General features: G+C 39.2%; 4 protein-coding genes and 1 non-coding gene across 6 annotated transcripts; 3 read left to right on the top strand and 2 right to left on the bottom strand.

The window, feature by feature from the left end:
• Positions 1–67,938: 67,938 nt before the first annotated feature.
• TENM2 (teneurin transmembrane protein 2) lies at positions 67,939–708,306 on the top strand. Its single transcript, XM_050905122.1, has 30 exons — positions 67,939–68,041; positions 158,521–158,811; positions 204,736–205,011; positions 464,205–464,414; positions 519,386–519,620; positions 533,251–533,489; positions 573,813–573,935; positions 585,102–585,307; positions 593,300–593,495; positions 596,349–596,450; positions 617,771–617,965; positions 623,199–623,399; positions 624,877–625,062; positions 652,708–652,854; positions 664,472–664,682; positions 669,175–669,294; positions 671,385–671,646; positions 672,372–672,639; positions 673,787–673,930; positions 675,491–675,740; positions 678,690–678,710; positions 682,737–682,969; positions 684,506–684,660; positions 685,154–686,028; positions 692,814–692,989; positions 694,575–694,810; positions 699,461–699,757; positions 700,648–702,262; positions 705,286–705,416; positions 706,629–708,306. Exons 2-30 carry the CDS (start codon positions 158,586–158,588, stop codon positions 707,388–707,390), a joined length of 8,298 nt encoding a protein of 2,765 aa, XP_050761079.1. The 5' UTR covers positions 67,939–68,041; positions 158,521–158,585; the 3' UTR covers positions 707,391–708,306.
• A 17,599-nt stretch (positions 708,307–725,905) lies between these two features.
• On the top strand, positions 725,906–799,883 carry WWC1 (WW and C2 domain containing 1). Of its 2 annotated transcripts, XM_050905137.1 has the most exons (23): positions 725,906–726,035; positions 761,033–761,142; positions 766,983–767,186; positions 768,914–768,990; positions 769,930–770,009; positions 770,954–771,083; positions 771,649–771,795; positions 772,856–772,929; positions 778,216–778,458; positions 779,945–780,034; positions 782,425–782,963; positions 786,439–786,547; positions 788,331–788,411; positions 789,344–789,430; positions 790,195–790,387; positions 791,752–791,904; positions 792,512–792,612; positions 793,414–793,561; positions 794,271–794,435; positions 795,892–795,984; positions 796,856–797,086; positions 798,492–798,613; positions 799,145–799,883. In XM_050905137.1, exons 1-23 carry the CDS (start codon positions 725,917–725,919, stop codon positions 799,209–799,211), a joined length of 3,363 nt encoding a protein of 1,120 aa, XP_050761094.1. In that variant the 5' UTR covers positions 725,906–725,916; the 3' UTR covers positions 799,212–799,883. The 2 variants fall into 2 exon arrangements, with proteins under 2 accessions (XP_050761094.1, XP_050761095.1); XM_050905138.1 differs by lacking the exon at positions 766,983–767,186.
• Positions 799,884–801,004: 1,121 nt separating this feature from the next.
• Positions 801,005–820,069, top strand: RARS1 (arginyl-tRNA synthetase 1). Its single transcript, XM_050905130.1, has 15 exons — positions 801,005–801,049; positions 806,701–806,835; positions 807,352–807,540; positions 811,345–811,456; positions 812,468–812,568; positions 813,060–813,181; positions 813,509–813,629; positions 813,944–814,073; positions 814,415–814,519; positions 815,460–815,638; positions 816,170–816,279; positions 817,154–817,259; positions 818,492–818,664; positions 819,299–819,546; positions 819,928–820,069. Exons 1-15 carry the CDS (start codon positions 801,005–801,007, stop codon positions 820,035–820,037), a joined length of 1,986 nt encoding a protein of 661 aa, XP_050761087.1. The 3' UTR covers positions 820,038–820,069.
• A 2,496-nt stretch (positions 820,070–822,565) lies between these two features.
• Positions 822,566–885,368, bottom strand: LOC127022154 (rho GTPase-activating protein 7-like). The gene is made up of 11 exons (XM_050905601.1): positions 885,254–885,368; positions 836,267–836,389; positions 834,644–834,725; positions 833,146–833,209; positions 830,544–831,901; positions 829,913–830,083; positions 829,035–829,194; positions 827,410–827,608; positions 825,453–825,672; positions 823,482–823,596; positions 822,566–822,962 (listed from the first exon to the last, which is right to left on the bottom strand). Exons 1-11 carry the CDS (start codon positions 885,366–885,368, stop codon positions 822,945–822,947), a joined length of 2,625 nt encoding a protein of 874 aa, XP_050761558.1. The 3' UTR covers positions 822,566–822,944.
• A 10,731-nt stretch (positions 885,369–896,099) lies between these two features.
• Positions 896,100–896,171, bottom strand: TRNAD-GUC (transfer RNA aspartic acid (anticodon GUC)). Its single transcript has one exon. It is a non-coding gene; the product is annotated as a tRNA-Asp (tRNA).
• Positions 896,172–896,985: the final 814 nt, after the last annotated feature.

Genomic DNA, 896,985 nt, shown 5'->3' with positions numbered 1-896,985 from the left:
TTTCTTCCTGATAGGGAAAAGTCATTACTTAACTGCAATAATCTTTTTAATACATCTCTAACATTCATTTTTGCTATCTTGTTTATTTTCAAGCAGAAAGATTATTTCCAGTAAAATGACTATCACAGTATCTCTGTACAGAAGTCTCTCTGCAGAATCAAGACATCAACATGCATATTACATTAAAATTTAGACCACAGCATTTGAGACAAGGACACATCTTGAAATCTGTGAAATGCCATAGAAAAAGATGAGGCCAGGGAGAAGTTGTGGCTACATGGATCTTCTTCACCCCTGTGAATAGATGCAGTCCTCGAGCTACAGCATTGCATATAATTTACCAACCTCTACTAGCATGCTCAGCTCTCCCCTCTTCTCAATTAACCTTGAAAAGCTGAGAGATACTTCCCTGCTGATTTCTGGATTGCCCCTTAAAACTCCTGCTCTTTGTTGACAGTTACAAAACTACAGTTGCAGTTGGAAAATTAACTCTGCTGTAGTTTCTCTCTAATCAGACATTTACAGTACACTTTTCCCAGCTACAGGTAATCCAATGTGCTCTAGTTTACTTCATTTCTCCACACAGATTTTCTGTTTTATGGAATATAGACATGAAGATTGTTATGTTTTAGCAGCACTGTTAGCCCTGCTGCTGTGCATTGCCCATGTCCAAGGCTCCTTTTCACTGCTGTTTCTGTATATCCTGGTTAATTTGCTACTTTCCTCCTGGCCTTGCCAAGAATCTGTACAAAGTTTTATAGGTTGACATCAGCTTGTGTCTAGCAGTTTGCCATTCTCTCGTTTCCTGATCTACTTTGCTTCAGTGCTCCTTTTTTTGGTGCCATTGGTGCTTTCACAGATGTGTAGCAAAGGGGGAGGGGAAAATTTAAGGTTAAATAATAGTCAACATTTAATTATACTTTACAGAAAAGCTAAGTATTCTGCACAGTATTTGGAAGTAACATTATATAGAACATGACGTCTGAGGCTCACCCACGGCCAGTTCATTGAGAAGGGGAAGATTACAGCTAAAGTAATTCCTTTCTGAAGAAGTGCAGAACACTTTGTTGAAAGGTTTCTAACTTGTGCCAAAAAGATGGAAGCAATTTTTTAACAGCTTTTTCCCGTGATGCGGTTTTGTTGTTTGTTGCTGCTGTTGTCCCCTTTCCCCGCGCTCCCCGTTCGCTCCTCACGGCCCGGCCTGCCCGCAGCGGCAGCCCGCACGCTGAGGAGGTGGCGCGGCTGGAGGTGCGGGGGGCGGCACAGGGGCCAGACTGGCCCGCGCCCGCCTTACCTCAGCGCCGCCGCCTCCTCACGGCTCCGGCGGGAAGGGGCCGGCAGGGGCCGCGGCCCTCCGCAGGGGCGGCCTCCGTCCTCGCCCTCCCGGTCCTCGTCCCCTCGCCGAGGCGACGGGACAGGCACCCTGACGCCGGCTTCGCCCGCCGGCAGCCCCCCCCGCCCCCCGGGGCCGGTAGCCCGGCTCGCCCGGCGGAGGCGAGGGGCCTCCCGCGCTCCCGCACCTCTGCGGCAGCGCTCGGCTGGGGCGGCCCGGCCGCTCCGCCGAGGGACGGGCGCGGCGCGAAGCACTGACGCCCGCTATGCGCAGTAACGGTCAAGGAAACAAGGACACCCGCACAGCGCCGCGGGGACCCGCGCCGTGACGGCGGGGCGCCGCCGAGGCGCTCCCGTCCCCGTCCCCGCGCGGCAGCCTCCAGCGCCGCGCCGCCGCCCGGCCCCGGCAGCGCGCGGGGGCCCTGCGCGCGCGCGGCCGGGTGCCGAGCGCGGGGATTGGCTGGCGGCCCCGGCCGCGGCGCGTGCAGCCGGGGGCCGGCGGGGCTGCAGCCAGAGCGCGGCTGGCGCGGGCGGCTGCCGGGGCCCGCGGTCCCTCCGCCCGCCCGCCCTCCGCGGCGGCGGCTCCTCCGCTCCGCTCCGCTCCGCTCCCCTCCCCTCCCCGGGGACGGTGGGAGGCTGCTGCGGTTCCCGCTGCTCCGCTCCTCGGGGGAGGGACGGGACGGGAAGGGAGAGGAAAGGAGAGCAGAGCAGAGGAAGGGAAGGGAAGGGAAGGGAAGGAAGGAAGGAAAGGGGTGTCCCCTCGTCAGTGAAGGAATCCGCACCGGTGCCAAGTTATCTCCCAGAGACGGTGTGAGGCACTCGGGCTGCTCAACCTGCTGCTGCTGCTGCTGGTAAATGCTCTTCACTTCTTACTTGCCTGTATGCTCAGGGCTCTCCTTACTGCTTTTCATTCGGCAACAGCGCCTAAAGCTGCAGCGTTTCTCTCTCTGTCGCTCCCTTCCTTTCTGCCTTCCCCCCCCACCCCTCCTTTTCTGTAATTGCGTTAGTGGAGTTGACAACTTCTGATATGTGTCTTAAAACCAGGCAGTAAGTGTTTTGTTTCCTGGAGCCGTTTAATTCAGCAGTTGGAGAGGTCATTAGTTGCATGAGTTCCAGGGAAGGAGGATTCTGTGTGCCTCTGCAATAAGTGCTGCTGCTGCTTTTCTGCCTATTAATTCTCATCCTTGATCGCTGGTATTTCTTTTATTTTCACGCTATTTTAATGTTGCCTTTGTTCTTTAAGCTGCTGCTTTTTTTTTTTTTCTTTTCTATTTCCCCTTTCTTCTGGGATTGAAGTACAATATATTTTTTTTTTTTTCAGTTTTTGCCAACAGTGTGGAAAGGTATCGCTGATTCAGAAACTATTGTCCACAGTGCATCTTGGTTAGGAACAGGCAGAAATAAGAGAAGGCAGGCATTTGTATTCCGAAAGAGAATTAAAAAAAATATGCTGCTTTGCATCATTGCTGCAGATTTGCAGTAAGCAGTAAGGGACAATAATATTATGTTGTTTGCAAAGATAATAAGCATAGAAGTGCTTTGGTGTTTCACGTATAGCCCTGCGATTGAGCTGTTTTGAAATTGCTCTTAATAAATGCATAGCTGTGGAGGAAGAGATTGCTGGCATGTATTGCATGCAGTGCTGAGACAATGTACCAACGTATGCTAACACCAGACCAAGTCCCTGTTAGACCTTACATGGAGTGGCAGTTTGACAAGATACTATTTTGTTTCTTGCATACACTCAAACTGAAATTTAAATAAGGTGGCTTAATGGATGTGAATTGAGCTCTTAACTCTTTATCTCTCAACCAGACTCCTTTTTCAACACTTCTTGTTAGGATGCTTGTAAATGCTAGTGTAAACATTTATCTGTAGCAATTTCAGATGATTTAATACTACTGATGTCTTAATATGTGCTTTTCATGCCTTTTTTTTTTTTTTGCACTTCCATACTTCAGTGTTCTGTCCTTTTAAAAAGCTCAAAATGTAATGGCAAGTATCGTCTCTGTGTGCGTATGTGTGTACATGAATACTTATATATATAATGTTAGGCTTGTACTTGTTTAAATTTGCCAAACCTTGTATTACATGGAGAAAACAGGTATTATAACATAATTGAAATGCAGGAACACAGAATTAAAGGAGACTTTGTTTATAATATTTAGTTGTACAGTTAAAAGATTATAAAAGATCAAAGAAATTCAAAATGCATGCATTCTGAAGACGTTAAGTCTAGAAATAGTAGTATTGTAGCAATTTAAGAAAATAAAGCTTGACCGAAACAATATAGAATGCAAGCTGTCAATAAGTATGTGTAGTTATCTAATATCCTCGTAGAGCACTTTATGAAATGCTGTTTGAAATCTGATGTATTTAAAAACATAGTCTTTGTTTGTTAAGTGCAGAGTTAATGAAAAAGTAATATCACCTGTTAATACAGTTACTTTATGCAAGTTTAATAGTTAACCTTGGTTGTACAGTGTCAAAGTTTTTTTTTGAACCTCAGAAGAATTTAGAGAGAGGTAATTCTTTCTCCAAGTTATTTGTATTATCATTCAAATTATACTGATTTGAGAAACTGGTGAATCTCCACTGTATAGAACGATGACAGGTATTTTTCTAAGGGGCTTATGTAAGTGCTAGCTAAAGTGGATTTTTACAAGGGGCTGACAACCTAAAGATAGGTGGCATTTCTTGCATTGTCAAGGTTTAAAATATATACAAACAATGTATTTGGCCATCATTTTCCTGTGCATTGGCAAATCAGTAACCAGGTTGACGATTAATTTGTCTTGGCCCACATGCTGAGGTTTCTAGTCGCTGAGTAATAAATAAAAGCTATTCATATATTACACTGATATAGATTGTGTAGTATTCAAAAAGCCAGCTGTGAGGTCTGAGCTTTAATTCATTTTGACAGGAAAACTTTTTTAGCTGTGGTTTCTTAGTGTCCTGGCAATGTCTAAGAACTCACAGAAGTATTTTTTTTTTCCAATTGGTAACACACGTTCAGCATATTTAAAAAAAAAAAAAAGTTTTGATCCAGTTAATCTGTTTGAATTTTTATTCTGCTTATTTTTAAACATCTCCTACTAAGACAGTGCTTATATGAACACAGTAATCTTTTAATTCTCTACATGCTTATTTTTCATGTGGATAATGAAAATAAAATAGTCATGTTTCTGTGTCATTAGATTTTAGCTGTTTACGTAGCTTGGGGAAAATTAACACGTGAACATCACTAGTGGTGTTTTCCTCTAATTAAATTGAACTGTGTATTCATTTTTAATATTTCGTGCTAAAAGTCAAAGAGCTGCATGAGAAAAGAGAGGAGGCACTTTCTCTTGTTAGGTCACAGAGATTAACAGTGGTAGGAGCATTGATTTGAGGGTGCTAATAGTTAAATTTCTTTACCTTTTTAACAAACATTGTTATTTCTGGGAAAAACAGCAATATATATATCAACTTGTGATACATTATTGTCATGGCTTTGGCATTTTCCTGTCAAATACTGTTGTTTTTGCTTCTGCAGTCAAAGAAAATTTCTTGTGAACAATATTACTGTTACAGTAAGTAATGGTGTAAGCTGTATTAGTGATCTTGTGCTTAAAATTATTTAGAACAACATAGAAAAGGGAAAATGTTCAGTTCAATCAAGGTCAATGTCTAGACTTTCTTGTCTGAGAGGTCAAACTAAACTGAAGGTCAAATTAGATAGAGACACAGCTCAAGCCACTGTTAGACCACTCAAGTCAATACACCGATGTTTGAAAAGCTGTTTTGTGTTTGTTTGCAGTTTACTGTGCATTTAATCCCTCAATCCTTAATGTTTTTGGCAAAAGGTGCACATAGGAGCAGCACCACTGAAGTCCATGCTTAAAGATAAGACCAAAAAATTATTGGACTGATCCTTTAAATAATAATATTCATTTATATAAATAGATAGTTATAAAAGTCTGCCCTCGCCCGCCCTGGATCCGTAACAGGAAATACGACCTCAGCATATAAATTAAATTCATTTCTACTAAACTGATTAAGATAAGAGATGTTTTAGTCCTGACTTGCTTTTTCAGAAGGTTAGTATTTAATGGAAATGGCAAGTTTTTTCCAGGCGTTTTTTTTCTTTTTAACTATACATTACTTATTATTTCACAAGATCTTTATCGGGAAGAATAGTTTTATATAATACTTACTGTGCTACAATAGAAAAGATAGTTTTACTGATACTAAACATATGTAGAACTGGTCCATACTTTCTGACCTGAGGTGTCACGTCCCAGAGCCTTCATACCAACTGATAGTGACTCATCTTTCTAATTTCTTACTACACAAAACAGCCCCTGTACAGTGTACTTTTAGGTAGGAGGTATAGTATGAAATGACTCTGGCTGCATCAGACTATTCCAACCACAGACCAGACCAAATTTGTGTCCTGGTTGTCTCTGTAGCCTTAGAGAGCCCCTTGTTCTGATCCTTATTCAGAGTCACTTAGCTGAGCAGCTACAGCAACGTGTAAAATGTTTTCTGCAGTAGTCTCACCTAATCCACATACGGATTTAAAAGATACTTTGGGGCATTCTCTGTCAGCTGAATTTTGTCTCACAATTATTGGCCTGCATTGGGAACTTATAATGCTGTTGAAGTTCAAATACATTGTTTTAAATCCACCTTGCTGACTAACTCAATATTATCAGACAAGACTTTTTGGATAAGCAGGAAGTGTGCTAAGCTTACACATTATTCATTTTTTATTATTTTTTAAATAGATTCTTTTTGGTTGAACTGTGATTGACATTCAGTGCCAAATAGTAATAAATTGTCTACTTTCATGTTTATTGCTGAACATTGATAACCTAGTAGTCATCCAAGTAGGGATGTAATGATAAGATTTTTAGCAACAAGCTGCACAACATTGAATTATAAACTTATGTTTAGCTGAGCAGGTTGCGAATGGATGTGTGATGCATATACTGCCTTACACCAGTGGCAGTATTCAGACACATTCTGGGGTAATAGTTAAGAAACAACTGATCTTAAGTCACGCTTCTTTCTTTAAGTCAGGGACAGGTTTTGGAGAAGATACGTTTTGTTGTCTGATGAATGGAAAGCAAAGTTGCACAGAGGTACGGGGCTTTGGGGTTGGGGGATTTTTCTTGTTTTGTGTTTGTTTTGGTGGGGTTTTTCTTGGGGTTTTTTTTTGTTTTTAACTATAATGCCAGTCAAGTATTATGGGGAAATTATCAAAGTATCACCCTTTTTGTTTTTGGATAACAAAAGAGTCTTCATTCTAGTTTTGTTCTTAAGGGATGACTTTGGTATATAAATGTGTATGTTTAGCCAAAACACTAACTGTAACCCTTCAGAACTACAAATGTGTGTTAAAATTGTATAAAATATATGACTAGCTGCTCTTGAAGGATTTTCATACTAGTTTGGGACACACTGTAGCTGCCTTTGTGTCTTTAGTAGGAGCATTTAAAGCTTTCAGGTGGTCTCAGTTCTTCAGATTTATCTGTTGTTTTTCAGCCCACACAGGCAAGGAAAGCACCAGGGATCATTCAGAGGGGTATGCGAGCCTATCAAAATCATTAATGAACATATCGGTGAAACACTTCAAGAGTAAGGAAGTAACTTCTATGTAAAGTCCTTGTGGAAGGTACCGTGTGAAGCATGTGGAGAGGCAGCAATGGAAGCGCAGTGCTGTACCTGTACCGTAGCTGTGCAGGCAGAGTAGGCACGGTAAGCAAGAACAGCGTATAGTTTTGTGCTGATGTGCTGTTTGGGGGAAGCAGTGTAAGTGGTAGGAACACAACTGTCTTCTCTTGCTTGTCCTTGTTCATGTAAGGCTTTTGTGGGCACAGTGATATCAGCTAGTGTAAATTTTTTGAACCACAGTCTGAGAGACCCAGAGAAGCTTTTAGTGCGGATATGAGTCGAGGTCTGCCAGATTTTAGCGTAGCACCTTAACATTGCGAGTCATCTTTTTACATTAGTGTGCATATGTACAAGAGCAAACAGAGCCTGTCTCTGTGCGTGTACTTCTGTGGTTAGCTATGTAAGAATCTAGATGCCTCCTGGGAAGTTTTATGTGTTCCCTTAACTCTGTACGGAAAAATCTTTTTTTTTGAAGTATTTTTTTTAGGGGAGAAAAATGAGAATGTTTAGGGAAGTCACTTTTCCTAAACTAATGAAGTTAGGAGTGTTGGTTCTGTTGTGGTTTTTAATGGCTCTGTGCAGTGCTACATGTAAACTATATTGTGGAAAATGTAAGTTTAAAGAGGTGTGGATGAATGTATGTAAGTGGAAACTACGCAAATTCTGTTCTGAAGCCATTGTTGCGTAGTAGTGTAGGGCTTACATGTAAACACATGTAAAAACAGTAAAATATAGAAAGTAAACAACAGATTTTTCCAAAGTTTTTTGTGAGTATGGATTGCCTAGTGACTTTTCTAATACGTCTTTAAAATGCAGTTATCTACAGTGAAATAAGTTATCATAATAGCGTCATAATAGTGTGCTCCAACATTGTACTGCATACTAAAAAAATGGTAAGCACCTTTTTCAACCAAAAAAAAATTGAGTATTTAGAAAGGCAAAATAATTGATGTTGAAATATAACAGTAACACTAGAGGCAAGATTTTTAATCTTGAAAATAAAGTTCACTTTACTTGCTACACTTATCTTGCCAGTGTTCTAGGAAATACTGTGTTTGAATCAGATTCTGGGTGAAAAATGAGGTGTTGGCTTTACACCAATTGAAATAAAGCAGCAAAGGTAAATACTAAATGCATCATAGTATATTAAAATACATTCTCTAGGGAGGAATGTTACGCACTTCATACTTGCAAAGTTAAATGAACCAAATTAAAACAAGTGATATGCAGCTTAATACACTTAAAGAATATAAAAAAAATCAAATTTCATTAAAATTGCCTATTGGTGCATGCTGTTTGCCTAGTTCTGCTGTCACTGTGTAGACACCTACTTTCACCATTGCTGAAGAATTAGGCATTTAAAGAAAATAACTTTTCATCTTAGTTCATATCTACATAGATTGCAGGTTTGGATGTGCATGTGTGCAGGTTCTTGGTGCATTTGGTTTTGGTTTTGTACCTAGGGACATTCAGAAAGTCATGGTCTGTCAGGAGTTGCCAAGAGTATAATCTGGAACATAGAACTTTCTTTTAAGGCATGTTTTCTTGTCTAGGCATTTCTTCTAACTTTTCTCTACGTAGTTTTGACACAGAGAAAATGTTTTTATCATTGTATGTGGTTTTTCAGAGTGAGCTATGGCTAGTATACTAGTTTTGCCTGAGAACATACAAATGTGAACATCCACAAAAACATAAACCCATAAAAGGATAGGGAAGTAGTTTTCTCTTCCACTTCAACATAGCTGACTGAGCACTAAAATCAAAAGGATTTTTAATGAATCTCACAAAAATAATTATTTTGGCAGACTCCTTCCAATCATGGGGAAGTTTTAGACAAATCTTAGCTTACAGAAGAATATTTGAATGAGTTGAAACTTTATACTTGTAACTATAGCTGTAAGTAAACACAACAGTACCATGAAAGTGGATCTGTAATTTTAATAATCTTGGAACAGTTTGATTTGTCTGAGTGTTTATATTACATGTGTACAGTTACCTAAAACATGATTGAGTTTATGTAAACATTCGTGTGACACATGAAGGTCTGCTAGCAATGAAGATACAGAAAATTTCCATGGTGAATGGCTTCGATCAGTTCCTTCTGTCTCGGGAACATGTGGCCTAAATATCAGCTAAAGAACACTGGCAAACGCTGTTGAGGGAAACTGTAAATGTGCAGATCGCTATTGGAAGTGAAGCAATAGAGAACAGTTTTTTAAAGAAAGTTGACTGTTTAGAGATGAATGGGTGCCTATAAGATGATCAAAACTTCCTATTAGCTTTACTCACTTTCAGATCAATTCTTAATGTCCCTCTGGACTTTATTGTGCATCTGTAGCTGCGGAAAATCCTTGAGAAAAAAACCTGCATCTAGGTATTTCAGTTAAGGCACCTGAAATAAATGTGTATGTTTGGTGGTTAAGTCTTTTCAGGAAGGGTTTATGAGAAGTAGACCATCAGGTGGATTATTAATAATCTAAAAAGCAAGGTATGGTAACAAAGATTTGTGTATAGCCTTGGTCACAAAAGGAACTAAACCTTTTTTTTGCCAAGAAGTGAGCTGGCTTTAGTTGTCTCCCTGCATAGAGACTAACCTAAATCTTTTCCTTTTCCCTTTCTCTCCAGCTGTTTGTTGTGGGCACAGAGCAGTCTGAGAAAAAGTCTCTTAGTGCAGTGCTAAATTTGGAGGTCACAGCTTTATTAACCAATAGCCAAGTACATGGTATTCCAGTGCAAATCTTAGCTGACACCAATGGCTCCAGCGACGGAATAAAGAATAAGCTGTGCGGCTGTCTTTCTTTCAGCTTTCCTACCTGCTAAGGGATGCTGACTGAAATCCAGAACATTGTCACCTTCCTCCTTCTGTGGGACCTGCTTGAGGTTGAGAGATGACATGAGAGTGGAGCTGCACAGAAACATACCTTTTCAGAAAATCATGTCAGTGGTCAGGACCAATGCTTAAGTGGCTCCCTGTGCAGCAGAACTTGCTGCAGCATTTTCCTAGGGAATCAAAGTCACAATTATTTCAGTAATCCTTCTAGAACAGGCCCTCTGTAAGGTGGAAATATCTTCATGGTACTTTGACTGTTTCATCATTGCAGGGCAAGGGAGAGAAGTAGTCTCTTTCAGATCACGGCATTGATAACCAACATGCCTTCCATTGGTAACTGATCTTAGTGTCACAGAAAAAAGCTGAAATAGTGACTCCTCAGTGGATCCCTGTCATTGCTCTCTTCCTCCTGCTCCTTTAGGATGATTCCCTAGCAAGGTGCTACCTCCTGCTTCAGGAGCCTGGCTACAAACAGCAGTCTCTTTCCCTCTGGGGCATGAAGAGGGGGGAGCAGGAGAATAATGCAGGAAAAAAGTGACCTGAATATTGCCTCACCTAATCTGGGGTGTGTCTTTTCTCTTTCAAAAGTGTATTCACGGCCTTTGGCTCCACCACTGCATCGCCATTACTAGGGTGAGCGCCGACGAGACCTTGAGCCCTGCGTTCTGCCTCGGAGCAGTGGAGGGAAGGGCTGGCAGCTCCTCCTGGTATTGTGCTCCTTGTTGTATTACCAGTGAGGATTACTGACTGATGAGTTGAATGAGAGAGACCTTTCCCTTCGCTTTCACAGGCAGCTGTCACTGCTGGAGAGAAGAAGTGGCGAGAGGTGAGAAGAACCTGTGGATTGCCTGTGGAGTATTTATTCTTCTATTGAAGCTCTAATTACCTAACTGAAACTCTTCTTCCGTCTCTCCAGCAATCCCAGGGGCCTCTACAGGTTCCTCTAGTTCAGCTGGCATTCTGTATCAGCTACCTCCAGGCTTAAATTGCCTTTCTTTTTCTTGCATTGTTCCTTTAAAGGAGCAGTAATCACTTCCCCCTGTGTTTCTCAAACCATCCAAAATATAAGCCCGTAAGAGATTGCTCTTTACAGAGCAGCTTATGCATTTCCTCAGTGCTTGTCACTCTTTGCCCATAACCTTCATTGACTGCAAGTGTTGGAGTTTATACATTGTCAGTTCTGTAGATCTTGAACTTAGCGTGTGTTACAAGATTAAGATTTATAGTTGTACCCCAGTTAGTTTAAGGCCAGCTTCTGGATGGCCTTCCCCCTTTGCACAAGGGTACTGGGATAGGGAGAGCTGTGTCATTCTGTTTGCCTCAGCAGTCTTCTTGGGGGAAGTCAGAATTCAGATTCTGATGGTATTCCCAACATAGATGGTGATTCCCTTCTTCCCTGGTGATGCCATGCGAAGGAGACAGCCACAATACTTTTTCATTCCCTTCCTCTTATAGAAAAGAAGCAGTATGAGGTGTGGGGTTTAGATCTTTTGAAAAGCCGCTACGGTTGCCGCTTTGTACTACCTCCATTTGCCAAAGGTTTTCCATCTAGCCCTGCATACCAAAGAGTGTCTGATTATTGAAAATTTCCTGGCCCCTGGAACGAAGTGTTAGAAGTCCTATGTATGGTCAGATTGGGTTAGTCCTAGTAAGTCTGAAACCTGGTGGGCATTCTAAAAATCTTTAAGCAATTCCCATCAAAACAAATAATTCATCCCTATGAATTGTTGAGTTGGAGTGTCTTTAAATTTGCAACCTAACAATACTTAGATATAATGACAGTTAAGCCTGAATTAGCTATGTTTGAATATCAGGGTCTGATCCTGTGAATAGTCATTATTGTCCTGCTGTTGTTCAAATGACTGTGTGTGAGAAAGGATCACCTGCTTAAGGCAAGCTCTGCTAGAACATGTTTTTCCCACTGTCGTCCACTTGCAGTTTAGTTTAATTGATGCATTTGAAAGAAGGACACTTAAAAGATGGTTCGATGTCACTTTAATTTTGCTAATGAAATGCTGTTTAGTACTTAGTAGGCCATAATATTGGCACAGCAGAACCTATCATTTATAGCTAGCAAGTTTTATTTTCAAAATAAGCAGCAACAAACATATATATGAGCTTGAATTTGTGTCAGTTGAAGTTAATGGATGCCTCACAATGATTGTAGTGACTTTGAATGAAACCTTGCTTATATATGCTACTTTTTTAGCTGGGTAGGAAGGCTAGCTTTCTTTGTTTCTAAGTGTTTTTCTTTAAAGAAAAAGAAAAAAAGGTGGGGCCTGGCACCACACATTACACAAACAATTGCTGAGGTTAAAGAAAACATACTCAATACTTGGTTTAAGATTGCTCTCCGTTTAGGCAGTGCAAACAGAAGTAAAACCAGGGACTCTTTTGGTAGTTCAAGAGAGGCTACGTGTTACTCCATCTGTGTCTTACCTTGTTTGCAAAAAAGAATATTGGTAGGCATGGCAGGCTGGAAGGACTATGGCCGGTGTGCTGTTTCCTGGGTCCAGGTGGTGAGCTAGCAAAAATGTGGATTAGAATCTTTCTTGCTGTCTTCCTTCGCACTTCACTTATCTGCTCTAAACTTAACTCTGGCACAGCTGTATTTTAAGCTCCAAGACATAAGCTCCATGAACAAGGGTTATTTGACTTGGTTCAGTCAGTTCATGAATATTTTGGAGTATAATTCCCCAGATTTATTATGAACAGGTCTGTCTGTGTCAGAAGTCATGGTATGCATATCACCGTGTATTTTAAAATAATGCTTTCTCTGTCAGGTGGTTGGGTGGTGAACTTATCCCATTTACGCCATGACCCTAAAAGGAATCTCTTTGGTTGCATGGTGGTACTTTTTCTCCCTTCCACCTTCCTTCCTTCCTTCCCCTTCCCTACCCTGCTCCCCTCAGCCGTGACATTGATGGGGAAGGTTTTACAGGTGTAGTTTAATGTTTGTAGTTGACTAATTATCTTATTGCCAGAAGTTGTATGAATACTTGGTGCCATTTATTCTGTTGTGTATGAAATCTTATTTGTGTGTATTGCCAGTAGATTGTAGCTAAACGCTGAATGTTATAAATGAATGTTTACTTCCACTTTGATTACTTTGGAAGTCCATGGAGCTATTATTCATCTTTCCTACTTAGCAGTTATTCAACATATTAGTTTGCTCACATAGTAGATCTGTAATAGCTTTTTGTATGATGGGAAACAATCCTTCCTTTAGTAGGGAAGCAGTGGTGCAGGATAAGCTAATGCACTGAAAAATAGGTTTATTCTCCACTTAGAAAAAGGGCTGTTGCAGTCCCGCAGATAAGGGTCTGGATCCGTTGCCTCTGAACAGCAGACAAAATTTTGCTGGTCAGTTCACCCGCTCAGCTTACAAACTGCCCTTTCCTTCCAGACCTGCCGTAGTAGATTCCTTCGTGAATGGGATTTACTGCCTGAAATCTATCAGTTTTATGGAAAGATGCATGTCTTTAGGTTTGCTAATTGCGCACCTTTTGCCGTCGTGATTTTTTTTTTTATTGCAAATGTTTCAATTAGAAAGTGTTTTGGAAGATGATAGAACTTGGATGAGATTCCAGTAGTGTAGGAGGGAAAGAAAAATTAATCCAATTTTTAATTTCGGATAAACAGCTTTATTATAGAGGCTATCTTCTCCCTTTGCGATTAGTCTGAACATGGACAAGAGTCTTTTGAAATAACTAAAATGGCTATATTATATTTGAAATATATGGTAGCTAGGTGGCCTGTTCACTGATTGCTTTTAGCACATTATGGGACCATATTCTTCTTCCAATTACTGAGGCTCAGGTTCAGTAGCATAATGAGTGCCCAGTTTAGCCCCTCTCTTTAAACTTCTACAAGAATGAAATCCTTTGGAGAGCAGGGCAGATGTACCCCACTGGTGACCATGACTGTGTCATAAAGTGCAGAAGCACCTGTGCTTCTCCCAAATGGAAACTGGGTGGCAGCACTAAAATCCTGCTGTCATCTTGTTTCCCGTTCCCTTGCCATCGTTGAAGATCTCTGTTGACTAAAAGCTGAAATTCTGGAATACAAAAGCTGAGCTCCTCTGACTCCTGGGACACACCTGGCGAGGACTATTTCAGTCTTCTCATATGACTTAATCCATTATCCCTGTGGATAATGGAGTACAGTGGCTCACAGTGGAACACAGTGTCTCAATGGGAAGCATGTTTTTGGGAAAACTGAGTAAGTTATACCTTGGAGCTACCTGCTTTTCTTTATTGGTTTATTTATAGATGTCTCTAAGTCTGTTGTATATGAGTTATTCAAGACTTTGCAAGATGAATTTTCACAGTTTTATTAGCAGAGAGCAGCTTCTTTCACCGTTAGATAGACTTCCCCCCCCCCCCCCGCTGCCATCGTGTGTATGTGTGTGTTACAGTTAAAGCTCGCTTCCAGGACACTGTTATCTTCTCTGAGTGCCATGACTTATAAAGGCAAAGATATTATACCTACATACAAAACATAGCCACAAAGGAACTCTTAACCTGGCTCCCCAATTCCTAGCTACCGCTTCAACAACCTTTGAGTTCTGTTCATCTTAGTTTTGAGGTCCACAGGACTTCTGAGACCTTCTCATCTTTCTGTTTTCCCACCTCCTGGCAGGAATACCAGCCCAGAAAGATTATTTGTTCTTTTCCACAGTCACCATAGTGTTTCACTTCATGTACCCTTTGCACAAGCCTGTACTTAGGACTTCCTTAAAGCTTGAATCATTTTCACGAGAGATTCAGGTTAGAAATTGGAGAAAACAAACAAAACCAAAACCCAAAATCCCCTTTCAAATGGTAACAGTAGTAAAGCATTGGAATAGTATATTTGCGGAGGCTGTGAAATCCTCACCGTTACTGATATTAAAGTACAGACTAGACAACATCCATCTAGGATGATAGCATTACCATTGATACTGTCTTGCAGTTAGGGGACAGATTAGACAACTTTGCAGTGGGCATCTCTCCCAGCTGTATTTTTCTGCAATGTACTGAACTAGCACTTTGTAACAGAAATAGGTGGATCTAACCAGATGTCTAGCAAAAACCCTCCAACTTTTTTCTAAGTATGTTTCTTAGAAATTTAATGTATTTTTCAAGTTACTGAAATTTTGAGTTAGGACAACTGAAAACTTGGATAATTTGAGAATGGTAAAATGGATTATAGCAGTTAGTGCTATTTGAAATTAAATAGTTATGTATATGTGTACCTGTGCATGCATGTGTAAGGTTTTGCAACTTGGATACAAAAATCCTTGTGATTACAAGGTGGGGATGTTGTGTTGGTTTTGTTAAACTGTTTTTCCCTTTTAAGGCTTCCTGTCTAATCAAGCCCTTAATGTATGGAAAGAGGCTAAGATCATGAATAAGGTAGCTGTTCCGCTGAGCTATTCTGTAAGTGCTGTAGCAACCTTCTAACTCTGTAGTTGAAATTTTGCACTAATAAGTATTTGCATATTCCAGGCAATTCATTTGGCATCATGTATCCTAAGAATAGCACCCAAATAGCTAATGAGACTTCATCAAATACCATCTAAAGAAAATGAAAGTGTCCTTATTTGATAAACGAACCTGACATGAGAGAAATAAAAACACAGAAAAATAGATCATGCTTTAGATCATACAGAAATACTGTGAGGAGAGGATAATAGGAGCAAAGTCTTCATGGTAGTCCCTAGAACGCACATGAAATAGAGTAAGATAAAAGATTTAAGTTATAATAGCTTTGTGAGGGAATGCCCTGCCTCTCTCCTTGTTTCCCTCTATTGCATCAGTACTGATCCTTTTAAATGTGGAAATAGGTGCCCTCTGCAACTACCACTGTGTCAGTACTACAGAATGGCTCCTTGAACTCTGAATTCCACTGAGGTATCCCCAGATGCCCTAGATACTATTGAGGCTTTCCCTAGAAAACAAAATGGTTCAGAAAAAATGACCGATAATCCAGACTGGCATAACCTTCCTACATGCTTTTATAATATAAATTACAGTGGAATTAGCGAGTAAAATATTGAATATTGTCTCTTTTAATGCTATCCTTTGAAAGTAATGGTAATGATGATTCCCCAGTTCGGGGAACATGGTAGTGGCTTTCTAATGACTAATAGCTTCAGTCAGTAATGTAATAGATTTTTGCAACATGATAATGAAAAAAATTCTAATGAAGGTCAGATAGCAAATGGCTACTGAATGGTTAGTTTTAAAAATCTGTCAAACTTCGCAATAAGTTTTTCAGGTTTTGTTAAGCAGACTTTTTCACCCCTGATGACAGAGCTGTGATCATTACAGATATTTCAGTGGATTTGTTGGAAGAACAGACCTAGTCTATTAGGCTCTTGAAGAAGAGAATTGATGCTGCTTAGCTTGATGCATAATGTCAAAACCCAGTTCAGTTTTCAGACTTTTTGGGTGAGACGGCTTTGTTAAGCCTGACAGTTAAAACAGGACTGTGTGAAGTCTCATTTTGCCGTTTTACTTACTGGTTGAATAGCCATCACAGATAACCCGATGGCATGATGCAGGTGAATATATCATTATGGAACTAGTAAATGCTTTCCACTATATGTCTTTACTGTAGATGACTAAATCAGTAACTTAGTGATGCAAGAATATCTAACCTCTAGACACAAGTTTGTTTTTGTAAGTTTGTAGTTTTTTTGTTTGTGGTGTCGTTAGCTGTTGCAGCGCTGGTATTCTGTGGCGTGTAGTGGTAGTTTTGTTGATTTGGGTTAGTGGACGACGAGGCTTTTTGTGTTACACAGGTAGAGGACTTTTACAAGGGCATTGGAAGGAATGTGTCATGTCTTAGAACATCTTGTAAACACGTTTCTAAATCGTGGCCAAAATCAAATGTTTCTTCTTTTTGTAGAATATTTTTTTCTCATTTGCATTTGTGAATCATTCATCTGTTTGTCATCAGCCGGTAATATTTCTGTAGTAAGTGAATTTCCATTAGCAACCTACAAAGTAATTTTTTTTTGTACAGCATACTGATTCCTATTATGGCCTAGTTATGTTAGCTACAAAGCGTTCATCTACGAAGCATTAGATAACTGTGATTATTTCTCTGAGTGATAGAAAGTAAACACAGAATAAAAGTTAAAAAAAAAATTCTCAAATCTTTGAGTATTGAAAGAAAAATGATGAAACTGCCTTTCCCTGTGAATCAGTAGTTTCAAGTGAGGGTAATACCACAAAAGTATAGTTCAAGTTAAGACTTGGCAGACAATCTCACATAAAATCCTTGCTGCTCAGAATCTATTTTGGAGAAAGCACAACACCATATAGGCTGTTATTTTGTTCCTGTGTTGAGATAAATTTGTTTAACTTTTGGAAAGATATACATGTATACATACAATTTCCTTCAAAAAAGTAAGTGTGGGAAGTTAAGTTTCTGATTACTGGTTCCATGAAGAGGGAAGAGAAAGTCTGAAACAAATTCTTGTTAAGAGGAGGTATTTAACTATAGAATTATTATTGAATTAAATAATTCCTATCATGTCTGTTGAGCTTTTTCATACCAAAATATTAATTGTTTCCCAGTTTAAGATCTGTATGTGAAAACTGGAAAGGAATACAGATACTGGCTTTTTTTTTTTAAACCCCTAAATCTTCATCAGATAGTAAAAGGCTTCTAGTAACTGATCTGAAAAAACTTCTTTTCCATTCAGTATATTGGAGAAGGGGGTTATGTATTATTTCAAAATTTAAAACCAAAACACAGTATAGTACAAAGTACAATGTAGTACTTGATTGTACTACACATGAATAATATTATTTTAATATTCAATTTTTTTAAATTAAAATAAAGGAGGTTAGAACTGCTGTGGAAAAAAAAAATATCTGTGTGTACCTCATTAGGTTGCATTTAACTGCCGTAACAAAACTAGGCAAATAAATACATGCAGTCTGCAAGTCTTAAATAAATTTACTATGTCAGAGAATTAAAAAAATACGCTTAAAGCTTTTCTTAATTCACTTTCACATTTTCTAAAACATTTGTCTCTTTAATTTGCTTCTGTGTTACACTTTCACAATATGCATTTTTGGGGCAAAACCTATCCTAACAGGTTTCTCATACATCTTCAGTGTAGCGATTATTTTTGCTCGATGACTGTTAAATCCTCGATTATGTTGTGGGAAAAATGTAATGAAGTTATCTAGCACCTCATTTGAGAAGGAATAGCTGTTGTGTTGTTAATATGTTCAGTGTGGTGCGTATGGAGCTTTCTGAGGTAAGATGTTAAGAAGGAAATTGGTATATTGTTCAGCTGCTGCGCTGAAGGTTACAAATTCGTAGCTGATGCTAGGTACGTTTGATCCTTGCGGCCATGCAGAATGACAGGAATGCAGGTTAGAGGGCAGAGTTAATGGTCCTGCTGGCTCTGAATTGGTTATGGTCCTAATCTCTGTGATTTTTCTTTTCTGTGATGCAAAAAAACTACAGAACTTGTTTTGTCTGTTGAGCAGTTCACACTGCTTCATAATGACCAACGCATGTCAAAACCAATTGCATAACATGGTGTCATCATCTAATATTTACCTTTTGCTGGTGCTGCATGAGCCAGGCATGGGTGTTGGCAGAACTGCTTGGGTCAGTTCTGTGTGACAGCAGAATTCACTTTATTTTGCTATCTGTTGCCTTTATAGTACATGCCGGTCATAAGAGAAATGGCTGCTGTGCTGCAGCTGGGGGTCTAGCCCTCTAATGGATCTATGATGTCAAGTACTAAATGAATGAATTATGCTGATTCAGAAGGGTAAGAATTCTTAGATTTGTTATCGGAGTGAGTTGTTTTCTCCTCTCACTTGATGCAGGAGTGCTGTCCATCATCGTTTTATTGGTATGGAACCCTGTATGAGAAATTAAAGAGTGGATGCCTAATACCTGAGAACAGATTTTTCATTTTGCGATCTGTGACAAGCTGACAGAACATGAGAAAACGTGGTGGCCTTTCTGCTTCAGACGTATCTGTCTGTCTAGGTATGAGTACCTTGTCTATGACAGCAGCCAGTGCAGAAAAAGTAGATGTGATGGTTAGATACGGATGGATGTGCCTGTGCATCTCCAAATTAGATGTATAAAGTATTGTGGAGGAACTTTTTAAACCAAAGTGTGTTGTCACAGGTCTTTCCTGAACAGTTTATGAACTTTCATGCTTGATCTCAATCTACTGGCACTTTGAATTCTGGGCTTTTCCAAGCTGTATGGAATGGTGAAGCAAGGTTTATTCCATTATTCTCATTGCCATATTCTCTGGGAGTGGGCTTTTAGTTTATTGCATGTTCTTAGAAGTGAAATATCGAAGCCCAGATAGTGGTACTCTGATACCCTTCCACAACCAGAAATGCAAGCTTCCTGTTAGCCGTGATTTCTCTCTCACAGAGGATGTGGTAAGTGTAGCAAATACCATGAATGGACTTAAAAATCTAATCTCACCTGCAGCCAACTCTTTTGATGGATCTGAAGAAAATGAGGTATTTCTTTATCCTGGCCACTTGCAAGTATAATCTAAAATTTGCATAGTAAGCACATCATTTCAGAGGAGCTTGGTCATAAAAGGTGGGTGGTTTATCACCTTGGTTAAAGGTGATGAAGTTCAGAAACAAGAAGTTACAAGAAATATTAATTCTGTGTGTGATTCAGACTGCAAGTACTATGGATTTCTTTCATTCTTTCACAGTTCACAGAAAATACATTCTCAAAGAGACTGTATTTCATAATACTTAAAAAAAAAAGAAAAAGAGGGGAAAAAAAAAAAGAAAAAGCTATGATAGCTATATTGGATTTTTAAGTCAGTTTTAATTCCTGCCCTGCTGAATAGAAATGAGCAGCCTAATGTGGAGTCTTCAGAATGCTTAGCAAGTGGTGTTCAAACGCCTGGTGTTACATCTAAGTATATGGCAAGTAGCTCTGCCTCAGACTCAAGGAAAATGGATTAAATCCGGTATTAAATAAACCACTACAACCACTACAGGGCTTCCCTGTTCTTTGTGTATGAACAGTAAAGGCTGGGTCTACTCCCTTCTTGTAAGTTCTCTATAGTTTTCTTCTAAGTCATTAGTCTTACCTTTTTTTGCAAACAGTGTTACCAGTGTATTAGTGTATTACACTTTTAACCAGTCTATTAGTTAAAAAGAAGTAAGGCTGCATCTGGGCCAGTTCTTGGCAACTTGCATCCCTTTGATAGCTAGGAATTGTGAATACTATGTTAAAGTGTTTTCTTTTATAGCCTGTGCTTTGTGGAGATCCGTTAGTAACCCTCCATTTGGGATGTGCTGCTTCTGACTTTATCCACCGAGTTCACCATTAATTGGAGGGTATCTTTGCTTATGTGACTTGAATTCATACAGTATAAATGCCTTAGTGTTTTCAAGTCACTTTATTATGTACGATAACATTTTATTTCTGTCTTTAATGGTAACACTTCATTCTCTTCAGCTCTTTAATAGCACATAGAAACAAAGCAGATGATGGTAGCACTCACCATTCTATTCTAGGTTGCATAGTCTTGCACGCTCAGGACTCTTCTCCAAACTTCTCCATTTAGTTGTATGGATGAGAAACTCCTGGTATAATTCGGGAGAAACATTTCGCTTTAAGTCTGTTAAGTTACAACTTTGAAAATTAGGTAAAAGCACACATTTTGACCATAGTTTTCATATTATATGGGGTAAATTGATTTTTAAAACCTCATAAAACATTTCTTGACCTGCAGATGTCAACAGACGATTGCATTGTCTTCAGGAAGACAAATGCATATACTCTTACCATATACAAGAAACTTCACGGTTTCATTTTAGCAAAGTAAATATAAAATTATTTGATTCACAAAACAAAAAACAAACAAGTACTCGTTATTTGACCAAAGAGGATATGTTTTGGTACAGTCTCTTATGCATAATTTTGGAGAAACATAGGAGAAAAAGTCTCTCTTTCAGATTTCCTTCCCAATATTTATGAGACAGATGATTTATCGAGAGCTAGCGTTTCATGGTCTCGCTACACTTATTGTTGTAGAAGATTTGAAGGATTGCATCCTCATCTGGTCATTTGATGGAAATTTTTTGGAGCTTTAACAGTCAGTTTAGATTCTACAACACATCACAGCTTTGAGAGATCTTCCCCAGCATTATTGCGCTATCTGATTGAGTCTGCATTTACTAGAGATTACACCTATTATATAACCAAGAGATACAGGCAGATAGATGAAGATGAAAATCCTTTGTATTATTTGGCTTTGATTTTGTTTTGTTGTGGGTTGTTTTGTTTTGTTTTTCCCTCCCAGATTCGAGTTGAATATAGAAACTTGAGAGAAAGAAGTAGAACACAGACTTGGGAAAATAAGACAGTAAATTACAGTTAGAAACCATATAAATCAGGATTCTTGAGAAGATATGTCGCCTTTATATATATTGGTGTATGTGTCTATACATAAATATGTGGAAAGGCTTACAATGCAGATGCCCTTGCTATGAACTCAATAATGACAGTAAGAGTATTTTTTCTACGAAATGTAGGTTCTTCTTTGTTAATTCTTAATTTTTATCTGACCACTTTTTATTTGGGTGAAGATGGTAGTGGTAAGTAGTTGTTTTGCAGTAGAAGAATTCAAACTTCATTAGCAAAATGCAAAGCTGTCTTCTTTGCCATCTTACTCTTTATGAAAGTAGGATTTTACACACAGCAACATTAATTACAATTAACTACAGCATTCTAATTTGTTGACTTTATTTATTCAGAACTCTATTAGTGTTAAACAATTAATGGTAAGTTGAACTTCAAAGTGGATAAGAACGTCATTCTAAGCTGTAATAGCTTAGTGGATGAGCATATTGTCCTAAATTGGCTTAGCTACATCGTTAAATGGTTGCTGTATACAGTGCGCATAATTATATGATGACTGAATGCTATTAAATGTATCACTCTTTTAGGTACACATCACAATATTGTAGCAAATGTTTCTGAAAGTTCCAGTTACAAAAAATTGTTGTTTCAAGCACTATCTTTAAGCGTTCACTGGATGAATTCTAGCTCAGTTTACAAAAATATACAGGTCAGAGGATTTGACTTATTACCTAAATCTGGTTTTGCAGGTATGTTTACTTTTTGGCAACATTACTTTTCATTTGTGCTGGTAGAAAAATTATTTTAGACTTTGCTCAATAGCTTAATTCTCTTTCCATACGCTTTCACTTATAGAAGATTTACATTCATAACACATTTTTCCATTTAACATGCTTTATATTATAGTAGGAAATGGAGAAGAGAAATCGCCAGGCTGTTTAAAAACTCAAATAAGTACTTGTTTGTCCTGTGAGTTACATTTGAATTCATACTCCCCCCCCCCCCCCCCTCCCCAATTGCTAAGTGCAGTAAGGACACAATCCAATAATGAAGTAACCAGTTTTCTAAAATAAAAATGTGCTAGCACACACACTTTAAAACAAATGTATGTAGGAAGGGTATTTTCTCCTTACTTTTGCATTACAACCAGATGCACACACGCACACAGACATATCTATTCATCTCTCTATATTTATAAATATAGGCTATTCCTTTCAAGCCATAGCAAGGCAGTGTATGTAGCGGGAGCAGTCCAAGGCAGAAATAGTGTGACTGAAAACAGCTGTTGCGTCCTGGTTCCCCCACTTGCTCCCTGGAGAAGTAAGATGTTGCTTATCTCTAGACAGTAGTTGATTATTTTCTCCTACGCATTCCTTGGCTGTTAGTGGGCTCGTGGACGAGATGAGGCAGAATCACAGCACCACGTGTCTCTACTTAACTCCGAGAGAGGAAATAGTGTCCTTTGTAGTCGGTTCATCCCCGTCAGAGAGCCAGCAGCGGCCTACACAGGAGAGTAACTAATTCATGCTCTCTGACCTTCTGCATGTAAAACAAGCAGTATTATCATCCTCATTTGCACTTCTTTGTTATTTACTATAGTGATAAAATCAGAGGTCCACAGACAGATTTGAAGTGCTGTTGTCTTGGGTTCTGCATATGTAGAAACTGGTAGCAGTTACCAGGAGGATGAGGCTTCAGCGCTGACAGGACAAACTCCCGAGGGACTCTGGGGCTCGGGTGTGCTCCCTGCTACCTTGCTTGATGCCCAGTGCCATGATGCTTCACTCCTGCTCTCCGGACTGCACTGGCTGCTCTCCTGTTCCCTGGGATGCCAGCTCCCCTCCGGATCCACCGGGCTCCTGCATAGGCACATTCAGCCTCTGGTTTCATGGATTACCCTGTGGAATATCGTGTACTAGGGAGTTAAGAGGTGTCCTACCTCCTGCCTCATTTCATAGACTGCCACAGCCTTGAGAGGAGATTATTTTGTGTTTAACCTGCTATCTTGAAATCACCCTTAGCTCAGGTCAGGCAAAGGACAAAATGCCAACTGAAAGTAGTCACAGCATCCAAATGAAACAACACAAATGTTTCTGCAAAAGGTGTGAGTGAGGAAAAAGATTCTTAATCAGTTTTTAATGAAATAAATTCAGGAAGTTCCCATTCACCTTCCTACTGTCAGCTGACCTGTAGGTTTTCCTGGCAGTCTCTCGTTTTGCATCCAGTATGTCTTAAAATGCCTGTTGCAGAGAACAACTTCTTGGTGAAACGTAGCATTTACTGGCAGTCCTGTTGTGAAGTCCTTGGCCTTAAAGGAGAAAGCTGATTTCTTTCTCTCCAAAACTAGTTTATTTCTTATACCACGAAATAGTGCAGCTGTTCCTATAAATTAATGGGGTTTTGTCACTTTCTTGAAGATCCCTGTCTGTTACTGCATGGTTTGTTCCCCGTACTTACCTGGCTGTTGGTGACTCCTCCCTTCCCCTTTTGGTGATTCAGTGTTTGTTTCCCAGCATGAACTCTGTTGGTTTTTTTCTCAACTTAATATTTCTGTGTCTATTCATCCTTAAACAAGCATAGTTGATACAAATGTCAAAAGTAGGTGAGCGTAGGTGGCTCATTACTGGCTCCAGTTTGAGACTGAGCACCATGGTAATCACCATTTTGTGGACACCAGGGGCTTGGAGCAATTGACCTCCATCATCTTGCTTTCAGCAGTACAGAAACACAGGGTTTCAGAGGCGAGCCAGAAGCACAAACCAATGGGTCTGAATTAATTGCCATTTTAAATGATACCTTTTCAAATTTTCTTTTGAATCTGACCCTCCCTGGACTTTGTTAAGCAGCTGTCCAGAGTGCTCTATCAGTGTGACTAATGATGTTGATCACCATCTTTACCGTTGGGGTTAAATTGGTTATTATGAACCTGTTTGAACAGATCACCTGAACTGTGAGTGCAGTTACACTCCGTTTTCAGTGGTCTATCAAGAGCACCTTCAATAAGCAAACATTTTTTGTCAGGGGTTTAGTGTGGTTTTTTGTTTGTCTGTTTACGAGTGGCACAACAGCTCTGCTTTTTCCTTCGGACACATATAGCGTATTATATAAAAAGTTACCCTTGAGGCTCAAGATTGAGCTGATTTTGCCACATCACAAGTATTTTGTGGTCCAAAATCAGTCTCTGTTGATCCACAATCGGTCCATGGGTTCTCTCTGTGGATTCAGTTTTGGAGGAAGAGGCAAGCTAGATGTGGCATCATGACCCCGCACTCCTTTATTGCATAAGAGGGAGAACTAAGCATGTGTGCTCGGAGGGAACAGATGTGGACAGTTAATTCTGTTGCCCTGACCAAGTGATTAAGGGAATTAAACCTGGCCCATTCCATTATGCTGAGTGTCCTTACACCCACTCCTGTTTAGAAGCAAAATGCAGCTTAAAGTGAAGAGTTATTGAAAAGCAGAGCACAAAACAAACATTATCAATCACAGATGTGACATCTAACCTCTGTGCTTAAACACATGCCTTCATGAATACGAGATTCCATTGCTGTGACCAATTGAATTAGACTATTCAAAAAAAGAATAGTGCGAGACACCCATTTGAGTTGTGCGTTGTGATTAGATTTCATGAAAATTGCATCTATTAAAAAGGGCTAAGGTAGTAAATGTACACAGAAAAATTACAGTGTGTTTTCTCTATAGTGTTGGGATAGATTTTGTTACTGGTTTTAAAGAGTATTGCTCTACACTTTTCTATCAAGCTTTGCCCTAGGGTGATGGTTTAGAATTTTTAATTTAACTTTGTCTGTCATGACAAATGTAGAGAACTAGACAGCTGGGAAATTGTAAAAGTCGGTTTAAAAGGGAATTATTGAGTCCCTCCACTCCAGTGGATTTAGCAAACCAAATTTTACAAGAACACTATTGTTTATGCTTGCATTAGTAAGAGCACAGTCTTATTTGTAAAATATGGCCATGCTAATCATTACTAATTTTTCATAATTAAAGGACCATAATGTTCCAGAACTGCTGTTCTGTAACATTAATAGAAAATTAAAGATAGGATGCAACCTTGAACTCGAAGCTTCAGCTTCAATGTTGTGAACTTTGTATAATGTGGTAAATAGAAAAGGAAAGGTTACCAAGAGCTTGATTGGGTTTTCAAGACCTGAAGTGATATTAGTTAAACCCTAAATTCCAGTAACTGCATAATGTATGAGGTACTCTTATTTATTGGGACAGAAAATTGACATACTTGGCCAAAAATAGATGAAAGGGAGGAAAAGGGTGAAAGTGGATGGCAGGTAAGTTCAGAAGGAGTACTTTATAAAGAATTTTACCTCTCCCATCAGACGAGAGAGCACTGTGGTGTTTTTACTGTACCACACCCTTGGACATATCTTGTGCTGTCTGTAAAGACAAGAGTTCAACTTTTATAGCCACTTCAGGCAGGCAGGCATTCAAGAAATGTGATGGTTCAAGAAAAGCACAGTGGCCTCTCCTACTTCAACTCAAAATCTGTGAGAATGCAAAACTACTGTTATGTCTTTACCCTCTCCTTCAAAGCCTCCTGTATATAGGTGAGGACAAGAAAAGATACATATGCTATTCTCTCTGTTCCTCATACTCTCTGCTTCTCTCAAGGAAAAATTTGAGTCCAACCCTATGACTTTCTGAAGCAGTAGCTGCAGCATAAAAAATAAATTGCAAAACCTCCCGCATGTTTCTGAACAAGAGCTATGAAACTAGTCGTTGCCAGTTGTTTCATTCTAATATTCGTCAATATCCCGAGCTACAGGAGAAGTACTGGAACTGCCCATAGATTGAGGAAAGCTATGTTGTAGCTGTTAACTCCCTGAACTGTTAACTAAGTGCTATCATTGAAACTCTGTGGATAGAGGTGTTAGTGTTTGAATTTTACGGAAGCTGATAGCTGAGACCACTGCTCACTAGGGAAGTATGTTCAAGTGTATTTTTCAAGTGTTGATACATTAGACTGCTTAATTTTATGGTCCTGTGACTGAATGTAATTAATATTTTTAAATTAATTTCAGACAACCTACTTAGCATTCTGTATTAGTAGGGATTAATGCTAGTACCTATCTTGTTTTCTTATGCACAATTATTTTGCAAATATTTGCTTTTGTCACTGCTGTTTGTAAACAAAATGAAAGCTTTTTATTTTAATTGAAAACAAAATATGTCTTTTTCAAAACTAAAATAAGTCTTATGAGAATTTTTGAATAGGAACTGTATTTCAGCGTTAAGAAAGTTAAGAAAATAAAACTACTTTTTTTTTTTCCTTGCTTATGATGTGCTGCAGAGTATTTAATGTCAGTTACATTTTTTTCAAGACCTTGAACCATTTTGGTTCTCTTTTACTATGGCAGTGCCTACAGCCTCAGCCTTTTGGGCATATCTTAGACCTCTTGTTATCATCATGTTAGAGAGAGCTGGGGTTTTTGCCTTTTGAGCTCTTGAAGGTGCAGTGTTATTTGTGAATCTTTGAATCAAAACCATTCCTAAATAAAATTTTAACTTTACATATCAGGTGCAATTGTACTTTAACATGGGTGGGTTCTTGCTGATTTTGGGGCTTATCTGTTTTGATTCTGGCTATCCTTTATTTCTGCAAGTTTTGGAGCAGCACATATATTCTTACATGACCTTTCAGCCTACTGCTTGCAGAAAAACTGGTAGAGGGAAGACTGAATTAATGATGAATGGAAATGCAATGGGGCTGTTCCTCTCTGTTCTTAAATGGAGGATTTGTGAGACTGAATCAGCTCCTCTATACTCTTCCCCCTTCTTTCCCTTGCTGTACCTGTGGCTGGAACAAACTAAACCCCTTGACTTTCCTCCCCTAGGCCACGAAGAATGGGCCCTGACTATCCCTGTTTTCTGACACAGAGGAGGTCTAAAAGCTCTCCCTGTCCTTGCATTTGTTACTGCTTCCAAGTCAGCAGCGTTTGCTGCAGCCAGTAGTCTGGGGCTGTGTTGTTAATGAAAAGACCTGGGAGGGTACACAAATTTCTGTCTGTTCTGCCATTTACCTGAGGACTGAAGAGCAGGCAGAGGAAATGTACAGGGAATTGATCAGAACAGGAAAAAACTGAAGTGAGATTAGGAAGTACGAGTTTTGGGTTTTTAACCTGTGAAACAGTATGGAGTTATTTTCCTTTCTCCTTGTGTGGACTTTTAGATAATATTCTTGGATGTTTTCTAACAGAGTAGAATGACCCAGTAAGCCTGACAGTGGCCCAACGGGCACATACCTTCCCGTTTCTACATTGTCTGGGAAGGTAGGAGTGTTAGTGAAGCGTAATGATTAGTGTAGAAAGATGGAAATATTAGGAGGGCACATTTGTGTGTGTGTAAATGTATTTACTTCTGATAGCATGAGTTGTCATGGAAAAGGTTAAAATTCTCCAGTATAAATTCTAGGGGTTTTCAGTTTAATTACCAGGTTTTTCTGATTTCCTTACAATTTCACTTTGGATTAAGTGTCCAGCTGATTTTACACAAGGATGGTCTTTCCTAACTTTAGTTGCTGTCTTTTGCCATACGATTGTTGGTGTGTTCTATTAATCTTGCGATCATTGCCTTTCCGGTGGTATGCTGTTTGATTTGTATTCTGCAGTATGTTGGAAAGAATGATAGAAGGAAAGACAAAATGCAAAGTTATAAGAACAAGATGAAAGAAGAATTTTGGATCAAATGCTACAATAGCAAGCAGCATTTTCTTTTTATGTCATCCTGAGTCAAACACAAGATAGAAATACCTGGGATACTTCTTGTCTAATAAACTAAACCATGAAACCAGTGTGGATCTATTCATCTGCTGCAAAGAATCCTCTCTGCTGGTTATTGTTACTATACTGGGAAAAGGAAGAAAAAAGAAAAGAGAAAATGCTTCATTTTTTTCACTGCTGTCATCACTCATCCTAATGAGGACAAAAAAGGTTACCTCTACTAGGAGCCTGATGCTTTCATGTACTCTGAAACCCACCTGCTCACTTCTTAATGAGAATGTAAAGTTTGGAGATACTGTGATCGTGTTAGGTTATTTCTGAAATACATTACACAAGAAATAACTGTCAGCTGCCTACTTGGTAACCATGACTTTTTAAATTCAGACATCTTATGAAATGCTGTTGAAATAAATTTTGGAATCCTTTATTCCGACTGTTTTAGACCTTGTCAAGTGTCAGACATCAGCAGTATCTGTGTCTTGGGGGTTTATAGGTTGCATTTTACACAAACATATTTCAGCATCTGCACATATAATATGCAATATATATGTATGTATATGTAAATAAATATCCAGATCAGCACTGTGGTTTGAATTTAGAAAGATCTGACAATGCCTATGAGCTTTCTGAGACTGTTAGTAAGAGGAAATGATTTTTTGTAAGGTATTTTTGACATATCTGACCCATAAATTTCATATAGTGTTCTGCTTCTGAGTCCATGTATGTACCTTGAAGTGTCATCACCATCCTGTGCTTTACAGCTGGGGTGTAAAGGGGAGTCTAAAATTATTAAGATGAGAAGGAGATGGTTTTATTTTGAGATCAAAAGCTGCGGGTGAACTTAGAGAGGCTTTTTTTTTTTTTTCCTTTGGAAGTTAGGGCATAATGCATACCATATTTCATATACCATAAGACATACAGCTTGCTTTTTTTCCTTGTACGTATTTGTCACTCCATTTGCTGCTAAGTATATAAAACATAAGAAGTATATCTGTAAACTTCAGTGGTTAAAACCTACTTGAAACTGATAGAAACAAGGTGTTACCACTTCATTTGTGGTCACTTGAACAAAACAACCGAGAGAAAACATCAGCTTTGGAGCTTTGTCAGTGATCATAAAGTTAACCAGCTTTCTCGAGTCCTGACTGAATATATTTAAGCACAGAATGTTTTGCTCCAGTCTCTCCATTTTGTTCGTACAAGTATTGCTACTGTTAAAAGCTGCGCACAGAGGGAGAAATAGATCCTCTACAGCTAGCTGCCAAATAATTTCAACACCTCTGGGGAAAAAGCAACACTTGGACTTCCGTATGCATTTTTGCTTACAGTAAGTTTGAGTTGGTACCAATTAGTATCTTTACATCTGTAGCTCATTTAGATTAGGTAGTTAAGGGTTGCTTTTAGTATTTATATTTTTGTTTCATTTAATTAATCTGCTTTATAACCTAACCTTGTGACTTTCAGTGAAACACAAAGTTTTTTTTCTGCTTACTTGATAACAGATAGATCTGGCTATCCATCACTAGCGTGTGGGGTTTTTGTTTGTTTGCTTTTTGGTTATTTAAATTGTGCATGAGAAGAAATCAGCTTGCCTGGGAGGTGCAGGTTTGCAGTAGCAATCAATTGCTTCCTCTAACGCAATACAGTTAAACTTGATGGAAGAATTGCTTAAGTTGATTTGTGCTGAATAGCTGTCCGTTGTCAAAAATTCATTATGGTTGTTGGTCTGCTAATAAAAGTAGCTCATAGAGCAAAGTAATTCTGAGTTAGAGAAACAGATGTAGGCTCATCAGTGTCAAGGAGTTCACCATCAGGAGTTCAAGCTGAGTAATGATTAGCCAATGGAAAGTATGACTTAAAATCCTTAAAATTCTTTTAACCCTTGCAAATACACATATCTTTTGAGGGCCAAATGACTTGCTAATTTACAGTGCAGTTGGGGCATATCAGACTCTAAAAGCTACACGAGAGGTGACAGGTAGGGTTAACTGATCCTTGAAGAGACCAGGTTAATGCTCAGTGAGGGGGAGAACAAGGGGGCACATAGTCTTCTCCCCTCCTCCCCCCATTTTATCAAGAATTGGGAGGGGGATTCATACTCTGTATCCCTTTAATTCTCCAAAGGTGCTTAAGCAGCAGCCATGGGCTTCACCCTAACTCTGAAAGTGGAGTAATCTGTCTATGTGCTTTTGGGTGGTTTTTAAGTTTCATTTGAAGGGAGTAGAAGGAAGAGTGCTTACATGGCAAGAATTGAGTTTTACAGGGTTGAAAAAACTGTCCTTGCTTTTGTTGCTATTATTTAACAGATTTTTAGCCTGATTCCAGATTCTTGACCTAATGTTTCTAGTACAAGAGCTCTTCTGTTACCTCTTGAGTCTTTTACTAGCTGTCCAGCATTTAGAAAGAAGCATGCCCTCAGTGCTGGGGCTCCCACTGACTTACGGCTCCGTGATGTAAGACCTTTGCTGTGACCTTAGGATAACAGGTAAATGATTACAATACTGTGATAGTTTATTTCAGAGGGTATTAGCTTCCTCCAATAAGTGAGTTGTGCTGTTGGTCTTTGTAGGGGAAGTTAAAAGGACATGGCATAATGCCCATAAGTATAATTTTATTTAGTCATTTAATTCTGTTTAAACCAGGACATCATCTTTGAATCACTGAATGAAGAAACAAATGAAGATTTCTAATATTATTACAGTATATTCCCTCAGGTCATAATAGAAAGATTAGTGTTACATAAAGACTTTCATCATAAAAAGTCATATTCTGATGAAAAAGAGATTGTGTTAATGACATGAAACTACTGGAAGATAGTGCTACACAATCATATGTTACAGAAATGTAACATTTTATCCTTCAACTTGTTTTCCTTCCTATTGCATATTGTTAGTTCACTTCAACATACATATTTCCTGTCCCTGATGGATAAACTCAAATAAGATGTTTGACAGCTATTCATTGGACAAAATTGCTTGAATTTCTGTAACATAAGCATAACTACATCTTCTCATTTGCCTTTTAGCTGTGATTTAGCTGAGGGTTGAAGCATAGTCAGTTCCATTAATCAACGTTGAATCAAGTCTGTAAGCTTTATACTAAGATTTAAGTGTAAAAACCTTTATTTTAAAGCTTGCCAAACTCCACCCCTGAATTTTCTTTCTCTTGTTGGAGCTGATAACATCACTAACACCTAAGTAGAATTGGAACAGTATTTCTTGTGGTGATTTAAGTGATAGTGATAATCTCTCTTCTTGCTAGAGAGACAGAATGCTCTAAACTTAGGTCTGCACATAAAAATAAAAAGAATGTTTCAAATACATTGTTTGGAAATATATGGCTTTTGTTTTAAATTTTTCTTCTGTAAGGATTTAGTACAGTTTTTCTACAAATAGAAAGTTATTTTGGGTTATACAGGCTATAAACCAACAATGGAGAGTGACACAGCAATGGGAGGTTTATTTGGTACTTGCTGAAAATGGAAATTATTACAACTCCCATTATTAGAAAACTGCAAAATGAAACAATAAGTACATAGCAAAATACATTTGCTAAAAAAAATGCTGTGGACTGCAAAGTAGATAAATATTCAGGATAGCTGTAGATAGCGTTTAAGTTTGCTTTTTGAGAAAAAGATTATCTTTTAGCACAGAGATGTGACAAATGACATTATGATTTCCTCCCCTCCACTGAGCTGGTATGTCTGTATTTTGCTCTGTGAATGTATGTGCAAATATCTTCCTTTTCTTTTTTTTTTAATTATTTTTCTGGCAGAAAATATACAATGCTTTATCCAAACTTGTGTCCCTATGTGGTCATCTACATATCTTTTTGTAAGTGCTTGATGTTTCACTTCTGTGACAACCATCTATATTGATTTATTATACAAAAAAGAATACTTACTGTAAGATGATAGTTTTGTAAGAAGTGTCTGTTCTTCAGTCTACTTTATCAACACAGTGCAAATTAATTTTACATTTCAAAAAAGGCCATTTGTTGACCTGGCATAAAACTGTCGTGAGCACAGATGGTGAAAAGCATCTTTGAAAAAATAAGGCAGATCTGGATCTTTTCCACCTAGCTAGTGAAAGCCTCCCTCCATTCCATTCCACTCCACTGGTCTCCAGGTCTTCCCCTCCGATCTCTGCTGTAAGGGTATAACAGGATGGAAGTTTTATAGGACAGAGAGACCACATTTTTTATTTTTTCCTGTTTTAACTTTTAGGTAGGCAATGTGGGAAATGTTAAGGAAGAGGGGCACTGGAGAAATTCCTGTAATAGGTTTTTCTGATGTGAGGAAGTATAAACCCATCATCTGCCAGGCATAACAAAAATCAGAACATAAAATTAACTAGTAAGAAATTGCTTTACTCTCTCCTCTCTCTTTAATAATTTCTCAATTTTTATCCCAGGCTATTCTGGCTTATACATCATAAACTCTTAAATAAAATGAAGAATAGCATTAATGTACACTATAATGTTAAATAATATTTGGCTCAATAAATGAACTATTATCTATTACAGTATCTGTCAAAGATAGGGACGAATGTGTTTCGCCTACTGATTTGTGTATGGTTCTCCAAAGAGTATTTCCAACGTGCACGTGCTCAAATTTTTAATTCTCTACTTAGATGTCTGAGTTAGTTTGAAACAAACAAAAAAGTGTGAGTACGTTAATATTTTAAAGACATGTTTATAGCATAAACTTTCAATGTACAGTCAGGTTAAAATTCTATATTCACTTTTCCATTTTTATTAAAGCAGAGAGAACTGTGTAAACCACAGTTAGATGCTCAGTTTACCCCTGTAAGATCACTGCATCACACCGAAGTGCACCTGAAATCCATATGCTCGGTGCTTACTTGCTAAACCTGTACTGCTATTCGTAGTGTCTGTCTTGCCTGTGACATGTTATTTAGTTCTTATCCCTGCTATGCTCGCCTTGGGGCTGCTGGGCAGATGGGAACAGACTCAATTTGCAAGGGCACACAGATAGAAGAGAGCAATCCTGCTCGTGGTTCTGTTTTTTGTGTGGAGGCCCATCTTTTAAGGCTCCTGCACTTTGTAGAACAACCAGAGTGCTCAGTGACTAAAAGGGCAGGCTGCAGGGTGGGTTAGCTTTGGAAAGTTGGCGTTTTGTTCTATGAAAAAGGCTTTTTATTTGGTGATTGACTGGCAGATCTAGTGGATAAGATGGTGTCAGGAATATGCTTCTGGTCATCTAAAATCCATCTGTGTTTGGTGGAGTATTAATAAGTTTTTTGAAAAATTGCACTGTGGAAGTAAAAGCTTGAGATGTAAAATTGTCACGGATTTGACAATCAATCCCACTTGACTTTCTTAGTCTTCATAGGGCTGTGTATGTGCCACCTTCCTTGGGCTTGGGGCTGTGGCTACTCTCTGAGGTGGCTGCTTCCAAATGCTCTAGGCTGGTACAGCCAGAGCTAAAATTGACTTACTTGTGCTACTATAGATGTTGGAGTTATCTGTGACTGCTGGCTGTGGTTGGGGAAACAGCGGTCTGGCGGTATGGAGCTCCTCAAGGATTAGTTTCTATTATTTCTTTGAGGAGGAGGCTGTGTTGCTGTGCTCCGAAGCAACTAATACTGGATTTAGCTAATTTAAAGTTAGTACTAGCTACTCGCGACTGTAGGCAAACACTGATGAAGTTGTTTCCTGCATTCCTGCTCGCAGACAATGTCCATTACAAATATCTATCGGTACACCATGAAAAAAGGACAGATTGTGAGATAAGTTGGGGCTGGAAGTCATTTACAGACTGTATTGTACTACGTGGTGGACTTGTTTAGGATAATACATAAAGCTTTATTTTTGTCAGTTTTTTCCTTCTTTTAGCAATCTCAGTAATACTTTTCTGTGTAATTTTATGCTTGTCAGTTGTACTGTGCTGCTGTTCCATTAATAAAGAAATGACTATTATTCTTAGTACAAAGAGAGCTGAAGTCTTCTGCGGGTCATAAATCCTGTTGCAGTTTCTAGAATTCAAACCTAGTTGTCAGATCAAAGCGTTTAAATTCCACCAAGGTACTCCTCATCTCCTTAACTTTATGACTTCTTTGTTTTTTAGAAAGGCTGCATATATAGTATAGTATCATACTAGACTATTTGGATATTTTTTCACTAAATGTTGGCAGTGATCCATATTAGCTGGTATTTCCTTATTTGTATTTAAATTTTGGTGATAATATGTCTTGTTCTCTGTTAATCTTTCTACTAACTAAACTTAGAAGTTTGTATTTTAATGTTGCTTTATTTTACACCTTATTCAGCTTTTAATGTTTATTTTAAACAAATCCTTTCTTTGCTCAAGCAGCACTGTAACAGTATATGCAAAGTTATATAAATATAAAGCTAGTTAGGTTAACCCAGTACAGTAAGCCATGAAAATGTAAGTTCCCATTTTCTATTTCAACACACTTTCTTCAAGCTGTTAATAAACGTAAATAGTATCATGTTGTATTCAGTAGTATCACAGATTCACTGGCACTGTTCAAAGTCCTTCATGAGATGAGTAGGGATAAACACATTGGAAATACAAAATACTGGAAATCAGTTGAAGTCAACTAGCAGGAAACATTTAATATCAGATTGTGTGTGTCCATCCGTGTAACCTTGTTGATGGCTATCATATGAAAAATGTATAGCTGTAGTAGAAGTTTTAAAACATTTTCTTAACTACTGTTTTTCTGAGAGGTCATTTTTGTTAACTTTAGGAGAAGAATAGACCTTTACCATACCAACTTGACGGTGTTATGTCCTTGCTTCTTGTGTGCACTTTTTAAAATGTTAGCTTAATACTGCCAGCGATGGGTTTACCATCTGATGGTGTGTTACCATCTGACGTAAGCTGTCATTGCTGGTTTCTAGGACGGCTCATGATAGAAGGGTTTGGGGCTTGGTATGTGGGTGGCTTTAAAGTTCGGTACTTCTGCCTCACTCCATGCTGCTGATGTCTTTGTGTATAACCGAAACCGTAATTTGACAGTCCAACAACATTCACAAAAATCCTTCCTAATAGATTATTAACATTGTATGCCAAAGACCCATGGAACTTAATTCTCGCCACTGAAACAAAAGATGCCTCTAGGACAGTTTTTAAGACAAAAGTATATTTGCACTCTTCCTTCCTCCATTCAGCTATCTTTCTGAATTAGTTTGGGTAGTGCTATCCGAGGAGAGAATGGGATTTTTAACATTATTTCTATGGTTAATAGAAAATAATTGTTTCATAATTAAAATTTTTTACTACTTGATTTCAAATGCCATTTTCCTGGTAATATTAAAAGGGATGAGGTGATCTCCAAATGAAGCAAAAAATGTAATTTGAAGTTGATATTTGATTCACTTCACATTACTATGAATTTTTACTTTTTGTGCAAAAAAAAAAAATTGCTTAATTACAGTTAGAATCAAGATGAACCTCTCCCCCCATGATGCAGACAGTGATGCCCATCATCCCTCCCCACACCCCACAAAAGTGTTTTTCTTACAGACCTACTCAAGAGGCTTTAGCTGCTATACGGTACTCAGCAGAGCAATGGTATCAGTTTCTGAGCTCTTGCTGGATGTTCAGGTAGTTATGGTTGCCAAGAATACTGTTTGTTATTTGCAGTTGCCAAGAAAGTTTGATTTTTAATTTAAAAAAAAAAATTTCTTTCTTGGTTGGTCATTCTTCATTTCCGTTACAGGCAGCAACTAATGGAGGGTATTTTTCCAAGACATTACGTTTTAGAATAGCTAGAAGAATAAGACGTTTGAGTAGCTCTGGCGTTAATGTAAACAGCTAGGATCTCAGCTACCTCATAGCTTGATCTTTGTGTGTTTCTCCAGCCACGGAGGTGTTATTCTTAATAAAACTTCCAACTGGTGGCAACTGAAAGCTTTCATCTCTCCTATTTTTCCTCTTGTTTTACTTCTTTGAAAGTCCTTTGATCAAGAGAGCATGAAGTTCAGAGCCTGCTGCAAGCTCTTTCTTTCCCCTTACTGAGGGAGCTGGCTATCCTTTGGGGAGGAGGATGGAACTGAGTCAAATCTTGGAGACCTGGTGTAAAATGTTTTCTGGCTCTTAGATGACTCTGAGCTACTTGTCTTTTATGCTTACTATAACACTATATTTGCACAAATATGTTGAAGTTAGCAGAAAAAAATGTTTAAAAAGTAAATGTAGATTATTTATGATTAATAATTCTGCACTTTATAGTAGAAGACTATTGGTGTCTATCAGTGAGGTAGCAAAGAAGCAAATTATATAAATGAGCATAAAATGATTGATAGAGATGTTTATCTGAAAGCTGTGGTAACATGTATGTACTTTTTTCAGAATGAAGTTTTTTTCCTGATGAGTTGAGATAAATAACCAGATTTCTCTGGGATTGTAAATTAAGTATCTTACTATTTCTGGTAACACAACGTGCCAAATTCTGCTCTGACAGTTTTATCGTACACTTCTGTGGTGCCGAATATTTTTCTCTGAGCTTCAATATTGTAACATGGGTTATGGTGTTATAATTTTTGTTATAAATTGTTATGTAGAGATTGCAGATACTCAACAATGAAAAATCAAGTTCTTGAATCTCCTCAAAAGTAGGTTTAATTCACACATGTATTTTGTATATTCCTGTCAAATTAATACCTATGCATTAATGTGCTCATTAATGACATTAAAAAGAAATTATATATTTGGATATTTTACATTCCTAGAGTTTTACTTTGTGTTGTGCTCTACGTTAACCTTGTTAAAAGCAATGAAGTTGTGCATAAAAGTTCTATTATTGTAGTGCATTACGTTAAGTAATACATATCTGTTTGTTTTAGAGGAGTTGAACTACTAACTGTAGGTAGCTTTTCAGGCTGAAGTTGCTTGAGTACCTATGTATATGGCAGTGTACCAATGCACAGTCCTCAGCCTTGTAATTTTAGAATTTGGTGTTTTAATAGGATCAAATGGGTAATTACATACAGCTCAGTCTGCTGCCTTCACTCATGTTGAGTTGCAGTCTACTCTAGGATTGATTATAGGGGAGGGAGGTGCAACGCAGCATTAAGAGGGATGGCATGTTTTGGGGTCTTTATTTAAAAATTCAACAGCACTGGGTAATGAAAACTTGTTTGTACCTGTTAGAATCAATCAAATTAATCAAATATGAATAGCTTCGTGGTATTTTTTCTTTTCATACTTCTTAATATTTTCACAGAAAATTCTTTGTGTTGTTCTCTTATGAAGCTGGAGGTGTGTATAGAGAGGTGGAAAGACAACAGCCTTAGCTCTGTCACACAGCAGTTTGATTTGTAGATTGAAGGTGCGAATAGCCAAGTGCTACCATTGGGGTCACTACCACTAACCTTGGCTGCTACCTATAGTTAGAGATAGGGAGCAGGGCTAAATGAGCTGGTATGTCTGGGGTTTTTTTAGGTGGAGTGTTACTTGAGCCGTGTTGCTGGAGTTTTGGCATATGCACAACCCTTTGGATGGTCAGTACCCATAGGCAATGTGTTTGCTCTGTGGCCTTTCTCTGAACAACGTGTTTCTGCCTTATATCGGTTCTTGACTTTAGCACAATTTAAGGTGTTTGCTTTGGCGGTACTCTTCACTGGGATTGTCACAACGGGATAGAATGAAATACAGTGGCGAGAAATGAGTGGATGGAAAATGATACTAAAGGGCAGTATTTGGATGTTATTCGACATCTGAAGTTCAGAAAAGTGAGGAGCATTCAAATTCTTACAGAATTTATTGCTGAGTTACCAGAGTCTCCTTTCTAAAGACGAACTAAAGATGTTAAAATCCTATAGTTGCCTCTGTATAGGGTTCAAAAAGTTTGGTCAGAAGGGGAAGGGGAACCTGGTTTGTCTACAGTGGACATAAATTTGAAAGGCATTTTTCTGTATACTAATATCCTAAGTCTTTACCAAAAAAATCATGTCATTAACTGTGTTAATGCATCAGCACTTGCACCAAGAACTGTTCTTACCATGTCTGTTTCTGTTCAGGAGAGGACATGGTAAGAACGTGGTAAGATCAGATATTCAATCCATAGTTATTCCAAGTCTCTCCGTGTCTGTTTCTGTTCAGAAATCATCTGTTCTGGAGACAGACATGGAGAGACTTGGAATAACTACAGATTGAACAGCCAGACATCAGCCCTGGGAAGGATATTGGGAATCTTTCCAAAGACTGATTTACAAAGAAATAAGTGATAGGGATGTAATTTTCAGTATACGTAGCTTTACAGGAAATGAATCTTGAGCAAGCTTAATTTCAATATTTAAAGAAGTTCAAAGGTTTGGCTGATAAAGGTGAAGGTGTAGCTGTAACAGCTCTTTTAGAAAGACAGTTCTTCGCATTGCATGACATGCCAGTTTGAAAAATAGCACTGCCCTGTATCAGTGAAGCACAAGTTAAAAGGATTAAGAACTGGCCAACTGACAAACCTAAAAAAATTAGTCATAATAATAGAGTGCAGCTCCATAGGGATCAGCACTGTGCTTGACACCATTTAACAGTTTCATCATTCATGTGAAGTACATGGAACTGTGATAAAATTTGCAAATGACACAAAGATTACCAAAGCGGTAAATAATGAGGGCAGGGAGTAATATAGAATTATCTATACTGATCCTGCCTGTATTCAAACATAATGTATTCTGATTCAGTCAGATGCTAAGCTTTACAGCTGAGACGTAAAGACATATTAAGTGAAGCGAATAAGAAATGGAAGAATGATAAACTTCAGGACTCAGAAACCGACGAATTGGCACTACTTTTCTGCAAATATAAGAAAGGGCCCAAACAATCCTTACCTATGTAGGCAGAGAAGTAGTGAGTAATGGACGGATCTGTAAGCGTTAGGATCAAGTAGCAAAGGAAATGGTGAATTATCCATCTCTCTGAATCTTTACATCAAGACTAGGAGTTCTGCCATAGTTTAATATGGATTATTGGGCTCAAACCAGAAGTAATCAAATGAAATGTCACAGCATGTTGATGTACAGGAGGTCAGGCTATATGAACTAGGATTGCCCCTTGACCTTGAACTGTATCTACAAAAAGTACTAAGTTGACTTGCAAAATTGACAGACTTCTCTGGAGAAGCTGTTGTACTTCCTGTGGGAAATTACTTGTCCCTTTAATTTAAGGTTGAAGCTGTGTTTTTAGGCTCCACTAAAATGTGGTTCTTCCTACATACTAAATTTAGACAAATTAAGTTGTCAATTTTTCTGGCACAATAACATGCTAGTCTAGAATGTCAGGGATTTTTTGTTTGTTTGTTTTTCCTTTTAAGTTTGAGGCAAAATGTGTACACAAATTAAACGCTTTCGAGAATGAGATACTTTTTTCATACTGCTTTTGTGACTTGTGATAAGAAGACATTTTGGCCTAAGAATGAAGCTTATTTTTGGCATAGGGAGGGAACTTCTTTCAAGACAGAGAAAGTAGGAATATTTATTTCAAAATGTTTTAAGAGCAGATTTAGAGTTGAAACCTGAACACCTGTTGGCAGGCTTATACTAATCACCTGTGAACTTTTAAGTAGGGTGACACAGTGCTGTGTTGTGATGTTCATGTTCTTAAAGAACTGGTTAATGTTCGCAGGGACTGAAATTCTGTTGTGGCAGTACTGGAAATGTGGAGGCTCTTTCCACTCTTTTCTAACATGTTTTGCAGCGGCAGATATGCTCCACAGTCCCTGCTATTTCGGTATTTTATCTCTACCTTGCACTTTCTGTGCATCAGTCCCTATATGGAGCCTTCACAGTACTTGGGGCTCAGCAGCGTCACTGAAGGACTGACAAGTCCCAGGTAAGTAAGTGTCAACCTCAGCAGCACTCGCTATCTTTGCAAACGTAGAAATGCCTTCTGAAGAGCACAGTGAGAGGATCTGCGTGCTTTCCCCTCTTTTTCCCACTGACTTTTCCCAGTGTCCTTCAGGCTTACGATCCCTCACGTTGCTCAGTAATTCCTAGTGTTGGAGGGCATTCATGTCCCCTAACAAGAAGCTGCCAACTTAAGTGCCCTTGCTAAGAGGTTACATATTCTCCTGTAGTCAGTGAAGTATTTCAAGAATGATTCAGACTTGGATGTAGGTTAAGGAAATATTCTTTGGAAATTTTACAGGGAGTTTAAGTGCCTTTGTCTTGTCTTTCTTTAAACTCCTAACACTTGTGTTACCACTACATCCAGTATAAAAAGTTTTCTATTAAAGTAGGGGTTATATATTTAGACACAAAGATAAAATGATCTCATCTCAGACTTGAAATTTTTTGTAGACATTGAATAAAGCAAAAATAAAGGCTGTTGCATTCACCTTTCTGCATGTTTTGTTTTGTTGTGGGGTTTTTTGATGTGTGGCCTTGATTTTTGTTTTCCAGCCCTGCCAAAATTTTAATTTCCTTTTTAAGTTAAATCACAGTGTTCTTTCAAACCACCTTCCAAAAAAAGGTTTAGTTACATAGCAGCTCTTCAGAGAGTATCTGTGTGTGGCAGTGGTGTTTGTGGAAGGAGGGAGTGGCAGGGTGGGGAGAGATGTGGTCTGTTTTTCTTGTGAGTTCATTTTAGTCTTTGGTATAAGCAAATTACCATTAAATGTGATGAATTGAGCTGTTATGCAAAACAAAATGGTGTCCGTGTATTGCAAGACTATTAGCAGAACGAGGGTGTCCTGCTGCTGAAAACCACAGGTGGAATATTGCAGAGGTCGTTACCTTAGTAGCCTTTAAGTGAAGTGTACAGTAATAAGACGTGCTTTGTTTTCTATAGAATGCATGAATGCGCAAAAAAAGTATTGGAAGCCATAAGAGTGACATGACAAATACATGATGAGATTAGTATTATGTTCAGAAGAACAGCAAAGAAATACGTTCCCTCAGGAAAATTGGAGTTGCGTAGTGTGAGATTGTAATACAGCCATGAAAAAGCAGAGCCAAGTAGGTATTTTCTGCTCTCATTGAATAAGGTTCTACAGATCTTTTATCTGGATTCAGGCTCAGGCGTATGATGATTATGCTGACTCACTTGGTAGTTGTATGATGTGAGGCCTGTTAATATTAACCCAGACATGTAAAAACATTTGAGTTTTTCTTTCAGGTAGGGGGAACTTGGAACATAGAAGTTGGTAACAACAAAGCACCAACTGTAGGATGAAGGTGTAGAATTGGGTGGGAGAGGCCCTAAGAATGTTCTTCGTTCTTTCGTACGAATTAGGGCAAAAAGAGAGAAAATGTTGGGAGTAGGACACTGGGAATAGTGTCTTTGAGAAGAGGTTTTGTATGGTATTCCAGTAAAGAGCATAAAGTGAATCTTGCTTGGAGTGCTTGTGTCTAACATAGCAGCATGGAGGTGTTTGGAGTGTAGTCTGAGAAATTTGTGAAATTCACATCCAAACTAGGGGTTTGAAGGTCAAGTACGCCTCAACATCTGAAAATGATGTTAGGTGAGTGGTAAGAAAGAGGAAGTTCTTCATTTTACTCATGGAGACCCCAGATGAAGGAAGCAAGTGAGCTTGCACAGAAGAGCTGTACTGCTGCGGCTCGTGTTCCAAGTTGCAGTCCTAACCAGTGAACGGTCTCTTATTTCAGAGTTTACATAATGCTTGAAAGGCTGAGCACAGTATTTCACTCATGACTACTTGAAAATCAGAAATAAAGCAGAAACAAACAAAACAGTGATTCACACCCAGTGCTGTTGTATTTACTGTTGCAAAAATGTGGTTGAATGTTGAAGAGAACATAGCGCTCTGGTGGCGCACAGCTGCCTTCACGTTCCTCTGTTCCCACATCAAGGGTATGGGGAAGCCAACTTGAATCTTTGAATTATTGCTACTGAGTTAAAGTTATAATGGTTTTGAAAAGAATTAATAAATCATACATTTTCCACTGATTAAAACTAAATAATTAGTATCAGTGGGAAACAATATGTAGATGTTATTGATATAGTAACTTTTTTTAACCTAAGGACTTCATAATGGAATAATATGATTTCTGTGAAATACCAGACCTCATATGAGGTGGTCTGATGCTTTGGAGCAGACTGAATTCTTAATCAGGTGTGCTTATAATTGAACTGGTTTGGTCTGAAATGCATCTTGTCAAAACCAAAAAACCCACCGTTTTAATGCAAATCATGGCAGGAATTAAGGGAAAAAGGAGAATATTCAGATTTTTTTTGAAAAATTTTTATAAAGACTATAAAAGATTCAGTCTCTGCGTGATTCCCTTCATAACTGAGAGATAAGTGTGATAAACCTTCCAACCCCCTGCCACATGCATCCCCGTACAATGCTTTGAGATGGTATAAAATCTTCATGCTGGACATGGGCATTTGGCTGTTCCGCAGATCAGGGCTGATCCAAAAATGCACAACAGTGTATTTTACCAGCTAGCACCATTCTCTGAGTTTTAGGATGTGGCTTCAGTGGGCTTTACATTGGGCTTTACCCGTTAACCTCTCTCTGCATGAGGACTGCCACTGGTTTATTGGGATTCAGGGCATGCTTGAATGACATCGAAGGCACAAGACCCACTGTTGGAGGTAAGGGTTTTAAGGGCAGTGAGTTGCAAGCAAAACCAAATAATGTTTGCAGTTATAACAGGGTCATACAATGTTAGATAACATTGCAACCTCCAGCCAAGCAGAAATGATAGGATCATATAAAAATAGGACTGGAGATGACTTTAAGAGGGACTCTGGTTCGTTTCTTGCCTGAGGACAGGATACAGTCTCCTTAACGTCATTCTTATCAGGTATTTGGCTAAGCCATTTTTAAAGGCCTCTAATGATGGTGAATCTATGAAACCTCTATCCCACCTCCCCAAGTCATTCTCTATCTTTATCATTAAAAAGTATTTTGTAATTTCAACCTTTACTTCAGTTTGTGCAGTTAGATTTCTTACTGTTGCTAACTTAACTACATGAATATGAATAAAACTCTTCCTTTCCTTTTTACTTTTGCATTATATCTTGTCCCATCCCCTTCATCTACCGTGTCAACTCCTCTTTTAGACTAAACAATCCAGATTTTTTTCAGTTTGGTTTTATGTAGGTCCTGTTTTCTCTGATTACCCTGTGGCACTCTTCTGGACCTTGTCTGGCTTCCCTCATTCTTGAAGTTCAGTGCCACAAACTGTGCAGAACTGCAACTGAGCAGAGTTGGAAGGATTATTTCAGAGTCCGTCTTCTTGTTTATACAGTCCTATATAAATATAAACATAATATATATTTAGAGAGTGAGAAACAGCATGATATTGTTGATTCATGTGCAGCTTGTGATCTGCCACAGCCAACAGCTTTTTTTTTTACTGCAGAATCACTTGTTTCTCATCTGTCTGTGTGCAGTTGAGTATCTTTGCATAAAGGAAAAATCTTGCCCTTTTTCTCGCTGTTGTGAATTCTTTTTTTCAGAAACATTTTGCCCATATGTCAAGCTGAATTTTAATTTGAAACCTGTCCGGTAGCACATTACTTTCTCATCTTTATGTTGTTTCTAGATTTAAATACTCCAGATTTTACTCTGTACAATGATAGACTAATTTAGTTTGGAAGGGACCCTGGGAGGTCGTGTGGTCCAACCCCTTGCTGCAGCTTCTCAGTCAAGGTGTTTGTTGCACTAGATCCAGCACATGTCCCTACAGATCTCGACACAATGCGTTCTTGTATTTTGACTGTGATCCCTTAGAGTATTCTGGGATGGAGTATTCTGGAAGTAGCTTTCTCCCTTTACCCCTTGTCTAGCTAGACTGTGCTTCACTAGCTTGGTCAGCTTGCCCCTTCCGTTGTCAGACAGAGGGTCAAACTGTGAGATTTTCAGACGAAAAGGCTCTTTAGTTTCTCACTACTACTTTACTTCAGGATTAAACAAAAGCTTTAGGTAGTCTATGTAAGCATTAACTGGTTCATAAATGGAGGTTATTAATTTGGCTTTTCCTTGAAGCAGTACCTGGTTGTTAGTTGCATATTCCCAGGGCATGGTCTTATTGTTTTGAGACATAAAGCAATTTCAGCTGCATCCCCCACTAAGTTGGGAGGAGCCAGCTCCTTTCAGAATGCCAGGTTTTGACATTATGAGAGGAAAGGCCATTTGGAAAAAATGTATTTTTGGTAGTAGTTGTCGCTATAAATCCCTATCTGTGATGAACTAAATTTGGGAAAAGTTGCAAATCCTTATTTTGATCAAATGCCTATTAGTTAGAGGTAAATCGAGAGCTACGTGATGACTTTGGCTGAATTTGGCCCTTAAGAGGTTGGTGTCATGTTCTGTGGGAGGTATGTCAAAGAAGGTAGAGAGAAGCAGAGCTGTGATTAGATGTGTTTCAGTTGGGCTAACGCTGCAAGGAGAGGTTATGCAGCTTTATAACTGCAGGAATAATTATCAAATACGGTTAATGACTTGAGAAAAGATTTGGCCACTCGTGCTATGATTGACTGAGTCAGGACCTGTGTTAGGATTTGTTCCTGAGGTTGTAGGAGACTATGGGACAGATTTTGATGGTGGTGTTGGGCTAGATAAGCAAACTCGTCTAAAATCAGGATTTCAAATTTCTTTAATATAGACCAAGTGTTTTAGAGCTACTTAATGGATTAAACCGATGTCTACTGCTGTACTTTTTTTTTTTTGTACAAAATGTTCCGTGTGCTAAGCATGCAAAAGGAGCTTAATGGCAAGGTTTGATTTTTTTTTTTATTAATAAGGTGTGATTCATCTTTGCTATTCTCTAGTCTAATTAAAGATTAAAAATCTGCAACAGAATACAAAATTGTAACATTGTTCTACAATAGCATAATTTTGTAGCAGTTTAAAAAGCATCATTAAAGTAAAGTATTTGGATGAGTATGATTATCCTGTACTGCCCCATGGTATGGCCTGCAGTGCTCATACTAGTCTTATGTGTAAGTCCAGTGGACTTGTTGGAAAAGCTTTTAAGTAGCTTGGGAAGTTTTGGGTCAGGTCCAAAAGGCACAACCCTTAATCATGTGTGTTCCTGTGTGTTCAGAACAAATGGATGTTTTGCTTTTCTGGAAACTTGGTAAATTCTTGCCAATGCAAGGTCATAAATACTGCCTCTGAATAACTATGACGTTACCAGGTGATTTCACTGTGAAACAGGGGCATGGTGTATCAAGACCTTTAACAGTAATACCTGCAGATTTAGCAAAACTCACTATTGATGTATTTTGGGGTTGGGGAGAAATGCTCAGAAGAGAAAAGCTAAGTGTTCTAGTGAAATTATTAGTCTTTACAGCCTGCATCTTTCTTTGAAAGACTGTTCCGAGAAACCTAGTTGTGTTGTGCATGCAGTGCTCTATTCTAGCATGGTCTTTTAAGGAGATCCTTTCTTGCTAATACTGAAATACTAAATTTCACAGAGGAGGTCATCAGTCCTTGTAAATGAAAAGTTTTTTTCATGGCTGAGTGGGCAAAAGAGCCAGAAAACCTTTTTCTTTTCTTTTTTTTTTTTGTTTGGTTTTTTTTGTAACAGATAGCAGTGTTTATCATTCAGCCAACCAGAGAGCCTTTCTACAGACATCATAACAAAAGCCCTAATAATATTTTTAAAGCAGATTATTTCTAATCTTTCTGCGTGACCTTGCCTAGGTGACGTCCTGGTTTGTTGCTTTTTAGTTGGGCACTGCATCATCAAAGCAACATTTTGCTGTTTAATATGGTGTACGTGAAGTGGCATTGTATCTTTATCTATACTTCATCACTGGAGAGAGAAGTAAGGCAGTACAGAACACTGTACAAAGTCTGCCTGCTTTGTGTAAAACACATTCAGAGAGCAATGTCACTCGGATAATGATATGCTCAATGACACTGCAGCAGACAGGAGCAAAAGAGAAAAATACAATACAGAGGATCAAAAACTTCTTTTAGTTTAATTTAATATGAACTCAATGTATAATTATTTAGTATGATTCCCTTGTTTACCAAGTAATTATAGCTTTAAAATCTGTTTGGGTTAGCATTTAGCTTCTCGCCATCCAAAGGATCATAATATTGATGGAATATGTATTAGCCTGTTCTCGTGAGCAAAAGTAATTAAAAATATATCTTTATTATTCTCGGTATGATAGCAACCTGTAATAAATTTTGAAACGAGCTGTTCAAACAAAATATCCAAGTAATGTGCTTCTCTTCCTTTGCATATAGAAAATGAAGTCGAACCTGCTTAGTTTTACAAGGTTTTAATTAAATTAAGGGCTTCTAAAATGACATAAATTACGAAAGTGAAGCATGAGTGGTTTAGTATTGGGAAAAAAAAGTCTTGACACCAAAATTTAAACAGTATAACGCAAACATTAAAGTGGCCTTCAACAATGACTTGAGGATTAGAACTGCGGATATCAAGAATTAAAGGATTTTAAAGGAATAATCTTTCTGTTTTGATTATTACAAGCTAGTACTGATATATTTGACCTAAAGGAAAAGCTTTTTCCTTTAGCTATGTACCATTTAATAGCTTTTATTGTTGTTCTCATTGTAAAGAGAATGTCTGTAAATGAGTGCTTGAATGTTTGCTTTTTTTCTTATTTGGCTGTAGTAACATTGGGAGATAAATACAGAAAAGTAATTATTATTCCAACTTAATAGTACAAGCTTGTTTTTAATGTACACACTTTCTATATTTCAGTAGATGAAGATTTATATTCTAAAATGCTGATTGCTGTAAATCATCATTTGAGGCTTCAAACATGATACAGTATGTAGACAAACCAGAAAACTACCTAATTGTGGCCTAACTTACAGTGTAAGTAGCTAAAGTGATAAGATAGAGTCATAGATATCCTTATCTTTCTAAGCTCCTATAATATATGGAATCTTGAAGTTCTTAAACTGACATTAATTGTTTTACAGTAATGGTTATATTAGGCTTTCTGAAGTGAAGTATTTTATTACCCCACGTCTGCATATTCAGAAATACAGGCATGCTGTAGGAGAAAATTCTAAATATAAATTTTAAAGAATTTTTTTAATAGACTGGAAAAATACATGAAGTCAGTTTCTGACCATTAAAACTGAGTGAGAATTTGAGACTTGAGTTACAATTCTGAATATTCTGAGGAAGGAGAGTGTACAGCATTCCAGAAGTCATGATGAATTGTCAAATATTTTTACAAGTTCTATGGTACTCCTAGGTTTTGTGTTTTGTTGTGTTGGTTTTTTTTCCTTTAAAAAAAAAAATCACTAACATTGTTACTACCTTTATGAAAGTGTTTTCCATAAAACATACATAGACACAGAAATATTTAAAGGGACAGTGTTTTGTTGTGTGAAGAACATACTGAATTACACGTATTCTAGAAGCACTTTGTTCAATCCTAATGTTTTGAAAAAACTGGAATATTGACAAATCATTTTAGTATCTCATATTTCTGCAGATAAGTTAATTTGTAAAGCACTTGAAAGAGGAAAAAAATTAGGAAGTGACATTGTACAAGGCTTTCTCTCTTTTTTTTTTTTTTCTTTCTTCCTGTTCTTCTCCCAAGTATATGCTTAAAATGTCATTGTTGATGCCTCCTTTCTGTACTTGGCCTTCCAAAAAAACCCAAACTTGAATGTCAGATATTTTCTGCATTTTGCCTAATAGTATACATGCAAATGAAAGGGTTTTTGAATGTAATCTAAGAGTAAGGACAATTTTGGTATAAACCTGATCCACTGTCATCTTTATTAATTTATTTAAAGTATACATCAAGATAAAACTAGCTTGATCTTTCTTAAGGTTAGTTTTGACTGGTTGTTACCAAAAATGAATTAATCTTGTTTGTTCATTCATCAGATACTGTGTTTCAAGTTTCCTGTGGCTTTGTGTGGTGTCAAACTCGTGCATTTATAAATGTTTAAGCCCGTCCCAACTGTGACCGCAAGATATTCAGGTCAGGAAGATTGTATTACATATAGAAAGTTGGACATTTTGGTTCAGCACACTGCATCTTGCTCTAGGGACAAATGGCCTGATGCAGAAGTAGGTTCAGTGATGCCTTCGGACATAGGCACATGCTGGCTAGGATGATCATCCAGTGTTAAATAAATACATGCATCAGTTGGATCTCTGCTCGAGGATGTGGAGGGCTGCAGAGATGAGGCTCTCTGAAGGCACCATGAACAGATGAGGAGGATCTTCACAGAGCAGCTGATGTTCTCCATGGTAGTTGGATTGAGGAGGTGATAGAAATTGTTCCCGTTGGTGAAGTGCAGCCAGTATTGTACTTCACTCTTTTAGTAGTCAGTCCACGCTCTTGCAAACAGTGACTGAAGTGCTATAGATTTTGAGTGGGTGCATAGTTGAGCCTTTGTGTTGCTTTTTGATTTTGGAAAGAGCTTTTTTTGTTTTGTTTTTGTTTCCCATGAAGAAGGCTGCTGTTGATGGAAAAAAAAGAACTTCCATGTGAATGTCATAAGAAGTAGTAAAGTAATCATTGTTTCTAGTGAGGCAGCAGTTAAAAAGTATCCTTAGCTTTTTTGTTTGTTTGTTTCTTTTTTTATTTTCTTTTCTCCTTTGGGGGGAGGTGGCAGAGACCTGGGCATTTGTTATCTTTACTGATTATATAGTACCCAGAGAAGAGGAGTGCTTAGTAACTCTATGTTGCTTATTTTGTGGCTTCCCCCGACTCTGCCCCCCATAATGATATTCAGGCTGTGAAGGGGTTGAAATACCAACCTTGTATCTGAAGACAAATTTACATTTCACTCCAAACACCATAACTTCATGAAGGTTTTATGCTGTTGTGGATACTTAATTATGCTAGAGGCAGAGCTGAAATTTAATATTGTTCCACATGCAGGGAAGATTTACTAGTAGCTTATTTTCAAAAGTCCTCTAAAAGACTGTTGCTTATGCAGTCTACTCTTGTTGTTTTTTAAAGCAGATTGGAGTAACCCAAGCTTTCATCAATAAAATTTCATTTTAATTGCTCAATGAAGATAATGTATGTCTTTTTAGTTTATGGCTTTTTGAGGAGGAGATATCTGGATTAGCTGGCTTTGCAGCAATGATCAGTGCAACGTTTACTGCCCTTAGCAGCTAAACCTTGATGATCTACATGTAAACAAATGTAATCATTCAGGACATGTAATGCTGTACACACTCATCTTATATATAAATCAAGACGACAATTTTAAAATTACTATAGAGCACACCTGTTGATATCTCGTGTAACAGTTCTTCTCTTGCACAGCAGAAGCCTGCCTTTTGAATCTTAACCTACTGTGTTCCTCGTAATAAATGAGAGTACACTACTCTGAGACATCGCTTTCTCAGTTTCGAGTCCCAGCACCATCGAGCTTTGTACAGCACTATGAGTCAGTGGGGTAGCAGTTGTGGTAGCTGTTGTTATTAGGGAACTGGGGGGTCACTGTGATGGGAGCTGTCTGAGAGACTGCGACACCAGGGAAATTTCCAGACTTCAAAGAAGCGTGTGTTTATGTACAGCTACTAGGCAATCTATCCGATAACAATGAAAAGCGATCAGTAATTACAAATATTAGTCAAGCAAGCCTGAGCAATATTATAGCATGTTGGCTGTGATGGTTGCTGAATTTGAAATGTCCGGGCTCAAGAGCTCTTGGAGGGAGCTGGAGCCAAAGTGGGCGTCATGACTCTTAACGCAGGCTTCACTGCTTGGCATACACGTCTTCTGCAGATCAAGACCAGCCTTTCTCTTTTCATGGGTCAGAATCGGTCTGTTCTGGCATTGAGATGGATGTTACCTCCTGACGGCTGGTCAGTTCCCCCTGCTGCAGAGGAGCATTTCTGACTTGCAGACTGAGTGCCAGTCATCGGAGTCCTTTAAGTAGTTGCAGACTGGATACTGTTGTCATAGGTTTCCTGTGTTTATACACCTATGCCAAGGTTATTTTACTTCTGGCACTAGATGAAGCTGTCTTGAGGTATGTCTGGGGCCAGGGCAGCCAGAATGTGTTAGAATATGCTACCAAGACACAGATTAAACATACACAGGACGGTAATGTGAAAATATAAACTGGGTTGCTAATTGTAAATGTATTTATTAGTAGGATTTATTGCTGACAATGTAACTGAGAACTCAGTGAAACAAAAATTGATGTGATTAATGTCAGAAGTTAGTAATTTTATCTTAATTAAAAATAACAATTTCTGCCCAGTGCATCAAGATGCTATATGGGGTTGTTGGGGTTTTTTTTCTGCACACATTGGCTGCTGCTACTCTGTTAGCCAGATAGTGAGATGTCTTGACTGTTGGTTTTCCTTTGTTCAACTGGAGTTGAAAGAACTAAGTATTTCTGCAGTTCAGACTTTTTCTAATGAAGCCTTTAAAACAAAATCTGCTGCCCTTTTTTGGGGAGCGTTTTTTATTCAAAGCTATCATGTCATTTAAATGTGTGACAGTTTCATGCCTGATAACTTTTCCAGTAGTAATTCCTTATCACTGAGAACCTAAATATGACAGTTCCTGAGACTTAGATGTCCGGTTTCTTGTCACTGGGTAAGAGAATTAGACTGAGTGACTTCAGCTGGGGAAACATCTGCTGTAGTTATGAGCTGATTGCTGGCTTTTGGCTAAGCTCAGCTCTAAATCATTCTGTAGTTAAAAGAATCCATTCTGGTTATTTAGAATTGAAATCTTTACGTTGGTACCAAGTCATAAAGCAGGTTTTTTTAAAAGGTGAGAAAACTTTCTAGCAATGTCATATACGTTTCATTGTTATTGAAACTGTTTATGTTTGGGGGATTTCTTGGTAGAAGGCATCTTTCAGCAGAGCAGAACTTGGAGTCAATGTTTCTTATATCACACTGAGAATCCCCAAGTTTGGTACAGCAAGGGAGATGCTATTTTATTTGGGCTGCGTACGCTCTGCTTAAAAACATATTTACTTTTTGCCTTCTACCAGTTGGGGAAGCAAATAAGTTCTCTACTAAATGTTTGGCTGTTGCTCCAAAACAGAAAGTATATGCTATGTGTTTCAATTAAAAGAAGCCCTGTAGCAAAATGTGTTAGTCACAGGCAGAGGCCAAGTGTATCATTATTCTGTAGGAACAGCAGTCAAGATAATGAATGGCTAAGGACAGTGGACAACGGAAAGTGAAGCATGTCGTGTCAGCGCACTGTCAATGGAGTCTGGGCATGCTTTGCATTAGAAAGTGCTGTGAAATTGCAGGGATGTGGCTGATCTGTGGAGAAAGAGTAGAAGGTTGCCTAATGGCATGTAGTAATTTTAAGACTGGTTTAATGCTTGTGCCGTAATAACTGAAAGACTTAAGAAGACAGCTTTGGTGTTTAATTCTTTCCTTGCTTTGAGACAAACAGAAGTTGTTTCTGGGCTTCCAGTGCATTTTACTTTGAAACAAAAGAAATTAAAATCCAAAAGAGACTTAGTCTGGTATACTTTTCTTTCCTATGAAGTATATCCCTTATGTAAACAGCTTAGGTGAGAAGCGTGTTATATTGGAGTTGGGACTTCAAAAATTACACTGGAGAAGTGGCAAATCTCAAAAACAATATTATGTACATGATCAGCCTTGTAAATACTGAGCTCAGGATTCTGGCTCTGTGTTGCAGCTGTTAAGCATCTTTCTGAAATCAGGACTGCAGAGCCAGCATACCACGAGTGGGAGAAGAAAAGATAGCATGTAGAGTGAATGTTGCACAGAGAATGAAACTGGTGAGTTTGGAAGAAAGAAGAAAGAGAAAGGTGGTCAACAAGTTGAAAGGGAAGAGTAGCAAAGTGCTTATTTTGCAAGCTAAGAGGATGTGTTATCAACCATGCATATCATCTACAAATCCAGGAAAATATGGAAATTGAAGGAAAAAATAGTAATATTATGTATTTTAACAGGTCACAAAAAGGTAGCTGAAAGTGCTGAAGGAATACCTATTTTAAAACTGTGATTTTTTTTTTTTTTTTTTTTTAATATTATCATACAGATTGCTGGAGCATGTAGCATGTTTATCTGCTTGCCACTTGTCTAAAGTAGCATACTCTTCAAAACAATAACATTTCTCTCGAGTTTCTAACTGTTGTAAAAATGTGTTTGAGCATTATTACAGTTTAAAACAGAAAATAAAACAACTGCAAGATGTAATTTCTGTTCTGTTTAGGGGAACCAGAAAGGAAAATAACTTTAGCCACATTTCCCTGCCGATGAGCCACTCGACTATAGAACGATATGGTGCACAGTAGATACTTATGAAAGTGGTATTTGATAGTGCCACCTATTGCTAGAAAAGCAGAACTAAAATGAGTATTTGTGTTATGTGTATGTCTAAATTGAGCAGAAAAATGAATGGTACCTGTTCATCTTTTAATTATTTCAAGGTCATTTTAGCTATGTGGATATAAGTTTGACCTTGTTTTTATGGCTACGAAATGGACTGTATTTTTAAAAAATGGATTTATTGTACAGTAGCATCAGAGATGGTGTGGTGAGTGTCTATTCCAGAAAGCTTGCAGCTGTTGGCACGTGGTTGAATGCCAGTGGCTGTATTTTGGCTAAACCTATTAAGCCTGATTATTCCCTGCCACCCTTTAACTGATGACATTAAAGTTCATGTAATGCACTAGAAGATTGATCCTAATAATCCTAAAACTGCTTTGGATTTAGCAAAACACTGAAAGTTAGTTTTTTCTAGTGCTTGCGTTTTATGTTAAATGTGAAGAGAATAGAATGTTTTTTAACATGCATCCAAAAATTCTATGAAAATTAACTGGCTAATGATGAAAATTTTTTGAAGATGAAGACTTAATGATCTGAATGCATCTTAATACTTAGTATCCTTTATCAGGTCTTTCAGTTAGCAAATGTGAAAGCTGCTTTCTGCACCTGCCCTTTGAAGGATGATATTTGTTTTATTATAGAAGTCTAACTAATGCTAATGGTAAGAATAATGAAAGATTTATAGGGGCAGCCTGAGATCAATTTTAAGTTTTAATTGTGGTTCTTAGCATTACTGATCCTTCTTACTGCCTCAGTCCTGTTGTTCATCTCTACTAGAGAAATACCCTGCTCTAAAAAAAAAAAATACTCATTTTTGGCTTGTAATCTTTAAGGGAAAGAAAACGTGTCTTCTCTGCATTGTTTTCCTCATGAAAGATCTAGATGGCAAGGTGAGAGCAGGAAAAGATGGAGCTGCTTGGGAGTAATTTGTTCGTTCTCAGGTCCAGGCAGGTATCTCTCAGGAGTTTATTGCTGCTTCACATAACTAATATTCTTTCGCTGAAGCTGTCCTCCTTCCTCAAAGATAGACAAGTCTCCTGTTACCCCTGCTGAGTTTCTGAAGAACTAGATTGCTGCAAAGCTTAAGGGATTCAAAGGAAGCAGCTCGCAGTTATACAGGCATCTGTAGATTTAGAGAAGGTTCAGAAAGAGAAATAAAGGATGACCTACCCATCTCCTGACCGGAGAAATGATGTGGAGAAATCTGACTTCATCATCCTAGTTAAGTTCAGGGCTGAAATCTAATTTAGCCAAATGGAAAGTCTTTCTTTATTGATTTTTTTTTTTAAACCCCCCCCAATGATGTCTAACTTCCTTTTCTCCTAGTTGCATCTTGAACCTGAATTTGAGGTCACTTGTATTCTTTGTGCCTTTCTCCACTGATCCAGGATATACTTTCTTTTCCAAAACCTGCTTTAACATCATCTTTTTCCCTGTATATTTGTGTTTAGCCCCTCTGTCTTTCTCATTCTGAATGCTGCGACAGCCAAAAGCAGCATAAAGCGTTTAGCAACTACATTTTGCAATGTGAAGAAGAAGAAGGATGTAGCTGCCTAATGGTTTACTTCATGGGTGGATTTTGTGTGCTCTCTCTTCTTGAATCTCCATGCTGAATCTCTTCTGCAGTCTCTGTTCCTATACATTTAATCTTCTATTTTGTGTTTGTAGCTACCTGCTCTCTTGGTGTTCCTTAGCATTGGTCCACCTATTTTGTTTTTTTCTTGTTCATTCATCTGCCTGTCATCTATCCACAGAATTAGAGCATCTGAGCAAAGCCAACAAAGTTTAAATTCTTGGTGCAAAGTTTAAACCCCCTTTTATAATTTTACGTCAACAGGATCTGCGTTAGGGGAAAAAAGAAAATAATTTTCAACTATTAAATTATATGTCTTTATAAGAGTCTGTATGCCCTCTTCTAATGAAGTTTCATGTTTAAAAGAAGTTACATAAAAAATGTATGAGCAAAGGCGTCTGGAATCGTGGCCAGCAGAGGGCACTTCAGCTTGAAAATGAGAATGGCGCTGAAAGCTGTAGTCTAAATACCTTTAAATTGGCTATCTTTGTTTAAAAATGGAATATTTTTTAAAAAATGTTAATGAGAATCATTTAGGCAAGGGGTATTTGCATTGTGATTGGTGCTTTGTTGGCATTGTCTTCTACAAACTATGTATCTGTGGCCAAACACCATTTTACCATGGAAGAATTTGGGAACTGAAGGAGAAAAAATGCTCCCCATATAGTTTAAGGTGTGACTTTTCTGAAGGAAATGATACCTTTGTTGTGACCTTGTATCATCTAAAATTTAATGTAATAGTGTCTGTTAAACCTGTCCTTTAAAAACTTTTTCCCCAAAGTGGGTGCTTCTGATTTCTTTTTAGTTGTGATTTGTTCTTTTAATTAAAAAGCAACTGAAGTTGGAGAACACCGCAACCTATTAATTGATTTTTGTGAATGATGGTGTAAATGACTTAACACCAAATAGTAATCTGTTTCCCCTTTCAATCCAGTGCCGATATTGTTATCTTGTAATACAATACTAACATATGATTATATCTGCCATTAATGCATTTAACAGTAGATGACAAATTTTATTAAGATAAGAAGGGCCTCATGCTCTTCCATTTGCCCTGGTGTAAATCAGAAGTTACTGCCTTGAATTGAAAAGATTTATTCTTGTGTAAGAACTTACTGGTGTAAATTAGGAAAGTCAAGCCTGACATGTGGTGATGTACCAAATTATATTACAGGATATTTAAATTCTGTCTCCCACTGTGAACAGCAGGATACCGTTTTTATCCTTCCTGTTGAATGCAGAATCACTTTTCCATTTATAAATTGAGCCTGAACAGAGTGCTCTCAGTATTGGCTGTTCCTCTGTTACTCCACATACAGAATATATTAAGACACCTGTTCATCCTTGTAAGGCAAACAACAAACAAACCAAAACACTTTCCTGTAAACAAATTGGTCTGTGATTAGTGGAACTAATGAAGCTTCACTGCCTGCAGATTTCTGTCCTTCATCCCTGATCCCCTCAGCAACCCTCCCACCAGAAGGATTACCAGTTTCTCTCTGCTCGTGTTCCCTATGATCTTCCCCTTGTCCTTTTTCCCCTACGGTCATGCCAGCTCCTGTTTTCCTCCATCCTTTAAACCTTCCTGCAATACTTTCCGCAGGTTCCTCCTGCCCCCTGTAACCATCAGCAGCACTTCTGCCTGACCCTGGGTGACTGGGGTGCTGAGTGGCAGCTGGGCAGCTAGCAAACAGTTATTAGCCTCAGATTTCTTTTCTCAGAGGTGATGCTAATTCGAGTCTCTTGTTTTACTATCTGACAGATTTTCTCAGAGCTCAGGGGAATTTAGTATCTTCAAGACGACTGCCCTCTGTTAAACTTAATAGAAATAGATCAACAGATATTAAAAGTGTGTCTTTATTCCCTCCTCCTTGTTCCAGTGATTGGTCTTTGTTAGACTAATTTCAATTTGTTTTTGCTAAACTGCTGGTCTTTCTCCTATCTTTGTCTCTCGTTTCACAAATCAAGTGCAATGGTTACCACCCTTGTAATGATATTATTAACTGGATAGAAAGCAAGCACAGATCAGGAAAGGAGTCCTTAGCCCCTTATTATTTTTAAGGGCATGTATGCAACTTCCATTAATAAACTTCTAGATCTTGCACTTGAGGACAGTATGAAATGCTTACCTTTAAGCATACCAAAAAGAAAAGAGGAATACTGAAAATCTTTAGCTTCAAAAAATAAATAGCAGATCACACAATTACAGCATATAAATGATACTGAAATGTAAATAATAATGGAATGTATGAGGCTGGAAGGAACTTCTGGAGTCCTACCAGTTCCTTGTACTTCCAGAGTCCCTCTGGGGTTCTAGTCCGGCTCCCTGCTCAAGCAGGGTCAACCAGATCAGGTTGCTCAGGACTGTGTCCAGTTGGGTTTTGAATATCTCCACAGATGGAGACACCACAACCTCTCTGAGCAACGTGTTCCGGTGTTTGACCATCTGCGCTGGAAATCAGTGTTTAAGCAGAATGTCCTGTGTCTCAGTTTGTGCCCGTTGCTTTCTGTCCTGTCAGTGGGCTCAGTTACACCCTCCCTTCAGATACATGGGCACATGGGTGAGATCTCCTCTGAGCCTTCTCTTCTCCAGGCGGAACAGTCACAGTGCTCTCAGCCTCTCCTCATACGTTGTAATACAGAGAAGTGTGTGTGATGCACAAATGTGTCCTGAATATATTTTGACCACCATAGTATTAAGGATTAAATGTCACAGAATAAAGATTCTTACTTGAGAAAGAACAGTTCTGAATAGTAGCCTACATGTGAACATTTGCTTTTCTGGTAAAAGCAGGAAAAGGTGTAAAAATCTGAGAGCTGAGCATCACTATGTGAGAATAAAAGTTGGATGACAGTCTGTCCTCAAGATGGTTTCCTGAGGATTCTTTGCAAGTAGCATGATAACGTAGAAAATATTTAAAAAACGTAAACCTAGCAGACATTCAGACAGAATTTGTTAGCCGTAGCTACATAAGGTACCGTGCTGGTGGTTTGGTTTTGTTTTTTTTTTTTTTTTGGTCATGTTATGAATGGTTAGCCATTATGTTTATAAAGTTTTGTACTTTGTATATCATATTTTTTTACATCAGCAATATTTGTTTTGGATTACTGAACAACTAGGTGCAACTCGTGGTATTCTTTTATAAACCAAGTATTTTTCAAAAGGTCATTTGAAATTCTGTACTCTGAAATTTAGATACTAATTACGTTTTCCAGAGGTTTACTACCTAAAAGTTGACCTGCCCACATAGGTACGGATATTTAAGGTTACCATTTTCATTGTAAAGGGGAAACTTCAAACTTCTTGCCTATTATTGTTTTAAGTTAGCAAAGCCAGGAGCAATCAGTGTCCTTTTAAGCTCTACTTTTATCAGTGGCTATGTATAGATTCACTGTCTTAGCTTTTAATACTTGAAAATCCTATCTAAGTGTATTTATGCTCACTTAGGTGCTATCCAGTATTCGGTATCCAAATGCCAATACTCTCAATTGAGGCCTTTAAGCGCATTTGTTGCATTGAGTCTTTTCTGTGTTTTGTAAAAATGAAAGCATGCAAATTATTTTTTTTATCAATATGTATTTAATGAATATGTCTGCAGCTTTTAAAATTGTCCTGTTTGCTCAGTGCAGACCACTGGCCATAGAAATAGCTGGGAGCAGAAGAATTACACTGTGCTTGGCAAGATGGCTTTTTGCTTAGCCTTGCAGCACCAAATCTCCTGGTGAATATAAAGTTGTTTTCTCTATGCGTTACTTTCCCAAAGGTGTATTTAAAAAAAAAAAAAAAAAAGTATTTTTTTATCTCAGTAAATACATTTTTTTTTTAACAAAAAAATGAGATTTTTAGACTGTGATGGTTCTGCTCATATAAATATACTGAGCAGAAATTTTTTGCAAACAAATAAACCACAGTCAGTGGATCCTATGCTGGCAAAGAACGTACATGTGACTCTGTAGGGACTACTGAACAAATGAAATGATTTCTGTTAATGAGGGACTACTGATAAGCCGTAAGCATTTACAGATACGCATGTTTTATTGCTGTGTTGTATCAAGGTCCTGGCTTAAGCCCTAAGCTAAGGAGTTGACATGTATTCTAAGAGGCAAGGACTAGAGACAATAAACAGAACCTACATTAAAAAAGCAAATCTGTTTTTAAACTACAATTTGTAAAAGTAAGTTGGCTTCAGTCTTATGATAAATATAACCCTTACCTAAAAGGCAACTGGCAACTCACTTCTTAATTCTCTGAATATTTGGTAGTGCTTACTTTGAAATTATTTTGGAAGCAACATCCAATACATATGCCAGATTTTTTTATCATTGTTTTGTTGTTTGGGTTTTTTTAATGAACTGTGAAGGCTCTTGCCTTTTCCACTTTCATAGCTGAGAGATGATAGGACTTGAAAAAATGTAATATTAAAATATTTTATGATTTAGAAATACTGTATTTTTATTTATGTATTTATGTACATCATTCTGTAAAGGTAATTAGGTAAAAAAAAAAGACCCAATAAAAAGATGTATGAATTTCTCTAAACTGCTTAATGAGGCCTAATATAAATCTGAATTTCAAATCACATTAGGGTTGTCGTATGCCCTAATTTCAAATGACAGTTCTGGCTTGCCACTCAGTTGGCCTTTTATTTTGTGTCACAAATTAACCAACCATGTGGGTTTATGTCACTGTTTTATTAGAGCAGTGCTGTACTTAGAGATGGGGAAATTTCATTACAGTAGTTTTGTTAGAACACAACTCACATTTGGGGGGGGATAAAGGCAGTTTGAGGCCATATTTAGATATTTTAAATATGGATAAATATAGAGGAGTGAAAAATTCCTTCTAGTTTTCCACACTTCCTAACAATACTCTTCAGTGGGAAGTGCAGTTTATGCTCATTAGCACAATGTATCAGCGTCAAGGTGCTACATTGCTCTTCATCAGCCATTGCTGTTAATGGATGACTAATACTGAATACAGTAGGGAATATATTTACAGGTGAAACAGTTCTTGAAAATGTATGGTGTTTGTGACACTGTAAGACACAGTGTCTGCTATCTGTAATTGAAGAAAGAGGATCTACTACAATCATGAAAAGACAAAAAGCAGCTGTGAACTGTGCGGGGTTTTTTTGAATCTGCTGTTTGCTGAAGGGGGTTAGCATCTCATAATGCCTGTTTTTTTGTTCTGCGGCTTGATTCTGTGTCTCTAAGTCATATCATCTTGTGGGTCTAAATAAGGTAATACATAGAGTTTGATGCACTGACTTAATATTCTGGGATTAGATTAATAGTCTGGGGAAGGGTGAAAATATAACTTCTTGTCTTCATTTGCCAGTGCAAAAGGCATTATCAAGATGAGCTGGTAGGTATCAAGCCAAATAATTATTTTCTGTCTCTCTCTAGAGGTACAGAGATGCTAGAAGGAACAAGAAATAGAATGTAGGCCATACTGGTTCAGATCAATGGCCATAAGTGGATACCTGGGGACAGTAAAAGAGGCAATCATAATTGAAATGCCACTTACTCTTTCCCAGGCTTTCAGCCCTTTTGGTCCTGGGACTTCCTGAGCTGGATGTGCTCTCAGCTGCTTGGGAAACCTCAGTGGGGTTCTCTTCTGTGGATCTTTCTTGCCTTTGCTTAAATCCTTGTAAACCTGTGGCCTCCCCAGCATCCTCCAGCAAATGTGCATTTGCAGTGTAAAGAGCCACCTTTTTTAAGGAGGGGGAAAGAAAGAAAGAAAGGGAAAAAAAAAACCCCAAAACTTTTGAACCAGACTGCTGCTAGTTCTATTTGATGTCCCCTGATTCTTGTACGGAAAGAGTCAGGAAGGTCGGGATAACATACCTTGCAGCTTTCTCTGTGGTGTCCTTTCCTCTGCGTGGTATGATTTTGTCAAAGAGGAATACGTTAAGTGCATTGCACGCTGTGTGCTGTATTGCTGTGTTCAGTGCTGTTCCCGGGGTGGGATGAGGAGGCGCTGCCCTGTGGCTTTGGGAGGGGAAGCGTTCCTCCTAACTGCCCGGGCAGGGGAAGGGAAGATGATCACTGCTGTGTTGCTCATTCTCTTCAGATCTGATCAAAGCACACTGGGATTTTGACCATTTAATGTAAACAGCTGTGAATCATGGTATTCTTGTTGTTGTGGTCTAGACAGTTTATAGGAATGCATACCTTTGCACGATTAGGTAAATGACAGAGGCATTCTTATGCAGGCTTTCAAATGCACATGCCTTCAGCAACTCGGTTTAGTTGCTCTTCATATATAGAGACCTGTGTGTGTGTATCCCTCTGAAAAAAATTATATATATATTTATTCACACACACACTTAAGTCTCTCAATGAGAGAGACACTCTCCTGGAGTTACTTTATTCATCCCTTTTAAAGAGACAATATACTGGTTATCTCAGTATGCATGTAAATAATAACTCTTATCCAAAGACAGTGTTTGGAATTGCAATTACTATTGATTTTTCATAAAATACTGTTGGAATAATTCTTCATTTATTGGAATGTTAAGTTTTGCTTATATCCAGACCAAATTACACCTGTACTTCTAGTGGTGCCTGGTGATGGTGCTGTGAATAGTTGCAGAGTTTCCTTCACCCCTCCAAAAGAATGTTTCTCAATGCTTGCAGCTGCTTCGGGTGCTTCTACATTAGTGGCTGGTGCAATGTAAAGAAGGAAAGACCAGGACTTTATTTGCAGGGTGTTACGATTCAAGGCTATTGATCCATTTTAGGTGTTGACCAGCCATAACCGTGTGCCAGCTGCTGCTCCCAGCAGCACTAAATGGCTGATAGAGACAGGTCTTCTCCCTCCCCTGCTGATGTTGCCTTCACTTTCTGGTAACCCTAGTTCTTTCATCCTTAGGTGAGCTGTGTTTGGCCTAATAGGATTACCCACCTCTTCTGTTGCCTCTCCCCCTCCCATGATGTTTGCAACTTTGGCTAAGTAACTGTCTATTGCTGTTTGAATCCGATTACCATGATGTCCATCTTGGAAGCTTTGGAGTAGTTCTGAAAGTTAATGATATTCTGGCATTTTCACTGTAAACTTTACTCTTTTCTCCATTTTATTTTATCCTTTGTAATTGAAAACTCTTAGTGTAAAGTAACGGTAAATACAGTCTTATATTTATTTTCATGCTTATAAGTGAAGCTCCTGATTCATTTGCTCTAGTTATTATCTACTTGGCTGTTTGTTTATATTGCTTCAGTGAATCCCTTAGACTCGGTTGAGTCAGACTGCTAGTTGTGGTGTTTGTGTGTGCATGTATATACACTAACACTTTGCACCTTTTAGTAATTGCTCAGGTTTATGCTGTAGTCTGTACTCTACAGTGGCACTGATTAATGTTTTGCTCAGTTGAGCTACTTAAAAAGAAAAACTAAACCAAAACGAAATATCAAGAGAGAGTGTTTTTCTTGTTGGTCATACAGATTGAGGCTTTACCGAGTTACAGTCTATGGTGGGCACAGCCCAGAATGTTTTTCTTGCTGGTCTCCTGCACAACATCAGAGTGCCTTTCATGAATCTTACTCAGACCCTTTGCTTTCTCCTTCCAACTCCTTTTTCTTCCTCTTGAGAAACTAATGAATTCTTCACAACTGGCCTGTTCCTCACTCTCCAAATTATTGATAGATGTTTTCTGTTTACTTGACACTTTTTCAGTCCTTTGCTTTGCAAACAAGAAGTATTATTTGCAGGTGTTAAATATACATTGTACCTGTTCTTCAAAAATTTAATACACTTTCCTTTCAGATTTGTCTTTTTAAATTCACAGGAAAATATTTGGTTTAGTAATTTCTCCTCTAGAGTTTTTTGGGTCTTTTTCTTTCAGGTTCTTCCCCTTGCAGTTTTAGGAACTCCTGATACCCTGGAACAGGACAGAATCTTTGAAGTTTGTTATCCAGGGGTTTGTAATCTATCTGAAGCAGTGTTTTGTAACTAGATACAGAGCATGGATAAAACACCCAGCAGTGGTGGTGAATGATTCCCCCCCCCCCCCACTGAGCATAATTTTGCTTTATGAGTGTCAGCTCTCCAGATCCGTATGCTAGAAGAGGCTTCGTCCTGCAGGGATAGTACTCCAGCTGTTGCTTGTTAAGCACCAACTTTTAGTGTTACTCCGTTGTAGCATTTTTAATTTATTTGTGGAATCATGGTCTCCTTTGTGTTTTGGATGACCATATTGCTTCACTTCAGCTTCTGCATTCTTTCTCCCTGCTCTTCTGGATACATATTTCAGTAGATATGTCACAAAGGCTGGTATATTTTTCATTTTTACTGCTTTTCTTTTTATTTGGATTAAGGTTGCTGTGTCTCTGAAGATGTGAGCAAGGTTACTTCTCTGGTGTATTGTGTTTTGTGTTCTGCTATGATTCAGCTGTGATTTTCATTCTCTGCTTCTTGCAAGCAGTGCTATTAGATTTTTGCCATGATCTTTTCTGTTATCGTCAAGGACTACATTCCCGTTCTTGTTGACTTTGGTCAATATTTCTCTTGAAAATTTAAACTGTTGTCTTCAACTATTACTAATATTCATTAGAAAAAAGGATTAATTTTTTAAGCTAGAAGTTTGGAAAGATGTCAATTATTAAGTGGTACAGAACTTACATACTTGAGAAATCTGTAATTTCTTCTTTTTTATAATTTCATTTCTTTTTTGTTCTACAGCTGTAATATATTGAAAAACTTGTGTTTATAATTTCATGGCTGTTAAAAGCTTTATTATTATTATTATTATTATTCATTACTCAAAATTCAGTTAATTTCCATTTACTAATCTACCACTCTCATATCTTTTGCTGGCTAATAGGAAGAAGAAATAATATTTTTTCTTTCAAGTTTGGCCTAAAGCTCATAAACCTGATTTCCATTATATGTATCGATGTCAGGATGAGGAAGAGCGTATCTTGAAAGTTTTACTCTCATTTGTCCAGGGTGTTAGGTTTTGATCAATGTCACTTTTGGTAATTGGTATCTATGTTAAATATCAAATGTATACAAATTCTAGATATTCCCTGATTTGTTGGAATGTTTGGTATTTTATAAAGCATTAGTTTATATAAGTTTCTTGAGCATGATAATGCTATACATTGAATATAAAGTTTGCACTGTACATTCAAAGTGAGTTGACAAAAAAGTACTAGATTTCTTCATTTTTTAGATGCTGTGTGCCAGTTTTACTTATAAGTAGACTCTTTGCAAGCATCTATCTGTCTTTATTGAAACATGGGCTATATTAGAGTGCAATTATTCAAGTTGCCAAAAAAAAAGAGGGGGGTGGGGAGGAAAAGTAAAGGACTCAACAGCCAAAACTAAAATCTTTAACTTGAATTTGTCCTGGCCTTTGGGTGAAGTTGCATGATGATATTTTTTCCTCAGAACACTTGCTTTATGCAGTATTTTGATCAGATGCTGTGTAAGAACAGGTTAGTCTTGCGAAGCCAAGTATGGTGGTGTTTGTAAGATCACTGGTTTGGGTTGTGGGGTTTTGTTTTGGTTTTTTGGTTTTGTTTTTTTTTTTTTTGCTGCTGGGGTGAAGTCAATGAAACAAAGAGTTCAGGAGGGGGATCATCTTATAATGTAAATGGTTGCCTGTTGTCTTACACTACAGTTCTGCCATCAGTTGTCACCACCTGATCAGGACATTCCTACGTGCTCATTGCTGCCCCGTGCACTCCACTCCCCCCAGCCCCATGTGCTGGCATTACATACTTACATGGCAATACACTGAGCCAGATTAAAGAACTGATGGAGATGAAAACTGTGGCAGGAGGAGACAAAAGAACTGGGAATATTTTGGTAGAGTGCCCAGTCAGGTTCATTGAGTAACCACATCAGCTCCTGCCCTGGCTCAAAGGAGGGGAGATGTTGCAAAACTAGGAAGCCAATTGCTGAGGTAAGGAGAGAATTGCCTCTGGTAGCAATGTTGCCTCTTTTAGCCTGCACACAAAGATGATGACTGCTAGTAATGTATTCACATGGCTGCAGTGTTGAGGAGAGAGGCGAACTGGAATCTCTGTGTCCCATAGCCTTCTGTATGGTGATAGATACCTGTATTAAACAGATGGTGGCATAGCCAGTAAATGCTTGCTTGTTCCTTGTTTACCAGATACCTTAATTTATAAAAATGTTTATCATTCTCAGCTTACACCTGAAGGGACCCAGAGCTGTCCTATAGCATGCAAAGTGCTCTATAATGCTAAGTGCAATGAAAATTGAGCACGTGGTGTTAGTAGACACTACTTCAATCTTCCCGTGCCAAGATCCAGCCAATTAAATGGGAATAGTGGCCCCTCGGGCGCTGCGACCCTCGAGCGGTTAGTGCTGCAGGGCACCGGGCGCTGCAGTGATGAGCCAGGGGAGGCTGCCTGACCTGGCGCCAGCAGGTTCAAAAATGAGCAGGAAAACGTTTTAGTGACACTCCGTGGGTGAGTACCTTGCTCTAAATGATCTAGTGACTGAAAAAAACCCTAAAAAATATTAATACTAGACTACAGCATAAAGTATGTACCGACCAGGACCAAATACAAATTGTCTGTGTTATGTAGATTTTGCAGTTCCCTGGCTTTTATATGCTTGCAGCTGTGATATTTCATTTCTATCATTACTGCGTGTGTAATCTATAACCTTCATCTAAGAAACACGACTCATTAATTAATCATTAACAAGGGCAAGACATGCAACAGCATGAAGTGTGCCAAATCCTCTCTCAAAGTTTTTAGGCGTCTGACTGCTTGTAGATACCATCTCAACAGTACTGGCAGATTACTCTATAAGGACCAGATCTTGCAGCATATAGTAAACTTATGGATTTTTGTATCAATTACTCCAGTGGCACTCAAAGTAATTTACAACCTTTCTTTACATTTAATTCACTCTTTTTGTACTCTTATTCGGTGCACTGTTACTGTGGTTACTAGCACTGTTGGTTTTAGCTGAAATTTAAATGGCAACATAGACCATGGCCTAAGTGTGGTAAGTATTTGTATAAATAGGCACTCACTGGAATTTTTAAATCTTTACATGTGCATCATTTTCACTAACATTGAGAAGGATTATGGAAATGTGCAAACGCCGCTGTAGTGCTGTGGTGGGGCTGCTGTGGAGCTGGCTGGAACCGGCCGTGTCCGGCATGGGGCAGCCACGGCCTCTCCTCACAGAGGCCACCCTGCAGTCTCCCTGCCAGCGCCTGGGCACGGACACCCCGTACAATTAACAAGAATGTAACTGGAAAAATTACCCTTTTTTACTTTATTTTCAATACAACCTTAATTCTCATTTATCTTCTTCACTGATTAATTGACCGTTTGATGACAATTTTGTTGTAAACTTGCAGTATGGCTGTGAAGCAAATAGATGCTTTTCCAGGTACGAGAAAGCTATTCCCCTGTTCCTCCTGCTACTTAGAAAATAATCATCTCTCATCATTAGATGCTGATAAATGAGAAGAGAGACAGAGTCTCTCAGACTCCAGAAATGCTTAGTGTCAGTGACAGGCTGGTACATGGGACATGCCTTCTCTTTTGAGAAGTAGCGTACTCTATTTTTTTGCTGGTTGTGTAGTATCTGCCGAAATTATTCTTAAAGAATCTGGTATTGTTTGTTATTGTAAGAGAAAGCTGAAAGGAACAACTCCATCTCATCTATTTTTGCTTCTTTTCTTGCTTGGTTTCGCTTATTTGTAAATGTTGGTAGATGTATAGAAATATCTCTCACCTGTCCTCTTACAGAAAGGCACATCAAAGTAAAAAATTATTTGCTAGAATTTAGAGAGTCATTTCAACTTGTCAGATTGCATTTTTAGCCAGTCTTGGTAACAAGTAGCTTACTGAAAAACCCTATAATGAAACATGAAAATTGTTTTTATTTTTGTTACTCAATTAATTTACTACATGGATTTAGGATGTTTTTTTGTTTTTTTTATTCAGTTATGGCTAGACTGTTTCATCTTTCTTTGGACCTCTCACATGTAAAACAGGCCAAAGGAGAAGCAGAAAACAGTAATTGTAGCACTCCTGGGGTTTTTTTACAGTGTCAGAGGAGAAAGAAAATCAAATGCTTTTAAATCTCCTATGAGTTTGGAAAACTCTGTACTTTAGTCTTCTTTTAAAGTCATTTTTGCATCATCTTTTGTCTCTTCCCTATGAATTGCTACCTGAGAAGACGTGATACCAGCAGCACAGAGAGTCAAATAAGAGCCAGTGTGCATGGCGGGGCTCCAAGCAGTCGCTTCTTGGCTGGTGCGCTAGGTGAGGGGATTAGCGGGCTGGCAGGCACCTCCTGGGGAAGGGCTGGGCTCAGCGGCACCCGTTCCCTCCTGGGCGAGCAGGGCAGCATACTGTGTGCTCCATACAGCACACAGATGTGTGCATACAGGCCTGAGCGGCAGCGCTGTGTGCTCCAATTACTTTGGCTTTCAGAGTCAAAATACTTCTGAACTTTAGCTGGGAGTGGCCACATGTGTCTTTCTGTTAGTCAACAGCTGCCCGTGATCAGTTTTAAAAGCCTGTATAAGATGGTCTTTCTTGAGGATTAAAAGATGATCCTACACATCCATTTGCCAGTTTTTGTAGGAGTCTGACTTGAGGCAGATTTTAGCTCTCACAAATTCCTTATTGTTCTTTTTCTTGGTAGATTATCAGTGTTTGCATCTCAGTGTAACCTGATGCTGCTCTTATGAATGTTTCTGTTCCAAATTCAGCAGTTCCTGGAATAGTGATATACAAACAGGGAAGGTATAAAAGAATTAGCAATTATAAGCAAATACTGTAAATGGCACAGAATTACCAAAGCGGGAGGTATGTAATAGAAGTGTAATTTGCATTGAGGCATAGTTGATAGGATTGCACAAAAGAAAGTAAGCATAATAGTGAAAATAAGGAGATTATGAAAGTAAAGACTGCATTCCAACCACTGATTAGTGAGGTTATCTGTGTTTCAGCTTTTGCATTTGCGAATTAAAAGCGCTGGGTTTTTTTCACATTGATTCATATTCTTAGAAGATCTTATGCCAGGATTGTGTCCTTAAAGATTTTACATGATACTAATGTACAATGTGTATCGAATTCTTTGTCTTATTTAAATAATTGATGCTTTATGGAAAGCTGTTGGCCTGAAATACAATTATGCCTATTCATTTCCAGGGAGATAGACCTCAGCAGTTAAGTAGTGCTAGTACATCAAGCTGCTTTTTTAACCAAAAATAAGTACCATCCATTTAAATTCAGTGAAAGCAATAGATAAAGCTGGCAGTGTTAAATACTCTCCATGTTAAAAGAAAATTGCTTAAAAGTTGCATGCGTAACATTGGAAAGCATTAGCTTGTCTTTATAGGTTTTTGTATGTATTTATGAAATATTTGGCTCTCGTGTTGATGGTTTGCTTGTCTGTTCCCACCTCCAGCCTGTGGTGATTTTGTATTCTGAGTGGGTGGGTATCAACTGTTCGAATTTCTTTGGCAGCATGACCAATCGCTTCTTCACCATTCTTTCTTACTGTTCAATTTCATAATGCAAGGTCAAACCAACGTTTTTTCCAAGTCATCTTACAAGTAGTTGTGGCTCTACCTGGATCATTTCATTGACCAGGTGAAAAATAAATCAATTGCTGAGGCTGTGGACATGTTAGGTAACGTTTCTTTTCCGAAAATACTTTTGAGGATAATGAAAATTCTGAAGAAAATGTGGGAACCAACAGGTAGTATAAAGTATTGCATACTGAGAAAGAAAAGAATAAATTGACAGAGGAAGCAACAAGTGGTCTGTGGTGACATCTAAGAGTACTTTAAATTAAACTTTTCGCAATGAAGATACTTGGAAGAAAACGTGTCTTGATCCAAAAGTTTTGAGGAATACTATCCAAGATTATCATGTCTTTTCTTTCTTTGGGAATTGAGTAGAGAGGACATGGTCCATTCCTATGTGCTAGTTTTAGCAGTGTAAAAATTATGACTAAGCAATCTCATTGCTTGGGTGTCTACATTCGGGGCAGGGAGGAGGGAAAATGAGAGGCATAAGGAAAGATGTGTCTAGAAGATTATTTTTTACATCTTAGAGTGGGTAGATTGTGTTGCCCTTTTGGTAGTTAAAAACTGAGAGAGAGAAGTACCAAAATACTTCTAAAGTCTTTGCTTATTACTAGTATTTTACAGTTCATTTTTTCTGAAAGTTATACTTTTTTTTTCCTGACAGATCCTTCTTGCTTTTCATTGCCCAACGCATTAAGAATTCTCTCTCACCTGATGAGCTAAAGACACGACCCATAACGACTGCTAAATAGAACATTGCAGACCTCCCCTTTCAGTGAGTAGTCACAACTTAAGTTTTGTATGTTGTTTTGCTCTGAGATATGTTTATATTGTTAACCGAAGTGCTTCCATCTATGCTTGAAAAATGCCTAGAAAGATCTCTGCAGGAAAGTGTTTTTGTAGAGGAAAGCAATTTGTCTCAGCACTTTCCTTTACAGAATCTACTTCAGTCTTTTCCAGCCCAACTGAATTACTTCAGAATGCTTCACTAAAAGAAATATGCCTTTTTCCTACCTACCTGGGTTTTCATTTGCTGGAGTTGCCCATCCTGACAAATTCAGGATCAAATGAGGATGTTAGGAATTTATTGCTCCTGGTATCAAAAGAAATTTTTCTTCACTCAAGTGGGCCTTTTATTCAGATTCTTAACACACCAAAAACTATTTAGTCTATATGAATGGCTCCATATCATAAAGCTGTAAATCTGTGTATCCTATAATATATGCTGTGCAAAGAAAAGATAAACAAAGGGAAGAACCTTTCAAATTATCTGTTCTTTTGTGGTGTCTCTAACCGCTGGACAGAATGCTCACAAGATACCCTATAATTTAATTAATGTTGTACATACACTCTGGGAATTCATGTAATTGCATACAGTAACACACTTATCCCAATGTGTCCAGCAGAGGAAGTAGGCTGTCTTGCTTAGGAGTAGCTCAAGAGTAAAGGAAATATAACCTTCAGTTGATCAATTCCCATAAAAATTTAAAACTTTTTTTTTTTATTTTACCAAATACAATTTTTTTGTGATACACCTGAGAATTCTTACTCAAGCCATTTAATTCAGTGGCAATATTTCTTAAGAAACTACTTCTAGATTGTGCCTCTTGTAAAATAAATCTTTTAATTGGAGTTGGTTTAATATAACATTTTAAATTGTATCACATGTCTTTCAAAGCATGGCAAAATTGTGTTTTTTAGATAGGGCAAGCACCAAATTCCAAGTGAATTCTTTCACTCACACTGAAAAAATCAACACATTCTTCTGCATTGTTTGCAATGGGTCAACTGGTTGTCATTGTATATTTCCTACTAAAAGGTTATTTTCTGACTCTATGACTCTCTATTTCTTCAGTTTTTAGACCATTAAGATCTGTGCTCCCTACTTACAAAGTAAATTATTCTAAGTGCCTGAATCTTTGAATTTTCAAAATTTATGTAGTATAAGAAAATTAAAATGAGAAAACCAGAAATGCTTCAGCATAAGTAATTCTTCATATTGGGAAAGAAAATCTGGTGGGATTGTGGAGTTATTTATTTATTTATTTTTACAAGTCTGAGTTTCATGACAGTTCTCTGCCAATTCTGTATAATTAGAAAAATGAAATAGGGGATTCCTGAAAATTGAATGTATTGATATACTCTATGGAAAAGTTCATATATTTGTTTGAAGGGATCTTCATAGCCCATCTTCAACTAGTTAAAGAACAGATTGACAAGTACTTCTCACACCAAATTCCTGGAGAACAAACATTAAGTGATAAAAGATATTGGTCCAGAAACTCTCACTTTTGCTCTGTATCTCAAATGCAGTTTATCAGGAAAAGGTTGCAGAAGTAGGTCCTCAGTGAAAATTTCAAAACACCTGATAGCTCAACCTCAAAATCCCCTGCTGTAGTCTTGGTTTGTTTGGTTTTGTTGCCTATTTTTTATGAGGGAACCTGAATAACACTGAGTGATCTCCCAAGGTCAGTCAGCAGGTCAGGAGCAAAGCTGAATGTGAAATGGCATTCATGATTCCCTGCGGTAACTGAGGTTGAGTGTCCATTTAAACCTTTCAAAACTGTGGCTAGATCCTGTATATTGCTTTTTTACATTGCTCTGGAAAATATTCAGGCCGGGAAGGATTTTCAGGTACTGAGGAAAAAAATTCCTTCCTACTGCTCCCCATCGTATGGCTGTGGGTGTTTGCTATGGGTTTGATTTGAGTCGAGACACATGCTAGGACAAGAGAGCTTAATGCTCTGATGTTTGTGAGCAGCAGAGCCTTCCTTCACTAGCAGTGAAGTAGTTGCTGAAGAGGATTTCCACCAATTCCTCCAGCTCAGAGAGGAGTCCCCACAGACCCCCAGGACCGGGGAAGAACCACAAGATCGCACACAGTATACTACTTCAGCTGATTTGGGGTTTTATTTTGGGGGCTTTGGGGTTTTGGGAGATACTCTGTCTTTACATGCCACAATGAATTTTCCTTAGCTGCGGGTTTGGGGTTGAGAATTTGTCCTGGGTTCTGTCCTGGGTGCCGATGACATCTCTTGTTTTCAGCCTGTCATAGGCTCTGCTGTTGACTTTGCAGTGTTGAACCAGTGCCGTCTGTTCTTTATTTCCCTCATTAAATCTGTGTTCCTGTGGATGTGCTGGTAACTTCTCAATTACTTCCCTTTTGTGTTGTTTGTCCAGCCTCTGAGCGCTGCCTTTTGATTTGTTCTTCTTTATACAACTGACAAAGACTCGCCATCAGTTCCCAAACAAATATCAAGACTGTTTCCCTCCATTGTGTCCTTCTCCAACATCTTCTGTGTTATTCAGAGGCCATTGCTGTGACATCAGTGTTTCAGCATATTTGTTAGGTTTGCTTTTTGTTTTGGGCTTTTGTTTTCTTTTCAACAAAGACTGCTGTCATCCCATCATGGTGGATCAAAGCCTTTAGAAAGTAACTACCTTAAAGAAAAAACAAGTTTAACTTCTTGAACAAAACCCTTCTGGACTTATCCTCAAGGGGGGCTTCAGTTTCTTAGCTTTACACATCTTGACTATAAATTCCCTTCTTCTATGGGAGTGGGAAGAAAACAGCCTCTCAATCACTGCCACCTTCAGTGCCCTTCTTAGTCCTGGATCTGGAGGATGCAAAATTTTTTGCACTTTTAGGGCTGGCACTCTGTGTAAAGGAGTATATTCTATATGGTTTGAAAACCTTCTGTAAACTCACATTGGTATGAATAATCAAAACTACTTGAGAAAATTGCTGAAGTAGCCCTCTTTTTAGTATCAGGCTTACATGCCTTTCTTTACCATGTTTGATTTGTTAGTTTCCAATGATTTTTAAAGGGAACAAGAGTATACAAAATAATGTGAAATGTTCATGGATCATCTAAGTGACAGCATCCATCACCAACACTAATGCTCTGGTTTTGAGCCTATAGATCAGTGTTGTTTGCATGGTTTCTGCCAAATTCCAGGGCTACTTCTGCCAGTCACACGTACCTTTGTATCCTGTAATATGTTTTGGCCAGCTCCTGAGAGGTACCTTCAGTGAGAGTTAACAGTAATTTCTAGTGTGCTTGTGCTTATTGCTTTTCATAATTGTTTAATTTTCTGGCTCCTTTCCCCTTTCTAGTGTAGTTCGGTGCTCACAGCCTCACCCCCCCACCCCCTGCACCACCCACCCCCCCAGAAAAAAACCCAAACCCCAAACCAAAATGCAACCATCAAAAAACAACCTTCCTGCTAAACCCCAAACTCCACTTCCGTTGAATGGATTCATTTCCATGAGATTGCATAAATGCACTTCTTTGTATCTTTTAAAGATCCAAGATATCATTTTGCTGAAATAGTAGTCAATAGATGCGAGGAAAAAGTCTATATTCTCTAAATACGTAGTCTTGTAAACAATTTTATATTTAAGTATGCTCTTATCCTTCCCTAAAGCAAATTATTTCCTTTCAATTGATTTTTTTGTATACTTGTGTTTTTGAATAGTTGTGTCTTTTATTTCCGAAGCAGCAAACTCACAATCACAACCTGATAAATAAAATATTTGCACTCAGAAATGGAACCACAAAACCAATGTAACTTCTGCTATTGACTTTTCTCCTGCGTAACTATTTTGGCAGCAAAGGCAGAATACCATTCTGTGTAAGCAAAAATCTTACTTAAATTTCTCTAAATTATAAACTAACCAATAAATCAGTATTGCTACAGTGTTGTTCTTCCATTCCTCACCCCTCACCTAAAATCTGTATCCCAAATAAGAAACAATGCATTGGAAAATTGTTTTGATTTTTTTTTTTAAATGAATACGATAAAATGGATGCTTCCTGGAATTATCAGCAATAGTTCAGCATGATGAAAGAGCAACAATATATATTCAATTAAAATGGGTCATTGTAATATGAATGATGATTACAGAAGTAGAATTAAGATGTTACCCATGCTTTTGTAAGTTATGCCATATCACCAATCACTTGTTTTACTAAAACGTATTTTAAGGAAGAAGAGACACTATTTCTTTACGTTTCTGTCTTTGTTATGGAGTTTTAGTTTTAGTAGACTATTAATGGGGTTTAACCCATTTAAAACTAGGTAGTTTTAGGAGCGGCTTTAGATTTATCAGGACGTATGCCCACACATTGGCCTTTGTACTGCAAAAATACTTGTTGGGAGAGAAATTTATTTAGCAGCATTTTAAGACCCAAGGTTTGATTTGAGGAAGTAACTGAAACACTGTCATTTCTCAAGTCCTGCATGAATAGATGAGAAATTGAATCCTATTTTGGATAAATTCAGGCCTCTGTCAGATGTATGGAAGATGGGAATAATTCAAGCAGAACAGTAAGTCTAGGATGATGTACCAAAAAAAAAAAAAGATTACTTTATCTTAAAATATTTTTACTGGACTCTAGATATGAGTATCCAGACTGAGAGGCTGTAATGAGGAAAAGTAACTGTACAAAAATGCAAAATTATCACTAAATGTCAAGTAAGAACGTACTGGCAAAGATAACTAGATGTTTGAAAACCTGGATTTTTGACTGATTATGGTGTGGCATACAAAGTTGAGTGTTGATAAATAGATGCTGATAGTATTCAGTATTTTATAAGGATTCTCTTGGAGTTAGGTACAGATTTTACTAACAATAATCTGTATTCTGTGCCATGAAGTTGTATAATTCATATATTTTTCATATACTTCAGTGGGATATGAGCTTTTGTATAAAAAAGACTCTATGGGAAAACAAACAAACAAAACACATATGAGCTTTGACCTTTGATTTTTCTAACTAAGGGCAGGTTTAAATATATGTCATAATTTTAAAAAGAAGACTCACCTTTTTGCTTCTATGGGAATATGGGACTGTGGGTGAAAGGGTGGGAGGAAAATGCTGTAGATATTCAGGCTGACCTGGAATGCAAGCTTGAGGGAAATACTAGGATAACTATCTGAATACTTCTTAGAGTGAGGCTGAAAGGGACAGATCTTGACTAGAAACTCTGAAGTGGCATTCTGTGGCTGACCTTGGAGAGCCCAAAGAAAAGAGTTATAGCTCATCACAGGTGAAGCTCTATGAAATACTTCTGTGTAACCTGCTACAAGCACTGAATAAGGGTATCTGACATGAAGGAAAATGTAAAATCCTAGCTGTGGTGCTCTTGATAATCTGTCCTTTATTTATGGTTTTATCCATTCTTTCCTGTACTGAAAACGCAGTACTGGCAATTCTAGATTTTTGTGGAACCGATTCTGAAGTCTTACTGGAAACTTGGTGTGATTTCAAAAGAAATTCTCTGTGCTTGAGAATGATGTAGCCCTTCAAGTTTGATGATAAATCCTGAACAGAACTACTTCAGAGCTACCTTGTGAAAAGGAAAAGGTTTGCAGTCAGCATCCTTCTTGGAAGGAACCCTCTGTTTGTGATTACTTTGTGACTGGAGTTTGAGGTAGTGTGACTGCATAGGTGTCTGATAAATGTTTTTGGTGGAATAGAGCACACGTGAGGAATGAGTGGATAAAGCTGCATTTCAATTCCATTCATTCCAGTCCAGGCTGGTGCCTTTGCCCTCATGAACACCTTGGTTTTGTGTATTTAAAGAACAATAAGAAGAAAAAATCTTTAAGAGAAGGTAATCTTGTGTAAATAGACATTTTCTTTCACATTTTTCCTTTGCTTTTCATTGCACTGTTTGTGTTTATAGAAGTAGCAGTTATAAACTGGTTCATTAGGCTTTGAATGCCTGTCATAAAATACACTGCAGTTCTGAATCAGTCTGAAATCAAATCACAGGTTAACTTTTAGTCGGCAAGCTGTATCTACTTGGAAAGGATCTTCAAAAATCAGGCTTTATAGAAAGAAAACAGAAGTAGTAGATAGAGCTAAACTGCCATCACAGTGAGAAATCAAAATGTTCAGCGCTTACAGACATTTTGGTATTGGGAAGAGCTACCACCATCAGTACTCCATCTGACAGCTATATATATTTACCACTGAAGCTGGGACATGAATCAGTTAGAATAAGCCTGAAAACAGGCTCAGATGTCATCCTAGAGATGGCTGCTATTGACTGCAGGAAAGGAGATATTAGAGTGCGCAAGATACCTTGCAAGAATAAATCACTTTTGAGTAATAGGGAGTGCTCCAAGGGTGCTAATAATGCAGTAGAAAAACATGTCAGTAGGGCATTGGAGAGTGACAAGATTATGCTGCACAGTAGCAGTGTTGCAATTCTAGAAGGTATATGAGGCAAGATGATTCATAGCACAAATAATTTTTGTTCTACACTTTTATTCTTCTTTTAAATTTGAAGTTGTATGCACGGAAGGTTGTGGTTTGTTAGTTGTCTGCGAACTATTATTTATTCTCAGTTTCACTGTGCCTTCTACAAGTTTGTCATTTACATAAATATTTCTCATCATGTTAGTATGTTTACAGTGACTTGAAGTGGAAATATAGTATAACTACCATTGTCTTACATGATCTACTATAGAAAACCAAAATATGCCTAACTTTAAAAGTATGGGTTTCAGCAGAATTATTTAAAATTATGTTTTTGGTATAATAGACTCAATATAACTGGATTTTTACTTTATTTTTTTTTAACTTAGCACCTGCTCACCTGTTTTACTGGCAGATGGGTATAATCTTGCTTTTTTGAGCATGTACAGTAGAAGCAGCTTTACTTCATACAGGTCTTTACTGACCTAGCTTTTTATACCCCCTGACAATCTGGTCCGTACTTGTACAACGTGAGGTTAATTACAGTAAAATGAACATGTATATTAAAACAATCTGCCTACTGTTAGAGAGATTTTTTGTTTTACAAGATTGCATCTTTCTTCTTATTTTTTAATATTAGCTTTGTCGTAACTGAAATGTGGCACATTTCACAGACACTTGAACTTTCCCTCACTTTAGCAGAAATCTAGCTTATTATGCAGATATCCGCTTTTGACAATGAGCATCTGCAGCTACTCAAGACATAGAGATGCTGGTGTATGTGTCTAGGCATCTTCATTTGTTATGCCACGTTGTTCCAGAATAAATATGCAGAATATATTGCAGTAGAACAATCACAATGCAAAAAAAGAAACACACGGGTGTTTCGTTATATGATAGCTGGCTATGCTGCTGGTTATAAAGCAAGTAGTTATATCCAAGTGGAAGGAATTTTCCTTTTTGAAAAAAATATTCTAAATATTTACTTTGTCTCTCTTTTTTTTTTTTAATTCAATCTCCTTAGCAACAAAAACATCTGTTTCTTTTCTCTTAGTCGTTACATTCAAAGAAAGTAGCTGCTTCAAAAATAATGAAAGCAATTCTACACATTGGGTAGCTATTAATTGTTGCCAAGATGTTTTAGTATGATAATAAGACATGCAACAATTGGCTTTTTTCTTTAATTGAAATATAGCTATCTAGTTAACCTGTGCTGGTTAGGTGAGCTATAATCTATCAGCTCTTAAGGTGCATTCATTGTGTGATTTTCTGTGTGACAGAGACAAGAGTGAGCTTGACTATTTCTGGTTTATTTAGGAGATACTTAGTATCAATGTGTGGATTGTTGTTGTGCCTGATGTTTTATTAATTTGCAACTTCAAAGCAAGTCGGTGAAGAGTTTGCCTTGAAGTTAGAGGACTAAATATGCATGGCCTTACCAATATGTATTTTTGTACGTCAACCTACTATATGAAACAGTATAACTAATTCAAAATATGGACTTTGTTTTATAGTGATGCTCTTTCTCAAATTACTGTATATTTTTCTGTAGGTTTTATAACCCAATTTAAAGCTGTTACTTGGTTTCAAAAGGGCTTACTGATCTGTAATCTTTGTATGGCCAAGAGTGCATTCCGAAATCACAAGAAATTGGCACATGTAAGTCAGATTTAGAAAGAAATGAGCTAGGACTGCAGGATCAGGATATGAATTCGTCTCTCTAAGCCAAGAGAAACAGGCTTACCTTTGCTACTACCATAGTCTTGAGCAACTGTCATTTAGAGCTAACTGCATATGGATGGACCTGCATACGTGCTTGCAAACTAGTGCAAAAAATGAAACTTATTTCTTGATAGTGTGAACCTACTTAGCTCATCACATGGAGATTAATAACAGCGTTGGAGGAAAAAAAATGTTTAGATAGGCGAAATCGGGTTTGCTTAAGCTCAACTGGAGCTAAACTAGCAAGAGTAACAAGGAGGGGTCTTACAGGAATGTATGCTCATTGCAAAAGGAATTTCTAGGTATTCATGGGTCCACTGATGGATGGGGAGAAAACTTCATGATGGACACTATGCAAAAAGTACCCGATGTCAGTTTTGCCTTACTCTTCACAAGCAAAGTCTAATTCCAGACCTCTGTGTGTACCACCTTGGTTTGAGGAGGAGAGGTGCAGCCAGACCGGTAAAAGGCTAATTTTATGCCTTTTGTACACGTTGGCCAGCCTAACCTCAGTCCCTGGAAAGATCATGATTGTAGATTTGAAATCCACTTGCAAACATGTCACGCATGAGAAGGTAGTCAGTAATAGTGCGGATTTACTAAAGGACTACTAGTGTTTTACAATTTGATTACCTTCTATGATGAAATGAATAGCAATGATGTCAGTCATTTTACACATTTTAGTACCAAGTTCTTCTTTCAGTGCACTTGCACACTGAAGCCACACAATAGATTTTCTTCGATGCTTCTGCAGAGTATGTATCTTGTGGTTTTTCTTCTGTTTTTTTTGGGGGGGGAGGGACGGCATATTCTCTTATTGCTTATAATGCTCTCTGACTATATCATGTGTACAGCAGGAAAAAGAAAATAAAGCCTGACTTTAATTTTACTGCAAGGACCAGCAAAACTTTGAATTAGAGAAGGAAAAAGTAAGGAAGATTACTTAGTAGTAAAAGTAAGGAAGATATGCTACAACTTTTAATCACGTTTGTACTCTCCCTCATGCTTTCTTTTTCCTTGTCTCTCTCCAACCCTGAAAATAATAATTCTGCATGAGGCTACTTCTGGCACATGTAGGTGGCAAAAATGGTTTTGAGAAGCTTTACCAAAGAACCATCTGGAGCCTGTGTGAGGGCCAAGAACACTGAGAACTTCCTCCATGGAAGAACTGATGCGCTGGGTGAAGCAGTGAGCAGTAAACTATGGCTGTAATCTTTTTAACCGGCCAGCACATCAGACAGATGGGCAAGCTACCCAAATGCCATTTCCCTGCGAGTTTTAGATAGCAGACCATACTCTGGTTTCCCCCCTAGGTTGTGCTAAAGCAATAGTGGAAGCCATCTGCATTCAAGTTGGATGTGCAGAGTAGTCCGAAATACAAACATTAAACCATTCCTGATTCCTCAGTAAGTGTGTGTTCTTTGTATCCATCATATGCTGAAAGTGGAGCTGGTTGTCAGAGCTCCTCAAGGATGAGGTTGCTGTAGGCAGGTAAAGAAAGATGGTTTTGGGAAGGCTGGGAGAGGAGAGGCTGAGTTTTAGTGAAGATGGGCACCACTGTCTATTCATCCTACTGTAACTTTTGTGGATGGGGTGGGAGGAAAGGTATCTGCAGGAGGACCTCAGAAGGGAAGGCTTTCATCAGTTGTGGTCAGGGACAGTGTTACAGAAATGACAGATGCTGTTGTTGCAGGGAAGAGCCTTATGAAAGTACTGAACCCTGGTGTCTTGCTGTGTAGGCAGGGAGGCATCACAGGCTGCCAGAATGGATGTCTGCTTCTCTGTAGGCAGAGTCTTCTGCCTGATGCTGGCTGCTGAAGTAAGTAGATGGTTATTCCTACTAGGTGTTGAGTTTATTTGGTTTATTCCAGGTGAAACAAAAATTGATCCTATAAAATAAGAGTAGCTAAATACTTGAAATCTTACTGCCAGTGTCGTCATCTTTAAATGTAATTAGAACAGGTATATGAAATCTGTGGTCATGCGTTTCATGTGAACTTGCACATACAGTTCATTAGGTTAGCTTCTGACTCTTCTAGTTGAACTGTTGGAATAGGAGGCCTTTTCTTGGAAGCGGGAGGTGGTGTAAATTCTTTCATGATAGCTGCGAGTCAGGCAGTAAGGAAACACTTTGTCACTTGGAGAAATAATACAGTCATCAGTATGGTTCTTTGCAAGATGCCCTAGTTCTGTAGGAATGCCTGAAAGTTTATGACTGCAAGGTGGAAAAAGAATAAGTTGGTTTGAGATAAGAGCAGAAACTTCAGTTACCTGATGTCTCCTCTGCTGACCATCCAGCCATTTCAAATATGAAGGGGTTTTTTTTTTGTTGCTTCTTCCCACTTTACCTGTCACTGAAAGGCTAAATTTCCCTTGGCACAGGCTGTCTCAATGTTTCCCGGATTTTGGAAAATCATTGCTTACATATTGGTGCTCTCTCTAAATAAATGTAGATGATTCCTACAGAGTATTTCAGAGTAAATTGCACATCTTCTTTCATGCTTTCTGTGTTTAGATTTTATATGCAAGCTATCTGTTACTGTCCGTGGGTTTGTGTACTCACTTAGGATCGAATTTATTTAGAAGAAAATGACTAATTCTGTTATCATTAGAGTAAAAAAGTAACACTGGGTGAAAAAGAAACAGCAAACAGGGTGCTTGATGAAGATAGTACTCTCAGTAGCAGTGCTTCCACATGTGTTTAATGGATATAACTCTTCAAATGCTTCCATAGCAAATAGGTGCCTTTTTAACCTTCTCGGTAAATTATCCCTAAAGGTAATAGCTGATAATTCTGCAGCTCTTAGTGATGTCTGTCCACAAGTTATTTTTAAAGACAGACTTCTCATGAAGAATGTGTCTTTGATATTCAAAGAATGAGTCCCAGTCAGTTTAATGCTAATGTGAATAAGACACAATTTTTCATGTTTCAAGTTTAATTCTGATTTAACTTGAAGTTACTACAGTGGGTAACAGAGAGGAGAAAACATACATGTAAAGTTAATATTTTTGAAGTGTTACGATACAGATGTTAAAATGTGTACTTTAACTAGACTGAATATTCAGAATCTGTCTGGGTTTTTTCTGAACTGTTGTCACAACTGCATGAAAAATATGTGAGTATAATTCATTTAATCAATATTCTTGCAAGGACTGTTTCATCTGTGGTTTGTCTGTGGTTTTGGGGGGCGCAGGAGGGTTGTTTTTGTTTTTTGTGGGATTTTTTAGTTTGTTTGTTAAAACTAGGCTAAGAACAATCTGAAGTAATAGCCTTAAGTTGGATCTAGGTTCTGTCACAATGTTAGAACAGGTTCTTTGTCTGATAAAGTGACACTGTACTCCTGTAATAAAAGAAAATACTTCAGAAGGAAAGCAATGAAAAATAATTGTCTTCAAAAACAGTAGGAATACCTATGTTGGGCAGTTACCGCTCGAAAGCATCATACTTATTTTGAGTTGAGGGTAAATTTTCAGTAAAACTACTGCGTAAATTAGAATTACAGAACCTGAAGTTACTTAGATATTGATTTTTTTTTTTAACCTTACTATAATTCATTTTGACCTTACTTTTATTCATTACTGTGACAGATCACAATCACACACATATCAATACTAAAAGCCATTTTTTATTATATATTCCAGATATACTCTTAAAATATCATACTATTTTTAACAAATTTATAATACAAACACCTTCTTTGTAGAACCTACTGTTGTGTGGAATTCATTGTGCTCTCCAGAGAAGTTTAGAATCTGTGGAAAAATACTTTTCATCCACCAAAGGAAATAGGGTATTTGACAACATGCATTTGTCTACAAAATGCGAAGCAATATCTGATGAAATATGCTTTGTCAATAAAATAAATTGCCAAACAAAATGTAATCCTTCCTCAAAATACATTTAGCCTACGCAGTGAAATAAGCTACTTCCACAAGTGCATTTTGTTGCTTGAATTATTGTGATTTGCTGTCTATCAGAATCTGTAGATAAAGTGTTTTTTTGTCAGACACTGTATATCAACCTTATTTTATTATATATAGATAAAATACATTTAATTTGAAGGTAGACATTTGATAGGACACCTTAAACTGGTTTTGGTTTAGCTGAAATAATAAACCGCAGACATGCGCTGTTTGTGGTGAGAGGCTCACTTCTCTTCCTAACTCTGCATATAAAATAATGCCTCTGTAGTTTGTAATTCAGCTAGTGTTGCTGTGACTTAGGTGTATTTAGTTTTTCTGTGGCGAATAGTTTCCTTGAATTGCTCACTGTACTAAAGCAAAGTACATAACTGGCCGATTGATGCAAATGTCAGTGCTTGTTCCAATTTTCATGCTTTGTCAGTCATATAGCTTGCATTACCTATATCCACGTGTGAACCATAGGTCTTCAGCTAAGCCTTTCCCTGACTTTTATGGAGCCATACCAGATTCTTATTTGAGTAAGAATTTGTAGGATGGGAAGGGGGAATGTCTAAGCTGAGGAATAGCTCTTCAATTTCTAATTAATTAAAAGTTTTTGCATTATTGTAATTCTGTTAGAAGATACAATATTTTTTCTTTTTCAATGACAATTTCTTATTGATCTCAAAATTTTAAAAAGATCTTCGTTGTGTATATGCAAAGCTACTTTAGCCCTTATGTAGCTGTTAATAAAGGCATAATTCTTCTTTGGAAGAAGTTGCCAAAAACTTAAATCTCTGTAGAGAAATACAAGGCTCCTGTTGAGTTTTTGAACATTAGTGTATGTTGAAGTTTGTACTACAGGGTCTAGAGTTCAGTTTTGTAACATAATGTTCGGAAAAAGGATTACAGAGTTTCCTATTTCATGGTTCTTGTTAAAGTTAAAATCACATATGAGGACTCCAAATTTTCATATAAAGCAATGAAAGTTAAGTTACTTTGAGACTATCTTTGTATCAATCTAAGAAGTGCTAGTTGTGGCGATAAGTAAATGTGCAAATTGTTCAGTCGTAATTTGGAAGTACAGAACCAAAGGTGAAAGCAAAGCAAAAGTCTCCAACCCAGGTGAAGTATGTCCTGAATTAGAGTGATTGAAGGTTGTCTTTACTCAGAAGTTAAGATCATTCTTGTCATTGCTTGCTTTCCTGATGGCAAGAGTATTAAAAGAAGAAGTCTGAAGAGTGTAAAGGCTTTAGTTCAGCAAAAGAACTTAAGTGTCTACTCAAAAGTTAAGTTTGCACTAGAACGTTTTGAATGAGAATGGAATTACTTATAAATTTAAAGAAAAGTTGAGGTCTTTGTTAAAAATAAATGTTAAAAATAAATGTATTTGGCGAAATAGAAAGTAATGCTAAGCTTTTGCATTTTGTGGAAACAAAAATATACAGTGCTACAAGTGGAAAACACATCACAGGTCTGGTTCCTTCACCTTCTGTACACATAATTTCCCGGTTGTTTCAGGAAGAACTGCATGGATAGAAATATGTTTATTTTTATCATATGTAACAAAGTAGAAATTACTTTTGTTTTAAAATGTTATTTCATGTACAATAAATTAGAAGCTCTATAACTATAAAATGCATGTGTATGTAGAAATGGGCAAATTGGACTGTTAATATTATCTGAACCTTGTGTAGTGTTATAGGAAGCGTATGCCTCCTTCCTTTCTCCTTCAAACCAGTATGATTCTGTTGTTAATGTTATTTGAATTAAGTGTGTCTACCTGAATTAAATGATTAATGTGATATTTGTTCAGATAGTTTTACCTTAATTTGGAGGATATTATTTCTCTTGTCCCTTTTTCTGCCATGTTTCTGAGCTAACACAATAATCATACGTTATAAAATACACATTAGCTTGGGACATCAGAAAGATTTGACAGGGAGCTCAGTTGGCAAGAAGCAGACTAATCTATATATGACGTATAGGAGCTGTTTTTCTCTGAAAAACTTAATTGCTCAAATGAGAGATGAGCCCAAGTACCCAAGGATAACTTGTGTAAATGTCAGAGCTGTTGCATTTTTCTCTATTTTAATGTAAATCAGGATTGCTCCCTCTTTTCTTGTGTGATTTAATGCAGTAAATCTTTATAGGAACTGTCTGAAGATTAATAGCTGTTGTAGAAGAAACTGTGTAATAGATCTTTAAATGATGTTTTTGAATTACGTACCATTTCATGTTTTATTACATAATTGTATATAGCACAACTAATGAAATACCAATTTAAAAAAATAGTTGGTTTTTGAATATGTAGCTATTGAACATCAATCCGTTCTTTTTGCTTCAGCTTGTTAGTGCACCAGGTGTTGCAGAGCTGAAGTGTAAAAGTGACCTATTTATTATGGTTTCTCTTCATTGCTTAAATTCTTGTTGGTCCTGTCATGTTGCTGCTTTCATTGAAGATACTTCTTTAGGTGTAGGTCGAATATTTATCTCTATTATTGCATGTGTCTGTGTGGACTTCGAAGACAAACTTCTTACAATTGCCCTTACGCAACCTGATGCTCCATTTTCACATTTACATCTTGCCATGGGTCTGAATCCAGGTTATTCATGTACTGTTTTATGCTCCTTGAAAGGAATGGTCCTTGGGGAAGTCAGTCATACATACTCTTCCTAGCTCATTTCTGTTTAGGGGCAGTAGACAAAGAAAGGAAGATGCTTAAGAACTGAAAATCAGGCATGGGAAGCTGAAGAATTAGAGCTACTTCATTGGCAGAACTCAGAGCCTATTGTCATGTAGGGAAATACTACTGGAAGAATTACCATCTGCAGGTATGAATGTGAGAAATAAGAAGGTACTATAAAAATGGGTAACTAATGATTACTATGCAGATAATACTTTTACTACATAGAACGCTAGTTTGGTTGCAGATAGGAAGAAGTGAAATGCACAGAAAATAGGTTTTTTTAAGTTGCTGGAAAATGTTCTTTCTGTGCCATAAAAAAGAAGTCAAACTGGATGAAACAGTATAATAGTAGACATAGTCTAAGTTAGCTTCTGCAGCCCATTGCTCAAACTTAATGCTAAACCTTCATACTGACACGAAAACTCAAAGATTAGACTTTGCCTTTGGAAAGTTCTCATTAAAGAATGTGCGAAGTAGGCTCACTCTTGCTCATTACGCCACTAGAAGTATGTGTACAAGTCATAGTTATGCTCCTTTTTATTCTATTGAGTGTACAATTTGCATTCAGTTTTGAAAAAATGGTAATTTCAGAAAGCTACTTCTTGAGTGGTTAGATTACAATTATACTTCCCACTTAATATATTTTACAGTTTAAATAACCTGATTCGCATTGTTCTATGTGAGTTTGGAAGATGAGGGTACTAACAGAGATTAGGACTGACAAGTTGCTCTTCAGGCATTTTTAGCTTCTGTGTATGGTAACAAGGCTTATGAGATGGTGTTTTCTGCATCTCTGTCAACTTCAGCTTAAATTTTGAACTTTTTCACCATGTCTGCTCACTTTGATTAAAGGCTAAGAGATCTCAGAGATAACTAATTTCCTGCAAGATGACAGGGAACTTTTAAATGCTTGTATTATGGGGAGCTCTCAGAAGAGAGAACAGATTTCAAAATGCCTCAGCTCTAGAAAAGTGTCCATCAGTGAATGTACCTTGTAAGGCACCAAAGTCAATCAACCACACACACATACAAATATCTTATATATCTTATCAGCAACTGAATTTCATTAGTTCCATTGTTCACAGAATTAATAGTTTTTGTTGAGAAATCAACAATGCAAGGTTTCATCATCAGGGGTATAGTTTACACATCTTATTACTAGAAATTGTAATAGAAAATATCTCTCAAAATGGTTGAGTTTGCATGAAAAATTAATATAAATACTGGGAAAATTAAGTGAAAATGTGTATGGACCTGATAAAATTCAGTGAGGTTGTAGTGTAACTGTAGATAATTCTATATCTAGTTTCTGAGGCAGTTTCTTGTAGGCTATGCTATATATTTGCACTTAGATGAAGATATAAAGTATCAAATTCTTTCCCAATATACTGACGTTGATTAGAGATAAACAATATTTGAGTTTAAATAATTTCAGGAACCCTAATAATTGGAAACCAAAAATGAATGATATTTCAGTCCCAATGTTCAGAGTATATAGAAAATGCTGGAATTTTCTCCAGGTTATGTTGTATACTTACGTACCATTTAAGCACTAATCATTTTACAAAGAGAAAGGAAATGTGCATGTTCATTTGGGTACATTCATAAGGTGGCATTACATACAGAAAAATAAATACACTTCAGGAGTAAAATGCCCTGCATCAATTTTTAAAATACGTTTCTAAAATCTTGAAATGGTGAATATTAAAACAGATTTATACACACTGCTTTAGTCATTTTTAGCAGCTGGCTGAAGTGATATAAACCAAGTCTTTTTTTTTTTTTTTTTTTTTGGTCTGATGTCATTCTGTGTTAGTGTGCTGTCTTGAGGCTTTCACTGTCAGTTGATTCCCTGTAGCAACAGTTTCTTACACTTAGGTTATTTTCTTTGAAGGAAATGAGCCAGCCGATTTCTCAGTGATAACTAGCTATATCTTCTGTTGATCATTGATAACAACTCCATGAATGGTAATATTAAGAATTGCTGGTCCTGAGCATCATTGCTGAGAGAGAGCGCAAAGCGAGGAGCAGTTAGTGTCGTTTAGTCTTGGCTCCTGCATCATGTCATGTGCTCTCGTAGTCCATCGTCAGCCAGTCCAAAACCTTTTCGTGCCACCTGTAGCTAACAAGAGGGTAAATTGACTTATAAATCTTGGTTGCCAAGTGAACCAGGATCTTGCGTTTGTTTACAAGGGATAGAAACCACTTTGGTTATTCAGTTTCAGTTCAAATGCATTGTTGCCATTCCCTTTGCAGTTCAGGTTTTTCATGTCCTTTTGCATTTGTTGTTGGCCTGTCATCTTAAAAGACTGTTTAGGATGTGGTAAGCCAGTAAGGCAGCTGAGATTCAGATGAGCACATTCAGATGGGCACTAGCGATGGGATTAGACATCCATGTTTGGCTTGCGTTTCTCTTGTGCACAAACATTAGATTAAATTTACACAAGCCAATTTTAAGGCTAAAGATATTCCCACGATTTCCTCACCCCACCTCTATATGGGAATTGTTGGAATTAAATATTGTTTTATTCATGTTCATAGATTTGTGATGTAAAAAGTTTGCTTAAATATCTGTCTCTTGCCATTTATTGCACTTACAAAGATTAACTCATGGGAAAAGAATGAGATATGAACATTCCTAGTTACTAGCAAAGCATGTAACAGTGTTTTGTGGATAAAACATAACTTGGATTTTTCTGGTATTTCATAGAAAAGCCAGAGTTGTTGAGCAAGCGGAGGTGTTTCTTGGAGCTACCAATTACAGATTAGCAAAAGTTCCTTATTTTCAATTAATAGTTAGTCAGTTACTGAATTTGTTTATGTTACTGTAAGAGTAAACATTTTTAGATGGACTTGTATCAAATTTTGCAGTTAACTTAAAGAAGTCACATCCTCGAAGACTTGGATAGGATCCTGCAAGGATTTTGGCATTGAAAGATACTGTGTACATATTTCTATCTGGTTTTTAATGCATTTTTCATTACCTTAAGTGCCAGAGTCACTTCTGTCAGTTAAACAGTTCTGTCAGTTTTAGTTTGGAGTAGTGTTTCTCTGTGCTTTATTACGTTGCTTCTTCCTAAAGCCTTTAGTCAGTTCTTTTAATGAGAGCTTTTCACTATGAAGGTTTTGCAGCTTCTTCGGACGTGAACTGTGTTGACATGGACAAGCTGCTTTTGCAGTACAAGCCCATGTTTGCTCCACAGTAGTAAGCAAATAATTGCATAATGTGGAAAGTGCCTTATACTGTAATTTTTGTTGTGAACTTAAAATTTTCTTCTTTCCTGTGACTGTGACGTTTTTTGTCACAAAAGTTGTCAGGGACCAGTGGTCCTCGAAGTGATGAAGCTTAGTGCTTTGGTTTGCTGCTCTGTCTGAACAGGCTTCCAGTATCCATTGTGGATACAGGAGTTATATGCCATCAAACTGGCACAGTGATAATACACGCCTTTTGAAATTCTTTCTTTCTGTATTGTACATGTCATGCTTCAGTTGCTGCAGTTTTAAAAAAATTGTTCTGTGGTGTACTTACATGGCTGCTTTTTTCAAAAGGCTATTTCTTTTTTTTTCTTTTCTTTGTGACTATGTGTAGGAAGGGGGCCTAGAGAGCTGTGCCTCATAACATAATGTATGTGAATTCCCCTGACTTCCTTTATTTCTCAACATCAATTGCCAGAGTTTATTTAGAAACAGCTACCAAAACCAGGAATTATAGACAACACAACTGAGATTGAAAATGAAACTTTTCCTGTCAGTCATGGGGCTCTGACTACACTGGAGTAAAATTATATGATAGTTTTCTTAAAGTAAACCTTAGAATGTGTGTTGGTAGGCAGTATGTTAGTGCTGAAATTCTGAGGCAGTTGGATTTGTTTCTTTTATAGAAATTTCCTGAATGTAAAATGGTTGGTTAAAAGTTGAGAAAATGTAAAATATTTGTGGAAATCAAATGATCCTTGATACAGCTGGAAGGATTCAGTTCTTGGGAAGGGCAACCGCAGTCTTAATCCGTAACATGAAAAGAAGAAAAAATTGCAAAAGAAAGTCATAATAAATGTTCATTTAATTAGTTTTGCAGAGGAACAAAATATAGGAGAAAACCTTGACATTAAAAAAAAAAAAAGTATGATTTTAAATTAAGCTCTAAATGAGAATTGCAGTATTGATAAGTTGAACAAAAGCAACTGTCCAAGGAGGATTCAAAAAGCAATGTGTACAATTTATCAGAGTAAAATAGCTTTATGCAAACATGTGTTTTGACAAATTATTTGAAGTGAGCATTATGAATGCTTTTTTGAACTGAGTAATATGCAAGCCTTCATCCAGGAGTTAATATATCACCTGGAAAAAGGACCCAGTAATCTCCATGCAATTTATGACAATATGAATATAATTGCAGAAAGACTAAAACATAACCTTAAAATTAAGTCAGGGAGCTTACAAGAAAAATTAAACAACAAGGAAATGAAGGGCTTAGCAGAAGGGAAGAACTTAGATACGTAGGAATGGAAATAATTAATTCAGCTAACATGAGGTTGCTCATTATATTACTTTTATATTAATATGAGATTATTATGTACTGATTAGTACATATGCTTATTTATTTTTAGAAAAAAAAATCTGATCTGAAGGAGTTTCATTGACCTTATGTCCTGATTTATTGCCTATTGTATTCCTTTAAATGTGAGAATGTATGAGCAATCTGATGCAAGCCTGCAGTTAAGTTCTTGAGAAAACAATTTGTTAAACTAAGCAAGAGATTTTAGTGGTTCATTTTTAAAATACAGGGACAAGTTAGCACATGGTACCAGTTTATTCTTAAGCCAGTGAAACTTTGAATTTATCTTCCTAGCCTGAGTGTTTCAATGCAGAGTGTACAGCAGAATTCTGTTCTATGTGCAAGAGTTATTAAAAGTATGCTCAGGATTTATGATAAATTTAGAGCAAAGTCATGCCTAATTCATGCATGTCAATAAGGTCAGATTTTATCCATGATCAAAATCTAGATTCTCTGGATCACACAAGACAAAAGATTTCTTCATCTATGTGATGGACTTAAAAGTTCTTGTGAGATTGTTTCGCTTCCAAAGAGGGGAGCAGGAGGGTAAAAGCTATCAAGTGATGCAATATTTCAGTGTGATTGTTCAAGAAGGAATTTCTTTGGTTAGGGAGATGCAATATTTTTTTAATTTCTGTAAAATAGATACAATTTGTATTTCTCAAATGTTGTATTATAATCAGCCTATCAAAACATACCAAGGAACATAAATACGTAACAACCTTGCAGTTCTGGTCCTTACAGTTTTGGTCCATTTTTTTAAGATATAAACCTTGTCAATGTTTGTTATGTGTAGGGAGAGACCAGATGTGTCTTCTACATAGTCAAATGGATGACACGTTCAGGTGAAGCATCTCAGTTTGCATCCCTAATTTAAAAAGAAATTTTGCCAACTCAAAATCAAATTCCTTATTATATGAATAATTAAGTTCATGACTGCAGATGACAAATACTCAACTAAAACTAGACATGTCTGAATGTAACATATCTGAAATACTGCCATAGTAAAAGGAAGCAATGAAATAACAGCTGCTCTGTGTAATAGAAGAGAAGGTAGCTTGAACTCTTGAAAACGGGAGATATGTGAAATAGTTATTGACGTGAATGAGTAATTGATTGATCAGGTAATAGCTATTCTAATTTAAACCTGACAAGGAAATTGATAGTTGATATTGTTAAATATCCTCTAATGAGGCAGAAAGGGGACAAAAGAAATGCTAGAGTTGTATGAGTATGGTATGAGAGTTGCTTTGATAAACAAATGCAATATGGAATGACTGGGAAACAATAAGAGATGATAAAAGGTACAATTTTCTAGTCGTTTTTCAGACTATAAACGTTATGTCTAGCATGTACAATGGAGGAAAATGAGGGAAATTACTGAAGCTAGGAAAACATGGCATTATCCTTTGTTTGCAGTGAGTTTGCATGTGCCCTACGTTGTTATTACATCCTAATTATTTTAAATGAGCTCTATAAAAGCATTATGTCATTCCTAAATTTCTTGGGAAGTTTAAGCATCTGGGTTCTGTGAATTTTGTGTTGTGTTTTTGTTCTGTGTTTTTGTTTGTTTTTCTCACATCAGATATATGGGATTTGCAAATAATTAATAGATTTAACAGATTTGACAATGTCAGTATGTAATTTCCACTTCTAGGTAAGTTCTTGCATAGATCCCACTGTGCATATGGAAGAGGTCATGAAAAAAAAAACCACAACAAACTAAATTAACAGATGATTTTCTTTCACTTACATTGTTGTTGGTGTACTTTAAAAATACCTAATTGAAGGCAGAAAAAAAGACATAAGTTACTGCTTTTTGCAATTGTCTAATATATGCTTATAATTTGGTAATCTGCTCTCCTGGGCAATTAAAAATTTACTTTATTCCCAGAATTCTAAGGGAAAACACCAGAAAAAATTTCAGTGATGGACCACACTATGTGGATTAGCCCCTAAGTATGGGGAAATAAATTTATGGCTTGTAATAATTGTGATAATCGTTGTACTCGAGTAACTAAGGAACCCTTTATTGATCATGTTAATTATTAACAGCTACTGAAGATGCATTCTAAAAATGTTCACAAAATTAGTCTATCGTACCTAGTTTCTGTTTTCTGGATTTTTTAATGAAAATAATTTAAAGGAATGTCCAAGTTAAAACCAAATATAATTTGAATTACTATAAAAACGAAGTACTTTATTGCATAACTTTAGGACTAAAGAGTCTGTGCTACATCAGAATTGGTGCATAGATGGCAAAATAAAAAAGAACAGCAGTCTTAATTAAGATGATCCTTTATCCCATGGGGTTAGAAATTTTTTTTTTGCCCCCAGTGTAAATTCTAGTTGCTTGAAATTGAAGTTTTGTGTGTTTCCAAAATGAACGAAAGCTAAACTGTGTTTTTCTAAGGTAGAATAGTTAGCATGTTATCATGCTATAATTTTTTGTAACTATTGCTTTGGAAAAATGAGAATTTTGAGCAGCTCTTTTAGGGGTACTCCACTGGGGCTTAATGTAATTAAGAAACATCACTGTGATACAGATAACACTGTTATAATAGTGGCCATTACGGAGGTAGAGTATGCTAAAAATAAAGTAGTTAAGCTCCAACCTTATGTTCATAGTAGAAAGAATAAATAGCATGGAGGTAGTATGTATACATACTATTTTGAAAAATTATTTTATAATCATAAAAATATGGTCTGCTGGCAAAGTTACTGGAAGTTTTTATGTTTGTCACAGAACTTTATCATTTGGTTTAAGAAAGTTTTACTATTTTTAGGGGTTTTATATAGAAATTTGTTTGCAAGAAGTATGATAGGTTACTGATACATTTAGGAGGACTCTTATTTCAGTGATTCTAACTCTGATCCATAAAGCAGTGAGTTTCTACTGTGCAGACTTGCATATGTTCTGTGAATATTCAGAAGTAAATAGGGAGTAATCACAGTGTGTATGGAGAAGTCTTTGTAGGATATGAACCTGAAGTGTTTTCTTAGGTCAGTAAAAACACCTGGCAGATAAAGTACCATTAAGATACTGTTGAGGACTTACAGAGTGGGCTCTTTATACTTCAGTTCAGATTCCTCAGACTTTTGTACTGATAAAGTGATACTGAGTACCTCTAGGGGCTGTCAATGCTGAGCATAAAGCCAGCTGATACCTCTCCAGCCAGCTGCCATTTTCAGAACTGCTGGGCAGATGAATATTCTTTGACTCTTGCCCCATTTCAGAGTATACAAAGCTTATATAAAAGCTTCAAGATGCCTCTGCCAACTTAAAAACAAGAGTGTAGTCCTCTCATAAGGTTACGTATTACTGTGCGAAAGATCAGCATTGCTGTCACTATTATTTTCTTCTTTCCTATGTCTGACTTTTTAAGGAGAATTAATGACAGGTGCCTGGTTTGTGCTGGATTTGTTGCTGCACAGAGGCACTGTACGCAGCGGTGCTATTGCCACATTCCTTAGTCACTGTGAACCTTAGCCATAAACGAACGGCTCCCATGCATACACGAAACATTTGGGCAGAGTGGCAGTATCATAGAAACATAGAATCATTTAGGTTGGAAAAGACCTTTAGAGTCCAGCCTTTAACCTAGCACTGCCAAGTCCACCACTAAACCATCTCCCTAAGCACCACATCTGCACATCTTTTAAATACCTCCAGGGATGGTGACTCTACCACTTCCCTGGGCGGCCTGTTCCAATGCTTGACAACCCTTTCAGTGAAGAAATTTTTCCTAATATCCAACTAAACCTCCCCTGGTGCAACTTGAGGCCATTTCCTCTTGTCCTATCGCTTGTTAGTTGGGAGAAGAGGCCGACACCCACCTCGCTACAACCTCCTTTCAGGTAGTTGTAGAGACCGATGAGGTCTCCCCTCAGCCTCCTTTTCTCCAGGCTAAACAACCCCAGTTCCCTCAGCCGCTCCTCACAGGACTTGTTCTCTAGACCCTTCACCAGCTTCATTGCCCTTCTTTGGACATGCTCCAGCACCTCAATGTCTTTCTTGTAGTGAGGGGCCCAAGACTGAACACAGTATTTGAGGTGCAGCCTCGCCAGTGCCGAGTACAGGGGGACGATCACTTCCCTAGTCCTGCTGGCCACACTATTTCTGATAGAAGCCAGGATGCTATTGGCCTTCTTGGCCACCTGGGCACACTGCTGGCTCATCTTCAGCCGGCTGTCGGCCAACACCCCCAGGTCCTTTTCCACCGGGCAGCTTTCCAGCCACTCTTCCCCAAGCCTGTAGCGTTGCATGGGGTTGTTGCGACCCAAGTGCAGGACCCGGCACTTAGCCTTGTTGAACCTCATGCAAGTGGCCTCAGCCCATTGATCGAGCCTGTCCAGATCCCTCTGTAGAGCCTTCCTACCCTCAAGCAGATCAACGCTCCTGCCCAACTTGGTGTCATCTGCAAACTTACTGCGGGTGCACTCGATCCCCTCGTCCAGGTCATTGATAAAGATATTAAACAGAACTGGCCCCAGTACTGAGCCCTGGGGAACACCACTTGTGACCGGCTGCCAACTGGATTTAACTCCATTCACCACCACTCTTTGGGCTCAGCCATCCATCCAGTTTTTTACCCAGCAAAGAGTGCACCTGTCCAAGCCATGAGCAGCCACTTTCTCCAGGAGAATGCTGTGGGAAACAGTGTCAAAGGCTTTACTGAAGTCTAGGTAGACAACATCCACAGCCTTTCCCTCATCCACTAAGCGGGTCACCTTGTCGTAGAAGGAGATCAGGTTAGTCAAGCAGGACCTGCCTTTCATAAAGCCATGCTGACTGGGCCTGGTTGTCCTGTATGTGCCACGTGATGGTGCTCAGGATGATCTGCTCCATAACCTTTCCCAGCACCGAGGTCAGACTGACAGGCCTGTAGTTCCCTGGATCCTCCTTCTGGCCCTTCTTGTAGATGGGCCTCACATTTGCTAACCTCCAGTCAACCGGGACCTCCCTGGTTGGCCAGGACTGCTGATAAATGATTGCAAGTGGCTTGGTGAGCAATTCTGCCAGCTCCCTCAGTGCCCTTGGGTGGATCCCGTCTGGCCTCATGGACTTGTGTGTGTCTAAGTGGTGTAGCAGGTCGCTAACCATTTCCCCTTGGATTATGGGGGCTTCATTCTGCTCCCCGTCCCTGTCTTCCAGCTCAGGGGCTGGGTACCCGGGGAACAACTGGTCTCACTATTAAAGACTGAGGCAAAGAAGGCATTAAGTACCTCAGCCTTTTCCTCATCCTTTGTCACCATGTTTCCCCCCTGCATCCAATAAAGGATGGAGATTCTCCTTAGCTCTCCTTTTGTTGCTAATGTATTTATAGCAACATTTTTTTACTGTCTTTTACGGCAGTAGCCAGATTAAGTTCTGGTTGGGCTTTGGCCCTTCTAATTTTCTCCCTGTACAACCTCACGATATCTTTGTAGTCCTCCTGAGTGGCCTGCCCCTTCTTCCAAAGGTCATAAACTCTCCTTTTCTTCCTGAGTTCCAGCCAAAGCTCCCTGTTCAGCCAGGCTGGTCTTCTTCCCCGCCGGCTCGTCTTTTGGCACATGGGGATGGCCTGCTCCTGTGCCTTTAGGATTTTCTTCTTGAAGAATGTCCAGCCTTCCTGGTCTCCCTTCCCCTTCAGGACTGCCTCCCAAGGGACTCTGTCAACCAGGCCCCTAAACAGGCCAAAGTCTGTGCTCCGGAAGTCCAAGGTGGCAGTTCTGCTGACCCCTCTCCTTACTCCTCCAAGAATCGAAAACTCTATCATTTTGTGATCGCTATGCCCAAGACGGCCTCCAACCACCACATCACCCACAAGTCCTTCTCTGTTCACAAACAACAGGTCCAGTGAGGCGCCTTCCCTAGTTGGCTCACTCACCAGCTGTGTCAGGAAGTTCTCTTCCACACACTCCAGGAACCTCCTAGACTGTTTCCTCTCTGTTGTATTGTATTTCCAGGAGACATCTGGTAAGTTGAAGTCCCCCACTACAACAAGGGCTAGTGACTGTGAGACTTCTATCCCAGCTGCTTATAGAATATTTCGTCTGCCTCTTCATCCTGGTTGGGTGGTCTGTAACAGACTCCCACCATGACATCTATCTGCCTTGTTGGCCTTCCCCCTGATTCTTACCCATAAACACTCAACCCTATCGTCACTATCATTCAGCTCCAGACAGTCCAAACACTCCCTAACATACAGGGCTACCCCACTGCCTCTCCTTCCTTGCCTATCCTTTCTGAAGAGTTTATAGCCACCCATTGCAGCACTCCAGTTGTGCGAGTCATCCCACCATGTTTCCATGATGCCAGCTATATCATAGTTTTCCTGCTGCACAATGGCAGGAAAGAGCTAGTGAGTTTTATTTACTCCTATGGTTAGACCACTATGGGGTGTGGGTTTTGGTATCGCTTCTTTAAATGAGCCATGTAAGTGCAAGAGAAGGGTATTACTGTAAAATGAGTTGTGCTTACTTGAGTAGTATACCATATATGTGAATTTTAATAGAAATACTCATGAAAGAGAAAAAGAGGATATTCTTAGAGAAGTGAAGCAACTCAAGTGATGAAACACATGCTCAAATATGTGCATCATTGGGAATTATATGAATGAGGAAAAATTATGGTGATATATCAGTTACCTCCATCAGCTCTTGGTCTGAAATGATTTTCTTTTATCAATGCATTTTTTCAGCGATAATGACATCTCTTGAACCAATCAGTTCCTATTGCCAGTAGCACTTAGCTCCTGTTAGCACTCTGTGGAACCATCAGATCAGATCAAGTGAATTAATCTGTGACATGCACAGTAAAGAACAGCAGCATTTATCATCTCTAAGGTCATCCCTCACAGCAGCATTCTCAAAGCAGCAGTCCCTTCTCATAGCAGGACTTTTCACTAAATAGGTGACCTTGATGGCCCATATGTTCCTCCTTTATTTGTTTCAGATGTATAGCTTTCAGAGCACATAATAATGAGGATTGTACAGAAGTGGCATTGAAAAATATTGTGGTAGTGATGGCATAGCAGAACAGACTTCTAAGAATAGCTAGGAGGTGGGGGTTTTTGTTTTGTTTTGTTTTTTACATTTGGAATGGAATGTCCTTTTGGAACATGAAATTTTGGAACTGGAGGTCAGAAAATTCAGGCCATAGATAAAATGACATATCTTCCAACTGCAACAGTAGGAAGAAAAAAAAAATAAACAAAATTTTCTGAATATGGTAGAAAACACCATAGGTACGTTAGCTGACTTCGAAGGAAGCTAATATACTAGAATTCCTGAAAATAACGATAACTAGTTAAATACGCAGAATTGACATTGACTTGAAAAGACCATGAATTTACTGTCTGCTTACTAGGAAAATTTTATATTCCTTTTGCTCAACCTTGTAGCTGGGGAGCTTTGGCCAGCACAGGGTGAAGGGATGTTTGTTTAATTAAGGGTATTTATTCTTGAGTCTTAATGTGATGATGCTGTCAGTCTGTCCCTGTTTTCCCTGCTTCTACCTCTCCCTTCCTGTCCTCACTCACTTTTAAACTTTAGACTGACTTCTTCCAAATTTGGCAAAAGGGTGAATGTCCTAAAGATAGATAAATTCTGCCCAGCTATAGGACAGATGATCGTATAAGCTTGAGGGAAGACTGGCATTATTTTGCCCATTGCTGGAAAATGGAAAATTTATCAGAACCTTCCTGGACATTCTCTCTTTTTCTTCATATGGATTTTGTTTGAGTGGATCTTTTAAGGCATCCTTTCTATGGCGGAGGTTTCAGACACGTGGCAGAGCTGTGTCTGAGGTCATGATTGCCCAAGGTCAGCATCCTGTAGCCTGCAGGCATGCACAGCTGGTTCGGAACCTGCACAAAGAGACTTGCAGACCAAGAGCAAGTCTAAGGTGTTGGAAGTATGTGTACCAACAGTTTAAAAAAAAAAAAAGAGTATTGAGACTGTGCTACATTCTGTACATACAGTGTGTATTTCTTTTGCATGGTGCTGTGGTAGAAAGGCTCCCTTATCCACAGGAACCCTGGAATGAAGCCTGTTTTCCTGTATTACAAGCTCTCACTGGATTTCCCCCCTCCCCTCCCCTTTTTCTTTTTTCCCTTGTGGTTGGAGCACTTATAAAGTTTCCCTCTCAAAGGAAATGCCTGATTTTTCTGAACTGGAGAAGAAGAATCAAGTCTAATATGATTATCATCATAGGAAAATCTGTGATAATAAAAGTGTTCAGTACCATTTGTGCTTAATGGTCTGCTTCTCTTAATGATTTCCTTTAAGAAAAAAATGATAAAAAGAACAAAAAAGGCGCCTGCATGAGTGTGCATAAGTTTCAAAGACAGAAATCAACTGTAGTACACTGTAATTTATATCTCCTATATTGCAGAGAATTCAGTTGTAATGTAGCTATCTCGTTAAAACTATGCTTTTTGATAGAAATGTTAACATTTGAAATATAATGTCATAAGATAAAAGATGATAAAAACCTATGGTAAAGTTACTGTTGTTCTTGAGGTTCTTTTTATGCTTTTGGCTTGTTACAGCAGGACTTCGGTACAGTGAGAGAGAATAATGGACTTCTTCAGCATCTGTTATGCCTACGCTTTTTCCTTACAGATCTCATGTACAGTGTCAGTATCTGTCTTTGTGTATATTCCTTAACTCGCATCCTTTATTTCAGTCTGATGTCTACATTACGTGTTTAGTCTTTGTATTTATTTACTCCTTACTTACTCAGCAAAAGTTTCATTGTTTGTATAGTTGCCCTTTTTATATGAAAGATGAATGCAATCTGCAGCTGTTACAGGGCAGTCTTGTATCTCATTGATTAATGCACATCTGTGAATATAGGTGAGACTCACAGAGCTGATAACTCCCTTGACCAGTAATGATATCTTATGTGATTGTTTTTATAGGAATACCTATCTATATAATGATTTAATTATATTTTTTGGTCAAGGTCTGTCAGTCGAGTGATTTGCCACTCATGTCAAACATTTGAATACTAGTTCAGTACCTTCTAAGTAGATAATGTCAAAGTAGCAGACTTGTAATCAAGCTGAATGAACAATTTATCAAAATCAAAATGTCATTAAGTCACTCTGTCAAGGGACACTTACAATTCAGTTTAGAAAAAAAAACCCAACGAAATTAGACTGTGCCAATTTTTATGGTATAGCCTTTAAACAACACATTGCATTTGTATGTGCTTTGTTTGATTCCTGTGTTTGGGTGTGTTTTGTTTTTTTTTTTTAAAACAAGCTCTTTGACAATTAGAAGCTTTTTATCAGGGCTCTTACCAGGTTGATGGTAGCTTGACTGTTGCCTTTTCCAGGCCTGTGTTTTCACCCGCAGTTGCCAAGTGCACAGAGAAGATAAATAATATAAAATAAATAGTTCTTTCATTTGTAATTATCTTTGGCTCTCGTATTTCAATGACGTATGAAACACTGTGGCCTTTGGTATAGCTGTAGCCTGAATTTAACAAAGTATTCAAGTAGCTGCTTTAAACCTGGTGGAGATGCTTGTATTCTGCAAAACCCTGAAACATGGTCTTAAGTTTGTTTTCAGCAGGATGTTACTCTGTTCATGAGTTAACTGTTGTTTGTATGCTGAATAGAGTTGATATAAAGACTGGCAGTAATTACAGTTGTAACAAATGGATATATGACTTTCAGTGGGCTGATGCTGTATGGGTAAATAATAATGAAAACAAATAGAGAAAGAATAGTGCCTCAACCTCAATGGATGCAGTCACTGTCACAGTTAAAGGAACCAAATGGAGCTCATTTATTTTGTGAGAACTTGAGAAGGGACATTGTTGGCAAAGTATTGCCTTTCCCTACACTGATAATGACAATTGAAAAACCTTGCATTGAGGCACCTATATCTGAGTCCTTCATTGGCTGAAATACGAACAGTGCAGGTATTTTAGTAAAACTAAAACGAACTTGGTTTTTTGTTCATGAGCTTCTTACACCTTTATTATATGTAATTATGGACTTTCTTCAGTAGTACAGATAGCTTGGATTAGGCTCCCTGCCATGATGTTGAGAGGGACGTTCATTTTGTGTATAATGTTTTGCAGGTTGGTAGTGGTTCATTCCTCATGTGTTACAACAAAGGAAATAATCTTAAATGGTGTATACTGATTTTCAAGTTAAATAATTTGGAGGTTTGTTTGAGTCAAGACATTTAATGTTTTATTATTTTTCCTAAGCCTTTTTGCTAGGGCTAAGCAGGCAGAGAATGAAGGCTGTAAATATCAGTTCTGTGTTCTCAGCAGGATTTGCTTGGCCCTAGCATAGGGTTCTAGGCCAAATGGCCCATAGCAGTTTAAAGGAGGCTATATACATCAAAGAATTTACATGTATAAAGGCAAGTCACAATTTTTTTTTTTTTAAATGTATTGTGGGTTATAAATTATATTCTGGTTACGAGTTTGACATTTCAACCATATGATCCATGTCTTGGACAATGCCAAAATCACTCAGTCCAAGTTGAATAGGAGGAAGGAAGGAGGGAAATTGTGCTTGAAGAAGTCTGTGCTTTTCTGTCCACCAAACCCTATGTTGATGGGTAGTTGCTCCCGTGGGTTGGAATTTTTCCCTGTATCAAGCTTGCCCAGTCTGCTTAGCATCACTTCTTGCTGAGCCCTGGGCATAGATGTAATTGATTGTGCTCAGCCTTTTGCAATTAGATGTTAGATGTCACTAAGTATGACATGTCCAAGAGGCAGTATTCAGTCAGTACCTGCTGTTGAATCCAGCCACATAATGAATCTTTTACTTCATTAGTGGATACCCAAACAGCTGTGAATGAATGTATTGGTCAATACCGTTGTTTAAATACCATTCTGTTGGCATACAGAACAATTCTTGTGACTTTATAATTATGTTTGTGATTTTGCTTTGATATGACTAGGTCCATTTGTGTAGAGCCATTTCATCAAGCAAACAAAGCATATGTTTGGCCACATGAACCTCAGTCTTTTATACCTAAATTTTTAAAACTAGGTCAGAGTTGGCCTTTAAGTAGTCCTTAGGTTGTCTTCTCCCAGTTAAGGAGTAACAATATCAAGTGATTCCTGGCTCCTTGTATCTTTATAGAGATAAAATCAGCAGTATGCGCTGTTCCCAAATACATCTGCCGTTGCTGAGCTCCTACAGTATGTCTTAACACCGTTGATACACCTAGGTATAATAGACTTCTGTCTTCTTTCTGCTATTTTATGAGTTTGAATTAGCAAGTGTTCATATATCCTCACTATTGATTTCTCATAGATGAAGTTCTGCAACAAAGAAGGCACTAAGTGCATGGTCAAATGGAAAGAATGGTTAAATAAAGAAAAAAACATCTAGGTAGCAAGCCTGAATCAAGTAGTAACTGCTGATTTTTTTTAAGGGTCTGATCAACAGAATCTGATTTTTTGACCCATCTCTACTGAGGAAGGCAAACAGAAATCATCATGATGCAAGAGTCAAGTAGCGACGACATTGAAACTAAAAACTATCTGAAAAACTGACTCTCTTGTTGTCAACTAGAAGCTGGTTAGTGAGTTAAGTGAGCAAAATCTTCATCATTTCTGTTAAATTTTACAAACTGGCCAATCCATGTATCTTGGTGAACTTACTTTAAAAACATGTTGAGACAAATGCACTTGCCCAGAAAGGTTCAAGAAGACTATGTGAAATAAAATAGCTTCTCTGTTTGAGCTGCATGTAAAAGAATTCACCGTCACCCTTCTCATCAGGCATTTGCGCCATTTACACGTGCAAAATGACTACGGGAATTACTAAGCAAAATGACATGAAATCCTGCATTTGGAGTAATACTTTTTTTGATGGAAAACATTCTTCTACCTTACAGGAAGACATTAGTTTCCCGTTTTCCAATGCTGGACATACATGGTCATGGACTCCCAGGAGCCCATGAGTGCCAGGTTTCTAACTCTGTTCTCTAAGAGCAGAACAGATAATCTGCTCTGCTGTTTTTCAGGGGAAGCATATGCACAGCACAAAAACCAGAATGTTATATCATGGCCAGGGAAGCACAAAGTCTTCAGTGACCATATGGCCTTCTGGGGACTAGACTGGTTTCCTTTTGATTAAGTGTACTACTACGCTGCTTGTCACACCATAAATTAACCTACCTTTCCTGAAATTCTTCCAACTATATTTGTTCCTAGATTGGAGAAGAATTCTGGTAAGGATATATATTTTGTGCTGCCTGCTTCCTTCCATGATTCTGAGCTTGTTGGCACTTCTTTAAAAGAAGGATCAAGTAGAAGCCCTCAGGCACATCCTGCCAAGCCTTTAATGCTACTGTCTGTCACAATCTGAAGAGCATACTGACATCCCTTTAAAGTGGGCCATGAAGAGGATCCCACACCTCCTTTCTGCTGGTGCTAGTCATTCTCATATAGTGACATGCTTCCTCCCTGGCAACAGTGGCTCATGCTAGCATTAAAAATTTACCTGGGGCAGTTGCTCTGAATATCTGTGGTTGTTTGAACATGACTTTTGAAGCTTCTTTTACCTCATGACTCAAGAACCAAAGAGCATCTCTGTTATCCTGAGAAAAAGTGCAAGGTACTTAGCCTGGCGTTTAGCTTGAGTCTGAAGTCAGTCAGTATATAGGTTCTTCTGCTGGGTATTTTTGTTAATGAACCTTTTGTTGCATCTCTTCCAATCTTGAAGACTGTTGAGAGGCTGTCAGGTTGCCAGTTCGCTTGCCTGCAAACAGAATATTGTTGGGTAATAAGCTGCTTGCTGTAATCTCACTCTGAGTGCCACTACTGTCGTTTTCTGTAATAAAACACAGTATAGGAGCCTGTGACCCAAAGCTACAGCCTGGGAACGTCTGGATGGCAAGAGGGGCCAAAGTCATTAAAGTTTACTCAACACTGTGTATCGGTGGCATCCTGTAGTCTGGGTCAGGTGATGCCTTGTGCCTCAGTTTCTGTATTGAGGCAGATCTCTCACTTGGATGAAAAAATAAGTCTTTAATATACAACTGTAGATTTCAGAATGGCCTGAATTAATCTGTACTTTTAAAATATGAAGCTCTGCCAAAAAATCAAAATGTTATTGGAGATTTAGTCTCTGAATTGCCAGTCTTCCTTTATGACTCTCTTTCTTATTTGCTTTCCCCTGAGGCACTACCTGAAACCAACTTGCCATTCTCACTTGTCTCTCTGAGCCATTGGTGTCCCAAGCTCAGACACCCTGCAAGATGAATGCTGCACCACTTCATCTGGTTCCTGGGGTGTGGCGGAGCAGAGTGAGGCTCTCTGGCTCAGCAGGCTGTTCCTGCTCTCCCTGCCATTCACACACTTGCCAAACTTGCACTAGACAACTGTCTTTCGAAACCTACAGCCACACACTGCATAGGCTGCTATGTTTGTCAGAGCTTATAGGGCAATGTTGCATATCCAAAGAAAAATGAACATTGTTTTTAAAGCATTGATAACTAGGAGATGCCCATTCTCTAAAACACCACTCACTCAGGGGCATCCTTATCCTTTTTTCTTGACTCAAGCAGTTGCTGTGTTCAAGGTACATTTTCTCTTTCCAACTTCCCGTCGTTTCCTGTGTGAATTTAAAGAGGATGTAAGTTAAGGTAGTGTTGATTGCTCATGCTCTGGGAAGACATGTTAGATTTTAAAACTGAGGATAGTTTTCTTCCCTAAACTGCCATTTGAATAGACCAACTTACTCTCTCCAAGTACTTTAATGAGATATGCATTGTATTTTTATTCTTTTTTATGCAAGAAACAGTGAAGGAATAAGCTCTGTGACATAATTAGAAATACAGTTATACTTGCTGTTGTGACATTGGAAGGAGAAGTGTAAGTATTGCTTACCTAATAAAAATTCACAGCCCTTCTGTTGCTCTATTTTAAGTCTGTTTTACTTTAAGTCAAACTGAAAATAAAATTTATGTATTTTCCTACAAATATCCACAAATATCCAAATTTCTTACAAATATGAAGATGAAACTTCAACTGAATTTCAATGGCCTCATGTTTAAATTTATATTTTTTTCTTTGAAATAGAGGGTTTGGTCCATTCTTTGTAATTAAAATTACCTTAAAAAAAAAGAAAAAGGAAAAAAAAAAAAGCCTGCTTTAAAGGGTTAGGTTTCTGAGAAGAACATAGGCTAACATCTTGTATTCAAATAAACTGATTTTCTAAGGGCCATGAGCTTTCTCATTAAGAATTAAATTATCACCTTTATTTCATCAGTTGCCACTCTGTTATGTCTAAGATTTTCTCATTTTATTAAAGAAATATCTGTGTGTATGTGAAGGTTTGCATGCATAGTTACTTTGTATGTGTAGTCACCTAATTTTGTTAGTAATAACTTTACATAGAAATGTTCAAGAGAATTTTCTTTATTCTTTCTGGAGCATTACAATCAAATGTGCTCAAGTTAATATTTGTGTATCATGCATTTTCTCATACCTACAAAGATTATTTCTACTTTTTTTTCCAAAACTATTTCAGGGAACTTGGGTTCTCTCAGTAGATGGAATGACCTTATTTTGGAGCCTTCCAAATCTATATATAAAAAAAGAAAATAATAGGTATTATTGTAGACACAACATAAACTCATTGTCAATCCTAAAAGAAGTTACTGTATATGCTGAATGAAGATTGACTAGTATGGTAGTGTCTCTTTAAGGTTATTGTGAAGAGTAAGAACGTATGAAAATGATTCACCAGGGCTGCCGCTTGTCTCCAGGTTCCTATAACAGGGAGATGATCTCAATCTGCCTTCATGCTGTTAAAATGATGCATAAGCCTACCAGCATTCTCAAATGATGGAGTATTATTGCAGCCTCTTAAAAGTTGGGCACTGAGATAATTTGGCTGATGTTGGAGAAAGAATGTACCATAACCCCTGTGGCTCAACTTTCATTGAATAAATACGGCATGCTGCTGCTTTTGTTCTCCTTGTGTATGGAAGAACAATTAACATGTCAAAAAAGAAGAATCACAGAATGTTCTGGCTCCTTCCTGTAAAAGTGCAATTCCACACTGAGCTGTGTTTTTGAAGTTATTGAGCAAGATTCAAGGTTTTATCTCCAAAATATCAGAGGTAGTCAGTCTTATGCTTCTTATGGAAAGATATGTTACTGAAGTTGGAAAAACTAATGAATACCATATTACTTTAGCACCTATCATATGTTTTAAGAATAGGACATATTTTTATTGCTAGATGTAAACAGGAGCTGCAGTATGACTACAGCAGTAGAGTTGTAAAAAAAAAAAAAGGTTTTTGTGTAGAGGTAGAAGATGGCTAAGATCATAGTTTCCTTTTGTTTTAATTAAATCAAATAAAAGTAAGCTTCATCAGTTGTCCACAATAACTCATTGTGGGGATTTGTCAATGAGCTGAAGATTTCCATTCTTCTCTTTGGCTGTAGGAGAGATACTATGAGAGATACTAAAACCTTTTTAAGACTTGATTACAGATTTACATGTTTTCAGGCTCTTGGCAGTTATAACCTTAACTGATTTTTTAAAGTAGGAAATTATACCCTCTTTCTGTGATTTCTTTTTTTTCCCTCTTTCTCTTTTTTCCCTCTTTCTCTTTTTTCCCTTTTTTTGTTTTGTTTTTGTTTTTTTGTTTTGTTAGCCCCTTACGCCTTATTGTTGAAGGAACTTTGCTTATGTGTCCAGCAGTATAAAAAAGCAATGGTGAAATATAACTATTTACAGTTTCTAGAGAATTTTGATCTTTCTAGTTCATAGTCTGAAATTTGCACGAGAGAAGCCATGAAGAGCAGATTCACTACGTGTTTCTATTGAAAAACTGTTGTTAATTTTTGGGTGGATGTTTCTGACTGTGGAAGAGTTCTGCATTTCTGACAACGATATGGAAACTTAAATTCAGTGTAACACAAAATGAATAGAAAGCAACTTTTATAATTTCTAATTCTCTAAGTGAGAATGAACAGTGATTAGTTCTTCTTAGACTTATTTGGACTTTATTCTGTCAAAACCAGATACAGCTTGCCAATATCAAAATAGTGATTGGAAGCTAAGTGGTAATGGATGAGAAGCAAGCATAGGTACATATTAGTATATGTTTTGCAGAAGGCAAGTGAGTTAGCCTGGTTTTCGTGATTAGAGCTTCCTTAAAGCAATTTGCAAATAAAATGGCTGTATAATGCCCTATTTTGTAAAAAATAGGAAATTAAAACTCTTAGAATTTGCAAAAAGGCAATAGTAGGTCACAGGCTGCAGTTACTAAATATTTGTTGCATCTTTAAATAATCTGTGCAAAATGCTAACAATATCTAATTTAGCAGAACATCAGTCTTGTGAGACAGTATTTCAAGTAGAGTTTGTGTAACTTTATAGCATACTCTTTTCTTTGGTAACACTTCTTTGTCTTGAAGCATACTTTCTAAATCATTTAGGAGTTCAAAGACAGTTTTCTTCTGAAATACATTATAAGATGTTCTTTACCTTTATTTCTGCTTGTGTTTACAGGAGAACCTTGAGAATCATAATTTCAATAAATCAGAACATAAATTTTAACACTAACATGATTGCATCTGTCTTGAGAAAGGTTTGTTACTTCGTAAGGGTTTTCTTAGTGTAAGTGCAGCATATAGGTGACTGCAAATTGCCTTTGTTTGAGGCTGTACGTTGTATCCTGCTACTGGTGAAGCTGAAGTGCTTAGTGCCATGAAAAGAGCAAGAGATAGGCATGTCCTTAGTTTATATTGTGCTGTTGCTGAAAAAAACCCAAGATAAATATGTGCCTTTGTACTGATAAGAAAGTGTCTATAACGTACTCAATCTTTAACTTGACTGCTATGATGTACCCTGCTTATTAGGTCTTACCCTTTCTCCGGCCTGACTGCAATTGTGAAATCCAGTAGTTTTGTCTAAGATGAATTGGGTAATTCTGAATTCCTGTGGCAATACCATAACTTCTGTTTTGTAAGGAAATATTTCCCATTGTACCATGTTTCAGTCTGAGAAACAACATGAGATGATGTAATCATGCTGGATAAAAAATTACTTCATCTTCTGTTAGTAACAATCCCTTTCTGCATTTCATGCATGGTAAAATTCAGGTTCTGGAGTCTTCAAAATACAAAGTGTTGGAGATACTGTAATCAAATGCTGTAGATCCACTGCTGCATCAACCACCTTGTATCCAGATGGATATACTTTAAGACTGCGATACAGTGCTTCAGAACAGCTTCATGTTTCCCCTATGTCCTGCTGTACTAATTATTTCTGCAGTTCACAGCAGTCATGTACTTTGTTACGTGGTTAGCAGTTTTAGACAGTCCTGGTAGGTTCATGCCACTCGTCCAGACTGTTCTGAAATTTAGCCTGAAAACTCCCAACCTCAGAACTGTGCTTCAAAGTGTAGTGCTGTGCAAGAGTCAAGGTTTTGCCTCTTAATTTCTAGATGAATGTAGATTCCTGAGAGCTTCCTCTAAAGTCTGATCACAAATTTCTGCCTCACTGGATTTCTTCACTTACATATTTCCCACCCTTGATTGCTTGGAGGGCAAATCTTGCAGTTGCTGGCACTGATTGGTTTCTAAATATAGGGAAATCCTGCTGCAGGAAATTTTGAGACAGATCAAGAAGAGGTGAGAAACTTCTCTCTGTTATCAGAAAGTAGTAGTTGAAGATCAATTTTATATGGGCTTCTGGAATTTATCTAGCTGTTACAACTTAGGTGAAAGATTAAATTTACCCTTTTCTACGTAGATCTCAAGTAATCAGTCTTTGGGTGAAGAATTAGACCAGATTTGTAGAGTTAGTATTTATCTTCTCACCTTTGATTAAGGTGGACTGCTAAGTAGCATCGTAATTCCTCTGTGATTCAAACAGTGAGTAAGACTAGTGATGACGCTTTTCCATTTTCCCCATGCTATCTTGCACGGTTGCATGTTACCTAGCGCTCACTTTTAGGGTGGACATCTGTTTTCATTCTCCACAAAGCTTTAACTCTGCATAAGTCAATAATTTGCAACTTTTTCCTCAGCGTGCTTTTTCCCCTCAGTTGAAGTCACTGCCCTTGCAGCAAATGTCTGTGGGGCTAACATTGCAGAAATGTTTAGTTAAGTGTGAAATCATTACCCCAATGTGATAATTTGACAATCTTGTGGCAGGACAAAAACTTCTGCACTAGCCCCAGTGGCTATGTTACATCATGCGAAACATGCCCTTCATACTGCGGCTGCTTCTCCATGTTTCAGAGGTCTTGTTTTGCAAGTGAGAGAGACACCATTTATCCACAAAGAATAGATCAGAATTAAATTCAAATGGTTTATATGTAGAAAAGCACAGCAATCAGGAGTTACTTTAGCCGTGTCACAGCTTGGAAGCTTGATTACAATCATTCTGTATTTAACCATGAAACATCATCCCATTATTTTTCTTGTACGATGGAAATATAAAAATAAATACATGAGTAACTAAATATACGAGGACAGAAGAATATACAAAAATAAGCCTATCGCATGAGGACTAGAACCTTCTTATTCCTGGGCATAGGGACTCTGAAAGCAGTATTTTCTTCTGTTCCTTACTTTAAGGGACACTTGGAACAGTTCACATCCAGATTTTCAAACAGAGAGACTTTTGAATTAGGAGCTTTGAAGCAGCTCGCTGTAATGGATCGGTGCAAATTAACCACTTTCTGGGAAATATAAAGCTTACTTTAAGGGTTTAGAATGTAATGTATTCTGAATTGGTGCTCAGGACAGTTTTGGTGTGTGTGGCCTTATGAAAGGTAGCCTTAATCAGAAAGAGGTGTCAACTCTCTGGAAGATGACTAGGATGAGAACTAGAAGATAAGGATTATGGTAAGCACTGAGGAACTGCTACTGTTATAAAAACAGAAAACCCAGGCACAGGATTGGTTTTGGGCTTGAATGTTAAAGCTTGACATTTGCTATCATTTGATTAGAAATGAGCTTTAAAAACTCTGATACCTGTGATCTATGTGTTGCTACTGAGGAAGAGTAAAGCCAAGTTTAAAAAAATTATTGGAATGTTTTATGAGACTGTTGGAGAATATTTAAATATGGTCCTTCCCTAAATTGTTTGTTTCCTGACTTTTAAATGTGATTTTCTTTTTGAAGGATAGAGCAGGCTGCTTCATATGGTAACTTAAATGTTAATTCTTGATTTTTATTTCTTTTCTTTATCATTCAGTTACATGCCTTAAAAGAATATTATGCTTTCAGTCCCTAATGCACTTTCTATTTGTTGGAGAGTAAGGTACATTCTGTCTAAAAAGAAGTATAATACCCTCATAATTGAAGTAATAATACAGACTAGAGGAGCAAGACTCGTGGAAAGGGTGTTATCCAGAGTGTTTTCTGCCACAAATTTCTGTATTTGTCAGTTCATATTTTTATTTAGAGAAATAAAAGGCTTCTCACGTTTGCAGGGAAAAGGAGGAAAAAGATGTGTCTATGTATCCATAAATACATATATATGAAAGACTCAGATAAACTAGGGACAAGCATTGTGAATAAACTTCTAAGTAAAGCTTAAAATCAGACAGTCATGAGCGCTACCATTATTCCCTTCACATTGCCTTTTATCTTCCTTTTTTTGTCCTCTGCCAGAAATGTTTGGTATCTAATACCAGATCTTAATGATTTATTATTAGATAAAACTCTTTAATGTCAATAATGTTTGACAGTTTGTCATGACTGCAAAAGGAATGCAACCATCTTTGATTTAGTCACAATTTTGATCTGCTTCCTTTTTTGTAAATTTTTCCTAAAACACCATGCAGTCCTTTCTGTGTATTTTTTCACCCTCAGGAGCAAATGTTTCAGTGTTCCTTTTTCTGTTATAAAGATCAATGCCAGAAGCCTGATGCTCACGAGCAATCCTATTATAGCAAACCAGTATTCACATACTCTGCAAGAAAACAATTTAGTAAAGAAACAGATTTAAGTTAAGTGCAAAGGATTACTACAAACAGCATAGAAAAATCATTTTTTTGGAAAATAAATACAAGTATCATGAAATTATCCCTTTAATGTGATTTAAACATGGCTTTGTGTCTGTAATAAGTATACATTTAATTTTGATGAGCTACTTGCGAATAAATTTACGAATGCTAGAAATGAGGATGCTTTTCAGTCACTTGTGTCAATTGCAGGGTAATTGGCTGGTTCTTCAGAGGGCTTGTGGGAAAAGCATTGGAGTACTGTCAGCATTTGGCTACGCTTTTTTTATTTCCTTACTGTAAAGTACCCATAATTCAGCATAAGTTGCAGGCTCTAACCACAAAGATTATTTTATGCTAAAGAGCCTCTAAAAGCAAGGTCGAAATGCTGCTGTGTGGACTAGGTGGAAATGTCAGCTACAACCTGTGTAAAAGCTGAAGAAGAGAGTGAAATGAAATGTATGCTAAATAGATCTTCTTATGGCCTGTAGCATGCTCATGTTGGTAGAATGAATGCATTAATCAAAGAGATAATATATATATGAACTAAAATGTATCTTTATTTTTGCTAGCTGTTGTGCTGTTATGCGAAAGTGATGGTTAATACAGCTAAAAAGAGAAAATTATGTATCTCATCTTTAAATCCAGATCTGCTCCTTGAAGACAGACAGGCACCTACAGAAAATGTTGAGGTGTTAGGTGCTTGTGTACATGCAGTACAGCAAGAGCATTTTGGGTAAAGGTTACAAATCTGGACAGATACTCTTGTTTTAATCTAAGCTAGTGTGTCTGGTGGAGGCGGGGGGTGAGTATGTTGCATAGCAGTAGAAGACCATAATAAAGTGTCAGCATGAATTTTTGTCCCTACTTTTGTCTGTTTAAGACAGACCATTAATGTTATTTTAATGTAGTGTTCTGTGGTTGAATGTTCTGTTACAAACGCAAGTTGAGATACGCTGTCATACAGTGTACTCTGGAAGAATTTGAAATGGATGGATAAGTTTGGGTACTCAGAAATAATCTTTCTTCCATTCTGAGTTTGAGAAGAATACTGTTAAATAAGGCCTTCATTAGCTGTTAGTTAATTTGGAACAAAATACTGCACTTAATATTTAGTAAATGGAAATGAAGGTGTCTCATGCTGATTGATTTTATTTCCCTCATACATTTTGCCCATTGCTCAAGCTGTGGCATTTTTGATACCAGCTAATTAGGTTCATTCTGTGTAGATGGACAGCCAATGTGACTCAGCAGGGCAGAGTTAAATTACTTCCGTCCATCCTGCTATGCTTGTTAGCAAGTCATGAATATCCTGATATTGGTTTTCTTTATTATTTGGTATGTTTCAGTATTTTCTTCAGAGAAACTGCATCATGGGCTAAGAATTAGCCTACAAGAAGGTTTTAGATATGTTGAAGGTGATTATCTTTTTCCTTGGAAATAGCCTGTAATCTAGCGTTTTGCCTAAAATGATTTGATGTTCTGATACCTATACTGACTCATTGAAGTATGGCAGCTTTGTACAAAAACTCTGCGCAAACGTTTGCCATGTGAAGACCAGTAATATAATTGATTTGCCTTAGAATAAATTCTGTATTTCCTAACTGTTTAAAAAGGTGAACTGTTACAGAGTAGTTAACACTGGAAAATCTTTGAGAACTAGAATCCTTTGGAACCAGGAAGAGGTGCAAAGGCAGAGAATTACACAGGTCATTCTTGTCTATGTTAGTGACTCCAGGAAGAAAACAGGTTTTATCAGGAACATAGCTAAATAGATGCATCTCAGGGACAAAACTGGTACAATGTTTTTATATTAAGCATAAACATAGTTTACATAGACAAACTGGTCTTAGAAACCAAGCAGTAGAAGCCATGCTGTTAATTTCTTTCTCATGAGAGGCTTTTATGATTTTGCATTGTATTTTTCTTTAGCATTCATCTAAGATACTTCCAACGTCTTGGACACTAATCGTTCAATAAGCAGCAGCTGTTCCAAATGAATAACACTCCAAAAATGTTAGTTTATATTTACCATTTCTTCCTGGATCTTGATAGCTAACTAGTTATGCTGTTTGCTAAGCAGTCTTCTTGCTTCTCCCGTGTATTACCTTAAAGATCAGTTGGGTAAGGAAAGCTGTAATGGTGCCTCAGGTATTTTGCTGTACTGAGATATAAGAGTGTTTGTGGGCCATGGTAGAAATGGTAGACTTCTCTCTGACTCTGAATTTCCTGTTCACTTTAATTAGGCAGAGATGTGAGGTTAGCTGGTGCTAAATGAGTAAGCACTGGTCCTCAGCATACAGCTCCCTGTGAAAAATCACATTCTCCTGATGGGATCTTAGTATACCAAACAATTTTTATTTTGAGTTGAAATTGTTCTGGTTTTTCAAGTATGACTCAGTAAATTTCCAAAGCAGATGTCTATAATACTCAGCCATATATGCATACAGGCCTATCTGTTAACCATCATTTGCATAATGTCTATATGTTCAAGGCCTACTTGATGATCTTTTAAGATGATGAGAGGTTTTATTTTAAACTAAATATAAAGCCACCTTAAACTATGAGCATAAAACATTTAATCAGACTGAAATGCCTGGTATGATAGATTCTGCAGGCATAAAACACATTTACATGGATGCTAGTTTATGTTCCTGGGTAGAAATTTCTTTTAAAACTTAACGTTGTTTGCTTGAAAATATGGTTGGGTTTTTTCAGTGAAGTTTTTTAAAAACGTAATTTCTGATAATTTCTTTCAGTGAAATGTTAACTATTTCCAGAATCCTAACTTAAAGAAATCCTAACTTAAAGAATCCTCAGTGAAAGTACTCTTTTAAACATCTCTAGCACACTGGTAGGTGCTGTGGGTGCACATCTGTTTTGGAAATGCCTGATTACATGAAACAGACTGGTTTCCTACAAACTGCTCAACTAATGAGTCTTAGTATTGTTAATCCTAGGATGTTAAACATCTTGTTTACTCAGGGATAGATCTTTCTCCTGTTTTTAAGAGGAGACTGGGAAGAGCGAGAGATGTGCACACAGAGTCGCAATGCATGTGAAGCTTTGGATAACATAATTGAACTGCAGATATAGAAATTGAAATGGCTACTCTGCTATGCATATTTCAGTGGTTTGAAAATATTATCTTTAGTATATATTGAGCAATGTATTTAGGAAATACTAACAGAAAGATAACTGCAATAATTGCATGTTTTTTCAGTTTATCTTTATTTATCTCAGCTACATAGCCAACACTGAGTGGTTTTTTTCCCCACAATTTTCTTTCTACCAGCAGGATTGATGAAATCTGATGAAATATTAGTCAGCCCAATTTCAATAGTCGGCTTCTGATAATTGCTTTGGTTACTAAATACCTGACATGAACTTTTCGTTTCTCAAATGGATTAAATTATCTAAGCATTGGGTTCCCTGTGGGCACTGAATTTTTCAGCTGATTTCCATCTTGATTTTAATGCTTTTGTAACAATGAATAAAGCTGGTTGAGCTGAAAATGATTGATATGACCAGAAGGATGTTTGAACCTTGGAGGGGTTTTTTGATTTTATTTTTTTAAGCTTTTTTTAAAAAAAAAAAAAAAAACAACTTCTTACGTGGCTATATCAGAAATGTCTGCTAGAGTTAATGAAGGAATAGTGAAGCTCTACTGCTTATCATATTAATACAGTTTTGGGTTTCCCAAGAGAGAATTTCTCATTTGTCTCAAGGTGATTTTTTGTGTTGTACTTAAGTTGTCTGAATGATAAATAGTGCCCTAGGTAAGTTGCAGGCTGTATATGTAACGAAAAGTAATACAGCATTTGAAAGTTTTCTGATAAAGTGGAATCCAATTTTGCATTGAAAAGCTGAGATGAATTTTAACCACTTTTTTGCTGAAATTTCATCAGTCAATCTGGACTTATTAGGAGATGAGAAATTATTCATTCAAATCTTCAGTGATTAAGGACTGACAAGATTATTTTATTAGAATCACTTTTTTCAAGTAAAGGTAGAAAAGATCCTGATTTATTTACCTTATTTTATAAACATCTATAATTATATAAATATCTATTACATATAGATATAATTTATATACATAAAATACAGATATGTACACAGCAATATATATAGTTTTATACATATTTCTGCATTGTTTAGCATAAGAAAAACTTCATATTCTGAAGTCTAATTGTTTGGGTGCTAACTAACATTAGTATGAAATTATTTCAGTCATCAACACGTTTTTAGATAACTTTGTTATTTTATAATTGGTTCCACTTTGTGACAAGATACAGTGAATAGAGCTTTACTAGTACTTCTGGCTTAGTTTTACTTACAGCACAGTTCATCTTCAGCGAGACCATGACACTCAATTCCATATGTAAACTATATCACACATACGATTTTGCAATAGCTCCGAAGAAAGCTGCTCATGTCACCTGCACTTAGTTGGATGGGAATTTTAATAATTGGCTCATAAACTGAGAGTTCTGCATATCAGTAAATGACAAAATATTCTCTAGTGATCTGACAGCTCATATAAGAAACCACAGGGCAGGTTAAAAACGACAAAATTGTTTCATGTGTGCAATATCTAAATATATTTCTCACAGCTAAAGCCAGCAAGAGAAGGATTATAGTAGCTGTTTTACAACACTTAGCAAAAGAGCTGGGATCAAAAATAACTTCCACTTTCCTTTGTTGCAATGGGGTGTATGTACTGAAAATGAGTAAATATGATGTATATATTAAAAAATTTACTTTGAGCATGAACAAAAATCATCATCTTACCCTATTCTTTACTACCCTGTGTGATAAAAGCACTTATATATGTATATCATTAACAATATGCAGTATTTTTACGTTACACTTATTTTTCCAACTTACTTTACTTACCAATTGCTCTGTGTGACTAGCACTTATTTGTATTAATAAGTCTAAATTCTGAATATGTTTAGAGCAGAAACACCTAATAATGAAGATGTCTTACAGGATTGTTGAGTATAAAACAAGGTGAGTTTTTTCTTTATCATATTTACAGAAAGCTTTGCCTATGGGATGACAAAGTGGTTGGCAGGAGCACTGGGTACGGTGGCGAGAACTGAGGTTGGGAAAGTCTTCAGTTCACTGGGAAACCATTCAGTATTGTACCCTGGCTGACTGCCCCTGCGACTGGATGAATTTCTTCTCTTACAGCCGGATCCTGGAGGCTGATTCACAGCCCATTGGTGCCAATGGAAAGACTCCTGTAGGGTGTTGGATCAGGCCTGAGATCCTGCAGGGTGGTTAGTCACAGGGGAAGGGATGTGCTCAGGAGCAGTGGGGACCTCTTGGCCTCCTGAGTCTTTAAACATCTCACTGTCTGTTTTGTTGTCTGGAGATAATAGTTTGTCTATTTTTGCGGCCTGGGGGGAAGAAGTTGTTGGAGGTGAGCACACCAGTTGTTGGTTCCATGTGGTACCTGTATGGAGCCATGGTAAACGACAGTGCCCGTTTCACTAATGATGGAAATAAATTAAATGTGTTTCTTTAAAAATAACATACTTGGATATATTTGAAATATTAAAATAAAATAAAAGCAATACATTAACTAATATTTCAGAAAATTTCAAAAGTTGTGTACATTATCTGTATCATGAACAAATACGGCGTGTCTGCATCATATAGGATTCTTTCAGAAGGGTTTCTATCTGCTTAATTGTTAACAAGGCTTTTCCCTGACAAGAAAGAACGTGCTCGTTTTGTCTTCCATGCTACTTAGACTCGTAGCCAATTGTTGTTTAAAAGCAAAAAAACAACCAAACAACAAAACAAAACAAAAGCCTGCTCCCAAACAAAAGAAAACAGCACACAAAAAGGTTACAATTCTGAAGTCGAGACAGGCAGTGTACTTACGTCAGGTAACCTTTCACATTCTGTAGCTTGATTTGAAGTTTCTCTTACGAAATTATTAATGGATATGTGCTTTAGAACTGTCAAGGTATGGAAACATCTTTCTACTACAATTAGTTGTTCTTGAGAGTTTATTTGGAAAAAAAATATTTTTAATCCCTTTTTTGGATTTCATTGTAATTACTACTTAAAACTAAACTTTATTGGAGAGGTGAGGCAGTTTATGTTCCTTTGTTAGGCTGTTCACATTGCACCATTTGCACACTTTCACATTTTGTAACTTCCCATTAGGAGGCAGAGTATTGTCGTTCTGCTGTTAGAATCCGTTCGTAGAAGGTATCATAACAGATGACTGGAAAAAAAAATCAGCACTGTATAGTCATTCCGCACACATGCTTCCCTTTCTCCCCCAAAATGCTCATGACTCTGACTGCCATAATTGTCCACAGATCACTGCTTTGAGATAGGTACCCATTGCGTCCAGACACAGCTTCAAGTATAACCTCATGGGATTTAGTTGGTTGCAGGTAAGGGTGGAAAAGGGAAGGGTGAAGAGATGTGAGTGATTGATTTAGCAATGTGGGACGAAAAAAGAAGATACAAAAGGGAAATGACAGCTCCTAAAATCAGTGAGAGCAGAGATGAATACTTAGATGATAGCTTTCCGACCAAATTCAGTAGGTTTAGGGCCTCTTGAGTTAATCAGTGTTATTTCCATGCCTCCTTTCACTCAAACAGCTTTGGCATTTGTCTGTATCTGTCTCTAAATGGGTCATTTACTTTTTCCACCTGCTGCTATCACCCGTTTTTTAACTCTTCTGCTTGCAATTTCATGCCTACGTCACTCCTACATTTAATTATTTATTAGTTTGCACCATTTTAGAGAAACTCAAAAGAAGTTTCTTATCTCAAACTCCAATTAGTCTGAGTGAGAATATAAGACATATTATGTGCCACTTTTCAAAGACACACTGTGTGAGTGGCTCACTGTAATCTGTTCTAGAATGCTTAAGTTTTAAAGGCCACAAAGATTTTGATAGTTGATTTTGTTTCTATATATGTGTATTTATATTTCTAGCACATTTGATAAAATACTATTACACAACTGCCTCTTGGCTCCAGTGTTAGCCTTTGTACCAATGTTTTTTAATGCTTTACAATGTGATTCTGTAGCAATCTGTCTGTGAATTAAAAGAAGGTTCCCTTTCTGCTATACTAGCTATGTCATCTCCACCTGTCAGACCCTTCATGTCTGACTCAAGTTTAAAACACTTGTCCTAATTTCTGAAACTTTTCTTCTAAACTGTATTTAAAACTTTATATGTTTTTAGCATCCTCCTCTTTTCTTCTCTGCTGACTTTGTTCCAGTCTTCATCTTATGTCTGACCCACTTAAGTGCCTGTGACTTTTTCCATGCTACTAGTTATAATTGAAGCTGTTTACTTCGCTTTGTGCCCAAAATACCTCTGTATCTTCAGATCTTTTTTCAGACAGCAAGAACCCTCTTTACTTATAAGTCAGATTGTCCTATAGGGAATTTGTCATCAATACAGCCTACTGGCCTCACTAAAGTCACCCACGCGCGATTTCTAACAGCCCAGTTTGTGCTGAAACAGAAACTCTTTCATGTTATGTGCTTCTATAATACCAAAGAGAGTTGCCATTTGGTAAAATTCACAGTGATAATATATAGCGCTCTGACACTGTACTACTTTTTTTTTTTTTTTTTTTTTTTAATCATGCTGCTAAAACTAACCCTATTGCATCTTATAACCTATTGCATCTACACTGTGTGATGAAGCTAGGACCTGTGTTCAGCAGGGCTTGTGAGTATATTTTTGTCTTAATAAACAAACCCTGTAATTTAACAGAATATTTTTTATTTTATGACTTTTACAGAAAGGCAGCAACTGTAGGGCAGGAACAAGAGGGGAATTTTTACACACCTCTTGTTGTCTTGTTAGTCCATTACTATGTTTTAGCTCATTCTCCCAGTGGGAAAGTGTGAAGCGTAAGTGCAGGCAACAGAGTTAAGCTGGAATGTCCTGCAGAGATTCACTATCACAAAGGGTAATACTGCTTTATCGATCCTTTCCATACCATCTCCCACAGTTGTGTTAAGCCTGTAGCAAGTACAACCTTTACAAAACAAGATCAAGAGATATGCCTTACCATTTAAGTTGAATACTGGCTTTAAAATAGGATAAAAGGATGTTTCTTAGGCATGACATATTGTTGGCATTTTAGTATATACATGATAAAAAATCCACAGTGTGGAAGTTTGCATTTATTGGAATAATTATTTATTTTTGAGACCTACATCTGTGGATGCAAGTGATAGGGCCAACTTCACTTTATATAAGCATAACTTAAAAAAGAAAAGAAAAAGTATTTTCAGCTTTGACCAGACAGCTTTCCTAGAGAATTTGAATTCTCATTCCTCTCCATATTCTGAAATATTACTTACTCATTATTTTGTTATTTGTACTGTAGGAGTGAACAAAGATTGTCTAAGATTTAACAAAAGACCATCAGACATCTTTTCATAAATATTTTTTGTGTTATTCCCACTGCTCTGTTATACACAATTCCATTGCTGCAGCAGTTGCAATAGATGCTTATAAAATTTTTCACTAGTGCTTACTGAGAGCATTAGTACCCCAGGCTTTCAAAAGAATGCTGAAGAGCTTTCAGTTTAGTAGTACAGATTCTTGCTTCAAATGTTGGCCTGTACTTATTGAGAAATATATTAATATGATAGATCTTAATTTCTGTTTTGAAAATAACCAGAAAAGCGCCAAGTGCTGTAGATCTGACTGGATGCTGGTACCTGTTATTCTGTGCCTTACTGGACTGCACATTATCTTCAGATGATTGAGGCAGAGCTGGGGTCAGGAAAAAAAACAAATTAAATTGGAAGACTGTTCTGTTCAGGTGCTAGTAGTGGTGTTTTGTTGTGTCCTCTCCCCCACAGCCTAAGTGCCTTATCTCTAGAACCAAAGGGTGTTTGTCCTTGAATGCAATGCACAGGCTTGGCTTTGCACCTTTTCCTTGCCTGCTTTGCAGGCCTTTATACCAATGGAAGGAGCTCTTCTACAGCTTTGCCTTGACACTTCAGCCAAGCCTAAGTGCCTTGTGCTGAACTTCAGTTTATCTTCAAGTTATTTCAGTGACTGACTTGAAGACAATGCTCTTTTTTAAAAAAACATCAAAACCAACAACAGCAACATAAAAAAAACCCCAACCTACCAAACCCCATATCCTAGATACCAACATGTCTTTATTTCTCCACTTTCTTTACTAGAATAATGTTACCACTTGTACTCTCAAGCAAGGTGCAAACAAGTGTTATGTGACCTGTATTTTAAGGAAGTTACAGATTTTCCGTATTGGTGATGTGGAAGCAAGAATACAAAGACTGCTGGGAAATAGCAGAGTTGCGAATAAAACTCTGATCATCTCAGTCAGTCCTCTGTCTTGTGATTAAGACTGCTTGCCCCATAGATCGTTTGTCCAGGTGAGAAATTCAGCAATGAATTGGGAAGGAGCCAGTAGCTAACTTTAGACAGGAGTAATTGGAAATACCTCTCAGGAAACAGTATCTCAAATGACCCCCTCCTACTCCGCTTTTCAGGATGGTTCAGTCTTAGACTCTTCTGCCTGTAAGTTGTTATAATGAATAACATGAATAAACTTTAAAATCCCTTGTATTCAATTTTAGATGTAATGAAAATAGTGAAGTACATTGATTATAGTGCAGTGATCCACTGAATACGTTGTTTACATAGATTACTGTTCACTAGCAAAGCAATAGGACTGCAAACAGGTAATTGACTGTCATTGAAGTCAGACTTAATACCATACTCTGTTCTTTTTGTTTCATATAGTATAGGTGTATTTTTAGAAAAAAAAAATATTCAAGATGAAATGAGTTGTTATAAAAATCAATTTTGAGGGCAAAAACCAGGTAATAGTAATTTTTTCCATTATTTTGATAGTGAATAGATTAAAAAAGATCTCTGGTATGCACATGCCACATGAATGGAATTCACAGAGCTTAGAAAATACAATGTATGCCATGAAGTATCTGATAAATAAGAGCAGAATTCTTTATTTCCTTAAGTAATTTTAACACAATCTTGAAGAAACATAGAGAAATGCTTCATTGTTTTGAAGCTTCTGGTTCTGTGGTGCTAATGATCATTAAATCAGTACTGAAGTATTTAGCTAATTATTATTATTGTTGTATAGTATGAAAATAATACTGTTAAGAATATTTTATTTCTGTGTTTAAGTAAAGAAACTATGGACCTTAAAGCTCTTCTTTTTTGTGATCTAGATTGCAGGTCTGAGAAATTCTAGTATAATTAATTAAAGTCTGAGGATGAACCCAGGCCTGGAAGGGTGGACTGGAGAGATATTGGCTTAAAATGCAACATGTAGTTGGCAGATAAGTTCCTTACTAATTTACATAGTTGAAACTTTTTAGAGGATGTTGATAGCAAAAATAAAAATCTGCTTATAAACAGACTACTGGCAAATATGGGTACTTACATGAAAAATGTTTCTGAGAATGTACTCATTTTTACCAGTGTTTATAAATGATGAATGTCTGTTATCTTTTTCTAAGTTTGTTTATCTACCTGTGAAATGTAATCAAGAATATTTACAGAGGGAAAAAAAGGTGATAGGATGTTTGGATTGGTGAACTGCAACTGGAACAGTTGTTGCCTTTGCTACTGATATATCGAAAAGTTATGGGTAAGCCAGTTAATAGGACTGTGCCTGAAAAGTAAAAATAAATAAATGAAAAACCCACATGCTTTTCAAACTTACTAAACTATCTTGAGACTTTGGATAAAAAAACTTTATGTGGTAATTTTAACAAAAAACATTAAATAGATGCCACCGCGTTAAAAACAGCATACAGCATACAGCATAGTCCCAATACAGTACACTGCCTGTATACAGGAGTTCAGGTTTTAGGGAAAACACTTTACTGTGTTATTATGTATGCATTTGGTAATTCACAGTAATGTGCAGTACTTGCTTGATCTCTTAGAAGCTTTGTACCAAGCCATTAGTTTTTTATAGTGTTAGAGCCACACACAAGAGTCATTTTGATAATCCATGTCTGGAAATTATTCCACTTTGAAGTACTTGGTGTATTGTACACGTGCATGTAGAATATACTGCAGATCTTGTGTACTTCAGTTGCTTTGTGAAAGACAGTAGCTGGGAGTAAGTAGTTGACACCAGGAATTTTATCCATCCTGTTCCCAGGCACATTGTTTCCCAGCGGTTCTTTACTATCCCCTCCCAGATTTGTAAGGGAGATGCTGCGGTGAAAGATGTCACTTGCAAATGGGCAGATACTGGTGCCAGTCCATTAGTCTGTACTTCTGACCTTCTCTGCCCTGACAAAAAAGCTTTCCAAGTGAAGATCACGGGCCAAGATGAATAATTCCAGCAGACTGAAGGCAGCATGTGTTCTACAAGTTAAGCACTTCTCTACAACTGTTGTTCCATAGCCATGGACAGTGCTTCAGCTGTGTATTTAAGAAGTGGTGTGGTTTACATGGAGCTATGTTTAGGTTTAGGGCTTTATTTTTAATTAATACTCACAACATAAAAAAAGTATTAATGATTATCTGATAAATTGAGAGGTGGTAATTGCTGGATAAATGGTATACTTGTGTTTCAGAGAAGCACTCTGTATAATTATTCAGTTCGGATATTCTGGTTAATTCCAGTTTGGTTTTTTTCCATCTGAATTATTTATAGCTAGCACAAGGCACATCCTTTTGAGACGTTCCAGTCTATTGTGTATCTATTATGCTTTTATGTATGAAAGGCATAGATATAGTAATAATCCTTTAAATTTGTGTAAAGAATATTCTATAGTCATGATATATTGAAAGAAAGTTTTGGGTTTTCTGATGTGGTGGCTTTCAGAGAGGTATGTGTATATGTTTGTATGTCAAGGATTGCAAAAGATATGTAAGGTAAGAAAACTGATGCATGCGTACACTTAAAGCTCATCCTGACCCTGGGTCAAACTGCTTTTGAGACTTGGAGGGGAAAAAAAAGCTCTGTATTATCATTTTTGCACAGCTTTGCTATCTGGTTCCATTAGGGATTGGAAATGTGGAAATATTATGGAATAGTGGCTGTCAATCTGAGCAAAACCTAGTAGTAGTGGAAATTTCATTAGCCTGTCTATCAGGTGAGATCTAAAACTGAGGTCTTGACCACTTGTGGTCATTAAAGAACTCACTCACTGTTCACAGGAGTAAAGGTGTTAAATGCAGTGTCTTGGATAAATTCCAACTTGTGGAATTAGATTTGGGCTAAATTCCCAACCAGTTTAATTCTTTGCTTCTTGTTCTTAACTACAATATTATAATGCTTTGAGTTATTAAACAGCTGCTCACTTGTATCCTAAGCATGTCTGCTTTTGATTGATAGGAAAAGTTTTATAGCAGTGTATGTTATACCTTAATGAAGTAATATAGAAAAAAGTTATAGGCAATCTTAAGTGGAGACTACAATGTTAAAGCTTTAATATGCAACAATTTGCTCATATATTGCCAAAAATGTATATGCTGTGTTCATTATGGCTCTTAATTTTTAAGCCAAACCGCACAGGTTAGTAGCAAGCCATCCTAACTCTGTGGTAGGATCGATGCAGAACCAGTCTGTGGCACATAATGCAACCGCACTCTCAAAACACACTCTTCTGGCTCACAGCATGTAAAAATGTATAATGGAAAGATCCACGTAAGTCTAGAATACATCCATTTTCTGATCACGTTCACTTCCATATCCTGCATTGCTCTCTAGATCTGCCCTCAGTGCTGAACTGGTGGCTGCTAGAGCCACGTGCAGCTTGTAACCATCTATAATCCCTGCTTAGGGATGCCCGTATAAATTCTGTATCTGTAGAGATTAAAGATGTATTTGTTCATATACATATTTATCTCTACATACTAACAGCAATTTGTTCTCTCTGTCAATTTTCCTTCTGTGTGTTTGTTCTCATTTAGCATACCATGGGGCTCAGACACCCAGCAATACCTAACCAAGACATAGAGGGCATGTAGGCATTCTCCCTGTGAAGGAGAATGAGGACACAGCAGCAGGCCTTGGTGTCTTCCAGTAACCTCACAGATTACAGTAGCACTGAAGACTCTTTCCAGTCCTCAGAATAAGGTGGTCATGAATTATCTTTTTCCCTCCTCTCAACTCCTTGGCCGACGGCAGTTAACTGTATATAGAAAGTACTAATTCTTGGAGTGCAAGCTGCACTCGTTCATTCACATTTCATCAAATATCTAAGGACTTCACCAGCTTTCATTTTGTAAGTGTTCTTTTCACATATTGATAACAGTGTCTTATTTAAGACATGGAGACTTATCCTCTCATCTGCCAGGGACTAGGGGAATAAGAGTACCTTGATTTCAGCTTATTCTTTTTTCTGTACCTCAGATAAGTTAGATCTATAGGAAATACCAGTAGCAACATATGGTGAAATGATGGCTTACAAGTGGAAGAGCAGAATTACTGCGTTCAGGACCGAGGGAGTGGCATAACTGTGTCCCCTTATGCATACAATCAAAGGAAAGAGCTATCTCATTTCAAGTATTTAGAAATGTACTAAACCCATGTGTTTAAGCATCTCCTTGCATTTCATATCCACAGTTAGCATTTCAGACATGGGCACATTATCAGGTTATTGCAGAGTAAGTCAGGCTGTTTTCACAAGTCATCGGTTCTGCGGTGACTGATTAATCATGTTCTTAGACTACATGAAATGTTTTTGTCACTTACGGGCAAACTACCTTATATCTTCATGGAGTACAAGTAGTCACACAGTCATATCAGACTGTTGATGCAGCATGTTTACACCAGAATTTACTTTCCTTAGTTTGAGTGTCCCTTTCCATTAGTTATATGAGATGTTTATCTTCTTTTTTTCCTGTTATCTTGTTTAAAAAAAAAAAAAAAAGCCATATCCTCATTTTTCATACGCCGCCTATTTCCTACATCCATCCAAGTCGTCTTTAGTTTAGACTAGTTCTAGCCTCTGAATTACGCATATTCAGCTTGTCATTCAGTGCAGCACTTACACTTCAGTAGAAATTGCATTTCTAAGTCCTTTCCTCAAAGATATATTTCTGGAACATTAGAGTGTGCTTTGAAATCCAGTGAGAATACACTACAGAACCAGGAAGGAAACACATGGATAAGTAAAAAATTATGTATGAGTATTTGTTGTTAACAGTAGTCATTTTGCAATACTCATAGGAATCCAAACTGTTGTTTCTCACATGTTTGCAAAATTTAATGTATTTCCTTCTTAACCTTTCTTCTTTAATCTTAAAAAGTATGCTTACAAAAATACATTATATAGAACATCTAGTTTCTTCAATATGTTATTGTTCTCCGCATCTCTTTCTACTTTAATAACACGGTAAAGCAAGTGAAAAATAAATCTATATTATTAGGAGAGCTATAAAAATATGCTTTTATTTTATGAAGTTTTAAAGTTCATTTTCAATTAATCAATTACTACAGTTATCAACAGGAACAAATCTTTATGTTGATGATGTATAGTTTATAAAACTACACATATTTTATGTCTTCCACTGATCAAGGTAGTACAAGGGCTTTGTATTGTGAATGGTGAGTGCCATTTAAGACAAGAACTATGTGTCAGTAGAGTTTTGTCTGTGTTTAAGTGTTTGCAGGGTCAGCACTTATATATGCCTCTCTCTTAGTCTCACTGGGGCAGATAACAGTATGAAAACAACTTATTAAACTCTTAAAGGATTTTCAAGTCCTACCAGGGAATGCAAAAAGTTGTCTTTATTTCAGTACTTTGCTTTTTTGTGATAACTCAAATATTTGCCCAATTTACATATGTATTTTGGCATGTAACATTTAATTAATACTTTGTCTTATTAATGCATTGTCCGGTAGTACCTACCTCATGTTGATATACCTCAGTAGAATGGTAGCCAGTTTCGTTGAAAAGAAAGCCACGTGGAATAAGAGCCTATTTCCTTTTTTTGAGTTTATGCATGTCTCACCGGTTTGGTTCAAGCATTGTACAGGTGATGGAACCAAATAGAAAGGAATCTAGCAAATGTCTTTTTATTAATATTATGACAAATGGAGTGAATTCTATAAAGGATTTGTATGCTTTTATATGGATGCCAGCTTTCTTTCTTCTTTCTGCATTGCAGTTTAAGTTATCTTTTAATTTTACTCTTAATTTAATGTTTCAAACAAACAGGGGAGAATGAAGTGGTTGGGGGGTTTGGAGATGGGAAGAAAAAAGTTCAGTGGCTCCTTTTTTCCTTGGCATGGGTGAACACTGCATGTCGTGACAGGTCTTGAGCTGGTTCACTAGCAAAAGTGAGAAGTAATTACTGTACTTTTATTATACAGCCACCTGGCTGCTTGGTATGCATCTCAAAGATACAGAGAAAAACTAGGGAAGCCATCAGTCAGGTCTCCCTAAATGCAGAGAGAATTTTACTTTTCTGAGGGATGAAAAATATGCCCCTGAATCTCTGCCCAGTTAGGAGTTAATCATGATGGATCTCCGAGGAGAATTGCAGTCTCGTCTTATAGGATCAACTCAGACATTATGCCCATATTTTGTTGGATTTAAAACTGGCCCGTTGTTAGAAAAAAATATTTTCTTAGTCATTCCATTTCCTATTTGATAAGCAAAATAGCAGATATAGTGTAAGATTTAGGAAGCTGTAGGATATTTAAATCAGTGAAAATTTGTCTTACTCAGGCATCTGTTCTTTCACGACAGCTAGGACTTGCTGTGCTGGGTTTCGGTCTGCAACTCAAAAAGCTTAAAATTTACCAAAGGAGGTTTGGTTCTGTGCTTCCAGGAACTGTTGTGTTACCGCTGAAATAAATCATGTTGTCTACAGCCATGCAAATGAAAATGCTCACACATAATTTTTCAGGTACTCTGTTGGAAACTAGACTTTTTTAAATATATTATTGATTGATTGATTTTTAATAACTGTCTCCTGATGTATTTTTGTCCAATTATCTGTTGCAAGAAGAAATTTTTTTTTCATTTAAAATTCCAAACTATATCCAGGGTTTCTTTGTTTAGCAAAATAATCTTATTTAAGCTACAACCTATCTAATCTGCCAGCTACAAGTTGAAACCATATTGCCTTCCCTAAATTTATGAATAAAATACTGCTGTAGACAGATTTTCACATATGAATTGCCAGCACCTGTAAAAGCAGGGAGATATGTTGGATGTTTAAGGTAAGCTGGGTTTAAAGTGAAAATACCCTCCAAAACACAATAATAAAGTCTTTACTATTTTTTCATCATGTAAATGTATGAAGATGATAAATGGCAGTGTTACAATGTAGGAATAATTTCCAGTATTTCCAATACAAAATGATGGAAAGACATTTTTATTAATTTTAATACATTTAATTTAATGTCTAGTTCAGGAAATAATTGACCACATGCTTAAGATGGTGAATAGTCCTGCTAGCTTAATTGAGACTATTAATTGATTTAAATTTCAAGAAATAAGTAAATGTTTATATGATAGCATCCCTAGGCAGAAATAAAATAATTTGGCAATAAATTGTCACTTTAAAGTGATGTAGGTATTGAATAGCTAAACAAATTTGTGAAAATCTAGGAACTAACTCATTAAGAGAAGAAAAGTGAGACTAAAGGCAAGCCTTCCTAAGTGTATTCACATGAGTGCATAGCTGGCAGAATTGGTGGGCTAGAAAACAAGCTAGAAAAGAAGTTTTCTACGCACCAGGAAAAGCAAGTCCTGTGAAACACAGCTGTGAAATTACATTCTTCTGCCTTTAATCCTGGTTTGAGTGACCAGATACCATGTGTTGATGCTTCCTCATTTATTCCTCATTTGGATTTAAAGCCCATCTTATGTGAGATGTTATGACACCTTCTCTTTAAGTTCATCAAGTACTAGAGGAAAAATACTAGGATGTAATTTTTAAGACTTTGTTCTTTAATCTTGTTTTGAGTGAGCAATATATTGGTAATAAATGTCTTGGAAGAACTCTTACGTAAGTCTTCAAGGTGGGAATTGATTACTCAGTAAGCTTGAATCTCTGGGAATTTGGCTTCTATTTTACCTTCCTCACAATCATTCTCTTGTATTAATGGGCACATTCCAGTTGCATGTGTCAAATCCAGTTGGTGGTCTGTATCGTGTCCCTGCTTGTACTCTAAACCTGCTTATGGTTCTGCTGTGCAACAAATTCAACATAATTGGTATTCGGTGCTTAGGCAGACCTGTGGTTAAATGTGTAAGAAATGGAAGTGTCTATTGTCTATAAACAGGTAATCTCATTCGATTGATGATATTCTGTGCTGATGATGTTAGTATTCTTGCAATGCCTGTGTTACTTTGAGTTGCATACTTTGCTGTGAATGTATATTCCATGTTAGCAATTTCTGCTCTTAATGTTCTCTTTGTAAAAAGTATGAGACGGGTGGTACAGGCAGAATAACTCTAAACTCAGACCTTCGTTTCTGTTAGTAAGTGAAATTGGTTAAATCCCTAAATGCTTGGTCTTGTTTGTCCTGTATAGGAGATCGTACTGACTATGCTGCTGAAGCTTGGTGTTAAAGATTTTGTCTGTAGAACTGTGCAGTCTCAAATCTACTGAAATGAAGGCATCCCGTAGTTTTTCTGTGCAGAAAAATTCTCATTGAGGCAGAGACCCCAAAGTAGAAGTAACTAAAGTAACTAGGTTTGGCTAGATCTCCCCCCCCCCCAAGTTTTTATGTATGCATACAGTGAATTAGAAAGGTGTTACTTTATTTCACTTTTAGAAATAGTGGAAACTGAAGGATAAAGGTTATGTCTTGGTTTTGCTATAACGTCTGCTGACTAGGATACCTGTTGTTCTTTGGTTAGTCACTGAGATTCTTTGACTGATTTGGGAAATATGGCTCAAAGATTAGGTTATGTGAGCTAGCTTGTCAGCATCAGAGTAGTAAATCCCAAGTCCCTTAATTTCTTGATTGCACAAATTAGATATGGATACAGCAGGCCGACAGAATGATTTTAGCACAGAAGTGGCAACAATGATAGGTTAATTTTAAACATATTAAATCATCCTTAAAATCTGGGAATTCCATTGTGCTCGCAATCAATGTTTTCTCACCAAAACCTGAAATGGAAGTTACATGGGATAGAGTGGTGTTGTCCTTGATTGCCAGCCTGTAGGACAGTAGCTAAGTTTGTGGACTGTGAATGGATGGACCAAGAAGGGTTTGAATACAGTTGAGTTGCAAAACCCCACCTCAAGGACCATGTGTGGCATTAAAGGTTACTGCAGTGCATTGGCATGGGGCTGCACACCATCCCCCTCTTTCTGCTTCTCCTCCCGGTTACTAAAGCTTTCCTGCTACCATGTCTCTTACCTCCTTGCTACCCTCTTCAGGATTTACCTTCAACCTAACGTAGTCACACTTGGAATTAATAAGAGCTTAGATTTAGTAATGACTGATGTCCACCTACAAAGGAGTGTTAGTGATTACACAGTCTGGAAGGTGATAGCTGAGCCTTGCCTGTTTGTCAGGCTGGGTTGTATCTGTTGCTGTCAGGGGTCTTTCTCAAGTTATGTAAACCTACCTTTAAATTTCTTTTCTGTCTATAAAATATTTAATGCTTATTATAAAGCTTGTGGAAGGAGGCATGCAGACAGAAGGATTCACTTGGTGATTTTCTCTTTTACTACAATTGGTTTTTTGTACTATTCCTTGTACTGTTCTGCCTTATGATGATTTGGCCCAAACTGTGGGGTTTCGTAATGTGTAATGCAGTTTACACAGCTTTAGCCTGTATCAAATGATGATGATTATTTTCGTTAGGAAGCAATTCGCCCTTCCAGAAAAGCACACAGAATGATGAATGCTGATTGAGCATTTTCCTCTTTTTTAAACAAACAAACAAAAAAATCCCGTATATAAACAAGGTGGATGTACAATGTAAATTGTAAAGATAAGAAATTTACCTTCCCTTCTCTTGGGGAGTATGTACCAGCAGATCCTCAATATTTGGCATTTAGCATGATGTTGAAAAAGGCCCCAGAACATGTCAGAAAGCATTTAATAGATGATTGCTGATGACCGGCTGCCAGTCAAATGTACAAAAACCAAACCGAGCAGGCAGAAAAAGAGACTCAGTAGTTGTATCTACATCCTCTTAGATTACAGGCCAAATACTAAACAGGAGGAGGAAAAAAGATGGGGTACAATGGAACTTAAAAACTAACAATTACTTGTTTGAGGGAGTTCCTAATTTTTTCCTGTATGTGTCTGGGTTGTGTAGCAGAAATAAAATCCTAGTTCAGAAGGTGTAGTTAGAATAGAAAGTTGGTCTTATTTTAACTGGAGTTTTCATGCCTGTGGAATGAAAGTAAGTCTGTAGGGTTTCTGTGGTTTGGGGGGAGGGGTAGGAGGGGGATTTTTAGACAGTAATGGTTTCTCAATAATTATATGAGGACTAGGATAAGTTATGGAAAAAAATAATTTGGTAGTTTGAAAAAATAATAGAATCTGCTGTTAAATTGCTGCTCTACAATGGTTTACTTTTTAAAATAAGACAGTTTACCACATTTAAAAATGGTAGGGGAAGCATCTTGAAAGCAAACATATGAGTTTGTATTTTAAAAGTAATAGCTTTGGATTGTCCCAAAAATAATTCTTGTTCTGATTTCTCCTTCTGCTCTCCAAAATGTAATATACCTTCTGATGGATTTGTTGGGACTGTATTTGTCTTCAGAAATGTGATATTATAAGATAAAAACCAGGGTCAATAAGCATAAATTGGACAGTGGTCTGGGGACCAACTTGACCTAATAATTTTCAGGAAGTCTTAAATGCTAAATAATTCTGTTAATTTGTGGTCTTTACAACATGTGTAGTATCTCTTACAAGGTTTCACGACAAAGAACTTGCTTTGGCTACAGTGGCAATTCAGAGGGAAACAGGGTAATGATCCGAAGCTCCTGAAAGGTTTGCAAGAGGTATTGTAGCTTTACGGTTTCTATCAGAGGCAGCGTTATCTTCAGCTTATTTTTATGACAGGTTTGGTTGGTTTGTTCTTCTAGTGTGTCTGTTGTGTGTGTGTGTGTGTGTGTGTGTAAATGTTGGTGCATCATTTATACATGCCTGTAATACCTGAGTGGTCCCTGTTTTATCCTCCTTTCTTGCTAATTTCTACTGACTCTGATGTTTAAATATTGAGTAAAATTCAAGTATTGCTGGATCAGAGTTTTTGAGACACATCAGTTATTTTGTGATTAGAACGTCAGTTATAGCTGATGCTTTGCTGCCAAGCCTATTGGGCTTTGTGTTTTTTCATTGTTAACACGCTTATGAAATAAAACTAAATGTTCAGAAACCTCTAATTAGTCTTTCTCCTCTATGTTAAACAAGTGTTGCTGTTGCCTTTTAAGGGAGGGTGGCATATTGCTCCCTTGGAGGCACCGTGGAATGATGGAAGGAGTCAGTGGTCAGGAAAAGGATGATCATCAATTGATACCGGATGTCGTAGGGAAGATACCTTCAAAAGACTGAGAGTGGTGACCTACTCCAAAAAGGCTTAAAAGTGCCAGATGCTGGAAACTGTAAGCTCTCTATATGCTTACAATGAGGTGCATAAAACATAAAGCAATATTACTTTGTATCGTCACTGTTTTACAAACTACTTTGTCATACCCACCCCGAGCTCCAAGAGAAAGCTTGTGGTCCCAGCTGTCTCATTGATCATATGCCACTAGTCGTGGCAGCACACACAATTGAATTGCTTTTCCCTCAGGGAAACAATGTCTCCAGGTGTGCTAATAATAAAATTAATAGCTTAGAGAAACTGCTTGCCACAGCAGCTGTGGCTCTACAATGAGAGGATCGATTCCAGTGTTTAACTGTCCTAATTCCATAGTGGATACCTGACTCAGCCACCGCTGAGATACGTTCAGTCTCACAGTTAATCAATACATCCCTGATTTAAAACAAAGAACCAAGATTCAGGATTAGAAGTCTTTCTGAATAAAAGGATGTAGGTTAAAACTGTCGACACCCTTCAACTATTATCTTAACAAAAAGTTAGGAGTGCTTTAGCTAGTGCCTCCACAGGAAGTAAACGTGATACTACTGAATATATCCTACTCATTTTGCGAAACATTAGCTTGTAAATATTAGAATGTAAAATGGCACTTAAATCATCTGGAGCTGGCTGGCATTTTGTAGAGCTTCATGAATTTTGATTGTAATTGATAATATTACTTTAGTGTGGATGATGTATGTAGTCATACACCGTAGTTATTACTCTGTCACATAGTGCTGCTGTCAGTAGCCACAAATTTGACTGCCAGCAATGTGTCTTGAGGGGCACACATGCTTTTCATGTTGGATTTTGAGGAGATCCCAGTTCTGAACGCTTATAAATGTCAAGGTTTGGCCCATGTATGAAAGAAAATATGCATTCTTATAAGTTGATAGTGGGAAGTGAAAGAGCATTACACATTACTGTGTGGGACAGGGGGCTGAAATTTCAATGACAGCTTCTTAGTAGCAAGAGGAATGAGAAATTTGTTAAAAATCACAGCTTGTGTGGCAAAGCTTTTTTTTTTTTTAACCTATAATTTGGTCTAATGACAGCCATTATTGTTACTTGTCTTCCTTATATCCTTAGATGATTACAACTCCACCACAGCTACCTACCACAACTTAGTACAGTTACAGTTAGTAAGGGAGGCAGCTGAAGAGGTCTGAGACATTTCTGTCAGCCATTAAGCATGGCAGTTCTCTGCAGAAGGAAAATAAGTTCTCCTTTCCTCTCCCTCAGATTTCAGTGAAAGGAATGGAAATCAGCTCTCCCTATTGCATTCAATACCACCAGAGGAGTGTGGCTTCATGTGATTCTTTAGAGTTTAAGAAATCTAAGGCTAACCATTAGAAGGAGTTTGAGTGTGCTGCCCTAATCTGGTGGAGGCTTTGTAGGTAATGGGCAATTGGAGATGGTACCAGACCTGAAAAAAATAAAGGAGTTAGGGAAGGAAAGGGTTCTAAACGTAAGTATTAAAATGCTGCTCCTAGAAAAGATTGACGTATGTGATATGAAACGTGTAGAGGTACTGCTGTTACTCTCTTTACATTACTTGGCAGAGAGGGTAGGGAAAAAACTCTCCTGTAACAGAAGTATTACTGAGCTCTGAGCTATACCATGACGTCATCACCTAAAACATCTCACCACCGCTCTCATACCTTACCCACTGTACTTGGCAGTAATGTGAATTGGCAGGGAGAGATGAGAGGAATGGGAAAATTCCTTAAAAAAGCATGTTTAAAAGAGGACTTCAGCCACTCCCTATTTACACCAGCAGGTAAAACATTGCTTGTGTGGGTGGGAAGCATCAGCACCGAAGAAGTGCTGGTGGGATTTGCAGGCCTGTGAAGTGCACGCTGCACTTTGTCTCAGACCTGTTGCTTTTTGTCACAGGACTCTGGCCTTTTTTTGCATTAGTTATTATGACAGATGTGGGAGAGGCCTGTGCTTCTCTTTTTATCAAGTGTGTTTCAGTGACTTTGTGTCATAATAAATTGCTTTCATTTTTTAGTCTCTTAATGAATGAAACAACGTCCAGAGATAAAATGTCTCAGGATAAATAGTTTCAAGAGAGTATCTAGGGCCATGACTGGATCACTAATTAGTTGTTTCTTTTCTCCTCTGTGTCCCAGTGTCACACACTTTGTACACAAAGGTTGAGGGCAAGAGATAAAGCTAAATTTGTTAAGCAGCAAGAAACTTGTGCCTGAATGGGGAGCATGGCCTAGTTGTGAGGGCAGGCAGAGTCTGAGAATGAGGCTGTACGGCATATTTCTGAGGCGGTTAACTTTAAATGATTGCTGGGAGCTATTGGTAGGAATGAAAGCAATCCTTTGTGGTTTTGATTGTTTGAATAAATAAATTTGTTAGGAAAAATGTACTTTGAGTTACTCAGATACGCTGCTGGACACAGGCTTCCAATGGGGAAGCTCTTAAAGGTGCAAATTAGAGTTTGGTCTGTTGCTTCAATGCATTTGCAAGTAGTGGGGCTGAGAGTCAGAGTAGCGTTAGGAGATCTGTAGGATTGTGTTCTGGAAGAAGTCCAAGAAATTGGTTTTATCTGAAGAACAGAGTTCAGATGAGAGATTAAAGAAATCATGCTTCTTCTACCATATGAGGGTGTTGGTCTGAATGAGAACTCTACATTAGGGGAGAAACTTAGAGGTCCCACTCGTGGAGACAATTTTTTTTTCAGTGGATGTCATTACAGGTGAAGTTTTTCATTGATCTATGAAAAATTTGGATTGCATTTTCAGTCTTTTCTTAACAGCTGCAAGCATTCAGCTCTTTATTTATTAAAAACTGTCACTTTCAAGAAATGAGTGTATGCTGCAGTAGTATACCTAAATTGTCTGTTGTTCTGTGTTCTGAACTTGTGCACTGAGGCAGGAGTCTTACTGACCAAACCGATACATGATTGCATATTTAGAAGCATAATTGTAAGAAAAAAAATTCCTCATGCAGTATCACAACACCTATTTTGTCCTTGGTTATTTCCATTTTCATTAGTTCTTTTCAGAACATACGTATTAAGTTAAATGTTCTCTGAAACTAAGTCAGGTAAAGCATATCCTTCCAACATGTGACTACAAGTTGCTTGCTCACTGCAAGATATATTGATTTTTATTCAACAATAATATACCTGTTAAGCATCCTAATTACATGAGTGTAGTTTTTGTATCTGAATTTTTTTGCATAAGATAAGGTGGATGTTTCAGAAGTGGTGTGTAAGTCACATAGCAGTAGAGCTTATTGATGGTATTGGCCTAACCATTTTTTGTCGTGTTAGAAAATGCCATTGAGTTTTTTATTGTGTTTTAAAGTATATTCAGCTTTAAGAGAACTAGTTCCATAAGCTGCAGAGGAGCATCAGTAACTTGAGTAATAAAGAGACACCATTTAGTTTTCATGAATATTACACTTACTAGATTAAAACAATGAATTTTTATTAAATAGACTTGTATAAGAAGTCATTTCGATTAAGATGCTGTCTTTTCATAAAATGGATGTTGGTTCCATACAGAGTAACAGATGAAAATTGCCTCTAGAAAAAAATAAAAAATGTGTAGAGAGAGGGGGAAGCAAAGGTTTTTCTTCGTGGCTTGCCAATACTCGCAAACATGATTTAACAATTCTTTTGTCTGCTTTTAATTTTGCAGAATTAACAGTTGGCTTAGGGTCATGATGTATATTTAATTTGTTAAAGCACTTCTTCAGATGTTCTGCTTTATACCTAATCATTATTCTTATGTTTTTGAAAATAAATTTCAGCTAACTAGAGAGTTTTAATATTATGGTGTAGTCTTGAAAGATGCTAACAGTATGTTTAAAACCACAACAAAAAAACCTAATGAGTTGCATTGGTACATTAGGATTGAGTATGTCTACCTATAGATAAGAATCGGTGTGTGGATGTGCTTCGAAGCTGGTTTCAAAGAAATTCCAAAAAGCATAGCACATTGTATCATATGCATCTGTAATAAACCCTATCAAGATGATCAACTCATCATAAACTGAAACCTGAATTTTCTTTGCAGTTGAGCTGGACTTAGGCTAGCTGACATGGAAGGAAGGTGAGTGAGCTGGACAGTAAGCGAAGTTCAGGGGATATCCGGAGGGGTCCCTCTAGGTCTCAGTTCCCTCACTGCAGTCCAGAAAGCGCGCTACTTTGTGTGTTGTATGGAGTAGGAAAAGGAAGAACAGCTGGTGCAGCTGGTGGTGCAAAGCTGTGAGTTCAGGTCTTACATTTTAAATTTAGAGAAGGTGGCAGCTCTGCAGGAAGCTTTTTCCTACTACATCCATCTATCTCTTTGTACCCCCTCTGCATTCACAGGGCCTCAGTTAGGGCAACAGAGAGGGGACCCGTCTTGAGAAAGTTCATCCTAAATTGTCATTATTCCTGTTGTACTGACATCTTCTGTGTGCAGCCAAGAGAAGGGGGTGGAGAGGGGGAAGCAAAATTCTGTGCTAAAGCTCTGCTGAAACTAAATGAACTCTCATAAGGGGAAAAGGCATGTTTTCTTTAACCCTTAGGCTATCTCCTTGATAAATTTCAAAGGTTCGCTGTGAGCAACAGAGGTGTTAGTACTTCCTAAGTAGCTTGTAAAATGTGAAGCTAAGCCTTGAATTAAGTTGTTAAGCTTTGTACAAGTCTTCTTATCAATCCCTCCTGTAACATCCCAGTATAACTTCCCAAAATGGAAAGTTTTGATTTGTGATGGCATTAAGAAGATAGTGCCACACAAGTGCAGATTCCTGTCTTTGATATTACTATTTTTATTTTTTAATAATTTATTTAACAATAATGTAAGTGCTTTTTGTGGTGTGGAAAAACAAGTGTGTTGTATAAAAAAGAGCATTTCCTTTCATTTATAGGCTCGGGCTTTAGTAATAAGAAAGCGTTGTCAGGGATTAATTGTAATCGTATTCAAACTCATCTCTTAAAAATTAATTCGACAAATGAATCCAGGACAGACAATATTTTCAGTCATTCCTATAAAATGTCCCTTTGTGTTACCATTCAAAGTATAAATATCTACAAGCTACAGTTCTAAAACACAGGCATGGAAAAGAAATATAAATGCATAATAATTCAAAGGCCATGGTCTTTATTATCCTTTTAATGAATAGCTGAATTGCACTGCAAGTTTATAAGCCTTCTGTGAATATTTTGCTTTCTTGCCCAATGACTGTTTAGTCTCACTTGACCTTAATGAAATTATATGAGAGGTGAATCGGATTATTAGTTACAATCTGAAATCCTCTTTGATCAATTTTGTCAGCTTTACTTTTTCCTGTGGGACAGACCCGTGTTCCTGAAAATGGCTATAATACTTTTATAGGTCTTTCTCCCTGCCCCGCCCCCATTTTCCAGTGCTGAAGAGTCAGGACTTAGGAGAAGGAGGATCTTCTCTCCATCCCTAATTTCTTTGCCAATTGTTTTACTTTTATTCTGTGATAGTCAAATGCTATTGCTTGATAGCACATCAGAGCTTTTGTCCATCAAAATTAAAGGATGTGTAATACATACTGTGCTGGAATACTTACAGGAAAAACAGCACTACAGCCATGGATGCTCAAAAGGCAGAGATCCAAGCTGCTGAGTGTTGCTGCACTAAGTTACTAGGAAGAGTCTTTTTTAGGCAGTTACAGAAGGAGAAGACTGTAAAAGTGATTTTGAAAGAATCATAATATTTATTAGATACTTAATGTACAAAAGATAAGGCTGGCATTTCATTTCATAGATATATTCCTAAGACTGTAGAACATCAGCATCTTAGGAAGGGAAAACCATTTATGTAAGAGCTTTAGGTCATAAATGTGAAATAAACCCTCTCTCTATCATTAATACCAGGTGATGTCAATCACTTCTCTCATGCAAATAATCACTATAAATAGAGCAATTACTACATAAGCAGTCAATTATAAACCGTTGCATTGTGGAAAAAAACACAGTACGTTGGCTTGCTGTCATTTCTAGAAAGGGTTTAACCTTTTATTAGAAAAAAACTAAGTGATTATGATTCACTGGGAAAGATCTAGAAAAGCTGCTAAAAGGGAAGAAGAAAGTGATGTTGCTTGCACTTGCATAGGAGTTAGAAAGTTCAGCGTTCCTTAGCTGAGTTCTGTTTCTTTCTAAGATTATTTAGATGGAGATGCTAGATTGAAATGAAGATCCTTTGTCTTTGCAGGGCCACAGGGGCCACAATTACTGTTTGACTAGCAAGAGGAAAAGAGTTTTTTGAGAAAAATGTTCACAGCTGCAGTTTAGTTCCTCAAGCATTCATTCAGCAGGGTGGCACACCACCAGGCATGACAGGACTGACTCAGCTCTTCAGCAGATGTGGATTGTTTACAGACCTCTTTTTTTGTTGTTGTTGTTGTTGTTTGTTTGTTTGTTTGTTCCCAAGTAACTTTCCTCATGTGCCTTAGAAGAATTCAGGCAGGCGTTAAAGTTACTGAGTGACGAACCACAGTTGCAGAAATTACCATTCTTATATGTAAATGTTAATATGATACACCAAAATAGAACCGCCTTCTCTATTATTTAACATTTCTGCAGATCATATTGTTGCTACGGATAGGTAGTGTCAGGGTAAGTAGTTCTTACTGTGTTCCAGTGACACAATTAGTTTCTTCACTCTGTGTTGTAGAATTAGAAACAACCAATATGTGTATTTGAAACACTCAGACTCGGTGATTGTAGAGAATTCATTAGATATGTTTGGATGTCAGAGTGTCCATGTTCTGCACTAGAAAACTCCAAAATAAACAGAATTTTTGAATAATAAAATGTGGAGCGATGGTCAAAACTGGAAAGAAAGAGAAATGTGATATGAGTACTAGAACATTAAATTAACCTCCTAGAAAGAAATGGTAAGGTCAGTTAGACAAGAGAACTGTTTATGGGGGCAGGCAATGGAAGCAATAACATCAGATGTGTTTGTAACTAGACTCAAGAACTTTTGGACAAGTTTACTTCTGATAGTGAGGGAGCAGCCACATGTCCTCTACTTTCATCTGTAAGTCTCAGTGCTGTGCTTTTGAGGCCTGTTAATTGACTAGTCTGCTTTTTATTGCGTTGGGACTCTGTATATCTCAGTTAATACTCTGTAACGAATACAGTGAATGTATGTGCATCATCAGTAAAATCTGGGAAGAGAGATTTGATACCGCTTCATACATAATCACTGATTCTCAGGTCCTTAACAGTCTGTTTCACAGTAAAAACAAATATGTTGTTCTTGTATTAATCTTATAGCAAGAGCTCCTCTGTATCCCCATTTGGATGTGTGTTTAAATGAAGAAGAAATCCTCACTGTATTTTTTACATACACTGCATAATATATAAGCAGTACTCACTGTTGAATAAGCTGAATTTAACTGACATTGTATGTTATTGTAATTACTGTAGTCATAACAATACTGAAACTTCTCCCAACAGCTTTCTGTCATTGATGCTTTTTGAATAGGCTGCCTTACCTTACTTGGGAAAGCTTTTTTGAATTGTAATTGAAGTGGCTGTGGGAACTGAACAAGTTTTCCTTCTGGAAATAAACATTGTGCAAAGTGAGACACATTCCCAAAATTCTGTATAGGAAAATATGTGTAACCCTTGATCATCTGTGGTAGCTACAAATAATTGTAACTACTCTGTGGTGAACATGTAACTTGGTAAAAGCAGTAGCATTTAAAGGGATCAAATGATTAGAAGTGAGCTCTTCAATCAAATACATCTTGAGACTAAAACAGGCTTTAAAAGTACGTACCTCAAACAGTAGGTAATTCTGTTTCTGAGATGCAGAGAAAAGCGAGGTCAGAAGCTATATAGACGTTAGAAATTGTGTAATACCAAGGAATAGGGGTGTAATACGGCAGGATGGAAACAAAATCTGGCTCCTATTTTGTGAGCTGTTTCATATAATGCTGGTGTGCTAGAACACGGGTTTATGGATAGGAAATTTAATTCTGAGACCTTTTATGTGTAAGGAATATAGTTCTCAGGAGGTGAAACTAAAGGGAAAAAAGAGATCTGTTTGTTGTTTAAATTATTATTCAAAATGTTCGAGTTGATTGTTTTGAAAAATGCCTGAAGTGAATCAGTATAGTGAAGAAATCTTTGGTGTTTAATTACACAGTACTGCCACCTAGCATCAACTCACAGATTTGTATGTGTGTTTGTAGATTTACAACTGTATCACTCTAAAGCTTTTACTTAAATTTATTTTTCTGTTGAATCTTGTTATGAGCTTTAAGAGTATAAACATCTGCGCTGAAAAAAAGATATTTCTTACATGGTAAACTTCGAATATTAATGTGAAAAGCTTTTTAATTCAGACAAATGGAAACAGGAGGAGTAAAAGCTTTTTTGTTAAATAGATATGGTAATATTATAGCTAATATTAATGATTTCCACGTTTGTCTTGGTAGATGCCATGTTAATAAATGTTACTATTTTAGCAGCTCTCAATATAGAATGTTGCATTTTCAATTAGTGATGTCCTTCCAAAATCAAGCAGAAAATGGAAAATGAAGAAATCTCCTCATGTTTTTAGTGCACATACCCCAGTTTTACATAATCCTAAAAAGAAAAATGTCCGTGGGGTCATAATAAATAGGGTCACAGTAATCAAGACATGACTGATTCTGTATGTGGCAGCTGCTAGATATTTTATATTTGGAAATTTGTGAGATTTGTTGAGATATTTCATGCTGACATACAAAGGAAGTACCAGCTTTCTTAGTCATATATTAAGTATAGTGCAGTGTGAAGTCTTCCGTCGTATTACTCTCAAGTGTAGTGTGAAGTTAACACATCGAATCAAAAAGCTGCTTTACCTTAATAATCTTTTAGTGCTTTGTTCTATTTTATTTCACTTTATAATTAAAAAAAAAATCAAAGAAATATCAAAATATTACGTTTAGATTGATGCTGTATTTAGTGAGTCCTTTATAGGATGTAATACCAAGTGTTAGTCAATAGACATGCCAGAATAACTTCCAATACAACCTTGTAGAGTTTTTAAAATTAATTCTTATTAAAATTATTGACTTGTTGTGACTTACTGGAGTTGCAACTGGAGCAGTTTTTCATCCTAATTAGGAGGTTAGGTTCCACTGCTCAAGCTGCAGATAATCGTGTAATGATTGTCATCTTGAAACATAAAAATCAATGTCAGATACTATCAAAATCTGCCGACTGTCACAGATTATGGAAATTATTCAGGGTTTTAAAAACACTGCTAAATAGTGTTTCCTTTTATTCTTTATAACATATTCAAACACAGCTACTCAAGAGAATGTCTATTAACATAAAGCAAATATCAAGTGGTGCTCAGATAGTTAGGGCCACCTCTTAATCTGTGATATAATTTACAAATATTTTAGGAGAGATATGGAATAGTCTTATTTTTTGTAGTATTAAAAATCAAATATCTTACTACAAATTATGTAGCAGGATTATATTGTAAACACTGTGCTCTGTTTTCTGGTCAATTTTATTTGTTTATGCGATGAAGAAACTGGAATGTGAAGCTAATGACCACATTCACGCCTGTACATTTCCTTCACTGGTAACATCATGAGAATTGGAAAATTTTAGGTCATTCTATAGATACATATTCCATCTTTTCTTTTACTGTTTTCACACTGCTATGTCAAGGGGCAAAAATGAGAGAAAAAGAAAAAAATGTTAGTTGTCACTGAGGCTGTGCTTCAGTTAGAGGTTATTTATAGTGAGTTTGTTTTTAATATTTGATGTACACAGACCTTTCCATCTCAGTCAGGTGTAAATCTGAAAAACTCCTCTGCTATAATTGCCTTTGGAGGTCTATGGGAGGTTTTAAAGCCTCCCATAGATTCTGAAAATAATCTGAAGAGAGTATTTTCTATCTATTCAGATTAAAAATCTATCAAGTAATAACAAACGTGAAGGTGTTTTATTAAAACTACCCGGAATATTTGCTTGCAGAAATAAATAAATATCCAAATAAATGAAATGCACAGTTACAGAAGTGAACAAGATTTGATTAGTCCATTATAAAATACTATATAGTTTCCCATTCCATCTGCCCTGTCTGCAGAATTTATTCTCCCATCTTCTTATGTTCCATAATGAAAAAAGTGTGTTCTGCATTTGAATGTTTGTGTATATCGTGCAAGGGGAAATGAGGAGCAAAATCTTTGGATTCGAAAGAAAACTAAGCTAAAGCTTCCATGTAAATATTCACCAAGCTGCCTCCATGTTGGTCCTTGTCTCCTTGGAAGTACCTTTGTTGTGGTTTAACCCCAGCCAGCACCTAAGCACCACGCAGCCGCTCGCTCACTCCCCCCACCCAGTGTGATGGGGGAGACAATTGGAAGAGTAAAAGTGAGAAAACTCGTGGGTTGAGATAAAGACAGTTTAATAGGTCAAACAAAAGCCCCATGCACACAAGGAAAGCAAACCAAGGAATTCATTCAGCACTTCCCATCGGCAGGCAGGTGTTCAGCCATCTCCAGGAAAGCAGGGCTCCATCATGCATAACGGTTACTTGGGAAGACAAAACACCATCACTCCGAACGTCCCCCTCTTCCTTCCTTCTTCCCCCAGCTTTATATGCTGAGCATGATGTCCTGTGGTCTGGAATATCCCTTTGGTCAGTTGGGGTCAGCTGTCCCGGCTGTGTCCCCTCCCAACTTCTTGTGCCCCCCCAGCCTCCTCGCTGGTGGGGTGGGGCGAGGAGCAGAAAAGGCCTTGACTCTGTGTAAGCACTGCTCAGCAATAACTAAAGCATCCCTGTATTATCAACACTGTTTCCAGCACAACTCCAAAACAAAGCCCCATACCAGCTACTGTGAAGAAAATTAACTCTATCCCAGCCAAAACCAGCACAACCTTAAAGCAACTAATTTCAGGTTTTGTAATGAAGCACTACACGTTCTGGGTCCAAATGTTACATCTTATTTTGCATTTCCTCTTCATTTTCTATGTACACAGGGAATTGCTGACAGTTCTTCATAATGGTCTTTTAAAAGAACATACGATTTTAGAGATAAGCACAGAATCACAGAGTGGTTGAGGTTGGAAGGGATCTGTGGAGGTCATCTTGCCGAACACCCCAGATTATGTAAGACTTCTCAATTTTCTTCTTTTCTTTTTGAAGACTTTCTATTAAAAAAATAAAGTCCATGCCATTTTCAAGCATGTTCAGTGCCCACATGACCAAGTATGGGTTCCAGTTGGAGTTAAAATGAACAAATGAAAGTGGTTCTTCATACAGCGGGTAGCCTGGGCTTGTGAGCCTCCATGCCAACACATACTGTGGCTGCAAAAAATTGACATAGGCTCCAGAGGAGACTGAAAAGTAGTTTCAGCTTGAGGTACCTCACATCAGTTTGAGTAAATCCTGAGCTAAAAAGACGCTGAGTTTGGACGTGTCAGACCTACATCCTCTCTTCTTACTTCTCCCTGGATTTCTACTTACTGCCACTGCTGCAAACAGGATGCTGGGTGGAATGGACCCGTTGTCGGAAACACTTTTGTTCTCCTCAGGTGCTTACTGGGCAGCAGTAAATGTGGGGGAGAAGGGGAGTAGGGCCCGTGCGTGGGAACTGCAGGTTTCAGGTCTCGATAGAATTACCAGCTGCCTTACTTTTAAATTTCAATTGTCTGTGTTCTAGCAGTGTCCTGTAGAGAGAGAATTTGGCAAACTTTCCATTGCTGATGGTAGGATATCAGCATTGTTTTGCTGTGTTTTAAGTATATCTGAAGTTTAAGAAATGGAGATGCCTTTTACAGAATTGTAGACTGGGATGGGATACAGATCTTTTTCCTGAGAAGTATATGTTTTCTTAGATTTTTATGTAAGACAACACAACAGTTCACAATTCTCCACTTTTTAGAGTTTAAAACGTGCATACACTTGAGTTTGCAGATATAGCGTGAACATGGCATACGTTTCCAGTGACATTGAGATTTTATTGTTCACTGTTGCTCAGACATTTAGAATCGACTGATATGTAACTCTGTACTGTGATGAGTTGACTGAAATTCTAAATGGTGTATTTAAATTTTAATGCAAACGTATTTTTGACAAAACCAAAACTTTTAATGGTATGCAACTTTGCATTTTCACTGAAAAAGAGCTTTCAAAATTATGATGCTCACTCTGCTTGGGGGCAGAAACTAGCAGAATTCTCAGCTGATGCAAATCAACATATCTCCATCAACTCAGTGGAGGTGAAGTGATTTATAGGAGCTGCAGAGCTGATAATCATCATTATCTTTGTGTGAAGAAGATAAAACTGGCTCTGAAGATCTACACAGTAGATTATGACATTATTTGAAAAGTGTTTATTAACCTTGCACTGTTAAACAGAAAGTAGCTTCTAGTATCTGTTATAAGAAAATGTAAGATTTATAACACTTGAAAAGGAAACAATAACTTTGGCCTTCTCATTAACATTACTTATAGCTTAAAACAGCTATGCCTATGGTTTTGTAGGCTTTTGAAAACATGCAGTTGTGTCCATATTTGGATTCAAACCTGCACACTGCTAGCGTTAACTCACCTGTCAGTAATTCTTTGAATTGCTTGGAGGATGAAACAGAATTTGTTGGAAGAAAGTCTTTTCTATCAGCATTAATGCCATATTCCAAAATTTAGGTCGTATTAAATTCTTTCTAATACAAAACAAGGGGAATTGTGACTACAATAATTAAAATCGCATTAACTAGCATAGGCTGCTTTTCTCTATTATAGTGTCAAATTCAATCCTCAGTATGAAAACAAAGCAAAACATAATTTTAGTTAAACGTTTGTTAAATAAGAAAAGAAATATTTTCCTTTGTAGATTCTTTAGAAACAATTAAGCATTAGCTCTGTCAAATACTGAATTATAAGTAAATTCCGTTTAAAGTATGTGAACCATACATTCTTTGAAATTTGCCTGAAAAGACTTATTATAAAACTAGTGTTGTCAAAAAGCACTCCTTTTCAAACTGGGTAAAGCACCTGAATACTTTTTGTAAGTGGCTGCACATGTTTTGAAAGCATTCATTCTAGTAATGCCTAAAAACCTTCCAAAGTACCTTTCAACTGGTAAATTTCATATTCAGCACATCTGTGTTCCTACAAGACTTGCACTACTAATCAGATTGGTTAATTATACTTTTTTTTTTAAGATTGATTTTTAATGCTTTTATTGATTTGAGGCAGATAAACTCAATTGTGTGTGAAATCTTATTTATTTTGGGACGAGAGGGAATTGAGTCTTGGTAGAAAAAACTTACCTTCCAGGGAGGAAAAGTCTTTAGACTTCACTTTTTAAGGCATGTTCAGCATACTTAAAAATTCATAATTTTGGTCAGTGTTACTTGTCGGATATAGAGTTTGGTCTACTAGTGCATTTTGGATCCAGGACAACAGTTACAAGTATGATTGAATGGTGCTGCAGATACAGGGATAGTGTATTAGTTGTTTTTCTTTTATCAACCCATTTCTCCAAGTGACTTTTACTGGCTAATAATGATTACTTCAAAGAGTTTCATATAAATATACACAGTAGAAACTCATTAATTTTCAGTAATTTTGGAAATGCACATGAGGAATAGCTGAATTCTGCAAATCTGTGCTGTTGCCCCATGCTGGATTCGTTTATAAAGAGAATTGTAGATTGTTTCAAATGCAACTCCACCTAGAATTTGTGAAACCAAGAGAAATGAAGGAGTAGGATTTCCAGAAATGCAGATGGGTTTGGGGAACAGTCAAAATTAAGAAGCTTATAAAAGCTGAGAGGCAAAAATGGGTCAAAATCAAGTAGCTGAAACCCAAGGAATGTTAATGAAGTTCTGATTATAAACGGGAAAAAAAAAATCTTACAGTACTGTCGGTATACTGCTGTGAAATGTGTGCATCATACTCTGACCTTTATTGGTTTCCTTTTATTTCTTTTTTTTTTTTTTTTAATCTTTTAGTTTTATCAGCTGCACTACAAATTTTGTGCCTAGTTGTCCATTAAATCTGTTTTGGGCACTTTCGGTGTTACTTGTTTTGCTTTTTGTCACACACTGATCTAGAGCAAAATTCTGTGCTGCCCCGAATACTTTTCCGTTGTTGTTACTCTGTCTTTTATTACTGTACAGGGCTATAAGGTGAGTCAGAGAGGTTTGGTTTAACTGCAGAGCTTGAACACAGCATTTGTAATCTAATGTGTGTATGTTTTAGTAGAAATTATGGGTGGTTTTCATGATATGACACCTTGCTTTTCCATAGTTAAGTTCTTGCTGGGAATAGTAAGGAAACATGCTTTTGGTCCTTCTGATAAATGATGTTACTTAGCAAAGTGAGAGTTAGCCTGGTTCTGCATAGATAAGTAGACTTATCCTTAGACTTATCTGATTTCTGGAATTCTTAGGAAGTATGGATGAGTCTCTATATATAAAGAAATAACTTTTAAAAGCATTTTTTTTCTTCATTTAAAAAAAATCCAATTAACTGATATGTCACAATTTCATGTTGAATTACAATTTTTAAATCATACCCATTTGAAGCACTGATCTGACCATCTGTCTGGTGATGCACTTGCACTGTATCAGAACTAATATTAGTGCAGTCTTAATGGAGTCATGGAACTACGAACCAATTTGTATTTCATTCTTATCACTCAAAACTCAATTTCTAAATGGGACATTTCCTAATTCTGTAGTCTTGATTATTGGAAAGTATTCCAGTAGCCTCATGTAAGTTTTTTATACTGAATATAAAAACATTTCAGATGGCTAAATGACTTAAAGAAAGGCAGCTACCTAACATTTTTCACCTCTGCGAAAGAGGGGCAAGTTTGCTTGTTCAGGCTAGAATTTCTGAGAACTAATATTAATTCTGAAAATATAAGCCAATCCAACTGGAAAACTGAGGATTCCATCAAGATATTCTGTGAGTATATAGATTTCCTTGAAGATATTTGTAGGAAATGAGATAACTAGTTTTATGCTTAAGAATCACTATTTTCGAATAAATGTTATGCTACCTACATAAATTGAGTTGCAATTTAGGTTACTACAGGCCTTTTGGGGAGTTGCCTAAGTCTTAGGCATTGAGATTTGTGTATTGTAGAATCTCTCCTCTGCAGATCTTGTAGTATATAAATGTAACCACCAATTCTAAATTGCAAAGAGATAAACCTGATCTGCAAGCTACTCTTAAGGAATTGTATTTCTTTTTCTTGTGCTCTTTTTTGCATTTTATTATTTTAGTGTGTGACCATGCTATTATGCTATTAAAAAAAAAAAAAAAAAAGGAGTTGAGTTGACCTGAAGCTTAAAAAAAAAAATTAAATAATTTAAAAAAAAAAAGGAACAAGGGTTCATGCAAACTGCTTTGTCCTTGACCATATTTTTGTGAGAATGAGGAATGGGACTTACAGCCAAAGTAAATAAATAGCTTGTTTATTTATTTGGAAGAATATCTTATGCAAAAATTCAAGCAAGGAAATTTGTTAAGTTGTGTATGTATATCAGATCTTGACTGAAACTTACTTTGCAATCAAAACTGTGGAGTTGGACAGTCATGTTAAATTACTGAAGCTTGATTTCTGTTGCTTCTGTTCTCAGTTGTTAACTCTTAGTGTGCTTGCTCAGTCTGGTGGTTGTCATTCTTTTAGCTTGCCTCTCAGGAAATGGGAATGAAACAGAGGATAGCTGGGTGATCTAAATGGAAATCCTTTGTTCTTACGGTAGCTGAAGTAAGAAAAATTGATCATGGTATCTTTAATGGTGCTAGAATTGAAACCAGTTTAGTGGTTTATTCACAGATTCTCAGTTTGTTTTTTTAGTCTAATTGCATATGATTGAACAAATACTTGTTTTCTTTTTCTGGTTTAAATTCTAGCTGCTTGTAAGAGCACAAAACTCTTGAACTCTTGTCCGTAGAAAGTTGGCTGTATGGTTCAGGGAGCAGCTTTTTCTAGACTGAAGTCAGTATGAATTACTAACAAAGGAGGTATTCTTGCTGCCTAATGCACTACGTTCAGATACAGTTTTCTGTGTCACCTGTTATTCTGTGTTACTGGAAAGACAGAACTAGAGTTGTCCAGAGTCCTTCAGTAATTTCTGTCTTGCATGACATCTTTACGGTAGTGCTATAAGAGATGTCACTTTAAGTGACTTTGGCTATGCCACTTACAAAATACTCAAACATACACTTTTTAATCCTGCTCTTGTTTGGGTAGGAGGCACTGGTTTGGGGGAGTATGAGAGATCTAAGGTTTGTAAGAAGCTCTTTAATTCTGAGGTACCTGGAGTTCTCTTGTCAATACCCGAGGACTACTGCCTTACCTAGCCATGGACTGAGCTCGCAGATCTGCCGCCTCTGGGAGTCGGTAGTCACAGTCACAACCGCTGTTTGTGCACAATTTGCTTTCGAAGAACGACATATGTATACCACTGAAAATGACATCAAGAAAGAGATTTCTTTTCTCTCCTTTACTCTTTGCTTTTTATTTTTTATTTTAATAATTCATAAAAGATTTCATGCAAGTTAGAAATTACTGAGGTAATTTGGACAACTGAGTAAATTGGTAATGGTATATGGATCATTTTACCTGTAGGTCATTGTGTGTCTTGGTATTGACCTAAATTTACAATCTGATGGCTCTTAATGTATATGAAAAGCTTTGTCAGATATCTTTCCAATTCTGTTTCCTGCTAAATTAGGTTAAAATTGTTCATAGTTTATTGATTTCAGTTCAGGATAATAAAGCATTTATAGTGTTTGTTTCCAGTTTCCTTCCTGTTCTGAGAGGTGCAGAGATAGGAGACTGTTTTTACCACCGCCTGTAAGGCAGAACAACATACTGAAGCAAAGGGAGGCTTTAAATAGCAGGGTTGCTCCGCAACTTTGCTCTTTACCTCAGTAACTTTACGTATTAAAATATGGGATTGCGGTGCTTTTCTTTGTGAAGAGGAGAAATGCTTTAAAGGATGGAGCATTAGTAAAATTGTTTGTGAAAGATGTAATAGGATGTTACTTACAGTAGTCTTTGTCCAGGGGATTGAAGTGCATGCGTGACTACCATTAAGCCAGAAGTGTGTGTCTGGGTGATCAAGTTTCATGAACATAGAAATACATAGCTTGAAATTCTGGACCTTATCAACATTGATGGCAACTCATATCAGACATAACTGCAAAAAAGGCAAGTTACAAAGGAGGTGGTTAATTAGGACACTTTATTGACTCTGCACATCTCAATAACTACCAGCACTAGTTCATGTAATGTATCTAAGTATTCCTTCCTTCACAGTTTCTGCTGGCAGAATTTCTGCTGGCAGAAATTGTCCCTAATCCTCCATAGATGGTCTGCAGCTCTTTGAAGAACTTGTAGGAAAGTGAAGATGCTGGGGAAAAGGTTGAGTAGTTAGTTTGTTTGCTTTTTACGCTAAGCAATCACAACTCTTTGATGCCGTTACCATAGGTGATGCTCTCTCCAGAGGTCAGTTCCAAATCTATTGGATTTCCTCAAGAATAAGACTGTGTGGTGCGTAAAACCTGGAAAATAAAACAAACAAAAAACCCCAGAAAATTTCAATTTATTTTCTCACCTACTCAGAGGACAACAGTTCTTCCTCTGACAATAACTAAAAACTACCTCTGGTAACAATGGACAAACTCCTTCCTGGTTCACCAGGACACCTGGGTCGTCCTGGGGGATCAAACCTTTCCTATACTAATCCCAGGAATGCAGTTATATGACTGTTCCGTCTGTATACCCAGGCCTAGTAGCTTGTGTTCTCCATGCACAGAGAATGACCCCTGCTTTGAATTAAATACAGCAGAGAGGAAATGTTAGCCCACCACCACCCCAGTATATTGGTGTCATGGTTTAAGCCCAGCCAGCAACTAAGCACCACGCAGCTGCTCGCTCACTCCCCCCACCCAGTGTGATGGGGGAGACAATTGGAAGAGTAAAAGTGAGAAAACTCGTGGGTTGAGATAAAGACAGTTTAACAGGTCAAGCAAAAGCCGCGCACACAAGCAAAGCCAAACAAGGAATTCATTCAGCACTTCCCATCGGCAGGCAGGTGTTCAGCCATCTCCAGGAAAGCAGGCCTCCATCATGTGTAACAGTTGCTTGGGAAGACAAAACGCCATCACTCCGAACGTCCGCCCCTTCCTTCCTTCTTCCCCCAGCTTTATATGCTGAGCATGATGTCCTGTGGTCTGGAATATCCCTTTGGTCAGTTGGGGTCAGCTGTCCCGGCTGTGTCCCCTCCCAACTTCTTGTGCCCCCCCAGCCTCCTCGCTGGTGGGGTGGGGTGAGAAGCAGAAAAGGCCTTGACTCTGTGTAAGCGCTGCTCAGCAATAACTAAAACATCCCTGTATTACCAACGCTGTTTCCAGCACAAACCCAAAACGAAGCCTCATACCAGCTACTGTGAAGAAAATTAACTCTATCCCAGCCAAAACCAGCACAATTAGCTAAAATTAATAAGCCTTTTGCAGTTTGGCAGATGGGATTATACAGGAAGAGAAACCACCATTGACTTCTCTGGGGTCATGTGTTCATACTTACTATCTGTGCTATATTCTGCAGTGGAAATAGAAATGGAAGGATTTGGTAGGTAAATCACTATAACAACTTCAGCTTTTGATATTTTTTTCTGTTTTACAACAATCTGGAGATTTTCAGACAGAGCAATGTACCATATATCTGAGTATCACACGCACACAGCTAAAGTTGGTCATTGGCCACGTATCTGTAGGATAGGCACAGATGAATGCCATGCTTGCTGGGCTGCCAAACAAAAGACAAAATCCTCAGTGGAAAAAGAATATGTCAGCATTGATTTACATGACATGGAGATGTGGCTGTGACTGGTGGAGAGGTGGACTCTCAGGTGTTAGAGGTTACAATTCCTTCTCATGCATTGTTTTCTTTAGATTTATGGTAGTGTCATTATAACATATGGCAGAGTTGTTTTCTTTGGGTTTATTTTCATATTTTTAAGGGACCGTTTCAAAGTCAGCACTGTCAAATGACATGTTTGGAAACGTATGAGCTTGCAGTAGTGTCTTGGGAATTATGATAGAGCATGTGCCTGTTACTTTTGTTGAACTGTGCTTTTAGTTCCTGTAGATTTTCTTCACTCTAGAACTGCATTTTGGGCATTTTCTGTTCCCTCAGATGGTCTGTATTGTGGAACTGAAGAAGCAACAAAGCCCGTTCTGCTTTCTCTGGCATACCGTTTCTGTGTGACTTCTGTTTGTTCTGTCATCAGCATGACTGTGTTGCAAGGCCCCCACTGCAGTGATGGTTACTGGTCCTCTGCAATCTGCATGCGTGTGCAGACATAATGTACCCTCTGCCTTATTGTGCTGTTGAAGCTTTGAACTCAGTTTTAAACCTGCAAGCTTAGATGAATTTTCTACTTTAAAAAGCTCTGACTTCTTAAGCCTGTGTGCTCAGCTTACAAAGCTTTCATCATGTGTTCACTTTACAGGCTTGTTACCTAAACAAACACTTTTTTTTTTTTTTCCAAATTACTATGGAACTTTTCCTAAACTAAGAATATCATAGAGTCACAGAGCATCAAGGCTGGAAAGGGCCTCTGGAGCTCACCTAATCCAAGCTTCAACGCTGAACTGAGACCAGGTTGCTAAGTGCAACTGCTTTGTGCAGCTGAGTCTTGAAAACATACAAAATTCCCCAGCCTCTGCAGGAACCTCTTCCAGTGCATATTTGTCCCCATAGTGTTTTTTACCCACTTCATTTCTGATCAGAACTTTCTGTACGTCAGCTTGCGCCTGTGGTTTCTCACTCACCTTTGGTTCCCCTCACTAAAGACCCTGGCTCCCTCTTCTCCATAGCCTCTTAGGTACAGGAAGGCCCACTGCTAGGTCACGCTTAGCCATCTCTTCAGCAGGTTAAGCAAGCCCAGTTCCTTCATTTCTCCATACAGATCACATGCTCCAGCCCCTTGAGACACTGGCATCCTTCCCTGGACTTGCTCCAGTTCATGAACATCCTTCTTGTTTTGTGGAGGGAGCAGAACTTGATGCAATATTGTTGCCATCTGTAAAGTACTGCTAAAAATAATAATATTAAGAAATCATTTACCTAGGTAGATAATACAGCATTGGAACAAAGAGAGCATTTTAAGGCTTGTGTTTAACTTTTAACAAGTTGGTTATGACTGTAGAGAGTTCTAGTTTCACAATGTATTTTTTGTTAAACTATGTTACTTATTTTTTTTCTTTGTACATAACATCTAATCCTTAGTAGAAGAATCAGCTAAGTTTTGGACCTCTAGTTACTTTTCAGTTTTGAAAAACAAAGCTATAAACTTTATCAATTCCAATATCTTTAGAGAATGAGTATTTTTAATAGCAGTTTTGAAATATTTTCAGTTCCATATACTATGGATGTAGAACAGGATGTACGTATAGCTGTAGAGATATGATAGATACTTAGTTTAAACCGAGTGACTTCATTGAAGTTATAAATTTTATTCTGGAAGAGTCAGCGGTACAGCTGAATGTGGTAGGTGAAACAACATTTGTTTTAAATTTGTTTTAAATCTTTCTCACCAGGTTCCCTTAGGTTTGATCTCTATCCTTGTCATAAAATGCTGATGCTTTTGCCTGGAAAGTTTGACCATGGCAGTTGAAGAATGCAGGCATCTCTGTTCTGGATACACAGCAATCTAGGTGCCAGATGGCAAAATTGTGGGGGCTGGCTTTAATGCAGTGAGCTTAGTCTCGAGAAGAAATTGGATATTGCAGCTTTGTTACTGTTCTTTCTGTGAAATGGCAATGGAAAGAAAAGACAAAATGGATTTTGTAAAGATTCCTTGCAGTTTTGAGAGTGTTTTTTAACTGGTTGCTTCCTTGTGACTGTTCTTGCTTTCTGAAACTCAGCCACACATGGTGAATAGGAGATGGTTGTTTGCATTTCTCATGCAGTAGCTTATCTGAGAATATCCCCATGTGAGCTCCCATGTTCTATGCTGGTACAGCTTAAGACCTTGCTGTCTCCAGGTGCCTTCAAGCACCTCCTGCTAGGTGTTGGATGAAGGTCACATACAGGGTTGAGAATTGTGGCAGCTGAGGAGGCAGGATGGGCTTGCTTCTGACATCTCAGCCACGTGAGCAGTGACTGCTGACAAAGTGACACAGAGGAAACCTCTTATCCACCAGCAAATGCCAAGCTTTCTTTGGAGACACCCACAGACAGAGGATAGTAAGCAAAATGATGGTCCTATCCAAGAAGTCTGCAGAAGGAAGTTGCAGTGTCAGAGTATACGTTGGATTACATGTACTGTCCTAAATGACTAGGTAGCTAACATGTCTAAAGCATGTTGCCTTTTCTCTAGAGTGATTTTCCTCCAGAGTGATGTGGCCTTTTTCTTCATGATTTGGAGATGGAACAGAGGATGTAGTAATGTCTGCACAGTGACTGTACAATATTATGAGGTATTTGCTGCTTCTTGTGGTCTTGGACCAATTGATTTCCTAGGAGTGTATTTTTCTTGACTTAAGTTACTAAAAAGATTTCCATTAATCAAGGTAACCCTTTCTGTCCTCTTCTGCTTTGATAATATACAAGCAAACCTTGCACTGCAGGTTTGGGTGGACCAGCTTTCAGGGTGACAGGACCTCAATTCTGTCCCTGCCAACCCCTTGCTGTGTGGACACTGGAAATTCACTTCAGAGATTTTGAGTTACAGTTGGTCATTTTCTGTAATAGTTGCATTCATTTTATCTGTTGCTGCGAGATTTAATTAATTTTTATAAAGCAATTTGTTTTCCTTTATTGAAAGATGGAACAACACTTGAGGTATAGTTGTTAGCTGAGAAACTTATAGTGCAGCCTTCTTACTTCATTATGCAAAGTTGCATTGCTGTCTGAGGCGATCTAGAATTTAAAATATTTCAGAAGATACTTTTATGGAAGCTGTTGAGATATAATGTCATCTATTTTGTGTGCCTTAACATGATGTTCCATTGTCTTCCATTCATATTCCTTTTTTCTCTTTAACTTTTTCTTAGCTTACCTTGAACCTTTAAAACAAAGGATGACTTTAGGAAGTAGTTATTTCTGATAAAATCTGTATATTTACAAAGGCAGAGAACTCCCAAGGAGTAAGGCTAATAGTTTACACAAACAAAAGGACTCTTTTTTCCTTCCCCCCTCCCCTTTTTTCCTTTCCCCCCCTTCCTCCCCCCCCCCCCCCCAATAGAGGGGAGTATCAATCAGAGCTTAGCTGAGTGGGTTATTTACTTGTGTAATTGGGAATAGATGTCTCTATTGAAATTCTACTAAATACTATTAGGTATTTTAAAATATTGTTGCATTTTATTATCATGATAAGTTTATACAGCCTTAAAAATGGTCTCTAGTAAAGCCTTCTTCGAAGAATATTTCGTAGGTTGACACTGCTAGCAGTGAGAAAGCATATTAAAGCATCTTGTTAATAAGCATATGAGAATTGTTAGTATCAAATTGAGGTAGGAGAGGTTCCATGGAAGCTTTAAAGAAAGAAAGGTAGTATTTCTTGGACAGAATGAGAGAGAATGATGTAAATTTAGAGTCAAAAGCAGGTGGTGTTCTCAACTGAAATGATAAGTAAAGTACCTAAACTCATAACTGTTTGCATGATTACTACATTTGATGAGTTCTGAGAATAGTCTTGTAGAGGTTTGAAAATCGCTGAGAAACCTCTTCAGCAACGTGATCTTTTTATAGTAGCATCCTCTGATGAGATGTACACAGGAGCTTTGCTTGATCTCAGATTCTGGAAAAGTTCCCCCTTAACACTGTATTCATCTATTAAGAGTAAACAAGAAATGAAAGGTGCGTTCCTAATGGTTTTCTTTTGGCTGATGTTTTACCCAGTGGTACAGCTGCTTCTGTTGCCAGCAGGAATGAAGGTGCCCAACAGGTGTAGAATTACAGAATGTTTTAACATAAGGAAGTGGAGAAGAATTAGGACAGAACTGTCTTAAAATTCTTGGCATTAGACCTGCTTGGGTGCAAGAAAAGTACAAGTCCTTTCATGGCAGTTACATTTGTCCAGCTTTATAGCACAGTCATATGTTTAAAATCAAACGCCTTGAGTCTAGTATGGAAGCACAGTGCCCAGGAGTTCTCAGAGACAGCTGATGGATTAGCCTGGGTGTGAAGGAAAAGGCTTGTGGAAATGAACAGCATTCAAATCCATAACTGAAACTATGGGGATAAATAAGGTTTTTGAGAAAATGGAAAGACACAGGAGCCTGACAAGAGGACAGAACACTGGAAAATGCTAGTAAAAAATTAAATGAACTAATGACTAAGTGTTGGTGAAAGCAACAGAGGGGGAATGGCTGAAGCACAGCTTGTGCTCCAACCAGCTTGATGTTTTGGCTCCATTGCTAGTAAGGTTAAAAATCCCATTAACTTAATTAAAGACAGCATTCTACCCTAGGATTAGAAGGAAAAAAGAGCATCACCAATGGACAATTAAATAAAGCAAGTTGTCATTCATTGCATGGGCTTTTAGATCTATCTCACTTTATAAATGTTGATCAGTTTGATCAAAGACTTAATCAAAAATTATTTAGGCAATTATTTCCTGATTCAAAAGTATTCTCTAGTGATAGGAAACTATTATACAGAATCGTTAAAGCATGCTTAACTGCATTGTGTTAATTATGCAATGATAAATTATTCTACCTTTCTTCATTAACAGCATTTTAGCAGTAGATAATAGTATTGTTTGTTCTGTCTAGGCAGTAGAAGAGTAATAATGTTCTTTAGGCAATTATTTTTAGGAAACTTAGTCTTTTGAAGTGGCCAGTTCGTATTTGCTCTTTAAATCCATTTTGTGAACTTGTTCAGCCATACTAATTTTAAGTGATTATATTAATTGAGAAGTTGGCTTGTTGTATTGTTTTATGGTGACTTGATATTTTTTTTTTTAATCTGACTGCATAGAATGATGGAAATATGTAGATAACAATTATACTGCAAGCAGGAAACCAAGAACTGGAACTTGGGGTTCCCAGTGTGCAGCAAACTCGTTGTATGACCTCAGGTGGGACACTTCCCCTTTCGGTGTTTAACCTTTTCTGTAGAATACGGATAATACAAATTTAGCTCTCCTGGCTGTCCTAGAGCCTAATGAATATTTGTAAATAGCTTTGAGTTAGGAGTGGAAATATGTTATCCTTGGGTGAAACCTCTTTTTTTTTTTTTTTTTTTTTTTTAATTTGGGCGGTGTTTGGAATAGGGGGAATGTTAATGCCTCATTCAGAAAAGGAGGAGAAACACTTTCCAAGAGGAAAAACTTGAAAACTTCACATGGCTGAGAAACTCCAGGATACCAAAAATTTTTATTCTGTCATTTTCTTTTCTTTACTTCTCTTTCAGACTCTTTCTACTGTTTTACCTCTGTATCTAGGAAGAAAAGTAGATGTCATTTCAGCCTCGTTTATATAACTAGTAATGTTCTGCTTAGTACTAATTTGGGTGGGTTTATAAGCTCTTCTCTGAAAAATGAGTTAAACTTTTTGCTATTTGTAAATGTCTGTACTTTTTTCGTTGCTTGTGTCACTTGTTTTTACAAGACATGGCCATCTTTCTGAGTCAGTGTGATGTGATCTACTGGTGTAACATCTAGGATGGGAATCAACATGATAGTTGCCATACTCCTTTGATGACCAGCTACTGGAATATGTAGGATGCACATAATATATTAGTGAGTTTAAAATAACTTTTCAAGAAAAATCATGTAAATATACTGTGTGGGCTAATCGAGGCACTAGATTAGTTTCGTGTGATGGAGGCTTAAAGGCCAATAGTTTTCTTCCTGCTCTGGAACCTATCACATGTGTTTGTGAAGCTTGCTGTTTCTCCTGTTGTTCTCACAGGGGGAAAAGCACGCAGTTCATAGCAGATGAAATGAAAATGAAGAATTGGTTGGTTCATATGTGCCACACTCTGCCTCACACCTTGAACACTCTCAGATGCTTAGCTAATTGTGAAATTTTACTGGTATGGTTTCCGAATCTATGGTGATCCCCAGGTCATGAGGTTCATAAACCAGAAGCCACATTTAATAACATTTAGGAATTTGTATCTGAGTTTGTCTAGCTGCTTTTTCAACTGACATAAAGTACTTTTAAGAAAGAAACTCCCTATTTATCCTCAGTGTCAGCTGGTCAACTGTGATTCTGAAGCCTCTCAGTACAGAGAAGAGGATGTGCTCACATATATCAACCCTCACTGCCCAGCACTCAGTGGAAAATAAGGGGTTAATCCTTAGCAGTCAGTGGATGATGTGAGACTAAGACTGTTAGAAAGCTGTCTAGTAGCTCCTGGGCTTTTCATCAGTTCTTGATGGCATGTTGTTCTCTTAATGGGATGTTATTTTCATAATAGATTTAAACAGTTCTGGGATTTGTAAGAAGTTCGTGGAGTACAGAAATCTCAGAAGATAGTCTGGAAATAAGAATATGTATATTTTAGTAGATAAAAATACATATATGATATAAATATTTGGCACAGTGTTTGATTTTATTGTTGTGTTTACAGTTTTGACTGCCCTTAGTCTGAAAATACTTCCTGTAGCTTTCATTTACTAAATGAAAAAAAAAAAAAGAAGAAAAAAAAGCTGGTTTTCTCTGCAGTAAAGCACAACACAGAATGCCTATAAGCACTGTATGTCTTCTATTACCTAAACTTGAATCATGCATCAAAACTGTTCTGAAATAGTTATTTCACATGTCATACTAAATGGTCTAATTTTCAATGCAAACTAAAAGGAAAATTCAGTATTTGGAGAGGAAAAAAAAAAGAATGTGAAAAATTAGAAGAAAGACTTACCAATGGCAAATGAGGTTACATTATTACACCAAGCAGACTGTCCAAATATACTTTGATTTTTGGCCCAAATCAAAACCAGCATACTTGTCATCAACATTATTTCATGTAACAAAGTGAACATACTATAGCAGTATTTCATTAAAAAATTGCTTTTTATTTATTGCCTTTTTAAAAGGCAGAGGTGATCCAGAAGTAGAGATGTACTTTTTCACTAATATTAAAATCAGCAAAAAATACAGCAGTTAATTAACCCTTTTATTTATTCCCTGAAGATTTCTACTATGCCAAAGCTGAAGTATTGAATTTTCTCATTTCAAAAATAGTCTTTGCATAGAATAATGAACAGCATTTGAATCTCTAAATCACAAGCTTATTTCCAATTGTTGATGATGAAAAGAAGTACAGACTTTTAAGAGACCTGTTTTTTAATGAACAGATTGGTACATGGTGTACTACTTCTTTTAAAAAAAAAGGAAAAAAAAGACTGTTTCTAATATTGTATGTGCTATTGTAATGTTTTGATCTAGTTGTGCTAGGTTATTTAGGGGCACAAAGTAAATGTGAAGTGCTTTGTTTTCTCTTGAACTTTGAAATGATTGCTGCATTCTGTCTATTGTGAGTGGCAGTTCTAATGGCCGTGTACACTGCAATAGTGTAAGGGATCATTAGAAAATGCAAGAAACAAGCACGTAACTTAAGATCAGTGTATGAATCAAATTCAAATTTAAAGGGAGTTTTAGCATAGGCTTTGCTAAGCTATTAAAATTCATTTTGAGTCCTCCCTCCATGCCTTCTGTTGATTTGACTTTGCTAACACAAAAAGAAGTGGTCAATTTTTTTAAAAACTCCTGAACAAAAAACTGTTTTTCACTTCTCAGCTCCTCAGCTTTTTCTCCCCTTCTCTCTCCCCCCTTCTCTCTCCTGCCCCCGCAGGACATACAGGGTTTTAATGCCCTTGGACTACCTCACAGTTACCACGTAACGCCCTTGTTACCCCTGCTGTAGTCATGTCGAGGTAAATAGTTGCTGCACCTGAACACAAGAAATCTTGTATTGGGTGAATAGTGAGTCCAAAGTTTATTAGACACATGTAACTTGTGGCACATGTGATGCATGTCTGTACGTCAGCAGCAAATAGAGCATATCCCATTTATTGCTTTAGATTTACTGTCCATGGAAGGTCTAGATCAGCTGAGACTATACACCTTTGAAACTTGACCAACCCTTTTGCAAGCCATAAATACCTTATTCAGAAAGTTAGATGAGGGTCCTATTACAGCTTCATAGATAATTAAAACAATGATAGATGAGAAAAACAGTTGAAGTTAGTGGTTGGACTACTCTGTAGTATAAGTGGGTCAATATGAGCACTCAGTGAAATCCTTTGAAACAAAAGAAATTATTAAATCAGTTACTATTTAGGTCAATTACTCAGAATAAACCATTCATAGAGTGCCCTTGAGATAGGCAAGTCAGAGAGTATCAGGAATTTTAAACTCAAATTGAATCTCACCATTATTCTCCCTTAACCAAAGCTATCACGTTTTACCTTTCCAGGAATACATTACATAAAGATTTGACTATCTAACAGGGAAGGTGTTTAGCATTGAATTGAAACAGTATTTCATCTATTTAAGATAAGTATCAGAAAAATGTGAAACAAGTTTTCTAGGAGTGTGTTACAACTTCATTTCATTGTATTTTAAGCCATGTATGGTGATGCTGTTGTCTGAATTTTAAGAGTAGTTAGTTGGCAATGCTATGGAACTGCTTTTTGCCTGACTGTTTTGTTCATAGAAATCCGCAAAGCAGAGATGAGGATGAGAGAAGAATCTATGGGAATATTTTGTTGCATTTAGGTAGTTGTATTTAGTCTCGGATGCTTGGGATTTGTCCTCAAGTAATAGAAAAATCAGAAAAAAAAATAGCAGTACTGTAATAAATATGAACATGTCATTGAATAAAAACCCCAATAAAAATGTTTTTCAAATTATCTATAATATTTTAAGCATCTCTTAAAATTTAGTAAAGTTCAATAAATTTTTAATAGTGTAGTATTATAAAGATCAAGTTATTCACCAAATTATTATGACATCTAATTCTTGTAACAAGATTTTCCTGAAGAAAGGTCAAAGTAAAGCTGTTGGGACATATTTATCATATTTCTACATTTATTTTCTTGTGTTAACCTGTTGGACTTGTCATGGTAACAACAGTGCAGACATTGCGCCTTGCATTCTGCACGTGAGGGTGACTGAGGAATATTTCTTGGCTTTATCAACAGTAGAGCATTGTCTTACCATTTTCTTTTATTTTTGTATTTGTAGGGTAATTGCAGAAAACTCTACAAAAGAATGTTTATTGAGGGAACAACTTCAAAAAATCTGGTCTGCCTGAGAAGATGCTTTAATAAGCTAATATCATGGAAATACTCGGAAGTTTTATCTCAGTCATAGTAAATCCTTCTTTTAACTATAGTAACAAGGAAATAAATGTTCTTTCAGAAACAATAGAAATCAGACCACACAGCTTAAAGTTTAGCAATCATAAAAAGAAAAAGCTGTTTGTTTTTCTGAACTGATAGACAATACCTTCATATGGAATAATGGACTTTCGTATTGAACAGTAGCGTGAAGACATCCAGAGAGTAATTGGCAGTTTTTGCTGAATACTGTACTGTGTTCATCTGTTTCTGTGTTTCATAACTGTGATATATTGATATCTGAATTTGATGAGATAGTATTGAACTCGAATCAGAGCGCCAGGCATTGTTAATCTAAACGATCATATATCTCCTCAAACTTCAAGCAAGTGTTTGTGCCACCAGTGTTAACATGCTTTACAGTTTAATAAATATTACAGGACCAAAGACTTGAACTGAATAATTCAGATACAGAGAAGTCAGCTTAGCCACTAGACATTCAGAGAGGTGAGAAACAGGAGTGTATATTGAGTCAGCCTTTCTCTTTAATCTAAAATTCTAAAACTAACCCTCCCAGTTTTAAGTGTTGAATGTCTCCTGATTTTGTTTTGGCTTTTCTCTGTGTGTTGTTTTTGGTTTGTTTTTTTTTTTTCCCCCTCTGAAATGTGCCATCATAGTTAAAAATAAGAGAAAAAGGAGAAAAAAGTAAGCATGTTTACACTTTTTATTGCTCACAGATTGCAGAGTACCTGTGGGTGGATTAAAGCAGCTGTTTCTCCTGGTTACCTAACTTTCTTCTTTAAAATATAGAAAGAAAAAAAAACCCACAAGAAGTCTAAATGTCAGAGTCTAAATGAAGCCAAGAAACCTTTTCTCAAGTTCACTAGCTCCTCTGGCCAAGTACATTTATTCTCTCTTAGGGACATAATCTATTCCAGCCAAAAAGCAATGAGTTAGCCAATACATATGCTAGTGTTAGGACCTCCTCTCCTATGGGTGCAAACAATGACAATGAAAGACATGACTGCCTTCTGGGTTTTTTATCAGCTTTCGCTGGAGTTTGGTACCTTGGTGGCAGAGGTGGCAGAAGGAATTCTACTGCTGAAGTGCTTTGGTAGTTTAAGTAAAGGCTCTGGCCTGGGACTGGGTGTAGCTGGCTTGCAGGACCTGCTCCTGTTCTGCTGGGTGGGCTTTCGAGTAGGCATCTGAACTGAGAGGGGACAGTGGGAAAGAAAATGTGTTCAAGTGTCCCAGCTAAATTTGCCAAACCCATTTCTTCAGCTCTTTAGCCACGTATAGAAAAGCAGAGGTTTTGTTCCAGTTTTTGATTGTTAGCAAATCTGGGTATTTTTTGTGTGGGAAGATTTCATTTCCAGCAAAAAGTTTTGTCATGAGGATTTCTCAGGACTAGTACAGACCTGGGCATAGGATGCCATGAGAGAAAGACATACATACAAATACTAATTCAAAATAATTAGTACCCCAGTGGTTAGGGTGCTCATGCTTAGTGTATTTCTTCCTTTCTACAGTATCTTTCATTTTGCAGTTTATGCATGCTAACTGTGCATATATTAAAGTATATATGCCACAGTAAGGGTGTCCTAATTGAGTAGACTGTAAGAATCTATCTCTTTCTGGTCCAGTGAGCAAGAATATATTTACACAATTTTGAAGAGCTCCAGCTGCTGAGGTGGATAAACTGGTCATCTTGAGGGGGTGTGAAGAAGAGCATCTAGGCATGTTCTGTGGTGCACAAGAGCAGCCAATTCCCAAAGTGTGTTCAGAGAATCATAAAAATGCAGAAATGTCGAGGCTGGAAAGGACCTCTGGAGATACCTGGTCCAACCTTTTGTTGAGAACAGGGCCTTGGATTATGTTATCCAGGGGCAATAAAATCAGTTGCTGCTGCTTGTGAACACATTGTTAAAGGATAACGTACGCCTTTGTAATGCATTAATGCTGAATAGGAATAATCTCCTCTGTGCAACTCTCCTGCATGCTTCATTCTTAATTGCAAGCCCTCCTGCAGGAAGAACGGAAATAATTAAAGCTGGTTTGAGTCTGCTTTTCTTTGTACTATTGCATAACAGGAACAAATACTATTCTGTCAGTTCCGTGTTGTTATCAGTGCTCATTCAAAAATCAAAAGATAACAGTGTTTTTGTTTTATCATTATTTTTTAAACTCTTCAATGAGATGATAATTTAAATAGAATGCAATTCTCTTACAGCATTTGATTTTCTTCCCCCCACCCATTCAGGTCAATTATTTCAATTTCTAAGGATGCATCATGTGGGTCTTCTCTTTCTTCTCGGTCTGTGCCGCATTGTTCTTCAAGGATAAGTCAGGTAAAGTAGAATAAAACAAAAAGTAGTAGCAACATTGCTCACTCTTTTGTTATCCTTTCCTGGTTTTAGGTGACAGTGATTGACCCCAAATATAAGAGTGGCTTTTCTGAAAACGTCCTACCTGACTCAGAATAATGGATATAAAAGATAGAAGACACCGTTCTCTGACACGGGGCCGGTGTGGAAAGGAATGTCGCTATACAAGTTCTTCACTGGACAGTGAAGACTGCAGAGTACCAACTCAGAAGTCTTACAGCTCAAGTGAGACACTGAAGGCATATGATCATGACACCAGGATGCACTATGGAAATCGAGTTTCTGACCTGGTTCACAGGGAGTCAGATGAGTTTCCAAGACAAGGTATGTTTAAAGTCAGAACTGGTTTCTTTTACAGTAATCCTCGGTAGACGATCTCTGTTTCTTGTTAAAGTATACCAGTGTTATAAGGAGTTTTAATGAAAGAACTGTAGAAGAATGGATGCCGGTTTACCATTATTGCAACCGTTTTGTGTTAAATTGGGAAGTTCTTTCTCTTCTCAGATTTCTGATACTGTCGGAATTCACTATTTGTAAATGAGGCAAACCAGGATCCACTGTTCAAAATATCTGATAAACACAAATGCTAGTGACCCTTAACCAGATGTTGTATTTGTCATGGATCTCAGGGTTGGCCAATATGCTAACTTTGTATTCCGTTTCCTAGGTTCGTTTTAGAAATAATAATGTCATTTTCACCTGAATTTGTCTGTCTTTAACAGAGTTCCTGTACTGAAAAGATAAGTAAAACACTGTTAGAGTAAAACCCCATATGGCCAACGTATATTCATTATTAATCAGGTGCCTCGGAATTCCTTTCCTGTTCTTAACTGCTGTGTCATGGAAATGTGGAAATGGGAATGCTGTTTCCTCTGACTTAATTTTGTCACTGCTTACCCTTACTGCTTACCTCATAAAAACTGGAAGGAGGAAGCCCATCTAATTACTCTTGTAATTGGCTATAATACATTATTGCAGCGTTGAGATCCTAGAACTAATATTTGAAATAACTTGCCTGTGTGAACTTGTAAGCAAGGTGAAGTAATCTCTTCTTTTATATAATGTTCCTCGCTTTAAATACGTGTTATGTCCAATGAATTAATGAATTAACAAGCTAAATGTTTTTAGTTGAAAAAACTGTGATTATGCCTTTGCACTGTACACACACATAGTTTTACTCCCATTCAGATATTTACTTGTCTCAATAAATCATAAGGCTGTGTGTTGAAACCATTAGTGAACATTGCTTCATAGGAACAGTGTTTAATCATCTGGTTAACTTGACCAAATAGCCTGATTAAATTGTCACTCAGTCAACGATTAGATACAGTTTTTAAAATAAATTACTTGGTTTAGTTTCGGTTGAAGAATTGGATATGGTTTATACCAAGCAAGATATAGGCAGTTTTGAGCCATAAATGTATAGCCCTATGTGCCCCTCTCAATGGAAGGTAAATTATCTCATACATCTTTAATTGCTGAAACTCTACTATTTTATATATGTGCTTGTTAATGGCATATGATAGTTCTCTACTACACATTTCTAATATTGTGACTCAGGAAATTCTAAGTGATCACACTTCTCTGTGGAGATCGTTCAATGAAAGGTTATTTTTTATACTTGATATCATGTCATGCAACTATTTTAAAGCATTCTGCCAGCAGTCAGTGTCTGTCTTCACCTTTAAATCAAAATTTCTGTTAATTAGCATTGCTAATTAAACCCTTGTCTAATCCCTTGTTTCTCTCGCATTTGTGTACAGACATTTGGAAGTGTTTGCATGGTGCTTGGTCTATCAAACACCCAGTTCTATTTTCTGAGGTAATCTCTGTTCTTGTAGGGTCTTTCTTTGCTTATAGGTATTTACCTAGAGATAACGCATCAAACTGCAACTAGATCATACGAGCTACTGGAGCCATTTTCACTGTGGTTTGTTCAGCCTTTGTGTACAGGAGTCATCTAAATATTGCTTTTCCCTATCTGGATGATTGATGCTTCAGCTCAAGTGCCTCATTTTAGTTTCCAGGTCATTATTCGGCATTTCATGAGGGTGTTCTTTTTCTCTTGATTACTGATTTGACAACTGTTCATCCTCCTCCTGCTCTTAATGTGTTCTTATCTGCCCTCTTTATGAAGGGGAGTGCAAATTGTTGGTTACTGAATTGAGACGCTCAGATTTTTTTTTTTTAATTATTTTTCTCCCCCTGCTAGTCTGTGTTGTTATGTCTAGATGAATAAAGTTTATTTTAGAGAGCCAAAGTAAGTTTTTTGTTAAATAATATGAACAGTAACTCCTTATTTTCCTGCTTTTGTTAAGTTCAGAAAGCAAATTTCTGTAGAAAATAAGTCTGTATGATGACTCTTCGTATTTGAAAGCTCGGTATCTTTCTGATTGTACAGTTCCTCTGCTGACATGAAATTTGAGATAATGCGGCAAGTAGATCTAGATTAAGACTTGGTACATGTTCTCACTTTCTACATTAATATTATATGGATAAAAATGTGGTTCATATAGTAGGAAATACTGTTCATTACATCTTATGCATGCAGTTTCCAGCTGCAGACATCTAAGAATTTATACATGTAAATTTATTCTAAATTTGAGTGGGTGTTTTGATGGGATTAAATTCTGTAGGAAATAAACATGCTTAAAATAAATAGTCTTTAGAGAATTTTTTATTCTTCTATTATAAAAAAGCTTGACATATTTTTTAAGGAATTGTAGATATTCTCCTCAATATTTCGTCTCTTCTGTTAGTAAAGCTATATGCATTTGACTTATTGAAAAGTATCTGGTTTAACCATGGCACTGGAACTGCTCAAAGCAGTTGTTTTTAGCTGCTGCCTGATCATACGTTACTCAGTTTTGAAAATCTGTTAAGCGTAAGACCAAGTTGTACTACTTCCATTTTTGTTAATGATGGTTCGACAGTGAAATGCTAATAACAAAAACTGTATTCAGGGCTCAGAAGTCTGAAACAGATCTTCTTGGTTTGCTTTAGTATTTTATTGTCTTTCTGTTCTGACTTGTTTGTCTCATTCTTCGTGAAAAAGCAGATCTCCAAAGTATAAATACCTCTCTAAGCTAGTGTGAAAAAAACATTTGATAGGGAAATTGAATGTTGGTGGAAGTTTAGCTCTGAGAATGCAAGTTAAAAACTTTGTCATAATTTGCATGTTTTGAAATAAGTTTTTTGTGCTAAACATTGACAAATGCACCTACCAAAGAAAGTTCCTCTTTGTCATAGATGATACTTTCTGGTGTGGTATTTGGAAGTTTTGGTATAAAGGCATGAAGGATGACATGACTGTGTATTACCTGAAGCACCTTAGTCTGGCATTACTTCTACTGTGCTTTTCCTAAGATGTTTACCTGTAATTTTTCCAAGTAATAAAATTCCCCTTTTAAAGTCTGTTTTTAACGTATCAGTAATAATATTTGTACAAAATAACTCAGAATAGATTTAGTATTTTTGTGTCAAGCTTATTTTCCAATCATCTTCAAAACAGGTGTTCAGATTCTTGGCTAAAATGACAGGTCCGATGCATGCTTGAGCTATTAATTGTCTTAGATTTTCCCTAATATAGATAGAAACGTATTTGTAATTCAGTACCTGCACTGGATATTCATTAGTCAATCGATCTGAAAAATACAGTCCTTCAGTGGATCTGAGAGAGCATTCAAACATTACAAGATTTATTTAAAGTTGAGGAGTCCTTTTTGAATGCTGTATTTTAAGATGAATACAAACTTTTATACTTTCTGCTAGGATATGTCAAAAGCTTGACAATAGTTCTGACACCTCTGAATATTTGGAATATTTTACAATCTTCTGATAATATGTGAATTTCTCTATATGCCATGTATTTTTCCACCAAAGAGAACCAATTAGCAAACTTTATCCTTTTTTTTTTTTTTTTTTTTAAAAAAAGAAAATACCTTCTTCCTGACTTCATCTTCTGACACAGCATGGTGAAGGTAGATGTCCTTTAAGGCAAAAAATGAGGATTTTGGAAAACCTTTCTTTAAAGAGGTTGCTTTGAAAGGCAACTTTTCTTCAAGTATACTTTGTAACCAAATTGTGCTTAAAAGAACACTCTACTGAGTTGTTAAGAGTTTTAAACTGGGTTTCAGAGGGGTGATTGCAGACCTTACTATTGCAGAGTTCCTCACTTGGCATTCATAGCTCATGGATTCTGTGTTTCTGCCTGAGCCAAACGCCAGGCTTAGCTGATGCGAAATTTATTAGCTGATGGTTATATTGAGTTGACTGCTTTCTCATTCTCAGGTCAGATCTAGTTTAGCAGTAAATCTCTGTTGTGAAATGTTATAATAACTAGAGTATATGACTGAAATTATTAAAAATAAGTCTAAAAAACACAATCATATTAAACTGGACCCAACAGTCTTCTGAAATATTTTGAATTTTTTTGCCACAGTTGAATTGCTTTGTATATGTCACAGCATCTCTTTTTGTATGGCGAGTTAATTTCAGTAAAGAACAACAGCCAATACCTTTCTGTATGTCGGCTCAAATTCCATATTTTATTCTTTTATACTTAAAAATGTGTGCTTTTTTTATCCTGTTTAACACTATAGGTATGTTAGCAGGAGTTAGAAAAAAGTAGTGACAATCATTATAATAAATCCCTTATAATGTCCCTTAAGATTGTCCAGTATTTTTATTAACATCAAATAGAAAATTAAGTTATCACAGTAGAATTCTCAGAGAGGGGCACTTGGAAAGTGTAATGCACGCAGTTTTCTTTCACATGAAGTTGTTACTGTACCATACTACTCATCATCTCTTGGATATTTTATACTACATCTTTTCTCCATATATATTGAATAGATTTCTTGAAGAAAAAAGAAAAATATCAATAAACACCCCCGCCCCCAAACCCAAAGCAACCCAAACCAGTTTGATGAATCTACATTTTATTTTTTACAGCCTACTCTAGGGCAGCTCTGATTGCTGAGGAAAACGAATGTTGTTTTCTCTTCTTGTTCTTCTTCACATCATAAATCTGTCACCAAATAATTTACTGGGACACATTTGAAGAACCACACTGCAGTAAGAACATTTCATGAGAGTGATTAAGCTTGTTCAGATTTATAGTTATTGTAGTCAGGTATTCTGTGTTCAGCAACGACTAATGTGCTGCTGTAGAGAGGGGATAGTTGCTGTTACGGGTTCTCAGGCTAACTAGACTTTGTCTTGCGGCTTATATTCCCGGTAACATGAAAATGAGATTTTGGTCACCTTGTCATCAAACGCGAGTTGTACGCAACTTTTAGGCTCAAGTTAGTGTATCCCTTCCAAATCCAACTGAGTTTTTCTGATTCTAGTTTTAGTATTTCTTTCCAGAACCTGTGACCTTTTGAAAATTAAATGTTCGATACATAGATTTGGATTAAAGACATTAAAGAAAACTTTTTCATGTATTCTGGTTAGGTGGGAGTACATTTTTAGTTTTCCTTTGTCATGTTAGGTTTTGAGCGGCATTCTGCAATATGTTGCTTTTCGGTATATCCGTACACTTACATAATCAAACAAAACCCGAGGTAGAGGCAGGTGGCAAAAGCTTAAGGAGGAAGCCCTTAACATGGAATCAGATGTAGGGTGGCTTGTGTGGGGAAAAAGGCCTCAAGGCACATTTCCTGTTATAAGCGGTACACACATGTAACTTGCACTGCTGTTGAATCAAGATTTACTTTGGTTTTAATGGTTACCTAAGAGATATGCGATCCCAGTGTAAAACATTTATTAAGGTGAGACAACTGCATTCAATTTCTCTTCTCTAGAAAGCATGGCATTAGTGAGAAATAAAGATTTATATTTTAATACGTATACCTTATTTAATGAAGCAAAGATGTTGAATAAAATCTCCCTCCCCTACCTTCTCCCTCCCCAAATCGTAAAAGATTATGTGGTTCTTATTGTTAAGTGATTTAAAAACATGAAAGCACTTTTCATCTGTGCTTTCATCTGTGTTGATATTGTTAATAATGGCGCTATGTAGCAGCATTACTACACTAGCAAATAAATAAAAGTACAAACTTTTATAGCACCCTTCTCCAAATATGCTTTTAGGGAAAGAAAATGTAAGAAAGTCTAACCCAAAATCTAACATGCCTCCTCTCATTTATACTCTAGCATCAGTCAAATGGCCTTTTGAGCTGTAATATTAAGATCTGCTGATAAATAGGAATTAAACTAAAACTTTGTGTATATTAGATCTGAGTCACAATAACATAAAATCAGAAGGAAATCTCTTTAGAAGTGGCTTTTCAGGGAAACATCATGGAATAGGCTCTCAGTCTTCGGGGTACTTCCAAGTACATACGCATAAATTGTTTTCTCTTGCTCTTTTGTGTTTGTTTGGGTTTTTTTTTCCCTCTTTTGAGCAGCAAGCTCCCTGATTTGTAAATGGTAGTTTAAATCAGTTGTTCTGATAGTCTCTTACTTTCCACTTTCCTTTCATTCCCCTTCCATCCTCCTTTCTTGGCGTTTCACCATTTTATATCTTCGTACATTGTGACTTAATTTGCTGGGTGTGGTTGGTTGCTGAGACCTGCTGGAACTAACCATTGAGAAGTCAGACTGTCTAACACGAACTTGTTGCATGAAGGTGTAACTCTTGCTCTCTTACCTATTTGACTAGTTGAGCCAACTTCTAGATCAGCATCTTGGCCATTGGGAGTCCTCCTCTGAGAGAGTGGATACTGAATGACAGGAGATGTATTCTAGCCCGGCAACTCAGAGGTGGCCGTTGCAATACAGCATGTTGAAGTATTTAAAATGTCACTGCTATGGAAAGAATGTAATTAACTAGCAAGCTAAATACACAATCTAATAAATTAAAATATTACCGGGAATCTTGTTCTAGGTGAACATAATAAAGGTGAAGTTGGAGTTGAATAAAATACTGTCTTCTGAAACTTTATATAGAGAAGCTATGATGCTGACAGAGGACTCCAGTAATAATTAATATGACCAGTGCTGAAAAACACAATACTGTTCTAATAGAATAAATAGACATAATATGCGAATTCTGTGTACACACACAGTTTCTCTCAGGGAATAATTTTTTATTCTTGGCAGTTTCTCTCTAGTGATCATTATTAAAAATCAGCATTTGTTTAGTTTAAATTAGAGAATCAGAATGCAGGGATTTCCAATGCAAATATATAGGTATGTATAGACTTAAGCTCTGTTTTTTTCTAAACAGTTATTTAGCTTTCAAAAAGAGCTTTTTTTACTGCTGCTATACTGGACTCCTCATAAGTTAATGATTAAGTTAAACTAGGTTCTATTTTTTTTAACCATTTACAAAGTTACATGAACATTATGTAAACTAGATGTAAAAGGATAACTTCTAAAAAGTAGACATTATCAACTCATGTAGTAAGCACACACTGTGAATAAAAGAAATTTTAAAAAAAACCCTAGGTCTACTCTAGAATAGGCTTAGTAACCATTTTAATGCAAATACCTTTTCAAAAGCACTTCAAAATTAATAAGTGTTATACTTCCTATACTTTATAGTTTCAAATTTGTATCAAGTAAAAAGATCGTGTGCTTCAAAATAGAGGAGTAGTGTTTACTCGCCTTACAATGCTAGGGCCTAACTGAATGTTGAAGAAAACCTATGCTTTGTATACTTTTTTTTCCTCCTCATCCATTTGCTCGGCTATGTAATAGAAGTCTAAGACTTTGGATACTGAAAATAATGATTTTTGATCCTATAAGTCCATCCCTGTTTTCTCATACACACCCGTGCACACACTCTTCTAGGAAGTTTGTAATATTTAGGCACATCCATGTGGATGCTCTTTCTCATATTAAAATCCATCATGAAGGGAAACACTATACTCCAAGGAGATGAAATAATATTTTTCTTTTTAAAATAAGATACTCTAAATGAAAATACTTATTTCTTGGTTAATCCTACTAACAAAAATGGCTTGTGCAAATTCTGCAAATATTCCACCTTCTCTGGGTTCTTGTCTTCAGAAGGATCTGCAGTTTAACATAGATATTTTTTTAGGGTGTATTTTCCAGCAAGAAGAGTTTGGAAAGGAGGCTGATCACTTGTGAGTGTTCTCAAACTGATGAAAAGAAGAGACTCAGATGCTTTTCTAATACACCTATTACCATGAAAATCTCAGATTTAAAAAGCTTTTACGCTTGATCTGAGTTTGAATTGGGCATCTTTGTCCCTGCATCCTAGGCGTGTACCAGAAAATTAGTCTTTAGAAGTCATGTAGTCCAGAATTTGCATTAGTGAACATTGTTTTGTTTCTGCTGTGAACTTGGGAACCCCTCTAAAGCTTGTTTTCTGGTAAAGAGAAATTAGGCCATTTGTTTCTCCTCCGCCTTTCTCATAATACAGGAAGAAAGAAATATTTAAATAAAATGGAAAACCATAAATTTTAAACTGACAAAAGCATTTATTTTGGATTATACATTGTTAAACTCTCTGATACCAGATGTTTTTAAGGTCCGTATCTTCAGGAAAATAAGGAAAGGATTAGACATTTGTATATTTTTGGAGTGTGTGGAAGATGGGTTAAGCACCAGAGTGTATGCACTGCTCCAATGCACAAGTCAGTTTTCAGCTTAACTGCATTGGGAACAGGTTTTAGGTGCTTATTGTGTTTATTCTGTAATTGTCTTTTACATCTTATTTTTTCCCCCACGTTCTTTTGAAATGTCTTACTATTGTTGGGGACTAAATTCTAGACTCAGTCAACAACTGGTTGGTCTGTGATGATGATCACTATGTTTGTTTTCTTGTCACTGTTTGTTCTCCTAATACCTCAAATGGATTATGTGATTTTTAGATGCTTTTCAAATATTGTGACTGGACCCAAATACACACTGTTTACTTAGTAAGAAGAACATGAGGAAACTTTCAAACAAACAAACAAACAAAAAAACCACCCAAAACTCATTTTCTTCCTTAGAGAACCATGGATATTTTGGAGTGGAGTCAAAGTGCTGATGGCCAATTCACTTAAAGCCTATAAATGGAAATTAAAATTAGTAGAAAAGAAAATGACAAGAAAGTATAATTGGGTAAGCAGGGCTCAGCATTTTTTATTTGTTCTTTTTGTTTTATATTATTTGTCTCTGGATTCAGAGTTTAAGGTCAGAAGGCCTACCAGTTATCTTGTTTGGCCTGCTATCCAGTTGCTCATTAACTTTCATCAGATTATTTCTACATTGATCCCAGTAATCTGTCCTTGAATGAAGCACATTCTGTAGTCTTGAAAACATCAATAGGCAGAAAATCCATCATTTCTACTGGCAGGCAGCATCTGTGGGAAGTCAGCCTCCACGTTAAAAGCAGATGCCAGCTTCTCTTTGGATTTTGGAAACTGTCTTCAGTTGCTAGCCATTAGGTCTGTTGATGCCCTTTTCTGTTTTATTGGATCACCCGTAATACCCAGTATTTTTTCTTGACAGATTCAATTAGATGCTGCAGTTAAGCCAGTCATCTTTTCTATGAGCTTGCTCTGTCTATATGTCTATCTAGGTAGAGCTCTTCAAGCATCTGCTTGTATAGTATCATCTTCTGTCATGAGTTCAGATTTGTTGCTCATTTCTAAACCCTTTCCTATCTTTTAGTTTTTCTCTAAAGGAAGCAAAATGTACCATAGCAATGCCATATATGCCTCAGTGACGTGGATAAAGACGTGTTGAAGAGACAGTGACGTGTATAAAGATAGCCCTTTCATACTACTTCCCTGTTTGTAAATCCAAACTTGAAATTAGCTTTTTCTGGTAGCAGTCAGTTCCTCTTGAGCTGCTGATCCTTCAAGGTTCCTAAATTTTTTCAGTCTAGATAGCTGACTAGACAAAATAGCATGCAGATATTTTTATATATTGCTATTTTATTATATGAGTGCTTAGCTGGAAGTGTCTTACAGTGAATGCAAAAGTACATGTCTGTGAATGTAGACCATATTGGAAACAGAGATTTATTGTCCCAAAGTGTAATGCTTACTCAGCCATCTGATGAGATTTGAGCACTAAAGAGTTTGAGAGGGATGCATAAAGCTGTTTTATTACAAGATGCTGTTATGAATTGTAGCAGCTTTCCTTATGGTATACTGCTGTTGCCAAACAAGTTGCATGAATGTAAGCAGTTTTATTTGTAATTACTTGCTTACATTTCCTTAGAATATTTGGGTTATAGCTGTTTGTGATTCCTGCTTCTCTGCTGGTGGCAATCCCTGCATCCTATTTAATTCAGAATGAAAAGATATCTTTTAAAACTGTTTGGAGAAAAGCCTCTCTGAGGAATGCTGTTTCTTATACATCATATGGAATTGGTCTCAGATGTCTGTATGTGTGTGTGATAGAACCATGTTAACCTCCCTGGACCTTGTTCTCACCAACAAGGAGGAGCTGGTGGGGAATGTGAAGGTCAAGGGCAGCCTCGGCTGCAGTGTAGTACTGCAGAGTATCAAGTTCACCCTGTACAACTATAGCTTAAACAATAAGGATACAAAAATAGTGATGCTGGGGTAATTAAATATTCTTAGAATAGCGTTGAAAACCACTGTATTTTAGGAAAATCATAATTTTCAGGAAAACAAATTTGAATCTAAATTAAATTCCTATTTGCCCAATCCACTACTCCACAGCTGAGCAAATTGATACTTTAGATTCAATAACTGAATCAGTACTATTAAACCATATTTGTATATTTTACAACACAATATTACAACTGTGAAAATCACCTCTTAATTTTGGGGTTTCTTTAATCTGCCAAGTCATTCTATTTATTCTAAGTTGTTCCTATGCACAGATACCCCATCTTGTTCTACAGATAATCATCACGTTTTGGAATGCCAAGGTTTCTGTTTTATAAATATCACATCTGTATGGTAAGAGGATAGGTTGCCACACTTCTGAAATTTTTTTTGGTATACATTTTCTTGAAGTGGATACTAAGATTCTCAGCGGTAAAAGAGATACTGGAGAAAAATTGGATAAATCCTATCCCATTATGGTTTTGCAAGCTGTAGAAATAACGAGGAAACACACAGATCAACAGAAAATTCATTCTAAAACAATAATTTGGAGGAATTTTATTAACAAGGGCTGTTCTGCCTAGCATAGTGATGTCCACAGAAAACCCCGCGTGGGACAGATATACTTGGATCAAGGTATAACATTGTTATGCTGTCAAAAAAATGAAAGAAGAAGATGAATTTAAGAGACTGAATTTAAGATGGAGGAGTCTGTCATGCAATAACAGCTTATAAGAGTTACAAAGCCAACATATAAACATAAAAAGCAAAGCTGACATATTTGATAACCACAAAGCCTGCTTATACCAAATATACTCTCAATTACAGTCATTCGGGATTACACAAAATGAAAAAACAAGTTCAGGGAAGTGCAGTATTACAATGCTTGTCTCAGTTTCTATGCTGTCAACCTCTCAAAGCTTCACTACAGGTAATGGAATCTCCCCAACCTCCTGCCTGGGCAAACACTTGCAGGAAGAGAAGGCAGTTTCACAGCTTCCAATGGTGCAACACATATCCCACCCCTGCACTGATACTGGGGGCAACGCAAGAACACGGAAAACATGTCACAGCAACTTCTTATGGTTTGAAGCTGAATGTCATCATGGAAGTTAGATGTTTTCTTTAAGGGTCAATTCTAAAAATCAAGGTAAGCCTTACCTGTGCAATACCGTCTCTCAAAGGCAAACAGTTGTGGGTAGCGGACTTTTTCGAAAAGACCTTAATATATTAAGCCAGTACCTCACTTGTGTTGCTTTGTTGCAATTACCTGGGAATAGCCAATGCACAGTAACAAAAGCTTCATTACAGTTTGTTAATAGTAAAAACAAGCACAAAGGTTCATTTTACTTAAGAAATGGTAAAGAAACGGGCAAACACAGATGAGAGATTGTTGCACTGAGTCAACAAGAGAGAATCACATAACTGAAGTACTGAAGACATCTAAAACCACAATCTGTTGTGTACACAGTGATTTCAGAGAGCAAATAACATTTCATTTTTCTGTGCTGTGTTCTGGTGGAATCGTCCACATTCAAACAATCCTAAATATAAGTATAGGATTTCAGTCCTCTGTCAATACTAGAGAATATATATTTTCAAGTCCCTCAAATTTAATGTTCACTCTTCTAATTAGACTGCTGCTAGATCTGTAGGCAGTCTTATAAACCACTTTAACCTTATTTTAATTTTTCATTATGAAAATTATAACTGTTCATTAACTTTGGAAGACACAGCATTACAGCTGTGATATATCATTCCTCATATTATTAACAATCTACTATATAAATTCAGTGCTCGAAGCAGATATTGGTAATAATGTCTTATGAGTTTTGTTTTTTGTGTTTGTAGAATTTAGAAAAAAAAAAATAGGAGCACACACACTTAGTTGCCTATGCAGACACAAAATTTTATTCACTGTCGTGGTTCTAAAATTAGTGCCAAAATATAATTGCACCAAATTTAGCAGACTCGTTAGAAACTAAAATCCAAACCCCCAAAACAAGAAACTGTCTGACTAATACTACCCTTCTCACCTCTCCAACTCTTTGGTAACATTACTTAAGCAAGAATGATGTCCAGATTATCATTTTTTGTGTAGTGAAATTTTAGTATATGGTGAATAATTTTTATCGAAGGTAATAGTTTGCCACAGAGATTAAGCACCATTTTAGCTTTGCTTCAATACTGTTCAAATGCCTATCTTAGGGATAGCAAAACTCCAAGAGACAATATTACTTATAAGAAGTTTTTTTGGTCCTATAACTACATAATTTGAAATATTAATATTATATTTATAATATTTGTCATCTTAACCTGCCATCTTTAAACCACAGTATTCTACTGGAAGTAATTAAAAAAGCTAGAATACTGAGCTAGACCAGTTACCACAGAATGGGCCATTTGCTTGAGGGAATGAAATTTATGCAATTTGTTCTACATGATGGTCTTTTTTTTTTTTTTAAATTACATTATCAGACTTAACATTGCCTTTGGCTTCAGTAGTAAAACCTAAAATACTGATAATTTTTACTTCAATACTTATACAAACTGAATTGATTAATGTATTTGAGAAGACAAAGTTGTACTGAACTGAGTCATCCTGCAACTGAGCACTTACTATTTCATATAATCAAAATATAAACTTGTTTCTAGCCAGCAGTCAGCACACAATTTGCTAATTTCTAGGTAAAAACTGACCAAATGCTGTTCTACCTTTTTCAGATGGAATACTGGAAAAAATACTACTGACGTTGGATATTTGTTTAATTTTTTTTCACATTAGCCATTTCTTTACATTCTACAACAGCTGGTGGAACTGCCAAACCAAAAAATCTCAGCTGTAGCTCTCTGTGTATTCCCACCATACATGAAAATTTCCATGAAGTTTAGGTCACATATGAATACATTGAAAAGACACGGTATGAGAAGAAACACAGTGACAGCAACTACCAAGATTGAGAACTTAAGAGTAGATAAATGAGCTGATAAGGAAAGAAGGAATATGACAGTGACATGCATGCAGCTAAAAGATGTTTACAATACTAGGAGTAGGCAAGGCATACCTGGGCTGATAACTTGGACAAAAGAAGCAATGCAAGGAATAGAACAGGATGGATATTGGTAATATCTTCCAAGCAAAATTTGTATTAAGCTGAAGAAGCATCTTGCATGGTAATCAACAGAAGACCACGGTTTGACTTTCAAAGTTACACTGGACAAACTACACTGAAGAGACATTTCAGTACTGATGATCAAACTGTTTTTCTCTTGTAATCTACTTCAAGCAAGCATCTTACTTTGCGAAAGTAATGACTGTGAAAACATTTGATTGTTGTAAGGAAAACACAGCTAACTAGCATCATCGAACACGATGGTACTTACACTGAGCTCAGAGAGCAGAATCACAACAAAGACAACAGGCACTGCTTTTAGTGTTACGTCAAGAACGTTTTCAAGTGTCAAATTCAGTTTGTAACATCCAGGTTTTGACCAAAATTTAGAAAATAGCCAAGTTCTTAACTACTGTGTTTTCCATAACATTTCTTTAGGCAGGTAATTCCTCTCTCCACTTTCTGGACTTAGTCAAATTCAGCTAAAATGAAATCTCTTACTTTACTTTTCACTGCATTAAGAAGAAACAGATGACCGTTTTTTTTCATTTTCCTGTATAAGCTTAATGCATCCATTTTCATAGAATCACAGAATGGTTTGGATTGGAAGCGACCTTAAAGATCATCTAGTTCCAAACCGCCTGCCATGAGCAGGGACACCTTCCACTAGACCAGGTTGCTCAAAGCCCCATCCAGCCTGGCTTTGAACACTTCCAGGGATGGGGCAGCCACAGCCTCTCTGGGCAACCTGTTCCAGTGTCTCACCACCCTCACAGTAAAGAATGTCTTCCCAATATCTAATCTAAATCTATGCTCTTTCAGTTTAAAACGGTTACCCCTTGTGCTATCACTGCACTCCCTGATAAACAGTCCCTCCCCATCTTCCTTGTAGCCCCCGTTAGGTACTGGAAGGCTGCTATAAGGTCTCCCCGGAGCCTTCTTTTCTCCAGGCTGAACAACCCCAGCTCTCTCAGCCTGTCTTCATAGGAGAGGTGCTCCAGTCCCCTGATCATCTTTGTGGCCCTCCTCTGGACTCGCTCCAACAGGTCCATGTCCTTCTTATGTTGGGGGCCCCAGAGCTGAATGCAGTACTCCAGGTGGGGTCTCATGAGAGAGGAGTAGAGGGGGAGAATCACCTCCCTGGACCTGCTGGTGACGCTTCTTTTGATGCAGCCCAGGATACGGTTGGCTTTCTGGGCTGCGAGCACACATTGCCGGGTCATGTTGAGCTTCTTGTCAACCAACACCGTCAAGTCCTCCTCAGGCTGCTTTCAATCCACTCATCGCCCAGCCTGTACTTGTGCTTGGGATTGCCCCGACCCATGTGCAGGACCTTGCACTTGGCCTTGTTGAACCATCATGAGGGTCGCACGGGCCCACCTCTCAAGCCTGTCAAGGTCCCTCTGGATGGCATCCCTTCCCTCCAGCGTGTCGACCGCACCACACAGCTTGGTGTCGTCGGCAAACTTGCTGAGGGTGCCCTCAATCCCACTGTCCATGTCGCCAACAAAGATGTTAAACAGCGTCGGTCCCAATACCGGCCCCTGAGGAAGGCCACTCCTCACTGCTCTCCACTCAGACATCGAGCTGTTGACCGCAACTCTTTGAGTGCGACCATCCAGCCAATTCCTTATCCACCAAGTGGTTCATCGGCCAAATCCATGTGTCTCCAATTTAGAGACAAGGATGTTGTGTGGGACAGCGTCAAATGCTTTGCACAAGTCCAGGTAGATGATGTCCGTTGCTCTTCCCTTATCCACCAATGCTGTAACCCCATCGTGAAAGGCCACCAAATTTGTCAGGCATGATTTGCCCTTAGTGAAGCCATGTTGGCTGCCACCAATCACCTCCTTATTTTCCATGTGCCTTAGCATAGTTTCCAGGAGGATCTGCTCCATGATCTTGCTGGGCACAGAGGTGAGCTCTCTGGATCTAAGTATAATTTACTTAGAGCTATGCTTATACAACATGCCTGAAAAAATGCCAAATTGTTTGGTTTAAATTAATCTCACTCATATGTAATGACATGTTTAAAATAAGTATTTCATTTATTGTTTGCTCATGGAAGAGAAATTCTCCCCTACAGAGTTGACATCTCTAAAAGGCCTTTCTCACCTCAGCTTTCAAGACAGAGGGTGAAGTTGAGCTAAATCTCTGCACAAACTTTACCTTCCTACAGCCTTTTTATTAAAAGATATTTTTCTATTGTCAGCAGCTCCGAGAAGAGCATTGTGGTTTAATTCTGCATATGATCTTTGCAGCCACAAACCTCCCCCCCCCAAAACCAAAGGAAATCTGTTAGTAGTTTGAGCAGCTAAAGTAATAAGTAGACCATGTAGGAGGGCAAACTGTGTATCCTTATCGTTTAACTTCCTCCTGTTCCACTTAAAAACATCTTTGTACGGACTGTCTTAAATTTCTGATGACTCGAGGTTGTAAATTAACATACAGCATAATCTGAAATGCAGATGAGGGGAGAGAGGGCACTTGTGGAAAGTGGCTTCTTGTCTTACTGTCAAGGAGACTGTTATGCTTGAAGTTTTATATTTCTGCTGAAATCTGTAGATATTTTTGGATATGCAGGTGGTAGAGTGTGTCTGTCAAATTTTCTAGTTCTTTTTTCTCTCAAGGAATTCTTTGCAAGAATCTTTAGATTCTTAGCAAAATATTTTGAATGCATTTGTGTTTTTTCTTTTTTCTTTGCATTCACCAATCAATTACATGATTTTCTCGTGTTGATTGTCCTTTCTTAAGGACTCCTAACCTATGCAGAATGATACTGGTAAACAAAGGCTTTTAAAATCCCAGAAAAAAAATTTCTTGTGAAGCTAAATGAAGTGGCAGTATCTTCAGTGTTGAAAAAGATAAGGTAAATTTTGAGATATGAGGATTGGTACAGAAGAGAGTTACCAAGATAAAGAGAAGATGTATAACGTTAGTCAGGAGCAATGCTGAAAGAGGGATAAAGCAAGCAAGGTATCAGTATGGGCTTTAGGGTGCTAACTCTGGACAGAAGCAGCAAGAAGAGAAAGCATTAGCAGAATTTTTGGAACTAGCTCTTATCTGGAAAGTCTTATCAATAAAGTGGCCATCCCAACCATGGAGAGAACTGGAAATATGGCTTTGCAAAATAACCTGGAAGGAGGTAAAAGGAAAAGCACGTGTAAGATGGTATCAGTTGACATTGCTTTGTACAGCTTGGGAGCATCACCTGGTGGTAATGACACAGGACTGGGTTCTGCTTCTTGCCTACATAGTCGAATTGCTATGGACAACATTAGAATAGATCTATGGGATGCTGTCGTGGTTTAACCCCAGCCAGCAACTAAGCACCACACAGCTGCTTGCCCCTTCCCCCTCCCAGTGGGATGGGGAGGAGGGGAAAAAAAAAGGTAAAACTCATGGGTTGAGATAAGAACAGTTTAATAACTAAAGTAAAATAAAATACACTACTAACTAAGAATAATAATAATATAATGTAATAATAATTGTAGTGAAAAGGTATATAACAACAAAAAAAAAGAGAAATAAAACCCAAGAAAAGACAAGTGATGCACAATGCAATTGCTCACCACCCGCTGACCAATGCCCCAGCAGCGATCCGCCCCTCCCGGCCAACTCCCCCCAGTTTATATACTGGACATGACATCCTATGGTATGGAATATCCCTTTGGCTAGTTCGGGTCAGCTGTCCTGGCTCTGCTCCCTCCCAGCTTCTTGTGTGCCTGCTTGCTGGCAGAGCATGGGAAACGGAAACGTCGTTAAGATAAATGCATACTTAGCAACAACTAAAACATCAGAGTGTTATCAACAATATTCTCACACTCAATCCAAAACACAGCACTGTACCAGCTACTAAGAAGAAAATTAACTGTATCCCAGCCAAAACCAGGACAGAAGCCAGTAGCATGGCTGTAGATGGAGGCAGTACCCTAAAGCTCATCAGCGACATACGTACTTTCAGCAGCATAGGCAAATGCTACTGTAACCCCACTTACCTTCACACTCCTGTTGGATCCTCCTCTTCTGTTATCTGCAGTATGTTTCCATTTTGGGAAGTGGAAGCCAGGAAAACAGATTGTGTATTCTGCAACCTGGGAAGCGTTATCTGACAGTGTCAGGAGAAGGACAGAAGGGGAGAGTGTGTTCCCAGAGTTTTCCATGGACCAAGCCAGAAGAGATTACGAGTGGTGGTGGCAAATATAATGGATGTTCATACTTCTGATTCTTTCTCTGCTCTTGTTGCTTAGTGCATATGGCACAACTGATGCTTAAGGATGGCTGAAATGTGTGTGGTTGGCTGTATTTACCTGAAGGTGATGTGACTGAACTGCGTTTAGCATTCCTTCCTTTCTTCTTCAGCTTATGAGTTTCTAATTTAACAAGAGCTAATGAGCTTCTTCAAATTATTTTACTGCCAGCTCTCTTAAATTGTCATTTGGCTCTTTGTGTTAATTTGGAAAAAAATAGTGCAGAATGCCTTTCCTAAAACCTTAAGAAATTTTCTCCTGATACAGAGCCTTTTTAGTAATTCCTGAGTTAGGTGGTGTCCTTTAAGAGGTATTTAGGCTACAAATATAAATACTATCTCAGCTCTTGAGGGAAAAAGCCTCTTAAATTCATATTGCCATATAGTTGTTGTTTAATGTTTCAAAACCACAGACTGACTGAAGGAAAAATCAGTGGTGTAACTGTGACTTGCTCTGAAATGCAGCGATAGTCAAGTCCATATCTACATGGGATACCTAATGTGCAAGATTTCAAAATAACCCTGCGTTAACGTACAATTGTCACAATAAAACATAGTTTTTAACATAGCAGGCTTTGCCTATAAGTGCAAGAGTGCGCTAACAGATGGTAACTAGAGAAAGCATTATCTGAGAGAGGAGGGATGAGGCACAAGCAAACGACTTGCCCAGAATCTGCAACCCGCACAGTGGCGTGCTGAGACCAGTTTTGCAGGTGTGAATGGCAGGGTACCTTGGCGTGGGCTGTGGGACAGCTGAGTGGTTGCTGGCATCTTGGAAAGCAGTTCCACCTAAGTAGAGTTCAGAAAAAGAGCTTTCCTTATTAACTGTGAATTAATTAGATCACTAAATAAGAATTTGGGAGGAATGCTCAACTGTTGAACAGAATCAAATGTTTTACTAGCACTATGTGTTTTTCCAGTTTTTGTTAATCAACAATGCATTAATAGTATAGAAAATTGAGGAATCAAAATATCAAAATATTATGAAGTAGGTATGATGATTCCACCTTCCAGGTCATCGTATGTTTATTTTGTAGGATAGATATAGCTAAGAGTGCTAGACTCGTAAGTGGCATGCTAAAATGCCAATACATTAAAATGTTCTGAATGTACAAGTTGATCTGCTAAAGTTGTCCATTGGGGGAACATCAATTTGAAGACAAGTTTTTTGTTTTCATAGTCAGATGAAGTTTTGACACAGTCTGCTGACAGGTGAAAAGGCCGTGATGTTTATATTATTTGGAGATTTTTTTTGGTCTGCTTTCCAGGACAAATCATAGTAAGACTTTCAAAAGCAATTTGGATCAAAAAGTAAATTGGAGACTGGAGAAGGAAAAATGGCATAAATAAAGCAAAAGATCACAAAACAATGAGTAATCAAAGTGCGGTATATATTTGTACATCAATATTTTGTGACTCTGTTCTATCAACCTCAAAGGTTCAGTCTCTTTTAATACACTTTATGATCTGAAGCATGTTGTTCTTTAGCAGGATAAGGATTTCTGTGATCACCTGACACCCTTTACAGAGTTTAGGTTTTTTTACTTGTTTGAATTTCCAAGTGCGTTTAAAAATACAGTATGAATTCACATCTGGTGATAAGCAACATAAAAATTAATTTCATGAGAGTGCTGTTGGGAGTGGAAGATTGTACTGGTTGGTGGACGAATATTTTTTTTCCCCCAAAAAAGCAATTTCTGAAGAATATGTTTAAAGATGTTTTTTAGAGAACTTCTGTGCAGATCTAAATTAATATAGTACTGAGACCAAAAAAAATACCGAGGTACCTGAGTTTATTGGAGGCAGAGTTAGTGTGTGGTTTGTTATTAGATGCTCTTCTCAAGCTTAGGCAATGCTGAACTCAACAGGCAGCGTTTGCATAGACTTCTATGGATTTTGAATTGTTTTTGTGGTATCATCTTTCCCCACCTAAGTTTTTTTTTTCTCCACAATCCGTACTTGTCATGTCTGTGACTGAACTCAGTGCAACTGCTTCAGAGCTTGAAGTACCCCGCTGCTGCAGGGCCTATAGCTAGAATGCTGCCTTTTTTTTTTTTTTTTTTCCTTTTTTTTTAACCCTTAATAATTAATAGCCATGGTATATCTGAGTTCACTGTAAAAAGCAGCCATTTAAATTTTTACAGTTTTCATTATGCCATTATTAATGCTTGCTTACAATGATTTTGTGACTGTTTGGCCACCACTATTTTTCATGTATTTGAATGCTCTACTCACTTTACCATTATCCTGCATTTGGGCTGCATATAAAGCAACTGTCACTTTGCTAATGTGAAGTGAAATTTCATGTCAGCAGGCCGATCGTATGCTAAGCTTGGTTTTATTTGTTCCAGAAGAATGTAATATATTATTCTTCTAGGTAGTGTGCAAACATTTGAAATGTATTAATAATGTAACTTTTATATAAATCTGTAAGATGCAGATGACATTTTTCTCTGAATCAGGATTTTTACATGCTAAGAGTAATTTTTCAACTACAGTTCCCCAAAGTACTGTATTTAGAAGCACCAAAATGCATTCATGTCATAGTTTTATTTATATAATTGTGGGTTTTATTTATTTTGCATAGACATCATTCTTACCTTCAGAAAACAAATATGATGGTAGTTTCCAACAATGAGCGTTTATTTACTTAGAATGTAAATTTTACTTTCAGAGCTTTTTGATTAGAAGGGAAGAAAAGTAAACTTATTATTATGAACTATAAAACTATTCAGTACTGATTTTATTAAGCAGTAGATAATCCAGGGCACTTTAAGGTGCAGTTCTTTTTTCATCTTTTTAACAGGCCTCTAAATGATAATGAACTTGTCTTGATGTGCATATTAATTTGTGGTGAAAGATGGTAAATGAGAAGAGTTACCCAAGATTTAAAGTCTAAGGAAAACAACTTGAAATGCATCTACTTCATCTTTTATGTAGCTGAAAATGATATAAAATGGAAGAAGATAAAGACTCAGTTGAATGCTTAAGAGTGAAAAATATATACATTTTAAGTAATTCATAGTTTTTTTTCCTGAAGAGAGCAAAAGCTAAGATTATATATGTCATGCTGATGTACCAAATCCTATTTAAATAATTATGAGATGTTTGGATTTTGTTATTTTCTGTCTTACTCTAACTCATATATTATACCATTGGGATAAATTATGTTGGTTCATTCCCATTTTACAGACAAAGTGCATGAGAAAAAAGATTGAGTTGCTTAGGGGCATGAATAACATTGTGAGCAGAAAAAGGAAAAAAAAATCTTTGCACTTAGATTAGTAATCTATTTTTATTTATATTAGCTAATATTTTCACTGTTGTTTTTTTTCCTTATCTATTGTCTATGTAGCATGTATTCTTAACTAATCAAAAATTATTTTGATTCTAAGCAAACTTCTGTGATTAGTGAAACTTCAGGCCATCCATCACAAGGGAGAATTTCACTTCAGTTAATTCCATGTGTCTTGCCTTCATCTAATTTTCTGGTGTTTCTGGCAAATACATATTGCCTTTATCCATCACAGAACTGTAATAATCATTTAGAAAAATAAAGCTTAGAGTGCTTTATTTGTTGGTACAAAATAGAATTTAAAAATATGAAGGTGAAGTCAAAGACATGCTTTTACTGGGTTTTATTAACATAGGAATTACTCATGTTCAAGCAGTTTGACAGCTTTATTAATATAGTTTATTTAATAAAGAAGTCTGACACTGCTGGATTGGGGAGAACAAAAGATAGTCAAAAAAATAGGAAAAGTAGGCTTCAAGAGACACAATAGTGGAGACTGAGTGAGGACTCTCACACCTTAGAGATGAATGGTAAAATTAAAGGAAAAGAAAATTAAGGGAAGAAGGGAAGAAAAAAGCGAGCTGAATTTGCCAAAATTTTTAGGAGTCTAACTCTGACTTACAAGTGGAAATAAGATCTCAGAAGTCAGTGATAACCATGTCTTTCATTGTGAATCACAGTTCATTTTCTCACTGTGGTGACTCCTCAAAAAATGTAAATACCACTTGACTGAGCATGTTTTAAGAAGACTTTCACCTGCTGGCTAAACCCAGTATTCACTATGCAGGATCTTTTCCAGAGATAGGATTTTTTGTTGATTCTCTGAGTGGTACTCTAAATGAAAATTTACCACAGTCTCCATTACAGTAATACTCTCCTACTTATTATTGTCCTGTGGTGTCAGGAGATCTAATCATAAATCAGCTTTCCATTGGGAAAAGGCAGCAGGCAAAATGCAGCCCCTGAGCTGAGCATGGATGCCCTTGCATCACGAGGGACGAAAAAAGACAGTATTTAACATGGCATGGATATGGCCCCTTTCACATTTGGAAGCCCTAGCACAAATATTTCAGCCACTCTCTTGGTCTAAATCTGAGGGATTTTTGTTATTCTAGCAGATGAGTGCTTTCGTGGTTGAAGTGCAGAAGGAAATTTGTGTTTCAAGTATGCTGTTGTGGTCACTTGATTCTTTGCCATACTGGTGTTGATAACAATTTCTATTGCTTGTGCCAGTATAATTTGCAGTCCCATGTGCAATATTTATAGCGTTTAGCAAAAAATGAAGTAGCTGACTTCCAGACTGGCTTATTCCGATTATTCCATCCTTCTAAGCAATGTAAATCTTGCATTGCATTCATTAAAAACCAGAAACAAGGTGATTTTCTGTTTTTCTGAAATTCAGGGTACATCTCACTGTCAAAAATAAATATTCCTTTTAGACAATTATCTAGCCAAACTTGATTTAAAACATAAAGTTAGAATGCAGGGTTTGAGTTGTTGTTGTTGTACTTTGGCCAGTAATCCTTCTAAGTCTTCAGGCAAGCATTCATTTAAGAGCTCTGTTTTCCTGTCTGTAACATGGAGGATAATGGTATGAGTCTCTTCTCTGTATGACACTTCAGTATATTTGCAAAGCATGATGTAGCTTAAATATGGGCACTGCTAAATATATATGTATAGATTATATGTGTGGTGGCCAGCCTCATCTGTCCATGGAGAACAGGAGTTTCTTTATCCACCCATTTATATTGAGAAAGGAAGAAAATATGAGTTAACCTCAGGTAACTGTAAAGTGCAGGATAAAGTCTTTAGAATTCATGGAACTTTAGAAAAAATGCATGCAAGAAGTATTTTAAATTCCAGGTAATTTTAAATGTACATGGTTAAACAAAACAATCCAATCCATACATAATCTGAGTAATTTAAAAATCTGTTCATAAAAGTCGAAACATTTTATATGGAGACAATGCTTGTAATTATCAGTGCCTCCAAGAAAATTAAACTATAGGTGTATCTAAATGAAGACACTGAGAAAAAAATAATCATAGGAGTTTAAAATAGTAGTTAAACTGCATTAATTCACTTTGTGGGCACTCTTATTCAGAATTTTAGTGACCTTACTTCAGTTTCATTAGTTGATTTTTGGAAGCCATTACATGAAAGTAAAGCTATTTCTAAAAATAGGAGTTCGTACAGGTATATTTATTAGTTTAATCTTCAAATTTTCTTCTTAACATTTCTGGGTTTATGCAGCTAAATTCTTACCCAGACACATTTATATAGATAATTCCGTTTTATAAAGACTCTGGCTATCAAGCATTTTAAGGTAGAGATCCAATGCAGACGTCCCAACAGAAGTCAAGCTCCTGTTCCCATGTCACAGTCATGGCTGCAAATGATGTTCAGCTACAGAACTGATAGCACAGAATGGGGGGGTGTGTGCATGTGAATATTTTGTTCAGGAGCTTCCAAATAATAATGAGATATGTTCTGAGTAAAACTAAATATTCTATATAAATAAGCACTTTAGTGGCACTGTTCTATGAAGAATATGTGTTCTGACCTACTTTATGAAACATTTGATGATGATTTTTGTTCTGTTCAGAACAGATGTAGCAAAACCAAGAAACCTAAACCAGAGTCATCTGTCATGCCCTTTACGTTGTAATTTACCATTAGTTTCTCTTCTAGTCTGAAAAAAAAGCTTGTTACTATTCCAGTTTGGAGGTGCCATTAACAAATTTAGGTCCAAGGGTCGCTGTCTCTTTTCAGTTCGTGTACATGAAGCAGAAGGAATCAAGGCACATGTGATACCATCTAGATCCAGTCCTACATTAGTTTTGACTTGCGTGTAATACAGTTTTCAATTCACAGCAGCAATTAGCCTGTTCTTTCCTAGCCGTGAAACTGCGTCACGGTGAAGATGAGGCTGTGGTAGTAGGGTACAGAAGTTAGGTTTCTGGTTTAATACTGAGCTCCCTTCCTTTTCTGTCTTGAACCATACCCTTCATGTTATATGTAAGTGGTATGTTGTGGATCATTATTTGTGTTTTCTGATGAACTGGACCAGTAGACTGGAATTATGCACCTGCTTTTTCCAGTCTTATGCTGGAATTGTATTTCCCTTGTGCTTACAGTTTTCTGATGGACAGGGCTAGGACTGTTTCAGTCCTAATGATGAATGTGATATAGCTGTTCACAAAACTGCTATTTCTACGCCACATTGCTTTTAAAATGTATGCATAATGTGTTGCCAGTTAGGAAGTTAGCCTAAATGTGACCTTTGAGTAAATGGTTAACCTGAGTAGAAACTAATCTAATGGATTCCTTATTTTTTTATGCCAGGGTTTATTTTAATTCTAAAGCAGGAGTGAAGGTTTACACAGTGCTTGGTAACGTTCCTCCCCCACTTGAGAGGATTGCAGGTAAGTGGGAAGAGAGCCAGCTGCTGGCTTCACATGCTTGCAATTTCAGCTGGACTGTTCCTGTCAGGATCTCTTAACATAGCAGATACTGTCATACATAAATGGGTTTCAAATCAAATAGAAATGACTTTAGATTTTATTTTTTTGTATGAGTGTAATTCACAGAGCTGAGTCCCTATAAACTCCTATTAAATCTTGAAGTCTTTTTTTATATATGCTGATGCATAGAGCATTACTAGCCTTCATTTTTTTTTTATAATGGGAAAATGTTTGGGGAGATAAAACCATAAGCTGTAACTGATCAAGCAAAGGCAGATGAGGATTTTGTTTCCTAGTTGATTCACCTCCCTTTCCCTTTTTCAGGCTGAGAAATCAGTTAGAGGTGGCTTGAGAGTAGAATATGGCTCATTGATAGGGAGGATTTTGTGGAATTTATGGAGGGAAACTGAAAATGTACTTCAACAAGTGAGGAAAAACAAGGGGAGTAAGGAGAGTAGACTGAGGTGTAGGAGTAGACGTGTCTTTACTCGGGTCCGTCCAACCGTTAATAAGTGCAGATTTCAGTCCTACTGGACTTTAATTAATAGCTCTTTGCTGTGAAAAGTAGACTCACTAAACAAGTGGTTAACAACTCCAAAGGAAAAAGAGCTAATTTGACAAATATTATCTCTATAGGCATACAGAGAAATAAATGCTTTGTTGTAAGAAATATACCATAACTAATTCGTGATCTTCCTTGACAAAGCAACAGTCTAGGGAGGCCATTTTTTACTTTCAAAATGAGTGCTGTGCTGTCGTCATTACTGCTTATTGTGCTGCAGTTCGCAAGGCTTGTTTCCTAATGTAATTTTACTTATAAAAGAAATGGATTAAGCTATTCGTGAAGTTAGCTTAATGGAATAAAATGGATATCATGCTCTTGAATTTCATAGTGTTACCAGGGTTTACCTATAGTTATACTAGAAAAAACAATTAGATTCCTTAATAATTTCATCTTGATGAAATCTCTACCACTGAAGCTTGACTAGTAAACACATAACACTTTATTTTTTGTAACTGAAGATGGTGTTCTGGTTGCCTGGCTCTATAGCTAAAGTAAGGCAAAAGTCCAGGGAAGTTATATTGACTATAACTGTATCGTGCAAATGAGATGAGAGAAATTTACCCCTATATGCATGTTCTTTTACAATACCTTTAAAATTCTTTTAAGAGGAGTAAAGCTTGAATTTATTCTATTAAGCAATTGCATGGTGTGTTTTCTCTTTGTGCTTTCTTTTTGCAGAATATTTTCCCTGTGCTTTTTCACATTTAGAACATGTTTGAGTTTGAAATGGAAGCCTAAAGGTTTTTCTGATGAATTGCTGGGGTCTATTAATTTGTATGGTTCGTTTGTGCTCTCCATAGGAAAGCTGAATTTGCTGGTGCATACTTTGGTTGTGTCGGAAATGCAGTTATATTTTAAAGTGGTATCTAGTCCCTGTAATATTTTTTCTATCGGTGTCAATGTATTTGGAAGACTGAGTCTCTGTAAGGTTGAAAAGAGTCACTTTAGGAGATAAAAATAAATTGTATGTAAGAAGTTTGCGAAGGGAAGCTTCAGTGGCTGGTGAAGGCTGTTACAGGAGTGCTGAGGGGAGGAGAGGAGCTGTTTAATACCAACTCTTTCTGTAGCCTGTCAATTTATTCATGCAGTGGACCTTGCAAGCCCAATCCACAGATGCTATTTTCTGCTCCTTACTGAATAAAACTCAGTGCTGGGTCCTGAGTGTAAAGATTAATTAGTCAGTGAGTGTTAAAGGTCTGTTAAAGCCATTATGGCGTATGTCCACAGAGACAAATAGGGGCTATAAAACATTGTGTTCGAAACCTAATTTTACATGTGTATTTTTCATTAATAATAATGATGGTAGTAATAACTATAGTCTTTTCATCCTGAAAGCTCTCAAAGGACTAAATACATAGTGCAGTGCATACTGTGTAGGAAGGATCATGCTTTCCATCACTGAAATGCAGTCTTTCTGAAGGCATCCTTCAAGTTATGTTGAGCTCAGGTTATTATTGGCCATTGCACAGACAGCTGTGCAGTGCAGGTCATCCAAGTAAGCTTTTTTTATCCAAAAATAATTGTTTCCTGAGTTGAGGGTACTAGAATATATATGTCACTGTTGAAAATGGCAACCAAAGAAGTGCATATAGTTATGTATATTTTACTTTTTTTAGTTTGACTTCAAAAACATATTCTTCCAATTGGTTGCCAGCTTTCAAATAAGCTCTGAGTTACAACATTGTTGAATGTTTGACTATTTATTAGAATTTTTTAGCTAATTTAATAATTTTTAGCTAATAGCATAAGTGGGAAGATTTTTTTGTAAATATAAGCACATGCATGTGTTGAAAATACTCTTGCTCATTTCTCTGGACTAAGCTGCAACTGTTTTGTGTGTACTGAAAATGAATGTCGGCATTACCAGCAGCTTTAAGTGTGAAGTGCTCCTCTTGCACATTTTGCAGACTTCTGTGGGGGTTTGTGGCATTCTTGTGTATGTTTTTTGTTTGTTTTGTTTTTTGAAAACTGGTGAAGCTTAAGGCAATTCAGATGAGTGAACTGGCAGATACGGCCTCTCTCTTACAGTTATAACTGTTCCAGTATGTAAAACTAGAATTTACTGTAACACATGTAAAAGTATTCCTTCTTTTCTCTCCACAGAATGAGATTTAAGCAGGGAAGGAAGTCTCTATAGATGCTTCCAAAATATATTGTGGATTTGTCTACCCCATTATGTCCAGCTATGTGGAACTTGTTTGATTAACATAAGCCTCATTTACAAAACTTAAAAGACGGAATCAAAACTGACTATATATATTCTCTATCTGGTTACAAATGAAAAAAATTGCCAACATGATTGGAAGGGAACTTCCTCTTCTAAGTTGGACACTTGCATTATCTAGTATTTTCATCACAGTGCCATACTTGGATCAGAAGATGCCAAGATATAATATATCTCAAATATAGAAGAAAAAAGATGGCATTTTTCGTGTCAAAGCAATGGACTGTCAGGTCAGATTCCCAGATTTTTATGTCAGAATGCTTTCTGGACTCCTTATTACACATTGATATCTTAGGTAATTTTAAATATTTGTTGGTCCTCTCCAGTAATGGAGGGAAAGGCTTGCATTCAACAGTACATGCATAAGTGTTCTAGGGTTTCTTCCTCTCTTTTAAATTGTCTACCTCCTGCAGTTTTTAATGGAAGTCTTGTTCCTTTAGGAGCAACCGTAAGCTATTGTTTAAGCTGTTGTGTTGATGTCAAACCTGGAAAGCACGGACAAGAAATGGAAAGATGATGATTTGTTGAACAGGCTTCCAGCGCAAGGATAACTACATAAAAATAGAGATGTTAGTTGTTTTAGTGTCTATGTTAAATGAAGCTATGGTGCGGTAAGGAAAGGGTATTCTTGGAGGGAAGATGAAAGGAAAAAATTTTAAATCTTAGTGGCTCTTACCAGATTTCTAACTGCAATTCCATAATTAATAACTAATTATATGAATGTTTTGGAGCCTCTGTGGATAGTCGTACTAGACGCTTCAAGAATTTAGCACTCTCTCTAAAGGAATTGAATTGCTCACTCACTTCAGCAATGTATTTATATTAGCTAGTGATTGAATGAAGTCAAAGGGCTAATAGATCTAGTGAGCGAAGCACTTGCTTTTCAGCTGTAGGTCAAGCAGCAACTGCAGATCTCTGAGGAGCACTTATCCTGGAGACAACTTGGTTTCAGTGTGCTGAAGTGACTGACAGAGCCAAGGGTATGACTGACAGCTGTGCTTTTTGGACCTCATCAGAATACCTAATGCTGCTTGAAGACCTATCAAAATATTTCACATCTTGTAATGAAAGCTCAGTAACAGAGGTATAATCTCTTAAAATAACATTAGTTTATAGAAATACACTTTATTTCTAACATAGTTATCATCAAAAAGGTTTGTTTATTTTAGGGTCTAGTTCTTTTCTGAAGTATCTAATTTTAGTTCTATGTCTAATATTAATTAAATTGCATAGGAATTGTGAGTGCTGCAGAAGATCTTGTGATGACTTTCAGTAATTCAAAATGTTTCAGATGCCTCATTTGCCTTTCAGTGTGGCAGTCTATCAACAGTACACTGGAATAATACATGTGTTAAAATGAATACTTGTGCATGACAGTTTTTTCAGATATGTGCCAAGATGCATGCCCATAATTCCTTAGTTGTATGTATGATAATGATTCCTCACAAATATTCAAAATAGTTACAAACAGTTGCGATTTGGGCCAAAGATTTTTAATTTGCATAGAAAGGGCAATCCATAATCAAAAATTGCAAAATTGGAGAATGCCTGTTTATAGTCATAAGCTTTGATTTAGTTTTTGGCTTTTTCAGCATTTCCCCATTTTGCTCAGTATTTGTTGCAATTCGTGTATTTGTATTTTGATGTAAATATATATTGCTTACTAGTGATTAGAAAAGCCAGTGCAGACTATAGACTTTTAAGATGTGAATGATCATATGCAGCAGAGAAGGAAGAGTGCTCACAATATATAGGGCAGGGTCAAAATGTGTTTGCAGTTTGCAAACAATAAGTAACGACAGTAGAAGTTTTTAACAATAAATGTTTCAGAGGGAAAAATAATGTCTTAGTAATCTCAGTCACTGAGAACTGAGAAAAGGCAGCAATGTTCTTTGTAGATGGATGGCGATACCACATTGTGGCTTTTTCATCATCTTAAACTTCTAAATCTCCCTTTCAGCCTTTTGCTGCAAAACTAGGCTTGAATGTTTCATTATTTACATGTAATATGAATTCAGTTCTTTTAGTATTTAGTCTTCTCACCATTTCATTGTTTCACTGTATGCTTTTTTATAGATACTAGCCTTTTCATTTTTATTGGCAAAATAAAAATGTTTTTGAGTGCATTTTGAACACTACAAATTAAGCTGATCTTTTACTGTTGCTTTTTAAATCTTAATGATGTATGTATTATTGTATAAATTATGTGAATGGCTTATGTCTAACATTAATAATAGCACTACTATTAACAAAAGAAAGCGAAGTTGTGAGTGGTGGATCTTGTATACTTTATGTATGGTTATTTCATAGGGAGTAGAGACTTAACAAAAGCCAGTAATGATGTATAATTTAATGCATACAGTATGGCTAGCAAATAAACTGCCAGAAGTTGCATCTCAGTTTAGGCAGGTATTTGCTGGATTCATTCTAAAAACCTCCACAAATACTACAAATGCAGGTTGTGAATATAACATTGTAGGGTAGCAATTTATTACACCATAATTTTGTTTATGGCACTACTGATTAGCAGTTTCACTGTGGTGGCTTAAAGCTCAACTTTTTGTGGAATAGACATTTTGTGGAATAGCAATGGCCAACAATTACACATGCCATAGTTTTTGTCATTTTCATATGGTATCGTTTATTAACAGCAATATCTAAATTAGCATTTCAGAGGTTTTTCAGGCTAGATGATTTTAACTGCTCCTTCCCGCATGAAAGTCTTAATTTCCTTCACAGCACAGACCTGTGAAGTATAGGAAATGACTATAGGGGATCTGTACCTGATAAATATGCCTTCTAATGAGGGTCGTAGCAATGTGGACTTCCTCGAGGTGACAGCATCCCCAGCCACCCCCTCTCCCCCTCCTCTCCTCCTGCCCCGAGGTGAGACATGTCTAGCAGGTAGAGCCAGGCAGTAGAGGGGTCTGTGCCGCAAATGCGTGAGATGCAGTTTTGCCGTCAGGAGCTGCTTGTGCAAACATCAGAGGGAACATGTGAGGCTCGGTAGTGGACTAGCCCAAGCCAAAAGGGCTCACCTGTTTCTTCAGGAAGCTCTATTAGTAATAACTGTTCCTGAATGGGTGGGAAAGGAGCTGTTACTGCCAAAGCTCACAAAGGGGCCCTGTGGATATGCAGATTCCTGCAGCAGCAGGGCACAGTACCCAAGCGCACAGCAAGGGCCCTCTCTGGCTCCAAGAGTCTTCCTTTGTTTGCAGATCCAAGGCCTGCATTGTCGTGTCAGTGATAACTAGATAAAATATACATCTTGGCTTTGGCCTCCTTTAAAAGGTTCAGATGCTGGGGCCTGTTTGTGGCTTTGGAATCAATCTTTGACATATGTCACAGTTGTTAAAGTAGGTATTAATACAAAATAATAAATTTGTGTAGTGTTCAACTTTTCTGTAGCTGTCTATCAGAAAGTTCTGAAGTGGATTTCTTTAAAGACTCCCTGTCTCCTGAGGAAAAAGGGGATAAGGCAGTGTGTCCCTGGACAGGATCTATGACTCATTATGTCAATCAAACTCCACTTCAGAGGGGAATAAAGAGATTTGTATCTCAAAGCTGTGCATAACGACTTCTTGGCTTTTCATTTCATATTTATGAGCGGTTTACTTTGAAGTGTTTATCAGGCAATACGCAGAAACATGAGAGAGCATTGCCTGAAACCATGTTCAAGTGTCTAATCTGTTAAATGCTTGCTGAGCAGGCTAGTTCATCAGTGCATGCAATGCAAAAAAGAGAAGAAAATAAACTTTCTGGGGTTTTGAGGTTTTGAAGCAGAATCTTTATATTAACAATATAAAAAGGATTAATAATGCCAAGCATTTTGAAATACATGTAATATATGAAACTTACAAAAGTTGATTATGTTCTGTGTTAAGTAGATAAATAGTTCTTTGCTTGAAAGGAAGCTTGACAGTACTTAATACCAAAACTATACAGTGCCACATCTGCTCTTAAGACAGGAGTATACAGTGACCACAAGATTCTCACTGTTAATTTTGAAAGCTTGAGGCATTCATAAAAGCAGACTTCTGTAGGGTTCTTTTCCACCCTCCAAAAAGGGCAATTTGCTGCTAACAGAAGTGTTAAAACCTGATAAAAGAATAGCAGTGGCATTAGCCTGCAATGGAAACAAATTTTCAGCAGTATTACCCATTTGCTGTGTGCTCTGCCTGCAGTGGAACTCTGAAGAGGCAAGTATTGTTAAATAGGTCAAAGATAAAAAGCAAAATTTTAGGTAAAGTGGAAACAAAATGACAGCGTTTTTCTCATTTTAATGTAGCTCCGGTGGGTTAGCTAGAAGAGAGCGTACGCCTGATGATCATTGTTTCAGCTCCCTGTTCACAAATTTTCTGCTACCAGCCCTCTGAAGTCAGGCTTTACTAATTCTGGCTAGATGTGGCTGGTCAAGCCAGTCCTATGAGATGGAGGACATACAGACTACAGTGCTAACAAGAGCGCTGCAGCTCCAGCCCACAAAACCACATTGGAAAATTCTGATATGTATGTGGTCAGTGCACAATATTTACATGGGTGCGTACTTCCTGAAGATGTGTGGTACATGGTGTCCATGCATGTTATCCTGCATTTAATTTTAAAAGCAACTTCACTTTAGAGCTCATTTTCAAACGTATTCTTAGATATTAGTAATTTTAAAAAGGATCAACAGGAATGATTAGCTCAGTGCTTGATTTTTACCAGGCCATCTTTCATACCATTTTATGATTTTGTACAGATCATTTCTGCTTTTAAAAAAAAAGTATCTTTCCCCTCTACAGAGAACATAGTTAACTTTGAATGACTTGATTTGTGGGTCCCCCATTTTCGGCTTCTTAAAGTTATCCCTAAAATGACTTAGAGGACCACAGTTGATCAGTACTGTACACTTCTGATTATCTAGCTGTAGATTTCTCTTTTGACTTTCCAGATCAGAAATCTTTGGAAACTTTTGGGTTGTTCACTATTTTGGGTTGAGGGTTCTTTCTTTTGGTTTTCCCATTGAAGGGTGAAATGGCTTTCTCCTTGATTATATATCCATGCACATTGTTTGCCAAATTCCCAGTTTAAAAAAAAAAAAGTATACAAAAAAAAAAAAGCTATAAAACATATACTGTGTTCAGTTTCCATGACAAAAGTAAGTTGTAGGAGAACTTAAATCAAGGGTAATTTTCCAACATGTATGCCTGTTCCGTGTCCTGAAGTCATTAAAGAGAAGACAAAGAAGAAAATAGAGCAACCAAATGCCTTTGAGAACCACAAATCTGAAATTTAAATAGATGTGCTGGCAAGTTTTAATATGCTTAGCTGAATCAGAGGTTCATCAGTCTGAAAGTGATGAATAAATCTGTGAAGCATCCAGAGCCTATCATGGTAGCTTAAGCCATCTGAAGCTACTGGCCAGCTTAGCTCCTGTGCTCTATCACACCGGTAATTAAGAAAACAATTTTTTCAGATAAGACAGTGACTGAAAGGCCACAGGCAAGAGATGTACAACAGTACCACACAGCCACAGTATTTCTGTCAGTATTCACATAATGGAAAAAGAGACTGGGAGCAGAATGGGCAAGCTCTCTCATCCAAGGTATCTTGTAAGCAGGAGAGAGGAGATTTTTTTCCATCCCTAGTCTTCAGTGCTGTCCTTACCTACTCCATGCTCCCTTTCAAAACAAACCTGATTGTAGGCTGAAAACTGCCTGTGACTCCCATATAGCCAAAAAGGAAATATGTGGACTAGCCTAAAATGCTTCTTTACAAATGGTTGGTAGGTTAAAAAGTGTGAAGTAGTGTGAGGATTAGTGAATAATCCAGTCTAATCTCCCTCTTGTTAAATCCAAAGAATTCTATATTGGAGTCTGCAAAGTAAAAAATAAAAAAAAATTAAAAAAATTAATGGCATCGTATGATAGCTAGGTATACTTGACCTTTATCAGTGAGATGTGAATTTATCATTTCACCTGATCTGCAAGGCACTTATGAAGCAAGTAAAGGCACTTACAAAGTGAGATGACGTGTGTGTTAAAAATAGTCAGATAACACAGCCTGCACAGTAACTCTCTTTCAAACGAACCAAATTTTGGTCTGGCTCTCTTTGTAGTATTTACTGTGTTATCTCCTAATAATAACACCTCACTAAGATTTTGGTTTTAGACTGAAGATTTTTAATGCAGAGCTAAACAATAGAGAAGGGGCAGGCAGTAAACTGTTTTTTATTGCAACTGGTTCTTGTGTAGAATAGTTGGCCTAGTGGGGGAAAATCAGTTTTTTAAAATCAGTTTTTAAAAATCAGGGTCAGCATTTTCCCACACATAAAAGAAGATTTGACAAAATCATAGTTTTAGTTGTATCTTGATATTGCCTCTTCAGAGGATCACACACTGCTACCTATTAAACTCAGTGCTGAAGTGGTGGTTGGAGCTTAACTTAACTGCTTGGCACATTTGCATCTCCAGCTATTGATCAAATTAAAGTCAGTGCCAGCAGTCCTTCAAATCTTAGACAAAAATGGAAGGGAAAGGACAACGGAAGGGCAACAACTGGCCCTATTGTTAAAATGGAGTTTTATAAAAATGAAGACATAGTTTCAAACAACAGAAAGTTAGAATAAACATAATCTATAAGCTATTTATCAGCACATACTGCAGATCTTCACTTCTGTTCAGTGAAGAAGAAGAAGGGAAAAGGAACCCAAATTAAAATTAAAACACTAGAACTGAAATTCTAAACCACTGGAACAGACAGAAATTTAGATAAAACAGAGAAACAGATTGCATTAACCAAGCAGAGCTGTGCTTCTGAGGTAGGAAGAGAATGTTGGAACAGCATGCGCCTGCCAGCACAGCGGCCCAAGTGCAACAGGCTAAAATGAAGATGTTGCACTTGAGTGTACAGTGACTAGCAAAAGGAAAATCAGAAGAGCAGCATGTTTTGTGTGTGTGAAAAATGCCACTGTAGGGAAGGAAAAGAGGTGCATGGAAGGAGGTCATATTTCTTCCTTCTATAGTTCTGCAGAAGCCTGGTAAGACCAGTCAGTTCCAGCAATGGAACTCATGGATCTGCTGCACTGTTGCCTGTAGCATTGCAGCTATTGTACATGCTAGAAAGGCCAGGATGCACTCAGTTTCTGTGTTCACGATTGTATATGCAGTCTACAAATTATAGTCATTGGTAGATAAAAGAAATCCTGTATTAAGGGTGTATATTTGATCTGTAGCAAAGTTCAGGACCAATAGTAATCTGAATTGGTGCCAACAGTTCCATTTATAATACCACGACTGACTGGCCGTGAAAATAACTAATTATTTTACTAGGATTAAAAATGAAAAGCTGAAAGCAATTTATAAGTCAATCAAATAAATAAAGACGTCTCCTGATCTCTTCATAAAATGAACACAAATGATGAATAATAGAAAATGTGGTTGCGTCTGTTTCTTAGTAGGTATACTGTCTCAAAGAGCTTAATCTGTTTTCCTTGATACCTGATTATAATATATATATCTTTTGCTTCAAAATTATACTGCTGAAATTATTTTAATTTCATTATTGTTTGTTTGACATCATGAAGTTTATATGCATTTGTCCAATATGCTTTTTTAATGCATATGGTGCTCCATTTAAATTGTTTGAATTTTTTGGGAAGCTCTTCTTTCCATTTTAGATTAATTCCTTTATCAGTCCTCAAAGTCATTCACATTGGTCTACTGATTGTCCTCCTAGCAGGATTAGAAATGCTGAGTTAAAGGCTGGCATCTCTGGCATTTCTAAAACCTGTTATGAGCAACATCATTCAGAATGTAAACACAGAAGTTCTGAGTCGAGTAATGGTTTAAACTTCTTTTATTCTACTGTACAGGATACCATTTACATTACCATTCTTTCTAGGTGGCATGATGTTTACAGTGAAGAAGCACCTTTTGACTAAACAGCTGACAGCTGCTAGTGCTAAGAAATCTTTATATGTGCCTGGGGATCTTCATAAAATATAGAGTATCCATGTTCCTAACTTGTGAAGCAAGGTATAAAAGAAAACAATTAAGGTTTCTTCTGGCATGACAGCTGATTCAGGCTTTTCGAGAGTTCCCAATTAAACAGTTTTGAAAGTATGAAAGCTTATTACCTGTGACTTCTACTGTTTCGTGAGAGCACAGTTTATTTATCAAGTCATGAACAGTGGTTTATTTCTTACCGCTTTTTAAATCTTGATTTAGCAGTATAAAAATAAGAAAAGGCTTTTCTTGAATTCAGCAAATTATCACCAGCTAATTTATCCCCTCGTAGTTTCCTACAGATTTTCATAGAAATCTTTCTTAATAATGGAACTCGGATTTGTGTATCAATGAAGATTAGTAGCTGTACAGTGATTTTATCCAAAAGTACTCATATCTATATGTTTATGGTCAACTGAGGTGGTTTTTTTTTCTGGAGACCAAGGAGAACTCATATGTCATTTTCTGACATAACTAAAATGCTTTTACAACAGAAGACCAACATCTTCATGAGCTAGACTAGAATGCAAATGACTTATACCATTTTTTTAGTGGTGGAAACTGAGATTTTAGATTCTGTGGGTGCCATGGTCTAATTATTATACTACTTTGTGCCAAATGAGCCTAACTGTGCATTGCAAACATGGATAGTCAATACAGATGCTAAATGCTAGCTCTTCTCTATTGGGATAGCACTTCATTCTCTCCTTATACTGTCTTTGACTCCTCTTTGAAGTTTGCATTTTCCATGGAGCTGTAGTTGTTACTCCTTCATAGGAAAATACTATGCTAGTGTGACAGGAGATATTATCAGGTGTTGAGCAGGTTGTGTAACATGAAAAAGCAATTTGAAAATAATTCTGTGTTCTTTTGTGGTAGCTATCACTTTATGTACACAAATGCAGTACATTCTTAATCTTTTTGGTGCTTCTGTGGTGAATTTTATTTAGAAATTAATGATCTCTAAAAAGGAGACAAGCATGTAACAAAATTATTCCATAGTTTGGACTGGGAATAGAAAACATGCACTCTGACTCCTTTTCATAAGATTCCGTCAAAAAAAACCTCCAACCTAAACCCCCTCCAAAAAACACTGTTACTTTGATGGTGTTTGGGCTGGAGCTGGGAAGTTTACAGCAAGAACATCATTACTTGCCACGAAGCTTTGTGTTCTGTTCTTTCTCTGCTGCTTGTAAAAGAAAAAGTAATAGGAACTGAATTTTAGTCATTGATAAGCACATTCTTGTTGGAGTGTATCACAGTACATAGCTGTAAACTGGTACAGATTTTATCCCAAAAATGCACTATTTGTCACTGCAGAGGTACATTAGATCATTTAGACAGTTGTGTTAGCACCATGTTGTTGTCTACACTTTACAGAAGAAGAGAATTTGTGCTATTTTTCCCCCAGTCACAGTTTTTGTGGGTTGCTTTCAGTCTTTCTTTTTAATATGTGGAAGTGAGTTTCTGCTACTCCCCAATGCTGCCCCCATTGTTAACTTTGTACTTTTGTGAATGTATTTTGGCATGAGTAATGTGGCACAACTAATTTCAGAATGCTAAAATGTCTACTGTCACATCTACAGAAGCATTTCCAGTCTTGTTCACATAGGAAAAAAGTGTATTGTTGTAGTTTTAAATATAAAACATTTCTCATGTTTTCTTGTCACTTTAACAAAAAGTGCAGAAAACTGGATTAGAGTTGTTTTAGATTACTGGTCCTACTCATTGTCTGGCTAGACACTAAGTAGCCCTAAAAAGAGCAGATTTTTTTCCCTTCTGCTGGAGGTTGCCCAGGAAGCCATCATTGATGTTGGACATACTTATGCAAATACAGGTATGCATTGTGCATGTTTAGCACACAAAACCCTGTGGATTTTTAATTTGATTTCAATCACAAAACAGCCATTGCCTTTTAGATGATAGATGATACATTTCATTAGAGATAAGTAGGTACATGGAGAGGCCTAAAGTTGCTTTAAGAAAAGAACAACTTATTTGCATGTTAACGTGTCGTGTATACTTGAGTTTACATACATTTCTTATAACAACACCTCAAAATTTCAATAGATTGAACTATTTAGTTTGAAATTTGCCGTGAATTCTGTCTACTTTGGGTTGATTTGTTTGAAGACTGGACAGGGAGTGCCTGACTGGTTCTGAGAATGATGCTAGAGAAAATAGGTTATTTTGCCTGCAGTGAAAACATTGCGTGACCATTGTGTTGATTAAACTAAAGTATCTCCATCCTTTGAATGAGAGATTCCAAATTTGGAAAATCTTTCCCTGCTATCTGTCCATGCATCTCTGCTGAGATAAGATAGAGTTACTGCAGTTTGACTGCAGAACCGATGAAAGCTTGCATGTGTGCCGAGGAGCTGCTGCCGGCCTGCAGAGTCAGGTCTGAGCAGGGCTTTCCCATAGCTGTTCTTCCTGCACTGCTGCTGAGCACCGGCACGGGGAATAATAGGGGAGGCTCAGCCCTGAATTTGCTTTCTGCTGGCAGTTAATCAGCGAGGAGGAGGAGAAGTGCGCCTAGGCAGAATGCAGAAGGGCGAAGCAGCAGAGAGGAGAGCAGAGCAATTGCTTACAGAATTGCCTGCTTTTTGGTATCTCCTTCAGGTTTCAGAATGGACAGATCTGTAGGAATAACACATCCCTTTGTAAGAAATGAAGCTGTTCTTTCACCAGTCCTCAGAGCTTGGAAAAGTTGGAAAGCTTACAATAAATGAAAGACTGCCTAAGAAAGTAAAATGTTAGCCTGAAGAATTACATTTTAGCCTGGGCTGTGTTCGGTAGATAATAAATATTATTCATGCTTGCCACCTAGCTCCATCCTCTTGTCCTCCCAAATCTGATTTTGTCCTTAATGAACATCAGCGTTTGAGGAGAAAACGATAAATGCATACTTTGCCCTAAACCAGCTTATCATTAAAAAGAAGTTCATCACCATAAGGTGATGCCAGAAATATAATTTTTAGATGGTACTTGTTCTGCCAAAATTAGTGTGTGCTCTGCAAAGAGGCTGTTCTATTTTCCCTTTCCTTAGTTTAAAAGCTATAAAATGGGGGTGATAAAAGCTCACCTCACAAGGAGGTGAAGATAAATAAAGTAGTGTTTGAGATGTTCTCACAGACTACATTCAGCACAACTGTAGAAAATGTGTATGAAGTAATTAAAAATACTGTATTCTCTATTTGGTATATAAAGACTGAATGAGGAAGGTTAAAAAAAATAAGAGTAGCTCCGCAGTCACTTCACTGAAGGAGGAAATTTTACTGAAAAAATAGAATATGATCACATAAGTGAAGATTATATAATATTGTGAGCTAGAGTGAAATCTCATTAGATGCCTGGTTTTATAAACCTTATAATTTTTTTAAGTGGATATGAATCTACTGTATTAATACTGTCAACAGACTTATTGTCAAAAAGAGAAACATCTGTATCCTGGTATTAGGCTTGGGGATCTCTGAGTCAGAAAGAAGCAAGGCAGAAAGAGGATTATAAAAAAGACAATTAAAGGATTTTGCTGTCATTGATGAGAGAAGCTAGAAAATGTATTTCAAATTCAAACCGTGGGTTGTAATGTGTGTATGGATTTCTGTTTGCTGCTTCTAGTCAGTTTGCTTCAGAAGGGACTGAGGCTGCCAGAGTTTCACTTTTAAGAAAACCATTGTGTTTCTGTTGAATTTTAAAAACTGTTGTCTGCATACTACTGTGTTAGTATTTGTTACAAAATTTCACAATGTACATGTATATTCTAAATTGTGGTAAGTATTACCGGAGTGGAGTGTGTATGTATGTACGCATGTGCGGGCTGGGTGACAGCATGTTGGAGATGGGCATCAAGACCTCTGTGGTATTCTCATACTTCTCAGTAACATCTATAAAGCATTTCCTGATGCCTTTGTCACAAATGCGCTCTATGAAAGTGTACTGGGTCTGGCTGAGATGGAGTTGATTTTCCCTGTAGCAGCCCTCATAGTGCTGTGCCCCGTATTGGTAGCTAGAAAGGTGTTGATAACACAGCAGGGTTTTGGCTGCTGCTGAGCAGTGCTCCCACAGCATCAAGGCTGTCTCTCCAACATTGCCCCCTCTCACCAGCAGGCTGGGGGTGGGCAAGATCTTGGGAGGGGACATAGCCAGGACAGCTGACCCAAACTGGCCAAAGGGATATTCCATGCCATATGACATCTGCTCAGCAATAAAAGCTACGAGAAGGAGGACGAAGGGGGGGCATTCGTTATTTATGTTTGTCTTCATGAGCAACCGCTACGTGTACTGAAGCCCTGCTTCCCGGGAAGTGGCCGGACATCGCCTGCTGATGGGAAGTAGAGAATCAAATCTTTTGTTTTTCTTTGCTTTCACACGCAACCTTTGCTTTTGCTTTATTCAACTGCCTTTATCTTGACCTACGTTTTATTTTCTCCCCCTGTCCAGTTGAGGAGGGGGAGTGATAGAGCGGCTTTGGTGGGCACCTGGGCACCTACTTACAGAAAGTAAGATTTATCATCATTAAATGGTTGAAGTTCAGATTCACTTAGTTATAAAATGTTTACCTTTCCTGACTAGCAATACCTGGAATTTAATAATCTTAAATGAAAATATGTCATCTGTGAATCTTCTTAGTAGGTGGTAACAGAAATGTGTAGGAAGCCCTGCTATTGTTAACCCCCAGCTATAGATTTCAAAACCTAGAATGAGGTATAGCTTGTTCATTATTGTTATTTTCTAATTTCTAAGGAGTCTGTTCTCTGGTATTTTTAGTGTTTGATCAGTGGAGAGTTTGTTCCACAGGAGCTTACATTGCCCCTTCCCCACTCTACCAAACGACTATTATTAGGGTAAAATGGACAGAGAGTTAGGAAATAGGAGAGTTAGGAGAGTTTGGGTAAACGGGTCAGTTTAGGTAATAACATTTGTGAATATTACAAGGGGAGGAAAAGCCAGCCCATAAACCTGCTGTAGGTTGATGAGTCTCGTGGCTAGAGCGGCTTGTTATCTCCTCTTTCTTATGTGGCCTCCCGAACCATGGGATGTTTCGTCTGCTTGGAGGGATCACAGTGAAAGAAGAGCTTATCTTTTCCTTGTGCTTTTCTTTTTGAATTTGTGCTTTCTTCAGAAATGGAATATTGCAGTCATTGTAATATCAATGATGTTAAGAGGGAGAACTTTCCAGGCGTGTTTCATGCCAATATTAAATTTGCCACAGAGGCTATTCATTGTGATTACGTGGTTAAAATTCCTGTATGTTACAGAGAAAAGATACTTCTGACTTAAGTATATTTAAACCACCAGAAAGATGCAGTATATTTTATAATGATGTATCGGGGGGGGGGGGGGGGGGGGGGGGGGGGGGGGGGGGGGGGGGGGGGGGGGGGGACACGGATGGACAGACGAACGACGACATTTATAAAAGAAAGGGCTTACATTAATTTTTTTCAAAAATCATAAATAAAATAGTAGAAAAGCTTCAAAAATGCAGGAAGACAGTAGTGTATCCCTCAGCTTAGGTTTGGAGTCTCAGTTTGCAGTATCTGACAGTGTAGAATTAGAAACAAAATTAAGTAAAACATTTTGTAGAACAGGATCTTTAACTGTGGGAAAACAGTAGTATTGAAACAGGTGAAATACAAAGAAGGATTAAAAGGGTGGCAGTTGTTTATCATCAGATAAGGAAGATGAGTAAAAAGGGTAAATGTTAAAAATGTGTACAATAAGTGGATAAAAAAATGAGTTGTAATCATCTGTTCTCCCTGTCATTATAATAAATGAATGCATAAAGAATTGAGAAAAATTAAGTGTGCACCAGAGTTTGTTAAAAAGAATGACTTCTTCATATACCACAGATTGGAGCTAAATTGTGGTATTTGTGCCAGCAAAAGTCATTATAGCTATGAACATAACAAAAATTTTAGAAAGGATGGAATGTCTTAAATAAATGCGTTCTTGTTATCCTTACTTCTTGTAATTGATTATAGTAGCAAAGAATGTAAGTGATATTTATCCTTTTGATTTTAGAGTTAGCCCAGTTTTGAACTGCTGATCTAGTGTTGAAGGCAAATTTATCATATCTGTGCATTACTGGTTTCAAATATCTTCCTCTAAGGCATCTTGTAGCGATCACAGCAGGATTAGATTAATCTTCAGAAGGGCAATTCATGCAATTTGTAATTACCCAAATGAGACCTCTGCCTAGAGGTTAGGTGAAAATAACCTTTGCTTATATGGTAATGCTTTCTAGTCTTAGCTGAGATAACGAGGAGAATTGTACATTGTTGAATTAAACACACTTTTAGTAAGTATTTATATACTAAATAAGTTAAGTCATAAATTTCTGTAAAAGGATAGGTGGTCAAAAGATAACAGAAGTAATATACTAATTAAAAGGAAAACATCTTTGCTACTCTATTGAGAGACTATTCACAGCATGTAGATTATGGGCAATGATGATCAAGTACATAACATTATATTACACTTCTAAACTAGTATACTACTGGTCTATTTTTGTATGAGAGATTGCATACACCTTAAGGGAGCAGCTGGTATTAACTCCTTTAATGAAAATGGTCTAGTGATTTCTGCAGGTGGGGATGAAGGGACTGGGGATGGAGGCTGGTAAGCTCTGTTGCATATGAAAAAGCAAAAAACCTTGTGACTTTGTTGTTGTTGTTGTGTTTTCTTTGAGAGAAAGAGGTTTCTTTCTTTTCCATCAATAAGGATCTGATGTTATTTATCTCTTTTCACTTAGTGTCACCAGCAATGTAGTACGTGCTGCAAGAATCTGAAAGAAAACACTCTTAAGTTTTGAATGTGCAAGAATGGATTCTGCCTGCACATTTCAGTCCTACTTTGCAAGTGAAGTCTCAGTAAAATGCAGTTACTCTCAACTCTGTGCAAGCCCTAGAGATAGAGTATGCTGTATAACACTGTAAGAAGCCATCCGTCTGCCTTGACTGCTAGTGCTAGTAGTGCATTTTAGCTCATGGACCAGATTTCTCTCTGAATACACAGCAGTACAATTTGAATTCCCAGGGTATGGCAAGCAACAGGTACTGCTGCCTCCTTCCTTCGCTTTTCTTCTAGGAGGTCTTGATTTGCTTGATCTCCTAATCACTTAAAGAGCTGTAAGGAAGGTACTTCTTGACAAGAGACACTAAATCTTAACCCCAGGCCAGGCTGTGTCTATGTTTCCTCATTCCAGCTCATAGGTGCTGTAGTTTCTACTGGCAGTGGGGTGAGGAAGGCCGCATTGTTCTTGGTGGCCTTTCTGTCGTCAGGATCCCATATGGAGTATTCTGCCAGTATTGAGTGGGTATGAAATGAGTTAGATATCTTCTCATTATTTGTGAGACTATACTTTATTTACAAAGTAATAGTAGGGTTCTTTCTGCTATGAATTACTGGATAAATGATTTCTGTACAGCCAGAACTATATTTATCCTCTATCTGAATTTACAAGGGTGGTCTACTAATGCCATTAATACCTTAATGCACAATAATGGCTGAGCAAAGAAGAGAATATTGTATTAGTGAAAGCAGTTCCTATGTTATTCAAGAGATGTGGACAGTTTCATTTTAGGAAAACAAGGCATGTAGGAGGATATGATCCAGATCAGGAAAAGGTCTAGAGAACGTAACTATAGTGTTTCTATCTCCTTTTCCTCAGATTTTACAGTAAATTAAGGGCTATGAAGACATCAGGAAGTATAATATATATAGATATATTTTTACATATTTAGATATAAAATGTATATCTGAAAAATGCATACATATATGTATGTATATATAAATCTATGTATGTATATAGATGTGAAAAACATCTCCAAAATATGTGGTTATCCATGGGTATCCAAGGACAAGTTATTCTGCCATTGTATGCTGTCTTACAGAACACTCTCAAATAATATTTTGCATAAGCAAACACTAAAAATTAATAAATAAAACTAATTTAGAGTCTACCAGAGAAGAACATGTTTTTGCTAGAGAGGGAAATCTCTAGAATATTTCATGGATGCTTGAGATTTTCTGTTGTAAGACTGTAAGGAGACTTCTGAGAAGCAGCATAGAAAATCCTTTCCCAGAGGCTCAGAGGCTGATTCCATTTGTGTTCCTGAGTTGATCTGATCAACTTCTCAAATTTTTTAGATTTGGTCAGTTTTCAAATCTTTTTCTCCATGTTTCTGGACGATGCCAAGTTCCCAGATAATAAAACTCAAATGGATGAATGATGTCTGTGGATACTATATTTTCCTTCCACTTTCAATGCCTTTACCATTTTTCTCAGACAAATAAAGTAAGAATTTCTCTGAAGATTGCTTTTTGCATCAGATGTTATAGTTGGATTTTGACGTCAATACAGGATGCTAATCAGAGTGAAATCATCTGGGCTTGTAATGGCTGTTAAAATCCACAGAATATCATTAAAATGTTTTACCGTGTATGTAAAACAGCTTAATTAAGCTAATATATTCATAATTAGTATGTATTTGTAGACATTTATGCCACCAGCAAACAAGAAAACTTGAAAAACTTCACTTTCATGATGTGTTTGGTAATTTTAACATGTATCTAATGTCAACATGTACTCTACCTGTGTAAGTCAGAAAGTGTGGGGCTGGTAGGCTTCAGTTCACTCCATTTTTTATATGTGTTTTATATTTTGAGTTGATTTTGACCTTTTTTTAAATTAGTCTAAGGTTACTTTGCTAATATGGCTAAAACAAAACTAATCAATTGAGCTGTTTTTGTTAAATGTCTTCTGCTGAAATTGCACATGATTAAAATCTACATTTTCTTTAAAAATAGCTTTGTTTCATCTGTCGTGCTAGAGCTCTTATTTTTAAAAAAAGGCAAAAAAATCTCTATACTGAAGTGCACTTGAGAAGCTCATTTTTAGGACTGTTCAGTTCGTTGCTTTTGACTAAACCACAAAATTTCTGATTACTAGAATAAATATTAGAAGGCAGGTTAAAATATACTCCAAACTCAGAGAGTTCAGGTTAATTTGGTGTTGATGAAAGAGAGCTGACTTTTTTAATGTCAGCCTTTTTATATTCTTTTTAAACATTGCCACTAAATGCTTCATTTCTTTAGAAACATCCAGTCGGTGATACTTCTTTACCTGATGTTGTTGGCCACTCTCTTGCTGCTGGCCTGTTTACTGGTTAACCTACGGGTGAAAGAGGGCATGTCTCCTCCCTCTTGTCATGCTCAATGTTGCTGTCAAGCCATGGCTGGATGAAGATGTAGCTCAGTCTTCCAGAAGAAATCCATCACCTTCCTTTAATTGATGAGCTCTAGGAATAAATGTTAAGTAGGGCCCAGGTTTACTTTCTGTAGATGTGTGCACGCATCCCATATCCAAAAAATACTTTAACAGCTAGGTGTGAGACTGGAGAGGGCTGATACAGATAGATGAACCAGATAGATTTAATACTGTATGATCTTCCCTGGCTAATCTGTGAAAGAAGTCGTAATACTTTAACAAAAAAAAATCTTGTTAACATCTTTATTGATAGAGGACACTTAAGTGTGTTTTTTATTTAGTGTATGAACTTCCACTGTATAGCTTCTTTCTGATAAATATATAGAGGAAGCGGAGAAAATATAAACTGCTTTTGGACAAAGGAAAACTACTGTTTTAGAAACAGAGACCAGAGATCTAGTTTCCCTGTGAATTAAGAAATTAATTAAATAATTGGCAGTTATACTGCCAGCGACTTCAGTCTGTCTTTGTTCTTCATTTTCAGCCCAATGTAATGAAGCTAAGATCACTTTGCTTTTCAAAACCTTTGAAAGCCTTAGAGACCAGTGAATATTTCCCTATATTTTTTTACCATCCTGCTCATTACTATAGGAAACAAATACATAAGCAGAAATCAGCCAGCAAGTCTCTACTTTCTGAGAACCCTGGGGGACTCCATGTGCTTTAAAAATGTATGAGACTTTGTCCACTGAGTTGTTATTAACTGCTAAAGGTCACATGTTTTGACATTGTTCCTGAAAGTTTTGCCTTTAAACCCAGTGACCTCCTGATTTTGGTATCAATGCACACTTTCTTCTTGAATATGGTGAAAAAAGGCAGAAAACAATTACAATGATTATGAGGTCTATCTTGATTTCTATAGCAGATATTAAAGTACCAATGTCACCAAATGTAAAAGTGCAAAACTGATGACAAGGTTTCATGTTACATCGCTGATAGGTTTGCATTCTTTCAAGTGATCCTGATCTGTAAACTCTGTTTTCCCAAATAAGTGTTTATTTTCTATGAAATAGGAAACTATATGAAAATTAGAATTAAAAATCCTATCTCTATGGAAGACTTCTGTATGAGAAAATTAGCTTCATAAGAAAAAATTCCTCTTCTCGAGTTATCAAATGCTCAACTTCAAAGCTCATGCTCTGGTCCTATAAATATAAGGTTAGATACCTAATAAAGCAGGTCATGTCATTAGCACTTGTCATGAGCTTTACGTTAATCACATACCTAAGTGATTAATTCTTTGGGGCCAAAATAGTAACCTAAAATTTAGAGATCTTTCCTACCTTTTTGTTTGTGTATTTCATCCATTTTAACTATATTCAATATGTTTTAGTTAAGTCTTGCTAGATCTGTGCACCAGAGGTCTCTGTATGTAATTCATTACAAAGGCTTGGCATACAGGATAGTTAAGAGAAATTGAAAAGGTCTGTTATTTTCAAACTTAAAATAAATCCCCTAGTTTTTAATTTTTTAATTTTTTAATTTTTTTTAATTAATCCCCTAATTTATTTTTTTTTTAATTGCCCTTCTAGGAACAAACTTCACCCTTGCAGAACTAGGAATCTGTGAGCCCTCTCCCCATCGAAGCGGCTACTGCTCAGACATAGGAATACTCCATCAAGGCTATTCCTTGAGCACCGGCTCTGATGCTGACTCAGACACGGAGGGAGGAATGTCTCCAGAGCATGCCATCAGGCTGTGGGGAAGAGGGATCAAATCCAGGCGAAGTTCTGGTCTGTCAAGTCGTGAAAACTCAGCTCTCACGCTTACCGACTCCGACAATGAAAATAAGTCAGATGAGGAAAATGGTAGGCCTTTTTCTTCAATATATTCTTAATGCACATGTATGAGAACATGATCATACTTAAAAATACATGAGTAATCTTTTAAAGGTGAATTTTTAACTTTTCTTTCTCAGTTTGACTAAAGCTGCTTTTTAACGTTGGGCGTTTTTTAGCATCAATATCAGGAAACTATTATAATATGATATGTATTGTGTTTTATCTTACAATTTACTTTCCACGCAATAATCTTTCACAGAAGTTTGTGCTCAGAGTACATTAAATTAAACTTAATGATGAGAAGCAGAAAGAAATTTCTTAAGAGAAATAGATTCTCATATGTGATTTTTATACACAGCTTGAAGTAACATTAGTAATCTACAATATGCTAGTAGCTGTAACAGTGGTGCTAATTTGTAACAATCAGATTTAATTTTGTGTGTCTTTTCATGTTTTTGAAGTTGTAAAAAAATTAATTTGCTGTTTGCTTATTGGTAAGTATTGGGGGCCTTTTAGAAAGCAAACCTATGCATCAGACTGAGACAAAGAACTTCTGTTCAGTATGGTTTATTAAGTTCATAGAAATGAGACTTTAGACAGTGCAACAATCATTTGTGACAAAACACCTAGACCTTGGTTGATTCTCAAAGTAAACTGCATTAAGCCAGCTGTCCTTTCAAATGCATATAACCCAGACTCATGTTCTTCATACGTAGCAGCTAAAAATTTTTACCTGGGGAATTTTCTGTGCTCACATATTTTTAAATTAAACTAAAGAGGAAAAATAGTAAAAATGGCTTTGCAGGAATCTGTCCTCCATGCTGTAGGGTGATGAAGGTGCAAACTCAGCTTAGTTAAAGCATGAACTAAAGGTTTTGATACTTGCCATTCTGAGAAGGTGAAGAGGAATCTCCCTAACATTATACCCTCAAAGCAACTGTTCAGGTGGCTGATACCAGCTAATGAAACCAGCTCTCTGCTGTGCTTATTACTTGTGACAAAATTTACTTTGTTACATGTTGGGTGCCTCTCAGAAGAGGATTTCTTTTAGGTGTTTATTTTAGGCTCTTCCCCATACTTACTGACAGTTGTCTTGGTTTCAACAAAGCCGGTGTGCCAGGCGCTAGAAACACAAGCAACTGCTTGTCAAAGCAAACAAGGCAAAACTGAAATACAGTTTTTATATTGATAGGAAAAAATTCAGAAAAGTGCAGGTGATTTTGTTTGTAACAGCAGTCTTTTTTTGTTGATTTAAATTGAATCTTCAAGTCATATCTCCTTTCCATAGGCATAGCAGGATACATTTCTTCATCAAAACCAAAGAGGAAATGTATATTTACTAATAATGGTGTGTACAAGGAAGCCAGTATTTTAAAAAGAATCAGTGATTGGTTAATTGATTTTTCCTTTTTTTTTTTTTAATAATACCATTCACAGAAAATATGACAACTTCCATTGACTTCAGTATAGTTTTGATAAGGCTACTCTGCATAATTTCAAATAAAAAACCTGACTAATGAAATTCTGGCATTATGGAATGATTGGGATTCATTTCTGTAGCATGAATTCACTTCTCTGAAAGTGATTGTCTCCACTTCAGTGGAAGCACTGTGCCACACCTTTTGTCTGAGAAAATTTAATCTCAGGACCTACTTTCATATATACTGTCACAGACACTGATAAAAGAATGAGTCTATTTGCTTGCATTTCGTTTTCCTCTTTATGATAAGTGAATTATTAAGTAATTGGAAATACAGTGCAGTGAATCCATTTTGAATAGGTAATTTTTCCAGCAATGATGTTAATAAGAGAAAGAAGGACATGATCAAACAGCATGCAAGAGACAAACCAGTATGTGGAATTCATTTTTACTTGGAAAGGTTTTTGTGACAAGAGTTTCTGTATGTTTTGTTGTTTTAAAAAAAAAAAAAATCACACAAGTATGAAGCAACTAGTATATACACAGAGATGTTAACTTCAGTAAACTTTTTAGTCTTACTTTCTCACAGATCCTGGTTAGCTCAAAAATCAATGCTTCTTCACATCACTGATTTTATGAAGTTTTGGGATGCATTATCATATAGATTGACAGTTGCCCCACTGGTTCAGCACCACAGTGTGGACACTTACAAAACCATCATTAATTTCTCACGCTTGTACCCAGCAGTGGTTTCCTACATAATAAACACTATGTCCTTCAGAAGCAGATCAATAACCTGCTAGGTATTTGTCTTGAAGAGGAAGTAACAAGAATCTATACTTCAAGAGAAATTCGCTCTCTGATATTGTTTCAGATTTGCAGGATACTAGCATAAAACAAGACATTTCTTGGTATGAGATTTTATCCATTTATGCCTAGCAATATTAGAGTGAACTCATGATGCATAGACTACTGAATTTATTTAAAGTACTGTTGAAGCTTTTTCCCCTGATACAGTTCAACTGTTGTGTTACAAAACAGTAGTTCAACTCCAAAAGGTGGTTATTTTTTTTTTATATTGAGATGCTATCACAATTTATATCATTGCATTTAAAAAAAAAACAACAACAAACCGTACCTCTCACTTTTCTTGTAATATTAAATCTATTTTGTCACTTTTAGTACATCTCTAAGTAGCACAGAGGAGGCTTAATTTCTAAAAGTTGCTCTAACAATATGATTTTGTTCCCATTCAAATCCATTCAGAAAGCTTATGGCCATTTTCTGCACTTCTAGATTTAGTATGATTTAATTTTATCATAAATTAGAATTCTGTGAACCTTGAAATATTAGCAGGTTTGAAATGCTTATAGATAAATTGAAATAATGGAAACTCATTTAAATTCAATGTTTTACTTGGTATACTAAAATTCTTCCTAACAAAGCACCTTATTGATGATCCAGTTTGAAAAGCAACACTTTTATTTTCACAAGTCTGATGAGACTCTAAATTCTTACCACATCTTGCAGCTTTTACTACTGTCTCGATCTGGCCATCCCTTCTTTAGACATGGCAATGTGAATATATAACAGCAAATCTGTCACCAAATCGTTATTCAACATGATGTATTGAGTTGTGAGATTTAAGTAAGTGAATCTTCTTGTGATACATACAAATCTAAAAAGTCAATTAGAAATGTAGCTCACCTCTGATGTCATGTGTCAGCTTTGTAGAGAGAATTATTTGCGGGGACCCACAGGTACGGATATACCAGAGTTCCTGAATGCTTATTTTTTCTTTCCTTTTATTAAATCCTGTAACTGTTTATTCCAAAACATCATGGAAAACTTTTCAAAAGTAGTGTTTTTCATCAGTTGTCATGTGTTCTTTCCTAAGCCTGCAGTATTCCTATTTCCAGAGTAAAGCTTAGGTGCTGATTATGTTTAGGTAGTGACCTTGAAGCAAGTGCTCTTCCAGGGCTATTTTTTTTTCTTTTTTTAAAGGAGAGCAGTTGTACTTCTTTTTTAAGTTGAGTTGAAAATTATGTTCTTCTCAAAAATATAAAACCCACTGTAAAATAAAGTAACTTTCAATTTAAAAATCCATGAAAACAGAATGGTCATAATTCAGGAGGTCTGATGTACAGAATGCTTTTGCAACAGATCTGCAATCTTCTCTTTTCCTGGCTTCACTGTTATTGAATGACCAGTTACAGGCTGTTAGGGAGGCTATTAAATTCAACCGACATTAGGCAGATGAGAGTGAAAAGCTGAAGAAACCAGTAATACATAAGAGAAAACATGATCCTAGGTAGAAGAAAGGAGAATGGAAAAGTAGCATGTAAACTCAGAGCAGATCTCAGTAATATTTCAGAGTGCTGCAATGAACTAATAGACCTAAAGAGAATCGACAAGGAATGCTTTCAGTTTGATCTGAATCTAGATCAGGTTAATTCTCCTGTTGTAAGAGAGAAAACTTCTGGAATGGTGTTGGTGGCTTTTTTTTTTTTTTTGGTAGAAGGTTGTTAGCTTGACACTTTTTGTATTAGTACCATTATAGTATATAATGGATAATATCACTGGTAGAATGGGACATAACATAAAATGTGTATCATGAGATTTCTACTCTGATAGTATAATACCAAACACTTGAGATGTTTCTGTTCTACATTTGTGTGTCAGGAAAAAAGCATGTCTTGGGGGAGGAGGAGAAATTCCAGGACTGAAACCATGTTATTAAAATAATGTCAGACCAAAAAAGATGATCAAGGAATGCTTTTATCTTGGTAGTAGTGATTCTGAATTGAGCGGCAAGACAAGAATGAATGGGAAGAAATAAAGCAAACTCAGACTTCAGCAAAGCAAGTGAAATAGTTCAAGGTCATACTGTGGTAATCTGTGTGTAAGTTTTAAAGAAATCCGCAGTAAAACACTGTGATTTTGGTCGCTCTTTGTAGATAATGCCTAAGAAAAGCAAATAATTTTGAATGTAAGGAACCATTTCAGTGTTGATAGCCCAGCTGTACCTTGTGAGGTGTGAAAATGTGGTGCGTTATTGAAATGAACCTGGAGAGTCCTGACATTGAATCCGGTAGTGCCATGCACTTTCCCTTTCCTCACTTCATCTCCTTTTCTTCCTGGAGAAGATCTTCCCTACTACACTGGAGCCAGCCTGTCTCCAGCATCACGTGTGAGGATTCAGGTCACATGGAAAGGTGTTGTAGGATGCTTCACAGATATTTTAAGGTTCAATATCCATCAATATTTGCTATGCTAGACGTATTGGTGACAATGAATTCTGTTATTTTTTCTGTGTTACTTGGTGGTGTTTTTTATCGTAGTAATTAAAAGTTTGAATACCAGACAATACCATGTGTGCATATCACTTATTATTAAAAAAAAAAAAGAGTACCATGAATAAAGTAAAATGAAGTCAGGAAAATTGTGAGATAAAATATGACAAACTGTATTTATATGTTGTACTTCTGATTGAATCGTATGAAAAAATAGGGAAATTATATTTTCCTTTCTTTTTTTCCCTGCTATGAAGTTCTCAGTGGTGATTTCATATAGTAATTTCTCAAATACATATGTAAAGTAAATCTTAAAAAACCAAACAAAAACCACCCCATAATTCAAACTGACCTCATATTTTATTGTTGCTTCAATCTTATGAGCAGTATAATCTGGGCTTTTCCTGGGATGTTGTTGAATAACACACTTAGACTTACAATAGAAAAGAAGAGATATTATTGCATTAGAGCGGTTTACAGGGAGGCACCAGACAGATGACAGCTGAGGAGTTTATTTTCTTATTTTTACTGTTTTAATTTTGACATGTTGTTCTCAATATTTTGTTACTTTAATTTTTATTCAGCTTTCTATTTCACACTTCATAATTTGCAGAAAAGGTTATGGTGAAACTGTGATTCTACTCTTGAGAAGATTTTGGTTTTGTTGTATGCATGCTAATGTCTCTGAGTGGTAAGACCAGTTTGAAAGTAGAACGTTTTAACGTTCCTGGTAACAGAATTCTGTTTGAGTTAAGAAAGTGGGAGATTAAGCTTGCTTCCTAAATATTCCCACTAAGAAATATTCACTTTCACCTATGCGAAATACCTTCCTTGTTAAAATGGGTTGTTTAAACAGCGGTGATACAGTTGGAGCAGATCTGTGTAGTCTTTAATTGGGGGGAAAAAAGTTAATACGCCCTTATCATTTTGAGATAGTATATCTGTGTTTTGTGTACAGGGAGAAGCAGGGAAGCTGTAGACTTACTGTATATTGCATAGTAGAGTGCTAATTTCAGCTGTTAGTACTGTCTGGGAACATTGTGCCCATTTCCCTCCGAGATCGACCCAGGTAGCTTGGAAACAGCAGGAGGGACAGATATGAAAGGGAAGAGAGGAAGAGCTGCCACAGTTGTACGATCTGTTCATAGCTGAGAAAGTGTCCAGATGGTCCTAAGGAAATGATGAGATTTAAATGAAATGTCATATACTCAGAAAATGGAATCACATACGTCATACATCAACTAGAATTCTTAAGAAGGAGTGCTAGGGAGGTTAGCTTGTGCATGGGCATACTTCATCTCTTCTTTAGGAAGGCTTGTGAAGTACTTTGTAAATGACAAATTTAGAAAGTCATTAAGCACAGTATCAAAGCTCGGTTGCTTAAGTGGATCCAATTTTGATGTGCTCTCAAAACCTGAGGGCACTTCTGATAGGAAGTGGTTTCCTAATGAGGGAATTGACTAGCAGGAACGACTTTTGAAGACTTAACTACACATCAGCTACAATTTTGTCCAGGTAAATGGCTTATGCATTCAGTGCAGGGGGAGGCTAGATGATGGGGTTAAGGACAAAAAATGGATATGTAGTACTGGTAAACTTTAAAGCCTTGTGGAAGACAAGAATATGAAATGACAGTATATAAAATCTTAAACGTGTTACAATTTTAATATAACCCAATAACACTGTAGTGTAGGTCAGCAGGATGATGCGATGGAAGTAGTGCTAAACATACAGGTATATTGAAAGAGCTAAATAAGTACTATCTGGAACACAGTGTTTGGTGATATTCTAGAGAGTAAGGATGCAGATGTGGCAAGAGTGACAGCTTTGCTTAGGTGGCCTAAAAGGGTAAAAAAAAATGCCATCTTGACATTGAGTTGCTTGTAGCTGGCATTCAGCAATTTGGCAGCCATTAGATTTTCTGTTCAGTTCAGTGTTGACCAGAGAGGTGTACACCAGGATCTCAGGTTTTATTCTCCCAGAGATACATGTATTTCTAGTGCTCATGATTATAAACGAAATGGATGGAGTGTAATAAATAAATAAATAAATCACTCATATGGATGGTGTGGTGAGGTCTTATACCACAAGTGTCTGTAATCTTCTTGCCCGTTCATTTGAGTCAGGGCTTCAGTGTCTGTAAAATTTGTAAATTGTCATTTCTCTGAGGTGTCAGTGATTTCAGTACCTCTGCCACAGTCTATGCCACACTCTGGCTGCTGGGCCTTGGCCATTGTGCTTTTTGTCTATATGAGGACCTGGCTGAAGCTGTGTCCTGTTTTGCAGTCTCTCTCTTCAGAGTGACTTTTTTGGATTATATGAATGCCCCCTACATAATTGCATGAACCAAGGCAACCAGGAATTGAGACCTGGGAAATGAAATCCGGTATTTAGACAGGAAACTGAGGAAAACAGAAACATAGGCTGGTGACTTAAGGCTACCTGGAAAATACTGCAGCAGCTGGGTTCATAAACTGCTGAGACTAGCTGTGGTCTTCCTTTTTCCTGAATTCATCAGGAAAGAGCTTTTGTGTGCAGCTGTATCTACATCATTGTGTGAAGGTCACAAAATGGAGAGCTTTTTAAAAAAACTCTCAAAATAACCATGAGATTTTTCAATTGATATTTTAATTATGAGCCTTTCCATCTATTAGAGAGAAATTATGAAACGTATGTTTAACAAGAACTCCATTGCAGCACATCATTCAGTTTGTCAATTATTAGTTTTAGTAAAGCAAACTTAGATGATATAGGTCACCTAGGTAAGCAAGCAGCAGCGCCTTTGTTCAAAGTATAACTGAGTTAGAATAATGCCTTTTTATACATTTCTATAAGAGAGATGTGTATCTGATAAAGTTAATCCAGCGTGGTAATAAATGCATTGTGAGTGGCTGATGAGCGATAAAACCTTCACAGGAAGGTTTGCCTGTATGTGGTGTTTAACAAAATTTATCATGGTGAAACAAAAAAAATATGTATTTCACATTTCCCTTGTAAACTGAAGCACACATCACAGGAAGCCATACACTGAATTTATTTTCTGTCTTCCCTTTCAAAAGACTGTGAAATTTTACCAAAAGCCTCCTATAAATTTGTCAAGCCAGATACTGGCACCTTTGCTCATGTAGCATGTCCCACTATTAATAATCTTCCTAATTGCAAAGACTTGCATATTTCACTGATTAATGCATAATTAGGTCAAGGTACATACTGTTTTTTCTAGTCAACCCTTCATTTATGAAGCTTGGCCTGAGTCTGACCGATGAACTCTGTTTGATAGTACACTGAATGCCTATTTGCCATACGTGTAAAACTACACACGTATATGGCTGTTAAAGTATTATTACTGTTTCTAAATATTTCATTTGGTATGCTTTGTGTTTACGTTCTGCACACTATTCTTTTCAAGTAGTCTGGCAGCTTGTCGAAGACAATGTATTTGAATTGATTGTTAATGTGATGTTGAAATGTAACATTCTGTTCAGTTGAATAGAATTCATCTTCAGTTAGAAAATGGATAGGAAACTATACCTTAGCTCTTTTAGTGCCAAAGTTTTAATATGTGTATATTAGAATAAACAGAACTTGTTGAAAACTAAATAATACCATCAATACTGAGTTTCAAGAGAGATTATTATTCCTTTACTCTCTTTTGTGAAAAAACTTTTTTTTTACTTAGTTCTTAAGTAGTAAATGATAAAGATGTGCCATAAGTTCCGTTCCTTAGATCAGAGGAGAGGAAATCTAATTCATGAGCCCAAGTTTTATGTTTTTACCCATAAAATTTTTTTGTGACTCAATTTTTTGCAGAAGCTCCTGGCAGAATTGGACTTCTGTCAGATACTATAGGAGCAATCTGGAAATCAACTGTTTTCTTTACTTTTAATTTCACTATATTTCACATGGATTAAAGACAACTTTCTGCTTAATTTAAGCTTTTACACATTCTACGACAGTCTCTTGCCTTGACATTGATAAGGGAAATACTTTTATATATTCATTCAGTCTTTCTGTAGCATTTGAAATTGCTGACTCTCTGACATTCTTGCTTTAAGAAGCTATGGAGATGATTGGCAATACTTCAGAAAGGCTGAAGTTCTGCCTCTCGAATCAAGTGAAAGATTTCTTATGAGCAGCTGTTTGTCCACTTCCAAAACACTTGCTTGTTAAGTCTTTGGCTCACAGACCTCTCATCAATGTTCTTCAACATCTCAAAAGCTGTTGGTAGCACTACAGAGACCATGCTGAAATCTTAACCATATGTGAACATGAAATACTATCTATGATAAAAATAGAGGGCCATTTTTTCAATTTATAGTTTGCCTAACTGATGGTTAAAGAACATCAGATTGGACTAGAACCCATAAAAGGAAGATACGATGATACCAGAGAGATGGAAGTATTTTGAAGAACGGTAAAGTTGCCTGCTACGGAAGGCTAGTTATCATTGTTCCTAAAAATAACTGCTTACATTTTGCAACTTGCTGTAGGAATGCTTTCCATGTAATAGGTTTATGTGAAGCAGTAGCTTTAAATGTTTTTCCAGGCTGAATAATTTATCTCATTATAATGTGTTACTGTTTGTCACCAGAGGGTGCCATTGCTGTGATCTTCCACATTCTTGTGCTAAAACCCACTGAATTTTGGAAGAGGTACTGCTTCTAAACAGTATGTCTTCCTTTGGTTGTGTAAAGCAATGGCAAGAAAAAGTGGCCTTATGGAGAATAATTTGCACAACTGGCAGCAGAGCTGTGTAGACTCAGTTCTTCAGGTGCTGTTGCTTTCAGGCAGTCAAGCAGTAGTTGGAACAACCAAGTCCTAAAAAGGGGCTGTTTCCTGGTTATCCGCTTGGGTTTGTTATGTAAATACATTTAACTAACACCACTTACGCTGTAGGTGCGTACAAGCTCTACATCACTTATTTCTTACCAAGAAAGTCACCTCAAGTTTCTAGATACTTAGTACTGTGCAGCAGAACAATGCTGGTGTCAGAAGAAGAGGCAGTTTTTTCATGGGTGAATGAAGTCGCAGAAAGAGGTATAGTTACTACAAAATAAGCTGCTGATATACGGTGTGCTGGCTCCTCAAGGCATTCAGTTCAAGGTCCCTTTCCTAATATTAAAAATGTGTAAGAGCCGTAGGCTTGTATGTACTATCTGTCCTATCTGTCCACCTAAGTCTGTGGTTGCACAGTAATTATCCATCTGTGGTCAGGTGATGGGGTCTGAGAGAGAGATTTACACAAGTTGGACTCTAAGAAACTTAGTTGATTCATGCAATATATCACAGGTACAGTTCATTCACAGAGTATATCAGACTGTATTTAGATGCAATATGAACTCATATTTATACCTTCCGTCCTTTGGTATTTTCTCTGTGCTCCCAAATACACAGTGCAGCTATCCAGGTAAATGAAATAACAATATGACCTTATCAAGCTTCTTTTCCTATAGACTAAGATGGAAGAGGAAGTTTTGGTAGGTTTTTTACTTTTTAATTATTAAGAACCGTGGTGGTATTAGGAGGGCCTTCAAATAACATCTCTCTGGGACAGATGTTACAGCTGAGCAACAATTCAGTGGAAAGGATAGCTTTTGTGATTTCTGAAGTTGTTATAAGTATCTGAGAAGTTGCTGACTGTTCAAGTCATTCTAAGGCTTTCCAGTAGCGCGTTGCTGATACGGAGAGGAAGACCGTTCAGTTGATGAAATTGTATTTGCCAGGAAGTTCAAGATGCTATGGAAACTGATACTTCCTTGCCATGTTTGCCCTATTGAAACTGAGATACCATCTTGTAAGAAGGCATAATATCATTCAATTATAACAACATGCCTGTAGGCAAGGCACAATATGTGAGCATCATTTGTTTGCTTAGAGCCATGACTGTCATTCAGAAATATTGAAAGGTAGCAGTTGGATTTTTTCACACAAATGGTTAAGGGACTTTTCTCAACATCAAATTAGCGTTCAAGAGTGAAAATATAGCTTCTGTTTCCTCAGATGCTGAGCTGTAAGAATGAGTAATCATGATTCCTGGGGGGGAAAAAATGGGGAGGTTTTGTCAAAAAAACTTGAGTGGTACTACATAAGAAATGGGTTTATCAGTTTTCCATAGAACACTTCTATTTAGTAAACTTGAAATAAGATGAATTACAGTGAAGTTACTCTTCTTTCCAGTTTTCTTTCAAAAGAGGGGAATTATTTTTAAGGAGTTGTATGCTATTTTTGTATCTCCCACGTAACGCTATAGCTTTAAGCTATATTACACAGTGTGAATAAGGACAAAACAAGGGAATGGATATAATTGCTTAACAGAGTAGAGTTTGTCTTTTGTGGCTCTTTTTTTTTTTTCCTTTTTAAGCTTTTTTTTGTTAAGTAAAACACAACATCACTAACACTTGTGCTAAAAAGTTGTTTCTGAACAGTTCTGTACAATGCATAGAAAGGTGTGGGGTAGGAAGGATTAGGTAAAGGCTAAGACTGTGACCTGCAGTGTGAAAAGACAAGTGGGTGAGAACAAGTAGTGGGACATGAGGTGCAAAGGAAAGAGGAGTCCAAGCAGGCTGCAGAGAACTCATCAAATGCTTAGGTTTAGGACAGCCAATGAAACAACACATCTGTGCAAGGAAGTAGTAATCTGCCAACAAAAATGTTTTTACTAACCATGTGTGTATGCTGTTTTTCAAAAGCATGCTGTTGCAATACAGAGTATAAGTTTTGATGGTTTTCATCTGTATATAAATGCTGATGTTCACTTTAATAACCTCTTTTACTATAGCAAACCTTCTACACTGTTGGCCTTGAAGGGTTAATGTGTCAGTGAATGCCACAAGATTGCTAGGAATTGAACACTTGTATTTGTGTTATATGTTTGTGAATGAGAGACAAATATTTGGAGTTTTATTTTCTGTCTCATTTTTATGCGTTTCGTAGTTATTTCTGAAGCTAACAATATACGTAAATAATTCAGTTCGTTTCTTTCCTTTGTGGAATTCTCTACATTTTCAGCATTAAATAGTGAAATAATAAACCTTATCTGCCTGGTCCTGTCAATATATCCCTGGGTAGCTGCTCAAAGACTCCTTGAGTCTTGATCGTCTAGATTAATTTGCCAGCTCTAATTTTCTGGATAATTACTGCCTACTTCAAGACCACTTCTATTGTGATACTTAGCCAGTTTTTATTCTTTGAGATACTTTATTTCTTGACCTATAATTTGACTTCCCTAGCAGTATCTGAAGATGGGTACCCATATGCAGTTTAATCCTAAATTTTGGGATTGGATCACACTCCAAGCCTGTCCTTGGTCTGTATCAATCAAGACTCATCGTCCTCTCCCTTGTGGACTCTCTATTTATGGACTTAATGTCCTTACCCAGAAGTAAGGACATTCTATACATAATGGAGCACTGTATCAGCTCTCTTAGGTGACAGAATGCCTTCTCATCTTTTCAAATGAACGTTTCTATTAATTTAAAAAGCAGAATTTCTCCAATGTTTTCAGATTTTTGCCTGGTTTGAATGAATTCATTACATTTTACTTCCATAGATACCAGGACAGATGAAGGCAGCCTGGTGTGATTACAATTACGATATTTTGTGTGGCGCTTTTTTTTTTTTTTTAAGAGAAAAAGATAAGAGACCTATGATAAATGTTAGAAGACTGACCTAAAACCACAGCAGGCAGACATTAAGAATCAGTGTTTTTTATCTTATCCTCAGTCCAGCTGTTTTGCTAAAGATCCTGAGAAAACATTCCGGGAGCAATCAGTACTGCAGCGCTTTAACTTGAAGGCTGGAGTTGTGGGGGGAGGATTTGAACATAATTCTGAGGAATTCACAGTCAGCATCATTAAGAAAAGTAATTGTACATGGTGAAGTGTAAAGGAGGTAGACCAGGTAGCTGTACGCTTTCTATGGCTTTGGTCAATCCTGTGATAATTTATATTAACCTTTTTTTTTCCTGGTATTTCATTTTTTTACTGGTATTTTTCACCATATTTTCCTCCCATCATTTTCAGTCTTGGTAAAAAACATTATGGCATTTGTTAGCCTTTGCCTGAAAAACCATTTATTCTCCCTTTCTGCCTTTTTTTAATATAACATAGTGCCTTGAGCTTAAGACTTTAATGTGGTTCCAGCTAATCTCCTAGTTTTGTTTGACACGTGATGGCTTAAAAGCACTCTTTATAAAGCAGAATATTACAGTATGAATGTGGAAAGTGAGGGTTATTTTTTTTCCTACGTATGATGAATTCTTTGCATGGCTTTAAAAAAATGGAGGAACAGATCATCTTACAGAAATAATGATCATCTTAGAAAAATGATCTGAAGAAATCAGTATTTTTCTTTTCTCTACTTTTGTCCCTCCTTATTTGAGTCTAGTTCACGAAATAACTGCATGTTAGAAATGCTTCAAATCGCTTCTGTGGTGATAAATTTTGACACTCTTTCAAATATTGGTTTTATGTATTTCCTTTTCGTTAGTCTTCTTGTGCCATATGTACTGCAATAGTACTCTCATTTTTCTTAGCATGAAAGAAGTGAGGTTTTTTAACAAACAAAAACTTTTCAAACTATTTTAAATGTGATTTGAAGCTCCTAAAGTCTTACTTGAGCTCTGCTGTTATGTCTCAGAGGAGTAGACCATACGTGGCAACTTCTCCAGAAAGATCCTCTCAAAAGAACATATTAAAGATGAAATATAAGGATTTTTAGATCAAAAGCATAATGATTTTTTAAAATCTTTACTATGTGATAAATTAATCAGAAGGCATTATAAAGATGTACAAACTTGCACAAGGAGAGAGAAGACAAAGTAGACAGTGACTTTGAAATTAGTATAGACATAGACCTAAAGACATACTTTCAGAAGTTTGTTGTAAATCAACAGACAAGTACTGTAGCATATGCACTTGTTAGAAATCTGAACTGTGTCAGGGTGAGTGTGATGAGAAAAATTATTGATATGATCACAAATACCTTATCTGATATTTTATTGTATTTACAGAGATGCTAGAATGCTCTGACATAAAATAATCAGGAGTAATGCAGTGACTGTTCAGAAGCCCAGCATTAGCCTTTGGTGTCACTCAAGTCTTCCTATGCAGTATAAGCTGTATACCGAGCAGGGTGAATAGAATTATACCTTCTTGAAATTTCTTTAAAGAAAAAAAAAAATTATTCTTAAAACTGAAAGTAATTAGTTAACATATCAGTATGGACATGAGTTGCATATTTCTGACAGAAATGATAACCAACAGACTTGACTCTGTAATTATTAAAGAAATTCTGCTATTTAATAAAAGCCCAACAGACTTTCATAGCAATGAGACATACGTATCCAAAGGCAGATGCTGGACCAAAACACCTAATACTATGCTAATTTCTGTTTCACGTTTCTTCTGTGAGCACGTATATGGCTCATTCATGCTTAAAATGCATTTGTGAATGGATTTATCATTTGGTTAGTTAATACTTTTTGCATCAGAATACAAATATAGTGAAACCTGTTCTAACAGATCAGCTGCGACAAAGCTAGCAGCAGAAAAGGAGAGTTTGTATTGTAGCTTTGCATATGAGGTTCATCGATAAACCTTACTTGCCTGTCCCCCCAAAAGAAAGATACACTGTAATTAAATTTATAGTCTTCATTGCAGTTTATCTAATTTTTCAAGATCTATTTTACTTATTTATGGAAGGCAAGGTAAATTCCACAACTCTGTGATCTGTTATGATGCTTATCTAAGCACAATATGTTGTAATCAATTTTAGTAAATCTTAACATTCAAAGGAATTTTGCAAGAATTAGAAACAAAAAGCTTGGGTCTGCAAGTCCATTTAAGTCTTAATTAAATAATATTAATGGTATTTTAAGAAGGTTTTTGAGAAATAATCAGAGAGTAATTTCATTATTATGATTTATCAATAATAATGAAGGAAGGTTCTCAGTTGCATGCATACAAATTGTGAATTTATGGCAATGCTATAAAAATGTGATGATTGTAGATATGGAACCTAGAATAAACATACACCGTTCTAGCAGGGCTGAGTGTACTAATGTGTAGTCCATGCTCTGTTTATTTGTGCACAAAAAAGTATTCATCAGTCTGGGAAATGGTTGCAAACTTGAAGAAATTAGTTCTGTGTACTGATGGTCTCAAAATACTTGACTCATCTTTTAAAGAGCTTCTGAAGTCTGAGGAATTAAAATGACAGAGGCAACGTTTTTAACAGACTTTTTCTTATGCTATTGAAACGTAAAGTTCAGTAAGTGAATTCTGATAATTTTGTACAAGAATTTCTATGAAAGATCTATCCTGTTAGGTAAATTCATTTCAGCTGCTATTATTAAAGAGATAATATAAAGCCCTTGCTAAGCAGCCTTTATTTAGCAACAGCAAGATCATCATGCAGGTATTGAGTACTGGTTCATACTCTAAATCAAATATTTGGAAGAAAAATTATCTCATGGTACTTTTGTTACGTAAGGATTATTATCTGTCACCCAGGCATACTCTCACGTGGGACCGTAACAGGCAGCGCATGAACTGCGTTCACACCATGTGCTTGATTCAAACCTAAAGCAGTGTCTAGTGAGCCTCCGAGCATTCCTGCTTTTTATGTCCCAATTAAGGATGCCTTTTGATGGGGTGATGGCATTGCACAGCCCCTCGGCTGAGGCTCTCCCAGTGTTGCGCTGCATCTTGTCTCTTTTTATCTTGTTCTGCATTAGAAGAGAGGTACCCGCACAGTCTGTACCGGTTTGAGCTGAGCTGTCTCGCATTAGCCTGTGGTGACCATCGCTTCCCACCTGCGACTGCTGAACTCCCGGTGCGAACAGCCTTCTGTGTTGAAACTGAATGTCAGCTGAAGTATGTGTATTTACCAGTTAGAGGAGCGTTTGAAAGACCGGCCAGTTTGAAAGTTCAAAACAAGACTCTACTAGATCGATATTCATTAACAGTAAACGTTTAGTTCTTGATCACTACGTACTTGCAGAGCTGGTGCTCACCAGCCTCACGCTGAGCCAGCTGTGCATGTGCAGCACCCAGGGCTGAGCTGGTGGCTGAGTTCCCCACGCTCTCTGCTGCCGAGGGCAGCCGCCAGCTGCAGAGATCTTGTGCGTGGGGAGCTGGAACCAAATATCCCCCTTTTCCCTCACTCTTCCTCAGCGTTTTTATGCTTCTTGTCCTCCTCCTCCAAAAGCAAGGATCTCATTTGCTCCCAGCATAGCATATCTTATTTTTAGGACCATGTTCCTCTGGACATCTTTCCTGCTTGTTCTACAGCCCTTGTTCTTATCTTGAAGATTTTACTTCTCGCACACGTTTTCCTGTGCCCCATTTGTCCAACTGTACCACAACTCTCCTTTTGCCCGTGTGGTTATATATTATTTATGTACTTAATTTACTTTAATTAAGTGTTACAGAATGCTTCTGCACTGTTGCTGGCTGTGCTTCTTGCAGTGTTACAATGTTAAAAAAAGTTCATATGCTGTTGCAAGTTGTACAGGTTTTATCCAGAGCCCTTCTGTCTAGGTGGAAGGCAGGCATCCTGCCTTAGGGGTACAGCAGCCTCTGCTTTGGCTGTGTTGTCCCAGGGCAAAAGAAAATTGAAAAAAGATTAGCTTAAAATGCAGTTTTTAAAACAATTTTTTTTTTTACATCATTACAACCTTCATATAACCCATTTCTGTCCATAGCGTACAGAAAAGGGAGCTGTTACAGCTGCCTTGCACTGTCCTGCGACGCGATGGTAACCAGGGGCACGGAGGGCAGCACCACGTGGACTTTCCGCTCTTTGAGGGGACGTGAGTTAGGAGTCAAGCTCTGGTTCAAAAGCTGCTTTGATTAATACTTTGATTAATACAGCTATTAAAACAGCAGAAAAGTGTTGTAGCAATAAATCAGTTCCGTAGTATCCATAGGACTTGGGTGAAGAAACATGGTTTTTGTTTATTTTGGAGGGTTTTGCCACTTGTGGTTTCCCGCCATGCCTCTGACTATATATAGGATTTATTTTTGTTCAGCTCTGTTGTAAAGTGCTGAACATAATATGTCCTGGAGTCCCAACTGAAGCTTCATGGGATTTAAATGAACAGTGATATTCACCTTCTGAGTCAGGACAAAACCGTACCGTATTTCTGCGGTAGCGATGGCTGTGTTATCTTATTGGTCCCTATGACTGATTAGGGGTCAGTAGTCCATTGATTGCTGCTCCTGGGCTTCTCTCCCACTTCACACTGGATTTGAAAGAGATACTTGGTGACTTAAGAAGTAGATGCATAATCTATACATTTAGCAGTGGGAATGAAAGAATCATTTTGGTTCAGACACAGGTGAGTAACTGCTTGTGTTGGCTCAAAGGCTACTAGCAAAAAAGATTTCCCTAGAAAATAACTAGACAGGAAAAATGAGTTGGACTTCTGAGGATTTGAAGTATAAAATATGCAAATTACAAGAATTTGGCATACTGTCAGGCTTACACTTTTTCCCTTGATATACAGAATTTGTGTGTTCTGCTCAGTCCAGCATCTTATTTGTGATATATATTTTTACAATGAAATTTGTGATTGGCTTTCTTTTTTTGTTTTTAATGTGAGCATTTTATGACAGAAATTCTAAGTCCACTTTGGAGTGTTATACTTTAGACATCTGTCTCCTTAAAACTTGAGTGAAAATACAGGATGCCTATTTGAATAACATGGTGTCACCAACAGTGCTTGAAAGTGATGCAAGAGGTGATGGTGCTTCCTTATGGTTCTCTCATCGTATATCATGTAGTACATTTGTGCATGTATGTGGGTAGTTCTTTGACAAAGAATAATAAACAGGTCCAAGATGTGATGTCAGATCTAGTTAATCAGTGTACTAGAAATACATTACCCTAAATCTTGGTTAGGAAAATAGTAATCAAAGTCTTGAGTTTCTTTTCGTTTGGGGAGACAGATGGCATATCTGCTTAACGGCAAATATCCAAAAGAAATTTTTTTAAAATCCTATCTTTCAAAACATGGCAATCAGAATCATCTTGGAAAGGAACTATTAAATTTAATAAGCCATATGTTCAGTGAATTTACTTATTTTGTTCTGAGATGTAGACATAAAATTCACCTCTGTGTCCTTTTGTGTAAATTAACTGCCTTATTCTCTGCTACACAATTAAGGTATTTAACAAAGTTCCAAATGTGCAACGTATTATTAGCCAAATACAGCAACTAGTTTTCATGTTGCTAAAATAAATGCATTTAGGTGAACAGTCTGCAGTTTACCAGGGTTCCCTCTGTGGAGTTCAGCATGTTTGAAGATCAGATTGACTGGCAGCTTCCTTGGTATACATAAAACAGATCTAAAATTATTTCAAATAGAAATTCTCTGAGGATTGTATCATCTGTGCCGTTCTGTTGTACTGAAGATGCAGATGTGCCAGACTGTTCTGCAGGGTTATAAATGCATTAGTGAAACCCTAATACACTCTCTAACAAATATATGCAGTGCAAGAGGTTTTCTTAGCCGTCTTGTACCCACTCATTTTATTTATTTCATGTAATTGGCATGTTGTTCTGCTTTTATAGCTTGTTAAAATGAGATGTGAAAATGGCTGTAGCTAATGGCTGCTGGAAAATCTTTTCCCATGGTAGGCAGGAAGAACATTTCAGAAAAAATACATTGCAGATTTTAAAGCACAGTGCTCTCCCAGTGAGAAGCAGAGATTAAAAAGATGGATGTAATGCATTGGTATGTATAGTAGAAGCAAGTTTTAATGACCTTGGATATATAAATGAGCATCATATACAAATGCCCAAGTGTTGAAATGGCATCCTATTGTAGGTGCAAGGGTACCACACCTATGCCTCAGTATTAGCACCACAGTGCAAAGGAGCCCTGGCATAGGTGTGGTGTGAAGACTCTGGTGGTAGCGGAGGGGTTTTTTTCCTTTCTTCCTTCAGAGCAAATGATAAGAGAATACCTGGAATGAGGTTTTCTGAGCATCTTCCTGCTCTCCTTTCTAGCAAACAGAGCATGTTCCTTGATTGCGTTTTTCTCACGTCTCCTTCTCGGGTGCAAAGTGTATGTCACCTGATGATTCCTTAAAAGCTGGTCCTTGCTGCCAGCCACTGGGCAGGTGTGATCCAGAGTGGGAGTGCGGAGGAGTCATTTCTCTTGACTTTTCTATGCAGTCTGACCTATATTCCCTTGCTCCATGAAAGTCACTGTGTTGATCTGTTCTAGCCCTATCCTTCCCTAGAGAGTTTGGTTTCTTGGTTTGCCAAGGGCTAGGTCGTTCAGCAAAGTTGTGGTTTGGAAAGGGTTTTTTTTTTGTTGCTGCTGTTTGTTTTGGGTTTTTTTTCACTGCCATTATAGCAAAATTGGAAACATGCTGCACAGATTTTCTTTTTATCCTTCAAGAGTCTGCTGCCTTTATATCTCCCCTTGGGTTATTAAAACGTAGGCTATTGGTGCGTCGGTGAAACCTGCCCAGAAACTTTTTTGCTGAAGGAATCTGGGAGAAATGGACCCTGTAGGTTAATGTTTTTAATAAAGTTATGTTTCCATATTATGGTCTCTCTCTTCCTCCCCTTGCCGTCTCTCTTTTCTATGTCTCTATGAAATTACTTTTAGCTGGACATTGACCTTAGCTGTTAACATAAAATAAAGTTTTTCTTCAAAGCAAAATTGTCACAGTCTTCACGATACTGTTCTGTGGGCTTTAGTCAACCAACAATTTGCTTCAGTTCTAGGGAATCCTTTCCATACGTTACTGTGGCAGGGAACTCCTTCAACTTACCAGAAACGATGAATAAAAACATTTCTCATTTAGAGAGAGATAATTATTATGTAACATACTTTGTAGTGCTCTCTTTTTTTCCTTCTCTTTAACTATAAATATTTCCCACTTCCCACTGTCAAAATATAAATCTGTATGTGGTTTGTGCAGAGAAAACAGGACTCAGGATTATAGTAAAAATTGGAAGATAAGAGCATCTAATTTTGCTCACCAGCATGTCATTGTGTTTTAGAAAAAAATACTGTAAAAGAATACAGGTACCACTGTACAACAGCTAATTTGAGTATGATTATATTTCTTATCAGTCATTTGTAATTTCTTAACAATTGTTGGTTTTGTTTCTCTGTGTGTACAGTGCACTTGATAATCTTTGATGACTGTTCCGAAAGGAAAAGAAGGACCTATGGCCCTCCAAAACTACAGAGCTCTCTGCACTGATGCATCTTCTAGAATAGACAGATCCTGCCCCAGGAGAATTTGTTTTTAATTCCTAGCACCAGATGATGATAGTTTGCTAGCAGAAGCATGAAAAATCGCATGCCATAACATATTTTAATAATGCATAGCATAAATTGTATTTTAGCTTCACAATAAATTCAGAATAACCTTAATAATAAATCTCCTACCATAGGATGTTTGCAGTTCTAGTGGATAGAAGTTGTACTGAAAGAATTCATTGCATCAGGACTCGTATGTAGTAGTTATCCCAGTGCATAGGCAAAGGCTACGTAGGCAGAAACAATAAATTTTCATTGCCTTCCTCTAACAAGACCATGTAAAAGTGACTTTATTTGTGATTCTTAACTCACCCAAATTAGACCTATGCAGTCATTCTGTATTTATTAACAAAAGCAACTAATGAAAGTAAGTTCAAAAATGAAACCAAGTCGGTATAAAATGTGAGGCCTGATAAACCAAGCTTACTCGCCTATTATAATTCATGCAAAACCAAACGCAGTTGTTCAGCAGTGCCTCATTTAATACATTTCATGGTTCATTTATGTTTTGGTTTTATTACTGTAGTGGCAGGGCTAGTTCTGAACTGTAAAGTTCCAGTATATACTGGAATATAGATCTAACAGGTAATTCAGAAAATGTAGGGCTTAACTCCAAGAAACTTTGAAAGGGTAAACTGTGAGCAGATGAGTACAGCACCTCCTCCTCCAGAGTCAGGACACTCCAGCCCGTTGGGATGACATAAATTAACACCTTTTAATTCTGCTATAGCAATGAACTGTTGAGGTATGATTAGAAAGGAATCCATGCAAATGTGCAGTGTATACTTTACTAGTTTTAAAGAAAAGCTTTCTTGTTTTTCTCCTGGATTACACTGTAGATACTGTCAGATTATTTTCTGTGATTTGAATTGCTATCAGGAGAAACACACAGTCTTTCCTGTGATTCTTATCCATTTAGTTTTTAAGCTATAGTGACATTAAAAAAAGAGATTACAGTGCTGCACACCATGATTTTAACTGGCCTTTTAAGTCTTTAACAGCTCTTGGAAAATGAAAGAGGATTTTCCAGAGCACTGGTTTCTGTCTTCTTGTACAAGAGAAAGTTGAAGATGCTTGAAAAAAATAACAAAGTAAGAAAAGTTTTTCCATTATTAAAACATCTTAGAAGTTGCTAGGAAAGGGCTTGATTTTTATTCTGTATGCCAATATCAATTTTTTAGAAAAAATATTTATAGTGTAGCATTTGATTTCTAGACAAAAGCATAGCACCTGCTAGATGTGTTACGAAGAGTGATCAACTGTTGTGTGCCTGTTCCGGGGTAAAATATTGGTAAGATGAAGTATATCAAACACATTTATCTGCTGCAAATCAGTTTGTCTCAGAAAAGACTCAGTTAAATTTTATGGAGCCTAATTTTGTTACTGATACACCTTCTGAAATTTATCTGATATACTGTATTTTTCTTACTCGATAGGTCAAATGAATCATCCTTTTCTTTCTCTTCCAGAATGGACAGTAAAAATAAAGCCACCGTATGCCATTTGTGTATAACTGGCATGATTTACTGCACGTCTGAATATAAAATCATAAAACTTACAGGACATGGTTAATACATGGCCATCAAAATAACAGAGTGCAATTCTAAATTTATGAGGCTGAACTTAACACTGAATATCAAATAAGAACCACATTGATTTCTGTAGCGCATGGCTTAAAAACACATTAGGTGGCATAACTGCAAGACAGTACATTGATTTAAGCGTAAAATGCATAGCACTCAATACTTCACCACCTAACGTTTCCCAGTAATGAACAAAGCTGTTGTATATTGATGAAAGGAAAATTATTTGTTTTGTTAGATTATGGTACTCAAGCAGATGCCTTGCTTTTAGACTAGGCAGGCATAATTTGAATCGCGCTTACTAACAAGTGACGTTGGACACCTTAAAGAGAGAGTACACAGTGATCTCTGCATAATGTGTTTTAAGAAATATGTATGTAGTCTGGCCTTAATGTAAGTCTGAATTCAGGCACCCTCATTTCAGGGAGAGTGCTTTGGCAGGTACAGAAGATTCATTGCATTTTGGAGGCCTCTAATCGCTTTTAAAATGTTAAACATTTGCCTTCCTGAGTCATGGCCAGAGAGTAAGTCTATAAATCTCTTATCACCCTTGCTCACTGAGTTTTGCCAAAATTAACTCTGTTTACATCAGGAAACACACTTTTGCCTTGTTTTAGGCCCCAATACACAAAATGCCTCAGCAAGTGAAGAGATTCATTGACTTTAGTCTAAGCTCCCCAAAAGATTAATTGGATTGACATTGGCAATGCATCTAGATTTAATCTTAAGTAGAAAATTCTGCGTGGGGGTTGAAATTGGGTCTGTTGAACATGATTTCCTCACAGTACACCATATCCAGAGTGGCATCCTTGTCCTTTTTAATGCTCTGATAGTGCAAGCGCGACTTGAAGCAGCTCCATCAGCAGCTTCAGGTGACTGCGGTCCCTGCTTGCTGCCAGGACTGGGGAACAGCCACCCATGCAGCTAGTGCTACTCTCCATGCGGTCGTGCATGAGAACTCTGCTCCTCATCTTGTGAGAACAGTAAAGCAAAAATATGTTGGTGATGAAGGATACAGCTACTTTGAACATACACTTATGTATATGAGATACACTTGCGCACACACATGCACATACACACACATATATATGTCTCTCAGAAGTGTTCTATGAAGTATGAAGTATGCCTACCCCCGCGTTAGGTCTGTGGCATCTTGCAGGGTGTGCCCTTTGGATTGTGTAGATTTCTTAGCCAAAGTGAGCAGATATCAGATCAGAGTCTGTGTTGCATACTTGAAAATTTCATGGGGTGCTACTTTGATTGTCAGTGTTTTAGGAGCGAAAATTGGATGCAGTCTGCATTTCAGTTTTGCCTACATTTTGGGTTATTTTTTTTTTATCATACAAATTTTAAGTATTAATCTTCATGACGTGCAAAATGGACTGAGATGTTAGAGAATAATGTTTTTAATCATCATTGACATTTTCAGAGAAGATTAAAATTTAATAAAATTAATTGTCCATTTTTGAATGGCTCACTTTGCAGTTAATCGTACACCTTTAGCTTCCACTATAGATACATATTTCTTACCTGCAGGTTTTTTTTACCTTGAAACTTACCTGCAGTGATTATGATAATTGATTAAATAGTTGGTTGTAATTTTTTCTTCAAATTAATGCAGTGTAATTGTAAGTTATGCTTAGTGTGAAACAAACTGCTTTTTTAATCTTGCTGAAAAAGACCTTTTCTAAACTTCTACAAATATTTTTTCTTTTCCTTTTAAAGGAAAATCTCCAACTTACTAGAAGAATATAACTTACTGGGGTTATATTTAATGGCAAGTTCAGAATACGTTGCTTTCACTGCTGTGCATCTCTAGTAATATAATTTGAAGTGCTAGGGCCCTTTGCATCCATTTCTGAATCTATTATTAGTTGATTAAATTAACTGGCTGGATCAGTACAGTGAGAAGAGACACAGTAATGATATTACAGAATTAGTATGCTATGATGAATTGTCAAGAAAAGTAACTGTGACAGCCCTGTGGCCATATGCACTTAGCCATGCAATTTATAGTCATTTGAAAAGCCAAGGACTTTTCAGTTTTGGTTAGGAAATTTGTTCTTGCTTTTGACAGAAGTTGAGGGATATGTGTGTATCGAACAAGAGGGGGTTTACAGTGCCAACATGAAGAGAAATCAAAGGCTCTCTTCAACTGCTAGCATTTGGGTGATTTGCAAAGAACAAGCTATAGAAAAGGATGACTTTTATTGTAGCTGTGCCAGTTCTTTTAAATAGATTATGATATGATAGTGCATAGTGTATGATAGTGCAGTTCCTTTACAGTTGTAGAAAATAGTATTAGTTAGGGTAAGATAAAAGTGAATGCAATCTTTTATCGCAATTTCAATAGCTATAGAGCACCACAAATTTTGGTACAGCAGCAGGGCCTTTTTAGGAGGACAGTAAATACAACTGGTTTTTATTCTTACAACTGATTTGAGGCTATTTAAAATGTCTTCTTTTGCCTTTATGCAAATATTTGTAAGTAAAATAAAGATTGCCAAACGCCATCAAAATTGCTGGTAGTTACAGTAGGTAATTAGCATGTAAAAATTGACTCATGGCCAAAGTTGTAGCAATTCCCACTCTTTTCAGCTTGCCCTGCTTAGTTGCTGGACACTTGGAATTTAAATTTAAAATCTTGCCACTTTAACATTTGCCATATTGTGGGTTGGCGCTCTCTGTAATATTCTTAACCATTAAAGCCAATTCTACAAATATATTTTCAAAGTAGTAACAGGCAGAGCCTGAATATAAAAGCAGGCAGACCACACCAAAAGACAACAGATTGTATAGTTAACTCATTCTTTTTGTGAGCCTGATAAATGGTATATCAGTAGTACTATGGATATATTATCTTTGCTGAATATCAGACTAAAATTCTTGTTGAGCTTTATAAAGTGGAGTGTAAAGTCATTTTTGTTAATATTGGTTATGTCAGTTAAAACTGTTGAAAAGGAAAAGCATGAAATACTCTGTTATATTTTTAGTAGTTATACGATGAGCTGTAAAAGGAATTATTAATTTTATACGTAACCACTACATAATTTTTGATCCCTCCTGGGATCTCTTCCTGGCACCTAGGTGATGGAGGTGATTCTTCAGACTTCTGTATTTGCTACCTGGCACCCAGATAGCAGAACTGCTTTTGCCTTCATGTCTGCTCCAGCAGGTTTTTCTTTATGCATGTTGTTAGACAGCTTTAAGAACAAATAGAATTTTTCATTTTCATAAAACAATTTCACATTCTAATTTTAACATTAGAGAAACATTTTCATAGCTGTAGTCTGAAGCAGACCTCTAAAGATTACTTAGTCCATAGGCAAGGCATATCAGTTTATATGCATGATGAAGACCTAACCACTTCTAGTCATCTGTTCCTCTGTTTTGCTATCTTTGTCATTAAAAAGTTTTTCGTAATGTTTAATTTGAGTCTTTTTTACCACAGTTGAAGCCCACTCTTGGTTGTTTGTTTTTTAATGAAGAATGGATTGTTCCTTCTGCTTGAGATTTTCTGTCTTCATTTAATTATTAGGTTCATTTCAAATCTTGTGTTTAGGTCATATATATATTGATTTTTTAGAGTTAATACATTAAGCAAAACATGTAGTATAATGTAGTCATAAAAATAATGTCCCCACCACAGTTTTCAGTAACATGAACTGGCAACAGTTTTGTTATTTTACTGGTAGAAGTCTTAATATTAGTAAACTGCTAAATACTACTGTTAATACTGGTGTTAATTAAGAAAACTATTTATACAGTTCTTTAGCTTAAGCAAACAGTCCCTTGACTTCAGTGTAAAATAGCTCAAATACTCATACATTTAAAAGTTAGTAGCATACATACGTATTTTTGTAGACTAAGATAAAGTATTTGTCAACTAACAAAATGAGTTCTTAGGGTTATGTATTTTTTTGGACTGACCTGGACAGAATCTTTTCTGAAGTTGTGATCTAATAATAGTAATGGTGGTTGCTCGTGTTTTGGTTTTGTGTTTTGCCTTTACCTTTGTCATAGATATATTAAAAAATATAGTCTGGTAAGCTAGTGTTTCCATAATTATTGCATCTGTTTAGCTCTTCAGATGTCAATCAGTCTGTGTTTCAGTGAGATTTTGGCTTGGTCTCATGCTTTATTCCTGCAGCATTGTGAACTCTGTATTGCTACCTGCATGCAGTCTAGATAATAAACACTACAGTCACACAGTAATTTCCTAATCTTCCTCATCTATGTACTGATAACAATTAGTATTAAGTTACTCTCATGCTTATTTGCAACAGTAAACTGTGAATATGTTTAAAAAAAGCCTAACCAAACAAACAACAAAAAAAACCCCACACATAAATTACAACAGACAAGATAGTATTTCTTTTGAGTTGTTCTTTTTGCCATATTTACAGCATCATTATTTAAAAAGACTTTTTTTGGTATTACAATAGAAGCAGCTTCTTCTGAGAATAGATGATCAAAAGCTGCCTGTGTGAAATAAAGCAAACTTCTGTTGATTTCAGTGAGTATCAGTGAGTGTAGGACTAGATCCAACATTTAAGCTAAGTAAAATTGAAGAGATACATGAGATGAAAATAATTTTATTTTTTATTTGCCTTGCTGTATGTGGCAGGGAGTTTTTATGATTTGGGTGTTTGATTTGGGGACGTGTTACACTTGGGTGAACTAGAGTGATTAAACTTCAGCTCTGATCTCTGAGTCACCCAATACATAAGAAGATAAGCATTTAAGATCTTGCTTATAAGCGTGTATACAAAAGTGCTTGGTCCCTTTTGTAGTGTGTAGTCAGGCTTTTGAATATTTGTGTTTGACAGTAACTTTTCATATACAGAGATCACCAGCTGGAATAAGCAAAAGATTATTTTGTTTAAAAAGAAAACAGAAAAAGCTTTGTTAGTAGAAGCTGTTAGGAACACGGACAGTGAAAAATTGGAAGCTGTGGTTCTGTAACATGCGTCTTTTCCATATTGATGGATATTATGTCCCTTGACCCAGAGAAGGGCCTCTCAACTCTCCAGTGCCTGGACCACTACGCTAAATACTCCTCAGAAATAACAGCAAGTCAGAATGATCTGAAAAATATTGCCCGGAATATTTTGTCACCGTATTCTGTATTTGGAATCTAAAGAACACTTAAACCTGAGCGGGATAACGATAGTTGCACTGAAGAGTCCACTCTTGCTACCCGTGGAAATGAATGCCTTTGATGTCCGTTCACTGCAGAGAAACGCAGTAAGCAGCTAAATGCCTTAATGCATTCTGCTACTGAGCGATCTAAAAGCTTCCATGTGCATCGTGGAGCTTGTGCAGTAAGGTTTTCACTGTCAGCAAAGGAAAATGAATGCCTTTAGCTTTAAAGTTTAAATGCCTTGCTCAGCAGGGAGCCCAGAGAGATTTGTTCAACTGAAATGAGCTTATAATAAGGCTTTCATCCTAAGATAAGTAAGGACAACATTCAGTAGCTCTGTACTCCCTCACCAGAAAATACAAATAGCTTTCTCTATGTGTTATGATGCTGTTATTGTCTTTCATGTGATATGTTGCAATTGATGCTAATAGACATTTTCCATCGTAGACTGTGGTAAGGCCATGTTGTAAATACATTCTGTTTAGAAATGCAGAAAAATAAAAGTTGCAGCTTACATATTAGTTTGTTTATTTATTTTACTCCCCAAAAATGAGCATTAGGATAATATCTACAGAAAGATTGGCAATAGCAAGATATTTTAAACCATTTAATTGTGCTCAAACTTTACAGAGATTCAAAATACGTTTAGAGAGATTCAAAGCAGAAGAAAATCCATCAGTGGCTATTAAACATGAAACACCACTCCTGGCTTAGGCAGTCCCAGAGCTGCAGATTGCTTGAGGCTGAGAGAGTGTGCGGGAGCTATCACTGTGCTTGCTGCTGTTGGAGACAAGAATCTAGGCTGGATGGACCATTCGTCTGACCTGATGTGGCTGTTCTTATATTCTTACTCCTGTATCTGTTGATTTTCTAGCCCCACCCCTATCATAATTATTTCTTATGCTATCAAGATGCAGTTTTTGACCTGCGGGTTTCAGCTGGGATTGTTAAAATAGAATTTATGACCAGAGTCTCTGTCCACTCTGTTGTTCTGTGTGTGGTGTTTTTTACAGGGTTTCAGAGTCCCTAATAAGCTGTTAACAAGCTGTCAATTATACTGCTCATGCAAATTAGTGAAACAGACAGTGAGGGACTGATGTGTACAGTATGCTAACTCAGAGGATGTAAACTAAACCCTTCCAATTTTCATCACTGTCCTTGCCGATGCCGTCTTCTTAATGTCTATAAAGCATTCATCTTGTCTCTTTCTTTATATCATGTTTACAAATTGAATACAGTAGTTAAATATCAATTAGTACAGGTCATATTTTGTGTTAAATACCAGGCACCTAAAAATAGAACAATGACATTTAGATACCAAGGACTTCAATGAATCTATCTTCATGATGGTTTAAATGTGTTATTTACAATTTGCTGGTTTTCTGTAGTTCACTGGAATCATCTTGTTTTCATTACCACCACCCCCTTTGTGTTTTCTATTCACTTGTTTTCAATATATCTTATTTTTGCTTGGAAATCCATTATTTCTTGGACTCTCTTTTTTAACTCTTCCCCAAGGGTTGCAAGCCAGGTATAAGTCTCCGTACGCCAGTCATCAAAACCTCTGTGGCTGCTTATTTATTTATTTTCTAAGTATTTCTCAGAAATGAAGTCTCATAGCTCATACTTCTTATCTTAGTCATGGTTCCCTCAGGAGCATGCCATGAACCTAATCTCTTTCAAATTCTCCATCAAAATATCAGCATAAATTTATTTGTGTCCCCCTTGGTATTCATTAACTCTTGGAATACTCACCCAATGTCATTTCATACCCCGTGTTACTAGACTTGGCTGCGTAAGCACAGATCATTTTGACCTTACTAGTTCCAGTTAAAATTCAAATGCTTCTTTTTTGTGCTTACCACTGCAATATTTTTTTCATCTGTTTTGAGGAAGTGGAACAAAGTAGCAATTGGTTGACTTTGCTGTTTGACCGTTGAAAGTGAAATTACTGATGGAGTACAAGTATCTAACATCTGACTGCGATGTTTAGCAAGATTTCTATTTAGTAAAAACGTCTGGAAGTTTTTGAAGGGACTCGTATAGAAGCAAAGCTACTTTTCTGGTGAATTTTAAAGCTAAAATGATCATAAAAAGCCTTTTAACTTGTGAGTTTCTCTTAAGTATGTATGTAATTTTAACTAAGGAGGGGAAGAGGTGGGTAACCTGTGAGCAGACAACTGTGAGCAGAATTAAGTCCATTCCTGATTGTTCACATCTCAATTGGAAGTGTAAAAATTTTATGCACCTGGGACTTCACAGAGAATTATGTTTTATGGGGGACTGCATAAATAAATCAGATTTCAAAGTGCACAGATCTGTTCTAGCTTTGTAAGGTTCTCTTGAACAACCAGTTCTCTTTTGTGGGCTCATACTAGGAGCTACCTAGATCTTTTTATTTATTTATGTTTTAAAAAGACAATTGGTGCCCTAGGCTTAAGTCTGTGTTAAGGAACCATAGAACGTTTTAGGTTGGAAGGAATGGCTGGAGATCATCTAGAGGTTACCATCTCGCGCATCAAGTGCTTTATTCATCCTGCCTTGTGTTCCCTAGCATTGTGCAGACTGTCTGCTGTCTTCGGCGTGGTGATTGCACAGGAAGGTCCTAGACACCTCAGTAAGTAGAATGGTCCGATTTCCTTGACTCAAGCCTGTCAACAGTTGTATGACAGCTGGATCAGAAGGAAGTGATCTTTCGCCATGTAATAGTTGGCTCTTGAATTTCAAATATTTAAACCCAATTTTAGGAGTGCATAGGCATCTATTTAACTAGAGTTAAATATTCTTAACTGAGTATTCTGCAGAAATTGAGTGGGTTACGTGCCTACCGACTTGATTCTGCTGCAGTAATATCAAGGACTGTTTTTCTTCTGTGAGCTGAATGGAATCAGGATCAAGTGCTAAGTAAAGTTAAACAGGCATTCATATTCATTCAGGAGCAGTACAAAGTATGTATTCAACTTGGTGCCATAATTTTTGTGTGATATGTGGTAAGCTTATTACTTAGCAAGAGCTATTAGATGAAGTTAGGCTCACAATTACAAGGAGACCCAATCAGGCTTTTGCTTCACAGAGCATGTATGACTGTAGGAAGCTGATTAGGATGTTTGTAGGATATTAGTGGGAGGCTGAGGAGTTGTCATTCCCTTTTCTGAAAAGATGCATTAATTCAAAAAGCTATCTAATTGGATAGATAATTGATTATCTGAGAAATTATATTTTCAACAAAAACCTCTCACTAGTCTGATAAAAAGCTTGTCCTTTACAGATTTTTGGAATATAAGATATAAGGACAGATGTCTTCTAGTTATAATTTCCCAGCTGGAACTCTGTAAGAAACATAAGAGTTTTAAGAGAGCCTCATACTGTCAGGATGTGTTCAAATTTACATTTTTTTTAAATAGTCAACAACAACTGGCTGCAGCATCTGGCATTACTGTACATTTTTAGAATTGTTAATTCTACCAACTTTGGGAGTGTTCAATCACATCTACAGGCAAAGGTTCAGAGGATTTTGTTTTATTTTTAAAAATCTCTTTAATCCAAGCATTGCCATTAAGACAATGCTTTTGGATTCCTTTTTCTGTAAAACAAAGTGAAGAACAGGCAGATCTGCTTCAAAGAAAAAAAAAAAGGTTATTTTATTACCATGTAGGTTAGCCACATAAAACTACAGAAATAGCATTACAGACTAAAACCAATACAGCTTCTCATTGCTTTTCTTTTTTCTTGAAAACTTACTTTATTTTTTTATTGGTTCAAATGTGCATTTTATAGTTAAAACAGGAACCTTAGAGTTAATGATTAAATGTTTTGGGGCAACTGAAGAGAACCAGATATGGTGATAGTGTTGCTCATGTGTAGAAAAAAGCAGCAGGAATTATGTGTCTCCCCTCCTCCCTCATGGATGTAGCCCCCAGAGAACTGGTGCAGGAAATCGGTGGCAACGCTTTATCTCATAGCACTGCAAAAATCTTGCTCATAATAGGAATGCATTTAATTTTAACTGGTTTAATGTTCACTCAACATCTTGAAAGGCTTTCTTCAATTATTATTACTGGGGGGGGGGGGGGGGGCGGGGGGGGGTGTGTTTGTTTGGTTTTTTTTTTCTTTTTTGCAAAGATTTCTGACCCTACTAATGATTTAGAACTGTACATCATGCACGACATACTGGAATTAAGTCTATGACTGGGTAGGTCTTGTAGTACTCTGCAAAAAAAAATCACATAATACTTTTTTGGGGGCATTCCACTTCTCTTTTGAGTAATACAGTCTCCCAGTCCTGTTTATGATGGGGTATAGTGCTGCATATTCTTATTGTCTGTATTACTGTGGTACCTGGCTGCTTTTCTTGCATATGCTAATACCCATTTTCAGATCCAGCCATCAAATATGTATATAGTTGAAGGCAAAAATTGAAAGGCCAGATTTGAAAGTTTGACTTTTTTTTTCTTTTTTTCCCCCCCATTAAGCCATCAGAGTTAATTTAAAATTTCACATGTGGAGCCTGATTACCTTGCTGTAAATCAAAAGTAGCTGCATTCAAATGAACGAAGTTGTGAATGGAGGTTAAAATAAGTAAGAGCAAGCATTAAGAATGTTCTCCAAAAATGAATGTTATAGAGTCTCCGTCTAATTTTGTGCAGAAGAATACTTATTTCTTAACCCATTTACAAAAAAATATGTAAAGTTAACTTGACTACATTGGGTTTTTGCATGTTTTACACTTCATGGACATGGACTAAATCAGCTGTGCTAAACATACTTAATAGTACTCAATTTATTTCTCAGTCTCTTTGAAGGAACCATGCAAATGTTTGAGCTTCTTATTTTGTTTTGATTTCTTAGTGGAAAATTGTATCCACATAAGTAAACATGCACTGAACAGCAATAAATCATTATTTCTCAGATGACCAATATCAGCAGGAATCTCATAAACTTCACTGCTGGAGCTGATTTCTAAATTCATTGAATAATTATTGGTGCTGCTTTTCATATGTGACAAACATTCTTCTATCTTTGATTCTGGTAGGTCTTACAATGATGTTCACATACACACACGCACACACAACCCAGCATGCAAGGGTTGTTATTTTTAGGATGTGGGAAAAGGAAGGATAAGGTACTGTCATGGTTTAACCCCAGCCAGCAACTAAGCACCATGCAGCCACTCGCTCACTCCTTCCCCCTCCCAGTGGGATGGGGAGGAGAATCAAAAAAAAGTAAAACTCGTGGGCTGAGATAAGAACAGTTTAATAACTAAATAAAGTATAATACTAACAATAATAAAAATACAGTAATAATAATAATTGTAATGAAAAGGTATATAACAAAAAAAGAGAGAAATAAAACCCAAGAAAAGACAAGTGATGCACAATGCAGTTACTCACCACCCGCTGACCGATGCCCCAGCAGTGATCCACCCCTCCCAGCCAACTCCCCCCAGTTTATGTACTGGACATGACGTTCCATGGTATGGCATATCCCTTTGGCTAGTTCGGGTCAGCTGCCCCGGCTCTGCTCCCTCCCAGCTCCTTGCACACCTGCTTGCTGGCAGAGCATGGGAAACTGAAACGTCCTTGGCTTAAGATAAGCGCTACTTAGCCACAACTGAAACATCAGAGTGTTATCAACAGTATTTTCACACTAAATCCAAAACACAGCACTGTACCAGCTACTAAGAAGAAAATTAACTCTGTCCCAGACGAAACCAGAACAGGAACCAACGTACATTTTAAAAGAACAACTTATAAGATATCGGGAACTATGTAGTTTAAGAAAAAGATCTGATTCAGGTTATTTTAATAACTTTTAAAATTTTGTGTTTTATCTTGTCAAAATGCAAATATTTTATTGCAATGTTAATATTCATGTAATATCACGAACTGTTTCTGTCATGAAGAATAATGTTGTCAATTTTAAATTATCATAACAAAAATGCAGTGGTACAGGATAAAGTGGCTCTACTGAATACAAAATTTGGTGATGCTCCCGAGGTTTTAGCAACAATTATGCAGATGGTACTGATCAATGATTGCATGAAATTTTCTGTTTTGCTGTGGATCTAACACCAATTATATCAGTGTATTTTGGAGAACAACAATTGTTTTTATAATTTCTGGATTAGGAAAGCAATCTGAATTCCTGCAGATCTGCTCTACCCACACAAGTTGTGCTGTGTGTCAATGGGATTATTTACACAAAGCAAGCAGACGGAGAAGTAAGGGTCTCTGGAGTTGATGCGGAGAAGGCTAATCTTACACAGGTCTGAGGGATATTAATTCACTTGAGTTGAAGTTAATGTCACCTCATCAGCACCATTGATGCGATATCAGGCAAAATGGGGAAAAAAATGTGACTGATTCTCAAAATAAAATTAAAAGGAAAGTTCTTTATAATTTAAAAATAGATCTATTATATATGTTAGTTAAGTCTATAACACCTTTGCTTGTCAGAACAGTACAACAAATTACTGTTTCATTCATCAAAGGGTTAATTGAATTTTTAAATAAAACACTGCAGAAATTCTCTACAGCAGTGAGACATCAATTCGTTAGAGGAGAGAAATCCTTTAATAGCCTGTAACTTAAATAGTTTGCCACCAAAATGAATTTATTGGGTATTGATTGGCTCCCAACTCAGTTTTAATACCAATTAAATATTACAGCTTCATTTCAAGCCCCCTGCTAGCTTTTTTTTTTTTCTTTTCTTTCTTTTTCTTTTTTTTTCCTCATATAGAAACCTGGGTAATTGGGTTCAATTAATTTTAGAAGTTAAGTTCAGGATAAGACAGGTGCAGTGAGAAAAGCCAGTCTGTTTGCTTTCCTTTCTTGCTTGTGAAATATTGTTCCCTTCCTAGACCATGGCTGATGCCTTCCAGCCAGAGATAGCAGTTCTGCTAAGATTTCCTCTTCTAGAAGCTGCTGCACTTAAAATAGCTCCATATTTTTCCATTTATTTACCATATTACCTTTTGCTGGTATCAAAGCCAAATCTTTTGAAACCAAAGCAAAGTTTAATTTTCTCAAGGCTCAAAAATGTTGTACATTTCAGGAATTTAAATTGACTTTCATAAACGGAAATGTTCTGGAGTTGGTTTATCATCAATTAATGTGTCACCCTCCTGAGTGACAGAGCTGAAATGTTTCCGAGAATGCTGGTCCCTGGGTTTTATTATCCCTCACTCAGCTGTATAGGCTGTGTTGCTAGCATCACTAGTCTGTATGCCACTAACTCATTAAATAGCACAAATAAATCTTATTTTATTTCTCAGATTATTTATTGAATTTCCAAATGTAGCTTTCTAGTTCCTCTTTGGGAACAAAGAGAGAAAAGAGAAGGTATATACATACGTACATATGTAATGCATCCACAAAGACACATACCTGCCAACTTCAGGCAAGTTGTATCAATTAACAAAGTTGAAACTAACTTTGCTATCGTACCTCCCAAAGCAGTAAAGCCTACAATGCCAAAAAGGTGAGAATTAGTCTCCACACTGCATAGCCAGACAACACAGTTGGTAATCCAGAAACTGGAGACCTTGTCTTGAGCTGTTAAGTAATGAAAGCGTATTGCATCTCAATATTGATGGGGATAGATTTTAATAAGAAGTATGATAAATGAGATTGAGCTGAAATTCTACCAGGTTTGTTAAGGCTGGTTGATGATCCTGGGTACATAAGAGTATGTGTCTTTGCTTCTTCAAGCTTTCTTTGTGCAAATGCATCCTCATTTGAAACACTGTTTTGGCTATATTATACTTTATTAAAAACCAGTAAGTTTGTTAAGATGGAACGGAGCTTCTTTTTCTTCCCTTTTTTTTTTTTTCAATAATCTGTAGAAGGCATGGATGTGTTTATTAAGAAAAGCTGTAATTGTTAAAACGTTAACTGAATCATACTTTAGAGTATTTGCATTTGATGGTCTGTTAGGTTAATAATGACTCAAAATGAATGTAATTTTTTGTTCCCTGAGAATTCAGAATAATGTGAATATATTTTTTTCTTCAGCTGCTCAGACTCAAGACATACTTTTAGTATTAGAGGGTGGTTAAGGCTTCTGGTACAGGTAAAATAACTCATCAACTTCCTTATTGTTCTTTTTAGAAGAGGGAAAGGCGAGCAATGTGACTTAAAATTTGTTCTTTTTGCCCACAAATGATTGAACCTATCACCCTGCCTCAGTATTGCAGTCACCTCAGTAGCTGACTATGCACGGATAGATGGGTTAGTGTTACCAACATCAGCTTGTTGAACCAGCTAAGAAGCTATATGAGGCGGCTAACAAAGTCAAGAGCTAAGTAGTCATGATTGAAAGGTTCAGATTTAACGCAGCGCTGTGATGAACAGGAGTGTTTTACATCTTTAAGTGCTGCCATTCTGGGTGACTCTGTATTCAACAAAATATTCTTGCATCTGGATAATATGTGAAAGGTTAGCCCTTCTGGTTGTGATCGCAAAGGATTTTTTAAACTTTGTAGCACAGTTATGCAGGAAATTTTTAAAAATCTTCAGATGATACATTGCAACATGCATCTGCTTCTGCCCACAGTACATTGGTGACCCCGTGCTGTGAGAAACTTGTGTCTGTTTAATTTTTATTAGATATAATTAAAATACTAGTGATTCAAATAGCATTAGCTTATACAATTTATACACATACTTTTTTTTTTGCTTTTTGCCTATGTTTATATGACTCTGCATTTCCATTATGCATTTAATATGTTACACCTAAATAATGCATTGGAAAGAGCTCTGAAATAAAAGGTTAGCATAACTTCCAGCACCCTACAAGATTCCCTAAAGAGTGCCAGCCTTCCCAGGCAAGGTCTGTTGCTACTTCTTCTTTGGCCTCGCAGTAGTTGCTAAAACGTTGTGGGATTTTTGTTTGTTTAGTTTTTGTGAAAGAGAATGAATATTTACACTTTCCTTTATTTCATGCAGGCAGATAAACATATATAATGGCATTTCTTATCTCCTTTACATACAGCCGTATTGCAGACACTCAGTGTTGCTGGGACGTTCAGGTTTGTGATACTTTTGGAAATAAATTTGGCAGCATTTCTTCGTACATCTTTTCCAGTAACAGCTGCAGCTTCTTTGCCTGTTGTGTTTTCCTTCTGTGATGGGTTGCAGTCAAGTGTAGTTATGGGAGATGGCTGCTTCCTCTTGTGTGTCTCAGCCAAGCAAGTTTGGCTAAGTTTTTGCTCTTCTTTCTTCTTTTTCTTTCCTTCTCATTCTCTCCTCTCTTGTATAGCAAAGTTGCTATAGGGGAAAAGACAGAAGCTGCCATTACTGAGTATTATATAGTTAATACTGATGTCCTTTTTTTTTTGACAGTAAGCGAGCATTTCACATGTTAGATCTGTCCTGCAGTTTTAGAAATATTTGTGGATTTGAATGGACACTCAGAGTCTTTTTTTATATTCTCAGTTTTCTGTGAGTAGGACTAGATGCCCCATAGTGGACGCAAAACAACGGACCTGTCAGATTAGTATGTTTTGCAGGCTGCTTTCTTCACAAGGCTCCTCATTCTGTGGAAAGAGAGGGAGTCAGGAGCGAGTGTGGCTGTGCAGAAGGGCTGCAGGTGTAGCCCGGCTTACCACAGGATGCTGGTGGGGACAGGGGTTTGCTCATGCCAGAAAGCTGTGCTGAATGTCTGAGCTCAGACTGGACGATGTGAAAGCAGTGACCTTCAGAAGGGTGCACGGGTCTGATGGCTGGGTGGTGGTGTCTGACATATAGGGCAATGTCAAGGTTGAAGGAAGGCATTGCTGCAGATGGTGATTTGCAGTCCCTGCTAGAAAGGATACTGAACTCAAAATTTAATATCTGATGCTTTTAGCTCTGGAGATGTGCAATTCAGCCATGTGTGTAAACCAGGATGATGACCTTCACAAAACCCTAAACCATTAGTTAATTTAAAAAAAACATAAAAGTTTGACCAGTCATAAATACCACAAAGGTTGAATTGGTGAAAAGAAAGGAAAGGAGATTAGAAGCTTTATGTGTATATAGAAATCACCAAGTTTAGAATCTTAATGGTATTTAAATGATTCATTTACATCCAGATGGAAAGATACTTCTTTTTTATGCATGATTATAAAGTTATTGCAACATACCAATTTATACCTGCAGGCACAGGTCTGACAGGCAGCATCAGGTTCATGGTGTTTTTCATTGCTAGAGGTCTGTTTGTTTTGGTTTTGCATTTTTTCACTTAAAATACAAATAATATGTACAGAAGTCTTTATCAGTGACTAGGATGTCTTAACAATGCTACAGTTTTTAATCTAAGAATTAAGAAATCCAGTTACGTTCTTTTTGTTGCTTACATAGTAAGCTCAATATATATTTAAATATACTGTACCAGAAGATATGAAATCAAGCTCACCTTCTGGTTCAGATTTAATGGTTTACCTCAAGGTAAAATTTTCACAGGACTTAAGTGAGATTTTTACATACCATCAGATGCAGACAGGAATTTCAGACTCCCACTAAAATTGATCTGTTTCCAAAACGAAGATTGCCAAGTCATGTAGGTGCTTCAGAGCATTTTACCCTGTTCCTTCCCATACTTTAATTGTTCGTCTGCAGTGACTTGCCTGAATAAATCTATTTGTGTGAATTCTCCTTTTTTCCAGAAAGATCTCTGTCAGAGGGCTGTCTCTTGTCCAGTACCATTATTCCAGAGCAGCTTCCCTCTTCCCTGCATAGCCTAAACAGGGAATATCTCCCCAAAACCATGGCTCCAAAGCAGTTTGGATCTATACGAGCAGCCCGTCTTCCCTGTGTAAGCTCTGCCCTTTTTTACCCAGCTCTCCGACACGGCACAGTCAGCAGTCCCCCTTTTTTTCTCCTCTGCACACATGCACTCAGCTCCCAGTCTTTCACCAGTGGAGGCTGAACTGGACCAGTGGTTCTGCAGCTGACCTGTTGGCAGTGGTCGATGGATCGCAGCGAGCCCTCACTCCCAGGGAGCCCCTGAAGCATCACAACGCCTGACTTGCCTCTCGGGGTGGCATCTCCCCTGAGCTAGTGGATCAAACAGCCTGGATTCGTCTCACAGTGGAAGAGAAGGAGACACTGCATGTAGATCTTCACAGCAAACCTCATAGGATGGGAACTCATAAGGCAGAGTTTTGGAATAACTGCTCTTTACTCATTGCCATTTTAAGGCGGGCAGATATTACAGTGATCAAGGACTGGGAAAAGGCTGCACAGTTACAATGACGGTGATGAAGACCTCTGGAAATTTAAAACAACAGCTGCCTTTTACCTGCATTACTCTTGAAGATTTTGGCAATGTAGATTATGCAATTAGATAATGGCTTGCATAAAAAATTTTTTCTAGTGTTTAGCTTAGTGTTAAAAATTTGTCCCTGATGTCCTCTAACATCTGTCATTTTTATCCTAGTAATTCAATTAATTAAATTGTACTTCTTAAAATAAAATTTTTCATATTAACATTCCTCTGCAACTAAATTTTAATAACTGTTAACTATTTCTGACTTCACAAAACTAGCAGCCTAATGATAAAGAAATATCTTAAAAAGCCTCACCGTATTTAGGAGTGCTTACATTTTTAGCAAGCTGTTTTCCCTATAATCGGTAAGCTACATTCTGACTTTGATTTACTTTTTCTAACTACATTGATTTCTGTAGGCTAATATATATTTAATTAGTAGGGATGTGATTGCAACTAATATTATAGAGCTTTTAAAGAACAATAAATTCCACAGTGTGTTTTATAGACTTTTATTATTTTTTCTACTTCAAATATTTTAACCACTGAGGAAGGAAGGTATAATTTATCTTATTGTTAGACTTCCGTGCTTTTTTTTTTATTGTAACGCAGGTTGCATTGAGATTAAGTGGTATGTTCATATCTTCCAGAATGCGTTCCAACGTAGTTCTCTATTTGTAAACTGTTATCTAATTTATAAACTAATTTGTAAGGGAAAAGGTTGTCTTCGCTTGAAATTCAGGCTGATACACAGTTCCTAAAGCTCCGCATAGCTCAGCTGACTTCCAAAAGTTTGGGCTGTACAGCTATCGTGGCCTTTCTTTGTGGGGAAGGAGAGGAAAACTGCAGAGATACTCAAAAAATAATTTGTCCTTTAGGTTGATGCTTGGGATGTTACCTACAAGGAGGAGTTTATTCCCAAATCTAAAGAACAGTCAGAGAAAAGTGGAGGGAAGTGTTGGAACTACACTATCCAGGACAACTGTAACCAAAGTCATGCCATAAGGGCAGTAGGGAAAGTTCCTGCTTTATAGAAGGGACTCCACAAGCAGGCATGTGATCTGAGACCGTTTCAGCTTAGACTGCATTATTTCTTCAGCGATGGTGGTGGATAAGTGATTAACCTTTTTCTATCCACTCCTGCTCTCAAATGACAAAACACTAGGCAAGTACACACAGGGCTGGCATGGATACCCGTCCCATGCCTCTCTGACGTATGTTGCTGTCCACAGCTGTCAAGTGGAAGGGTGTAGAGAAGATGAGGCCAGCCTGTTCTTCAGGGTGCACAGCTATGGGACAAGGTGCAACAGACACAGGTTGAAACACAAGACATTTCAATTGATATAGGATAAATTTTGTTCAACATGGTCAAACACTGGAATAAGGCCCCAGAGAGGATACGGAGTCTCCATCCTTGGAGATATTGAGAACTCGACTGGGCAGGGTCCTGAGCAGCCAGGTCTTATTGGATCTGCTTTGAGCTGGAGGGTTGGACTAGATGACCTCCAGAGGTCTCATCCAATATAAACTATTCTATAAAGCTAGGGTAGCTTTTGTACCAACCTACCTCTTTTGCTTAGTTTCAGAATGAGGTTTCAGTTACCTTAGTTCTGGCTTGTAACGCTAGTCTTTAGTTTTGACTATTCATGCCATGGTGGATTTAACAAATACTGTGAATATGGCAGGGTATAATTACAATTTTATAGAATTGTACTGAAATTTGCATTTTGTAATTCAGATGTCTTAGCAATAAGATAATGTATGCCTTAGATTCTAGATTCCCATTGTACGTGAATTTTTATAGCTGTGTTGATAAATAGTGTTGACATAGGCTGAGTCTTTCCCTCTTAAATCCCTAAGAAAGGATAACCAAAAGAAAGTTAAATACCCCTATCTGATAGCAAGAGAGAGTTCTCAATTGGAGGAGTGAGAAAGAGCTTTGAAAGGAGGAGGTTTGTGATTTAGCATGACTAATGCTAATTTGGATTTATGGAAAGAGATGAGGAAGTCTACACTAAGCAGAGTGGCTGCACATGGGAAATGTACTAGATCAGTTATTGCCAAGTATGGTAGAGAAAATGAAGAAAAAAGAAAAAGTGGCTTAGAAATTTCTTTTCCAGTCTCTGCTTATCAACATGAAACATCTGCTTCAGCTGCACTGGCTCCCACTGACAGTCAACATTACTGATACGGTGAAATTCCTACTTACATGCAACACAACACCACCACGCTTCCCTGAGCTGCATTGTAATAATTTATTATTGTATGCATATGATGTAGGGTATGTTGCAGGTTAAAATGTAAATGGTTCCAGTGCACTTGGATGAGCATCACATATGGAAATTAGCATTGGCACAATTAATTTTTGTTTGTTATAGTCTTAATGTTGCTAAGCTACAGAAGGAAATGGATCACGCTGAGGAAATCTACAAGTTACTGACTGTTTGCACAGAATCTTTTTAAATGTTACACTAATCGTGTGCTATAGCTTACCTTTATTTAGTGTAAATAAAATAGATACTTTTTTTAAAGCCACCATCTTAGTTTTAAAATATTCCTGTCTTTACTTGTTATGAGAGTACTTGTACCTATAAATAGCAAAACAGCTATGCTTAGATCAGCTTCTTCATCAAAGAAGCTTCTTGGTCAGACATGTACAGACGTGAATATGATCAACTCCTATATAGTGCGAAATAACAATACATTTTTATTTAAGAATTGCAGTTATTTCCATTTATATCTAAATAAAGTAGTTTCACAGACAACACAGCCCAGGTACGTACCCACAAATAAATACAAGCTGAAGTACCTCATGTTAATAATATTGCTTCCTAAGTTGAAGTGCTTAACTTATTCCCCCCATGAATTCCCAGGGCAGCCATGGATTATTAGAGCTTGAAATATAAAAGTTAAGTGTTTCATAGGCTGATGAAATGGCTAACACTGTTCAAAAGAAGAAAGGTGAAATCTTAACCTCGGGATGGAGTAGAAGCAACCTATGAATTCTTCTTTTCCTATAAATCTTCCCTCCCCCTCAGAATATCTTATGATACTTTTGTAAAACTAAAAAGGGGGGCTTGATTTTCTTTGGATTTTTCTTCTTGCATTCACCACAGATTTAGTTTATTTGCATGATAACACAAGCCCAATTGATGCTAAAGATTAAAAACTATTTAGGGAGGGAATAAGGACAGACCTTTGATGATATGTCTTTTCTTAATCCTCTTGTTCTGAACTGTTTATGAAAACATTACAAAATCTTACTATAGATAGCAGAATTTGTCATATGATAGTGAAATAAGTTTAAATGCCTAATGTTTAGGAGTAGTAGCAAATGCATCAATTGCGTGAAATATTTTTATTGTTTACACTTCTGAAAAAAAGCAAGATTTGAGCCTGAAAGTATAGTACTTGTTCTGAAAACCTGTCGCTGTTCTTGGGTCAAAATTTACAGCTTTCTTGAACTGCAGAGACCTGTATCGTTGTATTTTTCTGTTGCTTCAGCTTACTTGGCAGTGCCTTACTTTAGAGGACAAGGAGTATTTTGAACAGTAACAGACTTTTCACCTGTATTTCCTGAATGAAAGTTTAATTCTATAACAGCTCTAAGCTAATGAGTAAAGTCTAATGAAATAGATACGATTGTGTTAAATTCTACAAAAGTATCATTATCAGACTTTAATTTTATATGTTGTGTAAAATATATGGGTTTCATTTCAGGGCATATTAGAGGAGATACTTAGATGGTATCTCCTCCAGACGTAATTAAAATTATACTTAATATTAAAATCATATATTAATTATTTCTAGGCAAGGTACTTCATTCTAAAATGGATGCATTCTTTTTAGCAGTGGAAAGCTATTACTCAGCAAATAAGGATTTGCAGTAAACTGAGTATTTATCATATAGCAAAGTATTATGAATCAATTATTTAAACCGTTGTTATATTTTCAGTCTATGAATATAGTATCTTCACAGATGATTTATTTTACAGTTGCTTAGATATGCCATTCAGTATCACATGGGAGTTGGACTCAGAAATCAATTTGTGGCTCTTAAATATTAGATAGTTTTAATTTCCTAGAAGGAGTAAGAACCCATATGTGCTAACAAATATGTAGGTGAAGAGTTCTTGACCCTAAGGATGCAAAAAATCAGTACATGGTTAGCACACGAGACGACTCAGTCAGAGCCAGTAATGAACCCACTACACACACCGCATGGTTTCAATTACAGCTTTATATGACTAGACGGCATGGTGCCAGAAACAAAAGATTGAAACAATTTAAATGATTCTCTTCTTCATGGTTCAGATACTTGAGCCTCTGGTTTCTGTTCCCTTATTAATGTTCACTTTTATCTGTGCGGAACTCAGACTTGGAAAATAGGAATTCACTGCTTGAATATGTAGAATGTCATCTTGTTAAAGGACGCTATAGTATGATCTGGTAATATATCAGTTAATTATTTGCTGTGCGATAGTTGCCTTCAAGGTTTATGTGCTCAAGGTCAAGAACTATTTCTGGAAATTGTCTAATTTGTCCCAGTCAAAATTAGAGAAGTTCTTCTAATAGACAGTTAGCAAAATAAAGGTCATAGTCCCCTCTTCATATAATTACTTAGCAGTTAAATCATTTACACCTCCAGTGGTGTCACCTCTTTACCACCTCCACAACCTGAGGGAGGGAGGCAAACACTTGCATCACTTTGTAGGATAACATAGTCTCTATTCCTCTTGTTGAACTTGTCTCACTGTCCGGTGGTCCTCTGAGAAATAAAAATAATCATTGTTTTAGCGTGTGGAGATCCACTGACCAACCACTTGTCGCAGGATTCCTTGCTGCTCGCTTGTCAGACTGCCAGCTGACACACTGGGTTTAGGTTCGCCTCAGTTCAGGTCAGCAGGCAGCGGTAGCAAGTTGCCGTAGTGCTCCATTTCAGCTACTGCAGATTATTTTGATGATGACTTACGAGAAAGCCTGGAATTGTAACATCTTTGCAGGCTCTTTTCCCTAAACAACTAGCTTTTTCAAGCTTATGCATCACCTACTTCTGTTGGTGTGAAGGGATACTGAGGTTGCATAGCAACTGATTTTTTGGCATTGCCATACACTTTATGAAAGAGACTGTGTGCAGAGCCATCTGTCCTAGGATGCCCAACAAAGAGGGACATCGTGGCATTCAGGGTATGCAGACCCGTCCTATGGACCTCTTCTATAGGGATTCATCTCTATTACAGAGCCAATGGCTGAGGAATGGAAAGAGAATGAATCACTTTATCAAGCACTATTAAATGTTTTCTAAAGCCTTTGAGCACACTTTTAAAGGAAGCAATGCTTTCTAATATCCTCAGATTTTTTCTTTTTTTTTTTTTATACAGGCTGTTTAGGCATAATAGGTTTTCATTTGTAAAGCTTATTAAAATGGAAGAATGATATAGTCAGGTTTCCAATTGCAACTCAACTGAATTATTGTTGTAATGATTAAGCAAAGTAGGAATTGTAGAGTATTTAGTACTTTTCTTAAAATGAGACAATCTAATGTAATTGAAGATATGCAGATGTGAGCGGAAGGTATGCCTTGATGTGTAGATTGCTAGATTTTGCTTTACTTAAAGCTTGTTTTCTTTGTACGGTTGGAGCAAATGAATAAAAAAATACTGAAAAGCTAATTAATTCCCTACTTGTCTACCTGCATTAGCATGTTGCAACATTTTGTTTTATAAAATAAGCTATGTTGATGCTTATTAAATCCAGTGATACATATTTGCTTTTATGAAGTTATATTAGATTGTATTTCATCAAACTCATTTTGTCAGTCGCTTGGAGTTGCTTCTGTTTAACTGCCACCATTTTAAAGGACTGCATCTTAAGGATTTTATAGGAATCAATCTTGGTTTTGCAATATTTCCAAAGCCATTCTCAACATACGTTCTGTTACCAGTATTGCACTTGTTTCTCTTCTCATCCTGAAAGATTTGTCTGCCATTCATAACCTATCCAGCGTAAGCATTTGACATTTTTGAGCTAGCCTTTTTTGGCCAATATGCATCTTAACTCCATATAAAATGGTTCTTCTCTTGCTCCCAGAAAGTCTCTGTTCCTTAAAATACTTCCTCCCTCCCCCACAAACAGGAGTAAAATATCATAAATGCCTGGATAAATACGGGTTTGGGGATGCGGTCTATTGTAAATGTTAATGCTGCCAAAAATAATCTAGTCTTTTCAATATCTGATTTCCATTTTATTAACCTTGCAACAGCATGCCTTCTCTTTAATATTGGCTTTCTTTTTCTTTTTTTTGTAAGACCAGACCAGAACCTGACATCTGAATTTTTTCAGTCTTGATTTCTTCTGTTCTTCAGTTATCACAATTATTTTTTAGTTGCTTGATTTCAAATCATGACAATCAGTTCCTTGAGCTTATTCAGCCTGTTTCTTAAATTGACATCTATCATTTTTAAGTACTGTAACTGCAATTTTATATGAATTTTCATATCTTGAAATGTGGGATGAGGATGAGAACTCTGTTTCATCTTTGCTAATTTAAACTAGATCCAACTGCTTTTTTCTTGTTCTGCTACGTTAAACATAAAATAAGTCATTTAACTGTGTGGTTCCTTCCTTTCTGTAAAATAGTTTTGACTTCTGGAAAAGGTTGAGAGTGAAAATATGTAAGGTGAACTGACTGGCAGGTCCTTGTGGAATATGAAGTGCTTTTGGACTTAAGACTTAAACCTTCATATCACACTTATGTCTATACTTTCTATGGTAACCTTCCTTTCACAGTATTTATCACAGTCAGGCAAAAAAGTTCTACATAAAATACATAATTCTCAGCTTATCTATAACTTTGGAAAAAAATGACATTTTAAAAACTTTATAAAATAAATCATCAGTTTAATTTTTACTAGAAGTATCAAATTAAGATAAAATGGATTCATCTGTACTTCCTAAAACAAAAGAGAAGAAAATAACAGAGAAACAAGTCTCTTTGTTCTGTGTGAAAGAGAATACTTAATCACACATCAGCAGAGAATTAAAAAACATAGCAATACATGAAAGTATTCTTTTTTTCTTCACTGAACAAATTAATTGCCAGCAATGGAAAAAACTACAAAGTGCTGTTTAAAAATAAAAAATACATATCTTAAATTTAATAAACAGGAGCTAACACAGCTAAAATGAAGCTCCAAAAATCAACTAGCAACTGGCAGTTGGTTTTGGGTCTCATCAGCCTGAAATACGTATCAAACAACTTTCTTGCAAAAGCAAATTTGAAAGAGTAATTCTACATGCATGATTTTCTGAGACAGACTCATCGCAAAAGCTTCTGTATAAATGTCAAATGGACACTCTCTCCAATTTAATTCATTTCATAGCTGAAATCTGGCCAAACATGGAGGTCTTAAACCACCTAATAATATTCCTCGTAATGTTCCTCATGATATTGTTATTATGCTTTTGTAAAGTAGGTAGGAGTAATATTCAGTATTCACTAGGAAGTAGCATTTGTCTATCACTAGATATGCTGACAAGTGTAGAAAGGGGATAAAGGGAAGAAATTATTACCAAGTGAGTGAGAAGGATGCAGGATAATTACCTCCTTATCCCCTTATCCTGACCTACAAGAGAGTAGTATGTGGCAGAAATATAAGGGATATAAGCTTATCTTGCAACTGGAGGTCTCTGAGAAATTGCAACATTTATGCTGTGTAGTCATACACTTCTCCCTTTTTGGGAATAGGATGACCTTAAACATGATATTCAAGGAATAATCACTGAAGTTAATTCTATACTGCAGGCATGTTAATTCAAGTCCACTTTTAAAAAAATACAGTGCTGGTTTTGTTTTCCAAGATTGTCAAAATACCCAAGCCAAAATAAAATAAAAAATGTTTTCACAAAATGCAGGAGCATGGACAGGGCTGAAAGGTCCTCCAGAAAAAAAAAAATCCTTCAAAATTTCTGGTGAACATGTTGCTGGTACATACTGAATACCTCCCACTTCCCGAAAGGGGACAATAATGAGAGAGGAGGTATAGCTAGGGCACGTCTGGCCTCAGAAGCATTAAGCGAGTGTATAATAGCCCAAGGCAGAACCACTACCAGCCCACACAAGCAGGGAGTTGGTCTGCAATTTATGAAGATGAAAATTAGAGTTGAGTATTGAAAAATTCTGGAATTTGCCCTTATTTCTGTATGTTACGGATTATATTGGGAGTAAGTTCTCAGTCACATTTGTCTGCTGGTTTTATTCAAATGTAAAGAACATCTTTCAATAATAAGTTGCCCTGTAATGTCTGAGATGTAGATAAAAAAGAATTTGGGCTGCTGCAAATTTTCCCCAAAACACAAGAAATAGAGAAATGCACATTTTATTAACTTTCTCTTTTTTTTGTTGCTTTGTGTGGCTTAAATGCTTATCTCTAACAGGGTACTGGTATTTTTAGCAGCATAGTAAGGGGATTTTTACTCACTGTCACACTACACGCAGTTCATCAGACTGTAATAGATCAGAATAGATCAGATCTAGCTGCACGACTAAAATTTTGTGCCAAGTTAGCCTATCTGAGATGGCAGTTTAATTGTCCTGAACCACCTTAATACTTGAAGATAGTAGTTTATTAAAAGAAAAAAGTACGGCAAAATGGAGCTTTATGTGCTGTTCACAGGCTGGATGACTAATGGGGATTCACCTTTCTGACTATTTTAATCTGTTTCTCTTCACTGAGCAACACCCATCAGCTTTCCAAGGTGGTTTTTTGTGGTCTTCCGTCAATATTGTTTATAGCAAATCAAAATTTTATTGTATAGTTTAGTTTCAAGTATTTATTTTAAGCCAGCAAGTGGGATGGTTTTGACTTCCACTAGTCAGGGCTGGTAGCAATTGATGAAAAAAAAGATTAGATTACTGCTTAATGATGACGTCTTCAAAAGCCCTGGAGTGACTGAGGAGGATAAGTCCCATGGAAAATCAATGAAACTTAGGCTCTGAAGACAGTTAGGTGAGTAGAAAATGTTGCTCTAATGACCTAAATGGTCGTGCTCTCTCATGCTCTCTCAGTTGTAATATACAAGAGAGAATGGGTCTGTGTAAAAATATCCGGCATCTCCGAATATTTTTAGGCTGTTAAAAATCTGAGTGCTAGATCTTTATCTGATTACTATCTCTTGTTCTTACCTAACTTAAGCAGCAATGGGCTAAAGCATTTTTAATGTAGACACTGGGGGAAAAAAACAACCAAAAAAACCCCCAAAACAAAAAATACCCGTTTAAAGGAAGTAGTGGCTATTCAGACAGCAAAGAAAAAATATGTATTTTAAACCATACACATATTAGCTAGTTGTATTCTTTAAGTTCTTGGGTTTATCATCCCTAAAAGGTTGCTCTTTAGTACTGATGCTCATTTCATACATGCACTTGATGTTTGTTCACATCATACAAAGAGGACACGATTTTCTCTTACAACTTGCCAGGCATCACAGATTTCTAGTTTCTAGGTGGTGATTTTCAGTTCAATCCCCTTAATCATTTATATGGTTATTAGGTTTCTATTCTGTGAATCCTTTTGGGAATCTGTTGTTCTCCTTTCTGGTCTCTTATGTATCAAGAATACGTGTTTGCTGCTACTGGTCTGATGGCACAGCATTCAGATAACGAGGAGGAGGAGGAAGGGGAAGGAGCTAGATTTCAGTCCTGGTAATGTTTGTCAAGAGAGAAATGATCAGTCACGCGTACAATGCTGGACAGCAATACAACAGTTATGCTACCTTGATATTTATCCCTGTCTCATGAGGTGTTCCTTGAGCCATACTCCTGTGTTACACAAGTTGAACAAATAATGGCTTAGGGCCTTATTTTCTGCCCTGTTATCAGGAGGCGTAGCACAGAAACCGTTCCTAGTCTTCCATGCTCTGCCAATTTCTGCCTTTTTCTTGTTTTATAAAGATCGTGTATTTTTGTGCCATGTTGAGTTCCTGTCATAACTAGTGGATATTTGAGAGTATCTCAGCCAATGACTTACCTGACACATGGCTGTGACAAATCTGACACATGAAGGAGAAAATTAGTATCAGAGATGTGGGAGCAAGAGCCATCCCTTTTAAAGATACGTAATCCTTTTTGTTAGGAGGCCTTGTAGCAATTAATGTGCCTCAATGACAGTGACATATCATTCAGCTGAAGCTCTAACTTCAGTCAGACTTTGTTTAAGGCAAAAGACAAAGGGCAGACTGGAGAAGTCTCACAGATCTGATCACTATTCGTGTAACTGAGATGCTATCTATAACCAAGGCAGATGCGCACACAGTAGCTCCATTTAGTGCATGTCTGGAGCACGTGACATTAGAAGAGAGACTGAGAGAATTGGATTTGTTCTCCCCTAATAGAAGACCTTATTTCTGTTCAAAAGTACCTAATGGAAGAGTGAGGAGGAAAAACCTCTTCTCAGAGGTGTACAGCCATAGGACAAGAGGCAATAGATGCAAACTGCAATATGGGAAATTCCAATTCAATACAAGGAAGAAGTTTGTGCCATGAGGGTGGTCAAGTACTGGAATAGGTTGCCCAGAGAGGTACCTCATTATCCGTCCTTGGAGAAACTCAGAGTTCCACTGGATGGTGTCCTGAGCATCCTGCTGTATTTGGACCTGCTTTGAGCAGCAGGTTGGACTAGATGACCTCTGGGGTTCTTTTCCAATCTACAGGATTCTATGAATCTTCGGTATATCCATGTATTTGAGGAAGATTAAAGTCTAGATTTACTTATACTAGGCAGCATGATCTTTTGCTGTTTTGGGTTAGGTTATTTAAGTCTATATTTGAACTCATGCTGTGTGATTTTCTTCCATTACGATGACACAGGAAAGGTCAGTGGACAGATATAACACAAATTCATTGGTTTCTCAATAGAGTTAGAAACAAGGAGATGGGGCACTTGCTGAGTAACTAGCTCTACCGGAATACCAGGGTTTGCATAAATAAGATGGGTTGGGTGATAGTAGTCCCCGTTGTGTGGTAGTTAAATAGCATCAAAATTAGTGAATAAATTTTCTTCCTTTAGTATCACTTTGATGCCATTATTATGAACACTTGCATTATAGACTGGAGAGGGCGACAGAGATAGGGAGGAGATTTGTCCAAGGCTGCATAAGGCTATCATTGAGTTGGGAAATAAAGCTGGGAGTTTTGAATTCTAGCTGAGTGTACAGCTGCTCAGACCCTCCTCTCTGTCCTTGGTTCAGACCAGCTCTGTGACAGAATGAAACAACTGTATTTTCTGATAGTGTTTTATGTATTTTTGTGCTGAACATTCTGACATGATGCTTCAAACAATAGGGGAAAGTGTGTGCAGCTACACAGATCAAACTAAAGGACTTGATGCATAAAAGTAAATCTTATCTTAATTGCAGCTTGCTTGTCAAGGGTGGATGCTCAAAATAAAATATTCAATGTCTGTTCAGGCATCTTCTTTTTTGTCTAGCTTGGTACGTTGACCTTCTTATCGCTTTTGTTATGAATTCAAATTCAACTGGGATATGAATTGTAGTGAAGATTGCGATGAATTTCATGATCTTGACAGCAGAAATCATTCTGTGTCATTGCCAAGGGATGAAAGCATCATAATTTGTCATTTTAATATATGTATCGAATCATCTTGCTACCTGAGTATTAGCTATGATAAACTTGCTGTTATTGCATTGTTGCCCTTCTATAAAGTTTTATATGCAGTTGTAATAAAGATACATGCGGTTACAAAAATGGGCACAAAGTGGAAGAGAATTTTAAGGATTTTATTTTTTTTAGAAGAAATGCTTGAGACTTTTCTTTCTGGGTTAAAAATTATCTTTGTTATTTAAGTTTGTGGGGACAAATTTGTTTTGGGAGTAACTGCAGTCTATTTTAGAAAAACGTGACTCTGGACAAATACTTCTGGTAAAAGTAAAGATTCCTCTTAAATGAAGAATACAGAAGCTAACATTTGTTGAAATGTAATAATTCATTTGAATGACCAATTTTTGTAATAGTTTGTTGGGGTTTTTTTACTAAGATCACAAAATGATTAATAGGTTGATCCAGCCTGCATTTATATTACATTCTAATTCTGCATTATATATTCTACAATGTCAAAGAGCTAAAAGTTCAAATTGGACTCATTTTCATTATCAAGTTAGGGGTAGGGAACTGTAAATTATTCACCTCCACCGAGGAGACCAGATTTATAAATCTGTTCTAAGGAAAGTGAAGAAAGGTTTCTAACATGTCTTGAAGGTAGTAATTCGTATCATAATTTCAGTATGTGGAGTTTACGGCCAATAGCTGTTTTCAGACTAAGGCTAGATATCCTTTCACCATTCATATTCCTTTCACTGGTATTAGCAAGAGATTAATTTCTTTCAAAGTAAATTCTCCTAAAATGTCTATAACTCTACTTTTCCTGGAAATATGAAAAACTAGTTAAATTTAATAAGAGAATCAGTATGGATACTCTGTGTGTGTGAGCAGGTCCTGTGATCCATAACATGATCCTCTCTAATGGCATGCCTTATGGTTCTCATATGTAATGGTGATCATGTACCTTTCTGTTTTTTTTATGTAGATATAAAAACATGTGCTGTGAAAGTAATAAGACGATGAGCCTTATTTTGACAGTTCATAAGTCCTTTTAAGAATACCTGATACGTGTGTGGAAGAGGAGAAATGAATTAAAACTAGAGTTTGTATGTGTTGTCCTTCGTTTCCCTTGAAACATTTATCCTATTTTGTCATAATTAAAACATGAGTTAAATGCTCTGCATTCTTGAAAATCAAGCAAGCGAAGCATGCAGATTTGTTTTTCACCATGTACATTTTCTGACCAACTGTCATCAACATATTTAAACTGCACTTCATGTTGGATTGAATTGGAGATTATATTCATGCATAACAGTGAGATCAGTTAGGCAGAATTCTGAGCTCAGATTTTCTTAAGACTTTGAATAATTCTGTTGATTTAATGCAGAAAACTCAGAGAAAAATTGGTCAGTTTATCTTAGACCACATGTGGATATTGTAGAATCGTCCAAAGCCATATAGAGAAGATATTTAACAGAATTATAAGCTCTGAAATAAAAACAAAACAAGAAAGACCTCATTTTTTCTAAGATAAGGTGAGCTATGAATTTATTCTTACACGTGATATTTTAAATACCTGCCTATTCAGCTTTATGTGACTCACTTAACTGTTCTGTTCCACCTTTGAATATCAATAATGACATGTTTCCTGACATCTGGGTTAAGGTGAAGCTATTGTATCTGTCAGTTAACCTCTTTTTTGTCAGCCTGCCATGCTGATAATTTTGTGTATATGGTAGAGTCATTAAGATATTCTCTGTCCTCGGGCAGAATGAAAATTTAGGTTTCCCACTCAGTATGAAGACATTTTTTTATTTTCTACACAAATACATATGCTAGAATGCTTCTAATGTATAAACTGTATCCCAAGACGTCCGATGGAGGCAATGTCAATGTAGAAAGCATACTCCCTTTCTCACAAGTGATTTAATTTTTGCAAACTTTATTACTAAGTACAGCAATAACTATTTATTTAGCAGATATTATCATGCGAAATTCATTACAGTGACAATGTTCATGAGAAAGGAATGCCCAAAGTACATTGTGAGGTATTTCATAAGTATATAAAATACTTATGTCACTTCATACTTGTTTTCAACATATTTCACTTCTTTACAGCTTGAATATTAAATTAGTGACATTTAAAGTGTTTTTTCCCATAGCTTGTGGCATCTTGTAGGTTATTTGGTTTAAAGTAATTATGCTTCATCACAGATTTATGTTCCAGTCAGAGATTCAAACACTATTGAGCTCTACGGTATATGAATGATTGCAAATTTTCAAAAGAGGAGAGTTTTTGAAGGTGTCTGTGTGTTAAGTTAAATTTTTGAATTAATAGGAACATCAAAGATACAGCATCTGGGTCAGAGAAGGACCTCAGCAGAACTGCTGTTTGAAGCCTTTTATTCTTGACCTCCAGGACTGTAATAAACTTTTAAATAATTTTCAAGGGCACTTCAGATACTCTGTCAATTAAACTGCCATGCAAGCCCTTTTCCTGCTGGCCTGTAGCCATTATTTAATACAGTCATTAAAATTTAGTTTTTGGAGATATTGTATGGCACATGTTTTTTCATCAAATGGCTTTCCCTTCAAAAAAGCAAAAATAAAGGGAGGTAGAACATTTATTAAAAAAAAAAAAAAATACTGTGATTGTTTAGAGGAGCATTTTGAGAGAATATACCCCTCGGTTACACTGTGCTTTTGTATTCAGGTGGTTAACCTGCGTAGGTCAGATGTAATGAAAGCATGCAATGAGCTTAGGAGGACATGTAATACTAAAAAAACCCTCCAAAATTAAAAATTATAAAACTAATAGTGAATTCTTTTGCCATTCTGGAAATCCTCATGTAGAGCATGCAGTGCTGTAGACACAATCTAAGATAGGCCTGCTGAAGACTCAGTTGTTTTGAGATATATCTCCAATATTACAAAACAGAATATTGTGATGAAACCAGAATTCTCTCTTCTGAAAGAAAAAATTTTGAAGTGATGTATGCAGTAGTATACATCAGTATGCAGAAGAAAGCATTGTCTCACAGGGTGCTGTTGCAAGAAATGATAATGACCAAAGAAGAAAAGGAGGACTTCAGTGCTGTTCCTTGTTTTGTGACTGTTGTGACATTGGGGATATTTTTTAGTCTTTTTATTTCTTTTTTTTCCCTTGTCTGAATTGTAGGATGGCACTAATAGCAGTGATATCTGCTAACCACAAGAATGCTTTGAGCTGTAAGACATTTGTGTGTAAATTTGTGCAGTGTCCTTCCATGGAGTGTACTATGTATCTACACAATATTATTGTCATTGGACACAGCTAAAGGGCTTCAAACGCCATTTGCCAATGGGGGCTGATGTGCTGGTTGCACTCATAAGCCTGTAGTAGTTCTCTGTGATACTGTAACTAAATCTTCAGTTCACCTTTGTCAGTAGTTAAGATTACTTCATCTTCAGTTCAAACATTGATGACACTATCCAAATAGAGAGGTAGGGACATTTGCTAACGTACCAATAATGTTGCCTGTGCTCCACTTTCAGCAGAAATTGAGTTTTAATGATGTTCCATGTTGCTTGGCCAGATAGCTGGATCTAAACAGAGATAGAGGTGATATGGTCACAAAGAGAGTGAGTATTATCATGTGACACATAGCTGAGATACGTATTTCAGCAGCTGTTCCTCTTGCCCTCTTGAGGAAAAAAACCAAACCAACCAAACAAACAAAAAACCCCACAACATTGGCATTGTCTTGCCTTTTTTTTTTTTTCATTTCTGGTCACAAGTCACAGCATGTATGAAGACAAGTCTTACAAGCTTGTACTTTGCCTTAGGATCTTGATATAGTTCTTCACTTGAGCTTAACATTTATGTGTTTATGAAGGCCACAGTTTCTAAACTTTAAAATTAAAATCAATAAAGCTATTTCCATGGTTCTGAAATAGCAACAGCTGATATCCCATTCATTTCAGAATGGAAATTTTACTTTCTTTCTGGCTTTAGCAGAGCTTAGGGAACTCTCAAACCCTGAACCCCATTGCACTGATCTCCTTAGGTAGGCGTCCAAGTTTAGGCCCCATGTTTTATTCCCTGTACCTTACACTTAAATTTGTTGTGCAGGATAGCAGAGGATATACAGTCAAGATGTCAAGATTTGTGTCATATTGTTGTGCATTGCCTCCCTTACTCTTCTCCTATACACAGAGACTTAGATACTTAGATCCTACCTTCTGGAATAAGTTTAACCTTCAGTCATTTGCTACACAGCAGAAAATCTGCTTGAACGCTGGATACTCCAGAATGGTTTTTTTTGTTTGTTTGCAGCTCAGTCAGTCAATTGGTTGATTTTCAAAGAAGCGAGAGTATGAAGAAGTGTCACTTTGTCCATATTTATATATTTATTACTGCAGGCATTAATATATTGCTTTCTTTAGTCTAGTTCACAATAGTCTGTCTCTCCATGAAGTTATCTTTTCTTAAGCGATTAGGTTCTGCAATCTGCTGCTTATTGCATCTTGAAAAGCATGATATAAATTCAAGTCAGGGACATTGTACTCTAGTTAAGGGACTGAGAGGATCGTAAAGAAAAATGAGAGGTATAGCAAATGTGTTTCCAATCTCTGTAGTACGTATAATAGAAGGTTTTATTCTACAATTGTCAGAGAGGATCTCATTAGAGTTCAGACTTTCCTGTTCCTGAAAAAGTTCTCATGTTGGGTACTTTAAAGGAAAGAGTTCACAGAGTTAAGATTTAAGGGCATAGGCTCCCTTCTAATACAGGGAACTGTGATCACAATGGACTGAAAAGTTCATAAGCTATTTTGAAGACAGTCGTAATATGTACAATTTGCTTTATTCAGAAGCTCCTTCATAATGCAAGTGCACCTGCAGAGCTGCAGAAGGAAAGGAATTTTCCATTCTGTTGTCATCTGCTGGCCTCCAAAGGTAGCTGCCTAAAAATAATGGACTGGATCAGCTTTAACTGATTTGATTTTTTTATTTTTTTATTTTTTTTTAAAATAAGAAGCCTATCCAGGACAGGCTGAGAAACTTAGGAGCACAAAAACGTCAATTTGCGTAACCCAGTTGCGGGGAGTTTTAACCACTGGTGAGTGAGGTGTCCAGAGCTGCCTGTTAACAACTGTCAAAACTCCTGTGCTCTACGTTAGAGCCCCTCTCCAGCTGCTGCTGGGAAACTACAGTCATCTCTATACCTGCAGCCTCGGAGAAGGCTTCCATAGCCTTCCTATGGTTTTGCTAACTTGCACCCATTGTATGTGCCGAAAGTATTAATAAAGATGTTGTTACGTATTTTAGAAAACCAGGAAAAACTAATAGAGAAATCTGAAAAATCTGTGTTTGGATCTCTTGGTCTGAGCCTGACAACTGGAATAAATAAATTGTCTCTTAGAATCTATCTCCCAACAGTGTTTCAAAGAGAAACAGGTGTCCCCAAACAGTACAGGTTTGAGTCCTTAAAATAACATCTTGAAATGTAAGTAAGTTAATAAATAGATACATAAACCAAGAAAGGGACATGATGGTGGGAGTTTCTGGTTCAAGTTCAAGTAGGCTTCTAACTTCAGAAATTGTGTTCTTCAATTTTTATCCTCATAGTCTACTATTTTTTTGCTTTCTTTTTCTGTTCCCTGTCTCTTCTGTTGACCTGTTGAAATGGTTTAGTCATAGTATTTTTCCCCATTTTTTTTAAAAGCCCGAAGTTTCATTTTTAAAAACCGTATATTTTTAATATTCAGAATTATTAAAGCTCTGTGTCCCAAAACAGACTCTCCTTTCCCAGATGGGTGCATCTGTGTTTTAGAGGGAAGATGCTTTTTGCTGGTGCCGCTGTCTGAGAGACACGCTGTTCCTGGGAGCTGACAAGCAGCTTGGGCACCGGCACGGCCCGCAGCCTGCCTGTGCAGTGCAGGCAGCACTGCCAGCACATTGGCTACTAGAGGACATCTTTATCTGGACTTCTTGTCCAGGTGATGCCCCCACTAGAGGTAGAAATGGAAAGGAAGATGGAGGCTGCTTGCATTCAGGCAAAGGAAGTGTGTGCTCGGTCTCTCTCTGTGTCTCTCCCATAATACCTTCGATTTTGGGGGGGAAATTTCCCACTAGGTTTTTTCTTTTCTCCACATTGATATCAGAGGTACTGGGCTCAGGGCCTATGGAGAGATTCACAAAAGGACTGAGACCCCTCTTTTCTATTTCCTGCTAACTGTGTTCTAAATTTATCATTTGGAATTGGTTCAGATCTTAACACAGCAAAATATTACTGAGCAAGCTGAGTAGCCGGGCCTTTTCCTTTAGTTTGGCTGTTCTTCCAAAAAACCTTTAAAACGTCCTTTTTCTCCGTATCATAAGCAACCTTTTATCAGTATGGTGTTTATTTTTCTGAACTGAAAATAAAAATAAAACCATACTTTGCTGAACTGCCTTTAAAATGAAACTTTCTTAAATTGTTCATTCAGATCTTACACATATTCCTGTTGAACTCATTAAACCTTTGCAACAGATTAAGAAAACAAAAACTTGAAATTGGTCAGATGTGGAGAGGCCCAGCTACTGGAGAAATTAGCTCGAGCCTGACATAGTGAACACTTACCATATGTTTGATTTTAAGGAACATTTTGATAGTTTCCTAAATGTATTTATTTTAATTCACAGATGGGTATCATATATAGCCAGTGTGAGAATAATCTTTGAAAAATCTGTTGCTTTTTAAAATCAAATTTCTGAATTTGAAATATACTGACAACACATTAGACAGAATCCTGGAAGATGTGCCTGGTAGATTAGGTCTTCTTGGTTTATATGGAGAATATTTTTAGAATTCCTAATCCAGTGTAATTTGGCGTAATTATTAAATGCTTCTTAGGCTTATAATGATATATCTAATTATTTACTTAGAGATCTCTTAGATAGTCCTCCTAACTGCAGGATGGTTATCTATGAAGTCATTATTTCATTGATTTCTGAAAGTCTAAAAGACAATTTTCACTTTTTTACTCATTTGTTTTAATTACAATTCCATGCCATAATACCTTTAAAACAACAACAAAATGCCGCCTATTAGAGGAATGAGCTAATCTTAGTTGTTTTATGGTCGTAGCTACTGAGGTGAATTTTCCTGAATATGCAAAATATATATGAAATATGACAAGCTGTATCGGGTTTGCGTGGCAAGGTTTTGGTAGCGGGGGGGCTACAGGGGTGGCTTCTGTGAGAAGCTGCCAGAAGCTTCCCCTATGTCCGACAGAGCCAATGCCAGCTGGCTCCAAGACGGACCCGCCGCTGGCCAAGGCCGAGCCCATCAGCGATGGTGGTAGCGCCTCTGGGATAACAGATTTAAGAAGGGGAAAAGAAGTTACAGGGGAGTAGCAATTGCAGCGAGAGAGCGGAGTGAGAATATGTGAGAGGAACAACTCTGCAGACACCAAGGTCAGGGAAGAAGGAGGGGGAGGAGGTGCTCCAGGCGCCGGAGCAGAGATTCCCCTGCAGCCCATGGTGATGAAGACCATGGTGAGGCAGGCTGTCCCCCTGCAGCCCATGGAGGTCCACGGTGGAGCAGATCTCCACCTGCAGCCCGTGGAGGACCCCACGCCGGAGCAGGGGGATGCCCGAAGGAGGCTATGACCCCGTGGGAAGCCCGCGCTGGAGCAGGCTCCTGGCAGGACCTGTGGCCCCGTGGAGAGAGGAGCCCAGGCTGGAGCAGGTTTGCTGGCAGGACTGGTGACCCCGTGGGGGACCCACGCTGGAGCAGTTTGTGAAGAACTGCAGCCCGTGGGAAGGACTCACGTTGGAGAAGTTCGTGCAGGACTGTCTCCCGTGGGAGGGACCCCACGCTGGAGCAGGGGAAGAGTGTGAGTCCTCCTCCCCCTGAGGAGGAAGGAGCGGCAGAGACAACGTGTGATGAACTGACCGCAACCCCCATTCCCCGTCCCCCTGTGCCACTCGGAGGGTGGAGGAGGTAGAGAAAATCGGGAGTAAAGTTTAGCCCAGGAAGAAGGGAGGGGTGGAGGGGAAGGTGTTTTTAAGATTTGGTTTTATTTCTCATTATCCTGCTCCATTTTTGACTAGTAATAAATTAAACTAATTTTTCCCGAAGTCGAGTCTGTTTTGCCCGTGACGGTAATTGGTGAAGTGATCTCCCTGTCCTTATCTCGACCCACGAGCCTTTCGTTTTATTTTCTCTCCCCTGTCCAGCTGAGGAGGGGAGTGATAGAGCGGCTTTGGGAGGCACCTGGCATCCAGCCAGGGTCAACCCACTACACAAGCTTAACTGGTGCTAGAAAGAAAATAATTGCTTCTACCTTCTAGATGGCATGAAAGCTGGAGATTTGAGCTGGAGCAGATTCTACTGTCCATTTCTAATAAACATGTGACAGTCTACTAGGATATGTGGCTTGTTTTCGTCATGTGTGAGACAGATGGTTGTGTAAACTGGGTAGCTCTGCTGAGAGTTTTCCCCATGTAAAATATACACATGTATATCATTTGCATATAAAGACAGATGCTATAAAGATCTTCCTTGCTCCACGTTTCCCAATACTGCAAATTAGTCTTGAGTAAATATATCCTTTTAGCTAAAGAAATGCAGTCCCAGAATGTTACTGTAAACATTGTATTGGTCAGCAAGTGTCAAGCTCATTGCTACTGGAAATTACTTCTGTTGGTAATTACTAAATACAGAGAGAAGAGCCTGGACTGGAACCAAGATTGACATTTGGGCTTAATAATATAATGAGGCTTTAATAAGCCAGTAATAGGCAGCCTCACAAAATGAAATGAGCAAAGATTATAAACACATAGATCAGTTCCTTGGATCTTAAATACATAAATTGTATTAATCTGTATTGATAAAAATTAATTGCTTATTTTATATGGTCCAGATGTAATTATAGATCAAGATAACATTTCTTAATAAAGCAACATAGCCTTTCGAATTTCAAACTTTATGAACTATGCAACCATGACTTTAGGAGACCTGGAGCACAAGTTCTATTTGCTTCTTTATTCTGACTTTTTTTCCTGCCTCTCTCCCTTCTTGTGTGGTGCCTGTGCCCTTTCTGCCTTGACTCCATTTGTTCTGAACTGTTGTACTGTCTCTGGTGTCATTATATTAGGCCTGAGTTTGAAAATCTCTCTGTATTGGAGATTTATGTTACAGTGATGTCATGGCCATATCAGGCCTCCAGAAACTTTTATTTTCAAATTTAAGTTTAGTAAACTGAGCATAGGAACAGTCCACTTGACTTTGCTGCAACACATGTATAACCAGGTTTCTGGTTGGAAAGTTGCTCTGGACACTCAAGTTTACTGCAGTCCCATCAAAGACAGCGATACTGGAATCCTCCCACACAATAAATCAATGTGACAGGGTCTTAAATAAGCAGAAATAAGGAAAATAAGAGTGTGAAACTTTTGTTACAAGGTACCAATTCTTACCTATTCATTTCTGAAGGTCATCTGTCAGGTTTTTTTAATGTTATTTTATCATACCATTTTTAGTGTGAAATATATAGGAGGACTACAGTGTGAGCTTTTAATTATTATTTTTTAATAATGCTTGATTTTTTCTGGCCAAGAATCAAGTCTTCCAATTCATGTCTTCTCTGCTCTGCAGGTTTTGGTTTATCTGGATGACCACTGATGGGATTGCAGATAAGCTTATTGTGTAAGTGTAGCTCTTGAAAAAATGAAGGGGTCTTTTTAAAAAAAAAAAAGTCCAAAATTTAGGTATTAATTTATACCAAACAGGTCTAAGCAAAACAACAAACAGGTGCCCTACATGGATTACTGAAGATCCTTTTTCCTCTCTTGCTCAACTTCAATTTTCTGTGAAGTCACTGTTACACTTCTTTTCTGATTGCATAGTATTTTAAGCTTTCTGCCAAAATAGGTGCTAAAGATCTTTTGTAGAACAGAATGTGAAACAAAAACAACACTTAGACATACACTAAAGAAGAAGAAAGATCATAGCCAATACTTTTCCTTTACTGGTCTTGAAAAAAAACTTTTTTGTGCACATTAACTTCAATACACACAGTGTGCATAATGTATGTGAGCTGTTATGGTGAGGTAGTATTTTTTCATAAGGCTCTGTCTGGGGTTTTTGGCAATATGTATTTTACAGGTAACACTCTTGAGTTAGTGTGTTTCCTACATGTATAAAAGCTATATCTGAAAAACAGGAAGCATATACTCTGTATTAAAAAAAAATTTCCCAGTTAATTTAATTTGGATTACAACGTTATTCCGAAATTAATGTAAAAAGTGCATCTTCATAGTCACACATTTATTTGACAGTCCTATTAAGACATCTTCACTCTGAAACTTTAAAGGTGTGTAACAAGGAAAAAATAGGGATTTTGAACATGACCAATATTTTTTTTTAATTGTAGAATTAATGTATACTTGTTTTTTTCTAAAATCTTGTCAGACCTCTCTGACTTCATCAAATAAATTGAGAGACACGTCTTGGGGAAAAGAAAAGCTTATGAAAAAAGAAGTGATGTGACACATGAATTTTACTAGTGAGAGAAGAGCAATTACAAATCACTGTTTTCACAGAGGCTTTTTGCTGTTTTTTACTTGCCTGTATATACAGCTATTTTTTGTCAGTGTTGTAACTGGCAACCTCTAGCATGCTAAAGCTGACTTGGTGGATTGGAGGTAAAAGCAATGATCAACTAATGGTAAGATGGACATATTTTAATGATGTTGGGAATATATAAAACTGAATATATTATTGGCTCTGGTCACAAGTGCATCTCATGTTGCTGTTTTCCTTGCTTTGTTTTGTTTTTGTTGAAAACTCTGCATTGTTTCTTCTCATTAACATAAGATAACTGGAATAAGTTTTATATCACCATTCCCCATTCCCACTTGACATGACATTTTCATAGTTCAGATGAGGCTCTAATAACCTTTCTGAGCTCTGCTCGCTCTAATGATGTCCATTCAATAAATGAGATTTGAGCACTGCTGGCATGGTAAATAGTATGCTTGTACCTAATTACAAAAAAAAACCCCAAAGCTGCCATGAGAATGAATATTTAGCATTTTAGGCAAAAAACCCAATCAAAGTACAATCAAAAGTACAATTTTTGATAACAACTACAATTGCCTTGATAGAATTTTTTTTTTCCTTTGGAACTTGATTGTTTTGCTGTACATCCCTATTTGCCCCTTTGTCATAAAGTGATAGTGATTCAGAAAATTTGCTAACTGTTAATGTGATAACAACTAATGTTGAAATTACCGTTGTCTTCCGCAGCATAAGAAATTGGTGTCAGGAGTTATTCTGAGATTTAGTCTGGCATATTTTATGAATATAACGCAAGAGCATTGCAGAAAGGATGGTAAGACAGGCTTACATGCTGGAAGATTTACTTTTGGGGCCATAGCTAATGGCACGTGTCAACTCTAAGGGTGTACGTAGTAAAAAAGAAAAGGGGAGAGAGACAGAAAAAAAGGAAAACTTCCCAGTGGTCAGCTGGGCGGAGGAAAGGCAGGGTGTCCCAGATGAGGGCCCTCTCCAGTGCTGCAGGTGGAGCCCTCCCTGTACCTGTCCCGCAGGGACTGTGTAATTCTCGTCAGGACCTGCTCAGGCATCCCTGTGCTCATTCCTGCTTAAGGTGCCCTTATTAGTTGCAGTGTCTGATGTGACCAGGGTGGGTGTCGCACACCCTCTGGCTGTTAAGCTTTCTGCAGGCGTATTACTGGGTCATGCTTATCGCCTGCTTAAATGACTATTATCTGCCTCCTTATTCATTAAGTCTTGTTTTCCACTAAAGAAAGGAGAAGCTACAAAACAAAGGGTAGGAAAAAGGGGAGGAAAGAAGTCGTGATTTTCATGCCTTGAGGAACTCAACAGTATCAGGATTTGCAGCTGCAAAGCCACCAGAATAACAGGACAGGAGCATCAGCATGGGAGCAGGGGGAAACCCCTGCCCCGCAGCTGAGGGGTGAAGTCACCGGGCAGCTACGGAATTGCAGAAGGAAGGCCCTTAGCACTGCAAAGGTTAAGGCCCATCAGGCCCTGTGGAAAATGAGACTAAAAGTTAGAATAGCCATGACAGGCAAAATATTCTAAAGGAAAATATAGCAGTCCTGCACAATTATTTTTATTCTTTTTTAGTAATTTTTATACTTTTGTTTCAATCCTTTTCCACGCTTTACTAAATGATGGCTTGAGGAAAAACAGCAAAAGATATTTTTACTGTACAACTAAATGTGGGAAGAGCCTAAACGGCAAAGAATACTCCTGGAGAGAAAATGAGAGAGTACATTTTCCATCTGCGAGGATTTTCTTGTTTGCCACAGCACTCTCTCAGGCCTTTTTATTTCTGATGCTCTGTGTTTGTAAACTGATAACTTTTTGCAAATCATTCAGTTGAAGTGAAGAACCCTTTAGCCAATGTTTGTTGCCAAACACCAAGAGCTGATGGTGAGCATGTTGGTAACCTTTAACGCATCCTAGAAAAGCATAAGCTGAGTGTACACTGAATGGCAAAGACACTGTGTAATATACTTGGGGTATGGAGAGAAAGTGCGAAAGCATGCGCTGCAAGCATCTGAGCTGCAGGACACCTACAGTGATGGCATTTTCTAGTCCCTATGTTATTGTTGTAATGAGAATTAAATGCAGGAAAACTGTTACTCAGAGTGAGCGGAAGAAACTCAGCTCTCATACAAGAAATGCCCCCTTGCCCCCATTGCCCTATTTGCCAGGCTGATGAAAGAGACTTGCACATTGCATGAGCACCGCTCTAGCGGTACCTGGACACAAGCTCAATCCAGCAGACTAGTCACACTATTCTCTGGCTTAAGTTTTTCTCCGGTGTAAGACAGTACATACATATATATTCCGGGAGCCCCAGCAGTCATAGGAAGATGTTCTCATTGTGGTCTCCAAACAAACAAAATGTGCGTTTACCTGGTGACTTTTATAGCTCTGTTTTCTCTTCAGCCTCTCAGAACACTGAATTAATTTCATGCTGAGGAGACAGAAGTCCTCCTATCCCTGCAGTCATAGATAATTTCTGTAAACAGTGATTTTCTTCAGATCACAAGATAAGAGAAAACAGAGTTCTACTCCAAATTAGGAAAAAAAAAACCACTAAAGACCACATTCCCTTTCTGGCACCTGGCCGTATTAGTGAACAACAAATTGATAGTGAAAACACCTAGGTGGGTGTAGGTCTTCTCCATACATTTGGCTGCATGTGGAGATTTTGCCTCAGAATGGCTCAGTTTACACCCTAGAGGAAGAATTTGATCATATGTATAATGATACGAGTAAACAAACTAGGTCTTATCTCAGCAGAATCAATGCCAAAAATAGGCCGTTTTAAGTGGGAACTCCCAACCTGAGGAAGAGCACCCGTGTGTGGAGAACCTGGCGTGGAAGCATGCTGGAAATTTTACGTTCCGCTTGTCATGGAAACTTTGTCAGTTGTGGGGGTTGAGGGGCGGGGGGAGGACCTTCAGATCACAAAGTCTGTGTAAGGAAATAACCAGTGTAGGCATTACGTGGGGTGAACCCAAACATGTTACGCTTTCTATCTACAATAGCACTCTGTGCATTTTAGCGTAATTAATTAATTTGGGCTTGAATGGCTGTGTTTGGATAGAATTGGGATACCAATTGGCACCAAACTCTTTGAGTATCTCTAAAGGTATGGCAATATTAAGACAGACCTAAGCTTGAAATGGTAAGTAGTATTTCTTTGCAAAGAGAAAGACAGACTCAGAGATAATTTATGTGTTTGTTTAATAGAAAGAACAAAGCATTTTTAACAGTCAGTGAATTAGTATCTTGTTTAGAACACAACTGTTTTTTACATCCCCTGGCTGGGCATGGCAGCAGCTTCTCCCACCAATATTTATATGTTAATAAAATAGTCAAATAATAAAACAAAGCCAAGGGTGCATTTTTAACTTCTATTGCTCATATTAGATCCTGCTTACAGACAGTTAATGGTTTTTTCCCTCTCCAGCTTTATACATTGAAAAATAGTTATAACAATAATAAGAAAGCTTCCTTAAATTTGTTTTCAGTAAGTTATGTTCACCTTTTAAAAAAATACTGTATAATTTGTTAATCTGTTTTCCCTGCCAAACTGGTTGTCTTACTCAACAATAAATTGAATACAAAGCTTCCCCCAGGCAGAGAGACAGAATACCAACCCCTGAAAGTCTGGCAGCTTAATTGACATTTGGTGGTAGCCTTAGGCGGAAGTTAATTTCTACCCTGTTTATATATATATACACATATACTTTTCATAAAGCATGCAGGCAGTACTGCAGATAAATTAAGACTAATTCATACTGTAGTTCCCAGGTATACACTTGCTGAAATGACATGAAGCCATTTCATTTTATGAGTGAAGGAGTTCCTCATAATTAACCAAATCTGTCAGCCTTGTAGGAACACTATGTTTCCAGGCAGTTGTATGAGGTTTTCGGAGCGTTATTTTTATTCAATTGCCATCCAGTGAATATAGCAATCTCGAGAAGTAAAACTAAGGGTTTCAGACCTTATTCCCAGAAGATGTCCCACCTACCTGAATGCTGCTATTCATGACTAATAGTTATCAGACAGGCTCTTAGGGCAAGTGTAAACTTTATTCATAATAGCAGTGCTATGTATGCCTAACTCACGGTTTCAAATAAGTGCCAGGCAAGCCTCCTTAATAATGCATAATCCACAATCAGGTAAGAATAGAAATATCAGGCCATTAAAAGGTAAACGGAGGATTTATTTACATTATTTGATTTAAATTACATTTTTGATTGTGATCTATTTTCTTTGTGTAAATTGAAGTCCGTGAATGAAGTCCAAGCTCCAGTAGTAAAACTACTGACTTTGCGAAGGAGTGGTTTTGCTCAATGCCAGCTGTGGAGTTGGTCCATTTCTCTTACTGTACCAGTCCTTCATATATATCATGATGAAAGTTCTGGCTTTGTAAGGCTAACAAGAGCTATTTGATTATACCTATCAGTGCTATAGGCAGAGAAAATATTTATGAAACCAATGATCTAAAGTGCAGTATTTGAAATAGATGTATATGATTATAAAAACAGTGTCAGTCACCCTGGTAGGGAAAAGTCTGTAAATCAAAGCTCAGAGAGTTTTTTCTGTAGTCAGTGAGACTCTCTATGCTTCTGAGTTTGGGAACAATGGGAGGGAAAAAAAAACAAATATATTTTTTCAAGTACTTTAATGTACATACCATTGAATATCTCATTCCTAAGTGACAAGCAAGCAACTGCTTTGAATTGCCCTAGTTCTTAAAGTGAACTTAGTTTTTCTTTGATTTCACAATACATATTGTCTTGTTTTGAAAAAAATTTATGTGAGAAAACTGTTTTGATGATATAAAACATCAGCTCCAATAAAAATCTTTCATAAAGTCATCATGGAGTTTGGGTTTTTTTGAACTGTTCAGGAATTACAAAAGGCAGTTTATTGCAGGAACTCAATAGGAGCATTACTTTTACTCAGACGCAAGTCATGGAGCTGAAAATCTGCTTGATGATCAGAGACTCAATAGTAGCAGCTAATTTCTAGCGACTTGCTTGTAGGTAGAGTCGCAGGCAATCGGGATGTGCTTAAAGCATGTTTGGCAACAGCTGAGGTTTGAGAGTCTCCCGCTGAAGACAGTGGGACCACGTGTCGTTCCACATGCAGTGTCAGGATCTCAGGTACGAAGTGTTAACTGCATCATTACAATAAATCACTAAAAGTTCTCCTTTAGTTCTTGCTTTGTATAACACATACTCTGATTATCATAGTATTTATCAGCATACCTTTGACCAGTCTTGCTCAAAGATGCAGAAGAAAATTGTTCTCTAAAGGTGGCATACGATAAAAAGAGAAGTTTGGCAGTTACCTACAACTGATGTGGTGTTGACTGCGTTATGAGGTCTCACTGTATTAAGCCCTTTTCTACATATGAATATATAGAACAGGGTGGCACAAATAGGTTACTCTTCCGAGTTCATGTTGTCAGTGGATTTTAGTTGCTCATCACTGATGCTGCTCATCAAGGAAATGTGCCAGCAGTGCGTGTGATAGCATGTTAGATACACAGAGAACTACCCATGGCAAATCACCTGCAGGTAATCTGCAAAACCCTTCTATGCTCTGTTGCTAAAATTAAGTTTATGGGTAATTTATCACCTACTTGTCTCTTGAATAAATTACACATACAAATGAAGACAGAAAAACTATAACGAGTGTTGCTTTTGGCTCTGGCAAATAGGCATGTGAGAATCTCTTATCAAATATCTCACAGACTGTTCTATTTAGCAGTTCATGATTGTGAACAAGTGATTCATTCTTGTAGCTATTGTTTCTGCAGTACAAACATTAAGTATTCTTTCACTTCCATGACAACTTAGAAATTATCTATTAAATTTGACATGTCAAAACAAACTCTGATTTATAAAAAAAAAATAATCAGAATTTAGTTTCAGTGAAACTGTAGCTGTGGTTAAAAATTTCAGTTATTTTGCTTTCAGATACTGTCATTTGCAACTTTCCAATGTATCTTTAATATAAAGATGTTACATTGTGTTGTAAATATGATACTTGCTCCCTAAGGTGTTTTTTTCCGGTTTCCTCAGTTTCTTCTCAAAGAGGTACTTTCAGGATATTTTGGTGGTCTTTTTCTTGTTTACAAATACTACTGTAGGTTTCTTAAATGTAAATAATAACAAAGGAACCAAATGGAATGGACTTTGGAAATTGCCACAATAACAAATGCCCCATTGATTTTGTATTAAACTACACATGTACATTTTGTAGTACTGCATTAATCAATAGATCTTTTTTTTAATTTCACTTTTATAAAATCTTACTTCTTGTAGATATTCATGTGCTGCCCCTGAGAGTTTGCTTTAACTCCTTGGTCCTGCACTAGGTCTGTCATCTATGTTAAAAGGCTGTTCAGAGGCCCCGAGACATGTTGAAATTTGCGTGTATTTTATTCTTCTGCAGCGTAAGGATGAGAAACACAAAGGGAATGCCTGAGATTCTAAAGGTAGATAGAAGATTGGATCCCTTTCTTTGCTGAAAACTTGAGACATTTTTCTTCGATTTGAAGATTTTAAAGATTCTTTAGATTTAAAGATTTTTTTTTTCTTTAATTTTGATTGCCTTTGGCCAGTTCAGGTGTTTGAGCTAATTTTTCAAGTCTGCTGGACTGATGCTGTTGCCCCTTCCAGCGCAGCTCCGCAGTCTTGCTCCTTGCCAACCGCATATGCAGTACTAAGGACTATTATTTAAAGCTCTCATCAAAGTTAGTACAGCTGTTCACGTGCACATTAACCCTCCCACTCACTCATTTCATTCCAAAATGTCAAAAATCATGGGGAGCTTTCAAAAAAAAACTTTTAAATAATGGACTCAGATTCTTGCTGTGACAAATACACAAAGTTAATGATTAGTTTTCACAAATAATTATACTGTTAATGGAACAGAGAAAAAAAACCCAGCTTATACAACTGGAGCAAATGACCTTAGTTTTAAGAATGTTGCTGTTCCTGAAATACCTCACGGCATCATGGTTTTTTCGGGGGAAAAAAACCCACAGCACAAAAAACCACCAACTATTAAACAAATTCAGTTATTTGTGATTAATACTTAGATTTTTAAGTGATTAATTTTCTTTTTCCTGTATGTGATTTTTGTTTGCATTTTGCATTTCACTCTCTTCGTGTTTTAAGAGAAGATCAATTTGGGTTTTATTTCTTATTTTTAAATTCCTTGAGCTACCAGAATGATACTACATTTGGGTTTGCAGTATAGCAAGGGAATCTCACCTAAGATGATTCTGTGTGTCAGGCAAGTCAATATCTTTTAGAAACTCGAAAGAATTCAGAGAGAGATACTACTAATTCTCTTCATTCAAACACGTTGCCTTAAAGATAGATTATGTCTTTCCTTTCCAAAAAAGTTCTTTTACACAAATTTTCTGCTTGGATGATTCTGTCTGCCCAATGCCATAATGTAAAAATGTTCTGCTGATGGTTATGACCAGCCATGGGAGACAGCCTCCCTTCCCATGATCGTATTTACTAGATCATTCCTGCTTTTTACAACTAATCTTTTTATAGCCCTTTAAGTAGACTGTAAAGCTAGATAAAATTAGAACTGTTTACATCAGGTTTGATGACTCAGTTTTCTGTTAAATAGACAGAAATAGAAATGTCAGGATATGAATACTTTTGACAAGCTCTTTCATGGAATTCATTCAAAAGTAAAAAGTGCATTTTAATTTGTTTCTCATTTTGATATAGATTTTATAATATAGCTTAATTCACAAGTGGATGAGTAAATAGTACATGATAAATAATCACAATTATTCAAAGTAAATATTCTTATGAAAAAGGCATTGCAATATCTTTGAGAAAATATCTGTTATATTTTAATCTATGCAGAAAACCTGAAATTTTAACTTTTTATCATAAATCATACTTAAAACGAGTCTTAAGTTATTACATTTTTCCATGACTTAAAAATTTAATGCACTAATTATCTATAGTAAAAAACTTTTGTTAGCACCATCTGTATGTTCAAAGTGAAATAATGTAATTACATCTTCAGTACATCATTCTCTTATAACACATTCTCAAATATAGTGAATGTTGTAAGACAGACTGAACCTAAATGTATACCATTTCTTTTCAGTATTACTAGAAGTTTTGTAAAGTTTCACTAATTTGCTATATAGTAAATGTGCTATATAGTATCCTGTGTCTATTAGAATTTGATAAGAGGAATAAAAACAAAAGTTAAAAAATGAAAGGTTTTAATAATGAAAAGATTCCTATGTGCTCTGCTAGTGTAGGGGGGAAGACTACCAGTTTAAAAAAAATCCAATTATGTGTCATTTGTATTATTGCCAATATAACTGTTATGAGTAGGATTTGAAGCTGAGCCCATGCAGTATGCTACAATAAAATATAGCTAATATATTTATGTGAGAAAAGTATTCAGACAGTTTAAACTGTGCTGAGGTTGATAATCATAAAGTTTCTAATAAAAGAGGGTTCAGTGTGATAAGATTTCCTGAGCAGGAGTTGGTATAATATTTAGGAGTAGGGATTTGTCTGCTGAGGAGTTCATGCAGCTTCTTCTACAGTGTAGCTGTACTTCTCGAAATCGTAGTAATCCACAAGTGTAGAACCATCTAGGACTTTAATAAGAAACATAATACCAGGATTAAGTTTTGCTTGATACTTCAAGCAGTGCATTTTCAAAAACAAATCAAAGGTAACCACCTGGTAAAAATACTAGTCAACATAATAGACCATGACTGTGACCTTTAAAACTGAATCTTGGTGTGTTGTTTTCTTTCTTTTTTTTCATGGTGATTTGAAGATTATGTAAAGACTTATGTAACCAATGTTCTCCCTTCTTCATGTAAGGAGGAAGATTTCTATTATAATGTATGGGGAGTTATCAGTCCTGTCCCTAAAAAATTTCCTGCCCCAAACCTGGATAGAGATATGCTCTGTCTGTAAAGTGCTGTAAGTGCTTTGACTTCCCTTGGGATACAAAGCTTTACAAAATCAAAATGTCTTATACTAAGTGCAAAAGCTACCGTAAGATTAATGCAGTTTTAGGGCTGAGAAATTAAGCAGGCCAGTGTTGGAGAATTCTAACCTAATAATATGTTCAGCCTTTAACAGAGGCACCACCTGTATAACTATATCCTGTGTACCTATACAATGTGTTTCTCAAGTGTCAACGTTTGAGATACAGGAAATATTTATGTTGCTTCCTTCTTAATGTTACAGTAAGTATGAAAACTTTGTAATGTTTCTCCTAACTGCTGAGTCTGGTCAAAGGAGGCATAAGCAAGGTAAGTCATTTGATTTCAGTGTTATGTTTTTTATTTGGGACTCTGTATTATTTAGGCCAGGGATTATGCACAATTTTCAGAGAAATATACCGAGGCAGTCATCCTGAATCAGTTTAAGAAATGGTATCAGTTTCATGTATGTACCATTTCTATCAGTCATCATAACTGGGGATTGAAAAGGCTAGGCAAGGAAAAACTATAAATTTTGCACTTGGTTTTTTTTCCCTAAAATTCTGTTTGCTCACTTTTTCCTCCTAAATAAAGTAAAAAATCCCACTGAGAAATCCTGACTGCAGAATGCTTGAGCTCAGGTAGCTCTTTAGGTAGCAGACACTAGGCTGCATACATTGACATACTTACTTGCTGCATGTAGATAGTCTTATACAAACCAGATTGAAAATACACTTAGAAGCCTCACAACTTCTGCTCAAACTCTTCATAATCTGTGAACATTAAAATCATTTTCTCTTCAGATTTGGTTAGGATTTTCTCCGTTGTTGAAAAGATCCGGGAAAAGGCTGCCCAAAAAAGGCTGGGGAAATCTCTGTCCCTGCAGGTCCTTAAGAAGCAACTGGAGGAAGCCCTGGGCAGCCTGGTCTCCGGTCTGTGTTGAACCTCATGTGAGCAGCAGCTCAGAGCAGATAATCTCTGGAGGTCCCTTCTAACCTGAGTGGTTCTGCAATTCTCTTATCTCAGTTTTGTCAATGGGAAAGCAAGAAAAAGGAGGATAAAATAATCAACAATAAAATAAATCAGAACCCAAATCAACTGGAAACATTTCAGTTCTTTTACATTACCATTATAATATGCTAATTGGTGTGTACCTAGTGAGATCTGCCCTATTCTATCAATTTTAGGTTAAAGTCATTACTTTTCCAGGTGCTTCTCCATCATCTTGATGAACAAAACTTTTTATCTGAAATTGGTGACCTCTGCATTTCTAGTGATCTTTTTATGGGTGCTAGTTCTGTATTTCTTTAGTTCAGATTTTTGTTATACGTGCAGATATCTTCCTTGTTTTGTACTTTTTTTTTCTTTTTTTCTACACTGCAAGGCCTTTTGTAGCATGAATAATATTGCTTTGCAATTCCTAGTCATGTGTCTTAATTTTATCTTTTAAAAGGCTATTCCATCATATAAAAATAACAATGCTGGGCATTCCTGTCATCTGTAAAGACAGAGCTGGGGAATCATATCACTAGAGATCCTGAAGTGTCTTCTGTCTCTTTAGACTCTACATGATTTCAGAGGCAAAGAAAATAGATTTGCATGGGGACTTAACCCTGTACACTCTCTTCCCAATTTGAAAGACAACTTAATTTCCTTTACCAAGAGAAATCAAAGAAACAAATTTCGAAATGGAGTAAGATCTCCTTTTACGAACAGCTGGTTGGGTTTTGGGTTTGGGGTTTTTTTTTTTAGTTTTGAGTACACTGAGTATATTACAGCCGCTGCAACCATTCCACAAGCTTTCCCAGTCCCTCTGGCCTGTCCAAGCCCCTGCTTTTGAAGATGGATTCTTTACTCCCCAGGAGGAATCAGGATAGTTTAACCATCTCACAGCCATGCCTTTGTAACGAAATGTCCTTGGGTTTTTGCCGCTCCGGGTCATTACGGAAGCTGATCAGTGTGGGCTGTCATTAAGGGGCACTGGGAGAGCCCAGTCAGTTTTCCTGGATACCTTACCTGCATTTTGTACAGTTATTGTTCACATTTAATCGCAAAGTCTGTGATGCGGACTTCGCATGCTGGATGGTGTTACTTACTACGTCTTGGTGTGAAATGAAACCATTACAAATCATGTAAGTGTATAGACCATATAATTTGTTTTCTATTCTTGTTATCAGTTCTGGGAAAAAGGACTCGGGCAAAAATGTCACAGAAAATGCACTATTGTTAATGACATTGCTGTCTAGTTATGGCAAGCGTGGAACCTGGAAAATCACTGATGTTGGTGAATTTACTTTAATGTCTCATGCCCAAGGTCTGAAATGATGTGTGTATGACAGGTATGTTAGAAATAGAGCATCAGGTACGGAGTACTGATTTCTAGTATTTGTTCATAACAGTTTCCCTTTTCTTACGTGTTGTAACACGCTCGCCTATCTAAGAAATAAAGCTAAAATATGGACAAGCAGGAGTGGTAATGGGAGTAAAGTGAAAGTGAAGAACATGAGTTGAGAAAGGCAAATGATTTAGAAGACTGGCAGAGAAAACAGTGGTCTGAACAGGCATAGAATAGAGCTAGGAGATAAAGCAGAAAAGGAATGTGGTTATGAGGCTGTTCAGGGAAGGATTTCTCTCACCAAAAGCAATGCTGTTTGTCAGTCTCTGTATTTGTTAAAGCTCATTCAGTATTCATGATGATAAATGGAAATAATAGTAGATGGAAGAGGAATACTTAGAGTGTGATACTTTTCCTTTCAGCTGTTTTTATTTAAAGGAATGGGAAACCCTGCCATGTGGTAGACTTCTCAGACGAGCTTCTCACAAATTACTTAGTACTCCATAACTTCGTACTGATGAAGTAATACTTTCTTTAAAAGCAATTATTTGTATGTATGAAAGTGTCAGCAGCTTGTGATGTACTATAGGCGAATTTAGTGTACTGCTAATAGAAGTTAGCATACTAAATTAGCTAGACAGAGTGGTATGCGAGTTGGTGTGACCTATTTCTGCATTTCTTGTGGAAATTAAAACAGAGGAATAGTTGTAAGAAAATCTTTGACCCCAGCATTGCTTTCATAATCAACTCCCAAGTAGTGGGATACATGAAATACCCAGCTCACAAGGGAAGAGAACAATAAACAACATTTGTGTGTGTCACTTGTAACCATAGCTGTCAGGAATATTTTTCTGATTTCATTTCTGCTTCTCATTTTCAAGAGATTAAGTTGTTGTTAATATGTTGACATCTACTGCTTTATTTATTTTACTCCAGTACTTAAGCTAAAAATTTCATCTCTTCTTCATTGTCTGTGTTGTCTAGAGTGAAAACTATATTTTGTAAGAGACCTTTTTGTTGTGTAATGCATTTCTGTATGGATTTCAGGACAGATGATTGAAAAAGTATCAGCTTACCTACTGTAATATAATCTTTCATAGGTGGGAACCAAGGTAATAATGAGTTGCAAGTAAAACTAAAAATATTGCTACTGTTCTAGTTTCTAGAAGGTGTTGATTTAAGTTGCAAAGTCCTAATAAAGTATAATACTATTAGAGGGTTACAAATTAAAAAAAAAAAAAACAACCAAGCTATTATAAGACAAAGTGGAATTGTGCAGCAGGATTGTATCTTGCTTTTTTTTCTGTAATTTTGTAAGGACTGTTGTTTTTTCTGTTTTCCTGTTGCAGGCTTCAGAGTACTGAATACTATAGGTAGAGGTCTGTTGGCACATCTCTGACAACGTTTGCATGTTTCCTATGCTTGATGGTAGTAGAAAAATGAATTGGGATAGAGCAAATTCTTTGGGATTATTATAGGGTGAAAATACATTTGAAAAACATTTTAAGCATCTCTTAAATTAATCAAGAACTCAAAAACAGCTGATGAAAATGCCTTCCAGTCTCCACATGTGATTAAATAATCCTTAACGAGAAGTAGGTCCTTCGTTAGACACTATGTCTAGCTAATTGAAGAAATAATTTTTGAATACATTCCAGAGCACATGAATGAGCGAGCATGGCCTATACATGACGAGGTTTATTACTTATTGATATTTAAAAGTTGCTAAATTAATCTTATTTAACTGACTGTGCACAGCCAAAACAGTGTTATGGTAATTGTACTGTATAACTTGAGGGGTTTATTTTGCTTCAATGTAAAATTTGAAAGTTCAATGTATTTCTTGAATTTTTTTCCTGCAGTTCATTGTTGCTGTGATTAATTCATCATGGCTACTTAGATATGCAGAAACTAAATACTACACAACATTGATTTTTCTCTTTTTTTGTTTCCTGAATATGAAGCTTGTCTTAAAACCATAGTATGAAAAATTGTGTGCATCCTGCAGCAGAAAATAATTCTTTAACCTGCCAGTGAGAAACAGTGACTAAGGGCTCCAATCCAGCACAGGATTGTGGAAATACTGGAGTTAGACAAATCTGGGACATCCCCCCTCCCCCCCCAGTCTCTGGTTAATATCAAGATTTTATTTTTCTTCCATGTCCATGCTTTTGATCAGAAAGAATTCCCTTTGGGTTCCTTTTCCCCCTTGGTGGTTTTGTTTAACTGAATTTCACTTCCTTATTTCTTCCCAAAACTGTGTGGATTGGAAAACCCAGTAGATACTGAAGTATGGGGTTGGATGCGGTACGGTCATTTCTACACTCATATGGTTGTGGTTTCACAAGTAACCAAAACCTTGTGGCTGTGGGGGAGACGATGACTGGGCCAGCAAATCCTAAGCAAGTCACAAAATGGAGAAAAGTTTTTAAACACAAGTGTGTGCTCTCTTTGCCAGACTGTTTTCCTTGTCATTTGACCAACAGTTTCCACTGGGAAGAGTCCTTGAACTCCTGATACGAAAATGTAAGGCTGAAGAGCCAAGAGGAAAAAGCAATCAAGGTTTTCTCATCTCCTGCTTGGCCAGCGGGTGGGGAAGGCGCACAGGCAGGCACAGGTTAATACCCACCTCTGAGTTCGGTGGCTGCCTTGAGTACACCGCTGAACCCTCTGAGGAGGCATCAGCTACTTGTCAGAAAAAACTGCCTGGCCTGGTCAGCTAAGAGTCCCTGAAGTTATGATTTAGATAAATCTGTAAACTTCTCAGCCCTTACTTACAATTGGTTTATTTTCTGCATTTCTATTGAACAAGATACTTTGTTTTTGCAAAATGAAAGAGGAGTGAAGAACCCCGGGGCCAAGACGCATATCTGTCCCTCTGGGCTGAATGGTGCCGCCCATGTCCCCTCCCTGACACTCTCATCCCCAAAGGGGGACCTCTCTGAGGTGGGTGAGGAGGGGGTTGGACAGGCTGTCACCGACTCTTCATCTAGGCAAAGATCTGCAATGTGGCAGAAGTGCATCAGTGCTGTAACCTGAGCACAGGCACCTTCATCACATGCTTTCAGCAACATGAGGGAGGAGCGGAGCTGGGTGACTTGTCCACAAGCTCTTCCATAAGAGACGATGGGATCTCGACGCACCTCACTGTTGTCTCCTGGTTACTTCAGTGTGCTTTGTACAGAGCCAGTGGTTTCTGACTAGCAGTCTGTGCAAGGGGAATTCCTCACACCAAACTTTTCAGGGCTGGGATAGTCACTAAGACCATAATCACTAAGACCATTGCAGATACTGCATGCAGAACACTTGCACTAGTAGTTAATAATAAATTAAGATGTATTGGAAAAACTATCACAAAGGTTAAGCAAAATTCCTGACTACCATAGACAGTCTTGTATTTCCCTGTTGAAAAAAAAATGCTGAGGTGAGGTTGAGAGTTTAATCTCATACAAGCAGAGGTTAAACCAAGATGCTTATTAAAATAGAATATAATTAACCTGTTGCAACAATGCTAGTATCTAGCCTTATTGAAAAGCAAAACACTGTAACACAAAACAATGCAAGAGTGAGAAAAACAAACCCTTGCTTATCCAGGGAAATGCAGTTGACCGTACTTGCTCACGCAGGGAAATTGGGCGGCATAAGTATTTTACTTTTCTTCATGAGTGATTGGTACTAGAGGTCATGTTCCAGAGTTGGGCGTGCATGGGGGAGAGGAGAAGAGCAATGAGCAGCCTCACCTGCAAGGTGCTCCTTTCCCTTGCCTGGAGGGGAATAGGCAGGTGGTGTTAATTGTCCATTAATGTGCAAAGATTCTTCCTAGAAGGAAGCATTGCCAGGCCCGTGTGACACCTTCTTGCTTCCATTTCTCATCCAGCACGAGGAAACCCCGTTGTTTGGAGCAGCTGAAAAGGTAGCCAACACAGGGAGCTTTTGCCATCGAAGGAGTGTTTCTGAGATTTTGACGGGGCGCTCTCTGCCCTGCAGCTAATTGACTGTCAGTTCTAGCTGGCTCCTTTCCTGCCCTCATTATCTTGGCTTCCTTCTAGCCTTGCCTTGGCCTATTAATGCTGCTACTTTTCAGGGTTTCTCTCCTTTGACTTTTCGTGGCTATTTCCCTCTTAAATAAACCTCCGCCCTTTCTCAGAAAAGGAGGTCAGAGAGGAGCATGGAGACCAGTGCTGTGTCTCGCCCTTCCTCCTCTCATGTGCTGTGCTTCTTCCCCCAGTAGCAATGTGACTCCAGAAGTGCTGTGATGGATGTTTAGGTGTCCTGGTACAGGGAGGTACCAGCAGTTGCTTGTTATGCTGCTTTTTAATTTCATTTTCTGTACGTACAAATGTTGGATGTTCTTCTAAAGTGAGTATCACTTAGTAAAGAAGGGGCAATAGATGGTTATTTGCCTTTGCTTTTAAAGACATCTGTCCTTTGTATAGTAAGCAGGTTCTAATGTTACTTGGTCCTAAGAAAATACCCTGATGAACATGAATAGCAATTGAAGCAACTGATAATGTACTAATTATTTGGTATTTTTATTGACATGTAAAGCAGAATAGTGCCTGTAATTCCTCTCATTCTCACACAGTACCTGCAGATTCAGGTTATCATTTTTGCAGCGCAGTTCTCATACACATGACAATATGAAGTACGTGCAAAGCTTTGTGAGAGTATGGGAAAAGATTTCCCTTCTGGGATCCCAGAATAATATGGGCAGTCAGTGCTTCCCTGTCCTTATTTGAATGCAGTTTTGGCAAGTGTTTTATTTTGGAAAGTCCTTACTGATCCCACAGAAATAAACGTGGATACTCTGTCCAAGTTCTTCTGGTACCGGTTGCTCAGATTACTTCTAAGTATGTAAACCTGACATTTTACAGGAACTGGGGATTGTAAGAAGTCTGAATCAACTAGCTGTAATTTCATAATAAAGCTGTTTTCTAATCTGAAGTGTTTTGGCAAATACTAATTTAGTTTGGAAAATAAATAAATAAACAAAAATAATCAAGCAACTGATTTTCTGATATCAAAATTGCTTCGTATAACAAGAGTCAAGGATTCTCTTGAATACAAGGGATTTTAACAGTGCCTAGCTTGGTATTAAGATAAGTGTTTATATTTGAATGCAAAAAGAAGAGTTGCTCTTAAAGCTGCCAGTTTAATGGTTTTGCCTAATTGAATTCTTGTTTAATTCCTAGGAGGAAGAAGCGATTGGCTTAGGTTAATTCAGAAATCGTGCAAAATTTTACTCTTTGAAACCATTTTAAGATTTTATTTTCACATTTCTAATTAGCATTTTGAAAGTTATACATGCTCTTGATTCTAAATTAAGTAAAATAGTGAATGCCAAGTTAAATTTGTTTAAGTTTGGGCCTGCACCTTTTTAATCATTCAGTCAGATGTATATGGGTTTTATTACATTTAAAATCACTACTTAATTATTAATACTACTAAAATGCTATTAAAACATTGCAAGTTGCTAGAAGCCCTTTCAAAAGGTATTATTGGGTCTTTAAAAAAAATGGGATAAGTAAAAGAAGTCGGGATTGTGCTCTGCTCATTTCATTTCAGTGTAGTGAAGCCTGATACTGCTTTCAAGTAGGAAAATTGCTACTCATCTCTGAAGAAGTTTCTAATACTATGGGAAAATCACTGGTGATAATGTTCCACTATCTACAACTTCTAGTACAGTACCAAGAACAAGGAAAGGACAGTAAGATGGTGACTTTAATTATTTGTATAAATTAAACTCTTTGCTAGAGTCCTGTGATTGAAACTCATTACCCTAACTTTATTGTTTGGTTGTGAGTGTAAACTACAACCCAATTAAATTAGAAAGGATGGCTTGATAGATGTTCACAATCTGAGGCTTTCGGAAGGGAAAAAAACCCTGTCAAAGTGTTCAGGATGATCTTGTTGGCTGTGCTTTTTTGTCTGTAAACCAAAACATGCTATTGGATTGAATATTTGCAGCAGGAAAAAAGAATTTGGTGTTGCAGAGGATGTGATGTACTGGAACCTTCAAGCAAATAGACTGTCTCATTTTTTTCTGTCTGCATGGAATTGTGCTACGTGTTTTCTTATGAGTCTGGATATGACCTTCTCGAATTGACACAAATAATGAGTCATTTGGGATGTCTCCAAACTTCATGTTGGTCAGCATCAGGTTTTTCTGTGGCATAGGAGCATGAAGCTCCGACATGTACCCTAGCATCTTATACCCAGTAGGGCTGGCCAGGCCATTCTTAGATTTTTTTCATATGTGTTTTTTTTTAACGTAAGCGCTACAGAGTGGTGCTGGCTTTGCCATCAATGTATTCCATAAACCATTACTGAACAGGTTCCCTTGGGTGGCTCCAGGGGCATATTACACATCCAGAAGGATGTACAAGTTTGTAAGTACTCAGGGCACATGACTATTAGAAAACCTACAGAGCTCCTTCTGCAAAACAAAGCAATAAAATAGACTGTTAATTCTAACAATCCGTGGAAGTATAGTCTCTTGTTCAGTTGGAAAGTCTTTCACTGATTTCAGTTGGCTAAGGAAATCACCTGTCTGTCACTGTTGCCCAGACTCCTCTATGGGTAGGGTAGATGCACTGTAAGAACGATGAGGTCAGTTTTTTGCAGGGCGTAGTTTGAGAACTATTGTGAGGTCCTTGTTTGTGTGCGATTATATTGTGGATAGGTGTTGCCTGCTATGTATGGACAACGTACTGTCTCTGTAGGTACAATATGGGTTTTCACACATTAGTCATTTCTTTGAAAAGAAGCCAGAATTTGGCAAAGCCTTGTACCACTAGTGTTATGGGGTGACTTGCACGGGCAGAGTGAGCTCCTCCCCTTCTTTCTCTCGTTCTCAGACCTATGTCTTTGCTCACGCCAAACTTTTAGCTCATCGGTGTTTGTCATTAAGGTTGGTGGAGAATCACTTAAAAAAAAAAATTAGCTGATTCCTTCATTAAATCTGTTTCTGGTCATCTTCTACTGGAGACTAGTACCAATCCTTGTTATGGTTGTAAAGGTATTTGAACTCCAGATTTCCTTCTTGTTAGAGAAAAATGTTGATAATAAGCAGCTACACTCAGGGATCGGTTCATATGGGGTTCCTCTGCAAGCAAGGTCCTCATTAAGATGTGATGACCACATTTTAACCTTGATCTTTGTGTCAACTCAGAATATTGATCAAAGGAAGTTGCACAAGGCTTCTCTAGTTTTAGCCTGCCAACAATAATTAAAAAATGTAATTTGTCACTCTCCTGAATAACTTTGATATGCCAAGCATATGTTCTGCACATGTTTTTTATTTGTAGTGGCTTGAATGATGTATTAATTTACTTGTGAAATAAGTAGTTCAGAAATAATGAACTCCAAATACTTCTATAAATAAAAAGTACTTGGTTGTTTATGAAAAGTGTTGGTTTTAATGCTTTTTCCCAGCCTGCAAACTTTCAAACAACTTTTGGTTTTTTTAATCATAAGCGTCTCTGCTTCCTCAATGGATTCATTCCTCAATCCCATCATCTAAAGTACTTCCATTTCAGCAGTCTTTTAAAATGTGCATTTATCCCAAGCTTATGGGCGGGTTTACAAATATGATCTCCCTCATATTCTAAACAATCTCTGCTACCCACTGCATATTTTAAGGAATTAAATTCTCCTATGTGGATCTGTTCATTTTAAGGTAGAGCTGGATACGTAGTTAAAAGAAATGGTTCCTAGAAATGACAGAGGAATTCATAGCATCTGGTAACCATAAACAGCTCAATATTGCAATTGCGCATCCAAGAAACCTGAGAAAGAAACTAGTATTTTAAGTGCAAGGCCTGTTTATGACATTGCAGGAATGATGACAATAATTGCAGCAAAGAAAAATAATAGAGCCTATCATGGATATAAGCCAGTTGCAGCACAAGTGATGGTAATATGTGTATGATGATACGTTTGGAAACAAAGCACCATGTTTCTGTTTAATTTTTAAGATTTTCTGACTGATGCTAATATAAGCAAGTAGCAAGGAAAAAGACTGTGACAAACAAATGAGGCCCTTACCCTGAAAACATTTACGTTCTTCAGCAGACTTGCTTAGCTCCATTGAGTGTAGTCACATACAAATCTTGTTTGCAGTAGGGTTGCCAGATGCCTTAATAATCAGGCCTCAAGTCTAGCAAAGCAATTAAGCATACATTTTATCCAAGCATTTCTACAGTCCCTTTGTAGTCCATTGTACACGCTGAAAGTTAAGCACATGCTTATACACCTTGCTGGATCAGAGTGCTCAGTATCTCTCTCTTATTCTATCTCTGTCCTGTTGTCCCAAAAAGTTTCTAGCTACATGTCTTTGAGCAAACTGTCTAGTATTTATCCTGAATGGTGGTGTCTCAGCTGTAGTCTTCAGCGCACGGCAATCTTGACTGCCTAATGTTACAGCTGAAGAACATCAGCGTTCATGATATAGTTTATGGGTATTTGGATATAGTTACCTTGGCTACCGTTTCACTTCCTATTTTGCCCTGGCATAAGAAAAGCTTGTTGGACGATTTTTATTTGAAAATGGCATATTGTTTCTAAACCCACTCCAGAAAAGCATATACTGTTTTCAGTTTGTTTGTGTGTATTAGCCAGCCAGGATTATCTGAGCAGCAGGTTTAGGTTTGTCCTGCATATTTAGGTGAAAATAAGAAGTAGGAGACATCTGACATTTAGGAGAAGAAAAGAAAACATGAACTTCTTAAATGCTAGCATCCATTGAGAGAAGGCAGAGCTGATCTTTCTATAAATAACTTGAAAACATTTAAATATTTATTTAATATGTATCTCTCCGAGTTTGTTCTCATGTGCTGCTTTTCTGAGTTTCCTAGGGCTGAACAATTGTACATTCAATAGAAACAGAGTAGAGCACGTTTTAGTATATGCTTTACAGACCTTGTGAATTTTTTGTAACCCAAGTGAGAACTTGAAGTTGTCGCTAAATATGCAACATGCACTAATTAATGTACTGTAAAGTCAGTTACTTTCTCAATTGACAGTTTTCCAGGAGAGATGATAGAAGGTAAAGAGAGGCCTATTTTTACTAGGTATTAGTTGTACACAGCAGTCTGTGCTACTGTACACTAGCATTCACAGCCAAGTCCTGTCTCTACCCATTGCAGTCTTGAGTCTCCTCTTTCTTTTACATTCTTGCTATGTAATTTTTATTAGTCTTTTGTGCATACTTCTTTTTAGAGTGCTGGAAAATAATGAAGTTGTTCCTAATTTCATTGCTGTGTGAGTGCTCTGTCTAATCGTGAAGCTGGTCCATCTTAATCTCAATCCTAAAGGGGCTTTTCTTTTTAACAGCTACCCAAGGAAGACCTACATACAAGCTCTATTGGAAGCTTTCATGTCATTCCATTGCTTCATGAAGAATTTATTAATTTTATAAAGTATGTCTAAGCAATGCATCAGTAATTTATGAAGCTTCCATCATCATTTTTGTAGACTGAGGGCATGTGGGAAATATCATTTGTGCCACTGGAATGATGCTCAGAAAACAAAAATGAATACATCTAACAGGCTGTGTTACAGCTGTTTCCTGCTGTACCATTTTTGGCTGTACTTCAAATATGGAAATCCTCTGAAAGTTATTTGTGCTTGTAAATGAAATCTCTGCCAAAAAGAATGAGAGGGGTGTTTTTTACATCTTGCTGTATGTTTTCCTTCATTTCAGGACAAAGTTTGGTGGACCATTTAGTGCATTAGTGACTAGACTAGGGAACTTTGTATGCTTAGTAGTCTGTAGCCATTATTACAGCGGTGTCAATGACTCGGTTGCCTCTACGTCTTTTTCTAAGTCACTGAAGTCCAGACAAAATGCCCTGCATGGCCAGGTGATGCTGTGCTGTGCCTCTCAGTGGTCCAAGGGGAGATTTGTGGGGCTCCCGTTTCCCAGCTGAGCTGTACAGCTCCCTCGTGGAGCTCTGGGAGCTGGGCTGGAAGGAAATTATTTTATGTGGATGAAGGAAAGACAATACAGTTCTGATGTCAATTGTAAATTGATCTCTCTGGCTTGGCGTATACCGTTTTTTACAAGACCAGCAATTGATAAATTTGATATTGGAAATTAGGTGTGTATTTGCGCAATTTTCAGTTTTATCGTAGTGAGGAAGGGAAGAAAAGCTAAAGATTCCTTTGGGACAATTAAAAATTTCTCTTTAGTTAGTTGCCTGGAATAAGTCTTTGAAGCAATTGATTTACAGACGTGCTCATGCATTGGTTACTGCCAAGGAATCAACTTTAAAAAAAACCAAACCATAAATTAAAAATCAAATGTATACTGTCCTTTTGCTTTGATTATTCTTTTACATGCTATGGAAGACATTATGGAATGAAATGGAAATGCTATAACAGGATTATTTCCTTGAAGATCTGAGCATTCTGAACTGAATTAGGGAATTGGCAGAGTGTAAACCTCATGCATTTTAATTTTAAAGGGCCATTGCACTAGTATTGTCATTTAAATATTTTAAATATTTTGTTCTCAAACCCAAAGGATTAACTTTCAGTTACTGATTATTAGGTGTTTACCACACAAAAGCTATAACGTATGTGCAATAATTAGAAGGGTTATTGTTCGCCACCCGAAAATTTAGGCACTTAGTTTTCTCTTACCGACATTTCTTTGGCAACACTGTCAAACTCCTACCTACTCTCTGTAGGCAAGTGATTAATATGCAACGTTTACAATAGAGTTATTTTAAAATGTAACTTAAATGGTATCTATAGCACGCTAATGCTAAAACTTTAGAACGTTTACTTGCTCTCAGCCTGGGCTTTACTACTGGTGACTTTTGTTGCTGAAATCAGTCAGAATACAATCAAGTATGCATTTTCCATCAAGCTGGTGTTAGGGCTTCCTTTGCTTTGATTCACCTTGACTCTAAAAACCAGAAACATGGAAGAAGTTGTTGTTACAGCAGGTTTGCATTTGAATGTGAGACTGAAAAAAAGTATGCGTGAAAGCCATCTGTTGATAATTGAAACAATAATACCTATTCTTAACGGCAACACACTTTAGCTGGATTATACTAATAGAGATTTTGAGAGAACAGGGAGTTAGGTGAAACAGGTTTGGAAGCACAGACATTTCTTCTTCTAAAGAAAGCTTGTAAAATCTCAATTTGTATAATTCATTTTACAAACTGAAATAAAAAATCCTAGTGAAAATAAAGCCCGTGATACAAAGATATCGATGAAGCTTCTTTTATTTTCATTAAAATAAGATACAATTCTAATGCTCATGTTTTCTGGCGGGGTGTCTGTAAATAGACACCTTGAAAACGTCCAGTATCCACAGGAATATCCGGATAGGAACTGTAGTTGAGATGACCAAAATATCCATTCAAGCTATTCTTTACTATCTTTTTAGAACATATATTTTGCAGTAGCTTGTAAAGTGCTAACAAGTATCCACTTGGTGCAGAAATCCCTAACTATACATTAAAAAGCTTCTTAAGAGAAAAATTCTGTAAAGTGCTCAGAGATGATCTCGTGTTCATGGCTGAATGAATATCCTTGGCACCACTGATCTTCAGGTGACTGAAGGGGGAAATCAGGAGCGCTGAAGAATTAGCTTAAAGGTGTTTGGCAGTTTATAGATTGAATACTTGTGATACAGATGTACCCACTGTATGTGTTGTATTGTTCATGAGCATTGCAAAGGAGTCATATAAATTGTATTTTTAGTGCAGAAAGTGTGTTCCGGTCACAGGTTTTCTGCATCATGAATTGTTTTCAATGTGATTGGGAGAGGTGGGTGTGTGGAATAATTTAGAGGTATTCATCCCAATGTACCCTCGTTTTTCCAGTTTCTTGTTGTTGTGTTGTTTTCTTTTAAAGAAAGACCAGAGTATATGGCCAAGGAAAATGAAACTCACAGTCACCTTTCCTGCCACCTACATGTATGCTTTAAGCTATAATAATAGAGGCATTTTATGTGTGGGCTGGCACTTCAATATAAGTCGGTGTAGTTTCATTATATTTGTACTTACTAAGGCGTTGGTGCATACATTTTAGTTGTAGGTCCTTCCTCTGCTTACTAGGATACAAACTGGAATTTCTACATACTTTCTCTTTCAATTACTTGTTTTCTTTCTTTAATGCACTTTTTTCAACTTCAGGATCTTCTTAATTAGGCTGTACCAAGTTTATTTCCATCTATTTTTTTCAAAGCTATGATAGCAGGGAGAAGAATGAAAGTGAACAGGAAACATCCTTAAAGTTTTTGTAAGATTATCTAACTATGGAGAAATGTAATTTGACATAGTTCTAAAAGTATGTAAATCTATACAGAAGAACAACAGAACTAAAACAACTCCAACAGAAAATAACACAAAGTATACAGTATGAAGGTTAAAGGCTTAATGAAAGGATTAAACCACTCCTAGGAGTATTCTGTATGCACCTGCCCTATGTTTTACGAGTTCTGCTGTTGAGAGATGCACTCCAGGTTTACCCCTGCTAGGGGATATTTTGTGCGGAAGCTGAAGCTGTCATTTATATATCCACAGGATATATATTCTGACATACATAGGATGTATATTCTCACATACGTACAAATATATATATATACACACACTCTTATACATCTGTATGTCCACAAGGACACCAGAAGAGCACAGTACCCCCCCTCAGATAACCTGACCACATTTTCCAAGCAACTTTTGACATTTTGGGTTTCAAACCTTGTCCTGGAATTCTGGATTTTTACACTTGCTAGGTCTCTTGAAGGTGACAGCCAGCCAAGCCAGTAAAGCTGGCAGCAGGCTGGCAGCCTGGTTTTCCCAAGGACGTCTCTTATTCAGGCTTCCTGAAAGTTCGCATCTGGACTCTCCGTACCTTTTCTGGGGTATCCCCATTGCTTGGCCATTTTACCTTCTCTGCTTCAGGAAAATGGTCAAAACCTTGTCCTTCTCTATTGAAAACTAGTATAAGCAAGTTGATCGGACTGTTACACATTTGTATTCGAGACTGGATCCTCATTCTGTGTTACAAATCATGTATCCAGTGTCATCAAAAGAGATTGTCCATTGGTGTTGTAATGAACTCTATGAAGGGAAACTGCTACTCTCTTTCTTGTTCTGACTTATATACTTGAATTTTTTTAATGTAGGTCTTGCAGCAACGCATAGCTCCCTCCCTCTACTGTTAATGCTATGTCATTTCTCATTAGCTTCCAATGTCAGAAACCCAAGTGGATGTTGCTTCTAAGGCTGAGCTGAAGAAATCCTCTCTGTGTAGAAGTAATTTTCTATGCTCACTTTTTGGAGTTTAAAAAGTAAACAGCATATGTCCAAAAGTGTGTGGGAGGCAAAAAAATGCATACACTTAACAACTTGTGTGCTTCACAAAGCATGGACTAGATAGCTGCAGAAACACAGTACTGATACTGATAGCATGTGCTTGACAGAAATTTGTAGAAAGAGAATAACCTTAATGAAGCGTGTGGTTAACTAACAGTCTAATGGAATTATACTAAAATAGTTAATTCATATAAAGTGAATGTCATATTTTTGCTCAAAATATTTTTTCTCTATATTTTGCACATGGATTTACGTCTGATGCAGTCCTCTTACTATTACTAAAAGATCCACTCCTGTATTTACATTCATGCTTAACTCCAAGCTCACAGATATCAAAACCAAACGGTTTCACAAAACTGAGTGTATGTGCAAGTGCTCATTTAAACTGTGCACAGAGATGCAATTTTTTTCTTCCGTCCTTTCCTTTGGTTTAATCACGTGAGTAAAACTATCTAAAAGGCAATTGGTGTGGTGTCAGTTTGGAGGACCACTTTCAGTCCTTTTCATTCACACCCACCCAGATGTACTCCTTTTAGTAATGCCCGTGTTTGGTTTTCAGCCAGCAATTTTGTTATTCATCAGAACAAACTTTCCTGAGATACCAGACTTGCAAGAATTATTTAATTTTTTCAAAATTACTTTATTCCTAAATGTCAATCACAGAATGTCTTTGTTTATAATCTTTTAAAACTGTTGGAGAGGTTCTGTGTGAATGTAATGATAGGAGTGATTTGAATGGTTATCTGATGTGATAAGGATGCTTTTAGCTCCTGTTTTGGGAAGGTCTCAGAGCTAACGTCAGCAAGCCCACACAGTGGCTCTGTGCCATCTGCTGCTAGTACAGGAGAGAATGGCGACTGGAGGCTGGATTAGGTGCTCAGTGAAGATTTTTCTGCTATTGTTACTATAACGTCAGACTGGACCTTCACACAGCCGAGCAAATCATTAAGAAATTTGCATGTTTTAGCAGCAGGAGTCTGACGGACCAAAGGCGAAAATGATGAATTCTCCTTTGAACCCACCAACCCCACCTCTGAGGGGCTTGTCCGGAGCATCTGACTCCTCTACCGCAGACCTTGCGGTAATCAGATCCACCGGCACCCTACAAAACCTGACTTAATGACTTTCTGTATCACATTCATTTGGTGCACATTAATGAGGATTTTTTAGTTGTGTTCCTGCTATTTGTCTTTTTTAAGACTACTTTCAGTGTTTTAGCATCATGTTCAAAAGGCTAGTCAGACTTCTGTGCTCGCAGCCTCATTAAAATTCTGTTCTGCACATCCTCTGACTCACACTTTATAATCTATCAGAACACCTGTTTTCTTTACAATGGCCACAAGGCAGCTCAAAACACTGTGGTATTTAGCATTTAATAATGAGCACAAGATATGTATTTTTTGACACTTAAAATTTCCTTTAGAAAAGTGTATGGAAAAAATCCAGGTTTGAATGAATTATCTGAATTCTCTCGTCTTCCCTCCCCTCCTCCCCTTGTTTCATTATTTGAATTTTGACAAAACTCAGTAATTCTGTAGCAAATGGAGAATTCCTGCATGACATTAGGCAATGGTCATGACTTGAACTGTGGTAGAATCCAGGTAGCAATTGCTTTAGCCGCAGTATTAGCAATTTTTAAATTTGTTAGGGCAGGAAGCGATTGCGATTTGTATCTACATTTAAATAAGAGCCCTTCACAAGCAGTTCATTGTAACTCTACCCCATGAGGATGCTTAGAAGCTTAAGTATATTGTTAACTTCTGTCTCTATCGTTAACTTCTGTCTCTTTATCATTCCATTACTTAAATCAATAGTGGGCATTGCAAACAATTTTTCTTTTAGTTGCAGGCTTTTAGAATTGTCGTATTTAGCTTAATATTAGCCATTTGATACAGAAGCAGTTCGAGGGCTCAGCATGGGGTGAAAAATGTGATCTCGAAGGGCGAAAGCCTGTCACTGTTATGTAAGCGAAGAATCATTTCCCACTGGATATGAAATGCCGTATCTTTAGTGCCCTAATAGAGGACATACTGCAAGTTGATTATTGTAATCCTACAGTGTTATCTCATCAGTGAGTGGATTAAGGGAGTTCTTTCTGCTGAGGGGTCAGAATAAACATTTTCGTTTGCTCCCTGCTGTGTCACAGACAAATAGAGGTGTTATCTAAGAACGTTTTACCGCACATGGTAAACAAAACTATAGTAACGTACCAGTGATTCTTCTTCCAGCTTTCCAGTGCTGTATAAAATAGAACGCATGCTGAAACTAAAGTCAAGAAATTGTCACTAAAAAGGAAAAAGGAATTATTATACTTAACGAAGAAGCTTGCATTCCTCTCTAATTAAATTAGCTCACCTTGTTTCAGCTTAGTAAAGTTTCAGGTGTGGGATATTGCATGTCACTTTAACGGGGAAATGAGTTCACTGTCTGAGTTGGTCCAAGAATCAGGGATGTTTTAAAAAATTTTAAAGGAGTAAGTTGAAAAGATGAGATAAGGAAGTAAATGTGCGAGTGGAGCAGATATGTAACATAGGCAGATTTAACATTCTGTCGGAGTTGGAGAACCAAATTTCCAAGGAATCCTATGCTTAAAAAGGCATTGTGCTTTAGTTGCTTACCCCATATACTCTTCAAGGGAATCTTCATAAAATAACATGAAGGAATAGCGATTTTTCATTTCCTGCTAAATGTTGTTCTTTTTGAAAACTGCTACTCCCAGGATGAAACCTCCTTCTCTGAATGAAATGATTGCAGGGCACATTTTATTACAAGAACTGTTCTTGGTAAGCCAGCAGCCAAATTGTGTGTGGCAGCAGAGCACTGGGAAGATCAAGGGTGGCAGCAAATGCAAGGGGAGAACCAGTATCACATTAAAGTGAAAGACCTGGAGGTGCCTAATGCAGAGGGTTCCTGAGTCTTGTAAAGCAGATGTCAGCTTAGCTCTGTGGTCTAAATCACTCAGTAGATACTGCAAGGATTTTCTAAATGGAAGAACCATTCTCTTAGATGACTGTGGAGTTGTTAGCTTCCAGTAATTCTTAGAATGGATTTCTTCCCTATGTGGCATATATATCTAAAAATTATTTTAAAAATAAATGGGTAATATTAATGGACAATACACAGAGAAAAAACGTGATCAAAATGCAAAATTGCCATGGAATATTTCAAAGATTCCATAATCTGCAGAGTGTATACCCATATTTCTTCAAACACAATGTAAAATAATGGATGGATGTCGTGATATATACTGAACAAAGCATACAAAGGAAACTGAGCTCAAAGTTGAAATTGCCTCTGTATAGAGGAGGAAATCTTTAGCATTATTATCTTCTCTGGGGAACGTACAGGATCATGACCTTTCACTTCTAAGATGCATGTTGTCCCCCATCACCTTCTTGCCCTCCAGGCAGAGGTCTACACTAATGATCTCTTCCAGCAAGGCTGACTGAAGAGCCACCCGCCTAGTTGCTGCTCAGCTTCTCACTCCTGCCCCCTATGACAGTTCCTGTAGTTGTGCCGGTGAAATTGCACAGGTGAAATTTCCAGCCCAGTTTATAAACGACACTCAGTTTGGGGTTTTTTGGGTTTGTTTGTTTGTTTGTTTGTTTGGGGGGGGGGTTTGAGGGTAGAGCAGTTACTCTGTTGAAGTCAGATCCTCAGCTAGTATGTTTGCAGTCGTCTCCCCTTCTCCTGCCACTTTCATCAGCATAAACAGCTGAGTGTGCTGAGCGGGGGAGAGCTGGCAGGACGGGCAGGGATGAGTGGGTGTGAGAGGAGGAGGGAAGGATCTGTTTACACTGGGTTCACCACCAGCAAAAATTACAGCATGGAACTGCACTCTCAGCAGACAATTTGATTACTGAGGCAGTGCTCCAAGCACATGATTTATCCATGTAGCTCAGAACAGATATGAATAGAGCCAGTGTGCTAATGCAAAGTAAAAGTGTCAAATAGAGGTTAATCAGATGTGACAAAATAGAATAAAATATAGACAGAATTAAACAAAACATGTGAGTGTTGTAGAAAAGAGCGAACTTAAAACACTAAATAAAATAAAACATAGAATGCTAGTTACATGACATACTAAAATCTGTTTGAATGTGGTTTGCCACATGACAGGTTTCATTATATCATTCATTTGACAAAAACAAAGAAGTTTTCTCCAGAGCCTAAAAGCAGAAGTATTACCAAGGTCAACGTGTATTAGATTTGCTAGTGCAGCAGAGCATAGCCATGACCGCTGGGGTTGTTGAAGCTCTCAGGACATCACACACGTTACTGGGTAAGTGCTGAGGCTCCAGCAACAACTGGCACAGTAGTTTGCTGGGTAACTTCTGTATCTGATGTAGGAATCAAAACTGCACCTAAGCTGATCTAGCTGCCAGCTCTTGGTCTTCCCAGTTCCCATCAGAGCAATGCTTATGGAGTACTTGTGCTGGCATAAAACAAACCTTGTCAAGATATCTCTGTGTGAGATTTATGCAGAGTGAAATAAAAGTGTGACATGGACACCTGATGCGTGAGTCTTCTGTATGAAGCATGACACTTGGCAACAGAGATAGTGCTGAGCTCTGCAGACCTGCCAATTCGCACTCATTTGGAGTGACTCAGTCATTTTTTCCTGTTGGTTGTGCGCAAATATCTAGCTAAATAGCTCCTGAAGTTAGAGATTTTTTTATGCAATGAAACATTTTTCTAAAGTATTTTTTTACAGTGCTTCTTTAGACATATGTTTTCCTTCTGTTCTTTAATCACACTGTTAGCCTTTCAAAACAAAATCTATACGGATTTTGAACATGAATAATTAAAAGAACACATTCTGCTTTTGTCTCCTTCTCTTATAGAAGCATAAGATGATTTGGATCTTCTGTTTTTGTTAAAGCTCACAGTTCCACTGGGGAACTGGGAACCTAACCTTAACTGCAGGTTAGCTCCTTATTTTTATCACTATAGTCTTTTGTTACAGACAAAAAAGAAACAACCATATGTAAAGTCAAGAATTTATTGTAAATGTAATTTAAATCATAACAGGCTAATAATAAAATTACCGTTAGGCCAGATGTAGCTATTACAGAAAAAGAAGGAAAGGGAGAGGGGAGAAAGCTATTACAGGAAAAATCTCAATAAAAAAACATTAAATGATACAAGTCTCAATAATAATACAATTAAAATCGTTGCACACACTACCTAGCACCTACCCCTTCCTGTCTCACATTATGCTACACTTCCACTGCCCCTGGGTCCGAAGGCTGCAGACTTCAGTCTGGGAGGGAGGTTTTGGCGAGTCATTCGTGTTGCAGGAGAGGTATGGCACTGCTGGGGGGGAGTTCGTCGTTCTCTTTTGCTGGGAAGAGCATGATGTTGCTGTCAGTGGTTTTTCATCCTCCTCACTCTAGGGAATGCTTCGGGCTCCTGCTAATTTTCTGACATACTTTTGCACCTTGCTCCTCCTTCACTGATCTGCAGCTCTGTGTAACTTCTGAATTTACTGTATATGCAGTGTCTCATATGTGGTATAGACTTGTTCATTGTTTTCTTTGTTACCCTTAAAAACAGTTTTGCCCGCCTCCCAGGTCTGTTTTTCTTTAACTGACCCCTGGAGCGTTTATAGTGCTGGGGTTTCCCATGTCACCCTGTGCCCCTCTCTTCGCAGTCATGCCTGCGCTGCAGCATGCTATGTCGTTACGCTAGGGTCAGAAATACTAAATGCTGCCCAGACTAACCACTTGTCATTACCATTTCTTTAAAAATTATGGTTATTTCACACGAGTATACAAAGCTAAGGAAAAGTAAAACAAATTGGCAATAGCCACTTGGTTATTAAAAGAAATCATTGTTAGAGCTAAAAGCAAAGCTCCAGTGAGGCCAGGACGAGTCCAGACAAAGGCTGGCAGGGCCAGAGGCCTGTGCTGTTGGTTAGCATAAAGCCTGGTGCCTTCACAGGCACTGGCAGCGCCTCTTTTACTGGCATCCACCACTACACTAGTAAACAAGTCAGCAAGAGCTCCGCTGCCTGGTTTTGATAGGATTGTCCATTGCTTCTGTCTTCTCTACATGCATTTATTTATACTGATGATAGCATTGATGATAGTATGAATAATAAAAATGTGATAACAATATTTTTCACAGATTTTTGCAGAGATGGAAAGTGAATGTATATATTTCCTTAAACTCAAATAATTTGTGAATGGAGACTGAGGTTAATCCTTCAGGTGTAGTGAATGTAAAAACAGTAAATGAAAAATAAGTTTGAAATAGCAAAAATGCCATGAAAAATTGCTATTGATCATCTGAGTGGCTCTTTCAAAATCTATCACATTGAAGTGACAAAAGGAAAATCAGTCATGTTACGAGAAACTTTATGTCAATATGGTTGTATTTTATAATCCTAGTGCTGCCATAACTACTTTGCGCCATTTGTAGCTAGTATCTATAGCCCTGTCTACACAGCTGGTTTAGGGGCCAATCTTTGTCTTGCAGTTTATTACCATGGGAATTTTACTGTTAGGTTAGCAGTTTGGTGCAACCAATCAAGCTTCTCTTTCTACTAGTCATGACAGCAATTATGTCATAGGAATATTTAACAAATTACTATATATATATATAAACAAACTATAAATATGTAAATTATTAAGTGGAAAAATCTAAGCCTTAGAGAGTTACTGGTGGTAGCATGAGGATTTATACAGTTTACCATTTTTCTTCTTTGTAATATTACTGTGATTGTGATTATTTCTGTTTGGTGTTTCCATATCAAGTGGATTTCAGCGTTCAGGCATTTTATCCTAGTGATAGTGTGGCAACGAGTTCCACAGGGTAACAGTACATTAACATTAGCTGTTCAACAGCTACCTTACAGTTTATTCAAGTGTCCCAGTTTCTTGGGCTGGGTAAATGTGTAAGCAGGAGTATGCAACTGAACTCCCCATCTCCTTTGCTGTCATATTTCCTGTTACTCAGTAAGTACTGAACTGTACTATTGCCTGGGCACTCTGACGGCACATCTATGCAATGGGTTGTACAGGACTTTTTCATACTGCTATCCCCTCCTCCTCCCCAGGAGTTCAATCTCTCACAGTAGACTAGTATTATCTAACAAATATTACGGTGTATAAAAGGATAACCAAAGAACAAAAAAAGTGAAAATAAATATGAAAACCATGACTCTTATATGTACCTAAAGAGTCTATTTAATAAAACTTCTGAACTCCTTACAGCAATACCTATTATCTAATGAATGACATTGAAATATTTTATCATTTTTATGCTCTATACACTCATGTATATAATTATGAGATGAATGTATGTGATTTTTATTCAGTTTCTCTTTTTCTCCAGAACAGTTCCTACCATTGACCCTTCATTAAACATCCACATCAGTATGATAGAAGTGTCTCACAGATCCATGGAGTTAAACTACGTGAGATCAGACTTAGAAACAGTTGTGGCCATAATGGGGACACAGAAATTTGTTTAATTTCCTGAGCACAGAGCCTTTTTGCAACAAACTTTCTTAGGACCAGTGGAGGAGAGCATGTGGATATTGGCTCTGTGGGGTTTGGTGATGATACTACTGTACAGCTTATCAGCCAGCTCCTACCTGTCATTTGCGGAGTCTTTTTGGGTTTAGGTTTGGCTGGGTTTTGGTGGAGGCTGGGGGAGGAGGAGGTTTGGTTTTTGTTTGTTTGTTTTTTAACACATTCTCCATTTGATCCATTAGGAGGAACATTAAAGCAGAATGTTCGGCTCATTAAGTTTCAGTCATGCAAGACTTTCATTCTTGGAATAAAAGCTCATGCACTCGGAAATACTTGAAAAAAATGAGAATGTAGAAATTTGAACAGTTCCAAAGTACAATGGAATTGTGTGAAAGACCAAAATCCATTTGATAAAAAATAGCAGGTTCTGTGTGCCAGAAAACATTAGGAGAGCATGCAAATGCATTTGGGTTTTCAGGCTTTCCACCAAGGTGTAGAAAGATCTGCAGCTACATGAATCTAAGGCTATTAAACACTTTCAATACCTACTAAGAATGTGTTCCTGTTATTCTTTGACAGCTGTATAAAATCAGTCTTCTGACAATTCTTCTCCATTTTTTATTTAGATAAAAACTTCAATAATTAAACTTTGCCAATGAAAGTCAAATTTCAGTTAGTGAAAGAGAGAGAAAATGCAGAAACAATCATTTATTACACAATATAATACCACTTCATTTTCATAGAAAGTGAGTTTCATTATCTTAAAACTTAAGCTATTACTCTTTCTCCAGACATTTAAATGAATAAATGTTTGGTCATAACAGAAACACTTTTAAAAATCTGTTTTTATTTTAAGTAAAGGCTGGAATTTTTTTCTGCTGTAATTTTCTCTGTGTTCTTTAGGAAAAACTTCCCTGCTAGATAAGTGAAGCGTAAGAAATTGGTCTTTCTAGAGATTCAGTTAATTCAGTGTTTTGCAAGGAAATGGCAGAAATAGCACAGAAAGCGGTGAGCTGCTACGAGTTACTAGACGAGCCTTTTCCTAAGCATATAGATGATGGCTCACAAAACAAGTCTTATCAAAGATTCATTTTAATTACTGGATTTTTTTTTTAAGCCATACAGTGAGGTTGATTAACCCTACACTGCAATCCCATACATTTGCGCTGTAAGAGGGTCAAGAAAGCAGTTGAAATTAAAAGAATTAGATACTGCATATTAAATATTTTTAATATATTAATGAAATATCTTTAACAGGTTGTAAGACTGATGAAAAACAGAAGAACACAAAGGTACAGATTATTAGTATTCTACACATCAATGATGCAGGTTTTCTTTGAAGTTACCTATTAAAAAAAATAGAGCTTGTTGCTTGAACTATACGTTCTCTGAAAATAGATACATTCCTGCCCTTCCAAGACTTCTCCTATTTTTGCATAATTAAAAGTAGCTTGAAGGAAAATCTGATTTGTCCCTTGATCATCCCTGGTAAAAATGTTTCTTACGGACTGCTTCAGGACAGCAGTTGCTACTACTCTATTGATGATACAGTAGGTAAATTTTAGCAATGAGCATATGATTGATCTTTTTAGGACCATAATGATTTCTACAAGAAATAGCAGCTTGTGCTTACCTCAGATTGCACACTTTCTTGACTTCACTTCTCACTGAGGCAGCTGCATAACCTAACTGAACTCTAAATGTATTGGCAAAACTTTCATCAAAAATATGCTAGCACAGACTTTTTATATTATTTTATAGTACTTCAAAATGCTCAGTGATTCCTTTCACTTTTGGAAGTGATGTGTTTGAACCAGAATCAGTTCGTGTATTTTGTTGGGAAGATACCCTCATTGTATCCAGAGCAGTGAAAAGCGGGATTACAGGTGTGCTTGGTATCAGTTTGTACTTCCCTGAACACAGCAACTTGTTAAAGCTGAGTGGCTCTTACACTCATTTTTTCCTAACAATTTAAACATTTGTCTGAGTACCTAAATTTTCTTGCCTTTTTTCTTCCTAATAGATGCACCATAAATACTGCAAATTTAAATTAAATTTAAATTAATTATTTGCAAGCATTTTAGCTCATGTTAATTGGCAGCTGAGAGTGCAAACCCTGTCTTCCCCAGCCAAACAAGTCTTGAATCTAGAAGTAAAGTAACTAATGGGCATTGCGTTTATCGGCAAAGGAGAGAACTCAATGCTCTTTACGATGAAGTTGCCTTTGGTGACTTCTGTCACTTCTGTCATGGACTTGGAAGGAGAATGATTCCTAAGGCAAAGCCGAGGAGAGTTTGCCATGCATAAGGGAGTATGTAATAGGAGCCCTGAAACTCTTCAATTTGGTGTACCAAAATGCAAAAAAAAAAAAGTATACGGATGTACAGTATCATGTCATATACATCTGTCTCGGTTGGTTCTTGCTTAGCTGTGTAATCACAGAAAAAGTAGTCATCTTCCGTCTTAGACTTCTGTCCACCTCAGTGGACCACTTGTATGTAGGTTTAATCAGAACTGTATTGATTTCTTTTGTATCCCTGTCACTGTCTGTTACAGAAGCGATCTTTAGGGTTGTAAATGGCAAAATATTTCAGTATGTTCTAGAAGATAACTCATAATGTTTGTTAAGGAAGGAACAGTAATTAAAGGTAGAGGGCATTGCTATTGTAGTTGACATTAATATGTTTACATCAGTAAGCAAACAAATTCAAGTGAAATCAGAATTTGCCCTTGAATATCAGTGTGAATAATATTGTGATGCTTTAATTATGAAGTTAGATAAAGGTATCAAACTAATGTGAAGTATAAATTACTGTCTCAGGATAAATAGATATTGAAGAACTTATTCTTCTGTTGAATATGTGAAAAATGAAAAGCATATTGTATTGGTAGAAAAGGCGGTATCTATTTCAGAAACACCTTTGGGACTAATGAACTGCCTAACTTCAAGTTCACATGAAGAAATTTCATTGAAAAAGTGTAACGCAAAATTGTAGCTTCACTTGCCATATATTATCTTGCCTGTGTCTGTTTTATTCTGGTTCTTAGAACTTGCCTTTTATTATCGTTTTAATCATCTTGATAGGTATTATTATAATCACAAAATGTCAGCCCGAGGAAAGTGATAATCTAGTCATTATTATGTTTCAGTGTCACCTTTGTCGATTCATGCTTAGCTACCATTTAAAACTTCGATATCAGTCCTGTGATTAGATATCATTTGTGATATGGCCAGTATTTACAGGTGAGCAGTTGCAGTAAAACAGCACCTCAGCATTCCTGTTCGGAATTAACTTCCTCATCTGAAGTTATTCACCTGTGTCACCTTAATGATTTTTTTTTTCTTTGAAACTCATTCTTGGATCTAAATATTAATATTCTGATAGATAAATAGTTTTGTATCATTAAATGACACCGGTAACTCTCCTTGACAGTTTGGAACAATTTTCTATGCATGATTAAAGATAGCTATTGTTCAAACATCGGTAGTATAAATTTATAAGTTACTTTTCAAGACACTATTACATTTTAACTATTCTAACATTCCAAAACCTTTCCTGGAAATGACCAGCAGAGACACTAATCTGATGTTCTCAGTATCTGCTTAAGAACAAAACTATCTCATCATTTATATTTTATTCCAGATAGATACATTTGAAATGAGATAAATTTAGCAAGATTATTCAGAAATGTAAAGGATTATTCAATGCTGTTTTGCATTCTTAGTTTCAGTGCAATAAAGATAAACTACTAAAAAGAGGGACCAGTTAATGCAGCATAAAAACGATGCATGAAATGTGACATCTCTTTAACATTGAGAGAAAACACTTCCCTCCATTGAGTGCTTTACACTGAATACGAAATATTGACACAGCCCTATTATACCAAACAATAGACTTCTTTCGGAAAGATAATTTTATAGAACGGGTAGTATCATGTGATCTTATTAATATTTATGAAATATGATAACAGAAAAAAGGGAATTGGGATAGCGCTGCTATCTTTATAGACCCTATCCATTTCAGCTTCAAAATGTTTTTCATTTCACACATCAGACACTAATTAGCAAATATCTAATTAGTGTTAGAAGAGTAATCGCTCATGGGAGTTGTTGAGGCTTTGAGCTTTCATGCATGCAAAAATAGTGCCACTTTAGGTACATTTGTTAAGGTACAGTAACTTTTAACTTTTATTTTTCTCTGAACTGCGTGAATTAAAATAAAAAGCAAAATTAAGCTCCAATAATTGGGGGTGGGAAAATTACTGTATTGATAAAAAGTGAGGCAAGATCCAGCAAACTTAAAATGTAGGTATTTTGAAACTTCTGCAGATGCTGGTAAATTCACTAGACAGAACAGATTATAATATTAATTTGATTTGTTTTTACTTTCCAGGTGAAAAACTATCTGTAATGTTCCTATTTACAAAAAAGATAACTATATATACCCTAAATCAGTTGAACACACAATACAGCTAAGGATGGAATAATCAAAATGCTATAGGTATTCTACAATTTTGAAGTTTTATAGTTCAAGTATGTCACGTTGATGAGTTTCTTGTTATGATAGTTAATTATTAAGTTATGTGGGTTTTATTTTGCATTTTTCTTTTATGAGAGACATGAATTCTATATAAACAAAATCTACCTTACTAGTAATTTTGTCACAGAGCAGATAAATGCATTTTAGCTAGCAACATAGATAGTGCTCAGTATATAGCATTATGCTTCTGTCAGCATCAAAATTACAAACGTGAAGGAGGAAATAAAACCAGCTTTTTTTCATTCCTGGTTTTCATTCCTGGTTTTGGCAACACTTCTAAGTTCACTCTAAAATAATATGAGCAGGAGCCCGATTTTGAAAATAACCATATTGTAGGAAATGTATGAAAATAATGTTAATGATAAAATCCTTGTATACTGTTTAAATATGCAACAAAATATTAAGAAGTGCTGGAGGACTGAAGAATTAGTCTTTTTTGATTCTATTGAATTTGACAATGCAACCCTTTTTGCTCAGCTTCCTGAAAATGAAATGTCTGTCTATAGAATCTGGGTGCCTTCTAATTCATATTCATAAACGTTTTTCAATAACTGTTTACTATCAGTTTAATTTTCAAGATAATGTGGGTTCAAAATGTAGCTTTTAGATGGATAGAGAAAAAAGCAATTCATCTGTGATCTCCACTAAATTGATTTCCATTTCAGTGGAAATGGCTTGTACTGAAGTTTCAACTGTCCTCAGCAGAATGTTTCCTCCAAATGATGCAATATTTGCACAATATCAACTTGTCATACTATCCAGAATCTGGTTCCTAAATATTAGAGAAATTGAGTAGTCTATTTTGTTGAAGGAACTAAATGGAAAACAGTTGTAAATAAATAGCATAAAGGCTGGATGTGCTTAATTTTTTTTTCTGTTCAGGCAGCCAGATCTGCATGGGGTTTACACCTCTACCCAAGTTTATTAATAAAGCCATCGATAGGTCAACAACACCTACCATACAACAGGAGAAGTGACTATCACCTGTTTGATCAGGTGTCAGCTTTTTAAAAATCTTATCCATTATACTGCCGAGCAAAGTATTTATTCCCCGTATTCAATCCCAGCGAACTCTTAATTTCAGTTTTTTATTTTATGTTGCTTTCTGCCTTAGCCTCTTTTTAAAACCGCTGCATATTCCTAAATTGTGGGTCACTGCGTACAGCTGAAATTTTTAAACATGTCAATGAAAATTTAAGTGTGAAAAACGGTGCTTAGATTATAAAGACTGTGTGAGGACTTAAAAATGTTGGAAAAATTGAAAGTTTAGAAAGAGACCTCTGGAAAATGAAGCATATTTAGGAGATGGTATTTCCCTGCATTGAATCCGTGAAAATGGAAAAATGAGTGTGTTTTAGGGAAGCTTCCATGCATGGCTTAACAGCTTTATTGGAAATGGACTGATTTACACTGCTATGGTCTGCTGATGTTCCTTAGAACTTAAGGGGGCATATCAGCACATCTTTTTCATCATCAAAATGCTGCACAAATACTTTGCATAATGGCAGTTTTCCATATATTTGTGACTTTTCTAATTTCAACTACTGTTTACAATAATGATACTTAGCTATTGCATGCAGCTTGTAATCAGTCGGTTGCAAAGTGTTTCTATAGAAAAGGTTAGTGTCATTATCTCCATTTACAGATGAGAACATTGAGGAAGAGGGAGGCAAATGACCTGAAGCAAATTTGAGAATACAACCTACTTTTCCAAACTCCAGTTTGTTTCTCTAGTCACGTGTCCTCACTACCGTATTATCTGTACTAGAAATAAGAGTTTCTGAACCTTCCTAAAATATTAAAGCGTATACTGCTGGGTTTAGATAAACAATCTTGCTTTACAGGTTTTTCCTTGGTTTTAAGGCTGTAGTTGGTCAGGAATTGCTACACAATAGATAGAACACATCATGCATTTTAGTATTTTGAACTTTTTTTTTAATGTAAGTATGTTTAAATTTAGTAGATGTATGGAAAAATTCAACACAGGAGGGTTTTCTTGTGTTGAATAATATTTTTTTTTGTTGGGTTGCGGGTTTTATTTTTGTGTTTGTTTAAAGTTGGGGGGGTCTTTTATCTCTCTTGAATTCCTCGTGTTTGTCAGGACAAGGATTTCGTCATACTTTTGGAGAATGTCTGTCTTAAAACACCGCTCAGAGGTGAAAGAAGAATCAGTTGATTCTATAGGACTCTGTCTTTTTTCTTTCCTCAAAGACTGAGCTAATCTCTCTGTCAACTTGAGTGTCCTAATTTATAACTCAACACCCTTAGGCTTTATTCTTGCTCCCCGTCCAAGTAATTGACATGTCAATGAAAATGCAAGAGCAACCCCCCCATGGGTAATAGGGATACTGAGACACTGCTGTTATCTTCTCTTCAAAGGATCTCTAGAAATGCCTTCAATTGATCCATTCCTGTATGCCATCTTTTAGTTTGTGTCATTCCAGGAGCAAGGGGGAGTTGTTTTAATTTAAGCCCAATTTTTTTTTTTTGTGATCAACATGCGATCTGCTACATATACAAAGATTTATTGTTCTGCATTAATCTTATGTAGCAGAATAATAAGCAAAATGAAAATAGTCAGTAGTGTTGAATCATTATGCTAGTCAAACCAAAAATAATAATAAAGAATACCTTCATTAGTAATGTTTTTCAGTATTTGTAAGAAGATTTCTGTTAAGTTAAGCAGATGGAATCAAGCTTGTAAACATCAACTTGTGGTAGGTTTTGCAGGTGTTTGACATCTGTCTCAAACATTTGATGGTATTTCCACACAGCCTAATTAGCAAGGTCAAAAATCAAAGATCTGTATATAAAGCAACAATGACCAGATCGTAAGTATGAATCATAAGCAGATTCTTGATATCCCATGATGATTTACTGCTTGTGGGAAAACTTCATCTCCACGTTTGCTTTAATTTTTCTCCTTCCTATTGTAAAGATATACTAAAAAAAAAAGATATTTTGTGCTTGCTGTAGTGACATAACATATTTAAGATATGTAGGCAAAACTGTTCTTTTGGATTCTTTATTTACTGTATTTCCTACTTTTTAGCTTATAGTCTGCTTGTGTTTTTAACCTTTTTCTGTTGTAAAAAGTGACCCTGTAAAAGCATTTCCATAAATTTCAAAACCTTTTTTAAGTCATTTCGGGGTGTGGCTTCACCAGGGAAAGAATCTTCATTCCCTTAACTCAACTTTTCAATTTTGATTCTTGAGAAAGTTGATTTATCATTAATATTATTCAGCTTGTAGAAATTATGTGTTGCCATATTATTTCTTAATAAAAAAATGGGACATATTCCCAATTAAGAGAAAACTGAAAAGATCCAACCCAAATGCTTCTTTAAAAAAGAGTTAAAACTGAGTCAGGGTCATGAAATAACAGGTGTCTCCTTAGTAAAAGGTGACCAACTTGATAAAGAATCTGGAGCAGCTGAATGTTGTTCCTGGGGAAGCATGTTTTCCATTTTCAAAACTGCAGATTTTAAGTCTGGATTCAATTTCACAAATATATTGGCTTGCCACAATATGTAGATCACAACTAGAACAGGTAAATGCAATTTATATAAGCATATAAATCAGAAAGTGTAATTTTAAGTACTCTTTCATGAATTAGATTTGTCTTATAATGTTCCTGTTAAGTAGGTAAATATCATTGATCCTCACTATTTAGAGATCAGGTAGCATTAGCAAACACACATTATATTTCAGCAACAGATTTTCAAGCTTGTCAGTTGAATGTTAGGATCTTTTCTAAATCACTAGTAAGTAGTTCCTCATCTCCCACGTAATTTAATCGATTTTCTGTTTCCTCTTCTGTAAAATGGGATCAATAATACTATATGCAAATTCAATATAAAAATGCACAGAACAGTTTTTGCCACTTGTGAGATCCAAATTGGATATAGCCAACTGTGTTGTACTGTTTTTTAGGAAAATTTCTCACTGCGTTAAATTTCTTGTATGCAGTATAATCCACTGAAGTCATGAAACCATCAAAACGGTTTTTATGATGATGATTAAATCTCAAAGCTTCCTAAGATCGTAGGTAACTGTGCTAGCAACAACAGCTTTAGTTAAGCTATAGTTATTTCAGTTTCTTCTACAACCAATACAAGACCAGAATTAAACTGTTTTGCAGAAATATATACAGAGTATGACAATATCCTCAACATACAAAGACTTTTATTTAAGATATGCAAAACAAAATTTAAAAAAAAAAGTAGGTCCATATTTAGCTATATGATAATTAGATTTGCAAGAATCTGTATGGGTTTTAGGAGACCATCTAATTTATTTCTCTCATGTAAATTAATGCTTTTAACATATAGTCTCAAATAATGTTCTTTTATTCCAGACTGTAATGTAAATGATAGTGTATCAGTTTTATTATCCCTGGATGTGTTTACTTGCTTGATCAGAAGTACAACCAGGTGGTACCATCTTCTCACAACAATTTTACTTCCCTTTGAATGAGAATGGCTCATTTGAAGTTTGTGAAAGGCATATCCGTATGGAATTCATAGGATTTCATGTTGTGATACAGCAAGGAGACTTGCTAGAAATTGCCTGTTTCAGGCTGATGATGCAAAACTAGACATCTGTTAAATTAACATCTATCTAACATTTTTGCCTTTCAGTCAAATGCATTCAAAAAATTTAAATCTTTTTTAGCTGTCAAAACAATCTGTCACAAGATATTTATTTTTTTGTATAATGGGTTACTTAAGGAAAGCAGCATATGGTTGAGTGAGCTGCACCTATGCTGCAGCTTTCCCAGATCTGTACTACCTATGAACTACTGGAAAATGTACATACTTAAATGATTACTTTTGAAAATTTAAATAAAGATGAACTCTATATTTTTTTACCTATTGGATCCCTTTCTAATTTGTGTTTCAAAGAAAAACCAAACTTCTAATGTTAATTTTGGTAAAAAACTTAAAAAATGTCGCCCTGCCTTTTTGTCTTAAAACAGTCCATAGGATGATAAATACTTCCCTGTGATAAATCACAGTGTGAACAGGCCTGCATTCACCTACAAGTTTGTTTCTTTGCTTAATTTAGGACATTCATTACTTCTCACATAGGGAAGGATATAATAACACATTATCAATTACAATTATGTATAATTTTAATAAAAACCTGTAATAATAGATCCTAACAATGACCAAAGCAAAAAAGCCTTCAATGCAATATATAGCGCTGCATTGTGCTGGATTCTGATTCCATCAAAATATGGCTTGTGTATCTTGGTGACATACTCAATATGCTTTTATGTGCCCCTTTCAATCATGTAGCAGTCTGCCCTGCCCTACCCTGCAAGAATACTACTGCGATTTTTCCAGATTAAATTCATAGTGAAATCCTGGCCTCATTAAAGTCAATGGCCTGCTACCTCTAAGTCAGTGAAACCTAAATTGACTGCTTGCTTCACTGTATTTTCTAATAGATAGACGCACTAGAAGTCCAATGTTAGAGCTGTTTAAATTATTTCTTTCAGATGAATTTATTTGTATACATTTCTTCTACTTTTAGGTTTTGATTTATGTATGCTTGAAAAATGGGGGTTTGTTTTGCTTTGCTTTTGTTAGTCCCATGGCACATAAAAAGCATGTGTGAATATGAGCTATTTTGCTCCGGGAATAGTCAGTAGGTTTGTAGATGGGTGAGATGGGCAGTACTGAGGATGTGACATACTTCATCTCTGGGGAGACAGGAAATGTGTCACCCACACCACTACAGCCCTTCAGGGAGCATTTTTGTCGCTCATTCATGGTGTAGTTTTGGATTTAGTTTCAAAGCAGGAAGAGCATGGTACAAAAATATTGCAATAAGTCACTGTATTTCATTAGCTACTAAAAGAAAACTTTTAAGTGCCCCGGAAGGAATCTCTGTGGGCTTCCATGATACTTTCAGAGAGACAGCATTTGCACATTGAGAACATATGGGGACATAGACTATGGAAATCATTCACTTAAATGTCACTTTTATCTTAGATTTGTCATCTAATTTTAATATGTTGAATGCCATGAATATGTTTAATTGTAGTTTGCTTTACAGTAAGTTGTATTTCTTACTACTGACTGCAGCCAAAATACATACATGTTAATTATAATTTTGGGGTTTTTTAAAGCTAGTTATTTTATTTTTGCTTTGAGAAATATGCTATGTGTATAACAGGCTGCAGAAACTGTTTTTATGGTTTTGAGGAGAGTTTAGAAACAAGTTTCCTCTAGTAAAGACTTAATTACAGTGAGATAAATGGTGCTAGTATCAGAGAAAGAAAAAAGAAAACTTTTAAGATCACATTGTAAACTAGTGTACATTGCTAGAGCCCTGTTGACTTCAGTGGAGCGTATAGCATTTTAGGATTTTGGCACATAGGAATAAAAAAAAAAACCCAACCCACACCTGAGCACCACCAGCCAGCAGCACCCTCCGTTCCCCCGTACCCATTCACAGCACTCCTCCCTTCTGCCTCCCTCTTCTTACCCACAGTCTGTTAGCAGGACGCAGGCAGGCCGTCAGGTTTGGAGCAGGTTGTACGCGGGTCGGTACGCGCGTGCCGATGTGCCAGGTCTAATAGAACAGGCAATCCTTGGATTGTGTCAAAACCCTTCTGTCAGTAGGGACAACAACTTTGGTACCTGTTCTGTACTCATCTTATGGTTTTTGTGAAACTTTTAGGAATTTCAGACCTTTGAGATTCACACAAATTTGTGTGTACCTAGCTGACTAACTATTTCAAGGAAGGACTGACAGAGAAGCAGATTTTCTCACAGAGACAGGGTAAAAATGTACCAATGTTAATGTTTGGTTTCTAAAGCCACTGGTCTTCATCATAGAAACTAGAATTTCCTTTTTCCTCTTTATTATTGCTATTGTGTCTATTCTTTAAGTCATAAAATACTTTGAATGTATGATAAAGTGTTGATATTTTTAGGTGCGATGGACTGTGACAAGCTGAAGCATGAGCCTTGCCTTTTCTGGGCAGAGGTAGATTGGCTATTATCTTTAGTAAAGGTGACAATAATTGTTACAGCCTCAGGGCTATAGTGAAAGTCCACTACAGGAGCAAGAAGTGTAGGTGGTAACAGGTTTTTTTCCACACTGCTTAATAAAATGAAACCTGTGCTTTTGTTTGATATGCTAACAGCAGTCCCTTTTGTTTGTTAGGGAAATCCTTATTATGTTGAAGCTTCATTCTGATCTGACACAGCCGTAAGCTAATTAATGGAAAGTTGATCCTAACATCCCATGATGCAAGCACTGCCAGTCAGTCCCCGTAAGAGTGAAGGGTCACTGAAAGTCTCCAGCTGACCAGTGCTGAGCCATACATGCTCCTATCCGGGGCTGCTGCTGTCATCCTGTCATCCTGTCTTTCTCTTACCCTCCCCTCATAAGCCTTCCTCTGTAGCTTCCTCTTCACATTCCTCCCACCTCTGCAGAAGGTACTCCTGGCCAACGGCAGATAGCTGGCTTTTCTGAAAACTCCTCTGGGAAATGGATGGTGTGGGTTTTTGCCCAACTTGAAACTGAGAACATATCATTGCTAACTGCCGCTGAACACTCACTGTTACCTGCAGCTGGAATTACATGTGTTCTGAGCAGCGAGCCGCACCGAAGAGGTATATATATTTTCACCGGTTGGCTGCCCGTAAGCACCAGGACAGACCGTATAGGATGTGTTGTCCTTTAGCCACTGGCAGGCCAATCGATGGAATTTTTTTTGCTGACTACAAAATTGTGCCGGCCCTGTTAGGAAATGCTATTTCAGCTAGGGTAAAAACCATGCAAACAGTAAAGCCCAAGAATCTCCAGTGTTGCGGAGTGTGGGCAGTGTACCTCCAGGCATAGGTACAGAAAATCTGAAGAGTAAGAAAATGATTTTAAAGTGCTTTTTCCTTAAAATGGGTTCTTGGCTTTCCCTTTATCTCTTTCCCCCTTTTTTTTTCCTTAAATGAATACTGTTCTGAAGAAACAGATATCGGGAGCATTGTGCTGGGAACAAAAGGATTCTTTCAAAGACTTGTTGCTCAATCTTGTTTACAGGATTTTTCTTTTCCCGGAGCCTTCTAAAGTCTTCTCAATTATTCGCTTCCCTAATGTATTCATATTTGCGAGAATAAAACCTTGCTCTATTTTGAGGAGGACTGTACCAAGTGCAGTGGTTCCCAGTCTTTTCTGGGTGAAACATTACCTGAGAAAACTGGCAATGACATTTCTTTCCCCAGATCTCTCTCGGTGTCCTCCCGTTCTCACCAGGACTCCTGCTACTTCCTCCCTTCTTCCTCTGTCTCAGGACTGCTGCAGCTGCTTCCTTGGTTGTCTGTGCTGGGGCTCCTGCTGCTTTCTCCTTCACCTCACCACCTCTGCTGCTGCCCAACGGCAGAGTAGCAAGCCACAATGCTAACTCTAGATGATTCAGGCTGACTAAATGGGGCTTTTTAAGGCATTTCAGAACTGTGCTTGCTAGCATATTTTCCTTCCAGCATTTCCTTTTCTAGCATAGTTTCCATGCGTTATGACTTTTAAGGCACTGTGCCATGCCTTTCCTGTCAGGTACCCATAATGTCACACAAACATCATGCCTTGGCGGGTGAGGAACAATTGAACTTGTGCATGTGGCATTAATAATAATTATGATCATAATCATCTTTGGGAATACATTAATACTGTTTTCTTACATATGTATTAGGTTAACACTTAGCTAAATAATCATAATTAGCAACTTGAAAATTTTGTGTAAACATTAGTTATTAAACCCTTAAATGGGTCCTATGAGGTATCATTACCACCATTATATAACCAGAAAAAATTGACCACATCAAAGATAATTGTCTTTCCCAAGTTCCAGCAGTGAATCACAAACTGTGATGCGATTTGATCTCCAAAGCTCTATTTCAGTCATGGATTTTGCATGCTTTAATACACTGACTCCCAGGAGTTCAATGTAACTTGTCTGAACAATAAAAATATTATTGTTTACATTCTATTTTCTAGTCATCACACAAGAAATAAGTTGTCAGTACTAGCCCTGTGGTTTTTTGGGGGTCCCTATTTTTTTGGATTTGGGATGACTTCTATAACTGTATTAGTAGTTGTAACCTTAGGTGTTGTTTTCTACTTTTGAAATAAAATTATTGAAGCAAGATATTACCTGAAAAATGAAAAGCTATGTTAGAATGCTGTTGAAAGTTAACCCAAATGGCACAGAAATGTCATACATAGTTGATTATAATCACGCTTCTGTGTAGAATGTTATTTTTGTATATTGCTCTGGTCTGTTTATAACCATTAAGAAGGGAATTATGCATAGTAATGTGTCTAGATTCCAAGGAAGTTATGTGGCCTGTACATTATAATTTTTATCTGTTGTTTGGCTGCAGGACAGCGTATGGAGTCATTATCCACTTAATAAACGAAATAGATGCAACCTCCCTTTCCACTCGGTGAGTGTTGGTATGGGAGTAGGTAGCAGCTGTCACCTGTGCAGACAGACTGAGAGGTGGAAGTTCAGTCGGGGCTCTCATTTCTGCCTTTTTCAAGAAGGGTTGTTTGGGGTTTTGTTTTATTTTACTACCTAGAGTAACGATCCTTTCCTAGGAATGTGTAGGTGATGCAATGGCAATGTCCGTTTGCACTGGTAAAGAGAGCACACTCCTGTCCCTTATGGCCCATATATGTAAGGCTCATCGGCGTACAATGGATGGTATGTAGCATGTTTAGAATCTGGGATATGCATAGGTGAAAATATGAAAGATACAACTGAGGCAGTAAGTTTAACGTACTTTCAGGCCATAAGGGAACTGGCTGAGGTAAGATTCCAAGTGGGTGCTTTGCTTAAAGACTGAAACAGTCAAATATTGAGTGAGGTCTTTGTAGCCAGAGCAAAAACATTTCCATGTTTGCATATTGTTCTTTGGAATGTGTACTGATTCTGCGTGTCCCTGTCTCCCTCTGTTGTTCAATTTCCTCCTCTTTTTGTTGTGTGCTTTTTAATGGTTTTTTGGTCTTGCTGAATTGTAATCGAGTGGCTAACAGGGCAACTAAATTTTAATAAGGTTTTATTTGATTAGGACTTAATTTAAAGCTTTCAGTTCTGACTGGACTCATGTAAAAAGTAATTTTGTTCATTCAGCAGCGGTATAGTTAAAAATTCAGTGGAATCCTGACTTTAAAATTGTTAATCTAAGGTGAAAACTATACACCTTAATTGTTCACATTACTAGCAGCTAGCTATCAGTTGTGCTAATTTTGGTTTTTATGCATGAGCAAAGCCCACAGTCTATACCTGGCTCTCTAAGAAAATAAAAGATCTGTTTCTTCAGGCACCTACAGCATCAGCCTTGTCATGCTGATGACTGTGGCGAGACAGAATTGCCATTAGTGTTAGCCCTTTGGCATCTCTTTTTGATGAGTGAGCCCCGCCGAGCCGTTCAGGTATTCATCGCACATCACAGCCGCAACTGGTATCCAAAGGATCTCTCTGCTCTCTTCTTTCTGGAGCTCCTTCTCCATTCAGACATTGTCAGTTCTGGTTTATATCACAACCTGCTCTTCCCTCTCCTCACCTCTCCTCAGGAGGGCCGTCCTGGGAGGTGCACACAGTTCCCCTGTCTTTCAGGTCCAGCGTCGCGCGGCTGCCTAACGCGTTTGCTGGTGCCCAAACGTTACTCGAGTTCACCCGACTAACCGGTGTGCCGGCAGCCACCCGAGAACTTCGTGGGCTTTTTCGTGCCACCTTCTCGTGGCACAGGACGCTCATTTTTTTTTCTCGTTCCGAAGAAAACCTCGGTGCTGGAAACCCCCTTCAGGTGGGTGTTAAACTGAGGGGCAGTGCGTTGTGACACCTGCCCGCCGTTCGCTCTCCTGCCCTCCGCTGGGCGAGGACGCTGCCCCGAGCGACAGCAACCGCCGCCCTCCCTCGCCGGGACACCCGGCCGGGGAACCGCCGCCGCCGCCCCCCCCCCCGCTCCGCAGGTGCCGCCGGTGAGGAGGCTGCGGGCGGCACCGCCCGCCCTCGGCGCGCGCCCAACCGCCGCCCTGGCTGGGCCCTGCGCGGGCGGGGCGGGGCCGCCCCCGCTTCTCCCGCCCCCGCGGAGCGAGGCCAGCGCGGCCCGCGGCGGGGCGGCAGCCGGCGCCGAGCGAGGGGGACGGCAGCGCACGGGGGGCGCCCGCCCCGCCCGCAGGTCTGTGCTTCGTCTTACGGCTTCTCGGCGGGGCCGCCCGGCCGTGGCGGAGGGGGCCCGGGCGCGGCTGGGCGGAGGCGCCGCCGCCCGCTCCCCAAGGGCTGTTCTGGCGCCGCCGCCGCAGCAGCAGGATGGTGCCGGGGCCCCCGCCGGCCTTTCCCCGGTGTCGTCGGGGTGGGGGCGCCCCTCCGGGAGGGCGAGTGCGGGAGGGGCCGGGGGCCGGGCCGCCGCGCTGCTGGGCGGGGAGCGGAGGGCGGCCCCGCTCCGGCCGGGCGGTGGCCGCGGCTGGCGGCTCACGGCTCGCTGAGGGTTTCCTCAGGAGCGAGGCTGCTCCTGCAGCTTCTGTGTCTGAGTGGGAGTTAAAAAGAGAAACAGCCACAACACCACCCCCTCAAAAGAAAACTAAGAAGCAAAAAACCTCCAAGAACCAAAAAACCCGACCAAAAAAACCCCACCAACCAAAGAAAAGCTCCAGACTTATTTATTTCTCTTTATCCTTCCTTTTCTCCCTGTTTAAAGAGAAACTGAATTCAGGCAAATGCTAAAGCGCACAGGGCCGGGGGAGGCGAGGTGGGAGGCGGCGGCGGGGCGGCCGGGGGCTTCCCAGGACAGCAGGTCGCGGCTGGGGCTGTGTGGGCAGAGGGCGAGCTTTGGCTTCGTTCGGCCCGAGCACCTTGATCGGAGAGGCGCCGTCTTAAAAAGTTCCAGCGTTCCAGTGAGCGCGCTGTGGTAGAGGTGAAGGTATCTAGAGTGAGACCTCCAGCCTCCCAGCCCTCCGCGTGGATGCCACCTGTACAGCTATGTTAAATTCAGTTTTAATGGTTTGGGGGGCAAAGCACTGTGTTTGTAGCCGAATAGCTTGAGCACTGGCATCCTCCTTACTTGCTGTTTTAGTGAATACCGGGTGTCATAACAAAAGTTGTAAATGCATTATGGGTTTGGTGATTGATACAGCTCTAGTTTGGCAGGCTCAATCATTCTGTTAACCTTACCTGTAGAGGTAAGTCACTCTGTTACATCTCAGCATGCTTCATCTTGGTAGGAAGAGGTTGCTCAGTGTGACACAGCAGAGCACTTCGGTGCTTGCCTAATTTCATGAGCTGCTTTGAGGCCTTCAGGCAAGGAGGTGCAGTTCGACCCCCGCCGGCGGGGCCCAGCCAGGGCGGCGGTTGGGCGCGCGCCGAGGGCGGGCGGTGCCGCCCGCAGCCTCCTCACCGGCGGCACCTGCGGGCGGGGGGGGGGGCGGCGGCGGTTCCCCGGCCGGGTGTCCCGGCGAGGGAGGGCGGCGGTTGCTGTCGCTCGGGGCAGCGTCCTCGCCCAGCGGAGGGCAGGAGAGCTAACGGTGGGCAGGTGTCGCTTGCCCGCTCTCCACTCCTGCAGTCTAGCTCTCACCGGAGGTGCTCTGTGCAGCCCAAACACGGGTGGGTCACCTCATCGCATTTAGAGCTACCTGAGGGTGGCACCTAGCTCCAGAAGTGCAGGGCTGCAAATGGTTTGGCGTGGATGTTATTTCAATAGCATATGTAAGAGAAATGCATATGTGTATTTAGTGTCAGGTAGTTTATCCTTGACTAACATTTTCTTCCAGCTACCTTTATGGTAGTGGTGGGTTGACCCTGGCTGGATGCCAGGTGCCCACCAAAGCTGCTCTATCACTCCCCTCCTCAGCTGGACAGGGGAGAGAAAATATAACGACAGGCTTATGGGTTGAGATAAGGACAGGGAGATCACTCAGCAATTACTGTCACAGGCAAAACAGACTCGACTTGGGGAAATTAATTTAATTTATTACCAATCAAATCAGAGTAGGATAATGAGAAATAAAACCAAATCTTAAAAACACCTTCCCCCCACCCCTCCCTTCTTTCCGGGCTTAACTTCACTCCTGATTTTCTCTACCTCCTCCCCCTGAGCAGCAGCGCAGGGGGATGGGGAATGGAGGTTTCGGTCAGTTCATCACATGTTATTCCTGGTGCTCCTTCCTCCTCAAGGGGAGGACTCCTCACACTCTTCCCCTGCTCCAGCGTGGGGTCCCTCCCACAGGAGACAGTCCCCCACGAACTTCTCCAACGGGACTCCTTCCCACGGGCTGCAGTTCTTCACGAACTGCTCCAGCGTGGGTCCCTCCCACGGGGTGCAGTCCTTCAGGAACAGACTGCTCCAGCGTGGGTTCCCCGCGGGGTCACAAGCCCTGCCAGCAAACCTGCTCCAGCCTGGGCTCCTCTCTCCACGGGGCCACAGGTCCTGCCAGGAGCCTGCTCCAGCGTGGGCTTCCCACAGGGTCACAGCCTCCTTCGAGCGCATCCCCGTGCTCCGGCGTGGGGTCCTCCACGGGCTGCAGGTAGAGATCTGCTCCACCGTGGACCTCCATGGGCTGCAGGGGACAGCCTGCCTCACCATGGTCTTCATCACCACGGGCTGCAGGGGAATCTCTGCTCCGGCGCCTGGAGCACCTCCTCCCCCTCCTTCTTCCCTGACCTTGGTGTCTGCAGAGTTGTTCCTCTCACGTATTCTCACTCCTTCTGTCAGCTGCAATTGCTGCTGCACTGTAACTTTTTTCCCCCTTCTTAAATATGCTATCCCAGAGGCGCTACCACTGTCGCTGATGGGCTCGGCCTTGGCCAGCGGTGGGTCCATCTTGGAGCCAGCTGGCATTAACTTTATCGGACATAGGGGAAGCTTCTAGCAGCTTCTCACAGAAGCCACCCCTGTGAGCCCCCCCACTACCAAAACCTTGCCACACAAACCCAATACAATGGTAAACATTTATTTTGTCTTGTGAGCTTTAAGCATCAGCAGATCTTGAAAGTATTTCAGTAACACCCTTTCATTGCTCTTAAAGGACTTCTTGACAAGCATAAAGAAATGTTGCCATTCTGGTGAATACCGGAAAATGTGTTGAAACTACTTAGGCCTTGAATCAGACATTACCTATGATGATAGAATGGGTTTGGCTAGTTCTTATCAAACTGAGAAGCATTTAAAAAATGAAATTCACAGTACTATATGTTTCTTCACACTTTTTCTTTCTTTGTCATGAACATGTATCGGTTGAAGTCAATTAATGCTCTGTGAATTTAGTTAGCAGAAAATCTGTTAGAGTTGGGACAAAAACTAGGTGATACGATAGAGATAAGCCGGGCAACAGAATGTTTGAAACATCCTTTATGACTTCTGCATTGCATGACTGCAGTCATATCCTTTATACTAAAAAAAAAATCACAACAGCATAGTATTGCTTTATATTACTATAGTTACTTTGAAACCTTAATCAGCAGGGAAAAAAAATCTAACAAAGTTCTGGTTGTTTGGGGTTTTTTTAATGTGTTGATACCCCTCCCTGATCTCTTCAATAGTAGTTTTCAAAGTACCCTTACAAACCAACTGTTATCTCTATAGTCTCTTCATAGATAGAGGGGTACTGAGTCACAGAAAGAGGAAGTGTATTTTAAAAAGCCCTAAAAAAAGAAACCAGGAGGTTCAGGGAAAGAGGAAATGGAGGTTATTGAACAATTTGAGCATTTATAAGACAGTCTCTCTTTTTTTTCCCCAAGATTGGACCCCTTAAATGTCATGCTTTTGGTGTTGTGCATTAAGACGAGCACTTTCCAGGAAATGTGTGTGGTGACTCCGTCATATTGTATAGCGTAGTTCATATCTATTCCTGGCGGCTTGCAGAGGTTTTTTTAGGTATTCAGCATCTGAAATTGTACCATTTTATTCCAGATTTCACAAGTAAGAATCAGATTATTGTAAAAGAGAGTTGGCTGATAAGTAAAGTTTTGAATTGCTTCTGTGATTGTCACAGGAGAGAGAATGTCAAAAAATGACAATGGCTGTAATAAACTGGTTGGCTGAAAAATATTAAAAGTAAAAATACTTAACGCTTCTTTTTTTGTTAACTACTTTTTTCACTTTGTCAGAAACTGTTTACTGGAAAGCTTTTGCTCTAATGTCTCTGACTTCATAAAGTTGAAGAACATTTCAAATAACAGCCAGATAGTTCACCAGTGCTTTTAGTCAGCTGAGTGGAAAAAATGACGGTCTCACATGACCTTCCATGGAATCAAGATTATATATTTTAAAGAAAAAAAGATACAGCAAAAAAAAAATATTTAATGTTATTATTAAATTTTGTTTATTTTTAAATACAGCAAGTTACTTATTATGGATATTTTTAAGAGAATGAACATACCTAAAAAGCCACATCTTGCTATTTATAATTTGATCTGGTTGCGTTTCAGAACTGTGAAACAGTTGTCTAAAAACCAAAACTCAAATGTGCATTTAAATATATTTTTTAAGTTTTAATCATTTTTAATGTAATGCCATCTTCGCTTTTTATAGAACTTTTAATATACATATGCTTTTTTGAACATTTCTGTCACTTTTTAACAATTTACTTAAAATACTGTGTCTTAAAGTTCTCAAAAGTCAATCATGTCAAGTTCTTGCTGTTCTCAACATTCTAATCAGTACTTTACATTTACCAAATTTTTTTTAGTCTTTTGCTTCACTATGCATTCTCTGTTAGTGGTGTGACAGGGATAAAGACAGCAACAGCTGTTCTGGTTCATACCAAAGGTTCATCAAAACCAATATCCTATGTCTGATGAGAGCTGATGGCATGCCAAGAAAAGTGTTTTAAGGGTGCTTTTATATGCCATGTCAAGCCGCCTTGGTGGAATTTTACTCTATATTCTGAACCACAACAGACAGATAGTAAACCAGACTTTCTTGAAACTACCCACCCTTTTTCTTATCTACTCATTTGCTTGGGTCATAGTACAGATACAGTATGAAACTGTTTAATAAAAAACCCTCTTGACTCATGTTTAAGTAGGACTCTGCACATATGCAGGCAGCAAGTAGGGCTTGTGCAGTTGTTTTTATATACTGTTGTTATGGTGTTGCTTGTATAGCAGTCTCTCCAGTGTTTCTTACATCATCACTACTGTGGTAACTGTTGGTGTAAAGTTAACTATTCATTGTGAGTCTGTTATAAATGTGCAGAAATAGAAGTCTTCGGAATTCTCTAGGGGTCTTTCAGCTGACCTGGTAGACTTAGAGGGCTTTACAATTTTGTTTCATGAGATAAGTGGAATTTTAGGTGTTCTGTTATAGTATATGACTATTCCACATGATCATTACATGAAACAGTTTGAAGCATTTAATGAATTGTCAGGTGTTACTAGTAGGGTGAGACCTAATCTTGTAAGACCTTTGCACTATAAATGTGAAAACTGGAGTTTTGGTGCAAAAATTGTGGGTCAGGACATGAGTAAACAGGAGCAAGTGTTAAAAAGTAGGACCTTTGTCTGTGTTTTCCATTTCCTCTACTGTGCCCTGTATTAGAGATGGAGAGCCATTTTTCTGTTTTCATCTTGGAACTTTGTTCTTTAATAACTTTTTCTTGTCTTTTCTTGTCTTTTCTTTTCCCTTCATTTTTTGGTCATCTCTTGCAGGCTTATCTTCTCTTCTTAGGGAAGCCTTTCCCATTTGAAAGCTTTTTAGGCGTCCTTGGCCCATGGTACAGATCAAGCTCAGCTCCAGGCAAGTCAGCAGGTCTTTGGACCCTGGCATAATAGCAAATAATTTAAGGAGGTTTCTACATTTGGTTCTGTGCTTCCACATTATCAAGGAAATATGCTTATGCCAAGATCAGCTCACAAAAAAGCATGTTTTTTCATGAGCCCCGGTTTTTAGGGAACGACAGCAGTGGCCTTTTAATTTGTTGACGTCCTTCTGTTTTTTGGCATCTGTATCATAGGTGTAGCAAAGCAATGTATATAGCATCTGGAATTGAATTCACAGCAGAAATAATCTCAGAATAGAAGTCAGCCTGAATATAGGTCAAGTTAGTGCATAGGAAACCAACACATCTTCAAAGCTGTGACTCAGAGAAGTACTGAATGCTCAAGGGTATACTTAAGGCATGAATGTTGCATATTAATTCAGAGGACTGGGCAGTAAAACTAGGCTTTGTTCAGTTTTTCAGTGTGTTGCCCAGTACCCTAAAATAATTTGTATGCTTTGTGAAGCTATGTACTCTATTGACTCAGTGTAGATTTGTACTTCATGTAGAGAACTTAAATTATCTAGTAGTGAAGAAAATCCTTTACGAGCTATACAGCTTTCTCCTGGAAGCTGGCCTTTGTCTTTGCAGGCAGAACACACCTATACAGCGTGAAGGAGCTCTCAGCCTGCGTTACAGGAAGAAATCATGGCAGGCAAACCTGTACCTTGTAGGTAGGTTATTCTTTCTGTCCCTAATGTTAGTTGAGGCACAGGAGGTTCACATGAACTGGCTGCCATTTAGGCACAGGTGAAGGTAATCAGTTTGTTGCTGTTTTAAAAAATGTAACTCTTCTGTGGGAGGTACTTCAGGAATTGTTTGACGTACTGATGACAGTCTTAAAAGGCCTTAGCTTGTGTGACTGTATTCAGAGCTACAGTTGGAGCAAAAATTCTAAACAAATGTGCCAAGCAGACAGTAGTACAAGTTGGTGCCACAGAAGTCTGAATTTTGAAATGTCATTTTAATGCATATTCCTTTATGGTTCTACAGGTAAATACAATGGGGGGAGGAGTGGAATTACATGTCCTTTGAAATTGGTATTCCCAAGTAGCCAGGAACATCCTGATTATCTCCTATTTTAGTTCTTCTGTCAAGCAAAATTTACAAAAGTACTGATTTCCATCATTCATGAAATCACTGATTTCATAATATATTAACACTTATTTTATGAAATAGAGAAAACTAAAAATTAACTATATAAACAAATAACAACTTAGGTATTAGTTATTATCACTTACTGAGTTGACAATGATAAGAATCAAAGATTATTTTCAGTAGCCGTTAAGAAATCAGTGTGACTCAGAGCCAAATTAGAAGCTGCTTCTACTGAAGAAGCTTCTGCTGGTATTTTCTCTTCATTTCCTTTGCATGACACTTGGCTATTTCTTGTATCGTGTGACACCAGCAGTCATAGATAAATTTGTTCAGCCATGCATATAGTGAGGAAGGTTGTAGTGTTTGGACCAAATGGAGGTCATAAACAATTTTAATTTATAATAATGCTATCACATGTATTCAGTTACGCTCAAAAAGCAGTATTTAGGTGGTTTTATAATTCATACCAGCAATAGCATCACATGTTTTCCTTCACCCTGCCAGGATGTTACGTGTAGCTTATGGTTGTGCAAGGTCTTTAACTTGTGCCTCTCACCAGTAAAGTTATGTCTGATCGTGATACTTCTTTTACCACAACAATTTCATTTCTTGTCCTAAATTGGATACTGGGAAGTTAAGTATAGACAATATAAGACACAAGGGATTTTCTTGTATGCTCTGCCTCTGTTCTAGCCCCTGTGCTACTCGTTGTATTTCCTCTGAGCAGTGAACAGATCCCAGTCTAGGGAATGGTGGCTGGGGAGGGATGAAGGGCCTCACAGTGCCATTCTGCTTTTATGGTGGTTGTGGTGTAAGAGAAAGATGCAAAGGTACTATTGAAACAAGGTTTGTGGGGAAAAAGGTGGTATGTTTTATTAAACCAACCGATATAACTGAAAAAAAAAAATAGATGCTTTCGGACACAGTCTTTCTTCAGGTCTGAAACAGAAGAAACAAAACCAAAAAGTTGGAAAAATTAGTTCTGTGTTCTTGCCATCCAACTAGATAATTGGCAAAGAAAAAGTCTTTGCTAGATGGAAAACACAGAAGGATATTGGTAAGAGAAAGTGGTCATTAGCTCTTTTGCATAGCCAGAAGCTTTCATTTAGGTCCAAAGGATATGTAGTCAATAAGTATTTCTGGCCAGTAGTCCCTTTAATAAGCATGAGTACTTTTGTAGTCTTTTGCCACTTCATTTCCCCATAATTTGCTGTCATGACGCTCCATGTTCTAGGTAGCACTGTCGATGCGTTTTTTCAGCAGGGGGTTGTGGGGAGGGGGATTCAGCATCATTGAAACAATGCTATGTGTTGAATGTTCTTCACTACTCTATTACTGTGCAAGTTTTAAGTCACAGACATAGCGTATGTGTTTGGGTGCAGGCTAGTGCAATCCTAGACCTAAAACAAACAGAAGAATGATTCAGATTTCTAGTAGAGTAGAGAAGTAAGGGATCAAGAGGTTTTCTGTGATTAAACTTGACTTGGCTTCCTCAGGTAAGATTGAGGGAAAGCTCTGATTAGTTGTTTTCTCTGTAATGGTGAAAGTATAAAAAATGGGCTGGAAGTCAGTTATTTATACCTCTGCACAAAATGACATTACTAGTACATTTCATTGTGTATTTTGTAATGTTCTGTGGTGTGGTGCCTGTATGCTACTGGAGTACTGCTTCAGGAAGCTTAAGTGGAAGCACGTTTAACAGCAGTAAAATACATGTTTTGCATTCGTTTCAGTCAAAGACCTAGCCTGTCTTATGGAAATATGGCCGATTTATAGAATAACTTACTTCCATAGGAGAATAACTTGCTTTGCTCACTGGAGCTGTCAAGACTCAAGCAGTTCAGTGTCCAAACATTTTTAGTTCAAATGTAAGGTCAGTTCTTGTAGCAAAGAATTTATTTAGTATAGAATGTAAGCTTATCTTTAGTTTTAGCCACACAATCTTGTATCTTTCATGAAAACAAACAAACTGCATGCATGTTTTCAAGTGTTTTGTTGACCTTGGATGTAAATACAGGGTTTTGATTGCATTGTGAATTTGTAGATAAGCCTGTGAGAATGAATAAATACTTCTAGAAGTACATATGTATTTGTTTGCATTTTTGGAAATTGTTGTCATGAATATAATCTAATACACAATCTTGTAAGATATGTGGAAACTGCTTATCAAGACTTCCATGAGAAAAGCAATTTACCAGTAAGGATGAGAAAATACAAAATGAAATGGGAAAGAGACAGGAAAGAGCTGTTCCCTAATTGTTACTGTTACTCATTTCAAGTTAAGTGTGCACAGGCAGAGTGAGCTTCGTATGGGAACTTGGGACTTCCTTTTTTTTTTTTTTTTCCTTTTTAAAAGGTAGCTAGACACTTCCATTAGAGTATTTACTAATAATACTCTGGAAAAAATTGCAATAACTGAATGCATGGATCTCTATTTCTCCTTCCTCCTCCTGTCCCCCCGAATCTTCAGGTGGTGTTTATTTCCTTCATGTCTGGAAGAGAAAACGGGAGGCCTTTGAAGCAGCTACACTGCTTCGATTAGATTCCTTACACCAACAGAGCAAGGAGAAATACTTGATATAAACCATCAGACAAAATGCTCCTTTGCTAGGTCAGGCTAGTGCTGTATTGATACACATATGGAGAGAGGTTTAAAAGCCCAGTGTTCTTATGAATATTTTTCTCCTTATGGTAAATTTTACTCTAAGCTCATGTGATGAAGGTTGCTCAAGAAGATTAGTGAGAATCTGATTTTAATGGATCCATATTTATGTGTGTGTTGCCAGTCCCTGGAGGACAAAAAATAAGAGGTCAAACACAAGTAATCACAAATTTCACAGTAAGAGTGGGGTTTGGGACAGTTTGCAAGCTTAAAGAGTTGTTTTTCAAGTTTTACCTTACAAATATGAAAACTGGATGCTGTCTGCCCGGAGCTTAGTATGACGGCTTGTGGTGAGATTCTAGAGGTTAACATTCATAGAAAAACATCAATTCTTGTAAAATTTGTGGTACAATAATGATATATAAGTACTCAGTATTGAAATTGGCCACGGATTCCCTGATAATCATTCGTGAACTCATCTTCATAATCTCCTCTCTGGAATTGGGAAATCCTTACAAAAGAGGATACCGAGTTGTGTAGAGCTGTTAAAACATGTTTTTTTAAACTAGCTAGGTACCTTAAGACACAGATGCCTGAACGTAGCACTATGTGACTTGCATAAGCTAACACACAAGTATGCTATATGGTTGAGATCTAGATCCAGATTTCCAGAATCTTATGTCATTGACATAGTCCTTCCTTTTCCCTAATGGAGCTGAGATGCTAGGATCCAAGGGGAGGCTCAAATAGGATGCTGCGGCAAAGAGAAAATATTTTTTCTTTTTCAGGTTTGTTCACGTTTCTGGTGCCTTCTTAACCTTACATCTCCATGTAATAGCCAAGTCTGATTGTGGACTTGTGTTGGTTCTGCAGACAAGTATTATGCCTTTTGGCCAGCTGACCAATTGCCAGTTGGCTAAAAACCTATTTGCCTTTACCTTAAAAAGGTAAAAGGTATAAACAAAGCAAATTACAGAAGCTGTCCTAATGTTATAAATGGTATATATAGTTAGAAAAAAAACAACCAAACAAAAAACCAAACAACCACCACACACACACCACTCCCATCTTGCATGAAAATGAACCCTACTTGTATGAGGACTTAGTGTGTGGACCTTTTCTAAATGAGTAGGAATTCATAATTAAATTTGAAATTTTAAGTTTAGTTTTTAGCTTGTAATTGCTTTTTTAGAAATTTGAAATCTGATCGTATCTCTGATGGATTCCTTTAAAAATGTTAGTTCTGGGTCATGTTTTTTCTTCTCCTGCTACTTAGTGCAACTTCATATAGAAATAACGAGATAAATAGAAGAAAGTGTCTGTAATACCTCTTTTTAAACACAGATTTATCAATGCTAATATGTTTTGTTGCTATGAAAACTCAGTTATCAACATTAAACATTTGTTCAGTCATTTGTTTATCAGTGGCAGTTTGTTAGTAGTTATAACTAGAATTCCATCTGCCAGTTAAACTGTATTGTAAACTGATGTAGAAATTAGCAGCTCCTGGTTTTTGGGGGTGGGGGAGGTGTCTTTCCTAATGAATACATGAACTTAATTGCACATAAACGCATCTCTAGAAGATGGTTGGGGGGAATCTCAGGTATACTGCACACAAGTATGCCAATCAGGCGAAAACAGGCACACATTGTGATTATCTCAGTTTTCAAACCTGGAAGAGACAAGAATGTGTTGCTAAATGAGAGAGGCAGTATGTCATGCTCACTGAGATAAAAACAGAAGCTGCCAGACACTTTGGCTTTATTCTGCGAATTCTTTGCTTCAAAACTCTCCTATCTTTTCTTCATGCTTATTCTCCCTCACATTCTCATTCTTTCTCTTTCTCTCATTGCTGTCTCGATCTCTCTCTTATTGTTCTCCCCTTCTTTTCCTGTCTTTGATGCACATACGTTGTCACATTTCATTGACTCTCCCCTCTTCTCTGTTCTTACACTTACGCCTAGTGGTGCTTTAGCCAGAGCTTGCAGCCTCTCAGGCGAGTTTTAGTCATGTGTGAAGCTCAGTTTGATCGAGCGCTCCTTTTCTGCCTTTTCACTCTTGCAAAAGATTAAAAGGTGGCGTCACATCGCTCCCCTGCTCTTTCCCGCAGGAGGGACTTAAAAGGGACAACAAAACCTAATCACTTTCAATAAGCGTTTTCTTGCAAAAAAGGGACTTAGCTGTGCAATTTGAGGCTGGTGGTGAGGATTGGGAAGGCTAGAGGATGCTTCATACTGCTAACAAGGGAAGGAAGCCTTCAACTGAGGCAGGTAAGAAGTGCCTGAATCCGAATGTTTTATGGAGTGGCTTGGTCAGAGCAGTAGATTTTCAGCATTTTGTAACTGAGGCAAGCAACTGCAGCAAGAGGCAGCATCGGTGTTGTATCAGATTCCTTTTGTTTAAAATGTAAAGTATGTGCTATAAATTGAATTAGAAATGGGTTTGTGAAGATGCTGTATTCACACTGAATGATTGTTTTTCCCCCTTTTCTCTGTGTATCAAAATAAATCAGAGAACCAGCTTTTGTGAAAGCTGGACTTTGCTTAAGGTTAAATTCAGTGCTTAAATCTCGGTATAAGAAAAGCTTTTGAGTCTTATAACCCTCGAGGAGCTTGGCATTCTGCAATTGGGTTGCAACAGCTGAACTAAAAATTAATTGTACTTATTTACTATTTCTTTAGTAAGGTAAAATCTAGCATGGAGTTCAGGTCTAGGTGAATATGGTTTGTTTGCCTGGCATTTCATCGGATGAATAGCTATACCCTTTTAGACATACTGTAAAACCTATTTCGTGTTTATGTTTTGTAAATTGAGATTAAGTAGCATCCTGAATGAAATACGTGACTAAAACCCATAAACTGCATCTGTGTTTAGTAAAGCAATCACCAAATTAGAATAATGGATTTATGTCAGTTGTCAAATGGAGTTAACTCTGAAAGTGCTGTCGACAAGTACACTTGGATTACAATAAAGTGCTTTCTGTTTAACAGTTATTGAGAGGAGCTAATTTATCAGGCAAAGCCTATGAACTTAAGTCTTGTGATAATATAAAATTATATAGCTTAAAGTGTTTGTGGTTTTGGAAAGCATGCCCTTTTATTCTCTATAAAAATACACTGAGGCTCTATAGGGATTCCAAAGGCAAAAATAATTTTAATTACTTTTAAAATGTTACATGCCAATAAGTGCTTTTTATTCACAGCTGGAATATTTAGCTATTGGGACTTCTGTTTCTGGTCTTCGTTGGCTTTGGTGCCTTTTTTTCTCTCCCTACATTTCTGCACTTATATTTTACAGTTGCACTCTGTATGAGCAAACTAAGGCTCTAAAGAGAAGGAAGGGGTAGTTAGACCATTATTAGGGATTTAAACGAAAGCAAATAATATTGCAATGATCAGAGTTATTTGTAAAAGTAGAATGCTAATTAACTGGCTCTGAAAGCAGAGCTATGGAAAGCTAACTTTATAAGCTGTCATAGAGTAAACCTTGTTTGATAGGTAGGTTTTAGTGTTGCAGACCTACAAATGAGCATACTGCAGATAGAAATTAATATGTTTACTGAGAACTTTTGTCTTGATGCAAGTTTACCCTAACGACTCAATCCTGCATGCAGACGTACGAATGCGCAGTGCTATGCACCTTGCAAAATTCCGTGGCGGTGCTTTCTGTGTACATTTGCAGTAGCTGATTTTACAAGATAGGCAGTGACAAGCCACCACACAGCTGAGTGGGATCAAGCCCCCAGGGAAGCCTAGTCTCCCATCAGTGTGGAGGGACTTCATGCGTTGCTACTTTATCTTCAGTGGTAGTTAATCATACACATTCATCCTCATATGAAGGGACAGATTTTTTTTCTGAGGGCTTAAAATCAGACAAAAGAACTTGTAAATATTTCACTGATTTGTAGTGGACATTTTTACTTTTTAACTATAGTTTTGCTGAACTTGTTATTGTTTATTATTTGGCATTGGAATTGCTATTACACCTCTCTCTCACCTTTCAAAATGTTTCTATACGTTCTTCCAAGCTCTTTTTATGCTTCAGATCTGTTTAAGCGCATGTTGGATGAAACTGAAATTATGAGTAACTTGTTTGACAAAATGGAAGTCCTGAATGTAACGTGATATTTTAAATGGTATTTTGTGATTTGAATAAAGTGCGTCTAAGAGTAAATGGTAGATGACTTTTGATATGACTTAGTCATAAAGACTTTGTTCCTTATGAAATGGCAGAAAACTAGAAGGTTGAAAACGAGCTAACTTGATCTGTTTGAGCCCAGAATGCAGGATCTGAATTGCAGATCGTTTGTCTCTCCTTTTGGCATTTACTAACTCTGCCCTACTAGATGTTAAATGGGTGATTAATAGAAATAGCAGCATTTTACTGATGTTCCAGTAGATGTTGCTGGAGAGCAAAGTAAAGATTACTTCATAGAGGAAAAGAAATGCAGTGTGATTACAAAAGCCAAAGAAAAATCTCAAGGCGAATGGTTATACAGGCTGTTGGTAGTTTAATAATATGAGATCAGTAATTTTTTACATCATCATCCTAGGTTCTATTCAGTTTGAAAGTCTGAAGAGGTACATGTGCTGAAATGAAGCACATGTAGAGACAACTGTCTTTTTTTAAGGTTTTTAGTTTTTATTTGCCACTTCTAACATTTTATCGCTAGTATCAACATTGTTTCACATGCATGTTTTCTCAGAGGAAGGGCTGAAAGAGTACCCCTAAAAGTTTGATTTATTTTTTTTTTAATTCACATTTTAAAAATACAATGTGTAAAAATACACATATTCACAAAATACAAATGTTTAATTAATAAATTAAGAAATGAAATGCATGCAACCTCAAAATTAGAAATCCAATGCGGTGAAGTTGCTTTCCTTTGAGAACAGTAAGAGCTTACCAGATCAACACATAACATAATTAAAAGCCAAAAACCAGCCTCTTTCTTAATTTGTACGTTATTTTTTAATTTGTACATTATTATTTTTTAGCTATGAACAATTGTGAGTTACCATCTTCTTATGTGCTTAAATTCTGAGAGAAATCCTGTGATGAGATCAATAAATTGTAGAGTAACTAATGGCAAATACGTGGATAGAAAACTGTGATGTCCTATGCTAAAACTACTGTTTTATTAATTAATCTGATAAAATGATAAAGCAGTCCCAAAGGAGTGGAGGATTCTAGTATACAGGCGCTAACTGATGCAATTTCAGGCAACCACTGACCTCTATCTGTGGGAATATTTATTTTTGGAGGTGATCATCAACCGTAACTGATTTCAAATTCAAAACGGTAATGTGTGTTGTGTTGTTTTTTTAATCCTAGCTTTTCATGTAAAGTAGGATAAACATGCAAAACTTAGGCTAGTCATAACAAAAATGTGATCTCTCTGCATTCAGCTGGTTTGTACCTGTTTGTAGCTTAAATAAAAAAGGAAAAATAAGAATTAGTTGAAGACCTTTTAGAGAAGAGATTTCAGTTTTCAGAATTAAAATTACTATGTTTCACTGAATTTTATAATACATAGCAGCATGGCTTTATTTAGTTTGCTACTTACTGTGTAAAAAAATTTCAGCTTCTGCTTATAATTGGAAAAAAATGCAGATAGAAAAACGTGGCAGATCTCTACAGTCACCTCCCATGTCATTTGCGTTGTAGATTATTTATTGTAGTTTGGTTTTAGTATTTTCATGGGGTTTTGCAGATGTGTGCACCAAAATTTCTTTAATCTGACAAGCTTTAGGCTGATCATTTTTTCCCATACAGATTTGCTATTGCCAGTAGGGGTTTTCCTTAATGTTCTGCTTCTTTTAATTTATTATTGAATTTGTGCATGCACACAACTGTGTAAATACTAAGGTAATTCCTTAACCTTCAGAAAACTATTTGCATACTTTATATGTGGAAGAAGTGAAATCTTCCTGTGTTTCATGAGTATGGTTTAGGAAATGTCAATGCTATGTATATTTATTGAATAGTCGTGTAGTTTTTTGTGGGCTTTTTTGCTCAAACTTAGAAGTTCCTAGGGCTTTAGAGACAATTAGCGATTGGTATTGAACATTGTGCATCTCAGCTGGGCATGGCCAAAAGTTCATGCGCACTTTTACATTTCTGCAGTTCTGTGTCATTCACAAAAATAAGCCTGACTGTTACCAGTGAGAGAATATTACCAGAACTATGTTCTTGTACCTTCCCTACTTCAGTTTACTTTCAGACTTGTCAGTTCAATGAAATGGTACGTAATTTAGTTTAAAAGATCGTAATATGTCATCAGTTTCTAAAGAGAATTCCCTGTTGAAAACATTGGCAAATTCAGTTTAAACGTTTATGACACAATATAGCCCTAAGGAATAAACTTTTATCTTTGTATTTCTCAGTTCTCAAAGTCATGAAGAGAAAAGCAAGCATACTTGTATAGTGGAATTCTATTTATAAGTGCACTATGAAAAGCTCAGAATAGCTGAATAGGGTAAATAATTCTGGCCACAATTTAGTCTAGCGCCACATTTCTCAGTAGCAGTGATATTGTATTTCTAGGTTCGTCTATGGATGCTTATGTATGTATAAACAAACACACAAATCTGAATCTATGTATTTTAATTTAAGCCCATTTCAAATTTAAAAATACATACCTAGTCTCACATTATTGGAATACAGGAGGAATGGATGTCTAGGAGTTTGCAGTAAGTTATTGAAATATAAAGCCGTGATGTGTACATAAGAAAATGGACTGCAGATAATAGTAATTTAATGACTTATTTTGGAAGGTTGTTTCAAACGCATCTATATAATTTGTTCCATCACTGTGATAGTTTCATTAAAATTTGATATAAGGTGAATAAAAATAATTAAAAGAAATAGAAACAGGATTTGGCAATGAAGTTATCTTAAGGGTGTTACTTCTAAAGGAGAAGACATGGATGTATATATTTTCCTCATTTATGCTGAAGTAACTCCTGAGTAACTTGAAGTAGTGGATGTAAGTTCTCTTTTAGCTGTATTGTGTAAAATACATTTAGCTAACGCAGTTCTTACTCTATGCATGCAATTTTTGAGAGATACAGAGTTCAGTTGCTGTCTATAGCTTACATTGATTTAATAAAATTCAACTTGTAGCTCATAGCTGATCCGAAATAAAATAAAATTTGTGTTTTGTTATCATGTGCAATATGATTATAACAGTGTAAAATGTTGCATTAAAAAGCTTTATGCCCCCTCACCTCCTAAAGTAGAAAAAAAGAAAAAAATAGCTAAAAAGCTTTATAGCTAAAGCTTTTTGAAGTAGGACATTTTTTTCAGATCATTCTCCTAAACTTATCTTTGTCTCTGCGATTCCAGAGGATAAAGTCATGTGAAAGTATCTTATGAGTGGTCCTTCTCTATAAAATATTAGCAGTATTGGGAAACCCCTTGTATATTTTCTGGGCATTTTGATATGAAACTTAATACAAAGTATTTTCAGTTGGAAAATGTGCCTTTAAAATTTCACATGTTAATTTTGTATATATTTGTGGTAATGTTTTTTGTTATACTTGAGCACACAGCATTACCAAGTAATGGCTCGTAACAATGTCAATTATGCTAACATTGTTATGGAGGAACATAGTCTTTTCTGTTCCCCTCATTTCTCTTTATTATTGGATTAATGTCTATTTTGAATAGGTTTTACTTGACAAATTCAACTCCTTCAGCCCTTTCTGTTTGGTCTAAATGTCAAACCCAACACAGGCTTTTGTACATTTTTTTCCCTGGCAGCAAAATGGAGACGAGGAAGCTGCTGCAAGATGTTATCGTTTGGTGGGCAGAAGAAGTGTCGATACTGACTTGCGAGAGACTTGTCTTCTCTCCATACATGCAATAATGCCTATTTTTCAATAATTAGGAGCTTCTGGTTTTGTGGCACTCCCTCCCTGGCAGGTATTCTTGCTTAAATGAAACCTGGGTTATCTCAATATTTATACTGATATTCATACTTGTAGCTTAATTCTGTACGTAACAGATAAAGAAGGCTGTGGTGTGTTTGGGTTGGAAGGACACAGAGGAAAGGGAAAAAAGTAGCAAGAGATTCTTCATGTCTAGAAAGCACAGGAAAGAAAATGTTTCTAAGAACAATTTGTGATTAGAGTAAAAAACTGTAACATCAAATGCTGCATACAGATTTCTCTAAAGTCAATCTATTGTGACATTGCTCTAGTATGTGTACATGCAAGTACATAATGTATGTGTGCTATACATATATACATACAGTCTCTAGAGGTCAGTAGAATGTAAGGAATGGGCAGATGTTCAGTTTCCTAATATGAGACTTCGAGATGCAGCATATCAGTTGTTGCTACCTTGAAAAGATGAATATGTTTCTAATGAAATTTGGAAGTGAAGTAATTAATCAGAGTTAACAAAGAGCTGAATGAAAGAGAATCATGTCTGTCTTGTTGCGGAAATGAGTGTAAATTATTTGTTTTGGGCAAATTCCTGATAAATGCTCGTTTACGTTCTAAGAAACTTGACAGAAATCCAAACCATGATTATTGTATTATAGTTCATTATATTGCAACTCCTTACTACCTTTTTTGAGAGGATCTTTTAGAATGACTGAAATAAAAATTAAAATGGTCTTTTGAGACAGCATATGTTGAATGCTAAGCAAATCAGGACTACAGTGCAGGCAACACATTTTCTTTTCATGTTTACCCACTAAGCCTTGGCCAGCCTTAACAAATTAATTGTTTTATCCTTGTTCACCACCTTTTAAGATGAAATCTTCTGAATGAACTGATCACTTATGGTTGAAGGTTCTATTTTCTTTTTAAAAATTATTTTGGTAGTTTCTTATTACAAGCTGCAAGTTTGGGTTTTTTTAATATTCCATGACTTGATTTTGGGGTTTTTTTGTTTTCTGGTAAACTAAGCAGATGTAGAGCTTTTATCTCTGAAGCAGTTGATTCGAATTCTAATTTATGCTGCAAGTGAAAAGGAGTTTTGTGTTTCTAGTGGTATTTTATAGATCCAACATCACAGTTTAAAACAACTGTAATTCTGTGCTAAAGAATAGTTGAGAAAGGTAGGAAAGGGTGTTATAGATGAAGTGTGAGTTAACACTGATATGGTCCTTTCAAGGAGATCTGCATTAGAGCAGGCAAGCAGGGTGTGTGGGGGGTTTAATTTATTCTTTATTTGTTTGATTCACAATTATTGTGGTTTGGGTGCAGAATTTTGAATTATATATTGAAAAAAATGAACTTAGACTGTTCTGAACAATAGAAATATGTGAGGTAGCTGAATGAAAAAGTAGTTGTTTTAATAGGTTTACTGATTCTGGAACACGTGTGAGTACATTGTTTTATGTTTCCATCCTTTCTGGAGGAGAATGATAAACTGGTTCATTATATTATGGAACTGATTTCTTTAGTCAGTATCAGACCAAAAAGATACTGGAAACTAAGTCCACTGTAGTGAACACAGAAATAATAAGCTTTATTGATCTGATGGCATTCTGCTAGCAACAATTCAGTTATGTGTTGATTCATAGAGGTGATTCCATGATGGCACCTGCTGGGTGTGTTTGGTTTCAGTACCGTCTAGATTGTGGGGTTTTATTTCTTTGTTTTTACTAACATCATATTTTTCCTCATCTTTGTAATAAACATCTGAAAAGAAAACAAAACACTTTTCAAACTCACTCAAACTCACCAAACGTTAATTCACCAACCACTGATCAAATGTTTTTCACATTTCGTCCAAAAAGAAAACACAATAGTTCTTAAAAAGTGGAGCTGGGTAGTACGTATCCATAGCACACAAATTATTGTTCAATTTGATAAATGATTGTGCTGCAACATAGGTCCTTTTAAGGCATGCTTGCATGGGAAAATTACTAATGTAGCTTTAGCACGCTCTCTACAGCACTATGGTTACACATGGCTTTTAGTATCTTTGAAGATGCTTGCAGTTGCTGCCTAACCGCACTACCTAAACTCGAAAAAAAATCTGATTCTAGAGTCAAACTGTGTTCCAGTGACACATATATATTGTTGTATAAACAATGTAGTTAGGCTGTTAAATTTATCCGTATATACAGGTCCTTAGAAATTACTGGTTTGTATGCTCTCTGTTTTTCTCTTCAAAGAGACTATCGTGTGGGATTTGATATCTTTCTTCTGTTCATGTTGTAGTTATGTTTTGTATTGTAAAATATTGATAGGACAATTCCTGTCCTAGAATTAGTTAGGTCATCAATTCCATTTTTACTTGGCTTCTAGTTATTTCTGTTAGTTTGCCTGGAAGCTATGCTTCAAAAATCTCTATGATATCCCTAGGTACTCTGGAAGGCATCTTTCAAAACTGTGTGTGGAACTTTTTTTAATAGTGAGCTAAACAGAGTTATTTGTTGCAGGAATCATTCTGTTTTTCTTCCCCCGCTATTCTTTGAGTATACTGAAAACTTTCTTTAAACATTAGATGTGACAAAGCAAAGAAGATGTGGAAGTGGAGCTCCGACTTCAGTGTATCTAATTTTGGAGGAGCGAGAACACTAAATTTTCATTAAATGTATGCTTTTAACACAAACTGTGGAGGTAGTGAAAGACGGACTTACATTCATTATTAATATGTTCTGGTAAATAGTGAATATGCATGGTCCTTATTGAAGTCTGGTGGCTCTCCACATAAACAGTACAGAAAAGTTTCAAGATCAGCCTGGTGCTGGTAAGTGAAGTTGCAATATCTGAATATATGAAAACATCATCTCAGCAAAGAAGATTGGATAATGTGTCTGCATGAAAGAGGTCTAGGTGCAATGCCTTTGCACAGCTAAACATAACTGTTTCTGATGCTCCATTGCTTGGGTTTCTAGCGACAGACGTCCTGCGATGGGATGTTGCTGAGAAGGCAGGAGACTTGTGGAAAAGCCTATGTTTTCAATCCATTGCAGAGAAACGTGCAGCCAATTTGGCGTTCCTATTCGTGCCTCCTTACTATTTTTCAGGGAGTTGGTGAGGTTTTTTTTAGTAAGCTGGTGAGTTCCTACTCGAAGTATGGGAAAAGATGACATTTTTAGAAAGAAAGCTGGGCTAAACTCAGTTTCCCTTGAACACCCTCCTGGATTCTGAGAGAGGGACTTACTAGGCGATTAATAGCTGGAGAACCACTGTCTTGAGGAATACCTGCTTGTTTTCTATTTTAAGCACAAAGAAACTAGTATGGCCCCTCAGAATTTTATATTGTGGCCTTTAATACAGAGTTATTTCATGTGCTGGAATTAATGCTGAAGAGCCTGATCTCACAGGTTATCTATATAACACTGAAGACCAACTGAAGTTGATATAAGCAAAAGAGAAATATTACCTCTGTAAATGGATATTTATTAAAGTTCAAAAATATGGCGAAGTTGTCAGAGCTATTGAAAACAAATGGTGAAGAATCCGTTTCCTCAGTTTGAAATGACTGCAGGCTTTTCGTTTTAGTAGTTTTATGTCTGTACATTTTATTTTGCTTACTTGTTGTTGTGTTTATGTGATTATGAGCTCTCAGGCATGAAATGATTATACTATAACAGCAGTGGTCCATATTTTTAGATACAGTGGCTCTTGTCACTGAGAACTGTATGAATGTTTGTGGGGGCCAAACTGAGTCTCAGAATTATCACTTCTAAAAAGTGCATCCATTTTCATTGGGATTTTTTTTTTCCCCCATCAGAAATGTAAACAAAAGAATAGTGGAAGGGAGGGGTTTAGATCCAGCAGCGCTTATGGTGGTTATCTAAGTGAGGCATATTTTTGGATTCAGGAATGTAAGGAGTGGACTGGATCTTCTGTGGACTGTTCTTTACGTCCCCAGTCAGTTACACAAGAGAATGGGGAATAACTGGATACAGCAAAAATGCAGATAAGATTGATTCTATCTTAAAAGGACCTAAGAAAATATTCAGCACATTCACCTTTCGAAAATATATAAAACGGTGTTTTTAAAGAATAGTTAAGGTAACAGTGGGCAGAGTAAGTATGTATTTTACACCCTACACTTCAAGACATGCTATTGGAGAATGATGGGTTCTTTTGAATCTACAGCCTAGTAGACAATCCACTTATAGGTAATCATAATATTAATAAATTGTCTGTGTGATTATCTGTGATTGTGGAGAACTTTATTTCATGACTCAATTGGTCTCTTAGAGTTCTGTGTTCACTTTTATTTCTTTGTGACAAGAGGTGTATGCTTAGAAGACAGGACAAAAGTGCTTGCCTTCTAAAACAACCACCACAGAACTCTGAGAGAATTATGTGCAAACTTGAGTAACCGTGACATTTGGATGTAAAGAAATCTGAAATGACAGTAATAAGCAGTATCACTGTAAAATTACAAATTACTTCAATTTAAGTGGTTTCATTTTTCTACACACATTTTAAAGTCTGTCACCATAAGCTGCTGACTTCATCTCGAATGCGTTCTGCAGTCTTGACAGTTGTTGTGGATTTGTTAATACTAAATCAGTAATTGTTGGCTTTGAAGAGGGATCCGGCATCTTCAGCAAGAGCTTATTAAACTGTAAAATATGGATTGCCTTTACCCTAATGGCCTCTGAATCCTATTACCATCCCATTAGAGAGTGTGGGATTTTAGTAATTCTGTTGTTGTTTCCAGTGGGCAGCGAGTACAATGGGGAAGGGCAGGGGTTAATGCAATTCATCTCCTGTAATAGTGTAACAGTGAGTCCTTTATCATTCAATGGGAGTCTTTTCCTTAATGCAGGGAGAGTGGCTTCAACCAGAACTACCCCCCACCCCTCAAAAAACCACCAAAAAACCCTTGAGTTTTTCTTCATTACCTCCACTTTGTAAACAGAATAGAAATTAGTAAGTTGATAAATAAGCAAGTGCCAAGTAGGCTGCAGTCTAGAAGGGTTTTCAATTGCTATCATTATGCCAAGAGGTATATTGAAATACCTCTTCAGTCAAGTTCATTATATTTTTAATTATTTAATTGCATTGATACCATAGTATTCTGATTGGTTTCCAAAAACATGAAAGCACCTTATTCTTTTCCTCGTAAATGTACAGTGTGAAGTGTAAAGCAAAACGTAAAGCGAACAAGAGGAAAACAAGTGGTGTAAGTGGTAAGAGTGAAACTTTTGTACATGGAATGATACTTGCTTATTTTGATCTATATAGACTACCTCCAGTGATAGTACGTCTTACTAGAGGAATGATTTCTTAAAAGTTCACAATAGAAAGGAATGTGAAGCATTAATAGTTATTAGGTGGGGGTAGAAAAAGTCATGTATAGAGGTTCTGTCTGCCTTCAGTAGTGAATGAGGCCAGTAAGTAACTTTTTCAGCACCTGGTATGTTTTTTGTTGTTTTTTTTTTTTTTTAAGTGTTTCATGGAGATTTATTTGACAGCTAAATTCCAAATGCTAGAGGCAACTTGCTTCTGATTTCAGAACAGAATCAAAAAGGGGAAGATTTCAAACAGATATTCCAAGATAAGTTGAGAGGGACTTGTCAGTGTAACTTTTCAGATAATATCTGATAAGCTGATGTGCATACCATATTGAGTTGGGATTAGTTTGATTCATGAAATGCTTCTAGCTAATACTTTTATTTTTAAATAAAGACAAATGAGATTATTATTCAAGGTGGTTACTTTACCATTATTTATTCATTTATTTATTTAAGAAATCAGAAAATACTCATAAGGATTGGAGTCTTCATAACTGGTTTTTCTTTGGTTTCTTCAATGTTTGTGTTTGGTTCTACCATAATGTTGCCTATAAATACAATGGTTCGCTTTATTATGAATAGCTAGGATCTTGCGTGCAAGTAGTAAGAAGGGCGAGAGAAGGATTTGATAGAAAAGGACTACTTTTTCTTAAAGCGCGATCAGTAATAGTCATGTGAGTAGCTTTTTACATCCTACCTGTATTTATTTATGCCTCCTGCATGTTTGATAACAGAACCCAAGAAAGCAAAAGAGAGAGATCTTTACAGAAGCACTTGAGATTGAGTGCTCTATAAATATTAATTAATTTATCTTTGCAGTATTCCCTCGGTTAAGTTTGTGGGGCCTTGCAGATGTTACACATGCATGCTTGCTCACATGTGGACAGGCACTTAGATCTGTTTTCTGTCACTGGTAATAGTGGGTCTTGGAGAAAAGGGATTGGATAGCTCCTTGTCTTTCTGCATTCATTGCTTCCCAAAATGGAATATCACAATTGCTCATCCTTCCTATGAATGTCGGAAAGAGAAAGCCTGAATTCACATGCTGTAAGAACTGCACCTAGATAATCTGCTCACTTAAAGTAAAACCAGGAACCAGGAACCCATTTTCTTCATTGTGGAATAGATAGGTTGTCTTCTCTTTTACAAGAAGTAGTGAAATTTAAATGCCTTACAGTATGTTATACAAGTAGGTCAGTGTTGTAGCTGGAACCAAATCAACGGATTTGTCGGCAAACTATTTTCCGTGCTGAAACCATCCTCTTCTTGATTTGCATTGGGTAGAGTCTGTGTGTCTCAGTTGGTCAAAGTCTAGTTCTGTTAAGTGCTGAACAAATATGTGGGAAGGCATGATCCATGCATTGTTGAGTTAATAATCTATTTATGACCTACTTACATACAGATGTAGTATCTGAATATTTTAAGGGTTTTCTTCTTGCTTATGAGCAATTTGAAATAAGAGGCTACTAACAGAAATGTGCTTACTTTAGAAAACTACTTTGTCCTACTAAATCTCAGAATGAATCTTTGTTTTAATCAGTAGGACCTAGATGGTAATAATAGAATGAGGGAGTATATATTACATTTCTTTATTTGAATTTTGTATTAATTTCAGAATTTTGCTACATTCTTTCACAACATACTTAGTAAAACAAAAATTCAGTAAGTAGCAGTACTGGTACAATTCCGAAGTAATTTTTATACTCTCAAGTATGCAAATGATGGAGGTCAATAAACAAGGTTTGGCAATACAGGTGTTACAAAAAAAATTCATTTTAATCACAAAATTGTAACGAAGGGCAATGTTACAGGACTTTTGCTCAGACTTTTGTGTGAACGAAGGAGATCTGCGTGATGACCATCACAAGAGTAAGGAGGGTTTGATTCTGCATTGTGCAGGTGCAAAGCGTGGCGCGTGCACAAGAGAGTAAGTGGAGTGAAACATGACCGTTTGAAGACTAAATTTTTTTCAGGGATGTAATGACCAGTAAATACATGAAGTATTTAACTGCTGTTATCTTTGGGCCCTTTAGCCTTACTCCATTTCGTTAATGCTATTTTGTGTATCTAACAGTGTGGTTCAGCCACTATGCTCACTTGTGATGTATCAGTAGACTCATACAGTTTGATTACTTCCTATAATACAACCAAGTTTTAATTTGAAACCCTTATTTCATACTGGATTATGTTTTGTAGTGCTACAGCTTGTTAGGAATGTAGCTAGCAGAAGGCCTTTTTTACAGGAGGCTTTTCATTACAACTTTTTTGTTTCAAACCTACACTACTATATTTTTGTTTATATGCTTCTAAACTGCTGTTTTAGAATGTACTATAAAGTGCTGGCATGGATTTATGTTTTTTGAGTTTTGTTGGTTTTTTCAAATGTGAGTTTTATTTTCATTTAAATACATTGTGATTAAACTAATTTTTAAAAAGCTTTAAAACAATTACATTTTCTCAGTTTGCTTTTTGCATTCGAAAGCTGACGTTGTACATTAAGTACTAATATTAATCTGCCATCAAGATCATATTGTTTAAACATTTGACATATGCCAGAGAGGTGGAGGGGGAAACAAGCAAATAAAACGTTTGTGCGAAAGAGCTGCATTTTACATTGACAAACAACATTGGTCTCTTAGCCCAAATGTAATTATAAGAGAGCTGAACCTAATAAAGCATGCAGTATTTTCATTTTAATCTGTAAAACAAAAATGCAGTGCTTAGGGGAAACACTCAGGGAATGTGGAAGTAGCTAAACATAGAGGTAAAGAGTTGCATAGTCATGAGTGAAATAACTTTGAAGCACGTTTAGTGGTCAGTTGTTAAACCCTGGGCTAATAACTTAGGAGAAAGGTTGCAATCTAGTTTCTATAATGTAGTAAAGTAAAATAGTGTATCTGACTATTGAAGATCATTAATTCTACTTAGTAATTGTTCTTTTGAATTGGAATTTGATTCTCTCTGGACTCAGTAACACTTTTATTTTACTTGAATTCAGCTCAAAAGGAAGACTGAAGTCTAAAAAAGTAGTCTAGTCCTTTCAAACCAGAATAAATTTTGACTGCCAGAAGGAGCTTTCTACAGCTAACATTATTTTTCTGTATGCTTCTGTTACAAAACAGTTCTTTATTTCAAATGGCAAAAAATGTCTTTCCCAGTATGGTTTCAGTTGTGCAGGTTTGAATGAAGAATCGAGAACTAAAATGCATGAATGCTACACACAGAGCACTATAACCTGCAGCATCCATTTATGTTTAAAGAGCTAGATTATGCCCTTTTGTGTGTACTTGGTTGAGTAATTTACCTGCATAGGACATTTAAGCCAAGCAAGATGATCTGTTCTTGTTTGGATCACAGGTTTTGTCTTGGTCACATCTGAAATAACTTCCTTAGAAAAACTAATTTGGGAAGGATAGAGCCTTGTTATGGAAAGGCAAGTAACCTGAAAGGTTGCGCCTAATATCTAAAAATAACTGTAAATTAATTAATTCTTTCTTGCAGTTTTCTGATACTGGCATACCACATGGGGGACAAGCCAAGAAGCTAATTGAGTCAGGATTAGCTTTGTTCTAACCGCAATCCAGCAGATATTTCTGTTATTTTTCAGAAAACGTCTGCTAAGCAATGCCAGGAGGCCTGGCAGTTTGAAAGGTGTCATTCTCCTCCTACCTCCCACCCGGCATTGTTTTAAACAGCAGGAGCTGCAGTTCCAAATTGATCGGTTGAAGAGTCCATCCTGAAAAGTTTGAGAGAGATCTTCTTCCAAGGATGTTTATTTGAAATGCATACGTTTTGAGGGCGGAAAATAATCTGTCTATCTATAATTTTATTATTAAATAAGAAGTGGTGATTAATTCTTGAGATTTTTTTGTGTGTTGGTGACCAGCTAAGCATCCTTTCACAGTGATGTGCAAATCGTAGTCCTCCTGATTTCAAGTTAGCTGAACAGTGTGATTGGACCTTTTAGATAATTAAGGCTGGCATGGCAAAGGACAACAGTCTCTGTTCATGTTTTTCCATGTCAAACTCCAGTAATTTTCAACAGGATATCACGTTTTTCGTTACAGGAACTTTAGGATTGTTGCCTTTACCAGCCATATTTATTCCAAGTGTAACTTGTTACATTTCTTGCTAAAGCGTTCACATGAGCTTGCGTAAGCAGTGAGCCTTTTTTTGACCTCACTAGTGGAATTGGTATTACTCATGATGATCTGAATTCATTTAATGTTGTGAAATGCAATATCCTTTTTGCAAAGTAGAAATGCTTTCTATGCAATCTTGGCATTGTATTTCAAACCTGTACTAAACTGCAGTTTTTGTACAATGTGTTTGCAATACCTGTGTGTTAAACTAGAGCTATCCAGGTATCAATAATTTTGTGTGGTGGCACACGTAGAGTTTTTTAATATTTATTTCTTCCCTGCCTTCTGATGAAAGAAGAACCTTTCGTCTACATTAACAAAAAGCCTATCTGCATCAGAATGTCTGCTTTTTAATTAAAACGTTCAGTTTAATTTGTGAATGAACTTGTACCCTGGTAGCTCTGGCATTTATGAGAGACGCAAGTGTCACTGATTGAAGGAGGTATCTGATTCAAACTGAATATCCTAGACACTTCTGGCTCTTTAAAAGCCAGGCATTGCATATGGCTTTTATACGCTTGATGCCAATGTTCTGACCATCAGAATGCAGGAAGTGGAAGAGTCACTGTTGGTTCCCCTGCCACCCAGTATAATCTTTCTCCTTGCTCCCATGAAATATATCTTAAGCAGAAGTACTGCTGCAACTAATACATCATTGTAAAACAATATTCTAATATGTTCCATTTACTTCCTTAACAAAAATGTCAGCACAAGTTTATATTAACCACTTACAAAATTTTTCTGTGTGTATATGGAGAGAGTGGTACATACAAATTAGAAACCAGATTTATAAAGTGAGAATTGAGGGAACTGGCATTTTCTTTTCACATTGAAGTCTGCTAATTCAGAGTGATTATCCCACTCAGCACTATATGGAGTTAAATCCCTCTTTTGGTGTTTGCAATGTAGCATTTTCATTCTTCATTGGAATTTCGAATGCATCTTTCAACTAGTACAGAGTTAGTTTGTCTTTTTGTGTGTATAGGCATTGGGATGATATATAGTCTATTTTCCCCCTCTGTCCTGTTTGCTGACTACAAAAGAACATAATGTATCAGTGGCTGGTTTGATAATGTAAAAAAGAAAACCTGCAGTTGTACTGGCACTACAGTAAATTTGAAGGGAAGGTGCTCTTTGTTTATGTCTTGACCTGCATGGCTTAGTAGTAGTTTCTTCTGGTATATGTTGTCACTGTTGTCTGTACGGTACTTGGCCTTCACAAGATACTCCCGTGCTGCATTGGCTTTTTACAGAAAGGCTAGTTTAAAAGTTCAGAGCAGTACTGCAGTTACTGCAGTACATTTCATTTGTATTGCTACCAGTTTTTGTGTGATTGTGTTGTGTATTAGATTACTGATACAATGCAGATAAAAGGTATCCCTTGTCTCCCTGACGCAGTTCAGGGAAGGGGAAAAAAAGAAGGAAAAAACAAACAAACCAACCCCAAACATGGGCATTGTTATGCCGGGCAGCAGAACTACAGGTTTCTGCATGTTGTGGTTGTAGAGAAAAGCTTCATCGCATGCCGGAATCTAAGATCTAAAGGGATCTGAAGAACTCCAGAATTTTTTTCTCAAACTTTGTTTTCATGTGGGTTGTTTTTCTTTCCTCCAATGCTTTGGCAACACTTTCACACGTACGCAGCTACTAACTGTAGGACCTTGCTTTTTTTGTGTAAGTAAAGTGGATTTCACCTTGAAATAGTAAACTCATTAGGTATTTTGTTTGTCTATTTAGGAAAGTGTATGCTTCTAAGGTTTTTTTAATTCAACTTCTTTAACATCAAATTAGCAAAAATAAAAGGTATATTAAAATCATTAGAGAGACTGAGTTCCTGCTTTTACGTGAGCTCAATTTTCTCCTGTGCTGAGTCTCCTGAGATCTGTAGACAGTCAGTGCCAAGATAACATTGGCACCATTTTCTTATTGCCATGGTGATCTTCAGCTCTGCTGAATACTCAAGGGAAACTATGGTATTTTAAAGCAAGTAGAATTTTGGTAATTAAAAAGGCTGGAAGGAATAATCTTTCTAAATTTTGCCAGCTTGGGTAAATAAGGATAATGAATTATGTCTGAATAGGAAAGTTATTAGTCTGCTTTACTTGATTAGTACAGAATAATAGTCAGCAAAAAGACACTGAGAGTCGGGGGGGGGCAGGTAGTATCTCCAGTGTACCGTCAGCGTTCAGGGTCTCTGAACTGAGATCTTCAGAAATTTTCCCCACAGGAGCGCCGGGGAGCAGCTGTGGCTGCCTGCAGAGAAACAACGCTCCCCTTTGTTGGAGGGTGGCTGGCAAGAGGGCTGCCGCCCTGCTCCTCTTGTCTGTCGTCTGCACGAGGAATTCAGGACAGGAATACATTCCAGAAGATTTTCCAGCTAAGGCTATTGCTTGGAAGTTGGACTCCTCCTTTGTATGCTGTTTTATCAAATACAAATCTTACATATTACTGAAGGCAGTGAATTTTTCAGACTTCCCATCATTTTCTCTGCAGTGGCCTAGTTTTCAGCTTTGTATGGTTACAGCATGAGTCAGCACTTCGGGTTGTTTTATGATATTCTCAGATATTACCTCCGCTTTTTTTTTTTTTTTTTGTCCTTTCTCTTTTATGACCTTTTCAAGCATACCAGTCAGTGCACAAAGGCAGTGTAAAGCACGCTGACAGGAAGGATAGTGAGACACCTGCTATGCTAATATGTTTGGGTTTAAAAAAAAAAAAAAAAAAGTTATGAAATCTTTGTACTTGCATGATTTCAACCTGTTATTTCAGGTCAAATTCAGCCCTTCAGCCATAGTAGCTATTTTTGCAAAGCTGTCTATTGTCTTTAATGTTTGTGTAAAATATGCTTTTGGCAAGCAAATAGGCATTTAAAATGAAACTTCAATTGTTTTGCGTTAAACTTCTTGGATATTTTGTCAAAAAATACAAATGATTGTGTCAATTCTTTTTAACTGCCTCTATCCATATGTGTTTGCTCATTGTTATCTGTCATAAGTTATCTGTTAATACTGCTTGTGATTTGGGGATGGGGGCGTTTTTAAATACTTCTTTCATAATACATGAAAACTGTTTGTTAAGTTGCAAAGTAGAAAAAGAAGGTGGGATTGTCCTTCAGTGTACCGTTTAATCATATCACATCTGAAAGACCCCCATTATGCTTACTAAGTGTTAAAAGAGATTTCAGCCTATTTTGTATGTTAAAAACCAACTTCCTTATCAGGCCAGATTTTAAGGCTTGCTGAAGCAGAGCTCCCACTGCCCTGGTGACTTTAGAAACGTATACATGTGGTTACTTCAAAATGGGATCAGCGTGCATAGTGCTTTTCATAGTAGTTAGTTTAAAAACTTTAGGTGATCCTAACAGGAGTGGTGCACACTGACTCTCTAGAAGGAAATTCCTTTTTGAGCGTGTGAAGCAGGGAACATAGAGACATGTTTGCGCAAGTCATTGCTGGGACCACTCTTCGAGATAACTCTTGTGTGTCTCCTCCCTGCAGTTCTATATTGATACTGTGAGGTAGATTGTGAAGAAAAGAGATTTGAAAGATTTGGGATTAAACAGGACATTTGTGTTCCGTGTCAAATGGGTACATGGATATTTACTGGTTTCCTTTTCTGTATGTGTCAATAAAAATAGCTGTATTCAGGGGATAGATGACTACTTCCTTCAGTGATCTTCATATTGGAGCTATGGAACAGCGGCGCTACTGTGGAAGCAAAGGTTTGGCAGCTTTGCACGCTCTCCAGCACAGTCAGCTAATGAAGAAAAATATTGCCTTTCTGGGGGGAATACAAAGGTGTTTGTATGTACATACACCCACCCTTTATCCCCCAGTTCATCTGTAATCCTTCTGATTCGCGTTGGACACTATTGCCTGATCCTATTCTGTGCCAATATGTGTAACAACACAATTTCACTTTTGGAGAGGTAGGTGGATTTGGACAGCTCTGTATCAATTCCTGAGGACACAGAGTAACTTTCCCCAAATGGTTCGGTCTCTAATTAGTGGGCACAGAGCCTTGCCAAGAAACGTATTTCTGGCAGAGCTCCACTTTCACTGGGTGGGTCAGGCTTTTCCTGCTTATTATTACTGTACTTCATATGTGATAGATTTTGTTCAACTGAATGTAATCCTCTGGTTTGTTTGGGTTTTTGTATTAGTGTAAGTGAAATTAATCTTTGGTGGGGTAATCTTTTCAGATTTATTTGTTTGTTTGTTTGTTTTGTGGGGTTTTTGGTTTTGGTTTTTTTTTCTTTTGTTTTTATGTATTTTAAAATGTTTTAATGAAAGCAGCCATTTAGGTAGATTAAAAGCATACCTGCTTCTCTAGTTATTTGCATTAGTTTTTTATTATTTAAAGACCATAGTCTAACCATGCTCTAAATTTACCTTGCTTTAAAAAGGATAAACCTGTTACTTACCTGGCTCTGAGCAAGGATTACAGTAAATAAATAGGCAAAAGTCTCAGTCTAGTTATTTTTAGCTTAACTATACTTCTTTTCTTCTTATTTCAGTTCAAGATGAGATGAGAACTGCAAATAGCCTAAATTAGTCTGTAGCATTTATATCTTGTTAAGTTTCCTGCTTTGGAAAATATGCAGGAAAATTATTATACGTGGTATTCATCTAGAGGCTGATGAGTTTGTTATAATTATGAAGGTAGATGTAATGAGATGAAAACATCTCTTTAGGCTCTCTGAGGAATTCCTTCTCTCGATATTGCTGTTGGGTTAACTATTTTCTAACCAAAGAGTTCTTCAGCATTCACCTCTGATATTTTGGGGCGTTTCCTCAATTACTGTGTAGGAGATTGATTGGCAGCTCTGGTATTAGCATTTATAGGTAATAACTAATTAAATTCTACATGCACATGGGTGGATAATACAGACCCCTTTGCATCTCATTTATTAAGACGAATCTCCAGTGTAATTATCATTTTACCATTATTTAGCGTGCTTAATAACTCTTGTCTATTGAGTAGTTTTCTAGTTCCTTCTAAAATATAGATGAAACTGAGATATAAGTATATCTCAACTCTTCATCTTGTACAAAGTTACAATTTAATATTTTTAGTTTTGGTTTATGCTTACTTTTATCTTTCAGAAAGTAGATTTGTGTTGTTTCAGCTTGAAGTTTTTCAAATAATTTGGTAATTCCTAGGCTGTCTTCAAGTATTTAATAGGCAGTGTGAAGCACTTAGCTGAGGAAACTGGAAGATCTACATGGGTTCGGTTGATCTCTTCCTGTACAGAGAATAGTGTTAGCAAGGGATCTGTGAGAATGAGACTATGAATATTTACTACTTGATAAGGAATGCTGCGTTTCCTTGATATCGGTGTAAGAGTAGATTAGAAATTGCTCTTTTTTTTGTTTTGATGATGATAATTTTTGTTTGTGTGGTAATTTTTTTTTTTTTAAAGCTCCCACATTCTTTATTACTTCTCAATATGATTAGGTATTAATTTTGCTGATTGATATTGTATGCAACCATGAATCTTGAATTTTTAGGATTGTTCTCAAGTACAATTTAAACAGTTTAACTTTTAGACCTTGAATTGCTGCTGTTCTGTCTCCAAAGTCCTCCCTTCCCCAAAGAATTCTGTCTGTATGTTTTTTTTTCCATGTGCATTTATTTATGTGTTAGTAATGTGTATGTGTATGTTTATATACAATTGTCCAAATGTCATCTGTGCAAGTGCTTATGTCTGGTTATGATACCCTTATTTTCACGTGAGGAGAGATCTGGACAGATTAAACTGAGACTGGCAAAAGCTTTCCATCGTTGTGGTTCATCAACTGGAAACATTTTTATGATAGGGTTTGCATATATATATTTCTATAAATTAGGGAGCTGTATATACATAATCATACCTACATCCTGAATGCGCAGTTTCATTAATCTTTGCTGCAGTGAGATTTTTGCAGTTTCCACCTGTTATGTTTTTATTTTCCTGTTTTCATTTTTTTTCCCCATGCTGCTTCTCAAGTCTTTTCATTCAAGCTCAGCTGCTTTCTTATTTTTTATTTTCTGGGCATCCACAACTTAAAGTACAGCAGAACAGATATTCTTCCTTTCTGTCCCATGCCTATTGTTACTGTAGTTTCACAAAGGTTTGGTTGACTTTTATGTGGTGATACCGATTTCTAAAGGAACACAGGATTTGGGGATATCTTTCTGCTATTCTTTTGTACATCTCTACTGTACCTGTAGAAGTGGTAATTTTTGGAATCTCATACATTGACTATTTTGGTATGAACTTTTATAACAGCAGAAGTTTCACCTACGATTGCAGGATGACTCTCTCTTTGTCTAATATAGAGGTATTCAAGATTTCAGTGGAAGAAACAGCACGACATCTTCCTTCGCAAGAAATTGTATTTTCCCTTAACTGTATTCCTAGATGCTGCTGTCGCATTTTTCTGAAGCTTCTCAGAAATTTGACCTAGAATAGAAAGTTTTTGACAATCTTCACTATGTAGATATTTAATCATTATTTACCTTCTGTGCTTATAGTAATGCCAAGCCACAGTTTGCAGCCAAACAAAGGCCTTCTGGCACAGAAGGCGTGTTTACATTTTTCACAGCAAGTTGAGATCACTACCTGATCCAAATTTTTATTAAAGAAATGATCAGAATAAAAGCAGACGACCTGTAAAGAGAGACTAGTCAAATGTCCTGGTGGGTTTTTAACATGTTTTATTTGAGACAGCCATTCTTGGGCTAGATCAGTTTCTAAATAAAATATAAACAATGTCGACCTTTTTTGGTTTCTTGACTTTCCAACATCCCTTTTCCTTAATCCTTGAGTCTCTCATGATGTGAAGTGATCATATGCCATAGAAAAAGGGAGAGAGTAGTTTTTCTGTGGTCACTAAAACAGTAAATGTGTATTTGTTTTGCAGTCATGGAATGAATGTCCACTCAAGTTAGAGATAATGCATTTACAGTATGTGAAGGTTTTATCAAACAACTCAGTGGTGCTTGCAGTTTATGATGTGAGTAGGAGCATTGAGAGTGACTTTGCAGTAGTAGGGGTTTTCTCAGCTGTTGTCAGTTCATCTGGGGCCCTGGAGGAATCCATAGCAAAAAACGGATGTAACATCAATGTCTGTGAAGTAGTGTCTCTCTATTTCATCTTTGCAATCCTTGAAAAGAAAAATAATTGCCAATAGGATTGGGGTGGATGTAGCTGTGAGAGTAACTTTGCGCAGGGCTGCCCACACCATCCAGGTTTTTGTAGTAGGTGAAAGATTGGTGTGGTTTGATTTATCTCATTTTCTGTTATTACAGCTACTTTCTGCCTGTGTATCTTATGGTTTTTTACTTTGAATAATATTTTTTTACAGGCTTTGTTTTTTGTCAGTAAATACTCAAGATTTAGGATGGAGTTGTAGGCAAGTGTGTGTGTGTGCTGATTTGTATTCTGCCTCATGGACAAACTCGTATTATGTTTCTTTAAGTGACAGGAATGATAAGACTTACCTATTGCATTCTGGATTGATCTGTAAAAGACTGGGTGTTTTTTAGTAGGCTGTTACTTCACAAATGCCTTTGGTATAACTTTGCTCTCACGTTTTGCATTAAGGTCCCCATCTAATTTCTTTAAATTCCTTAGTTGCTGAAGACCAGGTTTTTATATAAGTGACTGAAGATGTAGACAACTTGTTTTGTAAAATGCATAAGCGTCTAAATCTCATTGGTGTGTTTATATTTTTGAGTGTTGGCACAAAAAAAATGGAAAAAAAATTATTTAAAAAAAGAGCATGATTAAGAATTGGAGGCTGCTATACTGCAAAAAAAAGCTTGTAAGATGCTCCTAGATGACAATTAGTGCAGAAACAGTTACCCATTCTCTACATTTTATATGGTAGAGAGTAAAGGTTCTACTTTGCTCTGTATTTCTGTATCTTTTGTTTCCAGAGACTCCAGTTTACTCAAAATTTCACGATGATACACAGACATATTTTGTAGATTTGTCACTTTGATCTTTTAATCATTGTTCCATAGTGTGTTGTCTTTGTATTTTAAAGTGTTCTGGTGGCAAAAGTCCTTGGATTGTTAAATAGTTCTTAAATTAAGTCTGTCTTGTGAGAACCTGATAAGCAGGGATTTACAATAAGTCTGCATTTCTGAAACTCCAAATTTGTATTGTTAGCTAGCTGTGCAACTTTTGCTTCAGTGTGCTTTTATATTTTAATTTAGTATTTGATAACAAGGACATTTTGCAAGAACTTTTAAGGACTGCTTAAAATAAACTAAATGCCGTGAAGACCAGGCCATTCACATAGCCAGTAAAGATGAAAATTTCATTGGAGATTTCTCCTGTCCCTGCCAAAGTGACCTTGGTTGGTGGAAAGATGACAGAGTGCTTTCCTGGCTGTGCCTGACAGCAGTGTGATAGCAGCACATTTGACAAATCGCTCACATTAAAATGGGGGGCACTTTCGGCAGCACTGGCGTCCCTATCCATCAGTCCTGATTACTACACAAACGTCAGCCATGGCACAGAGCACATTTGTCAGAGGGAGTAAAAAGCAGTTGTTAGTAAGAGCACTACCTGTCATACTAATGGACTAAAGCTTGCTACGTTCTGACTTGCAGGAGCCAGCAGATTTGCAAAATGGCTTGACCAGTCCTTTGAGAAAACACTTTTTGTTTGTGGAGTGCAATGAGATAATTAAACAGGGAGAATTACAAACTTTGGATATGGATAATTGAAAAGTTTCTTGAGTGCTTTGGCTACCTGAAGCATATTTGAGAGACTGTATTCTATAGAATGCTTAATGAAGTAGGGAATCAAAATATGTACTGTAAAAATTCTTTGAAATGCCTAATTCAGATGGTTTGTGGGGTTTTTTACACTAATTGAGAAACTATAGAATAGGAATTAATTAAAAAATATAAGTAATTGAAGAATTGAATATGGATTGATATTTTCAGTCATAACTACTTATTCTTGCATCTTTCAGTCATCTTTCTTGAGGGTTGTATATGCACATCCAACCACTGGAAAGTTAGAAACTTTATCGTAAAAGGCAGATTTCTTTCATAAAAGATGAAGTAAATATGGAACTGATTTATTTCATTGGAAAATAAGTCTACCTTAACTTATAATGTTTGTTTAATTTTGTCAAGAAAGATGTTTTGAATACTTATTTACATAATTCAACTTCAGACATGAGCCTGCGCTGCTTCACTTTTCACCTTTAGTCTTCTTCAAAAACTTAAGTTATCCTTCTTCAACACAGGTGGAATAAACCTTAGCAAAAATAAATGCATGTAAACCTGAACCCCATCCAGTATAGTGGATACATCAAACTTCGGATGCAGATTGAGAGAGTTAGTACGTCCATTTCTGTCTATAAGACAGTAGAACTATCAATGAACAATGATTGACTTTTCAGAAGGATTCTCTGTGTCTTGACTATAAGAATGTCCATAATCCATAAGTAAGTTTATGAACACCTTTAAACCAGATTGAGCAGTACAGTGATTTCTTCATATCTTGGTCATACACATGGTTCCTAGTCTAAGGAGTAGACTAGGAGAACATTTACTGAAAATTTCTTCTATCATATAAAGTAGAACAATTTTCTGTGGTTGTTTATGTGACTGTGGTTTGCTTTTATTTGGTTTTACTATTCTGTATAATTCATATAGGATAAAGCCCCTGAAGATTTCTGTATCATAATTAAGGAATTCTATAGAAAGATCATAATTTTATAGTAAATTAAATCACTGTAAATAGTGGTTTCTGTACAGACCAACTGATTTTATCCTTATTGAAGAGAGTAGGACTATCCCATAAAGAAACAGCAGAACTCTGGTCTGACTTCTATATTGTAAAACTGCCATTCCTAAGAGCTTATTAGAAACAGAATTATTCTGCTTTTCACTACTCATTAGTCAGTATTCAGTGGATAATAGATTTAATAAACCTCCAAATAATTATTCCAGAAAGAGTCATTTAAGTTCAAATGTGTTTACATTTTAACTGTTTGGGGGTTTTTTGGGAATCAGTACTTTATATTTTTGGTAATGCCAATACTGTTTTCAACACAGCTTTTTCTATAGAATTTCTGCTTCATATTTCAAACCTTTCGTCTTGACTTGAAAAAGAATACAAAATATGTGCTAGAGAATACCTCACAGTGAATGAATAAAATAATATTGCAACTAAGAAATCTCAAAAGCCATCAATGGCTAATTTACTTGCCCATGTGGAGTTTTTGTGATCTGTTTTTTTCAGAAGTTTCACCTCACGGTTGTCCTACCCTAATTATTACCAATTTAAACAACAAAGCCTTTTCGCGAACACTGTAGATGCTAACAAAAAGCCTGGGGGAAAGCTGCATTTGATTTTTCAGTTGCACATAGGTTCTTGTGTGGGAAACTTTCTTAGGTATTAGTTTACTTTTTGTGGACGGTTAAACTTGCATTCATCAGGAAAGAGAAAAGGAAATTCATCTGAAGTGGGAAAGACATAGTATTTCTGTGGGTCTCCTTGAGATACTTTTGACTTTGTATTGTGGATTAGAAGCTCAGTATACAGAAGTCATTATATACATTGGTCCAGCCAACTGACATCTTTGAATGAAGTCACACATAATTGATTGTTGTGTATGCTCTCTGTTTTGAGTTTAAACTTCTGTCCTGCTAAATAGAAATTATCAGTTTCTTACATTGCACAGTAAACTGGGAGATCCCTCACCCTTCCTCCAGTACTTTAAATTACATTTAGAGCATTTGATGCAGTGCAGCATTTGCTACCAAGTTGAAACAATGGGGAGATGAGTTTGAAATGTGGGCATTCTTCTTTGGGATCTCTATTTAATTAAAACCAAAACACCTCCTGGATTATTAGTAAATGTGTCAAGTGTGTTACCGGGGCACATCATTCTTTATTTCTTTATAATCTTCCTGCTTTGGGAAATATTAGCATGTTTATTTTCACTGTCTTAATGAAATTAAGAATGGATTACTAGAATCAAATATTTTCTTAAAAAGGTAATTGCAGTGTGTTTCAAAATGTAACGCTAACTCTGTTTTTCGTTACTGAGATTCCATTGAAACGCAGTGTTATAAGCCTTTCTCACATCTGCAAATGTGTGGTAGTAATTCTGTACCAGAACCTCCAAACAGCTTCTTTGTGTGTTTGTTTTACTATAAAGATCCCATTAAAATGAGATCTTACTGGTGAAAAGTGATTACTTAAGATTATTTTGAACCTATGAAATTAAGTGAAAGATTATCTAGATATTATGTATGTCTCACTTTATTATACCCTGCTATGCATGAAAATGTCAATTTCTGTGCTTTTGTATTGATAAAACAGCAGCTTGAGGAGATAAGCATTCCTTCCGTTATCATGGCTTTATTGCTCTGCCATTCTCTTTTTTTCCTTCTGAGTAGATGTAATCAGTTGTATCTGTCTTTGCATTAACAAATGTAGGCCATGTTTAGTTCATCAAGCTTGATAAAGAATGTCTCTAAATGTTATTTATTATTGGAATTTGCACACAACCAAGAACATACGACATACAATGTTCACTGAGCTAATCAAAATCTGCAGTTAGCTCTTTGAATTTGATCTTCTTCCAAAACAGAGTGAAAAGTCAGGTTGTTTTTAAATTTTCTGGAAAATGGAAATTTCCGTAACATTGCCCAAAACACACCAGTTTGGGTAAGAAATGAAATTCCAAACAGTTTCATGACTGCTCAGCATGAACCCTGAGCAGTCTGTCAGGTTCTCAGATCAGCTGGTGCCTTAGGAAGGTAAGGTAGAGTTTGCAACCTGTAGGCATTTTCTGGAGTTTTTCTCTCTTAAGGCAGCATGGAACAATTTGTAAGGCAAATTCTGGCAGGCTGTCATGGAATCTGTTGAAAATAATGAACTGTGACTGCTGGGTTTTCCAAGTAACTCTCATCTTCACCAGTGAACTCCTCTAACAATGTTTTTACTGCATTCCACTGCATATTGGAATACAATTACAGGGATATATGAGGAACGGCCAACTTAGTGATTGTTCTGTGGACTGTTAAAGAAGCCCTGAACTTTATAGGTTATAGCATCATTATGTCTCAGAAGTTAATAAGGGAGGGGTGTGGTCAATAGCCCATTTCAGAGGCTTTTACAGCAAGTTCACTAGGGCAGCAAGGAAACAGGATGATAGTCTACACTTTGAATTTTGTTAATGTCAAGTGTTCACATGGCAGAATAGGAGTAGAGCCGTATGAAACTGGTAAAGGGGAATGCTATGTAGAATACTGGGATACGTAGAACTTTTCTGCTACAGTAATGAGAGGAATCTTTTCAGGTACAAACCTTGTGTTAATGAAGTTGTACTTCATCTTATTATTGATTATTTTCTTTATACGTACTTCATGGATATTGTGGCTTGCATACTTCATCCCAGTTTTGCATGTGCTTTATGTATTTGCATACTCTTCATAGAATGCAAATAGGATCATCCATTTGCACATGGTTTATATGGATAAATGTGTTCTTTCATCAAAATTCTGTCTCTGGCACAACCAGAGATAGTGTGCTAAAACGTGAGAGACTACGTTCATTCAGCTGTCAAAACTGGAGAATTAGGCCTTAGCTGATCTTCTTTACTCTGAATCCATACATGTGTCTGCTTTTTCAGACTTTTCTATTTATATTAAAATTTCAAGGAGACAGGAAGATATTGAATGTGTCAGAGTTCACTGCTAAAAATCGATATTTTGTAGAGGACAAGCCCTTTTTTCAATATACTATGTCTTGAACAAACACTAGTAGAATCATAAAAATTTGCCCACTTCTGTTTGTACATAACTTTGTTGTTTCCTTGAAAGGAAGGTCCCTTTCTTGGAGATCTCATTATTTAGTTTGGCACGTGTACTTCTCTTTTTGTAATAGGCTGCCTAAAAATAGTGAAACAATAGTCTCTGTAACTGTATGAGTTCAACTCCTCTTTACGTTTTGATGAAAAATAGTGCTTGCTTGTGTACAGAATTTCATGCTGTGTTCAAAATATTCCATAAAGGACTATTAAAGCAGATAGAGAAAATTCATGAGACATTCCAACCAACAAGTATATTCTCTAAACTATTTACATACTTGTCCTTAGTCACAGTATATTAGTTTGCCATTTTTTACAACAGTGTAAGTTTATACTTTATCAACATGGTGAGTTAAGGAAGTTGATAATGCTTTCTTTTTCTTGTGCAGGTTGACCCACCCGAGTAGATAATAGTAAGATATTACTTCAAGGGGGTAAAAAAGATAAATGCTTTATTTATCTGTATTTTAAAATGTATGTGCATGAAGGAATTTTGTCAATAAATTTAAGATTCAGTGACAATTTTGCTCTATTTTATACTGTTCTAGTTCAAGCTTTATAGTACATTTTGTTAAGGGTAGGGGAGAGGCAAAGAGATCTTCAGACGTAACAATTGCTTAAAATGGTGTTTGCAGTGATGGAAAAGACAGCAGTTCCCTAAGGAAGGAAAAACAGCCTTGTGGTTATTTTATTCTCTGTATGTACACATCCGGACAGCTGGAGAAGAGCTTGAGTTGGGAATCATCACTTTTGTTGATGATTGTTTTGTCTTTTATTTATCTCTGTCTGTATTTTGAAACTGCTGCTAACTTGCCAGTATCTTCTTTTTTTTTTTTTTTTTTTTAATGAGATAGTATGGAATTTTTTTTTTTTTTCCCCACAAGATAAAAGAGAATATTCTGGACAAAGTGAAATTAAATTTCATTTGAATACTGACTTCTTAAATATTCAGAATTATTATTTTGCTCATCATTCCTCTGATGTGAATTTGATGGACTTTTGGAAATTTGGTAAGATGTACATTGCTGTGATGAGATGTTGCCAGCTATCATATCCTTAACATTTGTCTGTACTGAATTTCTACTGAAAAAATCAGAGATTCTATGCAAAATATTCTGAAACAAGTTTCAAGCAATAATTCCAAAAAAGAGAGAATTGTAATCTTATATTTAATATAGGAATATTATTTTGGTAAGCTGTCTGTTATTAAATTTATGAGAACTCTTTGGTGCAAAGAATATCTTCCTGCATAATGAAAAAAACCCTATTTCCTCCTCCTTTCTGGTCAGATAGCTTTTTTGCTGTTGTGGGGTTTTTTTGTTACAATTACTTCTGTTCTAGTGAAGTTACATGCATTTGCCCATCACGAAAGAGCCTGTATTTGTCTTTAGTCTGTCTAGTTTATATTTATCCTGCAATGGGGTCTAAGATTGCTAAATTTAAATTTATTTTTCTGAAAACAATAAGGACGTAAAATGTGATTGTTAGCTCAATAGAGTAATAGTCTGTTAAGGATGCAGAATTACCTGTGTGCTGGTTTCTCTTCCTGTCTGTTCCTTGCTCTCTATTAGTTCTTTTCCTGATTGTGTTGTAAGTATGTGTGGAAGAAAAAAGATACCTATAATATTTCTCTCTGCTACAGATATACAGCAGTAGTAGTCCTTAGTTACAGAGCTTTCTGAGTCTGTACAATGACAGCAGGAATCCGGTGGGTGAAGTCATCTTTCCACTGAATTAAATGACAAACTTATACTTCAGCAGACAAGAACTTTGCTCAGTGAAGTTAGATATCATTGTGGAAGTCTATGCTCTTTGCCAGTGTTTCAAAATAATTCCTGGTGGGCAAACTCTCTTAGCTGCTTCTTGGATTTGGCAGAGTGTGGTTGTAGTGGAAAGGTGCTGGTGTGCAATGTGGAGTAATGGAAGAGCCTGGAAATGTGGCATACAAATTGAGGTTCCTCTTCGTGAGCAATGCCAAACAGAAGGCCATTCAAGACTGAGAGAGCTGATGCCTGAGCTTTTTGGTACAACTGTAATGCATATATAAAGGGACAGGTACCATAAGAGTTACTTCATTTGTGAACGTAGTGATGCAACTGCAAGGTGGCTTTGCTATTAATGTGGAGTCATGACTGGGATTTTTTCACTCGCCATATGATATTGCGTTTGAAATCTCGCTAAATGAAACATTTTCTTTAATAAAGGAAGATATTCTATTTTTGCAAAGCTCACCGTAGCCCTTTCTGCTACACGTACCTGCTCTGGAGATTGCTCTGTGGATGGAACTGACCAACAAAATACATTGCTTCTGCTTTACTTGTAATAGCAAATGTCATTCTAACTGAGGCATCCCAGTTGAGTTAAAGTAGTCATTTGTATCTGGATGAGCAAACTATGACCAAAGAAGGCTTACAATAAATGCCTCTTTTTTCTTTTTCTGATTTCACAAATTTACATCTCAAGAAATGACAGGTGTTTAAAATGTGAAAGTGAGGGGATTGTTTGGCTTTGGTTTTGTTTGACATTTGATAAACTAATGAGAAATAAGGAATAATGAATGAAATAGTTCAGCACGAGTGTGTCTCTAAATGAGCATTAACAGAACAGCGTGATAGAAGTTTTTGCAGATGCAGCGTATTTCATTGGGTTAACAAACGTCTATCTGTAACCATATCAAAATTCAGTTTTTCTGAACTCTTGTTGAAAGCTGCACTATCTAATTTAAATATTAATTAGATAATACTTTGGCTGTGAATGACGAGCTTTGGTACTAAAATATTTTGGTGCCCAATTTAAACATAAGCATTGACAGTTTAACTTTGGCAACAGTAGAGTGTAAGGTAACTAGCTGCCTGCAAGGGATGACTTGACTGAGGTATCAGAGTGGGGCAAGAGGACTTCAGATTGACTCATCTGAGACTACGGATTCTGAAATGACACACTTAATCCCTATGGATAGGGTACTTGGCAGTGCAGTTTACATATTCCCTCCTAGTAATCTGAAAAGTAGCCATGACATTGGCTCCAGGGGGAGTTGCTTGGCAGCTTTCCCTCTGTGTGTGTGTGTGTGTGTGTGAGAGAGAGAGAGAGAAGGTGCTGTAATTAATGACAATAGAATGTGGAGCGGGAATACAGAGGAAAAGGCTGAATTTTATTAAATTAAATGTTTTCATCAATAGCTAAGCAACAAACCACATGTAACGTTGTGAATTAATTATGGAAAATATTTGTTCTTCTGCAATAGGCTTGCTATGTAAATACTACTGACAACAGTAAAGACAGTTCTATGTCATGTATAACATTGCTATGAAATAAAGATGTATGAAAACGGGGTAGTACAATTTCTGTTCATTTTATTTCTCTCCGCAATACTTTTTCTTTCTCTTTGAAAAGAAGAAAATAAGCTTGAGGCTCTTTGCCTTTCAAACATGTAAACCGCAGATAGTTGCTGTATGTATTAGATATGTAACAGTTAAAGGGGTTTTCTTCTTTGATTGTTTTTTGGGTTTGTTATGTTATAAAAATCCAAAGGGTTTTTTGGGTTTTTTGGGGTTTTTTTGGTTTTACGTTAGGCATGCTAAATAGTACATAGGTGTTTGTAAATAACATTTCCCTGGACAGAAGTCATAAAAATACAGTGCAATTCATGATAAAATCTGGCAATGATTTTCACGGTAGGAAAATAGAAATGGCTTATAAGCTAATTTAGCATTAAAATGGATTTGAGATTTGAGGGCTATTAAAGCTATGGTAGTGATGTCATTGCATGTATACTCAAATATTGTTCATCTTTTTTTTTTTTTTCCTGATTTTTAAATACAGAGTTCATTTTGTTAAAGTAACATCTGCACGGCAGGCCATGTGTTTTTATGATGATTATTTCACTTCCCAGGCTATATAATGCTACCCAAAGGCATGCTGTGCTAACCTAGAAATTCACTTTTTATGTCTTGTTGTTTCTGGATAACAAGATGAACTAATAATAGCCTGAAAGTATATCAAAAGTGTGCTTAGGTTGAGCAAGGTAATGGTGTCTTTATATTTTACTTGAAAATTTTAATTTGTGAATTAAGCAAATAAATAGTAGCTAGGATGTTTTATAGCAGGAGTTATGTGAGCTTCTAATGTGCAGACTGGGTGTACAGCACAGTAGGAGAAAGGTGCTTTACATCTGCTAGCGGTCTTTTCAGTGCAATAAAGAAATGGGGTTATCCTTCAGAGAAAGTGTCAAGTCTTTATCTTTGAAAACAGCTCTCCAAATTAGGCTTCCAGAGGTGAAAAATAAGTGTAATCAAGTACCTAAATTTTTTTGTGGGTTCTGAAATCAGACAGAATTATTTGCACAGTGCTAAACTGCAAATGGAGACTGACATGTTTTTATATGTCCAGGAGATGCTAACAGAGAGCCAAGTTAGTTACAATACATGGTAAACACCACGGAGTGGTTAAAGCCTAGACTAGGCTTTGGGATAACATGGCTTGTAATAACTGCATAGTATTGCTTGTTTGTATGTTAAGAATTGGCTTACTTTTCAGGCAATCCCTTCATCGCTTCCTGAGAAAACGGAGAAGGTAATGCATGTGGAACGTCAGAGTGTCTCAGTTCCGTTCTGCACCTGACAGTGCAGTTTCTGGGATTTCCCATCCAGGATAAAGTTATAATTTTACCATCACAACAAGGACTCCCCAAATTTGTGACAAATAGTATAATACAAAATAAAAAATCCTTAATAGTGTTCTCTGAGTGTACTTACAGAGGTGGAGGGAAGCTTTTTTAGCGTATTCCTGAAATGGTTGCTGTCTACGGCTTTTGGAAGGATGCATTCCTCTTCACTTGGTCTGTTCGGTAACAATTTAAAAAATGTGGCACATCATCTGTTTCCCTGTCACTTCAAAATAAGTTTGAGAGATGCAGGGGAGTGGGGATAGCTTTCCTTCTACGGCTTCTCTAGCAAGTCTCATTTCCCTTCATGTTTTTCTGAAACACTTTTTTCTTATTTTCACTTGAAAATCTCCACTGTAAGAACTCATAAATAATATTTATAATATCATGTTCATATTTTTAAAGGTAGTGTATGTTTGCAGTATGCATGATTGAAATGTATACCTGGATTTTATTCCCTTTCTTTGAGTTGGGTCGGATGTTTACTTGTTGATTTACTGGGTGATTTCTGAAAGATTTACTGTCAATTTTTTAAAAAATATAAAATAAAATGTACATACCACAGTCTCTTAGGATAACCAGCTCTAAAGTTTGTAGTCCTTAAGGATAGAAACACTCTACAGTATCTTTCAGGAATGACTTGTTAGTCTTGCCTTGGGCCAGGCATCTTTTCATTGTCTTTTCGTGGTGAAGATTAAACCACTATAAACCATATCATCTGGTACACTATGTTGAAATCCCTTCCAAGAGTACCACATCCCTTTTAGCTAAAGAAACAAATTTGAATTGGTTCTTAATTCACTCGTAACAAATCTGTGTTGACTGTTCCTTATCTTCATTTCTCATCTTCACAAAATTCATGTTTAGCAATTGGTTCCGTGTCATTTGATATCAGAGTTAAGCTGACAGGTCTATTAATTTCCTTTTCCTCCCTTACCCCTCACTTTGTAAAGGCAGATATTGCTTTCTGTTCCTCTGGGACACTTCGTCCTCTCTGAGTGTTCTGAGATGATCGCTAATTGGTTAGAGATTTCTTTTATTTTTTTTCTCAAGTGTTTCATTGAAAGCTGTAGGCTTAACTTCTGTTATTCTTGATGTGAATGTCTGTGATACCGAAATATTCTTTAACTCATTGATTTTTTGTTTTTAAATACTATTGTACACAATTTTTGTTTTAATTGTAATGCATTGTCTTTTTGAAGGTAAAAGCAAAATCTGTGTTTAGTAATTCATCCAGTTTTAGCACAACTTTGCTCCTTTTTTTCCCCCTTACTTTTAAGGGTTTTTTTCCCTCCCTTACAGTTTCTGGCTCATGTTGCGCTTTACATTTCTAATGATCAGGAATAAAAGTACAAAATATAACCTTACTCTGTTATTAACAGAAATAGCATAAAAACCCCCAAAGAAATCCAGAACAAATTAATATATACGTTGTCAAGACTGAAAAGGGGTTCCAGTAATTAGAGTTCATAACACACAGCATGAATGTATCAATTGTTCTGTTATGGCAGCTGACTTGATTTGGTCTACATACAATTAAAACCCTGAAAAACTAATTTTTAAACATTCTTTGCATACATGAAATACTGTGCTATCCCCAGTGCTTTTGTTTGTACTCACTAAAAACTCTCATATTTAGTAAGAATAACTTTAATGAAAGAAATAAAACCCAGGAAATTGTATTTTTTAATTTTAGTCAAGTACAGAACATGCGCATTTAATCCCCTTGTGATTAAAACACTTAAACGTGCGCTTATCTTCGTGTGTGAGTAGTCTCATTCTCTGAAATGAGGCTGCTTATGCTTAAAACCTTTAGCAAGGCCATATGAGAGAAGAGGTTTTGTCCATTGTTAACTAAACAGTACTGACGACTCCATTAAAATGAACATGTATACAGTATCTTTGCATTTATGTCCTTATTGCTCCCATTTTTCAAATTTAAAATATTAAAACAAAGGCAAAGCTATCTGCAGCCTTTAGACTAAAGCAAAAGAAGCCTCTCATCATAAATATGATTACTTCAATTGTATTTTTCCATCCAACTAGATAATTCTGAAGACACATAATATAACTCCTGCAGAGGAGCAGAAGTAAAAAAAATAAATCACACTTGGTCTGTTGTGCCAGCCATATGATAGTAGTTTTAAGGTCATATTTTACAGATGTCTACTGACTCTTTTTTAAAGCTTACATTTTGTAATAAGCTTTGCGTGCAGCTTCAGTGAGGTGTTGCATGGCTCAGTTATCTGTCATACTGTACCTAGTACAAGTTGAAAGTTTTAATCTTTTTTACCTTTTTTTGTAAGGGTATTGGCACTGTATTCTTTAAAAATATTCTCAACAGTGCTCAAGTACTTGTTGAGTGCCAGTTAGATTTTGAGACAATATTTTTGTTAGGTACTGAATAAGCATAAATTGTCATCAGGTCTTATCACAAGAATATGTAGTATTTATTCCGTAAATAATCTTTCAGGATATTTACAAGGGAAATGTAAATCACCTATACCCGTTTTTGGCAGCATGGCTAGGCTTTTTTTAAAATCCATTCACTATGAAAGTTTTTGCATTAAGTTCTTAATATGGTTTTTAAAGTCTGTCAGTTGTTAGTAATTATGACATAAGTATATCAATCCATGTGCAAGCTTGTAAATCCAGTCCCTACGCTAGCGCTCTTCTGCAATAACTTAACACAGTCTGAATATGTTAGTAATTTCCATGTGATTTTCCCCTTAATTATTTTTTAGAGTTAGTCATGTTTATAATAATTAGTAAGGGTCTTGAAGTATCAGTGACAAGAGCAGACTCTGAGTAGATTAAACCAGTATTTTATCACGTGCATTCATGCCACTCCTTAAGCCATACTCTGGAATTTTCTGTTCTTGGCCTATTGTTCTTTCTTACATGCTCTGAAGTTTTGCCTCAACCATGCCAACAACACTGCATGAGGCCACACTGTAAGCTGAAGGACTGAACTGTTGAGGTCTTTAGCTGTTTGCTAAAATTGGCTAGTGTTCTCTAGTGAATTGTGGCTTTGTATTAACCATTTAATTATGTGAGGTAGGTGAGAGATCTTAGCACTAGTTTGAGAACGTTAATCTCATGCTAAAAAGTTGTTTCATAACTTTTCTTTTTAAGGAATTGCCTCATGTTTAAATATACAACAAAGATGCCTAGAGAGTAAGATTTTGGTTATAATGGTGCTTGCTTTCCTTGCGCTGCTGAATGTGCCTGTAGGTAGCAGCAACTCAGCATCATGATGAATTTTTCAGTATACTGAGAGGCATAAGCAGCAGAAGAGGTAGTGGACTCATTTCGTACCACTCCATTTCCTACATAACGTTGAGTAACACTGATGGTGCGGGGAAGAAAGCGCAATCTTGTCTATATGCCATTCATGCACCAGATTGCTCTTGGAAAAATACTCTAAGAGATCATGATGTATAGACAACAATATCATTTTTAGAAACCTTTTGGGTCATTCTCTTGTTTTGCAGTCTGAGTTGTAGAAGCATGCCTTTACTCAGGCATTCCAGTTTCCAGCAGCTTGTGGTTAATAGTTTTATCCCATGTTCCCATCCAAAACCTTAAATATTTTCCGTAATGGTTTTGATTAGGGCATGGAAGTAGACGATCTTTAAAGGTCCCTTCCAAACCATTCTGTGGCTAGTTGTCTGAAAAGAGGTTCTTTCAGTTGTCAGTCCTCATCTCATTTCTGTTAGCAAAACACAAAGGACTTTGTCAGGAAACTGCAGGGCGGGGAAAAGGGCTTCACTCTCTTAAAGCAGGCTTGCTCCCTTATTTTTTGGTGTCTTACCTGTGTGTGCTAGGAGTGTCTTACGCTCCTAGCAAGAGTCAACTGAGTGAAAGAAGAGCACCACTTTTGCCGTAAGGTTTTAATCCTAAATGGGATACCATTCACAGAGATACAGAAATGACCACAGAATTGTATAGACTTCTGTAAATCTTGTTACTTTTTCATGATTACAACAGATGTTTAGTGGGGAAGTAACTTGTCATGCCCACTGAATTGTAGAATCACGGTGTCATTTGGAAGAGCTCAGATGTCATTGTAAGGAAATAAACAGGAAGATGTACTACAGAGAAGCAATATCGAATGAAAATTGGCTAAGAGGATATAAATGTAATTAGCGAAACACATTTTCATGACTAGTAAAATTAGCACACATTTATACATGTTATACACTTGAACCCTTGTTGACACCTGAGGCTGGGAAAATATATCTGCTAATCAAAACATGTAATTATATCCTATGAAGCTGAAGTAACGCACTGAATCCTTGCTCTCCGTGGTGTTAATGATTTGGGAAACTCATTTACCCGATCACCTCAGTTTGTCCTTTCTTGCTGTATTTCTGTTCCCCAAAATAGTAAGGTCAGGGACATGCTAAAGCGATTAAACATTAGATCTGTGGAAGAGTGAACATCGCATAGATTGTTAGATAGTATTGATATCATTAAAGAAAAAGGTGCTCTCAACAGTGGGGAAAAAAAACCTCAGGTTGTAAAATAAGCAAAGCAAGATAAATTAAGTATTAACTTGCTGGAGAACTAAAATTCCTGCCGACCTTTAGTATAGTTGGGGAGTTGAGAACTTGTAATTTCCCACTGGCGTGACCTTAAGTAGCTGTCTTCAGAGTCCATATCTACATTTAATTGAAGAAGATGACGGTCTGACACAAAAAACATGAAGGGGAAAAAAGTATAAATGATCGCTTATGTAGGGGTTTGGGCCTATACAGGAGAATTACCGAGGAAAAATGGGGTATAAAAAATGCTTACTAAGTTTAAAGATACAATAACAGATTAATTTATTTTGTTTTACAGCCCAATTCTAAAGTAGCATTGTGGAGATGTGAGAGGTGAATAATCCTAATGTAGACAAACACTTTATTTAGTCTGCAAATAGTGAAGTATGTCACTGTCAGTGAAAGGTATGCTGCCATATCTGTCGATACAGTTCTCTCTCATCTTTTGTGTATGCAGTTAGCACAAATTAGAACTGGGGGGGCAGGGATGGTTGTAGATATAATTGATGAAAAGTAGAACCAGAAATTAACTGATTTACAGTAACATTAAAATCATCCTTATCTTTAGTTCTTGCAGTGCAACAGAATCTTCAGGATAGTTAAATTATAAAGGTGATTGTAAAAAGGAGAAATGCTTCTGCTGTAGGCCAGGTGTTATCCATCTTGATTATGCAGCTCTGGCAGGTACATTTGAATAACTAGTCCTAAATATTCTTTTTAATCACCCTGTTTTTTGTATATCTAGCTGTCTTAGATGAACCTAACAAAAAGGAAACAAGGAGAGTTTATAACAACGCTACTTTACCATTCCTCACTTGCATCATTTTTAGACTAAGTGACATTCAGTGCGAACCTTTTCTTTCTTTTTCTGAAAGCCAAGATAATTAAAATTTAAAACTGAATAAATATGGTATACACAATGTTCATTAACCACAAGGTTCTGTGAAGAATGTTGTAGTATAAAAATGCATTAACTAGTACAGATACATTAACATATTTAGTATTAAGATGATTCTTAGAAAGCTGGAAATGAGCAGAAAATTTACTGCTTCTAATATTTGAAGGTAAATTAATTCAGTATCTCATAGTTCTGTTGATACAATCTTCCTTTGTACCCTAATTTCATGTAAGGGAGACTGCGGCAATATTTACATTTTGTATTTGCTATATGCAATGTAGTTACTGTCCTAAATTTCCCACTTAGAACCATTGATCTCATATTTTTAGGTGAAGACTCATGGAACATCATAGATGTTCTGGGAAAATCCACAACTTAAGTCCTCAAAAATTATATTAAAAAACTTCCTGTGCATACCTTGAAATAAAATTGGACAGTCGAAATAAATAGAACTGATATGATAATATATAATACTGTATTGAATCTGTACATATACATAAGTAGTCCAGCACATGAATGTTCTGTTAGTTACTGTTAGTTACTATTATTTATCTACTGGAATTGTAGTAAGTGTTGTCTCAGTATATTCTCACTGTGATGGGTTATATGGCAAATCCTGTGTATAAGTTGTCACAATTACTCAAAAAGTCAGTGTGTTACTTCAGTATCAAGAAGGTTCCATTTCTCCATTTAAAGAGTCATTAGGTATGATTTTCGGGTATGAATTTAAAATTTTGTGGCCCTTTATATGCTTATTACCTCAAACTGGTGATGTGTTATGGAATCTGAATACCTGTGCAATGAGTGGACTTCCTTGGACGTTCAGAAGCCAAGAGCAAAGTGACAGGAATTTGGTGAAAAGTAGTGGAAGTGGCTCTCCAGAATTTTCTGACATAGTGGAGATGTAGGCTCAATCACAGGCCTCGAGTTCTCTTCATAGTGAATCGTTGCCTGGGCTGAGCAACTCGTACCTTAACGCAGCCAAGGGTTATTCATGCTTAGTGACATTTAAATTTAACATTTTTCCTTGCTGTATCAATTTATATTACCCAGTCATGCAAGAATGTTTTTTTAGCAAGGTTGTTTTTACACTCTGTGCTGCGGATTAAAAGAACGAAGTGTCCAAAGGACAGGTTTAATCCGCATAGTTCGGCACCTAGCTTGTGCTTAATGAAGCGGTTTTGCACTTTTTTTTGATCAGTAGAGTGTAGGTGTTTTGGATACTTGCCAGAGGAGGAGCATTCTGTCTTGAGTTCACTCATTTAAGTTAGGTAGACAAGATCTCCCTCTGAACACGTCTCTGGAGTGCTTATTTCTATCCATTGACTGTAGAGGATAGGAGGTTTGGCGTCACCGTCAAGAATTTGGGCATGGTCCAAGTGTCTAAGTTAGGTAAACAAGATCCTACTCATAATTTTTTTTAATGCGTGTTGGACATGTTGACCAGTAAGTAACAGCTTAAAAGGGTTTTGTCAGTGTCAGCTTGTAAAAGGAAAGGTCATAAAGATAAACTTTGACATATTCGTTTTTGAAAAGGCTACTTCAGCTGTGACATTGCTTACTGGCACCTTTCAGAAGTAGCATGTTCCACCTTGTAGTTGTACCTTTTGTGAAGTACTGTTATTATAGGTGTGATTTTCCTAATGGTCTCTGTACCAGATGATTATCGAGGGTCTATCATTACTGAAAAATAGAATTTCATATGTGGAAATTTAAATAGTTGCAAATGCTTGTGATGAAATAAGACGACAGAGTAATTCTAGACAAGCTAAGACAAAAAAGGCCTTTCAGTTGTGAAAGACTAGTTAAAATGTCTGAGTGCCATTGGTTGCTTCATCAATGAATGCATGAATTGTGTCATGCTATGCTACTTCGTAAAATTCTTATGTCCGGAGGTGAGTTAGTGCATTTGCAACTTCCTCTATAAAGCAGAGGTTCTGCTTTGTCATAATTGCCAAACTCTGTTCGCTCCCTACTTCAGAAGAGTGCTGGTTTTATAACTGTAAGTTTCCTATGTTGGAACATGGTCAGCAGCTATATAGGCTTTATGAATAATAAGCATCATTGCATACAGTAAAGCTTTGATTTAAAATCCTGTTTTCTAATATATGCCTTTACTCCCAGATGATTGAATACCTTTAATGCACCACACAATAGCCTGACTCGTCGTACAGCTCATGGGCCACGGGTGCCTGGTGAAATATTTAACATCCCAGTTTAATGACCACTCAGCCCCTAGCTAGCCACATCAGAGGTATTGTGGTAAAAGAAATGAAGAAATGACGATTGGGGGATTACTACTGGGCTGAGGCACAGTCTGTCCCCTGTTGAGAAAACAGGTCTCTAGTGACCAGTTCACTTGCTTGAATTGTCTTCCCCTGCCTGTGTTCTTGTATCTCCATAAAGCCTTCTAGGAAGTCTGGAATACATTGCTGTTACCTTCCTTGTCTTTCCTGCAAAACTAAATAGGAATCGCTGGTCAGCTTGCTGGCGGAGCTTAAGTAACATCTCTCTTTGGAAGAGTCCTGTTACTGCATCTCTTCATTCTGCTTTCTTGACAATTATGTAAAAATTTCTGTCATACTGTGCACATTAATCCCTTGTTCATTTTAGTGCACCATATCTAGAAAATACATTTTAGTATGCCGGCTTCTGAGGGGAGATATTGTGTCGTCTTCTCTTATTTGGGAGATATTACATACATTGAAAGCAGAAATTTGTTTTTTAAAGCAACTCTTCCATTTTTCAGACTGATGTAAATTGGTCTAATGGCTAGTACTAAAAAGAAAATCTAAAAAAAATTACTGGCATGCGAAAGTTCTTTTTATTATGTTCTTAAATTTATCTCTTGGCATGTTTTTTACATTAGCTGGCAAACTAGAAGTTCCATGTAGTATTTTATACATAAAGCATGCTTTCCATCCCAATGCACTCTTTGGATCCACTGAAAAAATAATGATGTGTTCAGTATTTGTGCCCAGCACAAAAGAAGGTAGACGCTTGTACCAAGAGTGCCGTGCCAGGAGTGTCAAGGAGAGGAAGCATGGCCTATACATGGGGCCAGCCCCCTCCCCTGCGTCATTCTAAATAGAGTCTTAGTGTTTGGACAGTGTCTAACCCTTTATCTGAAAGGAAGTGTGAGGTGTTAAGTTTATTTGCCTTGGAGGAATAAAATGCTCAGCTACACCTATTACAATCTGAACATATTTCTTCAGGGCAGTCCTCTCTGATTCTTGGTCCTGGGAGCTTTTGAGTTGTTTTTTTTCCTAGATCTGACAGAATTGTAACCAATTATGTTGCATGTTTGTTTTCTCACCTACTTAGCTGTCTTTTCAGGTATGCTGACTCTTACTCCAACTTTTCCTGCAGGTTTTTTAGTTTATTGCTCCTTTATATGCCAGCATGGAGTGTGCAATGAACAGGCAGAAACTATCCATGTAGTTTCCTTTTTAGCAGTTTTTCACCAGGAAAACTAGCTGTGAACATGAGGTACAGTTTTTGTATGAACATGTAAATTAATTTGGTGTATATAGAGAGTGAAAAAGGAGGACAAGGAACAGGATCTGTATTTGAAGGATTTGCTGAACTTCTGTCAGTCACTGTGATGGCTAAAGAATTAAACTGTTGCACTTTAAGACAAACAAACAAAACCCTGGTTTTTACATTCAGTCCTAGAAAAGGAGTTGGAAGGGACACGCTTTCTCAGATCCACAAAAGAACTTGTATACTCATGCTGTACTGAGTGCTGTTTGTAATATTCCTTGCTTCTGGAGTAGGATTTGCAACCTTGAGTAAAGTCCTTAAATTCCTTGTGCAGCGGACAAACAAAAGTCAGATGATTAAGAAGTTCGAGGGTCACTGTACTGAGCAAGAACTTGCTCAATAAGTAGAAAAACTTGGGACTTAGGTTTCTGTTTACACCTAAGGTCATCCCTGTGTGTATTTGGTTTGGTTTGGGGGGGGGTGTGTGGTTTTTTTTTTTTTTAGACCAATCATTCTCCATCCAAGGGTGCTGTCCCTTGGATATGTCCCTGACCTGTTCTTAGAAGCATTCAGTGACACTGGCTCTACATATTTCTTGGTAGTCTGTTTTATTTGTTAATAACCTCCTGGTTAGAAGATATTTTGGAGCATTCAATATCGATTTGTCTTGCTAAAATTTAAGTCATTATTTCTCCCACTGTTAATGGGACTGTCGAGTGATTGATCACTAATACAACTTTTTCTCCTAACCTACAGTTGGCTTCTCCAGATGAAGCAACTCTTTTCCAATTGTTTTATAAACACCTTTTATAAACACCTTATAAACACATTTTCCAATGTTGTTTTATAAACACCTTAATGTTCAAGTTATTTTCTTTCGTATCTTCTAAATTATCTACATCATTAAACTTCAAATTTTATATACATTCTTCAGCTGAAACCTTTTCACTTTTGGTGTGTTATGTACAAACTTTTGCTAATACATCCAACAGTAGCTTCCTTGCAATGTTACTTCGTGTTCAATTTGTGGCTTTACCTTTACACCTTCATCTGTTCCTGCAGTACACATCAAACTACTTACTTTCCTTTACATAGCTGAACGTTAGATCTCTTCTGCTTCACCCTCTAATCTAGAATTTGTTTTAATTGAATTTTATCTTGGTTATCTCAGACCATTTATTCCATTTGTAATGTAATAGAGCAAAGATGTAAATCCTGGTTTTCTTTTATGGAGTATTATACATGTTATAATGGAAGATTGTTGAGAGGGGGAAGAGCTATAGCTAGGAGGTACCACAAAATGCTTCTCTTGCTCTTTCACTCCTTTGTAGGTGTCCAGAATGGCAACTCTAGGACACACAATACTGAGTTAGACATAGAACATATCATGGTTACTTTAACGAGTCTCACATTGATACCAAGGTCTCCGTGAGTCATGAGTGGTAAAAGGTGAAATCTTTTCATTTTAGGTGACTAGCCAAGTTTACTTGAAAGAGGCAGAGTCACTCCATCACTGGGATGACTTCTTGACAGTCAAATTTTTTGTTGCCCTTGGCATAGGTTTGCTCCTGCGTTAGTTTTAAATACTTGGACTTCATCTGTCTGTTCAGTGCCTGCCCAAGCTAGTGGAGAGGCAAAAGTTCTTTCTGTGGAATGCTGGACCTTACCACTTTCTCCATACTCTACTTCGTGTACTTCAAGATCTAATTGGCTTTCTTCTTCCTTATCCTTCTAGGCAGACTAGCTAACTCAGGAGCACCCATTCTGCCACTAGTTTTAGACAGATTTAGCTGTCTTTTGTTGTGGGGATGAACAGGGGTGTCAAGCCAGAGTAACGTTACGTGCCCTCAGTTTCTCACTTACAAAAATAACAGTACTTACTCTAAGGAAATGGTTTGAATCTTAAAGAAATAGACTCATAAGAAACTTTAGTTTTATGGAAATAGGTTCTCTGTTTTGGATGAGCTATTCCTGATGCAAAACATCAGAGACAAAAAAACACCAAAAACACTGCTCCCCCCCGCCCCTCCCCGACCTCTTATGGCTTATTCAGCTTAACTTTTTTTACACCCTGCTGCCCCTGACCCCCCAAAGCCATTGCAGCAGATTGCAGAATTGGAGTAGCGTTCTGGTCACTTTTTTTTCCTTAACTATTTCCTCTGCCACCCAAGCTACAGCTGATAGAGGTGTTCTAAAAATCGGAATTTGAGGCACAGAGATGGATTTTTTTCTACGCTCTCAGAAAGCTATTTGACTGTAGTTATATTTCTGTGCTGCTTGAGCTGCAGTAAGAAATGCAGCAGAGCTGTTTGTCCAACATCTTTGTTAACTTTTGAAGTATTGTTATCAGAAATAGTAACTACATATTTATTTAATCTGTTTTAGGTATGTGTTTGTAATCTTTCCAGTCTTGACCCTTACCAGTAGCTACCTGGGAATAGATTTTCTTCTGGGTTAATGAAGTCTAATTGTGTGTCTCCTGATATCTTACCAACCTTGCCTCTTCCTATAAATTGCTCTGATATAGACACTGATAAGATAATGAATTTGGACCACATCCACAATCATGTTTTCTAAATAAGTATGTCAGACAAAGACTGTTAGAACAATGAAAAGAAGAAAGAGGTAACTTTGGCTTAGTATTGAAAACAAGACATGTTGAAAATAGACTTGTGAATCTGTAAAAAATAAAACAATATCAAAAAATGAACTAAGGATTTTTATCTGTAATATGTCAGAGGTGATAAAGGCAATGCTGAGTTTCTGCAAAAACTAATGAATGAGAACCATTTAGAGTAGACAGTATCCTCAGTGACAGAGGAAGAGACAGTTCCATGAAATAACCTGTACGTGAATATATGTCCGTCTGCCTTCAGCAGACATTTAGCAGCTTATTCTAGTGGAAAAACACTTACTTTTGTATACACACACACAAAAAAGAATGTTACTGTTAAGCTAATAAAAGTGAGAAAACTACTTAGAAGCATCTGGTTCTTCTCTGTAAAGCTGAAAAACGTAAAACTTGTCATTTACATGTTCTTGATTTTTTTGTTGGTGCTTTTATTTCAATGTCCTTCATGTTCTACACATCCTGCTAGTCAGTATAACTGAAATATTAACAGTTTCTGTGAGTTGATCAGATGTACTGACAAGGCTTGGTCCTGTTTGATTATGATGATCATCTTAGTCTTTCGGTAAGGTCAGCCACCATCGTTTTGCCCTCAGACTTTCACAATTCTGGGAATAACCTGTTACATTATGAACTCTGAACATCATCTGCATCATGTTCAGAGACATCCAAATTCTTAAATTTGGATCCATCCAAATAATTTAAATTATGTGATACAATGAAGTGCACCATTTAATAAGTGGAAGAGATTCCTTTTAAAATAGCAAAAAGCCCCTGCTAACCTGTTCCAATATTTTTATCCAAGCTAGTTGAGGATATAGGGTATAAACTTAAATTCTCTCATTTGCTTTATGGTTTCCTTAATCTGTGACCTTAAGGATCATGATACAAAAATAGCTGCCCTAGGAGGGAGTTGGGGAGTATTGTTAAGATGCAACAGTCCTTCGTGTACTTCTGATTTCAGTTTGGTCTGCACAAAAACAATCTACAGTGCTACGAAACAACATCAGGCTAGCTATTCCCAAGCTGCTTATTGACGTGTTTGCATGCTGTGATCCTATCTCTGCCTTCGTCGTGCACCCTTACTCTCGCCTCTAGCTCTGTTTCTAACCTTCTCTCATGCTAGGGTTGGCAACGAGACATTGTTTTAAGGTAGTTTGATGTCTCCTATTCAATTCCTAATGATTTTTCTCTTAGTTTTGAGACTACTCTGGCCCATTTATTGCTTTGTTCCTTTTTATATGGCATAAATGGACAATGATAGACATTTAAAAGATGGACAACAATTGAAAATTTTGTCATAAGTTCATGTAAGGTCTGTTTTCAAATGCCAGCCTGTTTCAAATACTATTTTCTGTTAACTTCAACTGGTGCAGGAAATATTCAGCACTTCTAAAATACAAGTCACTACTTCACCATTTTCTTGCTTCCTGCTTAATGAAGACTGAAACTTTCTTCATTCTGTTCCCTTTAAAGGAGAAGGGTTTGATGTAGATTAACACTGGATCTACTTTTCAAACTCCCTCCTTCATCCCATAACAGACCATGTATAGGATCAAATGGCACTCATTTTGATCGACTGAAATATTTGGAGATAAGCTGTCTGTGTACTGTCTTATGCTTATGCTTATGACATTTCCTTGGTAATAACTGTGGAGGGGGGAAAATCAGATTTATACTTTTTTCCCAGTCATGATTTGTCATTGTAAGGGAACATTCTTTTAGGTAATATGGTCGATAACAGAATTAATGCTAAAAGGCGAGTTTGGTATAATCCCAGTTTTAGCCTTTATGAAATATCACTTACAACATTCATACAGAGTAAGATGCCATGAAGTTCTTAATTGCCAGGATTTATAAGAAAACACTTCAGTATGCACTGATCTTTCAGTATATACACAAATAGTGATGTATGCTGTCATTTTGTGTGTGTGTGTGTGTGTGTGTGTGTGTGTTTAACAGAGGCCAGAATTTTGTCTGGAATGTTTTGTGGGGAATTTGGCGATTCTGTGTAATAGGACTCTTCTGCTATGGTTTAGATGGCTTTTATCTATCCACTAGAGGCTATTTCAGGATAAATTGACAACCTGCACTGTATCTTTTTACTCAATCACTTCTATGTGCAGAGTGCCACTAGTATTTTCAGAATAGCACTTATGATAAGGAAAAAGTAGGCATAAATGGGCTGCTGAGAATTTATTGGTACTCCTAGTTCTGTTGATCAGGAGCCTTGCCAACACAGTGACTCAACTGCCTATTCAGTGAACAGGTAGAGCCTTTTCTAGCCAGAGTGTTTCTCCTCCTCAGAGATAAAAATAAGAGTTGATGACTTAAGGATAGAATGAACAGGAGCTAAGACAGCTTGTCATTGCTGAATCTTGTCCTGACAGCTGCCTTAGCAGAATGCATTTGATAAACTGTGATTGACAAAATACTTGAAAACTGCAGCTTAAAACTGAATTTGTGGAGCATGCAAAAGTAGACAGGATAAAGTAAGAATAGTCTTACGAGCACACAGAGCTGTCATCACGCACATAACTCTCTTTAAATTTGAAAAATAGAGAGCTGTAGGGAAACCTAGACTGTCCTAATATGATTATCAAGATCATTACTGTTATTGAGCCTTCATTTGAAGCTAGGTCATTATGCAATATTTTGTGCTTGTTTATTATACAAAATCTAATGTTGTAACTTAATTCAGTGGTAAAGAAAGGGCAAAACAAAACATTCAGCTACTAATTGCTCTGAACTTTTGGAGTCCATACATAAATTTTGAAGTTTTATGGTCCATTTTGATACTCAAAAAAAAAAAAATTGACAACAGTGGACCTCATTTCACTGACTTTACATTTCTGGTTTGAGAACAATTAGAAGTTTCCACTTATTGCAAATTAAGCTCAGAATTCTCCAAAAAGGAAACCCTTCTAATGCATCTTCTGCACGATTGGAGGCACTCAGAGGGCTTTTGTCCTAGGTGAGTTGTCTTTTCTATTTCAGATCAATATAATCTCCTTAATTGACTGCATAAAATGTTATATGCCATTCCACAACGTTATGGAAATGAATTACACCGCCTCTGTATAAATACTGGGATGATTTTCAAAGTACTCCTATATAAATTCAGTTGCAAAAATAAGATATACAGAACACTGCTAGTATTGCCAACTGCAGAATGCTGTGGCAGTAAGCAGAGAGCACAGTAGTCTCCTTTCCTTTGTTGATTGTAGTCATTAGACTGCACTACCAGTTGATGCATTTGTTGGTGTTTGTTCTGTTTCACATTTGCATTTAAATTCCTGTGAAGGAAAGATAAGATAGAGGTAAACAAATGATGTTTATTTGCTCTTCAATTGAGCTCCTATTAGACATATGACTTTAAGAGAGAGAGAACATTGGGGGAAAATGCCTAGGTATTCTTTACAAAGCATCATATGTCCATTCAGTCTCCAGCAGACTTCAAAAGGACATATCCCTGAGGTTTTGATGAAAACATAAATCAACAGGGAATAACTAAAAATACACTTAAAATGAAAAGGAAACTAGGTCACTCACCACACGAGTCAGTATTTGTAGCTTAGATAGAATATATCGCAGTGTTATTCACGTCATAAATATCCTTCTGGTACATGTGAAAAGTATTGTCTACTTTTATTTACTCTAAAATGTTACCCCTTTTGAGTCATTGTGTCTAATGCTTTCTCTAACAGTGCACAGCATGAACTTGTAATATGTTTATGTATGTCTGTCTTGTCCAGGCAATTCTTCTGGCTCTGCTATAAACTGCTTGGTCTGTGGAAACTGGGCAGAGTCCTTAAGGCTAGATTCTGTCAGGAAACAGATGAGTATATTACTAGCCTATGTTGTATGCAGAGGGAAGCAGCTACCATGACATAAAAGAGCTGAATTTGTCTAGTTTTTTGAGTGTGTCACAGCCTCCTCCTGCGCTTTGTTGTTCTATTCATGGGGCAGACTTACTTTTGGTGTTCTTTTAAATGAGCTGGGAAAACAGCTACATACTGAGGTGATCGCCACTTTCTGTATGCCAAGTGTTATTCAGGGTAGTGAAGACAAAGACAGTGAAAAATTTCCTGAAGAATCTCATGGTGCTGAATGGGTGGGAGAGAAAAACAGCAGGTGAGATTGATAATTGTTGAGGAAATATGATGGGCTCTGAATTGTCTGTTATTATTCAGGAAAGTTATGTTAGTGTGACAGTGGACAATCCTATGAAAGGATATCCATACGATATTACAATAATGGAAACAACCCACTTCTTACAACAAACAAGAGGAACCAGTGGAAAGTTTATATAAAGAACGAAACAGAAATATCATCCACTGCCATTGTATAAAGGTGTGGGATGTCCATACCTTGAACCATATGTTGAATTCTCATTCTTCTGTTTAAAGAATGATATAGTAGAACTGCAAAAGGTGAGAGCCAGTGAGATGGGTTACCCGAAGTATGGCATAGTTTCCTTGTGAAGAATGACTTTAATAGTTTAATATTCTGTAGTGTAAAAAAAACAGCGACTGGTGACATGACTGGAGTCTGCGCGGTGGTGACTGACATAGAGAATGTGAATAAGGACTGACTCTTCACTGCTTTTTCCCCATATGGAACTATACAACATCAAATTAGCACATGGCAGATCCAAAATGAACAAAAATCTACTTCATATTACATTCAGGGAAGTTGTTGTCCCTGGACTTTGGAAATACTAACAATTTACACTAGTTCAAAGCCAGACTTGAGAAATTGATGGAAGAAAAATCCAACCAGGGCTGTTGAATAAAAATTTTAGGAAATCTGAGAGACAAACTCTTGGAGTTTCAGAGGCTACTCTGAAGGATTATCTTCATATATTTACTCTAGTTCTATACTTCTCCTTAGGCTAGAGATGTGATGAAAGATCTTTGATGTGACTCGCTACAGGTTGTACTTACATTCTTTGTCAAAGTGGTGAGAATAATTTTGTTTCAAAGCTATAGGTGATCTCATTATAGAGGCTGAAGTGATAGTTGGTAAAATTTGAGATTGAAATCTTGTCTTTTGTAATTTTTTTCCCCAACAAATAACACAGTGAGGCAGTCAGTTTGTCTGCTTGTCTTCTTACGAATTGTGTGTCAGTTCTTAGTTCTTCAAAATTGTTTACAGGCATAGATCACAGATTAGATTTTACCAACGAAATTACTTGAAAACTGTAATTTGATTTTTTTTTTTCCCCACTAATAGAACTTGCTGTAGAAAGAGAAGAGAGATCAGTAAGTAAAAGTAGGTCTAAAGGTGGTTGAGGCTCATCAATTAACTAGCTTGCCGTAACAATTTAAAAACAAACAATAATTCTTAACAGCAAAGAACATAACTGTATAATGAGGAAGTCAGATGCTGAAGTTATTACTTTAAGACCTTCTTTGTTTTGTTTTATAAGGCATTATTATTGCTAGAACATTGATCTCAGTCACCAGCTCCCTAGGAACACAACTGTATGTATTTGTTTTAGTGTTTCTTTATATTTTTAAGGCCTTGCTTGATTTTAAATGAGCAATGAGCTACAGTGTTGGAAGCATACAGGATGTTGTAGGGCCTATGGAATATTCAGGTCATTGAAAAAAATGCCCCATATGTCAGTAGGCCTAACGTGGTAGCACTTTGGTCCTTCTTACCTTTTTTGTCCATATGTCTTAGCTTTACACTGTTCTTTTGACAGACGAAATCATGTTTTGGTGGTTTGCTTTTTTGTTTGTCTGATTTGGAGGAGGGGCAGGGTGACACAACACCCAACACGTGGTTATAATAATTTAGCACTATTAGAATTGCAGGCTTGTACTGGAAAACCTTCTTTTCATTGTTTTATGAATCCCTTAATATTTATTTCACACATGTCACAGTGCTCCATTCTGCTGACATTAGTTGATAAATTAAAACAAGTGCAATCTTATCAAAAGCAGCTAACTTTGGTTTATTCCCTTACAAAAGAAGCAGCAAAGTAACATGTGGCAGGTAATTTTTATTAAAAAAAGTCGGTTGACTTATTCTTTCTTTACACTTCGAAGCTGAAAAAGTACAGGATATCAATATATATCGCACAATAAGGAGAAAAAGCCTTTTTAAGGAATTCTTTTTAGAATTTAAATTCTTTTTAGCCTTCTCTATACAGTTTTTATTTATGCAGTTTTGTGTGCTGCCAAAAGTGACAAACAACAACAGTGGCTGCTTTAATTGACGTGTTGATTGGTTGTAGTACAATGCGTATAGTCCCCTCTAAATTCAAACTTTGTACCTGACCACTTTTGTTGTAAAACTCAGTTAATGTGAATTTTGTCACCATATTTATGTAAGGATACTGGGTTTAGTGATCCCACCCCCCACACCCAAATAGCTAGATTTGAAAAAGTAGTACTTTCACCAGAAACTGTTTAGTTTGTACTTCAGTAATTTAAATTCTTCCCATTAGCCTAATAATTCAGATATTGGTCTTTCCAGGCATTAAGTTTTTGATCTAAAACCATAGTCATTGGAACAGAGGCTGAACTAATAGTAAAGTGTTATTTGCGAGAAAGACTTGCGTGGAAGAGGTATTAAAGAAAGAGAAAGCAACCTTAGAGTACCTGTAGTTGCTACTTGAGACTGAAGCTTTTCTTAATTTTTAATAAATTATTCCCATGAGAATTGTGGCTTATGGTTTTATAAATTATGGGGATATTGACCCATCATTGACCTGTATAGGGATACTAACCCATTCCTAACAGCATGAAGTAATAGTTGTTAAATTGACCCTTACTTTAAAAAGCAAAGCAAAACAAAACCAGAAGGAAACAGCGTGAGGAAGAGCAAAAATGTTATGAAGTTTCACTTGGAGTTTTTCTTTTTATGCGAGTCAATGACCATGTTGAATTAAGAGGCAATTATGAATATTTTAGATGTTAGGGCTTGACTGTTCAGGGGCATTTGAGAAGATTCATCCAAATTCCCAGTGATTCAGTGGCATGATTTTAAAGTGGTATTGTGAAATTGATTGAAACTCCTATGTAGACATATTCGTTTGGACTTAAGAGGGCCTGTATTTAGTTCTTTTTGGAAATAAGACAAGTAGAAACCATTTAATTCGACTTAAATCCACTTGAAATTTAGTTTCAGTTCACTTTAAGTTCATAAGTGTAGACGGTCTTTGCACAAAGAAATAGACACATCTATGCACTCTACTAAGTGCTGATCTGAATTATGCATGTCCCTGTGATTCTTACAGTGCTAGTGCATCCTAATGCTTTTATTAGTCTGTAGGAAATGAAAATACAAAATGAAGGTATTTGTCATTTTAAGTCCTGTACTGTTGTCTCTAATGTAGCTAGTTGCTTAGTTGATTCTGTATAAAAGACATGGGCAACGTGCTTGGAAAATCCAGCTTCTGGTGCAGCAGATCTGTTGCTGGTCATGTTTGGTAATGTTTAGGACGTCATAAATAGCAATGTGAGTCAAAAATTCTTCCAACTTCCATTTTGTAACCTTAGCTTTGGTAGACTGAGGAGAGGGAAAATGGTGTATTTGCTGTTGAGTTCGCTGAACTATAATAAGCTTTCAAATGTACTTGAACTAATATTAGAGCATTTTCCTTTGTAGTGTTTGTCATTCTTGCATGAATATTTGGTGATGTGTTAACATATTTAAGTGTATACTTTCAAAAAATCAAATATGTCTTGTGGATGTTTTGTATTGGAGAACAATTCTGCTTGAGAGCTGCTAGTATACTGTGCAAGCAAAGCTTTTTTAAGTTTAATTGGCTTGGTGAATGTGCTTCAGAGGAGAGAAAAATGAATACAACTTTTGTAAAAGATCAAACAAAACATTGGATATAAAACGTGCAATAGAACATAATAGAGTAAAACAGCAGATAGTAATTCTGTCAAGACAATATAGGAAAAGAAAAATTGCGTGGCCCTTTTATTGCAGAACAGTTCATATTCGCATACTTTTGTGCATGATTTTTGTATTACTGACTTTTTTCTAATTTCTTCATAATCGCTTTTTGCCTCCAGAAATGGTATGTGTATATGTTAAGAGTACCGCATTTGTTACATCTGTGCAGTATGCTTGATCCAAAATGTTAGGGGAGAATGTGATGAAGAACCAAAACCGAAAAAGGTTATTTGAGGAAAATGTAGAGCTTTCACCTGCCCAGTACTGAGAGTGTGTTCTGTCAGTTGTTACGGTTTTTGTCCTATTCCTGAAAAACCATAATGATCAGTGATAAATGTTGAGTAAATAGCAATGAAAATGTACTAAGGTACTAACAGAGGAGCAACTTCTGCTCACTGAAAGTGTTCAATAGAGAGGAAATCAGAGACAATTGGGACAAGCCTCAGCCACATGGGTGTGACAGAAATGGAGCAAGTGTTCGTTACTGGATGGTTTTGTGTGAATATTGGGAGGGAGGGGAAGCAGCTTGAGAAATTAAGGGTATTTATTTGTAAGACCTTTTTTTAATGCTTCTGAAGTGCCAGTATATAAAAATAAACCATCTTTTTATTGTCTATTACCAGTAAAAATTGGGTTATGCCACTTTGATAAATAGAAGAGGGAAAATGAGAACAGAGCTTAGGAGGATATTTAGGCTCTGGTCATATTTAAAGTTCCACAGTTATTTTCTAGATGAATGTTGACAGGCATAAGAATTATGGGTGGAGAAAGCAAGCCTTATAAAATGCAAAAAGTTTTCATACTGTAAAAAAAACCCCAAAACATAAACAATGTGCTGTCATCTGAAAGGGTGGAGCATATACTCTATGATTGGTAGCCAAGCTTTTAGTTATGCTTGTTGGGAAATGTTAAAAAGTGAAATTCCACAATACCTGACTAAACTAATAAGGTTGAAGATTGATAGTGCATGGTTGGAAGCATCCATTCAAACAGGACTACGAAGGGGAAGATTCTGAAGGAAGAAAACAACTGGGGATGGGGGAGGGAGAAAGAAGAGACAGGAGTGATACTTGTTCCTGGATAGGTAACAGTTAGGAGTCATTGTTAGGCCAGCTCAAAAGAGGAACCATCAATGAAGAACAACACGATATTTGGCGATCAGCCTCTTTGCTGTGAGAAAGACGTGTCCCGTGGGGCCCAAGAATGCTCTGGAGCGAGATCCTGATGAGCAGGACCTCTGGCTGCGTGGTGTTCAGAGGTGCCTCCTGATTGCTGGTTACACGGCGTAGTGAGAGAGAGGGAATGAAAATGGGGAAAGTAATTACAACCTTTCCTTGTCAGCCCTTCTGTCGGACAGCAAGCAGACGTCGTGTAGGTCTCGTCAGAGTGCCAGGCCTCGTGGGAGACTGTTGGGGTGTGAGGGAAATTAGATAAATGTTAAAAAGTAATAGAATGGTGGAAGCAGAGTATCGGTTTCTGAAGGGGCTGCTGTGAGGAAAGAAGAAAGTGAGTTTGCTGAATAATGTGCAGAAGACAAGCAGCTACTCTGGACATCGTATACCTCACAGGAGACCGGTTTAGGAATTGCAGTATTTGTTTTCTCAATTTTCAAAAAGTGTTGCTAGTATTTATAGCATTATTTAAAAATAGCTGTATCAGCATTGATTTTTAACTTAAACTGGGACTTGAGACAGCAAGCCAAAAACTGCTACTCATTCATCTTTGAAAGAAATGTACAGAAAGCAGTTTTCTTTCTCTCTGTCAGTTACTGTAGGAGCAAACAGACCTGTGGACATTGCAGGGTTTGTGTTTTAGAGGAATGTATAAGAGGAAAGCATAGTAAATTCACACAGGTTTTACTTTTTCCAGATGTAACGTGTGGTGTCTGATAGGGACTAAAATTAACTTAATGATCTAAAGTTTTACTTACAAAAGATTTTTTTCCTAATTTTTGGCAAGGCCAAAGATTGTAGGTCATAGTCTATTCTTTCCTGTCTGATAATTGCAAAATCCATTACTATCCCTTTGAGATGTTTTTTATGAAACACTGTACTAAATCTGAATAAAAGCCTAATAAGTAGATTAGTTAGAACAATAGTCCTCATGAGGATGTTTGATTCTGAGTGTAGCTGCTAGAGATAACCCTAAATGCAATTAGGTTTAACTCCCTGTGAGTGTCAAAGGAAGGTAATACCCATGGAGACTTCCCTTCAGATGACACTATTTTTGAAATGTCTCAACATTTAAATTATTCTTTCCTTCGGGCATTGGTAACAAACTTTTTTTTTAATTGTTGGAGAAACAGAGCTTGGTAACTTATATTTTAGCCATTAGTTTTAGATATTTCACACCAAAAAGAGCGATGGCTCAGCTTCCTTGGGGGAACAGTTTGCACTTTGTAATTGTAAGGATCAAATGTCCCATGGTGGCCACAGACAGGTAAAAAGAGAAAATAGCAGATTCAGTAACATACGCAAGCTTAAAGGGTAATGTGATAAAATGTCAGTAGATAAACTGTTGATGGATTAATTCTGTTTTTTCCTCTTGAAAGAGAAATGAAAGCAAAACTTCCATTAAAACAAAAATCGAGACAGTAAAAATTTCAAAAATTTGCATATTATAGGGTGTGATATAGCAGAAACTGTAAAATTGCAGACTACTAAAATTGTTTAATTTGATTGTAAGTACCACAGAAGAATTGCACTGTATTTAAGAATTTGGTCAAATTTTCACATAAAAAAGGAAAAGAAAAAAAAAACCACCTTACTGAAACAATTCCATGACTTCCTTTTTGATATATTCCTGCATATGCATGTGTTTACTTATATTTAATTTCTCCTGTTTTTTGAATATGAAAAATATGAAAATAATATCATCAACTTTGAGTATTGTATTTTTTGAAAATTGCTGGTAACACCAAAATGAAGAAATTTGCAATTTTTTTTTTTTTTTAACCAAGGTTTTTACACTGATAGTCATTGTGCTCTGCACTTCACATATCTTTGCTTCACTGGCATATTGTTGTTAGAATTATCTTTCAGTGGAGTGTTCCTGAAAATCTCTTGTTTTCCTTCCTTGCTTTTAAATCAAAAGTCTGTATCCTCAGAAGGAAAGCTGAAATAATTAGACATGAGCCAGAATACCTGAAAATGATGTCATACGACATCAAACTTGAATTTCATGTGTGGCAAGGAGACGTTTAGCCAGTTTAGTAAACTCTGTCTCGTTTTTATTGTTTGTAAAAGTATAACTTGTCCCTTAAAATTACTTTTTATCCCCAAAGCCAGCAATGTAAAACTTGGGATCTGTCATTCTTTCACATTATTTCTGTTGCAGGCATTTTAGGTCCAAAATATTTGTGCTCCTAACAAATAGCTAATTTGTTGTCTTACATCTTTAGCATGCAAAGTAGTTTATTTTCTATTGTTTTGGTCAGCTGTTTTTATGTCTTTAAGTGTCAATGCATTGCCTTTTTTTCTTTGCATATAATAAATTACTGTGGTATACAGCACACATTTTCATTGTTGATTCTGGTGAGTCTTGGGTGCAAAATTAAATTATTATCTTATTAAAATTATTAAGGATTTGAACCTGAGATATACCAAGTAAAATAATTTCCCAGTGAAGCCTTAAAGATGGTGAAGAACAAGAATTGAAGTGACCGTACATTAATTATTAGGCTTTTGGTCTTACTGGTTTTTGCAAGGAAATTCATGTAAATAAATAAAAACAGGTTTTATGTTTCCTGTTTACTACATCTGAAAACTCTCCAGTTGTTATTATGAAATTCAATAACAATTTTCAGTTGATTTTGTGCTTTTCAAATGTAAGAGGACGGCCTAATTACTTCATGTTTTCAAAATCCAGATATATTTGAATTAGTTGTACAACCAAAAGAAACCTGTTTTCTTTTTAGTCAAAGAGAAAGACTATTCAAAACTAAAGGATTTTTTAAAATATATATATATGTGTATATAAATCTGTCTTCCTAAATCTGGAGAGTTTTTACAAGATAAAAAAGAAAAAAGATTGCTATCCTTGCAACAGTGCAGTTTCACTGGTTCATGTCTAGTTGAGATGCAGCAGAATGAGCCTGATTATGTTGATAGTCAATGTAAAAGTTATCATGCTGCTGCAATAAACATGTAAGAAGTGATTTATTACAGCTGAAAGTGTCCATTTTCCAAATGTATGTTAAGAGTCTGTTTTTAGATAACAAAAATTACGTTTTAGAAGGATGTAATGATACATACTTGGCTATAGGAGTAATAGATAATACACTGAAAATAAGTTAGTATGATCTTAAATACCTACTGTACAGCATGTATGGAAACTCTCATGGGCTTCAGGTTAAATGCTAACGCATGTATTGTAGCCAGATTTTTATGTCCTCTGTCCTTTTTGTGGTTCATGATACCAACAGTGGGTATATGTACCTCCTGCAAAGGAAGATTTCACCAGTACTACTGCTACTCAATATGCCTTTTTATATGTCATTGATAACAAGATAAAAGAATTCTCAATCTCTAGATAATAATGAGTAATGTATTTTTTCATTATTCAGGAATGCTTTGGGTGGGAGGAGGTGAAACATTCTATTGGCTGTATTACACCAAAGGTGAATGGAATGGAAGAAAAGGAGGAAAAGAGCCATCTCTAAAATGTATTTGTTTTATTTCATTTAGATTTTCACACACACCTTTCTGAGAAATTGAAAGACAGACAGACAAGCTGGCAGCAGCTGGCTGAGACAAAGAACTCTCTAATACGTAAGGTTTTTATCTTGCTTCAACTGTATTCCTTGTAGACTTAGAACCTAGTTTAGAATTTGTGGGTTTTGCAATGATTAATCTGGTTCTGTTTATGTTCTGCTTATTATGTACTGTGGGATTTTTTTGTTCGTTTGTTTTTTCCTCCTGGGTATTTATATTCTGTTGAATAAACCTGGTCTCTCTTTACTACTTATTTCTATTTCATTGTTGAATGTTACCTTCCTGATTTGATTGAACTAAGTAAAGGTGGCGTTTTTATTGGGAGTCTGCACTGGGTGGTGAAGGAGCTGCGTTTTCCCTGAGCTGACATTGCTTCACAGGATGGGGCTCATTACATGGAGAGAAAGAGAGCTAAGACATGTAAGAGATGCCAGATCTGGGGACACACAGGCATAATTTAAAAACAATGGTGCCTGTATCTAGCAGTATTTTCACAAAGGCAATTACATATGTTTTATCCCATTGGTAAAAGCTTGCATGTGATACATGTTTCTTCAACGATTCTTAAATCTGACTTTCTAATGAAAGATTTAGTGATAGCTCTGTTCATCTTTAGTCTTTATTTGAATTTTTTTGATCTGAGAGTTTCAGATTCAGACAGTCCTACTTGGTGTGTCACTGAAGTTTTGTATCTTAGGGGCTGTGCAAAACAATCAGGGGGTTTTGTTGGATTTTTTGGTTTTGTAGGGAATCACCTCAATTGACAGACAATTTTTTTTTTCTTCCAAGTACCACTGCTCCCCACACACACACATACTTTTTGTTTCCCTCAGAGCAAAACTCCTTTGGGAGGAGGAGGATGTTTGGAAAAAAGCTTGCAATGTACTTCTTAGCAAAAGAAAAAATTAACAAGCTGTAGTAATATAAATCCAAAGACATCTTAAGGAATTTTAGTGCAAAGATAGTGATTCAGTGACATCTTCCTCTTGATGTTTCTTGAATTAAAAAAATGGTTTTCATTCATTGGATAGGTACATTTATACTGACTAGTATCAGTATGTGCCCTTACTAATTTAGCAGGGGCCATTTTTTATAAAGTCTTTTGTCCTCAACACTGTACTTTTTGCCTTGTATTTGACTGCCTAATGAGATGAAAGATACATTTTGATATTTCATTCTTTTCTTCCATTGCAACTGTGACCTAGTACATACATGAAAGATACTTTTCCATTTGGGCTTTTCATGTAAGCACTTAAGTAAGTGCTTTGCAAAATTAGGGCCCTAACCAGGAATAATATTCTCCTTGCTTAATATTTAAAAGAGACATAAACGGAGGTTTTCTCATCACCCCCAATTTGATTTTCTGATATACTTCTTTCCATAATTGCTTGATTGTTGGTAAAAGCAAGTGAATGGCGTTATGCTTTGAATCTCAAACAGTGTCTGAGAAAATACTGGGACAGTTTCTTACATCGAATTCTGGAAAGTACTGAGCGTCTGTGACCATTGCGTAGTTAATGCAGCCCAAGAATGCTCAGTGTGTTTTCAGACTGGAGATAAGGACCATTTTTTTGTATTTCCATGCTTCTTAGAAGAGCGGGAGCCAGAGCATTTGGAAGAGCAATTAAATTTCCATAATGCTGGTATATAATACTAAAAATTGCCCAAGGTGGCATGTGTATGGTTGGTAATAAAGATGAAATTAATAAAGAATGGAAATGATCTTGTATATATCTCTGCATTTCTGAAGCATTCATGATTATTGGTGTTGTAGAAGGGATTTTGGCACAGGTAAAATGAATGGGTTATGCTATTTAGGCCATACTAAATCTCAAAGAGTAATACTTGAGTGCATTTTCCAGGATCACAGAAAGGTTTTGCCCTACAAATTGCATCCATCTGAACAATGTCTTTTCTCATTTGAAGCTTTGAGGCTTTTCATCAGATATTGTTTCTCTTTGGTTTAGTTCTTTTCCCTGACAACCTGATACCCTTCCCAATTCAAACAAATATGATTTACATATTGCTTTTAATTTTTGGTATTATGTTTGTTCAGGGCTCTAGAAATTAAGAACATGAGAATATATTAATAACGATATAGCAACTCAAAAATACTTGACAGTAGTATTAATTCTCACCTCTGGCTTGACAGTAACATGCATTTAAGAAAATAGTTGAACTGAGACAAGCAACAGAAAAACTTAGTACTTTTTAATGACTTTTATGAGTCTAATTACTTGGACGTACTAAATCTGATATGACTAGTAAAATAGTTCTCTGCATGCTCTAAAGGTGGTAAGAAAGGTGCAGTGAGCTTATAGATCCAGATGTGCTGACTGGCATTGATGTCAGCCAAATCTATTATGCTAATAATTCAAGGGAATTGACCAAAACCAAGCTTTATCTCTGTTCCTTTTAAAAAGTGCCATGGGATTTTTTACATCAATCTGGATGCTGCCAAAACCAGACAGATGGCACTAACCTTGGTTTAAAGCCTCAGCTGGCTGAGAATGCATCCAAATAGTGTTGCAAAGCTTTCAGTGTTGTCTGTTGTGTCAACAGAAGAGGACTCTTTGTATCACCATAAGTAGAGCCCTCAGACTTTCATTTTAAAGGTACCCAGTTATAGAGTGTGCTCATTTAGTGGGTGGATTGCTTTGCTGTGTTCTAATAAAATGTTAGGTTTCTTGATCTATTCAGCCTTTGCTTTGCTAAGGAGAAAGGTGCCGCTGGTACAGACCAAGAGGTAATGGGAAAAAAGGAGGTTAAGTGCTGAAGATGGGTATTATAATGGTCAGTGCTTCAGAAATACAGGCAGAAGGATTGTTGAGAGATCCATGTTCAGACTCTGGAAGGAAAAAGGATAAAAGTGTTCTGTAGGAAGATGTCTCCCCTACCTAGTATTTGGAGTAGACCTAAATCTCACCTTTTCTGACTTCTCCTTTTCTGGGAGAAGAATTCTTAGTAGATTAAAAAAACCAACCAAACAAAATAAAATTAAAAAAAACCCCAAAACCAAAATATCTCAAATCTGTCTCCTACTAAGCATCCAGAATTAAAAACAAAACCAAACAAACAAAAGAACAAAACCACCCTGGATTTCTTTTTATAGCTGTAAGATAATGTAACAAAAGCTCAGAGATTTATCAAAATCATTAATTAATGCTTTTAAAGCATTCAGATGGTGTGATGTTGAGCAATATATATAAGGAAAAGAAGAAATTTAATAGCGCTCTGCTTAGAGTATGATTTGAATAGGACACTGAGAGGCCTGTGCTTCTCATTAAATAATAAAGATAAAAGGATCGGTTCCTGGTATAGTGTGTGCAAGCCAACCTGAGCGTTAAGTGTAACAGAAGACTTAACAGGGAGGGAGAAAGGACTGAGCCAAGTAATTAAAAAACACATTGCAGTGCACTAACAGTGGTCGTCCAGGCAGCCTTTTTTCTACCATGTCCTATCTTTTGGTTCACTTTGCAGCCATTGTAGTGCGGTTTAAACATCTTTGCTCTTTGTTTCAACATGATGATCTTGAGTGAACTGTGAACAGACAAATCTGGACATTGTAGTGGAGTCCTCTGAATTCATGTATAATCCTGTCAATGCCAAAAGGAGATTTGAATGACTATAGTTAATAAGCTATGTATTTGGTATGTTGTTGCAGCAAGCATACAACCATCTCAAAGATCTGTGGTAATCTGTAATGTGCAAGTAAGTTCTTAAAGTAATTTTAGGATGTTATCAATTGAACTGTAATTTAATGAAGATAGGGATTATGCCTTTTCTAGGGGAAGAAAATGGATTGGATTTTATCCTGTGCTTATGACGTTTAGATACAAAATGCAACTGGTTGTATGGGGGTTTGATTTAGGAGGATGATCTCTTTATGGCATGACATTTAAAATTATCAGTGAGAATGGCAGACTGATGTCCAGTAGCCTTCAGATATAAATAAGTTCTTTTACTTTGTTGAAAAGTGTATTTGAATACTGTGTGTGGATACTGTGGATAGCATTTATAATAATTCTGTTTAAATCACAGTAGTGAGGAATTTAGTTCGCTTTGCTGCTTTCAATGTGGATTTGCCTTACTGAAGATTTTATGGGTTTCCATTTCTGGGAGTTTTTTGGGTTTCCATTTTAATGGAAATTCTTTCAAAAATACATGAGCAAAACCTGGTTTTATCGTGGGATTTTAGCAATGATTTCTTTAAGTAGCCAAGTCCAGGTTGTACAATTACTCTTCATGCAACATACTGTTTTGCTAAGAAACAATCAACCAGAGAATGTAAACCACAAAGCCAAAAGTGTGTGATAAAATAAAATAATGAGAATGTAGGAAATTCTGAGGGGGAAGTAAACTCTCTTGCATATTGGGTCCTAGAAGAAAACAAGCTGACAGTTCTACCAGGTGCCTCTCCTAGGAGCAGACTTAACACTTGTTACAGAATTTGTCTTGAAAACACCGGTATTTGAACTAAAGAATTTGCAAATTTGCTTGAGAAACAAAACAGATTGTGTGTTGAAAGACTGAGCTGCTAGCAAAATACTTGATCATGTCAGATTTATACAAACCGATCTCCTGTGTATTGCACCATGTCCTAGAAAACTGGAAGCCATGAAAACAAGAACTTATATTTTGAGGAGTTCTGTGACAGCTTATAAAAAATAGCTTTTCCACTTTTTACATGAAGCTTCTCCCTTAAAGAAACTGATGAAATAGGTGGTAATTTTTAACACAAGCAGTGACAAAATAAACACCATCTGCTAGTGTTGACTTACTCCATAGTATTCTCATGCTGGGTGATTTTATTTCACTTTTTTTCAGAAATAGTTAATGACACATCTGCTGTGTGGTGGAGGTGCATTTTCGGTGATGAAATGTGGACATAAGTTTAGGGAAAACAATAATGAAACTTTTTCAGGAAACTGAAGGAAATATTGAACTACTAAAAGGAACTTACAAAATATATAGCTATGTTGATGCCTTTTATTTATTTTTTATTTTGATCCAATTTAGTATTGGATCAAAAATGTTAAACGTATATTTATATAATATATAAATACCTGGTTATCATGGAAAACTTCTCATTTAGTCTTTCTTTTACCAAAGCAAAAGTCTTTCCACAATGACGTTCTTAGTCCTGTAAGCAAGCCTACTTTTCTATCGCGTATATGAATCTGGGGCTGTGAAGACAGAGCAGGTTCAGGTGTCATGTGGGATCAGTGTCAGATTTGTTTATATGGGAGAAAATGTTTAAGGGTGCATAATGTACAGTGCCATCATTGCAAGTGCAGAACAAAATAATGAGGTTTATCTCAAGATCCAGTTGAATACAATAAGAAATTCTACATAGAAGCAGAGTTGTTTAGTTTTATAGAGTATGTCTTTACCCTGTAAAGCTCTGTGAAGCTATCTTTCCTCCCAAGCAAGGTTGTAAGACAGGATGTAATCGTTTGGTGTCCCTGGGTTATTCAGACAAAGACATAATTCATGGCGTTTTGTGTTGTGGCGTGTTTTCTTCCCTTTGGTAGAGCTTGGTAGTCCTGTTGGTTTGAAGATTCCTCTCCTGTGTCCCTGAAGAGCAGTCTCTTCCCAAATTACTCCAGTCCATCTTACCTTTTCCTTCTCAATCAGCAATGAGAAGTCTTTGTTGTGGGAATTCCTGTTTAGCACTTTACTGCAGAGGCATTAACATAATGATCCACTATACAAAATCCAAGCAATTAGGCTGTTAAACCTGTGTGTACCGTGCCAAATCGTATGTCCCTTTGCTGTTATCAGTATAAATGTCTGGATCGCCATATGGATGGGTGGATATTTAATTTTAAGATTTTGAGATAGAAATTAAAGCCATGGATTGAAAACTTCAGAAAAAAGAAACTTTGGCTACTTTGTTCTCTAGTAGCTGAAAAAACAGGATGGATTCCACAGAGACATGAATTCAGACTCTTTGTCTAAAACTTTAAAAATCTCAAGTAAAAACAAATTCAGTGTCTTCCCTTCCTGCCACCAAAGTCTGTTTAATGGTCTGAAATCCTTGTCCTGCTTTTATGGTTTCATAAGGTATTTTGACAAATTATACAAGTAAAACTGTATACAGTATAAAAAGAAAATTATGTCTGGAAAAAACATAATATAAACAATTTTAAAAGGAATTGCTGTTTCTTTTTTTGTTGGGAGTCCTGAACCATAGTGAGTATAAATGAAGCTTTGCATTACCTCCTTATGAAGACTGGCTAAGGAAATATTGATAGAAATATGTGTAAGGGCAAACGTCTGTACTTGTAGTTATTTTAATACTTTTATTCAAACTTCATTCAATTTATTATTTTAGTAACGAATGTGTAGAAAAGCAGTGCCTGTGAAGTAATATGTGATTAATGTTAATTGTTCTGATAAAAGAAAAATAAGAGCAATCTGACTTAGTGGATTTTTGTCTTTACAGACTGCATAGTAATTAAAAATTAGAATGAGAATTCATGCGAGTTGCACTAAATGTGTACTGCGTATATTAGATAGTGAGCATTTGAAATCATCCCGTGTTCCTTAGCAGTGATAAACAGATTTACATAAGTTAAATACTTATATTACAAACCTTTTGACTTGACCTGATCTGCGTAAACATTGCATTTATGAATTATCAAACCTCTTTGAAAGACAGCCTTATGTATGTGTATTATCATTTATGTTAATCTGAAACATTTCTCAAGCTGCTGTGCATGAAGATAGGGTGAAGAATCCCTTACTTATTCATACCCATATGTATGCTGTGAAACTTGAATAAGGAGGGAGACAAGAAAAACTGATTTAAAAGGAAAAAATTATATACATATTTTTTATACTAGTGCCATAATTCCTTAGTTTAGGTTTACTTATATCCACTGTTAGGGTAAAAGTGGAAGGAGCCTGACCAGGGCTTGCTTTGTGAATTTCCGTAGCTTGCTTTTATAAGCACTGTCTTTTGTTTGGGTTTTCAACTTGGAAATATAATGTGCGTTATACCAAACTGGATCTGCATCTGGGGCAAAATTTTTATAGTCTCTAATGCCATAATAGTAAGTAAAACAAAATTGATTACTTTATATTTTTTAATACGGAGAAGCAATGAGGAAATTATGACAGTAAATTATTTTAAACTATGTTACTTGCGAACTCTTCCCCATATTAAAGATTTTTACATTGACGACACGTAACTACATTCAGAAGTTGTAAGTGGAAGGCCAAGCATTTTGACAGAAATGTAGATAGCGGAGGATGGGCTTATTGTATCTGAAGAGTTAAATCTGCTTGGGATAATAAGCAGAGGTGAAAAGCTGAGACTTACACAACACACCTCTCTCTATCCATTTCCTTACTGGGACAAGTGAGTTCAGTATTTTCAACCAACTTCACAGTATTTCTCCTGCCAGTAAGACTTACAGACGTATCTGGTGATACATTTTCATGCTTCTTCAAAATTTATTTCCTTAAACAGGATTGTTAGGAGTTAGTATTTGATCCTGATCTAATTGTTTAGATTTTGAGTGACAGTTCAGTAGAGTGAATGTGCTTCAGAGACAGGTTTTTCTGTAGTGTATGTGCTCAGAATCTGGCCATACTTGATTGTATTTGGTTCATTTTTTTATTTAGAATGAAAGCTTTGTTTTCTCAGTCAAAGTCTGGGGTAGGAAAATACTGTGCTTCAAATCGCAGATGGCTTGAACTACCTGGTCCTGATTAATGAAAATATTGAATGTGGTGTTAATGCCAGGAGGCCCCCAAAAGGACTTGCTGAAACTTACTGACGTAATTTTTTTTTTAAACATGGTTTTTATTTGATTAAATAGCATGTGGAAGTGGGAAATTGAGCACATTTTGGAAAACCAAATGATCTGCAACTAGGAGAAAAAATCAGGTGGCCTCTTTCTCTTTAGATACCAGAAATATTCATCTGTTACCTGTCTAGCTTGCAAAATCTTCAGCCTTCTTTGAGCACTGTAATATAGTCATTGTTAGAGCAAAACTGTACTGCTGCCCTTCCTCCTCTTTCCCCTCAAAGGATCCTTGGCAGTTCTCAGGATTAGTTGTAGATGTTGCCCCTGAGTTTTGATTCTGAAATTTGACTTTGTGTATCATGTGATAATACCATCATTTTGCGGAACGTATATTGGTGCTTCTTTTCAGTTGTAAAAACAGCTTATGCAACCTCCCTGACAGCTTATTACACAGTGCAGACGGAACAGCCACGTGGTCTAATTTACCAAGTGCCTGGTTTAGTCACTAGAATTGACATACTCAGAGTAATAAAAGGCATCGCTTCTCTTAGCCACTGTCAGGCCTCATTCTCTGTAGAAAGCCTTGTCAAAAGTAACAGAACTGCACTTGCAGTCAAACTTCTCCTTGTTTTCTACTCTTAGCAGTAAGGTTTGGGTCCTTCATTTCATAGATCTAACTCGGAACTAGCTTTGTTGTAGATTGGTTTCTGAACATTATGTCTGATTAAAAGTTACGTTTGTAAAAAATTGCAAGTTCCATATCTTAAAGGCAGTATTCAATACACCTGCATTTTTGTAGCTTAAATTTAGGGTTTGTATCAACAATCTCTTGAATACAGGAAAAAATTAAGACTAAAACAGGAAATTAAGACCAGAACTGCCATGACTGTGCAGTACTGCTACATGTAATAAAGGCTAAAGGATTCAAATTCTGCAAACAGAGGCAGGATTGAAATAAGAAAAGTATGTTTCAGCTAGATTTAGGTGAATCTAAGGAAGACAGGTAGGATTGACATGTATTGTATTGATTTCTGCATTTTCCAAGTCACTTCTGTGATATGCATTATTGACATTCCTTTTAAGGTGGCTCAGAGTTGGTCAAGTCTGCAGTGTTAGGAAGCAATGTCATTTCAGGCATGCATAGTTGTCAGAGTGGTTAATACTGCTAGTTAAGTAATAAAGTAGTAGTAATATGAAAAGTACTGCAAATGTTAATTATTACAAAAAATTTAAATGGTATTTGCTTTCCTTTGCTGTGCTTTTTCAGATATGTCCTTCTAAATCTGTGCCGGTAGTAGAAATCAAATTGTCTCAAAGTTAAATGTGAAATAGTGGGAGAGGACAGAAATACCCCTTAAGTGTGAGTACACGGATACACTAAATACATGTGGAGATTCATACAGACAAAATTTGAAATCGATAAAATCTAAGCGGTTGAGCTGCTTTATATGAATTAAGAAATGTTACATAAAAACAGCAGCTGCTGTTCACCTTCAGGGATTTTAAGTGAAATCATTCCTGAGCAGGAGCACTTGGGTTGTAGCTGGTTTGATTGGGGATATTTTAACTTTGCATTTTAGTTATGAAGTTCATCAGTTTACTGGGACTTTACAGCGGATTAGCTCTCTAGAGTGAGAAGTTGGGGTGGGAAGAAGTATTTGGATTGGTAAAGCATTAGAATAGTTCTGTGATTAGTTTGTTGGAGTAGATTGTTGGGGTACAGACATTACTAGAGCCTCAAACGTTCCTGATGTGATCATTCCTCCATGATTTAGCTTTATTGTAACAGTATAAAAGGACTGAATTTGAGGTATTGAGGCTTCTAAGTAAATTTTAAACTGTTTTCTAAGAAAATTTAGAGAATTCATGGTAAGAAGACGGAGGCAGCATGATTATAGAATGCTTCTACCTCTGTTTTCCTTGTCAAATTAATATAGAAAAGTATATTTTTAAAATTTGTACACTGAATATGTGTACTTAGCTGAATTCCTTAGTCTGCTTTTAATTAATTTAAATGCAGTTCTAAATTTGGTTCCTTGACCAGGTCATGCTTCTGAGCATTAGTTTACATGACAATCAAATCAACATTTAGAAATTCCCTTTCCTTCACCTTCATTGTTCTCATTATAGAAATATCTACTTCAATATTCATAGTTTTTTCTAACGTCAACCTGAGGTAGGAATTCCAGGTCAGAGTTCCTGGAATTCCTGCTAAATACAAGTTTTCCAGAAGAATTGGATGGTATTAGGTACTCAGACTTTTTCAAGATCCCTTTGAAGTGTTGTCTCCTATCGCTCACTTTCTGTTACGTTGTGGATCTTGAGAAATTGTAATTTCTGAAATGTGCCTTTTTCTCTTTCACCCTAGAGTGTGTTGCAAAGACTTGACTTCTCATTTGCAATGAGTTAGCCAGCTGAGATTAGTGCTAGTTGTAGTCATAGAATTTCATTAATAAATACTTACCTAACTTTAAGATTATAACCTTTGGCTAGACAGACCACTGGAATGTGGAATGTGTTCAACCTCTGGAAAACTGTGCTGTGTTTTTAATAACATGTTTTTAATGTGTTTCCACTAAAACTGCCAAAACCAAACTAAATAAAGATAGGAGTTATTTATTCCAAGCCCTGTTGACACGAGGAGTTATTAAACCTCCTTGTTGAGGAGGTGTGTACGGACAGGATTCTATGGAAAGTTATTATTTATACATATTCTGTAGATTTAAAAGAGACATTATGGGTCTTTTCCCCTACATATAAATCCTTTGCCGTTAGCTGTCTTCTGGAGTTATAAGGGCTCCTATGAAACTGTCATCATTAAGGTGCTGTTACTTTCAGAAGTACCCTACCCAATATACCAGGGATCCCCCAAGAGAGTAATACGGGGCAGACCACTGTGCTGCTTCTCTTGACATAGTGACCTACTCTGCTTTTATTTTTCCCATATCTGCCCTAAATTTGTACTGCCCAAGTTTAAGTCTCTTGGCATTAACATAAGCAGGCTAGAAATGTGTTTAAACCTGACTCCCAAAGTCAGATGAATAGTGCAGCATGTGTGGTTTAGCCTGTATCATCAGAACTATAGATTTATGTTCAAAACCTGTTTAAAAACAAGCACCCTTTCTGGTGTTACTGTCAAGTGATATTTGCAATGATATACTTCTATCAGTCACAGATATTTTTGTCTTTTTCAGTTACATCAACACATTTTTGAACATGAAGGTAGAGTAGAACCAGTATTTTCATAAATCCCTAGATTTCTTTTTAGTATTTGGTTTTGGTTTATTTTGTTTGGGCTGTGTAGAAAGCCATTTCTTATATAGAGAGGAGGAAGTCCTTTGAATTTCACTGTTTGATCCTTTGGAGCTCAACTGAGGCAAACCTAGAATATGATCCATTTCAGAAAATCAAAAAAAATTACTTGAAACTTGTCGGGGTTAATTTTTTTTCTATTTCACCTTGCATTTTTAGATTCCCCTGTGTCATCTTATAGCTGGGTGTTCTCTTGCAAAGCTCAGCGGGCTATTCCTTTCCAGGCAGTGCATCTCACTAGCAAACACATGGCTGTTGTTCAGTGCACAATTAATTCTTAATCATGGATTTGTTGAAGTAATGTTTGAACCTATCAGCTTTAAGGTAAATCATTTCTTAAGCATGTTATATCAGAAGGTGTGATTAAAGAGGTACTAAAATTATATTGGTTTTCAACTGTTGTTTCTTTATAACTTAAGAGATACAAAACCAAAGTTTTTCTTCTATTATGGAAAAAGGTTACATGTCCACAAACTGGGGGAACAATACACTGAAGAGAGTTACACTGTAGCAATTGGATAGACACACGTTACATGTATATATACATCTTCTATATAGTAACAGATACTGATGGAGGGTTTGGCTACTGAGAACCTAGAGAAGCAATGACACAAGCTGAGTATGCTTCCTAAAGAGGGCAGAGTAGTTAAGAAAGATAGTTTTTCAAGATCTTAACATTCCTGATGTGTTCTTTTGAGTTCTTTGATGAATTTTATGAAAATGTAGTTTTCAGGTAAATTACGCTGTTCAACAGGTACTTTGTTGGAGGTTGGAGGAGAATAAAATCTGTGGTAAGCTCCCACCACCCTGTCTTTACTAGAATGCCTGTCATATGTGGGCACTTTTTTGTTAGTTGAAAACCTACATCAACTTAGTGTCCAAAAGATTGTAAGCACCCTGACATGAAAAATAAATTCCATTAAAGGAAAACTAAGTTGTGTTTCTAGTGAATTTACATTTTTAAATAATAAAGATGTGCATGTACTTTATGAATTGTTTATGTATACCTCACAAAATCCACTGCCTTGACAGTGTTTTGTCATTGTTGTTGCTATGTATGGTTCATACTATGCAAAAGTTCATGAGTGGTAGCGTGAGCAGATGTTTATTGTTCCAAAATGCACATGCAAGTGAAGACAAAGGACTGTAAATCTGGACTGCAACACAAGTTGTGCTTTCCTGAGTGACCATGCTGAGAGGCATAGCGTATAATTAATCTATGCTAAACATGCACAACATGCACAAGATGTAGATGAGTAAACTAAGTACTAAACATACTCTAGCAGCTGTTTCAACGTAATTTCTTTTTCAATAAACTGAAGAATTTGTTGAAAAGGAGTCCAGCATACACTTTGTATTGGATTCTAATCAGCCAGTTAAGGGACTCAACAATTAGTACACTAGAGGTGAAAATTAATCAGAAGCTAACAGAACTATGTTGAAAGAAAGCAGTTTATACATTGATTGAAACAGTACTTAGGGTTTGTTTTAGATGGGATTATAATATACATGGTTCTTTTAGTTCAGTGTAAAAGCAAAGCACATAAATCAGTAGGATTCTCCTGGATGCATTTAAGGACAGCATCTGCCCTTCCTGTATAATGCTGCCCAATATAGTTTTATCTGCACTGTTTTTCTGGTATTCCAGAAGCCTCTGAAGCATGTGATATTTGGTTCCCATGAGTGTTAACAATCTGCCGGATCTTAAGTTATCCCAAGGTGTCTTGTTTCTGCAGCTGGGTCAGGATATGGTTTTCCTTGGCAGAATTTTTTTTTAAATTTATTTTATTTTTAATTTTTACTTTTTATTTTATTTCATAAGCCAGGTAAGCTTTGACAGCCAAAGATATCTTTGAAAGAATTTTAAGTGTATCTTCGTAAGGCATGGGAACTGTTTAATGAGTGGTTAAGAGCTAAAAGGTACTTAATGAAAATGCAAATATCCTATTCTTGTTTATATGGTAAAATCAGAGGATGTCATATTTGCTTGCTCAAAAGCAAGACTCTGAATTTAAGACCTGCATTTCCTGATGGTAAGAATTATTTATTCTGTAGATTTATGGTTTGGGGTGGGTTATTTTATTTTTCTGTCTGGGTTGGTTTTTTTGGTTTTTTTTTTTTTCCACAAGAAGCTTAAGCCCAGTCAGCACCATGGTAACCTCTAACAGCTTGATTGGGTTTTTTTGAGAGCGATCCCAGTTGTTCTTAAAGTGGAAGAAAGCATTAGCCATTCAGGGGTTTGTGTCCTAGCAGGCACATACAGAAGATGATGTAGTGGTGATTTTGAACTTTCTCTTATTTGTGTAGACATAAGTTCTGTAATTTAGTCCTTGGATTAAAGTATTATTTTACATGCATCATGACCTTCACTTTTCTTATACCTCTGAAATAAATGCTACTGAAGTTTCAATAAAAGAGATCTTGTGTATATGTATAATGTGATACTAATTATATTTGAGTTTAGAGTTTTAATCTAAAATCTTTTTCTTAAATTCAGCTCAGACATTAGTTTATACTTCTTCAAATTGTTGATTTGCTCCCAGCTGGGATTTCCTGTGTAGCACTGAGACGTTCATACACTCAGTTATGTTGGTGACTTTGTGTACCATACTTCGAGCTTTCACATATCCTAGGCAGTGTTCTGAATAATTTTTTTCTAGGATGTTGCTATTTAAAATATTCCTATGAGGTTGAATCAGTTGGCTTTTGACAGATTAATATGTTTTTTATAAATGCAACTTCAATAATATTTCTTCTAAATTTGTCTATACTTAAACATCTGCAACCCTGAAGTTCCATAGCTTGGTAAGGTTGTTCAATCCCACTTTTAATTTTCATCTTGATATATTATAAATTTTACCTTGCAAGTAATAGCAGGAGGGAGTACTTCATGCAGCAGTGCACCTGCTGATCCATGTTGGTGTAAGTGGCACATATTTCAGTCAAGTGATGTGACAAATTACTTTATTATTGTTTCATCATTTTTTTCTAAAGAAAAAAAGAAATCCGACCTCAAGGATATTTCTTGTAAATGTAACTTGCTATTCATAACTCGTCTTGGAAAAATGCATGATTTGCATTTAGATATCAATAAAAAATTGAAGACAGAATATTAGTTAATGTACAAGAGTTGTTAAAAACAGAAGAAGAAATGGAGAAGGCAGGTCCTTATTTTTAAATCACAGTTTTTGAAGTTATTTTATGATATGAAAATGACAACTATTTCTTTAGTATATGCTCATCTCCATATATGTTCACATTTTCACATTTCTTCCCCCATCCTCCCCCCCCCCCCCCCAATCCATATCACACGTGGATTGGGAGAGTCAGGATTACTAGCAGATTTCTTGTTAATGAGAAGTGGTGACACTTGCTTTATTGTTCATTGAAGGCTTTCTTCTGCTGGAGATAAATGACATGCTTGGGGTTACCGGGAAAATGTGATTTCATCATTGAATGGGGCAGCTTTGAAACAGTCTTCCCCATTTACAGATAAGTTATGAATGTGCCAGATCTAACGTGTGAAGCTCTGATGCTGGAGTCACTTGAACATTGTGTCTTGTTGTCATCTACTTCATATAGGTTTCGGTAAATAATGAATTTTTAAGTTCTAGAAATAATCTCCATTATTCATGTACAAGCACATTGCATAATTTGTCTAAACATAGAAACATAGTGTCCACAGAAAGAGTAGAAGACTGCTTTAAGTCTGCATGTGTGAGAGGATCTGATATGCTTGTGCCAACAAAATTTAGACCTCTTATGTAGTCAGTAGCAAAGGTAGGGGCTCTAAGCTCATCTCTTCCTCTTTCTGCTCCTATTTGAGGCACCAAAAATAGGTACCTGAAGTTACAAAATGTGGGTATTCCTATCAAGAATAAAAATGAGCGAGAAGGTAACCTTACCTAATTTTGAGATTGGCTCTTGAGGTTGGTGTGTTGGACCAGATGACCTCAAGAGGTCCCTTTTAACCTTAATTGTTCTATGAGTCTGTATTAATATCTCCCTATATATCTCTGTGGCATAGAAGGAAGATAATTAATTTGTGTGAGCCCTGTAATTTGTGTCCTGAAATCATAATAATCTGGACTTAAGTATAGGCCCTTATGCTACTGAGCCTTTTGACATCATTTTTGGAACTTCCCATCTATTCAGAACCCAGATCATCGCTTGGTGCACTGTATTGCTGCAGATTATTCCAGCGGCATGAATAGCGAAGGGGTAGAGACCCACCATTCTGAAATAAATGACACCTGTATCCCAAATTTCCCATATTTCCCAGAATTGACCTTATAAAATATCAAAAAATCTTATCTGATCACAAAGTTCTCTGTTGCACATGAGACAGCAGTACTTCAACTTAGCTAAACATTAAATTGTGTGAGGATGCCAGATGATAAACAATTGCTTTTTCCTAGACTCGCGGACTTCAAAGGCAGGCCTGTTATGGAGCCCTCTTGCTATTTGTAACAAAAGGTTCATTGCCTCATAACATGATGTCGCTCCATACCTAAGTAAGAATGAAAATACTAGAAATTACCCTGTCAGTAAGGAATTAACAAGACCTAAATCCTGCTGTACCTCCCATGTTGTATTTGAGAGAACTGGCGGATCTTTTTCTGCATGGCATATATTTAGTAAATCTACAAGGTGGGAGGGAAGGTCAGCAGTAACAATTGCTTTGCAAAGTGGCAGACTGCCAGCGCTGGGTCAGAATTTTAGTCTCAGAATGTTTTGTGTAGATTTGCAATGGAGAGTCTGGTGCTGTGCTAGCTTTCACAAGACTGTAACAAACGGTTTTCTTCATTCTCTTCACATTAAGTTCTCTACCAGAGATACTACTTTACATAACCTGAATGTAACAGGATTATGACAAAAATTGCACATTTCTTGTTATTTATCAGACAACAATACACAGCTGGTAAATTCTCCTCTTTGTGTCCTGTCCAAAAGTGTTGAAATGGGTGCCTACGTATACTTTTGGAATATGTTACTGAAGACATAAATATGTCCATGGGAAATCAAACCAAAAAGCTGGCCGTTTTGCACATGTTCTCCACTCTTACATTAAGAAGATTTTCTTAGCTTTCAGGATTTGGTGTGGCTCTTCATACTGTATTTTATAGTTTCATTATTATTCATTGCTATTTCTTTTCATTTTCTTTGAAATGAGTAGCTACGGTTACTGTATGGCTACTGCAGTCCCATGCAGTGAGGCTGTGAGGGTTTGTAATTGTTGTATGATGTATATTTTCAGACTGTAGTAGGAATTCTTCAGCTTCCAGCTCTAACTCTTATTTCTTGGGAAAATAAAATTTGATCACAAAAATTCCATAAGCCTGCCTGAAACAAGGGAATTTGGTAAAAGGTGATGTTTGAGTAATGGTGTTAAGCCTTTTGAGAAGAAGCATGTATTCTTTTTGTCAAGGGAATAGAATATGGAGAGAGAAACTGTTTTAGTAAATCCTGTCATAATTGCACGTTACTATGAAAAATTGAAAACTTGCTCAAGATAAATGCTGTAGTTGTTAGGCTGCAGCAGGCCAGCATGTTTGGGAGAACTCAGATGATACCTGATGGGAAAAGGACGTAAGAGAAAACTGAAGTAACAATACCTGTGAGACATTTCTCAGCGCTGGAAAAGTTTACTAGGTATTCACCAAGACAAAATTGGACATAAGTTGTTGGACTCATGTTCACCGTAATCTAAAGCAAAACAACTGTTATGCATGCTATACGCAAAGGGGTTGGAATCGATTGTGTGAGCTCCTGTGTCCTGTCTTATGTTTTGTTTACAGAGCCATGAGATCTATTTAAAAAGAAAATCGGGAATATTACTTAAACCGCTAGGGCTCCTCAGCACTGCTTTGTGAGTGAAGCAGCAGCAAACATCTAGCTTCCATATGGGGTGCCTGATAACATTGGATATTTTCCAGGATTAGTCATGTTCTCTCATGGTGAGTGTAAGGCTACCGTTCTGTGCCACGCCATTCTGTGCCGCTATTGCTTCTGGCATAAGGCAGCATGGTATGGAAACAAGGTTAATCTGAGACTTGACAAGATCTTGTTAACATCTGGCTGCCAGGGCAACTTGTTTGAGCCACAGGAGTCTACATTTGAATCAAGAAAGTCATTAGGCTATTTCACATTAGAAGAGAAGCTAGTAATTTCAGTGAATTTTATAATATTTTCACACTGCATGTACTTTTATAGAAAACTCTCACTAATCTAGTTACTTTTATGGTATTTTTATACATATTCCTGATTTTTATTGAAAAAAACACTTGAGTAGTTAGTGTACATAATTTCATTCTTGTTCATTGATTAGTAGCTAAAAACCAGCAAAAGTAAACAACGAGATTAACTTGCTTCTTTCTGATAATGGCTATTTGTTGATTTATTGGTAATCAGCAAAGCAAATGTTTAAAAGCATAATTGTTGACAAATAACCTAAATCATAGTTTTGATGTATCAGTTCATGTGTAGTTCTTTGCTGCAGGCTGCCTGATCAATGCCTTCACTGTACATTCTGGTTTTGGTTTTTTAAACACATACAATACAGTAAGAAAGGAAGAAATTGAGGAAAGGAGATACACATATGCTGAAGGGACATAAATAAGATTGAGTTCATCGGAGGGATGACTATTCAGAAGCAGAACATGTGGATGTGGGACATTTTATCAAAGGTAACGGTTACAACAGCTATTGAAAAGAACACAAAGCTGACTGGAACAAATAATAGAAGGGGTTTTATAGTGTTAGAAAATCTTGCCATTAACTGAACACAATATGCAGGAGCAAACATATGGATCAGTCTCATTAAGAACAAAGCCAGTTGTTTGAGATGAACCTCAAAGGGAAGAAGAGAAGTGGCATTTCACTTCGGGAAAGACAAAAGAATAATGCGGTTAAATTAGAGCAACTTCACATTATCACACTGGTGGAGTTTAGACAAAGACAGAGAGTACAATAGTCGGTCTTGCTTCATGTGGAAAAACAAGAAAAAGAAAGGATTGAGTCTGTTACAGGCATAGTAGAGTTTTGTTTGTTTGTTTTTCAGTGTTTCAGTGTTAGAAAGCTCTTTCCAATTTGTTTGGTGCTATGATTCCGTGCTGTTTGGGGAGTGTTGGTTCCATAGACAGTGCTGGCACACAGAATATCCAGAAGAAACCCCCAGCATTGAGTGTAATGTTCCTTTTACTCCTTTCATGAATTTGCTTTTCTTTTCCTTTTTAAACACGTTGGTTGCTAAAACCTTTATATGATCTTTGGTCCTGATTCCTCAAGCTGAATGCCTAGATTTTAATTGATGAACTGCAGGCATTCAGCTGTCTTACTTGCTCTGCTTTTTAGTTACAATAGCTTGGAGATGCTGGTAACCTGTATGTCGAAATGTGTCGGCTGTTCTTGTTGAAACTCATAGTTCTGTGCCTGACTGATGGCACTTCACTATACAGTGTATATATACCCTATGTTGGGAATATGAGTGCCTAGAGCATTCTTTAAGTGGCACCTTTAACACAAAGCACGAAAAAGCCCTTTTACAGGTTAGCATCTGAATTTCTACTGATGCTAACTCTGTACTAATTGGTTATATGGATGTTAGTAAATAAAACAGGGAAAAGAAATAATAAAATGAAAATATAGAAGTTTCTGTGTCTTTTTGTCTCCTTCCCTTCAACAGGTCTGTGAATGCTGTTAGATATTTGTAGGGGCACAGCAAGACAGGTTTGCTGCATCTGATGTAAGACAGAATTTCTCAGACAGTTAGGCTTGTGTTTTTCACATTGATCCCTAAATCAAGCAGACAGGTACTCTTTATCATCCTGTGGCTAAAATAAATAAATTAGTCACAGCTTTTTCTCCACTGTGCTTTTGAGCTCCCTTGTCAACAAGTCTGGTTATCTTACGCGCTGTGTTCCTTTCTTTTGTTGAATCCCCTAGTTCACTTTTCTTCTTTCTCTCCCACTACCCCACAATTGTATTCCCCTGCATCTTAAATAGTTCATTTACGAAGTAGCAGACTTCCAGAGGAATTTTGAGATGATCTCCCATTATGGAGATTTCAATCTGTTACACAATCACGATTCAATCTGTTAGCTAGATAAGAGTTTAAGAAATTTTTTAGGCTTTAAGAACTTTGTAACAAAACAAAGCAATTTAATATGCAGTTAACAATACAGTATAGTATTTATAGTAATGTTTTAATAAAAAAGCAATTATATGCCAAGGAAAGATACTACTCAAAATTAGATGATAACTTAAAGGACCCAAAGATAAAACTTACAAATTGCAAAAGATCAGAGTTACATCTAAGCCTTATAAGAAATATGTGCCTTAATATTAAAAAGAAAAGAGGGGAGTAGGGGAAGAGAAATCCGTTCTTTTAGCTCCTGAGAATCCTGTGATGTGCAAAATCACTCTTCTGTGGCTGTGATACCTGTTGTACCGTTATACTACCAGGTGCTGCACTATCATGCTGCATTCAGTAGGACTGGACTGTACAAAATAAGGCAAAAATAACGCCTGTACACAAGTATTTATAGCGCTAGCATACAATCTGCTACCAGGCCTGAGATTACATTGTGACAGTTAGGAAAGATAAAACTGATTTTTTTTTTTTTAATTTATTTTATTTATTTTTCTTAATTACAAAAAACAGTAAGTTGTTGTTTTGGGAGTATTAAGCACAGTAGGAGACTAATGAAGTCAAACTTTATCAGAAAAAGTTATCTTCTGCAAGTATAGAATACAGTTCACATAATGATAGTATGTGAATGTCTTAAGCATGTGTTAAGAGATTAACATTTGATCATTTTGATATCTTAAGAATTAGCTGGTTACACGGTTACATTGTCCCTAACACATGAACAGAGTGACAAGACAGAACCAAGTATTTATTTAGATAAATAAACTTCATTAACCTTGTTGCAGAGTCAGGGGCATTCACAGTCCCTGATGAGACAGAGAGCCAGTCAGTTATCAAAATTTTGTTAAAAATTACAACTTTTGGAAAACTTCCAGAACAAGTTAATTCAGAATGTATTTCTGATGAAAGAAAGCAGGAACAGAATATGTCCATAATGAAGGCCAAGTCCTGCTATCTATAGCCAAGAGGAATAGATGAAGTTTAGCTTGTGAATTGGAGTGGTGGTCTGGAAGGTGTGCAGTTCAGGACAGGGTACCAAATGTTTGGTCCTGACGGGGAAAAAAAGGAGTTCGACACTTGAAGTACGTGTCTTCAATGTAACGCTATCTTGGTCATGAACATGAGGCCAGTCTGAAGTTACTCTATCCTCTGTCATGTTCCCTCGCCACTATATATGCCTAGTATGTCTGCATAATAAAATGAGCTGTTCTGGGATTCCTTTCCAGTGGATTGTTGGAGAATTTTGTCTTTCCAAAGAACATACAGAGAATTGCAGGAAGATACAGGGAAGCACTGGATGCCAGATTTAGGGAATAAATACACATTTTTTTGTCAGTTTGGTTGGAGCGGTTTAAGAAGGTATGGCTTCGGTTATACCTTAGCCCTTGTCAGGAGGCCACTGCTACATCATGCATGGGGCACTAAGGAAGTGTATGAGTACTCCAAGTTTATTTCTATAACTGTTTGATGAGGTTAACTCAGATGAAACCAGATTAAAAAAATATCATCTGTAGTGCATATGTTATAATACTCTATTGGTTTTAATGTATTTCAGCAAATTATATGACGTGGCTATCTTGCGTCTAATTATGTCATAGTTCTTTTTCGCGGATTTACTCTGTACCTGCAGCCATTCTCATGCACCAGAGGTAGAGCTTTTCTGCATAAGAGCATTGAGCTTGATTATCTTCTGTTAAGTAGAATGATAAGCTTAATTTCCTTTGTTGATTCATGAGAAATATTTTGAAATATTGTGATTACAGTTCAAGCAAAAAATATTTTGATGACAAAGTTTGCCATCCTCCTTATAACTCTGTCAGTATATATTGTGAGTTAGAAGGAAAAACGAGTAGTTGTGGCTGGGTCAGATAGCAGGAATTTACAGAGAACTCAGTGTTCTGTGTTACATCCAATGAGGTCTGTCTTCCTTTGAAGCAGGAATGACCTTTCTGACTGAATACCAAGGAAGTTCAAAAACCTCTAATTTTCCTTGTATTCTATTTTTATCATGATCAGGGGCGGGCAAAGTTAAAAAGTACAAGACGGACAGTACAGAAAGGAAAAAATGCCTTTACTGAATGGTGCAGATATTCTGTAGCAGAGTTTAAAATGCCTGTGGTTTTTTGGGCTTCATCGTTTTTATGGTGTGCAGCATGTTACTGAGGAATACTTAATTATTCAGTTCAATTTCTAAAAGAAATTATAGTAAGTTATGAATCCCACTGCAAAATCATGAAGTTTAATTAGCATCAGTGACTGTTACGGTTATTGGCAATACCATTAGTATTGATTGAAAAACATAATGAGGAGAAAATACTTCAAATATGAATTCAAAAGCATATATAAAACATATATGTAAATGTGTGTAGATATGTATATGTGTACTAGAATTATGTTATATGAAACCAGATGTACAAACAAGGGTGTCTTTGGGTGAGTTAGATAAAATCACTTTCCATGATTCCCATTTTAAAGTTGAGGACTGACCTACAGTCCAGAAGCATTTTAGAAGTTCTGAGAAAAATGAATATAATGTCCATTGTGTGTAATGCCATGAGACTTTTTGGAAGGTGCGCACAAAAAGTGTTAGCTACAGTTTTAGCACTGCATTTCTGCAAATACTATACGCTGCTGCCTAAGAAAAATCGTTGTAGTGACTCAGCTACAACAGTAGTTGATGCACCGATCCTGTGTCTATGCCAGATCCCTCTTTGGTTTGTAAAAGGTCCCAACTGGGAATTTGTACTTGTGTGGGGAAAAAACAGAAGTAGGGAAGAAACTGCTTTAGCACTTCAAAATTTTGCAGATTTTCCAAAGGTCTCCTACTGCAAAGAATAACAACATTAAAGAAGGTAGGGTGTTAAAACATTTTCAGTGCTGCCCCTGTTAAATCTGTCAATCACGTTGATTCTTTTCAGTTTTTAACAATTCTGTTGTATATGAAGAAGATAATATTTGCACATTTTATACCATGCATCAACTGAAATGTACCCATTGATTCCAAAAAGGTATTTGACCCTCAAAAAGCAATTACTTCTACTTAAATCAAAAGAAAAATGTGGAGGTGGTTTCATGAGTAAAATAACATTTTAAAACATTATAAAGTGGAGATAGGAAGGCAGCAATAAACACACATTTTAAAAGACATATATTTTTAAGCACTTGTCAGAAACGTTAACCTGGTGAGATGTGGAAATGTCAGACACATTACATGTGCAGGACGTGCATTTGGCATTTTGCTGTCAGCAGGGGAGTTCTTCTACAACTAATTCCTCAGGAACCACACGCTGAGTCTGTCTGCAGGGAGGAAGAAGGGCTAAGGGTAGAAGCATATATTGTTTATTTTGTGGAGGTGCATGACAGGATTTTTTCTCTTTAAAGGAAGACCGTGAGTTGTGTCAGTCATGCTGTATGATAATTTTCTGGAGTTCGAATAAAATCCGTGTTTTATGCAGGCCGTGAATCAAACTGTGCAGCTCACTAGTCTTACAGGTACAAATGGGCAAGTACTAGTACACTACATATAAAATTGGTGGAAAATCTCTTCTTCTGCAAATCAGATGTGTTTAATAAATATTATCTGCTGCTGAATTACGACTGTTGTAGGGGGACCTGTATAGCAGTGTTTTATTGGGGTCTCTTTTCAGACACAAGAAAAGGGCGGGGGGGGCTTGATTCCCTGGTTTGGCTGTTTTAGTTACTTTCCCTCCTCTCCCCTCAGTTCTGCCAGATAATAAAAAAACCTATTTGCTGTACTATTGACTTTAAATGGAAATGTTGGCCCCGTAACGTGCACTATCCCAGCAGTACTATTGATGATGTTACAGTTGTTTATTTCAGCTACGGATGTTTAATTTGACACTATTGGTATAGTATGTAGGCTTAAGAGCATGGTAGGGAAATGGAATTTAAGTATCACTGTAAACTCAGAACCAAATCTCCTGCAGGATAGTGTCACATAAAATCAATATATTAATGAATACACAGAATATAGTGGGTAGTTATAATTTAGGTTTATACATCAATGTTTCCCATAGAGAGCTTCATAGGTACACTATAAATGCAGAGAGTTATGATTTTTAACCTCTTTTAGACTATAAACTCTAAACATTGGAATCAATATTATCCAAAATTAACAGCAGTATTAAATAGAGGAGCAACATTGAATGGAAAGTCAGATTCATAGCAAATAGTTTCCTCTCCTTATTGCAATTTTTTCAAATTTTTAATATTTATTATGGTTATTTGATATAGCCTTGGTTACCACTGATGCACTTTTTTATAATATGGTCAGAATACAGTGAAAAAATAACAGACCTAGTTTCTGCTGAGAAAAATTGTATTTGGCATTTTAAGTATGCTTTTGGTTCAGGTAGATATGGTTTTAAATTTTACCCTGTTACTAATTTTGCTCTCATTAAGACAATGTTATCTTATCTGAGTAAACTGCAGTAATTGAGTGTATCTTGTTATGAATCCAGAGAAGACAGAAATGGAAGGAAAAAAAAAAAGACTTTTTTGTTCCATCTAAAGAAAAGAATTCTGTCTCATTCCTCTAGGAAGAAGTCACAAAATTTCTTCACAAACCTTTGTGGAATCATAGGTTTTTTGTAAATAGGAAAAATTATTTCTAGAACTTAAGATCCTTAAATTTCTTTAAAAAGTGTGTTAAGACCCTTAAATTTCTATTAAAAATGTCTAGCTTTCCCTCATGGACAATTGTTCCCTTTTTTTTTTTTTTTCCAGGATTAGGCCAAAATTCTGATTACTGTGCATTGCAGCTTCACTAACAGCAAATAGATGCAAATGCTGAACCACATTTAATCTCTAGCAGTAATCATTATTTGACTTTAAACATTATGCAGCACGACTGTATTTCTTTTTCTGTGTCCTTCGCTGTAGTTAACTACATAGGGAAAACACAAGTAGGAGATAGTGAAGCTCTTTTTTAATCTTGAGAAATAGTTCATTGGTAGATGAAGGATAAAAGCCTTTTTCAGAGGTTTTCAAAGCATGTATCCAAAGATATTTAACTTAGTGGACTACACAGTATTGTCAAAAAGGGTGTAAAAGCCGAATTATCCCTGTCTTTCAATTGAGACAGCATAGTTGGTCCATATTAGTAAAAATGTTTCTCATTCTTTGTGTAGTCACCAGTGTGTTGTCAAGCACTGAAGTTTGTTATGTTTTCTTCAGCTGAAATCCCTTTCAGTAAGTGCTTCTGGTGCCCATACGCCCATATTGCTGATCCCATCTCTGCTCCACCAGCATATGTGGAAAATAACACGGATTGTGATGGTTTATTGAGCTGTTATATCAGCTTCTCCCTGTGAAACCTACTCTGTCATTCCACTGTTTGAGTATCTCTTAAGATTGGTGCACGTCAGCGTTCACCCGTCAAAATGCCTCCTTCCTAGGATGTTACTGTATTTTGTACAGTCTGTGCAGCACTTCTTCCCGGATTTGTAACTCCATGTTCTTGCTACCATCTTACGTACAGAAGTGGCTGCATAGTGACTATGCCTTCTAAGGCAAAGGTGACTCGAATAATGATATACTTAATTTTTATCTAGTGTGGTGCAGTCATAGATCTCTGAACAACTAGGAGTTTTGTGTCGTTATGCATTGCATGAAACTGAGCAAAGAAAAGTGCAGGACAGTGAAGTAGCTGATGATAAACCCCAACGTTAAAATGATGGTGAAATGTTACTGTCGATTTCCTATCAGGGAGACATATGGGATTTTTGTTTTGTAAGGACTAACTGCTGTCACTCAACTTTGAGGGGAAAATAACTTTTTTTTTTTTTCTTAAAATAGGAGAAATATTTTAACATCCCTGTGTTACTAACTGCGAACAAACCACACTTTCTATATAATGCAGTAATTATTTGTATCCTTACTGAGGAATAGAATTAAATTAATTAGAAAAATAGCTTGAAAGATATCACGAATATCCTTGCGCTTATTCTTAAGTTTTCTTAAATGGAAAACAGTAATAATTATTAATACCTCTCATTCTTTTGTCACATGAAGGTGTCGCATGATTCCAGCTCAATTGTGTAAACTGTGATTAAATGTAAAGCTAAAGATTCTGACTGTAAACTTTCTCACTGCATCTGAGCAGAGAAGGCTATATAATGACATATAAGAGGATGTAGGGAAAAGATGTAGTAATTGCATTTTATTTATAAAATTGTAGTTTCATGGAAACACATTTTTATTTTAAAAAAACCTGAAACTGCACAATTTTACTTTGGTTTATAGTCTTTCTTAAATGAAAACTAAGTACAACTGTAACTAGTGCGCTTATCAAGGAAAAAAATTCAACAGCTGTAGTTCTTCAGTGTGCTTGGGGCTAGCCCGAGGATCTTACTGTTCCTCTGAACCGTACTTTGATTCCCACTCTGTCTGTTGGGTTGGGAAATGAAAGTCATTTTGACCATTTAAGCTTCTGCATAAAGAAAAGTCTTTATTCTTTGGTGTCATAAAAGAAGGAAGAGAATTGGATAGTTTTGAGACACTTGCGGAGAATTTCAGTGACACCTCTAGATCCTTTCACGTTTTTTTTATCTTGGTGTTGAAATTTTTCATTGGAATCTTAATATTTGTTACAATGTGTAAATATGCTCAGAGTTATATTAAGAAACAAATGGTAAGGTATAGGACTAGACTCTACTTTTTCAGTAATTGGTTCTAGCTGTTTTGGTTTCTTGTTTTTGAGAAAAATATCTAGCACTCCATGTGAAGGCAAAAGGCTGTACCAGCTTGCAGGTGGGGTGGCTTGGAGCTACATTTCTCCCATAATCTCATGTAGTAGCAGATTTTTAAAAAAAAAAAAAAAAAAAGGTGTCTGCTTCTTTTATTCTCTTTGTATTTTCCTCATCAGAAATATTTCAACATTCCTGGTGGAACTTTATGCCTCTGTGGTACCAGAGGTACCTGCATTAAGTTTTCACTTTGACCAAAGTTTGAAACATCCAATAATGATGGTTAATAAAGCATCAGTGATACTACAGGGCTGTCCATATTTTTCATATTCATTACCGAGTGTTATATTAAACCACTGTAAAGCCCTTCTCATTCTCTTTAAGGAACCGTTAGCATACATGGGCAAAGTTCTGGGATGTCACAACTTCTGATCAAAACTCAGTATGATAAAAGCTCAAGTTGTTATATGGTTCTATTTGTTTTTCTTTTACAAGAAATTATTAAAATATTTTGGCTTAAGAAGAAATCTATTTTCACTTCAGTTTTTTTCCTCTTCTATAGTTTGATTAATAAAATAGTAGCCCCAAAGCTGGATATTTAAACATGGAATCAGGCATAGTTTAGAAAGCTATGCAAAACTGCTAAAGTTCCAGAATACCGTTTTTTAACTCCCATATGGATGTATCAGCACTGAAATGCACCTGTGGCTACATGCTAGTAATGGAAAGTGAGCACCAAGGAAGAGAAGGAACAAATGCAAAAGTATTTTGAATCCTTTAATGTTTAAAAATAGTGTCATTTTCATGAAGCTTTCTGTAACTGTTTCTGAATGATGGTCTGAGTCAGTGTTAATGGGATTTGAAGATGCGATTCCATGGTGCTCTAATTATTTTAATCCTGATTTTCAGACAATGTTTTATTAATGGCATTGTGTTAAAAGCCAGATAAGTTACTCTTAAGTGTGGCAGGAAGAGGGGCCTAATTAAAAAAAGAGAGAGAGAATTATTGTTTACACTGAAGATTTCATGAAGGTTTTTTTAGTGGGAAACATTACCATTTAAGACATTCAGTGTTGGAGTAAAGAACTTCAGTGAGTACAAATTATCCCTAGTGCTTGATCCTTCATTTTCTCATGCTTATGTGTAGAGTTGTCTCAAGTGATTTAATGGAATGCTAGCTTGGCTTCTCTGTTCCTCCAGCCTCATGGTACTGGTATTTGTTTTTTCCTTCCTTAGCTTTGTCTTTCTGCAACTTAGAATTTGCAGCCTTCAGCTTACCAGATGATCAGTAAATGTCAAACAAATCAAAGTGTTGCTGCCAGCAGAGCTATTGAAGTGCTGCATTCTGAATGTGACTTTTTTTAATTGATTCCTGAGAGGTCGAAATAGAAAGTGCCAATGCATGAGCATCAGGGATTCATAGAAACAGGGCCTCAGCATTCCAGCTTTTGTTCTCCATGTACTTATCGGTGCCCCCCTTACCTTGGGCAGGTGTGAGCACCTGCTTATGCTCATATATATAATCACCCTAGGAACTGTTAACATGTAATATAATTTTAGTTTTGCTGGGAATTAGCTTATCTTATACCTGGGAAGACATTTCAGGAAAACACATCCTAAAATTGAGAGGGGAAGACATTTAGCTGAGTCGCGTGCATCCTTCAGAAACAGCAGGGGCATATTGCAGGCTCTGAGCTACCAGCATCAGGTGTCACTAGTGGTCCCCCGCTTTTCCCTCTTCTCCTGCGTTTCTTTACCTCTTCAACTTAGTGACGGCTGCTTCCTCTTCGCTTGTCTGTTGGGCTGAGAAGTATTGCGTGTGCTACTTGGGCCATATTTTCTTCCTCTTGCCAGTCTGTATGTGGTTTTTTGATAGGCCAACTGTCGAGCAGCGTACTATTGAATGTAGTGATACTTGTGTATTCCAGCCAGTAGATGGCAAGCACAGTCCCATCAGCTCTGCCCAGCCAAGAGATGTGTCCTGTGCGTCAACCCACTTTCCAGTTCTGTGAAACGTGACATAATTATGACTTGGCAGTGAAACAGGGACAAGAAAGGGATGGCATTTACTGTTCTTTACATATAATGTCCTTTGAATTAATGGCAAATGGCTTCTGGGTTTTTTTCTAGACTCATTGCAAGATTTAACGCCTTTTCCTCTCCCCTGGCTCTCTCAATTCTTCTTTCTCTTTTAAATTATGTATATAATTTTGCTTTCCCCAAGGTCACAAACATTCTAGTCCTGGGAAGTTTTAGTATGAAGAGAAGAGTTTTTGACCCACTCTGCAAAACATGGTTTGCATGTTTTACATCTCCACTTTGCAACCTGTCTGCAGAGCAACAGATAAACATACAGTTAATCACAGCTTCCTTACTAAAAAGTTGGTCAAATCACATAAGCTAAAATACAACTTTCAGTATTATACTGTGCTCCTTCCTACTCTGATTGATCAGAATAGTTATATTTACATGTCAGATGGGGAAAGAAGATGATTCCAAAAATCAGGCTTGCTCATCTGTATAATCATTTTTGAGCATTTTCTAATCAGAGATGCCTTCTGCATTAGCATTGATGATTTTCAGTTGCACTGATATGTTTGTTCTGTATTTGTGATTAATAAGCTGCTTGGAATATTTTTGCACTTGACTGTGTGAATATGTTTTCACCTGTGCAGAAAAAGCATTGTTACAGAGGTTCCAGAGAATGTCCTGCGTTTGTCTGTTCTTAGTGATTTCATATTCCTGGAAAATACTTGGAAACCGTGGGTTTCTGAGGGTATGCTTCGCTACTCTTTGCTATTCTGGTCTCCACTTGCATACTGGGATGGAAGAACGTTGTCAGAATACATATTTATGATTGCTGGATAAATGTTCATGCTCGTGTGTCAATGGAGAGCTCTACCAATCCTATTCTTTTCTATTTTTTCTGCAACTGGCTGATATGCGCATGCAAATAGATATGTAGCTGAACTCTTCAGCTCTCACAGTAAACATCCACAGTGAGGTTTATCTAGTACAGACATACAATGATAAAGCTTTGGGAGATAAATTTTACGCACAGCCTGAGATGAACATCTTGGCACTTGTGCAATGTCATGTGTATGCCCAAATTCTAAAGGTGATGATGAAAGGAGCTAGTTTCATATCTGCTGGTGTAGCAGATCAGCCTTTACCTACAGCCAATATGCCTTCAGCACTGCAGTAAAGTTAGGCAAGTGGATGGAACTGTGCCTAGTAGAAGCTTCCCCACGCAGGAAAGCAATTGAGTGAAAGAATGGCCTAAAAATATACAGAGAAGTCACTAATAGGGTATCATACTAGCAGGGAGGTTACTGGGGAGAAGCAGCCCTCATCTTTCAATGTATAATATTAGTGAACATGCAAATTAGATGTTGGTGTTTTGTCTAGATGATTCTGTGGCTGTCATCTTTCTTTCCATCAACAAGGTTAAAATATACGTATAGTTAAATAACAGGTCTAAAAATAAGGAGAATTTTGAAGTGCAGGTTATAGGCTAAGTCTGACAATATCATGAGCTTATTTTCTATAAATGGATTATTTTTAGAGGCCTTTTTATTTGAAATCCTTAGGCTACACACCCGCATACTTTTTTAAAAAGTCTTTTCCTGAAGCTAGGAGGATTGTAACGCTGAGGCTTTCAAATAATCAGCTCCTTCTAGGAGTGGGAGCTTGAAGCAAAATACCAAATAAGGAGGTTAGTCACATTAACAGAATAGAACGTACGTGACTCAGTAGACATAAATAGCGCCAAATTCAACAGAGTAATAAAGAGTAGCATATGCTAATATGCTAGAGATTAAAGGGAGGTGGCACAAGTGACATGCTAAGGCAAATTACATTGTTCTACCATTCTGTAGGCTCCAAATAACCTCTGGCCTGAGGGCTTAAGATTCTTACTACTTGAAAATAAGAAAATAAAGATAGAATTCATCTTGTCTAATTTGCACCAATATAAAAGATATGCTATTGATCGAAGTTAATTATCAGTAAAATAAGACAGGCACTTACAGAGTGCTGTGTGCTTCATCTTAGGATGGCATGGGAGAAATGTCCCTGTTGTGGTGTGTATCTGCAGTTCATTAACTGCAGAGGTAACTACTTGACTAGTTATGGTTAGATAACTATTTTTAAATTGTTCGAATTGGTTGAAGCCCATCCTAAACATCTAAGTTAAGATAGAAGAGTGTGTTTCATTTGAAATTCTCTCAGTAGTTAATTGCTCTGCTCTGTCCTTTGGCATCAGTTGTCTTGCTGCCACCTGCGTCTCCATGGAGGGCACTGGGAGACCAGAGGTGCTAATTTTTAGCTGCTGTCACTTGTAGGCTCTGTGGACACATAGCCCAAATTTGGATATTCCCAAGACTTGTCTCAGTTTGCAAATATTCTCAAGAAACTGAATAAGAAACAGTAACCCTATTTGTAATCTTCCCTTGACTTAGCTTTCGTGTGAGATAAGTTTAACGATGGCAAATAAACAATTTCCAAAGCGACAGCATTGCTAACCTAGAAGTGGAGTTATCAAAGTGAGGAATTAAAATACGTTGTTATTAAAATACTTCTGGACAACAGCATTTATCGTGGTTGTCATTTAAAAATATTTTGAAACATATCTTGACCACAGAAGTGGATGTCTTGGTAGTATTTCAAAATGTACTATGCTGGGGCACAGTCTCCACAGTTACGCCTCTCAAAAGAGCACCGAAGCTAATGCAGGTAAGTTCTTCTGAAGGAATTTCTTGCAGCTTGAAGACAACATAGAGGCAAATAAACATTGTTGAGTTTATCTGAAAGTGACTCTCCTTAAGTTTAGCTGGGAATTCTTTGAAGAAGTATTTCCAGTGGTTTGGTTTTGCTTTGTTTTTCAGGTGTTTACCTTTGGGGTCCGGAAGTCAAACTGTAGTTACGAATTCATATTACATGTTGTTTGAGTTTGTTGATTTTCTGTGTCACTTAAGAAAGCCTTGTGACAGTCACTACCTGACATCTCAGTAAAACAGATACCAGTTTTGGGAATACAGTACTTGAAGTAAATGTCTGTCTGTCCTAGGTGCACACTGGAATCAGTTTTAGAGATCATGCATTCTAATATCTGTGGCACAGCACCTATAGTATTGTGTTAGGAAGTATATTGCTTGGCGTGTACCACCACTAGTTTCTGTATTAGCGGCACTTACGCTACTTTGTAATTTACTCCCATTTTATGATGAAATTAAAACTTTTTGTAACAAAGTAGCACAACGCGTACTATGACGAATTTGAATTGATGGAATTTAACTGTATTTTGTCATTATGTATAGTTAATTTTAGATTCATATACACTTACGTTTTGATGAAAACGTAAAGATTATTCTTTAGAGCCAGGGTTACTTGTTTTTATAAAATACATGTAGTTTTATTTCTCATATGATTAGTATTCATCTCAGTCTCCATTATTAGTACATGTTATTTATGGTTATGCTTTAACTGACTAGTTGCACTTTTTATTTTGTTTTTAAAAAAAATCTCATTTTTGTAGCTAGGGTTTTGGATTAACTATTCCAGGCTTGTAAATTTAAACATTCAAAAGTCTAGATCCTAGATGAACAGATGTGGATCCTGCAATGCTGACTTGCGTGCCTGTGCTTTGCGGGGAAGGAGAGGTAGGATGGGATTTGGATGCTTTAGGGTACTCTGTGCTTCTTGTTGACTAACTCAGAGCAGGGCTATGATAAGCCTCCAGAGTTTTTGTTGCTGTTTCTACTCACGCTTCTGAGTTATCTGATTCTTGCCATATTATCTATGGAGAATCGCAGGTGCCTAACTGGAAGCAAGTGCTATGGTGCTTAACTGCAAGTCCTTGTGTCTTTTATTGCAGCTAGTTCTAAATAGCTAACAAGGCAATCGTCCAGTCTTTGGAGTCAATTTAAAAATGACTGCCGGGTATTGCTGAAACTGGTATTTACTAATTGATTGGTATAAAGGGCAAGAATTAAATGGACTTAATGATTTTTTTTTTTTTTTTAACCAACCTGCACACCATTGTATTCCTAATATGTTATGGTATTTGAAAACTGTAGTTCATTTATTTTTTCCTTGCTCACTGAGAGCAACAAAGAGGATTCTCACTTGGCTGCAGAGGCTCAAGTCACAGAGTAGAGTTTTGTGAATTTCATAGAACTAAAGAAAGTTGACTTTAGCAGGGCTGCCACTCAGCTGTTCACTTCCCAGCTTGTACTGGTGCTTGAGATTATTCCACCACCTTTGGAGAACTCTGTTTCCCTGCAAAACATCATGAGGCCTCTGCGGGCCATTCCTTGAGTTTAAAGGTTCCTCTGGATTGAAATGCTGCAATTTGTTGTGTCAGCCACTCCCCCAATTTAACACCAACCAAAAATGTACTGCCAGTATACTCTCTCTCATTGTCCGAGTCTATGATGAAGATATTGAATGATGCAGGCTGTAGTACCCCTGCAGTACTTTGCTTGCTGTTGGGTGCCAGCTGGACATTGAGTCATTAATTCCTGCCCTTGGGCCCAGCAATTCAGCCAGGTTTTGGCTCACCAAAAAGTCCATTTGTCCAAACAATATTTCTTCAGCTTGCAGTTGAGTATGCTGTGGCAGAGAGTGTCAAAAGGTTCACTAAAAACTTAAGTGCAACGTCGATTGCTTTCTCCTCACCTCCATAGCCAGTCATTTCATCGTAGAATGTAATTATTTTGGTCAAGCACGATTTGCTCTCTGGTAAATCTGTGTTAACTGTTCTTGATTATCTTCTTGTCATTGACGTTCTTGGAAAAGGTTTCCAAAGAGAAATAGTTCAGGTTCTTTCCAGGCATCATTCTAGGTGAGACTGATCACCCTATAGTTCCCCAGGTTCTCTTTCTTGCCTTTCTTAGATGAGCATAAAGTTAGCAAGGGCTTGCCCCCATGGCAGTGATTTTTCACAAGTGAATGTCACGTTATGACAATATCCATCAGCTTTTTCAGCACGCTTGGCAAATGCTATCCAGTCCTGTGCGTCCATCCCTGACTCGCTGCCCCCTCACTGTGTGCCACACCTCCTGGGCATAGCCTTCACGGCTGTGCCCCAGGAGGTTCTGTCTAGCAGTTCCTTGAATACACCGAAGCCCTCTCAAGTTCAGAGCCCAGACTTCTGCTAGTTGTCTTCCCAGGCTTTCTCAGGATCCCAAACTCAGTCGTTTCATGATCTCTTCAAACTAGTACTCTGTGCAGCCAAATGGTAATCCCTCTTTTTGTCATCCTTGCTTGTCCTCTGCAAATCAATGGGCCTTTTTCCAGTCATGCATGCTCTTCTACTATGTCTCCATGATCATGATCATGTCACAGATTTCTGAATGAATTTGAATTTCTTCCTGATTGTTGCCCAAACTCTGCACAGTAGTGGACAGACTCCTGAGGAAAGTGTCTGAATGCCCTCACTTCTGCGCAGGAATGTGGAAAGTGCCTCTTGTGTTTTTCCCTCCTGCATCCCTCCTCCTCTTGCAGCTCCTCCTCCTTTCCTTTTGAGTTTCACTCCGTGTTGCGTGCTTGTACTCCTACAGCTATCTTAATATATTCACTGACAGCTTTGGTAAAAGTCTAGTTTTACAGATGTGCATGAGCATATATGCATGTATAACATTATACTGTGTTACTTCAGTTTTTCATTTTCAGCCTTGTTTTATCTATAAACAAACATGTAGCTCATATTTGGTTGTCTGACAAATTTTAGTTGCAATTAAAAAGCATAAATGTAATTGTGATATAATCTTGGCTATGATTTTTTAAGGCAGATGTTAGCCACTGCTAGTTAGTATGCCTTCCCTCTGCCCTAACCAGCCAGAGCTCTTGGTTCTGAGATGTGTATCAGAAACAGTGACAGCATTTCCAACTGCTGCTCTGGAGCCTTTTAGAACTTACAGAAGTTATATCACTGGGAATTAAGCTTTGAAATTCCAAAGGAGAAATTGTATTTTATTTGAAAGTCTTTCAGTGCATTTAAGAGTCTGAAATAATTCTTTGCAGTTCAATAAAAAAGAAATATCCCTGCTTTATAAACCTACTTCGGGGTTTTTTTATTTGGGTTTTTTTTTTCCCCCAACATTCCCTTTGAAGCTTACCACTTGATAGATTAGCCCAGTGCTAAATAAAATGCCCTTTTTTATGTGTGGAAGCTTGGTAATTGCTGCAAAAAGATTCTTAGTGGCTCATAATATACATATAATCAGATTAGTTTTGAATTCTATCTCAGCTGAGAATGTAGGAGTAATCCAATTCGTGGTTGTTTACCTCTGCTTTTTCTGATGCCTCAAAGGGTGCAAGCAAGCCAGGCCACATCAGCATCTCAATAAGGAGGGCAGCTAGTTCCCTGGTGCAGAGAAGCAGTAGATTTAAGCCTCTAAGGAAGACATGTTTGAAACTATTGAGACTAATCACAGTGGTTTTGGTATATTCTACTTAAAACTCGAAGCCTGTTTTGCAGTTAAACTCTCAAGTCTAATACAATTACATAGTGAGAAATCTTTTCCAAAGCAGTAAGTGTATGGCTATCTCTGATACTGCAATTGATTCCATCGTGTAGGACTTCTAAATAGTGCTCTTCAAGAGAACAATTGTCATGCAGTTGAAGTGTGCACATTTCAAATATGCTTAAGTAGAGATTAAACTACTGGAGTTTAATCTGTACAGTTACTCTGTATGTAACATGGAAGCTTGGGTAAAGACCAAACCCATGGGTTCTCTGGGTCTTTTGATAACACTTTTTTCTACTACGTTCACCTTTTGTGGGATTTATTCCTCTATGATAATAGCTAATTATGAGATTGGAGGGAACTCAAAGGTCAGTTACAGCTTTTAAAGTATTTTATTTTATTCTCCAACTCCTTCAAATGAGTCCCAGACTTCATTGTAGTTGAAATAATTTAACAATTCTTTCTTTTAGTCATTCTCTCACATCTTGCCCAAGCAGTCTTTCATCATGTTTTGTTATAGTCTCGGCTTTGTCTGTTGTAGCACAATGGGAGAGTTGATTCGTTCAGGTGCTGATCTTATAATTAAATTAAATTATGTTCAGAGCAGGGGAGAGAAAGACAGAAACTAGCCATTTTAATATGACAGTGTGTGTATATAATAGATCTAAATTAATTCCAAATTCTAAGTATTTAGTAATCATTAAAGATTCATTCTGCCTTCAGTAATAACCAAATATACATATATTTATTAGATGTAATATGTGTGAATTAGTATATGTCAGTACATGTATACAATGATGTTTAATGCCTTTTGAAACTTATGTATTGGGAATCTGTTCCCATTATCCCAGGGTTACGTTGCAAGGAATGTTTTTATATATGTTGTGGTTTAACCCCAGCCGGCAACTAAGCACCCCACAGCTGCTCGCTCACTCCCCCCTGGTGGGATGGGGGAGAGAATCGGAAGGGTAAAAGTGAGAAAACTCGTGGGTTGAGATAAAGACAGTTTAATAGGTAAAGCAAAAGCCCAGCGCGCAAGCAAAGCCAAACAAGGAATTCATTCAGCGCTTCCCATCGGCAGGCAGGTGTTCAGCCATCTCCAGGAAAGCAGGGCTCCATCACGTGTAACAGTTGCTTGGGAAGACAAACGCCATCGCTCCGAACGTTCCCCCCTTCCTTCTTCTTCCCCCAGCTTTATATGCTGAGCATGACGTCCTATGGTCTGGAATATCCCTTTGGTCAGCTGGGGTCAGCTGTCCCGGCTGTGTCCCCTCCCAACTTCTTGTGCCCCCCAGCCTCCTCGCTGGTGGGGTGGGCTGAGAAGCAGAAGTCCTTGACTCTGTGTAAGCACTGCTCAGCAATAACTAAAACGTCCCTGTATTACCAACGCTGTTTCCAGCACAAACCCAAAACAAAGCCTCATACCAGCTACTGTGAAGAAAATTAACTCTATCCCAGTCAAAACCAGCACAATATACTTGGTATATTTTTATAAACTTCCGTTCTTTGTCTTTCTAACTTTTTATAAAACATTTACTAAAAGAAAGCTCTCTGTTTCTCAGTGTGTAACTGTGAGGTATTCATAATCTGCTTGATACAGGTTACACCTCTACTGGCCACCTGGCTACAAGGCCTGTACAGGTATATATACTAGCAAAGTTTGCGGTATATGATCTAGCAAGATTTTAAGAAAGCAAATGTTTTCATATTCTTTATATTATACCTATTTGTTAGAGTGCCAACAAGTCTTTTATTTATAAGCTTTATTTAACTGTAAACTATGAAGGGTTTTAATTTTTTTTTGAATGGTAAGTTTTAAAGCATTTAAAATTTTAGCTGCTACCAAGTGTTTGGCAGTGTAGAAACTAAACAAAATACAAAATTAAAATGTCATGGTAAAGATTGGGTTCATTGTGTTTATTGTTCATTAAGAGATACAAGAGGTGTTGTTCATAAGGATAAAGGGATTCTTTGTTCCGGTATACTTGTTATGCCAACAAAAAAAAGTCAGGAGATACTTAAAACATTCTTTATAATGTGTTGTGGGGAGTGTGTGTTTTCTGTAGCAGAATTCTGTTTTTGAAACCTGGTTAGACTGCTTGGATAATTTGAAGTTATTTAAATTGGATTTTAAAAAATACAGAAATTGATATTCTGCCTACTTGGACTATATTTTAAAGATGCCAGCACTTCAAAGGATATTACTGAAAGGAACCAACCTGTATCTAGCCTAGCAAAATTAGTTCAAGGTATCCTGGGGTAATGCTAAATTGAAACGGCATTCATGGTGTCACAGCACACAAAAATGGCATTAATGTGTTCTTTTTTTTGGCAGAATGGAAGGAAAGATGTAAAGGTATTTTCTCATATGTAGGAAGATAACTGTAAACAGTATAACTTGATAGATACTTGGTTAGGATACTTGATGTAAAATCCCTTCTCCTCGCTGACTAAAGACATGTACTGATTTTCAGTCTGCTGGAACTGCCGTGTCTGACAAAGGAGGTCTCTTTTAGTAGTCCAATATCTCTTTTCTTACTGCAGGATAAATTAGGTCTTAGAAACAGTGATGTGTGCACAAGTTCTAGATGTGGGAAGCGTTTTGGGGGTGGGGTGAGGAGTAAGGTTTTGTGGGGGTTTTTTTAATGAAGTCAGAGAGATGGAGTGATCTGCTTGATAATAAAGCTTAACTTCAATGCCAGCTCCATGCTGTTACAGCATATTACTAAACAGCAAGAAATGTGGCACAGATGTTGTGGCAGCCATATTTTACACCCTCCAAAAGGTCATGTCGCTTGTTATTACATTCAGAATCAATATTAAGTGAGCGTTCCAAATTTCAGCTGTCAGTTGAATTCATTGCTGCAAACCGAGGCTGAAAGGTTTTCGACTGTGATTCAAGCAAGCTAACAAATTAATAATAAAGAAGTATGCATGGTGGAGCAGGTGATCCATGTTCCAACAGAAAGGGAAGTTTAATTGAAAATCATAAAAATCAGAGCTGGGATGTTTAGTCCATTCCATCTGACATAGTGGACTTGTTGTGTCTGCGACAGTGCATCGTAATGGTCACTGCTAGGGAAGATTTGCAAACAGTAAATTGTATGCAGCACAGCCAGATACTCTGTATGTGTGTGTGGTACCTGTAAGTGTCTATCTTGTAAAATATTTGGATCTCTGACATGTGAAAGTCATTTGCAAATTTCTATATCCTATGCACGTATGACAATTCTGCTGTTTTGTCGTTGTCTCTGGTAACAATAAAAGTAAATATGAGTGGGGAAAGTGGCCGGCAGTGGTCCAGGAGAGCTGCAGCAGAGGCTGTGAAGGCTGAGTTTGCAGCTGTGTTTTCACTTTCTGTAAGGTAAAGAAATTGCAACAGAAAAGTCAGTGTCATTCAGTGGGGATGGTCTTGTGGGAAGGGGTCTCGTGCTTTTCAGTAGCCACAGTGCTCACAATGCAAATCTTTCTACTTTTGGAAGATGTTGGAATTTCTTAAAGTTTCTAGATGTTCAGTATTTTTGATGCTGCTTACAGCATCAGATGCTCAGAGAACAGAATGAAGAAAAACCCTTGCAGTTTTGAATTTCTCTTTTGTTTGTAGTAGGTATTAAATTGACTTTAGCTAGATGAAAAGCATGATTTAAAATCTAATCTGTGTATCTCATGTTTTGTTCTTTTCTTCCCTATATTCACATAGTTCCATTCTGCCAAATTTGCATTTGCTTGAAGGCTTTTCCACAATAACTACAGTATCTCTGTGGCATGCTTTGTTGCTTTTCCTCCTTCTGTTCCAGAAATGGTGGATTTTGCTTCTGACATATCATTGACAGATACAGGGAAGATATAATATCAGTGTATTCAGTACAGATTTTGGAGAAATAAGGGGTTAATACGAAGGAGATTAAAGACTAAAGGGGGGAGCAGTGGGGCAAATGTATTAATATGCCAACGGTATTTTGCTGCACCACTGTCTACTATTTCTGGACAGAGCATAAATCATAGTCATTTAAAATAGACTGTGAGGTTTATAGAGCTGATTGAAGTTATCCTCAGTCTACCACATGACTTCTTATTGCAAAATAGAACTAGATTCCAGCTTTCCTGCTGCCAGGAAGATAATTTCTGTCACGTATCTTATTTCTTGTCCTTACCGCCACTGCCATTCTTATTCTTCTCATTGTTTCTGTTTCCTCAGTAACAACTATAGCTATTTGCATTTGCAATGGTCTTGTGAGACTACAAGCCCTGAAAGGATCAGACGTTTGTATGTACCTTCAGTTTTAGCAGAATGGCATTTTCAAAGCCATTGTAAAAATCCACATATTTGTTTTCTTCTAAAATGCAGAAAGGAAGCCATGGAGACATCAAGAGACAATCAGTATTTTTTTTTCCATCAGAACATCTCTATGTGGATGAGAAATTTACTTCAGTGCTTAAGTTTAAATGGTTAAACTGTAGCATAAACTGATTTTATCTAGTGCTGTCAGCTAAATCTAGATAAAAACTTCTTGTGTCCTTTTTTCTTTCTGTGTGCCTCAGTGAAGTAAATACTTTAGGTTGCATGGCAGCCAAAATCTGGCACATTAAAATTTACAGATGGTAAAAGGCATGTCTTTTCATCTGCCAATGTGTGATTCAGATAGCACAAGCAGACTTCAATCCACTTGACCTCAATAGAGTTGGCACAGCCTTCTTTCCCACTCTATTCCCAGGCTTGTTTTATAAAGCAAAGTCAGTGATGCTTCTGTGTGAAGAGGGAGTGTAGCTTTCAGATCTAAGGTAATTAAAAAAAACTTAAGAAGTATTTATAGAAAAGTTTAGGTTTTGTGTATATGCAGTTGAATTCTGTGTATGCCAGGGAGTGGATGTTGACTAGTTTGAAGCACTGTCTTAGAAGATAATACTAACTTCTAAATAATTTACATGTCAGAAGCTGAGGTCAGGTACACATTAAAATGGATAGAACATCTTAATTCCACCAAATTAAGTCAAAATTGTAGAGCTAAAACTATATCAAATTATTTAATTTGTGTTGGCAGGTTATAGAATGTATAGTTAACCCTATAAGAATAAGCAGACTGATGCGACATCCTATTATGAAGCTACAAAAATAAAAGTTTGTGGTGGGTTTTTTTTTGGGGGGGGGTTTAAGAAATTACTTTGATAGAAATTTTGTGGGAACCCTTTACCACCCTTCTGTGGGGTGTGGGGTTTTTTTTGTTTGTATGTTTAGAAAAAAAGTGTTCTTAAGCACTGGAGGGTAAGCACATGGATTATTGTAGTTTCAAAGGACTCTGCACACCGTAGTACATTCTTAGAGCCCTTAATTTCTTTTCACAAAGGTCAATTTTTCATTCAGCAGTACACATCAGTCTCTATAGTCTGACATCCAGATTTGTGTTAAGGAATTGAGATTTCTACGATGTAGACTTTTATTTGATGGATCCCAATAGGGTGCTTGTATCATGTAGAGAAGTAGTTCTCAAAATTTAAGAATCAGCATGCCACATCAAAAATTCAGAAGTACTTATTATACCGCCTGTAAGATTTTGATTAGTTTAATTATAAATCTTTCTTGTTCTGATTTTTACTAACTTTCACACAGCCTGATTGCAGCTCACCGCTAGTGTATGTAATACAGTAATATATTGTACTCTAAATTTTGATAACCACTTTTGCAAAAAGATCTCTCTGCCTGCTTTGGACAATTACATATGTTGGTAATCTGCTCTTTCTGTTTTTCTTATTGTTACTTAAATATCTCTGTAATAACAATGCTATTTTACTAGATCAGAGGTGTACCTAAGTGGTAGTAGGCCACGAGCAGGAAATGTTGAGAAAATGAGACTAAATTGGTTTTTAAAAGGCAAAAAGCAGGGGGACTGTCATGTCTGCAGTCCTGGTCATGTTGAATCTAGGGGCAGGAACCAGAGTTCAGGCTCCTTCCTCTGTTCGTAGAGTTCCTGAGGGCAAAAGTGTTCTCCTTCCTCATGCCAACCAGCATCTGCCTTCCTGCATCTCCTCTTATATTGAAGAGCTGTGTTGATTAATCATTCCCCCCTGCAGTCTCCAAGAAAGCACTCGTTTCCACCTGTTTCTACATAGTCCTAAGGCTAGTAATTCTACTGTTCATGACAGAGTTCGGTAGAGGTTAGTCTGTGCTTTGGTCAAACTGTTTTGGCACGGGATGGAATAAACACTGGTAAGACTGAAGTTTCATAATTCCAGTGAGTGCTGGACTCGAGTCAGGAACTGTGCATCAACACTTTCCCCGCCCTTCCCCTTCTCTTTTAAACTTTCTCTGCAGAGAATCCAGGTACCACTTTCAACTGGGCTCTTCAGGTGTGTTCTGGAAGCAGTTTCTGGTTTTATAGATTTTTCTGAGAGCTAAGACTTTAACAGCCCAGAAGCCTGTTGTTCCCAGTAGCACAGACTGCTTCTTGGTAGTTTTTCTTCCCTTCAAGAATTCTGTGATTAAAGATAATTGTTTAGGAAGACTTGATAAGTATGGCACTTAATATGCTCAGATTTGCATAGGGCTTTCAAAGAGGGGATTAGATACTTGAATAACTGGAGAATGCACAGGTTTCAGAAAAATTGTGTCATTTACTGCATGCCTCCGTGTTACATCCCCAAAAGCATAACAAAATAGAGAAAAAAAATCCCTTTTACAGTTAATGTCAACGCTTGTGATTTCTTTTTGTTAATGAGTATTTTTCATCTGTCTTGTGCTGATGAGTTTCAGTGTTTAGCCTGATCTGCTCTGAAACTTCTGTCTCTTGTACCCCACTCTCCTGCCATTGACTAGCGTCGTTATTACAGTAGGTTGTTAAGGGAGATCATAAATTTATGGGAACTTGTGAACTTTCTGGATTATCCTGTGGTTGATACATGTGAATGATTGAGATAAAAATTTTGAACTGGAATTCTTCTGTTTATTTGGGGGACCAAAGTGGAGAGCATCGCAAAAAGGTTATGTTCTTGTAGCAGCATGTATATGAATTTCCATAATTTACTCTTTTCCCTAAGCCATGTGATTTATTTCCTTGTTTAAATTCCTCTCTTGCTATGCTTTTTTTCCCCTTCTGACTACAAAATTCTGTCTTACTCCTTCAAGAGGCTTAAGTTGGTGGAGACTGGAAAATTTTTTTTGGGAAGCCTAAGTAGATACTTGTCCTATTGATACACTTTTTTCTAGACATACTTGTTGCTGTTGAGGACAAGATATAGTGTTGATGTAGTGTTCTGGAAGTTCCTGTGTTTGTATAGTCCCATGCTAATTTTGAATATTCTGGTTTTTTTCATTTTTTGTGGGTTTTTTGTTTTCTGTTTTCTCAAATTCAGTCAATGTTTTCTCAGCTAAATCACACAAACATTCTGCTTTTGACAGTTCAGCACTAGACATTCACCTCATTTCTTGAGATGTTTATAGGCAACATTCTAAGCCAAGCCTCTAGCAGTCTGTGTTGTGGCAGTAGTAGCTTCGTTGCCGAAAGATTTACCACTGTCAGCCTACCGAGAGCAAGATGAGACTGCTCATGGTTCCCTGTCTGTAGGAAAGTCAAAGGTCAAAGATCACTGGGAGGATTTGGAAGGAGAAAGGAAAGCAAATGTCCCTTTTTCAATTATAATTTCACAAAAAAGGATGCTAAACAAGAAAGAAGAGACAAAGGTTTTTTACTAGAAACAAATAACTGATTGAAAATACAGTTGTCTCTTCAGGGGGGGACAGAAATCTAGTGGTAGCTAGGACACTACATTGGAAATGGTCAGAGACCATTGGTTGCAATTAAATAGAAAAATCTAACAGTGTGGTGGTAAAGAGAGAGAGAGAGAGAGTGTGTGTGTAGAGGGAGGAGGGAAGGAAATCTATCAAAACCTCTAAGAAATGTCTGGGGAAAAAAGGGGAAGAAATTAAGCTTGCTGCCAGTAATGTTATTATTCAGAGACAGTCCAAAATTCTTTCTGTCCCCAGATTATATTAAAGGACTCATAAAAGCAATTAACATGTAGACTATTTTTCTAAGTCACTAGAAGTTTCAGCATCTAATTACCCATTATGTAATAGCTGGAAGCCAACAGATAAACTGCAAATTGTTGATGCCCTAGGATAGTTTAAAATACTTTGGTAGTAGTTGTGTTTTAAAAAAAAAAAGTTTTTAAAATATATGGACACCCCTTTAACATGAATGTGTTCATTTGAAATTATTTAGTCTCAGACTGAACATCAAATGATTCTGATGACCTTGGTGTTACTGGTTTTTGATCTTGTTCTGGTGAATTAGAACTGATGCCATGTCAAAATGGACTGCTCCTATAAAAGAAACAGGAAAAAAATGAGTTTGTTAAACTGATAGCAGAAATTCATAAAATGCAGTTATTGATCAGTTGGGTAAAAATTATTCTGTCCAGTGCCAATCTGTTTATTACCTGAAACAAGGTAAGAGATTTTAGTAGTGTTATTCTTGCTTTAAGTTTTAGATTAGTGGTGTCACCATTATATGGTAGGCCTTAACTCTCTACAGGCTGAAAAGAGAGAGAAGGAAATGATCTAGTGGAAAACACTGTAAATCAAAAAGGTAGCTGAAATGACAAAATTAATTTTGTGATTTTTTTTGATATTCATAGTCAAATTTTCTAGCTTTCCTTAGCATATTTTTGTTATGAAACTACTGGTTTCCATAATAGATGAAGTATCATTTTGTTGGTTTCATTCTAAAGAACAATTTGTCATCTCAGTGCTTATAAACATTATTTTTGAAATGGCCTGTAGTTTATGTTATATTTTGATTAGTGCCACTGTTGCCCTCATTCACTGAAGCATTTAAACATAATTTAAATATATTCCAAAAGTTTAACAAATGCTTATATACGTGCTGAATATGACTGAAAGCTACACTTGCTTATGAACTTAATACTTAAAAAGGAAAAAACTCATCCTGAACTCCCAAGAACTGAACTCTGTTTCTTTTCCTTCTTTGTCTTTTGGGTTTTTTTTACCTTTAGCCTTTTATCAAAATAAGTTCCTTTTCTCCCCCCCCCCCCCCCCCCCCCCCCCATCTAAAAGTAAAGCTTTGAAAATATCAAAGACAAATGAGCCGATAGTGGTCATTTATTTCTATTTAAAACCTTTTTGTTTTTTTAAATTAGATTTCTATATAATACAATACAACGAAGAACATATGATATCCGAAGATTAAGATACTTGTCTGGGAGTCTACAGAGAAAATTTTCTACCCACGTCTGCCTATGTGTATTAATCATGATCACTAATGGCATGATACGCGTGGAGGCTTGACAGTCACGGTGCTCAGCACCAGCATACAAAACACGTCTTAACAGAACCTACAAGGCTCTCAATGACATTTTGTAAGTGCACGAAGAAGGTAGTTCTTCAGGTCAGGTCTTTGTGGGGTCAGCCAAGGATTGCTGGTGTTACGAATGCCTCTGTGAATCTCCTGCCCGCAGCAGCAGAACAAGTGCCTTTTGTGGCACTTGGGTTGGCCACTCACTCTCTGCACGTTGTTGTAAAAAGGGGACATGAGCACGTCAGTACTTAACTGAGATGTTTGAAGAATAGTAGGAGAACAAGCACGTCTTGCAGTTTTTGTATGTTCATTGGAGAAGTCAGTGATGAGTTTTTGAAGTCAGAATATCGGGTATTTAATTTCAGTTGGATTCCAGTACAGTTTAGGTTTGGTACAGTTAGAATACCGGCACAGTATACTTTTGCTGAAGGCTAATATTCTTACAGGGACACAAGCATATTCTGCTGTCAAATTGCTGTCTTTCTACTTACCACATTACCTTCCATATAAACATCTGTATCCTAAATGAGTATTACTCTCGTGAAGTCCATTATTAGATGGCGTGTAATGGGTACCTGTCAGAAAAGTTTGGCTAGTGGTTACCAAAGAAAGTTTCTGGTAAACATGAGACCTCTTATCATTAGTTTTCTCTGGGGATGTGAAAGGCAGATCTTGACGGATTTAGGTCAGCCCATTAGGTTGCATTGAGTTAGTGTTGTAAAACTTGTATGAGCCAAAAGTTAAAGATATATTGAGAGTAAAGGATGGATTATTTAAAAATTTAAATCATTTTAAGCAAGTGTGGAAAAGACTGCAAAGAGACTAATTGGCCAATAAATGTAGAACTAGAAGAATATACGTTAAAACCAGAAAGGAGCACCATTATCCAATCATACTTGCAAAATGTGGAGTGCTTTACAATTTTTGAAGTAAGCATGTAAGAATACAATAATTCATTGTATAGGCAACCATTGACTATTGCAAGTATAGCGTGAGAAATGTATTACTGTTAGGCCTAATTCTGCTGTTTCATGTAGTTGAAAAAGACAGTGATAAGCATAGATAGAAAAATTTGTCAATTCCAGAGTTTAAATGGAAAGAGCTATTGCTGTATTAGCACCTAGAAAAACAAATGTATGTGTATGTAGAGATAGAGATAAAAAAATTAGCAGTAAGTTCCTGAGAAGAAAACAGATTCTACCATCCAGCCAAAGGTGGATCTTACAACCAGAACAGGTGTACATACAACTCGAGATTTTTTTCCATGCATATATCATAAAATGAGACAGTGGTTTACGGTTTGCTTTTGATCATCCAGGATTAGGGTTTTTATATTTACTGGCTATTGAGGTGTTTTTCTTTTGTCTAGTCACTTTTTGACCTCAGGTAAACTCTGGCATTGACAATATCTTTTAGGAAGGAATTCTACCACTTAGCTACAGGTACTGCAGGGAACCCCTTATTTTACTTGTTTTCAGTTTCTCACCTGCTGTTTTCATTTGAGGTGCCCTAAGTTCTCCTATACCTGAACAACCTCCAGCAGAAGAGAGAAAAAGCTATGAGGAAATGCAGATTTTGTCCAAAATGATTAATGGCTGGTTTACAATTAAATATCCAGTTAGTGTTTTTTATATAAAATGTGTCTAATATGTATTTATCTATACAATATATATGGAATATTATTATATACAATAAATAATATGCTTCACATACATATATAAATGCTTTTCATATGTAAAACATTATATGCTTATATAATATACATGTATACATCTAATATGCTTATATATATGTGTGTCTATATATATAGTGTTGTATATGAAAAGCATGTTTTACATATACCTTAGGGCACATACCTGAGCACCATTAGTTTGCATTACGCAGGCTTCAGCTGTATGTCCATTCACATCCTAAATGCTATTTTTTTTCTGAGCTCGTTCCTAAACAATGGAACAGTGTGTGCTTGAGTACAGTTTTCACAGAGATAAGCGTACTGAAGCCTGAGAAAAAAGAAAAAGTCCTCAATGAAAGAATCTCTAGACCAAACATAGTCTAAAAAGCTCAAGGCCTTTTAATTCGTCTTTATATGGTCAGTCTGCAACAAGTTGCTCCAGGTCATGGGGATCAGTGGTTGTGGCCAAGAATGTTTCATTTCTAAGAGATTTAGTCTGCAGTGTTTTGCTCGTTGCAATGCCTGCTATTCGTGAGGCACTGCAGAATTTTCTTGTGTCCTAGGTACAGGTCGTAGAATTACATTTATTACTTGAGACTCTCTTCTTCCTTCTGAAACAGGGAAGAAAGATTGTGTTCAGATTCTTAATATAGCACTTCATTAAGAGAAATGCAGTCATCTTTCCTACATTACAGACAAAGCAGTCAGCTCTAGCTGTCAAAACTGAGGGAGAGTATTAAGAATACTTTGAATTCTGTTAGTAGGGCTTTCCAGTAGTTTTCTGGTCTCTGCACTTGCATCTGAAACATGTTCTACTTGATCATCTTATTTATTGATTAATCCACATCAAATTCGGACTTTTAAAATATTTTTCTTACTGGTTATATTGTCGTGGTTTAACCCCAGCCAGCAGCTAAGCACCACGCAGCCGCTCCCTCGCTCCCCGTCCCCCGCTCCCAGTGGGATGGGGAGGAGAATCAGGAAAGAAGGCAAAACTCGTGGGTTGAGATAAGAACGGTTTCATAACTAAAGTAAAATATAATACTAACAACAATAATAATGAAATAATAATAGTAATAATAGTAATGAAAAGGAATATAACAAAAAGAGAAATAAAACCCAAGAAAAGACAAGTGATGCACACTGCAATTGCTCACCACCCGCTGACCGATGCCCCAGCAGCGATCCGCCCCTCCCGGCCAACTCCCCCCAGTTTATATACTGGGCATGACGTTCCATGGTATGGAATATCCCTTTGGCTAGTTCGGCTCAGCTGCCCGGCTCTGCTCCCTCCCAGCTCCTTGCGCACCTGCTTGCTGGCAGAGCAGGGGAAACTGAAAAGTCCTTGACTTAGGATAAGCACTACTTAGCAATAACTAAAACATCAGAGTGTTATCAACATTATTCTCATACTCAATCCAAAACACAGCACTGTACCAGCTACTAAGAAGAAAATTAACTCTATCCCAGCCGAAACCAGGACAGTTATATTTAAACACATTTTAAGAAATCGGTTGATTTCTCCAGTGTATTGCGTAGTCTTTCTAATACGGAGAATGTACTCAAAAGATGATTAGTAACTTTGACCTCACAGCAGCTTTTGCAGCAAGTTTAAATCCTGACATATAGTTGCGGATAGTAGTACATTACTTGCCAAATACATTAAGTTTTGTTGAATACTTGAACTGATACTCCAGCATGCACAGTTCTTCTAGGTCACCAGTGAGAAGTGCATTGTAAAGTTCAGCCACCAATAGACTGGTTTGCTGTGAGCTTTCCTGACACCCTGTATAGGTTTCTCTGACCAGCTGAGACAGTGATGGGTACCTTCTTTTGTTGCTTTCAGGTCTTACTTGCATTTTGAGCCCCATTTTAACTTCAGATTCACTTCTTTCATTTTTCTCATGCTTTCTATGTTGCTTCTGGGTTTTATTCATTGTCTTGGTAAACATTTAGCAAAAGAGAGCATGTCCACTGCATGTTTTCAACTTTGTGTTACAGAAGTCTTACAAATTTCATCAAAAATTAATTGGTCTATGAAGCAGACTCTTGTCACAACAAAGGGATGTTTTCTTTTTGCTTTGGTCAGTTTAAACTTACCTTTGCGTTGGAACATAATGGTGTTAATACTTAAATGTGACCTAGTGATTTTGAGTGGGCAGCATTTGACTTAATGGAGTTTGGTAAAGAAATGTTTTTCTACTCCATGCGCTCATCAGCCAGAGAATCCCTTCTGCGTTGCCTGTGAGCTCGGTAATAAGCTTGGGTCTCTCTGAATAAGTGTTGGTGTGTTCTAGCGCAACTAGTGGTATGTGAACAAGGTGCTTGCCTGTCACCTGTATTCTCAGACATGAGAAGAACAGTTGTACATATTAGATTTCAAATATGTTATAAGCATTTTTCATCAGCTCCACAAGTGAAAAATAGGAGACTTTTGAAGTAATGCATAATGATTAATATTTATTGTAACACTTAAAGTCACTCTGTGACTTAACATTTAGGCTTGGATTGTATACTGTAGGTCAGTTCATTAAATCAGTTGGTTCCTTTCTGCTTCTCCTTATTTTTCTTGCATCTTCACACGATTGAACTTCTGTTGCAAATCCTGGTTCAGGATCCTGCCAACTACGCCAATTTGTCGTGAAAGAAGTGGTTTAGATCACTTAAAGAATCACCATCGAAGATATTAGCAAAAGTGATTTTTTTAATGTGAATTTGTAAAAGTGCGACTTCACAAAGTTCGATGGCAAGGTTCACTCTTTTACTTACTACATGTAAGAAACATACAAAGGAAAATCAAACTAGAATCGAGTTAGAATGATTCACACAGAGACCAGAGACGCAAAAGGGTAAGGGAGACCCTCCCATTGAGTCATGAGGTTCAGAATGGACCCCCTTGCTTTCTAAACTCCTGATGGAGTTTAGGTGCAGCTAGATCCAATCTTAGTCCCAGACTTGGTCAATGGTTTATGTCTAACAGAATTAACCTCCTATTATTTATTAACTATGTCTAAAGGAAAACCTCCCGTTGAGTCACGAGGTTCGGAATGGACCCCCTTGCTTTCTAAAGTCTGTCTCAGAGAGGAGTCTAGGTGTGGCTGGATCCAATCGTAGTCTCAGACTTGGACAACGTTTTATGCCTAATAGAAGGGATACAAAGGGTAAGGAAAATCTCCCGTTAAATTACTATGCCAATTTGTCAGGGAATGAGTGATTATGGATCCTATACGACTTTGAGGTAGCAGCAATTTAAGATGTATTAACACTGTTATGATAAATCACAAGATTAGGTTATATGATTTTTTTTTTAACAATACTTAATCATCAGCCAGTTATCAGAGTGATTTAATAAAGTTTGCTATCAGCACTACAAAGTTTCCTAAATCAACTTGCACACACACACAAACACACACAGATATAGAGGTTAACCTATAATAAAGATTTTTCTCTCTCGGCTAATTGAGATGAATTATTGGTACCAAATGATCTTTCAGAACCTCGTAAAATTTAATTGTAGTGAATTACTCACTATTCTCCTTTGTCAGCATTTGTTAGCAGACAATATTTGCCCCCTTCTTCTTCATTGGCATCTATCAGCAGATGATCTTGGAAATCCTTGCAAAATCTACTCTTTGAAATCCTCGCGACATCTACTACTTAAAATCCTCGTGAAATCTACCCTGGGAGGCATCCCAACTCAGGGGGAGATACTGGGTCACGGCCTGCTGCGATCCTGGAGAGCTCAAAGGGTCTCACTGAGAATCACTGTTTGTAGGATCGCGAGATGATTGACTTTGGTCAGTGTAGTTCCATTCTGGCCATAATTCTTGTCAGGTAATTCTGGCACCCTCCAAGGCGGGCCATGATCCAAGCAGCAGGAGTTTCAGGTACGGTTAGGGAGTGCCTAATCATCCTAACTCACTGTACCGTAGCCGGGATAAGAAAGTACCAGATTGTCCCAAGTCACTTCACAAGAACACAATGTTGGCTGCTCCTGACATCGCAACATGGCCCAGGGCAGGGCTGCACCACCACCACTTCCAAATGGCAGAATGCTAATGGAAAACTCCCACCTACCTTTCTGAAGTATGTAACATCTTACATGTGTGATAGCACATACAAAAGAGGTCCAGAAATCTTACTTCCTCAGGTTCTGAAGAGCATCTTCAACCTTCCTAAACTAAGCGTGTGTGAACAAGTGTATTGGTTTACTTGTTGATCCAGTGAAGTGCTGATGGCCGTTGTGGAGAACAGCATACAATTTATACTGAGAAATACATTATAAAGGTAGACGCTTACTTGAAGGAAAAAGCAGTCAGAGGAATAAGGTATATTTGTGAAGTAGCTTAGAAAGACCTAAGTGAATCATGAAACCATAACAATTCCTCATTCAAGAGCTAAGGGATAGGGATTAGTGTAATTTTTTTTTTTTTTAAAGCCATTACTCCTGAAAGGTGTCAGTACTCACACAGCTTCCATCTTGACATGCTATTTTTTCATCATCTGTACTTCATAAAGGCAACTAAGGTACAAGTTCATGTTAATGTTCCCACCTATGTCTTGTTTTCACCTTATGACCTTGAGAGTTGTTGCATTATTTATTCATCATGTATACAGTATTAAGTGCTTTTCAGTGGCTAATCCCTGTCCTGATGGGCTTGTGGGCTATGTTAGACATAGGGACAGCAAGGAAGAGGACAGGTTCCCAAACTGCCTAGGAGCATATCTAACTGATTTTCAATTTCATAGCGGAACGTTCGAAGGAGTTGTTTTATTTGTTTCTCCATTTCTTTGTTTTTGATGGGTGTTGTTTGGAAACAGTTGTGTTAGCGTCTGGCAGTAGAAGTTAGGCACAAAGGTTTAAGAGAAAATATTTTCCTCTTGAATAGATATGACCTCACTGTATGCGGCTTTTTTATTTCATAAAGGTGCAGGGGTTTTTTTTACCTCAGTGCTGTTCAGCAGCGTACAACATGAGTTATGCATACTAAAGCCTGTGCAAACTAGACAGTCTCACTTTGCACCTACCAAACAGACAACTGTCTGAACAGCGTAAACAAGAAAACATTCCAAACATGAGGAATAACTTGTTTTCTGTGGGAGAAGAAGAGAAGAGAAATGGAAGAACAGAGTGAAGGATTATTAAAAAAAAAAAAAAAAAGCAATTGTTGCAAATGATTAAGATCTAATGGAAGAAATGACTATTCAGTTTTCTGCCAAAATACATGAGTTGCTTTCCACAAAGCAGAGTAATACCAATTTTTTAAACATAAACTGCAGTTACAATATTGACAAAGAACGTGGAGTTGTATTCCTCATTTGAAACATTCTCTTATGAATATTAGAACAGTTCCAACACTTCAATATTGAACTTCTTGAGTTGGACTGATGAAAAGTTATCATAATGGTTTATGTTTTCAGGGTTTTGAGAGAGGCAGATGAATTCAGCTTAGCATGGTAGTAAGTCCCAAATAAGATTTCATTAGTACTAAAATAAAATGAAATCCTAATTATTAAATTTTAAGCCTAGAACAGTAAACTTTATTTAATTGACAGTTAAATCAGAAATTAAATTAATGCCTATATTTAAAAGACAAGAGTATAGCCAACTGCAAACATAACAATACAGTTGTTCTGTACCTTCCCGGGGCTGCAAGACACTAGTATAGGTTAGTGTATCTTAGTCACACACTTTCACACAGCTGATGATGTTAAGCTCAAAGGTGTACGCATATAGAAGCAAGCTGTGACCTGTTCAGGGAAGGTGATGTTAGTCCTATCCAAAAATAAAAATTTATGACTAGAGCAAGAAACTTGTACTTGAGCTGGAAATTTATAGTGCATATGAAACCAAACACGTAAGGAAAATTTTGAGACTAAATTTTGAGTTGGTAGAGAGAGATTGCAATATGGAGGCAGTAAACATTCTCAGACATAAGCTGAGAAAGATGCAGAAGAAGAGAATAAGTCCCTAGAAGCAAAATCAAATGCAGATTTGAGAAGGTTGGGAATTACTACATTAATTATGCCGAGTGCCACAGTTCCTCTCCCATATGTGAGCAGTGGATGTAGGCATGCAGGTCAGATCTCTGGCAGACAGCAACTCTCAGGAACCAGTAATCCTCTCTGTCTCAGTCTTCTCTAAACAGTATTGTTCATCTAAACCAAAATGGTACTAAACTACATGCTGGCATTTAAAATATAAAGATTATCAAAAGATCTTAAGCTAAAGACTGGAAAAGATTGACAAGTGCAAAAGCACACATCATTCAGGATTCATTCCTCCTCCATTCCTCAATCATAAACTATTTTCTATTAAAAGAATGAAACATAAGTTGACAACATGAAGACAGGAAATGGGGTGGATAAGCAAAACAAATGAAGGCCAAATTACAAAGGTACCTACGCATTAATAGCGAGATCAAGAGGAAGTGTGTAAGTATTTCTATATAAATCTGAGGCCTACATTGAGAACACTTACAACTTTTTTTGAAATGACAATATCAGCCTCTCTGTAAACAGATACAGAAACTGGCTTGATGTAAAGGAAGGGAATAGGGGGCTTTCCAGATGCGTCATAGAAGGCCAGACTTGGGAAGGACCACCCGTGCGCCGTGTGATTGGAACAAAGGACCTAAAAGGCTCAAGAACTAGAAGGCTAGTTCCTTCGGGGTCCCAGCAGACAGTAAGCCTGCCTCCCAAAGTAAAGTTAGGGATGTGCTGCATGTTACCAGAGATGACAGTTCAGGTCACGATGGGGCTGTGACAAACAGTAGGTTCTTTTGGTCTTTATGATGGTTTCACCTTAAGGGAGATGGAGAACTAGTATATTTATCCATGCAAATCTTCTGTGACATCAATGTACAGCACAGTCAATTATATTCAAGATCTAGTTTTGAGCAGAAAATGAGTAGCGTGCTAGTAGACATAGAGTAAGGCCTGAATAGGATAAGGTACTTCCCCCCCCCCCCTTAAGGGGGCACAGGTAGCTAAGATGTTAACGAACCTGAATCTCCTACCTAGTCTATGACTGGTTTAAAGAACTGGAATCCAGTCTGGGACTGGTTTAAAGTATTTTGGTATCTCCAATACTGGAATCAGTTTATACTTGAAAAACAACAGTTACATGGAGGTTACATCCTGTAATCCAAATCAAAAGCAGTGGCCTTATCGTCCTTTTGCTTGTCATTGTCAATAGGCATCTTGGAAACTTGGTGGGAGGAAAGTAATCAGCAGTACGCTGCAATGTCAGGGGATAAATAAAGTAACAAGAAAGTATTGTAACGAAAGGGAGAGCAGCTCTGTAAAGCACTATAAGGGAAACAAAGCATGTAACCAGGTAAAGAAGTCCAGTTTGTGTCATCGAATCTTTGTGGCTTGAAATTCCTTGCTCAGTTGGAAGAACACAATATGAAGGCTGTAGTTCTGACCATCTGACTAGGATGAGGATTGACTGCTAAATGTCAAGGAAGATCAGAGACTTTTGTGCAGAAAGAAAGCACTATAATGATGGCTTATAAGACGCTCTGTAGATTGTCTCACATGGTACAAAGACTGCATTTTTAGATGCCACAGATTACTGCTTCTTGGAATCCACTAAAGCTTTTGCTTTAGCTTTGAGTTGCATTTGAACTGCTTCAGGATGTAGGTATGATAGGGAAGCTTTCTGTAATGGTGACTGTAACTTGCTTAAGCTGTCTTTAGTTGAGGATGGTTTTACATGTTCCCAAAATACTTTTACAGTCTCCCAAAGATTTAAGTGTCTTAGTTTGGAGAATCATTCGCTGATTGATGGGGAAAGGGAAGGCAAGGCAAGGGGTTACTAGCAGCGGTTGGGTAGGGAGGGGATGGACTAGATGACTTCTGATGGCCAACTGTAGTCCACTTTTCTATCACCAACTACTCCATGAGCTAAAGGAATTGAAACTTAAGAAGTGAAGGTGATACATTCTAAGTACAACAAATCTTTTATACTTCTTCATAGCAATATTGACAGCGCCACTAAAGAAGTTGGCTAGGATTGTGAACACTTTTGCGGAGGTGAGCAGGGTAAAACATGCGCATATTTCTGATGATCACATTTCAGTACAAAGCCTTTTAGAGAAAAGTATGCCCTGTGTTTTTATTAGGACTTTATGCCAGAATCTTTGAAGAAATGGGTAACTCTGCTTTCTGTTACCTGCCTGTCTTTCTACTAGAGATGTCTCTATATAGTATAGGCTTCAAGTGACTGCAGTGCTAAGTAGGGCTTGTCAAACAGCTCACTGTCAAAAGGCTGAACTTTGATGGTTAAAACCATCTAACCCAAATCCAAACATGTTTTTCTGCTTCTGGAATACACAGGGTGAAATAAAATAAATAAATAAATTTCCATGTGGTTTTTTCTAGCTGTGACATTAATAGCACTTTATCATTAATACATCTCCTAATGAAAATATTAGATTTAGTACTTTAAAAGGGACTTTCTTCCTGGGGGACATTTCCCAGTATCAATTCACTTACCTTTTATTATGTTTCTAACAAATCCTTGCTGTATATGCTAATTATGTAGTAGAGCTGGTATTCAAATCAAGTAGTCTCACCTCTTGTGCTACTCCTTAATATGGGAAAAATAAGAAGGAGCCACAACAAGGCTGTAACACTTCAGAGTATATCCAGTGCCATATCTGGTTCTCCATGTCGTCTTTTCAGTATAAGCTTTGTGTGGCTGTGACCATGTCTTTCCCTGGTTTCCAGCTTTGAACTTGTTTGTTTTTACTATACCTCTTACCAACTAAGAGTCACTTCTTGAGTGTAAGACATTGCAAATGCAAGATTTTGCTCAGCTGTATAATGAAATCAAATAACATGGCTGCAGAAATAATGATGTTAAATGCATTCTTTGAAAATTTGAGGTAACAGGGTAACAGTTATTTGCTGTCAGTTGCTATTGCTGTAGGAAAACACATTTCTTCCGGGATATTTTTCAGTTCTTTTTCCTAGTGTGTGTATATATATTTATGAAGCAACAGTTGTCATTATGAAATGCAGTGTGACATTAAAACCAAAATATTATTAGAAAAAAATAAGATGTTAATAAGCAACACAGCATTAGAAAGATAGGACTGGTCAGGTCTTCATTATGCCACAGGGTTGTTTTGCATCCTTGACCTAGTCTTGTTCCTTTTTATGCAAAACTAAGGCAGCAAAATATACTTACCAGAGGGATACAGAAATAGCAGCACTTGAAAGACTTTTTAAAGTAGAAGAATGGAAACGGCTTCAGTACCTTTTAAACTGAAGTACCATTCTACTGCAATACTTTGGCTGAAGAGAGGAAAAACACTTTTCTTCTTTAAAGGGGGCAAGAAGAGCAATTCTCCTTTCTGAGTAGACTTGGCTGGAAAATTATGAAACCTCATCAGTTAGATGTACTTTATGCTTTTGAATAATACTGTACCACAATTTATTTATTCCCATGTATTTCCAAGAGCTGCAACTAAAGAACAAAATTGGTACTTCTATCTGGTATTAACTAATTTGTTAGTAATTGTGTGGAAATACCAAGTAAATACAGTCTAAAGAGTTTAATTTTTATTTTACACACACACACACACACACACACACACATATCCCTTAGTAATTTTTTAAAGACTTCTGATGCACAGCATGAGAAAGTACTGCCTACGTCAGCAGAGCAGCGACCTCATCAGTGGTGTGAAACTGAATAATTGTTGGTTTTGTTTATAAAACCTGTTTCTGTTTGCAGGTTTTCTAGCAGATATATATTGGCCTTGTTATATTTTGACCATAAAAATCCAGGTAATTGATAAATAATGAGAAAAGTACAAATAATACAGAAAAAATACAAAAAAGCAACTGTTGTAATATAGTTGTATTAGTGCTATTGTATTGCTATGTCCTTGAACCACAGATCAGAACCACAGAAAACAGATCTTACATATTTGACTTTGAATTGCCACATGGCTTTCATCATCCAACAAATACTTGCCTTTCAAATATTCATGTTTTAGTTTTGCGTTTCTTTGTGCTTTCTGACTCATGGAAAAGAAGGTGGTATGTATAGGTGTAATATGGAAAGGTATCCATGTGGCTCTTCTTTCTTTTCAATTAAGATTGGGGGGCGGGCAGAAAAAAGAAGAAAAGAAATAAATGAATAAAGCTCTGTTTTCCTGTTACAGTCGCAGTGGAATACCTATAAACTAACTCATCATTCTTCTGTCAACTGAAGTAACACGTTTATAGGATGATAGAACTACTCTGGGTTGGACTTGGGATGAAGAGGGAACCCCCACTGTCCCATGTTGTGTGAGGAGCTCACTGCCATTTTGGGTAGGAACCATAATGAAAGTTGTGCCTCCTATGTATATACTTGTCACTGAAAGATAAAATTTAATATACATGTTTCTTCAAAGAGTGTGTCAAGCTCTGTTGTTTTCAGGAAGAAAAAAGCACTGCTTTTGAATCTGGCATACCTTACTTTTCAAATCATGGCAGTGTCTATACTGCAGAGAGATTTTTTTGCCTGATAATTGTAATTGGAAAAATGCCCCTGACCTGCAGAATTCTGAAAATTTGTATTGCTGAGACTTGGAGCAGGTGGCTCCTGCAACTCCTGCTGAACCTAGAACGTGTTGACATTTGGGGTGTATTTTCTATCTGATGTGCACCTTATCACACACCCCGCTCTCCATAGTGGTCTGGCATTCTCTAAATTCATGTGAAATCAAATGGATGTATTTTTGTGTGATAGGTCATGAAGGCAGTGCTACCAAACTTAAGTCAGAAGTTACACCATAAATGTATGGCTCATAGATGAGCCATGTTTCAGTGCAGTCCACCTTGGAAGAATCTTCCTACGCCTAGACCTTTTAGACATTCCTGCCTTATTGGTACAGGCAGAATATGCTTTATTGTGCAGAAAAGCTGCACAAGATATCCTCTAACAGAAGCTTATTGTAAAGGATAATCTTAAGTTATTGAGATGAGGGAAACAGGTGACACCAAAGTAAGGTAGCAAATGGATCCATTACATACAGGCTTTTCGTTCCCAGTCATGCCATCTCTCTTTGATTTTGACTGGCATTAGCAAGATTCTAGATTATGCAAACAGTGTAGCAATCAGTTTAAAAAAAAAAAAATTAAAAAACCAGGATTTTCCTTCTTGAAAACCAGGTTTGAGGCATTCTCTATAAGAATAGCGGTTGTTATGTTTATGCTGTGGTGGTTTGCAGAGGCATCTGGAGGAACACTGCGTTCCTCCTTTCAAGTTTCAGGAGGAATTTTGGGTGAGCAAAGTGCTATCATCGTGGTATAACTTTAATTTACTTCAGTTAGCCTTACAGATATAGAATGAGATATCTAAGTCTCAGGGGTTGTCAGTAGCTGCAGAAATGTTGCAAAGATAATTTATTGTTGTATCTTAATTAAAACTATAATTAACAAATAAACATTTTGCTAATAACATGCTAACAAATTTTCTGAAAGGTAATATAATCAGAGACTTGATTCTTATTTTCATACCCTTCACAGTGGTCTGTTTCCATTGACATAGATGAAAAGACTTGTAGGTTTGTTTGGGTTTTTTTTTTTAATATTATCTTGGTTAGAATCAGGACCAGAATTTCTAATTAGAGATTTGAAAGTTAGTTTCTTGGACCTGGAGCAACTATTGGCTTTTTTTCTCTTCAGTGCGTTTTTTCCGTTGGTAGTAAATGTTCTGTCTGCAGTGGCTATCTGCAGACTAAAGTTTGACTACAGCCTTTTTACATACTTTTAACAGAAATAGAAAGAGTAAGTATCTGTCCTGCACTACAATAATAGTGAAGTATTTCAGGGTGGCTTAGTCAACTGACAGCTAGAAATTAGCAGTCCTTACTAAAAAGAAAGGTGTTGTCCTTATTAATAAGAAAGGTGTCTTCCAAAATATTTTTACATTTATTACATTTTGAAACAGTAGAAGACTGATAACATGATGGATTTGTACAGCTACTGCAAACACAAATTGGTAAAACAGATTTTTTTCATAATACAGTATTATCTGATTCTCACAGATTATTTAGTTTTAAAAATATGATTGTTCAATGAAGCCACTTATAACTATTTTTTTTTTTAATCTTTTACATTTGTAAGTTGCTTTCTGATTCTAAGCAAATTGGAGCTCTGGGAGTGTAAAGCATATTTATTAAATGTTTTGGCCTGTAGAAAATGTTTTTCAAAGGCTTTGTTCACCCACAACATTCTGAAAGTACACGCCAATGAGAGAGCATCATCCTCTGACTGCATGGAGCTAAGTTCTCTAACAAAAGAAGTGACCTGAAGGAATTAGAAGAGGTGATAGAAGGACTTATTTTGGCTGGCAAAGTCAGGGCTTCATGTTTAATTTAAAAACACATTAAACTTTTCATGTTTAATTTAAGGAAACAGTAGAATGTTGGGATTTATAATCCTAATGATGCTTTGTCAGCGCTACATGATGTTAGTGGCATGCCTGCTGTACAGGCTGCAGGTGTATAGAAACATTTTGCTAAAAATGCCTTTCTTTTTGTTACTGAGAAAAAAAGGAGAAAACAGCTAAGGCAGCAACAACAAAAACAACACATTAGGCATGCACTACTAGTCTAGCTAATTCTAGGGGTGCTATTAGCAGACATTTAGGCAAATCTATTAACATTTAGCATCAGCACAAATGCAATTGCATTCCTACTTTTCATGTTTCTGGCAAAATATGCATGGCCATTCAAGGGAGGAAAAGGACATTGAAGCCATTTGTTAGGTGGTACAGCCTAAATGGGGAAAGAAGTTTTAGGGAAATTGTTAAATTGAAAAAGAAACTTGACTCAGAAAATGTTACTTAAAAAGGGAGCCAGATTTCTTAAAGAATAATGCTGATCAAGTGTTTGGTTGGCATTATACGATAGAAAATTCCTCTTCGACTTTACAATTAAAGTAAAATATTTTGAAAAAAGCTGTCATGGATTCTAACTATTATGATTATTGTTTTAAGCAGTGAAGTTTATCATGTACCTTTTACTCAAGGGCTCAATATTTTTAAAATATCTGGCTATGTATAGTCCTTATAAATTTACCATCACTGATATTACAGGGGTTCCCTGTTTAAAAAAGAAAACAAACAAATCATCATTGTTCAACTGTTTCTATTTTTAAAAATTTCAGTTTGTGTTTTATTGGTTATCGTGTTCTTTGAGCTACCCAGTTTGTGACTTGATATCAGGAAGGAGAATTTGTGAACCAGAGTAGAAGAGTCCCTATGTGTACTTAATTATTATAGATACTTCTGTTTCCTGCTCTGCCTGATCCTCTCCTCACTTCCTCTAAATAGTGTTAATGCATTGTGGCCTCTTGGTCCTTCGGAGACCCCAGAGCTCCCAGAGGCATTCATACTGCTTGTTGCCTGTGCAGGCCCTTTTGTTTTTTCCAACTATATAAAGCATTAATGTGTGGAGAAAAGATTTCTGACGAAGTGTAGCATTAATCCTTTTTCTATATTGAGAGTTGTCTATATTAACTTTTACTATTTTTCTCTGTTTCCTACTCCAATAAGTGGGTAGGCCTGATTTTCATCTTCATTTCAGTACTGTAGATTGAGTTTAATCGTATTAAATCAATGGAGTTATAGCAAATGAAATACTAAGTCTTGTCCAGGGTTTTGATTATGTTGGTTTAGAAACACTTTTTGTTGTAGAGTTATGCTGTTAGAATGTCTAAGATCTATTACAGTAGAAAGTCATGGGTTTTCACTGATTTTACAACTCTACGCTTTGGTCTGTCCTTTTCAACTTTACCATTGTGTTTTGCAAGTCTTTCCCACACACCCCCGCCCCGTGCCCCTTGCATCCTTCCATCCCCAAGGAAAGTTTTAGAATTCAAGATAAACGAGGTCTCGAGCTGTGACCTGGAATGGGCCGTGGCCAGGAAAGGTGAAACCTGTTTGGCTCTGCCACTGTCTCCCCTCCAAGCCTTGGCTGCTTGGTCCTCTCTCACGCCTACGGGGTGTCAGCGTGGGGATCCGGCGGCGGGGAGGAAGAGGTGGTACCTGCCACAGGGGAAACGGGCAGAAACCCAAAGGTGTGCTTGTGAGCCCTTAGGTGGTCTCAGGTTGCCTGGAATCGCTGAAGAATACGGTGTTGTCGACAGCTAGAGGAAGAGATGAGGAATTGGAGAGTTTCCGAGCTGAAGTGAGGGGCCATGCGCTCCCTTCATCTTCTTTCATCTGAGACTTCTCCAGATGAGCCCCTTGCTTAAGTGTTTATTCACCTTTTCAAAGTTTCTTCTTTGTTACTAAAATTCTGTAGGGCTTCTAGGTATAAAATTCCTGTAGCCATTCTAGTATTTTTTCAGTAAATATATTGCACTTGTTTAGTTATTTAATTCCACAAGCAGTTGCTTTGTTTTATACTACTACTATTTTTTTTTTAATAATTTCTTCTCTTTCAATGAGGAAGGCAAGAATCACATTTGTATGAACCAGATACTTTGTTATGCTAACACGTATTTCATACTTCACATGTACAGATTTAAGCGATTATTTATATAAAATGTGTGAGAATAAATTCTTCCTCTGCTTGTCTGTTGAGACTTAAATTCAAGATTCTGATTTTTTCTACACACAGCAGCTAATGATTTAATTTGTATTGGTGGCAGCTTAAATCCTGTCACTGCTCAAATGGCATTGACTGCTGCTACAAAAATACACAATCATGAAATAAATCCCAGATTGTTGTTTAAAAACAAAAAAAAGTAAACCAGCTTTAAATACTTCATTTCTCAATTAGATATTAATCTTGTAAAGTGAACTGCTTAAATGTAAAAGAAGAGCAAATAAACTATTCTTCTTACAGAATCTTTCAATGTATCTCTCAAAATTCAAATTTCATCTGGAATACTAATGTTACATTTGTGGGTTTCAGAGCATTTGGGACCTTTTAAGCTGTCTGAAAATTCTTCTTCTACCTTTTGACACATTTTGGGAAGGCATAATGAACTTCTGTGGAAGGCAGCAGAATTTGAAAGTGTTTAGCAGTATCAAGCATGATGCCAGAAAGAGTGCAAAGTCTTTTAAGTGATCATAATAAAAGTTGATCTAGAAGCCCCCCAATTTTTTTCTTTTTCTTTTCTGAGGCATATTTCACATAGGATCTGATTTTCTTCCAGCACATCATAATGTATTTCAAGGATTGTGCTGACAGCATCATAGAGACCCCAGAAATTGAAACCCACCTTAGAGTATGGCACTGAAGTGATTGCTAGTTTTAAAATCTTCGAAGAAGTAAGAAGAGACTTTGGGGAAAAATACTCATTATAATGAGAATGTGGTAGATGCAGTCCTCACGCTGCTGAATCACAGCACCCACTGAACCCTCTGCACGTAGGTTAATTGTTGACAGAGGGAGCAACAATTTGAATTATCACAATGTCGTAATGGCTTTCAGCTGCTCGCCTGGACCTGCTTGTTGTCTGCAGGCAAAAAAATGTTAAAACAGTGATTTTCCTTTATGAGAATTCAACGTATAAAATTTTAACCACATACAAAGTTTGAAATGTCAACTTGATTCTGTTGTTTAGATCACTTGGGACCTGGGCAGACACAAAGATGGTGGTGTTACTCTGCGTTGTAACTGCGTTCTTTACGGAGAGGGTGGTCAAACACTGGAAGAGGCTTCCTCGAGAGGTGGCCGATGCCCCAAGCCTGTCAGTGCTTAAGAGGCATTTGGACAACGCCCTTAACAACATGCTTTAACTTGGTCAGCCCTGAATTGCTCAGGCAGTTGGACTAGATGATCGTTGTAGGTCCCTTCCAACTGAAATATTCTGTTCTGTTCTAACTCTTCAACCAAAAAACAAACTTTGTGGTAGACTTCCCAAAAGTTTGTTCTTTGACCACAGTCCTCGAGAAATTAGTACTCTAGGTCTGGGAAGATGGAACTATAATCTTCATATGCAATAACGTGGCTGAAACCATCCATTGTTAAGTGAAACTGCTGAATTTGTGGAGCACAGCAATAATTTCTACTAAGGCTGTTTCTTCCTTGGTTATTGAAGGCCGATTTGAGGTTTAATATAGTCAGTACCATGCATATCGACATAGCAGTGAAACAGATAACCAGTGTCCCTGTGTGTCTGGAGGGCAAACTGTAGGAAAGCTGAAAGCTTTTCTCAGCCTGTGTAATGGGTCACTTCGCAACATCCTGGAAACAGATGGGAGTGTTCCTTCATTTTGGGTCACCTGTCTAATAGTGACAGAGCAATGTACTACCTTTAGGACATTGTGTTTTAAATAACTGTCAAGAAGCAACAACAATGAACAGGCTAAGGTAGAAAAGGCATCCCATAGTTACTTTTAGGTTGCAGAAAAGCTGTAAATGGGCTTGTTCCAGAAAAATGTTGCCAGTTTTCACTTCTTTCTATAGATATTTAAATTTGAATGTTGCTCTGTTAGAGGTTGTTCAAGTTGATGAAACAAACTGAGCTTTGACTTAAATCATAGAGGCAAACTCTTGCCTTATTTTATCAATCTAAATATTCTAATATCAGAATAGTTATGCAATCACTGATGTCAGCTTCTCCTCAGTGATGTACCTGTAATATTGAACATAATATCATTTTAATAATGAAGACTCTTTTCTGCCTGCTGTCTTTGAGCTAGCTGCTGTCTACGGTAGTGGCAGAAGATAAATATGCATGGAGAACTTCTGTTAATACTGGGCAAAGAATGGAATGGATACTGTAAACATTTTCAGTCCTAATAATTTCTAGAGGAAAGGTATAGCAATTCATGTAGTTGTTGATTCCTTTGGTTTTTTTAAACCATTCTCAGGGGTATCGTTACTCTAACAAAATTTTAATCAAGTCTTTCAGTGGCAATATTGAATTTTAAAAGTTAGTAGTTACTGGTTACAGCATGACTTCGTTAGTATACAGGAAAATCATTCTGTGGTGATTAACATCCATTCGCATCTTGGAATGCATTATGGGCTCTAAATTATCATCAAAATTAATGCAATCTTCTTAAAAGGGCTTAAAATATGGTAATAGATACAGCATACTAGCACCTGCAGCTCAAGGTACCAAAGTTATTAAAGTTGGATATAATTATATTTATTTTGCAAGCATCTAAATGAGGGGGAGAATGAGAAACAAAGTTTAATAAAAATTAAAAAGATAGGCACTCAATTTGAAGTCAATTTAGATTTTTCTTTTTTTTTTTTTATTTAACAAGTATATTGCTATTTCTGATGCATATGAAATACTTCATCCATTTTGAAGTTCAAAACCTGTGGCAGAATTGCGACATTCCTTGTGCTGACTTCATATTAGTGAATTCAGTCAGCTGGGTTGCTTGTGATTTACACCAGTAAATCAAGAAGGAGAGAAATTTGTTACACAAGTTTAATTTTTCAAGGCCGCTGCTTCTTAACTGTGTGCTGTGCTTGTATTTTTTGAAGGGTCACTTGCAGATCAATTTTCCAGTAGTGTAACAGAAGAGGAAGTATGAACACCAAAATATGGCAGCTGCTTGCAACTCAGTTTCTGGTTTACACCTCTGCAGGTATCCTGTAGGAACAGGCTAACAGAGAGCAAATCAGTGGTACCTGAAAATAAGCAGGTACGATTAACTCGGGGCTGATGTACGGTAGTACTTTGCTGATTTAGAGATGCGGTACCTGGATAAATAAGTAACTGATCTAAACTCGACTTCAGCTCCCATTCTGCCATTAAATTAATGGAGCTAGCCGAGAAATAAAAGTGCATTTTTGCAAAAGGTTATGAATATTTCCCCAATGTAAAAGAAAATAAATATATATATATATGTTTCTGTTGAATGTCTGTGGCATAATAAGTAAATATCGCCTTATTCCTTATCTTCTTATTCTTTGCATGTTTTATTGAATGAATCCCTGCCTATCTTTAAGATAACAAGAAGACATGCTGACATTTGATGCGAGTGTTCATTGTACATAAAGTGAAGCATGTACAGCACATTAAGCGCAGAGTTGGAATGCCAAGAGAGATTTACAGATAACAGAAATTAGCAGAAAATGCTTCTTATTATCAGTAGAGAAAAGCTGTATTTTAAATGACAGCCAGATGCTTGTTTACTATGATTATAATGTTAATGGTAATATTCTGTTTGCAGTTCTGTGTGCATAGCAGCTACTGAGGTCACTGAGAATTCTGGGAGACTTTAACCCCTACCTTTTTTTTTCCTTTTTTTTTTTTAAGTAGAATGATGACTGCTGCTTACAGTGCCAAACAGTATGAAGTAACATAAAAATGGTAGCTATTTAATGAGGTTTTCTGTTTGGCTTTTGCAGGGGGGTGCGGCGGGGGAGGTGGGGGGATATTGGGATATGTGTGTTTTGCTAGACGTAGTACAGGAAAGCAAAATCTTTGCAGTATCATTAGATTATCATTCATCAGTACTTTTGTTTCAATTTTCTCTGCAGTTCCTTCAGCACTAGATGTATGATGATCTTAATGAGATAGAAAACCAGGTTTTTACTGCATAGGAATGAATTCAGAATCTTTTTTTCCCATTTGGAATGAAGTTAGAATTACAATTTAGTCCTTATGTAGATATCCTTGTCCAACTGTAGCACTTGGGATTTACTTTAACCTTAAGTTTGAGACTAAAAGTAAGTAGTGAAAGAGAAAATGGAATGAAAATGAAAGGATTACGAAAAATACCAACATACCACACCCCCCAACAAAACAAAAAACCCCAAGGGAAGTCAATAAACAGTATAATTACTAATTCGTTCAGAAATGGGAGTAATGGTTTTCTAAAGTGAAATGACCAAATCCAATAACTAACCATTTGTCAGGGCAATAATAATGGTATTTGTATCTCTCTTAATTGGCTTTAACCTTTCCTTTTGTGTGGAACTGTTAAAAAATTAAAGGGGAAAGTATTTAGAAAGACAGATTTATGTTAGCTCGTGGTTTGCACCATTTTAATGAGGTCAAAGCAATAAAGACTCTCAACACATCCTAAGGTCTGGATGATGAATGACTGTCTTCCAGTGCTGATTCAGTGTTGTGCCCAAGACTTTGAGTTGCTGTTTAAATATGAAAATATAAATTTCTACAGTTAGGAACTATTCTTGAGTGATTCGTTCTTTCTCAGGGATTTGTATACGAAAGTATTGAATAAAAACGAAAGAAGTTTTGCTTCTTGGCAGGAGGAAGATTGAAGTGGTTGGATTAGAGAAAATGTTTTTAAGGTGTGATTGATTTTGAAATAAATAAATAAAATACGTGCACACGTGTATTTAAATATATCTGCTTAGGGTATTCAGGCATGTCACCAGTAAATTGATCATTAAACATATGTAGTAAAGTTATAATGAGAATTTAGCAATTGCTAAATGTGCCATATTCCTAATGCAAGGTTACACATGTGGTTGATAAGTAAGTGGGTGGTTGATAAGTAAGTGGTAGTTTTAGTGGAAGCGTGGATAGTAATTATTGCCTATTGATCTGTCCTTAATGGCTTCATTTATTAAAGGTATTTGTTTTATTTAGTTTGGTGGAAATCTACAGTGCATCAAGCTTATAATTGAAAGATGATCCTTAGGATTTCTTGGTCTTGTTTTAGGCCTTAATTTTTCCATTTTTTTTCTTTTGGTCCATTTTATTCCCTTGAAAAATATCTGAAGTAAAAATCTGAAAGTGGACAGGCAGCGAATCCCCCGGTTCACATCCACATATGCATTAAAGTTTATATAGTGAGCTGCAGTATCTAAAAATAGAATTGGTAAAGACATGCATGATTGCTGACTGTATTCCTAAGGGAAACTGAAGTTGCTTAAGAAAGGAATATAGCTCCTCTTGCACTTAGGAGCGCTATGAGAAATAAATCCCGTGTAGTTACCTTCCTTTCACTAACAGTATCTTCACATACCATTCAGAAGAGAAGAAACACTATAAAAATAAAATAGGTATTACTTTCTGTGACAAACAGCTACATTGTTGGTCTGGAAGTTTTATTAACAGCTCACATTTATATATTTTTATGATACTTTTAAAGTAGTGAATTATGAACGATTGAAAATACCCTCCAGCTTAATTGAGAACCATTATGTCTAGTAATTGCCAGTGATTTTAGAAACAGCCGTTATTCTCTGGCCTATTAACATAATTTGAATTTTTTATTGCACTTCATAATTATCTGTTGGCGTTAACAAACAGGCCCATTTACTGAAGTGTTTAAGAACAAAAGCCCCAAATGGACTGGATTGTGATGTATTATTTCTATTAACCGACCTTGCTGGAACAGTTTTGTACATCAGTTTTTGATGGGGTCATGGTTTCTGATAGGAGTGTGGATTTTCTAGTTTTCATTTCATTAAGTGTAGGTAAAACGGCATCTTTTAAAATTGTCTTTGACTCTTTCTTACATATCTACTCCATTTAGTCCTCAATACCACTTTAACATGATCTCCATGATAGCTGGAGAGAAGCACTATTTCAGCCTTGTATATTTAACAAATTTCATCTGTTCACCGTGGCAAGTTAGCAAAGACAGAAGAAACTTGACGCCTGCTTAGATTATAATATTTTTAAATCAAGACTCCTTTTTAGTTCTGTGATTTGTAGTGAAAATCAGCTCCTTATCTGTTACTTAGATTTCTATGTACTGCAGTAAAAGAAATCACTGAAACTCACTGTGTTATTACTGGTTTTCCCAGCACATGATCACATACAGCATACCATCATTTGTAATATAAAAACCTCCAGTGACAGAAAGATCTCCTAGTTGTTCCTATTTCTGTCATTCTTCTTTGTAGAAATTGTTTTAAGCAGGTTTTTCTTACTTGAGCGTTTAGACCTCGAGCCTTCAGGTAATCTTCTCAATTAGTCCCTGGGGCTGTAGAGAGCCAGGAAAGTGCAATTCTCTCAGCAGCTAAAATTGCAGGTTCAGGTTAAAATTAAGGTTTTAAACGATCTGGTATTGGGGAAAAAAGAAAGAGGATAGGAACAGTTAGAAATCCTGGACTTTTGGCTAATGGTAAGGATAGTGAAATATGTGATCGACTTTTCAGAGAGAATTGTAACTAACTCTTCCTTTGTAACCCTCTGGCAGGTGATATGTCAGGCTGTGTACGCTGCTTCTCTCTCTGTCGATCCTCTCTGTCCTACTAACTTCATCTACATTCCCCTAAAATCCATCAAATGTTGTGTTCAGTCTTTGTAGGGCCCTAATGGAAAGTCTGAGAAGATTTGGGGGGACCTGGGGGTGGGGGCGGGCAGAAGGGGGACAGTCTTCTAACAGTTTTGACCTAAGCCAATTGCTTATTTAGGGCATTCAGCTATTAAATAACTTCACCCATCATTTATTGCTTCTCTCTATGGCAGAAACACTTTACATTCCCTTTTACATTCATAATCAGAAAGTGTATACCAAGAAATTGGTATAACAGTTGGGAAAAATATGTTAGCGATGAAAAGACAATCTTTGCTATGAGCAAAGAGAAACAGTTCATAAAGAGGTGTAGGGGTTTTTGTTTGTTGTGTTTGTTTTTATTTTGGAGGAAATGCCTTCCCAATAAATTGACAGAGCCTAGCTGTAAACCTGCGTTCCAGACATGAGCTTTCTGCAAGCTCTGAGTAACTTCCACAGAGCTGAGAGGACTGTAAAAATACCATGCGTGCCTTGGCCAGTGGCAAAGTTTAGATTTGAACAAGCCCAGCGCTTTCTGAGGATTAAAATGGCATTTTGTGTCTTCAGGGATGTTTTAGATATGTGAGGTGGAATGAATGGAAAATTTCTTAATATGTAAGTGTTCTCCTATCATTGAAAATGATAAAATAAATGTTACATAAGTGTGATTCTTTGTGTTCTAGTGTAGGAGGCATCTTTTTGAAGACTAGGCTAGAAAATCACCCATTATGTTTTGTCATTAGGTAAGCCTGAACTAGGAATCTGAAATTGTTATACTACCTTTATGGTAATTTTTATTGTGGGCTACTGGCTATTGTTACTGAAGCATATACTTACATCATATTTGCATGAATCAGGCTAACTGGTTTTGCCTTGCAGGAAATACTTTTTCTTATCTCGAGCTTGCTGTTTTGTTGTGGTTTTTTTTTCTTAGTGACACCAATATAAAGTAAAAGATACAACTTCCTTCTCATGAGTAATGAGAATTTTTTTCTGAAAATAACTCGAAGGTCAACTCTTGGTAGGGTTAGGGTTAGGACACCACATATCCTAGTATGCATACACATATACTTGTGTGTGTACGTATATATTTGTGTATGTTTATATAATATCCACATCTGTGGTATACACCTAACTCATATATTACGTGGATTTTTTTGCCTATTACTTGCAGCAGCATAAAGGAAGATCCTTAAATTGGGAACTACCTCAGAAGGGTTACCTGCAGTAATGCCCACAGTGAGGATAAACAGCAAGAGGTTTTTGCTTCTTATGAGACTGATGTTCTAAAATGTTTAACATTTCTTCTTTTGTAATTAAACTAGTGCATTCTTTATCCAAAAGATAGTGAAATACAACCCATTTGAGTTGTATCATGTATTACGGTGGCATAATGTAAGGCTTTTTAAATACCGCACAGGATAGGACTGGTGATTGTATACGCCTTATAATATGCTTGCTTTATTTTTCAGTCAGTCTTTGACTCCGTTATAGGTGGTTTATGTATGTTATCATATGTGCTGTAGATTGAGAAGATATTAGGTCTCATATTAAAGTACTAGCAAATGAGCACAGGGGTGTTCCTGTCATGAAATTTTGCAAAGTGTTAACTACAGGCAAATTTGAGACTCTTACATCAGGCATCCTTTTTAATAATCTAAGCTCTTTTTATACTTTTATGATAGCTGTAAATTGTTGACCAGAGAAGGAACTGATAATTTTTTGTCTCTTTCAAAAGCCATTCATTTTCTAGCATATATATATAGCGATTTATTTTCTATCATATATATATGTGCTAGAAAATAATATGTATAAAATATATATAAAATAATATTATATATATATGCTTGCATATGTATACGCTGTTGAGCTTGGAGGGGGGGAATGTCTGACACCTTTGCATCATTTAAAATTAAAAGGGGGAGGAATGGATAATCTTGTTAATAAGAACAGTAACATAGCCACTTTCTTTGTCCCTTTGTTATTAAAGGAATACGTCCTCTGTTACTCTTATGAGATTATTACTTGTGGGAACTTAGGGGTTGATCTGCCTTGCATTTTCTTTTGTTGCTGTTGTACGTCGCTGGTTTTAGTGTATGTGGATCTAATAAATAACAGGATTAAACTGAATAACTTCTTGTCAGTCTGCATAGTTGTAGCACATAAATGCGTGCTTCAGGTATTTAATTGCCATTCTAACTCAGAAGACAGTAGTTTTATGCTCCGTTGTTGTGAATGATCACGTGGTTAATTTTGCAGTCCATGGTGAACCTAAAAACTGAAATAGCATTGTGCACAGTAGAAAAGTTACGTAGGTATTGTTTGTAAAACCAAGTCTTACTGTGCAGAAACAAGTCAAAGTTTTAAAAACTTTCTTTGCTAAGTGTTATGTACTGTAAGTGTATGTTGTTTCAGTTGTACATGAGGTAATATTACATATTGCAAAGGAGGTTCTTTCTGCCATATTTCTCTGCCTCACTGCTTACAGGTGATGCCAAGGTGTTGGAGAGATGCGAGAAATAAAAACAAAGGATGCTAGTTAGTTAACGAGGGACCTTGAGAAGAGAAATACGATGACACCATAAGTCAGCGGATAAAGAAATACCAAGATAAGCACAGGGGCAATCAAAGAGCTACTTGAACTTTGAGTGAACTATCCTAATTAACATACTAGAAAGCCCACCCTTAGGTAGGGAGAGCCCCGTACCAACAGAAGCCCCTTCCTCACAGAACATGCGCAGTAAAAAAGGAGGATGCTGCGACTTGAAGTGGAGATGAGACTTGCGAGAACCAATAGGAACAGAGTAACTAAGCGAAACTGTAAAAATGCTGATAACTGTTGCTCGAAAGGTATAAAATGCTTTACCGTGTGTTAACCAGGCGTGCTAGCTTTGCGGAGCTACCATCTAGCACCCATCTCTGCGCAGACATGAAGTAAACAAATATCTCGACTCTGTGTGTTAATCGGCTTTTTTGCACACTGGGTGAAAGACTGCTGATTTTTGGGACAACAAAGGTAGTGCCAAAGCTAGACGTGATATGACCTGGGCTTGCTGTGGGATTGTTTCATCTGGATGTGAGAGGGAAGGTGTCAGTGTATTGAACATAGAACCAAGTTTTCAGTTGGGAGAATTGATTTTCATCATACTTTTGCATACACATGCGTTTGTGACATGCAGTTATAAATACAGTAGTTGATCTCCTTCTTGCCTTAAAATTGCAGTGTAAATGAATATTTGAAATAATTATCCTGAGTTAAGAAGTTCAGACAAGTTAGAAGTTGCTTTTATGGTGTGGAGACCTGACTTTAAGCAAGGAGGAAAAAGAAATAATCCCAGATTACTTGAGTACTTTTTAGTGTTCTCTGTCTCCATTTATAGATTGAATTTTTGACAGTGAAAGCATATACAGTTATATTCAGTTCATCTTCCCTGACTGTTTTCTCCGTAAGCCTTCGGCTGAGTTTACTTATGACTTATAGCTTGAGCATGGCATTTGGGAAAAACAGAAAAAGTAGTATAAATGTAAATGTGAAAAGCTAGAGCTGATTCTGTTTTTGAAATTGTTGGTGTGAAAAGAACTCAACAGTGTTTTATTTAAACAAGGTCTGCTTCAACCTTGATTGACTTGCAGTAAATTGCCTGGTACGAGAGGCAAAAGGAAGTGGATAGAAAAATGGCAATCAGCACCAAATGTTTCACATATTGATTGACAAGCACCAGAGATGTGCTAGAGTAAGATAAATTGGCTAACAGAGCCCATCTTGACAGCTCCTGAGATGGGAAAATTGTTCCTGTTAATTTGCTGCTGGGACCTTGTCATTTATGAGGATATATATTTGAGTGTCTTCTAATGGTGTAAACAAACTTTGGATTCCTAAGTAGCATATTTCAGCTTCAGTTGCTTTAATTCTTCTCTGTCCATGTATTTCTGAGCTGTAGTTATGAAGTGCTTTAAGATTGAAAAGATGAGAGAAACTGTCATTATTTTAAAGATACAGTTCATGCTAAAATACAGAATAGTACATTCAAGCTATTCTGTAGCCTGTTTGATTTTCAGTGGGGTTTTTGCTTTACCAAAAGGTGTGGAACAGAGCCCATTTGTTTTAGGGAAAGAACATATATCTTTATTCCTTCGTTCTGGCAACTTTAACTGTAACTATAATGAAAAGATCTCTTACCTTTTTAACATATCTAATTTTGTGCTTGCAAATGCCTTTTAATCAGGTTACAGGTTTTCTTAGTACAGCAGAGTGAAGCTCCCTTTCATTAAAAGGAAATTTTATCTTTTTAATTTCCTGTACTGTTCTCCCAGAGTGCCATTAATTATGGTGATACACAGCAATGGTAAAATAGTTAATGGTCTCATAGCTGTTGTGTTGCAATCTGCCACTCAGAAAGGCTTTATTTTGGCTAAATCTTTTCACATCAAGTGAAATTTGACATAAACCTCACTTAAGAAATCAACATTTTTCAGCTTTCATGTAAGGAAAGTGAGCAGATTCCAGTGTTCATTGAAAGTGTGGCCCACAAACAGTAAATGATATTGTCCTTTCTTCCATAATTTATATTCTGTTTCTTTATTTGAGTCTACTTCCCAAACTCTGAACTGGAAATCAACTTTACAAAGACAGAAATATTTCAAACCTTTTTCAGTACTGGGAGTGAACAAATTTTATCTGCACTTAAATCGCTCATTTGCAAGTAGTTTGGTAGTTTTATCCATAATCCTGTATTTGGATACTTTCTGTATTCCATGTCTTCTTCAGGCAATAGTCAGCTCTACCAGAAGACATCAGAGAGGTTTTAAAGGGATAAATAGGCCAAGCTCCGCATTAGTGACAGTATTTCACTTCCCCCTTTGATTTTGAACTGCAGTTTAGCTCCAAGCTGTATTTCTAGATCTGAGCGCAGTGGATCATCCTGAATTGAAGGAACAGCAGCAGCCTGGTATTCCAGTCAGGAGAAGACTGCTGTTGGGGGAGCTTCTCTGTGTGCAAAAGCTTTTTAGGACTCTCTGGTGAAATCCTGGCTGTGCTGAAGGCAAAAGTACAATTTGTATTGACTTACAGGGAGCTGAGATTTTGCTGCGGTTTGCTATTAAATGGTGGAACGTTCATTCTCGAAGCAGGATCTGTTACGGAGCCCGATAACTTCTTGTCAGGGCACACAAATGTTTAGTGTAAAATATCATAACAGTCTTAAACATTTGTAGCACCCGTTAAATGTTTAAGAAAAAAAGATGTTTAGCTGCCTGAAGATGCAGTAAGACACAGGGAAGTTAAATGCTTACACGCTTTTGTGCTTTGGAAAATCCCGCCAGTAACATACATGACTGAAAAGTCAAGCCTTTAGTTTCCTTGTACACCCAAAACTTCTGCTTATGTCAATACGGGTTGTGTAAGAGATGCAAGATTGGATCTTGAGAGAAGAAACCAGATGAAGCAAGAAAAATGTCAATATCAAGATAATATCATGTAAATGTAAGTATCAGTATCAAGAGTAATGGAAGATTAATTCCCATCATACTGATAGTTTTCTTACTGTACCTTAGTATCTCCCAGCACTAAAATACAAACATCTCTAGAGCGTATCACAGCAGATGTTTAGCACTAATTCAGAAGTGCCTTCTACGCACATTTAGAAAGCAAATAGGAACACCGTATTCAAACTGTAGGTGTAACTAAGAAAAGTAGACTTTAATAACCTGAAGCAGAATTAGCCAGAGTATGGCACTGGCACTCCACTATACGATCGAGCAGATTTTAAGCACATTATTTAAATTATTTAGCCATTTATGTAATCCTGATCATGTGAAGCCTTGTGTTCATTTCACACTTGTTCACCAGAAATCAGAGCTGCTTTTTTAGTAGGTTGTGAACAGTTAACACAAACTCTCTAACCATTATCCAACTCCCACCAGTTAGTACTATGTATGACTTTCACAGAGTTTGTTAAATAATTACAGATCGGAGTTTTCTCATGTTTGTTCAAGATAGTGTTATTTTTCCCACCTATTAGTGACTCCAGGCACTTGAATCACTAAGTGTTGCAACGTTCCTGGAAATAAATTTCTCTAATAGAAATAAAGCCAACATCATTCAGGAGGATATGTAGTGGAGGTGGTGTGAGTGGTTGTTTAACAGTATTTAGAATTTCAGTAAAATACGGTGAAGGTGAACAGGAGGTGTTTGGATAGTGGAAACAAGTTTGTAGCACAGCATAGTCTGACCTCTCTGTGTCACTAGAATAAAGATCAAATCAAGTACTTGTAGATTTATCTAAGGAGGTAGATTTCGTAGAGTGCCTGGTAATTACCTACCTAGGGCCTAATTACAACCCTTTCATTAGTGGAATTCCCTGGCATGAACGCTTAGCTGGTAAGATTGATAAATAGGAAATTTTCTTTCTTCCCAATTTTTAAAAGCTGCACGTATTATTAAGGTACTATAAAGGTGGAGATTCAGTCACATATGATGATGGTTGTGAATCTTCCAACAAATTTCTTCTAAATACATTACTAGTCTTAGAATGTTATTTTTGTCCCACAAGGAACAGGCAGTTGATGAGTTGTTATAATTTAATGTTAGTTATAGTTAGTTCAGTAGAACCTTTTTCAGGGAAGTTAATGCAAGTTCGTGTGAGTTATGCTCGTGAGGATTTGTCTGTTTCTTGCTCTGATTTTACTGGCTAAATCAGAGGTGCGGCGATATTGGAGAAGACACTTTGACTTTATGAGTGATGGGAAAAAATCATTGAAACAAATTACTGTTTTCCAGCTATGAAGGTATCAAACATATGCCAAGTAATCAGCTTGCTAGTGTAATAGGTTCATGAAGGAAAAGAGTTTTCTAATCTTATTCACTGATGTTTTTCCCAAGACAGCAACAGCTTTTATAAAATGAGGCTTATAACTTCTCATTACAGAATCTAATCTGCCCAAAAGACATTGAACAGCTGCAAAACCTTAACGTCTTCTAGCTGTAAATTGTTTTTATTATTTATCTGTTTAACTAAAGAAAGGGGCATCAGATGATTTAACAAGACAAGAATTAAGTGACATTAGCTTTTGACAGCAGCAAATTATTCCTTTACATACTGAATTGGTTTAGATAATTTTTAATTCTTGACTGTCTACTTATTTTTAATATCCAAATTCCATAAAACTGATATATTTTGTAGATGGATTGCTTAGGAAAATTAATTTAACTTTAACACTGAAAGTCAGAAGAGAAGTGATTGATTTCCAAGTTAGTCTTATTCTTCTGTGTAGATTTTAGTAATGATAGTATCTTGCATTGGTACAGTGATTTTCATATTGAAGAATTACACATGTGCAGTACTTCAGGAAATATTAACCACATACAGAGGTCAGAGGGTTTAAGGAAGATAACAAAACTTGAGGAAGCTTGTAGAATGCATCTGTAATAAAAAATAGAGACCAGGACTTGCTGGTTCTTCTTCATTTGTCCCTTTTCTATTATCTACAGTTCTCAAACTGTGTTCCTGGGTGTGCAGTAAATGGTTCTACTTCAGCGGACAGGGAAGAGGAACATATTAAATATGAATATATTTTGACGTTGGGTTTTTTTCTCTTTTTTTGGTAACATAAACTGGTTGCCATTTTAAAATTTTTCTTTTTTTCTATCACATGTAATACCTTATAAGCAATTTCTTGTCCTGCCGGCAAAATTTAACTAGAACTACAACAATGCTAAAGCAATGAGACTTTATGCATTACTGTCACAAAGAATCTAGGACTATTTTGTTTTGTTTGGGATTTTCTTGATTTATCTCTACCCCCCCCCCCCCCGGCTTGCTTTGAAATGTAAATATAAATTATAATATGTACTTAAGAAGAAATAGCCTTGAGTTTTAGGATAATCTTATTTAAACAACATTTTAACTTCTAGAGTATTAAAATGCTATACCTACACAGGTAAGATCATGATTTCTAGGATTATGTTTTCTAAACAAATGCACTATTTTGCTTGTACAATGTGAATTTAAGAATCTTTCAAAACTATTCTATGCTGCATCAGAACATCCTGTGTTACTGTCTTTCATAATTTTATAAAGGAGGTAGAGATTTTGGCAGGTATGTGTTAATTTCTTCAGTGCCCTTTTCCTGAGGGCTTTGGTCCCCTTAGCGTTGATTTTGCTTTTTGATGTTTCACAGAAATGCTCTAGGAAACCTGGATGTGGTTGAGAGAAGAGTTAGTTCCATTGCCTGCTTGAGAAGGGAGGGAATGGATGTTGCTTGCACTAAGTTTGGCTTCAGTATTATCTTTGGAGATCTTGCCAACATAAATGCTTTCACTCACCCTGAATACAACAGGAGTTCATGTGTTGCCGATGTGATGGAGCTGTGCCTCAGCAACACTGACGCTCAGCTCCTGCTGCTCTGGGGATCTGCAACATAAGCCTTTCAACATTTCAGCCACCTTGATATGAAAAACCCACCAAAAAAAATAAAGGAAGAAAGGTCTCAGGGCTTCAGGGGCCCAAGTGAAGTCCTTCTGAAGGAATGTAGCTCCAGGCAGCCCCAGGGAGCAGAGTGGACAGTAGCCAACCCATCATCCATGCAGTCCGCAAAGATGTAGTTGTAGATATAGCTATTGCACTCCACAAACGGCTCCACCATTTGTTACTTGGCAGAGCAGAATTTACAGTGTGTTGGTGAAAATGGCATAACCAGGCTCTCTGTGTGCCATGCAGGGCTCTGCAGCTCTGCTCTCAGAGGAGCTACTGACAAAGATAGAAATCTTTCTTTATACATTGATAGAAATTGCCTTTTGGGGCATATTCTTGCCTATTCTGTAGTTACATAGTTGTGTTTTGGTTTTTTTTTATCTTGACTGTTCATGCTCTTGCTTGGATTTTGTGCTTTTTTGCACAACAAGTTTTGAAAAAACTAAGCAAGGCACATAGGGTGTTCATTTTGTTAAATGGGAAAGATACAAACCCATAGTACTGATTTGTCTTCGCTGATTTGTTGTTATGTAAATCACAGGTGATGACTTACTGTGGCTAGATCTCTTTTTTGGCATTCTCTCTTAATTGTTTCAAAGCCACCGTCTGTCTTTCCCTGGTATGATATGATGGTATGAACTTCATCCTTTGTTGCCCTGACTATCTGTTTTGATGCAGAGAAGTACCTAAAAACGTCAGTAAACAGGTCTGTGCAGGAATATCGGCCCCATGCTTTTAGGAAGACCTTATTTTCTCCTTTGATTCTTGTGAAATAGACTCTGTGAAAACCTTTTTCTTAGCTTGGCTGGTTTTGTTCATTTGTTGCTTTCAGAGAGATAGGAGCTTCAGAAGCACTGGAAGTACCTTTCTCCAGTGATAACTCTGTCATCCAAATCCTGATTTATATCTTTCTTTTTTGCTGTTTTGAAGTTTGTTTGCCTTAGAGAAAAAACACAACAGGAGTTTAGGCAACAGAAAGCAAGTTGGTGCTGAAGAAAATGATCACAAATTGTTAGATTTCTTTTCCTCTTTCTTGTGTACTTCATTTTGGGCTTTTGTTTTGTCTTGTCAACTTGAAATGCAGTCTGATGAATAAAGGGTTAACTGAGTCCTCTTTACAGATGGATTAGCATCGCTACTTGCTAGATGAGGTAACTGTTAGGTGGTGTGTCTTTCTCCTGAGAGCTGGCAGTACAGGCCGCTTAGCTCTGGGGGAAAATGACTTTCTCCCCTGAGAAAAGCTTCGCCTCCTGGGGCTCCATGCAGGCCTCCCGCACGCTGAAGTACAAATGCCATTTTAGCTACAAAAATAATAGATGCTGTTACTATACAGAAAATGGGTGATTTTTCCTGTTGTCAGTTAACTGTAGTAATTTCATCAAATACAAAATATTTATATTCCTTATGCCAGATATGACAGTATATATTTAATTTATTAAATATGACTCTGCTTGGGAGTGCCCAGCCCATTGGCAAGACGTGCTTTGCACACATATTTGAAGGACAGGGGTTTTTGTTGCAGAATGCAATTATTCTGAGGAGGAACAGGAGAGTCTGCTGAATGTGCTATAACTCATGAAAGTTTCACCTTCATCAGCTGCCTGCTTAATTTATAGTGCTTTGCACTGCAAAAACATGCATCTTACATTACCTAGTTGTTTCCTGACACATTTAGCAACATTTCTCACTCTTTAAAGTGAACTTAACATTGCTGACAATGTAGGTGCTTCAGTTAGGCTGGGTTGGAAATGTAGTGAGAATGTGTCCCTGCTGTAGGAGGAGGGCGGTGTGTGTGTTACCCCTGAAAGCAGGGTCTTGCCTACGCTCCTTGTATTGATTCCTTTTGGCTTTCCAGCTGTTTCCTGAAGTAAGGGAGCAAAGGAGGAGGATATCTGATCCTTCTCTTTTATCATCGCTAGTTAATGTCCAGCCAATGCCATTACTAGATAGCCTTCCTTGTGTAATTTTAGTAAATATGAGCAACACAGCAACTGCTGTTAATGATACTGTCCATCATTTAAGTCACTAACATAATTTTGTGGGATTACTTTGTATAGGTTCTATACTTTGTGTTGGTGTAACATGAATATCAGCTTCAAACAGTAAACTGCAAAAGCTTAATTGCCAGTTAAGTGTTTTACAGTTTCTGTTCTGATGGCATCAGTTATGGAGAAACAGCTCATCTCCTTTCACTTCTTACTTCCTCAGCTTCCTGCATTAATACTTGAATGCCACTACATCTTCCAAACAGTTGTTTTAAAAAAAAAAAAACAGTTGTCTTAAAGTTTCCCTTCTTTCTGCAATCTAATGTGTTAAGGATTGCACAGTGAGTTTTTGGGTTGTGTATATCTTTTCTATCTGAGTCCTGGTCCTTATGACCAGAGCTGTAGAACAAAAACATAAGTGACTTTATTGATTGTAATATATGTGACTAACTGTAGTTATTACAGATCATTTATGTTTATTTTCTGCATGAATAGCAGGTAGCCTATCTCAGAGAAGTACAAAATAGTTATATCATAACCTCTTGATTATGGAGATTACCAGCTGTTTAAAGCTATTGAAACTTGATTTTGTTTATAAAAGCCTCTACACATAGGAAGATGCCTTCATAAATGTAATTTATTAATGAAGATATGCTGTTTAGGTATATGAAATTCTCAGTGTGACATGCTGAAAATGCATGGGGTTGAACAATCTACACAGATTTTTGCTACGCATGTGCTAACCTTAGAAGTCAGATTCTCCTGATGGGAAAAGCTTGGGAATTCCGTTGCAGATACAATAAGCTTTGAGATCTGTATTTACCATCTCTGGGATTCAGATATTTTCTAATGACATAAGTTTTTATATTGAAATAGATAACTTAGGAGTGTGGGATGGCAGCGTACATGTTGTGATCTTCCCCCCTGACAAAGTTAATGGCAAAATGGCTATTTAAGGAGTCTGGATTGATCCTTTAGACCTCTTAAAATAATGTTCTTTTGGGGATATTATGCATATCTGTCTAAATGTGTGTGGGTAAATATATTTATATAAATATTTATATAGATATATATACAATTATGTTCCTTATATGTTGTTGTTAGGTAGTAATACTATACTATATTACAGTTAGCTGAAAGGTTACTTTATAGCTCTTCAAGATGTATTTTTGTAATGCGTATTTACACAGTGACTGCTCATGTGTCAAAATTCTTAAATTCCAGGGTGTTTTGTCATGTTTGTTCCCTGCTTCCTGTCATGCACCGTGGTGGAATAGAGGCCAGGGTTTCACACACACGTGGGCTTTATTCATCCACAGAACTCCATAGGTCCTTTGCAGGAGCAGGAAGAAGGGAGAGTATGGAAAGTGCATCTCAAAAATCCTGCAGTAACTGCTAAGCGGCTTGCTTCTCTTCTTCAATTGTGTCTCTTATTTATGTATATTAATGCTAGGAGTGATTGCAGGCAGTCCTTTTTCCTTCCCCCCCGCCCCGGTGATGGATTTTAGTCTTTTAGGCTGACAGCAACCAGAGTATCTCTTTCCCAAATGTGTTACTGTGATTAAGATGAACAGAACTCTTCTAAGCTGTCTTAGAAGTGTCTGGGCTTGAGACAGTCTTCTCTGTCACCCCGTTGCCACGTTATACCATGACCACACATGGCAGGCTCACACTGGTAAGCTTGTGCCTTAATCAGCCTCTGTCTGGCTGTGAAGCTGTCCTTAACAAGCAGATTAAAGGAATTCCTCACACCAATGTCTGATCTGCATCCTCAGCTTTTGCGGATGTCTTCCTGAAGATGGTTGCAGAGCTGTGGCATCATTACCAGCTACAAGTGTGGCCCGATTTTTGAATGTAGATTCTACAGCACATTTTAAGCCTTAGGGACTTAAAGTGTAGCAGTAATTGAGGAATGGTTTCATAAAAGTTCCTGGGCTGATGAAGAAAGATGTGGCTCTGGTAAAAAAAAAAAAGGAAATAATAAGTCTATGCTGTCTGCTGTATAATCTTAGTGGAAAAAGGGAATATAAGTGATAAAGAGGGTAAAAAAGGCCCTTGCAGAACGAGGTGCCGTGTGGCATGAAGCCCAAAGCTATCCCAAATGAGAATGCCCTCCAGAAGGAGAGTTACCAAGTTTCTTCCTTCACTGTAAGTAGTAAGATAAGATAAATGACAGGAGAAAGTAGGAGGGGCAAAGGAAAAGTTTTTTTTGTTCTTGGCTGCTTGCTTTTTTTGAAAAATGCCTTACAAATACTGTATTCAGTATCTGGACGAGTCTTTGCCACACATGAGTATACGCAGTATGAACATGCATATGAACAGATATTGGAAGAAGAACTAATATTAACTTTTACTATTGAAATTGTAAAATATCAGCTTTAAGACTTTGTTTTCCCTTTCTAGCATTTGTATCTGTTTTATGTTTCTTTGGGTACGTTACACAATTACGTTATTGCTGTCGATAGAAGTAAGCATCCATTACATAGGGTTTCTGTCAATGCACAACTAGATAAAAATCTTATTCACAGAAGCTTTTTCATATTAATATATGAAGAGTAGACACAAATTGTACGAGCTCCTATTTACATTATGGATTTAACTTTTGAAAACAGCAGTGTAATAGAATACTGATGTTACCATACATCACAATATGTTTTATAATACTGTAGGGTATTGCAAGTCCCATTGTGAAGTGATGGAAATTTAGAATCGTTTCAGGAGATGGGAGGTTTCAAAATACGACTGTTAAGGTATCTGCAGACACAGGAATGGGTCTGGCAAGAAGCTCAGGTTTATAAAACCTGTTAAGCTTAGTCTGTTATTTTAAATGGTACATTGAACTTATTTGACCAAGATATTGGTATTCAACAGTTTGAATCGAACCCATTATTTCTAACTTAAGGGTCTATAGTAACAAATAAATTGCATTTATCATGCTCTTCATAGCCTAACTGCATACGTTCAATTCTCTTCGGTAGTTTTACAACCATTCTCTCGACTGTGGTACTGCAGATAGTCAGCCTTTAGATTAATTTCCTAAGGCAACAAAGCTTAATAGTGTCTCTTTCTGTTCCTCTTCAGTAATTTTTCAACTCACTTCCCACCAAATTTTACAAAAGGTTGGGTGTCTTAAGATATCCTATGTGTTTCAGGGGCTGGGGGTGTAGAGCCATACAGAGAGAAGACACTCTGCTAGAGCCCTGCTACTGTAGAGGGAAAGGCTGTAGTGGGAGTTTAATGTTTAGTAGATGCCAAAAATCAACTTGACAGAAAGATCAAGAATGCCCCAACCACAAGGAAAGTTTTAGTCAAATTTGGCAGCTTATTAGGAAATCTAACCACAGGACAGATTAGCAATAGGTTCTGTGGCTCACAGATATCTATGTTTTTCAATTAACATGTGCTTATCAACAAATCTTACTCAGGAGCCAACTTCCCACCAAAATAATGCAATGTTTTAACAACTTGATACCTTCTGTTTCCTCTAAGCTACAAACAGAGCTGTAGTAATTAGACATTTTACCTTGTCTTCAGGGATTTGGGCTGTATTATTTCATGAGAGTAACAATGTGATTAGCTTTCCTGGCAAAAGGATTCTTGTTTTTTTTTCATTTCTCTCAATGTATTCTGTAAAAACGTACCTAAATTTCTCCGAAATACCATACGCAGTTTACACAGAACGAAAAATCTTTTTCCCTTCATCTCATAACCTCACACGCCCAACATTTTTATAATACAGTAATATATTTCCATATGATACAGTAAATGCAGATTTTGAATTTATAAAGCTTCTTCTTTTAACTTCATAATGTTGAAGCAGAGCCAGAATATGTGAAAATTTAATGCACACAATGGGCACAGTGTCACATTCCTGTCTGAGGTGTGTCAAATCTCAGCTTCTCTGCTTGTTTCCAACACATTGCAAAGCAATAATTAGAAACTGGTTTTGCTCAATCACTTCCCTTGAATGTTTAGGATATTCACTGTAGTATTTCATAAGAATAGCATAATCATGAATAATAACAGTAATTATTCCTATCATCAATATTAGAATTATTTCCTCGTAAATGCAAGTTCACAATGAAAATATTCAATGCATATTGAATTTTCTCTAGCATAAAAGACAGTAGATTGGGGTTACTATGGAGTAGCTTAAACCCATTTCTGTCATATGATAACTTGGTCCTTTAGTCTTATCATCAATATATCCAGTGCTAAAAACATAATAAAAAATAAACATAACAGTCACTTGCCTATCTCCAGTTATTTATTTTATTTCCAGCTTTTTGAAGGTAAGAAAATAGTTCATGCTATTTGCTGGTACCATGCAGTGAAAGGGGTTTTTTAGTATCTATGGGTACCTTTGCTTGATTGCTGCTCCCCAAATATAGTTTATATGTGATGGCCAGAATTTTTTTATTTTCTTAATTTTCTTTCTTTTTTCCTTCTTTGCAATTTGATGTGTGACTCTAAAAGATTACTTAATGGTATAAACCTTAGTGTAATTCATATAAAGTGAGGGGTTCTTGATTCCAAAAATGAAGATGTAACTAATGAGAAAGCCAGTCTGTATTTGCTCTGCTACTGTTTCTTTAAGAATGATGGAAATAAAGATGCGCCATTTTATGTAGTTTTGCTGTGTTTTAACATTTGTAGCTAGCATGCAGCAGATCTCTCTTTGCCTCACAGACTTTGGCAGTATCACAGAGGTCATATTTTCCTATGTATAAATTATTCATGAACAGTTTCTCCAATGCACTAGATAAACTTGCAGAGATCAGAATGCATGTTTCTCTTCTTCCTCTCCTCCCTGTAACTGGTCATATTCTAATAGGCAATGCAAAAAAAAAACCCAAAACCTGTCTTCATCTGTGTGCATTTCATGGAATGGAAAAGCAAAGAATAAATAAGTATGAACGTTTTTTTGTTGACTTGATGCCACTAGTTCAGTTGACCAAAAATATGTTGTTACAGTGGGCTGAGGTGTATCGTACACATTATGGATCGGGTTTCCTAGTTGAAATAAATCTGTCTGATGAGTGAGACAAGAAATTCTGCCCCTACAGCACCAATGCAGAAAGAAATGAGAGTGAAAGGACAGGAAAGCTTAGGGTTTCCAACACATATTCCAGCTTAGCCCACCTCTACAAATGGAATAATTCCCTTTCAGTCCTGCTGTCCCCTGTGCTTCCTGTCACATCCGTTGGTGGTTTTTGGAAAGATCTACAACAATACAGGAAGGACCTTAACTTGGAGATAGCCTTCATATGGTTCTTGTTACATGCCTCTATTAGATTCCTGTACTGGAGCAATTTCCCTGGTAAAAAATAAAAAATAATCAGAACACCACCATTATTGTAAGAGATGATTACAGACGTGTTGTAATTCCAGGAATCAACTCATTATAGTCCCCTTTGTTATTGGTCTTATTTAGCCAAAAAAACCATTTCTTTGAAAATTTGTCTGGTAAAATATGTAGCTGATGCACTTGCATTTCGCAGCATCTGAGAATGCAGCTTGGGGCCTTTCAGCGTTTGGCTGCTGTGTGTGTCAGTGCCCATGCAGAACAGACGGCTTCCGATCCAGTGGTGTGCAGTTGCTCTCATTCACCTAGCATCTGTTCACCTGATGAGTTACAAGCTGATGCTGTGGAGAGATTTTTGGAATGAGTTCACAACACAGCTGCTCACAATGCCTTGAATATGGTACAAAGGGACACGTTTGTACCAGTGGAGAGATTTTGTGGCTCTGCGCAGCAGTAATCATATGTAACGATGGACAGTTACAGTGCAATTACTTGGCTGTTTGGGTTTTTTCATTACATTCATTGCTGATCTTTGATCCCTGTGTCCTCTTTCCCAGGTCGTCCCATTCCACCTACATCCTCGTCTAGCCTTCTCCCATCTGCTCAGCTGCCCAGTTCTCATAATCCTCCACCAGTTAGCTGCCAGATGCCATTGCTAGACAGCAATACGTCCCATCAAATCATGGACACCAATCCTGATGAGGAGTTCTCCCCTAATTCATACCTGCTAAGAGCGTGTTCAGGGCCACAGCAGGCTTCCAGCAGTGGTAAGAAAAAACATATGGAGTTTGTGACATGTTTGTGCCGGTTTTATGCATTTTTTCTGTAAATGTGTTCTTGCATCACCACAAAATTAAGAGCATCTATGAAAATGAGGCAAACAAAAATCTTACTCTTTTATTTCATGGAAACTTTTTTGGAAACACCATACAGCATATACGTTTTTCCTTCATTTTACTATAGAGAGCTTTTTAGTTTTAGGAGTGTTATAAGCAGTATAAAAAACATTATTGGATGTCATCAGAGGGATTTATTTTTCAAAGTAGGATTCCTGCTCCTTGATGTATCTTGTAAGAGAGGTGTACACACAATGGTTCTTTGTTCTGCATAGGCTAGTCCAATATCTCATGTAGGTGATGAGGTTCTGTATCTAAAAATATGTGTTGCTTCTGCCATTCTATGTCTGTTCTTGTTTCAGAATCTGTCTGATTCTATACTTCCAATGTCACATTTAACTAAAATACTGCTATTTTTCAGCAAATTAATTCTTGTCTTTCAGGCCACTGTTTTAAAACATTTGCAGCTCTGCTATCAGTCATATAATCTGTAGTGCTTAGGGGTTTGTTTCTTTTTTTTTTTTTTTAATATTAACAGATGCTGACTTTTCATTTTGACAGCCAGAAATTGAGGAATGAAGATGCAATCCCTTTTTAGAAATACAGGCAAAACAAAAGAAGGCTATTATAGCTCCTTATTTTTTTCTTTTTTTTTTTCATTTAACATAGATATCTGTTGTGCAGTTCCTGTCTATTTAACCAAACACTGTAAGTTTATATCTTACATGCGGTTTCTGATCTGCTCAAGGTCCTCTTTCCTGTAACAGTACAGACCTGAACAGTATTGGAGATACTATGTAGTGTGGAACTTTAGGCCTTTGTGGATGCATACAATACACTTGAATGATGCCCTTTAAACAGTGGCTGGTGGTGCGTGGTGGGAGGATGAGACAATGAGCAGAAGTTGAAACAAAAGATTCAGAGAGGATATAAGGTAAAACTTCTTCCCTAAGCATTGGATTGGAACAGGTTGCCCAGAGAGCCTGTGCATTCTCTGTCCTTGGAGCTTTTCAAGAACAGGTTGGTTAAAATCCTGAGCTACTTGGTGTGACCTCAGAGCTGCCCTTGCTTGGCAGGAGGCTGGACTAGGGACCTCCTGGGGTTTCTTCTGTCCTGAATTATCCTTTAACCCTATGATCCATTCAGATAAGTTAAAATATAATTACACAGAGAAATAATAATTCAGAGATTGAGCATTCTTCCTTGGTACTTGAGGTTTGAGGATGAGGATATGATACTGGTTTTGAGGGGGTTTTTTAAGAGGTTCAGGGGGATCTGGGGAGCTGCAGACCTCAAAATCTGTAATGGGCAACTCAGTAGAAATCATAGAAATGGGAAAAAAAAAAAGGTCGGTATGATCTATCTTTGATGAGTCAGTATAGCTTCTGTAAAGGGTAGTCCTGCCTTAGAAACATTTAAGAGTTCTTTGAAGGGGTCAGCCATTTCTGAATAAGGGTGATCTAGTTGATGAAGAGTCTTTGTATTTTCAAAAGTGTCTCAGCAAAATCTGTCACTAAATGCTTTTAAAGAAACTAAACTAACATAGTGTAAGAGGGAAGGTAAGTAGTTATTTGAAAGACAGTAAGCGGAAGTTGGCGCTCCCCAATGAATTCTCATGGGACATGAAGATATTTGGAGAAGATGGTGAGCTGTGGGGTAAGCAAGGTAGCTGATGGCAGGGTGCTAAGGACAAGATCAGACTGTGAAGAATCACAAAAGGACCTTGTGAGACCAAGTAACAGGGCAATAAAATGGCAGAGGAAGTTCAGGGCAGAGAAATGTAAAGTGATATTCATGGAAAAAGCAGCTCTTGTTCACCGGTTAGTGATGGACCATTACCAATGAGGAGTGAGTAGTGGGGGCGTACATGCTTCATCTCAGAGCTCAGGAACAGGTGAATGTTGACAGCTGAAGAAAGGAATAAAGAACATAAGAGAGAACATTGTCTTAAATGGTGTGGTGGATCGAACAGTTTACGAGGGTTTAAAGGGGAATGGGAAAAGTAAATGGGAGAGAGATGCAATGAGCATTGCTAAGCAGAAGAAAATCAAGGTCAGGGAATGTCAACTAAAAAAAGAGACTTGGAGGATACTTGAATACTTGGTATTTATAGCCACCATTGGAGACTGAGTGAACCAGCATGGCTTTTCTTATGAAGCCAAATGAAGGAAGTTGCAGTAAAACAACATCTGAAAATTTGATCGAAGAGCTCTTTCTGTTTCATTTTAAATAATAATCATTGTTTCTTTATATCCTTCAAAGCTTTGTGTTTCACACTTGTTATTGTGGACTGACCCAAGGAGCCTTTTTTGGCATGCTCAGATATGCTTTGATTTGTGTATGAATGGCTGATTTGTTCATTCTGCGTTTTAACATTTTTTCCCCAAAATATCCCATTTCCTTCTTTAATAAACAGTCATATAATATATAATGACTTTTAATTTTCAGGGTATAAGAAACAGCTGTCCTTTTTTTATCTTTTTTTTTTTTTTGACCATAGTCACATGCATAATTGTTTGATCACCACTGAGAGTGTTCTATAGCATGAGCTCTTCTGGACTTAATACATCCTCTGGAAACTAATAAGCATTTTCTAGCAATGTCATCTTTTTCTGTAGTTCTCACAATGTTTCCTTTAGAGATTTCATAAGAAAATACCACAGATAGTGACATATACCTTAAACTGGAAAAGCTCACCTTTTTATGTGGCTCATCCTCATTCTTGAAAAATTTTCAGAGTAGCTTTTACCATCTACATGATATGGAAAGGTAGACCACGCTTTGATTTTTTTTTTCATTATTTTTTAAAAATATTTTTTAAAGTCTGTTTTAGTTCCTATGGAAACTTAGCAACATAATCCAGACATTTGGGAGAGAGTAAATAAATTTAAATATCTTGTTTAAATTTGCAGTTGGGTTAAAAAGGAAGATTTGAAGATACTTAGATATAAGGCTTAGATTCCAGATAATCTTTGATCATTAATAAATATTTGCTAGCACTCTCTAGGTTCTTCTTTAAACATTTCTATAACAGTCTTCAAAGTACATACTGAAGATGAAATATTTGCAGAAGTTGCGTACTGATTACATTGTATAAGTGTCCTCTTGTTTGTCTGATTGTACACTTATGCTTGCTTCAACCTCTACAATTACAGGATAGCTCCTCAACAAGTTTAAGATGAGTCTTCTTGGATATGAGGATACTCATCCACATGTACTGCCCTGTGCCCTTCACAATAGCCATTTTTGATATATCTGGAAAACTCATTTGCCTAAAAAAATTACCTAATCAAATCTTCCATCAAATGAGCAATCTATTGTTGATATTATGAAGGCCTTTAATCTACAATAAATCTTTGTTAGAACTCATCAGAGCTTCCAGTTCGAGAGAAATGTGATTATAGCACTCTTAAAATGACATTACATCATCGGGGTGATTGGTTTATCATTTGGAGAAGCGACATCAATCATAACTAGCATAACCACACAGTAAATGAATTCAACCTTTCTACTGCAGAACAATGACACAATAATTGCTCAAAATCAGATTTAAAATGAAATCAGAAAATGCACTTTCTTTAAATATGATGTTAACCTAATGGAATATATTATTAAAAATCATGTTTGAGGAAATTCTATGTAATTAAAAATATGTGAAAATGTATTCCTTTTTTCTCTCATTAGAACCTGATTTCAGTTGCAGAATCATTTTCTATGCAACAGATATTATGCTGTTTTTAATTGAACTCCCATCACTTACATTCCTCTGCTTGTATTTCTTAATATAATATGCAGCACAATTATGTGTGATGAAGGACAAGAGGTTTTTGAAATCTGGTGCACCTGCTGATAGTATTTTGAAAAACACAAATATTATAGAAGGCAATGAGACATTTTATCCATGAAAAGTTAGTGGATTTTTTTTCCCCTTTTAAAAGAAGGTTAGCTCCTGTCACACCATTTTCTAGGATGGTTTCTTACAGCTAACAGTAGGAATAGGTTTATTTCTTCTTCCTGTATACATTGTGTATATTTTCTTTCTCGTCATATAAGGTGACTCATCTTATTGGAATGTTTTTAATGGCTTTAATCATAATACAGTGTAACAGGCTGTTTTTCAATCTTACATAGAAAAAAAAATTAGGGTTTTTGTTGCCAGTACCTTTGCCTTTACTTTTTTATATAGGATTTATTCCTATTAAACCAAATTTTTGAATCCCAACAGAAAAACTGTTTGTTTGTTTGTTTGTTTGTTTGTTTTTCAACCTGAGTAAAACACCTAGGTTATACCTACTCACACAATAGTTTTTGATATAATGGATCCATAATTGGATACATTCATCATCTTCAACCATTTTAACAATGAGACAGTAGATGCAGAATGATTTTCGGAGTATTTTGATTTTGGGAAAACTCTAAACTGTGGATTAGATATTGTCATGATTCCCAAGAAGTTACTGAAGTTTAACTGGAAGGGGGATTGTGCCGTTTTTCAGTGTTAACATGTCTTTTTGGCTCAGAGACAATACAAAGTATTTGGCTCAATGTAACAATATTTGCCTACAGAGTAGTTTGGACGCTGCTTAGAAGACAGGGTTTGCTTTGATTTTTTCACAAGCAGTTATTGGCAGCGAGGAGAGAGGAATGGAGAAATAGGTTGGCTTGATGAAATAATTGTTGTTGTTTAATGTTGCCTGTGAGTTAGAGTTGAAATAAAGAATAAGACACCTTATGCTTATGACCTTAGTTTGTGGTAATTATGTGGTAATATTACGTAAAATATCAATATTCATTGTATTCAGTATAAATATCTAGAAGGATCTCCTGCATTCAACAGATATTACCTGTCTATATGATTTCATTATTATTAATGTATAATTACCACCACCTCCTTGCAGTTTAATCCAGTATGTAAAAATCTTTCTTTCTGAAAGAAGCCAGAACTTTCATTAGCGCACTGTGGCTGGAGACCTTATTTGAGATCCTCTGCTGGGCGTGCTTGGAAGCGTATGTTTTATAACCCTCTGCAGTCTGGCATCAAATAAACAGATATTTCCAGTTTCTAGTCTATAATGCAAACCCATACAGAAGATAGTCATCTTTAAGAAATAAATGAATCCTATAGAAAAATAGTTACATCTCCTTCAGATGATTAGATATCACCCCCTACTGAATGGAGAAAGTAGTTTCTGTATCTGCCAACTTACATGATAGAAAATAAAGTAGCAAAACGAAAAACCTAGAATCCATAGCTCTTCCCCCCCTGCCAAGGATTGACTTTGGCTTACGTAAGAGACTAACTAAAAGAGTTTGGATATCTCAGTAGGTAGCACCTTCATCTTATTGCCAGAAAGAAATGGGTTTAAACTGTAGATAAGAAACCTAGGCATGCATAGCTGTCCCAGCATGATATCCAGTTGCTGGGTTGCTGGAGGAACTGTTTCACAATTAACCAGGCTCAATACAGAGCATTAAACATGCTGACAGGAATCTCATGGAGTTCAACAAAGGGAAATGTAACGTCCTGCACCTGAGGAGGAATAACCTCCATACCAGTACATGCTGGGGCTGACCAGCTGGGAAACAGCTATGCAGAAGTGCAGTTGGGGATCCTGGGGGGCAACAGGCTGACCATGAGCCAGCAATGTGCCCTCGGGCAAAGAGGGCCAGTAGCACCCTGGGCGGCATTAGGCAAGTCCTGCCATTAGATCAAGGGAGGTGATCCTTCTCCTCTGCTCGGCACTGGTGACACACATTTGGAGTGCTGGGTGCAGTGCTGGGCTCCCCAGTACAAGAGAGACATGGACTTACTGGAGCATGTCCAGTGAAAGGCCACTAAGGTAGTCAAGGGATTGGAGCATCTAATACACCGGGAGAGGCTGAGAGTGGGACTGTTTCAGCCTGGAGAAGAAAAGGCTCAGGGGGATCTTATCCCAATGGGGAAGAGTAACGACAAGGGAGACAGCCTCTTCTCAGTGGTGTCCACTGACAGAAGAAGAGGCAATGGGCTTAAGTTGAAATACAGAAAATTCAGTTTAAGCATAAGAAGAAACTTTTTTTACCATTAAGGGGATTGTGTTGGGTTTGTGTAGCGAAGCAGGGGCTCCAGGGATGGCTCCTGTGAGAAGCTGCTAGAAGCTTCCCTGGCTTCAAACTCAGACCCGCCTCTGGCTGAGGCTGAGCCAATCAGCAATGGGAAGAAGCTGCTAGAAGCTTCCCTCGCTCCAACCCGGACCCGCCTCTGCCCAAGGCCGAGCCAATCAGCAACGGTGATTGTGCCTCTGTGACAGCGTATTTCAGGAGGGGAAAAAGACTGCTGGGGAGGGAGTAACAAGGTGGAGAGCTACAGTGGAAAGAGAAGGAGAGGAAGAAGAAGATGGAAGAAGAACAGGAGCTACAGCGAAGAGAGGAGTGGGATGTGAGAGCAACAGCCATGCAGACACCGAGGTCAGTGAAGAAGACGAGGGAGGAGGTGCGGGGGAGCAGAGATTCCCCTGCAGCCCGTGGTGAGGCGGCAGGCTGTGCCCCTGCAGCCCATGGAGGTGAACGGCGGAGCAGAGATTCCCCTGCAGCCCGTGGAGGACCCCACGCCGGAGCAGGTGGCCGGGCCCGGAGAAGGCCGTGACTCCGTGGCAGAGCCCATGCTGGAGCAGTTCATGGAGGACTGCAGTGCGTGGAAAGGACTTGAGTTGGAGAAACTGATGGAGGGCTGACCCCCATGGGAGGGACCCCACGCTGGAGCAGGGGAAGAGTGTGAGGAGTCCTCCCCCTGAGGAGGAAGGAGCGGCAGAAACAATGTGGGACGAACTGACCGAAACCCCCATTCCCGTCCCCCTGCGCTGCTGGCGGGGAGAGGTGGAGGTATTGGGAGCAAAGCTGAGCCTGGGAAGAAGGGAAGGGTGAGGGAAGGTGTCTTTTTAAAGATAGGGTTCTATTTCTCATCATCCTACTCTGATTTGGTTGTTAACAAATTAAATTGGTTTATTTTTCCCCAAAATCGAGTCTGTTTTGCCTGGGACCATAAGTGGTGAGTGAGTGATCCCTCCCTGTCCTTGTCTCGATCCCTGAGCTTTTTGTTGTATTTTCTCCTTCCCATCCCAGTGCGGGGGGGGAGCAGTGAGGGAGCGGCTGCGTGGTGCTTTGTTGCTGTCTGGGCTTAAACTACGACAGAGTTCAAGCATTGGAACAGTTTGCCCAGAGAGGCTGTAAAGTCTGCATTGTTGGAAATACTCAAAACCATCCACAACTTCAGCAGTTAGTAGCTTTTAGAGGTGTGGAAGATCTACAGGTTCTTTATATGGCACAAGGCTGGCCAGGACTTAGTGAGTAGGTTTATGTTAGCTCCTTGTGCAGTCCCAACAGAAGGTACAGATCCTCTGTTCCACGCTCTACACTCTCAGAGGTTTTGTAGTTTCCCAGTGGTGACTATTAAAATGATGAGATTTAATTCTGCTGAGATTCAAAGCAACTTTTTCGTGGTGACTCAAAGTCCAGGGGCATTCTTTCTCAATCCACTCAGTATGGTGCCATCAAACTTGTCTTGCTCATATACTGTCATTGCAGGTAGTAGAGGTCTTCCCCACACGCTCGCACAGAAAATGAGCATCGGATGCTTGATCAATATTTATTTTTCATTTTGCAGAAAGGTTTTTTGTTTGTTTTTTTTTCTCCCATTTGGAATTCCTCGTTCTAAACCGTTTCATTGGAATTGAAATCTTCCTCTCCTTGTCAATATTACAATTGAGGCGGGGAGAAGGGGTGTTGTTTAACTTTGGTGTTTGTTGTTTGTTCTTGTGTTTATTTACTTCTGGTTTTGTTTATTTTGGTCTCTCTGCATGACTTCTGAGATCACACAGGAAGGAACAGTAATAGGAAAGAATAGTTTTGGCCTTCTCCACTTTTCTGTCCTAACTGCTGTATACATTTGTTAAGATTTCAGCAGCATCTCTTTCTGAAACCTCTTTCAGAATATTTCATTTTAGACTTTGCTAAGCTATGCTTAGATCAGCAACAGTTAAAATCAGTTAATGTTTCAGGGTTGGTTTTTCTAAATTATTTTATATACGTTCTAATATCTGCCTCCGAAAGGCAGCCCTTGTATTACATCTGTGTATACAATTATGTTGAGGAACAGTACTTCCTATTCAGTATATTCACAGGGAAATACCATAAGCAACTTTTTTTCTGATGACATTTTACAACAATGCAAAAAAGAGTTGCAGATTGATCATTTTAATTTCTGCTTCCAAATTAAGAGTAAATTATGTATGTTTGTTTCTGGGTGCATTGTTATTGTTACTATGGAGAATTTCAGTGCTCTAGGCTTTTTTTTGCCTTGGCACCCATGGCTGTTTTGCACTGCCCCGGAAGTAGAAGAAAGCAACGCTAATTTGAAGAAGTCTATCCTTAATGCTTAATGTAGCTGAAGAGCATAAACCACCCTATATATCTTAAAGACTTCTCTTCAGCAGATGACAATGTCCAATAAAAATTCCTCTGTTACAGTAGATAAGATTGAACAGAAACTAAAACCTGTTCGTTTCTAGTGTTTATGCTATGAAGACTGGCCTAGCTTTGAGGTTTTAAGCAATAGTCTCTTTCTACACATATTGTTTTAAACAGTGCATGTATTTAGCAGCAAGGTCTTCAAATAGATTTTTTTTTTTTCAGTTTGTTTTTAATACTTAAATTCTCTAAATCCTTAATGGCCAGTCACATTCTAAGTCTGTTGCATCTCTTGAGCACTCGGTCTAATTTTAGGGCTTTGGACTAGAATTAGAAATGGAGGGAACAGCATGAACTATATTTTCCCATTGAAACTGAAGGGTGTACTTTTTCTTAAGTATTAGCTCCATGTTGCTGCAGCTATTACTGATATTATTGCTGCTGCTAATCTGTGTAGCATATGTTGATGGTGCCAGCAGATGTCTGAATTTCAGCCAGAAGACGTGATTCTAGATATTAAGTTATTGCAGAAACATTGTATTTATTAATTTATGAATTCATAATTGTAACAGACAAAGAAATCTCAAACAGAAGGTTCTATGGTAATAAAAATGAAAATGCATTACAAAAAGCTATAGAATTGAGAACAGATTCTAATTTTTATTGTTTCTGTATTTTTCTTAAGCTCACCATGGTTTGGGGCACTGAAGAGATTTTTTCTTAGCTGCTTTTACATCATTTTAGTTTAAGGCTTGTAAATGTGTTGAGCTGGAAGCCTCTGTAGCAATAAAAGCAGCACAGCAAAGCAGCTGCGGTACTAACTTTCCAAGGTTCCGTTTCTTCAGCATGTTACTCGGCTGTTTTCTGATATCTACCATAATGGCTGGGAAACAACTTAGTTACTATGGCCAGTCAGGCCTTGTTTTTTCTCATTACCCATCCGTATTTTGTCTTCTAGCAGCTGGTTTGAGATCAACAATAAACGTCATTCGTTTGAAACTTAAAGACTAGATAGTGTTGCTCCATGCCATTATGCCAAGAAAATGGGTGCCTAGACTTGGCACCTTGCTTGAAAACTGAAAGGCATTGGGGACATTACAATTATTAGCAGAGTAACTCTTTTCCATCTTTTTTTTTTTTCATATGCTGAGTCCAGACGCTGTTTGTTTGTGTTTCCTTTGTGTGTAGAAAAGCCTAAAATTGTTCTTGCTAATGCTCTCTGCTGTAAGTCGTGCTGTGTGGAAACAATTTCTCAGAGTTTGTAATAATTTTGTCTTTTGATACAGAGGTTTTAATCTTCTGAACTACATCTCCTTTTTCATTGGCAATGGCATAGTCCTTACAACTTCCATAGTGGATTCTGCTGCTGTTTATATGGAAAGGCAACATGTAGAAAACATTTCATGTTTTTAACTGTCACCAACACAGTTTGGTAGCTGATTCAAAGTGAAGAGTCAAGCATATGTAAGCCATGTGCGCTTCACGGACTATAAAATCAAGAACCTAAAATTTAGGATATAATTTTTTCAGAATCCTTTGCAATATTTGTACATAGGAAATTCTGTGCGTTGGTTGGTTTTGTAATAACAAAAAGTTTAATAACTTCATTCTTTCTCCCTATAAATCCAAATAACTGCTGCTGCAAACAGTTGAAGGCAAGGAGACACTTTTCATCTGAGTTAATATCTTGTCTTATGGATTTCCTGATTTTGATAAAACAAAGCCATACACTTCTGCTTTATTTAAATGACAAATTGTGCATTTACCTAGTGCTTAATTATTTTTCCTAGTTATAGAATTACTTGAATAGATTTACAGTTACATAATACCTGTTTCTAATATGCTTATAAATATTAGCATCTTATCAGGCAAATCTGTAAATAGATGTCATCTATTGATCACATTAACATCTCCTAGAAACTGAGTTTATCTTCATATAAAGCATTATTCAACTGATAGAAATTAGGACTTTTTTTCCTTTAGATGATGTTCAGTCTTATTCTAAAAACTACAGGAGGTGGAAAACTCACCACATTGCTGGAGAAACTGCTCAGTGTTTATTAATTATTCTCACTGTTACTATTTTTCCTCATGCATGCCTGACTCTTTGCCTGACAGTTCTCCCATGCATGTCTTTTATATCCCTTCAGCATAAACAGAAAGAAATCTGAACTCTGTCATCTTACTCTGAGTATTTTTCCCGTTCTGTTTACCTGCAACAGCCCTGTTGCCCTCTGGGAATACGTACGCTAAAAGGGTTTGCACATACAGCTTTATTGATGAAACCCTCCACTGAAAATACAGCTCATCCAAGCAAAATACGCTCTCCTGTTGCTTCCTAATCCAGTTCCTCAAATGCATGAAGCCATATCGTAAAGAGGACTCCTTTGCTTGCATCACTGCATCTTCTGCTGGGTTTTGCTGATGCATGCTTTTGTAGACCAGGATTTTTTCTTTCTTACAGTTTCAACTTTAGCAACTTTGTGCAGCCACTGTTACAGTGGAAATGTAATAAAAGTATGTGGTTCCTCCATGAAACAGCTGTTTTATTTTGATGCAGATTTACAAGTATTTCCTATAGAGGGAGCACGATGGAGGTGCATACCGTGGGGTTTATGTTGTGAGGCTGAGCAAATGTTCAGAGGCTTTGATATTGCAGGATGCATTCAGAGCTGAGCATGGCATTCCAGCTTGGTTCTGTCTGTGGTGGTGCTCTTTACTTGCATCATGTCTGTCCTGATATTGCTTGTGTGTAGCTGCCACTGCACCACTCTAAAGATTCAGGAACTGAAGGAGTTTGAGTGCAAGTCTTGAACTGACCAGTTCCTTTGTTTGTAATTCCTGTGTTGTTTGTAATAATTACATACTAAAACTACAGATGGGTTATTTTTTCTCACGTAAGCTAATCAACCAAACAATATTGCCTTCTTTATTACATTACAAATATATGTAATTTATTTTTCTGCCAGATTCTTACACAGAAAAGCTGAGGGCTTTGAATGTTTGTAAAAGTTAATTACTGGCCTGAGTAAATGCTTACTTTTCCAGATTACTTGACGTCAAGGCATAGAGGGAATCCTGTTCCATTTTGTCAGCTCCCCAAATGTTTCCACAGCTCAATCTGTGGCATTCACACGTGAATGAAATTTCATCTCTTGCTCTGTTCTGTTTGTTTGGATTCTCTGTTTTCTTCCAGTCTGCAGCAATGCTGCACTTGCTCCCAGTTCCCTAGGTTGCTTTTATTGCAGTGACCTTTTCCATCTACATGGGATGCTATTTGTCATTCAGCTCTCCTTCGGTCCCTGCCTCACCCCACCAAGATATTGCCTTCCATGTCACTCCTTTACAATAGTTCCTTTCTATTTAATGCATTTGTGTTGGATATCATAGAGCTGTAACAGTGTGATTTTCAGTAAGTGAGCTTTTCTCTCCTTTTATTCAGGTCAGGTCTAATGATTTGTGAAATAAATAAATAAATGCATACATACAAGCAGAAATGTAACAGCATCTTTATGATTGTAGTGATAGCTGGTACTTATCTTGCATGTCTTGGATCTGAAAAAACCCCTAGTAAATCAAAAGGAAAGAGAATTGGCAACTTAGTATGGAAGTTGTATTGTTTTGAGAAGACTCCTTGTCCTTGATGCTCTGTTAATTTAGGAGCAATAGCTAGAACACTGTAGGAAATGAGAATGACCTTTTACAAATTATGAAAAGCAATGTGGGTATGGAAGCCTATATATACTAAAGCCCTAAAAGCTAGGGACTCTTACTCTGCTGCTAGATCTTTCAAAATCTGCCAAAGAGGGACTAGCTTATTGTGAACTACCATGCCCCAAAAATTCCATTCGTAGTAACAGAAAAGTTTGGTATTGTCTCAGTACTCCCTAAGAAAAAGATTTATGACCTTGTTATTTTGAAAGATCCTTCTTGGTCTTGAATCTCCAAACCTGGGGGACAGTTGTTAGTATATAATAAAATGAGAAGTCCCGACTTGCAAATTCACATGATTTGGGGAGAACTCAGAAATCTGGACTTTAATATTGCACACTGAATTAATTAAATCTGTAATGTATAGGCCATGGTAATTATTTTGGGTTTTACAAATCACTTTTTCTACTGGAATCAGTGGGAATTTTGCACACCAAACACCAGGCTAACTCCTCAGTTATGTAATGAAGTGTGAAATGTTCCGCCTAACAAAACGCATTGTTTGAGCGTGTTTGTTAATATTTGTTCCCACAAACAGGTGGATAATTGTTTCACTTGACACAAATCTGTCAATTATAGGGACTAGCAAACATGAAAAGGTGTAAAATCTTTGTAAGTTTGTGAGCTCCAGGTTTATGAAAACATACTTTACGAAGTCAAGAGAAGGGATTTGGGGGAGTTAGAACTCAAGTGGTAAACGATGGCTTTGAATTATTCTATCAAGTGGTGAGAGTGAGGATTGGGAGTGCATATAAATCCTTAGTGACCCTGCGATACAAGTTTCATCAACTGGCACCTTCATTTCCAGTGTAGCTGAAAACTTGCTACAAAAGCAAAAAGGAGTAATGTGGAGGCCAAACAACAAAAAAAAGGCAGTTGGTAAGGCTTATGTGGAATAAAAGAAGAAATTTGGATTTCTTCAATTTGCACATTTGGTTAGGAAGAGCGATATGAATTACTTCAATCTAAAGCAAAATGTGGGTTGGGTTTTTTTCCAGTTTAAGTTTTTGTTTAACTTCCTTTCGGGGGGGGGGAACGACAAACAGAGGCAAAGCCTCAAAATGAAAGGTGAAAATATTTGCTTAAAAATCTTCCAAATGAAATGGTTCGACATTTCAAAAATGCCAAGACATCGAGTTTCCGATTTGAGACTGACTTGAAAGCATGATGAGATTATGGAGACATATGTGTACGAACAGACTGAGAATTGGTGGTTCTGGTAATGCAGAAAGGCTGGTGAGGGACTGTACTTACAAAGCTAATCTGAGGAAAAGACTCAAGAGACTGGCTAGAAACCAGAGTTTTAGAAGTGTAGTGTCAGCAACTAAAGCCCAGTCCATCCACACAGGTAGCACAGCCGTTTCTTCCAAATTGTTTACAGAAGAAAGTTATATAATACAAATCACTAGAAATCGTCATCTAGAAGTATATAGATGCCCACAAAACTTATTTCTTCATGTCTATTTCCAGCCACACACCAGTTCTTCTAAATATCTTTCTTTTTCTTTCTTTTCTTTTTTATTGTTGACAGCTGGAAAGATTCCATATTCTTCATTCTTCAGTTCCTCTGAGATCATGCCAGAAACGCAAATGCATTAGAGAGTCTTGTTTCATTTTCTTTTTTTGAAACAATTTCCATTATTTTTTCCCATAAAAAATTTCCATTTTGCTGTCACAAAGCAACTGGTCCTGTTTCACAGCTCTTTATCATGGCAGTTTTATTCTGGAGAGCTACAGCGATTGCTCCTTGAGACCCAGAACCCCAACAGTGTAGCTGACTCTTCTGCTAACATGGAACTTAAACTGTTCAGTCAAGTTTTGCTCAGATGATAGCAGCTTTTTAATATTTAACATTTAAATTTCTTTGAGGAAATTAGTACTGGTGGATCCTGTTGGATCAGCAGCCTTTGCATTCAATGGTTTCTTCATAGGATAGTATAGGTTGGTTTATAGAACAGTATTTTCTTTACAGGATAGGCAAATTCAATCCAAATTTCCAAATTCCTAAGGGGTCTGCAGGCCCAAATTCAGTTTCTGGAGAGCTGGTCTGATGTTTGTTCTCTCTAGGTGGTTGGGTTTTGTTTGGGTTGGGGGGGGGGGGGGGGGAGGATGCATGTGGGTTTGATTTGTTTTTAGCTAGATGTTTAAATACATACATTAAATGCTTTGTTGTCGTTCTGGGAATCTTAATTTTGAGCCATTTTTTAATAACCAATCTGTTAGGTTCATTTGTTTAACAAAAAAATACATTGCAGTTGGTTCTTTTCAGGACTTAATCCTCTAGCATGCTGACTTATATTAAAAGGACCTACAGAAATATCACCGTTAGGTTTCAGTCTGTGCAAAAATTCTGCAGTTTCATTATTTCTAGTTCCCAGAAAATCCTCTCAGGTGGTTTTATGAGAAAGCATCTAAAAAGTTTGAGAAAACTGTAGTGAAATTGTATCATTGCAGATTTGGTTTAAGCATAGTGCTATCAAAGAAGAGAAAAATAAAATAATAAATAAACAGAAAAGAAAAAAGAGAGCTTTTCTCTCTATAGTTTTTCTAACCCCTGCTATGTGTTTCCCAATACCAAAACTCTCTGTAACTCCCCCCATTAGTCTTCAGTCTGAGCAACTGTTAGACTTCTGTTCCTTTTTTCAGATAAAAGTTTTTATTTTCTCACTGCAAAGCAAACACAAAGCAAATGTCATAGATGGGAAGCAGTTAGTACTTCCCAAAGCAACCCAACCATGAGAACAGGATTCTCGGCTCGCTGGGCCACTGTGTCCTTATAGAAATTGCCAAGTTCTATATGAAAGTACATACATCTTTTCATAAGATTTGATGCTTTCTCCACCTTCAATTTGCATTTTGAAATCTGTTGAAGATATAAGACATTATTAATTTAATAGTATAATAATAATATGTGAACATTGCTAAATATTCCCATGAGTAAAATTCACAGCAATGGAGAATGTTTAGAGCAGACATACAGCAAATTGCTAAAACACGGAACAACCTGTGGCACAAATCTGCCTGCTCTAACAGGCTTCATAAAATTAAAGATAACGTATTTTCTTACTGCTCTCCCAGCTGCTTTTTATTAATCTGTGTTATTAGATGATGGTTAAAGGCTCTCTAATGATTCCTTGTTTGTACCCTATTCATCAAAATTCAAGTAATGAAACTGTTCTCCTGCTTTTATTTGTTCTTAAATCTTGTTTGAGCCACTAACTCAATGCCTAGTGCTACTTTTAGCACTTTTTCATGTAGCAATCTCTGTTTCACAACTACAAAATGTAAACCAACAAAAGAATATGCTCTATAGCTGAATTTTCATTGCTAAGCAATTTGAAGTAAGGATATTAAAACCACTTATACTTTACAAGTGATCCATATCAGAATATGGATAGTTTTTATGCTGTCTTCATGTAAACCTTAGGATTTTTGAAGAAATTTTTATGCCACCGTTCTTTAGCTGAAAGTGTTAAAAGCTTGCTTACAGGATTTAAAAAAGAATAGATAATCAAGCTTAAAATAGTAATGAATTATTGGCTGGTCCACTGCAAACATTATATATTTGGTCAAGACACAGAGACAGTACTGTGAAGAAGTTTTTGCATTTAGAATCAAACTTCAGGTTCCTGCAACTTCCGTTTAACTCTGTTGAATCCTTTTCATGAGACATTTGAGATTCGATATTGATAAAGATTAAATCACCAGGAAAAAAAAGTTGAATTTTCATAAAGATGAGACAAGTAAAAGAAATATAATGCTGTTGCTTTTAATGGTAATAAAGTTAAGTTGCTTTTTTGAGTACTGGAAGAGCTCCAAAAAAGCCATTGGTACTCACTTTGGGAGTACTTAAATATCAGCAGCTCAGAGTGACATATAGCTCTGCTGTGTCATTATAGAGAATTGTTATGCCTCACATAGGCATTATTGGGCTAATCAATTCATCAAGAATTTGCATAGAATTAAAACTGCATAGTAAAGATTTCAGGAAATAAAATTGCATATCCACTTATAGACACAACACACATCTGATTAAAAAAAAAAATCTAAAAAACCCCTGTGTAATGAAGCAAATTAAAATAGCAGTGGATTTCTAATTGAACTTGAATTGAATATCCAAGTTTCTTCCACAAAAGCAATGGAATTTCACAAGTTAGATTTACTCACACATTTTGGATGGGCATCACTATGCTCAAATACTACATAACCCAGCATGTCACGTGATGAAGTGTACATTTTATATCCTCTGGAGATCTTAATGGAATATTCTGACAGCTGTCAGTAAAGCAACTACTACTGTTACATAGAAAAAATGATCATTATGAAGAACAGGGTAATTAACACCTATGCTTACATGCTTCACTGCTCAAGAAAATTGATCCAATAGACATGATACATATGCAGTGGATGAGCTAGCGATTAAATAGGTACACATAAGTATGGTCTTTATTTCATAAATCTTCAAAATCTTAGAGCCCTTACTTTTTAAGGTGATCATTACCTTAAAACTTTTATCTGTAATGTGATAGAAAATTTTGAAAGAATTGGACAGAATTATTCCATAGAGAACAAAAAAATTTAAGAGCATCCTGTAGAATGGTTATTGTGTTAAAATGTTCTCACTGTTGAATTTGCCAGTTAAGAATACGTTTGAGGAGTCTTTGAAGATGAGTTTATTCTCAAATATGATGCACTTTATAGCACTGATCTTATATGTGGCAATTAGCTTAGGGAAAAAAGCTATTTATTTTGAATACTTACTATTTTTTTCATGAGGAAAATAATTCAATGTCTGTTTTTAAACCACTAACCACTACTTATAACCCCATTGTTAAACTATTTCAAGGCTATTATAATATTTTGCTATTAGTAATATTTCGGCAGATATTATTTAATAGATATTTATATTGCTAGATGTGTTTGGTTATTGCCCATATCCAGCCTGGAGACCTACGTAGTTTATAGGTCATTTTTATATCGAACATGTATATGTACATGCACATAACCCCTGTGAGTCATGCTCTCCTTCCCATTTGTACCGGTACTTAAGTGGTGTTACCCGGAGTAGGAGAAACACAGTCTACTGCTCTGTTTACTTGTCCTGTATTTTGCCAATGCTCAGCAGATGGTGGAGACTGTATGTCTAAGTTAATGCAAACAAAAATTGCATGAAAAATACTATGTCCAGAAAAACAGTGTCACATAAACTTAAAAAAAAAAAAAAATCAATTAATACAAGCCAAGAAATGATGGAAAGGTGGGTGATGACTGAGACGTTAGTGATGGCAGGACTTGGAGGCATTCTTAAAAATTATATTCTGTGCCAGATTTCTCAGGACTTCCAGCTGTCATTTAATCACTCAAAAGCTTTTAAAGTTTCAGAGAGTCAGAGGAGATAGTTATAGTTCATTTTGAAAATGTGCTCATTGTTCAGCTTACCAAAAGAGGCTTTACTCTTAAGAAACCTTACTCCACAATATTGAATAAGCTGAGATTTGCAATTTTCAGATTTCTGCCTGAAATAATCTTGGGAGGAGTTCTGCTTTAATCTTATATTGTTCTTTATTGAGGGGAATAAGGAGTCATGTAAACTGGTTTCCAGATTTTTTCATGCCAGAAATGGTGTGACATCTTACACGTTTTATTTCCGTTGTCTGATGTTGGCTAGAAATTATATCTTACTCTTGGTAATATAACCTTGAAATTCATTAGGCTGGTAGCTGGGAAATGTGCAGATGGTGGGGTTTGGCAAGCCGGTGTTTTTGGTAAAGGTCTTCTCTGTTTGAAGTCAATGATTTGATCGTTGATTTATTTATCACTGGTTTATTGTAATTTAAATGAAAACTTAATTAAGTGAGCTTTGATTAAAATTCCATACGAAGAATGTAAACATTGGTAAATGATAATTACTCTCAGAATTGCTACAGTATTGAAAATGCTTAGAATGTTTCCTATTACCTGTCTGGCTGCTTTGTTTTAGCAGTTCCTTTCCGACTCCTCCACTGTGTTTATCAGAGTGTACTTTTGTGTAATATTGTTCTGTCTTACTAGATTATAGAATGGCTTAATTACAGACAGACTCTTCAAAACCCAGAAGTGAACCTCAGATTTGAACAATTATATGTATTAGTTCTTAGAAATTTCTGCTGTTGTCATTTATCAAGTGCTTGAGCTATTCAGCATCAATAAACACAGAATCAGGGCTGTAAATTTGGGGGATTTGATGTTTAGGTTTAATGATGGAAAGGAGAGCTAGAGGCTTAAGGAAAGAGAGACAAAGACCTTGAATTTATTGAAGAGGAAGGTTGAGCAGAAATAAGGAAATGTTGTTTGGGGCAATATGGGGCTGAATTAGAAAAGGTGTAGAGTGCATTCGTAATGCATTTGAAGTTACCTCTGAGGATCAGTCAGTGAGTAAAATCCTTACACAGAGTGAGTACAACTTAGTGGTATTTACATTTATAGCTAGCATTGCCTGAACCTGTATCAACTGTAAATTATCTCTGTATATGTTGGTGTACCTATACACACATAGCCATGTTCACGTGTTATATAATGCGCAGTATACATAAATATACTATACATATATATTAGTGTGTATATGAAAAAAATGAAGGTGGAGAAATCAGTTGTTTTGTTTTTTTTTTAAATTAGGAAGAGTCTGGGTATTTGAGAAATTCTTCTGGACAAAAGCAAGGAAAAGGGCATTATCTGTAATTAGAAATAATAATGTATAATTGGTTCATTTGCCATATTTCTACAGTTCTGATTTAGTTGAAGAATGTGATCATTATGCCACCAGTTTTCAATAGAGGTGTCACAATGAAAAATAATTGCAATATTCCACAATATTAACTGTACTCTAATTGCAAAAGTTTTGAAATATAATTACCATGAAAGCTAATGCGACAGGGAACATTAAGCATAATTAGTGTATTTTAAAAAAGGGAAAAACTGTTAGAAGCTTGTTATTGTCTCGTAAGGTAGCTTCAAATTAGCTGGATGCAGAGCACTTTCATCTAGGTTTTCTATAATTTTCGTTATTAGCAGAGACTGCAATAAATTTATTTGACATAGCCCACACCTGCGAACCCTGCAGGAAAGAATTTCTAATGTGCACAGGTCCCAGGTTTCTCACAGAATCTGTCACAATTTCCTGGGAGATGGCAGCGGTAAGATTTAGGTGTGAGTTGGTTGGGGTTTTTGGGTTTTTGTGGGTTTTTTTGTTTCGTTGGGTTTTGTTTTGTGGTTTTTTTTTTTTTAAAATGGTCAGTCATGCTGCACTGCTCAAATTGCACTATGATTTAAGAAATTTCTGCAAAAAGATACACAAAAATGCTATTATGAAGCACTTCAAACAAAACATTCATTACACATCATAACCATGTTCTGAAAAAATATATAGTATACTAATTACCTATTTTCTTTACAGAACAACTACATGCCTTCACATAGAGCATGAAAGTTGACCCATATGATTAGAATTTATTTTTTGAAGTAAAGAAAAACAATATATCGCACCACTTGTATACTAGAAATGTTTCTGTGCCCATATAGCAGGGGATAGGATCCAAGCCATAAGAAGCAGTGCTGATTTTCTATAAGATCAAATTTTCAGTAAGAAATGTCCAAGAGATTTTCCTGTGGTTTTTTGGTGACATTTTGCAGGTAGAAACTAATGTTTTTCTGTTTTTGCTGTGTTTGAAAGTTATTGGAACGTGTTTTGGAATAAGCTAGATCCAAACAAAAATATACAGAGGAACACCATTAGTTTAAGCATTGTTAGTGGACACGCTTTTAAGAAACACTTATATTGCTTGGTCTTAAATTACTATTAACCACTGAGGCTACTTTTTATCATCTATATATGCTGCTATTGCAGTTGTGTAACAGATTTCTTTTTGGAAGGAAATTAGGTCATACATTAGATAAAATTTTGGATTGGCTAGTGCAACTCATTTTTCCCTAGAATCATCTCAGGGGAAAAAAGGCATCTCATGCTAATTTTAGGAAGTGTAATTTATGAAAACGTTTTGTTGTCAGTTTAACTCCTGTGATTTTTAATCTGTCTGGTGTCTCTCTGTCAACAGCAAATGCTCTAACATTGCTGCTAGGACAACTTAAGATCTTATGGAAACTTGTAACCAAGGTTCTTGCTTTTCTCCCTCAAAAGTAATTCTAATTTAATTCAAGCTCAGGAGAGAGCTTGTTTCTGCAGAGGTAATGGAAAGTTTAAAACTGAGGAAAGACATTAAGGTATGGAAATCCAAATGAGGTTTACATTGTGCAATGTAGAAGCCATTTGAAAGCAAGTAGGAAGAATAGGAACCTGTTCTTTCTTTCAAAAGGTAAACTGATTCATTTATTCAGCCAAACCCTATTTTCAATAAATTTCTACTCTGCAAGGAGTGAGGTGGGTTTTTTAAGTTCTATTAAACTGTGGACATGGAAATACCTTTACATAATCTTTCTGGGTACTTCCATGGATACTTCACTTACGTTTTGAAGTGCTACAGTAATTTGAAACATCTGCAGATATTTCTGAACAGCCATTTGGTATACATGTTCTGTAGGTTATCAAGTCTTACCAGAATACTTCCAGTTAGGAAACAGCACTGCAGAGCTATTGAACCAGGGGGGCCAGGATCAGAACAAGATGCAGGACTGTGTGATGTAATACTCCGAACCAATGGCCAGCCCACAGAAAAATTAAGTTAGATAATATTAGGAATCATACTGTGTGCTCACTTATATCCATTACACTTAAATAAAGAGAAGAGATTACAGTCTGTCCAGTATTTTGTTTAAAGAAACTGAGCCACCCTGATTTTTAATATATAGTAATATATAGTATATAGCAAAAAACATTATACCTGAGCTACAGAAGAGCACGCTTACATTATCTAAAACGAACAACATGAGCTCTAATGTGTAAGGCTGCAATACCTTTATTCCTTTGTTTTACTGGATATATCCCCAGTTTATTTTATTAGTGTGACCCTTACACTGTTTCCCTCAGCATGCAGAAATACAAACGCAATTCAAAGGGTTGGTCTGCACAGTTCCTTGCCATCCTGCTCTGCCCGTGCTCCTGCCTCACCAGGAGCTGTGGTACCACAGCAAGAAGATACGTTCAGGTTAATCAGTGTTGCTGACAAGCCTCTCTAGGTGCTGACAAGCAGCAAGCCTCAGATCCAGGCTTTTCTAAAAGACCTCCGTTTCCGAGTGTCTCAGTAATGATGCCTATATTGAGAGCCTTTTCTTTTGATTATTCACCAGTGCTGAGACTTACGGGCAAAATATTGCCTTCATTTGGCAGCACAAGTCAGTTCTGGTCTCGGCTCAAACTGAGCTGATTGCTATGAGCAGCCATAGCTGAACATAGAGAGCTGAACTTCCCTGCCCATCTAGCAAAGGAGCTGACTGATGTCACTTCCACAGAAGACTGACACCTTTTTCGTAAAATGCATTAATGTTTCTGAAGTGCCTCGTTTTCATAAAAGTGATATACAGCTTCATGGTATTATAAGTGCAGCCTGTGTGTGTCTCCTGTTAAAGTGCAGTACAATATTGGCCAAATACCATGTTTGGTAAAGTTAAGAGAGTCTTTATAATGACTTAAAGAGAGGGCTGTAGCCAGCTGTGAAAGAGTTCATATATAAAGGTTATTTCAGTCTTAGTTTAGTGTCTTATAAAAACACACGTTATTATCCAACTCTTTTACTACTAAAAAAGGTACTTTGCAAATGCCATAAATTTTAATTATCAATATCCTATTATTAAATAGGGACTCATCTACACAGTGAAATAATCTCTAATATTAATTTGGAATTAAAATATGACCCTTTTTAGCAAACCAAACTACTCAGGAATTAGTAAAACTATAGAACACTCTGAGCGTGTGCACACATGCGTCTGAATATACCATTGTGCCAGAAATTTTTTGTCCGCTTGTACAAATGCCTTAAGTCAATGGAGTTTATGAATATATGTGCTTCAGTCATAAGACCACTGGCAAAATGTTTATCCTTCAAAATGTGTTAAATGCATTTACTATAATGTTTATTAGAATATTTTTTTCTTCTTTTCCCTCCCTAAAGCTACGATTAAGATGACTTAGAATTTTTTTTGGAGGGCTGCAGAAAACTCTTTTCTTGTTAATGATTTACTCAAAAGCCTAGGTCTTCTGTAAATAGTACTTAACAGAGCAAGTGAAATAACAGTACATGTAGTTATACATAATCTCTCATGCTATGTATTTTTCCATGCACCTCCATGTGGCTTGAGAACTCCTTACTCTGTTTCCTCTGGCTTTGGCAGGGTGTCAGGATGGGGTTTGACAGCAGCTCAGGGAGCTGCGTCTCTGCTGCTGAGGTCAGTGCACGCGCTTGCCCATGGGCTGTGCATTCCTGTCGCCATCCCCACCTTGTATCGTCACCAGTAGTCCCAAGAAAGGGCTGACCCGTGTAGATGATAGGAAAATTAATCTCACCCCCAGGGAAAAAATCAGTGCTTAGTTCACAAACTGATAGCTCCTGGCACCAGTTTCCCACACAGCTGCACAAGCATTAAGCATGGTGCAGGAGAGGGTGGAGTTTGGTAGCAATCCAAAGTTAATCAGCTGTTGGCCAGAGAGTCCCGTTGCTGATCCATACCTTGGGGTACATTTTCGTCATTGGTTACCACCAGCCGAAGACTGTGCTGCTATCAAAAGCTTCAACCCTGTTTTCCCCGGCCTCTGGCTTCACGCTGCTGCTGCTCTCCCTTCCTTTGTGCCAGCTCTAGAAACTGTCTAGTTAGCTGGATCACCGAAGTGGTCTGACTGACAGTTAGGCCAGTCTGGATAGCAAGATTTGTTTTCAGTTGAATTATCAGGTTGGTTTTGACTCAAAGCATGCTGGTGGTATCACTTGCCAACAGAAGGGAAAGAGGCTGGGGTGGGAGGGCTGGGACTAAACTGCCTCTTTTGGCAGCAGTGTGGACTTTGTCAAAACCAGCTGGAAAGCTGTACTCTTACAGATATTTGTGCAAAGATGAGCTTGTAATTACCTCTGCTTTGGGTCCACTGTCAATGTCTCCTTTGGAGTATGTCCTACCGTGCTGAGAGGTGCTGCTCCTTATTTGTCGTTTCATGTGTAAGTCTAAACTGATTCTCATTGCTGAGCTCTCTGGACCATGTCAGAAACATGCCATGCCTCTTGCTAGTCCTTTCTCTGATAAAGGACTCTCTACTTTATTCCGTCTCTTCTATTTTTTGCCTTTCTGCACAGTTTTTGTTTTTTCTTTCTTCCCGCCTCCTCTTATCCTTCCTTCTTGTAGTTATCAGTTATCAGTAAACAGTTCAGTTTTTCCTTATTGCAGACATGGCAGAATCACAGGGCCTTCTGCCAGCAGGTACAAAATAGGAGTGATCACCTTTCCCAAACAACTTAGGGTTCTGCTTCATTTTTAAAGATCAAATCTAATGTATCTGTTCTTTTGCAAACAAGTTTAATCTATGTGTTTTGCAAGACTTGCATTGATTCATTATTTAATGCCTACTGTTCACTCTATAGCTTAATTCCCCTGTTATTTATTATATAAAACATTATTTCATTAACTAGATTGAAACAGATGAGAGTGGAGAACAGAGCTCTGACAGGCAAATTTAAATTTGTATTCAATATCCAAAATCAAGCTTTAGAGTTTCAGGAATTAATCCCCATTTAGGCTCCTATATGAAAAAGAAGGATTTCTTTCTTTTTTCATTCACTCTTAAACATGTATGCAACTACTCACGCATACAAAGAAGCATGTCAAAACTGAAAAGCGTAGATTTCTTTAAAAATACAATAGCATAGAAATTGGGCCTCTCAATACTGCCATGACAAACATTTGTTCTTACTACTGTTCGGCATATCTAGAAGTGACACTTGCACGTTCTTGCCTTTTGAAATTGTCTTTGAAAGTGAATATTATCAATTGTGGTGCTAAGAGCTTGTATTTGCAAAAAGATGGCTTTGGTGGGGAGCAGCAGCCCTGATAGATGCAGTGCCTGCAGAAATGCTCGCAGCACTGTTGCCACCTTCTTGCATTCTCTATTGGTAGCATTTCTGGACAAAGTGAAAAAAATGCTCAGATATTTATTTTGTTCTTGATATATTGAGGGCGGGTTGTGGATTTTTAACTCACTATATTTCAGCTTGCTCAATGGTTTGGAACAAAAGAACAGGCTTGGGGGGGGGGGGAAAATCACATTAGATCTGTGAGTCAGTCACCTACTGCTGTTCCCCACGAAACCTTTGCCAATGTGTCACTGGGGATGTTCTTGTCTTCAGTTCCCTGAGGAACTAACGGTGTGTCCCTACTATTTGTAGCAAACTAAAAATTAGATATCTGAATCTTCTTTGATCTCCCCCTTCTTTTGTCCCTTTGCTGCATAGTTTACATTGACAGGGTATTAAAATAAGATGCCAAGCCCAGCTTGCTTCGCTCTCTTTGTTGAGCAGGGGGGGGTACCTTCATTAATTAACATGAGAATTAGTTTAGTCATAGTAACACTTGTGATTCAGAGATTACTCTTAGCCCCTAAAACATACAAATATAAGGGGAATATCAGTAACTAATTTGTGTGCTGTGCTTCACAATGTATAGGAATGCATGTTCCTCTTCTCATTACGCCTTTCTACTTATTTTTTATGTATGTTTAAAGTCAGACACTTCCTGTTGGGATTTACTGCCATAAATAGCTGTCCATTTTTTATTCCCACCAGCTATGCATTTGAGTAGCACACAGCAAAGTTTATGAATCACTTCTCCTTGACAGATCATAACAACCACAATATTCTGCCACATAGCCAGCAGCAAGTGAATTATATTAGCTCTTAACTCTCCAGAAAACTCTGTTCAGTAATTAAACATTAAGCCTCTGATGCCTATCATCATTCAGTGCCAAGAACCTTTACAATACAGGTTTGCTATATTCAGGTAATGATATTAGAGATGATAATTTATTCTGGAATTGTAGCTATCTGAGAAGAATGAATTTACTGAAATCAGAATTTCATTTATAAGCTGGCTTTTCAGGACTTTTCTCCTAATTCTGACATTCACCGTGCAGGAATATTTTTTTAGTTAAAAAAATCCTCTGAATGTAGGATAATTGACAAAAAGTGATGAAAAGAACAATATTTAAAACTGTCGCACCAGTAGCAGTGTGTAATATAATGCAGAAATCTGCCTTCATTCAGTAAGGACAAATGATCCAGCAGCACTTCAAGCTTTGGGCATCGTTTCCAAGTTAATCTGCTCTGCTTTGGTGTCAACATAAAATTGAGATCAACTCGTTAGCTAACAAAGAAGCTCAGGAAACTTCAGATAAAAATTCAAACTTGTAACAAATACAGCACTGCGACAGAAACTGTGAAGTCTGTTTTCCATCAGTGTATGTACATAGCTCATTTAATATTATTGTGATGAGAAATAATAAGGATAACCCTCAAATAAATTAATAGCTGTGTGTTGTTTGGTAGCAGCCACAGCTCCTGCTCACCAGCTGAAGCTGTAGTGCTCTGTTCACTGTTAGCAATTTTCTATTTTGCAACAAAATGGCCAAAGAAAATAAACCACACAGAACTTAAAAAGATCTTGAGTTTAAAGTTGCAAAATCAAGCATGTAGAAGCTTGCTAATTGCCAGAAATAAGGCTGTCTATGCAATCTGAATTTGCCTAGTCTTTTACACTATAATGCAGTGTACAGAAAGCTGGAGCACTGTTCTGGTCCCCTCAGCACCAGCAGCTTTATGGCCAGCCCCGAGAATGTGCCCCAGAGTAGCAGGGCTCTCTTCCCACCATTCTCATGGTGATCTTTTTCCAGCTTTCCTGTTTATTCAGTGCACAGTCTGCTTGTCTATCCAGTCCTAATTCTGATTTTCCTTGCTCATCTTCTAGTGTTTCTTATGAAATGACTTCCACTCTTTTCTTTGTCTGGCTCTGTGTGGGGTTTTTTTGTTGTTGTTTTGTTTTTTCCCTCCTTTCTCAATAGTTTTCAGGCCCTCTTTCCTTTCCTGAGATCTTCAAATGGGTCTCTCTCCACTCTCTTCGTTAGGTCTGTCGTTCTGTCTTGTTTCTCCCACCGCCTCGATGTGTTGTTCTCTCATTGCCTCCATCACCCTGACTGACAGCTTTCCGTTTCCCAACTCCTCATCCCACCACAATCTTTCCTATCCCTCCGTCCTAGGCTTCCTATTCTCTGACTAAGCAGTCAGAGACAAGTCCCAGCCCCTGTTCAGGCTAGTTTCAGTGTCCTGTCCCTGCAGCCTGGCATCCCTTGGCAGCTTCTTCTGCAGGTCTAGTTCTCATCTCTGTGTTGCATTGCACAGTAGGATCCTTCGTCTCTGCCCGGCATGAAGTGTTTTGGAAGTGCACAGTGTGCAGCAGTGTATTCTACAGCACTGACGTCAGGAAAAGTTTTGCATCACCACCAAGTCTCATGTTACCGTTAGACTTCTTGGACAACGGCTCATTGTGAGTGGAAACGCCCTTCTCTAACTTTTACTCTCCTCTCCATAATTCCTGGTTCTCCCGATCTCTTCTGTAGGTGGAGGTGTAGCAGGACTTGAATACAGAGAACTTCACTCCATGGCGGAGACTGCAGTGTAAGATAAAAATGGGAAGCACTAATGTCACCCCTCCGGGAGATGGGCATATCTCTACCCCAGCATCATCCTGTCCAAGACCCTCAGACTCTGTGGATTCCACACGATCAGGTGCCCATACCTGCTACAGTTGATGGCTGGAGAAAAAGGAGTGCTGCTCTTTGAGCAGGTGGTAGCAAAATGTTAGCCACTTCTAGTCTTTCCTGTCTATGTTGTCACTGCTGCAGAGATGCTTTGCTGGTAATTTCATCACCAGTCCATGTGAGCAGAGACACTGTAAGTCAAGACAGTGCAGAGGAGAGTATGAGGCTACTACTACCAGTTCCTAATGATTTTGATAGTATTTGTTGTCACATACATTGAAAAATGTGGTATTAGTATGGTATTGTTGTATTGTCTGTCATAAACATATGGTTTACAGTAGCCTGGAGCCCTGGTTGCAGGGGAGAGAGGAAAGCCCTTCTTTGATCCAGGCAGGCAACCAACTGCAGACAGAGTCTTTGAAAACGTGAAATTTTCAAAGCGAAATAAAGCTGTTGTGTACGTGGACACAAGGATGGCAAGAAGCATTTCCCTGATACAGTCACCGCACTTCCACGTGCCTTCTCTCTGCTGCGGAGCACAGGGTATTCTAGCTGTTCAAACAAAACGTTCCTCTTTTTTCTTTAATACGGGCAAACCAAAGTATTCCTGCTGTCTGTCTTCCAGAAAAAGTGTAAGCTTTTTGCCTGACATTTTCCAAAACAAGACTAGGCCAATATGGTTTTTGTAGAATGATGACCAGGCAGTTTGGGGGTGTTCTAAGGAAGAAAAACAGAATATTCAAGTAGCCAATACAGGACAAGATTAATAATTGGTGGAGTTTATAGTGCATGAGATGTATGTACAGGTGCAAAATTGTCAGAAATGTTGTGGACATGTAAACTTATGTATTTCTTTTGTCATTCAAATTCTTTTATAAATTTTATTAATCTGGCATAGGAGAATCTGGCATGAAAAATGGCATAGGAGCAGCTACATTGAGATTAATCTTTATTTACATCTTTAAGAATAAGACAAATATTAAAAAATCACTATACAGAAAATAATAGAATGCTTACAAAATAAATACACATTTTTGCTTGGAATAACAATGAATAGATGCAGTATTTGAAACAGCTGTATCCCATATTGAGATTTCCTTTTAGTATATCTCTAGGATACAAGCAAAAATTAAAATACTGAAAATACAAAGTATCAATGCTGTTTGGTTGTAAAAAAAAAAAAAAAAAAAAAAAGGAAATTTACGTTACTAGAATATGGAATAGTTGAGAATGGAAACCTTACACTATAAGGCAGATTCAGGAGAAGCTCACGTTTCTAAAAAGAACACTCGAAAGAACAATGTTACGTCTTTCATAATATAAGATTAACACAGCTAATTCTTAATAACCAAAAGCAAGTTTGGCTTGCAAGATGTTAGATGTTAGGCAGTATAATTGCCTAATAGGAGAGTTTTGAAACACTAACTTCCACTCGTTTTAGAGAGCCTTCTGAAGGACTCAAATGCAACAGCCATAATGCCATATTACATTATTCTAAAATTTTTCACCTAATATTTAGAGACTGTATTTCAAATAGGAGTTGCATTTCAGACTTGGAGAAATAAAATGTTTGCCTGTAAGTTTTCATTATTTCCCACCTCCTCTCATCTCTACATGTTTGAAGGTGAGAGTTTGAAATCAAACTAAGGAGAGAGTTGAGTCAACAGGGAACTGTAAAGATGGCCACTGTTATCATTTGGTATTGTGCTCTGTAGCATGGCACTACCTTCAGGCACCTGGAATATACGGTTATTTAAATGCACAGCTTGACACAGCGGCAATTCTGTTGTAGCTATCATGTATAATTACACTGACTGAATGTGTTTGTGTGTAGCTGTGTATGTCTATATATGCACATTTTTTCGTTAACTTGGTTTTGCGTTGGTTTTTGTTCACATCAAAAAATTGATCTTGACAGGTTGATGTGTGTCTGCAGACAGCCCCAAATACAGGTCAAAATCGTAAATGGGATATCTCCCAGTTTGGTGGTACTGTGGAACTTTTTGTTGCAGTATTGTGCTTTAGAAACTGATTACTAACGTAGCTTTTGATAACTTCATTCGTATTTGTGAACTTTTTTGTATTAACTTAAATTTAACCTTCTTAGGTGTCTTATGTTCTCATAACAAAATAAAGTTTTGGATCGTCCAATGGTATCAGGTAGAATGTAGCGATATTACTACCAAGGATGACGGTGATAAGTGCATTTTGGATAGGTCTTTTAACAGATCTGTGTAACTAGTTGTTAGGTCATAGTTTGGATGAAACTATTTGATTTTTTCGCCAAGGCTAGAATAGGCATAAGATTATTTAAATGAGCTTTGAAACCTTAATTCATCTGGCAAACTGCTGTAGGGTACTAGAAAACATTAAGGGGAAGAGGAGAGGAAATTCTGAAAGCAATTAGAGAAACCTTTTGACAGCTCTTTTCAGCAGATAAAAAGCCAACTTCTTGCAAGAAAGAATCTCTTAGCATTGGTTTCAGTGTCTTATGGACAGTTGTGCCATCAATATGTAAATGCAGGATGTAGGGGAAGGCATGTTGGGATACTTGCAGATTATTCAAAATTAAAACAAAATTACCGAGAGTATAAATAAGATTTTTCCTTCAAATCTAGCGAACTTTTTTGAAATTATTTGGTATTTTACTTTGAAACCTAGTTTCTTGAGCGATCAGCACTGTAATCTGAATTCTTCCATGTGCATATTCGTATGTGTTTACATATTTGTTTGTTTATTGCATCTGGTACTTCAGTAATGTGTAATTTCTATTTCTTCCTTTTGTCTGGAGGCCTCTCATATTACATTTAGATTGTATCCTTTATCATCCCAAATTGACATTTATGCTTCTACTGCTATTGTTTGCCTAGCTCCTCTCTGGTATGGATCAACAATTTGTTTTAATCTGTGTCACTTCTCTTATCTCCCTCTACACAGAGATGCAGTCATTTTGCACTAGCGTACGCCTATGGAGATTGTGTTAGCAACAGTGCGGTGGCTGCCTCCTCCCCTCTCCGAAATGCCGGGGAATCTTAATTGCTTTTCCAGTTCATTTATAGGAATGCAGAGACAACAGTATGTGCGAGACCAGTTTTGACAAAAGTAATGGTATGCCAATGCCTATGAATAAATAAATCCGATTTACACAGAGGAATACTGTGGCAATAGAGGGGAAATCACAGAATGGAAGCAAACGATGGTTTAAAGACATTATTCCTTATTCTTAGCAGGGAGCTGAGTAAAGTCCAGAGTGCTGTAGAGCATAGGCTGCTTTACAGGTATGGTTGTCTTTGTAAACAATATTTTTTGTTTTAGTTTTCTCAAATGACTAGCTTGAAAACTTTAAGGTATAAATGAGAATTAAACAAGAAATGTTTGAATTTCCAGAGGCCTCAGGAAGCTGTTAGCTTCCTGTGGATTTTTTGCTTTCTAATAATCATTTTAACAGTTTGCATTCAATTCCTTCCCTAAATCTGTTCGGTTAAAAGCTGTGATGTGAAATAGTTTAGTAGGTAAGTAACACTAGCATAATCTGTGTGTCGTGACAGAGTTGGAGCTGTAAGCAAAGGGTTGAAACTAGTCAGATTTACGTACTGAGTAATGAATGTCTCTCTGTTGGTAAGAAGGAATAATGAGAGCAATCAGAATAGCCTAGCAGAGAGCAGGCATGGAAAAAGGGTTCTGCAATACTCGATAGATATTCCAGATATTTAGGTCTGAAGGCTGATAATGGGAACCTCATAAAGTAATCAGAGGTGAGCAGGGATATGGAAGCGAGATAGCTAGGGCACCTGCCTGCTCCTTTTTTCATGTCTACAGACCAATGCCTGTGACCCGCTACGCAGCCTTCAAGTGCCTCGGTGATCCTTCTGTTTTGCTTGGGGTAAATTTCATGCACCATGAGTTCACCATTTGTTACAAACTATGATGGTGGCGCACAATGCCTTCTCAGGAGGAAAACATGCTGCACTGTACGGAAGAACACAGTCTGGAAGGAAAAGGTTGTTTGCATTCATGTACATCCCGGGTATAAATACCGACTGATTTGTAGATGATAATCATCACCTTGGTAGGAAATAGTACTGATGAACATGTTTAGGAGAGAAAACCTCTGTGTCAAAATTTGATAGAGAAATAGGAGAAATGTCATAAGGAAGTGCAACGTGCATTTAAACTGTTTATTGAGTTACTTGGTAATAGCAGCAATATATATGTATCTACATATACATAAAGACAAACAAAGATAATATTCACCTGCCTTGTTCAAGTCTGGAAGCTCTACCTTCGTGAAACATCAAAGCAAGTGAATACATTTTGTGCGTTCCCTCCAGCAGTGTCCTTGTCAGTGACAGCGTTTCCCACTTCTATTTCCTTCCCTTATTTTTTTGTTTTCTCACGTAACGTTATTGTTGTTTTTACTTCAAGAAAATAAATACAGATTTGGAGAGTACATGATGTTTAGAAAGAAAAATAAAAAGGAAATAGGTTTTCCTTTTTCAGAGGTCTCCTGTTCTGTGGGATGGGAGTGAAAGCAGCCCAGCAGTATGCCTGCACAAGCCTGACAGTGACGGTGCCAGGTAGATAATTCAGGGACCACAAATAAACGATGAGCTATTTCTAGCTTTTATGTATCATGAGTTTCTTTTTTTTTTTTTTTTGCCCCACGTCCCCCATAAACACTGAGGCAGACAGCATGCCTGTCTCTTACAGTCCTATCAAATGTGAATAAACAACACCTGTAGCACTGTAGCTCTTTAATTTATGATCTAGAGAAGCCTTATTCTGGTTTTACTGTGCAGCGTCTCCTTGACCAGCAGCTTTGTTTGCAGTTGCACTGGGCTTCTAATTGCTTGGAGTTAGAAAATCAGATGTGTAAACTAATAATATCTGAAGAACAAATGTGTTATTTTTGCATCTGAACTGGTTCGTATGAGTCTTGTGAATTACGAAAAAATGAGAGCAGAAGAGTATTGCCTCTTTCACTGAAGAATTATGAACTGCTAGAAAATTGAAGACAATGTATTATTGTGTATCATTTATGACAGTAATATAAGTACTTAGGCTGTGCCTAAGCAATGCCTTTGTTTTTATTTTGCTCTGTTGATGCTGCAGTTCATTTGAGAAACATATACCAATAGCTGGCTTGACTCACAAGTGAAAAGAATAACATACATAATGCAAAGTAGTTGGATTGAACAGGAAGCTCAGACTTCATTTATGCAGTTTATGTCCAGCCATAAACTGTGCTTATAATATGGGCACAGGACTCCTTCATTTGGAGCTGGGGATACCTCAGTCCCTTTGACAAGTTAGAGATCTTTTGGGGTGAACCAGAAGGGTACCGAACTACCAGATGTCTGCCGCTTGTTGCAGAGCTTGGAGTGCCCCAGCCTGGCCTCTGACCTCCCCGCTGGGCACTGGTTCTTGACCATACTGCCCACACTGGAAAAGCTGCAGGAGTGATAGGTGCTGCACAGCCACACCTTCCCAGATATGTTGCTGCTGAACCATCTGCAGAGACGTTCAGTTCAGTATCATCCAGCCAGGAATCTGACCTCTGCGCAGTAGATGTGTATGCAACCTTTTTTAAACAGCTCTGTATGCTTACAAAATATATTGGGCTTGATCAGCAGATCTAACTGTTACTGTAACCTGGTATTTGGGTTTCCCACGTAATTGGTTAATATACGCCAGTAGAGAAATGTGTTGCTGCGTCTGTTTTGGCAGTGTAGGTGATCTCACAACAGAAATGCTGGGCCATGACTGCTAAAAGAATGCCTGTCCTTCTAAGCAATAGCAGTGTACCTGATTGTCAGGTCTGAAACCAAATGATTGTATTCATGGCTTCCTGCTGTGTCCGGGCAGTCAATCACAAGCCACCTTTTGACTGCCTGAGCCTTTGGGTAAGTTTCTTTCCTTTATTAGTCCAAGACATATCACTTTACCAAGCCAAATTCTGTGCTTGTCAGCTGATGGTAACATTACAGTAAGCACCTGTTCTCAACTGCCATAGTCAGATATGCACATCTCACGAAAACACTAGTATAAGAATTCACTGGAAGAGATTACTGACTGACTTTTAAATACTGACTTCACTCAGCTGAGACTTGAGCATCAAAAATGTGTGTCTGCACATCTTGTAGTTTTTCCAATTCTTAGTTCTCTAACAGAATCAGTAAGATTTCTTGCCTAAGTCCACGTTATATAGTTAGAGAGAACAAACTTTTCAGGAGCATAGTCAATAAAGAACTGGTGGGTTTGTGTTCACTAATACACAGATGGAAATGCAGAGAGCTCTAGGAGATTTTGGGAACGCATTTGGCACCATGACCCTAGATACTAGCAGCCTGTGTGCCAGCCAGGGGTGTGTGTTAAGGTCCTTGGTAGTTCTGAGTTTCCTCCACTCCCAGTGAGCATAGATCAGCTCTGTCTGTAGCGGAGGATGCTGTGAGGTTCACATTCTATATGCTAATCTAAGTTTACAGAGAACAGTTGTGTTACATAGACATTTTAAATCTTTTTCCTTTTTCACAACTCTAAGCATGAATGAGGCAGGATGGATGTAGGCTAACACATAACACCTTCCACACAACGCGAGTGAACGATGCTGTATTTCCTAACTTGCCATATTTGTGCATGTTAATGCAAGGTATGTCGTAAGTCAGCCGATGATTATCTTTCACTTCCGTCATAAGGATGCAGCACGCAATCACTTGATGTCAGAGCTTAGCAGATATGCTGCATTTTTATCTTCTTCCATTGTCATGCATTTAGAATGTTATCTTGGAATACCTACTGTATTACAGTTATCTTCATTGGTCTGTTTGCAGAAATCCCTCCACACCTTTTTCTTCTTGGAGTTCATTTAGCTAGTTTATAATCAATAGTTAATAGACTGTTACACCACCTGTTACACCACCTGTTACATAGCTGTACTTCCTTTTGAAGGACGGCCTAGTATATTGTATTTTAATTATTTTTAACAAAATATGATAACTTTTAGACTTAGCAAGAGTTGTTCCCTATATATCTTCTCAATTTTCAAGACCTTCTTTGTTAAGTACTCTCTACTAGACTTTTTCCATTCCATAGACATTTTCCAAATAATGAAAATATTTAATTCACTGTCCGATTATTACCTTATTCTTTAACAACCATCTATTCCTATCATAAATTCCTGATCTACATGTTTAAGTCTAATTTTAGTTGGCATTACAACTCCTGTATTGATACAGAAGAGCTCCTTGATCTCCAAAATTCCCACTTTTTCATTTTTTATATGCTAATGCATGTAATATATCTCTGCCCTATGATATTATAGCTGATTTTAATTATGCAATCCTTAATTCTTTTTCTTTGAGCAGCTTAGCCATCTTGTTCTCAAACTTGCTCAATATTCTCGGTTTTAAGAATGTGTAGGCCCTTTGACATGCTTCTCAAATTGTCAGTGGTACACCAGCTATGTTGCGTGCTCTAGCTTAGGTTTTTAATGTATCTTGAATTTCTGTCTTATATTGAGTGCTATTTAAAAAAAATAAATATTGTTGAATTCTGAATCTTACTTTTTAGGAATTAATGTAATACCTAATATTTTCTGAAAGCATTAGCATTCAGAATGCATAAATAACTGCATTTAGTGGCTTTCCTGTTTCCCTATCTGTATGTTAAGGGAGAAGCAACATTTGAGCAAGTCATTGAAGTTAGTGAATGCATCTGTTGCATTACTTGATCATGGTATTGTTTCCTTATGATTATATCCATTGGCTTGCTCATGTCCGTCAAGTATATGAATTTACGAACACTGTATTTCTTGGCCTTCTAATACAAAACCTGATTTGGAACCTGGAGTTCCTGCTAGATTTATTTTTCATAATATTTAACCTGATTTATTTGTAATGTGGAACAATCTCGTGGTGTTCCTTGCATGTTTGACCTGTCATTTAGAACTGCTGTATCACCAGCACAAACAAAATCTGCTATTAACTCTTAGACCATGAAATATTTCTGTTGTTCCAGTCTACAATTTCTTCTCATAATGAAACAATGGCAGTGACAAACAAGAGAAGAGATTGCATTCTCAGTTTGACACCAGCAGCTGTATTAGACTCTTCGCTTAAGTTTGCATTTCATTTAACCGTAGAAGCCATACCTTGAAATACAGTTTGGTAAACTTAATTGTTTTTGCTTGTTTCCTGTAATATTTCAAGATACGTGAAAATGAATCACAATGGGGGTTATCATACGCTTTCCCAAAATGTATAAAGTTTATAATGGGTAGATATTGCTTTGTTGCGTTACAGCATTTATTATCCTCTGTTCATGCCATAAGTCCCTTTATTTTTTCATTTTGACTTTAGGAGCTCTGTCTCACTTGAATTATTTTGTTTAAACCTTACGTTGTTTCCTTCATCAGAATTATAATTAATCTTCTTTCTGCTTGTTGAGAAGTTTGGATTGTAAGCAGCTTGATACTACCCATTTTGGGTGATACAGGAACACTGAGGATGCTGAAATACAATCCCATTTAAGGAATCCCGTTTGTTATTGAATACAGCTCAGAAAACTCAAATGGCAGTAAAACTATCTGCTAACGGCCACGCTTTCAACAGTGCAGAATTTCACAGTAAGTTTTGCTTTCAAACCAGTGCTCCTTCCTCCCGGACCTGCCTGCCCCTCACACCAGGCCCCTTCACAGAGCAGCAGACGTCTCAGACCACCCTGCAAGATTGGGGGGGCTCCTTTCAGGGGGGAGATGGGGCAGTGCCTGGCTGCTGCCTGCATTTCCCTGCGACAAAGCCTGACCCCATCCCCGCTCAGCTGCAACAGGGCCACAGAAGAGCTGGAGGCTCCAAGCAGAGAAGCAAGCATGGGGCAGGGAATGCTGGAAGGGAGAAAGTTAGGGGTAAGGAAGGGGGGCATGAAATGGTGGGTTTGCAGAATACTGCAGTGAGTAGGCTAGAAGTCCCAAATGGTCCTTATAGCTACCATGAACTTAATGTGAAATAATGTTCAAATGTCTTTAAGGAAAAATAGAAGATTCATATGTGCATCATATATAGGTATGTAACTTCTGGAGAGAAGAAGAGGGAAGGAGAAATACATTTTTACCATAGGAAATTTTTTGTATCTAGTGTCATACAAACAAGAGACTGGAAGGAATCTTCTAGCCTACGGAGTGGAGTTCTCCCTGGTGGGAACACATGCCTTTGAATGGGGAACACAGATTACACACCGGGAAAGGAGGAAACCAAGTAAATGTTGTTAATCCTCATCAGAAACATACAGTCATGATCAAGTAAAATATTGTAGGCATATATGGTATTCTTAGTTTGCCCCATTGATGCAGTTTTTGCATTCAACCCTCAAGAAAATTTCTTTTACTATCCAATTAGTTTTTATTTTATTTCTAGTGAAGATTCGTAATATTAATTACCAACATAAAAACAAAGATGCAGTGCACTGAAACAAATGGATGCATTTTTATGCTTAGATTAAAACATTACTTGTAATTGTTTACAGTGAAATCTCCTTGCTGTCACAGTGGTGTTAACAGGGTTATAAACTTTTAAGTTCTTAAAAGGAAACAAAGTATATTATCTTCTAGCTATGGTATAATCTACCATTAGTTACCCAAATATTGCTGCATTTATACTGTATCGTGTACTTATCAAACATCTACATGACTCCCTAACTATTTCCAAAACAAAAGAGTCATTATTTACCCACTGTGAAAATAGCCTTGTGTTAGTGGTATTAGAAATCATTAGCTCTATTAAGTCCGTTATCAGCTATGCTAGCAGCTGGAAATATCCTGCAGCTCAGGAGGGCTCCAAAATGTTCCCCAGTCATTATATTCTAGATCACTTTGTTTTCTTGTACGGTGAAAACAGATTATAATCACATTCAGCCACAGGCAAAAATAGAAGCTGACAACACTGGTAGAAAAAGATTTATGAAACTTTTCATTGCTTGGGGCAGTATTTTGTAACAAGATAACAGTGTTGTCCCTTAGATAGGAGCATGAGTGAACAGTTCAGCTATGTCTTTCTATCATCTTGGTGCACCGTGTCTCAAAATGACACAGTTATCACACCATAAATACAGCCCAAAGCATTACAGATGTCTATAAGCAGGATCCATATTAATTGTTAATGCGTGAAGAAGAGACAGATCTGTTTATGTTAGCTTAGGAAATAACAATATTTTTTTGAAGAGTATAGGATATATAGCAGTATCAATTTTGTCTTGTCATTGCTTGCTTTGAACAGGATTGATTCCGAAGATGGTATCTTCAAGTGTTGGGGTTAAAAAAATCCCTTTATCAGTCTTTCCTCTGGGTGAGGTTGACCCTTCAAACAGTATGTCTAACTGGCAGGATTAAAATAATTTCTTTAACATGGCTTAAGACATGGGTTTGTTTTTTTTCCTTAGCAGAAGCATTTTTTGCAAAAACTGCTCCTTCTTGAGAAAAAAAAAATAATTTAGTTTTACAAAAGCTACAGTGTTGAAAGAATAATGATGTGTCCATGAAAGTATCTTTTTAATTTACTGTTCTACAGGCGTATAGCTATTGGCTCCCTATTTTTAATACCCTCTGAAATAGTACTGAGGTTTCAGAAGTATATGTCATAGGAATTCCCAGTAACGTCTCTGAATTTGGAAACAAGATAGTATTACTAGGAGTAAGGGAACAGGTGTACATTATACAAACTGCTGCACATTTGTAGCACTAATCAAAAAAAGATGGGTGTGTATTTATAAGTAATTACAGGTATAGATAAGTCTACAGTATATGATATAGCTATATGTGATATAGCTGTATAGATATGCCTAAAGTATGTAGTACAGTTTACCCTTTTCAATACTGCATTCCTCCTGCCTACACAATTCCCTTGCCCCGACCTTGACAGTTCTCCTGGTTGTTTCCCTGTCTTTTAATTAACCCTGAATCTTGCCTGAAGAGAAATGCAAACTGTCTTGGAGGAGCTCTGCACCTTTTTCTTTTCCTCCTTTTTCAACTTGCCTGCTCTGCTCTCGTGGTTCCCTGTCTCCGTGTAGCTCCCTGTCTCCGTGTAGCTCCCTCTCACCTGAGAAAGGTGCAGCCGTCGGCACCTCGGGGAGGCGGCTCCTCCGCTGCCTTTGCCACCCCACTCATCTCCTCCTCCTCCTCCTCCTCCCAGCAATGCTCCCGCTAACTCCTCTTTCCTCTCCTGTTGCCTCTGTGGCTCTGAGCCGTTGGGGCCTGACGCTGTCCCAAGGCAGGGGGTATGCCTGCCCCCTGCCCCGGCAGCCCAGTTCCTGCTGCTCGGCGCAGCGGCTCTGCTGGGAGCCCAGCTCAGGGCCAGCAGGATTCATCTGCCTCACCTGCTCAGCGTTTGTTCCTGAGCAGGTAGGGATAATTTCTGTATATCAGGGATCATTTTTGTACATCAGGGTGTTGTCCTGTGTATTCCTGAATACCCAGCACCTGTATATGCCCAGATAACTGTGTGTACCTAATAAATTGTTAACGTGGTATGTATAAATTCCATCACTTTAGAAATTCTACTTTGTCTATGCTTCCCTTTTCATTGATTGTCTAGGGTAAATGAGTACAGGACCGATTCAAACTGAATCTGTAACTCATGCCACTGTTCATGTGAAGAGCTGAAATCTGCATCACTTGAGTTCCTGTCTAGAGCATCATCTGAAGTATTTATAACTAAGGCCCTAAAAATGTTACAAAGATAGCAGCATGCCATTTCTTTTTATGTAAAACCCACTTTGGTATGACATATCTGGAGCAGAAGGAAAGGCTAAAATGTTTATTTTGCCAGCTGACCCAAGTGAACAAATAGGTACAGAAAGATTGGAGTGGGAATTGTTACATTTTGTACGATGAATCAGGTTTTGAAACAGGCTGCGACTAATTTGGTGCTATACAGGGATGTCAGAATTCCTGCAAGTTATGCAAGATGTTCAAATCTTATGCAAGAATTGGAGTAACAATTTTAAGCAGAATTATTTGATTAGGAAAAAAACCTGTTGTATCTTCCTACTTTCAGCTGTAAAGATACTCCGCACACACGGGGAAGTATGGGAAAGAAGAGGATGGCATTTAGGGAGGAAAATTTTTAGCAGTGTTTTATCTAACTAGGAAGTAAGACTGTACGAAATTAAGATGAAATATCTGATTTTGCATTTGTATGTCACCAAAAAATTATGGACCTTTATGTTATTTGAAAAAGTTTCTCAAATGTATAGAACAAGGTGTGCCACTGAGTGGGAATTTCATATTTCAGCAGATGCTACAGAAAGTTTTTTTTGCTGTAGACATGTTTAAGGATACTGTCTTTAAAGAACACAAATCTTACTTGTCACTAATTATGTATTTCAGCAATGGAATTATACAAATTAATAAGTCCTTTGTGATGCTGTGAGTGAGATATGGTCTGTTGTTTTTTTTACTAGGAGTTTAAGATGGATTATCTTGGAGGATAGATTGTAAGAGATGATGAGCTGAGGGGTAAATCTCCTGAACTATTGCAGAAATGGCAGGACAGGAAAAGAAATAAAAACTACAAAAGGAAAGTATGAAAAAAACCACAAGCTAAAGATAGTAGGTAGCAGAAAGAGAGGGATGAGAAGGAATGGAGCAAATAATGAGTTTTTCAGGCACCCTCAGAGCTCTGGCACTATGAACCAGTCTGTTAGAGCAGGGTGGTGCTGTATTTGCATGTGCTGTTTGACTCCATAAAAGGCATTGCGCCAAAGTGCTGTCTTTTTCTTCCCTTTCTTATTCCTTTTCCACCTCTGAAAGGTTTTCCATCTCACTAACATCGTTCAGTTCCTTTTTCTGTCCAGTAGCACCTGCACCGTCACAACCGCAAAGGTAGAATATTCCTTCCTGACCATGGGTGGCTGTCCACTGTGCAGATGGACAATGCTCACGTTCAGCACATCCACGGTGCCTGCTCCTGAGAAGATCTCAGGCTGCTCGTGAAACATGCCTGTATTTACCAACCCAATGCCCCTTCGGGGTCTGCAGCATGCTCTTCTATTTGATAAACAAGGAACGTGAAGCAGGGGCGCAGGGTGATTCAGTGACTCAGACACCATCCTCACCACTAGATTCCGTGCTCAGCTAAGGGCTTATTTGGTACAAATAACATCTTTCCTTGAGTTTTAAGCTAATTTCATTGTAGTTTGGCACAGCAGCACAAAATTGCCCTGTGGCTGAGACGGCTACCATCCAATGTTGGGGCTCCAAAGTGCAATAAAGTCACGGCACCTTTTTGCCAAAAGCAGGGGGTATGCAGCTTGCACCAGCCACACAGTGATACCAAGAGTATACCCACCTTACTCTTCACATGAGTCTGTCACTTGCTCCTAAATTTGACACTGAGGCTGCTTTAGCAGCAGGTTCCCTCTGTTCAGAGGGTATTTTGCTGCCAAAACGTACTTTTGATGAGAGGACCAGCTGTTCTCCCTCAGGACCAAGCTTCCACTTGCTCCTTAGTTTGCTTCTTAATTGTCTTATCACTGATGAATAATTTAATAATTTCTTCTTGAGTATTTAATAAATTTAGAGTTTTGTGGAGTCTCAGTTAATAAAAAGACAATGTACAGCAACATAGAGTTAGTTCTCTTCCCCTCTGTTCATGGCACAGCTTGCCATATTTCCCTAAGCTTGTATCAAACAATATGCAAGTAAATTGAAATAGCGAAACCATATCAAGATGTCTATCAGCATCCTACACAGATGTGTAGTTTGGGTTTTATTCCAAACTATTTTTTTATGATGCAGAAAACATGCATGGAACAGTCTTTAAGCTTTAACGATGATTGACTTGCATGCCCTGTAGAGGGTAGCTTTTGCTCTTACATTTCTGTTAAAATGTACTGATTAGACATTAGCTTAAAAATGTAATCCTCTCCAATGGGTAGGACTTGTGTTATGTATCATTTGGAAAATCTATGATCAGCTGTGGGGTTTTTGTTTGGGTTTTTTTGTTGTTGTTTTTTAACAGCTAGCTAAAAGGTCAGGCAGAATGATATCACGCTTCTAGATCTTTATCCGATGTAGAAGCTGCCCCATTTGTTTCTGCTTACTGAAATACATTATTCAAATATCCTGCATGAAAAAAAACCCAAACCAAACCTGTTTGAAGTAAAAGTTAGACTTAAACATGCGTTACTTTCTGTTAGCACCCACTAGAATTAGTTTTCATGTGTTTTAATTTGTTATAACTGGAGAAACCTATGTGCCAGATGAGAAAGGCCTGTTGTAAGAAGAAAAAGACCAGGGTGAAACCAGGGGACTAGGGTTCAATCACACGATTCAATATTAATCCATTGCTCTCTGTGTTTCAGTTTATGTGCCTGTAAAATTCTGATAACATCCTTACCTTATGAGGCTTCATTTATGAAGCACCTTAAAAAGAACACATGGCAGATATTTTAGAGAACACTAAGTATTATCATTATTATTACATTGCGGTTGTTGGTATTGATCAATTCAGCATATGTAACGTTGACTACAAGCAGTTTTGACAGATAAAAACTCCATAGTCTACATTGCCAGAGTACAAGGTTACTGGGTTTTATGATCCCTTTCTATACTATATTTTACTCTTCAGTTTAACATCTCTTTTGCCTTCCCATGTTTGTAAATATTTCTTTCAGAAACACTCATTTAAAATAAAATCTTTGCTATCTGGGCATCCATATGCCTTTGTGACTATGTCAAAGATAACCATAATTTTTGAGAGTTGTGTTTGATAAAAGATTATACTTATTCCTTATCCAGGTGCCATATGTGTGTACCCACCTGGGCTGGATTTGTGTAGCGGGGCAGGGGCTCCAGGGGTGGCTCCTGTGAGAAGCTGCTAGAAGCTTCCTCGGCTCCAAACTCAGTCCCACCTCTGGCCAAGGCTGAGCCAATCAACAATGGGAAGCTGCTAGAAGCTTCCCTCGCTCCAACCCGGACCCGCCTCTGGCCAAGGCTGAGCCAATCAGCAATGGGAAGAAGCTACTAGAAGTTTCCCTCGCTCCAACCTGGACCCGTCTCTGGCCAAGGCCGAGCCAATCAGCAATGGTGGTAGCACCTCTGTGACAGCGTATTTCAGGAGGGGAAAAAGGCTGCTGGGGGAGGGAGTAACAAGGTGGAGGAAGATGGAGAGGAAGAAGAGCTACAGTGGAAAGAGAAGGAGAGGAAGAAGAAGATGGAAGAAGAACAGGAGCTACAGCGAAGAGAGGAGTGGGATGTGAGAGAAACAGCCATGCAGACACCGAGGTCAGTGAAGGAGACAAGGGAGGAGGTGCGGGGGAGCAGAGATTCCCCTGCAGCCCGTGGTGAGGCGGCAGGCTGTCCCCCTGCAGCCCACGGAGGTGAACAGGGGAGAAGAGATTCCCCTGCAGCCCGTGGTGAGGCGGCAGGCTGTCCCCTGCAGCCCATGGAGGTGAACGGCGGAGCAGAGATTCCCCTGCAGCCCGTGGAGGACCCCACGCCGGAGCAGGTGGCCGGGCCCGGAGAACGCCGTGACTCTCTGGGAGAGCCCACGCTGGAGCAGTTTGTGGAGGACTGCAGTGGTGGAAAGGACTTGAGTTGGAGAAACTGATGGAGGGCTGACCCCCCTCCCCTGGGAGGGACCCCACGCTGGAGCAGGGGAAGAGTGTGAGGAGTCCTCCCCCTGAGGAGGAGGAGCAGCAGAAACAGTGTGGGACGAACTGACCGAAACCCCCATTCCCACCCCCTGCGCTGCTGGCGGGGAGGAGGTGGAGGTATCGGGAGCAAAGCTGAGCCTGGGAAGAAGGAAAGGGTGAGGGAAGGTGTCTTTTTAAGATAGGGTTTTATTTCTCATTATCCTACTCTGATTTTGTTGTTAACAAATTAAATTGGTTTATTTTTCCCCAAAATCGAGTCTGTTTTGCCTGGGACCATAAGTGGTGAGTGAGTGATCCCTCCCTGTCCTTGTCTCGATCCCTGAGCTTTTTGTTGTATTTTCTCCTCCCCATCCCAGTGCGGGGGGGGAGAGTGAGGGAGCGGCTGCGTGGTGCTTTGTTGCTGTCTGGGCCTAAACCACGACACCACCTGTGATACCCTTCTGAAGGTGCAGTTTGATTTTTTTTTTTTTTTTTTTGTTATCAGAATAAATTTCCCCATTAGTGAAGTTGTCTGAGTTGATAAATGAGTGTAAATGAAAATCTTTCACACATACCAGTAGCAAGAAAATTACTAAAAATGAATGGATATCTTAATTTTTTTTTTTAAATTCATAAGATAACTGTTATTGGCATGGAGAGTCACAGCTACCTAACAGCAACAGTTTAGCTAGATAAGGTTTATTTTTTAAAGTAATTTGATTTTGGTTCATTCCATGTAAAGTAGGGACACCTAATAAGTATCTCACTACCTAAAACTATAGATAACTGTAATTTACTGGTAAAAATATAATGAAAATAACTTTCACTTAAAATACTAGAGATATTTAGGAAAAAAATATCCTTTTGACTTTGGAATTTCTTAAGCTTGACTTCTCTGTTTCTGAATGTTCCTTGGAAAATGTGGTTGATAAAAGGTCCTTGCAGGAAAGCCTTGACGTGTTGAGCATGCCTCTCTAGATAGCTGTGAAGACTTAACACAGATTTTTCTTGCATATTAATTTAGAAATAGGAAGATTGTGCACTGTCATTCTGTATCATAGTTGTGATATCAAACCAAACTAATCTTATTGGATTTTTCAAATACAGAATTGCAACTTGATATCTACTAAATTATTAGTATCTTGCCAAATTGATGCAAATGGGCTCCCTCTTCTAGTGGGGACATGAGAGGTGGCAACAATGACTGGTCCATGAGACTGCTTCAAAGCACATGGATGGTGGGGAGTCTTGATCCAGGTGTATCAAACTAAATCTAGTCCAAATTTACTGCCCTACACTATCCAAAGAGCATATAGTGTAGAAAAGGAGATCTAGGACATTCTGCTCTCATCTACTGATCTGTTTGTATTGTGCCAAGTTACTTGCTGATCTGCATATAACCTCTACATATGACACACATAATCATCAAGAAGCTTCCTTTCTATGTAGAAGACTACTATGACACTACTTTAAGAGCTCATAGGACATATTTATTTAGTGTCTTTTTCCCTTCGTTTCTGCTCTTTCCTTATCCCTGTGTCTCAAAGAAGCAGTATTCTTTGACTGACTTCAGAATCCTTCTTACCTCCTCTTCTTCTCTGTCATGATTTCACAAGTCAACTTCAGTGTCAAAAAGTTTTGCCCCTTGATTTGTGAGTTTTCTGAAATTCATTTATCGCATTATGGCTTTAACTGCCGTGAACCTTTTCTGTCCAAAGGGTTCCAGCAATCCACACACATTTCAAAGCAGAGATTTCAAACATAGGTTTTGATTACTTCTCATCATTAGAAAAAACTGTTAGCAGTTTTTGCAACATGGCAGATGTTTATCCAGAGGTTTTAGCCAAACTGCAATCTTGGTATTTAACTACTCTGTAGTCTCTGGTGACTTTAGTTGCATAAAATATTGGGGTCATCCTCTTTTTCCATTTTTAAATTCTTCTTTAATGTTGCCACTATCATTATTGTGAATACAGCATTGCACCTGAGAGCTGTTTTCTCTCTTTCTTTTCACGGTACTAAACTCCACTTAGTACTGTGGTGGTCTCAGACATTCTGAAGGAAGAAACACAGTATAATTCAATTATCATAGCTACTTTTATACCTTATATAGAAAATGGAATCTGTACCCTCATTGCCCAATTAATACCATATTTCTGTGGCTCTTTACTTGAGTCTCTTTGCATTGCTGGTCTTCTCGGAAAAATAAAATCATGGCCTTGAGACAAAGAAGGGCAGGTAAAGATGGTGTTGATCTGAGTACCTGGGGTGAAGCTGTGTTTTTAAAAATGCATGCCGGATAGATAATGGGTAGGACTGTGCTATTCGCTCTCCTTTTGACACTGGGAACAAGAAGCATTGCCGAAAGACGTTACAGTTCCCTGTGTTCTGTTTGTTCTGGTAATGTAGGAGCACTTCAGTGTTTGGTGTCTGCCAGTGTGATTACACAGTCTCTTCAGCTTGTAAATTCGATTGTCTTCTCCATGCTGGAGAAGTAAGAACAGTGCATATTTAAAGTGGCAGCCCAAACCTCATAGTTGCATTGTAATTAGGGTATCAGAGGCAGGCTGGGTAAACTGGGCAGAGGATGTCAGATAAGTGAGCAGCACAGTCCCAGGGGATGAGTAGTGACGGTGTTTTCTTTTTCACTGATTGTAAGTGATTAGACAGGTGTATTTTATTGAAGAAAAAAGAGCCATAGCCTTGTTCTGAGGGCCTCTTCAAGCTCACATAATAGAGTTGCACTGAGGTTTAATGTCTTGATGAGGATTAAGTTTCTGCAAGATGTTGGTAATGCTGTTTAGATAAGACAACACTTGGTCTTCTCCAGCTAGTCAAAGTTTTCAGTGGGCTGCTTCATTTCTTCTTTGCTAGAGAGTGTTTTTCTAGCTTGCAGTAAATTCATTCAGGGTAAATGCAGCAGTAGTTAAGTATTTGATGCAGTACTATTGAGAGGATTGCTGGACAGCATAAATTCAGTGGGTGCCTCATCATGATGGGATTAGGTAGTTAATTTTCCTGGTCTCTGAGCTGACTGAAAGCCAGCCGCAGTCTGAAAGCTGTTTCGCTGTTGGCATGGAGCTGTGCCTGAAGCAGCATACCTTGTTCTTCGGGCACCAGCAGGCACGCAGCACAGGGTCCGTGCAGGGAGGTGGTTCCCAGACCGGCACTGACATTCCCCATGCTGGGCTGGCCTCAGCTCCGCTGCGCTGGCAGCTCCGCTCTGCCCCGTGCTTGGAGTCCTCTGATCCCTGGGCAAAGCCTGCTGGCATCCACTGGGGCTTGGCTTTCCCTTAGCTCTGCCACCTTGAGGGTCAAGGACAGTAGTTTGCCAGGCACTCGCACGGCACCAAGGCTGTAGGTGGTGGGGACTGGGATCAGCCCCTGAAAGCCAGTCACATCAGACATCGTATTTTGAGAAGTTCTAGCCCAGCTGAAGCACCCAGTGACAAAGACCAATCATTTTCATAGCTGAAATGCTCCTGTATTGATTTTTTTCTGTTTTATCGTGTATGACTGTGGGGTATGGTTGTTTTTCAGTTTGGGGTGTTTTTCCCTTCACACACTAAAAACTTCAATTAAAAACTTCTGTAAGAACTGCTGGCTTAATGTTGGCTCATTTGCTGCTGAGTGATAAACTGTATGAGGGCTTTCATACGCGACCTTACGATCCCCTGTATTTTTAGTCATTAACCCATGGTTTCATCTTCTGAATAACAGAACCTGTTGTTTGTGGTAGCTGAAGCTAACCTCTCTGGTACCTTGAAAAGTCAGGCAACTTCGACAGGACTTCTTACTTGAATGGTTTGTGACTTTCTTTTTTGTCGATACCAATCAATAAAGAATTCAAACCAAATTCAACTGCCTATGGAAGAAATGCCATTCATGTAGTGTTGCAGCTTGCAGTACCCTGGAGGCAGACAAATACTTGTTTCTTTCTTGTACTTATTTGTATCTTGCCTGCTTTTAAAGAGAAATAACCTGTTGAAAAGTCTGATTCAATGCAACATGTACATTGCATTATACTTGCTTTTCTTTACTACAGCATTATGCAACATTCCTCTTACTTTTTCTATATAGTCTACACAAATTATTTTTACCTGTTCTACATGTTGGGAAACAGATGGTCCAGGTAATAAATAACTGGCTTCCCAGGAGCTGTGAAATTGAATTGTCCCAGGAAGCTCCTCCAGGAACCTTGTATTTACTGGTATATGTCAGTAAGTCTTCATGTTAATGATTCTTATATATCAGTGGTTTTTTCCACCATTTGATTATCAGGTGGTTCAGCCTAAAGGAAAAACTGTATTTAATTATTATTTTCATGCTTTCTTTGGGCTGAAGGGGTAATATTGTAAATATTTCTGAAAAAAATGCTCTAACCCTGAAAACCCATAGAAGAGCATTGTAGTAAGATAGAATTTTTTTTCTTTTAAACAAGAAAGCTAGTGTATTTTTGTTGATACTGCTATAGAACTGAAAAAACTTTAGATTGGTGTGCAGTATGCATTATGGTGAATCATCCTAAGGCAGTAGTATAAGATGGAATAAGAAAAAAAATTCAGCAGTTGACAAAAGTTAGTGCTGCTGGGAAGTGATGATAATACTGCCGAGAAACAGAGAAATTACTCGATGCTGAAAGCCACGTTCAATATATTTAGTTTCGTTAATAGTTCAGCTGCCAAACTTCTCAGTGGTGAAACTTGACATTACAGACGCTTAGAACAGCAGAAGGATTCAAAATCATTACTCTGCTGATAGACCTTTCCTTCTTAAAGGATCTGCAGTACCTAGAAGGCTAATTTATTAAAAAGCTCACCTAGGCATTGCTGAGATCTTAGTCTCCTATTAGATCTTTTCTCTGACACAGTTACTTTCAGTGATTTATTTTGAGAGTCTCTTTCTTGTATAAATTTTTTACGAGGTTAGGTTTAACAAAAAATAAAAAAAAAAGATTGCGGACAATGCGTAGTATGTTCTGTGACGTTTCTAAAATAATCAGGATAATGTATTGCATTAAAACACCTGTGACTACCGTTTCTTTTGCCCCCTTGGAAAACAGCTTTGTGTGCTAGCTGACTGGGTTATGTAAAATCCAAAGTACTGCTGTAATAGCTTTGGGGATGACTTTCTATTGCACCTGACTCCAGACTCACCATGAATTGGAAATTACAGTACAATTACTCTTATGTCACTGAAAATTTTCAGGCTCCCTCTTGGACCATCCAGGGAAACAGCAGTTTTCAAGCTGTACTCCGATCAGGAAAATGTCACCAGGCTTACACTGCTGGCCCAAATATTTCTGTTCAGAAGTTTCTGTATGTTGTTCAGAAAAATGTATGTCTTCACTTTCTCTTTGCTGTGATTCTCAGTGTCTCAAATTGTGTAAGCTTTGAAGAGGGTTTGTGTAAGTCTCTAGATAGGGTTCAGCTCTTTCCCATTCTGCAGAAAGAGGTATATAGAGCAATGTTTAGCATTCTGAACTAAAATGTTCCATGGTAATTATGACAGTAATGATGAACTTTATTGCTTAGAAATATATATGTATGGTTTTTGTTTTAGATCTTCTTACATCAGTGCCGCCTTCAGACAAAGGTCGTATATCTAAGCTAAAGAAGATAAATACACCCTTAGTCTCTCTGAAATACGTTTTATATGTATTTCATTATTGGAAAACTAGATAGGAAGGTTGATTGGGAAAGAGGTGCAATGCATGGATTGTTTTTTAATTGGAAAGAAGACTCTTTTCTTTAATCTCTCTGTGACTCATTTCTGTGATATGTAAAAATAGAAGTAGTGTGTCTATCTTTACATATATATAGACACACACATATGCATACATAAAAGTATCACAGGACACTGAGTCCACATAAAGCGTTATTATTAAAGTGATGTGTTTTGCCATTGCCTAGCCATTATTTTATGCAGCCAGTGCACCTCATGCAGTGTGATAATATTTAAGTGATGTATTTCAGCAAATATAATTAGTACATGGTATCTCAGATAATACTATTTTGTAGGGCAGTGGTTTTTAACCTTTTTGGAGGTGACTCTCACTTGAGAAAATTGGTTATATGACTCTAATCCCTCAGGTTAGACTCCTGGTGAATGGTCCTACTTCTTTGCCTCCGCTTGCATGAGTATGCACACCACTTTTTCACAACCAACCAACCCACCCACCTGGCACAAAGACCAAATCTGCCATTTCTTTGGCTCCAGCAATGCTGAGAACAAGCTAACATTCCTGCTGCAAGCAGGCTGATTCTGTCTAGATGCACTTGGATGTCTGCACAGAGCATCTCAGCACCTCTGGTTTTGGGAGTGTGACGGAGTAGCAGTCGCGCTCTGTGTACGCAGCAACAACTCAGGTCTGGCAGAGTTAATTTGGTTGCTGCTGCTTCCACCTCCCATGCGATGAACTCGTGCCCTGCAGGCTGGGAGCTGCAGACACAAAGCATTTTACTGGCTCATACTGCACTAGTATCTGATTGCCTTGTAAGCGGTAAGGTAATTTACCTTCAGCACTCCTGTGAAGGATATGGATAAAGATGCTTATAGATAAGTGATTCATCCACAGTCGCTCAAGGGCTGGCTCAGTCAGAGTAGGATATAGAAACTATGACAAAGTCCTAGACTTTATACATTAAACCACCTTTCCCCTTTTCTGTGATTATCTGGATATTGTGGGTAACCAATGGGGTATTTTTTGTTTGATTTTTTTGTTGTTTCTTTTTTGCCACAGCAACATTTAATTTTCTCCTCTAATATTGTGCTGAGGAGATGGCTGCAGTGCACTGGCAGAGACTGATAAGTGACTTACAATTTTATACCACACGTTTACTGAATTTTCAGTTTGAAATGTACAGTCTGGGATGACAGCCAGTCATTCAACCTATTCTTGCCTCAAACACTGTAAAAACATGCAGACAAAAGAAGGAACACCTGGCAAATGTTTTGGGTTTACAACAACAAGAGAGAGAGTTAATGATATCCATGGTTATGAGTGAGATAACTTGCTTCTTTACAGCATATGTTGAAAACATTTTCAGAACGTTTAGATTCCATTTAACTGTGGCCGTGCACAAAATGTAGAGAATTACAGCAAACGAACAGAACAACTGAAGCAGACAGCATAAAACAGAGTCTGTATTGCTGGGAAGGAACTCTGGTCCCACCCTGCCAAACTCAGATGAAGGCTGAAATCCCAGGGTGAAAGTTGGCCATGGAGACAGCAGCTCCTTGTGATACTGTATTATAGTCCTGGGTGTTTCAAGGCTTGCTTTTCTTCCTGACTCTGAGTAATGTGATCTGCATTTGAAGATGAGTTTAGCTTGGAAGGTGGCCCTGTGGTTCTGTGAAAAACCTGTTACTCATTGTGATAGCAGATGATGTGGTTTCCTTGAGAAAACAGTGTGGTAGAGTTATTTGAGTAAAGAACTAGGAATACTGAAGACTGGGTTTTTAATGCTGGCTAACAAAGATTTTCTGTGGATTTACTTAATTCATTTTTTCTTTCAATGCATCAGCTTCGTTATCTTTTTGTGTTCAGTATTTGTATTGTTTAGAAGTATAAGGAAATAGCTGCATCATTGTTCATTTCAGAAAAATAATGTTGGGTTTTTTCTTTTAGTTCTTTTATGAAAAGGATTGATGGTGTTTATATGTCTCTTTAGCATTTAGTCATGGTACAGAGGATAATTCAGCACAACTAAGATACAATCTACATTACTTTTTTGAGGTGGTATTGACAAAGAACTGGGATGCAGGGAAGCGATTGCTTTGCTTAGATTAGGGATGCTGCTGATTCTGCTTTGAATTTAATCTCTGAGGTGGGAGATTAACTTGTTCTCCTCAGATCGTTGTGTTGCTTGGATTTAGTGTATGTGTTAAGTGAGTGTACCACAGCCTTGGAAGAACTTTGAAAAATAATTTGACCATGTTAAAGCAGATCTGAAGTTTCACTTTGTATTCTAGGCAACATTTGAACTGCAAAAATAGCTGAGAAGTGATGTTTGGAAGTGTGTACTCAGGAGCACGCAGCCATTGCTGTTGTACCTGTAATGCTGTGACATCCAGTGGCTTTCCTTGATCCCTGAGGTTGCAAGGCTCGTGCCAGAATAAGACTGTTACGATGCAGTGGCACAGGCTCCCAAAGGATCTGCAGGGGCTGCCCATCACACAGCGCTTCCCATGGCACCCCTGCTTTCACCCTGCGTTGTGCGCAGCAGGGCGGTAGCCATGGCGTTGTACTTTGGGCTGCAGATCCTTTGCTCTCTCTTGTGTATGCAAAAGAAGGGAAGATCATAGTGACAGAATTCTGCTCAGGGTTGGTTTTTTGGTGGGGTTTTTTGTTTGGTTTTGTTTGTTTTTAAGGAGACAAGTGCTATTTTTGCATCTTGTTTTAGCTAAATTTTACTTCTGTGCTAGCCTGATTTGTTTAATTGTTTCACTGGATAAAAGAATGAACAGAGCAAAACTTTTTTTCTTTTTTAGCATTTTGGTTCTGATTAAACCCAAATTAGTCAAATGGATAGCTTAGGATTACTTCAGAGGTATGTAGATCAGACTTTGTATTCTCAGATTACTTAATTAGAACACAATTTATCCTCACTCAGTTTCTAATTTGAAATGAGCATTGCTGATATTCTTGACTGCCATAAGATCTCTTGAAGAATCGCGTGTTGATTATATGGTCATCAGGCCCTGATTTTTCAGAAGTGCTCAGCACAATCAATGTGTACTAAAATTCATTAGAATTAAATATGTTTGTCTATTTGTGAATTTAAATCAGAAATTAAAAAATAAAAAAAGCCAAAATATGGAGGGTACCAGTATTTCAGATTTCCAGTTCTCTGATTTTCATTGTGGTTTTAAGAGACCTCTCCTTAAATCCTAAATGTTTGAGATGGTATAGTGTATTCTGGTGAAACCCCTACTTCATGTAATAGTTGAGAAAAGGCGTAATTTCCTCAGTATTTTTCTTCAAACCAATACTGGCAACTGCTAGATCAAAAATAAAATCTCTTTCCTGATGTAAGAAGCCAGATGTACTCCATCAAGACACTTGCTGTGTTTAAGCTTCCAAACAATAAAGCAATTCGCAAGAGGCCGCAGAGCATGTCATGTTGTAAGATACGTTGTGCCAGTCCTCTAGGCTACTGATCTTTTATTATGGGACAAGTGATTTACTTTTCTGAACTTCAGAGCTCAGCAGATTTGCAGGTACTGCTGTTGAAGTTTTAATTTAGGCAAAGATGCTCATAAAGAAGTGCTCAGATGTTCAGATGTGAATCCAATTTTATATCCCTGGCAAGTTCAATAGTGTTCAGCTTCTGCTTTTGATTCATTTAAACAGGTTTATGAAGAAGCAGCATATTAAGCTTTTATCTCTCTCATATATACACGTTAGTGTGTGTGCATGCTCCCTAGTTAGTACTTTTTATATATAAAAGCTTTTATATGTTTTAATATAAACTATACAATATCTATATAATGTTGATATTGGTATTTGTTTTATTATTCTATATTAAATGGTACATTCATCTTACGCCAGATTTCTGAGCTTTTGCTGCTGCAGTATATGTTCAGTTACTTCTGCACAGCTTGTTTTGCACAGTACATTTTATTTACTGTGTGGGAACTGAGTCTTGAGGCAGATTAAATTAATTTGTGGTAACTTGAATTCAGTTCTTGCTTTCTTAATCTTACAGAAATTCTGTTCATTCCTATTGATATGCAGTTTGCTCACTTTTAAGAACAGCCTCTATGATTTTGTGGTTGCAAGATTCAGAGTCTTTATTTAGCTGGCACTATTGTGTCTCTTGGAGCAAAACTTTTTTGTTTACATGGGTATGACTTTTCCATATTTATCTTCCAAAAGGAAAAGCTACATCCAAAGTAAGTTGAGAAAATATGAAGCACATGAATCTTCTGAAGTAATTTTTAACACAAGGGTACACATTTGTGTTTTATCACTTATAAATATCTACTTATTGTAATCCAAACATGCTTTGTTTAAAGCAAGAACACAGACTAGGAGAGTAATTCTACTTAAGCTTCTATGCGTGTGGATGTTGTCCAAACACATTTTCTTCCGGCTGTGTCTTACTCCACGTGCTGTTGGGGCATGGCACAGGACCTAGTGTAGATTAGACATTTGATGTTCTAGGAGGTCCAAATGGGGGTTTTAAATGTAAAATTTTCTGGGCTAAACAGTCTCTTTCAAGCTTAGGTAAGACGTAGCGAAGGCAAGGATAGTGAGGAGAACAGCACATATGATGACCGTAAAATTTAGGATGTGTTCATGAAAGGTGACTTTGTATTTAAAGCAGTTGACACTACCATAAGGTGAGCATTCAGGCAACAGACATTCAAAAAGATAAAGAAACTTCTGTGCAGATTTAAAGCAACATGTGAAGGATGCAGAATTTATTACAATTCACTTCTTAAAGTTTCTTGTCACAAGACAACTTCTACTTGCCTTGTGCAAGTCCCGGTAAACCTGTCGGTCTCTTCTTCATCGGCCTGTGCTTCCCCAGGCCCACAGAAACACTTAAGAAAATTAATGATCTCTCTCCAGAAAACTCTGTTCTCCTTCTGTTCCCTGGTTGTATTGCTGTTAGGAGTAGGTATTTTCATTGCTTTTCCCTGGGATGGGCAGTCAGCAGAGCAGTGCCAGGAGAGGAGCTGGTCCCAGGGGTGATGCACAGAATTATAGAATCATTTAGACTGGAAAAGACCTTTAAGATCATCGAGTCCAACTGTAAACCTAACACTGCCAAGTCCACCGCTAAACCATGTCCCTAAGTGCCACACCTACACATGTAGGAAGAGGCCAGCCGGGCACTCGGGACCAGGCAGGGGCACGGTAACCGCTGCAGCTCGGGGTGCCGTGCCAGTTTGCCCCTCTAATTGCCAGGGTTTGGACTGCAATATCATGTGGTTTTCACTATACAAAAGAAAAGAGACTGGTTACTTCTCCTCTATTGGACAGCTTAACGTGAGAGTCTAAAATATCCCCCTGATTATGGAAGGTGTTTTGGTCAGAACTTTAGCATTCAAAAGCCTGAAATGATGCACCAAATTCAGTTCCTGGCTGTGTGGCCTGATTCTCAGTTGGGATTAATCCCTCTTGAACGGTTTGGGCGGGGGGGGGTTGGTTGGTTTGTTTGTTTTAATATTGGCCTTAATTAACTTACAGTTAATTAATCAGTTCAGCAGTTTTTCTATACTTCATTGTTTCATATAAAAATAGATCAGTCTAGCTGCAAATGGCTTCCCCTTGTGATGTTTTCTTTTATTGTTTGATTCATTAAGTACAGAATGTGCTTCAGTTTCTAAAAACAAACATACATCATTATAGTTATCACTTTGGTAATATTACTTTTTCTGATTATTGTTCACTAGAAAACTACAACTTGATATAATGACTAAAGCATGCGGTTAATAACACACAGTGTTTGTTGTCTTCAATCTTTCACTATTTTTATAAGTAGTATATTATTGCAACCTGTGGAATTGCACTTAAACTTATTTACCATTCTGCATTTGTGTTTAGAAAAGTGACTATGCTAGAATGACACCTGCTTATTCTATTTTCTTCTCATGTGCTTTTTATTTTAATCCACTTGCCTTATTGATTAGAAAAATTTATTTTCATTATCAATGCAAACATGTCAGTACTCAAAGAATGAAAAAAGTTTATATCCTTCTTTATCTCTAAAAAACATCATCTGTCATTTTTCAATGAAAGAGATTCTTGGTGTGTGTTTGTGGCATTGCTAAATAGAAAAATACAGGCCAAATCCTGATCACATGGAAGAACATGAAAGATATCGTTGTATTGTTGCTCTCTTTTCATATTTGGAGTTTAATCTTCTTTTGCTGGCACAAATACTGTTCGTTTGAAGCTGATTGGTAAAATAACTGTGAGTGAAAGCAGATCGAGATCTCTGATTAAGTTTTATAGAAGCCTAAAGACCATATTCTCAAAAGTTGTTTTTAATCCATTAAGGTTTATCTCCTTAAAGTCCCTGATAGAAACAGGGAGGAAAAAGTTCCTCTGGGTGGATGTACAGAATGGTCAAGCTAGACTGCTGTCCTGGCTCCTCCACAGAGGAGCCTTTCTCCAGGGAGAATCCATAAAGAAGTATTTTTAAGTCTAAATATACTCTTCGTGAACAGCCCAACTGTGCAACCTCGAAACAGTTTTATATCTCTCATCTCTAATAATCACTGATCTGATTTAATCATGTTTTAATGCCTACAGGTCCAAAAGGCACACAGGCTTAGCTTCCTGTTTGCGGGGTTTGGCTTTTTTTCCAGGCAGTGGTCCCTTGAAAATGCCAAGGAGAAATAGTATCATCAACACACATTTGTGATTTGTTTTTCTTTTCTATTTTAGGCCCTTCAAATCACCACAGCCAGTCAACGCTGAGGCCACCTCTCCCTCCTCCTCACAACCATTCACTGTCCCATCATCATTCCTCTGCCAACTCCCTCAACAGGAACTCGCTCACAAATCGCCGGAACCAGATCCATGCCCCCGCTCCGGCGCCCAATGACCTGGCCACCACCCCCGAGTCCGTGCAGCTCCAGGACAGCTGGGTGCTCAACAGCAATGTCCCGCTCGAGACCAGGTGGGTCGCGTGGACGGACATCCCTGGGGGATGCCACTGCATGGTTCTCTGAAGTGCACAGAGAAAACCGTTTGGCTCGTTAGGAGACGGGGTTTAGTTCACTTTGTGTCAGTGATGGTTTTGGCTGACACAGCCTTGGGAGTTAGTGACATTAGAATACCCACCAGCCTCTGATTTGCTTTGCATTGGAAGGTAGACAGGTGAACACCTCTCTGTTCACTTCCTGTTTTTAAAGTCTTTTATTCGTTTGGACCATCTCTGCATACACAACTCGTGGTATTAATACAGCATATTTTCCTCACAGGCTCAGGGACAACTTACTTATAATTCAGATTGACTGTGTTGCTGAAAAATTACACGTTTTGCATTTCCTGAAGTAACAAACAGAGGCTCATTTGAAATTATGCATCTGGGAGACCTTGAGAAACAATCCCAGATTCAAGACTGACAGTACTATAATTTTAATTTATATTTCATCCAGCATGCAAGCTCATTTTAATCTCTTCTGTACATGTTAACAGCTTGATGCCCGTGGGGCAAACAGTTGCATATAAATGAAAAGGTGCAGCACTTAGGCCTGCCAGATAAATAAATAAATAAATGCCTGACATGCTGCTGCTCTAAATATTCTGGTATGTTGTCATTTGGGGTATGGAATGTCAAACATATTTAACTTGCGCTTTAAATAGCGGAGCTGGCAGAGCTGATCTCCCAGAATTTAAAATTAGTCATTGTGGTGCTGAAAAAAGTGATTGGAATAGTAGGGTGTTCTAGCTTGCCCAGATAACTATAAACACAGCATACAAGTAGAGGAGCTGGACTGCTTGTAAGACTGGCTCGTACCGTGGTTTCAGCTGCTTGGTTGCCACAGCTTCTGAGATGTTACGTTTGGTTTGCAGCCTTCTGGGAATTTAATGCCTCTCTGTTGGATTACACCCAGAGTAGCTAGGTATGGTATAGTTACACCGCCGTGCAGTCTCAGTCCAGTCCCTCCCAGAATTTGATTAAAGATTGCCTTCTGGTTTGGAGCTCTGGTATAGCTGGATTGAAGCTTACAACACCCAGGCGATTGTTATTCAGCAGTTAATCAGTGGTTGTAGCACCATGGGGAGCAAATGAGACTGAAAAGAGCAGGGAGTCTGTGCCCAGTCTGTGCTCCTGTGCCGTTTTGGAACACTCACAAAGGGGCTTCATTCGCATTGCCCTACTTTGCTAAAATGGTAACGTGGGTGCCATGAAGAAGTGGGGGGGCTGAAAAGCAAATACAACTTATCCGAAGCCTGAGATGTCCAAAAAAAAGAAAGGAAAGGGATTCTCACTTACTGAAGGTTTGGAGCTAACTTTGGCTAATAAAAAAAAAAATTAAGAGTGAAGCTCGGCTCTTAGTGGCTGCTTCTGTGAGAGCATCTGCTACCTAAATAGTAGATTAGATAGTAGATATCTAATAGTCATAGTAGGACTTAATCTTGGCATCCTGAATTTGGTATTTATTGCTAAGAACTACAAGATAAAGATGTTGGTCCTATTCAGCCCGAACAGTTGTTGCTGTGTGGTTCATTGCCCAGGATTATAACATACTTTTAATTCTAGTGCAGAGTGACCTCTTACTGTTCCTTGTCTATCTGTTTTCATATGAAATTGTTCTTGGGTACAACAGTATTTGAAATACATCATTTCTGGTGGCTTAAGATTGTCCCAGTTTACCAAACACTTTATATAGAGGGAATTCCTTGGGATATTCACAGAAGGATTCTTTGTCATAATACTGGCATCCCTGAGAAACAGAAGTGGGCATTTGCCTGGCTGTTTTTCTTTTACTGTCTGATTTTGTGCCTATTCCCTGTCAGTGGAGACTATCAATTCCATTACTACCTTCAGTTCTTCTCCTTTTTTTTTTTTTTTTTTATTATTAAACCTCTGTGAATTCATATCTAGTCATGTTGATGACCAAAGGTTACTTTGTGAATACTGTTATTTTTGGAGGTTGCAAGATACTGGGCAGTTAATTGGAGCTTTTCCGTAGATAGGTTTGTCATAGGCAAGCATTAAGATATTAGAAAACATCCTGACAGGATTGCTGTGTTCGAAGACTATTCCAGAGTTGCTTCAGGATCGATTTTTCTTCTTTTCTGAAATTACACAGCTGACAGGACTTGATGACAAGTTTCATCACAAGAATATTAACTCAGAAGATGATGAGTTTTGGGTGTTTTTTTTCTTCCTGGTTTGCAGTGAGTTTTGCTGAAATTGATGCCTGCAGAATCATTGGAGACTTTCAGAATTAGCCTGTAATTCTTTCACTTTAAAACTGGTGTTTCATCTACATTCCTACCAGTAGCCACAAAAAAAAAAGGAGACATTTTTGGTAACTTTTTAGTTTAGTCTTTACCTTATAGCTTTAGCTTGTTGTGAAACACTGATCCCTCTTACACTGCCTCTTCACAGTATACTACTGTTTTAATTTTTTTTCTTGTTGTCAGTTTATTAATCTCAGTAGTGGAGTGCTCAGGAGGCAAAGCCAGCACTGACAGCACCTGCTTTATCAGGAGAGAGTTTCACAACTTTTAGTTTTCACTGTTCAGTTACCTTCAGTAGATTCTGCTCTCAACTGAAAATAATGTGCAAGTGGTCACATTACTGATTATGAAACAAAAAGCGGTACCTGAGCTGTCTGAAGGGAATGCTTTATGTCAGCACTACAAAACTCAGATCACAATTTAGATTCCAGACATCTCTTTATCTAACAATACCGAGCACTGAAATCATTGAATAATGCAACCTGCATCTGCATGATGTTATTTTTTTTTCTGGTAAGAATGTTTTTCCCTTCTGTTCTTTCTTTTGCTGTCTTAGGCAGTTTGGGCTAAATTCAGACTTTTTGGAGACAGCACATTCTCCAAATATATCCTTTCTCCACCTCTTGTTTCAGTATTGATGGAGGGGTTAATCACATTTGTTTTATTTTCTTTGTGATGTAAAGTAAGCTTTTACTGCTTGCACATGTTTTCATGTGCCCTCTTCAGGCAACTATACCCCTAGTCTCCATGTACCCTTTGTGGTTCTGTATTTTTTACATAATTATGCTTAGCTGTATTGCAGTAGCTTGTTGCTTTTAGCAGAGTTACAAGATTGCAAAATGCTTATACAGAGTTGCTAATTACGCTTTTTTAGAATCATAGAATGGTTTAGGTTGGAAGGGAACTTCAAAGATCATCTAGTCTAACACCCCTGCTGCGGGCAGGGACATCTTTCACTAGATCAGATTGCTCAAAGCCCCGACCAGCCTGACCTTGAACATTTCCAATGATGTGTGCTTGATTTTAGTGTGCTTGTTTCTGGTTCAAGGCAAACAAGTATGGACTATATCTTCGCTAGTCTGCTGTTTCTTTAAGGCTGCAACAGGCCCCCAGGCTGGCTACGTAATTGTTCTGTTTTCTTTGAAATAAGGGTCCGTAATGGAAGAGTTGAAATATCTTTAACTAAGGACACAGTAATGCGTTGCCGTAGCATTTTTGTGGTGCTATTTTTATGGTTAATTTCTGCAGTACTTAGCTGCTTTACCTTTAGGCTCAGAGCTGCTGTTTAATGCTCTTTAACTTTTATTGTCCTCTTGCACTCTGTTTCAAACCATCTCCTCCTCCTGCTTTCCAAAGTGCTGGTTTCTATCTTTTCCAGTTAAGAGGTGTTCCTTTATTGCTTCCTTAATCATTGCTTTCGAAGAGGATGAATGATGAAAATACTACCTTTGAACATCCTAGTGTGGGTCTTGTTACTTCCAGACAGCTAGAGAGGCAGTGCTCTGCTTTAAAGCTTGAAATGCTTTGAGGGCGCAGGGAGAAAAGTATGGCTTTGCAAGAAGGTTTGCATCACTCTTTGCACTGTAAGAGTCCTCTCTGGTACGGGAACCTCACACAGGGCCATCTGCAGGCATTGGTCAGAAATGGAATGACTGAGAAGTGAGGATAACAGAAGAGCTTTCATGGATGGATATTTGACTGAGATGGCCTAATGTACTGGTGCCTGTTCCGGTACTTTATATTTGTCCTGGTTTGGCTGGGATAGAGTTAATTTTCATCTTAGCTGGTACAGTGTGTTTTAGATTCAGTGTGAAAATAATGTTGATAACACACTGATGTTTTAGTTGTTGCTAAGTAGCGCTTATCCTAAGTTAAGGATTGTTCAGTTTGCCATGCTCTGCCAGCAAGCAGGTGTGCAAGAAGCTGGGAGGGAGCAGAGCCAGGGCAGCTGACCCGAACTAGCCAAAGGGATATTCCATACCATAGGATGTCATGCCCAGTATATAAACTGGGGGAGTTGGCCGGGAGGGGCGGATCGCTGCTGGGGCATCGGTCAGCGGGTGGTGATCAACTGCATTGTGCACCACTTGTCTTTTCTTGGGTTTTATTTCTCTCTTTTTTTTTTGTTATATTCCTTTTCATTACTATTATTATATTTTTATTAGTAGTATTGTTATATTTTGTTTTACTTACTAAACTGCTCTTATCTGAACCCTCAAGTCTTACTTTTTTTTTTTTCCCAATCCTCCTCCCCTTCCCACTGGGAGGGGTGAGCGGCTGCGTGGTGCTTAGTTGCTGGCTGGGGTTAAACCACAACAATATTGATATTAATTTAGTTGGTACCATTAAAGTAATAATAGTTAATCCAGGAGGAAAAAAGACAAAATTAAATAGAAATTAGTCTTATTCTTTAGTCTCATAATTAGTCTCATACTTTGAAATATTTTCAGTCCAGATCTTTTAGTTGTAAAGATAGTTTTGTATATATGTCTATAATTTCTTTGAGCTTGCTCACGAGGATCTGTTGCTAGGCTTCAAGGAAGACTGTAACATACTAATGTTTCTCCTATATTTCAGGAGAAAGGACAATGGTCACTCTTCTGGTGATTAAGAAATTGGTTTCTTTAGATGTTGTGGGCTGTAGTATAAGAGCAGTGGTCCAAATCTGGGGTCATTTAAGCAAAGTTCAGTTTAAAGATTGAACAATCTGAAAATTAGCCTTAAAAGAACCCCCATGTTGCTCTTGAAAATATTTGCCTGCTCCTGGGGTTCAAGCTGTATTTCTTACTTTGCCAGTCCAATTCGAACACAGTCACTCTGGGTGAGCCTGAGGAGAGAGAGCTAGGACAGAAATGCGAGATTAATGCATGGAGTAGCAACATGAGCTATATCCCAGTCTGCACCGATGCAGTGCATGAACTCAGAATCATGGGGCCTCATAGCAGGGAAACATCTGCGCTCAGCTTTTTTGTAGCTACAGCCTTCCAGGCAGTGAAGGAATGAATGCAATACGCAGTGGCTATGCACAGGCTATGGCAGTCGTGGCAAAAAAGCCAAGAATAGAGTATGTGAAAAGCAGGGTTTAGTGCTGAGGTTTGTTGTTTTTGTTTTTTAAAGAAAGAAATTAAATATCTGAAATGTTGTTAATACTGCATTCGGATGCTGTACCATGTCAGGGCGTCAAGATCAGCTGCAGAACTTCTGAACTGAATATGTAAACTTGGAGTTTCTGAATGTGTAGAAGTTCCAAGTTACAGCTGCTCTCCACAATTGTCTGCCTATTTTCAATGATGTCTCAATATTTTGATATCTTTATACATGATGCAAAATGTTCTGGAACAGTGAATAGTGAAAAAAAAATTCTTTTCCTTTTGTTAATGTAAATTTCTAGAATATATTCGGCATAACAAACAACTACTTGGAACAGTGAAATAACTCCTCGCTCTAATTTTGCTTTGTCTTACGTGGCTTTCTCTTACCGCTTACTTAAACTATACGGCTACAAGCACATGTGCTAAAGCAGTTTAGTCCTCTGAGTTTGAGGGCTGGGGCAAGAACTGACTCCTCCATTGTCTTGTTCATGCATGTGAAAGTTGCAGGAACGTTGTGTGGACTTCCCAAATAAATGGGATCTGCATAGATAGATTCTGCACCTATCTAAAAATCAAAAGCATTTTAAAGAGTTGAGTAAAGCACAGTCAAAAGCATCCCCAAGGATTTCACACGCATTTGGACCATGTACTTGGAAGAATTCCAAAAACAATGTAGAAAGGTCATTTTTAGCAGGCTACTGTAGTATTGTTTTCATAACAAATGTAGACTCTGATAGGAGAGAGAAAAGGGTGAAGGAAAACATACAAAAGCAGGATACGTAATGATGGTTCAGAAAATCAATCTAGATGTACTCCTACTCACTCATAAGCTCAAAGAAGTTTTTACAGCTTGCAGATAGTTGCATGTTTTCGTGGTCTTGTTGGTTTGCATTTTTAAGATTTGGCTTGCGTAGAGTGAACAGGCAGCGTGAGTGACTGTACAGAAAGAGGCAGGTGCATTTAGGGTGTTACTTTAATTTTTTTTTTCTTTAAATAAAATCTCAAATTATGTGATTTAGGTTTCTATTTTTTAAGTTTACGTGTAGACTGATAACAAAATTATTTTAAAGATTTGAGTTTATTATTCTGTTATTTATAGTCCCTTATTTATAGACTTGAAATAGCACTTACTACTTTTTCTTTTTTCTTAAGTGAGTAGTTGAATTAAGAGATAGTGAATAGCTTACATGTATGCCTTTTAAAATAGAAGTGTTTTGAAATTATGTTCATTAATAGATGTAAAAAGCTAAAAATGAACGGACCTATTGAAATGCAAAATACTGTTGTCATTACTATCATTACTGGAATAACAAATGTAGGCATTATTGGATTTCATCACTGACTGCACTATGCAACATACTATTCAGAACTTTATAGCAGAAAAGACACAAGTTTTTCCACTTGAGAAGGGAAAGGTCCTATAGTGTGAGCTGACTCAGAGCTGCCTAAATCTTCCTATATCTGCATTATTGATCCTGCTCCCATTTAATGTAAGTAGATATGCAAAGTAACTGATTTTTTTGTGTTTATGTCTAGCTATTCCTGTTACTCTTTACTAGGTGTTAACTAGCAGTTTCATTGCCGCATTCCTGGAGAATAAACAATAGTGCAAGACAGATGTGCATAAATTTAAAGGGCAAAGCAATCATTTAGTGGCGAACTCACACAAAAGCTAACTAGGATTTAAGGTGACAGGCTGATTGAGCGCGCTCACCACCTGTTGCAGGGCACCCAGAATCTTTTTTGGCCACACAGGCACCAGTCAGGAAGGTAAGGGGTGGCCCCTGTCGCTCCCCAGTGTTGCTGAGCTGCCATGTGCCACCAGCTCCATCACCACCAGCCATGCGACCAAATGCATCCTTGCTAGCCTTCCCAGGTTTTCCCCTTTCAGATTTTACGCCTTTCCATGTTGGCGTTCTCTCTCTCAAATTCTTGAGCTACTAATGATCCCCATTTCAGCAATCCTTCCTGTCTCCACTTTTTTCACCTTATCTTTCTATAGGCTCTCTCGCAGCTCTTTGTCACAACTCAGCAGCTTTCTGAGCAGCCTGAGCCAAGGCTGTGCCGTTGAGATGTACCAGAATCAGGCCTGGAACACAGCAGTGAGAGCCCCAGGAGAGCGCTCCAGGGGGACAGCTTACAGCGAGGATTAGAGAGAGAGAGAGAAGGTTATAAAAGTTTATCCAACAGTATCTCATTTAACATATTCCAGATGAAAAGCAGGTTGTCCTGTTAAAAGGTATCCAGTACAGAGCTAATGCTGTAGCTGTGGTACAATACAGATGTTTTGCCTTTTTTTTACCTACTCTGTTTCAGTTGCGGCTTTGTGAACATTGCCTATTTGTTTTTGTTTAATAATGTGACAGATCAGGGTGCCCAAAGGCTAGCACCTGCCTTTTTGTACACATCCTACCTTCCTGTCAGGCAGCTTTCAATTACTGTGCTTTTGTGTGTCCAATTGTGTCTTTGTTGAGAGTGTGGAGATGGCAGTGACAAGCTAGTCTGGTACTTCAGGCAGCATCCGTGACACACTGCTTAACACTCTGCATTTTTTAGAAGACTTTGCCTGGGGATATGAACCACCCAGCCTTTAAGGAATCATGAACCTTTCAAGAGCTGGGAACTAGTATTAGACCTGCACTGGAAGCTGGGTGGCTGCTGCGAGGTTCAGAGTTATGTTACAGTGGATAGAAGTGTCCCATTGGTATTGATGTGTTCATTCTGAATTATTGTTTCCGTGCCTAATAGAGTGTCCTGAGTTCCTGCATCATGCACAGTTAGTTACAAATTGATTATCTGCAGCAGGCTGAAAAACACTGAAACAGTGTGCTGTCGTGAGGGCTGTCCTCTGTTTGCAACAGGCATTTGGGTGTGAGGGTGCCCATAGGCACGCTTGTATAAAATGGCTGGTTCATTTACCTAAGTGTGTATTTTAAATAGCTTTCCACTGAAAAATCTGTCTTACTGAATTTAGTGTGTAGATTTGATGTGATTGAGACAATTTCTTGTAACTATACAGTTTAAACACATATAGATAGCATTTTAAATCTTTATTGCTAACTTTAGTGCATTTGGGGAATGCCTAAGTCCCTGTGTCCTAGACCCTAAAAAGGGTAGAAACTTCTGTGCGATTTTGCCACATCAGAGAGCCCTCAGCTGTGTAAACCTGGCTGATAATCCGTGTTTCTCTGCAAGAACCTGAGAGCAAGAACGTGCAATTAAATCTCATTTGGGGAAAGACTGAGAGACCCTTACACAGGTAACCAAAGCTTGCACCAGTCTAACACTCAGTTCATTTTAGCATAAAAGGCATGAGAACAGGTTGTAGGTTTCTTCAATCGTGGTTTCTTTTTGTATGGAAGTTAGAAAACTGCCATAAAACTTCATTGTCTGAATTTGGCAGCCGCTTTGAGGCTTCCACTGACATAAAATGACTCATGGCTACTTTTTTGGAGGACTTAGAAGACTACAGAAGATTCCCCCCCTCACCCCCCCCCAATGAAAGCCAGCATGTTAAGTTCTATATTTCATTGGTTTTTTCTCTTCTAAGTATAAATGTCCAATAAAATTAGACAGATGTGATTTTACCACAGCTTGAAGATATTTAAGTCCACTAGATTGAGCTGTTACTATTTGCTTGGTATGTATCTTTTCTATTTATTAATTACTATTAAACCTATGAAAAAAGACAATTTAAGCATTACAGCTCTCTATTTCTTTTTGCATACAGAGTAAGCTTAGGATAGTATGAGGGAAAGAAGCAATTTATGTTAGAAAGTATCTTGTTCTTCCTTTCTATTACAGTTTTTCATCACAAAAACCAATTTTTTTTTTTCCTCAACTGATGCTTGCAGTGTGCTGCTATGACAATCTGGCCAGAAAGGAGGGGGGAAAAAAAAGATTGTTCTCTCAAAGAATATGGAAGTTAATACAGTCTCTGTCAGATCACTATTCCCTGAACACCAGAGGTCCTTTTGACCTGTGGGAAAATAAATGCTATAGAAAGCTCTGAATTAATGAAGAAAGCAAAATATAGCTTTTTCCATTTACCATTAGTCCACAGAACTGGGGAAAAATGTCCCCTTGCAAGCTCAACTTTCATAGATGTCACCTTTCTCCTGGCGTCAGCGATGAGGTCCCCGCCTGTGATCCAGCGCATCAGCAGCACACGCTGCTTAAAACAAAGGGGGGTGCATTTTACAGCCCAGAAAGCTGCAGAGCAGTAGAGGAGAGCACTGAGTGAGCTACAGGGTTAACTTATTTTCCGTGAGCAGCATGCAGGCTCCTTCTGTAGCTTTCACGGATGCTTAAATTACTGAATCATTGTATACTGACAATCATATTTTGTAGTTTTCCGGTATAGGAATGTCTTTATGATGCACAGAAATTAGGGAGGCTGGGCTGAGACTTAGCAAATTGACTCCCATGTTTTCAAAATAGAAATTTAGTCCCAATCTAAATCAAATTATTAATGCTAATTGTGAGGTAGAAAATGTGTTTTTCTTAATAGCGTTTGATAGGTGAACAGATAAGGCAGAGAATATACAGGTATTTTAATTCTAATATGGAATGTATTTGAAATTAAGTGAAAGGGTACAAATAAGATCATTTCTTTTCATAAGCAGTCATTGTACAATACCTCCCAGTCTCACCACTGTGAGACTGTAATTAATGTTGATAAATGCTCACGTTCTCTCTGTGCAGCTTGGGCCCACAGACAATTGGTTGTACCGGAGCATGTCAAATCCCACATAAAAATATAGCTATAGATCACTGGGTTTAGGGATAGAGTTGAGACAAGTCAATTTATTTCCATTAGTAGCTGAATCTAGACTTAAAACTCTGGGGGTCCAAGTATTTTGTCCATTATGTTCTCAGTCTTTCTGGTGTGCTTTACTAAAACTTAAGGTATTTCTGCTAATCCGGTCTCTAGCTCCTGAATGCAGTGCCAATTTTTCAAAATGGCTTGGTGGACACTTAACATATCTTTAGTTAAATGTCTCTTTAAAACTTTTCAAGGCAGAATTTCTGTACTTTAAGATGTGTGCTATCTTCTAGTGGTTGCCACTTTGTCAGAAATCCTCATATGGAGACAATAACCTTTCAGCTTTCAAAATGCATGGGTAGGACTTGCAGGTGTGACAATTCAGAGTTTATCCAATGATGGTTTTTTTCTTTTTTTTGCTTTGAGAATGACACCATTCCACATATCCATTTCAATCAGCCTTTTTTTCTTCTATCAAGTTCTGATCAGTTTTAACAATATAATAGTGATCATGTTTGCATGGATAAGTATTTTGGTTTTCTTTATATACTTTAGGTATATGAAGTGGAACTATTTTTTTCTTCTACTTTTTCTTCTTCTCACCTGAAACAGTATATGATTAACATGTTCTATTAAAACATATCTAGATATTCATTAATTCAATTTTAATGGGAGCAGAGTTTCGTTATATATCTGTTTACTTTAACAATGCTTTATATTAAAATTTCTGTTGGTACTGTAGCTGCCTTCTCAGCTAAAGAGGACATAAAATTCCTGGGTTTAAAAACCTTGACGTTTCAGATAAAGACAGTGCCAAGGACTGCAGTTTCCAGTTTAATTCTGTGAGATCTGCTTTTGGGCAGGAAAGAGGAAAAAAACTGTAAGAACTGTTTGTTGTAGTGCCTTAGGTCCAAACCTGAAAGGGCTACTCATGCCATGAGGATTTAGGAGAAGGGAGTCCTGGGCTGAGGCAGATGCAGAGTTAGCCTGAATGAGAGAGATGAGCCTTCCTGCCTGCCTTTGTCTCACCAGATCTCTTTTTCCTTCTGTCCTTCATTCCTCCCTTCCTTCCTCATGCTCCATGTCACTTCAATTCCTAGTTTCTATCATGGAAGTGGTATTGTGTTCCCGACACCAGAGAGCAAGCAGAAAGGACTAAAAGTGCTTCTGCTGACAAGTGTTAATCAAGTTTTAACCAGACAAAAGGAGTAGAAGTGTCAACAGATCTAGCGTAACACAGCCAGCCTGATAACATCATTTTCCCCACAGTTATTTCAATTGAATTGTTGCAAAGTAAAGAAACATTTAAAATGAAGTGTTCATGAAATCAGACTTTCATTATTTCTTGCTTTCTTGTAACTGGAAGGTGTGTTTTTTAACTTAAAAGGCTAGGTAATTTTGAGGAGGAAACCCTTTTAGCATTTGCCTTTACTGTGTTTTCTCATAGTTCATGTACAATGTGCAGAAAAGAACCAATTCTAACGGCTAGTGAGCCTCACTGATAAGGAAAAAAGAAGGGCAACTTTATTTGAAAAAAAAAAAAAAAATGACAGAATGTTTCTATTAAGTAACTGGTTAGAATATTCCCTTTGTATTCTACTTCTTTCTTTGTTTTACAAATACTGGATTTAAAAAAAAAAACAAAACACAATTAATCTGCTTGAGATAGTTAGGCTTTGAAAGCCACTTCTGATTGTGTACTTGTGTGTCTGAAGTTTTTTCTGCAGTGTCTCCAAAGCACAAAGAAAAAGTTATGACAGTGAATACTACCACTATCTTAGGTGACTGAAATATTTTCTGAAACAAACTAAATTTTGATCACTGTTATAAGGGATGTACAAGGTCATTTGGGGTTAAAAAAACCAACCAAACAAAGGCAATATCAAACTAAGTGATTTTTCATGTTCATTAATAGAGTTTATTAATGACTGCATCAAAAAATAGACCATATTTTCAGAGACTGTCTTCAAATGTGAATGTTTAATCATAAAACTGGAAACCTAGCCAGCCTTCCTTTTACTGTCTTCTACCTGTATGCAAATTCTATGCAATTTATTATGCTCTGGGTTTCATTTCAAAACAAATGCTTTAATACTCTTTTATACAGAATAACCGAAGTGATTTTATAAGTATACAGTAAACTCTATGCTTGGAAGTATGCACATGCATGATGATGGGTTGGAAAACGTACTTAGGAAACACATTTTGGTTTCAAACTTCCAAATCATTGTCCTAATGAACAGTGACTGAAATTGATTTTAAAGTTCTAACAGGTGGTTTGAGAGTGACATACTGGATTCTGATCTGAATAATAATGCTAAACATTTTTACATTTGAAGTAAGACCTGGGTTATTTTAGACTGTGGTTTTGATTTTGGAGATTACTGTGTATCTTCATTCTCACTGATTCCAAGCAGCACTTGTTTTTCAGAGCTGTGAAGGGATAGGGTATGGAACAGATCTTCAAAGCTCTTTTGTCTCAAAACAAGTGGCCTTCTTGAAGACCGCTGCCTTTATTCTGTGCTTCTCTCTTTATCATTTACTGGGAACATGCTTGTAGTCAGTTCTTCCTGACTGTGCGAAGTTAATCTAGAGAAGCCAGTCTTCTAGTTTGCTTTCTCCATTTCCTCTATCTGGAATGTGTGGCAGCATTTGCTGAGGTTTTGTTAGGTAGTATATTTTGTCCCTTATTTTCTTCTTAACAAGTGTATGGGCAGTTGAAGTCCTTCCCCCCCCCCCCCCCCCGCCGCTGAGTCCTGTGCTTTTGGTGATTGTCTTAGTTGTTCAAACCAAACCTGTGTACCATTAAAAAAAAAAAAATTAAGTCTAATTCTTGCAAGATCTTTTTTTACAGGACTATGGTTTTGCTTAATATGTTCTTAATGTTTTTTGCTGGCAGCTTTTGCCAAGAGTGTTAATGAGACTCATAATTTTTTTGTCTTAGAATATTGGTTGGGTAGTAGATTCCACAGGGAAATCATGTAAACCAGTGAACTCAGAAAGGATGTTTTCTCATGAAGTTAAGTGTTCTGTTATAAACGTTACAGGCATTTTGTAGTGGAATTAGTTGCTTTGTCCTAATCAAACACAGCCAAAAGGAATTGATAGTGACGTCGCTTCTGAATATGAGCTTTGTTACTAGACTGCTCGCAGTTCTTACAGGTGCGATCTCAACTGGTACTCAAAGACACTTCATCGGTCATGCTGGTGTTTTAGCTAGTATCTGGTCAAGTTGCATCTAATTACAGAAAGGATTAAGCAGATATCCTGACACTGTGTTTTAGTGACAGTTGTTAAGCTCTGGTAGCAAAAAGACTATGAGAATTTTAATGTCCTTATTTCTTCATACAAAATCCTTTTTCTTTTTAGTTGAATTTAACACATTATGGCAGCTGGAATGGAATAGGAATAGGAGATATTCTTTGTTAACTACAGGACTTGCCATTTTCAACTATGTTCCATTTTATGTTTTTCAGGCATTTCTTGTTTAAGACCTCTTCTGGAACTACTCCGCTGTTCAGTAGTTCTTCCCCTGGTTACCCGTTGACCTCAGGAACAGTTTATACTCCGCCTCCCAGACTGTTACCTAGAAATACATTCTCCAGGAATGCGTTCAAGCTGAAAAAACCCTCCAAGTATTGTAGCTGGAAATGCGCTGCTTTATCTGCAATTGCTGCTGCAGTCCTGCTTGCCATCCTGCTAGCATATTTCATAGGTAAGGCTGTGTTTTCTCTGTCAAATCACATGGCTATGTCAGCAAATGAAAATTCAGCAGACAAGAGGATGGTCAATCTGTTTCAGAAATTTGTGTTCTTAATGAGCAAAGAAAATTATTATTCCTTATACTGATTAATGAGGAAAAATAAAATGTTCAAGTCCTGTTCACTGTCGTAAGAGCAGTGGAAGTAAGAAATCGATTCAGGTTTCTCAATGTGCAGTGTTAACTTCAGGTGTCAGATGCATTTATCATAGATGATCTAAACAGAGAGTGATATAATGATTTTTTTTGTGTTCTACCATATGTTTAAAAAATATTTGGAAAAATTTGTAATAGGTGGTGAATCCATATAAGTAACAGAAGCTACTGGCATTTGAATTCAATTATTACCATCACATGCTGCCTTTAGATAAAAAACACAAAATCATTTTGATTAATAAGTCTCAGTCTATATCTGTCTGTGTGCCTAAATTCCTGGTGGTGTTAGATCTAAATAGTTAGATAGTTCCATTTTGTGTGCTGTTATTTTCCGTATTCCACACATCCTTAGTATTTTGTAAGCAAAAATATAGAAGGAGACTCTAAATGCTGTGCTTATTTCCCATGATTAATATATTAATACTGACCACACCATGTCCTAATTCTTTCTGTGGTCTTTTGAGATTTTTTTAACATGCTTGTGTTATTTTGTCATTCTTAATTTAATTCATTTCTGATCCCTGCCCCCCACCCAGTATCTCCCTCGTTGTCTGTTGTTTTGGAGGTTTTTCTAAGTGTCTACACAAACTATCTGTGTGTTTTGTACCTTTTACTGTGCCTTCGACAATACGTTGATGACAATGACACGCTGCACAAACTCTCTAGCTTCTCTGAGTAAATGACAAAATTATGGTAGCTTGTCGATATTTTCTGTTAATACTTTCCAGACCTATTCTATGTGGTTTGTAGTTCATCTCTGAAAGTATTCTCATATATGGTGCTCAAAAGACCTATAAAGATGTACTGAATTTTCTCCTGTTCTCTCCATTTGAAGAGAATGAAATTTTGGGGGGGATCCCATATAATCTGACTCAACAGGATAGACACTGTTTTCTAAGGAAACCCCGTTTTTCATACTAATGAGCTTCCATATGTAATTAATATATACACTAGTAAGAGAGCTGGCTACTTTATTGCTGCTGTCTTGTTAGGCCAGGCCTACATCCCAGCATACTCAATGCTACAGAGCTAACTATCTTTGTATATTTCTTCTGTAGAAAACCTCAGAAGAATAATAGGCTTAGTTTGATATATAAATAAAAAGATTGGAAAGCACATAATTTATTGAACTTGACAGTTACCATACAACAGCTCTCTGTTTGAGTGATTATGCACATGGGAAATGATATACTGCAAGCTGAATATTTTAATCATGTGCATAACTTTGAAGTGATGGATTATGAAATGTATTTTTCCTTGGTATTTAGGTTACTGTAATCTAAAGCAAAGCTTTGCAACATGGTTATTGCTTTATACACTTTCATATACTGTCTAAGACAGGAGAGAATGTAAGGCAATGCATTGACTCTTAATAATTGATGAATGATCTTATCATTTCAAGTAATGACATAAGTGATCCATTTTGACAGAGGTTTTTGAGGTCTTCTTTCCTGACTAAAGAATGGTGAGTGCAATAGAGTTGGCTAGTGAACATGAGAAGGAAGGTTTTAGGAAGAGTGTGTTGGCTCAAGGATTAAATACTGAGAAGTTACCTGACAAGCTTCATGCCATACACAGTAAAGAATAAGTATATTGAAGAGTAGCTGTCAAAACCAGAAAATAGCTGCAGTTAATCCTGTGAATAAATTTGATGGATCCACTGCGATCATAATTTAAAATGATAGAAAAGAGAGAAAAGAAAATAAAACAAAAAAGAAGTTGCATTGCCTTAGGTGCATGAGAACAACAGAAAGGTAAAAGGGATGTGCTTTAGGTAGGCCATTCATTAATTTAATTCTCTCAGTCTCAGAAAAAACTCATACAGTTCATTCCACATCACAAAGAGCAGGCGTAAGACCATCAGCTATAAGCTAATCCACCCATCAGATTGCTGGGACTTGCTGTCCTCCAATAGTATGACTTAGGGTGCTTGGTACTTAAGGTGCTAAATCATCTCCTTATTTAAAAAAAAAAAAAACCAACACCTTAAGAACCTTTCCTTGCTCTGCAGTTCTCTGGAGGGTTACCTTCTCCTGGGTATGTGCAGAACTTGAGTCCTGGGAAAACTAAATATCTTCTCTCCTGGGGAAAGAGCAGCAATGCAAAATACCAGCTGTCCTGCTCTTCTGCAGCTGTTTTGGAGCTCCTGACCTACTAATCCCTGAACTGCTGTGAAGACAAAATAACTCTATCTTGCTCTGTCAGGAGGAAAAATGTTTTTCTGTTTTCAAAACAAGTGACCAGAATAATGTTCAGATCAGACCAAAATCCCAATTCTGTCCTAATCATTGAGACAGTGGGAAAGTGAGAGCTATTAATCTACCAGGAGAGCTGGCAGTCTTGGGATGAAGAAAGATGTTAAGTTCCCCCAAGATGCGCAGGAGGAAGGGCAATACTCCATATTGCAGTAACTCCTCCTGATGTATTTTGCTGTCAGAACTTCAAGCACAGGAGAGGCTTTAAAGGTGCTGATAATGTTTTTCTGCCATACATGTCCACAAAGAAAATCTCTTGCTCTCCACCATAGCAGAGGTTATATCACTGGGGTTACATTAGCTAAAAGTAATAGTTATGGAGAAAGTCATCAAAATTTGCAGCAAATGGTTCTGCTACTTAGGTTTGTCAATATATCTAGGCTGTGTGAAGATGATCATATCAATCCTAATCAAGACTATTGCAGGACTAAATGAAAAAGGCAATGCTGGTAAATGATATTGAAAGAATACTTTGAAGTTCTCATAGTCTTCATGATTTCTAAATGAATTGTCCTATAATAAAAGAGATGGGGGAATTGATATGGATAGATCATTGAAAACATGCTGTCTACACATTTAAACATGGGACTTTCAGAGGACTGCCAAAGATTATGGGTGGCATGAAAAAATTTCTAATGAGGGGTCATTTAAAGAGACAAGCAAAAAAGTATCATAACAGACAGAAGAAAATAAATATTTAAAAAATTATTTAGGCATTCCTATTGCCTTTCCGATAACACACAAATAAAAATACAATGAACGAAATGAAAAGGCAGTATGTTTAAAGCTTTAAAAATAAATTCATAGTGCATAAGAACTTATGGAACTTTTTGCCACGCTACATAATTGTTGTTAAATAAAGATACTACTGAGATTTTAAAAAGTTAAACATTTGTCAAAATAATCACAATATGACTTGTTAGAAGGAAATTTTGGGTTTTATTTTCTTTTTTAAGATACGTGTAGATTGATGGTTTAGATCATAAAATACCATCGAAGTTTGGCTATTTAGATAGACTCTTCCTTTATAGGCCAGTCAGTACCATCGTTATCTGAGTTTTCCTAAATCTTGCTCTGCAACTTATCCTGACTGATGTCTGGGAAAAATTCCTGCAGGTCTGTGTGGCACTGGTCTACTGTGATATGGCATGTGTATCTGCAAAGTATGCTTGGTTTTGTATGCGTACAGTTTGCCATCTTAGACATACTGTTCTGTACCTGAATTCCTTTACACTGATAGAGTTTCTGCAGAAACTTTGACACACATCTGATTCACCAGGTTGAAAATAAATCAAGCAGCCTTGGGTTTTTTTGTTAAAGGAGTAGACAGAGGCAAAAAATTTTCAAATCTTTTCCATGAAAAAGAGTATTTAAAGATGTTTCTATGGCTGAGTGTTATACTATTTTTAATAGCAGAGAATAGGAAAAATTCACTTCCATTAACTTTTTCCTTACATGGTATACAAAATGTTGGATGCTTATTGAAGGCCAGATTTATCACTTCTCCCTGTTTCTTCAGTAGCCAGGTGTAAATGAAATGCAGAGTATAAGTTGGTAGTATTGCACAACATTTTGGTGAATTCCAGCATGCGGTATGTAAATAAAATTGTCCTGCAATCCTGTCTGAGACATACGTCATTTCACAAATCCCAGGAGTTATTCCTATTATCCTGCGGTGACATATGAAGAATACAGAACCAGCCATTCAGATTAGGACATCCTGAAGCTATTGGACTGGTGGTAAAACCCAGTTACAAGAAAGTAATTTATAAAGTGTCAAAAGGAAAGCATATACTACACATATTGTCTTTGTCAGAGTGTTCACTTCAGAGGTTAAGGGAGTGATGAAGGCATTTGTCATGTTAAATCATTTTTTAGCTCTTCAGATTCATGCCAAACTTGGAGGGGAAAAAATATGAAAAAGAAGAAAGAAGGAGAGGAAAAGAGAGTCACCTTGTCTTTTTCACAAAGTAATTGCTGCCAAACATAAATACAACATTTTTGTAAGCCCCTACACTGTTCTGATTTCTGCCAATCTAACTTTGAGCATCAAAGAACATCTGACCATCAACATGTCAGTATGTTAAAAATGTGGTAATTTAAAGTATTTAGACTTTCCTTTGGAAAAAAAAAATTCTTTCCTGTGGAAATTAAAAGCTACAGTGGGTTTAAAGATGCTCCACTTGAAAATAGTATCTTGAGACTCATACCGATAACTTTTAGAGTTTTGATGCTATTTTATCTACTGTCATGCGCAAGAAGATACAGGAAAAATAAAAGGAGAATGACAAAGAAATTATGAGAAGATCACGCTTCCGTTACATCTTTATGCACATGTTGCACATGAAAATGTTATTACTCATTTATTCTTCAGTGTTATTTGGCCTTAAAGACACATAAGGTTTAAGATACATTTCAGTTTCCTGCATAAACTTAATATATTCACTTCTGTGCTATAGAAAGGGCTGAATTGCCAAAGGGTCTGGCAGTTAATTAAATGTCTTAATAATGAAAATGTCTTTTTTGTATTTTTATTCACTATAGACATTTAAAATTAGAGCCTGAAAAATAGCTGTGCACAGAACAAATATTTTTGTACATTTCTTGCTATTAGAAAGCATCATAGTAGGTGTTTTAAGGATAGAAGACATATAGGCAAATAAATGGTTAATTTATTTGGTTATCCCTCTTGTACCCACAAAAGTATTCATTTGTCTCTGTGACAGTCAGACAATAAAATTTATGGGGTTCCTGAAAAAATTAGACTTGGAAGTAGAAGTCTCATCTTTACTCTGCATCAAATATACCACAGTTTGCATAAAATTGTATTTTTCACGTGTTGATATCAACTTGAATTATTTTATTCCCACAGATGAGTCAGATATTTGCTGACAGAAGTGCTTGTGTGAAGTTTCTTGTTCGTTCATATTTGTAATTTCTTCCACTCATAAGTCCAATTGTCTTTTTGACCCTGATTCCACAGATCAGGATTCATCAAAACAGTTTGCTCAGGTGGCTATCTTATGTATCAGTTGATTTTTTTTTTTTTTCCCTCTCTCAATTGTTTTTGATGAACGGCAACCTACGTTTCATTTGATTTCTTATGTTGTGTTTGTTGTTTTTTACTTGTAGAGTCAGAAAACCACTGACTTTTTCTTGTCCAGACTTCACCGAAATCAAATATGCTAGCCATTTTGGAAACCAAGACTGAAAAAAGGGGAAATCACGCAAAGATGGAACCTCTGAGAGGCAGAGGTCATCTGGCTGCCAGTCACTGCTATCGGATTCACTTGAAATCAACATAAAGTGAGGGAGCTCTGCATCTTGCAAGATTAGCTGATGACAGAAGGTTCTGTTCTTAAATTTGCATTGAAAATAGGTGTCAGTTAAGGGCCAATAATTAAATTTTAGAATATGCCTGTCATATTCTAAATGTCACACGTTCAGTGATTCTTATTGACTGATATCAGTCAATCTGAGAGAGAAAAGAGTAGTAGCAGCTTGATAAGCTTGTCTGAAGTTACCGCTGAGAAGAGAGGCTTTGAGCCTTTCAGGGAAAAGCATCTGACCCCATTCCATCAGAAAACTATGCACTAGTGCTGGGAATCGTGGAGCCTGGCTCCAGGAACTTTAGATGTGGCTCTCTAGCCTAGCAAGTGTCCTGTTTCACAGTCCAAAGGTGAGAGAGATTCATTAGGTGAAGGAGACAATTTTCTTAGAGACAAAATGCTCCAGCTGCTGGATATGTATAATGCCAGAAAGAACAGGAAGATTTTTATGTGAAATTACTTGGGTATAGTTTGCGTGTGCTTTTCCTGAGTCAAAAATAACGGTTTGAGCTACAAATTTGTTCCAAGAAAAGCCAATGTACCTATTGTTTTGCCTAGCAGAGATCTCGGAGATAATGGAAGTAGCTACCTTTCAGTGTGAAGGGGCAGTCTGATGAGCCTGTTCAATTCTCTTTGTCTTTGTTGAGGATTTCCATACAGTAAACCTCAGCACTTGAAACTAGAGTGAGACTAATGTTTCCATAACTCACAAAGTGCTATCACGTGCTTAGCACTTGAAACTGAAAACCCTTTCTGCTTAGCTACTAAGTCAAACAAACGTACTCTGAAACCTTGGCAAGAAACAGGAGACCAAGAGGATGTTTTCTTTTGTGTGTTATTGGGGTTGTGTTTTGAGGGGCACACTTCTGTTTGTTTTTTAATGCATATTGCACAACACAATCTAGGATGGGTCTGAGAAAACATTTTTCACAGATGCTGGTAGTGCTCCCCAGAAGCTGTTAAAATATATTGCTGTGAACTTGAGTAAAGTAATGTAACTGCCTAGCTGATGCTAGCTATACTAGCTGATGCTGCACTGCTCAAAACGTGGTGTGGCAGAGGTTAGTATCACAAAAATGAGCAATGTGATGTATTAGGATAGCAATGGCTAACCTGGAAATTTTAGATAGTGTTTAAAATTAGTAGTTTACTAGTACAATTATTATTTATGCAGTACAGGTTTTGGCTTTTTCTACTCAAATCTGCAAGAATGGCTTCCTCAGAGATGCTTGCTCCCCCCCGCTTCCCCCCACACTTGTGAAGTACATGCTGTGCTTCACATGCACTGTTGTTGTCCTACCATGCACAAACTGGAAAATATCCTGAGTTTCATAATAGCTATGTAACAGAGCCTTTTCTCACTTTCATCAGTGCAAATACTGAATATTACGAATTTTTGTAGTAGTCTAGGATTTAATCCCAGAATCACAGGTATGAAGTCTTGTCAGGGCAAAGAGATCGCAGAGGTAAGTAGATGCAAAACAAGTCTTGCAGGAAGTCAGGGGGGAAAATGATGACAAAGCTTTGAGATACTTTAGTGAGACATGCTTTATAACCTAGCCCAACATACTGAGATAAGACTATTTTTCAGGGGAAGGGTGAGCGTAAGGGATATTGAAGATTAAATTTTGCTAATATAATGCCAAGTCAGAGACACCTAGCAAATAAACCTGTGGTCATTCTCTCTGAAAAGTCAATGTTCAATATCAGTGTAAAATGTCTCATTTCTTCCTAGGGAAACATTGCTCTGTTACCAGCTATTTATATTGAGATCACCAGTTGATCATTTATGGATTCATCTATATTGGTTATTTGTTGCTGTGCTTCTTTGTTAACTCATGGTGTTTTGCACTTAGTGCGCTTATGGATTTTATTCATTTAAGTGTAGAAGTACATGTTTGCCTTTAGGAATATAACTATTGCTTGATGGGGTAACAGCAGATTGAAAGATGTGACACGGATTTTGTAAGTGTGGCTAATGTAGCTCTTACAACACTATATGAAAGCCATGAAAAAACACCAATAAAAAATACTTAAGTGTACTAAAGAGACATGAGAATATTCAAGGAATATTCAAGGAACTTGCAGGAAGACAAAATATAAAAATAGGAATTAAATTCAAGTTGTGAAAATAATAAGACAGGGTAACAGACTACAGAAATTATGGAGCAGAAGTAGTTGAACAGTGGGAAGAGAAATGACACATCGCTATGAAATGACAGAAAACTTTACTCACCACATAATATAATGGGGTGAAATTATCTCCTTTCAGTAATTTAAAAAACTGTTTAAGAAACAGTTTTCAGGTTCGTTTCAGCTTTTGCTTATTCAGGCTTTAAATCTGTGTAGTCTTGCTGCATTGTACTTTGAGCTGCCTGCTCATGTCACTGCTCAGATACAAAAAATCCCAGACATCTTATGTATTCTATATATCCAGAAATAAAGTCATTGACTTGCCAAGGTCAGTGGCACACCATATTCACGTTATATTGTGCCTTGTTATTCTTTATATGATAGCCTTGTAGTTCAGGAAAAATAGCGTCTTCCATGACAACCTATCTGATCCCTGGGACAAATTTTGCACTCCACATTTAGGTTTACAAGGTTATAGGATAATTCAGGTTGGAAGGGACCTCTGGAGGTCTCTAGTCCAATCTTCTGCTCAAACCTGGGTCATCTCTGAAGTCCAGTCTGGTCTTGAAGACCTCCAAGGACAGAGATTGCACCACCTTCCTGGGCAACCTGTTCCACTGCTTGACTGTCCTCACGGGGAAAAAGTGTTTCCTTATATTCAGCTTGAACCTTGCTTCAGTGTATACCCTTTGTCTCTCATTCTCTTGTCATCTACCAGTGTGAAGAGCCTGGCTTTATCTTTTTGATGACCTTTAGGTACCGGCAGGCTGCTTTTAAGCCCCCATAGCCATCTATTCCCCAGGCTATATAAACGAGCTCCCTCAGCCCTTTCTCCCAGGGCAAGTGCTCCAGCCCCCAGCCATGCTGGTGGCATCCCCTGGACTTGCTCCAGTTTATTTATGTCTTTGTCGTATTGGAAGGCCCAAAACTGGATGCAGTTATCCTAGAAGCAGACTAATGAGTGCAGAGCAGATGGGGATAATCATCTCCCCCAATCTCCTGGCCATGCTTCTGTTCCTATGGCCCAGGATACTGCTGGCCGCCTTTGCTGCCAGGGCATGTTGCTGGCTCACGCTTGGGGCTCTGTCCACCAGGACCTCAGGGCCTTTCACGCAGAGCTGCTCCCCAGTCAGTCAGTCCGTCCCTAGTTTGTACCACTGCAAGGAGTTATTCCCATTTCTAGTGATTTGACGCATTTTTGCCTGAATAATGACAAGCGCTAAACTCCTAAGACATGTAGTCCTTTCACTGAGTATGAGTGAATGTTTGTTTCCCACAACAGAATTTGACCATGATGGGTATAGGCAAGCCAAAGCCTGTTTTATTTAATAGAGTAAGGGGTGTAGGAAGGAGAGGCTCCTTTTTTGACTGATGCATGTATACTTTCTTAATATTCAGGGAATTCTGTCCTACTTCACTTCTCATAATTGTTTCTGACATCAGAAGCTTGAATTACAATGCCAAAATGAAGAATGTAGTTGGTTAGAAAAATCATGTTTTGACTTGTATGTTGAGTAGATTTGATAATGAGAAAATCACCATTGAGCCCCACTGTGTGATTATTAGACACTATTAATGTCTTTATCTTGGCTATTACTAAATAATTACTAGAAAAGACAAGCATTTGTATTAATATAGTTCCTGAATGGAAAAGGAATTCCATTCTCTTATGTTGATCTTACAGAACCTTACCTAAAACTTTAAATATGCTCTGGGTTTAGTTTGTTTTCTTCTCTGGAATGTCCAGATTTATCCTCCTGTGTCGTGTTTAATTTTTAAAAGGTAATATACATAATGCATAACAGTGCTGCAGTTAATTTAATTTTAAGCTTTTTTTAATTTGCTGGCTGGTTGATCAGCTGATTTCTTCCAACATTTTTCTTACTAAATACTTTCTGAGGAAAGCCAAAGAATAGAAGATGTTTTCACATACTAACGGCAGTGTGGCGGAATAGGTTCCCCATTTGCTGGATGAGAAGGTGTACTCTGTTTCTGCAGTACTTTATTTGCCTTGCAGGAATTGACCTGGATTAGACAAAATTCTTTGAAAGGTCAGTCAGTCTATTGCATATATGCTGCTTGAACCTGTATGTTAACAGTTGTTTCGTTTAAATCTGAGTGTACTGCACTATCCTTGCAGTTATGTTTTATATTTTGTATATTTGCATCTTCTTTCAACTTACTCATTTCTCCTGCAAGAGACTTCCTACTTTCTGTGAGGTGCAGATGACTGCATGTAGCTAATGTAGTAATCAGAGGCTGAAGAATTGTATGAGGAAGGCAGGAGATTATCAGAAGGCCCTATCCATGTCGACTTCAGCAGGAGACAAGGCATGAACTACTGGTTCTCAGTATCCCAATTTGAACGTATAAACCAACTTTAGGACAGTTGTACCAACAGCAAGTGCAAAGCCAACCTGCTACTATCAAAAGATTTCCCAATGTAGCGGAAATAATTCTGTCAGATTTTGTTCTAGTCAGAAGAACAAAATTACAAATTTTCAGTTTTAAATCAGGAACTTTGTGCTACAGCTGTGCCTCCTAAATATGGAAACCATGAAACCCCTGTGTAATTCTAGGGGAGCTAGTTTGATCCAAGGCATGTGGTTTATCAGCAAACTCAGGTTTTGCTCCTGACAGTTGGAATCGATCTTAACTGAATTGTGAGGGTAATGTTTTCTTTTGCAGAAGAAAGGAGATACTTCTTCTTCAAGAAAGTACTGTTGCTAGAGTTCTGTGTTCAGTTATTAAAAGTCTTTAAAAGAGATTAAAATAGTGCTTGATATGCTGAGAAAATTAATAGATGCTGGAAAAATGTCAGGAGTACATAGCAAGTATCCCAAGGTAATATAAGGGTAGATAGGAACTTGTGACATCTTTGCTGGTCTGTGGTAAATGCAAAATACTTTAAAGTGAAATAGAAGTTAAACAGATCCACAGCAGGCATACTAACAGTTACCAGAGAAAGGCAATGCAATGTTGTAGTCCCATTTACCTCACAGTCATGGGTTAGTATGCCTATATCATATAAGGTCTTTTCTGGGGAGAGCAGTGTGCATGTTTATAAGAGGTGGTGCAGAGCTGGGACCTAAAAATAGAGAATCGTATTAAAACTGGCCACAAGGCAGCAGAGAGCATGAAGAGAGAAGAGGTGCAATTTAGGCCCGTAAGATTTATTGAGCCAAAAGTTTATTTCACCTGTTGTTTCTTTCTTTATATATATCCCCTTCTACATCTTGAGACTCCATTAATCACTGAAATGCAAAACTCCAACCACATGAGAAAAGAGAAAGAAGACCCCATAAGGGAGCCTGCTCATTAAGAAAAGCTCAGGGATCTGATTAGTCTTACTCTTGCATGGGGAGTTTTAACTTTTTTTTTAACATTTTTATGTCATTTTAACTCTTAAAATAATGTTATTGTCTTCATAGCCAGAATTTATTTTGAACCTTAAAAATGTCAAAGTTCCTTAACATGTGTCAGGGATTTGGGGCTTGGTTCATTAAGAGTAGTAGGGTCTTTTTCAACAAGAAGAGTTTTTCTGCACCTCTGGAGGCTTCCTGAAAATCCTAAAGTAAATAATAGAAAAATAGTGATTTAAAACCTAATTTCTAATACAAACCAGACCTGGCTGTCTAGATGAAGAATAAGCTTCAATAAATGGGAGACAGACGCAAACCTTTTCAGTATGAAGAGTATCGAGGATACAGAAATAGAAATAGGTTTTTCATTACATGAGGGATTATGCTTGGGCCAGAAATGCCAAATATTCTGTGGACCGCAGCTGCACTTTCTGTCTGCTGTTGTATTAGCTGGTAATAGTAAAACAATGATGTGATGGTAGAGACAGCTATTTGTTCTCAGAAATACAGAAAAGTTGCTTTCCTTTTCTTTGCTTGGATTGCCATATTGTACTCCATGGCATATCTTAAACTTCTATCCTTTTGCAGCAAATGGGCTACAAATTAAAATATACATTCTCCTTGAGCACCACCTGAGGATGCACATACAGCTGCTGATGTGATCCCTTAGCCAATTTTTTCTTCTGTCGCTCTGACACTCCTTAGTCAATTCAGGGACTCGTTATTTGCTTGCACAACCTGGGTCATTGCAATTGCCTAAGCAGCCACGGGCAAGTGCTGCCAATTAGGCCTGTGGCTGAGGAAGCGTGTTACTGTTACTGAAAGCAGTGAATTTATAGACATTCAAGAAAACAAGATGCATCTTGCTACTTGATTGGTTTTGTGTCATTTGATCAGCACTACCCACTCTCATATTAACAGAGAGACTGGAAATAGTATTGGTTTTCAGGATGTAGTTTGGTGAAGGGTTTCACTCAATCTCATCTTAGAATATTTGTAAAGGAAAATTACTGAGGTTGAAAAGCTGTGATTTTCATTTCTTTTGGATTTTATATAGATCTCTGACAGAACGAGTTGTATCTTTTGCTTTAGGACAAATACAGGTTTAACAACATCTAATACACGCAGTTCTTTTCATGTGTAGATTTTTTTTTTCTGTCAGAAATCTATGCATGTTCTTTCTATAAAAATCACTGTGAAAACAGTCTGCTTAACCCTATTTCACCATGCTATGAAGTATTGTTTTAATATGTTGTTTGACTTTTTAAAGTGAGAATTCATAAATTACTAATTTTTTCTCTCATATTTACCAGTAGAAAACTGTAAACAGCTAGAACAGAAAAAGGCTTTTAAACACAGTGCAATTTGCTTAACATTGATTTGAAACTCCTGGAATACTAGATACACAACAGGTAAATTGAAAGAGTGGGAATGTTCTTTGCTTCAAATGCATGTGCATTTGAAAATGTACAGCTTTGACTGTGGTTTCCATGATTTGAGATAACATATTTAGTACGGAATTCACCGTTTTGGAATTCCTGGATACCAGTTTCAAAGCTATCCGCATCCCAACCTGCATATCAACCTGAGTCTGAAGTAGCTTTTTAGTAGCTACTTTTAGTAGAGTGGTGTTTTGCTGATGAGTAGTCCTCAGTACAGCACAGCTGAGTGGTTTAGGTCATTGGGCAGGCATAGCCTGCTAGAACAATCCGTGCAGTCCCTGGGCTCATTCTGGCACTGTCTTTTTCAAGGGCCCCAGAGACACGGGAAAAGAGTGAACTGCAGGTTGTGGATTGTGCTACAAATCCTCCCCTGCCAAGCACTGGCAGCTCTATGGCCAGGACCTTGGACTCTCAGTTCACATGGTGGATGCCTTTGCCCTGTACCTGTGACCAGTGTGCACTCAGTCATTTCCCAGGGAAGGGGCAGCAGATGGCCTTGGACTGACTTCATATAATCCATCCTATTTTTTACCTTTTGAGTATGGAGCCTTATCCTGAGCACAGATCTTATTTTTCCTGATAGAAAGGTCCATACCAAAGCTCAGCCAAAGCTTAGGAATTGTAGTTCTCTTAACACGTAGATTAGGGGTTTTTTTCAGCTGTCAACTATCCTTTACATACTTTCAGCAGATTTTGTTTTAAATGCTCTCCATTAACAGCTTCTGCTGCGTGCTACAACTTGTATACTCTGACATCCCAGAGCAGTTTGCAAAAGAGGTAACAGTTGCGTATACTGCATACCTTGCTTTTTCTTTAGTATAGTCATGACTCTGGAATCATGTATTTTTTTATAGTTGTACAAAGCAGTTTCCTACGTTCAGTATTCAGGGGTTTGACACACGGGTAAATTACGGAATGCAGCGGATAAGCGGTAAGTTTCTGTGTGGATGCTTTTAGCCAAAATTTGCAAGTGTTCTTACTCAGTTTTACTGTGTCACCCCAAATATTTCTGTTTTCAGAGACAAAAGACTTTAGTATTTCTCATAAGGCAAAACAGCCTCAAATACCAAGTGTAAGATATGGGGGTTTGGAGGTGGCAGTAATTCATCTTTTACTTTGCTCAGTAAGGTTGCTCATGAAAATCTTCAGATGAAGGATTTACTGATGAGATCAGAAGGCAGGAGAAAGGCTTTGAAAGTAAGTTGATTCTTTTAAACAGTCACTGTTTAGCTAGTCTCATCATAATGGTTAGGTACGTGGGTACTTGTAGATAAAGGTGAAGGCATACAATTGTATTGAAGATAACAGTGAATCTTTGTTTCCCTTGGCTGGAAATTTAAACACAATCATGTCCTTTCTTGGCTGAAGGAAAATACAAAATCCTAGATGCTTTCTCCTCATTTGAAGTGTCTGTAGGGCTGTGGGCTTCTTCCTCCCCTCTTTTGCTGGGATGTCTTTTGTTAAATACAATTCACGTCAACATGCCTATGTACTATGCAACGTGTGTTCAGTCTTTAGTAAGTCATGCTACTTATCAGTGCCAGCTGTGGACGGGGGGAGGCCTTTGAAACCCGTGTGTGTCACCTTCATGAAAATATCCCCTTTGTCAACTCAGGAACTGGAAATCCTGCAATTGTTATCCCTGGTTTTCAGTAATATAGATGCCCTGCATGCCATTTACAAATTGAGACATTATTGCTTAGTATAAAATGCCATTTCAGTTTGAACTCTGACTAGTCTGGTAAGATAAAGATAATATTATTCTATGATAGTTTTACCTTTTAAAGCTTTTCCTAAATATAAACAGAGTTTTTCCCTAAAGCGTTTTCTTGGAAGTCAAAGGTCTGGATTGAAATGGCAATCTTATAATAGGGTTTGGGCTGGAGATTATGAAAAGGCCAAATTTGTAGTAGACAGAATTATATTATACATGTTTCTAGTTTGCTTATTGTTTGTGTTTATGTGTATAGATATCTACAAATTGAACTGATTTCTATATGTATTTTACTGATTTCTTTCACCTGCTTTTTGTCGTGTGTTACTAGATGCACTTAAGTCATATGTAGATAATCTTTTGTGCTGTACTAAAGATAACTAGTACTACTATAAGTTGACAGAAACGATGAAAATATTTCCCCTATTTTTTCGCTTGCTTATTTTATGTATTTGTCAGAATTTTATCCTAGGCCCATTCTTGAAAATATTCCACGTGTACCTTTCTAAAGTTTGTTAGAAATGCACATGTAAGTAAAAACAGGAATGGGAAAACTAATCATAGTTTGTGTAGGCTTTTCTGCAGCAGGGGAGAAGTTTACAAAAATAGCAGAGGCAGTAACTGAAAATACTTTAATTTGGTGAAATCCACAGTATCTCAAAGTGTTTAATATTTTGGAGTAATCTAGTACATATTGGCCACCAATACTTACTGATAATGAATTATAAAATTGTACTCTTTTATAATGAGAAATGTGACTTAGACCCATTGTTGCTACAGGGTTGGCTGTAGTTTCAGTGCAATGTTTTGTATAAGTTTTAGTATAGCATACGGAAGGTTCACTGAACATTAAATCTAGACTCTCCCAACAGATTTACAGATCAGCTGGGTCTGCAGAAAACTGCCATTCCCTGTGTACATTTTTGTGAAAGAGGGCACTAGAAAAAGTCTTTAGGCAAAAGCCATTTGGGACAAAGGAGTTTGTCCCAGTTATGAAGTTGGGGAAAATCCCTCTGACTCTCATTGTGACAGTATGGATTAAGAACCAGCCCATGATTGGGCAAAACTCGAGCTGAAAGTATTCTTAGGCACCTCTAAAGCTTTAAAGCAAAGTTTTCTCTGTGTTTCACTGGCTGAAGGTTAGATGCAGTCTCCTGCAAGCATGGGGGGAGGGGGGGGGCAGTGCAGATTTTTCACTTCCTCCTCTCTTAATGTAAGATCATCTGGATTTGACCATCCATTTCTTCCCTGCCCTTGGCAGTGGTGCAGGCACTGCTTCACAGTGTCTCTCTGGCACCATCAATCTGTTGTATGAGCTTGCAAGTCAGAAATGTGCTGGGATGCCATGCTAGGAAAACAAATAGCACTAGTGTCCTAGCCAAGGACTAACAGATGGGGCTAAATTCTGCTATCCTCTTAGTAAATCTAGCTAGAAAATTGATAACCAGCTTTTTCAACGTAAACTGAAATAAACTAAGTCCCAGGTCTACAAAAGGAATTCCATGTAACACCTCGTAGCACTTGCCTCTGTGGTTGAAGTTAGGGTTGATAGATTTCTTTTAATCATAACTTCCCCCCCCCCAATTGTATTTCCTTATGGGCATTTTAATTCTTGACGGTCTGGACATCTTCTAGATGTCTTTCAAGAAAATGCAGTTTTAATTATGCACTTGGATTTTATTAAGGGAAAACATATATTCTGTGGTGCTCTCATGATTAAACAAGAGTTTGTGTAGAAGCCAGTATTCTAAATTTTATTTTCCTTAAAAAGTGAGCATGTTATTTAGGAGCAATAAAAATTTTGTAAGTTTTATTTATTTGTAAAGCAGTAGCTGCTGTGATTGAAATTAAACATGGAATCATGCTGCTTCTGATTAATTCTAGCACAAAGGAGCCAAAAAAAGGACTTGATTTTTCTGTAAATAGGCTAAATTAGCTTCTGGTAAATAATGATAGTTGGAGGAATTGAAAAGAAAGACAAAAGTTTTATTTGCTGCTCAATGAAATTACTTATTCATTTTTAAAACATAAAGCTCGAAGTTAAGGCTATGATTCACTGTTTTGTAGAATTGAGATGAATAATAGTTAATGCTAATTTAGCTTATAAGCACTTTACTGTGGGGAAAGTAAATGTTATTATTCCTACATTCCAGATTACTAAATTGAGTTTCAGTAATGTATATATTTTACATTACTATAAAAAATGGATCTTAGGTCTGCTGGTTTTGAGTGTCTGTTTTGAGTAGTATCAGGCTCTATATTCGGTATTTAAAAGCAATAACTAGATCTAATGAAGAGCATTGCGTTTCAAAAAGAAATCATAGGACAAGGTGGTAAAGTATGATAGACAATTCATGCGTATTAAGACAGCAAAGCATGATAGAGAATTCATGCCTGTTTTCAGGTAGTTCAGGAGCAGAGATCTGTGTGTGTGCTCATTTGTGTCTGTTGATAATGAAGCGACTTTTTCACCAAGTGCTGGAATGATAACACGAGATTCACTACACTCACTTTCCAAAGAATCCTAGATGTTCACATCACATTTGGAGCAATGTTTTAACATTGTTTTCCCTTACAGTAGGCAAAATAATTTGTCCTAGCTAACATCTCAACACCTTTATTTGCAAATAACTAACATTTTGGTTGTTTTTTTAATGAAGAATATCGGTATACTATTTAAGATGAGTTCTGATACTCCATTAAAACTTAATATGAGGGTCAGCTGAGCTGTGGGGATCTGTGCGTCAGAGTGTGTTTCTCACTGTCTTGCTCCACCTAACCACTTGTTCCCCAGCTAGTTTGATTTTCCCAGGTAGCTTAATGCAAGGAGAGGACTGTAGCGTTGGGTGCTACCAAAGCAATTAAAATCTTCCCCTGGTCTTTTAGGATGCAGGACTTGCTCTCCCAGCACAACCTTATCTATCCATTTTTATTTCAGGACTCCAAATTATTGTCCCTGTGGGGTAAAGTATTGCTTTTCAGGCTGTTTGCTGGGGAAACACTGCTCCTTGGGGAAGTGCAGCTGTTTCTGCACTTTTTTTCCTCCTGTAAGCTGAGCGGAGGGGAAATAGAAATCAGCACTGCCTAGCTCTGAGAAGGCTTTGTTGAGGGGAACCAAGCCCATGACATTAAGTGAATCCACTGGTTGTTGCCAGGATATCAGGTATGACACCCTTTGCCTACACTCAGTGCTAAGTCACTTTGTACCATTATTTTAGCTGAGGTATATTATTTTTCCAGAATAGACAGTGATAAAGGAGCAATTTCTTCAAGGTAGGAGTGAATCTGGACCACTTGGGGAATCTTTCAGTGCTACTTCTATGCTGAGAATAAATGGCACATCAGTCTAGTGTCTTTTATTAGCAGGATATTCACCTTAAAAAAAAAAAAAAAAGCGTTAAAGTACAATCTAATGCGGCAGAAGCTGTAACAATAATTAAATATTTTAAATTAATGCTCTGTTCTGAAGGGAAGACGACAAGTTCTATTTCCCTTAGAACCTGATGAAAAGAACTTTACGGAACAAGGAAAAAGAGCAGTGTGTTATTCCTGCTTTCTGGTTGATTTTCTTTTGGAGGGAGCAGATCCCAACCCCCTAGTGAAGCTTTCAAAATTACTCTGCTTGCACAGTAATCTGCCTTTTCCCACCTCTGGTTTACTCATCTATCTTCTAAAGTTGATACTGCACACTACTCCTTTCAGTGCTATCATATGTAGGAGCAGTTCTGTTTTGTTTGTGTTACTGTTAGAGGCCATAACGTGTTTTCTCATTTAAGAATCTGCAGGAATCTTGAGTCTGATTCCAAGGAACATAATTTGTATGTTACTACTGAAAAAAATTTATAAGGCCTTGCAAAAGAGAGATAAAATACAAGGAGATGTGAATGTTAGCAGTACCTGTTTGGTTATAATGTTGACAACTCTGCCAACATTCCCAAATTGCTTTTAATAATTTTAATAGTTGTTTTGTGGAGAAGACAGTGAATATTTTGATCTTGACAGTAAGATCGTGATTTCATCCAAATAACCTGATACAGATTAATTAGGGGAGATGTTGCAAAGATGCTTTAAATCACTTGTGTCTCCGTGATAGAGATTAATAAAACTAGATTTATTTTTCTTGATTGTTAAAGTTTGACTCTGTAGAATTTTGTTCAGTTTTTTGATAGCTTTTTATTCCTTGATTTCTCTGTGGAATTAGTATAGAAAAGTACAAGTTTTCTTGTTGATGTATATGTATTGAAACACAGCTGGGTACATCTTGTTTTACTGCTTTAAAGATTGCTCTTTAAGTGCTTGTATTCTGGTGCAACAGCAATGGTATGCGGTGTATTGTGCTACTAAAAAATTCAATAGATTCAATCTACAGCATTTGTATGCCACTGTCTGAGCATTTCTGCCAATAGGTCACATGTGCAAAGATAGCCAGAGTCATCCTCCTTCCTGTCTTTTCCTCATCCTCTCCCCAGGCTCCATATATTTTGTCAGTTATCGCCACAGCAGGTGTCTTATGTCAGATAGAGGCCCCAAAAAATGTGAATGAAGTAGCACATAATTTAGTGATTGATTTACAAAGCAGAGAGAAATGCTTCTCTCTCTGATATCAGCGGGCAGCCACTAAGTCAGCCTACATGAATGCATAGTATAGCCATCCATGAGGAAATTCTAAGGTAAACTAAGCTAAGCAGCGTGCCATGGCTAGCAGCTGGAAGATGTCAAAGAAGGGTAAGCGAGCGGAGCCTATTTCTGTGTCGGGGTTAGTCATGGGGACTGGGTCCAGGACCGCACACCTCCCGCCCAACCGCCCCCCCAGCAGCTCCCAGGCAGGCATTCACAGGTCAGTTTTGTGTCCCTGTCACAGCTAGTTGGCCTTTGCAGTGCTTGTGTCAAGAAAACATCTTACTAATGACAAATTCATATATGTCTTTCAGGAGAAAAAGGAGGAAAAAGAGCAGTATTATGCTTTATCTTCTAACTTTTTGCCAACTCAGTCTCCAGGATGCCCGTGCCTTAGGTAATGAGTAATGTTGCTGTGGCCACTTGAGAAATGTTCAGATTTGTAGTTGCAGCATTTGACAGTATTTCTGACAAATCCAGCGTGAAGATATTTAACAGGAGATGTTACTAAAGTAATTTCTTAGATGTCTGCTGCATCGATATTTCCATTTACAGAATCGCTTGCACTCCTTCCCACATTTATTGTATGTGGGTTTGGTTACAGCATTTCTGAAGTGGCAGGGGCTGTGTTTCTCCTATTTCTCTCGGGGAACATGGAGCCCTTGGCGCTACTTAAGGCAGTGCAGCGAAAGCCCGTGCAGTGCTGGTGCCAGGGCGCGGGCCGGCGGGTGGCGGGGCAGTGGAGGGAGAGTCGACGGGCCGAGCAGCCGAGAGGGACGCGCACTGGCCTGGCTGCAGGCCGCAGCAGGCCTCCCAGCGCCGGCGAGAAGCCATGAGGTGTGTGAGGAACTAGGGGGTGATTAGGAACTTCTGTGATGTCAACCTGGTGCTAATAAAGAAAGGAATTAGTTTCTCAGCTCACAAAACATTTGTTTTGCCCACAACAGTTCAGGAGCCCCAGAGGCTCAAGCAGAGAGGATCTGGCCCTTTTTGTAGCTGAGTGAAGACCCAGGCTTTCCTGAACTGTTTTTCTTCTGACAAGACTGAGCTCAGGGTTAGAAGCTTTAATTTAAACTCTAAATCATGCAGAAGCTGATGAGAAGGTACTGAGGGAACAATCTTGAGTTAAGACTACAGGGTTTAACCCTAGATTTCTTACTTGGGTCTAGTTATCAATTAGACACGCTCCTATTGACACTGCATTCTTCCTCATTTCACAAAGCTGACAGTGGTTGTACCCTTCGTGTGCAGAGTTAAGTTGCTTTTTGGCTCTTGCAAGGGAAAACTGCAGGTTGCTTTAGAAAAACCAGTTTTCCTTGCAAATACTAAGGATTTATTGCGATCTATCTAAAGATATGACTAAAACTGGTGTGGACCGGCTCCTGCAGTTTTCATACAGCCCCATTGCGTTTTTCCATGAGGAATTAACTTTCATTTCCCTGTTCTGCATGCAGCTGTTGAACTTCATTTAGACAGCACTGTTCTTGGCTCTCTAGCAGTGGGTTCATATTAAGGTATAGTGCGTATGTGGTGCTTCGTTGGCCATAGTTGGTTACAGAGCATAAAACTGGTGCTGTGAAGGATGCCTGAGCCCAAGATGCAGTGCCGTAGGGCACGTTCTTTCCTCCAGCTCACTTTGGGGGCTGTTACTGAAATCAGTGGAAACCATAAAACATGCGACAAAGGGCCGTGGAACACTTAAGCTATTTAGGGATACTTTTATTTTGATATCTCCTGTAATGAAACCTTAATATCCTTACCATTGAATTTACATGACAGATCTGGTGAATAGCCTAGAAAATGATACCACTAATTAAGAGATACCTTAAGGACTGGGTGCAGATACAGGTAAAATGTATGCGTTATGGCCCAATTCTGCAAGATTTATTCTCGCAATTATGGCCATCAATGCTGGCACAGCTATTCTCAAAAGTAAAGTCTGCATTTGTAGGTAAGATTTTGGAGGCTTGTTCCCAGTGTTCTGATATTTTAAGGGTTGCTAAGTTGCTAAGATACAGGCAGAAAGGTAAGTTTATTTAATACATTTTGTTGAATAAATTTTATAAAATATTACTGTGATCTGTGGTTCACTAGGTTATATCTGAGGCTTTGCTGAAGTGGAATTGTCATGAAAAATAGTATGGACTTGATTCATGATTGCATTATTCCTTTTTCACACTGATACAGCTACATTGAAAATAATTGGCTTAGACCAATGGGGCATGAAAAAGATGCAGGGATGAATTTTGCTCTGTATCTTGAAATGAAATATGTGCCATTTTCTGTTTGGCATTTGCTGTACCTTAAGAAAAATCTTAAGGCAAATTACATCAAATCACACTATTAAGTGAAGCATTTTCTTGTTCTGTGCAGTAGAACTGATCTGAAACATTTATGTGTTCAGAATTTTCTCAAAAGCACACTTTTTTTCTTGCCCTGTATTTAAAAATTGATAACCAAGGGGAAAAGACTGCTGAGTTATAAAAACAGGTTTTTTTTCTTGTAATTGTGTCATCTGCTGGTAAAACATAATTGAACTCAAGGTTTGCATTTGCAAATGACCTTGACTAAAGTTTTACAATTCAAAGAATTCATTTAATGACTTAGACTATCTAGAATGCCAGAATCACTTTACGGGGCAAAACCTGTGTAGCTCCCACTGAGGACCCTGTATTTGGCAAAGTCAGAAAGTGACTCTTTCTGCCTCTTATGGGATGATTTTAGGCTCTGTTTACAAAGAAAATCAGTGTGAGGCAGCAGTTCAGAGTGAGGCTGAATGATCTTAGGAGTCTTGTTGTCGCCTATGGCTCGAAGAACCAGCTTGTAAACTCTCTGGGGGTACCTGGCTCACCAGTCTCCTGGAACCAGTAGCCCTTTATTGGCCCCAGCTTTGGGAATAATCTTCACTCCATTGCTCTCTGCATATAGAGGCTGGTTTATGTCATGAGGATGACATTGCTGGGTTGTGCATGCTGCATCTTCTGAGCGCTGAAATAGTTCCTACAAGGGCAAAGATGGCTGTAGCATGTGTGCTTGGTGGATGTAATTCCCTGGCTCACACCGCTATGCTATATTGGTTATGGAAAGAATAAATAATGTATTTCTGTCTGTCAGCCCCTTTGCTCCCTCCTCTCTTCTCCCTCCCCAAAGGGAGGCTGTGGGCTCAGGTTTTTTCCTTGATTCAAGTTTTTAAACTTTATTGGATATTTCTGAGTGCAAGAGGAGGGAAAAGAACAAGAGAATGATTACATACCTTTAAGTGCCTGAAGATGAAAATCCTCAGTCTTAATTTCTCACCTTTAAGCCACTATTCATTTTCTTCTTGAGTAAATATTTTCCCAGAAGCTTTAGTGACAAAAGCAGTTATCTGCGTGGATGTAAGCATGTCTTAGTTTTTATCCCAGTGATGCTTACCCAGATTTGCATCGTGTGCTGAGTATAGCATAAAGCACTTTGGAGAGTGAATGTTCATTGCAGATTTGAAGTACAATCACAAGTTGATTGGAATATATGTTGTTCTTTCTAGCAAGTTCTTTATAGTTTATTCTTTAGGGATCTTTTAAAAGGCATAAGTCATTGGCTTATGATTGCTATTCAAAGTAAGCTGCCTGACTGTATCTGACAGTACCCTTCCCCAGATTCCGCTTTTCTGCCTCTGGCTCCCTCACCAAGCTGTATCTTCCTGTGAGTATACTCAGGTAGGACGACAGAAGAGGGAGAAGATGATAAAAATGATTTCTCTCTTTAAGAATACTGATCCCCAAATAGGGTAGTTACTTGTACAAATAATATGGGTGCTGTTAAAACCCAGAGACAAGAGAAGTAGGTATTAGTTAGTTGCTGTATCATTGCTCCGGAGAGGGTTGTGTATGCAGACACAGTCAGGGCAATGAAACAACAGAAACTGATACGCAGCTCACTGACTCCCTGTTCAGTGTGAAGTGAGTAAGCACAAGGCGCCAGGCTGGGACCACAACCACCTCGACGCAGTTCTTGCAAAGGACTTTGGCTGACACGCTCTGCTTCCTCTGGCTGAGCTCTGGCTCCTGGTTTGATAGCCAGCCAGGTATATGTCCCAGTAGTTTTTAAGCTTGTACCTATCAATCAGGCATATTCTAAATGGACCATGGGCGTGGACAACTGCTAGACAGGGAATTTAATCTTTTGCCTCTGCTTGCTGGAAGAAGAATTGGATGGCATTATGACTGGGGAAGCATTAGTGGTTTCCTAGCTGGCAGATCTGGGTTATGTTGGCAGTGCAGAATCTGTAGGAGACTCAGCTCAGTGTAACTACATAAGTCCCTGGGCATCAAGGTATCTTTTTCTTTTTTTTTTTTTTTTTTAAATTATTATTCTGCCTTTTCTGGATATTTACAGTTCCGCTGTTTCGTAAAAGCAGAGTTCTAAACAAGAGACCTTGGTCAAAATGTAGTATCTGTTAAAAGTAGTCTTGCTGTTAGTCTCTGTGTCCCTGCAGGACTTAAACGATGCTGTGTATGCATATATTTCAACATCATCTGGGATGTTTAAGAGTATTGAATATGATTAAGCAGTGGGCATTATTAAAAACATTACTTGATGGGAAGGGTGTTATAATCATGCCTTTGGATTTCCTCCTTTAGGGCAACCCATGTTTTAATGACCTCATTGGAGTTTCATAAACTTGAGAGGCCTCAACCTGCTAGATGTTGGTTTCTCGATTTCTTAATACGCGTTCTTGTTAAGAGTTCATGTTCATCATAGTCTGCTCTTTATCTCCACTCACGTAGACGCTTTAAAATAGATGAAACTCAGTGATGAAATAAATGCTTCCTTTTTAACCTGGAAAAATATACATGATTTAAAAAATAATTTAAAATGGAACTTCCCATTATTACTAGTGCTATTGTGAGAATTGGGCTGAAAGCCATACAGTTCCTTCCTCGCCAAAATGAGGCATAACCAAGTTTGTTTAGCAGGCTTTTCATGAGTGTCAGTCCTTACATTGAAAGCTCCTATCCTGTCACCTGTTTTTAAATGCTTCAAATTTAGGAAGCCTGCTGCAGATGGTATCGGTAGTTTTACTGATCTGAGGCCTTGGGCAAATTCATTTGAATTGCTTTGAAACTGCATATTCAAAATTCAATAAAATAAGAGGGTCTGATGGTGCAGCTGCAGCATATCCCCTCCAGCTGGGTAAGCTGAGATGTTTCAAGGCCCTGGACTAGCAAAGCCTGGGTGTGATATACAGATTATACAGATAGCTGCCAGGGAAGAGGTTTTGGCAGGCTGGGTGCAGCAATACCCCCTGCCAGCAGACTTGGGAGTAACAGTGGCTTTTATGCTGTGTGGCATCTTTTGCTGGCTTTCCTAGACAGAAATTTGTTGGTGCAATAGTGGCGGCAGGCCAGTGGGAGGGGATTGCCTCAAGGGTAAAGGGATGGAATGTAGGAAAAACAATAAAATCAAAACGCTCCAGTTGTTTTGAAAGTGATTGGCTATCCTGAATGCCTTGGTATGGATCCAAAATGATCTGCTCCGTGGGCGGGTTTCGTTAAATTGCATTCAGAAATCATATTTGCCCTTGGGCAAATACCCTTGCTTTTATGCATACTAGGCAAGTCACGTGCACCAAAATGGAATTCACATGGTGCTTTAGTCAAAAAGCTAATGTCAGTCATCATACCTTTTATGCATATCCAGTCCCTTGGTTCTTTATGCCCATTTAAATATGCAGAAGTGCTTTTTATTATTACCTTGCCTGTAAAGCACTAAAATATATATATAGGCCATGTAATTTATTGCAGTATAGACCCTTCTCTGCATATGTATTCAGCACTTACAAATACAAATTAAAATCAGGAGGCATAAAATATTTTGGTGGTTAGGTTCTGATTTTCTGAGATTTCTGCTGTTAAACTGTGGAAGTAACTCCTTTATGCGCCGTGTGTCCATGCTTTCCAAATAACTACTTCAGTAGCAGTACATGGCTTATCTTTGCAGCATTGTAGTGCCGGTATCCTTGTGAGCTTCACAGTTCTGGCACAACCAGCACAGTGCCTAAAGGTGAGATAATCAGAGAATACATGCAGGGACGTTATTTGAGCACCATATCGTTGGACTGCACAGTATGTCCCTAGTTACTGAAAGGGCTACCATGAAATTTAATTTAGAATTTTACAGACACATTTTGAATTGGAAATCTCTGTAATAACTTTCCCTTAGCTCAGCCTTTTAACTGTGAAATTCAATTGGGGAGTTTTGAAGCAGCAGGTAGTGTCGCAGCACTCTAGAGGGATTTTGCCAGAATTCAGCTTAAGTGCTTGCAAGTGTCATTTCCATATTTAACTAATTTCAGTTTTTAATTAGCTCCGTGTGAAAAATGAGAGTTCACGCTGAGCTAAGCTGTCAGCATAGAGTCTTGTTTCCTTTCTAGCCTCTCAGGACAATTATTGCAGCATCCTCTGCTTTTTTCAATGAGAGTGCTTAGCCACTGCATGCTCAGTCCCCCCCATTGTTCCCTGAGAGGAGTCAGTGAGTGTGTTGTGTCTAGCTTGCTAAAAGGAGAAGGTAAGTTCTGAAAATATTTCAAATACAAAATTGGTACAGTAAAAGTCCAAAGAACTTCATAGGTCTGACTCAGAAATATACAGCAGAATATAATGCATTCCTTCCTCAGACCTCACGGGTACTGTGCAGTCAGTTACATTGTTCAGAACAATATCTGATCATTTCAGCTTCATTACTTATTGCATTGGGTAATATTACGTTTTAGAAAGCACAGTGTGAAAGCAGTTTTTTTTCATGGTGCTTTCTGCAACCTGAGTGCTAACAATGCAATGCTCCAGAGACTGTTTCGTCCCAAAGGCCTGTGGTCTTTTATAAAAAGAGAACTGCTTTTGCATAAAATTCCATAATGTAGTATAGGGATGGAAATTTGTTAATCCTGCATCTGAACTGGAAATTTACCTCTGAGGACTTGAATGCAAATGTTAAAATACTTTTCAAGAATGAAGTGAGAGCTGCAGTTTATGTAAACTCTGCAAAAACATGGGATGTGAACAGATTTCTGAAATAATTTTATGAACTGATAGCAATCCTGAGTTACATTTACATGACAGTCATATAATACCATTGTTATTTTTGAAAGAATGCAGTAATTAAATTGTCAAAATCACATTTAAATGGAAAAATTGGTGAAATAACTCTGTAGGTGTTACCACAGGGTTGGTTGGGGTTTTTTTGTTGTGTTTTTTTTTTTTTTTAAACCTGTCCTAGAAGGTGAGATTTGTAAAGATTTATGAATAGGTTTGGAGGTGTCTTCATTTTGATTTCTGTTCATATCCTAGCAAAATAAAGGTTGTGTGTATTTTATTTCTCACTAATTAGTATGGACAGCCACTTCCAGCAGACAGAAGCAGATTTTCTCTATTAGCCCATAAAATCAAATGCATCTTTTTCAAATTGAAATGGATGGAAAAAAATGTCAACTGTAGCACTTTCTGGGTACTTAAATGTTAGTAATGTTGTGAAAGACGAAGGTAAATACATTGCGGAAACTTGTCAGATACGGTGACACTGAGGAGTTTCTAGTCATTTTTCTTTTAAGTTATCAAGAGCAGCTTTGATATCTGCTTCTAAGATGAAGCAAATTCTTGAAAGAAAAAAAAAGGAAAATAAATTTCATAGTGAAGAGTGAGGCTGAAATGCTAGACGTATTTTCAATATAGTTTAGGGTTTGTTGGTTTTGTTTTTTTTTAAATATAGTATTTACTGTTTCATCCATCAGAGAAAAAAGAGATCTAATCCTGGTTTGGTTGCTGGCCAACTGGGTGTTACAGACATGAAGAAGTAGAACTTGAGCGTTAGCTATGAAGTACTAATGTGTAGTTCTCGCTACCATATATTGCTTTTTGCCCCTTGTAGTGTAAGTTGTCTTCTCTTTGAAGGATAATTCCCAGTTATTTTCTTGGTATTATTAAGTAATATTGTTACATATGTTAAAATTTGTTGTATTAATCATTTAACATAATTCAGTTACGCTTTACAAAGTGTATATAATTGAAGCCAAAGGTTTTTGAGGGTGTGTAATCTAGCTCATATTTTATTCTATGATTCATTAATTAATTGTATACAGTGATGTATATGCTAATGCATTATCACTCATGTCCAATTCACCCTGCAATTTAGACTGTTGACTTTGGAGGGTAAAGGTTTTTATGCATTGCATTGCTGTTGCCTGTAGAAAACACTATTTTTGCAGGCATTGTTTTATGATATTCGCAGTCTCTAATACTTAAAATAAATAGACGAGTTCTGAAGTGAAGCTCTCTCCACTGAAGTCAGTGACAATTTTGACCTTGATTACAATGGGCCTTGATTTTAAACAGCTCTAAACTGACTGATGATGAGCATTCTGCGTTGCTGACCTCAGACAGTGGAACTGGCTTCTGCACCATTTTGTATGCAAGATGGAAAGCTTCATTAAAATGGTCAGGTATCAGATGGTCTGTACAATAAGCTGGCTTCGTTTTTCTTTTGTGGGCAGCAGCTCCATCTGTAACAGTGATTTCTGCTATCTCTGCTCTGAATTTTGTTATATCAAGAAGAAGATAAAATTGAGCTAGTCTTAAAAACTCATATTATAAAAGGCAATTTAAGACATAATAGATAAAGAAAAGTAATATATTAATATTTAATTAAGTGTATATTATGATGATGTTCCTTAGATGAATCGGGATGTAGGTATCCAAGTTAAATATAATTGTCTTCCATTATGCGTGGTGCTTGAAATGGACTTATGTAGACTGGTGTGTTATCATGGTGTTTCTCGGGACTTAAAATGCATATGCAAGCTTTTCTTCATTCCTATATTGGCTGATGAAATTGTATAACAGGATGTTTTGGTGATGCAACTGATAATCATATATGAACACACACATACATACACACAGAAATTCCTTGTAACATGTATATTGCTGCAGTCTGAAAACTTGCAGTTCTGCCACTTCAAAATAAAGCAGTGATGTGAAACTAAAATCCTGGCACCATAGAAAGCCTCCATTGATTTCTCTGTTTTCTAATGTACTTTGATATTGGTGTGATCACACTGAAATCATGTCCTCACTTGCAGCTTGCGCTTCCTTACCTGCTCTGGAATTCTAGATGGGAAGATGAGAAGGCACGGATGCAGGAGGGCAAGCTTTCAGTCTCTGCTTTGTTAGAAAAATTATTTTTCCTGTGAAGGCAAAATAAGCAAACTTCAGACTTGGAAACCTGCCAAGAATAAGACAGGTATAAGATTAAAAATAGAATATATCCCAATTATAGTAAACCCATTATGGGAAATACTTAATAGAAATCATGTAAGGACAATGGGAAAAAAATTTCTCAAATACATAACTAAAGTTCAATATGATAATTGTTTATTTTTTAAAAAGTTACCATTAAAAATAACCACAAAGGAATATGAGTTACAAGGCTGTAACTGACTGGTTGTATAAGATATTTATAAAATAAAATCTGTATATTTGATTTTTATATATGTTTCTATTCTGGATCAGTAGGACATGTAATTCACAATACATTAATAATGTCAGCTTTGTAAGGCATATAGAAGGTCTAAATCTGACTAATGCTAAATACAATCTGTACCTTTATCTCAATATCAAGATGTGATTTACGCTATGCTTATATATACCTTTGGAAGCGTATTGTGAAATAAGTATAAACAGTTCATAGTGTTGAAAATGAATGAAAAGCTTTAGGAGAAGAAATCATATTTACTTTCCATCTTCAGATTTATTTCTTCTTTGTAATGAACTTTTAACTCCAATAATTACTTTGTGTAGAGAGTAAAACCTTAAATTTTATCATTCATGCAAGGTTTTACAGTCAGGTGATTAAATTAAACTATTCTGTATAATTTCTGTTAAGGGAAGAATATACTCTGTGATTAGAAATTATACTTTTTTGCACTGTGGACAGAAATTTCTGCCATTCATAATCATGTAGTTCCACTTCATTTAGTATATGCAAAGGAGTAATAAAGGTAAAAACTATTTTCTTATCAATATGGCTAACAATCAGAGGTTGAGTCAAGGTCTGAATGCTTTGGAACAGTTAGATTATGAAAATCTTGTTCAACATGTTTGTAGAGATTAGGGCAGTTGCAGTTTCGGAAGATGAACGTAGTCGAATAAATGTTTGACATGATATCCCTTAGGGTTACAATCGGTATTAAAAGTAAAGCAGTTCTTCTAATTCTTGTAAGTTCAAGCATCAGTGATTTAAGAGAGTATATTTGTGTCTGTATTCCTTGAAATGCCAGTTTCAAGTCTCAGCTAGGTTCTTCCTCCTCTTGGAAACAGAATAAAGATGAGCTGGGTACTTTGTTCAGGATAATGGTGTCTTTTAGGTGTGAAATTAAAATTGGATTCAATTTGCTTTGTATTAACATTAAATGCTCACAATTGCTCCAAAAAAAGGAGCTTTTCCATTGTGTTTTAGTCAAGAGCATCCCTTTCTGCTAGTCTAAGCCTATTTCAAAAGTGGCAGTATTTTGGCAAGGCTGGTAAAGTGGATATTGTATCACGCGATTTGGGACCTTCCAGGCTGAAAGATGCTGTATTAGGTAAATAAAAATGTAAACACTTTTCTTATTAGTTACAGCCATCTAGTTCAGATGCAAGACCAAAAAGATTGCAGCCTTGACTCTTAAAATTGCTGTAAGAAGTGAGTTCATTTTATACATTCTCAGCAACTGATGAATCTTATGCCAGTTTTCTATGCTCTGTACAATCTAAGGCCTGTCACAAGAATAGATGAATAGCGCACTGTATGCTGCTTCTCTTTTAAGGTCTTTGTTGTGAGATTCCAGATTCTGAAGGTAGCATCCAATGCTGTTACCTTTCTTGTGACAAAAAGATTGCTCAAAGTGGCACAAAGTCAAAACATTTCAGTAAAGAGGACTGAAATGAGAGAAGTCAAAAAGTCTAAACCAGGGATTCTTTCTCAGTCCCAATCAGAATGGTGACTGGGGAACTAACAACCACCTAAGGTACAACTCTCACAGGCTGAAGCTGCAGGCTGAAGCTCTGCTTGCCTGTTGTTGTCCTTGGAATTGGGAGCCAGGTCTTCACATCCTCCAGTTTTCCTCACCCCCAAAGTAACTGCAAGTGTGTGTAAGCTTTTCAGGTATTTTTGGAAGTAGAAAGACTGAAGTTGGACATAGAGGAATGAACTTTCAAAGCATTGCATGGCAGATAAGCACACAAATCACATTACTACTAATGGGATTTGTGGGTATATCTTTCATGCTGTGCTTTGAAAATTCATTCCATTCAGTTTATTGACGTGCATGGGGAAAGAAATCAGTCAGCTTGGAGGGGGTGTGTGACCAATTTAAAAAATAAATAAATAAATTGCTTTTGTGGGGTCCCCCTATTTCTTCCATATGAACACAGTGACAATGACTCATAGGCCTCCTTCCATCGCCTTTTTCATCCTTAATAACATTTATTCAAAAGAAAGCGATTAATAATTCTGTCCTGGTTTCAGCTGGGACAGAGTTAACTTTCTTTTTAGTAGCTGGTACAGTGCTGTGTTTTGGATTTAGTGTGAGAATGATGCTGATAACACACTGATGTTTTAGTTGTTGCTAAGTAGCGCTTATCTTAAGCCAAGGACTTTTCCGTTTCCCCTGCTCTGCCAGCAAGCAGGTGTGCAAGAAGCTGGCAGGGAGCAGAGCCAGGGCAGCTGACCTGAACTAGCCAAAGGGGTATTCCATACCATGGAATGTCATGCCCAGTATATAAACTGGGGGGAGTTGGCCGGGAGGGGCGGATCGTGGCTCAGGAACTAACTGGGCATCGGTCAGCAGGTGGTGAGCAAATGCATTGTGCATCACTGGTTTCCCCCCTCCCCCTTTTTTTTTTTTGTTATATTCCTTTTCATTACTATTATTATTATATTTCATTATTACTATTGTTAGTATTATATTTTACTTTAGTTATTAAACTGTTCTTATCTCAACCCACGAGTTTTACTTTTTTTCCTTTCCTTTCCTCCTCCTCACCCCACTGGGAGGGGGAGGGGGAAGCGGCTGCGTGGTGCTGAGTTGCTGGCTGGGGTTAAACCATGACAAATTCCCAGCAGAAGTTTTGCTGCTGATTATAACACCACACTCATTCATAGATCCTTTATGGTGTTTCTATAAAATGCTTCTTGGGCTGGACGCTTTAAAGAAAAAGCCCTGTTCTAAACACTTTATTGTCTAAAAGAATTTACATGCTGAGGGTGAAATTAGGCCTAAGGATTGCTTTCTTTTCTTTAAGATTGTGTGAAGCCAACTTTCCTTTCCATTGTGTTTTCAAAAAGGCACAGTATCTCCTCTGTCTCCCTGGTGAGCAGAAAGAGCATGCCTGACATTTCTGCTGTAGAGGGGAGGCACCATGCTTTCCCCTCTTACACAGCAAGCACTATCCTTACAAAGAGTGCAGAAGCAAAGATAAGGGTCTGCCTCTGTTTCCCTCGGCTTACATCCCAGAAAGTGAGGTGCTGAAATTCAAGTTTTACTGTGACTGTGTTCATAGGATGACTCTTGGATTAGAGAAGCACAGAGCTGTATTCTCTGTGCAGCTGTGAGAAGGCTAGCAGAAATGGTAGCCTGGTCTTTATTACATTCATTGTTTCATAAACTTACTGAGTAATCAGTCCTCAGGGCTTTCCTCATGTAGTCAGAAAATACACTCTGTCTCTCTCTTTAGAAAGTTACAAGAAGTTGTTGTTGTTCTTTTAAGTAAAACTATTGAAGAGCTTAGGCACAGTTAACAAGACTTGTAGATGGGTAACATATAGAATCTTGTATGTGGGCAACAAGATCAGCTTAATTCAATTGATGGAGAAGTGGGAAAAAACGTGTTACAAGATATAAAAATATGCAGCAGTGCCATTGTAGTTAATGGAATTCTCCATTTTCACATTGTAAACTAAAAAAAAAGTGACTATGAGAAGTGAGAGGTCTTGTTCAATGTTATGTGTAGGATAAATAAGACGGAAAAATGGTTCTTTATTGTGCTCTCTAGCCGTAATACAGGCAAACCTATTGTTTTAATGAAAATACTGTGATCTGTTAATTCTTAAAGTTGTGTATTTTGATAATGCTTTAAACAGAGTTCCCAAATGAACTTTTAATTTAAATTTAAGAAAATGTATGACCTTGAAAGTAAGCTACCTATTTGTTGTTGAGCTTCAATGGTCACAGTCAATAAGCAGTACTTTTTGCATACATTCTACAACAGTAATATTAAATTTAGATCAAGTGATCTATTTTTGAAATACTACTTTGACTTTTGCTGCAAACAGTTGAATGCTCACAAGTAGAGGAGACAATATGATCAGGAGTACATCTAAATGTTTTACATGAGGTCTGTAGGATTCTTCGTCATTAACTACAACACCAGTTCCTAAATTCCCGAAGTACTGGTAGTCCAGAGAATTTTTTTTTACCTGATTTTTAATTTCTGGTATCAAATGTAAAAGTTAAATTCTTGTCTCCTGTGTCCCTGAGATCTCCAACAAGATATTTTGAAAATATGTCTCTTATAATCATAACTGACTCTGCTTTGCTATGAATTAAATAGAGTATTTACTATTGTGCTAGTGAATAACTACACTAGGTTGAGAAACCTGCACAAACTTTGTGGCATGTCAGCAGTTGCCATTTTATATACCACATTCTCAGCCTATTTAGATGTACTGAAGCTTATGCCCTAGGGTACCTGAAAGTCATACTGCTTCTAAGAAATGCCTTATGGCATTAAAAAAATCAAGAGTTTGCCTGTGATGCGTTGATCTAAACATTCCTTAGATTGTCTGGGCTGGTGGATAGGTAGGGACGTGCTGTGGTACAGTGTAGGGGATAAAAATGCATCAAACACTTCAAGAAACATTGGGACTAGTGGATACACCAAGGAGTGTTGTATACGTGTAGGAGCAGCTGTGTTGGGTCAGATAAAAGTCAAATAATCCATTAGCTTATCTCCAGCATCCAAAAGTGGTTGTCTTATAAGAATGGGCAAATTATATCTGTACTTTTTGCTACTGATCTTCCAACCTCTGGTTCTTCTAGGCCTTTTCTGAGATGAAGGAAAGTGGCATAACAGTATTCCTTTCTTTGTTCGCTCTCCCCATAATGATTCAATGTTTGACTGACTTGAAATTTTCAGGGAACTTTATCATCTAGCCCAAAATTTCCCTTCAGTTTGATAATAGTCAGCTCAGAGCTCATTATTTTATATGTGGAGTTAAGATTACTCCTCTCCAGCGTATGTTATTTTGTCTTAACTGGGTTTGAATTTTGTCTGCCATTTTATGGCCCAGTCGCTCGATTGCATTATGTCATTATGCAGTTCTCAGTCAGCCCTCTTCTTGAATAATGCAGTATCAGCAGCAGACTGTGCCACCACCCTGCATGGCCTGTTTTCCATTTGGAATTCTATCATATCACATAGGATAGGTTTGGATTTTTTTAAATACTGCTTTAAACTTTCCTGTAGATAATATATCAAAAATGGCAGCCATCCACCCAGCGAGCCATGTGGCTTTTGTTTTGCTTTTAGAAAAAGGCCTGAGAATGTGATGAATTTTTGTGAGATCTCTTGGATACCCTCAGGAGGACTCTGGCATCCTTGTCACAGTCACACTAGGTATTCAAGGAAGAATAGAAAGTTCTGGCAGTTAGTCCTGAATTTTAGGAGAGACATCACTGTTTCTCTGGCAAGGAAAGGTGCTACTTGTTCACATTATTTATTTACGACTGCTTCCTTTTAAGTAACAAAGACTCATATTCTTTGGTAATGATTTTCCAAGCACTTTAATATATGTTAAACTGGAGGAATCGCATATTAGAACTTCCTGGAGACACTGTCCCTTTCATGTAACAGAATATGAAAGGGCATTAGTATAATTGTGTGTCCAGGTCCTTGGATGCAGCAGCTTTCTTTGAGACAACTGCCTCAGCCGTCGTTTAATACAAGGAGTCATATATTCCATTCTAGCTGCATACTGACAGTGCTTGTATTCCTCCTGCTGCAAATGCAGCTGAAGGCTGGCCAACAAAATTATCAAGCAAAGGATGGTGTCAGCCTCTGTAAAACATCTATGACCTACTGAAATCTGACTTTGTCAGGTATATTTGTTGCCAAGTCCAAATTCTGTGGGAAAGGACTTTACTGATTGTCCACAATGATGAGATACCTTGTACTTAAATAACGCTTGCAGAATTGCCCATCCGACAAAGCCTAGTTGTCCTCTGTGTTCAGTTTCTGTTAATAGTAAGACATGTTAGCAAAACATGGATCTCAACTGAAATTTAGTTCAGCGAATTCTGATTGTGTGTGTGTGTTTGTGAACTGTCTCGTAACCTCTTCAGATGTGAGAGGAGCTAGAGAAGGCTTCTTTCTTTTCTTTTTATAGCTACCCAATAATCCGTGTTCCTCAGATAGAGACCTGAAAGCACTAGTTAGAATGCAGTGTAGTGTTTTCAGGCACCATGCAAATTTTTCCCATGCAGTTCCTCCATTGCTCTTTTCTGACTTTCAGACCCCTGCTATTCCTGTCTCGAGCATCTCTTGAGGAGAGGTTGTCAGTTGTGATGAATTGTGCATTCATTTTGTAATGGGGGCAAGTCATCACTAGGGAATAAGCATAACACACTCATTTCACTTGTGACTTGGGTTGAACTTGAACCTATTTCTCCAGAGGAATAGTAGTAGAACATTAAACTACTATGTTTCTAGTCTTTTAAGTAACTGTTATTTTATGAATAATAATTGAGATCAGTAACATCAGTTTCTGGTATTCCTGGAGTTCTGTTGCATGATCAAGAAGTAGTAACTAGTAAAGAACCACGAGTCTGAGCTGAATAACATTTAATACAAAGCAAGCATGTAATAATATTTAATTATTTTTCAATTTTTTGGAATACATTATTCAAGTTATCTGGGTTACCCATCTATATGCACCCAGAAGTGTAAAACATTAAACTTCTTTTGCTTCATACAAATGTTGTGGTGAGTTAAAGCAATATACAGACCATATGACATAAAAAATAGATGTGCAGATAGTTCTTTGAATATATATACTATGAAATTACATGCTGCTAGGATTTATTAGGTACCTTTTGTTTCATCATGTCTGTGATTCATTAGGCCTGATTTGGAAATGACATTGATGTTGCTCAAGACTAAGTATACTGGAATAACAAGAGTTACATCATTGTTCATCTCATGAGTGGATGGAAAGGAAACTTCTAGTGTTTCCACTGCCCTATAATACAATAGCCGGCATATAGCAAATGTGCTTTTAGTGTTTATTTGCTAATATTGTTCATGATATAATGGACCAATTGCTTTTTCACATGAAAAGAGGCTGACCTGCTACAATTAAACATAATATGACTAGATATATCCTGACAAAGTAAGATCATAGTTTGATGGGTTCATTTTGGATGACAATAATTTAGGGTTTAGTAAGCATGACAACTTGGAAAACTAATATATGGAAACATTCTGAATTCTGTTTACTTTTATAATCTTCCCATCTTTTTGAGTTGCTTAGGGAATACTGAATTTTCTAACAAGCAAGCGGTGCAGATCTTCCAGACCTCAACTGGGAAGATGCAGTAGGAATGGGGAAAATGGTGGATCGTTGATCTGCGTATTTCTCCCTTTAAGAAGGAATACCATAGAGTAAAGGGATAAGTGCAAAACCTGAGTCTGCCCCGCCTATTGGCGGACACTGAGTTGTACTACAGGGAGATCTCTAGCACATGAAGACACCAGAGGTCTCATTTTAAAAATACACGGTCAAGTGTGACAGGAGAGCACAAAGGGAAGACAGAGAGCTTTCTGAGCTTGGAAACCATTGTCCATTAGACTAAATTCTGAATGGAGTGAGCATTGGGTTTATGGCCAGAATGAGAGAAGACTGAATGAAAGAGGAATACGGGGACACTACTGAGTCTTAGAGAACATTCAAGAAAGTTTTGCATGTAAGTTTTGTCATTTTTCTGTGGATTTGTATACCTTTGGGGATTTCTTAAAATAATATGTGATTCACTCTAGCAACCTCTATCTTATGTAAGTCTTAGACTGATCCTTGACAGCTCTACCACCTGGAGTGATGAACTAGTTCTCTGCTTTTGTTCTTGATGGGCATGCAGGTTTAATTTCCAGGTGCTTTTGCTCTGTGTGTATGTGTGTGTTGCTGGGGTGGGAGTGAGAGGTTGATTATTACTTTTTACCTAAACCTCAAAGGTTTTACTTCAAAATTTATTATTTCTGTATTCTCATTTTTAGATAATGTAAATACGCAATTCACTATTCTGAGTTACTAGATGTTAGTGTTTGTCATGGTTTAACCCCAGCCAGTAACTAAGCACCACGCAGCTGCTCACCCCTCTCCCCTCCCAGTGGGATGGGGAGGAGGGTTGGGGAAAAAAAGTAAAACTCGTGGGTTCAGATAAGAGCAGTTTAATAACTAAAGTAAAATAAAATATAATACCAACTAATAATAAAAATGTACTAATAATAGTAATGAAAAGGAATATAAGAAAAAAAGAGAGAAATAAAACCCAAGAAAAGACAAGTGATGCACAATGCAATTGCTCACCACGCGCTGACCGATGCCCCAGCAGCGATCCACCCCTCCCAGCCAACTCCCCCCAGTTTATATACTGGGCATGACCTTCCATGGTATGGAATATGCCTTTGGCTAGTTCAGGTCAGCTGCCCCGGCTCTGCTCCCTGCCAGCTTCTTGCACACCTGCTTGCTGGCAGAGCATGGGAAACTGAAAAAGTCCTTAAGTGAGGATAAGCGCTACTTAGCAACAACTAAAACATCAGTGTGTTATCAACAGTATTCTCACACTAAATCCAAAACACTGTACCAGCTACTAGTGGCCTAGTGTACCAGCTACTGTGGCCAGTACTGTAATATCTGATGAAAGTGTGTTGTTGGGGAAGAAGGCAAAGCCACAACATCACAGATTATTTAGTTGTAGTTTAAAAAAAAAACAAAAAACAAAAAAAACAAAAAAAACCACAACCCCACAATAGAAAAAATAGGAAACAGGCACAAATTCACTAGCCCAGATTTCTCTTCTGACACATGCACTCAACTTCTGAGTAGATCCCCATATTTCTAATTAAATGGGCTTCTACTTATTCCTTTGCTGGAGGCATTTTTGTTTGATTAACAGAACAAAAGGTTAATCATATAAATTTGCTATCTCATGGCATTCTGAAGCAGGAGAGAATAGGTAGCTCCTTGTTCTCCCTGCTCGGCTGCCAGTCAGGTTTGCTATATGCAGTGCAAACACGGAGCTTTCCCCTCAGGCCCCTGTGACATACTTTTCTCGACGTATTCTTGGTAGAAGGTGAATGTTCCTCATGTTTGTGACTTCAGCTGTCTTAGTGGAAGTTTGTAGATCATGTAATGGATACGTGAGCTGTGCAGGAGATTGTAATCTTTTCTCTGTCTCTGTAAGGGACTATAGCAGACATGCAAATCCCTGCCCCGTTAGGAAGGAGCTCTAATTGCTCCTACCTAATGTGCATCTATGATTAAAACACATAGCAATGGAGTTATTAATGAAATCATGGCGTACTTGGAAGCAGATGGATCAAAGGTTTTCTCAATACCAGTGTTAACAAGTTCTTTTATAATTCCTTGTCTGAATTTACCTGGTAATTATAAGTTAGCAACTATAATTCTTTTGGACAGACTGTTAGTTACGAATTCCTTATCTCTTTGTTGTAAAGAATGGTTCACACTAGAAGCAGCAGGCTTTCATCTCTGCAAGTGACCTACATTTATGGTTATGCTTGCAATAAAATAGAAAAAAATTGCAACTTCGAATAGACACACAGAGAGTATAAACCACAAAAGTCTAATTCTCCTCTATGACTTGTTTTCATTTCAGGGCTCTGAAATTAAATTCACTTAATCTATATGCACTCTTTGCTTACGGGGGTGGTCCAGCTGAACTCTGTCTTTGGAGCCCTGGTGTGCGTGCATCACGTGGGAATTGCTGACAGCACAAACACGCCACAAGCTGCTCTGCTACCTGGCGTCCCCCGACCCTCTCACGTCTACAGCACAGATGATGTCTCTCACTCGATGGGGAGAGTCTATATAAGCTAGCGACTTGTTTGTTGTTTGAGCTTTATGAATAATTTTTCAGTTTCATTGCGATACTGAAAAGAAAATTAGTTGCTTGAGATTAGACTGAAAAGCCTCTTAAAATGTTTGTTTTGCCAAAACAAAAAAGTTGTAATTGAATAAAACATTTGATCCGACATAAAATTTTTTTATAGTTTCCAGGAATTCTTAAACATTCCTTATAAATAAATTTTGAGTAGTTTCTTGGCAAAACATCCTTTTCAGGTTCATACTTGGTATTTTTTAAAATACCAGATGCTTTAATGTATTCTCAATTTTTTTTTTCCTAATAGAAAAAAATTTTGCAAATTCAGCATGAATGCAAAATCTGGGAACTGCCCTCTTCACACAAAATGTCTCCTGATTTTAGTCACTATTCTTAGACGTCTGCTTGGTCCATAGGTATGCCTAGGGGAACATGATGTTATGAAAGCTGTCTTGCTTCTCAGCAGCTTTTGTCAAAAATATGGAGGTTAAACTCTACATAGATCGTGTGCTGAGAGATTTCCAGGAGTTGGGATAGATGGATTCTGGGCGTGGGGGGTGCTTTGTTTTGTTTTCTTGGGTTTTAGGAGTATGTATATGAATTGGTCACATATAAATGGATTCCCTGTATTCAGAGATGATCTGAGTGATGTCTCAAGCACTCTAGATTGCAGTTCCTGTGATAAGTCTTTTGCCTTACCTATCCCTAACGTTTCATCGCTGAACACTTAGCTGTGTGGCCACTGCTGGTCCATTTGTGACCACACCAGCTGTTCTACAATTGCTTGTAATTGGATGCAAAATATCTGCTAATCTTATGTGGCTCTGACACTGCAGAAGTGACCAGTTACAGGGGTGCCCATAATCATATGTATTTTCTGCCTCTAAACCGACAGTGAATCCCCTCAAACACCATTTTAGTATATAACTGACAATGCTGTTCTCTGTGGTATGTAGGTTTACATACATCCTATCTAAACAGGAAGAGTGCTGATAGTGGACATAAAGAAAGTGAATAAAAACAGCTTTGTGGGCTTTTCTATCCCTCACCACTCCTCTATATTGGGAGGATGCCATAGGGATAATACGATGAAAGTATGGAGATGTATTCAGGTAGCTTCTGTTTATACAAGGTGAAGATGCACATAAATCCACAGCTGAATGATTCAGACCTGTCAAGTCTCATGCATTATGCACAGGACTCACTCAATTAGCCCCTACCACAGTGCCTGTAAGTCGTGCACTTGCGAAGGTGGTGCCATGGCCTTTCTCCCACTCCATATCTTACGTGTCAGGCGCAGCTGCGTGGCCTCTGCCGTACCTGCGGGCCACGCGAGCCCGCCTCCGCCTTAGGGATGGCCAGAGAGGCCGCGGTGCTGTGCTGCCACCAGAAAGCTCTGCTAACAGGCAAACCTTCCCTGGCTGGGACTGCTCGTGGCTCTTCGGTGTGTGGCCCAGGCGGCCGAGTTTCATGCGCTGGATTAGAAAAAATTGCGAGGTCAAAGGATTGACAAAGATCAGGGTTTGTCGGGAAAGTTTAATCTACAAAATGAAGACAGAGGCTGTTAAATCTGTTGATTTAAATAAGTTGTAATAAACACAAAATAATTGCATTACAATGTCATTAGTATACATAGGACTAAAGCTAATTTTATAATCAACGTATAAATTACCACGTATAATTTAAACTCTGAGCTAGTATTTGCAGTAGTGCTTTGTTTCCAAGAATGTATCCCCCTGTAATGTGTGAATCAGAAAGGTAGCGCACGATGCCAAAGTCTGAACAAAATGCTTACCTCTCTGTTTTGATACACTGGATTGTAAGCATTTTTCCTTTTGTGTTTCAGTAATTTAGAAGATCTGATAACTGAACAAAAATAAGACAGATTTATGTGAGTCCTCAGGGCTTTCTTTTGGGGTTTTTTTGGTTGCCTTTTTTTTAGCATATTAACGTTCCTCCGAGACAAGTTGCTTTACTGTCTTTTCCAAAAGATGCTTAATTGAAATTAGCTGCAGTCTCTCCTCCAACATTTTTGTCTGTGCGCGGCGTATTTATTTTTCACGACTTTGTGTCTCTGGCAGCGATGCACCTCCTGGGGCTGAACTGGCAGCTCCAGCCCGCGGACGGACACACCTTCAACAACGGGATGAGGCCGGGCTTGCCGGGCGCGGAGGACGTGGCGACGGCGCCATCTGGAGGCAGAGGTGAGGCTGCGGCGCCAGGCTCTCGGCGCTTCACAGGTTCAGCTCTCTCGCAGTTCTTAACACGTATGCTCACACCGAGATGTAGGCAAAATCTTTTTTTAAGGCTGTGTTTAGCATTGCTGGTGTTTTCTGCATTCTGCTGCTGGTAGTTGTTTGCTGGTTCGCTGCCCAGGTACGGCTGTTCTTACTCTGTCCCTCTATGCGTTAGTGCATAAAACCATGTAATTTCTGGAACCTCATCTACTAATGAAGATGTGCTCCCTCAGACAATAATGAAGAAATGCTCGGTCAAAAAATGTACGTTTTACTGGTTATATGTCCTGTTTCCAGGTATAGCTTAGAGATCTCAAAGAAAGAGGAAAAAGCTTGACTTAGCAGAAGTACGTTGTACTGCTTCAGAGAAGTCAAGAACTTTGTCTTCCCTGTTTTTCCTTCTTTCTCAGATGTAGTTCTAATAGAAAATATCGAGGACAGCAGAATTTGACCCATAGTAAATAATCTGTCCTGTGATATTAATATGAGCAATGTAGGCAACAAATGGATTCTTTTTCTCCTACAGAAAAACTGTGTTCCAGTGGAGGATGACAGAGACAGGGCAATGAGAAGAATGAGGGAAAATCTAGAAACAGAAATACTTTCTTAAACTGAGAAAGCGTATATTAAAAATACAGAGAAATTACATGTCATGAAAAGGATTTTAGTAATTTAAATTGAATGCTTTTTACTGGTGGGGTGCAGGTGTTTTCTTTGCTACATCGCGATAAGGCTTTCCCTGGTTATTACAAAAATTATGATAAGAAGACAGAACAGAACGTTTCAATTAGTCAAAGCACCTCACAGGCCTTAGTGTACCGTGAAGGTGGGATGGGATGACTGAAACGGAAGAGAAGTAAGAGCACTTGCTATTGGTCAACAGAAGAGTTTTGTTCAGAGCTGAGCATCGTCTTGCTCTCAGGACCTGTGGCTCGTGTTAAACTTGCTGATCGCCAAAGCAAGTGTTAGAAACAAATGCTAACACAGGATACTTGCATTGGATGTATTGGAAAAAAATCTGTTAAAATAGAGCTGGGAAAGGAAGCTGAGTTGTTCTTTGGTGTGCCCAATCATTTCATGGATTTGCTTCTGTTTTCAATAAATGATGCTGCTGCACCTCACATGCTTCTTCATGTTTTCCATGGAGGGACTAATTTTGGGTTCCTCCTTTTCATGAAATCCTACATCCTAGTGGTGGCAAAAAACTGTAGATTTTCAGACAGCTGTTTGTTGGCTTAGCTTTCATCTCTGACTGACTGTAGGTCAAACTGGACAAACAGCACATCCCTAAGTACAAGGCAGAATGTTTATATTACTGCTGAACTTCTTCCAGATTGTGCACAGGTGAGAGACCCTATGGTTTTAGGCAGGAACCTGAAGAGCTCAGGTCTGCAATTATGGTCACTTAGCAGACAACTGCAGTGTTTAACACGTTTCCAAATTCCCTCCCCTGCAGCTTTTTGTTGCCATCTCTGTGCAAATATAGGGCAGCAGGACTGTTGAATTGGAATGTGCTCATCTGCCTGGGGCACTTCAGTGCAAATTCTGGCAGTTTATCCCAGCCCCACTCTAATTAGCTTTGCACATTTGAAGAGGCTGAGATGCCGGCTGTTTTGGGAGTGGTAACCTCCTGTAGAGGAGACAAGGAGACAGAACTGCTAGTTATGCCCTAAATTGCTGCGGTTAGCTTTCCTCAGAGCATGTTGGAAAAGTTTACTTGTTCTTCTGACATTTTGTAGAAGGTTGCTGAAATGTTGATAATCTGCGGGAAGCAGGGAGAACAATATTTAGGCAAGTAATCTTCCACAGTGGAATAATATGAATGACAGGTTTGGATGAACACAAGGAATATCTAAGAGACAAATTCGTATAGCAGGGAAAGGTGAAAAGTTTTTCTACCTCACCTTTCCTTTTATTATGTCCAAGTTAATATTGCTATCCCAGCAGTTTTTAGGAAAGCCTCAGACAGCTTTTAACACAACAACCATTTCAGGGCTCAGGGCTCTGGCTGTGGAGAGTGACCTTTCTATAATTGACACAACTCAGGATGAAGCCATTCTTTTCAAAACATGGGTCTCCCAAAGAAACCTTTAACCCCTAGACTGAGAACGGCCACTTAAACGCAAGCTGTGCCTACTCAGCAAGCGAGGCATTTTAAAGTAGAGCAATCTGAAAGGAAAAAAAAAAGCAGATATTTCAATTTGATCTGCTTGTTCCTTCTTAAGAGACTAAATTCTGGTATGAAATAATAAAACTGCAATTTAAGAGGAATGTAAATTACTTTATTACTGCATTTTCGTATCTGAATGAAAACAAAATTCACTATTAAGATAACAGAGTTGCAGGTTTTTTGTAATTACACACTACATCTCGCTAATACTGGGAATGTCTGAAAGGAGTAAGCAAGTGCAATGGGTAGAAAAATCCTCAGTGCTGCTGTAAAACTGCAAGTGAAGTCCACCATGCTCTGACTGTAAAAAAAGCACAAGATGGCTTTTTAGTTTTGCCTTTAGGCTCTGGAAGTTGTGCTGAACTAGGGATTTAGATTAAGAGGCAAAAGTAAAGAAAAATTCCTTTCTTAATACAAATGATAAGGTAGTATCCCTTCATAGTATATAAAAAACCAAAAAGTTGGCACTGCTATGGAATTGTGGAATTGCTATAGGGATGAGATAGATAGTAATGACATTTAAAAAAACTTGCTGAGGGTGAAGCCCATTTGTCTGTTACAGTTGCATAAGGATAATGTTAGAATTTTGATGCAATAAATCTAAATTAGGGGGAAAAGGGGGGGGGGGAAGCATGTTTGGGAATAATTGCTTCTTCACAAAGTGAATTAGATGACCTTATGGGATTTTTCTGTGCCTAGATTCTGTTAATCTATGCCAAAAATATATTCTACATTTAAAATTATATAGTAGGCTAGACACACATTTCCATAAAATACGTGGCTATCTGTGTGCTGTTTCCTTTCTAATTGACAGAATATACTATAAAAGTCAACTTAAATCATTTCAGAGGACACCTAAGATAAACTACCATTTATGTGGAAATATCCAAACTAACGCCAGCTGCAAATCCAAGTAAAGAATGCTTTGGCGTAGAGTTTTTTGACGTATTGTCTTTGGTGTGCTCACAAATTTAGCAGATTTTCTACTAATTCAAAATTGACTTAGTATTTTTTATCTTGATTATTTGCTATAGTAAGGTTCTATAAAGCTAAAAAACACGGTAAGAGATTATGGTCTCTGATCCTAGAAACCCACGTTTTAAAAGACACCAAAGATAATTATGGGCAAGGATTGTGGACCTGAAAGATCACTTCGGTTACCGTAAATATACTGACTAACTGGAAAAGGTAGATTTTAGTTTGTGTTCTGATAGTCATGTAATCCAGTGTTTGTGTCTCTTTGGACCAACCAGCCTGATTCAGGTTCATGCTCAGTTTGAGATATGTCACTAAGTCTACCACAGTGTGTGGATTTTGAAAAGACAATTACAGTTAATTAAATGGTAACGTATTGAAGTGTCATGAAAAATACTTGTTTCCAGTTATCAAAATCAGCTTGTTTCCAGTTATCAAATTTAGCATTGTAAATATAATGGCAATAATGAAATTAAGAAAGTTAAATTTGCTGTTAAATTTGACACCATCTTACTTGCTTGAGATGAGAGAGGGGAAAAAAAGATGACTTCTAATCTAGCAGAAATTTGCCTTGAGTAGATATGGGAAGCTAAACTCAGCAGTCATTGTGAAGCTGTATAGGTTGTCTTCAGCTCTCTCCAAATGATGTTGAGACCTCTGCCAGATGCTGCAGCTCCAAGTCATATTTTGGTTTGCACACAGAAATTATTATTTTCTAATAGTTAAGATATTTTATTAGCAATGCAGCAGACAGGCAATGTTAAAGGAATAACAAAATTATTAAATGGGAAGATTTGCCATCCTTACGTATTGATGAGCTGGGGTTCAGATGCAAATAGAATAGGCCCTGACGTGACTGCCTGAGACACTGGTGCTACCCCCAGCTGTGTTCCTGCTGAAAGCTAATCCTACTCATCAGACAGTATAAGGACTCAGGAACAACTGGAGGCAACTCTTTGTCATGTTGCAAAAGATAAAAAAGATGAAAATCTCGTACCTCATTAACAATGTAAACAACATGAATCTTTTGGTTTCTACTGTTTCCTTTCAGATGCTTTGAAACAGATGATCAAAATGTAATAACAATCGATGTATTTTAAATGTCACTTCTGTTACCTTCATTCAGTTTAATCAAGACATGTCATCGTTTTCCAGGTGGATTAATCTTATTAAGTAGTTATGTATGTGGCTAATGTAATGTAGATCTTAATTAACATGTTAGCAAGCAGAAGTATTAATATGGACACTATGAAGGCTTGCAGATGTGGTCTTCTGAAAACCAGGCTCTAGGGCTGTCTTGGTAAAAGGAAAGTATTTGACTAAGTTCAGTAGAACAGGAGTTTTATTTTTGTGATTGTGTTGATGGTGATAGTATGAGTTGCTGTGTTTAAAGTTAGGTGATGAAGTGTATTATATACCATCAGAGATGATTGTTACATTGATGTAGAAATTCATGCTAGCATGTGTTTGTTCTTTGTGAAATGCGGTGAACTAACATCTTAATTTTATTTCAGTTATAATTTGCTTTTGATTCTGAAAACAATGAATCTTGTGAAGCCATGCCCCCATGAATGTGAAGATGTACCTAAATTTTTAGGTGTATCAGGGTATTAAGGCAAGTTTCTTAATTCCCCCTGCAGGGCCAGATTGTTTCACTGCAGCTGAGCCAGAGCAGTGGTCTTAAGCAGCAGAATTTCTTTCCTTTTGCCACGACAGAAATACGGGATGCTGACCAGAAAACCTGAGATTTTGATTTTGTTTCAGAAGCTGTTTTACTGGGCTCCTGAAAGCTCCTACAAATTCGGAAGCTTCCTTCCTTCTCACTTCACAAAATAGAGCTCATTAGTACCTCAGCATCTTCAGCGTAACTGAAGTTCAAGATGTGTCATAGCAGCTTCTCCAGACAAACTCTCATTTCCTGGCTTTTTACTTTATTGTAGCTGTGGGAATTTGTTTTGCATCAGCAGTCAATCTATTGTATACATTTCAAAAAGAATCTGTTTTCACTTGGGTCCTAGGGCACTTGTGTATTAGTAGTAGGTATTTTGAAGCATAAGTTCATATAGGAAGTGATTAGTGTGGTAATAGTGCATAGCACTGATTTTTCCACTGAAGAAATTTGTATAGAAAAGACATTTTCTACTTTTTTTGTTTGCCTTTCTGAAACAATAAGAAATGTCTGGTCATGTGAGTAGCGAATTTACCTGAGGAAAAAATCAAGCTATCATTGAAAACCATAGTAATTCCCACGCATTCTTTTTTTGGCAAAAAGTCAGTGGAGTGCATTTTTATATGGAATGGTTTCCTTTACACAGCTGTACCATAAATTATTTTGGAATTCTGAGTCATCTGTGAAAATCCCTAACTATATAACAAACAACACCAGAAAAATAAGTTAGATAAAAAGATAAGGAAAGCTATGTCTGCAGCAGTGAAGTATAAGAAATGCAGAGGTAAAGGAAGAGAAGTGAAAGAGAATTCTCTTTAACCAACATTGGTGATATTTATTCCTTGTATTTAATTTGAAATTGTCCAAATTATTGTGGTGGTTCATTATGGATCTGTTGGAATGGTTATTCTGCTAGATATTTTTCAAGAGTGTTATCAAGACACAATTTACAGTCAGCACCGTTATAAAGGCACACAGTCAAAGCACTGGAGTTAATTGCTATTTAAATGTGATGTCCGTAGCGTGACACTGCTGGTGGCCAGATTTCATTTTTATTTTTTAATTTTAACTACAGTATGGGAGAGGAGCCTATAATAAATACTCAAGTACATCTGGTTTCAGTGTAGATACAGTTCTGCCTCCATAGCTGACACTGCTTGACGTCAGTTAAATTAAAGGCTGACTGGGCATGTCCTATCAGCTGCCACCTTGAAACTGACCTCCAGCTCAAAGATGAGGCTTGCTGACAAGTTAGCAGGGGGAGTTTGCATTGCTGTTGTCATGTATTGCCTATTTGATAGCTTCAAAAGCAAATATACTTGAGTGCTAAAACAGTCCTTTCAAATGTATATGCCAAAATAGTAATTCAGCTGGGTAAATAACACAGCAGTTTAAATGAATAAGTGTTATTTAGTTGATAAATATATGTTTGACTGAGTGATTGAAATGGCTCCCCTGGGTAAGATGAAGAAGTATGCTTTTAAAACTCTCTTTTGTAGATGTTTATAGAGAGAAAATCACAGGAAAAAAAAAATCAAGTATCCATGGGGTTATGAGATAAACAGGCGGAACTCTAAATGGTCACCCACAGCAGAGATAATGATGTTGGGATTTATTGGTTCACAATAGTATGAGTTGTTTGGGTTAGTCTTTCTTCCCAGATTTGTCAGTTTGTCACATCTGTAGCTTCGCTTAAATACAGTTGATGTTCTCTGAATGTGATCTGCAGTGGTCCATCAAAATGGAAAAGCTTCTAAAAATAGCTGGAGGGGAGTGAGTCAGGTGGCAAGATGCATTCTCTACATTAGGAGGTGAAGACTGAAGGGAGCTATAAAAAAAAGTTTAAGAGTCTCTAGAGACAGAGTTTATAAGTGGAACTGTTATTTGCAATGCCTTTTTCTGCACTATAAAGCTAGGATGATGTTCTCCTTTTCAAGTTTAAAAAAATAAACTTAAGCCTATTAACTAAGAAAAGAGATTCAATGGTCATATCTACTTTGCATTTCATTTCGGTATTTCTAACTTGGGGAGGAAGGAACATGAAGAGGCCAATGTTGAGACACCTCCTGTAGTATTTTTATGTGACTGCTCTGCATTACTCATCTTCAAGGTGAGGATTTTTAATAGGTCATTGTTAATATTTCTGTTTTACAAGTAGTCATCTGAGAACATCAAGATCATGACCAACTCAGGTGCACTGGCTATGTCAAAGCAAGGAGTAGAACCAAGATACCCTCACTAGTTTTGTGTCTCATACCAACAAGAGTAACTCAGCAGGAATTCATGGGAGTATGATTCGATAATGTATAATCTTTAGAGCTCTGATAGCTTGCTGGACTTATAACTTTATAAGTTGTTAGTTAAACCTGCAAATATAAAACTTATATCTTATTACAACTTTGAGCATTTCTAAATTCTGTTATTTCGGCATTGTAATGTAGAGCCATAAAAACAGGATGTCATGTATTAAATTCTTAAAAGCAAAAATAAGGATCCCTTTCAGCATGCCGGAGGTGAGACAGCAGCTGTTTCTCACAAACGTGGCACAGGCTGAATATAGAGCAGAGGCATGCCATACTACAAAAATACAGACTTGAAAATAAGGGGTCATCCATCTGTTCCATTCTTTGTTGTAGGTTAAGTATATCTTAATCACTTGTGATAGTTGCTCATCTAACCTGCTCTTAAAATCCTATGCTGTGTTGAACCCCTACAGCTGTCACAGTTCTCTTCATAGACGGATTTTCCTGAGACACTGAAATGTTCCAGGAGTGGTTTGGACAACTAGAAACCAGGTCATTTATGTTGTAGAGCAATAAAAGGGCATTTATGGGGAGATGCTTCCAAAGATAATGCCAAGCTGTACTGAATCATTTCAGTATTAGGAACCTCAATCATGTCACTAGGATGATTGATAATTACAATATCAATTGTCTTATCTGCAGTTTTCACCAATTTTTAAGCTAACAACTTCAAAATTTTCAAGAGAAATATAAAGGAATGGTCTTTTTCTAGTAACTTTTTGTTGGGAAAGTTTGACATCCTATGTATTTGTAGTATGGTGCATGCTGAAGTAGTGTGAATGTAACGCTGGTTCTCCTGATGACTGGTATATTCTCTTTTTAGCTTAATTGATGTTTTTGAGGATTCTTGACTCCTGAAAAATGCACTTTCCCAGCTATTAATACAAGACAGAATTTTGGAAAACCAAAGGAGGCTAAGGCTAAATTCAACTAGAAATACTAAAACTTGAGCCTCCATAAGAATGAAATTTATTTGCAAAGTTATAATTCTAGGGAATATATAGTCAGCAGACTTGGAAGCAATGTAATTAGCAGAAGTCATTGATGGTGGTGTTTTGGAGCTGCTTTAATAGCCAATGAAACCATAATGTCCAACCGAGACTACGGTGGTCTTACCATTTGCGTGGTCGGTAAGCTTGCCGCACTGGATAAAAGTAAGGTACAATGGCTGAGGCAATATTGAGTATAATTTCTATTTGATGGAGATGAAAAACACGTGACTCAGTAATTTGTAAAGCAGATGTATGCATGAGGGCATTCTAACACCACGTTACTTCTTAAAGTGTTCTGACAAGGATTTGTTTTTCTAAAACTTATTCTGTGGCATAGGCTATTTATGTGTGTTAGTAGCCGTTTCAGTACTTAACAGCCCTGATATATATATATATATATGTTTATGTTATGTTTATGACATGAGGTAAGTGACTATAAGCTGCTTATTTTTTAACTAATCAGAATATTAGATTTGTGCTGCTGATACAAGCCATCTCTCTATACATGACCACTGCTCCACTGAATTCTAGAACTGTATTAAAAAGTATAAAGTTTTATATATATACTGTATTAAAAAGTATAAATATAAAGGATTGCTTAAAAAGTAACTAAATGAGAAACAGATGCCAACATGGGGGGAGGCTACTGATTTCAAACTGATCTAAGCTCCAGATTCCCACCCATTTTACGTATGGATTTCAGAAATAGATTACACTTACTGACTTCGGTGTTCTTCGTGTCAAAGATTTGCACTAGCTTCTGTGGACTGGAGCAGCTTTGTTGTAGACATGAAATTAACCAAATTGAAAAAATATATAATGCAGATAATTCACTGAGTATAAGGAGTCTGTGGACAGAGAATACTGGAAGAGGCACTGGTCTATTAATCTTCCCACCTTTATTACTTACACAGCTTTTATCATAATAATAATGCCTACTGTAATACTTCCTGGAAATAGCTTTTTCTTTGACTGTTTCACTTTGTGGATATACTGATCCTGAAGAACAAGGTTCTTTAGAGTGTGTCAAGGAGTCTGTTCTCAGATTAGATACAGTTGATGTTCATTTAAGTATGTACAGTCTGCTTCCAAAGAAATAATTTACAGCACACTTTTTAAGAATGTTGAAAAAAATTCATCATTTATTACCATAACTTGGAATTGTCAAGTGAAGTAAGTGTGATGTTGTACTCAAAGGAGATGAAGGAGCCCTCAGTCTTAGGCTGACTTGCCAGCTCTGCCAGCGATTCCAGTATAGCATTCAACAGGTGATTTTATGTGCTCTGTACCTGGTTTTCCTGTCCATATGCGTAACGAGTAATTTAAATTCTAGTGAGATGGTGTCTGACTTCATTGAGGTAGGAACTTTGAGATATCCTCTGTTGCAGTAATCCATTAGAAATGAAATCATGTAGTTTTTATGAAACATTACATGTTTGAATCTGGTTGATACCTGTGTTCTTGGGCGGCTCTAGAGGCACGTTGCTTGACATTCTCAGCCATTTTTCCTTTCTTTGCAGCCTGTCTTTGCAGCTTCTGCTTTCTTTTTTTCTTAGTGCTGTGGTGTTATTGTAGACCCATTAACATAGAAAATGAAAAAACAAACAAGTTGCCAAAAACTGTATAGCAGTTGGTATTCAGAGCATTCTTTTACCATTTCAAAACACTGCCAACATAATATCTGTTTCATTATGTACAAGTGTAAGTGCTGCTAACATAGATAATTTGGAATCTATAATTGAAACCATGCTATTGCAGCTCTCAATTAAAGATAGTCAAGACAGAAAAGCTGTTATGTACTTACCTGCTGGAATTATATGTCATTCTGTGCCATCCTGTTACATTCATACAGTGCTGGAATATATTTCAAAAGTAACTTGCCATTTATTGAAAATAGCATTACACCATGAAAAAAACATGAAGTAAACATTGAGCTTTTAACAAATTCTGTCAGGTTGTATCAGAGGTATCACTACCATCCAGTGTGTATTAATAGTGATATTAATGAGACCTTTAAATTTCTGTGATTGTTAACAGATATTTTTGGTTTTCTGGTCCTTATAGTGTCTGTTGTAATAATTTCAAAATGGATTTCTCACCATGTTGTTCGGGAATACGGAACACAAAGTCAAACGTTGCTACATACTGTAGCTTGAAAGCGCTGCTAACTCTTCACGTATCGCACTCCATGTTTAAAATATGTATAGCCTCAGAACCATCCTCTTCAGCTGAGAACAGAAGGGATTTGCACCATGTTGTAGAAGTTGACTATTTTCATGGGCTGGAAGCCAGAGCACTCAACCAGAAGGGTCTTGTATCTTGTCTTCAATAATGCATGCTGAAGAACCATCAAATGATGGATTTTGACTAACCACAGCACGAGGGAGAAAGACTCGTATATAGCCTCAGCTTCAGGCAGAGAGAACTTAAAAGGCAGCACATTGAGTTGTACTAACTTTCTTTCAAGAAGAAGATGCATATTAGAGTACAGAAACTGTCTTCCAAATCCTTTTCTGTGCATTTCATTTCTTCTGTCAGCTCTCTTGTCTATGACCTGGAGTTTATTGGACTACTTTACTATATAAAACAATGGTAATAAAAATTTGCAATCAGTTCATTTAGATTGAAGTTACCCCTTCAGTTCACCTTTCTGATAATTGTTTTTATACCCTGGTTGTGTACAAGATGCAACTGAAAAGAGCACACGGAGATTTGTATGTGCTTTATTGACTCTATACTGTTACTGTATTTGATCAGTAAAGAGCAATTGCAGAATTAAAGGGTTGGAGGGATTAGAAGATTGCAGATGCTCCACAGAAAAAGGTTCACAGTCTTCTTACTTCAAATATAGGGGTCAAATTCTTACATACTGATTGAAACAACAGGCAGATTGCATCAGAATAAGAAAGGAAAGTTACAGTTTGATTTAAAAGGTGGCATTGCCACAGACGTTCATCTTGAATGAATAATACCTGTATTAAAAGCAGTTATCTCATTTGATTTATATTTGCTTTTATTTTATAGGACCGTGGGTCACTAGGAATAGCAGCATAGATAGTGGAGAAACAGAAGTTGGCCGCAGAGTCACCCAGGAAGTGCCCCCTGGAGTTTTTTGGCGGTCTCAGATCCATATCAGCCAGCCACAGTTCCTGAAGTTCAACATATCCTTAGGGAAGGATGCTCTTTTTGGTGTTTATATAAGAAGAGGACTTCCACCATCACATGCCCAGGTACTTTGTCAATGTATTTGTTGGCTTTAACTGTCAAAATGCAAAAGTTTAGAGCACCTATGTTAGATTTCTGTTGGAGCTTATGGAGCGCAAGTTTAGGGATTCCTGGGAATTACTTAATTTGTGATATTTGACTGAACACCCTGATATTAAGATTTCTAGGTTATTACATACCTCAGCAGTACATTGATAAAAGAGGTAATCAATGATGTTCTTGCCATTCAGGTTTTTAAGATAACTTGCAGTTTGGCACTCAAGGTTTTAAATCTCTGACAGAATCTTGGCACCAATTGGGATAAACCTATCCAGTTATACACCAGTCAAAAACAATGAGTGGTGTTGGTCAAACTCACAGTATCAAAGCACTGTATACAGTTGTAATGCATGCACAGCTAGATGTGTTAACATATAATTTTCTAGCTTCGTAGAAGTTTTAATCTCCACAGGCTGTTGGAATGGCATCACTGGGGTATGCAACAGACTTTGGCACCACTGCTACCCAGCCATATTAGAGAACATAATGCAGTGGCCATGCATTTGGGAGCTTTAATTGTAGTACTTTTCCCTCAAGGACCGTATTTAGGTATAATATCTGACTCAGACATGGGGCAAGTCTTGCAGTTGGGAAATCCAATTCTTCTTGATTTCTAACCAGCCTCAAAGATGAAAACTCAGTAATGCTGTATTTTTACAGTGACTCTGTAGTACAGAGTGAAGGGCTGTAGGTAAAGATAGTTTTAAAGTTAGTGAGACCAAACTTGAGTATCTTTTTCTTCTAGGTTGTGCAGTGAGTGTTTTAATTTCTTTACTGTGAGAAGATATAGTTGTATTTTCTGTTACAGAGAGAAGGTTTTTTTTATTATATTGAAAACTCATTAATGGGAATGGAAGGATTCCCATTTACTTAAATTAGAACTGTAATGAGAAATAATATATTTGCAGTTACACATACTAAAAGGAAAGAGCCTCCATTCTTTAGAGTGCAAGGGAACCAGAAATAGCAACCAGCTTTTGGAAAGGACCCCTTCCATCATGCATATCCTTACTGCTAAAAATCGGTTCTTTGTTCAGAAATTATCACCTAAACTTAAAATGCTTTATTTAGTATATGATTTCCAAAAAGCAAATGTAGAACTCCATGATCCCTTTTGGGAAAGCCTCATTTAACACTTCTAGATGCCTTGCCCTGATTTACAAAGAACTGCTACTACGTTTTTTGTCATTTGGCAAAGCAAACTGCAATTACATAAATGGTTAAAATGCATGATCTAAGCTAAAAGCCCAGAGGCTTTAACATAATTGCATTGCTACATATTGCCATATAGAGAAAGTATGTTCATATTGCCTGCAAGGAGGTATCAACCCTAAGTGAACTGTATCCGTGTACATGCACAAACTCATGGTACAAACAGTGAACCAATTAATTTTCTGGGGAAAACTACACTTACATTAACTGAATTTTGGATCTGCTTCCCAATGTGAGGCGAATTTATGGAACTATTCTGCATTGCCTCTTGTTCCTTGATGTTTATTCTTGCCTGTAGTCTGAATTGAGAACCAAAATCTTGAAACAGAGTTGGGAGGAAAGGAGAGAAGAGGTTTACATGGGTTTATGACCTCTACTTCTAAGAATTTGTGAACAAGGAGCTTTGACTATCCAAACTCCATCAACTTCCTGTAGTACGCTGTTTTAAAATGTTCTGTGAGTTATTGAATGGATGTATCTGACTGGTAAGAAATAAGGATCAGCGGTCCACAACCCAAGGAGGGCAGGGCAAGTGTTCAGTTTTCCATATAGCTAGAGGTTAGCATACAGCATCCTGAAGTTCCATACAAAGACTAGATAAATTGGGGAAATTGTAGAGGGCTGCTGACTAATTTTCAGCCATTTCCAGACATACATGCAACCCGGAAGATCTCCATAGAGAATATGTTCCAGTTTCTTAAGAAAGTTTTGATTTTGGCTGTAATGCTTCAATATGTTGTCTTGAGGGCGAAATTATGTCTATGGATCTTTAACTGTTTTAGTGAGGTAATGGCATAATTCATTGAGCACATCTCATTTAATTCAGAATTTTGGCGCTCACTTCCGCTATCATTCCACCGTGAAAAAACAGCAATTTAGTTAAGGAAAACAAACAAAAGTATAAATCATGATGTGAAAATGACTTAGGGCAACCAAAGCTGCTAAGCAATCATCAAGGTTTGCTGTAAATACAAGTTAATTATAATTGTCTGACTAAGACATGATGGAGGTATGCCTGTATCTTTTACAAGAAATCCAGTTGGATGTAACTGGTAGTACAAAATATTTTTTCAATTCAAGCTGAACTTTAATTTCTGTTGCACTGTGATCAAATGTATTTGTTCTACGTTTTATTATGATGTTTTCATCTGAGAAGGATATGATCAGGCAAAGTTTCTCTTCCTTCTTTCACTCCACCTTATGTGGGTAGGATATAAATTTTGTGACCTTTCTGTTAAATTAAATAATGAGAAATATCAACTGTGTTTCCTACTAAGCTGGATTCCTCCTCAGAGAACCTGTTTTCCAGTCCTTAGAGGAAGCAATTCCAACCCTCTTCCATAACTGGAGTTAATGAAATCCACCAGTATAATGTGCAGAATTACTTTCCCGTATTCATGCAGGGTCCTGGTGCTTGTCAACAGCGTGGTACAGCAGAAGATTGCTTGGCATTTTTGCCCAGCAATCACAATTCAGCCAAGCTGCTACCAAGAGAAATAATTTTAGAAAAAGAAAGGCAAGCTGTTACAGACCTGAGTTAGTAAAAAGAAGCCTTGTTCTGACAGAAAGGAGCAGAATGGTTTTGTATTAATGAAAATAGTCTGAAGCTGACACCAGATGATATTTTAAAATTGAAATTTAAAATCCTTGTTTCTGCAGGTTAGGGACATGAGCTGTAAAGCAGTGAACAACTACACTTGACAGTTCATCACTGATCAGTGCTGGTGTGTCAAGCCAAGTAAAATCCTTTGTGGGAGCAAGTCAATAATCAGCAAATTAGGTACATGATTAACCTGAGACAACAAGATGCAGTTACTGTCTGAGAGCCCTGCTGAGATTTAACCTTCTCAGTATTACTGTTTAGCAAATATTCCAAATGCCTGGTTTAGTCAGTCAAACTGATGTAGCTGTAAGCTTGTCTAGAAGCAGCCTTGTGTGCTATGTGCATAGGGAATAGAGCTCTGGAGGAGAGGTGAAAATGCAGTTTTGAGTGGCAAGCAGACTACAAGCAGGAATGCATTGCTTTCAAGCAAAACTCTTCCAACCTGGGTGGTCCTACATAGAAATAACAAAATGCACATTGCGAGCTTGAATAATCAATAGAAAATTAGTAGAAGATAGTCATATTAATAAAATTGATAATGTATAGAAAATTAACTCAATGTCAAATAACGCATGAAGTGACTACAGAGATTACAGCAATTATAATGTTACTACACATTGGTAGAATGTTCCAAATGATGCATGAAATAAGGTAACCTTATAGAAACATCACTGTAATGTCTGGAGAAGGCAGTGCATGGAGTTGTATTGTTTTCATTTCCTGCAGAGTGTTTTATACTTACAAATTTTTCGTGTAAAAATGAAAACTGTTTTCATTTAGAACAGGAAATGGCTATATTTGGAACAACTTGAATAGCTGGGGAGCTTCAGTGTTACCTTGTTACTCTTTAGCCAGCGCTCAAACACATTTAGGTGCTCTGACCACCTTAAAGTTATCTGATGGCAACTGTGCTGTTACTACTGAATGCTGCGCTGCATTGTACCAGTTGTGTTGTGTCACATTCAAATGTTGAAACAAATCAGTTGGCTGTCACTGTGGGTATCAGATGTTTCATCGGTGTATTTTAATGAATAATTACCAACTGGATTTTGTGAAGAACTAATTTTAAAGCACTTTGCAAACAAGTTTCCCTGACATGTTTTCTTGGCTGCTTAGGTCTTACAGGGCTTTGGCATAAAGATGAATGCTAGCCACAACGCCAGCCATGTTTTTTCCTTTTTTTTTTTTTCCCTCCCTCCATTTGAATACGCATCCAGTATTAGAACAAGAGCTCTGAGAAATCTTGCTTTTCAATTCCTAATTTCAAACACTGTTAGGGATTTTGTGGAGGCATGCAAATAGTTTCAAATCTAAGAAAAAACCCAAAGGTTATGCAAGCTCTCTGCGTTTTGGGTCTTGACCCCTGTAAGCTCTCTTTGCTTTGCTATGCTTTCACAACTAGTTCACTTCCTGTATGCAGCTGGGCTCAGTCGATCTGGGCTATATGGATGGCATTGTGCAGTGTAGTCACTACCGTACATGTAAAGTTCCAAAACTGTTTTGCTGACTCCCCGTGGTTACTGGAAAAAGAAGGTCTTTATTAGCCTATGAATAAAATGCATCGGAGGATAGAGAGCACTGAATGGAGAAATTATAAAAACAAATTGCCTAGAAATAACTCAGTATAAGATTTAGGTTTGTAAATAAAAGTATGCAGTAGGGTTTTGGTATGCTGTGTAGTAAAAATAAACAAACTCACTGAGAAGGTGAATTTGGAATTTGTGTAGAGAAGTAGGCTGGCAAGTCACTTGCTTATATGGAGCTTTAATCATAGTAAGTACTTCCCCCTGCAAAATTGAACTCTGAAGATGTAGTCATTTGGGATTTCTGGTACATTTTGTTTCTGAGCAGTTTTTGCCATTTTCGTGTGACTTTCAGTATGAAGCCATGAAATAGAAAGGATCATAAAAAAAAAAAAGTCAGTGAAACTTCCAAATTACTTCAGAGATTTAGTTTGGTTTGACAGATCCATTCCCTAATTCAAGTGATTTAGTTGTCTCTTCCTTAGCAGTTGTGTGTGTTAGATCAAAAATTCCACAGTTACTTCTTAATGATCATGAAAGTACTTTCATTCTTTTCCTAGATGGGTCTTCGAAGCTACGCGTATTTGTCAATAAATAGTTTTAAAGCAAGAGTAATATCTTCAGCACAACATTATATAAACATAATTAATCATGAAAGTGTGGTAAATCAGAAAATCAACAGGGCCACAAGAAGCAAAATGATGATTCAGCCAACCATGTGAAGAAATCTTATCCAGTTATGAATTCACAGTACCATCTCGGTGAAACTTCAGTCAGGGATTTTAGATTTTGGGGTGCATATACCTAGTACTTGCTGACACATTAAGATTTGTATACCCAGGGAACCACCAGCAGATACATTATCTTCCTTCTTTTTTCCTCTGTCCTGAGGAATCCAAAGAGGGATAAAAATGTATTGTTAGATTCTGTATCAGTTTGCGCTGGTACTTCACCGTTCATAAAGTTATTCAGGTTTAGTCATTTTGGTTTTGCCTAAGCATGAAATAGTTCTTCACAGTTTGATTAAAGAGGGGCAATACTGGTCTTAACTTTACCAAAGTTAAAATTGTAGCCTTATGGGGAGTCATGCCAAGGGACCTGCTCTCACTAGGTCACACCCCATCATTGTGAAAAGAGATTCTGCAGCTAAAACTACTTCAAGCAGTTTCAGCCTGAATACTCTTCCCCTTCAATCTTGCCAACTGCTGAGCATTCTCTACTATATGAGGTAGAATCAGCATCAAACAGAGGGGAGGCAGAGGAACCTGCCAGCACAAGCAGAGACGAACAGCATGTTACCAGTGAGAAATGTCAGCTTTTATTGCTACTTCCTTAGTTGACCCTTTGTGAACGATTGTTCTGAAGAGCAAGATTTCTTTTTCCCAAGATGTTGCCCGAGTAATAACATTTCCCAAGGAGGTGATGGGTCTGTCCTTAACCTCTGACTGTTAGATGATAGGTTTTAGCAATATTTCCAAATGTCATTGATTTAAGAGATAGATATATGTGTTTGGCACCTCTGATACTCTGAAAGTTACTGACATGCCAGAATTCTCTCAATCTCTGGCGTACATTGGCTTAAACGTACTCATTTACCTGATTTACCCTCTCCTGCAAAAATCCTGTGTGAAAAAAGGCTCAAGTGGATGGCAATCTGATATTAACGGTTCAGTGAAACTTTTTATTCCACTTCTACTCTTTCCCACTATTAAAGGCATAGGAAAGAGTGGATAATGCACTTCCTGTGACAATCGCTTTCAACATTAGTAGACCTGGGCTCACATTCCTACCCTGCCATGGATTTCATTTCTGGCTGCGTATTGGTGTCAGTTCCACATGTTTAACAGGGAGCTAGTAGTACTTCCATACTTCTCCCTTTGTTGTAAGGCTAAGTGTATCAAGGACTCTACATTGCTCGTATATAACTGTTACAAAATTCCAAATAGAAAGGTCAGCTTTTCTACCGCAGTTTTAGATAAGGTGTAGCATGGCACTAAAGTGTTAAATCAGTTCATGTGTCTGTCTGTTCTACTAGAAGGGAGAATCTTCGTTATTTTATTCCATATTGTGTATTATTTGCCAGAACTCACTGTTAATGAGCGGAATACAGTGTACAAGACAGCCCTCTGTGAATGTTTAGTCTGTTTTGATTGGAGGATGCAAGATTACAGTTTTCTGTTTAAACTGAAAGCAAGCGAAGGTGTATGTTTTCTCATAGCTGTCGCAAGCACAGACTGTATGTGCTAGAGATAACGGAGGGAAATGCAATGAAACTACTGGCAAGCAAGCACATACTATTACTGTATTTTATTGAACACATACATCTTTCTTTAGACATGTCTATCTATCTCTATCTACTCCTACATAGATAAATGTGTCTAAAACAAGATGTGTTTTCATAGGGGACTTGTTATAGAACTATCAAAAGATTAGATATATTGTTTTTGTTGTTTCTTAAGGGCTTCCCTTAGATAGGGACTATGAGAGCTAGGAAGTTGAGCATAGCATCAGCTTGAGAACTCCAGGATCACAAACATTAAAGACAGAAAAAAATCCTATTAGGACAGCTAGTCCAGCTGCTTTGTTATGCAGAGTTATTCCCTATTGTAGATTAACCAATATTTCTTCCAGTCCTGTTTAATTGTGTGATGCAGTGGCATCTCCATTGGGAGGCTATTACTAAGCTTAATAGATGGGAAGCTTATCTGACATTCATCTTAAATTTCTTTCTTTCTTTTTTTAGTTTCATGCTATTAATGGTGCCATCCTTCTTATACTCTAAATAATCACTTGCTCTGTTTGATCCCTTTTCCAAAGATTAATGTAGTGTTCTACCTTACTTGGAAACCATCCAACCAGAAATTCGCAGTTTTCCTTAATATACGTTCAATTCCTTCAGCCACTTGATTTGTGTTATTCCTTTCCATGCTCCCTCTGGTTTTTGTATCCTACTTGCCCCTGATTGTTCCACACACAAACTCAGGTAAGCAACTCTTACTCTGTGATGTAAAACTTGTGTAGTGTATTTTTATCGGGTGCTGAGTTACCTAACATTAGACAAACACATTTTCTGTTTGTGCTCTTCCTGTTAGTTTTCACGTTCTGGGGGCTTCCATTCAATTATATGTCTGGAGCTACATCTGAGACTTCTGTTCCTCTTGCAGCAAGAATTTATTGTGGGCCATTGCTTAGAAAAGGGTGTGTCTCATAGGTTGAAGGTTTCCAGCTTTGAAAGCTGTGCAGAAACCTAAAATTTGATGGGCCAAATCATTGATTTCAACTTCTTTCTCAAAACCCAGCTTGTCAAGAAATACCATTTGTACATTTTTTTGATCACCTATGCAGAGCAAAGATGCATAATTCTATGTCACTGTTTCAGAAAGGATAAGAGTCACAGAATCTCTGTGTGTTCCATGGTTGACTAGTAAATATTAGTTTCACATTGACATATCTTCCAGAAATACCATTTTATGACAAAGTAGAAGAGAAAACGTAGTGTCAGATTTTGAGCTGAAATATCATTCTGTATTCAGGTCTGTTTGTTTGGGGGGTTGTTTGTTTGTGGGGTTTCTTTTCCTTTTTTTTTTTTTCTTTTTTTTCCTGTTTTTTTTACCCTGCAGTATGATTTCATGGAACGCTTGGATGGGAAAGAGAAATGGAGTGTGGTGGAGTCCCCACGGGAACGTCGAAGTATTCAGACCCTTGTTCAGAATGAGGCTGTGTTTGTTCAATACTTGGATGTGGGTTTGTGGCACCTGGCATTTTACAATGATGGCAAGGACAAAGAAGTGGTCTCTTTCAGTACAGTTATTTTGGGTAGGTATCTCCACAAGCTGAGCATTTTTCCTCTCTGTTTATACCTTCCCTTACTTAAAGTCATAATACTTTCTTGCAGTCTTCAGTATTTGGCCTATTTATCCGTATGTTATGTTGTGCATTTTTTTTCTCTACACTGCTCTGTCAGAAAGTCTGTAATGGGGTGCTGATTTTAATTTGTTGATACCTCTTTTAAGATTTTAGCATTCCCATAGATCTTGAGTTTAGTTCTGGAAAACAAGACTCAGATAAGTTCAGTCTGGGTTGAAGCATTCCCCAGTTAATATTCCTCTCCCTTATCGCTGTCATTTTTATATTTCTTATTTGCTTTTCTGGAGAAGCTTCTTTACACCTGGGTGGAATAGTATCCAACAGGAGAGCTGTTTAATCTTCGTAGAAAAGACAGCACAAGCAACTGACACATGCGAATGAGGTTATTGTTTGCAGTCACCCCAGAGATTAATTGAGTCAGTGAATTAGCCGTATGCTGTCTTACAGCTTACTACTCACCTAATAGTGGGTCATCTCCTCAACGTGGTGGGTGGAATCAAGAGCAGAAGAACATCTAGCCTATGATCCGAGAAGCCTGCAGTTTTGTTAGAAGAATAGGGTTACGTTTAGTTGAAAATCAAACTGCGTCTAAATTCTCCAAGCTTTATTAGAAGATTTGTTGAACTTTGAAGCACTTAATGAACTTTGCTGAATATCTTGTCACAGTGGCATAAAAAATTCTGAGATAGTCTATGTGGTATTCTGTCCTGGCTGGTGAAGTGTTAAATGGCACTATATTGTATAAATCTGTAATTCCTATTAATTTAGGGAAAGAGAAACTGCAAAAAGTCCAAGTGAGTTTTTAAGCTTGATGAAAAATAGTTGGAGGTCTTTTCCAGTCCTGCCTGATTAACAATACGAAGCTTAATTTTTTCCTTTTACATTAGTATAAAATTCATTTGTTGGCTTAAGTCCCAAAGGGTGTAGGAGGATAGCCAATGCTGTGTCATTAAGTATGAATATAATTGTTTCTGTTAACCTCAATTAAGATGAAAAAATTATTTTTCTTCCATAGTTTCTGTGTGGTTTTGTAAGAGTTACTAGGTGCTATGCACGTTGATATATATATTTGCCTATTTGCCCATAGAAGGCTTTTTCTGCTTCTCCAAAAACAGCAAGAACATTTGTGCTTATATCTTGTTATGGCCCTATTGTGCTTAGAAAACCTTCAGATATGATAAGCTGTCCTTAAAAGAGTTGCCTGGTCTAGGCTACAGCTTTCAAGAGCATCAAAGGTCTAATAGTCAGGTAGACTACTTGATAGTGCAATAATAGTAATTGGACCGAAATGTAGAGAAAAGTATAGTGTTTTATCCAGTTCAGAGGTTCTTCTACACACACCTAGTATCAGACGTTTCATAATCAAAGGATCTGAGACAGCTGAAAGTTTCTCTGATGTGGAAGAGAAGAAAGAATAACAGAAATGATGTTAACTCCCAGACAATACTAAATTTACCATGATTTTGAATACATAGAAAATGCCTTTGTGTGCCATGAAGCAAAATAATGAATAAATCTATAGACAAGCTTCTTCATGAGACAAATTGATACTTTGAGCATTACGTTTCAATTTTTCATTGTTTACAGGAATCATTTCAGGAGGCCAAGCTAATGACATCTCTTTGAAAATTTGCTTTAGAGTTTTTTTATTTAGTGTCCTGCAACTGTGAGATTAGATTTAAAGTCGTGCTTGAATCTTTTTCCTCTTTTCAGTTTAATTTGACAGAAAAATACTCTGTATGGTTCTGCTAGTTCCAAATCCAAAATTCATTTTCTGTGTTGTACAGCTGCTATTTGTTTGCTGTCTGGGACTGACAGAGCCATTTAGTTTGGGACCACAGGTCCCACAACAACAGGGAGTAATAGTGAAGTGTAACAACATTCCAATTAGATTTTTGTTCCAATAATTCACTGTTGAAAATATGTTCCACTGAAATCCAGCAGCTTTCAAATGAAAGTGAATTTAAGAATTAATTTCAAAATCAGAATTTTATTTCTAGGTTGTTGTTACACTAAGTAATGTGTATATGTTATCCAAATAATAACAGAAATTGTGGAAAATAAGTATTTTGGTACAGCTGAAATGTTATTATCAGGCTGGTGTGCTTACTCTTCTCAGATTATTGAAGTCATCAACACTTCAGTCAGTCACTTAAACTCTAGTGTTAAACCTTGTCCTCTGTTTTTGCAGACCTCTTCTTCATCCTCTCGTGTAGCTACTTGCACCTTTTTTATTCATTTTTTTTTTTTTTAGGATAAAGAATATTTGCTGGAGCAAAAGAGCTCCTCTTTGTCATGTTCAGCAGTTATTTCTGTCAGCTTAATTAATGAGGCTTTAAATGTCTGTAGAAGGAAAAGAAGATACACTCCTTGGGATATCAGTTTCACATGGAAGAGTGGTTGTGCAAGATCAAAGTCTCATTGCAAAAGGGAGGTTGTCGATTTTCCTGATGAAGCATTATGTTTGCTACATAATATGAATTCAAACATAGCTGTAGAGGTCTTAAGAGGCAGTTCTGTCTATCTGTTGGAACAGAGGACTTGAGCACTATCAGAAGACTTTGAGTTCTAATGGTGCTCAGGGACTTAATACATGACTTTAGAATATCACAAGATCTCTGCACTTACTCATGCTACCATAAAGCTTGGTACCTTTCTGCTTCACCTGAACTTTGTGGTGTTAACATTATTAGGGATTGTTCTTCTAAGTATTGAAGACAAAATAAACTGAAGAAAAATTAAGCAAAGAATTTGTAGCCTAAATAGGAACCAACTAATGTGCCTGTGATGCTTCTATTTCAGATTCAGTGCAAGACTGCCCACGTAATTGTCATGGGAATGGCGAGTGTGTATCAGGTGTCTGCCACTGTTTTCCAGGATTTCATGGAGCAGATTGCGCTAAAGGTATCATTTTCCCTATGTTTACAAATAACCACAGCGTGTGTTTGTGATGTATGGATCTATAGTGCCTGCTAGTTAGCATGGGTCCAAGATAGATTCAGATAGATCAATATGCATTTTTTTTTCCTTAGATCTCTAGTTAAATGTGATCAAGTGGAAGTATTGCTGCGTTGCTGATGAGCTTGCATAACTACAGCTTTTTTTGTGTCGAAGGTAGTAGGCAGAAATGGCAGAAAAGATTTATTTTCTGTAAAAGTGGCTGAATTATCATCAATGCTTTCTGATAATCATTAACTGGTCTGCAACAGAAGACTACTTATCTTCATCAATAGCATGTAATGTATATTCTGGCTTGGCTGAGCCTTACTTCTAGTACATAGCATCTTTCTTGCATATACAATTAATCTTTGACCAAAAGAAGTTTGCCTTTTTTAGGAAAATAAGTAGGACTTGATAAAGTCTTTTCTTAAATGTCGATTGTAAATTTCAACAACTAAAACTGGGAGATGCATGATTATCAAGGATTAAACAGAAATCTAAAAGACATCTATGGATTGGCAGTACGTGTTTACTAAGTTTTTCTGAGAGTTTGGGATAGCTGTCATAGGGAAAAGATTCATAAAGGGGGACCTCTTTAGTTTATACAGCTAGTAGCACATATGTTGTGTAAGTTCAATGACTTGATTGTATTCCCTGCTGTTCCTGAGCACAGTCATAACATTTTACAGTTTGCTTCCTTCTTAGTTTGTGTGAGATTTAGGCATACTATCAGTATCATATGCTTACAATTGTTTTCCACAGGGATAGGGTTGTTAGTGCTCAAAGGGGGAAAGCCTGGTGTTTGAGAGCTTTTTGAAATGCCTTGAAGGGCCTTAGAAATGTGCTCACTTCTTCTTAGATTCCTGATCCAGTCCTGAGGACAGTCTGTTGTGCCCCACCTCTTTCACTGGTGTAGCAGGGTGGCATCCAGCATACCCATGCGTGCCCATGAAATACTCCTTGAATAGCTGTTATAGTTGTACTGGAGTGAATAATTTCCATTTTGTGTCTCCATATTTGGCTCTTGAAGGTGCCCCAGTACAAAAAAAAAAAAAAAAAAAAGACCCCAAGGGCCTTGGAAAGCTAATGATGTTATTTCAGTACTAGCCCTACTCATTTTAAAGAATGCTTCAAATACAGCGTGCATGTTGTTTGATTACCTGAGAAATTAAGACGCTTGGCAAATATATAGAGGAGATATCTGTATATTACAAAGTAAATGGTGTGATAATGTGTGCTATAAATACACATTGACAGCTATATGCATTTCTGTGGTGTTAACCTGTGAAAGTATGCATGCAGTGACTGTGTGCTTCACTGCCACTCTTCACACATACACGGCCATTAAATCAACTCATTTGCATTTTGAGTTGTGGAGCAATCCTGCATTGTGTATGAACCTCTGTGTAACACTGTATTCTATGTTAATGCTCGAAAATACTTCGTTCAGGCTATGTCAGATAAATAGCTTTTTTACAGGGTACTTGTCAAACTACCTGTCAGGCTTCTCCTACCCTCAGTATATTCCCTCTGCTTCCTGCTTTGTCCCTTCTGTGTTGTCTCTTTCCCCTCAAAAGCAGAAATGGTTTCTTGGAAGCTTCTTTCAACTCTTTTACTGTTTTCTTGTTAGACATCATGGTATTTCTAAAGAACAAAGAAGCTTGAAAAACTACCTAAAATGACAAAATGGGTGTGTTGACAGAATTCTTGTGTTTCTGTGCAAGCACATAGCTGCACATCTTTATGCTATGAGACATACCCAGAAGTGTGCAGCTGAGTTAGGGTGTAAGAGCTGTATGCCTCACCCATTTCACAGGCACTGTCGTGCCTGTTCTCATCTCCACAGGTTTTTCTGCTTACTTGAATGCTGATTATATGTGAGAGCAGTTTTAGAAGACAGAAATCAAAACTGGGATTGTATGCATGGTAAAACACAGTAAAATGAGATAGGGAATTAAATCTTTTCCAGCATATTATATGTATGGACACATGTTTAATACACATTTACCATAATGTTAAATTTATATTTAAGCTGTCACAAGTATGGAAGTATAATGATTTTCTTTCCATCTGATTTTTTTATTATTATTATTATTATTTCCCTAGCAACACATCTTTCAGTGTCTCAGTTCTCCACTGTAAAGTAATTTGAGGCAAGACTCAAATAGCAAAATGTGGAGAAAATGTGAACAAGCTCCTCAGATGGCTTTTAGAACTTGATGCGTACAGTAACGCAGCAGTCTAAGAGCTTCACATCGGGTGAAACCCAAGTTCAATAGATATGAAGCATGATCCTTTATACCAGTGAGTCCCCTGTTACAGGGCTGATCTTGAGGGCATCAGAGGGAATGAATCTTGAGAGGAGTCATCTGCAAACTATTTGCAGACAGTGCACAGGTACTCCCTCTGTTACTTTACTCCATCCATGTAGTTCTAAAAGATAAAAATGAAGGAAATCTCTGAGCAGCACAGATTTTACTTCAGATCTGTTAGCTCCAGGAAAATACCATGAAAATTATTAGAAAGAGATGAACTTTTGGCCCAGCCCACAGGCTGAAATACACTTTCGTACTCTGATTGAAGTGGAGGAAATTTCACCCTCTCAAACACTCTTGCCAAATACTGGGGGGGGTATTTCTCACCCTTATCTGTGGAAATAACTTATTCTTAGGTAGCCAGTATCAACAGATTTACTCCATCCTTGCTCAGACAAGATTCCCTTTGAAATCATTTGGAGTTTAACCTAATTAAGAATTCCATCTAACACACAAAAAAGGTAATGATACGTTTTAATCTCATGTGGATAAAATACGACATATAAAGAAAAAGAAAGTCTGATAATCAAAAGATAATTCAGTGGGTGGAGATGTATCCTGATAAAGAAAATGTCTATAGTTAAAGCCAGTGGAAGATTTGCTGTAAATTGAACTGCACTGTGAGTAACCACCTGTCCACAATTATCTGTAGGAGTTGTTGATAAGAAGCTATGCTATGGCCAAAGATCAATTAAAGAATCAGACATGCAGCTATGATTATGTTATTTTGATGTGTTGTCAGTTTTTTATATTCATCTCTATTTTTCTGTAACCTCTATGACATAACCACCCAAGTTTATCAAGATGTCCTTCTTACTTAGTGTTCCCACTGTTCATGTCTGATAACAGTTTGGTCTTTCAACTGCCAAGTTCTGTGGTAAATCTGCAAGCAGGCATCCTTCGTCGTGTCCTGCTTTTCACCATTTGTAGAGTTCAGTGTTACAATGAGTTGGGTGCCTAGAAGTGACTCAGAGTTGGCTATAACTTCATTTCATCTCATAATATATTTGAAGGGCATGCAACTCTTCCACTCCTTTAACAAAAATACTTCCAAAGACACTGTCATACACTGTTTTGCAAATGTGCTCAGAGCCTCCTTTAATTTTGCATTTTAGGACGCTAGGATTTGCATCATAAGCATATTTAGCTAATCTGAAAAGGTGAAACAATGTACCATCACATGGGATTTCTACATTGACGTGATGAACATAGCCTGTTAAGAGATGGTGTCCGATTTGTAAAAGAAGGAAAAAATTGAGTCAAGTAGCTCGTCAGCTGCCATGAAGTTGCCATTTAGCAGATACTTTTAGTTGATTATGCAATGTAATAAGAAACACGTTTAATATTTTAAATTGATTGAAGGCTTTTGGATTTTTTAAACCAGCAGTTTGTACCATGTTTGATCAGTTGACTTTTTAATCTGATTTTAAGAACTCTAATGATTCAGATTTATGTTATTCACAGTTTCTTTTCCTGTTCTCCTTGTGTGGGTTTTTCATTATTTTATTTTCATTCTGTTTGTTTTTGGCTTACTGGCAAAGGACGGCGCCACTTTAATAAGTATAAAAAGAAGGGTAGGTTTTTTTAACTTTCTTTTTATTTCTTTTGCGACATCTATTTAGTTTGAAATAGTTACTAAGCTGTAAAGTGTAGTCTGTCTCTTTAAATTTATTCTAATGGATTTGCTGTTTCTGATGATTGCCCTCACCACAATAAGAGGTCCTACCACTGCCATTTTCTTTGTTATGTGTACTGTTAATCTCTGTATGAAAATGTAAAAAGCTGTCAATTATTAGGTAAGTAAGGTATAATTGCTATAAGTAGCAACTCTTGCTTTTTCTCAGTTGTTATTCCAATTTCAATTGTTTGGGACTCTTCTTGCTCTGAGGTTATTCAGACGCTTATTGCTTGGGCAATAGTGCATAAAGTAATGTTTTTTCGTCCATTGAATACTCTGCTTGAAACTATTCTCTTAGTGCCATGTCCAGAATGCTCCCAGTGGCATAAGAGGTTCTGGGAGTGATTGCAGTGGGGAAAACATGAATTTTGGAGTGCATCTTGCTGAATAATTCAGTACTCAGTTCATTGCTGTAGAGCACGTGGCCCACATAAATGAATGGTGTCCGGCATATCCTGGTAATGTATAGGAGTTAGTATTTCCTCTCTATGTGAGTAAGGAAAATAATATTTGCCTTCATAACTTGGCTAGAAATTTTAGGAACTGAAAATAATGCAAGCAGATAGAAGCTCACTGGACTTTGAAGGGAGAGGTGAGAGGTGATACTGAATAGCCTTTCTCCTTTGCCTGTCCTGCACAAGTTCGTATCCTGACAGAAGAGATAGGACCGCTGGTGAGGCAGCACTTCGGGTCTTCCATGGCACAGACAAACTGGTGAACGTGTGTCTTAGACTATTCAAGTGACTCACTGCAAATTTATGCAATAACAGATTATAGATCAGACAAGCGAAGTGGGTTGGATTAAACATGATGGTACCCAAAGCAGATTGGTTTGGCAGAGAAAAGAGCAGGAGAGGAACAACAGTATAGGAAAACCGCCATTTTTATGGCATTATAAAGAGATTGTCATGAGCAATAGTACTGGTTAAAGCTAATCTATTGTGGTTAGTGCTTTACAAGCAAAACAAATAAATAAAAACAGCACCTACCTCCAGGAATTTACCATGTCAATACAAGTTGAAAGGGAATGAATGGGAACCAAATGACAGATATGGAGATATGAGGAAAAAATGTGATATGCAGTGTTATAAACACACTAGCAGTGTGACTGTTGTCAGTTTTGGGGAACACTGTGGTAAAAGGCAGTTTTAAAGAGGGATAATGGGGCAGATAGATAACATCATGTGGATAATGGAGGGCAAATGGGGCCTCCAAAGGAGACAGAGCATAGGAAAGAGCTCAAAAAAGCTCTTTTTAAATTTGACTTTCAAAAGCATTGTAAATCACAGAGAGGTTGAAGTCAGAATTCCAGCAGTGAGAGCAGTCTGGGGTGAAGCGGCTCTGTAAATGAAGTTGGAGCATGAAGTTCATGTTCCATGTGATAAGCGGAAAGGACCTGAAACAGGACTGGGAAAGAAGAGCCACATGGCTGAAGGTTAGATTAACAGATTAACAGCATGATTTTTGCAGCACTGTTACACACAGACATGACTGAAGAAGACGGAATTTATCAGTGCTGGAGAAAAAGGTGTTGATTTAATGTAGCTTTTATTTGCTGAAAGCTAGGGCAAGAATTCTGACAAAGAGATGCAATGCAGAACAAATCTGTAAGACTTCATCAAAGCCTGAACGTGAGGTGAGGAAACAGATGAGTCAAAAATAACATCCAGATTATGAACCTTAATGACAGATAGAACGATGGTATTGTCCACTGTGATAGAGCAAGAATGCAGGGGAGGGCTGAGAAGCAGTGGGTTAGAGAGAAAAGAGAAATTAGAGAAATAACAACTTTATTGGCAAGCATTTTATGTGTTCATAATTATAGCATGTCTCATCACTTACACCATACTCATAAAAAAAAAAAAAAAGAAAAAAGTGTGCTTTTCTTTGGAAATACTGCATTCATGACTTGTCACCCACACACATCTCACATCCTTTCTTGCAGTTGACAAAATTCAGCATGTTCAGCTTCTCTCTTAGTATCTCTTTCTGGGTGGGTTTGTTTTTGGGTTTTGTGTGTTTAAGTGTGTATGTGTGCCAACTGATGTATGTGCTGCAGGAGCAGCACAGCCCTGGCTTGTCACTCAAATCTCTCACAGTGGGTGGAAGCATCATTTTGATACTTGAACAGACAAGGCTGTCTTTGGCAATGTTTCTCTCCAGCAGTTCTCACCTCTCTGACTCAGTACCTTAAAATGCCTTTGTTATAAATTTTCTTTTCGTTTTCCCAGTCTCATATTTTATTAGCAGACGTTTTTCATTTCTGGCAAACTGATCATGTCCTCACTTGCCTTCCAATGAGTTCTATGTACAGGGCAGTGCTTGCCTGTCTGCCCTCAGTTTTCTCAGTTTTACGGAACTGCAGTGCACTCTGAAAAGGGTTTTGTGCAATCAACTGCGCCTAAAATAATTACAGAATAAATAAATGGACATGTAACCTATTTTGACAATGATTGACAGTCATTGCTGTCTATCAGCTGCTAGCTTGCCTGCATGAAATGAGATAGTAGCTTTGATCCAGTGTCAGGTAGAGAAGTAGAGCCAACACAAAATCCACCACTCTAACTCTTTCTAATTGGCAATTTAAACAGGAGCCAAGAACTGAAGGGGTCACAGGCTACATTCTTTCTGATTGTTAGTGGTCACGGCTCCAAAAGGGGCTCAAGGCACACATTCAGTAGTGTGACAAGGAATAGAATACAGGAACCATCGTTTCTAGTCTGCAGCTTTCCTCATCAATCCTCGTGAACTCTATTGGAGATTAGAGGTAAAAACAGGGAACTGGAGAGTCTGGACTCCAGAATTCTACAACAGATACCTTGTTAAATTGCTGTTACAACACAAGTCATTTAGCATCCTAACATTTCATCGCTCTTCAAAAATACGTACCTGTCTCTATAGTGCATTGTAGATTAAATGTGAGGATTAGCAGATGTTTGCAAGGCATGTGCTATTAGTAACAGGATGGTGACATAAGAGTACTCAGATTACTCCCTAGCCTGTGCCAGGCTAGAATTGGTGCTTCATATCCATTGCGTTCTTTGTAAGGGAATATTTGCAAAGTTGAAATAGGACCCAGGAGCTACTTCTGGCATTGTGAATATTTGAGAAAACAGAATTAAAAACATGGATTTCAACAAGCAAAATAGTAACTGCTCATTGTTCTTAAAGCTTTTATGGCTTCTGCTGATTCCAGCATTGAATTTGGGGTTATAAAGAATTTATATACAGAAGAGCTTGTCCTGAATAATTTCAAGTGGGGATGCTCCTGTTGTTTAGAAGCATGTCCTTCCTTCTGTTTGTTATAGTTGTGCCTTTACAGGGCAGCAAAAATGCTTTAAAATTTTTGAAGATATTTATTTAATGTTGTTAAATATACCCAATACTTGCATCTAGTATAGCAACTTAATTAGCATTTGTTTTCTATATTAAACCACCAGTAAACATACAGCCAAATTTGTGCCTGTGGATTGCATTCCCCTTTCATATGTTTCTAAATTTATGTTACAGCATATGAACTTGAAATTATGTATGACTCCTTTTCCCAAAGAGCTTGCAGGATAGTGGTGCAGCTAAGAAGGTAGACTTATTTCTGTAGGAGAAAATTTTGAAGACAAAGCTAAAAGGATTAAGAAAAAAAATGAGGAATGCTGAGGAATTCAGTAATGAAGGATGAAGGAAATAACTGAGAAAAGTTGCTAATGCCACTGCTGGACAAAACATGATAGGTAAAAAGAAGTGGGTATGTAAGTAACTACGAGTCTCTGATTTCAGTAAACACTAGTGCATCTTTATCTGATCACTTATTACCCAACCTGTAGAAATTCAGAAACCAAACAGAGCGCCACAGGCAGTACTGTAGCTGAGGCCTACAAATTGGAACCAAGTTTTATTGGCTTAGTATAAGGAAGTTTGCTTTACTTATGTCCAAGATGGAAAGCATATGGAAACACAATAAAATCTTATTAATGGATTTTTCTTCAACAGCATTATAGTAATATTTTCATACTTATTAAAAGCTGGGTACATTCATTTGATCTCTCACAGCTGCTTTCGAAGCCCGCTCTATTATCAGTTACTTCACTTTATCTTTCTTCCTTTCATATACATGTGCAGCAACAGCACATCTATTTGCACAAATATTTTCTGTTTCAATGGGATTCCAATAAATAGAATATTTCAAAAGGCTCCCAGTGCAGCAAGGAGGTGGACATGCATACAAATACATGCAGGATGCAAACCATTGTGCAGCTTAGTTTCTGGCGAGCCAAAAATCTTTCTTCCGATCTTATAATACTTCCACTGGTGGCTAAGAATCTCTCTGCTTTAACTATACTCTGCTGAGCTAAGTTGTGCTCACTGTGATGTATGCTTTGTAATTTGTTTTTGTGTTTAATTGGTTAGCTTATTTAATTGTGTTGCAATCTACATTTTGTTTTTAGATTGCATTGTCTCCATGGACTTGTACTGGTATTTGTTTATTTCATTAAGTTCTAAGAGTTTGTCTTTGCAGTTGTATTGGGATCATCTTGGAGTCCTTGCGATGATGGTAAATGTCATTGAAGCAACTATGATTTAGTAGTATTGTAAATCATGTTATAGAAATACAGCTGTTAAGAGATCCTTAGACATTTGCCATTCCTGAATAACAGAAACAGCCCTGAATCACAGCTTCACATTTCAGCATGCATGACTTTTTTCATATCTACATTATATCTAGATTTGAACCTGTAATTTAGGCCTTTTCCTATATTTAAACCCTATTTGGGTGAGATTAAATTCAGTTAGCTGTCATCCCCCTTTGCTTTCTTAAACAAACAAAAAAAATTCGAATTCAAATGTAGAAAAATGTTTAAATATCTGCAGTTAACGTGGAACTGTGCAATTAATCATGTTATGATTTAAATCTTTTCTGGTAAATTTAATAAGGCAAATAGTAGTAACTAAAATGAGACCAAAATAGCCTGGGTTTTAAATACCCTGAATACTGCAGCCTATGGGTGCAATCGTACATCTACTGCACTGCTATTTAGTGAGAGCTAAACCATTACCAGACAAGTAATAGTTTTTACACCATTCTCTGGGAATGATGTAAAACTGTAGGGGTTTCACCCCAGTCAGCAGCCAAGCACCACACAGCCGCTCCCTCACTCCCCGTCCCCCCCCCCCCTGCTCCCAGTGGGATGGGGAGGAGAATCAGGAAAGAAGGCAGAACTCATGGGTTGAGATAAGAACAGTTTAATAACTAAAGTAAAATATAATATTAACAATAATAATAATGAAATATAATAATAATAGTAATGAAAAGGAATATAACAAAAAGAAAAGGGGGGGGAACCCAGTGATGCACAATGCAATTGCTCACCAACCACTGACCAATGCCCGAGCTGCGATCCACACCTCCCGGCCAACTCCCCCCAGTTTATATACTGGGCATGACGTTCCATGGTATGGAATACCCCTTTGGCTAGTTCGGGTCAGCTGCCCTGGCTCTGCTCCCTCCCAGCTTCTTGCACACCTGCTTGCTGGCAGAGCATGGGAAACTGAAAAGTCCTTGGCTTAGCATAAGCACTCCCATCAGCGTGTTATCAACAGTATTCTCACACTAAATCCAAAACACAGCAGTGTACCAGCTACTAAGAAGAGAGTTAACTCTGTCCCAGCCGAAACCAGGACAAAAATCTTACCAAAAATATTTGAAGAAATATTTAACTTTTTAATTTTTTTTGTAGATGCATAAATGACTTCATGCTGTCAGTGCTTCCCTGTTATGAATCACAACACATATGTTTGGAAGCATAGTTCTGGTATTTGGTGTTTGTCCTTAATGCTGCTTTGTGTGAGCTTGAAGCATCATCTCTTTGATTCCTCTCTGGCTCTTTCCACTGAGATAGCTACTGAAACCTCTGAAGTAGTTTAGTGTTCCCTTCCTCCTCAGGTTTTCTAGTGATGAAGTTATCAAGACATACAAATGAAGATCTACATGCTTGTCTATGACAGTAGTTGATTTCAACATCTGTTTATTTCCATCTGTTGATAGAAAGTAAAAATTATTTCTCTGCATGTTCTTGTAGTTGTATCAACTGCACGGCTTATATCTAAAGCAGGAATTTCACAGCTCTGATTCTGTGTTACTGGTTCCCACAGAAAAACAGTTTTAGATTGCAAGGCAATGTTTTCAGGACGTTTGTATCCACCTTCTACATTTTCCTCCAATCCCATGTGTCGTGCAGAGAGTTGAAAAGAATTCTTCCCTCTCCCCCCCCACCTCCCTCCCCTTTTTATTTTCAAAGGCACAAAATATACGGCAAACTGATCAGTCAGATTCTCCTGTGGTAAACCAGAACCAGTGCAGGGTAACTTCCATTTCCTTGAATGCATTGATGCATATGAAAAAGAAATTGAACTGTGCTGCTCTTTAACGATGTAGATAGGGAGGACCCAAACTGGATTGGCTGCAAATCAATCTACCATTTTGCAAATCATCTTAGTGTACTGCATGGAGAACTACAATCTTTCCTTTAATATAGGTAGTGATAGTTGCAGAGCTTTTGCAATAGTGGAGGGGGAACAAACAGGCTGACAAAGTGTTGAATCCAGAATGTACTGACAAGAGAAAGTCCTCGAGACATTTGAACCCTGGCACAGCTAGCTAATTTTTCAAGTGTTTAGCTGAACTTGAATGTCCTCTCTGTCTCCAATTTGTAGTTCGTTTGATACCACTTGAAAATCTTTTTTATGTTCAGCTGTGGCTTTTCCAGTGAGACAGTACAGTGGGCTTTTTCTCTCCCCCCTCAGGACTCCAATAGCTTTAGAGAAGTAAGACTTAGATCTTTGTTGATGGTTAGCTAGATTGTCTTAGCCCATCTTCATGCTAGCAGTAATGGGGCTTCAGCCCTTTCAATCCACCACTAAATTAGTTCCAATGTATCTGACATTTGCTTAATTTTTATTTTCCCTATTCTTACAGACTGTATTGTTATTGTTACTAAAAATATTATAAGGTCTATTCATGAAGCAAAATTTTCTTGTACCAAGTGACCAATGCCAAAGAGATAATTTTAAAAATTTGCTGTGGTTCTGGAAATTGCTGCTAGATAGTGTGGGAAGATATATTAATATTTCTTACATAGATTTTTTTTGTAATAGTTCTAAGCAAAGCAGTTACCTAATGGAAATAGATACTTTGCAGAATGGTAGAGGAGGGAACAGCAAGTGTTGTCTTTTTGACAGATAAGGTCACACTGAAGGCAATGAGAAAATCTATGACCTTTTTGATAAATTTTGGCCAAAGCAAAAGTTTGCTGAGTGTTCAGAAGAACGTAAATATTCATTGTGCAATTAATGCTGTTCAGTCACTTCTATAAAAATCCTGCCATTTTTTTTGTAGAACAGCTTAAGTACTTATTGATTGAGAACTTCTATAACTCCCAAAATGGAGGCATCCCCATATCTCTACAGGTATTTTAAATGAATTGAATTAATCATAGGCTTAAAAGTCTCTAGTGATCTTCGTTAACTTTCCTGGGTTTAATTAAAACATCTGTGTGCTTTTAATTTATCGATTCATCCAACTCATATGTCATGTTTTTAACACACCCCAGCATGCTCTGCATCATTTTTAACCCAATTTCCACTTAACTAAAGCAATTAAATTCACCCCGGATTAATTAAAGCATCCATACTTTAGTGCTTAAGTCAGCGTGTGCTGCTTTCCCCAAATGGTTTCTGAATGTCAGAGATTTGACACACCTGATGGGTTTTTTGTCCTTCTAGAAATTCTTCTGTGAATCTCTTTCTTGCTTACTAATGTGCAGTTTGACAGAGCTAGACAAGGGAGCTTGGTAAGGCTTGAGTTTGGGCAGCTGAAGTAAGGATTGCAGAGCATGACTACTATGAAGGGCTGTACATTTTGTCTTAATACTGACCTGATGCCTGCAAGTATAGAGTAACACTACTATTAAATCGTTTGAATTATTTGTGTGTTCTGTAGTCAAAGTAAACAGTTTCATGAAGTAACTAATAAAGCATATAATGTCAGTAACTGTTATTCACAGTTGTTCATTCTTCTGCTTCTGGGTGAATTTCTACAAGGTGACTTCTGCTTGGAAGAGCACAAGGTCTTAGAGCAACCTAAAAGATGTTCTAGATCTTCCTAATTGTCACTGTTCTTACGAACATTTCAGCCTGACGGAAGTTAGTGATCTCTGAAGAGCAGGCGGTCTAGTCAAACACCATTCTTCCTGACCATGCAAATATCATGTTTGTGAGGCATAAAGAACAGATGAGAGAAAACGGTCCTGGATTCATTCAGTCTCCCATTCCAGAATGATTTTCTTGGGGCTAAGTTTGCTAGGGGTAGGGCAGCTTCTTACCAGGGAAGTAGCACAAAAATAGCATAAACTAGTAAAAGTGAAACAGTGTAAACCATGGAGTGGTCTTAGAAGTTATTTCAGAGTTTCATATCCATAAGTGAACTCCATTTAAAACTAATAGGCATGCAGGCAAGTAGTGAAATGTGCATCCAAGTGATTAAAATAGGTTTAAACATAAAATATGAAGGAAAGTGTTGTCAAACAACTGTATTTTTAAACTACAAATAAGAATACTCATATATTTAATGTCTCCTAGTTTTTAGAAATATCTTATGGGCGAACACTTGGTGTAGCAAGGGATGTGATAATTTATTATGTTTCAGTACTGTTTTGCTTAAATAATAATAATGTAAAGTCTAGAGCCAACATTTTGAATCAGGTTGTCAGAAATTAACTTCTTAAATAACTGGGTTGTTTTTCTAAAATGCAAATGTTTGCAATTCCTTTGGTTTTAGTGGTTTTGTGGGTTTTAAGCCATGTAGAAATCAAGATTGTTTAAATAGGTATAACTTCACTTTAGGAGGTTGACTGTAGGCAAGAACTTGGTTGTAGCTTTTGGAGTGAATCTAAAATTATTCACAGCTTTGGTATACAATTGTAGTAGGATTCAGCTCTAGCATCAGTAAAATATGTCTTCACCTGCTTACATCTTAATCTAATTTGTCCATTGAAGAGAAATAAGCATTAGTAGACTAAATGCTACGTATGCATCACCAAGATAAAGACCAAAAAGAGAAAAACACCAGTACAATGTGACCCTATTCATATTTTTAAGGTATTTGGAACCAGGGGGTTGTAGATGACATTGGGTTTGGATCTTTCCTATATTTCTACTCCAGTTTGGAGCGGACCTGGAATGCATTTATTGGTTTAGATTAGACTGTCATAAACAGTAATCCGTCTTCTTTATATACTGGCAAAATCATGCATAATCTCTTGCAGTAGCAGCTTAATCTCTGCTAAAAGGAAGTCCAAGTGTGAGCTATTACAGAGTCTGAATTAATTATCCCTTAGAGGAACTGCACCCAGAAGGTTCACTGGTAAGGTTTATTGGTAAGAAGCTTGACCTACATCTGTCTTCAATACAATTCCCAGTGGTCAGTGAAACAAAGAACAACTTGATTTCTATTCTGCTAGTGTGTATTTCATTTTTTTTATATAACTAGGAATTTGTGCAACTCTGTCCAAAGAGCATATCAAAACTGCCCAATCTGTAGGTTCAGACAATTTTTGAGAGAACTATAGAATGTTAATATGGTTGTATTAAAGATTTGAAAAACATTTACTCTGTTTCATGATACATAATGACTTCCCCCAAGCTCAGGAACACTGGGCTGACTTGCACTAATGAGTATAGGGAAGAATTGTTTGGGCAAAACCAGACTCAAAAAATTTGGAAATTCTTCTTGATGGGAAAACTCAAAATGTGTCCATATGTTTGGAAGTAGAACCAAGTGTTTGTCTGACCCCGAGTGAACTTTGTGTAAACCTCAACAAGTGCTATGTGTGCTAATATTAGTGCGTATCCTCCACTGCTGGATCATACTAGTTACAGTAGACCAATTAGACGTACAAGTATGTGACCCCATGTACAGAACAGGTGATCCTTATGCAGTTTTGTAAGTGCATTTGCTGTCAGGCACATTTCTTTTAATTTGTGTTCTTTAGCAAAAGTTTCAGGACTGAAACGCACGTCCTCCTCCTGTACAGGAACGTCTACAGATAAAAATAGTCTTTATTGCTCTTAGATCTGACAAAGTTCCATACAGTTCAACAAGGGCTGAACATATCTTACATAGGAGTATAAATAGTGTCTCTTCAGAATGTTTTTTTCTGAATGTGTTTGTATAGAGGTTACATTATGGAAGTAAAGCTGTAATGGCTCAGACTGAAATTCCATTTTACTCAGGATTTCAGCTCTGATGGTGGCACACAGCAGATAGTTGAGGAAGAGTAAAAATTGTACCTGTCTTCCATGCTTCTCCAGTAAATTCTTTTGGTTCCAGAGATAACTTGTGTTAGGACTTCCTACAGTAGATGATGTCTCTTTGTGTATAGTAGCCTTTGTAGATTTTTCATTCCACAAATTTATCTAATTGTGTGTTCAATCAGGGAATGTTCTTCCATGAGTTTTAACTTTTCAGATAATCTTGTTAAAATGGCTGATGGAACAGTTAGCAGTACATGGGATGTAAGGGCACTTTAGATGGTGTCTAAAAGTGCTCTGTTAGTGCAGCCTTAAACTTGCACTTCACGCTCAGTCCTAATTTTCCTTACTGCTTATATTGTGAATAGGCAGTCAAGCTCATCTTTTATGTGCACCAACTTGTGGTAAGAAGAATCTCGTTTATACGCAAGATTAGGGCTTACAAGCATTATGGATGCAACCATTCTGGTCCTGACTCAAACAGTACCCCAACAGGCTTGATGCACTTTTGTCCATCCAGACCACTGACTCTCCTCACCAACCTGCCATGAGCATCTCACCACAAAATTCTGTGGTACATATGTTGAAAACTTTTGACTTGATATGGGGTGACTCCTGACAGCTTGTCTGGACTCTGAATAAACCTGTAGATGGCACAAAGGAAGCTAACCTCCTTATGCCCCATTTGAAAATTTACATTTGGATGTAAAACTGAGCTGCTTGCAAAACAAGAGCAATATAAGGGCATTGCTTGTGACCTGGTCCAGGACAGGGAACCATTGCAGATGCAAGTTCAAAAACCTCTCAAGTCTGCATATTTTTGTGCCCAGAAACTCAAATAACTTTCAAGAGAAGTATACCAATTTGTCTATTTTATGAGGAGAAACTGAAAAAAGTCTGCAGTAGAGAACTGGCAGCATAGATCCTAGTGGTACAGGACTCTCTCTGCGCCAGGGTAATGTTTGCTCTACAGCAAGAGGAACCAAGCCAGAACTCTGCCTTCAAATCCTGTTTGGAACTTCAAGTAGCAGGGGAAGGCCTCTCAACCAAGCAGCTGTGTAACTAAGCCAAGTTCTGCAACAGCCTCCAAGAGTTTGACTCCTCAGATATCCTTTACTGGTTTCTTGCCATGCTCTAGAAGAACACCTCTGGTGAGTATGTACGTGTGAATACCATAAGGGTGGGTGAAAGGAGTGTGTACACAGACCGCAGCTGGGATACCTATGTGTTAAGTGTCACCGGACAAAATGGTGGCTTTTGATGCCAAACCATTTGGGCATTATCCCTTACCATCTCCCCTCCTAGTCCATGTGTAACAGGCTGTTATCAAATCACCTTTCCTCATGCATCAGGGAATATTAACATTACTCCAAAATACCTATCCAAAGATAACCTTTAGAGAGAGAACTTTTAGAGGGATGTTTGGCTGGTCAAATTTTCCTGCTCAATTCATGCTGTTAAATGTGTGCAGCCTACACGACTCAAAGGTCTGCAGTATCCATTGATCAGCTGAGACCCATGTTAAGAACTTAGTCTGGTTTTGTTCGAATACTGGTAAAGGGCAGAATCACATCACCAAAACCACATTTAGGGTTAATACCTGTTGTGCTTACTCAACCTTCACTCAGGAGATATACCCTTGTGCCTAACTTACTTGAGTGTTGCCATAACTACTCCTGAAGACCTCTGTCCACTTTTTGACAGTGCTGGTGCGCGATACGTGGTTGTCGTTATGCAACCTGTCCACAGAAATGAGAAGGAACTTGACTGTTCCACTACATAAACCAGCCTTCCTTCACGCTCCTTCAAGAGACTTTGAACAGTCAATTCTGTCCTGGAATAGGGGCCATCCACTTCCCACAGGGAAAATAAGCAGTCCTAGCTAACAAGAACTCCAGATGACTCTTAAGTTGTTTGCACATGAATCGAAGCCACCTGGATGTAAAATTAGAGTGAACTGGTTTGGGTCTCGCCCTGCAGCAATATGGTCTAGCAAATAAGCGTAGCAGACCTCTTTCTAGACTGCCTGCTTCTGTTTTCTATGGAAGAGCAGCTTGATTCTCTCTCTATTCCTCACTTAGGACAGCCTATAAACCCAAAGCAGAAACATTAATGAAGAGCTATTTATTATAGCAGTGACGAGCCAGCTTCTTATAACCTGCACTTGCTTGCATTCTTGCTTACATGTTTCTTCTGCAATCTTAGTGACATGTCAGTCTTGGAAATGCCAAAAGCTGACCAAGAACCTCTGTCATTTTTCTTATTCTGAAAGTTATATTCCTGTTATATTGTTTGTAGAATAACCCCAGCAGAGGGTTGTAGATTAAACTTTGTGGCTTTAGGTTGCAAATGTCTTAATCTTAACTGTATTCATTTCATCCCTAAGGTTAAATAACAGATTCTCTCATCTGTTCAAAGTCAGTTCTAATGTCACTAACATCTTGGCAATGCATGCTGCAATGGCAGACCACGGAAGGCAGATTACTCTTCCAACTTATATATAAGCTTCACAAGGACTGAATAGATTTATGAACCATAGCAAGACCTCTGACCTAGTAGAAGCACGAAGAGAGGAATGAAAAGCTGTGACATGGCTTTCAGCTTTACTTAAATTCCTGAAGCATGATAGCAGAGTAAGGGAACACTGAAAAACTACTGTGGGAGCTCTTCAGCCCAAGACCCAGCACCATCTAGTAATCTTTCTTCTGCTGTGCCGGTCTCTGGTGTCCCAGAAGTTGAACTCTGCAAATTCAGATCGAAAGTGGGAGCTAAGAATGGCCTCTTAGCCATTAGACAAGGTATTAGAATAGACAAGTTCCAAATAGCAGATACACATCTCTTTTAGCTGGACCACAATTGCCCATTGTTTAATGAGACTTAGGGGCAAGGCGAGGAGAGAAGCAATCTTACAGTAGGTAGCTGGCACAGTATTATCTAGCTAGGTCTGGAGTGGTCACATCTAAGTTGCTTGTTGTTTTTTGGTTTTGTTTTTTTATTTATTTTAATAATGGATTTATTTCTGCTCAGTCCCTCTTGCAGGGGACTGTGCTGTTCAAATAGAGTTATTGCCTTTATTTGAGTTTTGACTCCAGAGGAGAGGTTTGCAGAACAGAAGTCCTTTCAGGTGTTGAGTGCCATGTTGACCTGTAAAAACAAAACAACAAAACAAAAAAACCTATTCCTCACTTGTATCCAGCTTGTAAGCCAACTCTAACTTTTTGTCTTTTTAACTACTTGAACAAATGTGGTTTGTCTGAAGAAACTGTCTACTGCCTGCTGATTCATTTAGCTTTCCTAGGACCTTTTCTTTCCATGCAGCTTTATCACAGCATCGTGAGGAGTTTGATGGGCAAAAGGAAGCCATATGCTGGCATGTCCCAGTGCAGTGTCTCCAGTCCCAGGAGAATCCACATTGAGCAACCATTAATAATGATAACATTGAGTCTCTGTGATGGCTCGGAAGCATGTAGAGAATTTGCATCTAACAATATTACTCCCTTCTATGGTGGACTTGAACAAAGGACTGCAAGCTTAACCACCACATACAGGAGCTCAGGAGCTGAGAGATGCCTTGTTCTAGAGAGAGATATTTTTATGTTAAGATGAGGTCCGGTGTCGTGGTTCAGGCTCAGCCGGCAACAAAGCACCATGCAGCCACTCACTCGCTCCCCCCCGCCACTGGGATGGGAAGGAGAAAATACAACAAAAAGCTCGTGGGTCGAGACAAGGACAGGGAGGGATCACTCACTCACCACTTATGGTCCCAGGCAAAAACAGACTCGACTTAGGGAAAAAAAAAACCAATTTAATTTGTTAACAATCAAATCAGAGTAGGATAATGAGAAATAAAACCATATCTTAAAAAAGACACCTTCCCCCCGCCCCTCCCTTCTTCCCAGGCTCAGCTTTGCTCCCAATTCCTCCACCTCCTCCCTGCCAGCGGCGCAGGGGGACGGGGAATGGGGGTTTCGGTCAGTTCGTCCCACATTGTTTCTGCTGCTCCTTCCTCCTCAGGGGGAGGACTCCTCACACTCTTCCCCTGCTCCAGCGTGGGGTCCCTCCCAGGGGAGGGGGGTCAGCCCTCCATCAGTTTCTCCAACTCAAGTCCTTTCCACGCACTGCAGTCCTCCATGAACTGCTCCAGCGTGGGCTCTCCCACAGAGTCACGGCCTTCTCCGGGCCCGGCCACCTGCTCCGGCGTGGGGTCCTCCACGGGCTGCAGGGGAATCTCTGCTCCGCCGTTCACCTCCGTGGGCTGCAGGGGGACAGCCTGCCGCCTCACCACGGGCTGCAGGGGAATCTCTGCTCCCCCGCACCTCCTCCCTCGCCTTCCTCACTGACTTCGGTGTGTGCATGGCTGTTTCTCTCACATCCCTCTTCTCTCTTCGCTGTAGCTCCTCTTCCCTCTCAGCAGTCTTATTCCCTTCTTAAATGCGCTGTCACAGAGGCACAACCACCGTTGCTGATGGGCTCGGCCTTGGCCAGCGGCGGGTCCGAGTTTGGAGCCGGGGAAGCTTCTAGCAGCTTCTCACAGGAGCCATCCCTGGAGCCCCTGCCCCACTACACAAACCCAACACACCCAGGTAAAGGGACAATGTCTCTGCAATGTGTCGGGGTATGGAAGGTGGCACCAACAAACTTGCCTCTCATGCTTACTCCAGGTCTTAAGGACAAGTTGTCTTCTGATCACTCGCATCCAGATCCTCTACACCATGGCAAGTAAAGAGAGCAGCACTGAAGTAATTGCCTTTCTTACAGTGATTTGGGAAAATGTATCAATGTCAGACCAAACGAGACTTTTAATTACAGTGAAATGGACAGTTACGGACAAAGGAATTGTTTGTGTCCCCAGGTCCTCATATCTGAAGCGTGGAAGTGGTCCTAGTTTGATCCCTTTCTTTATGGCTCACCTATATGACTTGCAGTAGCAGCAGTTAGCGTATCTAGGCAGTGAAAAGCAGTGCATGCTGAGGAACTGAGATAGACTCCATGATGTAATGCATGCAGACAGAAGGAATAGTTAGTCATACAGCATTCAAGTCGCTACTAGTTCAGCGTGTTGTATATCATGGAAGGGTGTTTGATGATGATGTGCAAAAAGATGTAAAATAGGCTGTCGTAGAGTGCAGTATGGACATAATGGATATTTGTCTGTATTGTGATTCAGTCCAGCTGGTTCAGTAAACTTAATTCTGAAACCAGCTGCAAAAAGCAAAACCGGTAGAACTTTAGCATAAACTTTTTCACTGAGCTCAGTAAAGCACTAGTGAACATATGTCACAGCTGAAATCAGAAAGTTGCTGCTTGAAATTATATTTTATTCAGATTTATATTCATTTTTGGAGTGAGGAAGAAAAAGATCGAACAAGACTCATAGTAAGCGAGAACACCAGGAATGAAGTAGAACGTAGTCCTATTGCTACCAAAGGACAGACAATATGGCCCCAAGACAGAAGAGGGGTAGCAAAAAACCCCAAATTTCGGCATACTGATTTTGTTGTTATTCTACTGTAGACAAAATAGGCTAAAAAAGATTTTACATGTGGCCCATTAACTTGTAGTCTTAATTGAAATAATTCTCAGCACTAAATTTTAGCTAACATGTCAGGCTACAAATTTGAATATATTTTTTTCTGATCAATTTATTCCCATTTCAAATAAGAAAATTCTTGAAAATATCTATCCTGAAATGTGTTTTTGCAGCAGATCAATGGGACCGCTAAGATTAATAAAGGTCACAGGACTGAACAGTGGAGAAGTTGTATAACTGGACAGTTACACATTTCTTTGTAGGAAATCAATTACTTAGGTTCTTCTTGATCATCCAGGTTAAAGGGATAATAGAAGCAAGAAGACATAGGACCTTTTAATGATTAGCGGTAGCTTTTGAGTATATTTTTGGCACTGTAAAGCTAGCTGTTAGTTTCTAATTACTTTGAAGGGTGAAGAGACAGGGAAATACTTTTCTGTCTTTATCGAACTGCATCAGAGAGAAGAGCACAAAAGTGTACCTTTTCTCAAAGATTCACTTCATTACTCCCATTTTCTGTTATTCCTCCGTTATTTTTTCCATTTCTCTGGCTGATGACCACACATTCAGTCTTCGGCAGGCATGTTAGTTCACAGATTGCCATGTTCACATGGGAGACCTGGGCATATAGGAGTGTGAATATGCCTTAGTGCAACATTTATGTGTAACTGGCTTTTAATAAACCACTTGTTTCTTTCTGTTGCTCTGCATATGTACAACATCTGATTCCTGGCATCCAAGACCTGCTGACTACCTTTATTATTCACAGGCTTCACTTCATTTGCATAAATGAATATTTGCTCAGAATGTGTCTTACCCCCTTAATAATACAAGAGGGAGGGATAAGGGTTAATGGTGCTTTCTTGCCAATACACACAGGGTAAAAGCAATCACTCTGGGTTTTGGGAAACCAAGGTTCAGCAGGGATGCTGGTGGCAAGGTGCATTTGTTGTAGATGAAAGCTTGTGTTATTCCTGTGTTTAACATTCTTACACTGAAAAAAACAAGTCAAAGGATCTAAAAAATTTTGGGGACAATATATTAAAAAAGTGTTATAGAATAAGAAAGATGCTATATAATAAAATGTTCTGGGGACTGAATGTTTTGTGTTCTACTGTCTGTGAAAATTGGATGTTACCTAGTGGAAGAAAGCAGAGTAATGTCAGACTCAAATCTGTTCACATTACCTCATTAGTTATCCCAAATATCGTCAATAGTCTATAAAGAATAGTAGTTGCATTCTCAGAATGCCCCACACATGCGTGCTTTATTAAACAGTAATCAAATGATTTCTTTGGGAAATGAAGAACTGAACTACTACAAATTCTCTTAGATTTTTTTCCCCCAGTAAATTAACATATTTGAATATATGTATAAGTATTTGATAGTGGATTTTAGTGTGCATACATGAATGCATGTATGACCCTGTGTGCTGTTTTTCTTTCGTTCAATTTTCCAGCTGCCTGCCCAGTTTTGTGCAGTGGCAATGGTCAATACTCTAAAGGCACCTGCTTATGCTACAGTGGCTGGAAAGGTCCAGAATGTGATGTACCCATCAGCCAGTGTATTGATCCCTCATGTGGAGGTCATGGTTCCTGCATCGAAGGGAACTGTGTCTGTTCTGTTGGCTATAAAGGAGAAAACTGTGAAGAAGGTAGGATATTTTCTTTCTATGTTGTGAGTTTGTTTTCTGGGTTTTGGAGTTATTTAATGGGTAGAAAAAAAGGAAAGAACAGAATAAAAATTTAAATGTAACTACTGTAGCAGATTATTGTAAAAGAGGGGTAAAAATACAGACAAAACTTCTGGCCTTCTGTATACATTGTTTTGCAGTATTAAGAATGTCTGCCATAAGTAAACCTGAATAATTCCTTTGTTGAAGAGTGAAGATAAATCTTTTCTTATGGATTATATTTATTGAACAATTTAGATGTGAAATGCAGAGGAAAAAGGAGCAGCAGTAGACAAAATTGTATAGCTGCAGCTCCACACAAAGCAAACATATCAGTCACTATTAAGACAGAAGTTGATGAAACAAATTTGAAAGACTTGAGTATCCATGTTACTTACAGACAATGTACGGCAAATCACTCCTGTTAGCAGCAATCATATGGGATTAAAGAAAGGTAGATGGTGCACACAAATGATAACTGTCCTTTAAATGCAGAAAAGCTCTTCATGTTGAAAGTGTCCAATTCCCTGTGTACGTACAATGAGTAAATTTAACAAAATAACCCATGCAAAATGTGGTCATAGGTTAAGCTCGATATTGGTTTTATTCACAGTGTTTTCTGTTAGAATGCACACCATAAATTGGACTGCTTTTCTTTTTGAAATATATTAGTATGGTTTTAAAAGAGAATTTAACTCCCCAGATGATTGCTAAATAGGCAGTTCAGCATACCTTGGCACATCCTCAGAGCAGTAATAGTTCAAGCTACTTTATGATGACATTCCAGAGCTTATTAATCCTCCAAAAGAAGGAGCAGTTTGAAGACTAAAGTGATAGGACTGGAGCTGGATGGTTTTAGGACTAAAGCGTCTCTATGGAGTATTCTGAGTGGGATGCAGAGCTGTCCACCATGTGTATCGATTTTTATCTTACCCTGCAGTAAACAGCTGTTTCTCCCGTCAGAAAACAAAGGGAAGAAAACTACGGGGACCTAAACCACTAAGGGTTTTATTTGTTGGGCGTGGACTGCAGTCATTGCCTTTAGGACAAGATTTGGCATTAGTCTGAGTGAACTTATTTTGCTAAAAGCAAAAAAAAGCAAGGATCCTCCCTAGTGGGACTGCCAACATGGCAACTGTTCAGTTCATTCCTGTCATCTCCTTCCAGGAAAGCTTCACAATACTGGTTATTAAAGCTCTAATCCAGATCTCAATCGAAGTCAGTAGAGTTTTTCCATTGTTTTTAATGGGTTACATTTTAAGCTATATCCGGAAAATTCTGTAATGTCCTTTTTATCTGCTAGAATTGATAGTTCTCAGTTCACCCTGAGTGTATGATTATAGGAAATACTAAAAAATTATCTGAAATGCCTTGCTATAGCTAGCATTCTCATCAAAATCAAAGATGGAAAAAAAATGCCTTTAGCATGCTCTACAACATCCAGTCAATTCCCCAGGAATGCAGAAACTCTCTTTCTCGTACTAACTGCAATTGTTTGCTTAGTCTAATTAAGTTATATAAATTTCATCATGTTTTGTGTTGTCGTATAAATGCTCGTATTGTTAGAGAGACTATGGTAGATGGCCTCAAATTATCTTTCTTTCATTTGATTTTGTAAATTTTACCTTGTAAGCAGTTCCTCCCTTATCTTGATTGTAGTTTTGAGCTACTTGCATGGAATTCTCTCTCTACTTTCACTTGTCTAGAATGGCTGTGATATATCTGGGCTAGACATCTTGAATCCCCTAGCACTCCTACAAAAGAAATAGGCTGTTGTAGTGCTTAATTCAGGTTATCCTAAGGTGAATGTTTGAAATGGGTGAAACAAACACATCACCAACTCCAGAGAAGTTTATAGAACAAGCTGGTGCATATCTTTTTGCAAAGGTGTTAATGTTAACATCATTCAAAGTTGGAAACACTACAAAACATTGTCAGTCAACAAAGTTTTGGGGGAGGTGAATTACTACGTGAGGTGAAAGGATGTACATTATTTAATCAACACTATACTTGAAAGGATAAGTTTTTTCTTAAAAAGATAAATGGATTACGAAGGCAGGAGGTATTGACTGCAAACTTGGAAGGGGCCAATAATATGATAAGAAAGGTTCAAATAACCTTTTGCATTCTTCATTGGGCAATAAATAAACTAATTTACAAATAAATAAAAAACAACCATCGTGTTTCTGCTCTAAAATTCCATTTCTTCTGTACATATTTCTCACATTAATTCAAGAGCTACAGGAAAAAGGGTACAATATGAAGTGTTGTCTCTCCAGTTGCAGGTAATCATCTGATCTTATTTAAAGGTTTTGCATGAATTAAAATTCTACCATTTTAATGGTAGAATGATACAAATATATATATCTGTATGTATACATAATATATGAAATCTCCTCTATTGATTAGAGCTTCCAAAAGGAATGGCAAAGGTTGATTCATTTGCCATTTTCCAACTAGGATATTGAATTAGAACAAGTGGGTCAGCATTTTTTTCTTCCCGTTAGCTTTTTATTTCTGATATTCATCATGGTCATATTGTTCAAACAATTTACCTGAAATGAAAGTGGCACCAAAATCAATATTTGTGATGCACAGTTTTTGCAGCATAAACACTGTTGTTCTATTAACAAATTTGCACACAAGATGAAGTGGCATATTTGTCAGGTTTCATTCAGTCTGGTTTGGGGGGAGACCAGTGAAATTGCCGAATTAGGTTAAGTTAAGGGTGGTTCTCTTGTCAGTTTCATGGTCGAGTCATTTTTCAATGACATTTAACTTCGTAAGTGTAATTCATGGCTCTTTGGGGGCTTTATGGTACATATTGTTCAGAAAACTCCTTGACCTCCTTTTTTGTCCTTAGGGATATAAATTGCTTGCAGTACCTTTTTTGTCAAATCTACAGAGGGCCCAATACTAAATGAGCTCTAATGATCTGAGCTGCCAAGGGGCTATGAGTTCTAAGTCTAACATACTTACTTGCTAAGGCGCGTTCTCCTTTGTTTAAACACCAAAGCAGCTCCATTTATAAATCCTTATTAAATACCATTGTAAACCCCTCTAAAGACAGGGGGCCAGAACTTTTGCAGCATAAGTCAGTGTAGTTCTATTGCTAGGGGTATTATAGGCTTATTCTGTGGAAAGTAGTCTCAGCTGCATGAATACTGTAATTCAGGATAGAGGAAAGACAGTTAATTTATGTAGTAGAAGGTGGTGTTTTTCATATGCTCCACATTGCTTTCATTAGTACTTTCATTTGAGAAGGAAGATGATACATTTCTGACATGGAGAGTGCATTAGGACTCATTAATATCTCCTAAAGTTAGCTGTCCTGCCGCATACAATGTTATACACATATTACTCTCTTAAATTTTCCATTAAGATATCATCATCTAAAAAAAATAGACTAAATTTAGGGGAAAAAAGTAACCTTCATCCTAAAAGTAAATTGACCTACATCTTTGTGTTCTTTATTTCTTTATTCAATCAGATTGTTTTATCACAGCTCTGTGTCTATTGGGTTCAACAGAAATAGTATGAAAGACATATTCTAAACTTTGGACGGTTTCTAATTTTGTTGAGCACCAAGAAGGAATGACAGTACAGGACAAGCGTTCTGGATAATTTTAAAACAATTCATGAACTTATGAAATCTTATCTGAGCTGAACCACAAAACAATCTTGGTTTACCTATAAATACAAAATTACATTATAGTATTTTCATGTCCAATTAACTAAGCATTAAATTTAAAAAAAAAGAAAAAAGAAAAAAACCTATAGCCAGTGTCATCATTAAAACGAAAATCTTATAAGAAATTTTATAGTCATTTATTCCCATACTACTGTAATCTGAATTAAAATCAAAACTATTCTGATAACTCATGTTATTGCATAACTAAATGTGCCTGCCTCAATCCTCTGTGTTGTATCTAATCTATATACTTACTTTAAATGTCCTGCAACTACATAAAATAATTTGACAAGACTCTATGTTTATAGAAAAGTTGAGATTTGAAAGATCAAGCATTGTTCACATAAGGCAGAGTGAAAATGTCTCTGCCTTAATTTAGAAGGATCAATTTGGAAAAGATGAGAGAGAAATCACTTTCATTATAAACTCAGATCTTCCTGGAGCTGCAAGAGAGAATGCCAATCATTCTTGGTCCTTCTGTTGTGAGCTGATATATACCAGTCATGAGATGAATTCATTTTATTTAGGATGTGAATTTGACCTTGGCCCTCAATTCCACAGCAAAAGGCAGTTGGTAAAGCCTCTACGTTGGTATTTGCAGTAGAGCATAGTATACTTATACAAATTCACGATGTAAGATAGAAATTTGAAAAACCATAATGTTACTGATGGAGTTTATTTGAAAGACAGCTCATAACATTCCTTTATTTATCAGGATTGAAATAACAACTGAAATTTCATTGGATGATTTTCCATCATAACTATTTTCACTTTCTTATTCTGTTGCTTCTGGATTGAGAAAAGATGAAATCCATATCTATATCTGTTTTTCTTTATTTCTTTAAGAGGAGTTATCTGCTGATTAGAATATGGGTTGAAGTAACTAGGACTCTCAGTTTCACAGCTCAGCCACTAATGGACCATGAATCAAATGTTCAGAAGTGCCTGAATAATTTAGGAGTCTAAATGAAGCTGAAAGCCACTGATATTTTGACTTCTAGGTACTTAAAGTGAATATCATAATGTTATTCTCACAATGCTCTAGCATTTCAACAGTAATAATAGCAGTATCGATGAAGATACTCCAAAGAAAAACATCCTTTAAAAAGTGCAATTTGTTCAGTTGTTTTTTTTTTTATTTTGTTATTTAAATATAGTACATGAGTCATTGGAACTTCAATGTATTTCAGAAGAAATGTCCCCAGGTGAAGGCTTATGTGTGGAACTCTTATTATATATATTTAAGTGTTATTTTTAAGTCTTTGTGCTTCTTCACTACAGCATTCCTGCAGTAAGCTTTCATTGTTCAGTCACACCCTGTTTTATTTGCAGCTAATGTAAAACACAAATTACTTCGCACTTTCCCATTCTCAGACCAGGTGTTAATATGACTTGAAGAACTGCATCGATTTGCTTTATTTATCACAGTGATACAAACTTTTCAGAGCACGCATCTACATGTTTTCCAAACATCATATTGTGTGAACTGACCTTTCTCTACATTGTTTTTGTTTTCTTCTGTAGTTGATTGCTTAGATCCAACGTGCTCCAACCACGGAGTCTGTGTGAATGGAGAGTGTCTCTGCAGCCCAGGTTGGGGTGGAATAAATTGTGAGCTTCCCAGAGCCCAGTGTCCAGACCAGTGTAGTGGGCACGGTACCTACCTGTCTGACACAGGTCTTTGTAGCTGTGATCCCAACTGGATGGGTCCTGACTGCTCCGTCGGTAAGAAAAATATTTTTTCCTGATTTTGCAATGATGTTCCTGTTTTGTTAAAACGTTAATATCTATGGCAAGTTGAAATGCAAATAGTTTAGAAAATTGTCTTTGGAACATGTTTGGTCCTGTTTAGTTATGTTGGGAAGAAGTGCGTATATATCTTAGATGCTATTTTCTGTGACATTCTTAATTTGAGACTGTCAGCTGGCGGGCAAGGGGGATGCAGGGTAGGAGTTTGTATTTTGTTCTAATACTGACCCTTGTTTCAACTGAAAAAGTTACCTAAGTGTTTCACATCTGTTTCCCAACTGTAAATGAAAACCTCCATAATTTGTAAATATGTTTATAACATTTGAGGAATGGAAAACACTACAATTAAGTACGTTTTGGGGGTTTGCTTTACTGCACATCAAAATGCTACTCATTTATGAAAAACATCACAAAATTTAAAAAAAATAATTTTAGAGCAACAGACGCTAAAAAGCAGGCACAAAAGTGTAGGCTAAAAAGTTTCATCCTCTCCAAAGCTACAGTTGTAAAACTTGATTATTCTAACAGAAGGAGCTAAAGAGGAAAAAAAAAAACAGTTTTGACAAGACAGCGAATGTTCTATTTGTGGGGAAAAAATACTGGGGAATTTTGCATTTATATTGTAAGCTGAACCTTGAGACAGACCTGTAGGCCATAAGCAAGTCTCTCAAAATAGTATTTACAGTTTTCACACTTACTCAGTTATTTCTTACGATTAATGACTTAGAATACCCCACCAGTGAAATGAATATCAAGAAGTGTTTTTTTCTGCTTCATGCATCAGCAGCCAGAAAAATTCATGAATGAGAGTTTCACTGTCAATTTCTTTGATGATGCATGAGGCAAAAGACTCCTCTGCTTTTCTGCAACTTCAGCTGGCAGAGAGCATTGGAAGAGTTTTTGGAGTGAGACACCGGATAACTGACCACGTTAGTAATGGGATTCCAAAATCTCCCCCTTGAAAGTGTCTTTTACTGGTCAGTCCTAGAGTCTAAGTGACCCTGAATTGTCACCATTCTCTGCTGAATGAGTTTTAGGTGAGTTTCAGTCTCATTCTTAGCAAATCAATGTCTGTATCAAAATCACCAGAGGTCCAGGTTTGAGTGAAACGGAGCTACGTGCTCCCCTGCTTCACTGCTGACAGGTGTTGAGGAAGCCACCTCTGAAACTTGTTTGTATCTGAATAGAGGATGCAGCTCTACAGCAGTCTGTCCAGCATACATTAGCAGATTTTTTTTTTTAAACAACTTTTTGATATAATTTAGTTTGGTTTTAAGCAAAAGTTACATGTCAGTTTTGATCAGAATATGAACAGGCCAGCTTTTGACAGCATATAGTTTTCAGCAAAAGCATACCTGTTCTACTCACTTTCCCCTTCATGACTAGGTTGCTGCTTCTGCCCCATTGCTGTTGACATAAGCTAGCTATATTCTTTATTCTTTTCTTCTCCTAGAAGTGTGCTCTGTAGACTGTGGCACTCACGGGGTGTGCATTGGCGGAGCATGTCGCTGTGAAGAAGGGTGGACAGGAGTGGCGTGTGACCAGCGTGTGTGTCATCCCCGTTGTACGGAGCACGGAACTTGTAAAGATGGGAAATGTGAATGCAGAGAGGGCTGGAATGGGGAGCACTGCACCATTGGTAGGCAAACGACAGGCACCGAAACAGGCACATATTGCTTTCTTTTCATAAATCGTAGAAACATAGTTACTGTTGTGTATTGTAATAGGCTGTTCTTTTAAGGACCCTAGCGCTTTCAAATATTATCTCTGACTCAAAATGTGTTGGGTGAAATGCAGATGAGCTCTTGGAATCGTTTAAAATCAGTAACAAACTGATTTGTAGAGAAAAAAACCCAACAACAAATTCCACAGCAAATGAACATTAGTAAGTGAAGATGTAACAAATGGCCCATCACGGTATCATCTGAGCCAAGATTTTCAAACTTAACTAAACATTCCTTTGTGTGAATGGCATCTTTTTTAATTTCCTGGTCTGATGCATCAGTGCTCTCCTGCTATTATACATCACATCTGAAACACATCACCACCATCACCACACAAAGCAGGGGTCAAGTTGTGGAGGAATAAGTGTTCCTGGTGTTACAGAAATAGCTCTCTAGCATTCTCCTGTGTGGTGCTGTGACAGTGGGCATGGTGTTTGCATATAGACAATCCCAGCATGGGAGGGCTTTGTCGGTAGTGCAGCATGCTGCTGTACCCTTTCCTAATAGCGTGCTGCTCAGTACAGCATTGGCATCATGCAGAGTGCCGTGACTAACACGATTGCATCTCAACTGTGATGTGTCAGCCTGGGAAGTTCAAAAAGGTTATACTTACACAAAGCAATGATGTTCTATCCTCTCAATTACCGTGCTTGAAAATTTATTCTGAAGGGGAATTAGCTGTTCCTAAGTAAAGTTCTTTATTTTGTCTCCACAAGCAGTCAGGTAGTGTATTTGGGTTATTTTGTAAAGTTACTGAAAACGAAGGAAAAAATTGTTATTTTCCCTAAGCTGTAATCAAAAATGGGAAATTCTGAGTGATCACATCTCTTCTGAGAAGTCTGAGCAAAATTATCTGGAACAAGGGTATCCAACTGCTGAGACAATGTGAGATTCAGGCAAGTGTACTTCTCTCCAAAGAATTTTTGGAGGACTGTGAGGTATACCTTAAAAGAAACCTCGTGAGTCCAAATCCAAGGTCATATTGTTTTAATTATCTTAAAGTGGTAAATTTAACAAAGAAAAGGAGTAGGTCAATTGAGATTTTCATGGCAATCAGGGACCCTAATGGGACAGTCCTATTACAAGTGAATTGTTATTTCTTTACTTAAAAGTATGGTGAGATTCTTGCATCCCTCAAGCTCTTTTTCTTTTTCTCCCTGGATATACAAACCATTTCCAATACACATACGAGTTGGAAACTAAAAGTATACTCTTATTGGAGAGAAGAAAAAAAAAAGAAAAACAGATACAATTTTTTGGGGCATATCCTTTGATGTTGTGGTGCTGCATGCTTCCACCACACTATGCTAATATGATTTAAATCAAAGCTTTTATGACTGAACACTTTGTGACCAGCATAGATGCAGAGTGTTTTTTCACAATTGCTTTCTGACTTCCATCATAACGATATATCTCTGCTAGATTAATCCAGGCATTTTGTTTTCATATTAAGTACTTCCCAGATCTTTACAAAATGCCTAGTATATAAATTTTTTTGCATTAAATTGTGTAATAGTTGCTTATTTTAAAAGTTGCTGCTTTGTGCAAAATTTGTTTTGCTTTATAATCTTTTAGTAATATGCCTATGTTTCGAGGTAATTAGCGTATTTAAAGTCTTCATTACTGTGCACACAAAAAGATGCCTTGTACTGATATCTTAAAAGAATTCTGAAAATTACAAGCTGAACTAGTGAACTCTGAAGTGAGTTTTTTAGTCTAATTTTCAGAGCTGTGAAATAAATATTTTCCCTATTATTGATGTATATAATCAATTCTTCTTTTCAGAAGAAGGGTGATATTGCTAAAGTGATTAAAATATGCATAAGCTTTTTTTGCTTGGTATGTATTAGAAAGATTTCCTTGGAACTTAACGTGGGTCTGCCTGTGGCAAAGATGAGATTAGGGCAAAAAATTTAGCTTTGCCCTTCTAGTTATCATATATTAAATTTGTGCGGTCATAAGTTGCCTATTGTATGTAGGCAGATATATATTCTTGTGACAGGCCTGTATTAGTAAGAATTTTCATCTGCTTATATTATGAGGCCTGATTGTGAGGCCATTTACAAAAGCACAAAGCATGATGCCAGAAATGGAATTCAGTTCAGAGAGACAGCTCAGCTTGATTCCACTGGTTCGTGTTACGTGGGGCTGAAACAGAGGGAGAGTTTGGAAGATAAGGATGGGAAAACTGATTTTTGTCAGTATTTGTACAAAAAATGCTAGAAGTTATCACTGGAAAATTTGTCCTTAGAATGAATTGATACTTTGGAACAAGGATGAGTTGCTCAAGATGTTTTAAACGTTAGTGTGAAGAACTAAAGTGTACTTAAATTTTATGGAAACTCATTTTAATTTAGAGTACTCCCTTTATGGTTTCGCTTTCAACTGAAAGGTTGACAGACCATTTAATGTCAGAATTACTCACTGAGGAGTGTCCACCTAGAAAGATAATATTCAGGAATGCAAATTTGATGTATTCAAACCTTGATTTTTTAAAATTTTTTAAAGAATTGTTTTATTTTTTTAATCCAAAGCCATCGTTTTCATCCTATTTGGAAGGTACCTGGCAAACTGTACAGTCTGTTTGTCCTAAGACAAAGCCAGGCCAGACCAGAGTAAAATAGCATATGAGCAGAGGTTGAATCTCTCCCTTCCCTCTACATAGTTTGAATTTTTGAATACCCATGTTAGGTCTACAGGAGCAATGAATGGCCAGGCTTACCTCACAAGACATTTGAAAATTTTTCCATATGGACTTCAAGCAGAAAAATATGAATCCCATATGAGAGTTTGTTTACTCTGAATCTCCATTTATTGCTACACCTAGTCTGAAATCTCTTCAAGTCAGTAGAAAAACTTGCTTTGATTCTAGTGACTTTAGGCCAAGCCCACTTAGAACAGATTGATCTAATTTGTGAGGAAGAAAACAAGTTTCTATATACAAACCAAAATACTTTTTCTTTTGTTTGTGTTTCTTTACCAGTTTCATGTGCTATATTCACATGGCAGTGCAAAAGAAATCATTATAGCAACCTGCACGTATCCAAGTTCCTTCAGGGTATTTTACTCTATTTAATATCAAATTAGGCCTTTATAGATAGTTGACAGAATGCACACTCTTTGGCATTTCGATGTTGAGTATCTAAGCTCAAAAAATTTAACAAAAATGCAGTTTGTCCCTGCATTACCCACATTTTAAGAAAAGCACTCTGAAAAGTCTCCCAGAATGCCACTATTAGCTCAGTGTTCACAAGCTGTTTGTGCAAAGCAGCTTTTACCTATGTGCAGCAATAGAATTGCTTATGAAAATCAGTGAATGCAAATTCCAAGTTACACAGATTTTGATAAATCTATATCCAAATAATATAAGAATGAAAGGAGTGGTGTCTGGTCTTGCTCAAATGCTGTACGTAGCAGAGCAGAACTCTACACCAGGCACTACATTTCACTTTGCTACTTCAGGTAAGAAGAAAAATTGCTTACTGGAGTGCTGATAAAGAAAATTAATCTTTTCCCAGTGCAAAAATAGACCTGTCAGGATATGTTTATTAAGTGATTACTATTCATTGATTGCAATTATGGAGGAAGTTTTAACTAAATAATAGAGAGTAATCTAGATGAGGAAAAAAATATTGGAAAACTAATAACAAAGCAAAAGACTAAGATACAGCAGTTGCTAAATCTTGAACCAATTTCATGCTAGAATTTTAAGATGGAGGATTGAGCTTTTCCTTGAATCATCTGAGTGTTGTTAAAGCGTGCTGTTCTAAAACAGATCTGTTACTTTCACTGAAAATAATATTTGGATGTTTAAAGCTGCTGTTTTTAAACTGTTGTGGAGGGTGTTCTCCATATAAACTGTCAGGGTAGTATACTAAGGACAGTGTGATATATACAGAGATCATAAGAAACATTCAAAAATACCATTTTTAAAGTGTAATTCCATCTGTAATTCATATCCCTGCAGCATGAAATACAACTGTTACTAAGTCACTGGTAAAAATCTCACTGTGAGACCAGTGAAAGCAGGATGTAATCCTAAATATTTATGAGTAAAATTTAAAAGTCTGCAAATGTGTCTTGTAAGGTGAGCTCTCACCTTACAAGGTGAGACGATATATGAGGTTTTCTTTGTGGCCGCCTGTCATATTCACAAAGCCTTGCGCTTACCTACTCAAGTCCTACATTAGGTGTAGGTTAAGCACTCCTGCTTAAGAAAGTGGCAAAAGATTGTAGTCAAGGCTATTTGATAATATGGATACTCTGCTGCAGATTACGATCAAGACAATTCTTAGCTTTTCTGTTCCTTTTTTTTAATTTTTCAATGCAAATGAGCTATACCCCCTTTGACAGCCATAGAAGCTGAACCTCCAACTATCTACCTGCTAGGCACAATACAAACAGGGGTGATGTGTGCATCTCTTCAGACTCTGCTTAGAATCATTTAGGTTGGAAAAGACCCTGAAGATCATCAAGTCCAACCGTAAACCTAGCACTGCTTCCTGGCCTTGGTACCGCTTTTTGGAATCTAACTCCAGAGGTGGGGATCTGCCACTCTCTTTCCCCCACTGAGTCCTTGGCCTCTGTACTGAAAATGTCAAATGGTAGGACATGTTCTTTAGTAAATAAGGGATTTGGAAATCTGTATTAGCCCTGTACCTTATCTTCCATGTTTTCAGGGCCTTGAATAAAGAAGAAAGATTTGAAAGAACCAGGATACTGTCACCTACATGGTGGGAAATAGCCTAAAATTTTCAGATACATAAAAATGCACAGGAAAAAGAGACGACTCTCTGTGTCCAGCATGATTAAGATAAGAAGTTTAAGTTACAGTACGGGAGATTTGGGTTAGGTGTTAGGAAAAAACTTGTAACAGTAAATGAAAACTGAAGTAGGTTGTCCAAGCAAGTTGTGGAATCCTCGTCAATGGAGCTTTTAACAACAATTTAGACAAACGTCTGTCAGGAATAGCAGAGAGGCAATTCATCCTGCCATGGGGCAGCAAGCTGACTAGAAAGTCATTGAACTACATGAGCTCTCTTCCAGTCTGATTTTAAATGAGCTTAAAAGGAAGCATTCCTTCTAAATACTTTATTTTATAATCGCCTATGTTAAGATTTGTACTGTCATCCCCTTTAAGAATCTAATGCCGCTTTTAGAAGTAGGATTGATCATTTATCCAACCAGGGAGACTAATGTGTGTGTTCTGTATTTGCAGAACGATGGGTTGTCAATGTATATATTGAGCCTCTCTGAAACACCCAAAGAAAGAGCAAATTTACACCCAGTAGGTAAATGCTTGAAATCCTTTCCCTTTAAAGCACCAAGACTTGTCCAACTGAACGCTAGATGGATAGTATTCCACCTCTGTTTTTACTAAAAAAAAATGTTTACTAAAAATTTTTTTCCCCCGAGTGTTTTGGGATGACCATGCCCTTTCCAGCGTTTAGACATGTTTATATTTTTTGTCGACCGGAAGGAATACCACATATAAAGTGTAAAGATTTAGATTTTTACCTTATCATAAAGTCAATAATCGATAGAAACATTAATAATGCAGCATTGTGTTATCTTTGGATACAGCAGGGTATTTTTGTCCCATAATAATGCTCTTTGTGTCAAAGATTTTTTCTTCTACTACTGATTTTTCTTGTTGTAATTACAACAGTAATGATTCAAAAATGAGGCAATTTTCAGGAGAGATGGAAAGTGTGTGGGAGGAGACAGTGGAAAGCCATCGTATCTGACAAAGAGCAATTGAGAAGGAGCTAGATATATTAGACTTCTCTGATGCACTTCTAACTTAAAATTAATCTGTAACAGTTTATAACATATCAAGGCATAAAAAAACCTCTAACGACAATGACAGAAATGTAGATTGCATGCTCTGTAGAGGGAGGAACACATTTTTTCATTTATTTGAAAAATGCATAGACTATTCAGGTCATGACCACTTTTCATTACTGATGATACAGAAATATGTTGCTAATATATACGATGACGTGGCCAAAAATGTTAGAGACATTGGCTGTTTCTGTATCTGCAGATTCAGGTTCATCACCTGTATAATACGGTTATCCTATTGTCTTTACACCTGGTAGCAGGTTTCTTGATAAGCACATCTGTGATGCAGTCTTTTAGGTACATGGTGTCAAGCTTTCATTTGGAGTGTGATAGGGTGGTTTCCCCCCCATGCGTCTCTTCAGCAAAACAGAAGAGTAGCAGATACCTCATGAAGTAATCTGAGAGATTCTCAATGCTTTCTGTCATTCTCTGCACATAATTTACATCTTCATTTCCGTCATGCAAGCATAGAGAGACTCTTAAGGCAGAAGTTTTCCTTATAGAGTGACGTTTTGGTCACGTATGTTATATTATACCATGTTACATTTTATAACCAAAACCAAGGAAATGTACTAGTCAATTAGACAAGTGGTCATCTAGTCCAACATCACAGTGCTTCAGTAAAGATGCAAGTTTCTGGTAAATAAGCAATTAGAAATTTCTTCCTGGGAAGATGATGCTTTTTATCTTTTCCAGCTACATTTGCTGTTGGGGTGGTTTGTTGGTTTTTTACACGTGTCATCTTTTATTTCACCTCCAAAACTTCTGCATAAAATCTCGTGGCTGTAGAGCCCCCAGATTACATGCTGTGTAAATAGCTCTTGTTTTGGATTTTTGTTTCTGATTTGTAACTTTGTAAATTCCTATCCCAATAACTAAAATATATTTTGCTACTTTTGTGTATCAGGGATGAGTAAACTTTCTAAACAATTTCTGTAGCACTAAGGAATCCGGAACTACCATATGCATCCTCTTACTTTATCATAGCTGAGCAAGATAGCTGATTATATATATTTGGAAGGAAGTATTCTATGTAGAGATTTGTATACAGTGAGAGTGGTTTGACTTTCAGGGAGTTTAGAAACAGAATTCCTTTTCATTTGCAGAATTTACACGAGGCAGCTGGGGATCTTTTTTGGCTAAAAGGCAAGCTTATTCATGAGGAAGAACTTTCCTGTTTGCTTTCTTTGCTGAGGGCTTCCTGTAAATGATTGAAATATGTCACAGTGCAGTGTCAGAACACTTGAGTGGCTTTTTTCTTTTTCTTTATATAGGATATTTGCAGAACATGACCTTACTTCTTCCCTTTCTAGCCCAAAAAATTTAATGAGTGTGTTTTCAGCAAAGCTTCCTGCATTTTGTCTGGTACTTCAAAGATGCACCCAGCAGATACTGGTGAATAGTTTCCCAAAATGAAATCACATTTCTTTTTTCTCCTTTTGGAGGGGCTTCTACATGAGTTACATTGATTTTCAGGCCAATTCTTGAACTTTTAAAAGACCACAAAAAGAGGGGGAGGGCAATCAATCAGGCAGCTGATCTAACTTTTGAAAGGGCAAAGCTGATTTTGCTGTTCATAGGAGTATTCCCAGCGCCAGGCAATCTCCTCTTCTTCCACAGATAATGTTTTCTGTGTTATTTTGTACCCTGTGGTGTCAAGCACAGCTTCAGCAAGTGAGTGAATTATATGGTGTTGCTGGATACAAAACAACAAAGACACAGGAATGCTTGAGAGAGGTCAGTGACATAGATTGTCTAGAGACAGAAAGGTAGTACCAGATCTTGAGAAATGTATATGTGTATATATATATAATATTTATACTTACTAAGAAACAAATACAAAAAAGAACAATATCTGCCCATCCTTTTGAGGCCTGCTGTTAGTGTTCTTGTTAAACATATCTTTTCCTTAATCACTTGCATTCTTGCTTATACATTCTCAAGGTATAATTCTTGTATCTTCAATATCAGTTTCACATAATCTTTCATGCTTGAAGATGCAAATAAAGCCAAATGTGTTTTGCCTGACTGCTGCAAGCTCTGTGGAATAACAATTCAGACACAAGGCTTTACCTTTTCAGCTTCTTGTCAATTTAGTATCAAATTAACAGTAGGATGCATTAGAAGTTAGAGGCTTGGCTTCCTAAGATATTTGATGCTTTTGAAGTTCTCTACTTAATATTTTCTCAGTTTAATGTTGTATTAAAAATATTAATGTCAGAAAGAAAAAGGAAAAAATGGTCTCCATAGCATCTCTGAAGTGTTAGTTCAGGATTTTGCTGTGTGATCTATTTAGGGCTTTGGGGAAAAAATGAAACTATTGAAAGCTTTCTCTTTAAACTGTCAGTTATCTCTTATGCAGTAACTACTCACTGACGATGAAATACACACTGATGTTGAATACTGATACATCCTTCTTTCACTAAAAGCCCTTACTTAGACAATTTTTTGAAAGATCTTAAGGATTGAATATGGGGACTTGTTCAGGGTACCAGTTATGAGGTATTGTGAGCCATTCTTATTGAACAAAGTTTTTACAAAATTTATGTTATTTGGCTCTTTTCTCTTGTTCTTTCTTTCCATCCCTATTCTGACCTGCTTATGAAATGCTTAGGATAACCTCGCTTTTGGAGATTATTCCTGTCGGTAGCCTCAGTCTATTCCATTTTAGATATAGTTTTTCTATACATACAAAAAGAAGCAAAGTGTTCTGTCCAACAGAAATCATCATATAATGTAGTAATCTCATTTGGCCAAAGAAATTACAAACATCATTTAGATAACTGAAATGTTAGAATTACATACAAATTTGAGTATTCTTGAAGGTGTTCAAGTCTGAGGTTATGGTCCATGTTCATCTAAGTATGTTTAAAGTGCAGATAGTTGGAGTAATATTGGGGTCATTATTACCTGATTTATAGCTGCCATGAAAATTGTAACTAAGTGTGTAGATTTCTACAATTTCCAGCACATACTACTGTAGTGTTTTCAGTGATAGAGCATTGATTGACATATAACAGTCCATCTCATTCTGTCAGTTGTATTCAAAACACATCCATGCTGGGATAGATAGAGGCAAAGCAAAACTGGTGTCTCATTAATCTGGCAGCAGTTCACAGTCACAGTACTAAAAGCCAAAGGAAAAGTGGGACATGAGAAATTAAGGTTACTGTATTTATCCTCATTCTCTCTTCATTGAATAACAGGATTAGAGCAGAAGAGATTCATGGTCCAGCTGTTCCTTGAAGATTTTCAAATCTGAGAGCTGACCCTTAGCACTGGGTGCTACACACTTAACTTAAATATTGCACTCCAAACAAGTACCTCTCTTAAACAGTTAGGCAGTTTTCATGGAAAAGTAGTAACTTTTGCTTTCACAAAGACTTCAGTGTGACATGGATCATAACATTATCCCTAATGAAAATTTAGGCAGAGGCGACATGGCTGCCTGCTTATCCATGGAAAGCTTTTCTTCCTGTCATTCTACTAAACTTAAAAGATACTTTTACTGCCGCCTTACTGTAATCTGCCCGTTCTATGGCCCATGACCGATGTCTAACATCTGGGATTCATTGCCTTTTCTTGTGCTGTCTCATTGCTTACTGGGAGCCATGCAGTGAGTACCAGATGTTCAAGTGTATAACAGTTTCTGCATTCTCTCAAACATGCTTTGCATAATGGCACCTAAATCCTACCCAGCTCATTTGTATTTTCTCTGTTGTACAATGCCTTTTAAAAGGCTGTGGGTTTCCTGCATTCTGTAAATAGGGAGCCATAATTTTGACAAACTGCCAATCAATGTCAGGGTTTATTGCTTTTTCCTAATCCCATTGTATTTTTAGTTTCTGTTCACAATTTTTAACAGTCCAGCGTGGAGCAGGTTGATCAACTCAGCATCAATAGACTGTGGCCTGCTTTTAAAATGCTGTAAAATAAGATACCATACAGAATAGCTGCAGGGAAAGGTTTAAGTATTTCTTCTTAAATGTTCTGGAGTGATTAGGGTAGACTGAACTACACAAACTGATAGTTAATCTTTCATATAATTAAGAAGTATGTACACTTCAAACATTTTAGTATATTTTTACAGAAACCCATATAAAGTAAAGATGAGTCTCTTCTGTATTCATTCCAGTTAATTATAAAATTGCAGATGAGATTTTTTTAGGTAGATGTTGAAAGAGTAAAGTTATTCATGAGTGTGACAAATGAGTAAGATTCATAATGCATCTAGACCACATATGTTTTAATTTGCCTTCAAATAGTCAGTTTTTCAGAGCATTGAACAACTGAGCTAAAGAACCACAGTGCATCAAGATGCAGTCCCTGTTCTAATGAGAAATAGTAGTGATAATAGCTTTGTTATCTAAGAAATAAATATAACGGTGTAATCATGATTGAAAACCATTCTTTTTAATTAAAAATAAATCAGTTTGTAGTTAAAAACATTACTAGGTTGTGATTTTTGGCTAGAAACGATCCTAGGAGGACAATTATCCAAAAGAACAAATTAAAAAAAAAAATCAGTTTAGGAATAACATGTTTACCTAGAACATGGTGATTTATTGATCTTAAAAGTAGTACCGCTTCAAATACTGTGATTTTCCAATTGTTAGGAATCAAAAGGGATTGCTGAACTTCTTGTGGAATGAGTTCCTCAAGAACAGCACTGAAGTTATTTTTGTAAATACAGCATGCACAAACACAAACCCCTAAATGTCCCAGAAGACACTGATTCTCCTAAAACCAGAGACACATTAGTACAGATGAGAGAACTGACTTCTTGTTTTAACCACGGGGAATACCAGAGAGTAGAACTCAGTTCCTAGTGTAGCATGTTGCCATCCACTTTTCAGCACATTTTAAATATAAACTGATCTGACTTCTTTGCTTTCCATCTAATAAAGCAAGGCAAAATGTGGATGTGCTGGGTTACAGATCACTTCTCTCTGAAATTAATAGAGGAATTAGCATTATAGCATACAGTTTTACAGTGGAACATAGTGTGCCCAGAATTAAGCAGTTACAGAAGAAGAAGTTGGGTATCTCTCTCCCTCTTCCCTATTTTCTTTTATTTTTAAATTGCAGAATCACTTGCATTTGAACAAGAAAAGTATTACTGAAAGCAGGAAGCCGTGCATCATTATTTACTGCTGAAAAGTGAATGCACAAAATGAATTTGTTAAAATGTTGACAGATTCTGATTAATTCTACTCCTTATATATAGGGTTTTTTTCAGAGTAATTCGATAACAGTACAGGAAAAGTAATGGCAATGTGCCTTTTCTTGTTTCAAAAAAAATTGAAAAGATGTTTTAGACTTAAGACAGAAAATCACTGCATAGGAGTTTGTTAGGAATATGAAATGAAGGTTGACATTGCTCACCATGCAGCACTGTTAATAGGTAGTTGAATTTGGGGGGAGAGGGAACTATAGTGACACAGATTTTTAAATCCAATTCATCTTTTTGTTGGCTTCTTTGGAAACTAGGGGTAAAATTGCTTTTTGTTACTGGCTCCCTTGGATCATTATTAATTGATTCTTTATCATGAAGCCAATCCATATATATCTTCATTGTGTCCTGTGAATGTTTGAACCTTTTTTTTTTTCCAAAATAAGTCAGAAATATTGATTTAGAATGGAGAAAGCTTTCCATATTTAGAGAACGGGTTATTAGAGTCAAGGTCACTTTGTGAAGGCTGAGAGGGCAACAGTTGCTTGAAGGAAGTACTAGGTGAGTGTTACACTGTAGAAAATGTTAAGCTCATGTACACAGGTCTGCACTTATTTTTTCTGCATTATTCCTCTACAGAGATGGTTATGAATCAGAAGCCTGAACAATGTATATACTGTGTTACTCTTGCATATGTAGCTAGAAGGCTGAAGGGGAAATGAAAAAATCTATATAGATGTCTAAGCCTTAGCTTGCAGTTGCAGCTTTCCTTAATTCAGATCCGGAGGGGCCTGTAGAGGTTATCAGGCTTCTGATTTTTCATTGGAATCTTTTGTTATATATTCTATAACAATTTTGATTGCTTATACAGTGAAGAAAAAAGTGAATCAAAATTGGTCAGCCCCCCCCCTTAATTTCAAACAGTAGTTCATATACTTTATCAAAAGATTTAATTACATATGAAATATCACTCAGATAGCGAACTTTCTGGATACACTGAAGTGTCTCCTGAAATTGTTAATATTTTCATACCACATGAAATTTTGTTAAAATAAAATGAAGAAGACAGTGCTTATTAAAACCTAATGATTTCCCCATTCCTTTTAATCTTTCAGTCTTCCATACACAGAGAATTCGATAAGTAAAGTCTGTCTTCTTTGACCAGTATTTGTATTTCTAGTTACCATGAAATTCCTAAAGCCCTTATTACCTAATTTAAAAGCGTTGCTGCATGGAAAGTTTTAAGTATGAGATGCTTTGTAAAGGGAAATATTTATTCAGCAGAATTGGAGTAATTTAACATATTTGCCTTCCATTTAAGACTGCATCTGCTTATTCAACCTTTATAGTTACAGTTTCCCCTGCTATACTGAGGATTTTTGTCAGCATTTCTGAGATAAAACACTGTATTTTTTAAAATTTCTAGCAAGTTGTATATAATGCATCTGATTTCCTAAGGTAAATGTTCCTGTCAATATTAAATGGGAGCTTTCTTAAAAGTTATTTGCAGAATGTGCTCCTAGATCTTAATTATTTATTTTCTATATTTTATTGCTTGAGATAAAGATGTTATAAAATGTGAGGAGAGATGTCATTCAAATGTGAACGAATGACAGTGAAGTGAAAAGGAAGATGTCTGTTCTTTTTAGCGTTGCTTCTATTTTTTTGTCCTATGACTAAAAATTACAGGTTTATTAAAGATAAACTTTCACAGGGCTACTGCTACGGATCCCTTTCTTGAATTAGGTAACTTCATTCCAGCTTAGGAAATAATTAAAATTAGTAAGTTGTTCCATTTAGAAGGAGAAGCAGGTATGCATGCTGGAAGATGCACTTAAAGGCCTTTGGTTTACTGATTTGTACCTTGAGGAGAAAGGCTATGTCATTAAACTGCAGGGTAGTTTTTCCAGTGAGTGATACCCAGTTAAAAAGGATTTTTGCAAAAACTTCCTAACCGCTTACAGAAGTTATTACAGTAAATTGGATATACACTATGCCTGATTAAACATATTCCCACATATGTATTTACTCTGAAACCTAAAGCCGTTCCAAAGTTCACTTTGCTTGATTAAGACCCGTGGAGATCTCGTAAACTCAATAGAGTCAAACTGCATCAATCCTCCGGTGAGAGACCTTCAGCTAGCCTTTTGATGTTGCAAGGTGTTCTTTTGTTAGCTTGTCATGGAGTATAGAGTGGAGTATTACGGAAGTCCTCTGCAGTTTGAGTTAGGGCAGTACTTCTCACTTTCTGCTCTGAACTGATGGAATATTGCTATGCAGTTGGAAAAGGCTGCTGTATACTGCTTGGTTTTACACCTTTGAAAAAATCGTTATGGTCTGAAGGAAAGGCTAATTAATATGTGTTTCTAACATGTTCCTTAGAATGTGGTAACAGTTCAACTGTGTATAGGAAATGAAAAATGAAACTATATCCCATTGAAATTATGGGAAACAGGCAGAGTACGGTAACCTAAGTTATAATTTTATTTGAATGCTGAGGGTAAATAATGCTAGTCTTCAGAGCAATCTTATGTTCTGGTAATTTTCCCTTGAACTTTTGTGAGATAATTAATAACCTGGATAGAAAACAGAAAACTAGAATTTCTTTGACATCTATTTGATATGTTTAGAGATAGTGTTAGCTATTCATGCTGTATTTTCAGTGTTGCAAAGAAAGAGCAAATTGCACAAAACTGTAGCAAATTGTCCTTTAGATGTCCCATGCACAGATCTTAGGGGTTTTTTCTTTTTGTTTTCTGTTCTGTTATTGGAAATTCCTTTTGACTGGTCTTTGCTTCTAATAATGTTAAGTCTGCTTTTCCCTGTTTTTTTTTAAAACTAAAGCAAATACCATGACAATACGTAGTTGTGCACCTTTTCGCCTGACACGAATCAGTGAATAAAGTGTATTAATCCAATGTGTTGCTCATACAATCCTGTTGCAGCCAAGGTGGAGCGATCTCTAGATTTCTTGGCTGCATCTCCAACTCGCTGAGCCATTGTGTTTCTCTTCCCGAGAGAAGTGCTCCTAGCAAACAGTCCCATTATAACTAATAACATCCTGCCTGTCCCAGCATGGCTTAAAAACTGTCAAATACAGATGCAAGGCAACCAACTTAAAAGCCTAGTTGGTGCTTCTGATGGCTTCAACAGAGAAATGGAAAAGAAATACTCTGTCTATAAGCAGAAAGACTTGAGTATTTGTTCCAGAGAATTAAGGTCACTTCTAGTGAGGCTAGGGAGGAGCAGAGCTATCAGTTGCCTGATAGTAAATAGTTTTAATGTAAAGCAAGCAGAGCTTAAAGAGTCCTTCCTCTTTCAGATTTCTTCCAAGTGCAGATTAAATACTCTTGGCTTTCTTGGGGGTGAAATGGTGAAGATGATCTTCCTAGTAGATCAAAATCAGTTTCCCAGATTTATGTGGTATTTAAATATCAAGGCAACTGGCTATGTTTGAAGGATTATATGTTTCTTTCCTTCACCACTTAGGCAGGTAAAGAAGGAACAAAAAGAGAGCTATCCTACGCTTTGTCTGTGCATGCAGGATTAAAAACAGTTAAAATTTGTGAAAACAACATTTTTATTTCTGTAGCTTTTATTAGTTATCTGTGCAGTTGGTAGATACAAAAATTGGAAAATTGCATGATATTCATGAGACTTATGTATATTGAAAAGGGATGCAGAATGGATGCCTAGCAGTTTAGAATTAAAGGCATGTTTATAAAATATATTTTATGTAGTGAAATATTCATCTTCTATCCTACATCTGCCGAACAACTCAGTATACACAAATACTCATATAACTCAGAATGCATTGTTTACATATTTTAATTTGGTTTACATACATTGCCTATGTGGCAGAATACTGCTCCTGTGTCATGGGCATTATTTCATCCTTTACATTTGTACATATTTAAACTCCATAAATTCTAGCTTTAACAAACACGTGAGATATATTTATTTTAATATGCAAATATCCATTATTTTTTGTCACTTGTAGTCATATTTTACTGTCATGAAGATTTAGGATTACTCCAAGCCAGAAAGGGTATGAGAACCATTTAGTGTATGTTATCAAGGCTTTTTTCATTCCAAACTATCCCACAATGCTTCTTAAAAACTACTTTTTTTCTTCAGTGCTTTCTTTTGATTTCCTTTGGGACAGCTGAAATGTTTGGACTCTGTAGTCTGAAACTACACAGTGTGCAGCCATTTATTGGAATCCATGTAATTAATACTTTAAGAAGATCAGCTGCAAAATATTATACATCTGTCTATATAGTAATTTTCATCCTGAAGGGATTCCAAAGTTCTGTACCCAATTTAAGGGATAGATGCTCATAGAGCACACTAATCTGTTACACAGTAATGGAGGAAAATGTGTACTTATGTTAAGGCTCATATTTATTCTTCTGCTAGAGATAACCTGCACACTTATACAGGATCTGCATTTGCATACCTGAAAGTTAATTGCTAAATTATAAATTCTATGCAGGCATTAATATCTGATGAATAGCAAGTAATTATTTTTTAATAATGCTTGAGAAAACTGGGATTCCCTGCCCTGAGAATTATGAATTATAAAGCTCTAAAACTGAAGGGATCATAGATAGTTCAGTTTGGAAGGGATGTCAGGAGGTTATCTAGTCCAACCTCTTCCTCAAAGCAGGGTTAGTTCTGAGGTCAGACATTAGACTCAGGCCCATAGTATTTAAGGCAGACTTCCTACAACCCTCTTTATTGTACAGTGGATGGGCTGTTACTCGCCACTCAGCACCCTAGCTAGGCATCTTCTATAGCGTATTGAGCAACATAAGTAGTATATAGTATCTGCTTGTTCTCACTGCAGTGCCCTGCTTGTGTATGCATGCACGTGTGCACACATCCCTTTCCCTGACATCCCTGAATTCGAATAGGATACTGGTGTAAACTACTGTGAAGTAGTACTGGCATAAGGGAAACAGTTCTGTTTGGTCACTGTAAATGCTGGCTTAGCTTACTGGAGCATTTTGGTTGACTTAAACTCCTCTGCTTTGTAAAGCTATTTGTATATTAAAGGAGTTACGGTCAAAGAAATGCAATTCATATTTGGAGCAAAAGTGGATAATATGTAATTTTTTATATATATATATATATATATGTAAGTTCTTATTTATAGAGTGAAGGAATTCATTCCTGCTGTATGCCCTATGTGGAGGATTTGTGAAGTGAATAAAAGTATTCTGAAGTTAATGACTGAACTGAGAACTGTGAGTGTCTTCCCCAAAAATCCCAAATTGCATTAGGTCTAGAATGTTAGTTTAGTTTTAGGAGGACTTTATAAAAATGTTTGGACATGGAAAATTTGATGCTAGTGATATTTGGCTAGAATGGATACATCCAAGGGTTGCTTCTTTGTGGAATGGTCAGGCTCATGCCAGTCTGATGAAAGAAACTCTCCATTTCCAAGTGATTCATTGCCTTTCAGACAGGAGAAGCGCTAGTTATCCATGACCCTTTCACAGGAGGCAGGAAGGGCTGTAAAACCACCAGCAGCAGGTTATAATCCAAGGGTTTTCACCATGCTTGGTAGTCAGTTAATGCATAGAAACCAGAAAAAAACCCATGTTTTTCTGAAGAACAACCACTGTGTTAATTTTAACTATTATATGAAGGGCCCAGGTACGGCAAACTGCCATGAACCTTGAGGCTGTACAGGAGCTGATTGAAATCCCTGTAATTCTGTTGAATTTGGCTGAATTTTGCCAATGTGGACCAGCTTGTCTCCTGGCCCTCAGCTGATACAACTGCGAAGGATGAAGAGTCAGTCTGGTCAGTGAAGGAGGATGTGATCCCAAGAAGTCTAACCACTTCAGATTTAACAGTTAATTTTCCATTGCAGTGTGTCAGTTTTTTCTCAGACAGATAAACTTTTCAATATTTGCAGTATAGCTTGTGTTTGACAGGGCTAATGCCAAGGCCTTGTTTGTAGTGTCAGCTTTCATGTTCTGTGCAGCATACCTATTGGTGGTTTTATTGTTCTCCCTGTTTCTGTCTGTGCGTTGCTTCTGCAGAGACTGGAGTTTGAAAGCTCGCCTTATGATCGTTATGAGCTTACCAGAAAATGTCTGATTTAACTTGGCTTGGTGTTCACCTTCTCTGCCTCTGCACTGAAACTTTGTTGCAACAAATAATGTTGCTTAAAAATATTTTCTGAGCAGTAAAGCTAGTGATTGTGATTTTCCTTTAAAATTTAAAGTAGAAGAAATGCTGGGTGGCATTTGTGTCTTGAGAAACGCTAGCCAGTGACAGTGTAGTCTCCTCTGCTGACTCATCAGGGTATTCATAGAGAAAAAGTACATCTGCCTCACTGGAGGGTTTTCAATCAAATGAGAGATCTGGGAGTACTCTGTACTACCAGACAAAGCCTTGGTTACCAACAAGCGATTCTGCCCTTTTCAAGCCTGATCTTGTACTACTTTTTATATCAGCAGGGTCTTAGATCGTAAACATTTGAAATTAGGGCCTACCTTTGTGGCATCTTGATGTATACACGGATTTTAGAAGTTCAGATCTGAGCAGGTGAAGGATCCTTTGTTATCTGGGCTCTGTATGAAAACTGCATAAAGGAACATGAAACTAGAAAAACCTTTAAAACCACATGACTTCATGCTTTCCTCCAAAGTTAGACTAGAATACTACAGGTACTTCAGTAAGTTGGGTATGATTCTGAGTTCGTATGTCGTCTTAGCTGTTAACAATAGTGAAATTAGGGCTTTGCATTGTTTTCTGTCTGAAACAAGGAAAAATTAGGTCATTTATGTTGAATTTTATAAATTTCAGTTAGCCAAATGAAACTGAGCTTTTGAAATCTAATGTCTGGGATTTGACAGCACGATATCAAATAACCTTTTGCCAAATACAGATATCACTTAACATAAGAATTACATTGTATTTTTTCCTCTTTGTCTCTCCCTATGACAAGAAGAGGGTAAAATGGGTAAGGAGTATGGAAATGTGACACAACTCTGTGCATCAGCATATATGAGATTCTTGAAGCTTTGTAGTTAATAAGTATATCTAAAAGTATACTAACACTTTACCAAAACATTTATTCAAAAAAGGTCAAATGCGTATTTTTGGAAAGCTATGACTGCCACATATTTCAAATAATAAAAAAGCCAATTGCATTGTGTGCAAGGAGGTTGAGTAGCAATTACTGTGTGAATCCTAATTTTTATGAACGAATGACTGAAACTGCCTGCCATAACATTGTGATTAATGTAGGGATTTTAGTTATTACATTGTAATTAGGTTATATATTCTTTTAAATATGAGGTCAGTGTTTTGCTTGTTACTCTTCAATTGACTGAATTTACACATTCTGTCTGATAGGTCACTTTATCATTACACTACCACTGAACTATTTATATAGACGTTATTTTAGAGATAAATCCAACTTGAGAAGGCTTCTTTCTCAGAAATGATATTACATATTACAAAGGATGATGCCAGTCCTTGTATCCAATATCAGAAACGTTAATACAATAAAAGATTATGGTTGTGGTACTGGTTTTATGAATGCAATTTCACCCGGAATTATATTCTAAATGGATTTTGTTACAGTAAGATTAATTTGAAAGAACCAGCTATCTTAAATACAAATTTTACTGCATCTTTTATGTATCTTTTTATTGGGTATATGAATATGAGTTGAATATGAGTCTTGTTTGAAAAGAATACACTATGTAACTTGAATGTGCTGCTAGGGTCAAATTTTAGCTTTTGCTCAAAATCGTAGCAAATAATCTGCTTAGCCTATAGAAGAAACTGTGTAGCTGTGCTGTAGCTTTTGGGCTGCAGCAGTGTCTTTACTTATGTCCGTATGTTTTGTGTAACTACTTTGCTTGTGCTGCTACACATCCGAAACTATTGTCACCTGATCATTGATAAAGCCACCGTGCACAGAGTTGGTTTCTGTGCAGGATGTGATGCTTCTTCATGTTAAGGATGGCAATATCAGGGCACGCAGACAGCACGCTGCCTGCGCACTGCACTCGTACCATCCCTTAGCCCTGCCTGCAGTCTGTGGGTGATGTGGGGGCTGTGTGGTGGCAGGATAACGTGGACATCCCACGTTTGCAGGACTGGATCTGGCCTCCTGGCTACAGCAGAGCACTTGGTCTCTTAGCATTGCAGAAGCTTCTCAGTCTTATGACTAAACTTCCCATTAACACAGTCTCCCTTCCTTCTTGAAACTGTCTTTTATATATAGAAATAGCCCAAATTCTTGGGCTCAGCTGAAGCTCTTTGTGTATTCTCAGCCTTCTGAGCAGACATGGATTTTTTGATTATTGATCTGTTTGGTTTCCTCAAGTCTCAGGACGGTGTGGCACAAACTGTCATGCTCTTTTCCCTGCCCAGCTGTTGGCAGCTTGAAGGGGGGTCACACCAAAAGCTGGTGATAGAGAACTCTGTTGGTTGTGCACAAGAGGGAGACCTTGAGAGTGTCTCCCTCCAAGAAAGTAATGGGAGCCCATCTGCTTAAGTCACTTAAAATGAAGTTGGATAAAACAGAATGTACTGCTGGGAACAATCCCTTGTTAACAAGGCGTGATGCTCTGACACCCATGGGGGTTTTTTTCAATCTCAAATTTTTGTGACCTGTATTGCAACATGAGCTTTCCTCTGTCGTTTGTGTATGTGTGTCTGTATATTTTTTATAGTTTTTTTTCTTCAGAAAGATGCAAGTGGCTTTTCTTGAGACTTCCTTTTTAATACCAGCAGTTCCCCTTTGTGTGAGGTTTACTTCTCTTCTAAACAGTCACACATGTTTTTGTCACATTTTCCTGTTTCGTTTGGAAAGCTGGATGTTTTCCGAGTTCCTACTTCTACATGTGAAAGGCAGAAATTGCATAGATATATAGTAGATAGAATTTAGAAGGAAATTCTGTTATGACATACATATTGCAGGCAATTTAAGGACCTTTATTTAACATTCATAATTGTCTGCCTGCACAGAAGGTATTAGAGTGGAGGGATTCAGGATTCCTGAAACTTACTTCTGAGCCTTTCCATTTTTTTCAGCCTGTTCAATAAATAAAATTGTAGCTGGCCCATTCTTTAGTTTTAACTCAGGCATGTATTCATCTCCCCCAACACATCTGCAAATAGTTATTTATTCCATACATTCCTTTGTTTGATATCTAGCTTAAAGAAATATTTAGGATACTGGGTAATCTTAAAAAAATGTTTTCTCTAAAAAATAAAAAGAAAAAAAAAAAAGAAGCAAGGAAGCCAGTCAGAGCATCTTGGTGACAAATGCTTCAGCGCCACGGAGAAGCTCCTGCTCTGTGTGAGCACTCTGTGGAGACGCAAGCAGCACTGCTGTGGTACTTGAGCAGTGAAATCAGGCTTTTTATTACACTGAAAGGCTGGGTTAATTCTTAACAGTTTGTCAATCTGTGTGATTATCCTGCTTCAAAGACCTGAGCTAGTGCTTCTGCATGGCTCTCTAGCCTGTTCTGGAACTGTCCAAACTCACTCAAAGGGGCCTCACCTCTCACTCAACCAATAATATATTGCATTGACATACGTTTAGTTACATGTTTTGGGTTTGAGTTTATTTTAGTTGAAATATTACTCTGTAGAAAATAACTTGTGTGTGCCTACCATAATACTATGTGTCATTTTTATTTGTATGCCCTTTCTTTGGCTTTAACTAAGCCCTGCAGGCTTTGGAATTGAAGGATTAAAAAATAACAATAGCAAATAAAAAGCATAATTTTATTTTCAATGTTGCTAGGTACCTCGTTCTATGTACCTCATTTATTATTTGCTAGATAGCCGTAGGCATACCAGCAACTCACTGAAGGAATGAACGGAAAATATGAAAACAGTGATTATCCTCTAAAATCCAAATTAAACAGGCTATTATCATTACTGCTTGTATGTCATTTCTCTGTATTCTGTAGGTACCATCATATCCCAGACTACTTTTATTTGCTACAGTTCTGTAGTTAACAGCTGTAATGAGAAGAGGGGGGTTGAAATGTAGTTTAAATGTTCCCCTTGAAACTCATGTGTATCCTGTGAGCGAGAAAACACTGTGCTGTTCAACATATTCTTGACTGCAGGGCATCTTCACCCATAGGACCACCTGGTCCAGCGTTAATTCAAGTCAAGGAAAAGACTCCACTGACTGCCAGCGGGCTTTGGATAAGGATGTGTAAAATGAGGTTAGGCGGAAAGATAAACAAGAGATACTATATTCCAGACTATAGCGGCACTACATGTGCACTAAATGGGGAGAGGTGCTGGGAACCCATTCCGTCTGCTTGAAGATACTGTTTGGAGGAGTTTGGAGGATAGATGGCTGATAGACAGCTTTGGATCAGAAGGACTCACAAGATGTAACCTCTTGATTTACATCTAATTTTCCATGTACAAACCAAGTAGAGGCTAAAAACATTGTCCCCTTCTCTAAGTGGTTACAAGATATCACCTAGAGAGATTTTACTTTTTGCCCTCCATCTCTCCTATTGCCCTTTTTCCTTTAATTATACTAAGAGGCTACCTATTCCTTCCAAGTTTGAAAACTTTAAAAAGAACAAGATTTCTCTAACTTCTCTTTCCCTGGCTGCCCTTTCCCTTCCTTCTTTTCCAGAACGATTGGCCCCACCATAAGTGGGAGTTCTGATGATTATTACGTTTAGACTAAAAGCACAAATTAATTGGACAGTGTGTCTTTATATTTTTATTTACTTAAAATGTTTGGTTTGGAGTTTTAAAGTAGTTTATGCAAAGGAAAATCTATATATGCCTGGGTAGCTGGGTACATGTGTATTTGTATACCTGGAGTTTGTGACTATCGGTGGAATGAAAAGGAACTCAGTGCAGAATTTACCCAAAATTCGATTAGAATTTTTGGTGTACTGCCTAGATACTGGATATTAATTTGCTGAGTTCAAAAATGAATTAATCACCTTACAATTTAGTCTCAGAATAATTTCATTGTAGATGAAACCTATGAGTCTTCTCTCGTAAATATGTCCGGCACTATCACTTTCTTAGAAACAAGCACTGTCCATATTGATTTCATTTACTATTCATAATGATTCTGCAGACTTTCTTGTTAAATTCAGCTTTTCATACATCTCTTGTAAGTTTTCAAAATATGAAACTATAGAAGTAGATAAAGCTTACATAGGCCTGGAGGAAGCAGTAGATTTAGTTTTGCTCACAATGACCTTGGTAACAGCAATGTTTGTTGTTTTATAGACTATTTATTTTTCTGTTGTTGCTGTGAAAAACATTTTAATTTGTATTGTTATAGCATCTTTCTAGGCCCCATCATGGACTGTGGCAATGTGGAGCTCTACAAACAAATAACAAAATCTAGTATTTTAAGCTCATTTTGTCTTTTGGGTTATAAGGGCTTTCAGACAGGAGCTTTCTTTTCCTATTATGTCTAACCAAAGGTATCAAACCTTTTGATCCCTTTTCTCCATGAATATTAATGATGTGAAATAAGATGAATGTAATAATTGTATATACATAGTAGTAGTTGACTAAATACTCCTCATATTGACATGTTCTCATTTCTTGTAGTGTTTTGATAAATAGTATCCTGTTCTTCTGATACTACATTATTTACTTAGCATCCATGGTAGATCCTCTTCCTCTTGGTAATAGGCACAGTCAAGAGTCAGAAGTCAGATTCATTCCTAGAAGAAGGACCTCAACTATTTTATGGCAAAGATACCACACTTCTTTTTTTTTTTTTTTCTTAAGCTACAGTCTTCTTATGTTGTTATCGAGTATTCATTTGTACTATGTATCACCAAAGTTCCTTTCATTTTAACGTACTGTCATCATACATGCATTGGAATGGATAAGCTGAGGAAACGTAAGTGAAGGGCTTTCAAGTACTGAGAAACAATGTAGGTATATAGGGGGCAACTGTCCCCATGCACCAAAACAGATAAATTTGCTGAATCTTTGCTTACCAAATTGTAGAGTTTCAGAGTTGCCCCTTGTTGTGATCCATGAGAGTCAGCATTCTCATGCTACTTACCACTGTAGATGTGGTATGATATTAACGTGCCAAGAAATGGGCTTTTTAAACTATGAGCAAGTTAAGAATGTAACAGCCTGTTTGAACAAAGAGAAGCAAGAAACACCATGAAATCCATTAAGGAATTTGTTCTGTTACTTCAATTTAGTTGGGTAGTTGGAAAAAAACTAAGAGAGGAAATAAATTCAGGCATTAAAGACTAGCCATAGTGTTCCAGAACTGCAAGATTATAGAGATTGTTCTGTTCATTGAGAATGCTAAAAAATGTTTTGGGATCTCATATGTACAAAACACCAGTTTACATCATTCTCTGTAGATCCAGAGATATAATGCCTTTATTTTCTCCTTTTTCTTTACCACTGCCTTCCGGCTTTCACTTTACATAAATGCTGGGCATTTTGTCTGTCTGTGGTATGGAGAGGCATGAATTTTAGTATTTTGATTTGGAAACCTTCTCTGAGCCTGATGATCCCTCACAACGCTAGTCACAGATTCCTGACGCTGCATTGCAAAAAGTACTGAAGTCTTTCTTGCTGTTTTAATTGTAAATGCATATGTACCTGTATTAAAGCTCCCAGGTACCAGTCCCACAGGCAAGTTGGAGACTGAAAGAGAAGGGAGGCTGCATTAGTGTTTCACCTCTAGCAGCAGCAGCCGATGCAGAGGCATTGCTAGAAAAGTGTGAGACACTTGAACAGCTGTTGCCTGTACTCTGCCTGTTCTGTGAATAAATAGGTTGTCAATCTAGCACTTGAAACAAGCACTTTCTTCTTTTTTAACCTAGCTTTTTGACATTTTCCATTAAGCATACTGTAATAGAAAAGATGAGTAGAATTTCTCTACACACCAGGCATAGCAACCTGTCTGCTTAGCATGAAGGGCCCTTTTCTGTGCTGTGACTGAGAGCTTCATACCATAGCAGATTACTTCTTAAGGTTAGATGTTGATAGCCGTTCTCTCTGTGACTACCTTACTCTCTCTTTGACTACCTTACTCTGTGAGTGAATTCATAAGACAGCCAGGAGGTAATACGCTGCTCGGTGTGAGCTAGGACTGCAGAATGAAAGCAAGCTTTAACAAAGCACTTAGTGTTAGGATATGCTTCGTACAGTGCGTGTTTCCAGCAAAGACCATATGTCCGGCTGTGAGCACTGAGCATTTGCTGAGACTCTGAAGGCTCCTCGGTTAGGCACTGTGTGACCTTGCCCACTGTCAAAACCTGTTGAAGGGCATCAAGGCCCATTAGCCACATGCAAATGCTGTGTGTGCAGAGGATGTTCATCGGTACTAATCATTGCACACATGCACATGTAGGAAGATGTAAATAGAGATATTCAGTGCACTGCCTAAATGTAAACTTTTTTAGAAGAAAACTTGTTATTAATAGATCATAATGGAGCTATGTTTCTAGTTGGTCAACACACTGTTAGAACAAATTTTGGTCTAACAGACTATAATGCTATGTAAACATTTGCTTGAAGAAAGACAGGCATAAACAGAAAAGCATATATGCACACACACACACACGTACAGAAACACACATAACCATACAAAATATCTAAATAGTTGTCCATTAGTTAAAGCTGTTTTGAAAGTTAATACATCATTAATTTAATAGATCTTTTAAGGAAGAAATTATTGTCAAAGTACTTGGATCTTACTGTAGTCTACTGCTGGTTTTTTCCCTTCCTTCTGATATTTATGTTATTGAAACACAAAGTCTGTCTTTGGAAGGCCACAGTTAAATAAACTCGGTGGAGGTAGCATTCTGTTTCCTAGCAACATCATGTCTATACCAGTGATGCTTGCTTCTCTCTTTAAGCTAAACGCAAAGTCATATCCATTAATCCCCAGCTGCACGTGAAACTTTTCAGAGATTTTACTAGCTCCCTACTGTTCATGTTTTCATCTTGCTCATATGCTGCAAAGCAAACTGCTTCAGTGATTTAATTCTCTTCAGTGCCTCAGTATAAAGCCAACTGTGTGTGTATATTCACAATTACTATTTGTTTTTCATTTAAAACAAATAATTTGTCCTACAGTATGATGCCTCCCCTCAAACATTATCATTTTGGTCATTCAAACAACCTGACAAATGAAAGAGATAAAATAAATGCCTTGAAAATATATTACCTGTGCTGCAGAAGTAAGTGCAATTTTTTATAGCTAAGATATGTAATGCCAAAATAACCTTACATTTAAGTGAAAGGGGCGCTGTATTTTTTTAATATACAACAGCGTTGAAATAAAACTTCTAGGACTTGTTTCTATCTGCTGATAGCTTTCTGTGTAAAATGAACTGAATGGTCTTGGCCCTGTTCACAGAGGTCTGGTGCCTTACTCCACAGAGCTTTGGTGGAGATCAAGCTGCTGTGCCAGTGCTAGAAATGATGCAGGTTCAGGCACCTCGGTAGGACAATGCACAGAAACTTTGGTTGCTGTTATCTATAAAGAATCTTTTCTGTGGGACAGCTGAGGTCTCAGAGGTCTCAGTCCAGCACCTTCCACGGGCCCAGCATTCTTTTTTTTTTTTTAAAAATAGTAAAGGAAACTTTCAGAATTACATAAAAAATTAATGTGGCTGTGGACTACTTAGTCCTCTTAAAATTTAATTAATCACTATGAATGTATCAGGTAACAACCCAACGAGGAAAAGTAAAAGTGAATGCTTACATATTGTGATATCAGTTGTGTGAGTACCAGGAATACAAGGCAGCTTGCTTTCCCGCATGGGAAACTCCTGCAGCAGCGTGAAAACCAGTATGGGGGCAGAGGAACTTCTCTCTAACATCACCTGGCTACAGCAGTGCCAGCTGGGAGGAGTAGGAAGAGACACAAACTCAGAGCTGTGGCTTTCTGAACAGGTTTATAGAAACACACAGGCAGTCTAAGTTAGTGATTTCTGGAAGGCTGCTCAGCCTTTCAGCACTAGTAGGAAAGCTGTGCTAGTTTGACAGTTGCTCCTATTCGTGGTCACCTGCAGAGGCCAAGGGGCACAAAGGCAACATACTGTCATCTTCGTCTTTCTCCAGTGCTGCACATCTGAAGTGGTGCTGCTCAGACAAAGAAAACATATTTATTTGCTTTCAAGATATTTCCCACTGCTGCCTTCCTCACTTAGAGCTGGTGAAAAGAGTATCCACACTCTGGTAGGGTGCCCATTAGTTCCTTGGTGCTCTTAAAGTGCCTGGAGAAGGGAGTGGAGTACTTAATTAATAGTCACAACTTGGGGTCACAGTGGCAAATGCGAAGGACTAACCGAGCGAGTCAGTGAGACCTGAGAGGGCTGCAGCAGGTCCCTGCAGATCTTGATGCTGACAGTGACCCATCACTGCTGGTGAAGGGGAAAGTGAGAGACCATGAAGCTTTATGAGCCGTTTTGAGATTAAATTTTCTGCCCAAGACCAACAGCAATGAGATTAATTGTTCTATGTTCTCTGGTGGTTGTAGAGATGGCAGGATTAGACTGTATTTCCAACCCAAACGAGAGAGCCTGCGAATGATTGGAATCCAACATCTATTGTCAGTATGGCAACACAGCCTTCTCCTCCTGCTCAGCCTAATGAAAAGGTGCTACGAGAGGTCTGCTGCAGCACTCAAATCTTCTATCACCTCCACAGACAAATGCACGTGCTTGTGTGGACTGGGTGTTGATGGATTTGAATTGTATATACCAAGGCTGGAATTTGGTTTTCTTACTCTTTCATAATGAATATTTAGTAAGATACAGTAGTGCCTCCTGAGACTCGTGTAGTTTCAGGAAAAAGCAGTCGAGGTATTCTATTACCTATGGACATTTTGTTAGAACATATAAGCACCTTAGCTAATTAATATTTTTGTTCCTAATTCAGCTCTTGCTATACAATAAGTCACGTCATATACATAGCCAATTCAAAACATACATCTTTTGTGGGATATCTCTTCTAATGTGTCTTTCAGAAAGCATGAAATGTTACATCATAATATAAGTAAACAGTGTTAAATAAGTAAGTCTTTTAAAATGACTGTTAAAGAAGGAAAATGTTTTCTAAACTATTTATGTAAACTTTGTGTTTAGAGATGCTCTGCAGAATTATGCAATGCACAATATAAAAGGCACTCTGAACATTGACATGCTTGCTGAAGACATTCTCCCTCATATATGTGTGTGGACACACATACAGTGGGAAAAATAAGAGGCTGTGATCTTCTGTCAGCACGCTGTAATTTCAACTCAAGATCTGAACCTTTACAGGGTTCTTAAAACACGTATTATGGCTGACGGTAGGACTCCTCCTGCCTTTTGGCTTGAGTTAAATCCCCATTTCTCTGAGGTATCCCCTTTCTTTACCCTCCTTCTCCACCCCAGGGCTGTGGCTCTGGGCCAGGAGAGCGTTTGTCCCACCAGCAGGAACGAGCCTTTTTGTCTGCACAGTAATATTGTCAGAAGCCTGAGTGGCAGCGTGAATGAGTGTGTCTTGTACTTACCTTCTCCATTTCTTCAACCAGATGGCTGCCCTGATTTGTGCAATGGCAATGGGAGATGCACGCTGGGTCAGAACAGCTGGCAGTGTGTCTGCCAGACCGGCTGGAGGGGGCCTGGATGCAACGTTGCCATGGAAACCGCCTGTGCCGATAACAAGGATAATGAGGGAGGTGAGCAAAAGTCTTTCAATTCCCAGTCCCTAAAGAACAGAGGGTTATACACGCTTTCTTCGCGAGTCATTTTCCTTCAGAAAGACTTCGGCTGTCATTGTTGTCAAGTGGTGGTGTTACATTTCTTTTGAAACAAATGAGACTGAGCGAGCTGTGGCCTTGTGGAGAGACGCAGTGACCCACAGCGCCTGCGTCGGGAGCGGACAGGCAGACTCAGTCCCACCCCACATCCCACTGAAGCCCACGGTGGAGAGCATGGCCCAGCGAACCAGAACTTTTCCCTGTGGGCTCCTGGCACATGTGAATTGCAAAACAACTTACTGCGCCTGTGTGCACAAGCATAGCAGCTGATTGAGCAGGATATTTAGCAATATTTTTTCTGCTCTGTGCTAGAGGCCAGGGTCATGCTCTCATGTACACAACCTGTGCAAGTGGTTGTAGCTTGCTGTCATATTGCACAGTTCATGTGCCAGACTTTAAAGGGCTGAGTGAGGTGCGCTGAACCGTCATATATGGTAAGGCTCTGACACCCCTGTTCAATTTTCCCTCTCCTTTATCAGGCATATCCCTATTAAATATGAAACTTATGTGTTCTGTGTTTACCTTCAAAGATGGCTTTAGTTTATCTCATTTTGTAGAGCCTTCCATAGTGTATTAGGCTATGCTGGGCTGAAAGCCGTTCTGAGGAGTTGTGCCATCTAAACAAGATTGCTTAATCTATCTCCTTCATTTGAAGTAGCTTTTTTATTCCTTTCATTACAATGTCTTTAGTAAGTCACGTAGATTCTTTTTCACATGCTTCTGCTCTTCGTTAAAAATCAAACATCAGACACAGCTTTCTTCCTTGAGACTCCTTCGCTTTTCTTTGGCCAATAATTAATCTAAAGAGCACATCTGTTGTTTGCTGATTAATAAATGTTTTACTCATGGTATTTCCTACAGCTGCAAAGAAACATTTGGCTTATTTGAAAGGCTGCTTCTAGGGTAAAATTGTCATTAAGATGAGTGCTTTAATTTTATATAAGACTTCAGGGTGTAGAAATTGTTCGTAAGTCCCAAACTGAGGAACAGGTATATTTGGTTTTGATTACATGATATTAACCACATCTGAATATCATTCGCTAGCTTTAATCTGTAAATCCTCTGGTAGTTCCTTGGTTTCACATGTGATCAGTGCTTACAGAAATATTTTAAAAGTGCTAGAGCTGATTCAATTTCAGAAAACTGGAACTTGCTTTATAGCTGTTACTGAATTGTAAAGAGCAGAATCTAATGGCCAAATTACATTAGTTGGCGTTTAACTATACAACAAAACCCACTAAACTTGTGTTAATATGCAGTGTAAGAAACTAAAAGGTGAACTGCTTAGGTTTGCAATTTTTACAGGCTTTGAAGATTATAAAGGAAAATTTGAAAACGGATGTATCATCAGATTTTCCTCAAAAGAAGGCATGAGTTTGGAAAACATTATTAGAAATACTGGAATAAGATGTTTATTTACCTATCCAAGGCAATATTCTGCACTTGTAAAACAGACAGGCAAAGAGGGGAAAAAATGGCCAGTGAGACCATTCAGCTGTTCATCCCAATTTAAAATTGCAGAATTCTAAAACTTAGTTCGTGGAAGGCAAATAGTAGTTCATCGAAGTCAAAGAATACATAGAATAAATACGCCATACAACAGACACATAATATTCATCAGCATTACGATGCAAGCTGCATGGTTTCTGGTTTACCATAGTTGCACCTGAAAGAAAACTGTTTCGTCTAGCTGAAGGCTAGAAAGATTAAGGGGAGAACTCTTCAGATGTTCTCAATGCTCGCAGGTTGAAGTTGTTTTTTTCCAGAGGCTAGTGAGGTTACTGCTTATTGCTGCTTGTGGGAATGTAGATAGTTTGAAAATCTATGCCTGTTCCAAGGTCCAAACAACCTGAAAAATCCATTTGACCCACACGTTTTCACATGGGGATTTTATGATAAAGGCAGGAATGAATCTCTTGTCTTCTGACCCTTAGCTCAGTACTTTAATCTGACAATTGTTGCTACTCTCTAATAGTCTCATCCTTATTACGTTTCTGTAGAGATTTTCTATAAGGGAGCTTAGGTGATGTTCAGCACCTGTTCAGCTAGCGGTTTCTCCACATACTTGCAAGGTATACCTGAAAAACTGAACAGACAAACGCTCCGATTCAGCCCCGCTGTGTTTTGTGGATGGCGCAGGTGGCGCAGGCTGAGAGTTACCCACAGGCTGTGTGGCACTGCAGTATTCTGCTGTCTCTCTCATGCCTTGGTGATTTTTGCTGTTTCAGTTTGCTTGATTATATTTTGAGTTTCAGATTTCTTTGAGATGGCATGGGGTCCTTTCCAATGTGAGCTGTAAGGACAGAGTCATTGTCATTCCCATCAGTTTGTCAAATTGTCAGTCACAAGAGCTACAACACAACTCAAAACTGAATATAATGTTAATCACTTAGTATCTTAGAGCGCAGTTCTGCCTTTGCCTTAAGCTGTACTACTCTTTATGTGTCTGGTTCACTACGCATCTGGCCAGGAACACGTCCTGTGACCTCTATGTTTATTAATGCTAACACGGGGGAGACCACAGGAGTGTGCAGGAATGGAGAGGAAGGAAGGGATGTGTGCTCTGTGCTTCAAGCCGCACCTTTATGTAATTGTAACTGCGTATATAAAGGAACAGATAAAATTTTCTTGTTAGACGAAGCTGAAAACTGTACTATGGGAATCAATGTTAAAGATTCAGCTAGTTACCAGAACCCCAAGTTTCCCGTAAAGTGCAAGATTATTGAAAGTTAAAGAAATCGCCTCTCCTCCCAGTCACTCTTTTCATTTGAAACTCAAACAAGTTTAGTTGCAGCAAAATGTTGAACTCATTTGCTGCTCCATTACCATCATTGCTCTGTGTTGTGGTTTAACCCCAGCCAGCAACTCAGCACCACGCAGCCGCTTCCCCCTTCCCCCTCCCAGTGGGGTGAGGAGGAGGAAAGAGGGGAAAAAAAAAAGTAAAACTCATGGGTTGAGATAAGAACAGTTTAATAACTAAAGTAAAATATAATACTAACAATAGTAATAATGAAATATAATAATAATAATAGTAATGAAAAGGAATATAACAAAAAAGGAGGGGGAGGAAGGGAAAAAAAAAAAACAATCCAAAAAAACCCACCAGTGATGCACAATGCAGTTGCTCACCACCTGCTGACCGATGCCCAGTTAGTTCCCGAGCCACGATCCGCGCTGCCTGGCCAACTCCCCCCAGTTTATATACTGGACATGACGTTCCATGGTATGGAATACCCCTTTGGCTAGTTCGGGTCAGCTGCCCCGGCTCTGCTCCCTCCCAGCTTCTTGCACACCTGCTTGCTGGCAGAGCATGGGAAACTGCACAAATCCTTAACTTAGGCTAAGCGCTACTTAGCAACAACTAAAACATCAGTGTGTTATCAACATTATTCTCACACTAAATCCAAATCACAGCACTGTACCAGCTACTAAGAAGAGAGTTAACTCTGTCCCAGCCGAAACCAGGACACTCTGTTAACATAAGCAAATAGTTCTGGAGTAGTACTGAAGACGCAAGCTCTTCTTTCGAAAGGCAGTAGGATAGCTAAAAATACAATTTTTTGCCTAAATGAGGTCCTTATCTGGACAGCTGAACCTCCTTTCTTTCTGTCCATCTATTCATGTTGTTAAAATATAGTTGCTTCAGTGTGTCACTGAAATGGAACTATCATTTTCTGTCTTCCATTCTTCCCCATGTGGCAACAGATTTAACATATTTTGGAGCTCTTTCACTGTTCAGCCATTCTTATTGCAATTGTATCTCACAATCAGATTCAAAGGCCTTGGGCCAAGTCTTCATTTCATGGATGTCAGGAAGAGCATTGCCACTGACTCCAAAGGGATTCCCATTTGTCCTGTTTTGTCTTATTATCTGCCACAATGCGAACTCCATACCATAGTTCAAAAAGAGAAAAATGAAAGATTATACTTAATATTTTCTTTCAATTTTAGATTAATGCCCTTTAGTTGGTTTATTCCTAGAAGAGGCAGATGTGTCCCTGTCTTGTTGAGACTTACAAATCTTCATTTTAAATGAGATGTCAGTGTGTATTACATAAATAAAACGGGATTCCAGAGCAGAGAGAGGAGAGAATGTCCAAAGCTGTTTTCTCCTCTTAGGGCTGTTCAAGTAGAACTGTGCATAATCCAAGGTAGCACTGGGAAATTCACCTGTATTTGTCCTTACCATCACACGTCAAATCTAGATACAGCCTTAACTGGGTCTTCATTATGAACCTGTTTAGGGTCGCTATGGTGCATAGGCTACTTTGCTGAAAAAACTTGGAAGTCTCTTATTTATCTGTTTATTTATTTATTTATCTTTAAGGAGGAAGCCTAACTGAAAGGTAAGGGCTTTCTGGCATTGACTCACTTTTAAGATCTTTTTAAATTGGAAAATGCTTCTGTTTTCCGAAACATGTTTGGATTATATAATTTACTCACTGTGGGCACTTCTAAATCTAATCCCTTTCCTTAATCGGCCCCTCAGTAGGTTAATAGTTAGTAAGCATCTTTCGGAGGGATTAGAAATAGCTTTATTTTAAGACCTATAATTGTGATTACAATGTATAATCCCCCCAATAGATATGTATAACCCATTTAATTCACCGTGGATTTATTTTAGGAAATTAAGGGATTAGAAATTATATTTTGAGGAAAGGGAGAAGGTACATTACTTTTAAAGTCATATTTCTTTTGACATATTGCATAAGGAAATCACTAGAGTGGCTATTTATACCCATCTTTTTACAACAACTTTTTGATAATAATATGCTTGTTCATAAATTGAAAAATGTTTTTAGTATCTCGGAACAGTCTTCATAAATTGTATATGTTTAACTAGATTTCAACTTAGACTTTACAGTGCCTCCAAGTAAAATGGACAACGTAACGCATAGCAAAAATCATATTTCTTTTCTAAAGAATAGTTTCACTAGATGTTGGATGCAGTTGATTCCAGGAGCTCATGTTTGAGGGGCCTTTGTCCTGAACTCAATCGGATAATTTGGGAGAGAGATTTAAGTAAGAACTCTGGCTTCTGCAGAAGCAGCCCTGGCAGGGGCCCGTATTGCCCACTGGGGTTGCTCTTTCTAGCCTTTTCTTTTCCTTCTTTCTCTCTTCTCCCACCTTTTGCATCCGTTCAAAATTGCTCTACTCATGTTTATAATTTTTAATGACAAGACAGTTAAATTACGCAATCTCAGAGAAAGAAAAACAAAAATAACCAAAATTTTGCTAAATTGGTTTGTATCAGATTTGATCAGGATGGAGAGGACAGGTGCAGGCAGGTTAAAAAAAAAAAGCTTAAATGCAATCACTGCTTATATCACTTCACAGATCACATTTCTCCTCAAAATGTAATTATCTGGAGTAAAATTGGGTGAGGAAGGAAAGGAAGCAACCCATAGCAGTATAGAATACTAAGCTAAATAGAATGAGGAATTCCTTGTTTGTTATGCAAAGTGGGACATTCTTTTTAAAATACAGTTTAATTTATTTCCACTTGGCTTTCCAAAGAGAGCTGTGTATATCTCAGAAGGCAAATTTTGCCCTTCAGTTTGTTACTATATAGCCGTAACCCCACCAAGAAGTACAGTTGGTGGTAATTCTATTTGGCATAATACATTAAAGATAATGAATGAGAGAAAGCCAGCTATCTGCTTCAGTATGAACTCTCTTCAATTCACGAGAAAAATACATTTCTAGAGAAGTTCACTGTCAGGACAGTGCACTTGACTGATTGAAAGGCTGTTTATTTGAGTTGTCTTAGAAAACTCATCTCTGAAATTAGACAGAAAGAAAATAGAAAGGAAAGAGAAGCGTCTTCCTGCAATAAACATTTAGAAAAAAATTGCTTTTAGAAAATTACAAATCCTGTGACTTGATACTGCATCAGGCTCGTGACATTTAAGATAATACAAGTATTTCACAGCACAAAAGCAAATCATGTAATTTAGCTTGCCTCAACAAGCATTGCCTCAGCAGGGGTCTCTAATTCAGCACAGACAAAAGATTTTATGAAGTTCTCAATATAAATACCCAGAATACTCTGGGTGCAGAAAATACCTTCCCAGAGCCTGTACAATAGTCAGTTTTAGAACATTAAATGTAATGAGTAGTTGAAATCTATTGTGGATGGGGGCCAGAGTGAGTCATGTAGGCTCCAGTATAAAATCTGTATCAAAACCAGACATTATATAAGTTTGACAAGAGCTAATGAGTGTGCTTGTATGTGATTTTGTTAAAACTTCATGTCAGCCTCTAATAGCCTTTACACACATTAGCCAGCTTATCCTTACGCTGTCCCTCATGGGATACGTTCCTACAATAACATGCTCTTATAACCCATGGAGAAACGGAAGGAAGAAATTCAGTGACTGCAAATTCCATGGTTTAAAAAGCCGCCGGTTGCTGCATAGGTATCTGTGTGTACACTGGAACTGAACAAACATTTTTTTCAAGATTGTTTGCATCTTGGAGCCCTCTAGGTCAACTCTGCTCTAAGCGATGTGTGGTTTGAAGTTGGAGCATCAATAATCCACCAGTATTCACAGGTTCTGAAGGACCACCAAGCACTCAGGGCGTAGCTGGAGCTACACCTGCAGCAGTTTCTTCCAGGGATGAGGGTTTTCCCCGCTGCCAGAGCTCTGGGCAGCACAGGGATCCTGAGTGGGCAAGGGAAGCGGGGCTGTTGCTCTACCAATGTCACATTCCAGGGTACTTTAAAACCTCATTAGGGAGTTTTTTGGGCATTCGGAGGCACACTCAGCTTACACAGAAGCCAGGTTTATTCTACTTTACCACAATTTGGGATTTACAATCCAACTTTTCCTGAAAGGCAGCTTTGATTTAGGTGTATGGTTCCGAAAATACTCCGTTGTGCTCACAGTTTGGTATAAAAGCCCGTGGTATAATGGATATCCTGACAGTTTACAGAGAGGCTTTCCAGTTTGGCTAATTGAGGAACAGGGCTGGAACAGGATGAGAAGCATTTCCTTTCTTGTTAGCACCAGGAATTTCTGAGGAATTATTTTGAATGATGTATGCCAATATAGCTAACAGGAATTTGATCAAGCTACAAAAGTGAAAATTTGGGTTAAATATTAGATAAAACTTCCTGTTAATAAGATATGCTGGGCTGTGGAGTAGCCTGTCTGTGGAAACAGTTCTGCATGCAGTTTTGGAGCTCAATTAAAATATTTGTGTTGGCAGAGAGAAGGCCTGTTCTTTTGATATCTGATAGAGCATCTCTAATTCTTTCACCTTGGGTATATTAATACTACACATAATTAAAATCAGATCATGATAAATTAACTAATTTGCCCTTAGAGTGATCAAAGGCCCTTTTGCCCTCAGGGTTCGTAGTAGCTGCTGTTCCCCCCCCAGGTCCCCCCCCCCACCTCCATTTTAATCATCGGTCTGAAATGTTTATTGGAAAAAGAAAAAATTTCCAGGAATTATGCTCTGAAAGTCACCAGCTCCTGAAGCTAGTGAAGTGTAAGGATGCCCTCTACTGAGCATGTGCTCAGAAGTTTTGTTTTGGAAACAAAATTGTCCCCTGCTGGGTACAGAAAGCATTTTCTCAAGCAGCTGGATGTCAGGTCAAAGTCGACTCATTCTAATGTGCATCATGAATTGAACCTGAAGCACAACCTGCAAGTATTTGATGAAGAGTGGAAACTAAAGATAATTTACTCGTACGAGTTAAAAAAACCAAACAATAGTTCAAGCGTCAACTTTCCAAAGAAAGGTGTAGCACAATTCTGGAATCCAGTCACCTGAATGTGATGAGAAAATATATTCAGTGGTGAAGTAAAACTGATGATGGGAGGTTCTAAATACATTAGCAGTCAAATATATCACTGTTTCTACTGAGAGCTTTTTAGGCCTTGTAATGATGTTCAAGAGGAACACAATAATAAGGCCACCTTAAAGTATGGCATGCACGAGTAGATTATTCCACTTAGGTGTAATACTTTAAAATTTTCTTTTTGCTGTATAGTTAAGTCTGCCAAAAAGCTTGTGGAACAGGTCACGGAAAGTCAAGAAATGTGTGTATCCATTAGCAGAAGTGAAGTCTTCAAGAGGAATACCATGTCACTTGATTTGTTTCTGAAAAGATTTGGGAATTCAGAAGAACCACAAACAGCAATGGAGGGCTAATCCTGTGCTCTCAGTTTAAATCAGATCAAAATTTCCTATTTCTTTCTTCTCGGTTAAGGCCAAGTCAGGACTTCTTTTGGTCTTAAATAGTTGGAGGAGGTTCAGCACCATCTTAACTCCCTCTACAGTCTCCTCCCTTTAGCATACAGAGTTTCAGAGAGCTGCTAACTGGCCACTTTAAACTCAGATGTGTATGCTATGAAAAGCAGCAATATCTTGGTGAGGCTAATGGTGAGGTTTTTGTCATTGAATTAACCATATAAATAATTCAGTGTGCCTGAGGAAATCTGGAAGACTACAAGCCCTGAAATATATATTAAAAAACAAAGTACTGAATTCTAATTAAAATTCATGCTTATGGCAGAGTTTTCTCTTACAGAAGGTACATTTTTTCTAGCCCTTGTTTTAATCAACTCAGTTTAATGCAACTAAATGATTCTGTAACAATTTACTTCATATGTAATGGTACAACATGGCTTCAGAAATGGGCTGACAGGAACTTCATGACGTGCGAGGTCCTGCACCTGGGGAGGAACAACCCCAGCCACAAATGGATGCTGGGAAACACTTCTTTATCGTGAGGGTGACTGAGCACTGGAGCAGGTTGCCCAGAGAGGTTGTGGAGTCTCCATCCCTGGAGATACTCAAAAGCTGTCTGGGCACGGTCCTGGGCAATCAGTTTTTGGTAGCCTTGCTTGAGCAGGGGGGCTGGACTGGCTGACCTCCAGAGGTCCCTGCCAACCTCAGCCATTCTGTGATAATACATCCGGATAGCAAATTAGGCAAACATGAACTAGAAACAAATATATTGTGACAGTAATCAATACTCTTTCATACATAGAGTCAGAGGTTTCAGAGCAACAAAGTAAATAATAGCAGCAATGCAACTATGAATGCAAACAGTATAGCAGTGTATAAGCCTTTGACACCAAACAGCAGTGCCCAGGTTCTGGCTGCGTATGCTGAACAGATCCATACCTCAGTTCGGCCGTTACAACAAGCTGGATCAACTAGTTGGCATAAGGTAAAAATATCCTGACTCCCGAATCCTGCCATCTGGGAATAAATTAGTACCAGGGGAATATAGCCATATATTATAAGTAATAATGTTCCAAACAAGTAAATCATGTGTATATTTATGTTACGGTATATGCCTGTCTTTTCTAAATATTCTTGTAAGCATCTGAAAGTGTGCAAGTCTGCATTCACAAAACTGCATAAACGCCTTCCTACATGAAAGGAATCATACACAGGTTTCTCCCTGGTATTGAATGGAGATGTTTCTAGCCTCCCAGGTCCTGAACTGGCAATTCAGAGCAGTTTGATTGCCTGCTTGATTGTTTGTGAGATAACGGTGAGATTGGCAGTGACAGGGTAATTTACTGAAGATTGCAATGTCAGACTATATCCAAGGGGGCTCGTGGGCATAAAGATGTGATTCACATGACTGACAGGACGCTGAGAGATTGATATGCCAATTGAAAGTTCATGGTGTCATCAGAAGTGTTCGGTCACAGCATCCCATAATCTGCTGCATGATGAGGTCATTACAGACATAACGTATGCTCACCTCTAATAACAGGTATAGCAAAAATACGATGCAGCTTGAACAGGTAAATGTAAATTTATCAAGGGGAGTAATTTATATCCTGTGTTTTGCTTCTGTTATTTCTAATGTGTTGATAGGATTCTCTTGACTGGTGGTTGTCTGAATAGAAGAACTGAGCGGACTAAACAGTGGGCAGCTTTAAGTTCATAGTTGTAGAGGTGTCACAAACTGAGAAAGAACACAGGTTGCTGAGAAAAAGTTCTGAGCTTAATAGGAAAACTGCCTTGAGTTATAATCTGAAGCTAATGATGTCCTTACAATGATTATATAAAGTGGGTGGAAAACGGACTGTAGCAAAGAAGAAAATTCCTACTGCCACGTTGGAAAGGATTTCAAGATGAATGGAGCTCTTAATGTGAATAGGCGACTGACCTTAAAGCAATGTATAGCTCTTGCAACAAGGTAGTTTGTCTCACTTAGATTTCCTTAGAGGGCTGAACGGAACATTATCAGCATACCTTGGCAATCAGAAACAGTCATTTCAGGCACACACAATCCGTTGGAAATACAAGGCTAATTGTAAAATAAGAAAGCTTTTTACAGGTTTGGGTTTGGGTTGGTTTTTCTGTTGTTGTTTTTCCAGTTATCACTGTGTAGGGTAATGCTGGTCTGTTGTGCATTTGAAAATCTTGAAAATACACGAGTCACAATCTTACTCTAAGGTACTTCTGTCAACTAACCTACTGGAATGTTCTCTGTTGTGTATGATATTCAGTATGTGCCCAGGCCATATCTGTATTCAAAAATCAGATTAATATGCCTCGGGGAGTCTCTGAAAGTTTACAGACCTAAGTAGATTGCAGATTGAATGCTTGATTCTTGCCACAGTAGATGAACAACTGTTTCTAAATTGTTAGAGATGGTAATATTTTAAAGTAAATGGTTATTAATTTCTAAATTACAGTAGAACTCCATTGAGAGAACATATTTCAGTTACATGATGATACCAAAGGAAAGGGTGATGCTAGAAGTTGTTACTGTATGTGCTAAAAATAGTTGTGAGTTATCTAAGTATACAGATCGATCTCCCCATTGAGGATTCCATTTTAATTTCTGGTGTTTAAATTCTAATTTTTCTTAAAAATACTTCTTAAGAAATATTCTTGAAGGACAACCTAATATGTAATATGATTACTGAACCCACCAGCTTTGTGACTGTTCCTTCCTTATCCAAGCATGCGAACAAGTTCTGATTCAGTTATCTATGGGAGGTGGGAGTTCCAGCAGCACTTCCCTATGAATTGCCAAAATGGGTACAATGTAATTTTTATTTTACTTAGGTAACGATAACTTACTCTGTCACCCCCATCTCCTTCCCTCATCTCCCCAAACAGAACAAATGAAATTAAACAGCATAGTTCTCAAGACTCTTACAGCCCAGCAAGGAAATCTAAAAACTGTAAAACAAACAGTCGGAAAGATTTAAAAAAAAACCACAAAACAAACAAAAAACCTAAACAAAAAATCCTGTACTCCTTCCGCTATTTCTTCTTCCTAATTTCAACCCTTAAGAGATTTCTTTGGGATTGAGTCTCATCTAACACTGGTTTAAATTAATTGTAGCAGTAATGGTATTTAGCCAGTGTACTTGAGAAAGTCTCATCCTCACTGCATTATTGGTTCAATTACCAGTTTTACGGCATAGAGATGTTATGAAGAGTAAGCATTAAGATTTTTTTCCCCAGTGCCTTAAGATGTCCATTGGATATTATTGCTTGATAGCACTGTGCAGCCGGCTGAATCTTGATGATTCTTACCTTTCAGATGGCTTGGTTGACTGCCTAGACCCAGACTGCTGCCTCCAGTCTACTTGTCAAAATAGCCTGCTGTGCCGAGGTTCACGTGATCCTCTTGACATCATACAACAGAGCCACTCTGGTTCAGCAACTGTGAAGTCATTCTATGATCGAATCAAGCTCTTAGTGGGGAAGGACAGCACTCATATCATCCCAGGAGAAAATCCCTTCAACAGCAGGTAGCAGCTATAAATATGACGCTGTATCTGTGCAGTTGCATTGTATGGGAAAATTTCTCCCAGAGATTTTATTCATGTTTTAACATGAGATGCTGCTTTCAGGTGCTTCATGTGTTTGCATCTCAGGCATCATTCCCACTGAGGGCACTCTGTTGCAATTTATGATGTGGCCTTTATTTTATAACACTGAGTTTTATTAGCATTTAACATATTGGCAACACCTAGAAGAAGGTTCCTTCCACTGAGTAGGAGCTTCTGCGGTTTATATATTATGAAGACTGCAGTCTAGAACAAGGGAAAATGCAAACTAGTTTCCAGTTAGATTACATTTTATTTAGTGTGGTTAACACAAGTTTCAATAATGGAATAACATTTCAAATTATTTTAAAGATACGTTAACTTAGGGAGTTTTGTTATTTATTCCTTACATAAAACTGTTTTACTTGCTGTTTTACTAGCATCATCAATACATCTGACTAGGTTTTCGTTTTCTTCTTGGTTTTCTTTTTCTATGTCTGTTCTTTCTATGAATATTAAGTATATATTTATAATGAATCTAAAAGCTAGCACATCATTAATCGATATTTGATGGCGTTGTATGCTTACAAGAAGAGTGGTGTTCCTATTTATCAATATTATTTAAATATGTCTCCATGGAAAGATGCTAGGAAATTGATGAATATGTTAATTATGTTCATATTGCCAAAGTTAAAACTGAAGAAAGAACTTCATTTGAGATTATGCCCAAAAGATTGGACTTCATTACAGGAAACTGTTTCTTCAGTCAGGATTTCATTATAGGCTTACTGGGTGATGTAGAGCAAGTCACTAAATATTTGTCTGTAAAATGAGGATCATAATGTTTCTGGATACACCAGACAGGTCCCCCTTGTATTCATCCCTATGATGCTCAAATAGCACAATGATTTCCATATTCTATCAGAAAAGCCCTGTTGGATGCTACTCTATATAATATAGACTTTATTCTATGCTATAAAATACTCTATGCATACACACATGGAGTTGTTTGGAAAAATGGAAGAAAATTGTTCTGTTGTTGTCTAAATTTGTTGTGATTTTTTTTTCTCATCAGCTCTGTAAAAATCAAATGGGGCAATTCTTGCAATTTTCTGCAATGTTGCATGAAAAGGAAAGCAAGACAAGAGAGAAGCTTACTAATTCATGAGGCTGAATAATTTGTCCAAAAAGGAATACAGGCTACAGCATAACAAGCATATAGTCCACAGGCTGGTTGGTACATGCTGCTTTATATATGTTATGGTCAGCAAAACTTCCTTAAGTGAAGAGGAGCAGGCAGTTGCCTGTTATATATCATATGCTGACCAGTGCTTGAGCTGTTGCCTCATTAAGCCACCCAGAATGAAAATGAGCGTATTCCCTACATCTGTATTTCACTATCGTCTGATAATGTTTAGTTGTGTTATTAACATGATCCAACACTTTATTCCTAGATCTTGAAGTATTTTACAAAAGCAGGTGATTATCTTTCCAAATTTCTAGACGAGTATAGTGATATGCAGACATTCTTGCACCATCCAAGAAATTATGTTAGAAATAATCAAGCTGTTTATGTATAGATGTAGGTTGCGGTCTTCAAAGCAGTATAAGAATTAGAGCTCTAGACTAAGCGGGAGCTGGGCACTTCAATCCTGAGGCTCCTTTGAACAAATCTCATTCGAAATTTCAGCATTTTTTTCTTAAATAGGTTTTCTAGGGTTCCTGGTGTCAGGAGTCTTAGTTCTGTTTTATTCATCTGAAGTACGTCATGTATTTTAACATATCTTTGCAAATGGCATATTAATGACTTTTTTAAATTGGCCTTAGCTTCTAAGTTGTGAAGGTGCTTTTGAGAATTCTGCAGCTCAGCTGTTATTTTTGGTACCAATATTAGGCAAATCTAATGTATAGTGTCAAATTGAAAGTTTTAAAACTAAGGTTTTTGACTTTTAAAAGTGCCACAGGGTTAGACTCCAAGTTTCAGGTATACTGAAGCTGCCATAGTCTCAAGAAGTAGCTACCACGAAAGATAATGGCTTCTCTCTTTTCTTAGCTCAGCCTCTCATTCCATTGAAAGAGATGAAAAAGTGGGACAAAATAGTGGTTATGATTTTTTTCCAGTACTAGTATAAGAAGTTATTGCCTACCCTGCTAAAGCAATAAATAACAAAATGTATTGACTGCAAAATTATTTAGATCTTGCTGATCATTTCTGTGCAGAAACAAGATGAAGTTTTCAGGGAAAAAAAAATAGCCACATGTTTTTACACATTTAACTTCCGTGTTAAAAAAAAAAAAGGACTTAATGTATCAGCTTAATTTGTCAGGTACACTTTTAAAAGATTACCAAAAAAAAAGGTTGTCCTATGTGTGACTATTAGTGAACATATTACTTCTTATAAATCCAGATTTTAGCTACAAATTTTAACATCCATTGAGCTCCATATTTTGGCATTTTAGAAATAAAAAGGAAGGTTATTGGCCAAAATGTTGTTCTTCAAATTATTTCCTGAAATATTAAAATTGAAGGTAGAAAAAATTGTCACGAACATTATTAGTTTTCTTCTGCCATATGATGATTTCTTTCTAAATCTGCTTTCTGCACTTTTCTATAGAAGCTTGAGTGACTGTCTTCCTACAACTATTTTTGTGTGTTTGTAACATAAAATAATTCAAGCAAAATGAATAATGCCAAGACAATTCTCTTGGTCCAATGTATTCCCAAATAGATTTTCTCAACAGGTATTGATTTCTATTAAATTCCATATTCTGTTACAAAATGTTGATTTCACAAATTAAAATTTGACCTGGAGGGTTGAAAGTTCTAAAAGAAAAGTAACAGAAATGGCTCATTTTCATTAATTAGTTTCTTTTATGTAATATTGAAGAAAATATTACACCTTGTTTGGAATAGAAATATGAGGAAGTAGTTGTTAAATAGCCAATATAATACAGTTACAAATTTACATCGCAGCACTTGAACATTTCAGAGTTAATAGAAAAGACCTGGAAACAATCCCTGGTATTACTAATGAAAATAGATGTTCTCTGATATGGGGATGATGCAAGCGTTGCAGCCGTCCCAGAATTCAACTGCATTTTGTCAGTTTTCAGCAAAACACCGCTCAGTTTAATCCCCTTGTCCTACAGCTCAGACTGGGTCCAGAAATCTGTGGTGTCAGGATGCTGTGCCTGTTGGCGTGCCTGAAGCCTGCTAAGGTTCGGGGGCAGCTCCAGCCCTGCCAGCACAGTCAGTTCAGAAACGGGGCTTTTCATCTTCTGGCTCTCTCTATAGCTACAGATGAGAGTTGGTGGCTCATGCTGGAAGCACGTACTGCTGAAATAGAAATCTTTTCACCTAGGACTACAGCAAAATGCAATTTTGCGATCCCTGAGATTATGGGTTGCAGCAGGATTTAACTCTCTCCCTGTTTCCCAGGATCGCCTTCTCCTTTTTTCACGTTTCCAATGTAGAAAGGGAAGTCATCTAGAAGGAGCTTCTCCTTTTCCATCTCCCTTTTACCAGGCAGCTTCCCCCACTCACCATCTGCTTCTCTCAGGGTACAGGGAAGGTGGAAGGGAAAGGAGCCAGGGGATGGAGACTCCTCTCCAGCTGGGAGAGGAGAGGGGCAGGAAGAATGGCCATACTGGAGAGCAGAAGAGCACGGAGAAGTGGGGCTTGCTACTTCCAGTGCTTAGGAAGCTGAGAACGCAGCCAGGCGGGCGGCAGCAATTTCTGCCTGCTGTGCACTTAGCAGCAGCAAAGCACTCTCAAAAGAGAAAAAGACTGACTGTGCCTCTTACAGGAATAACCCATCTTCATCTCCTTTACGTTAAGCAAAGTTGCTTAACCTGTTGGCTAAGAAAACTTTATTTTGCCTGTATGTAAAGCTGGCCTTAAAACCAAATCCTTTCTCCTGTTGACAAAGTGAAAAGCAGGGGTTACAAATCAGGACCAAATGCAGTGTACAAACATCAGTCGCTCCCTAAGATGAAGGAACGTGAACCTTAATTTGGAGAATTGGTTGTATAAAAAAGAGGTATGGCATTACATCATATTTTTCAAGTGTATTAGGCATCCACAGACACGCTATTGTACCTGGGGAGGTTTTTGAGAAGTGCCCGATCATCGTTTCAGTGGGACTTGAGGGTCACAGTTCTGGCTTGGCTGAATGTGAGGTACCTTTCTACTCTGCAAAGTCTCATTAGACAATGAGACAAAGCCTCATTAGACAAGGAAAGCGCTAACTCCCATTCTGTATACACAGCCCTCACTGCATAGATAAGCAGTTTCTTGATTTAAGTATATAGAGGGAGCTGGGCAATACTGTGGTATCTTCAGTGTTCTAAAAATCTTTGGAGTAAATTGGATTTAGAGTAAATGAGGCACAAGTGTTCCACGACTCAGTTTATAAACAACGTAACTTTGCTTTTGTAACTAACTTTAATACCTTTAATTATCTTTCTTTTTCAGTCTTGTGTCTCTGATAAGAGGCCAAGTGGTGACTACAGATGGAACTCCTCTAGTTGGGGTCAATGTGTCATTTGTCAAGTATCCAAAGTACGGCTATACCATCACTCGTCAGGATGGCACGTGAGTTTGCTTGCTTCACTGAGTCCCTATTTCGTATGTAGTATCTTTGCTGATTAACAGATGGTGTGATCTAATGGAACCATGTGGTATCATGCATTGCATTCCTCCCAGGGCAAAGAGCTATTAAGTAAACACAAAAGTAATTTTTCACATGGCATTTTGAATACTAACTGCAAGTAAATATGAAAAGGCTGATTTCTGATAATAACGTGTTAGCAGGCAGGCTCCTTTCAAATAAATTGCTCTGTATCTATGAAAACATTTGTGGACTACAGTAATATCCAGCTGAGACCAGGAATATTTTATTTTAAAATGCAAGGCAGGCTAACACTGCTGGAAAAAAAAAAAAAGTAGTACCATTATAGAATAGTATATTTTGTTAAAAGTTCCCTTCTGCCTCTCTTTCCTTTTGAAGATCCACTATCTTTTGAGTTTCTTCAGGGTAGAATGTAATCAAAAGATTCTAATTGAATATATTTAGACAATTTCCTGCTGTGCAAAAAAGTGCTTTTTCCCCCTTGTATCAGCTGATTTGAAATGCACACAAATTCAGATAAACAAAAATCAATATGTCATGGTTTATCTAGTTTACTGGCTGTGATAACTTAAAACAGTATATCTGTGACATGCATTGTAAACATTTGCCATTTTATCTTGATCTTGCATACAAACAATTGAATTGAAATAAGTAAGATGAGTCAACTGAACTATAGGGAGTGTTTCATTTCTACATTGCCCAGAATATTTTTCTGTTATAGTAAAAGTATAATGTTGTTGATTTCAGTGGTTTAATACTACAGTAAATGGTGAGCTGAACTATATTTAGATCTGAATAGATTATTGAAATCATTGAATAATTTGTTACATTGCCAGCATTTAGATGAAACAACTGAAAGGTACTTCTGTTGTCAGAACAACCTGGAAGTATTTTACTCTTTTAGGCCAGATTTCAAAATGCCTGCGCAGCTCCACATTACTGCTATGATTATGTAGGGGGTTGGGAGTAAATACCTAACCTCTCTGAAAAATGATAGATCAATTGTCCCAGGGACAGGAATTCTTACGTGCAGAACACAAACAGCAAAATTAGTCATTACTGTTCTCTTACTGCCACATGTCCCGTTCTATGCTTGATGGACAGCATCTTTTAGGAAAGGGGTAATTCAGTGTCCAGCTCAGTATGAACTTGGCTTCTCTGCTGATTCTATATATAAAGGTGACTTGTAATAATAAATGTGGTGGTTTGTTTGTTGGGTATTTTTTAATTATTTAATGCAAATTTTATATAGGAACAAGGTTTGTCTGAGTGACTTCAAATCATTGCTTGTCTTGGCTGGATTTCAGTTGTTTAGTTGCCAGAGGTTCACATCCCATTACTGATCATTTGAAGCATGACGCTTAAAATAGGCTGTCCTGGTGTAGGCCCAGCCGGCAACTAAGCCCGACGCAGCCGCTCGCTCACTCCCCCCTGCGGTGGGATGGGGGAGAGAATCGGAAGGATGAAAGTAAGAAAACTCGTAGTTGGAGATAAGAACAGTTTAATAATTGAAATAAAATAATAATAATAATAATAAATTGAAATGAAAAGGAAAATAACAAAAAGAGAGAAATAAAACCCAAGAAAAACAAGTGATGCAAATGAAGAACAATTGCTGATGTCCAGCCTGTTCCTGAGCAGCAGCCCCCCAGCCAGCTTTCCCCCCAGCTTTATATGCTGAGCATGACGTCCTATGGTCTGGGATATCCCTTAGGTCAGCTGGGGTCAGCTGTCCCGGCTGTGTCCCCTCCCAGCTTCTTGTGCCCCCCCAGCCTCCTCGCTGGTGGGGTGGGCTGAGAAGCAGAAGTCCTTGACTTGGTGTAAGCGCTGCTCAGCAATAACGAAAACATCCCTGTGTTATCAACATTATTCTCATCCTAAATCCAAAACACAGCACTATACCAACTACTAGGAAGAAAATTAACTCTATCCCAGTTGAAACCAGGACATATACCTATTGCTATAGGTATACCTATATCCCTATTTCATTAGCCAGGAATGCTATTACTGGAATTATTCAGTCTTGTCCCTTCTAAAGCCTACATTTTTCTAGGTTTGACTTGGTCGCAAATGGCGGAGCATCCCTAACCTTGCACTTTGAACGGGCCCCGTTTATGAGTCAGGAAAGGACAGTATGGTTGCCATGGAATAGCTTCTATGCCATGGACACGCTTGTGATGAAGACAGAGGAGAACTCCATTCCCAGCTGTGATCTGAGTGGTTTTGTCCGTCCTGACCCAGTCATCATTTCATCACCACTTTCAACTTTCTTCAGTGATGCTCCTGGCCGGAATCCCATTGTACCAGAAACCCAGGTAGGAACGGTGTGAGTGAAAAGGATATAGACATGAGTGGTCAGATGCTAGCGCTGACCTGAGCACTTACCACAGAGTCACCATTTGTCCCCTGAAATTGCTGTAGCAAACGCCTCTGTAGAATTGCATTCATTCTGACAGATACCAGGTCTTCTAATGAGGTCTGCAGGAGATAGCCTAGGTTTATGTCACCCAGACACATTTATCTTTGACTACCGTGCACCTTCTCATTATCATACAATATATCAAGTATATCTCTGTATTTCAGTTGACAGCTTAGGTGTTTCAAGAGAATTTTGCAAAGGCTTGGTGTGTGGTGCTAACCACAGGCTGTTTTCTTGTATTTTATTTAGGACAAAGGAAAACTCTACTGGTACTATTGTTTCCTTACTTTATTCAGTTAGTCTTTACTTTATACTAACTGTTAGTGGAAGTTGCGGGTTCCTGTGACTGTATTTCTTATGTTCCCCTTGCGTGTAACTTGCAGTAAAACTACTTGTACTTATTTGCACTTTTGCCAGCAGTGGGCTCTTAAAAAGAAGCGTACGCAGACGCCAAATAATTATTTGTCCAGAAATGTCAGCTGAACTGCATCACTGCACTGATTTGAGGATAACCATTCCCAGTAGCAGAAAGTCATAAGTTCATCAGAATACGCAATGCGATATTATTCTAAAAAAATAACAAAGCACTAATGTAAAACGTTTGATCTTTTTCCTCTTCAGGTTCTTCATGAAGAAATTGAGATCCCTGGCTCTAGTATAAAGCTCACCTACCTGAGTTCCCGTACTGCTGGATACAAATCCTTACTTAAGATCACCATGACTCAGTCACTTGTGCCGCTGAATCTAATCAAAGTTCATTTGATGGTAGCAGTGGAAGGGCATTTGTTTCAAAAATCATTTCAGGCATCTCCCAACTTGGCATATACATTTATCTGGGACAAAACAGATGCATATGGTCAGAAGGTTTATGGGTTGTCAGATGCTGTAGGTAAGTCAGCATATACCAGCTCCAAAACTTTCCAAATAACACCTGTAATTCTTAGTAAGAAAACCGCAAAGATTTCTTACGGAAAAGCAAATATAGACTAAACAGTTCTTGTCTTCCTGACACAATTTATCTTTGTATTCTGTTTCTTTTACACATTAAAGATCACATTCAGAGGGTCTAAACTCCATCAACATGCCTGTGTTTCCTGATCAGTAGCTGACTTAGAAGGTTTAGACCAGACAATGGGAAAAACTGGCCACAGGAACTTAGGTGAAACCTAGTCCATCGCTATGGTTTTTTCTTTCAGTTAACGAATGAACCTCAGGCTGGACTGGCTGGCATTCTTCAGTGCATTTGGATTTTCATGCATGCCCTTGTTATAGCCTCTTGTGGTATAATACATTTGAAATGAAAATGGTGTTTTTCTAATGCTGTTCAGTCTTGTAGTTCTATAGCTATTTTTAGTTCACTTGGTTCTAGTGGGTGGGAAAAAGTGTGATCATCATAATATTTTTACATTTTCATTTTCATTTGAGTATCAGAATGATTTTGATACAACAGTGCTAAAAATGGGCATCAGAGCTGTGCCAGTGTGGCAAGAAAAACTTATTTTAAAAATCTTACTTTTTTTCTATATTTTCTAAAATCTTCTTTGCTATAGCTTTTCTTTCTTACATTATTGCATAGGATATTGCTTTCCTGAGTAATGCTTACAGTGCATGTGTGCTTAAAAGCACACAAAGTTTTCACTGTTCCTTGGTATATGGTATGTAAAATGAACACGCTAAATAAATGCTGTGAACATCTGGCAAATTAAGAGTTTGATCTTGTCCTGTTATCTGATAGAATAATTTTATTATATTTTTAAAATTATATTTCTCACTCTCACCAAACCAGTGACTTCCCAATGCCAGCTATTCAAAGAGAAGCGATCAGATCCCTGCAGAGTACATGTGAATGAAGTTTCAAATGTGTGTCTAGTCAAAGATCCAAATTTAATGTTGTAGAATAAAAGAGAGGAATATAATCACTCCATCTTCTTGAGGCAGCTGGGGAACTGGAATGCTGAATGATTTGAATGTGCTCGGGATGTTTAATTCAGTGTTTGTTCAGCAAGTATATTAGATTTGATTTTATTTTATTTCAGTTTCTGTGGGTTTTGAATATGAGACTTGCCCCAGTCTCATTTTATGGGAGAAGAGGACAGCACTGCTGCAAGGATTTGAACTAGATCCTTCAAATTTAGGAGGATGGTCTTTGGATAAACATCACGTACTTAATGTCAAGAGTGGTGAGTTAGTTAATTCCATGTGTTTTCTGTGCTATATGGAGTTTTGTCTGTGAACGCTTTTTATTTGCATTATATTTACACTTTAAAAAATGCAATTTCTCCACTCTTTTTGTTTCATCTTTAGCTCAGTAAGGTATGGGATATGCGTCAGTTGTCAGAAAATTTTTGTAGAATTTCAACAAATTTTTTATTGTTCTGCACAACATGAATTTCTTAAAGTCCAAATCTTTATCCTCTATTCTGTTGTTCATTTATTCCCCTCTAATGTCTTTCTGTCTTCCTTCCCTGTTTTCCTGATGTTAACCACACCCGTTCCAGGTTCCTTTTGTTTGACCTTTTTTCCTCTGAGATGGGGCTTAAAAGGAGTATGAGTCTGTGATGAGATACTGAGTCTTATTTGTCTTTTTCTTTTGTCACCTGTTTGTTATTTCCTCACTTCTCTTTGTGTTTACATATCCTAAGCTGAATGTTCCTGGTCTTCATATTTTACCAGAGACTCTTAGGGAGCTGAATGCTTAGCATATATTTCATTTGATCCCTGTAAAGTGTTTTCTACGGCTTTCCTGCTGATCCTCGCGTTAACAAATTGCAAAGTATATTGTTGCCCAAGAAATCTGAAGTAGTGTTCAGAATAGGCAAGATCAGGCTATTTGAACACACTTAAAGTGCTGTGCAGTGGATCAAACGCTGTTGAGATAGCCATTTGGATAGTGCATGATATTCGCTGTTGTCACCAGTGGGGAGCCAGTTACGTTAGGATCATACAACTGCATTTCCAAAAGAACATGAGGCTAAAAGTTTCCAGCCAGATTTCTACAATCTTTGATGACATTGAAAATGGTCGCCCTGTCAGAGAATCCACTCCCTTCTTGGAGCAGGAGTCTGCTCTTTGAACAAATATTTTGAAAAGAATTCCTATCTTAAAGGCATTTCTTGAAGCCTAATAAAGATCCTTACCGCTAGCTTCCCTCTTGCCTTTCATCATTGATCCTTAGCAGCCCTTCTAGGAGTTTCGTCTTTCTCCTTTCTTTTCATTTGCTCTGCTGTCGTCTTCTCTGGCACCTCCATTTCTCATTTTTCATTTTCCATGAAAAAAGTGTGAAAGACTGAGAGGTGGAAAGAGAACAGTAAGGTTGGCACAAAATTCCAAACAAAACGTAACATAGGAAACTTGAGTGAGAGGATCCAGGGACACAAATGAGGAACACGTCTTCTCCGCTGTTTGCCTTCTCACTTCCCAGTTAATAAGACAGTCTAAACCATTGTGCCAGGCCAGAGAGTTGCTATGGCAGTGTTTTCTTTCATGATGAATACCAAAGGATTCTGGGTTTAGGTTTGGGTCTGTGGTTGTGTATGTGTGTGTTTTTTAACAGAGAATCTTCATTACACCTTTATTTTTACTACTGCAAAGGTCTTTCACTCTTTTTGCATCACTGAAGAAACAAATGCTGGAGTCATTTCAGTGTACAGTCCTTAACAGCAGCTGTTGAAAAGAGAACTACCTGAAGTCCCCTGCAATGAATGACAGTAATAACCACTTCTTCTCCTCTTCGTTATTAGGTATATTGCACAAAGGCAATGGAGAAAATCAGTTTCTAACTCAGCAGCCGGCTGTGATAACCAGCATTATGGGGAATGGGCGCCGAAGAAGCATATCTTGTCCTAGCTGCAATGGTCTGGCAGAAGGAAATAAGCTTTTGGCCCCTGTAGCGCTGGCAGTGGGTATTGATGGAAGTCTCTTTGTTGGAGATTTTAACTATATTCGGCGTATCTTCCCATCCAGGAATGTTACTAGTATATTGGAGCTGAGGTAAGGTGTTAATCTTAGCACTTCATTTCTGTAGCCTGTGCTCAAATCAGCCTTTATCATTACTTTTTATAATTTTGTAAAACATTGTCACTTTCAACCTATTTAAATTCCAGTGGAGAAATGGGGCACAGAAATGCATAGTTCAAAGCCTGTAGCTTATCAGAGCAACCGACTATAGAGAAGGACTAAAGAGTACAAACCAACTTGTAGAAAAAGTACAGTCAATCTTCTTCTGTCTTGTTGGTGATCATTTGATACAATCTCCCCTCAGTACTATACATCATTTAGTTTTGTTTGAGAACTACAGAATTGACTGCCCTTAGGTATTGAGCCACAGTGATAAGCAAAGGTAGAACAGTCTTACGAGGTTAGAAGGAAGGTTTTCCTGTCAGGGGTTTTGAGAGCCACTTTCCCACTTCTTTCCCATACTCGTAAGTCTATTGCTGTAGGTTGACAAGTGCAGTTAAGATTGACATACAGAGTCACTTTGCATCATCAGAACTCTTTTTAAGATCGTATCTCTGTCCCCCTGTCCCGTGCCCCCCCCCCCCCCCCCCAATATTAAGATTTGGTCACTTAATAGGGAAGACATGAGTGTAGAGTATACCACTTCACCCATTTCTGTTCCATCTCCTTTTTTCATTCTTCTAGGAGAGGTAAGAGCTATTGCTTCAAACCGTAACTCATGTAACTGGACCTTATAGTTACAGCACTGTGGAGTATTTGCAGAAAAAGTGAGGAAAAATAGCTTGCATTGGCTGTCGTCTGATACTTCTGCAGCCCACTCAGGCAATAGTATTAGTGCTCTTGTAAATGAGATAGAGCTGCAAAGCACACTGAGTGAATTTAGGTCATTAGCCTTCTTTTTAATGATACGGCCAATAACCAATTCCTCTGCTTCCACTGGACTTTTAGTTTTTAATTAGTGGGGAAAAGTGCAAAAAGATTGTACTGTTAGAGAATAGGAGGCCTAGCTCTATTTTACACCTCTCTTCCATTCATGTCATTCTGTTGATGTCACTATTGTGAATTCTGATTTTATGTAAGAGAAAAGAGATCCAATTCAGGCCAATTCTACTCTGAAATCACTCTCTGACACCTACCTCATACACCATCAGGCTGCCTCATTATATTTAAAAAAAAAAAAAGTCATAGATCATCCAGTGCTTTGTGCAAGCAGCTCAGTATAAACCACAGAGGTAGCTGGGATGGATGTGTGACCTGCTATAAATATTTACATGAATATATACTATAACTCTGCATTATATAGAATATGCTGATTTTTTTTTTCTAATTTGTTCAGTTCCATTTGGCTTTCTAGTAAGTAGGACTACAGCTGTATAGATGAAGAGAAACATTTTCAAATTAGGATACTTAATATAAGGCATTTATATGCGCCTCACTTCCTAATATCAGCCAGTGACAAAGTTTCCTAGGACACCTGATATTTGAAAATGTTGTCTCCAAGTTTACAACAGTATTAGTCTGAGTACTTGCTTTTTAGCACGTGAGGGAAAATGGGAAAGGACATCAGTAAAGAAACAGAAGATGGACTTCTTAATCTGCTTTTGTCCACTTTCTCTTTTCTTTTATGAAAGTCTGTTTTCCATAGCGTAGTTTCTTTAGCTTCTGTTATAACTATTAGCAATGAACAATAAAGCTATTGTATTTTGAGTGCTGTTGGACAGCTGCAAGTGACTTGACACACAGATTTTTAGGACTTGCAGTGATGTCTTTTGCCCCCTGTTCCTCTAAAGGGAATTAAGGTCCATTCCAGAAAACATCATCTGTAGCAGTAATTGTGATTCAGTGGACATCTTAATCTGTATGAGTTACACGGGTAAGAGTTTGAAGATTTGAGTCATTTAAGTATGAACGACAGCAGAATCTTCAGCTAGTATCAAGTAGCTTGAATAACATTGCAAATAGTATGTCCACAAGTATTACAAACCAAATACATCACTTTATTTAGATTTCACAACAGATGTAATTTTGGTTTTACATAAGCCAATATAAATCTTGAGTAACTTTGTAAGTCAGAATATCCTAGTGTGTGTATTTGCTTTGCACTGTCCTTTATGAAGGTGCCTGATCTGAGTGGCTAGTAGGAATTTTGACTCAAGAGTGTTGCACGTCACAGTTAACATTGGTATTGCAAGTTTGGGGCTGTGCATTGAGTGCTGCAGCTCAGGAGTCGTGCACCTCTTTGTTTCATTCCGTGGATATTCTTAAATGGAAATGACATAAACACAGTGAAACACTGTGGTGTGGAGGATGTATTAATTTACTTCTGGGAAGTAGAGGACACTTTTCCTTTGACTTTGTGTCTAGACAGTAAACTAGGGATCAATTAATGCTATGTATCTCCCATTGTACAGTATCTTACTGCTCACTTAGGGTTTTTTTTTTTTACTTTAAGATTTGCTTTCATAGGCTTAAACAGATACCAAGTAGCATCCAAACTTGCTTTAAGCAATTATTTTAGAGACTGGGAGGAGAGGAAAATAAACTGTGTAGTAGAAATTTGTTTAGAAATAGCCTGTGGGAAAACTGTTGTGATTAAAGAGGTTGCCTCCAACTGGCGGACGATATCCTAAGCCCAGTGCTTCCCCCTTCCCAGTTCTGTATTCAGAAAACTGCCAGTTTTTCCCGCTCCTAGCCCACCAGCTACACATATTTCCATGTCCAAACTCTTTCAATGGTCCAGAAAGTTTCCTGTAAAGTATATGGGGGGTGGGGGGTGGGGGCAGGGGTATCCTACTAGAGAACTAGCTTGCAGCTCTCTCACTCCCAGTCAGTCTTCATCCGTAAACCAAGCTAAGGCTAGTGCTGAAAAGAGATATCTTCTCCTGTGTCCTTTTGTAAAATAAAACAAATACTATGTTTGCTTTACCATCTATTCTTCAGCTAACTGTTTGTTCTTTTTTCTTCTGTTCCCTTTCTATAAAGAAATAAAGAGTTTAAACATAGGTAAGACACGAGCTCTTTCCCATATAATTTGATATGGTTTGTTTGCTTCATTGTGTTTGCCTTTTGTGTTGTGCTTCTTGTGTAATGTTATGTTCTTCATGTACCATATATAGAAACATTTTTATGTGCTAATTGTGTGTTATGAATATGATAAGCGTTAGCAATTATGAAATGCAGTCAAAAAGCAACCAAATAAGTTCTGACAGTAATTAGAAATTTCTAGTAGAATGCAAGTATAATGAACCCCAAGCTAACTTCTATATAAACACTTCTCCCTGCTGTCTATAATTGGTCTAAATGGTTGAGGTAAACTACAACAGCAGTTTTACAAATGCCAGAAAGGTTCACAAAAGCACTAATGACTGCAAATAGGTCAAAAACTCATTTTCCAGTCATTAATGATTTTCTGAACCCTCTGTCCTTTTTCATAATTTAGTTTCTATTTTCTTCCATTAAATACATTTAACAGTCAGTCAACCTGTGGGGCTGGTTGTATGCAACCACTAGATGCAGTCACTGTAAGATTCGTGAGGGAGGCATAACCTTTCTGGACGTTAGGAGAAAAGACTTTTTATCGTCTCACCTGAGCACTAGGCCTTCTGGATGGCAGCAGCACAGGAAACGCTTGTACCTTCTTCCATGCCACACGTGGGACGGGGAGGATGTTCACCCTGGAGAATATCAAGGGCAAGAACAAGAAGAGCTGTTGTAAACTATTCCATAGTGTCCTGTGCATCACGTGTTTAAAACCATACTTTCCATTTCTGTAATGCAAGTTAGATGCAAAAGATGGTCTGGACTAAACAGTATAATTTCCCCTTTACAATATATTTTGGTATAGCAAGTGTAATGCCACTAAATTTTCTTATCTGGATGAATTCATTCACAATGTGCTAATGATTATTGGTGATGCTGGAGGCTCCTTGTTTGCATTAACTAAGCTTAGTTAATTTTTCAGGTGCTTAGAGATTTGTTCTGGGCAGCTTTTCTTTTTGGTTAAATTTAAAGAAAAGCTGTTGCACTGTTGTGAATTTGGTGCACATACGAGAAGAATAGGGAGGACAAGCTGATCCTGCCTGCTCTTGCTGTCAGGCACCAGGCTCCCTCACAGACCAGAGTAAGGCTGCACGCAGTGGTAACTGCTGCATTCACCGGGGAGGGCTAGAGGCAGAGACATTATTGGCAGAGGCCTCTGATCAATAGCAAATGTTATGGAAAATCTTTTAAAACAAGGTACATTCCTTGGCTTCCTATAATTCGAATAAAAGATTACAATGGCACAGAGAAAAGAGAGGCAGAGGTCTTTAATTGCTCAGATGCCAGTTTGAGAAATATTTACTACTCATTTATAAAGTACATCCCTGTTTGAGGTAATAATCTCGTAGTTTCTTTGTGGACACGGTGAGTGCATGTCACCTTCCACCAGTCATTTTCTGCCAGAGTCCCTCAAATATTTTACATGGAGAGTCTTCCACTATCTGTTCCCTTAGGGAGCTCAGGAAAGAGCAAAGGGGTATGCAGCAGGTCTGCAGCTCCAGTGAGTTGCTCCCGGATCTGGAACAAAAGCTCATGACTGACTCCCTGGCAAAACAGCCCTGAGGGACATTCCAGAGGAGAAAGGCAGGGTGAGCTCCATGGACACACCGATGACTGCAGGAGAGGAGAGGGAAATAAGCCCATGTTCTGCCATTGCTCTTTACCCTGACTCATACCTTATCCCATCCTGGTAACAGTGGGACGTACTTGAGGCTAGCTGCGGGCAGAAGGGAAGCAGGGGTGTGCTCACTCAGGAAGGCAGGCACAGGCTGGCAAAATCATGTCCGAAAAGAAGAGAGACCCTTCCAGACTCATGGAGTGGCTGCTGCTCCGTGTCAGGCAGCAGAGCAGCTCCCCCGGGCACTGTTGTGAGCAGCTCCCCCCACTGAGACCAAGCAAGGCCCCTGCCTCTGGCAGCAGGCAGCTGTGTCTGTGCCCAGCTCCAGTTTGTACCTGCCTCGGGTCGCCCCAGTCGGCCAAGGTGGGGGTGCCACGTGTTTTAGAAGGGCCAGGCAAAAGGCACCCGGGGCCGGAGCCCAGCAGGGAGGCAGCAGCGGCGAGCCTGCAGCTGCAGCACTCAGTTGTTGGCTGTCTGCTGCTGTTGCAAAGCCTTGAGCTAAGTTTGGGTGTATTTGTGAAGTATGGCACAACACTAGTGTGACAGCAAAGTTTGTTCTTCAGTGTCAGGGGAAAGCATGGTGGAAGAAGAGAGCAGAATTTCAAAACAATGACAAACGTGCAGGTGTTTGTATGGCTCAGATACTCGAGAGACTGGAGAAATCTTGTAAGTGGAAAGAAATCTTTTTCTATGTGGCAAAGAAGATTAAGCTTTGTTTTGGAGGGATGAGAAGGAATGTGATAAGGGTCTAGTGAAGACGTGCAGTCTGCTGCTGAAGATCAGGAGAGGAATTTGGGGAATAAAGAGATTGCGCTCTAATCTCAAGCATGTCACTAGTCTCCCTGCATAACTTTGTCTACACCACTTAACCTCTCTGTGCCTCAGTTTCCTCCTCTGTAAAAAGGGTGTAATACCCATCTTTTTAAAGTACTTTGAGATCCATGCATGAAATAAACCTGCCAAGTATTTTTTGTTTATTGTATTTTTTCATCTCTAATTTCTACACTCCTAGGCTTCAGCAGATGGTATTACCTCTGCCTACTGAATTTTGATCAAACCAACCTCCTTCCTACTTTCTACAGTTTTAGAACAAACTGTTACTGACCTAAAATCATGGCATGTCAAAGACTGGCATAAAGGAAGATAACTGTAGAAAGTGATATTTTTGGGCCTCCTCATTCCTCCGAATCTGGTCATGACCACATGAAGGCAGTTGTCTTTGTGTTGCTGATAATCCATCTGCCGAAAGTGGCCTTGTTATAGTTTCAGCGAGTCTGATCAAGAAGTGGCTTATGTCCATCATAACTTACCTCTGGGTATCCTCACTCTTGGAGGTGGGCACTTTTGCCGCATGAAACTAGGAGTGTGGATATTTGGAGGCAAATATCTCTGGTTACTGGTAAGTAACCTTCATTTTTTTTCTTCCCGTCTTCATTTGTCTTCTATGCTTTGAAACCACCATTGACCTTATTTACGCTCACCCATAGGCTCCAAAGGCTGGAAAATTCACATCATGCTTAAAATCCAACTAAATTGAGTTAAACTAGCCAGGCAAGATTTTGAAAATATTTCTGCACTGCAGTTCTCTGTGTGTGAATGTATATATATCGCGAAGATTGACATTTCTCAATTTACAGATGATTTGCTAAAGTAGTTCCAAAATGTGACAAGCTGTCAAAAAACATATATTTCAGAAGAGAAGTAGCTTTCCATATGAGCACCCATTCTAATCACAAACTGAGGACCAGTTTTTCAATAACAGAAGGTTTGGAGTTAAAGTCAGACACTTGGGGTCTCTGGTTTTAGTTATGTAACCAACCTCACCTGCCGTAAATGAGATTCTTGCTAAGAATGAATGAGAACAGATTTGCTTTAGGAATAAATTTGTTATGCCTCTGCCTCCTATTTATACAAGACCTCACAAATCTTGTGGCATAATATAACTAACTCGGAAGCTGATTCTTTGATCTTACTCCTATGATTTCTGCTTTCAAGGGAAGTTGAACAAGGTGGTGGGCAGGGGGGGCAACAGATAGAGATACGCCAAGGAGAACTGGCCTGGAGCAGATCTAAAGGGCTAAAGAGATCAAGAGGAAAGTCTGCTGTGGAGCTTTGGCTTATTGGACTCTGCTGTGCAAGGTTTGGTGTAGCAGGATGAATGAGATTTAAAATGACAATCCTTCTGAAACACTGACCAGGCCCTAATCAAGTTAGGTCCCCAGATGGTAGTCCTTCAGACCCCACCTCTCTATGAAGGTGTCGGACTTTCTTTCCAGATCTCTCTGTGCCTGATGAGTCTCCAAGCTCTGAAAGCCTGTGAAGTTTCTAGACTGCTCAGCTCTTTCTGTTTTATGCTTTCTTTTTCTCTAAAGCAACAATCCTGCTCATAAATACTATCTGGCCGTGGACCCTGTTTCAGGCTCGCTGTACGTATCGGACACCAACAGTCGGCGGATATACAAAGTCAAGTCCCTGACTGGCACGAAAGACCTAGCTGGTAACTCTGAAGTAGTAGCAGGGACTGGAGAGCAATGCCTGCCCTTTGACGAAGCCAGATGTGGGGATGGAGGGAAGGCAGTGGACGCAACCCTAATGAGCCCTCGAGGTAAAGTAGGAAAAGAAGCTGGAGAAAATGACTGTGTGAAGCTAGGCTGGATGTGGAAATAATTATCTGGCAATTAAATCACTCCTTGCTCAGTAATTTTTATTCTGGGCTTTAATTACAGTGGATTGGCAAGTGCTCGTGCTTTGTTTAGTTAAAGCAAACTTTATTACCCCAACACTGAACGCTGCAGAAGGAGAACAGAACACAAATTAGCAGGGTACCGCTCACTCCAAGAAGCAAGCATGTAAACTGGGAAACAAATTACTGTTTGAGATACAGTCTTTGGGGAGAAAAACTGCCTGCTGTGGCTTTTTTCTGAGGTTTTATTCTATGTATCCCCTTTTTCTTCAGAGGCAGAGGAAAAATAAAGGGATTTTTGCCCTTTCCAGTTTCTAATTTTTAACAAAAAGTTTTCAAGATGATGTAGAGATTTGGGGATGTGTTTCTTTTTAAGATTTTTTTTTTTTCCCCATTGTCTCATCTTAATTGTAAGGATGAATTAATCAGGTGTATTGCCAGGTGTTTCAAACATCTTTGGGTTTTATTTCAATGGTTGAGAATAACTAGATGATCGTAAAAGCAAATAAAAATGAAAGGTCCTGTTTCTTTGTATAGGTGATAGTTTCAGTTAATACGTACAGAGTATATTAACAGGACAGAACTGCTGGCATGTTTTAAGTTAAGCCTCTACATAGAAGTCAAGAAGATAAAGCTGTATCTTCTCTCACTGCCCAATAGGATGAGCACTGCAACCATTTGAAGACAAAATTTTTAGATCAATATTTTATTTTCAGCCCAAGAAATGGACAAGGCAGTGTGCCAAATCAAAGCAGGAAAGGCAAGTGAGAAAAAGCCTGCCCTCCATCACAACAGGCAGCAGCATCCTTCTGTTCCTCCAAGGGAGCACCCTTTCATTCTCTGCCTTTCCCCTCTAAGGACTCCCAATGTGACAGGCATTGAACCTTTCCTTTTTTTCTAGGCTGGAAACCTCTGTGTCTTCATCTGGAAACACCAGATGTTCTTCCCATATTCCTTACTGCAACAGGTCAAAGAATTAAAAAACATCCTGAAAGAATATAATGTCCTCTTAATTTTTCAAAATTTTTCAAGCAGTTTTAAAATATTTCTAAAAATTCTTCATCCTCATTAGATCCTTCAGATGAAGAAAGCAACGCCTCAAATTTCTGAGATTAAAACTTAGGAGATAATTTTTTTTATGGGGTTATGCAATATATCATACAGAGTTTGACTTTAGAAATAAGCTGATGCAGTCTGCTGGCTCTTTGGCATGTTTGGGGGATTTCTGTGGTTTTCTTTTCTTTAAAGCCCCAAAGGATAAACCTGCTTGATGCCATTTATTCAGCAGAACTACAGGTACCTGGAGGGTTCCAGGACCTGTGCTCAGGTTGGAAGGGAGGAAAGAACACAGGGGAAGTGAACAAACGTCACCGTCTTGTAAACTTGTTAATAAGATGAAGCCTGCCTTGAAGCTAGGAGCCTCACTGCTTCACTGATGCCTGGTTTTTATATCTGCAGGAATTGCGGTGGATAAGTATGGACTCATGTATTTTGTTGATGCCACTATGATTAGAAAAGTGGATCAGAATGGAATTATATCAACCCTGCTGGGCTCCAATGACCTAACTGCTGTTCGACCTCTCAGCTGTGATTCCAGCATGGATGTCACCCAGGTAGACTCTTACTGCATTTATTTTCTTCTCTGTCTTAGAAGAGATGGGCATCTATTTGGATGACTGCCTGGCCACTTAAGAAATGCATTATGCAGCACAAGATGATAGCATATTTGATTCATTACTGGAATGAGTGAACCATCCTTTTACTGTGGCTAACACAGGTTATTTATGCAACTATAGAGAAATAAGGTTGAGATAATGGGAGTTATTGTCTTAATTGCCTGTTTTTCTGTAATTATTGTAGAGCTTCCACAATGTAGCATTCGTTCTTTGCACAGAAACACAATTAGCCAAAGTTACCACTGCACGTAGCTTTAATATTTCCGAAAAACAAAATCATTGTTTGAAATAGTTGCCGTTCATGACTTGGTTTCATGATTTACGCGGATAAACCCCTCACTAACTTGCTGTTGTTACACATGGAATTTTAAACACTAGAAGTGTACTTTTCAGTTATGAGTTTTACAGTAATAATTTGTGCAACTCATAGGTACGGCTGGAGTGGCCTACTGATCTCGCTGTCAATCCCATGGACAACTCACTTTATGTCCTAGAGAACAATGTTATTTTACGGATCACAGAAAATCATCAAGTTAGCATTATTGCTGGACGCCCCATGCACTGCCAGGTTCCTGGTATAGACTACTCTCTTAGCAAACTGGCTATTCATTCTGCACTTGAATCAGCCAGTGCCATTGCCATCTCACACACAGGAGTTCTTTACATCAGTGAGACAGATGAAAAAAAAATTAATCGGCTACGCCAGGTAACTACCAATGGAGAAATATGCCTTCTTGCAGGGGCAGCTTCAGACTGTGATTGCAAAAATGATGTCAACTGTAATTGCTATTCTGGGGATGATGGGTATGCCACTGATGCCATCTTAAATTCACCATCTTCCTTAGCTGTGGCCCCAGATGGTACCATCTACATAGCTGATCTTGGAAATATCCGCATTAGGGCTGTCAGTAAAAACAGGCCCATTCTTAATTCTTTTAACCAATATGAAGCTGCATCTCCAGGAGAACAGGAGCTGTATGTCTTCAATGCTGATGGGATTCACCAGTACACTCTCAGCCTTGTTACCGGGGAGTACTTGTACAATTTCACCTATAGCAGCGATAACGATGTCACGGAGGTGATGGACAACAATGGCAACTCCTTGAAGGTCCGTCGGGATGCCAGTGGGATGCCCCGCCATTTACTGATGCCGGATAATCAGATTGTCACGCTGGCTGTTGGCACTAATGGTGGACTCAAGCTAGTCTCAACACAGACCCTGGAGCTCGGATTAATGACATATAACGGAAACAGTGGTCTCTTAGCAACGAAGAGTGATGAAACAGGATGGACAACATTTTATGAGTAAGAATGTTTTTGGATATATTAAGCGTACATTTATTTTTCAAATGGTAGTAAGTAGGCCCTAAACTGACCCTACTGAAATTTGTTGTAGGCTTTTCACTGGTACTGAATAAGGCCGTTACATCTCAGTCTAGTATGATACTGGAAATGATTAAGTGGCTTCTTGATTTCACCAGTTTTGCTGGGTCCTTTGGGTGGGTACCGAACCACCTAAATTCCTGCCCACAGTTTGAGGCCAGTGGGGAAGCTCGCCCACCTCCAGCACGAAGGACTGTGTACCTCATTCAGAAACCCGTGTGTGATTTATCAGATTAGGCCCCTGCTCTTAGTCGTCAACAAGGCTGCAGATAACTCACATCCAGACCGGCCCCCAGCAATGTATGGCTCCTACTGAGCTGCCTCTCTCTAGGAACCCTAATGCTGCAGTTTCTTTGGAACTCAAATTATATATCTTTCTGTTCAGACTCATATATTACTCACGGTTGTTAAACTGTTGATTAACTTCACCGATTGTTCATTCTTGAGACAAGTGAGGAAATTAGATCCCCAGCTATCTGTCAGACCCCTGGTGTAACTTCCATAATTTGTAGATAACCCAAAAGCACACTGGTGTTCATGAGCATATATTAAAAAGGCAGAACTTCCTCTTTACATGAAATTCATCGGCGGTGAAGTTCAAAAGTATATTAAAAATCTAGAAAAACTAGTCAGATTTTTATTAATATTTATCCTATTCTTAGTAGTATTATTGCCATTTATTGATCAAAACAATTAAAAATAGAAGCTAAACAATATATTGAAAATATATCTTAAGTATAACTTAAGTATGGCAAGGCTGATGCCATATATTTTGTTTGAAATAGTTAATTAATAATTAGTAAATACCATTTTTCAAATTAGTGGGTAGAAAGTATGAATAGGGCTTTATATTTAATTTTAAATTCTAGGCATATTTTTAAGGTTACAGACTAGCAATGACGCACACCTATTTCAGTTTATTAATGCATTGATCTTGGCCACTGCTTGCTTTCTTTTTAGAGAAAACATAAGTAATGCAGGAATAAAAAGAACTGTGTTCAGTCTGCTCAAAATATATCTAAATTAGCATTGCACATCAGTATTTTGTCCACTGTGTGTTTCGTTTCCGTAAAAAGGAAAGCAGTGCCCTCTCGTGGTCCCCTTCTGATGTGGCCCTGCAAATTGAACCACTGCGATTTTTCATCTAGACTGTGGGTAGAGATGTGGAGGTTTTTTCTCCTTAATATTTTGCAAAGAGTATTTCTTTACCACACATTAGTTACAAAAATAATCCAGTTTTGTGAACGGATGAAGGTATTACCTGCTGATTACAAGATCAAGTAAAAGCTCACTGTACTAGACGGTGGTAAAATCTCACATTATGGCTGATGAGATGTGGATGCCCTTCTAGGTAGGTTTTGTTGTTGTCGGTTTTTCCTCAATAGCTAGCTCAAGATCCAGATCAGAAGTCATATAAAGTAGATATTTCTCAAAACACCAGTAATTAATTGTAGAAAATTAAATAGCAAAGTAATTTAAAACTCTACATGAAAATCAATGAAACATTAAAAAAGGTGATCAGAAAGTTACAAGTTAGAAAACTGGCATAACCGGTGGCTGAGAATGACATGAAGTACTAAGTTAGCATGATTTATTAGAAAAATTGTACTACGATTCCTAAGTAAATATAGAAGGCAGGTGCTTTGATGTCTTACTGAGATGCATCTGAAAATATAATTTAATGTGTGTATAGTGCTGACATGTTGACTAGATTTTTTTCCAAAATCGAATAAGATAAGTTGCGCAACCCTTGCCTCAGGTCAGTGGAAGTTAACTACCATATTTAGATCTAAATACTGCAGCCTGAGGTACTGTCTTAGATGATTAGTAATTTTGATGAGGCAGCGGAAATAACTTCCTTTCTCCCAGATTTGTACATACGTTCTCATAAGCACAGAGCCCATAGATGAGAGGACAGTATAGACATTTTTTGCATTAAAAATGCATATACTTTATAGTGCATGTATAAAATAAACTATACATGGTGACTGTTATCCAGGTTAGAAAAAAAGCCATAAAAGGCCATTCACAAAGATATTAAAAGAAGATATGTATCTCTATTTGTGCATGGAAAACCCTATGTGAGGACTAGAAGTTAGCTATATGCACTGGGGATACTCATGACAAAATACCAGCAAAATAGAGGCATCTCCTTTAGGCTGATCCTAAGCAGCTGACTTACAGTAACTCCTTCATATGCTTTGTCATCTCATGTACCCCCACAGTTGAGGGGTTTATTAATAAGATTATGAGAATTATTTAAATGAAATTTACAAACCTAAACAATCACAGTCCACAGTCACTCAGTACTGGTTTCTGGTTTCTATTTGTTCTTCAAAGCAGCTCCAAGGGGCAAATTCTGTATTCATCATTATGGAATTTATTTTGGTAGCTGTACGTTAATATCAGTTGAAGATGAAAGAAATACTTAGCCAAGGAGAGTTTATAAGGACAACAAAATAGTTTTCTGTGCCATTACATTCATGCATTCATACAGAGATAATCAATACCCAAAATGGTTAATATGGCAGCAGAACTGGAAAAGAACAAATGTCTTTTTAAGTAGTAAAATACTACATGGACTAAGGTTCTTACGAAAAATTTATTTCAGTGCATTTATATCAACCAGACGTTGAAGTGCCGTGCTATCTTATTGGGTATATTCCTGTCTTTTATCTGAAACTGTACCCTAAAAATGCTCACAGAATTAAATTTGTGCAGTATATCTAGGTATGCATGTGTATATGCAGAGAAATGCATACACAAGCTATTTTTATGTGTGTGTGTATACACACTCCATACGTATATTATATATGTAGTGCATGTGTATATGCATGCAGTTCATTTGCAGTAGGAACAGGCAAGGCTCTTAAATAATGTAACAGCTACCAGCAGGCTCACATGGGGTAATTTAAGCTTGGTTTTGGGCATGAAGCACAGATCTTTGAAGCGGTCCTCAGTGGTATTCTGCTTGGCCTTGGGAGCATCCTAAGAGAATGCTGCAGTTTTCTTCTTGAATCAGCTTGGTTTTTATAGGGGAGAGAAAATGGGGATATATGTAAACGTATGTGGATCTGCACCTTGCCCTGCTCTATGTTAAGTCAAAAGCTGCTGTTACTCCTTTCTGCAGTACTGTATATGGCACTGTCCTAGGTACTCCCACCTACAACCTGTCGAGCAGTACACGTCTCAAACCTCAAAGACCAGAATGCTAGCAATAAAAATCGCATAAAATATAGAGGTGCCATAATATTGGACAAGGGAGAGCAGCCTTCCGGGCATTATCACAAGCCCGCTTAAGGGCTGCACAGGTCAGATATTGGTGGCTGTCTGAGAAGGAGACAAACAAGTGCTCAGCTGTGTCTCACAGTTGAGCTATAGCTGTGTTTGGTGGCCAGCACATGCGAGCTGGCTGTGGCCGGCTCAGAGCCGCCGGGCCGTCAGGCACCATCTCCAGACTGAAGGCAGAATCCGCCAACAGCTTTTGTGTCTGCCTGGGGCGCCGGTGGCTGGTGTTACCCAGAGCTGTCCTGGGAACTACGGTCTTGGAAACCTTTGCCTGCTCGGGCCGACTTGGTCGCATGTAGCAATATGTTAGTGAGCTAGTCGTGGGCACAGGGAGATGCTGGGTTTTTAAGATACTGGGATTAAGAAAGGATCTCTCCCCTTGTAATTTTATTAGTAGAAAAACTTGGGATGAAGCCTTACTCTAACTGAAGTCAGTAACAAAAGCTCAGGAATTTCAGTGTATCCAGAACCCACCTCATTTGAAGATATAAAGATTGCCTTATCAGATCTGATTCATCTAGCCTGATGCTGTGTCATAGACTGCGATATGTAGTGGCTGCTTCTGAAGAAGATACCAAGAAGTCCCAGGTCGATCAGTATGTTTTCCATTGCAAAATTTTCTTTTTTTACTTCGTTAGACCTGGGTTCATGTCATGAAGAAGAAAGGTATATAACCATTTAATTCCTATATAGCTTTATTCTTATTATTCAGATAAGTGTCTGGGTGTTGTACTCTACTAAGCACTTGCTCTCACATAATATGTAAATTAAAAAAAACCCTCAATAATATGTCACTTCTAAATTTTGTAGTACATAAAAGGTTTCTGTTTTATTAATTTTAAATTTTTTACCTTTAAGGTATTATTTTTAAATAGGATTTTATTGATGCAATGGATAAAGTAGAAATGCCTTCTTTATACATTCATATTGCAGTGTGTATATATCACTTCAGTGAATTTTTTATATGTCTAGCTCGTAAACTAAATGGTCTGCAGAACTCCATAGAGAGTACTTTCATATGTATCACTTTAAGTGTGTCCATCGCTTGCTTATAAACCCTTTTAATCTCTGCCATTGCTGATTTCAAAAATTGTGACCAGCACTGGGAAACATGCCCCATGGCAGGGGGCAAAACACTGATTTCTAGAAATAGCATTAGAACATTTTCATTTTTCTGTTTCAGTCTCTGTACATCCTCATCCATATTTACTTTTTAGACTGCCCTTGCACTTTGAACAGAGATTTCAGTGAGTAGCCCACAGCAATCCCCAGGAATTTTTCCTGGGTTAATTAAAAACCCAGCAATGTGAATGAAGAGTTTAAATTAATGTCTCATTTGCATTGCCTAAAATATATTTGCTGATGGGGAATTTCGCCAACCATTTTTCTGGATGTTCACCAAGCTCTGCATAGTCACGCTGAAGCCTCTCATACATAGACTTTTCTAGTTTGTCCCAAATAACATTGTCTCTGCTGTAATATTTGACACCTAAGTATTCTCTTCATCACTCTGCTAATCGCTAAACATACCAAAGCAGTCTACATACAGGCACCTCAGGCATATCTCATTATTAACCTTTGAGATTTTTGAAACTGTCCATTTTTTGTACTTTTTGTTTTTCCTTGCTAGATGGATGCTTGACTGGATCAAGTTCTTCCCTCATCTATACTTTACGAGTACTTTTCAATATTTTTTTGTGAAGACCTTTATATAGACTTAACCAAACCCCCTTTCATAGATTATCTCAACACACTACCTTTTATGCAATATCTTGTTGATATGGTTAAAAAAAAATTATATAAATATATATATATGGGTAGAAACTTGTGACTTTTATTAAGAAAAATCATGCTGATTAATCTTTATTTAATCCTGAACTGCTTAAATGAACACAATATATTATTGGTCCCTTTTAGGTCGCATGATGGTTTGTTTTATTGATTTACTTCTTTGCCTAATACTTCCATTGGTTCTGGTAAGGCTTGTTGCTCCACAGGTGATTTTTTTCCTTCCTCCCCAATTCCTCCTCAGTTGAACGGGTGCAACCATTTGCAATGGATTTGAAAGGCGTATTTTATATTTGTATTAACTGAGGAGCCAATTATGTATTAATTTTTGAGATATGCTATACAGTTCAGGTGGCCTACTTTGAGGTTTCTGAATGATTTAATTGTAAAAAGTCATGTTGAAAGCACTGATTTTTTTTCATCTTTACAGCTAACCACGACATACAAAGAACTGAGCTAGCTCTGTGATACTAAATGTGCTCCTCTTCTCTTCTGTTACTCTCAGGCAGTGCAATGGATTTACCAGTTCTCTTCCAGGCTTCCCGCTCCCTGGATTTCTACATTTGAAGGATGACCAGTTGGTTTCAATCTCTACCTAAACTTTTCCCTTTATCTACACAGGACATTTTTTCTTGCCTTTCTGCTGTTTAGAAGTATGTGCGCTTTGGTAGCGGCTGGGTGAGAGACTCTTGCACAAGTAGAGAATTGCAGCAAGCAGAGTGTCAGACTGGAATACTGATTTTGTTTCAGGTCCCCATTTCTTGCCCTTAAGATCCAAGGGATTGCTTCTTTAGCATACCTATGCACACAAATATAGCGTACTAAAGGAAAGGGAGAAACAGCATGATTTGATTTCAGGCAGCATTCCTTCTTTCCCCCCTCCTCAGGCTTTATACCCCTAAATAAATTTAACTCAATAAACTCATGGAGAGCCCTTTTTCTTTTATTTTTTTATCTTTATGCCTCTGGAGCACTTAATTCATCTTCTAAGGTATATTCTGAGTGCTGACTGCTGCCCTTTGTGCAATTCCAACCTATCCTGTGCTTTAACTTCTCATCGTTCATCTTTATGAGCCAAAATACTGACCCCAAAATGCAGTTCAATACCACAGATAAGATCTAAATGAAATTATGTTCTCAAGCTGATGTCTTTTTTAATCTCTTATGGCAAGTTTATTCCTTGATATGTCACTTCAGACCATGCTTACTAGTTTCCACTAAGTATTCAATTGCAAATGTGCAGTGTATGCAATTGTATATTGTAGTATCCATCATAAGTCCACTTCCTTAGAGTGAAATGCAACTATTAAAACACAGATGAATTTACTGATTACAATTGTTTGAGCCAAATATCACTCTGTATATCTGTAATAATTTAATTAATGAATTTAATAATTTAAAAGATGGTAGCCTGGATTCACACTCATGTAGTTGAAATCAGTATCTCTAAAAATTATTATTTCATCATTATAGACTCCTTCAAGAACAGAGACATAGGTATGGCCAGGATGTTCTTGAAAATCTGTTTCATTCTGGGGTTTTTGCAAAAATGTGGTGCATTATTAATACATTGGGTATTGAAATGAACATATATCCTCATGCTTTTTTGCTCTCACTAACTTTTCTATTAGCTATGATCATGAAGGGCGTCTGACCAATGTAACACGTCCCACTGGAGTGGTAACTAGCCTTCATCGAGAAATGGAAAAGTCTATTACCATCGACATTGAGAATTCTAATCGGGATGACGATGTCACGGTCATCACAAATCTCTCCTCTGTGGAGGCTTCCTATACAGTTGTTCAAGGTACCAAAGCACACTTCTCAGCGCACATCTAACCACACACACAACTTGAGAAAGCAATTGGCAAAAGATTTGTGTCATTAGTACACTTATGAGCAGGGGAAAAATATATAAGGCTTGCAAGAAAAACTCCCATAAAGCTCATTCCTAAAATGACAGGTCTTCAGGACAGGTAAGAGACATTTCACAATCGTGCTTTGTGTCAAATATGAATGGTCATTATCTGCTGGTGTAAGTTAGTCCTGCCGTTACCTCCTGGGTCAGGTTCACTTTACCTACTCGCATATTTCTCTGTACTTCACTGCAAAATTGGTTCTGACTTCAGTGCCACAGAGATGCAGTCTGACTGCTGAATGTTGGCTGCCTGGGTAGAGATCATTGTGGAGAGAGAGGCTCAGGTAGCCTCCTACTACTACAAATGAAATCTTCCAAATTCGTGCACTACCATTAAATAAAATGTAGAACAGTCAGGGCAGTGGATGATCTTGTGCCACAGTTAGCACTTCCGAGAACAGTGTTACAGCCCAAGTATGGCAGGAGAGATCAGCAACAAAGTGGTTAAATGTTTGCGTAGAGCTTTCCAGCACCACCCAGGCATTGTATCTGATGAAGCGACAACAGTCAGTTATCAAAGATAGACTGAAAGGAATTTGGTGGGTGATGGGGTTTTTTTAATTAAGATATAATGTCATTGGAATAAGAATATCATCATCGAACAATAGTCTCCTCCTGACATAAATGTCAACATTTATAGACTATTATACCATGACACATCTGGTTACAGAGAGTTTATTTCTCTTATACCAGATGATTAATTACGTAGATGCTGTCCTTCTGTCAGACAAATATTGATGCTTTGGTGACAGTTGCACACTGTAGCGCTCCATCCTGGCTGAGAATGGACTTGGATGTGTCAAACAGCTGGAGAACTGCACGGCCGTAAAAGTACGGGATTAGTTTTATAACTCTTCTCCCACAGCCAAAAGGCCGGGTGTGCACATCAGGCTAGTGCACTTCTGGTGGGGTGGCAGGAAGGCAGGGAAGTAAAGGACTGTGGCTGCCAGCCTGCATTGCTGGAGCCTCACACCTTGAGGATTTAAAGCCAAACTATAATTCTGCACAAAGCCTCTGCTTGGAGACAGCTTTTAAACAGAGGGAAAGAAAAAGAGGCGCTTACTTCTTCCCACTCAGAAAGAGTCTAGCAGTCTTTTTTTTTTTTTTCTTTTTGTCCTGGAGTTTAATGTTTTGTTGTTTATCCAGCAGTTTGGTTTTCAGCAGTTTTTGTTCATATTAGAAATATATTACGTGGTTGAACACATATCACTGTGCATTTTGATTCACAATTAAGACTAAAGGGAAAACATAATGAAATAAACACAGTATCTCTCTGCAGGCTCACTGTTACACTACTCTTCTTTACATGAATCAGTAACATCTGTAATTTCCACCATAGTACCACGTAAATGGTAATTGCAGGCTGACTTCATTTAACATCAACAGGAGTGCAATAAAAAACCAATCAAATTAAGCTATATGTTTTCTTTATGACTGGAGTAGTTAAATTATTTTCTTTTCATTATTGCTGTAGATCAAGTGAGGAACAGCTACCAGCTCTGTAATAATGGTACTTTGAGAGTGATGTATGCCAATGGCATGAGCATTAGCTTTCACAGCGAACCTCATGTCCTGGCTGGGACTGTGACTCCCACCATAGGACGATGTAATATTTCTCTACCAATGGAAAATGGTTTAAACTCAATTGAATGGCGTCTGAGGAAGGAACAGATTAAAGGCAAAGTGACTGTGTTTGGAAGAAAGCTCAGGGTAAGTAGAATCCGTCATTACAATAATGATCTTTTCTTCTGTGGGCAGAAAATTATTTTTCCATTTTGAAGGACATGTCTTCCTTATTTTTATTTGTTAAAAATGTACAACTCTGGGATTGTCTTTGGTATGACAATCTTTTCTTTATTTGAGAGGTCAGTTAACTGCATGGGATCATCTGCTGCAATCAGCTATAGAAGCTTCATTACTAAAAGTATTGCAAAAGAAGCTGGTAAGAATACCCACAATATTGCTGCAAGTCCCTCTGCTTCTGAAGGTGGGGGGAAAAAAAAAATCCGACCACTCACCATTTGTAAAAATGCTATGGCACACTTACGGCAGTTAGTCCTGGGGAGCAAACACAATTACAGCTTGAGCGGTTGCATTCTGCTTCTGTAAAATGCCCCTACAGATTCATTGAGACAGGCATATTGTGTTTATTCCCTTTCCCAAATGGCACGATTGGAAAATAATTGCCATAATTACAAAGTCATAAGCATAGGATAAGAAAGACACTCAGGTCATGTAATCCATCCCCTGCCAAATTAAAGATGTGCTGCAGCTGGATTAATCCCATTCTGTGCTTAGCTGGCCTGTTTTTCACGCCTTAAGTATCTGAACTTTCACTGGCTGCTTCAGTATATACAGTTTTGGAAGGGCTTTGAGATACTGGGCAGAAAACAAATGTAGCGCTGATCAAGTCCTGGTTCTTTTAATAATTCTTTCAACGTCACTGGACATGAGATACAGTTCTGTGTGTTCAAGATGATATATTAAATGCAATATGTGTAAACAATTATGTAGTGATTTACAAAAAAATAATAAGACTCGGATGTTAAATTTTGGTATTTTCCTATTGCTTAACATCTAATTCAGAGTGTTGAATTAACAAGTCTTTCCTTATTCTCACAAATGCTCAGAATGCACCTACTGGGGAGAGGGGGAAGGTTAGATGAAAAATGGAATGAGATTAGCAGCTAATCCTTAATGACTAAATTTCATGGCTGTGTAATAGATTTTTGATGTGTTGACCTACAGAAGTTGATTATAAGTAGAAAATAGATCAGCTCTGCATTTTGACTAGGTGTTCAAAATAAAAATAAACAGGACCCTGAAATGAAATTGCTGTAATCCTAACTCTCAATACTAAAAATTTAATAGAGGTACTTGTGGTAATTAGCTGAAGTTAAACACGTCTTAGAGCTGAAACCTTGCCTGAGATGGGTTTTCTTGCATCGTGTTTATGCAAATCAAAACACTGCTTTATCTAGCAACACCCCAACATTTAATTGTCTGGTGTTAGTTCCTGTAACAATAATCACATATCCATTTAGCTTTTTTAAATGAAAATCACTATGAGATTATAACAGGTTGAGTGGACTGAAAATGAAATTTGAAAATGAGGGAGAAAGCATAGAATTTATTTGCATCTCATTTATTCTAATTCATCTTTATAAATTGTTTAGTGAATGAAATAGAGCAAGTGTGTCGGAACATTGGGGGGAGCAGGTGGCAGGCAGGGTAGGCTACGGCAGCTGGGACAGCTGTGGCACCTAGTGGTACAGACGGGGGGGCACTGCTGCAGAACCAACACAGCGCTGGAACGACCAGTGAGAGAGCGTGCGGAGCCATCTCCTGAATCCCCAATTCAGAATCAAGTGTTACTGAAAGGGATTGTTATTGTATGGGATTCACGTCTTACGAGTACTTCCTGGAGCCCATACCCCTTTTCTTCAATACTTAAAGGGCGTTTATAAGAAAGACAGGAACAGACTTTTTAGTAGGGCCTGCTGCGATAGGCCAAGGCGTAATGGTTTTAAACTAAAAGAGGGGGTAGATTCAGACTAGATATAAGGAAGAAAGTTTTTACGATGAGGGTGGTGAGACACTGGAACAGGTTGCCCAGAGAGGTGGTAGGTGCCCCATCCCTGGAAGTGTTGGATGGGGCTTTGAGCAACCTGGTCTAGTTGAAGATGTCCCTGCTCATTGCAGGGGGGGTGGACTAGATGACCTTTAAAGGTCCCTTCCAACCCAAACTATTTGATGATTCTATGATTCTTCAGGTAGTGCTGCTACCTGTGCCCCCGAGCTCTGCTCATCCATGCGGTAGGCACATCACAGCTGTATGTGTCGGCCTCTGCAAACATGCCTGAGCAGACTTCATTAAGCCGAGAAAGGAAGACCTGCACTTCACCTTTGTGTTATCCCACTTACTGTCCGCTACTATTTTATGCACCACACGTTCAGTGTCTTGTGGTAGTTTCAGATAAAGTCTTGACAAGATTCCCTTCTGAAGAGTTTTTGTTACAGTGCAGCGTCACGTAAGTGATTTTTGTTGCAAGACCTTTACCCAAGGCACAAAGGGCTCGTCCCTACGGCCACTTGTTCAGCAGCAGCCAAGGGAAGACCAGATGTGCACGTAGGTAGTGGAACAAAAGAGAAAGAGCTTGTTAGGTAATCTTCAGTCATGATACTTGTAATAGTGTTATTAGTGTTCCTAGGAAGAGTGGGAGTTAGTCATTCTGTTTGGGTTTCTACATAATTAATATGACACTACAATTATACTCCCTGGTTTCACTTATTTTACAAATGAAAATGAAGTTACTGAATTATCCAAGCAGGTGCTTCTTTATTCTCCAAGTGATGTTTGTGTGTGTGCACAGCTCTTGTCTGTGTAATCATTGGAAAAAACCCTAATAATTTAGTTTTCTATGGCAGAAAAACTAATAACCTTTATAATGTTTTTGAGAAAAGGGAGGATACCTGGAGTCAGACTTTCCTACGTGCAGATTACAGTTGCAGTTACTGTAATGGGGGGAAGAAACCCCAGAAATCCCAACTGCTTTATGAAGCTGCAGAAATTAAAAAAACAAAACAAAAACAAACCCCAAAAAGCTAAAATTCAGTTCGTAATCTTTCTGAAAGACTTTTTTTTTTTTCTTTCTAGAAAATGTGCCTCTCCTTAAGAAACGGGGATCTTTCAGTCATACGCTAACCCTTTAATGTTATAGCTAATTGTTTTTGAGAAGTGAAAGCTCTCTTCTGCTTCCCCAAGAGCTCTGTGAAGGAGCTCTTGTCTCTGTCATCAGGATTGATCCTACACTTACAAAACTAGAGTAATCAGCTGATAAAGTATTGATGTTGAGTTTGGCTTCCCTGGCTTTGTTTCCATTACAGGGGGAGAGCAGAATATGATTTATTTTGCCAAGGTGTTTTAAAAAAAAAAACCCTATCTTTTCTTTGAATCACAGGAGAAGTTGTTGCTGGGATAACCTTCAGAAAAACCTACAGAAAAGAGCTTTTTCTAATAATTGCCCACTGAGGAAATGCAAACTGTTAAAGAGCTAAATTTTATTAATGGAAGAAATTAGGATAACGAGCGATAATTTGAAATAATTATTTCTTTACAAACACAAAATTGTATTAATTTTAAATCTGTTTTCTGTGTAACTGAATTCCTACAGAGTTGGTTGGGATGGGAATTGGGTTTACCCCTGCCAGTGAAAATATCTCAGAAGAACTTTTATGTCCTCGAGAAAGGCTCAGGGTTAATTTACATATTGTTTGATGTGCAGTTTAATTTTGAGTAAGAGAAAACGTTGCTTAATCAAAGCTACTGTAAAATATAAGCTGAAGAACAAATTTCCAGAAACTGATGAATACTTTTTAAGTAGTCATTGCTCTCAAATTATATCTAATTTAAAGACTTCTACTTTATTAATGATGCATCTACAATTAAATTACTTAAGAAGCTTTATCAGATTACAGCATTAGCCTGAATTCTGTGGCTTAGCCTCCAGTGAATATATATATATGTATCTCTCATTACAGCACTCTCACTAGAAGCCTCTCCATTTGGCATTCTTATGCTCCTTTGTTTCTGTTTTGCTCTTTTATTTAAAAAAAAACCACTAATCTGGGACTGAAACACTTCATGCTGTACTTTTATTTGAAAATTGTAACTGAAAAAAATGGAAAAAAAGAAAAAATATTTAACCTAATTATTTAGCACTTTTGTTTCTTAAAACTAGAAGTGCATCTTTCCCAGCCTGTATGATCAGGATTTTTAATCAGAAGAAATGAAACCCATCCCAAGTGATCAGGTTGCTGAGGGATCTATTGAATATTTGGAAAATAAATGACGAAAACATTAAATGAATTCATTCATAAGCAGCGTGTTGCAGCTACAGAACCTAACTGGCTAAACCTCAATGAAGACACAGAATTATAATTTCTTCTATTGTTCTTGGAGTCATTGTAGGGAAAAAGGCTAAGAACTACGGATGGCCGAAGTAGCAAAATTACTTCCATGCAAAATAATTCATTTCTGTGCTAAGTGCTAACACTCTGCACTTTAAGACCTAGGTATGCAGTATTTCTGTCTCTTCTGACAATGAGGGAGCCTTTCTCTGTAAGATTACAGCTCCCGTGTTGCAGGCAGATGGGACATATCCCAGTAAAACACTCAAAGTTACATATTTGAATATACCGAGAAGTAGAAAGCAAAAGCCAGTTAATAGGAAGAAGTCCTATACTTTTCAAAAATGTGGGGAAATTGAGTTCTCTGTTGTGCATGCTATTTGCACGCTGAAAATCCATAGAGGCATAGTGCCCACTGCTCACTGAATGCAGCCTTCTTTCATTCAATAGGTGCACGGAAGGAATTTACTGTCCATTGATTACGACCGGAACATACGCACAGAAAAAATCTACGATGATCACCGGAAATTTACACTGAGGATAATTTACGATCAGCTAGGACGGCCTTTCCTTTGGCTACCTAGCAGTGGCCTGGCTGCTGTCAACGTGTCTTATTTCTTCAACGGGCGCCTGGCTGGGCTTCAGCGCGGTGCCATGAGTGAAAGAACAGATATCGATAAGCAAGGCAGGATCATATCGCGCATGTTTGCAGATGGGAAGGTTTGGAGCTACACCTATCTAGAAAAAGTAGGTGATGTTGTTTTACCTTCTGACATTAGCTACAAAGAGACAAAGTGTTTGGCTTCGTTTTAAGCTCTGTACATAACATACACACACAGAAATTATCTAAAATTTGACGTATTCCAGCTGTTAAGAATCCCTTTGTACCTGGTCTCCAAATTCCTTATTTTTCAATTATTCAATTGAATTTGACTAATTTTGAATGGGAAATACTATGTTCATGGTTTGTGTCTTTTGATATTTTCCTGAAAGCGGTTAGGCTGCTATATAATGGCATAAACTAACACAATGAATTGTACTTAATTAAGAGCAAAAATGCATGACTAAACCTGACAAAAGGTTCAGGTAGAAACAGGTAATTCATCTCTAATCATTATTTATTAAATGAAAGTATGGTAATGCATTTTTACTTAGCCTAATTAAGACACTTCAATCATAAAAGTGTCTTAAATACTTCAAAATTGCATGGTATTTTCCCTTTCCCTTCTTTGAATCTGTTGTTTTAAGCAAACCAGAGTTGATGTTCCCCACTTAGTTTCTCACATATTTCACAGTAACGGTTGTGAATTACAACTGCTAGCGGAAAGATAAATCAAGTCATTTATCCAACTCCTCTGCATCCCTCAGAAAAAAAGAAAAAAAAGGAGTCCTACTAAAGGGAGGGTAGCTAATAGGTTGCTAACCTACACTTTCTCTGGAGTGTCAGTGATTTCCAAGTAGCAGATCCTCTCACCTGGCAATCTGACAATATTCCTCAGCCCCTAACTAATGTGTCTAATTCTCTTTTTATTTATTTAACATTAGTGCCTTTTCAGTAAACTTTTCTTTTCTTTAATGCCCTCTCAGAGGTCACATGCTGAAAGCTAGTAACTGCGTATTAATTTTTTTCCCTGTAGTCAATGGTACTACTGCTTCAGAGTCAACGACAGTACATCTTCGAGTATGATTCTTCAGACCGACTTCATGCTGTTACCATGCCCAGCGTTGCTCGGCACAGCATGTCAACTCACACCTCTATTGGCTACATTAGAAATATTTATAATCCTCCTGAAAGCAATGCATCAGTGATTTTTGATTACAGTGATGACGGGAGGATTTTGAAAACGTCATTTTTAGGTACTGGCCGACAAGTCTTCTACAAGTACGGAAAGCTATCCAAATTATCAGAAATTGTTTATGACAGCACTGCAGTTACTTTTGGATATGATGAAACTACAGGTGTGCTAAAAATGGTGAATTTGCAAAGCGGAGGATTTTCTTGTACAATCCGCTATCGTAAAATCGGTCCTCTCGTTGACAAACAAATCTACAGATTCTCTGAAGAAGGTATGGTCAATGCAAGGTTCGATTATACATATCATGATAATAGCTTTCGAATCGCAAGCATCAAACCCATAATAAGTGAGACGCCTCTTCCAGTTGATCTTTACCGTTACGATGAGATTTCTGGCAAAGTAGAGCATTTTGGCAAATTTGGAGTTATTTATTATGATATAAATCAAATTATTACTACAGCAGTTATGACACTGAGTAAGCACTTTGATACCCATGGACGCATTAAAGAAGTTCAATATGAAATGTTCAGATCCCTGATGTACTGGATGACTGTACAATATGACAGCATGGGAAGGGTAACTAAAAGAGAACTGAAACTTGGTCCGTATGCCAACACAACCAAGTATACCTATGATTACGATGGAGATGGGCAACTGCAAAGCGTAGCAGTAAATGACAGGCCAACTTGGCGTTACAGTTACGATCTGAATGGAAACCTTCATCTCTTGAATCCTGGAAACAGCGTCCGATTGATGCCTCTGCGCTATGACCTAAGAGACAGGATTACGCGCTTAGGTGACATACCATACAAAATTGATGATGATGGATTCCTGTGTCAGCGAGGCTCAGATGTATTTGAGTACAACTCCAAAGGACTCTTAACAAGAGCTTACAACAAAGCAAATGGGTGGAGTGTTCAGTACCGTTACGATGGACTCGGCCGAAGGGCTTCCTGTAAGACTAACCTGGGGCATCATCTACAGTACTTTTATGCTGATCTTCACAATCCAACAAGGGTAACTCATGTCTACAATCATTCCAATTCAGAAATTACCTCTTTGTACTACGATCTGCAAGGCCACCTCTTTGCAATGGAGAGTAGCAGCGGGGAAGAATATTATGTTGCCTCTGATAACACAGGCACTCCATTAGCCGTGTTCAGCATCAATGGCCTCATGATCAAACAGCTTCAGTACACAGCATATGGGGAGATTTATTATGACTCTAACCCTGATTTCCAGCTGGTTATTGGGTTCCATGGAGGGCTGTACGATCCTTTAACCAAACTCGTCCATTTTACCCAAAGGGACTATGATGTCCTGGCTGGACGCTGGACATCTCCTGATTACACCATGTGGAAAAACATTGGTAAAGAACCTGCTCCTTTCAATCTGTACATGTTCAAGAGTAACAACCCTCTCAGCAACGAACTGGATCTAAAGAATTATGTAACAGGTGAGACTTCATTACATTTCTTATAAATAACACTACAGTTTGGAAGTTGATTTGGGAAAGAAATCAGACTTCTCCTTACTAGCCATTTGCTGAATCCTCCCATCAAGGTTGGGCCATTTTCCTTTTTGTGCTATGAAAAGGGCTGGCTAGTCCTGATTCTTTGATACGGGTCCTCCCCGAATGAAGGGCACTAAATGAGAAGCCACAATGAATTATGGAGGGAGGGGGGGGGGAAAAATTGCCTAAATATTCAATTTCAGCACAGCCATAGTGCTCTTCCTGTTGAACTAGTACTGTATGAAGATGTGTTCATTCTAATTTTATAGAAAGAAAAGTGAAGTCACTTACAAGAATCACTGGCAGGTTAGTTGCAGAATCGGTAACCAGAACTGCTCAGCATCTCTTCCCTTCAGGGCTACTTTCAAAATTAACTGCTGACTGAGCCCATGGGCACATTATGAATTAGCACCAAGAATGGATTTAATTAAACTTCTCTTTCCCATTTAACTTTTAATATGCAAACAGTCTTTAGTCTTTAAAACAAAAACCTTGATGTTTTTTAAAATTATTTCCTCCTGAAAGACTAAGAAATTTTATGGAATGTGTAGAGCTGAGAAAGAGAAACAATAAAGTAGTTTTGATCACGTATGTTAGAATTGGGTAAAACTTGTAACCTCTTCATAATTAGTAATAATTTTTCACTTAGTAAGATCACACAGTACTTGAACTAGCTGCTAGCAATTTCTAAAAAGAAAGGTAATTAATTTGTCTTCAGGAAAAGCTTCTTTCAGAATTGAATATGTGGTATACAATAATTAGAGCAGTGATATAATTTCTAAAAAGGAGCTATCTTAATTTTAGCAGTAATTTGAATTTCAAGAAGAGTCTGCATTTCCTTCAAAGAAAAGCATAGCAAGTTTCCTTAGCACTTTGGGACCTAATGGTATGTGTAACACACCATAGGTTCTAGTGTAGCTACTTTGTTATTCGAAGATAGTGCAATTTGTATCTGATAGTGTGAAAATATTGGTGACTAAAATCACCTTGGGATCAAATTCTGTTGTCCTAAACTCAACAAAATTCCTATTTTCATCCACCACTGTTTAATTTAGATTTTCAGTGCCATCTTATGATATTTTGCTACGTTCTAAAATTGCATTCATTTAATTTATCCATCCACTGGATGAAATCTAGGAAGATATATTGCATTTTGGTATAACTCACACCTTGTAGTCTGTAAAAATACTTCATTGGTGATAAAAATATTTGTTGCTGTATGGACTAAACAGATTATCTTGCACAAGAAGTGATTATGGTGGCATCTTGGTTGTCATAGTTTAAAAAACCAAAACAACAAAAAAAATACTTCCCCACCCCAATCCATTCTTACTGTTAACCCCTGACACTGCTTTATTCACAGGTTTTGCTGAAAAGGAATTCCTGTAGCAAGTGCAGTGCTGCAAAGCACATTAGCTAAGCAAAATAGACTACTTTGTATATAGGTCCTCCTCTTTTTTTGCAGAATTAGGGCAGCTGAAGTGAATTGTTTGGGAGATACCATTACACCATAAAATAAATGGAAGCCTTAAAAAGGAGCAGTAACCCTGTGCTGTCCAAAGCTAGAGGAAAAATATGGTAGGCATTGTGTGATGGGAGATACATACAAATATCTTTGTAGAAGCAGAGTATTTTACTACTTTAGTGTCAGAATGGCTAAGAAAAGAAGATTTTTGCTGTCAAATGTCCACAACCAAGAAGTATTACACTTTTTATGATGTAAAATTACCTCTGCTAAAAATTTTGGGAAAAGAGGCTTTGCAACAGCAAGTAGGTGCTGTGTTGTGGCTGAGCATGTCCCAGAGGTCTGTACGTACAGGCGGGTGCTCTGCAGGCACTCTGTGTGCCTGTGGGCAGCAAGCAGAGCCCACTGTGCACCTACCTGCTGCAGACACCACACTTGGAGTGGTCTAAATTCAGCCAGCGACCCTTGCATCGAGAGTGCCTTGCTGTAGTCATGTCTCTTTTCAAACATGGAGTTCAGCTCACACGAAGAAGTGGCAAGAGCAGCATCAGGAGCCATTGTAGGCCAGCGAGAAGAGAAGGCCACTGGAAAAGACAGGAGAGATTTTTAAACAAAAATGGTCATGAACATAGGTCCAAATCAAATGAGAAGTGCCCATGATCCCACACTGCTGCTTATCTCCTTGACAGCCAGAAAAGAGAAGCAGGAAACAGAAATGTAAAATGGGGTCATGGGCTTTTCTTTTTGTTTAAAAGCATCATTTTGATAACTAAAATACATCATTAGTTCTTAATACCTGCTGAGTGAGAATTACTGTTATTAATTTATTACTTAGCTTTTTCAACTAGATATGAAGACAGAGTTTTACTGGTTGAACCCAGAGCTGGAACTTCCCGAAGCTCACCCCAGAGCTGAGCTGTAACCCTCCCATGCAGCTCCTACTTTTCCGTACTGGGCCTGGAGGGATGGGGAGGATATTCATGGTGCCTAAATTTAGACATCTGAATTACAAGTCTAGCTTCTCACTGCATTTAATGGAGCCTCCCGAGACCTGATGACAGCTAATAGAAGTAGGACATAGAAGAGAACCCATGTATTTTCCAAAAGGACTTTGCAGATGTTTTTAGGAGTACTAATCTAATAAAACATCATTTTACAATACAGTTTTTATAGGTTACATTAGCCACATCAGAACGTGTCAGAGATGGAACAAGTATTGCATACAGTAAAATGTTTGGATAATCCATGTGCTGTAATGCAAAAAGAATGAAAGAGGTGGTCTATCCCTGATGAAATATTTAGGGTAAATGTAAAGCAATATTTCCTGTGCCTGTTCATGGTGGATTACTACAATTCTTTAAAGTGCCACGCTGTAATATAAATTGAGTTCCACTGCTACTTGAAATTAAGGAGGTCAAGGATGGATTTCCTAAATTTTTTTATTTCTTCTATTTATTACACACATTTTTTTCTCACTTGCCTGCTTACTTTTGATTTTTAGATGTCAAAAGCTGGTTGGTGATGTTTGGATTTCAGCTTAGCAACATTATCCCTGGTTTCCCTAGAGCAAAAATGTACTTTGTGTCACCGCCATACGAGTTGTCTGAGAGTCAAGCATGTGAAAATGGACAGGTAGGCAGAAATATGAAGTTATTTTTCGTGATAAATTTGCCCCACTCTATGAATAGAACTGCTGGCTCTTCTGTAGTTACAGCAGAAGGCCAAGTATTTATTTCAGTGTAAAATGAAGTGAGTATAGCTAGATTTTATACTAATGAACATATGCCTTTCTTGCCAGCCTTCGTTGTTATCATAATTACAGTGTCATTGGTTTGTCTTTTATTGAGTTCTTCCTTGATTAACAAGTTGTAACTCGATTAACTTGATTAGCAATGACAAAGGGAGACTTTGTCAGGGTAATTTATCATCTGTTGTACCTTTGGTAAAACCATCCTAATAACATATGCGTTGCAATAAACTTAGGTTGGTACTTGCTGTACTGCTAAGAAATGGTTCTACTTCTCACCCTGTAATAGGATTTCTCATCATTTTTTGTCTGATGCTTTTCATAGTTAGAGGCTTTGGTTTGCTACTCCAGTTACTACAGTTAACTTCAATTACAGCATTCATACTTACTTGTCAGGTTAAGGGTGGAAAATGGTATATGCTTTTGACCTTTATAATAAATTCCAACTCATTTAATAAGCTTAAAAAGAGTACTAGGCCAATTCCAAACTTAGTCTTTGCTAGGCTTACTTCACATTTGTGGTAATACAACAGAAATGATCATATAAACCTAAACATACTGCTTTCACAGGCTCCTAAGTCATTTGAAAGTCTAAAGCCCTCTTCAGGAATTGCTTTGGTATTTTGGAGCCCAGATCTCATCTATTTTCAAAAAGACTTACATTCATAAGCATTTTAGTCATATATACCAGTTGAAATCTCTGAGCAAAAGTGTCCAGAAGTTAAGTGCCATCTTTTAATAGATTGATTCTGTTTGTTTTCAGCTCTGATTAAAATTGTGCTAGGCTTGGGTCTTACTTATTCGCGTAACAGACATATAATTTGCCAAAATTGAGATTTGTGGTACATATATGCTACAAAGGGTGATTAATGAGAAATATTTTATTTGGTAAATTGGCCAAATGAGTATTTACCTGATGCTGAACAGGATATGTATATGGATGGGTAACTGAGGGTGGTCTTCCCATAGCGTAGAATTTTTCACTGCATGGCTTTCCTTTAAAAAAGCAAAGCAAAGATTAGTATTGGTCTCTGGAACGAGTATTTTCAGATCTGTATCTTCTTTGGTGTTTTTTTGTTTTGTTTTGCTTTCCCCAGCTAATTACAGGAGTTCAGCAGACGACAGAAAGACACAACCAAGCTTTCATGGCTCTTGAGGGACAGGTCATATCTAAAAGGTTACATGCCAATATTAGAGAAAAAGCAGGTCACTGGTTCGCGACAACCACTCCTATCATTGGGAAAGGAATCATGTTTGCTGTGAAGGAAGGCCGTGTAACCACTGGCATTTCCAGCATAGCCACAGACGATAGCAGAAAGATTGCCTCTGTCCTTAACAGTGCTCACTACCTGGAAAAAATGCACTACAGCATCGAGGGGAAGGATACCCATTACTTTGTCAAGATAGGCTCGGCTGACAGCGACCTTGTCACCCTCGCAATGACCAGCGGGCGGAAGGTCCTGGACAGCGGAGTCAACGTCACCGTCTCCCAGCCCACTCTCCTCGTCAATGGGAGGACTCGAAGGTTTACGAATATTGAGTTTCAGTATTCCACCCTGCTGATCAACATCCGCTACGGACTGACCCCCGACACGCTGGACGAGGAAAAGGCGAGAGTGTTAGACCAGGCTCGGCAGCGAGCCCTGGGATCAGCCTGGGCCAAAGAGCAGCAGAAGGCACGGGATGGCCGAGAGGGCAGCCGCGTATGGACAGACGGAGAGAAGCAGCAGCTTCTGAACACGGGAAGGGTTCAAGGTTACGAGGGATATTATGTCCTGCCTGTGGAGCAGTACCCAGAGCTAGCAGACAGTAGCAGCAACATCCAGTTTTTAAGACAGAATGAAATGGGAAAGAGGTAACAAATTAACCTGCTGTCATCCTTTGCTGGATGAATCAGTAGTCATAACTGTTATCTCCTCTCCTAAGGAGATGAAGACCTAAATGGGGGCACTAGGCTGAGCTACTCTGGGATAGTAAGTGGCAAAAAAACTCATATTTTTTGAGTTAAATGCTACTGTTCAAGTGATTAAAAACCACATCCTGAAGTGGACTAAAGCCAGACTGAAAACTCTAACTATACAAATTAAAAAGTACCCCTGAAATATTACCCACTTGTTCTGGGTCTAAAGAAAAACAAAAAGAAGGCCTCGTATTGTATTACCTCACTCCATTCACACGTGAGCAAACTAAGAAATCCAAGTGGGCCACTTTCACTAACCAGCTGATGAAACACAGATGATTCAGACTGCTTGTTTGATAAATATCCAAGAGGTTTTCATTTAAAGCAAAATACAGGTGCATTTAAAACATGACTTTGGGGTGATTTGTGTGTAGCAACTGGAGGACAATGAGAATGCAAGTGAGAGCGCACTGGAAATAGTAAAGAAAAATATATTTAAAAGTAACAAAACCACACTTGCACTCTGACCCTCCACTTGTCTGGCCTGAAGCTTAACTTATTCAAAGAGGGCAGAGTGTAAAGTTACATTCAAAATGGTGGCTATAAATCACTACAAATAAATTTCATACTCTGTTTGTCTTTGAAGATTTCCATTGTGGACAGTATAACACAGTTACAGGGTGTAGTCTGTTTAGATTCAGTAGTTTGTTGGTATCAGTTCCAGTAGAGCTGTGGGCATTGTGTTACACTATTGCAAATGGGCACCACGTCAGATCACCCTGTGCATACATCAGCCAGAAGGCACAATCACTGTTTCAGATTTAAAAATTATTAGTGTGTTTGTTTGGTCGAGAAACTGAGACAATCACATTACAGTCACCACAAAAAAAAAAAAAAAAAAGAAAAAAAAAGTCTAATAAGAACTTTGGTACAAGAACTTTTTTGTAATATACATGTATGAATTGTTCATTGAGTTTTTATATTAATTTTAATTTGCTGCTAAGCAAAGACTAGAGACAGGCAAAGATAATTTATGGCAAAGTGTTTAAATTGTTTATACATAAATAAAGTCTCTAAAACTCCTGTGAATTACTTGTCTTCCATTGTGAAATCTTTTAAAAATGAAAACATATTAGTGTCTGTCACCCTAATGCACACAGCATCTTATATGTCAAAATGACTTGCTGTTGCTGTACTGTGGATTCTACAGAGGGCTGGTCCTTTGATCTCTGGGTAAGCAAAGTCCTACATACACATCACCCAAAACTCTGTTTAGGACACAGCAGAAAATTGGTAAACGCTTTAGAAATTCCCCCTCTGTACCTCACGAATGGCAACCCTCAAACTGCCATGTTTCAACCCTGGAATTAGTTTAATTGCACTAAAGTAACATCCAAACAGTTTGAAAATGCAGTAACGTAATATTAAATGGAACATGGAAGGCCGTGCTGTGAGCCAGGAAGTCTCCATGAAATCTGTTGTCACTGGGAGATTGCTTATTTCTGCCACATTTAAAAATTGGAGGTAAGATCAAAGACCCTCTCCTAAGCAAACAGTCACTCCTGATGATGTTAAAAGGGAACCATCCATCAACCAGAGCCCTGCTGCTTTTATCTCATTTAAGTATGTAGCTAGGGAGCTCTACTTAATTTTGAGAAGAGTTTTGCTTTTGGGGTTGCAAATGAGGTTTTTAATGATTCATGATATCGACAGAGATGCTCAAGTTGATTATGGGCATTAATTCACTCCAGGTCATTTTTAAAGCAGAACAGTTCAGTGGCTGTGTTGTATAACAACTATAGCACTGAGAAAGTGCATCAAATTTTTGCAGTGCAAGCAAGAGCCACCCCGTTCTGACCGGAGCGTCACACCTATGTGTTTGCTCTATGCAGCGCACACACTGGAACCCCACGCCCTGTTACTCATCCTCCGAAGGATGAGTCTGGGTAAGTTTTCGGATGAAGTCCTGTATGTCCATCACTGCAGATGTTTTTCTGTGCTGATGCACTTGAAGTGCTGGCACGTTATCAGACTGTTCTTTACAAGTGAAACTTCTTAAAGAAGTATTGTTACTTTTTTTTAATGGAGGCATAAAACATGAAATCACAAGGTGGAGACACTTTTCCTCATCACATCTTTTCTGGATTACCCTTGCCCTGTACTAGTAACCTTCTTAGGTCATTTTTTGGAATAGAATTTTTCTTGCAGTTGAGAGGGTTGAAATGAGAACCTTTTGCACAGTCCCCGATGTCCTTTATTCTGTTACCATTCTCCTAAAGCTGAAACCCTTCAGAATTAGAGATTCTGCTACTTCAGAAGGAAACTTACTTAAACTAAAAGTGAAGTACCCTTTTTAATATTAATTACTATGGGAGGAGATGTACCAGATTTGCAGGGGATGCACTCCCTGTGCAGCTCCTTTGCAAATAACATACACATCATCAGGATGTTCTTAAACACAACTTTTGGAAGTGGTCGAGTCATGCTAGCTAAATACTCACCAGAGTCCATTTATCCAGGGCCATCTATGGTTTCCAAAGCCTGTGTGCAACTTAGCACAGGTCCCGTGGAAAGCCCCAGCAATACACTTGAGCTCTTAGATCCAACTAACTATTGTGCTGGACCCGACTGAGGTCATTCCCAACCTTACCTCTCAGCTCTGCCACTACGCTTTGTGTTTCCGTACAGACTCCCTGCCGCATTTAACAGCATATCTACATGGGCAAACTCTCCCAGCCTGTCCTTTTGGCAAGTAAACCATAGTACGTCCAGTTACTTAGAAAACCCTTGTGGTGCATCAAAGAGATTGGAAGAATTACTGTATTTTGTAAGTGTGACAAAGAGGTAGATGCTCTCATGTCTGGAAAAAACAGCTGACTGTTAGAGGCCATACTAAACAGCTTTTCACTTAACAAATGGGGGAGATAACTGGACTGATGTGGCCATGGCCACATCCTCTCCTGTGGTCCTGTCTGAGTTTCTCCTGTTATTTGAGGTATCTTTTTCTCCTGTTTTCTTTCTACAACCCTCCCTTTCCTCACTCCCCTCAAATTGGTATCTCCTGTTCCTCTCAAAGCTCTCCCTTACTTTTCCTCTCTCCTCCTTGTTACACTTTTCCATATGGAATACATGATTAACCTAAAGCAATGCCAAGGAGACATGAACTGGGATCCTTCTTACGGGAGAGTAGTTAAGTGGTGGCCGTAACAGTGACATTGTGGCTGTGTCCCCAACAGCACTGCAGCCAGGACAGGCTGAGGGCAGCTGTGTAAGGACCTGGCCTGACAAGCGTTCCTCCCTGTGGGAACTGTGGGCTGTGCAGTACATAGGCACAGGCCAGCCCAAGAGCTACAAACGTAGGTTTGCCCTTCTAACTCACTCCAGCTTATGCTGAGGTGCCTGCAGAGCAAACAAATCCACGACCAGGCTTCTGTTTGAAGCTAAAACCAGATGGAGAATCAGCATTAGAGTATGTTTCCTTTTTTCCTATTGGATTGCTGTAACTGAAGTAATTTGGTATTTATAACCTCGCATTTCAGCTTGAAAAAAAACTCTTTTGCCTCCTGACTTAGCCCAAAGCCTGGGACTTGGCTGCCAGCATAGGCACGTGTCTCAGCACCTCGCCACCACTGACGTTTTGCCTCTCAAGGTTGTGCTCCACGGCATTTGGCCGCATGATGGCAGTTCTGCCCATGAGACACTCAGAGGCCTTTGCCTCCTTGCACTCCCTTGCCCACGCCAGTCCCCCAGCAATGCCATGTTAGCCTTCCTTAGTGGCCTCGGTGTGTTCCAAGTAAAGGCACCAATAGAAGTTCCTCCTAAAGCTGGGCCAGACCAATGGATCCAGAATACTCTCATGGGAACAAATGAAGGAAGCATTTAGACCCCTTTTTTTTTGCGCTACCTGGAGTGCAAGGGCTGCCACATGCACACACGCTGGGCTCTGAGAATGCACAGAGCCAGTCTGAAACCTGCATGGGAGCGCAGCTCTGGTATTGTTAGTTTTCAGCTCCCATCCCTTGGGTAATGTAGCCTCTCAGAAGTTTCCTGCCAGAAATGAACGTGCCAACAGCATTCTGCCTCTAATATTACCCTGTAAGCCCCTGATCTTCATGTAGCCCAGGCTCATCATTGCTGTAAGAGCAGAAGAGCTAGATATCCCTCATCTGCCCTGGGCATGACCAGAGCACCTCCTCCCAAGGCTCGCTCAGGTTTGTTGGTCAAGAGTTTCCTGTGCAACCAAGCACCAGCTTTCCCCAGGAATCCAAGAAAACCACATCAGAACCGAGTGCCATTGAATAATTTGCATTAACTGCTTTGTGCTATAATTTCTGTCAGGTTCACCCATTTGCCAACAGTCACGCAAACACTTCTAAAGCACTCAGTGATGATCAAACATGGGAATATGTTCGACATTCAGCTTTGAGGCTACAGCCCTAGGAAACTCAAAAGGTAAAGTTTCTGTCACCTTGTCTTACGGTCCTGTGTTCATCTGGTGATCTTGCATGAGAACCATGTTAAGGTCAGTCATATACTCGGGTGGCCTTTATTTTAACTGTGCATCTGTTCAAAGGGGAGATCTTACCTTACAAACTAAGGCAGGATGGCCTTACAAGTCCTACACCATCCAAGTGTTAAGCACAAGGCCCTTAATCTCAGGAAATACAGATTTTATCTGGAAGACAATACCTTCTATAGCTATAATATTTTCTCCAAAGAGGAACTAACAGTAGATGTCCCGTGGGAATGGGGCTTTACTAGCCAGATGTAGAGTGTAACAGGCTCCCTGTCTTTAGCTAAGCAGAGTAATGAAGAGGTACTGGGATCCCTCTGCCTCTGAGCTTTTCTGCCAACAAGGAAAGTTCCTCCCCAACCTCTTCAGGTACAGCCCGCAACATAAAGGTTTCTTATTTACAAGGATTACGTAGTTTAAACCTTACTCATTGCATTTGAAATCTGCCATTCCTCTGGAATCAAGCTCACTTCTCCACCTCAGTGGCACCCAGTGCCGAGGACTGCACGCTCACAGAAGAGTTTAAGACAGGGCCATCATTTGCCGCAGTACAGTTGCTGAGGCAGCTGCAAAAGACATTTTACTCGCCAGATCTCTGAACTAGCAGAGAGAACTTAGAGCCTTACAGTCACTTTCAGCCCATGGAAAATAGTGAAGGAGTGCTGGCTCTAGCAGGTGGCTCCATTGGGCAGAGGCTGTCACAGGAGGCTCCTGGTGTTGGTAGGTACCAGTATACATACATTATATGCTGTCACTGCTTGTTTAGGTCCATAATATCTAACCAATTCTTTCTCCCTTGCCATGTATGTCTGTCATCTCCCTAATAAACAGAGTTTTATGCAATACTTGAACACGACCAAGAGCTCTAGAAAGGCAAATACTATTGCCAGTGTCAAAGCACAAACTCCCCTGTGTTGATAAAGCCTTTTCTGCTTCCGCCTAACCCAACACAACAGTGCTGGGCAGATCTACAGTCACATCACAAACTGTGTGTGTCTACAGCAACATCTGACACATGATTACCTGAGCTGCTAGGAACAGCAAGTGCTATTTAACAAGCAGCCGAGACTGGGTCACACAATAGTCATCACAACATGCTTTGCAGCGCCCTCACAGCTGGACCCATCACACTAATGGGCTAAATTAGTAATTTTAATCATCTCAGCTAACCAAGAGCTCACTATGGCAGCTCAGCCTCCCCACCACCACCACCAAAAATAAATGAAAACCAAGAAGTGGAAGCACTGGTGTGATGCGCTCAGGTACCCAAGTCAGGGATTCAGCCAGATGACCCAGGCAAGGAAACAGCTTGGCAGGGAACACAGGGACTCGACCCTGCCAGCCTCTCCCACACACTGTTTGGGTGGCTGCCTGCGAGCACCCTGGGTGCTGCAGGCCGGTCAACCTCTGCAACCACCGGCCCCAAGAGCCGCTTCTTAACCTGGGGAACGTGGTGTTTGCATCAAGGCAAGAGTCAGTGCCCCAGCAGATGCCTTGCACCCACCCATGTGCTTCAGTTCACTTGCAGCTCAGCAGGTGCCACCAGCCCTGCCCAGACTTCCCCGCACCTCCTGCAGCAGGAGTGGGGTGTTCCTCTGTCCAGAAGTTCTGCGGTAGCTCTTCAAAATCAGTATCTAAGGTAACAGGTTAGGCTTTCCCTTATTTCCTTGTTCATTAAAATATCTGTGTAGCATCTTAGCCTCTACTGAGGATTTAATGGTTCTGGGGCTAGAGTCAGGCTACTTCTGTGGTGCTTCTGAGCCAAGGAGGAAAAAAGCAAATAATAAAGTAAAATGTGGTAAAAACACCGTGGGAGAGAGCCATGTGCCAACTTTCAGAGAGAAGCAAGTGAATGCAGCCGATTTATAAATTCTTAACAAACAGGATTTACAATGGAAGTGGCAGTTAAGCCATCATGAGTACGGAAGGTGGCAGGCAGTATACTGTAATGCTATCTGTGCTGTGTTACAGCAGCTCAACAGCATTGCTATTGGAGAAATTATATTTACAGAAGTTTTACATCTTTAGATGACAGCTTCTGGCAGGCTTTAGTCTAATTTTGTGGTTGCATATAAAAAGAAAATCTGCCAGAATTGTGTTGGCTGTACTACTGCCTATTCTGCTAAAGCTCAGGCATTGCGACTGTTTCAAATACCTCTCCCTCCCCAAACTTCATTAACTGAAGCAATCGTGTAAATGAAAGTAAAATATTAAGAAACATTACTCAGTGCTATAAATCAGTAATCCAAGTATCTCACTTCTAGTGGTCAGCAATAGTCAATGACTCAATAGGTTCTTCTTCATAAATCAGACTTTTTCATCTGTCAAGAGTTCTCCCTAGAGATAAAAATCAGATTCCTGTTTGCCCCTGTGGGCTGTAGTGATCTTTTTGAAGACATCCCCATCTTAATGCCTTGGTCTGTGGCCAGGTGGGGAAGGCAGGCCATTAAAAAGCCCATGACAAAGCATCCGCGAGGAGAGTTTTCACATCTGACACAGCATGGGGCCCTTATTAAAAAGCAGGGGGTGGTGGGTGATGGAGGGCTTGGAGTCCAGCTCCTTTCTTTAGGTTTCACAGAGTCATGGGACTAGTGAGGCTAACCTGTTGTTAAGAGGAAGGGCTTATAACCATGTCCAGCTGGGTTTTGAATATCTTCAAGGATGGAGACCACAACCTCTCTGGGCAACCTGTTCCAGTGCTCAGTTACCATCACAGTAAAACTAGTATTTCTTATGTTTAACCAGAATTTTCTGTATCTCTACCTGTGCCTGTTGCCCCTTGTCCTGTTACTGGGCATCACTGAGACGACCCTGGCTCCCTCATCATTACTCCTCCCTTCAGATGTTCATACACACTGATAAGATACCCCCTGAGCCACCTCCTCTCTAGGCTAAACAGTCCCAGCTCCCTCAGCCTCTCCTTCTGTGTCAGATGCTCCAGACCATCATCTTCATGGCCCTTTGCTGGACTCTCTCCAGTGTGTCCATGTTTGTCTTGTAGAGGGTCACTCAGAACCAGACCCAGCACTCCAGACATGTCTCACTAGTGCTGAACAGAGGGGAAGGATCGCCTCCTCAACCTGCTGGTGATGCTCCGCCTAATGCAACCCAAGATGCTGTTGGCCTGCCTTGCCACAAAGGCACATTGCTGGCTCATGGTCAACTTGTTGCCCCCCAGATCCTTTTCTGGAAAGCTGCTTTCCAGCTGGGTGGCCCCCAGCTTGTACTGGTGCTTGGGGTTGTTCCTCCCCAGGTGCAGGACTCTGCACTTCCCTTTTGTCATGGTTTAGACCCAGCTGGCAACAAAGCACCACACAGCCACTCGCTCACTCCTCCCCCCGCAGCAGTGCAGAGGGTGGGAATGGGGGTTTCGGTCAGTTCATCACACACTGTTTCTGCCGCTCCTTCCTCCTCAGGGGGAGGACTCCTCACACTCTTCCCCTGCTCCAGCGTGGGGTCCCTCCCACGGGGGTCAGCCCTCCATCAGTTTCTCCAACTCAAGTCCTTTCCACACACTGCAGTCCTCCATGAACTGCTCCAGCGTGGGCTCTGCCACAGAGTCACGGCCTTCTCCGGGCCCGGCCACCTGCTCCGGCGTGGGGTCCTCCACGGGCTGCAGGGGAATCTCTGCTCCGCCGTTCACCTCCATGGGCTGCAGGGGACAGCCTGCCGCCTCACCACGGCTGCAGGGAATCTCTGCTCCCTGTTCACCTCCATGGGCTGCAGGGGGACAGCCTGCTGCCTCCCCACGGGCTGCAGGGGAATCTCTGCTCCCCCGCACCTCCTCCCTCTCCTTCCTCACTGACCTCGGTGTCTGCATGGTTGTTCCTCTCACATCCCACTCCTCCCTCTGCTGTAGCTCCTCCTCCTCTTCTTCTTCTTCCTCCTCCTCTATCTCCTTCTTCCTCCTCCTCTATCTCCTTCTTCCTCCACCCTTTTTCTCAGCAGTCTTTTCCCCTCCTGAAATACGCTGTCACAGAGGTGCTACCACTGTTGCTGATTGGCTCAGCCTTGGCCAGAGGCGGGTCCGGGTTGGAGCGAGGGAAGCTTCTAGCAGCTTCTTCCCATTGCTGATTGGCTCAGCCTTGGCCAGAGGCGGGACTGAGTTTGGAGCCGGGGAAGCTTCTAGCAGCTTCTCACAGGAGCCACTCCTGGAGCCCCTCCCTGCTACACAAACCCAACACACCTTTGCTGAACTTCATGAGGTTCCTGTCAGCCCCTTTCTCCAGCCTGTCCCCCTGGACAGCAGAAGACCCTCTGGATTATCAGCTACTCTGCCCAGAACCTCCCCCAATTACCATGACCCTTCAAAGACAGCAGGGAATGGCCTAGCAGTGCTATCGGCCAGCTCCCTCAGCTCTCCTGGGTGCATCCCAGCAAGTCCCGGGGACTTGTCCGTGTCCCATCTGTTGCCCCCTTACCTGATCCTGCTGCACCGAGAGTAAGTCTTCCTTGCTCCAGACTTTCTCCCTGGGCAAGCTGAAGGCAGATCATACCAGGAAAGACCAGAGGCTGTGAAGGCATTGAGTATCTCAGCCTTTTCTGTGTCACCAAGTCCCCCACCACAGCTGGGCAGAGAGCTCACACTGCCGTGCTGATCTTTACAGAAATACGAAGTGTCTGCGTTGCTGTGCTGCCCTGCGCTGAGCCTCACAGCAAACCATGCAAAGCAGCTTCAGCTGGGGGGTGGCCAGGAGCCCCAGCTCGGCACCTGTGTGCTTAGCCCAGCTGCAGCCATGCCGGCCTTTGCTCCTCCCGGCTGGGCGCAGACCAGAGCCGCCGGGCACTGCTGGGCACCGCTGGGCAGCGCCAGGCAGCATGGCCACTCTCGCCCGCCCCTGCACAGGGAGCGCTACCCAGTCAGCGGAACACAGGGCCGCTGCGCTGCTGTGCTTTCTACAGCCCTGTTACTCTCTGTCAGCTTTGACACAGGTAAAGGAAAAATACTGTTCTTGGTCATATTTGACATCAGGTAACGTAACTGCAAAACTCACCATAATTGAAAATTTATGCCTGTTTGCCTGAGGAAATGGGTCCAGTTTGTCAGGTTTGTAGCTTGTGCTTCCGCCGGCCCCAGTGACTGCCTCCACCTCCCCTCCCGCCCGCTGCTCCCTGCAGTCCCCAGCAGCCCCCGAGAGGAGCAGCCAGGCAGATTTTTTGGCTGCTCCTCCTCAGTTCAGCCACCAGTACCTGGTCTGAGGTGTGACTGGTACAGGCAGCTGCCTTCTTACCACTGGTAGGAGATAAAAGCTGCTGTCCCTGTGGTCACAGGCCTCACCTGGCTTCACAAGAATTCTCCTGTTCAGTGCTACGGGGGCCCTTGAGAGGAAAGGTGGATCGACAGCCACAGCGCCAGTAAAGCTCAGTGCTGCGTTACTGGTTGGATGGGGGTGAGCAGCAGCTATAAAGCAGCGTTTGGATTACTAAAGCGTGGAATAAGTGGTCCTTAGAGTCCTAGCCACCTGTTAAGTATTTTCTAAGTGAAACTAAGCTGCTTTACATGGACAGTTGTTTCTTTCATGTCCCTGATTTATGTAGTAAAGTAACTAGGTGGGGTTTGTTGGGGTTTTTTTTTTTTCTTTGCTGCTGCAGCTGTGAGGCTGGTGTGTGCTGGACAGGAGCGGTGCTCTGACTCCGCAGGGCTATGGACATGCGCTCATCTGGCAACACCATTGTTGCTGCGCTGCCACACGGCTGTTCAGCCTCTTGCCCCCTGCCCCGTGTAGCACAGGGGATAAGTCCCTGCTGCGCTGCAGGTATCGGCACCACCTCACCAGCCTCTAGGTATCAAATTCAAGTTCATGTCTGACCGAAACAGCGTGCTGCTCAGGAAGTGAGATGCGCGTAGGTGGGAAGGGAAAGCCTTGGAGAACTTGCTTCTGCCTTTGCGGTACTTTGCCCTTCACCGGTACACGTGGTCTTGTCCCCTTTGGGACCTGCCGTGCCATGGACAGCAATGGCACCCTGTGGTGGGCATGTCCCTGCACTGCTCCTGTACTTGGCAGCTGCAGACACACCGCTGGACAGACTGCCAAGGCGGCAGGACAGACTGCTGAGGTGCCTGGCTCCCATCCCACTGCCGCCTTGCTGAGCAGCAGCCAGCTCAGGAGAGCAGCCTTGTCGTCCCTCGCCTGGCCACTTCTCGCTTTGAGAGACGATGGCACCTGTCCCTTCACCATTCATTGCTACCAGCTGCTGCCCCCAACTCGACTGCTGAAACTGTTCATTAATGCTCACGGGAGGCAGAGATTTCGCAGCACTTGATGCTAGACAACCTGCAGTGCCCTGTTGTCACTATTGTAGTGTAAAATGAGTCCCAACAAAAAAATCACATCCGTGAGGTTAGAAACATAACATGTGTTGGCAAAACTAAATATATTTTGCTCCCCTTGCCCTGAGTCAGGCACATGGTGCCATCCCAGTGGCGCCTGTGCAGCTCCGGTCCGTGGTGGGGCTTGGCCAGCTCATTTTGACATGGCATGACGATGGCACTGTGGTGTTTTTACAGCTCAAGCCCAATTACTAGTATCAGTGCACATGGACACATTTCCTTTTACAAGCCTGCACGTGTGCAGGCTATTCCCTCCTTGCGTGCAGTGAAAGGCACTTGTCACACTTAATAAGGACGAGCTCTGGCCGTGCTGCATCCTGCGCACGTCCCACCGCCCCGCTCTGCTGCTGCGGGACACCCACACGGGGTTGTAGGCAACTCTGGGCTTGGGAGTCACAAGCCACGCTGGCAGTAATGCAAATGTTCATATTTTCAGGCCAGAAAGGTAGAGTGCTGTGGCAGCTCTGTGGCTGGTGAGCTGACAAATGATCAAGAGAAACCTGCTTATGGGAGGAGGTCTCCCTAACTTCTGAACAAATGGGCCAGTAAAAATAGCAATTGATACCAAACTAATTGATTTTTCTGTCATATGTGTTCTCCATGACAGGTTGATGGAAATTACTTTTTTTTTTATAACTGAGAGTGACTCAGTGTTTGGCCCCATTCCTAACTCCCATCTGCAGCACCAGGGCTGGCTGCCGAGGGCAGACCTGCCTCTGCCTTTGCTGAGGAGCTCAGCGCTGGCACCGTGGCCTCGGCTCCCGCCAACCTCGGCAGAGCCCCACGCCAAGCGGCTGGGTAGGCAGCTGGGTGGCAGCTGCCAAGAGCTGCTGATGCCCCACGGGGGACAGCCGAGCGCCTGGGGATTGGCACAGGGGCTCACGCTGGGATTGGAGACCCTCACCGCTATGAGAGCAGCTCCAGCTTCACTGGGGTGGTCTCCCATTTACATTAAGCAGCTGCCAATTATCGCAAGGTAGAAAACGCACATTTGGCTCCTAGTGTACATTGCAAGGGATGTCCACACACTCGGGGAAGACAGAGGCCCAATCTTCCCAGCAATGTCAAGGGAAGACTGCGGTGCAGTGCTTCCAGTGGGCACACAAGGGTCTAATAAAACAACAGAGATAAGGGTTGTTTGGGGGGAAAAAAAAAAATCCTGTTTTGTTTGTAGGTGAAAAAAATCTCAGAGCACCCAAAGGTCATAGTTAGGAATTTATTCCCTCGCTGCAGGCTTGTTTGCTGAAAGATGAAAGATCTTCGGTGCAGGTGTACAAAGTGCCAGGATGGTGAAGGTGACACAGAGTAAACCCATGGCTGAGTGACGTGCTCGTGGCAGCCCTGACAGCCCCAGGAATCATGAGGACTGTCCCTGTCACAGGTGTCCTGTGACATATCCCATGCTTCCGAGGCAGCTGACGGAGGGTTTTCCTGCCTTTGGGGGTTAACGATGCTGCCGTGTTAGAGCCAGCCTTGCCTGTGGCAGGGGATGGCCTGAACATTTGCGCTGGTGTAAATATTGACCCGTGGCTTGGGAGAACTCTGATTCAGCAGTGGTGCGGGACTGTCCTACAGACGGCAGTATCTCGCCCTGTTTCATAAACAGCCCTGTGTAACAGCCCTGCCACACATTCACTTACAGCTCCCGACTACAGCAAGCTACTTCTAAACAGAGTAACCAAAAAAAACTATACCCAGAGCAAAGGATTGGAAAAAAATTATTTCAGACCTGGCAGATTGTTGTTCAAGTGTGCAGTGATGCAGCTGTAGCTCTGCAAGCCCGAGAACTCCTGCGTCCTCCTGTGTTGCATGAGGCGGTCAAGGCTTGAAGGTTGGAGAGGGGTCAATTTGGACAGAGTCCTACAGGCTTGGTGCTGCAAATGCACTTGTATTTTCACAAGGCTTGCAGTGGCTGAGGCTTCTTAAGGCTGTAGCTTCCAGACTCACCCCTAGGTCTCTTGCCTTTACTTTTCAATCTTGTTTTAGCTGCCATGTGACATATTCTTGACTTTTCCCTTAGATACACAATTTTATCCTATGCACTCGCAAAAGCAAGTAATATATTTACTACTTAATAAACAAATGTGGGGGATTCTGCTCAATTTTTCAGTGCTTAGGGTAGCATAAAGAACTGTGTTATGTTTACTAATGCTCTTCATGATAAACAGCATGACAAAGGTAGCTTGAAATTTAACATTAGAAATCCAGAACCCGCTGCCTGAGGCTTTGATAAAAGAAGGCTGAATTAAACTTTCCTCTTTGTCAGAAACCTTTATTTAGTTTGATTGGCTTATGACGAGCAGGTCTTAAACCTTCCCACACGTGTTTTCCAGCTGCCCTTTTTATTTTATTTAGTTTTTAAAATTTCTTTATTGCTCACTCTTTCCCTTCCACTCTCTGCTAGCTTTGACACAAGTCCACTGAAGAAGCCTGTGTGGTTTAAGTCAGTTAGTTTGTTGGCTGCTTCACTGTGCAAGTGCAGGTGTCTGGTGGGTCACGCTGCAACCTGGGATGATGGGATAAAAGAAAAAACAAGCAACTCCTGAAGGAGAGATCAGGGACCAGGTGGTTTGTCGAGGGGAGCAGCGATATTTCCTACGCACAGCTGTGCTCGGGTGGCTGGAGCTGTCAGTAGGGTGAGAACAGAAACAAAAGCTGGAGGGATAGGAGCTTCTTAACCCTGTGTTAAGGTGCTGCCACCAAAGCCAGCCACCGACGGGACTGTGAACACCTCACTTGGGAACCACAAAGCTTTCTGAGTCTGGTTTCCTGACGCCTGGTGCAACCGGTGCCTCTGTACATTTTAGGCTTCTCCTTCTATGGTAGAGCTTGGGAGTCAGATGAAAGAGCCTTTTTACACTAGAGTACCTCGGGTATGTTCAAGAATATTTGCTAACAACTATCTCAGCTTTTTACTTCCTGCATGGACACCTAAGAATGTATGAAACCATAAATCAGAAAACATAATAAAAGATAAGAAGTGGATTTGTTTTTAATACAGCAGGGTGGTTGTACGCTCTCCCAATACACTTTGCGGGACTACTGAAATCCCCTGGGGTTTGATCAGTACTCCCAGCTCTGCTCCTCAGTAATGTGAGGTGGGAAACAGGAGGAAAAAAAAAAATTGTCAGAAAGTAAGACCTTAACTACAGCCTAAAGGGACAAAATATCCTAGAGCTTTGTTTTCCATACAACAAAGTCAAAAAGTTAAGCAGCCTTGTATGCGCCCGTGTAGCAAACCTGACTAGAGTAGCATCTCCCTGCGTGGATGCACTTTGTTGGAGAGCAATCAGCACATCTCCTAAAGAGCAAGTCCCAGGTGAAATGATTTGTTCCAGACAGTGCCCAGTGAGGGCATAGTTAAATAGGGACATGGTGGTGGACTTGGCAGTGCTGGGTTAATGGTTGGACTGGATGATATTAAAGGTCTTTTCCAACCTAAACGGGTCTATGATTCTATGATTCTGTAGCATCTTGTTTCACAAAGAAACTAGTCAGGGACTTCTTATGACCTTCTTGCGAGAGGCCAAAACACAGCAGAACTCCAGCCAGCAGACTTCCTGGGGTAGTGGGAAAGCCAGCCTGCTGCACAGGTCTTATTTAATAGTCACCTTGCTAGACAAACCTGAAACTCTCACCATTCCTCACTTCTCACCTAGGCTGCACGACACTGTGTGTGAGGAAGCATTGTACCAAACCCTGCCTGCGTACAGAACAAAACGACAGATGCTTCGTCTGGAACAAGGGGTGCAGGGACCGGCGGGACACCGGGCAAGACGCAGCCAATACCTGCCACAGCAACAGGAGGCTTTGTGGGTGTCAGGTGCTTTTTTTTTTTTTTTTTTTAAGGCCTCCAGCAATGGGTCTTTTAAGGAGTAGTTTGAAAGAAAACAATGAAGGGCTTTGCCAATGTTTACAGAAAGTTCCTTTCATGTTGGGACTGGAAAGTACAACAGGTTGTGTGCACTCTTCCCTGCCTCATGGGCACCTCTGCTCTTCCCACTGGGCTGGAAACGGCTTCTGAAAGCGGGAAGGCTTTGGGTTACTTCCAAAATGAAATGTTCCATCTTTCCAAACCTGGTTTTGACTTTTTTTAAGAACTAAAATGCCATTTGGAAACTGAAAAAAAATGACATACAGTTTGGAGGTGGGCAGGGTGGAGAAGAGGCTTTCTAGAAGGATAAGGTAACCCTCCACAGAAATTATATGATTGCTTCAAGTTGAACAAAGCTGGAGGTTTTAATCAAAATGTGGTATTTCAGGTAAATGTGATTGTTCCCTGGCAATTGAATTTAAATGCATTTTTCCTCCTATTTTGGTTCAGACACCTGAAGATATTGGCTGAGAGACCAATATTGTGCTCTAGTAGCTTTTGACATTTGTGTTTTTGTTATTCGCAGTCAATTAAGAATAGAGCTGTAAGGGTGCAGTACAAAAATACAGACTTTTGAATGTACTAGGAAAAAACCCCCCAAGCAGCAAGCAACCAGCTTCTCTGAAACAGAAATCACCAACAGAAAATGGCTGCTCTTGTTACTGAATAATTTGTTACCCGGCCCGTTGTGGACTCTGCAAAGCTGGACAGGACGGTGGTGTGCAGCACATGAGGTCATGCTGGAGACATTGACCCCAGGGCAAAAAAAATGAGGTTTCTGCAGACTTTGTTCTCTGCTCTGTTCTTCCTTTTCACATAGGTGAGAGCTTACTTACGAACAAAACCTTCCCTTTCTTTGCTCATGAGAAAACAATCACCTGTTTGTTTATTGCTTTACAGTTCAAACAGACTCTGATAACGCTGAATTCTTTTGTTGTGAGTGTAAGTGGTAAAAGGGAGTAAGTTACCATATGCACATTCCTGATTACATTCATTAATTCATATGGTTCAGTGGAAGGGTTTTTTTTCCAAGTTAAAAAATAAAGAGGAGTGGAAAAATAAGATCTTTTGACTTGAGTCAGAACTACCTGCAAATATTTTCCAAGGTATTTATTTCAAAAGCAATTATCTTTTAAAAAAATTACACAATTACTTTCTTCATAAACACAGTTGATGACATCTGGAAAAGAAAAGGTATTTCATCGGCTTCTTTACATATAGCCTTTCTCTAGATGATCTACACACATTCTGAAAATTTGAAAAAACACTTTAAAATGGAACATGCCTTTTGGAAGTATCTCTGTGCTTGAACATAAGACCACAAATACAGGAACATGAAAATACACATTAATTTGTTATTACTTTGTTATTCGCTTCTTCTCTTGTAATATTTAAAAACTTTAGTTGATGCTGATTTTTTTCCTATTGTTATAGTTCCCCCTTTTAAGTGTCTTAAGTACTTTGCTGAGTGTTTTACAAAGAGAGAAACACCATTATCCATGAGATTAAAAGCAGTAAAGAGAAAATGACGGCCGCAGTGACTAGCCCGGTGCCCTGCAGAAATCCATTGCACACCGCTGGCGTCGGCCCAGGACTCCTGGCGGTCCTGGTGTCTGCTCGCTGGAGCGGCACTGCTCCCCGTGCTCCGAGTCTTCGCTTCCAAAAGAAACCACTAGCTTCGTTTAGAGTTGTGGACAGATACAGTGTTTATTCCCTTATTCTTGCTTTATTAATAATTTAAAAGCCTTGTGTATGGTCCTGTTCATAAAAGCAACACATTTAGTGGCCCCCTCCAAGTTTGGCTTCAGATAAAATGGGGTTAAATCGGGCTATTTTCCAAATGCCTCACTTTCAGTTTTACTTGTCTTCATTTTCTTCCCTGCTCAACCACTTCATCAGCCAACTGCTACTGCATTCTGCTTCGGCCTCTGGAGAATTAGCAGTTCTGACTCCCAGCAGGTTGTCAGAAAGACTGAAAGAAGTTATCTTACCCTCAAAATCTGGCACAAAAATGAGATGTTATTTCTAATTGTCTCTCTCGCTTTTACTTTTCCTCTCCAGCCCTTCGGGGCTCCCCTCTTCCCATCCTCCAGTTTCCTTTTCCACCCCTGTGCTTGGCAGGGATCCCCGCTCCATTCTGCTCTTTCAATAGCTGGAGCGCTACAAAACTTCTTGGTTTTCCCCCACCCTTGACAGTAGGAAACTGGCGTCGGCTGGTGCTCCCCGGGGAAAATGCTACCTCACGCAAAACTCCCCTCATCGCCATGCTGTGCAGGTCACCCACGTTAGCTCATGGCCTGATCGCATGCCACTGGATGAGCTTTTGTTGTGACGTTTTATCACGGGCAGTCTGTTCAAGCCTAAACTACTGAAATCTGGGGACAGAAGACTGGGGAGGGCACGTCCTCGTAGCTCCTTCCATACTGCACTGCAGCTGTGCCAGAGCCATGGTCAGGTACTGGCAACGGCCCAGCCATGGCAGCAGCTGCTCAGGAAAGGGTAATGCGCCATGCAGTGTGGACACCGTCACCCACCCTCTGGCTTATGGCTTGTACCTGGGACTTTCTTGTGCTACCCTAACTGATTTTTATAATCCTGCCTTCTGTTCATGGTCTCACTATATCTACACACCCAGCTGCAAAGAGCTTTCACTCTTGAAGCCGCATAAATGGAAGTCACCAATGTCACCCCCGTGGAGACCCGCGTGGGCAGCTCCGCCGGCTGTTCGCTTACTGCCAGCGAACACGGCCTGGCAGCGGCAACACCTGTGGGGAGCCCAGCCAGCACCGGCAGGCCCCGCACTGCCGGGGGGGCCAGCCGCGGCCCGGAGGGCAGCACACCGGCGGGCCAGGGACACCTCACAGCCTGAGGGATGTCTCCCAGGTCGGGGAAGAGTTTATGTGCTTGCCCGGGCGAGTGCCAGCACCCCTGACACCCAATGGCCCGCGTCTCCCCGGGGGCACAAGCACCTGCTCTGTGTTTCTGGCCATCCCCATCGCGCCCCTATCCTCCACCTCCTGTGCTTCTCCTCGGAGGGGCCGCGCTGAGCCGCCGGCCCTTACCCTCAGGAGAGCGGCTACAACGGCAGCCCTGGGTTTTGGCCTCGTAGCTCCCGCCCTGCGCTGGCCCCCGCGCGCCCGAACTCCGGTGCCCCTCCCCCGGGCACCCCCCGCCGGGCCGCCTCCCGCGCGGGGCCCTCGCCCCCGCCCCCGCCGGCGGGGGGCGCTCTCGTGCGCGCGGCGGCGGGGCGGCTCTGCCCCGCGCGGCGGCGGGGCGGGGCGGGGCGGGGCGGGGCGGGCGGAGCCTTTAAGAACCGGCGTCCCACCGCCCGGGGCGCCCGTGGTGGGCGGGGCGCAGCCGAGGGGGCGGAGCCACCCCGGGACTCGCCGGGCCGCCGCCGCCGGCGGCGGAGCAGGAAATGGAGGCGTGAGAGGCCGGGCGGGCCGGGGCTTCCCGCGCCGCAGGGCTGACCGTGGGCTCGCCCGCCGCCCTCCCCGGACCGCCCCCGCCGCGGCGCGGGGCCGGGCGCCTCGGCCCGCCTCAGCCCGGCCCGCCTCAGCCGGCTCCGCGCCCCGCCCCCGCCGCGGGGCCGGCATGTGAGGCTGCCCGGCGGCGGCGCCTCCCTGCGCGGCTGGGCCGGCGCGGCCCCCACACCGCTCCTCGCTGCCCGCGGGAGGGGAGGCCCGGCCCTGCCCCGGGGCCGGCCCCCGCCGCCGCCGCCCCGGAGCGGAGCGGTGGATGGGGCAGCGCGGCCGGCGGTGGGGACGATGCCGCGGAAGGAGCTGCCGCTGCCCGAGGGCTGGGAGGAGGCGCGGGACTACGACGGGAAGGTGTACTACATCGACCACGGCAGCCGCACCACCAGCTGGGTCGACCCCCGCGACAGGTGGGCAGCGGCGGGGGCGGGCGGGCGGGGGGCACTGCTCCGGGGCCCTCTTCTCCCCTTCCCGGGGGGCGGGGGGGCACCCGCGGTCAGAGGTGCGCCTGCCGCCCGCCGGAGCCCTGGCGCGGCTCCTCAGCGCGTCCTCTCCTCGCTCCCAAGTTGCCCGGTCGGTAACTGCTGCAATTCGTCGGCTCCAGCCTGGCTGCTGTTTGGCTCCGCGGGAGGGGAGGGCAGGGCAGGACGGTCGTTTCGTTACCCGCGGCCCTGGCAGGGCACTGGGCGCCCGCCTGCTGCTCGGGACGTGAGGGATGGGAGGGAGGTCAGTGAGTTTTTTTGTTGTTGTTTTGTCCTCTCATCTTCCTACCCACCTGCTTTCCTGTCTCCAGACATCTTGCAGATCTGCATTGCACGCTGCCACTAGCACGTGAGTGTAATGCAGCTGGCATCAGCACTGCCGTCTGAACCGTGGCAGGGGTGGGGAGCCCACCTGGTTCACCCCACGAGAGCTCAGTGGAGTAGGGGGGGACTGACAAAGTGGGGTCAGAGAGGTGTCGGTGGGTCGTATCCCGCATCGTGGCCCACCTCTGCAAGCAGCTCTGTGGCCTTGGTGAGCGTGGCAATTACGGAGGTCACTGACTTCAGGGTGTGTTTCTGATCGCCCCTGTCTGCCTCCTGCTTCCCAGCAGTCTCCTCTTGCTCCTACTTGCTCTGAGGAGCTCTTTGCCTGTATTGCTCACTTTAAAAAGTAAGAGAAACAGAAAACAGTCTACTGTTCAAGACCCAGGTCATTTTCCAAGCAACACTCTGTCCTAGCATGTTATAGTTCCATGCTTGAGGCAGTTACGGTAAGCCAGCGTACGGTAGCTTGAGCATGCAGGAAGCTCAACTACTGGATCGCTGTTGAAATCAGAAGTTTCTAAATTTCACATTTAATGCTCTGTTAGCTGAAGTTCCCAGACACAGCAACTAAAATATCCATCTTAATGAGCTGGAAATTCCAACAATCTGAATATGCGGTTTGTCATTGATAAATTTTACACGCTTCCCCTATCTGACAGTGAGCGTTCCCCTTGTTATGGGGCAGCTAGTGTAATTTCTGAATTTGTTTTCCTTTCTTCCCCTTGCCCCAGCGATCAGTTCCTTGAAGGGGCTTCCACTGTTGGTGGGACGTCAGTACTTTGCCTTCTCTCTGGTTCTACTTAGGTGTTTTTTGTTAAGCATGGAAGTGAATGATTGTCCAATTTTACAAGATTTCAAGGAGTGTTCTGCATTCCAGGAATAATCCTTGTGTGTACTGTACACAAATGTAACCTGCTGCCAGCTGGGGGTTTGGAACTCGTTTTGAGGCTTCTGTTTCAGTAATGTGGTTGAGAAGGGCTAGTAACACAGTTGTTTCAAGGTGTGTTTTTAACCTTCGTAAAAGTCAATAGAAGCCTAAGTTAGGAATGCTTTCCTGGCATCTTTATTTTGTTACAGAGAATGAAGACAAGTGAGAAATCTAATAGGCCTAATACTGGCTTATAAAAACTCTCATATGTCCTTGGTTAGTGATTCAAAAATGACAGAAATGACTGAATGGGTGCCTTATTTACATGTGTGTACTGAGCTGTTGCAGAATCATTACCTACTCACCACTGTTAAAGGAGAATATTCAAACACATACTGATAAGTCATATCGCATGACATATTTGTTGTGCACATAGAAGTACACCTGAATACACATGGCCCTGGCGAGCTTTGCGTCTGAGTCATCTTCCAGTAGTGCTACCAAGAAAACAAGCTGTATTGGACACTGCCCCTGAAAATCCTCAAGGTTTTGAAGAGTTTATTGGTCCAACACTAGAACAACCATGTGACACAACACTTACCCATCACCTGGGGGACCGTGTGCTTGTATGAGTTGAAACCCTGCTCTGACATACAGGAAAGAAGTTTCAACTAATTACCACTGTCTGTGAAAACCAGGTGATGGGGAATTTCTGATCAGCTCAAGTCATAAGATGACTACTGTCTGCAGTAGTGAACTTCGATTTACACACTGATCATTGAACTTTATCAATGTATTTTAAGTTTAAACATTTGTAAGCCTAGCCTTTTACAAGTCATCTTTAAAACTGCTGCAGCTGAGAGGTTGGTTTGTGTATTTGCTACAGTGCTCTCTGTGTGTTGTGCTTACACATGCTGTCTTTTACCCAGCGAAAAGCAATAGATGTTAGGAAACATGGCTGTAAAACTGCAGGTTTGAGGGATGTGGAGGAAGATGTGTGTGTTAGGGCTCACTCTAAACCCAATGGTTTGTCAGTGGGACTGTACCTTTGTAATACCTGATCCGTTTATTCAGGGAGCAACAACTGGTAGCTAAAGATAGGATGCACGGGTTTTTAAACCTTCCCTAAATCTTTCATTCTAGCTTAATTTAGTGGAAATAAACATGAGCAGGGATACCATCTAGCTTCAGGGCATGGGCTTGCCCATTGTTTTTGTGACAACAGTTGGTGTCAGGTTTGTAGTCCTGTTAGCTGAGGTTGGTTTAATAGGCTGCCACGGAAGCAGGCCTGGCTGTGGGCACACAGCGGGGTGTCCGCAGCAGGCAAGGGGAGGCAGGGGGGGTAAGGTGGGACCTCAGCTGGCCTTGGATTGCATGAAATCAAATGCTGGGCTGGTGAAGCTGGTGGGGCTGGTGTTTTTCCAGCTCTCGTGTAACACATGACACCAGTCCCACAGATGGGCTGTTAGTAAGAGGGGCCATTAGACTTTGCCAGTAGGAAGTCACTGGCACCTGGTGGCATCTCGCTCTCCTGTAAAGCTGACTTGGGTGATGCTCAGATGCCTGAAATCTTGATCGAAGCAACTGCATGTCAGAGCACTTTTACCTCGTACCTTTTAAGGGTATACTAGACTTCAGGGCAGTCCTGGGAAGCCTGTGGATGTTAGAGCATTTTGGGAAATCATCTAATATTAAATAATCTGAAGAATTTTGTTACTTATCTGTTACTGTACCTGTGGTATGGTGTAACAGAAAAGAATCAAGCTACCTTGTAAGCAAGAATTTTGGGTTAACAAGCTGTAAGGCAGTTCTAGTGACCAGGTGGGGGGGGGGAGAACCCCTACTGTCCTTTTCCTTGTGTAAAAGGAAGCTCATGTAGCTGACTTTTCTTTGCAGATTTGTTTGCAATTAGATAGTTCAGGACTTGGATACAGTGTAATGGGAGATCAAACGTTATTGAGCTAGGGGAAGAAATTTGTCATTCCTAGTTTTAAAAGCAAGCATGATCTTTCAGGTATGCACCAGTACATACCATTTGGTAAAACATGCCAGAGAGTTGTCCCAGTTGCTTTCTTAACACAGAGGGTGCATCTGCACTGTAAGCTGCTGTGCTGATGACCAAACAGAAAATAAGAATGGTGTCTCAAAACGTTAGCACCAGCTGCTGCCTGTTGTTAAACATCAGTGTGAATCAGGAATTGCACCAACAGAGCACCCCGAATGAGATTTCTGCTTTCATCAGACATGAGGGTTAGAGGTGGGTATCTGGGTTCCGGTGGGTGTGCTGCCCTTGGGTTCTTTACACCGTGTTTAGGGGAACCTCTACTTTCCCTCAAACTATCTTGGAAGAGGATATTTTTTTTTACTTGTTCCCTTTCAACCCAGAAGCTTCCTGATTGTACTGAGGGTTTGGAGATGCCTGATAACCTGTGCCACTCCAATATTTGTGTTCTTGTACTCTTCCTACTGAGATGGTGGTGTAAGCAGTTTTTGCTAGTTATTTTAGATGGAGCTGACTGAACTTCTCCTTTTACCCCAATCACTGGACTCCTGTTGAGAGTGAAAGATAGTGAAATAAGAGCACTTCTAGCTTTAAGTTTGGTGAAGCTACTGAACAGCAGCAGATGTTTTCAGTTTTGGGAGGCAGCAGTGCCTCAGTTGATGGCCCTTCATTTCTTGAAGGCTCTTATTGATGTAAAGGGTTGGAGACATTTATTAAATGAAAGCCCAGATTCTGCAGTTGCTCCCTGAAATCCCTTCCTGCTCCATATGGAGGTTTTTCTAGTCTGAACCTCCAAAGTAGAGCTTTGGTAAAGAGAACGAGGGAAGAGATTTGCCAAGGTTCAGGGCCAGTATGTGCCAATGTATGTGTTGTCACATGTAGAAGACCTTGTGCATTTAAAATAGTTAGGGCCACTTATTTACTCAGGAAGATTCAGGTTTGCTGAGCCTGAGGATCTTACTGAAGAAAAGCTAGGCATATCATATAGAGAGCACAATTACCTAGCCATGCCCCTCTAGGTCTGCCTTCTAGGCTTGACGTGAAATACTGCAGAATATTTTGTCTTCTCTGCATTATTCTGATCTTGAAGCTTTTCATCCCCAGTCTGCTCTGCACACTTGGTCTCCAAACTTCCTGTATTAAAGATTTAGAAATGTGAGCGTCATGCTAAAATTTCATATGTAACTGTCCACTACTTGGATTATTTGCCTATAACATAACTATAATCACTGGAATAAAGCTAAATATAGCTAACTTAAATGTGGGAGTTCTCCAAAATAAAAGGGCTGGAAGAAGGGAGGACAATGAAAAGCAGCAAGAGTAAAAGGAGCTGTGCTTTTCTGTAGATGAAAATCAGTAAGGAGAAGAGAAAAAAATTCTCAAAGATGGGGCATTTCTTTTCCCTAGGTTTTTCTTTCATCACTGGCAGCATCGTAGGTCATGGAGCTGAAGGCTGCTAGTTTGATGCCTGCTGTTGCCTTTCTTTACTGATAGCTAGCCAAACACCCTGTCATATGTATGTGAATCTTCTGCTTTCTCATGCTTACATTCCCCAAAATAGCTGATTATTTTATAAAGAACAGGCAGTTCAGTGTGTGCCCATAGAAGCCGTTGATAACCATTTTCCATGAGTACAGAAGTGAGTGACAGAAAGCAGTCTTCATAGTTGTCTAAGTGCCATCTCTGGGAACAGGTGTCTTAATGTGTAGGACTTCTGCTGTTCTTACAATTTTTTTTCCACAGTGAATGAAAATTAATTGGTTTATATAAGTGCTAATATATAGGGAGACAAGGACAGCAAGTAAGATTGTGACACTTGAAATTTTTTTAACTTATTAATATCAAGAGTCTTCCAAGATGAATTAACACAGGCTGCACCTGTAATTGGAAAAAGTGGATTGGAGCTGAAATCAATCAGACCTCTTCAGTTATGAAAAATCTATCTTTGTTTTGTTGGTTTTTTCCCGAGATTCCCCAGACAAACCCTGTGGTAGGATGTATTGATTACTTTGGAGACTGCAGGGACTGCCTTCAGAGCCAGTGTGCTTCCTCTGTTGTGTAAACTCACTTTGAACTGGGGAAGGTAACTGGAAACAACAGATATGATGCTTTTTAACAAGGGCATCACTGCTAAAGGTGTGGTATGCACACGTGTGTAGTGACAGAGGATGCTGGCAGTGACTTTAGAACTACTAAAAGCATTATTTTATCTTACTTCCCTATGGAACATGAAAAAAATGAAAAAAGTGAAGCTTTCTTCTGCTCAGCAGCTTTTTAATGCATCTTGGGGAAGTCTGAGTCTTAAAAGATCAGAATTGCTTTTGAAGAAATCTCTGTAAATCACATTGTTTAGAAATATGTAGGTTGAGCTTCATCTTCTGCTCTGGCAAGGTCATCTTGCTCACAAGATCAGTCCTTTAATTTTGCCTCAAGGACTAACGGCTTGTGAAGTTAGTGGCACTGCCATGGACTGGAAACTTATTTGGCACGGGGACGAACAATTTCATCCCTATGTAGGCCATGTATTTTCATATCGAAATAGTTATCTTGATCTCCATCCAGTGGAATGGCAGAAAATTGGCTAGTAAATCCCAGGTGATGTGGGTATGACAGGTGAGAGGTGGCTGCTGTGTTGGTCACTGGGGCGGGTGCTCAGTGCTGTTGCTGATGGAGCACCTTAAGCAGCTGCTGCTGCCAGAGCGAAATTCTGTGTCAGTGCAGGGAGCGAGGTCCAGAAGCTGGTCTGGCTCAAAAATGTTGTTTTACTGTCTGGGTTTACTTTACAGAAACAGTTGATCCAGGTTGTGTATGCTTGTGCAGGAACTTGTACTGGCGCAGCTGGGGCTGAGCGGGAGGCTAGGATGTGTGGGAGTGGGGCTGGCTCTGGTGGCAACCCGGGAATGCTGCTGAGGGGGCACTTGCGAAACTGTCCGCAGGCACTTGAGCTGGTCAGGCGCTCTGCCGGCCCAACCAGGGAGGTGTTCGCAGAGCTGGAGGTGCTTAGCTTTGCCCTGTGATTTCTGACCGGGTTTTACAGCGAGGGTTGATTTTCACTTGCTGGAGCCCAGATGAAACCAGCAGTGGGGTAGAGCATCTCCTAAAGGTGTAATTTGCCCTGGTGTCTTCATAGCTAGCACAGTTATGGGAAGATGAGTTTGCAGCAAAATTTTCCATGTCTGAATCTGATTTAAATTCCTCTAGCTTGTGCCAGAAAACTTATTGGAGGACAGGGAAGACTTGTCCAAAAAAGTGTAATGAAATAATATGTACATAAAGAAGTGATGTGTGCTAGGTGGCTGAGGGTGGTCCTGTCACTGACCTGCCACACCACCTTTTCAGACTGGGCTCCTATCTCAGTTACTGGAGGAATCTATTAGTAAATGATTGTTAATATTCTGTGCTCCTGAAGGTGACTGCACAATGCCAAGGCTAGCCTTGCACTCTGCTCAGCATGCTGAGGAGTGTCACCACCCCACAACGTGTTCCTGCACGCGTTCCGGAGACTGTGCTGATCTCGCTGTCTGCCAGGATTGGAATGTTCTGGGCTTGACTTGGCACTCGGTTGTGTCAACTATGGGAGAACTTCAAGTCTTTCTCAAAGAGGGGGAGAGATCATACAGCTGGCTTGAGAAAGCCTTGCTGATGTTCTCCCTGTGCAGGGGCTGGCTGCCTGAACCTGGTGGCCTTGAGCGCCCCACCAGCAGGGCAAGTGTTAGCTGAAAAAATAAATGAATAAAGGGGGGTGCCAGCAGCTAGGCAGAGGTATGTAGACTGGTGCTACTACATACACATATGCGAGCTATGTAGATCGACCACTTCCTTGGAAAGAAGTACTTTTTATGCTGGCTGATTGCCATTCATGAGACCTGTTTAGTAAGGTTACGTGCTTTGCTTGTGGTAATGAAGACTTAGTTTTAACTGCTCAAATAAAACCCAGAGTTCTTGTTCACAGAGCCTAAGGTTACTGCTCCCCCCTCCCTTTTAAGCTACATGCATAGATAATTGGCTGAACAAACAACAGACAAAACTGCTCCCAATAGAATAATAACTGCTTTTCACTGCCACTCATCCAGTCAAGTGACATCTGGAAGACTCTCTGGGTAGTCACAGGAGGTTTGGTGTGTAACAGGAAGATGCAAAGAAGCCAAATCCTACAGCTGTCAGTGTTCTCTGGTTTTTCATGCTTTTGGATGGATTCTGCTGGCTTGGTTTGTTCTCTGTTTATACTGGTACTTACGGCTTCCGCCCCAGCCACGATGTTCTGCAACATAAGTACCCAACACATTTAAAAAGCAGATGAATTGCTTTCCCAATCTTATAGAGGTGCTGTGGGGATTAATTAGTTCTGACAAAGTGCTTTCTGGCTGGGATGTCAAGCTGATGTTTCAGGACTAATGGTATTGTTCAGTGAAACTATTTAGTTCTCAAATGCCTAATCACTGTTTTAGAAGAATTTACTCTGTGGAGGAAAGCTTTATTGATTTAAAGCACGCTATAAACAGTATCGATTTGCAAGAGGCAGTCATTCATATCTGTTCTATGCAGAGTTGAGATGTAAAGTGGTCACATAACTATTTTGAACTAAAATGTAAGTGAAACTATTGCTTAAATGACCCTACAACAACTTGCAAATTTCTCATACGTGACTTACAACTGCCTTAATAGCCTTGTACTCAGAACAAGGGCAGTCCCCTGCTAAGGAGAGGCCTCTCTGCTATTTCATCCCTCACAACCCTACCACAGGGAGGATGGCCTGCAGAGGAACAGCAGTGGCCAAAATAATCTTCTGGACCCTTGGAGCAGCACAGGAAAACGTAGGTAGCCCCAGAACTGCTCTATAAAGCTGTGCTGTGGATAACTTTGCAGTTAATTTTGCTTGTGCCAGGCACAACTTTGATTTCATGTGGCATCTGAGCCAGCTGAGCCTCTGCAGCTGCTAGAAGACATGTTGGTGGCCCAGCTGCACGGGCTGTCCCCTTGCCCATGCAGCCTCCAAGCCATCCAGTGTATGAATCCTGTGGGACGTCCTTTAAGGGGCTCGAGCAGGTTGGCACCATGGGCTTGCAGCAGCAATCTGTTGGACTGTGGCACCTAAACCCTGAGTGAATGGGAAAAGTCATCTCACTGACCTTGACTCACTGGACACTTGAAGTTCTCCTAGTTGGACTGTTTGAAAGATTGAGTATGTTTTTGAGCTGCTTATCCAAATTATCTCAAAGGGAATTTGGGTGGGGATGATAATGGAAAGTATTTGACTGTCACATGTGATGAGCTCTGCAAGTTATCCAGTCTGTTTCCTGTGAAGTATCCCGGGTTGGTGGCCTGTCTTGGGTGGTGCGGGGTCAGCCAGCCTGATCCAGGCTACAGAGAAGCTTGTAGTAACCCCTTTGGGAGGTGGAGGTTATCATACTCAATTGGTAGAATTGGCTTGCTCTGCAGCTGCTGAAATGCAAGGGAGGAGGTGTGTGGGTGGGAGTGGGGAAGCAGGCAGCACCCCAGGAACGGGGCAGCTGTTGTCCTGGGCCGGCAGGGACTGGGCAGTCAGGTCAGGGTGGGCTCCTCGTTGCCGGCCTTGCAGTGGTGCATCTGGGTGTTTCATGGTGCTCCAAAGCTGAAACCTCTGCTCACCCCAGTGCTCCTTTCTCTGAGGGGAAATCTTCGGCCTGTCTACTGCCTGCTCCATAGGGCTCCCATGGTTCACTGGGGGTTTATTAGGATTTCTGAGGCAGCATGTGTGCGCTGTGCTTCTGCATCTTATGTCGCTGATCCAGGAGATGTGACAGCTCTACTGCAGTGGTGCACGCAGGGTAAGGTCTGTGCTCAATTAGTGATGCTGCTCTAGTTTTTAACAGCTGTTAGATTGTTGCAATGCTCTTTAGACAGGCTTTTGCTGTTCAGACCCAACCTTTGTTCAGAATCGTGCCACTTCTGTTCCTCAGCATCTGATGTGACTTCGGTTCAGTCTTCTGGTTGCTGCTTATGACTTTTGCTGTTTTGATGGGAAGAGAGGGGCTCAGCTAGCCAGAGACCTTCCTTCTTTGGAAGGTCTCTGCTGCCACAGCAGCTTCTGTGTTCTTTTTAGGATTTTTTTCCGGATGCTCCATATGACTAGTGGAGTGATGCTAGTGATATAGCTTAATTGACTGCTGTTGCTCTGAATGAATTCCTGTGTAGCAGGGATGGAAACTTTTCTCAAGGGAGAACTTGGTATGAAAAGGAAGTATTTTTAAGATAAAATGGTAAGGCTTATCTAAATTAGGATGACCTGTACTGTATGTAGTGTTCCAGATGAGCTTTTCATATTGAATTGTGTTTAAAAAAAAAAAAAAATCCTTAACATGAATAACATTTTTGTATTGCAGAGTTTTGGCATGGTTAAACTTGAAATTAAATCAGTGCTTTGAACAGACTTTTTTGTTGGAACATGTATGTGGTGATGCTCGGGTGTTTTTGATTAGTTAACCCTGCAGAGAATAAGGAGGTTAAACTCTTCTGTTCAGTATATTATTGAACATTTCTCAACATCTGATCTCTGTGCACTTCAGTTGTCAGTTCACCCACTTGTCAAGGAATTTCAGAAAAATCTAAACGTTATCTCTAGATCCAGCTAACCTAAATAGCTTGTCAGCCAGGAAGGCAGTAAGCCAGACTTGCAATTTGTCTTTTCTTATGTCACTAGTAAGTATTTCACGCCACAAGATCTAAGCATCAAAGTTAAACAATCTGTTGCCTTGATGGGACACTTATTATTTAATTCTTACGTGGACACATACATAGAAGGCTTTAGGCTGTTTAACAGCTAGTTCTGAAAAAGTAAGTTTTCCAATGTTCTAGACATAGGCAGATTTGTCTGGTAAAGAGATCTGCTTACAGTCCTCAGTGAGTGTTATTCTGTCTTATTTTAGCCTATATATGCAGGAAAGTGAAATGTCATGGCTGCTACCATGTCCTGTGGCTTTCTGCAGCACCAAGGTTTTGCAAGGTATCTTAGACTTCCTAACTTTCCTATTTTTTACTTTTTTAAATTTAAATGTAGAAGCTTCCAGATTTAACTTAAATCCAGTCTGTCAAATATCAATGTGATATCTTTTCAGTTGAGATGGTCTATAATTCTGAATAAAGGTAGATATATTGTCATATGTCATCTGTTAATTATTTATACGTATTGTATGGCATTGCTAGTTTCTCTTGCAGCTGGCTCACTGGTAATTCAATTTAGAAGGTATCTGCCATCATGGTCTTTGCTTGATGCTAAAGGAAGCATAACCTGAATGTAAATACTTTAAAGCGCATGTTATTTGCTTGTCTGATCTCTTATACTCCTTGGGCACTACTCCTCACTTCCTTTTTAACATTTCTTTTTAGGAGAAGAATATGTGAGTGGAAGGGCAGGGGTATGTGGCTGAGGAACCTGGCTTGGTCATTTGCAAAAGGATTGCATGGATAAAAATCTCAGTTTGCAAAGACAAATTTGCAACTGAACTGGTCACACAGTCCTCCACTCAGACTTGTTTTCACGCATCCTTTGTAAATGCCACTCTTATCCCTAAAGCAAATGTTCTGTGTTGAATTTTCTCATCTTTATTCTCTATTTGTCCAGTAGTCTGTAGCTAGTACCCCATAGTGCTTCCTGGTTTCTTTTCTGTCTGCTTCCCAGACACAGGCTCCTGCAGTTTTGGATGGTAGTTCTGACAAGTTGTGTTGCATCTTCAGTAGCTTAGATGGGCTGGTGGTCCTTTCTATGTGGTCACTGTGGGTTTTGAGTCAGGTGCTGTGGCGGTTCTTCCTTCCCATCAGGTAAAGATCCCTCAATTGTTGGAGGAAGACATGACTGCAGCTGAACATGCTGCAGTTCACAGCCTGGTTTAGAGCTGTGAACAGACAGTGACTATTTGGGGGTGGGAGGACTTGGTCTTGTGTCAGGCCATGTCCCATCATGTCTCCGTGGCTGCCAGAGCCCTTGTGCTCTCTACTGCAAGGCAGCAAGATGGGGGCTGGGACTTCACGGCTGCTCCCATTTTCTGAACAGAGCCAAGTGACACCAGGTCCTTGAAAGAGGAAGGCAGCTGGTGTGGTTAACTCTTTGGTGCTCAGGGTTTTGCTGTGTAGTAACAAAAATGAGAACAGTCCAAGTGGTAATTCACGCCGGTCATCATTCTGCTTGGAAATCTGCTTGTGACACTTGCTTCTGATGGAGGGCTGCAATTTGATAAGTGTTTCTTCGCAATCAGATTTATTACAGAATAGATTTGCAGTGTAATAACCTAAATTAGATCATTTTAACAATGACCTTTAAAGGCATTATTGTTTGAATTACTTCCCTGGAGTAGCTGGGCAGATGTGTGGCAACACCTCTCTGAATGACAGTAGTGCCTCTTACCAAATACATTGTTGAAGACAGACTGAAATGGTACTTTGATCTAGCTGCTTCGTGACCAGCCTAGATACCTGATGAAAGGTGTAGGGAATAATGGAGTTACGTCAGTATGAATTAAGGATTTTACAATAAGACTTATTATTTATGTTGCTTCCTAGATGTTTATGGAGGGTTTACTTCCCCTTAGCTAGTGTCTTTGCAGTCAAAGGCAAGCTGTTGACCTGTCATTTCATGCCTTTGTGTTCCCAGCTCTGATGGTCAGAGCACTCCTTTTTCCAGTGATTGTTGCTTCTACTTGCTCTCTCACAAGCTGTATAACACTGTTGCTTAGTTCTCTTATGGCCATGCTTACAGGGTCTTTAAAGCCTTTCATAAAGTAAGCATTTTGCCTGATGGGAGAAGGAGGTTTACAGAGTTTTTAAAAAAAGGCAAGAAATACACTGTAGATAATAGATTCCAAAAATGCAAATTTGTTTAAGCAGCTCTTAAAAAGAAGGAAGGGAGGAAGGAATTGAAGATTAAAACCTGTGTTTATATACATGTAGAAGCTGGAGGCAAAGCAATCCATTCATAAATATACAATAGGATTTATGTCATGGTGAGAAGTGCTACATGCATATTCATGTGTAATTTGCAAATCCTTTAGTGATTAAATACTTTACTCCAAACTCTAGAACTAAATAACCCTCTTGTTGAAATGAGATGTCCAAAGGCTCTAATGCTTCTCCAGTGGAGGGGAAAGGCTGGGTGGTGTAATAGATCTGATACTCTAATTTTCACTCTATTAAAAGATTTTTTTGTGTGCTTTGGGCATTATTTTATTAGGATAATCAGTAAGTCTTGAACAAAACATGTGAAGCAGAGACTTGCAAGAAATATTGTAAAGCTTATCATGCTAAGAAAAGCAAATAGACTTGGAAACTGATTTTAATGTCAAATACCTTTGTCTAAACTTTCATATCCTGTAGGTAAGGAAGGAGGCAGATGAGTAATAGAGCTTGGAGTGCCGATATCTGAAAGAAGTAGCCTTTGTACAAGCGAAGTGAATCGCCTTTAAAGGATGTAGCCTCAGTTTTTCATATAACACTAAAAAAATTAATATGAATGCACTGTTGCTGATGCTTTTGGTTTTCAGAAGCTCTAAAGTGTTATAGACAAACTATACACCTTCCAACATCATGAATAGGGAAAAATACTGCTATAGAATAACTGTTTCCTGCAACTTGGGTTGTAACGGCTGGTGAGTGCTCTGTGACAGTGCAGAGTTTCTGGGTAGAGTGGGGTGATGCAACTGGTTTATCTTGCCCTTCCGTCATTGGACCAAATGATACGCTGCAAATGGGACAGCAACTGACAGGCATCCTGCTGAAAACACAGAGTTCAGTGTCTGCCTCTAATATGACTGTGATAAGATAAGGTTGGGACTTGTCATGCGATTGTGTTATATGCTCTGTGCCTCTCCTTGCCTTTCTCGGGATCCTTTTGCAGCTGGAAGTAGCAGGCCTGTGTCCTCTCTAGATTCACCAGCTGCTTTGCTTGCGCAGCAGACTGGTGACCAGATAGCATTGGACTTCTGTGCTGGCAGGTGTTTCTGTATTGCTATGGTCAGTTACTAAAGAACCACATGGTTTTTTGGATTAAACTTCTGCTCAGTTCTTAAAACTGGACCTAAACATGTTCAGTTACACCAGCCTAAATTCTCTGTTTACCCTTTGGGAAAGCTGTGGTTTATTCTTGTATCTGGACCATTACAAAGTGTTGCTTACTGCAGTCTCTCCTGGTGTTCCTGATGGCTCATTTTGGAATTGCTCCTTTTTGTAGCTTTATCAGCTCTTTCTCCTTTGCTCATCAGTTTTGCATTGGGAAGAATATAAAGTACATCCATGCTGGATGGGAAAAGCCAGCAAAGTTCTTGTGTTCTTTCCTCCCCACTGAGGTTAGTCCCTCTTTGAAAGTTGTGTTGTCTGATTTAGCTTTCCTGCTCCTGTTTTGTAGCAGCCCACTTCTGGGATGCTTTGATTCAACTGAACAAGGAAACAGGGCAATGCACTCAATTCACTAAGGACTAGATATGCATTTTTCTGGCTGGCACAGGTGTAACAAATTGCCCTTTTAGTCCTGTTTACTCGTTTTTCTCATTCGGTCACAGGTAGGTTCTGCTCCTTGGTGATCAGAGAAAAGCCCTGGATTCCCTGTTGCTGTCTTGTGTTGTGATCAGGGAGGCATGTAGGAGAGGTGATGTCCCTTTGGTGCTTGGGGGCTCTGCTGTACAAAGCTGTACTTTGGTTGATTTGAAATAATGTTTCCAGGTAACTGTGAAAAGTTGTTGCTTTTACAATGAGCACTGAGAATTTATCTGCCATGTCAGCATCAGTGTGTCTAAGCTGGTGGCTAGTCACATAAGGGGATGAAAATGCAGCACTGGGTACTTGAAGAATATGAATTGGTTTAGTTCCATAGAAAGGACAAAATTGGGGTAAACAAACCCAGTTCTTAAACTGAACCCTAAGTGGGTGACTTCTTGACTTTATATGGTGGACCCTTCGCCCATCAAGCAGTTCAGGTGCAGACAGGGGAATGGCTGATGTGTGAGGCATGATGTTTCTGAATACTGTGAGGGTGTATGAGCTGGTTTTATGCCAATATTTTGTATTATACATTAATGAGGGGAAATAGAAGGGATTAATTTATTAACAAACCTCACTTTTTAAATGAGCACTACTCAGGTGGCGGCTGGATGGGAATTTGATGCCTGCCCCCCTCCCCCTGCCCCCGTTTTAGTAACCATAAGTGATTGCCTCTGGATCCATCTCGAAAGAGTGCAGTGAACCATTGCTTACAGTATTGTAACCTTTTGTACATTTGCTGGTGGAAAAGGTAAAAAGCTTTGCCCTAGAGCTTGGTTGTGGCTGGAGTGCATCATTTAATCTTGCCCTCCAGTGTTGCTGGAGCTCTGGCTGCGGGCCTGAGCACAAACCCCATTGGCAGGGCTGAAGCAGCCTGAGGAGCAACTGAGCCTTCTTGGCCTTCTTGCCGTGGGAGGTAGCTGGTCCTTCAGCCCTGGAGCCCATCCGTCTCCTCACTAAGCTAGCAGGCACACAGAAAACTGCTCCCTCTTTTTCTGGGCACAGTTTCTGCTGCTGTAGTAAGTTGAAATGGCCCAAGGACTGTCTTTTGCAGCAGTGACTTGCTGGTTGGGAATGACCTTCCTGCAAAACATGGTTCCCCTGGAAGTCATGGCCTGCTCCTGAGCTGCAGTCAGTGCAGTGCAGTTGTGCTGTGCTTGCCTGGCACCGCAGGTTGGGAGCATGGGTTTGGTGAGGCAGCCGTGTCACTTGTAGTTTGTCTTTCAAAGCAGACAGCTTAAATATCAGATTGATGCTTTCTCAGTGCTGCGCTCGGGGCTGTAATTCCATCTGCTATGACACTGTGAAGGTGACACCTAAAAAGGTATGTGCTTCTTTCTGGATGTTCTCTCTGTATCTTCTGCATGCATAACTGGAGGCACCATTCTACCTGCATGTTGGCCTTGCTCAGCATGTGGTTGCTTGGGAGCCTAGCAAAACACCTAACATTTTTCTCTGAAATGCTGTTAGAGAGAATTTCAATGTCATATTTCATTCATCCCAAGCACTGCAGTTTTTGCAATATCGCTGTCTTTTGTCTTCTCTGGTCTGGAACAGTAGAAGCATCTGTTTATGCCATTGATTTGGCAATTATTAGGAGGACATTGAATAAAGGACATTACTAATGGAAAGGAGGAGTGTTCAAAGACCTCTGCCATTAAGGTCTGTGTTTTTAATAGTTCTGCAGATTCATCGCTGATTTTGGAACTTGATAGTAAGTTGGTTCTCTGGATCAGTCTGTAGGTTAGCTTAAAGATACTAGACAAGGGCAACAGGAGTATTTTGTTTGCCAGAGAATTTCAGCTTGGTCTTTGCAGATGAGCTGAACTGTGGATAATGATTTATTTAGCTGAGCTGATAGGAGTAAGTCAGTATACATGTTGAGAATTCTGCATTGATGGTGTAGATCAGCATTTGGGTAGAAATGAATGAAATGGGTGATACAATGAAACTATTTGCTGAAAAAATTACCGGCCTGGGAGTAGCATTTCATTCAGGTGCTGATGGTGAAGTAGTACTCAGTTAAGCAGCAAATTTCAAATCTGTAAGCTTTTGTGATGGCTTGCTTAAGACCAGGTGTATGGTGCTATAAGGCACAATGTCAGATCCATTAAACACAGCTTTGACTTAAAAAGAAGGAAGGAAATGAATAGCTGAGATGTTTTAGGTAATTGCCTTGAGCAACAGTGATGGTTGTATTCTAACAGCTTCAGTAAGTTATAAACAAGCTACAGCTGAGGCTAGATCAGGCAACTGAGAATTTGCACAGTGCCTGGCATAATTTGGTTGGAGAGCAGCACACATGGTGTGTGCAGGCTGTACTCCTTGGTGTCTGCCCTCAGCTCCCTTACCGGGGGTGGGGGTGGTGTACCCGCAGAGGTCTGGTTCCGATAACACTTCCCACTTCCCCGGCTGCTTTAGTTTTACCTGAAGTATCTTGCTACAAATACTGGGTTTCACTGAGTAAGACTTAAAATGGGGTTTTACTCATTCAGCTCCTTCTTATCCTTTGGCAGCTATAAAGGCTATGAAAACTGATAGTTATGGAGAAAAAGTGTTATTGAGGGCTCTTGGAACAAAATAGTATTTTACACTGTCTGAAAAAAATCCCAGATTTTTCCTTTTTTTGGACGGGTGGAAGAAGGGAAAACATGACTGAAGTAAGCTGGACAAGGATGTCTAAGAATGTCATCTATACAGGATTTGAGTTGTGCATAGAGAAGACTGGCTTTGAAGTAATTTGTTTTTCAGAACCTTGCCCTTCAAATTTCAAGGAAAGGTACTGTTTAAGGTAACCAGACATGAGAACAACCTAAATGTAGAGAGACATCCTATTCTGGAATTTGACATCTCTTGACATGTGAGCATCTCCTTGTGGAGGTGTTAGCTTGGAAATCCAGTGGTAGTGATGTAAATAGTCAAATTTGTTAGTACTTTCTTGTGTGAGCAAGGTGGATGTATAAAAGAGTTGCACATAGCAATTGAGTTGCTAATTAACTTGACTCTTCAGTATGGCTTTTTGGAAAGTAATGCTGCCTCTTTTCCCATTCCTCCTGGAACGGCAGGGTGTGCTCTGGCTGATGTCCGTGGTGACCCGGGGCATTTCATGCCCCACAAGAAAATCTCAGGAGTGAAATGTCTTGCGCCTTAAAGCACCTGCAGATCCTGTGACTTGTTTGCTAGGCTGCTCCCCAAGGTGGGCTTATTTTGTGAGGAGAGCATAGGGTTATCTACACCATCTTCTTTTCCTGGTTACATCCCCTGCGTTGAAAACAACGAGAGAAAATACTCTGTTACAGACGAGCTTGATATGGCATAAAGAAAGATGTGATTTCCTACTGTACCTTGCTAGGTTTGTGTGGTCTCTACTAGATTTTAAGAGCTTGTTTTGACCAACTCATATTTTCCAAGACAAACCTGAAACTCTTACAGAGTTGGTGCCTTCTGCTGCTTCCCATGACTTGCAGGGAAGAGAAACGTGTGAAAATGGAGGTGGTTTGGCTTGACTCGTTACGAAGCCCCTAAATAATATTTTGTGCCTTATGCACCAAATGCTTAAAATCCTTCTATTTTGGAGTTCACGTTAAATAATCAGGCTAAATGACAATGCATAGAAGGTAAAAGTGGAAAATCCAATGTGGAGTACATCCCTTTGAAAATGTAGCATGAAGTGTAGGTATATGATTCCTTAGGCTAGGGCTTTCCGTAGGATGGAGCCATGCTATGGGGATGAAGCCAGTTGAACTGGGGGGATCGAGCTCACCTGCAGGTAATGTTGGATATTTGGAGATCTGGGAAGCTGAAGTGAAATCCTCAGCAGAAGAAATTCTTTTAAAAATAAGAAATGTCAGAAACATCATATAATCCATGAAAAACGTAGCTATTGCTCTCAGTTTTTACACAAAAAGCACCCAAATGCTTTGTTAATGAGTACAGGAATAAAAGGAGACGCCAACCAAAGTGCTGTGCACAGGTAGATCTGTGCAGCCCCGTGGTTTTGTGCTGTGTGCCACTTGTCATTAGCCTTGCCAGCTGCTGCTGCGTGAGGCCATGCACAGCGTGGAAGGGAGCCCTGGTCTGAGCTGCAGACCTGAGGCTGCTGGGTGCCTCACCTAGGGTGCTCTGGAGAGAGCTGTTGTGCTGCAGTCGATCTGCCTGAAATCAGTGGGAGCAAAATCGAGCACTAGTAAATGAAGACAAAATGACTAAAGGGAAGAGACGGCATCTCTGATGTGCCACGGCATTATCTGTCTGGCAAACACCTAGGACAGGGATCTCCATCTGGCGTGGGCTTGGCCGTCGAGGAGTGGCTGCTGCCATAGGAACCGAGGTCCCTGCCTGCCAGAGTGCCAGGGCCCCTCTGCTGGGATTAAACCCAGGACAGCCACATTATGGCAGCCAGAGCTGCTGGCTCCGATGTTGAGCTCTTTGTCTTCACAACCCATCACCTGCACTGCTGCTTTTTCTTCGCTAACATCGCTCTTATAGCTTCAAAATATGGCTTAAACATTATGCCATACTGTGTTTTCAGATGCTTGGAGTGGTAAAAAAGGGCATAGGGATTTTAAACATCGTTGAGGGAACAATATGTGCAACTGGGGTCACACACAGCCAGTCACTCTTGCAGGGCTCAGCTTTGTATTCAGATGCGCTGGCCAGCAAGCTGCAGACATTCCAGATACTTGTGTTCGTTTTGGCTGTATCCAGGCACGCACTCACAAAGAGCAAGATGCGTGCAGTGAAGTATAAATCCCGTCCTCTAATGACTCAAAGCACTGTTGTGTGCACATACATGCTTAACAGATTGTATAATTAGCTGGCTTTGTAAGCAGGCAGCATGTATGATTCTTCAGTAGTTATCTAGAAATCTTATGTGGTGTGAGGAGTGTCTGTGGGTCCTTAAGCTTGTTCTATCCACGCACTGATGACTGCTGGGCAGAGGAGAGGGTGCTGCATCCCCTGTGCTCGGAGGAGAGGGGCTTCCCAGGCCCGGCACCATCACCTCTGCCTTCCTCTGAGCCCTGGGCTGGCAGGCAGCTCTTCTTCCTTGGCTGCCGATGCTGGGCTGGTTTGGCTGGCTGCTCTGTGGGTGTGGGGACAGGGTAACAAGGGCTGTCCCCAAAGGCAGCTTCCAGACAGCACCCTTGAAGACAGGCTCACCAGATTGTGTAGCCATGTGCTTTAACATGCACAATGTGAGTTACAACTAGAGCCCTTCTCTTGGCCTGTGAGTTTGATTAGGCTTTGGCCCGGGCTGCAACCTGTTTTTATATGAAATATTTAATTCAAAAGTGTTAATCCTGGAGGTCACAAGCCTCATTGCAGAATTATCCTGACCCTGCAGCACAGGAACTGCTGGGCCTGCTGGCGAAGCAGCTGCTGCTGTGGTGCTGTGCCTGCTTGCTCTTGCGAGAGAAGTGTTGCAAACTCCAGGGAGCTGGCTGCGAGCAAGTAGGAAGGCTGGGGTTTACTGCCGCGGAGGAATGCGACAGGTTGTGCTGGTGTCCAGGAGACGCAGAGGGTGGGAACCGCACCAGGGCCCAGGGCTGCGTGCTTGGGATTTCACTGGAGCCGGGGAGGAGCCGGCAGGGAAGTGAACATGACCTTGAAAATCCTTATCGAGATGAAAAGGTGCAGTCAGTGAGCACATTCCTCTGCCAGCCACGCTGTGCACAGTGTGCTGCCTGGCTGGGCTGACAGCGAGTGCTGCGGCTGCACAGAGCTCCAACAAACAGCTCCTTGTCATGTCTTCAGGAGATCCCTTCCCGTGGTCGGTGGCAGGGTGTCTGTCGGTCCCCCAGCAGGGCTGGCATGATCTAAGGGTGTGTGTAAACTTAAGCAACCAGCTTCTGAAGTTGACCGTTTCTGTGCACTTCATTTATAAGCAATAATGAGTCTGAAGGCAGTAGCAAGGCAAAGTCTGGCAGCTGGAGAAGATGGGCCACTCAAGAGGACCAGTTTTAATTATGATTCCATGGCAGATGAAGCTCATCTATACGAGTTTGGTGCTCAGAAATCTGGTGAGCAGCCAGACAGCTCATCACAACCAACAAGGGGGGGGTTTGCGATTTTCCCTAGTGCTGCTTCTGTTCCTGACACTCCTCTGTCGCTGGCATGCTATCAACTGCTGAGTCCCGCTAACCCAACTGTAAATTCACTCGGCAGAAAAGTCTGGGTACTCTTCTCTTGTGTTACTGAATGGAAGCAGTTCGTGGGAGGGCTTGGAGGGTGCGATAGGGGAGAGCAGAGCTGCTGGACTGGGAAGAGGAGCAAGGAAGGGGTGCGTAGGGTGGAAGGTGGGAGAGGTGCTTTTTATGGGAGTGACAAACCATTAGCCTGGCTTAGTTGCTGATGTCTTTGTGCTGTGGATCTGACACAATTCTCCCTCCCTCCCTGTACTAGCATGTGTCCTTGTACAGTCACATGCTGATTCAGGTTAAGAAACTGCATTGCCTAGAAATTGATCCTTTTTTAAAATGCTTTTTGGGTGCATTTAATCCTGAAGCATGTCCCAGGAAAGTGTCACAGTACAGATAAAGCAACCCTTGTAGTGCAAAAAAGAAATCAACACTTACTACTACGACTATGAATATGCGCTGCAAAATGATGAATGCTGCATTCCTGAGGAAATCTAAGTATTGTTACAGCTTGACTGTGACTGTAGCACTTTTATTGCTGAGACTGTGCTGCAACTTAGGGAGCAGATACTTAAAATTTGTTGGTTTTTTCTCTTGACAAGGATAGAATACAAACCTCTCTCTTTCTCCATGGCTATATGAACTTACTCTTGTGTGCTGTGTGTTTTTTGCTGGAGGAATTCAGGTGTTTGCCAGTGTCTTTGAGATAATTCCTTTCTAAATGCTTAGCTTAGAGCCTTTGGGCAAAAATCTTGTCTCGCTTATCAAATTCAGATCCTTTTCAGTTTTAGAGGATCTAGATGTGTGCTAGGAATTTGGATGTGTGCTAATGATCTTGGGAGGTCTGTTTTTAGCTACTGTGGAATGGTGTAGCCTCTGCTCAGGGAGACAGAGCTTGGCTCGCTCCTGCTGGCTGGGGCAGTCCATTTGCTCTAGTATGTGAAGACTTGTTTCCCAGTTGAATGAGCTGAATCGACTTGCTGAGGATTGCAATGAGTAGTCTTGCCATCACCTATGATGCTCTTGTGGAAGTAGTATTTGGTCCTATTGAGTGGCGGAGTTATCAGGATTGCTAGGCTGGCATGTGCTATAAGTAGTTGGGTTACAGAGAATATGCTGCGTGTCCGCAGCCTGCTCCTGGGCAAAGCATGGCATGGCCTGAACGCGCCATTTCTCTCAAAACTGGTGGACTGGCTAGCCAGCTTCTTTGTTGGTCCAAGCTTGATGCCATAACCCTAGCTTTCATTTGCCATGATACTTAAGACGAATATGGCATCTTTGTTTTTTTCCTTGAAGTTATTCAGCTTGTAAGGCCAGGATGAAATGTAGCCTGTTCCATTGTGATTCACCTCCTTCACTTCTTAACGTGGAGCAATTAGTATGGTGGTACTGAAGCTGGTGTCTCTGCTGTCATACGAGCCAGGAGCTTGAATGAGGTACAGAACCTTTAGAGACTTGAAGCTAACTTTTTTGGCAGGCTATCATTATAAACCTTGAAGCCACTAGTAATGAAACAATAACCACCAGGCATTCAGTTACAATGAAAATTGAAGGGAGTGGTTCATTAAATGCTGACCTACCTACATCTTTCCAGTGCAGAGTTTGTGACCTGGATTTCTAAGGAGTGAATTGCCTGCAGGACCACCGGCTTGCTCTCAGCTTGACTTAGCAGAATGCTGGTTGTCTTCTCAGAAGGATCTGTATCTCAGTCAATTAACGTGGGTGTAGGAGGTCTTGTATGTTCTCATTAGCTCTGTGACTTCCAGTGGTGAATGGTCGGTACTGTTGAGGTGAAACTTTCCTGTACTATCACATCGATGCCAGTAAGGTTATAATGTCATCACCAAAACCAGAATTTAGTCTTCAGGGGCTACTCTCACCTTATTTTATTTTGTGTTATAAAAAGTTGCAATCTTTTGCTCTTTCCTGAGAGGGAGTGCTGTAAATCTGGCCTTTTTTTAAAATGCAGAAGAAACTTGCTATTTTCCCCAAAGTTTGGAGGCATTGCTAGCAGAGTTGACTCTGGAAGAGCAAGACACTGACTATGGAGAAAGATGAATTGATAACAGTGAGAAGCTTCAGCATACAAAAGCAAAGATAATATGCTAAGACCATTGACAATTGATTTCTTTTGTCTAGAACTTTTCTCTTATGAGAAATATTTCAAAGTATGTTTTATTGCTTCCAAAGGGATTTAGAGTAGTTGACTTAACTTTGCTGTTAGGACTTGATAATCTTTCAGGGTCCAGATGAGTTTTGCACATCTGTTGTATGAGGAAGAAATGGGGACAGGAGAAGTAGGAATACATTGATATCAAAAAGGCAAACAATCTAAGGTGTTTTTAGTCGCCTTCACCAGAGTATATTGGAAAGAGGAAGATTGTTCCTTTGGAAAGAGGCTCCTGTGCTCTTTTTCTGATACACTACAGTAAAATAGTAGCTAAATATTAATAGTAAGACTATGTAAGGTGTGTCTCTGACACATACCTAGACCATGAAGTATGAGCAGCAGTGATGAAGTGGTACCTATGCTGAGTCTTCGCTTAGTGGAAAGAAATGCTGTGCTTTTTGAACTGAGGAATAACTAAAAAGCTTTTGATACCTGGTACCTCTGTAAAGGTCTATTGGACACTAAAAAAAAAAATAATTATGATACACTGCATTAGGTAGAAACTACGTTAGCTGTCTCAGGCCAAAACATATAGCTGTCTCTTCTCCACAAGGCCTTTACAGCAAAATAACTGTCAGTTACCCCATGGTAAAAGATGATGCTTTCACACACATGCATGCTCCTGTTTAAAGATGCCACCTTGCTTTTTTGGCAACCAGTTATAACTTGTGATCAGGATATCATTTATTGCTTGTACTTAACTGCTGAGACCTTCTACTTACATCCTCTTTGAACAATTGATACCAATTGCATCCATGAGCTTGTGTTCATAGAGATCCTCAGATAATACTCCCTGCAATAATATTTGAGTTGTAAACAGTCTTGGGAAATGAGTTTTTCATAAGGAGTTTTTGCTTGAATTCTGAAAAATGACATGTTGCTTCTGGGATTTGTCTCAAATTTTTAAAATTGAGTAAGACTAAAATGATCCTCCTGGTCAGGAGACAAGGCAACTCAGTATAATGAAACTTGTGCTGAATTCAAAAGTTACTGTCCCCTTTCTCAGTCTCATACGCCAATCTAGAATGCTTTAGGAAAACTCATTTATTTTTCCTGTGGCTGTGTAAATTCTGTACAAAGAAGAGGGAAAGGGTCCCTCATGAGCACACTGTCCCTGGAGGAGACAGTTGGCTGTGGGCTGGTGTTTCGGGAGGGAAGGGGCAGCTCTCCTGGTGTCGCACACGCTCCTGCTGGGGAGACTCCCTGTGCACAGGGGTCTCCCTCACTGCCCCCGGACCTGGCAGCTGGGAATTGCAAGGGGTGCTACGAGCAGTATCCCAGTTTCAAGATAACATGGTGCTGATATGTGTGGCTTTGCCTGTGAAGAAATGCACGTTTGTCCTGAATCTGAAGAAGGCTTTCACCTTAGTGGCACTCTTCCAAGAGTCTTGAAAGTAGACGGTACCAAAACCATGGTCCTTCTCCCAGTTTGATCTGAGCTGTGGTCCCTGAGTCTCTGGCCTGTGCCTCTCTGCAGATGGACTATTTTCTTTCTTCCTGAGCTGAGTGCTGGGCATGCAGATCTTCAGCAGGCTGCTTGTGCCACTTCGGAGCTGGCAGAAGGACTGCAGGTGGGCTTTAAGCTGTGCGAGATAGGTGGGGAAGGGGAATGCAAAGTGCAAGTGGTGTTATAACTTTGATGTTAACACAGATTTAATCTGTTGGCAAAATATATTTATAGTGGATCATTCAAAATAAATGATGTTTGTAAGAGTAAATCAATGAAACTCACTTGATGATGTAAATTTCATTTTTACTGTCCTCAAATGAGCAAGCAAACTTCAATAGTTGTTGATTCGTATTGACTCCTGGGCAGTGTGTGAAGTACTGAGCTATGTTTAGTGCTTTGTACAGTTCTGTCTATAAATGCAGTTTGGAATAATATTTTTGTGGCTTAACTACATAGTAAATCAAGGCTTTGTTACTTCGGATGAAAAAGGTACTAAACCTATTAGCTTTATACTCTTATCTTATGCTTCTAACTCTTCACATCTAAAGCTTTACTCTCCCAAGGTTGTTCTAAACTTCAGTTCTTGTTTTGACATTTCTGTTTGGTTTTATACAGTATGACTTTTCAGGAACTGAGAAGGCATTGCATCAACACTAGTAGCCACAGTAGTAGATAATAAAGCTGATGTTGTGAATTCCAGCTGCTTATGTGCTTCAGCAGTCGCTGCATCCATGAGCTGAGTGCTGTGTAACCTGGGCTTTCTCCTCTTCGGAGCAGAAGTGAGGTGTCATGCCTTCATTTCCAAAGGCTGTCTTCAGTGCTCACCCACAAGGCTGGGTCTGTTGAAATAGTTTTGGTTTGCCCCTCTTGAAGGATATGGCATGGATTATAGTTTGCAGGGCAATGCCTATGTTTAAGTACATGTTCTGTATCTTGAATTCACAATTGCTTTGCACCTAGAAGGATTTTTGTTCTTCTGTGTTGTCCACTCCTCCAAGATCATCTTGACGAGGCATCTCCTCTGATTCTTGCAGGCAGCCAGAAATATTCCTGTTCATACCTGGTAATGCTGAGTTTACAATGGCATTGAGGGGGCCCATGTCCTCCTATGACTGCACTTAGGCCTCTTTGGGCTTCGCTTGACTTGGTAGCTTCCTATGTGTAGCTGGATTCAACTTTATCTGGACGAGATTTCCAAGTTGACAGGCTGCTGACAGATCAGAGAGCAGTGAAGTAATGTTTCCAGAACTGATCTAGGCATTGCATAAAAGCTAAGTGGCTGCAGCTCATCTGTCTTAGGGCAAAGAGCAGAAGAGGCTGTGGTGATGCCCTGCTGCTTGCCTAGACTATGTTCTGCAAGTGATGCAGAACAAAAAGCCTGCTAATATTGCTGTTTGGGATCAGGAACATCAAATAGCTATATAACTCAATAAGAACATTTATAACGCAGAAATAGCAAACAGGCAGTCCTACTAAAGCTGCTGTATGGAGTTAGCAATTAGCCCAGTGCTAGTAGGAGGTGAACCAGGGAGCAGCAGACAAACTACGTGCATGTAAAACCAGCCTCCTGTGCTTCCCTTGCCCCTTTCTAAATACGCTTCCATACTAGCAATGCTTGGTTTCTACATTGGGTAAACTAGGGAGCCTAGATGAGTGCAGTGATGCCATCCTAGAGTTGTCTATTTTCCCACTTCAAATGCCATGTGAATAAAGGGCACAGGAGCTGGTAGTGTTGCAGGAGGTATTCACTGTCATACTGCTCTTTTTCACAGTAGAGATAGAACATGCTGATAAGAAATGTAGCAACATGCATTGCTTCTGAAAGAATTAAGGTTTTTAATCACCATGCATGAAGTGAAAACTCAGTGCCCGATGACGTCCAATTGTGGGGTGAACCACAAATCTGTTCCCCTTTATAGACATCCAGACGGTCAGCCCAGTGCTCACTCTGCTGCCACTGCCAGTCTCTGTATGCTGCTGTCCATGGGATAATGTGTTCCTGAACGCTGAGGTACAGCAATTGTTCCATACTCACCTCATTGCCAAAATCTCAAATATTTATCTTTTTCTGACAGTAGCTATTGGTTCCCTGCTATAGGAGCTGTATTGTGGAGGGGAGTCTGTCCTTTACACCTCTTTATTTTGAGGCATCTTGCCAATGGAAACTCCTGCCACCCACACTATAGGCAGCCTTTCAGAGAAGTAGGAGTGCAGAGTGTAAGAACAGAGACAAGCCTTCCAGTTCATAATCTCCCAAATATGTCAAGAAACTAGTCTAACTACTCTGTCTGGATGTTTGGTGACAATTTACCCCTTACTGTGAAGTGACCAGTCCCCTTCTTCGAGAACAGTCGAACCTCTGAGTGAAGAGTAAGCTGACTTGGTTTTAGTTAATCTATTCAGCCTGTACAGGTGGTAAGGCTGCTTTGCATCCTTGAAGAACTGAAGGCAAACTTAACCTCAACTATTTAAAACTAAAGAGATTTGAATTACTTGCACAGTTAAATTCCAACTCTTGCATGCTTTTAGTTTAGTAGTGTTGCACAGTTCTCATCAAGTTGTACCTTACTCTTTTATATCTTTTCTGCTTAATTGGTTCAGGAAAGCATGCAGGATATGCAGGCTGGCAGGCAAGTTAATGTTCTGAGAAGCCTCAACTCCCATTTCCTGACTCTTTAACCTTGAACTATCCCAGGAATTTTGCATTTGAGTGATTAAGAAGGTATGACTGACCTCCTGCCTCTCTCCTGCTAGCAGAACCAGTTTGTTAATCTCTGGGAATGATCTAAAATCTGTAAGTGGTTTTTGATAGTCTTCTTGCAAATAACTTAGTACTTCTTTGCTTCCAGGGGTAAATGATCTGTACTGGAAAGAAATGCATGGGCAAACAGGCTGTCATTGTGTGCAAAGTAGAGCTTGTAAACATGCAGGCCTTTTCAGAAGTAGATAGAACAAGCAAGCAGCTGTTAGACTGATACATACTAGGCATGCTCATTGTGGCTGGTGGGGTGGTAAATTGTGTATTATTATGTAGCTCAATGCTTCCGTGAATCTGAGTAATAAAAATGTATTACTATTAAAGGTATAAATGTATTTGTTTGGAATGCTCAAAATACAGGCTGTTGCCTGACTTCAGGTGTCTTTGGTGTCTCCTGATCTGCTTTGTGTAGAATCTACTTGGGCAGCATGTGACTAATATCTGTAGAAGAAGAAGAATTTGGATGTTACCACCTCATGCGAAAAAGTAGAGGGTCTAAACTGGCAAATTACATACAAGTCAAGAGCACCTTAATGAGGTGCAGGGCTTATTCTCATGTCCTGGCCAAAGAGCAGTCAAGGATATCACTGAGTTCTTGAGTGTCAATAAAACTGTTTAAAATTACAATAGGTTGGAAAATAAGCTCTGAGGATAGATGTTGGGCGTGCTTATCCCAGAGGTGGCCCAATGCATGGAGTATCAGGGGCCAGGAGGAGATGCAAGATGAAAGAGATCTTTGGGAGGCTGAGAAGATGCTCAATAACCATGGCAACAAAGGAAACAACTTCTGAAAAGAAAACTGCTCTGCAGTCTGAGTTGCTTGAGATGTTGTGTTGGTTTTTTTAGGGCGTTGCTATTGGTGAAGTTTACGTTGTAGTTTAAGCAAATTTGTTTGGTTTACAGCAACAACTTCAAATAAACTGTTTTTCTCAGACTTGACCCCATTTTCACTTTAAGGGGTGTAGTTCTGTTCCTAGTTATCCTTTATCACAGCAAGACCGGGACCAGGCTGCAATGCTGTGCACACTGACAGTCATTGAAATTACATCTGTTTGGGGTAACTAGAAGTTTAGGGTGACTGTGCCATTGTGTGGGTCTTGGAATAATGTCTGGCTTCCAAAACTTTGAAATGTCATGTTTGATCTCTCATCAGACTCCTTGGAGCATAGTTAAGAAGCTTCTCAAATTTGTGATCACTTCTTAAAGGCTTCTCCTCGTTACCTGGGAAGCACTTTCTCATTCATAGTTCTTATCTGCTTACGGTGGTCCTGCATTACTCCTTTTTGCTCCCCTCGGCATGGAGGTCTCCCCTTCTAAACCCACTGCAGTTGCTGAGGTTTTGGTGCAATTGAGGGTGCTGTTTGGCCCAGAGCTGCCTGTTGTGTCACTGCTGAGGATACTGGCTGTTAGGGATGAGCTGTTGTCATCACCTTTTCTCTAAATTACAGTTGGAGTGGGAATCCAAGGGAGCGTGTCATCGTGCCCAGGTGTGTGGTGACAGGGCAAGGAAAGCTTTGCCAGCAAGATAGTAAAACAGGGCCTCTTTGCTGCCACACCTCCAGCCTCCAAAGGCAATTCTCCCTGCAGTGAGAGAAGATGCTCCCAGGGAAAATAGTTACTATAGTGACGAATAGCCCTGGTGTGTTTGAGGGCTGGATCACCAAGTTGAGTAATAAATGTGTAGGAGTCTATTTTTAAAAGCTTTTGTGAGGAGGAGATTGCTGTAGTCCTAGAAAATTTGACTGCAAAGTGATAGGTTTTTCTGTGCTGAAGTTTAAAAATAATCATAGTCTGTCTTGAGAATGGAATGACCTCATTAAAAACAAAGAAGCTTGTATGTCAACGCATCGAGCCTCCTGGCAGTGATTCTTGCAGCAGCCTTCTGAGTTACAGTAGGAGCTCTACCCATTAACAGGTTCCTCAAAACTCGGACCCACAGGGATCTCGTGTACAGCTACCCCAGTGTCGCAGCTGGAATCGAGGTGCTTTTAGCCCGTTCTCTATCCTGGTCTGTGCAGCACATCCTGGCACATAATGAGCAGTGAGTTTTATTCAAATGAGAAATGAAGAAATGCTGTGGAAAAAAAAAAAAGAGGTAGAAGCCACTGAAAATAAAACCTGGCTCCACGCTTCTCCCACAAAATGCTGGGTTTAAAAACTGTTTGCTTTTGTAAGAGAAATGGTATGAGTGGAAGGATCTGCCATGACTCATAATTTTGTTATCTTGCTTGACTTCTTGCCCATGAAACTTGTATGCCTCATCCACTCACTGTATACCTGTGAGTGCGGGAGGGAAGGGGAGAAATGAATGGAGCTGTTAAGCTGTTAGGTTTTGGTGGCTAATGCTGTAGCTGTAAGAGGAGCTGACATGAAGGTCCTGGTGATCCAGGTGCTATCTTTGTTCCTTATGCAGTGAGCTGCTGCTATCAGTACAGTAAACTGTAGGAAATCCCCTGGTCTGTAGTTTCACCCATATAGAGTCATGAAGGATTTTGTATAAGGCCATGTGATCTGTACTGAACTGATGAAAATAAGGCTCTACTGTTTAAATGGCTTTACTGTGTTACGGGGGTTTGAGGAACCCTGCAAACATAGGGATTAAGTGGGTTTACGTACAGCGTAGAAACTTGGCAATCCACTGTTGGTTTATAAATGCTTAAAGTGTTGGTGACCCAAGCACACTGTTTGCTGTCTGCACATATACATACATGCACAAACATACTCACAGCCATGAGCCTAACTAAAAAGCTGCGTGTGGGTTTGCTAGATTGCTGTAGGCCACCAATTGGCACTGAAATCCAATAATTACAAAAATAACATTTCCTGGTTTTAGAAGTTCAGAATTGATTTCTGTTACCTTTGTAGTATTAACTCCAGATTTGTAAGTGGCACAGTTCACCCATCTCCTACTCCCATCAGGAACCTCTGTGATCTTACAGCCATGTTTAACAAACCTTCTGTCAATCAAAAACTTGTTATACAAGGATTATTTGCCTTCAGTTTCCTGTGTAATGAGGTTTTTGATTGACAACAGTGGAGTTAAAGACTATAGAAAGGCTTTCTGAATCTAAGATGAGCAAGTTTCCATTTAATAGTGTTTGCACATGATAACATTGGCTTCCAGTTTTATCTGTGAAAGAAGCTGAAGGTGATAGATCAAAAAAAAAAATACAGAAACTCTTCTCATTTAAAAATGATGTGACTTATAAACTAGAGCTAGGAAACTAACTTTCTATTTCCTACTGTGGGAGTGGGATTTGAACATCATTTGCTGTACAAATACTCGAGCTATTGGGGGCAAATATTTCACAAAGCTGAAAGTGTCTCAGTACATTCACTGGCCGGTGGGTAGGCAATGGCTTTCCCCTCAGCCTGCCCCTGCCTGAAGACCGTAAGATGCTCCTCAGGTTAGGAAGTTGGGCAATGCTGTTATCTTTTACCTCTGTTATCAGGATTAGTTTCTGAAACAGTGTCATTGACTTGGTGTGTGTGGTGGTTGCTGAGGATACCTGGTTTCCAGGTGTCCTAGTGAGCAATTGCACTTGCTCAAGTAAATTTGAATTTCTTAAATGAAATCAAATTGAAAAAAATAACATACTGAAAACTAAGAAAATATGATGGAAATTGATAAATCTGGGTTGATGTGTCTTTCAAAATACTAAATGTTCCTAAAAATGACCCTGATTAAAACTTAGCTAATGGGGGAAGGGCAGTCACAGGTAGGATGAACATGAGATACAGGTGAGTTGATATGAGATGAATGTGTGGGTTACTTTTTGGTGAGCTAGAAGGCCAGAGTTAGGCTATGATTTACAAATATCTTCTCTAGCTCAGGCTGATTTCTCTTGTAGGAACTCCATACCAAGTTTAGCCTCCAGCTTAGAAGCAGATGAAGTGCTTCAGGAGTAGTTCTGGCCTAACTGATGCTCTAAAGGGCGTTAGAGCAAAGCGAGCATGGCTGGAAGATGTGAACTCATGTGTCTGAAAGTCTTTTAACTGTCTTTTAACTAGACCAGTTTGGGTTTAATAAAAAATGCTATACCTACAGACTTCAAGTTTTCCCCCTTGGTTGCCTCTTTGTGACTGAAGATCAGAAGTCAAAGTCAGGATTTTTCTGAACTTTTGGGTGCATTGCTTTCTTTTGAAAGCTGGATGAATGTATCTGGAGGTTTCCCTAATGGAGGAGGGTAAGGAATGCATAAACCGTTTTGTAGGTTTCCTTCCTTAGTTATAAGCACAGTGGGTGAAAGGTGTCCATTTTCTAGATTGCTGCTTTGAGTCTAGTGACAGAGAGGACCTATTGTATGATAACATGGTTTGACTGAGTTGATGAGATTTTTCCAAGGCTGCTAGGAAGCTTAGTGAATTGCAAAGGAGATGTTTCAAAAGAAATAGTTCTGCAGATGTGCCCTAGCTTTAATTTCCCAAATGCAGAAACAGTCCTGTTTTATGCAGAAATAATACACTAACTGAATCATGTCTTGCTGTGGGAAAGAAACTTTACCTTTTGCTTGTTTAATCTGTCATGCTACATTGTAAGTGTGCTTAGGGAGATGCTTGATTTTGGACCCCTTCTGGAAAATTGGTTTATTTCAGTCTACATAACAACCCCTAAAATCATATCTTAAAACAAGGAAATAATCTCCTTTTTCTTTTTATCCTTTATTCATAATCTAGCTACACAACATATTCCATGTCTTTCATCTGTAATTGTAGCATTGCTGCTTTGATTTGTGCCAGTTTTTTTCCCACAACAGCAAGGGAAAGGAGTTTAGAAGAGTAAGTAATTTGGTTATGAAGCTGCAGTTATTTGGGGAAATAGCTATATGACATATGTTGTCTGTAATAAATGGAATTACTCTCTTAATTCTAAAACTAATTACTCTTCTGTTTGCTAGTGGAATGACAGATTTCTCCTTTAATGAATACTTACTCCTCTGTACAAATGGGATAGTTGCAAGCTTGCGGTCAGCCAGGGAGGCCAGCACTAGTCCGTGATTGGTGGTGGGTGCTCCTTGTGAGATATGCTGAAAATATGAATCTCAAAGGTGAAATTATTGTCTGTTTCTGAGCCCTAGTAACTGGCAAGTCTCCAGCTGGCTTGTGTCATTGCTATAGCAGACTGATCCTGCCTTGCTTTTTCTCCCCTTTTTCCAAAACTCCAACTGAAAGAACTGACTGGATGTAGTTGATGCATTGCAGTTCGTATGGAAAACAGGAAAAATAGGAATAAGCATCCTTCAGTTACTTGGTCCTGGCTTCCTGTCAAGTCTGACAGTTCCTGAGCACATCTAGAAGGAATTCAGCTGGTTCTAGCCGAATAGGACTAGACAAAAGCTGAGCAGAAGCTTTATGAGTTTAGTGTTAAACTTTGCAGCATCGAAGTTGGCACTACAGTGCCATTCCCTGATGAAAGTAGTCCCAAGTCCTGGGGCTGATAGTGCAGCTCAACGCTGTTTTTAAGAAAAAAAAAAAAAAAAAAGATTTTAATCTTAGATGTGATTCTTGAGCAGAATGCTGCTGCAGAAAACTCCGCTCAGCGAATAATACAAATTAAGCTACTGAGGTATGTTTTATACCTGCAGCACACCCTAACCTAATATACTTCAAGTATGGGTTTAATTACTGCTCCATGTTGAGGGACGTTTGCTTGGATCACTTGCCAAAAATGTTGAGCACTGTAGCTGGGACATGTGAAATGCATGATTTCTGGTTTAATCAATCCATAGGGCTAAATGGAAAGCGGTGTGCAAGGTTAGAGACTGTGCAAACCCAGGATGAAATTACCTCTTCTTACAAAGCTCTCTAGAAGTAGCAAAACAGCAATCATAAACCAATTCACAGCAATATTTTGAGTGTTACTAATCAAGTGATGCACTGGAAAAGACCACTTGGACTTTGCATAGCCTAGATGGCACACTCTACCCCAGCTGACTTTAAAGATATTTTTACGAATAAATAAATACTAACTTCCTCCTTTCCCTTGTTCCAAATAACATCTGATAAGCATTAAATCTAAGCTTTGTCATGGACTATGGGTGAAAATTTTTCACTGAATTTTTTTTATAAAATATTGGGCCATGGAAGAACAATGTCATGCTTATCAGAGCAATCAAATAATTACTACAACACAAGTCCTCAGCAGTTACACTGAAGTATCATCATGCTGGTTTTCCTGATGTGTGTGAAGTTGAGACCAGCCCTTAGCTTTAAAAAAATCAGCTTGATTCTTAAGTCGCAAGAAAATAAGCGGAGACCAGTTCTTGTGGTTGTCTTTTGTTTTGTTTTTTTGCAAATGCATGACCATGCTGAAGACACTGAAGTTCTTCCGCTATTGTTTTGTTGGGCTTGCAGGAGAAGGCACCCTCAGGAGCACCCCTATGTCTGAGTGCCGGGAGAACAGCGAGGCCTCCGGTGTGCCGCATCCTGGGGTGGGTTGGCAGTGTGCGCTTACCCAGACCACAGGCAGTGGTCTGCAGCACCATGCTGTGCCCAGGGGAGCTCAGCTGCGGCCGTGCCCTGCTGTGTGGCACGGTGGGGGTGCTGGGGCAGCCAGGGCAGGGTGAGCTGTGTTCCCCGTTAGCTGTTGTGTCATCCCAGCATGTCTGTGCCCCTCCAAGGGATGGGAGCAGGTCCTCCATAGTTCAGTGTTCAGCACTGCTCCTTCCCTCTTCTCTACCTGTCCTGCTTCCACGTGAACCGCTAGCATTAAATAAAAGCAGATGCCATTTTCAGAGAGGTGAAAGTGCTAACCCTAGTGTTTAAGTTAAAATTGCCAACACGTTTCAACAGCACTTTAATCTGTGTTATCTCCAGAGAGTTGCTTGTATCTGACCTTGCTCTGCATTTTTACCCTTGTGCATCTTTGACTTGATCAACCCAGAGCAGCACATACTGGGTACTCGGGCTGAGGAAACAGCTAGATCCACAGGGAAAAACAGGAGATAAGGGATAGCAATCAGAAGTATTGGGATTCTATTTTATTGTCAGATAATCTCTATTTTCTATACAAACATGCTTTTGGTATACAGTCTAGATTAAAAACAGTAAAAATAAACCTTTCAGTGAAACTTTCTCAATAAAGTTTCACAGTTCTATGTTGTGAAGCTCTGAGTTCTGTTTTGCACTGCAGAGCTTTAAATTAAATTGAAATTTTCTGAGAAAATAGTGATTCAAGCACTGCTTCAGATGGCAAAGGCAATGTGTTGAAAGTGAAATGCAACAGCAGGTAAGTAGAGATCTTAGTGGCTTGTGTAGCTTTTGCAGAAATGTTTCCACTTCGTTCTTACTGTATACCAGTCTTCCAGGTCATGTTTTGCAGGGGAGTTATGTTAGTCATTAAACGTTGATTTTATGTTGAATCTCTTACGGTTGGAGGCTTTTTCCTAAAATTCCCCTTTACACTGATGAGTGACTGTAAGATGTTAATATGGAGCTACCAGTTGGTTGCTCAGTGCCTCCAGATGAAGTATGCTTGAATGCACTCAAAACTTAGTAAAACTCTTTATCTAACTGCCAGCCCTGCTGAATTACCTTTGGATATGAAAGACTTTCTGCAAACCTGTTCGGTCTCTTACAGTGGGTTGGAAACTTGCTCTCTTAACCACCTTACCTTCCTGTGGCATGCCGCTTGTGTGTGGCAGAGCTCAGTACAGCTCCATAGCTGCTTTTTGACCCAGTTGCTCTTAATGTGTGCAGCGTAACTGCTAGAGAGGGGCAGTGGTGTTTTACGGTGTCTCCTGTGCTTTCTGCCCAAAGGGGCTCTTCTGGTCAGTCAGACTCACGGGCCCCAACATGAAGTCATGGCCCTCCTTCCAGATATGCCACCTGTGATGCGTTGGGGCTGTGATGGATATATTGGCCTGTGGCATATTGTGCTTTTGGCAGCTGAATATGTGAGATACCTGCAAGCTTAATTCTTCCTGGCTTGTGCCTCCCTGCAGTGTTATGTTTGGTTAGTAGTTTTGTTGGTACAAGCTGAACCTCATTAGCTCAGAGTCAAAGGGAGGAAAGGGGCATGGTTTCGGTGACCAATACCTGTGGGGTCACTCGAGGAGTGGGTACTCTAAGCTTTGTTTTTAGCCATATAAGCCTTCAGACTGTTGCTGGATGTGGTCTCTAATAGAAAAACTCATCAGAGCAGTATTGCGGAAATACTTCCTCGTTTGGATGGAGTGGGTTACACATTTTCGTGATACTGAGAAACTAATCTACTTTGTCATTAATGAAATGGAACATATTGCAATGCAAATGAGTGGCGTTGCATGACAAGTGGTCCCACAGTCCTCAGCACTTGCTATTGATTGTGCAGTCTTAATTATTCATGCTATGCAAATTGCATTTCTCATCTTGCTGCTTCTTGTCTACATATTTTTGATACAGGACTTGCCTGCAAACAGTCTTGTTCTTTCACTTGAGAGATGAGCATTGTTTCTGGCAAAGTTCTTAATGTTCCTTTGTGGAGCAAGTACTGGCTGAGCCGAGCAAGGCTCAGGAGCTCTGTCAGAATGAATTCATCTTGCTGTAATTTCAGATGAAGAAAGGGAAGAGTTTGCAGAGTATTATTTGATAAGAACAAAAGCTTTAAAACAGTTTTCAACTTTCTTTGTTTTCTATACTGAAGCCCTTGTGGTACTTGTTTTCTGGTCAGTTGTTTGGAATAGACATGTGGGAGTGTCTTTTTATTCATGCTAAATATTATTTTGCGTTTCAGGTATACTAAACCACTAACCTTTGCAGACTGCATTAGTGATGAATTGCCATTAGGATGGGAAGAAGCTTATGACCCTCAGGTTGGAGTTTATTACATAGACCACAACACCAGTAAGTGACATGTTACTGTATTTTTGCAGAGTGATTGTTTTGTGCCCGTGTTAAAATATACTGAACACAAAACTACAGAATCGCTAACAGCATGTTTTAGAGTAGATGAGATCTGCAGCTCGTGAAATCAAATCCTGTCCTCCATTGTACAAGTTACTTTCTAAAACAGGAATTTGGGACCTCTTGGTTTGCAGTCTTCAAATCAGCAGTCATGTTCAAGCTAGTACTGTGGACACACCTCTGTAAGATTTGGCTCTACTGAGGAGTCTGACTACGTAGCAATGATGTGGAGTTTGTTCTTAGCCTGGAATTTGTCCTTGTGGCAAGACCATCAGAAACAGTGCAAAGGTCTTGTGTTGATTCCCCTGGCAGGGATAAACTGAACGGCTGCATGAGCTCCTCTCGCTGCAAGAGTTCACACTGCCTTTACTGGAGAGGAAACTCTCACATGGGCTTGGGATATCCTGAGAGGTGTGCAAGCTGGAAAAGAGTTAAGTTCAAGCTTGTGGCGTTTTTATTCTGTATCCTCAAACTAAGCCACTGCTTACTGTCTTTGTTAGATTGTTTGATAGACCAGAAGTGTTAAGCTTTATAAGCTCATTTGAATTATAAGAAAATACAGAACTTGATATATCATTACATACATTGTTAGGAAATGTGTATTGGGTTGTGCTAGAACAAATCCCCTGAAAAAAGTAATAAACAAAATACATCAGTGACTCTGGGTCTCTTTACAGAACAGCTCCAATTGCAGTCCAGAAGTTCACAGCAGAACCATGCCCAGGCCCTTTTGGGGGTGCTTGTAACTCATGCAAAGAGAAAAACTTTTAAAAGACGAAAGTGCCTTGAGGTTGTTTTTGGTTTTTTTAAATCTGCTTCTAGGACTTCAGCTGAGAACTTCAGCAATTTTTTTTCAGCAAGTTGCAAGATCTCTTTTTAAATGAAAATGTGGAAGTCTGTTTTGGATTTTTTTTTTGCTATCTTCACACCCTTCCCTTTTTCAGAAAAGCCACATTTTCACCTGGCCTGAGACTGCACCTTCCAGGTTTTAGCAACTTCTCTTGGCTCTTAAAAACACAGAATGAAAAAAGTCTGTTCTCAAAAAGCACTAACTGCCTTCTGCAATACAAAGATCAAATATCTCCAGATGTGAAGGCGACACAAATATTGTTATTTAGAGCTTATGTCATCCCAATGTCACAGTGTTTACATATCTTGAAATGGCTTTATCCTAATTATTTTTCTGTGAGGCAGGGGATGTTGATTTTTCCTTTGACAGGAAAGGATAGTGGCGAAGAAAGGGTAGACAAGCCTACAGGATCACACAAAGGAGATCTGCAAGGGAGAGAACTGGACAAACTTTGCTTGAGAAGGTGCTAAATTGCAAGACACAGATTGGGGTCTCCTATAGGTCTGGAAGACCATGTCTTGTCCATTTCACTTCCACAGGAAAGCACTCTGGACAGTTAATGATGAGGTTGCTTTTTAAAGACAGTCTGAATCTTAACGCTTTTTCCAGTCTCACATGACTCTGGATTATTCCTGTGCTGACCACACTTACAAAAGGAGTAAGAGCTGAGTTTAGAAGTCTTGTTAAGACTTCTTTTTACCTCCTTCTGAATGATTAAATGTTTTGATGACTGTGTGCAGCCAGGAAGAGAGAAAAGCCTGGGCAAGCTCTCCAGCAGGGTCAAAAACATGGTTGGACTTCTCTTCCCTTCTCTGGTGGTTGGAGATTTGCTCTATCAGGTGTTGGGATGTGGGAGGTGCCTACCAGGGTGCTGCAGGCCAAGAGCAGTCCAGAGACCGGGGCATGCCACCTTCCAGTGACTCTGAAGGGCTTTGCTGTGTTAGGCAGCAGTGTTGAATTAAGAGATTCTTGTCAATTCAGTTTTACCTGTACAGTGCTTTTGGGGAAGCTGTTTGTTCCCTGTCCCTTCCCAGTGAAACATCTGTGGGGCTTGGTGGTTTTTCCCTTGGATCAGTTCCCTCCTGGTTTATCAGGCAGTGACATGGACTGTTGCAGTAGATGTAAGCCTCTGCAGGTGCTGTGGGAGCTGGTATTGTCCCCAAAAGAAATAATATTCAGCCCACCTTCTGAAGTGAACATCAGGGTCAGCTCTGACCACATGAAAGACTTGGCTCAAGTAAATGAGAGGATGTTTCCAAGAATCTTTTCCTTGTCCCCTCTGAACTTTCTCTTCAGTTTGAGATGTATTTTTATCTTCTCATTTGTCTTCCTCTCGTATCCACACTGGAGGAAGCTGAGTGCTTGTTTTCACTGTGGCCCATCCTAGCCAAAACTGGGGCATTAACTTACTCTGCTGGCATTTGCCTAAACAAGGATGGCTAGCTGTGGTCCTGGGGGGACACAGTTCAGGTACAGGAAAATAACCTTGATCTGAAGCCTGCCGTGGGACATGGAAGCTTGTGTTTCCTGAGTGTTTCAGCTGGCAGAACCTGCAGCATGTAGGTGGGACAAACCAAACATGATCTTAGTTGTACGTCTGAGTTGGCCCCAGGATGAATGTGCAAAGATCTGGTTGCAGGTCTGAGCCCCATGGGATCTGGGGCAGTTACCCCTGGTCTGTGCCACTCAAAAGCACCACAGGCTTCAAGGGCATGCAGAGAAGGCTTCAAACCATGCTGACACCTGCTTAATAGCAGTTGTTCTTAAAAAGTTTCACTTCTGTGGGGTGCCAGAGGCTACAAGACTTGACCTAGAATTTCAAAGAAAAGGTTAAAAAGAAGAGAAATAAAATCATGACTCTATTTCTTATGCCAGCTCTAATCCAAATCATGATAAAGCAAACCATATCCACTTACCTTCAGCTAATCAAGAGGCTCATCTTTGTGGTTTAAGTATCCTCTGGAGAGTGTCCAAAACCACCTTCTTCTCCAAAGTCTCTTGCAGATTCCCGGTGCAGGAAGGAACTGTCATCAGAGGGTGTGAAGGGGATGGAGGCATGTTGGTTCTTGCTGCACGCTTTTGAAGTATTTGAGACTAATTATCAGAAACAAGCCGAAGGACAGACCTAAATTAAATCTAAAGCCAGGAGCCATTAAAAAAAGTGAGATGGAGAATACTTCTAACCTTCTCTCTGAGGCAAAATAAATACAATTAAATTGAATTGAGTACCCAGAATATTCCTAATACAGTATTAATGCATAGCCCTGAGTGTCTCTCTCTGGGAGAACTTCTTTGGAATTTGATTTGCACAAAGAAATGATGATTTTCTTGCCAGATGCTGATGCAAGCATAGTAAGACTACATTCTTCAACATGAAACAATCAGATTTATTTATGACAAGCTCAACATTGAATTAAAAATTCACAAGACAATGAATGATGTAATAGCCTGCATTTCTGTAGTCCTTTCATCTGACTTTTAAATGTATTTTGCATTTCTCAGTAGCTGGGGCAGATCAAGAGCCCTTAGCCAACATTTTCATAGATTGTTATTACATGTTTGAAAATCAAAGCCACAATCAAGGGGATACAGTTAGTGCTGTGATTACTGAAAAGGTTGAGGTGAATATTTAGAAAAATGGGAACAAAGCAGTTTCAGTACATAAGTGTGTTGTCCATCCTGTCCATGAGCTGGCTGCCAAGTGTTCGCTTTGTCAGGTGGTGTATGTGCTTGCGGCAGTGTCAGTGTTTCACCACCTGACGGAGGTGTATCAGGATTGTAGATTTTTAGAGTCTTCCTCCTGGTTGCTTATAATGGAGGGATTTCCCTGGCACAGCTTGCACCGTCCTTGTTGCGATTATAGGAAGAATGGGCTGCTAGTTTAAGGGAAAACGGGAAATAACCAAGCTTGAAGAAGCCATAGGTACAGGTAGACTTATGACCTGGTGTCCTGAATTAGACTTCAAGAGTTGTGGGTACTTTGCCAACACACTCAGTAAGCCTGAAATTGAGAGTCCTGAGTCATGGTTGATGGTGCTTGTTCATGCAGTCTGGTCCGGGGAAGCTGCGTATCTGGGAATATGGGGGGTAGCTCTCTGGGTAACTCACAGCAGGCTTTCCCCTTCTGGTTCAACTATGGAGTAAAGGGAGTTACTCCATCTGGGTGTGGGTAATGGTTATCTGGAAAATGGGATTTGGGGACAAGAATAGAGACAGGAGCCTGGGGTTTTCAGACTCTTACAGCCGATACGCTGCTGTGTCTTCCTGACTTTTCTTTTGCTCCCTCTAAGAGAGACCATAGTGCTGTCTGGGAGGGCACCAGCACCTACAGTTGGCGCAAGTAGCTCCTTTTTCCTCAAGTTGTTTTGGGGCAGTTTTTCAGGTCCAGGCTTAGCTTTAATATTACATCAGCTGAAATGTTGCTCCTGCTAGCAGGACCTATAAAGGACTTTTTGTTGAAATGCTTCTACAAACTATACTGTTAGTTTAAAGGTTTTTTTAATCATCTTTTGCAACTTCTCTGAGTTTTGCTATGTAAATTGAAATGCCATGTGTCCTTTCAGGTCTTGAGATACTGTTAAAACAAGTTATTGCTGGAGTATCCTTTTAATTTTCTCCTCAGCATGATCATGGACAGCTTGTGAAAATGGTTGACTGTCCATCCCTTGGGGAAAATCCTTTATTTCTAGTTCTCCTCCTAGGATTATTGTCAAACTGTTCTCTTCCCTACGTCCTGTGTATTGCAGTGTTAGTCTTATGCCTGACTCACTTAAGAGCTGCTCATACCTTCCACCGTGGCAGCTTTTACTAAATATTTAAAGAGGCTCTTAAGATATGCAGATTAGATTCCTACTGATAGTTTCAAGCAACTCCTTTTTATTAATTATTCATTTTGTGGTAACTAGGCATCCTTATTCAAGCACAGTGGTTTAGAGCACTTAGTCAACTGAATATTGGAACCTGTTCCAAGCAAGAACATACAATAGCCTTGAAAGAGAAATGAAAAATATTTTGGACACTTTTTCACAAAACCGAGACAAATACTGACAATAAATTTGCCTAATTAGTATTAGGACTAGCTGTGTGTCTGTGACCTTATGCCTTTTTCATGATTAGAAACCTGAAAAGCAATGTATTGGTTGTGTTGGGATAACGGAAATAGAAGTGGTGTAGCTGTTCATGACTGCGTTGCCTATGTTACCAAAAAATATTTTTCTTAAACTCCGCCTCCTGTATTCTGCAGTGATTTACTGCTGTGCCTGCTTTCAGTGAAGGAAATGTTTACTCCCCTTCTGAGATGCTGTTTATATAATGTCATTTGAGATGCTTTCATGAATACATTCTGTGACTTAATGAGTCTTTATTTTTACTACCTATGGAATCTGAGTGAGAAGGTTTTCTTTCTCATTTTTAATAAAAGCTACTGGGCAGCCGAAGAGGACGGGCAGAGTTGTAATTGCTTTCATGTTGTTAGATGCAGAATAATGCAGTCATGTGGCAATGATGTTTTCTGAAAGTTTTTTTTGTTGGTGAAATAGTATTTAGATATATAGAAATATAAAATAGAGATATTTTATTAGTAATGTTACAAAGCAGTTGCAATAAAGATAAGTCTAACAGTCAATGTCATTATCTTAGAGCTTGTGTATGCATATGCTTGTGTGGCTGTTTTAAGAGGCAGAACCAGGATGGCTTCAGCAGCAGAGGAGATGCAGAGCTGTATGACGATTTCATCATGAATTGTTCTGTACAGTGGTTCAGCGTACCAGAGCTCATTGGAGTTCATTGTGGATCAATGGTCACCTCCTAAGAAAAAAGGAATGGGGCAAGGGGCTATTTTAAAATGTTGCCATAAATGGTGGAGCTTCTCCAGGCAGCAGTACAAACCTGCATTCTGTTGATCTTGCCTCCTTCTGTTTTCTCTCTTAAGAAACTACACAGATAGAAGACCCTCGTGTGCAATGGCGGCGGGAGCAGGAACATATGCTGAAAGACTATCTTGTCCTGGCCCAGGAGGCAATTGCTGCACAGAAGGAGATCTATCAAGTGAAACAGCAGAGGCTTGAATTGGCCCAGCAAGAATATCGGCAGCTGCATGATGTTTGGGAGCACAAACTGGGCTCTCAGACCAGCTGTGAGTAGTCAGTGAACTCTTATCCAGTGACTTTCTCAGTCATGAACCCACTAGAACAGTAAGACGCTTGAAGCTGGTCCTCTGATAGAGCACTGGGATGTGTTATGCCATGTCACTCTCCACGTTTCCTCAGTTTGTCTCAAAAGCAATAGCTGTCTAGCACCTATTTGGTAAGGGATAATTGTTATGAAACGCTATTGTGGTTGGCTCAGTCACTGGAGTCAATGTGCAGATTTTCAGCATGGGCTTCAACAAATGTGAAAAAATGTGGTGGTTGGCTCACTGTGAAAAAATGAAGTTATATGGTATTTTCCTTGATTCCCCTGTCCAAAGTATAGAAACAAGGCAAGAAGGCTCATCTCAGACAGCATTCCCAGGCCCTTTTGGAGCTTAACATCCCACGTAGTTGAGTGACTGTCTTGGGGAGCTAAGGGTCTGTATTTTATGCTATGTAAAAGCCAACATTGGTGGATTATCTCTCTGCATATGAAGAACATTGTTTTGTGCTCCATATTCTTTGTCACACAGGTAACATCAGTACCTTTTGCTTCAAGAGTTGGTGCAGAAATGTTTATAGAAGGCCAAATTTCCTCCTTATTGTTACTAGTTAGGAGCTGGAAAATGTCCAGAGGAGGATTTATTTCCTCCAAGTCTTCCAGAATTTTTTTTTTATAATCCTTAGTATTGCAAACTTTTTATGTTCTTACTAGCCACATCAGGGGACTGACCTCCCCCCTGCTTCACTCTTGCTGAGTTGTCTTACGGTGGTGAATTCCACTGGCTAATCCTGTGCCTGATGTTAAAATGTTTTTAAGTAGTTTTCTGTCAACTGAAGGATTCTTATTTGACTAGGGTCCCGTCCATCATCTTTGAAGTACAGTTTTTGGTCTTTTCTTAAGAGCGCTCTACCTGAGTACTGGTATACCAGAGCAGTACACTAAGAACACTGTGAACATGAATTACATTGGCATGATGTGATCTGTCTTTAAAAATACAACCAAACAGAAAGAACTAGAAATGCTTTCCCATGTTTTATAGGGCATAAACTGATGGTTGCGAGGATCAAAATATCTCCCTTGCCTACAGCTACCTCTAACAACATTGCACATTGGGGAGCTTCTGTACCTTCTAAAGCAGAAGGGTTTTAACCGCTCCTGAGAAGAGAATTCTGCTCTTAATGGGACATTGATTTAATCCGGTGTGACACATTGTATGAGTCGTCATGTCCTCAAGGCTGTGAGAAGGCTTGCATCACATTTTTCAGTTTCTTCTCATTCTTTGCTTTTCTTTGTTTCTAAACATTCAGTGGATTGTTTACTCAATGAGAAAGTCTAAAAAAAAAAAAAAGTAAACCTTTATGCAATGCCTGTCCCTTCACTTCTGTTAAATGCCTTTGGAAATGCAGGAAGCCACACTATTGAATAGAGTGAACGTGTTTGGGAGTCTGAGTTAAGTGTGTTAACCTGGAACAAATGAAGACTTTGGAGATGCAGGACATGCTCTGGTCTCTTTAGTATACACTTCTTGTGGAGTACTTGACTGCGATATTGCCTTTCCCTGCCTTTGAGGGGTGAGAATAGATCTGGAAAATGAGTAAAAGGCCTACACCAGCAATGTGTGGAGATCTGGGTGTGCAGGAGTGATAGGAGGTCTTGATTTGTGGTGGGGCTGGTAGAAGAGTAGGGAGGAAGGGAGAGCTGCTGAACTGGGTGTTGTATTTGTTCTAGTGCTCTCTGGCTCATCGTCAAGTTCCAAGTATGACCCGGAGATCCTCAAAGCGGAGATTGCTACTACAAAATCTAGGGTAAGTAGTACGAACGGACCTTTGCTTGCCATGAGTAATCTTCAGATATTTCCAAATGTCGTGGCAAATACTGAAAGGAGATGCCAAAGCAGTTGAAAGAGCTAATGTTGCCATTCTTAATCTAGGAGATAATTTCTCAGAATTCTCAAACGTTGCCGTCTTAAGAGTTTGAAACACTTTTTTTCCCTTAGACTTTAGACTTTCTTGGAAGCTGGCAGTACGTACTGCTGTACAGATACGCTGTGGGTTATTTAGCTGTGTGCTGGCTCCTCGGTGTGCCGCAGCGCTGGAGAGCTGTGAGTTCTCTCCAGAGACTGGCAGCTGTTTTGTCCTGGGCTTAGTGCGGGTTGTTAGCAGCGGCAGTGTACGCTCTCATGCAGAGCTCAGTTTGGGAAGAAGAAAGGACTAAAGTGAAGTAGGTCAGTCTGGCCTCTGTGGAGGAATATAAAACAGCAAGCTGTGTAGGGTCAGTGGATTTACAATATGTATTATCATCCTACTGTGTTACTCATGCAGTGGGCCTTTTAGTTTGATATCTTGGAGGATGGCTTCTATTGCTGCAGTGTAACTCCTGTCCTGATGCTTAATGGGTTTTTTTTAATGACTGGGAAGGTTTTAAACATTTCTGAGTAAAATCAACATGTGTTTCATTCCTATCTCTCTTGAATTTTTCTCAGCTTTTCTGCTTATGAGGTTGGAATTTCCCTTGAGCCCCTTATTAAGTGGTGTAATATCTGGGTACTGGATAAAGCCCTAGCCAGTGATAATGTCCTGATGAGGATGCAGTCAGGGCTGTTAGCTGCTGTTGAGATGAACTGATTATCTGGAAACTTTGTTTAGAGTACTGTCTGCACTGAATAAGTTTTGAATTGAATGGGTAGTGCTGTACCTAAATATTCATATAAAATATCATTCTAAAAATGTGACACCTTGCTGCAGGTTAATAAACTCAAGAGAGAAGTAGCTCACATGAAGCAAGAGCTCCAGTACAAAGAGCATGGATTTCAAACGCTGAAGAAGTAAGTTTGTTCTCAAGATCTTATTTTCAGTGTAGAACATCTCTGGCTTGTAACGCATCCCCCTCTACATTTATAAATAGCTGCCTAAATAATGTAAGCTGAAATATGTTGCTGCTGATAGCTTTAGGCATATGCAACTGAAAGCAGTACACAGCCATGGGGGTAGTTCTCTCAAATCGATGTCTGTATGTGATTGACCACATCAGAACTGACTTCATGGCAAAAAGATTTTGAACCAGGATCTTGTCAGTTAAATGATATTCTGTTTTACTCAGTATTGCTCAATGTGGATGACACAGTACAGCCTATTGTCTTAATTATAAGAGCCATTGTGTTAGGGCACCGAGGAAAAATTTGGGGTGGAGTGGAAGGGGAGGAAAGGTTTCAGGTACTTACCTTTGTACAACTAGACATCTGGCATGTTTTAAATAATGTTACTGGTTAATATCTTATTTATTATAAACATCAACTGTGGTAGAAGTCCTTTGAGAAGAGGGAAGGATGAGGCAGCTTGTAATTAGATTGTGCAAGTAAATACATCCATGCATGTGAGGTCTGTGCCTGGTTTTCGAAACCATGACTGAAAATAAGGTAATTTTCATGGATGGCTAAGTTGATCTTCACTAGGTTAGAAACAAGGTAACTAGCAGCAATCTGCCCAAACATACTGTTTTGGGGGTTTCATGTGCACCTTTTGTCTTCACGGAGGAGTCAAAGAGATGATATAGCTAAAATCAGCATTCTGAAGCTTAATGTACTTCTGAGTGGCATAACTTAGGTGGTGATGAGTGGGGTTCTTTGTTCCTTCTGTTGTCTTTGTTATACTTCAGAGTGTGTTTTTCTTAAAAATTAATGTCAAGATGCATGCATCTAGGATGATTAAATTAACTGGATGTTATAAAGTGTTAGCTTACTGTATTTTTTTTTTTTAAATTTCCATGCAGAATTGACATGAAAATGTCTGATACTCAAGGTGGCTACAAACTTGATGAGGCACAAGCCATCTTAAGTGAAATGAAAGCTCTCAAGAAGGCCATCACGTCAGGGGAGAAGGAAAAACAAGACCTCATTCAGGTATTGAAACAGGATGACTTTGCAGTATTTTGTGTCGCCATTGCGATCAGATTGAATTTCTGAGAAGTAATTTAAGTGTTTTGTATTTCAGATATCTAATGGAGATTTTTATTAACATAAATTAGTTCTGTATTGTGGTTGGACTGCAGCCTTTTTGTTGTTCAGGTGCTGGAAATAGGAAGTATAGAATGTAGCAACTAACAGTCGTAAGCACTTGCTTAGAGATGAGTGTTTGTCTCAGGGTTTATTGGTCAAGAATGAACCAGTGTGACTGTACTGCTATCAAAGAGCAGACCTGACCAGCCATGAAAACACTGCGGCCCCCTTGGTCTGCCATCTCCAGCAGAGAGCCTGTCTGTCCGGGCACGATGGTGTGCTAATGCCTGGGGGCTGCTTCATGCTGTGGCAGGTGCAGGCCAGCCATGCCTGACCTCATGTTTGCGGAGTCTGGGGGCACACAGTGAACATGGTCAGACCTTAATTGTGTAGCGTAGGCTAAAGCTATGTAGTTGCTGAGGTACTTTGAGCAGAAGTGAGCTCACCTTATGACTTCTTATGGTTTTAGAGCTTAGCCAGGTTAAAAGACAGCTTTGTGAATGACAGAGGATCCCAGTCAGACCTGTGGGCCAGCAGCGTGTCCATGGAAAGCTCCAGCCCTTCATTACCCCGGCAGTACCTGGATGTCAGCTCCCAGACGGATGTTTCGGGAAATGTGAGTAATGCATGAGAAACCAAGTGCATGTGGAGACATTCCTCTGAACTATATGTAGTACTGCCTTAGTATGAGTTTCCAAGCATGGGCAAGTATCTATGAAATGATACCTTCTCCTGGTTTAAACTTCAGTGTGACCTTCATTTTTGTGTGCAATGTTAATGTATCTCTAAAGGCAACCTGCTGTTGCCCCATACTGTCTCTATTAGAACAACCCAGGTGGGAATAAAAGGGAAGGAAGTTTTATTTTGCCTGTAGGTGTAGCTTCTTGTGATACAAATATTCCCTTAGCTCTTTATAGCAGTGATATGCTAATAGACAAGAAACACTCAGCAGCTACGTATGGGCTAAGCTCTAGTGAGGACTCTTCCCTTAAGAGTGTTTGGCTTTTAGTGTGTTACGAGTGAGAATGATAGCATATGTGCAGATATTTTGATGCCATCAAACGTGTGTAGTACTCATAAACCTTCAGTCCCACTTGGGCAACAAGATCGTAACTGTCAGGTTGGTGCCAGCCTCAGTAAGGACTTGATCAGCGCTGTGGGTACATCGTATGTCTCACAGGACATCACAGAAGCCTCTTCTGTGAACCTTTACTTAAACATTTGCAGCAACTTTCAGTCAGGGCCACACATGTGACTAAATATCTGCAGATTTGGGCATGATGGGATGTCCCTTGTCTTTAAGAGTTTACAGCCAAAGCAAGACATCATCCAGAACAAGATGCCACGCAGCACTTAAAGATTGCAAATGGCATTTAAGAAGAAAGATTACAAAGCTATTTGCATGTGCATGAAAATAGAAGCCTGAGATAGATGTGGTAGATTTTCTTTTTGTGGTAAACTAGGCCAAAAAGAGCCTCTGAATCTTGTGGGGTTTTAAGTATTTGAAGAAATCATGAAAAATTTAATCAAAGGCAATATTTTCCTATTCTGTGATTGGTTTAACTAGTAAATGAGTTTGACAAGAGCAAGTGTAACTTGTAACATCATCAATTTCAATAGGGAATATCAAAAGAGGAGTGGTTACTAAGTTGCTGATTTTATATTTTGTGTCTCAGTTTATTACCAGCAGCAATAACCAGTTGGCTGAGAAGGTGAGATTACGCCTTCAATATGAAGAAGCAAAGAGAAGGTAAATCTTTGGACTGTTGTACCTTTTGGCTGTCACACAGCTTATTCTGAAGATATGTTTCACTAGAAAAGGTGCCATTCAGACTGAAACGCAGCGTTACTGCTAAATAAACATGGTAATTTTTGAGCCAGTGAGGCAATAGGCTTTCTGGGCCAATGTTATCATTCAAGAAATAAATAACCATCCTAGAAATTACTACGGAGTGACTAATACATGAAGAATTCAGTCTGGCCACACCTGTGGGGACATAAGTGGTTTTGCTACCTGTTGCCAATGCTTCCCCATTCCTAATAAGGACACTGTACTGCAAGGCATCTCCTGACTTTATTCAAAATGAAATGAATGTTTGCATGGCTTTAAGTCTGATAAGGAGAAATGTATATTGTGTTAACACCTAACATATCAAAATATGGTCAATGGCTACAATTCCAGAGCTTATCTGTAAGAACATAAGTTTTCACCCTTGCCTTCCAATCTGAGATGAATGAAGAATAGATTTTAAAAATTCATATCTACTTAACAGGCCAATTTAAGCAAAAGTTTTCTGGGATTTACTTTTTTTAATAGACAATAGCTAACTCAACTGTTTAGTTAAATGAAAAACCACCGAGCATTATTATTTAGACTTTGGCTGGCCTAGTTCCTTGTTCAGCGATGTAACCATCGGTGGTGGCGACTTCCATTTTAACTGCTCTAAAGGGACTTTGCAATTCCAGAATAACAAACTTCGGATGCATGGTACAATCTGTACTTGGGATATAGGCGAAGAGAAGGATTTTTCTCCAGTCTCTGGTTAGAGATAAGAGCTTTGAGGCTGAGGTTACTTGTAATGTTCTCATTTTAGTATATTGGCATGGTCAATAGGCCATGTTTCTCAGTGGCATAAAATTTGATCTATATCTGTGGCAGTTGTCAAAGACTGTGTGTGCCCAGCTGCTTTTGACATGAACTTACACTCTTCTTCCTAGGTGGAGCAATTTTATCAGAACTGTCTATTTTGCCAATCCAAGATTTGCCAAACTACCTTGACATTCAAATCATTCTGTGACTTGTTTTAAAAAAACATTAAAATTATTAATCCTCCAGATGCAGTGGTTAATTTTTCAGTGTTAAAACTGCTTTTTACTTTTAAGCTTTGCTGAAGACTGCACTTTAATTCACACTGACTTTACATCTTCAGGTTGAAGTGGAGCACTCTTACTTTAGCCTGTATCTTTTCCAAGGAGGGGCGAGTGAATAATGGCAAACCTGAGAAGATAATTAATATGCTCTTTAAAAAGAGACAGAACTTTATAAAGGCAGCACAAAAGTTCATTTGAAGTAATGATGAAGGGCATACAACACAATCTTGCAGTTAAAGGTGGTTTGATACCTCATGTCTGTCTTAGATATGTATAGATTTTCTCAGAGTTTAAAAAATATTATGAGGAAAGATGGGTCTGAATGGGCATGAATAATTGATGCTAAAATGAAAAGATCTCCAGCTATCAGAGCACTGTGGTTTTGGCACGGTCTTTAGTAGGAGCTGCAGAAACAAATACCTTAACTGGTTTTAAGCTGGAACAATACTATGGATATAGTGACTCACAAGGAACCTTCTGCTCCTGTGAAAATTCTTCCTTAGGAATGTTAGAAGTGTTTCCTGTCCCGACAGCAGCATATTAAAATGTTCCAAAAACACCATAGAAGAGCAAGTACTTTGCCCGTGCACATATTATGAAGGGAGCCAAATGGTGGCAATAGATCTGTCTTATTAGCTCTGCGTTATCTGGAAAGGTAAAACTTAAGGCCTGAAATCAAGATGATCCCATATTAATTAGGTTAGAACTACTAGATTTATAAGGGGCTGATAATTTTGAGAGTGGACTGTAGCAGACACTGTTTACACCATTGTTGTGGACCAGACTAAAGGCATAGATGTAGGTGAATATCTTGCTGAACTTCACCACACCCGATCTGTCAGGGTACAATTCTGCGTGTTCCCTTACCCACCACTAAGTCCTTTCCTTTCACAGCTCAGTGAGACAAGAGCCCTAGGGCAGATAACGTTAAACCTGCAAAAAAGAACAAGGGGCAACCGCAGTGACAAACCTTTAGCTTAATTGGTCTGGAAACTGATAATGGGTATCATGTCAAAAGAGATGTCAGTGCTACATCTCAACAAGGAGCTAGCTAAAGCAGCATAAATGTAATCAGAGATGCAACTAAATTATGTTGTACAATTTCAGACATATAGTAGTAACTCAGTTGTGTAGCACTTGCACTCTGTGCACTGTTTTAGTTCCTTCAACAGTTAAACTTTCAGCTTGGGTTTTGTGTGACTGGTGGTAACTCTGGGATTTTAAAAGTATGTTTTATAATCTCCTAAAATGGAATATTTTAATGTCACATTTAGCAGCATTGCAACAATGGTGGGTACTTGACTGGTCAGTTTTTAGACCACACCTCCCACTGGTTTTTTTGTTTGGTTGTTTTTTTCCTGAAGAACAGAGGCTGATCTGATGTAGGATTGCTAATTACTGGTTGTGGCTACACATCTTAATGTATGCTTCTGTGGAGATGCACATGCTCTGAACGATCTCCAAAGAGACTAAAAATTTTACGTGTTATGCCTATGTCACAGCTAAGTACCACTTTCCCCAGTAAAAAAAAAAAAAAGAGACTTGATATGACAGTGAATAAATCATCTAACTACCTTTTCTAGGTAAAAAGAAAACAGTTAAATAAAACTTGAGCTTCCTGTTCTGTATTTTGTTCAGTCTTGCAAGCTAGTGGCCATTCAGAAAGATGGTATGACCTGAGCCCAATATTGCTGGTTTCTTTGCAATGCAAACCTAGCATGGCTCGGCAATGATGTAGTTCAGACTCGGTCAGTGAATGCTGAAGGACTGGAGTTTTCAGCCAAATGCCAGACAGTCTGCAAAGCATTTCTTTTGTAATGATGCTGGTTTATTGGAAAAATAGAATACCTAAACCTCCTTTTAACTGAGAAGGGGAAAAAGAATGACCATTTACAAAGGGTAAAACCTGAGGTTAGTTTAACAAAGCTGTTAGACTTGGAAATGCATAGAGAACAAATTCCAGTGGAAAAGCCATATCCATGCAAACGTATGCCAAAAGTGATCAGATTAATGCCAACCAATCCTCTTAAACTCATATCCCTTCAAAATGCACAGAGGAATTCTTGGATTATGAATTAATGCCACTGTTAATTCTTTGTTGGAGCACAGTATTGCATTTAATCAGGCACTCAAAAACAAAACAGCTCCTAAGAAGACCTAAAAATAGTTGAGCTGAATATCTATCAATTATGGAACTCTAATTAGAGTAAGCAACCTGCTGTGGGAAATGGCTTTACAGAAAGTGAGGCTTCTCTTCAGAAAGGTGATCTCTAGTCTATCTCCTGTGATGGAGGAGGCAGGTCAGTCTGTGTGAGCCTAATCCTTCACAGGCTCTCTTGGGGCTGGAGTTCCTCTTGGCCTCCGGAGCTTGGAAGACAAAGCTTTATTCTTCAAGGCCATTCAGTAGTCGTGTAGCTGCTGCTGCCCAGATCTGCATCTTATTACTTACTCTACACTTTGATTTTGCTAGTTGGCATTGAATTTGCTCTGTGCCTGCATGTGTGCTGGTTTGCTGGAGGAAGCGTGCACCATCCTGTGCACTTCTGTAGCATAAATCAAGTTCTAGAAAGAGATGAATCCAGATAGTAGCCGCAACTGTTTGTTGTGCCCAATTTAAGTCCAGTAATTCTGTCACCAGATGACAAAGCCCTTTTCAAAGGGAGATGAATATTGGACTTTCATTTTACACGTACAGCATTTCACTTCCATTTCTTATGCATTTGCTAACCTGAGTGAGAGACTAACCTAAGTTAATCCCGTGAAGGGGCGTGTATGCCTTGACTCTCTCGTCTTCAGTCAGGTGAATTATTTTTGCAAATATCTTGCCTTATATCGCAAGATACTTTTCCTCCTTGTTTGCCGCCTTAGCCTTTGTAATTTCTCCGCCCCAGCCCATTCTGCCCTCCCCATTCTCTGCTCCCCGCTCAGTCATTTTTGATTGTGCGAGTTCCAGAAATGCAAGTCCTTGGTAACTCTTATTCAACTTTATCTGTGCTATTATTTCTCACCAAACTACCATGATCGCCCCGTTGGGTCAGGAAGAGTTGTAGGTCAATGAGTCCAAAGGAGGCAGCTTCCTTTGGGAAGACCGATGTTACTGCCCTTGGTTCTGTATCCTGGCCTGCTGCCGGTTTTTTGTGTCCCTCTGTATCATGCATTGCAAAGCTGACCATTGGTGGTGCTAACTGAGCAGTTCAGATACTTGGCAAATTGGGAATGGGCAGATAGTTGGAGTGAGCAGCCTCCTTACCTGCCACGAGCTGTGCTCTCCTCTGCGGTCCATCAAAGCTCTTGCTAAATTCTAGATCTGTATTGCTGTTGCTTTGAGTAATCGTCTTCCTGCCTGAGATGATGTGGTATGGTGCTGAAGGATTAGTGATACATACTTTAAACTGAAATCTGGAATGATACCTCTAATGAAAATAGACTTTGAATTTCATGCAAATAAGTGGCTCTGGATTTAGGTAGGATTGTATTGCCTCTTCAGCTCTTCACATCCTCAGGTGCACGTTACACCAGAAGTAGCATAGCTCTTTAATGTGTCCAGCATGCTTAGTGTTGAGTCAATAGCTGGATTATTTGAGCAGCAGCATGCACACGATTAAGTTCCTCATTGTAAAGACAAAAATAGTTTCTAAACTTTTGAGTAACCACTGATCATTATCAGCCTATCTGAATCATATATGGAGAGTATACAGTTCTTTTCCATAAAACTGATTAAAGATCAGATAATTACTGCATGATGCTCTCCACCCCAAGTACTGTGAGGTCATTAGCTGTAAGGCATATGAATCACCCTGTGGTATATCTGACAGCTTTTTTCAAGATCCAGAATTTCAGTTATACTGTTCCCTGACTGGTGGACGCTGCAGGTTAGCTAGAGACTTAGCTGACCATTGGGAGCAAACCTGAGTTAAAATCCCATTCTGCGTGTCAACCTCCCAGCGGTGCCATCACTTGACAGCGCCCTGCTAAGGAGGGCACGAGGGTGAGGGCAGTTGTCCCTGAGCTGAGAGCCTTCTTCAGGGCAATGGAAGATGTGGTTGGTTGTGGTGCACCTTCGTGTGTCTGGAGCAGTAGCTCAGACACTCCTCGTGGAATAATTGCGCTTTTTTTGCTGCAGAATAGGAATAACTGCTTTTTTTTTTTTTTTTTTTTGCTGCAGAATAGCAAACCTGAAAATACAACTGGCTAAGCTTGACAGCGAGGCCTGGCCTGGCGTGCTGGACTCTGAGCGGGATCGTCTAATATTAATTAATGAGAAAGAGGAGCTCTTAAAAGAAATGCGATTTATTAGCCCCAGAAAATGGACGCGAGGAGAGGTGGAGAGACTGGAGACGGAGAGAAGGCGCCTGGAGGAAGACCTTCAGGTTGCTAGAGACACTCAGAGCAAAGCTCTAACTGAGAGGTAGGTTACTGGGCATAGGACAGAGCTTGCCTTGTTGGACAAGAGGTAATCGGGAGCAAGCAGCAACATCCCCTGGCTGAATGCTGATAGCAGTGTGCCCTCAGATTTCCAGGAGACTGTTTCTACTTATAAGGTTTCTGAAATGATCTCCCAAAAGAAACCGCCTGCAAGTCTTATGCCCCAGGTGGGCAAAGGTGGTTGTTCCTAGAAATGGATCCTCTCTGAGAATGTAAGAAATGCTCACAATAGCCCAGTATAATGTTAGTGTACTATAATGTTTCTGTATGCAGCCAGCACCTCGCAGCAGCTTCTACAGTTGCTGTGCAGTCTGGAGCTTGGTAAATGTCAACAGATGGAATTTTAATTTTTTTTAAATTTGTTGTTTGTTCTGAGCATCCTTGTATGTGATTCCTGTAGGAACTGGTATTTGACAGGGCTGTGGGAGTTGCATGGAATATCCTGTGAATCTAAACTAGCTGAAAAAAATGCCAACTATCCTCCCTAATTTTACTTGTGTTGGGGGAGATCTCATGGGAATGTACAGTGAGGATGAATACTGCATTAGGCATTGCCTACAAGCGCTTTACAATCTGGATGTATTAATGTGGGTGGCTACGGCAATGTTACTTTTAGTTGCAGTCTCTTGAATATACATGGAGTAGGCATGTTGCATTCACTCTCTCTGTGGCTCTATATTTTCATCTCTTCTGCATCCTCAGTGTCCAGACTACACCAATTTTCTACATAGTCTTTTCATGGTTTTATCATGCTAGAAAAAATGTAGGCATTTCAGATGTTTCAGCTGCAGGACTTTTACTGGCCTGAAATATCTGTGGTTTGACAAATGTTTCTGGTCTTGCTGTAAGATGAACACTTTTGTTTGTGATTTTTAGGAATATGGTCCTGTTCTAGTGTGCCAAAGAAATAGCATGTTTCTGCAGAAGGATTTCTTGACCAGAGGCCTGTTAAGTTAGGGTATGAGCACCCAAGTGCACATGTTTACGTCTCAAACCAATTCAGGTGTGAAATAAAACTGAGATGTTGCTAAAGTCCGTAATTTATGTGAAGCCGTAATGAGATGGTTAATAACTAAATCATGTAAACCTTAGTCATCCATAGACCTTACTGAAAGCAAATGAAAGCATTTACACCTTTATTAGCACAGTAAGTATAAGAACACAATAGTGTATAGCGAGCAAAATCTGCCGGACTTCTTTTGAGGCTTGATCCTAGAAACGTTAACTTTTATAGTACTAACTGTAATTATTTTCCCTGTTGTGAATGTTTGCAGGATTGAGTGCCACATTTTAAAAGTGTTGGAAGTTGATAAACACCTACACATCTTGACCAAATTCTGTCCCACGTTATACTGTGTATTCTTCTTAACTTTTTTAGGATTTCATAGAAAAAACAGAATTTTCCTTTACTCCTCATTTTAAATAGTAAATGCTGCTTTAGCCCATCTTTTTCTTCTGTCTTCTCTTAGATTGAAGTTGAATAGCAAAAGAAATCAGCTAGTCCGAGAACTGGAAGAAACAACACGATTAGTTGCAATGTTGCACACCCAGCTGAAAAGGTATGTAACCTTTTACAGAAGTTGTAGGTGCTTTAACTGCACATGGTGTAACTGCCTTTCTCTGCTAACAATTTCATCTCCCAACTGAGAGGTCTAAAAGGCCTTTCAGTTATAGTAGTGACCTAAGACCCCTGTGTAGTCAATGGAAAGAGAAGCCTTGAGGATTATACGTCCCACTCAGTTTAGATGGATGCTTTAGAATAGGATAAATAACCTTGTGGTGGTGCCTCTGACAACAGAAGGAGTTTGCGCAATCCCTTCTATTTTGGACGTGTAACATTTAGGTGACTAAGGATAGCTGAGATTTTTTTACTAATGTTTGAATTACTGAAGTATTATATTAATAAAGTGTGTTAAAGACAGCTTAACACTCACACAGCAAGTGAAGTGAATCTTAGTAATGCAACTACACGTTAATGTATGAATGTCATGATAATATTTCTCTGAATTAATTCCAAGTGTGCTGTTGCTTGCAATGGAGACAATGTATTGAGATATCCCTGAATCTGTTGTGGTTCATATGGTATATAGAAATGTTTCTGCAGTTGTAATGTCTGGTTGTTCAGGCTGTAGTTTTGGAAGAGCATAGGATTACTGTTTCCAGACAAATGCATGACTGCAGGCAGTAAGGCCAAATCATCATTAGCTAAAACTATGTTTTTATCTTCTTGATTAAGAGGAGAGTTTGGTGGGGGTTTTGTTTGGTTGAGGTTTTTCCTATCAGTGTGTTCTGAATTTACTCTGTTTGTAGCTTCTGCTCCACTTGGATTCTGTTTCATTTTGTGAAGATGACACTGAAAAGACTGGAAAGAAATCATAGTGCAAGACTGACATGTAAATAAGCTACCATGGAGAATAGCTATCTGTGATGCTCTTATGCAGTGGAAATGCATCATATTTTCATTTCATCTAGCTGATTAGGGAACTTTTGAGGTGACCAAGAAGCATGTGAAACTAATTTCTTCCTAACTATGTGCCCAGTGTTCTTGGCATGCTCCTTCATAAGAATAAGCATTTGTTATTAACCCCATAATGCAAAACGTCTGGCATTCAAAGGTATGCATAAAATGAAGTTGAGCCCAGTTTGTTGATAGGGAAAAGATAATTAAAAAACCCTCCCTTTTCACAGTGAAATACGCTGAAAAGTTGTAAATTTATTAGTCCTCGCCAGATCTATATATACTACCAAAATGCAAAAACATCTATCATGTTTCAGTAATGTTTCACCCAAAAGCTTTTTTGAACAAACGTGATGCAGTGCACATCTGTCATACAAATGCAGAAGACACTGTGTGCCAAAATTATACTAAATTCTGCATACTTGCCTTTTTCTCATAAGGTCATGGACATAATTATACAAATGCAGCTTCTAGCTTTTACGCCATAAATAATAGATAAGGGGTTATTAGGCTTATTAACATCCTCACTGTTCTTCAGTGGGGCAACTTAAGCCACTTACACATATGCAGAAATTTTTCAGTAGCTAATCCATACCTGAAGTGAAGGTTAAGGGTCTTTAAACAGTCAGAAATGAGCAAGGTATTTAATATCCGGAGCAGGAGTGTTGGTTTAAATGGAATTTCTAGGGATGGTATATGTTGTAGTCAGTACTGGAGGATTTACTGGGTCTTCTGAGCAGAAAACAGTGTGCTGTGGTCTGGGCTTTCTCATCTGAACAGACTTCTGTTCAGCACCTGCTTAAAATTAATTTTGCTGTCAGTTATGTTCTGAACCTAGATCTCCACGGATAAATAATTTGTGTGAACTGATTTCACAGCCCAGCCCCAACGCTTTCCCTTGCTCTCCTGGCCCTCGATTCCATGTAGCAGTCTTTCACGTAGCTAAATCCTGCCAGTTTTCTGCTAACTGCTGGCTGTTGTGATCTCTGAGGGCCAGTTCCAGGCAGCTGTGATACTGCCTTTTGGCTGTGGGTCCAAGATTGAGGTAAATGGAAGAAAATTTCCATATGGTCGGACAGTTCATTGCAATAACTTCATCTTCTTGCATGGGCCTTGCTGGTTTTTGTGGTCTGCTTTGGAGATTAACAGGAACCATAGATTTTTTCCAGACAGATGTGGGAGAAGAATGTTGTCACTAATTTTAACTTATTTGAAACTATTCATTAGAGTTGTTTTGGCTAAACAAGGACTCTTATGAGGTTGATATGGTGAGTAGAAAAATGTGTATGAACTGTATTATTTTTATTGAAAAGTGACCCAACTTTTCCGCTGGGTAGACTGTGGTTCTGGATTGTTGTGGGGACTAATGCATATGGCCTGAACTAACAAAGCAAAATGTACCATGTGAGCTTAGAGATTTGGTGACATTGCAGCGTTTTCCTGAGAAATCAGGAGACACAGTATAATGGTTTTCTGACTTGTTTCCTTCAGTCTCTCCACCAGCATGCTTTCCCTCTCCTCGAGCAGCAGCCCTGGTTCTCTTGCATCTAGCAGAGGATCTCTTGCCACCTCCAGCCAGGATTCGTCCACCTCAGCCAGTTTCACTGATCTCTACTACGAGCACCTGGAGCAGCTGGAGCAGTTGGACTCGGACTATCAAAACAAGCTTGACTTGCTCTTAGAAGGAGCCGCTGGATTTAGACCATCAGGCTGTATCACCACTATTCACGAAAACGAAGTAGCGAAAACTCACAAAGCAGATACCACCAGTCGCATACAGGCTCTGAGATCATTGTCTGGTACTCCAAAATCCATGACATCGCTATCTCCAAGGTCATCTCTCTCTTCTCCATCTCCACCTTGCTCTCCACTGGTGATAGACCCACTCCTAACTGGTGATGCCTTTTCAAGCCATATGGATTTTGATGATGCAGAGATAAGTACAAATCTCTCAGAACTCACCCTAAACACTGGGAGTGGCAACTGTAGACTGGAAGAACCTAGAGCAGGAGATAAACATCTAGGTCAAGGTATGGTAACAAACTATTTGCATGCACATGCATGCATTTATTTTTAATGTAGTTTATAAAGCATTGAGAAGCAAGTATTTCAAAAGCTGTCTGTCATCTTGATATCTTTGTGTTGAAAAGTGTATTCAACTGTGTGTTCTATCTTGCCTGGGAGCAAGGGTTCATATTTTAATTTGTACACAAAAAATACTGCCGATCTGATGAGACTTGCAGAAGACTGTATCTAGGTGTGGTTTTAGTGTACTTATATGCATGTGTACACAAATTATAGGGATTTCATGTGCAAATATAAATTGTTGTGGTGGGATTCCTGGTTTAATTTGGCACTAAACTATACAGAATGTGGTCTAGTGTTTTGAGTCTGGGAGGCACATAATGCCGTATTGACACAAACTTTTTGGTCAAGCTTTTGAGGAAGGCTGGGAAAGCCATTTAGCTTAATAGTTAACAAATGATAATAAAAATCCTTCCCCGCCACCTCAGCATGCACAACGTCTTGCTCTGGTTCCCAGTAAATCAGTGGCAATGAATTTATTAACTTCAGCTGAGCAGACATGTCAAGGCTGTGCTTGAATTTCTGCTGTTTTGAGGGGGATGGTCTCTTAGCAACAAAAACGTGTTTAGATTGTGAGCATGATAAAATAAGACATTTAGAGATAGTGGATGTTCTCATACATGCATATGGCTTACTGGTGGGTGGGCAGGGTTCATCCTTTTTTAGAATGACGGCTGGGCTGAAGTGGATGGAAAGCAGTAGGCAGCAGTCAGGGCACTCGTGCTAGGGCCTGTCTGAAGCCCTTGTGACTGTAGTTGGGTTAAATCCAACGAGACGAGTGAAATGACTGGATTTGTAAGTGCAGTGAAGAGCAGCTTTAAAGGCAATGCAAACTTGCAAGCTATAGTCATATGAACCTGTAGTGCAGTTTGTTTTTCATAAGATTATAAAACAGCCTATGTGAACAAAGGGAACTAGCACCATGTTATCACTGCCTTCTGCATTAAGAAGGCTGATACTATTTAAAATACAATAAAAGACATGAGTGCTGATCTTCCCCTTTGAGCTACCATTTTCCTACAAGCAAGAGGTATTATGCATTTGAGTAGGAAACACTAATTACTCTTATTAGAACTGGGCGCTGATTAGTTTTAACCTTTTTAGCTCTTCAAGATTTGTCAAGGCTGTTAAAGTGAAAGCTCAGGTGTTAAGCAGATTAAGTGATTATTGCTGTTAGCCAGTCAGCAGACAAAATAATCACCATAAGTAGTTTATTTCAGGGCAATAACGAGATGAGATTTTACTCCTCAGGCATTTGGGGGGGTGGGCGGTGTCAGTGTAACACCCAAAACACAGTGGCTGGATCTGAGGTGGTCAGTACTTGGCCTCATGGGCAAAGCATGCTCACGTGCTCCTGTAAGTAGAGCTGAGTAGTGCATATCTGAGGGATTTGCTTTTTGTTTCTGTTAGAACAGAACCTCTGCTACCTTTGAGGCTGAAATAAGGTTTCCTCTCTCACCTGAGCGATACCTGAGCGATTTAGGTGAAACTAATAGCAAAACCTGGAAACCGGCAGAGTCTGGTATTCTCTGAGGAAATGACGTGGATGTGAGGACAGTGCATGACATGGCTTTTCAAGGCCTTGTCATGGTGTATCCAGGAGAGCCCATGGAAGGGAAAATGGCAGGAAGTGAACAGCAAACTCTAAATTCTTGATATGAGTGAAAAAAATGTTGAAAAAGCATAGGAAGTGTGATCTGCCTGCTTGGAAATATAGAAGAGAGTTGAGTCAGTTCTGAACTCTTCTATAAACTTTCTTTTTAGTGTGATACCTCTTTAGAGACTTAAGGCTTAAACAGAAAATCCAAATTTTATGCTAATTAGCCACATGAAAAAGTTACAGGTTCAGTGTGTGTGTAAGACTTGCAGGGCTGAGCTTCCAAGTCCTATGCAAAAAAAGTAAGGAAAAGGATGGATGCATAATGAATCCTTTTCGGGAACCGTTCATCTTTATTCAGGTTTACACTTTAGCATTCTGCTGTACAAACAGATACCTACTTCATTGCTGGGTTTTGTGCACCCTCTGTATTTGCCCCCCTTGTCCGCAAGGTGCTCGGGTGAAGTGGTCAAGAATGAAGGCTTTCTGGGTTGAAATGACTAGATGGCATTGGTAATTGAAGGAGAAAAAGAGGTTAAGCGTGTGGAGATCCACAGTGGAAGACCACTTCTGAAAGATGAAAGCCCCTTGGAGAGGAGCGCGTTGCTGCTCTTCTGCTGTGGGGTTACAGCTGCTCCCAGTGTGACAACATGGCACCTCCTCACTCTTGGAGCAGGGCTCCCAAAGCCCTGACAGTGAGGGAGAGCTAGGAGCTGGGTATGTCCCAGCGCTCATTAGCCACCTTGGCAGACAGTTCTCCAGACTCTTGGCTGAAGCATATCTCTGCAGAAATGTGATGGTTCAAGGGAAAAGGTGCAGAATTTGCAGAAGTTTCCAGGGCGTATCTTTCCCTGTTTTGTAGCACAAGAAATCTATGTGAGGTGACACCTCTGTGCAAAACTCCTTACTTCAGCTTTCTCTGTTTCTCTTCCCTATCTCCTTTTCCCTGCATTCCGGCATGCGGCTGCTACTTTAAATCCTATAATCTCTCTTTCTCTCCATGTTTCGCTAGTTAACCTGATCTTTCTGGACCTATCTTCTGTCCTGTGTGTGCTAACCTTTTGGGTTTAGGGGCAGGCGGGTGATGGTGTTTTGCTGTTCCCCCTCCTTGGAGCTGAACTTGGTATAAGCTCTCCAGGCAGGATATACCCCTCCACATAATCCGTACTTGGCCAGAGCTTGGTCAGTAGCATTTGCCCAGCCACTGCTCTCTGGGTAGCTAGGACCAGAAGCTCTACTGCCTGCTTAAGGGTGACTTGCAGTAGGAGCTGTTTTATTGGTTCATATTTATAACTTCACTAGAATTTAGAAGTTCTGCTTCTTCTGCACGTTGCCAATCTTGTCATGGGTACCTCCCTGCCTTTCCAGTGCTTTGAAAGCCTCTCCTCACGTTGCCTCAAAGGACCTGCACCCGTGGAGATGTCGGGTAGCCAGTTGTAATGCGCTCAGCACCACCAGTGTGTAACTTCAGCCTCTGGGTACGCTGCTGCAGGACCCAAGATGGTACCCAGATGGGCACTGACTGTGCAAAGAAGCCCTGCTCTGACCTCTACCACATAGGCTGTTCCTCTGGTTGTCCAGGGGCTTTTTGTTCTCCAGGGCAGTCAGGCACGTTCCTGAAGCGCTAACTTCGCAGTGGCTGTTCAGCACAGCCTGCCCTACCTGTGTCCTCTCTGTCTTCAGAAACATGCTGTGGCTTAACAGTACTTGGGTGGGGAAAAAATGCAATTCAAGGGGAGGATAAGAAAAAAAGCTGCTCCTGATCCAGACAGTTTGTTTTCATTAACACCTGTTTTTGATTTTCCTCTGTGCTTTTCTGATAGGTATAAATACAGCTGGAGGGACAGCACTGAAGGTGGCGTGTGTGTCAGCTGCAGTGTCTGATGAATCTGTTGCTGGAGATAGCGGGGTATATGAGCCGTCTGTACAAAGGTAGACATCAGATCTCTCTCTAGGAAGAAGCCAATGACTCAGCTTTGCACACAGGAGTCAACTGGAATACTGCTGGTTATGATCTTTTTTGTAATTTGGTGGCTAAAGTTCTCCATCTCAGATTTCTTAATACTTCTGAAAAAAATATGAGCAGGTTGAATTTGATTATCAAAATGACCCATGCTTCCCATAACAGAAGTAGCTGAAAGCAAGCTCACAGAGGACTGTTTGAACAGCTCGTCTGTTTGTGAAGGTGCTGGTAAGCTACGACTGCTGCCTTGACGGGGGTAGCGGAGCCATCTGGCAGGTGTGAAGTTCCCCGCCTGTCAGTCAGCCATTCTCGTGTCAATGATAGCCTCAGTCAGCGTGAGGGGACTTTGGGATGTTTAAGGAAGATAGCAGAAGCACCTTGAACTGCCTCATGGATGTGTACGTGCTGTGATGCAGTTCCCAAGTGCTTGGATCCAGTATGTGATTTCTGCAGGACTTCTCCCCCTAAGTGCATAGCTTATAGCTGGACCTGGGCGTCACTGCTCTTGCTGGGTGTCTGGGCCTCCCTTACTGCTTGCTAAAGCTATCTGGGGTGGTTTGACAAAAAGTTCACTGGAAGGTACTGATCTTATTGATACCTGGTTTGACTGCATCTAACATGGGTTTTCCTACTGTTTTTATTGGCATTGAGATGAATTATGGGGTCATTTGTTGCAAGACATGACTGTAGAGGTGAAAAATTGTTCATCTTATTCCCCCCATTCATTCATTCATTGTCTTCATTCATTCTCTGGATAAAAGAGTAATTTTTTATGTTTACAGCACAATTCACTTTGACAAGAAAGTGCAATGCTTCTGGAAATTAGACCTCATGGGCTCAAGCCAGGCAGTCAGACAGTTGGGTGTCTTAGGGCCCCTGTGTCCCCTCAATGGGATAGGGAGCTCTGCGGAGAGGGGAGGAGGGATAATGGGTGACGATTACAGAAGGCATCCCACGCGCCCTCGCATGTCTGATGTTATTTAGTGTTGTTTGACTTACTAACCTCTGTAATGACTACAGTATCATTTTGATGCCTATAATAAGTGGTGAGGGTAGGATGAGCAATACCTTTGTCCTCTGTAGCTGAAATGTAATGAAATGCAAGACGGTGCAAGTAATATGGAAAATACTTAGAAGAATGCTAATCCTGTTTTCATGTGCTACAGCATAGCCTCTGAGTCAATTAGACAATGAATGTAGTTTTGGGGACTTTCAGTGCATAAAACTTTGGAGGAGGAGTACATTGGGAGGGAAATGATGCAGGTAGCTGTTTCAAGGAAGACCAGTCAGTGTACTCTGTCACTTTTAATGTGCTTAGGCGAGCTTGATTTCTTAAAGAAACAAAGGAATGACTTAAATCTAATCAAACTTGAGAATTTTTGCTGTCATGATGCAGGACAGGATTGCAGTTGCTAAGTCTTATTTCTGTTGCTGGGCAGTCAGCGGTCTTTACTAAAATCCAGTCAAGGGAACCCTTTAAAAATCCCCCACTGCCTTATTTTTGCAGTCTTTTGTGTGGCTTTTTTTGGCAGTGAAGGGGGAAGGCATATGACTTTCTGCTGATAAGCAGTGTAATACATACCTCTAAGGATGATTGCACTTAGTTCTTAAATGGGCTTTCTTTTAGCTGCTAATTTTACAAAATCCATATACCCAACCCCTGAATGGAAGGGAAAAGATCTTGTATCACCTAAATGCTAGCACTTCAGTAAGAGGGAAATCAAGTCCTTAGTTGTCTTTGATTTCTTTCAGACCATGTTTGTCAGAAGTGATGGTGTTTGACAGCGATGACACAGAAGCAGTTGGGACAGCGAAAGTGCAAATTGCAATGAGGTAAGCGCCACGCATTTTTATTGGATTTCCCTTGCAATGGAAAGAATGATATATGGGATTTAGGAGATAGCGCTTTCTGTTCTGTTTTCTTATCCTGTTTATCCTGTCCTATTAGTATTAACTACCTAATGCCCTCTTTGTAGTGTAATTGAGAATTACACTCTACTCCAGGAGGTCCTTGGCCCAGTTATCCTCTTTCGTGTCAGTGGAAATCAGCTGGTGATAGTGTGGTATGAGGGTGCAAACCAGCAAAGGGAGCACTGACAGTGCTGGGCAGGAGAAAGCCTTTTGCTGGCTTGCAGTCTCCTTTAGTGTGCAGCTTGTGGGGGAAGTACTGCTGAGAGTAAATGGCAATGGTGATCATCGACCACACCTGAATCCCACAAGTAGTGGGTAAGGCAGAGGAAGGTAGGCACAGAGGCATCTTCCTTAAATGACTTAGTGGAAGGTTATTTATCATTTGAGGAAAAATAAGTAGCACAAAACTCTCTTGTCATGGCCATCAACAGTAAAACAATGGTTACCCTTAACATCTTCACTGTTGTACTTAAAGTATTTCTACCTGTAACTTTTTTATATTACAGTCATTATGTAAGGCCTTTCAAAAGGTTTTAGTTACGATACAGCAATTTAGCTAGACCCCAGGAAAAGCAATGTGTGTTAGGTCAAATCTGTAGTCCATTGTATCTGAATTCCTAAGTTCTGGATGTTCTGGACTGTTCTAAATTCTGGATGTTCTGGTAGCAAAACTTCATGTAATAGGAAACTGGTTTTGTTTTAAACTATAGGCAAGCCACAGTCCTGTTATAGTTTTGTCTTGTTTGTAAATTTTTAATGTTGTTTGTGTTTAATGAAACAAGTGGAATACTCATTCATGGAGTCCAAGGCAGACTTCTCTAATAATAATGCTTTTTTGTGTCTTTCCAATTCAGATATGATGACAAAAATAAACAATTTGCGATACTGGTCATCCAGCTGAGTAATGTTCCAGCACTGCTGTTACAACAAGATCAAAAAGTGTGAGTGAAATAAACACGCTTGAAGTATTTGTATTAGATTCCAGTGGGAATTACACAGATGTTGGTTTTTGTTTTTTCACACTCTTAAAAATTTACCCTTTCCGAAATGCTTCTACACTTTGTTATGTGTAGCAACATGTATGAACTAATAAACCCGCAAACTGAAATAAGGTGCAGTTTTTCCCTCAAAGGTCTGCATTTGCTAGGAAAAGACTGGCCTGGAATTAGCACTAGCCAGCAAGGTTCTTAACTGTAGCAGTGCCCAGAGCAACTGCATCGAGTGGAGAGGGGGCGTTTGTTCTGCTACAGAACTCATCCTTGGACACCTGCACAGATGCATGTGTGGGGAAATGTAGAGCTTCTGCTAGACCCATTTAGGCACAAGTTCTTTAAATCCAGCAGTGTGCTGAATAAGCTGACAAAAATTTGATTCATTTTTGTGTAGCTGTTTCTACCTACAAAAGGGTATGTTAGCAGTGTGACAAGTTGCACAGACGTAAACAACCATGTAAAACATAATCCCATGATGTTCGATTACAAGATTCAGAAGGATAAAGTCTACGGCAACTCATGCCACTTCATGTCTCTGATGTTGTGACGAGATGTTCCTTTTTTCTCAGTTGACTGATACTCCAAAGAGTAGGATAGGACAGTAATGTCCACAGTGCTTAGGATGAATTTCACTTACAGCTCTATGGAGCTGTTGCAATGGAGAGAACTGCAAACCTGTATGGTAGTACTGATTGCAACGCTTTTTTCAATAGGAACATTCGCGTGGCTGTCCTGCCCTGTTCAGAAAGCACAAGCTGCTTGTTTCGCACAAGACCGGTGGAAGCTTCAGACAATCTTGTGTACAATGAAGTATTTTGGGTTTCTATCTCTTACCCGGCTTTACGCCAGAAGACTTTAAGAGTCGATGTTTGCACTGTAGATAAGTCTCACCTTGAAGAATGTTTGGTTAGTATTAATCTCTATTTTAAGATCTTTGTGTTTGTTTCCTCTTTTTAATTAGAGAACATTTTAAACTCTCAAGTATGGCAATTTCTGTGAAAGTTTTCTTGATAATCCTTAGCTATATGATCTCTCCCAGCTAGTGTTCTTTGCAATAACAATTTTGATCCAGAAAAAACATCTATTAGATAAATATTTTGTTACAGAACTACTGGTGACTTTGTCAGACTACTACATTTCCCTTCTCTCATGATTTAATGTGAAACCCTACCTATTTTTCTTCCTTTTGGAAATATTTGTTGTAATGTAATTGAGAATGGACTTACAGAAATTTGGAAGCCACTGTAGAATATTAAAGATCTCTAAAGGATTTTTTTAAAACCTGCTATTAATCTACACTATTAAAATTCATATGAGTATAGTTTTTCAGTGCTAGTATTGCCATAGCCAGCTGCCCCCTATTGTTAGGAGAGCTTTTTTGTTGCTCAGTATTACCTGAGCAAGTTGATTTTAATAGAACTATCTCTGGAGTATTGTACTCCAGAACAGGAGTAGGGTGCGTTGAGCTGGGACGTAAGCAACCATGAAGTTACAGAAAAGTTGATGTTTTGTCCTGCACGCGTTCTGCAGCATCTCCCTGGGCTGGAGGGATACATGTTTTACGGTGCTTCTGCATTTCTTCCTCACTTGCTTTGCAAAGCACACTTTGGTTCAGGAAAGCATCTGTTTCCCAAATGGGATTTTTCTCTTTTGGCAGCGTGTACAGTCCTACAGTACCTGAGCTCCAGGTGGGAGCACGCTAACTTGCAGGAGGTATGCTCAGCAGGCAGTCGGCTGGGCTGGTGCAATGGAGTCCACTCAGACATGGATTAAATAAATTGCGAATCAGTTTTACTTTTGTTTTGAATATGTCGGGATGTGTACTAAATGTAATGCCGTAAAAAATGACAAGGCAGATAAAGAGGAATGGAATATACAAAGCTAAAGCATCTTGGTCTGAGGCAATGACTTTTGTCAGCCTTGCAAATTTCTTGAAAGGGAGTCTTCATCTCCTGTTCCTTTCTCTTTTTCTTTGAAGCTCTGGCTGTAATTTATCCTGGCTGCAGTAGCACTGTTCATACTTCTGGATTCTTGTACACAGGAGCTGTAGTGAAACGCTTGCTACTTGGATTGGAAGCCCTAGACGATGTTAAAAATATTTAAACATAAAACATTACTAGTGCTGTTGAAATGGGGATAAACAGGGCAATTTTTCTTTTTGTCAAACTTGCCAAAGTCAAGTAGTCCTGGATTTTCACTCATTTATTTTTACTGGTGTGGTAGTCGTTCATTTTAGTATTACACTAAAACTGTGGTTTTGCTCTCAATAGGGTGGAGCACAAATTAGCCTTGCTGAAATATGTAGATCCGGAGAGAAATCAACCCGTTGGTATAACCTCCTTAGTTATAAGTATCTGCAGAAGCAAAACAGGAAGAGTAAACAAGGAAACATTCACTGTGAAGTACCCTGCACTGAAAAAACAGTAAGAACAACTGCTTAAATCAAACAAATCTCTTCTAAACAGTACTAATGAGAGTGTTTATGTGGCTGAAGGACCATTACAATAGATGAGAATTGAAGGCTGGTGTGTTTATATTTAGAATTTGAAAATGTCATTAAGTGCAGCAAAATAATTAACATGTTGATTACAGATATGCCCTTGTCGTGGGCTAACTACTTACTGAAATCTGCTCCTCACGAAGCTGAGGGATGTGGTATGTGGTCTGGTAGAAGTGATGTGTGAGCTCTTGCCTTTCTTCCCACTAGACAGTTCACCTTGCTGCAATGAACTTGCTGAATGAGTCAAGATACAGACTTACCTTTGCACGTGCATGGCATGCAGTATGCTCAGCCTATAGCGGCACATGTGCATATGCTAGTGTAACTGGGGGAGGTGGGCCAGGGATGCTCACACAGGCTTGACTGAGCACTGTACGTGCAACAGGCTGCTTGAACAATGCAGGTGTAGAGACTGTGACTCTCTCCTGCCACCAGAGAAAAGCTGGTTGGGGCTGTTCTGACCAGAAAGGCTGGGCGCTTTGCAGTTTGTGAGAATCGTATCTTCACGAGAAGCCTCTTGCTCTCCTCAGGACTCTGTCTCAGCACTCTTAGAGCAGACAGCTGTTGAACTGGAAGCTGTGGAGAAGAAACTGGAGGAAAGCAGAAGCACTTTAACTAGTGGAGAGAGCTGGTAGGTAGCATCCCACCGTCTTAGCATTGTGGGATGATCAGAACATTTGGGGGATTCGTGTGCAGAGAAAAAAGCAGATGATACAGAGCTGTGGGAGGCTGCTTCTCTCTCTTTCTGTTTTGGTGAAAAATCCTGTTTCTTCTGTTCTGGAGGTTGTGCTTGGGAAATGAGAACAAAGCTGATGAACATTGAAAATAGTCAATAGCACTATGCTAATTTTGTTATTTGTACAATGTTCTGTGGACGTCCATGAAAGTTCCACTGTATGGTGCGAGGCTTTGCTTGAATATTAATTTTGGCTGTTGTTTACATGGTTCAGATTCAGATTTTATTGATGAAGCCCAACATTTGAAATAAAAAGCAAGCCTGACCAATGGGTTTGATGGAGCAGCCAGCTGTGAGTTCAAAGGAGCTGAAAACTATGTTAAAACAATGCTTCAATTCTGTCCAGCATCACTTTTTAAACTAAGATCAATGGCATCCTGAGAGCTCCCCTTAAGATGCACTCACCTTAAGCTCAGACCACATGGCTGAACCCTCAGCTTGCTGCTTTTGAAGCAAGATCAGTATGACATTTTTGGCTGTAATGGTTGCCTTCTGGCGCAGCTTCACTCCAGTTTCAATTATTCCCTTATAAGCCTGTGTTTGTGTCATCTCAGTGGCTACAGGACCTGCCAGGTACAACTGGCTGCCTTGGGGACATGCTTCTGTCCAGCAGCTTGCAGGAGGTAACTCCTGCTGCTGCGTCACCAGAGTATTGTCCACAATAGGCCAGTGCAATAACAAAGCTGTTCTTAACAGGCAAGATGAGGAGGTTCCTGATCAGGAAGAACAGGACGAGATCAGTGAAAATGAAGCAGAGGAGGAGGAAGAATTCTGTGCTGGAAAATCGCTGTGGGAAACAGAAGAAAGTCTAAATTCCCAGCTGCACATGGAAATAGCAGCGAAGGTAAATTCAAGGGCCATTTGAACAGAAAGACGAGTTAAGCTTCCCATTGCTCAGCTGACTGGGTTGCTGTTGAGCTGAGCGAGGCTACAGCGGTTACTTGAAAGTTCATCATTGCTGTTTAAATGTTTATGTACCTGAAATCTTTTTAAATAACTCTACATGACCATTTTGTCCCACAGTTAATACAGCATCGTTTCATGCCTTCTTTTTGCTGCTCATGAAAACTGTTTTCATTAATGTGACAGCAGCTCTGACCTTGTTTAATTCTGAACGTAGTTGTAGTCTAACAAACGTGTGCTGTACACATGCTCTCTGTGCATGTACATACAGCGATTTGGATCTTTGCTGCAGATGCACAACAAGTAAGGGAATGGTCTTTAAAATCATACCTCTGTTCTGTGTGAGATTGCCAGGTCACATTGAGGTACTGGATCAACAGGCAAAGCTTGTTGGAATCAATTGTGTTGTACAGCGATCAATGGATGTGGAGCCCTTAGGGAGCGATACAGTTAATGTAGCAGCTGCTGAGTTCAAAGAGTGAAGTGTCAGGACACCCTGCATGAAAAGGGCTAAAGAATATCTGTTTTTGAATGCGATGCCTCTGGGAATGAAAGCGGAGACGTATCACAGGTGGCTGTCAGACAGCCCTGGGTGTATGTCATCGGTGAGATGGCAAGCTGGCATTTATACTGCAGTATCTGTCTTTCAGGTGGATAAAGAGACAAACACAGAGAGCCTTGCACAGTCTTCTACCGTAGTTCGTCCGAAAGACAAAAGAGCGGCAAATCCACCCCAAACTCAGTTCGTCAGAGGTAGCACCATCATCCGCTCAAAAACATTTTCACCAGGACCACAAAGTCAGTATGTGTGTCGGGTAAGGAAAATGCAATCCTGAGGTTATAAATGCTGCTTTTCATTAATGAATGCATGATATCAATGTTCACTTAGTCTGAATTTTTCACAGAGACCTGACACTGCTTTCTTCTCTCCCCCTTTGACTTCAGAAGTTGCTCTGTCCTCACCTCCTAGACAGTATCTTTCCTTGGAACTAATAGTTTTAAGCACAAATTGAAGAAGTATGTATATGCACATATGTTTGTGGTACATGCAGCATGTTGAGATGCCCAAACTAATCTGGAAGGGTTGCTGTTAAGACAGTGATGAATGAGCTGCATATCAAACCCTTTCCTGCTGCTTTAAGACTGTTCTGTGCTAACTTGAACTGAGTTAGCTGTGTCCACCTGACTTTAGATGAGGTGAACATGAGAGCTTGATAGAAATGGAAAGGTAAGTACCTGATAACGTCAGCAAAAAAATTGTGGAAGCTTGAAAGTCTCCAGTGTGCTTTGTCTGAAGGTTACTGAAGAGGCCACGTACTGGGTCAGGATGTCACTTCCACTGCTTTGAAATGTTTGTTCACAATTATTTCCTGGATTGAGGGTCAGCCTAAACTATAAATAACTTGTCTTTTAAATTGAATTGGCAAACAAGCAAGCACTGCGTTTTATCACGCATGACCTGTCCTAAGTGGGCATGCTCTTAATACAGCTGAGCCGGATTTGATGTGCAGGTTTTCTCCGATTCAGAAGCAGATGCTTCCTTAGAAACAAACCTTATTTAATTTGCAGCAGTGGCCCGTGCTTGGGTGGTAGAGGTACTGTGTCCCAGCACACGCAGATCCCACATGCCTGTTCCCCCCCCGCCGCCAACTTTGAGAAGGAACATGAGAAGGGAATTAAACCCTACTGGAGCTGAGCTCTTTTTAAGGATCTAGAGACAATCACAAAAGAAGGCAGGCTGTATGTGTGTAACATGACAACTCTTAAGTTGAAAAACCCAGGGGGATAGCTTACAGGTAAACCTACCTCTTGCACCACCAGCTTAAAATACAGGTGATTGGAGAAAAGAGAAATCTCTAATAAAATAGTCCCATGTTTTACAGATGCTAGAAAAGAGTAATTTATTTTTTTTATTACTTAGAGCTTATTTTTCTAGGCTGTTTTGCCCAGCCTAGTTACTTGCACAGGAGAAGAGCAGTGGGGTAGAGTCCCATATTATACCCAAACTTAGTGTCTCTCTTTCCATGCAGTCTATTCCCAAAAAGGGACAGAGTTCAAGGCTTGTGGCAGGATCTGGCCGTGCCAAATGGATTGCATGTTGTGCACTCAGATTGGGGTGGCAGCTGTCCACTGTAGCCTTTCACAAAAGTTCATCTCCTTACATCACTGCTTATAATCTCTTACAGAACCCTCTGATCTTGCTAATAACGCGTGTATGCACTGCTTGTATTTCTTTCATGAAAAATATGTGGTTTTCACTTTCATTTTCAGCTGAATCGCAGTGATAGTGACAGTTCAACGTTATCCAAAAAGCCCCCCTTCGTTCGAAATGCAATGGAGAGACGAAGTGTCAGAGTGAAAAGGGTAAAACATCACCACTTTTTTTTTTTCTCTAGCATAGACACTTGCAAAAACCGGAAAACTGTTTTAAAGGAAGAATTTGCAAACATAAATCAGTTGCCACGTGCTTTCATTCACAACCTTTTCTTAGTGTGTGAGACGTCTCTCAAGGCTACTTTTCTTTGATATATCAGAATATGACAGGAATGTTTAAGTTGGAACTAATTTAGAACAATCAATTTAGGAAGATGGTTCCTGGTATTTTCCATCTTGTCAGTGCAGAAGTAGCACGAACAGTTTTGCTGTGTTTATTGTTGCGAGATTCTTAAGTACTTACAATAAATGTGTGAGGAGCTGGGGAAGAGGGTGAGGAGAATGATGTCTCAGATGCTCAGGTGACCCTGTTGTAGTGATTCTGTGGCACACAGTGAACCCCTGTGCCCGTTGTGATGGCAATTGCTGAAATTCCCCCAGGATACTGATGCTGAGCTCCTAAGGAGATGGTTTTCTTGAGGCAGCCTGTGTTTGAAACTAGCAGAAGGCAACATGGTATGTTACTGGAAAAAAACAAACACAGGCTTTTCTGCTGCATTGTGGATTCATCTGAAGATGAGACATTAAACTTAGGAGCAAGGTGTGCAAGCAAGACTTGTTTGATTTGGAGAAGCTACCAAGGAAGAAATTTAGTGGAAACACCAAAATCAAAAGGCTTATCAATAAGACTTGCTTGAGTTTGTGCTTTCTGTCTTGAGACGGATTGGAAAGCGGGCTCAATAGAGATGCTTTGTGCCAAGAGAAGTGTTGGAAAAATGGGTCTCATGATGTATTTGGCCCTTCATGGGGGACTGGCTGGGACAGTTCTCATCATTGTGTTCATACACCCCTTCTTTTCTAGCCTTCAATCAAGTCCTTCGGTACAGAGCGCCTAATCCGCACTTCACTAGACCTGGAGCTGGACCTGCAAGCTTCGAAAACCTGGCACGATCGGCTGGTTCAGGAGATCTCAGTGCTGAGGGAACTGAAGGAACAGTTGGAACAAGCTCAAAGTCAGGGTGAAAAAGAGTTGCCGCAGTGGGTGAAGGATGATGAGAGATTTCGACTGCTGCTGAGGCTAGTGGAAAAACGAGTGAGTAATACCTGCCTTTGGATTTCATTCAACATGTTTGAGAAACGTGATTTGAGAAACAGGGGACTTTGGGCAATCAGGAAATGAAGCCTTAGCAGTACAGTCACTCGTGTCTTCCACTTAGGGCTCTATCAAGCGATTGATAATGGACGCGGCAGTCCTTGAGTGTCTGGCTATTCCCAGGTGTGGTATTTACAAACTGCAGAGTCTGTGCCTGCTTTCCCACAGATACGAGGGTTAGGAAGATAGCAGTTATGTCTCTTGCTTCTTCTAAGAGAAATAATGGCTGCATAAAACTTGTGCATGGATGACACTTGGCTTTAGAATAGGATCTTTTTGCATATGAAGTGATGACAGCAGACTTTCTGGCTTTAAGAGCTTAATAGTATCTATCTTTCTGCTTATGAAGGGTGGACTGCAGGGCAGGGATGGAAAGGAGACAGAACTAATTACCAAGAATTTCAACAAACAGTTCATTAAACAATTTTGTTTGCTTTTATGAAAGTTGTCTTTCATTGCATTATCACTTTTCTGGAGAGGGTTTAAATAGAAATCATTAGCTTCAAAAGGAATGTATTTACAGATAAGGTAGGTAAAGCTTCAGAAGTGTCTGAATAAGCCTGGGTAGGTGATAAGCAAGGTGGGCAGCGTTCTGTCATGTTGGGTTTGTTTGGTTTTGTTTTTTAAAAAAAAAGTATTATTCCATAGCTGATTACCTTCATCCCTTAGATGCTGGACTTTTTGTTCTTTGCTGGAGTTTGTCCCCTCTTTAACTTCCTGTAGAGTTCTCTTAGTCCCAAACCCGTGCATTTACCAGCACAGAGATTTCGTGCCTTAGCACCAGTGCAAATACGAGAAGTCACAAATGCCACCTGTTTTGTCAAGTGCAGCCTTCCAGTCTGTAGTAGGTGAGGTGTGTTATGGTTAGCACTTACCTTACTCTGTCTACATCATACTCTCCCTCGTGTACAGGGCTGTTTCTCAACTTCCGTGATTTATCGGGGCACCTCTGCTGATACCAGGCAGAAACTAAGTTATGATGGCACCAGATGTAGGAGTGAGTTGGTACAAGGTGCTCTTTGGGGTACAGCTGGAACACGGGTTGCCACGTTCTTGTGTGAGCTGATCTGCTGGCTTAAAAAATGTATCGAGAAGATACAAAGAAGGTGCAGATAGCATGCATAATTCTTACCAAAGGGCTGGAAAAAGACCTTAGAAAAAGCTCTCTCCATTGCAATGGTTAGCTGACAAGCCTTCAGTCTAGCTTCTGTGGCTCGTGATTTCCAGAGTCAGCAGCTTCCAAACCCTTAGACCTGCAGCTGAAATACTGCTGTATTTGGAGATTAGTTGGGATAAAATGATTTCTCCTGGAAGCACAAACAACTCTCTTCCATTATTTGTTTAGGTGGAAAAAACAGAACACAAGTGTGAGCTCAAGGCTGATAAAATGATGAGAGCTGCTGCCAAGGATGTCCACAGGCTGCGAGGGCAGAGTCGGAAGGAGCCTCTGGAAGTACAGTCATTCAGGTAATTACAGGTCACTGGTAAAGGGGAGGAGAAATTGACTGCTGCTGTGATTTTTCTGTGGATGATGAAGATGCTGATGAGGAAAGCTAATCTTTGTAAAAGTAGTTAACTGTTCTGCTTAAACAAAAACTTCTGTATTTTTATATTGAAGTATAAGGTCTGAGAGTTGGGGAAACTAGCTGCAGCACTGCACGTGACCTCAAAGCAACCGACAGTACTCCAAATCATTCCCCACCTGGCAACAAATTCACAAACCCTTTCTTTCATACAGAAGCAGCCCTTTGCTTCCCTAAGTAACATGCCTAGAAAGCCAAAAACCTGAGCCTTTCTGAAATGGCTTTTTGATAAGGTCAGTGTTGTGAGTTTAACTGTAAGGATGCCTCATGTCTGATATGTAAATAAGAGGTGTAGGTTGCGAGAGGACGTGCTGCTGCTTCTTGTGGTGACAGCTGGTGGGATAAATTTTACTGTGGATGATGGACATTTCTGGCAAGACTTCTGTTGCATTAACAACTGATCATCTTTTTTTAGAGAGAAAATGGCATTTTTCACACGGCCGAGGATAAACATTCCAACGCTCTCTGCGGACGATGTGTGATCACCATAAAGTATTTGCTTTCCGGACAATTCTACAAATGCAGTTTGGGTTTTGAAGTTATTTATGTGGTATTATGAAGGTACCAAGGCATTTGTATATTAGAGCTTTTGTCAGTACGTGGATGTTTTGAAGATTTTTAGGTTAAAGTTATATCATCACAGAAACCAGCATTAAAGTGACAAGATTGTATAGTTTGTATATTTAGGAATGTATTTTTGGGAAATAGAATTTTAAATAAGAACAAATGCAGCGTAAGGTGCTGTTATTCTTAAATAATGCTGTTTAGACTTTTTGTACAGCTCTACCTTTTAGAGGTTTTACTGCAATAAAATAAATTTGAAGGAACCTCACCCCTACCTACTATGATGTTCTGCATCGGACTCTCCTCCGAGTGATGTATTTTGTACCCTGTGGGGAATGCGGGGAGCCAGTTTTGACTGCCAAGTGCTGTGAACGAATTCTCTGTGAGCTGTGAAGCATTTGTGTTTCCTGCCAGGTCATAAAAGTGGGTGTGAAGTTCAGAATACTTGCACTTTTAACATTTGTACTGCAGCTCATGTCTGTAATGGGTCTGTTAAGGTAACTTGGGGAGCCCATTGAAACCACTGCTGTGGGAGGAGGGCTGCAGGTTTTAAGTCCATTTTAGGTTTTTCCAATAAAGTGACCTTTCTGGACCAACCTGCCTTCTTCCTTTCTGTCTTGTGTGAATCTTCTCATCAACTGCCACCTAAATTTTTTTTTTTTTTTTCTGTCACTAGCTGGAAGTATATAGCTTTTAATGTGTCTTGCTCTGTAAGTCCTTCAGACCAGGCATATTTTTGAGGTAGGTGGTGGATCACGTACTCTGGAGTAACTTGGGTGCTCCTGGGATTTTCCCTTTTGTTCTAAATATAGGTTTTACTGAAGGTGCTAGAGATGTAACTCACCTGCTCCCTGGTTTGTTACAGAAAAATGTGATTTTTGCACATAGTTGAGTAAGACGTATTGCTAACCCCAGCCCCAGCATCTTTGCGCCAAGCTTCTCCTTGCTGTGCTCATGGCTCTCACAGGGAACATTCCTCACCACCATCCCCTGAAGACTTGCAATCGCTGTGTCACATGAGACACTGCAACTGACAGTATTTGTTGTTTTTCTTCCCTGCCTCTGTCCATTTACTGCCTTTTCCCAGGAGCGCACTGTGCCCCTACTAATGGTGGTGGTTGCGGTGCTTTGGGCCTCTACGGACTGGGAGCCCAAGTGCTCTAAGGAGGCCGGGGCAGCCCTCGGGGAGCCGGCCCTCGGCTGCGGGAAGGAGAGCAGGTCGTAAACGTTAGCTGTCCATTTTTCACCCTCCCACTGGGGCCTGGAAGTTTCTCATAAATGTTTTACCTTTGAAAGTGCTGGTCGGTCACAGCTGAACCCGGAGGTTTGGTGGGGCTGGTTTGGGTGAGCCTTTCCCCTCTGAAAAGCTGTAATGAAGTGTAAAACTACTTCTTCTAATTCGCTTGGACTTTAAAAGGCAGCAGCTGGGAGCACCGGCACAGCTACACCACCTCAGCGCTTCATAAAGAAGGATTTCCGAGTCCCAGGGAGGCGGCCAGCTCCGCCAGCTCCCCCCTGCCCGGCCGCCGCCGCCGGACCCGCACACCGCCCGCCATTCCCGCCCGGCCGCGCGGGTCACGTCAGACGCAGGACGCTGCCCGGGCCCTCCCCGCCGCCCGGGGGCGCTGTCGCCGCGCTCGAGCCTCTCCCCCTCCACCCCCCGGCGCGTTCCGCTTCCGCTAAAGCCACTTCCGCTTCCGGCCGCTCGAGGATGGAGGCGCGCGTGGCGCAGACCGCAGCTCGGCTGGCGCGGCAGGTGCGGGCCGGGGCGGGGAGGCGCGGCGCGGCACGGCCGGGGCCGGCCCGGCATCGGCCCGGGCCACCCCGGCATCGGCCCCTGCCCCGCCGGCTCCCTGGCGGCACCGGCTCCGTGCGGGCCGCCCCGGCCGGGGACAGAGCGGGGCCTGGCGGCACGTCCCGGAGGCCTCCGTCGGGGAAGGCGTCGAAGGTCCCGGGGCGTTCTGGGGGGCGCAGGTGGCGGGCGAGCCCGCCGGGCAGGCGAGCGCCGCCCCGCGCGGCCGGGGGCGGCTCCCCAGGGCACCGCCGCCGAGAAGCCTCAGCAGTACCGGGAGCCCGAGGCGAGTCTCTGGGCAGAGCGGGGGGGGCCCGCCGTGCGCTCGGGGGTTGCAGGGGAGGCGGAAGGCTGGTCTTGGACGGAAGGGCAGAGAGCAGGCAGGGGCTGAGGCACCTTCCTCAGCCTGTTTCGTTTCTCTTGAGACAAAAAGTAGAGTGAAAGCGCTCTCTCGTGCCTGAGACCCTGTGTCATGAGGCCAGGGCGTGTGGTTCAGCTCATAGCGCTGTTCAGCGAGGGTGAGGGTTCAAGATGAAGTTCTGCAAAAAACTTGCAAAAAAAAAAAGCATCAGGAAGCTGTCGAACACGGGTTTGTGTGTTACCGCCCTAGTTCTTTGTGCTGTGACTTTAGCTGGCTGCTCGCTGTGGTAGCTGTGGAAGGATCGCCCTGCTGCCAGGTGAGGCGATGGGCAGGAGGGTGTCCCTGCCCTCGGGAGAGGCAGCACCGGGTCCGGTGGGTCCTGGGAGGCCAGAGCAGCCAGGGAAGTGCTTTCAGAGGACCTGTTGGAGGGCAGGTATGCTAACAGCAGTCCTGGCTTTCTCACAGAGAATTATTGCAACCATAAGGTGCTTTGGGTTGGAAAAAAGATGGTGACAACCCTTTCCCTTTTCAGTGACTATAATAATAAAAATAAATTGGACTGCCGGGTCTATCCTAGTCAACGATTGATATTGACAGTAGAGTACAGAGGCAGCTTCAGGAAAACCTTGAATCCTACAGGTTAACATCTCATATATTGCCCCAAGAGCACGTGACTGAGAGATTCTGGACATTTGGCTTGTGGTTTTTTGCGTACCATACGCATGTGTTCTTAAGCAGTTTTTCAGTATGTCTTCTATTCACAAGTCAAGCATATGATAGGTACTGCCATAAAATACTGAGATAATAAATCTGGCTGTTGAATCTCTGCAACTTCTTTTTGCCTTTGTTTTTGTGTTTCGCCTTTGTAGCTTCTAGGAGAGAAAGGGCACCTCGGGTGTTCTGGCAAGGTGGTTCTCCCTTTGCCGCCATTGCTATCTGGTCTTTAGTCTGTCAACAAAGTCCAGTCACTCTGAAGCAAAGCAAGAGGGACAGTGTTCAGCTCTTTAACTCCAGGAGGCTGAAGGAGGCCGTGTGGAATTACTGAGCCTGAATCTACCCGTCACCTCACTCCCAGCCACGTGCTCCCTGGTGCCAGCTCCAGCACACCCTGGAGCCTGTGGTGAGCTGGCCAGCAGGAATCATTAGCTTTTGGGGAAAATAACCCAATAAAGAGCGAAGAGTGTGCTGAGTTACAGCACTGAGGCAGCTCAGCAAAGGCTTGGTGGAGTAGTAGCAGAGAGAAAACTGTGCAGGAGGCAAGAAGGAGGGGAAGGAAGAGAGATGCTGTGACCCCGTTGCCATGCTTTCTCAGGATATTTTCTTTTCTTTTTTTTTTTTTTTTTAAATGTGATGGAGAAAAGCACTATCACATTAAAGCCCAGAGACAGAAGCTTATGCAAGTTTCGTGTTAATGTAGTGGGGTCTTTGGAAGACATTTTTATGTGCTAAGGGAAAACGTAAGGATGATTTTGATCCTATTGAGAAAGCTATAGGTTTTTTGTATTCACAGGAGAAGATTTCTAGTACTCAGCTGACCAAAGAGCCCTTGGAGATGTCAGCATGGCCTCATGTAATTCCTGCTGCTTCTCATGAGGTGGTCATCAGGTATGACCCTTTACTGACAAGTTGTGATATGTCCAGGGCTGTGCAGGTAGAGTAATCCAGGGGGTGACACTTCATGTCCTGAACAGCGGCTTTTTCCTTCCTTTTCTCAGTTGCATGTTTTGTAGATCAGAGGTGTATTGGCATTGTCTCCCTTCCTCACTTGGATGGTACTGTGAGGGAGGAGTTACAAGGACTATCTGTAGTTCAATGCAGTAGTTTGTTTTTCAGAAAGAATGTAGAATTTATAATATCCCTTTAATAACATCTAGCATTCATAGGTGATTTGCTAGAGAATTAGCTTTATCACAGGTTGCTGTGATAAGGGGCATTTATAACATGCGACTATCTAAAGACCTTCTTCCAGGTGAGCTTGGCAACAGGACCCGTAGGATCATCGAGTCCAACTCCCTGCTCCTCACAGGACTACCTAAACCATATGACTAAGAGCGTCGTCCAGATGCTCCTTGAACTCTGACAGGCTTGGTGCCGTGACCACTTCCCTGGGGAGCCTGTTCCAGCGACTGACTACCCTCTCAGTGAAGAGCCTTTTCTTGATGTCTAATCTGAACCTCCCCCGACACAGCTTCATTCCATTTCCTCGTGTCCTGTTGCTGGTCACCAGAGAGGAGGGTCGTGAGTAGCGTTCCCCTCCTGACTGGCCCATGAACTGGGGTGCCCTTGTTGCCAGTTTTGGAGCCGTTAGCTGTACTCAGCCGTGCGGCTGTCCCAGCCCAGCTGTTGTGATCTTAACCCCATCGCTTTGGGAACTCGGTGTAATCATTCCCGAGTTCAGGCTTTTCTGCTAGGTGGTTTTGAATGAAGAGTTCATTTCGTCATCTATATTAGCTGTTGACGAGCACAAAAAGGGAGACTTAAATGGCAGCAGCAATATTGGGGTAGGCAGGTAGGCCACTGTGGTGAAACCTTTTGCTTGCAGTTCACACTCAAGTAACATAAGGACTGCTACTGAAACTTTCTGAAGAAGAGGAGCACAAAACATGATAGGAAAATGTGACAGTCTAGGCTGACACGTTGGGCTTGGTCAAATCTGAAATGGGGCCAGCCTGAATGCCTCTGATCTGCAGGTGTCTGTGCTGTGAATTTGCTGTTTTGGTGCAGTCATGGGAAAGAAGTAGATGACTTACTGAACTGTGGCATTGTTTTAGAGTTTTTTACCTCCTGGCCAAATCCAAGTGATTAGGATATTAATTGTCACCCTGCATTTGTGTGGGAAAAGCCGTTTGGGCCAAATGTCTGCCCCAGGGGTCGGTGATTCCTGAGAACTCTTGTTCTGGGTTCTGGCCGTGCACATGGATAAACCTCTTCCTCATCCTCTTGGAGTCTAACAATATGGAAAGAAGCTCCAGTAAGATACTGGTCATCTCACCTCCTGCGAGTCTTAACTTGGGTGGCCAGAGGCATTTGTGATTATGGAGGAAAATCCAAATTGAATTTCTGTTCTGAAAAGTTTGCCAATGGTACTGAAATATCTCGGTTGGCTATAGCTTTGGGGAGTCTTTTAATGCAGGAGGAATACGTGTGAGCTGCTTGTTTGCTTGGATATGTAGTGATTTGAATTTCAAAAGCAGAATGCAAATTTCTGGATTTGGACAATGTTTGTCCTTAATGCAAAACTCTCCTAAAGGTCTTGCTAACCTGACCTGAAGCTGGTGACTTTGCTAGAGAGAAGGTAATACTGGGAGGACACAGAATTTACAGATAATGTGATATTAAGAGTAGAAGATATCTTTGTGCTTTTATTAAAGCACATTCTGGGGTTGGGGCAGATGAATTACGCATGTCACTGCTCCGACATTCCTTTAAGTCAGTTTGTAGCAGTGATGCTTACTTAAACTTACAGTGAAACAACTGTAAAACAATGCAATGAAATCTCTCTTGCGCTATTTTAAACTTGAAGTTCAGTCTGAAAATTTTTCAAATGGGTCTGTAAGTTATATGAAATGCTGCCAGGTCAGGCAAGTAAGAAAAGTCAAAAATAAAAAAAATATATATTTTCTGTTGGTTATATGGGGGAAGGTATGTATATGTATGTGAGAGAAAAACAGTCTGATTGGGGGGGGGGGGTCTGCCTTGGGTTAAAAAAAGAAGTAATAGGCTGCAAAAGGAAAAGCTGCAATGGACTATTTGAAGTGAGTTATTTTTGAGATACAGCTGTGCTGTTCAATGATTTTAGTTGGCTAAATGCCAAACCAGAGTTTTTGATAAAGGTTTTTTTTCTCAAAGTCCTGTTTCTTCACATCTGAACCTGCAGGAAGCATCCTGTTCTCCTGTAGCAGAGGAGACCTTGAGGCTGTAAACGAAGTGTGCTGGAAGCTGAAGCGCAAACGAAGAATGACCTCAAAAGTACTGATTTTCAGCTTGGTCCACAAGTAGGCCAATCTTAAGATTGTTTTGGCTCAGCTTAGGTTTTTTGAGCATCTGCAGTTAGTTATAGTGGCATTTGTGGGAGCTGTTGTTCAGGTGGACATATAAGACTAGAAGATTTGATGGCCCAATTTTTTTCCTTAATTAAATATTCTGATTGTTTCAAGAGCAACAAAGTAAATGAGCTTGGTGGCCTACTTGACGACAATAATGGCCTGAGCTGCCTCCTGCTGTGGGAGTTCTGGTAGAGGAGAGCCGGAATGAGTGAGATGAGGGGCTGGCGAGCCAGGGTGGGGAGTGCTCACTGCCTCTTCTACCTGCCTCTCCCTCCATAGCGGCATTTGAGTCGCTTAAATTTTCAGTAGCCTCCAGACTTCTATTTGTGAGCCAGATTTGTGGCTGATGAGCACAAAGCCTGTTATGGGGGGGGCAAGAGATGGACAACCGAGATGCAGTTTCAGATATTTGGTTTCTTTAGGGGGTGGGGTGAGGAGGATTACTGCTCCTTGCAGCAGCTTCCAGCCGTTGGGCTAAGACTGCCTGTTGAAGCATTTGCTTCTGTCCCTGGCTGTGAAGTCTGGAGGGGCATGGGGAAGCGTGGAGAACTTTGTTTATTTGGAGCACAGAGGTCCACCTGAAATTCCTGATTGCTCCTGAATGCCTTATGTCAGTTTTAAGGGAGAAGCCACGCTGGAGGTAGGGAAGGAAAGGTTGTGTGGCAGGGTGGAAGCGAGTGCAGGCTGCAGAAATGGCCCTATGAATTCCCCTATGAAGCAGCACGCTGTACTACTTGGCGTTTCTGTCTCCAGTTGGTATTTGAGCTTGCTGGGGTTGTGTGAGTGATTGTGGTTTTCACCCTCTGGAAGAGAAACTGTGGCCTATGAGATGGTGAAACAGGCTGAAGGAGCTTTAGGGAATTTTGAGTCAAATCATTTGACATCTTTGTTAGATTAAAAAAGCTGGAGAAGGTGCTTATTTTGGGAATATGTTTTGTAGCACAACCTATTGTCTTTCTTGCACTTCTGTCTTGATATTAGTGAGATTATTATCTCACTGACTTTTTTTAAGAATGTTTCAGAATCCCCGTTTTTGACACAAATAGAAACCACCTTTAAACATTAGTTGTTTGGAATTATTCAATTTACATGTCATTGCTGTTACCTTTATGAGGCAAAACTAGAACTGTATCTGAGATCTTGCAGCTCCTCACTTTCTGTCCCCCCACTCCAAGAATTGCTGTGTGACAATTTAATTTGCTTTTCAGGAAAACGAGATCAAGTTGTTAACTGCAGAAATTGAGCGTCTGAAGAACTTTGGATGTTTGGGAGTCTCCCCAAGTTTGGAAGGGTTGCGAGACGAAAACGCAAAACTTAAGTATCGGTTAAATTTCCTTCGAAAGGTAAGGAAATAAAGAATTAATGCTGTAGCATATGTTTTTTGTTCTCATTAAGACAAGCTAAATAAGTGATGTCAGTTTGTTACAGCTAGTGATGTGTGACAGCGTGCTCACTTTGCATTCTGATGCCTTAATTGTTGGTGGCACATCAGATATTTCTTGGTTCCTTAAACAGAAACCTACTTTATGAAAAAAGTCGGTAGGTTAATAAGCCCATACTGTCAAGTCTTGGCTAGTCATGTAACAGGCAGCCCAGCTGAGGTCTCCACCAGGATCACTGACAAAGGTGTGAGAAGTAATGCAGCCCTGCATTCAGGGGAAGTGTTTGTGCTGGGAGGTTCAAAGGGAGAAGCAGCTCTTGAATCACGTGATTTTTATGTTGTGTATGTTGCTTGCTCCTGTGCCTAGAGATGTCAGCCAAATCTGTCAGCCATGCTTTGCCGGGCAGCCAAGGAAAAAAGTGGGATGTAACGGCTCCTCAGATGTTGTGAATTAGCCTTCTGGATTTTGTTTTTTCAGAGCCTTCAGGAGGAAAGAAGTAAAACAGCAAAAAGCATGATTAATATCAACAGCTGTCTTCAGGAGATCTTTGGAGCTGCTATTCAGGCTGCCTACCCAGATTTAGAAAACCCTCCACTAGTGGTGACGCCAAGTCAGCAGCCCAAATTTGGGGATTACCAGTGTAACAGCGCCATGGGCATAACGCAGGTAAATCTGAACGATCTTACAAAGAGAATTAAAAATAGAGGTGTTGTCTGTTGGAAGCGAAGTGATAGACAGCACAGTGAGAGTTGCAATATTGGACTTGTTTCAGGCTTGTTGTAGGCCTCTGGGCTGAGAATTTAGTGAGTATCTAACGGCATTTTAGGGAACTATTGGCCTTCACAGAGTAGACCTTTAAACCTCTGTTTAGATGACTGGTATGAGATTGTTAAATGTGTATCACGCAGAAAAACCGCTCAGTTTGTGGGATCTAAATCAAATCAGGATTTGAGTGCTGCATTGATTTACTAATGATGTGCAATTAACTGCCAACAGTGAGCTGGTAGTTTGGAACTAATATCAGCAAAACAATAAATCACAATTCTGGACACTTACAAAATGTTGATAAACACCTACAAATTTCTAAATACTCTTCTGTAATGCCAGGAAAGTATAATGTCCCCACACACATTTGCACACAGTTATGTGCACACACACCCCCTTCTCACAGGGCAGGTGGGTTACAAACACGTGCCCTGTCTCTGGGAGCGCGGTTTCCCCTCGTTGCACACATCTCCTGTTGGTGTGGGTGCTGCAGCTTCCTACTGCCCACTAACACACACGGCAGTGAGAAGGGGCCTAGGTGCTCCCCTCTGCGCCCGGGTGGGGCCCAGGTCCCTGCGTGCTGCATCCTGAACTGCCCTCGGCGAGCTCGGGCACGGGCCACTCGCGGCACCTACTGCTGTGGGTTATTGTCGGGCCTGCGCAGGGGCTGTGGTGCGTGTGAAGCACCTTCTCACAGCATCCAACCAGGTGTAGACTACTGCTCAGGCACTGTCCTTCTTACTGCTCTAGCCGACTCCTTTGTTTCAAAAGTCTCTTGTTAATTCCCTGGTTACAGCTGAATTTGGCTGATTGTTGTTGTGTTCCTTGAAGCATTTTCAGTTTTGTGACAAATGCTCTTTCAGATGGATTTGAGTGCGCTCTTCTGCACACTTTTTGTGGTCGTGTTCCTATCTTATTGGCTGTTGTTATCCAAGCATTTGCTGAGGGTTGGCTGTGTGGGCATTCCCACATCTATGGTTGCTGGCATCTATATTTTCTTTTAACTGAGCAAAAGGCAGGAAATATGGGGAGTTTTGTTATGATGTTCTGATCTTGGAGGTTTTCAGGCAACTGTAAGAATGGTTCCACTGTACAGGACACCTGTTAAGTGTGTGCAGAGGAAGGAGTGGGGTTTTTTTTAACCTGGCTAGTATCAACAGTTACTTTGAAAATTATGGTATTGCTGCTTTCTGGAAGATATTTGGCCAAAGAGGACCCAAACACAATAAGAGACACTTCAGGAGTTGCTCAGTGAGCTGGGACTGTGCTGAAGTAAAACCAGGAGGTGGGGGAGAAAGAGGATAATGCATTTTAGCTTCGGTGCTAAAGTGCCCAAACTTTCAATGCATTGATGCCTTTGAGTGAATAGGTAGACTCTTTGTAATTACAGATCTTTTATTTTGCAATCTCAACAGAAGCAACTTTTTCAACTTTTTTTTTTTTTTTTAAGTGTTCTGTTGTCAGTTCACCTTTATTAATCTATTGCACCGACACACATGGAATTCTACTCTCCCAGGTTGTCATCTGCAGCCGCTATGGCTGTTGTCCTGCTACAATGAGTTTGACTCCCAGGCAGCATCGATACGTGCCGGCCAGCAGGCTCTTGGTCTGAAGTGCCAAGGCGGAAACAGCCCTCACAAATACGTGTCATCTTCCCGTGGTCTCGTTAGCATATTGCGACTGGGCTCCAGCCAGAGGAGCACCCTGGGTGACTGCACTGACATGGGCTTTCAGAGCTTTGCCGTTTTTTTGACCGCTGCTTTACCCCAATTAAGTCGCGGTTGGGATTCTGAAGCAGTCCTGGCTTCGCAGTGTCGACGTTGTTCGCATAACTCAGTGTCTGAACAGTCCCCTTCAAGCCAAGGTTTCAAGTTCCAGATTGTCAGCTGTATTGGTGCATAAGGGTTCCTAGTAGTGGGCTTGGCTATAGAGTTTGTTCCCTGGAAAGGCACACCGTATAAGCTAGGCCTGAGCTTGGCAATACTCACACATGCAGCACGCTCAGAGCGTATCAGCACAGCAGAGCCAGGGGATGCAGTGCAGTCATTTCCCTCTGAGAGCAGCAGGTTATGTACTTTCCGTCGGCCTAAGTTTTAGGGACTTGACTGCGGTGCACGTCTCCCCGTAGAGCCTTGCTCCCTGCGCAGAGCTGGAACGCCGGTCACGGCGACTGCCAGAGGAGCAGGAAGTGCCCTGACTCGCAGGCAGCACTAGTACGTGCCAGGCAGCAACCTCCTCTGCCTGCAGTGCACCGATGGTGAAACAGCCCTCACAAATGCATATTGTTTTCCTGGGAGCTCGTTAGCATGTTAATGCCTGGGGTTTGAGCCAGGAGCTCTGCTTGCTCCTTAGAGTAATAGGAGTGCGGTGACTGTTTCTGGAATGATTCAGATAACATGCCTGTGATCTGGTATAACATGCCCGTAATCTGTTTTGCATTTATTTTTCCTGTAGTTTGCACTTCGAGTAGCAGTAAAGGCTACAGAGGATTGCTTTTCTTGCCCATTCTAAGCCTTTACCATCTTGTAAGGATCCTGTTATGATAAACTATATGGCAGTTAAACAGGAAGCTGAAACTTAAGTAGAAGTCACATTTTGCAGCAGACTGCAAGTTAGCAAATACAAGCAGTAGTGAGTATAAATTCTGAGTTGACAAAGAGGTACGTGCTCTTTGTGGCCTTGATGCGATAGATTATTTTCAAATGCATCACAGTAAGAATGGAAAATCATGTGCTCAGAAACAAATAGTTGTGGTAATTTTATGTGTGAATTTACAGTGTGAATGTAGTGTTTTGCAAGGTACGGGTTGGGCTAGCTCACAGAATCCTCCTAAAGGGTGTTTTTGTCAGATTTGCAAAAAGCTATGTGAGAAGATGCTTTGGGAATGGACAGAGAAATTGCAGAGTTGGACTAGGTGATCTTTGAAGGTCCCTTCCAACCCAAACCGTTCTGATGCTATCGTTGTATGTGAACTAGCATCGTGTTATTTGAGTTTCTCACAGTGGGCCACTTATGTCTGGAGGGAAAAGGAGAGCTACTTTACCAGCAGTTTTTCTGATGCACTTCAAAGAAAATTGGGCAGTGTTAGGATTATCTTTGGTTGCTTGGGTTGTTGGATTTTATTTATTTATTCACTTATTTATTTATTAAGTTTGAGTCTAAGGTAGGACTGAAGGCAGTTTGCTTTGGTTGCTTTTAATTATAAATCAGCAGACTTGCTCTGAAACCACACTCAGCATCTACTGTAGGCACAGTTCAAAACTTCAAATATGAATGCTGGCAGGGCTGAGGATACCCGTGAGACTGATGAACAGGATTTTGAAGCAATGTGAAGGACTGTGGCAGCTATGTTGATTTTTAAAGAGTTTGTCCCTTTTACTAGCTTAGAGAAATAAAATTTTCCAAACCACTTAACAGGTTTTGAAAAATAGCCTGGAAGATTGTCTTCTGCCACAGGGACTACCCTTTAATTGCCCTTAGCAGAAGAGAGTGAACATGTTGGGTCTAGTTAGACTTCTGGTGTGTAGAGAGAGCTGATCTAATCTGTAAAATTTGCTAGAGATGTTTTTCTTTGTGTGTGTGTCTGCATTATGAAGCTAAAGGATCATGAGGATCTTTCAATGCCGCAGTATCTATGCTTTCTGTTTCACTCTGTAGAATGTTTTGGAGAATTGAATTTTACTAGGTCTTCTTGTTGTGTTTCAGATACTGCTTAAAACCAAGGAACAGAAGGTTAGCCCAAGAGAAATCGCTGAGAAAATATCAAAAAATATTCCTGCCAACGAATGCATTGAGAAGGTTGAAATTGCCGGTCCTGGTAAAATAGTTTCATGTTACACACTTTGTATGTTTTAAAGCTGATAAGGCGATTTTATACTGGATGGTGATCCAGGAAGCTGAGTTGAATTCAACTATTTTGTGATTTAAAACTGCAGTTACAGGGTGAATTAGCTTCTTCTGTCTTGGTGAGCTTTGTAGCCGTCAGACTTGTGCAGCAGCAGAAAATCTCTGTATTAGAATTGGCAAGTGCAGCCCTGAGCCTTTTAATTAGCAATTTTTCCACTGATCCTTAAGGGACCAGCTTTTCCCCTTCGAATATTGGTGATGGGTATCAGGCCACAATCATGAAATCACAGCAAAAATCGATATGCCCTTCTCGCTGTTGCTTGCACGGTGAGGAGACCTTGTCCTCTCAGCAGTGACATGCTGGAGTAGCATGGAGGTTATTAATTGCTGTATCTGTTCTCTCCCTGTGACCCAGGAAGAAATACAAGGGCTCATTCCTTAGGGCTTCAGCATAAACACAAAAGTCACATGGCACAGCCCTTTGAGTGCTTGGGCAGAAGCTCATTCATTAGCTCTGTGAAACAGAAGTAAAACAGCGTTGTCCCACAAGCATGCATTATTCCAGGTGAAACTATATGGGTTAGAATATTAATTTAAAAAAAGGAGAGAAAGCAGGATTTGTTTTTGCATTCTGCAAACCCTGGCAAGATTATTTATTTTCTCATTAAAAAATGTTTTTATAAATTCACCTTTGACAGTGTACAAAAAGGAGTTATGTCAGTGGACTAGCTTGCAGCATCTAACTCCTGCAGGAAAGGCTATAGTGGTGTGAAACAGACTCTTGTAGTCTGGGAACAGAAGTTGTCTTTTAGTGACAGCTTTGTTGTCCTGTTGCTGAAAAATTTTGTTTTGTCAAGCGAACTTCACGTCAAGCTCTTGTCCTTGACGTGAGAAAACAGAAACCCAAGGGCAAAGGAAACAAAAAGTGGTTTGAGGCACTTCTGCAGCCCCAGCGCTCATTGCTGGTTTTTCTCCTCTAAAGGTTTTATCAATGTCCACTTGAGAAAGGATTTTGTGTCGAAGCAGCTGAGCAATTTATTGGTGAATGGAGTTCAACCACCAGCTGTTGGCAAAAGGAAAAAGGTACGGCAGTAAGCGCACAGGCATCCTGCTCCCATACAGGTGAAACGTGCTGGACTGCAGGTAGCTTTGAAATTCCCCCCTGAAGTGCCTTGTTGAGCAGATGGCCACGTCAGCTGGTTGTTACAGCAGAGTACATGGGATGTGACGTAGGGACTGGGGGCCATGGGGTGGGCCGCGTGTACCCGGTGCGGTCTCTGGTAGGTGAGGGACAGGGCTCCCCGGGCAGGGTGTGTCGTGCCAGGGTCGGTCTGGGGGTGATCCCTGACCCTCTGCTGGGCGGGCGGCAGAGCCCCAGGCTGGAAGCCTGCTCCAGCGTCCCCCGCTGGGCCATCTCTGTTGCTGCGTGCTGTTGGCAGCAAAGGATGTGAGGGTCAGCAGCGGCGACCCTTGTTCTCCCCTGCCCTCCCCCACCAACAAAACCCAGTTTAAACACGAGGTGTGGTAATGACTGCTGCCTTTTATTCATTTTTTCCTTTGGTGCTGTGTCTAAGGTGGTGGTGGATTTTTCATCCCCTAACATTGCAAAGGAGATGCATGTTGGCCACCTGCGGTCTACTATCATTGGAGAAAGTATGTGCCGACTGTTTGAATTTGCAGGTTATGATGTTTTGAGGTGAGAGTCGACTTTTGGGTGTGGTGGGCTTGTTTGGCTAAATTATGCAATACCTATCTCTGTGCTTTGGTCTGTATTGGTCTTTGTTCATAAGCACATAACAAATAATCCTTTATGTGTAGTAAGATACTAAGCTGAGCAAGTGTAGCCAGGTTAGGAATCAAGATGGGCAGCAGCTTCATTGCAGTGAAATTGGGGGCACTCGCTTGTTTTTGGTTTCTGATATTATGTGTGTTTCTTCTTTTAGAATATATATTTTTTAAATGTGTGTATTTTAAAGTATATGTTTGAGAAATCATTATTACTGTGCTCTTTGTTTGCTTCAAGGTTAAACCATTTAGGAGATTGGGGCACCCAGTTTGGAATGCTCATTGCTCACCTCCAAGACAAATTTCCAGATTACTTAACTGTTTCTCCTCCCATTGGGGATCTCCAAGCTTTTTACAAGGTATTTGTAGCAAATAAGTGTGATGTTTATGTCAACATCTGAAAAGCAGATTGAGGAGCTTTACAAATTGCAGTGTAGTTTTGGAGAAACAAAAGAATTGAATCACTGTTAATAGATTATTGCAATAACCTGCCACTGGGTAATGAATTGCAGTATCTGGTATTGAATTGTCTGTATGGGGCACGATCAAAAGACTTTGTAAGCATGCTGCCTCTTTGTCTTTTGAGATGAGTATGCTTGGAGAGCCTGTTATGAATGTTAGTGTGTTTCACGGGAGAAAGCGGTGCTTCTTCATGTGGTGTGTTTTACCATAGGAATCCAAGAGGAGGTTTGACACAGAGGAGGAATTTAAGAAACGTGCCTACCAATGTGTGGTGCTGCTGCAGAGCAAAAACCCAGACTTCATTAAAGCGTGGGAACTGATCTGTGACGTGTCGCGGAAAGGTGACTTTGCCAGATTTGGAAACATGTCTCAGCAGTAGAACAGTGTGGCTTTCCTCACCTTTGTGTCTGAGTCCATCCTCTAGTTTTCTTTTAAAAATCACTGCTGCACTGCTATGAGAAGCTTAAAGAAAATAGCCAATACAACCAAAGTACTGGGCTGTCTGTGGAGGCTTTCAGCTATATCTTTTGTGTCCTGAGTCTAGTCTGAGTCCTAGTCTGATGGCTTGACCAAGAGATGGAAAATGTCTTTAGGGACTTGCTATGCCCATTGGTAAACATATGCCACTAATTCCCACTGTGTGCATTTAATGGAAGTATTTTGTTCTGTTTCCCTCCTCAAGAGTTCCAGAAAATCTACAACTGCTTGGACATCACACTCATAGAGAGAGGGGAATCGTTCTACCACGAGATGATGAAAGACATCGTGAAAGAATTTGAAGATAAAGGTGAGGCTTTTGGTCTCAGAGTCAGAAATTTTTCAGCTGTCAGGATGAGCGAGGTAACCTCACTCCTACTCAGTGAGGCTTAGGACTGATGTTTTTGCAGTTGCATGTTCCCCACCCTTGCTCTTTTTCTCAGCCACGTTTCCTGAGTGGATCTTTTGTGGTGTTTCCTCCCAGAGAAGCATTAGCAGAATTGATTCTTATGTGTATCATTCCAGAAAGCTTGAATCTTTCTTGCTGACACCAAAAGCAGTTTGTCGGTGATATCGGTCGGCAATAGCATGATGAACTACTGGAATTTATTGTATCCTTAGTAAATAGTCGAGGAGCGATATATGACAGGGTTCCCGGTCTTTGTGTTGTGACTGTATGAGAACTTTGTCTGAGAAATCTCTGTGAAGACAGTGGCATTTTTAGGTCGTGTTGACTTTGAGACTGGCAAGAAGCCAGATGGAGCATACCAAGTCTCTGGTTTTATGTGTTCCTGTCTGGATTTGGCAATTCTTGAGTCTCACCATCTGAAGTGTTCTGACTAGTCTTATCTCTGAAAGACTTTGTGCTAAGTTCTCGTTGCACCTCCGTAGTTTCTGTTGCCTTTAATGCCGTACTTTGTGATGCTGGTTTTGTGGCTGTAAAGGTGGATATGAATGCCAGTGACAGGAGTTTTAAAATCCAATTAGGTCTTTTCTGGTAAGGCCAGATCTGTATAGATCCACTTCATTGTGCATAGTCTTGAGTTCTGGAAGCGCAGTACAGAATGTGACTTGTTTGGCGAGGGAGTTCTCATTTAGGTTTTTTCATATTTTGAGCCGTGAATTATTTGATAAGGTGAGTGCATGGCCTTTTCTTTCTGGTAGCAGCTGGGAATGGAAGTGTTTCTGCCTGTGCTGGCCCACAAACCTCCCTATGCAATGACACAGAATGTTTTCCATTGCTTTTCTAGGATTTGTCCAGGTTGATGATGGCCGGAAGATCGTGTTTGTCCCAGGTTTCCCTGTCCCGTTGACGATCATGAAATCGGACGGAGGTTACACATACGACACGTCTGACTTAGCTGCTCTTAAACACAGGCTATGCGAAGAGAAGGCTGATATCCTTATTTATGTTGTCGATAGCGGCCAGGTGAGTATGCCAACCTCTGCTGTCACTGCTGGTACAGATCATCAGAAAGTGTGTTAAACGATGGATGCAACAGTAACGTAGGTAGAACGCCGTAGGGTTTTTAGTGTGGTTGGTATATTTACTCTTGTCCTTATTGGTGTAATGGCGAATCTAGTTTGGTGGCTGGCGGCCCCTAGAACCGATTGATTAGGGAGAGACCCAGTTACCACTGGAGGTGGGTGAAGCCTAAATCTCAATAGATGAGTCTGGAATGAGATTTGTACTGCTTATACTCGGGTCTCTCCTTACCTGAGGAAATGCGAGGTTGTCAGCTCCATATCTGAGCAGTGATGGGAATTTGCCAGTTGCTGCTTCTATAAGCCGGGAAAACTCTTTGAAAGGTTGAACTTTCTGAAGTGGAATTTGTCTGTGGAGCTAGAAACATTTGAAGTCTCATTGTGAAAGCAGCATTGTGAAGGAGATAAAGCTGGGATGTAAACTGTACCTGGAGGAGTGGGTTGTGTACCAGTTGTTGGTATTTGTTCCTTGCAGTCGGTGCATTTACAAACAGTGTTTGCAGCTGGACAGATGATCGGCTGGTACGATCCCAAAGTAACCAGAGTGGCCCATGCCGCATTTGGAGTGGTGCTGGGAGAAGACAAGTAAGTCTTTGGATGTAGTTTTTCCTCTGTATGTGCTCTAAAGAGGATGTTTGAGTGAATGCAGAAGACTTACTTTTGTTTGTTGACAAGTATGTATGTGGCATGCAAAAAAAAAAGGCAGCGCATCCCATGCTGTTATTCGTAACTGTGTCATTTCATTGTGTGTCATGGTCCTTGATCCGCACAGTCACTGGTCCTGTGGTCAGGTTGCCTCTTGGGCCTGGCTTCTGCTGCCTGGCATTTGGGGAGGGGCCCTGCAAATGGCTGGTGGAAGTGCAGTGGAAGCTGATGTGAATACTGGGAGATGGCAGTGGTAAAGGCCATGATGTCCATTATTTTCTACCTGCCTCATGGTAGATGAAATGAAAGTTGGGAAAAGAACCTCTTGTGTCCCGGTCTGCAAGCCAGGCCCTTGTGCTGTAGAGTTGTTCTTGTGTCTCTGTGAACGTGTGGCTAAACTAATGTGCTCTGACCGTCAGGTGCCATTGCAGACTGGGTGGTTTTGCTGTAGGTTTGTTACAAAATTAAAGGTGACTTGCTGGGCTGGGCAGGGGTCTGGCACTGGTATTGTGTCCCATCTAATGTCTGGAACTGGGACAGTTCTGACTGTTGGAGCCTTCCTGGTCACCCCTCCCAGCCACCCTATGGGTGTTCTCTCAGTTTTGTAGCTGTCTGTGTGATGTCAGTTTCTTCAGTACAGAGGAATTTGTGGGCATGTGCTTTTTTAATAAGCCATAAGGTGTGAGCAGTGGAAATCCCTGCAAGAAGTTCTGATGCATGTCCTGGATCTGCCTGGGCACATGTGGTGCCTTCGGCAGAGCGTGGAAGTGTTTTGCCTCTTATGCAGGTGGTCATTTTGGCTGTGTGTTTTCAGGAAGAAGTTTAAAACTCGTTCAGGGGATACAGTGCGTCTTATAGATCTGCTGGAAGAAGGGCTGAAACGAGCGATGGACAAGCTGAAAGACAAGGAACGGGACAAGGTAGTTGTGACAAATTGCTTATCTTTCCTGAAAACTTCCCAGATTCGTTCACAGGCTTACGGTTTCTGCATTCTGGATGTGAGCTGACAATATGGACACTGCCAAACCACCCAGGAGATGCCGTGGGTTGTGTACACAATCAGTGTCATTATTTGATAGCAGTTTGGGCAAGGTGCTCTCATGGTGAAAGAAGAGCGTCCCTGAGTACATAGCAGTGAGAAAATGTGAGCTGCAGGCAGCACGCTGGCCTCTGGCTGGTACTGCAGAGTTTTTTGAGGATGGGAGAGGAGTGCTGGGCCTGGCAGGATAGCTGGCCTTGCAGGTACCATCAGGTCTCCCTGGTGCGATGGCAACAGCTGTGACCGCCCCCAAGATGCAGGAGGTGGTGGCAGAATATAAAGTTGCAGCCTTGGCCTGCTGGGCTAGCAGTGACTTCTGGTGATGGATGACTGGGGATCTGCATTGGCTTCACCCTTGCCCTTAGAGGCTGCAGCTGAGTTTGCTGGAAGCCCTTTGCTTAATGAGATTTATGTCTGTCTTGCATCTTGATGGCCTGGAGAGAACTGGACAGTGTGGGACGTGGAATGGAACAGAAGGACCAAACTCTGTCCAAGCACTGTGTGAGGCAGTGGAATTGGGAAGCGCAGCTCCTTGGTGCTTTGCAGCATTGGGTGAAAGTGAAAGGTCCCTTTTTAAACAGGAACACGAGGAAGCCCAGAAAAAAACCTTGAAAATCTCCCAAGGGCTCATATGAGTCAGACACAAAGTGCTTTGCCATGCTGACAGGGCACTGTTCCACCAGAGAGGGGTTTTATGAGTGTTTGGACTGTCCAGAATGCTCTATAAGGGTAGGAGGGCCACGTGTTTCTTATGTGTACATGCAGTTTGTAAGAAGCAGGAGCGCAGTATGAGCGTCAAACCTGTAGATAGTACATTATGGGGCACAGAGGTCCTGTGGGCCTTCAGAAGTAGAGGGAGTCAGCCTTAAGCTGGGCAGGGCTGCAGTGCCATTTGATTGCAAGAGAAGTGGGGGGTGGATGTGGGGTTGTCTGGTGCCCCAAGGTGGAAAGGTGGGTGTGAGCCTTTCACTGAGTACCACGTGGGTAAAATCCCCTCAGCAGCCTGGGCTTTCCTTTTGAGCCGTGCTGAGTGGCCAAGGCTGCGTGTTGTGGTTCGTGATGCCAACGTAGCATTCTTCCTCTTGACTGTAATCTGTTTTGAAATTGCAACAGGTCCTCACGGCAGAAGAGCTGAAAGCTGCCCAGACGTCAGTTGCTTTTGGATGTATTAAATATGCAGATCTCTCCCACAACAGACTAAATGATTACGTATTCTCCTTTGACAAGATGCTGGATGACCGAGGAAATACAGCTGCTTATTTGCTGTATGCCTTCACACGGATCAGGTAGGTTGAATGCACAGGGAGCTGCTTGGAGTTGGTCTCTGGTGCTATCTGCATCTTTATCACAAAGGGAGATGTGGGGAAAGGGGTGACTTAGTTGCATCAGTGCTGTTAGGGGTAGTTAGTAAGAGAAGCCAGCTACACTGGTATGCACCATAGGCAAGATTTTATTTGTCATTGGAAAAGGTGTCCTCTGCTACCTGAAACAGGGTTCTTCTGTGCAACACGCATCCCGGGCTTTTAGCTAGCAGGGAGGGAGCTGTGGGAGTTTCTGGTAATTCCATTAGAGGACTTAGGTGGTTGGAAAGGGGTGAGCCTGTGTTCCAGCAGCTGCTCACCTCAGATGTCGCCATACCCCACACAGTTTTCCTGGCACCCTGAGCCCTGGTTGCTTGGCAGCATCAGCTGTCCTTGCCAACGCATGTCCCCAGAGCACATCCCTCCCTATTCCCCTGCAGTGCCCTGTTGGATCGCTCCGAGGGCAGCGCTTCCCCGTGCGTTCCCAGGGCTGATTGCTTTCTTCTGGCCTGGTAACCCAGGACTGGGCAGGTGAGGAGATGAGCGGGTGGCCTGTGCTAGCCCTGAGACAGGCCAGACACGTGACCAACTGCAGGCTGACCACTTTGCATCGTTTCAGGGCTATTGCTCGCCTGGCCAATATTGACGAGCAGATGCTGCGGAAGGCAGCCAGGGAGGAGGTGCTTATCCTTGACCATGAGAAGGAGTGGAAGCTGGGCAAGTGCATCCTGAGGTTCCCTGAGATCCTGCAGAAGATCCTGGAGGACTTGTTATTGCACACGCTCTGTGACTACCTTTATGAGCTGGCCACCACCTTCACCGAGTTCTACGACAACTGCTACTGCGTTGAGAAGGACAGGCAGAGTGGTGAGTGTTGGCCTAGGGGTGCTGCGTGTGCCTGTGTCACATACCGTGGTACAGGCCATCTGCAGGGTGTTTCCCTGTGCTGGGAAGGCTGTTGTCACACTACTTGGTGCTGCAGAACAAGTGTTGTCCGTGTGGAAGGACTGCAGGTGGGTGGCACAGCCTGTGTCATCGTCTGCCTGTGAGCAGGAAGGTTGAGTAGAGAGTTGTGAGCAGCCAGGCACCTGGAAACACAAGGGCTGGTCAGTCTGCCTGGCTTGGGCAGAGCAGGAGTTCAGTGTGCCCAGCCCCAGGGCCAGGTTGTGGGCGGATGGGGTTCCCCTGGGGAAGGCGGTGTTAGTTGTTCTGAGCAGCTGCTCCAGCTCCTGTGTTGGTGTTTTGCAGGCCAGATCGTGAAGGTGAACATGTGGAGGCTGCTGCTGTGCGAAGCCACTGCCACCGTCATGGCCAAAGGATTCGACATCCTGGGCATTAAGCCTGTGCAGAGGATGTAGCTGTTCCCTGTGGGGTGACAATAAAGGGACTAAACAACTGGAGGTGTCTGTGTCTGTTGGGGTGGGGTTGTGGTAAGGGAAGATGCTCTGGGGGAGCAGCACCTCCTTAGGAGAGAAAGGAAGGAAGGAATAAAAGGCAGGGAGGAAGTAAGAGAAGAAGGAAAGAAAGGAGGGGGGGAGGGAGGAAGGAAAGTAAGAAAAGGAGAGAACAGGAGCCGCAGGTACAGAGGCAGACAAGAGGGGCCATGGGCACAGCTCAGAGCAATTCTCTGCAGGAACCAAACCCCACAGGCCCATGTCCAGGGCTGCTCTGCTTCAGTCTACAGAGTTTAAGGACTGAGAGCTCAGAACACCCAAGAGCACCTCCAGGAAACCCTCAAACCACAGTACAGTCACCCACACTCCCAGAGCCAACCTTACTTTGATGACTCCCTTACCTTATTTGCCAGGTGTGAGCACGTCACCCAGCTTTTGATGTCATCTCTGTCATCCCTCAGCAGAGCACAGAGCTCTCAAGGGAGGCAAGCAGTCTCATCCCAGCCCAGCAGCGCGAGGCCCTGGCGCTCAGGATGCTTGTCTCATGCAAGTTGTTAGTGAGCTGACCAAGGCAACAGTCAGGTACCTGCAAAAGAGATCAAACATCCCACTCAAGGACTGAACTTTAATGTAACACACCAGGGAGATGTGAAACAACACACACCAGGACAATGGAGTACAAGCTGTGTGTGGGGTGTACCACCTACAAGCAAACACACATATCCGCATCACTGCCCTGTGCAGGTGGCCTGTACCAGCCCTCAAAAAAGGAGTGGGTTCCTGAGTGCCTCTCAGAGGACAGCAGTGTTAGGCTGCATGCTGTGGGAGCAGCACCATCAGCTGCCAGCAATGCTGGTGTAGGCAGGCAGGCAGGCAGGCAGCAGTTTTACCTGGAGAGGCAAGGAAGCCCAGGGGAGAAGCAGATCAATTAACAACATTCCCTCAGAGGACGACACAAGGGAAATGCCTTTCCCCACAGCAACATCGTTTTGAATCCCTACAGAGTCGGTAAACCTCTTTGCTGGGTGCATATCGATCTCAAGTCACCACAAGGCCAGCTACAAGGCAGTGGGGCCATGGCTCCTGCCTTTGCTTTGGGATTTATTGGAAGCTCTGCTGTGTGAGGTAAAGCAGCACAGAACTGAGGCTTTGCTACCATTAGAGAGTAGGTGTTGCACTTCATTTAGGTGCTTGCTGACATATGCATGTGTATGTGTATATATGTACATATACATATGTATCTGCATAGATATATATAGATACAAAAGATGTGTTTATTTATCTGATGTACCAGGTTCTTTCCCATATAGACAGTTGCGGGGGAGGGCTCAGCTATCACAGCTAGACAGCGCCTAGCACCTGGTGTGCATGGCTTGTACACCTGATGGCTGTGTGAACAATGCCCACAAACAAAACCAGCCCTAGCTCTGGTGCCATGCTGACAACAGCATGACAGCCATATGTGCTGGGGGCTTCACCACCTGCCCAAACCATGTGCTGTGCTACCTGTCCAGCTCCTGTGCATGCACCCACACCCACACCGTGGCCATGCCCTCCCTCCTCCCAAGGCGGTGCTGGGTGCAGGCAGGAGGCCAGGCCCCTCTGGAGCACCCCACCGTGGAGTCAGGGAGCAGCACAGGCCGGCTGCTCCAGGGGGCCGGGGTGCTGAGCGCAATACCATGGGGGAGGGCTGGGCAGCGCCTCACCAGCCAGAACCCTGTCCCACCGTACCTGAGGGAGATGCAGGGCAGGCCCGGGAACGGCAGTGGCGACCAGCTGAGAGTCCCTGTCGCAGGTGCCGAGGCAGGGCCGAGGCCAAGCCAGACAGTGACAGGTTCGGTGTCAGTAACAACGTCAGCCGCAGTCCAGCGATGGCCGGCAACAGCCACAGTAACCAGGCAGGGCCAAGCATCAGCGTCCGGGTCTGGGTCCAGAGCAGCGGGTGCGTGTCCAGGCACGGGCATGGCTGAGGCCGCCCTGCCGAGCTGCCTGCGGCCCCTCCTCAAGGTTGCCAGCAGAAGGGGGGACAGCACTCTCCAGGCCGTCCCTGAGTCTCAGCACCAAACCCCTCCCCTGGCACGGTGGGGGGCACACCAGCAGGGCCCCAGCACCCCTCGGTGAGGGGCAGCCCCACAGCTCACAGGCTGTCAGCAGCGCTTATTGTGAAGTGCCCTGGTTGTAGCAGGAGCGTGCAGGATGTCCGCAGGTCCAAGGGCAGCTCAGAGTCCCTGTGGGGCTATTTCGGGGGGATCATCCAGCCAGGGATGGGTCCGGCTCCCATGTTGCCAGGGCAGACTGTAGGGTGCGGGGCAGGCAGCAGGCGTCAGGGCACCCCAGGGCCAGGCAGAGGGGTTCAGGCCCCCGCTGAGGAAATGGGGACCCATGGTTGGGCTGGGGGTGGAGGGGACCACTTACTTAGGAGCCCTGGTCACATTGGGGACTGATGCCATGGAGAAATCAGACCCCAGGCTGCGCTGCGGGGGGTGGTCAGATTCACTCAGAAGCAAGGGGCTGGTGGCAGGGGGGGGTCAGTGCTGGGGGGGAACCCTGGAGCAGGGCAGGGCCGTGTGTCAGTTCAGGGGAGCCGCAGGACAGCGGCCCCTGCTCAGCCATGGTGCTGGAGCAGAGCACGAGATAGCGGGGCTGGCAGGGCAGCTGCCGGTCCCACAGTACCTGAGCCAGGCCACAGATGACAGCCAGGGTCAGCTAAGAGTCCAGATCATCAGACACATCCATGGTGATGCAGTCCCAGGTTGAGCCAGGAAGGTGAGTCAGCAAGGGAGGTCAGGATCAGGTCCAGTGACAGCAACCAGGGTCAGCCACAGTCTAGTGATTGCCAGGCAAGTCCATAATGACGAGGAAAGGCCGAGGTCAAGCCGGTAAGTCAGTCTGTGGATCAAGGTCCAGGTCCAGATTACTGGGGTCCATGGCCAGACACAGGCATGGCTGTTGCTCCAGCCAGGCCCCAGCAGCAAAACCTCAACTTCGACCTGCTCCCACAAGAAGGGATGGTCAGCCCTGGCCAGGGCCTCCCTGCAAGAGCATATGGCAGCCTCTGCCCCACAGGTACTCTCTAAGGTGGCCCCAAGCCCAGCGAGTCAAACCCCATAGCAGCTGGGGGATGGAGGGGGAAATGAGAGAATGCTCTCACAGCCCTTACAAACAGCTGCAGTAAAATCTGCAATGATGTCATGAATTTTCTGTGTACTGGAGTCTGCAGGACTCACACCTATCACAGGCTCAGAGAAACAGCTGGGCTGGCAGGGACCTCTGCAGGGCTCTGGCCCAAACTGCTGCTCAAAGCAGGCCACCTACATCAGGCTGCTCAGGGCTTCGGCCACTGTGGGAACACCCCTTTTATTCCGCTCCATGCTTTTCCTTTGCTACAGCAAGTGACATCATACATACCTGGAAGAGTCTGTTGCACTCCATTATCATGTGGGCCAAGCCCTGTGTTGCTGCCAGGTTTTCACTCAGCTCCCTCTGGTCTGGCTTCCCCAAGCTGCACTTCCTCTGACTAGACCTACGGAGAGGAGAAGGTGAAAGGAAGGCTGTGAAAGATGCTGTGAACCACAAGTACAACATGCCTACTTGGCTGGCCTGCCTGGGGCCTGGAAACCAGCAGCTTCAGCAAAAACACACTGCATTTAAGGACCCTTACGTGCCATGTAGGGGCTCGTGTTATGTTACTGCAGCAAGGTCTGTAGACAGCATTCCCTCCCAGCACACCCTGAAAGTGCCTGAGGCAGTACTGACCAGTAGTAACAGATGCCCAAGAAAGGTAAGTCAAGGCTTTTTATTCCCTGAACACATCATCACACACTTGGCCAAAGACAGCAATGACCCAAAACTGATTTATGTGTAGCCTTCAAACATCAAGCTCCTTTGATACCCTGCAAAGCCCATGCAGAACCTTTTAAATCCTTTGGCTCAAACTGCACGAAACATGTTTCAAAAACAGTCCCCTCTTTTAATTCATAATCATTATATGACATCATTAATCCTGGCTTCTGATACTTTTATCTATGTGCATTCCTGCCAAGTGGCTTGAAAATTGGGTGGAAGATAAGAGTCCTCAGCGCCGCTCCTCAAAGTCAGACCTGTCAGCTTCTACCCTTTGAAGTTAGAACCCTGCACTATGGCATTAATGCCCAGTTACAAAAAAGCTAAAGCTTCAAAGCCTCCTCGCTGCTAAACAGTGACAACAAAGAGAAAACTCAGTTTCTATTTTTGGTCCTAGTATTTCAGAGTAATGTTTATGTAAACCAAAGAGGTACAAATCTCAAAGTATGACTCCCAGGAGCTCAAACACAACTGCAATCCAGGAAGGCCCTGCTGCCGCTACAGCTCCATCGCATCCCCACCTGTCCTTGCAACGACCACACGGCTCCCTGGCCCTGTGCCGGCTCAGCCCAGGGAGAGCTGGGCAGCCCTACGCTCTAGTGATGCTTAGGCATTTTTGGACGTTTTGTGCCGTTCAAAAGAAAAGCCCTTAGCGTCTTCTTTCCACTCTCTGTGCTATGCACAGCCTGCGTTATTATCCTGAAAGATGCCAATAGCACATCTGACAGCTTCTGCTTTGGAACTACTCCTCATCGTTAGCTCCCCATGTGAGGTGATGAACTCGCTACTCTGATGGGTGCACAATGTTTCCATCAAAGTCAGCTGTCCTTTTCTACCCTGATACGTGTCTGTCCATATGCAGGAGCATGGAGTAAAGCAAACAGCCCTGCCTCAGGAGACCAGATAAGGCATGAATGCTCTCAAAGATTATTTGTCTACTTTGGCCCAAGGGCACCTTCCTCCCTGCACGTACTAACAGGGGATGTTATGCAACCCAGATACTTTTACTTATTAAGATAAATTTACAGAATCCCTGTGGCTCAGTTTGGCAGGAACGATCCCCTTATCACCCAGCAGAACCAGTGCCAGCAGCTGCTACAATCTGCCAGATATCTGCAGGGCCTTAAAGCTGCACTTGGGCTTAAGTTGCCAGTGCAGGAGCTACACTTTCAATGGCCAGCACCACCTTAACGCAGACAGTGGGCCACATGCTGGGTTCCTGGGCAGCTGGCCCTGCAGACAACCGCAAAGGGTACAGCAGTTGTGAGGGAGGCAGGCTAGCTCGCGTGCAGACTAGTCAGGAGCATGACAACGGGCCTTACCATTGTTCTCTACACTGGACAATGAGCTGCTGGATCGCTGCATGCACCGCGGTCAGCTCCTGCTGGACCCGAACAACTGTATTTGAGACAAACCCCGACACATACACTAGTTCCCCCTTAGAAGCAGACACTGATCCTAGGCCAGCTACAGAAGACACTGTTCCAGCAAAGAACACTATGGACAGCAGCCATGCCAGCATTAAGATGCTAATACCTTGTGGAGGAGGAGGAACTATCCCGCCTCAGGTTGTTGAGGTGAAACAAAGAAGGTGCAAGACAGACAGCAATGTTGGTTGGGGTCATCTGGTTTTCCTCAACAAAAGCAACCACATCTCGCAGAAAGAACAAGAGGATTTTCAAAGCTTCTCTGTTTTCCTTTGGGAGAAGAAGAATAGCAGCCTGGACAGCCTGAAACTGCTGATCCTTCGGCACGTCTGAAAACAGGAAAAAAAATGATGAAAATCACATGTGACTTGCAGAGGAAGCATCCATCAACAGAGTCCCAAGCAGGGCATTGACACTGCAGGTTCATCCACTTTCCCGTCACCCTAGCTCACAACAGACATCGCAAAGGCCATTATCACAGTCACATCAAGCAAGTACAGTTTTCTCCTACTGCCTCTCAAGATGCACATTCACACCCAGTGATGCTAGTGCATGACTTGCAATTTATCTTGAACACCATGCTAACGAACTTATCCTGAACCGGCTCTGGTTACAATCCAAATAAGGGCTTGTCTCCCCATAAAATATTACTCTGGAATGAAACTTTGGAGCAGATGATAGCTCCTCTACTGTCTTTTCCTTTCAGCTTCAGGCATGAAGAGAACAGATGCTCTCAGATAACTCAATTCAGAACACAATGTTTTGCCAACAGATTTTAATTCACACTAAAACCCAGTGAGACTGTGTGCGCAAACAGCTCCTGCAGGAGAGTAGGTATGGTTCATCCCGCCACGCATCCCCCTCCTTCTCCAATTTACACCACTACAAAGGGTAGAAGATCCCTTCTCTTTCAATTCAAGTACAAGCACATGCGCAGAACACACAAAACATGCTTCTTGGTGAAAGCAGCAAATTTCTTATCTCCAAAAGATAGTAATTTAATCTGAGCACTTGCTCAAGTCACACGTGGCAGAAGATGGGTGAGTAGAATCCAGTCATTTGCTGTTTCTATCCCAAAACAAGAGACAGGAGGTGGACAGTGGCCAGGTTATAATAAATGGAAGAAAAGGGTTCCACATCCATTGGACACAGGAATTGGGGACCTCCTTACAAAAAGGATTTGTGGATGCAGAAAGAAAACTTGCTTCAAACAAATAAACAAACCATTTTCAGACAAAATTCCAAAAGCCTGACAGGTTAAAAATAAAACCCAGCCAAACTTGCATGAACCTACACCATATAAAGGACAGCAGCAGCAGCTTATTTACTCATGTCAATAAAAGTCACATAAAATAGGCTGAAAACCAGTCCACTCAGAAATCTTTGACTTTCAAAACCTTTTCTCAAAAGGAGAAATTTGCCTGTAGCAACATCATCATAAGCCCCTACAGCAAGTTCCTTCCCCAATCCAGCTGCTTTTTGAAAATGAATTCCTTGAGGGCAAAGTACTGGAGATGGAACCTGTTTAAAACTATATTCAATGCTAGATTTCAGCTTCACATTTCCTTCTTTTTCAGGTTGAGTCTCAAGGATAGTAACAGCGAGAGCACAGGCAGAAAGGTGCTGGCATTTCCAGGCAAAGATGCTGTTTCACAGCAACTGTGCTTGGGCACCTTAATAAAGAAATTTCATCAGTATAACATGACTTTTTGCACAAGGGGCTACTTCATACCATGAACAAGGGGATTAGGTTCTTTCTTAATTTTGCATAAGGAAATGACCGTTTAAAAACACAGTTTAGGAGGGCTGCTACAACCTCTGTTACTACACTCATCCTTCAAAGAACAAAAAAGACACAAAGTCAGAAAATAGCTGGCCCATAGGATGCAGATGTGAAGCTCTTCAGTCCAGAGCCACAATCAACTCACCTCTTCAGAAACATCCTGCCTGACTTGTCTCCTCTGACTACAAGGGGACATGGCACCAGTCCTAGTCTGGCCACTGCCTCATACAGCTGAATATTAAGATATTCAAGGAATTGGAAAACTATAGCTTTTGTTACTTACATTGGTAGATGTGGAGGAAGGATTCACAGAGCCTGCTAGTAAATATAGGCTCGGGAAGGTCTCGGAAATACTGCTTCACCATATCTGCCACATCAAATGCTGACTGCCCTTCATAACATACGTTGTTTGGGTTGGTTTCATTCATTTCTCTTAAAGACAGAATCCTGGATTTAACACCAGATTTTCGGAACAGGCCAACCTGCCGGTAAAAGAAAACATTAAAGACAAAGAGAGGGGTCGTCAGGAATCAAACCTCTGACAAATAATTGATCCTTCACTTTCCTTTTGATAGCTAAGACCCCATGGTAGTGGGATCTAACACCAAAATATTTTTGTATCATTAGAAGCAGCACGGATATTCATCCCAGGCAAACCATGACGGATGCCTACAGAACCAGGTGTGAGAGACATACTAATTTTCATGTTTGTTTGCTTGCTTTTTCTTTAATGCAAAATTACTCTTTCTGACTTCTAAAATCATTACTATTGACAGCTGTTAGTTTGCTTGAGCAGGCTATGTTCACACATTAGAACTGCAAGTTTCTAATGCACCAATGTGTGTTCATCCAAAAGCAAATGTACATTAATGCCCATGCTGGAGCAAACAAACTCAGACTGAGAGATCCACAAGGTTCAGGTTTAACGTCTGATACGTCTGATATATCTAATACATCTACAGGTTGACAAAGGGCAATTGCCATTCTCAGGGAAATTATGATTTTATTTTTAATATGAATGTCAACCAAGTTTCAGACAAAACCTAGATTTAGAAGTTTCCCACGAACTCAACCTCAACAAAGCTTCTGCTGAAAGTTTCACTGGGTGCCACTGAGACAGTACTTACATTCATCGGTTTATTTATATTAACTGAATAGATACCACGACCTCAAAATGAAACACACTGCCTGCCTAAGAAACCGACTGCTCACACTCCAGTATGTGCCACCAAACTGCATTGTAACTTCACAGGATGCACACATTTTTGTACTTCAGCATGACATTACACACATATACAATTGCAAAGCCCAGGGAAAAAAAAGCCTTTTCTTTAACTAATATGTCTCATGTCACAGGGTCTCCCATTTCTGCAATTATGCTACGGAAATAGCATATGTAACACACACTTTCACTGCCATGCCCACATCTCCACTCAGTGGATAAATACAGATTTGAGATCCAGAAAAAGATGTTACAGGCACTGCTCTAATGCGTTTTATCTCTGCTTAGTGGTACATTTCAGCTGAAACCAGATTAATCATCACATTAGCTCTGGCACTACCAGCAACCACAGAACAGAGGGAATAACGACATTGTGTAGTAAATTTCCTTCCTAAGGGAGCAGAGACATGCTACCTTACCAGGAGAAGACAGCTTGACTGCCTGCACCAAGAGAACTGACTGCAGATGATTTCAGTGAGGCAAGGCACAAAAAGACAACACAGGACTAAAGGCATTCCCGGAAGGAAACAGCATCGGTATTTCCTCGCAGGCCACCTGCTCAGACCTACACCCTTCTGCCTATTCAGAGCCTTAGGAGACAAGAAAGTCCCTCACAAAAGCTGGAAGCAGAGACTGGTTCCCTGGAGCAGATCCGTTTATGGCCCAGAGCTGCCTCAAGTTCATACCTGGTCAAGAAAGTGGCTTCTTAAATAGTCCAGTGCTTGCAGTATGCCGTTAGGCAGCGGGTGGCTTGTTCGCTGAACATTCAGAAGCAAAGGAACCCCAAACACATTTTTGTCCTTGTAGTCAGAGGCTTTTATTTTTTTAATGAACTTTGGTATAGTCCTGAAAACAAAAACCAGTGCATGCAACTTATTAGCTCTCCAGCACAGTTCCGCCTGCTACGTTAGTTACATGCATGGGAAAGGATTTAGTTATACTTGCCACAACCCCAAATTCTGCCACACACCTGTACACATAGCATCATAAGACAGAGAGAAAATCATTAAGGGCAATTACAGGAATGACTTCCTCATTTCAAAACTGAAATTAGCTTTAATAAAGCATCCTCATGTCAAATATGTTCCATCCCCTTAGGACACTGCAGTCTTTTTTCACCTCTTTCTATATTCAAGTACCAGATCCCTATCACAAGATGCTAACTGATATTTCTAAGTCCTCTGAGTGACTGACTTTGTCATTGTTCTAGTTCAAACAGGGACTTGATGCTAAAGAGATGGATTCTCAGCCCAGCTAGCTCTCACCTCAGGTCCTGCAATCGCTGTGAAGGACCTCTGACAAAGCCCTGCAGATGGGCAAATTTAGAGAGAAACTATAACGTGCTTTAAAATCAGTAACAACATGACCACCGGCAAGGGGCAAAAGTGCAGCTCATAGCAGAGGAAATCCTGGAGCCATGGAAATAACCACGAAACTGCCAGCGATTTAACAGGATGAAATTCCTCATCTTGAACATGTGTAATCTATGTAGACAAGGAAGTTCACCTGCTTACATCAAATCCTCTCTTTCCAACACAGGTTGCTCTAATATTAGACAACTTACCAGTTCCAGCCCTGCTTACTGGAAGGGGAGTATCTGTCCATTAAAGCAGTGAGTTTCAACAAAGCCAGCTTTTGTGTCCGGGCTAGCTGGGCAGCTGACTGGCTATCAGTCTGGATGGAAAGGCTTTCCAAGTTCACGCTCTCTTCCACAGACCAGTGTTGCTTCCCATGCCTACAGGATAAATATTGTTTAAGCTTAGGACTATTTCCATTGTCTCTGTTAGTTTTCTGCCTGCATCTGTGAAGCACCTCAGACTCTAAATGACCTGCAGTTCCTAAACACCATATGGTTAGTTCCATTTAAACAAGGTACTTCTCATCCAGGAGGTACTCTGGCATTACAAAATATTTCAATAAGAAGTACAGCAAGCTAGCCATAAAGTCTGATTCCAAATGTCTAAGTGCTCATGCAGATTATGAGCATCCTACTTTCAACAGAGGTCAGAGCAGATGTAGATACCAGCGTGCCTACAGACCAGCAGTATCGGGCACCGGCAGTGCAGACCCTGCAACCCAGAACAGACTTACTTAAGAATACTTTGTTCCAGAAAAGCAATTACATTTTGAGCAGAGAGAATCAATGGGGAAAGGTTCCCAAGAGGCAGTCTGCTAAGGACCCAAGGATGGCTGACCTGTTGGTCTTTTTAGAGTCTGTCATGTATGCGAGGTCTGCAGAACTGATCTCCTTGCCCAGTTCACAGCTGCTCTCTCCCTCAGTGGCTGGAAGGTCTGCTGTCTTATCTTCTGAGCCCTCTGTTTCAAGACAGATGTCTTTAGGTGAGGATGGATACAAAGAGGTCAAGTCACCGGCAAAGTGCGAATCCCCTTCATGTGAGAACTTCTTTGTCCACTGATCAACCAACTTTTTGAGACCCTTGACATCTTCTATAACACTGTTCAGTTCTGAAAAAACATCATCATCACCAACTTGTGCTGCCTCCAAATTATCAAGTTCAATATTGGGCATGTTGTCATATACACTTAGCCTGTTATCTGTGCACAAAAGGGGATTCCTGGGGGCTTTGGAGTCCTTGGAACTGCTTCTGCTCCGGCTCTTCCTGCACCCATGAAAACTCCCAGTTCTCCAGTTGACAGAATAGTTGTCTCCTGGAGACAGGGAGCTGTTTGTAAGTGCTTTGGGGAAAGTGCCAGGTTTATGGCCCTGTGGTATTTGAAACATCTGGTTCATTTGTAACTTCACGTCATTTTTTAGGTTTTGGTGAGATAGACCATCCCACAGCAAGAGCTTGCTAGAATCCAAGTCCTCTGCATACACACCCCTTCCTTCACACTGGCTTCGTGGTTTTATAACAGGACTTGGCGTGCTCACTGTGCTGCTATTTTCAGACTGATTGCTGCTATTGCAGCTCTGGGGAGAAAAGGAAGAATTGTTCTTCGTTTGGATGCCAGAGAGGTCAGAAATATTTACACAGTTCAGCATCTTCATTTTTTCTTCATTAAGTCCTTCCAGAAGGACAGGTTCACTTATTATGGGTTTGGCCTTTGACTGACCGCTCCTTAAATGGCAGCTCCTTAAGTGCAACTTCTCCATTTTCTTTAGAAGGCTCTTCCTCTTTTTATATGGTGACTTATCCAAAAGCTTGTCCTCACTGGTGATATTTAAAAATTCACTGCGGGGAGGAGAACAACTAAAAGTAGAGTCCAGTGAAGCCACCTTAATTGAGGAACATTTTGAGGAACTCGTGCCGGTTTCCACATCTTCAAAAGGTTTTGGGAAGCTAACAATGTCACTGTCACCACTGCTAGTACTGTGAATTGAGGACACATCATGTTTCTCGCCATGATCCAGAAAGACAGTATCCTTGTTGCTGATGGTCTTCAGTATTGGACTGCCTGGGACTGATGCACTAGCACCTTCCTCTCCCGGGAAACCTTCCAGGCTCTCGATACGAGACCATCTCTGACTGCACCTCTCATAAGCCCATTTGTTACTTATTGCACAAGGTTCATCATCTTCAGAGTCATCACTCTTAGAAGGAAAAAAAAAAAAGTACAGTTCAAGGGCAAAGTTTGGCAAACTTTAAATTACCAAAAAAATGTAACAAAAAAGGAGACTTAAATTTTCTGCCTACCTCCAAAACCCCCAAGACCAAGATAGGGAAATGTAACCATTCAGTTACTGAAGGTCTGCCTTGAGCTCTGTTCTGTTAGTTGAAAAACTTGCTGACAAATTACTCCCAAGCATGCTGACAAATCTGGTAAGTTTACCACAGGAAAAGGTGACAGATTTGATCTGAGGATGAAAAATTCTGTTTTGCGGCAAATCCAAAGGTTTTGAAAGATAATTGTATTGGGTTTACATGGCCTTTCCTAAAGCCAAACAAATCAAACACTCTTTCATGCTTCTGTGACCGAAACTCATCCATTTTCAGGTAAAGAAGCATTGGCTGTGGGACTGTGGCAGCATCGATGTCTGGCGCACCCTCAGCAGCCACTTGCCCCAGGTGCTCCATTTGCTGTATTGTCCCCATTCCAAGGGAGCGCCCGGCCAGCAAACTGTTAGAGAGATGGGAATGACCTGTCTCTTCTCTGTGGACCCTCTCTTGTCCCATTCTTCCCTGACGGCAGAGTGGAACTTTCCAGAAAACTAGACATTTTTCCAGAAGATGACATTATTTTCTTGCTAGTCCTGCAGTTAATCCCTGGTACCTAAGAGGCTTTACAATCCTGGTGTTAACCAGCCAAGATGTGGCTATAACTCTGTTTTAGCTATAGTACTTTTTTGCAGAAGAGGACAAAGCCAGCACAGCTAAAACATATCCAACTTCTACTGGCTGGACATTTGACATTGGCTGACACTATTTGGATTGTCCATTTTAATTTCTTATCCTTCATTTAGTCAATAAAAGTAAAATTTCACTTTCAGGCCTTAAATAAGATGTGAAACTACTTAGGAAAGCAATAAAAGACATGCTGAGGTGGGGCCTTGGTGCAACTATTGGACAGTAATACGTGTCAAATTATTTTCAAAAACTGTTTCAAAACCCACTCCTAACCTACCTTACAAAGTTACAAAATTAACATTACATAATTTCAATCTCCATCACTGTCTTTCAGCGGAAAACGCAAATGGCAGAGCTTTGCAGGATGGAAGAGAACAGAAAGAAAAGTTCAGAAATTGCTAATCCTTCATACACCTTTTAAAAACAGGTTTTTGATGTAACAGCTGAACACATTTTTCGTAAGAAAATTAACTATAATCTGCAAACATACCCGTTGCCTCTGACGGCTTATTTCCACTTTCATTGATGCACACTTGTTCAATGTGTTCAACCGTCTAGGGTATAAGAAAAAAGACAGAAGTTTTAAATTTAAACTATTTTATTTCTTGAGAACAAACACGCACCAAACTAGTTGTGAACATGGAGGCTTCATTAGTGGTGTCAAAGACTGACATTCTGTTAGAGGTTCTCCGTAGATTTTGCTAAAACCAGCGCCAACTAACAACCCCATAATGTTCACAGTTCCAGTTCTGCCATCTTAAAATTAAAGGACCATAATTAATCAGTTAATTAAAAATCATATTGTGTGCTTTAATGATTGTGAAAAACTGTATATTGATTTAAGATTTTGAAAATGAAAGAAACTCTGAGTGGGCTTCTTAAAAAAATTTTAAAAAATGAAGACATTAACCTGCATCCTTGGAAGGACTTTATTACCTATCATTTTCATTAAAACTTGTGGAATCCATAAGGCCCCAAACTAGTCAGTCACTTAACTGGCAAACAAATACGCAGCATCAACAGGGCGGCACACTGACAGCCTTCAAGGAACACTCAGGACAGAAGTCATATCAAGGAACAAAATATATCCAAAGTTCTCTAATATCTGCTGTGCATTAGAGATGTATATCCAAACAACTGTTGGTGCTCCTGTTACAAGGGGAATTTGAATTCAGGTGACCTAAGAATACAGAAAAGGACCAAACCACTTTGCCAGAAGAGGAACTTTCCAGTCCCTTAAGAGTTAGAAATTCTTATTGCGTCCCTTGGATCGGACAAGCGGTGCGGCATGGATAGTCTGGAATTCATTTCACCTGCTAAACAATCTCATAATGAGAAGGTTTCAATAACTTCAGTAAGTAGTAAAATAGAATGCCTCTACACTATCCTGGCACTCTTACATGGGGAAAGTCCAAAGAGCAATGAGTTTGACTTTGCACTGGCAATGCAATTTCCCTTGTGTGCTGTGGACAGCTGTGGGAAAACAATAATTTCAAATCAATACCTTTGCTTCTCACTCAAAAAAATATTCAGGAAAACAAAACAGAAAACATATCTGTTGTGCAGATCATTTTTGCTGTTTATCTCCTAGAACAGCTCTGGGGAAGCTCACTAGTCAGAGGAAATCCCTGCATTCTGTCATATGCAATTCTAAAGAGCAAACTGTCATACTACCATATGCTTGCAGGGAACTGATTATTCTTTCTCAGCTTGCAGACATTTCATATTACAGAAAAGACAGATTTGATGCTTAGTATAATGTCACTGAGACCTTGGCTGAAGAAGACATGCAGACACATGCTTACTTTACCTTTAAATTCTTAAAACAACCAACTTCAGTGGTACTAAAGTATGTGCTTAAGTGATTTCCTTCAGTCACAGCATCGGTGACTTTGTTAGTCTCTGACAAAAACTAAGGCATGAAAAGATGAATGACAAATAACTATGCAGCCTGGGGGTATTAAAGATGGTTCATAATTAATGTTTACCTGAATAGTGATTCAATTGCATCTCCATCTAAAAATTCATGATCTTTCCTCACAGTTTTTACATCAATAGGAAACTGCATATCTGTAAACAAAGAAGTTGAATCTGAAATCTGAGTTATAATTGCAAAGACTTTGAATTTTGCAACATATTTATCATATGTGAAATAAATCTAGATCTATTTCTGTAACTACATATAGTTCTATAACAAGTGTCCTTCAAGGAAGTGAGGATCAGTTCCTCAGAGCAAATGGGAAGAATAAATGTAGGTATCTGCTTGCTGTTCTTAGGTACAGGTAGACAAGCATTTGCTGCATTTCCAGGAGCTTGCAGTGGCTAAGTACTATAGCCAAGAAATACAAAATTAAAGTTTTGCTTTGGTGAGGTTCTCTGCAGCTTCTGCTTTCAAGTACAGTATAAAGCTAGGAGTATTTTACATGAGCTTTTGCTGATGGTAAGGTACAATGCAGCACGTGACATATGCTCTTTGAGGTGTAGTGAGCCTGGCAAATCATGCTGTGCTTGAAGCTAATCGATACACCAGCTGAAGAGTTCTGTGTTTCAGCTTCTGAGATTTAGCCTTGCAGATGAGGGAACCAGTGAGATCCATCAGTATTTTCTTGGCTTACTTTTTAAGCTTAATTTACCTAGTTAAGTCAGGACACCGCATAAACAGCAAGGTAATACAGAGGATTCATTTTCCAGAAGCATGACAATGTACATAGCCAACAAACTGCAAGATTGACAGCTTATACAATGAAACCTGCTGTAGTCAAACAGGAAGCATTTCCATGAGACATCATGTTTCATAGTATACAGCTTTCAAATTTGGCTCTATTGCTTGACTTTCAATTTTTAATTTTGCAATGAATGGGGGAGGTGGGAATGGGAGCAGGCAGAAGTTACTGTTAGTTCTTTTAACTGTAGTTCTTTGATAAAATCTCTCTTAAAAATAGATTCGTTTTTGTTACATTCAATGTTTGTAACAATAAACATACTTTCACGAAAAACAGTTTTAAGGTATAAGCACAAGCGTTGTCTGAAAATTATACAAGTTCTCAACAAATCCATATCTCCCCCACAAGTAATAAGCACTCTTTGTAGCTTTAACAACATGAAAACATGCTGAAATTGCATTGTTTGACTGGATGGCTGCTTCTGAGTATCATCTGTTTTAAAAACTTATGATTGCAAGATGATTTTTTCCATCATTCTTTTTCAAAACACCGATAAAACAATCTTGCTCAAGACCACAGGCTGGAGAGCCTTAGATGAGTTTTGGTTGCAATCAGTGAGTCGGAAAAAAACCCAACACTCCAAGGAAAAGAGCCTGAGAAAATTACAAGCAACTAAAAATCACAAAAGCAGAAATTTGAGTTACAGTCTAACGATAACCAAGAAAAAGTTGGTCCTTTACAGAATTCTACTGAGTCCATGCTAACCTAATTAAGACGTCACTTCTGCAAGAACACACACCAGGTTACTATTTTTCTACAGGTTTGCATGAAGATATCACAGAATTTGGAAATGTTTCCAGCAAAAGCGTCAGGTTCTGAAATATTATGTATGTAAACAATTCTACTTGAATTCAGTATCAGCTGCTTGACAAGTCTTTCGGATCCTACCTTCAAATAGCTGAGCATACTGGGGAAAACCGGCAGCTCTCAGCCAGTCGCAGGCTTCTCTGGCTTCAATTTCTGCAATGAGGACATAAAATGGTTCACTTAGAGCGCTCACAAGGGTTAGTGCTTTCACAATATAAGCAAGGTAATTTTATCTGGTGGATTCTCAGAGGATATTGTATACGAACGTTTTGTTGGTACATTACTTACTAAAAAGAAAGAAATTCTTGTATCCGATGCACTTAAATGTACATAGCTCTGGAGTAGTCATTCCAACATAGGATAGATAGCAAACATACGAGAGTCTAGATAGGAGCACATACTTGAGATGTCATACCTCGGTGTACATCAACTACCCCTGAGATATGGGCAGTGAAGCATCTGTTATATGTCGAAATGAGTCACCAGAGAAGGGTGTGCGATACACATGTCTATGCCCTCGCACAGCAAAGCCCATTCATGCATTCCAGTTCTGAGAGATGGTGATAAGACACAAACAAATCCTATAAATAAACTTAAAATGCTATCATAACATTAATAACACTGGACACAGCCTAAGCACTCCCAGAACAAGAGTTCTCAGGACTACCTGTTGCTAGGGTCTATCAATACTTATCTCCTTGCCAACTACCCACACAACTTGGCAGTCACTTCAGCACAGCAGATGTCAAGAATTAACTGCTCATTTTGTGACAATTCATAAAGGCCTATGGCCAATACTGTAACATTCCCACAGGAGCTGGAACAGACTATAACTTCACAGAGTCACAGAACACTCACCAGATTCCTCAAAAACATAAACATGTTTAGCATGAGTACATGCCAGCAGGCTCTAAACTCTGCAAATACTAGAAATTACTGGGTTTATTGAAGAGGAGACGATTCCCACACTACACTTCTTGTATGTCTGTGTGTACTCCAGCACACGTTACAACAGACACCAACCAAAAGGCAAAGAATCTTTTGAAAGAAATGTTTTAAAATTACCTTAAAATCAAGCATGCTCAGTAGAGAAAAATGTTTTTAAATCACCATAAAATGTAGCATGCTAGGCTAGAGGAACGGACCTGTTTCTTAAACCTATTTTCTTTACAGGTACACTCAAAGATTAGGATTCCAAGGCACTTCACATACATACCTATTCAAATTCACTGCTTGCTTTGCTCTAACTTCTCAGTTGTAAGTCATCAGTGCAACAGACTGAAGAAACTCATCAAAAAACTTACAGAACTTCCATGATTTTATTATTCTACTTCTAAACTTTAAATTATTTCCATTATCACTTGATTAATTTGGACAATGCCATCCATAACAAAGGCTTTCCTGCACAAAACTCTATGGCTTTTTCATCTGAGAATAAAGCGATACCACAGGATGATAAGGATATTTCTCAATAAAACAGATGCATGACTCCTTTTTTTTTTCCTCCAAACTGCAGAACAGAAACTAATTTCTTCCACAATAGCCTATACACACTATGCCTACATTTATTACTATACTTGGTGCCATAATTTATCAAAATCTTTATCGTAACACAGCATTTACTGAATACCAAGACAGAGGACTGATAAAGCACAAGCATTGTACTCACAGAGAAAAACAGAAAAAATACCTGTAGAAAAGAGCCAGGAGGATGACCAGTCTAACGCTAAAAGTCTTCACAAAGACAAAGTGATTTTCACTTGGAAAAACCCAGCAGACTCACTCAACCAGCTCAGCTGTGGAGAAACTATAGCCGTCCTCATTCCAGACCTCACTTCAAACTAGTCAACTTGAGCCCGTGCACGGCTTTCCTGAGCTCAGACAGGAGAGTGACTGTGTAGGGGTTGAAGCTTCCCCAGTTCCCAACACATTAGAAGTACAACTTTATTTTTAGAGCAAACCAAGCCATGAACAGTGATCCAAATAAGAACACGCTAGAAAATATTTTGCAGCTAGCCATGACATTTTCAATGAATATGACTGAAAATACAATGGCATTCTCACACTTAGAGGTGGCTTCTTCCATAGGACAAGGACACAGGAGCTGGGGGAATATTCTTTGCTAATGTAAATCTTCAGGCCTTTTAACATACTTTTGCACAGTCCCATGTTGCAATGCCACTGCTGTGTTAGGAAACAACACATGAAGCACTAATAAGTTCTTGGCCTGCATGTTTGCAGTTATTTACCATTAGATTTGCTGCGATTATTTCACTGCTAAAGTAACTACCAAAAGGGTCCTACTGATACCTCTGTATTTCAGCGACGTCTATGCTGCCTCCTCCCAATGCTACTGGAAACTGAAATCATAAAGGGATAATGGATGCCTAGGAATCTTACTCTGATGAAAGGAAATTCCCAGACGAGCCTGTATTACTATTATAATGATCAACATGAGAGGAGGAAATAAAAAGGAAATAAGAAATAATTGCTCAAAAGGAAATAACTGCTCTCCATAGGGCTGCACTCAGTACTGACGTGCAAGACTGCTTGGCTTTTATGGCACGTGCAGCCTGAAGGACAAGTGAAAACTCATTCGATGATAGTAATGGCAGAATACAGATGAAGCACCCCAGCAGTGCTCTGTCAGGGACCCCGGCGAGTTGTGCTGTTTGCAGCACCTCTACATTAGTTACTCCCGGGCCCTTGCACAATGCTTTAAGGCATGCATTTAAAAGCTGCCAAAGTTCAGTTTCCTATGTAAGATTATTTCATGAAAAGCAGAGACAATCTTCTTGAAGAGTCTCTGGGGCTATTGAAAGGACCCTCACACTATTTTTTTGGCAAGACAAGTAGTACAGATGAGCCATTCGTGCAGAAGACCCATTCCTAGCTTCTGATCCTAGCTTGGCTGCACAGCCTCTCTACTCTGCCTCGCCACGCAACGATGACACGCACCTTCCCGGCCAGCTTCACTGGCTGGTTAGAATTTGCTTTCCCATTTCTATAGTCGCACAGTCACTACAACAGAATCTTCCAGGTTTACTGACCAACTTTTAAAATAAATGTACTAATAAACACAAGCTGATAGAAATTGCTTAGCTCTTCTTGATGTTAGAATAGCTGCTCAGATGCTTGTTGGAGAGAACTTTGCTCTTCCTGAAGAGAAACTGGAACTAGGGGAGCCTTTAGAAAGCCGGTATGGAGCAGCACCCCCAAATACTATTGCACTTGCAGCATATCTGCCTGTGAGCTAGATGTCATATAAGAGGATGACATTTTTTTAACAGATCTTTTGGGCACTATCTGCACAACTGAAATAGCACAGCAACCCAAACATGTCACCTCCTTCTCATGAACTGATTTCATAATTAAGCAAATGAAAAAAAATTCATTTCCTCCAAACCTTAATATTCTACCTTAGATTAGAGGCTGCCAGCAAAATTTCCATGCCAAGCCAGCCGTTTCCTCATGGGTGATGGGTGATAGGTTACTACCAGATGTTTACGAGAAACCATACACAAGTACGTGACCTGTGCCATCCTTTGGCTGTACTACGTTGCACAGGCCCGTTCTGTGCTGAAGATGATTCAGTCCAGTCCCACTGAAAACAGCATTCAAAATGATGGCTGTGCCACAGCCTGCCTGTCCCAATGACCCCCAGCAAACCCTGCCCTCCACGGCTGCTGCCCCTTTTTCTCCGCTGTGGTGCCATTCTGTGCTCCATGGCCTCCTTCTCTCTGGAGGCTCACTATCTACATCAGCTTGGCTGACACCTCCTCTCTTTCATCGACTTGGGCTTAAGACCTGAAAAACTGTGTTCCCCCATCTGAGGACTATCCTGTTTGCAAACTGGAGAGCAAACCCAGACTCATCAGGTACTTAGAAACCAGACACTACAAAGTGTATTAAATTCCGATCTGAATGAACGCCAACATTAACAGGAATGCTTGCATACTTAGTTTAAGCAATAGTGAAAAGACGTTTATGCCGAGATTTAGGCATTCTCTCTGAGATCTTTCCCTCACAAGAAGCAGCACTTTCCTAACAACAAGGGAGAGGCAGCAACTGACACCAAAGAGAAGCTATATATGAAACAGGCCCGTCAGTCTTACAACAAGATGATGACAAACTTCAACTAAAGAAGAAAGAGTTGCAAATTGTACTTCAAATGTTTAAAAATACTTGCTCTAAATAAAATGGGAGGATACAAATTTCTATTTGAAAGCATAAGTACAATGAACCTTATTCTCAGGATGCAGCATGACTTTGCAGTTGCACAGATCTGCTGCCGAAGCAGTCCTGTTTCTTTCCTTTCCCCTGACTGCATGCTCCTACCCCTCCTCACCGACACCACTGAGCCTGTGCGAGCAGGCCCGGCCAGCCAAACTGGCAGGAACGATTCACTTTTTTTGGCAAGATCAGATTTGTGATGCTTTAGCTTTCTGAATCAGCTACCACACGTTCCGATGAGCACCAGTGGCAAGACGAGGGCAGTGGTGGGCACATGCAGGGAGAGGCATGGGAACATGCAACTGCCCGCCGGTGGCCAGCAGCCCTTAGGGCAGCTCAGCGTCGTATGGAACCTTAGCCTAAATGTATCATTTTTCACAGAGGTGTCTCATTGTAGCTCTCCTATTTCAAAGTAATTTTTTAGCATATTTTTTAAAAACCATGGTAGATGCATTACTTTTACTTCTATCTTCCTCCAAAATAGTTTTCCAGTTTTGACAGGTAAGAATCACATGGTGATCAGGTCTTAATTAATTAAAGGGATTTGTGTTTAAGTCTGAACGTCTTCCAAAACCATGCCAGTGAGCAACCAGTTTGAGAGGTTTGCGTGCTGTTTGCAGCACCTCTACATTAGTTACTCCAGGGCCCTCCTTGTCCACTTTTCTGTAGTACGCAAGTGCAATGCTTGCGAAAAGGAACAGATTTTCTCAACGTGCTCAGCCAGGAGCACTCACATAGCCTCTCCTCCCCACGCCATGCGAGTACAGGCAGGAGAACAGAAAAGAGGGTAGGACTGACTCTTGACTTTGACTACATATTACACCAACCTGGAAGGAAACAGAAAAAATTCCAAAGAATTTTGTTCTTTCCCAATCTCTGTCATTATATAGGAAGACTTTTTTTTTCCTCCACATGGCAGTAATCCTCCTACAGCAGCAACAGACAAGCAGACGCCCAGAGCCCTCGCCTCGAAACCTGCCTGATCTGGCACAGCACAGCCAACTGTTCCAGCACAGTGAGATGCTGCTGCCTCCTCTCATCACTGACAATCCCAAACTATCGTCCCCCTCAGCCTCCTCCAGAACTAGAGTCAACAAGCACCGGGCATGCTTGGCAGCCACATGTCAAACTCTGCAATGCATTTTTCCTACAGCTCAAGAGCCGTCAGCTGTGAGCTGGCAGGTCCTTTACGCAGTGACTTAGATCCTGTCATTATTGGTTGTGCTGGCAGTGGTGGAAGCAACAAGGTTTTTTCAGGGTCCATTTGAAGATAAAATTACAAGTTTCCCATTGCATCTTTCTGGTCTGTGCATCTTCCTGGGGCTATAAAAATTTGTATTACTTTCCTATGACTTACGGCTGCTAATAAGGTATCTGATTTTATACACGCTTTGTGAAAAATGCATTTGCTGCACTATAACTATGATCTCCTGAGAATGTTCAGAACTGCATTATACCTGTGACAGGATTTTCAAGAACTGTTTTTTCTTAAGTTATCTCCTCTTACTTAAAGAGAGAGTCTGAACATGTTGTCTACTCAATGTTGAAGGCTCAAATGCGATGGTTTCAAAGCAACGTGTTTGCACTGACCAGGATAAGCAGTCAGGGACTTGTAAAACTGTCAAACTCTCCAAAAGCTGAGATGGATCATAAATAAGTGGAAATGTTTATTCTGTTGTCCCTTGTGCAATGCAAAATAGCAAAGCCTAATTGTACTTTATTAACCCGCTCGAGGTAGAGGAAAAAAAAAGGATTATTGCTTGGAATTTTGCCAGGATAATTTAGGCTCCATGCAGATAGTGACTATAAATGTCTGGAAAATGAAAAGGCCAAGATACTTGTCCTTTCGTTCCTACTTTACTATCATGCTGGTGTTTTGGAACCGCAGCCAACTCTTCAGTTATCACAGCTGGGAACTGCAATGTATCCCAGTACTCTGTGGCACCCTTAATTGCATCTTTATCCAACTCCTTGGCATTAGCTTCCCAAGCTGATTACTAAGACTGCCAAGCTGACATTAGGATCTTTACTTGGGTCCTTGTCATTAGCCTCCCATGTCAGTTACTGAGAGCTAGACACATTTAAAGGCATTTTCTTTGCAGACCACATTAACTAGCTTGTCAGCGTTGGCTGATCTTTTAATTGCTTCTACGTAAGTTAGAGAAAGTAGCGTTTGCCCTACAAGAATTTCAAAGGGCTCAAGGGAATTAGGTATCTAACTCCCATCGACTTGAGGAGAAATGAGAGTGTAACTCTCTAATTTCCAAATCCACACTTGAAAATTCTTGTTCAAGTAAGTGGGGCAAGAGACGGGGGATTTATCTCCCTGCAATCTAATCCCAGATACGTTGCTTCTCTGTGCTTCGGTCCCGCTGGCTGTAAAGCAGGAACAGATACAACATTTCTCTGACGCAGAAGCTCCTAATGGCTGTTTTTTTACAGGACCCTTGTACGCGATTGAGAAATATTTGCTGTAAAATTCCTAAGAGGAACTGTAACAGGCAGGGTAACTGCTTGCTTCCAATAGAGCCAACATCAATAAACCTATAGCACAGAAGTAACAAAAACCAAAACAAGCGTATTGTCCGTGCTCTTTCATTGTGTAGCACCGAGTTTTCCTTAATTCTACAAAATGCCAATAATACCACTGCGCATGATACAGGTTCAACCTACATGTTAGGAACTATTTAACCCATCAGAGGCTGGCCAGTGAGCGATTATATTTAAAATAAAGCTAGGTTATCATCAGCCCTGCTGCGGGTATGCTGTGCTGAGCCTGCTTACAGCTGTCGAGTCCAGGTAAATGGACAATCTTTTACTTGGTCAACATACCCTGACGAAGCTTGTTGATATTCAAGGATATGCAGCAAAGTCAGAAAATCTACTGAGCGGTTCCTAAATGCATCCAACTACGAAGCAAAAGCAGCAGCTGGAAGAGCACGACCTGAAGTGCAGGCAGCCCAGGCACCATCGCCGTACCAATAATGCAGCAATACTGACGAGGAACGGGAGGTCTCTGCAGCACCCACCTGAATTCTCACCCACGGATGTCATCTGCCGCAGCACGGCGGCTGAGCCCACCGCTGCCGGCCTCGCCTCTCAGGTACGCGACCCGACCCTTAGCGGTCCCACCCCCCGGCCCAAAGAACAGCGCCCCGCCCCGCGCCCCGCCCTGCCCTGCCCTGCCCCGCGGACACCTGCGCGCCGCTCCCGCCTCTGGTCCTGCCCGCGCCCCGCCCCGCCCCGCCCCGCCCCGCCGGGCTCCCACCGCCGCCCCGCCCCGCCGCGCCCCGCCCTTCGGTGCCTCGCGGGTGCTGCCGCGGCGCGGTGCGCGGCGCGGTGTGGGAGCGGTGCAGGGGGCTGTGCCCGCGCTGGCCCTGTTGTGCCTGCCTGCGCTGCGGGGCGCGGGGCTGTAGGAGCGTAAGGGGGGGGTCCCGGGCAGCCGGGGCTCAGGTGCCAACGGCGGCACTGTTCTCCCGCACGGCCCGGCTGGCGAGGCCGCCCTGCAGCTGCCTCCCGGGCTCCAGGTCGCGCCTTCCCTCGCGGCGTGAGCGCCCTGTACGGCACCCCGTCACGCTGTCTGTACCGCAGGACGGATGTCTCACAGATACCTGCCTACGCAGGATATCTGGCTAGGCAGAATCGTCATCTCATTCCAATTACCTGCATTCGTTCAGAGTGAAGGAGTACCTGAAGGCAAATCAACACTTCATGGCTAAGTTGCTGGCTTACCTCAATGTTTTAACATTCTGCCAATGTCATTTTGATGGATTACTCAGATTTTTACAAAATAAGCTCCTGTTCCATTTTTTCCTTCCTAACAAATACCTAGAACAATGTTGCCTCTACCCTGCACACAAAAAATTGAGGCTGACGTTGCATGCTGCAAAGGAGATACTGTGCCTCGCAGCAGACTTTTTGACTTCAGATGGAACAGAGCAGGAGCTGGGGTCCATGATTAAAACCAGTGTCTGATCCCAGCTGCTGAGCGTGACCCAGCCACACGAAGTGGTTATTGTGTTGCAATTAGGCCCCTTGCCACAATAGTTTTCATGCAACAGACAGAACCTTTACTTTTATTTTGCATATATAGACTTAGTCTAGCCAAAAAATAGTTTGTGGTCTGAAAAACTCATATGCAGTTGAGCAATGAATCTGTGTGCTAAAAACATTAGCACGCTTTGTGACCTTTGCACTGACTAGATTTCTTCACATTTGCTGTAGTGCATTGCTGCCATGGTTTTATTTTCTGCTTTTAATGACACTGTTTTACTGACCTAAACTAATATAGCCCCCTCCTCCCAAACTCTAAATGTAGATGGTCTATTTTGTCACATTAAATTTATTTTTAAAAAAACCCACACTTTTGAGCTGATCTTTAAGCCAAGATGAGCAATGCAAAATTGTAGATTTCTAATAAAAATACATGATCAGCCTTTACAACCTGAACAACCATTGTGCGGGGATACTCAACAAGGTACAGAGTGTCAGGTAGGCTGGTCTCAGAAGAACATATAAAAAGTATTAATACATTTAAAATTATTTCCCTGGAAGTTAACTTTAAATCACTAGTAATTTTATATCTGCTGGACTGTTAGGCATTACAGTTCTATAGGGCAGACATAAGGGTGGGATGCTGTGTTAATTTACAGAGGTCGGAAGATAATTCAAACTCCGTGAACCACTCCAGATAACCAGATGAGACTCTAAATTTCTGTAGGACAAGTTCTTGTAATTTTTAGGCTCTTACACTTTGGAGCTTAAAACACAGCAGAAAAAAAAAGAGATTGAATGCAGTGGATAAGCAAAAATTTTCTATTTAAAACAAGAATTCTTCTGGATGTGGCTGGTTTTTTTTCCTAAATGAAGACTTAAGAAGTGAAGTAATGCATTTTTCTGTTCATTTCGTTTACCCCCATCTCATTTAGGATCATTATACCCTAATGAAGTTGCAATTTATGGGTGTGTTTCATTATCGTTAGATTTGTTTTCTGCATAACAACCAAATGCAAAATTTGCACAGACTTATGATTTATTTTTCATGTAATTGGTTCCTAAACTGGCAATTTGCATGACACAATAAAAAAGATGTTTGATATTGGCACTGGGCTACACAACACAAAAGAAATTAAGGTAGTGTGATATAGGGCGTCTAGCTATGATTAGCTCAGAAAATGCTTTTTGCCAGACCCACCCAAAGCAATATAAAAAGTACACGCCCTGCACTGATTAAATTCTCAGCTATGTGCTTGGGTTAGGGAGACAGAATGCATAATTTAAATCTGGGCATAACATCAGTAGACTGCTTCCATAGGATAGAAATGCTCCAACTAGACCATGCAGTTTCTCCTTCCCACTCCTTTTCCTTTGGGCATTTGCCATGAGATGACAATGCATAGCCCTAAAATGCTCATTTTCTCTCTCTTTTAGGTACTTAAGTTACTTTAACAACAAACTTACGGCAAGCTTCCTAGTGTTGTATGGGTAACTGATCAAAAAAAGGCCCACAGAAAATCTTATGGGGGGACTGTTTCAGTATGACATAGCAATAAGTGAAGAATTTCTGAAGGCTTTTCAGGAAGGAATCACATTCCCCTCTCTTGATCATTTTATCCATCCTATAGTACAATGAACCTGGGGGATCCTTGCATCAGCCTCTGACTAGGGGAGGTTCAGCTCACACACAGTAAGTTTACACTCTCCAGAAGCTGGTCCTTAGCACCTATATCTGAAGTAGGAACTACTGTTTTCACAAGGATGTCTGGAATAATGATGTCTCAGTTTCAGAAGAAGCATATGGGTATTTTTGCAGTGTGTCAGACCCTCCACACCCAGCTGCAGACTTGTGGGGCTGCACACCGCGGACTTGTGGGGCTGCCGATGGAGGTTCCCATGCCGGAGGGAAAGATGGCACGAAAAGCTATTTCCTGCTCACCTGGGCTTTCCTGTTCCCAGCTCTGCCGCTCACCAAGGACCACCCAATAACTACTAAAGCCCCAAAGCTTACGCCATTGTTTGGGACTGAAGCCTGGAAAATGGGATCTTTTCCCCAAACGGTCATTAGTGCTTGATTTCCTCTTTTCTGAAACCACTTACCCTTGCTGAAGACTCTCCAGAACCCTTCTGACGAGTTGCATTACAAGCTGACTTGACCTGACCAAAAAACCCAGCCATAGCCCGCTGTAGGTCAGCCCATGTAGGGATTCTGTACACAGCGTCTCCAAACCAGTTACATTCCACCTTGCTCAAATACGGTGAATGACAATCCCAGAGCGGGTCATTTTAAACAACTTCAAAAAATACTGCATGAACAAAATTAATCATTTTTATAAATGAGCCTGCCGCGTCTAAATCCCTCACTCATACTTCACCAAAACTGTACAAAAGCCCCAAGTTACTGAAGTTATTTCAGACAGGCACTGTGCCAAGAAATGGAGTCACATCTCATTAAAGCCAAGTTTCTTGCATATTTTAATTCTGATGTCACTGGAATATTTCCCATGCAAATACATTTACCAGAGACCACCTCACTCCTATCACTTCCTATCGCTCCCTTTTACTGCCTCCCACAACAAACACTTTTCAGGAATCAAAGCTGAATGGAATTTCATTTCTGACTTTCTCTTAGTAAGATCCCAGAGCAATTGTTTTCCATTTTCCTTGCTGATGATCTTGAGTTAACATAGGAGATCAAGAAATCTAACTTCAGCTGTGACTATACTAGTAGGCATCAAGAAAGATATTTCTATGGAAACAAGTTGTTCGGAGAAAAGCTGCATGGTTAATTAAGGAGTTAGACCAATTGGGAGGAAAAGTGCAGAACAAAACACAGGCAACACATTAAGAGAGAGTTAAAAGAGATTAATATTAAAGGTAGTGGGGAAGAATTGTCAGTTACAAAGAAGAAAATTAATAAGCTCAATAGAAAAGGATTTAAAATAGGAAATAATCAGATAAAATTAAGAAAGAAACAGGTTAACAAAAACAAAAACTTCCTGACAAGGAAATCCATTGATTGAAAAGTATTTTCCCAAGGACAAAGACTGAAACTTTATCATCTATGATGCAAGGCAGATTAGACAAACTGCTGGTATGTGTATTTCAGGGAGCAAGATGTATGAGCGAAAACCCGGACTGCGTGACTATTTTTCTTCTCCTGTGACAAGAGTAAGCTGAATAAAGTCTTTAACCTTGCTGAAAAAGAGGAAAATAGTATCATTAAAAATAGATTCTTGGATACACTAAAGTGATGTTGAGGCAAAGACAAAACATTAACCCATCATATTATAAAAGTAGCATCGCATTATCATTCTGGTCTTTCTGTCAGAAAGCATCTGTGTGAGAACAGAAGTATGAGAAAATAAGCACATTCAATGGCCCCCTGAAATTAACAGCAGATTTTTCCCCTGAAAATCAAGATAAAATGGTGTGGCCCCAAGTCAGTCAAAAAGCTGTTGGATTACAGCAAACATATCCTCATGGTTTGTCCGGGCTGTAGTCATTCAAAACCACTCAGACCTGATTTTTACAGTCTTCACCATCAAAATCTTAAAACATGATTAAAAAATTTTAAATAGTTTTCATAGTATTTTCTCCATCTCCCAATGAACTTTGCTTGGCTGCTTTCACTGGGACCTTCCGGTGAAACCTGCAGCAGATAAAGCTCTCACATTTCCAAGCTCACCTAGGAAACACAGACCTCCTGCTATGGATTTTGGTCCATGACAAGGTCAGGTAATCATTAATTCTCATTTTTATGTCTTCCTTTCGAAACTCAGCCTTCAACAATTAGGTCACAACAACCCACAATGGGAGGAAATGTACCCCTTACCTCTTCTAGAAATCCCTGCAAAATAAAAACTGGGGAGAATTCCCCTTTGAATACCAGATACCAGAACTAAGATAGAATGAAACACAAACCCGTTTTTTAGAGGGAAAGGTAAACCATCCTTGTTATTCCTATATCCCTTAGGAGAAGTTGGTCCTTTTATATGGCTGTTTACCTGCTGCTACAATAATCACAACTACTCTATGTTGTTATGAAAGAAAATATTGTGGAATTGCTGATCCTGGAAAACAGCATGGAGTGTTGCCTTGTCCAGCAGGTGACAATGACTTGGTTTGATCTTCACTCCTTTAAATCCCTATGCCCCTATTTCCATTAAAATTCTGCAATCTGCTTCTCATTAGAGCAGGTCAAATCTCAAGCTGGAACTTAGCTTTTGTCTTCTGTTGTTAAAAGTAAAGCATTTTTTAAAGAGGAAAACACTATGCTATCACAAAGAATTCCAGGGATTTTCTCAAGGAACTTCTATGGTTAGACTAAACAAATTGAAGAATTCTTCCAGAACTAGTGAGCTTCCTAAAATGTGGGTGAGAGAATGTAGCAACAAAGAACATAACATCTTGTTTCATAGATTCACCAAGAACATTTAACTTGAAAAAGCTCAGGGGAAATGTGCTTGTAGTGGGCACCTGGAGTTCCCTGAGGAGTCTCCCCTCCAGGGATGTATATCCTCGTCAAACCTTCCTGCCTGGGAACAGCGCATGGGAGAGTTTAACTGCCTGGTGCGGAGAACAGGGTACCCAGAGCAAAATCACAGCTCTGACCCCCTGCCAACCCAGAAAAATGAGCGAGTAAACACTTTGATTTTCTCAATCACTTATCTTTTTCTCCTATCTCAAGAGCCAATCACAAAGGCAAAGGTGACACGAAAGGCAGAGCCACCAACACTTCTGAAGTCTCTACGTAAAAGCATTAACACTACAGAGTATTGGCCCGGATGCTTGGGGAACACAGCTCCACAAAATCTGTCTTCACAGTCAGAAGTCTTTGAGGAAGGAAAGCACTCAACTCCCTGGTAACACAACCTGGAAGGCTTAATTTCAGTTCTTTCTAGCAAAACGTAGTCAATGTTTTGGATAAATAGAATTGGTTTCAAAGCGTACTGAATTGAAATTAACACCAACTTCTAACTGTTGAAGCTTAAAACAAACCATTTTGCAGAGCTTGCAGAAAAAAATATGGTTGTTGCTTGTAATTTCTTACTTTTTCTACTCCCAGTAAAGTATTCTGTCTGAAAAGTTTTGCCATCTCTGTTATTAAAGTGCATTTCTCGAATCATAAGAATACTTGTGCTTGGTTTATTTACACTCTAGCTAGAGCAGGCCCTGCATAGTGGAATGAATAAGCTGTTGAAATGGTCCTGAGGAAGCTTTTAGATCACACCTATTCATATTTGGACCTAAGATATTTGGGAATAGATGACTCTTTTAACTCTTTTCACATGCAGCACACATGGGCCCTTACAGATTCCCTGTCATTAATGCTTGTTTTTTATTCAAAGTAGTATTATTTTACAAATGACAAAATGTTTTTTCCCAGCAAAGCAATCAGGCTGGGATCTGCTACTCTCCAGAGTAAATTTTTGAAGCAATAACGTGTTCCCTAGAAGGGAACCCTAGAGGGGTTTCATGTGAGAAACAAATCCAAAAGAGCAAGCCACGGCATAGCCTTGGAGATGTGTGCTGGCTCCTGTTCAGGCACTAGCGAACACAGTGTCCTGCCTTGGACAGTGGTGATCGTTGCCAAAGACATTACGTAAAATGGGAGAGCCAGACAATCGCACGGGAGGAGACAGACCGTCAAGAAATATATGAAGCTCCTCTACTTAATATGCGTGGAATTGTACGGAAAGGAAAAGTATCTTCTTTCAACTCTTCCCACATAAGAAGCCTTGTAATTAGCGTTGATTCACAAAGCCTTGTTTCACAACCCCTCTGCCCAATGCTAACTACCTCCTTTGATACGGCATCCGCTTCTGTCAGGTAAGCCCGATGGGACTCTGACATGAAAGTGGCGATGAGTGATTTGCCAGATACCTGAGCATGCCAGTTCCGAACAGAGATGGGGATTGTTGTATTTCCCTGGCACGACTGCTCAGGTTTGCCATATAATGCCCCACTGCTTGTGAAAATTGGTCATGCTGGTTATGAATTTGAGTTCACCAGACACAAGTTCAAAAAAAAAAAGAGAGGAAGGAAATCCAGCAGCAAGCTGTCATTCCTTGCCCGGATTAACAAATTCACTTTGATTACCTAATATACACACACTGGTATAAATGGTACTCAACTCAGAGGGGGGAAGAATAATAATAAAAAAAAAAAATCAGAGCTTCTGGTGAACTAGATGGAGTTCAACACAGCACTCAGCTACCACTGTTCAACATTTAACTTTTACATGAAGGAAGAAGTTAGGGAAAGAAACAGCTCATCTTTGCCTCAAATCTGAGATGCAGTCTATAGCCAGCGATGTCCCATGTCTTCCGAAGTCATTCTGAAATCTATCCACCCTGGCTCTGCCCAGTGGCACCCAGCCAACAGCACTTTTTTTCAACTCAGAGTGACTGTCAGTTCAGCAGCACAGAGAGAGGACAAACTCACCAGGACATTTTTAGCTATGTCAGTAAATAAAACCAGATAGCCCACTCTATGTCTTACCAACATGCCTCCAAAATGGCTGAGACTTAAGCATGAACAGGTGACTCATTCTAGAAATGACACTTCGACGCTTGGGAAAGAAAACTTTTTTTTTTTATAAAATAACTAACAAGAATCACTTCCACGCCGCTGTGTCCCTCTGCCACATAGACCAGGCCTGAAGGTGTCAAGTTGTTCGAAAGTCCATTCCAAACTGTTCCTTTCCCAACCGAGAGGCAGCGCGAGCGGCGTGCCTCCAGCACTGATGCCGCAGAGGTTGCGTGCAGACACTAACCCCTCGGATGGCAGCACCGCCACTGCACTGGGGTTTGGGCTTGGTACGTAGGGAAACGGTGTCACACATGAAACTTCCTCGAGACATTGCAGCGTGCCACCATCCCTTGTTAAGCAGGTGATGTGACATACAGACTGACAGACAGCCAAGCCTTTCCCTCTGGAGTTCAGACATTGCTGGGATATTGCTGTGAACCAAGACCGAGTTAAATAGGATCTGTATCCAAACTCTGGATCCTCTTTCAGTCATCTTTCTTGAAAAACAGCTGTTTCTTGCCTGACCAGAAAAGCAGAATACCTTGTGCTTATTTTGCTTCCTATCTTCATTATATCTCAGCTGTTGAACAATGCGGCTGGACAGAGGATTCCTCAAAGATCCAGTGGATGCTTGTTCCAGCAACAAATCAAAGCAGCTGGACAGGTCATTTTTTTGCCAATCAGCCAAAGCCAGTACCTCCTAATTTTAGCAGATCGATTTTACACATGAAAAGACAGTTGCTGGTTTCTAACTGTATGTCTTAAGAGCTCAGGAGGCAGCAATAGGCAAGTGCCATATTAGATCAAAGACTATCCCAAGCTTATCTGTACATGCAGTCAGATCTGCTTGGTTGGAAATCTCCTGACAACAGGTTTGCTTGTGAGTTTTTTGAAGAACTTCTTGCTTTTGAGCTCAATAAATGTCACAGAATTAAAACGACATCTGAATTTCAGTATTTTGGAACTGGTGGTCCAGTGTTATTACCAGCAAAGTGTTAGTACCAGCAATGTGGTATTGCCATCAATGTGTTAGTACCAGCAATGTGGTATTGCCATCAATGTGTTAGTACCAGCAATGTGGTATTGCCATCAATGTGAGCAATGTGATGCAAAGGAACATGTAGTATTTTATTACAGGAGAGCTAGGTACCATAGCTCACATGAATAAGAAGCACTAGAATATATACACTTTGGAAATCTTGATAATTTATTGGTGAAATTGCTTATTAGAATAGTAAAATCTGAAAGGTAATGAGGTTTTGATAGAATACTCATTAAACAGATTTAACAAATACATGCTTGAATTCTCCACAATAGTTCAGTTTGGCCACATTCACATCCTTGTTTCATTTTTTGCAAGCATTTGTGAAACCATAATTTGGTTCAGATAAATAACTGGGGACCACTAGATTTTACCTACAGCTAGCAAATCTGCTCTTCGGTTTGAGCAACTAATATCACAGCAACTTTGATCAGTTTGCATTCCCCCCATAGGCTGAAACTCTTTTCAAAGGTATTTGACAAGTGTTTTCCAATCTATTTCCAGGAATGTGTCAACAAGAGAGAAGGAAAATAGTGTGCTGGCTAATTTGAGCCAATTCTATCATTATAGATTATGGACTGATTTTATGATACAATTTATGTCGTTTGCTATTTTCCCGGCTCAAGTTTGTCATCAACAGATAATTCTTTGAAATCTTTGAGACCTTTCCAGAAAACACCGCAATTCTTTTTCTATGATTTTTTTCCTGTGCACCCTTTTCTATGACATATGCTTAAACTTTTCATTTGAATCACTAATGTTAGGCCTATGGTAAACTTCTGAAAATGCAATTGCTGTTTGGGAGAAATAATAGCCAAAAGATTTCAATAAATAGCCTCAAGGAATTCCATAAGTAGATATAGCATTTTCATCTGAAACGCAGAACAGCTTGTATCTGGACCTCAGAGAAGCTGAGACTCATTTTGGCTTTTCACTTTGGCACTTTGAATGAGAAGAAGATGTCAAAGAGAACAAGAATAAAGCAACCAATGAGGGAGAGGAAAAAAAAAAGAGACTACAGATCAGAATCTGTAAGGCAAAGTGTAAAATTGCAGTAGTAACTTGTAAATCCATTTTCCAAATGTACCAAACGTGCTGCCTAGACAGGTAACTACAGAAGATCTCCCGTTGCAGCCATTATATGGATTGTGACAAGAGCCAAGAAACGGGTCAATATTTTGAATGCTTTAAAAATAATTTCCTTTGCAGCAATTCTAAAAAGTGGAAGAACCTTGGAAAGATGACAGTCGTGCCCTAATCATGTATCTCATTTTTACAAGAGGTCTGGAATTGGTGTCGGATCGATTTAAAGGCAACATAAAACTGGATTCAAACGTTATAGTAGGCTCAGCCTCCTTAATAGACTATAATATATCTCAGCAATGCCTGGTAGCTTATTTTAATCTCTACATGATAATTGTTTACTGAAAGAAGAGAATACACTTCACATATGAAAGCAGCTTTTGAAACATTTATGAATATTTTAAAGCTCATAAAATAAATATTTACTATAATTAATAGATAATGTCCAGCGCTCACATCTATCACAGGAATCCCATTTCCCCTCTGTCCAGCACCCACCTGTCCTGACCTAAAATGCTCTATATCTGATAATACTGAGAAGAAGCTTCCTGAAAGGCCTTAATCATGGTTGGATTGCGAATTCATTCCCTTGAGCTTCCTAAAATTTAGTTTTCTAAAAATGCAGATGGGCACCAAGCAGGGGAAATATTAAGAGAGCCTAAGTAGCTCAAAACTGGGGCAGGGATGCCTGGCAGCCCCAGCACAGCTTGCCTGTCCTCCAGGTCTCCAGAGAGCATTTCTGCTTGCACACCCACGTTCCCCCAGCTACCAAGCACCAAGGCGTGCTGAAACCCCGGGCACCCACCTCCCACCCTAGCTGTGGACCTGCCGGGGGGCGGCCGAGCACCCCTCCGGCCAGGCTCGAGGCCAGCTGCGGCTGCTCAGCGCCACTGAACTGCCTCACCTCGGGGCCCCACGTGCATGGGGGCTTTCCAACAGGGGACTACTTTTGCTCTGTGTTTTATGGATCCTGCATGTCTCTTGTCAGAGTTTAAATTGTGTACATAACTCGTGCTGACCTCTTCCTTCTTCACCGAAGCGCTCGTCTGAGCCAGATATCTGTCGGGCGTCACAAGACTACTTATTTGACGCACTATTTTTAAATAACTCACAAATATTTAAACAACATTTCTATCAGCATTACATGTTTCAAAGACATCCAGAAATGTCAAGAGTACCCAAGCTAGTTGGCCCAAAGCGAGCACAGCACTGCAGCAGCTTATGGAGTGGCCTGTGACTCACACCAGCTTATGCAAAGCCCCTGGCAAGCAGCTTGGAGGCTCTTAGCACCCCGGCAAAAAGTCCTTCGTGAGACAAGCTAGGTACTCACAGGGCAACTGTCTGAGACACCAAGCCTTAATCGTGATTTAGTCGTGATTTGCAGTTTAGGGGATAACAAAGAACCCAAAGTCACTACCAAAGACATCAATACTCAGTTTTGGTTCTGTGATCTCTGTCAGGTCCTTCAACCTCTCCCAGCTCCTCTCCTAGAGGAGCTGAAAGCACCCATTCTGGCTAACAAACCTTTGCTGGTTCTAAGAAAGGCTGTAAGCCTAGGTCTGAAGACTAACTGAGCCAACGGTCCTATCACACAACAGCGTGAAGTGAAGACAAAAGCCCAGTTGGACTTTAATTCTAATTTAATATACATTTAAGATACATGGCTGTATCTTCCATAACATCTCTAGTTGACCACAAGGTCTCCAGTACCAGGTGATGGGTGTAAAAGGCATCCGCTATCCAGGCACTACTGCAAACCAATTTTATAATCAGTTTCTGTTTTGGAAACATAGCAAGGCCAGTAAAGCTTGGTTTTAAGACCTTAAAGCCTTTGGGTTGGTTATGGAACTACTTTGCTATAACAGACTTTCAAAACTCAAAAGAAGAGTATTTCACACATTTTGAATTTGAAGAAGATTGCTGTTAAGATGTTCAAAAAAGAAATACTGACACTAAACCACCCAAACCACTAAAAGCCATTAATAAAAGCACTTCAGATCAAAAGACCTTGATTTGCTTTAGCTCACTTCAGATTTCAGCAGTACCCAGTCCTTGCCTAAGACTGAAGTAAAGCTTGGTGCCAGCTACTTACGATGGGAAGCTGCGTACATTCTTGTTTGTATCCAGGCACAACACAACTCCTACCTTATTGAGCCAAACAATTTTTCCTTAGGTGGCTTGGCTGTGTAGGCTATTATAAGACATGGAGTTGGCAGGTCACCACAGTATGTGTTGTCCTGAGAGAGGGCTGGCAAGAAGTATGAAGCAGACTTCAATTCTTCACCTTCTTTTTTAAGCAATGAGGCAGATAAAGGTGGCTAAGTCAGAATAGTAGAAAATACATATGCCATTTCCTCTGCTTGCCAAATATCCACAAAATTACTTGAGCCAAATGTCGTAGGCTGGTGCAGAGTTAGATTTGGAAGGTATAAAAGGTACATATTAGCTACCTAGGCAAGGTAACAAGTCAAATATGCATTCCCTACATAAAGGGCTTTAGAAGGATCAAGAAAAAAGTACTTTATCCTGTCAATACTAGGATGTCAGCACATGCAATCACCTTGTACGTTGTGCCCTGCAGAAGAGCTCAGTTTCTCACTTTCTGCAAAACAACTTGACCTAATATTTTGGATAATACAAGCCTTTTACATATTTCTCAGTAAGATCTAAATCTGTTTTGCGGAGAAGATACCATCTCTATTCAAGCCTTCTGATTCCAGTCAAATGTTCTTTCCAACACATTGCTCCTACATACAAAGTAGGAACCCAGATTTCAGCGAAGGTTGGTTGTTAGATGTGCCATTTGCTGTAGGTGTAAACCTGCCAAGAATGAATGGGTAGGCGAGTGTGTACTGCAGTTCATATGTCGCTAAAATTTTAGGGCCATTTACCTTTTCCTAAAAAGCACTGCCACGTGTTTCAGTGACAGGAGGATTTGTCTTGTCTTCCCACATTTAAGAATAACTATTGCTGTCAGGTTCCAGCTGGACCCAGGGAATGCTGTGCAGTTTCTAGCTGTGGCATTCAGATAGTCCTTACCTCTGATAACGCAGAGTAAGGGAGTGTCTGGGCTGATAGGACCTGATGGGTTGCTTTACATCAATATCACTTACTCAACTTCACTATAACTTTTTGCAGTTCTTGTAAAGGAGATATAGTATAGAAATACAAAGTATTCATACACTCCTTCTTTCCTCCTCTCCAGAATTGCCCCACTTCTTCTTTAAGAAGTAAAAAGAGCAAAAGAAAAAAAAAAAAAGGGCACCGCTCCCTTGCAACATCAAGCCAGCATAAGCAGTGACAGCACCCACATGAAATATTTTACCATTAATGGCTCCAATAGAAAGCTTTCTGGATGATCTATGGAAGCCCTGCAATCAGAAATATTATAAGCTTTGCTCAGCCCCGTTTCAAATTGATGGTTCTCTGATGAGAGGGGAGCTGCCCTCACTTGTACCATCAAATTTAGAAATCCATTTAAGTCCTTTTGATGTTATTTGAATGATCACTTCTGAAAGGTTATAAAAAATGCAGCTAAACCATATTTGTTTTTTCTGCGATGTTTGGAAAGTGTAAACACTTAAATCATCAACCACGTGCATAGCATTCATATTCACCATAGCTTTTAAAAGCATACTTAGCATACCACTGAGAAAGATTACTCTGCTGACAGAAATCAAGCGTCTGGATTAATTTAAAGGAGTGCATTGCTCAATCCATCATTCCAGAATAGAAGAACAAGGAACTGCTCAGTTAAATTAAATGGTGAGTTACTCTGGAACAAATTAAAGGAAATTCATCTCTGCACTGTGTCTAGTCCAGACGTGTAATTCAGGGCTGATGCTATTAAAAGCCAAGCAGTCTAGCTGGATTTCATAAAGACCGAATCATTTTACAACCAATATTTATTTATTTGCACTCTTGCACAACATGGGAAGTAGCAGGGTTTGTGGCTTGTAACACGAGCTGGCAGTTCCAGGCCAGCACTCTTCAAGGACTTTTTGAAGGAGAGCAGGTGTGGGAAACCAGCCCGGGAATGGTGGGCCAGAGCGAAACCCTCCCGAGCCAAGGGGAGAGCAAATACAGAGGCTGCTTGCTGCTCCCGCTGCGGGGTGTTGGAAATGGCAGCGGGGCCTTCTTACAACAGGTTCTTTTCCTGGGAAGCTTTGGTGGCCATCACCGGCTGGATTTGGTCCGTGTCTGTCAGCTAAAGGGCTCTCCATTAGACCCTGCCCAGCCCACATCCAGCTGGTTCAATGGGGGCACTCTGGACTGAAGGGTATTTTCTTCTGAAAAAAGGATTTACTTGATAACCCAAGAGCCCACATGCAGAGACAGTCAGGCTCAGCAGAAGTTATGATCTACCGAGAAGACTTTACAAAAAATAGAAGGAATGAAGAAACTTAATAGAAGAGTGTAATAAGAAATAAACCTCTGTGTAAAATTCCTTGTTGTACCAATTGGCTCTAGCTTTGCAGATATTACCCAAAGCCTAAATTTCTCAAAGTGTATTTTAACCTTTTCCTTTTTTCCTTTTCTTTCAATCTTTAAATAACCACTTTCTATCAACTCTCTCCTTAATTTTCACTTTAAATTTTCAACTTTTTCTCCCTGTATCTGTATAGATATATTTAACCCAACCTTCTCATAGCTTTCTCGAAGAAAGAGTAGTTTGAAAAAGAATGCTCCAATGAGATGCAAGCTCCTTGTCGTGGTTTAACCCCAGTCAGCAGCCAAGCACCATGCAGCCGCTCTCTCACTCCCTGTCCCCCGCCCCGCTCCCAGTGGGATGGGGAGGAGAATCGGGAAAGAAGGCAGAACTCGTGGGTTGAGATAAGAACAGTTTAATAACTAAAGTAAAATACAATATTAACAATAATAATAATGAAATATAATAATAATAATAATAATAGTAATTAAAAGGAATATAACAAAAAAAAAGGGGGGGGGGGGGAACCCCAGTGATGCACAATGCAATTGCTCACCACCCGCTGACTGATGCCAGAGCCGCAATCCGCCCCTCCCAGCCAACTGCCCCCAGTTTATATACTGGGCATGACATTCCATGGTATGGAATATCCCTTTGGCTAGTTCGGGTCAGCTGTCCTGGCTCTGCTCCCTCCCAGCTTCTTGCACACCTGCTTGCTGGCAGAGCAGGGGAAACGGAAAAGTCCTTGGCTTAAGATAAGCGCTCCTTAGCAACAACTAAAACATCAGAGTGTTATCAACATTATTCTCACACTAAATCCAAAACACAGCACTGTACCAGCTACTAAGAAGAGTTAACTCTGTCCCAGCCGAAACCAGGACACTCCTTTATAAACATTTACTCTTCAGAAGTAAATCAGAATATTATCCTCATAGTGCTATACCTGAAAACATTCCAGGTAAAACATTAGCATGTTTCTCTGACATTCATTTCCCTAACTAGGTCTCATTTAGGCAGTGAACAGCAGAGGCATAACAGTACAACTGATCATACAGAAAGGGAAACCGGCTCTCCACACTTGAAGACCTTGAAACCTTGGGAAAAGAAATGCTTTGAAATAAAGAGGAGCTTAGCACCTTCCAGAAACCACAGGCACCGGTGACCGGGATGTATCTGGTACAATGAGATGAGTGGTTTCCACAGGGCTTTGGCACGCTTGCAAGCCAGCATCTCTCAGCCCGCTAGGTCAGAGCGCTGCCTCTCTGCCGGGCAGAGCCATCGTGCCCCACCTCCCGAATCTGCAACCCCCCCTAGGCACCCATGTCCCTTCTGGGCTGCGGGCTCCCACCAGGGGCTGTGGCTGTCTCCCCTCGGGAGGAGTCCTCCTATTTTTCCATCTGCTTTGCTCTCTTGCTTCTTTTGTCTCACCATGCAAGGTCAAGAAGCAATAGGGAGAGCAAGCCAAGAAAACAAACTCTCTCTCTCTCACACACACGTCTCCTGGTGCAGAGGAAATGTCTCGCACCCCCACACCTTCCATGTCAGCCTGCAGGCAAGCAGTGGCTGTGGCTGGTGGAGGAGCCTGCAGAGGAGCGAGAACATGCACGTCTACCCACTGGGGACCTTAGAGGTATAATGGGAGAACAAGACTTCAGCCAGCTTGAAGCATTAGAGAAATCCTCAGAGCAAAAAGCTTTCTTTTTCCAGGTGGGGCAGACACTGGAAGGACAGTGAAGCTGCCCTTTGGACTGGCAAATGGACAAGTCTGAGGAAGCAGCCAGAGATGAAGTGACTTGCTCACAGGAAACCTGCAAGAGAGTCAGCAGCACTGCTCTGGCTTCTCTCCCGGTAGACTGAGGTTGCACAACTTTTCTCCGTAGAAATGTGTGCTTACAGGCTAGCGTGCTTTGAGAGGCTGTGTCTCTAAAGCTGAGAAGTCAGGCTATGAGTTAGTCCTCCTACAGCCTTGCAAGCATGAAATAACAGCCACGAGCTATTACCTGAAGCTTGTCCAGGTGCTGCAATTACCAAACATGCCAAGCGGATCTCATATTTGGTAGCAATAGCTTATTCCTGTATCTGCTTCCAACCTGATGCATTTAGGCGTATCTCGTAAATCTCATACACTAATCAGCTTGAGAGCTAATGTTTCTGTAAATTCTGATTTCCAAAGTGTTGTGCTTCATCATAGCAAAAGAGGCATCTCAGTTCCCCAGGTCCTATCTGCATACTGTAAAAAGGACCAAAATACGGGGGGAAGGTGTTGCTCTGAAGAGCTATGCTGAACCGCAGAAGGCAGAGCGAGAGAGGAGATATACTGCCATTGCACAGGGTAACACAGTAGGTGAATGGGCAATGCTGAATACAAAACCTCCTTACAAACCTCACCCTTTAGGGCCAGCTTGCTGCCGCACACTGTCTTTCCTGAAACCAGCATGGGATACCATTTCCATCATCTTAGTGGGATTAATCCTCTATTGTAAATGGGAGCTTCTGCTGAAATACCAACCATTTGTTTTAATACGTTTGGCAAAACACCGTTTCCTTTTATTGTCTTGGCCAAAATCAGCCCAATTTTTCAGGTTGATTGGGCATTTGGCAGTAATGCACCTAAATGGCTTTCTACTGCTGTATGATAACTGAGCATCGGCACAGGAAGATTTATAGCAGTGAGCCCCAGGTAAGGATGCTCCATGTTCCTGCAGACTGATTAGTACTGTCTATTCCAGTGATTTAAGTGTTTTTTCAAAGAACGCATTTGAAGAGCTGAAATGGATACATATTGTCAGCTTCTGGCAGTTTAAGTGCAAACAGCTGCCCTGAAAGCTCTGTGCAGTACCACAAAGAGATGAGCCTCTATGAAAGCTAGTCAATCAAAGAAGATAAATCTTTGTGTCAGTTCCAATTATTGAGATACTACAGTTAACTCAGGGAATCATAGACATTAGACTGGCTTTAAATGCCCACGTGGTTGGGACTATACCATTGCTCTTGGGAGGCAATTTCACTGTCTGACAGATCAAGAGGCTTTTCTCAGTTAGTTAATTCCAATTAAGTTTTTCCTCTCAATTTCATCCTACTATCCATTATCCTCAGTCAGCTACCCTTAGCAATTCCTCTCCTGCCATGCTGCTCGTGCTGAAAATGGTGACATTATTACAAGTACCTGGTGATGACACCCATGAGACCTCCTAGTACGACAGCCTCAGAGCAAAGATGGTTTCTGTCTTAAAGAGCTTCTTCCAGCTTCTAAGGCCTTTAAATAAAGCTATACACTTTAATTTAGGTATACCAGTAACCTCCTCTCCTTGTGTTTTGCCTCTTTTCTCCTCTGATAAGCTTTGTTTCTTCTGGCGACCCTGACTTCAGATACACCATCTAAAGATGGGTCTAGATGGTGTAACACTAGAAAAGAGCTACTGCAGAATTATCTCCTGATATTTTTCTAGAAGTCTACAAGCACTGGTGTCCTGGAAGACATTGCAAGTATAGATAACATAATACAAAAGATGATTTTTTTCTGGCATTCTGCTGTGTTGTGAACTTTATATGAAGGAAAAATTACAGGGGATTCCATTAAATAATTCCTTTCCTTGCCCCTCCAAGAATTAATGGGAATGGCTGCACACTGCGAAGTGGATGGGATTCATCGGTGTCTTATCTATGATCTCAAAATAGGCTGGTCACACCACTCCCTGGCTCCCCTTCCCTTAACCACACTGCCATCTCTCTCACACACTCAGGAAGACAAATGGAATTAAACAATCTATAAACATATTCCTCCAGCTCAGGAAGGTCAAGGATTTTGCAAGTTTATTTCAAGAAACAAGAGGAATTCAGTCCTTTTGTCAACACAGCAGTGAGCATCAAAGGGTGGCATACTCCTCTGAGGAAGCAGATCCCCTTACCAGAGGGCAAGTGGAGAAAGCCCAGGGAAACCGGGCTTGAGGACTGTCGAGCGTACGAACACCCCTGGGGCTGGGGCGATGACCAGTGGGGGACCCAAGCATCTCAGCTTCCCGGCTGGAGGGTTGTGCTCTTTGTCTAATCAGGAGAACACAGGATTGTGTCAACCAACCTGGCACGTAGAAATAACTAGTTTTCACCCTGGCTCTCAGGAGTTGAGAGTAGGACCCACTGCTGTCATGATAGTCTTCAGACCATGGCTGGTGGTTCCTGGGGCACGCATTGCATGCTCCCCGAGGGCCCTTGCTACAGCTCAAAGCTCAGCTAAGCAGCAGCAGAGTCTAAAAGGATCAATACAGTAAGCACCAACCGTAGGAAATGGAAAGAAAGATGTCTCCATGTGGGAACCAGCGTTAGGGCATGCCACAACTTGTGAAGATCGCCGTACGTTCACGTGAGTACAGCCTCCCCGTAATTCACTGCAAACTTGAGCAGTCACTCTTTATAACATGGATTTTTCTAGGCACAAGGTGAAGCCAGCATATATGAATGAGTGGGCTGTACTGCAGGGCCTGGTCACTTTATGGTTTTCTATGCAGGGTTTTTAGTATTTTGCCTACTTTTTTTTGCATCAAAACAGATTGAAGAGGTGACTTTTTAAAAGCAGAGTCAGGCTTGCCCAAACTCTAGAAAATGGTCAAAAGAGAGTGTGTTGGATCAGAAAAATCTCTGAAAACTGATGTTTCCTCTGACTGTACCTAGGGGAAAGCTTGGTGGGCTGCCAGAACAGCAGCACCCCAAGGCCAGCTTCATGTCATGGTTAGCACAGCGCATCCTGGCCCTGGCATGCCAGGCAGCTCTCAGGGTGGCAGGGAGAAGGCAGTCTGGCTTCCTCAGCCTGGCCAGCTTTGACCCAGCACACAGATCTCAGAGCCGCCCCTGACTGCCCAGAAGCTCTTTCCTGCTGCCAGTCTTCTAAACCAGCCAGTCCTCTTTCAAGTGCATTTTTAGCATCTTCACTTAACCATCAGTAGAATTTGAAATTGGCCACTGTATGGTAATACCTCATCTCCAGCATGCTCCCACCACGTCTTAAATATTCACTAGTCTTCCTTGAATCATGAGGGCATGGGCTTGGAGAAAGGCGTTAACATAAGGAGATAAGTATTCTACTCATTATCTGCAAAAAGAACATCTACTTTAGCCATTCAAAATACATAATCAGTTTAGCAGCAGAATAAGCTGATTATGAAACCTGTAGGTATTTTCTCTGGCAGGACAGAGAGACATATTACTGAGAAAAAGAAAACTGAACGAATTTCAAAATTATCAGTTTATTACCAAATAGCTGCTCTTGGCTAGAACCTCCACGGTGGGTACAGCAGAATGAACTAAACCAAATTTGGCCTGTGTTGCACCAGCTAAAGTCCAGAGGAACTGCTCTGAGGTCGTCTGAAGTCGAATTCACAGAACTGGGCAGAAGTCCTGCATAGATTTACACCCGTGGTTAATTTTATACCACATGCTGTCCTGCTGAGATCCCAGGGATAAAGTGTGTGCATGGTCAAGTCCAGGTTTGAGCTCCAACCTAGATTTACACCAGTGTAAAGGAAAGCACTACCAGCCCAGTATGTACATTATTCAGGCCAAGGAAAAAATGTAGTAGCAGCTGTGAGCAGTCTGAAAATCAAAACCCTGATAGGAGGACCTTCATGCAGAGGTTTGGGTTGTTGTTGCAGCTGACTCTCTGCATCCCCTTTATCTTTTTTTTTTTCCCTTCAGAGATGTTTGACCTTAAATGCAAAAGGATAACATGGGTCAGGAGGAGTGTTTATTATGTATGAGCTATTTTTCTTTCATGTTAGCAAAATCCTTTTGTAAAAGTTGGCAGAAGTCCTTGTTACAGCTAAATTTCAGACCCATGGGTGATCTGGAATTCAACGTTATTTATGTCTCAGTATAAAAAAAGCAATGAAAAGGAAGCAAATTCAAAGAAAATAATCAGAACACAGCTGAGGTCTGGTAGCTTTACTTTTTTAAACCACTGAAGTCTATCACTGCCCTTGTCTTCACTGGTCATATAACTATTTCAGTGGTTTGAGGGCTTCCTATGTAGAAGCTGGAGTATTTGTAGAAATTACACATCACACTTATTTCTATGTTGTTTCACAGGCAAGGAGCATGAAGCACTTTACAGATTCAAAGAACTAACTTGCACAGCAGAGCTCCTATTTACAGGTGTGCCGACACTACCTGCTCACAACACTAATGCATTAATAGCAGTGCAGAGATTTTGCAGTTTAAATCCTTTGCAATATAGGTGCGGAGAGGAATGCTGAGTGGGGATGAAATCCTGCTGCTGCTGTCACCGAGGTCCCACTCCAACCTCTTGTCCCCCAGCCCATGGCTTTTCATTGGGCTGGGATGACAAGCAGCCAGACTCTGCAATCCTCACTCATGCTACGTGGTATGTGGTTTCTCAGCAATTCACCTTCTGGCTCCAGGGAGCTATTTGTACCATAAGAGTAACTGCTGAGTATGAACGAGAGCTGAAGTTCAGCCCTTGGCTGCCAATGTTGTCCAGACTCACATCGTTGCAGAGAAGATCACTCCTGAAGGGTGGGGTTGCAAAGGACATTTTTAGAAAAGGGTTATTTTTGTTTGCTTATTCCCAGAATGGTCCCAGGGTCAAACCCATACTGGCTGCTTTTCCAAGCCTCATTTACTTTCAATTAACATATACCAAAAAATAAGGTACAAGTTTTTAAAATATTCAGAAAACAGGTTTGCTTCTTGTCCATGTTATTTCACAGTGATCTTCCAACAAAGTTAAAGAAAACCACAGTTGCTCCTTATACAAACAAGCACAAGAGAAAACACTCTCAAAAACCTTGTATCGTCACAGGCAGGGGCCAATCCTAGTGATGGGACAAGCTCTACCCACACTTCTCCCTTGGCCACTCATTCTTCCAGAAGACCTCTGTTCAGACACCACTCCTTGATTCAGTAGCTCATCTGTCCAATGCACAGAACATACAGGTGACTAGAATAAGAAAGCAAGCAGGACCAGACAGCCCCTCCAAAATGGCTCCCCAGGAGCTGGAGGAAGCTGTTACTACTCGGCTTGGTGTTGAGATGAGCTTTGAAGAAGAACACATTTAAATGCACAATAGTTTTCACTTTGAGGCATCCTCCCCCTCCAGCATTAGCAGACATTAAATATGTGCATACTTAATGCTTTGCAAGCTCCGCAGCAATCAGGTTGGATCAGCAAAGGGAACTTGCCCTAGTAATTCAGGTGTCTGTGTAATGTCAGACCCTGGAGGTACAGCTAGGGTGACATTTTCAGAAGTAGCTAAATTTCTTAGACTTTTCAAGCTCCATTGAAACTTGCTTGAGGTGAATTTGCATGGAACTTAGGCTCCCAAATCTCTTTTGTATTTTAGAAGAGGTTAGCTTCTATCTTTAAATTTCACAATAAGTAACAAGCAGACTCTGCCTGGAAAGTTGGGTACAGAGTAGGAGTTTGGATAGCATGATCATGAGACTAAATGAGCACAATTCCTTTGAATATTAGAAGTATATTTAATGTGGTGCTCAAGGTCACTCAGCAAATCAATGGGCAAAACTGAATCATAGCCCTAAGAGCATATTACTTGCAATCAGATGCAGGAGTAATTGAGTAATTGCACAGACTTAAAAGCAGCATTACATCAACTTAACATATGGCTAGAAAGGGGCTTGGGGAGGTTCAGTGATTTGCTGAAGGGAAGAAAGAGTCAAGAGCAGGGCTGACATTAGATATGAACAGCTAATTTCATCGCACAGGTAACCTGGCACTGGAAAGTCTGCTACTAATTTATACTCCATAAAACTTCTGATTTTAGTGTCATAGTTTTCAGTATCCACTGCTGGAAATACTGAGTCCCCCACTTGAAGGACACATCTTCCTGACTATTGGCGCTATGTTGGGAGAACCCAAGATGAAAGACACCCAGTGACTTGGCTCTGATATCCAAGCTGGCACAACACTAGTAATGACTGCTGAGTAGGTATGTCCCTGTGCATGGCAGTGAGAACATGTCCCTTGGCTGCTGAGCTTCAGCACGAGCTGCTGGCCCAGCAGCCTGCTTACCAGCCCTACCTGACAACCACTTGCCTCTTGTTTTAGCTGTCAAAATTACATTTATGCTAGTGTAGTATTTCCTGTTTCCTAATTTGGATGGTTCCCTCAGTCATTTTTCCACTAAAATGCTCAAGCATTTTTTGAAAACATCTAAACAGGAAGAGACCTGACCTCTCCTCCCTGAACATCGTGTGCTCTCTTCTCCTGGCAACAGAAGATCACTCCTGTGCCAACTGCTGCGGCGACTCCAGGACAAACTGAGGGGTGGATCCCATACCTTGGGACTGCACGTGGGCTCTGCTTGTATGTGCTGAAGAGTGTGCACAGCTTGTCTTGAAATGTTCAGCAGCCTTGGGATTTCAGTCAAAGTCCTTCCTATTCATGCCCAGCATGCCCCCCTCATTCCAGCTCACTGCCATGCCTGACCATGCAGATGGATCCCAGGTCAGCAAGTCGTGGAAGAACCACCCCACAGCTCTGAAATCAAAGGAAAAATGTCCATTGACTCAATTGGTCTAATGTTGAGCCTGATACTTAATTCAGGTAGATACTGGGCAGCTCCTCTCCTGGGCACTTTCACTGGGCAAGAATGGTTTTGGGCGTTGTTTCCACTTGGAGACCTGCTGGCTCTGGGGCATCATCGCTGCCTGCTCATCTGGAAAGGTACAGCTCCTGAAGCAGAGCCATCATGTTCCCCACCATCCAACCGCTTCCAGTAAAGGCCTCAGGGAGGAATTTCTCTTTCCCCAAGATGGACGAGCTCTACATTTCAGGAGCCTGATCTGTGCTTGAAGTCCCTTGCTGTTGAGACGATGGATGCAGCAGGCACAGAAGCCCTGTTAGCTGTGCATGCACCAAGCCCAGCCCCAGCCAGGCTGCAGGACCCACAGGGTGCGTGGGGTGCCGGGAGGGGGGGCCCAGGGGCACTGCCCACTTTTCCTCGGAAGGGCAGTGCTGCCCTCAACAGACACCGCACACCAGGGGATTTAGATGAGGCAAACTCCCTAGAACATTGCATTAAAATGTTAAAAAGTTGGGCAGCTCTGAAGGTAGAGCCCAGAGGCAAATTGAAGAGGCAGCCTCCTTACAACGAGTAAGTGCAGACTCTCCTGGCACCAGCAGATCACAGCTTCAGGGGCACTGCGCTCAGCCACAGGGAAACCAGCGTGAGTCTGTGTGAATCCAGCCAACATGGGAACGGGATAAATGGGAAGAAGTCAGGTTCTGACTTCAGGACGAGGAGAAGCTAATGCACTTCACTTCCAGGAGTATTCACATAGCCTTAGGAAAGGAGCAAAGCAATGCTAAAGCCTCTGTCAAACCATCTGGCTGTGCGGATGACTGCTCAGGGCAAGCTGCTGGGACAGCGAGTTACCCACCTTGCAGCCCCCGGTGCCTGGTCTTCCCCTCACTGCCCTCCTCCCAGCAGCTGCTCTGGAGCCGTGCTAACCACGCTGCTCTTCAACGTACCCTAGGCTTTCCTTGGTGAGTTTTAATTGTCAGGCTCTGGATTCAGCTCTTTCGCTGGTGCAAATCAAATGCTGACACATCTGAGGGTGACAGAACAGCACAGGAGTGGAAGAAAAGAAAAGAAGTGAAAGGAAACTCAGGGCCCTGCATGTTTCTGTGCCCACACATTTCTCCTGCAGAGCACTTGGGCCAGCTGCCTCCCAGCCTGTGCCTTATCTGCACTCGCCTTGAGAAGCCCTAATGTGTCCAGAAATCACATTTAATGTATACACTAGTATATATTAAACATAGTAGTGTGAGGGCCTTGCAGCAGTTTGGTCATGCTGCAGAATTAATCTGAGACTGGTGATAACTGCAGAAAATTAGATTTATGTTAATTTTTTAAGTGTTGGGGGTTTTTTTTCCAAAGAGTTGCTATTCTAAGTCCCAGCACCATCCCACAGAAGTAAACCTGTTAGACAACGCCACCCTCCCATGCCACCTGTATCTCCATGCAGAAGGCTTCCTTCCTCGCACTCTGGCAGTACCTGAGGCTCGGGCAGGCAGTCTCACCTGGCGTTGGCTGCTCGGAGCAGGAGCCAGGCTGCGGCTGTCAGCCCGTGGGCTGATGCTGATTCCCCAGCTGCCAGCTCCCACCTCTGCCCGTGCCCCGGACCCGGGTGAGCACGTGGAGCCGGTGCTGGGCTGCTCCCGCCCGCTGCAGGGATGCTGTGTTCACCAGACTGGGGTATTTCCTCCCGGGCAGGGGAACAGAGCCCAGGCCAGCCCCTGGGAACTGCCAAGAGGCCACAGAAGATGCATCACTGCCTCCTCCGCAAGGACCTCACTCAGCCTTAAGACACTCAGGCAGGACAGCCCAGAGAAGCTTTTGCTGCTTTTCTTGGTGTTTATATGCATCTCATCTTCTCTCCTCTCTGCATGTATCCTGAGCATCCATCCTCCCAGCCCCACTGAAACAGGGAAGCGATGCTTTTCTGAAATGTGGTGAGGCTATGCCATTTTCCAGAGCTGAAACTGGACTCCGACCTCCCAGCACTGAAGGGTGGCCCCTAACCAATAAACCCTTCTTCTTCAACAGAGGAGCAACCTGCTCTGCTCAAAGCACCTTTTGCTGTGATAGTTATTGCAGGTGGACAGGAATGATAGGGTGGCTCAAGTCTCATTCTCTAAGAAGAAAGCAGCACAGTAAGTATTTTGGGAGACTCCTAATATTAAGGCACAGTCACTAACTATGACTAAATAAGGTTTGTACATATTCTGGACTTGTGCCATTGAGAGGAGGGAGGAAGGCAATCCCAGACAAAGCAAAATGATAATGTGTTATTGGTGAGAAAGATTCACGTGGTGAAAATTAATAGTAGAGAGTGGTTTGCAGCTATACCCCATCCATCTTGTCTGTTGCAGAGAGAACGCGCTCCTCAGTGTATGTGCAGCACGATGTCTGACATTCAGGTCACAAGCTGTAATTTAAGTTTCTCCAAGTCCTTCTTTGTTTGATGTCCTATCAGTTTGGAAGCAGTTCAAGGAAAATCCCTGTGATTTCTCCTTCCAGCTGCTTTGAACAACTCTCTAGCTTCTGTAATTAGTAGTCTAATCAGTTAAAGCATTGAACATATAGAGCCTTCCTCTATGCTGGTCTGATGAGACACACTGGGTCCACAGCCTCAGTCGTGACTGCAAGAGCGAATCTGCTACGGATTGAAGGACATTGAGGTTCGAAATGAGTTTTCTTTCTAGATAACTTTTGAAAACCACAGGCTTTTTTGGAATGTTTTTATTAAATTATGGACCCTTTTGAAAAACCCTTACACCCTATGAGAGCATCTTCACGTGCTGACATAGCAGGTAGAGCCAGCACGGGAACAGCCCTGTTTTCTGGACATGGGGAGAAGAAAAGAATTGGATACATACATACACTTGGAAAAAAGTGTGATTCATAAAGTAAAATATTGCTTTGCCTTTTCCCTCTTTGGCAGTGGTGTCTGACGGGGAACTGCTCACCATGGCCAGCCTGGGGTTGGGCTCTTGGTCTTTCAAGGTCACTTGTAGGGCACCTCCTGTGGCATGAAAGTGTGTGAGCTGGGGGTGGTGTGCAGCTGCTGTTCGGAAATATAAATCTACTACTCACATGCACATACCACCTTAGGTAGCTCCCCACAGACTCTGGGGTATCTAGACTAGTAAGCGCTCCGCTATGGGTGAAGGTCCCCAGATCCGTCCTGACGGGAGGAGACCGAGGGCACACGCACACTGCGATGCAGGGGGGCACAGGCAGCGGCTCCCATCCCCACGCACGCGGTGCATGAGTCCTGCCTCGCCTCGCAGCGTGCCTGCGTCCGCCCGACGTCCCCATACGCAAGGAGGGAGCAGGGAGGGAGCAGTGTCCTGTTCGGGGCACGGCTCTCCAGGTTGAAGACCAGTGTTCAGAGCATGAGGTCCCCACTCAGGCTGGGCAGATCCTGCTCTCCAGATCAGCAATGCTACTGAACATGAGGAAAGAATACCACTGTCCATCCCAGGTAACACCTGGGTGTGTCATTTGTTCAGTTTGAGGTTGTTAAAAACATGCTCATTTTTGATGGCGAATGAATGCAGCAGAGTGATGCCATCATTACTTCAATAGCGACACTTCACCGAAGAACTGCCTGGGTATGGGTGGTGGTGTGGCCTCACCAGTCTGGGTCTGTACAGAAATCACTTCTACCAGGAGGTTTTAAATGCTGTCATTCATTTATTTATTCAGCAAATGCATCACACTCTAATCTACTTCTAGTCTTTTACCAATATACCCATTTTTTAATAAAACTGTAACAAGTTTAGAAGATGACTTGCCTGTCTCGTCACCAGCCTGCCCAAACCCGACCACGTACATATTCTACCACTGCTCAGCACAATGTTCAATGAAAAAGCACACAAAATCAACATTCCCTGCGCTGCCGAGCTGATTAAAGATTCAGCTCAGATGAGAGAGGAAGCAGAGGGTCCTGCATGGTTTCCTGTGCACCTATAAATCGCGGTTTGATATGGTTTCGGCAGAGGTCGGTACCAGACAGCTGCACGAGCTCTGGCCTCCGTTTGCCTCGTGCTGGCGGGAACGGGACTTGTGGCAAAATGTGTCCCCCTTACAGCAAGAGCTTTTGAGACACATAGAGTGTGCTCCTGCTAAATTAACTGAAGCTAACGAGAGTTTACCGTTTGCTGCACTGGGAGAAGGGCCACTGGATACCTGCCAGGGGAGGGGTCCCATCGGGGTCACCCCTGCGGGCTGGCAGCAGGTGAACCTCTTTATTCATCTGTTGGTCTCTCTGACTTTGCTGAATGACATATGAAATCTAAGAATGTTTCCAAAATGCTCTAAAAGAAAAGAACAAACATAAAGATGCTATTTACTTGCTTCAGTCCAACAGAGGGACTTTAGGGAACAGCTTTGTCCCCACGCTGGGTGGGTTGGGTGGGGGTCCCCAGCGCCAGTGGCACTCCTGGTCCCCTGCCACAAACCCAGGCACACTGTGACATCTAGTGGCAAGTTACGCCGAGAGCCCAGAGAAAGCTGTGTTTGACAGGTCTTTCCCACAGTCCCTGGACAACCAGCCACAGATGTGTCTGCTTTATTACACACTCTTCAGATGCATCTTTATGCATAATTATATATTTATGTGTAACAGCAAGTATGACGGCTGTTTCTGCTTAGGTCAAGATGTGCTGGTGAAAGGGACAGTATATCCACGTCAGCGGACAGCTCTCATCTTCCTTGCACTAGGTGGAAATGTCCCACCATCTTCCCGTCGCAGGTAGCCATCGAGTGAACCGCTCTGCCGGCATCACCTCCAGAGCCACAGCTGCAGCTGCAGAGCGGCACAGGAGCTAGATGGGGTTGGATACAAGCTTGACCATTTGCTATTTGACATGGCTTCCAATCCACGTCCCCCAGCAGCAACCAGTGCTGGTGTTTGACCAGCTCAGGTGGCCCTGCCAACATTTCCCAGAAGCCAAAGGCACTAACAGCCTTTGTGCAGCCGGAGAGGTGGACCAGCAGCCATGGCACCGTGTAACCTTATTGCACATTCACCTCCACCTCCTTCCCGTCGTTTGGCAAGGTTTATTTAATATTTCACCCTTTTTTCCCGACTCTGTTCGATTTCATGCACCATCATCAGTGACATATTCCATATTAGCTTGAATAATGATACAGAATTAAATCAATAGGCTTTGCCTAACAAATAGAAAGGCCCCATCATGCAAGGCCGAGTAGCATGAGTCAGGGATGTCATCTGATTACTGTGCTGCTTTGTGAAAGAAGGGAGGAACAATTACCAAATACAAGGAGTAAAACTGAGAAAAAAAGTCAAATTTCAAGAGGATCCTCATTCTTGTGTCAGAGTTCAGAGCTGGGAAGGAAAGCGGGAAGCTGCTGTGCAGCACCTGAGCACCGGCCGCTTCGCATAACCACCCTCTGTGCACCCACCACAAACCTCTATGCCCTGCAAACGCCCCACTCCTGCCCCCTTTCTGGAAGACAACGGAAGCAGCAGCAAGGTCTGCAGTACCACAGCCCCGGAAAGCTGAAACCAGGGTGGCCAGCACCAATCCTACTTCAGATGCTTAAGGTCCCTGAACCAAGCTGAGACCAACAAGTGGTCCCCAGGCTCCAGCAGCCAGAAGACATCAGGCACCACAGTAAAAACCTACTGAGCTGTCAGCAGGGCCTTTCCTTTGTCTTTTGCCTTTCATAAAGCTTTGTTTAAATGCATAAAACAGCTACTTATTTGATATTATTTATTCACCAGAGAAGCCAAGTTCCCTTCTCACACAAGCATGCCTTCCAACAGCTCCAGGTCCTGCCTTTTCCCAGGAGCGTCGAGGGAAATGGGAAGAGGCGGAGGAGGGACAGGTACAACCGGCAGTGTGTGCGCTCAGCCCCTGTTGCATGGGTCTTGCCAGACCACGAGGGCCAGGTTTTTGGCAAGTGTCAGATAATGCTAACCCTGGAAGTGTTTCTAAATGTGGACTTCAGAAGCTGGAATGGCAAATTTATACCAAAAAGAACAGCAATGCAGTTTCCACATGAAAACGCTTCCAGAACCACCTCCCCGTCTCTTGATAGCTCTCTGACCACAAGACAAGCACTGGGGACAGGGGAGTAGCCCCACTCACAGCCAGGAGCACTGACCCCAGCAGCCCCACGATTCCTCGGGGGGCCTTTGCAGCACCCCAGCAGGTTTCCCCACTGCTGCACACCCTGAAGGGGTACTGCCGGGACCTGGGTCGCCCTACTGCCCGCCTCAGGCTTGTGCTTCGTGCTGGGCACTTCTACTGGCTTTACAAGCAGCTATCACCAGTGAATGCAACGCATAGAAGAGCAGACACGGTGGCTTCTCCCCACCCAGCGCCCCTGTGGCGCAGCAGCCGTGGGGCAAAGTGGGTCCTTCCCTGCTGCTGGGCATGGCATAGCCAGCGGCTCGGCCCCTCCTGCCCTCCAGCCAGCATCCCTCTGGGTCGCTTCCCACCACATTTGTTGTATCAGCACTCAAGTGCATAATGTTCTCATGGTGAATATCTGGCAACGTAACCCATTCTTGTCTTACAACTTTTAGCTTACGTCAACAATTTATTCATTTCCAAAAGACAAGTAATTTTCTATCTTAAAAAATACACCTTTTCCACTGCCTGGAAGACCTGGGTGTACCAATGGATGGATGCTCAGCCCTGGCCTCAAATGCAGCAAACTAATTGTGTTTCTTCTCAGCTCTGGTGCTCGGCACATCGCCAGGGTGACGCAAAGCAATGAGAAATAAATTGACTCAAAACTTGGCCAGAGAGCATCAGCAAACAGAGGGTTGAAAACTCAGCTTGATTTATTTTATAGAGAGGCAAAGGACAAGAAATGCAGTGTTATTCCCAGTTGTGGTCCTGGCAAACAGTCCTCAAAGCCCATGTGAGAGCAGAGCTGTCGGTGAGGCTGGGCAGCTGCGGCCCCGGCAGCCGTCTGTCAGGGGAGTGTCGCTGGGAAGGGACGACATGACACTAATTCATTTTCTGAAAACATTCACTGTAACACTTCTGTCTCCTGCCTAGAGAATACAAAATGTTCTACATGGAGCAATAAAATAAAAGCCACCCTCTGACATGTAGACACTTAATACCCTCCTACAGATCCGTCAGAGTTACTGTAAGATTTTTTCAGCATTACAAAGCAAGCCTTTGGCAAAGGCGGGAGCTGAAGCTGGCCCAGCTGACGGCCGGAGCAATGCCAGGATTGCCCCAGCATGGGGGCACCAGCTCCCACAGGCTGGGGGTGCTGCCAAGGGCCTCCAGCTCTGCCAAAGGTACCTGGGCGCAGCAGGAGCGAGGCGGGAGAGCAACTGAGGGGTCGAGCCAGCTGAGACAGCAAACAGGCTCAACCTGTACTCAAAAACCTCCTCCCGCTCTGGGGATGACGGGGAGGACCCAGGAGCGCAGCTGAGCGCTGAAGCTTGTAGCAGCACCCACTGCCCCTCTCCAGCCCCTGCTCATGCTGGGTGCCGGGACAGCCACCCCACCGCTGCAGGCTCATGGCACCCACCCCAAAGGTCCTCCTCTCAGCTTCTTTCCTCCCAGTAAACAGATTGCTTTTGCCATTACTTTTCAGGAAGAGGCATCAGTGCTCAGGGTGACTTCTCCTCCGATGCTGATGTTTTCCCAAGGGCTGACATGCTTTCCCCACCAATGACGCACTGCTGCTGCTTTCCTGGCTCCCATGCTGCCCGCCACCCCACTCCGTCCCCTGCGAGATAGCCTTCCGCTGCCCTGGCTGCACACACACAGGCAGGGACGAGGCTTCAGCGGCGAGCACTAACGGTCCTGGGGATGCTTGTGAGGAGCCCCCAGTGCCCTCTCCTGCTGCCCTGCCTGCCCTGGGCTGACACCCAGTGAGACACAGAACGTTTTATCTAACGAACTGAAACCTCCATTTCTTGGCCAGCACGTGGAATTCCGTGACTAATCACCTGTGGGACGTACAGCAAACCCAACCACACCCATGTGCCTGTATCCATGCACACCCCCCGGAAGGACTCCCTAGCCCTCCGGGGGAGCCTCAGTCGCTGCGGGACAGCGGGGAGCTGAAGCCGTGCCCGCAACGCCGCTGCCAGCCCCGCCGCGCGCTGCCCGCGCTGCCCGCGCCGCGGGCCGGGCCGGGCCGCAGCAGCGCAGGTCGCTGCTACCCTCTAGAGGAGAAACCTCTGCCGAGCACCAAACCCTCCCGCTGTACTGCGTCCCCTCGGAGATCTGGCTTTGCTGTAGCATTAAATGCCCTGTGCGTGACTTTCAGATGCTAAAGCATTAGATTTCAAAATTTCTAACAACTTCGTTTTCTTTCTGAATCCCAAACAAAACCTACCGCAGTAAAACTTTCTGTTTTCTGTCTAAACGAGCCCAAACAGAAGCAGCACATCCCGGGAGGGAACAGCCAGACCCACACCTTTGCCGTTCCATCCCCCAAAACAGTTCACGCCCTGTTTTCTGGTAATAACATTTAAAAAAGAGAATAATCAAGGAAAGAAAATAAACCTCCTCCTACCTTCCATGGGGAGAGTGAACTGCAACGTATCACTGTCCTGTGCAGAAGTTATTCCTGTGACCCTGCAAGCGAGCCTAGGGCAACTGAACTCCAACCCTGTCTGCTCGGCTTTAAAGCAGGACCGCCAAGATCCCACCCAGGATGGGGTGGAGAATCCTCCCTGGGAAAGAGCAGCTCGGTCACAGCTCCCTCCAGCCGCTCTTCGCATCTCGGCAGGGCTCTGACATGCCGTTTCCTTTCTCTTTCCCTTGGTATTCAGCAGCAGCCCCTTCGGCTGCCGCCTCACATCAGCATCTACAACCAAGTTTGCAACGGGGATTGAGTTTGACAGTGCCAAAGGTGTGGGTGGCACAGGCCCCAGCAAGAAATACTATTGGGACATAAATGCAGGATACGTATAGTTTAAATCAGCTGCAGGACAGAGACGAATGAAACACACTGAGGTACTCGAAGCACTAGAGTTATGACAGTGAGAAATCCTCGATAAACTGGAGCGTGGCCCAGCTGAATGAGCTCAGTGCAAAGCACATTGCTGAGCACTATTATGCGGACACCACCCCTGACACTCTGCTCTAGTTTTACCAGAGGCAATGGGAAAAGCATGCTAAATCTAGTGCTTTTACGCTGAAAATTTTTAAACAGCAACGGTTATTTTCTTTAAAATAATCTATCAAATTCATTCTGCCTGGAGAAGAGGCAGCTGATCACGGTTTGAATTTAGTTTGCAATGATCAGTCTGTGCAGTGAGGGTGGCCAGGCACTGTTGCACGTGGGCAGCGGGCTCACGGCAAGTCGGACTGCAGGAAGGCAAACGCAAGCTGGTGAGAGGGCAGCACCCACCTCCATGCCAACCCACGTGAGTGCTGGGTGGTTTGGGGTTCCCTTGGGTTTTCAGGCGGGCAGAGACTAGAGGATGCTAGTAGTATATTTGGGCTTTAATGTGTTTATTGCCCACCATGTGCATTTATTCAGTTTTGGACCTATTCCCTCCTTGTTTGAGACTGAACTGCCCAGCACCAGGCAGTTCCCACAGACCCAAGGAGAGCAGCTGATCCCTGGCTCCCAAAGCCAACAGCTCACGTAGGGGAAATTTAAATTTACAAGAACAGTGGAGAGATGGAGAAACCAGGTACTGTACAACAGCAGAGATCACTGCTGTTATTGCTAGGAGACCAGAGCTGATCCCTGGTCTCCGTTTTCAGCTGCTCACAGCGCACAACAGACGCCTGACGGGGCACCAGCGCTCATTACTGATTAACTCTGTGCCACGCAGTCTTGCACCAGGTAACAAGGTTAAGCACTAATGAAGAAAAATCCAAAAATGTTCCAGGTCCTTGTGGCTGCCAGACATATATAGCAAACTGAAATAACTCCTGATGAGGTTTCTAGTTGGAACAGGCTTCTGCATCATTTGTGGCGGGAGACATCCAGACTCGAGTCCTGGTTACCCTGACCAGGATGTGGTTAGGATAGCCACATACTTTAACAAGGTACACTGGTGTGATGAGAACAGAAATTAGCTTTTAATTGCTTCTGAAATTGGATATTTGAAATAATAGTCTTTTCTGACTCTAGAAATCAGAGGAAATGGAGACACAAGCCTCACACAGGGCACCCTTCAGAAAAGGGGCCCAGAAGACAGTGTTACCCCTGGTTGACCGGGGGTGGCACCGCCTGGAGAAGGCAGTGTTCTGCAGGACACTGGTACCTGCACCACTGAACCCAATACATGCAGTGATACAGAAAAGAGAATAATTACTCTTCGGAAGAGGAGCAGAACCAAAGCCAAGCTTTGTCCCACCGCCCCAGGCGGCTCCCTGCTGCCACACTGGGCTTCTCACACAGCTCTGGGGCTTTCCAAGTCACATCTCGCACACTCTCGCACAATTAGCACTAACCCAAGGAGATCTGGCACCACTGACTTGCCTGGGCCAGGGCGGCAGGACACCAGCACTGTGTCTGACACGCTGGGTCTCTTCTAGCCAGACCCTGTTTCTGCAGAGCCAGAGGGGACTGTCTCGTGGCTCCGTGTCTACGTGTGACGCCTGCGCCTGCTCCCCAGAGGCAGCCTGACCCCGGCTTCCTTCCCAGCCTCTCTGAACTCCCGGGCCCTTGGAGGAACAGCACAACGATATTTTTAGCCTGTTTACAAAGAGAGCAGTACATTTCTGTGTGGCTTGCAGTGAGCAAGCATGGGTTGTGTAGTTGGTGGGTCAGCTGGCAGCCATCTGGGCAGCAACGTGGAGGTGGTTTGCGAGGGTAGATGCTGGCATCAGAGAAGGAAAGAGAATCAGAAAGATCACCAGGAGAACATGACCTTTTACTCTCCTTTAATAAACTTTCCTTCTTCTGAGGCTCCTCTGAGTGCCAAGAGTTTCAGTCTCCCCCTGCCAGCAACCTGGCTCTGCAGCAGCATGGGAGCAGCACAGGCTCCTGCTGCTCCCCTCTGTCATTGCTGGAGACCACAAGGCCAGAAGGAACCACAGGGATCCAGTAGCTGGGTCTCCTACATGGTCTCCAGTGAGAGCATTATCCACCTTACCAATTTCTTTCTTGAACTGCGATGCTCAGGCTAAGCCCAGCAGCCCAGCAGCCATGGCAACAGTTGTTGTCAGAAAAGTAACCAACCTTCTTCAGCTCCTCCTTGAACTCGCCTGGAGTTTGCGCACACAAGTCACGTTAGTGTTTTGGCCATCCTGTCATATGTGGAGCAGGTATCATCTTCCCCTTCCTTTGCAGACCTTTTCAAGGTCACTGATGCCCATATCCTTACATCTTAAATACTTTTCAGTTGGAGCAGTATTGTCATGTAAGTTGTTTGCATACAGGTGTGCTTCTGTAGGCTTGGAGTCCCCGCGCCTCTGCATCTGGCCAGTGCTGGGTAGAGGACACCACGTAGGTGCCTCCTGGTCTGGTTCAGTATGAACACACTAAAGCTCATGCTCTAACACCAGTGAATGCCATTTACTCTTCTCCCAACACTTACAAGTGGTAAGTTTTTGTTCCAGTTAGCAGGTTTTGGTGTGGAGAACATTATGGTTCCTTCACCAAATGCCACTTCAGCCCTGTAACACCTGCCCGTGTTCCAAGGGATCGGGATTGTGCGTGGCAGAGCACTGGCTGACGTTCATCATGCTTTCCTGCTGCCCCTGGCCTCAGCCCCTGAACCTCTCCTTAAAGGTAATGAAGGGTATCTCCAGGCTTCCAGCCAGGCACACACCAGACCTGCTCTGCTCTGCAACCAGGAGGAGACTCAGCCCAGTTAGCCATCGGTCGCTCTTCTTCACAGAAGAAGGTGGTCAAGCAGAGAAGCAGTTCGTATCGGAGCTCTTGCATCTGGTGCAGCATCGTAAATACTACCCAGGGCTCTGTCCCTTATATTTAGGAAAAGCATGTCCATGCTGCTTTCTCACAGCCCAGTGTAACTTGCACACAACTGTCTGTTCTGGAAGGTCGCCCAGGTCAAAACGAGTCAACACAAGATGTTTCATCTCAAAGCAGGGCTCAGCAGAGCTGTGTGCTCAGATACAAGCCCAACAGGGGCTGGGCTATGGGCTGCTGATATGTATGGGTAGGGAAAGGATGTCTCGGAAGGAGGCTTGAGCCAACACAAGTCTCTGGCGGTGACTGCAAGACTAGAAAGGGGAGAAAATCTCTACCCATATGGAGCCAAATCACCCTAGATTCCCTAAACAATATGTTCAGAGGGCCTGGCCCCAATGCTCTTGCAGGGAGAGCTGGGCAGGCTGGAAGTGCTTGGTACTGTGCTGAGACAAGCAGGAGCAGCGTGGGCTCACCCGGGGGGAGCGTCTCTCCCCACTTGGTCAGCCGCCCATAGCAGAGCTCTGCACTGCTCAGCAAGAGCCCCAGGAGCAGATTCAGCAAGACGGTTGCTGCTGGGAGAGGAGGCAGTGACCTGGCTGAGCAGGGGGACAGCCTTGTCCTGTTCCCAGGTATGGCTGGCTGGCTGCCTCCTGCAGCACCGTGACCATCTCCGGTCCAGGCCAGGTCTCACCTCCCTGCTGCTCCCACCAGGCATGTTCAGGGCTCCACATTAGGGCTCTGCAACGTGCCCTGCTGCCTACAGAGCTGCTCATGCAGTGAAAAACACTGTTCCTACCCCCTCTGTTTTGTACAGACAAGGCAGGAGAAGAGAGCACCAGGTCCCAATGTAAGTATAAAGCCTGCGGTGACCTCCCTTGAAGACAAAGCAACCCCTGGCAATGCCCGTGGGGGAACTCCCCACATCCAGAGCCAGTCACACCCCAGGAGAGGATCTTGTGCATTCAGCGCTGCAGGCACGCTGTGCAGAGGCAGTGCGGGCAGGGGATAAGCGTCTCTGCCTGGCCCGGGTGGGCTGGTTACCCTGGGGATGGGGCTGGGCCAGGTACGGCTGGAGGAAAGGGAGGCAGCACCGCACAAACCAGAGGGAGCCTTCCCTTCCAGCCAGCGCTGCCTCCCAGCCACCAACCGGCATCACGGTGGTGGGCAGGGATGTAGCATGGCTACGGCATGCTTCATTTTTTTAGGATTACGTACGGCTTTGCTGGTCTTTGGGCAGAAGGGGAGGGACTGCTGTCTCCCTGGGTGCTTGTGACAACACTGCAAAATAATTGTCAAGGCAACTGGTGTTCTGGAAAAAGCCCCTGACAGACCAGGGTAGGAGACACAAGGGGTGCATCTGCCCCCCCCCACTTTCCAGCGCGGCGGACAGGTGTCTCGGTCCCTCTGCTCCTGTGAGCCCAGGGGGAGCCGCCTGGGAGACTCCTGGCATGGAGCACAACCTGCCATCCAGGGAAAAGGAGAGGAGCCAGCCCCAAACAGGCTGCTAAATCTTTACTTCCCAGCCCTTCCTACTATGCAGCGGTTGAACTGGCATGAAGTGATTTGTTTCAAAAGGCTCTGGCTTGTTTCCCCCTCAAAAGCTCTCAGTGTGGTTTATATTATGTCTCAAAATAGAAACAAATGGTTGACAGTGCGGCTCACTGCAGGAATTTCTTCCCTTTCCAAATGCAGCCCAGACCTCAAGGTGCCATGGAGGGATGCCAGGACCAAACGCAGCTCTGAACGAGGCGTCACTCAGTGCACCGAGTGACTGCAGCGCTTGGCATCCTGCTGGGCTCTTGCTCTTGCTGAAGGATCCCCATGGCCGTGCTCACAGTAACACCCCGCGCCTTGCAAGCCTGTGGGTGCTGGGGGACGCAGCCACTGGGAAGGGCTTGCACAGCTCCCCGTGCAGGGACTCGGCTAAGAGCAGGTCTGATACCATTCTTGAGGCTTTATTTTCTTCTTCTCCTCTGCATTGACTGAGAAATACCAGCGCACTGAAGAGTTCCCTAATTTCTTCATTGGAAAGATTTATCACGACATTGTTTTTAGAAGAGAACAGATGCAATAATAGTAGGCAGAAGAAAATATACCTTTTGCTCTACTGAATACAGTTGCTTTCTTGGTGTTAAGCTTTGGTTTTAACACCATTAAGTAGAAGAACTAATATCATCTCAGGCATGATTGAACTCAGTCACAATAACTTATAATGGTTCTGTTGTTGTACAGAAAACAATACAATTAGAGTATGAAGAATTACTTTGACAAATCAAGGAGTTTGTTATGCCTAATTTTCCCCCATCTTTCTGTAGTGTAAGTCTATCAAACACACTATATTAAAAATAATTTTTCTCCTTCGAGAAATAACAGATCATATTTAATACCTACAGAAACTTCAGCTCTAACTCATATCACCAACAACGGCACGCATATTAGCACAGCCCTCGAGATGAAGGCTCATGCTCCTGGGGCACGTGCAACAGCAGCAGGGAGCAGCTTTGGCCAAATGAAGTGCCAGAACTGCTGTCGTGAAAGGCTCAATAGCATTAAAATACCTTAAAGAGCAGAGGTCCAGATCGCCAAAAGCCCATTAGCTTGTATTTAGAATAAGAGATGATCTCTATGGGTTTTTGAGATAGCTATAGCTTGGGTTTTTAAGTACTACCTAAATTGTGTCACCCTGGGAAGGGATAGGCTGAGTTCAATCAGAGGTTTGCACTTTTTCATAGGAAACTGTTGAAGGAGTTTCTATTTGTTGAAGTGTTATTTTCTAAAGTAAAAAAATATTTTGATATGCCCTTTCTCTCAGTATCTATGTGTGCATGTGTGTACATATATTTTCCAATTAATATCAGGACTACTATTTTACAACTTTTTTTCTGAGAAACCCAGAATTGCAATAAACTGTAGTCCTGAAGGCTGACCTTTGTGGTGTGCTCCAGGACCAGAAGTGGGAGTTTGTGCCTTTCCACCACCTGAGGACAGAAGGGATAACACAAATCTTCCTGAGAAACAGCAAATGCCTGAACTCTGAGCTCCTCAAAAGGCTTCTTAATTGTGCTGAACCTTATTCATACTGTCTGGAAGAGTTGTAATTTCAGTTCTGGGTATTGTTTTACAGAAGAAAAAGACCATCCATCTGGCAGAATTTGTGTTACTTCTGCTCCTCAGTAATATTCATGCTCGATACTCCTACTGACCAACACATCTTGTATGTACACGTGATAAACCCCTCGCCGCTTCCAATGGACTGTAATGCTAATCTGGAGTGGTGGGCTCCACAACTGCAAGCAGTGGCTACGGTTTGGTGCTACTGTTCAGTCCAGCTCAAACACCTTGGTGCTCCAATGCCAGAGTCACGACCAGCCCACACCAATTAAAGCTAGGATTTTCAAAGCGGCTTGAGGACCTTAATTACCCCTGAATCATAGATCTTACACACAAATACAATTCCCAATGTCTTATTCCTCCACTGAAAGTCCCCAATTAATTTGACAGCCTCTTTGCTCCATCCTAGGGGAAGGGCGTATCACACCTCACTCACAACATCAATACACTTCCAAACTAAAAATTAAGTTCAGCCCAAAGAATAACTTGCTTCTTGTTTTGAAAGAGGAATGGGGATGCTTGCAATAACAGTTAAGCCCCTTGGCACCTCTGAAAGGTCTTCTTATAAAGAATGAAGTGCCTTTAGGCTCAGGGGAAAAAAGAAATATCCCAGTTCGGTGGTTGCAGCTTCGACTTATTTTGAACACAGTCTCAGGGCCAGAGAAGAGGGATGCCCCACTGGCAAGAGAACGGTGGGTTGCCAGGTGGAAATACCGCTGCAAAATATCCTGTCTCTGCAAGATGAATGCAAGCCACGGGTGGAAAAAGCTCTGCACAACCCACCGAGCTTCTAAAAAAATAATGTAGAGAGCCATTTTTCAGTAGCTAGAACATTTATTACTCTTGTCCTGCCTGAGACGCTTCCAGCTCCCTGCTGGGGATGGGGACCAGGCATCGGAGAAGAGGAACACCACGGGCACTTTGCTTAGCAAGCCCAGCATTCGCCTCCGTGCCATGCAGCACAGGGTGCCAGCGCAGCCCCAGACCCCGCCACCCCCGGGCTGTCACTGGGCCCCGCGCCCGAGGCTCTGCTCTGTGCTCGTTTGCACTTGCCAACACACAGCCTGAGAGCTTGGAGTGTAAGACTTGTGGATAGGTAGCTGGACAGATAGGTGGACAGATACAGGTATTATTTCTGACATCCTATAAAGGCTTCCTAAAAAACCGCGCAAGTTCAAGTTCACGTCTTTCTGTAAACACCAAAAAGCAAGAGGAGCCCAGAACTGACCCTTAGCCTTGTCAGCTCGGGCTGATTCCCTGCGCAGCAGCCACCCCAAAATCCCACATTGCGCCGACCACACCAGCCCCAGATTTCCCAACAACATCAGGTAGAAGAAAAAGAAGACAAGAAACCTTTAGAAAATGGGCTTTGTGGCAGTCATTCTTAAGAGCTTTCCAGTTATGCTTTGGCTTGTAGATACCAATTACACTTCAAGCAACACAAAGGAGATACCAGAGGTGCTGATGTTAAGAAGTGAAATGGGGAAGTTGGAGGGTCAGCACCCTGCAGGTGGGGTCAGGCTCTCAGATCCCAGACACCCTCTTGGACCAATCTAGTGTTGTTATTTTAATTTTTTAACTTTTTAAAGACAAGTCAATGTTAAGGTCAATAAGAACCATCTGGTGGTGTTATTTATTTATTTGTTTGTTTTTAAAGACAAGACAACATGAAGGTAAAATCTGGATTTAGCCAGGGAAGCAAACTATTTCTGAGGGTTTCTGCCACTGTCCTGGTTTCGGCTAGGACAGAGTTAATTTTCTTCCTAGTAGCTGGTATAGTGCTGTGTTTTGGATTTAGTAGGAAAATAATGTTGATAACACACTGATGTTTTCAGTTGTTGCTAAGTAGTGTTTATACTAAGTCAAGGATTTTTCAGCTTCTCATGCCCAGCCAGCAAGAAGGCTGGAGGGGCACAAGAAGCTGGGAGGGGACACAGCCAGGACAGCTGACCCAAACTGGCCAAAGAGCTATTCCATACCATATGACATCATGCCCAGTATATAAACTGGGGGAGCTGGCTGGGAGGGGGGATCGCGGCTCGGGAACTAACTGGGCATCGGTCAACGAGTGGTGAGCAATTGCATTGTGCACCACTTGCTTTGTATAGTTTAATTCTTTTAGTATTGCTATTGTCATATTATTATTATCATTATCATTATCATTGTTTTTCACTCCTTTCTGTCCTATTAAACTGTCTTTATCTCAACTCACGAGGTTTTTTTTTTCCTGATTCTCTCCCCCATCCCAGGGGTGGGGGGGCAGTGAGCGAGCAGCTGCGTGGTGCTTAGCTGCCAGCTGGGGTTAAACCATGACAGCCATGCATTTGCATCTGTCAAGAACAAGAAGTTCTCGGTTCCAGCCAAAGAAAACATTATATAAATTTTTTGTCCAACAGTTGCAAGTGGCTGTTTCCATACGCTTTCACTATGCAGCATACCAGAAACCTTCCTGCAAAGCACAGGCACCAGATAAGCCTCTCGGGGGGTGCAGCCACACGTGTTCCCAGGTGATACTTGGCACCAAACCCACCTGCCTGCTTCTCGTAGGACTTGCCCACTTCCCAGCAGCGCTGACCAAGCAGGGCTGCAGCCCAGCCACCCCGTGCAGCAGACCAGTCTGCCTTTGCAGGGCACCCGCCCAGCTCCAGCACACATTAAACGGTGCAAAATCCAGGGACCTTGGAGTGTCAAAGGTTAGTTCTTGATCTAAACTCTTCATGGTATGATCAGAGGAGCCTCAGATTTTGTGCAAATATACAGAACAGTTGGGAAGCTCAGATCTAAAGTTGAAAGCTGACCTTCCCCACGTGCTAGGGGTTGGCTTGACCCAGGCTTTAGTTTAGCCTCCTGGCTGTAACAGATCCACTAATATTCATTGTGGAGTGCCAACAGAATGAGCCTGGTCAGGTCTTTGCTCTGCCTTCACACCGGTCCTCAGGATCGCCTGCTCCTTTACACGCCCCCTCCTGCAGATGTCTGTCCTTAACCCCGGTATTGCTCTGAGGGGCACAGATTTCCAGACTGAAAGGATCAAACTGGGGATTTCATGTTTCACTTGTTTTAGTCAAGCTACTCCCCATTTTTCCCAAGTTGTTCATTAGAGTCCTTCTGAACATCAGCAACACCCAAGAGCATAATGGCAACAAATGGCAGAAGGAAGAAAATGTGAACTGGAATAGGAGTTCCCTATTCAGCCTTCAATCAAATTAGCTCCTACTGCAGTCAGTGCAGGCAAAAGCTGAGTAATGGATTTTTTTTTTTTAACCTCCTGTCCACTAAAAGCTTTGGAGTTCAACTTAAAAATAACCTCAGCACTGCCTTCCAGTGCTGGGCTGCCCGCAATGGTTGTGAACAGGACACGACAGTACTATTTGAGCTCAGAGATGCTCTGGAAAGGTTTAGCTCCATCATACCTGGGTTTATCCAGAACTTCTGCATTGACTTCACTCTGAAAACCTGCCAGATCTGAAATCAAAGCTCTGGAAGAAACTCCTTGTATTCACCTACCAAGTATTCCTCACTGCTCCCAAGAGCGTATGTATTTTTACCGCAAGGTACCAGGCTTAAAGTCCCCAGAGCTCCTTCCAGCAACACTGCTGTTCTGGAAGGAGGTTTTATTTAGCGTGCGTGTCATAAGCACTGATTTCATCCTGCCATGCAATGTTCACACTTCGCAGCCCAAGCAACAGGCCAGCAGCATGTTAGTCTGTGCACTAACTAGTTTCTCAGAACGTGAATTTTTGCTATATTCTCCTGAGTGCTTTATGCATCATTACCCAAAAGCTGGAATCTAAGGGAATATTTCTTTGTTTACTCCTTCAAGCTTATTTCTGGGCTTGTGCTCACAACTGCTTGCAATCATACAGCTTTAAGCATTACTCGTGTGCCTTGAGAAGAGGCTGTTGGACGCTGCGCAGCTGACTGGCACCTTCGTATTTTAAAATGTCTACAAAACTCCAGCCAAAGAACAAGTGTAAATATTGAAATCTAGAAACCAAATGCTAGGTAAATCTGAAAATTTGCAGCTCTATACACAAACCAGCAGTTCAAAAAACCCACTTGGTCCCACAAGTGAAAAAAGCAGCACAGGTGAAGGCAAGTACTCTGGTGCGACACATCAGCATGACACACGATGCAGCAGCATTCAAAGGAGTGCACTTGCCAAAAAGGTAGAGGTAATTTCATTCCTTGATCAAGGCTGTAGCCCTGATGCTCAGTTCACACCAGCACAGGATTAAATATGCCTTTGGACTGACCTGCGAGGCGTTTTTCCCTTGCGCTTTTCCAGAAGCGATCCCACGCCTTGCTGGTCGAGCCCCTGGGGTGGTCGCTGAGGCATCGCCTCAGGCGGGGCTTCCCCAGCACCTCCATCCTCGCCTGTACAGACCCAGCGTCTCGGAGAGAAATTGCAGCACGTTAGGACCACAGCAAATCCATTCTCCCAGCTTTTGCCTCTTAAGCTGGACCGGAAAAGTTTCTGCACAGGAGAAGTCTGCAGGTAGTTCATGAACATCCCTCTGGCAAGAGGGGGGAGCAGAGCCCAGGGCAGCGGCCCCCGCCAGGGTGCCCACCATGGAGCTCAGCCCAGCTCTGAGGCTCGGCTCCCACCTCGTATAAACACAGCCGTTGCCTGTCGTGCAGGGTAATAAATAAAGAGCGAGGCTACGCGCGTCTCTGGGAGCACTGTACCTTTGCATTCCCAACTGCGCTGCATTAACTGTCTGTGTAACGGCTTCCTCCTCCATTTGGAGCTTGCTAATTTACAGCGTCTGTGCGGTAGGTCGCGTGCCTGCCATCTCCTTTACTAGTATGCAGTTGTTTGGGATGTTTTTTGTTGGGTTTGGTTTATTTTTTTAATATTTATTTTGAACAGAACAGCCTCGTCTAGAAGCAGAAGGGGATGTTCCTCCTGTGTTATGAGATTAACCTGAGTGAAGGTTTTGTGCAGAGACCATTCAAACAGAAGAAGTCTCCAGATTAATCAGGTACATCCTCAGCGAAAGCCTGCTCCAAAGGCACTTCTCTCCTGTGCTGTCCAGTCTCTAAGCAGCGATGGGGACATATGAAGATCCTCTGCCACATACCCGTTCAGTTACATGCCTGGAAATAGCGCCCACTGTATCGGGTTTGCGTGGCAAGGTTTTGGTAGCGGGGGGGCTACAGGGGTGGCTTCTGTGAGAAGCTGCTAGAAGCTTCCCCTATGTCCGATAAAGTTAATGCTAGCGGGTTCCAAGAGGGACCCGCTGCTGGCCAAGGCCGAGCCCATCAGCAACAGTGGTAGCGCCTCTGGGATAACAGATTTAAGAAAGGGAAAAAAAGTCATAGGGGAGTTGCAGTTGCAGCCAGAGAGAGAGGAGTGAGAAGATGTGAGAGGAACAACTCTGCAGACACCAAGGTCAGGGAAGAAGGAGGGGGAGGAGGTGCTCCAGGCGCCGGAGCAGAGATTCCCCTGCAGCCCGTGGTGATGAAGACCATGGTGAGGCAGGCTGTCCCCCTGCACCCATGGAGGTCCACGGTGGAGCAGATCTCCACCTGCAGCCCGTGGAGGACCCCACGCCGGAGCAGGGGGATGCCCAAAGGAGGCTGTGACCCTGTGGGAAGCCCACGCTGGAGCAGGCTCCTGGCAGGACCTGTGGCCCCGTGGAGAGAGGAGCCCAGGCTGGAGCAGGTTTGCTGGCAGGGCTTGTGACCCCGCGGGGGACCAATGCTGGAGCAGTCTGTTCCTGAAGGACTGCACCCCGTGGGAGGGACCCACGCTGGAGCAGTTCGTGAAGAACTGCAGCCCGTGGGAAGGACTTGCATTGGAGAAGTTCATGGAGGACTGTCTCCTGTGGGAGGGACCCCACGCTGGAGCAGGGGAAGAGTGTGAGGAGTCCTCCCCCTGAGGAGGAAGGAGCGGCAGAAACAGTGTGTGATGAACTGACCCAAACCCCCATTCCCCGTCCCCCTGTGCCACTTGGGGGAGGAGGTAGAGAAAATAAGGAGTAAAGTTAAGCCTGGGAAGAAGGGAGGGGTGGGGGGAAGGTGTTTTAAGATTTGGTTTTATTTCTCATTATCCTGCTCTGATTTGACTAGTAATAAATTAAACTAATTTTTCCCCAAGTCGAGTCTGTTTTGCCCATGACGGTAATTGGTGAATGATCTCCCTGTCCTTATCTCGACCCACGAGCCTTTCATTTTATTTTCTCCCCCTGTCCAGCTGAGGAGGGGAGTGATAGAGCGGCTTTGGTGGGCACCTGGCATCTAGCCAGGGTCAACCCACTACACCCTACATAAGTATGTTCTTATAAGAGCATGTTGGAAGAAGTAGAGGCACACCCAATCATTAAATTTAGGTTTTCTCCCCTTTTGGGACATGAGAATGAAACAGTTTTACAATGGAAGCCGCTGCGTGCGTACATACAAAAAGCAAATACCTGACACGTAGCTCAGCACTGATGAAGCTCCTTGGCAAAATCAGTCCTAGAAAAGAAAAGCAATTAATGGGGAGATAACTTGAATGGAAGGTGGCTATGAATGACTGCTGGATAGGCTTCACACATCCACTATTTCTATTTCTGGCAGCAGGTTTGGGTCTGATATCTCACAGGAACGAGTTTCAATGGTATTTGTTGAAACGAGTTCAGTGCACAGCAACACTTACCAGGCTGCTCCAGCACACACATCACCGACACACGCGCTCGTCATTACCTCTGCTGATAAATCACCCAAACCCCACAGCTGGATGCTCCTCACCGAGCACACAACTGCATCCAGGGGGGGTCTGAGAGCACCATGGGAGTCTTTAAAGCTGATTCCTTATGTTGTGGACTGATGCTGCAAATCTGCATCCTGATTAAGACAACTTAATTAATGTCCCTCAGCAGAAGGAAATCCAAGGACCGGAGGCGCAGCTGATGACAGGCACAATGACTGCTCTGAGGCTGTGAACTGCAGCATTAAGCATCCCCTCCTCAGAGCCGCCACGTGATTCAGACCTGCAGAGCAGACCAGGTAGTTCTCAGCCACATGTAATGCATTTGATACGACAAACTTATATGCATAGATGATTTTTTGGCCTGTATTTCTAAGACACTTGAAGTTAGTATCACGACGAAGAGAAAGCACTAAGTATATGCTTCCATTTCAAAAAGTTTTTTGGTGTTCGATAAATGCAATCCCCAGATATAATTGCAGGTGTACCTCGGCCACGCAAGCAGCCGTTCCCCACTCCTCCCTGCCAGGGAAATGCTCGGAGCAGCAAGCTCATCCTGCACAGGACGGTTTGCAGACACCTCCCTGGCCGCATTCAGGATGCATTACAGGGAATTACCCTTCCACAAAAATGAGACTTAATGTGATGAAGGCATTTAGGTTTAAAACCGACGTAAGCAGCCACCTGAAGAGTGATGGCAGACACACATATTGGAACTTGTGCAAGAGGCTGGTTTCCATCCCAGTGCCCGATGAGCTGTGTGGGCGGACACAGAGACACCCTGAGTCCTCTGAGGGCAAAGCAGAGCTCCTTGCCACCGGGCCCACAGCAGCTGGGGGCATCACACAGCCCTTAGACATGGCTGCTGCTCAGAGGAAGAAAAAAGCATCACAAGCAGCTGGGACAGAGACAGCAAAGTAGCAAAATTATGTTCATTTTGGTTTGCTTGATACGCTTAATGTCACCTCCCACTGTAGTTTTGCTGGCAATGCTTCTAACCAAACCCAGAGCTTTTTAATATTAAAAAGCTGTTAAATGCATTTTGTGCCACTTGCAGAGCTCTGCTTCAAGCCTGATCCCAGGGAAGTGTAGTTTTCCTTCTGCTGATGAGAAAAGGTCATGTGAGTTTTAAAAGGGCAGGAACAAGCCAGCAGAGGAATACTGGTCATCACTGACATGCCTCCTCCCCACGGCAGCTTTTCTCCCAGACCCATAACGTGCCACGAACCGCTGGCAGCAGTTCTGTGCAGCCCCTCTGCTGCGGGCAGCGCCATGGGCAGCAGCGGGCAGGTGCTGGCCATGGCTGCTGCCTGCATCGAGGGCTGCGCGCCACTCGGATGTCTCCCGTGGACAGCTGACATCTCCCTGTGTGGAGACAGCAAGCGGTCCTCCCGAGAGCGCAGAATTACCTTTGGTTTTGGTGCCTCTAAGCAATCCCAGCCGCAGCAGCGCTGGCATGCTCCTGGCGTACTGCGCAAACTCGTTTTCCTTAATTTCATTTTTAACTTGATGCCTAATGACTCTGTGGCAGTCACCTACAATTTCACGGAGATATCGCAGCTGTAAAGAAGAAAATCTGCTTCATAAAGCCAAAAACATCAAGAATGAACCGTCAGGCTATTCACATAAAGGAACTAAAGTACCTCCTGTTGTCTCCCAGACATGACCCTTAAACACGAGGCACGCTAAAAATAAAGCTGTGACTAGGAAAAAGCAGCAAAGTTGCTCCACATTCCTAGAAGCTTCTGACATTCATATCTCTGCCTTGGGACTCCTGCAAGGGCTGAAACATTTCCCGAAACATCAGGCCATTTCGAGATGAAGCAAACATCCTCACTCAGCAGATGTGTTTAGGTAATGCTGGCATTTTTAAATTATCCAGAATGGTAAAACAACATATTTGAACCAAAAATAGCCAACAACTAGTCATTAGGTCCCTGCAAAAATAATCTGAACCTGTCCGTAGTATTAAAGGCCAAGATACAACTGTTTTTATGTACTATTTAGCATCTCCTTTGTGGAGAACTCGAGCATTTGTGCATCTGGATTTCATCTGCACCCGAATGAGACCGTGGGTGTGATGTTTTAGCTTGAGCTGGCTGCAGCGGATAACCATGTGTTTGGATACTGCCACTCTCTCTCAGAAATATTTAAAGGGGTGCGTGAGCATGTGCATACTGTTAAATAAGATAATTAATGACTTAACAGCTAAGGTTAAACTTGAGTCATTCTTTTGCCCAAAGACACAGCTTCATTAGTCAGCACAGAGGAGTATTTATTCACAGTTAAATAAAAAATACACAGTTTGAAGATAAGTGGCTTATCATTTAGCCAAAGGCCTCTTACAGCACTCAAGGCACGCTGTCAGAGCGAGCCAAGAAACATCCTGTGTCTGTCTGCAGCGGGCAGCCTCTGAGTGGCAGGGCTGAGCACTGGCATCAAAACATGCTGAAAGTCTCGAGTAAGAGGGATGTCTGATTTTTCTTTACATGCAAAATTTGGCCATCTCAAGTGCTAGATACCAACGTAAGAGATTTCCTTCCCATCTCTAGTCTAACAGCTAAAGCTGTCATTTCCCAAAACAGACCACGCCAAGGGAGAGGTTTCACTAGCAGAGGGAGGTTATAACTAGATCAGATATCCCTAGTTAATGTTTACACTCAGAGCAAAGAGCAAACCTGCTATCTGTCATCCATAACATTATCTACAAATATCATGCTGGTAAAAGCAGCCTGTATCTCTCTTACCCCCAGTGAAACTCCTCCGTTACAAGTAGCAACATGGAGGTTGCTTCTTTCCTCCTCAAGGCAAGTGTGCAACCAAGATTTTAGGATTAATTATATAAGGCAGGAACAAACAGCACTGTGTTGCAGAATGGAGACAGATATACTGGCAGTTGTGTTTTCTTGGGCAAGTCAGCTGTCACTTCTGAGGACTGCCTTTACAGAGAAATTAAAGTAGCAATTACATTTAGTTAAACCAGTCTGAAACATCCATAGGAAGGCTTTGGTCACCTGTTGTAAGCTTATTACACTGAAAGGAATAAATGCCCTCCTGCACTGCGGGTGTGACCCCGATGAGCCAGCTGCCGGCTGTCCTACGGCCGCTGGTAGTGACCACCCTCCGGAGAGACCCTCCGTGCGGTGGGAGGGGGCTGGGGCGCTGCACCCATCCGATTGCTCAGGTCGGTGCCTCCTATTTCAGATTTGTTGCTTCCAAAAAACACAAGCCAGCACATGCTGTCACCTGTATGCCAAACCGGGGGGGACGGCAGGCATCAGCAGAGAGCCTGCGGAGAGCTGTAGGACTTAACGTCAGTCACAGAAAGGGCAGAAACAGGCAAACGGTCACACACAGGCTAACATTCCCATTTCTTCCCGAGCAAACACATGCTTCCCTGTTGGCAAAGGCGAGAGACCTTCAGGGAGCAATGAGCAAGAACCAAGCTACCTACTGCAGCAGTCACAACCCTCCCAGTTCTGGTACCTCTGCAGGGACGAGGCGTTTCACAGCAGGGAAAGGGCAGACCTGCATTAGCTGTCCTCTAGGGAGCACATAGCCTGGAGCATCGATGGCTAGAAAAACGGAGTCCTGAAAAGGCCCAGGGCCAGAGCTGCTAAAATGAGGAGCGGGCTCGGCCCGTCCATGTGAAAAGACCTGCCGGCACGATGAACTTGCAAAGGTTTGTCTCCCTGCCAGGATGAGCTGTTGCTCCCGCAGCTGAGCTGCCGTCAGGAGCAAACGCTCCCCTGCTTCCCATAACCTTTCTCCCCGCTTTCTTCTTCCTTCACTCGCAAAAGTTTATGTTACATATTACATTCCCAACATACAGAACTTGGAAATAGTGTAGGTATTTGTAGTTTATATGAACAAAGTTTCATTTAATACTTTTGTGGAAAAAATGTGGAACTCAATGGAGCTCCTATGATGGAGCCCACTGAAGCCAGGGTACTCACGTGACGGACAGCTGGTTGCTCATCAATTCTTATTTTTCAATCAACTTGTTATTCTGACACGCTTAAGTTATGGATTTCCTTTTAAATTATAACTGTCATATAGGTTTGGTTATTTAAAATTTTGCTTTACCACAATTGTTCTGTGGAACATATGAAACTTCTACACCAGGAGAACAGCAGACAGCCTTCCAATAAGGCTGGGAGTCTGTGCCAGCACAGGGATTTTCACGCTATTTTAAGCATTTACAAGTTGTCTCAAGCCTTAAACGATAAAAACATCAAGTAGCGAGAGTGCACTGAACTCAATATTTTGCTATTCAGCTAGCCTAGTGGGAACATGCTAGTGCAAACATTTAAATGTAAGCACCAGCTGGAGGCATTTCCTTCAGCTGCCGCCACGAGGCATTAACCGGGTGTTAACCAGAACCGCTGGATTCGCCCGAAGGTGAGACCCAGGAGCTGCTGCCCTAGAAGGAAAGGTATTAGCTACAGCCAGGGTGCCGTTATGGTAAAGGAACACAGATCCGCTTTAATAATAGCACCCGGGCTGAAGGTGACAACAGATGACTTAAAAGGACCAACAGCAGGTTTTGCGGAAACAATTCAGAGGCTTAAGGAAGATTTTATTAAGTCTAAATCATTAAAGGAAACTTGTTAGAGCAATTTCACTTCATCACCCTGCCAAGGACAGGGTTTGTGGGGAGGAGAGGTACGTATTGCCCAGGGTTACAGAAGAGCCCACCGCACGGCTGCGATGCCTCCCTCTGCTCTTTCAGCCTATTTACGCGCGTCAGGTCAGGCTCGCAAGGGCTTTTACTGGCACCCCTGGACAAATAATTCATTTGTATGCGATCCTCTGAAACACAGCCATACCAAGCACATGGGGCATCAGAGGGCACTTAGTCCTGGCTGGTCCAGCTCACCTGCCTGCAAACCATGCTCACCCCGTCTCAGCCCCCCCCAGGCTGGGCTGCAGCCCGGCTCTGCAGGCATTGCTGCAGATGCTGCAACAAGTGCCGAGCTCCAGCTGGGCCAGACCCGAATTCAAGGAAGCGTTTACAGGCCTGACGGGCACCGGGTTGGATGCGCTGCCGGGGCCAAGCAGAAAAAATGCAGCGCTGCAGGTGCTCAGCCTGTGCAGGCTTTCAGGAGTATCTACAGGCAGAGATAAACTGGAACAGATTTAGTGCTCACCAGACCCACAGCAGCAATTCCTGCGTGCTGAGGAATGACTAGCGACGCGCTGGGGAGAGGCTGTGTCCTGCAGAGCTGCTCCGTGGGGGTGTGAGGGAGTCACCTGATTAAAAAAACCCAACACCATTTTTAAAAAATAGGGATTGGAAAACGTTTAGAAAATGAACGCATGTTTTCCAGCAATTCACCCAAAGATTATCCATAGCCAAGTAGCAGGGAAAGCAGAGTCCAGAGCTGAAGGAATGATTTCTTTAATTTATTTTTAAAGTAAGATGCTCTCAGTTTCCCAGCAAATTCTCTAAAAGGACAATATTGTGCCAAAAAAAACCCAGCTTTAGTTTTCATAGTCTCAGAATGATACATTTATAAGCCTATACAAGGCTAAAAATTGACAGCTCAAGAGTATCACCACACCTCTGAAGACAGAGAATGAAGAGCTGAGAAGCAGGTTATTAGAGCCTGAAAAAGATATTCACTTCAAGTAAAATACTGTTGTTGTATGCGTGGGAGTAGGACAGGGTAGGACAGCAGCCTCATATTTCTTCAGAGAACACAGGCATTTGAATGAAATCGTGAATGATACTATAAACTAGAATCATATTTCAAATAAACGTGTAAGTGACAAGTGTTATTTCAACACGTCTAGGTTCATATCTGTTGAAAGAGCTGTTAAGAAGTCTCTCTAAAAGCGCTGGAATTTTTTTTCTCCAGCAACACTTTCCATCAGTGTGAGCTGCAGTGACTGGGCAGGAGGCTTTTAAGTGTGACATTTCTTTTAGTATTTTGTTGACACCCTCTGATTTGGAAAAATCTGTTCCAAATCCTACAATCCAGTAACTAAAGTGACTAGAGACCAGCGATGTGTTAATCAAATATTGTCAGGAGTGATCAAAAACCTTATTGTGCCATCAAATCACATTGTAACATGGTTTTTTTATGTTAAACTGCATGTCCTAAACATGAGAGCCCATGAAGCGTGAAGCCCAACTTTACCTTCAACACTGCATCTGCTCATGAAAGGTAATCTTTACGCCAGTGTTTCACCTTTCAAGAAGCAAAGGCTTAACCTTTCCTCTGGAGCTGCCCCGTTGGTTTATACTCACATCGTGCAGAACTTGCTGACAGCAGGAACATGAACAGCACCACACACCTCGCTTACACGTCCTGCAGCAGCTGCACAAGCCTCCTCTGAAGAGAAATTAAACACATTTCTTTAACTCACTTCAGGTTTCAGATCATACACTTACGAGCAGGTCCATTAATGAGCACGTGCTGCTGTCAACTGTTGCTGCTCTCCCTGTGACGGTGGGAGAGGCTCCCCAGGGCCAGCTCAGGGGCGCAGCACCCCCGTGCCCTCGCCTGCGGTGGGCTGCGGGATGGGGGCACACCCCAAGGATGCCCCAAGCCCCACTGTCCATGAGAACGCTCCCAGATCAAGCAGGTGTCCCCAGAGTACTGTCTAGGTGGATAAAACATAGTTTAACAAAACTTAGCAAATATATTTGAAAATAACCTTGGAATTAAGCTGAGATAGGTTCACTTCTTCAGTGGTTTCAGCCTCCCAGTGACGCCCACCTGGAACCAGCCACCACTTCTAGGAGAAAGAGTTGCAGAAGCCAGCACAAACAGATGATCACTACCATGGTGATCGAAGCAGGTTTGGATTTCCTTGCTCCAGAAAAGCTAGATCAACCTCTGCAAGTATGGATGAGGGACATGCAAATTTTCAGGGAGAAGCTCTAGAACTGGGGTTATAGCTGTGACTCCTATTGCAAACACATTGCTTGGAGTAAGACAATCAATCAAACTCCTGCTCATCAAGAAACTTAAATGTAAGTATTCTTTCTGTACAAGATGTTTAGTAATTCTCCCTGAAAGTTACCAAAGACTTTTGCCAAGACACCTGTGACCCAAAGGGTATGTGCTACAGAGGCCCCCCCACACAAGCAGGACCTGCAGCTGACCCAGCCTGGATTCACAGTTTCAGTTCCAGAATCTAACATTTTCAGTCCCACGTACCAGTATTAGTCACCACCTGCAAAGGTGATGAAAACTCTAGAAGAAAAAGCAAGAAAACTCTAAAAGAGGCGGTGGGATTAGCTCAGGCACGTGGATGCTGGCAGCCACCCCCCCACCCCGGCACTGTCATCCCTGCTGTGGTACCCACAGGGCCTGGCACCAGGAGCCTGCCAAGATCCGTGCCACGCTCCTTCAGACCGGCAGCACAGGTTTTGCATGCAGCACTGTCTGGGCTTCACAGCAGAGGCAATTGCTGGTTTACCAAGTTTATATTCCTAGGATCCAGCTTGGAGCAAACGTCAGCGCTGGGCCTGCAGTACCAACTTCTGCAGCTGCCAGAAGCCAACATACCACGGACCAGGGTTTGCTCTGAAAGCAGAGCCGGCCACACAGGTTTCGCAACGGGCAGCTCACTTCCGACAACAGCTAAGCTATGAGGCAGTGTGACTTATTTTTTAGAAGAACCTCTTGGAACTATTAAGAGTCATATATATTTACTGGGCTAGTTAAAAAAACCACACAGTTTTCATGTGAAAGTTTGCTTTCAAAAATGTGTTTTGGTCAAAGTTTAAATGCCTCTGATGGTTGGCATGTAAATTTAATAATGGAGATGATGATAAGGAGATGCAGACTTGAAATAAGGTACCAAATTGAAACAATAAGGGCACTTTAGGTCTCACGCAAGTTATCAAGGGTCGTAATAAATCATTGGATATTTTTAAAAATTAAGGTTAGATTTCTTCTAGAATAGGGACCAGAAGCAGCTAAATCAGAAATTCATTTAGGGGAATACTACTGCCTCTGTGACGCAGTATTCATACTGTAGCAGCACGAAGGCTTCTGCTCCGCACATAACCCAGCATCCTTCCGCGGAGCGGGGCAGCGCCCAGCGGCTGAGCCCCCCGGCACCCGTGCCGCCCCGCCAGAGCCCCTCTCACCCCCGGCGGCCTGAGTCGCTTCCAGACGAACTCACGCCTCTGCGTCTTCTGGCACCCGGCCTTCCCCGGCAGGCGCGGGGCAGGCTGCCGGCAGCACAGAGCGCTGCTCGTTTTCCCTCCGGCACCCCCCGCCGCCTCTCGGCGCTCCCGCTCAGGGAGCGCTGCCCCCGGCGCTGCCCAGTGAGGCGCACAGCTCTCCTTTCTCACCCACCGGATCCGTTACTGGGCGGACCGGAGGACAAATAAAAACCGATCACAGAACGGCGGGGCCGCCGGGCAGGGCAGGAAAAGGCGGCAGCACCTCCCCGTCGGGGAATCGAACCCCGGTCTCCCGCGTGACAGGCGGGGATACTCACCACTATACTAACGAGGAGCGGGAAGATACCCCCCGAGCTCATTATTTGAGCGACCCTCACGGAACACCCCGCCTGCCCATCCCCAGGGTCTGTTAATTATCCTGCTGTTGCTCCTTTATCGATGGCCTCGCAGAGGCCGCCAGTTTTCTCTCCTGTCCCTCTGCTGCTCTTGCTGCAGGTCGCTGTGGTTGCTTCGGCTGTAACAATCCAACCTTGGCAGCACAGAGGTTGCTCAAAACACCGAGGTAGCGACTGTTCACCCCACCTCAGCCTCTCTCAGGTGTGCAAGCTCTGCTCACACCAACTCGGTCAAGAGCTGAGATCGTCTGTGCTATTTCAACTGAAAGAGCACTCACCACAAGTCTTACTGCGTAAGGGCCAAGCTTGGGCTTCAACATTTACTTTACATACACATGCACACATGTATATGCATGATATGTCTACAGGATATACGCCTTGAAGAACATGTAAGCTCAGTTCCAATACTTACTGCAGCAGTCTAAGTCCAGAATCACTGCTCTGTTGGTATCAAAGCAAGTGAGGAAATTGCATTTATGTATGTAAGAACATGATGCTGCATCACATCCACTTCCATGGAAGCAGCATGTCAGAGTCTGAGTTAAGATCCATCTCTAACAGTAAAAAGTTAGGAAAAAATGGGGTTTTTTTGGTGAAGATTCGGAAACTTTCCTCTCCCCATCCAAACTGCTGCCAGTTCTGGAAAACTAGGAAATACACACTAAGAATACAGGGAAAATTCAACAGAAGAGACTTCACTTCCAGATTTCACAAGAGCTGAGGAAGTTAAAGGAAAACACAGAATCGTTTAGG

This window comes from Gymnogyps californianus, chromosome 14 (genome assembly GCF_018139145.2).
Source record: "Gymnogyps californianus isolate 813 chromosome 14, ASM1813914v2, whole genome shotgun sequence".
In the NCBI taxonomy this organism is placed as follows: Eukaryota; Metazoa; Chordata; class Aves; order Accipitriformes; family Cathartidae; genus Gymnogyps; species Gymnogyps californianus.
This window is presented reverse-complemented; position numbering and strand designations above follow the sequence as displayed.

Excerpts from the sequence above, each read along its gene's own strand:
- RARS1 (XM_050905130.1), top strand. The coding sequence starts at position 801,005 with ATGGAGGCGCGCGTGGCGCAGACCGCAGCTCGGCTGGCGCGGCAG. Across the intron at positions 807,541-811,344 it reads GCGCCATGGGCATAACGCAG|ATACTGCTTAAAACCAAGGA; the intron begins GTAAATCTGAAC and ends GTTGTGTTTCAG. Across the intron at positions 812,569-813,059 it reads CTGTTGGCAAAAGGAAAAAG|GTGGTGGTGGATTTTTCATC; the intron begins GTACGGCAGTAA and ends GCTGTGTCTAAG.
- TENM2 (XM_050905122.1), top strand. The coding sequence starts at position 158,586 with ATGGATATAAAAGATAGAAGACACCGTTCTCTGACACGGGGCCGGTGT. Across the intron at positions 596,451-617,770 it reads TGGAGCAGATTGCGCTAAAG|CTGCCTGCCCAGTTTTGTGC; the intron begins GTATCATTTTCC and ends TCAATTTTCCAG. Across the intron at positions 623,400-624,876 it reads GGGTCCTGACTGCTCCGTCG|AAGTGTGCTCTGTAGACTGT; the intron begins GTAAGAAAAATA and ends TTCTTCTCCTAG.
- WWC1 (XM_050905137.1), top strand. The coding sequence starts at position 725,917 with ATGCCGCGGAAGGAGCTGCCGCTGCCCGAGGGCTGGGAGGAGGCGCGG. Across the intron at positions 780,035-782,424 it reads TTGCACACCCAGCTGAAAAG|TCTCTCCACCAGCATGCTTT; the intron begins GTATGTAACCTT and ends TGTTTCCTTCAG. Across the intron at positions 794,436-795,891 it reads AAAGTCAGTATGTGTGTCGG|CTGAATCGCAGTGATAGTGA; the intron begins GTAAGGAAAATG and ends TTTCATTTTCAG.
- LOC127022154 (XM_050905601.1), bottom strand. The coding sequence starts at position 885,368 with ATGGAGGTGCTGGGGAAGCCCCGCCTGAGGCGATGCCTCAGCGACCAC. Across the intron at positions 827,609-829,034 it reads GAAGCCACTTTCTTGACCAG|GTTGGCCTGTTCCGAAAATC; the intron begins GTATGAACTTGA and ends TTTTACCGGCAG. Across the intron at positions 825,673-827,409 it reads CTTCCTCCACATCTACCAAT|ACGTGCCGAAGGATCAGCAG; the intron begins GTAAGTAACAAA and ends TCCTGTTTTCAG.